The 986,699-nt window shown below is 50.7% G+C and overlaps 1 protein-coding gene and 1 pseudogene across 4 annotated transcripts; both read right to left on the reverse strand.

The window, feature by feature from the left end:
• Positions 1–264,692: 264,692 nt before the first annotated feature.
• Positions 264,693–837,108, reverse strand: CSTPP1 (centriolar satellite-associated tubulin polyglutamylase complex regulator 1). Of its 4 annotated transcripts, none has more exons than XM_085646635.1 (9): positions 836,986–837,108; positions 746,116–746,218; positions 616,460–616,590; positions 475,874–475,958; positions 467,503–467,588; positions 418,642–418,834; positions 395,597–395,706; positions 281,418–281,481; positions 264,693–265,047 (listed from the first exon to the last, which is right to left on the reverse strand). In XM_085646635.1, the coding sequence occupies exons 1-9, from the start codon at positions 837,026–837,028 to the stop codon at positions 264,888–264,890; spliced, it is 975 nt and encodes a 324-aa protein (XP_085502761.1). In that variant the 5' UTR covers positions 837,029–837,108; the 3' UTR covers positions 264,693–264,887. The 4 variants fall into 4 exon arrangements, with proteins under 4 accessions (XP_085502761.1, XP_085502762.1, XP_085502763.1 ...); XM_085646636.1 differs by having other exon boundaries at positions 467,490–467,541; positions 746,116–746,213; positions 836,986–837,079; XM_085646637.1 differs by having other exon boundaries at positions 746,116–746,213; positions 836,986–837,051.
• LOC146859618 (multiple coagulation factor deficiency protein 2 homolog pseudogene) lies at positions 416,741–417,109 on the reverse strand (annotated as a pseudogene).
• Positions 837,109–986,699: the final 149,591 nt, after the last annotated feature.

Raw genomic sequence — 986,699 nt, forward strand, 5'->3', positions numbered from 1 at the left:
GAATGGTTAAAGACAACCTTATTTGAAAGCTATCCTAGAGGTAGCTATGGAGAGCAGCCTTCAGGCTAAGTCTTGAAGGAATGTAAAGCAGCTTGTTTAACCAGTCTATAATCTCTTGAATGATCAAATGAAAGGACAACCACACCAGGTATATATTCAAAATATATGTATTTAGGATAAAACACACCCCTCTAGTCTCTTTATGAGACTGGAGTTCAAAGTACTTAGTTTACAAGTGAGCAAGCATCAGTAAAAGCACAAATACACGTTTGGGCCCAAGGGGCATACCAAACCATATACCAAAAAAGTCTTATAAGAACCACGACTAAAAATAGACACAAGGCCCAGAGCCCCTAGAATCGCTGGGACCCCAAGGAACCACCCAAGGTAGTGACACAGGGGACCCACGGGGACTGTATGCAGTGTGTAAACACAACGGCGGGTTCCCGTTAGCTTCTATGGGCAATGTCGCGGTTGGAAATTTAAAGATTAGGGACACTTAGAATCAAGTCAGGACCAAACCCTTTTGGAATTAAGTAGCTCTAGGGCTAGCACCCACGAGAGCACCGGAGTACTCGAGTTACCTCACCCAGGGAAGCCGGGTGCATAGGTGTCTTTTGGTGTTGGGTCGCGTCGTCGATTACAATGGAAGCTGGCAAAGAACTGCTGCTGCCGTTAAGAGGAGAAGTGTCCAGAGAGATCCAAGCCTGGATCTACGATGGAAGGAACCTGAAAGCAGAGGGGACAGAGTCTGGGTGACTTACCAGTGACCGAGGGCAGGATGGACCAATGCCCACAGATGTCGGGTGCTTCAGGTGAGTTGATGGGTGTCTTGACTCTTCAGCCACGAGGTCCAGGAGGCGTCGACGAAGTCCACGAGCCGGATTCGAGCTGTCCCACGAAGTTTGTCGAGTGCTGCGGTGTCGGCGACCAGAATGGACCCAACAAGCCTTGGCAACGGCAAGTCACTGGAATTCAGAGAAAGGACTGCGGTGCAGACCAGCAAGGTCTGAGGGACTCACCCAGCAAAGGTAAGTCAGGGCACGTCTAGAGCAACCAGGAAGCCCAAATAGAAGAGGAGTTGCCTTCGTGGGGACCTACTAGCCAACGGGCTAGCGATCGCGAAGGAGCCTCAAGCGGTCGCACTTGAAACTGGCCCTCCGGTCACTCGTGGAGTAGAGGCCCGCAATCTTCGGTGCAGGAGTTGCTCAAGGCTGGGGCTACTCGGAGCCCAAAGCACAACTTCGAGGAAGTCCCAGAAGATAGTGCTGCTGCAAAAGTTCACGGTGTCCAGGGGTCACAGTACTACGTCACTCACGATAGCCATGGGCCTCAACTTTGCTGTGGACTCAGGGTAGCCTTGGGGAAGTCTGGAAATCCACCTCTGGTGATGCAAAGACTTCGGCGTCTGGCGGGAGCTTCAGTGATGCAGACCGGTCAGTTGCTTCTTTGGTGCCTGCCAAGCAGGGAAGTCACTCCTTGACCCCAAGGGAGATTTCTTCAGTCTTCTAGTCAAAGTAGAACGTCGAAGGTCCAGAATATATGTTGCAGAGTTTCGTCCAGGGTAATCTAAAGTCGCAAGGACTGGGTTCCCATACTTATACTAAGTTTGGGGGTTGGACATACTCTAGGGACCCACCTATGGGAGGGTTTGGAAAGAGGGGTGGTTACACCCATTTCCTTTGTCCAGTTTCACGCCAGAGCAGGGGCAGGTAGCCCCTGCAACCGGTTTGAACTGGACTATGCACAGGGACACCAAGTGTGCCCCCAGTGCAGGACTTCAAAGCACCAGACAGTGCTCCCGCCCAGCCCCTATACACATCTGCCTGTCTGGGGAGGTGGTTACACCTCCCTGGGACAGGAAACCTATTGTCCAGGCCTCCCCTGCCGGAGTTTCGGTCAGCAGCAGGAGGCCAGACCCGTGTCTGTGGCAGAGGCATCCATTTTGTGATGCCAGGGCTCAAGAAAGTCCTACCGGGTTAGACCAGTGTGAACATGTCTCTCCCTCTAGAAGGGTGGAATGCTACCCCCGCCGCCAGAACTGGCGGGGGGGGGGGGGGAGTAGTATTCCAAAGAGTTTGACACCAAACACGACATGTTTCCGTGCAGCCATCCCAAAGTTAGCATTTACTGCAAGGTTATAATGCACTTAAGAGTATATGGTCAGGCTGCACCACAACCAGCATCAGAGGAGATACTCCGAACGCTGCAGAGGGGCTCTGCTCATGCAGGGGCACCCTCTCACATAAAAACCAATCACTCTGCCTTCAGGATTGTTAAGGCCTGCCATAGGAGTGACTTATAGGTTTTATATGTGTGTGCAATGGTAGTGATATAGGTAGCCTATACCACTGTAAGGGGTGCAAGCACGCCCTTACCCAGGCTGCAGTAGCAGACCTGTGGTGCCATTTTGGAGTGCTTCCCAGGGATGGCATAATACATGCTTCAGCCCCTGGTAGGCCTTTGAGGTACCTATGCCCTAGGTACATAGTATACCATATACTAGGGGCTTATAAGGCACTCCAGAATCCAATTAGACATGTACCTAATGTACATGGAAACCATTTTAGAGACGAAGCAGCAAGGCTGGGGTCCTGATTAGTAGGACCGCAGCCAGATTAAGGTCGAAAAACAGTGAAACACCAGCAAAAAGTGGGGGTACCCATGTGAAGCAGATCCTACTCTCCTACATGCAGAACCATAAGTACTAGTGAAAGGAGTGCACACCACAGGACTGGTGTAAGGGTGGGAGCGCAGAGCTATGACTGCACCTTCGTGCAAAGATAGGAACACACACACACAAAGGCAGGAGTACTGACCCACAGCACTACTAAAAGGAAAGGAACTCAGAACCATAAGTACTAGTGAAAGGAGTGCACATCACAAGACTGGTGTAAGGGTGGGACCGCAGTTCTACAACTGCACCTGCATGCAAAGATAGGAACAGACACCATTAGCATTAGAACAAAGGGGGAGCACTGATCCACAGCACCAGTTCAAGTACAAGAACTCAGAACCATAAGTACAAGTGAAAGGACAGGAGCAGAAGTAAAAGAACAGAACCACGGAATGGCAGAGCGTTAGTGCAAGAAGAGGAGCACAGAACAACAGCACCCTAGGGCAAAGACACAAACACAGACACAGAGCCCTAGTGCAAGCTCCGGAACATGGAACCACTGCGCAATAATGAAAGGATAGAAACACTAGTGCAAGAACAAGTAGGCTTGCACTAGTGCAAGAACAATGTGCGGGTGGAACTCGCAGGGTTTCACTCCATGAAATTCCACCGAGATACATAAACACTCGGCAAGCAGGGGGAGTTCGGCATATCGCACTGCTCACGCTGATTTTTAGTGCCAGGAGCTTGTTTCTGTGCTGTAATATCAGCGTGAATGGTACCATGTGGCGCGCCAGAGGGTGCTGCTTCTTTCTGCCCTCGAGGAGATTTCCTACCCGATTGGCAGCTTTCTCAATGCAAACAGTCATGACCTGCTGTGACCGTCCGCATTGAGAAATCTCGCCGGGAGGCGTTCTAGCACCTGAAAATTGAGCTAGGAGATGCAAATTCTTGCTCACGCCCACCAACTTAATTTTAGCAAGCCGCGCGCATATAAAATCTCCACTGTGCGGCAGTTGACAGAGTTTCGCTGGAACTCTGCGTTCTAAGTGGAATGTGGAATGGGCAAAACTTCCCCGGCAGAGCAGAATTTGTGCACACGGCTAGCAAATAAAGGAACACAGAACCACAGAGATCCAGTGCAAGGACAGAAACTGGAACAGTATTGAAAGAACAGCATCATACAGAGCTAGTGCAAGGACAGGAGCTTAGAACCACAGAGATCCAGTGCAAGGACAGAAACTGGAACACTATTGAAAGAACAGAATCATACAGAGCTAGTGCAAGGACAGGAGCACAGAACCACAGAGATCCAGTGCAAGGACAGAAACTGGAACAGTATTGAAAGAACAGAATCATACAGAGCTAGTGCAAGGACAGGAGCTTAGAACCACAGATATCCAGTGCAAGGACAGAATCTGTAACAGTATTGAAAGAACAGAATCATACAGAGCTAGTGCAAGGACAGGAGCACAGAACCACAGAGATCCAGTGCAAGGACAGAAACTAGAACAGTATTGAAAGAACAGAATCATACAGAGCTAGTGCAAGGACAGGAGCTTAGAACCACAGATATCCAGTGCAAGGACAGAAACTGGAACAGTATTGAAAGAACAGAATCATACAGAGCTAGTGCAAGGACAGGAGCTTAGAACCACAGAGATCCAGTGCAAGGACAGAAACCGGAACACTATTGAAAGAACACAATCATACAGAGCTAGTGCAAGGACAGGAGCTTAGAACCACAGATATCCAGTGCAAGGACAGAATCTGTAACAGTATTGAAAGAACAGAATCATACAGAGCTAGTGCAAGAACAGGAGCACAGAACCACAGAGATCCAGTGCAAGGACAGAAACTGGAACACTATTGAAAGAACAGAATCATACAGAGCTAGTGCAAGGACAGGAGCTTAGAACCACAGAGATCCAGTGCAAGGACAGAAACTGGAACAGTATTGAAAGAACAGCATCATACAGAGCTAGTGCAAGGACAGGAGCACAGAACCTCAGAGATCCAGTGCAAGGACAGAAACTGGAACTGTGTTGAAAGAACAGCATCATACAGACTTAGTGCAAGTAAAGGAACACGGAACCACAGAGATCCAGTGCAAGGACAGAAACTAGAACAGTATTGAAAGAACAGAATCATACAGAGCTAGTGCAAGGACAGGAGCTTAGAACTACAGAGATCCAGTGCAAGGACAGAAACTAGAACAGTATTGAAAGACAGAATCATACAGAGCTAGTGCAAGGACAGGAGCACAGAACCTCAGAGATCCAGTGCAAGGACAGAAACTGGAACAGTATTGAAAGAACAGAATCATACAGAGCTAGTGCAAGGACAGGAGCACAGAACCTCAGAGATCCAGTGCAAGGACAGAAACTGGAACAGTATTGAAAGAACAGAATCATACAGAACTAGTGCAAGGACAGGAGCTTAGAACTACAGAGATCCAGTGCAAGGACAGAAACTAGAACAGTATTGAAAGAACAGAATCATACAGAGCTAGTGCAAGGACAGGAGCTTAGAACTACAGAGAACCAGTGGAAGGACAGAAACTAGAACAGTATTGAAGGAACAGAATCATACAGAGCTAGTGCAAGGACAGGAGCACAGAACCACAGAGATCCAGTGCAAGGACAGAAACTGGAACACTATTGAATGAACAGAATCATACAGACCTAGTGCAAGGACAGACTCGTGAGAGATGTTTGCGTCAGCGTCCAGTGAATGGCAAAGGTGTGTATATATAGTCGGGGGAGGGGCGGGCAGACTCCAGCTCTGTCTTTGAAAGAAGGGTGAGACACGCTCCCTTGCTCCACAGGGCCTGCTCCGGATGCGCCGGGGGCCAGGCCCGGCTGGAGCCCCTGTGTGCGCGCCCAGCAGCCCCTCGCAGGGCTCCGCCAGCCCGGCCATTACGCGGAGTGAGGAGAGCCCCGTCTAGCAGAGGACCAGTCGCTTCTGACATTAAATGCTGCGTACTTCACGGTGCTTTTCTCTGCATTATTGGGAGACAGGAGTCAACCGTGTGCACGCGCGGCCCTTCTCTCCGTGTCTTTGCCTGGTTCCTCTGTAGTTTTCCTTTTCCTGCCTGCAGACTCGGAGGGTGTTTATTGTGGAAGGTGAAATGGGGATTTACTGTGATGTGACTAATGGCGTCTCGTTCGGAATAGGTTCATCACGTATGGAGGGATGGATACACCCCCAGGATAAATCACAGAGCAAGTGGGAGGTGAAAAGGTGAATAATGGAGAGAGCGCATCTGCGAGGGGCACACTAGCGCTGAAGTATGCATGAGTGATTTATTACCAGAGGCATGTCTGTGCCAAGACCGGAGCACAGAAGAGGCGCTGCACACGGGGCGAAGGCTCTGTCGTAACAGGAAGGGCTGTGATTCCAATACAGCACCTCCGTAGTAACAGGAAGGGCTGTGATCCCAATACAGCACCACCGTAGTAACAGGATGGGCTGTGATTCCAATACAGCACCTCCGTAGTAACAGGAAGGGCTGTGATTAGAATACAGCACCTCCGTAGTAACAGGAAGGGCTGTGACTCGAATACAGCACCACCGTAGTAACAGGAAGAGCTGTGATCTCAATACAGCACCTCCTCAGTAACAGGAAGGGCTGTGATTCTAACACAGCACCTCCGTAGTAACAGGATGAGCTGTGATCCCAATACAGCACCACAGTAGTAACAGGATGGGCTGTGATTCCAATACAGCACCTCCGTAGTAACAGGAAGGGCTGTGATTAGAATACAGCACCACCGTAGTAACAGGAAGGGCTGTGATTAGAATACAGCACCACCGTAGTAACAGGATGGGCTGTGATTTCAATACAGCACCTCCGCAGTAACAGGAAGGGCTGTGATTAGAATACAGCACCTCCGCAGAAACAGGAAGGGCTGTGATTCTAATACAGCACCTCCGTAGTAACAGGATGAGCTGTGATCCCAATACAGCACCTCCGTAGTAACAGGATGGGCTGTGATTCCAATACAGCACCTCCGTAGTAACAGGAAGGGCTGTGATTCGAATACAGCACCTCCGCAGTAACAGGATGGGCTGTGATTCCAATACAGCACCTCCGTAGTAACAGGATGGGCTGTGATTCCAATACAGCACCTCTGTAGTAACAGGATGGGCTGTGATTCCAATACAGCACCTCCGTAGTAACAGGAAGGGCTGTGATTTCAATACAGCACCTCTGTAGTAACAGGATGGGTTGTGATTCGAATACAGCACCACCGTAATAACAGGAAGGGCTGTGATTCCAATACAGCACCTCCGTAGTAACAGGAAGGGCTGTGATTCCAATACAGCACCTCTGTAGTAACAGGAAGGGCTGTGATTCCAATACAGCACCACCGTAGTAACAGGATGAGCTGTGATCCCAATACAGCACCTCCGTAGTAACAGGATGGGCTGTGATTCCAATACAGCACCTCCGTAGTAACAGGAAGGGCTGTGATTCGAATATAGCACCTCCACAGTAACAGGATGGACTGTGATTCCAATACAGCACCTCCGTGGTAACAGGATGAGCTGTGATCCCAATACAGCACCTCCGTAGTAACAGGATGGGCTGTGATTCCAATACAGCACCTCCGTAGTAACAGGAAGGGCTGTGATTCGAATACAGCACCTCCGTAGTAACAAGATGAGCTGTGATCCCAATACAGCACCTCCGTAGTAACAGGATGGGCTGTGATTCGAATATAGCACCTCCGTAGTAACAGGAAGGGCTGTGATTCCAATACAGCACCTCCGTAGTAACAGGAAGGGCTGTGATTTCAATACAGCACCTCTGTAGTAACAGGAAGGGCTGTGATTCCAATACAGCACCACCGTAGTAACAGGAAGGGCTGTGATTCCAATACAGCACCTCCGTAGTAACAGGAAGGGCTGTGATTCCAATACAGCACCTCTGTAGTAACAGGAAGGGCTGTGATTCCAATACAGCACCACCGTAGTAACAGGATGAGCTGTGATTCCAATACAGCACCTCCGTAGTAACAGGAAGGGCTGTGATTCGAATATAGCACCTCCGCAGTAACAGGATGGACTGTGATTCCAATACAGCACCTCCGTGGTAACAGGATGAGCTGTGATCCCAATACAGCACCTCCGTAGTAACAGGATGGGCTGTGATTCCAATACAGCACCTCCGTAGTAACAGGAAGGGCTGTGATTCCAATACAGCACCTCCGTAGTAACAAGATGAGCTGTGATCCCAATACAGCACCTCCGTAGTAACAGGATGGGCTGTGATTCGAATATAGCACCTCCGTAGTAACAGGAAGGGCTGTGATTCCAATACAGCACCTCCGTAGTAACAGGAAGGGCTGTGATTTCAATACAGCACCTCTGTAGTAACAGGAAGGGCTGTGATTCCAATACAGCACCACCGTAGTAACAGGATGGGCTGTGATTCCAATACAGCACCTCCGTAGTAACAGGAAGGGCTGTGATTTCAATACAGCACCTCTGTAGTAACAGGATGGGTTGTGATTCGAATACAGCACCACCGTAGTAACAGGAAGGGCTGTGATTCCAATACAGCACCTCCATAGTAACAGGAAGGGCTGTGATTCCAATACAGCACCTCTGTAGTAACAGGAAGGGCTGTGATTCCAATACAGCACCACCGTAGTAATAGGATGAGCTGTGATCCCAATACAGCACCTCCGTAGTAACAGGAAGGGCTGTGATTCCAATACAGCACCACCGTAGTAACAGGATGAGCTGTGATCCCAATACAGCACCTCCGTAGTAACAGGATGGGCTGTGATTCCAATACAGCACCTCCGTAGTAACAGGAAGGGCTGTGATTCGAATACAGCACCTCCGCAGTAACAGGATGGGCTGTGATTCCAATACAGCACCTCCGTAGTAACAGGATGGGCTGTGATTCCAATACAGCACCTCTGTAGTAACAGGATGGGCTGTGATTCCAATACAGCACCTCCGTAGTAACAGGAAGGGCTGTGATTTCAATACAGCACCTCTGTAGTAACAGGATGGGTTGTGATTCGAATACAGCACCACCGTAGTAACAGGAAGGGCTGTGATTCCAATACAGCACCTCCGTAGTAACAGGAAGGGCTGTGATTCCAATACAGCACCTCTGTAGTAACAGGAAGGGCTGTGATTCCAATACAGCACCACCGTAGTAACAGGATGAGCTGTGATCCCAATACAGCACCTCCGTAGTAACAGGATGGGCTGTGATTCCAATACAGCACCTCCGTAGTAACAGGAAGGGCTGTGATTCGAATACAGCACCTCCGCGGTAACAGGATGGACTGTGATTCCAATACAGCACCTCCGTGGTAACAGGATGAGCTGTGATCCCAATACAGCACCTCCGTAGTAACAGGATGGGCTGTGATTCCAATACAGCACCTCCGTAGTAACAGGAAGGGCTGTGATTCGAATACAGCACCTCCGTAGTAACAAGATGAGCTGTGATCCCAATACAGCACCTCCGTAGTAACAGGAAGGGCTGTGATTTCAATACAGCACCTCTGTAGTAACAGGAAGGGCTGTGATTCCAATACAGCACCACCGTAGTAACAGGATGGGCTGTGATTCCAATACAGCACCTGCGTAGTAACAGGAAGGGCTGTGATTTCAATACAGCACCTCTGTAGTAACAGGATGGGTTGTGATTCGAATACAGCACCACCGTAGTAACAGGAAGGGCTGTGATTCCAATACAGCACCTCCATAGTAACAGGAAGGGCTGTGATTCCAATACAGCACCTCTGTAGTAACAGGAAGGGCTGTGATTCCAATACAGCACCACCGTAGTAATAGGATGAGCTGTGATCCCAATACAGCACCTCCGTAGTAACAGGATGGGCTGTGATTCCAATACAGCACCTCTGTAGTAACAGGAAGGGCTGTGATTCGAATACAGCACCTCCGCAGTAACAGGATGAACTGTGATTCCAATACAGCACCTCCGTGGTAACAGGATGAGCTGTGATCCCAATACAGCACCTCCGTAGTAACAGGATGGGCTGTGATCCCAATACAGCACCTCCATAGTAACAGGAAGGGCTGTGATTCCAATACAGCACCTCCGTAGTAACAGGAAGGGCTGTGATTCCAATACATCACCTCCGTAGTAACAGGATGGGCTGTGATTCCAATACAGCACCTCCGTAGTAACAGGAAGGGCTGTGATTCGAATACAGCACCTCCGCAGTAACAGGATGGGCTGTGATTCCAATACAGCACCTCCGTAGTAACAGGAAGGGCTGTGATTTCAATACAGCACCACTGTAGTAACAGGAAGGGCTGTGATTCCAATACAGCACCACCGTAGTAACAGGAAGGGCTGTGATTCCAATACATCACCTCCGTAGTAACAGGATGGGCTGTGATTCCAATACAGCAGCTCCGTAGTAACAGGAAGGGCTTTGATTCGAACACAGCACCTCCGCAGTAACAGGATGGGCTGTGATTCCAATACAGCACCTCCGTAGTAACAGGATGAGCTGTGATCCCAATACAGCACCTCCGTAGTAACAGGAAGGGCTGTGATTTCAATACAGCACCTCTGTAGTAACAGGAAGGGCTGTGATTCCAATACAGCACCACCGTAGTAACAGGATTGGCTGTGATTCCAATACAGCACCTCCGTAGTAACAGGAAGGGCTGTGATTTCAATACAGCACCTCTGTAGTAACAGGAAGGGCTGTGATTCCAATACAGCACCTCGGTAGTAACAGGATGGGCTGTGATTCGAATACAGCACCACCGTAGTAACAGGAAGGGCTGTGATTCCAATACAGCACCTCCGTAGTAACAGGAAGGGCTGTGATTCGAATACAGCACCTCCGTAGTAACAGGATGAGCTGTGATCCCAATACAGCACCTCCGTAGTAACAGGAAGGGCTGTGATTTCAATACAGCACCTCTGTAGTAACAGGAAGGGCTGTGATTCCAATACAGCACCACCGTAGTAACAGGATGGGCTGTGATTCCAATACAGCACCTCCGTAGTAACAGGAAGGGCTGTGATTTCAATACAGCACCTCTGTAGTAACAGGATGGGCTGTGATTCGAATACAGCACCACCGTAGTAACAGGAAGGGCTGTGATTCCAATACAGCACCTCCGTAGTAACAGGAAGGGCTGTGATTCCAATACAGCACCTCTGTAGTAACAGGAAGGGCTGTGATTCCAATACAGCACCACCGTAGTAACAGGATGAGCTGTGATCCCAATACAGCACCTCCGTAGTAACAGGATGGACTGTGATTCCAATACAGCACCTCCGTAGTAACAGGAAGGGCTGTGATTCGAATACAGCACCTCCGCAGTAACAGGATGGGCTGTGATTCCAATACAGCACCACCGTAGTAACAGGATGAGCTGTGATCCCAATACAGCACCTCCGTAGTAACAGGATGGGCTGTGATTCCAATACAGCACCTCCGTAGTAACAGGAAGGGCTGTGATTCGAATACAGCACCTCCGCAGTAACAGGATGGGCTGTGATTCCAATACAGCACCTCCGTAGTAACAGGATGGGCTGTGATTCCAATACAGCACCTCTGTAGTAACAGGATGGGCTGTGATTCCAATACAGCACCTCCGTAGTAACAGGAAGGGCTGTGATTTCAATACAGCACCTCTGTAGTAACAGGATGGGTTGTGATTCGAATACAGCACCACCGTAATAACAGGAAGGGCTGTGATTCCAATACAGCACCTCCGTAGTAACAGGAAGGGCTGTGATTCCAATACAGCACCTCTGTAGTAACAGGAAGGGCTGTGATTCCAATACAGCACCACCGTAGTAACAGGATGAGCTGTGATCCCAATACAGCACCTCCGTAGTAACAGGATGGGCTGTGATTCCAATACAGCACCTCCGTAGTAACAGGAAGGGCTGTGATTCGAATATAGCACCTCCACAGTAACAGGATGGACTGTGATTCCAATACAGCACCTCCGTGGTAACAGGATGAGCTGTGATCCCAATACAGCACCTCCGTAGTAACAGGATGGGCTGTGATTCCAATACAGCACCTCCGTAGTAACAGGAAGGGCTGTGATTCGAATACAGCACCTCCGTAGTAACAAGATGAGCTGTGATCCCAATACAGCACCTCCGTAGTAACAGGATGGGCTGTGATTCGAATATAGCACCTCCGTAGTAACAGGAAGGGCTGTGATTCCAATACAGCACCTCCGTAGTAACAGGAAGGGCTGTGATTTCAATACAGCACCTCTGTAGTAACAGGAAGGGCTGTGATTCCAATACAGCACCACCGTAGTAACAGGAAGGGCTGTGATTCCAATACAGCACCTCCGTAGTAACAGGAAGGGCTGTGATTCCAATACAGCACCTCTGTAGTAACAGGAAGGGCTGTGATTCCAATACAGCACCACCGTAGTAACAGGATGAGCTGTGATTCCAATACAGCACCTCCGTAGTAACAGGAAGGGCTGTGATTCGAATATAGCACCTCCGCAGTAACAGGATGGACTGTGATTCCAATACAGCACCTCCGTGGTAACAGGATGAGCTGTGATCCCAATACAGCACCTCCGTAGTAACAGGATGGGCTGTGATTCCAATACAGCACCTCCGTAGTAACAGGAAGGGCTGTGATTCGAATACAGCACCTCCGTAGTAACAAGATGAGCTGTGATCCCAATACAGCACCTCCGTAGTAACAGGATGGGCTGTGATTCGAATATAGCACCTCCGTAGTAACAGGAAGGGCTGTGATTCCAATACAGCACCTCCGTAGTAACAGGAAGGGCTGTGATTTCAATACAGCACCTCTGTAGTAACAGGAAGGGCTGTGATTCCAATACAGCACCACCGTAGTAACAGGATGGGCTGTGATTCCAATACAGCACCTCCGTAGTAACAGGAAGGGCTGTGATTTCAATACAGCACCTCTGTAGTAACAGGATGGGTTGTGATTCGAATACAGCACCACCGTAGTAACAGGAAGGGCTGTGATTCCAATACAGCACCTCCATAGTAACAGGAAGGGCTGTGATTCCAATACAGCACCTCTGTAGTAACAGGAAGGGCTGTGATTCCAATACAGCACCACCGTAGTAATAGGATGAGCTGTGATCCCAATACAGCACCTCCGTAGTAACAGGAAGGGCTGTGATTCCAATACAGCACCACCGTAGTAACAGGATGAGCTGTGATCCCAATACAGCACCTCCGTAGTAACAGGATGGGCTGTGATTCCAATACAGCACCTCCGTAGTAACAGGAAGGGCTGTGATTCGAATACAGCACCTCCGCAGTAACAGGATGGGCTGTGATTCCAATACAGCACCTCCGTAGTAACAGGATGGGCTGTGATTCCAATACAGCACCTCTGTAGTAACAGGATGGGCTGTGATTCCAATACAGCACCTCCGTAGTAACAGGAAGGGCTGTGATTTCAATACAGCACCTCTGTAGTAACAGGATGGGTTGTGATTCGAATACAGCACCACCGTAGTAACAGGAAGGGCTGTGATTCCAATACAGCACCTCCGTAGTAACAGGAAGGGCTGTGATTCCAATACAGCACCTCTGTAGTAACAGGAAGGGCTGTGATTCCAATACAGCACCACCGTAGTAACAGGATGAGCTGTGATCCCAATACAGCACCTCCGTAGTAACAGGATGGGCTGTGATTCCAATACAGCACCTCCGTAGTAACAGGAAGGGCTGTGATTCGAATACAGCACCTCCGCGGTAACAGGATGGACTGTGATTCCAATACAGCACCTCCGTGGTAACAGGATGAGCTGTGATCCCAATACAGCACCTCCGTAGTAACAGGATGGGCTGTGATTCCAATACAGCACCTCCGTAGTAACAGGAAGGGCTGTGATTCGAATACAGCACCTCCGTAGTAACAAGATGAGCTGTGATCCCAATACAGCACCTCCGTAGTAACAGGAAGGGCTGTGATTTCAATACAGCACCTCTGTAGTAACAGGAAGGGCTGTGATTCCAATACAGCACCACCGTAGTAACAGGATGGGCTGTGATTCCAATACAGCACCTGCGTAGTAACAGGAAGGGCTGTGATTTCAATACAGCACCTCTGTAGTAACAGGATGGGTTGTGATTCGAATACAGCACCACCGTAGTAACAGGAAGGGCTGTGATTCCAATACAGCACCTCCATAGTAACAGGAAGGGCTGTGATTCCAATACAGCACCTCTGTAGTAACAGGAAGGGCTGTGATTCCAATACAGCACCACCGTAGTAATAGGATGAGCTGTGATCCCAATACAGCACCTCCGTAGTAACAGGATGGGCTGTGATTCCAATACAGCACCTCTGTAGTAACAGGAAGGGCTGTGATTCGAATACAGCACCTCCGCAGTAACAGGATGAACTGTGATTCCAATACAGCACCTCCGTGGTAACAGGATGAGCTGTGATCCCAATACAGCACCTCCGTAGTAACAGGATGGGCTGTGATCCCAATACAGCACCTCCATAGTAACAGGAAGGGCTGTGATTCCAATACAGCACCTCCGTAGTAACAGGAAGGGCTGTGATTCCAATACATCACCTCCGTAGTAACAGGATGGGCTGTGATTCCAATACAGCACCTCCGTAGTAACAGGAAGGGCTGTGATTCGAATACAGCACCTCCGCAGTAACAGGATGGGCTGTGATTCCAATACAGCACCTCCGTAGTAACAGGAAGGGCTGTGATTTCAATACAGCACCACTGTAGTAACAGGAAGGGCTGTGATTCCAATACAGCACCACCGTAGTAACAGGAAGGGCTGTGATTCCAATACATCACCTCCGTAGTAACAGGATGGGCTGTGATTCCAATACAGCAGCTCCGTAGTAACAGGAAGGGCTTTGATTCGAACACAGCACCTCCGCAGTAACAGGATGGGCTGTGATTCCAATACAGCACCTCCGTAGTAACAGGATGAGCTGTGATCCCAATACAGCACCTCCGTAGTAACAGGAAGGGCTGTGATTTCAATACAGCACCTCTGTAGTAACAGGAAGGGCTGTGATTCCAATACAGCACCACCGTAGTAACAGGATTGGCTGTGATTCCAATACAGCACCTCCGTAGTAACAGGAAGGGCTGTGATTTCAATACAGCACCTCTGTAGTAACAGGAAGGGCTGTGATTCCAATACAGCACCTCGGTAGTAACAGGATGGGCTGTGATTCGAATACAGCACCACCGTAGTAACAGGAAGGGCTGTGATTCCAATACAGCACCTCCGTAGTAACAGGAAGGGCTGTGATTCGAATACAGCACCTCCGTAGTAACAGGATGAGCTGTGATCCCAATACAGCACCTCCGTAGTAACAGGAAGGGCTGTGATTTCAATACAGCACCTCTGTAGTAACAGGAAGGGCTGTGATTCCAATACAGCACCACCGTAGTAACAGGATGGGCTGTGATTCCAATACAGCACCTCCGTAGTAACAGGAAGGGCTGTGATTTCAATACAGCACCTCTGTAGTAACAGGATGGGCTGTGATTCGAATACAGCACCACCGTAGTAACAGGAAGGGCTGTGATTCCAATACAGCACCTCCGTAGTAACAGGAAGGGCTATGATTCCAATACAGCACCTCTGTAGTAACAGGAAGGGCTGTGATTCCAATACAGCACCACCGTAGTAACAGGATGAGCTGTGATCCCAATACAGCACCTCCGTAGTAACAGGATGGACTGTGATTCCAATACAGCACCTCCGTAGTAACAGGAAGGGCTGTGATTCGAATACAGCACCTCCGCAGTAACAGGATGGGCTGTGATTCCAATACAGCACCACCGTAGTAACAGGATGAGCTGTGATCCCAATACAGCACCTACGTAGTAACAGGATGGGCTGTGATCCCAATACAGCACCTCCGCAGTAACAGGAAGGGCTGTGATTCCAATACAGCACCTCCGTAGTAACAAGATGAGCTGTGATCCCAATACAGCACCTCCGTAGTAACAGGAAGGGCTGTGATTTCAATACAGCACCTCCGTAGTAACAGGAAGGGCTGTGATTCCAATACATCACCTCCGTAGTAACAGGATGGGCTGTGATTCCAATACAGCACCTCCGTAGTAACAGGAAGGGCTGTGATTCGAATACAGCACCTCCGCAGTAACAGGATGGGCTGTGATTCCAATACAGCACCTCCGTAGTAACAGGAAGGGCTGTGATTTCAATACAGCACCACTGTAGTAACAGGAAGGGCTGTGATTCCAATACAGCACCACCGTAGTAACAGGAAGGGCTGTGATTCCAATACATCACCTCCGTAGTAACAGGATGGGCTGTGATTCCAATACAGCAGCTCCGTAGTAACAGGAAGGGCTTTGATTCGAACACAGCACCTCCGCAGTAACAGGATGGGCTGTGATTCCAATACAGCACCTCCGTAGTAACAGGATGAGCTGTGATCCCAATACAGCACCTCCGTAGTAACAGGAAGGGCTGTGATTTCAATACAGCACCTCTGTAGTAACAGGAAGGGCTGTGATTCCAATACAGCACCACCGTAGTAACAGGATTGGCTGTGATTCCAATACAGCACCTCCGTAGTAACAGGAAGGGCTGTGATTTCAATACAGCACCTCTGTAGTAACAGGAAGGGCTGTGATTCCAATACAGCACCTCGGTAGTAACAGGATGGGCTGTGATTCGAATACAGCACCACCGTAGTAACAGGAAGGGCTGTGATTCCAATACAGCACCTCCGTAGTAACAGGAAGGGCTGTGATTCGAATACAGCACCTCCGTAGTAACAGGATGAGCTGTGATCCCAATACAGCACCTCCGTAGTAACAGGAAGGGCTGTGATTTCAATACAGCACCTCTGTAGTAACAGGAAGGGCTGTGATTCCAATACAGCACCACCGTAGTAACAGGATGGGCTGTGATTCCAATACAGCACCTCCGTAGTAACAGGAAGGGCTGTGATTTCAATACAGCACCTCCGTAGTAACAGGAAGGGCTGTGATTCGAATACAGCACCTCCGTAGTAACAGGAAGGGCTGTGATTCCAATACAGCACCACCGTAGTAACAGGATGGGCTGTGATTCCAATACAGCACCTCCGTAGTAACAGGAAGGGCTGTGATTCGAATACAGCACCCCCGTAGTAACAGGAAGGGCTGTGATTCCAATACAGCACCTCCGTAGTAACAGGAAGGGCTGTGATTCCAATACAGCACCTCTGTAGTAACAGGAAGGGCTGTGATTCCAATACAGCACCACCGTAGTAACAGGATGAGCTGTGATCCCAATACAGCACCTCCGTAGTAACAGGATGGACTGTGATTCCAATACAGCACCTCCGTAGTAACAGGAAGGGCTGTGATTCGAATACAGCACCTCCGCAGTAACAGGATGGGCTGTGATTCCAATACAGCACCACCGTAGTAACAGGATGAGCTGTGATCCCAATACAGCACCTACGTAGTAACAGGATGGGCTGTGATCCCAATACACCACCTCCGCAGTAACAGGAAGGGCTGTGATTCCAATACAGCACCTCCGTAGTAACAGGAAGGGCTGTGATTCCAATACATCACCTCCGTATTAACAGGATGGGCTGTGATTCCAATACAGCACCTCCGTAGTAACAGGAAGGGCTGTGATTCGAATACAGCACCTCCGCAGTAACAGGATGGGCTGTGATTCCAATACAGCACCTCCGTAGTAACAGGAAGGGCTGTGATATCAATACAGCACCACTGTAGTAACAGGAAGGGCTGTGATTCCAATACAGCACCACCGTAGTAACAGGAAGGGCTGTGATTCCAATACATCACCTCCGTAGTAACAGGATGGGCTGTGATTTCAATACAGCACCTCTGTAGTAACAGGATGGGCTGTGATTCGAAAACAGCACCACCGTAGTAACAGGATGGGCTGTGATTCCAATACAGCACCTCTGTAGTAACAGGAAGGGCTGTGATCCCAATACAGCACCTCCGTAGTAACAGGAAGGGCTGTGATTCCAATACAGCACCTCTGTAGTAACAGGAAGGGCTGTGATTCCAATACAGCACCACCGTAGTAACAGGATGAGCTGTGATCCCAATACAGCACCTCCGTAGTAACAGGATGGGCTGTGATTCTAATACAGCACCTCCGTAGTAACAGGAAGGGCTGTGATTCGAATACAGCACCTCCGCAGTAACAGGATGGGCTGTGATTCCAATACAGCACCTCCGTAGTAACAGGATGAGCTGTGATCCCAATACAGCACCTCCGTAGTAACAGGATGGGCTGTGATCCCAATACAGCACCTCCGTAGTAACAGGAAGGGCTGTGATTCCAATACAGCACCTCCGTAGTAACAGGAAGGGCTGTGATTCCAATACAGCACCGCCGTAGTAACAGGATGAGCTGTGATCCCAATACAGCACCTCCGTAGTAACAGGATGGGCTGTGATTCCAATACAGCACCTCCGTTCTAACAGGAAGGGCTGTGATTCCAATACATCACCTCCGTAGTAACAGGAAGGGCTGTGATTCCAATGCAGCACCACCGTCGTAACAGGAAGGGCTGTGATTCGAATACAGCACCACCGTAGTAACAGGATGGGCTGTGATTCGAATACAGCACCTCCGTAGTAACAGGAAGGGCTGTGATTCGAATACAGCACCTCCGCAGTAACAGGAAGGGCTGTGATTTCAATACAGCACCTCTGTAGTAACAGGATGGGCTGTCATTCGAATACAGCACCACCGTAGTAACAGGATGGGCTGTGATTCCAATATAGCACCTCCGTAGTAACAGGATGAGCTGTGATCCCAATACAGCACCTCCGTAGTAACAGGAAGGGCTGTGATTCCAATACAGCACCTCCGTAGTAACAGGAAGGGCTGTGATTCCAATACAGCACCTCGGTAGTAACAGGATGAGCTGTGATCCCAATACAGAACCTCCGTAGTAACAGGATGGGCTGTGATTCCAATACAGCACCTCCAGAGTAACAGGAAGGGCTGTGATTCGAATACAGCACCACCACAGTAACGGGATGGGCTGTGATTCCAATACAGCACCTCCGTAGTAACAGGATGAGCTGTGATCCCAATAATCAATCAACCAATCAATCATAGGCATTTGTATAGCGCACTGCTCACCCGGAGGGTCTCAAGGCGCTGGGGGGGTGGGGAACGCTACTGCTCGAACAGCCAGGTCTTGAGTTGCTTCCTGAAGGCGAGATGGTCTTGCGTTGTCCGGAGGTGGATGGGGAGGGAGTTCCATGTCTTGGCTGCCAGGTAGGAGAAGGATCTTCCTCCGGCGGTGGCTCTGCGGATGCGGGGGATGGTGGCGAGAGCGAGGCTGGCGGAGCGGAGCTGGCGGGTGGGCTTGTGGAAGGTCAGGCGGCTGTTGAGGAACTTGGGGCCCAGGTCGTGGAGGGCCTTGTGTGCGTGGGTGAGGAGTCGGAACGTGATTCTTTTGTTGACGGGGAGCCAGTGCAGGTCTCTCAGGTGTCCGGAGATGTGGCTGTGTCGGGGGATGTCCAGGATGAGTCGTGCTGAGGCGTTCTGGATCTGTTGGAGTTTCTTCTGGAGTTTGACGGCGGTGCCGGCGTAGAGGGCGTTCCCGTAGTCCAGCCGACTGGTGACGAGGGCCTGGGTGACCGTCTTCCTGGTCTCGGTGGGGATCCACCGGAAGATCTTTCGAAGCATGCGCAGGGTGTTGAAGCATGAAGACGAGACGGCGTTGACTTGTCTGGTCATCGAGAGGGAGGAGTCCAGGATGAAGCCTAGGTTGCGTGCGTGGTTCGTTGGCTTGGGGGTGGCTCCCAGGGCGGGGGGCCACCAGGAGTCGTCCCAGGCGGAGGGTGATGATCCCAGGATGAGGACCTCCGTCTTGTCTGAGTTCAGTTTCAGGCGGCTGTTCTTCATCCATTCGGCGACGTCTTTCATCCCTTCGTGTAGGCTGGCTCTGGCGGCGTCCGGGTCGCTGGTGAGGGAGAGGATCAGCTGGGTGTCGTCGGCGTAGGTGATGATCTTGAGGTTGTGTTGACGTGCGATGGTTGCGAGGGGGCTCATGTAGACGTTGAAGAGGGTGGGGCTGAGCGATGACCCTTGTGGAACGCCGCAGATGACTTCGGTGGCCGCTGACCGGAACGGGGGAGGCGGACTCTCTGGGTTCTTCCGGCGAGGAATGAGGTGATCCACTCCAGGGCCTTCTCCTGGATGCCGGTGTTGTTCAGGCGCTGTACCAGGGTGCGGTGGCAGACAGTGTCGAACGCTGCGGAGAGGTCCAGGAGGATGAGGGCCGCAGTTTCCCCGTTGTCCATTAGGGATCTGATGTCGTCTGTGGCTGCGATGAGGGCGGTCTCTGTGCTGTGGTTGGCTCGGAAGCCGGATTGCGAGTGGTCGAGGGATCCGTTGGTCTCGAGGAAGGCGGCTAGCTGTCTGTTGACGGTCTTCTCGATGACTTTGGCAGGAAACGGGAGGAGCGAGATGGGGCGGTAGTTCTTGAGGTCGGAGGGGTCTGCAGTTGGTTTCTTCAGCAGGGCACTGATCTCGGCGTGTTTCCAGCACTCCGGGAAGGTGGCGGTGTTGAAAGAGGCGTTGATGATGTCGCGGAGGTGGGGTGCGATGATGTGGTCGGCCGTGTTGAAGATGTGGTGTGGGCAGGGGTCCGTAGGGGATCCGGAGTGGATGGTGTTCATTGTGCGTGTTGTTTCTTCGGTGCTGACTGGGGTCCAGGTGCGGAGGGTGGCGGTGGGGGGCATCGGTTTGGTGGTGGGGTTCGTGGTTGGTGGGCCGAAGCTGTTGTGAATGTTGGCGATCTTGTCATGGAAGAAGGCTGCGAGGGAGTCGCAGAGGTCTTGCGAGGGAGTGATGTCATTGTTTCCGGCGTCGGGGTTGGAGAGCTCTTTGACGATGCTGAAGAGTTCCTTGCTGTTGTGGGTGTTGTTGTCCTTTCACTGTCTCTATGTTACCAACTATTTAAGACACACCCCTATGCCTACGTACGCATACAGGAAACTAGAGTCAGCACAAGTCGTAGCGGACCATGCGGTACGGAGACCTCCACCTCTGCAGCCTTTGGAAGACACGTAACGTTAACCTGGGGTTTCCCCTTGTAATGTTTGTTTTTCTTTTCTTTCATTGTCTAGTATTAACGCAGCCTTGTATCTTCGTACGGAGTTCGTACTTTGAAACATTCAGGTATTTTTCAGTGAATATTGCACGCTATCTCCATATTAGAGGCACAATTGATACATTTCTTCAAATAGCGCGCCCTACTTCATTATAAATTCTTTCCCATGTTTACAACTACAAACGTTAGACCTAAGGAACCTCTAACTCCCAATAGGTATGGCTAAACAGTTTACTTGCGAATTGAACACACGTACATTACGAGCAGTCTTCACCACCTTCGCTGCATATATATTTATTCTACATGTATGTCTGAAGAATTGTTGTATGTTTGAATTATCTTTCACCAGTCGTTGTCTCCTAGGGACATTGCTGTTTACTCTCCTAAGTAAGAGCGATGGTTCGCAACTTCACTTGCAGATCAAAATGTATACCAATAAGTATATAAAGACTTGCCATTTATATTTGCTTTTATATTCTTCCCTTTTTAAAACTCCTTTTGGCACCTTATCTACCCTCATTAAGGTTTTTTCTCTGTATATAGGTATTAGTCCTGTTGAAGTCCATCTGAATCAACCTTGGAACTTCTAATTGATGTACTTCCTCAATTCACATTATTCACCTGTGGTCCTGAAGAAAGCTCCCTGACCTTTGGGCTTTGAATGAGCTGAAACATGTCGACCAATCACCACGTTTAAAGTTGCAGAGGGTCCATTACTCATCCTACCTGCAACTTTATCTCTTTTTAACGTCTCCCCAGCACCTATCAGAATAAAGTTTTTTATAGGTAGCATGAGGAACAACTCCTTTTTATCACTCACTTGAGCACCCCTCACTTTTTTATTTTATCATTTTTTTCCCTGATCACTGCTGGAAAACTCAGTGGTTCCCTCCGGGTGGAGGATGCATGGAATCAACCCAATGATGATGCTATCACGTATTTAACGGCGGAGAATCAAGATATACCGCCCCAACATACTCTTGACGTGATTGAGGGTTTTTTACCTATACCAGAGACAACCACCTGAACCCTGGTGCCAGTAACTAGTGATCCCTCCTCCTTTGATTATTTATAATTATTGGTGTTGTTGTCCAGTCATTCCTTGAAGGCTGTCTTCTTTGTGGCGCGGATCAGTTGGTGGTGTTTGCGGGTGGCGTGTTTGAGGGCCGTCATGTTGTCTGTGGTTTGGTTGGTGAGCCAGGTGTTCTCCAGGGAGCGGCAGTTCTTCTTGGAGGTGATGAGCTCGTCGGTGAACCAGGAGGCTTTCTTGCTGCCGCGACTGCTGGGGGGGTTCTTCTTCAGTGGTGCGAGGGCGTCTGCGCAGTTGGTCATCCACTGTGTGAGGTTGTTGGCGGCTTCATTGGGGTCCGTTGAGCTGGTGGGGGGGTTCTGGCTGAGGAAGGTGGTGAGCTGGTCGCCGGTGATCTTGTTCCAGCTCCTGCGGGGGGCTTGTTGAGGGTGGTGGTGGGTCGTCGTTTTACTGAAGCTGAAGTGGACGCAGCTGTGGTCAGTCCACTGGAGATTGGTGGAGTGGCTGAAGGTGACGTATTTGCTGGATGAGAAGACTGGGTCAAGCGTGTGGCCGGCGTAGTGGGTGGGGGTGGTTACCAGTTGCTTGAGTCCGAGGTTGGCCAGGTTGTCCAGCAGAGCAGTGGTGTTGCGGTCCTTGTTGTCCTCCAGGTGGAAGTTGAGGTCCCCCAGGAGGATGTAGTCGGTGGAATTGATGGCGTGCGGGCTGACGAAGTCTGTGATGTCTTCGCTGAACTGTGTGCGTGGTCCCGGTGGTCTGTAGACGAGGGTGCCTCTGAGCGTGGTCTTGGGGTCGGTGTGTATCTGGAAGTGGAGGTGTTCGGCGGAGGTGAAGGTGTCATCGGAGTTGGTCGTGATGCGGATGGTGTTCTTGTGGATGATGGCGATGCCTCCTCCTGTCTGGTTGACGCGGTCCTTCCTGGGGATTTTGTAGCCTTCCGGGACGGCGATGGCGACGTCGGGCGCTGAGGAGGCGTTCATCCAGGTTTCCGTCAGGAAGGCGATGTCTGGTGCTGTCGTGTCGAGGAGGTTCCAGAGTTCGACGGCATGCCTGTGAACGGAGCAGGTGTTGAGCAGGATGCACATCAGGTGTTTGTTGCTGGGGCTCGGTTTAGCAGGTGCAGTGTTGGGTCGGAGACCGGTGAAGCGGCAGGTCAGGCAGGTGAAGGGTCCGTGGGTGCGTCTCGGGGTGGCTCGGTAGCAGGCGGTGTTTCGGCCGGCGTTGAGTGCGTGGAGGGTTTTGGCGTCATAGATGTGCAGGGTGTGCTGGCGAGGGCGAGGACCAGGGGGTCTGGCGCTGGGCGCGGTCCAGGCGCGGACGGGCGCAGACGGGCTTACCTTTGGCGCACCTACGGCGCTCAATCGGCGCTCCCGCTGCACGCGTCCGCTGCGCGGTCGCTCTGGGGGCGTCATAAGTAAGGAGCCGGGAGGGAGGAGCAGCTGGGTGGCGGGAGCGGGGCAGCGAATGGAATCGCAGGGGGGCGGGGCCGCAGGGAGGCAGTGGCGGGAAATTCCCAGGAGCAGCAGGAAATTCCCAGGAGCAGCGGGCAGCGAGCGAAGGAATCTGCAAGCAGGAGGCGGCAAAGGCAGGCAGGAGCGGCAGCAGTGAGTGGGGCGACCAAGCCCTGTGGAGGGCTGAGCGGTCACAGCACCTCCGTAGTAACAGGATGGGCTGTGATCCCAATACAGCACCTCCGTAGTAACAGGAAGGGCTGTGATTCGAATACAGAACATCCGCAGTAACAGGATGGGCTGTGATTCCAATACAGCACCTCCGCAGTAACAGGATGAGCTGTGATCCCAATACAGCACCTCCGTAGTAACAGGATGGGCTGTGATTAGCACCTCCGTAGTAACAGGAAGGGCTGTGATTCCAATACAGCACCTCCGTAGTAACAGGAAGGGCTGTGATTCCAATACAGCACCTCCGTAGTAACAGGATGGGCTGTGATTCCAATACAGCACCTCCGTAGTAACAGGAAGGGCTGTGATTCCAATACAGCACCTCCGTAGTAACAGGAAGGGCTGTGATTCCAATACAGCACCTCGGTAGTAACAGGAAGTGTTGTGATTCCAATACAGCACCTCCGTAGTAACAGGATGGGCTGTGATTCCAATACAGCACCTTCGTAGTAACAGGAAGGGCTGTGATTCCAATACAGCACCACCGTAGTAACAGGATGGGCTCTGATTCCAATACAGCACCTCCGTAGTAACAGGAAGGGCTGTGATTCCAATACAGCACCTCCGTAGTAACAGGAAGGGCTGTGATTCCAATACAGCACCACCGTCGTAACAGGAAGGGCTGTGATTCCAATACAGCACATCCGTAGTAACAGGAAGGGCTGTGATTCGAATACAGCACCACCGTTGTAACAGGATGCATTAGTCATGCTTAGGATCCCACAATCCGGTCAAGTGAGGACAGCCAGGATAACAACACAGGTCTTCTTAATCCTACAGGTGACATATCCACTGAACTCCATCACCTGAGGTGCATTCGTAAGAACTGTGCTGATACCCCCACCGCTAAATTTATTCCACTCAGGCTGCAACCCACCACATACACACACCAGCGAAAACACAGGCAGTGATAGGGCAAACACCTGTCTTGTAGAGAGCAGGTATAATGCATGCAGCACCAATGCAAGCGTCACACACACGCACACTTGCCTGGCAGCATGTGCAGTGGCAGTGCGCGTTCCTCTTATACAGTACAGGGTCAGCACAGACAGTGAATCATGGCATTTGTAAAGCGCCCTACATACCCGTGAGGGTCTCAAGGCGCTGGGGGGGGGGGGGAGCTGCTACTGTTTGAAGAACCAGGTCCTGAGAAGTCTTCTGAAGGTCAGAAGGTCTTCAGTCTGCCATAGGCGGATGGGGAGGGTGTTCCATGTCTTGGCAGCGAGGTGGGAGAATGATCTGCTGCCAGCGGTCACTCTTTGGATGCGTGGGACGGTGGCGAGGGCGTGTTCTGCGAAGCGGAGCTGGCAGGTGGGGGTGTAGAGGCTGAGTCGGCTATTGAGGTACGCTGGTCCGGTGTCGTGGAGTGCCTTGTGTGCGTGGGTGAGGAGCTTGAAGGTTATCCTCTTGTTGACGGAGAGCCAGTGCAGGTCTCTCAGGTGGGGGGTGATGTGGCGGCGGCGAGGGATGTCGAGGGTCAGGCGTACGGAGGCGTTCTGGATGCGTTAATGCCGTTTCAGGAGTTTGGCTGGGGCTCCTGCGTAGAGTGCGTTTCCGTAGTCCAGTCTACTGCCGACGAGGGCCTGGGTGACCGTCCTTCTTGTTTCGGTGGGGATCCACTTGAAGATCCGGCGAAGCATGCGGAGGGTGTTGAAGCAGGAGGAGGAGACGGCGTTGACCTGCTTCGTCATAGAGAGGGTAGAGTCGAAGATGACCCCTAGGTTGCGTGCATGGTTGGTGGGAGTTAGGGGTGTTCCTATTGCAGTCGGCCACCAGGAGTCGTCCCATGCCGAGGGGGTGGATCCGAGGATGAGGACCTCCGTCTTGTCCGAGTTCAGCTTCAGTCGGCTGATTCTCATCCAGTCGGCGACAGCCTTCATTCCTTCGTGGAGCTTGGTTTTGGCGGTGTGGGGGTTCTTGGTGAGGGAGAGGATCAGCTGGGTGTCATTGGCGTAGGAGATGATGTTTAGGTTGTGCCGTCGTGCGACGTGGGCGAGTGGTGCCATGTAGACATTGAACAGCGTTGGGCTAAGGGATGAGCCTTGGGGTACGCCGCAGATGATCTCGGTGGCTTTGGAGCGGAAGGGGGGGAGGCGGACACTCTGTGTTCTGCCGGAGAGGAAGGAGGAGGAAGGAGGAGGTCCAGTCCGGGGCTTTCTCTTGGATTCCGGCGTCGTAGAGGTGTGTTCGTAGTGTCACTGTAAGCTTCCTTCACAGATGTATGTACACCCAGGGTCCTGCTCAAGCAGCCTGTGAAAGTGTGAGTTTCCTTCGCAACCTACAGGTTCTGCATAGCCAGTGCCCACCCACACAATAATCCACACCAGCTACAGCACAGGCAGCGGCAGTGTAATCTTCCCTCACACGCGCACATACACACACCAGACAATGTCCTGCCAGCGCGTTATACATGCTCCTCTGTAGGTCTTTGTAATGGATGAAAATCAGCTTGCTCTGAGCCAGTGCGTCATCTGACCCGGCTGGCGAGGGTGAGGTCCACCAGCACTCAATTATGGGGATCGGTTCTCATTTTTCCTCAACAGACTTTATTCCAGAGCAAAAAAGAGACAAGCATTTGCCAGAGTTTGACCTATTGGCATTGTAAATGACAATGCTCTTCATTTATGTGTTGTTTTTCAAAACCGATAAATAAAATGGCTTTGTCATTTACAATACCAATCACTTAAACTCTTGCAAATGCGAGACCTATTGCATTGCAAATGCTTGTTTTTAGCTTGCCACAGCATGCTTGAAAGGGTGCTTGAAAGCATGGACTGGAGGCGCTGGACACGGACCTGTACACCCCCGTGATGAGGGGCTGCCATAGAGTGTTTTTCTAACGTGCGACCGAGGGTTTCTTGGCACAGTATAACAGATGTTTATTACACCACCATCACTAATTGCTAGTGTGTGCCTACATTGGCTAAATAATACAATCATGCCATGATCTATCGCTCCCAAACCACCATTAGAGTGCCTGAAAGAGTCCTGTTTGAAAACAAGCTTGGTGCTGGTTTAGCACTTCCAAATCCCCTGTGCAGCTGCAGGAATTTGCCGGAGCATCTCTGCTGTGAAAGGTCATTACGCTGCCCTTAAAGCAGTGGTTAACTTGTAAAAGACTACGTGCCGGTGCCCAAATGTTTACACTACACAATGTTGGGGATTACAAATAGCAAAGATCGCTCGTCTTGATTTTGCCTCATGGTTCTTACATCCACCATCCGAAACTCCCTGTCCCTTTATTTCGCTCTTATACGGTCTTTTTCCTTCCTGTTTTCTGACTTAGTCATTGATTTTCCAAATTTCTCTTCCTCCTTCTTTCCCTCTTTAGTGTTTTCCTTGCTCTTGCTCAGGGTCGAAGTTGGATGAGCAAAAACAAGTGCCGGTCCAGAAAAAACAAGCATTGAAAATGCAATAGGTCTCGGCTTTGATTAAGTTAAAGCCATTTGCTTTGCTAATGGTATTGTATAGCAAAGCAAATGGCTTTAACTTAATAAAAGGCGAGAACTATTGCATTTTTAATGCTTGTTTATTGTGTGCAGAGTTTTATATGGTGCGAACTTGGCCCAAATCGGGTATCAGAGCGCTTTACATAGCACCAGTTACGTTACATGAGGACACATTCATTTCTGTTAGACACGGGGAGATTAAGTGATTTGCCCAGAATCACAGGATGTTCAGCGTCATACCCAGTTCCCCAGATTCGAGGCCGACTGCCCGAGCCGTTTAGGCCAACTCCTCTCCCCAGAGAGGAGTTGGAGTTGTTTCTCCGTCCCACCCTCTTCCCTATTTTAAATACCATCACTGTCCTCACCAGAGGCGGAAGGTCCTTCAAGGAAGTTATGTCAATCTTCAGCTGCGAAGACACCATACCACGGCTAGTCACGCGCTACCGTCACCGGAGCAACACGTCACAATCCTTTACTGTCGTGTAGTGCTGAATAAAGCAGAACATGCAGGTGGATTGTTCTTACTTCAGATAATCACCCCCATCTGTTCCAGGAGGGGGGGGGGGCAGAAAGGCTCGGGCCACTTTTCTTGGGGTGGGGGCATGGCCATCCCAATCCTACTATTTTTTCTTGTATCCATAAGGTCTAGTGGGCTTTCAGCTCCCTCAGGGGGAAATCGTGGGTAATCTCTCCCATCTGCTCCCCAGGTGGGGGGAAGACTGAACGTTTCAGGGGTGGTGGGAGGAGCACAAGGCCTTGCCTAATGGGTCCCTCCCCCGTGTCCCTGGGGCTTTGTAGGTGGGTCCCTGCTCGGGGATCACTCTCCTGCGGCAATACCCAAGCAGTGATCCACTGGACAGAGGTACAGTTGGAAAGGTGAGAGTCTCCCCTTTCCAGTGATACCGTTCCCAAAGCAAGCAGTGCTCGGGGAGCTAAGATATGTGCTCAAGGAATGGGCAGAAAGTAATTAAGAAGCGTCCACAAGGTTAGTCCATATTTTGGTTAAATATGTGGAAATAGACTGCGAACAGCTGCAGAAGGAGATTGAAGCCTTCAACAGCGAGTTGGGGAGATCAGATCAAACAGATTTCATCACTAAATATGGAGAAGAGATGACAGATAGGCTTCGTAAGCAGGAGGACATTATTATAACAGAAAAGCACACAAGTTCCAAAGGGACACAACAGATTATGAAACTGGGCAAACTTTTACGAATTCTCGAAAATATGACACGAAGAAGAAACAAAAACAAATTGACCGAAACATTGTGAAACAGGATGACAGAACAAGCGGCAAGAAAAACTAGATGCCTAGTGGAAACGCAAACACATGGAATGGACGAGGACAGTAAAACAGTTAAGTCAACTTATCCAATGAAGTATTAGATGAAGCGGAGAAACAACTGTTATCTTTAGGACTAACCTTTTGCCCAGAAAGTTCCTTCAGCTATAGCCAAACTAGAATTGATATCTATAAATATATTGGGAAACTGAAAATTATAAAATAGCATCTCCAAAAACCAAACAGACAGCCTGCGACTATAACAACAAACAGGCTTCAGGGTTACAACAGCAATGAGGACAACCTACAAATCTCGGATATTTATTAAATGCAGGTCCTACAGGAATTACAGAACGAGGATTCCGAGATCAGACCAAGACCATCGACACAATCAGCGGTGATCCAACAGGCACTGGATACATATGGAAAGACTGCAACACCTTTTAAACCCAAATCAACATTTATACCCATGATGCCGCGAGGTACTATTGATGTGTTCAATGAATCGATAATTGAACAAATCAAAAAGCTCAATCAGACAATTCCGAGAGCATATAAAAAGCAGTGTGACCACAATAGGAGATATCAGAACTTGATTAGGAAATTGCAAAACAACAACCAGATTATAATACGCAATGCAGCCAAAGGCGGACATATTGTCATTTGGCCAAGATCTGAGTACATGTTGGAGGCACATAAACAATTGAACGATGTGCATTGCTGTAAGAGAAGCAATATGCAGACTCTAAGATCTGTCTATAATACATTTTACTTGAAGATGGCCACATGGAAAAACAACTTGTTATTAACTGTGGACGAACATAAATTCCTGCGCAGTGAACATTTGATTATGCCTGTGTTATATTTTATCCCAAAAGTCCACAAAAATATAGTTCCACCATCAGGCAGCCCTATCATCTCTGTCAGAAATAGCACATTTCAATGTACTTCCCAATATGTGGATTGTTTCTTACAGGAGTACGTACAGAATTTACCGTCCTTTGTCCAAGATACAGGCGACTTTTTAAAGAGGATCTATGATATCCCATGGAGCCAGGAATATCGTCCTATGACTCTGGACATGACTTCTCTTTATACGAGCATTAACCATCATGATGGTTTAAGATCTGTTGAACATTTTCTTAAGAGCAGACCTTTAAAAGGTTACGAACACAGCTAAATTTTGGTTTTCATGATGAAATGTTGCTTAGAGAACAATTTTTTCCTGTTTAAGAAAGAAATAATTCCGCAGGTGCTCGGAGTTGCCATGGGTGCGTGCTTCACCCCCAGTTACGCGTGTTTACACATGGGCTGGTAGGAGGAGCAGGTACTCATGGCTGACCAGAGCAACATTTGGGATAGTCATGTAATTTGATGGCTCCACTACAGTGATGATTGTTTATAGTGTGGAAGGGAATGCTGGAATCCGCGGAAGATTTTGTGACCAGTATGAATCTCAACTCAGTTAATCTTAAATTCACAGCACATATAAGTAATCAGACGGTTGACTTCGTGGATGTGAAAGCTTTAATGAGAAATAAAAAAATCGAGTCCTGACAGCATAGGAAGGAAAATGCTGGAAATTCTGCACTCAATGCCAGTAGCTTTCACCCCCGACATTTGATCAATAGCATTCCCTACGGGGAAATGCTCTGGGTAAATAGAATTTGTAGCCGCGAGGATCACTTAAAGATGGGCCAACTTGAGTCTAAGAAAAGATTCCTGGCACGGGGATACTCCGTACATACAACTGATCAGGCTAAATTAAAAACTGAGGATAAAAGTTGGGAAAGTCTGTTATTTGGAAGGAAAACCACTTGTGAAAAGAATAATGACAACAACGGATGAAGGAACTAGGCTGATACTGACTTACAGCAAACGGGAACAGCAATTTAGACCAAAACCCCATCAAAAAACAGTCATTACTTTTAGAAGCGCTGTATCTATGAGCAACGTGCTGGTTAAGAGTACTCCTGAGACTATGGAGACAGATCATTGGCTAACATCCAAGAAGGCATTCTTCAAGGGCAAATTTGCGTAGAGCCTGTCAGTTTGGTACTAATACCAGACAGTACTGCACTCCTTTCCATGATAGGCCTGTTAGGATTGAAAAATTCCTCACCTGTAAAACCGAATTCGCAGTTCATGCTCTTGAATGTACATGTAAGTTACGCTATATCGGGAGCACGAAACTGCAAGTCCACAAACGAATATTAAAGCACATAAGAGCCATAACCAACTCAGATTCCACATATCCAGTAGCAAGCCACTTTATTGAATATCACAATAATAATCTGAGTCATTTCAGATATTTTGTAATTGATGCGGTATCAAAATTAAGGTGAGGGGGCATCGAGAACTAATTTTAGGAAGGTTGGAGACGAGCTACATTTTAAACATAGATCCCAAGACTCCCCATGGGCTCAATACTAGTGAGGATGTATACACCTATCTCAGAAAGATGAGTTTTAAAATCATGCTATGACAGATTGATGCACGCAAAAACAACAGTTGATGGACAGAATGCAGAACAATGTCATACATTCACCCCATACAGAGATCTGGGCCTAAATCCATAGTTTTTTTGCTCACCATGCTGTTCCAGTTTGAACCCAGCCATATGCAAATCAGTCTGACCCTGTGCCTCATGGGAACAGTCCAGCCCGAACTGCCAAGCCAGGTCCTCCCTGGACTGGAAACAAGCATCCTAGGACCGGTTTCGGGGTTTCACCCCTCTTCACCCAGGATAGCTTGATTCCAGTGGCATGGAGAGCAGGGTCAGACTGATTTGCATATGGCCATGTCTGAACTGGGGTGACAGAGTGGGCTAAAGAACGGTGATGGATCAAACCCAGATCTGTTGACTGGGTGTGAGTGTTTGATTGGTTCTGATGCTCCGTCCATCACCACCCCCTTTTGTACCGCTTTGTTCGCCATAAATTAGCAGGGTATGCTCAGACGTGAGTCCCTTGCTCACTTTGCCACTGGATTCAAGCAAGCCTGGCTGAAGACGGCTGAAATGCAGGAGACCGGTCCTAGGAAGCTTGTTTCCGGTCCAGGGAAGGCATGGCTTGGCAGTTCGGGCTGGACTGTTCCCATGAGGCACAGGGTCAGACTGATTTGCATATGGCCATGTCTGAACTGGGGTGGCAGAGTGGGCTAAACAACGGTGATGGATCAAACCCAGATCTGTTGACTGGGTGTGAGTGTTTGATTGGTTCTGATGCTCCGTCCATCACCACCCCCTTTTGTAACGCAGGTTTAATCTCGGCAGACCCTCCAGCTGCAGGTTTAATCCCGGCAGACCCTCCAGCTGCAGGTTTAATCCCGGCAGACCCTCCCGCTGCAGGTTTAATCGCCGGCAGACCCTCCAGCTGCAGGTTTAATCCCGGCAGACCCTCCAGCTACAGGTTTAATCCCGGCAGACCCTCCAGCTGCAGGTTTTATCCCTGCAGACCCTCCCGCTGCAGGTTTAATCTCCGGCAGACCCTCCAGCTGCAGGTTTAATCTCGGCAGACCCTCCAGCTGCAGGTTTAATCCCGGCAGACCCTCCAGCTGCAGGTTTAATCCCGGCAGACCCTTCCGCTGCAGGTTTAATCTCCGGCAGACCCTCCAGCTGCAGGTTTAATCCCGGCAGACCCTCCAGCTACAGGTTTAACCCCGGCAGACCCTCCCGCTGCAGGTTTAATCCACGGCAGACCCAGACCCTCCCTCTGCAGGTTTAATCCCCGGCAGACCCTCCAGCTGCAGGTTTAATCCCGGCAGACCCTCTTGCTGCAGGTTTAATCCCCGGCAGACCCTGCCGCTGCAAGTATAATTCTCGGCAGACCCTCTGGCTGGAGGTTTAATCCTCGGCAGAGCCTCCCGCTGCAGGTTTAATCCTCGACAGTGCCTCCCGCTGCAGGTTTAATCCCCGGCAGACTCTCCCGCTGCAGGTATTTTATAGTGAAGATAGGGGAGGGACTAGCTCTATGACCACTCCTCTAGGAGGGTCAGGGTAGTGGGTGGTTACACCCACTTCCCTTTGTCCAGTTTCGCGCCAGAGCAGGGGCAGGTAGCCCCTGAACCGGTTTGAGCTGGCATATGCACAGAGGAGCCTACTGCTCCCCCAGTGCAGGACTTCAAAGCACTCTAAGAGTGCACCCACCCAGCTCCAATACACTAAATCCTGTTTGGGAGGTGGTGACACCTCCCTGTGACAGGATACCTTTTGTTGGGCTTCCTCCACTGCGAGTTTTGGTCAGCAGCAGGAGGGCAGCCCAGTGTCTGTGCTGGTGGCATCCATTTTGTGATGCCAGGGCTCTAGAAGATTTCTACCGTTTAGTACAGTGGGTACATGTCATCCCCTCTAGAAGGGTGGGATCATACTCCCACACCAGTTACTGGTGTGGGGATATGATTCCAAGTTGTTTGACACCAAACACGACATGTTTTGATGCAGTCATTCCAAAGTTAGCATTTACCGCGAGGTTGTAATTAGGGCTCCCGGTTTTATGGTATTTATTTTTTTCACCTTTCCGTCTGTATTTATCCATATTTATTTTTTGGTCATTTTACCTGTATTTATCCACATTTATTTTTGACAGAAGAAAAAAACCAGCTAAAGCTAGTATTTTTCCACATTTATTTAAGTTGACATGCACACTTGCACTAGGTTGTTATAGCTGTTTTTTTTTTTTTAATTGGGGCCTATGCTAAGTGCACTTTACTTATTGGGAGCAAATTTCTTCCCTGTCCTCTAAGAAAAGGTGTGTGAATTTGTGATTTTGATTAGATCTCATTTGCGCAGCTGTCTTGCAAAATGTCCAACGCATTACTACCTCTTTTACTCACATTTAATCAGCCATCAGAGAGTGTCTGCTCGAAGAATATCAGATCATTCTTAGTGTGCACTAGAAGACGACCTACCCCACGAGGCATTGTAAATCGCCAAAATATTTAAAGAATCCTGCATCTTCATCTGTACAGAATAGTGCTTTGATATGGACACTATGGAGAAAATATAAGTGCAACAGTCATGTCTGTTCTCGTTTTTATTTTTAAGTAGCACTTAAATAAACATTAAATAGAAAAATGAAGTCATGCTAACTGACTTGCTCACCTCTCACTCAGCCTCACTGCCCAACAGTGTGCATACTCACTGAGATGCAGCCAGGCTTTATGGTAATAGTTGTAGAAGGCATTTCTGCCCCTGTGCCCTGCCACATCAACCTCCTTCACCCTCCCATATAACAAAAAGCAATTGCAATGCAATAGGTCTCGCATTTACGTGAGTTTAAGTTATTGGCATTGTAAATGACAATGCCTTTTATTTCTGTTTTAAAAACTAAAACAAAAATTAAAGGCCTTGTTATTTGCAATGTCAATAGCTCAAACTTGCGTAAATGCGAGACCTATTGCTTTGCAAATGCTGGTTTTTCATTACATTGTAACTGGTGCTGATGTAAAGCGTGCCAATACCTTCGGCTCAAGTTCACGCTATATAAAATTGAAAATAAAAATAAATAAACCACTTCTGACAGATATCATTACTGATAGAAAGGTAAGTATGAAAACTAAAGTTTCTCACTTTAATTGAGATATGCACTACTTTTGAGAAGCACGCACTATCATCATTTAAGAGAGCACTAGCCTCAACGTGCAATGATTGAACACCATGTTTTGACACCTACTGGCACGCTCTTGGACCGCCACATTTAGTATCAAATACTAAATAAGGTGCTTTAATCAGAGTTTGGACCCGAGTCAGGAGGGAGAGTCCCGATTTATTTAGCCAAAAAAACACCTTTATTTTGGTTGTCTCCTGCCTGACATTGCCTTGATTTCAATTGAGGTCAATAAAGAAAATACATTAACCCAATTTTTATTTTTTTATTTTAAATACCCCACTTTCATCTTCTATCTATATTGTTGGCATGTACGCAGGAATTCGGGGCACAGCTGTAACAGACACAAAACGTTCCTTACACACTGAAGTTCAGTGCACAGAAGCAGCGCTGTTCTTGCCCGTTGTGGGAAGAATAGGAAATAGACTGTTGTAATTGCTTTGCTGCCATCAGGTTTAGCTGGAGTTGTGGGGGTTCCCATTGTGGACAGGCGCTTGCATATGAAAGGAGACAGTGCGGGGCAGAGGATGAAGTCTATTGCCTTTTGAAAATCTACGTTTTTTTAGTATTGAAGCTTCCTGAGCGAGGACATGAACACCCTTGAAATAACTCCGCCCCCCAGGTAAGGAGACGTATTGATAGCAAGCAAACACGCCTCTGGCGCAACGCCATCTTTCTCAGTGCTATGTGCATGCACGTCAAGCAGCTGCCAAACTTTTCATTGAAGTGCGTCATTAGTACACACATAAGCTGTAAAGCGCCGACGTAATACTGTGAAGCCTCGTTTAATATGGAAGACCCTTTGAAATAGGCTGCTTGTATTGCTAGTGCAGAAACTCTGATATCCATGGGCCAGTCTGTCTAAGTTGTGCTTGAAGGGCAATCTATAGACAAGAGTGAAAGCATTCACCCAATTATTATTATTATTTTTTTTTAAATCCCCCACTTTCATCTTCTATCCATATTGTTGCCATATACGCAGGAATTCGGGGCACAGCTGTAACAGACACAAAACGTTCCTTACACACTCTGAAGTTCAGTGCACAGAAGCAGCGCTGTTCTTGTAGAAAGATTAATTGCTTTGCTGCTATCAGGTTTAGCTGGAGGTGTGGGTGTTTCCATTGTGGACAGGCGCTTGCATATGAAAGGAGGCAGTGGGGGGCCGAGGATGGACATCGGCTGCTTGCACTGCTCCAATTATCATGCGTGAACTACGCTGCGAGAGGTGTCTCTGCAGACAGGGCGCTCCCAGTTCTCCCGTCTCTGGAGCAGTTTCAGGGCAGCAGTTCCAGTTTCTTTTGGCCTCCCCTGTGCACCTCTGACTCGGATTTTACAGAGGAGCACAGAGGCAGGAGGATCATTTGTTTTGTTGGTATTTTCCCGTTTTTATATATAAATACAGACAAAAACCAAAAGGTTTTCCGTCTGTATTTATATGTAAAAATCCGTTTAAACGGAAAACCGGGAGCCTTAGTTATAATGCACTTAAGAGTATATGGTTTAACCGCATCCACAAACAGCAGTAGAGAATAGACTCTGCTAGCTGCAGAGGGGTCCTGCTCAGGCAGAAGCACCCCCTCACATAGTAAACCAAGCACCCTGCCCTCAGGATTGTTAGGGCCTGCTAGAGGGGTGGCTGATAGGTTTATATGTGTGTGTATGGTGTGATATAGGAACCTATACCTCAGTGAGGAGTGCTAACACTACCTCACACAGGCTGCAGTAGCAGGCCTGTGGTGTCAGATTGTGAATGCTTCCCAGGGGTGGCATAATACATGCTGCAGCCCCGGGTAGGCCTGTGAAGTACCAATGCCCTAGGTACCTAGGGTACCATATACTAGGGGCTCATAAGGTACCACAGTATCCAATCACTAGTGCATCTAATATGCACACCAATCACTTAAGGGAGTAAGCAGATAGGCTGGGGTCCTGGATAGCAGGATCCCAGCCAGACTAGTCAAAAACCATTCAAACACCAGGAAAAAAGTGGGGGCAACCATATAGTCAGATTCCACCTTCCTACATAACCTACCCCCCCCCCCCCAAACGAAAGGAGATAGGGCTAACATTGCCCAGTTATGCCTTTATTTCCTGAGTGGCCATATAAGGAAGAACCTGCACTAGCATGGCTGTTCCCTGTCTCATGGTCCACTTGGGAAATCCTACCCCAAGGGGTTTTGGAGTTTCTCCAAAGTCTAGGGTAATTACCTGTATTGTTTTCTGGTACAGAAGTAGGCTGGTGGGGTGTCTGAGTCTGGAAGTGAGGCCCTATTTGGGGTGGTCTCAACTTCCTCAGCACACTGGTCACCATGGAAGCCTTTCTGTCCATGACTGTGTCATATCTGGCCCTAAGGGTCAACCTCTGGCTGGCTACAGCTGGAGGTTGGGTCCCTCAGGTTGGAGTAGTGGAGGGCATTGGAATGTTTGGGGCAACTATGCCCCAGGTTTCCCTGTGCCCAACAAAGTCCATCTGGGGGGTACCTGTACCTAGGGGTAAGGGGGACCCCTCAGTTTGTAGAGGAATATTCACCTGGCTAGAACTACTCTGCTGGGTGTCCCTAATCTGCCGATGAGGGCGTTCCTCCACCATCGCACCCCACCTCCAAGACGTCATCAACACCTCCTTCGACCCAGCCACCTTCCCAGAGAGCTGGAAGCATGGCGAGCTCAGCGCCCTGCTGAAGAAACCAACAGCGGACCCGACCGACCTCAAGAACTTCCGCCCCATCTCGCTCCTTCCTTTCCCTGCCAAAGTCATCGAGAAGGTCGTCAACAAGCAACTGTCCGCCTTCCTCGAGACGAATGGATCCCTCGACCCATCGCCGTCCGGATTCAGAGCCAACCACAGCACCGAGACCGCCCTCATCGCAGCCACCGACGACATCCGAGCCCTGCTCGACAACAGGGAAACAGCGGCGCTCATCCTCCTGGACCTCTCTGCAGCATTTGACACTGTCTGCCACCGCACCCTAGTCCAACGCCTCAACGACACCGGCATCCAAGGGAAGGCTCTGGAATGGATCACCTCATACCTCGCCGGCAGAACACAGAGAGTACGCCTCCCTCCGTTCAGCTCCGAGGCCACCAAAGTCATCTGCGGCGTCCCGCAAGGATCGTCGCTCAGCCCCACCCTCTTCAACGTCTACATGAAACCCCTCGCCGCCATCGCACGCCAACACAACCTCAACATCATCTCCTACGCCGACGACACCCAGCTCATCCTCTCCCTCACCAGAGACCCCGACACCGCCAAAGCCAGCCTACATGAAAGACGTCGCCGAATGGATGACCATCAGCCGCCTGAAACTAAACACAGACAAGACAGAAGTCCTCATCCTTGGACCATCACCCTCCGCATGGGACGACTCCTGGTGGCCCCCGGCCCTAGGCACCGCACCCAAGCCAACGGACCACGCACGCAACTTGGGCTTCATCCTGGACTCCTCCCTATCGATGACCAGACAAGTCAACGCCGCCTCCTCATCATGCTTCCACACCCTCAGCATGCTCCGCAAGATCTTCCGATGGATCCCGACCGAAACCAGGAAGACGGTCACCCAGGCCCTCGTCACCAGCCGACTAGACTACGGAAACACCCTCTACGCCGGAACCACAGCCAAACTTCAGAAAAGACTCCAGCGTATCCAGAACGCCTCCGCCCGACGCATCCTGGACGTCCCCCGACGCAGCCACATCGCTAGCCACCTGAGAGACCTGCACTGGCTCCCTGTCAACAAGAGAATCACGTTCAGACTCTTCACCCACGCACACAAATCCCTCCACGACCTGGGCCCAAGGTACCTCAACGACCGCCTGACCTTCTACACGCCCACCCGCCAGCTACGATCCGCGCACCTCGCCCTCGCTGCCGTTCCCCGCATCCAGAGAGCCACCGCCGGAGGAAGATCCTTCTCCTACCTGGCGGCTAAGACATGAAACTCCCTGCCCATCCACCTGCGGCTGACCCAGGACCACCTCGCCTTCAGGAAACAGCTCAAGACCTGGCTGTTCGAGCAGTAGCAGACCCCCTCCCCCAAGCGCCTTGAGACCCTTCCGGGTGAGTAGTGCGCGATACAAATTCCTTGATTGATTGATTGATTGATTGGTTCCTCTGGACAGGGGCCCATTAAGAGTCCCCTGGCCTCCCTGACCTCTGCAGCCCTGGGCTGACTGAGGCAGGGTAGAGAGGGGAATGATACCTGCTCCAGACTGGGTACCACCTTGGAAGGATCCCCTGCCATCAGAGCTGTGGCCAGGACAGGCCTGACCACTTCTGGAGCAGTTACTTCACAAGGGGCAGGATCATTTCCCTTAGAAAGCTGACCCTTACCTTTAGTCTGGTGGGGGAGGGCTGTTCTTCACCCCCTATGCTCTCTGTTTGTGTGGAGTGATCCCTTGTTTCAGGCTTCACTCCCCTTAATTTCTCCTGGGGTGGAGGTGAGGCCCTCAGGGTCCCATCCACTCTCTCAGGGATGCCTAACATTCTTAAATGGGCATTGTGGTCTACCTCAGCCCAGGCTGAGATTTCCAAGTCATTCCCCAGTAGACAATCTACAGGTAAAGTTGGGGACACTGCTACTCTCTTTGGGCCAGTAACCCCTCCCCAGCGGAGATTTACCACTGCCATGGGATGGTCTGTCCTAATTCCATCAATATTGGTCACCTGGTATCTAAACGCAGGTAAAAGCTGTTCTAGGGGCACTAGTCTTCTTGTCACCATGGTGACACTAGCCCCTGTGTCCCTGTAGGCCACAGCCTTTTGACCATTGATCATGGGCTCTTGTCTGTACCTGCCCAAGATATTGGGACTCATAGTAAAGTTGGCAAACCCCATGCCACCATCACAGACTAGAGTTGCTTGTGTAGGGGACCTGGTTAGGCCAGAGTCCACCTGAGTTCCCCAAGAAAGCCCAACTACGTTTTTGGGTGCACTCCCACCACCTGGGGGATTACTACTAGTAGTAACAGGAGGTGTTGGAGCTGCAATGGGAGGAACATTTTCTTTATTGCCATTCTTTGGACAACTGGAGTCAGTTTTCCAGTGACCAGGTTGCTTGCACATATGGCAATATGGTTTCTTATTGGAAGTGGAAGGATTTTGGGACCCACCCCCAGAACTGGATTTTTGGGGCCCTTCAGAGGACTTTTCTGTTTTATTATCCCCACCTTTCTCCTTGGGCGTTGTGGAATCTTTCTTCTGGTCACCACCTTGGTTCTTGGGCCTAACACTGTTTCTGACCCATTTGTCTGCCTTCTTTCCCAATTCTTGGGGAGAGGTCAGATCAGAGTCCACCAGGTACTGGTGTAAGAGTTGTTTTTGACAATTATTAAGGATCTGCTCCCTCATGATGAGATTGTATAATCCCTGATAATCATTTACTTTACTGCCATTTAACCAACCCCCCAGAGCCTTGGTAGCACAATCCACAAAGCCTACCCAATCTTGATTTTGTGCTTTCTGGGTATCTCTGAACTTTAACCTGTATTGATCAGTGGTTAGACCAAACCCATCTATCAAAGCATTTTTCAAGATATAATAATCATCTGCATCCTCTTCTCTTACAGAGAGGAGCTTGTCTCTTCCTTTGTCAGCAAAGGAGAGCCATAAGATTGCTGCCCACTGATCTACTGGGACCCTTGGAACTTTACAGGCCCTTTCAAGTGCAGTGATCCATTTATGGATGTCATCCCCTGACTGATAGGGGGGCACAATCTTATGCAGGTTCCTATGGTCAGGAGCTTTCTCTCTAACTCTAGGGGTATTATTACTGCCACCAGGGGTCTCTAGACCCCAATTTCTTGAAGCTTTCTGAAGCTCCTGGGACTCCCTGTCTAATGCTAACTGTTCTCTCCTGAGCTGAAGCTTAGCTTGCTCAAACTGGATCAGTCTGCTTTTCCTCTCTTGGGAGGACTCTCTTCTCTGAGAAGAGGCAGAGGTCCTGGTGGATCTCTTAGAATGGTTAGATTCCTCTGAGGGGGAACTGTCCCTTCTGTTTGGATCCACCACTCTCTCATTAGGGATGGAGGGAGTGCCTCTTGGGCCATCACCTCCATGTTGTGAGTGGTCTGGTTCATTCAGGTCAAGTTCATTATCCTCTTCCTGGTCCTCATCAGAGTCTACCACCTGGGTGTCCTCTTCCTTGGGATGTCCACCCACCCTGTCTACTCCATCAGACACTAAAGTCTGCTTGAAGTCTGCAATGAGCAGAATTTCTCTGAGACGTTGAGTGTTGGCACCTTTGGTTGTCTTCAAATGTCTAGCAGTGCACATCTCCCTAAGCTCAGCAAAAGTGAGATTGTCATACCTGTCGACTGGGACCTTTGAAGGTCCTTCCAGGGCCTTATGGGCTCCTGATCCTGAAGACATTTCTAGTGTAGTGGATTGTTGCATCTACCTACACTAGGTGTGGCCTACTGAACCCTTTCTTGAGTTGTAGTCAAGGTGTGCTAAGCCCTCTATACACAACTCCTAAATTCAGTAGAACTTATTGTATTCTAAGCTAAATTTATATGTACCTTTAGTACCAAAGTGGCTTTCACTTTAGAAATTCAATTTGTTATCTGGTAAAACAATGGCAAGCTTGAATCCAACCGCTGCACACCAATGTGAGAAGATGGCTTGGCATATGCTGTCCACTAGTTATAGGGGACACCTTGCACCAGTCCAATTCGACTCTTATGGTGATAGGTTAAAAGACAACCTTTAAAGAAAGCTATCCTAGTGGTAGCTGTGGAGAGCAGCCTTCAGGCTAAGTCTTGAAGGAGTGTTAAGCTTATTGTTTTACCATAGATAACCTCTTGAATAACCAAATGAAAGAGTAGTCCACACAGGTATATATATAAAATATATGTATTTATTCTAAGAATAATCCCAATAGTCTCTTTATGAGACTGGAGGTAAAGATACAATTCAAACAAGCATTGATAGTTACAATAAATAGCACTGGAATCATAGGGCCCCGGGGGGACCAAACCATATATTAAAAAAGTGGTATAAGAACCACGACAATTCTACAGACAGTGCCTAGGGCACTTAGCGTCGCTGGCCCCTTAAGAAACCACCCAAGGTAGTGAGGAAGGGGGTCCACGGGAGACGCGTGCAGTGGTGTAAACTACTGTCGGGATCCCTATTAAACCCTATGGAGAATGTCGCGGTTGGAAATTGCAAGAATTAAAACACTTCTAGCAGGAGTTCAAGTTCAGCAGCTTAGAGTTAAGCTCTTGGAGGACCCACACCCACGACAGTACCGAGGTACCACTGTTACCTGCCCCAGGGAAGCCGGATGCATAGGTCGTTTTCGATGTCGGGTCGCGATCTCATTTTCAATGGGAAAAGGTGAAGAACTGCTGCTGGCGTGAAGCGTCGTCGATGTCGTGCAGATTGAAGATGTAGATCTTGAAGGTAAGGACCTGAAAGCAGAGGGGACAGAGTCTGGGTCACGGCACAGTGACCAGGGGGCTCAGGAGAAAGAGCCCTTCAATGTCGGATGCTTCCAGGTGGAAGATGGGTAGCTTGGATCGTAAGCCACAGGGTCCAGGAGGCTTCAAGCAAGGCCAGCTTCTGGAGGGCGACTGTCCCACAGAGGATGAGGGTCGCTGCGGTATTAGTGTCCGGATTGGATCCACTAAGCCTTGGCAATCGCAACCCGCGCAAGGATCACAAAACAGCTACGGTGCAGGCCCACGAGGTCTGAGCAAGGTCTCCAGCAAGGAGACTGTAGAGCAGGCCTGGAGCAATCAGGGGAGCCCTTCAAAGTGAAGATTGACCTCTGCTAGGGCCCACCAGTTGAGAGACAAGGGACCGCAGGAGGCAGCAATTTGGCGTGCGTAAAGATGCACCCATGGGTCGCTGCAGCTGGCTAGGGCGTCGATCTTTGGCACAGATGATGCTGAGAGGTCGGCTCAATAATGGGCCAAAACACAACTTCCCCACTGGTTGGGGTCGTGTGCTATGCAAGAGTTGGCCAGTGTCCTGGGGTATTGGGGATCTCGGCACCCACGGGGTCCACGGTGCTGAGCTTTGCTGTTCACACTCACTTGCCTCTGGGATGCTTGGAAACCCACCTCAAGGTAGGCAGAAGTCTTTGATGTCCGTAGGAGCAGCGGAGTTCCAACCGGGTCAATTGCAGTGTTTCAGGTGCCTGCCAAGCAGGGGGGTAACTCCTTTACCCCAAGGGAGATTTCTTCATTCAGCTGTGCGGCAGCAAGTCAAAGGTTCAAGTCTGTGAAGTCCAAGATTAATCTGAGGCTCTGGGGACCCTGTATTCAGCTTTATCCAAGGATTAGGGGAGTGTCTAGATCAGAGCCCACCAATGAGAGTTCAGGTGGGAAAGGGTGGCTACACCCTCTCCCCTTTGTGTGTTTTCCTGCCTGGGCAGGGGACAGGATGCCCCTGAACGGGTTTGAGGCGGTGTATGCAGAAGTAGGCACTGGAGAAGCCTACGTGCAAGTCTGAAAGACATCCTATGGTGCACCCACCCAGTTTCAATCCACATAGTCTGTCTGGGGAGGTGGGAGCACCTCCCTGCAACAAGATCCCTATTGTCCAGCTGCCGTGGCTGGAGTTCTGCCCAGCAACAGGCAGCCAGAGTCATGTGGGTGGCGGGTAGCATCCATTTTGTACTACGTGTGCACTTTTAAATTGGTGTCTAAAATCTGCCTCTTTTACCATATCGCCCCTCTAGCAGGGGGGAATCATACCCTCACTGCCATGGATGGATTGGGGGTATGATTCCTACATGTTTGACACCAAACACGACATGGTTCTGTGCAGCCACTCTCAAGTTATCACGCTATCGCAATTACTTATAATGCGGTTAAGAGTATATGGTATGGCTGCACTACAAACAACCCAGCAATAGCTTTATGAAGGTTGCAGAGGGGCCCTACTCAGGTAGGGTTTCCCCCTCACACATATCTCAGCACCCTGCCTTGTAGGATTAACAAGGCCTGCCTTAGTGGTGACCTATGAGGATATATGTGTTGTATTAAGTGGGATACAGGATACCTATATCCCTGTAAGGGGTGCAAGCACCACCTTACCCAGACTACAGTAATGGTCTGGTGGTGTCAGTTTGTATGGCTGTCCCAGGGGTGGCACAATAAGTGCTGCAGCCCCTGGTAGGCCTCTGAGGGACCCATGCCCTGGGTACCTAGGGTACCATCTACAAGGGGCTGATAGGGAGTCCTCAGTATCCAATTGGTATGTACCTAGGTTACTCACATCAGTTTAGAGAGGAAGCAGATATGTTGGGGTCCTGGATAGCAGGATCCCAGCCAGACTAGTCAAAACCATTCAAATACCAGGTAAAAAGTTGGGGGCAACCATATAGTCAGATTCCACCTTCCTACACCATTCCACTGTATCAAAGGCCATTCGGGCATCAAGGGACACCACCACCGCATCCTCTCTTAGTGTATTTACCCTTCCCAGCACTCCGTTGAGTCTACAGAGGTTGAGTGCTGTATTTCTTCCTGGAATAAAGCCTGATTGATCAGAGTAGACCAGGTGTGGGATGATTTGGATAAGGCGGTCGGCAAGTAGTTTGACATGGATTTTCGCTTCTGCATTAATTAACGAAAGGCCTGTAGGATGCACACTTACCCTTCGGCTTTCCCTCCTTGTGAATCACCACTATGGAGGCAAGGCGTTGGTCTTCGGGAAATGTCCCCTGGTCCCGACTTTCCTTGTACATGTTTTTCAGGTGGGGGGACAACGTGGTTGTCGCAAGTTTATATAGTTCGATCGGAAGGCCGTTGGGCCCATATGCTTTCCCTGATTGCAAGTTTTGGATCGCTTGCGCTATCTCTTCCTCTGTTATTTCTCCCTCTGTTGGAGTCAAGGCCTCTGCAGCGAGAGAGAGGGGGGGGGGAATATCTGCAAGCAGCTCCCTGACTTTCTCAGTTGTTGATTCCCCTGATGGTGAGTATACCTCACTGTAGTATGCCGCAAATGTGTTTGAGATTTTTTGCAGATCGCTGAGCTGCTCTCCATTTCTCGAAGTTACTGAGGCGATTAGCCTATTGGCTCATTCACGCCGGTCTAACCAGGCGGGCAATTTCCCTGTCTTATCGCCCAACTCGTATATTTTATGTCTAGATGCCGTATACTGGGCCCTGACTGCATCTGTGGCCAGTTCACAGTACTGTTTACTTTTAATAGCTAGAATATGTCTAGCCTCTTTTGCGTTATTATCTGGTAGGGCTCCCTCGATCTGAAAGAGCTTGCCCTCAATTTTTTCCATAGCTGCTTTTTCTCTTTCCAGTGTCCCGCTATTGAGGAGATAGCCTGTCCTCTTATCACCGGCTTATATGCCTCCCATAATGTTAGCGTGGATTGGACCGACCCCATGTTTTCTTTAAAATAGTTTTTCGGCGCTGGCAGTAGAGTCTTTTTTATTTATGGAATTTTGAGCCACTATGGGTCGATCTTCATGTTTCCTCCCTGTCAAGTCCCCCTTCTGAATAAATCGCTCAGAGCGGCTAATGGTCCGATATACCCCTTGCCATGTGTTGTATTTCACTAAACTTCCCCTCCAGGTCTGGCAATGTGATTATGTAATCTATTCTTGAGAGACTGTTGTGGGCTCCCGAGTGAAACGTGTACTGTTGAGCTGAGGGCTTATAAGCACGCCACACATCTACTAGCCCCATTGTGTTCAGGAACTCAAGTAGTTTTGCGTTAGCTTGTTGTGTGACCCGCTGTGGATATCTATCTGAGTGAGCTGAGAATACAGTATTGAAATCTCACCTAATCAAGAGTTCTCCCGCTGGAATTTCCAACAATAATTCTCCTGTATCTTGGAATGCTTGTGTGTGGATTGCTGGGGTGACATAGACCGACACTACATTTACGGCTCTTCCTCTCCATGACACCACCACGTATCTTCCCAAGGCATCCGTCCAGGTTCGGTTCATGTCCAAGGGAAAAGATCTTTCTCTGCAATATCCCCACCCCTCTTGAACCCTTGGTGAAACCCACGTGCACTATCAATTTATATCCCCATCTGTCTAAGGCTCTACATGTATTGCGTGTGTTTCTTGGAGTAGAACTATATTGGGGGAGTGACGCTTTATATATTGAAGTCCCATTCCTCTCTTAATTTTTCCCCACAGCCCATTAACATTCCAGGAGAGAAGTCTCATTCCCGGGCCCTTGCTTATATCACTTACTTCAATTTTGGTTTTTAACTTACATTTCCCCTTTGGCGCTCATTCGATGTTGTGTCCTACTCCTGGAATGTGGTGGGTCATCTATATCTCTTTGCCCTGTAACTGGTTTACCCTGATTCAAACACTGTAGTCTCCCTGTCAAGCAATGAAATTTCCTGTCGACTATCCTATGTTCTCTAGTTTTCCCAACCCCTCCCTTCCCCTCCCTTCCAATAACGATTCCTCAAATTTTAACAGTAAGTAGAAAATACCCATTTCCCCGCCTCCCTGAAATTCAGGCTCAGAACTGCCTGGGTCCCCAACTATGCAGAGTGCCTGTTTCCCTGTCCCATTCTGTGTCATCTGGGGGTGGATTTCAGGGCTCTTCCCCTGTTTCCACCATACACCCCTACTATCTCTGGGGAACTAGATAATAGCTTTTCAGGCCGGGTTCAAGCCCACATCAAATTGTCTCTAATTTTGGTGTTCCTTCCTTCTGGAAATCCAGGCTCACCTGACGTTTATTTGCTCAGCTGTATCCATATTATTACCCCGGAACCTGTAGGCCGCTTCTGTTATTCACCTTCTGGATTCTGGCCGTTTCCTGTGTTTCGCTGCAACTGTTCCTTGGGTTCCTGTATTTGATGTCTCTGCCTCTCCTGCCATTCTGTAGGGTGTCTGCCACTTACCACCCTCTATCCCTCCAGCCACTCCTTTGCCAGCTCCGGATTCTCGAAAAACCATATTTTTCCCTCTGCCTCCACCCTCAGTTTCGCAGGGTATATCATGGAATACTTCATTTCACGACTGCGCAATTCCTGCTTGACTTCGTTAAAGGACCGCCGCTGTCTCTGGACCCTGGCAGTAAAGTCTGGAAAGAAGATTATTTCACTGTTCTCAAAACGAATGGGTGGTCCACTCCTTGCTGTCTGTAGAATAGCATCCCTGTCTCCAAATTAAATATTCAAGCCAGGATCCCTCTGGGTAGTGTTCCAAGGGGTTTAGGCCCCTTGGTTGCATTTGAGTGGTTATGAGGTTTTCGACGAATAGATCTGTTGCTGGCCCTTCCGCACGCTCCGGTACTCCAATAATGCAGATATTATTACGGCGCGATCTTCCCTCGTAGTCATCCAGCTTTGCTTCTAGATCACGACAGGCACTTTGAAGTTTCTTAACATGTTGCTGTGTGGACTGTGAGTCGTTTTGGATTCCTGCCACCGTGGTCTCCATCATGGTTACTTTATCTCTCGTGTTCCCCAGATCGGCTCTGAGTAATGCCACTTTATTCATGACGGTGACCATTCTTTGCTCTAGGGATTTGCGTACATTTATAATTGCTTTCATGATGTCCTTTAGGGAAGGTTTGTCTGTGTCCGAGTGTGGCTGCGCAGCTGGGGCGGGCCGGGGTGTCGTCTCTGCTTCCACGGTGTGCATTCTATTTGTCGTGAATTTATCAGGTTTAGTCTGGTCCCCATCTTTCGGTCCCCTCCCCCCCATTATCTCCGGGGGGGCAAGAGGTGTTTGTTCACTCACACGCGATTCAGGAGTATGGGGATACTCTCCGCTGCCTGACTGTGGGGGAGAAACAATCCTCTCCACTCGGCCTGTCAGATTTCTCCCACTCTTCCAGCTCCAACTCTGGGATATGGTTTGTTCCAACGAGTCTCTCTGAGTCCACGTGATCTCCTTGGGCCATGAGCGTGGCGCTGGCTTGCTCCACCCGGTGTGGCCTATGGCTCAGGTTGCTCTATTGGATAGTGCCTTTGCTATGGGTGAGGGCTATCCGTACTTAGTCTGTGGGTCTGTGTTGTTTCAATCTTCAGCGCGCTCTGCGCTGCACCTCGCTATTGTTGATTTGATTCAGCTCAGTCTTTTTCCTTTTGATGGCCCAGCCTTCCCCAGTGGTAAGTTCCTTGCTTTCACCGTGAGCCCCTTATGCCTTAGTCTGCCTCTAGGCTGCAGCTTCTCACAGTTATGCTACTGTTGGGGGGCATATTTATGTCTCCCACGCTCTCGCTGCTTAGGTGCAACTGTGCCTGTTTTTCTTCCCAATGTGGGTTCAGGAGTGTTTTCTTCAGGCCCCTTTTGATTGCTGCTAGTAGGGGCTATGGTGTGCTAGTTGCAAGCTGACTCACAGAGTTTTTCGGAGTCTGCGGATTATCCACTGCTACTTGTCCCCACCGGCCTCTCGCAGGGCTCCATGCCGCGTGGTGGTTGCGATTTTAGCCTCTCTTCTTATCTCTTCACGTCGCTTGTTCAGGGGGGTGTGTGCTCTCCTGCTTTGTCGCCTTGGATGGGAGTGGAGGTAGAAGGCCCCCATGTCGAGCCACTCTTCCCCATCACGCACTGTCTTCGGTGCCCCCTCGGCCCCTTGCCCTGTTCTTGTGGGTCCCGCGGCTAGATTCCCCCCTCGTTTCCCGGTCAGGGGCAAACTACTTGCGCTTTGGTTTCTGTAGTGATTGCGGCTTCTGGGCCCTCCTTACTTCTCCCGCTCTGCCGATTCCTCCACCCTGCAGTTCCTTCTTCAATGCGCCAAACGGTGGGGGGGGGGGACTCTGCTGATAGGACGCGACTCTGATTTCTGTTGATCTGCACTTCTGCCTTCTTTTCCAGGCCGGCTCTCCGCTTTCACTCCTACTGGCTGTGAAGGCCCAATGTCGCAATTAGGCCTCCCGACCTCTCCCCACTTCGGAGTTGTGGCATTGGCGTCGGCACTGATTTCGATTGCACTACTCGGTCTGATTCTGATTCCCCAATAACGGATTATTTGGACAGAATTTTTTTTGGGGAGGAGTCTTCTTCGGAGCCGCGCTAGTCTGCGGCCAACCTCTTTGGCGCTTAGCCACACCCTCCCACCCCCCGGAGACGGACATTTTTAAAGATTTTGGTGAGTGCCAGGGTCCCCACCCTGGTCACCCCTGATGGTGCATTATTGGGGCTGCGGGAGGAGCCCTAGAGCCCCCACATCCATCGCTTGGCTCCCCAGCCAGCACCATACTGGTGCTGGCAGAAGCTGGCACCATTCTTTCACTCCCATCCAGGCAGGAGCAGGATGTTTTACTGCTCCCACATGGCCTGAGCAAAGTTCAATGTTTTAGGTCTCGCCTAGCGTTGCACTGCGCATGCGCTGCTCGCTATGCGAGACATATTGTGAGAGAGGAGATTTCAGAAAGGGGCTTGAAGCCCCGCCCCTCATTTTCATTGGATGGAGTCATCGTTTATTGTAAACAGTGGCCTCTGATTTAAAATGAGGCTTCTTTGTTATTGCCCTTTCTCCTTTTGGGATGGCCCATCCGGACTGGATCCTTTGCTTCACGGCTGTCGTGAAGCAATTTCTTATCTAAAGGAGGCGTGTTAAATAAACAAGCCGTGAAGCAAAGGATCCAGTCCGGATGGGCTGTCCCAAAAGGAGACAGGGCGATAACAAAGAAGCACTGTTTGGAGAACTTTTTGTGTTCTCCTAGTGTTAGACATGGATCAGTTATTTGCGGATCAGATAGTTCTGGACTCATTCATTTGGCCTCCGTTCGGCAGTAAGTTCATTGGGGGCTCTGCTCGTCCCAGGTGGTGAACGGAGGCTCAACCCGGCAGGTTCACAGCACGATCTGGCTGGTAGTGGATGTGAACCCCTCGCGCGATTCAGATGAGACCAGCGATTGGGGTAGCATTGCCCCTCTTGTGGGTTTGCGGTGGTAGTATTCACTTCTGGTTTCGCTGCATGTTCGGGGTACCGTTGCATCCCTCTTGTGGTCCTGCTGAGCCTTGGGCCCAGTCCTGCTGTTTCGCGGTGGTAGTGTAGTCCTCGGCCGGTTCTGGGTTGCTGTGCGCCAAGGCGAGTCCATCTTGCAAATAGATCCCTGTGGTTCATGGTGGCATTGACCCCATTATGCAGTTTCTCTTGTGGCCTGGGCGCATCCCTGCCAGGCATAGCCCCTGTTTGTCTGCATCGGGCGCTCGGGGGCATTTGGGCATCGCGCTGGCGGGGCGCCTTGCCCAGGCTCGCACGGCTCTCTGTGGATCCAGGGCATGCCATGCCCTTACAATCTGGGCGCAGTTCAGCTTGTGCGGCGCAGGCGGATTACTGGGGCCGGACGGCCCCACACAGACTGTTATCAGCAAACACACAGCGACCGGCACGGAGCACACGGCGCAAACAGACGCATCTGTGTGTTACTGCCTGTCACACAGCCGTCATGCATTCCTCACCGCCCTTTTCATGTTTCCCAGACCACAGGTACTGTATGTGTGATTGTGGTTTTTTTTTATAATGGAAACTGTGAAACATTTGTAGGCCTGATCATTTTGTCTAGTACGCTGGTACTTTTGTTTTACTATGCTCCTTTTCTCGTCTTATTTATTTCCTCTTTTTGATATTTGAGGACACGAGTAGAACGAACGTCTATCTAGATAGGCATTTTATAAAGTGGGGAGAAGGCATTGGAGCGCTTTACACGGGCAGCAGTTGCAATGGAGCCAGACATGTTACATTTTTAGGCACGGGAGATTGATTGGTCAAGAATCACGGGATGTTTGATGCTCCCAGACTCGAACCTGGTTCCCCAGCTTCAAAGTCAGCTGCTGTAGCAATCATGCCACATTCTCTCACTCGACTTTTTTTTTAGTATACAGTAGGCAAAGGCGTTAATTAATTAGAATGGGCATTCTGAAATTCTATGCTGTACTTTATTTAGTCATTGCATTAAATGCGCTAGCTCTACGTGAGTAAAAGAACTCTGCCTTGTAAAATAAAAAAATGCCTGATGTGTGCGAGTACAATAGCTTGTGTGCGAGGGGCAGGGGTGTTAGGAGCACCCCCCTCGTCCTGACTGGTACTGTAAACGACGTTTTAATACACGGATGTCTTGGGAGTTCTTCCGAGGCAACGAACAGTCCGGGGAGTGCGATGGCATGACTCATGTTAGGAAAACGGAACTCGACACAGCCTTGCGAGAAGTTCTATGTCAGGACCGGAGGCTCCGATTATGCTACTCATTTCTTTACTAGAAATTTGCTCAGCAGCCAATCATGTTACAATAAAACTAAAAACTACAATACCCATGAACCCACTGGGTACCACGTAATAACCATAGAGTATGCACGTATAAATAGTCAGCAAGAGAATACCACATCCTCTTTCTTTGCTGCTCCGCAGCCAGTTAAGTGCATTTCTCTTTCTCTTTTATGATAATTGCCTGTTTCATTATAGCGACTGTATTGTATTTCTATCGCTTAATTTTACATTGTTTGCATGCTTTGGCGCTGTGCGCGTATTGCGGCTATTGTTATTGCTGTTGGTTTTTTCTCTCGCTTTGTGCCGGTATCGTACCGCTGCAGGGAGTGCGTGTCTGCCTCCCCGGGTCAGGCGCTTTGCGCCCGCGCCTTTATTTGAGGGTGGAGCGGGAGTGAAACGGGGCAGAAAGACTACGCGCGTGTTGCGTAGGTCTTTCCTTAATTGAAAATCAGGCGGTCGTTACCGCGCTTGCGCGGCGGCCATTTTTTCCTGTTGTAAACACTATCTCCTCAGGAATTCAGCGCGAGAGCAGCGCTTCTTTTGCTCATGCCCACAGCCTGATTTCATTTGCCCCTTTTGACGTCCTACTGCATACTGACTCGATGGGGCTGTATAATTTTGCATAGGCATTGCCTAGAGTGGCTTTAATATTGGCAAGCCCTCCGTCCACATTTGAATATTTACATATTTCAGGTTATTTTTTTTTTTGACCTGTTTCTGTTTAGTCTTGCCTTCGGGGTTTTTGCCGCTCCCCCTTTATTGTGCTTCGGCATACCAGATTTCCTGTTGTGTTTCCTTCCTCTTGTGAGCTTTATTTATGCCAGGTTCTGCCATGGCTGACTATTTTGAGGAAGATGATTACTACTATGATTATGAAGATGAGGACGCCTCTGGCTCCATGGAGCAGGATTTGGTAGAGGCTCTTGACTTGGGTGTACAAACTTCTGTGAACAAAGCGCTGGTTCGCGCTATTACACCATTAAAACGTCATTTATCTCAATATGCAGTGCAACAGGGTTGGCTGCCTTCGTCCTCTAAATCTTCGAAATCCTCTCAGTCCTCCAGGTCCTCAAAATCTTCCAAACTGTCTAATCCTCACAGATCAGATTTTGTAAAGCTGGCTAAGGCCCTTTCTTCAGAGCATTCTTATGGGCAACCTCCTAAGGAGCTTTCCTCCCCTCCAGTTCATCAAACAGATGATGACGGTACCTCTCCCTCTTCTTCCTCGGACCATGGGGTTTCTTCTCCTCCTCCTCGTAAAAAGGCTCGTAAGGAGCATTTTGTTGATGCGCCGTCGCATCCCCAAGTTCTTCCGTTTGAGCCAGCAGACATCATACATCCCAATTCTTCTTCTTGGCTACCGTCTCAGGAGGTGGCGGAGTACATCCAGACACACATTCGTCAGCCTTTTGACAAGGATGTGCGTACCCGTCTTCGTTCTGAATGTCCACGTCCTGATTTAGCAGATAAATTAGCGGACACTCCTGAGGTGGATCCCACTATGGTGACATATCTTAAAAAATATGCCAAGGACCCTAAAAGGGGCATTGACAGAGCATGGCACTCTTGTCAGGATAAATTTTGGATTTAGGTTATCGAGCCAAGGAGTCTTCCTCTGCCATTGACCCTGATGACCTGATTGGTTGGGCTCAGAGAGCTGTTTGTCAATTGGGTAACGCCAATTGTGCTATGTCTTCTGAACGCAGACGTTCTAAATCACTGAAGTTGGACCCAAAGTTAGCTGAACTCTCAACATCTGAATCTGGTCCTTTGGCACAGGGATTATTGTTTGGCCAGTCTTTCCTTAAAGAACTCACTAAATTTGTGGCCACTTTTAGTGGTCTTGATAAGGCTCAAGCTTCTATTAGATGGGCTTTTCGTCCGGTTTTTGGACGGGCCGGACGATATAGAGGACGATCGTCCGGCCGAGGTTATAACCAGTCTAACCAACGTGGTTTCCAGTCCCAACGTGGAGGAGATCAGGATCCCAACTACTCCAACACCAGGTCTTCCTTCTACCCGTCCCGTAGAGGTTGACACCAATTCCGGAAGGGTCGTGCCGGCGGTAATCAAGGAGGACATCATGATTCCTCCGCTTCAGGTGAGTTTGATCTCTGCTTCAGAGGTCATGTTGGGGGGCAGAATTCAGTTTTTTCTTCCCAATTGGCGGTTGATCTCCAACGATGCATGGGTGTTGGAGACGGTCCAAGGTTTCAGAATAGAGTTTTTCAGTTGCCCAAGTCAATCTTTCCCTCCTTATCCCTTGTTTTTTTCCGTTCAGGATCAAGCGGTTATTTCCACAGAAATAGACTCCCTTCTGAGAAAAGGGGCGGTTGTCCGGTCTTCCCCTCATCCACAAGGTTTTTCCAGCCAGGTCTTTCTCGTTCAGAAAAAAAGGAGGCGGTTCCAGGTTGGTTCTCAACCTGAAAGAGTTCAACAGCTGGATTGTCTATTGCCACTTCAAGATGGAGGGCATCCATCTTTTGAGGGATCTTCTTCAGGAAGGGGACTGGATGGTTCGTCTAGATCTGAAGGATGCGTATTTGTCGATTCCCATTTACGGTCCTCATCGCCGGTTTCTCCAATTCCAATGGCAGGGTGTCTGGTACGAGTTCCAGGTTCTCCCGTTCGGCCTGTCGTCAGCACCCTGGTGCTTCACAAAACTTCTGAGGCCTGTGGTAGAGTCTCTATGATCTCGGGGTGTTCGTCTGATAATTTATCTGGACGACACTCTTATCATGGCTCACTGTCCACGTCTGTTAATGCTCCATTCGGATTGGGCAATAGATCTTTTACAGTCACTCGGGTTTCTAGTGAATCCTCAAAAGTCTATGTTTCGCCCTTCGCAGTCGATAGAATTTCTGGGTTTTCTGATCAATTCCCTCTTTTGCCAACTGTTGTTGCCTCTTCAGAAGATCAGGATGATCAAACGGGAGTTGAAATTGATTTTACACAAACAGCTTGTGTCATTGAGGTCTCTAGCTCGGATTGTCGGTCTGTTGGCTTCTTCAATTCAGGCCATCTTCCCGGGTCCCCTCCATTATCGGGCACTTCAGCGACTCAAAATCCGTCATCTCCAGAAAGGCCTCCGATACTCAGATCAGATTCCTCTTTCAGAGGAGGCGAGGTGGGAGATGTTGTGGTGGTTGGAACACATGGAGTCCTGGAATGGCAGAGCCCTGTTCGGAGTGTCCCCGGAGGTGGTGATCGAATCCGACGCCAGTCAGTGGGGATGGGGAGCCCGTTGCAGTCCGATGTCCACGGGCGGCCGGTGGTCTTCGGAGGAATTATCTCTCCATATCAATTGTCTGGAGCTTCTGGCGGGGTCGTTTGCGATCCATTGTCTGTCTCCACGCATGACGAATTGTTGTATTCTCCTACGCATGGACAATGTCTCAGCGGTTCGATATGTCAACAAGTTAGGGGGGACACGTTCCAAGATTCTGGCAGAGATTGCCAAGGACTTTTGGCACTTTTGCCTTCAGAGGAACATCACGGTGATTGCGGAATACCTGCCGGGTCACAGCAATCTGATAGCCGACTGGAATTCTCGGCATCTTCGAGATTTCAGTGACTGGAGACTTCACCCTCGAGTGTTCAGATCTCTGTCTCGAATGTGGGGCCCCTGCCAGATCGATCTTTTTGCCTCTCGCCTCAACACTCAACTTCCTCGGTTTTTCAGTTGGCGTCCGGATCCGGAGACTCTAGCCACGGATGCATTTCTTCAGACATGGCCGTCTCTTCTGTGTTATGCCTTTCCCCCGTTTGTCATGATATCCAGGGTTCTGGCACGCATGAAACTCTATCGGACGGAGTTGATTCTGATCACCCCTCTCTGGAGGGCTCAGGCTTGGTTCCCTGTTCTCCTGCAGCTATCTTGTGCAGTACCAGTTCTTCTTCCCCAATTGTGGAATCTGTTGTTGGATCCGCTCAACAATCCTCATCCTCTAATAGAGTCGGGTCAACTCTTTCTGGTGGCATGGCGGGTTTCAGGGATCGCTGGCAGATCTCAGGTCTTTCGCGAGACGCTTCCAGATTTATCAACGAAGCTTGGTCTCCCAACACACACAAACGTTAAGCCGCAGCATGGAAACGTTGGTGTGATTGGTGCGCTCAACGGTAAGTGGATCCCTCTTCTGCAGATGTCTCTTTGATTGTGAATTTCTTAGCTTCTCTTGCCTCCTCAGGCCTTGTATATCGGACTGTCAACAATTTCCGTTCGGCAATCTCTGCGGGGCATATTCCTATTGATAGTAAACCTGCAGGTGAACATCCTTTGATTTCCAAATTACTCAGAGGTATCAGATTGGTAAAACCTCCTTGTCCGAAGTATGTTGCGTTATGGGATGTGTCTATTGTCTTACGTTTCTTGGTGGCTTGGCCTTCCAACGACTCTTTATCCCGCAAACAATTATCAGCAAAGTTAACTATGCTGTTATGTCTAGTCTCTTGCAAACGTGTGTCTGATGTTCGCGCGTTAGATCTTGCAGGTCGTACTTTTTCTCCTGAAGGGGTTACTTTTTCCATTTCCAGACGTACTAAGTGTAATACTGCCTCAGTCACTTACCCAAGTTTTCCCAATAATCCAAAACTCTGTGTAGTGCAATGTATTAAAGATTATGAGGTAAGTACTGCTCCATTTCGACAAGCTTTGCATGGTCAATTGTAGATTGCGTTGCAAAAACCCTTTCGCCCTGTGACTCCGGCTACTTTAGCCAGATGGGTCAGATGGCTCATGGGTGAAGCAGGTATTGATGTTACAACTTTCGGTGCACATTCAACTCGTGGAGCTATGGCTTCCAAGGCTTTTTCTATGGGTGTGTCTTTAATAGATATTATGAAAGCAGCTGATTGGTCAACTGATTCTATGTTTAAAACTTTTTATTATAAACCTATTCTGGATATTGCTTCTGTTGTGGTGGCTCAGCTTTGAACAAGCATAATCGGAGCCTCCGGTCCTGACATAGAATTCAAAATTTGCGAACATACGTGATAAGAATTTTCAATTCTATTAAGGACACGGAGGCGAGGATTATCCCACCCATTTTTTCTGTCATGTAATTTTGCATATATATCGTTGCATATGATAATTTTCAATTATATATTTTGGTATATTATGATATTTGGATAAATTCCTTGTTTTCTTTTCCCTCCCTAAGTATTCTATGCTGTTTTCTTTCTTTTTGGAATGGTATATTACGACTTTATATCTTTTTTCAGGTTCTGATCCAAAGTGAGCTGCGCTCCTCTCTTTTGTCTTGGATTATCTTTTGGACGCCTGCTGGTTCCAGTTTTTGAGGTGTCGATTCAAGCATCAAATCAGCTGTTGCATCCTGTTGGTCTTCAGTTGCAGTGTTCAAGCTCCGATTGTTTCTTCCAAGCTCTTTCCAGTTGTTGCACTATTTTCTTCTTCTGACTGTTGCTAACTACCAAAGAAAGAGGATGTGGTATTCTCTTGCTGACTATTTATACGTGAATACTCTATGGTTATTACGTGGTACCCAGTGGGTTCATGGGTATTGTAGTTTTTAGTTTTATTGTAACATGATTGGCTGCTGAGCAAATTTCTAGTAAAGAAATGAGTAGCATAATCCTCGCCTCCGTGTCCTTAATAGAATTGAAAATTCTTGTCACATATGTTCGCAAATTTTGAATTGTGGCCTTGAGCCCTCAGCTGGAAACAGATTGGCTCCCCATGTAGCGCTGGTATCCGCACTTCCCTAGTGCAACAATCCAATCTCCAGTCCGGGGGCTTGCCTTAGTATTCATCAGCCGAGAGCCCTGCGTCTTGTTTGAAGCGCTCTTACGCCAGGTGCACATCTCCGGTTTCTAGGCAATCGCACTTTCCTGCAGTTGGTTTTAGGGGGCCCTCCTGTGCCCGTTGCAGTTGGAAGGGTGCGTGATACTGTGGGGATGGCTGGAGGCCGCCAGCAGTTTCTTTTTAGAGCGGAATGTGGGCAGGTTGCTGTCCGCAGCCTGGGGTGACCTTATGCCGCTGTGACGGGGTTTGGCTTGGATTCTGGCCTCAGAGTAGGCGCTGTTTGCCTGTCTGTCCTGCTCTTCTTGTAGTGAGCGGGTCGAGTCTGAAAGTGTCCCGCCAGACCGCGATAGCTCTGGTGACTGACAGACACCGATAGCGTGAAAGCTCGTGTGTGTGTGTGATGTGTGCGTCTCCCACCCCCCGTGTTACCGCCCCTCCCGACTTGTCTTCTGACTATCGCAGTCTTCAGTCGAGTCAGCTCCATAAAGGTATATGTACCTTCGTTTATAGGAGAGACTGCCCAGATCTGTCTTCCCGCAGATCTAATTCTCAGCCCAGCCAGTGTTTACTAGGTGATCACGTGTAAACATCTCTGCACCTCCTGGCTCTCTCTGCTGACCGTGGCATCTGTATTACCTCCCCTTTTCATTACAGCGCATAGAAACCCCCCGGGTGGATGCGCGCTTTACAGATGCCTTAAGTGCCTTTGCTTCTCACCACGCATGTCTACCACCGTGGTTAGCCCCTCTTTTAGAAATTCATACCAAGTCTGTAGTGGGCGTGAGGCTTCTTCAGACCATGCAAACCTTTCTGGAGTTTCTTGTTAACAAACAATATGTTCAAGCAGAGGGTGCATCAAAGTAAATGTTTTTATAATACTGGTTTAGCAAGTTAAGGTTACTCTTAGTTTTTTGCCAATGTCCTTGTCAGGTTTAATCTCTTCTAGTTTTATCAGTGTACTTGTCATGTTTTCAGAATTAGAACCATTTTTCTCTGCTTTTTTTCTGCTCAAATGGAGACACAGTTCTTCCGTGTACCTTTGCAAATGCCAACACGTCTGACATGTAACACACAAAAGGCTCAGGGGCATATTCTCAAGGATATATCACCGAGTTATCAGCACTTTATTGCAGCCAAAGTAGCGATAAATTCATCGCCCTATTCACAAGCCGGTGCTAACAGCCCATAACACCAGTTTACCTGCGATAGCAGCCGCAAAAGACATCGCCACAGATGACCCCGGCAACTATCGCTACTGAGATGCAGAGTAGGCGTTCCCGTGCGAAAAGCCGCAACAACACCACTTCGCAACATTCTCAGATCGGCGATAAGATCACAAAACATGCGATAAGGCATGTTAGATGCAGGAATTTAACACCTGCTCTTACCTGGTGTAAAGTCGGACGACAACAGGCACCAGACAAGGGAGCACAGCCCAGAGCCACACATGAAGAACAACGGATGCCTTGGAGCAGCTGAACATGCAGCCCAGAGCCCCAATAGGGCAACAACACCCACCGCCACCCCCCACCCCAGGCCCTACCCCGGGCACCCCCCTTCACTTTGGACAAAGATATTACACATCAACTCTACGAAATCATGAACCAAACAATTTGCCTGAAGTCGCACATACATACATGTGTGGCTAGAAAAAGGAGAATCATACATTCATCTTAGAATATACAAATATTTTGTTTATTACAGAATAAACCCAAAACGCCAATTCTGAAGAGTCATGGTGGGTCTTCTCAGGACATTCTGTAAATCACAGCCTGCAAGACAGAAACCTAGATGAGAAGGTGTGTCATGTGCTCATCAAATTACAGAGAGAGGAGAGCGAAAGAGAGATAGAGATAGAGAGAAAGAGAGAAAGAGAGGGGGAGACAGAGAGAGAGAGAGAGGGAGAGAGGAAGAGAGAAAGAGAGAGAGAAAGGGAGAGAGAGAGAGAGAGAGGGGGGGAGAGGGAGAGGGAGAGAGGGAGAAAGAGAGAAAGAGAGAGGGAGAGAGAAAGAGAGGGAAAGAGAGAGAAAGAGAGAGAGGGGGAGAGGGAGAGGGAGAGGGAGAGAGGGCGAAAGAGAGAAAGAGAGAGGGAGAGAGAAAGAGAGGGAAAGAGAGAGAGAGAGAGATAGAGAGAGTTCCGACACTGCAGACCCAGGCCTCACTGCTCACCTGCAGCCACCGGTGTGTCTCCAACCACGTGCCGGTACACACTGCAGTCCCCCAGGTCCCTTATCTGAAACAGTTTCCGGAGACATGAATGGCAGAGTCCATACAGTTGCACACGCCATCATCACTTGCCCGCCCCTGCGCACACAGGCTGCTACACCCCAGCCCCTCCCGCTGCCCAGCAGTGATTGCCCGCCCCTGCGCAACCAGTCCTCACTGCTCACCTTCTGTCACCGGCGTGTCTGCAAGAGGGCCCACCACGTGCCGGTGGGAGCTCCAAGCCCGGGGCCTGCAACCATGGCTCCCTCCACATCATGCAGCCCCGCACCGCGGCCCACCAGGTCACACACTTGATTCTGGGTCTTGATTTTGCAATGGCAGAGATCATATCAGTGTCAACGGCATCATCGCAGCTCTGTGTACCGCGAGGTAAGGCCACGTGTCGGTAGGCCCACACTGCCTGCTGGCTCAGGCCTACTCTGCGGTCCAGCAGGGCTCACATTAATCCTACCAGTCCGGACCACCAGGATGGCACATCATCGCAGGCTGCACACCCGCTCAGCACTTTAGGTGCCCTTACCTCAGTGCACCGAAAGACACCGTCCCGTGCCGGTGTGCCTGTGCCTGCTGCAGTGTATCCGGTGCCACCAAGTCTGTGCACCACAAGCTATGGACCCTTTATGATTGAGTCTCGTGGTGCGGACGGCATCATGTCACCCCAGGCACTGGGCAATGTGAGGTAGCAGGACCCTAGGCCCTCATGCATAAATGATAACCACACGGAGACACCCAGTTAGAGAGTGGAAACGGCGTCCAGCACGTGTGCCAGGCCCTTTTTATTGGCAGGGTCACATGTCCTGTGACGGCTGTGCTGGATGGGTGTGGTGTGAACCAGCCGTGAGGGAGTGGCTGTGGCATGCTGACAACTAGACCTGTGAGCAGCAGATCCCTACAGGGAAGACCTGGGGCATGTAACGTTGTTGTGCCCCCCTGTGAGCGTAAGCGGAGTGAGCTGGCCTGGCGTATGCCAGTCCAGCATAAGGGTGTGAACAATGACCCCGGGGCTCTGGACATGGTTCCGTCCCGGGCTGGACAAGGAAGTAACTAATGCATGTGTCTCCGTTCTTGTGTCGGCACCACCCGGAACACAATCGGCAATGTGTCACCCCGTGACCCAAGTCCCACAACATGAGCAACATGGACGTAAGGGGGAATCATTGACCCTACATTCATCCATTCCTCATCGCTACTATTTTCGCGTTCGTGTTTCACGTTTTTGCGGTGTTGCGTTATTTTCCCGCGATAGACTGCGATGTGAAGAGTTGCGTTAAGCTAATTTTGCGGTAGTCATCACACGTTCTTGAGAATATGCCTCTCAGTGTTTTACATAAACGTATCCTTTGTCAAAGGGCCTACCCAGTCCACTACACTCTTTCTTTCTCTCCAAAGCCACCTTTAACTCTTTATTCAAAGTCTATACAGATGCTTTTCCTAGTATCTACTGTTAGAATTTTGGACCTTTTAAAAAATCTTCACCTCTGAGGCAAGTCAAAGAACCATGCCCCAGTTTGGCCATTTTAGCGCAGCGGTTTAGAATCTTTGCGTACGGTCTTCCACAAGACTCACCCTGCTTTCCTTAAAGATACGATATTCGTCCCATTGGTGAATAAAGCTAAACGCAACTCTCTGACCCCAGCCTGTTTCTGTGGCATCACCAGCCTCACCATTTTGACAGAAATCATATAAACAACCATGACCAGTTAGTCTTTCTTAGTCAATCTCTCTCTCCAGCACAAGCACAACTGTGTGAAGAGCAGCTGCACGGGTCCCTTCATTTTGGGACAAACGATGTCTGCTTTGAGGTGAAGTTGCTGTCCGTTCAGTACTCTGAGGTGCTTTCATCCTCGCCACTCGGGGTGTTTGCTCTTTCACCTGATATATCTAAAGCACCCTCTCTGTTGGTATAGATAGGGAGGTTCATCGCATTTTTTAAGCTATTAGTATTGTAAATAAAAATGCCTTGTATTTATGTTTTAAAACCCAAAATATAAATAGAAGGCATTGTCATTTACAATGCCAATAGCTCAAAATCGTGTGAATGAGAGACCTATTGCATTGCAAATGCTTGTTTTTATGGCCTCCCAGCACTCTCTCGGGCAGAAGACAGCAGTGTACCGGGGGATGGTATACCCATCACCCTGCAGCCCTATCGGGCCCTGTGGGATGAAGTCCCCGAGACTGATCATCAACTCGAGAGGGGGGATACACGTCCTCCTCCCCTCTTTCAAATTACTGGGTCACCGGGGCTCAAGCAAGCTTGGGTGGTGGGGGCGCGCCTCCCTCCCCTTTATTTAAAGTATCAGTCCCAGTGGATGGCATTCTGGGTGTTGTAGTCCTGTTTCACTTTCATTGAATGAATTAGATGAGCACACCTGATATCAAAGATTTGTAGGTATCAAGTTCAGGACTGGAGATAGTGTCTGTAATGGCCTGGAGCGTGGTGGCCACCATGCTCTCACAGCAGGCTGGTCTCTGAGTAGACGCGGGCTCCAGAGTGCCTGGCCCGGTTCCTGATACATGGCCAAGGTTGTGACTGTGCCAAGTCTACACTCCATTGACTCTGATTTGTGATTAATGCACTAGTGCTATCACTGGTGAACTATACTCCTGGTCTTGCAGGAGTACCCTTGTACTACTCTGTGCTTCTGGGTTCTGGTCCTTACACCTGCTCTATGGTTCAGTGTCTCTGACCACACACTAGGGTCTATGAACATTCCCTTTCAAGCTCCTGTCCTTGCACTAGCTCTGTATGATGCTGTTCTTTCAATAGTGTTCCAGTTTCTGTCCTTGCACTGGATCTCTGTAGTTCTGTGCTCCTGTCCTTGCACTAGGTCTGTATGATGCTGTTCTTTCAATACTGTTCTAGTTTCTGTCCTTGCACTGGATCTCTGAGGTTCTGTGCCCCTGTCCTTGCACTAGCTCTGTATGATTCTGTCTTTCAATACTGTTCTAGTTTCTGTCCTTCCACTGGATCTCTGTGGTTCTAAGCTCCTGTCCTTGCACTAGGTCTGTATGATTCTATTCTTTCAATACTGTTCCAGTTTCTGTCCTTGCACTGGATCTCTTTGGTTCTGTGCTCCTGTCCTTGCACTAGCTCTGTATGATTCTGGTCTTTCAATACTGTTCTAGTTTCTGTCCTTGCACTGGATCTCTGTAGTTCTAAGCTCCTGTCCTTGCACTAGTTCTGTATGATTCTGTTCTTTCAATACTGTTCCAGTTTCTGTCCTTGCACTGGATCTCTGTGGTTCTAAGCTCCGACTGTTCCTCCGCTAGACGGGGCTCTCCTCACTAGGCCTGGGCAAAAATTTCGTTCCGTTCGCGGAAATTGCGATAATTTGACATTTTTGCGTTCCGCGGAGAGCGCGAAAATGTCAAAAATTCCGGTTTCCGCAGCTTGGCGATAATTTGTTTCTTGCTCGCGCTGTAAAATGATACATTCTCGCGCGCGCGCGATCGCCTTACCTGAATCCCTGCGTTCGCCGACAAGTTTTCTTGATCCGGTCGCGTTCTCCATGAGATGTTGTATTGTTTTTAGCCATTTGCGCTGTCTCGCGACAGTTCGCGCCCGCAGTGACGTCATGCGTCGCGCGATCACGTCTTTCTTCTCGCGATCATGCACCGCGAGAACAACTCAAAACAAGATGGCCGCGCCCGCAAGCAACCACATGGGTAAGTTGGCGACCCGCAACCATGCAGAAAATCTCGCGAACATGCCGGAAAAAAACTTCCGCATCTTTGCGATATTTCTGCTTGTTTGCGATAATTTTAAACATTCTCGCGATAATTTGCGAAGGTTAATTCCGCAAATTCCGCCCACCCCTACTCCTCACTCCGCGTAATGGCCGGGCTGGCGGAGCCCTGCAAGAGGCTGCCGCTGGGAAGCTGACTGGACACCTTTGCCATTCACTCGACGCAAACATCTCTTCAACATTTAAGCATTCGTAAATACTGCACTCTTTTTACTATTATTTTTTCTAAAACACGTTGTGTTTAAAATAGGCTTACTCACTTTTGTGGTCTGTGGCGAACTCGATCTAATGGTATCCAAATTCAAAAGACTTCTCCACGTGCCTTAAAAACGAACGCAAACCCCTCCAATTCTTTCGGGTCGCTGGGGTCAAATATTTAAAGGTCAAAACTTCAGAAAGCAAAGATCAGCGAGATAACTTGTTCAAGTAAAATACCTTTTTCTGAGCTTGTAAACTGTCAGGCTGTCTGCTAGGAAAAGGGAGACGGTTCTTATGGGCAGGCCTCGATCGATCACCGAAGGAGAGGATGGTGTCCCCAAAACAAATGCGAGTAAATTGACAAATGTGTCTTTAATTGATCAACCTTGAGTCTCCATTTCATGTAATCCATACTTCTTAGCTGGCGCTTCAAGTAAAGGAAAGAATGCATTTTTCACTTATAAAAAAACAAAAAACTTGTGATCCGACTCGCAATAGTAGCGTGTTTTTATGTTTTTGCAGCTGCCCGCGGCTTACGTCTCCATCTTCTCTGCTTTGGGCGCTACGGCAGTGCTGGTGACGTGAGAAGCAGGGACTTCTCAAGGATTTTGGGGGCCCTGGGCCAAACGTATTTTGGGGGCCTTTTTCAGAACAGCTTTGAATTTATAATCCATTTTCAGCTTTTTATGCCCTCTTGAGTCACATTTCTTTAAATTCTAAGTGGCATATTATCAAGCACTGTGTTAAAATTATCGCCGCTTTAGCGGCAGAAAACTGCTGCTGAAGCGGCGATAATGGGCTTGATAATATGCCCTGGAGAATTCCCATAGAAGCCCAGGTTGACACCAGAACATGGGCTTCTATGGGAATTCTCCAGGGCATATTATGAAGCCCATTATCGCCGCTTTAGCAGCAGTTTTCTGCCGATCAAGCGGCGATAATGTTAACGCCGGACCTTGATAATATGCCCCTAAATGTGTTTGCATCTAATATTCAGGGATAATGATGTGTTTTCAATACTGTCTCACAGCAGGGGCTCTCTCACATTACTCCAAATAACCTCCGTGACGCCCTCCTCCCATTCCTCATATGTCAGGTCTTGTTTTGATCTAGAATTTTTGTTTTTAATGGATTCTGAATGAAACAAACACAGCATTTCTCTTCCAGATGGCTGCGATAGACTGACAGATCCACATTTAAACGAATTAGAGGAAAACGTATTAAAAGATCATGTTTAAGAATTATTCATGGTCATCAGGGCAAGACTCTGTAGAACAGAGCTGGCTCTTCCTGGGCCCTCCTGAATGGCTGAGGCCCTGGGCCGGAGCCCACTTTGCCCATGCCTTAAAACGTCTCTGGTGAGAAGAGCTCTTAGTGTCTCCTTCACTCTAAGGGGCATATCAACAACGAGGCGATAGAAAATTATCGACGCTTTTGCGGCCACTTTCGGCCAAAAAACGATGATAATTTTATCGCCTAATCAGCAAGGCCACGCTAACGCGTGAAACTTTGCTTTAGCGTGGGGATTCCTAACGCCCAGCTTTGCATCTCTAATGAGATGCAAAGTGGGCGTTCCTGACATGACTGGAGAAATGTCGCTAAGCGACATTTCTCCTATCATCAAGCCCCACGCTATGAAGCATAGCGTCAGGAAAAGTAGCGATAACCCCTGTTATCGCTACTTTCCTTATGCCAGCTTCAGGACTGACTTAGCCATGATATCCTATGGAAGGAGGATATCATGGCTAAGTTTGTGAGTCCCTATCATCAAGGTAACGCCACATTGCGTGAGATTATCGCTGGGTTTCCAGCGATAATCTCACGTTAGGCAGTTAGTGCTAGGATTTTTATCGCTTTTGAGATAAGCGTTGCTAATAGCGCGCTATCTCAGCGATAAAAATCCACGCTAGCCGGCGATAATTATCCTAGCGCTAAGTGCGCTGAGCGATAATCAGCGCCGGGTGTTGTTGATATGCCCCTGATTTCTTTCCTTTTTGTGATCATGTGTTACACCTTGTGCATTATTGGAAGTACGTACCCACAGCAGTGCTTTAAATTGGCGCACCCATTAGAAATGCTATCAATTTTACACACATCCCATTACTGTTTTAAAAACACACTACCTGACGCCAGGGTTCTGGGACACAAATCTGTCAGTCGCCTTGAAGGTGCCCATTATATATTGTAAATATCCAGTTTACAAACGGCAACCATGAATTTAGTTAAATTCTAAGAGCTCACAGTCGTTAAAGGCCCAAGATCACACAAGGTGATCTCCTGTATCTATGCTTGCCTACTCACTAAACTGCATCTCGTGCCTGCTTGTGCTGCATGCAGCCTTTTGGTTGGTTGTGTTACCTCTTATTGTGTTACGTTCAGAACACCGCATTTGTCAGCAGCGAGCGCTCAACTCACCGAGCCTCCCTGCAGGCGTTTTGCAAAGATGTTGTGTATTGTGGTGATATGATGGCCCAGATGTGTGAAAAGATATCCTGCTAGTTGTCTGATTATGTGTTTTTGTTGATTGCAGATAGTGGGTCTGGCACTGGCGAGCGGTTAATCAATTGAGAGCATCACAGTGTCCTTCAGTGTGTGAGAATTCCATATATAGGAGGAGGTATGGTATATGGACTCCTATACAGTCATACCGCAGACCGTGAGCATTTTATCGCAGTGTGTGTGATCTGCAAGTTGAGGATTCGTGCATGCGTGATTGCCACAAATGCCACGGATCACACATGCGGTGTAAGGTCTTTTGATCATATTGGAATATAGGACAGCACAACTCGGAGTGTCAAGCGCAGTGTCGATCCACTGTATAGGTTCTGGATAATCTCATATGCAGGAGTTCGATATAGATTGAGTGTATATTACACGTTAGTTTTAGGTTTCTAGAGCCTGTGTTGACAGCGTTGTCTACTTCTACAATAAAAAACCCAAGAATGTGTGTTTGCACCTTCACATGTAAACAACGTTCTGGGTGTGTCACGTGCCTTTGGGCTGGGGCAGTACTCCGGGGTCGACAACCCTTTTGCAGGTGACCATCAATGGACACTGACAGGCCCACCCCTTGGACTCAATTTGCTGTTGCGGAATTTGCAAATCCATCATAATGATGCAATATTCACATTACCAAATGGATGGATGTCACGTCGTGCCAACTGTGCCCACCCCAGCAGTGTGGATGACTCCATGTCCGTGGCATTCAGAGTTTGTGGAGTATGCTTGTCTAGCGGGCCGATCTTGCAGGCATCCGGCATTGGCACTGGATGCGTCAGGGATTTCATGTTCCGATTTATCCCTTACGGAAAAATAGTTTTTAAAATATCACAATATGTAGGCGACCATGAGCCCACCAGATGCAGTGTCGGCACTCAGTACAACTTCCCTCTGGTGGTTAATCATTCATTCAAATGAGGCGAAGATGTTCAGGAAACGCCCCTAGCCTGCGCATGCCCTGCTCATCCTGGCAGGCAGGAGTAAATCAAGTACACGCATGTCTCATCCCCTCAGAGGAGGAGTAAGTGCATGCCCGTCTCCCTCCCCACACAGGAGTAAGTGCAGCCTGCTGCTGCGCGCCCGTCTCACTCCTCAGACAGGAGTAAGTGCAGCCTACACACATCCATGTCACACCTCTGACAGCTGGAGGTGAGGCCTGCTGCTGTGCACCCGCTGCTTGCTACGCACCCTGACCTGTTGTTGTACTGTGGGGGCGACAGCGGCGATAGAAGCAGACATCAGCGTGCCTATCTTTGCTCTGTTTAAATTTCTGGGGGTGGTTGGTGGGTTCCCCGGGTTCTCGGGCGCGCACAGCAGCAGCGTGTGTTGTTTAAAAGTGGAACTCCTCGGGAACAGAAGAGGGCGAAAAGTGGATCTCTTTGGAACAGAAGACGGCGCGGAGCCTGGGTTCCCCCGCAGCTGCCTCCACCGCCTTATCTGGGAGCGCAAAGTGAAGAAAAAAGTGCACACCGCCTAATGAAGGAGTGTGTGTACTGCCGCCGGTGACAGGGTGGCAACAATTAGGGATTGACATGCCTTCAGTGCAATCATTGCACTGCTGTTGGCATAATTTGTGACGCAAAACGACGCGCACAAATCAAAACTTAAGGTGGAGCTTGGACGAGGCTTCTAGAATCGTATCAATTCCAAGAAGCCTCGTAAGACGAGAGCAGCGCATGCGCTGCTTACGTCAGGCTGAGACCTGAAAAAAGACTGTTGACACTACAAGAGGCTATCAGCCCCTCTGCTGTTTCTAGGGGGAAACATCCTTTAACAACGATTAAAAGCACTTTATAGAGAGCCGAAGTGGGCGGGTATTGCTGTTAGCAGGACCTTGATGCAGACAGTTTTTCCCCCCCTCTGAAGATCGGCGCCCTGGGCCTGCCCCCAGCTCGCACAGGCCAAAAGCTGACCCGGTGTGCGCCGGCCCTGCTGATATTTGAACTCATTACCTGTAGATAATGGGGACGCCACGGGACATATTAACAAACTGCGGGGCAAAGTAGCAGGTTGTACAGAATAGAGGTTGATGCCCTTCTTGGACATGCAGTAGCTTTGTATGATCTGCGCCTCACAAATACAGGACACATCTCACAAACCAGCAGGCAGCGCGGCATCATTGGGGAGGGACTGAATGTGTTTGTGGTGAGGTTAAGGCTGGGGGAGACCAGAAAGAGAGAGAGAACACAACAGTCAAAGAGAGAGATAAAGAGTTTGCTAGCAGAATAGAAATATAACACGCAGGAGTCAATGTGTCCAACCGATATCCACTTCTTATCTCCCATTTGTGCGCAATGTTTCATCCAGACATGTCTGCTGCTTTGAGCAAGAGATACGTTTAGTTAAACACGTGAGAGGCGGTGTTTCCCATCGCATATAATCCCTCAGCAGACGTTAAGCTCCCTTAAAAGCTGCTCGAGAGCACACTCTAGGGCCATAGCACCGCTGTACGCATGGTGGCGGTCTGACCACTGCCACACTGCTGGCCTGCACGCAGTATTATGAGTGTGGTTACCTGTCTGCCGCCCCTTTCATGGCTGTGAGCCCCCCATGAAAAGGCTGGCAAAGAGGCAACAAAGGGGACCCTAATAGGATCCCCTGTCACTCCTGGGTCTGGAGGTGCTTGTAGGGGAAGCACAACATGTGTCCCCCTAGATTTGCACCCTAAGTTCCTGCATGGTGTGGCATGCTGTGCAGGAACATGCAGTCAGCTCTCTCAAGGTGGTGGTCTGCATGTTAGGCTCCCCCATGAGCCTACCGGGACCACCGCTGCTGCAACACCCGCCCACCATGGATTACACTCGTAATCCGGCAGGCGGGTGCTGGACGGGCTTGGCCGTGCTCCTGTCAGCGGTCCTCCTGTCGGCGCGGCAGTGGCGGGCTGACAGGAAGACTGCCAAACTGGTAATAAGGCCCTTAGTAAGGGCCTCTGTGTTGTGTTTGTTTCTCTGATCATCCATCACAAATCACCAAATTTGAAGGATGTCTCAATCATTTACTCTGTTTTGTGTTCCCGCACTAATTGCATCCCCTGCACCAACTCTGCCCTGTTGAATGGCATTTCTGCTTGAAATGTCAGGTACCCAGGTGAAATTATTAGCACAGCTTGAGGGCGCTGATGGCATTGGCACCAAAGGATGAAGCCGGCATAGATCCGGTCTGGGCTGCATTGACTCCTGGGCCATGGCACCAAGCACAACTGGACACTGCATGAGGGTATTCTGCACACACACATCACATGATTGGTATTCTGCCCATGCCCCAGGTGCCCCATGAGTAGGGGTGGGCATAACTGGGGTAATTCTCTATACCCATTGCCCTACGCCAAAATCCCATAAATGAGGCCCCAAGAAGAGAGAAGCAACTGTCACACAATGCTGCACAGTCTTTCTAGATATATTCACGGCTCAGGAAATCCAGGCAGGAGGTACAGCCGTCTGCTGCAATGAATCCAGCCAACCGTGAGCCTCCAACGAGGCAAAGAGGAGACACCTCTTAGGGTCAGCATCACTGCCAGGCCCGCCCTCCTGTCCTAAAGTTTGACGTCAGCAGTCTGCTGCAATTAATCCAGCCAACTGTGAGCCTCCAACGAGGCAAAGAGGAGACACCTCTTAGGGTCAGCATCACTGCCAGGCCCGCCCTCCTGTCCTAAAGTTTGACGTCAGCAGTCTGCTGCAATGAATCCAGCCAACTGTGAGCCTCCATCGCGGCAAAGAGGAGACACCTCTTAGGGTCAGCATCACTGCCAGGCCCGCCCTCCTGTCCTAAAGTTTGACGTCAGCAGTCTGCTGCAATGAATCCAGCCAACCGTGAGCCTCCATCGAGGCAAAGAGGAGACACCTCTTAGGGTCAGCATCACTGCCAGGCCCGCCCTCCTGTCCTAAAGTTTGACGTCAGCAGTCTGCTGCAATGAATCCAGCCAACCGTGAGCCTCCATCGCGGCAAAGAGGAGACACCTCATAGGGTCAGCATCACTGCCAGGCCCGCCCTCCTGTCCTAAAGTTTGACGTCAGCAGTCTGCTGCAATGAATCCAGCCAACCGTGAGCCTCCATCGCGGCAAAGAGGAGACACTTCATAGGGTCAGCATCACTGCCGGGCCCGCCCTCCTGTCCTAAAGTTTGACGTCAACAGTCTGCTGCAATGAATCCAGCCAACTGTGAGCCTCCATCGCGGCAAAGAGGAGACACCTCTTAGGGTCAGCATCACTGCCAGGCCCGCCCTCCTGTCCTAAAGTTTGACGTCAGCAGTCTGCTGCAATGAATCCAGCCAACCGTGAGCCTCCATCGCGGCAAAGAGGAGACACCTCTTAGGGTCAGCATCACTGCCAGGCCCGCCCTCCTGTCCTAAAGTTTGACGTCAGCAGTCTGCTGCAATGAATCCAGCCAACTGTGAGCCTCCATCGCGGCAAAGAGGAGACACCTCTTAGGGTCAGCATCACTGCCAGGCCCGCCCTCCTGTCCTAAAGTTTGACGTCAGCAGTCTGCTGCAATGAATCCAGCCAACCGTGAGCCTCCAACGAGGCAAAGAGGAGACACCTCTTAGGGTCATCATCACTGCCAGGCCCGCCCTCCTGTCCTAAAGTTTGACGTCAGCAGTCTGCTGCAATGAATCCAGCGAACTGTGAGCCTCCAACGAGGCAAAGAGGAGACACCTCTTAGGGTCAGCATCACTGCCAGGCCCGCCCTCCTGTCCTAAAGTTTGACGTCAGCAGTCTGCTGCAATGAATCCAGCCAACCGTGAGCCTCCAACGAGGCAAAGAGGAGACACCTCTTAGGGTCAGCATCACTGCCAGGCCCGCCCTCCTGTCCTAAAGTTTGATGTCAGCAGTCTGCTGCAATGAATCCAGCCAACCGTGAGCCTCCATCGAGGCAAAGAGGAGACACCTCTTAGGGTCAGCATCACTGCCAGGCCCGCCCTCCTGTCCTAAAGTTTACGTCAGCAATCTGCTGCAATGAATTCAGCCAACCGTGAGCCTCCATCGCGGCAAAGAGGAGACACCTCTTAGGGTCAGCATCACTGCCAGGCCCGCCCTCCTGTCCTAAAGTTTGACGTCAGCAGTCTGCTGCAATGAATCCAGCCAACCGTGAGCCTCCATCGAGGCAAAGAGGAGACACCTCTTAGGGTCAGCATCACTGCCAGGCCCGCCCTCCTGTCCTAAAGTTCGACGTCAGCAGTCTGCTGCAATGAATCCAGCCAACCGTGAGCCTCCATCGCGGCAAAGAGGAGACACCTCTTAGGGTCAGCATCACTGCCAGGCCCGCCCTCCTGTCCTAAAGTTTGACGTCAGCAGTCTGCTGCAATGAATCCAGCCAACCGTGAGCCTCCATCGCGGCAAAGAGGAGACACCTCATAGGGTCAGCATCACTGCCAGGCCCGCCCTCCTGTCCTAAAGTTTGACGTCAGCAGTCTGCTGCAATGAATCCAGCCAACCGTGAGCCTCCATCGCGGCAAAGAGGAGACACCTCTTAGGGTCAGCATCACTGCCAGGCCCGCCCTCCTGTCCTAAAGTTTGACGTCAGCAGTCTAACTCGACAGCAGCTCCGCTTCTCCACTGACAGTTTCACCAGTGGGAGTTCTAGAGCCTGCACCATCCTATGCTGAAGAAGGTGATACATTCAGGCCCCGCCCCCATCACTCGAGCTGCATTCTCAGCTCTTCTGAGCATCTCCGACCCGCTGCGTGACTCCTCTCTTCACCTCCAGCGCCTTTCCAGGGCTCCTGGCTCACTTTTAGGAGTTCCTGTTTTCGTGAGGAGTCTGGGTCGTTCTCTGTACCTGCCGGAGATTGAACCTTCCTCTGGACTCTAGGAAGCTCAGCGCTCAGAGTGGCAATGTTTTTAGGAACAAACCGCAGTATTTAGGCAGAATACGAGCCAGAGCTGTGGTGCGATGGTCCTCACAGATGTCACATACAGATGGACTCGTCTCTCCATCATAGTGACCACACCGTCATCCGCTCCACTCAACACGCATGCACAGACGTCACCCAAGGATTACACTGACACATTCGTTATGGGTGAAGAACTGCTGCAGGTTTATTTCATACAACATAAGTATGACGATAGAGTGGGTTATCTTATGGGCGATCCAGGGCAAGCAGCCCCTCGCTGCTCCGCCCGCCTTACGAGCCAGCACGCACGGAGGGTCGATGCCCGACAGCGCGGCACATACTTTTCAGACCACTTTTCAGATCCTCCTTTGGATCACGTGATCTGTCTAATACTCCCGCCCGCTTTTTACGGGGGGCGGAGCGTGTTATGGCACACCCCCGGTTGGTCAGGCCCCCCAACCGCCCGAAGGACTAACGGGGCGCCGTCGCGGTCTTTCCAGAACCTCCTTCGGCTCCTGGACCTTGGCTCGGGCACCCTTACTGTGCCGGACAGGGGTACCCTTACTGTACCGACTGTCGCAGAGGTACCCTTACTGTACCCTTCTGCCTCCAGATCGCCCTGTAACTCCGCCACAGCTCTGGGGAGGCTTCCGTCGCTGCCAGAGCCCCCCCTTCCTCCCTTCGCTGTTATAGGTGCGAGCTAGCTTTTACTGGGCTAAATTATGGGTCCTGTTCTGTAACCCGTATATGACCGCATTAATTTGCAACATTACTCAGGAGCCCAGGGCAGACAGACAAAGGATGTCTTTTGGCCCCACTGCCGTTCAGCTTAGACGTGAATGGTGTTCCTAACTTTCTTAGCGATGCGACTGCAGAACTTCCTGACGTAATTATGGGAAGATCTAGCACCTACATATGGAGCCAGAACTGAGCCATGGCTGAAATTCTTCAATTCATCGATACCCTTCATATCCTAGCACGAAGAAGCTTTTAATTTCCACTTTGTCTACAAAGGTGATGTATTGATAGCGTCATGGTGCCCGAATTGCCGCGGTTTCGAGGTTTGCATGATTTCTCGGCAGGGCAAAACATTTAACGTAACTGCTATATGGACGCCTTTTCATGACTCCGGATAAAGCCAATATGTCTGACTGAGCTGCCGAAGAATACATCTGTCAGCTCGATGACCCAAATTTGTGAACGTCTCCCAACTCCCTGGCCCCAAGGACAGGCTGAGCGGGAAGAGCAACACCTAAATCTGTTTCTCATCCTGGAAAATATGGCATGGGTAACAAGGCATTGGTGAAATAGGCGCTTATGGACCTGCAATCCTATTATGATTTTTAAATTGGCCAAATTAGGGGCCTTCCTGGCTTAGAAGTGTGTGTTCCCAACAGCTACAGCACAATAAGCAGGGTGAAGGTAACGTGCGAGTTAACCACTTTCCCTACGTATATAAACACAAGCTGACATCACGGGTATCTACTGAGGGGATGGGCCCTTAAAAGCTATGAGCATCAGACAGTACGGGGGCAACAGCCTCTGTCTTTGTACTCTCACCCAGCACACGGGAAACACATGCTCACTGTCCCTGGCTGCTTCATGTCACTGTCTCTGAATGGTTACTGCCACAAACCTTAGCTGGTGACAGCATTGTTGGCAAATGATTCGTTGAGACAATCTCACCTTCCTACAGCATGCCAGTCCAAATAAATGAACAATCGATAAAACTGCTAACTCTGCCATGTTTACCTTTTCGGCCAATAACTCCCTACGTTTGCTTCCTTTCACATAGTATTATCCTATTGTTTACTACAAACTGACCCCTATCTTAGCAACATCTCCTCGTTTTTGCCTTTCTACTTGCAAATTAAGTTACATTAAATTGGATGATAGAGTCCTATACTAGTCCCGCTGTTCATCCCAATCTTTTCTTGCTCTCCACTGGGACAGCGTATCCAATTTCCTTGCTTGTTGGATTGAAGCTAGCTTTTAGACTTTATTGCTGCTGCGTGGAGTTAATAGGTTTGCCTACAGTCCTTGTTATACCGGTGTTGCTGCGCTATAGGTAATTTGTGGCACCTGACATAGTGGTTTGAAAAAGAAACTTCTTATTTTATCAAATAATTTGTATCTTGCCAATACCTGGGTCACGTCTGCCTTAAATGATGACAATCCATCTGGCTTTTCCGCTAGCTTTGCCCATCTAACCTGTCAGCAGCACATCTCTGGTCATGCTCATTTCAGAAGGTGTTAAGCCCGTTCCATTACTAGAAAGTTGAAGTGCAAAGTTCAAGAGGTATGGTCGCTCTCTGCTCTCTCAATTATTACCATGTAGATGAGGGCATGCCATTCTGGGGTGTCTGGTTGAAGTATGCACATGTAATTGACACTCTCATTCTGGGGTGTCTGGTTGAAGTATGCACAGGTAATTGACACTCTCCCACGTGCATTGCTGTGAAACGTTTGAAGTAGTTCATCAAATTCAGCCAGCCACCCCCTTAGGTGGAGGCTTGCACTCCCAAACTTCTGCTAGTGGAAAACCCGATCACACCTCCAGTTCAGTAGAATTTAGTAATTCACGACACTGACAACCCCAGGGGCCTGATACTGGGCTGTGTATATGCGGCCCAATATCACCATGAACAATTAGCTTGGAGTGGATGGGTGTTAACCTAGACTGGCTGAAGGCAGAACCTTTGACAATCACTCCTGACAAGATGTGCCAACGCAGGTGGAATAAAGAGTTATCAAGCCCGCCTTACTTCCTTTCCCAGTTCGACACAGGTCGAAGAAGATGCCCCTTCCAGAAAGGTCATGGCCTTATCCCTGAAGCCTATCCATACAGCATTCTACCGGAAATCTACAGCATTACTTTAAAAAGCTTTTTCTGGTTCCACTTATTAATTATGGTCGATATGATCTCCCCCAGTTTGAACAAAATCTTAGCTAATCGTACGCCTGCCTAATTCCCAGGGCTGACTGGTTTAATGCTTTACGCCTGGAATTGCCCCAGCAAATGTGGCCTTGCACTGAAACTTAACCTGGGTGTCTCAACTTTCCTTTTAGAGCTAGAAACGCCTCCCCGGGTGTACATGGTACCTGTTTCTATATGGTGCCCGCTGATGTAGCCCATTGCACAATGCAGTCTCCACAATATTTCGCAGCACCTCTTTTTGCGTTGTAATCGCCCAGAGTAAGTGTAAAATTAAACTTTCCCATCAATGTGCTGGAAACCGGTGGCAAAGAAAGACCGAACCTGGGCGTAACCTCCCTGTTTCCTACGGTAAAACCATAATTATCTTGCACCAGTATCAAATATGCCACCTGCATCCATGCCCTATCATCTGTTGCTATGCAGATGTCATCCAATTCAATGATGTAAGCGACATATCAACCAGTTCTTGGGAAACAAAATTCCATATGCCGGCATTTCCCCACTAGTACCCATGATGCTGAACCTGGAAGTGTAAGGCACACATGAGGTCCGACAAACGTCTCAATGACCTTAAAGATGTTGTGTATGACACACAAACCCATGATTTGAAAGAAAACATTACACCAGCTGTTTTCGAATAGGAAGGCAAAGATGAAAGGCAGCAGCACCTCTTGACTCAAGCGTGGAACTCACAATAATAACATCGGTATTCCAAATCCAAACATTTAACCAATATTTGATCACATGTGACTATCTTAATCACCATCTGCCTGGGCCAGCTTCCGTATTAAACTGGCGAGTGGGCCGCAACAGAGTACATTTGAAATGTAAAACCATGCATTTCCAAACATGAAGCCAGGAATCGAAGGAAAGCTTGGGGACAATAGTGTGAATAGTGCTGGTGGCCTCTGGTTCAGGGGTTTCCGGAATGAAACATCCGTCAAGTTAAGAGAGACCAGCGTGTGGGCTGCAATAAGAAATACATTACAGGGACCAATATGAGCATGATGTGTGGACACCAAGGCCTATATATCTTACATCAGACTCTGAAAACCATGCTGTTTTGGCAAGCCGTTATGTGCGATGAAAGTGGGGGTAAAAATACCAGTTTACTGGTGCCCCACCATGCAACGCTTGCCTGTATCACAAGAAAACCTTCCCCAACTTGGACATACACACAACCGCTTCAAGTGTCCTGCAATATCAGCTCTTCCGAATTTGGCTAACGAAAACTACCATTGGCCAAAGGCTAAAACTAGTAAAAACTAGACCCATTGTGCTTCCCATTGCTTGTCATGCCTAAATTGCAGCAGCAGAGGTTAGAAATCGGCCGCCAGGCACTGTATAATTATGCGCGAGCCCCACCACCTGTTCTGAATATTCACGGTCGCCCCACAAGGATGAATTGCACAGGAGATGCACATTGGAAATGCTCTGGGGCGAAGGAACGGTGTCTGCCTGCAGCCCTAGCTAGCCATATGTTTCTCAAAACGCTTACCATAAACCGTAATGAGTACAGACTCATCAGTGATCACCCTGGCCCCCCAAACCTTCACAGGGAACTGGAGAGAAATGAACTCATTTGCGCAGGGCAACAAATACCAAAAGTTAATACTGACCAAGTTGAACTTTGCATCTCACACAAAAATTCGCCGAGCCAATCAATCATATGCATGTGAATCAGTGTATAGGAAATGTTACCTGAGCCAAAGGACTCAAAGTGAAGGAGACTCATGTCCTCCCTACTGGCAGGCATTATAGTTTAAGGTTGCTTGGTGTGGAGAAGCACAAGCTCAGTCGCCAAAATAACCCTCTTTGTAACATTAATCAATGTTCTAACAATGTATGTTTTGCAGGTGATTGCAGCTCTAGGATGAGCGTCTGTAGCTCAATGTTGACTCTTAGGCTTTAAGATATACATTGCAAGTAACAAAAGGATGCCTCTTTTGAACACAGCAACCTGCTGACCTATTTACATCATACACACTCTGCAATCTACTTGGCACACGTTCTTTGCAGCGGGCATATTAACCCTCTGCACTAACTACACCGAAGTCAAAAAAAACTCCACTATACACAAACCTGATCTCTCTCCATGAAGATAACGAATCACACGAGTTGTCTTAACATTTATGTGAGGCCTGGAATTGCCGCGGACAGAAACGCCGCATCCGGTGCTTCTAAGCATGATAAACTTCCAAACCCGGCAGGAGGAGACGGCAGGGAACCACGACAGAGGACAAAACAACCGCGTCGTCCAGCATAACCTACACTTGTGTAACCTTCGCGACCTGTAGGCCCGAACCTAATATCCCCCAACCGCGTCCCGCTCGCAGGATGATCCGCCCTAATACGTATAGGCTTCTATATAGTTTACACTATTGTTATCATCAGGCTGTCGCCTAACATAAGTACAAGTTAATTTTTTGACACAAATATAGACAATTGCTGGCCCAGCAGTCCATTGCGTGGCACAGGGACCCAATCGGGGCAGAATCTGTTTCGTAGGCACGGGGAGATAGGGTGCTTTTCCCGGAGACAAAAGATGGCGGGATGCCTGGGCTCAAAACTCCCAAATCAACCGCACCGACCCGTACGCTTCCAACAAAGTGCTCTGACCGCCCGTACACATGTACCCATCCCCCCACCCCGGACGGCCCCATTGTGCGGCCAGCCAGGGCGGGGGGCCGGGTGGCGTGGCGGCAGCGCGACACGTGGCGAAAGCAAGCCCCATCGGCGCTTAACAGCTGAAATTGTTGCACACCCATATAGCGCGAACTCGACCCGAAGGCAGCGGAGCGCTTCACACGAGCACCGCATCCACACTACACCAGCAGGCACGGAGAGACCAAGCGACTCGCTCCGGAATCACGGGAAGCGGAAGCGACCCAGCCGAAGCGCCACATCCCCTCCCCGATTCATCCACGGGTCCGATCGGCACACACTAAGCGCGACTCTGCCGAACCGCCCCGGCGCGCACCAAAAGCCCAAACGCCCGTAACCCATAGGAAACGCGATCCCGCAACAGCGTGGTAAGCGGGCAACAACTCGGCTGCAATCAAGCGACGACCTCTGCCCCCCCAGTGAAAATGAATTTACCCTGGTGGACATCCCAGTGCATGGGTCAAAGGGCAGGGTGCTAGCGTGCTCACATGAAAAAACGCAATGGAACCCCTTGGGGCCCATGGACCCGTCAGCCAAAAAGAAAACATGCGCCCAAGGGCAAGACACAGCCAATCAAACCAATGTGCCAAGTTTGAAACAGCGACCCCCGCTGGGAATGCTCACCTCTGCTGCTCATTCCTAGATAAGACACATGCACACGTCTCCATCTACATCAGCAATGCGGTCAGTCCAACAAAGCCTCCCCAGCGAGAACCTGTTTCCCACCGTCATCCTTGAAGCAAGACCCCAGCACACTGCCAGCGAGGTCGGGACCTCTGAACGACAAATGACATCAACAGCCCTGGAGAAAAACAGACGCGCCACAGTTCCTCGACTGCGCTCCAGAGAGAGGCGTCCACAGTGGGCGTGTCCCTTCTCCGCTCCGGTCAACCGACACTCGCCCCTCAGTCTGTGCAGAGCACAAAAAGGGAAACATTCTGAGTCTCTGCAAAGGACCCCTCGTCTATTCATCCCCCAAGCACATTGAGTTCCAGCACCCGGGGACGCGCTGCAGTCACGCAGGCCGACACACAACAAAATACTCAGAAACCTGCCCCTCTGCCCAGGCCGTGCTCGTCAATAAGACACAGAACACATTGCCAAAATTGGGGCCCAGAGCCACACAGCATCGGGGAAAGACGGGAGGCGGCACTGCCCCGCACTCCCCGAGGAAAACAACGCCAGACCAGGGACACAACCGTGTGACCGACGTCAGACCAGGAAGCAGAGGGCACAGGAACTCGCGCGGCACAAGAGACCAACGGCATGAGAGCCTTGCCCACAAAGGCCCCGGCCTCGCACCCACACCCGGCACCCCTTGCACACCACCCCGCCGCTCAGCACAAGTCCCGCTCTAGTCTGCCCACCTCCCGAGCCCCACCAGGCAAACCAGCACACATCCAGGCCAGTGAGGCTCGGGGACAGGGGATAACCAACACTCACCGGGATAACAGGGGGGTACAAAACCCGACGCCAGACCAGGACGACCAAAACTACCGGAACGACCAAAACGATCCGGGCACTCAAAACGGCGACGTGGTGAGGATCTCGCGCGGCCAGGAGGGAAACAGGAAGCAGAGGGCGATCTGCAGAGGTGCGAGGCATAAATAGGCCTAGCCCCGCCCAGTGGCCCGCCTCCCCCGGCAGGGCCAATGATTGGGGCCTCCCCTCCCGAGGCGCGGCATCCTGTCCTGAGAGAGGTGGAACCGGGGGGAGGCTCCGACGGGTGGCCACTAGAAGGCTGACCTGCTGATGTCCCCCTGCGTGGGACGCGGCCAGCGGCACTCCCCTCGCATCTACTGAAAGGCCTGCGCTGTTCTCCTCAGCAGCTGCTCTCAGGATGGAAATTCGAAATGTGGTGTCTCATCCTCAGCCAGTGAGTTGGAGGCAGAGTGTCACGCTGGTGGACAGTTGGACAGCCACCATGCTTGAAATCAAGCCCATGGTGTAGGAAACACATACGCAACAGACAACTGCGTGTGACTGGCAAGCTAAGAAATATATATCACATTAATATCATCTCTAAAAAAAAGAATTCACAAAACATGTAAGATGTAATCATTTTATGTTTCAAAAGAAAGCCAGTTGTCCTTCCCTGTGATCAATGTGTCTTAGCGCCACATGTGGGTCGCGTCGAGGGATGGCCACGTTAGCCATCCCTGTGGACTGGCCACCAGAGCAGGTCTTTGAGAAATATCTGCAGACAGTCCAAGCAGCTGCTCAGAGCCTGGTCATTCTTGAAGGGATGGCACCGCCCATCGAGGGCAGTTCCTCGCTGCCCTTGTCGCAGCCTCCAGTGTTTGAGGGAAGCATCTGAAACCTCCCCCCAGGGCTGCTGAGATCGAGTCATGGCCTCCATGGGCTTCCAGGGTTATTTCTCAGGAGGGAGCCACATCCGCTTGAGCAGAGTTCTCTCTACATAGATTAAGCCATGACGGCTAACGCCTCACTCCGCCACTTCCTTGGACATATGCCCCTTTATATTCCACAGTCTTCACGTAAAAGAAGAGAGATCCCAGGGGAAACGCTCACCACAAAGAGGCCAGAGCCTCACCCCACCACAGACACCTTTCCTGCCCCCGCCACTACCTCTGACCACACCACTGATATATACCTTACTCAGAGCACTGACATAAGCAGATATGTCCCTTAAATCAGGGAACCCATGTAGAACCGGACCAGGACATTCTCTACCTGGTCATTCCCCATTACAGGACAGCATCTTCGAATGGCTGATCTTAGGTGCAGGTTCACTGGAAGCGCTCAGAGATTCCAGGCTCCTGGTATCCCAGCCCCTAAATCAGACCACCTCACCAAGACGGTGCGAGTCCAAGAAAGATCTCTCTGCATCTGAGCTGAGAAAAAAGAACCTTTGCCCATCCAAAACTCGCACATATCCCAGGAACAGCAAAGAGGCCACTTTGTAAGGGTTCGCTTCACGTTTTGAAGATGGTGATCATGCTATAAGTTGAGTAGCTGAGGGCAAGAAAAACATGTACTTTAGAACCATCAGTGTCAAGATATGTCTTTAGTGTCATCACTGTGGTGACTTTCTTCCACCGCTCAGTGTCTCCTAGTTCGGTCTACACAGTACCTGTATGTAAGAAATGTGACTTTACATGGAGGGGGTAAAACCTCTTCTCAAGCAACATCCACAATCCTTGTCAGGGTGAACCCAACACGCCAATGAACCTGTGCTGAACCCTCCGGGAGCTTGGCCCACCTCCAATCAGGTCTAACACAGAAGCAATGTGTTAAATATTTATGCAGCGCACAAACAGTAATAAACCGAAAACACAATAGACAAGAAAAACCCCACACCAATTTTGAGTAATAAAGTAAATTTTAATAAATAAAATGACACAAAACAAATTCAATCCAATCAGTAGAACCGGAGTTTTCAGTTTTTAAAGTTTAGTAAAAAATAACGCCTGAAAGATCAAAGTACCAACCGTGGGTATGTGGTTCTGCGAGAACGGGACAAAGTCAAAAGTTAAGGTGGACCCGACAGTGCACAGTTTGGATACACAAGGTAGATCGGGCCTGGCCTCAGCTCCACCTTTGGACTTAATTTTTGAAAAACAATCCAGGAGAAGGTAGAGTTCAGGGGGCAAGACAGCTGCCTGTGTCCGAGGGGATTCGTCGTCGCTGGGGAGAGCTGGATGAGGAGCTGGTGAAGCTGTAGACGATAGCGGCAAAATGCTCAGAGCGGGAAACACCCGACTTTTGGGCTGAGGACCTTGTTTTTGTCAATGGGGGGCCTTAGAAAAGTGAAATTATAAGGACGCGTAAAACATAAAAACACATGTCCTACTTTTTAAATACAATGCACCCTTTCCTATAGGCTCTTTGGGTCTACCTTAGGGGTGACTTAAGTTTTTTTTAAAGGAAGACTTATGCCTGGCAAAAGGTTTATTTTGGGAGGTCGACTTCGCAGTTCTAATACTACACCGCAGACTGCAATGGCCTAAGACATGTTTTAAAGTGCTACTTAAGTGGGTGACACTAAGTGCTGCAGGCCCACTGGTAGCATTTAAATCACAGGCTCTGGGTACAGGACTATGTACTAGGGACTTATAGTACATTTAATATGACAATCAGGTTCAAGCAAATGGTGCTATGTTTTAAGGAGTGAGCACAAGCACTTTAACGCTGGTCAGCAGTGGTAAAGTGCATGGAGCTCTAATGCCATCAAAAACGAAATTCAGAAAACAGGAGGCGCGAATGCAAAACGTTTGGGGAAGACCACACCTAGGATGCACCGGTTCCATCTGGCCAAAGACTCGTTTAGAAGGCAAGCTACTTTCAGCATAACGACCTGGGCACCATATGTCCCATAATGCATCACAAAATGAAACAAGCTGGTCAGGCCTCACTATTAGCTAAGATTGACATCCGCAGGTTCCTTAAGCTACGTCCTGTCTTTTAATTGTCATTATCCTCCACATTACTCTGCAGATGCAACATCACGTCATATGTGTGTCATTCTAGGAAACTTGCACTTGTGGCCACCTTGTCGTATAGTTCTTATAAACCTATATAAGATCTGCGCGTTTAGATAACATACACTGCGGGACTGGTGTCTGGACTGATTCTAGACACCCCCACCGGGTATGTTGGCCTGTGTACCAGCAGCTCACAGTGCCACGAGAAACCCATCTCAGCGGGGAGAGAATAGATTCTGGCAACTATCGAACATGACAACCCTGATCCCTCGGGACCGTGGAAACAGTGCGATTATTGTCTCGCAGTCACTTGTGGTCACTTTGTCCCAGAGAGATACACAGAATAAACGATATGGACGTTTTTCAATAAGCATTTATTGAACACTCCTCATTCTAGAGTAGAATAGGTGTACGAACTATACATATCTCCTCGCACACAACACTTTTATAACTGTGGCAGTAATGCAGCGATATATTTCAATATACAGAATCCACGCAAATAATGACGTGAATCTTTGGTCTTTAGTTCTTTTCTTGATCCTTCTTTAATATTAGTAACTGTGACAAGTCGGAAAGCCAATGCCAGCGCCAACACGTGTATCGTCGCGTTCGTGTATTTTACATGCGACTTTTCAAGGCTACATGAAAGATAGACCACAGTCACTATTGTTACATACTAATCCATAACGCAACTCTAAGACGATTCACCCAATTACGTCCACCGTGACAATAAAATTGTTAATTGGGTGAATCTGATCCAATTATAAATCAAATCTAAGAACTTTCTTGAGCTACGCAGTTACTATTTATTAGATATTTAAACGAAAAGGTTAAGTGCTCAGAGTCCAAATATTTAAAACCTGTGTATTATGTTTGAATATATGTATATATGTATCTAATGTGACTAATCACCACTGTTCCTAGAGTACGGTGTCATATCAATCACCAATCACCTCATTATCACACGTGAGTGCCCTGCCACCCACGCGTGTCAAATGCAAAGGTAGGTAGTACACAGACCTCCATCAGCTCCTATCAGTACTTACTGCAAGGTGAAACAAAAAACAACAATAATAATTCTGAGTACTTTTGATAGTGTGTTATGATTAGTAACCATTCTTATCTTATCCTTATTCTTTGTTTGTTGTTTTTTGTGTTCTTTCAAGGTTTCTTGTCTCTTAATTTTGCTAATGCGTGATCTAGCAGATTTCAGTACCTGTCGGTCATATCCTCTCTTTCTAAAGCGTGCCACCATGTCGTTGGCACACTCTTCAAACTCAGGGTCAAAACTGCAATTTCTCCTAGCTCTGATTAGCTCACCATATGGGATAGCTTTTATTTGATGTGAGGGGTGAGCACTGGAGGCGTGTAGTACAGAATTGCATGATGTGGTCTTACGATACAAACGGCTATGAATCTTACCGTCTCTAATATATATTTCTGTGTCCAGGAATGAGATCTTATTTATACTGTTCTCATATGTAAATCTAATATTGAAATTGTTATTATTAAGGTGTCTTACAAACTCATCTAATTTCGTTTTATCACCCGTCCATACCATCAAACAATCGTCAATGTATCGCCTCCAGTATAGAATCGAGTCATTCCATTTGCATCCCACGGTGCCCCAGATCCACACCTCCTCCAGCCAGCCCATAAACAGTTTGGCATACGAAGGCGAGAATCTGGAGCCCATGGCGACGCCCTGTTTTTGTCTGTACCATTTGCCCTTGTATAGTGACAATTAAAATAGGTGTGCTGAAACAACCACTAGACAGAAACAGATAGAAATGATTAGAAGCACGAAGAAGGTAAAAGGATGGTAATAAAATGTGTACTCCTAAGATGCTACCCTAACTAGATGTACCTAAGTGTACCTAGCATGTGTGTAGGTATTAAGCCAAGAATCCCTTTAGGATAAAGTCAACCCCATTACCTGAAGTGAGAGACTGTGGGACCCCTTCTTGGTTTTGAGCTGGACAACCCGCAAGGGATGTTAGACCACTGCGAGCTGGAGTATCTGCATGAAGGAACCTCAGCGTTTCGTATCAGTATGTCGGCAGGGAAGTCCTGATCTCCTCTGACTATCTCAGCAAGATGTGATGTTTATATACCTAAAGGTATCCCCAGGGGTTCTACTATGCTGTGCCATTGTCGGACTTAGGATGACGCCTGAAATGAACTTTGTACATAGTAATTATACAGGAGATGGTAGTCCTGCTGAGTTTCCAAGAATCTTCATGCATAATGTATGAGGCTATGTTCAGGGAAAACCCCACATTTTGTAAGCAGTACCGTAACTAGGTAAAGGGTCAGTCCTAGCAGCCCATTATGTATGTAATGTAGGCACGAATATAGGTGAAATGTTGGGAAGTTACCCGGGCCGATGTTGGGGTACCTATATGGAATATAACACCCATTCCTCATCCGACTGGACGACATAATTAAATTCCAACATACTACCAGGCTATCTAGGTACCTGTACGCAAACAACTACCGTAAAACAATAGTTTTGCTAAAAAGTGTTAAAACACACAAAAAATGCTAAAAACAAAAATATTGTCACTCAAGCAATAGCTCTAATGTGTCCGTATATATAGTGTGAACAACTACAAGGATTGGAAAGCCATGCAGGTCATAAAAAGTATCAATTGTTTTGGAACTCCAATTTGAATTTGTTCTAAAAGGCCAAAGTTTTCCAAGCACACAACGAGCCAAATGTTTATGTGTCCTGGCTGGTACACGCAACACCGCTGTTGCCTGCCTTCGCAGACGACGATGCCTGTAACGCCTCGCAGATTACGTCAATTGAGCACAGATGATCTTCTGTACAGCCTGCAGCTGATGCTGGGTCAGCCTGTGCGCCATCCAAGGCCTGAGTGTTAGTGGAGGAGCCGGTATTCATTCCAACAGGAGCAGAGACTTCCTTTGGTGGCTCTAAGAATGCCACCATCAACAGAGGAATAGGCTGGGGACCCTGCAGAACATAGGCTGTTATCGGGTCCAGTAATGCATCAACGTCCAGTTGCACAACTGATGGAAGTGTCAGACAGAGATCCAACATGCATTCTTCTCTGCAGAACAGGCATCGGAGAACAGATAAGATGCAGTCCATCCAGGCTGGTCAAAATGACAGGAACCAAGAAGCAGTGAGTTCCCGTAGGCGAGGTGTGCCCAGATGTTGCACCATGCGATCAAGGTATTTGCACTTCAGGAGGGCTTTTTCCATCTCCTTGGTGACTGGGACGTCCATTGCATAGCAGAAAAATTACAATCAGGATCCCTGTTATTAGAAACAGGATCAGCGGAAGTCCTACAAAAATGCTTCCGAATACGGAGTGTATAGAGTTTGGTATAACTCCAAGGATCGTCTGAAAGGTGCTTAACATTCCGGAAACTATGGTCTTAAATAGGTGGACTATACCTGTTGTATCACACATTTTAAAGATACGATTTACCATTTCTGTGAAATGGAAGGGGCAGTTAATACGTATGAGTGCCTGTATCTCTGCCGAAGACCTTGCTATTTGGAGATCAAAAGTCTCCCAGGCGGAGGTTTAGGGCACAGTTTTCTGAAGAAGCATGGCTTTCATTTTGCTCAGAGTATCAAACCGTATAAAGGAAACATTCAGTGAAGGCCAAAACGGCGGCTCGCTGACTGTATGTGTCGGTGGAAACAATACTTGCATACAGCAAGTAACCCTGGAGCTCACGGTTAATAGCTATGCGTTTTCCGGCAGCATCCCACAACAACCTTGATTGATCAGCATCACGTAACTCCCATTTGAAAGTAGCCTGAAAACTGGGGTAATCACGGCTGCTGGGGTATCCCTCAAGTGACAGAATAGGTTTGCTACTGAACCATTGCAGGCCCCGTGCAGCATGATATCCTGGCATATGAGAGATCTACTTAAAGCGTTCTCATAGTTCGTATCGCTTAGCAACACTTCTAGATCCCCACTCCGGCATCGAAATCTATACAGTAATTCCCAAGATTCCTTGATGAATTCCCTACCCATTTCTTCATATCTGCCTGCCTGTTGTTGTTCTAGGCAATACTGAAACTGGAAAGTTGTGACCAGTAAAGTTATATGGCCATGGATTAACCACTCTGTGGACAGTGATTCTGCCTCAGTAAAAGGTAATCTGTTCAGTTTTTCACTACGCAGCATTGTATATATTTGCTCTCCTCTGTGCCATTTTCATCTGTTTTTCCATTAGATTGTATGCAGAAAACTAGGACGTACTGTTGATAAAACACCAAGGCACATAACCTGCGCACAATGATTGCAGCGTCCAGCTCAATAACATAATAGAACCGTAATTGTGATTGCCCGTTCTAGTACATCAATAGCAGAAGATACAATGTTGCCCAGTGAATAAATCCTGGATATTAACGTAGTCATACCACTGTCAACTACGGCTAATGCCTTTTCTATGTTAATCCTATCTATTTTTCGCAGTCTCTCAGCTGCTTCTTGTTGCAAGATTTACCAAATTTCATTATTGAGAGCATATATGAAACGCTTCTGACGTGGTTTCCTGGGGCCTGATAAAAAATCCCTTAGGTCCACATCCTCTGATAGTAAGGGTAAGTGTTGTTTCACCTGTGGTAGTGTTGAGGTTTTTAGCCAATCGAGGCATAACTTCCCAACACTGTAGATGTCACCACCCCCGGATGTTCTCTTTGTACATAGCGTAGGTTTGGCCTATGAATGCTGAACCCTTCGGTGGTAGCCCTGAATCTTTCCTGACGTCTAGTAGTGTCTGTGGGCCAAACCAACCATCCCTTTCAATTCGGGTCCGATCTAGTATATTGTAAAATATCAACTATTTTAGCTCCTTCTTCTGATGTAAAATTATCCTCTGTATGTGATGGTTTTGGGATCCGAGGTGTGTTCAAATCCTTGTTCTTGGCTATCCCAAGATAGGAAGACTGTTGCACAGTTTCATTTAGAAATATTATCTGCTGAGGAATGAGGCATGTTGTAAATAGCGCTTCTGTTCCCTGGACTTGCCAATCTCTAGAACCCCAGACTGATTTTAAGTCTATAGTGTCCTTCCATAAGTCGAAACCCTGTTCAGACAATTGGGTAAAAAAGGAAGCAGAGTAAATCTGTTTGGTGTTAGTTAGCATATTTTTCTGTGGAGATGTAGGTGCAACCTTATGGTAATATGAGGTAGGGTCTGAAACGTTATACCCTGAAAAGTATGAACATTTCTTTGGAAATTTTTTTAACTACTTTTCGGTGGTGTAATAATAATAATCCACATTTGTAAAGCGCGAACAATCACCCGTAAGGGTCTCTAGGCGCTGGGGGCTGTCAGGAAGATTAAGCAAGCTATTGCCCAGAGTCACATGGTGCTGGGCTAATCTGCCACCGGTGCTGGGGATCGAACCGTGATCCCCAGATACCGGAGTCAGTCGCCCTGGCCGCGGTGCAACACCTGTACCCATTGGTGATGTGTGAAAACATTCCTAGGGTTACTGGATTTGTGTAGAAAATGATGACCATAATGTTGATAACAATACATGGTGTTAAAATCTGATGTGTTTTCTAAAATTTAACTGCTAGAAAATTCAGCAGATTGTTCTAAATCAGACAATGTATTTACAGTTTCGAAATCCCAATCATCGAAAAATGTACTGCGGTAACGATATCATTCAAAGAAATTTTAAATAAATGCGGTATTTTAAAAAGTTCGGTTTGGCCAAATATATCATAATTAACCTTGTCCCATACTATACCATCAGGTATAGAAACTTCTGTAATGTCCACTGATGACAAATCTCTTTGTTCACGGTGTGATGAGACATGAGGTTTCAGGAACAAGGTCACTTTTGAGACTGCAGAGCTTTGGCGAACGTTAAGTTAATTAACAAGTAAGCAAAAGACAGTTGCTAAGCCTATCCAGAAAAGAAAGAAAAGTATCCGGGTGATTATCCAAAGTGCAATCTAAGGTGACACCAGGTAAGTCTTTTTAAGAAAAATGAAAAAGTCTTTGACTTGTTGTTGACGAGATTTTGGGGCTGGCGTAGTTTCAGGTTCGCTTGGATCCAATGAAAAGGTATCAAAGTCTATGAAATAGGCAGATGCAGTTCAATCTATTTTTGGCAGCCTGCAGGTTTTGTTGAACTTGTAGATGGCTCTTGTTGAGTCATGTTTATGTAGACATCAGTGTTAAGTCAAATTGAAATATGTCTTTCATTTTGATTTTGAATTGCTGTTTCAAGAGGGACGAGATCCGTCAGAACTTCCTGTATGGTAGGGAGAGGTGGGCGTTGGCTACCTAGGAGCCCACTAGGCCTACTATTCAGTATCGGCCACATAGTTTGTGGTTTGATAAGATCAATGAAGACTAATCTCTTCTCCTTTTTTCCGGCAAGAGGCAGCAGAAGTACAGTTCTTATTCTTCAACGGCCAGGACAGGTACAGGCTTTCTGTATGATGGTCCAAATTCCTTTTAGTCCTTTATCTTTTCTCTAACCAGATCCTCGACTATAGGGACCCAGGTCTTGCTGTGACTGATTTTACTTCCCCAGTGGCGGTCCGTTTTACCTGCACATTGCTCTGTATTGCTCTGGATTCATTCAGATCCTGCAAAACAGACAAACATTTATTGATGTCAAAAGGTTTCTCATCTGCCACTGTGCCTTCACAATTAAGATCAGGTACCCACATTCTCGTCCCAAATAGGACCTCATAAGGACTGCCACCCCCTAGAGAACTTTTTGGCATGTCATTCAAGGCCTGCTGTACCCCATATAAGTGATTGACCCAACTACCACCCAAACCCAATACTCTAGCTGTTAATGATTGCTTTAAGTCCCGGTTTTTCCTCTCCACAAACAAATTTCCCTTGGGATGCTACGGAGAGGAGTACCGTAATGCTACACCCAAACCTCCCATGGCTTCTTTGTAAGCCCTAGTGCTAAACGCAGGGCCATGGCCAGATGGTAATGTGCCAACTGCGTATATCCCTATAAAGACTGGCAAATCTTTGATAATAGTTTGAGCGTCAGCCGAGCGCTGAGGCCATAGCCATAGGAATCTTGAGCAGGAATCCACTGCAACCGTGATGTAATTGTAAGCCCCGTCAGATTGCAAGGGGCCGCAGTGGTCCAAATAGACACACGCAAGTGGTCTGTCTGATATTAAAAATGGTGTCTGCGCTGGACGTGTAATGGTGGAGTCCTGCATCAGTTTACTGTTGATTTTAAGACATAATCTTTGGTCTGCTTTGTTAACCCTGGCCACCAAAAGTGTTGTTTCAGTAAAGGAACTGTCACGGTAACTCCTGCGTGCGCAGAACCTAGACCCTCGTGTGCAGCTAAAATTAAGCATAATCTGCAATCTATATTTGGTATTACTCTATCCCCCACTCCTAGAATCGGAGCAAATGGAAATTTATTTGCATCTAACTTGTAGGATTACTTGAGTGGAAAACCTTTCGGCAGTGCCTTGTTGTCTTTGCGTGAGGCAATGACATCTACCATTATCTGTCCATCTATTCTTGTTTTAGAACGAGTGATTGCAGCTACAGACGCAGTACGTAATGTCCCCTTTGTACCTTCATCAGCCAATGAATTTCCTTCAACGTGAGTGCCATCACGTTGATGACTCAGCGTGTGTATCACGTGCGCTCTCGGTAGCTCGTTTTTCAACTCAACTACTTGTTCCCATAGCATTTTATGCTTAATTGTACCACCTTTTGAGTTCTTGAACCCATTTCGTGCGCAGTATTGGAGATATTCATTGTATGACTGGACACAGTAAATAGAATCGCACACAATTAGTCTGGGGAATTCTCGATCCGTATTTATCAGTGCCAGTAATAAAACTTTTAATTTTGCCAGCTGGGCCGTGAAGTCTCCTTACGACCGTGGGGCAGATTTACAAGCCCCCTGCACCATCAGCACGTCACTTTTTGTGATGTACTGGTGGCGCATGTTACTGCTCCATATTTACACGCAGCACTTTGCGTGAAAAGGGCGTTCCATGGGTGTTGCTGTGGGTGTTCCCACACAACACCCATGGAACAAGACACATTTCCAGATTTACGAGGAATTGTAAATTTGGAAATGCGCCTGAATGCTACACCACCCTAAGGGTGGCATAGGGAGGTGCAACGAGGAGAAATGTTTTCATTTCTTCTCATTTTTTCCTCTTTCAATGCGTGCTGCATTCTCCAGCACACATTGAAAGAGGAAAATGCCTGTAGTGATAATTTTTGTGCAGGAAGGTTCTCCTTCCTGCACAAAAACAATCTCCCCATGACGCAGGCATCCTTGCACCATGGTGCAAGGGTGCCTGCGCTGGTGCATGGCAGCAGTTTGTGCGCCAGCGCAGGGGAGAGCACAGGAATGCGACATATTTTTGTAAATATGTCGCATTCCTGTGCTTTAGAAGTACCACAGCGTGGCGCAGCCAAAGGGCTTGCGTTGCCGCGGCACTTCCTTGTAAATCTGCCCCTGTGTTTTTGTGCAGCTTGGATGGAACTTGCTGTCCTACATACAACCTTTTACAATCGCACATGCAGTGCTGTATTGTTGTTTACTTCCAATGGCCGGCTGTGCAGATCCATCAGTGTAAATTATGTATTCATATTGATCTAGAGGCATTATTTCATTCGTGAGAGGATATTCTTGTTCATATTGCAAAAATGCTTGTGTTTTTAAACTTGGGTCGTATCTATATTCTACATCTGTTACAGTGAGAGAATTAGCCCATTGTTTCCATCTTGGATGTAAAGCTTTTGCATTTGGAATGCTAGCCTTTGTAGCAGCCTCTAAGGCCGGTACCGGAGTCACGACAATTACTCGTTTCCCCTGAGCCAGTGCTCTTTCTCTTACTACAGCCATCTGTACGGCTGTCAAATAATTTTCCATAGATGCAAAATGCATCTCAGCATTTGTGTACTATGTACAAGTGTGATTTGTATGCTGTGGGTACTGTTTTGCCTTCATTGAATGTTAAGTAGGTGTACCCAGATTGACCCGCAACTATACGGATTACTAGATTGCAGATATTTACGCGTGTCTGTAAGTGTTTGGATGCTATCATGTCAGCTTGAACGGAACAAAGGATATCTGTGTGTTCCTGTGTCCATTGCCTAACTGAAAAATCTGGTCTTATGAGGTCGTAGAAAGGTTTAACCCTTTCTGTGGAATCCAAAATGTATGCTCTGACGAAATTCAGGAATCCAAGTATGGATTGTAAATTTTTCAATGATTTTGGAGGTTTGAGCAGCACACACGTGTCTAAAAAATTAGCTGCAAGGCTTTTCCCTTCACTTGAAATTGCATATCCCAAAAATAGGACATTGAGGTGGGCCATTATTGATTTTTTAAAGTTAAATTTGTAGCCCTCAGAGGTAAATCCCAAAATAAGGGTGCTCACCCTGGTCAATTGTTCCTCTAGGTCATCATCCGTCAGATAAATATCATCTACATAGGATAATGCCTCCTCATTCAGATTCCAAGTAACTCAGTCACCCTAGTTGAGAACAACCCTGGGCTGTTTTTATACCCCTGGGGGAGTCGACAAAATTGACACTGTGACCCCAGCACTGAGAATGCTGTCAAATATCTGCTCTCTGGCGCTACATTTTAGCAGAAGAATCCATTTGAGATATCTATTGTTGTTTTGTATTTTTTCCTCACAATGTTATTCATTAATGCGGCACTGTGTGCATTCTGTACTGCAAATGTTTTAGTGCATGTGTTCAGATGTCTGTCGTCTAAAACTAGACGATATGAGTTGTCTGGTTTCATTATGGGAAACAAAGGATTATTCATTGAAGAGATTCAAGTTTCAATCACACCCTGGTATTCAAGTTGAACTAAGATCTCCCTGACCAGTTTTTCACTTCCTGTGTTTTTTGGATACGGTCTCTGTGGAATTGGAGTCGATTTTAGTGGTATCACGTGGTGAGTTGACTCTTCATCCCACCCAACATGGTTGCGATATAGTGCAGGAGCAAGGGATACCGCCCATTCCTGCGTGTATGTGTGTTTTAAGTGTGTAGGAATGAGGTCGGAAATGGCTGGAAAAATGACTGTTTCTCCCTTTGGGCAATCCATAACAATAGCAGGTGGCCCATCTCTTTCAGCTAAAAGAATGTCATAGCCAAAAGTTAGGTTCTCCCAAAAGAGACGTTTAATTTTCCCGGGCTTGTCCCCTTCCATCTGGAGTATTATTTCATGTAACCTATGTGGGACACTTACCCTAGTATCAGGTGTTTCCACCGTGATATATTCACACAGCTCCGGTATCACCAGAAATTCCATCAGGTTCTGGCAAGCTAGTGTTACTTCTGCTGCGCTGTCTAGCATCGTCAGAACCCAGTCCCTGTTCAGTAGTTGTGTCCTCAGAATTCTGGGCATGTCTGAGCTTAAGACCTGCTACTTTCTTATTTTTGAATTGAGGTTTTGCTTTAGGCTTTTCTTCTTTTTTTAGAAGGGCAGTCTGAAGTGCGTTGCGTGTCTCTGGACTTTGTACACTCTTCTTGTCTGTGTTCTGACCGTCCTTCGCTCTCAGAGTTTTTTGATGAACCCTGAAAGGAACAAGAGGAACATGTATCAGTGTCCTGATACCTGTCAGGTTTTTTAATGTTATCACGATTCCTAAGGTTATACCTCCTTTCGGAGGGCTTCTGCTGAGGAGACCTACCTCTGGATTGAGATCTAGTCTTTTGTTGTTCGTTATTAGCCCAATTCTTCTTTGAAGAAGCCAGTGTTTGCTTGGTGTGTTCATTTTCTGGACCTCCCATTAGTTGAGATTTTACTGGTCTAGCTCCCAAACTATGTCTACCTAATTCTGCATAGGCAGTTTCAATAGTTTTAGGTAATTCTGTCTCCTGTTGTAAAGGAGGGAAATCTCTCAGGCGTTGACGTATTGCCACTGCTGCTGCATCCCCTTAAATGTTCCCTAAAACTATTGCTGATATCTGGGCAAAGTTACCAAGTAACTTCATCTCTAAGTTCAGAGCAGGTTCTGCTCCATACTCATTCTGTATTTGTCTTAATACATCTGGTATTACTGCTAATGAAGGGATACCATGAGTTCTGGTTAATTTGGCAGCAAAAACAACTGTACCCCAAGAGGTACAATCTTCTATCGGGGGGCTATCCCCATTGGCAATGAAATTGTTAGCATTCTATGCTTTTCTTGTGGACCATTGTGTGGAAATACTGCCCCCAGTTGTGTTATTTTTTTAGCTATCCAGAATGGCATGTGCTCACGTTTAGTGCACATTTTACCCATCACTGCGTGTAACGTTTGTGGTGTAATTTTGGTTGTCGATGTTTGAATCGGACCTGTTGGTATAGTCGTTGTTGGCTAGAGTGTGAGTGTTCTCATCACAAATTGTGTCATGTTTCTGTAAAGTCTTATTAGTTCTTTGTCAAGTGTACGTATGTCTCTTATTGGCATTGTGTCAATGTCAGGATGTGGTGTATAGGCCGCTAGTACCGGCCATGTTGCTCCGTCTCTTCCGAGCTGTCCGAGTCTCACATTATTTCTTGTATGGAGGAGGGCGCACTTAAACCAGTATATATGCTCCTGGTAAGTGAGCGGAACTTCAGTGTCCTCATACGGACACTATTCGTTTGGTATGTCATCTACTACATAGTAATGAAATGTTTTTGTTTTTGCATCTGCCTGTGGGAATCTAACTCATGAATAAAATGGAATGCTGCATGGAACAATTTTCAACTTGCATTTGTACATGGTAATCGTGATCATGCTGTGAGCAAGGAAGAGTGGCTAGTTGACAGTGGAAAGGATGAAGTGCTTTACCAAGTCAGGGAGTGTATTCAATGCAATTGAACTAATAGGACAAAATATGATTGTAAACATAGGCCTTTTTGTGAGGTCAGGTCGCAATTGAGCCTGGATAATGAAACTGTTTTAAGAGGTAAAAAAATCATACCTCCTTTCGGGTTACACAAGTCAATCATCCAATTGTGCCACGAAGGTCATTTTGGAACCACACGGACGAAAAGTGTGGTGAAAGATTTGTTTTGGTGGCCGTGGGTGGATGCGGAAGTTGTGAGATACGTGAGGAAACACTACAAACCCTACAAACTTTGCGACCACCAGTGTCAGAAAGCCTTCCTAAATATCCGTGGGATTCTATTGCCATTAGTCTCTTTGGTCCAAATGGCATGGATCAAAAGTATGTGATGGTGCTTTTAGATCTGTTTTCAAGATGGCTTGTAGTAAAAGTAGTAGAGGAAACCAACACTGCCACAGTATTGGAGTTTATGGATAAAGTTTTGTCTCAGAGGGTTCACCTAATTCAATGTTAACCGACAATGGAGTACAGTTCCTATCTAATACAGATAGAGATTATTTTTAAAAAGTTGAGATAGTACATAAGGCACTTCCTTGTACAATCTGAGCAGAATTGGTGCAGTCAAGAGATTCCACCGAGTAGTCAAAGGGGTCAAAATATCTGCTTGCAGTAACAAAGTTGATTGGGAAATGCAATTTGGGAGTACAGACTGACAAAAAATTATCCTACAGGTTTATCTCCATTTGTGATTATGAGAGGGCGTAAACCTCTGTTAAAATACAATCCAGGTTGGTTACGCGACTCAAATTCAATGTTGCTCCTTAGAATCAGTTTGTAGTAGGTTAGTAGAACGGCACGCTAAAGTGAAAAACTATCATGATGGAAAACATGAAGTGAAGCGGGTCAGCGTTACTGTAGGCGACTGGATTCGTGTAAAGAAACCTTGTAAAAGGAAAGAAAGGGGAGAGACAATTGTTTGAACAGGAGAAAGTAGTGAAACTGCGCCAGAATGCTGTAATGGTGAGGAGTGGAAAAGTTTGGAATTTGAAATGAGTTGCTTTAGCTTCCAAGGAATCATGGAAAAAGTTTCACACATCACGTTTTGAGGAGGATTTTCAGTGGTTAGATTCACAACTTATACGGAAGAGAAGGGGAAGAGTGTATGTTGAGATAAAATGAAGAAACTGGAAGTTGCAGAGGGATACAAGGAAGTTGTGGAAGGTCAAAGCAACCAGGAAGTGGTGGTGCTTGGAAATAAGGAAGTAGCAGAGTATTGGGATGTTTGGGATGTTTCTGCGGATGGATGTAGTGAGGATGAGAAAGGTGAGATGTTGAGGACAATAAGGCCACTGATGGAGCAGGTAAAACAAAATTTTGTATACCTCCTCTAATTTCCATGAAATTAATTATGTAATCATTCTAAATTTAACTTACGATAACATGTTTGCAGTGGAAGTGCTATTAATCAACCTTTACACTTTGATCAACATAAAATACACGTGGGACTAAAATTGCACATTGCATGGCAAAATTAATTCATTAACTATGGTATGCAAACTAACTTTAGATTGTGGTGAAACAGTAAAATTGCATGATTTATGTTGCTTTGTGATCGTTTGTGCTTTAAAAGATATCAAGTGGTAAGTATTATTGCTTTAAATGTTGCTACAGCTAGGAAAATACTAATATATAATGGGATTAGTATGGGTTTGAACATCAGAACTTTCATTTCTATATTTTAATTACTGTTATGTCTATTTCTGCTTCAGTTGACATTCGGGCCTATCAGGCCGCAGTACCCAAGATGGCGTTCTCTGAAGCAGATGCTACCATGTGCACATGATGACTTCTACGCATGCCCAGATGGCTCTTGAAATCATGAGGTAGCTTGAACTCCTGACATCGTGTTCCCTGCCAAGGACGAAAGTCAGGAACTTGACCGCCAGCCAAGGGATGACCAAATGAGAGTCAAGGAAGAGGCAAAGAGAGGACCTATCAGTGGGACCCTTTTACCTTGGGAAAAGATACAGCTACTGTTCTCCTGCCTGGGAACGGAACAGACAACGACAATTTGAAAACTTTTTTGAAAAGTCACTATGGAGAACCAGTTTGCACTGGTAAAATTTCAACAAACTACTGATAACCCCGAACTGTCCAATCAGAACCTTTGGTTTGCCCTAGTCTAAAATTAGGGCTCCCGGTTTTCCGTATTTACGGATTTATACATATAAATACAGACGGAAATCGATATTTCCTTTGTCTGTATTTATATTTATAAACGGTAAAATACGAGTAAATGTTGCCGCGCTAGTCTCCCGCCTCCCGATTCCTGCAAGCAAAAACCCGATGCCTCTGGGTTTCAGCTGACAGGGCAGTATTGTGTAACGTGCTAATTCTTCCAGCAATAGTCGGAGTGGCGATGCAGGGGCTCTAGAAGGGGTGAACAACCAACAACCAACAAAGCCCCATTAACAAGCGAATGGTCTTTTAAAGACCTGTGAAGTGCTCGGGCGGCTGTGTGTGTGCCCTTTGATTTGACAGAGGCCCCTTGTTTTACTGTGTGGGGGCACGGGTCTCGCGGGGGCATGCGAAGACAAACATTGTTTTTCAAACTTCCTGTTTATAAGAATCAAATGCAATCACCTGGGGTCTGAAAGCGTCATCTAGAGCGTTTCGCAGTTCTGTTTTATTTGCTGGCACTATAAACCGGGCTCAATGGTGGGTGGAAGTTACAGATTTTTTTTGTAGCGCCTCGAGCTTCTCACCAGTAGCGCAGCGCTCGGATTTCCATTATTCCGACCGTAGTGAAGTTTCGCGGGCCATTAGCACGCGAAAGCGCTACCTAATGGCCCTGCACTTGACCTGCCTGGAGTCAGAGGCCACCCGCCCTCTGCCTTTTGTTATGCTGCAGGAAGGCTCAGCCGTTCTGGGAAGGGCAGAGAACGAAGAAAAAATAAACGCTGTCTCTTTTCCTTCATGGCAAGGACCGTGTCCACTACTCCTGATCTGCCTCTGGCGGCTGCCCTCCTCTCTTTATGCCTCCATCTCTTTCTGTCTCTGTCTCGCTCCTGCTTACTTGCTGATTTCAAGAGGCAGCTCTTAAGGTACTCTCTCTTGCCTCTCCTTTTCTTTATTTGTTCCCCTGTGAAATTGATCCAAAAAAGGCTGAACACTTTGGCTGTAAATGTCCTCATTTTCTGACCGTTTTCTATTGAAAAGAAAAACCTCGGAATGGAGAGAAAAAATAGTTAAATACCTAAATAAAGCAATACAGAGTGGACAGCAGACAGGCCAGACTGTTATTTACACCCACACACATTAGCGCCACTTTACAGAGTTTGCCAGTGAAAGCGCTACTTTCTTTTTATCTTCTTTCTTTGAACAACAATGTTTTCCCAGGGTGGGTAAGTGCGCCATTCCTAAAGGGACTGCAATACCTGGTTGATGGGTAGAGTGGAAACGTTTAATATGATCGTTTTCAACTTTTTAATTATTTTAGCTTATAAAATGCGGCTCTGTGTTTGGGGATGTGGTCTTTTTTAAACCAAACTGCATACATTTTGAAAGGATATAAGCAATGGACATTGAAAGGGGTCCCTTCCTGGTCCTGTAGCCATGTCTTGAACTTTTCAGGCAAAATCACTTACTGATTTCTGAATAATGAGTTTAAAACCGTTAAGGTAACCATGTTTTTTTCTGATTACAGTTCACATGCTTTGCTTATTCTTGCATTCCCTATAGTGCATAATTTGAATTTAGTCGCAGCACAATTGAGTTGTGCTGAAGGCAGTGCGAGTTTCTCTCAGTGGGGCAGTATGGTGTAAATAAATGTGGAAAAATACTAGCTGTAGCGTCGCCTTTTGCTTGTGGCAAAAATAAATATGGATAAATACAGAAAAAAAGCCCAAAAAATAAATATGGATAAATACAGACGGAAATGGCAAAAAAATAAATACCATAAAACCGGGAGCCCTATCTAAAATGAAGCAAGACAGAAAAGGATATAAAAGCCCTCTCATCAATCATTAAGTGGTCGGAGGTGTTGGAGTTTGAAAGTTTGGTTACAGCAGCGTTGGTTGGTTTGGTTCGTTCATTGAGTCGCGGTCGTGGCTGCCTGTATCTTTGGGTTATTTCTTTGTGTTTCCTAAATTCTGTACTATCAGTCTGAGTGTGGAATTGGTCCATGCTCCGGATTGATGTTCGGACTTTACTGAAACTACACTGTATCCTGTATTTTGCACGCCGGTTTGATCCTTTGTTGAGGACTGGACTGTCCGTTCGAGGGAGCCTTTATTTGAGAACGCTTATAACTCCCTGTTTGATTTGAACCTTTCACCATCTTTAAATTGGTAATGATTCAATGTACTTTTCTAAAATTTATGTCTAAGAGTAATTTCTGAATGTTCATATTTTCTTAAGTAAATTTACTGATCAAATAATGAACTCTAGATAATAGATGACAACTTAAGAGTTTAATTAACGGTAAGTTAAACAAATTTTAAATTAATAAGAAATGAGTTTGTAGTTCTTAAATAAATTACAGAAATATCAAATGTTTCCTAGGCTTTAATTGTGTTTTAGCTGGTTCTAATTCACCATCAACCAGTCCAACTAATTGGTCCGTCGACGCCTTGATGTTAAGGTCAGGATTCCGAAGATGTATATAGAATGTGTATATAATGTAAAAGCAAATTAATCCTGATATGTAATAAGGTAGCCACATGTCCAGCGCCTTTTTTGCCTGTGTACAGATTCGAGTGAGTTTTGGTTGAAAGATAAGTGTGTTGGTGTTATGGGCTCCACCAATGAATGAGTGTATGAATGAGTTGTTGTGAATAAGAGTCTGTGACATAAAGAGAATATGTAAATCTTGTCCTCCGCGCTGCAACAGTTTTTCTTGGTAGCAGATTGATGGTTATTGTTGTATTGGTTTGGTAATTATCGATTTATGTTTAACACTTTATGTTGAGTATTGTTTATGTTAAGTGTAGTCGGAAATTTGAAGCATCCGGGAGGTAGGAAGTGGATTCATGTGGCAAGAGAAGTCACATGGAATTGAACATTGTCTGGTTTCAAGAATTGTGATAACACGGAATTGTGTTATGTTAGGAAAATCTCTGTATGAATGTGTGTGAGTGGAATAGTAATAAGTTCTCTTGTGAAACTCTGACCATAATTATCAGGAGCATTGTAGTCTCCACATGTGTTTTATCCCAGAGAAACAGGTTTGCCTCTTGCTTGATAGAAGGGTAAGGTAGAGGGAAGTGCTACTTTATCGGCGAAACGGAAAATTCTGTGGTAGGGTAGAGGTAAGCGCTGCCCACTGGAAAGGCAGAATTCTTGTGTAAATGAGTAAAGCTATCTCTTTGGTTTAGCAAAACAGGCAATGGAGATGTTTTATGTTGTTACTAACAGATTTTGATTAAAGGAAATGCAAGAAAAAGTTTGCCGATACATTTTTTTAAAGGAGGGGTCAGCAAGAGCAGGAGTAGTGGGAAAGGCTGACGTCAAAAGACCGTGCTGGGATTGGTCAACTGTAGAAAGACGAAACTTTCACTGAATGGTGCCTTAGTGTGAGACGCGCTAGGATTGGAGAATTACAAGAGTGACGTAGACGCTCCGGATTGGTGCATTAGTGTGAGTCGCACTGGGATTGGAGAATTACTAGAGTGACGTAGATGCTCCGGATTGGTGCGTTAATGTGAGTCGCGCTACGATTGGTTAGGATACGAAGAAGCCGTGAAGAAGTGATTTGCGGAGCTTAGTTGATTAAGAACTTTGGAAAATAAAAATGATGTACTACGATCCACCTGAGAAAGAGAAAAAGTCATGGTTTGGAAAAATCAAAGACCTATTTAAAAAGATTGTAACTAGGGAAGGACAGATACTTCCTCCACCAAAAACGCCTGCATCATTTATGGTGGCGAAATATGGTTATCATACATGTATTTGTTTGGAGCATTGGGCAAAGTATACTAAAGATGATGGAGTGTTAGCGTCTCCGGAAAATTCATTTAGTTTGGCAGTACTCTGAAATTTAAGGGATAGAATGATGAGATTGGAACCAAAACCCAGACCTACCCAATTTGAGGCTTTAGCTGAATGGGAAGAAGAGATGTATGAAAGAGAAAGGCATTGGAGTGGGAGAAGGTATAATTATGTATCTGGTAGACATTGTGGTCAAGAAAGCCATGACGACAGAATGAGAAGATGGCGAAATGCAAGCATGACCGATGGTATGTTTCCTCTGAGAAATGCTGGAGAGATGAGTGGCAGAAAATGCACTGAAAAGAGAAATAACAGTCAGAAGGTTACAGATATGGAGTGAGTGAATCAGAGGATGAAGTACTGGAGGACATGTTTTATTAAAAAAAACCTCCATATCAACAGGATTCCGTGCCTGGACCGCGCCCAGCGCCAGAACCCCTGGGCCCCGCACCCGCCACAAGGAACGCCGCCACTACGATGCCAGCACTCTGCACGGTCTCAACTCCGGACGGACCCACACCTGCTTCAAGGTCGCCCCGAAACGCACACACGGTCCCTTCACCTGCCGGAACTGCAGCTACACCAGCCTCAGAGCCGACGAACCACCCACCAAGAAAGACCTCAACCACCTCCGATGCATACTACTGAACACCCGCTCCACACGCAAACACGCCGTCGAGTTCTGCGACCTGCTCGACACAACATCCCCGAATGTCGCCTTCCTGACAGAGACATGAATGAACGACTCCTCCGCTCCCGACATCACCATAGCCCTCCCAGACGGCTGCAAGATCACCCGCAGAGACCACACCAACGAAGTCGGAGGAGGAATTGCCATCGTCCACAAGAACAGGGTCTCGACTCGCACCGACAACACTCTCAGCACCACCGAACACATGCATTTCCAGATCCACACAGACCCCAACTCCACCCTCAGAGGTACCCTCGTCTACCGACCCCCCGGACCCTGCCCCCAGTTCAGCGACTCCATTGCCAAATTCATCAGAACGCACGCCCTGACCTCCACCGACTACATCCTCCTCAGAGACCTGAACTTTCAACTTGAGAACAACGACAGCAACACCACAACCCTGATTGATAACCTCGCCAACCTCGGACTGAGGCAACTTGTTACTACGCCCACCCACTCCGCCGGCCACACGCTCGACCCTGTCTTCTCCTCAAGCCCGCACGTCTCCTTCAACCACACCACCGAACTCCTCTGGACCGACCACCGCTGCATCCACTTCACCTTCCAGAAACCCACCACACACCATCGCACCCAACAGATCCCCGCCGCTGCTGGAGCAAAATCACTGAAGATCAACTACATGCAAACCTCGCTCTCAGCCCACCCACCGTACCCTCCAACACCGACGACGCTGCCCACAGCCTCAGACGCTGGATCGAGGACTGGGCCAACACCCTCACCCGCTGAAGAAACCCCCCACAGAGACACCAGCAAGAGGGCCAGCTGGTTCACCCCAGAACTCCTATCCTCCAAGCAAGCTTGCCAGAAACTAGAGAAGAAATGGCACAGTGAACAGACTCCAGACAGCCTCGCAGCACACAAGGACGCCATCCGCAACCACCACCAACTCATCAGGGCTGCCAAGAGGACCTCCTTCAAAGACCGCCTCGACAACAACACACACGATAGCAAGGAGCTCTTCAACCCCAGCTCCAACACCAACGACATCCCGCCGTCGCAAGCCCTGTCCGACTCCATCGCCAATTTCTTCCACCGCAAGATAGCAGACATCCACGACAGCTTCAACACCCAGACAGCCCCAACAGACAGCAACACAACAGACTCTCCGCACATCATCGACCACGACCCCCTGCTAGCCTGGGCCAGTGTGAGCATCGATGACACCATCAAGACCATAAGCACAATCCACTCCAGCTCTCCATCAGACCAATTCCCGCACCATGTCTTCAACAAAGCAAGCAGCTCCATCACACCCCACCTGCGCAACGTCATCAATCTCTCCCTCGAGACCGCGACCTTCCCAGAGAGCTGGAAACACGCCGAGATCAACGCCGTAATGAAAAAAAAAAAACAAGGTAGACCCAAGAGAACACAAGAACTTCCGGCCCATCTCTCTGCTCCCGTTCCCGGCCAAGGTCATTCAGAAGTTCGTTAACAGACAGCTAACCCGATACCTCGAAGAAAACAGAATCCTGGACCCTTCCCAGTCATGGTTCCGCAGCAACCACAGCACCGAGACCGCCCTCATCGCCGCCACCGACGACATCAGGGACCTGCTGGACAACGGTGAGACCGCAGCACTCATCCTCCTAGACCTCTCTGCCGCCTTCGACACCGTCTGCCACCGCACACTACGCGCACGCCTTCACACCGCAGGGAGAAGGCTCTGGAATGGACCACCTCCTTCCTATCCAGCAGAACCCAGATCGTCCGCCTCCCCCCATTTCGATCCGACACCTCTGAGATCATCTGCGGCGTACCCCAGGGATCCTCCCTCAGCCCAACACTGTTCAACATCTACATGACCCCGCTCGCACACGTCGCCCGACAGCACAACCTCAACATAATCTCCTACGCCGACGACACTCAACTGATCCTCTCTCTCGCCAAGGACCCCATCACCGCCAAAGCCAACCTCCACGAAGGAATGAAGGCCGTCGCCGACTGGCTGAAGATCGGCCACCTGAAGCTGAACTCGGACAAGACGGAGGTCCTCATCCTCGGCTCCAACCCTTCAGCCTGGGATGACTCCTGGTGGCCGACGGCACGGGGGGCAGCCCTGACACCCACAGACCACGCACGCAACCTGGCAATCATCCTCGACTCAACGCTCTCAATTGTAAGCAAGTCAACGCCATCTCCTCCTCCTGCTTCAACACCCTCCGCATGCTCCGCAAGATCTACAGATGGATCCCGACAGATACAAGAAAGACAGTCACCCAGGCCCTCGTCAGCAGCAGACTCGACTACGGAAACACCCTCTACACAGGAGCCCCGACCAAGCTCATCAAACGACTACAATGCATCCAAAACACCTTGGCACAACTGATCCTCGACGTACCACGCCACGGCCACATCACCCCACACCTGAGAAACCTGCACTGGCTCCCCGTCAACAAGAGGATATCCTTCAAGCTCCTCATCCACGCACACAAGGCACTCCACAAGACCGGCCCTGCCTACCTCAACAGACGACTCTCCTTCTACATCCCCAACCGCCAGCTCCGCTCTGCCGATCTCTCACTCGCCACCGTCCCGCGCATCCGAAGAACTACCACCGGCGGGAGATCCTTCTCCCACCTCGCCGCCAAGACATGGAACACCCTCCCACTGAGCCTACGACAGACCCAGGACCTGCTGACCTTCAGGAGGACACTCAAGACCTGACTGTTCGATCAGTAGCGGCCCCCCCTCCCCAGCGCCTCGAGACCCTCTCAGGTATGTAGTGCGCTTTACAAATAACTGATTGATTGATTGATTGATTCTGCATTGGTGACGCCAAGTGCACCACCACAGGAGACTGTTATGATTAAAAGTTTTGAACAAATGCCGAATAATTTTGGGAAAAATAATCCATTTAAAGAATTAGCTAGAACTACACTGGAATTGACTGAAAAGATTAGAGAATTAACAAAGAATATGGAAGCAGTGACTGTGCCTGTAACTATAGGACCAGTGATACCAGTTTTTGATAAACAAAAAGATAGTGAGCATTGTTTAACAGTCTCATATAATTGCAGTATGCAAAAGGAGAAAGAAAGGAGTAGTTCAGGAGAAAATTAATGGAAAGTTACTGCAGGAATATCAGGATTAAATACCCCTAAAAATGTCACTGTGAATCAAAGTCCAGCGAGTAAGACACCTATGGCAACAGAATCAGCAACGGAAATCCCAGAGAAAATGGCAGATAAAATGAGATTAGCGACAACGCCTGTAGGACCAACATCTGAAGAATTGAGTGATTGATTAAGAAGTTTACAGAAAAAGGACACAGAACCACAACCTTTAGATGTGGCAAAATTAAAGTAACTTTAAAAGAGTTAATTGTAGGAACTATTCCAACTGAAAAATTAAAAGCATACCAAGATGAAGAATTAATGTTTTTGTGTAAAAGCATAACCTGGAGAGCATGGACTTTGCATGAAAACTTAGAAGAGACAGCGAGTGAAATGGGAATTGATTTTGGAAAAATAGATCATTACAGAAGCCATACAGGGTAGATTTTTCTGAAAAGGATATTGAAAACTTGAATACTGCAGGGATATTGACCCAAATTAAAGAATTAATTGCATTGTTAAGAAAATGGGGTGATGTGGATCGATGGAAAAGTAGATGGTTTAGAAGGAGAGAGGAAACTACAGATAAGGCCTCTCTGGCTTTCCCAATGAGAGAAAAAGAGTCACTGGTAACAGAATGTCCCATGAGAGAGATTCCTGGAGGAGGATAGGTGGATGTTCCATGGACTAGACAGGATATTTTGTCATGTACAAACGGTTTCCCGAGGTTGAGGGAAAAAACAGTTGAATGGTACAGACAGGTAGAAAGGTTTGTCAAACTTTCAAAGGTGTTGTGGATAGATCTGAACGGTCTTTTTGATATAATTGTGCCGGCAGATTTATGGGCAGCATGTAAGATTACTATAGATTGGCCAACACAAGAGTATCCTAGGGATCCTAAGACGGGAGCCCCGATCCAGAAGTAATGAAAAAATACCATCAGGTAATTACCTTTTTTTAAAATAAAGTACCTCCGAAAGAAACGGATTGGGTAAAGATTGACAGAACTCACCAGGAGGCTAAGGAATCAGTGCATGCATATTACGAAAGGTTACTGTTGGCTTTTAAACAATACAGTGGAGACGAGAAATTAAGTAAAAAGGATTTGAGTAATTTTGTTTACAGATTCGTTTATGGTTCAAGGCCTGAAGTTAGTGAAATGATTAAACAGCATACAGTAGATTGGCAAAACAAAAAGATAGACGAAGTGTTACAACATGCAAAATATTTTACTGATGAAATTGAAGCCAAACAGCGTAAGTTGAAAGAGAAGGCAATGTGGGCACTGGTTAAGGTAGCGGAGCGACAAAAAGCTCAGTTAATCGAACAACCCAGTGGAATAGGGCAAGCAAGACCAAAACCTAATATTGGAAAAGGGAAAGGACAGATTAGCATAGATGAAGCTAAAAAGAAATGGCCATGGCCATAAAGAAATTTTTTTAATTGCTAGAACCCTCACTAAACTGCCTCAGAAACCTCCTATGATGAACGATGCCTTGACACACTGCAACATTTTGGCAGAGTTTTTCCAAAAGAAAATTCAAACTATTTATCAGGCTTTCTCGCCCTCTCAGTCCATCAATTCCACAATTGTCCCTGCTGAGCTGACTGCAGGACCTCATACTCTTCTAGCGCAATTCCCTCTCCTTGACTGTGCCTCGCTGGGTCTAATTATGGCACACATAAAATCGGGCTCTCCCACAGACCCTGCTCCCCCTCAGGCCCTCACCTTAGTGGCGGATACTATTCGCCCTATAACTTTGGACCTGGTGAACTCTTCTATTTCCTCAGGTTCAGTCCCGTTAGCGTTGAAATGCGTGATGGTTAAAGCCCTTTTAAAAAAAACTAATCTGGATCAGGCCAATCTTACCTATTATCGCCCTATTTCCCTCCTGCCATGGGTGAGTAAGATTCTAGAGAGGCATGTAAACAATACTCTGGTAGCCTTTCTGGAAACTAATAATTTTCTGCACCCCTCCCAGACTGGGTTTCGTCCCCAGCTGGGTACAGAGACTGCCCTCCTTGAGGTGACAGAGGAAGCGAGAAGGATCCAGGATCAAGGGGGCACTACGGCTATTATCCTTCTTGACCTCAGCAGCGTATTCGATACTGTTAATCATACTACCCTGCGTCTCAGACTCAAGAATTTGGGAGTGTCCGGTTTGGCAGTAGAGTGGCTGCAATCTTTTCTCAGTGACCACTCTTTTAGGGTCTTTGAGGGAGATGTAGTTTCCAACCAGTTTCCCCTCAATTGCGGGGTTCCTCAGGGCTCTGCCCTGAACCCCACGCTATTTAATATATACATGACACCCTTGGCAGAGATCGTCCATCCATTTGGCATAAAAATCATCTCCTATGCAGATGATACCCAGCTCGTTGTGGCACTCAACCACTCCGAGGGGTCATCTAGCACTCTAGGCTGTTGCCTAGAGGAGATTGCCAAGTGGATGGAACTCTCTTGCCTTAAACTTAATGGGGACAAGACGGAGCTTATGCTCCTGGGCAATTCCCCTGTCTTTGATCCGGCATCTCTTTGGCCAGATTGCCTAGGCCCGGCCCCGGCCCCTAAAGATCAAATCAAGAGCCTGGGCATCTGGATTGATCATTCCCTTACGTTTAGTCACCAGGCAGCAAAACATTCTACAACCTGCTTTGGGCTACTAAGGATGCTTCGTAAGGTTCTTCCCCTTCTTCCTTTCCACGCTAGAAGGATCATGGTTCAAGCCCTGATCCGTTCTCGCCTGGATTATGGAAATGCATTATATCTGGGAGCTCCGCAGGATACCATCAACAAGCTCCAAGTCATTCAGAACTGTGCTGCCCGTAGACTTCTTCAGATTCCTCATTGGCATTCCGCCAAACAAGCATTAAAGAGCTTGCACTGGCTGCCAATCAGGGAAAGGATCCAGTTTAAGGCTATGTGCTTGGTCTGTGGTAAATAATTTAATTACCGGAACTTAATTTGATGCGGAAAATCTATAATAATAGCTCAGTAAAATAAGAGGCAGAATCCGTGGTATTAGAGGTTCGGAACGGGCTTTATTCCAAAATCAATTCGAATTGAGGACTCCATATTCCATCACCACGAAGGTTCAGGAAGTGAAGGACCAACTTTATTGACAAGTAATCATTTTTATACAATATGCATTACAGTGAAACCGATGCAGGAGGCGTGACAAAAGATAAAACATACATGCGTAATTAAAGTGGGTGTAACTAGACGTAACTTAAAGAACGTCATCAGGTATGATGTCACAATAGGGTGGTTCTATGAAAGAATTTCGCAATGTCAGCAGAAATACTTGGCAGAAATGCGCGCGCAGCAGCATGACGTGTGATTGACGTGCAACTAGGGGGTGAAGGGGACTTGACATTTTAGCTCTACATGTGGAGACAGAAGTCTGGGGGGTCAAGTCAACCTAATCCCAAATCATATCTAACATCCTATGTTTAAAGAACTATGTTATCCAAAAAGAAAGGTCTTTCGAACAAAATCTATTCTATACTGACTGTGAGTGCGTGTACAAGCGTCTAAGTGTCTACACTAGATGCGAGGGCAGAAATCTTCCATAGTAACAGGGCTATGAATTACTTGCATAAAGACAGAGAAGCCGGGCCCTTTGCTCGGTAGCTGGAAGAATGTTTACTTAAACTACTAGACAGGAATGCATTGGATGGGGAGCGGAGCAGATAATCACAAGGTGAAATACAGTTTTTGGCAGGCAACAGGCTGGAGTCAGGCACCGTTAGCCGCGCAGGGAGTAGGACAAAGTTCATGGATACAGATGCGAGCTCAGACTGGAGCTTCCAGAGGCAGAAGACAGGAAAAGGCTTGATGGTAGAATCAGGGCCTACTCGCCTGGACTGTAAAATGGGATAAATGAACCATATAAAGCCGGTGGCCTTTCATACTTAGGAATGGAATATCCGGCCCATTCATGGCAGATCTGAAAGAGGACATGTTGACGGTGGACACACATGTGTTTGCGTCTTCATAACTGGAACTGGAGGGAACATACATGTACTTGTGATTTATACATGAAACCGTTGGGGTCCAAGATAGGGGACATAACTGATCATAAAAATCCATATTTCCACATTCCCTCCTTGTCCCCTACTTGCCCTTAAGAGATATCAATCTTCATCAATCCGTTGATCTGTTCATATAACATCATTTGTTCTTCTTTTTTCTTCTGGGATGAACGAAATCTTGGTGGTGGAATACACGATGTGGCACACAGGCCGCAAATCGCTGGTCCACATTGTAGGCATAAGCAGCAACTGAATAGTATGAGAAAGCCAATACCTAGGAAGGATAGGACCCTCCATCCAAAGGTAGATAATACACTCCAAAACCAACCGGACCAAGTCCAGGTGCCTGGATTCTGGTGTATCTGGCTTACAATCTTATGAAGGCGAGTTATGGCTTTATATACAGATGGCGAATTTTCTGGTATGAAAATGCAACAGCTTGATCCGATGACCCTACAAGCTCCGCCCCTATCAGCTAGGATGACGTCAAGGACAAGACGATTTTGAAGCACAACAATCCGCATAGCAGACTGTTCTTCTGTTAAATTGCCTAAGGCGGAAATAGTTTCGTTTACTACTGCTTCAAGGGTTCTGGTTAATCTACGTATCAGCTTACTATTGGTAACTGTACCTATATAGGGAAAGAGACCTTTATTGAAATCTGTGTATTTTTCCCATGCTGTCTCAGTGTAATCGACTATTGGGAGATCTCTCCGTTCTCTATTGTGTACTAAATGAGTATTTCTATGATAATCAGGAGGAGCTAGGAAAACAGGTGGCAAAAGGAATCCGATGTAGCAAGTACCATCCCAATCTAGGGGCAAACGTATATATGCAGTCTGACCACATACGAAGTAGGAATGGCGAGAAGCTCTAAATGTAGACTTGCCTTGATCACTGAATTCTATTACAGTGGTGCATCTACTATGGCCCATATGTATGGATCCATTCTTTCTTACACATAATTCACCTTTAATTGGGAATACTGACATGGCGGGCAAAATTGGTGCAGCTTCGGATTCAACATTCAGGATCATGAGATTAAGCGTGAAATTCCCTAATCCATATACTTCATTTTCTAGATCAGTTCCTGTTCTTTTGGGAAGTCCCTCCTTGTTAGGGTAGCAGACTTTGAGTAAAACTAAGTTCAGATTTCCCCATACCCAGTTGTCTTGATAAACTGCAGAATTCAAATCTAGGGAATTAATTAAACTAAACCATGCTCCACAGGAGCCATTGTGTGTGAACGGGTATGGAAAGAGAGGTAGAATTCCTTTATAGTTCTGATAGGGAGGGAGTCGGCCACATATCCAACAATTTGTAGCATTGCTAACCTGATAGGAATGATGTAACATACTAATAAAAGTGTTATTGCGCAGCGCAAATCTATAGGACAACTCATGCGGGGGTAATTCACTAAAAGAATGTTCAGCAGTAACATTGTAAACATGTTTAGAAATAGGATAATATATGTGCAACAATATACTTGCAGCAATTATTAAAAGACTTAAGAAAAACAAAATTAATAACGTCACTGTGCAATGACTACGCAGTGATTTACAGTACGCATGTTGTTTCAATCGCATTTTTCCGTTTCTTTCTCTATTCAGGTCTAGGGGATACATGTCAGAGACAAATTCGACCGATTCACCTTGGAGAGGACTTAAACAATCAAATTGCCTGACTTGTTAGACCGTAGTTTTAGTTTATATTGTTCTTTGTCATTCAGTTCAACCAAAGGAAGTTTTGAGTCAATCGGTGAAGACACGCGAGGTGTGTCATTTACATCGGACGGTAGTCCATGAAATTTCTTGATATGACTTGAATGTATCCAGCCTTTTCGACCTTCGATCTTCACGGCTGTCCTCGTCGTTAACAGTACGAGTTGAGGCGATTTCCACCTAGGATCCAGCTGAGACTTCCGGTCAAAGTTCCTCACTAACACCAAGTCCCCTGGAATTACGTCATGGGGTTTCACCTCGGTGTTGTCGGGAAAGGCTGCAGCTACCTGTGAACGACAAGATTGTAGTGCAGACATCAAGGAAGCCAAGTAATCTGTCAGCATATTACAGTCAATATCAGTTATTTTGCGTGGTATAGGCGTCCCCCACATATTTGGTGGTCTGCCAAAGACCACCTCATAAGGGGATAGCCCTGTTCGAGAGTGCGCTACCATTCTCATGTAAAAGAGTGCGACTGGTAAGGCTACTACCCAGTCGACACCTTTCTCTCTACATATTTTGGCCAATCTAATTTTCAGAGTTTGATTATGTCGTTCCACGAGACCTGCTGCCTCGGGGTGTCGGACACAGTGAAATTTCCACTGATAGCCTAACAAAAGTGAAACGTGTTTCATTAGTTCGGATGAGAACGGCTGGCCGTTATCTGAGTAGACAACACGTGGTAAACCGTACCGTGGGAAGAATTCTCGAACCAACTGTTTGGCGGTGGTCGGGGCAGTGTAATCTGAAACCGGGTATGCCTCTGTCCAACGGGAAAGAGCACAGACAACTACGAGAACATATTTGAATCCTCGACATCGTTCCATCTGGATATAATCCATCTGGAGGACTTCAAAAGGGTGGTCAGGAGGCTGAAATCCACCTTGTTCTACGGGAATGCTTTTACCTGGGTTAAACTGACAACAGATCATACAGGTACGAACTTTTTGTTTAGCTGCTGCTCGTAAATGTTTGTTGAACCAAATGTGTTGAATGCTGTCTAGCATAGCTTTTTCTCCTAGGTGCGCTGGACTATGTACAGTATTAATTATAACTTGGACCATTGAATCAGGAAGGAACCACACAGATTTTTCCTTCGTCATCCATCCTTGATCCGTTCGGATCCCTCCTAATTCAGTCCATTTCTTTATTTCATCTGGTGTAGCATGTGTCTGTATGTCAATTACGTCAAGAGCGGGATCCTTAACCGTCATGCAATGTGTTGGTGTCGGAACTATTGTCTTTGTCATGTCAGATGTTTGAGTTTGAGCAGTCTGTTTAGCTGTTCTGTCAGCTAGGTCATTGCCTTGGGAAATGATATCAGTAACTTTCGTATGAGCTTTACATTTCATAATTGATATTGCAGTGGGTAGATGTATTGCATCTAATAAGGCATGAATGAGGGGTCCGTGCTGAATGTGGGCACCGTGAGAAGTTAAATAACCTCTCTCTCGCCACAGCACGCCGAAGTCATGTACAACTCCGAATGCATAACGTGAATCAGTGTATATGTTGACTTTTTTATTTGTGGCTTGAATACAGGCTTGTGTCAGAGCGATGAGCTCTGCGGCTTGAGCTGACAAGATATTTATGCAATTTGTTTCAATGATTTCAGTGTCGGTTGTGACTGCGTAAGCGGCCACTAGCTCTCCTGTACTTGTTCTCATACATGAACCATCTACATACAATGTCAGGTCTGGATCTGACAATGGGACGTCTGTTAAGTCTTGTCTGGGTTTCGTCGTGATAGTGATAACTTCAATACAATCATGTGCTAGTGGGTCTGTTCCGTTTACTGGTAACAGTGTGGCAGGATTCAATGTACTACAACGTCTGATTTCTATGTGTGGCTGAAACAATGTTAATTCGTAACCAGTGAGTCTTGCTATAGTCAAGTGTTGTGTTTGTGTGCGGTTCAAGAGAACCTCTACTGCATGTGGTACTTGTACTGTCAATGGATGTCCTAGTACTATGGCATCGCTTTGTCTGATTGCTAAAGCTGTTGCTGCCACTGATTTCAGGCACGCAGGCAAAGCCTGAGCTACGGGATCTAATGTACTAGAAAAATAAGCACATGGTTTGTGTGATCCTGCTTGTTCCTGTGTGAGTACTGACAAGGCAGTACCTTCGCGTTCTGTAACAAAGAGTGTAAACTGTTTATTGTAACATGGTGTTGCTAAAACAGGTGCTTGGCATAAAGCTTTCTTTAGGCTTTCAAAAGCTTGTGTATGTTCCTGAGTCCAAGGGAGAACAGTCGATATGGCTGCCTCCTGTGTTGTCAACTGAATGAGTGGTTTTGCTAGAAATGCATACTGAGGGATCCACTGCCTACAATATGAAGTGAGGCCTATGAAAGCCCGCACCTCCTTTTGTGTCTTGGGTATTGGCATATTAGCAATTAACTGGATGCGATCTGGTGTAAGCTGCCTTCCCTCCTTGGACAGCGAGTGACCAAGGTAAACAACTCGCTGGACACAAAATTGCAGCTTAGAAGGGGACACCTTGTGCCCCTTTTCGGCCAAAAATTGTAAAACCGTCAGTGAGGCTTTTTCACATTCACGTTCGCTTCTAGCGGTGATCAGCAGATCATCGACATATTGAAGCAGGGCAGTGTTGACTGGCATGTGGATACTGTCAAGTTCTCGTTTCAGTGCTTGGCTATAGATGCTGGGGCTTTCTGTGAATCCTTGAGGTGCGCGTGTGAATTTAAAGCTTCGTCCATTTAAACTAAATCCGAACAAGTATTGGCTTTCCGGATCTATTGGGACGCTGAAAAAGGCATTCTTGAGATCAATTACAGTAAAGAATGTTGCTTCGGAATCAATGGCTGTCAGTAATGAAGAAATGTCTGGGACTACGGGGTATTGTGGTACAATGCATTTATTTAATTCGCGCAGATCAATAACCAATCGATATACTGGCGGGGCTGTTGGATCAGTTCGTTTAAGAATCGGAATTATCGGTGAATTACATACATTGGAGTCAGTTTCCACAACCACTCCTTGGGTAATAAGCTCGTCAATGATTTGCAGTAAAGCCACTACAGCATCTGGGGGTAACTTGTATTGTCGCATTCGTGGTAGTACCACTCCTGCCTTTAGTGTGACTCGATATGGTGTAATGTTCATGCAACCAACATCTGTAGGGCCTTGTGCCCATAAATGTGTGGGTAAAGTCTGCAGTCGGTCATCCATGTCTCGGGACACATAGTGCCCTTTGAAATCACGTAAAAACAATCTTACTCCTTCCGGAGAACAACATATTATAGCTCCTAGAGCTTTCAATGTTTTTATACCTAACAGGTTTTCTGGGCATGATTTAGTAAGCAATAAATCTGTAGTTCGTGTCAAGGGACCAATCGTAAGTGGAAGAGGCTGTGATACTTCGTTAATGATAGGTTTTCCTGAAAAACCAAGGGAAATATTCTGTGAGCCTGAGAGGGGTACCCCTGGAACTTCACTACGTTTTATTGTTGTTCGGCTTGCCCCTGTATCAAGTAAAAATGTTCTATCTTGGCCTAATAGTTCACTGTGTACATAAGGTCCTTCTTGATCTACAGGGACCTCAATAAGGGGTAAGCCAACTTCCCTCTCTAGGCTGTTTCATGAATATCGTTGATAATCAGGATAGTCATACTGTGCGGTCTGGTACATCTGTCGTGTGGTTGTTGGTGTGGCAGCAATAGGCTGCGGTGGTGGAGCTGGCATAGACTGTTGCGGAGCTGGCATGGACTGTGCATGCTGCGGGGCTCCTTGTTGGTTCTGATCCTGTCTAAGTGGCCGTGGTCTTTCTTTTGTATTACCTATGGCGATATTATGTTTTAAGACTGGACAATCGTGTACATAATGACCTGGCTGTTTACAATAGTTGCATGTCCCTTTTACAGGACCTGTTGAAACACTGGACTGTGTTATACCCTTCTTATGACCGTCAGCTGGAACTGTCTGGGAAACTAGCATTTTCATTTTCGTGTCTTTCATGCGTCTTTGTTCATGTTCTTGTTCCTCTCTAATTCTATTGTGATGGTACTGTAGCATTTGTAACATTTGCGACGGAGTGTTACCTTGCCAGGTACTCTCGAATTTCAATACTCTATTCTTAACTTGGGGCAAGGAATTTTCAACTAATTTTGTCACGAACAGATGTGGATACGATTCGCTACTTGCTTTTATTCCACTATTTATACCAAAACATTTTTCGAATCGGGCATAGAAATCACTAGTGTCTTTATCTGGTTTTTGTTTACAGGCTGAGATTGCACCCCAGTCTTCCTTTTTCGTAGTTAATAAACGTGGCAGTACCTGTACTAGTAAACCTGGTAGTGTTTTGGTCTTGTCCCCGAGCCCTGAACCTGGACCTCGAGCTTTTTCTTCGTTTTCTAATGCTGTCCAATCTATCTTCTGGTCTCCCACCTCCCAATCCTTTTCCTTGAGTTTTTCGTAAATGCCCGCAGGCATTAATACCTTCAATATTGTCATAATGTCGGGGTAGGTATATTCTCCCATGAGTAACATATCTTAAATTTCACGGTGGAAACCCGCTGGGTCTTTGTCATGACTGGGTACCACTTTCTTCATTTCTAACAGTTCTATTTTAGATATCGGTGTGTATACAAACACACGTTTAAACTGATTGTCCTCACCTTTTATCGGGTGCACTTCGCGTAAGGGATTCTGTCTATCCATATAATACGTCGTTCTTTCCTTGATGGGCAGTGAGACATGTTCGGGACATACAAAAAGAATGTACTGCTTTCTGGATTCTAGTATTTCTCTAATTAACTCAGTACCTGAACCTCTCCATTTGTTCGTGAGTAATTCAGTCAATATATCAGGTAAGGGACCAGGATCGGAATGTTGGCTTTTATATAATATAAGGAGTTGTTGAATCATATAGATACCAGCTAAACGCTGTTCATCTGGGGTGAGGTTCAAAAACGTATGCGCTAGTGTGTCATCACCATATTTTCCAGGACTATCAACCCAGTGTACGGCTGACCTGGCTAATTCTTGTTCGTCCATAGAATCGAGTATATGATAACCCCTTCGTTCTCGAAGTAATTTGTCAGCGGCTTGGAACGAATGTTCGGGGGACCTTAGATTTATTATAGGAGTTTGGAATTTTCTGCTATTCTCTGGACGTATCGGACGTATCGGATCAGTAAAGCATCTAGTATTATTGCAAGATCTTCCTCTACCTACATAGGCCAAGGTTTCTAACTGTCCTGTGGGCAGTTCTAATTCTTCCTCGTCCTCGGTTTGTTCAGGTTCGTCTACTGCTAATCTTTCTTCGTGTATTCGTTCTATTTCTTTGCGGATCTTTCGGCACATAGCTACTATACATGATCGTTTATCATGTCTCCCCTCTGATATATTCTTACTCCATGTGGTAAGAATTTGCATTTCTTCCAGATTTACCCCTGGTCGGTCTTGATTTCTGATCACACAGTTTATGAGGAAACGTAACAGTTCCCCCTGTATTTCCACTTTTTGGTACTCCATGGCTCTGTTAATACTCTCAGGATCTCGCCCTGACTGGACAAAGTGATATATATTTTCTAAATGTGCAGTCATTCCTGGTATCTTCCCTAAATATATTGCAGCTTGTCGGATACGTAATGATGCCAGCACCATTTCGTCCCCTTTTCCGGGCACAGGGTCATATCTACAATCTATTAGAAGTTCCTTGAGCGTGTTGGGAGTTACTAGTTTGGGCGTACGTTGGTGGGCTGATTCTTGAAAGGAAAGTTTATTTACTCTGGGTGGCGTGGAAAAAACGTTTGATGTAGCCCCGGTAGCACCACCTGGGGTGCTGGATGTGAAAGGATTTGTTGAACGTGATATAGCAACCATAGGTGTGGATACAGATGTAGAAACAGATGTGCTTGCCGGAACTTGTGTCGGAGTTTGCTGTTGCAGAGGTACAGACGGAGGAGGGTCTTGGCGTTGAACCCCCTCGGCAGGCGGTCTATGTGGCGCAGCATTAGCATACTCGGGAGCTGCGTCGTCTAAATAAGAGGAAAGAAAAACATCTTCTGCGGTTCTGGGATGCCCTTTGGGATGTACTTTTATCGGAAATAATGGGGGTGGCAAGTCTTTTGGTATCTCCGGAGTAGCCTTAGGTAACCCTTCGGCTAGAAGAGGATACATACCATTCATAAGGGCATTTCTTTGTCTGTCTATTTGTTCTGACTTTACTCGAGTACCTTCTTCAATTAATAGACTTTCTCGAACTTTATTTGAATTCTCCTTACTTTTCTCTTCCTGTCTGAGCGCTTTTTCTGTACGTCTATATGATTATTTACGCCATAATTCAATGGCATCTTTCTGTGACTGTCTAGCTTTCTTTTTCCATAATTCTTCTTCTACTTTCATGATGCAATCTGCATCCCAGGTCCCAGCTGCGGGCCACCTCTGACTTTCTGGTACTTCCTTGGTGTAGTCTACCCATAAATCAAGAAATAATATGGCGTCTAGGCCATGTTTATGATACATGAAGTACCCTGGAGTGTCCCTAGGAGGAATGGGAACAGCTTCTTCGAGTACCCCTTTTCTAGTTTTGATCTGTCTTAATTTCGAAAAGAGCGGCATATTGAGGACTGATCTGATACCTAATTTTGAACCCGTTTAATACCATAAAACACAATAATGAACAGTCATTCACACCACAATATACAGAACGTATTTAAAACATTTTAACATTTAACATTTAATGAATAAACAATGATGGCCATTTAGGGAACTAGTCACTAAGCATAATACTCGGTACTAACTAGATAATTCTGAATTATATACTAGACATACTTGATATACTGCTAAACAGTACAGATACACTGCTGAAACAGTGCAGACCGGGCTTGTGTACCCAAACCCGTCTTGACCGGCACAAACTATGTGCACGTCAGAACGCCTCCCCGATAATGGTACTCACCGGGTAGCTCGGAACGGAAGGCCTCGGAACTGAACTGAACTGGACTTGAACCGGACTGGACTCGACTCGAAACTTCGGAACCTCGGAAACTGGTGGGCCTCTGTATACCTCGGATCTTGCTCTCTCAGCTAGGCTCTGGTCGGGATACTTCGCACTTCTCACCGCCTCGTCTGGGTGTTGATCGCAGCCTCAGTTACCCCCGCTCGGCAGGAGGGAGATACAGGAAATCCTGTGGGTACGCGTTGTTGTCCGTCCAGCTGTGGCAGGAGACCGGGCCTGCAACGCACCGCCGGCGCTTGAGATGAGAAAGTGTCCCTGTTCGGGCGCCATATATGTGGTAAATAATTTAATTACCGGAACTTAATTTGATGCGGAAAATCTATAATAATAGCTCAGTAAAATAAGAGGCAGAATCCGTGGTATTAGAGGTTCGGAACGGGCTTTATTCCAAAATCAATTCGAATTGAGGACTCCATATTCCATCACCACGAAGGTTCAGGAAGTGAAGGACCAACTTTATTGACAAGTAATCATTTTTATACAATATGCATTACAGTGAAACCGATGCAGGAGGCGCGACAAAAGATAAAACATACATGCGTAATTAAAGTGGGTGTAACTAGGCGTAACTTAAAGAACGTCATCAGGTATGATGTCACAATAGGGTGGTTCTATGAAAGAATTTCGCAATGTCAGCAGAAATACTTGGCAGAAATGCGCGCGCAGCAGCATGACGTGTGATTGACGTGCAACTAGGGGGTGAAGGGGACTTGACATTTTAGCTCTACATGTGGAGACAGAAGTCTGGGGGGTCAAGTCAACCTAATCCCAAATCATATCTAACATCCTATGTTTAAAGAACTATGTTATCCAAAAAGAAAGGTCTTTCGAACAAAATCTATTCTATACTGACTGTGAGTGCGTGTACAAGCGTCTAAGTGTCTACACTAGATGCGAGGGCAGAAATCTTCCATAGTAACAGGGCTATGAATTACTTGCATAAAGACAGAGAAGCCGGGCCCTTTGCTCGGTAGCTGGAAGAATGTTTACTTAAACTACTAGACAGGAATGCATTGGATGGGGAGCGGAGCAGATAATCACAAGGTGAAATACAGTTTTTGGCAGGCAACAGGCTGGAGTCAGGCACCGTTAGCCGCGCAGGGAGTAGGACAAAGTTCATGGATACAGATGCGAGCTCAGACTGGAGCTTCCAGAGGCAGAAGACAGGAAAAGGCTTGATGGTAGAATCAGGGCCTACTCGCCTGGACTGTAAAATGGGATAAATGAACCATATAAAGCCGGTGGCCTTTCATACTTAGGAATGGAATATCCGGCCCATTCATGGCGGATCTGAAAGAGGACATGTTGACGGTGGACACACATGTGTTTGCGTCTTCATAACTGGAACTGGAGGGAACATACATGTACTTGTGATTTATACATGAAACCGTTGGGGTCCAAGATAGGGGACATAACTGATCATAAAAATCCATATTTCCACAGGTCCATAAAGCCTTTTGGAAGAATTGCCCTCCCATTCTCCAATCTCTGATTACTCCCTATCATCCGGAGAGAGACCTTCGGTCATCTGCATCTTTTCTTGCCCTTCAACCCAGAATAAGGAGGGTCAGATGTGGGGGTCGATCCTTCTCATACAATGGTGCCACTGGTTGGAATGCCCTTCCACTTCAACTACGGAAAGAATCCAATCTTCTATCTTTTTGCAGGCTCCTGAAAACTTGGCTGTTTTAGCTTTCTTCTTTGTCTACTGTCCTTTGCCTGTTTAGTCCGCAGCGCTGGGAGGCCTACGGGTAGCCATCGCGCTTTATAAATGTCAGTCCAATTCCAATTCCAATTCCATGTCATAATTGTGGAAAATTAGGGCATTGGAAATCCAAGTGTAAATTTCCACGGAAAGCTAATGGTGATAATTCATCATTAAATTCACAGGTGCAGAATGAGGTGAGTTGCCAACTGCAGCGACAGCAGCAGGTTGTTACCCAACAGTGTCGGGTGCCAAAGCCACCTTTTCCACAGAACGTAAATCCTCAAAGATACAGTAATGAGACAGGATTCTACACCGAGGAACAGGTAACAAAGCTGCGGCGCGCTGGTGCCATTTCGCAGTATTGGCTCCAACGCGATGAAAGTGAGTCAGAAGAGAGTTATTGACGGTGCCAAGGAGAGGAAGAGGAGTGCGTACTTGGCGTAACTCTAGAGGTAGACCAGACAGGACCCTTTGTGGATGGAAAGGTAAATGAAGTAAACATTACTTTCCTAGTGGACACTGGTGCTACTCGTTCAACTGTTAGATCAGCAGAAGTGAGAAATCTTCCTCTCTCGGGTGAAACAATCCAAGTAGTTGGAGTTTCTAATAAACAGATAAAAGCCCATCCTACTGATCCGGTAAAGGTTAGAATAGGAAGATTTGCTGATATGCATCGTTGTGTAGTTTGTGATACTAGTCCTGTAAATCTGTTAGGGAGGGACTTACTTTGTAAGATGAATTGTACCATCTTTTTTACACCTGATGGTATAGCCTTTAAAACTCCATACGATGATGTATTGTATAAAATGACAATGGCAAACCTAGAACCAGAAATTACTGAAGTATTTGTTGTATTCGATCCAGAGGGATTACCTCAAGAGTTAAAAGAAACAGTGAAAACAGAAGTGTGGGATTTCACAGGAGAGGATGTTGGATTAATGAAAAGAGTAGATCCTGTGAAAATAACTGTAAAAGAAGGAGTAAATTACCCGAACATTCCTCAGTATAAATTAACACCAGAAATAATTGCAGGGGTAATGCCTGTAATAGACAGAATGATTGAAAAAGGAATTCTGAGAGAGATAATGAGCAGTCCGTGTAACTCTCCGATCATGGGTTTGAAAAAGCCAAATGGGACCTTTAGAATAGTACAAAATTTGAGAAAGGTGAATAAAATTGTTGTTCCTTGCTGTCCCATTGTGCCAAACCCTTCAGTAATTCTATATCAGATTCCCCATGATGCAGAATGATACACAGTCATTGACTTGTGTCATGCGTTCTTTTCTATTCCATTGCACCCTGATAGCCAACATATTTTTGCGTTCCGGTTCGGCGAGCGTATTTTGGCATGGTGCTGTATCCCACAGGGGTATACAGAGAGTCCTTCTATATTTAATCAGATTCTAAAGAAGTCACTGGAAGATTTAAAATGCCAGAAAGTTCAGTGCTCGTTCAATATATCGATGACCTATTAGTGGCATCGAAGACGCGAGAAGCATGTGTGGTTGACACAGTTGCGCTGTTAAATCATTTGGCAGATGGAGGACTTAAAGTATCACCATCAAAATTGCAGTTTTGTCAGAAAGAAGTACAATACTTAGGTCATAAGATTGAAAAGGGCTTGAGAAAAGTAACAATGGACAGAATCAAAATCATTAAAGGAATGAGAGCCCCAATGACAAAGAGAGAAGTCAGAATGTTTCTTGGAATGGTGTGATACTGTCGACAGTGGATCAGCAATTTATCGCTGATTGCAAAACCATTGGTACGTCTGACAAAGAGTGATGTGAGCGATCCACTTGAGCTGAATAAAGAAGAGATGAAATCTTTTAAACAATTGAGAGCCAGCTTGTGTGAAGCACCGGCTCTTAGAATGCCTGATTATGAAAAAGAATTTGAGCTTTTTTGCAGTGAAAGAGATGGGTGTGCTCTTGCTGTGTTAGTGCAGAGACATGGAAGATTTAGAAGACCAATTGCCTATTTTTCAGCTGTACTAGATCCAGTAGCTATAGCATTGCCTGGATGTTTGAAAACAGTAGCTGCTACATGTAAGAGCTTTGAACAAAGTGAAGGAATTGTAATGGGATATCCTGTGCGAGTGTTTGTTCCCCATGATGTGGCGATCCTTTTGACAAGAAGTAAAACACAATTCATGACGCATAGTCGTCTAATGAAATATGAAAAAGTGATTTTGGGTGCTCCAAATGTGAGTCTTGTAAGGTGCACCAATGTGAACCCGTCAACATTACTGCCTGATGCTGTGAATGCGGAAGTGAGGGACAATGTTGATCACGATTGTTTGGAAGTGCTTGATTTTTGCACCAAACCGTGTCCGGACATAAAAGATGTGCCTCTGAAAGAGGGTGACTATATGATATTTGTGGATGGGTCGTGCCTAAGAATTGGAGAAGGGATTTTGAGTGCTGCATATGCTGTGCGCACTGTAGCGACTGTGTTGAAAGCATCTTGTTTGAAAGGAGTACGATCTGCCCAAGTTGCTGAGTTGTTTGCACTGATTAGAGCATGCAAGTTGGGAAAGAGTTTGCGTGTCACTGTGGTTACTGACAGCCAGTATGGGTTTGGAGTGGTGCATGATTTTGGGTAAATTTGGTCCCAAAGAGGTTTCTTGACGTCGAGTGGAAATCCAATTAGAAATGCAGAAATAGTTGGAAAATTACTGGAGGCGATACAGCTGCCTAAACAGATCGCTGTTATAAAATGTAGCGCACACAGGAAAGGAACCGATTACGTGTCAGCAGGCAATAAATTTGCCAATGATTTAGCTCAGTACTGTGCACAAAATCAGACTTCATTAAATCGTAACAGGGAAAAGGAAATTGATTTATGTCCCTTGCTTTTTACTAACACCGTGAGTACATGGGATGAAGTGAGACAGCTACAGGAAGAGGCAGGGGAAGAGGAGAACAAACAGTGGATAAAATCAGGATGTACACAACGAGAAGTAGACAGAGTTTGGGTTTACAGAGATGGAAGACCAGTAATGCCTGACAGCATGATCTCTACCATGGCACGGATGTACCATGGGCAGGCCCACATAGGCAGGGATGCCATGATTAGACTTTTTAAACAAACCTGGTATAATGCAAAGTTTCGGCTTATAGCTGCGAGCCTTTGTCAGAGATGTCTCATATGCCAACAATTTAATCCAGGAAGGAAAACTGTGGTGAGCTTGGGAACCATAGGACGGGAGGGAGGTCCCTTCACTCGTATGCAGCTTGATTTCATTGAAGTGCTCTCATGCAACAGGTTAAGATATGTACTAGTGATTGTTTGTCTGTTTTCTCGTTGGGTTGAGGCTTACCCGACCAGAAGGAATGATGGAGTTACCGTAGCAAAACTCCTACTGAGAGAGTTCATTCCTAGGTTTGGTTTCCCAGTAACGATTGAAACAGATAGAGGGACACATTTCCAGAATGAAGTTATAAAATTGATTTGTGAAGCATTGAATGTACAACAAAAACTGCATTGTGCCTACCGACCATAGTCTTCTGGAGTGGTGGAACAAATGAATGGCACCATAAAGAACAGATTGGGAAAAATGTGTTTGGCCACAGGTCTCAAATGGCCAGATATCTTGCCTCTTGTTCTGATGAGCATTAGATCAATTCCTAATAGGAAAACTGGTCTGAGCCCCCATGAGATTATCATGGGCAGAGCAATGAGACATGTTTTCATTCCTGTCAACAAACTGCTGCCTATATCTGATGACTTCGTCTTGCATTATTGCAAAGGATTGGCTGATATGGTACATTCTGTGTTTCATCAGGTTGGACCAGATGCGACCGCTCTTGAAAGGAAGCCAGCTCATGATCTGAGTCCTGGAGATTGGGTACGCACAAAAGTACACCGAAGAAGAAATTGTCTGGTTCCATGCTGGGGTAGACCACGTCAAGTGATTCTGACAACAACTGCTGTGAAGTGTGCAGGAGGGAAGAACTGGATTCATGCCAGTCACACTCTTCGAGTCCCAAATCCGGAAGATCAATATGAAGAGGAACAACAAGACGCATCAGAAACCAGCTCAGAATCAGAATCAGAAGAAACGAGAACAAGACAAAACCAGAAGCAGGTGAAAAAGGTCCAAGTCAAATTGCTGGACAAGAAAATATACCACTAAGAAGACGCCTTGAAATTTCTGATACAAGCTATGAATCTGAGACAGAACCAGTAGGAATACAAGAAAGAACAAATCATGAAACTGGAAAAACTGAACAAATAATCTTTGGAAACGAAATCCCGAGTACAAGCACAAGAGAAATTCCCCCCGAAGTCATAGAGATAGAAGGTGAGGAATTAGATACAGAGAGTGAGGGTGAAGTAATTGCGGAAGTACCCCGAGGAGGTGTAGGGACACAACACACACAGTTGGAAAAAGGGTCAGATAGTCAGCAGGAAGATTGTGTGGAAGAAACACGAGGAGGGTAGATACAGACAGTGAACCTGAAATCTTGAGGATAAAATCAAAAGAAGGTGAAATACAGATGGAGACAGAATCAGAAGAAAGTGAAGCAGAAAGTAAAGGTGGAAGAAATTTGAGGGAAAGAGCTTGGAAAACAGAGCGAGAAGGCAAAGGATCTAAATTGAAAAGGCCTTTGAAAGAAGATATTTGGCCCAACAAAATCAAGAGGTTGAGATATCGACTGACCAGAATAAAGCCTGAAAATACTGAACAAGTGAATGAAGTGTCCAGTCAAGAGAAACAAAAGGACATGGATCAGAAGCACTTGCAAAGCATAAAGAGGATAAAGAGACCAAATCCAAATTACAAGTCACCGGAATGGACATATGTGGCACTTCCTGATATACAAGAGGAAGCTGATATCCAAGAAAGTCTAGGAGTAACTGTGCAGGAGGTGGACAAGGAAGAAGAAGGTTTGGAAATCCTGAGAGTTATCTTGTCTGAAACTAGAGAAGAAACGGATGATCAGAAAATTCTGAGTAAAGACTGTGAACCTAAGGATAAGGACGATTAATACATGGATTGAGAGACAAAAGAAAACGGAGAGAATTGAAAGCCCGGACAAGACACATGACCAGAAAATAACCAAGTAGGCAACTAAAGCCTTAGGTTTAGACAAAGGTAAATTGTTGAAGAAAGAGGCTTAGTCAAAAGACACTGATCAATACCAAAATGGCAAACAATGAAAATAGAAATCAAACATGTGGATTTCTCCGGAGATGCTGTAAAATGTGAGTGATGAGAAAGGTGAGATGTTGAGGACAATAAGGCCACTGATGGAGTAGGTAAAACAACATTTTGTATACCTCCTCTAATTTCCATGAAATTAATTATGTAATCATTCTAAATTTAACTTACGATAACATGTTTGCAGTGGAAGTGCTATTAATCAACCTTTACACTTTGATCAACATAAAATACACGTGGGACTAAAATTGCACATTGCATGGCAAAATTAATTCATTAACTATGGTATGCAAACTAACTTTAGATTGTGGTGAAACAGTAAAATTGCATGATTTATGTTGCTTTGTGATCGTTTGTGCTTTAAAAGATTAAGTGGTAAGTATTATTGCTTTAAATGTTGCCACAGCTAGGAAAATACTAATATATAATGGGATTAGTCTGGGTTTGAACATCAGAACTTTCATTTCTATATTTTAATTGCTGTTATGTCTATTTCTGCTTCAGTTGACATTTGGGCCTATTAGGCCGCAGTACCCAAGATGGCGTTCTCTGAGGCAGATGCTACGATGTGCACGTGATTACTTCTGCGCATGCCCAGATGGCTCTTGAAATCACGAGGTAGCTTGAACTCCTGACATCGTGTTCCCTGCCAAGGCCGAAAGTCAGGAACTTGACCGCCAGCCAAGGGATGACCAAATGAGAGTCAAGGAAGAGCCAAAGAGAGGACCTATCAGTGGGACCCGTTTACCTTGGGAAAAGATACAGCTACTGTTCCCCTGCCTGGGAACGGAACAGACAATGACAATTTGAAATGTTTGTGAAAAGTCACTATGGAGAACCAGTTTGCACTGGAAAAAATTCAACAAACTACTGATAAACCCGAACTGTCCAATCAGAACATTTTGTTTGCCCTAATCTAAAATGAAGCAAGACAGAAAAGGATATAGAAGCCCTCTCATCAATCATTAAGGGGTCGGAGGAGTTGGAGTTGGAAGGGTTGGTTGCAGCCGCGTTCGTTCGGTTCATTCTTTGGGTCGCGGTCGTGGCTGCATGTATCTTTGGGTTATTTCTTTGTGTTTCCTAAACTCTGTACTATCAGTCTGAGTGTGGAATTGGTCCATGCTCCGGATCGATGTTCGGACTTTGCTGAAATTCTGAACTTTTCTATGCTGTATCCTGTATTTTGCACGCCGGTTTGATCCTTTGGTGAGGAATGGACTGTCCGTTCGAGGGAGCCTTCATTTGAGAACGCTTATAACTCCCTCTTTGATTTGAACCTTTCACCATCTTTAAATTGGTGAAAGGTGGATGGTGGTAAGTTGATTTTTTTTTTAACAGGGGGAAAGCATGATTCAACAGCATGGGACAACCAATTATGGATGTTTTCAGCAGAGACAGGTGCCTGCATAGTGGCAGGGGGTGTAGTTTCCCTTAGCAGGCGATTCTCCTATTACCATGACAAGAGAATCTGGATTTCATTAAAAACACGGAGGCTAACATTATCCCAACCCTCTCTCCCGGAAGTGGATTTTAACATCTCCTTGACTTACTTCACTCTTCTCCCAAGAATCTTACGTGTAAGGTTTTGTTTAGATTACAATATAACTCAGCTTTTGACTGTATTTTGCCTTATTATGTGTATGATGACTTCCTGTTGGTTCTTATTCAAATTTTTTTTTTTTTTTTATTTGGTACGCTAACACTAACGCGGGTAAAGGTCTATCGTGCTCTAATGAGTAAAACGAGGGCACGAAGGGGGGGGGGCGTGGCGCGGCCCGCACTCCGTAAATTGGAGCTGGAAGGACGGCTGCGCCGCACCCGGGAATGCGGAATGCGGAAGAGAAGGTGTCTCAGAGGAGAACAAGGATGACGCGTGTGGTTGCGAGCCGCAATCCTGAAATGGAAGGTAGGGGAAGCGGAGATACATTAAGTTAAGCGCTGAAGGCACGGAGGTTGAGTGGGGTTGGGCATAAGAGCGAGGGTCGAAGTAAAATGCTTTAAATAGCGCAGAAGGAGAAATGAGGGACGGAAGGGCTGAAGTTAAAAAGGAATTAAAAAAGGTCACCAAAGTCATGGAAGCAGACCGTGAGAAAACAAGCAAGATACAATTGCTAAACAGCTACAATACTGATATAAATAGGTACAAGTAAGGTACAATTTGTAAACCGCTGCGCGATACTGATATAAATAGGTACACAGATAAAATATCAACAGTACAGATATAGGATAAAAATCAACAGTACAGAGACAGAGCATAGGAGAAAACAGCGTATCTGTCTTGAAGCCGCATTTAAAAGAGGCAGATCTCTGTGCTGCTGTTGCCAAGTTACACTTCTTTATTCTAGAGCTTTGCTTTATGATGTAACATTTAAGTGGCTGTACTTGAAGTTGCATTAAAAGAATAATGCATAATGGTAGCCTCTGGTCTTGTGATGAAATCAGGGTGCTTAGAATTAACATCCCCATATCTGGAGCTCCCCTAATTAAATACATTGTATAATGATCACATAAGGTGGTATCCATTAGGGACTGCTTGGTATCAGATGATTTACATATTTGATAAGAAACATTCAAGACATTTGACTGGTGGCCAGTGACCTCGAGCTCTGGGGTAGACATCACCCACCATTCCAATCCCACATCCATGCAATGAATTACCCAGAATTTATGATGAATATAAATCCGAAATCATTCATAAAAGAATGTGTAGAAACCACGCAAGTAGAAGCTGATTAAGATGATTCATTATAAGGCTACATGGTCAGTGGAGGCGGGCAGCACCGGCTCCATCAACAGCTCCAACTCCTCCCATCACCATTCTAACAGTTGGTTAGAGACCAAATACATTCTGGAATGAAACCACACTAAAGAATTAAAGATACACAGTACAGGGAAATGTTACCAGATACTACATATCTTCCCTTCTTCCCCCCAAAAACCAATACATAAGAAAAAAAGAAGAAGAAAAAAAAAACATCACCCCATTACAATCTGTATCTAGCAGGCTTAACAACAAATCTGGAACTCCTCCTAACATTAGTTTGGTCAAAACAAGGAGTGGCAGTGCCCCCACACAAGGGAACATGTTCTTTAACACTTACTTTCACCACTCTGTTGAGGTTCCACCAATGACCACCCATGACTTTGACAGCATTGCCAACAGTTTTGATCACCATAACAGGTTCACCAAATTTGCTGTCACCTTTTTTAGTATGAACAGGAGATTTGATCTTGATCATGTCTCCAACCTCAAGTGGAGACATTTTGACACCCCTTTTAGTGTCATACCATTCTTTTTGTTTAGTTTGAGTACAAGACATATTTTCTTTAACAATGGACATCAACTGCGAAACATCTGGTTTAGACTTGAGACATTTAGCCATTCAACCAGGCCTGAAACTCGTGTTAGCCTTCCTTCCCCTCACTAACTCAAAAGGTGAAGTCTTCGTGGAGGAGTGTGGCCTTGTCCTGTAGAACCACACCATACTGTCTTCAGCCTTTTGAACATCATGGTTTCCCGCCCTGGCCCACGTGACGCACTCACACACCACCCGATTCGTCCTTTTCACGAGACCATTGGTCTGAGGGTGATATAAAGAACTCTTCTTGTGTTTGACACCAGATTTAAAAAGTAGTGATTGAAACTTACTGCTAATGAACTGTCTTCCATTATCAGAGACTAGGACCTCTGGAAAACCCTCTCTCTTATCTTAGCCTTACCTCACTCAAAAATTCGATAATGCTCTTGGCACTAGCTTCTTTCACCAGCTTGACCTCAGGCCAGTTTGATGCATAATCCATGAAGACCAAAAGGAAACGGAAAACTCCTGGGAGAATGTTATAGGGCCCCATGACATCAATGCCCAGTTTCAACCATGGACCCTGTGGACTTTCAATAGGCATCAGAGGAGGAACAGACACTTTAAAACTTTTGTCTGCAGCACCACACACATAACACCCCGAAACAGCATCATCAATATCAGCATCATACTCGGCCACCAATAGGTGTCCCAAATACAACGCTTGGTAGGTATAGACTCAAGATGCCCCTCATGAGCCCTTTGTACAATGTCTTTGCGAAAAACATATGGAGGAACACATTTATCAGCTCTGCAAAGCAAACCATCTTCTAAGGAAAGTTCACTCTCCACCTTCCAGAATGGCTGAATAGGCGATGAGAGGGCCTTTTCCTTAGGCCATCCATTCCTCACATACGAACACACTTCTTGTAGCACATAATCTGCTTCTACAGCTTACATCCATTCAGTTTCAGAACAAAGATTTAAGCTAGGTATTTCCAACACAGCCACCAAACAATCATCGAAATCCTCATTAGAGAAATCCTGAAGCTTGACTTCAAGATCATCTGAATTAACAGGAAAATGAGATAAAAAACAGCTCTCTCATTTTCCCCCCTGAAACGTGCTTGACATCAAATTGATATTGAATAACTCTTGTGACCATACACAATATCCTCGGAGTGCAGCATTTGCTCATGCTGCCACCCAGAATGCTCACTAAGGGTTTATGGTCGGTTTGCAAGAGAACACATCTACCCCAAATGTAAGGGCAAAATGTCTCAATAGCCCAAGTGCAAGCCAATAACTCCCTCTCGATGACAGAATATTGAAGTTCGGCTGCCCTTTGTACCCCCAAAGCAAATCCTACTGTATTCTCTAATCCAGCTTCCGACTGGGTCAACATGGCACCCAAACCCACCTGGCTGGCATCAATTGTGACACAGCAGGGCAGACAAGGATCGAAGGGTTTAAGAGCAAAACTGTTTTTCAATGCAGACTTGATTATGTTGAGAGCTGTAACACACTCACCACACCATTCACACTTCACACCCTTTTTTAAAAGATTGCTGCTGGGTCACACAATGGATGTAAAATTGGGACTAAATCTGGAATAATACTCGCATAAGCCAAGTAGGGATTTTACACCTGACTTGTCTACAGGAATAGGAGCATCAACAATGGCTTCCAACAACCCAGATTTGGGACTGACTCCATCACGCGAAATCACATGTCCCAAATACTCCACTTTGGAACACATAAATTGGCATTTCTCCTCTTTTATTTTTTAAAGAGAGTCAAAACTTTGTGAAGAACAGCGTCATGAGAAGTAACATCTTTACCAAAAATGAGGACATCATCCTGAAAGACTAAAACTCCGTCAACTTCTTTAAGAATATTTCCCATAATTCTCTGAAACACAGAGGCTGCTGACGCTAAACCAAAAGGCATGCGACAGTAACGAAAAGTACCTAAAGGTGAAACAAATGCAGTCAAGTGACGAGATTCAGGATCTAACTCCACCTGGTGGTATGCACTGGCTAGATCTATTTTATGAACAAACAAGCACCCTTGGTGGACGAGTGCAAATCACTGATTTTGGGCAGGGGATGAGAGTCTACCCAAATTTCCTTGTTTAACGATCTCAAATCCACACAGACCCGAAGGTCCCCTCCCCTTTTCCTGGCCACTACTAAGGTAGAAAGCCAAAAGGAAGACTCCGTGGGCTCAATGATACCTTTTGAACACAGATGTTTCAATTCCTTCTCTAAATCCTCTCTAACACTAAAAGGTACACCTCTGAGCTTATGCTGTACCGGTATTGCCCCATCCTTGACAATCATTTTGTGTTTAAATCCTTTTATTTTACCTAAGCCACCTCCGAAGACTTCAGGAAACTTGACCATCCACACGTGACCTTCTTCTTCATTACTTACTACTAAAACTTGTCCCTTCGCACCAGGCTTAAGAATCATACCAAAAAGGCCTTGGTAAAACCACCCTAAAACGACACCTTCCCTTTGATTCTCCTCCATTTAAACCTCATCTCTTCCTCAAAGAAACCCATCAAATCAATTTTCCGCCCTTCATATGACAGAGGCGATCGATCAGGTGAGGATAAAGACTGTGAACCCTTCCAAGTTTCTTCAAAAAGCTTTTGCGTGATCATAGTAATCTTTGCTCCAGAATCCACCAACAGCTTAATAGTGTGACAACCCACATCAAGGTCTACGATAGGATCAATACAGGATGAAGGATCCCCTTCAACCACCCCGTGAGGAAGTTGATTTTCTGAATCAAACTTTCCATCATCATAATTTCTGACTACAGATATGATCTCAGAATCAGAATCATTGTCAGATTTGACCAAACAAACAGTGGGTTTTCTGAAACCCTCTTTTTCAGGCAAACTTTTGCAAAGTGGCCCATCTTCTTGCAGTAATTGCACAGTATATTAATAGCAGGACACCTAGATTGTTTGAGATGTGGAGGACTACCACATCTTAGACACATTTTCCCACCATTCACCTTGCTGGAACTAAATATTTCAGGTTTGGACTTTGAAGACACATTTGCAGAATCTTGAATTGACTTAACACGTTGCTTCACAGGGCTATTATCCATTGACAACGCTAACAGCATCATTGAGTTTTTCGTTCAATTCCTTCAATGAAACCATTAATATTTCGATGCTTTTGACCACTTTGATGGTTTCATCCAAGGAAGGATCCCCCATGCTCAACAATTTTTGTCTAATGTTTTTATCTTTGCATTGGCAGACAAACTGATCCCTAATAAGTTGGTCTGTGAAATTCTCAAATCTGCAATCTGCTGCAGGTCTGCGTAACACAGAGATATAAGTGTCTACATCTTCCGATTCAGCTTGTTTTCTTTTGAAAAATTTGTGTCTAAGTACCATAAGGCTTGATTGTTTGTCGAATCTCTGTTTAAGTTTTAGTACAGTCTCTCGCTACTCATCAAACCCTGAAGTTCCTCTTGTGACATTGGAGGCAAATGTTTTAAAAATGGATCTCCCTTCAAACCCTAAAGAGTGTAATAGTAGACACTTCTTTCATTCTGCAACAAATCTTGAAGCACCAATGGCACCCAGATATGTCTCAAAGGCATTGTGCCAAATTTCCCACCTGACTGCAGGCTCTCCAGGAGAATCTAAATTGCAGGCGGAGGATTAACAGCTTGCATAGTGCACATCTATACAGTAAAATACAGAGAGGAAAAGTCTCAAAACAAAAAGATATCTGCAAAAAGTCTGTGTGCACAACAGGTGTACGAATATAAAAAGTGATAGTATTCTGGAGACAATCCACTTTAGTTGGAGAACTGAAGTGTGTGCATCACTGTTGTCATGTGAGAGTGCACAATAACAAAGAAGAGAAAAAGAAATGTGTGACACGACGTTTAATAAAAAAAAAGAATGAGCACATGGTATTCAATGTGTTGAGGTGTGTGCATCACCGTAGACACAGGTGTACAAATGCACAGCTTTGATGAAGAAGAGGATATGGTGTGTGCATCACCGTAAATAAAGCAGTATGCATGAGCATCGATTTTATTGTGGTAATATTATGGTGTGTGCATCACCGAGAATAGATCAGTATGCACGCATAAGATGGTCCTCTCGCATTGACAAAATGGTAGCAGCTAGAAGTGCTGTTTGAAATAGAGCGTATGCAGAAACGTAGTAGCGGTGAGCGCACTGGAGACAATAAAAGATTAGTGTTTGTAGAAAAAAAAATATGTGCGCTGTTGAAGATGAATGACGAGCAATGTTGTACCAGGGAACGCTTTCCCTCATGCTTTGTGTAGATCCCACCAGGAGCTGCATCTTTGCTGCTCAGCCTACTCCTCCAACTGTCATTCCTCCAGTCCACCAGGCACACCAACATTCTACACAGTCATCACGCATTCCAACATTCCATACACACATACTCATGCATACTGGCTGAGCAGCAGGAAGTGTAAGTACAACACTTTGTTGAAAATAAAATGTTGTATTACATTTTATAAAAACATTGCAACGGCGAAAGCGCTGTTCAGTAAACCATGAAGTCAATGATAGTAAGGGAAATGTTGCCCAACCATCAAAGATGGCCGTGAACATTGTCATACGTCGACATAGTGACAAGCGAAAGCAAACAAAGGAGCGTCTCGCGGGGAAGGTTCCTGGCCTGACAGAGGCGTGCAGAGAGTGCTCGTGGGACGGCCAGTGGTGACAGAGACGCGCAGAGAGTGCTAGTGGACAGGACAGCGGTGACAGAGACGTGCCGAGAGTGCTCGTGGGCATGACAGCGGTGACAGAGACGCGCAGAGAGTGCTCGTGGGCAGGACAGCGGTGACAGAGATGTGCAGAGAGTGCTCGTGGGCAGGACAGCGGTGACAGAGACGTGCAGAGAGTGCTCGTGGGCAGGACAGCGGTGACAGAGACGTGCAGAGAGTGCTCGTGGGCAGGACAGCGGTGACAGAGATGCGCAGAGAGTGCTCGTGGGCAGGACAGCGGTGACAGAGATGTGCAGAGAGTGCTCGTGGGCAGGACAGCGGTGACAGAGACGTGCAGAGAGTGCTCGTGGGCAGGACAGCGGTGACAGAGACGTGCAGAGAGTCTTCATAGGCAGGACAGCGGTGACAGAGACACGCAGAGAGTGCTTGTGGACAGTACAGGGGTGACAGAGACGCGCAGAGAGTGCTCGTGGGCAGGACAGCAGTGACAGAGACGCGCAGAGAGTGCTCGTGGGCAGGACAGCGGTGACAGAGACGCGCAGAGAGTGCTTGTGGACAGTACAGGGGTGACAGAGACGCGCAGAGAGTGCTCGTGGGCAGGACAGCGGTGACAGACACGTGCAGAGAGTGCTCGTGGGCTGGACAGCGGTGACAGAGACGTGCAGAGAGTGCTCGTGGGCAGGACAGCGGTGACAGAGAAGCGCAGAGAGTGGCTCGTGGGCAGGACAGCGGTGACAGAGACACGCAGAGAGTGCTCGTGGGCAGGACAGCCATGACAGAGACGTGCCGAGAGTGCTCGTGGGCAGGACAGCGGTGACAGAGATGTGCAGAGTGCGCTCGAGTGCTCGTGGGCAGGACAGCGCTGACAGAGACGCGCAGAGAGTGCTTGTGGGCAGGACAGCGGTGACAGAGACGTGCAGAGAGTGCTTGTGGGCAGGACAGCGGTGACAGAGATGTGCAGAGAGTGCTCGTGGGCAGGACAGCGGTGACAGAGACACGCAGAGAGTGCTCGTGGGCAGGACAGCCATGACAGAGACGTGCCGAGAGTGCTCGTGGGCAGGACAGCGGTGACAGAGATGTGCAGAGTGCGCTCGAGTGCTCGTGGGCAGGACAGCGCTGACAGAGACGCGCAGAGAGTGCTTGTGGGCAGGACAGCGGTGACAGAGACGTGCAGAGAGTGCTCGTGGGCAGGACAGCGGTGACAGAGATGTGCAGAGAGTGCTCGTGGGCAGGACAGCTCGAGTGCTCATGGGCAGGACAGCGGTGACAGAAACGTGCATAGAGTGCTCGACGCGCAGAGAGTGCTCGTGGGCAGGACAGCGGTGACAGAGACGCACAGAGAGTGGCTCGTGGGCAGGACAGCGGTGACAGAGACGTGCAGAGAGTGCTCTAGTGCTCGTGGGCAGGACAGCTTGAGTGCTCGTGGGCAGAACAGCAGTGACAGAGACGTGCAGAGAGTGCTCGTGAGCAGGACAGCGGTGACAGACACGTGCAGAGAGTGCTCATGGTCAGGACAGCGGTGACAGAGACGTGCAGAGAGTGCTCATGGGCAGGACAGCGGTGACAGATATGTGCAGAGTGCTCGTGGGCAGGACAGTGGTGACAGAGACGCGCAGAGAGTGTTCGTGGGCAGAGAGTGCTCGTGGGCAGGACAACGGTGACAGAGACGTGCAGAGAGTGCTCGTGGGCAGGACAGCTTGAGTGCTCATGGGCAGGACGGCGGTGACAGACACATGCAGAGAGTGCTCGTGGGCAGGACAGCGGTGACAGAGACGTGCAGAGAGTGCTCGAGTGTTTGTGGGCAGGACAGCGGTGACAGAGACGTACATAGAGTGCTTGTGGGCAGGACAGCGGTGAGACAGAGAAGCATGTGCTGCAGGAAAGCCAATTAACAGCGCTTGAAGGTAATTGAATTTGGTGTGAACGTAAGTCCCGCAAAAGCGCAAAGTCAAACAAATTAAATGGGTCCTACCTCACAGGCAGCAATCAGGATACAGTTCCAAGTTGGCGAACTGTAGCTCACTTCAAAAATAGGCTCACCAGCTCACATTTGTGAAAAACTGGAAAAAGCCACAGAAGAAAGTCCACAGCACACGTTGGGTTTGATCAAAATGTAGCCAAAAAAATCGTCACCAAATATTTTGGAGTGACCACGCAAGTAGAAGGTGATTAAGATGATTTATTATAAGGCTACATGGTCAGTGGAGGCAGGCAGCACTGGCTCCATCAACAGCTCCAACTCCTCTCAATCAATCAATTAATCATTACATTTGTAAAGCGCACTACATACCCGTGAGGGTCTCAAGGCGCTGGGGGGTGGGGGGGCTGCTACTGATCGAAGAGCCAGGTCTTGAGGTGTCTTCTGAAGGCCAACAGGTCCTGGGTCTGCCGTAGGACGGTGGGGAGTGTGTTCCAAGTTTTGGCGGCGAGGTAGGAGAAGGATCTGCCGCCGGTGGTGGTTTTCCGGATGTGAGGCACTGTGGCGAGGGCGAGGTTGGCAGATCGGAGGCTGCGGGTGGGGGTGTAGAAGCTGAGTCGGTCGTTGAGGTATGCCGGTCCGGCGTTGTGTATGGCTTTGTGTGCGTGGATGAGGAGTTTGAAGGTGTTCCTTTTGTCGACGGGGAGCCAGTGTAGGCCTCTTAGGTGGGGTGTGATGTGGCTGTGTTGGGGGACGTCGAGGATCAGTCGTGCCGAGGCGTTCTGGATGTGTTGCAGCCTTCTCAGGAGCTTGGTTGTTGTTTCTGCGTAGAGGGCGTTCCCGTAGTCAAGTCTGCTGGTGACGAGGGCCTGGGTGACGGTTTTCCTTGTGTCGGAGGGAATCCATTTGAAGATCCTGTGGAGCATTCGGACGGTGTTGAAGCAGGACGCGGAGATGGCGTTGACTTGCGTGGTCATGGAGAGGGCGGAGTCGAGGCTGACCTCCAGGTTACGTGCGTGGTCGGTGGGTTCTCTTCTCGGGCTGTTCCTAGCGAAGTAGGCCACCAGGAGTCGTCCCAGGCTGATGGGGTGGGGCCGAGGATGAGGACCTCTGTCTTGTCTGAATTCAGCTTCAGCCTGCTGTTCTTCATCCATTCAGCGACGGCCTTCATACCTCTGTAGAGGTTGGTTTTGGTGGTGTGGGGGTCTTCAGTGAGGGATATGATCAGCTGGGTGTCGTCGGCATAGGAGATGATGTTGAGGCTGTGTTGTCATGCGACGTGGGCGAGTGGAGCCATGTAGATATTGAACAGCGTCGGGCTGAGGGAGGATCCCTGTGGAACGCCGCAGATGATCTCGGTGGTCTCGGAGCGGAAGGGTGGGAGGCGGATGCTCTGGGTTCTGCCAGAGAGGAAGGATGGGGTCCAGGCCAGGGCCTTCTCTTGGATTCCGGCGTCATGGAGGCATACTGTTAGGGTGCGGTGGTAGACCGTGTCGAAGGCTGCTGATAGGTCCAGGAGGATGAGGGCAGCTATTTCTCCTTTGTCCACGAGGATCCTGATGTCGTCGGTGGCGGCGATGAGGGCGGTCTCGATGTTGTGGTTGCTGCGGAAGCCGGATTGGGATGGGTCCAGCATGTTGTTGTCTTCGAGGTGGCGGGTCAGCTGTCTGTTGACGATCTTCTCCGTGACTTTCGCCGGGAAGGGGAGCAAGGAGATGGGCCCGAAGTTCTTGAGGTCTTTGGGGTCCGCCTTGGGTTTCTTCAGTAGGGCGTTGATCTCGGCGTGCTTCCGGCTCTTCAGAAAGGTTGCTGTCTCGAAGGAGATGTTGATTGTTTTCCAGAGATGGGGTGCGATGGCTGTGCTGGCTTTATTGAAGATGTGGTGAGGGCATGGGTCAGATGGGGATCCGGAGTGGATGGAGTTCATGGTCTTGATGGTGTCTTCGTCGCTGACGTTGGCCCAGGTGGTCAGACGACTGATGCGGGTGGGGGTTGCAGGGGTGGTGGCCTCGGTGGCAGAGGTGGGGGTGTCAGTGTTGAAGCTGTCGTGGATGTCGGTGATCTTGCGGTGAAAGAAGGTGGCCAGTGAGTCGCACAGGTCTTGTGATGGTGGAATGTCGTTGGTGTTGGAGCTGGGGTTGGAGAGTTCTTTCACGATGTTGAAGAGCTCTTTGCTGTTGTGTGCGTTGTTGTCTAGGTGGTCCTTGAAGGCGGTCCTCTTGGCGGTCTTGATGAGTTGGTGGTGTCTGCGGGTGGCGTCCTTGTGGGCGGTGTAGCTGTCTGGTGTTCGGTCGCGGAGCCAGTTCTTCTCCAGCTTCCGACAAGTGCGCTTGGAGGTCCGGAGGTCTTCAGTGAACCATGCAGCTTTCTTGTTAGTGTGATTGGTTGCGGAGGTCTTGAGTGGGGCTAGGGTGTCGGCGCAGTCGTTGATCCACTGTTTGAGGTTGATGGCGGCAGTGTCGGGGTTGGTGGGGTCTGCGGGTGGTTCCAGGGCGAGGGTGATGGTCAGTTGGTCCTTGGTGATCTTGCTCCAGCGGCGGCGTGGCAACTGTTGGGTGTGGTGGTGTGTGGTGGGTTTCCTGAAGGTGAAGTGGACGCATCTGTGGTCTGTCCAGTGGGGTTCGGTAGTGTGGTTGAAGGAGACGTGAGGACTAGCGGAGAAGATGGGGTCCAGTGTGTGGCCAGCGGCGTGGGTGGGTGTCGTCACAAGCTGTTTGAGTCCGAGGTTGGCGAGGCTGTCGATCAGGGCGGTGGAGTTGACGTCGTTGTTGTTCTCGAGGTGGAAGTTCAGGTCCTCGATGAGGATGTAGGGCGTGGAGGCGAGGGCGTGGGTGCTGATGAGGTCGGCGATGGTGTCGCTGAACTGTGGTCGGGGTCCGGGTGGTCTGTAGACGAGTGTTTCTCTGTGGGTGGTGTTGGGGTCGGTGTTGATCTGGAAGTGCATGTGCTCGGTGGTGGTGAGGGGGTCGTCGGTGTTGGTCGAGACTCTGAGGGTGTCTTTTTGGATGATGGCGATTCCCCCGCCCACTCCGTTGGTGCGGTCTCTGCGGGAGAACTTGTAGCCCTCTGGGATGGCTATGCCGATGTCGGGTGCCAAGGTGGCGTTCAGCCAGGTCTCTGTCAGGAAGGCGACGTCGGGGTAGTTGAGTCTAGGAGGTCCCAGAGTTCGATGGCGTGCTTGCGAGCGGAGCGGGTGTTGAGCAGGATGCAACGGAGGTGGTTGGGTTCACTGGTTGCTGGTTTGGCGGGCTGAATGCTGGTGAAGCTGCAGTTCCGGCAGGTGAAGGGCCCTTGGGTGCGCTTCGGGGTGGCCCGGTAGCAGGAATGGTCTCGTCCGGGGTTGAGTGCGTGGAGGGTGCTGGAGTTGTAGTGCAGTCTGGTGTTTTGGCGGCTTCGGGGTCCAGGGTTTCTGGCGCAGGGCGTGGTCCAGGCGGGGACGGGTGCACAGCGGCCACCATTTAAGGCGGGATGGGAGGGAGGAGCAGCTGGGAGGCGGGAGCTGGGAGGCGAGGGGGCGGGGCCGCAGGGGAGCAGCGGCGGGGATACAGAAGGAAAAAGGGGGGAGGGGGGAAACAGGCAGCGGTGGCGAAACAGGAAAAGTACAAAGTACAGAGACGGCCAACAAGCAGAACACAGTACAGCAAGCAGAGCACAATACAAAACAAAGCGGAACACAGTGCAGCAAGCAGAACGCAATACAAACTAATACCGGGGCACAGCAGACAGCAGGACCGAACTCGCGGTCTAGGGGGCAGCGGCAGCACAGGAGACACTGGTGCACTGGTGGAGCTGTGCGGCAGCGGGGCAGCGACCTGGGCTGCAAGCAGGGTCAGGGGTCACTCCAGCTGCTACGCAGCGGCCTCCATTTAAGGCGGGAAGGGAGGGAGGAACAGCTGGGAGGCGGGAGCGGGGTGGCGAGGGGACGGGGCGGCGAGGGGGCGGGGCCGCAGGGGAGCAGCGGCGGGGATACAAAAGGAAAAAGGGGGGAGGTGGGGAACGGGTAGCGGTGGCGAAACAGGAAAAGTACAAAGTACAGAGACGGCCAACAAGCAGAACACAGTACAGCAAGCAGAGCACAATCCAAAACAAAGCAGAACACAGTGCAGCAAGCAGAGCGCAATACAAACTAATACCGGGGCACAGCAGACAGCAGGACCGAACTCGCGGTCTAGGGGGCAGCGGCAGCACAGGAGACACTGGTGCACTGGTGGAGCTGTGCGGCAGCGGGGAGCGACCTGGCCTGCAAGCAGGGTCAGGGGTCTCATCACCATTCTAACAGTTGCTTAGAGACAAAATACATTCTGGAATGAAACCACACTAAAGAATTAAAGATACACAGTACAGGAAAATGTTACCAGACACTACAGAATGATATCACAAACGTCTAAGCCGTGGCTCACCAAACAAGCTCAGCTTTAAAGTGCAAATAAAACAGGAGGGATGGTTGACGGGAGGTTAATGTGCTGCCCATTAAATACAGTCACTTTTATCCTGGTGCCTTCTACCAGGGAGCCACCATTAGCAGTAGTCTATGAGCCTCGGACTCCGTGTTCAAAAAACAATATCGTTGGCTCACAATTTACAGCACTGTGGTGAGAAAGAGTAGCCTTTGGAACTAGCCAAGGGCCCAGGGCCTGAGAGGGACCTCTTAGGAGATAGAACTTGAGGGAACGGTTACACCAGCACAGTTCAGGGCAAGACCAGGTCAAACAGGTCAGCTGGGCGCTTTGTGGGTGCAGAACTTCTTTAACTTTTTTTGGCCTTTAAGATTAACAGGAGGCTAAACAAATATCTCTTGGAGTCCCCTCACAGGTCCTTGGCACAAGTGAGAGCAGGTCCAGCCCGTGGTGTTTCTCTCGACGGGTTCCACAGCAGGAGCAGCTCTTGTTTCTGCAGTCCTGTCTTGGTCCAGTAGGTGCAGGAGGTGCAGTCTTCCAGGATGGAGCCTCTTTTTCTGGGGTCTTCAGGTTCAGCTGGTGCAGTTCTTCTTCTGTTCTTTCTGAGTCCAGCAGTGTTCTGAGGCTGAAAGTCAGGGGTACCACTTTTATGCCAATTTCAAGTTTGTGGGTAGGGATGTCTCACTAGCCAAAGGGGCTACAATTCCCATGCAGCAATCCTACGCAGTTTTACATAATTTCCTGTGGGGGTGGCACTAAACTATCCCCAGTGCATCGCTTTGCCCAAATCCAAGATGTAGGTACCGCTCTTTCCTGAGACAGGGCCATGGGTACACCACTGAAGTGTGTCCAGTATAATGAGCCACCCATCCTGGAAAACCAGTTCTGCAATGGGTTTCCAGCCTGTCTACCTACACAAAGCAGACTAAGGTGTGACTCATATTGTACCTCTTAAAGGCGGTAGCCTCTTTAAGATGGGCCATCTGTGGCCACTGCCCTTCGGCCATCCTGGCAAGACGAGGGCACACCTCCTCCCTCCAGCAGACCATTTGTTCCTCTTTCTGGAAGTGCTTCACGCCTCCTAGCACACGTGCTGGGGCCTGCCTAGCAGGGGCCAAGGTAGGTGCAGTTCCTGGATGTCCCCTTACAACAACAGTTGAAGGTCCCAGTTCAATAGATGTAGTCCAAACTGGGCCTTTAGCAAATGACAGCTGCTTTTTCACACTTATTCTATTTGGCAGTTGCAGTTAAATTCTCAACTTGTCTTTAGCAAACAGCAGTTGCAGCTCCAATCTGGGCACACTCTAGTCATATAGTCTTGTAAGCTTTCCGATAATTCCCCCACTTCGACAGTTACGCCATCGCCTAGGAACGCAGTGAGAGCCTTGAATGCCACGAGCACCAGGGTGCTCCTAAATCACTCATGTGCAATCTGTTCTTCCCTAGCACCCCACAGGCAGTAGGGATACACTGGGCTTTACTTTCTGAACAGCCTTTCCTCCTGCAGGGCCATATACGCTCCTTCAATTTCTCAGCAGGCAGACAGGTTTCTAGGCACTTCCAGGCTGGTACAAAGCATCTTCAGCAGGAAACCCAGACCTCTGGGAGACTCACTGTCAGGCAGACACCATCCCTTGATGCACGGCAGCCCCGCGTGTCCTCTCTGGACCACTGCCTTCCTCGGTCATAAAGGACTTGGAACTGGAATAAAGTGTGGTGGCTTAATTCCCTCATTTATACGTAATTTCTAGACACAGGAAGCAAATCCAATGTCTCAAACTGTAGAACCTGATTGGGGTGGTTCTTCTTTCAAGTGTCCGCCAGATGCAGCCTTTGTGCAGAGTGAGGCTTTGCACAGCAGGTATCACTGGGGCCATCTCCATCCTGAAGCACACACAACAGAGGCACAAAAGAGGAGTGAGGTTTCTGCACCTGGCTCTCAGCAGTCCACCTTAAGGAGTAATCAGGGAAAGATGGAAGGGCAGTCTTTACAGACAGATTCCCTCACCTTTCACAACAGAGTCTGCAGTCCCCCCTCACCAATGCCAACCAGAAAATGGCAGGCTTCAAGAATATTAATCAGGGGCTTCATGCTCACCAGAATCAATCATTCAATCAATCAATCAATCAGGGGCTTGTAAAGTGTGGCTCCTCACCCATGAGGGTCTAAAGGCGCTGTGAGGCCGGATGGCCTCATAGGATGTCTAAAGACATCTCTTTGTGTATTCCTTCCACTACAGAGTCAGTGTCCCTTCCCCTCCAGCTATAGGAATGTAAACAATACATTTCCACTGTCTGGGAGTGTAGTCCTCACCCTCCATCTTGTGATAGGCCAGGCCAGGGGTGCCCAGAATGAGTTCCCCTGGACTACATTACCCTGGCTCACTCACATCATGCATGTGTTGTACTTGCCACATACACAAACAAGCTTAACATCCACTTGTGTCAGTGCAGGGGTTTGAGCATAAAGACAGCAGCAGATCTTCACACAAGTCGCCATTAATTCTCTTGTAACCGCACGATGCTGCCCCCTCCGCTCTATGCTCTGAACCCATGACAGGGACAGTAGACCACTGTCAGTACTGAGAGCACACGCGGTGCTCCTCTTCAGGCTACAGGATAAGTACAGGATCTCTCCTAGTCAGAGACAGGTCTAGACCTCGGCATACATGCTTAGATGAGCGTGCCACCGGGCCCAAAATAACAAGACCGGATACCAGATATACACACAGTTGGGCACTCATGGCAGGAGAACATGCCCATTTACCATGCAGGTGGCGTTCCCGTCCCAACAATGTGTTTCTGAATGCTGTGCGGGCTGACAGTGTCAACTCACTGAGGCCCAGTCAGATCTATCAGGTTGTAAGATGCAGAGGTGAGTGAGAATTGTTTGGGACTCGAATACCACAATACAGCCCACTCACAGGAAGGTGAGAAATTCTGGGGCCGAGACAATCAATGCCAGATATACTGTGAGGAAGAAACTGCAGCAAGGTCCATCCGCATGCAAGATACAAAGATTGAGAAGAATTTCACAGCGATCCAACACCTCTGCCAGCTTCTCCTAGTTGTGATACGACAACTAGGTGGAGAAGGGATCACATATCCTTCCTCCAATAGCTTTAGTGTGTTCACTAAAGAGCAGTAAGCCTCAGCCAAGGATAACAAGACCCAAGATGTCAAGGCAGCTACAAAGAACTCAAACCTCACTTCTATGTCTGGTCCACACAGATGTGAAATGAAAAGGAATTTGAGGATAACTCAGACCTTAGTAACACTTGAATTCCACCGTTGAATATCAGAGTATTGCTGGGTTCAAAGAGCAAATATCACAGTCGAGCCCATGTGATTTAAGATGCAGAATAGAAGATAATTGCTCAGTGTTAGACCTGGCACCATTGGCGTGGGTCTCCCTTCCATTTTTCGCTTTTGTCTCCTCTGCGTTTGCCGGTGTTAGATGCTCTGGGCGCTGTGCCACTGCCATTCAGTGCCACAGCGCGAATGCTCCCTATTGTAAATTGACTGTATGAGTTGGTATAATCCTAATTGGCCAAAGGAACATGATAGGAAAGTCAAATTTAGTATGCCTAAGCTTTGGGATTTGGGAAGTAGGCATTTTCTTGCCTAAGTCTTCCTGTGTGCTCTGCTGCTATGTGTATTGGCTGTCTGGTTTTGGAGGGTCAGGGCAGGCTGAGTCAGACCTGGATTGAATAGAGAGATCTGCAGTTGGAGTATGGAGAGGGGTGACCCTTTGATCTGAGCAGGGCTGTGCCTGGCAAGGTGAATGATGGCTCCACCTCCCACTGTGCGTCTGATGGCAGACCCCCCTCTCCCTGAAAGGCAGGATGTAGCCTCGTAAATAAAGTGCTCCAGGACGACACCAAACTGGTTCTGGCTGGCTTCAGTGATCTGTGACTTCTTGGAAACAAAGACTTTTGGGGTATAAAGATCTGTGCTAAAACCCCTACACGGTGTGTTACTTCTGGATGTCAAGAGGAACCTCTGTCCATGTAACTAGAGGGAAAGGACTTTGAAACTTTCTTCCATCTTGCTGAAGCGACTACCCAAGGGCTTGATTTGAGCTTGACTCCTGCTGAAGTCTCAGGGACATTAGACTTCACCCATCAGCCGTCGGGATTCCTATCTGAGGGGGATTCTACTCGCAGGTGAGGCCTCTGTTGAGAATTCCAGAGCCTCTGGGTCTACTGCGGGGAACGCAGGCTGAAAGTCATCGCATCGCTATTGTGGGCTGCCGCAGCTGAGGAGCTGTTGCCGCTGAGAACCCGCATTTGCCTCTGTTACCAAAGTCATCGTGATCGCTATTGTGGGCCGCTGCAGCTGAGGAGCGGTTGCCACTAAGAGCACGCATTTGCCTGTTACTAAAGTCATCGTGATTGCTATTGTGGGCCGCCGCAGCTGAGGAGCTGTTGCCGCTGAGAGCCCGCCTTGGCCGTCCTACGAGAATCATCGCTATTGCGGGCCGCTGCAGCTGAGGAGCTGTGCCGCTGAGTGCCCGCACTAGTCACCACTTCGAGGATCTTGCTATCACCTGTGGGTGCCCGCCTTTAAGCCCTGTCCCAGGATTATCATGAGTGCATGCTGTGGACCGCTACAGCAGGGAGCTGTGGCCACTTCGAGTCCGCCTGTCATCACCGTGGCTTCCTTGTGAGGCTGTGTGCCGTGCCCCTTTAAATCTCAGGTACATTGTGCATCACCGGGTCGCGATGACCCCGGCCTCGAACTAAGTTTGTTCCACACGCTTTTTGAGTGCCTTTATTGCTTTTGAAGTGAATCTGTAATTATGTGCATTGTGGTTTCTTGATCGCTTTTGAGCCTTGTGTTAAGCCTATATAAAGATAGTTATTTTTCTATAGCTACTTGTGTGGTGTCCCTTTGTATTGTCTTCACTGCGTTATTGTGTCTGGTCATAAATGCTTCACACACTGTCTCTGAGATAGGCCTGTCTGCTCGTGCTACGTTACCACAGGGTTGAGCAGGGGTTATCAAAGGGTGTAGCCCCTTACTCTGACTTAGGAAGAAGGATCCCTATTTGGACATCGGCGCCAGCCGCTGCCAACTAGAGAACCACATTTCTAACACTCAGTTGACAAGTTACAAAGAAGGAAGCCTGTTTAGGTCCAATGCTAAGGCCTCCACTACCACAACACGGGACAACAAGAAATACTCAGGCACCATGCATTCCCGACAGGGTCACTCAGGTCAGCTGCTGGTGTGCTGGGGAAGGTGACACTAGTAGTTAATGCTAGGCAAAACAGTGGGGTTCCTTTCAGTCCATGTAATCCCAACAAGTGCTGGTCTTTTCAGGAGCATTGTACACCTGTGCTGGACAATGCTTCTTCTTTGCTTCTGCTGACGGAGGCTGACCAAGCACATGCCCACGTCTCCTTGGCCGCGCTTCCAGACAATCGGATTTGTGAGTACACTGGCGCTCTCTACCAGCTCTCTTTGTCGGCCTTCTTGTTGCCTTATGCTGGACACTGTGGGTGCATTGAGAAGTGTGGGAGCATCACAGGATTATCTCAGCCAACAAGAGCTGCCATGAAGATATTCAGGAAATCTAAGGGTACTAGAAGCTTCTACAGAGTGGTTTTTACAAATTTAAATAAGCAAGTGAAAGACACAGAAACAGCAGGGAACTTGTTAAGTGCTCTCATGAGATAGATCCTGATGTGCTGCTGTGGGATGTGAAAGGGTGTGACTGGTGTGACGAGAAGAAAAGAGAAGTCATTAGAGAAAAGACGAGTAGGAAGAGGAGGAATTAGAAAGGGATCTCTTAGAGATGGAAGAGGAGAGAAGATCAAGAGGAAAGATGGGGAATGAGAAGGAAAGGAAGGCAGAAGTGCTCATGGCTGTAAGAATGGAGGAACGTGCCGATGGACAAGCTGCTGATATGGAAGCTGGAACAACCCAAAATGAATCAGCATTGAGAATGGAAAGTAAGCGGAAACACAAGGCAGAGGCCCACAGAGAGAGGTATCCGAAGAAAAAGAAATTGTGTTTCCACTGTGAATTCTCCTTTCTGCCCCGTCATCTGACAAATATGTGGAGGCTGCAGAAAGGAAAACCATTTCATAGCGGTTTGGAAAGCGAATGAGAAAGCGATAGAGAAACTAAGGGACAGATTTACGAGATTCTCGTAGATCGCAGTGCAGCATTTGCAAATGCTCTGCAGCGCTGTGTGAGCAGGAGAGAGCAGGAGAGCCCAATATTTACAGAAATATGGCGCTCTCCTCCCCTCTCCCTAGTGCCGGTGCAGCAAATACGCTGCCGTGCACCACGGAAACACCTTTGCACCATAGAGCAAGAGTGTTTCCATGAGTCTAGCATAGACTTTGTACATGAAGGGAACCCTTCCAGTACAAAACACCATGCTTAGACTAACTTGAAACCTTTTGCCTCTTTGTATGTGTGCTGTGCAGCGCAGCACACATACAAAGTTGGAAAATAAAGGAGAAATGAAAGCATTTTTTCTTCATAGGGCCTATTTTAAATGGGCGCTACTTTCTCATGCTTAACCCTGTCTACTTTTTTAAGTAAATAGGAATTAGAGTCAGAAACCTTTGGTAGTTGCGTGGGAACGCCCATGCACCACCCATGGCACGACCACTGGGAGCTAAGTAATGCAAAGCAGCGATATGTGCTGCTTTGCGCTACTTTTGAGTGAAAGTAAGTTAGTCAAAAAATGATTTTGTGTTGATTTCCGTCACTTTTGTGATGCAAACACGCTGCCAAAATGTAGTAAATGGACCCTAAGTGCATAACGGAGAGGAAATCATCGATGACTCTGAGACGCATGGCTTCTTCATCATTGAATTAATTGAACTTGCTGTGCTTTATGAGCGTATCAAGTCCCATCAAGTGAAGGCAGATACACATTGCATGCAGCGAGGGATCCCACAGCTGGGAAAGCCGTGATCGGGGTGTCAACGACAGAGGAGCCCTGCAGCCTACACTAACTGCTGCGGTCTCTCTGCTGTGATCGAGGTTTCCGCACTGCTGTACAACTCGGGGACGCTACGTTACACGTGCGTCACTTCCAGATTCCAGACCCCGCGGAGGTTTGGAGGGTTGCAGACTCGGAGCACTTGGAGCAAGGTGCTTGAAAAGGCAGACAAAACGTGGAGAGCGGGGATTAGAGCCCGCATATAATTACGGCCCACATTGCCAGTAGTCCTGCTGGTAGACCTGCCTGATAACCTGCGCGGGCCCCCTGCAAGATACCTGCAGAAGCTCCCGATTGGAGGTAGAGGTCCAAAAAAGGGGAACTAACCCGAACAGGGTTAAGAAGTTAACCTCACTGGAGAGAAGGCAACTCTTACGGCAAGCCCGATGCACCACTATACGACTCAGCAGTGGTAAGTGAAAGTGATCCAGGTGATTAGCTGGCAAAAATGTCTTTATATTGCGCTGGCTTGGGTGCAGTAAGCCGAAGCAGCGTAGGTTCCATTAAGAAGTTGAGAAAAGAAATTGCATGCAGGTGAGCAAGAGTGGAGACGGAGCCTTTAATTGAGACTTATTGGGACCCCTTCCGCAGACTACATTTAACATTATTTTGCTGTTCGTCCCAGTCACATCTTATTGAACTTTGAGTTTTAAAATCATATAAAAAAACAAAAATGGTACCTAAGAAGCAAAAAATAAGTAAAATAAGAAAAGACCCTCAGTCGACAAACAACGAAACAAGTGAGTCAATTAGAACCCCCATGGAGATTATGGAAGAGAAGGATGAGAATGTTACGAGGGGACAAAATAAAGTAATGAAGAAAATACAGATGCCAAATACATCACATGCGAGCACGAAAGGAGGGGGCACTGTATCTAAATCAATAAAAGACTTTGGGGGAAAACACTTCACCAAGAAACCTACGCTTAAAAAAACTCAAGAATCGGTGAAGGACTTAATTCTAATTCAGGAAACAAATGATCAAAGTGCCCAATGTATAGAAAACTCATTCCCTAATCATTGCAATTTAAACCAAATAAACATCAACTTGGAACCAAGACTTTCTTCATCGCCCAGGATTTTCTCCGAACTCTGCACCACAGATGGAGAATACGAGGAGAGCATCTCAAAGGAGCAGCAAGTTCAGAAAGATAGTATAGACTTGGACCAAAGAGCAAACGCAGATAAAAGTCTGGGTCAATGGGTAAATCAAGGTTCCAAGTCACTGGAAGATATGTTGCGTAATAGCGTCGAGAACCTGGACCTGTCGGCAACACCTTCGGCATCAATGCTGGACATGATTCTAATGTTACAAAAGATCCTGCAAGGCCTGTTAGAGGTCACACTCTCAGACAATAAAATACTAAAAGCTTAGGAGATGAGTCTAAAGCTCAGGGTGTGCGAACTACAGGGCATTAGGGGTCTAATGCCATCTGTGGTTAGACCACTGCTGGATAGTTCCACAAGAGGGGACACCGGGGACACTGGGGAATCAGATCAAGTGAAATATGGTCATGATGTGTATATCTCGAGACACCCAATGGTAATTAGGAGAAGAAGTGAACAGTGGAGTCAGAGGTGGCAAAAGCTTAGATTTCCGTTAAGGAAACCCACCCAGCATAAAGGGAAACAAAAATGGAAACAAACGGGTTGAAAAAAAGTAAAGGGTAAAGAAGGTAAACCTCATGTATCACATGTAACAACAGTAAGAAGAGAGCCTTCTCTAGTTACTAAAAAGGAAAGGAAGAAGCCAGACAGACCCCAAGATGCGAGACAGGAGAAAACAAGAGACAAAAGGGTCCAACCTTGGGAGGTAGAAAGGGAGGAGAAATGGTCAGAAAAAGAAGTAAATGTACGGGAGAAGAAAATCCACCCTGAGTATAGGGAAGGGGGCGCTAAGTCAAATGTTCCAAATATAAAAAGAGCGATATGCGAAAAAAAGAATAGGGATCCTGAAGTTATAGAGTCAAGTGATAAAAAGTGGTTATACTTTGAACCCCTGGATGTAGCTAAGGGAAGGAAAAAGTTGAGGAAAATGATTCCGTTGAATCGATCCCAGCTCTTATTTTCTTTCTCAAAATGTCCGAACCTGCGTGAAATTGAACCAAAGGATTTGAGGCAGGTCGGATTTTTACCAAGTAGCAAAGGAAAGGAATTGACAGGGGTTGAAGTATATTCAGGGATGATTAAATCCGCAATAGTAAATGCCGAAAAAGAAATATTAAAGGAAGGAATAAGACTACTCACAGAGGCTGAATTAGAAAGCGTAAAACAGCCAGATAGCGTCTTCTTGAATTGTCGCGCAGGCTTGGGGAAAAGACAAGCAAGACTAATTGCAGGGGCACGTGGATCAAGAGAAAAAATCAAAATAGTTGTTGAAAATCATGAGCCAGATAAGAACTGGGGGAATTGGAGCATAGAGGATAGTGACCTAAACCCATCTTGGTGGGCATTAAATGAGTCTAGCCATCTCAGAGAAATAGATTAGGGAAATGGGTCGTCGCATAGACTAAGTATAATTTCGTGGAACATCAATGGTTTTAAAGAGAAAATAAAGATTGATTGTGTAAAAAATGTTTCACGGCAGGCATACATTATTTGTCTGCAAGAGACTTGGCTATGCGACAGTACCCTTGTATTTGAAGGCTGCACCCAGATCTATAAAGCCGCTATTAAAACAAGATTTGGACGTCCATCTGGTGGGATTATGACACTAATTTCTACAAGAACAGTAAATAAGGTGACTCTGATAAATACTTTCTGCAAATGGATGCTGGTCAGTGAGGTACGCTTACAGGGCCCGGGAAGGACAAATGAACATGTGATTGGGGTAAACACATATATACAGTGGGGTTCCCAAGAAGAATATGTAAAAGAAATGAGGCTCTTTAAAGATGATATGAAATCCCTAAATGATAAATATGGCAAGGATTTTCTAATTATTACGGGAGATTTTAATCATAAGCTAAATCCCGAAAAGTTGGACCCTTGGCTGAAGGAAATTTTAAAAGCATATGAGATAATGCCGGCCCTTTTTCCCAGTGGTAATATGAACAGGCAAAATGAAGAGCTAGGGAAATTTCTAGGGTCACAGGGATTAATTAGTTTAAATGGCAGATCGGAATTTGATAGACCAGCAGTGCAAACATTTAGAAGAGGCAAACAATCGTGCCCTATAGATTACTTCTTTGTACATGCTTGGAATTTTGCCTTAGTAAAAAAGTTTAAGGTAATTAAGCGCAAATAAAGCGACCACTACCCACTATATTGTGAAATAGTGAGAGCTCCCCCAAGAGTTTGTGAAAAAGTTCTACCGCAATCAATGGATTACCCAAAACGACTGACCACAAAACTAACCGCTGAATATATAAGAAAATTAGCGAGATTTCAACAAAAGCTATCTTTTGAGGTAGCATGTAACGTGAGGGTCCCATGGATTGAAGAAAAAATCACTCAAGTAGTAAAATGCCTTAGGGTTAATCTAAAGAAGACGGAAAAGGGCGGCAACATTTTGCAAGGGGGGTAGAAAGCAAATGGGCTGGTTTGATTCCGTATGTAGAGGGAAAAAAAAGATACTGAGAAGAGAAGAAAGAAATATGAGGCTAAGATATGATCCGGAGGGCTACAATAATTTGTTAAAATTGAGGAAAGAATACAAAATGTTAGTGAGATCCAAGAAACGGTGCTTTAAAGAAAAATGCTGGGACTCCCTATTGGAATCTATCGAAAGTAAAAATACAAAGAGATTTTGGAAGCTGATCCAAGACGCAGCGGGTTGATCCCCGGGAAACTTGAGCTGTGAAGTCGATGAGGCATCCTAAGAGGAGCACCTAAGCCAATTATATGAGGCTAGAAATGGGCCAGAATTAAGGGAGGAAAGAATCCCTGTGCGAGGTAGCAAAAGATCAAATCCCCTTATGCTCCCTTGAAAATGTGAAGAACACCATTAGGAAGTTAAACCTAACCCGTGCTGCAGGGCCAGATAACTTACCTGCAGTAATAATTAAAACAGAGCTTAACTGGTGGGCCCAATTTTTCTCAAAGATGTTTACCACCATTCTAGCCTCAGGTTCTATCCCAAAATCATGGAGGGGAGCAGTAATCAGGCCTTTGCATAAAAAAGCGGGTAGAAAGGACCCAAAGAATTATAGATTAATTATTCTCTTAGATATTGGTGTGAAAGTGTTCTCCAAAATAATTCTGAGCAGACTAAAGGAATGGGTTGAGTTACATGCGATTGTCCCTGTAGAACAAGTAGGGTTTAAGGAGGGGTACTCCACTCTCGATCATTGTTTCGCCTTGTGGGCTGTGGCTAAGAAGTCGGTAGAACAGCAAGGTAAATTATACTGCTGTTTTGTTGACTTCCGGGCTGCATTTGATCTAGTAGATAGAGAATGCCTCTGGGAGACGCTAAAAAGATATAATATCCTCCTAACAGTCATCAAAGAGCTGCATAGTGCAAATTGGGCACAGGTTATTAAAGATACAGCAGGGGGTTTGACTCATGAGATAGTATTCAATAACGGCCTAAAACAGGGCTGCGTATTGACACCTCTTCTTTTTTAAATTTTTCTCTCAGATTTACCTTCCCTTTTAATGACCAAAAGAGGTGCAAGCCCAAAGGTTAAATGGGAAGCATCTGTCCTGCCTACTGTATGCAGATGACCTAGTTATTTTTGACCAAACAGAACTAGGTCTGCAAAGAAAGTTAAATGCATTTGAGACATATTGTTCCTCCAAACACCTAATAGTAAATCTGGAAAAACAAAAATATTGTGCTTTGGAAAGAGAGATCAAAAATGCAGTTGGTTCCTGGGGCAAACAAAATTAGAAGTGGTTCATGAATACAAATACCTGGGAATATGGTTTGATAGAGCTTTAAATTGGGGCATGCATTTACAGGCCCAGAAAACAAAAGGCTTAGCGGCAGTTTGTGGGTTGAAAACATTTACCAGTAATTATGGAGCTAAGTCACACAGACCTGTGTTGAAGGCCTTTAACGCTATGATCCCCCCTCAAATGCAATATGGAGCAGAAATTTTGTGTTTAGGGGGTAAATGCTCTTGGGACAATGAGATAGGGCAAGGCTTAAAAACCCTCCTGTCTTTGCCTAGCTCATCAATCATACGGGCCATTAGGTTAGAACTAGACTTGTTAGCATGGAACAGACAAGTTCAAGTAAATCTATGTAGATTTTGGAAACGGCTAGGGTTAGGGGAGGAAGAGAAAGTGTCTTGTTGGTGTAGGAGGGAGAGCCAACAGAGTGAATTGAAGTGGGCAACAGCACCAGAGTCGTTATTTATCGAAGAACGGAAGAGTGATCTAAAAACCTTGGGCAACAAAAAGTCTAGACAAATTGATATGGATTATCTGAAACAAAAAGAGTCTGTGCATTTTATGTTAAATACCTGGAGAAATGATAACTGGTACACGTATTTAGACACCTTACCAAATCAATGTTTGAGAATGGAATTGTTAAAGGAGAGAGTAGGCATCAATCCCGCACGTACAAATGGGAAAATAAAAAGCATATTAAGGATGGTGATGGTAAATGTACATGCGGGATGGGCTTAAAATGTTCCTGTGTTCATATCTTAATGGATTATCAAAAACTGTTATCTCTACGGCGATTGTTTTTACGGCCAGTTTAAAAAAAATATGGTATAAGGTCAAGGACGCAAGCAACTGAGCTTCTCACTGATCTAAGGTTCCTCGACATTGCGAAGTTTATCCAAGCAGCAAAGAGATTTCTTATGGAATAGGAAATGAAAGAGTAGACCAGGGAGGGACAAATAGAGTCTATTGGACAATTTTAGTTGTTTAACGTAGTCTCAGTCAGTCAAAGTACTTTATTTGGTTATTTAAAACCATAAAAGCATACTATACATAAAATTAAACATTATTAAAAAAGATTCAAATTAGCAGCAAGAGTTTTTTACACCAAACATGAGATCAATAATCAGAGATGAGCGGTTTGAACTATCGCTAAAATCAGACTCTTATTATCCCCCAAATACATAATCTACACAGTTAAAAACATTTTTTTCTTCTTAATCCTAGTTGCTGCAGTGAGAAAACTTGCTATACTAAAAATCTCCAAAACATTAGACAGCAACTGTAAATACATGAGTGCGGGTTTAATTTGTAAAAAACCTTTGTCTTTTAAAATTGGGAGAATAAATCGCCTCCGAATGTGCAAAAAGTGCTTGCAGAAAAAAATAAAATGTATGGTGTCCGGTACAGAAAAATTGTCACATGAACACACACCCAAATCCTCCACCTTTCTCCATCCTGGTGGTTCAGCCAGGAGAAAATGAAACTGGTTTAATCTAAATCTTGTTAGGAGGAAACGGTGGTTAGGATTGGATACCACTATCAAATATGGTTCCATTACAGGGGACGTTTTTAGTAATTGATGATCACGTACAGTTGACTTTGTCAACTCCCTTTCTTCTCTCTCCATGGTAACCATATATAGATAAGAACGCTTATCCCACAACAAATCACCCTTAACTATTGTGGCTGGTGAGTTAAATAACTCTGGCCTACCCAGTTTCATCAACATGCTTTTAACATGGCTCATCCAGGGAATGTGGCTAGCTTGATCTAAAGCCAGACAATCATTTAAAATCTCCCGGTTTAGTTCTAATTCAGGGTTTAACCAGGTTGTAATCCATTTCAAGAGGGGTGCTGGTGCAATTTGGTCCTCTACAAAACCAATCCCTAACTCTTGATGAATTATATAAGTGGGTGAGGAATGTGACACCGCTAGCAAGTTTCTTAAGAATTTGTTCTCGACAACTTGAATCTCACTTGCCTTGCGAAAACCCCAAATATCCGATCCGTAAGTTGCGATAGAGATACATTTTGCTCTATATATTTTTAGAAGGGCTTGCATTGGTTTTGCCCCTAGTTTGCGTGCGAAAGCTAAAACTGCAGAAGTGGATCTTGCCAGCACATTCCTCTTAGCATGTAATTGTGGTAGCCAAGTGCCATGTTCGTCAAATAAGACGCCCAAATAAGGAAGAGTTGTAACCCTGGTGATCACATTGCCCTCACAATGAATTGTTTAACCTTTTTGGGCTTAATGCCAATAATCATTGTGAGTGATTTAGCAAAATTTACGCTTAAGTCCAGGGATTTCATAAAAGTAGCGAATTAATTTAAAAGCAGTTGTAAACCAACCGCCGTTCTGGCTAACAGTGCGTCGTCATCCGCATAGAGGAGTGCTGGGATCAGTCGCACACCCACACGCGGGATGTCTTTACTAGCTTGCCCTAAAACTTGCTCTAGATTGTTAATGTAAAGGGAAAAAAGTAAGGGGGCCAAAATACACCCCTGCCTCACACCGTTGACAATACATATTCTCTGAGTACAATTTCCCTTTTGATCATACCTCACGGTAGCAGTCAGGTCCCTGTGCAAGTCCTCAAGAAAATGTACAATATTTTTATCAATACCTAAATCAAGGAGCATAGACCATAGTTTTGACCTATTTACTCGGTCAAAGGCCGAGGAAAGGTCCATGAACGCTAGGTAGAGAGTTCCCTTCCTAGCGATGGTATATTTCCCAATTAAGAGATACAGATTGAGGCATTGATCGATAGTACCTCTTCCTTTTCTAAAGCCATATTGCAGGGTCGAAAGCATATTTGATTCAGCTGACCAAGTTGTCAGTTTGCCCAATATCACCCTGCCAAGTACCTTGACTGCGGAATCGATAAGCGATATTGGTCTATAACAGCTTGCGTCCCCTCTATCTCCTTTTTTAAAAATAGGGACGATTACTGATTCTGACCATGAACTCGGTAGTCCTTTTTTGCAAGCGGAGTTAAAAACTTGAGCCAGAATTTTCGACCAAAGCGTTATGTCAAACTTAAAGAGGTCAACCGGTACTCCATCTGGTCCCGGGGCTTTATTACCAGTCATTTGAACTATAGCATCTGCAACCTCTGCCTCCGTAAACAATAGGGAATAAGCTTGAACTTCAAAAGTCATGGCTGAGGATCCCTGCACTCCATACATCGATTTAAAATTATTAAACCAGTCCTGCTCCTGGCTATTACAAACCAAGGGAGAGATGGTAGACTCTTGAAAAACAGGTTTGTTAATCATCTCCCAAAATTTGGCACTATTTTTGATGACGTCGATAGATGATAAATCATTCCATGCCTCTTGTTTAATCTCGTTTTTACGATTGTGAAATGCCAATTTGTATGATTTTCTTAATACTGCTAGCGGACCTATCTTCTGAATTAGATTTTAAGGCCGCTAGCAGCTTTCGATGGGCGACTGAGCAGTTTTGGTCGAACCATCTCTCCCCTTTAAAATGGTGTTCCCTAGCCGGGTGTTCAAGATCAGTGGCCACCTGGGTGCAGATTTTGGAATATGCCATTAGGACATCCCTGTACCTTGATGTAACATCTAAACAGACGTTCATCTCACCGCCAAAAGTATGTTTCAAGTTAGCCTGAAATTCTCCCGGGACTATCATGCACCATTTGAGTCTACGAGCCTGGTCACTAGGCCGTAGATCAACGATGCGAACCGTACTAACCGGTTTAGGGATTTTCTTAAAACCTCCCGCCAATATCAGGCTGATGGGATTATGGTCGCTGTGCGCTGACCACTCGATAGTGTAATCCTTTACCCAAGGAATCAGTGCAACACTGATGAAAATGTAATCGATGGTGGTGTGTGCACCCCTGCCTTTAAAAGAGGGGATATCCTCGGCCTCTCGCCTTTTGTTTGGATAAAACAAATCATGGTCCGCAAGGATGCTGTCCAAAAAGCCGCCCTGCGGTGTATGTTCAAAGCGGGTTTCTAAATAATCTACAGGACTCAGGCCATCCGAAATGTGGCAATTTAAACAACAGTGGTGTATATTAAAATCACCTAAAACAATAACCGAATAAGGAATGGTTTGTTTCTTGCTAAAGGAGTCAAGAAAACAACTCAAACTGGCCAAATGTTCATTGATTGTAACTTTATCAAATGAATTATAAAAATTGGCAATAAGCAGATTTAAAACATTGGGGAAGCTGATCTGTACCACTAAGCAATTAGGTAAACCTAAATCCAATTTACAGTGAATGCCTGCAACTTTTAAAGAAATCAAGGTCATAAGGCCGCCCTTTGCCCTGCCTGTAATTGTAGGTTTAGCAGGTTCCATATAAGTTGTATAGCCATCCAACAAAAAGTTATTCTCGGTGTCCCAGGTTTCTTGTAATCCTATGATGAAAAATTTGCTTAGAAAATCTAACCACCTGTGAGAAAGTGCCCTCTTTCTTGCATGGTATGCCCCCACTTTTTGCTAAAATGCTGAGGGGCCGATTCACAGAACTAACTTAAGACAAAATCCTAAACTTACTACTTTTGGTATTCACAGAAGTTAGGATTTTGTCTTAAGTTTGTCTTAAGACAAACTTAGGACAGACTTAAGACAGACTTAAGACAGACTTAAGACAGACTTAAGACAAACTTAAGACAGACTTAAGACAGACTTAAGACAAACTTAAGACAAACTTAAGACAAAATCATAACTCAAGTCTGTCTTAAGTCAGTCTTAAGTTTGTCTTAAGTCTGTCTTAAGTCTGTCTTAAGTCTGTCTTAAGTCTGTCTTAAGTTTGTCTTAAGTCTGTCTTAAGTCTGTCTTAAGTTTGTCTTAAGACAAACTTAAGACAAAATCCTAACTTCTGTGAATACCAAAAGTAGTAAGTTTAGGATTTTGTCTTAAGTTAGTTCTGTGAATCGGGCCCTGAATGTACTTTGATTGAGTGTACCCTGGACTCCTGCCAATCAGGTGCCCAGGGCCTATGTTCCTTCCTTAAACACACAAACTCCCAATTGGCAAACTCTGGCCACATGTCAGCCCCTAGTAAATGATACCCTGGGTACCCAGGGCCTTGTGACCAGGGGAGACTCCTAAGGGCTGCAGCACTCATTGTGCCACCCTTAGGGGCCCTGTACCCTTACACACACACACTGCCTTTGCAGGCTGAGTGTCTGGGTGCAGGACAAAATGAAGAGTCGACATGGCACACATCCCTGTGTGCCATGCCCACCACCCACACTGCCAAGACATATGTCAGTCACCCCTCTGGCTGGGTGCCTTATGCCCATGGTGCGGGCACAGGAGCAGGAGCCCTGTGCCCCTACAGTACCCAGGTCCATTCCCGGGCACTGTAAGTGCAGTGCTGCCATTTAAGAGTACATGGTGTGGAGAGCTCGTCAAACACGAGCTCCACAGCACCATAATGGCAACACTAAAGACTGGGAAGTTTGGTATCAAACTTCTCAGCACATTAAATCCACACTGATGCCAGTGTGAGATTTAATGTACCAAGCACCCCAGAGTGCATCTTAGAGATGCCCTTCTACAACTAACCTTCAATCCACGTCTGCTCTGAGGCTGCCCAGGCTGCCACACAGCAGACACGTCGCTGGACCCCTGGGTGGGAGAGCCCCTGCTCTCCCGGACCTGCAACAATGCACATCCTGGGTGAGGTGATAGATCTCCTCCCCCAGGATGAGCAAAGGGAGGCTTCAAAGGCCTGCCACCTCTAGGAGTTTCCCCAGGCCACTGCAACCCCCCACTCTGGCGGGAAGCTTGGCCGGAAACCCCATACAAGGTCAGGTGATGTGCCAGCCTGCCCACCCCACCCCTCAGGTGGGGGAGGCGAGGTGAAGCACATCTCCGGGCTCTCGCCATCTTGAAGATGGGAGGCCCTACCCTATCAGGATTAGGCTACTGCCCCCCTCCCACAGGAGAGGGGCAGGATAGGGGGTGTACCCACCCCAGGACGAGGACCCATTGGTCCCTGGCCTTCACCTACCTGTAACGCCCCTAAATCTAGTATTTAGGGGCACCCTGAACCTTCCTTCCCCAGATTCCAGATTCCGAAAACTACAAGAAGAGCGAGAAGAAAAGAAGACCTGCCCTGCAGCTGCAAAGGAGAGGGAGACACCAACTGCTTTGGCCCCAGCCCTACCGGCCTGTCGACCTCGGATTTGCTCCTGCTCCAAACCCGGCATCTCTTGTGGCCAGCAACCTCAGAAACCCCGGAGGACCTGGCTACCTTTGAACTCTAATCCCATGGGACTCCCATGAGTAGAGGCTCTACTCAGAACCTACCTTTCACCCCTGGCAGCAGCCCGGAACCGCGATCCCAGCCCACTCTGCACCCGCCAAGCCTGGCCGGTGCCGGAGTGAACTAAACCCACGAGGACGACCCCACGACGACTGTGACCCCGAGTCTGGCACCCAAGGACCCCCCTCGACTATCCTGAAGAAGCTTGCAGCCTCAGAACAGAGTGCCACCCCAACCGCGATCAACAAGAGGGTAAGATTTCCGACATCAAAAGGCACCCCTGCACCCGGCGCCCCACGGCCCTCTGTGCCCAATCCCGGGGTACCTACCTATCCTCCAACTATCCAACTTACCCCTCGAAGTGGTGGTGGCACCCGAAGAGTCCTCGTCCCCGAGCCTGCAGTCTTTTTCCAAACCGGAGATTTCCCATAGAAATCAATTGAGCGCCCGACGGCTCAAAAGCACCCTGCAGCCAGCCGCCCGAGTGGCCCTGGCAGTGAAAACTCTACTCTAACCCACTTCCCCACTTGCCCTGAGTAAGTGACCAGGAGCCCAGCTCCCACAACCGCGTGGCTTACCCGACAGCAGCCGCCAACCCAGGCCCCCCTATCCCTCATAGGATAACATTCGGCCTAACTCTCTCTGCACCCGGCCGTCCTGAAACCGCTGAGGGTGAACTGACTGTACCTACCTGACACTGGGGGACCCCTGAGTCTATGCCCAGAACTTCAACTCTGCCAGTCGAGTACTTACCCTTAAACCGCTAACTTCATTTTCCTCATAGGGTAACATTGACTGGCTTCTTCTTGGAAATTCTTCTAAGTGTGAACTTTTCAAAACTCAAAATATTCACCAAAAATCAGCCGAGTACCAAAAACGAATTTATTCACCTGCTCTTAGGTGAGCTCCCAGTGCTGGATCTTGGTGCCCAGCACTGACTCTGAAAAGTACCCACAACTATACTTACCTTTAACTCACTCACTTTTGAAATAGCTAAATATTAGTTAAAAATCATTACAGTACCAAAGTCGACTTTTAACAGCTGATTCTGAGAACTGACCCAGGACTGGATCTAGGATCCAAGCCTGGAATTACAAAAGTAATCTAAAAAGTAATCTGTTGCATATAATTTGAATTTATCATTGAGCTCAATGTATTGTGTTTAGAAATAGAGTTGCCTACTGCAACTATTTGTAACTGTTTACTAAAAAGTCTATTGCATATACAAAAGTATTTTTATGAAACATCTCCTGTCGAGAAAGTATATTTTAATTCCAAGTGTTGGTTCTAAAATAAAACAAGCATATATTTTTTATATAAAAACCATTGGCCTAGAGTTCAGTTATTGAGTGTGTGGAATTATTTGCTGACTGAGTGTGTACAACAAATGCTTTACACGTCCTCTGATACTGCCTTACTGCTCGACCAGGCTACCACTTTGGAGAGTAAGGTTATATCTAACTTTAACCTCTGTTAAACCCTTGGGGTCTGTGGACTCTGTACACCCTGTACCTATTAAGGAACAGTATATACAGAGCCACTTTCTCACACCACCTAGCATCATTGGACTTGTTTTTAAGACCTGCTATATTCCAACTTAAAATATTGGTACATTGACCCGGATTACTCAAGGTCCCCTCGACAAAATTGCTTTGACAGCTCATACTGCCAACTTCATCCCCATTTCCTCCATCAGGGCAAAGGGCTAGTCAATCGTTGCTATCCAGCTGATTGAGTGGGGCAAATCTATTTGAAGTCACGAGTCTGCTCTCTAAAGTTCTATGATCTACAGAGGTGTCCTTTAATGAATGACCATGAATGGGAGCCATGAAGTTCGATCTCAAAAACTGGGTATCTTTGTGCAAGGGATGGGGGGCAAAACCATATGCACCGATACCCACTCTATGTCTCAATACCTCCACACTGGCTCTTGGCCTTCTGCCCGTATCAGGTGAATAGAAAAACCCCAGAGGTAAGGCCCTGTTAGAGCTCCCATGAAGGACCCACCCCGCCACCCCTGGCCGATCAAAATTAATCACAATACAATCACCATCCTTGGATTTTGGTCCACTCCCCACCCATCCCACCCGTCTTGCCATGATGATGTGTGTGGAGGCACTAAGGCCTCCCTCAGAAGCCCTACCACACCAAAACGTTACTTTACGAATGAGCTCTTCAGTTGACTCAGTACTGTTGCTTTTAAGAGGAGGTACCCCTGCTAGAACCACTACCAGAGGGGAAGCTTCCGGGGCAATTCCAGAGCTGTATGTAAAACAGAAGCTCCTGGGATTGATAGGTGAGGCCCTGTAGGGGATAATATAGCGGGCTCCTGTGCCATAAGGCTACCAGCACCTTTAATTAAATTCCCTGGTTGGGTGCTACAAACAATGGAACTAGAACTAGTAATAGGCTCCCTGAATATTGGGGTCAATGTGGTGTTTTTGTCAATGCTCATGCTACACGATGTAGGTTGGCACCTAGCTTCCGCAGCTACTCCTGTTTTAATGTCCCCCACATTAGAGTTATAAACCTGGCTCCCACTCATGCTAAAACTTTCAAGTTTGGACTCAATTTTGCTTAACCTGGCCATTACACGGTCCAAACCAGATTTAACGCATTTAAATAAATCATCTTTAAGAGATTCAACAAGATTTTCAATATGTGTGAGGACTGGGTCCAAGTCTACAATGGTTCAATTGGTGGGGGGAAAACTCTCCATAGGGCGTAAATCAGCACACGTCTTCCGCGGTGAGGGCCTTTAAGTTGCTGAGCCAGTTTTTAGGTATTTTTTCCTCCCATGCTTTACGAAAGCTGCAACCCCGTCACTTCGCGAATCCTCACTTCCCTTATGCTCCAGTCCCCTGATGGCACCGGCTGGGGGAGCAGCTTCAGTGTTGTTTATAGAAATTGCTGCATTTAAACTTTGGTCAATGGCTAAGCTAATGCCATCCTCGATAACAGTTTCAGGTATAATGACAGTCCCTATCCCCAACTGGGCCTCCACATCTTGGATCTCGTTCGTTATGGCCCCCACAGCAGTTGTCAGGTATGTAATAATGGAGGTGCAGTTACGTGGGATTTTAGCCTTGGATTTGACAGATACAGCAGAACACAGATCCTTTCGCTTACCCATTCCGACGGCCTGATGTACGGGGGGTCCCGGTCCGGTCTCAGCCGATCGCTGACGGGCCCGCCCTTGGCCCGGGCTTTGCACGGGAACGCCCGCGCGCGTCCCGCGCTGCGGGAGGGTTGACCGATCTTTAAGGCCCTTGGCGCTGGGATGACGCGCTCACCATGCGCTGCCCAGAGCCTGCTGGGAAATGAGGTCCGTAAGAGGCCGTTTCCCTCACGGCGTGGCCCGATGGCCGGAATTCATGCTGGCCGTTCCCCTCACAGCGTAGATGAAAATGGCAGGAGTGATCTGTGCCGTTCCCCTCACGGCCGATAAGTGATTGCAGAGAGCGTCCCGCGCTGCGGGAGGGTTGACCGATCTTTAAGGCCCTCGGCACTGGGATGACGCGCTCACCGTGCGCTGCCCAGAGCCTGCTGGGAAATGAGGTCCGTAAGAGGCCGTTTCCCTCACGGCGTGGCCCGATGGCCGGAATTCACACTGGCCGTTCCTCTCACTGCGTAGATGAAAATGGCAGGAGTGATCTGTGCCGTTCCCCTCACGGCCGATAAGTGATTGCAGAGAGCGTAGTCTCTAAACATTGGATTTTTATGCATTTGGTTCTGATCCACAGTAATTGATATCATGGAAACAAGTTTTTATGAGACAAAGAAATGATGAACTTATAATAGTAGCCCAATCCGGTTCTATGGTGCTTTTATAGAATTTTAACCCATTGTATTTTTAATTGTTTTATGGTGTTTTATGTGGTTTAAAGGTCTATTGGTCATAATAAACTTATTTTTTGATTGATTGAGAGTCCCTCAACAAACTCATCCATCGTCTCACCAGGTTACTGTCTTGCGTGGTTGAAAGTGTACCTTTTGACGTTTGGCATCAAATTGGACTTGGCCTCCAACATTTTCTTGATTTGACGATATCATATTTAACCTGTTTGTGATATCTACTTTATCACTTCATTAACTCCATCACCTGCAACGTTCTTTAAGTATTTGATGATCTTCTTGTCATCTGCTTCTTCTATAGCGTCTATGAAGTTATTGAACGTTTTGATCCAGGCAGTCCATCTGATGCTAATGTGCTACTTTTAAGCAGTATAGAAAGACGGTGGCGATTTCATGAACACGGCTGCGCTGTATTTGGTGCTCTTTTCAGCAGCCATTGGAAAGTTTGTTTTTCCGAAGGCCTTTTGTTGTATTGGATGCTACTTGCCTGTTTGCACACATTGGCGTCACTCCTGATTTGGGTGAACGACCTTTACAACGCGGTCGTTACACCGTGATACATTTACATCGCGGTCATTACAACCCAAGTCGTGACAACGACTTGCGCTGGATGTCGCTATACACTAAGGAATAGTATGATTTACTATTCCAACACCTTCCTTACTGTTAAGTAGGCTGGAGTTGGAATAGTAAGTAATACTATTCCTAAGTCCAGAGCCTCTAGCGCGAGTCGGTTTAACGACCTGCGTTGTAATAACTGGAATGTAATGTACTGCGATGTAAATGATCGCATTGTAATGTCACATATTCCCTGATTTGAGGTCATGTGGCACTTGTGCTGGCAAGTACGTTTGTACTTTCTATACCTGGTTGTCACTGCCTTTAACACTTCTTCCTACCTGGTCATCTTTGCCTATTGCACCTGGCTGTCGGTGTCTTTAGTGCTTCCTTGTACCTGGTTACCACTGTCTTTAGTGTTTCTGCTTTGTATCGGTGCTGGCTCTGTGTTATGCTGTGGCGCAGTGTCTCTTCTTTCGGCCGTACCAGTAGATTCTTGGCAGGCGTACTGATTATGCTCCTCCATAGGGCCTTCGCCGTCTTCGAGGTCCTTTGAGTTGTGCTTTGATTGCACATACGCCAACTGTAGACCACTTCTTGCGGCGCATGTTGCACGTATAAGCAGTTTGCTCGACCATGGCAAACTCTCAGGGACAATAGTCTTGTATCTTTGGGGCACGTATCCTCTATGTCATCACCAGTTGTAGCGTCCTGCTCAACCTGAGAGCATATAACAGACCGCGCCACACATGGAGCTCTGGTTTACATGTCTTTATTCTTTAACATGTCATGTAAACCGTAAAATGAACGCACTGCGTAACAAACGTTATTAACCACACCAATCACACCCACCAGATTATGCAATACTTGTAAGGGGTCTGCAGAGAATCACTAGAGGCCTCATACACACAAACACAGGACACAACAGTCCTCACTGCGGTGCAAGTCTGGTTGTAACCGCAGGAGAGGTTCACACTGTAAGCATTCCGCCTGTGCACACCATAGTGTGTATTGTGTCAATTGTCTTCACATATTACCTTACTGTACACTCACATTTTTTTTTTCAAAAGGCGAGGGTATATGAATTCAAATTTTTTGTGTAGAAAAAATAAATATTTAATTTACAATAATGAACCCACAGAGCTAAAATGCAAGATAACCATAACAACAATAAAAAAAACTAAGTGAATGAATGATGAAGGCAGTCCTACCAGCTGACCACAGTGGTGCAAAAAGTGCAAAGAGTTAATAAACATGCGACTTCACCCTTAGCTCTTCCGCCATGTCCTGTGCCTTTAATTGAAGACAGGAATAAGTAAAGCAGGATTTCCTGGTACGCTGAATGTCTTTTGACTCAAAGCAGTGACTTGTTCTATGGTTTGTTAGGATGGGTGAACACGATGTCGATGTACACCATGATGTGTGCAGGCCCGACAATGCAATACCAATAAAAGCCAATGCCAACGTATGCCATAACCTATGCCCATGTAACATGTCAATACTCATAAATGCAATGTCAATGAATGCCATGAACTATGCCCACATAACAATGTCGATACCCAAAAATAATGTCAATGTACACCATGATCTGGGCACTCGTACCAATGCCAACATCAGTAAAGACAATCTTGATGCGCGCCATGACAACCGTACGCACAACGTTGAGAATGTCGGTAAACATGATATCAATGAGTTGCAGAAGTTCTAACGAACTCGTATCACTGTTGTCGGATTCACCCAAGATGACCTCCCCATCAACCCGAGTCAGAGATATGTGGTGAGACAGGCCCTGTGACCCCAACCCATGGTTATCGAGTGACAGGTCACTGGTGGGTCTCGCTTAAGCCAAAGACAAATGCGCTGCCAGGGAAAAGCCTGATGGTTCCCATAGATAGGTAGTTGCACCACAAACAGGTCTGAGGAAATTGGCCCCAACAAAAAACATCTGACTAGAGGCATGCGTTCCCCAAAAATACTACAAAAGTCACAGAGTGAGATATATCTTCAAGAAGAAACTTATGACCTGGCCCTCGGACAGAGACGTCGCACACACAGCGCCCGGAAACCTCTGGGGGGGGGGGACAGTGCTGCACCCTACAAATGCTGAATATAATAAACACATTGTAGTTATTTTTGTTTGCAGGCTGGCGACAGTGGTGACAAGAAGTATTCTTGCTTAAGATTTGAATAAATAGTAATGTAATAATCTGAATTTTAATATGCTTGTGATTTGTGACGGTCCTGACGCCAGTTGCTGCTCCTGATGGTGGACTTCGCAGAACAAATGTCGATATTATGTCGAGCCTGATGCTATTGTTAATAGAAAACCTCTGCAAAAAGTAAACTTGTGGAGAAGAAAAATCTTCATTCTGTTGTCAATGTGAAATTTAAAAAAAAAATCAGCCAAAGGCATCAATCGAGAACTTCTCAAAACTTCACCAGGAGAACGAACACTGCAGGTTCCCTTATAAATCCACCTTTCCGCATGCAGTTCCGTACACAGCCACCAGAGGTCAGCAGCACCTCGTTCATGAGCCGCCCATCAGTGGAGCTATATTTAATTTCACCCGCAGAGATCAGATTTAGCCGGTGGATCATAAATCATGAAAGCACAGACGAGGGTTCACTAAACCCAGACTAGGAACGGAGGCCGTCTGACCCGGACCCACCGCAGGCACCGAGAGGGGGGGACGCACTGCCTCCACTCCCCCCACACCCACCTACAGAGGCTCTGGGGACCCCGACAGACCACACTCCAGGAGGGAAAAGACTAGTAAAAACTTAGGGGGAAAAAGTGCCTCGTCCCAGGCGATCCGCCGGAACCAGCGGGATCGGCAGCAACATCTTTGCAGAACTTCCTGTGTCTGCACTGGCGGCCGATGAGGCAAAGTTTCGTGAGGGCGCTTGAAATACAGACTTCAAAAGCGCCTACACGCGGAGATGAGCGCTTCGGGGCACACTGCAAGATTTATTAGACTTGGGGCCATATTCACAAGGAGCTATCGCTGAATCAACGGCACTTTATCGCAGCCAAATTCGTGCTAAATTTACCTCCCCATTCACAAGCTGGTGTTACCAGCCCACAGCACCAGTTTACCCGCGATAGCAGCCGCAAAAAACATCGCCACAGAGGCCCCCCGCAACTATCGCTAATGAGATACAGAGTGGACGTTCCCGTGCCCAAAGCCACGACCACACCACTCTACAACATTCACAACGACCAGCCAGAACTGCGATAAGAACACAAAACAGGCAACAAGGCGCGTTAGCAGCAGGAAAATAACATCTGCTCTGACCTGGTGCAAAGTCGGACCACAGCCGGCACCACAAAAGGGAGCCCAGCCCAGAGCCACATCGGAAGGGCAACAGATGCCATGGAGCCACTGGCCATGCAGCCCGGACACCCAAGAGGGCCACAACACCCACCGCCACCACCCCAGGACCCCAAGCCACATCCTGAACACCCCCCACCCCCCCAGACAACCAGAGAAGCAGCGCAGACAAAGACAGCGGATCCCAGGAAGCGTACCAGCCGCCCAGACCCAACCTCTGACAATGTCACCGTCCACCACAGGCTGAAAGGGACAACCACCCCACGCATCCCGACCATCATAGCTCAACAGGCCTACGGCACCAACACTGCGGTCAACCAACATCCCACGCCACACCAAGCTGCGGGCTTGGCTGCACCTGTTGGCCCTTGGTACCCCCCAACCAACACCCGCCAGAGTCTGAGGAGCCCCTCACACCTGTCCTGGACATCACCATCACCCTGGTACCCCAGACCCCATACGTCCAACACAATGCGCAGGTCACGCTGGAGACCAAGCAAGGATCATACGCCATAGCAGGATGCACGCACGTGTTTCGGGCAATCCATAGCACACATATCTCACCTGTGTCCCCTGGTGACATAGCACACAATCACCGCAACAGAAAGCACACGTACCACCCCAATGTGCAGGCAACAATAGAACACCGTGAAACCTCCAACAATGTTGGCTTCAAATACACAGCCAGTGTGCATGATTCCTTCATCCCCCGACAGTCCATCAGCAACCAGCGTTCCCAAGATGGCACAAAGGGAAATGCACAGCCCCTTGCAAAGTTCCAAATGAACACCCCACTCACCTCAACTCCACAACCATGCAAATCACAACTCTGGCAATGCACACGTCACAAAATCACAACCAACATGCACAACAACATGCCCACCCACCAACTCACAATGGTTACCTGGCCAAGCCGTGAACATGAGCCGTCAACGGCATGGCACCTCAGCCACACAACAGCCGAATGTGGGGAGAGGTGGCAAACAGGCATGTGTAAAGGATGCAGCAGTACCTTGATTGGGAAAGTACACAATGCCAAGAGTGGCGGAGATGTGCTGGACAGACTGCAGTATGCAGCACACACCCATATCCATGGCGACATACACCTCTGGTGTATGGAGTGTATTGGACAGTGGACGCAACCATGTCACCACAGCCAGTGGGGGACCTCAAGGAAATCTTGCCTGTTACGCCCCCCCCAAGCGTGACCGGAGTGGGATGGCCCGACGTACGCCAAGCCAGCGTAGGGGTGTGAATAAGTAGCATGTAGCCCTGGGCGTGGTCCTATTCCGGAAAGGCCAACGTCTCTGCCCAGGGCGGTGCCTCTCACCCTGCCACGAGGCTGAGGCCGACGCCGTCCTCTAGAGTGGAGTTGCCTGCGAAGCTGTGCGCCTGCCGGACCACGAACCTGTCAGGCCGGCCCCAGCGCAGCCAGGCCTCACTGATCACCTGCCGACACCGGCGTGTGTCAAGGAGGGCTCACCACGTTCCGGCTCAAGCTCTAGGCCAAAGTCCCGCGACCTTGGCAGCCTCCTCAGACCATCACAGCCTCCACGACACAGGCCCGCTTGAGTCCTTTTTCATTGACGTACTCTACAGCCACCTCAGACCTACTCCTCGGCCCAATAGGTCCCATGTGTGAAACTGTGTCCTGAGTCATGAATGGCAGTGTTCCCAAATCCAGGCCACTGGCAACAGCACCAGACTCTCTTCGATCAGTGAGGCATAGTTCCATATGAGCTTCTTGTGACATGTGGTGCCACTTGTAGGAGAGTAGGATCTGCTTCTTATTGTTACCCCCTCTTTTTGCTGATGTTTCACTGTTTTTCGACGTTAGTCTGGCTGGGGCCCTGCTATTCAGGACCCCAGCCTAGCTGCTTCCTCTCTAAATTGATTCCATGTACCCTAGGTACATAACAGATTGGATTCTGAGGTACCCTTATAAGTCCCTAGTATACGGTATACTATGTACCCAGGGCATAGGTACCCCAGAGGCCTACCAGGGGCTGCAGCATGTATTATGCCACCCCTGGAAAGCCCTCCAAAATGACACCACAGGTCTGCTACTGCAGCCTGGGTAAGGTGGTGCATGCACCCCTTACCGAGATATAGGTTCACTATATCTCATCTATCACTGCACATAGAAACCAGCAGTCACCCTAATGACAGGCCTTATCAATCCTAAAGGCAGAGTGCTTGGTTTTGTGTGAGAGGGTGCCTAGGCATGAGCTGAGCCCCTCTGCAGCCTTCGGAATCTCTTCTCCGGGGTTGTCTGTGATGCAGCCTGACCATATACTCTTAAGTGCATTATAACCCAACGGTAAATGCTAACTTTGGACTGGCTGCACGGAAACATGTCGTGTTTGGTGTCAAACACCTTGGAATCATATGCCCACACCAGTAACTGGTGTGGGAGTATGATCCCACCCTTCTAGAGGGACAGACATGACAGCACCGGTATACCCGGTACCAACTTAAAAGAGCCCTGGCATCACAAAATGGATGCTGCAGCCACAGACACGAGTTTGGCCTCCTGCTGCTGACCGAAACTCCGGCAGGGGAGGCCTGGACAATAGGTTTCCTATCACAGGGAGGTGTCAGGCTTTAGTGTATTGGGGCTGGGTGGGTGCACTCTAAGAGTGCTTTGAAGTCCTGCACTGGGGGTACATTTGGTGTCCCTGTGCACAGTCCAGTTCAAACCGGTCTCAGGGGCTTACAGCCCCTGCTCTGGCATGAAACTGGACAAAGGAAATGGGTGTAGCCACCCCTCTTTCCAAACCCTCCCATAGGTGGGTCCCCTGAGTTAGTCCAACCCCCTTCCTTGGGTATAAAGTAGGAACCCCTGGCAACAGGACTTTAGATATTCCTGGACGAAACTCTGCAACTGAATCCAGGACCTTCGACGATCTGTTCAATGCCAGATGACTGAAGAATCTTCCTTGGAGTAAAGGAGTAACTCCCCTGCTTGGCAGGCACCAAAGAAGCATCTGTATTGTCTGCATCTCCGAAGCTCCCACCGGGAGCCGAAGACTTTGCAACACCAGATGTGGATTTCCAGACTTCCCAGAGGCCAACCCGAGTCCCCAGCAAAGATGAGACCCGCAGCCCTCGTGGGTAACGTGAAACCGGAACCCCTGGACACCGGGCAAATTTGCAAGTGCATCAGCTTCTCGACGTTTCCTGAGGCTGTGCATTGGGTTATTTGTAGCCCACACCCCGAGCAGAGAATCCACTAAAGATTGTTGGCCTAGTCACTCTGAGTGACCCATGAATTGCCATTTTGTGATTCCTCTCGAGGTCCCTTCGCGATCCCTGGTCCGTCGACTGGTGGGTCCCTGTGAAGGTAACTTTGACTTTCTTTGGGCTTCCCTGGTTGCTCCAGACGTGCCCTCACTCCTCCTCGCTGGGGGAGTCCCTCAGACCTTGCTGGTCTGCACAGAAGCAACTCTCTGAGTGGGTTGCTGTTGCCAAGGCTTGTTGTGTCCAATCCGGGCACCGACGCTGCAGCACTCGACATACTTCGTGGGACAGCTCGAATCCAGCTCCTGGTCATCCTCGACGCCTCCTGGTCCTCGTGGTTGAGGAGTCAAGCTTCACCGTCTTCACCTGAAATACCCGATAATGGTGGGCATTCATCTATTGTGCCCCTGGTCACTGGCAAGTGACCTAGACTCTGTCGCCTCTGCTTTCAGGTTCTTCACATCTCCGATCCAGGCTTGGATCTCCTCGGACACTTCGCATCTTCCCGGCAGCAGCACTTCTTAGCCAGCTTCCATTGAAAACGACGACGCGACCCGACACCATTTGACACCAATGCACCCGGCTTCCCTGGGTGAGGTAACTCGAGTACTCCGGTGCTCCCGTGGGTGTTGACCCTAGAACTGTCTAAGTCCAAAAGGGTTTGGTCCTAGTCCATCTCTAAGTGTCCTTTATCTTTAAAAATCTAACCGCGACTTTCCCCATAGAAGCTAACGGGAGCTCGCGACTGTGTTCTCACACTGCACACGGCCCCCGTGGGTCCCCTGTGTCACTACCTTGGGTGGTTCCATGGGGTCCCAGTGATTCTACAGGCTCTAGGCCTTGTGTCTAGTTAAGTCGTGGTTCTTATACCACTGTTTTAGTATATGGTTTGGCTCGCCCCTAGGGCCTAACGTGTATTTCGTGCTACTTTACTGTTTATTTGAAGTGTAACCAGGGACATCTTAAGGATTCTGGGGGCCCTGGGCCAAACATATTTTGGGGGCCCCTGTTCAGAACAGCTTTGAATTTATGATCCAATTTGAGCCCCTGTTTCCCACGCAGTTTCCGCTTTCTCAGCTGCGTTAGCGATCCAGTTTGCATCATAGGCATTAACCTATATATTCCCGATGTAAACGGACGCGTGCAGATGACAGTGCAGCTGGTAGGATTTAGTGTTTTCTGCCCTGCTACTAGGTTTTTAATACTTTTAAAATTGTATATGTGTGGCTGAATTACTCTGTGCTTTTTAACAATTTCTCCTACCTACGCGCACTTGCACTTTACTTGATTCTGCTTGCCTACACCTCCTTAGCTGCTCCGATTCGCATCTCACTTTTCCTCCAGTCCAGGTCTGCCGCGGCTGATACACCAATTGTGCGGATGGCTGGGGTTACTATCAGGCTCCTCCCTTCCACCCATGCAGTTTCTGCTTCCTCAGCTGCGTTAGCGATCCAGTTTGCATCATAGGCATTAGCCTATATATTCCCGATGCAAACGGATACGTGCAGCGGGCACGCCGCTGGCGCCCCAAAGGCAGGCCCGTCTATGCCCGTCAGCATCCCGGAGGCGTCTGGCACCGGCCTTGCTACCCAGTTCTCCTCCGGTGAGTTTCTTCCACTTTATTACAATAGGGAAAAACTGCTTAGCCTTAGGTGGCTACCATTACGTCAGTGTACAGCGGCTGATCCGAGCCTGGAGGTAGACTTTCGATGCAATAAGTGCAACTGGTCTCTCCTCCAGCCCAGGAAACTTGCACCCAAGATCTTTCCATGCAACAATAAGTGTAAAAACAATAAGAAAACAGAGAACTTAAAGGCCACGCTTTTGAATTGTCGCTCTATGCAAAAGCATGAACCACACATGTGTCACCTACTTTTAGACGAACAGCCTGATCTTTTACTTCTCACTGAGACCTGGCTGTCTGAAGCCTCCAACCCTACTATCACCTCGGCTATCCCTACAGGCTATAAAATCCTTAGAAGGGACCGACCGAGTGGTAAGGGGGCGGTGTTGCCATAATTTACACTAAAAAACTAGACTGCTCTCCTATCCCGATGGAAAACATCGAGGGGGCAGAGTCCTTAGGCTTCCACTGTACCTTAGTCCCCCATCATAGCATAGCTGTTTTTCTGATTTACAGACATCCCGGTGCAATTGGAAAATGTATTACTACGCTTAAAACAGCCACCATCTCCCTGGCCTTAAAATACAACAACTGCCTTATTCTGGGAGATTTCAATATACATATGGACAATGGAAAAGACCCTCAAACAATTTCCTTGTTGGAGATGCTGCAGGCCTGCAACATGTTCCCATCTATTTCTTCGGCCACCCATGAGAAGGGCCATACCCGAGACCAAATCTTTCACAACTTTGACATATCTGTAAGCCTACCTCTTACCATTACCTGGTCTGACGACCTCATATTAAAATGTTTCATTCCCAACTCTGCCACAGCCCCTCAGGCTAACGCAGGGCAGAGGGTCCCTAATTACAGAAAGTTCCATAAAATATCCATCCCGATGTTAGCAGATGCCCTTGTTTATTCCTCAACGGAGCTGTCTGGCTGCCCCGACGCGGACGCCCTCTCAATAGATTCAAGGCTCTGAACCAACATTGGTGCAGAGGTACTGGTTGTTTCCCGCTCCTCAAACAGGTTGGCCCCACCAGCTACATGGTTAAACGATTCCCTCAGATCTAGCAAAACAAACTGTAGAAAAATGGAACGGAAATTGTGTAAATCCTATCGACCCGAGGACAAGAAGGTGCATAAAGACACCTTAAAAGATCATTACATTCTCATGAAGGCAGCCAAGAAAAACTTCTTTCAAACCAAGATAGAAAATGCCCAAAATAAGAGTAAGGAAATCTTTAGCATAATTAAATCCTTTACCTTTACCACCCCAAAAGCCAGCACAAAGGAAGGGCCATGCACGGAAGAATGGTATAATCAAATAGCTCAATTCTTCCACAAAAAGATCTCTGTGATCTAACAAGCCTTCACTGGCATCTCAGAGGAAGAACTGACCTTATACCTTAGTTCTTCTAGCAAATATCACCTCTTGGATCCTCCATCTTTACTAGCTTTCCCTGAGTTCCAGCTTGAAGAGTCACTGACCCTTCTCCAAAGCATTACGTCTGCCTCTCCTACTGACCCATATCGAGCGAATATCCTGACCCTATTAGCTCCCACCATAAACCCCATGGTAAACCAGCTCATTAATGTTTCCCTCTCCTCAGGCAACATGACGAAATTATGCAAGAATGCTAAGATTCTTCCACTGATATAAAAGGCTAACGCCAAACCGACAGACCCTGCCACCTACAGGCCAATCTCCCTTCTTCTGGCCCTCTCCAAAGTATCAGAGAAGCATGTAAACAAGGCCCTCCAAAAACACAGTGAAGTTGGGAAGCTCATTCATGAGTCCCAATCTGGTTTTAGGGCTAACTACAGTACAGTCTGCTGGAAGTGACTGAATTTCTCAAGGGTAAGCTGGACCAGGGAGGCAAGACTGTTCTGATACTGCTCGATCTGTCGGCGGCCATCGATACGGTCCCACATGAGAGGCTCCTGGAAAGACTTGCCAACATCGGCCTGGGGGGGGGGAGGGGACCGCCTTAATGTGGATGTCATCCTTCTTGGCAAATAGATCTCAGGACATCTGGCTCCCCTCTTTCTCATCCCCGGTTCTGGCCATGAATGTAGGTGTCCCTCAGGGCTCCATTCTCAGTACCCTTTTAATATATATCTATCCCCCTTGCATTTCTGGTAGAGGAAGAGGATGCCAAAATAGTTTCCTATGCTGATGACACTCAGATGATTTTTACATGTGAAAAAGGAACCGACTTTGACGGGCAATGATTAGGTCTTGCCTCACAAAGGTTTTTAACTGGCTTAAGATCAATCAGCTGAAGTGCAATCCTGACAAAACTGAATTTGTTTTCTTTGGCTATCCAGAAACGCCTGACTGGAGCTCTTGGTGGCCAAAAGATCTGCCGCCTCAACCCGCGGAAAAGGAGAAAGTAAAAAATGTAGGAATTGTCATAGACAAGACACTCTCTATGCACTTTCAAATCCAAAATCTTACTGGCGCTTGCTTAGGCATACTCCGGATGCTAAAAAAAAATCCTGCCGCTGTTACCGCTTGAGAGCAGAACGATCGTGTTGCAAGCCCTGGTGACATCAAAGCTTGACTATGTCAACAGCTTGTACCCCGGTCTTCCCAAATCCCTTTTACAGCACCTACAAGTGGTACAAAATGCGGCAGCCAAAGCCATCCTGAGACCTAAACACAGATCTAGTATGACTCCTATTCTTAAGTCTCTAAACTGGCCCTCCATAAAAGAACGGATCGACTTCAAAGCGATGACCATCTTCTTTAAAGCTTTCCACGGCTTAGGAGCCGGCTACCTAAATAAGCGCGTTAATCGCTACACAACATCTAGACCCCTAAGATCTTCCAATGCCAACCTGGCCATTATGCCTAAAATATGCTGTGCCCGCACTGGAGGCAGATCCCTCTGCTTTCTAGGTGCGAAATTGTGGAATAGACTCCCTGAGTTTCTGAGACTAACCACAGACCTACTCTTTTTCAGGAAGAACTTAAAAACCTGGCTTTTTAATAACTGATGGATCTTTTATGCACGTTTTCCTCCCGCAGTCACTCGCCAGGATACTCTAGTCTGTGTAGCTGCATGCTTTATTAAATACACTATTTCATTTCATTAGGTCCCTGACAGTGAAAAGGAACACTCGTCCAAATTCTAAGTGCCTTATTTATGAGGCCTTGCTTTACTTTTATGCCGCCGGTGCGTCACTTTTTGTGACGCACTGGCAGCGTAAAAAATGTGCCATGTTGAGCCCTATTTACAAAGTGACGCATCTAGGCCGATGCATCACTTTGTAAATCCCGGCACCAAATTATACCAGCGCCAGGTATATTGTATGCAGGGTGTGTGTTCCCCCTCAAAAAGCCTCATAGAAGTGGTGCATTGAAATCTATGAGAACTCAGTGCACCACTTCTAGGACGCCATTGCGTAAATATCTTACACCTGCCTCACGGCAGGTGTAAGACTGATGCATTCTCTTTCACGTGGGGCTTGCCCCATGTGAAAGGACACATTGCTGGAGTTGCGTCTATTTTCAGACACACCCCAGCAACGCATCCCTTTGGCACCTACAGATACGTCAGAAATACTGACGTATCTGTAACTCCTTGCGACATGATGCGTCATACAGTAAATATAACGCATCCATCATGTCGTAAGGAGGGCGCACTAAGAAGTGACGCATCCCTGTTTTCACACAGCGATGCATCACTTCTCATAAATAAGGCACTAAATGTGTTTACATCTAATATACAAGCATAGTGACGTGTGTTTTCAATATTGTAACAGAGCAGCAGCTCACCAATATTACTGCAAATAATCTCTGTGATGCCCTCCCATTTCTTATATGTTAGGCCTTGTTTTGATCTAAAAGAAACTTTTTTTATGTATATTGCATAAAACATAAACACAACATTTCTCTGCAAAATGGCTGTACTAGACTCACACATCAGGTACATAAAAATTAATGAAAGGAAAACAGTATTTAAAACCATCTGTTTAAGAAATATTCAAGGTCATTAGGGCAAAACTCTGGAGAAACGGAGCTGACTCTGTCAGGGGGCCCCCTGAGAGGCTGGGGCCCTGGGCCAGAGCCCACTTTGCCCATGCATTAAAATGTCTCTGAGTGTAACTTATGTGCTTTTGCCTCTAGCCTCATAAAGAGACTAGAGGGTGTGTTTAGTAATAAATACATATATTTTATATATATACCTGGTGTGGTTTCCTTTCATTTAGGGAAAAATAAGCTGCTTTGCATTCCTTCAAGACTTAGCCTGAAGGCTGCTCTCCATAGCTACCACTAGGAGAGTCTCTAACCTATCATAAATAAGGGGTTGTTTGGACTGGTGCAAGGTGCCCACTATAACTAGTGGACAGCATATACCAGGCCAACTTCTCACACCACTAACCCTGTTCAATGCCAGCCGGCAACATGTGGTGCCACTGAACCTGAACTACGCAGACCGGTGGGGCCATCCAACTTATGCCAGTGACACTCGGCGAATGGGCCATGCTGACCGCTGTCTCAGGCCTACACCACAGTCAGGTAGGTCACACATTTGGAAATAAACATCGGTCATTCAAAAGGCAGAATACATGTCTTCGCACGCATGGAGAGGCGTAAGAGGATGACACGTTCCAGTCGGGAGGGAACACGATCATCGTTATGGAGGTGTTCTAACTCTACCGACAACTGCCCTTGTGTCACTAACTCTGTGCCGTGCCAGCCAACGACACGTAGCTGTGGGCCACTGCTGACCGCTGCCTCCGGCCTACACTGCGGTCCAGTAGGTCACAGAGTCTTCATTTTGCAATGGCTGAGTTCGTATCGGCGTACTGGCATCATCGCAGACAGCATCCCCTCTCAGCCCCGGTGCCAGTAAGTCTGTTCCCCAACAATCATGGACACTCTCTGCTCGGACTTTGGTGACGTCTGAGCCTACGGCCTAGGGGGCAGTTTTCATCCTCATGTAGCTGATACCTAATTGGTGGTGGCAACGAGGCTGTTGCATTCCACTCCTCCATTTGCGCCTTCCGGATAAAATCAAACCTCTCGGCGTCATGCCCTGGAGGACACCTTCCACTGTGCCCCAATACCCTCCGCAACATACACATCGGACATAGATGGTAACCCGCTCAGGTCGCACGGCCCATCTGACTGCAGCGCAAGTCACCGTCCCGTGGCTGGGTGCCTGTGCCGGCCGCTGTGCATCTGGGGCCACTAACTCTGTGCTAGTCAGGTCCGGGACCCCTTCTTCTGAGATACTGGATGGCCCCTGAAGCGTTGGCCTTGGGGTCATCAACGCCATTTCTCTGTGGCCCTGCGCAGTACGCAGCCTCTGGGCCCAACAGCGTCCCACCAGGGCTCACACACCAAATCGAGTCCTGACCGGCCCGGACGTGGCATCACCGCAAGAGGCACATGCCACCACTGCAAGGACTACCTCCAACAGCCATCTGCCGGAGTCGAAACGGTGGTCCTGACAGACTTGTGGAGTTGCTCAGACCTGTCGTGGATGCCATCATCTGCCTGATACCCTGCTCAGCAATCCAGGTGCCAGTGACTCAGTGCACCGCAGGCCACTGTCCGTTACTGATTGAGTTATGAGCTGTGGAGAGGTTGCACAGCTATGTCACCTTAAACAATGTGGGGGCCCTGAGACGTTGATGGGGAAGATGATGCATGTATGACGCACCCCGCTGCATCTGCGGCGTCAGGTGTCTGTCTGAGGGACACGATCCAAGACTTTTTCTTCACATGGGTGCGCTCATCTCATGTCTCCTATCCCCAGGTCACTGCTACTCACGGACACTTCTGTTTGCATGTTGGCTGTCCTCTGGACTTTCTCCAGCTTCCTCCATGTTGCTCAGCAGTTGACTCTTTTATGCATGTGTTTTCTATTTCCGTTGCACTGGTGTCTAATGTTCAAGTGGTTGCCAGCAACAGACATTCCGTGCGGAATGGCTTACACTCACCCCACACACATCCAGCACAGGCGTCACTGTACATGTGGCCCTGCCAATAAAGGGGCCGGGCGCATGTGCCCGTAGCCAGTTCAACATGATGTCTGCGTGTGTCCCTGTGGTCTTGTTGTATGCATGAGGGCCCTGGGCCCGACGCCATTACATTGTGCTGTGTACATCGGATGCAGACGTGTCACCGCAGGCAGCGGGTTGGAGCTTGGACATGTAGCTTTGTCGTCCCCCACTCGATTTGTAAGGGGAGTGGCCAGGGCCATCGTACGCAGAGCCAAAATGGGTGTGTGACTGGAATTTGAGCGCCCCTGCCCGTGGTTCTGTACTGTGAATATGCAACTACATGTGTCTCTATGGCAGTGTGGGTCTCCTTAGTGGGGTGTTGGTGGCCCCTGAAGGGTGATGGACACCTATGTATGTGTCCTGGTTTGCATTCCATGGATTCAGCCCCCACCCACACCTGTTGGGCCACCTCCTTTTGACATGCAGGAACATGGTATTGGGGTGCGATATGTGGGTGGGTGAAGTGTTGTGAGCCAGCTGTGCTTGTGGGTGTTTCCTGCTGTGTGGTCTGTTGCAGGCTGGGTGTTCCCCTCTGAGTAGCTTGGCTGTCCGGGCCCTGGTGGGGGGGTTACGTGGGATATCCATGTGCTGTTATAGGGCGTCGGTGTCGACGGTGTGGTGGTCCTCTCCGGCATCACTGATGTGTTGTATTCTGTGCTCTGCTGAAGGTGTTGTGTGCCCCTCTGCGATGTGAAGGGGAGGTGCTTATTGACTTTGCATTGACATGTATGTTGGCACATTGTGCAGGTTTGCATGCTGACTGTATGGCAGTGTCCATTGTGACTGTTTGAGGGTGCTGGATTCTTCTGCGCGACAGTGTACATTTGGTCGACATAACGGATGTGATGTCGTACGCGTACATTTCCATTTCACAGTTTCCGGCTCCGTCAGATGTAGTAGGCATGTTTCTGGGCATGTGTGGAGCCAGTTGTGTCCTCTGTTCTGCAGTGTTGGCTATGCGTGCTGTTCTTCGTTGTTGTCAATGTGGGTGTGCTATTCGTGCTATGTGTGTGTGCTGCAGTGTGACAAGGGGATCGGGGTCATGGGCTTGGGTGATTGTGGGTGTGCAGTGTGGTACACCTCGTTGTGCATGTATGCCATTGTGCCCACTCCTCCGTCACCCCAGTCCCTGTTCGTTGCACTCCCTGTTAATGTTGTGTCAGATCCTCTCGAGCTGTGTCCGTACTCCCTACTCCTTGCTCCGTCTCCACACTGATTTGTGGCCTGGGTTTCCTTCAGCTCCTCCGCTGGCGCTGGACTGCCACCTCCTGTTGCCATTGCTGCCTTCCTGTTGGCAGCGTGTTTGTGCCTGGTTTAGGTAGTCACGTACTGCCGGCGCCTATTGGCCTCCTGGGCACTCTGACTGCAATCCAGGTGGTCTGCTAGTGGGTCAGTTGCTGGTAGTGTTCTGTCACCTCCGTGGCGCTGGTCTAGTTTTCCTGCGATCTGCACCCCGTCTTTCTCTCCCTCTTCTCCTTGGCCTTCCCCGACCCCGTTGTTCCTTGCTGGTAGTCTGTGGGGGTTGTGGGGTTTGGGTTGGCCCCTGCGCTGTGTCAGGCTGCATCCATGTTGCGACGCACTTTGGATTGTTTTGGTGTATTTTTTCTGTGGTTTTTATAGGGCATAGTTCCGCCAGACGCGTGGGATTTGCAGGCCTGTGGCTGGTTTTCGCTACTTTTTGTTCCGCAGTTGGCCTCATCGCATTTTTTTTGCGTTCGCGTATCGCATTTATGCTGCGTGGCATTGATTTTGAGGCGGATATTTGGCGTGTTATCTGGTGACTATCGCATGCTACCGCCTTGTTATGAATCCCACGTTGTCACAGGGTTATTTTCCCGCGATGGGTTGCGATATTGAAAGTTGCGTTACGCTACTCTTGCGGTAGTTATCACACGTTCTTGTGAATATACCCCTTGACTTCTTTATTTTGCCGGCTGTTGTTGCTTGACATTGTACTGCATTGTATGAGTCACTAGAGCAGGGGTCTCCAACCTTTTGTTTGTAATGAGAGCAACTTCTGTCGTGAGCGACTGAAAGCCAAGTAACTTACCCATTGTCACCAGAGCCCCACACCCAGCTCCATTGACTTTAAACCTTCTGCCCATGGAGCCTGATATTATGATGTAACAAAATACTGTGGCTAGGGGCACTGTGATAGAGCTGCCATGTGCATCGGAGAGTGCATGGTCTGTGGGGATGTATGAACATGTGTGAATGAATGGGATATATGTGCATGGGTGACTGAGAGCCTGTGTCGTATGTACTTGTGGCGCAGGACATAACTTTCGCCATATGTGGCATGTACAATAGAAAAATACAACCATTTATTTTAATGGGAGAAATTTAAAGTGCAGAAAACCTTTCTGCAAAAAATATTCATAATAAGCAACATTTTTTTGCATTTTAAATGTCTCGAATTAAAAAAAAGAAGGCTGTATTTTTCATTTATAAATAGCGAATTGTGTCTACCAGCCACTGGGAGCAAGCTGCATGGTGTGTGTAAATGCAACACTTCACGCTGTATGTAAATGCGACACTTCACTGTGTGTGTAAATGCGACACTTCACTGTGTGTGTAAATGCGACACTTCACGGTGTGTGTAAATGCGACACTTCACGGTTTGTGTAAATGCGACACTTCACTGTGTGTGTAAATGCGACACTTCACGGTGTGTGTAAATGTGACACTTCACAGTGTGTGTAAATACGACACTTAACGGTGTATGTAAATACGACACTTCATGGTGTATGTAAATACGACACTTCACGGTGTGTGTAAATGCGACACTTCACAGTGTGTGTAAATGTGACACTTCACGGTGGGTGTAAAATGCGACACTTCACAGTGTGTGTAAAATCGACACTTCAAGGTGTGTGTAAATGTGACACTTCACGGTGTGTGTAAATGCGACACTTCACGGTGTGTGTAAATGTGACACTTCACACTGTGTAAAAACAACACTTCACGGTGTGTGTAAATGCAACACTTCACAGTGTGTGTAAATACGACACTTCACGGTATGTGTAAATGCGACACTTCACAGTGTATGTAAATATGACACTTCACAGTGTGTGTAAATGTGACACTTCACGGTGTGTGTAAAATGCTAAACTTCACGGTGTGTGTAAAATCGACACTTCAAGGTGTGTGTAAATGCGACACTTCAGAGTGTGTGTAAATGCGACACTTCACGGTGTGTGTAAATGTGACACTTCACACTGTGTAAATACGACACTTCACAGTGTGTGTAAATGCGACACTTCACAGTGTGTGTAGATCCGACACTTCACGGTATGTGTAAATGCGACACTTCACAGTGTGTGTAAATACGACACTTCACGGTGTGTGTAAATACGACACTTCACGGTGTGTGTAAATACGACACTTCATGGTGTGTGTAAATGTGACACTTCACAGTGTGTGTAAAAACGACACTTCACGGTGTGTGTAAATGCGACACTTCACAGTGTGTGTAAATACGACACTTCACGGTGTGTGTAAATGCAACTCGTTGAAACGGGAGCAGGGTCAACTGCAGAGTTAGCTTTATGTTTACATCCTTTACATAAAACTCATCATTAGGGAGAGGGGTGGCAGAGCGGCTGACACCGGAGCGCAGGGATCACGGTTTTATCGCTGGCAGCATCGCAGCTCAGCAGCATGTGAAGTTAAAAACATTAGGACTTAATTGGCTTAATTTAAAGTACAGAAATACATTCAGGGCCAGATGTACGACCATAGCATTTTGAGACTCGCAAATTGTGCTCAATTGGGAGTCGCAATTTGCGAGTCGCGAATGCCATGTACAAAAGTGTCTGAGACACTGTTTGCGATTCCCAATGGGGTCATCAATATTCATGAGGCACTCCCAATTTGCGTCCCCATTGAGACTGGCTGGCCCTCCCAGGTATGGTGGCCTGCTTGGCTCAGCAGACCTCCATGTGTGGGACTGCTTTTAAATAAAGCATTTTTTTTAAATGCATCCCGTGTTCTTTAAAGGACAATGGGATGCATTTAAAAGAAGAAAAATGAAACGTTTTCTTTTCATTTTTTAAGGGCAGGCAGTGGTCCCCGGGACCTCTGCATGCTCCTAAAAAATATTTTCCCCTGCATTCACAAAGGGGAAGGGGTTCCCTGGGGACCCCTTCCCATTTGCAATTGGGTTACCACCCTCCTGAAGAAGGCGGTAAATTGCGACCGCAATTGTGGTCGCAAAACATTCTTACATAGGTTAGCGAGTGGCTATAAGGAAGGGACGCCCTTGGAACGCCCCTTCCTAATAGCGAATCGCAAATCCTATTTAGAGAGCTGGAAAACAATGGCAACTCGCTAAATAGGGTTTGTACATGGCCCTATTGTATTTTGCATGCGCAAACGGGTCGCAAACCCGTTTGCGCATGCAAAATATGGTCGTACATCTGCTCGTTTGACTATATTTCATAGAAAAATTTTCTTCACTTGAACTTTCTCCAATTTAAAAGAACATGAATGTATTTTTCAGTTATAAATATGCCACAGTGTCTACCAGCCACTGGGAGCAAGATGCGTGGTGTTTATAAATGGGACACTGTGAAAAGGGAGAAAACTCAAATGTTAACTCTTACTTTTAATTTTCTCCCAGTGAAAAGCATTCAGAAATATCATTTTGTTCTCATGCTCCAATACTGAGTTGAGACCCACTTTTATTTAAGAGTCAAATTCCTCAGTGCTTCACTTCTGGACCTCTGTGCCCGGCGTGGGTCATAAATCAGAGACGAGCAGTGCTCATAAACAGGCCCTGCTATCTCAGCCTGATAGTAAAGTAAACTAGCCATAGCCTGTCCTTACCTTTAAAAGGAAAAGGCAACATTTATTGCAATTCTTAGTTAAAAATGAAGCCAAGGCTGCGAGCTCCTCTGAAGGTTTCTGCGAGCCACTGGGAGCTCACCTCACGTCAGACTGGTTGGAGACACCTGCACTAGAGAGCAACAGAGACCTTTCTTCAGCAAGGAGGTTTCAGCACATATCATCTTCAGCCAGCAGGAGGCAGCAGAGATGTTCTTCAACAACGAGGGATCAGCACTGTTAGAAAGTGGGTTATTAGTAGTGGTAAATATTCATCTGCCACAGGCAATGAGGATATGAACAGAGTCCAGGGCTCAGTACAGGTCTCAGGAAATTAATCACATACTCAATCCTTGGTAGCGTGGCTGCGAGCAGGCAGGCTTAACTTCAGAGACAGGTATATAAAGCAATTAGAAACACCAATTCAGTAAATAATTAAGACACCACACACACAATAATAATAAATAAACACACCAACACCAAAACAAAAGAAATCCACTGTGGGAAACAAGAGATATGAGATTGAACACTTTCTAGTGCTTGGAAACCAATAGTTCCACTTCTGGACATTTGGACACTTCTGACCAGGACAAAATCAAAGTTTGAGGCCGACCTCGACGGCACCCTGGTCGTATACACTAAACAGGAGGCCTCATCCAAGATTTTACATGCAGGGCCCTCCTTCCTGCAGAACGGTCCCTGCTGCCACACATTTTTCCTACTCCAGCAGGTAGGATTCTGTAAAGGCTCGCTGGATTGCCTTTCTATGAGGGTCCGATCACCCTCTGGAGCTTTTTCATAAAAGTTCACAAAACATTCCCACACTTCTGGAACTTCGTCCTGAAGTTCATCTTAAGGGTCCAAAGTGTCAAAACACAATCCAAGGGTCTGGAATCTCCAAGATGGTCCTTGAAAGGCTGGGACCACAATCCCCACAGTGCACCTGGACAACACCCTTAAACGACAACTGAGTACACTCTAGGCAGGGGACTCTGGGTGGAGTTGATGCAGGCAAGCTCTGTTAACCTGTACATTGCGGGGAGCCCACTCTTTATTCCTCTTGAAACAAGGTACAACTGTAGTTCCAGATAATGCAGCAGGCGCAGTCAGTCCGAATGCAGGACCTGATGGATGAAATCAAGTTTCCAGCTTGGCATCCACTCATTATTCCTCTTGGAGCAAGGTACAGCCGAAGGGCTGTAGTTCCAGATAATGCAGCAGGCGCAGTCTTTTCAGAATGCAGGGCCTGATGGATCAAATCAAGTTTCCAGCTTGGCATCCACTCATTATTCCTCTTGGAGCAAGGTACAGCCGAAGGGCTGTAGTTCCAGATAATGCAGCAGGCGCAGTCTTTTCAGAATGCAGGGCCTGATGGTGCAAATCAAGTTTCCAGCTTGGCATCCACTCATAATTCCTCTAGGAGCAAGGTACAGCCAAAGGGCTGTAGTTCCAGATAATGCAGCAGGCGCAGTCAGCCAGAATGCAGGGCCTGATGGTGCAAATCAAGTTTCCAGCTTGGCAGTCCTTCTTCTTCTCTCAGTTTCAAGCAGCAGAGCTGAGAGGCTCTGCACCTCTCAGATACTTATTCAATGTTCTCTGAGGCAAGCAGGAGGGCACTCCTGTCCAATGAGGTGCAGGGCAACAGTCCAGAGTATAACCATTTCCTCCTAAGTGTAGCACAATGGTCTCCCAGAAAGCACCAAATTTCAATATGGCTGAAGTCTCAGCAGAGAGGCAAGAGCTGGCTAAACCCACCTCCGGGATGGCTAATACCTGACCCCAGCCCTGTTACACCTAGGGGAGAGCCTGGGGGTACCTAATATGCCAAAACACTGTAGTTTATTTTATTTTTTAGTGGCCCAAACACCAAAGTCAAGTTTGGGCACACTTTACATGTTAAAAGCAGTGCTGCAACCCAGGGCTGCTTTAAACTGACCTCAGGCCTCAGCAGTGCACACAAGCAAGTGCAGAAAAGGCTGCTGGCCTCTAAACTGCCATGTCTTATATTATGCTAGGGACTTAAAGGTAGTTTTGTCCCCCCGCCCTTTCATGTACTAGGGCCTTATAGGGGAGGTCATGCCAATCACAGGGATACCCTAACCCATAGTGCAGCCTAGTGTATGTAGGTGTTTTCACCATATTCTAAGTGTGTTTTCAGCATAGCACTAGCCCTGGGCCTGGTTAGGCAGAGCCCAGGGACAGTCAGAGTCAGTTACCACCAGTACCAGTCAGCAAAAAAATGGGGGTGTCCATAGCACAAGAATAACTTTGCAACAAACACATATTATCTTTAGCCGGCAGCAGAGACAGCTCTTCAGCAAGGAGAGATGATCACATATTGTCTTCGGCCAGCAGGAGGCAGCATAGGCCCACGCATAACCAGAAGAGACCCTTCTTTGTCTATAGAGCATTTTCTTAGACCAGTAGGAACTCTTTTTGGACAGCTGATGGCTACCTTTGGCCGGTAAATAGGTTTGAGCAGCACTGGTCCAGGTTCAACCAAAATAAGTCAGATTGTGTAAAATCATCTTTGGTTGGCACAGGCCCATCATTGGCCTGTACACAAACATATCTGGCCAGCAGGAAATTATTTTTGGCCAGCATCCGGCCATATTTAGCAAGCACAGATCACGAGAGAGCTATTCTGCCAGCAGTGACACATGCATGGCACATGCATGATACATACATGCAGAGCTCCATTCCTCAGAGGCCCATGTTGGCTACCTGAATAGCCTCTCTTGGAGAACAGAAGTCAGCAAAAATGCTCGTCCTTGGCTAGCAGTGGTTCACCCGTGGCTGACAAAGACCCATCTTTGGCCACAATACGGGGAGTGACACGCTAGACTTATGAAGCACTGTTGAAAAATGACTTGTCTCTAGGCACTGACCATCTGGGGAAGATAAGAATAGACCGTGGTGAAGAAAGGACCAGAACTTTGCTGTGGTCTGGAGCTCTACCACAGCGAAGAGATGCTGCTTGAGACCTCTGTGGAGGTGGCTCAGGTCTTTCAGCCACCTGCACAGGGGCAACTTGACTCAGGTTTTTCAGCCACCTGCACAGGGGCAATTGTCTCAGGTCTTTCAGCCACCTGCACAGGGGCAACTTGTCTCAGGTCTTTCTACACCTGCATGGGGGCAACTTGTACCAGGTTTTTCAGACACCAACACGGGGGCAACTTGCCTCAGGACTTTCAGTTATCTGCTCAGGGGCAATGTGTCTTAGGTCTTTCCGACATCTACACAGGGGCAACTTGTCCTGCTCAGGAGCAACTTGTCTCAGGTCTTTCAGCCACCTACACAGGGGCAGCTTGTCTCAGGTCTTTTAGCCACCTACACGGGGCAACTTGCCCCAGGTCTTTCAGCCACCTGCACAGGTGCAACTTGCCTCAGGTCTTTCAGTCACTTGCTCAGGGGAAATTGTCTCAGGTCTTTCAGCCACCTGCACAGGGGCAACTTGTCTCAGGTCTTTCAGCCACCTGCTCAGGGGCAACTTGCCTCAGGTCTTTCAGCCACCTACACTGGGGCAACTTGTCTCAGGTCTTTCAGCCACATGCACAGGGGCAACTTGACTCAGGTCTTTCAGCCACCTGCTCAGGGGCAACTTGTCTCAGGTCTTTCAACCACCTATATAGGGGCAACTTGCCTCAGGTCTTTCAGCCATTTATACAGGGCAACTTGCCTCAGGTCTTTCAGTCACCTGCACAGGGGCAACTTGTCTGAGGTCTTTCAACCACCTTCACGGGGTCAACTTGCCTCAGGTCTTTCAGCCACCTACACGGGGGCAACTTGTCTGAGGTCTTTCAACCACCTACATGGGGGCAACTTGCCTCAGCTCTTTCAGTCACCTGCACAGGGGCAACTTGTCTCAGGTCTTTCAACCACCTACATGGGGTCAACTTGCCTCAGGTCTTTCAGCCACCTGCACAGGGGCAACTTGTCTCAGGTCTGTCAGCCACCTAGATAGGGTCAACTTATCTCAGGTCTTTCAGCCATCTGCACAAGGGCAACTTGTCTCAGGTCTTTCAGCCACCTGCACTGGGGCAACTTGTCCCAGGTCTTTCATCCACCTACACAGGGGCAACTTGCCTCAGGTCTTTCAGTCACCTGCACAGGGGCAACTTGTCTCAGATCTTTCAGCCACCTGCACAGGCGCAACTTGTCTCAGGACTCTCAGCCACCTGCTCAGGAGCAACTTGTCTCAGGTCTTTCAGCCATCTGCTCAGGGGCAATGTGTCTCAGGTCTTTCAGCCATCTACACAGGGGCAACTTGTCTCAGGTCTTTCAGCCACCTGCACAGGGGCAACTTGCCTCAGGTCTTTCACCCACCTGCACAGAGGCAACTTGTCTCAGGTCTTTGAGCCACCTACACACGGGCAACTTGCTTCAGGTTTTTCAGCCACCTGCTCAGGAGCAACTTGTCTCAGGTCTTTCAGCCACCTACACAGGGGCAGCTTGTCTCAGGTCTTTTAGCCACCTACACAGGGGCAACTTGCCTCAGGTTTTTCAGCCACCTGCTCAGGGGCAACTTGTCTCAGGTCTTTCAGCCACCTACACAGGGGCAGCTTGTCTCAGGTATTTTAGCCACCTACACAGGGGCAACTTGCCTCATGTCTTTCAGCCACCTGCACAGGGGCAACTTGTCTCAGGTCTCTCAGCCACCTAGACAGGGGCAACTTGTCTCAGGTCTTTCAGCCATCTGCACAGGGGCAACTTGTCTCAGGTCTTTCATCCACCTACACAGGGGTAATTTGCTTCAGGTTTTTCAGTCACCTGCTCAGAGGCAACGTGTCTCAGCTCTTACAGCCATCTACACAGGGACAACTTGCCTCAGGTGTTAGACGGACCGGGAGGGTCGGCCGAGGACAAGGGGAGAGGTCTCCGGGGAGAGCCGTCTCCAGCGATCGTACAGACAAATAACTTCCCCCCCACAGACAGATATCACACAAGGAGATGAGTTAGCGTTCTTTATAAGCACTTCTTAAGGTACGATGAAAAGGTACAAGGAGGTCTGGACTCAGGGGTCCCCTCGATTCAAGTCTCTCAAGATGGGAAAAGGGGGTAGCGGGACAGTCTGGTTACCAGTCTGGTAGTTGAGATGGTATGGTGGGTAGCTCACAATCCTCGATCTTGGTGGTCTAGTTGGTACGGGCCGCGGCAGCGCCAGCAGGTCCCGGTGAAGATGGTCGATACACGGTCCGCGGCAGCGCCAGCAGGTCCCAGTGAAGATGGTCGATGTACGGTCCGCGGCAGCGCCAGCAGGTCCCGGTGAAGATGGTCGTTACAACGGGCCGCGGCAGCGCCAGCAGGTCCCGACGAGGATGGATGTTGCATATGGCCATGTCTGAACTGGGGTGGCAGAGTGGGCTAAAGAATGGTGATGGATTAAACCCAGATCAGTTGACTGGGGGTGAGTGCTTGCAATGTTCAACACTCCGTCCATCATTTCCTTTGGTTTTTGCTTTGTTCGCCATAAGTTGGCAGGGTATGCTCAGACGTGAGTCCCTTGCTCACTTTGCCACTGGATTCAAGCAAGCCTGGCTGAAGACGGCTGAAATGCCAGAAACCGGTCCTAGGAAGCTTGTTTCCAGTCCAGGGAAGACATGGCTTGGCAGTTCGGGCTGGACTGTTCCCATGAGGCACAGGGTCAGACTGATTTGCATATGGCCATGTCTGAACTGGGGTGGCAGAGTGGGCTAAAGAATGGTGATGGATTAAACCCAGATCAGTTGACTGGGGGTGAGTGCTTGCAATGTTCAACACTCCGTCCATCATTTCCTTTGGTTTTTGCTTTGTTCGCCATAAGTTGGCAGGGTATGCTCAGACGTGAGTCCCTTGCTCACTTTGCCACTGGATTCAAGCAAGCCTGGCTGAAGACGGCTGAAATGCCAGAAACCGGTCCTAGGAAGCTTGTTTCCAGTCCAGGGAAGACATGGCTTGGCAGTTCGGGCTGGACTGTTCCCATGAGGCACAGGGTCAGACTGATTTGCATATGGCCATGTCTGAACTGGGGTGGCAGAGTGGGCTAAAGAATGGTGATGGATTAAACCCAGATCAGTTGACTGGGGGTGAGTGCTTGCAATGTTCAACACTCCGTCCATCATTTCCTTTGGTTTTTGCTTTGTTCGCCATAAGTTGGCAGGGTATGCTCAGACGTGAGTCCCTTGCTCACTTTGCCACTGGATTCAAGCAAGCCTGGCTGAAGACGGCTGAAATGCCAGAAACCGGTCCTAGGAAGCTTGTTTCCAGTCCAGGGAAGACATGGCTTGGCAGTTCGGGCTGGACTGTTCCCATGAGGCACAGGGTCAGACTGATTTGCATATGGCCATGTCTGAACTGGGGTGGCAGAGTGGGCTAAAGAATGGTGATGGATTAAACCCAGATCAGTTGACTGGGGGTGAGTGCTTGCAATGTTCAACACTCCGTCCATCATTTCCTTTGGTTTTTGCTTTGTTCGCCATAAGTTGGCAGGGTATGCTCAGACGTGAGTCCCTTGCTCACTTTGCCACTGGATTCAAGCAAGCCTGGCTGAAGACGGCTGAAATGCCAGAAACCGGTCCTAGGAAGCTTGTTTCCAGTCCAGGGAAGACATGGCTTGGCAGTTCGGGCTGGACTGTTCCCATGAGGCACAGGGTCAGACTGATTTGCATATGGCCATGTCTGAACTGGGGTGGCAGAGTGGGCTAAAGAATGGTGATGGATTAAACCCAGATCAGTTGACTGGGGGTGAGTGCTTGCAATGTTCAACACTCCGTCCATCATTTCCTTTGGTTTTTGCTTTGTTCGCCATAAGTTGGCAGGGTATGCTCAGACGTGAGTCCCTTGCTCACTTTGCCACTGGATTCAAGCAAGCCTGGCTGAAGACGGCTGAAATGCCAGAAACCGGTCCTAGGAAGCTTGTTTCCAGTCCAGGGAAGACATGGCTTGGCAGTTCGGGCTGGACTGTTCCCATGAGGCACAGGGTCAGACTGATTTGCATATGGCCATGTCTGAACTGGGGTGGCAGAGTGGGCTAAAGAATGGTGATGGATTAAACCCAGATCAGTTGACTGGGGGTGAGTGCTTGCAATGTTCAACACTCCGTCCATCATTTCCTTTGGTTTTTGCAGAAGGCCGCGGCAGCGCCAGCAGGCAGGACGATAGTTCACAAGATAGGGCTACGGCAGCGCCAGTAGTCCGTCAAGGCTGAGTTCTCTCGGTGTCTCTCGACTCCAGGATACAACTGCCTTCCTGCTCCGGAGCTGCTCCAGTTATAGGGCAGGTGCCCTTTGATGTCCGGACCCTCGCACTTGGAGGTCGGAGGGTCCGGGATGAAGGTGTCCAGACACCCAGCGGGGGGGTGGAGCCGGTGCCTGGGGGAGCTGGAGGCGATCGGCACCTGGCGGGGGAGAGTCCTTGGCGCTTCGTTCTCCCATTGACCTGCCAAGTGGTCCGCTCACCTCCTGGGTGGATGGTGGTGCCGGGATGTCGGGGCCGGCCAGGCCCAGGGTTAGGGTCGGGTGGAGGCCACGCGGCCTCGTGGCGCAGGGCCCAAGATGGCGGCTTGACCCGGCCGAGGGGGCCGGTGGTGGCTTGGGCCCGTGATACATGGAGGTCCGAGGGCAGGAGTTCCGTCGGGAGACGGGGTGCGGGTGATTCTCGTGGGTCACGCTTGGCGGGCCGGGGCTTGGGCCCTGTCATGCGGGGAGGGAGCAAGCCCTTCGTGTGGCCTGTCCAACATGCGTCCCCCCCAGCTGAAGGCGGGGAGAGTCACCCATCTTCTTGGGGACTCTCCTCGTCGAGGCGGAAGAAGCGTGACAGGCCATCTGCGTTGGCGTGGTCTTGGCCCGGTCGGTGCTTCACGGTGAAGTCCATTCCCTGCAGGGAGATGGACCAGCGCAATAGTTTTGGGTTCTCCCCCCGCATCTGCATCAGCCACTGCAGGGGTCTATGGTCGGGTTGTACCCGGAAGTGGGTACCGAAGAGATAGGGCCGGAGCTTTTTGAGGGCCCACACCACTGCGAAGGCCTCCCTCTCGATTGTGCTCCAGCGCTGTTCTCGGGCCAGGAGACGTCGGCTGATGAAGGCCACCGGCTGGTCATGACCCTCGGGGTTCACTTGGGAAAGAACCGCTCCGATGCCGTGGTCGGAGGCGTCTGTCTGTATCACGAATTCCCGACTGTAATCGGGGGCCTGGAGCACAGGGGCGGTGCACAGGGCGGCCTTCAGCTTTTCGAAGGCCGCTTGACAATCGGGGGTCCAGTTAATCCGCTTCGGTTGGTTCTTGGACGTGAGACCCGTGAGGGGCCCCACAATGCTGCCGTAGTCCCTCACGAACCGCCGGTAGTAGCCGGTGAGCCCTAAGAAGGCTCGGACTTCGGTCTGGGTGACGGGGGGCTGCCAGGACTGGATGGCAGCAATTTTAAGTTGCAGTGGGGCCACCAGCCCGCTTCCCACCTGGTGCCCCAGGTAGGTCACGGACCCTTGACCAATTTGGCATTTGCCGGCCTTAATCGTGAGGCCGGCCCGCTGGAGGGCCTGTAGGACCTCCTGGAGGTTGAGGAGGTGGTCGGACCAGTGGCGGCTGTATACAGCGATATCGTCCAGGTAGGCAGCGCTGAACTCTTCGAGCCCCGCCAAGACCTGGTTCACAAGACGTTGAAATGTAGCGGGGGCGTTCTTCATGCCGAAGGGCATGACCTTGAAGTGGTAGTGGCCATCGGGGGTAGAGAAGGCGGACCGTTCTTGAGCCCGGGGTGTGAGACCGATCTGCCAGTATCCCGCTGTTAGGTCGAAGATACTGAGGTAGCGGGCGGCCCCCAGCCGGTCGATCAATTCATCCGCTCGGGGGATAGGATGAGCGTCGGTTCGGGTGACAGCGTTCAAGCCCCGGTAGTCGACGCAGAATCTCAGTTCAGGTGTGGTGCCGGGGGCAGCGGCTTTGGGGACCAATACAACCGGGCTGGCCCAGGGACTGTCCGAGGGCTCGATGACCCCGATCGTGAGCATTTTGGCCAGAAAAAGTGGGTCACTAGGCGACTGTAAGTTTTGTCTTGGCCCAGGTGTCCAGCCAGGGGGACATCGTGGGCCAGGTTGAGCAGGAAGTCTCTGAAGCGGAGAGGTACCACCAGTACTCGACCGGCCCCTAGCTCTGCGATTCTCTGTTCGCTGTATAGCAGGTCGTTCTCCCAGTAGACCCAGTGAGTTCCGGTGGAGTCCCCTGCGCTCTGGGCGCTGGCTTGTTGGCGGAGTCCCTCGAGGGAGGGGCAGGTCTTTTGCTCCTGGCGGAACTGTTCTTGGGTGGGCCCCCCTTCTTGACGCCACTGAGCCAGGCCGGGGAGGTCCTGGGGTTGCGCGTCCCTTTCGGTCGTTGGTTCCGGGGGGTTGGCCTCGTCGTTGTCTTCTACTGGGGCGACCGGGGGCGGAGGTGCTGGCCATTCCGGTTCTTCTGGTCGGGGGACGGCACGGGCGGCCATGGACCGGGCGGTTACGCAGGCCCAGTCCGGGAGGCCCAGCATCCCCAGGTGCTCTCTTCTCTCGACGGTGGCCCACGGGGAACTCTCAAGGTCATTCCCCAGGAGGCAGTCCACGGGGGCATCATCCCGGACCGTCACTTTCAACAGGCCGGAGACCCCTCCCCATTCGAAGGGGACGCAGGCCATTTGACACAGACTTTCGGAATTGTCGGCTGAGCGGACGGGGCAGAGAATGTTCGGCAGGATCTGCTCGGGTTTCACCAGGTGACAGCGGACGGCCGTCACACTGGCGCCTGTGTCACGTAAGGCCTCGGCCCGATGCCCATTAATGGTCACCCACTGACCGTATTTCCTGGTGTTGGCGGGTAGGGGAGCCCACGGGACTATGTCTTTTCCCCCTATGCACGCTAGAACCATGGCGGCCGGTTCCCACTCTTGCTGGGCTGGCTCATACTCTTCCTGTTCCTCTGATAGTCGTTCTTCCCCCAGGGCGGCGGCAGCTACCTGGCGGGGCTTGGGCGTTTGGTTCTGCGGGCAGCTCGGGTCATTGGCGTAATGGCCGACTCGCTGGCATCGGTGGCACGTGACATTGGCTCGGAACCCTGGACGCATCGGGGGGTTTCCCCGGCCGGCCGGGGGCGGGGTGCTGGCCACGGGTGTTGCCGGGAGGGTGTCTCTCCCTCGCCCCTGGCCTCCTCCTCCTCCCCGAGGACGGTGCTGGCCTTGGTTGCTTCGGTTCTGCTCGTGTGGTCCTCTCCGGCCCACTCGGGTGCTTTCCCATCGGTCAGCTTCAGCGGCGAGCTGCCGGGGGTCAGTCAATTTACTGTCGAGGAGGTGCTGCCTGAGCTCGACGAAACAGTTGTTCGACAGGTGTTCCCATACCATAAGGTTAAAGAGTTGTTCGTAGGTCGTTACATGGCTCCCCTTGATCCAACCCTCGAAGGCTCGGCTGAAATAGTTTACGTACTCCACCCAAGTTGTACCCGGGATCCGGGTGCAATCTCTGAACCTCTGGCGGTACATCTCGGGTGTGAGGCCGTAGCGGGTGAGGAGGGCAGCCTTCATGTGGTCGTAGGACGACATTTGGTGATCTGGGAGCTGCAACAGGGCATCGCGACCTTCGTTGACGAACCTCCCCCATAGTCCGGCTCCCCAATCACTCCGGTCGATCCGGTGGGAGGTCATGGCGATCTCGTAGGCTTTGAACCACTGCTGTATGTCGTCTTCTCGGACATACTCTCGGACAACATCCTTGGGGATGTGGACTTTTTTCTCGGTTGCCCCTGGGGTGTGCGGTCGCTCAGGCACCCCCGGTTCTTTATTCTGTTTCCGAAGTTCTATTTCCGCCAGTTTGCGCTCGTGTTCGAGTGTTATTCTTTTTTCCTCAAGCTCTCTCTGTCTCTGTTTTTCTTCTCGTTCCTCTCGGAGCCGCAGATGCTCTAGATTTAGTTTCTGCTCGGCTAACTTTAGTTCACCGTCCATCTTGAGTCGTGCCATTTCCAACTCGTGTAATCTGGTCCTTTCTCTTTCCTGGATCTCCTCCTGCGAGAGGCCCGTTCCCCGCTCCTCGGGAGTCGTGGCGTTCCCCTCTGGTGCGACACTGTTTTGGTCGGAGGATCCGGTGATCCCAGTTTCTGCCCACGACTCAAGGGCGTGCTTCAAATCATCTTTGGTACTCAGGCCGGTGGTAGCAATGCCTAGTTCGATGCAAAATTGTTTAAGTTCGCGGTGGCTATATTCTTCCAACTTATCCATTTGGAACTTTTCAGTGGAACCGCTATCTTTGGCTGACATCATGGTTTTGGCGTGGGGTGAGCTACTCTCTGTACGATTACGCGTTGATTCGGATCGCGCCGCTGGCCACCAATGTTAGACGGACCGGGAGGGTCGGCCGAGGACAAGGGGAGAGGTCTCCGGGGAGAGCCGTCTCCAGCGATCGTACAGACAAATAACTTCCCCCCCACAGACAGATATCACACAAGGAGATGAGTTAGCGTTCTTTATAAGCACTTCTTAAGGTACGATGAAAAGGTACAAGGAGGTCTGGACTCAGGGGTCCCCTCGATTCAAGTCTCTCAAGATGGGAAAAGGGGGTAGCGGGACAGTCCGGTTACCAGTCTGGTAGTTGAGATGGTATGGTGGGTAGCTCACAATCCTCGAGCTTGGTGGTCTAGTTGGTACGGGCCGCGGCAGCGCCAGCAGGTCCCGGTGAAGATGGTCGATACACGGTCCGCGGCAGCGCCAGCAGGTCCCAGTGAAGATGGTCGATGTACGGTCCGCGGCAGCGCCAGCAGGTCCCGGTGAAGATGGTCGTTACAACGGGCCGCGGCAGCGCCAGCAGGTCCCGACGAGGATGGATGTTGCAGAAGGCCGCGGCAGCGCCAGCAGGCAGGACGATAGTTCACAAGATAGGGCTACGGCAGCGCCAGTAGTCCGTCAAGGCTGAGTTCTCTCGGTGTCTCTCGACTCCAGGATACAACTGCCTTCCTGCTCCGGAGCTGCTCCAGTTATAGGGCAGGCGCCCTTTGATGTCCGGACCCTCGCACTTGGAGGTCGGAGGGTCCGGGATGAAGGTGTCCAGACACCCAGCGGGGGGGTGGAGCCGGTGCCTGGGGGAGCTGGAGGCGATCGGCACCTGGCGGGGGAGAGTCCTTGGCGCTTCGTTCTCCCATTGACCTGCCAAGTGGTCCGCTCACCTCCTGGGTGGATGGTGGTGCCGGGATGTCGGGGCCGGCCAGGCCCAGGGTTAGGGTCGGGTGGAGGCCACGCGGCCTCGTGGCGCAGGGCCCAAGATGGCGGCTTGACCCGGCCGAGGGGGCCGGTGGTGGCTTGGGCCCGTGATACATGGAGGTCCGAGGGCAGGAGTTCCGTCGGGAGACGGGGTGCGGGTGATTCTTGTGGGTCACGCCTGGCGGGCCGGGGCTTGGGCCCTGTCATGCGGGGAGGGAGCAAGCCCTTCGTGTGGCCTGTCCAACATCAGGTCTTTCAGCCACCTGCACAGGGGCAATTGTCTCAGGTCTTTCAGTCACCTGCTCAGGGGCAATGTGTCTCAGGTCTTTCAGACATCTACACAGGGGCAACTTGTCTCAGGTCTTTCTACACCTGCATGGGGGCAACTTGTACCAGGTCTTTCAGCCACCAACATGGGTGCAACTTGCCTCAGGACTTTCAGTCATCTGCTCAGGGGCAATGTGTCTTAGGTCTTTCAGACATCTACACAGGGGCAACTTGTCTCAGGTCTTTCAGCCACCTGCAGAGGGGTAAATTGCCTCAGGTCTTTCACGCACCTGCACAGGTGCAACTTGTCTCAGGTCTTTCAGCACCTACACAGGGGCAACTTGCCTCAGGTTTTTCAGCCACCTGCTCAGGAGCAACTTGTCTCAGGTCTTTCAGCCACCTACACAGGGGCAGCTTGTCTCAGGTCTTTTAGCCACCTACACAGGGGCAACTTGCCTCAGGTCTTTCAGCCACCTGCACAGGGGCAACTTTCCTCAGGTCTTTCAGTCACTTGCTCAGGGGAAATTGTCTCAGGTCTTTCAGCCACCTACACAGGGGCAACTTGTCTACGGTCTTTCAGCCACCTGCACAGGGGCAACTTGTCTCAGGTATCTCAGCCACCTAGACAGGGGCAACTTGTCTCAGGTCTTTCAGCCACCTTCTCTGGGGCAACTTGCCTCAGGTCTTTCAGCCACCTACACTGGGGCAACTTGTCTCAGGTCTTTCAGCCACCTGCACAGGGGCAACTTGACTCAGGTCTTTCAGCCACCTGCACAGGGGCAACTTGTCTCAGATCTTTCAGCCACCTGCACAGGGGCAACTTGTCTCAGGTCTGTCAGCCACCTAGATAGGGTCAACTTATCTCAGGTCTTTCAGCCATCTGCACAAGGGCAACTTGTCTCAGGTCTTTCAGCCACCTGCACAGGGGCAACTTGTCCCAGGTCTTTCATCCACCTACACAGGGGCAACTTGCCTCAGGTCTTTCAGTCACCTGCACAGGGGCAACTTGTCTCAGATCTTTCAGCCACCTGCACAGGCGCAACTTGTCTCAGGACTCTCAGCCACCTGCTCAGGAGCAACTTGTCTCAGGTCTTTCAGCCATCTGCTCAGGGGCAATGTGTCTCAGGTCTTTCAGCCATCTACACAGGGGCAACTTGTCTCAGGTCTTTCAGCCATCTGCACAGGGGCAACTTGTCTCAGGTCTTTCATCCACCTACACAGGGGCAATTTGCTTCAGGTTTTTCAGTCACCTGCTCAGAGGCAACGTGTCTCAGCTGTTACAGCCATCTACACAGGGACAACTTGCCTCAGGTCTTTCAGCCACCTGCACAGGGGCAATTGTCTCAGGTCTTTCAGTCACCTGCTCAGGGGCAATGTGTCTCAGGTCTTTCAGACATCTACACAGGGGCAACTTGTACCAGGTCTTTCAGCCACCAACATGGGTGCAACTTGCCTCAGGACTTTCAGTCATCTGCTCAGGGGCAATGTGTCTTAGGTCTTTCAGACATCTACACAGGGGCAACTTGTCTCAGGTCTTTCAGCCACCTGCAAAGGGGCAAATTGCCTCAGGTCTTTCAGGCACCTGCACAGGGGCAACTTGTCTCAGGTCTTTCAGCACCTACACCGGGGCAACTTGCCTCAGGTTTTTCAGCCACCTGCTCAGGAGCAACTTGTCTCAGGTCTTTCAGCCACCTACACAGGGGCAGCTTGTCTCAGGTCTTTTAGCCACCTACACAGGGGCAACTTGCCTCAGGTTTTTCAGCCATCTGCTCAGGGGCAACTTGTCTCAGGTCTTTCAGCCACCTACACAGGGGCAGCTTGTCTCAGGTATTTTAGCCACCTACACAGGGGCAACTTGCCTCAGGTCTTTCTACACCTGCATGGGGGCAACTTGTACCAGGTCTTTCAGCCACCAACATGGGTGCAACTTGCCTCAGGACTTTCAGTCATCTGCTCAGGGGCAAGGGGCAACTTGTCTCAGGTCTCTCAGCCACCTAGACAGGGGCAACTTGTCTCAGGTCTTTCAGCCATCTGCACAGGGGCAACTTGTCTCAGGTCTTTCATCCACCTACACAGGGGCAATTTGCTTCAGGTTTTTCAGTCACCTGCTCAGAGGCAACGTGTCTCAGCTCTTACAGCCATCTACACAGGGACAACTTGCCTCAGGTCTTTCAGCCACCTGCACAGGGGCAATTGTCTCAGGTCTTTCAGTCACCTGCTCAGGGGCAATGTGTCTCAGGTCTTTCAGCCATCTACACAGGGGCAACTTGTCTCGGGTCTTTGAGCCACCTGCACAGGGGCAACTTGCCTCAGGTCTTTCAGCCACCTGCACAGGGGCAACTTGTCTCAGGTCTTTCAGCCACCTGCACAGGGGCAACTTGTCTAAGGTCTTTCAGCCACCTGCACCGGGGCAACTTGTCTCAGGTCTTTCAGCACCTACACGGGGGCAACTTGTCTCAGGTCTTTCTACACCTGCATGGGGGCAACTTGTACCAGGTCTTTCAGCCACCAACATGGGTGCAACTTGCCTCAGGACTTTCAGTCATCTGCTCAGGGGCAATGTGTCTTAGGTCTTTCAGACATCTACACAGGGGCAACTTGTCTCAGGTCTTTCAGCCACCTGCAGAGGGGCAAATTGCCTCAGGTCTTTCAGGCACCTGCACAGGGGCAACTTGTCTCAGGTCTTTCAGCACCTACACAGGGGCAACTTGCCTCAGGTTTTTCAGCCACCTGCTCAGGAGCAACTTGTCTCAGGTCTTTCAGCCACCTACACAGGGGCAGCTTGTCTCAGGTCTTTTAGCCACCTACACAGGGGCAACTTGCCTCAGGTCTTTCAGCCACCTGCACAGGGGCAACTTTCCTCAGGTCTTTCAGTCACTTGCTATGGGGAAATTGTCTCAGGTCTTTCAGCCACCTACACAGGGGCAACTTGTCTACGGTCTTTCAGCCACCTGCACAGGGGCAACTTGTCTCAGGTATCTCAGCCACCTAGACAGGGGCAACTTGTCTCAGGTCTTTCAGCCACCTTCTCTGGGGCAACTTGCCTCAGGTCTTTCAGCCACCTACACTGGGGCAACTTGTCTCAGGTGTTAGACGGACCGGGAGGGTCGGCCGAGGTCAGGGGGAGAGGTCTCCGGGGAGAGCCGTCTCCAGCGATCGTACAGACAAGTAACTTCCCCCCCCACAGACAGACACCACACAAGGATAAGATTTAGTGTTCTTTATATGCACTTCTTAAGGTACGATGAAATAGTACAAGGAGGTCTGGACTCAGGGGTCCCCTCGATTTAGGTCTCTTAGGATAGGGAAGGGGTAGCGGGACAGTCTGTTTACCAGTCAGGTAGTTCGGATGAGATGATGGTTAGCTCACAATCCTCGAGCTTGGTGGTGTAGCTGGTACGGGCCGCGGCAGCGCCAGCAGGTCCCGGTAGAGATGGTCGATACACGGTCCGCGGCAGCGCCAGCAGGTCCCAGTCCCAGTGAAGATGGTCGATGTACGGTCCGCGGCAGCGCCAGCAGGTCCCGGTGAGGATGGTCGTTACAACGGGCCGCGGCAGCGCCAGCAGGTCCCGACGAGGATGGATGTTGTAGAAGGCCGCGGCAGCGCCAGCAGGCAGGACGATAGTTCGCAAGATAGGGCTACGGCAGCGCCAGTAGTCCGTCAAGGCTGAGTTCTCTCGGTGTCTCTCGACTCCAGGATACAACAGCCATCCTGCTCCGGAGCTGCTCCAGTTATAGGGCAGGCGCCCTTTGATGTCCGGGCCCTCGCACTTGGAGGTTGGAGGGTCCGGGATGAAGGTGTCCAGACACCCAGCAGGGGGTGGAGCCAGCGCCTGGGGGAGCTGGAGGCGATCGGCACCTGGCGGGGGGAAGAGCTCTTGACGCTTCGTTCTCCCATTGACCTGCCAAGTGGTCCGCTCACCTCCTGGGTGGATGGTGGTGCCGGGATGTCGGGGCCGGCCAGGCCCAGGGTTAGGGTCGGGGGGAGGCCACGCGGCCTCGTGGTGCAGGGCCCAAGATGGCGGCTTGACCCGGCCGGGGAAGCCGGTGGGGCTGGGGCCCGTGATGCATGGAGGTCCGAGGGCAGAAGTTCCGTCGGGAGACGGGGTGCAGGTGCTTTTCGTGGGTCACGCCTGGCGGGCCGGAGCTTGGGCCCTATCGTGCGGGGAGGGAGCAAGCCCTTCGTGTGGCCTGTCCAACATGCGTCCCCCCCAGCTGAAGGCGGGGAGAGTCACCCATCTTCTTGGGGACTCTCCTCGTCGAGGCGGAAAAATCGTGACAGGCCATCCGCGTTGGCGTGATCTTGGCCCGGTCGGTGCTCCACGGTGAAGTCCATTCCCTGCAGGGAAATGGACCAGCGCAATAGTTTTGGGTTCTCCCCCCGCATCTGCATCAGCCACTGCAGGGGTCGATGGTCGGTTTGTACCCGGAAGTGGGTACCGAAGAGATAAGGCCGGAGCTTTTTGAGGGCCCATACCACTGCGAAGGCCTCCCTCTCGATGGTGCTCCAGCGTTGTTCTCGGGCCAGGAGACGTCGACTGATGAAGGCCACCGGCTGGTCATGACCCTCGGGGTTTAATTGAGAAAGAACGGCCCCGATGCCGTGGTCGGAGGCGTCTGTCTGTACCACGAATTCCCGACTGTAATCGGGGGCCTGGAGCACAGGGGCGGTGCACAGGGCGGCCTTCAGCTTCTCGAAGGCCGCTTGACAATCGGGGGTCCAGTTAATCCGCTTTGGTTGGTTCTTGGACGTGAGACCCGTGAGGGGCCCCACGATGCTGCCGTAGTCCTTCACGAACCGCCGGTAGTAGCCGGTGAGCCCCAAGAAGGCTCGGACCTCGGTCTGGGTGACGGGGGGCTGCCAGGACTGGATGGCAGCAATCTTAAGTTGCAGCGGGGCCACCAGCCCGCTTCCCACTTGGTGCCCAAGGTAGGTCACGGACCCTTGGCCAATTTGGCATTTGCTGGCCTTAATTGTGAGGCCGGCCCGCTGGAGGGCCTGTAGGACCTCTTGGAGGTGGAGGAGGTGGTCGGACCAGTGGCGGCTGTATACAGCGATATCGTCCAGGTAGGCAGCGCTGAACTCTTCGAGCCCCGCCAAGACCTGGTTCACAAGGCGTTGAAACGTGGCGGGGGCATTCTTCATGCCGAAGGGCATGACCTTGAATTGGTAGTGGCCATCGGGGGTAGAGAAGGCTGACCGTTCCTGGGCCCGGGGTGTGAGACCGATCTGCCAGTAGCCCGCTGTTAGGTCGAAGATACTGAGGTAGCGGGCGGCCCCCAGCCGGTCGATCAGTTCGTCCGCTCGGGGGATCGGATGAGCGTCGGTCCGGGTGACAGCGTTCAAGCCCCGGTAGTCGACGCAGAATCTCAGTTCAGGTGTGGTGCCGTGGGCAGCGGCTTTGGGAACCAATACAACCGGGCTGGCCCAGGGACTGTCCGAGGGCTCGATGACCCCGATCGTGAGCATTTTGGCCACTTCCTCCTGTATGCAGGCCCGTACCCGATCTGGTACGCGGTAGGCCCGGTGTCGAATAGGGGGACTGTCCCCGGTGTCCACGTCGTGCAAACACCACGGGGTGACCCCGGGGGTGAGGGAGAACAGTGCAGCGAACCGCAGCAGGAGGTTTCGGCAGCCCTGGCGTTGCTCCGAGGTGAGGGCGTCAGAGAGCCGGACCCCGTCCACGGAGCCGTCATTCTCCTGAGTCTTCAAGAGATCCGGGAGGGGTTCGGAGTCTTCCTCTGCCCCACTGTCCGTAGCCATCAGGAGGCTGAGTTCTGAGCGCACAAAGTGTGGTTTGAGTCGGTTGGTGTAGAGGACCCGAAGGGGGTTTCGGGAGGTCCCCATGTCGATGAGGTAAGTGACGGGGCTTTTGCGCTCGACCACTTTGAAGGGCCCCGTCCACTTATCTTGCAAGGCACATGGTTCGGTGGGGGACATCACCCACACTTGTTGACCAGGCTCGAACTCAACGGAGGAGGCATTGTGATCATACCACCTCTTCATGTCCTCCTGGCTGGCCTCGAGGTTCGCCTTGGCCATCTCTCTGAAGCGCCGGGTCTGATTGCGTAGGGCCAGGAGGTATTTGAAGACGTCTGGAGGGGTCTTTAGGGGGGCCATCTCCCAACCTTCCTTGACTAGGCTGAGGGGCCCTCGCACAGGGTGCCCGTACAGGAGTTCGAAAGGGCTAAAGCCGAGGGACTTCTGGGGGACTTCTCGGTAGGCGAAGAGGAGGCACGGGAGTAGTACATCCCACTGGCGATGGAGGGGCTCTTCCAATCCCCCAATCATCCCCTTGAGAGTGCGGTTAAAACGCTCCACTAGTCCGTTCCCTTGGGGGTGATAGGGGGTCGTGAATCTGTAGGTGACCCCGCATTGTTGCCAGAGGGACTTCATGTTTTTGGAGATAAAGTTCGTGCCTCGGTCGCTGACGACTTCTCGGGGGAAGCCCACCCGGGAGAAGATCCCCATTAGGGCCCGGCCAACCACCGGAGCTGTCACGGTCCGTAGGGGCACCGCCTCGGGGTAGCGGGTGGCATGGTCCACCAGTACCAGGATGAACCTGTGTCCTTGTGCCGTGCGGGGGTCCAGAGGCCCCACAATGTCTATTCCTACCCTTTCGAACGGGGTGGTGACCACAGGGAAGGGTTGCAGAGGGGCTTTCAGCTTCCGACCACTCTTCCCGCTGGCTTGGCATGTGGGGCAGGACCGGCAGTGGTTCAGGACGTCGTTCCTCATTTTCGGCCAGAAAAAGTGGGTCACTAGGCGACTGTAAGTTTTGTCCTGGCCCAGGTGTCCAGCCAGGGGGACATCGTGGGCCAGGTTGAGTAGGAAGTCTCTGAAGCGGAGAGGTACCACCAGCACTCGACCGGCCCCTAGCTCTGCGATTCTTTGTTCGCTGTATAGCAGGTCGTTATCCCAGTAGACCCAGTGAGATCCGGTGGAGTCCCCTGCGTTCTGGGCGCTGGCTTGTTGGCGGAGTCCCTCGAGGGAGGGGCAGGTCTTTTGTTCCTGGCGGAACTGTTCTTGGGTGAGCCCCCCTTCTTGACGCCACTGAGCCAGGCCGGGAAAGTCCTGGGGTTGCGCGTCCCCTTCGGTCGTTGGTTCTGGGGGGCTGGCCTCGTCGTTGTCTTCTACTGGGGCGACCGGGGGCGGAGGTGCTGGCCATTCCGGTTCTTCTGATCGGGGGACGGCATGGGCGGCCATGGACCGGGTGGTTATGCAGGCCCAGTCCGGGAGGCCCAGCATCCCCAGGTGCTCTCTTCTCTCGACGGTGGCCCACGGGGAACTTTCGAGGTCATTCCCCAGGAGGCAGTCCACGGGGGCATCGTCCCGGACCGTCACCTTCAACAGGCCGGAGACCCCTCCCCATTCGAATGGGACGCAGGCCATTTGACACATACTTTCAGAATTGTCGGCTGAGCGGACGGGGCAGAGAATGTTCGGCAGGATCTGCTCGGGCTTCACCAGGTGACAGCGGACGGCCGTCACACTGGCGCCTGTGTCACGCAAGGCCTCGGCCCGATGTCCATTAATGCTCACCCACTGACCGTATTTCCTGGTGTTAGCGGGTAGGGGAGCCCGCGGGACCATGTCTCTTCCCCCTAGGCACGCCAGGACCATGGCGGCCGGTTCCCACTCTTGCTGGGCCGGCTCATACTCTTCCTGTTCCTCCGATAATCGCTCTTCCCCCAGGGCGGCGGCAGCTACCTGGCGGGGCTTGGGTGTTTGGTTCTGCGGGCAGCTCGGGTCATTGGCGTAGTGGCCGACTCGCTGGCATCGGTGGCACGTGACGTTGGCTCGGAACCCAGGACGCATCGGGGGGTTGCCCCGGCCGGCCGGAGGCGGGGTGCTGGCCACGGGTGTTGCCGGCAAGGCGTCTCTCCCTCGCCCCTGGCCTCCTCCTCCTCCCCGAGGACGGTGCTGGCCTTGGTTGCTTCGGTTCTGCTCGTGTGGCCCTCTCCGGCCCACTCGGGTGCTTTCCCATCGGTCAGCTTCGGCGGCGAGCTGCCGGGGGTCAGTCAGCTTGCTGTCGAGGAGGTGCTGCCTGAGCTCGACGAAACAGTTGTTCGACAGGTGCTCCCATACCATAAGGTTAAAGAGTTGCTCGTAGGTCGTGACATGGCTCCCCTTGATCCAACCCTCGAAGGCACGGCTGAAATAGTTAACGTACTCCACCCAAGTTGTGCCCGGGATCCGGGTGCAATCTCTGAACCTCTGGCGGTACATTTCGGGTGTGAGGCCGTAGCGGGTGAGGAGGGCAGCCTTCATGTGGTCGTAGGACGACATTTGGTGATCTGGGAGCTGTAGCAGGGCATCGCGACCTTCGTTGACGAACCTCCCCCATAGTCCGGCTCCCCAATCACTCCGGTCGATCCGGTGGGAGGTCATGGCGATCTCGTAGGCTTTGAACCACTGTTGTATGTCGTCTTCTCGGACATACTCGCGGACAACATCCTTGGGGATGTGTACTTTTTTCTCGGTTGGCCCCGGGGTGTGCGGTCTCTCCGGCACCCCCGATTCTTTATTCTGTTTCCGAAGTTCTATTTCCGCCAGTTTGCGCTCGTGTTCGAGTGTTATTCTTTTTTCCTCAAGCTCTCTCTGTCTCTGCTTTTCTTCTCGTTCTTCTCGGAGCCGCATATGCTCTAGATTTAGTTTCTGCTCGGCTAACTTGAGTTCACCGTCCATCTTGAGCCGTGCCATTTCCAACTCGTGTAATCTGGTTCTTTCTCTTTCCTGGATCTCCTCCTGCGAGAGGCCCGTTCCCCGCTCCTCGGGAGCCGTGGCGTTCCCCTCTGGTGCGACACTGTTTCGGTCGGAGGGCCCGGCGATCCCAGTTTCTGTCCACGACTCAAGGGCGTGCTTCAAATCATCTTTGGTACTCAGGCCGGTGGTAGCAATGCCTAGTTCCATGCAGAATTGTTTCAGTTCGCGGTGGCTGTATTCTTCTAACTTATCCATTTGGAATTTTTCAGTGGAACCGCTATCTTTGGCTGACATTGTGGTTTTGTCGTGGGGTGAGCTACTCTCTGTACGATTACGCGTTGATTCGGATCGCGCCGCTGGCCACCAATGTTAGACGGACCGGGAGGGTCGGCCGAGGTCAGGGGGAGAGGTCTCCGGGGAGAGCCGTCTCCAGCGATCGTACAGACAAGTAACTTCCCCCCCCACAGACAGACACCACACAAGGATAAGATTTAGTGTTCTTTATATGCACTTCTTAAGGTACGATGAAATAGTACAAGGAGGTCTGGACTCAGGGGTCCCCTCGATTTAGGTCTCTTAGGATAGGGAAGGGGTAGCGGGACAGTCTGTTTACCAGTCAGGTAGTTCGGATGAGATGATGGTTAGCTCACAATCCTCGAGCTTGGTGGTGTAGCTGGTACGGGCCGCGGCAGCGCCAGCAGGTCCCGGTAGAGATGGTCGATACACGGTCCGCGGCAGCGCCAGCAGGTCCCAGTGAAGATGGTCGATGTACGGTCCGCGGCAGCGCCAGCAGGTCCCGGTGAGGATGGTCGTTACAACGGGCCGCGGCAGCGCCAGCAGGTCCCGACGAGGATGGATGTTGTAGAAGGCCGCGGCAGCGCCAGCAGGCAGGACGATAGTTCGCAAGATAGGGCTACGGCAGCGCCAGTAGTCCGTCAAGGCTGAGTTCTCTCGGTGTCTCTCGACTCCAGGATACAACTGCCATCCTGCTCCGGAGCTGCTCCAGTTATAGGGCAGGCGCCCTTTGATGTCCGGGCCCTCGCACTTGGAGGTTGGAGGGTCCGGGATGAAGGTGTCCAGACACCCAGCAGGGGGTGGAGCCAGCGCCTGGGGGAGCTGGAGGCGATCGGCACCTGGCGGGGGGAAGAGCTCTTGACGCTTCGTTCTCCCATTGACCTGCCAAGTGGTCCGCTCACCTCCTGGGTGGATGGTGGTGCCGGGATGTCGGGGCCGGCCAGGCCCAGGGTTAGGGTCGGGGGGAGGCCACGCGGCCTCGTGGTGCAGGGCCCAAGATGGCGGCTTGACCCGGCCGGGGAAGCCGGTGGGGCTGGGGCCCGTGATGCATGGAGGTCCGAGGGCAGAAGTTCCGTCGGGAGACGGGGTGCAGGTGCTTTTCGTGGGTCACGCCTGGCGGGCCGGAGCTTGGGCCCTATCGTGCGGGGAGGGAGCAAGCCCTTCGTGTGGCCTATCCAACATCAGGTCTTTCAGCGACCTGCACAGGGGCAACTTGACTCAGGTCTTTCAGCCACCTGCACAGGGGCAACTTGTCTCAGATCTTTCAGCCACCTGCACAGGGGCAATTTGTCTCAGGTCTCTCAGCCACCTAGATAGGGTCAACTTATCTCAGGTCTTTCAGCCATCTGCACAAGGGAGACTTGTCTCAGGTCTTTCAGCCATCTGCACAGGGGCAACTTGTCCCAGGTCTTTCATCCACCTACACAGGGGCAACTTGCCTCAGGTCTTTCAGTCACCTGCACAGGGGCAACTTGTCTCAGATCTTTCAGCCACCTGCACAGGCGCAACTTGTCTCAGATCTCTCAGCCACCTGCTCAGGAGCAACTTGTCTCAGGTCTTTCAGCCATCTGCTCAGGGGCAATGTGTCTCAGGTCTTTCAGCCATCTACACAGGGGCAACTTGTCTCAGGTCTTTCAGCCACCTGCACAGGGGCAACTTGCCTCAGGTCTTTCACCCACCTGCACAGAGGCAACTTGTCTCAGGTCTTTGAGCACCTACACGGGGGCAACTTGCCTCAGGTTTTTCAGCCACCTGCTCAGGGGCAACTTGTCTCAGGTCTTTCAGCCACCTACACAGGGGCAGCTTGTCTCAGGTATTTTAGCCACCTACACAGGGGCAACTTGCCTCATGTCTTTCAGCCACCTGCACAGGGGCAACTTGTCTCAGGTCTCTCAGCCACCTAGACAGGGGCAACTTGTCTCAGGTCTTTCAGCCATCTGCACAGGGGCAACTTGTCTCAGGTCTTTCATCCACCTACACAGGGGCAATTTGCTTCAGGTTTTTCAGTCACCTGCTCAGAGGCAACGTGTCTCAGCTCTTACAGCCATCTACACAGGGACAACTTGCCTCAGGTCTTTCAGCCACCTGCACAGGGGCAATTGTCTCAGGTCTTTCAGTCACCTGCTCAGGGGCAATGTGTCTCAGGTCTTTCAGCCATCTACACAGGGGCAACTTGTCTCAGGTCTTTCAGCCACCTGCACAGGGGCAACTTGCCTCAGGTCTTTCAGCCACCTGCACAGGGGCAACTTGTCTCAGGTCTTTCAGCCACCTGCACAGGGGCAACTTGTCTAAGGTCTTTCAGCCACCTGCACCGGGGCAACTTGTCTCAGGTATTTCAGCACCTACACGGGGGCAACTTGTCTCAGGTCTTTCTACACCTGCATGGGGGCAACTTGTACCAGGTCTTTCAGCCACCAACATGGGTGCAACTTGCCTCAGGACTTTCAGTCATCTGCTCAGGGGCAATGTGTCTTAGGTCTTTCAGACATCTACACAGGGGCAACTTGTCTCAGGTCTTTCAGCCACCTGCAGAGGGGCAAATTGCCTCAGGTCTTTCAGGCACCTGCACAGGGGCAACTTGTCTCAGGTCTTTCAGCACCTACACAGGGGCAACTTGCCTCAGGTTTTTCAGCCACCTGCTCAGGAGCAACTTGTCTCAGGTCTTTCAGCCACCTACACAGGGGCAGCTTGTCTCAGGTCTTTTAGCCACCTACACAGGGGCAACTTGCCTCAGGTCTTTCAGCCACCTGCACAGGGGCAACTTTCCTCAGGTCTTTCAGTCACTTGCTCAGGGGAAATTGTCTCAGGTCTTTCAGCCACCTACACAGGGGCAACTTGTCTATGGTCTTTCAGCCACCTGCACAGGGGCAACTTGTCTCAGGTATCTCAGCCACCTAGACAGGGGCAACTTGTCTCAGGTCTTTCAGCCACCTTCTCTGGGGCAACTTGCCTCAGGTCTTTCAGCCACCTACACTGGGGCAACTTGTCTCAGGTCTTTCAGCCACCTGCACAGGGGCAACTTGACTCAGGTCTTTCAGCCACCTGCTCAGGGGCAACTTGCCTCAGGTCTTTCAGCCACCTACACTGAGGAAACTTGTCTCAGGTCTTTCAGCCACCTGCACAGGGGCAACTTGACTCAGGTCTTTCAGCCACCTGCTCAGGGGCAACTAGTCTCAGGTCTTTCAACCACCAATATTGGGGCAACTTGCCTCAGGTCTTTCCGCCATTTATACAGGGCAACTTGCCTCAGGTCTTTCAGTCACCTGCACAGGGGCAACTTGTCTCAGGTCTTTCAGCCACCTACACTGGGGCAACTTGTCTCAGGTCTTTCAGCCACCTGCACAGGGGCAACTTGACTCAGGTCTTTCAGCCACCTGCTCAGAGGCAACTTGCCTCAGGTCTTTCAGCCACCTACACTGAGGCAACTTGTCTCAGGTCTTTCATCCACCTGCACAGGGGCAACTTGACTCAGGTCTTTCAGCCACCTGCTCAGGGGCAACTTGTCTCAGGTCTTTCAACCACCAATATAGGGGCAACTTGCCTCAGGTCTTTCAGCCATTTATACAGGGCAACTTGCCTCAGGTCTTTCAGTCACCTGCACTGGGGCAACTTGTCTGAGGTCTTTCAACCACCTACACGGGGTCACCTTGCCTCACGTCTTTCAGCCACCTACACGGGGGCAACTTGTCTGAGGTCTTTCAACCACCTACATGGGGGCAACTTGCCTCAGGTCTTTCAGCCACTTACACGGGGGCAACTTGCCTCAGGTCTTTCAGCCACTTACATGGGGCAACTTGCCTCAGGTCTTTCAGCCACTTACACGGGGCAACCTGCCTCAGGTCTTTCAGTCACCTGCTTGGGAGCAACGTGTCTCAGGTCTTTCAGCCATCTACACAGGGGCAACTTGTCTCAGGTCTTTCAGCCAGCTGCACAGGGGCAACTTGCCTCAGGTCTTTCAGCCACCTGCTCAGGGGCAACTTGTCTCAGGTCTTTCAGCACGTACACAGGGGCAACTTGTCGCAGGTCTTTCAGCCACCTGCACAGGGGCAACTTGCCTCAGGCCTTTCAGCCACCTACACTGGGGCACCTTGTCTCAGGTCTTTCAGCCACCTGCACAGGGGCAACTTGTCTCAGGTCTTTCAGCCACCTGCACAGGGGCAACTTGCCTCAGGCCTTTCAGCCACCTACACTGGGGCACCTTGTCTCAGGTCTTTCAGCCACCTGCACAGGAGCAACTTGTCTCAGGTCTTTCAGCCCCTGCTCAGGTGCAACTTGTCTCAGGTCTTTCATCCACCTACACAGGGGCAACTTGCTTCAGGTCTTTCAGTCACCTGCTCAGGGGCAACGTGTCTCAGGTCTTTCAGCCATCTACACAGGGGCAACTTGCATCAGGTCTTTCAGCCACCTGCACAGGGGCAATTGTCTCAGGTCTTTCAGCCACCTGCACAGGGGCAACTTGTCTCAGGTCTTTCAGTCCCTGCTCAGGGGCAACTTGTCTCAGGTCTTTCTACACCTGCATGGGGGCAACTTGTACCAGGTCATTCAGCCACCAACACGGGGGCAACTTGCCTCAGGTCTTTCATTCATCTGCTCAGGGACAATGTGTCTCAGGTCTTTCAGACATCTACACAGGGGCAACTTGTCTCAGGTCTTTCAGCCACCTGCACAGGGGCAACTTGCCTCAGGTATTTCAGCCACCTGCACAGGGGCAACTTGCCTCAGGTCTTTCAGCACCTACACAGGGGCAACTTGCCTCTGGTTTTTCAGCCACCTGCTCAGGAGCAACTTGTCTCAGGTCTTTCAGCCACCTACACAGGGGCAACTTGTCTCAGGTCTTTTAGCCACCTACACAGGGGCAACTTGCCTCAGGTCTTTCAGCCACCTGCACAGGGGCAACTTGCCTCTGGCTTTTTTCAGCCACCTGCTCAGGAGAAACTTGTCTCAGGTCTTTCAGCCACCTACACAGGGGCAGCTTGTCTCAGGTATCTCAGCCACCTAGACAGGGGCAACTTGTCTCAGGTCTTTTAGCCACCTGCACAGGGGCAATTGTCTCAGATCTTTCAGCCACCTGCACAGGGGCAACTTGTCTCAGGTCTCTCAGCCACCTAGATAGGGTCAACTTATCTCAGGTCTTTCAGCCATCTGCACAAGGGCAACTTGTCTCAGGTCTTTCAGCCACCTGCACAGGGGCAACTTTTCTCAGGTCTCTCAGCCACCTGCACAGGGGCAACTTGTCCCAGGTCTTTCATCCACCTACACAGGGGCAACTTGCCTCAGGTCTTTCAGTCACCTGCACAGGGGCAACTTGTCTCAGATCTTTCAGCCACCTGCACAGGCGCAACTTGTCTCAGGTCTCTCAGCCACCTGCTCAGGAGCAACTTGTCTCAGGTCTTTCAGCCATCTGCTCAGGGGCAATGTGTCTCAGGTCTTTCAGCCATCTACACAGGGGCAACTTGTCTCAGGTCTTTCAGCCACCTGCACAGGGGCAACTTGCCTCAGGTCTTTCACCCACCTGCACAGAGGCAACTTGTCTCAGGTCTTTGAGCACCTACACGGGGGCACCTTGCCTCAGGTTTTTCAGCCACCTGCTCAGGGGCAACTTGTCTCAGGTCTTTCAGCCACCTACACAGGGGCAGCTTGTCTCAGGTATTTTAGCCACCTACACAGGGGCAACTTGCCTCATGTCTTTCAGCCACCTGCACAGGGGCAACTTGTCTCAGGTCTCTCAGCCACCTAGACAGGGGCAACTTGTCACAGGTCTTTCAGCCATCTGCACAGGGGCAACTTGTCTCAGGTCTTTCATCCACCTACACAGGGGCAATTTGCTTCAGGTTTTTCAGTCACCTGCTCAGAGGCAACGTGTCTCAGCTCTTACAGCCATCTACACAGGGACAACTTGCCTCAGGTCTTTCAGTCACCTGCACAGGGGCAATTGTCTCAGGTCTTTCAGTCACCTGCTCAGGGGCAATGTGTCTCAGGTCTTTCAGCCATCTACACAGGGGCAACTTGTCTCAGGTCTTTCAGCCACCTGCACAGGGGCAACTTGCCTCAGGTCTTTCAGCCACCTGCACAGGGGCAACTTGTCTCAGGTCTTTCAGCCACCTGCACGGGGGCAACTTGTCTAAGGTCTTTCAGCCACCTGCACCGGGGCAACTTGTCTCAGGTCTTTCAGCACCTACACGGGGGCAACTTGTCTCAGGTCTTTCTACACCTGCATGGGGGCAACTTATACCAGGTCTTTCAGCCACCAACATGGGTGCAACTTGCCTGAGGACTTTCAGTCATCTGCTCAGGGGCAATGTGTCTTAGGTCTTTCAGACATCTACACAGGGGCAACTTGTCTCAGGTCTTTCAGCCACCTGCACAGGGGCAAATTGCCTCAGGTCTTTCAGGCACCTGCACAGGGGCAACTTGTCTCAGGTCTTTCAGCACCTACACAGGGGCAACTTGCCTCAGGTTTTTCAGCCACCTGCTCAGGAGCAACTTGTCTCAGGTCTTTCAGCCACCTACACAGGGGCAGCTTGTCTCAGGTCTTTTAGCCACCTACACAGGGGCAACTTGCCTCAGGTCTTTCAGCCACCTGCACAGGGGCAACTTTCCTCAGGTCTTTCAGTCACTTGCTCAGGGGAAATTGTCTCAGGTCTTTCGGCCACCTACACAGGGGCAACTTGTCTACGGTCTTTCAGCCACCTGCACAGGGGCAACTTGTCTCCGGTATCTCAGCCACCTAGACAGGGGCAACTTGTCTCAGGTCTTTCAGCCACCTTCTCTGGGTCAACTTGCCTCAGGTCTTTCAGCCACCTACACTGGGGCAACTTGTCTCAGGTCTTTCAGCCACCTGCACAGGGGCAACGTGACTCAGGTCTTTCAGCCACCTGCTCAGGGGCAACTTGTCTCAGGTCTTTCAGCCACCTGCACAGGGGCAACTTTTCTCAGGTCTCTCAGCCACCTGCACAGGGGCAACTTGTCCCAGGTCTTTCATCCACCTACACAGGGGCAACTTGCCTCAGGTCTTTCAGTCACCTGCACAGGGGCAACTTGTCTCAGATCTTTCAGCCACCTGCACAGGCGCAACTTGTCTCAGGTCTCTCAGCCACCTGCTCAGGAGCAACTTGTCTCAGGTCTTTCAGCCATCTGCTCAGGGGCAATGTGTCTCAGGTCTTTCAGCCATCTACACAGGGGCAACTTGTCTCAGGTCTTTCAGCCACCTGCACAGGGGCAACTTGCCTCAGGTCTTTCACCCACCTGCACAGAGGCAACTTGTCTCAGGTCTTTGAGCACCTACACGGGGGCACCTTGCCTCAGGTTTTTCAGCCACCTGCTCAGGGGCAACTTGTCTCAGGTCTTTCAGCCACCTACACAGGGGCAGCTTGTCTCAGGTATTTTAGCCACCTACACAGGGGCAACTTGCCTCATGTCTTTCAGCCACCTGCACAGGGGCAACTTGTCTCAGGTCTCTCAGCCACCTAGACAGGGGCAACTTGTCACAGGTCTTTCAGCCATCTGCACAGGGGCAACTTGTCTCAGGTCTTTCATCCACCTACACAGGGGCAATTTGCTTCAGGTTTTTCAGTCACCTGCTCAGAGGCAACGTGTCTCAGCTCTTACAGCCATCTACACAGGGACAACTTGCCTCAGGTCTTTCAGTCACCTGCACAGGGGCAATTGTCTCAGGTCTTTCAGTCACCTGCTCAGGGGCAATGTGTCTCAGGTCTTTCAGCCATCTACACAGGGGCAACTTGTCTCAGGTCTTTCAGCCACCTGCACAGGGGCAACTTGCCTCAGGTCTTTCAGCCACCTGCACAGGGGCAACTTGTCTCAGGTCTTTCAGCCACCTGCACGGGGGCAACTTGTCTAAGGTCTTTCAGCCACCTGCACCGGGGCAACTTGTCTCAGGTCTTTCAGCACCTACACGGGGGCAACTTGTCTCAGGTCTTTCTACACCTGCATGGGGGCAACTTATACCAGGTCTTTCAGCCACCAACATGGGTGCAACTTGCCTGAGGACTTTCAGTCATCTGCTCAGGGGCAATGTGTCTTAGGTCTTTCAGACATCTACACAGGGGCAACTTGTCTCAGGTCTTTCAGCCACCTGCACAGGGGCAAATTGCCTCAGGTCTTTCAGGCACCTGCACAGGGGCAACTTGTCTCAGGTCTTTCAGCACCTACACAGGGGCAACTTGCCTCAGGTTTTTCAGCCACCTGCTCAGGAGCAACTTGTCTCAGGTCTTTCAGCCACCTACACAGGGGCAGCTTGTCTCAGGTCTTTTAGCCACCTACACAGGGGCAACTTGCCTCAGGTCTTTCAGCCACCTGCACAGGGGCAACTTTCCTCAGGTCTTTCAGTCACTTGCTCAGGGGAAATTGTCTCAGGTCTTTCGGCCACCTACACAGGGGCAACTTGTCTACGGTCTTTCAGCCACCTGCACAGGGGCAACTTGTCTCCGGTATCTCAGCCACCTAGACAGGGGCAACTTGTCTCAGGTCTTTCAGCCACCTTCTCTGGGTCAACTTGCCTCAGGTCTTTCAGCCACCTACACTGGGGCAACTTGTCTCAGGTCTTTCAGCCACCTGCACAGGGGCAACGTGACTCAGGTCTTTCAGCCACCTGCTCAGGGGCAACTTGCCTCAGGTCTTTCAGCCACCTACACTGAGGCAACTTGTCTCAGGTCTTTCAGCCACCTGCACAGGGGCAACTTGACTCAGGTCTTTCAGCCACCTGCTCAGGGGCAACTTGTCTCAGGTCTTTCAACCACCAATATAGGGGCAACTTGCCTCAGGTCTTTCAGCCATTTATACAGGGCAACTTGCCTCAGGTCTTTCAGTCACCTGCACAGGGGCAACTTGTCTCAGGTCTTTCAGCCACCTTCTCTGGGGCAACTTGCCTCAGGTCTTTCAGCCACCTACACTGGGGCAACTTGTCTCAGGTCTTTCAGCCACCTGCACAGGGGCAACGTGACTCAGGTCTTTCAGCCACCTGCTCAGGGGCAACTTGCCTCAGGTCTTTCAGCCACCTACACTGAGGCAACTTGTCTCAGGTCTTTCAGCCACCTTCACAGGGGCAACTTGACTCAGGTCTTTCAGCCACCTGCTCAGGGGCAACTTGTCTCAGGTCTTTCAACCACCAATATAGGGGCAACTTGCCTCAGGTCTTTCAGCCATTTATACAGGGCAACTTGCTTCAGGTCTTTCAGTCACCAGCTCAGGGGCAACGTGTCGCAGGTCTTTCAGCCATCTACACAGGGGCAACTTGCATCAGGTCTTTCAGCCACCTGCACAGGGGCAATTGTCTCAGGTCTTTCAGCCACCTGCACAGGGGCAACTTGTCTCAGGTCTTTCAGCACCTACACAGGGGCAACTTGTCTCAGGTCTTTCTACACCTGCATGGGGGCAACTTGTACCAGGTCATTCAGCCACCAACACGGGGGCAACTTGCCTCAGGTCTTTCAGTCATCTGCTCAGGGACAATGTGTCTCAGGTCTTTCAGACAACTACACAGGGGCAACTTGTCTCAGGTCTTTCAGCCGCCTGCACAGGGGCAACTTGCCTCATGTCTTTCAGCCACCTGCACAGGGGCAACTTGCCTCAGGTTTTTCAGCACCTACACAGGGGCAACTTGCCTCTGGTTTTTCAGCCACCTGCTCAGGAGCAACTTGTCTCAGGTCTTTCAGCCACCTACACAGGGGCAGCTTGTCTAAGGTCTTTTAGCCACCTACACAGGGGCAACTTGCCTCAGGTCTTTCAGCCACCTGCTCAGGGGCAACTTGTCTCAGGTCTTTCAGCCACCTACACAGGGGCAGCTTGTCTCAGGTATTTTAGCCACCTACACAGGGGCAACTTGCCTCATGTCTTTCAGCCACCTGCACAGGGGCAACTTGTCTCAGGTCTCTCAGCCACCTAGACAGGGGCAACTTGTCTCAGGTCTTTCAGCCATCTGCACAGGGGCAACTTGTCTCAGGTCTTTCATCCACCTACACAGGGGCAATTTGCTTCAGGTTTTTCAGTCACCTGCTCAGAGGCAACGTGTCTCAACTCTTACAGCCATCTACAGAGGGACAACTTGCCTCAGGTCTTTCAGTCACCTGCACAGGGGCAATTGTCTCAGGTCTTTCAGTCACCTGCTCAGGGGCAATGTGTCTCAGGTCTTTCAGCCATCTACACAGGGGCAACTTGTCTCAGGTCTTTCAGCCACCTGCACAGGGGCAACTTGCCTCAGGTCTTTCAGCCACCTGCACAGGGGCAACTTGTCTCAGGTCTTTCAGCCACCTGCACAGGGGCAACTTGTCTAAGGTCTTTCAGCCACCTGCACCGGGGCAACTTGTCTCAGGTCTTTCAGCACCTACACGGGGGCAACTTGTCTCAGGTCTTTCTACACCTGCATGGGGGCAACTTGTACCAGGTCTTTCAGCCACCAACATGGGTGCAACTTGCCTGAGGACTTTCAGTCATCTGCTCAGGGGCAATGTGTCTTAGGTCTTTCAGACATCTACACAGGGGCAACTTGTCTCAGGTCTTTCAGCCACCTGCACAGGGGCAAATTGCCTCAGGTCTTTCAGGCACCTGCACAGGGGCAACTTGTCTCAGGTCTTTCAGCACCTACACAGGGGCAACTTGCCTCAGGTTTTTCAGCCACCTGCTCAGGAGCAACTTGTCTCAGGTCTTTCAGCCACCTACACAGGGGCAGCTTGTCTCAGGTCTTTTAGCCACCTACACAGGGGCAACTTGCCTCAGGTCTTTCAGCCACCTGCACAGGGGCAACTTTCCTCAGGTCTTTCAGTCACTTGCTCAGGGGAAATTGTCTCAGGTCTTTCGGCCACCTACACAGGGGCAACTTGTCTACGGTCTTTCAGCCACCTGCACAGGGGCAACTTGTCTCCGGTATCTCAGCCACCTAGACAGGGGCAACTTGTCTCAGGTCTTTCGGCCACCTTCTCTGGGGCAACTTGCCTCAGGTCTTTCAGCCACCTACACTGGGGCAACTTGTCTCAGGTCTTTCAGCCACCTGCACAGGGGCAACGTGACTCAGGTCTTTCAGCCACCTGCTCAGGGGCAACTTGCCTCAGGTCTTTCAGCCACCTACACTGAGGCAACTTGTCTCAGGTCTTTCAGCCACCTGCACAGGGGCAACTTGATTCAGGTCTTTCAGCCACCTGCTCAGGGGCAACTTGTCTCAGGTCTTTCAACCACCAATATAGGGGCAACTTGCCTCAGGTCTTTCAGCCATTTATACAGGGCAACTTGCCTCAGGTCTTTCAGTCACCTGCACAGGGGCAACTTGTCTCAGGTCTTTCAGCCACCTTCTCTGGGGCAACTTGCCTCAGGTCTTTCAGCCACCTACACTGGGGCAACTTGTCTCAGGTCTTTCAGCCACCTGCACAGGGGCAACGTGACTCAGGTCTTTCAGCCACCTGCTCAGGGGCAACTTGCCTCAGGTCTTTCAGCCACCTACACTGAGGCAACTTGTCTCAGGTCTTTCAGCCACCTTCACAGGGGCAACTTGACTCAGGTCTTTCAGCCACCTGCTCAGGGGCAACTTGTCTCAGGTCTTTCAACCACCAATATAGGGGCAACTTGCCTCAGGTCTTTCAGCCATTTATACAGGGCAACTTGCTTCAGGTCTTTCAGTCACCAGCTCAGGGGCAACGTGTCGCAGGTCTTTCAGCCATCTACACAGGGGCAACTTGCATCAGGTCTTTCAGCCACCTGCACAGGGGCAATTGTCTCAGGTCTTTCAGCCACCTGCACAGGGGCAACTTGTCTCAGGTCTTTCAGCACCTACACAGGGGCAACTTGTCTCAGGTCTTTCTACACCTGCATGGGGGCAACTTGTACCAGGTCATTCAGCCACCAACACGGGGGCAACTTGCCTCAGGTCTTTCAGTCATCTGCTCAGGGACAATGTGTCTCAGGTCTTTCAGACATCTACACAGGGGCAACTTGTCTCAGGTCTTTCAGCCGCCTGCACAGGGGCAACTTACCTCATGTCTTTCAGCCACCTGCACAGGGGCAACTTGCCTCAGGTTTTTCAGCACCTACACAGGGGCAACTTGCCTCTGGTTTTTCAGCCACCTGCTCAGGAGCAACTTGTCTCAGGTCTTTCAGCCACCTACACAGGGGCAGCTTGTCTAAGGTCTTTTACCCACCTACACAGGGCCAACTTGCCTCAGGTCTTTCAGCCACCTGCACAGGGGCAACCTACCTCTGGCTTTTTTCAGCCACCTGCTCAGGAGAAACTTGTCTCAGGTATTTCAGCCACCTACACAGGGGCAGCTTGTCTCAGGTATCTCAGCCACCTAGACAGGGGCAACTTGTCTCAGGTCTTTCAGCCACCTGCACAGGGGCAACTAACCTCTGATCTTTCAGCCACCTGCACAGGGGCAACTTGTCTCAGGTCTCTCAGCCACCTAGATAGGGTCAACTTATCTCAGGTCTTTCAGCCATCTGCACAGGGGCAACTTGTCTCAGGTCTTTCAGCCACCTGCACAGGGGCAACTTGTCTCAGGTCTCTCAGCCACCTGCACATGGGCAACTTGTCCCAGGTCTTTCATCCACCTACACAGGGGCAACTTGCCTCAGGTCTTTCAGTCACCTGCACAGGGGCAACTTGTCTCAGATCTTTCAGCCACCTGCACAGGCGCAACTTGTCTCAGGTCTCTCAGCCACCGAGATAGGGTCAACTTGTCTCAGGTCTTTCAGCCATCTGCTCAGGGGCAATGTGTCTCAGGTCTTTCAGCCATCTACACAGGGGCAACTTGTCTCAGGTCTTTCAGCCACCTGCACAGGGGCAACTTGCCTCAGGTCTTTCACCCACCTGCACAGAGGCAACATGTCTCAGGTCTTTGAGCACCTACACGGGGGCAACTTGCCTCAGTGTTAGACGGACCGGGAGGGTCGGCCGAGGACAAGGGGAGAGGTCTCCGGGGAAAGCCGTCTCCAGCGATCGTACAGACCAATAACTTCCCCCCCACAGACAGATACCACACCAGGAGATGAGTTAGCGTTCTTTATAAGCACTTCTTACGGTACGATGAAAAGGTACAAGGAGGTCTGGACTCAGGGGTCCCCTCGATTCAAGTCTCTCAAGATGGGAAAAGGGGGTAGCGGGATAGTCTGGTTACCAGTCTGGTAGTTGAGGTGGTATGGTGGGTAGCTCACAATCCTCGAGCTTGGTGGTCTAGCTGGTACGGGCCGCGGCAGCGCCAGCAGGTCCCAGTGAAGATGGTCGATACACGGTCCGCGGCAGCGCCAGCAGGTCCCAGTGAAGATGGTCGATGTACGGTCCGCGGCAGCGCCAGCAGGTCCCGGTGAAGATGGTCGTTACAACGGGCCGCGGCAGTGCCAGCAGGTCCCGACGAGGATGGATGTTGCAGAAGGCCGCGGCAGCGCCAGCAGGCAGGTCGATAGTTCACAAGATAGGGCTACGGCAGCGCCAGTAGTCCGTCAAGGCTGAGTTCTCTCGGTGTCTCTCGACTCCAGGATACAACTGCCTTCCTGCTCCGGAGCTGCTCCAGTTATAGGGCAGGTGCCCTTTGATGTCCGGACCCTCGCACTTGGAGGTCGGAGGGTCCGGGATGAAGGTGTCCAGACACCCAGCGGGGGGTGGAGCCGGTGCCTGGGGGAGCTGGAGGCGATCGTCACCTGGCGGGGGAGAGTCCTTGGCGCTTCGTTCTCCCATTGACCTGCCAAGTGGTCCGCTCACCTCCTGGGTGGATGGTGGTGCCGGGATGTCGGGGCCGGCCAGGCCCAGGGTTAGGGTCGGGGGGAGGCCACGCGGCCTCGTGGCGCAGGGCCCAAGATGGCGGCTTGACCCGGCCGAGGGAGCCGGTGGTGGCTTGGGCCCGTGATACATGGAGGTCCGAGGGCAGGAGTTCCGTCGGGAGACGGGGTGCGGGTGATTCTCGTGGGTCGCGCCTGGGGGGCCGGGGCTTGGGCCCTGTCATGCGGGGAGGGAGCAAGCCCTTCGTGTGGCCTGTCCAAAATGCGTCCCCCCCAGCTGAAGGCGGGGAGAGTCACCCATCTCCTTGGGGACTCTCCTCGTCGAGGCGGAAGAAGCGGGACAGGCCATCTGCGTTGGCGTGGTCTTGGCCCGGTCGGTGCTCCACGGTGAAGTCCATTCCCTGCAGGGAGATGGACCAGCGCAATAGTTTTGGGTTTTCCCCCCGCATCTGCATCAGCCACTGCAGGGGTCTATGGTCGGTTTGTACCCGGAAGTGGGTACCGAAGAGATAGGGCCGGAGCTTTTTGAGGGCCCACACCACTGCGAAGGCCTCCCTCTCGATGGTGCTCCAGCGCTGTTCTCGGGCCAGGAGACGTCGGCTGATGAAGGCCACCGGCTGGTCATGACCCTCGGGGTTCACTTGGGAAAGAACCGCTCCGATGCCGTGGTCGGAGGCGTCTGTCTGTACTACGAATTCCCGACTGTAATCGGGGGCCTGGAGCACAGGGGCGGTGCACAGGGCGGCCTTCAGCTTTTCGAAGGCCGCTTGACAATCGGGGGTCCAGTTAATCCGCTTCGGTTGGTTCTTGGACGTGAGACCCGTGAGGAGCCCCACAATGCTGCCGTAGTCCCTCACGAACCGCCGGTAGTAGCCGGTGAGCCCCAAGAAGGCTCGGACTTCGGTCTGGGTGACGGGGGGCTGCCAGGACTGGATGGCAGCAATCTTAAGTTGCAGCGGGGCCACTAGCCCGCTCCCCACCTGGTGCCCCAGGTAGGTCACGGACCCTTGACCAATTTGGCATTTGCCGGCCTTAATCGTGAGGCCGGCCCGCTGGAGGGCCTGTAGGACCTCCTGGAGGTGGAGGAGGTGGTCGGACCAGTGGCGGCTGTATACAGCGATATCGTCCAGGTAGGCAGCGCTGAACTCTTCGAGCCCCGCCAAGACCTGGTTCACAAGACGTTGAAATGTAGCGGGGGCGTTCTTCATGCCAAAGGGCATGACCTTGAAGTGGTAGTGGCCATCGGGGGTAGAGAAGGCGGATCGTTCTTGAGCCCGGGGTGTGAGACCGATCTGCCAGTAGCCCGCTGTTAGGTCGAAGATACTGAGGTAGCGGGCGGCCCCCAGCCGGTCGATCAATTCATCCGCTCTGGGGATAGGATGAGCGTCGGTTCGGGTGACAGCGTTCAAGCCCCGGTAGTCGACGCAGAATCTCAGTTCAGGTGTGGTGCCGGGGGCAGCGGCTTTGGGGACCAATACAACCGGGCTGGCCCAGGGACTGTCCGAGGGCTCGATGACCCCGATCGTGAGCATTTTGGCCACTTCCTCTTGTATGCAGGCCCGTACCCGATCTGGTACGCGGTAGGCCCGGTGTCGGATAGGGGGACTGTCCCCGGTGTCCACGTCGTGCAAGCACCAAGGGGTGACCCCGGGAGTGAGGGAGAACAGTGAAGCGAACTGCAGCAGGAGGTCCCGGCAGCCCTGGCGTTGCTCTGGGGTGAGGGCATTGGAGAGCCGGACCCCGTCCACGGAACCGTCGTTCTCCTGAGTCTTCAGGAGATCCGGGAGGGGTTCGGAGTCCTCCTCTGCTCCACTGTCTGTAGCCATCAGGAGGCTGAGTTCTGAGCGCACAAAGTGTGGTTTGAGTCTGTTGGCGTGGAGGACCCGAAGGGGGTTCCGGGGGGTCCCCATGTCGATGAGGTAAGTGACGGGGCTTTTGCGCTCGACCACCTTGAAGGGCCCCGTCCACTTATCTTGCAAGGCACATGGTTCGGTGGGGGACATCACCCACACTTGTTGTCCAGGTTCGAACTCGACGGAGGAGGCATTGTGATCATACCATCTCTTCATGTCTTCCTGGCTGGCCTCGAGGTTCGCCTTGGCCATCTCCCTGAAGCGCCGGGTCTGATTACGTAGGGCCAGGAGGTACTTGAAGACGTCTGGAGGGGTCTTTAGGGGGGCCATCTCCCAACCTTCTTTGACTAGGCTGAGGGGCCCTCGCACAGGGTGCCCGTACAGGAGTTCGAAAGGGCTAAAACCGAGGGACTTCTGGGGAACTTCTCGGTAGGCGAAGAGGAGGCACGGGAGTAGTACATCCCACTGGCGACGGAGGGGCTCTTCCAATCCCCCAATCATCCCCTTGAGAGTGCGGTTGAATCGCTCCACTAGTCCGTTCCCTTGGGGGTGATAGGGGGTCGTGAATCGGTAGGTGACCCCGCACTGTTGCCAGAGGGACTTCATGTATTTGGAGATGAAGTTCGTGCCTCGGTCGCTGACGACTTCTCGGGGGAAGCCCACCCGGGAGAAGATCCCCATTAGGGCCCGGCCAACCACCGGAGCTGTTACAGTTCGTAGAGGCACCGCCTCGGGGTAGCGGGTGGCGTGATCCACCAGTACCAGGATGAACCTATGTCCTTGTGCCGTGCGGGGGTCCAGGGGTCCCACAATGTCTATTCCTACCCTCTCGAACGGGGTGGTGACCACCGGGAAGGGTTGTAGAGGGGCCTTCAGCTTACGGCCACTCTTCCCGCTGGCCTGGCACGTGGGGCAGGACCGGCAGTGGTTCAGGACGTCGTTCCGCATCTTCGGCCAGAAAAAGTGGGTCACTAGGCGACTGTAAGTTTTGTCTTGGCCCAGGTGTCCAGCCAGGGGGACATCGTGGGCCAGGTTGAGCAGGAAGTCTCTGAAGCGGAGAGGTACCACCAGTACTCGACCGGCCCCTAGCTCTGCGATTCTCTGTTCGCTGTATAGCAGGTCGTTCTCCCAGTAGACCCAGTGAGTTCCGGTGGAGTCCCCTGCGCTCTGGGCGCTGGCTTGTTGGCGGAGTCCCTCGAGGGAGGGGCAGGTCTTTTGCTCCTGGCGGAACTGTTCTTGGGTGGGCCCCCCTTCTTGACGCCACTGAGCCAGGCCGGGGACGTCCTGGGGTTGCGCGTCCCCTTCGGTCGTTGGCTCCGGGGGGTTGGCCTCGTCGTTGTCTTCTACTGGGGCGACCGGGGGCGGAGGTGCGGGCCATTCCGGTTCTTCTGGTCGGGGAACGGCACGGGCGGCCATGGACCGGGTGGTTACGCAGGCCCAGTCCGGGAGGCCCAGCATCCCCAGGTGCTCTCTTCTCTCGACGGTGGCCCACGGGGAACTCTCAAGGTCATTCCCCAGGAGGCAGTCCACGGGGGCATCATCCCGGACCGTCACTTTCAACAGGCCGGAGACCCCTCCCCATTCGAAAGGGACGCAGGCCATTTGACACAGACTTTCGGAGTTGTCGGCTGTTGGACAGGCCACACGAAGGGCTTGCTCCCTCCCCGCACGACAGGGCCCGAGCTCCGGCCCACCAGGCATAACCCACGAAAAGCACCTGTACCCCGTCTCCCGACGGATCTTCTGCCCTCGGACCTCTACTCATCACGGGGCCCAGCCCCACCGGCTCCCCCGGCCGGTTCAAGCCGCCATCTTGTGCCCTGCACCACGAGGCCGCGTGGCCTCGCCCCGACCCTAACCCCGGGCCTGGCCGGCCCCGACATCCCGGCACCACCATCCACCCAGGAGGTGAGCGGACCACTTGGCAGGTCAATGGGAGGACGAAGTGTCAAGAGCTCTTCCCCCGCCAGGTGCCGATCGCCTCCAGCTCCCCCAGGCGCTGGCTCCACCCCCTGCTGGGTGTCTGGACACCTTCATCCCGGGCCCTCCGACCTCCAAGTGCGAGGGTCCGGACATCAAAGGGCGCCTGCCCTATAACTGGGGCAACTCCGGAGCAGGAAGGCAGTTGTATCCTGGAGTCGAGAGACACCGAGAGAACTCAGCCTTGACGGACTACTGGCGCTGCCGTAGCCCGCTCCTGTGAACCATCGTCCTGCCTGCTGGCGCTGCCGCGGCCCTCTACACCATCCATCCTCGTCGGGACCTGCTGGCGCTGCCGCGGCCCGTTGTGACGACCATCCTCACCGGGACCTGCTGGCGCTGCCGCGGACCGTACATCGACCACCTCTCCGGGACCTGCTGGCGCTGCCGCGGCCCGTTGTAACGACCATCATCACCGGGACCTGCTGGCGCTGCCGCGGACCGTACATCGACCATCTTTCCGGGACCTGCTGGCGCTGCCGCGGCCCGTACCAACTAAGCTCGAGGATTGTGAGCCAATCATCATCTCATCCAACCTACCTGACTGGTAGACAGACTGTCCCGCTACCCCTTACCCTGCTTTGAGAGACTTGAATCGAGGGGACCCCTGAGTCCAGACCTCCTTGTACCATTCAACCGTACCTTAAGAAGTGCTTATAAAGAACACTGAACCTTATCCGTGTGTGGTATCTGTCTGTGGGGGGGAAGTTACTTGTCTGTACGATCGCTGGAGACGGCTCTCCCCGGAGACCTCTCCTCCTGACCCCGGCCGACCCTCCCGGTCCGCCTATCCTTTCTAACATTGGTGGCCAGCGGCGCAATCCGAATCAACGCGTAATCGTACAGAGAGTAGCTCACCCCACGACAACAACACGATGTCAGCCAAAGAGAGCAACTCCACCGAGAAATTCCAAATGGATAAATTAGAAGAATACAACCACCGCGAACTGAGACAATTCTGCATAGAACTTGGCATTGCTACCACCGGCCTGAGTACCAAAGAGGATCTAAAGCACGCCCTAGAGTCGTGGACAGAAACTGGGGTCGCCGGACCCTCCGACCAAAGCAGCATCACACCAGAGGGGAACGCCACGGCTCCCGAGGAGCGGGGAACGGGCCTCTCGCAGGAGGAGATCCGAGAAAGAGAAAGAACCAGATTGCACGAGTTGGAAATGGCACGACTCAAGATGGATGGGGAACTCAAGTTAGCTGAACAGAAACTCAACCTCGAGCACATGCGGCTCCGAGATGAACGAGAAGAGAAGCAGAGACAGAGAGAGCTGGAGGAAAAAAAAATAACGCTCGAGCACGAGCGCAAACTAGCGGAAATAGAACTTCGGAAACAGAATAAAGAACTGGGGGTGCCTGAGCGACCACACACCCCGGGGCCGATCGAGAAAAAAGTCCACATCCCCAAGGATGTTGTCCGCGAGTATGTCCGAGAAGACGACATACAACAGTGGTTTAAAGCCTACGAGATCGCCATGACCTCCCACCGGATCGACCGGAGTGATTGGGGAGCCGGACTCTGGGGGAGGTTTATCAACGAGGGGCGCGATGCCCTACTGCAGCTCCCAGATCACCAAATGTCGTCCTACGACCACATGAAGGCTGCCCTCCTCACCCGCTACGGCCTCACACCCGAGATGTACCGCCAGAGGTTCAGAGATTGCACCCGGATCCCAGGTACAACTTGGGTAGAATACGTGAACTATTTCAGCCGTGCCTTCGAGGGGTGGATAAAGGGGAGCCAGGTCACCACCTACGAACAACTCTTTAACCTGATGGTATGGGAGCACCTGTCGAACAACTGCTTCGTCGAGCTCAGGCAGCACCTCCTCGACAGTAAGCTGACTGACCCCCGGCAGCTCGCCGCCGAAGCTGACCGATGGGAAAGCACCCGAGTGGGCCGGAGGGGGCCACACGAACAGAACAGAAACAACCAAGGCCAGCACCGTCCTCGGGGAGGAGGAGGGGGCCAGGGGCGAGGGAGAGACGCCTTGCCCGCAACACCCGTGGCCAGCACCCCGGCTCCGGCCGGTCGGGGCAACCCCCCGTGGCGTCCTGGGGTCCGAGCCAACGTCACGTGCCACCGATGCCAACGAGTCTGCCACTACGCCAATGACCCGAGCTGCCCGCAGAACCAAACACCCAAGCCCCGCCAGGTAGCTGCCGCCGCCCTGGGGGAAGAGCGATCATTGGAGGAACCAGAGGAGTATGAGCCGGCCCAGCAAGAGTGGGAACCGGCCGCCATGGTCCTGGCGTGCTTAGGGGGAAGAGACATGGTCCCGCGGGCTCCCCTACCCGCTAACACCAGGAAATACGGTCAGTGGGGGACCATTAATGGACAGCGAGCCGAGGCCTTGTGTGACACAGGCGCCAGTGTGACGGCCGTCCGCTGTCACCTGGTGAAGCCCGAGCAGATCCTGCCGAACATTCTCTGCCCCGTCCGCTCGGCAGACAACTCTGAAAGTATGTGTCAAATGGCCTGCGTTCCATTCGAATGGGGAGGGGTCTCCGGCCTGTTGAAGGTGACGGTCCGGGACGATGCCCCCGTGGACTGCCTCCTGGGGAATGACCTCGAGAGTTCCCCGTGGGCCACCGTTGAGAGAAGAGAGCACCTGGGGATGCTGGGCCTCCCGGACTGGGCCTGCATAACCACCCGGTCCATGGCCGCCCGTGCCGTCCCTCGATCAGAAGAACCAGAGTGGCCAGCACCTCCGCCCCCAGTCGCCCCAGTAGAAGACAACGACGAGGCCAGCCTCCCAGACCCGACGGCCGAAGGGGACGCGCAACCCCAGGACCTTCCTGACCTGGCTCAGTGGCGTCAAGAGGGGGGGCCCACCCAAGCACAGTTCCGCCAGGAACAAAAGACCTGTCCCTCCCTCGAGGGACTCCGCCAACAAGCCAGCGCCCAGAACGCAGGGGACTCCACCGGCACTCACTGGGTCTACTGGGATAACGACCTGCTATACAGCGAGCAAAGAATCGCCGAGCTGGGGGCCGGTCGAGTACTGGTGGTACCTCTCCGCTTCAGAGACTTTCTGCTCAACCTGGCCCACGATGTCCCCCTGGCTGGACACCTGGGCCAAGATAAAACGTACAGCCGCCTAGTGACCCACTTTTTCTGGCCGAAGATGAGGAACGACGTCCTGAACCACTGCCGATCTTGCCCCACATGCCAAGCCAGCGGGAAGAGTGGTCGGAAGCTGAAAGCCCCTCTGCAACCCTTCCCGGTGGTCACCACCCCGTTCGAGAGGGTGGGGATAGACATCGTGGGGCCTCTGGACCCCCACACGGCACAAGGACACAGGTTCATCTTAGTACTGGTGGACCATGCCACCCGCTACCCCGAGGCGGTGCCCCTACGGACCGTGACAGCTCCGGTGGTTGGCCGGGCCCTAATGGGGATCTTCTCCCGGGTAGGCTTCCCCCGAGAAGTCGTCAGCGACCGAGGCACAAACTTTATATCCAAATACATGAAGTCCCTCTGGCAACAATGCGGGGTCACCTACAGATTCACGACCCCCTATCACCCCCAAGGGAACGGACTAGTGGAGCGTTTTAACCGCACCCTCAAGGGGATGATTGGGGGATTGGAAGAGCCCCTCCGTCGCCAGTGGGATGTACTACTCCCGTGCCTCCTCTTCGCCTACCGCGAAGTTCCCCAGAAGTCCCTCGGTTTTAGCCCTTTCGAACTCCTGTACGGGCACCCTGTGCGAGGGCCCCTCAGCCTAGTAAAAGAAGGTTGGGAGATGGCCCCCCTAAAAACCCCTCCAGACGTCTTCAAATACCTCCTGGCCCTACGCAATCAGACCCGGCGCTTCAGAGAGATGGCCAAGGCGAACCTCGAGGCCAGCCAGGAGGACATGAAGAAGTGGTATGATCACAATGCCTCCTCCGTTGAGTTCGAGCCTGGACAACAAGTATGGGTGATGTCCCCCACCGAACCATGTGCCTTGCAAGATAAGTGGACGGGGCCCTTCAAAGTGGTCGAGCGCAAAAGCCCCGTCACTTACCTCATCGACCTGGGGACCTCCCGGAACCCCCTTCGGGTCCTCCACACCAACCGACTCAAACCACACTTTGTGCGCTCAGAACTCAGCCTCCTGATGGCTACGGACAGTGGGGCAGAGGAAGACTCCGAACCCCTCCCGGATCTTCTGAAGACTCAGGAGAATGACGGCTCCGTGGACGGGGTCCGGCTCTCTGACGCCCTCACTTCGGAGCAACGCCAGGGCTGCCGGAACCTCCTGCTGCAGTTCGCTACCCTGTTCTCCCTCACCCCCGGGGTCACCCCTTGGTGTTTGCACGACGTGGACACCGGGGACAGCCCCCCTGTCCGACACCGGGCCTACCGCGTACCAGATCGGGTACGGGCCTGCATACAGGAGGAAGTGGCCAAGATGCTCACAATCGGGGTCATCGAGCCCTCGGACAGTCCCTGGGCCAGTCCGGTTGTATTGGTTCCCAAAGCCGCTGCCCCCGGCACCGCACCTGAACTGAGATTCTGCGTCGACTACCGGGGCTGGAACGCTGTCACCCGGACCGACGCTCATCCGATCCCCCGAGCAGACGAGCTGATCGACCGGCTGGGGGCCGCCCGCTACCTCAGTATCTTCGACCTAACAGCGGGCTACTGGCAGATCGGCCTCACACCCAGGGCTCAGGAACGGTCAGCCTTCTCTACCCCCGATGGCCACTACCAATTCAAGGTCATGCCCTTCGGCATGAAGAATGCCCCCGCCACGTTTCAACGCCTCGTGAACCTGGTCTTGGCGGGGCTCGAAGAGTTCAGCGCTGCCTACCTGGACGATATCGCTGTATACAGCCGCCACTGGCCCGACCACCTCCGTCACCTCCAAGAGGTCCTACAGGCCCTCCAGCGGGCCGGCCTCACAATTAAGGCCGGCAAGTGCCAAATTGGCCAAGGGTCTGTGACCTACCTTGGGCACCAAGTGGGAAGCGGGCTGGTGGCCCCGCTACAACTTAAGATTGCTGCCATCCAGTCCTGGCAGCCCCCCGTCACCCAGACCGAGGTCCGAGCCTTCTTGGGGCTCACCGGCTACTACCGGCGGTTCGTGAAGGACTACGGCAGCATCGTGGGGCCCCTCACGGGTCTCACGTCCAAGAACCAACCGAAGCGGATTAACTGGACCCCCGATTGTCAAGCGGCCTTCGAGAAACTGAAGGCCGCCCTGTGCACCGCCCCTGTGCTCCAGGCCCCCGATTACAGTCGGGAATTCGTGGTACAGACCGACGCCTCCGACCACGGTATCGGAGCCGTCCTTTCTCAGTTAAACCCCGAAGGTCATGACCAGCCGGTGGCCTTCATCAGTCGACGTCTCCTGGCCCGAGAACAGCGCTGGAGCACCATCGAGAGGGAGGCCTTCGCAGTGGTGTGGGCCCTCAAAAAGCTCCGGCCCTATCTCTTCGGTACCCACTTCCGGGTACAAACCGACCATCGACCCCTGCAGTGGCTGATGCAGATGCGGGGGGAGAACCCAAAACTCTTGCGCTGGTCCATTTCCCTGCAGGGAATGGACTTCACTGTGGAGCACCGACCAGGCCAAGACCACGCCAACGCGGATGGCCTGTCCCGCTTTTTCCGCCTCGACGAAGAGAGTCCCCAAGGAGATGGGTGACTCTCCCCGCCTTCAGCTGGGGGGGACGCATGTTGGACAGGCCACACGAAGGGCTTGCTCCCTCCCCGCACGACAGGGCCCGAGCTCCGGCCCACCAGGCATAACCCACGAAAAGCACCTGTACCCCGTCTCCCGACGGATCTTCTGCCCTCGGACCTCTACTCATCACGGGGCCCAGCCCCACCGGCTCCCCCGGCCGGTTCAAGCCGCCATCTTGTGCCCTGCACCACGAGGCCGCGTGGCCTCGCCCCGACCCTAACCCCGGGCCTGGCCGGCCCCGACATCCCGGCACCACCATCCACCCAGGAGGTGAGCGGACCACTTGGCAGGTCAATGGGAGGACGAAGTGTCAAGAGCTCTTCCCCCGCCAGGTGCCGATCGCCTCCAGCTCCCCCAGGCGCTGGCTCCACCCCCTGCTGGGTGTCTGGACACCTTCATCCCGGGCCCTCCGACCTCCAAGTGCGAGGGTCCGGACATCAAAGGGCGCCTGCCCTATAACTGGGGCAACTCCGGAGCAGGAAGGCAGTTGTATCCTGGAGTCGAGAGACACCGAGAGAACTCAGCCTTGACGGACTACTGGCGCTGCCGTAGCCCGCTCCTGTGAACAATCGTCCTGCCTGCTGGCGCTGCCGCGGCCCTCTACACCATCCATCCTCGTCGGGACCTGCTGGCGCTGCCGCGGCCCGTTGTAACGACCATCCTCACCGGGACCTGCTGGCGCTGCCGCGGACCGTACATCGACCACCTCTCCGGGACCTGCTGGCGCTGCCGCGGCCCGTTGTAACGACCATCATCACCGGGACCTGCTGGCGCTGCCGCGGACCGTACATCGACCATCTTTCCGGGACCTGCTGGCGCTGCCGCGGCCCGTACCAACTAAGCTCGAGGATTGTGAGCCAATCATCATCTCATCCAACCTACCTGACTGGTAGACAGACTGTCCCGCTACCCCTTACCCTGCTTTGAGAGACTTGAATCGAGGGGACCCCTGAGTCCAGACCTCCTTGTACCATTCAACCGTACCTTAAGAAGTGCTTATAAAGAACACTGAACCTTATCCGTGTGTGGTATCTGTCTGTGGGGGGGAAGTTACTTGTCTGTACAATCGCTGGAGACGGCTCTCCCCGGAGACCTCTCCTCCTGACCCCGGCCGACCCTCCCGGTCCGCCTATCCTTTCTAACATCGGCTGAGCGGACGGGCAGAGAATGTTCGGCAGGATCTGCTCGGGTTTCACCAGGTGACAGCGGACGGCCATCACACTGGCCCCTGTGTCACGTAAGGCCTCGGCCCGATGCCCATTAATGGTCACCCACTGACCGTATTTCCTTATGTGTTGGCGGGTAGGGGAGCCCGCGGGACTATGTCTTTTCCCCCTAGGCACGCTAGAACCATGGCGGCCGGTTCCCACTCTTGCTGGGCCGGCTCATACTCTTCCTGTTCCTCTGATAGTCGTTCTTCCCCCAGGGCGGCGGCAGCTACCTGGCGGGGCTTGGGTGTTTGGTTCTGCGGGCAGCTCGGGTCATTGGCGTAATGGCCGACTCGCTGGCATCGGTGGCACGTGACATTGGCTCGGAACCCTGGACGCATCGGGGGGTTTCCCCGGCCGGCCGGGGGCGGGGTGCTGGCCACGGGTGTTGCCGGAAGTGTGTCTCTCCCTCGCCCCTGGCCTCCTCCTCCTCCCCGAGGACGGTGCTGGCCTTGGTAGCTTCGGTTCTGCTCGTGCGGTCCTCTCCGGCCCACTCGGGTGCTCTCCCATCGGTCAGCTTCAGCGGCGAGCTGCCGGGGGTCGGTCAATTTACTGTCGAGGAGGTGCTGCCTGAGCTCGACGAAGCAGTTGTTCGACAGGTGTTCCCATACCATAAGGTTAAAGAGTTGTTCGTAGGTCGTTACATGGCTCCCCTTGATCCAACCCTCGAAGGCTCGGCTGAAATAGTTTACGTACTCCACCCAAGTTGTACCCGGGATCCGGGTGCAATCTCTGAACCTCTGGCGGTACATCTCGGGTGTGAGGCCGTAGCGGGTGAGGAGGGCAGCCTTCATGTGGTCGTAGGACGACATTTGGTGATCTGGGAGCTGCAACAGGGCATCGCGACCTTCGTTGACGAACCTCCCCCATAGTCCAGCTCCCCAATCACTCCGGTCGATCCGGTGGGAGGTCATGGCGATCTCGTAGGCTTTGAACCACTGCTGTATGTCGTCTTCTCGGACATACTCTCGGACAACATCCTTGGGGATGTGGACTTTTTTCTCGGTTGCCCCTGGGGTGTGCGGTCGCTCAGGCACCCCCGGTTCTTTATTCTGTTTCCGAAGTTCTATTTCCGCCAGTTTGCGCTCGTGTTCGAGTGTTATTCTTTTTTCCTCAAGCTCTCTCTGGGCCCGATTCACAGAACAAACTTAAGACTAAATCCTAAACTTAGTACCATTCTGGTATTCACAGAATGCACTTAGTACTTCTGGTATTCACAGAATGAACTTAGTACTTTTGCTATTCACAGAATGAACTTAGTACTTTTGCTATTCACAGAATGGATTTACGACTCCTAAACTTACGTCCGCACTCGGGCCGGAAATTCCGGCCCGGAGGCGGAGCTTCCGGCCCGGAGGCGGAGCTTCCGGGCCGGAGGCGGGGCTTCCGGGCCGGAGGCGGAGCTTCCGGCCCGGAGGTGGGGATTCCGGCCGATTTAGCTATGGCTGAAATCTCCACCTCCGGGCCGGAAGCCCCGCCTCCGGCCCGGAAGCCCCGCCTCCGGCCCGGAAGCCCCGCCTCCGGCCCGGAAGCTCCGCCTCCGGGCCGGAAGCTCCGCCTCCGGGCCGGAATTTCCGGCCCGAGTGCGGACGTAAGTTTAGGAGTCGTAAATCCATTCTGTGAATAGCAAAAGTACTAAGTTCATTCTGTGAATAGCAAAAGTAGTAAGTTCATTCTGTGAATACCAGAAGTACTAGGTGCATTCTGTGAATACCAGAATGGTACTAAGTTTAGGATTTAGTCTTAAGTTTGTTCTGTGAATCGGGCCCTCTGTCTCTGTTTTTCTTCTCGCTCCTCTCGGAGCCGCAGATGCTCTAGATTTAGTTTCTGCTCGGCTAACTTTAGTTCACCGTCCATCTTGAGTCGTGCCATTTCCAACTCGTGTAATCTGGTCCTTTCTCTTTCCTGGATCTCCTCCTGCGAGAGGCCCGTTCCCCGCTCCTCGGGAGCCGTGGCGTTCCCCTCTGGTGCGACACTGTTTTGGTCGGAGGATCCGGTGATCCCAGTTTCTGCCCACGACTCAAGGGCGCGCTTCAAATCATCTTTGGTACTCAGGCCGGTGGTAGCAATGCCTAGTTCCATGCAAAATTGTTTAAGTTCGCGGTGGCTATATTCTTCCAACTTATCCATTTGGAACTTTTCATTGGAACCGCTATCTTTGGCTGACATCGTGGTTTTGTCGTGGGGTGAGCTACTCTCTGTACGATTACGCGTTGATTCGGATCGCGCCGCTGGCCACCAATGTTAGACGGACCGGGAGGGTCGGCCGAGGACAAGGGGAGAGGTCTCCGGGGAGAGCCGTCTCCAGCGATCGTACAGACCAATAACTTCCCCCCCACAGACAGATACCACACCAGGAGATGAGTTAGCGTTCTTTATAAGCACTTCTTACGGTATGATGAAAAGGTACAAGGAGGTCTGGACTCAGGGGTCCCCTCGATTCAAGTCTCTCAAGATGGGAAAAGGGGGTAGCGGGATAGTCTGGTTACCAGTCTGGTAGTTGAGGTGGTATGGTGGGTAGCTCACAATCCTCGAGCTTGGTGGTCTAGCTGGTACGGGCTGCGGCAGCGCCAGCAGGTCCCAGTGAAGATGGTCGATACACGGTCCGCGGCAGCGCCAGCAGGTCCCAGTGAAGATGGTCGATGTACGGTCCGCGGCAGCGCCAGCAGGTCCCGGTGAAGATGGTCGTTACAACGGGCCGCGGCAGTGCCAGCAGGTCTCGACGAGGATGGATGTTGCAGAAGGCCGCGGCAGCGCCAGCAGGCAGGTCGATAGTTCACAAGATAGGGCTACGGCAGCGCCAGTAGTCCGTCAAGGCTGAGTTCTCTCGGTGTCTCTCGACTCCAGGATACAACTGCCTTCCTGCTCCGGAGCTGCTCCAGTTATAGGGCAGGTGCCCTTTGATGTCCGGACCCTCGCACTTGGAGGTCGGAGGGTCCGGGATGAAGGTGTCCAGACACCCAGCGGGGGGTGGAGCCGGTGCCTGGGGGAGCTGGAGGCGATCGTCACCTGGCGGGGGAGAGTCCTTGGCGCTTCGTTCTCCCATTGACCTGCCAAGTGGTCCGCTCACCTCCTGGGTGGATGGTGGTGCCGGGATGTCGGGCCGGCCAGGCCCAGGGTTAGGGTCGGGGGGAGGCCACGCGGCCTCGTGGCGCAGGGCCCAAGATGGCGGCTTGACTCGGCCGAGGGAGCCGGTGGTGGCTTGGGCCCGTGATACATGGAGGTCCGAGGGCAGGAGTTCCGTCGGGAGACGGGGTGCTGGTGATTCTCGTGGGTCGCGCCTGGGGGGCCGGGGCTTGGGCCCTGTCATGCGGGGAGGGAGCAAGCCCTTCGTGTGGCCTGTCCAACACTCAGGTTTTTCAGCCACCTGCTCAGGGGCAACTTGTCTCAGGTCTTTCAGCCACCTACACAGGGGCCGCTTGTCTCAGGTATTTTAGCCACCTACACAGGGGCAACTTGCCTCATGTCTTTCAGCCACCTGCACAGGGGCAACTTGTCTCAGGTCTCTCAGCCACCTAGACAGGGGCAACTTGTCTCAGGTCTTTCAGCCATCTGCACAGGGGCAACTTGTCTCAGGTCTTTCATCCACCTACACAGGGGCAACTTGCTTCAGGGTTTTCAGTGACCTGCTCAGAGGCAACGTGTCTCAGCTCTTTCAGCCATCTACACAGGGACAACCTGCCTCAGGTCTTTCAGCCACCTGCACAGGGGCAATTGTCTCAGGTCTTTCAGTCACCTGCTCAGGGGCAATGTGTCTCAGGTCTTTCAGCCATCTACACAGGGGCAACTTGTCTCAGGTCTTTCAGCCACCTGCAGAGGGGCAACTTGCCTCAGGTCTTTCAGTCACCTGCACAGGCGCAACTTGTCTCAGGTCTTTCAGCCACCGGCACAGGGGCAACTTGTCTCAGGTCTTTCAGCCACCTGCACCGGGGCAACTTGTCTCAGGTCTTTCAGCACCTACACGGGGGCAACTTGTCTCAGGTCTTTCTACACCTGCATGGGGGCAACTTGTACCAGGTCTTTCAGCCACCAACATGGGTGCAACTTGCCTCAGGACTTTCAGTCATCTGCTCAGGGGCAATGTGTCTTAGGTCTTTCAGACATCTACACAGGGGCAACTTGCCTCGGGTCTTTCAGCCACCAGCACAGGGGCAAATTGCCTCAGGTCTTTCAGGCACCTGCACAGGGGCAACTTGTCTCAAGTCTTTCAGCACCTACACAGGGGCAACTTGCCTCAGGTTTTTCAGCCACCTGCTCAGGAGCAACTTGTTTCAGGTCTTTCAGCCACCTACACAGGGGCAGCTTGTCTCAGGTCTTTTAGCCACCTACACAGGGGCAGCTTGCCTCAGGTCTTTCAGCCACCTACACAGGGGCAACTTTCCTCAGGTCTTTCAGTCACTTGCTCAGGGGAAATTGTCTCAGGTCTTTCAGCCACCTACACAGGGGCAACTTGTCTACGGTCTTTCAGCCACCTGCACAGGGGCAACTTGTCTCAGGTATCTCAGCCACCTAGACAGGGGCAACTTGTCTCAGGTCTTTCAGCCACCTTCTCTGGGGCAACTTTCCTCAGGTCTTTCAGCCACCTACACTGGGGCAACTTGTCTCAGGTCTTTCAGCCACCTGCACAGGGGCAACTTGACTCAGGTCTTTCAGCCACCTGCTCAGGGGCAACTTGCCTCAGGTCTTTCAGCCACCTACACTGAGGCAACTTGTCTCAGGTCTTTCAGCCACCTGCACAGGGGCAACTTGACTCAGGTCTTTCAGCCACCTGCTCAGGGGCAACTTGTCTCAGGTCTTTCAACCACCAATATAGGGGCAACTTGCCTCAGGTCTTTCAGCCATTTATACAGGGCAACTTGCCTCAGGTCTTTCAGTCACCTGCACAGGGGCAACTTGTCTGAGGTCCTTCAACCACCTACACGGGGTCACCTTGCCTCACGTCTTTCAGCCACCTACACGGGGGCAACTTGTCTGAGGTCTTTCAACCACCTACATGGGGGCAACTTGCCTCAGGTCTTTCAGCCACTTACACGGGGGCAACTTGCCTCAGGTCTTTCAGCCACTTACATGGGGCAACTTGCCTCAGGTCTTTCAGCCACTTACACGGGGCAACCTGCCTCAGGTCTTTCAGTCACCTGCTTGGGAGCAACGTGTCTCAGGTCTTTCAGCCATCTACACAGGGGCAACTTGTCTCAGGTCTTTCAGCCAGCTGCACAGGGGCAACTTGCCTCAGGTCTTTCAGCCACCTGCTCAGGGGCAACTTGTCTCAGGTCTTTCAGCACGTACACAGGGGCAACTTGTCGCAGGTCTTTCAGCCACCTGCACAGGGGAAACTTGCCTCAGGCCTTTCAGCCACCTACACTGGGGCACCTTGTCTCAGGTCTTTCAGCCACCTGCACAGGGGCAACTTGTCTCAGGTCTTTCAGCCCCTGCTCAGGTGCAACTTGTCTCAGGTCTTTCATCCACCTACAAGGGGGCAACTTGCTTCAGGTCTTTCAGTCACCTGCTCAGGGGCAACGTGTCTCAGGTCTTTCAGCCATCTACACAGGGGCAACTTGCTTCAGGTCTTTCAGCCACCTGCACAGGGGCAATTGTCTCAGGTCTTTCAGCCACCTGCACAGGGGCAACTTGTCTCAGGTCTTTCAGCACCTACACAGGGGCAACTTGTCTCAGGACTTTCTACACCTGCATGGGGGCAACTTGTACCGGTCTTTCAGCCACCAACATGGGGGCAACTTGCCTCAGGTTTTTCAGCCACCTGCTCAGGAGCAACTTGTCTCAGGTCTTTCAGCCACCTACACAGGGGCAGCTTGTCTCAGGTCTTTTAGCCACCTACACAGGGGCAACTTGCCTCAGGTCTTTCAGCCACATGCACAGGGGCAACTTGCCTCTGGTTTGTCAGCCACCTACACTGGGGCACCTTGTCTCAGGTCTTTCAGGCACCTGCACAGGGGCAACTTGTCTCAGGTCTTTCAGTCGCTGCTCAGGGGCAACTTGTCTCAGGTCTTTCATCCACCTACACGGGGGCAACTTGCTTCAGGTCTTTCAGTCACCAGCTCAGGGGCAACGTGTCGCAGGTCTTTCAGCCATCTACACAGGGGCAACTTGCATCAGGTCTTTCAGCCACCTGCACAGGGGCATTTGTCTCAGGTCTTTCAGCCACCTGCACAGGGGCAACTTGTCTCAGGTCTTTCAGCACCTACACAGGGGCAACTTGTCTCAGGTCTTTCTACACCTGCATGGGGGCAACTTGTACCAGGTCATTCAGCCACCAACACGGGGGCAACTTGCCTCAGGTCTTTCAGTCATCTGCTCAGGGACAATGTGTCTCAGGTCTTTCAGACATCTACACAGGGGCAACTTGTCTCAGGTCTTTCAGCCGCCTGCACAGGGGCAACTTGCCTCACGTCTTTCAGCCACCTGCACAGGGGCAACTTGCCTCAGGTTTTTCAGCACCTACACAGGGGCAACTTGCCTCTGGTTTTTCAGCCACCTGCTCAGGAGCAACTTGTCTCAGGTCTTTCAGCCACCTACACAGGGGCAGCTTGTCTCAGGTCTTTTAGCCACCTACACAGGGGCAACTTGCCTCAGGTCTTTCAGCCACCTGCACAGGGGCAACCTACCTCTGGCTTTTTTCAGCCACCTGCTCAGGAGAAACTTGTCTCAGGTCTTTCAGCCACCTACACAGGGGCAGCTTGTCTCAGGTATCTCAGCCACCTAGACAGGGGCAACTTGTCTCAGGTCTTTCAGCCACCTGCACAGGGGCAACTTGTCTCTGATCTTTCAGCCACCTGCACAGGGGCAACTTGTCTCAGGTCTCTCAGCCACCTAGATAGGGTCAACTTATCTCAGGTCTTTCAGCCATCTGCACAGGGGCAACTTGTCTCAGGTCTTTCAGCCACCTGCACAGGGGCAACTTGTCTCAGGTCTCTCAGCCACCTGCACAGGGGCAACTTGTCCCAGGTCTTTCATCCACCTACACAGGGGCAACTTGCCTCAGGTCTTTCAGTCACCTGCACAGGGGCAACTTGTCTCAGATCTTTCAGCCACCTGCACAGGCGCAACTTGTCTCAGGTCTCTCAGCCACCTAGATAGGGTCAACTTGTCTCAGGTCTTTCAGCCATCTGCTCAGGGGCAATGTGGCTCAGGTCTTTCAGCCATCTACACAGGGGCAACTTGTCTCAGGTCTTTCGGCCACCTGCACAGGGGCAACTTGCCTCAGGTCTTTCACCCACCTGCACAGAGGCAACTTGTCTCAGGTCTTTGAGCACCTACACGGGGGCAACTTGCCTCAGGTTTTTCAGCCACCTGCTCAGGGGCAACTTGTCTCAGGTCTTTCAGCCACCTACACAGGGGCAGCTTGTCTCAGGTATTTTAGCCACCTACACAGGGGCAACTTGCCTCATGTATTTCAGCCACCTGCACAGGGGCAACTTGTCTCAGGTCTCTCAGCCACCTAGACAGGGGCAATTTGTCTCAGGTCTTTCAGCCATCTGCACAGGGGCAACTTGTCTCAGGTCTTTCATCCACCTACACAGGGGCAACTTGCTTCAGGGTTTTCAGTCACCTGCTCAGAGGCAACGTGTCTCAGCTCTTTCAGCCATCTACACAGGGACAACTTGCCTCAGGTCTTTCAGCCACCTGCACAGGGGCAATTGTCTCAGGTCTTTCAGTCACCTGCTCAGGGGCAATGTGTCTCAGGTCTTTCAGCCATCTACACAGGGGCAACTTGTCTCAGGTCTTTCAGCCACCTGCACAGGGGCAACTTGCCTCAGGTCTTTCAGTCACCTGCACAGGTGCAACTTGTCTCAGGTCTCTCAGCCACCTAGACAGGGGCAACTTGTCTCAGGTCTTTCAGCCATCTGCACAGGGGCAACTTGTCTCAGGTCTTTCATCCACCTACACAGGGGCAACTTGCTTCAGGGTTTTCAGTCACCTCTTCAGAGGCAACGTGTCTCAGCTCTTTCAGCCATCTACACAGGGACAACTTGCCTCAGGTCTTTCAGCCACCTGCACAGGGGCAATTGTCTCAGGTCTTTCAGTCACCTGCTTAGGGGCAATGTGTCTCAGGTCTTTCAGCCATCTACACAGGGGCAACTTGTCTCAGGTCTTTCAGCCACCTGCACAGGGGCAACTTGACTCAGGTCTTTCAGTCACCTGCACAGGCGCAACTTGTCTCAGGTCTTTCAGCCACCGGCACAGGGGCAACTTGTCTCAGGTCTTTCAGCCACCTGCACCGGGGCAACTTGTCTCAGGTCTTTCAGCACCTACACGGGGGCAACTTGTCTCAGGTCTTTCTACACCTGCATGGGGGCAACTTGTACCAGGTCTTTCAGCCACCAACATGGGTGCAACTTGCCTCAGGACTTTCAGTCATCTGCTCAGGGGCAAGGTGTCTTAGTTCTTTCAGACATCTACACAGGGGCAACTTGCCTCAGGTCTTTCAGCCACCTGCACAGGGGCAAACTGCCTCAGGTCTTTCAGGCACCTGCACAGGGGCAACTTGTCTCAGGTCTTTCAACCACCAATATAGGGGCAACTTGCCTCAGGTCTTTCAGCCATTTATACAGGGCAACTTGCCTCAGGTCTTTCAGTCACCTGCACAGGGGCAACTTGTCTGAGGTCTTTCAACCACCTACACGGGGTCACCTTGCCTCAGGTCTTTTAGCCACCTACACAGGGGCAACTTGCCTCAGGTCTTTCAGCCACATGCACAGGGGCAACTTGCCTCTGGTTTGTCAGCCACCTACACTGGGGCACCTTGTCTCAGGTCTTTCAGGCACCTGCACAGGGGCAACTTGTCTCAGGTCTTTCAGTCCCTGCTCAGGGGCAACTTGTCTCAGGTCTTTCATCCACCTACACGGGGGCAACTTGCTTCAGGTCTTTCAGTCACCAGCTCAGGGGCAACGTGTCGCAGGTCTTTCAGCCATCTACACAGGGGCAACTTGCATCAGGTCTTTCAGCCACCTGCACAGGGGCATTTGTCTCAGGTCTTTCAGCCACCTGCACAGGGGCAACTTGTCTCAGGTCTTTCAGCATCTACACAGGGGCAACTTGTCTCAGGTCTTTCTACACCTGCATGGGGGCAACTTGTACCAGGTCATTCAGCCACCAACACGGGGGCAACTTGCCTCAGGTCTTTCAGTCATCTGCTCAGGGACAATGTGTCTCAGGTCTTTCAGACATCTACACAGGGGCAACTTGTCTCAGGTCTTTCAGCCGCCTGCACAGGGGCAACTTGCCTCACGTCTTTCAGCCACCTGCACAGGGGCAACTTGCCTCAGGTTTTTCAGCACCTACACAGGGGCAACTTGCCTCTGGTTTTTCAGCCACCTACTCAGGAGCAACTTGTCTCAGGTCTTTCAGCCACCTACACAGGGGCAGCTTGTCTCAGGTCTTTTAGCCACCTACACAGGGGCAACTTGCCTCAGGTCTTTCAGCCACCTGCACAGGGGCAACTTGCCTCTGGCTTTTTTCAGCCACCTGCTCAGGAGAAACTTGTCTAAGGTCTTTCAGCCACCTACACAGGGGCAGCTTGTCTCAGGTATCTCAGCCACCTAGACAGGGGCAACTTGTCTCAGGTCTTTCAGCCACCTGCACAGGGGCAACTTGTCTCTGATCTTTCAGCCACCTGCACAGGGGCAACTTGTCTCAGGTCTCTCAGCCACCTAGATAGGGTCAACTTATCTCAGGTCTTTCAGCCATCTGCACAGGGGCAACTTGTCTCAGGTCTTTCAGCCACCTGCACAGGGGCAACTTGTCTCAGGTCTCTCAGCCACCTGCACAGGGGCAACTTGTCCCAGGTCTTTCATCCACCTACACAGGGGCAACTTGCCTCAGGTCTTTCAGTCAGCTGCACAGGGGCAACTTGTCTCAGATCTTTCAGCCACCTGCACAGGCGCAACTTGTCTCAGGTCTCTCAGCCACCTAGATAGGGTCAACTTGTCTCAGGTCTTTCAGCCATCTGCTCAGGGGCAATGTAACTCAGGTCTTTCAGCCACCTGCACAGGGGCAACTTGCCTCAGGTCTTTCACCCACCTGCACAGAGGCAACTTGTCTCAGGTCTTTGAGCACCTACACGGGGGCAACTTGCCTCAGGTTTTTCAGCCACCTGCTCAGGGGCAACTTGTCTCAGGTCTTTCAGCCACCTACACAGGGGCAGCTTGTCTCAGGTATTTTAGCCACCTACACAGGGGCAACTTGCCTCATGTATTTCAGCCACCTGCACAGGGGCAACTTGTCTCAGGTCTCTCAGCCACCTAGACAGGGGCAACTTGTCTCAGGTCTTTCAGCCATCTGCACAGGGGCAACTTGTCTCAGGTCTTTCATCCACCTACACAGGGGCAACTTGCTTCAGGGTTTTCAGTCACCTGCTCAGAGGCAACGTGTCTCAGCTCTTTCAGCCATCTACACAGGGACAACTTGCCTCAGGTCTTTCAGCCACCTGCACAGGGGCAATTGTCTCAGGTCTTTCAGTCACCTGCTCAGGGGCAATGTGTCTCAGGTCTTTCAGCCATCTACACAGGGGCAACTTGTCTCAGGTCTTTCAGCCACCTGCACAGGGGCAACTTGCCTCAGGTCTTTCAGTCACCTGCACAGGCGCAACTTGTCTCAGGTCTTTCAGCCACCGGCACAGGGGCAACTTGTCTCAGGTCTTTCAGCCACCTGCACCGGGGCAACTTGTCTCAGGTCTTTCAGCACCTACACGGGGGCAACTTGTCTCAGGTCTTTCTACACCTGCATGGGGGCAACTTGTACCAGGTCTTTCAGCCACCAACACGGGGGCAACTTGCCTCAGGTCTTTCAGTCATCTGCTCAGGGACAATGTGTCTCAGGTCTTTCAGCCATCTGCACAGGGGCAACTTGTCTCAGGTCTTTCAGCCACCTGCACAGGGGCAACTTGTCTCAGGTCTCTCAGCCACCTGCACAGGGGCAACTTGTCCCAGGTCTTTCATCCACCTACACAGGGGCAACTTGCCTCAGGTCTTTCAGTCACCTGCACAGGGGCAACTTGTCTCAGATCTTTCAGCCACCTGCACAGGCGCAACTTGTCTCAGGTCTCTCAGCCACCTAGATAGGGTCAACTTGTCTCAGGTCTTTCAGCCATCTGCTCAGGGGCAATGTGTCTCAGGTCTTTCAGCCATCTACACAGGGGCAACTTGTCTCAGGTCTTTCAGCCACCTGCACAGGGGCAACTTGCCTCAGGTCTTTCACCCACCTGCACAGAGGCAACTTGTCTCAGGTCTTTGAGCACCTACACGGGGGCAACTTGCCTCAGGTTTTTCAGCCACCTGCTCAGGGGCAACTTGTCTCAGGTCTTTCAGCCACCTACACAGGGGCAGCTTGTCTCAGGTATTTTAGCCACCTACACAGGGGCAACTTGCCTCATGTATTTCAGCCACCTGCACAGGGGCAACTTGTCTCAGGTCTCTCAGCCACCTAGACAGGGGCAACTTGTCTCAGGTCTTTCAGCCATCTGCACAGGGGCAACTTGTCTCAGGTCTTTCATCCACCTACACAGGGGCAACTTGCTTCAGGGTTTTCAGTCACCTGCTCAGAGGCAACGTGTCTCAGCTCTTTCAGCCATCTACACAGGGACAACTTGCCTCAGGTCTTTCAGCCACCTGCACAGGGGCAATTGTCTCAGGTCTTTCAGTCACCTGCTCAGGGGCAATGTGTCTCAGGTCTTTCAGCCATCTACACAGGGGCAACTTGTCTCAGGTCTTTCAGCCACCTGCACAGGGGCAACTTGCCTCAGGTCTTTCAGTCACCTGCACAGGTGCAACTTGTCTCAGGTCTTTCAGCCACCGGCACAGGGGCAACTTGTCTCAGGTCTTTCAGCCACCTGCACCGGGGCAACTTGTCTCAGGTCTTTCAGCACCTACACGGGGGCAACTTGTCTCAGGTCTTTCTACACCTGCATGGGGGCAACTTGTACCAGGTCTTTCAGCCACCAACATGGGTGCAACTTGCCTCAGGACTTTCAGTAATCTGCTCAGGGGCAAGGTGTCTTAGGTCTTTCAGACATCTACACAGGGGCAACTTGCCTCAGGTCTTTCAGCCACCTGCACAGGGGCAAATTGCCTCAGGTCTTTCAGGCACCTGCACAGGGGCAACTTGTCTCAGGTCTTTCAGCACCTACACAGGGGCAACTTGCCTCAGGTTTTTCAGCCACCTGCTCAGGAGCAACTTGTCTCAGGTCATTCAGCCACCTACACAGGGGCAGCTTGTCTCAGGTCTTTTAGCCACCTACACAGGGGCAACTTGCCTCAGGTCTTTCAGCCACCTGCACAGGGGCAACTTGCCTCAGGTCTTTCAGTCACTTGCTCAGGGGAAATTGTCTCAGGTCTTTCAGCCACCTACACAGAGGCAACTTGTCTAAGGTCTTTCAGCCACCTGCACAAGGGCAACTTGTCTCAGGAATCTCAGCCACCTAGACAGGGGCAACTTGTCTCAGGTCTTTCAGCCACCTGCTCAGGGGCAACTTGCTTCAGGTCTTTCAGCCACCTACACTGGGGCAACTTGTCTCAGGTCTTTCAACCACCTGCACAGGGGCAACTTGACTCAGGTCTTTCAGCCACCTGCTCAGGGGCAACTTGTCTCAGGTCTTTCAACCACCAATATAGGGGCAACTTGCCTCAGGTCTTTCAGCCATTTATACAGGGCAACTTGCCTCAGGTCTTTCAGTCACCTGCACAGGGGCAACTTGTCTGAGGTCTTTCAACCACCTACACGGGGTCACCTTGCCTCAGGTCTTTCAGCCACCTACACGGGGGCAACTTGTCTGAGGTCTTTCAACCACCTACATAGGGACAACTTGCCTCAGGTCTTTCAGCCACTTACACGGGGGCAACTTGCCTCAGGTCTTTCAGCCACTTACATGGGGCAACTTGCCTCAGGTCTTTCAGCCACTTACACGGGGGCAACCTGCCTCAGGTCTTTCAGTCACCTGCTTGGGAGCAACATGTCTCAGGTCTTTCAGCCATCTACACAGGGGCAACTTGTCTCAGGTCTTTCAGCCACCTGCACAGGGGCAACTTGCCTCAGGTCTTTCAGCCACCTGCTCAGGGGCAACTTGTCTCAGGTCTTTCAGCACCTACACAGGGGCAACTTGTCGCAGGTCTTTCAGCCACCTGCACAGGGGCAACTTGCCTCAGGCCTTTCAGCCACCTACACTGGGGCACCTTGTCTCAGGTCTTTCAGCACCTACACAGGGGCAACTTGTCTCAGGACTTTCTACACCTGCATGGGGGCAACTTGTACCAGGTCTTTCAGCCACCAACACGGGGGCAACTTGCCTCAGGTTTTTCAGCCACCTGCTCAGGAGCAACTTGTCTCAGGTCTTTCAGCCACCTACACAGGGGCAGCTTGTCTCAGGTCTTTTAGCCACCTACACAGGGGCAACTTGCCTCAGGTCTTTCAGCCACATGCACAGGGGCAACTTGCTTCTGGTTTTTCAGCCACCTGCTCAGGAGAAACTTGTCTCAGGTCTTTCAGCCACCTACACAGGGGCAGCTTGTCTCAGGTCTTTTAGACACCTACACAGGGGCAACTTGTCTCAGGTCTTTCAGCCACCTGCACAGGGGCAACTTGTCTCAGGTATCTCAGCCACCTAGACAGGGGCAACTTGTCTCAGGTCTTTCAGCCACCTGCACAGGGGCAACTTGTCTCAGATCTTTCAGACACCTGCACAGGGGCAACTTGTCTCAGGTCTCTCAGCCACCTAGATAGGGTCAACTTGTCTCAGGTCTTTCAGCCATCTGCACAGGTGTTAGAAAAGGTAGACGGACCGGGAGGGCCGGCCGGGGTCAGGGGGAGAGGTCTCCGGGGAGAGCCGTCTCCAGCGATCGTACAGACAAGTAACTTCCCCCCCCACAGACAGAAATCACACACGGATAAGGTTCAGTGTTCTTTATAGGTACTTAGTTATGATACGGTAGAATGGTACAAGGAGGTCTGGACGCAGGGGTCCCCTCGATTAGAGTCTCGTAAGGTAGGGAAGGGGGTAGCGGGTCAGTCTATTTACCAATCAGGTAGTTCGGATGAGATGATGATGAGCTCACAATCCTCGAGCTTGGTGTTTAGGTGGTACGGTCCGCGGCAGCGCCAGCAGGTCCCGGTAAGGATGGTTGATACAACGGGCCGCGGCAGCGCCAGCAGGTCCCCGGAAGATGTACGGACCGCGGCAGCGCCAGCAGGTCCCGGTGAGGATGGTCGTTACAACGGGCCGCGGCAGCGCCAGCAGGTCCCAGGAAGATGACGGTCCGCGGCAGCGCCAGCAGGTCCCGGTGAGGATGGTCGTTACAACGGGCCGCGGCAGCGCCAGCAGGTCCCAGGAAGATGAAGGTTGCAGAAGGCCGCGGCAGCGCCAGCAGGCAGGACGATGGTTCACAAGAGCGGGCTACGGCAGCGCCAGTAGACCGTCAGGGTTGAGTTCACTCGGTGTCTCTCGACTCCAGGATACAACTGCCTTCCTGCTCCGGAGCTGTCTTAGTTATAGGGCTGGTGCCCTTTGATGTCCGGACCCTCGCACTTGGAGGTCGGAGGGCCCGGGATGAAGGTGTCCAGACACCCAGCAGGAGGTGGAGCCAGCGCCTGGGGGCTGCTGGAGGCGATCGGCACCTGGCGGGGGAAGAGCTCTTGACGCTTCGTTCTCCCATTGACCTGCCAAGTGGTCCGCTCACCTCCTGGGTGGATGGTGGTGCCGGGATGTCGGGGCCGGCCAGGCCCGGGGTTAGGGTCGAGGTGAGGCCACGCGGCCGCGTGGTGCAGGGCCCAAGATGGCGGCTTGACCCGGCCGGGGAAGCCGGTGGGGCTGGACCCCGTGATGAGTAGGGGTCCGAGGGCAGAGGGTCCGTCGGGAGACGGAGTACAGGGGCTTGTCACGGGGGTATGCCGGGTGGGCCGGAGCTCGGGCCCTGTCGTGCGGGGGGGGGAGCAAGCCCTCTGTGTGGCCTGTCCAACATGCGTCCCCCCCAGCTGAAGGCGGGGAGAGTCACCCATCTCCTTGGGGACTCTCTTCGTCGAGGCGGAAAAAGCGGGACAGGCCATCCGCGTTGGCGTGGTCTTGGCCTGGCCGGTGCTCCACAGTGAAGTCCATTCCCTGCAGGGAAATGGACCAGCGCAAGAGTTTTGGGTTCTCCCCCCGCATCTGCATCAGCCATTGCAGGGGTCGATGGTCGGTTTGTACCCGGAAGTGGGTACCGAAGAGATAGGGTCGGAGCTTTTTGAGGGCCCACACTACTGCAAATGCCTCCCTCTCGATTGTGCTCCAACGCTGTTCTCGGGCCAGGAGACGTCGACTGATGAAGGCCACCGGCTGGTCATGACCTTCGGAGTTCAGCTGAGAGAGGACGGCCCCGATGCCGTGGTCGGAGGCGTCGGTCTGCACTACAAATTCCCGACTGTAATCGGGGGCCTGGAGCACCGGGGCGGTGCACAGGGCGGCCTTCAGCTCCTCGAAGGCCGCTTGACAATCAGGAGTCCAGTGGACCCGCTTCGGTTGATTCTTGGATGTGAGTCCCGTGAGGGGCCCCACGATGCTGCCGTAGTCCTTCACGAACCGCCGGTAGTAGCCGGTGAGCCCCAAGAAGGCTCGGACCTCGGTCTGGGTGACGGGGGGCTGCCAGGACTGGATGGCAGCAATCTTAAGTTGTAGTGGGGCCACCAGCCCGCTTCCCACTTGGTGCCCAAGGTAGGTCACAGACCCTTGGCCAATTTGGCACTTGCCGGCTTTAATGGTGAGGCCGGCCCGCTGGAGGGCTTGGAGGACCTCTTGGAGGTGACGGAGGTGGTCGGACCAGTGGCGGCTGTATACAGCGATATCGTCCAGGTAGGCAGCGCTGAATTCTTCGAGCCCTGCCAAGACCTGGTTCACAAGACGTTGGAATGTGGCGGGGGCATTCTTCATGCCAAAGGGCATGACCTTAAATTGATAGTGGCCATCGGGGGTGGAGAAGGCTGACCGTTCCTGAGCCCTGGGTGTGAGGCCGATCTGCCAGTAGCCCGCCGTTAGGTCGAAGATACTAAGGTAGCGGGCGGCCCCCAGCCGGTCGATCAGCTCGTCTGCTCGGGGGATGGGATGAGCGTCGGTCCGGGTGACAGCGTTCAAGCCCCGGTAGTCGACGCAGAATCTCAGTTCAGGGGCGGTGCCGGGGGCAGCGGCCTTGGGAACTAATACAACCGGACTGGCCCAGGGGCTGTCCGAGGGCTCGATGACCCCGATCGTGAGCATCTTGGCCACTTCCTCCTGTATGCAGGCCCGTACCCGATCTGGTACGCGGTAGGCCCGGTGCCGGACAGGGGGACTGTCCCCGGTGTCTACGTCGTGCAAACACCAAGGGGTGACCCCGGGGGTGAGGGAGAACAGGGCAGCGAACTGCAGCAGGAGGCTCCGGCAGTCCTGGCGTTGCTCCGAAGTGAGGGCGTCGGAGAGCCGGACCCCATCCACGGAGCCGTCCTTCTCCTGAGTCTTTAAGAGATCCGGGAGGGGCTCGGAGTCTTCTTCTGTACCACTGTCGGTCGCCATCAGGAGGCTTAGTTCGGAGCGCACAAAGTGTGGTTTGAGCCGGTTGGTGTGGAGGACCCGCAGGGGGTTCCGGGTGGACCCCATGTCGATGAGGTAAGTGACGGGGCTTTTACGCTCGACCACTTTGAAGGGCCCCGTCCACTTGTCTTGCAGGGCACATGGTTCGGTGGGGGACATCAACCATACTTGCTGCCCAGGCTCGAATTCAACGGAGGAGGCATTGTGATCATACCACCTCTTCATGTCCTCCTGACTGGCCTCGAGGTTCGCCTTGGCCATCTCCCTGAAGCGCCGGGTCTGGTTTCGTAGGGCCAGGATGTATTTGAAGACGTCGGGAGGGGTCGTTAAGGGGGCCATCTCCCAACCTTCCTTGACTAGGCTGAGGGGCCCTCGCACAGGGTGCCCGTACAAGAGTTCGAAAGGGCTAAAGCCGAGGGACTTCTGGGGGACTTCTCGGTAGGCGAAGAGGAGGCACGGGAGCAGCACATCCCACTGGCGACGGAGAGGCTCTTCCAATCCCCCAATCATCCCCTTGAGAGTGCGGTTAAAACGCTCCACTAGTCCGTTCCCTTGGGGGTGATAGGGGGTCGTGAATCTGTAGGTGACCCCGCATTGTTGCCAGAGGGACTTCATGTATTTAGATATGAAATTCGTACCTCGGTCGCTGACGACTTCTCGGGGGAAGCCTACCCTGGAGAAGATCCCCATCAGGGCCCGGCCAACCACCGGAGCTGTCACTGTCCGTAGGGGCACCGCCTCGGGGTAGCGGGTGGCATGGTCCACTAGTACCAAGATGAACCTGTGTCCTTGTGCCGTGCGGGGGTCCAGAGGCCCCACAATGTCTATCCCCACCCTCTCGAACGGGGTGGTGACCACAGGGAAGCGTTGCAGAGGGGCCTTCAGCTTCCGACCACTCTTCCCGCTGGCTTGGCACGTGGGGCAAGATCGGCAGTGGTTCAGGACGTCATTCCTCATTTTTGGCCAGAAAAAGTGGGTCACCAGGCGACTGTATGTTTTGTCCTGGCCCAGGTGTCCAGCCAGGGGGACATCGTGGGCCAGGTTGAGCAGAAAGTCTCGGAAGCGGAGCGGTACCACCAGAACTCGACCGGCCCCCAGCTCGGCGATTCTTTGCTCGCTGTAGAGCAGGTCGTTGTCCCAGTAGACCCAGTGGGTTCCGGTGGTGTCCCCTGCGTTTTGGGTATCGGCTTGTTGGCGGAGTCCCTCGAGGGAGGGACAGGTCTTTTGTTCCTGGCGGAACTGTTCTTGGGGGGGCCCCCCTTCTTGACGCCACTGAGCCAGATCCGGAAGGTCCTGGTGTTGTGCGTCTGCTTCGATAGTCGGGTCCGGGAGGTCGGACTCGCCGTTGTCCTCGACGGGGGCAACCGGGGGCGGAGGTGCTGGCCATTCGGTTTCTTCTGATCGGGGGGTGGCCCGGGCGGCCATGGATCGGGTGGTTATGCAGGCCCAGTCCGGGAGGCCCAGCATCCCCAGGTGCTCTCTTTTCTCGACGGTGGCCCACGGGGAACTCTCGAGGTCATTCCCCAGGAGGCAGTCCACGGGGGCATCGTCCCGGACCGTCACCTTCAGTAGGCCGGAGACCCCTCCCCATTCAAACGGGACGCAGGCCATCTTGCACATACTCTCAGAGTTATCTGCCGAGCGGACGGGGCAGAGAATGTTCGGCAGGATCTGCTCGGGCTTCACCAGATGACAGCGGACGGCCGTCACGCTGGCGCCGGTGTCACGCAAGGCCTCGGCTCTCTGTCCATTAATGGTCACCCACTGACCGTATTTTCTGGTGTTGGCGGGTAGGGGAGCCCGCGGAACCATGTCTCTTCCCCCTAGGCATGCCAGGACCATGGCGGCCGGTTCCCACCCTTGCTGGGCCGGCTCGTACTCTTCGGGTCCCTCCGATGATTGCTCTTCCCCTAGGGCAGCGGCCGCTACCTGGCGGGGCTTGGGTGTTTGATTTAGCGGGCAGTTCGGGTCATTGGCGTAGTGGCCTAGTCGCTGGCACCGGTGGCACGTGACGTTGGCTCGGTACCCAGGCCGCAACGGGGGGTTGCCCCGGCCGGCCGGAGGCGGGGTGCTGGCCACGGGTGTTGTTGGTAAGGCATCTCTCCCTCGCCCCTGGCCCCCTCCTCCTCCCCGAGGACGGTGCTGGCCTTGGTTGCCTCTGTTCTGGTCGTGGGGCCCTCTCCGGCCCACTCGGGTGCTTTCCCACCGGTCAGCTTCGGCGGCGAGCTGCCGGGGGTCGGTCAGCTTACTGTCGAGTAGGTGCTGCCGGAGCTCGACGAAACAGTTGTTTGACAGGTGCTCCCATACCATAAGGTTGAAGAGTTGTTCGTAAGTGGTGACCTGACTTCCCTTGATCCACCCTTCGAACGCCCGGCTGAAATAGTTCACGTATTCTACCCAAGTTGTACCTGGGATCCTGGTGCAATCTCTGAACCTCTGGCGGTACATCTCGGGCGTGAGGCCGTAGCGGGTGAGGAGGGCAGCCTTCATGTGGTCGTAGGACGACATTTGGTGATCGGGGAGCTGCAGCAGGGCATCGCGACCCTCGTTGATAAATCTCCCCCAAAGTCCGGCTCCCCAATCACTCCGGTCGATTCGGTGGGAGGTCATTGCGATCTCATAGGCTTTAAACCACTGTTGTATGTCGTCTTCTCGGACATATTCGCGGACAACATCCTTGGGGATGTGAACTTTTTTCTCACTTGGCCCCGGGGTGTGTGGTCGCTCAGGCACCCCCAGTTCCTTATTCTGTTTGCGCAGTTCTATTTCCGCTAGTCGGCGCTCGTGCTCGAGCGCCATTTTTTTCTCTTCCAGCTCTCTCTGTCTCTGCTTTTCTTCTCGTTCCTCTCGAAGCCGCATATGCTCGAGGTTAAGTTTCTGTTCAGCTAACTTGAGTTCCCCATCCATCTTGAGTCGTGCCATCTCCAACTCGTGTAATCTGACTCTGTCTCTTTCTCGGATCTCCTCTTGCGGAAGGCCCGTTCCCCGCTCCTCGGGAGCCGTGGCGTTCCCCTCTGGTGTGATGCTGGTTTGGTCGGAGGGTCCTGTGACCCCCGTTTCTGTCCATGACTCCAGAGCGCGTTTTAGATCATCCTTGGTACTCAGGCCGGTGGTAGCAATGCCAAGTTCTATGCAAAATTGTCTCAGTTCGCGGTGGTTGTATTCTTCTAATTTCTCCATTTGGAATTTCTCGGTGGAGCTGCTATCTTTGGTCGACATCGTGTTTTTGTCGTGGGGTGAGCTACTCTCTGTACGATTACGCGTTGATACGGATCGCGCCGCTGGCCACCAATGTTAGAAAAGGTAGACGGACCGGGAGGGCCGGCCGGGGTCAGGGGGAGAGGTCTCCGGGGAGAGCCGTCTCCAGCGATCGTACAGACAAGTAACTTCTCCCCCCACAGACAGAAATCACACACGGATAAGGTTCAGTGTTCTTTATAGGTACTTAGTTATGATACGGTAGAATGGTACAAGGAGGTCTGGACGCAGGGGTCCCCTCGATTAGAGTCTCGTAAGGTAGGGAAGGGGGTAGCGGGTCAGTCTATTTACCAATCAGGTAGTTCGGATGAGATGATGATGAGCTCACAATCCTCGAGCTTGGTGTTTAGGTGGTACGGTCCGCGGCAGCGCCAGCAGGTCCCGGTAAGGATGGTTGATACAACGGGCCGCGGCAGCGCCAGCAGGTCCCCGGAAGATGTACGGTCCGCGGCAGCGCCAGCAGGTCCCGGTGAGGATGGTCGTTACAACGGGCCGCGGCAGCGCCAGCAGGTCCCAGGAAGATGACGGTCCGCGGCAGCGCCAGCAGGTCCCGGTGAGGATGGTCGTTACAACGGGCCGCGGCAGCGCCAGCAGGTCCCAGGAAGATGAAGGTTGCAGAAGGCCGCGGCAGCGCCAGCAGGCAGGACGATGGTTCACAAGAGCGGGCTACGGCAGCGCCAGTAGACCGTCAGGGTTGAGTTCACTCGGTGTCTCTCGACTCCAGGATACAACTGCCTTCCTGCTCCGGAGCTGTCTTAGTTATAGGGCTGGTGCCCTTTGATGTCCGGACCCTCGCACTTGGAGGTCGGAGGGCCCGGGATGAAGGTGTCCAGACACCCAGCAGGAGGTGGAGCCAACGCCTGGGGGCTGCTGGAGGCGATCGGCACCTGGCGGGAGAAGAGCTCTTGACGCTTCGTTCTCCCATTGACCTGCCAAGTGGTCCGCTCACCTCCTGGGTGGATGGTGGTGCCGGGATGTCGGGGCCGGCCAGGCCCGGGGTTAGGGTCGAGGTGAGGCCACGCGGCCGCGTGGTGCAGGGCCCAAGATGGCGGCTTGACCCGGCCGGGGAAGCCGGTGGGGCTGGACCCCGTGATGAGTAGGGGTCCGAGGGCAGAGGGTCCGTCGGGAGACGGAGTACAGGGGCTTGTCACGGGGGTATGCCGGGTGGGCCGGAGCTCGGGCCCTGTCGTGCGGGGGGGGAGCAAGCCCTCTGTGTGGCCTGTCCAACAACAGGGGTAACTTGTCTCAGGTCTTTCAGCCACCTGCACAGGGGCAATTGTCTCAGGTCTTTCAGTCACCCGCTCAGGGGCAATGTGTCTCAGGTCTTTCAGCCATCTACACAGGGGCAACTTGTCTCAGGTCTTTCAGCCACCTGCACAGGGGCAACTTGCCTCATGTCTTTCAGTCACCTGCTCAGGGGCAACGTGTCTCAGGTCTTTCAGCCATCTACACAGGGGCAACTTGCCTCAGGTCTTTCAGCCACCTGCACAGGGGCAATTGTCTCAGGTCTTTCAGTCACCTGATCAGGGGCAATGTGTCTCAGGTCTTTCAGCCATCTACACAGGGGCAACTTGCCTCAGGTCTTTCACCCACCTGCACAGAGGCAACTTGTCTCAGGTCTTTCAGCCACCTGCACAGGGACAACTTGCCTCAGTTCTTTCAGCCACCTGCACAGGGGCAACTTGTCTCAGGTCTTTCAGCCACCTGCACAGGGGCAACTTGTCTCAGGTCTTTCAGCCACCTGCACCGGGGCAACTTCTCTCAGGTCTTTCAGCCATCTGCACAGGGGCAACTTGTCTCAGGTCTTTCAGCCACCTACACAGGGGCTGATCCATGGTTCCCCACAAGGATGTGTACCTTCAGAAAGGGATCTGCGGTTCCCCACAAGGGTGCAAACATTCAGAAAAAGGGATCTGTGGTTCCTCAGTTCCTCCATGCCTCCTTCCTCCATGCCTCCTCCATACATGACTCCTTCATACATGCGTATAATCAAAGTGGGGGACGGAAGAGCTGGTTATTTTATGAGGTCCTGTTCCTGTGCTCCTAAAGTATACTGGATTTATCAGAAAAGGACACAGTTCCTGACTAGAGGCCGAGGTGATAAATATCACTAACTGCCTGTAATTTTACAATCTCAGGAGGGAGATCTGTATTTCAGCTCTTAATGCCCTCACACACCTGTTAGGGTGTCATGCTTCATCATAGGGCGCTCCTCTTCGGACCGGCGCTGCAATGTCCAACGGGCCTGGTGGCATCTTTAGCGGAGATCTTCTGATCTGAGAACGCCGTATGTGAAGGGTGTGTGTAAGCAGGGTGAGTTCACTGACTCCTAGTGTATGTAGGCAAGTAAATAAAATAGACCCTGGCCCTTATGATTTCTTTTAATTTTGTGTTGTGCCTGGGACTAGATAAAAACAGTGGGGCTACTGTAATGGATAAGGATATTAGAGTAGCCTATAGTTGACTGAGGTCAACATGTTTCGTGTCTTAAATGCTCCGAAGTTGAGCGACACTTCTTCAGGACCGGAGGTAGAAATATATGTGTACTGACCTCTATTGGTCAGTTACAGAAAAAGGATCTACCCCAAATAAATCAAGATCCTCATTAGGGTTCAACTAGAATGATTCCGCCTAGGAACATGGAGACAAAAGGGAAGAGGGCAAAGGAGAGAGATAAAAGAATGCCATCAGTTGCTGGTGAGGACAACCCTATCCAATAACAACACGGTAGATAGCAAGTCCATGTAAGGGGCAGAAAGATGGTCGGTCTAAAATTACAATCAATATTGCAAAACACAATTTAATAATAAAATGAAATGAACTAACGTGGAGGTAAAAGTAAAAACAATCCTCTGAAACCTGATAGGTAAACTCCGTTCAGTACCTAAATGATCGTACGTTAAAGGAATTTGATAAGTCTTACCTCAGAAGAGTAGGACAGAAGGCCTCATAGGTGATGGATAAGAGATGACCCGATCGTTGGAACGGGCCCACTGGGTGAGAAGAGGTAAAAGGAAGAGAAAAATACACATAAAGGTACCGACAAATTAGTTTAAGTACACTCCAAGAATAACGAAGAAGGGTGGGTGATATAGAAGGGTGACGAACTGTCTGAGTCGACTAGGGCAGGTGAGGTAGTGAGAACCATCTATGCAACCCAAGGATAGTCAGGTAACGGAAAAGTGGACTAAGAGCTGTGCTCTAAATGTAACTACTCAGTGGAGTGGCCAATAGGTCCGTGTTAATAGGGGACCATTGGACTTGAAACAGGCGAAGGTTGCAATGGGTTTGAGCTAGAATGCAACGGGCCAGTACATTGTATCTATCGCCCCAGTGTGCGGACCCATAGCAGTGTGGCAATAAGAAAGGTCTACAGTAAGCACATTACGTGTAGTGTGTTTTAAATAGGGGTCCACTGGACTTAAAATAGGCAAAGGTTGCAAGGGGGTGGAGCTAGAATGTACCGGAGCAGTACATTATGTCTATGGAGCAAGCGTGCGAGCCCATATTGGTGTGGCATAATGAAAGGTCTGCAATATGTACGTAACGTTTAGTACGATTATAATGGGTCATACGAATAAATGATCATAGGCTAACACCAAGGTGCGGTACAATGTCACACATCAATTTAATTTTTCCGCGTGTGGTATCAGAGTGAGTAACCTGTGAGCTCTAGAAAAGTGAATAACCTGTGAGCTCACAAGGAGCAGGTGGGGCCAGATCTTACTTTGTGCGTGGAGACGGGCGTGAATGTCCGGTCACGTGCCGTACCATGCGGCGGAGGAAAGGTGCATGTTGTATATTGTGACCGGCGAGGCATGCGGTTCAATACTAAAACAGCATAGGTTCAAAACCAAGTAGGGCGCGGTGTATGCCAGCATGCGGTGGCCAACAGTTACGATATGTCGGAGAAGATGCAGTGAGGCTCCCAGCATCGGTAAGGGGGCGGGGGTGCAGAGGGATGTGTAGTACAGAGAGAGTCTGTAATACTTACCCGAGTGTGGGTGCCCGGCTGCATTGAGACCTGAAATTCTCCTCCTCACCTGGATATTATCACCATAGTGTTTTCGTCCGGGTATAAAACCAGGAAGTATCAGCGAAATTGCGCGAGACTTCAACAGGGGGCTGCCATATTGTCACGAGAAAGTTGCCTGACCTGGTGTAGAAAGACTCCGTAAGGAATCTAAACAGGGCTGCATATAGTAGCGAAGGACATCATAATGGGTGGAAGTATTACCCAAGGGGAAAAAAATTATGGGCAGACATGGGAAGGTTAAATAATTAAATAAAAGGCACTAAATAAGGCAGACATGGTGGGCACATAATAAGTGCCTTAGTAGAAAGGTTTCTGAGGTTAGTTTGGAGCGAGTAAAAGATAGTCTTAAAAAATATATGGTATTTCCCAATGTGGGGTAAACAGGGAAGAAGGACACAATGAAAATTAACACGCAAGATGGGATTCGATCCATGATATGGTGTCCACAAGGGCATAGAAGACCTTTCTTGGGGGGTCTATCATACTGCATTGATGGTTAAGAATGGTGAGGGAAATACAGTGGGCCCGATTCACAGAACTAACTTAAATCAAAATCCTAAACTTACTACTTTTGGTATTCACAGAATTTAGGATTTTGACTTAAGTTTGTCTTAAGAGAAACTTAAGACAGACTTAAGACAGACTTAAGACAGACTTAAGACAAACTTAAGACTGACTTAAGACAGACTTAAGACAAACTTAAGACTGACTTAAGACAGACTTAAGACAGACTTAAGTTAGGATTTTGTCTTAAGTTTGTCTTAAGTTTGTCTTAAGTCTGTCTTAAGTCTGTCTTAAGTCTGTCTTAAGTCTGTCTTAAGTTTTTCTTAAGTCTGTCTTAAGTCTGTCTTAAGTCTGTCTTAAGTCTGTCTTAAGTCTGTCCTAAGTTTGTCTTAAGACAAACTTAAGACAAAATCCTAACTTCTGTGAATACCAAAAGTAGTAAGTTTAGGATTTTGTCTTAAGTTAGTTCTGTGAATCGGCCCCAGTGTTAGATTATTTCTGTCCACGGGATATCATCGTTAAGGCCCCTCTCTTGTGTGGAGAGGCGGAAAATCCATCTCTGCTCAGTCTCGAAAAGTTTCTGAAATGACCAGTTTGGGTTGCTTTCGAGTACTGTCCATTGTAATTCATTGGGTCCATGTTGGTGCGAGATATAGTGGGTGCTCATTTTCGTGGTGGATCTACCACATCGTATATTACTTCGATGTTCCATGATTCTTGTTTTCACACGGCGTGATGTCATACCAATACATCTCAGATGGCAAGGACATGTGATCAGATAGACGCAATTTCTTGAATTACAGTTAGTACGGCTTTTTTGAGTCCAGATCTTTCCTGCTTCTAGGGTGAGTTCCTTTGTTGCTTTTGTGAGGCTGCATACTCCACAGTCACCACATGGATAATGTCCTCGTACAGGTGATGACCCCCATAGGGTACCTTGTGAAACTGATTTGAAGGTTTTTGGACGAGTATGTACCAGGATGTCGCGAAGGTTGCTAGTGCGTTTGCTTGCAAACCTTGGTTTTGGTAATGTTAGTTCGCCTGTAGTGAGAATTTTCCAGTTCTTTGAGATAATTCTTTGTACTTTATTTGATGCTGATGTGTAGGTGGTCACACATGTTAGTATCTCTTCCATCTTCTTTACTTTGAGTTCTAAAAGGGCTTCTCGGTTGTTATTGAGAGCTCTTTTACTTGATCTTTTGACGATAGTGTCAGGGTAATTCTGTGCTCTGAGATTAGTGCTTAAAGTGACGGCCTCCTTTTTGTAGTTACTGGTTGTATCACAGTTCCAGCGGAGGCGCAGAAACTGCCCAAAGGGTAACTTGTCCCTCAGGGCTTTTGGATGGTGGCTTTCGTACTGGACTAGACTATTCCAGTCTGTAGGTTTTTTGTAGGTGTGGGTAGAGAGAATGCCATCTTGTAGGGTGATGGTAAGGTCAAGGAAGTGAATTTCGATGGGGGAAATTGACCGAGTGAACTTCAAATAGGTGTCCAAGGAGTTGACCCATGTGAAGAACCTGTCACATGTCTTGATGTCTCCTTTCCACAAGATGAGGATGTCGTCAATATAACGTTTCCAGAGGATGATGTTACTGGCAAAGATGTTATTGTCTGTTATGTAGAGGCGTTCAAATTCCGCAACATAGAGGCAGGCCAAGCTCGGCGCGATGTACTACCCATAGAAGTTCCTTGGGTCTGGTGGCAGAATTGATCCTTGAATTGGAAGAAGTTCTCGCGCATGGCTAAGGTGGCGCATTCCGTAATGAAAGATACTGGGGTGTTAGACGTCCATTCCTCTTTTAGGAGGAGTTCTTCTATAACCCTGAGTGTCTCTGCTTGAGGAATATTTGTGTAGAGAGCCTCCACATCTAAAGTCATCAGGAGATCGATGTCTCTGCTCATAGTAGTATCAGCCAATAAGTTGAGCACATCTCTGGTGTCCTGTAGGTATGATGGTATTTTCTTCACCAAGGGACGGAGGAAGTGGTCACAGAACTTGCTAAGAGGTTCTAGGGGGGACCCAATCCCCGAAACAATGGGGCGTCCTGGAGGTGGATTGACCCCTTTGTGGATCTTTGGAAGAATGTAGAAGGCGGGAGTTCTGGGTTGTGGATTCACCAAGAATTCTGCTTCATTCTTGGACTTGAAACAGGCGAAGGTTGCAATGGGTTTGAGCTAGAATGCAACGGGCCAGTACATTGTGTCTACACTGTGGCGATAGACACAATGTACTGGCCCGTTGCATTCTAGCTCAAACCCATTGCAACCTTCGCCTGTTTCAAGTCCAATGGTCCCCTATTAACACGGACCTATTGGCCACTCCACTGAGTAGTTACATTTAGAGCACAGCTCTTAGTCCACTTTTCCGTTACCTGACTATCCTTGGGCTGCATAGATGGTTCTCACTACCTCACCTGCCCTAGTCGACTCAGACAGTTCGTCACCCTTCTATATCACCCACCCTTCTTCGTTATTCTTGGAGTGTACTTAAACTAATTTGTCGGTACCTTTATGTGTATTTTTCTCTTCCTTTTACCTCTTCTTACCCAGTGGGCCCGTTCCAACGATCGGGTCATCTCTTATCCATCACCTATGAGGCGTTCTGTCCTACTCTTCTGAGGTAAGACTTATCAAATTCCTTTAACGTACGATCATTTAGGTACTGAACGGAGTTTACCTATCAGGTTTCAGAGGATTGTTTTTACTTTTACCTTCACGTTAGTTCATTTCATTTTATTATTAAATTGTGTTTTGCAATATTGATTGTTATTTCAGGCAGAACATCTTTCTGCCCCTTACATGGACTTGCTATCTACTGTGTTGTTATTGGATAGGGTTGTCCTCACCAGTAACTGATGGCATTCTTTTATCTCTCTCCTTTGCCCTCTTCCCTTTTGTCTCCATGTTCCTAGGCGGAATCATTCTAGTTGAACCCTAATGAGGATCTTGATTTATTTGGGGTAGATCCTTTTTCTGTAACTGACCGATAGAGGTCAGTACACATATATATCTACCTCCAGTCCTGAAGAAGTGTCGCTCTACTTCGGAGCATTTAAGACACGAAACATGTTGACCTCAGTCAACTATAGGCTACTCTAATATCCTTATCCATTACAGTAGCCCCACTTTTTTCATCTAGTCCCAGCCCCAACACTAAATTAAAAGAAATCATAAGGGCCAGGGTCTATTTTATTCACTTGCCTACATACACTAGGAGTCAGTGAACTCACCCTGCTTACACACACCCTTCGCAGATCTCCGCTAAAGAAGCCACCAGGCCCGTTGGACATTGCAGCGCCGGTCCGACGAGGTGCGCCCTATGATGAAGCATGACACCCTAACAGGTGTGTGAGGGCATTAAGATCTGAAATACAGATCTCCCCCCCTGAGATTGTAAAATTACAGGCAGTTAGTGATATTTATCACCTCGGCCTCTAGTCAGGAACTGTGTCCTTTTCTGATAAATCCATCATACATGCTTCATTCATACATGCCTCATTCACACATGCCTCCTCCACACATGCCTCCTTCATGCATGCCTCCTTCCTACAAGTCTCCTGTGTGCATGCCTCCTCCATGCCTGCTTCATGCATGCCTTATTCATATATGCCTCCTTCATACATGCCTCTTCCATACATGCCGCCTCCATGCATGCCTCCTCCACGCATGCCTCCTTCTCTTTGCCTCCTTCATTCATTCTTCCTTCATACATGCCTCCTTCATACATGCCTCCTTCATACATGCCTCCTTCATACATACCTCATTCACACATGCCTCCTTCACACATGCTTCTTTCATGCATCTCCAGAGTCTGGATCCCTTCCTAGAGCTGGGACGAGACTCCACGCTTACACCCCTGACGGACCCTCTGAACTGTGTAAAAAGACTTCTTTTAAACCGCCTCCAAAGGAGAGACAGAGCTGCATGGATAACTCAATACCTCTAGAGGGCCAGAGACGCCCTAGTGTGATTCACATACCATGATATAATGAAGCAAGGGTGCAGCTGTGTTCTGAAAAATTGAAAGAAGACCCCATCCACCCCTGCCACTGACGGTGGATCTGCCCGGGCACATCAAAGATTTACTCTTCAATGAAGTGCCACGAAGACAATGAGCGGTGGACATAGCCGGACATTTAGTGAACGAATGACATGTGGCCGCCACAGGCTTTGGCTTCATGGGCCACTGGGCAGAGGGGGCGCCAGGTGGTTTGGGCTGGGCTGGTTACGCACACATCAAAGGGGGTTGTGTATCTGTGTGTGCATGTATGTACTCGTGTCACGTCGGTGTCTATGTGTTTGTGTTCTATGTAAGTCCAGAAGTGTTTCTGTGTTTTTGAACATGCGCACATGTATACAAACTGACCATTAATTACAGCCACAAAATCATGTCACTTTTCTGTTCTACCTCAGCTGGCACTAGGGTTGGGTGGAGCTCGCGGAGTTGCACTACGCGGAATTCAGCAAAGTTGCATAAAAACTCTGTGGAATTCCGCGGAGTTCCGCTTCACCCTAGAAATGAGTAAGGGTCCGTAAAAGTGGGACGTTGTGTTGTGGATACAGCAACAATGCTGTTTAGAATCACTTCCTGGTGGTTGTCGTCCCGCCTACCTACCACACACTATCAGGATTGGCTCAATAAAGCACTCAAGCTGCATTCAATTGGACATGCAGGACGTCAAGCAAGACAAGTGGTAAAACAAGATTGCACTCTTCTCGCCTTTTTACGCGTGGATTCTGGAATGATCTTATAAACATATTTCACGTTTAACTTTTCAGAAGTAATTCACAGTTACAAAAAAACATAATGCAAGTGGGCTACAGGGAAGGCTCTATGATAGAAATACAATAATATGTGGGGTACCATGAAAAACCATAGCGACCCAGAGAAGAAAAAACTCCAGAGATCAGAGCCATAGTTTCCATCACTGTGTCCGGACAGAACGTAGGACTCTAGACTTCTGATGGGCACTAGAGGCTGAATCATACAGTATAAGCCACGACTGAGATCTGTTCCCGGGATAGCGAATCTCTCTCGGGACACTTACTTGTAGGAGTTACACCGTCCAGCAGAGACAGCTCCGCAGACTGATGGTACAGCGACAGCGCACAACCCATGATGAGTGCCACGACACTCGTATCGTGGTCCTTGGCGATTCCTTCCTAGCTGCTGTAAGCAGAGGTAACTTACAGTTCCTCTCGAATCGACAGTCGCTCTTCAACGAAGGACAGTACTATAACTCCAGCGTCTGTAACCTACCAAAGACTGACCTCACTGGGCAGTGCCTCCCTCCCTACCCCCAGGCTAACTCTTCCTCCCTCTTTTGGGCCACCCTAAGGTGGCCCCCGCGCAAACTCAGAACAGAAATTCTATCAGCCTACTGACATATTACCATCCGTGAATTCGCACAGGGTGGAGGGTAGTCAGTCAGAGCGGTTTCTCTGGTCTTGTTACAGTTTTTCATGAAGAAACTGACTTGCTCCACCCTCTACCCCGCCTCTCACGTCACAAGGACTGCTTACAGTCAGAAGAAACAACAAACCGTCCATATTTAATAGGAGTGGGCGCCGCCGTGCTGGTAAACTCCGCTTCGTGGCGTTGGTGGAGTTTTTTCCAAACTCCACTCTCCACGCGGAGTACGAAATGGGAAAACTCTGCTAATTCCACCTATGGAGCAGAGTTTACTGCCTACCCTTAGTTGACACACACGGCACCCCCATAACTGGCACCCCTCTGCTCTCACTCACTTACCTCACCCCTATCCACTGTGTATCCCACTCTTACCTCACTCCTCTCTGGCACACCATCCCACGTCAGCCTCTCACATACCTGACGAGCCTCTTTCTCTTTCACTGCCCTCTATGGCTACCTCCCACACTCACACCTGCCTACAATGCATCTCTGTCCTTCCTCAGCCCGGCACCCTTCTCTCACACAACATCCTACCTCAGCCTGTCACATCTCTGCCGAGCCTCCCTCTCTTTCACTGTCCTCTGTCGCTACCTCCCTGGCTCACACCCGCCTATGGTGCCTCTCTGTCCTTCCTGAGCCCGGATAGGAGTCTTTGTTGAAGAGAGTGCAGGTCCCTGGTGTTCTTGGAGCTTGTTGGCTGTGGGCCACGCCAGGATCTTGCAGCAGGGTCACTGGAGGAGGAGACAGGCTGGTAGGGTAGGGGCCAAGTCAGTCGTTTTCTTCTCCACTGCTGCATAGAATCTGAGGAACAGGGTTCAGGGGAGCCCTTAAATACTACATTTAAGGGTGTTATTGAGATTGGGGAGCAGTGGCCAATGGCTACTGTCCCCTAGGGTGGCTAGACCCTTTGGTTGCCCACTGCCTTTGGGGAGAAGGGCAGATCCCTATTTCTATTGGGCCTTATTGTCCAAACCAAGATGGAGAATTTTCAAGACAGGCGTTCACCTCAGCTCCTGGCAACCCTAGGAGTGTGCCAAGCCAAGGTGGACACTACTCCTCTGCTTACTAATTTTCCCGTTTGTCCTGCCACCAAAGAGTGGGGTCTGGACATGGGGGGTGGGCATCTCCACAAGTTGGAGCTGCCCAAATCAGCATACCACAAGTTGAGAGCCTTTGAGGCTCACCGCCAAGTGTTGCTGTTCCTGCCAGGGGGAGGTGTGAAGCACCTCTACCCAGAGCAGGCTTTGTTCCTGGCCTCCAGGAGCACAAAGGCTCGCATCCCATGTGGTCAGAAGCCTGTCCGTTGCTGGCTAGCTACTACACTAGTCATCTCTAAGATGCCCTCTGAGTGCATTTTACAATAGTTCCAACACAGGCATCAGTGTGGGTTTATTATGCTGAGGAGTTTCATATCAAACTTCTCAGTCTTCAGTAAAGCCGTCATGGAGCTGTGGAGTTCGTGTTGACAAACTCCCAGCCCATGTACTCAAAATGGCTTCACTGCACTTACAATGTCCAAATGTAAACTCTGACACTGTAGGAACATATTGCTCATGTATCTATGCCCTCACCTATGATATAGTGCACCCTGCGTTAGGGCTGTAAGGCCTGCCGGAGGATTGACCTACCTGTGCCACAGGCAGAGATGTGTAGGCATGGCACCCAGGAAGATATGCCATGTTGACTCTTTTAGTTTAGCTACACCACAACACATAGCCCGCAATGGCAGTGTGCATGTGTTTGGTGTCCTTTAGGGCGACACAATGCATGCTGCAGCCTTTAGAGACCTTCTCTGGTCACAAGGCACTTGGTACCAATGGTATCTTTTACAAAGACCTTATATGTGGGCCAGAGAGATGCCAATTGTGGGCGTAATGGTACAGCTTTGTGAAAGAACACAGGCCCTGAGAACCGGATTGGAAGGGACCCAGGGTACACTCAGTCAAAGTGCTTCAGACATCTGGCAAAACGTGTGGGGGGGTTACTTAAACAGAAACCCACTTTCCAACACACACCACCCTACCTCGGCCTCTCACATCTTTGCCCTGCCTCCCTCTGTGGCTACCTCCCTATCTCACACCTGCCTATCTCACACCTGCCTACAGCGCCTCTGTCCTTCCTCAGCTCGGCACCCTTCTCTGGTACACCACCCTACCTCAGCCTGTCACATCTCTGCTGAGCCTCCATCTCTTTTACTGCCCCCTATGGCAACCTCCCTGGCTCACACCCACCTGCCAAGCCTCCCTCTGTTTCACTGCCCTCTGTGGCTACTTCCCTGGCTCACACCTGCCTACGGCACCTCTCTGTCCTTCCTTAGTCCAGCACCCTTCTCTCGCTCACCACCCTACCTCAGCCTCTCACATCTCTGCCCTGCCTCCCTCTTATTCACTGCCCTCTGTGGCTACCTCCCTGTCTCACATCTACCTACTGCGCCTCTCTGTCCTTCCTCAGCCCGGCTCCCTTCTCTGTCACACCACCCTACCTCACTCAGCCTGTTAGGCGTTCCTGGTGTGCCCCCTCCTACCTCAACAGCACTCTCATCACACAATCTTCTGCTGCACTTCCCTGCCTCAGCCCTTGCTCCTTGAGTGGCGGCAGGCCCGGTTCTAGAGGGTGGGTCCAACTAGGCCTTCTCGATGATTCACGAAGACGCCCAGAACAGAGGAAGGGTCATTATTTAAAGGGAACGGAACCTCACTCTAAGGTCTGCAGTGGAGGTAATAAATGAAAGATGTATTGTTATGCACCTGACTTTACATTCTCAGACACGAGTTTCACCTTGAAAAGTCCTTTGAAAAAGTGTTGGTTTAATATCGAATGAGAAAAATGTCATGAGGTGTTAGTTGGCACTATAGAAAACTCGGGGGCATATTTATACGCCTCCGAGCCACCACAGCATCACTTCTCGTGGCGCTCCGGTGGCGCAGTGTGCTTGCCCATATTTTAAGGACACGTAAAGTCACCCTGTCTGGCTTTTCACAGTCTTGTAAATATGGCCCTTTTCACGGATTACTCTACATGAAAGGGGAGTTCCATGGGGTTTGCTGTGGGTGTTCACACGCAACACACATGGAATCTGATGCATTTCCAGATTTACAAGGTGTGGTAAACCTGGGAATGCGCCAGAATACTATCCCCATGGGAGGCAAAGGAGTTGGCGCAATGAGAAATAAAGGTATTTCTCCTCAATGGGCTACTTTAACGTCTCCGCTGGGGAGGTGTTAGAATCTGACACATTCCCAGGTTTACCACACCTTGTAAATCTGGGAATGCATCAGATTCCATGTGTGTTGCGTGTGAACACCCACAGCAACACTCATGGAGTAATGCATGAAAAGGGGCCACATTCAAAAGGCCATGAAAAGCCACTTAGCCACTTACAGACCTCCCGGACCTTGAACTGCATTCACCAACACCATCGCCGACCTCATCGCACCCCACACCATTGCCTCCATGAACTACATGCTCATCAGAGACCTCAACTTCCATCTCCACAAACCCAGCGACCCCAACTCCACCACCCTCCTGGACAACCTCGCCAACCTCGGACTGAAACAACTCGTCACAATCCCCATCCTCAAGGCAGGACACACCCTCGACCCAAACTTGGCAGGAGGTAACAACATCCACTTCAGCCACAGCACTCAACCCCATGGATGGACCACGACTACGTACACTTCCACATCGACAAACCCACAACGCCCAAACCTGCACCCCACTCTCCATAAAGAACTGGAGCAAAATCACAGAGGAGCAGCTCAACTCCACCCTCAACTGCGATACCTCCGCCACCTCAGCCGATGCCAACCTCGCAGCCAAAGAACTCCATAGCTGGATCTCCAACTGCGCAGATGAGCTTGCCGCCCGACGTAACACCGACAGACTCCTCCCCAGGAAGGCCACCTGGTGCACTGCCGACCTCCAAGAATCCAGATGCATATGCAGTTGTCTTGAAAAGAACTGGAGAAACAGCAAATCCTCAGAAGAACGCACCTCCTACAAGAACGCTATGACAGACTACCACCAATGCATCAAATCCACCAAAAGGACCTTCATCCAGAACAAGATCCTCGCCAACGCCAGCAACTCCAAGGAACTCTTCAGCACCATCCAGGAATTCGCCAAACCCCCCAGCGAACCCACAGACATCACTCCATCACAGGACCTCGGCAACAAGCTCGGATCCTATCTCCATCTGAAGATCAAGGGCCTCTATGACAACTCCAACGACCAGACACCTGACTCCGAAACTTCCCCATCCTCCAGAAATGCCAGCCAGCCCACCATCTCATTCTAGACCCCAGTCACCACCGAAGACACAGCATCGACAATGAAAGACATCCACACAGGAGACCCAACGGACCCTTGCCCCCGTACATCTTCCACAGAGCCGCCGCCGCCATCGCTCCCGAACTATGACGCACCATCAACGCCACCTTTGAAACCGGCATCTTTCCCGACGACTGGAAATGTGCAGAGTGAGACCCCTACATAAGAAGACAACAGCAGATACCACACACCTCAAGAACTACCGACCCATCTCCCTCCTCCCCTTCGCAGCCAAAGTCACTGAGAAGACCGTCAACATCCAATTAACGAAATTCATCGAAGAAAACTCCATCCTTGACCCCTCCACTCCCACTCCCTGATTGATTGGTTTGCGTGCCATTGTAAATATGGTTCAGCACTATGCGCCACCGGAGCGTCAAAACAAGGGACACTCTGCGGTGCAGGGGCCTTGTAAATAAGCCCCTTAGCTGGTTGAGCAGAATCTCAGGAAGCATCTGGATGAGAACGTCTTATTCTTCATTGCTCGAGGGTGGGGTAGGGTGTAGGGGGTTGTGGCTACCTGACGGGCCAGCAGAAGGTAAGAGTTTACACTGATTGAGCTTTTCAAAAAATAAATTGCAAGAACTAATGGCAAAAAAAGCAGGCAGTGGAGTCGTTATCCACCTGTGAACCCCATTAGTTCAATACTTTTCCAATTCCATGTCACAAAAGACAGTCGTCTCAGCAGCCTGTGGCACCGTAGTCATGACTAAATAGTCACTGCTGGCCCAATAAACTGGGGGCTAAAGCGGGACACAATGAGTGCATAAGCACATACCCAGTATGGCGTTAGGAACAGGACACGTAGAGTGTACAAGCACACACCCAATATGGCACCTAGAGCAGGACACGGTTAGTGCATAAGCACACATATGATGGCTACAGCAGGACATGATGAATATACAAGCACACACCCAATATGGCGCCTAAAGGAGGACATGGTGAGCACACAATCACACACCCAATATGGTGGCTAGAGCAGGACACAATGAGTACACAAGCACACACACAATATGGCAGCCAGAGCAGACATGAGTGCACAAGCACAGACCTAGTATGGCGGCTAAAGCAGAGCACATTTGATCACACAAGCACACACCCAATATGGCAGCTAGAGCGGGACATGATGAATACACAAGCCCACACCCAATATGGAGGCTAGAGAAGGACATGATGAGAACCTAAGCCCACACCCAATATGGCAGCTGGAGTGGGCACGATGAGTGCACAAGCACATACCCAAAATCGAGGGTAGAGCAGACACGATGAGTGTACAAGCACACACCCAATATGGCAGCTAGAGCAGACAAAATGAGTGAACAAGCTCACACCCAATATAGCCACCACAGAGAGAATGGAAGATTATATGCAGCTCAGCAAATGAACACCCAACCAGCAGGCAGGAAAAGGAAGAAAAGTCACTATCGATGCTCCTTCATGGCCCATCCATCATGGATCCATGCTACTTCATGGCCCATCCATAGTTCTTCATATGGGCCATCCATTCTCCTCCATATGGCCCATCCATGCTCCTTCATATGGACCATTCATGCTTCTTCATATGGGTCCTCCATGATCCTTCATATGGCCCATCCATGCTACTTCATGGCCCATCCATAGTTCTTCATATGGGCCACCCATGCTTCTTCACATGGGCTATCCATACTCCTTCATGGCCTATCCATGCTTCTTCATATGGCCCATCTACGCTCCTCCATATGGTCCATCTAAGCTCCTTCAAGGCCCATCCATGCTCATTCTTAGCCCTCTCAGATCCTGAATCTTGGATCTATATCCAAGTGTTACTCCCTTCACTCAGCGTCTCACTCGTCCCTCTGTCTTGTACGACCCCTCCATACCTCACCACTATTGGCACCCTCTTTACCTCACTCCCACCGCCATCTGCACCACTCTCAGTCCCTCTACCCCTCACTCAAGGCTGTACTGCCTTAGCCTCTTGCTTCTCCCTGCTGGGATCCCCTTCTCAACCCCACCCCTCTCTTGGTGCTGTACTAACCCACCCTCTCCCTGCTGGGAGCCCCTTCCTCAACCCTGTCCCTCTCCGCCTTCTCTTGGTGCTGTACTAACCCACCCTCTCCCTGCTGGGAGCCCCTTCCTCAACCCTGTCCCGCTTCGCCTTCTCTTGGTGCTGTACTAACCCACCCTCTCCCTGCTGGGAGCCCCTTCCACAACCCTGTCCTTCTCCGCCTTCTCTTGGTGCTGTAATAACCCACGATCTCCCTGCTGGGAGCCCCTTCCTCAACCCTGTCCCTCTTCCCCTCTTTTAGTGCTGTATTAACCTAGCATTTCACCTCTCCCTGCTGGAAGCCTTTTCTCTCAACCCCATCCCTCTCCCGGTGCTGTACTACCTCATAGTCTCACCTCTCCCTGCTGCGAGCAGCTTTCGTAACCCCTCTCCCCCTCTCTTGGTGCTTTACTACCCCAGCTGCTCCCTTCTCCCTGCTACGAGCCTCTCTCAACCCCTCCCCCGCTTGGTGCTGTACTACCCCAGCTCCTCACTTCTTCCTGCTGTGAGCCCCTCTCTCAACCCGTCCCTTCCCCCGGCTCAGTGCTGTATTACCGCTACTTTTCTCCACTGTATTACCGCTACTTTTCTCCACTACCTGCTGGGAGCCCCTCTCTTAACCTCACTGCTCTCTTGGTGCAGTTGTACCCCAGCCTCTCCCTGCTGTCAGCCCCTCTCCTAACTCCATCTCTCTACCCGTCTCTAAGTGCTTCAGTACGCCAGTGTTGGACTTGGCTCTCTCTGCAGAGTCACCCCCAAACTGTTTGCTTTCGCCCCTCTTGTTTTATGAACCCGTTTTGTTGGCTTTTAGGACTATGTGCACTTTACCACTGCTAACCATTGATTGTGCTCGCCCCCGAAAGATGGTACAATTAGCTTACACCTGACTGGTAAATTGAATTTACTTGTAAGTTCGTCGTATAGGGTACCACGGGTACCCCTGTAAATTAAATGCTACTAGTGGGCAGCAGCTCTCACTGTGGCATCCACTTAAAGTAGCCTTTTAAAACATGTCCGAGCCCTTCCATTGCAACCTGCGGTGCACTTTTAAACTACCTATGTGACCTTGCAAGATAAAACTTTTTCCACCCCTAAACCTTACTTTTTTTAATAGAAGCCAGCCCTAAAGTAGGCCCTACACAGCCCATAGGGAAGAGTGCACTGTGAAAATATAAGTAGGGCATATGTTTTAAAGTTTTAAATGTCCTGGTAGTGAAAAACTCCTACATTTGTTTTTCACTACTATAAGGCCTACCTCTCCGGCAGGATAACATTGGGTTACCCTAATTCAATTGATAAGTGATCACTTTTGATTGGGAGCAGGTAGAAATATCATGTTTGGACTCAAATGAAGTATAATTTTTTTTTATTTTTTTTTTTTATTTTTTTTTGAAAAACCTTTATTGACGTTTCAATCATTTACACGTATGGGCCCACAACCCCCCGGGGCCGGCCGCTAAGCAATCAGAACAATAAAAGCACGTGTAAACACAGGCGGCACCTCGGAGAGCAAAGTCTACAATACAGTATAGTCCGGCCAATGAGCCGCTCAGGTAGGACACCAGGAGAGAAAAGGTTTTTCATTTTATAATAAAACAAAACAGTAGGATCAGGTGCCAAACAGTTTCCCAACAGCGATAAGGGCTAGGATAAGAGACGCAAGCAGCAAGCAGCAATACATTGAATCAATGGCGCAGACACGGGAAAGTACGGATAGGGAGAAATATCAAAGATAGTTGCGCCTACAGGTCCCCGTACCTAAAGCCCAGCGAACCCCCCGGAAACTGTGGCACACATTAGGAGCAAGCGATTCACGATAAGAGAGGTGTACCGCGCTGATCCCAGAAAAACAAGCAAAAAGAAACAGAGAAGAAAAAGGAGGCCATGGAAAAAAAGATAAAGACTAAAGAGTCCCCTCCCCCATCCCCCCACCCTGCACCTCTGCGAATGAGTACGGCCCCACCCCCCAGCAGTGTGCCTGTCGCCCTGGAACTAGACCCGAAATATAGAAGAGACAGGGAAAAAAGGAGTAAGAAAGAGCCCCCCCAGACGGGGGGGCGGAGGAAATATAATAAAACTGGAGGAGGGCCTTCAAAACATACCCCCGGCTTCTCCCTCCCGCACGGTGAAGTCTCCCCACGGCAAACAATTAGCAGCACCAAGTTGATCATATCAAAAAAGGAGGGGGGGAGTGGGGAGCATTATGCACCAACTATGCGAATAACCATGAGAGCACGCAACCATGAGTCCGCCTGTCTACTAGGTGACCACTCCCGAAGGATCAGCCTCAGCCTTGACCGCTCTTTGCAATTCTGCCCATGCCTGCCCCTCGACCCAGCACCATGTCCGATGTCCCAAGGTACAGGAGTGTCCAAAAACAGTCGGGAAGCGACGCACACAGGTGGGGTGGAAGTCTCTGAGCATCAGCACGGACCGCTTCATGGGGGGGCGTCTTTTCCAGTGCTGCCCCAGGATTTACACTGCACACAAGGTCCAGACAGGCTGAAGCAGTCGAATGAGACACACGCTGCCGGAATCGTCCCTGGGCCGCCAGAGACCGCGCACGGGACAAGGCCTCCATCTTCCGCTCAGGTCCAATACCTCCGGAGCAGATCAAGCCCACAGTTAGCCGACCACACGGTAGCATACTGTCCGGAGTGTCCGGCTGTACACTAATCGCGGGGGGGGGCCGCAACATCTTCCTCCTGTGTGCAGTGTGGAAAGCCACTGTGTGCTGGTGGACCAGCATGCCGCCACTGTCCCAACGCTGATACCACACCATCTAGCTTCCTCCCCAGGACCCCGGCGCCATGAGCCAAGGAGTAATGAAGGGCACCAAGGGCCTCCAGGAGGTCGCCGTACCCCAGGGCAGCTCTCTCCGATCGCTCTGCCACACTCCCGACCGTCACACACCCCCAGTCCCGCTGCGTCCCAGCGGACAGGATGGTAGGCTGCATAGTGACAAAATGGCCGCTGGGAAGGTCCGACTCGTATTGGGGCCAGGACCCCGGGACCAACGCCTCAAGGTCCACGTCGCTGAAGACAAGGATCCTGGGGGAGGAACAGATGCAACCGTTGCGCGGTCACGGGCAATAGTCGTCTCCGCCACGGACCAGCTCCCGCAAAAAAGCCGGGAGCAGCCCGCAAGGATCAGGGCGAACCAGGGACGGCGTCCGGGCAGCTCACAGTCAAAGGCAGGGGCAAACACCACAGAATACGAGAACCGCACACCCGGGCATGTCCTCGGTCCGCAGCGCTCAGCAGGGGGGGAGCGACCACAGCAAAATGCAGGCCGAGGGGAGCAACACTCCGGCGGACCGACTCCACCCAGTCACCACAGGCCGCTGTTGTTAAACTGCCGCCCGGCCAAGGCGTCCACTCGAGGTCCCGGCTTCGGGACCGCACGGGCCGCAAAGTTCAATCGCTGATTTCTCCGGCGGTACTGCAGTCAGAAACCTCAGGATCACACGATCGGTTGCCACTTTCGTTTACAAACACGATCGCGTAGCGCAGAATAAGGATCTCATGCAGGATATCCGTGCGGGATGCGGAGGTTCACGGAGCCGGGAATCTACGCTGCCGTCCCGGTCGCCATCTTGGCTCCTCCTTCAAAAATGAAGTATAATTTAAAATGCTCTTTAAAGTTGAATTTTAAATTACACAATTTTGAAAAATTCCACTTTTAGAAAGTTGGCCTTTTCCTGCCCAAAAGTTTCTAAGGCCTACAAGGAATTTACATCTGCTGGGCCTGTTAATTGCTCCCTCATCAGGAATGTCTAATGGGTGATGATGTCCTATTATGTTCATTGTGCTGAGCCCTTTGACTTTTTATGGGAAAAGCGCCATCCTATTTTTGAATCCTTGACTGAACTCGGGAGAGCAAAGTTATATACATGTTTTCAGCACTTTGTACGATGAGCTTGGGGTTTAAATAAAGAGAATGCCTAATAGGCCCAGACAGTGAACAATAGGACCTGGGTGCAGTTGGGAGAGGGGCATTCTGCCAGGATGGGAGGGGTGGAGCCGTTCCCTGCCCCACTTACATTTGATCAAGGGCTGCCTCCAGCACACTCACAAAGGAACTTGACACCAGCCTTTTGTCACCCTAGAACGTTTGAAACCTAGGCAGGGGAAGAAAGGGGAAGAAAGGAACTTTCCGGAACCAGATGTGGGGGTGGACTAAAGGTTTCCCTCACTTCAATGGTTGGCTCCAGGAATAAATACTGAACTTCCTGAGTCACTCATCAGTACAGTTCTCGACCTGCGGACATTATGGAAGAAGGTTTACCTTGTTCCTCAGAGGACTGCCCTGCTGGTCATGGCCTCCTTTACTTCCCAGAAGAGTGTCCTCCTGCTACCAGAGAACTGCCCTTTTGCTTGAGCCTGTCATATTCTCTCGAGGACTGCACTGCTGCGTGAGGATGTCTTGTTCCTCAAAGTATTGCCTTGCTACTACCAGTCGATTGTCCTGCTGCTTGAGGCTTGCGATGTTCCTCCAGGGGACTGCACTGCTGCTTGAGGCCTTCTCTGCTCTTTGAATAGGAAGACTGGATCTACTCCCTTCATCCTAGGCTAACCTGAGCAACTCCAAGGGTCAGTTGGCTGAACTTCTATTCTGAGCTACAGGGACACAAGCTCCAGAGGCCTCTTTGCAACTGCCCAGCTGACATGCTGCAACTGGACTTGCCTGAGCCCTGCTGGCCTCTGCTAGAGTGAATCTCTGATCCCCAGGCGGTACTCCCCAGATCCCGGACTCTTGGCTGGCATCAGAGTGCACTCCTCTACAAGACGGGCAGAAATCCTGATGTTCTGGGATCTTTGCGCCAGACTTTGAAAAGGTAACTTTTTCAGCGGGACTAACCTGGTCCCTGTTTCCAACCTGTGCTCCATCGCGTTCAGCCTGAACTTGTGACTTTCCTCCAGTCTAGCATGACCAGATGACTGCGAGTGGTGCTTTATGCTTTTAGGCGCTATATTTACCTAAAACATTGAAATTACATGTTCTACTGATTGGATGTATGTTCTACCCTCTTGCCAAAGGTATTGTGGTCCCCAGGCCCATGCGTTACTGTGGGCCCTCGGCCCTTGCGTTATTGTGGGCCCTAGGTCCTTGCGTTATTGTGGGCCCTAGGTCCTTGCGGCCCTAGGTCCTTGTGTTATTGTGGGTCCTAGGTCATTGCGTTATTGTGGGCCCTCGGTCCTTGCGTTATTGTGGGCCCTAGGTCCTTGCGTTATTGAGGGCCCTAGGTCCTTGCGTTATTGTGAGACCAAGGTCCTTGTGTTATTGTGGGCCCTAGGTCCTTGCGGCCCCAGGTCCTTGCGTTATTGTGGGCCCTAGGTCCTTGCGTTATTGTGGGCCCCAGGTCCCGGCGCTAAAACACAGAACAACACAGACACCAGTGGAATGGGTGTGGAACTGGCCCAGGGCTGGTGTGCCTGGCTGCTTTTATTGGTAGGGTCACGTGACTAGTGATGCCTGCGATGGGTGTGTGTGGGTGTTAGTACAGCACCACACTGTCCACACTGTCCCACTCCCGTCCAGGTGAGGTGTCTGAGGGCTGTCCCATAGGTTCATGCTTCTGCCCCGTTACAGGGGGGTCTAGTTTTCAGAGGAGTCGGTCTCTTCGGTGGAGCCGTCGCTCTCCAGCTCAGCCCTTCTCCGATGGTGCAGCACTCTTCTGGGGTGTCCTGGACGGCTGGGGTCCCGAGGTGGGGTATTGGTGCAGCTGCCGGAGGTGGGCACGGACATCTGTGCAGCCCTGAGGAGGAGAGAGGTAAACAGAGGTCAGTCAGATCGCATGTGCAAGGTCACAGTAGCACCGTCTCGCGTGAGATAACTGAGTGTCATGTGAGGTAATTACCACCTACTATCAGGAGGGAATATTAGCTGCTAGTGTTGCTGAAGTGTTTGCGGTAAGGGCATGTGTGAGGCAGACAGCGCCTAGAGTCATGCGAGGTGGTACTAGAGAGCAAGTGTCATGTGAAGCAACAAATTCTTCTTGTAACATGAGGTAAGTAGCTCCTAGTGTCATCCAACAATAGTAGTGGTCAGTGTTGCGTGGAGTAATCAGCACTCAGTGCCGTTGTAGTAAGGACTCCCTTAATACGTACATACATTGTTAAGTTAGCATAACCACGTCAGAAGTTAGAAAGCCATCTTGCTGCTTTTGCACACGACACTGCGTTCACATGTTATTGCTTAAACAAACTGCTGACTCGAGTTTTGCCTCACACGAGAGCAATCTGTTGTTACCATCCCGAGCTCTGCGAAGCGACCTTGGTCTGCACACGATGTGACAAACAGTCTGAGTTGTTAGACAATGCATGTTTTCCACTCTAGGTTGATCGACCCACTATTTAGTCATAACACACGAGCAGCTGCACATACCTGAAAGTTGGTGCTTTTAATATCACGGACATCATGTTTATTATTCAGACCGAAGACGAGCCTTCCTGCGAGAAGACTCCTGATGCTCCTGTGATGTGATTTCACTAAGCTGATCTTTGAGGTATGGGGTCCCCTATTCAAGCCTAAGAGACCTTCTGTTAGTCTAATAATAATATTAGCTTCTTAGTAAAGGGAAGGTGGTAGTATCCACTGTCATTATAACATGATCACCCCTTTTATATTCTATGGAATTGTAACTATGCTGATGGTTTTGATATTAATCATTTGTCTGCTTGTATTAGCCAAAGTACTGCATATTAGGACACGTGGTCTATAAAAATAAACTCTTTTTATTTTCACCGTGTCTCTGTTGATTCTTGTTGTGGACTGATGTGAGAATAATATACGAACAGGTATTTCCGATTCCCACCATTCCTGAGTATGTACTGAGTCGCTTGTTCTGGGTTGTCTTTTCATTGGGACCGCCGAGCTAAATCTCGGATAACGAATGGGACACTTATGCTAGCCGGATACTGGGTTCTGGGTTCTGAGGTGAGTTTCTGGTACACCACAACTCACTGAGGTCCTGGGGTTCTACGCATAGTTCTGTGTATAAGCAGAATCCCTGCAACATGGCGCACCTAACGTTTGGTCTATGAGTTGAAACGCCTTAGTAGTGCTCGCGTTTGTCCACAACACCCTCATTCTTGTTTCCGGATAACAAGTCTGACGGATTTAAACCTACCTAGGTCTATTGATATAGGTTCTCTCAAGCTTGATAATTAAAAAGGTTATTGAACCCTTGTGCTACTGATAGTTTCGAGTGTGTGTTGTCCTAATGTCGGTGGATATTGCGGCGCATAGCCGTGCAGCTCTGAAACGTCATTTGACGCAGTATGGGGTGCCGGACACTGGTATGGACGTCATCTTTGTGGTGGGAGCCGATGCGGCTCATCCCTATGAGTTGTTCTACTCTTGGGTGACGATTCCGGCGGTGGGGGATGATGACACCTTTCATTCTTACACTGCCGCTGCCGTGCCAGCGAACTATACGCCGTATAGGACACAGGAAATACCAATATCTGCTTGGCAGCATCTTATTTGGTTTAATGGCGCCCTTCCCCATGTGGTTATACCGCCGAGAATGGGCCCTTTATCAATTGCAGGGGCCACTTGGCCGGTACTAGCCGGATTTACGCCTCATCCCCGTTACCTCACGGTGACGGTAGCTGAGTTGCGTGTACTACACACTGCTCTAATTACGGTATATAGGGCGTTAGTGCAGTATGTGTCGCGCAATATGCAGGCGGGGGCACCTGCTGTTGCGGGACAGCCTACTGATCATCACGCGGTGGTCATTAGTCCTGTTATGGTTAATTCTGTTATGGGCAAGCGCCCCCAAAATAGGGATGATTTCCCCTTTTGGCTTGCTGAAAAATTTGACCAAATAGAAGCGGTTTACCCGAATACTACTCCTGTGGAGAAACACAGGATCCTCACCATTAGTTTGCCTAAAGACTTGGTCCCCCACATAGATGATTGTGTAAATTGGGGCAAGGTCTTTGCAGCGACGTACGCGCAGTGCTTTGGCACTCCGTCTATGTTGCAGCTGCCCTCCGTTATCAAAAGAGTTCAAGAGAACCATGGTGCGGAGTCTGCGATAGAGTTAGGGATGCGGCTCCTCGGTCAATTTGACCTGGTGGCTACCATGATAATTGGAAACCTAAAGGGTGATGCTTTGCATTTCCAGGTTCGTAATGAACTGAAGCGAGTTGCTGAGGAGGACAAACCGCAGGAATTTGCGAAAATAATCGCAGAGGCATATCGGGATTTGGGTCGTAGCTCTTTAGGAGTTAAGCCTGTCATTAAGAATCCCGATCTAAAACAGCAGGGTAAGGCAGAAACGTCTGGTAAGGACGAACGACCCATTTTTCCAAAACAAAAATGGCAGTTTAAACAACAGGGAAAGCAGCAGCAACAGAAACAGGGCTCTCGGCCTGCCTCTCCCGTACAGTCAAGTAGTGAACGCACTTATGATCTGCGCGATCGTGCTGCTATAAAGTCTCCTGATAGATTTCAGGTTTCTGAACAGCGCTCTCCTCGTTCTTCACAGGAAACATCGGCTACACAGTCCGGTGGCGGAGGCGGTGGCAAAGGTCGGGGTGCTCCACAACAGCGTGACCAGCCCCGACAGACTGAGGGTAAAGGCAAGCAGGACGAATTTGCGCGACAAAGACCCCCGTTTCAGAAGAAGAAAGTGGCGGCTCTGACGGCAAGGTATGCCTCAGATAGTGCGGACACAGCTTCGGAACCGGACATGGGCGCTGACGCTCCTGGACAGCGCAGCAGAAATTACCATAGTCCGTCAAGCTCTGCGTCCATTTCTGGCGGTGACAGCAACTGATATCTCGGTTACTGTTGAAACAGCTGACACCAGAGTGGCTCCCCCTGACAGACTTTATGAAATAGTCTTATTAATTGAGGGTGACATACAACGTACAATAAAAGGGATTTTTTGGGATAATCTGACCACCACCTATGATATCCTCCTAGCGGAGGCAGATTGGCCCCCAGCTTTCATTTTAGAGGCTCCTAGAGGGGAGGAAGTAATCCTCCCGTCCTTTGCGCACACAGTGCCTGAGGACCAAGCTGAAGTGTATGCTGGGGAGTGGGCGCTTGCGCTTGCGCCGGCGGTGTATCGTACTCAGGTGGGATGGGACAGATTGTCCCCCTGCCATGAGATTCCATTGCGGTCTATGCCCCAGCCCCAACCTCAATATCCTATGCGTCGTGAAGCGAGACCCCACGTCGCGGCAATCCTTGAACAATTGGAATATCAGGGTGTTATTGAAACATGTGTGTCCCCTATGAATAACCCTTTATTCACTGTAACGAAGCCTGACGGCTCGTACCATTTAGTTTTGGATTACCGGCACCTAAACTCCCATTGCCGGACCTGCGCGGTACAAAATACACATAGCTCGGCTTTGGTCGACAGTCTCGTGCGTAAAAGATTTAAAACGACACTTGACATTTCCAATGGCTTTTTTAGCCACAACCTGTCCACACTGAGTAGCCAGTGGACAGCGTTTACTTCGGGCGGCAAACAAAAACAGTTTACAAGATTAGCCATGGGTTACAAAAATAGCCCTGGCGTCTTCTCTGCTCGCGTGGTTTCTCTCTTAGAAAGAATAGACCCCGACGCATACTCCTATGTTGACGATATCTATCTTACGGATGATGAGCTGATGCCGCATCTATCTCGAGTCGACAATATTATCGGGAGTTTTGCTGACTATGGCTACAAATTCAATTTTGCGAAGTCACACATCGCAGAATATACGTGTTGTTTTTGGGCTACGAGCTCAACAATGAAGGTAAGGGGTTAGCCCCCCACTTTCTGGAAAAGTGTGCACGTTTAAGTGCTCCTACGACACTGAAGAAATTACAATCTCTGCTGGGTTTTCTGAATTTCGGCCGTACGTACATTCCTGATTATGCCCAGCGTATCAAGCCGCTTTACGCCTTGGTACAACCTTCGTTTTCGAAATCTAGCTGGCAGCTAGAACACTCTGCAATTTTACAGTCTTTACAGGCTGACCTTCTTGCTTCACAATACTTGCTGACACGTGATAACCGCACTAACCTGGTAATAAGAATAGTACCGGGCACCGTGGGGTTCACGTATTTGACGTTTAATGAGGGCGACACAGTCCCCATTGCGTACAAATCCCACTTGTACACCTCTGCTGAATTACGTTTTTCCACGCTCGAAAAAGTTCTGACTGCGGTGCAGATGGCGATCCTCAAGGAACGCGCACTGTCGCATGGGAAACAGATTCTGGTTGTAACACCATATCCTGCTTTAGAGGCAGTGACTAAAGCAAGTGTACCAAATTCTAAAGCTTTGCATCCACGGTGGATACAATGGGCCACAACACTGACGTCGCCAGATGTCACTTACATCTTTGATGCCTCATTACAGACTCAAGAGTACTTGCAGTATGAATTCGTTCATCCGGCACCTCTGTCTTTGCGCCCGCTCGAAGAATACCATTGTGTCATATACACTGACGGGTCTGCGCAACCCGCAATTGGATCGAAGCACGCTTATTCAGCGGCTTGCGCTATTGTCGTCGGTACATTCGTAAATGGTGAATTCCAATCTGATGCAGTGCATACGCAGTCATTGGGTGATTGTACCGCGCAATTGGCGGAGCTCCGGGCTCTGGTGCTTGCACTGGAGTTTGCTGATCCCCGAGTCACTACTCTTATAGTGAGTGACTCCTTCTACTGTGTCCAGTCCTACAATGACAATTTACACTTCTGGTCTCAGAATGATTATCGAGACACTAAAGGTAGCACAATTAAGCATAAAACGCTTTGGGTTCGAGTGGCAGACTTTAAAGAACGTCTCCCTCTCGTGAGTGTTATACACACTCTTGGTCACCAGCGGCTTGGTGTCCATGCTGTCGGCAACAGCTTAGCTGACGAGGCAGCAAAAACAGCAGTGGCTACATACTTAGTGGCAGCAGTTACAAGATCCAAAAGTAAAATAGATGATGACATCTTGGCAGCTATTGCTGCAACAGAGAAGGGAGGTGATTACCCGTAGGTTTTCCCTCTCGTTATATTTATCATTTAAGTCCTGATAACGTCCCATTAGTGAGGATTAACGACGTTGGTGACAGAATTATTCCCAACGCGGACTGCAGACAAGCACTGATCTTGGCTGCGCACGAGGGGTTGGCGTCAGCCCACGCCGGTGTGTCAGCTACAATATCTCTGCTACAACAACGTTACTGGTGGTTTGGTTTATATAAACAAGCGCGCGCTTATGTTCTTGATTGTGACATTTGCCAACAGATTAAACCTTCTACTGTTGCGCGCCCACCACAGACACAGCTGTACATCTCTAATAAGCCATTTGGTTGTGTTTATTTAGATCACTGCGGTCCTTTTTCTTCTGATACTGCGTACAAGTACATCTTGGTTGCAGTGGATTCGTGCACACGTTTTCTATGGGTATGGCCACAAAGGAGTGCTGACTCGAGGACTGTCATCAGGGATTTGCGTGTCTTTGTGGGAACTTTTGCGTGTGGTACCTTCCATTCTGATCAGGGCCCTGCGTTCGCCTCTAAGGCTTACAAGGAGGCTATGAAAAATTTGGGGGTCCTAGTCAAATTTTCGTCTCCCTACCGACCTGAGGGTAATAGTGTGGTGGAGCGAATGAACCGTGACTTAAAGCAATCATTGACAGCACGTGTTTTAGGCACAGGCCGGAACTGGCTAGCCCATTTGTATAACGTCCAACGTGCACTAAATAATCTCCCTAGAAGGTCTCTGGGTGGGCGGACCCCGTACATGATGCTCTTCGGAATCAGAATGTTTGTTCCAGACCTTGATGGTCTAGACATTGCGGCGTCGACCGCACCCTTTGACGTAGATGATCACTGTGCTGTTTTGCAGACTCTACAAGAAGCCAGAGACTCTCTTTCGAAAGAACATTTGCCCTCCACGTCTGAAGCTGAGGTTCAGATTCCGGTAGTCGGCTGGCTACCCCGAGTTGGTGATCTGGTCCGTGAGAAGGTGGAGAACAAGAAGGAGTTCGGCCCCTCTTATCGTGCACCAGTTCCAGTGCTTGGAGTGCAGGGTACAAGAACAGTCATTTTACCTCCACTTCCTGGTCGCAAAGAAAACAGGTACATCTCTATTGACAATGTCAAACTTCAGCGAGTGGCCGATACTTCTTAGTATGACTCCAGCAGTTTCATGCCAGACAATGCAAAGAACTTCAATGTTGGTTCCTGCTTCTAACACCTTGTCTGATGTTGCCATCGAGATGCATTCAGTTACTGATCCCTTGCTGATACCACCGGCAGGTGGTTTGCCCGAAGAGACTGAGTATGCTTATCCTACACGTGGACCTTCGCCTGTTTTACAATCTACAGCACTTGGCCAGTCCCGTTTTTCCTTTGACACTAACTCTTTGCCCTCAACTCCCCCATCAAACATTGCTGTTTGTGTAAGCTGGTTTAAGAAACATTTTTTGATAGCCCCTTGGACATACATCTGGTTGATGCTTTTTAGTATTTTTTTGTTCATGTCCATTGGATTTGTTGTAGTTTTCTTCCGTTTGGTGGATGGCCATTATCTCAAAGAGAGATCGACAATTAGACTAATCAATGGAACTTTGGCCCCCCACTCCTCATCCCACATCATGAAGAGGGACCAGACTTTTGTGAATATTACTGCCTGGCCCGTCATGGATGGAATCGCATGGGATGCAGTTAAATTTCAAATTCATGGGCCTACGGAGGTCATTAATGTGCCTAATGTATTTCGTGTTTCTATGGGTGATGTAGTTAAACAGAACATACGTTCTGATGATTGGGATGTGCACGCCATTGAAGCACTGTTTTCAGATTTGAAATATTATGCCGCCTTTGATGCTGAGGATTTGTATGACAATGCGGCTAATTATGCGGAACAGTATTGTTTTCAACATTATGGCAATCACTTCCTGCATAAAGCAAATACGTTTAGAAATTTTGTAAATTTTACCCAGTGGGAACACTGTCCCACCCCCTCGTTTGGCAGTTCACATACATTAGTTGATAAGTTTACTTATTTTACTGATTTCAGTGTTTCAGCCCCGGCATCCTTTTATTTTAAAGTTAAGCCTGAGTCTGCCTCTAAGGTTAGACTGACACACACCAAATTGCTATATTCTAAGTCCTTTATGGATGAGTTGTCAATCAAAGGTTATGATCTATGGAAGGCTACTATTGATCTTAAATCGGTTTGGGGTTCCAAACCGTGGCAGGTTCAGGGAACTGAAGCTTTACACCGTGCCTGTCTAGTACCAAATCATATGTTGTTTTTAAATGCAACCATCTTCCAAACCACCTGTTTCGGATTGGCTACTTCTAAAAAACTAAATTCGCCTTCTGTGCCGGATCTGGGTGCTTACCCAAATTGGAATAATCACACAGATCTGTCCCTTCCTGCTTTGCAGTTATTAGTTTCTAATTCATCTTTCAATATTTCGAAATTTGATAGTGAGGGATGGTTAATTTGGCAAAGCAGTTCTGATGCCTGTCAACGACGTTTTCTAGGACTGAAACCGGGGTATACTCAAGATCGCGTGGACCCCCGGTTTGAGTCGTCACATACAGTAACTACATACTCTGTAGGGAAATTGTGTCAGTCCTGGCTGCGACATTCCACCTTGGCATCTGTCAAAGTTCATTTATCAAAGTTACATGACAAAATAGATTTGAATGATTTTGTTAAAGGTCCTGTGGGTGGCAGATCCAAGAGATGGGCGTATGCTATTTACAACGAAGTATGGAAACTGTCGCAAATTGAGGCAGCTTCAAGATTGAGAGCTATTGATCAGGCTAATATGGAAAAAGTATTAGCAGTTATTGATAACAGCATTAACACTCTTTCTTCTCGCATTTATACATTAGATAATATTGTTTCTTCAATTGTGGATATTGTGCAGGATGATATGTCTGTGTTGTATCATGGTCAAAACCAGTTGCGTTCTGTTATGCAGTTTGCATGGACATTACAAACATTGAAGGCAGGGAACGTCCCTTGGGACTATCTGAATACAACATCGTTATTTCTTCCCTTTAACCTTACTGACAAACAGCAGTTCATGTCCATGAAGGATGCTACATATTCCTTGCTCCATATTGAGAAATTGGAGCCGTTACCTTTCTCTGTAGCGGAAGTCGACTCCGCTGTGTGGCTCTTACACGGATTGATAACTCTACCGTTTGCACTTTTTAAGTTTACCTCTTGTATGAAACACTATGCTCTGGGTAGATATGAACAGCTGGGTACCGCTTTCATACATGAAGTCTGGTCCCTCCCCTTTACGTATAGATGTACAAGGGACGGTACTGAGGTTTATCTGAAGGGTGAAGAATGTACAACGTCACCTGATCATTCTGTTGTATGTAGGCACATTCAATTGCACGGTGCTTGTAATGTACACGCTCCGAATTTGGCCTGCGTCCTCAAAGGTATCCCGGTACCAGTGATTACGCCACCTTTCACGCTGCTTGCAAACGGTAGTTATTTAATTTTAAACAATGAAGCTTGCTGCGGGATGTTAGTAGTGATCCCGTATATAGTAACTGTATCACAGAGGGTTGTCTGCTGCAATAACGTCCTGTTTCCACCCCCGCATGGGAGGCTGGATGCTTCCATCTGGCCTTCGATTCCAACCTTGAAAGCAGAGTTCAACAAGATGAGCAGAATAAGAGCGCTATTGTCCCAAAAGGAGGTGCCATTGACTTCCTCCCGGGAAACATTTGTCCTTCACGTAGCAAATACGCGCACCGAGGTACAGGCGCTTTTGAATACTGACCTCCCCCTGCATTTTGGAGCTTTGATCCAAACAATTTTCAATGCCTCGTCCACGACTGGCCTGGCTCATTTTTTTAAACTTGTGGGCTCGGGCCTCGTGACCTCTTTCCAAACTATTTTTGGTGTGATTCCGGCATTTTTTCATTCTATTTTCTCCAGCGTCTTTGGAGGCGTCCCGTTAATTCTGGCTCTAGTGGCAGGTGTGCTACTTTTACTTTTCATCTTGCGGAATGGCTGCTCTTTCTGTGCCACACGACAGCCTGTCCCGTCTGCAGCTTCTTCGTGACAGGATGCTTGATTACTATGGTGTCCTGCCGTTGGCGACTTTGAGCCTGGCATATGGATTATCCTTCCGGTATTCCTACTTCACCTGCGTGCAACCTGTCTTCCACTGCCTAGATTGTCCCTTTGAATGGCCTATGGATTTGTGCTTAACCAACATGGTGTCTCCGGACCCGGATTTTGATCGACTGATGAGGCCCTTAGTGTCTCACGAGTCTGCCTGTTCTGGTGTTCGGATTATGGCCTGCGGTGCGGCGCATGGTATCCTGGGTAATTGGGACATCGTGAGAGCGGCATATGACTTCTTGGATATGAGTTATTTGGAAGTACACGCTGGTTGCCCTCTGATGGTGCTAGAGGCTCCGCTAATAGAAGAACACGTATGTTCCTTTTCTTTACTTAACTGGATGGCTGAAACCTTCAGTGGCCGTGCCAATGATTTTCTGCTGGAAGCAGTGGCCACATATGCTGCATATACTTTCATGGATTGAGTGAACTATCGTCCACTGTGTTTTCCTCACGTGTCTTGAACTGTCCCTGTACGTCTGCACTTCTGCCCGGTGAGGCGTTTTTTCATTTTTTCACCCCCCACGGCACGTTTGAGGTTTTTTGTTTTTTCTTTCCATTTTTGGTTTTTTCCTGTTCGGACTTTGCCTGAATTGATCAGTGTTTTTTAAATTGGATACGCCTTGTTCTGCTCTGTCGCGCTTGAACTCTGCGTTCTCTCTTTTCTTGCATACTAAGTAGTGCTTCGATCAAGGGGGCATGTAGTAAGGACTCCCTTAATACGTACATACATTGTTAAGTTAGCATAACCACGTCAGAAGTTAGAAAGCCATCTTGCTGCTTTTGCACACGACACTGCGTTCACATGTTATTGCTTAAACAAACTGCTGACTCGAGTTTTGCCTCACACGAGAGCAATCTGTTGTTACCATCCCGAGCTCTGCGCAGCGACCTTGGTCTGCACACAATGTGACAAACAGTCTGAGTTGTTAGACAATGCATGTTTTCCACTCTAGGTTGATCGACCCACTATTTAGTCATAACACACGAGCAGCTGCACATACCTGAAAGTTGGTGTTTTTAATATCACGGACATCATGTTTATTATTCAGACCGAAGACGAGCCTTCCTGCGAGAAGACTCCTGATGCTCCTGTGATGTGATTTCACTAAGCTGATCTTTGAGGTATGGGGTCCCCTATTCAAGCCTAAGAGACCTTCTGTTAGTCTAATAATAATATTAGCTTCTTAGTAAAGGGAAGGTGGTAGTATCCACTGTCATTATAACATGATCACCCCTTTTATATTCTATGGAATTGTAACTATGCTGATGGTTTTGATATTAATCATTTGTCTGCTTGTATTAGCCAAAGTACTGCATATTAGGACACGTGGTCTATAAAAATAAACTCTTTTTATTTTCACCGTGTCTCTGTTGATTCTTGTTGTGGACTGATGTGAGAATAATATACGAACAGGTATTTCCGATTCCCACCATTCCTGAGTATGTACTGAGTCGCTTGTTCTGGGTTGTCTTTTCATTGGGACCGCCGAGCTAAATCTCGGATAACGAATGGGACACTTATGCTAGCCGGATACTGGGTTCTGGGTTCTGAGGTGAGTTTCTGGTACACCACAACTCACTGAGGTCCTGGGGTTCTACGCATAGTTCTGTGTATAAGCAGAATCCCTGCAACACCGTGGAATACTAGAGCTCTGTGACATATGAGGTAACTAGCGCCTTCTGCCCTGTGAGATAACCCTAGCGCTTAGTGTCTTATGAGGTGACGTTAGACCTTAGTATTCTGGGTGAGGTAGCACTTCCACAGTGTTATCTGAGGTTACACTAACAATGGATGGGTCAGTGGATGGTGTCATCCTCTCTACCGCCCTGACCCCTGAGCAACAGAATGATTGTCGCCAGTTACTGATCTGTTTTTCCTGGTTCCCGGTGTCACTGATTGGTGCGTCCATGATGTGGACACTGGGGATAGTCCACCCGTGAGGCACAAGGCATACAGGGTGACTGACAGGGTGAGGGCATGCATCAAGGAGGAGGTCTCCAAGATGTTTGCACTCGGGGTAATTGAGTCCTCCAGCAGTCCTTGGGCCAGCCCAGTGGTCTTGGTCCCAAAGGCTGCAGCGCCGGAAGCCACACCCGAACTCTGGGTCTGTGTGGACTACAGAGGACTCAATTCGGTCACCAGGACTGACGCACACCCCATCCCCAGAGCTGATGAGCTCATAGATCGGCTAGGGGCTGCCAACTACCTTAGCACGTTTGACTTAACGTTTGGGTATTGGCAGATCACCTTGACCGATGGGGCCAAAGAGAGGTCAGCATTTTCCACCCCAGATGGGCACTACCAGTTCCGGGTTATGCCCTTTGGGATGAAGAATGCCCCTGCCACCTTCCAGAGGTTGGTCAACCAGGTGTTGGCTGGACTGGATTCGTTCAGTGCTGCCTACCTGGGTGACATTGCAGTGTTCAGCTCCATTTGGGAAGAACACCTGCGCCACCTCTGGGAAGTATTGATGGCGCTGCGGAGGGCAGGCCTCACGATCAAGGTGAGTAAGTGCCAGATCGGGCAGGGTTCCGTGGTGTACTTGGGGCACCAGGTTGGGAGCAGCCAGGTGGCGCCCCTTCAACCCAAGATAGAAACCACTGTGAATTGGGAGTCGCCCAAAACCCAGACAGAGGTGAGAGCCTTCCTAGGTCTCACCGGGTACTACAGGAGGTTTGTCAAGGGGTATGGCAACATTGTTGCCCCCTTGACAGCGCTGACTTCTAGGAAGCAGCCCAGGAAAGTGATTTGGACTGACACCTGTCAGAAAGCTTTTGAGGCCCTGAAAACTGCTATGTGCACGGTGCCCGTGCTCCTGGCTCCCAACTTCTCCGAAGAGTTTATCGTTCAGACAGACACTTCAGAGCATGGTGTGGGGGCTGTTCTTTCACAGATTAATGAAGAGGGCCTAGATCAACCTGTAGACTTCCTTAGCAGGAGGTTACTTCCACGGGAACAGAGATGGAGTGCTATTGAGCGTGAGGCATTTGCTGTGGTCTGGGCGCTGAAGAAGCTAAGACCATACCTGTTTGGGTCTCACTTCCGGGTTCAGACAGACCACAGGCCCCTCAGATGGTTGATGCATATGAGGGGTGATAATCCAAAGCTGTTGAGGTGGTCCATTTCCCTACAGGGTATAGATTTCATGGTGGAACATTGCCCTGGTACAGATCACGCCAATGCAGACAGTCTGTCCAGATTTTTCAGCCTTAGTGAGGAGGAACTCCCTGGGGTAGGGTAGTTCCCCCCACTTTTCAGCTGGAGGGGACATGTGTTAGACCTGGCACCTTGGCGTGAGTCTCCCTTCTACTTTTTGTCGCTGTGCCTCATGTGTTTTTATGGTGTTGGCCGCTCAGAGCACTGTGCCACTGCCAACCAGTGCCACAGTGCAAGTGTTCCCTATGTAAAATGTATATGTTGGTTGGATTCCATGATTGACTTATTTGGTTTACTGTCAGACCCCAGTAAAGTGCACCAGGAGTGCCAGGGCATGTAAATACAAATGCCGCTGGTGGGCTCGCAGCACTGGTTGTGCCACCCACAGAAGCGGCCTGGTAAAATGTGTCTAGGGTCTGCCATTGCAGAACCTGCGTGCAGTCTGGTACTGACATGCTGACTGGGCAAGTGCACACACTTGCCAGTCCCTAAAGCTTCCCTTAACTTCATGTTAGTCCCCCCTATGGTAGGCCCAAGGGCAGGGTGCATTGTAAGCATAAGGTAGGACAAGCTCTGATGTGTGTGGCATGTCCTAATAGTGAATTACAGCCATTTTCGTTTTTCACTATTGTAAGGCTACCCTGTTCTCATAGGCCAGAATGGGCTGTTACGATTGTTACATCCTATGATCCTAACAGACCCAGGGAACATGGTAGAAAATCGAGTTTAGTATGCCTGAACTCAGAATAATAAGGTACATCCTTTCGTAAGGTTTATTTTAATTTTCCCTGGTTTGCAAATGCCACTTTTAGAAAGTTGGCCTTTGCTTGCCTAACCATTTCAGCCCGCCTCTGCGTGATGTGTAGCTGCTGTCTGGCTTGTGTGAGTGACAGGGCTGGGGAAACCCAGATGGGCAGGGCTAGGTAGCCTGGTGGTGAATAGAAAGATTGACAGGTAGATGGGTGGGAGGAGTCCACCTGGACTCTGAATAGGACTGTGCTCTGCCACCACAATGCCGGCTCCGCCCCCTGTGGAGCGTCTGATGACTCTGCCCTGCACTCTGAAAGAAGAAGCCTGCATCGCGTCAACAAAGTGCTCCAGAACTGGACTGAACTAGGCAAGGGCCCCCTGGCCTGGGAGAACAAAAGAAATGGTGAATAAAAGAAGGAGCCCTGCTCCTAAGAAATCAGATCCGCTTTGAACCAAGAAGAACCTCTGCCTGAGGAGGAGGCGCCAGGAAAGCTGTAAGGAGGAAGACTGTCCCTATCCTGGTGGACTGGCCTGCAGTGGTGACCTTGCTGCCAAAGGAGAGGAGAGGAACCTTTTACTAGAGACTTTGCTTTATTTCTACTTTCAAGAAACTTGTGCTTTCAAAAACGATCTCCAAGGGCTTGGAAGTGAGCTTGCCCCCTGAACTGAGCCCCAGGACCATTGGGCTCAACCTGACCTCCACTAGCCTGCCGCTGGACTGTGGTGTTCCTTCCCTCGCCGGAGCCGTGACTCTCGTGCCCCCAGCCCCTCCTTGAGCCGTGACCGGACTGCTTAGCCGCCCCTGCCTTGGGAAGAGCCTCGCTCGATCTGAGACGCTCTCCCTACGCCGTGCTGAGCTGCCCCAGTCACCTCGCTCGCCGGATGCTCGCTGCGCACCTTCACTCCTCCCGCCAGAATCGGCGCTGTGAGCATCCTCAAGCCTCGGACGGCCCGGACGTAGAAAGCGTGCCCGGCTGCCCCGCTTTGCTCCCTTGCCAACCTGTAACACCCCGCTCTTGCTGTGAGCTTGAAGGACCAGACCCCCCTCGTGAAGCGTGGGAGCCCCAGACGCCGCCTCGCCCTTCTGAAGGAGCCACTGAGTGTCCTGCAAGCGCCTTCATGAAAAGAAACAAAGGTACTGTACTTACGAACTCAACCGCGAGCTCGCATCGGATCCAGGGTCCGCAACGTTCTGTTTTCCCTGCCGTCTGACGCGTGCCTCCCGGTTACCGTCTCAGCGCGAAGTGCGCTAAGACCCACAGTTCCCTTTGTTGCCCGCCTAAGAAGACTTTCCGTATAAAAGAACTTTCCGTATTCATAAAGGTCGTGGCCCCACCGTTTCACCGTTACTGGGTCTTGTACTAAGTCTGCTGAAAAAAATATAAAAGCCTTATTTTTGTATACAACCTGCCTGGTATCCGTTTGTGGTGCATGCAAGGAGTTTACTGTGTGTATAGTTGCAAATGCTTAACCGTGCACGCCCTGAGGTTTAGCCTTGACTGCTTGCGCCACGCACCTAGAGGGTGAGCAATGACGATTTTGCAACACAGGAGGTGGGTTTCCAAGCTTCCCCGAGGCTGATCAGGGCTCTCAGCAAACCTGAGATCCAAAGCCCTCGTATGGACCGTGCAACCCCAACCCCTGGACAACGCGACCATTTGCAGCAGCATATGCTTCTTGGCAATCCTTGAGGCTGTGCTTTGGGCTACTTGTAGTCCAGACCCCGAGCAGTGATTTCTCCGAAGATTGCTGGCCTACACCCCTCGAGTAACCCGTGGGCTGGTATCTAGTGATTTCTCTCGAGGTCCTTTCAAGATGCCTTGTCCGTCGACTTGTGGGTCCCTGAGAAGGGTACTTTAACTTTCAACAGGCTTACATGGTTGCTCCAGATGTGCCCTGACTCTCCATCACTTGGGGAGTCCACAGGACCTTGCTGGTCCACGCTGAAGCCATTTTTCTCTCACCGCGTGGGTTGCAGTTGCCAAGGCTTGTTAGTCTCCAATCTGGAAACTGACCCCCCCAGCACTCGACATCCTTTGTGGGACAGCTCGCCTGCAGACTGTGGTCATCATCGATGCCTCCTGGTCCCCGTGGCAGTGGAGTCGAGCTTCACTTCTTTGCACCTGAAACACCTGACATCGGTAGGCATTTGTCTATCGTGCCCCTGGTCACTGGTAAGTCACCCAGACTCTGTCTCCTCTGCTTTCAGTTTCTTCACATCTTCGATCCAGGCTTGGATCACACCGGACACTTCTCCTTTCCACAGCAGCAGCACTTTGCAGCACATCGCCATTAAAATCAACGATTTCCGACACCATTTGACACCTATACACCCGGCTTCCCTGGGTGAGGTAACACGAGTACTCCAGTGCTCCCGTGGGTGCTGGCCCTAGAGCCCTCTAAGTCTAAACCGGTTTGCTCAAAGTACTCTCCTAAGTGTCCTTCTTCTTTAAAATTCCAACCAACGCTTTCCTATTGAATTGTACAGGGCTTGCGGCTGTGTACTCACACTGCACACGTCCCCCGTGGGTCTCCTGTGTCACTACCTTGGGTGGTTCCTTGGGGTCCCAGCGATTCTACGTGCTCTAGGCCTTGTGTCTAGTCAAGTCATGGTTCTTATACCACTTTCTTAATTTATGGTTTGGTCTCCCCAGGAGCCCACTGTGTATTGTGCTATTTACTGTCGTTCTAGTGTATTAATATTGTGTGCCTTGCTCTCTAATTTCATAAAGAGGTTAGTAGAGAGTGTTTAGAAATACATACATATATTTAATATATATACCTTGTGTGGTTCTCCTTTCATTTAGTGATTCAAGAGGTTATAATCTGGTAAACCAAGCTGCTTTACACTCCTTCAAGACTTAGCCTGAAGGCTGCTCTCCATAGCTACCACTAGGATAGCTTTCAATAAAGGTTGTCTTAAACCCAATCATCAATAAGGGTTGTTTGGACTGGTACAAGGTGCCAACTATAACTAGTGGACAGCATATACTAGGCCAACGTCTCACAGATAGCACTTCCTACAGTGTCAGGTAGCCCCTCTGCAGTGTCAGGTAACACCAGTATTTGCTGCAGCATTGGATAACAAGTGCACTTACAGTTTCTCCATCTCTGAGTCCATGCTGGCGTCTGTCAACAGCTCTGCTTTGTCTGGCAGGGCACCTGCAGATACCAAAGAGAGAGGGTTCAAAACAGGAGCGGAAAACACACTGCTGTCCAAAGGGAGGGAGGGCATTTAACACAGGAGAAGAAAGCACACCACTTCCCAGAGAGAGGGGGCATTTAACACAGGAAAGGAAAGCACACAGCTGCCCAGAGAGAGGCAAAGGGGGTATTTAACAAAGGAGAGGAAAGCACACTGCTGTCCAGCGAGAGGGAAGGAGGGCATTTAACACAGGATAGGAAAGCACCCACCTGCCCAGCGAGAGGCAAAGGGGGTATGTAATACAGGTTAGGAAGGCACACTGCTGTCCAGAGAGAGGGAAGGAGGGCATTTAACACAGGAGAGGAAAGCGCACTGCTGTCCAGAGAGAGGAACCGAGGGTATTTAACACAGGAGAGGAAAGCACACTGCTGTCCAGAGAGGGAAGGACGGCATTCAACACAGGAAAGAATACTGCTGTCCAGAGAGAGGGAAGGAGGGCATTTAACACAGGATAGGAAAGCACCCACCTGCCCAGCGAGAGGCAAAGGGGGTATGTAATACAGGTTAGGAAGGCACACTGCTGTCCAGAGAGAGGGAAGGAGGGCATTTAACACAGGAGAGGAAAGCACACTGCTGTCCAGAGAGAGGAACCGAGGGCATTTAACAAAGGAGAGGAAAGCACACTGCTTCCCATAGAGATGCAAAGGGGGTATTTAACACAGGAGAGGAAAGCACACTGCTGTCCAGAGAGGGTACGGGAGGGTGTTTAACACAGGAGAGTAAAGCACACTGCTGTCCAGAGAGAGGGAAGGAGGGCATTTAACACAGGAGAGGAAAGCACACCACTTCCCAGAAAGAGGCGGGCATTTAACACAGGAGAGGAAAGCACACAGCTGCCCAGAGAGAGGTAAAGTGGGTATTTAACACAGGAGAGGAAAGCACACAGCTGTCCAGAGAGGGTAAGGGAAGGTATTTAACACAGGAGAGGAAAGCACACAGCTGTCCAGAAAGGGTAAGGGAAGGTATTTAACACAGGAAAGGAAAGCATACTGCTGTCCAGAGTGAAGAAAGGCGGGCATCTTACACATGAGAGGAAAGCACACCACTGCCCAGAAAGAGGGGGCATTTAACATAGAATAGGAAAGCACACTGCTGCCCAGAGAAAGGCAAAGGGGGCATTTAACACCGGAGAGGAAAGCATCCTGCTGTCCAGAGAGAGGGAGGAAGGGCATGTAACACAGGAGTGGAAAGCACACTGCTGTCGGAGGGAGGGAGGGCATTTAACACAGAAGAGGAAAGCACACTGCTGTCGGAGGGATGGAAGACATTTAACACCAAAGAGGAAAGCACACTGCTGCCAGAGGGAGGGGGGGCATTTCACACAGAAGAGGAAAGCACCCTGCTGTCCAGAGAGAGGGAGGAAGGGCATGTAACACAGGAGTGGAAAGCACACTGCTGTCGGAGGGAGGGAGGGCATTTAACACAGAAGAGGAAAGCACACTGCTGTCGGAGGGATGGAAGACATTTAACACCAAAGAGGAAAGCACACTGCTGCCAGAGGGAAGGAGGGCATTTAACACAGAAGAGGAAAGCATACTGCTGTCCAGAGAGAAGAAAGGAGGGCATCTAACACAGGAGAGGAAAGTACACCACTGCCCAGAAAGAGGGGGGCATTTAACACAGGTTAGGAAAGCACACTGCTGTCAGAGGGAGGGAGGGCATTTAACACAGAAGAGGAAAGCACACTGCTGTCGGAGGGATGGAGGGCATTTAACACCAAAGAGGAAAGCACACTGCTGTCGGAGGGATGGAGGGAATTTAACACAGAAGAGTAAAGCACACTGCTGCCCAGAGAGAGGGAGGAAGGGAATTTAACACAGAGGTGGGTGGAGAACTGCTGCCTAGATATCGAGGGAGGAAGAGCATTTAACACAGGAGTGGGAAGAGAACTGCTGCCCAGAGGGAGGAAGGGAGAGCATTAAACACAGGAGAGGAAATCACACTCCTGTCCAGAGAGCGGGAGGAGGATCATTAATACAGGAGTGGTAAGCACAATGCTGTCCAGAGTGAGGGAGGGAAAGCATTTAACACAGGAGTGCAAATTACAGTCCTGCCCAGAGTGGGGGGGGGGGGTGGCCATTTAACACAGGAGAGGAAATAACATTGCAGCCAGGAGAGGGGGAGAGAGGGCATTTAACACAGGGGTGGGAAGTACACTGCTGTACAGAGTGAGGGAGGGCATTTACTACAGGAGGGGAAAGCACACTGCTGCCCAGAGAGAGGGAAGTAGGGCATTTAACACAGGAGAGGAAAGCACACAGCTGCCCAGAGAGAGGGAAGACGGGAATTTAACACAGGAGAGGAAAGAACACCACTTCCCAGAGAGAAGGGGCATTTATCACAGGAGAGGAATGCACACTGCTGCCCAGAGAGAGGGAAGTAGGGCATTTAACACAGGAGAGGAAAGCACACAGCTGCCCAGAGAGAGGTAAGGAGGGCATTTAACACAGGAGAGGACAACACACTGCTGCCTAGAGAGAGGGGGGCAATTAACACAGAGGAAAGCACACCACTGTCCAGAGGGAGAGAGGGAATTTAACACAGAAGAGGAAAGCACACTGCTGTCCAGAGGGAGGGAGGGCATTTAACACAGAAGAGGAAAGCCCACTGCTGTCCAGAGAGAGGAAAGGAGGGCATTTAACACAGGAGAGTAAAGCACACCACTTTCCAGAGGGAGGGGGGCATTTAACACAGGAGAGGAAAGCACACCACTTCCCAGAGAGAGGAGGGCCTTAAACACAGAAGTCAAAAGCACACAGCTGCCCAGAGAGAGGGAAGGTGGGCATTTAACACAGGAGAGAAAAGCACACCACTTCCCAGAGAGAGGGAGCATTTAACACAGGAAAGGAAAGCACACAGCTGCCAGAGTGAGGCAAAGGGGGTATTTAACATAGGAGAGGAAAGCACACTGCTCTCCAGAGAGAGGGCAGGAGGGCCTTTATCACAGGAGAGGAAGCACACCACTTACATGACAAAAGGGGGCATTTATCACAGGATAGGAAAGCACACAGCTGCCCAGAGAGAGCGAAGGAGGCCATTTAACAAAGGAGAGGAAAGCATACCACTTCGCAGAGAGAGGGGGGCATTATCACAGGAGAGGAAAGCACACAGCTGCCCAGAGAGAGGGAATGAGGCCATTTAACAAAGGAGAGGAAAGCATACCACTTTCCAGAGAGAGGGGGGAATTTATCACAGGAGAGGAAAGCACACTGCTGCTTAGAGAGAGGGGGGCATTTAACACAGGAGAGGAAAGCATACCACTGTCCAGAGGGAGAGAGGGCATTTAACACAGAAGAGGAACGCACAATGCTGTCGGAGGGAGGGAGGGTATTTAACACAGGAGTGGTAAGTGCCCTGCTGCCTAGAGGGAAGGAGGGCATGGTATTTTACACCGGAGAAGAAAGCATACTGCTGTCCAGAGAGAGGGAAGGAGGGCATTTAACACAGGAGAGGAAAGCACACCACTTTCCAGAGAGAGGGGGGCATTTAACACAGGAGAGGAAAGCACACAGCTGCCCAGAGAGAGGGAAGGAGGGCAGTTAACACAGGAGAGGAAAGCACACCACTTTCCAGAGAGAGGAGGGCATTAAACACAGAAGTGGAAAGCACACAGCTGCCCAGAGAGAGGCAACGGGGGCATTTAACACAGGAGAGGAAAGCACACTACTTCCCAGAGAGGGGTGGCATTTCACACAGGAAAGGAAAGCACACAGCTGCCCAGAGAGAGGGAAGGACGGCATTTAACACAGGATAGGAAAGCACACTGCTGTCCAGAGAGAGGGAAGGAGGGCATTTAACAAAGAAGAGGAAAACATACCACTTCCCAGAGAGAGGTGGGCATTTAACACAGGAGTGAAAGTACAGTGCTGCCCAGAGGGAGGTGGGCATTTAACGCAAGAGAGGAAAGCACATTGCAGCCAGGAGAGGGGGAGAGAGGGCATTTAAAACAGGGGTGGGAAATACACTGCTGTCCAGAGTGAGGGAGGGCTTTTAACACAGAAGAGGAAAGCACACCACTTCCCACAGAGAGGGGGGCATTTATCACAGGAGAGTAAAGCACACAGCTGCCCAGAGAGAGGAAAGGAGGGCATTTACCACAGGAGAGGAAAGTACACCTCTTCCCAGAGAGAGGGGGGAATTTAACGCAGGAGAGGAAAGCACACAGCTGCCCAGAGAGAGACAAAGGGGGTATTTAGCACAGCAGAGGAAAGCACACTGCTATCCTGAGAGAGGGAAGGACTGCATTTAACACAAGAGAGGAAAGCACACTCCTTCTCAGAGAGAGGCAAAGGAGGTATTTAACACAGGAGAGGAAAGCACAATGCTATCCAGAGAGAGGGGGGCATTTAACACAGGAGAGGAAAGTACACTGCTGTCCAGAGAGAGGGAGGAAGGGTATGTAACACAGGAGTGGAAAGCACACTGCTGTCGGGGGGAGGGAGGGCATTTAACACAGAAGAGGAAAGCACAATGCTGTTGGAGGGAGGGCATTTAACACAGAAGAGGAAAGCACAACTTACCAGAGAGAGGGGTGCATTTAACACAGGAGAGGAAAGCACACAGATGCCCAGAGAGAGGCAAAGGGGGTATTTAACACAGGAGAGGAAAGAACACTGCTGTCCAGAGATGGTACGGGAGGGTGTTTAACACAAGAGAGGAAAGCACACTGCTGTCCAGAGAGAGGGAAGGAGGGCATTTAACAAAGGAGAGGAAAGCACACCACTTCCCAGAGAGAGGCGGGCATTTTGCACAGGAGAGGAAAGCACACAGCTGCCGTAGGAGAGGCAAAGGGGGTATTTAACACAGGAGAGGAAAGCACCCTGCTGTCCAGAGAGAGTAAGGGAGGGTATTTAATACAGGAGAGGAAAGCACACAGCTGCCCAGAGAGAGGCAAAGGGGTATTTAACACAGGAGAGGAAAGCACACTGCTGTCCAGAGAGAGGGAAGGACGGCATTTAACACAGGATAGGAAAGCACACTGCTGTCCAGAGAGAGGGAAGGAGGGCATTTAACAAAGAAGAGGAAAACATACCACTTCCCAGAGAGAGGTGGGCATTTAACACAGGAGTGAAAGTACAGTGCTGCCCAGAGGGAGGTGGGCATTTAACACAAGAGAGGAAAGCACATTGCAGCCAGGAGAGGGGGAGAGAGGGCACTTAAAACAGGGGTGGGAAATACACTGCTGTCCAGAGTGAGGGAGGGCTTTTAACACAGGAGAGGAAAGCACACCACTTCCCACAGAGAGGGGGGCATTTATCACAGGAGAGGAAAGCACACAGCTGCCCAGAGAGAGGAAAGGAGGGCATTTACCACAGGAGAGGAAAGTACACATCTTCCCAGAGAGAGGGGGGCATTTAACGAAGGAGAGGAAAGCACACAGCTGCCCAGAGAGAGATAAAGGGGGTATTTAACACAGGAGAGGAAAGCACACTGCTGTCCTGAGATAGGGAAGTACTGCATTTAACACAAGAGAGGAAAGCACACTCCTTCTCAGAGAGAGGCAAAGGAGGTATTTAACACAGGAGAGGAAAGCACACTGCTGTCCAGAGAGAGGGGGGCATTTAACACAGGAGAGGAAAGCACACTGCTGTCCAGAGAGAGGGAGGAAGGGTATGTAACACAGGAGTGGAAAGCACACTGCTGTCGGAGGGAGGGAGGGCATTTAACACAGAAGAGGAAAGCACAATGCTGTCGGAGGGAGGGCATTTAACACAGGAAATGAAAGCACACAGCTGCCCAGAGAGTGGAAAAGGGGGTATTTACACAGGAGAGGAAAGAACACTGCTGTCCAGAGATGGTACGGGAGGGTGTTTAACACAAGAGAGGAAAGCACACTACTGTCCAGAGAGAGGGAAGGAGGGCATTTAAAAAAGGAGAGGAAAGCACACCACTTCCCAGAGAGAGGCGGGCATTTTGCATAGGAGAGGAAAGCACACAGCTGCCGTAGGAGAGGCAAAGGGGGTATTTAACACAGGAGAGAAAGCACCCTGCTATCCAGAGAGGGTAACGGAGGGTATTTAACACAGGAGAAGAAAGCACACTGCTGTCCAGAGAGAGGAAAGGAGAGCATTTAACACAGGAGAGGAAAGCACACCATTGCCCAGAAAGAGGGGGGCATTTCATAACGGATAGGAAAGCACACTGCTGCCCAGAGACAGGCAAAGGGGGCATTTAACACAGGAGAGGAAAGCACATTGCTGTCCAGAGAGGGGGAGGGCATTTAACACAGGAGAGGAAAGCACACCGCTGTCCAGCGGGAGTAAGGGCATTTAACACAGAAGAGTAAAGTACACAGCTGTCCAGAGAGAGGCTAAGGAGGTATTTAACAAAGGAGAGGAAAGCACACTGCTGTTCAGAAAGGGTAAGGGAGGGTATTTAACACAGGAGAGGAAAGCACAATGCTGTCCAGAGAGAGGGGGGCATTTAACACAGGTGAGGAAAGCACAATGCTGTCCAGAGAGAGGGGGGCATTTAACACAGGAGAGGAAATCACAATGCCGTCCAGAGAGAGGGAAGGAGGGCATTTAACAAAGAAGAGGAAAACATACCACTTCCCAGAGAGAGATGGGCATTTAACACAGGAGTGAAAGTACAGTGCTGCCCAGAGGGAGGTGGGCATTTAACACAAGAGAGGAAAGCACATTGCAGCCAGGAGAGGGGGAGAGAGGGCATTTAAAACAGGGGTGGGAAATACACTGCTGTCCAGAGTGAGGGAGGGCTTTTAACACAGGAGAGGAAAGCACACCACTTCCCACAGAGAGGGGGGCATTTACCACAGGAGAGGAAAGCACACAGCTGCCCAGAGAGAGGAAAGGAGGGCATTTACCACAGGAGAGGAAAGTACACCTCTTCCCAGAGAGAGGGGGCATTTAACGCAGGAGAGGAAAGCACACAGCTGCCCAGAGAGAGACAAAGGGGGTATTTAACACAGGAGAGGAAAGCACACTGCTGTCCTGAGATAGGGAAGGACTGCATTTAACACAAGAGAGGAAAGCACACTCCTTCTCAGAGAGAGGCAAAGGAGGTATTTAACACAGGAGAGGAAAGCACACTGCTGTCCAGAGAGGGTAAAGGAGGGTATTTATCACAGGAGAGGAAAGCACAATGCTGTCCAGAGAGAGGGGGGCATTTAACACAGGAGAGGAAAGCACACTGCTGTCCAGAGAGAGGGAGGAAGGGTATGTAACACAGGAGTGGAAAGCACACTGCTGTCGGAGGGAGGGAGGGCATTTAACACAGAAGAGGAAAGCACAATGCTGTCGGAGGGAGGGCATTTAACACAGAAGAGGAAAGCACACCACTTACCAGAGAGAGGGGTGCATTTAACACAGGTGAGGAAAGCACACTGATGCCCAGAGAGAGGCAAAAGGGGTATTTAACACAGGAGAGGAAAGAACACTGCTGTCCAGAGATGGTACGGGAGGGTGTTTAACACAAGAGAGGAAAGCACACTGCTGTCCAGAGAGAGGGAAGGAGGGCATTTAACAAAGGAGAGGAAAGCACACCACTTCCCAGAGAGAGGCGGGCATTTTGCACAGGAGAGGAAAGCACACAGCTGCCGTAGGAGAGGCAAAGGGGGTATTTAACACAGGAGAGAAAGCACCCTGCTGTCCAGAGAGGGTAAGGGAGGGCATTTAACACAGGAGAGGAAAGCACACTGCTGTCCAGAGAGAGGAAAGGAGAGCATTTAACACAGGAGAGGAAAGCACACCATTGCCCAGAAAGAGGGGGGTATTTCATAACGGATAGGAAAGCACACTGCTGCCCAGAGAGAGGCAAAGGGGGCATTTAGCACCAGAGAGGAAAGCACACTGCTGTCCAAAGAGAGGGAGGAAGGGCATGTAACACAGGAGTGGAAAGCACACTGCTGTCGGAGGGAGGGAGGGCATTTAACACAGAAGAGGAAAGCACACTGCTGTCGGAGGGAGGTAGGGCATTTAACACAGAAGAGGAAAGCACACTGCTGTCGTAGGGATGGAGGGCATTTAACACCAAAGAGGAAAGAACGCTGCTGTTGGAGGGATGGAGAGCATTTAACACAGAAGAGTAAACCACACTGCTGTCGGAGGGATGGAGGCCATTTAACCCAGAAGAGTAAAGTACACTCCTGTCCAGAGGGAGGGAGTGCATTTAACACAGTAGAGGAAAGCACACTGCTGCCAATAGAGAGAGGGAGGAAGGGCATTTAACACAGGAGTGGGAAGGGAACTGCTGCCCAGAGGGAGGGAGGGCATTTAACACAGGAGAGGAAAGTACACCACTTCCCAGAGAGAGGGGGGCATTTACCACAGGAGAGGAAAGCACACAGCTGCCCAGAGAGAGGCAAATGGGGGTATTTAACAAAGGAGAGGAAAGCACACTGCTGTCCAGAGAGAGGGAAGGAGTGCATTTAACACAGGAGAGGAAAGCACACTGCTACCCAGAGAGAGGCAAATGGGGCATTTAACACAGGAGAGGAAAGCACATTGCTGTCCAGAGAGGGGGAGGGCATTTAACACAGGAGAGGAAAGCACGCCGCTGTCCAGCGGGAGTAAGGGCATTTAACACAGAAGAGTAAAGCACACAGCTGTCCAGAGAGAGGCAAAGGAGGTATTTAACTCAGGAGAGGAAAGCACACTGCTGTTCAGAAAGGGTAAGGGAGGGTATTTAACACAGGAGAGGAAAGCACAATGCTGTCCAGAGAGAGGGGGGCATTTAACACAGGCGAGGAAAGCACAATGCTGTCCAGAGAGAGGGGGGCATTTAACACAGGAGAGGAAAGCACAATGCCGTCCAGAGAGAGGGGGGAATTTAACACAGGAGTGGAAAGCACACTGCTGTCAGGGGGAGGGAGGGCATTTAACACAGAAGAGGAAAGCACAATGCTGTCGGAGGGAGGGAGGGCATTTAACACAGAAGAGGAAAGCACACGACTTACCAGAGAGATGGGGGTATTTATCACAGGAGAGGTAAGCACACAGCTGCCCAGAGAGGGGGACAGAGGGCATTTAACAAAGTAGAGGAAAGCACACCACTTCCCAGAGAGTGGGGTGCATTTAGCACAGGAGAGGAAAGCACAATGCCGTCCAGAGAGAGGGGGGCATTTAACACAGGAGTGGAAAGCACACTGCTGTCAGAGGGAGGGAGGGCATTTAACACAGAAGAGGAAAGCACAATGCTGTCGGAGGGAGGGAGGGCATTTAACACAGAAGAGGAAAGCACACGACTTACCAGAGAGATGGGGGTATTTATCACAGGAGAGGTAAGCACACAGCTGCCCAGAGAGGGGGACGGAGGGCATTTAACAAAGTAGAGGAAAGCACACCACTTCCCAGAGAGTGGGGTGCATTTAATACAGGAGAGGAAAGCACACAGCTGCCCAGAGAGAAGCAAAGGGGGTATTTAACACAGGAGAGGAAAGCACACTGCTGTCCAGAGAGAGGGAATGAGGGCATTTAACACGGGAGAGGAAAGCACACTGCTGCCCAGAGAGAGGCAAAGGGGGTATTTAACACAGGAGAGCAAAGAACACTGCTGTCCAGAGATGGTACGGGAGGGTGTTTAAAACAAGAGAGGAAAGCACACTGCTGTCCACAGAGAGGGAATGAGGGCATTTAACAAAGGAGAGGTTAAGCAAAACACTTCCCAGAGAGAGGCGGACATTTTTCACAGGAGAGGAAAGCACACAGCTGCCCAGGGAGAGGCAAAGGGGGTATTTAACACAGGAGAGGAAAGAACACTGCTGTCCAGAGATGGTACGGGAGGGTGTTTAACACAGGAGAGGAAAGCACACTGCTGTCCAGAGAGGGTAAGGGAGGGTATTTAACATGGGAGAGGAAAGCACACTGCTGTCCAGAGAGGAAAGGAGAGCTTTTAACACAGGAGAGGAAAGCACACCACTGCCCAGAAAGAGGGGGGCATTTAACAAAGGATAGAAAAGCACACTGCTGCCCACAGAGAGGTAAAAGGGGGCATTTAGTACCAGAGAGGAAAGCACACTGCTGTCCAGAGAGAGGAAGGAAGGGCGTGTAACACAGGAGTGGAAAGCACACTGCTGTCGGAGGGAGGGAGGGAGGGCATTTAACACAGTAGAGGAAAGCACACTGCTGCCCAGAGAGAGGGAGGAAGGGCATTTAACACAGGAGTGGGACGCCCACTGCTGCCCAGAGAGAGGGAGGAAGTGGAAAGAGAACTGCTGTCCAGAGGGAGGGAGGGTATTAAACACAGGAGAGGAAATCACACACCTGTCCAGAGAGGGGGAGGGAGCATCTTTAACACAGGAGTGGTAAGGACACTGCTATCCAGAGTGAGGGAGGGCATTTACCACAGGAGAGGAAAGCACACTGCTGCGCAGAGAGAGGGAAGTAGGGCATTTAACACAGGAGAGAAAAGCACACTGCTGCCCAGAGGGAGGGAGGGCATTAAACACAGGAGAGAAAATCACAATCCTGTCCTGAGAGGGGGAGGGATGACATTTAACACAGGAGTGGTAAGCACACTGCTGTCCAGAGGGAGGGAGGGCATTTAACACAGGAGAGGAAAGCACACTGCTGTCCATCGAGAGGAAAGGAGGGCATTTAACACAGGAAAGGAAAGCACACTGCTGTCCATCGCGAGGGAAGGAGGGCATTTAACAAAGGATAAGAAAGCACACTTGTTGGAAAGGCGTTCGCCGGAGGGGGGTTCGATGCACGTCTTGCCCACCCCTTTGACCCACCTCTCCCAAGTAGGCCGAACCAGGCGCGCACACCCTGAGCTTACACTACGAACAGAGTGACACCACACGTATTCTTTGTAGGACGATAGGTTCTTTTATCGAAGGTTTCAAGGGATCTTTATGATCCAAGGTGTAAGGAGTACATCAGCGGCACAAGAGTCTACAAATCGGTGGTAGGGGAATGGGGGTAGCGGGACAGTCTTGGAAGGTAGTGTCTCTGCAAAGTACCCGGCGGATAGCTCACAATCCTCGAGCTGGAGGGTGTCGTTTCTCTGGGCGATCTCTTGCCAATTCGTCCTCGAGGGGAGAGCCGCGAGTCACTCAGCAGGCACAGGTAGTCGGAATTCGGGAGCCGCGATCTTGTCAGCAGGGCTCAGATGGTTCAATGGCTGGGGGGCCGCGAGTCACTCAGCAGGCCCAGGTGGTTCGGAGTTCGGGAGCCGCGATCTCGTCAGCAGGGCTCAGATGGTTCAATGGCTGGGGGCCGCGAGTCACTCAGCAGGCCCAGGTGGTTCGGAGTTCGGGAGCCGCGATCTCGTCAGCAGGGCTCAGATGGTTCAATGGCTGGGGGCCGCGAGTCACTCAGCAGGCCCAGGTGGTTCGGTATTCGGGAGCCGCGACAGCGTCAGCAGGCTTCGATGGTTCCAGGTCTTCTCTGCCATACGTTCCTCCGGCACCCCTTATTATACTCCCCCTGCCCTTTGAAGTCCGGAGTCCTCGCAGAGAGGGGCCTTGGGTGACTGAGGGGGTTCGGCGGGATTTCCTGCCGCTCGTTTCTTTGGTCTTTTCAGGTGGGTCTGGGAGGGACCCCAGACACTCGGCAGGCGAGGCGCCTGCTCCCCAGGGGCCTGGTGGCCGATCGAGTCCTCCCGGGGGAAGGCGACCCGAGGTGTGATTGGGCTGGCGCCTCTTGGTCTGGCTCGGGGGTTCCCGCTCCCTCGGTCGGACATGCGTGGTAGGGTGTCGAGTCTGTTGGGGGCTCTGGCCGGCCCTCGGGTCTGTGTGGCTGGGGCGGCCGGAGTCGGAGATGCCGCGTCTTGGGGGTGGTTGCAGGTTGGCTGGATGATCGGGAGGGCATACGCCGTGAGGCCGGTCTCACACGCGTCCCCCCCAGCTGAAAGGCGTGGAGAACTACCCATCCACTGGGGGGTTCTCCTCGCCGAAGCGGAAGAACCGGGACAGGCCGTCGGCGTTGGCATCATCTGTTCCGGGGCGATGCTCGACAGTGAAGTCCATCCCTTGGAGGGAGATTGACCATTGTAATAGCTTGGGGTTCTCTCCCCTCATCTGCATCAGCCACCGCAAGGGCCGGTGGTCCGTCTGCACTCGGAAGTGGGTTCCGAACAAGTAGGGCCGTAGTTTCTTGAGGGCCCAGACTATGGCGAAGGTCTCTCGCTCTATGGTACTCCAACGCTGTTCTCGAGGCAGCAGCCTTCGGCTGATGAAGGCTATGGGCTGATCTATACCCTTGTCGTTGAACTGCGAGGGGACGGCTCTGATGCCGTGTTCAGATGCGTTGGTCTGGACTACAAACTCTTGGGAGTAGTCGGGGGCCTTGAGTACTGGGGCGGTGCACATGGCGGTTTTCAAGGCGTCGAACGCCTGCTGGCACGAGGGGGTCCACTGCACCTTCTTCAGGAGTTTTTTGGAGGTCAACTCCGTGAGAGGCCCTGCGAGGCTACCATAGTTTTTAATGAACCTCCGGTAGTATCCTGTGAGGCCCAGGAAGGCCCGGACTTCCGTCTGAGTGGTGGGGGGCTCCCAGGACTTGATGGCGTCGATCTTTGGTTGGAGGGGGGCGACCTGCCCGCTGCCCACCTGATGCCCCAGGTAGACCACGGAGCCTTGCCCGAGCTGGCATTTGCTGGCCTTCACTGTTAGGCCGGCTTGGCGCAGGGCCAGCAGTACTTGCCGGAGGTGCTGGAGATGCTCGGGCCATTGAGAGCTGAATACGGCTATGTCGTCAAGGTACGCTGCGCTGAACTCCTCGAGTCCAGCCAGGACCTTGTTTACCAACCGCTGGAAGGTGGCCGGGGCATTTTTCATCCCGAACGGCATGACCCTGAAGCGGTTGTGTCCATCGGGTGTGGAGAAGGCGGAGCGTTCTTTTGCTCCCTCCGTGAGCGCAATCTGCCAGTAACCGCAGGTCAGGTCAAAAGTGCTGAGGAAACGAGCGGCCCCAAGGCGGTCGATGAGCTCGTCGGCGCGGGGGATAGGATGAGCGTCCGCTCGGGTGACCGCATTGAGCCCCCGGTAGTCCACACAGAATCTTAGTTCGGGAGCGACCCCAGGGGCGGCCGCTTTCGGGACCAGGACTACCGGGCTGGCCCAGGGGCTATCGGAGGGTTTGATCACTCCAAGGGTTAACATCTTCTGTACCTCGGTCTTGATGCAGGTGCGGACCCGGTCAGGCACCCGGTAGGCTCGGTGTCTCACAGGTGGGCTGTCGCCGGTGTCCACGTCGTGGACACACCAATCGGTGACTCTTGGGATGAGGGAGAAGAGGTCTGCGAATTGTCTGAGCAGCTGGCGACAGTCGTCGGACTGTTGGGGAGTGAGGGTGGTCGACAGTTTCACTCCCTCCACGGAACCATCCAGTTCTTTAGCGCACAGGGGCTCGGGCAGGGGTTCAGTGTCTTCTTCCGCCCCATCATCGGTGGCCAGTAGCAAACTCAACTCCGTTCTCACAAAGTGGGGCTTGAGACGGTTCACGTGGAGAACCCGAAGGGGGTTCCGTGGGGACTGTACATCGATCAGGTACGTGACCTGACTCTTCCGCTCGATCACCTTGAAGGGGCCAGTCCATTTGTCCTGTAGGGCGCAGGGTTTCACCGGGGCCATGACCCAAACCTGCTGGCCCGGCTGGAACTCGACCAGAGTTGCGTTCTGGTCATACCAGCGCTTCATTTCTTCTTGGCTGGCCTCGAGGTTAGCCTCTGCGAGTTCTCGGAACTTCCGGGTCTGGTTACGGAGAGCCAGGATGTAGCGGAACACATCAGGAGGGGTCCCCCGGGGGCTTGTCTCCCAGCCCTCTTTGACCAGGCTCAGGGGCCCCCGGACGGGGTGTCCGTATAGTAGTTCGAATGGGCTGAACCCCAGGGACTTTTGGGGAACTTCCCGGTACGCGAACAGGAGGCAAGGGAGGAGGACGTCCCACCTTCGGCGCAGGGGCTCCTCGAGGCCCAGGATCATCCCCTTCAGGGTTCGGTTGAAGCGTTCCACCAGGCCGTTGCCCTGGGAGTGGTAGGGGGTCGTGAACTTATATGTTACTCCGCACTGCTGCCACAGGGACTTCATGTAGCGGGATATGAAGTTAGTGCCACGATCACTCACAACCTCGCGAGGGAATCCGACACGGGAGAAGATCCCCATGAGAGCACGGCCCACCACGGGAGCCGTCGCGGTGCGGAGGGGAATGGCCTCGGGGTAGCGGTTGGCATGGTCCACCAGGACGAGGATGAATCTGTGGCCCTGGGCGGTCTTCGGATCCAGGGGTCCCACGATGTCGATGCCGACCCGCTCAAACGGGGTACTCACAACGGGGAAGGGTTGCAATGGAGCCTTGCGCTTTCCGCCACTTTTCCCACTGCCCTGAGATGTGAGGCAGGATTTACAGTGGACTTCTATATTTGCTCGCATCTTGGGCCAATAGAAATGGGTAACTAATCGCTGATATGTCTTGTCTTGGCCTAAGTGTCCTGTCAAGGGTACATCGTGGGCCAGGCCCAGGAGGAGGCTTCGGAAGCGCAGGGGTACTACCAGTACTCGGGCTGCGCCTAGCTCGGCTGACTTTTGTTCGCTGTATAGGAGGCCATTGTCCCAATAGACTAGGCCTGGGCAAAAATTTCGTTCCGTTCGCGGAAATTGCGATAATTTGACATTTTTGCGTTCCGCGGAGAGCGCGAAAATGTCAAAAATTCCGGTTTCCGCAGCTTGGCGATAATTTGTTTCTTGCTCGCGCTGTAAAATGATACATTCTCGCGCGCGCGCGATCGCCTTACCTGAATCCCTGCGTTCGCCGACAAGTTTTCTTGATCCGGTCGCGTTCTCCATGAGATGTTGTATTGTTTTTAGCCATTTGCGCTGTCTCGCGACAGTTCGCGCCCGCAGTGACGTCATGCGTCGCGCGATCACGTCTTTCTTCTCGCGATCATGCACCGCGAGAACAACTCAAAACAAGATGGCCGCGCCCGCAAGCAACCACATGGGTAAGTTGGCGACCCGCAACCATGCAGAAAATCTCGCGAACATGCCGGAAAAAAACTTCCGCATCTTCGCGATATTTCTGCTTGTTTGCGATAATTTTAAACATTCTCGCGATAATTTGCGAAGGTTAATTCCGCAAATTCCGCCCACCCCTACAATAGACCCAGTGGTTTCCGGTCCGGTCACCGGCGGTCTGTGCTTCTGCTTGTTGTCGGAGTCCCACGAGGGAAGGGCAGGTGGCCTGTTCCTGGCAGAACTCTTCACGGGAGGGACCTCCCTCACAGCGCCACTGGGCCATCTCGGGCAGTTCTCCGAGCTCAGTCAGGGCCTCAGGGGCGGAAGGTTCTGGCCCTTCTCCCGGGTTAGGGTCTTCTCCTCCTTCCGAAGGAGGGTTGTCCGTTTCTGGTAGGGTGCCCCGGTTCTCGGGGACAGTGTTCGGTGGGAGGGCCTCCCCGCCCTCGGAGAGGGGCAATCGCGCGGTCATGGAGCGCGTGGTGGCGCATACCCATTCGGGTAGGCCCATCATCTAGAGATGGGCTCTTCGTTCCACTTGCCCCCACGGGGAACTCTCAAGGTCGTTGCCCAGGAGGCAGTCTACGGGCTGGGATGTTCGGACGGCTACCTTCAATTCTCCGGAGACTCCTCCCCACTCGAAAGGCACCAGAGCCATCTGGCAGAGGCTCTCGGAATTGTCGGAGGATATGACCGGACAGAGGGCACCGGGTAGGCTCTGGTCTTCAGAGATTAGGTTGCTGTGGACCGCGGTGACACTTGCCCCGGTATCGCGGAGGCCCTCGACTCGGTGGCCGTTGATGGTCACCTGCTGTCGGTACTTCTTTGTGTTGGCGGGCAAGGGTGTCCCGGGGACCATTACTCGATCACCAAGGGAGACCAGGGCCATGGCAGCTGGTTCCCACTCTTCGGAGTCCTCGATCTCTTCCCCTAGGGCTACGGAGGCCATCTGCCGGGCCGGGGGGTTGGTCGTTGCGGGTCGTTGATACTGGGGACACTGGGGGTCATTGGCGTAGTGTCCGGGCTGTTGGCAGCAGAAGCAGGTGATCCTGGTTCGTGGCCCTAGCCGCCCCGGGGCTCCGGTGCTGGCTGGGGACGGGGCTGGACCTGCCGCTGGTGGGCTGCTGGGAGGGCTGTGCGGGGGCCCCCCTGGGAAGTCTCTCGGTCGGCCGTGGTTTCCTCCGCCCCTCTGGCGGGGGGGTCCTTGACTGTGGCGACCGTAGTCTCCCACGGGGCCTCGGGTGGCCCGGGTGTTCACCCAACGGTCAGCCTCGGCGGCCAGCTTTCGAGGGTCGGTGAGTTTACTGTCCAGGAGATGTTGGCTCAGTTCTACAAAGCAATTGGCCGCTAAATGTTCCCAGGCGATCAGATCAAACAGCTCTTCGAAGGTGGAGACCTTGCTGCCCTTGATCCACCCGTCCAAGGCCCGGCTGTAAAAGTTCACGTATTCTACCCATGTGGTGCCCGGTATCTTTTTGCAATCTCGGAACCGTTGCCGGTACATCTCGGGGGTGAGTCCATACCGGCCCACGAGGGCTTCTTTCATGTGGCTGTAGGAGTTCATGACCGTGGAGGGCAGATCCAGCAGGGTATCTCTTCCTTCGCTTAAGAACCGGCCCCATAGCCCAGCCCCCCAATCCTTCTGCGGGACTCGGTGAGAGGTCATGGCGACTTCATAGGCCTTAAACCACTGCTGGATATCGTCATTTTTGTAATACTCCTTTACCACATCCTTGGGGATGTGGACTTTGGCTTCCACGGTGGGAGCGGATGGTAGATTCCCGGAAGGTTGTGACTCTTCGCTTTTAGCCCTCAACTCGATCTCTTTCAGGCTGCGTTCATGTTCCAGCTGGAGTTTCTTTTCGTCGTGCTCTCTTTGGCGTCTCTTTTCCTCGAGTTCCCCTTGTAGCCGTAACTGCTCGACGGCTAACTTTTTCTCGGCCAGTTTTAGTTCTCCCTCGATTTTCAGCTTGGCCAGTTCAAGTTCGTGGTTGCGGCCTCTCTCTCGGTCTGCTAGTTCCTCGGGGGACAGGTTCCCCTCTGGCCCGCTGTTTCTCACCGGGATGCTTTGTGGTTCATGGGCGGAGTCTCCTTCCGTTTGGGTCGGGGGCGCCCCCGTCTCGACCCAGGTCTTCAATACTTTTTGGAAGTCTTCCTTTGTGCTTAATCCGGTGGTAGCGATTCCAAGGTCTTTGCAAAATTTTTTAATTCTCTATGCGTATAATAGTTCAATTGATTAGGGGTGGGCGGAATTTGCGTAATCGCGTTACGCAAATCTCCGCGAAACGGTAAAAAATCTCCGCGAACACGCAGAAATTCCGCAAACACGCGGAATTGCTTGTTCGCGATGCTTTTTTCCTGTTCACAGTTGCTGTTTGCGTGCTCGGGGAGAAATATCTCGCGAACACGCATTTTGAGAACGCGAACAAGAAAAAATTTCGCGAAGTCGCTGAAAGCAGAACTTTGGGCAATTTCGCGTTCTCCGCGGAACGCGAAATTACCGAAATTCCGCAAATTCCACGAGCGGAACGGAATTTACCGCCCAGGCCTACAATTGATCCTCTCGGAACGTCGAGCTCATTTCGGTACCTGCGGCACCCAGGGAGGTTTCTCCTTCCATCTCTGTTTGGTAGTGCGTCAGTCGTTCACTGCACGCTCTCTTTCGGTGTCGGCTCGGATCCCGTCGTCTGCCACCAAATGTTGGAAAGGCGTTCGCCGGAGGGGGGTTCGATGCACGTCTTGCCCACCCCTTTGACCCACCTCTCCCAAGTAGGCCGAACCAGGCGCGCACACCCTGAGCTTACACTACGAACAGAGTGACACCACACGTATTCTTTGTAGGACGATAGGTTCTTTAATCGAAGGTTTCAAGGGATCTTTATGATCCAAGGTGTAAGGAGTACATCAGCGGCACAAGAGTCTACAAATCGGTGGTAGGGGAATGGGGGTAGCGGGACAGTCTTGGAAGGTAGTGTCTCTGCAAAGTACCCGGTGGATAGCTCACAATCCTCGAGCTGGAGGGTGTCGTTTCTCTGGGCGATCTCTTGCCAATTCGTCCTCGAGGGGAGAGCCGCGAGTCACTCAGCAGGCACAGGTGGTTCGGAGTTCGGGAGCCGCGATCTTGTCAGCAGGGCTCAGATGGTTCAATGGCTGGGGGGCAGCGAGTCACTCAGCAGGCCCAGGTGGTTCGGAGTTCGGGAGCCGCGATCTCGTCAGCAGGGCTCAGATGGTTCAATGGCTGGGGGCCGCGAGTCACTCAGCAGGCCCAGGTGGTTCGGAGTTCGGGAGCCGCGATCTCGTCAGCAGGGCTCAGATGGTTCAATGGCTGGGGGCCGCGAGTCACTCAGCAGGCCCAGGTGGTTCGGTATTCGGGAGCCGCGACAGCGTCAGCAGGCTTCGATGGTTCCAGGTCTTCTCTGCCATACGTTCCTCCGGCACCCCTTATTATACTCCCCCTGCCCTTTGAAGTCCGGAGTCCTCGCAGAGAGGGGCCTTGGGTGACTGAGGGGGTTCGGCGGGATTTCCTGCCGCTCGTTTCTTTGGTCTTTTCAGGTGGGTCTGGGAGGGACCCCAGACAGTCGGCAGGCGAGGCGCCTGCTCCCCAGGGGCCTGGTGGCCGATCGAGTCCTCCCGGGGGAAGGCGACCCGAGGTGTGATTGGGCTGGCGCCTCTTGGTCTGGCTCGGGGGTTCCCGCTCCCTCGGTCGGACATGCGTGGTAGGGTGTCGAGTCTGTTGGGGGCTCTGGCCGGCCCTCGGGTCTGTGTGGCTGGGGCGGCCGGAGTCGGAGGTGCCGCGTCTTGGGGGTGGTTGCAGGTTGGCTGGATGATCGGGAGGGCATACGCCGTGAGGCCGGTCTCACAACACTGCTGTCCAGAGGGAGGTGGGTGGGCCTTTAACACAGGAGATGAAAGCACATTGCTGTCCAGAGAGGGGGAGAGAGGGAATTTAGCACAGGAGTGGGAATTACACTGCTGTCCCGAGGGAGGGAAGACATTTAACACAGGAGAGTAAAGCACACTGTTGTCTATAGAGAGGGGAGGAGGGCATTTAAAACAGGATTGGAAAGTACACTGCTGCCCAGAGAGAGGGGGCAAGAGCACATTTAACACAGGAGAGGAAAGTATACTGCTGCCCAGGGAGAGGGAAAGAGGGCCTTTAAAACAGGAGAGGAAAGTACACTGCTGCCCAGGGAGAGGGATGGAAGGCATTTAACACAGGAGAGGGAAGCACACTGCTGTCCAGAGGGAGGGAGGGCATTTACTACAGGAGAGGAAAGCACACTGCTGTCCAGAGAGGGGGAGAGAGTGAATTTAGCACAGGAGTGGAAAGCACACTGCTGCCCAAAGAGAGGGAGGGAGGGCATTTAACACAAGAGAGGAAAGGACCCTGGTATCCAGAGAGGGTGGAAGGAGGGCATTTAACACAGGAGATGAAAGCACACTGTTGTCTAGAGAGGGGGAGGAGGGCCTTTGACACAGGAGTGGTAAGTGCCCTGCTGCCAAGAGGGAAGGAGGGCATGGTATTTAACACAGGAGAAGAAAGCATACTGTTGTCCAGAGAGGGGGAAGGAGGGCATTTAACACAGGAGAGGAAAGCACACTGCTGCCCAGAGAGAGGGGCATTTAACACAGAGGTAAGCACACCACTGTCCACAGGCAGAGATGGCATTTAACACAGAAGAGGAAAGCACACTGCTGTCCAGAGGGAGGGAGGGCATTTAAAACAGAAGAGGAAAGCACACTGCTGTCCAGAGGGAGGAAAGGATGGCATTTAACACAGGAGAGGAAAGCACACCACTTCCCAGAGAGAGGGAGGGCATTTAACACAGGAAAGGAAAGCACACAGCTGCCCAGAGAGAGGCAACAGGGGTAGTTAACACAGGAGAGGAAAGCACACTGCTGTCTAGAGAGAGGGAAGGAGGGCATTTAACACAGGAGAGGAAAGCACAGCACTTCCCAGAGAGAGGGGGCATTTAACACAGGAAATGAAAGCACACAGCTGCCCAGAGAGAGGAAAAGAGGGTATTTAACACAGGAGAGGAAAGCACACTGCTGTCCAGAGAGAGGGAAGAATGGCATTTAACGCAGGAGAGGAAAGCACACTGCTGTCTAGAGAGAGGGGAGGAGGGCATTTACCACAGTAGAGGAAAGCACCCTGCTGCCCAGAAAGAGGGCAGGAGGGAGGGCATTTAACACAGGAGAGAAAAGGACACTGCTGTCCAGAGAGGAGTGAGGGAGGGCATATAAAACAGGAGAGGAAAGCACACTGCTGCCAAGAGAGAGGGAAGAAGAGCATTTAACACAGTAGAGGAAAGCACACCACTGCCCAGAGAGAGGGGGGCATTTATCACAGGAGTGGGAACCACCCTGCTGTCCCGAGGGAGGGAGGGCATTTAACACAGGAGAGAAATTCACACTCCTGTCCACAGAGGGGGAGGGAGGACATTTAACACAGGAGTGGTAAGCACACTGCTGTCCAGAGGTATGGAGGGCATTTAACACAGGAGAGGAAAGCACACTGCTGTCCGTCGAGAGGGAATGAGGGCATTTAACACAGGAGAGGAAAGCACACTGCTGTCCAGCTAGAGGGATGGAGAGCATTTAACAAAGGATAGGAAAGCACACTGCTGTCCAGAGGGAGGGAGGGCATTTACCACAGGAGAGGAAAGGACACTGGTATCCAGAGAGGGGGGAGCGAGTGAATTTAGCACAGGAGTGGAAAGCACACTGCTGCCCAGAGAGAGGGAAGGAGGGCATTTAACGCAAGAGAGGAAAGGACACTGGTATCCAGAGAGGGTGGAAGGAGGGCATTTAACACAGGAGATGAAAGCACACTGTTGTCTAGAGAGGGGGAGGAGGGCCTTTGACACAGGAGTGGTAAGTGCCCTGCTGCCTAGAGGGAAGGAGGGCATGGTATTTAACACAGGAGAAGAAAGCATACTGTTGTCCAGAGAGAGGGAAGGAGGGCATTTAACACAGGAGAGGAAAGCACACTGCTGCCCAGAGAGAGGGGGGCATTTAACACAGAGGTAAGCACACCACTGTCCAGAGGCAGAGATGGCATTTAACACAGAAGAGGAAAGCACACTGCTGTCCAGAGGGAGGAAAGGATGGCATTTAACACAGGAGAGGAAAGCACACCACTTTCCAGAGAGAGGGGGCATTTAACACAGTAAAGGAAAGCACACAGCTGCCCAGAGAGAGACAACAGGGGTATTTAACACAGGAGAGGAAAGCACACTGCTGTCTAGAGAGAGGGAAGGAGGGCATTTAACACAGGAGAGGAAAGCACAGCACTTCCCAGAGAGAGGGGGCATTTAACACAGGAAATGAAAGCACACAGCTGCCCAGAGAGAGGAAAAGGGGGTATTTAACACAGGAGAGGAAAGCACACTGCTGTCCAGAGAGAGGGAAGAATGGCATTTAACGCAGGAGAGGAAAGCACACTGCTGTCTAGAGAGAGGGGAGGAGGGCATTTACCACAGTAGAGGAAAGCACCCTGCTGCCCAGAAAGAGGGCGGGAGGGAGGGCATTTAACACAGGAGAGAAAAGGACACTGCTGTCCAGAGAGGAGTGAGGGAGGGCATTTTAAACAGGAGAGGAAAGCACATTGCTGCCAAGAGAGAGGGAAGAAGAGCATTTACCACAGTAGAGGAAAGCACACCACTGCCCAGAGAGAGGGGGGCATTTATCACAGGAGTGGGAACCACCCTGCTGTCCCGAGGGAGGGAGGGCATTTAACAAAGGAGAGAAATTCACACTCCTGTCCACAGAGGGGGAGGGAGGACATTTAACACAGGAGTGGTAAGCACACTGCTGTCCAGAGGTAGGGAGGGCATTTAACACAGGAGAGGAAAGCACACTGCTGTCCGTCGAGAGGGAATGAGGGCATTTAACACAGGAGAGGAAAGCACACTGCTGTCCAGCTAGAGGGATGGAGAGCATTTAACAAAGGATAGGAAAGCACACTGCTGTCCAGAGGGAGGGAGGGCATTTACCACAGGAGAGGAAAGCACACTGCTGTCCAGAGAGGGGGGAGAGAGTGAATTTAGCACAGGAGTGGAAAGCACACTGCTGCCCAGAGAGAGGGAGGGAGGGCATTTAACACAAGAGAGGAAAGGACACTGGTATCCAGAGAGGGTGGAAGGAGGGCATTTAACACAGGAGATGAAAGCACACTGTTGTCTAGAGAGGGGGAGGAGGGCCTTTGACACAGGAGTGGTAAGTGCCCTGCTGCCTAGAGGGAAGGAGGGCATGGTATTTAACACAGGAGAAGAAAGCATACTTGTTAGAAGGCGACCTCAGAGGGGCCCGGAGGGGGCCCTGACTGTCCTGAGACCAACCCTCGAGGTATCGCAGCCGGGCACTGGCAGGAGACTCCTCAGGGGAGGAATCTCGTATCTAGGATCGTACACTCGGCACCACACGACAAAGAGACACCACACCGAGAGTTCTTAAGAGCAAATCTTTATCAGATCGGAGTGGTAAGATCTTTATGATCAGCAAGGCAATATATATACAAGTAGAGCCCGGGCTCACCAAGTCTTGGAGGGGGGTTAGGAGGTAGCGGGACAGTCTTTGGGGGAATGGATCAAATGCAGGAGCGTATCCAGCGCACAGCTCACAATCCTCGAGCTGGGGGTTACGCTTGTCGTCGTGGGGTCCAGCGGGACCAAGGGAGTCTGGGGGTGCTGCGAGATACTCAGCAGGCTCAAGCACAAGTTCGGAGGTCTTACGATCTTCAGGGAGCCGCGAGTCACTCAGCAGGGCTCAAGCACAAGTTCGGAGGTCTTACGATCTTCAGGGAGCCGCGAGTCACTCAGCAGGGCTCAAGCACAAGTTCGGAGGTCTTACGATCTTTCAGGGAGCCGCGAGTCACTCAGCAGGGCTCAGGTGTTTCCAAGGCGAATCTGCCGGACAGTCCTAGGGCACCCCTTGTTATAGGGCGACTCCTCTTTGATGTCCGGAGTCTGTGCAGGCAGGGGTCTTGTCACCTGGGGGTCGCTTGTTGGGGGTTTCCTGCCATTGTCCTTTGATCCTTTCAGGGCCGGGTCGGGAGGAGCCCCAGACACCCAGCAGGCGTGGAGCCAGCCCTCGGGGAGGCCGGCGGGTCGATCGAAACCCACCTTCCCAGGGAAGCGCAGAGGTGTGATGGAAACTGCTCCTCCCTTTCTCATCCCAAGGGGAGCGCGATGTCCTCCAGCCGGAGTGGCGCCTGTAGGCTAGGGTCGCGCTGGGGCCGGGTGGCCATCTTGGTGCATGAAGTGGGCACGCGGGCCCGGGGTGGCCGAAGGAGGAAGGCCTACAGACAGGGGAAGTCCGGGTCGGGTGTGTGTGTTCTGGTGGGAAGGATCGGCCAGGCAAGGGGCTCGGGGCTGGTGTGAGGTGCAGGGGTCAGGTCTGACTATGTTACGAGGGCCGGGTCTAACACGCGTCCCCCCCAGCTGAAAGCCAGAGAGAACTACCCATCTTCTTGGGGGTTCTCTTCGCTGAGGCGGAAGAATCGGGAGAGGCCATCGGCGTTGGCGTGGTCCGTACCAGGGCGATGTTCCACGGTGAAATCCATCCCCTGGAGGGAGATTGACCACCGCAGAAGCTTGGGGTTTTCTCCTCGCATCTGCATGAGCCATCGCAAGGGGCGATGGTCGGTCTGGACCCTGAAATGGGTGCCGAACAGGTAAGGGCGTAGTTTCTTGAGGGCCCAGACTACTGCGAATGCCTCGCGCTCGATGGTACTCCATCTCTGTTCCCGGGGCAACAGCCTTCGGCTGAGGAAGGCCACGGGCTGGTCCAGACTCTGGTCATTTACTTGGGAGAGGACGGCCCCGATGCCATGCTCGGAGGCATCAGTTTGTACCACAAACTCTTTGGAGTAGTCGGGGGCCTGGAGGACGGGGGCCGTACACATGGCCGTTTTCAGGGCATTGAACGCCTCTTGGCAGGCAGGGGACCACTGTACCTTCTTGGGCTGCTTCTTGGACAAGAGCCCCGTGAGGGGACCGACCAGGCTGCCGTAATTCCGGATGAATCTCCGATAGTAGCCCGTGAGGCCCAGAAAGGCTCGGACCTCTGTTTGGGTAGTGGGAGGTTCCCAGGCTAGGATGGCGTCGATTTTGGGCTGTAGAGGAGCGACCTGCCCGCTTCCGACCTGGTGCCCCAGGTAGGTTACCGAACCTTGCCCAATCTGGCATTTGCTGGCTTTCACGGTGAGGCCCGCCTGGCGTAGGGCGGTTAGCATCCTCCGGAGGTGTTGGAGGTGCTCGCTCCATTCGGAACTAAAAACTGCGATATCGTCGAGATATGCAGCGCTGAATTTTTCCAGCCCAGCCAGGACTCTATTTACCAGTCGCTGGAAGGTGGCCGGGGCATTTTTCATCCCGAAGGACATTACGCTAAAGCGATAGTGCCCATCCGGGGTGGAGAAGGCGGACCGCTCCTTGGCTCCCTCTGTGAGCGCAATTTGCCAGTAGCCGCAGGTGAGATCGAAGGTGCTGAGGAACCGTGCAGCTCCGAGCCGGTCAATGAGCTCGTCGGCTCGGGGAATGGGGTGGGCATCGGCTCGGGTGACCTCATTGAGTCCCCGGTAGTCCACGCAAAAGCGGAGTTCCGGGGCGACCCCGGGGGCGGCTGCTTTTGGGACCAGGACCACGGGGCTGGCCCAGGGGCTGTCTGAGGGTTCGATCACGCCTAGGGTCAACATTTTCGAGACTTCGGCTTGGATACAGGACCGGACCCGATCGGGGACTCGGTAGGCTCGGTGTCTAACTGGTGGGCTGTCCCCGGTATCCACATCATGGACACACCAGTCGGTGACCTTGGGGACCAGGGAGAAAAGGTCCGGAAACTGCCCTAGGAGCTGGCGGCAATCCTCACGTTGCTGGGGAGTGAGAGACGGGGAGAGGTTCACTCCTTCTACGGAGCCGTCCTTCTCCTTGGTGCATAGAAGATCAGGGAGAGGATCCGACTCTTCCTCGGACCCGTCGTCAGTGGCCAGTAGGAGGCTCAGCTCTGTCCGCACAAAGTGGGGCTTGAGGCGGTTCACGTGAAGGACCCGGAGGGGGTCCCGGGGTGACTGGACGTCTACCAAGTACGTGACCGGGCTCTTTCGCTCAACTACTTTGAAGGGCCCGGTCCATTTATCCTGGAGAGCGCAGGGTTTCACGGGGCCATGACCCACACCAGCTGGCCCGGCTGAAACTCGACTAGCGCGGCATTCTGGTCGTACCAGTGCTTCATCTCCTCCTGACTCGCCTCCAGATTGGCCTCTGCCATTTCCCGGAACCTCCTAGTCTGATTGCGGAGGGTCAGGACGTAACGGAACACGTCTCGGGGGGTGCCTCGGGGCGCCACCTCCCACTCTTCTTTGACCAGGCTGAGGGGCCCCCTGACGGGGTGCCCATAGAGTAGCTCGAAGGGGCTGAAACCCAAGGATTTCTGGGGAACTTCTCGGTATGCGAATAGGAGGCAGGGGAGCAGGAGGTCCCACTTACGCCGGAGGGGCTCTTCCAGGCCCGCGATCATCCCCTTCAGAGTCTGGTTAAACCGCTCTACCAGGCCGTTTCCTTGGGGGTGGTACGGGGTGGTGAACTTGTAGGACACCCCGCACTGTTGCCATAAGGACCTCATGTATCGGGAGATAAAGTTGGTACCGCGATCGCTCACGACCTCGCGGGGAAAACCCATGCGGGAGAAGATCCCCATCAGCGCCCGGCCCACCACGGGGGCCGTGACGGTGCGCAGGGGGATGGCCTCAGGGTAACGAGTGGCATGGTCCACCAGGACGAGGATGAACCGGTGCCCCTGGGAAGTTGGGGGGTCCAGAGGTCCTACAATGTCGATCCCGACCCGCTCAAAAGGGGTACTGACGACAGGGAAGGGCTGGAGGGGAGCCTTGCGCTTCCCTCCACTCTTCCCACTGGCCTGGCACGTGGGACAGGACTTGCAGTGGGCTTCTACATCCGCTTTCATTCTGGGCCAGTAGAAGTGAGTCACGAGGCGACTGTATGTTTTGTCCTGACCCAAGTGGCCTGCGAGGGGGACGTCGTGGGCCAAGCCCAGGAGGAGGTCTCGGAAGCGTAGTGGCACCACCAGCACTCGGCCGGACCCTAGCTCCACCGACTTCTGTTCGCTGTACAGAAGGTCATTCTCCCAATAGACCCGGTGCGTCCCCGTCTGGTCGCCTGCGGCCTGGGCCTCTGCCTGTTGCCGGGGCCCGACCAGGGAGGGACAGGTAGCCTGCTCTCGGCAGAACTCCTCTCGGGAGGGGCCCCCTTCGTGGCGCCACTGTGCTAATTCGGGCAGATCGCCTAACTCGGTGTCTGGGGTGGAGTCGGAAGGCGGTGGTTCGTCACTGGCGAGCGACTCTTCCGGTGGGGGGATGTGGGGGCCCTCGGCCGGGACCATCACATATTTAGGGGTCGGGGCGTCGTCGACGTCCCTCAGGGGGGTCAGTCGAGCCGCCATGGATCGAGTGGTGGCGCACACCCACTCAGGGAGGCCCATCATCCCTAGGTGGGTCTTGCGCTCAACTTGCCCCCAGGGGGAACTTTCCAGGTCGTTCCCCAGGAGACAGTCGACGGGCTGGGATGTTCTCACTGCGACCTTCAGTTTACCGACCACCCCTCCCCACTCGAAAGGCACCAGGGCTACCTTACATAGGCTTTCTGTGTTGTCGGCTGAAAGGACAGGGCAAAATACGTTGGGGAGGACCTGGTCCTCGTGGACTAAATGGCTGAGGACACCGGTGATGCTGGCCCCGGTGTCACGGAGGGCTTCTACTTGGTGGCCATTGATCGTGACGAGCTGCCCATATTTCTTTGTGTTAGAGGGCAGGAGGCTCCCAGGGACCATCACTCTATCTCCTAAGGACACTAGGGCCATAGCGGCGGGTTCCCACTCCTCGGCCTCCTCAACCTCCTCCCCCAGGGCTACATTGGCTATCTGTCTAGCGGGGGGTGCTGCCTGGTTGGTGCGTGGGGCCATGGGGCATTCAGGGTCGTTGGCATAATGCCCGGGCTTCTGGCAACGGAAACAAGTGATGGTTACCCGGTGCCCCCGTCTCAGGGGGGGGCCGGATACAGCTGGTGGGGGTGCCGGGAAAGGCGGAGGTTGGGACTTCGGGGGACTAGTCTGGGGCTCTCTCTGCCCTCCCTGGATTCCCCCCCTCTCTGGCGGGGTGGTCCCTGACTGGCTCGGGGGTACTCTCCTACAGGGCCCCGGGAGACCCGGGTGTTGGTCCAGCGATCCGCCTCGACAGCCAGCTTTCTCGGGTCCGTGAGCTTGCTGTCGAGCAGATGCTGGCGTAGTTCCACAAAGCAGTTGGCAGCCAGGTGTTCCCATAACATAAGGTCAGTTAGTTCTTCCAGGGTGGTTACCTTGCTGCCCTTGATCCACCCATCGAAGGCACGGCTGAAGAAATTCACATATTCCACCCAGGTGGTACCCGGGATCTTCCGGCAGTCCCGGAACCGCTGGCGGTACATCTCCGGGGTGAGGCCGTACCTTGTGAGGAGGGCCGCTTTCATGTGTTCATATGAGGTCTGCATGAAGGTGGGTAGGTCGAGCAGGGTGTCTCTTCCTTCGCTCAGGAACCGTCCCCATAACCCAGCCCCCCAATCCTTCTGCGGGACCCGATGGGAGGTCATGGCGACCTCGTAGGCCCGAAACCACTGCTGAATGTCATCATTCTTGTAATATTCCTTGACCACATCCTTGGGGATGTGGACCTTCTGTTCCGTCGGGGCGGCCGCCTCCCGGTTCCCCGGGGGCCGCGCTTCTTCGCTTCTTGCTTTCAATTCTTTTTCCTTCAAACTGCGTTCATGTTCTAGTTGAAGTCTCCTTCCCTCGTGTTCTCGTTGGAGTTTCTTTTCTTCCAGTTCTCCTTGCACTCGCAACTGTTCTACTGCTAGCTTTTTCTCGGCTAATTTCAACTTGCCCTCAATCTTGAGTTTGGCTAATTCGAGCTCGTGATGGCGACTTTTTTCTCTGTCTGCGAGTTCCTCCGGGGATAGGCCCCCGTCTGGTACGAAGCCTCGCACCTGGTTGCTGCTGCGTTCTCCTTGGGAGGGTCCTGCTTCGTCGTGGGGCTCCACCGCTCCTTCTGGGCGGGGGGCTCCCGAATCCACCCAAGCTTTCAGTGCCTTTTGCATATCTTCTTTGGTGTTGAGACCAGTGGTAGCGATTCTGAGTTCCTTACAGAATTGCTTTAGTTCCCTGTGAGTGTACTCTTCCAGCTGTTCCACCTGGAACCCGGTACTGGTGTCGTCTTCTACGAAAACCACGGTGTTTCCTTCTGCCATCTTTGTCGGTAGTGCGTCAGCCGTTCACGGTACGATCTCTAGATTATGGGCCCGAATCCCGTCGCTTGCCACCAATGTTAGAAGGCGACCTCAGAGGGGCCCGGAGGGGGCCCTGACTGTCCTGAGACCAACCCTCGAGGTATCGCAGCCGGGCACTGGCGGGAGACTCCTCAGGGGAGGAATCTCGTATCTAGGATCGTACACTCGGCACCACACGACAAAGAGACGCCACACCGAGAGTTCTTAAAAGCAAATCTTTATCAGATCGGAGTGGTAAGATCTTTATGATCAGCAAGGCAATATATATACAAGTAGAGCGCGGGCTCACCAAGTCTTGGAGGGGGGTTAGGAGGTAGCGGGACAGTCTTTGGGGGAATGGATCAAATGCAGGAGCGTATCCGGCGCACAGCTCACAATCCTCGAGCTGGGGGTTACGCTTGTCGTCGTGGGGTCCAGCGGGACCAAGGGAGTCTGGGGGCGCTGTGAGATACTCAGCAGGCTCGAGTACAAGTTCGGAGGTCTTACGATCTTCAGGGAGCCGCGAGTCACTCAGCAGGGCTCAAGCACAAGTTCGGAGGTCTTACGATCTTCAGGGAGCCGCGAGTCACTCAGCAGGGCTCAAGCACAAGTTCGGAGGTCTTACGATCTTCAGGGAGCCGCGAGTCACTCAGCAGGGCTCAAGCACAAGTTCGGAGGTCTTACGATCTTTCAGGGAGCCGCGAGTCACTCAGCAGGGCTCAGGTGTTTCCAAGGCGAATCTGCCGGACAGTCCTAGGGCACCCCTTGTTATAGGGCGACTCCTCTTTGATGTCCGGAGTCTGTGCAGGCAGGGGTCTTGTCACCTGGGGGTCGCTTGTTGGGGGTTTCCTGCCATTGTCCTTTGATCCTTTCAGGGCCGGGTCGGGAGGAGCCCCAGACACCCAGCAGGCGTGGAGTCAGCCCTCGGGGAGGCCGGCGGGTCGATCGAAACCCACCTTCCCAGGGAAGCGCAGAGGTGTGATGGAAACTGCTCCTCCCTTTCTCATCCCAAGGGGAGCGCGATGTCCTCCAGCCGGAGTGGCGCCTGTAGGCTAGGGTCGCGCTGGGGCCGGGCGGCCATCTTGGTGCATGAAGTGGGCACGCGGGCCCGGGGTGGCCGAAGGAGGAAGGCCTACGGACGGGGGAAGTCCGGGTCGGGTGTGTGTGTTCTGGTGGGAAGGATCGGCCAGGCCAGGGGCTCGGGGCTGGTGAGAGGTGCAGGGGTCAGGTCTGACTATGTTACGAGGGCCGGGTCTAACAATACTGTTGTCCAGAGAGAGGGAAGGAGGGCATTTAACACAGGAGAGGAAAGCACACTGCTGCCCAGAGAGAGGGGGGAATTTAACACAGAGGTAAGCACACCACTGTCCAGAGGCAGAGATGGCATTTAACACAGAAGAGGAAAGCACACTGCTGTCCAGAGGGAGGGAGGGCATTTAAAACAGAAGAGGACAGCACACTGCTGTCCAGAGGGAGGAAAGGATGGCATTTAACACAGGAGAGGAAAGCACACCACTTCCCAGAGAGAGGGGGCATTTAACACAGGAAAGGAAAGCACACAGCTGACCAGAGAGAAGCAACAGGGGTATTTAACACAGGAGAGGAAAGCACACTGCTGTCTAGAGAGAGGGAAGGAGGGCATTTAACACAGGAGAGGAAAGCACAGCACTTCCCAGAGAGAGGGGGCATTTAACACAGGAAATGAAAGCACACAGCTGCCCAGAGAGAGGAAAAGGGGGTATTTAACACAGGAGAGGAAAGCACACTGCTGTCCAGAGAGAGGGAAGAATGGCATTTAACGCAGGAGAGGAAAGCACACTGTTGTCTAGAGAGAGGGGAGGAGGGCATTTACCACAGTAGAGGAAAGCACCCTGCTGCCCAGAAAGAGGGCGGGAGGGAGGGCATTTAACACAAGAGAGAAAAGGACACTGCTGTCCAGAGAGGAGTGAGGGAGGGCAGTTAAAACAGGAGAGGAAAGCACACTGCTGCCAAGAGAGAGGGAAGAAGAGCATTTACCACAGTAGAGGAAAGCACACCACTGCCCAGAGAGAGGGGGGCATTTATCACAGGAGTGGGAACCACCCTGCTGTCCCGAGGGAGGGAGGGCATTTAACACAGGAGAGAAATTCACACTCCTGTCCACAGAGGGGGAGGGAGGACATTTAACACAGGAGTGGTAAGCACACTGCTGTCCAGAGGTAGGGAGGGCATTTAACCCAGGAGAGGAAAGCACACTGCTGTCCGTCGAGAGGGAATGAGGGCATTTAACACAGGAGAGGAAAGCACACTGCTGTCCAGCTAGAGGGATGGAGAGCATTTAACAAAGGATAGGAAAGCACACTGCTGTCCAGAGGGAGGTGGGTGGGCCTTTAACACAGGAGTGGAAAGCACACTGCTGCCCAGAGAGAGGGAGGGCATTTAACACAAGAGAGGAAAGGACACTGGTGTCCAGAGAGGGTGGATGGAGGGCATTTAACACAGGAGATGAAAGCACACTGTTGTCTAGAGAGGGGGGAGGAGGGCCTTTGACGCAGGAGTGGTAAGTACCCTGCTTCCTAGTGGGAAGGAGGGCATGGTATTTACCACAGGAGAAGAAAGCATACTGCTGTCCAGAGAGAAGGAAGGAGGGCATTTAACACAGAAGAAAGCACACTGCTGCCCAGAGAGAGGGGGGCATTTAACACAGAGGAAAGCACACCACTGTCCAGAGGGAGAGAGGGCATTTAACACAGAAGAGGAAAGCACACTGCTGTCCAGAGGGAGGGGGGGCATTTAACACAGAAGAGGAAAGCACACTGCTGTCCAGAGGGAGGAAAGGAGGGCATTTAACACAGGAGAGGAAAGCACACCACTTTCCAGAGAGAGGGAGGCATTTAACACAGGAGAGGAAAGCACACAGGTGCCCAGAGAGGGAAGGAGGGCATTTAACGCAGGAGAGGAAAGCACACCACTTCCCAGAGAGAAGGAAGGTGGGCATTTAACACAGGAGAGAAAAGCACACCACTTCCCAGACAGAGGGGGCATTTAACACAGGAAAGGAAAGCACACAGCTGCCCTGAGAGAGGCAAAGGGGGTAATTAACACAGGAGAGGAAAGCACACTGCTGTCCAGAGAGAGGGAAGAACAGCATTTAACACAGGAGAGGAGAGCACACTGCTGTCTAGAGAGAGGGGAGGAGGGCATTTAACTCAGGAGAGGAAAGTACAGTGCTGCCCGGAGAGAGGGATCGTGGGCATTGAACACAGGAGAGGAAAGCATGCTTCTTCCCAGAGAGAAGGAAAGAGAACATTTAACACAGGAGTGGGAAGCACACTGCTGCCCAGAGAGAGGGAGAGAGCGTGTTTAAAACAAGAGAGGAAAGCACACTGCTGTCCAGAGAGGTGGAGAGGGCATTTAAAATAGAAGAGGGAAGCACACTGCTGCTCAGAGAGATGGTTGGAGGTCATTTAACAACAGAGATTAAAGCACAATGCTGTCTATAGAGAGGTAAGGAGGGCATTTAACATAGGAGTGAGAAGCACACTGCTGTCCGAGGGGTATTCAATGCAGGAAAGGAAAGCACCCTGCTGCCCAGAAAGAGGGCGGGAGGGAGGGCATTTAAAACAGGAGAGAAAAGCACACTGCTGCCAAGAGAGAGGGAAGAAGAGCATTTACCACAGGAGAGGAAAGCACACCACTGCCCTGAGAGAAGGGGGCATTTATCACATTAGTGGGAACCACCCTGCTATCCCGAGGGAGGGAGGGCATTTAACACAGGAGAGGAAAGCACACTGCTGCCCAGAGAGGGAGGAAGGGCATTTAACACAGGAGAGGAAAGCACACTGCTGTCCAGAGAGGGGTGAGAGCACATTTAACACAGGAGAGGAAAGCACACTGCTGTCCAGGGAGAGGGAGGGTGGGCATTTAACACAGGAGAGGAAAGTACACTGCTGCCCAGAGAGGGGGCGAGAGCACATTTAAGACAGGAGAGGAAAGCACACTGCTGTCCAGAGAGGGGGAAGGAGGGCATTTAACACAGTAGTGGGAAGCACACTGCTGCCCAGAGAGAGGAAAGGAGGGCATTTAGCAAAGGAGTGAGAAGCACACTGCTGCCCAGAGAGAGGGATGGCATTTAACACAGGAGAGGAAAGCACACTGCTACCCAGAGAGAGAGATGGGGGAATTTAACACAGGAGACAAAAGCACACTGCTGCCTAAAGAGAGGGAAGAAGAGCATTTAACACAAGAGGAAAGCACAGAGCTGTCTAGAGAGAGGGAAGGAGAGCATTTAACACAGGGTAGGAAATGACACTGCTGTCCAGAAAGAAGGAAGGATGGCATTTAACACAAGAGATGAAAGGGCACTGCTGCCCAGAGAGAGGAAGGGAACACATTTAACACAGGAGAGGAAAGCATACTGCTGCCCAGAGAGAATGGGGGGAGGGACTTTACCACAGGAGAGGAAAGCATACTGCTGGCCAGAGAGGGCAATTAACACATGAGTGGGAACCACACTGCTGCCCCGAAGGGAGGGGCGGCATTTAATACAGGAGAGGAAAGCACACTGCTGCCCAGAAAGAGGGATGGAGGGCATTGAACACAGGAGAGGAAAGCGTGCTACTTCCCAGAGAGAAGGAAAGAGAACATTTAACACAGGAGAGGAAAGCACACTGCTGTTAAGGGAGAGGGTATGAGTGCATTTAACATAGGACAGGAAATTACACTTTCTGTCTAGAGTGGAGGGGAGGGCATTTAACATAGGAGAGGAAAGCACACTGCTGTCCAGAGAGAGGAAATGAGGGCATTTAACACAGTAGAGGAAAGCACACTGCTGTCCAGAGAGGGGAGTAATTTAACACAGGTGATGAATGTTCAAGGCTCAAATTAGTTCTTTGTTATGTTATGGTTTATTTGTTAAGTGGATATATGCATTAGCTTCATGGGCCTAAAGCACAATGGAAAAACTAAATAACAATCAGTAGCAAAGCCAATAGGTCTGCCTCAGAAAGGTAGAACAATGGTTAATTAACTTTTTTTTATCATAAATGCATGTAACCAAAATAAAAGGAAGGAAAATAGCCACAATCTTACTGTTATTCTTGCAAACAAATACTTTAAATTATAATATAATTCACCATCGTGTATAACCGGAAATGAAAAATACGGTTGCTTTCTAGCAGGCAGGTGATCCTGGTACAGATATAGAAACCCTTTTTTAGTTTTAATGTGCATCACAGGAAAATATGATTCTTATTTATGCAAAGAAAGGGTCCTATTTGTTTTAAATTACTGTAACCTGAAGACATAGTTTAAACATAAAGAGATGATTAAAAAAATAAAACAGGATAAAAAAAGGGAAAGATAAAAAAGCACTATTAAATTATTGGACCACCAGTCTTGGTAATGAAGTGCACTCCTTTTTATGCGAGTATGTATGTAGTTTTCATTTTTGAAGTTTATTTATTACATGAGGTAAAAAGACTAACAACTGTCTCTAGGCTAAACCTAAAAAGGTTGCGAGGAATTACAAAAAAAGGTCTCTAGATCAGCCCTAAAAGAGTTCAGAGGAATTACTGGCAAATAGTAAATATTTTAGGTTTCCAACATTTTAGAATAAATTCTGTTTATTATAGCACAGTCCAGACACAGAGTAACACAGCATGCCGCCTACAATCCTTCAGGGCGGGCCACGTTCATATGACATTATATAATTCACTGCCTCCGGCTTAAGCAGGACTGAGTGTTTAATAGAGTAAGAGATGCAAGAGAAAAAGAGAAAAAAACAACTGCACCCCTCCTCCCCTCCCGCCTTCCTTTCATGGCCATAACACAAAAAAAGGAAATAGAATAGAACAAGGGATCCCGTCCTGCCAGTATCACGTAGAGCTCCTTAATTCTTTGGTGGGGGAGCCTCTGGGATCAAGAGAAGAAGTGGGAGATTGGTCGGGCATGTTAATTCCCTAATGTTGGAAAGGCGTTCGCCGGAGGGGGGTTCGATACACATTTTGCCCACCCCTTTGACCCACCTCTCCCAAGTAAGCCGAACCAGGCGCGCACACCCTGAGATGCACTACGAACAGAGTGACACCACACGTATTCTTTGTAGGACGATAGGTTCTTTTATCGATGATTTCAAGGGATCTTTATGATCCAAAAAGCAAGTAGTACAGCAGTGGCCCAACGTACCACAAATCAGTCGGGGGGAATGGGGGTAGCGGGACAGTCTTTCAAGATAGTGTCTCTGCGAAATACCCTGCGGAAGCTCACAATCCTCGAGCTGGAGGGTGTCGTGTCTCTGGGCGATCTCTTACCGAGTCGTCCTCAAGGGGAGCGCCGCGAGTCTCTCAGCAGGCACAGGTGGTCGGAGTTCGGGAGCCGCGATTCCGTCAGCAGGGCTCAGATGGTTCAATAGCTGGGGGCCGCGAGTCACTCAGCAGGCCTAGGTGGTTCAGTGTTCGGGAGCCGCGACCTCGTCCGCAGGGCTCAGATGGTTCAATAGCAAGAGGCCGCGAGTCACTCAGCAGGCCCAGGTGACTTCAGCGTTCAGGAGCTGCGACAGCGTCAGCAGGCTCAGATGGTTCCAGGTCTTCTCTGTCCTTGTTTCTCCGGCACCCCTTGTTATACTCCGCTGGTTCTTTGAAGTCCGGAGTGCTCGCAGAGGGGGGACTGGGGTGACGGAGGGGGTTCGGCGGGATTTCCTGCCGCTCACTTCTTTGGTCTTTTCAGGTGGGTCTGGGAGGGACCCCAGACGCTCGGTAGGGGAGGCGCCTGCTCCCCAGGGGCCTGGTGGCCGATTGAGCCCTCCCGGGGAAGGCGACCCGAGGTGTGACTGGGCTGGCGCCTCTGGGTATGGCTCGAGGGTTCCCGCTCCCTCGGTTGGGCATGCGTGGTAGGGTGTTGAGTCTGTCAGGCCTCTGGCCGGCCCGCGGATCGGGGGTGGCTGGGGCGGCCGGAGTCGGAGGTGTCGTGTCTTGAGGGTGGTTGCAGGTTGGCTGGATGATGGAGAGGGCCACGCCGTGAGGCCGGTCTCACACGCGTCCCCCCCAGCTGAAAGGCGTGGAGAACTACCCATCCACTGGGGGGTTCTCCTCGCCGAAGCGGAAGAACCGGGACAGGCCGTCGGCGTTGGCATGATCCATCCCGGGGCGATGTTCGACAGTGAAATTCATCCCTTGGAGAGAGATGGACCATCGTAGTAGCTTGGGGTTCTCCCCCCTCATCCGCATTAGCCACTGCAAGGGCCGGTGGTCCGTCTGTACTCGAAAATGGGTTCCGAACAAGTAGGGCCGCAGTTTCTTGAGGGCCCAGACTACGGCAAAGGTCTCTCGCTCTATAGTACTCCAACGCTGCTCTCTCGGCAGCAGCCTTCGGCTGATGAAGGCTATGGGCTGGTCAATGCCTTTGTCGTCGAACTGCGAGAGCACGGCCCCGATGCCGTGTTCGGATGCGTCGGTCTGGACCACAAACTCTTGGGAGTAGTCGGGGGCCTTGAGTACGGGAGCGGTGCACATGGCGGTCTTCAAGGCGTCGAACGCCTGCTGGCACGGGGTGGTCCACTGCACCTTCTGCGGAAGCTTTTTGGAGGTCAACTCCGTGAGGGGCCCTGCGATACTACCATACTTTTTAATGAACCTCCGGTAGTACCCCGTAAGGCCCAGGAAGGCCCGAACCTCTGTCTGCGTGGTGGGGGCCTCCCAGGACTTGATGGCGTCGATCTTCGGCTGGAGAGGGGCGACCTGGCCGCTGCCCACCTGATGCCCCAGGTAGACCACGGAACCTTGCCCGAGCTGGCATTTGCTGGCCTTCACGGTTAGTCCGGCTTGGCGCAGGGCCATTAGTACTTGTCGGAGGTGCTGGAGATGCTCGTGCCATTGAGAGCTGAATACAGCGATGTCGTCAAGGTACGCTGCGCTGAACGCCTCGAGTCCGGCCAGGACCTTGTTCACCAACTGCTGGAACGTGGCTGGGGCGTTTTTTATCCCGAACGGCATGACCCTGAAGCGGTAGTGGCCATCTGGCGTGGAGAAGGCAGAGCGCTCTTTCGCTCCTTCTGTGAGAGCAATCTGCCAGTATCCGCAGGTCAGGTCGAAAGTGCTGAGGAACCGGGCGGCCCCCAGGCGGTCGATGAGCTCGTCGGCTCGGGGAATAGGGTGAGCGTCTGCGCGGGTGACCGCATTGAGCCCCCGATAGTCCACACAGAATCTTAGTTCGGGGGCGACCCCTGGGGAAGCCGCCTTCAGGACCAGAACCACCGGGCTGGCCCAGGGGCTGTCGGAGGGTTCGATTACTCCCAGGGTGAGCATCTTCTGTACCTCGGTCTTGATGCAGGTGCGGACCCGGTCAGGCACCCGGTAGGCTCGGTGTCTCACAGGCGGGCTGTCGCCGGTGTCCACGTCGTGGACACACCAGTCGGTAACCCTTGGAATGAGAGAGAAGAGGTCTGCGAATTGTCTGAGCAGCTGGCGGCAGTCGTCGGCCTGCTGGGGAGTGAGGGTGGCCGACAGTTTCACCCCCTCCACGGAACCGTCCAGTTCTTTCGTGCACAGGAGATCGGGCAGGGGTTCGGTGTCTTCTTCCGCCCCATCATCGGTGGCCAGTAGCAAACTTAGTTCCGTCCTTACAAAGTGGGGCTTGAGACGGTTCACGTGGAGGACCCGGAGGGGGTTCCGTGGGGACTGTACGTCGACCAGATACGTGACCTGGCTCTTCCGCTCGACCACCTTGAAGGGACCAGCCCATTTGTCTTGTAGGGCGCAGGGTTTCACCGGAGCCATGACCCAAACCTGCTGGCCCGGCTGGAACTCGACCAAGGTGGCGTTCTGGTCATACCAGCGCTTCATTTCTTCTTGGCTGGCCTCGAGGTTAGCCTCTGCAAGTTCTCTAAACTTCCTTGTCTGGTTGCGGAGCGCCAGGATGTAGCGGAACACATCAGGGGGTGTCCCCCGGGGGCTTGTCTCCCAGCCCTCTTTGACCAGGCTCAGGGGCCCTCGGACGGGATGTCCGTACAGCAGTTCGAAGGGGCTGAACCCCAGAGACTTTTGGGGGACTTTTCGGTATGCGAACAGGAGGCAAGGGAGGAGGACGTCCCATTTCCGGCGCAGGGGCTCTTCGAGGCCCAGGATCATTCCCTTCAGGGTTCGGTTGAAGCGTTCCACTAGGCCGTTGCCCTGGGGGTGGTAGGGGGTCGTGAACTTATACGTGACTCCGCACTGCTGCCACAGGGACTTCATGTAGCGGGATATAAAGTTAGTGCCGCGATCACTCACAACCTCGCGGGGAAATCCGACACGGGAGAAGATCCCCATGAGAGCCCGGCCCACCACGGGAGCCGTCACGGTGCGGAGGGGGATGGCCTCGGGGTAGCGGGTGGCATGGTCCACCAGGACAAGGATGAATCTGTGGCCCTGGGCGGTCTTCGGATCCAGGGGTCCCACGATGTCGATGCCGACCCGCTCGAACGGGGTACTCACAACGGGGAACGGTTGTAAGGGAGCTTTGCGTTTTCCGCCACTCTTCCCACTGCCCTGGCACGTGAGGCAGGACTTGCAGTGTGCTTCTACATTCGCTCGCATCTTGGGCCAATAGAAGTGGGTCACCAATCGCTGGTATGTCTTGTCTTGGCCTAAGTGTCCTGCCAAGGGTACATCGTGGGCCAGGCCCAGGAGGAGGCTCCGGAACCGCAGGGGTACCACCAGTACTCGTGCTGCGCCTAGCTCGGCGGACTTTTGCTCGCTGTATAGGAGGCCATTGTCCCAATAGATCCAATGGGTTCCGGTTCGGTCACCGGCGGCCTGGGCTTCTGCTTGTTGTCTTAGTCCCTCGAGGGAGGGGCAGGTGGTCTGTTCCTGGCAGAACTCTTCGCGGGAGGGCCCCCCTTCGCAGCGCCACTGGGCCAACTCGGGCAGTTCTTCGAGTTCCGTCGGGGCCTCTGGGGCGGAAGGTTCCGGTCCTTCCCCTGAGTTAGTGTCTCCTTCTCCCTCGGAAGGAGGGTTGTCTGCTTCTGGGAGGGGGTCCCGGTTCTCGGGGATAGTGTTCGGTAAGAGGGCTTCACCGCCCTTGGAGGGAGGCACTTGTGCGGTCATGGAGCGCGTGGTGGCGCAGACCCATTCGGGTAGGCCCATCATCTCCAGGTGGGCTCTTCGTTCCACTTGCCCCCACGGGGAACTCTCCAGGTCGTTGCCCAGGAGGCAGTCTACGGGCTGCGAGGTCCGGACCGCTACCTTCAGTTCTCCGGAGACCCCTCCCCACTCGAAGGGCACCAGCGCCATCTGGCAGAGGCTCTCAGAATTGTCGGAGGATACGACCGGACAGAGGGCCCCGGTTAGGATCTGGTCTTCTGAAATTAGGCTGCGGTGGACCGCGGTGACACTCGCCCCGGTGTCGCGAAGGCCCTCGACTCGGTGGCCGTTGATGGTCACCTGCTGTCGGTACTTTTCTGTGTTGGCGGGCAAGGGTGTCCCGGGGACCATTTCTCGATCACCAAGGGAGACCAGGGCCATGGCCGCCGGTTCCCATTCCTCGGAGTCTTCCATCTCTTCCCCCAGAGCCACGGAGGCCATCTGCCGGGCCGTGGGGTTGGTCGTTGTGGTTCGCTGATACTGGGGACACTGTGGGTCATTGGCGTAGTGTCCGGGCTGCTGGCAGCGGAAGCAGGTGATCCTAGCTCGTGGACCTGGTCGTCCTGGGGCTCCGGTGCTTGCTGGGGACGGTGCCGAACCCGCCGCTGGTGGGCTGCTGGGGGGGCTGGTTGAGGACCCCCCCGGGGAAGTCTCTTGGTCGGCCGTGGTTCCCTCCGCCCCTCTGGCGGGGGGACCCTGACTGTGGCGGCCGTAGTCCCCCACGGGGCCCCGGGTGGCCCGGGTGTTCACCCAACAGTCAGCCTCAGCGGCCAGCTTCCGAGGGTCGGTGAGTTTACTGTCCAGGAGATACTGGCGCAGTTCTATAAAGCAATTGGCCGCTAAATGTTCCCAGGCAATCAGATCGAACAGTTCTTCGAAGGTGGAGACCTTGCTGCCCTTGATCCACCCGTCCAAGGCTCGGCTGTAAAAGTTCACGTATTCTACCCACGTGGTGCCCGGTATCTTCTTGCAATCTCGGAACCGTTGTCGGTACATTTCGGGGGTGAGTCCGTACTGGCCCACGAGGGCTTCCTTCATGTGGCTGTAGGAGTTCATGACCGTGGAGGGCAGATCTAGGCCAGCCCCCCAATCCTTTTGCGGGACTCGGTGAGAGGTCATGGCGACTTCGTAGGCCTTAAACCACTGCTGGATATCATCGTTCTTATAATACTCCTTTACCACATCCTTGGGGATGTGAACTTTGGTTTCCCCGGTGGGAGCGGACGGTGGATTCCCGGGTGGCTGCGACTTTTCGTTTCTAGCCCGCCACTCAATCTCCTTCAGGCCGCGTTCATGTTCTAGCTGGAGTTTCTTTTCGTCGTGCTCCCTTTGGAGTCTCTTCTCTTCGAGTTCCCCGTGTAGCCGTAACTGCTCGACGGCTAACTTCTTCTCTGCCAGTTTTATCTCTCCCTTGGTTTTTGAGTTTTGCCAGTTCAAGTTCGTGGTTGCGGCTTCTCTCTCGGTCCGCTAGTTCCTCGGGGGACAGGTTCCCCTCTGGCCCGTTGTTTCTCGCCGGGATGCTTGGTGGTTCATAGGTAGAATCCCCTTCCGTTTGGGTCGGGGGCGCCCCCGCCTCGACCCAGGCTTTCAGTACTTTCTGGAAGTCTTCCTTTGGGCTTAGTCCGGTGGTAGCGATGCCAAGGTCTTTGCAAAACTGTTTTAATTCTCTATGCGTGTAATAGTCCAATTGATCCTCTCGGAACGGTGAGCTTACTTCGGTACCTGCGGCACCCAGGGAGGTTTCTCCTTCCATCTCTGTTTGGTAGTGCGTCAGTCGTTCACTGCACGCTCTCTTTCGGTGTCGGCTCGGATCCCACCGCTGCCACCAAATGTTGGAAAGGCGTTCGCCGGAGGGGGGTTCGATACACGTCTTGCCCACCCCTTTGACCCACCTCTCCCAAGTAAGCCGAACAAGGCGCGCACACCCTGAGATGCACTACGAACAGAGTGACACCACACGTATTCTTTGTAGGACGATAGGTTATTTTATCGATGATTTCAAGGGATCTTTATGATCCAAAAGGCAAGTAGTACAGCAGTGGCCCAACGTACCACAAATCAGTCGGGGGGAATGGGGGTAGCGGGACAGTCTTTCAAGATAGTGTCTCTGCGAAATACCCTGCGGAAGCTCACAATCCTCGAGCTGGAGGGTGTCGTGTCTCTGGGCGATCTCTTACCGAGTCGTCCTCAAGGGGAGCGCCGCGAATCTCTCAGCAGGCACAGGTGGTCGGAGTTCGGGAGCCGCGATTCCGTCAGCAGGGCTCAGATGGTTCAATAGCTGGGGGCCGCGAGTCACTCAGCAGGCCTAGGTGGTTCAGTGTTCGGGAGCCGCGACCTCGTCCGCAGGGCTCAGATGGTTCAATAGCAAGAGGCCGCGAGTCACTCAGCAGGCCCAGGTGACTTCAGCGTTCAGGAGCCGCGACAGCGTCAGCAGGCTCAGATGGTTCCAGGTCTTCTCTGTCCTTGTTTCTCCGGCACCCCTTGTTATACTCCGCTGGTTCTTTGAAGTCCGGAGTGCTCGCAGAGGGGGGACTGGGGTGACGGAGGGGGTTCGGCGGGATTTCCTGCCGCTCACTTCTTTGGTCTTTTCAGGTGGGTCTGGGAGGGACCCCAGATGCTCGGTAGGGGAGGCGCCTGCTCCCCAGGGGCCTGGTGGCCGATTGAGCCCTCCCGGGGAAGGCGACCCGAGGTGTGACTGGGCTGGCGCCTCTGGGTCTGGCTCGAGGGTTCCCGCTTCCTCGGTTGGGCATGCGTGGTAGGGTGTTGAGTCTGTCAGGCCTCTGGCCGGCCCGCGGATCGGGGGTGGCTGGGGCGGCCGGAGTCGGAGGTGTCGTGTCTTGAGGGTGGTTGCAGGTTGGCTGGATGATGGAGAGGGCCACGCCGTGAGGCCGGTCTCACACCTAAACTCCCTGGAAAAGATGTGAAAGTAGGGGGCTTGCAGATCGGAATAAGGGGAACCCCCAGGACTGCCCGCCATGGAGAGCTTCTCCATCCCCAAGAGGAACCATTGCCCGAGCAACCAGGAAATGTGGTCCAGTGTTTTATCAGCGCCCCGGAGTGAAAGTATTACGCGGTGGGCTGCGTTCAGCGCAAGGGCTATCTGTCTACCTTTAATTCAACGTAGGGGGAACGTTAATGAATTCGGAAGCCCCAAGAGAGTGTATGCTGGAAGTCATGGAGCGCTGGTAGAAAAGGCCACGTCAATATCATCTAGCGCCTGTTCCCAGTATCTCGTAAGTTTAGGGCAGTTCCACATCAGGTGAAGTGGGGTCCCAGCATTAGCACAGCCTCTCCAGCAATCCCCAGATTGGCCCGCACTCCACTTTTGAATCCACATTGGGGTATAGTACCAATACGAAGTAATTTTGTAAGCGGTTTCAGTGCCAGTCATCGCAGGCGCTGTGTGGTGAACCCTATACTTTATATCCCCATTCCTTATCTGAAAGAGGTCTGCCTATCTCTGCTTCCCATCTACTCTGTCCAGGGGATCTAAGCCGTTGCCCACACCTCCCAAAGTGGGCGTAGATCTCCGAAACCAATCACTTACCATCTGTTTTGAGAAACAACCACTTTTCAAACGTGGTCATTGGCTGACCCACCCCTCGTCAAGTGTCGGCACCCACCACCCAGTGGCGAATTTGTAGAAATGAGAAACAGTCTGCCTCCGTCAAGGAATAGTCAAGTTTGAGTTGGTCAAATAAACTGCCCATTCACTTGCAGCCCCTTCTATCTATCTTCGAAATTCACCTTGCATCCTCCCTGGGGGAAAGTCTGGATTAAACGAAATAGGTGTCATAGACGAGGGGAAAGTGGTCAGGCCCAACTTAACTGCAACCTTATCCCACATCTTCAGGGCCGCACTAGTCACAGGTGAGGAATATAATCCCCGGGCTCAATGCCGGCGAGGAAGCCACATCTTCCATTTATGAGTGCCGGCCACGACCTGCTCCATGAAGGCCCAATGTTTTTCAGAAAGGGAACTGTTCCCCTCAACTGGCTGTCGTAATTGGGTAGCTTGATTATAACGAGACAGTAAAGGTACCACCATCCCACCCCCTGATTTCGATCAATACTCCAGATATTTATGCAACCGTGGTTTCTTACCACCCCATATAAAGTTATTGATGTCCAGCTGGAGACAGCGCACTCCGCTGGGTAGGGGAGCCAGAGGTAACGTTTGAAAGGATGCAGGGGAGAATGAACATCTTGACTACAGCGACCCGTCCCATCCAGGACAGGAATAAACGGTTCCATATCGCTAAGTCTTAGCGAATTAGAGTTGCCAGGGATGCATCATTTGTCACACCCGTCTTGGGCAACGTCCGCACCAGGGGGAGGCCCTGATGTGGAAAGCCCTCAGTCACCCACCCAAAAGGGAATTGTGATCTCAAGGCCTGTCCAGTCATCGGGGCAACCGTGAGATTCAAAAACTGCGATTTCTGCATATTAACCCTAAATCCCGAAACCAAACTGAATGCTCGAAGTTCTGCAACGATGGCTGGAAGTGAGGTCAGGGGCTCTGTGTCTGAGAAGATGACATTGTCAGCATACAGGCTAATCAGGTGGTGCTCAGCACCGAATGGGATCTCTGGGACAGCAAGGTTCTCCCGCAGCTTCTGCGCCTGTGGCTCCGTATGTAGCGCATTGGGGAGCGGTGATAGCGGGCAGCCCTGTCGAGTGCCCCAATAGATTGGAAAGTATCGGACGGGATCCCATTTACCCTCACTGCAGCTCAGAAAGCTCTATATATACACCGAATCAACCTCCCAAATCTCTAGCTGATTCCAAATCTTTTCAGTGTTTCAGAAAGATATGGCCAATGCACACTGTCAAATGCTTTCTCAGTGTCAATAGAGAGCAGTAAAGCTTTTTTACGTGACTGGTGCACCTTATCTATGTGGTAGCATATGCGTTTTGTGTTGTTCCTGTATTGGCGAGAGTGGGTGAAACCCAACTGGTCCGAGTCAATGAGTCCCGGCATAAGGGGAATAAGACGGTGAGCCAAAATGCTTGCAAAGAGTTTTGCGTGAGATGTTCAGCAGAGAAATGGGCCTATAAGACCCATAAAAAGCTGGGTCTTTGCCTGGTTTGGGGATTACAGAGATGGAAGCTTCCAGCATGAATTGCATCAGGGTGCCAGGGAAAGAATTAAAGCCTTGCGTGAGCAAAATGGCCAGGTCAGAGCAGAAGGTCTTATAGAACGAAGCACTGAAGGCGTCCATGCCAGGAGATTTTAAAGGCTTCAGGCAAGTGATGGCTGAGATCAATCAATCAATCAATAATTTGTAAAGCGCACTAATCACCTGTGAGGATCTCAAGGCGCGGGGGGTTGCAGCTACTGCTCGAACAGCCAGGTTTTGAGGAGTCTCCAGAAGGTCAGCAGGTCCTGGGTCTGTCGCAGCTGTGTGGGGAGGGTGTTCCATGTCTTGGCAGCGAGGTAGGAGAAGGATCTGCCACAGGTGGAGGTCATGTGGATGCGTGGGACGGTGGCGAGGGCAAGGTCGGCGGAACGAAGCTGGCGGTTCGGGGTGTAGAAGGTGAGACGTTTGTTGAGGTATGCTGGTCCGGCGTTGTGGAGTGCTTTATGAGCGTGGGTGAGGAACTTGAAGGTGATCCTCTAGTTGACGGGGAGCCAGTGCAGGTCTTTCAGGTGGGCGGTGATGTGGGTGTGGCGGGGTATGTCGAGGATAAGGCGTGCGGAGGCATTCTGTATGCGTTGGAGTCTTTTCTAGAGTTTGGCCGTGGTTCCTGCATAGAGGGCGTTGCCGTAGTCCAGTCCGCTGCTGACGAGGGCATGGGTGACCGTCCTTCTGGCACCGGTGGGGATCCATCTGTAGATATTGCGGAGGGTGTTGAAGCAGGAGGAGGAGAGGGCGTTGATTTGCTGGGTCATTGAGAGCGATGAGTCCAGAATGAACCCCAGGTTGCGAGAGTGGTTGGTGGGTGTGGGTGCAGCTCCCAGGGCGCTGGCCACCAAGAGTCGTCCCAGGCGGAGGGGGTGGAGCCGAGGATGAGGACCTCTGTCTTGTCTGACTTAAGTTTCAGGCGGCTGTTCTGCATCCAGTAGGCAATGGCCTTCATTCCTTTGTGGAGGTTGGTTTTGGCGGTAGCGGGGTTCTTGGTGAGTGAGAGGACCAGCTGAGTGTCGTCGGCATAGGAGATGATGTTGAGGTTGTGCGAGCGGACGATGTTGGCGAGCGGTGCCATGTAGACGTTGAGTGGTGAACCTTGGGGCACGCCGCAGATGATCTTGGTGGCTTCAGAGCACAATGGGGAGGCGAACCCTCTGGGTTCTGTCGGTAAGGAAGGAGGTGGTCCAGTCCAGGGCTTTGTCTCGTATTCCTGCGTCGTGTAGGCATGTGCATAGGGTGTGATGGCCGACGGTGTTGAAGGCAGTTGAGAGGTCCAGGAGGATGAGGGCCGAGGTTTCGCCGATGTCCAGTAGGGTCCTGATGTCGTCTGTGGCAGCGATGAGGGTGGTTTTGGTGCTGTGATTGCTGCGGAATCCAGATTGGGACGGGAACAGGATGTTGTTCTCTTCGAGGAAGTGGGTCAGTTGCCCATTGACGATCTTCTCGAAGACTTTCGCCGGGAACGGAAGCAGGGAGATGGGCCAGAAGTTCTTGAGGTCCTTTGGGTCTGCTGTGGGTTTTTTGAGTAGGGCATTGATCTCGGCGTGCTTCCAGCTTTCTGGGAAGGTGGCGGTCTTGAAGGAGCTGTTGATGATCTTCCGAAGTTGGGATGCGATGATGCGGTTTGCTTTGTTGAAGATGTGGTGAGGGCAGGGGTCGGATGGTGAGCCGGAGTGGATGGTGTTCATGGTTTTGATGGCATCGTCGTCGTTGACGTGGGCCCAGGAGAGCAGGCTGTTGGAGAGGCTGGGGGTGGTGAGTCTGTGGTGTCGGCAGTAGTAGGGAGGGTCTGGGCGCTGAAGCTGTTGCGGATGTCTGCATTCTTGCCATGAAAGAAGGTGGCTAAGGAGTCGCATAGGTCTTGCGACGGTGGGATGTCGTTAGAGCTGGACCTGGGGTTGGAGAATTCCTTCACGATGTTGAAGAGCTCTTTGCTGGTGTGTGCGTTGTTGTCGATGAGTTCCTTGAAGGAGGTCCTTTTGGTGGCTCGAATGAGTTGGTGGTGCTTGCGGCTGGTGTTCTTTAGGGCTGCGTGGTTGTTCTGAGTCTGTTCGAGGTACCACTTTTTCTCGAGTCTTCTGCAAGCCCGCTTGGATTCCTGGAGGTCGGTGGTGAAACAGCTGGCCTTTCTGTAGGTGCGTCTGTTTGAGGGCTTTCTGGTCGGGGCAAGGGTGTTGGCGCAGTTGTCGATCCATTGCCTGAGGTTGTAGGCAGCTGTGTTGGTGTCGGTGGTGTCTGTTGGTGGGTCTCGGGCGAGGGTGGTGATGAGCTGGTCTTCTGTGACCTTGTTCCAGCTGCGGTAGGGGATCTGTAGTGGGTATTGGTGCGTGGTGAGTTTCTTGAAGGTGAAGTGGATGCAGCGATGGTCGGACCAGTGGAGCTCGGTGGTGTGGCTGAAGGAAACGTGGTTGCTGGCGGAGAGGATGGGGTCGAGCTGTTTGAGTCCGAGCTTGGCGAGGTTATCGAGCAGAGCGACGGAGTTGCTGTCGTCGGCGTTCTCGAGGTGGAGATTCAGGTCTCTGAGGAGGATGTAGTTTGTGGAAGCAAGGGCGTACGTGCTGATGGTGTCAGAGATGGCGTCGATGAACTGTGGCCGGGGTCCAGGAGGTCTGTAAACAAGTGTTCCTCTGAGGGTGGTGTTGGGGTCAGTGTGGATCTGGAAGTGCAAGTGTTCGGCGGTGCTGGAGGTGTCTGCTGTGCAGGTCGAGACTCTGAGGGTATTCCTGTAGACGATGGCTATTCCTCCTCCTGGTTTGTTGGTGCGGTCCCTTCTGGTGATCTTGTATCCAGCTGGCTATGGCGATGTCGGGTGCTGAGGAGGGGTTCATCCAGGTTTCTGTTGGGAAGGCGATTTCCGGGGAAGCTGAGTCGAGTAGGTACCAGAGTTCGATGGCGTGCTTGTGGACGGAGTGGGTGTTGAGTAGTATGCATCTGAGGTGGTTGCGTTCTGCTCTGATGGGTGGGGTAGGACGTGTAGGTGTTCGGTGGCTGGTGAAGTTGCAGCTACGGCAGGTGAAGGGTCCGTGCATGAGTTTTGGACTGGCCTAGAAGCAGTTAGATGAACGGCCGGTGTTGAGTCGCTGAGGGTGTTGGCGTCTTAGAGAAGTCGGGCGACGTTGTGTTCATGGGGGCCAGGGGGACTAGCTCTGGGCGCGGTGCAGGCACGGACGGGCGCAGACGGGCTTGCCTTAGGCGTGCCTGCTGCACGACCATGCAGCAGTCGCCATATGTAGGGGATGGGTGGCGGAAGCAGAGGCAGGGAGGCGGGAGCGGCTGGGTCGGGGGCGGGGCCGCAGCGACTGGAACAGGGAAGCAGAGCAACAGCAAGGGCACAATAAGCAGGCAGTAAGTAAAACGAAAACGAGTAAGAAAATGAAATAACAGCGAGCAAGCGGAATCAGGGGTGAACAGATCACCTGTTCCACACGGATTGGCTGGTCCAATGTGTCAGCCTCAGCAGGAGGTAGGTAAGTGAGAGCAGTACCACTAAGGTATTCCAGAGGGTCAGTAGTAAGCCCCTCTGAGGTGGAATATAATGAGCCGTAAAAAGTCTGAAAGGCCGCCATAATGCCTTCGGAATCCCTGCCTTCCCTGCTGGAGTCGGTAGTAATAACTTTCACCACCCAAGCATATTGCTTGCTACAAAGACGGTGTGCTAACATACGTCCACACCTATTGTTACCCAGATAGAATCTATGCTTGAAGTGCACCACAGCATGTTCCGCCCAATCTAGATCTAGTAGCTTAAGTTGAAAGCGGGTCTACTCCAGCCCCCTCCAAACCCTAGGGTACCCAATCTCTTGTGGATAGCCTCTAGTTCCAAGACCCTCCTCTCGAGATCTCCCCATTTATCACGATGCTCTCTGCCGCTGCAAGAGCGATGAGCACCCCCACCTAGACAACCAGCTTCAGGGCCTCCCACACCGAGGTAAGAGGTGAACCCCCATTACCATTGAGGGCCAGGTAGTCTTTAATCACCACTCAAATTGCATCCACCATGTTAGGGGACTGTAGCATAGCATCGCGAAGTCACCACCCTGGGCTCTGGGAGGGGGGTTGGGAAACCACAGCGTCAAAGTTATAGGTGCGTGGTCCGAGAAAGAGCGGGGCTTAATAGTAGTATCCACGATACGATCCAACAGGGATGGGGAAGCTAGGAAATGATCAATTTGGTCATACATCCTATTTACAGCCAAAAAGAATGTGTAATCCCCATCATTGGGATGGGATCGATGCCACAGATCATGCAACCCAGAATCTGAAAGCCAGCGAAGTCCTTCAGGTGAAAAAGCACCGGTCGGGGCAGATATCTGACAGGAACGGTCCAAATCTGAGTCCATCACCAAGTTCAGATCGCCCCAATCACAAAAGATGCGTCGGGAGACTGAAGGACCTGGGCTAAAGAACCTATCAGAAAACTCTCCTGTTGTTCATTAGAAGCATAAACATTTGGCAGAGTGAAGTGATAAGTGCCCATCCTGTGCTGAAGGGCCAAAAGGGGACCCCTGACCGCCACTATCGTGTCTGAGACCATCCCAGAAAAGCGTTTAGAGAAGAGAATGGCTACCCCGCCCTTCTTAGCGAAGCGAGAGGACCAGTATTGCTGCGGGAACTGCCGGGACTGCATCCTATGGACATCTAGACACTAGATGGGGCTTGAAGGACTCTTTGAGTAGTAAGAGGATCACTGATCGTTTAGTGGGATTATTTTAAGTCAGTGACATTGAGGCTAAGCAATTTAAGCTCTATATAAAATGGGAAAGAGTCGCTGTAATAATATCTCACTCTGGGGCAAGCAGGACAATGAGGAGCAGTAAGCAGACCGCTAGGAAAGGCCGGAGGCCACAGTGCAAGGTACCTCAATAAGGTAAGCGCTTGGAGAGGGGAAGGAAGGAACCCCCAAAAACCCTTAATATAAAGTACATTTGAAAAACAATTGTAAGTAGTCCATCAGACAGGGAAAAAACAATAAGTGGGTTGCAACAGCAGGAGCGTCCAGCAACAAATTACGAACAGGTCTCGTCGCCCGCCCTCGCCATCCCAGGCCCACCCACCGAGGTAGAGTAGCCAATCTGCCTGTTCCAGAATCAAGTCTCTTCGATGACCGCTCCAGACAGAGAGCGAAGGACTGCCGCCCTTTCTTGTGCTATGGTGTCTAGGTCAGGACCGAGGCCCTTCGGGGCAGGCATATGGCGGTTCCTGTGCAAACTTTGCGTACTCTTTCAGTGTAGCATGGAGGAGGACTGTACTTCCTGCCGTGGGTGTTCGATGCCAAGGACCCTGCAGGCTTCGGAAAGAGATCTGAGTTGGTAGGCCTTACCCTCAAGGCGAAAGATGAGGCAGAACTGATGGCCCAGGATTAGGGGATCCCAGCGTATCTTCGGTAGGCCAGAAGTCCCTCCATTTTTGCAATGTAATCATTGGAAAGTCTTGGTAAAGTTGAGGAGAATGTCCTTGAAACTAGAGTGGGTAGGCATACCGTGCTTTGCGTAGAATGGCCTCCTTGGTTTGAGAGTCGTGGACACATACACAAATGTCCGCTATTGATTGCTTCGCCACTCTCTGCGGTCCAATTCAGTGGCATCTGTCCAGTTTTATCTCGTCTTCTGCGGGGGTTCCCAAAACCAAGTGGAAAAGCATGTGCACGTATTCGTCCACATTGGTCCACTCTGAGGCAGTTTTTACACTGCGGATGCGAATGTTATACCTCCTGGACCTATTTTCAAGGTCTTCTACGTGCGATTTTGGATCGATCTGCTCTTCCTGGAGGCAAATCACTTCTTGCTGTAGGCTCTCAACTTCCTCGTCTCTCTTTGTTGACCCGTCCTCCAGGGTAGCGACCCGTTTCCCCACCTCGTCTAGGTCTCTGCGGACTTCACGCAGATCCGAGGAGAGATCCTTTGTTACTGCCTGCAGATCCTCGCAGAGGAAGGTAAAAAGAGACTCCAAGAACGCACAGGTAACAGGGCCATCAAGACCTTCAGCGCTACCCACAGGTCCTGTTTCTGCTGCTGCAGACTTTTAAACCAGGGATTCCGCTGGATTTTTGGTAAACTTATCTCATACTGAGCAGCCCTTTTTAGACTTAGTGAAGGCCATGTTATTGAGTTCTGGAAATGGGTTCATGGAGAGCAGGAATCGGGTCACAGGACGCCGGGGCAAGTAGGTCCGCTAGCAGTGAATCGCCATGTTGGCCACCTCAGTATTGGAAGGATCTATGAGAGGTTTCGCCAGGCCAAGTAGTGCCCAAGGCGTGAGCTGAAAAGGGCCGCAGGTGTGCAGGGCCCAAAGAGACCAAGCGTGAGGCACCACGAGGGTCCCGCTGGAGCCCACAAATACCTGGGCCAGAGAGAGGGTTATGTAGAGTGCCGTATAGGGCTAGCCAGTGCACATCTTAGGCCCCCCTGTGTCTGTAAAGTCTCTGTGCAAAAGGCTTAAGGGCCCAGATCCTCCAAACTTGCCCCCACTTCAAGGCTCCACCAGGCCACTTACCCCTGCGTGCCCTGGTGATCAGGTCAGAAGGCCGGCGGCCCACCGCTCCCAAGCCACACCCTCAACAGGGGACCACTCCACTGACCAGCCACGGCCCACCAAGCCAAAAGCAGCAGTCCAGAAATGATCCTGGAGCTCTACCACAGTCCTGCAACTTGCCACTCCTATTAGACTAGTTTGGTGGGCTGGGCGAGGGTCCGAGGCCTCGGGCTGACGAAGGCCTCAGCTCTGCAACTCCACCACTACGCCCCGTGCATCACCAGGGAGCTAACTTCAGCAACCCCAGTCGTGAAGTCACACACCACCACCAGTGAGTGTTCTGGATCACTCACAGAGCTTCACTCAGGATTCCCATCCAAAAAACAGAACAGGGCCCACTATCCTCTTCTCCAGGTCCCCTCAGTCGTTTCAGCATCCAGCAGGTGGCTACATACAGCCTCTGCAGTCATCCAGCCAGGGGCGGGAGGGTCCCAGAGTCACTGACGGGCAGGGTCCAGGCAGTCAGGGGGTTGTCGGCCGGAGTGGACTCCACCAACAGAGGGGGGGCTCCGGGGTCGACACCATGGGGGGGGCCAGCTGCGTTCCCTTCACCTGTGTACAAATCCGCAGCGTCGTCAAGGTGGGGGGAGCTCTGCGGTCCTAGTCTAGAGAGGAGTCAGGTGAGAAGTGAGCCGTGTGAGCAGCGCACAATGATGTGCCTGGGGGAACAACCTTTACAACGCAACTTTTACAACGCACTACCATTACAACGCATTTTTTACAACGCATAATCCATTACAACGCATGACATTACAACGCATGACACTACAACGCATTTTTAAAAACTACCTTTACAACGCATTCCATTACAACGCATACTACCATTACAACGCATACCATTACAACGCATAATATTACACTATACTATCCAACACTTACCCTACTGATGCACCCCCTGGAGTTAGAATAGTAATTTTTACCCCTAAACTATCCAACACTTACCCTACTGTTGCACCCCCTGGAGTTAGAATAGTAAGTTTTACCCCTACACTATCCAACACTTACCCTACTGTTGCACCCCCTGGAGTTAGAATAGTAATTTTTACCCCTACACTATCCAACACTTACCCTACTGTTGCACCCCCTGGAGTTAGAATAGTAATTTTTACCCCTATACTATCCAACACTTACCCTACTGATGCACCCCCTGGAGTTAGAATAGTAATTTTTACCCCTATACTATCCAACACTTACCCTACTGATGCACCCCCTGGAGTTAGAATAGTAATTTTTACCCCTATACTATCCAACACTTACCCTACTGATGCACCCCCTGGAGTTAGAATAGTAATTTTTACCCCTATACTATCCAACACTTACCCTACTGATGCACCCCCTGGAGTTAGAATAGTAATTTTTACCCCTATACTATCCAACACTTACCCTACTGATGCACCCCCTGGAGTTAGAATAGTAATTTTTACCCCTATACTATCCAACACTTACCCTACTGATGCACCCCCTGGAGTTAGAATAGTAATTTTTACTCCTATACTATCCAACACTTACCCTACTGATGCACCCCCTGGAGTTAGAATAGTAATTTTTACCCCTATACTATCCAACACTTACCCTACTGATGCACCCCCTGGAGTTAGAATAGTAATTTTTACCCCTACACTATCCAACACTTACCCTACTGTTGCACCCCCTGGAGTTAGAATAGTAATTTTTACCCCTATACTATCTAATACTTACCTTAAATGTAATTTAATATTATGCGTTGTAATGGTATGCGTTGTAAAGGTAGTATGCGTTGTAATGGTAATGCGTTGTAAAGGTATTTTTTAAAAATGCGTTGTAGTGTCCTGCGTTGTAATGTCATGCGTTGTAATGGATTATGCGTTGTAAAAAATGCGTTGTAAGTGCATGCGTTGTAAAAGTGTGCGTTGTAACGTCATACATCCTGTGCCTGCTGTCACTGCAGTCTTAAAATACGGACGGCCTGTGCCAGGGCACAAAACAGAGCCCGGTAGAGACCCGTTTCGAGGCCCCTTTAAAAAACTGCCAGTGCTCAGAACCCGTGAGTCCCGGCCCACTTAAAGCCCTGATACAAGCCATAGTTGCTGCTTATTTATGTTATCCAACTAACAATCACTGACAAAACCAATAGTCCTGACTTGTTGTAGGTATGATGTTACTTGTTGTATCATATATCTAGATGCAGTGACAGAAACAGCAAAATACAAGTCAGGCGGCACACCATGCTAAGCAAAGATGTTTAGCTTATGTGTTTTAAGCCACGCCCCTTAATTAAATTTGGCCACGCCCCTTTGAGAGACCTCCCAGTTTTCTCATCCCACTTAAAGCCCTGGATAAATCAATCAATCAGGCGTTTGTTAAGCGCGACTACTCACCCGTAATGGTCTCAAGGCGCTGGGGGAGGTTAGCACGCTCCAGTCCATCAAGGGGGGGGTCTGTCAAAGAGCCAGGTTTTGAGGTTTCTTGCAAAGATGGGGAGCAATGTTGTCTGTCTGAGGTGAATTGGCAGAGCGTTGCAGGCTTGGGCCGCGAGGAAGGAGAAGTAGCGGCCTCCCGATCTGGTCTTTCTGGTGCAGGGACCACAGTGTAGGAGAGCTGGGCAGATCGTAGGGTCCTCCAGGGTGCGTGGAATTTGAGTTGGCTGTTCAGGTATGCTGGTCCGGTGTCGTGGAGGGCCTTGTGGGCGTGGGTGAGCATCTTGAAGGTGACTTTAGCTTCGATGGGGAGCCAGTGGAGTGTGCGCAGGTGCTGGGAGATGTGGCAGTGTCAAGGACCAGTCTTGCGGCGGCGGTCTGGATGTTCTGTAGCTTGCGGGTGAGGATTTTGTTTATTCCGGCATAGAGTGTATTGCCGTAGTCGAATCTGCTGGTGACCAGGGCGTGAGTGACAGTCTTTCTTTGTTCGAGGGGGATCCATTTGAAGGTCTTAGGCAGGAGGTGGAGGGTGTGGAAGCAGGAGGACGGGACGGAGTTGATCTGGCGGCCCATTTTGAGCTCGGAGTTCAGGATGATTCCCAGGTTGCGTGCGTGGTCCGTGGGGGGGCGGGCTTCCGAGGGCGGGGGCCATCAGGTGTCATTCCATGCATCGGGGTTTGGGCCCATGATGAGTACTTCTGTTTTGTTGGTGTTTAGTTGTAGGCAGCTGTTTTGCAACCATTTGGCGACGGCTTGGATTGACTTCATCATCTTTAGTGTGTCTTCGGTGGTGAGGGCTGTCCAGTTGTCGATCGCTGGCTTCAGGGTGTCGGGATGGTTGGTGAGGGTTTAGTGTGTTGGTTGTCTTTGTTGAAGTTGTCGTAGATGCTCTTGATTTTGTGGTGGAAAAAGGTGCTGAGTTTGTCGCAGAGGTCTTATGAGGGAGGGATTTCGGTGGACTCGCTGGTGGGTTGGGCGAACTCCTTGATGATGTTGAAGAGTTCTTTGCTGTTGTTTGCTGTTGTGTGCCTGAGTGGAGATTCTGTCTTTAATCGTTTTTTTCCTCGTTTTTCTGATGAGTTGGTGGTGGACGTTGGTGGCGGCTCTGAAGTTGTTGTAGGCTTTTGTGGATTTGGTGTTCCCCCAGGCCTTTTCGAGGTGGCGGCAAGTGCGTCTGGACTCTCGAAGTTCAGTGGTAAACCATCTGGCTTTCTTGGCATGGGTGTTGTTGTTTTTCTTGAGGGGGGCTATGGTGTTGGCGCTGTTGGAGATCCATCTGTGCAGGGTTCGTGCTGCGGTGTTGGGGTCATCGTTTTCCACAATGGTTGGGGTGGAGTTGCTGAGTGATGAGGTTAGCTGGTCGTCGGTGATTCTGGTCCAGTTTCTTCGTGGGAGCAGGTGCAGGTGTCTGTGGATGGTGGGTGTTCTGAGGCTGAAGTGGATGCATCAATGGTCATTCCATGGGAGTTCGGTGGTGTGGCTGAAGGTGATGGAGTTACCTGTTGTGAAGAGGGGGTCGAGGGTGTGTCCTGCTGAGTGCGTGGGTTCAGTCACAATCTGACGGAGTCCAATGTTGTGGAGGTTGTCCAGGAGGGATGTGGTGCTGGGGTCCAGTTGGTTGTCGAGGTGGAAGTTGAGGTCTCCCAGCAGGGTGTAGTGGTGGACGTGATGGCATGCAGGGAGATGATGTCTGTGATGGAGTTGGCGAAAAGTCCATGGGGTCGGTAGATGAGGGTTCCTCGGAGGGTGGTGGTAGGGCTGGCCAGTATCTTGAAGTGAAGGTGTTCCATCAGGCCTGTGGGCTCGTCAGGGAGTGTGCTCAGGTGGAGGTTGGATTTGTGGATGATGGCGATTCCTCCTCCTGGGCGGGTGGGGCGGTCTTTCCTGGAGATCTTGTATCCTTGGAGAATGGCGATGGCGATGTCCGGTCCCGAAGTGGTGTTGGTCCATGTTTCGGTGAAGAGCGCTACAGCCGGGGTGGTGCTGTCGAGGAGCTCCCAGATTTCGGTGGCGTGTTTGTGGAGGGATCGGACGTTGAGGAGGATGCATTGCAGGGTCTTCGGTTGGGTCGTGGTCTTGCGGACTGGTTGCGCCAGGTCCGCGGTCTTGGCGGTGCTGCAGGTGTGCCGGCAGCGGTGACAGCTTGAGAGTCTGTGGGTGTCGGCTGGTGATGCTAGCTTGCAGTTGTTGTTGCGTCCTGGTTTAAGAGCGTTGTGAGACCGGCCTCGTGGAGTGGGCCCTCCCGACCAGCAAGTCACACTACAAACACGCCGAACCTCGTGGGCACGGCCTTTCGGCTTCCGTGGACCAACATCCCGAGGGCCGAACAGATCCCCAACACGCATGCCCGGCCGAGGGAGAACGACACCCCCCCAAACCAGACCGAGAGGCGCCGACTCTGTCACACCTCTGGTCTCTTCCCCGAGGGAGGTTTCGATCGGCCACCAGGCCCCCGGTGAGCGGGCGCCTCTCCTGCTGGGCGTCTGGAGTCCCTCCCGGACACATCTGAACAGATCAAGGGGCTGAGCGACAGGAAACCCCGAGACACCGCCCCCCAGGCACCAGACCCCTCTCCGCGAGGACCCCGGACTTCAAAGAGGAAGGGGAGTATAACAAGGGGTGCTGAAGGGACGAGAGCAAGAGAAGACCTGGACTGACGAGAGCCTGCTGACCTGGTCGCGGCTCGATCGCTCACCGAACAGAAGATCGCTATCCGAACTCTGAAACCACCTGAGCCCTGCGGACGCTGTCGCGGTTCCCCGAACTTTGAAACCATCTGAGCCCTGCTGACGCCGTCGCGGCTCCCCGAACCCTGAGACCATCTGAGCCCTGCTGACGCCGTCGCGGCTCCCCGAACTCTGATCCATCTGAGCCCTGCTGACGCCGTCGCGGCTCCCTGAACTAAGACCCTCCGGTGCCTGCTGAGTGACTCGCGGCCCGTTCCTCCAAGAAGATCGGTAGAAATCGCCGAGAGAAGCAACATCCCCTCAGCTCGAGGATTGAGAGCTGGGCGCCGGATAACTCGCAGAGACACTGATTCAAAGACTGTCCCGCTACCCCCTTTTTTCCCTCATCACAAGATCGCTGCCGCTTGTGGCATTTACTTTGGCACCTGCTTACCGGATCATAAAGATCCCTGACAACTACCGATAAAGACTTATTGCCTTATAAACGACCTACTGTGTGGTGTCCCTCTATCCGAAGAGAGAGTAAGCGCAGCGCGTGCGATCCTAGGTGCGAGACCCTGCCAGGCAGGGCCTCTCTGCTCTTGCTCGGCCTAATTTTGGGAAAGGTGGGCCCCAGGGTGGACGGGAGCACACTCCGCAGCCTCCCCGGGGAACGCTTTCCAACATTTGGTGGCAGACGACGGGATCCGAGCCAACACCTAGAGATCGTGCAGTAGACGGCTGACGCACTACCGAGAAGCATGGAAGGAGAAACTTCCCTAGGTGCCGCAGGCACCAACCCAAGCACGGCATTTCAAAAAGACCAGTTAGAATCTTATACGCACCGAGAACTGAAACAATTTTGCAAAGACTTTGGAATCGCTACCACCGGACTGAGCACGAAAGAGGACTTCCAGGGGGCATTAAAAACCTGGGTCGAGGCAGAAGCTCCCCGGACACGAACAGAAGGAGAAACCCCCAACGAACCACGAAGCAGCCCGGGGAGGAACGGCGCCCCCGAGGGGGGCCTATCCCCTGAGGAACTAGCGGACCGAGAAAGAGGTCGCAACCACGAACTGGAACTAGCAAAACTAAAAATCGAAGGAGAGATAAAACTGGCCGAGAAAAAACTGGCGGTGGAACAGTTACGCCTACAAGGAGAACTAGAGGAAAAGAAACGACAGAGAGAACACGAAGAAAAGAAACTCCAACTAGAGCACGAACGTAGCCTAAAAGAAATCGAGCTCCAGGCCAAGAGGGCGGAGGCCCGACCCTCGGAAACCCAACCCATCTCCTCCACCGTGGAACCGAAGGTCCACATCCCCAAGGATGTGGTGAGAGAATATTATAAGAACGACGACATTCAGCAGTGGTTCAAGGCCTACGAAGTCGCCATGACCTCCCACCGAGTCCCGCAGAAAGACTGGGGGGCTGGGCTGTGGGGCCGGTTCCTGAGTGAGGGGAGAGATACCCTGCTGGACCTGCCCTCCACGGTAATGAACTCCTACAGTCACATGAAAGAGGCCCTGGTAGCCAGATATGGGCTCACCCCTGAAATGTACCGGCAACGGTTTAGAGACTGCAAAAAGATACCCGGTACCACCTGGGTGGAGTACGTGAACTTTTACAGCCGGGCCTTGGACGGGTGGATCAAGGGCAGCAAGGTCTCCACCTTTGAGGAGCTGTTCGACCTAATCGCATGGGAACACTTGGCCGCTAATTGCTTCGTAGAGCTGCGCCAGCACCTCCTGGATAGCAAACTCACAGACCCTCGGAAACTGGCCGTCGAGGCTGACCGGTGGGTGAACACCCGGACCTCCCGGGGGCCCGTGGGAGACTACGGTTGCCACAGTCAGGGACCCCCCCGCCAGAGGGGCGGGGGGAACCAAGGCCGGCCAAGGGAGCTCCCGGGGGGATCCCCACTCAGCCCTCCCAGAGGACAATCTCCACCTTTTCCCGCTCCACCTCCGGCCAGCACAGGGCCACCCGGGAGGCCGGGGCCCGAGTGAGGATCACCTGTTTCCGCTGCCAGCAGACCGGACACTATGCCAGTGACCCTCAGTGTCCCCTGTACCAGCGGACCGCCACCACAACCCCGCCGGCTCGACAGATGGCCTCTGTAGCCCTGGGAGAAGAGGTGGAAGACTCCGAAGAATGGGAACCAGCCGCCATGGCCTTGGTCTCCCTAGGGGACCGGGAGATGGTCCCCGGAACGCCCCTGCCCGCCAACACAAAGAAGTACCGACAGCAGGTGACGGTCAACGGTCACCGCATCGAGGGGCTCCGGGACACGGGGGCGAGTGTCACGGCGGTCCATTGCCACCTGATTTCCGAGGATCAGATCCTGCCTGACGCCTTTTGCCCCGTCATATCATCAGACAATTCCGAGAGCCTCTGCCGGATGGCCCTAGTCCCCTTCGAATGGGGGGGAGTCACCGGCAAGTTAAAAGTAGCGGTCCGAACCTCCCAGCCCGTGGACTGCCTCCTGGGCAACGACCTGGAGAACTCCCCGTGGGGACAAGTGGAACGAAGGGCCCACCTCGAGATGATGGGCCTACCCGAGTGGGTATGCGCCACCACGCGCTCGATGACTCTCCGGGCGCCTTCCTCCGAGGGGGGAGAGGCCAGGCCCCTGAGCACCGCCACTATCCCCGAGAGCCAGGATACACCACCAGAGGCCAACGACCCCCTTCTGGACGAACCAACCGCTCCCGGCGACGAATCTGGGCCTTCCGACCCCGAAGCCCTGACCAAACTCAGGGACTTGACAGAACTGGCCCCGTGGCCCTGCGAAGGGGGCCCCTCCCGTGAAGAGTTCTGCCAAGAACAATCCACCTGCCCGTCCCTCATTGGGCCCCGACAACAGGCCGAGGCCCAAGCAGCCGGCGACCGGACTGGCACCCACTGGGTATACTGGGAGAACGGACTGCTTTACAGCGAACAGAAGTCGGCCGAGTTGGGATCGGCCCGAGTACTAGTCGTACCCCTACGCTTCCGAAATCTTCTCCTGGGCCTGGCCCATGATGTACCCCTGGCCGGACACTTAGGCCAGGATAAGACCTACCAGCGACTCGTCACCCACTTCTATTGGCCCAAGATACGAGCAAATGTGGAGGCCCACTGCAAGTCCTGCCCCACGTGCCAGGCCAGCGGAAAGAGTGGGGGCAAGCGCAAGGCTCCGATCCAACCCTTCCCCGTTGTCAGTACCCCTTTTGAGCGGGTAGGAATCGACATTGTCGGACCCCTGGACCCCAAGACCGCCCAGGGCCACCGATTCATCCTCGTCCTGGTGGACCATGCCACCCGTTACCCCGAAGCCATCCCTCTCCGCACCGTGACGGCCCCCGTGGTGGGCCGGGCCTTGATTGGGATCTTCTCCCGCATGGGGTTCCCCCGCGAAGTCGTGAGTGACCGGGGCACAAACTTTATCTCCCGCTATATGAAGTCCCTCTGGCAGCAGTGCGGAGTATCGTATAAATTCACCACCCCGTATCACCCCCAAGGAAACGGCCTAGTCGAGCACTTTAACAAGACATTGAAGGGGATGATCATGGGCCTCGAGGAACCCCTACGCCGGAGGTGGGACGTCCTCCTCCCATGTCTCCTGTTCGCCTACCGGGAGGTTCCCCAAAAATCCCTGGGATTCAGCCCATTCGAACTGTTATACGGACACCCCGTCCGAGGACCCCTGAGTCTGGTCAAAGAGGGGTGGGAAGCGACCCCCCGGGGGACCCCTCCGGACGTGTTCCGTTACATCTTGGCGCTCCGCAACCAGACCCGAAAATTCAGGGAACTCGCAGAAGCAAACCTTGAGGCCAGTCAAGAAGAGATGAAGCGCTGGTATGACCAGAATGCTACGCTGGTCGAGTTTCAGCCGGGCCAACAAGTCTGGGTCATGGCCCTGGTGAGACCCTGCGCTCTCCAAGATAAAAGGACTGGTGGGCCCTACAAGGTGATCGAGCGGAAGAGCCAAGTCACCTATCTCATCGATGTGCAGTCCCCGCGGAACCCCCTCCGGGTTCTCCACGTGAACCGCCTCAAGCCCCACTTTGTACGGACCGAATTAAGTCTACTCCTAGCCACCGACGATGGGGCCGAAGAAGACACCGAGCCCCTCCCAGACCCCCTGGGGGCGAAGGAAACCGATGGATCCGTGGAAGGAGTGAGACTGTCGACCGCCCTCAAAGCCCAACAGACCGACGACTGCCGCCAGCTACTAGGGCAGTTCGCGGATCTCTTCTCCCTGACCCCTGGGGTCACCAGCTGGTGTGTCCACGACGTGGACACCGGAGACAGCCCGCCCGTGAGACATCGGGCCTACTGGGTCCCTGATCGGGTCCGGACCTGCATCCAGACCGAGGTAGCAAAGATGTTAGACCTCGGGGTGATTGAACCCTCCGACAGCCCGTGGGCCAGCCCGGTAGTCCTGGTTCCGAAAGCGACTACCCCGGGTGTTGCCCCCGAGCTGAGATTCTGCGTGGTCTACCGAGGCCTCAATGCGGTCACCCGAGCAGACGCTCATCCTATCCCCCGTGCCGACGAACCGCCTTGGGGCCGCCTGCTACCTCAGCACCTTCGACCTGACCAGTGGGTACTGGCAGATTGCCCTCACCGAGGGAGCCAAGGAGCGCTCCGCCTTCTCCACTCCAGATGGGCACTACCGCTTTAGGGTGATGCCGTTCGGAATGAAAAATGCCCAGGCCACCTTCCAGCGGCTGGTGAACAGGGTCCTGGCCGGACTAGAGGGGTTCAGCGCGGCATACCTTGACGACATAGCAGTCTTCAGCTCCCAATGGACCGAGCACCTCCAGCACCTCCGTCAAGTCCTGCTGGCTCTGCGCCGGGCCGGCCTCACCATCAAAGCTAGCAAATGTCAGATTGGGCACGGCTCCGTAACTTATCTGGGGCACCAGGTGGGGAGTGGGCAGGTCGCCCCCCTCCAGCCAAAGATCGACGCCATCTTGTCTTGGGAACCCCCTACAACCCAAACGGAAGTCCGAGCCTTCCTGGGCCTCACCGGCTACTACCGTAGGTTCATTAAAAATTATGGCAGCATCGCCGGCCCTCTCACAGAACTAACCTCCAAGAAACACCCCAAGAAAATACACTGGACTCCCGCCTGCCGGAAGGCGTTCGACACCCTAAAGGCCGCAATGTGCGCGGCTCCGGTACTCAAAGCACCCGACTACACCCAGGAGTTTGTGGTCCAGACGGACGCCTCGGAGCACGGCATCGGGGCAGTCCTCTCGCAATATGACAACAAAGGCATAGATCAGCCCATCGCCTTCATCAGCCGAAGGTTGCTGCCCCAGGAACAGCGGTGGAGCACAATTGAACGAGAGACGTTCGCCGTAGTCTGGGCCCTCAAAAAGCTACGGCCCTACCTGTTCGGAACACACTTCCGAGTGCAAACGGATCATCGACCCCTGCGGTGGTTGATGCAGATGCGAGGGGAAAACCCAAAGCTGCTACGCTGGTCCATCTCTCTCCAGGGGATGGATTTCACTGTGGAACAGCGCCCCGGGACTGACCACGCCAACGCGGACGGCCTGTCCCGATTCTTCCGCTTCAGCGAGGAGAACTCCCAAGTGGATGGGTAGTTCTCCCCGCCTTTCAGCTGGGGGGGGCACGTGTGAGACCGGCCTCGTGGCGTGGGCCCTCCCGACCAGCAAGTCACACTACAAACACGCCGAACCTCGTGGGCACGGCCTTTCGGCTTCCGTGGACCAACATCCCGAGGGCCGAACAGATCCCCAACACGCATGCCCGGCCGAGGGAGAACGACACCCCCCCAAACCAGACCGAGAGGCGCCGACTCTGTCACACCTCTGGTCTCTTCCCCGAGGGAGGTTTCGATCGGCCACCAGGCCCCCGGTGAGCGGGCACCTCTCCTGCTGGGCGTCTGGAGTCCCTCCCGGACACATCTGAACAGATCAAGGGGCTGAGCGACAGGAAACCCCGAGACACCGCCCCCCAGGCACCAGACCCCTCTCCGCGAGGACCCCGGACTTCAAAGAGGAAGGGGAGTATAACAAGGGGTGCTGAAGGGACGAGAGCAAGAGAAGACCTGGACTGACGAGAGCCTGCTGACCTGGTCGCGGCTCGATCGCTCACCGAACAGAAGATCGCTATCCGAACTCTGAAACCACCTGAGCCCTGCGGACGCTGTCGCGGCTCCCCGAACTTTGAAACCATCTGAGCCCTGCTGACGCCGTCGCGGCTCCCCGAACCCTGAGACCATCTGAGCCCTGCTGACGCCGTCGCGGCTCCCCGAACTCTGATCCATCTGAGCCCTGCTGACGCCGTCGCGGCTCCCTGAACTAAGACCCTCCGGTGCCTGCTGAGTGACTCGCGGCCCGTTCCTCCAAGAAGATCGGTAGAGATCGCCGAGAGAAGCAACATCCCCTCAGCTCGAGGATTGAGAGCTGGGCGCCGGATAACTCGCAGAGACACTGATTCAAAGACTGTCCCGCTACCCCCTTTTTTCCCTCATCACAAGATCGCTGCCGCTTGTGGCATTCATTTACTTTGGCACCTGCTTACCGGATCATAAAGATCCCTGACAACTACCGATAAAGACTTATTGCCTTATAAACGACCTACTGTGTGGTGTCCCTCTATCCGAAGAGAGAGTAAGCGCAGCGCGTGCGATCCTAGGTGCGAGACCCTGCCAGGCAGGGCCTCTCTGCTCTTGCTCGGCCTAATTCTGGGAAAGGTGGGCCCCAGGGTGGACGGGAGCACACTCCGCAGCCTCCCCGGGGAACGCTTTCCAACAAGCGTGGAGTGCCGCTGGGTCGTAGCGTTGGCGTTGAGGAGGTCCGGGGTTGCTGGCGCTGGTCGAGTCTCGGACGGGCGCAGACGGGCTTGCCTTTTGCGCATCAGCCCGCGTCCGCTGCCACGCAGCGGCCGCCATTAAGTAGGGTTCGGGGAGGGCTGGACACCTGGGAGGTGGGAGCGGGGAGGGGAGCTGGATTGGGCCGGTCGCGTTGGTCCTGCTGGGGGGGAGGGGCCGCGGGGGCAACAGAGGCAGGGAAAACGGGCAGAAAAGGCAAAAAGAGAGGAAAGAGTGGACATGAGACAGCGAAAGGTGCAAGAAAAGTGGGGGAAAGACACAGAAGCAGAGTGAGAGGGGAAGATTAAATCAGTGAAAAATGAGTGAAAACAGGGGAAAGACACAGAGGGGGAGTGAAAGGGGGAGATTGAAATCAGTAAAAAACGAGTGAATACGGAGGAAAGACAGAGAGGGGGAGTGAAAGGGGGAGATTGAAATCAGTAAAAAACAAGAGAAAACGGAGGAAAAACACAGAGGGAGAGTAAAAGGGGGAGATTGAAATCAGTGAAAACGGAGAGAAAAAACGGAGCATGAGAATGGAGACAGAGGTCCACTGGACCACCAGGGATGAGGCGCAGGTGAAACCTGCGGGTGGAGGAGGGCCTCGAACACCGACACTCGAGAGTGCAGGGGCTTGGGGGAAGGCCTCACTCAATGGTGGAGCTGCGAGGGAGAGAGAGCAATTTTACTGACAATGAGTCAGTGGTCTTCCTACATAACATCTGTTTGTAAAGCCCAACTTTACTGGTTGAATGACTGATGGCAGGGAGGGTGCTCATCCTAGGAGGTGGGTTCACCTTAGGATGTGGGCAGAGAGGGACTCACCCTAAGAAGAGGGGTCACCCTAGGCTACAGGCAGGGAGGGGGCTCGCCCTAGAAGTAGGGTTCACCCTAGGCTGCAGGCAGGGAGGGGGCTCGCCCTAGAAGTAGGGGTCACCCTAGGTTGTGGGCAGAAAGGGGACTCACCCTAGGCCTGTCTGCCACTAACCCTGGGCTGCGGGCATAGAGAGGGTTTACTCGATGCCTGTCAGCATCTAACCCTGGGCTGTGGGCAGGGAGGGGGCTCCCCCTAGGCCTCCCACATGTACTCCTAAGCAGCCTCCCACCCCAGGGCCACCCCCACAGGCCCTTGAGGTCTAATACCAGATGCTGCACAGATTCGGTGAGAGATGGCACAACAATGGAGGTGGTTCCTTGATGGACAAGTATGTCTTGGTTCATAGTGGTCTGTTTCAGGTGGTGCTGGCTTCTGGAAGTCCAGCGACTAGGTGGGTCTCTGGTCCCCACTGGGCCTTCTGCACAGGTGATGTAGAGGACAGACTGTGGTCATGTGCACATGGCACGTGCCATGTCCCAGTGCTGGACATTCTGTGGCATCAGCTTGCCTTGGGTTGTTATTCTGCCAACCCATAGTTTCTCTTGACTTTTGTATCCCACTGCTCGTTGGATGTGTGGGGTCGTTTGTCCTTTGGTGAGGTTATCCTGTTGTGGGGTCGTTTGTCCTTTGATGAGGTTGTCCTGTTGTGGGGTCGTTTATCCTTGGGTGAGGTTGTCCTGTTGTGGGGTCGTTTGTCCTTTGGTGAGGTTGTCCTGTTGTGGGGTTGTTTGTCCTTGCATGAGGTTGTCCTGTTGTGGGGTCGTTTGTCCTTTGATGAGTTTGTCCTGTTGTGGGGTCGTTTGTCCTTTGGTGAGGTTGTCCTCTTGAGGGGTTGTTTGTCCTTGCATGAGGTTGTCTTGTTGTGGGGTTGTTTGTCCTTGGGTGAGGTTATCCTGTTGTGGGGTCGTTTGTCCTTTGATGAGGTTGTCCTGTTGTGGGGTTGTTTGTCCTTGGGTGAGGTTATCCTGTTATGGGGTCGTTTGTTCCTTGATGAGGTTGTCCTGTTGTGGGGTCGTTTGTCCTTGGGTGAGGTTATCCTGTTGTGGGGTCATTTGTCCTTTGGTGAGGCTGTCCTGTTGTGGGGTCATTTGTCCTTCAGTGAGGTTGTCCTGCTGTCGGGTCGTTTTTCCTTGGATGAGGTTATTCTGTTGTAGTGCCGTTTGTCCATGGGCAAAGTTATCCTGTTGTGGGGTTGTTTGTCCTTGCATGAGGTTGTCCTGTTGTGGGGTTGTTTTTCCTTTGGTGAGGTTGTCCAGTTGTGGGGTCATTTGTCCTTTGGTGAGGTTATCCTGTTGTGGGGTCGTTTGTCCTTGCATGAGGTTGTCCTGTTGTGGTGTCGTTTGTCCTTTGGTGAGGTTTTCCAGTTGTGGGGTCGTTTGTCCTTTGGTGAGGTTGTCCAGTTGTGGGGTCGTTTGTCCTTTAGTGAGGTTATCCTGTTGTGGGGTCGTTTGTCCTTCGGCAGAATGCTATTGTAAGCAACAGTGGTCCCTTTCCAAAGAGGATAGGTAATGTTCTACAGAACAACATAATGATCTGTGCAATTTTACAATCAAAGTAGGAATTATTTATTCAAACGGATAATCAAAAAAAACAATTAACGAAGTGCAGTGGGTTAAAAACGGGTTTGGAAATCACCAGATTGCCAGACCTCAGGCATGTAAATACAATTGAAGTGACTTGGCAACAGTTTCTTATTTACAGTAGTCACATTGTAAAAGACATCTTATGCGCCACACAATTCAAGGCAAAAACAATCGTAGTCAAGACGTAGAGTGTCAACGATGTTTCGATCTCCACTAACGTGAGGGGGTCATCATCAGGACGGAAAGAATAATGCCTGAGAAGGGGCGCTCAATTCTTGTGCCAGCCCTGTGGGCGGGGCCAAGTGTGGTACTCAACACTGATCCAGCATAAGGAATCGCAGGAGACGGTGCGCAATGAGTAATTGGAACAATGCCAGAGAGCGGAGGGGTGAGAAGGGCGTCCTGTCGATAACGGTGATGGTGCCCGCAGGGACAGAGTCCTTATTGCCAATCGAAAGCGGTATGCCAAGGAAAACGTCCATTATGTTGTTTTGTAGAACATTACCTATACTTATTGGATAGCGACCACTGTTGCTTACAATAGACTGTATACCCTCGGTCCCTCCAGACTCACAGGGTTCCCTTGTTTCTGTACAACCTGCTTCAGCAGAATGCAGCACACATAGAAAAAGGAAAAACCGAGGAAAAATGAAAACATTTCTTGTTGCTGCGCTTCCCTAACGCCACCTCTGAGAAGGCGTTAGATTCGGACGCATTCCCAGGTTTATGATTTCTTGTAAATCTGGGAACACCCACAGCAACTCCCATGGAACGCCCCTTTCACACAGTGTTCTTCGTGAAAGGGGCACATATTTACAAGGTCACGCAAAGCCATGTAAAGTGGCTTTAAGTGGCCTTGTAAATATGCTGTGGCACTGGAACATCAGAAAAGTGACATTCCGGTGGCGCAAAACTGCCGCAAGGGGCCAAATACATGAGCCCCAAAGAGCGCACCTCTGGATGATGCCATCCCACTGCGCCAGTCAGACCTGCGAACAAAGAACTTGAGCAGATCTGACTGGATGAATCCAGCCAACCAGTCAAACGAATCATTGACCATACACAGGCAACAGGAGTCCAGAAGGCGTGATGTAATTTCCTCCTCAAATGCGTCTAATTCGTGTGCAAGCCCACTGTGGCCAATGCTGTAGGCTTTTCCATACCTTCAAGATGGCTAACCACATTGGCGGCTTAGGTAACAGGCCCCTCAAATTTCCAGAAAGTTAAAATATTGCCTTGGATGTAAAAGCAATGCTAAAAGTATTTGGTTGTCTGTCCACCGTACTGAACATGAGAATGAAGTAAGGCTCTGACAGGCAGTCCACTGCGCATGTCCTGGCTTACCTTTCCACAGTCTAAGGTCTCCTTGTAGAGGGGTTGCAGCCGACACTAGACTGGTGCCGACGGAAGTTGGTGTCACGTGCTGATGGACACTAGAAGCTGGTGCCTCATGGTGATAGGCACTGGAAGCTGGTGTCACAGGCGATGGACACTAGAAGTTGGTGTCACAGGCGATGGACACTGGAAGCTGGTGCCTCATGGCGATAGGCACTGGAAGCTGGTGCCTCATGGCGATAGGCACTAGAAGTTGGTGTCACAGGCGATGGTCACTGGAAGCTGGTGTCACAGGCGATTGACACTGGAAGCTCGTGTCAAAGGCAATGGACACTGGATGTTGGTGTCACAAGGTAATGGACACTGGATGTTGGTGTAACAAGGTAATGGACATTGGAAGAGTGTCACAGGCGATGGACACTGGAAGAGAGTGTCACAGGTGATGGACACTGGAAGACGGTGTCACAGGTGATGGTCACTGGAAGCTGGTGTCACAGACAATGGTCAATGGAAGCTGCTGTCACAGGGCGATGGACAGAGGAAGTTGGTGTCACAAGGAGATGGACACTGGAAGCTGGTGTCACCGGCGATGGACACTGGAAGCTGGTGTCACAGGCGATGGACACTAGAAGCTGGTGTCACAGGCGATGGACACTAGAAGCTGGTGTCACAGGTGATGGACACTAGAAGCTGGTGTCACAGGCGATGGACACTAGAAGCTGGTGTCACAGGCGATGGACACTAGAAGCTGGTGTCACAGGCGATGGACACTAGAAGCTGGTGTCACAGGCGATGGACACTAGAAGCTGGTGTCACAGGCGATGGACACTAGAAGCTGGTGTCACAGGTGATGGACACTAGAAGCTGGTGTCACAGGTGATGTGCACTGGAAGAGGGTCTCACAGGCGATGGACATTGGAAGCTGGTGTCACAAGGTGATGGACACTGTAGCTGGTGTCACAGGCGATTAACACTAGACGCTGGTGTCACAGGCAATGGACACTGGAAGCTGGTGCCACAAGGGATTAGGCACTGGAAGCTGGTGTCACAGGCGATGGACACTGGGAGCGGATGTCACAAGGCGATGGACACTGGAAGCTGGTGTCACAGGCGATGGACGCTGGAAGTTGGAGTCACAGGCGATGGACACTAGAAGTTGGTGTCACCAGCAATGGACACTGGAAGCTGGTGTCACATGCGATGGACACTGGAAGTTAATGTCACAGGCAATGGACACTGGAAACTGGTGTCACAGGCAATGGACACTGGAAGTTAATGTCACAGGCAAAGGACAATGGAAGCGGGTGTCACAGGCGATGGACACTGGAAGCTGGTGTCACAGGCGATGGACACTGGAAGCTGGTGTCACAAGGCGATGGACACTGGAAGCTGGTGTCACATGCGATGGACACTGGAAGTTGGTGTCACAAGGCGATGGACACTGGAAGCTGGTGTCACAGGCGATGGACCCTGGAAGCTGGTGTCACCGGCAATGGACACTGGAAGTTGGTGTCACAAGGCGATGGACACTGGAAGCTGGTGTCACAGGCGATGGACCCTGGAAGCTGGTGTCACCGGCAATGGACACTGGAAGCTGGCGTCACAGGCGATGGACACTGGAAGCTGGTGTCACAGGCGATGGACACTGGAAGCTGGTGTCACATGCGATGGACACTGGAGGCAGGTGTCACAAGGCATTGAACACTGGAAGCTGGTGTCACATGCGATGGACACTGGAAGCTGGTGTCACAAGGCGATGGACACTGAAAGTGTCCATTGCCTACAGTGTCAAAAATGACACTGTAGGAGAGTAGGATCTGCTTCACATGGGTACCCCCACTTTTTGCTGGTGTTTAACTTTGTTTCAACCTTAGTCTGGCTGTGGCCCTGCTAATCAGGACCCCAGCCTAGCTGCTTCCTCTCTAAAATGGTTTGCATGTACATTAGGTACATATCTAATTGGATTCTGGAGTGCCTTATAAGCCCCTAGTATATGGTATACTATGTACCTAGGGCATTGGTACCTCAGAGGCCTACCAGGGGCTGCAGCATGTATTATGCTACCCCTGGGAAGCACTCCAAAATGGCACCACAGGTCTACTACTGCAGCCTGGGTAAGTGTGTGCTTGCACCCCTTACTGTGGTATAGGCTACCTATACCACTACCATTGCACACACATATAAAACCTATAAGTCACTCCTATGGCAGGCCTTAACAATCCTGAAGGCAGAGTGCTTGGTTTTTATGTGAGAGGGTGCCCCTGCATGAGCAGAGCCCCTCTGCAGCGTTCGGAGTATCTCCTCTGATGCTGTTTGTGGTGCAGCCTGACCATATACTCTTAAGTGCATTATAACCTTGCGGTAAATGCTAACTTTGGGATGGCTGCACAGAAACATGTCGTGTTTGGTGTCAAACGCTTTGGAATACTACCCCCGCCCGCCAGTTCTGGCGGCGGGGGTAGCATTCCACCCTTCTAGAGGGAGAGACATGGTCACACTGGTCTAACCCGGTAGGACTTTCTTGAGCCCTGGCATCACAAAATGGATGCCTCTGCCACAGAGACAGGTCTGGCCTCCTGCAGCTGACCGAAACTTCAGCAGGGGAGGCCTGGACAATAGGTTTCCTGTCGAAGGGAGGTGTAACCGCCTCCCCAGACAGGCAGATGTGTATTGGGGCTGGGCGGGAGCACTCTCTGGTGCTTTGAAGTCCTGCACTGGGGGCACATTTGGTGTCCCTGTGCATAGTCCAGTTCAAACCGGTTGCAGGGGCTACCTGCCCCTGCTCTGGCACGAAACTAGACAAAGGAAATGGGTGTAACCACCCCTCTTTCCAAACCCTCCCATAGGTGGGTCCCTAGAGTATGTCAAACCCCCAAACTTAGTATAAGTATGGGAACCCAGTCCTTGCGACTTTAGATTACCCTGGACGAAACTCTGCAACATATATCCTGGACCTTCGACGTTGTATCCTGACTAGAAGACTGATGAGATCTCCCTTGGGGTCAAGGAGTGACTCCCCTGCTTGGCAGGCACCAAAAAAGCAACTGACCGGTCTGCATCACTGAAGCTCCCGCCGGACGCCAAAGTCTTCGCATCACCAGAGGTGGATTTCCAGACTTCCCCGAGGCTACCCTGTGTCCACAGCAAAGCTGAAGCCCGTGGCTATCGTGGGTGACGTGGAACCGTGACCCCTGGACACCATGAACTTTTGCAGCAACACTATCTTCCTGGTCCTCCTCGAAGTTGTGCTTTGGGCTCCGAGTAGCCCCAGCCTTGAGCACCTCCTGCACCGAAGATTGCTGGCCTCAACTCCACGAGTGACCCTTGGGCCAGTTTCAAGTGTCGATGGACAAGTCGATGGACACTGGAAGCTGGTGTCACAAGGCACTGGCCACTGGAAGTTGGTGTCACAAGGTGATGGACACTGGAAGCTGGTGTTGCAGGTGATGGACACTGGAGGCTGGCGTCACAGGCAATGGACACTGGAGGCTGGCGTCACAGGCGATGGACACTGGAAGCTGGTGTCACATGCGATGAACACTGGAAGCTGGTCTCACAGGCGATGGACACTGGAAGCTCGTGTCACAGGCAATGGACACTGGAAGCTGGTGCCACAGGCGATGGACACTGGAAGCTGGTGTCACATGCGATGAACACTGGAAGCTGGTGTCACAGGCGATGGACACTGGAAGCTGGTGCCACAGGCGATGGACACTGGAAGCTGGTGCCACAGGTGATGGACACTGGAGGCTGGAGTCGCAGGCGATGGACACTGGAGGCTGGTGTCACAGGCAATGGACACTGGAAATTGGTGTCACAGGCGATGGACACTGGAAGCTGGTGTCGCAGGCGATGGACACGGGAAGCTGGTGTCACAGGCGATGGACACTGGAAGAGAGTGTCACAGGTGATGGACACTGGAAGATGGTGTCACCGGCAATGGACACTGGAAGCTGGCGTCACAGGCGATGGACACTGGAAGCTGGTGTCGCAGACGATGGACGGAGGAAGTTGGTGTCACAAGGAGATGAACACTGGAAGTTGGTGTCACAGGCGATGGACACTGGAAGCTGGTGTCACAGGCGATGGACACTGGAAGCTGGTGTCACAGGCGATGGACACTGGAAGCTGGTGTCACAGGTGATGGACACTGGAAGTTGGTGTCACAGGTGATGGACACTGGAAGCTGGTGTCACCGGCAATGGACACTGGAAGTTGGTGTCACAGGCGATGGACACTGGAAGTTGGTGTCACAGGCGATGGACACTGGAAGCTGGTGTCGCAGGCGATGGACACTGGAAGTTGGTGTCACAGGTGATGGACACTGGAAGCTGGTGTCACCGGCAATGGACACTGGAATCTGGTGTCACAGGCAATGGACACTGGAAGTTGGTGTCACAGGTGATGGACACTGGAAGTTGGTGTCACAGGCGATGGACTCTGAAGCCCTGCTCCATGCCATGTTCCCCTCAAGTTTGGCAGAGTTACAGCTCCCTTTTCAGTCCGTCTTCGAAGTTCACTTGAAGACATTGCCTGCCCGGGAAGTTCTGTAGCCAGTGTACTGTGCCAGTGTGAGGTTGAGTCAGGAAAGCTGCTTTTACTGAACATAAACAGCACAGATACATTGTGTTCTTTTGCTTCTGTTCCATTTGCTGTATTTAGGAATAATTATTGTTGCCACTTTTTAACATGCTGCTGCGGTGCTAATTTTCTTTCCCATGTGGTAATAGGAAACACCCTTAGTGGATTGCTTCATACCTCACTGGCAGAATCCAGAGGACCCTTCTCCCCCAGTTCACCTCTAAGCTGCAAAAGATCAACAGCGGAGTTTCCCAAGGATCGTCCCTCAGCCTGACCCTCTTCAACACCTACATGACCCCCTGGCCGTCTCCCTCAGATCACCCAGATTCAACATCCTCTCCTACGCCGACGACACACAGCTCATCATCCCAAGCTATCCATGAGTTAACAAGTCAACGCAGTCTCACCCGTCTGCTTTCACACCTTCTGCATGTCTGCAAGATGTTCAGGTGGCTCCCAGTCAACCCCAGAGGGACCGTCACACACAGGGGCGAGGCAGAGGAGCATCGCCCCACTGCTCGGAGAGCAGAAACAAATAAAAATAAAACGATAGTAACTTCGTTATTATCATTTTCTTTTTTTTGCAATGAGGTTGTGTTAGGGCTGGGCGGGGCTGGGGTCGGAGCCTGGGAGGAGTGTTGAGTGCACACTCTCAAAGTGCGCATGACTGCTTGGCCGGCCGTCTTGGCCCAGCCTCATGCGCACTTATCATGTTCCCCAACAGGCTGCATTACACAGCCTGGTGGGGAACATGCCCAGGCCCACACCACATCTGAGCACCAAACCACGGCACTCAGACCAGCATTGCGATTGGCTTAGGGGAACCAATCACAACACTGCATTGCAGCTTTGCGATTGGCTTAGGGTAACCAATCACAAAACAACATTGCAGCGTTGTGATTGGCTTAGGGGAGGCAGGGTGCTTCCTGGTTCCAGACTTGCCAGGAAGAGAAGGAACGATGGAGAGACGGCGGCTGCGCGGAAAGGTGTGTTTTTTGTTTGTTGCTTTTTCTTTTTGAAACCCCTGCCCTGCCACCCTGTTCCCTGCCAGCCACCACTGGGCACACAGACCCTCATCATCAGCAGACTGGACTATGGAAACACCCTTTACGTAGGAATCACTACATGTCTCCTGGAGAGACTCCAGACAATACAGAACTCAGCAGCAAGACTCATACTCAACCTCCCTATACGGACCCCCGTCACACCCCATCTCAAGAAACTACACTGGCTCCCGATCCAGAATTGATACCAGTTCAAAATGTTGACCCATGCTAACAAAGCCCTGCAAAATGAAGGAGCAGCATACATCAAAAAACGCCTGACCCTCCACCAACCAACCAGACACCTGTGATCAGATTCCCTCGCATACACCCCATGGATCCGTGGAGCCAACAGTGGTGCGCTCCTTCTCGCACCCGGCAGCCAAGGCTTGGACAGTCTCACCCTGCTCCTCAGGACCGCACCGCCACTGCAGCAATTCAGAAGAGGCCTAAAGACCTGGATGTTTGAATGATCAAACTTCCACATAGCAGCAAACAGCTCCAGCTCCTCGAGTCCCTCACGGGTGATTTGCCGCACATTTGATTCGACCTCCCCTAAACAGCACACTGTAGATTATCTCTGTCTCCAGAGAACAAGAGGATGTGCGCCGAGGGTCTATTTGAAGCTGGAGAGGAGACTTCTGCTGACTTTTCATGACATACCCCGGGGCCTCGTTCTGACCTACCCGGGGCCTTGCCCTGACCTACCACTCGGCCTCGCAATGACCTACCACTCGGACTCGCAATGACCTACCACCGGGCCTCTCTCCGACCTACCACTGGGCCTCGCTCCCACCTACCACCGGGCCTCTCTCCGACCTACCACTGGGCCTCGCTCCGACTTACCACTGGCCTTCGCTCCGACCTATTACTGGCCCTCGCTCCGACCTATCCTGGGGCCTAGCTCTGATCTACCTCGGGGCCTCGCTCTGATCCTACCCTGGGTCCTCACTCTGACCTACCACTGGGCCTCGCTTCAACCTACCACTGGTCCTCCCTCCGACCTACCACTGGGCCTCACTCCGACATACCACTGGGCCTCACTCCGACCTACCACAAGGCCTCACTCCGACCTACCACGGGGCCTTGCTGCGACCTACCACTGGACCTCGCTCCGCCCTACCCCGGGGCCTCGCTCCCACCTACCACGGAGCCTCGCTCTGACCTACCACTGGGCCTCGCTCCGACCTACCACTGGGCCTCGCTCCAACCTACCACTGGGCCTTGCAATGACCTACCACTGGACCTCGCTCCGACTTACCACTGGGCCTCGCTCCAACCTACCAATGGGCCTCGCTCCCAACTACCACTGGACCTCGCTCCCACCTACCACTGGGCCTCGCTCCCACCTACCACTGGACCTCGCTCCGACTTACCACTGGCCCTCGCTCTGACCTATTACTGGCCCTCGCTCCGACCTATTACTGGCCCTCGCTCTGACCTATCCTGGCGCCTCACTCCGATCTACCTCGGGGCCTCGCTCTGATCCTACCCTGGGTCCTTGCTCTGACCTACCACTGGGCCTCGCTCCAACCTACCACTGGGCCTCACTCCGACCTACCACTGGGCCTCCCTCCGACCTACCACTGGGCCTCACTCCGACCTACCACGAGGCCTCACTCCGACCTACCACGGGGCCTCGCTCCGACCTACCACTGGGCCTCGCTGCGACCTACCACTGGGCCTCGCTGCGACCTACCACTGGACCTCGCTGCGACCTACCACTGGACTTCGCTCCGCCCTACCCCGGGGCCTAGCTCTGACCTACCACAGAGCCTCGCTCCGACCTACCACTGGGCCTCGCTCTGACCTACCACTGGGCCTTGCTCTGACCTATCCTAGGGCCTCGCTCCGACCTACCCTGGGGCCTCGCTCTGACCTACCACTGGGCCTCGCAAAGACCTACCACTGGGCCTCGCTCCGACCTACCACTGGGCCTCGCTCCAACGTACAACTGGGCCTCGCTCCACTCTACCCCGGGGCTTTGCAATGACCTACCACTGGGCCTCGCTCCAACCTACCACTGGGCTTTGCAATGACCTACCACTGGGCTTTGCAATGACCTACCTCTGGGCCTCCCTCCGACCTACCACTGGGCCTCGCTCCGACCTACCACTGGCCCTCGCTCCGACCTACCACTGGGCCTCGCTCTGACCTACCACAGGGCCTCGCTCCGACCTACCCTGGGGCCTCGCTCCGACCTACCACTGGGCCTCACAACAACCTACCACTGGGCCTTGCTCCAACCTACCACTGGGCCTCGCTCTGACCTACCACTGGGCCTCGCTCCTCCCTACCACTGGGCCTCGCTCCGACCTATCCCGGGGCCACGCTCCAATCTACCAATGGGCCTCGCTCTGACCTACCCCGGGGCCTTGCTTTGACCTACCACTGGGCCTCGCTCTGACCTACCACTGGGCCTCGCTCCAACCTACCACTGGGCCTCGCTCCAACCTACTACAGGGCCTCGCTCCGACCTACCACTGGGCCTCGCTCCGACCTACCACTGGGCCTCGCTCTGACCTACCACTGGGCCTCGCTCTGACCTGCCACTCGGCCTCGCTCTGACCTATCCCGGGACCTCGCTCCAACCTACACCGGGGCCTCGCTCCAACCTACCAATAAGCCTCGCTCTGACCTACCACTGGGCCTCGCTTTGACCTACCACTGGCCCTCGCTCCGACCTACCACTGGCCCTCGCTCCGACCTACCACTGGCCCTCGCTCCGACTTACCACTGGGCCTCGCTCCGACCTACCCCGGGGCCTCGCTCCGACCTACCCCGGGGCCTCGCTTTGACCTACCACTGGGCCTCGCTCCGACCTACCACTGGCCCTCGCTCCGACCTATCCCGGGGCCTCGCTCCGACCTACCACTGGCCCTCGCTCTGACCTACCACTGGCCCTCGCTCCGACCTACCACTGGCCCTCGCTCCGACCTACCACTGGCCCTCGCTCCGACCTACCACTGGGCCTTGCTCTAACCTACCACTGGGCCTCGCTCCGACCTATCCTAGGGCCTCGCTCCGACCTACCACTGGCCCTCGCTCTGACCTACCACTGGCCCTCGCTCTGACCTACCACTGGCCCTCGCTCTGACCTACCACTCGGCCTCTCTCCTCTACAAGCGTTACCAGTGTGTCATGGGCCGTAGAGCAAGGAAGGAAATGGCTGCTATTTGAATGGTAAAATACAGCAATAAGCAGGGTTCCCAGACCCCTGGCGTCACTGCACCTGATGCACCAATTGAAGCAACACCCTGAGCATTATACAAAGTAGGCAGTGTTGAAAACTTTTAGAGTCGGGCATGAAGTACATCTTGCCACAGGTGTCAGTCTTACTTTATTTAAATTTAAACTGCATTTATATAGTGCTTATCACCCCTGATGAGGCGTCGGTGAGTGGCACTAAATGTCAGAAGCCTCCCTGATCCCCCAGGGGGGGACAGACCGTCTCACGTGGGCTCCTTGCTCGGGGCAATCCATGCTGGCTCTTGGCGCCGCCGCCACTACCACAGACCTGCCCAGAGGGAGCACCATAAGCAGAGGTCAATATTAGGTGCTAACGTTCAATCTTGGCTCCACCCTCGAACTCCCAGTGATCTTGTGCAAAACATGTTATATCACTGCACGCCAGAAGCACTAGGAGCTCAGGTTCTGACTCAGGTCATCTGCACAGAGAGACCCGGAGCAAGGACCCAACCCTCTGAGCTGGAGTGAGCACTGACTCTCTAGTGCACATACGGGTGATCAGCTCTGGGACCTCTTTCAGAGGCTGTCCTGGCAGACCCCCCCCCCCCCCCCCCCACACTCACCCATGGATGACCTCAGTCATCTGGACCCACCAGCTGCATCCCCCTCCCCCCCGGGGGGTCTGGATCTTCATGTCTGAGACGGGGGGCTAATCTAAACCTGCCACAGTCTCAGCGGATTAATCCGGGGTGCCTCCGGGTGCTGACACCTGCTGAGCCTGGGATTGGTGGGACGCGCCCCCCCCCCCCAACCCCCCTCACCTCCCTCCGCCAAGAAGTGACGCATAATGAATCCCATGAAGGTCTTTAGAGCGCTCCGGGGGTCACAGGATCCCTCCGAGCACTGACCGAAATGTGAATGAGTGCGCGACCCGGGGCCCTGGGGGCGGTGGAGCAGGGAGGGGAGCTGGGGAAGGAGTGGGTGTGTGTGGGGGGGCAGGGGGGAGCCCAGGTTAGTGGAGTAGGGACAGGGGGCCCGAAGAGCACTAACAAAGCACAACACACTCGGCACTCTTTTGCTGGTCTGCCGCCTTCAGATAAGTGTAGACGAACAGTTTGCTTCCGCCAACCTTCCAGACACCTCCGCTCGGCCGAACTCTCACTGGTGCATGTACCCCACACACGTACCCATGGCACCCCACATACACACAGCAGCAGAACAGGAGGCCACGCCTTCTCCCCCAAAATGTGGACCGACCCCCCACAGCAGCAGAGCAGGATGCCGCGCCTTCTCCCCCAAAGCGTGGACCGACCCCCCACAGCAGCAGAGCAGGAGGCCACGCCTTCTCCATCAAACCGTGGACCGACCCCCCACAGCAGCAGAGCAGGATGCCGCGCCTTCTCCCCCAAAGCGTGGACTGACCCCCACAGCAGCAGAGCAGGAGGCCGCATCGTCACCCCCAAAGCGTGGACCGAACCCCCACAGCAACAGAGCAGGAGACCGCGCCTTCTCCATCAAAGCGTGGACCGACCCCCCACAGCAACAGAGCAGGAGGCCGTGCCGTCTCCCCCAAAGCGTGGACCGACCCCCCACAGCAGCAGAGAAGGAGGCCGTGCCGTCTCCCCCAAAGCGTGGACCGACCCCCCACAGCAGCAGAGCAGGAGGCAGCGCCTTCTCCATCAAAGCGTGGACCGACCCCCCCCCCCCACAGCAGCAGAGCAGGAGGCCGCGCCGCCTCCCCCAAAGCGTGGACCGAACCCCCACAGCAACAGAGCAGGAGGCAGCTTCCTTCTCCCCCAAAGCGTGGACTGACCCCCCACAGCAGCAGAGCAGGAGGCAGCTTCCTTCTCCCCCAAAGCGTGGACTGACCCCCCACAGCAGCAGAGCAGGAGGCAGCGCCTTCTCCCCCAAAGCGTGGACTGACCCCCCACAGAAGCAGAGCAGGAGGCCGTGCCTTCTCCCCCAAAGCGTGGACCGACCCCCCACAGCAGCAGAGCAGGAGGCAGCGCCTTCTCCCCCAAAGCGTGGACTGACCCCCCACAGCAGCAGAGCAGGAGGCCGCGCCTTCTCCATCAAAGCGTGGACCGACCCCCACAGCAGCAGAGCAGGAGGCCGCGCCGTCTCCCCCAAAGCGTGGACCGGACCCCCACAGCAACAGAGCAGGAGACCGCGCCATCTCCCCCAAAGCGTGGACCGAACCCCCCACAGCAGCAGAGCAGGAGGCCGTGCCGTCTCCCCCAAAGTGTGGACCAACCCCCACAGCAGCAAAGCAGGAGGCCACGCCTTCTCCATCAAACCGTGGAGCAACCCCCCACAGCAGCAGAGCAGGAGGCCGTGCCTTCTCCCCCAAAGCGTGGACCGACCCCCCACAGCAGCAGAGCAGGAGGCAGCGCCTTCTCCCCCAAAGCGTGGACTGACCCCCCACAGCAGCAGAGCAGGAGGCCGTGCCGTCTCCCCTAAAGCGTGGACCGACCCCCCACAGCAGCAGAGTAGGAGGCAGCGCCTTCTCCATCAAAGCGTGGACCGACCCCCCCCCCACAGCAGCAGAGCAGGAGGCCGTGCCGCCTCCCCCAAAGCGTAGACCGAACCCCCACAGCAACAGAGCAGGAGGCCGCGCCTTCTCCCCCAAAGCGTGGACCGAACCCCCACAACAACAGAGCAGGAGGCCGCGCCTTCTCCATCAAAGCGTGGACTGAGGCCCCACAGCAGCAGAGTAGGAGGCCGTGCCTTCTCCCCCAAAGCGTGGACCGACTCCCCACAGCAGCAGAGCAGGAGGCAGCGCCTTCTCCCCCAAAGCGTGGACTGACCCCCCACAGCAGCAGAGCAGGAGGCCGTGCCTTCTCCCCCAAAGCGTGGACTGACCCCCCACAGCAGCAGAGCAGGAGGTAGTGCCTTCTCCCCCAAAGCGTGAACCGACCCCCCACAGCAGCAGAGCAGGAGGCCGCAAATTCTCTCGCAAAGCGTGGACCGACCCCCCACAGCAGCAGAGAAGAAGGCTGCACCTTCTCCCCCAAAACGTGGACCGACCCCCCCCTCCCACAGGTGCATTGCACGGAGTAGTGCCTTCTCATACATCTCACCCAATGCGTGGAGCGACCCCCCCCACAGCAGCAGAGCAGGAGGCCGTGCCTTCTCCCCCAAAAGTGTGGACCGACCCCCCAGAGCAGCAGCGCAGGAGGCCACGCCTTGTCTTACATCTCCCTCAAAGCGTGGACTGACCCCCACAGCAGCAGAGCAGGAGGCTGCACCTTCTCATACATCTCCCCCAAAGCGTGGACCGACCCCCCCACAGCAGCAGAGCAGGAGGTCACATCTTCTCCTAGATCTCCCCCAAAGTATGGAACGACTCCCACAGCTGCAGAGCAGTAGGCCACGCTTTCTCCTACATCTCCCCCATAGCTTGGAATGAGCCCCCACAGCTGCAGGCAGGAGGCCGGGCCTTCTACTTCTCCCTCAAAGCTTGGATTGACCCCCCACAGCAGCAGGAGAAGACCCTCAAGTGGACCTACAGGACGAAGAAACAGGAGTCGCAAGTGGACCTTGAGCAGGTCGCCAAAGATGAAGGCCCACACAGGGATCTCCTGCATGCCCCAGCACATCTTATCCAGGGCCTGAAGAAATATATTCCCATCACCCCCCTCCGGATGGAACTGCACTGGCTCCATTTTTAATGGCCGGAACCATCTTCAAAACCAACTGCATCATTTACAAAGCCACTATGAGCAGCACCCGCTTATATTGCAGACAATCCTACCACCTCGGGTGGTCTCGGCACACCCGCTGCCAGGACATCGGGGCAAACTAAGAAGTGTAAAAAGGAAATAAACAAGACAACAGGCCGTTCCCGTCTATGCAAGCAGGATCTGCAGCACCCCGTATCCGTCAGGACCCCCCCAAAGATGCTCCAATTCTGGAACGTGGTCAAGACACACTTCTTTTAAGATGTAGTAACAATCTACAAACCAGCTACCCCTCCTATCACGCGGTGACTGTAGGCTCATCTTTAACCGCGTACAACGCTCCGCTGCCTTTTGGCTACAGCTGTGCTACAGAAATACCAGATGCCCATTCTGGATCCACACTTAAAACAAAAACAAAAACTAGAACTCTTGAAAGACAGGGGGAAAAAAACACCCAAACAGCATCTACAAGGGCATCACTAAGAAAGTCAAGGGGTCTCAGTCCTCCCACTGCTCCTCAGACGCATCGCGTCAATGCGAAGGGCCACTCACTATCATCGCAGGAGTCTGCGATGAGGACAGCATCACCAGCTTAACTTCATTACCTTCATTAACAAGCCGGCAACGTTGAGGCTAGCCTTCAACAGAAAGTGCTCAATGCCCACGCCCCCCCTTGACAATCATGCACAATTCTGATTTCACCCCAATGCAAAAAACTCTTCACTCTACTTGGCTTTCCTTAAAAGAAACTCCTGAACTACTCAACTTCACGAATGTTGAGGTATTTAACGCATCAGAGGATTATCGGATGCATTGAATACCATTAAACTCGTAATTCCCACCCATGCGTAAACCATGCGTAAACAGAGGTTTACGCATGGGTCAGAATTTAATGAGCAACTTGTAATCAGGGCTTAAGAGTTACCGTCCTTACTGGATTAAGGCTCCTCTTCAAGACAGAACCAAAGGTTACATTCCCTCCCTTCCACTCACCATCACTCACTCTCCAGGTATACCTCGCAGGTTCTACAACCGCGTGCTGCTCTTCAGTGTATTGCTGTCTTAGATCCCAGAGTTTGTCTACTCGTTCAAGCTTATACTACCAATAAGAAACAGACCCGAACTGTGGGCCCACCCTGGGCGTAACAAATGGACCCTTGGCTCAACCGTCACAAATAATGGCTCTCCCCTAAAATGCATTTATACAGGACACCTTCATTCACCCTAAAAAGGAGGTTAGGAACCTCTTTAACCTCTAAGGATATTTCAAACACCTCCATCCTTTTGAGAAGGTCCTGTGGTTTGTCTTCATAGGCACTATTCAAAATGGCACAGAACATATAAGACAAGCTAGCGCCTACAACCATCTCCACTTCTAGTAAACAGCAGCGGCGTTCCCTCTTTTTCTTAGGAGCCTTTATTATTCTCTCCCTCATGCTATATGTGAATTCTTTCATGCTTAACTAGTCGTTGCTCACACATTAACCCTGTGTGAGAGGACATATATCACACACTGTATTCATTATTTACCTCTTCAGGAAGTACAGTCACACACATCACAGTCAATGTGACATTGAAGTCTACATGTTTCAGCACTCACTGCCCTTCTGTGTTGAGCCTTCTTCAGGACTACTAGTGTAGATGTTATTATTAGGCTTGGGAGAAATTTGAATTACGTTCGCTTAATTAGTGTAATTTTGGTAATTCTGCTAAATTACTGAGTTTATGCCACTATGCTACATCGTGTCATTTCAAGGAGAAATGTTAACACAAGATGTACCACTTAGGTAATTTCTGAATGCAAGCAGCTTTTCAGGTAGATATTTTAGCTGGGTGGACCCTTCGAGTCATTTTTGAGCGCAAAACTACAAATCCGAGCACAAGTGGCAATTCCTTCAACATGGGTGTCGACAAACATTTCAGGTAGATTTTTTACCTGAGCACAAAACTAAAAATCCAAATACTAGCGCAAGTGTTTTGAATGCGAGCGACCCAAAATCCACTCTAAATTGCAATTTTAAGTGACATTTCTACATGTCCATTCTGCATGGGCGATGCACTCTACGTAATTGCACATCCCTAGTTATTATAGTGATACCTGTCGGCAATTACCACGAACACTAGTACCTTACAACCTGTTCCTTTTCTGATTTGGCCAATCCACGTCAGCTATTAGGGAACTCTTAGCTCTTGGGTGCTTCTTTGATGCTGCTCTGCACAAACGTCTATCTAGTTAGGGTGAAATAGAATGAGCATGAAGGGTCCCGGGCAGGGTGCATCGAGGGTCATTGTCCAAAGGTCAGAACTGTGCAGAAGCCAATCAGGAAGCGTCTCCAAAGAGTCATCAAGATCCAAGGCTTCTTCTGTGCCTGTGTCCTGCAGCTCCCATCTGCACAACAACCAGGGAGAGGAGTTAGCTGCCTGCCATGTGCTCTGACAGATGTCTACCTGGGTCCCCCCTTAGCCCTGCTTCCACAGATGCCTACATGGGTCCCCTCTGTAGGAAGGTGGAATCTCTACTGCATGGTTGCCCCCTCTTTTTTCCTGGTGTTTTGCTGGTTTTCGACTTAGTGTGGCTGGGATCCTGCTATTCAGGACCCCAGCCTATCTGCTTTCTCCCTTAAATTGAATACAAGTACTTTAGGTACACTCCAGATTGGATTCTGGGGTACCCTTATAAGTTCCTAGTATATGGTATCCTATGTACCCAGGGCACAGGTACCCCAGAGGCCTGCCAGGGGATGAAGCATGTATTATGCGAGTAGAGTAGCTCCACATGGAATCCGGATAGTCACCTATGCCGATGACACACAACTGGTGGTCGGCCTTAACCAGGCTGACATAAAAATCCATACACTCTACGCCTGTCTAAACAATATCTCAAACTGGATGAACGACTCCCATTTTAGGCTTAACGGAGGAAAAACAGAGATTATGATTTTAGGCAACTCCCTCAGCTTCAATCCCAGCTTGATGTGGCCCTCTTGTATCGGCCCAGCCCCAATCCCGAAAAGAGCCTTGGGGTATGGCTGAACCAGGACCTGACTCTTAGGACCCAAGCCAGAAAAACGGCAGCTCTCTGCTACAGTCTACTGAGAATGGCCCGAAAAGTCCTGCCTCTCCTTCCATTTGAGACCAAGAAAGTACTGCTCCAATCATTAATACTCTCCAGTCTGGACTATGGGAACGCCCTGTACCTGGGCGTCCCCATCTCCGCGGTAACAAAACTCCAATCTGTACAAAACAGTGCCGCAAGACTGTTGATGGGAACAACCAATAGGCGATCAGCTAAACCGGCCCTCCGCTCCCTTCACTGGCTCCCGGTTCAGGAACGGATTAGGTTCAAGGCCTTGTGCTCAGTCCATAAGGCAAGGCAGTGACTCGGCCCGCCCACGATCTCCACCATGGTTCGTCCATATAAAGCCAATCGGAATCTTCGATCAGATGATCTGTATTTGGCAGAGAAGATTCCCAGGATCACAAGGTCTAGGAGTGGTGGTAGGCTTTTTTCCTATAATGCCTCCAAACTATGGAATTCCTTGCCTCTCCACCTTCGCACAATCCCCGACCACCTGGCTTTGCGGAAGCAGTTAAAGACCATGCTCTTCCCTTAGCCCTTCTTGTCCCCCTGTGTCAGTTACCAGCGCTGGGATGCTTCCGGGTAGCCATGTGCTCTATAAATGCCCTTCCATTATGCCACCCCAAAATGACACCACAGGACTGCTACTGCAACCTGGGTAAGGTGGTGCATGCACCCCTTACTGAGATATAGGTTCACTATATCTCTCCATATTCCTGCACATATAAACCTATCAGTCACCCCTATGGCAGGCCTTACTAATCCTGAAGGCAGGGTGCTGGATTTTATGTGAGAGGGTGACCTTGCATGAGCAGGGCCCCTCTGCAGCCTTCGGAACCTTTATTCAGGGGTTGTTTGTGATGCAGCCAAACCATATACTCTTAAGTGCATTATAACCAAACGGTAAATGCTAACTTTGGGATGGCTGCACGGAAACATGTTGTGTTTGGTGTCAAACACCTTGGAATCATACCCCCACACCAGTAACTGGTGTGGAAGTATGATCCCACCCTTCTAGAGGGAGAGACATGACAGCACCGGTATACCCGGTACCAGCTAACAGAGCCCTGGCATCACAAAATGGATGCTGCCAGCCACAGACACGAGTCTGCCCTCCTGCTGCTGGACGAAACTCCGGCAGGGGAGGACTGGACAATAGGTTTCCTGTCACAGGGAGGTGTCATCACCTCCCAGACAGGCGTTAGTGTATTAGGGATGGGTGGGTGCACTCCAAGAGTGCTTTGAAGTTCAGCACTAGGGGCACATTTGGTGTCCCTGTGCATAGTCCAGTTCAAACCGGTTGCAGGGGCTACCAACCCCGGCTCTGGTACGAAACTGGACAAAGGAAATTGGTTTAGCCACCCCTCTTTCCTGACCCTCCCATAGGTGGGTCCCTAGAGTTTGTCCAACCCCTTCCTTGGGTACAAGAAAGGAACCCCTGGCTACAGAACTTTAGATTACACCTGGATGAAACTCTGATACTGAATCCTGGAACTTCGACGATCTACCTTGAACTAGATGACTGAAGAATCTCCCTTGGAGTAAAGGAGTTACTCTCCTGCAAGGCAGGCACCAAACACGCATCTGTCCGGTTTGCATCTCCGAAGCTCCAGCCGGACTCTGAAGAATTTTGGTACACAGGAGTTGGGTTTCCGTGGTCTCTGAGGTCGATCTGCGCACTCATCAATTCTGAGGCCTGTATCCCTCGTGAAAGACAGCGCAATCTAAACCCCTGGACACCGTGACCATTTGCAGAAGCAACAGCTTTCCAACGACTCCTACAGCTGAGCTTTGGGTTACTTGTAGCCCTGACCCCGAGCAGCATTTGCATCGAAAATTAACTGTCTATACTCCACGAGTGTTCCGTGAACTGGCCCTTTGAGTTTTCTCTCGAGGTCCCTTCGCGATCCCTGGTCCGTCGACTGGTGGGTCCCTGTGAAGGTAACTTCAACTTTAATTGGGCTTACCTGGTTGCTCCAGACGTGCCCTGACTCTCCATCACTTGGGGAGTCCCCAGGACCTTGCTGGTCCGCACCAAAGCATCTTTACTCTTTCTGCGTGGGTTGCTGTTGCCAAGGCTTGTTGGGTCCAACCTGGGCACTGACACGGCAGCACTCGACATCCTTCGTGGGACAGCTCGAATCCAGCTCCTGGTCATTGTCGACGCCTCCTGGTACTCATGGCTGCAAAGTCTAGCTTCACCTCATCGCACCTGAATCACCCGACATTGGTGGGCATTCGTCTATCGTGCCCCTGGTCACTGGCAAGTGACCCAAACTCTGTCCCCTGTGATTTCCGGTTCTTCTGATCTTAGATCCAGGCTTGGATCACACCGGACACTCTTCTCCTTTCTGGCAGCGACACTTTGCAGCAGATCGCCATTGAAATCAACGACGATTCCCGACACCATTTGACACCTATGCACCAGGCTTCCCTGGCTGAGGTAACTCGAGTACTCTGGTGCTCCCTTGGGTGCTGGCCCTAGAACCCCCTAAGTCTAAAGGGGTTGCTCAAAGTCCTCTCCTAAGTGTCTTTAACTTCTAAAATTCCAACCGCGACTTTCCCATAGAATAGTACGGGGCTCGCAGCTGTGTTCTCACATTGCACACGTCCCTCGTGGGTCTCCTGTGTCACTACCTTGGGTGGTTCCTCGGGGTCCCAGCGATTCTACGTGCTCTAGGCCGTGGGTCTAGTCAAGTCGTGGTTCTTATACCACTTTCTTAATATATGGTTTGGCCCGCCCCTCGGGCCCTTTGTATATTCTGCTATTTACTGTTGTTTTAGAACTGTATTATTGTGTGCCTTGCTCTCTAATCTCGTAAAGGGATTAGTAGAGAGTGTTTAGAAATAAATACATATATTTTATATATACCTTGTGTGGTCCTCTTTTCATTTAGTAACTCAAGAGGTTATAATCTGGTAAACCAAGATGCTTAGCACTCCTTCAAGACTTAGCCTGAAGGCTGCTCTCCATAGCTTTCACTAGGATAGCTTTCAATAAAGGTTGTCGTTAAACCTATCATCAATAAGGGTTGTTTGGACTGGTGCAAGGTGCCCACTATAACTAGTGGACAGCATATGCCAGGCCAACTTCTCACACCCTCTCATCCCTGCTTCCACAGATGCCTACCTGGGTCCCCTCTCATCCCTGCTTTCACAGACATCTACCCGGGTCCCCTCTCATCCCTGCTTCCATAGATGTCTACCTGGGTTCCCTCTCTTCCCTGCTTCGACCTGGGTCCCCTCTCGTTCCTGCTTCCACAGATGTCTACCAGGGTCCCCTCTCATCCCTGCTCCCATAGATATCTACCTGGGTCCCCTCTCATCCCTGCTTCCGTCAGATGTCTATCTGGGTCCCCTCTCATCCCTGCTTTCACAGACGCCTACCTGGATCCCCCTCTCATCCCTGCTTCCAGAGATATCTACCTGGATGCCCTCTCATCCGTGCTCCCATAGATATCTACCTGGGTCACCTCTCACTCCTGCTTCCACAGATGTCTACCTGGGTCCCCTCTCATCCCTGCTCCCATATATATCTACCTGGATGCCCTCTCATCCCTGCTTCCAGAGATATCTACCTGGGTCACCTCTCACTCCTGCTTCCACAGACGTCTACCCGGGTCCCCTCTCATCCCTGCTTCCACAGACGTCTAACTGGGTCCTCTCTCATCCCTGCTTCCACAGACGTCTACCCGGGTCCCCTCTCAGCTCTGCTTCCACAGACGTCTACATGGGTCCCCTCTCATCCCTGCTTCCACAGACGTCTACCCGGGTCCCCTCTCAGCCCTGCTTCCACAGACGTCTACCCGGGTCCCCTCTCAGCCCTGCTTCCACAGATGTCACATGTTCCCTCTCAGCCCTGCTTCCACAGATGCCACAGGTCCCCTCTCAGCCCTGCTTCCACAGATGTCACAGGTCCCCTCTCAGCCCTGCTTCCACAGATATCACAGGTCCCGTCTCAGCCCTGCTTCCACAGATGTCACAGGTCCCGTCTCAGCCCTGCTTCCACAGATGTCACAGGTCCCATCTCAGCCCTGCTTCCACAGATGTCACAGGTCCCCTCTCATCCCTGCTTCAACAGATGTCACAGGTCCCCTCTAAGCCCTGCTTCCACAGACGTCTACCCGGTCCCCTCTCAGCCCTGCTTCCACAGATGTTACAGGTCCCCTCTCAGATCTGCTTCCAAAGATGTCACAGGTCCCATCTCAGCCCTTCTTCCACAGATGTCACTGGTCCCGTCTCAGCCCTGCTTCCACAGATGTCACAGGTCCCCTCTCAGCCCTGCTTCCACAGATGTCAGAGGTCCCCTCTCAGCCCTGCTTCCACAGACGTCTACCCGGTCCCCTCTCAGCCCTGGTTCCACAGACGTCTACCCGGGTCCCCTCTCAGCCCTGCGTCCACAGATGTCACAGGTCCCGTCTCAGCCCATCTTCCACAGATGTCACAGGTCCCGTCTCAGCCCATCTTCCACAGACGTCACAGGTGCCCTCTCAGCCCTGCTTCCACAGACGTCACAGGTCCCCTCTCAGCCCTGCTTCCACAGATGTCACAGGTCCCGTCTCAGCCCTGCTTCCACAGATTTCACTAGTCCCCTCTCATCCCTGCTTCCACAGATGTCACAGGTCCCGTCTCAGCCCTGCTTCCACAGATGTCACAGGTCCAGTCTCAGCCCTGCTTCCACAGATGTCACAGGTCCCCTCTCAGCCCTGCTTCCACAGATGTCACAGGTCCCCTCTTAGCCCTACTTCCACAGACGTCTACCTGGGCCCCCTCTCATCCCTGCCTCCACAGATGTCACAGGTCCCCTCTCAGCCCTGCTTCCACAGATGTCACAGGTCCCCTCTCAGCCCTGCTTCCACAGATGTCACAGGTCCTGTCTCAGCCCTGCTTCCACAGATGTCACAGGTCCCCTCTCATCCCTGCTTCCACAGATGTCACAGGTCCCGTCTCAGCCCTGCTTCCACAGATGTCACAAGTCCCGTCTCAGCCCTGCTTCCACAGATGTCACAGGTCCCCTCTCAGCCCTGCTTCCACAGATGTCACAGGTCCCCTCTCAGCCCTGCTTCCACAGATGTCACAGGTCCCCTCTCAGCCCTGCTTCCATAGACGTCTACCCGGGTCCCCTCTCAGCCCTGCTTCCACGGATGTCACAGGTCCCCTCTCAGCCCTGCTTCCACAGATGCCACAGGTCCCCTCTCAGCCCTGCTTCCACAGATGTCACAGGTCCCCTCTCAGCCCTGCTTCCACAGATGTCACAGGTCCCCTCTCAGCCCTGCTTCCATAGACGTCTACCCGGGTCCCCTCTCAGCCCTGCTTCCACGGATGTCACAGGTCCCCTCTCAGCCCTGCTTCCACAGATGCCACAGGTCCCCTCTCAGCCCTGCTTCCACAGATGTGACAGGTCCCCTCTCAGCCCTGCTTCCACGGATGTCACAGGTCCCCTCTCAGCCCTGCTTCCACAGATGCCACAGGTCCCCTCTCAGCCCTGCTTCCACAGATGTCACAGGCCCCCACACAGCCCTGCTTCCACGGATGTCACAGGTCCCCTCTCATCCCTGCTTCCACAGATGTCACAGGTCCCGTCTCAGCCCTGCTTCCACAGATGTCACAAGTCCCGTCTCAGCCCTGCTTCCACAGATGTCACAGGTCCCCTCTCAGCCCTGCTTCCACAGATGTCACAGGTCCCCTCCCAGCCCTGCTTCCATAGACGTCTACCCGGGTCCCCTCTCAGCCCTGCTTCCACGGATGTCACAGGTCCCCTCTCAGCCCTGCTTCCACAGATGTCACAGGTCCCCTCTCAGCCCTGCTTCCACAGATGTCACAGGTCCCCTTTCAGCCCTGCTTCCACGGATGTTACAGGTCCCCACACAGCCCTGCTTCCACGGATGTCACAGGTCCCCCCACAGCCCTGCTTCCACGGATGTCACAGGTCCCCTCTCAGCCCTGCTTCCCCAGATGTCAGAGGTCCCCTCTCAGCCCTGCTTCCACAGATGTCACAGGCCCCCCCACAGCCCTGCTTCCACAGATGTGACAGGTCCCCTCTCAGCCCTGCTTCCACGGATGTCACAGGTCCCCTCTCAGCCCTGCTTCCACAGATGCCACAGGTCCCCTCTCAGCCCTGCTTCCACAGATGTCACAGGCCCCCACACAGCCCTGCTTCCACGGATGTCACAGGTCCCCTCTCAGCCCTGCTTCCACAGATGTGACAGGTCCCCTCTCAGCCCTGCTTCCACGGATGTCACAGGTCCCCTCTCAGCCCTGCTTCCACAGATGCCACAGGTCCCCTCTCAGCCCTGCTTCCACAGATGTCACAGGCCCCCACACAGCCCTGCTTCCACGGATGTCACAGGTCCCCTCTCAGCCCTGCTTCCACAGATGTGACAGGTCCCCTCTCAGCCCTGCTTCCACGGATGTCACAGGTCCCCTCTCAGCCCTGCTTCCACAGATGCCACAGGTCCCCTCTCAGCCCTGCTTCCACAGATGTCACAGGTCCCCTCTCAGCCCTGCTTCCACAGATGTCACAGGTCCCCTCTCAGCCCTGCTTCCACAGATGCCACAGGTCCCCTCTCAGCCCTGCTTCCACAGATGTCACAGGTTCCTGTGATCTGTCGCTGCCTTTCATGCTCAGATCAGTTTAGCTGAAGCGGCCGCCGCTCCGCAGTTTACTTAAACAGGGGCCGCGGGTGACAGGTTTGGGGTGTCGCAGATCTAAGCCTCTTTGCAGGGGATATTAATCCACATTTTCCACGCAGGATAAGAGGAGATGGTTCGGTGACGGGGTTTAGCACCATCCATGCTGGCGCCGGCCTCTTAGAGGGAGTTCAAGCGGCTTCTACAGTCAGTCTCGCTCATACTGACTCCCACTCTCGCCCCTTCCTTCTTCTCTCCCCTCCATCTCCGGATCTAGATTTTATTTATTTATTTATTTATTTAATGCGTTTTTATATAGCGCGGACTTTACCCGAAGGTGTCAGAGCGCTCCACAATAGGAGCAGAAATGATACATAAGGAGAAAAATTACAAGTGACATGTTACAAAATCAAACGTTACGGTCCATGAGGCAATAGTGACATTAGTGCAAGTATCAGGAGCAAACAAAATACAAGAGGGAGCAAACGATACGTTACAAAAGAAAAAAAGTGACGTGTGCAGGTTACAAAAGCATACAAAGTACACAGAGGTCAATAAATGGCAGACACTCAAAACACTAAAATAAAAGTTACGTTACATGAGGCAGTGGTGGCAGTTGTGCATGTATCAAAAGCAAACAAAATACAAGAGGTAGCAAACGATACGTTACAAAAGGAGAGGTGACGTCTGCATGTTATACAAGAGTACAAAGTACAAGTAGAGGTATAACACTGCACTAAATGGCAGACACTCAACACACAAAAACACACTGGGAAGGCACTTCTATAGGCATGGAGAACAGAATTTCCTAAAACGGAAGGACTTCCTTCAGAAGATAGAGGACGTAGATTAAATTTGGAAGTGTCTTTGAAGGAGGAGAGCTTTGAGGTCAGTTTTGAAGGACCGGGAAGAGGTGGTGGTCCGGAGATGAGGCGGAAGCGAGTTCCAGATTCTCACCGCGTTGCCTGAAAAGGATTGGGCCATCGATCTTTCCTTCTTGAAAGTGGGAGGTTCAAGCAATACATTTTCCGCATTACGTGAAGGTCTGGAGCCTCCGGAGAGTTTCAGTTTATTCGCCAGGTAGCGAGGGGAGGAGGAGTGCAAGGCTTTGTGGGTGATACAGGCAGTCTTGTAGATAGATCTCGCCTCGATGGGAAGCCAACGGAGGGTGGATAGAATGGGTGTGATGTGGTCGCTTCTTTTGGCCCCATATATGAAAGGAGCTGCTGAATGGAGAACAGATTTAAGGGGGGACAGGTGGGATTTGGGGAGGCCAGTAAGAAGAGAATTGCAGTAGTCCAATCTGGAGAGAACCAGCGATTGGACCAGGATTTTAAGGTCGTGCTCCGGGAAGAAGCGACGAATCCCCCAAAGAAGGCGCAGTTGGTATCGAGCAGACTTTGCAATGGAATCGATGTGGGAGAGTAGATTGAGTTTTTTGTCGAGTATGACGCCAAGGGATTTTGCGCTCTCGACAATGATGGGTTTATTGTTCAGTAGATTCATCTGATCCATCCATGATTGCACTGGGGGAGGAGAAAGTGAGGAGGAGAGGAGGAGGAATTCAGTTTTGGAGGGATTCAGGATCAGTTGATGAGTTAACATCCAGTTTTGAATGGAGTCCAGAGTAGAACTTAGGAAGGAGAGATCGTGAGTGGAGGCCACCTTAAGGTAGATTTGAGTGTTGTCCGCATATAGATGATATTGGATCCCGGATTTACTCAGGAGATTTCCCAACGGCTCTAAATAGAGATTGAATAGTGTGGGTGCAAGTATAGAGCCTTGAGGGACACCTTGACCGACCGCCAAAGGAGATGAATGACTGTTCGCTATTTTGATCATTTGGGATCTATCAGAGAGGAAGGAGGCAAACCATTTGAGCACAGTGCCCTCCATGCCCATTCTCTGTTGAAGAGTGTTAAGGAGAGTGTTGTGATTGACAGTGTCAAAGGCTGCAGAAAGGTCAAGAAGAATTAGAAGACAAGACTCCCCTGAATCGAGTATCCGCAGCGCGTCATCAATCACTAGCAGCAGGGTTGTTTCAGTGCTGCAGTTTTGAATGAAGCCGGACTGGAAATTGTCAAGAAGATCATTGTCCTTGATATGGCGAGAGAGTTGTTTCGCTACACATTTTTCTGTGATTTTCGCAAGAAAGGGTAGGTTAGTGATGGGACGGTAGTTGTTGGGGTCGTTCGCATCAGCGGTGGGTTTTTTAAGCAGAGGGGTGACCTGTCCAGTTTTGAAGGAAACAGGAAGGGAGCCTCCCCCTTCCTTCTCTGTACTCACCCCTCCTTATCCCCCTCGCCTTCCCTCACAGGTTTTCCCTCCTCGGATGAAGTGACATTCATCCTTGCCACGTTGGAGCACGGCGCCAACATGTCCATTTGTAGGAGCTCTTTTCTCTCGCAGTCTCTTCCCACCCCTGACCTTGGCTTTGAGGCGCTTAGGACCATGGAACACAAGCTGCGCTCTGACATCCCAGGCCTCCATTCCTCGACCTTTGAACCCTCGCCATCACTCGGTCCAGAGGGGCGGTTGGCCAGGCACCCTGCCATTGGCTGTTGTCTCCTCACAGATATCACTTTATGCAAGAACCCCAGTGATGGCGAGAAGTTCATGCCCTGTGAATATGTAATATATTTGTCCAACCCTCATCGCTTCAACTCTTCTTAAACTGTAGTGTTGAGTGAACTCGCAACTTGTATACATGTAGCTCTAAGCGCTAGTATCTGTAGTAGACACATGTACGTACTACCATGCTTATGTGGGTTTAGAGTGTATCTGTTTAGTTTCATTTATGTAATTCATGTCCTGTGAAGTCCTTATGTAATGTGACTGCTTCGTCCATCGTAAAGCGCACGACACTGTAGTATCCCGTCCACCACATGCTCTGCCAGTGGAATCTTGCATCCGTGATGTATTTCAGAAGGTTGGTACTCTGTGAAGACATGCCACCGTTGAGATGGGGCTGGGCAGCATGCCGGCTGCTCCTGCGGGGCTCCCCTACAGACCTACAATAAAATCCCTGAACAGCCACAGCCAGCGCGGACTCAGTTACTACATTTTTATGGGGACGAGCTGGAAACGTACCCACGTTCTTCGAGCTCAAGAAAAGAAGTCCATATCAAGGAAGTCACACCGATTTCACAGATCATTGTATCAAAGGCAAAATTATCTACAGAATTTGGTTATACGGCCTTGTAAATATTCGATAAACGGAGTACACAATTGTAACAAAGAAGGATTTTCATCATTGTAATTCTGGTTGCTTTGTATCATCGTGTACCCCCTTCTTTTAAATGAAATTCAATATATATAAAATTCTACTTTTGAATATATACACCCGTGTGACAAAACTTTTTCTTATAATTTTGATTATATGTGAATTAGAATTTGATTTTGAAACTGTGAATTTCAAACTACTTTGATAGAGTTTGCTAAACACTAATTGAAGTAATTATACAAAGAATGAATCTAGTAACTCCCTTGTAGGCTCACCTACCGCCAATTACTCTCTGCACAGACATGAAGGGGTTCAGTAGAATACATTCTCCATTGCAGATAGGCAGCCACCACGGGTTTTGTCCGAAGACTTTCTCAAGGCTGTATATTCAGATAGTGTTCGGCCAATAAATCTCTGAATCCAGCAAAAAGTCTGGAAAGGTATCACTCAATGGTTTCCATCGAATAATAAGTACATGTGGGAAAAATGTAGGCAGCGCGGGGGACCCTCACAAGTCTGGTAGCCAGACAAGGCCGCCCAAAGTCTGTGCCGGGTAGAGAGAATGCCGGCAACTAGCAGGATCTTACGCTGCGCAATGGGAGGCCAGCTAAGAGCGCTGGTAGTGCTTGTGCGGTCTTGTAAGGCATAAGCAAAGTGCCTTAAATTAACATCTCTTCCGGGCTGGAAGTCAGTGCCGTCTCGCCAACTCGTCGGAGGTGGGCAATGATTCTTACAGTCCTAGCACCGACTTGGCTGTCCCATTGTGCGGCAGTTGTAACCGGTGCGTAAGATATTTAGGAAGTCCCACCAAGGGAGAACCAGAGCAATCTAACCTTGGTAAAATCAAAGCTTGATGCAGCTTCTTTCTCACGAGGGAGGGTCAAAGGGCAGGAGCTTGAACTCTCCCGTGCAACTGATTCTGATAGGCTATCTAAAGGACACATCAGAATCTATTCACATCCTCAAAGTCTGAGCGATCAAAAGAGAAGAGACGCAAAGGATTCTGGCCACTGCTCTTTGAACCAGGAGGCTGAAGATCCACAAACGCAATCTCCATTTTATCTTTATTCGGGACCCATGGCTTGGCCGTCAGCCAACTGGCGACCTCCAAGAAACAATTTCAAAAATGATTGTCCGCCTCCTCGGCATCTTTCTCTAGCGTGATAATCATGCGAGTATAGTCGGTGTATGAATGAAAGATACTACTGGAATATTCAATGTTTGGCTCGAGAGGAGCTATCAAAGCTTAGACTTGGAGCGCCCACTGTACCCTCATGCCAGGTTCATCTGATATCTTGGGTGTCCTTTGCTCGCCGGACCACAGTTGAGACCCCATGCGAGAGTCTGATTGAGTGCAGGAGGCGGTATGGTTTAAGATATGAGACAAGCTGTTTATTCACCATGGTGTGGATGAGTTTGGATAATAAGGACAACAGCGCAATAGGCCGGTTGTCGGCCATAGTCTTTGGGTCGAAGGATGGCTTCTCTAGGAGAGGGGCAAACATGGCCTTCTTCCTTTCACTAAGCACTCATCCTGCCACACGGGAGGACTTGCAAAGGGGTCAGTCAGATATGGAACGCTAACTGCACCGACCCCTTGTAGTTACTGAACTGGGCACAGGTCCAGAGGAGAAGACAAGGACATAGTGGCTAGCTCCAGTGAGGCAGGAAAATGAGGAGCTGCTGATCCACTTCACAGGGGACAGAGGAAGAGAATAACCTAAGTTGGTCAACAGAGAAGTGTTGCTGCAGGAGTGAGAAACCGACTAATTATGGTGGCCCACGAGGGCTATTCAGGCGAAACATTCAATAAAAAGAGCTTGAATTCTGAGTTCTGGTGTCTGGAATTGATTGGCAAAGTTACTGGAACTGTTTAGGGAAAGGTTTGAAAAGAGGGTGGGGAAAGGCTGAGGATGTAAACAAGGCCCTGGGAAGCCCTGGACATTTTTGAGACTTCATTGGCCCGTGGCTCACTATTTGCTGCAATCTTAGTGGATGCCACAGCAAGTGGTCAGGAGTAACATTTCTAAGAGAGATTAGCCCCGAGAGCACCCCTGCTTTGCTGAGAGAGATGTTTGCCAGACTGGGGTTTCCAAACTGTATAGTGTAGGAAGCCGGCTCTGTATATACTATACCAAAATGAGGTGTAGTGTGCACAGAGTCCAGTAGAACCCCAAAGGTAGGCAGAGGTAAAAGTAGATAGCACCTCACTCTCTCTTTGTGGTAGAGTGGTCGAGCAGTAAGGCTTTATCAGAGGGTAGTGTTAAGCATTTGTTGTACACACCTAATCAGTGAATGATGTCACTCACTCAAAGACTGAACTCAGGCCAATTTTGTTTGTCTAACAATCACTGGTGGCTCCTCGAGCAAGTGCTGCAGGGCGGTGAGGTGGGGGAGGGGCAAGGTAGGGCGTAGTAAACTCTGGCATACGGCCGAACGTTAAAAAATAAATAATAACAACGAATTACATTGCGTGCGCTGCATCGCCATTTGGCGTTGCCGTGAGCGCAATGTAACTTGCTTTATTATTATTATTTTTTAACTTAACTCCGTTTAGCCATATGCCAGAGTTTACTACCCTCCCCCGCCCCACCGCCCCGCAGCACTCCCTCGAGGAGCCACGACTGATAAAAATATTATTAATTAATTTTATTTCTAGAACCAAGCCAAACCTGGCACAGGTATGTGAAATAAATGCTTTGCAATATATTATAAAGTGTTTACAAGTGAATGCAGGTTCAAATGCAGTTGTTTGAAATACAGGTAAGTCAAGCAATTGAAATGACTGTGCAGATTACTTTTTAGATTACTTTTTAAGTTACTTTTTCTACTCAGTGTGATATGCCTAGATATACCACTTGGACATTTCCTAGAGAAAAGCTAAGTAAAATCAGTTTTGCAGTTGTTATTTTTCAGGTTTCCATACAAATCAACTCCACACACAACAATTTTCAGAGAAAAATAGTCAATAGGTTCCTATGGAGAGAAATGAAGTTAACGGTTACCAGGTAAGTAATCGGTCTTTGGGGTTGAGTTTCTGGGATTAGAACAAGGGTCCTCCAGGGTCAAGGATGCACTCTTGTACACCCTCAGCGGCAATATGGCGGCCGGGTGCAGAGTGCCGAGGCCCAATGTTATCCAATGGGGGATAGGGGGCCCCTGGTTGGTGGCTGCTTATGAGCAAGCCACTGGGTTGTGAGAGCAAACCTCCTGGTGTTAGACTCAGGGCAAAGGGGGAGTCAGTTTAGCACATAAAGTGTACCTGCAGCGGCGCAGGGGCGGCTGGGTGCAGGGTGCTGTTTTGGCATCGAGTGCCCTGTTGTTTTCAATGGGGAATTTCGGTTTTGGTTTTGTAGCTGCAGGCTCGGTCCAGGCAGACTTTCGGGAGGAACCAACAGCTGGGCAGGTAAGTTGGAAGGCTCGGGGACGTAGGTGCCCCTCAGGTTCTTTTCTCCGGGGCACAGGGCGGCTGGATGCAGGGGTGTCTTTTGAGGTCAGATTTCACCTTACAGGGCCACTCGAGGTTGGGGGGGGTCTCCGTGCAGAGGCTGCAGGCGACGTCGGGGAGTCCTGGAGGGGTCAACCCACGGTGGACTCAGACTGTAGAGCGCTGGGGGACCGTGCTGGGACCGGTGGGCCACTCAAACTCATGCCGTAGGCGGCGGGTGCAGTGGTGGTTCCAGGCGTCCAGTTTGTTTGCCCTCAGCATGCTCAGAGTCTGTCTTGGGAGTTTTCTTTTGAACAGAGCTGCTGTTCACAGGAGATCCGGTCTTTGTTGACAGCAGTCAGTCGTCCCAGGGTTCTGGAGGTCGCTGGCTGCAGGACAAGGTGACTTTTGGCGCAGGATCTCTGGAAACTGCAGACTGGCCGGTGGGGCTGGAGCATAGTCAGTTGTTCTCTGCAGTCTCCTCTGCTGGGTGTCTTCTTTCGCCCTTTTTCTTCTTAGGTTGTGGGAATCTGCCTTCTTGGTATAGGGCTGCCCCCTAAATACTGTATTTATGGTGTATTTTAGGGGTCTCGGGGTCAGTCGCCAATGGGCTACTGACCTTAGGGTGACTACACCCTTGGTGTGCTCACCCCACGTGGGGGAGTGAGCACAATCCCTGATCCTGATCGGGGAATGCCTGCCATCTGCAAGATGGCAGCCACTGAAGAGGGGGCTTCACCTCGTACCCCCCCACCTGAGGGGTGGAGTTGACCGAGGTGGGCACACCTTCTGGGCTGGCTAGTTTTTCCCACCTGTCTTCCCGCCGAAAAGGAGGGGAGACAGGAAGGGGGCCTGCTCCTGACAGCAGGAGAGGCTGGGGGTCGCATTACAAAGGCTGCCAGGCCTTTGAAGCTCCCCTGCCACAGGTGTCTCTTCCTGACCGGGGGGGAGGTGTGAACACCTCAGTCCAGGAAAGGCTTTGTTTCTGAGCTCGTGGAGCGAATGCTCCCACCCTAGGGGTCTCATGGTGGCAGGCTGGTGTGTACCAGTCAGGGAACCCACCAGAGGCTGGTTGTTTTTCAGGGGGCATCTCTAAGATTCCCTCTGTGTGCATTTTTCATTAAATCTCACACTGGCATCATTGTGGGTTTAATGTGCTGAGAAGTTTGATACCAAACTTCTCAATTTTCAGTGTAGCCATTATGGTGCTGTGGAGTTCATGATGAAAAACTCCCAGCACCATATACTCTTAATGGCAGCACTGCACTTACAATGTCTAAGAATGGACTTAGACACTGTAGGGGTAAGGGCTCATGCACCTGTACCCTCACCACTGGTATAGTGCACCCAGCTAGAGGGGTGACGGATCTATGCCACGGCAGTGGTTTGTAGGCATGGCACACAGTGATGTGTGCCATGTCGACTCTTCACTTTATTCTGCACCAAAACACGCAGCCTGCAAAGGCAGTGTGTGAGTGTAAAGGTACAGGGCCTCTAAGGGTGGCACAATAAGTGCTGCAGCCCTTAGAGACCTTCCCTGGTCACAGTGCCCTGGGTACTTGGGGTACCATTTACTGGGGGCTGACCTGTGGCCAGGGTGACAATTGGGTTTGGTACAGTTTTGGGGAAAGAACACAGGCCCTGGGAACCTGATTGGCAGGGACCCAGGGCACATCAAGTCAAAGTGCATTAGTAGTCTGGCAAAAAGTGTGGGGGGGAGGTTACTGCAACAGAAACCCAGCTTCTCACATATAGTCACTGACACTGGATCTCAGTTGGTGTCTCAGGAGAGGGGAGAATTGCTCTTTACAATCCTCATGCCAGTAGCATTGTGGAAAGAGCCAACAAGATGATGAAAGGTTCTAGATAAATGTCCATGGAATGGAAAAACATTTATAAAGTACATGGCTACCCGGAAGCGTCCTTGAAATCAGACTGTGTTGTATTTGGGGTGGGAGTAACACACCACCCCATATCAAGCTTCTGGCTTTATCCGCGTCCGTGGTCACCAGGGGAAGAGAGGCTACACCTGGGTTAGTACCCACATGGCTGAAAGAGGTGACTGCAGAAAACGGGTGTAGCCTGGAGGGATGGTGGGTCGTCTCTTAATGTTCTAGTTTCCTCACAGGGCAACGGACAGGGTCTGACTGGCCTATAGGGCAATCAGGCAGTCCCCAAAGGGCTGGTCTGATAGATCAGTGTGTGGGCTGGTTTTTTAGCAGTTGTGGGCCGGTTTTATGGGCATGTGGGCCGGTTTTTACTTCTGATTTCCCTGATATTACTGCTTTTTTAGCTATCTGCGTCGCTAAAAGGGGCTGGTTTTATTTTGGTGCCCGGGCCTATGTTTTCTTTTGTTCCAGTCTGACTCTGGTAAAGGAGTTCATGAAATACCATCTGGTTCTAGACAATAGAACAGGAGGCGGGCGACGATGTATTAGCGGAGAGGATGTAAGGAGAGTGCTCAGTGGTTGTTGAAAGTGAAGAGGGTGTAGCAAGGCTTGCTTGGTGCGCAGAGAGGGCAACCAGCTGGTGGTGCAGGTTGCTGTTGAAAAGTTGGGTGATCGCAATCTGGCCCGAGGTGCGACCGTCCAGCTTCATGACTACGCGGAATAGCGACAAGACTTTGATTTCCTATTTCTTCACTTTCGGTGCAATTTGACTTTTATTGTATTCACAGTTCTTTGCATCGTCTTTCTGCATTTATTAAAAGGATTGTTTGAAGAAAGAGGATGTGTTATGATGTTTCTTAGCATCATGGAAGCAACCCAAATTTCTATTTAAAGTTCTTTGAATTCTGGGCCATGTTTGAACGTCAGATCTGGTGGGGCTGCTGAGCGATGAGACCTGTGCTTGGCTGTTCTGGCATCATGCTACCTCAAGCAGCGCTGTGATTCATTGGCAGTCGGTCACACAGCGCCATCTTGCTGTTGTTGGTCGTTGATGTGATCCGTCGGTTGTTCCTGGAGAAAGTCTTAAAAACCTTGGTACAATCGCTGGTTCTCTCAAGACTTGATTATTGCAATTCTCTTCTGACGGGCCTACCCAAATCCCACCTCTCCCCTCTCAAATCCATCCTCCATTCAGCAGCTCGCTTCATTTCAGGGTCTAAACGAAGCGACCACATCACTCCTATCCTGTGCTCTCTTCGAGGGCTTCCGATCGAGGCAAGATCTATTTACAAAACTGCCTGCATCACACACAAAGCATTGCACACGTCCCCCCCTCGTTACCTGGCAAGTAAATTTAAATTGTCCGGAGGCTCTCGACCCTCTCGCAATGCGGAAAAGCTTCTGCTTGAGCCCCCCGTCTTCAAAAGGGAAAGATCGATGGCGCAATCCTTCTCAGGCAATGCGGTGAGAATCTGGAACTCACTTCCCCCATTGCTCTGTGCCACCTCCTCTACCCGGATCTTCAAAGCTGAACTCAAATCTCTTCTCTTCCAAAGACACTTTCAGAACTAATACTTTCATACTCAGGCCCCTATTGGAAGTTCGCTCTTGATTGTAAATTTGTAATTTTTCCTGTGCATTCCTCACCCCTGCGTGCTGTGTTGGATTTTGTGTTTGTGAACCCTTCATTCTCAGGCCCCCCTTTGGAAGTTCGCTCTTCGTTGTAAATTTGTATTTTTTCCTGTACATTCCTCACCCCTGTGTGCTGTGTTGGATTTTGTGTTTGTGTACCCTTCATTTTTAGTCTTTGTAATGTTCTATTTTGTACCACTTTTCTCTTGTAACGTAACTAGCTCTATTGTACAGCGCTCTGACACCTTCGGGTAATGTCCGCACTTTATAAAAATGCACTAAATAAATAAAATAAAAATTTCGCATCCAGCCATTTTGATAAGACCCCCTCCCCTCTTCATCGTCAATACTAGCCTCCCCCCCCCCCGTAACCGGGAGCTGCATCCCCCTCAATCCCTTCTATACATTTTGATACATGCACAACTGCCACCATTGCCTCATGTAACGTAACGTTTATTTTTGTGTTTTGAGTGTCTGCCATTTATTGCAGTATTATACCTCTACTTGTACTTTGTACGCTTTTGTAACATGCACACGTCACTTTTTCCTTTTGTAACGTATCGTTTGCTACCTCTTGTATTTTGTTTGCTCTTGATACATGCACAATTGTCACTATTGCCTCATTTAACGTAACGTTTGCTTTTGTAACATGCTCACTTGTAATTTTCTCCTCATGCATCAGTACTGTTCCTATTGTGAAAATGCATAAAATGAAATAAAAAAATAAATAAATGTGCTCAGTTGCCCGATCTCCACCACTCGCACTGGTGCATGGGGAGGGGTGTGGCTTTCTTTGTGTAGCACATACGGGTCAGAGTGCAGTGGGAGTCGTCCTCTTCATGGACATGCTGCATGCAGCAGAAGGCGGGGCTTCCAGGTTTAGGGTAGGGCCGCTCTGATGGGGCCTCTGAGGCGAGCGCCTCGGCTTCTGTAAGGGTCCCCCAAGTGTGTGCCCACACTGAGGCCTCAGCACAACACACTTGGCATCACTTGGTATGAGCAGCCATCTGCCAATGCCCTCTGACCCTCTTCCCTAAGTGTAGAAACTACAGGAAGCAGTCTATAAAGACGCCTCCACCTAGTGGGGGAAGGCGAAGAGGAGGTGCGCGGGCGGTGAGGGTAAGGGGGGGGGGTTAGGGTTGGGCCAGGACATTGTTTATTGACTGCAGGTGAGTGAGGCTCATGTGCACGAGGCTCATGCACTGCCTCGGGGTACGAGGCGGTATACTCAAGTACCTCCTGGGTTGCGATAGGTTCATGTACTGCCTGGGTGAGTGAGGCTCATGAACTGCCTGGGTGAGTGAGGCTCATGAACTGCCTGGGTGCGTGAGGCTCATGCACTACCTGGGTGAGAGAGGCCCATGAACTGCCTACGTGCACGAGGCTCATGTACTGCCTGGGTGCGCGAGGCTCATAAACTGCCTCCGTGCGTGAGGCTCATGTACTGCCCGGGTGCGCAAGGCTCATGCACTGCCTCCCTGCGAAAGGCTCATGAACTGCCTACGTGCGCGAGGCTCATGTAATGCCTACGTGCGCAAGGCTCATGAACTGCCTACGTGCGCGAGGCTCATGCACTGCCTGCGTGCGTGAGGCTCATGCACTGCCTACGTGCGCGAGGCTCATGCACTGCCTACGTGTGCGAGGCTCATGCACTGCCTACGTGCGCGAGGCTCATGTACTCCCTGGGTGCGCGAGGCTCATGTACTGCCTACGTGCGTGAGGCTCATGCACTGCCTGGGTGCACGAGGCTCATGCACTGCCTGGGTGCACGAGGCTCATGAACTGCCTACGTGCGCGAGGCTCATGAACTGCCTGGGTGCGTGTCAGAATCATGAACTGCCTATATTCGCGTGGCTCATGAACTGCCTACGTGCGCGAGGCTCATGCACTGCCTGGGTGCGTGAGGCTCATGCACTGCCTGGGTGCACGAGGCTCATGCACTGCCTGGGTGCACAAGGCTCATGCACTGCCTGGGTGCACGAGGCTCATGCACTGCCTGGGTGTGCGAGGCTCATGCACCGCCTGGGTGCGCGAGGCTCATGTACTGCCTGGGTGCGCGAGGCTCATGTACTACCTGGGTGCGCGAGGCTCATGTACTGCCTACGTGCGCGAGGCTCATGTACTGCCTAAGTGCACGAGGCTCATGCACTGCCTACGTGCGCGAGGCTCATGCACTGCCTGCGTGCGTGAGGCTCATGCACTGCCTACGTGTGCGAGGCTCATGCACTGCCTACGTGTGCGAGGCTCATGCACTGCCTACGTGCGCGAGGCTCATGTACTCCCTGGGTGCGCGAGGCTCATGTACTGCCTACGTGCGTGAGGCTCATGTACAGCCTACGTGCGCGAGGCTAATGTACTGCCTATGTGCACGAGGCTCATGAACTGCCTACGTGCGCTGTTAGAATCGGGGGTATGCACTTGCGACAAGCAGGGACCCTCTCCTCTAAGTCAGCGCAAAGGATCGCTCTCAGCAGACAACCCCTGCTCACCCTCTAGGTAGTGTGGTGCGAGCAGTCAGGCTAATCTCTAGAGTACATATGGTTAAGCACTTGCAATGTCCCACAATAATCACCAACCCACCACACAGAGGCACCAGACGGTATTTGTAAAAATATAGCTCTTTATATAGATTTCTTAAGCAGGCTTCAAATACAGTCTTTAGGCTTTGAAAGGGGTTCCAGTTACTTGTTACGATCCGGTATTAGGATGCCACAGTTCTTATCAATTCAAGGCTGGGTGCTGACTGCACCTCTTTGGGGTCTGTGCGCGTTGTAGCGCTCTTCGTACGCGTCGTACTGCTCTTTGTACGCGCCGTACCGCTCTTCGGGACGATCTCCACGATACCTCACGCTTACCGTGTGATCAGTTGTACGGGGCCGACGATCTTGAGGCAGTACGGGCTGTACGGGTTGCCTAAGACGAGGCGTACAGTTCCCGGTGAGGCAGCTGTACGCTGCCTGTACGCTGGCGGGTCAAAGGGCGCACAGTTCTCTACGCTGCAGCCGTACGCTGCAGGTACGCTTGGATCTCGGAAGCGCACAGTTCGACTACGCTACAGCCGTACGCTACAGGTACGCTGGGGTTTCTGAAAGTGCATAGTACCTTGTTTCTTCGTGGGGTGTCGAGGCGACTCAGCAGTCGTAGAGGGGGGCGTCCCACGTCGCGGTGCGGTCCTGCTTCTCAGAGGGCAGCGATGCGTTGTGGGGCGCCTCTTGACTTTCTCGCTCGGCGCGATGCTGAAGAAGGAGGGGTAGCGGCTCGCGGTGAATCCGGTGGCGAGGCGCTGCCAACAGGGTGTTGTCCAGGAGAGGCGAACTCAGGTGCAGGCGGTCTTTACGGTGGGCTCTACGGCTCGGGGGCCACAGATGCTCGTTGCTTGGACCGGACGGTCCGTTCTTGCGATGCGAGCTCCGGCTCGAGGGGGCAGTAGTTCGCGGTACTACGGCCAGGCGGGGCAGGCCGTTATGGTGCTTACTGCGGCACAGTCGTCCAGAGGTCACTTTGCTCGGCGGGATGAGGGCGTACAGGTTCTCAGAGTGCGGGACAGAGTCGCACTCAGGTCTCCGGAGTCAGCGCTGAAGGGGGGATTCACCAGCAGCAGCTTCCTTCTTCGAGGGAGGGGTCGCGCCCACTGTTCCTGGGGCGCAGTTCAGGAGGTAAGTTCACAAGCAAGCCCTTGGAGATTGTTTAAAGATGCACAAGTGAAATAAAAGTCTTTCAGTCTTTTCTTCTTCTCTCCTTTTTGCAGCAAGGCACCCACCACAGGCCAGTCTCTCAGGCTAGAGACAGTACTTCTCCTTGTAGCTTTCCCAGGTCCTTCTCTTCAGGCAGAGTTTCTTCTTGGCGTCAACAGGATCTGATTTCTTAGGAGCAGGGCTCCTTCTTTTATACACAGTTTCTTTTGTTCTTTGTGGCCAGGGGTCCTGTGCCTGGCTCAGTCTGGTTTTGGAGCACTTTGTTGTGGTGACTCTGCTCTTTCCTTTCAGTGCACAGGGCAGAGACATCAGCCGCTCCACAGGGGGCGGAGCCAGCATTGTGGTGGCAGACCACAGCCCTATTCAGAGTCAAGGTGTACTCCTCCCACCCATCCTGGTGTAATCTCTCTATTCACCACCTGGCAGCCAGCCTGTCTCCTGGAATTCCCCAGCCCTGCTCCCCACTGTAACTAGGCAGCACACACACACACAGCAGAGGCGGACTGAAATGGCTAAGCAAGTAAATACTAACTTTCTAAAAGTAGTATTTACAAACACAGGATATTAAAATAAACTTTACTAAAAGAAGTATTTTATTATTCTGAGTTCAGGCATACTAAACTTGACTTTCTACCATGCTCTCTGAGTCCGCTGGGATTATAGAGTGTAATAATTCCAGCAGCCCCATTCTGGCCTATGGAGAGCAGGTAGCCTTTCAATAGTGAAAAACGAAAATGGCTGTAATTCACTATTAGGACATGCCACACACATCAGGGCATGTCCTACCTTATGCCTACAATGCACCCTGCCCTTAGGGCCTCCCATAGGGGTGACTAATATGTAGTTAAGGGAAGGTTTGGGGACTGGCAAGTAGGTGTACTTGCGCAATCAGCGCGACAGTACCAGACCGCGCGCAGGTTCTGCAGTGGCAGACCCTAGACACATTTTACTAGGCCACTTCTGTGGGTGGCACAACCAGTGCTGCAAGCCCACCAGCATCATTCGTATTTACATGCCCTGGCACTCCTAGTGCACTTTACTAGGGGCTGATAGTAAACCAAATAAGCCAAACATGGAAACCAATCAATGTATACACTTTTCATAGGGAGCACTTGCACTGTGGCACTGATTGGCAGTGGCACAGTGCCCTGAGCAGCTAACACCAACAAAACACATGAGGCACATCAGCAAAAAGTGGAGGGGAGACTCACGCCAAGGTGCCAGGTCTAACATGCGCGAGGCTCATGCACTGCCTGGGTGCGCAAGGCTCATGAACTGCCTATGTGCGCGAGGCTCACAAACTGCCTGGGTGCGTGAGGCTCATCAACTGCCTGGGTGCGCGAGGCTCGTGAACTGCCTACGTGCATGAAGCTCATGTACTGCCTGGGTGTGCGTGAGGCTCATGAACTGCCACCGTGCGCAAGGCTCATAAACTGCCTGGGTGCGCGAGGCTCATGCACTGCCTGGGTGCGCAAGGCTCATGCACTGCCTATGTGCGCGAGGCTCATGAACTGCATGGGTGAGCAAGGCTCATGAACTGCCTGGGTGCGTGAGGCTCATATACTGCCTGGGTGCGTGAGGCTCAATCACTGCCTAGGTACGCGAGGCTCATGTACTGCCTGGGTGTGTGAGGCCCATGTACTGCCTACGTGCGCGAGGCTCATGAACTGCCTGGGTGGGTGAGGCTCACTTACTGCCTGGGTTTGTGAGGCTCATGAACTGCCTACGTGTGCAAGGCTCATGAACTGCCTGGGTGCATGAGGCTCATGCACTGCCTGGGGGTGCTAGGCGGTATACTCAAGTACCTCCTGGGTTGCGATACGTTCATGTGCTGCCTGGGTGAGTGAGGCTCATCTACAGCCTGGGTGCTCGAGGCTCATGCACTGCCTACGTGCGCGAGGCTCATGCACTGCCTACGTGCGCGAGGCTCATGAACTGCCAGAGTGCGTGAGGCTCATGAACTACCTGGGTGCACGAGGCTCATGAACTGCCTATGTGCATGATGCTCATGAACTACCTACGTGCACGAGGCTCATGAACTGCCTGGGTGCGCGAGGCTCATGAACTGCCTGGGTGCGCGAGGCTCATAAACTGCCTGGGTGCGCGAGGCTCATGCCCTGCCTATGTGCACGAGGCTCATGAACTGCCTACGTGCGCGAGGCTCATGAACTGCCTACGTGCACGAGGCTTATGAACTGCCAGGGTGCACGAGGCTCATGCACTGCCTATGTGCGCAAGGCTCATGCACTGCCTACGTACGCAAGGCTCATGAACTGCCTGGGTGCACGAGGCTCATGAACTGCCTACGTGCGTGAGGCTCATGTACTCCCTGGGTGCGCGTGGCTCATGAACTGCCTCCGTGTGCGAGGCTCATGAACTGCGTATGTGAGCGAGGCTCATGAACTGCCTACGTGCACGAGGCTCATGCACTGCCTGGGTGCGCGAGGCTCATGCACTGCCTACGTGTGCGAGGCTCATGAACTGTCTGGGTGCGTGAGGCTCATGAACTGCCTGGGTGCACGAGGCTCATGTACTGCCTGGGTGCGCGAGGCTCATGCACTGCCTATGTGCGCGAGGCTCATGAACGGCCTACATGCGCAGGGCTCATGCACTGCCTATGTGCGCGAGGCTCATGAACTGCCTATGTGCGCGAGGCTCATGAACTGCCTACGTTCGCGGGGCTCATGAACTGCCTACGTGCGTGAGGCTCATGAACTGCCTACGTGCGCGAGGCTCATAAACTGCCTACGTGCGTGAGGCTCATGTACTGCCTATGTGCATGAGGCTCATGAAGTGCCTACGTGCATGAGGCTCATGATCTGCCTGGGTGCGTGAGGCTCATGTACTGCCTGGGTGCGCGAGGCTCATGCACTGCCTATGTGCGCGAGGCTCATGAACTGCCTATGTGCGAGGGCCTCATGAACTGCCTACATGCATGAGGCTCATGAACTGGGGTGCGAGGCGGTATACTCAATTACCCCCTGGGTTGTGATAGGTTCATGTACTGCCTGGGTGAGTGAGGCTCATGTACTGCCTGGGTGCGCAAGGCTCATTAACTGCCTACGTGCGTGAGGCTCATGAACTGCCTGGGTGTGTGAGGCTCATGCACTGCCTGGGTGTGTGAGGCTCATGCACTGACTGGGTGCGCAAGGGTCATGAACTGCCTACGTGTGTGAGGCTCATACACTGCCTGGGTGTGCAAGGCTCATGCACTGCCTGGCTGTGCTAGGCTCACGTACTGCCTGGCGCCTGCTTTCAGGAGACACGGAGCCCGATTTACCAATCTCTCATGCAGCGCAGTGCAGCAACCGCAAATGCTCTGCAGCGCGGCATGAGAAGGAGAGCAGGAGAGCTCCATGTTTACAGAAATATGTCTCTCTCCTCTACTATCCCTAACGCAGATGCACAAATGTGCTGCTGTGCGCTACACACACACCTTTACACCTAGTGGAAGGATGTTGTACTGGAAGGTTTACTTGCAGAACAAAATACCATGCATAGACTAACTTTAACCGTTTCCCCACTGTGTCTGTGTGCTGTACAGTGCAGCACGCATGCAAAAAAAGAAGAAATAAAAGCCTTTCTCCGTGATAGCGCCTATTTGAAATGGGCGCTGGTTTCTCAGGCTAAACCCAGTTTACTTTTGTAAGTAAATTGGGTTTAGCGTCAGAAACCATGGGTGGTTGCATGCGCTGCTTTGCGTTTCTTTCAAGTGAACTTCCAGCACTAAACAAGCTTAGCGCTGGAAAGTAAATTAGTTAAAAAAAGATTTAATGTTGTTTTGCATCACTTTTGTGAAAGAGCGCTAAAACTTAGTAAATATACCCCATTGTGCGAAGAGGGGACTAAATGAGGGTGCCAGAGACATGGAAGCCAGCTCTCACCCCTCAAACCTTTAGCACCACCAGGACATTCAAGGCAGAACATTGGCTCTACTGCTTGCAAAGCTGCCCTGTCCACTGCGCCGAGCAGCCGAACCGATGCTTAAGCCATAGGGTCTGCCCGGCCACATTAGTAAAACGTCCTTTGCAGGCCCCCAGGTTGGATCACATATAGTTCATGTCTACCGTGCTCAGGACATTAATAGAAAACAATGATGTGTTTCCTTAGCCCCGACTGTCGATTCTATGTGGAAATATGCAGCGCGCCTCGTAAATAGATAGACCTATAGCTAGAATACGCACTGCTCAGTCTTTACCTCAACAATGACTGCAAAGGAGGGCGCAGTAGGATTGGGGGGCCTTCTTGTGATGAAGAAAAATGGAGAAAATAAAAACAATGACGTTACCTTGCCGGCAGCTGCCTCTCCTCCATTCTTCTTCCACGACAGCAGGAACAGGAAGCACCCAGGCTTCGCGAGTCCTCTAGCCGATTGGTCGCGCTCAGATTGCGACTGGGGACCTGGGCATGTTCCTCCCCAGGCTGTGCATTGCACCCTGGTGAGGAACATGCACAGTGCGCATGACTGCTTGGCCGGACGGAGACGGTCAGCCAAGCAGTTATGTGCACTTGAGGAGTGCCGACCACTCCCCCCTTGCTCTTTGGGCAACGCAGCCAAGCCCCGCCCTGCTCTGCACCAGGAGATCTGCGAGGGGAAAATACAAGGATAGTAACCTGCCGTTATTTTCATTTCATTTTTCTTATGGGCGACGCTCTTCTGCCTTAGCGGAGACGCCGCCACTGATAACCACTCTCTCTGATGCATTCATTTAGTTTTATAGCGCCACTCATACAGTGTAGGGTGTCAGAGCACTATACATCACACACACTACACAGTCAATCATTCATAGGTGTGTAAATCAGGGTATAGGAACTGATACACAAGACAGAAGACTGCAAGTTGTAGGAGTCACACGTCATCCATATGGAAGGCAGGATAGTTTAATAGTGCTTGGTCTGGAGAAGCTGTTATGAACCCCAATGTACCCCAATATAGGCCTAAGTAGTTACAAGAGCTTTTACCTACATCTGTCCTACCACTGTTCTACATAACGGGTCTGGCGCTGACCTTTTACCTAGTTAGGTGCTGCATGACTGTCATGTGGTTTTCTCCCAAAAACTAGCCTCATGTATTATGCATAAGGATTCTCAGTATCACAGCAGGATTACCATCTTCTGCATAATAACTCTGTATAAGGGTCATGTCTATCATCATCCTTGCCGGACATGCCCATATTACACTTCTAGGTAGAACCTCTGAGGGTACCTTTCGGGTATATAAACACTACATCTTCGCACTTCAGGTAATGGGGTTGGCTCTATCCTAAGGGGATTCCGGTCTCTACAGCTACATACATGCAAGGTACATTTAGGTACATCTAGTTAGGGTTGCATTGTAGGAGTACGCATTATTATTATCATGTTTTCATATGCCTGCATACATTCATTCTTTTAGCACTATGGTAGAATTCTACCTTTTCTTTACTGGTGCTTATACCCATATATATCTGTTTCTGTCTCATGGTTGTTTCAGCACGTATTTTATACTAGAATGATGCTGGTTCAATAAATAATTAATGAAAACGCCCCCATCGTTTATTCTGTGTATCTCACTGAGACAAAGTAAGCAAGAGAGACTGAGCGAAAAGTACTGCACTGCTTCCACGATCCCTGCGGGTTCAAGGGTTTGCAGGATCAAAGGTTGTCATGCTCGATAGTTGCCAGAAGCTATTCGCTCCTTGGTAAGAGGAGCGCCTAGAGGCACTGTGAGCTAGCTAGACTAACATATCCTTTGGGGGTGTCTGGAACAGGGACGGCTCCTGCACGTGGGTGTTGGGGCGTCGCCCCACTGCTTTCTCGTAGTGCAAGAAGCAGAAACGTAAAATGGAAAGCAGAAGAAGGGTGTTGGACTTGGCCCTTCTGGCAGGTTCACCCCTGAACTTTTTGCTTTTACTGGTGACCTGGTGGTAGTGATTTTTGGTTTCTGCGCACTTTCCCTGTGTCCCAGAGTAAAGTGCGTGTGCCCTCTGAGTGCATTTGGTGAGATAGGCCTGCCCTCCCATAGGAATGCATGGGGAATGTATGTGTCCCTGGCAGTTCCTGATGTGGGGTGTGAAGGCTCGAGGTTGTTATGTGCGGACTCGTGTGATCGAATGCTTCGCAATGATGTATGATGCGTGATTATGTCATGTGCGGAAGTGCCACTTCTAGGAGTTGGCATATTAGTGTAAAGTGTGTCTGGCGTGTGATTGGCTGGAGCTGGCTGGTGAGCCTGGTTCCAGGAGTCTGGGTGGGTCTGCCCCAGTGGTGAGTGTGAGATTGGCATGCTGATGGCTGGGGAGGAGTGCACCTTGGTCCTTAATAGGGCAGGGCTTTCCCTACACAATACTGGCTCCGCCCCCTGTGGTGCGACTGACGACCCTAGCCCTGCCAGTGAATAGAGTGAGGGGCTGAGCACATCAAGGGTGCTCCCCAACCAGCTGCGACTGGTTTTCCCCCTCACCCTGAACCAAGAACAAAGGGAAAAGGTGTATAAGAAGGGGCTGTGTCCCCATGTAAAAGGTTCTCTTCCAGGATCCTGCCTGAGAGGGCTGCTGCTGTTGCTGGGCCAGAGGACCGCCACTTGGACTACCTCCCTGCCTGGAGGCCCAGTGAGCTGGCTCTGGGCCCAGCCTTGCCCCCCTGCCTTACTGCATACAGGGGAGAACTTTGCTGGACTTGGTTTTTATTCTCCTCTAAGTGCTGGGAGCGCTGTATCTGTATCCCTAAGCGCCTGGAAGCGCTTTTATTTGACTTATAGTGCTAGGAGCGCTTTATTTCGGACCCCAGCATCGAGACGCGCTTTCCCTGAAGAGCGCCTTCATTGTGGCCCGTAGCGCGGCTGTTGGACAGGCCACATGAAGGGCTTGCTCCCTCCCCGCATGACAAGGCCCAAGCCCCGGACTCCCAGGTGTTACCCACAAGGGCAACCCGCACCCCGTCTCCCAACGGAACTCCTGCCCCCGGACAGCCATGTATCATGGGGCCGAACCACTACCGGCTCCCCCGGCCAGATCAGCCGCCATCTTGGACACTGCGCCACGAGGCCGCGTGGCCTCAGCTCGACCCTAACCCTGGGCCTGGCCCGGCCCGACATCCCGGCACCACCATCCACCCAGGAGGTGAACGGACCACTTGGCAGGTCAATGGGAGAAAGAAGTGTCGATGGCTCTCCCTTGCCAGGTGCCGATCGCCCTCCAGCTCCCCCAGGCGCTGGCTCCACCCCCTGCTGGGTGTCTGGACTCCCTCATCCCGGACCCCCCGACCTCCAAGTGCGAGGGTCCGGACATCAAAGGGCGCCAGACCTATAACTAGGGCAGCTCCAGAGCAGGAAGGCAGTTGTATCCTGGAGTCGAGAGACACCGAGAAGAACTCAGCCTTGACGGACTACTGGCGCTGCCGTAGCCCTGCCTTGTGAAATATCGTCCTGCCTGCTGGCGCTGCCGCGGCCTTCTGCATCATCCATCCTCGTCGGGACCTGCTGGCGCTGCCGCGGACCGTTGTAACGACCACCTTCATCGGGACCTGCTGGCGCTGCCGCGGACCGTGTAACGACCACCTTCATCGGGACCTGCTGGCGCTGCCGCGGACCGTGTAACGACCACCCTCACCGGGACCTGCTGGCGCTGCAGCGGCCCGTCCAAGCTAGAACACCGAGCTCGAGGATTGTGAGCTATCCACCATACCATCTCAGCTACCAGATTGGTAACCAGACTGTCCCGCTACCCCCTTTTCCCAAACCAAGAGACTAGAATCGAGGGGACCCCTGAGTCCAGACCTCCTTGTACCATTTCATCGTACCTTAAGAAATCACCTATAAAGAACGTTAAATCCTATCCTTGTGTGGTGTATATCTGTGGGGGGGAAGTTATTCATCTGTACGATCGCTGGAGACGGCTCTCCCCGGAGACCTCTCCCCTTGTCCTCGGCCGACCCTCCCGGTCCGTCTAACAGCGGCGCTACGATAATCTGCGAGGGAACCCCGACGTAGGGATTCCCCCGCTTTTGCCGGTTCTGATAGCGGGTGCCCACCCCGCGTTGTGCCGCATCGTATCCTTAAAGAAACGGGAGCCTACCCCGTAGTGGAGTACCTCGCGGGTGCCCACCCCGCTTTTTGTGTTGTTTAAATTATCGGGAGCCTACCCCGTAGTTTCTGCGGCCACCGGGATCCCTGGTCCGCCGCGCTGCCTGCGGTGACCCGGAAGGGAATCCCGACAGCCTTTGGGTGGGCGGGGCCGAAGCCCGGAAGGGAAGCGCCGCGTCTTCCACCCCGCACGGGGACGACTGACTTCAAGTTCGGAGCCGGTCAGCTCCGCACCCAAGTCCCGGGTCCCAGGAGGGGGCTCGGGTGAAGCCCCGCGCCGAGATGAGGAAGCGCCGCCGGAGTCCCGGTGAGTGGGGACAGCCTTGTTGTGGGAAGCGCAAGGTCGCTCCGAGGCGGGGCACTCCTTTGTTGTGGAGAGCGCGAGAGGCGCTCCACCATAACAGGGCATTTGTTCGACGGGGAAGAGCGGCCCCGGAAGACAGCGGGCCGCTCCAACGTTGCCCCCACATTGGTCACAGAGCCCACCGAGGCTCCAACTAAGGGGGTATTTTCCTTTTTGGTGAAAAAGAGCAGCCCCGGAAGGCAGCGGGCCGCTCCAACGTTGCCCCCACATTGGTTACAGAGCCCACCGAGGCTCTAGGGGGCATTTCGTGTGGTTAGAGCCCAGGGAGGCTCCGCGTGAGTGCTGCATATTTGTTTGAGGAGGCACCGTGGTGCCCAGGCTCAGTCCCCACAGCTGCCCAGCACTTAGTGGGCAGCTGCAACGTTTAGGTTGTGGCCTTTACGCTTTGGCTTGCGCAGCCTGCGCAGCCTTGCCCTGACATTGGGACAAAGGGCGTCCTAGCCCCCCTACGAGGCCAGTTGGCCTAGGGACTGCCACAGGTGGTGGCTAATGTGAGCTTTGCGCTATTGTTCCTAACCTGCACCTCTGAATGTGTTTTATGCGTCATGTGCCTGGTGTTTACACCTCTGAATGTGTTGCGATGCATCATGTGTAATGTGCGTTTACCCCTACAGGTATTGTGATACTTAGGTGGTTGTTTTTCTCCTAGTACAGGTGGTGCTAGTGAGGTCCTGGTTCCCTGCGTGACATTTTCCTAAGGTGGTTAGGGTTGCGTAGGTGGTACTTACCTGTTACCAGTAGTTACTGGTTGTGTGCTACATGTGTTATTTTGTGCTACAGTAATTTTATATCCTATGCTCTAAGTGCTAAGTTCTAAAAGTGCTAATTCCTGACAGTGGTCCATGTGGCCCTGTCCCCTGTACATATAATCCCTTGTAAAATTCTGCCCAGTGCCAGTTGGCACAGTGTAAATTGTGTGAATATTATCTAATGTGTTTTGGTATAATACAAAGGCTATTTTTATATAATACCTTGTGTGGAGTTTCTTTTGTGGTGGGCCTTGGGTGTTGTTGCTGGGTGCGCGCGCAAACGCTTTACACATCGCCTCCGGGATAAGCCTGACTGCTCGTGCCAAGCTACCAAGGGGGTGAGCAGGGTTTATCTTTGGCGTGTAACTCCCCAGCCCTGACTAGAGTGGTGTTTTCTGCCTGGCTTTGGCGCAAGCCCTAGCCAACCAGAAATCCCATTTCTAACAAAGGGTATGCCTGGTTGGGGGCTGGCGGGTCAGGGAGGAGTGGCTAGCCCAATGTTATGGGCGCTGACTGTTTGGTCGGCCCAAGGGCCGACCAAACCAGTCATAGCACTCTCTGTTTTCTTCATAAAACGGCCTCCCCGTAGATGCCTGTAAGGACGGCGTCCTAGCCAATCACAACGCTGCCATTGTAGCGTTGTGATTGGCTTAGGGGAGACTGCATGCTTCTGCTTCCTGAGAGCAGAGAGCAGGAGACGCGATGCGGGAGTCCGGGATATGAGGCGAAGTGACTTTTTTTTAAATTAAATTTTATTAAATTAACTCCCCACCTCCTTCCCGCGCGCCCCCGCCCCTAACCATGATTAATGCCGGCCGGGACACCAATCCCTTAGTTTATGTTGTCTAAATGAGCAGATCCTATATAGATTTGGAGGAACTACACGACAAAGCAGAAACTCAGAATTGAATACATAACACCGTTGTTGGTAGCGCATTTTAATAATAAGAATTGATTTCTAAGCAAATTAACTCCTTTTGCAACATTAGGGTAATGAACGACTGTGGGGAAATCGCAATGCTCTGCTCTATACCTTGTAGTTTGCATGCAGCTGTTTGATGACGGTTAATAGCTCATTTCTCTATGTTAGGATTTTAACTTATAAACTGCAAGTAACAAAAGGATCTCTCTGACAAAAGCAGTACCCCACTGACCTATTTACATTATATGCACTGTGTGATCTGCATGGTACACGTTCTTAACAGCAGGCACACTAACTCACTGCACTACCTTAGGATGAGTCAAAACTTCCACTAGACAAATGTCCCATCTCTCTCTAGGAAGAACATTAAACACCGGAGTTATCTTGACATTTTTATTGTTGCCTGAAATTGCTGGAAATCAGAAAGAGGCAGCAGGTATTTTTCAAACCATAAAATACTTCCAAACAGGATGCCCCCACCCGAATGTCAATGCCTGGTGTGGTCGCACCGGTCGCACCGCCCCAGAATCATCTCTGACTCTCCATCTCACACCCTCTCTTCCTCCATCTCACACCCTATGACCCCCACCCTCTGACCCTCCATCTCACACCCTGTGAGCCTCCACCTCAAACCCTGTGACCCTCCATCTCACAACCTGTGACCCTCACCCTCGGACCCTGCATCTCCCACCCTATGACCCTCACCCTCTGACCCTCCAGCTCACACCCTATGACCCTCACCTTCTGACCCTCCATCTCACACCCTGTGACCTTCCATCTCATACCCTGTGACTTTCACCCTCTGACCCTACATCACACACCCTGCGACCCTCCCCTCACAGACTGTGACCCTCCACCTCACACCCTGGGACCCTCCATCTCACACCCTGTGACACTCACCCTCAGACCCTCCATCTCACACCCTGGGACTCTCCCCTCACACCCTGGGACCCTCCATCTCACACCCAGTGGCCCTCACCCTCTGACACTACATCTCGCACCCTGTCACCCTCTATCTCACACCCTGGGACTCTCCATCACACACCCTCTGACCCTGAACCTCACACCCTGTGACCATCACCCTGTGAGCCTCCACCTCACACCCTGTGACCCTCCATCACACACCCAGTGACCCTCGCCCTCGGACCCTCCATCTCACATCCCGTGACCCTCACCCTCTGAACCTCCATCTCACATCCTGTGACCCTGAACCTCACACCCTGGGACCCTCCACCTCACACCCTGTGACCCTCCATGACACACCCTCTGACCCTTACCCTAGGACCCTTCATCTCACACCCTGTGAACCTCTAGCTCACAGTCTCTCTTCCTCCATCTCACACCCTCTGATCCTCCACCTCACACCCTGGCACCCTCCATCACACACCCTCTGACCCTTCATCTCACACCCTGTGAACCTCCACCTCACAATCTGTGACCCATCAGCTCACAGCCTCTCTTCCTCCATCTCACACCCTCTGACCCTCCACCTGACGCCCTCTGACCCTCCATCGTACACCCTCTGACCCTCACCCTAGGACCCTCCATCTCACGCCCTCTGACCCTCATCCTAGGACCCTCCATCGCACACCCTCTGACCCTCACCCTCTGATCCTCCATCTCACATCCTGTGACCCTGACCCTCTGACCCTTCATCTCACACCCTGTGAACCTCCCCCTCACAGCCTGTGACCCTCAAGCTCACAGTCTCTCTTCCTCCATCTCGCACCCTCTGACCCTCCACCTGACGCCATCTGACCCTCCATCACACACCATCTGACCCTCACCCTAGGACCCTCCATCTCATACCCTCACCCTAGGACCCTCCATCTCACGCCCTCTGACCCTCACCCTAGGACCCTCCATCGCACACCCTCTGACCCTCACCCTCGATCCTCCATCTCACATCCTGTGACCCTCACCCTCTGACTCTTCATCTCACACCCTGTGAACCTCCCCCTCACAGCCTGTGACCCTCCAGCTCACAGTCTCTCTTCCTCCATCTCGCACCCTCTGACCCTCCACCTGACGCCATCTGACCCTCCATCGCACGCCCTCTGACCCTCACCCTAGGACCCTCCATCTCACGCCCTCACCCTAGGACCCTCCATCTCACGCCCTCTGACCCTCATCCTGTAACCCTCCATCTCACACCACGTCGCTCTCATCTCACGCCCTCCCTCACACCCCTAGCAGCGTCTCGAAGCGGAAGTGGGCGCTATACTCACCGACGGCCTTGTTGATCTCGGGGTGCTTGGCCAGCGTCATCAGCAGTCCGTAGAAGGTGAGCTTCTGGACACGGCTCAGCACCTCCTTGAGTAGGGCAGGAGGAGGCCGGCTGTGGAGAGAGGGGAGGGCAATCAGTGTCCGCCAGGGGGCAGTGAGGAGGAAAAAACAGAAATGGTCAACTCGGGGAATGCAGGGAAGGGATGAAGGTCTGACCCAGGGGTCCAAAGAGGTACCAAGTGAATGAGGAATAACCCTGTGGGTAGACGAGTGGACTGTCGGGTCCAGACACAGGGGAGGGAGGGTGGGGTCATTAAGGGAAGAAACAAGCCGGTGGGCGTTTTTAAATGAGGTGCCCTCCCAGGGACGCACAAAAAAAGAAGCAGTTAAGATATGTTATGTTAAAAAGATTTATAGAGCGCACATACATTACTCCCAAAGGAGTATTTTCGCGCTAAGCGGAAACAAAAGGGAAAGCAGCTATTCAAAAGACCCGAGATATTAGCAATTTTTTTTAACTTTCAGATTCACTGCAAACATGAATGTATAGAGGAAACCTCTTCCAATCGTGGGGGGCTAGATAGGAAGGAGTAGTTTCTTTTCTGTAACTCCAGTTCTGTAGTAGGGGTATCTCTGTTATAGTCATAATCTAGTGAATAGTCCCGCCCATGTGCGCGGACCCCGGAGCAATAAAAATAATCTCTTAAGTTGTCAAGCCATGCAGACCTGCATCTACACTTAAGAGAGAATTTCAAAGACAGATAATGCAGCCTATATCCACAGGCTACACTGTCCAGTACTTCAACTAGAAAGAATTCCACCAGCAACCACCAACAGCACTGCCTGTCCAGCTTTTTCCATAGAGAAAAACCTGCCTCTACCAGCAAAAGCCTCTGGAATGATAGAGAGGAAGGAATGGACAGACAAGCCCCATAGGCTGCCTTTATGTGGCTCAGAACAGGATACTGTGACTTTAAGAAAACTTTCCAGAACTTTCCCAGTATCCCAGAATGCACAGCAGGTCCCTTTTACTTTCAGTTCTTTTTGAAGGCGTAGCACGCCAGACCTGTAGCATTCCTTATATTAACATTCATCTCTCCACCGGGGAGGAGGGCGGGCGCTTATGACTATAACAGAGATACCCCTACTACAGAACTTGAGTTACAGAAAAGAAACTACTCCTTCTGTAGTAGGGGATCTCTGTGTATAGTCATAATCTAGTGAATAGAATGGCAAGCCCATCCCCACACAAACGGCGGTGGAGAAGAGTACAAAATAATACCACTACTGTGCGAACAAATTTCGCAGCGAAGCCTGCCCAACCTGAGCATCTGCCCTGGCATCCGCGTCCAGACAGTAATGCGCAGCAAAGGTATGGACGGACTTCCAAGTGGCCGCCTTGCAGATTTCTGCAATCGGAACATTACGTAGCAAAGCAGTTGTGGCAGCTTTGCCCCTGGTGGAATGAGCCTTAGGTTTACCCCCTAAGGTCTTATTAGCCTTTTGGTAACACAACTGTATACAGGACAATCCACCGAGAGACGGACTGTTTGGAGGTAGCAAGACCGGTCCTGACATCCATAATTGATAAACAATTGGTCTGACCTACGAATCTCTTTGGTCTTATCAAGATAAAACTTCAACACCCTCCTAACGTCCAGGGAATGTAGAGACCTTTCCGCTGGAGAAGAAGGATTCTGAAAAAACGTAGGTAAAGTTATGGTCTGGTTAACATGAAAATCAGATATAACCTTAGGAAGAAATTTAGGGTGAGTGCGCATAACAACCTTAGCAGCATGAAATACAGTATAAGGTTCTCGGCAACACAACGCCTGAAGTTCACTCACCCTGCGGGCCGATGTAATGGCCACTAGGAACGCCGCCTTCCAGGACAGGTGCTGCAACGAAGCCTTGTGTATAGGTTCAAAAGGCTCCTTCATCAATCTGGACAGCACCACATTCAATTCCCAGGAAGGCGAGGGAAGTCTGACAGGAGGGAACACCTTCTTCAAGCCTTCCAAAAAATCCTTGATCACAGGGATCTGAAAGAAGGAAGTCTGTGAAGGGCATTTCCTGTAAGCAGTCAAAGCAGCGAGATGAACCTTAATGGAGTGGAAATTAAGGCCAGACTGTGCCAAATGCAAAAGATACGGAAGGATGACATCTTCCTTACAGGTCTTCGGGTCAAAGTTCTTGGATTTGCACCAGATGCAGAATCTCTTCCACTTATAAGCATAGGAAGTCCTAGTGGAAGGACGTTTAGACTCCTTCAGTATGTCCATACAATCTTCTGGTAGATTCAAATGGCCATATTGCACTATCTCAGGAGCCATGCCGCCAAACTCAAAGACGAGAGGTTGGGATGCACCATCCGCCCCCCGAACTTCGTGAGAAGGTCCGGCCTGCACGGCAGCCGCATGTGAGGAAGGAGAGACCGGTGAAGCAGGTCCGTGAACCACCACTGCCTGGGCCATTCCGGGGCAATCAGGATCATCCGCGCCCCGGACTTGGACAGTTTGATGAGCCCCGCCGGAATCAGGGGACTGGGTGGAAAAGCGTACAGAAAGCTGTTCGACCAGTCGATCCATAGCGCATTCCCCAGCGTCCCCTTCTGGTAGTACCTGGATGCGAAGTCTCGGCATTTGCTGTTTTCGGCGGTGGCGAACAGATCTACGTCTGGAGTTCCCCACCTTGCGAAGACCTCTCCTAGTACCTCGTCATTTATGACCCATTCGTGGTTCTCCTGAAGCAGCCTGCTCAGTGCGTCCGCCTGAACATTCTGCACCCCTGGCAGATGCGTGGCCATGATCATCAGTCCCCGGGCCAGAAGCCAGCGCCAGATCGCCTGCGCCTCCTGCGACAGAGTGCGTGATCTCGACCCCCCTTGCTTGTTGAGGTAATACATCGTGGTTGTATTGTCCGTCTGTATCAGCAACGAGTTGGTCTGGAAGGACGGATGGAAGGCCTTCAATGCCAAGTACACGGCTCTGAGTTCCAGGAAATTGATGTGGTACGTCGACTCCACCGGGGACCACTTTCCTTGTATCTGTAAGTCTCCGGAGTGCGCTCCCCAACCTTGGAGAGACGCATCCGTCACGATAGTCGTCTCGGGAATGTCCTTGTGGAAGGGAACCCCCCTGAGGAGATTCTCCGCCGAACACCACCATTTCAGAGACTGAAGAGCATGTAGAGCCAGCCAGATCTTGTCGTCCCAAGAACCTGTTCTCTGATCCCATTGATCCTCCAAGCACTCCTGCAGTGGTCTCATGTGCAGCCGTGCGTGCGGCGTGAGGAAGATACAGGAGGCCATCGACCCCAGCAGCGAAGACACCTTCCTCACTGTCGCCGATGGAGCGGCCATGAGGTCCTGAGCCTTCCGAAGGAGCGATAACCGTCTCTCCTCCGAAGGAGACACGCTTGCTGACCGTGTATCGATGGAGGCCCCCAAGTACTGTATGCACTGGACTGGAGTCGGGACAGATTTTGACATGTTGACGTGTAACCCCAGCCTGTTCAAGAGAAGGCACGTCCTCCGGAAGTGCGCCTGCGCTTCCGAAAAAGATGAGGCCTTGATCAACCAGTCGTCCAGGTACGGGTAGACAAACACCTTGTTCCTTCGCAGGTGCGCCGCTACCACTGCCATGCACTTCGAGAAGGTCCTTGGAGCAGACTTTAGCCCGAATGGCAGTACTGTGTAATGATAATGATTGGCGCCGACTTGGAATCGCAGGAACTTCCTGTGTTTCCATGCAATGGGCACATGGAAGTACGCATCTTGTAGGTCTATGGCACAGAGCCAGTCTCCCCGTTGCAGCTGAGGGTAAATCTGATGCAACGACTGTGAGAAGTTGGCCTGATGTATGATGTCACTAGTTCTAGTGTACACCTTATATCAGTCCAAATACCCTTATGGTGATTGGTTGTAAAGTCAACCTTATAGACCAGCTATCCTAGTGGTAGCATGGACAAGAGCAGTCTTAGGCTAAACTCTGAATGGCATGTGAAGCCAGCTGTGATACCATATATAATCCCTTGAATACCAAATGAAAGGACACCACAACAGATATATATATAAAATAAAGTGTATTTATTCTAGTCAAACCCTCAGCACTCTTTATGAGATTAGAGGTAAGTACAACACAGTCTTATTTAAGCATACATTAAGTCACACAGGTAAGTAATACAGTTAGGCCATAGGGCCAAGCAAACCATATACTAAGTAAGTGGTATAAGGACCACTGTCACGGAAATAGAATAGGCCTAGGCCTAGGGAATCGCTGGGGCTACACTACACTAGCTTTAGATAGGAAGTGGGAGGCCCACGGGATTCGTGTGCAGAGTGGAAACACTCACGCGTAATGCGTAAAAGTCACTAGCAATAGTACAGTTTAGAAAACGATAGATTTAGGACACTTCCGGAGTAGCTAGGAAGTCGAGACTGGAAAACTAGACACTAGGATAGTCACTATCCTGATGAGCACCAGAGTACCCAAGTTACCCAGGCTGCGGGTGCATAGGGGTGAAGTTGCGTCGGTTTTCGTCGTCGACTCCTATGGATGCCTGAAGAAAGATGCTGACAGGCAGTCAGTGAAGAGTGTCCGGTGGATCCCAAGGCTGGGATCAAGAAGAGAGGAGACCTGCAAGCAGAGGGGACAGAGTCATGGTCACTAGCCAGTGACCACGTGGAACCAGGAAGGAACCAGGCGATGTCGTGAAGATTGCAGGTGAAGGGGAAGCTTGTCGCTGCAGCCAGGAGGACCAGGAAGCGTCGAGGATGACCAGGACCAGGAGGCGAGCTGTCCCACGAAGGCTCTTGCTGTCGGCGGCGTCGAAGTTGGACTAGGACTCACCAAGCCTTGGCAAGCGGAACCCATGAAGAACGGAGGACTTGCTTCTGGTGCAGACCAGGAAGGTCTGGGGTGCTTCTTCTTTGCAGAGAAGCGGGAGCCAGTCTGGAGGAGCCAAACCAGCACAGAAGATTTCAGGGTGCGTCGTCACAAAGGCCACTAGCCAGCGGGCAAGCAACCGGACAGACGCAGCAAGCAGGAAAATGCAGAAGGGCCCCAAGCAGGACTCGTGGAGTGTGGGGGGCTGATCTTCGGTGCAGATGATGCTTGGGGTTGGGGCTTCTCAATCCCCGGTGCACAACTTCGAGGGTGCCTCAGAAGCTGCGCTTGAAGTTACTAGCCACTTTTCCCAGGTAGCCGGTCCCACGTCGCTCGTCGCCTCCACGGATCTCAGCTCTGCTGTGGATGTGGATCAGGGTCGGAGAAGTCTGGAAGTCAAGGCTCTGGTCGGGCTCTGCAGTCGGTTCCTCGTAGAACGTGGGCAAAGCAAAGGGTAGTCTCTTGATGGTGCCTGTTTGCACAGGGTAGCCACTCCTTGGCCACAAGGGAGATTCTTCAGTCTTCTTCTTTCGCCGAATGTCGAAGGTCCAGAGTTTCTGTTCAAGTTTGCAGGTTCAGGATAATCTAAAGTCTTGAGGCCCAACTCCCACTCTTATACTAATCTGGGGGGCTGGGATACCTGCTAGGTCACGCCTTATGGGTGGGACCTGGGAGGGGGTGGTTACACCCACTTCCCTTTGTCCAGTTTCGCGCCAGAGCTGGGGCTGGAGTGCCCCAGCGCCGGTTTGAACTGGACTATGCAAGGAACACCTTGTGTGCCCCAGGCATGTCTCATTCCTTTCAGCCCACCCTGCCCCAATACACTAAAGGCTGTCTGGGGAGGTGCTAGCACCTCCCCAAGCAGGAAACCTATTGTCCAGGCCTCCCTGGCTGGGATCACTCCCAGCTGCAGGAGGTCAGACTTGTGTCGTGGCAGCAGCATCCATTTTGTGATGCTGAGGCTTTGGTCAGAGGCTAACAGTGAAGTATGATTTTAACATGTCTTTCCCTCTAGAAGGGGGGAATAATATCCTCATGTCCAGAAATGGCATGGGGGTATTATTCCACAGTGTTAGACACCTTACACGACATGTTTCGATAAAGCCAAACCATAGTTACCATAACCGTCTAAGATTATAAGGCACTTTAAGAGTATATGGTAGGCTATATCATAGAACAGCTATAAGGACTTGGTTCCGAAAGCTGCAGACAGGCTCAGCTCATGCTAGAGCACCATCTCACATGTTAACAAGCACTCTGCCTCCAGGATTGTTAAGGCCTGCCATAGGAGTGACTGATAGGTACACATGTGTCTATATGTAAGTTAGGTATAGGAATACTACACCTAGGCAAGGGGTGATTACACGACCTTGCCCCAGCTGAGTGATCAGCCAGTTGTGTCAAAATGGAAGGCCAGGCCAGGGGTGGCATAATACATGCTGCAGCCCCTGGTAGGCCTAGGGTACACCCATGCCCTGGGTACCTAGGGTACACTGTACAGGGGCCAATAAGGTGATCCTATCCAAATGGGTTATGTACCTAAAGTACATAGTATTAATTTAGAGAGAGAACAGCAGGGCTGTGGGTCTGATTAGCAGGCCCACAGCCACATCTAAGTCGAAAACCAGTAAAGCAAAAGCAAAAAGTGGGGGTGAACATAGAAAGCAGACCCTACTCTCCTACACAACCCCCCCCCCCCAAACTTAGGGACATTAAACTAACCTTGACCAGTTGAGTCTTCATGTTCTAAGTGGAAATATCTGGAGAGTCCATCTGCATTGGCATGGTCAGTCCCAGGTCTATGTTCCACTGTGAAGTCCATCCCCTGTAGGGAAATGGACCACCTAAGAAGTTTGGGATTTTCACCCTTCATCTGATTTAGCCACAAGAGGGGCTTATGGTCTGTCTGAATCTTGAAGTGAGTGCCAAACAAGTATGGCCTCAGCTTCTTCAGGGCCCAAACCACAGCAAAGGCCTCCCTCTCAATAGCTGACCAACGTTTCTCTCTAGGGGTCAGCCTTCTACTTATAAAAGCAATGGGCTGGTCTTGACCATCTACATTCAGTTGTGAAAGAACAGCTCCCACACCTAACTCAGAAGCATCTGTCTGGACAATGAACTCTTTGGAGTAGTCTGGACTTTTCAGAATAGGTGCACTGCACATGGCCTGCTTCAGGTCATCAAATGCTTTTTGACAGCTTACTGTCCACTGAACTTTCTTTGGCATCTTCTTGGAGGTCAAGTCATTAAGTGGTGTCACTATGGACCCATAGTTCTTAACAAACTTTCTGTAGTACCCAGTCAGGCCCAAGAAAGCTCTGACCTGAGTCTGGGTAGTTGGAGGAGTCCAGTCCTTTATGGTCTGGATCTTGCTCTCCAGTGGTTGAACCTGACCCCCACCAACTAGGTGGCCCAGGTATACAACCTTGATCTGCCCTATCTGGCACTTAGTGGCCTTGATAGTGAGGCCTGCCTTTTGCAGGGCCTCTAAAACATTCCTCAAGTGGACCAGGTGATCCTCCCAGGTGGAGCTAAAGACAGCAATATCATCAAGATAAGCTGCACAATAATCATCCAACCCAGTAAGGACTTGATTCACCAACCTTTGGAAAGTGGCAGGTGCATTCTTCAAACCAAAGGGCATTACCACAAATTGATAATGTCCTCCTGGGGTAGAGAAAGCAGTTTTGGCCTTTGCACTCTCAGCTAGTCTGATTTGCCAGTAGCCTGCTGTCAGGTCAAATGTGCTCAAAAACTTAGCAGCTGCCAGTCTGTCAATGAGCTCATCTGCCCTAGGTATTGGGTGGGCATCTGTCCTAGTGACAGCATTGAGACCTCTGTAATCCACGCAAAACCTCATCTCTCTCTTACCATCTTGGGTGTGAGGTTTTGGCACAAGAACTACAGGACTAGCCCAAGGGCTCTCTGAAGGTTCAATGACTCCCAGCTCCAACATCTTTTGTACCTCAACTTTTATGCAGTCCCTGACATGGTCAGGTTGCCTGTAGATTTTACTCTTCACAGGCAGACTGTCACCAGTGTCCACCTCATGGGTGCACCAGTTTGTCTGACTTGGGGTCAGAGAGAACATATGTCTGTAGGATTGCAGAACTTGTCTGCAGTCCTGTTGCTGATGGACAGTGAGGCTGTCAGAAAAGACCACACCATCAACTGAGCCATCATCAGGGTTCTGAGTCAACAGGTCTGGGAGAGGATCACTCTCTTCCTCCTGCCCCTCATCTGTAGCCATGAGTAGCCCCATGTCTGCCCTGTCAACATATGCCTTCAATCTGTTGACATGAAGCACCCTGTGGGGGCTTCTGGGAGTCCCAAGGTCCCCCAAGTAGGTGACTTCTCCCTTTTTCTCAACAATAGTGTGGGGTCCAGACCATTTGTCTTGGAGTGCTGCTGGGGCCACTGGCTCCAACACCCACACTTTCTGTCCTGGCTGGTAAACAGTCAGTACAGCCTTTTGGTCATGCCAAGCTTTTTGGAGTTCTTGGCTTGCCTCAAGGTTTTTAGAAGCCTTCTTCATATACTCTGCCATCCTGGAGCGGAGACCAAGTACATAATCCACTATGTCTAGTTTGGGTTGTCTGAGAGGTCTCTCCCATCCTTCCCTCACCAAACACAGGGGTCCTCTTACAGGATGCCCAAACAAAAGCTCAAAAGGGCTGTAGCCAACCCCCTTTTGTGGGACCTCTCTGTAAGCAAACAGAAGGCAGGGTAAAAGGATGTCCCATCTTCGCCTAAGCTTGTCTGGTAATCCTTTTATCATTCCCTTTAGGGTCTTGTTGAATCTCTCAACAAGCCCATTGCACTGTGGGTGATAGGGTGTGGTGAACTTGTAGTTAACACCACACTCCTTCCACATTGCAGTCAAGTATCCTGACATGAAGTTGGCACCTCTGTCAGAAATGACCTCCTTTGGAAAGCCCACTCTGGAGAATACTCCAAGCAGGGCCCTTGCCACAACAGGAGCTGTTGTGGTCCTCAGGGGAATTGCTTCTGGGTACCTGGTGGCATGGTCCACTATCACCAGTATGAATCTGTGCCCAGATGCTGTTTGTGGGTCCATTGGTCCTACAATATCTATGCCCACTCTTTCAAAGGGGACCCCCACCACAGGTAGTGGTATGAGGGGGGCCTTTGTGGTGCCACCTGATTTGCCACTGGCTTGGCAGGTGACACAGGAGCGACAAAACTCCTTAGTATCTTCTGACATATGGGGCCAGTGAAAGTGAGGGACAAGCCTGTCCCAAGTCTTGTTCTGGCCTAGATGTCCTGCAAGGGGAATATCATGGGCCAAGGTAAGAAGGAAGCCTCTGAACTTCAGTGGTATGACCAACATCCTGGATGCACCAGGCTTGGGGTCTCTAGCCTCTGAATACAGTAGCCCTTCATCCCAATACACTCTATGGGTACCTTGAGCATTCCCTGTAGCCTCAGCAGCAGCCAGCTGTCTGAGGGGTTCAAGAGAGGGGCAGTCTAATTGAGCCTGCCTCAGATCTGCCCTTGAAGGTCCCCCTGTCCCAAGAAACTCAACCTGATCAGGTTCAAGTTCTTCTAGGACAGTTCCTTCAGGGCTCTCAGAATCATCCTCCTGGGAGGGCTGATCCACCACCTGAGGCAGGGGGGAAGGCACAGCCTTAACCCTTCTGCTCTTTCTCTTGGGTTGTGACTGGTCCATAGTTTCAGGATCCAGCACTTGTTCAGTGGTGCACTTTTTGGCCTGTGACCTGGTCACAGCAAGGACATGTGCATCTATCCCCAGCATTTCTGCATGGGTCCTATACTCCACTTCAGACCAAACTGAAGTTTCAAGATCATTGCCCAGTAAACACTCTACAGGAAGGTCTGAACTAACAACAACTTTCTTGAGGCCAGTTACCCCTCCCCGGGAGAAGTTAACAATAGCCACACTATGGGAGGTAGTGGCATTGCTAGCGTTGGTCACTAGGTAATTCTCACCTAGTATGATCTGTCCAGGGTCCACAAAAGCAGGTGTCACCATTGTGACACTAGCCCCAGTGTCCCTGTAGGCCTGAGCCATTCTTTGGTTGATAAAAGGAGTCTGTCTGTACTTGCCCAGGTTACTGGGGCCTACAGTAGAGGACAAAGCTAAGTCCCCATCACAGATCAGAACAGCCTGAGTAGGTACACTGACTAGGCCAGAATCCTCCTCAGTTCCCAGGGTTAACCCTACTACACCCTTTTGCTGGGAACCACCACTTACAGCTGAACTAGGGGGTACAGTTGCCATGGTTTCTTTTGGCCATCTTTCTTTTTATCCTTTTTGGGACCACCCTCCCCCTGAGCCTTTTGGGGGCCTGGTGAAGACTTCTGGTCTTTTTGTTTCTGCTCATTACCCTTCTGGTCTGCCTTTTTCTGATCACCGCCCTGGTTCTGGTTTTTCTGCTTAACTCTAGCCCTGACCCATCTATCTGCCTTCTTTCCCAATTCTTGGGGAGAAGTCAGATCAGAATCAATCAGGTGTTGATGCAATAGCTGGTTTTGACAGTTGTTAAGTATTTGTTCTCTCATGATCAAATTATACAATCCTGTATAGTCCTTAACCTTACTTCCCATTAGCCAGCCTTCCAGAGCCTTAGTGGCACAATCTACAAAGTCAGTCCAGTCCTGAGTCTGTGTCTTCTGGGTATCCCTGAACAACAACCTGTATTGTTCAGTGGTTAGGCCAAACCCATCAATCAGAGCACTCTTCAGGACAGTGTAATTATCTGCATCCTCATCACTAACTGTGAGGAGCTTGTCTCTACCTTTCTCAGAGAAGGAGAGCCACAAGATAGCTGCCCACTGACTTTGGGGTACCTGCTGTACTTTGCAAGCTCTCTCCAAAGCAGTTATCCATTTGTGAATGTCATCCCCACACTTGTAGGGAGGGACAATCTTGCTCAGGTTTCTGTTATCATAGTGCCTGTCTCTATCCTTAGGGATATTGCTGCCACCAGTGGGTTCTGACCCACTCAACTTTTGTTCTCTAGCCAGAGCAAGCTTCTCCTTGGCAAGGGCAAGTTCTTCCCTCTGAATCCTCAGATTAGCCTCCCTCATTCTGGCTTCATGCTCCTTTCTCTCGGGTGAAGTCATTCCCCTGTGAGAGGAAGCATTAGAGATGCTAGAGACATGGGAGTGGATGGATTCCCTTGAAGGGGATCTGTCCCTCCTGTTTCTCTGGTTAAGCCCACTTGGGGGTCTGTATGGGGGGACCCCATGCAAACTCCCATGTAAACTTAGGTTAGCCTGGCTAAGTCTTCCTACTTGGCCCCGACTGTCTACCTCTCCATCTGAAGTCCCATCTGACTCCTCTGTGGTGGGTAGACCCTCCTCTGTACCTAGGGTACCTGCCTGAGAGGCCCTAAGAGCATCATACTCCTCTAGGAGTTGTCTTAACTGAAGGAGGGTAGGGTTTGCACCCTGTTTTATTCCTCTGGAGGTACACAATTGTCTCATCTCCTGGAATGTTAAGGTATCATATCTAGAGGGGTCTTCTGCAGACCTGACCCTCCTGAGGGAGCATCTACTTGATCTCCTCTCAGAGACATGATCTAGTGAGGGTGTGGTGTGTGCACCTACCTACACTAGTTGTTTCTACTAAACCTCTCTGGTAGTTGTAGTCAGGGTGTGTTACTCCCTTCAACCTACAACTACTAAGTCCAGTAGGACTTAAGTATTATAATCTATGTTATATGTACCTAGACAATATCTGTGTGATCTTTCAATTTAGTATCTCAAGATTACAATGGTATTACAACAGCAAGCTCAGATCCCAACCGCTGCTCACCAATGTGAGAAGTTGGCCTGATGTATGATGTCACTAGTTCTAGTGTACACCTTATATCAGTCCAAATACCCTTATGGTGATTGGTTGTAAAGTCAACCTTATAGACCAGCTATCCTAGTGGTAGCATGGACAAGAGCAGTCTTAGGCTAAACTCTGAATGGCATGTGAAGCCAGCTGTGATACCATATATAATCCCTTGAATACCAAATGAAAGGACACCACAACAGATATATATATAAAATAAAGTGTATTTATTCTAGTCAAACCCTCAGCACTCTTTATGAGATTAGAGGTAAGTACAACACAGTCTTATTTAAGCATACATTAAGTCACACAGGTAAGTAATACAGTTAGGCCATAGGGCCAAGCAAACCATATACTAAGTAAGTGGTATAAGGACCACTGTCACGGAAATAGAATAGGCCTAGGCCTAGGGAATCGCTGGGGCTACACTACACTAGCTTTAGTTAGGAAGTGGGAGGCCCACGGGATTCGTGTGCAGAGGGAAACACTCACGCGTAATGCGTAAAAGTCACTAGCAATAGTACAGTTTAGAAAACGATAGATTTAGGACACTACCGGAGTAGCTAGGAAGTCGAGACTGGAAAACTAGACACTAGGATAGTCACTATCCTGATGAGCACCGGAGTACCCAAGTTACCTAGCCCACAGGCTGCGGGTGCATAGGGGTGAAGTTGCGTCGGTTTTCGTCGTCGACTCCTATGGATGCCTGAAGAAAGATGCTGACAGGCAGTCAGTGAAGAGTGTCCGGTGGATCCCAAGGCTGGGATCAAGAAGAGAGGAGACCTGCAAGCAGAGGGGACAGAGTCAAGGTCACTAGCCAGTGACCACGTGGAACCAGGAAGGAACCAGGCGATGTCGTGAAGATTGCAGGTGAAGGTGAAGCTTGTCGCTGCAGCCACGAGGACCAGGGACCGTCGAGGACGACCAGGACCAGGAGGCGAGCTGTCCCACGAAGGCTCTTGCTGTCGGCGGCGTCGAAGTTGGACTAGGACTCACCAAGCCTTGGCAAGCGGAACCCACGAAGAACGGAGGACTTGCTTCTGGTGCAGACCAGGAAGGTCTGGGGTGCTTCTTCTTTGCAGAGAAGCGGGAGCCAGTCTGGAGGAGCCAAACCAGCGCAGAAGATTTCAGGGTGCGTCGTCACAAAGGCCACTAGCCAGCGGGCAAGCAACCGGACAGACGCGGCAAGCAGGAAAATGCAGAAGGGCCCCACGCAGGACTCGTGGAGTGTGGGGGCTGATCTTCGGTGCAGAGGATGCTTGGGGTTGGGGCTTCTCAATCCCCGGTGCACAACTTCGAGGGTGCCTCAGAAGCTGCGCTTGAAGTTACTAGCCACTTTTCCCAGGTAGCCGGTCCCACGTCGCTCGTCGCCTCCACGGATCTCAGCTCTGCTGTGGATGTGGATCAGGGTCGGAGAAGTCTGGAAGTCAAGGCTCTGGTCGGGCTCTGCAGTCGGTTCCTCATAGAACGTGGGCAAAGCAAAGGGTAGTCTCTTGATGGTGCCTGTTTGCACAGGGTAGCCACTCCTTGGCCACAAGGGAGATTCTTCAGTCTTCTTCTTTCGTCGAATGTCGAAGGTCCAGAGTTTCTGTTCAAGTTTGCAGGTTCAGGATAATCTAAAGTCTTGAGGCCCAACTCCCACTCTTATACTAATCTGGGGGGCTGGGATACCTGCTAGGTCACGCCTTATGGGTGGGACCTGGGAGGGGGTGGTTACACCCACTTCCCTTTGTCCAGTTTCGCGCCAGAGCTGGGGCTGGAGTGCCCCAGCGCCGGTTTGAACTGGACTATGCAAGGGACACCTTGTGTGCCCCAGGCATGTCTCATTCCTTTCAGCCCTCCCTGCCCCAATACACTAAGGCCTGTCTGGGGTGGTGCTCGCACCTCCCAAGGCAGGAAACCTATTGTCCAAGCCTCCTGTGCCGGGATCACTCCCAGCAGCAGGAGGTCAGACTTGTGTCGTGGCAGCAGCATCCATTTTGTGATGCTGAGGCTTTGGTCAGAGGCTAACAGTGAAGTATGATTTTAACATGTCTTTCCCTCTAGAAGGGGGGAATAATATCCTCATGTCCAGAAATGGCATGGGGGTATTATTCCACAGTGTTAGACACCTTACACGACATGTTTCAATAAAGCCAAACCATAGTTACCATAACCGTCTAAGATTATAAGGCACTTTAAGAGTATATGGTAGGCTATATCATAGAACAGCTATAAGGACTTGGTTCCGAAAGCTGCAGACAGGCTCAGCTCATGCTAGAGCACCATCTCACATGTTACCAAGCACTCTGCCTCCAGGATTGTTAAGGCCTGCCATAGGAGTGACTGATAGGTACACATGTGTCTATATGTAAGTTAGGTATAGGAATACTACACCTAGGCAAGGGGTGATTACACGACCTTGCCCCAGCTGAGTGATCAGCCAGTTGTGTCAAAATGGAAGGCCAGGCCAGGGGTGGCATAATACATGCTGCAGCCCCTGGTAGGCCTAGGGTACACCCATGCCCTGGGTACCTAGGGTACACTGTACAGGGGCCAATAAGGTGATCCTACCCAAATGGGTTATGTACCTAAAGTACATAGTATTAATTTAGAGAGAGAACAGCAGGGCTGTGGGTCTGATTAGCAGGCCCACAGCCACATCTAAGTCGAAAACCAGTAAAGCAAAAGCAAAAAGTGGGGGTGAACATAGAAAGCAGACCCTACTCTCCTACAACGACAGCATGCGAAACTTCTCTCTGCAAATCCATTTGTTTGCTTGCCGCAAATCCAGAATGGGCCTGAACTCGTTCTTGTCCTTCTTGCGAACCAGGAAGAAACGAGAGTACAGACCTCTTCCCCTTTGAGACAGAGGTGCGTTTTCCACCGCCTTTTTCCGTAACAGGATGTCTGCCTCCGCCTGGAGCTCTCGCAGTTGATACCGCGAGCTTACCGGCGGAATCGCTGGAGGCGGCCTGATGAAACGAAGACTGTATCCATTGCAAACAATATTCAGCACCCACTTGTCCGGAGTAATTTTTCTCCACTCTGCCGGAAAAAATTGAATGCTTCCCCCCACTGGAGTGGGTAACGGTTGCAGGGGAAGTAAATGCTCAGGGCCGCGACCCGGCCGGGCCCTTGGTAGCAGGAGCGGACTGCTGGCCCCCTCTACCCTTCTGGCGTTTCTGGAAGGGTTTACGGAACTGCTGCTGCTGGTTTTGCTGCTGTCCCGAGGCCTGCCCACGCCCTCTGCCCGCAGACCCGAACCGTCTCTGGAAGGGGCGTTTCTTCTTTTCTGGCTTCTCCAACCCGACAGCCGTCAGGGTCTCTGCCTCCGTCTTCATGCGGGTCATCTCGTCGTCCGCATGCTGGCCGAACAGGGTTTCCCCCGAGAAGGGCAGATTGGCCACTCTCTGCTGAGCCTCCGGCTTGAGCGAGGTAAGGCGAAGCCACACGTGCTGTCGTTGGTGGATGCCATGACAGTACCCATGCGCCGCCAGCAGGGACATATCCGCTGCCGCACTGATCACCTGGTTTGATACCAGCATCTCCTCGTGCAAAGTCTCCAAGAAGTCTTCCCTCTTGTCGCGAGGCAGCAGCTCCGCATACTGCTGGAGAGACTCCCACAGGGCACGGTCGTAACGCCCCAACAGAGCCCCGGCACTTGCCGCCTTCATGGTGGTGGCAGCCGTACCACAGACCTTCCTGCCCGCCGAATCCAGCCAGCGGCTTTCCTTGTCGGGCGGAACTGTCGATGAAGGGGTGGTAGCATGCTGCTTCCTCGCCGCCGTCACAATGACTGGATCCGGCTTAGGGTCCGTCCTCAAAAAGGTTGGGTCCGAGTCCGGGGCCCGATACTTCTTCATAAGCCGGGAGGGGGCGGACTTCGTCACTGCCGGTGTGAGGAACAACTCCATAGCGGGCTCCACCAGTCCCGGCACGAGAGGTAGCAGGGGGCGAGACAGGTGCTTCTTGTGCAGCGTCTCGAATATCACGGACATCGTAGGTGTCGGTACCGTCACCGTGATTCCCAACTTGGCTGCACCTCTCAGCAGTACCTCCTGGAAGGAGACCAGATCGTCAACCGGCGACACCCTCGTCCCGGGTGAGTCCGACAGCGTCGGTGAGAAGTCCCTGGCCGATGATCGAGTGCGTGATCTGGATCTGCGCCTCCTGTGGCACCGTCTCGATGTTGACGACGAACGCCCACGGCTCCACGATCTCCCTCTCCGTCCGGAGCGGGAGCGCGATCTTCTTGGCTTCGGTCTGTCCGCCGGACTCGCCGGGCCCGGCGACTGTGGCTTACCCTGGCGCCGCAGTTTAGGCGTTCCCTGCGGCGGCGTCGGATACCTGGGCAACGAGACCGATCGCGCCGGAACCGGTGGTGGGCCCGAAGAGGCAGAATAGCTGGAGGAGGAGGAGGAAGAGGAGGAGGAGGAGGAGGAGGAGGGGGAGGAGGAGGAGGAGTTGGCGGCGGTGGTGGCGTTAGTGGCGGTGGCGGAGGAGGAGGCGGTGTATATACCACCGAGTACCCCGAGCCCGGGGACTCTGTCGAGGGACTCCTGGTGTCCGGGCACCCCATGCGCCTCCTCGACGTCGATGAATCCTTCTTCGACGTTGATCGCCCCTGTGACGGTGATCGCCTCCGTGACGGCGATCGCCTCCTCGATGTCGATCGTCTCCGTGACGTCGATCGCCTCCTCGACGTCGATCGTCTCCGTGACGTCGATCGTCTCCATGACGTCGATCGCCTCCTTGACGTCAATCGCCTCCCTGACGTCGATGCCAAAGTCGTCGATGGCGGCCTGATCAGTTCCCTCGACGTCGAACGTCGACGTCGCTTCTCCCCAGAGCCCTGGGGGGACGGTGAACACACCGTGGTCATACCTCTCGACGCCTTAGTCGACGTCATCGACGCCGGTGGAGAGTGGGGGCGTTTGCCGGTCTTCCTGCCCCTCGGGGAGCCCCCCAGAGGTCTCTGCATGGGCAGAATCAGCCCATCCTGACCCACCTTGTGCCTTCAGCCTTCTGTCCTCCAGGACTTGGAGCCTGATCTTCATTCTTTCCCTCAGGGTCCTGGCTGAGAACGAGTGGCAGATATCACACTCCTCAGGCACATGGGACTGGGGAAGGCAACCTATACACACCTTGTGTGGATCTGACTTAGCCTTCTTCCTGTCGCACTCTGGGCACTTGTCGAACAAGCCAGGCATGTTGACAGCACCAGAACACTAAACACTTGAAAAATTTGACAAAAATCACCAATAAACTCTTGAAAAGGGAGAGCTCAATGCTCCAGGGTCCTGCTAGCAGGAGCCGGAAAAAAGAACTGAAAGTAAAAGGGACCTGCTGTGCATTCTGGGATACTGGAAAAGTTCTGGAAAGTTTTCTTAAAGTCACAGTATCCTGTTCTGAGCCACATAATGGCAGCCTATGGGGCTTGTCTGTCCATTCCTTCCTCTCTATCATTCCAGAGGCTTTTGCTGGTAGAGGCAGGTTTTTCTCTATGGAAAAAGCTGGACAGGCAGTGCTGTTGGTGGTTGCTGGTGGAATTCTTTCTAGTTGAAGTACTGGACAGTGTAGCCTGTGGATATAGGCTGCATTATCTGTCTTTGAAATTCTCTCTTAAGTGTAGATGCAGGTCTGCATGGCTTGACAATTTAAGAGATTATTTTTATTGCTCCGGGGTCCGCGCACATGGGCGGGACTATTCACTAGATTATGACTATAACAGAGATCCCCTACTACAGAAACCGAGCGACCACCATACCTGGAGGTACGAACACGGTACACCCTTAAACAGGTGAATCCGTGGACCTCGGATATCTACTCGGGCTATGCCAGGTGAGCCTGGCTTGTAGGTAGGATTCCCCACAAGGGGCTTGTGTGTGAGGCGTAGGAGCTGGAACAGAAAGCGCTTTGTGGCAGGTAGTGAGACGTAGGAGCTTGAACAGAGAGCGCTTTCTGGCAGGTAGTGAGGCGTAGGAGCTTGAACAGAGAGCGCTTTCTGGCAGGCAGCCAATGTCAAGCTCTTAATGTGGGTTAAGAAGGGCAGGGCCGTTTCTAGGTATTTTGCCGCCCTAGGCGAGAATAGAAAAATGCTGCCCCCTCCCTTTTACTACCATCACTCTCTCCCCCTGTCATCCAGGATAGAAGAATTAATGCATTAGATATTCCCAAACTCATGTTTTTTGCCGCCCTCCCCCTTTTGCCGCCCTAGGCGGCCGCCTAGTCTTGCCTAATGGTAGAACCGGCTGGGAGGATACAAACTAAATGAGCCACCAGTGGTGGCGCCTCCGTTAAGGCGCTGTGATTGGCTACGGTGAGGCTGGGAGAGTGGGTGCTTCCGGCTGCTTAAGGTGAGTGTTTTCTTTTTATTAGGTTTTCTTTTTTTGTCCTCCTCCCCCCCCCCTTCCCCCCCACCCCCTGGGTCCTGTAGCAGCCACTACTGCGAGCCACAGCAGTTTGTACCTCCTGTAGTTTGGAAGGAAGAGTCGTGCTGGCTGCTACAAGAAGCGCGTTCCCATAATCTGGAAGACTCGCGATGAGGGCCGGGACAGCAGCCTCCTGGCGCTCATAGGCAGCCGGCCGGGGGAAGACCGTTTAAAGCATCCGGACTGCGCTGAAACAGGCGACACTGATGGAGGCTGCCTGTTGTTTGATGGATCATTTATTATACACCAGGATACCCAGGATTTTTACGACACGCTTGGGACATGGACCTGGACCTAGTTCTATCGGCCACCAATCACATGACCAGATGCCCTCTGTTCACCTGTCATCCAAGCGGCCACCTTTCCATGGGAGCCGATGAGTCTGAAGTTGGACACCCCAAAGTCCTGCCCAGAAGAAATAATCAATTGCTGCCATCCGCAGGTGATATTAATTTAAAAACGCAGGCTTTAACAATCTCTGCAAGCGGGCCACATAAATATTGACGAGGGTAGGACCCAAGGAGGAGCCACTATCAACAGTCACAGGTCTAGATCTGAACCGATGTATTGAGAGTACTTGGGTCCTGTCGGCCAAAAATCTAAGAACCAGTCCAGGGCCTTCCCAGGGAGGCCCATCTCAGGCGGCCTCCGAATGCGAATGGAATGTGAGACCGCATGGAAGGCAGCTGACCAATCCAGAAATGCCCGCATGGCTGCCGTGCCCTCGTCCAGCAGAACTCTGGCGGAGCCCATCGCTGCCAGCAGAGCGTCTCTGTGCTATGAGAAGCCCTGATGCCCGCTTGTGAAGAGTCCGGTAGGCAGTTGTCCCCCAAATATTTAATAAAGTTGTTTATCAACTAAACCCTTCAAAACTTTCCGAAGAAGAGAAGGAAGTGAAATGGGAAGGGACGACAAAGGCTGAATTCCAACCCTGTGGCAGTTTTGCTGAGTCCAGGGATTCATTCCGTAGATCCGTAGCATAGGGCGTGAGTAAAGCGCACAGGGAGGAGACCCTATAGGAGGCCAGGGATCAAACAGGGAGCCCGAAGAAACCTCCGAGCCCAGCAGGTCTAGCCCCATTTATTGAGACATGGCATCAAAAGATCCGCCGGGCGGCAGCGGGCGATGAACATGAATTCCAGGTAAGCGGATCCTCGGCTCTCACTGTCGACACAGCAGAACCAGTGTGTATCCGGAGGGCTTATCCTCAGAATGGTGAGCGAGCGAGTCACACAACTCTTGTGAGGTCAGAGAATGAATGGAGGTGGGGGAGGGACAAGCAAGGGTAGGGCGATGCAAGAAAGGGATGAATGTCTACGTCAAGGGTAAAAGAAAAGGATGAAAGTCTGAGTCAGTGACACAAGAAGGAATGAGGGGTGGATTGCACATACCTGGGAGAACCTGGGGGTGACAGGAAGGGGTGACTATTGGAGTCGGGGGTACAAGTAGGAATACGGAAATGAAATGCATGTACCGGGGGTGCAAGAAATGTATAGTGTCTGAGTCAAGGGTACAAGGGGTGAGGGATGAAATGCATGCACTGGAGGTCAGGGGTACAACAAGGAATGAGGGGTGGGTGGAGTTATGTAGCTGGGAGTAGTTGGGGGTGGAAGAAAGGGGTGAGTGTCTGAGGCAGGGGTACGAGGAGTGAGGGGTGGAAGGAATGTACCTGGGGGAGGTAGAAAGGGTGAGTGTCTACTTATGTACTGGGGGTGCAAGAATCCATACAGAAGGCATAAAGGGCCTCTTCCTTTTGAATGTTGGTAAGTTCAAGTTCCGGAGCCCTAGTATAAGTTCACTTCTAAACTTATATTCAGGACCAAGGGTCACATGTATGAACCCATGTTGTGTTTGCCAACAGGCCCATTCACAGAACCGGCCCGTTTGCAAACGCAAAAAAGGCTTTTCCAATCTATCAAACTCTATTTTACGATTCGGTAACCTGTTACCGAATCGCAAAATGGGTTTGCGATACGGTATTTGGAAGGGGCGTGTTTAGGGCGCCCCTTCCAAATACCAAATCGCAACGGTATGTATAAATGTTCTGTCAATCAATCATGGGTTTCTTGAGCGCGACTACTCTGCCGTAAGGGTTTGAAGACGCTGTGACCATGAATACGGTCGCAAAACATTCGCATTTTACCACCAACTTCAAGTTGGTGGTGACCCATTAGCGAAAGGTAAGGGGGGGGTGAAAATGTTTTTTAAGAGCCCGCGGACCATTGCCTGCTCTTAAAAAATGGAAAGAAAACTTTTCATTTTTTTTCTTTTAATTGCAACCCGTTTTCCTTTAAGGAAAATGGGCTGCATTTAAAATAAAAATTATTGAAAAGCAATCACGGATATGGTGGTAAGCTGACCCCTCTCTATCAAAAAAGGAAGAAGGGGGACCGGGGAGTCAATTAATGGTCCAGTGTCCATGCTCCCCAAAATTAAATTAACGACAAATAGAGGACACTGTTCCAAAAGTAGGGTCAAAAAAAGATTTATTTAAAAAACCCATAGACCTTCTGCTAAGAAAAAGCAGAAAGAAAAGAGAGTCCTAGGTGAGGCGGGCCCATCACACAGGGGGAAGAACATGTCTTGCCTCTTGTTGCCCTCACACACCCTGAGGGGTGTCATGCTTCATCATCGGGCATGTGCTCCTCGTTGGGCCGGCGCTGCAATTCCCAACGGGTCCCCCGAAGGGTCGCTTTGTCGGAGATTTTTAAGGCATGCCGGATGGTGCATGTGGGTGTGTGGGTCCTATATGAGGGTAACAAAGTGCGTGCATAGTGAATAAAAACTGGCAAGGGGTAACCTATAGATGGTTATTTTGAAGTAGTAACCCTCTTGGCAGAATAAAAACTCTAAATTAGAGTGTAATCCCAAATGGCACATTATGCCTAGGTGTTGCGAAAAGGTCAACATGTTTCGCGCCTCTATTGCCATAAAGGTCATTGGCGCTTCTTCAGGACCAGGATATAAAAAGAATGGTGAAGTGCACGTGATAATTAAAAGGGGATTGAATACCCAGAATTCTCAGCAGGGCGTACCATTGTGCTGCTCCTGACCAGAGACCTCTTTATGCACATGTGAAATAGCAGCTGCAAGTTCCAAACCATCCAACAAATTATTTCCATCCGAATCGTGCCTTTTAAAATAATGAAGTTGAAGCTCTTGGGAAGACATCTCCTGTTCAGGTTTGTCAATTACACCGTCTAGGTGGTCCATAATGTGATCTTTATCCTGAACCATATTTTTGTTGAATCGGGTATTCACGCGATCCCCTTCTAGCACATCAGGATGCACATGTTCTTCAGCCAAAACCAAGAGCCAGAGTGCAGAAACAATACTGCATAGGAAAAGACTCTTATAACTTCTTAAAGCAGCCATTATCTTAATGGACAGTCACTGCACTTCCATCTGCCCCTGAGACTCGCTGCACTTACATCTGCCACTGACACTCGCTGCACTTACATCTGCCCCTGAGACTTGCCTGCATTTACATCTGCCCCTGAGACCCCTGAGACTTGCCTGCATTTACATCTGCCCCTGAGACCCCTGAGACTTGCCTGCATTTACATCTGCCCCTGAGACTTGCCTGCATTTACATCTGCCCCTGAGACTCGCTGCACTTACATCTGCCCCTGACACTCGCTGCACTTACCTCTGCCCCTGACACTCGCCGCACTTACATCTCCCCCTGACACTCACTGCACTTACATCTGCCCCTGAGACTTGCCTGCATTTACATCTGCCCCTGAGACTTGCCTGCTTTTACATCTGCCCCTGAGACTTGCCTGCATTTACATCTGCCCCTGACACTCGCTGCACTTACATCTGCCCCGGACACTCGCTGCACTTACATCTGCCCCTGAGACTCGCTGCACTTACATCTGCCCCTGACACTCGCTGCACTTACATCTGCCCCTGAGACTTGCCTGCATTTACATCTGCCCCTGAGACTTGCCTGCTTTTACATCTGCCCCTGAGACTTGCCTGCATTTACATCTGCCCCTGACACTCGCTGCACTTACATCTGCCCCGGACACTAGCTGCACTTACATCTGCCCCTGAGACTTGCCTGCATTTACATCTGCCCCTGAGACTCGCTGCACTTACATCTGCCCCTGAGACTCGCTGCACTTACATCTGCCCCTGAGGTGCCCCTGAGACTCGCTGCACTTACACCTGCCCCTGAGACTCGCTGCACTTACATCTGCCCCTGAGACTCGCTGCACTTACATCTGCCCTGAGACTCGCTGCACTTACATCTGCCCCTGAGACTCGCTGCACTTACATCTGCCCCTGAGACTTGCCTGCATTTACATCTGCCCCTGAGACTCGCTGCACTTACATCTGCCCCTGAGGTGCCCCTAAGACTCGCTGCACTTACACCTGCCCCTGAGACTCGCTGCACTTACATCTGCCTGAGGCTCGCTGCACTTACATCTGCCCTGAGACTCACTGCACTTACATCTGCCTGAGACTCGCTGCACTTACATCTGCCCCTGAGACTCGCTGCACTTCCATCTGCCCCTGAGACTCGCTGCACTTACATCTGCCCTGAGACTCGCTGCACTTAGACTCGCTGCACTTACATCTGCCCTGAGACTCGCTGCACTTACATCTGCCCTGAGACTCGCTGCACCCCCCGGTGATACGAACCCGCATTGGTGTAAATTCACCTACAGTTTCTCTTTGCTCCTCTGCGCACCAGCCTTGGCCCCCAGGTCTCGCCCCAGGAGGCTCCCCCCTGCATAGGACCCTCGACCCGGGGCACCTCCTTGGGCCGCTGCCACACAAGAGGGCAGATTAATGCAAGCTTTAAGAAGCGCTATTCCAGCAAGTCCCACCGCGACCCCCACAAGGGCAGCTCAGAGAAGCACTACTGCGGTGCCTCTCGGCCGCAAGGCGCTATATCAACGCTACAGTCCTACCTGTGCTTGTAGCGCTCACACAGACTCTCCAGGCTGTGTAGGAAGAGAGCGGCATCGACGCCCTCCGGCGGGCTCCCGTCACTAGGCGCTACACGCTGGCGCGGCTGCCCGGAAGAGGTGGGCACCACCACCGTGTTTGGGTTCTTTCCGGTGAGGAGGTCGTGGTAAACGGCAGCTGCGCTGTCCAGAAACTCTGCAGAGGGGGAGACAAGAGAGAAGGTGGGTGAGGTGCGAATCACGGGCAGACACGTGCAAAGGGAACGGGCACACGTGCAGGGAGTGGCACTGCCCAATGCTGGCACGAGCCAGGCCTGCCAGCCAGGCCCGGTTCTAGAGGGTGGGCCAGGTCCACCCAGGATAGCACCATGGCCTACCCCAGGCCCATGCACAAGCAGGAAACACTTTCTGTTCTTTTTGTTGAATAAATAAAAAATCCCCGGGAGCTGCAGACTTGCGAGCGACGTGTAATTGTGCAGCTTTTAAGGATAATGTCCGGGGTTACTCTAAGTGCCTGGAGAGAGGGGTGCACAGGAGGGCGGCTGCTGTTAATGTGCACGTATAAACTGAAGGGGTACCTGAGACACCCCCACTATGTCGAGACCACAAGCTCCCAGTAATAAAGCGAGAGAATCCGTGTTTTGGCAGAAACAATACAATGAATGTTGCCGTTGCCAGGGAAGTAGGTGAAACGGAGCCTTCGCTCGGGATATAGGTCTTTGAAGGGCCCTCTTAGATTCTCTTTCTCCAGTGACGTTATTCCTACAAGACTTCAAGAAAAGACCCTACACTCTGGGGCACCGGTGACTACATTTATTCTCACCCAACCATTTTTCTCTCGTTTTGTAATAAATAGACTGACATGTCTTCCAGTCAGGGCCGCTGCAGCGATGTCTCCCGCAGCCGCAGCATTGCGCGCGAATTATGGATTCGGCACATTTGCGACATAATCCGTAATCGCTGCATGATTCGCAGATTTTAACAAAAAGCATCATAAGCGGATCAAACGCGACTAAAAACGCAATGACAGGTCGCGGCGCAGCGGAAGCCCCCCCCCCCGCCCCCTCACAAAGGTTTACAAACTGGTCATCTTTTATTTGCTTATTGCTGTCCTTGTGTTTAAACGGGCACTGATGAGATTAAACTTTGCTCCAAGCAGTGTTCACTTGTAATAAATGACAAAATAATAAAGACAAGCATTTGCAATGCAATAGGTCTCGCATTTACGCGAGTTTGAGCTATTGGCATTGTAAATGACAATGCCTTTTATTTATGTTTTGGTTTTTAAAACCTAAAATAAAAGGTATTGTCATTTACAATGCCAATAGCTTAAACTCGCGTAAATGCGAGACCTATTGCATTTCAAATGCTTGTTTAAAATAAAAGGACATACTTTGAAACCTGGAAGAGGGTGAGGGAAGGACTCTATGTGTCAATGCAACTCAAATGGTATCTTGGATGCAGGCTTTGGTAACGCTGTAAGACAAGCTATGCCTCTACCTTGCAAAGTTAAATGACTCCTTCCTCCACTGAGACACTGTGCCGTGACCTTTACACTGCCATGGTGAAAGGCTCACGCTTCGAGGCATCTGTTACGCGGGCTTGGAGGTACTGCTTCCAAAAAACAAAGATGACTGAATCCAGCAAAGCAGGGGTAAAATCGGGAAACGACCCCCCCCCCCTCTTTACTAGACAGGGAAACAGAGAGTGGAGATGTAAGCTCGTACACATCGTAATGCAGCCAGTGAGTTGCTTGTAAGGTACTCACATCTGTGGGGCTCCCAGGCTGCTAGTCCGATTCTGTAGTGAACACAGTACTAGTGACGCTTTTTTGAAATTGAAAGGACATGCTATGAAACCTAGAGGAGGGTGAAGGGAGGACTCTATGTGTGTTACTAAAATAACCAGCGGAGCATAGGTAGTGTGCTATGCTGCTTACGAAAAATGTAAAATATCGAAAAATTAGAATTTGTGAGCCGCGCCGAAGAAAACAAAGATGCGGCCGGGCAAACATCAGAGCAGACCCTTAACCCCTTCCATGCGGGGCTGATTCCCCCGCGGTGCTGACTGCTGCTTGCGCGGGCGTGGTCATGACGGAACGGTTCCGTCATGAGCACAGCTCAACCGACGCTCATGACGGAACCGTTCCGTCATGAGCGTCGAAGGGGTTAAAGGTGAACACAGGGATTCCCAGAGTGAGAGACCGTCTGTGGCGCAGCAGTTAGAGCTGAGAACTTGAGAGCTGGGGATCCTTGTTCGAGCCTCTGCGTCGGCACATCCTGCTAATTATGGACAATCTTTCCCCCTGGTCGCCCTAAATGCACTAATTAACGGTATGTGCGTGTGTGAAAGTAATCGCGATCGCGATCACATCAAAGCGGCCGTGCGGCCCGCGAAAGTGAAAGCAAACGAGTGCTTTCAGGCCTCCAAATGGTGCGCGCGCCCGGCCGACGCACATGCACTGTATTTGGAGGCCTGAAAAGCCACTGTTTGCACTTCCAAAACTCGCTTACTATAAGTCTCGCCAGAGCAGCGCTAAAGCGCTGTCTCAGGCGAGACCTAAAAAGGCATTTGACGTCCAGCGTGATAATCACATCACCACCAAGTTGGACCCTAGGCACAGTCCAGCCAAATTTTTAAAGCCAGAATGAACTTAACCATTCCCAGAGACACCCAGCTTCCAAGGCTGAAACTAGACGGAGGACAGGACAGAGGAAGACATAGGCTTAAAGTAATGAAACTTACTGGTAAGACTAAAACACTCATTCAGCTGAAAACGCTTGACTTTGACGACTGTTAACCAGTGGCAACGTCTGTGATCCATGGCTTGCCTCTACTACCCCTTGCACTATGCACTGTCCTCTCAACCCCCTCTCTCAGGAGTCATGAAGGCAGCAGCGAAAACATAAATAACCCGGATCTCAGTGCCTGAATACTCTCTGTAGCTTCCACTTACTGCAGTTTCTTCAACTCTCAGAAGCACAAGCAGGAAGTGGGATAAGGGAGGGGGTGGCAAATGGTGATAACTTTCGCGGCAGTTTTGATGTTCTCAGTGGCCGCGCGGCTCACTGAGAACATCAAAGCCGCCGCGAAAGTGATCAGCAGGCAGACAAATGGTGCGCGCGCCCGGCGCACATGCACTGTAGTTGGCGGCCTGTTTGCACTTCCAAATCTCGCTTTCTATAGCTCTCGCCAGAGCTATAGAAAGCGAGACAGGTGTGTAGAGAGAGAGAGGTGTGTAGAGAGAGAGAGGTGTGTAGAGAGAGAGGTGTAGAGGTAGACATGGACTGCAGGAGAATTAATTTCCTTGGATGCTGGGAGGCATGGAAGGCATGGCAAAAGCATCCCACTATAAGTGGCAGAACTCCGTTTGCTATTGTCCCCAGTGACTCAGCCATCATGCGTATTCTTTTACTCCTTGAGGCAAGCCTACGTTTTAGCATCTGCGAAATTTTCATTTTGGCTTTTTCCTGAAAATATGAAAGTTTACCTGGCATAAGGGAACGCTTTTTAAGTACTTACAGAGAAAAAAAACTCTGGAAAAATAGCAGCCTGTTCTAGTGAGCACTAATCTAGGGCCACCTGAATGTACTTGCATGTGCGGACCGTTTATTGGATAAAATATGAAAACTCAGCTTCAGACGAAACTCTTAACCAGCACATGCAACATCCACACAGAATAGTAAGGAGCTGTGAACTATGACACGCCACGCCGAGGAGGCCCAGGGTGAAGATGCAACCTTTCTGCGGCCTTCTGGGCCTGTGCGCTGTTATTTTCAGAGGCCACTGGTGAACTTTGTGGAGTAAGACGATCCATTTCATAGCACCAGTCCTAGATAACACCAATATTAGTGTGTGCAGGTTCTTCTCGGGACCGTAAGTCCAAGGTAATATTTACATTGGGTGTTCCATTAAACAAAGACAGCTGTACCCTTCCTCACACGTGGTTAAATATTAGAAAATGCCATACCAGCACCATAAGTGAAGGTGCCCTTTGTAGTCTTCTCTGTACCCTCCCTCGTGAGGCTGACGTCAGCTAGGCACTCTTCAGAGGAAGGCAACTTCACATGCCAGTGCAAAGACACCACACGCTGGGAAGCTCACACCCTGGGGAGTTGAGGAGGGAGGCTATAAACAAAAAGGCATTCGACGTCCAGCGTGATAATCACATCACCACCAAGTTGGACCCTGGGCACAGTCCAGCCAAATTTTTAAAGCCAGAATGAACTTAACCATTCCCAGAGACACCCAGCTTCCAAGGCTGAAACTAGACGGAGGACAGGACAGAGGAAGACATAGGCTTAAAGTAATGAAACTTACTGGTAAGACTAAAACACTCATTCAGCTGAAAACGCTTGACTTTGACGACTGTTAACCAGTGGCAACGTCTGTGATCCATGGCTTGCCTCTACTACCCCTTGCACTATGCACTGTCCTCTCAACCCCCTCTCTCAGGAGTCATGAAGGCAGCAGCGAAAACATAAATAACCCGGATCTCAGTGCCTGAATACTCTCTGTAGCTTCCACTTACTGCAGTTTCTTCAACTCTCAGAAGCACAAGCAGGAAGTGGGATAAGGGAGGGGGTGGCAAATGGTGATAACTTTCGCGGCAGTTTTGATGTTCTCAGTGGCCGCGCGGCTCACTGAGAACATCAAAGCCGCCGCGAAAGTGATCAGCAGGCAGACAAATGGTGCGCGCGCCCGGCGCACATGCACTGTAGTTGGCGGCCTGTTTGCACTTCCAAATCTCGCTTTCTATAGCTCTCGCCAGAGCAGCGCTAAAGCGCTGGCTCAGGCGAGACCTAAAAAACGACCCCACTCTGCGCTGCACGGCGTAGTCAACCCTTAGATATAGTTTGGGCCTCCGGCCGCATGAGTCCGATGGCCTTGATTATAGTGCCACTGGCACCCCTCGGGCTCTAAACTGAGGAGATAGTATACTGGGCTAATGCACTTGCTGTGGAGATCTGTCTACAATCTGTGGCTTCACAAGGTCAATCCTTGCTACTCTACCTTCCATTTCTGGAAGAAAGAAAATGGGACAATGTTGAAATCTGCCTTTTCTACATGACCCCTTCGAATGTTGGCACCTTTTTCAGAAACTCTCTTGCTGGTTGCTGAACTCTGTACACCTTACCCCTGCCAAGCAGGAATAACGTGCCCGTGATCTCCTTTTAAACATGGCTACATTGGCTTATTCCTAATTGACCCATTTAAATTGCCTTTAAATCCCTACTATATTGTCTACAAAGTTCACCTAGGGCTTGAAGTTATGTGTCACTTAAAGTGCACTTGTGGGCTGCAGCACCTATGGTGCAATGCACGACGTGGGCCTGCAAGACATGGCTTCCGGCCTAGGCTTGCAGCCTGCTTGCTGCAGTGTTACATGTTCAAATAACCCTTTGACAGGCAAAGATCTCCGTTCAAATGTGAAAACGCCTCCCCTGTGCAGGCCTTGTAGCCCTCCAGGTAGGGTGCCTGGCATTCTGCGAGCGGGAAACATACCACGATCATGTCACCAGGTTCATAGGAAGTAACAAGGCCCCAAAAGCTTTTTTCACTGTGGCAGGCCTGGCTGTCCAAACAGATAAACAGAGACCAGATTAAAACATTAAAAGAGGAGTAGCCCCCACCCACTAGCTACATCCAATCATAAACCCATCACCCCAAGGCACCCTCCTTACATCACTGTCTGTACCAGCGGAAGATCAGAAGAGGACTGGACCTGCTGTCTGTGACCCCAGAGGAGCCTGTAGAACTGGAGCGGACCCCTCCTGTATCCAGGACAAAGCACTAGGGTCTGTCGGCTGACATTCCATGTGGCTTCAGGGACACAACAAGCTGCAAGAGGCCTTTTTATCAAAATGCCCGGCTGACCAGTGGCTACTGGACCTGGACTGAACTTGGCAGCTGGTCTCTGCCTGACACCCTGGGAGTCTCTAAGTGCCTTCCCCTGAGATCCATGTGGCCATCGAAGTGGACTTCTGTGGTTCTTTGGGCATCAGAACAGTTTGGACACTTGTTAAAACCTGTCCTCGAGCACCCCAGAGCATCAGAGGGACCCCAACCTGCACCTCCACAGATTCAGATTGAGTCTCAGCCCCTCCCCTGCAGAGATCTCTGCACCTCTGAAAAACGACAAACCCCCCCTCTGAGGTGCGACTTTGAAGCTTTTGAGATTTTTTGCTGAAACTTTTCTGAGCGTCGCCCGCATGGAGAGGATTTTTCTTCCAAGAGATGAGAGATTTCCTCTTTGTTCCCTCAAGATACATAAGACTGACAGCAAAGTGGTGGTTGAGAAAGTAGTTCTCATATTACACGTCCAGTCGTCACCCTTGGAAGATGTACTCCAGGCGCAATGGGTCGATATTAGTAGAAACAGGCCCACATGTGGCGTCTGCTCACATTGCCACCTTTGATCACTGTTCCAATTGTTGCCTCACTTATTGTGTTAAAATGTGCAGAAGCCCAGGTCTTTGCGGATCACATGTGTGCGCTATAATCCAGGTCTGAGCTGCCACTGTTTGGAGAGTTACCAGTGTAGACCAGATCAGAGGCAGAGAACTGCCAGCCTGACTAGGCACACTCATGCACCCACACACACATCCTCTCCCCTCACCCTTCACATACACAAAATCATGAGCCCACAGGCAGCACCATTGAAGGTGAGCCTGACAGAAGCGGATGAGGCAGGGAGTACAGGGTGAAGGGAAGGGAGGGCAGGGTGAAGCAGAGAGACGGGAGGGTAATAGGGTGGAAGCTAAGCCAAAGGGGCATAGTGAGGGAAAAAAGAGGATGGTGAGAGACAGAAGAAGGTGAGTCAAAGAGAGAGAAGTGAGAGGAAGTGTGATGTTGGGTGAAGAAGCGAGAAAAAGGCTAGGAAAAAAGGACAACGAGGAAAAGAGAGAAGAGTGAGGGGAGAGCTAAGGGGGACACGGAGAGAGAAGGTTGAGGTGGCCATGGAAGGGGCAGTGGAGTGAGAGTAAGTTGATGCACAGTGGAAGGATGGCAGTCAGGAGAGAGTGATTCTTGGGTGAGGGCGGAAAGAGAGGAGGTTGAGGTGAGAGTAATATGAGGTGAAGTGAAGAAGGAATAAGGCACAGTAGGGATACAAGTGGATATGTTGGAAAGAACAGTGGCGTAGCTAGGGTGGGGCGGTGGGGGCGGTCCGCCCCAGGCGGCACTATTTTGGGGGCGGACAAAGGCATTCAGATAAGGCTCGGCTTGCTTTCGTGGACGTTCGGCGACGGGTAGAGAAGGAATAGGACTCGGGCAATGTCCTCTTCTTTTTTGTGGTCGCAGCTGTCCCCCCCCTCTCTTCCTATTATTCCCTCTCTTTCTGTCTTGCTCCTCACTTGCTGAAAACCGTGACTTGAAGAAACGGGTCACAGCCTCTTTCCTTCTTTCATTTAGTTGCTTCCCTATGAAATGGATCCAAAAAAGAAAAACACTCTTGCAGGAAATGCCCTTATTCTGACATTTTTCTATTCCAAAGTGCAGCGGGATTGAGAGATATAGAAGGTTTTAAATATGAAAAATAAATAAAGCAAGACAGAGTGGTTGCAAAGTGGCCAGATTGGTTTTATTTATATCCAAACACATCAGCCTCACTCTACAGACTTTGCAGTGAAGCGCTACTTTTGTTTTCTCGTCTTTCTTTGAACAGCATTGTTGTCCCCAGGTGGGGAAGAGCACCATTCCTGGAGGGACTGCAATACCTGGTTGATGGGTGGATTGGAAAACAAAATGTGTACCATGGCTCTGTGTTTATGGATGTGGCCTTTTTAAACCATACTGCTTATATTTTGTAAGGATATAAGCAATGGACATTGAAACGGTTCCCTTCAGGGCCCTCTAGTCATGTCCTTAACTTTTCAGGTAAAACCACTCGCTGATTTCTGAATAGTGAGTGAGAGATCGTTAAGGTAACCATGTTGTTTCTGCTTACATTTCACATGCTTTACTTAATCTTGCATTCCCTATGGTTGTTTGCTTTTACTTTTTTTTAGGCAGCATATTACTCTTATCAAGTGCATAATTTGAATTGAGCCACATCCAAGTGTTTATAGCGGGCACAATTAGGTTGTAGCTGAAGGCAGTGCGAGTTTCTCTCAGTGGGGAAGTATGGTGTTCAGTGGGGGAGAGGATGTGGCACTATGGCCAGAGCTGTCGAATTTGGAACTGGGGAACTGGGTTCAGCATTCATGACCAGTCCACCAGACCACTCTACTGAGGGAGAATATTCCCATGCTAGACCTTAGAAGGCCCCACTAGACCTTAGAAGGCCTGATGTCTTTGCACAAGCAGCTGTACCCTAGTGGTGTCAATTGTGAGTTAACCTTGAAGGCCTGTCCACCACAATCCATACTGAAGTTCATCTCCAGTCTTGCGGGCAGGCCTACGAAGCAGCACACCCTACAGCAACAGTGATCCAGTCGCTGTGACTGTCACTGAGGTCACATGAACCTTGAGCAGGTTAGGACGATGCGAACGGTGTGACCTCACTGGGTACCTATTTCGGGTGGGTGCGTAGTGTTTGCAAGTATATTATGGTTTAAAAAAAACTTGCTGCCTCCTTCCTGGCCTCCAGCAATTTTCAGAAACAATAAAAATGTCATGATCACTTTGGTGATTAATGTTCTTCCTAGAGAGAGATCAAAGTTTTGTCTAGTGAAAGGGTTGACTCCTGGAAAGGTAGCACAGAGGGTTAATGTGCCTGCTGCAAAGAACATGTACCATGCAGATCACAAAGTGCACTGCTTTAATGGGAGGACCATGATGAATGGTCATTTAATGTCAGCTGTAGATGATGGATCCCTGAACAGTGTCATGTATGTGCATGTTTGCATTGTACTGAGGGGATTACCAGGTAATTATTCACGCAGCTCTCTGATGGATGTCACATGCTGTTTTTCTGACTCCCTAGATAGATCATGCAGTCTGTGTGTTCTCTTTTGTACTGCCAGTCACTGCCAGTCACCGGTGTATTCAACTGTGTAGAATTGGACCGTGTCATGTATGTGCATGTAACTTGCATGATCGAGGTAACTATCAGCGGCGATACTATGCGTCTCTCTGACCTCTTTCAAGTGCTCGCCGTCCTTTTTCCCCAGCAACCCCCCCTCCCCAGGGGTGGCAATCTGAGGGATAGCCCCGGGTGCAACAAGCGCTAGTTAAGCCTCTGGGAAAGAAACTAGCATGAGGTGAAGAGAGTAGGTTAGGAGAAAGTAGAGATTTAGGCGAGTGGGACAGCAGAGGGAGATCAGGAGAAAAAGGATGGTGAGGTAGAGTGAGGAGAAGAGCAAGCCCATCGGCTTAAACCTCTGCAAATACAAAGTTGAACCCTATGAGATTGAACCTGGCAGTATAGGGGCTATGTCCGCCCGCCACCGTAACGGTATGCGGGACTGTCCGCCAGAGGTGCGGCGGTCCCGCTGTGGCCATTAGAATGCCACCGATGCATCCGCCATCCACAACATTGTGGCAGGCGGTGCTCACAGCACCGCCCGCCACAATGCTGTGGATGCATGTTGTGCACTGGCATGCACCAGGTGACATGCACCAAGCAGTGCTTGCCACCTTGTCCATGCCAATGTAGGGGGGAACCTATGGTACCCCCCATGTGCACCCCACCCCCCAACACTCTGGGGGCCCGCAACGTGCCCCCAATGGCAGAAACAGCATGTCGTTGCCGCCATGGAAAGGCAAGTCTCCGCAGGCATCATAATATGGATGGCGGTGTCTTGCAAACACCGCCACTATATTGTGGCAGTTTTCTGCCTGGTCGACGAGCCGAAAAAAGCGCTTCAACACCCCATCAGGGGTAGTAAGCGCTATATAAATGCAATTACAATACAATGTTTTACATTTGGCAGATTCAGGGTGGCACAACCAGTGCTGCAATCCCTGTGGTGGCCTTCTAACCCACAGGCCTGGGTATCCTGGGTACCACAGACTAGGCAGTTATTAGTAAGATAGCTTATGCCAATTGAGTATACGCCAATCAAACATACTCCGTTTTATGGTCAAGGCACAGGCCCTCAGGCCTGGTTAGCAGGCCTCAGGGCACTCTGAGAGTCAACACACCAACGTTGGGGGTAACCACACAAAAAGAGTCCTTTCCTTACAGTATTTTTTAGAAACGGACAGTTGTCTGCAGTCCTGGTTGTGCGTGACGTGTCACTGACCAATGCAATGATGTGAAGGCGATGACTTTAAATGCTGAAGCAGCACAAAAGGAAACATTCCCTTAGTGTGCTGGGTGGACCTGAGAAGGGAGTCAGTGACCAGCCCTCCAGCTGCACCCCTGTGATGGGACTGCAGAGGGGGTCAGTGGGACTTCGGGAGCAAGCAGCAATGTGCAGCGCCGCCTGCTGCCCACAGGGGGGAGGTGCATTGATATGTTAATGCACCCAACACCTTCACAGCCCTTGGCTGCTTTCAATGTTGGCAGGCGATGCTTGCTTGAAAGGACTTAAAAAGGCGTGTTGTGCATTCAGTGCCTTAATGCAGTCCGTCCTGCACGTGTTTCAGAAAGATTCCTAGTGTGTGACAAGCCCCGACTCCCAAACCCACGCCAGCCCACACCCTCCGGCTCGTAACCCACTTAAAAAAAATATATATAAATATAAAAGGCAGGCCTTTTGGGTTTATCAGGAGGTGAACACATCAACATCTATAAAGCAGACCTATTGATTTTGTCTAAAAGTCACCAATAATTATTATTAAATGTATATTTTATAAATCCACATATTGTAATGTTTAATAATAGTAATTGTCACAGAATAGTTTAAATAAAGTATGTTTTAAAACAACTAAAAACGTATCTTGGAGTCTTTTTTCTGGCCACAAAACTGAGCCATAGCATAGCTCCTATTAAACAATGCGCCAGTTCAGGCGCTAGCGCCCGGGCACCCTGGCACACAACTGAGCTAAAGCAGGTATAAGTACCTGCTAGAAAGACGCTGGAGTCTTCCTGAATATTCAACTCAAAAGGCAGCTTACAGATTATCCTTAAACTTATACCATCATAACATCAAAAAGGGCGGAGATTGTATCTCATCAAATCGAGCAGGCTGGAAATTCATCTAAAGCCCTTTTTCAGGTGCTCAATACATTTATGAATTCTGACGCACACACAGGAAATACACGTATCAGCAGATCTTTGTGACTCACCAGCCAATCTTTTTGAAGAACTTATTAAACCTATCTATCAAAAGTTCCACTGCTCTGCGGATTGTGAGTGACGAGATTGATTTGAGGGTACGTCCGCTCCATTGTGTTACCAGATTGAGTAACCTTGAGTGCCTCCCACTGGCTGCCATCCAGGAAGCCCTGGCTCCAACCAAGGCAGGCTGTCCTTCAGATGTTTCTTCAATCTGCTGCTCCCTCCATCTGTTCCCTGTTGAACCTTCTATCACTACTGGGACAATTCCATCGGTCTGGAAGGCGGCACAGGTCAGACCCACTCGAAGAAGGCTACCTGGCACTGCCCAATCTTGATGACTACCACCCTGTTTCCGTAGTTCCTTTATTAGACAAGATGCTGAAGGGTTTCATAAACAACAACTCATGGAATATCTCGAGACCAGTCCGATTCTTGACTCGTCTCAATCCGGCTTCAGACCATCACACGGCACGGACACAGGTCTGGTTGCAGTCACTGACCATATCAGATGCTTCCTCGATGCCAACAGTCCATCTATGCTGGTGCTGTTGGATTTGCCTGCCGTGTTTGATACGGTGTCTCATCGTAGGCTGTTGGAGGTTGGTACTCATGGTACAGCGCTAAATGGCTGAGTGACTTTCTCTTTAATACGACTCAAACTGTCATTCTGGGTTCCTATAAGTCTCACACCCTGATGCTGGAAAGGAGGGTTCCTCAGGGCTCTTCCCTTTGCCCAACAATCTCACATCTATGTTGCCCCATTAGCCAAAGTGGTCAGAGACTTTGTCATTGAAATAATATTGTATGTGGATGGCACACAGTTACTAGTCTCCTTTGATAAAAATCTGGCCAAAACAAAAGAATCTTTTTCTGGCAGGATATAAGCAATTGTAACCTAGATGACTGAGAATTGTTTACAGCTTAACAATGAAAGAACGGATATTATGCTGTTAAAATTTGTAAAAATGTAAATGTAAATTTGATACTTGTATAGCGCACTACTCACCCGCAAGGGTCTCAAGGCGCTTGTACGAATACCGCTGTGGAACCCATCCTGGCTTTCCCTGTGAGGCGTCCACTCCTGGGCACCCCCAAGGTGGAGGCCAGGCATCCTTAGCGTTGTGGGGGGCCGTTGTGGAGATTAAGCAAGCTATTGCCCAGAGTTGCAGAGTGGGACTCCATGATTGGAATAGGCACCGAGGCGAGAATTATCAGGTCCGTGGAATTTTTGAGCCCAAGACCCACCGAGGCGGGGAATTGAACCCTGGTCCCGGGCTAGACCTCCGCATCAGGGTCTGCCGCTCTAATCATTGAGCCACACTTCTCCACAAACATGCTGTTTGGAAAGACCCAAGAGCTTTGGGACCCAGAATAGTGGCCCTCAGAACTGGAGAGTGCTCCTACTCCCAAACTGGTGGGAGAAACATGGGAGTGCGCCTGGACCAATCTCTTTCATCCATCATAGGCTTGTGCTTTCATACGATGAGTTTGCTGAGGAGAACATTTCCTCCTCTGCCACCCTCAGTGAGGAAAATGCCGGTTCAGGCCTTGGTCATCAGCCGTTTGGATTACGGTAATGCCTTATTGGGCTCTGCAATGAGACGTTGTTATCAAAGCTACAAGTGGTACAGAATCCCGCAGCTCGTCTCATCTGCAATCTTCCTTCCGGAGCAGCCTCTTCCCACCTCTTACTTGCATTACACTAGTTACCAGAACGTACAAGAATCATCTTTAAGATTTGCTTCTTAATCCATAAAGCTCTGTTTGGGAAAGGCCCTCGTTACCTATCCTTGCAGCTCACTCGCTGCGCTCGTTACCTGTCCTTGCAGCTCACTCGCTGCCCTCGATACCTATCCTTGCAGCTCACTCGCTGCCCTTGTTCGTTACCTATCCTTGCAGCTCACTCGCTGCCCTCGTTACCTATCCTTGCAGCTCACTCGCTGCCCTCGTTACCTATCCTTGCTGTTCACTCGCTGCCCTCATTCGTTACCTATCCTTGCAGTTCACTCGCTGCCCTCGTTACCTATCCTTGCAGCTCACTTGCTGCCCTCGTTACCTATCCTTGCAGCTCACTCGCTGCCCTCGTTACCTATCCTTGCAGCTCACTCGCTACCCTCGTTACCTATCCTTGCAGCTCACTCGCTGCCCTCGTTTGTTACCTATCCTTGCAGCTCACTCGCTGCCCTCGTTACCTATCCTTGCTGTTCACTCGCTGCCTTCATTCGTTACCTATCCTTGCAGCTCACTCGCTGCCCTCGTTACCTATCCTTGTAGCTCACTCGCTGCCCTCGTTCGTTACCTATCCTTGCAGCTCACTCGCTGCCCTCGTTACCTATCTTTGCAGCTCACTCGCTGCCCTCGTTACCTATCTCATTACCTATCCTTGCAGCTCACTCGCTGCCCTCGTTACCTATCTTTGCAGCTCACTCGCTGCCCTCGTTACCTATCTCATTACCTATCTTTGCAGCTCACTCGCTGCCCTCGTTACCTATCTCATTACCTATCCTTGCAGCTCGCTCGCTGCCCTCGTTACATATCCTTGCAGCTCACTCGCTGCCCTCGTTACCTATCTCATTATCTATCCTTGCAGCTCACTCGCTGCCCTCGTTACCTATCTCATTACCTATCCTTGCAGCTCACTCCCTTCCCTCGTTACCTATCCTTGCAGCTCACTCGCTGCCCTCGTTACCTATCCTTGCAGCTCACTCGCTGCCCTCGTTACCTATCCTTGCAGCTCACTCGCTGCCCTCGTTACCTATCCTTGCAGCTCACTCACTGCCCTCGTTCGTTACCTATCCTTGCAGCTCACTCCCTGCCCTTGTTACCTATCCTTGCAGCTCACTCGCTGCCCTCGTTACCTATCTCGTTACCTATCCTTGCAGCTCACTCGCTGCCCTCGTTACCTATCTCATTACCTATCCTTGCAGCTCGCTCGCTGCCCTCGTTACCTATCCTTGCAGCTCACTCGCTGCCCTCGTTACCTATCTCGTTACCTATCCTTGCAGCTCACTCGCTGCCCTCGTTACCTATCTCGTTACCTATCCTTGCAGCTCACTCGCTGCCCTCGTTACCTATCCTTGCAGCTCACTCGCTGCCCTTGTTACCTATCCTTGCAGCTCACTCGCTGCCCTCGTTACCTATCCTTGCAGCTCACTCACTGCCCTCGTTCGTTACCTATCCTTGCAGCTCACTCGCTGCGCTCGTTACCTATCCTTGCAGCTCACTCGCTGCCCTCGTTACCTATCTCGTTACCTATCCTTGCAGCTCACTCGCTGCCCTCGTTACCTATCCTTGCAGCTCACTCGCTGCCCTTGTTACCTATCCTTGCAGCTCGCTCGCTGCCCTCGTTACCTATCCTTGCAGCTCGCTCGCTGCCCTCGTTACCTATCCTGGCAGCTCACTCCCTGCCCTCGTTACCTATCCTTGCAGCTCACTCGCTGCGCTCGTTACCTATCCTTGCAGCTCCCTCGCTGCCCTCGTTCGTTACCTATCCTTGCAGCTCACTCCCTTCCCTCGTTACCTATCCTTGCAGCTCACTCGCTGCCCTCGTTACCCATCCTTGCAGCTCACTCGCTGCCCTCGTTACCCATCCTTGCAGCTCACTCGCTGTCCTCGTTACCTATCTCGTTACCTATCCTTGCAGCTCACTCGCTGCCCTCGTTTGTTACCTATCCTTGCAGCTCACTCACTACGTTCCACCAGGACTGCTTAGATCGAAAGATAAAGCTCTGCTTTCTCTTCCAAGGTTCAGACCTCACATCCAGGGGGCAGGTAGTTTTCGTACCTGGCACCTTTTTCTGTAATAGGCTGCTGCTTCAAATTCGCTCTTGTGTGGATCATTTCCAATTTAGGAAACTGCTGAAGACTGCTTTATTTGATCAATTCTTGCTTTTCCCTGCTCCTGTGCACCTCTTGGGGTGATTCATGTGCTATAAGAATATTTAACAACTAACAATAACCACAAGGGGTCGCCGCACTCTACCCGAAGAGCAAACAGCTCCAGGTCAGAGCGCTTTAAACATTATGGTAGGCTCTCCTGGGGTCATGGGTTCAATGACCCAGGAGACTTTCTGTGCTTTTATAAGTTCCTGGTGGACTGCTGAGCCCACTACACTCCTCCACAACATAAAATAAAAATGCATGGCGGTGCACCTGCCCCTTTTAGGGACAACCACCAGTATCAAAACAGATACTTAAAAAGCCCTTGCAAGGCATTATGGGAGCTCTTTGCCTAGGGAGCCATGAATAATAAATGAGCGGCTCCTGATGCCCTTTTTTTATTTTTGTTCTTACTTGTTTTTTGTGTGTACTGATCCCATTCTGAACATCCACATTATAAGAACACTTTGGGGCCCTGCGTGAGCCACAATGTCCTGCCAGCTACCCAGCCAGCACCCATCCGCGGTGCTAGAGGGAGCCGGACATTATTTTACCATGGGTGCCCCAGTGGCAGTGTTTTTGACCCCTGGGGGGTACCTCTCGGACCCTCCTCCAGGCCTAGGGGGTAAGGGCATCCCTACCCTCCTCCCTATGAGTTTTTTTTTTTTTACAGGACAGAGGACTGAGTCCCCGAGTACTAAAATGGCTACCTCAAGATCTTTGTTGACGTTGTGGCAGCCAATCAGATCTAACTTCTAGATCTGTCCGGTCGGCGAATCCTCTGGGACGTGAAATATACATACATTTTAAACCTTAATTTCTCAAAAAGTACTGACTTGATTTACACCAAATTACAAACAGCACCCTTTCCGGGTAAAGAGATAACTTTCTGCCAAATTTGGTGTCGTTCCATTCAGCTGTTTTGGTGATAGTTGTGTCTAAATTTCCTATTGGAAACTACATGGGGAACTAATGCTTAACTAATCACCCGAAAAACTTTCCAGGGAGGTGGTTGAGTCTTTGTTTGCAAAGTTTCATGAATATTATTGAAACAACGCCAAAGTTATTAGCTAACTAAAAAATCAAATTTATACGGAAACGTGGTCCTAACTATAACTACTCAGTGTTGACAGCCCCTATGTTATATATGAATATATATATACCAACAAAGATGCAAGTGTGTGGCTCATATGCAGAGAAAGCCTGCATAAGCATTTTTGTAACTAGGATTTCCACACTGCTTTCTATGCATATGCGCCACAGACTTGCATCTTTGTTGGTACAATTTGTGGAAGTTCTCGAACCCTTCTCTTAATAAGCTTAGCATCCTTGCCTGTATCCCTGCTGCCAAGGCCTAGCACCACTGTGATGCTGTTCCTGATTGTGAGAAAGTGCCCTCTTTCTGTATGGTTGCCCCCACTTTTTGCTGAACTGCTGATGTACTTTGACTGAGTGTGCCTTGGGTTCCTGCCAATCAGGTATCCAGGGCCTATGTTCTTTCCCAAAAACTGCATTGAAGACAAACCCAATTGGCACTTTCTGGCCACAGGTCAGCCCCTGTCAAATGGAACCCTAGGTACCCAGGGCACTGTGACCAGAGAAGGCCTTTAAGGTCTGCAGCACTTATTGTGTCACCCTTAGAGGCCCTACCTTTACAGGCTACCTGTTTTGGTGCAGAACAAAGTGAAGAGTCGACATGGCACACATCTGTGTGTGCCATACCTACAACCCACTGCCCTGGCATAGGTCAGTACCCCTCTAGCTGGGTGCACTATACCAGTGGTGAGGGTACAGGTGCATGAGCCCTGTACCCCTACAGTGTCTAAGTCAATTCTTAGACATTGCAAGTGCAATGCTGCCATTAAGAGTATATGGTGCTGGGAGTTTGTCATTACGTCCTCCAAAGTACCATTATGGTGGCACTGAAAACTGAGAAGTTTGGTATCAAACTTCTCAGCACATTAAACCCACACTGATGCCAGTGTGGGATTTAATGAAAAACGCACACAGAGGGCATCTTAGAAATGCCCCCTGAAAAACGACCTTCGGCTAGTGTCCAGGCTGAGAGACTGCTTTCAGCTGCCACCACCAGGCATGTTTCTAGACCCCTAGGTGGAGAGCCTGCTGCTCGCGTGGGCCTGAAACAATGCACATCATAGGACGCGGTGCTAAGCCTCATCCCCCAGGATGGGCAGGGTCCATGAAGGGGAAGCTTCCAAGGCCTGCTGCCTTTGTGAGCTTCCCCAGGCCTGTTGCTGCTTTCAAGAACTGGCCCTCACCGGTTCTCAACCCCCACTTTGGGCGGGAGAATCGGCGGGAAACCTAAGTGAGGAAGAGAGGTGTGCCCACCTTTGCCAACCCCACCGCTCAAGTGGGGGAGGCGAGGTGAAGTACAACTCTTAGCCCCAACCATCTTGCAGATGGGGGACCCTAGCCAACCAGAGTGAGGCATATACTCCCCTCCCACTGGAGGGTGGCATAATAGGGGGTGTACCCACCCCAAGGAAGTGAGCCATTGGTCCCAACCTTTATTTACTTACTGTAACGCCCCCATATCCAATATTTAGGGGCACCCCCAAATCTTGCCTCCTCAGACAATAAACTACAAGAAAAAAAGAAGAAGAAGGACCGAACAGCCGTGCCAAAGCTAAGAAGAGGAGGACGCCCACTGACTTGGCCCCAGCCCTACTGGCCTGTCCCCACCTTGGACCTGCAGAAGCGAAACTCCAGTGTGTCCTGTGGCCAGCAACCTCAAGAACCCCGAGGACATGCCCTGCCTTCCAAAGTAAAGACTTTGCCTCCTTTGAACACCGGATTTGTTCACCCACAGACTCCAGCTCCAGCGAAATCTGTGAGTCTGCACCACATTGCACCCGTCGCCTACGGCCGGAGTTCGGGTGGCCCAACACCACGAGGAGGTCTCCCCGGCGATCCAGACCTCAGATCCAGAGATCCCTGACCTACCTCAAGCCTCCAGCCGATGCCTGTAGCCTAAATCCGGAAGGTACCCCTAACCACGACCAGGAGCTGGTAAGAAGATCCAACCCTAAAAGACACCCCTGCACCCCAAGCCCCATGGCCTAGGGTAGCCCAACCGATAACCGTCTAGCCAACCCCCAGCATCCCAACTTACCTCTCCAAGTGGTGGTCGCACCCAGAAGACCTTCGTCCCTGAGCCTGCAGTCTTTTTGGAAACCAGAGAAACGCCATTGAAAGTAACAGGGTGCCCAACACTAAAACAGCACTCTGCACCCGGCCGCCCTAGTGCCGCTGAGGGTGCACCTTTGGTGCGGTCTTGAACTCCCATTTGCTGTGAGCTTAAGTCCAGGAGCTTTGCTCCCACAACCTTGTGGCCTGCTTGTAAGCAGCCACCAACCAGAGGCCCCATATCCCCCATTGGATAACATTGGGCATAAGAACTCTGCACCCGGCCGCCCTAGTGTCGCTGAGGCTGTAACAAGAGTGCATCCTTGACACTGGGTGACCCCTGAGTCTACCCCCAGAATACCAACTCCCACAACCGAATACTTACCTCAAAACCGATAACACTATTTTCCTCCATAGGATAACATTGACTGTTTTTGTGTGAAAAGTTTCTAAGTGTGGCGTTGCAAAATCTATGAAAATCTTTAAAACTGTAACCCAAAACGCTTTCATTACCTGTTTACAGGAAATATCCCAGTGTAGTATAAAGGCATACTGCACTGTGTACGAAAAGTAATCTGAAAAGTAGTTCACCTGACCTCCTATTGGAAAGTCAATACAAAGTATATGTGCAGTATTCCAAAGTATTGCGTTACCAGCAATTCAAACTGAAACCAAACCAAAGTATATATATACAACTCCAATTCAAAACTGAATTATTACTGCAAAGTAGTTATCACTTACCTGTGCCAGGCCTGGTTGGTTCTAGGAAATAAAATAACTAAAAGAATATTTATATACAAAACACATTGGTCTGAAGTTCATTCTTTGAGTGTGTGACATCATTTGCCGACTGAGTATGTACAACAAATGCTTAGCACTGTCCTCTGATACAGCCTTACTGCTCGACCACACTACCACAAATAGAGAGTGAGGTGCTATCCAACTTTACCTCTGCCAACCTTTGGGGTTCCACTGGACTCTGTGCACACTACACCTCACTTTGGTATAGTGAATACAGAGCCAGCTTCCTACACTGATATCTTGTGTATCTACGTTCACATACTGTCTTCAGTTCTCATTGTAAACATACCATCGTGACTCTTAGTTCTCATGCACTGGGCACCAGTGATCCCCTCTGCTCTTGGCCTAGATCAGCACTTTATAAATACACCCCATAAAATAAATAGACATCTTGGTGGGGCCCTGGTAGTCCTACCTGTGATCAGTGACAGTGGCGGCTGTCCATGTGCCAAGCTTGGGTCATACTGAAGTACTGCCAAGGAGCCAAGTAGCAGTGTGGAAGAGTCCCACGCCCTCCGCACAAACAGGCTCCTGAGAGTAGGAACCAGGAAGTGCACCCATTACTAGGGCAAGGAGGTGATGAACTGAAAAATTTTTCATCTATAATGACACTTTGCCTTTTGAAAGTCACAAATGAATCAAAAATAGGACAAATGTGAGTACAAGAGAGGGCAAGTGTGAGTACAAGAGAGGGCAAGTGATAGTACAAGAGAGGACAAGTGTGAGTACAAGAGAGGTCAAGTGTGAGTACAAGAGAGGACAAGTGTGAGTACAAGAGAGGACAAGTGTGAGTACAAGAGAGGGCAAGTGATAGTACAAGCGAGGACAAGTGTGAGTACAAGAGAGGGCAAGTGTGAGTACAAGCGAGGACAAGTGTGAGTACAAGAGAGGGCATGTGTGAGTACAAGCGAGGACAAGTGTGAGTACAAGAGAGGGCAAGTGTGAGTACAAGCGAGGACAAGTGTGAGTACAAGCGAGGGCAAGTGTGAGTACAAGAGAGGACAAGTGTGAGTACAAGAGAGGGCATGTGTGAGTACAAGAGAGGACAAGTGTGAGTACAAGAGAGGGCAAGTGTGAGTACAAGAGAGGACAAGTGTGAGTACAAGAGAGGGCAAGTGATAGTACAAGCGAGGACAAGTGTGAGTTCAAGAGAGGGCAAGTGTGAGTACAAGAGAGGACAAGTGATAATACAAGAGAGGACAAGTGTGAGTACAAGAGAGGACAAGTGTGAGTACAAGAGAGGGCAAGTGTGAGTACAAGAGCGGACAAATGTGAGTACAAGAGAGGGCAAGTGATAGTACAAGAGAGGACAAGTGTGTGTACAAGAGATGACAAGTGTGAGTACAAGAGCGGACAAATGTGAGTACAAGAGAGGGCAAGTGATAGTACAAGAGAGGACAAGTGTGTGTACAAGAGAGGACAAGTGTGAGTACAAGAGCGGACAAGTGGGAGTATAAGAGAGTACAAGAGAGGGCAAGTGTGAGTACAAGAGAGGGCAAGTGTGAGTACAAGAGAGGACAAGTGTGAGTACAAGAGAGGACAAGTGATAGTACAAGAGAGGACAAGTGTGAGTACAAGAGAGGACAAGTGATAGTACAAGAGAGGACAAGTGTGAGTACAAGAGAGGACAAGTGTGAGTACAAGAGAGGGCAAGTGTGAGTACAAGAGAGGCACTTTTTCTTATGTTCCTTTAGTTGCTCACCCAGCATGACAGTCTACACGCCTTTTGTGAACACCAATGGCTGCTGACCAGATTGATGCTGTAATAAATGTGCATTCCATATACGTTTATCTCATGGATAGTAAAGCCCCCTGGGGACTGGTAAATACATTATGAGATGACACCGTCTATGCTTTCAACTAGCGGGTGGTACCATATGGGTGCAGCTGCCACCAGAGTACTTGTTGCTCCAAAACTCAACAACATTTCATACAGGCATGCACATGTCACTCTTACAATATGTTCTGTCCAGACTCATCGTCAACCTTCCCTCACAAACTCACATCACACCCCACCTCAGGAAACTCCACTGGCTCCCGGTACAGAAGAGATGCCAATTCAAACTGCTGACCCACACACACAAGGCTCTCCACATCCACGGACCTGCAAACATTAACCATCGCTTGAACTTCCACCACCACGGAGAAGACTACGCTCTGTCTCCCTTTCCCTTGCCCATACTCCCCGCATCTACTGAAGCAGAAGTAAAGGACGCTCCTTCTCCCACATCGCAGCAAAGACCTGGAACAGCCTCCCCACGTACCTCCGGGCCATCACCTCACTTCCGGGATTCCGAAGGTCCTCAAGACCTGGAACAGCCTCCCCACGCACCTCCGGGCCATCACCTCACTTCCGGGATTCCGAAGGTCCTCAAGACCTGGAACAGCCTCCCCATGCACCTCCGGGCGACCACCTCACTTCCGGGATTCCGAAGGTCCTCAAGACCTGGAACAGCCTCCCCACGCACCTCCGGGCCATCACCTCACTTCTGGGATTCCGAAGGTCCTCAAGACCTGGAACAGCCTCCCCACGCACCTCCGGGCCATCACCTCACTTCCGGGATTCCGAAGGTCCTCAAGACCTGGAACAGCCTCCCCACGCACCTCCGGGCCATCACCTCACTTCCGGGATTCCGAAGGTACTCAAGACCTGGAACAGCCTCCCCATGCACCTCCGGGCCATCACCTCACTTCCGGGATTCCGAAGGTCCTCAAGACCTGGAACAGCCTCCCCATGCACCTCCGGGCGACCACCTCACTTCCGGGATTCTGAAGGTCCTCAAGACCTGGAACAGCCTCCCCACGCACCTCCGGGCCATCACCTCACTTCCGGGATTCCGAAGGTCCTCAAGACCTGGAACAGCCTCCCCACGCACCTCCAGGCCATCACCTCACTTCTGGGATTCCGAAGGTCCTCAAGACCCGGAACAGCCTCCCCACACACCTCCGGGCTATCACCTCAATTCCGGGATTCCGAAGGTCCTCAAGACCTGGAACAGCCTCCCCACGCACCTCCGGGCCATCACCTCACTTCTGGGATTCCGAAGGTCCTCAAGACCTGGAACAGCCTCACCACGCACCTCCGGTCCATCACCTCACTTCCGGGATTCCGAAGGTCCTCAAGACCTGGAACAGCCTCCCAACGCACCTTCGGGCCATCACCTCACTTTCGGGATTCCGAAGGTCCTCAAGACCTTGAACAGCCTCCCCACGCACCTCCGGGCCATCACCTCACTTCCGGGATTCCGAAGGTCGTCAAGATTTATTGACTGATTGACTGTTATGTCACTAGAGTGGGACTGAGGGATAAACTGAATTGTAAATATTATTTAACATAGTGGATAATCCCATTTACACCTTATTCGTGCGATCTTTACTGTTAAAAAACAAATAAAATTATTTTCAACAGAAGAAAATTATTTCACAAATTTATAAAATGTTGAAAGTATGTTTCTATTTTAGAGTATTCACAACTTCTCCAAGCACACAGATAGTTTGACGAATGCAGGGGCCACTTTTAAAGCAGCAAATCCAAACACGTCATGGGACTTCTTGAGACTGCGCATTTGAATTCCTGTTGTGCACCATTTGGCATCAGGTTTTAGCTGTTTGCCAAATGCATTAGGACAAGCATGTCCAGGTCCGACTGACCCTGCGCGAAACAATACATCCAGCTTGAACTGTGTTCTTACTGTAAAGTTACCAACAGCTGAAATTCCATAGTAATGTATGACATGCCTAACAATACGAGGATTCCGCCTTTCCTCACTAGGATCTTCGCACATGAACATACATCCTGTGAGAAGTTGGCCTGGTATATGATGCTCACTAGTTAAAGTGATCACCTTGTACCATGCCAAGCAACCCTTATGGTGTGGTTGTAAGTCAACCTTTTCGGACTAGCTGCCCTAGTGGTAGCGTAGGCTAAGCAGTCTTTGAGGCTAAACTCGTGAAGCGTGTTAAGCCAGCTGTTTTACCAAATGCAACCCCCTTTTATACCAATGAAAGGACACCACACAGATATATATTCAAAATATATATGTATTTATTTCTCAAAGTAACCCCTAGTCTCTTTATGAGCACAGTAGCACAAATCGCCAAACAAGATTACAGTAGAATACACAGAAGTTGCACTTTATATGGATAGGCCCTGGTGGCCGCTCGAACCATATACTAAAATAGTGGTATAAGTACCACGAACAGAAAAGGGAAAAGGCCTAGGGCCTCTAGAATCGCTGGGCCTACAAGGAGCTAACTTCAGTTAGTGACCAGGAGGTCCACGGGTGGCGTGTGCAGAGCAAATAGTCACACGCGTGCTCCCATAGGTTTCAATGGGTGCGTAAAAAGTACAAAGTTACTGCAAAGAGGATCTTCCGGATGGACTAGGAACTCAAGATTTGGAACACAGGCACTAGAGATGTAATACTACACTTGGGCACAGGTGTGCCAGCTTTACCTCACCCACAGGAAGCGGGTGCATAGGCCTCGAAGATGCTGCAGGCGGTCGGTCCGGGAGAGATGCAGTGGATCCAAGAGTGGATCGGAGATGTTGAAGACCTGTAAGCAGAGGGGACAGTGTTCACAGTCACTAGCCAGTGACCAGCGTGGCACCAGGTGGGTACCAGGCAATGTCGGGTGCAAACAGGAGGAAAGGTGTAGCTTGTCTCTGCAGCCACGTGGTCCCTGGAGGTCGACGACGTCCAGGAGTCGGTTCACGAGCTGTCCCACGCAGGCTCTCGCTGTCGGCGGTGTCGGCGACTTGATCGAAGCAAACAAGCCTTGGCAAAAGCAATTGTTGTAGGAGATGAAATAAGCTGATGGTTCTGACCAGCAAGGTCAGAAGAACTGCTCCTTTGGAGGGGAGCAAGGGCCAGTCTGGAGCAACCAGACCAGCGGTGTATTTCGTGAAGTTCGTTGCCAAGATGGCTACTAGCCAGCGGGTCAGCAACCGGTTAGGCGCATCGAGTGGCAAAATGCAGAAGGGCCCCACGCAGATCGTGGAGATGCTGGAGAGCTCACCTTTGGTGCAGATGCTGCTCGAGGGTTGGGCTTCTCAGATCCCAAAGCACAACTTGGAGGGAGCCTCGGTTGTTGCACTTGTTAGCTTGTCGTGGTCGTTTCAAGATGGCTGGCTCCACGTGTCTCGGTGCCTCCATGGGTCTCTTCTTTTCAGGGACTGTGGATCGGGCGGTGAGAGGTCTGGAGGTCCAGGTCTTGTCAGTCTCTGGGCTCGGGCTCCGGCGGGAGGCGGCGGCAAAGCAGACGGTGATTCGCTGGATGGTGCTTGCGTTAGCAAGGTGGTCACTCCCTGACCACAGGGGAGATTTCCTTCAGTCTTCTGTGCAGCAGAATGTCGAAGTTCCCGTCTTCTTCTTAGTTTCAAGTTGATTCCAGGATGTCTGAAGTCTTAGGACACAGCTCCTACCTTTAAGCGGATTCTAGGGGCCGGACTACCTGCTAGGTCCCTCCCTATGGGTGGGACCAGGAAGGGGGGTGGTTACACCCCCAATCCTTTGTCCAGCTCGCCCCAGGCCCGGGACTGGTGTGCCCCAGGACCGGTTTGAACTGGCATATGCACCGAGGCTCCTTGTGAGCCACAGGCATGTCTGGTTTCTTTCAAGCCCTACCTGACCAATACACAAAATCCTGTCTGGGGTGGTGCATGCACCTCCCCTGGCAGGAAACCCTTTGTCCACACCTCCCAAGCTGGAAGGACTCCCAGCAGCAGGAGGGCAGACTTGTGTCTGTGGTGGCAGCATCCATTTTGTGGAGCTGAGGCTATGTCTGATTTTACCCGGGTTTCAGGTACTGTACATGTCGTGTCCCTCTAGAAGGGTGGAATGCTAACCCCGTCGCCAGAATTGGCGAGGGGTTAGTATTCCAATTCGTATGACACCTTACTCGACATGTTTTGATAAAGCCAAACCAAAGATAGCATTTAACCGCGAGGTTCATAATGCACTTAAGAGTATATGGTATGACGATATCTGGAAACAGTAGAAGGAAGTTGTTCCGACCACTGCAGACAGGCTCAGCTCATGCCAGAGCACCATCTCACATGGAACCAAGCACTCTGCCTTCAGGATTGTTAAGGCCTGCCATAGGAGTGACTTATAGGTTACCAGGTGTCCCATTTAAGGTTAGGTATAGGTATACTACACCTAAGTAAGAGGTGATTACACCAACTTACCCCAGCTGAGTGATCAGCCAGTTGTGTCAGATTGTTAGGCCAAGCCTGGGGTGGCATAATACATGCTTCAGCCCCTGGCAGGCCTTGGGTACACCAATGCCCTGGGTACCTAGTGTACACTGGTACAGGGGCTGACAGGGTGATCCACTTCCAATTGGTTATGCACCTAGGGTGCATAGTGTAAATTTAGTAGAGAGAACAGCAGGCTGGGGGTCTGATTGGCAGGCCCACAGCCTCAATATGTCAAAAACCAGTGAAGCAAAAAGCAAAAATTTGGGGTGACCATAGGATAGCAGACCCTACTCTCCTACACAACCCCCCCCCCAAACGCTGGGACATTAAACTAGCCTTGACCAGTCTCGTCTTCATGTCCTAAGTGGAAGTACCTGGAGAGACCATCTGCATGCCCATGGTCAGTACCTGGCCGGTGCTCCACTGTAAAGTCCATCCCCTGTAGGGAAATGGACCACCTAAGCAGTTTGGGGTTTTCACCCTTCATCTGATTTAGCCACAAGAGGGGCTTATGGTCGGTCTGAATCTTGAAGTGAGTGCCAAACAAGTATGGCCTCAGCTTCTTCAGGGCCCACACCACAGCAAAGGCCTCCCTCTCAATAGCTGACCAATTCTTCTCTCTGGGGGTCAACCTTCTGCTAATAAAAGCAATGGGTTGGTCTTGACCATCTACATTAAGTTGTGACAGCACAGCTCCCACACCCAACTCAGAAGCATCTGTTTGGACAATAAACTCTTTGGAGTAGTCAGGACTTTTCAGGATAGGTGCAGAGCACATGGCCTCCTTCAGGTCATCAAATGCCTTTTGACAGCTTACTGTCCACTGAACCTTTTTGGGCATCTTCTTGGATGTCAGATCATTAAGAGGAGTCACAATGGACCCATAGTTCTTAACAAACTTCCTGTAGTACCCAGTCAAGCCCAAGAAAGCTCGAACTTGAGTCTGGGTGGTTGGAGGGGACCAGTCCTTGATGGATTGTATCTTACTCTCCAGTGGTTGAACTTGGCCTCCACCTACAAGGTGGCCCAAATATACAACCTTACTCTGCCCTATCTGGCACTTAGTAGCCTTGATAGTGAGGCCTGCCCTTTGCAGAGCCTCAAGAGCCTTCTTCAGGTGGATCAGGTGATCCTCCCAGGTGGAGCTAAAGACAGCAATGTCATCCAGATATGCTGCGCAAAAGTCATCCAACCCAGTAAGGACTTGGTTCACCAGCCTTTGGAAGGTGGCAGGTGCATTCTTCAGACCAAAGGGCATCACCACAAACTGGTAGTGCCCACCTGGGGTTGAGAATGCTGTTTTGGCCTTAGACTCCTCAGCTAATCTGATTTGCCAATAGCCAGCTGCTAAGTCAAATGTGCTCAAAAACTTTGCAGAAGCTAGTTTGTCTATGAGCTCATCTGCCCTTGGAATAGGGTGTGCATCTGTCCTGGTGACAGCATTGAGACCCCTGTAGTCCACACAGAACCTCATTTCTCTCTTGCCATCTTTGGTGTGAGGTTTGGGGACCAGAACCACTGGGCTAGCCCAGGGGCTCTCTGAGAGTTCAATGACACCTAATTCCAGCATTTTATGTACCTCAGCCTTTATACAGTCCCTGACGTGGTCAGGTTGTCTGTAAAGCTTGTTCTTTACAGGCAGACTGTCACCAGTGTCCACCACATGGGTACACCAGTCAGTTTGACTAGGTATCAAGGAAAACATATGTGAAAATGATTGTAGAACCTGTCTACATTCAGTCTGCTGATGGGCAGTGAGGTTGCCTCCAAGGGTCACTCCTTCAACTGAGCCATCTTCAGGGTTCTGAGACAACAGGTCTGGGAGAGGGTCACTCTCTTCCTCCTGTCCCTCCTCTGTAGCCATGAGCAAGCCCATGTCTGCCCTGTCAACATATGCTTTAAGCCTGTTAACATGGAGTACCCTGTGGGGACTCCTGGGAGTTCCTAGGTCCACCAAGTAGGTGACCTCTCGCTTCTTTTCCAGGATTGTATGGGGTCCAGACCATTTGTCTTGGAGTGCTGCTGGGGCCACTGGCTCCAACACCCATACCTTCTGTCCTGGCTGAAACTCAACCAAGACAGCCTTTTGGTCATGCCAAGCTTTCTGTAAGGCCTGGCTTGGCACAAGGTGTTTGGATGCCTTCTCCATATACTCAGCCATCCTGGAGCGGAGACCAAGTACATAGTCCACTATGTCTTGCTTAGGCTTTTTGAGAGGTAACTCCCATCCTTCCTTCACTAAACACAGTGGGCCTCTTACAGGGTGCCCAAACAACAATTCAAAGGGGCTGTAACCAACTCCTTTTTGTGGGACCTCTCTGTAAGCAAACAGAAGGCAGGGTAGAAGGATGTCCCATCTTCGCCTGAGCTTTTCAGGTAATCCTTTGATCATACCCTTTAGGGTCTTGTTGAATCTCTCAACAAGCCCATTGCATTGTGGGTGATAAGGGGTGGTGAACTTGTAGTTGACACCACATTCCTTCCACATAGCTGTCAAGTATCCTGACATAAAGTTGGTACCTCTGTCAGATACTACCTCCTTAGGAAACTCCACTCTGGAGAATACTCCCAGCAGGGCCCTGGCCACAACAGGAGCTGTAGTGGTCCTAAGGGGAATTGCCTCTGGATACCTGGTGGCATGATCCACTACCACCAGTATAAATCTGTGCCCAGATGCAGTGGGAGGATCCATGGGACCCACTATGTCTATTCCCACTCTTTCAAAGGGGACCCCCACCACAGGTAGTGGTATTAGGGGGGCCTTTGTTGTGCCACCTGATTTGCCACTGGCTTGGCAGGTCACACAGGAGCGACAAAACTCCTTTGTATCTTCATTCATGTGAGGCCAGTGAAAGTGAGGGACAAGCCTGTCCCAGGTCTTGTTCTGGCCTAAGTGTCCTGCTAAAGGAATATCATGGGCCAAGGTAAGAAGGAAGCCCCTAAATTGCAGAGGTATATCCAACCTCCTGGTAGCACCAGGCTTGGGGTCTCTAGCCTCTGAATAAAGGAGCCCTTCATCCCAATACACTTTATGGGTACCTTGAGCATTCCCAGCAGCCTCAGCAGCAGCCAGCTGTCTGAGGGGTTCAAGAGAGGGACAGGATAACTGAGCCTGCCTCAAGTCAGCCCTTGAAGGTCCCCCTGTCCCAGAAACTCAACCTGATCAGGTTCAAGCTCTTCAGGGACAGTTCCTTCAGGGTCCTCTAGATCAGCTTCCTGGGAAGGCTGATCATCACTCTGAGGCAGGGGGGAAGGCACAGCCTTGACCCTCCTGTTCTTCTTCTTGGTAGGTGCTTGGTCCATTGTTCCAGGATCCAAGACCTGAGGTTCAGTGAGGCACTTTTTGGCCTGTGACCTGTGACCAGCAAGGACATGTGATGATATACCTAACATCTCTGCATGAGTCCTGTACTCCACTTCTGACCATAGAGAACTCTCTAGGTCATTGCCCAACAAACATTCTACTGGGAGGTCTGCACTAACCACAACCCTTTTGAGGCCAGTTACCCCTCCCCATGAGAAGTTAACTACTGCCACACTATGTGAAGTAGTGGCATTGCTGGCATTGGTCACCAGGTAATTCTCACCTGGTATGTACTGTCCAGGGTCCACAAAGCCTGGTGTCACCATAGTGACACTGGCACATGTGTCCCTGTAGGCTTGAGCCACTTTTTCATTTATTAAAGGAGTCTGTCTGTACTTGCCAAGGTTACTGGGGCTCACAGTCAGGGACAAATCAATGTCCCCATCACAGATCAAGACTGCCTGTGTCAGGGTTCTGTCTAAGTCAGAATCTCCTTCAGTTCCCATAGTGATTCCCACTACACCCTTTGTCTGGGGACCAACACTGCTAACAGTAGTACTGGGAGCAGGTGCCTTAGGGGCAACAGTGTTGGGGGCTCCACCCTTTTTGCAATCACTAGTCCAGTGAGTTGTATTTTTGCAATGATTGCACCAGGGTTTCTTTTGACCTTCTTTCTTCTTTTTGGACTGTTGGGACCCACCCTCCTTAGCAGTAGTTTGGGGCCCTGTTGAAGACTTCTGGTCTTTAGGTTTCTGATCTCCACCCTTTTGGTCTGTTTTCTTCTGATCACCCCCTTGGCCCTGGTTCTGGTTCTTTTGCTTAACCCTGGTTCTGACCCATTTGTCTGCCTTCTTTCCCAATTCTTGGGGAGAGGTCAGATCAGAGTCAACCAAGTGTTGATGCAGTTGCTGGTTTTGACAGTTATTTAAAATCTGTTCTCTCATCATCAAATTATACAATCCTGTAAAATCAGATACCTTACTTCCCAGCAACCAACCCTCCAAAGCCTTAGTGGCACATTCAACATATTCAGACCAGTCCTGAGTCTGTGTCTTTTGGGTGTCTCTGAACATTAACCTGTACTGTTCAGTGGTTAAGCCTAACCCATCTACCAGAACACTCTTCAGGACTCTGTAATTTCTGACATCCTCTTCTCTAACAGTGAGGAGTCTGTCTCTGCCTCTTCCTTCAAAGGAGAGCCAGAGGATTGCTGCCCACTGGTCTTCAGGAACCTGCTGTACTTTGCAGGCTCTCTCAAGAGCAGTTATCCATTTGTGGATGTCATCCCCACTTTTGTAGGGGGGCACAACCTTAGACAGGTTCCTATTATCAAAGACCCTATCTTTGTCCTTAGGGACAATGCTGCCACCAGTGGGTATAGACCCACTCTCTCTAGGTTGCCTAGCCTTGTTCAGTTTTTCTTCCATCAGGGCTACTTCTAGCTCCTGCTTCCTGATCCTCAGCTGGGCTTCCTGCATTCTGGCCTCATGTTCCCTCCTCTGAGGGGTGGTCATCCTTTTCCTGGAGTGACCTTGAGAGCCTCTAGAGCCATGGGAAGCATTGGAGTCACCTGAGCGATTCCTTTGCCTCCCAAGCCCTGTGTTAAGTCCACTGGGGAGATCCAATGGGGTAAACCCACTGTCAGTCCCCAATAGCCTTAGTTTAGCTGGGCCAAGTATAACACTTGGCACTGGGCTAGTTCTCCCTTCCTCATCACTACTTTCTGTATCAGCCCCTTTATCACTCTCATCCTCTGTGGTATTATTGCCATCTAAGGGGTGACTATTGGAACTGGGTACCTCTGTAGCATCTTCAGAAGGGGGGCCTCCTGTTCCTGTCCCTAAGGGGGCTAACTGGGAAGCTTTCTTGAGCTCTCTCTGATTCTCATCATTTTGCAAGAGTTCTCTGAGCTCAGCAGAGGTAGGGTTCTTGGGCTGTTTAAGGCCTCTAAGAGTTGCCAAATGCCTGAGCTCATTCTGATTAAGGGTAGCAAAGATGGATGGTGCCCTCTGGGGGTCACTCTCAACAGAGATGGGTACAGTGGACCCCTCTGCCCCAGCCATTGCTCTTAAGTGTGGGTGGATGTGTTGCAATCTACCTACACTTGGGTTTACCTACTAAACCTATCTAGTAGTTGTAGTCAGGGTGTGCTACTCCCTTTGCTCTACAACGACTAAGTTCAGGAGAACTTATGTATATCTAATCTTGTTTTATATGTACCTACAGGTACCTATGTGATCTTTCAATTGGTAACCAAGAGATTACAATGGTAAAACACAGCAAGCTCAAATCCAACCGCTGCTCACCAATGTGAGAAGTTGGCCTGGTATATGATGCTCACTAGTTAAAGTGATCACCTTGTACCATGCCAAGCAACCCTTATGGTGTGGTTGTAAGTCAACCTTTTCGGACTAGCTGCCCTAGTGGTAGCGTAGGCTAAGCAGTCTTTGAGGCTAAACTCGTGAAGCGTGTTAAGCCAGCTGTTTTACCAAATGCAACCCCCTTTTATACCAATGAAAGGACAGCACACAGATATATATTCAAAATATATATGTATTTATTTCTCAAAGTAACCCCTAGTCTCTTTATGAGCACAGGAGCACAAATCGTCAAACAAGATTACAGTAGAATACACAGAAGTTGCACTTTATATGGATAGGCCCTGGTGGCCGCTCGAACCATATACTAAAATAGTGGTATAAGTACCACAAACAGAAAAGGGAAAAGGCCTAGGGCCTCTAGAATCGCTGGGCCTACAAGGAGCTAACTTCAGTTAGTGACCAGGAGGTCCACGGGTGGCGTGTGCAGAGCAAATAGTCACACGCGTGCTCCCATAGGTTTCAATGGGTGCGTAAAAAGTACAAAGTTACTGCAAAGAGGATCTTCCGGATGGACTAGGAACTCAAGATTTGGAACACAGGCACTAGAGATGTAATACTACACTTGGGCACAGGTGTGCCAGCTTTACCTCACCCACAGGAAGCGGGTGCATAGGCCTCGAAGTGCGTCGGGTTTCTTTTATCTGTTCCGTGGAGCTTGAAGACAAAGATGCTGCAGGCGGTCGGTCCGGGAGAGATGCAGTGGATCCAAGAGTGGATCGGAGATGTTGAAGACCTGTAAGCAGAGGGGACAGTGTTCACAGTCACTAGCCAGTGACCAGCGTGGCACCAGGTGGGTACCAGGCAATGTCGGGTGCAAACAGGAGGAAAGGTGTAGCTTGTCTCTGCAGCCACGTGGTCCCTGGAGGTCGACGACGTCCAGGAGTCGGTTCACGAGCTGTCCCACGCAGGCTCTCGCTGTCGGCGGTGTCGGCAACTTGATCGAAGCAAACAAGCCTTGGCAAAAGCAATTGTTGTAGGAGATGAAATAAGCTGATGGTTCTGACCAGCAAGGTCAGAAGAACTGCTCCTTTGGAGGGGAGCAAGGGCCAGTCTGGAGCAACCAGACCAGCGGTGTATTTTGTGAAGTTCGTCGCCAAGATGGCTACTAGCCAGCGGGCCAGCAACCGGTTAGGCGCGTCGAGTGGCAAAATGCAGAAGGGCCCCACGCAGATCGTGGAGATGCTGGAGGGCTCACCTTTGGTGCAGATGCTGCTCGAGGGTTGGGCTTCTCAGATCCCAAAGCACAACTTGGAGGGAGCCTCGGTTGTTGCACTTGTCAGCTTGTCGTGGTCGTTTCAAGATGGCTGGCTCCACGTGTCTCGGTGCCTCCACGGGTCTCCTCTTTTCAGGGACTGTGGATCGGGCGGTGATAGGTCTGGAGGTCCAGGTCTTGTCAGTCTCTGGGCTCGGGCTCCGGCGGGAGGCGGCGGCAAAGCAGACGGTGATTCGCTGGATGGTGCTTGCGTTAGCAAGGTGGTCACTCCCTGACCACAGGGGAGATTTCCTTCAGTCTTCTGTGCAGCAGAATGTCGAAGTTCCCGTCTTCTTCTTAGTTTCAAGTTGATTCCAGGATGTCTGAAGTCTTAGGACACAGCTCCTACCTTTAAGCGGATTCTAAGGGCCGGACTACCTGCTAGGTCCCTCCCTATGGGTGGGACCAGGAAGGGGGGTGGTTACACCCCCAATCCTTTGTCCAGCTCGCCCCAGGCCCGGGACTGGTGTGCCCCAGGACCGGTTTGAACTGGCATATGCACCGAGGCTCCTTGTGAGCCACAGGCATGTCTGGTTTCTTTCAAGCCCTACCTGACCAATACACAAAATCCTGTCTGGGGTGGTGCATGCACCTCCCCTGGCAGGAAACCCTTTGTCCACACCTCCCAAGCTGGAAGGACTCCCAGCAGCAGGAGGGCAGACTTGTGTCTGTGGTGGCAGCATCCATTTTGTGGAGCTGAGGCTATGTCTGATTTTACCCGGGTTTCAGGTACTGTACATGTCGTGTCCCTCTAGAAGGGTGGAATGCTAACCCCGTCGCCAGAATTGGCGAGGGGTTAGTATTCCAATTCGTATGATACCTTACTCGACATGTTTTGATAAAGCCAAACCAAAGATAGCATTTAACCGCGAGGTTCATAATGCACTTAAGAGTATATGGTATGACGATATCTGGAAACAGTAGAAGGAAGTTGTTCCGACCACTGCAGACAGGCTCAGCTCATGCCAGAGCACCATCTCACATGGAACCAAGCACTCTGCCTTCAGGATTGTTAAGGCCTGCCATAGGAGTGACTTATAGGTTACCAGGTGTCCCATTTAAGGTTAGGTATAGGTATACTACACCTAAGTAAGAGGTGATTACACCAACTTACCCCAGCTGAGTGATCAGCCAGTTGTGTCAGATTGTTAGGCCAAGCCTGGGGTGGCATAATACATGCTTCAGCCCCTGGCAGGCCTTGGGTACACCAATGCCCTGGGTACCTAGTGTACACTGGTACAGGGGCTGACAGGGTGATCCACTTCCAATTGGTTATGCACCTAGGGTGCATAGTGTAAATTTAGTAGAGAGAACAGCAGGCTGGGGGTCTGATTGGCAGGCCCACAGCCTCAATATGTCAAAATCCAGTGAAGCAAAAAGCAAAAATTTGGGGTGACCATAGGATAGCAGACCCTACTCTCCTACACATCCCCTGAATTTACTCAGCCCTCTGAATGAGGGTGTCAGTCGCGCAGTCGCGCCTGTGGGTAAATTACACTTGAAGTATCAACGTTACAGAAAACTATTATAAATGTACTTTTCTATTAATCTTTTCAATCTATAGGAGGTAAGAATGTTTCAGCCTGAATGTGCACTCTGCAGGGCTTCAGCAGGACAACATGACACAATTCATATACCCTTCTAGATCTGGGGATATACTTTCACATTAGGTCTCCTCTCAAGGTCACTGGCTGTGCCTGGTTCTTTAGCTCGTAAACAGACCCTGCGAGGAGCCGTAAGGGATGCCAGCGCGATCTGAATACTCTCACTTTCATTAGTGGCGTATCAAAATGGATTCTGCCCATGAAAGCTGCCAGTTTGTAGGTCTCACCTAAGGCTGTGCATCCCCTTACTCTGTTGTAAGACATTTTTGCTTTCTAACAGTGGACTTAGAGACCGCTAACTGCCTATCATTGGTTGGTTTCATTGCCACTCACGTTTTCTTGCTTCTTATTGGTCTGTTGTTGTAGGCTTACTTCCACTCTGTGTGTTGTCATTTCACTGGAGTGCTACATTTTTAATTGTGGTTAAGAACTCTACAAAGCATGTGTTATTTTCAGGCTCCCCCTGCCTGCTGACCGTCCGCTGTCCATCTGCTTGCCCCCCTGCACCTCCCGCCCACCCTCCGTTGTCTGACTCTTTGCCTCAACACCTTCGTCCCACCCTCCTTTGTCTGTCTGCTTGCTCCCAGCCCCTCACTCCAGCCATGATTGTCCATCTGCTTACCTCAAGCCCCTCCCAACCAACCTCTGTTGTACGTGTTAACCCCCACCAGCCCTTTCTCCATGTTGAGCCGTCAGTTGCCTGTTTTGGTACGCTGGCCTCGCCATAGCGCTGTCTTCACTTGACATCGAATTTTCCGTCCCTCGTGAAATGCTTAAATCTCTTTCCTCCAAAATAAACCCCGATCCAGTAACATAAAGGGAGGAGGGGGGGGGGGGGCTGGCAAGGGGATGGCCGGGGCGCCAGCTGTTGTAAGATGTCAAGTTGTCTCTGATTTATGAGGCGCCACAGGACCCCCTAAGACAGTTTGTGTAACCAAGATCCGGTCATTAACACCACTCGCTGACAAAGCCAAAAGTTCGAGTTTTCCAACCCGCTCAGCTTTGCGGTTCTCATTTATTTAATGGTTAAGAGAGCGCTGCGGACACATCTTTGGGTCTTCGGGGCGCTTAGTTTAGACTCTTCGAAAGCTGCTCGAAGTGAGGACAACTCAAACCTTATGGCAAGAGAATGGCGCAGAGGGGGAATGTGCTGGAGGGGGAGGGGCGGGGGCAGAGAACTTGGTGCGAGGCATGCCTCTTTGGGGCACATGGGTAACAGGCTGAGTGAGACATGGGGTCAATGTGGAGCGTGGCGCACCTGTTGCTGGTACGTCTTTGGTGCAGGGGGGTCGTGGAAAGGCTGCATGGGTGATGTGGGTTTAGTGATGAGGGAACGTGCACTTGCTGGCAGTGTGATGAAGGCGCGCAACACCCATTGGACTCAAAGGGCTTCAGCCCTGCCCGTCGTGTGTGGCAGCCCGGGATGAGACACCTTCCCGGCGCACGCACACCAGCCGCACCCGAGCACTTCACAGGTCTTTAAAAGACCATTTGCATGTTCATTTTATTTATTTTAATTTTAAAAGTTTTATATAGCGCTAGCTTGACCCGTAGGTATCGGAGCGCTTTACATACATACTGTAAAGAAAAACAGACGGAAATTGCATTACACAGTAGGCAGGCAGTAAGGAAGCAAAACCAGGGATAAAAAAAATACAGCATGGAAGATAAGGTGGTTAACACAGTCCTGTCACCAACTATCCTTGAATGTCAAGAGAGAGGAGTAAACTCGGATATTGAAGTCTCGGTTAGTTGACGTTGGTCAGGAAAGTCTTTGTTAAGGAGATGTATTTTCAGGTCCCTTTTGAAACAGAGAAGGAGGGGTTGCATCTGAGGACTCTAGGGAGAGCGTTCCACATCCTGGGAGCGTTGTCAGAGAACGATCGGTTTTGTGTGGTTTTCTTTTTCAGTTTCAGAGGAATAAGAAGGAGTGAGTTGGAGCTTCCCAGCGATCTGGATTGACCTTCTCTTATCAGTTTGTTGTTCAGGTAGTTAGGGGCCGGAGAGTGAAGGGTTCTGTGTGATGCAGGCCAGTTTGTAAATACACCTCCCTTCCATGGGAAGCCAGTTGCGGGAGTTGAGAGCTGGAGTGATGTGATCAAATCTTTTTACTCCAGATACGAGTCGAGCGGCCATGTTCAACACTTCTCTTAGAGGGGCTAGGGGAGCGTTTGGAGTCCCTGTTAGGATGGCGTTCCCGTAGTCGATTTTAGAGAGAACTAGGGATTGGACTACTGTCTTGAGGTCATCATGGGGAAGAAAAGGTTTCAATTTCTTGAGGTGTTTTAGAGAGAAAAGAGCGCTTTTTGCAGAGTTTTTGATGTGGGCCTCCAAAGATAAGTTCTTGTCAAGGGTGGTGCCTAGAGACTTAACTGAGTCGGATAGGACGATGGGGCAGTTTAGGGCGACCAGATTCTTGAGCCGCTCTTGGATTGGACGATGGTTGCTTTTGGGAGAGAATAGGATTAGTTCTGTTTTATCAGGGTTGAGCTTTAAGTGGTTAGCGTTGAACCGAGTTTGGATCTCCGTTAGAGTGGCATTGAGGTGTTGGATGTCGCTGGGAGACTTGATTTTGAAATAGATGTGGGTGTCATCAGCGTAAAGGTGGTAATTCACTCCAGCTTTTTTCAAGATGATTGTGAGGGGCTCCATGAAAAGATTGAAAAGGGCCGGGGAGAGGATCGAGCCTTGCGGGACCCCAAGTGTGACTTTTGTTGGCTTAGAGAGACAGGAGTTGATTTTAATTTGTTGCGAGCGGTGTTGAAGGAAGGAGGTGAACCATTTTAGTACTGTGCCATTGATGCCGGAGCGCTTCGACATGGTCTCCAGAAGCGCTGGATGATTTACTGTGTCGAATGCCGCAGATAGGTCAATAAGGATGAGTAGGCAGGTATCACCTTCATCGAAAGCCTTGTGAATATCGTCAGAGGCCTCGCTGGTTTTTCACCCCTTCTAAGAGCCCCTGCAGCTCCACTCTGCCTATTGCTTAAAGATTCAGCCCCCCCCCGAAATCAGCTCCACTCTGCCTATTGCTTAAAGATTCAGCCCCCCCCCCGAAATCATCTCCACTCTGCCTATTGCTTAAAGATTCAGCCCCCCCCCCCGAAATCAGCTCCACTCTGCCTATTGCAGAGGGAGGTCAGCGACCCCGTATACGAGGTGGGATCCCCGTGAAGATTACTGCTATGCCGATTGGACCATAGCAAGTGTGCGCAGTAAGAATGGTGACTCCCATATGCCACAGAGGGCTGCTGAGAAGAAGGCACGGAGGGAGATTTGGTTAAGGATACCCATCCGCTGCTCCTACAGGGCTGCGTGTGCGATACTCGCCGGAGAGAGCCACTTCAGCCTACGAGCCTGCAAGAAGGGCGCTCTTGGAGACTCCGGCCGTGCATTTCGTGCTGGTGCAGGTAAGAACGACTGATTGGCCAGAAAGCCCCGCGGGATCTTTCTGCCATACAGTGCTGGAACACTTTTGAATTTAATTAGAGTCAGAGTGGAGACTCGGACTACTAGTGGGGCTTACCCTGAATGCTGTCTATAGTGAATGGGGAATAACTACTACTGCTAGCGAGAAGGGAGTGACTCAGAAGGCTGCTGTTAGACCCAGCCTTGTGGCATGGCCATCCCTGACCCCGAGCCACACCCCCTGACCCGTACACCTCATTCAGTCCCGCCGTACACGGCCTAGCCGGTCCTGCCCGCCAGGACCCACACGCACCCGACCCGGACTTCACTGTCCGTGCCCTCCATCTTCCCAGCACCACAGGGCCCGCGTGCCCACTTCATGCCCCTACGATGGCCGCCCGGCCCCAGCACAACCCAGACCTAGAGGCGCCGCCCCGGCTGGGGAACAGCGCGCTCCCATGGAGTGAGAGAGGGAGGAGCAGTTTCCATCGCACCTCTGGCCTCCCCTCGGGAGATGGGTTTCGATCGGCCCTCCGGCCTCCCTGAGGGCTTGCTCCACGCCTGCTGGGTGTCTGGGACTCCTCCCGACCCGGACCTGAAAAGGATCAAAGGACAACATGGCAGGAAACTCCAGCGAGCGGCCCCCAGGCGCTAAGACCCCTGCCTACACGGACCCCGGACATCAAAGAGGAGTTGACCTATAACAAGGGGTGCTCTGGGACTATCTGGGAGATTCGACTCTGGACCGACGAGAGCCCTGCTGACGTGGTCGCGGCTCTCTTGCAACCTTGGAACACCTGAGCCCCGCTGAGTGACTCGCGGCTCCCCTGAAGATCGTAAGACCTCCGACCTTGTGCTTGAGCCCTGCTGAGTGACTCGCGGCTCCTAAAGACTCCCTCGGTCTGGCTGGACCGCAGCGTATCCCCCGGCTCGAGGATTGTGAGCTGTGCGTGCGTTGGGTACGCCCCTGCATTTGATCCGGATCCCCAAAGACTGTCCCGCTACCCCCTTTTCCCTACCGAGACTCTCTGAGCCCGTGCTCTATTTGTACATATCCACCTTGGTGATCATAAAGATCCGACGTAACTGAGTAGATAAAGGATCTGTTCCCAAGAACCTACTGTGTGGTGTCTCTTTGTCGTGTGGTGCCGTGTGTGCGATCCTAGATACGAGACTCTTCCCCTGAGGAGTCTCCCGCCTGTGCCCGGCTACATTACCCCGAGGGTAGGTCTCAGGGTGTTCAGGTACCCTCCCTGTCTCCCCTGGGATCGCCTTCTAACATTGGTGGCAAGCGACGGGATTCGGGCCCATCATCTAGAGATCGTACCGTAAGCGGCTGATGCACTACCGGCAAAAACGGCAGAAGAAAACGCCATGAGTCTCACGGAAACCAACGCGAGTGCTGTGTTCCAGGCGGAACAACTGGAAGAGTACACGCACAAAGAACTGAAGCAATTCTGCAAAGAACTAAAAATCGATTCCACTGGTCTCAACACCAAAGAAGATATGCAGAAGACACTGAAAGCTTGGGTGGAATCCGGAGCCCCCCGCCCAGAAGGAGCGGTGGAGCTCCACGACGAAGCTGGACTCTCCCCAAGCGAAAGCAGCAGCAACCAGGTACGAAGCTTCATACCAGACGGGGGTCTATCCCGGGAAGAACTCACAGACAGAAAGAGAAGTCGTAATCACGAACTCGAACTGGCCAAACTGAAAATTGAGGGCCAGTTGAAATTAGCTGAGAAGAAGCTAGCAGTGGAACAGATGCGAGTACAAGCCAAACTGGAAGAGAAGAAACTCCAACGAGAGCACGAAGGACGAAGACTTCAACTGGAGCACGAACGCAGCTTGAAAGAAATCGAGCTCAAGGCAAGGAGCGAAGAAGCTCGACCCCCGGAGAACCGGGGGGCGCCACCACTGGCGGAACAGAAGGTCCACATCCCCAAAGATGTGGTCAAGGAATATTACAAAAACGATGACATCCAACAATTGTTCAAGGCCTACGAGGTCGCCATGACCTCCCACCGAATCCCGCAGAAAGATTGGGGGGCTGGGTTGTGGGGCCGATTTTTGAGTGAGGGGAGAGACACCCTGCTCGACCTACCAACCTCCATGCAGACGTCCTACAGCCACATGAAGGAGGCCCTCCTCACAAGGTACTAACAAAAAACAATGTCTCAACTGGTCAATCATGTAAAGAGAACCATTTAGTACAACGAAATTAATCAGAACAAACAGGGCACGGGAGACCAATTAGAAAAATTGCAGGTTATTATTTATAATTAGAAGTACACAAAACTTTAATCACAGTAACCATAACAACCGTGTGAGCACTGAAGGTGAAGTGATGGGTGAAAACGGCGCAGCGACACAAGGGTGCAAGAACAACGTGAAGCGGCGCACAATTAAATTAACATTAAGAGTCGGACACAATATTTACAAAAACATTAATCATCACAACATTATTTTATGATTTGGGCACGACCCTTTACAGGACCGCAAATAACGTTGAAAGGTCGACGGCCTTTGAACTCGTTAACTTGAGTTCATCATCAGGACTACGGTTACAATTGCTTCAAACAGTACTTCTAAAAATCAAGCAGGAAAAAGAAGAAGAGGAAATCAGTCAAAGACCCTGGGAAAAGTAAAAAAGGGAGGTGAGATCGGGCAGAGGGACTGCCTGATATCCACCAGGAGGGGAATTGCTGGAACCGTCTCAGCAGGGTACAACGGAGGGGAAGGAATAGTAGAGATTCTGATAGACCCCAAATGAGGAAAACGCTGTGCGAATCCGGGCAGGCTACAAGGCTCCAGGCGTATTAAAGATGGCTTTAAAGAATAACATTGATGGTATTACTAATAATGACTTGACTTACATAAACAACACCCAAGTCAAGGTACTATGCACAGGAGCGCTTACCCAAAGTCCGTCGGGGCGGTTGTAACCTCGGGAATTGATCACTGCAGGGCGAGCTAAGGTCAGCAGCTATTCGGAAAATAAATTGGATCTGTTAAGGATCCACAATTTATATATCAAAAAGGACAACAGCAAGTACATCTAACTACATCGCCAGTGTTTCGTAAAACGCTAGCCAGCTGAAATCAAATAAGAGTGCCATGTGTTCATTCAAGTAATTAAAGGGGCGAAGCTACATCATAAGCGATTCATAAATGAAAACGCTTATCGGCTGAAGTAATACAAGGGTGCCAAGTTATTCATTCACGTAATACAAGGGGCAAAAAGGACTAAATCCACTTTATAATTAAACACGGACACAAATAAAAATGTGTGCAGCTCACAAGAGTTGGGAGCAGAATCTAACTGACGATAGCCGGTATCACGTATTCAGAGCCTAAGGAACCATAAAATGAGTCTGAATAAATCGCGAGTAAACTGTGAAAAAAGGGGGGCGCTTACCGGCTGGGATCTAATCAAAGTGACACGGTATTATTTTCAAGAATTCACGACACCATACGGACTCAATCCGACACGTTATAAATCCAGGACACAAGTGAAACGTGCTCCACTCGCAACCGCTGAGAGCAGAGTATAACCGGTGATAGCCGGTACCACGTGAGCAGGGACTAGGGAAACAACTAGAATAGGGAAAAGAAAGCCCTCAAAGGTGCCCCAGGGGGAAGGGTGAGAGTGTGAATGGCCTAGAAAGATGGCCGAGCACAAAAGCAGCACAACAAAATTTGAAAGTATTTACAACATCTTCGTTTTCGTTAGACATTACCATAAATTATAAAACACTCTCAACAAAAATTAATTAAACCAAACACATACATACAATTTATACAGACAAAAATCATAAAATATATGTTATAAAGACAAAAGTAATACTATAGACAAGGCAATTTTTTAGAGGACAACGAAAAAATTATCCAATTGTTTTTGTAAATATTGTGTCCGACTCTTAATGTTAATTTAATTGTGCGCCGCTTCACGTTGTTCTTCCACCCTTGTGTCACTGTGCCGTTTTCACCCATCACTTCACCTTCAGTGCTCACACGGTTGTTATGGTTACTGTGATTAAAGTTTTGTGTACTTCTAATTATAAATAATAACCTGCAATTTTTCTAATTGGTCTCCCGTGCCCTGTTTGTTCTGATTAATTTTGTTGTACTAAATGGTTCTCTTTACATGATTGACCAGTTGAGACATTGTTTTTTGTTAGTATAAATTGCCCGGTCTCAATTGGGCTAACGGGTTGACTCCTGTTTTGTTTTGTCTCCTCACAAGGTACGGCCTCACCCCGGAGATGTACCGCCAGCGGTCCCGAGACTGCAAGAAGATCCCCGGCACCACGTGGGTGAAGTATGTGAACTTTTTCAGCCGTGCATTCGACGGGTGGATCAAGGGCAGCAAAGTAACCACCCTGGACGAACTAACCGACCTCATGTTATGGGAACACCTGGCGGCGAACTGCTTTGTGGAGCTACGCCAGCATCTGCTCGACAGCAAGCTCACGGATCCGAGGAAGCTGGCTGTCGAGGCGAATTGCTGGACCAACACCCGGGTCTCCCGGGGCCCTGTGGGAGAATACCCCCGAGCCAGTTAGGGACCACCCCGCCAGAGAGGGGGGGGAAACCAGGGAGGGCAGAGGGAATCCCAGTCCAGTCCTCCGAAGAGCCAATCTCCGCCCTTCCCGGCACCCCCTCCAGCGGTATCCGGTCCACCCGTGAGACGGGGCACCGGGTGACCATCACTTGTTTCCGTTGCCAGAAGCCCGGGCATTATGCCAATGACCCCGAATGCCCCATGGCCCCGCGCGTCCCCACTACAGCCCCCCCAGCCAGACAGATAGCCAATGTAGCCCTAGGGGAGGAGATTGAGGAGACCGTAGATTGGGAACCCGCCGCCATGGCCTTGGTATCATTAGGAGACAGAGAGATGGTCCCTGGGAGCCTCCTGCCCTCCAACACGAAGAAATACGGGCAGCTAGTGACGATCAACGGCCAACAGGTAGAGGCTCTTCGTGACACCAGGGCGAGCATCACCGGTGTCCTCAGCCACTTAGTCCACGAAGACCAGATCCTCCCCAATCTATTTTGCCCTGTAATTGCAGCTGACAACACCGAGAGTCTCTGTAAGGTAGCCCTGGTGCCTTTTGAATGGGGCGGAGTGGTCGGTAAATTGAAAGTAGCAGTAAGAACCTCCCAGCCGGTCGACTGTCTCCTGGGGAACGACCTGGAAAGTTCCCCCTGGAAGCAAGTCGAGCGCAAGGCCCACCTAGGGATGATGGGTCTCCCCGAGTGGGTGTGCTCCACCACCCGATCTATGGCGGCCCAACTGCCCCCCCTTGGGGAAGTCGAGGATGCACCTGCCAACGAGGACAGGATTGTCCCAGCCGAGGTCCCCCACATCTCCCCGCGTGGAGAATCGGTCGCCAGCGGCGAACCCCTACCGTCCGACCCCGCACAGATCGCAGAGTTAGGCGATCTGCCTGAGTTGGCCCAGTGGCGCCACGAGGGGGGCCCCTCCTGAGAGGAGTTCTGCCAGGAGCAAGCTACCTGTCCCTCCCTGGTCGGACCCCGGCAGCAAGCAGAGGCCCAAGCCGCGGGTGACCAATCGGGAACACACCGGCTATATTGGGAAAATGACCTTTTGTACAGCGAACAGAAGTCGGTGGAGCTAGGATCAGCCCGGGTGCTGGTGGTACCCCTACGCTTCCAAGACTTCCTCCTGGGCTTGGCCCATGATGTCCCCCTCGCAGGCCACTTGGGCCAAGACAAAACTTACAGTCGCCTAGTGACTCACTTTTACTGGCCTAAAATGAAAGCAGATGTAGAAACCCACTTCAAGTCCTGTCCCACGTGCCAGGCTAGTGGGAAAAGTGGAGGAAAGCGCAAGGCTCCCCTCCAACCCTTCCCTGTCGTCAATACCCATTCGAACGGGCTGGGATCGACATCGTGGGGCCCCTGGACTCCCCAACCTCACAAGGTCACCGCTTCATCCTCGTCCTAGTGGACCATGCCACCCGATACCCGGAGGCCATTCCCCTATGCACCATCACCGCCCCCGTGGTGGGCCGGGCGTTGATGGGGTTCTTTTCCCGTGTGGGTTTTCCCCGCGAGGTCGTAAGCGATCGCGGGACGAACTTTATCTCTAAATACATGACGTCCCTGTGGCAACAATGTGGAGTGTCCTATAAGTTCACCACACCGTACCACCCCCAAGGAAATGGCCTAGTAGAGCGGTTTAACCGGACTCTGAAGGGGATGATCGCGGGCCTGGAAGAGTCCCTCCGGCGCAAGTGGGACGACCTGCTCCCCTGCATTTTTGTTCACCTACCGAGAAGTTCCTCAGAAATCCTTGGGGTTCAGCCCCTTTGAGTTATTCTACAGGCACCCCGTCCGGGGGCCCCTCAGCCTGGTCAAGGAAGGGTGGGAGGCGGCGCCCCGAGGCCCCCCCCCCCCGCGATGTGTTCCGATACGTTCTGACCCTCCGAAACCAGACTAGGAAGTTTCGAGAACTGGCCGAGGCCAACCTGGAGGCAAGCCAGGAGGAAATGAAGCGCTGGTACGACCAGAATGCCACTCTGGTTGAGTTCCAGCCGGGCCAGCAGGTATGGGTCATGGCCCCCGTGAAACCTTGCGCCCTCCAGGATAAATGGACCGGGCCCTTCAAAGTCGTTGAGCGGAAGAGCCAGGTCACGTACTTGGTGGACGTCCAGTCACCTCGGGACCCCCTTCGGGTCCTTCACGTGAACTGCCTCAAGCCCCACTTCGTGCGGACGGAGCTGAGTCTGCTGCTGGCCACCGATGACGGGGCCGAGGAGGAGTCAGACCCCCTCCCTGACTTCCTGTGTACCAAGGAGAAGGATGGCTCCGTGGAAGGAGTGAACCTCTCTCCATCCCTCACTTCCCAGCAAGGCGAGGACTGCCGCCATCTCTTAGGGCAGTTCCCCGACTTATTCTCTCTCGCCCCCAAAGTCACCGACTGGTGTGTCCATGACGTGGACACCGGAGACAGCCCGCCGGTGAAGCAACGAGCCTACCGAGTCCCTGATCGAGTCCGGTCCTGCATTCAGGCCGAGGTCTCGAAGATGTTGACCTTGGGGGTGATCGAACCCTCAGATAGCACCTGGGCCAGCCCCGTGGTACTGGTCCCGAAAGCAGCGGCCCCCGGTGTCGCCCCAGAACTCCGATTCTGTGTGGACTACCGGGGACTCAATGAAGTCACCCGAGCCGACACTCACCCCATTCCCCGAGCAGACGAGCTCATTGACCGTCTCGGGTCGGCTCATTTCCTCAGCACATTCGATCTAACTTGCGGGAACTGGCAAATTGCGCTCACAGAAGGAGCCAAGGAGCGGTTCGCCTTCTCCACCCCGGATGGGCACTATCGCTTTCGCGTGATGCCCTTCGGGATGAAAAATGCCCCGGCCACCTTCCAGCGACTGGTAAATAGAGTCCTGGCGGGGCTGGAAAAGTTCAGCGCCGCATATCTAGACGATATCGCGGTTTTCAGTTCCGAATGGAATGAGCACCTCCAGCACCTCCGGAGGGTGCTAACGGCCCTGCGCCAGGCAGGCCTCACAGTAAATGCCAGCAAGTATCAGATTGGGCAAGGTTCGGTGGTCTACCTAGGGCACCAAGTCGGAAGCGGGCAGGTCGCCCCTCTGCAGCCTAAGATCGACGCCATCCTAGCCTGGGAACCACCCACTACCCAAACGGAGGTCCAAGCCTTTCTGGGCCTTACCGGCTACTACCGAAGATTCATCCGGGGGGTACGGCAGCCTTGTCGGTCCCCTCACGGAACTCACGTCCAAGAAATAGCCCAAGAAAGTGCAGTGGACCTCTGCTTGCCAGGAGGCGTTCGATGCCCTGAAAGCGGCCATGTGTACTGCCCCCGTGCTCCAGGCCCCCGACTACTCCAAGGAGTTTGTGGTACAAACTGATGCCTCCGAGCATGGCATTGGGGCAGTCCTGTCACAGGTGAATGACCAAGGCCTAGACCAGCCCGTAGTCTTCCTCAGCCGAAGGCTGTTACCCAGAGAACAGAAGTGGAGCACCATTGAGCGCGAGGCGTTCGCCGTAGTCTGGGCCCTCAAGAAATTACGACCCTATCTGTTCGGGACCCATTTCAAAGTCCAAACCGACCATCGCCCCCTGCGATGGCTCATGCAGATGCGAGGGGAAAACCCCAAACTATTGCGGTGGTCAATCTCCCTCCAGGGGATGGATTTCACCGTAGAGCACCGCCCTGGTACTGCCTCTCCCAGTTCTTCCGCCTCAGCGAAGAGAACCCCCAAGAGGATGGGTAGTTCTCTCCGGCTTTCAGCTGTGGGGGACGCGTGTTAGACCCGGCCTTGTGGCATGGCCATCCCTGACCCCGAGCCACACCCCCTGACCCGTACACCTCATTCAGTCCCGCCGTACACGGCCTAGCCGGTCCTGCCCGCCAGGACCCACACGCACCCGACCCGGACTTCCCTGTCCGTGCCCTCCATCTTCCCAGCACCACAGGGCCCGCGTGCCCACTTCATGCCCCTACGATGGCCGCCCGGCCCCAGCACAACCCAGACCTAGAGGCGCCGCCCCGGCTGGGGAACAGCGCGCTCCCATGGAGTGAGAGAGGGAGGAGCAGTTTCCATCGCACCTCTGGCCTCCCCTTGGGAGATGGGTTTCGATCGGCCCTCCGGCCTCCCTGAGGGCTGGCTCCACGCCTGCTGGGTGTCTGGGACTCATCCCGACCCGGCCCTGAAAAGGATCAAAGGACAACATGGCAGGAAACTCCAGCGAGCGGCCCCCAGGCGCTAAGACACCTGCCTACACGGACCCCGGACATCAAAGAGGAGTTGACCTATAACAAGGGGTGCTCTGGGACTATCTGGGAGATTCGACTCTGGACCGACGAGAGCCCTGATGACGTGGTCGCGGCTCCGTTGCAACCTTGGAACACCTGAGCCCCGCTGAGTGACTCGCGGCTCCCCTGAAGATCGTAAGACCTCCAAACTTGTGCTTGAGCCCTGCTGAGTGACTCGCGGCTCCCCTGAAGATCGTAAGACCTCCGAACTTGTGCTTGAGCCCTGCTGAGTGACTCGCGGCTCCCCTGAAGATCGTAAGACCTCCGACCTTGTGCTTGAGCCCTGCTGAGTGACTCGCGGCTCCTAAAGACTCCCTCGGTCCGGCTGGACCGCAGCGTATCCCCCGGCTCGAGGATTGTGAGCTGTGCGTTGGGTACGCCCCTGCATTTGATCCGGATCCCCAAAGACTGTCCCGCTACCCCCTTTTCCCTACCGAGACTCTCTGAGCCCGTGCTCTATTTGTACATATCCACCTTGGTGATCATAAAGATCCGAAGTAACTAAGTAGATAAAGGATCTGTTCCCAAGAACCTACTGTGTGGTGTCTCTTTGTCGTGTGGTGCCGTGTGTGCGATCCTAGATACGAGACTCTTCCCCTGAGGAGTCTCCCACCAGTGCCCGGCTACATTACCCCGAGGGTAGGTCTCAGGGTGTTCAGGTACCCTCCCTGTCTCCCCTGGGATCGCCTTCTAACAGCTGCCAATTGGAACACTAGACCCCTGACCTTGGGAGGACTGTGTGTATTGTTTGTCAATGTCGCATTTCACTTTGTGTTGGTATAAAAATACACAATTTTTTATAAAAGCAAGTATTTGGCAGTACCATCATTTTTTGTTGTTATTGACCATATCGTGAGCTGTGGTCATCCCTGTGTGTACCTCCCCTGAGAAGCCTTTGATCGATCGTCACGTTGCCACTGAGAGTCAAGTGCTGAAGGAGTTCTTGGCCCAGTTCCCCAGGGCTTACAGTAGGTCGGGCCCCGGGACATCAGGAGTTAAAGGCCTCAACCTCCATTAACCCCCGTCATGTCCTTTACGATAGTCCCATCATGTACATACAGATAACATACATTTTGTCCCATCCATACAACCTAACGGTCCTAACATAGGTGACCTTTTACCTAGTAGCTTACTTCTGTCTGACAACCAGGCTCTCGGTATCTTATCTTAATCCCTGTACCTGACATACATAAACATGTCCCCAGGCACTGTAAATTTATTGTGTACAAGGGTGACCCTTTTTTTCATCCCTGACCAACAGCCTGCTGTGCATGAGTATGTTTGTTTATAAAAGGATTAGCAAAGGATTAGTGAATGTTTTCAAAAAATATTGACTCTCGAAAAACCCTAGAGTGACCACTTTAGTATAAAAGACCCTCACTCCCCCTTACAAACACAGAGGAGAGTTCTTTCCAGGCTGGACCGAGGCTCTGTAGGCCGATCCTTCACCAGGAAGAGATCTGACATCCCTTGCGGGGTGCCATCCTCGACGGAGAGACGGGGTTCTTCATTCAGAACCATCAGGTGAGGGGTTACCACTTCCCCGGGGGTTTCTTGGCTCCATTAGGATCGATCCTGGTATTTACACACACAGGCGTCACCCACATACCTAGGCTAGGTACATTTAGGGAGGCTACGCATCGTAGGAGTACGTCCATGCTTTTGTTTTATATAATGTGTTTATATTCATCTTATTAGCACTATGGTAGGAATGTATCTACTATTTACGATATTGGTGCTAGCGATCACATTTGTCTGCTCCCCTCTGTTGATTGTCGCAGCTAATATGTTTCCCACTAGACTGACACTTGATCAATAAATAATTATTGAAATCGTTCCAATCGTCATTCTTTGTGTACTCTGAGAAAAGTAAACACGAGTGACTGAGCGAAAGACACTGTATTGTTTTCCATGATATCTCAGGAATCAGGGTTGTCATGTTCAGTGGCTGCCATAAACTAGCTACCACACTGTAGGATACAGGGGGTGGTAGTGGCACTGTAGAGATGGCTGGTCTAACGGCTGACTGATCCTGTGGGGGTGTCCACAGTCTGTCTGCACACCAAGCCCTCAGTTTAGGTCATCTAAAACACGCAGGTCCTAGGGGTCCTAGGAACTACACATCACCCCTACTTCTCCCGTGGCCCTCTGAAAGGCCACTCCTTTACATATTACATATTAGATGTGACTTGGCTCCTTCAGGTATCAGATGCCACATATCTCCTTTACGTACCAGATGCCACATATCTCCTTTATGTACCAGATCCCACATACCTCCTTTATGTACCAGATGCCACATACCTCCTTTACATAACAGATGCCACATATCTCCTTTACGTACTAGATGCCACATACCTCCTTTATTTAACAGAACCCGCATACCTCCTTTACGTGACAGAACCCACATACCTCCTTTACGCACCAGATGCCACATACCTCCTTTACGTACCAGATGCCACATACCTCCTTTACGTACCAGATGCCACATACCTCCTTTATGTACCAGATGCCCCATACCACCTTTACGTACCAGATGCCACATACCTCCTTTATGTACCAGATGCCCCATACCACCTTTACGTACCAGATGCCACATACCTCCTTACGTACCAGATGCCACATACCTCCTTTACGCACCAGATGCGGCATACCTCCTTTACACACCAGATGCCACATACCTCCTTTACGTACCAGATGCCACATACCTCCTTTACGTACCAGAGGCCACATACCTCCTTTACGCACCAGATGCCACATACCTCCTTTACGTACCAGATGCCACATACCTCCTTTACGTACCAGATGCCACATACCTCCTTTACGTACCAGATGCCACATACCTCCTTTACGTACCAGATGCCACATACCTCCTTTACGTACCAGATGCCACATACCTCCTTTACGTACCAGAGTAATAGAACTGAACCTGGAAGGCGAAGATGAAATCTGAAAAAGACATGAGACAATCCATGGCATCCTCCATCAGAACTATCCTGAAAAGAGAGAGAGAGAGAGGACTGCTAGGAGGGTCTTCAGAGAGACAGGGAGGAGACAGCGAGAGATGACTGCTGGAAGGGTCTTCAGAGAGACAGGGAGGAGACAGAGAGAGATGACTGCTGGGAGGGTCTTCAGAGAGACAGGGAGGAGACAGAGAGAGATGACTGCTGAGAGGGTCTTCAGAGAGACAGGGAGGAGATAGAGAGAGATGACTGCTGGAAGGGTCCTCAGAGAGACAGGGAGGAGACAGAGAGAGATGACTGCTGGAAGGGTCTTCAGAGAGAGAGGGAGGAGACAGAGAGAGATGACTGCTGGGAGGGTCTTCAGAGAGACAGGGAGGAGACAGAGAGAGATGACTGCTGGGGGGGTCTTCAGAGAGACAGGGAGGAGACAGAGAGAGATGACTGCTGGGAGGGTCTTCAGAGAGACAGGGAGGAGACAGAGAAAGATGACTGCTGGGAGGGTCTTCAGAGAGACAGGGAGGAGACAGAGAGAGAGGACTGCTGGGAGGGCCTTCAGAGAGACAGGGAGGAGACAGAGAGAGATGACTGCTGGGGGGGTCTTCAGCGAGACAGGGAGGAGACAGAGAGAGATGACTGCTGGGAGGGTCTTCAGAGAGACAGGGAGGAGACAGAGAGACAGGACTGCTGGAAGGGTCTTCAGAGAGACAGGGAGGAGACAGGGAGAGATGACTGCTGGGAGGGTCTTCAGAGAGATAGGGAGGAGACAGAGAGTGATGACTGCTGGGAAGGTCTTCAGAGAGACAGGGAGGAGACTTAGAGGGATGACTGCTGGGAGGGTCTTCTGAGAGACAGGGATGAGACAGAGAGAGATGACTGCTGGGAGGGTCTTCAGAGAGACAGGGAGGACACAGAGAGAGATGACTGCTGGGAGGGTCTTCAGAGAGACAGGGAGGAGATAGAGAGAGATGCTGGGAGGGTCTTCAGAGAGACAGGGAGGAGACAGAGAGAGATTACTGCTGGGAGGGCCTTCAGAGAGACAGGGAGGAGATAGAGAGAGAGATGCTGGGAGGGTCTTCAGAGAGACAGGGAGGAGACAGAGAGAGATGACTACTGGGAGGATCTTCAGAGAGACAGGGAGGAGACAGAGAGAGATGACTGCTGGGAGGGTCTTCAGAGAGACAGGGAGGAGACAGAGAGAGATGACTGCTGAAAGGTTCTTCAGAGAGACAGGGAGGAGACAGAGAGATATGACTGCTGAAAGGGTCTTCAGAGAGACAGGGAGGAGATAGAGAGAGATGCTGGGAGGGTCTTCAGAAAGACAGAGAGGAGACAGAGAGAGATGACTGCTGGGAGGGTCTTCAGAGAGACAGGGAGGAGACAGAGAGAGATGACTGCTGGAAGGGTCTTCAGAGAGACAGGGAGGAGACAGAGAGTGATGACTGCTGGGAGGGTCTTCAGAGAGACAGGGAGGAGACAGAGAGAGATGACTGCTGGGAGGGTCTTCAGAGAGACAGGGAGGAGACAGAGAGAGATGACTGCTGAAAGGTTCTTCAGAGAGACAGGGAGGAGACAGAGAGATATGACTGCTGAAAGGGTCTTCAGAGAGACAGGGAGGAGATAGAGAGAGATGCTGGGAGGGTCTTCAGAAAGACAGAGAGGAGACAGAGAGAGATGACTGCTGGGAGGGTCTTCAGAGAGACAGGGAGGAGACAGAGAGAGATGACTGCTGGAAGGGTCTTCAGAGAGACAGGGAGGAGACAGAGAGTGATGACTGCTGGGAGGGTCTTCAGAGAGACAGGGAGGGGACAGAGAGTGATGACTGCTGGGAGGGTCTTCAGAGAGACAGAGAGGAGACAGAGAGAGATGACTGCTGGAAGGGTCTTCAGAGAGACAGGGAGGAGACAGCGAGAGATGACTGCTGGGGTCTTCAGAGAGACAGGGAGGAGACAGAGAGAGATGACTGCTGGGAGGGCCTTCAGAGAGACAGGGAGGAGACAGCGAGATGACTGCTGGGAGGGTCTTCAGAGAGACAGGGAGGAGACAGAGAGAGATGACTGCTGAAAGGTTCTTCAGGGACACAGGGAGGAGACAGAGAGAGATGACTGCTGGGAGGGTCTTCAGAGGGACAGGGAGGAGACAGAGAGAGAGGAGTGCTGAAAGGGTCTTCAGAGAGACAGGGAGGAGATACAGAGAGAGATGCTGGGAGGGTCTTCAGAGAGACAGGGAGGAGACGGAGAGAGATGACTTCTGGGAGGATCTTCAGAGAGACAGGGAGGAGACAGAGAGAGATGACCGCAGGAAGGTTCTTCAGAGAGACAGGGAGGAGAAAGAGAGAGATGACTTCTGGGAGGGTCTTCAGAGAGAGAGGGAGGAGACAGAGAGAGATGACTTCTGGGAGGGCCTTCAGAGAGACAGGGAGGAGACAGAGAGAGATGACTGCTGGAAGGCTCTTTAGAGAGACAGGGAGGAGAAAGACAGAGATGACTGCTGGGAGGGTCTTCAGAGAGACAGGGAGGAGACAGAGAGAGATGACTGCTGGGAGGGTCTTCAGAGAGACAGAGAGAGATGACTGCTGGAAGGTTCTTCAGAGAGACAGGGAGGAGAAAGAGAGAGATGACTGCTGGGAGGGTCTTCAGAGAGACAGGGAGGAGACAGAGAGAGATGACTGCTGAAAGGTTCTTCAGAGAGACAGGGAGGAGACAGCGAGAGAGGACTGCTGAAAGGTTCTTCAGAGAGACAGGGAGGAGACAGAGAGAGATGACTGCTGGGAGGGCCTTCAGAGAGACAGGGAGGAGACAGAGAGAGATGACTGCTGGGAGGGCCTTCAGAGAGACAGGGAGGAGACAGAGAGTGATGACTGCTGGAAGGTTCTTCAGAGAGACAGGGAGGAGAAAGAGAGAGATGACTGCTGGGAGGGTCTTCAGAGAGACAGGGAGGAGACAGAGAGAGATGACTGCTGGAAGGTTCTTCAGAGAGACAGGGAGGAGACAGAGAGAGATGCTGGGAGGGTCTTCAGAGAGACAGGGAGGAGACCGAGAGATGACTGCTGGGAGGGTCTTCAGGGACACAGGGAGGAGACAGAGAGAGAGGACTGCTGGGAGGGTCTTCAGAGAGACAGGGAGGAGATAGAGAGAGATGCTGGGAGGGTCTTCAGAGAGACAGGGAGTAGACAGAGAGAGATGACTGCTGGGAGGGTCTTCAGAGAGACAGGGAGGAGATAGAAAGAGATGCTGGGAGGGTCTTCAGAGAGACAGAGAAGAGACAGAGAGAGATGACTGCTGGGAGGGTCTTCAGAGAGACAGGGAGGAGACAGCGAGAGATGACTGCTGGAAGGGTCTTCAGAGAGACAGGGAGGAGATAGAGAGAGATGCTGGGAGGGTCTTCAGAGAGACAGAGAGGAGACAGCGAGAGAAGACTGCTGAAACGGTCTTCAGAGAGACAGGGAGGAGATAGAGAGAGATGCTGGGAGGGTCTTCAGAGAGACAGAGAGGAGACAGAGAGAGATGACTGCTGGGAGGGTCTTCAGAGAGACAGGGACGAGACAGAGAGAGATGACTGCTGGAAGGGTCTTCAGAGAGACAGGGAGGAGACAGAGAGAGATGACTGCTGGGAGGGTCTTCAGAGAGACAGGGAGGAGATAGAGAGAGAGATGCTGGGAGGGTATTCAGAGAGACAGAGAGGAGACAGAGAGAGATGACTGCTGGGAGGGTCTTCAGAGAGACAGGGAGGAGACAGAGAGAGATGACTGCTGGGAGGGTCTTCAGAGAGACAGGGAGGAGACAGAGAGAGATGACTGCTGGGAGAGTCTTCAGAGAGACAGGGAGGAGACAGAGAGAGATGACTGCTGGGAGGGTCTTCAGAGAGACAGGGAGGAGACAGAGAGAGATGACTGCTGGGAGGGTCTTCAGAGAGACAGGGAGGAGACAGAGAGAGAGATGACTGCTGGGAGGGCCTTCAGAGAGACAGGGAGGAGACAGAGAGAGATGACTGCTGGAAGGTTCTTCAGAGAGACAGGGAGGAGACAGAGAGAGAGGACTGCTGGGAGGGTCTTCAGAGAGACAGGGAGGAGATAGAGAGAGATGCTGGGAGGGTCTTCAGAGAGACAGGGAGGAGACAGAGAGATGACTGCTGGGAGGGTCTTCAGAGAGACAGGGAGGAGATAGAGAGAGATGCTGGGAGGGTCTTCAGAGAGACAGCGAGGAGACAGAGAGATGACTGCTGAAAGCTTCTTCAGAGAGACAGGGAGGAGAAAGAGAGAGATGACTGCTGGGAGGGTCTTCAGAGAGATAGCGAGGAGACAGAGATAGATTACTGCTAGGAGGGTCTTCAGAGAGACAGGGAGGAGACAGCGAGAGATGACTGCTGGAAGGGTCTTCAGAGAGACAGGGAAGAGACAGCGAGAGATGACTGCTGGGGGGGTCTTCAGAGAGACAGGGAGGAGACAGAGAGAGATGACTGCTGGGAGGGTCTTCAGAGAGACAGGGAGGAGACAGAGAGAGATGACTGCTGGGAGAGTCTTCAGAGAGACAGGGAGGAGACAGAGAGAGATGACTGCTGGGAGGGTCTTCAGAGAGACAGGGAGGAGACAGAGAGAGATGACTGCTGGGAGGGTCTTCAGAGAGACAGGGAGGAGACAGAGAGAGATGACTGCTGGGAGGGCCTTCAGAGAGACAGGGAGGAGACAGAGAGATGACTGCTGGGAGGGTCTTCAGAGAGACAGGGAGGAGACAGAGAGAGATGACTGCTGGAAGGTTCTTCAGGGACACAGGGAGGAGACAGAGAGAGAGGACTGCTGGGAGGGTCTTCAGAGAGACAGGGAGGAGATAGAGAGAGATGCTGGGAGGGTCTTCAGAGAGACAGGGAGGAGACAGAGAGATGACTGCTGGGAGGGTCTTCAGAGAGACAGGGAGGAGATAGAGAGAGATGCTGGGAGGGTCTTCAGAGAGACAGCGAGGAGACAGAGAGATGACTGCTGAAAGCTTCTTCAGAGAGACAGGGAGGAGAAAGAGAGAGATGACTGCTGGGAGGGTCTTCAAGGACACAGGGAGGAGACAGAGAGAGATGACTGCTGGGAGGGTCTTCAGAGAGACAGGGAGGAGACAGCGAGAGATGACTGCTGGGAGGGTCTTCAAGGACACAGGGAGGAGACAGAGATAGATTACTGCTAGGAGGGTCTTCAGAGAGACAGGGAGGAGACAGCGAGAGATGACTGCTGGAAGGGTCTTCAGAGAGACAGGGAAGAGACAGCGAGAGATGACTGCTGGGGGGGTCTTCAGAGAGACAGGGAGGAGACAGAGAGAGATGCTGGGAGGGTCTTCAGAGAGACAGCGAGGAGACAGAGAGATGACTGCTGAAAGCTTCTTCAGAGAGACAGGGAGGAGAAAGAGAGAGATGACTGCTGGGAGGGTCTTCAAGGACACAGGGAGGAGACAGAGAGAGATGACTGCTGGGAGGCTCTTGAGAGACACAGGGAGGAGACAGAGAGAGATGACTGCTGGGAGGGTCTTCAGAGAGACAGGGAGGAGACAGAGAGAGATGACTGCTGGAAGGGTCTTCAGAGAGACAGGGAGGAGACAGAGAGTGATGACTGCTGGGAAGGTCTTCAGAAAGACAGGGAGTAGACAGAGAGAGATTACTGCTGGGAGTCTCTTGAGAGACACAGGGAGGTCCGTGTGTTTGCATGAACACGAGTGGGCAATGTGTGTGCATGAACACGAGTGGGCAATGTGTGTGCATGGACACGAGTGGGTAATGTAGGTGTGCATGGACACAAGCAGGCACTGTATGTGCATGGGCACAAGTTGGCAATGTATGTGCGCATGGCCGGAAGTGGACAATGTAGGTGTGCATGGACACAATGGGTGATGTGAGTGTGTGCATTAACACAAGTGAGCAATGAGGTGTGCATGGACACAAGTTGGCAGTGCGGTGTGCATGGACACACATGGGCAATGTGGGTTTGCATGGATACAAGTGGGCAGTGTGTGTGTGTGTGTGTGAATGAACACAAGTGGGTAATGTGTGTCTACATGGATGCCAATGAGCAATGTGTGTGTGCATGGACACAAGTTGGCAATATATGTGTGAATGGACCGAAGTGGACAATGTAGGTGTGCATGGACACAAGTGGGTGATGTGGGTGTGTGCATGAACACAAGTGGGCGATGTGGTGTACATGGACACAAGTTGGCAGTGCGATGTGCATGGACACACGTGGGCAATGTGGGTGTGCATGGACACAAGTGGGCAGTGTGTGTGTGTGTGTGTGTGTGTGTGTGTGTGTGTGTGTGTGAATGAACACACGTGGGTAATGTATGTCTGCATGGATGCCAGTGGGTAATATGTGTGTGCAGGGAAACAAATGGGCAGTGTGAGCATACATGCACACAAGTTGGCAGTGTAGTGTGCATGGACACAACTGGGCAGTGTGGTGTGCATGGACACAAGTGGGCAATGTGTGTGTACAGGGACACAAGTGGGCAATGTGTGTGTACAGGGACACAACTGGGCAGTGTGGTGTGCATTGACACAACTGGGCAGTGTGGTGGGCATGGACACAAGTGGGCAATGTGGGTGTGCATGGAGACAAGTGGCCAGTGTTAGGGCAGCGTGTCTGGCACAGGTGAACAGTGTTGGTAATTGTGGACATGAGTAAGCAGTGTGGGCATGCATGGACACAAGTGCTCAGTGTGGGCATGCAGGTCACAAAGGGCCATTGTGGACCTGTGTGATCACAAGTGAGCAGTGTGAGCGTGCATGGACACAAGTGGGTACTGTGGTCACAAGTGGACAATGGACAGTGCATGCGTGCGTGGACCAGAGTGGGTTGTGTGAACATGTCTGGTCACTAGTGAACAATGTGGGTCTGCTTGGTCACATGTTGGCAGTACGGGCATGTCAGGACACTAGTGAGCAGTGTGGGTCTGTCTGGTCACAAGTGGGCAGTATGGGCATATCAGGACACTAGTGAGCATTGTGGGTCTGCCTGGTCACAAGTAGGCAGTATGGGCATGTGAGGCCAGGAGTGGGCAATGCGGGTCTGCCTGGTCACAAGTGGGCAGTATGGGTATGTCAGGACACAAGTAGGCAGTGCGGGTCTGCCTGGTCACAAGTGGGAAGTATGGGCATGTCAGGACACTAGTGGGCAGTGCGGGTCTGCCTGGTCACAAGTTGGCAGTATGGGCATGTCTGGTGACTAGTGAACAGTGTGGGTCTGCTTGGTCACAAGTGGGCAGCATGGGCTTGTCAGGACACTAGTGAGCTGTGTGGGTCTGCCTGGTCACAAGTGGGCAGTATGGGCATGTCATGACGCAAGTGAGCAGTGTGGGTCTGCCTGGTCACAAGTGGACAGTATTGGCATGTCAGGCCAGGAGTGGGCAGTGTGTGTCTGCCTGGTCACAAGTGGGCAGTATGGGCATGTCAGGACACAAGTAGGCAGTGCGGGTCTGCCTGGTCACAAGTCGGCAGTATGGGCATGTCAGGACACTAGTGGGCAGTGCGGGTCTGCCTTGTCACAAGTCGGCAGTATGGGCATGTCTGGTCACTAGTGAACAGTGTGGGTCTGCTTGGTAACTAGTGGGCAGTATGGCCATGTCAGGCCATCAGCGGGCAGTGTGGGTCTGCCTGGACACGCAGTATGGGCATGTCAGGCCAGGAGAGGGCAGTGCGGGTCTGCCTGGACACGCAGTATGGCCATGTCAGGACACTAGTAAGCAGTGTGGGTCTGCCTGGTCACAAGTGGGCAGTATGGGCATGTCAGGACACGAGTGGGCAGTGCGGGTCTGCCTGTCCACAAGTGGGCAGCATGGGCATACCAGGACACGAATGGGCAGTGTGGGTCTGCTTGGTCACAAGTGGGCAGTATGGGCATATCAGGACACTTGTGAGCAGTGCGGGTCTGCCTGGTCACAAGTGGGCAGTATGGGCATATCAGGACACTTGTGAGCAGTGCGGGTCTGCCTGGTCACAAGTGGGCAGTATGCTCATGTCAGGACAGTAGTGGGGAGTGCAGGTCTGCCTGGTCACAAGTGGGCCGTATGGGCATGTCAGGACATGAGTGGGCAGTGCGGGTTTGCCTGGTCACAAGTGGGCAGTATGGGCATGTCAGGACACGAGTTGGCAGTGCGTGTCTGCCTGGTCACAAGTGGCCGTATGGGCATGTCAGGCCAAGAGTGGGCAGTGCGGGTCTGCCTGGCCACAAGTAGGCAGTATGGGCATGTCAGGCCAGGAGTGGGCAGTGCGTGTCTGCCTGGTCACAAGTGGGCAGTGTACGCATGCATGGACACCTATGGGGTTGAGTCACAATAAACCGGTCTCACCTGGCTGCCTTTTGAGTGACGTCCACGGGGAAGTCCGGGCACAGCAGCTGCAGCAAGGAGTGGTACTCGGCGGCCGTCAGCAGATCTAAAGAGAAAAGAGGTCAGTGGAGGGAAGGAAAGTTGCATTGCTCTTCAGCTGATCACAGACATGGCCACTGGGGGGCGACAGTACTTCACGAGATGCTATCAGCCACAGAAATGTTAGATAATGGCCTGATGACTGTCTACACTGTAGAGGTGGGTGAAGTCGAAAATTGTTCCTGTGAAATATTAGGTATTCTCCTAAAAAACATAGGTGAGAATCAGGGGCGGTGGGTGAGATTTTAAAGTGGTGGGGCGCAAACGAATCAGCAAACAGCACCGTAGCGAGCGAGCGCAGCGAGCGAGCCCGAACCCCAAAAGGGGGGTTTGGTGGGGTTACCCCCCCCAAGAAAATTTTGGAAAAAAAGAAGAAAAAGCGTGCATTTTCAAGCAAATTTGAGAAAGCAGGAAGGTTAATAAAGCAATTGTGAAAGTGCAGTTATTACATTAATAGATGGCATAACATAGGTAGCTGCTTATTGAGAATTACCACAGAGCTTCATACATTCGGTCCTATTATGCTCAGGTGCTGAATTCAGACTATAAGACTCATGGAAATCTCAGCTCTAAGAGTAGATGTGTCCAACATAGTTCCAGGAGGGCCAAATCCACGCCAGATTTTCAGGATAAAATAAGTGTCGGTAGAATTAATCTAAATGCTACTCATTTACATACTAATTAGATATTTTGAATCTGTGATGATGGATCCGGCTCTCCTGGACCCCTGCTTTAGAAAATGGCAATTTTGTGTAACGTGTGTTGCTTTTTGCTGCACCCTAAAATGGATACCTTAGCTACCGTTAGGGAAGCGCCAGCCTCAAATCAGAGATAACATCTAATAGAAAAACATAATAGTAAAGGGTACACTTATTTAAAGAGACAGCATGCATTTTACACAGGGCCGTCAGACAGAAGGGGCTTTTGATTTAGGACTGTACTTTACAAGGCCCTTCGTTGCTGCTTCAAATGTATACATTATAAAAACAGGTCTTGCTTGCTTTTGTGGCATAATCGCAACATGGCAGATAATGGCGGCCGCCTATAAATGGCACCATATATTAGTGTAGCCTTCAAACTTACATAATTCATTTCTAGTCTGAACGACATGGTCATGCTGCCGGAAAACCATCTTACTGCCTGATTTTACTGTCTTTATGATTACCAAAAGCACACGGTACTCCTCTGTGAAGGAAGATTTCAAATGGAGTCCCATCTCTGCTCCCAGAACCCTCGGAATATTTGTGTTGAGTGTCAAGCAATGAAACGTTAGTTGGCATGGTGCTTCAACATAAAACAAAACCAGCATTTGTCACTATGTTTCTGGCGTTTAGCACTAGGAAAGAATAGAGCAAAAACTGGAAACCCAGTGGGATTATCCTGCTAAAAATGTCATCTCCCAGACCCTTGTGTGTTAAAAAAAAACAGTAATAAATACATAAAAGACTTTAGAAAAATTGTCTGACAGAAAAATAAAATTTAAAGTCCTCCTTCCCCTGCTTTGTTTATCATGTCTGTATGGTGGCCAAAAGCATCTCAAAGTAATTTCCTCTGGCTCATTACATTTAATTAAATGCTGCAGGAGGTGCTCAATATTTAGTATAAAGGCAGAAAAAAATGGATGAGGACGCAATAACCTTCATGTGAAGAAAAAAAGAAAATTAGAACAACCCATACGCTGGCGAGGCATTGTGCATTTTTGTTTCCAATCGCCACCGTGCAGAGATGCACATGGAAAAAATTGCCCACCAAGCATATAGTTCTACTCATGTCCATCCGTTTGAAGTATAAAGCCGAAAATAAAACAAACAAACACTCAAAGAAAAATGTTCGTCATTCCATATAAAACATGTAAGAAAAACAAAGAAATTATACATATGAATCAATTGCCGCCATGAGACTCACTGAATCAAAGGGCATAGCGAAAATCCTCCTGTTCCCGACTCGCGCAAACTCGTGTCAATATCCAAACATTGCATTACATGTTGCCGGCCTACATTTTAAAAAATTCATTATAGCAGCCAAATGCAATTCCTATCACGTGCATTGTGCGCAGCATTCAGTGAAGTTTCCAATGTGGCGTACAGCTCGATAGCCTGGTCACATTAAAAAATACAGGCAAGTACCGCAACATGAAATGCGATGCTTGGATATTGACATGAGTCAAAAGGGCCATGTGAGCCAACACCAAAGTGTCTTCGAACGTTACGTAAACTACTGCTGTGGAGTGGCATGTAAAAGGCTTAGTGAATCAGGAATACAACACCCAGAATGCAGCAGAATGCAATAGGTAAATCCAGGGCCGGAGTTCAACACGAGATAGAAGACAACCAATCCCAGGTTCAAAAGTCAAAGGATTGAAAGCCAATGGGCTCAATGACTCAAAACAATGCCTACCACCCAAGCATAAACAAAAACGCCAAATTAACAAGTCCCACACTCAATCCAAAGACAGATGGCATACATTCAATCAAAGACCACGCGTAAGAAGAACCAATACCTCAGAAACCCACGGACAAACCGCAACTTTGAACGCTCCGGAAGAAACACCTTGCTGCAATAAAAAAAAAACATGAACTGGAGTCACTCTTGTCTGAGTATCTGTTAAGGAGTGCAGACATTAAAGACCATCTGTCTGGTTCAGAAGGGTGTGCCTGATTCCCGCTCAAATATCCTGTTCCCAACATAAAAACACTTGTCTAGGAGGAACATTCTTCTATTTCCAGAAAACATAAAATTTGGAAAGGCCCTAAGGACCAGTCTTTAAACATACTGACTGATTTCAACTGTTTAGTTCTGGTCCCACTCAATATATGTCCACAGGCACACATTTGCACTTTCGAAAGCTCAAGATAAATATATAGGTAATGAAATGGTCTGTGGTAAAAAAAAAAAGACAATATTAATTACACCTGGGGTGCGGTATAATAGCTTGGGAGTGGAAAGGGATATACGGTGTGGGAAATGTAAGTGAAGGTGACAGAGGGGAGAAACAGATATGGAAAAACATTACAAAAATCCCTGACCACCAACATTCCTATGGTCTAAGGCTCACAATAAATACAAGCGAACATTTCCGACATGGTTTTTATGCAATAGCACACCTGTCCATCCCTCAATAGCCTAACAACAATCTGCCCAATATTGCAACACTTGTTCAGTTAATTGTTTTTCAACATGTCACATGAGTAGACGAGGGGAAAGAATAAGCTGGGAAATATCGAGTCTTTTTGTATTTTCTTACCATTGAATAAAAGTCTCCTAAAAACGAGTACAAATAACTGAATGCAAAATCAAAGTGCTGTCATTTCTCATAAGTCCGGAAAAATATGTTTTCGTTAAAATTATTTTATGTACTGCAAGGTTACAAAGTCCGTTCTCTGGTCAGTCCATGATTTTTTTAAAAACTGCCTTTGTAATAGGTAATCTAACCACAGTCGCGGCACTCGCGGCACGCAATTCTCGGGGGCGGGGGTTGGGGTTTAATGTAAAATAAAAAACTTGACTTACCTGATCCCGATCCCGCGCGTGCCACCTCTGCGTCCAGTTCCTGGGTCGGTTCGGACTCCGGAGCAGGAGAAGGTCTGGGCAAGTCCGTCTGCAGCAGGAACAACTTCAGACTGCGCGGCAGGTGTCTGCAGCGTCTGGATTGGCTGGCGCCACTGGATTCATTGGCTAGGGCACAGATACGGCCCGCCCACTAGGAGACCGGGGGGCTGCGACGGCCTCTCGGGTCCCCCCTCCCTCGCTCTCCTACTGAACCTATACTAGTGGCTGACAATGCGCATGTTCTGGCTGGTCACAACCTAAACCCGAGCATGCGCACTACGTTCTGCTATCAGATACAGTGACTGTCTGTCACTCAAACCTTGTTGAGTGCTGCTGCAGCCCCGCCCCCACCCCCACCCCCTTCAGCGGCCGATTGCCGCGCATGTTTAGAATAGTAGCGTCTGCCGTCTTTTATCAGCGGCAGCACGAGAGTGGTGCTTGCACGAATTAGGGCGATGTGTCTAGTGGGGCTACGCCCCAGCGCCCCAATGGACGCACCGCGGCTGGTGAGAATATAATTGAAGCATGGAAATACTTTGCATTTAAAAGTCACGCAAGATATTAGCCAGTGTTTGATTTGTAAAAAGAAAATAAGTGCCAGGAGCCTTGTTAGGAGGCCACTGCAGCTTGCCCCTCCCATTGCCACTGCCAGCGCCGCCAATGACAAAAGAAACACAACTGCCAATTATCACACTTAAAAAAGTGTGACAATTCAGGCGATTCCAGGGCCCAAAGCTATCAGAATGGCTTTTAGCCACTTTTAATGTATATTCAATTTCTATACAACTGTAGTTGTGCTCATCTCCAAATAAGATAAACTACGCCATCATGTGGCAGACTGTCATAAGTGCCCGCGTTGACAATTAACTGCAGGTCCCGAGCACCGGGGACCACTGGCTCAAATTAAGCACTGATATTAGCAGGAGAAGGATTCGAACAGATAGTGCATCGCAGCTGCAACACATCTCACTCTGAAGGCTCCTGCACGGTTGGACACAGAGCCCTTAGGAATCAGATCGTGACAGTGGGCATATCTCTACTTCAAATCATGTTAGTGTGGATCGAAGGAACCCATTCTACAGAAGGGGAGGAAGGTGGGAGGGTTGGGAATCTGCAGTTCAACAGAATATCCACCAGAAAGAGCGTTACTGAAGGGAAGTACGTTCTTCGGATTGATACTACACCAGCAGTGGTGCACCGTGAACATGTGTGAACTGACGTGTCTGTTGCATCCTGGCAGGTATCAAGCACAGGCCCTCTGGCCACCATCCATGTAGTAGCCGCTTTGGCTCTAGTGGAAAGAGCCCGCAGTCCGTCCAGAGGCTGCGTATTAGTCACACCCTGGCTAGGACCGTACACAAAGGCGAAGATCTTCACACAAAGGAAAATCCATCAAAGTAACATCCGTCTGGAGATGGTCATGGTCCCCAGCGAAGCCCACAAAGAGCTGATCACACCCTCGCCCGCTCTTCCTCCTTGCATGGACGAAGAGGACGAAGGAACAATGATAGGGCAGTCAATCACCCTGGAAAGGAATTACAACAGTTGAGAGGGATGGGAGAACATTGTCAGGGCAGTCTATCACCCTGGAAAGGAATTACTACCTTTGAGAGGGACGGGAGAACATCGTCGGGGCAGTCTAGCACCCAGGAAAGGCCAGTCTATCACCCTGGAAAGGCACTACGACCTTTGGGAGGAATGGGTAGTGTGTGTGCTGGGAGCACTAGACCGCTCCATCAGCACCACGCGCTACTTTGGGAGGAAGCTTGAAGGCTGTGAACTGCTGCAGCTCAATTTCCAAGCATGGAGGTGCGAGTTGTGCAGGGTCGGGTGCAGGACCCTTGATCCTTCCAAAGAGGCAGCAGAATCGGAGGACAGACGCTCATGGCTACATGTTCTGCATAGCACACTCTCCTGTCCAATCTGAAGCCACTAGGATGGTTTGTGCCCAGTCGTTCGTGATCTTCTGCAGAACTTTGGGCAGGATAGGTACAGGCGGGAAGGTGTACTGGAGTCTCGAGCTCCAGTCACAATGAAAGGCACCTCCAAACAAACACTGTCTTGGAAACACCAATGCACAAAAATGTGGACGCTGCACGTTCTTGGTAGTGGTGAAAACTGAGTCAGGGCTCTCCCCATTCTGAATGTTACCCTGTACCACCATGAAGTATAGTAGCAATTATGATGCATCTGTTACGACCGTTAGCTCTGGGTGGGGCAGACACAGGGGTCTGCCAACGGTCCAATTGCGGTCCAGCAGCCACCACTCCAGATTCCTGGCATTTTCCTCTGACATCTGAATGGATTCTGAGAGATCCCCTTTGGGCTCAGCTGAAGAAGACTTCAGGTCCCACTGCAGAGCCCACATATGCTACCTGGAGTGGCCCAGTAGCAGGATGCAGGCGACCAAGAAGCCCCAGAGCCACTCTCACTGAGACCCAGGTCATTGATTGAAATATTGGGATCATAGCCCGAGCGCCGTGAACGTGCTGAGGCGGAAGACTCCAATGAAAGAATGCCTCTGTGAAGTAGTCGGGTGCGCTGATGGGGAATGCCAGCGATGTCAAGAGATTGGCCCTCATCTGGAGATGGACCACACCAGCCAGTTTGAGCTCACCTTCAGCAACCAGTCGTCGAGGTAGGGAAATGCTTTTATTTACAACCTCCAAAGATGGAAAGTGACCAATACCACCACTTTCATGGACATCCAAGGGGAGGTGGTGAGGCCGGAAGGGAGCACAGAGAACTGAAAGTGCTTGTGGACGACTTGGAACTCAAGTAGCGTTTGTGGGACTGCATGACGAGAATATGGATATGGCACCCTGCAGATCCACCGCCACCATCCAGTCGCCTGCATCCAAGGCTTGGACCAAAGTGAGCATCTTGAGCTTGTCCTTGAGGAAGAAGTTGATCGGTGTTAGAATTGGGGGTCTCTGCTTGGCATAGGTAGGTACTTGTGACAAGCAGGGACCCTCTCCTCTAGTCAGGGTAAGGGGTTACACTCTTAAAATAACCCCCGCTCACCCTCTAGGTAGCTTGACGCGAGCAGACAAGGCTTATCTCAGAGCGTTATAGGTTAAGCATTTGTGACCACATACAGTAACTCAGGGACAACACCACAAATGGACTCCACACTTGGATTATCAAAAATAAGTATTTATATTAGGCTTAGCACCAGACCAAATAACGATAAAAAAAGGCCCACAGTACTATTAGCAATAAGCAGTTCTTTGTTACAGCGTTTAAAAGTTCTGTGCCCTTCGTTCTTCTTAGTTCGGCCCGTACGGGGATGAATTGGCCTACAGAATGAGTCTGTAAGCGCTGCGGACGCTCCGGTGCGAAGCATACACCCTACGTGCGAACGTACACAGTACCTTAGTCTTGGAGAGTTTGTCACGGACGCTGCGGTGAAAGCAAAGCATTGTACGCTGCAATGTCCTCCTTTCGCGGTGCAAGCTTACAGCTTGTTGGGGCCCTGAGTCGCGTTGCTTGAGGGGACAGGACGTTGTACGGTACTTTGGTTCGTTGCGGCGTACGAGCCGTACTGTGGGAGCAGCTCTCAGTCTTTGGCTGCAATGCGGAGCGTACGTACGGTGTGTACTCCCTCCTTCGATGCGAACGGCAGCCTTGACTTCAGCGCAGGGTGCGGGTCGTACCCATCAAGATAGTTTGATGAAGCGCAGCGTTGTACGCGGCGAAGTCAGCCAGTCACGGTGCGATCTACGGATCGTAGGACACGTTGTTCGAGGCAGACAGGCGGGTACGGTGCGTTGCTGGATACGATTTGGCAGTACGAAGCGTACACAGCTCCCTGCCTCGGAAAATGCTAAAAACAGCGTTTTTAGCAGCAGATTGCGAGGCAGATGAAGTCCACTGGTCCTGGGACTTTGTTCAGGGGGCAAGCTCACTCACAAGCCCTTGGAGATCTTGAAGCACAAGTTGAAGTAAAGTTTCTTTGTAGTCTTTCTCCTCTCCTTTCAGCAGCAAGGCAACCACTGCAGGCCAGTCCCCCAGGTCAGGGACAGTACTCCTCCTTACAGCTTTCCCAGTTCCTTCTCCTCAGGCAGAGGTTCTTCTTGTCAAGCAGGATCTAGTTTCTTGGGAGCAGGGTCCCAATACTTATAGTTCAATTCTTTTGTTCTTGCAGGCCAGGGGGCCTTTGCCCAGTTCAACCCAGTTCTGGAATACTTTGTTTACTGGACCGTGGCTTCTCCTTTCAGTGTGCAGGGGGTGGAGCCAGCATTGTGGTGGAAAGGCACAGCCCTATTCAGAGTGCATGTGTACTCCTCCCACCCATCTATATGTAATCTCTCTTTTCACCACCGGGCTGCCCCAGCCTGGCTCCTGGAATTCCCCAGCCCTGTCACTCACAGAAACCAGACAGCAGATACACATCATAGCAGAGGCGGGCTGAAATGGTTAGGCAAGCAAATACCAGCTTTCTAAAAGTGGTATTTGCAAACACAGAATATTAAAATAAACTTTACTAAAAGATGTATTTTATTATTCTGAGTTCAGGCATACTAAACTCGATTTTCTACCATGTTCCCTGGGTCTGTTAGGATCATAGAATGTAACAATTCTGACAGCCCATTCTGGCCTATGGAGAACAGGTAGACTTACAATACTGAAAAACGAAAATGGCTGTAATTCACTATTAGGACATGCCACACACATCAGGGCTTGTCCTACCTTATGCTACAATGCACCCTGCCCTTGGGCCTACCATAGGGGTGACTAACATGTAGTTAAGGGAAGGTTTAGGGACTGGCAAGTGGGTGCACTTGCCCAGTCAGCATGACAGTACCAGACTGCACGCAGGTTCTGCAATGGCAGACCTTAGACACATTTTACTAGGCCACTTCTGTGGGTGGCACAACCAGTGCTGCAAGCCCACCAGCAGCATTTGCATTTACAAACCCTGGGCACTCCTGGTGCACTTTATGGGGGTCTGATAGTAAACCAAATAAGCCAATCATGGAATCCAACCAACATATACATTTTAAATAGGGAGCACTTGCACTCTGGCACTGGTTGGCAGCGGCACAGTGCTTTGAGCAGCCAACACCAGCAAAAACATGAGGCACAGCGAGACAAAAAGTGGAAGGGAGACTCACGCCAAGGTGCCAGGTCTAACAATCGGGCAAAGTTCGAAAATAGGATGAAGTCCTCTGACCTTGTTTGGCACCAGAAAGTAACAAGAGTAGCAACCAGTCTTGACTTCTGATGCCTGCACCCCTCCCCAAAAGAACTTGAACTCCTTGTTGGAGAACAGACAAGAGATCCTGCAGAAGCCGTGGTGTGGGTGGAATGTTTGGAGGGGTGGAAAGGACGGGTTATACGATTTGAAGCCCTCATTTGTCTGATGTGATGCTTCAAAGGTAGTAACGCATGTAGCCTCCGAGCGGGTGACTGTGCCGCCGAGGGCAAAGTAAAAGGGTTTTTCAGGTACAGCGGTAGAGGGGGCAATGGATTGGGTAGTTTGGTGCCCCATGGGGGCCTGGATACTTCTGGAAGGATCACCGACCTCTGCCTTGAAAGACGAGAGAGGTCTGTTGTTGCTGAGGCAAGGTTTGATGTGGCCTTGGAATAAAACCTTCTCTGAAGCCTTGAAAGGGGTATTACTGCTGGAAAATGAATGAATGAATGAATTAACCAGGCATGGCTACTTCAAGGTGTGTCCCGGAGATAGAAGCAGAGTCAAATATATGAAACTGGCATATAAATGAGTAGAAAACAGGTGGGTTTTTACAGCTTTCCTGAAAGATGGTTCATGCAGAGTGGCACGCATGGTATAAGGCAGCCAGGCCCATTCAGTGCTGGTGAAGACCTTGAGGGAACGGCTTCCCAGTAGGGCGAAACCTGGGAACAGAAGCCAGCAAGGCAGAGGCAGAAAGAAGGATGGCGAGGGATGGTAGTGCGTGATCCTGCTGGTCTGTGATCCAGAATGGGACACCATTGGCGGTCATGTGTCTGGGTGTAAAACCTGGAAACAGACTGGGTAGGTCACTTTGTATTCATCGATCAGTCAGTCAAACATTTATCAAGCACTGCAAATCACCCGTGAGGGCCTCGCGGCGCTGGAGATGTCGGCTGCTTCCTGGTGGATTGTTCATTCAAACAGCCAGGTCTTGAGTTCCTCAGATGGGGGGGTGAAGCCTCGACGCCAGTCGATCAGTCCCGACTGACGGACAGGTAAGAAGTTACCCCAGGTGAAGAGGGCGCGGGAGCCCTACTGTGAATATTGTGGTGACAGACACTTCGAGGTGACGTCTTGCTCCACGTTTGGCATCCAGAGACCCTGCACAGAGAGGACTGAGCGCCGAGACCACCCTCCGGCGCCGGAGATGGACTCCCGACTGAGGGCATTATGTGGGAGTGTATGACTGCTTTTGGGGACCCATCAACCGTGAGATATTTATGCAGATGAGACGCGATGATGTTAAACACTCGGTGCTGTAGGAAGATGGAAAGAGTGAGTGGTTTCCATGGGAACGCCTCGGAATGTCTGCTCGACTTGGCGCTTTATTGGGGGGGCCGGGCGCCTGCGCATCTGGTGGGATGTGAAGAAGAAAGCGATGGAATGAAACATATGCAGTTTTTTTTAAACCCTAATCAGCACTGGACGTGCAAGCCTATTATCCCTTGTATATTGTATTTTAATGAACTGTGCAGTTAATCGGGATCTAAATGTATGGTTAATATGGCTCGTTATATATTTTAAGAAGCATATTTTTCACTTACCATATCCAGACATCCGAAACAAACACGAAACACACAACCTTCAAACGGAAATCTTAAAATTCGCCCAAGCCACAGTCCCAAAAGATCAAAAACAGGCAGAGAAACTGAAAGAACAGGCAAGTGCATGAGGCATTAAACACACAACCTTTAGATGCAAGGCTTACATAATCTCAAAGCGGAGAGGTGAAACAAACACACAACATGCAACCATAAAACATACCTCAGCCAGGCACCCACACCGGATGCCCTAGACACAAAACAGAGTGACAGCTTTCAAACACAAACCTTATACAACATCTCACCCACACGCCTCAAACAGACAGGTGCAGCCAACATCAAACACACAGCTTTCAAACACAAACCGTATACAACATCTCACCCACACGCCTCAAACAGACAGGTGCAGCCAACATCAAACACACAGCTTTCAAACACAAACCTTCCACAACATCTCACCCACACGCCTCAAACAGACAGGTGCAGCAAACACTAAACACACAGCTTTCAGACACAAACCTTATACAACATCTCAACCACACGCCTCAAACAGACAGGTGCAGCAAACACTAAACACACAGCTTTCAAACACAAACCTTTTACAACATCTCACCCACACACCTCAAACAGACAGGTGCAGCAAACACTAAACACACAGCTTTCAGACACAAACCTTATACAACATCTCACCCACACGCCTCAAACAGACAGGTGCAGCAAACACTAAACACACAGCTTTCAGACACAAACCTTATACAACATCTCAACCACACGCCTCAAACAGACAGGTGCAGCAAACACTAAACACACAGCTTTCAAACACAAACCTTTTACAACATCTCACCAACACGCCTCAAAACAGACAGGTGCAGCAAACACTAAACACACAGCTTTCAGACACAAACCTTATACAACATCTCACCCACACGCCTCAAACAGACAGGTGCAGCCAACACTACACACACAGCTTTCAAACTCAAACCTTATACAACATCTCACCAACACGCCTCAAAACAGACAGGAGCAGCAAACACTAAACACACAGCTTTTAGACACAAACCTTATACAACATCTCGCCCACACGCCTCAAACAGACAGGTGCAGCAAACACTAAACACACAGCTTTTAGACACAAACCTTATACAACATCTCGCCCACACGCCTCAAACAGACAGGTGCAGCAAACACTTAACACACAGCTTTCAGACACAAACCTTATACAACATCTCAACCACACGCCTCAAACAGACAGGTGCAGCAAACACTAAACACACAGCTTTCAAACACAAACCTTTTACAACATCTCACCCACACGCCTCAAACAGACAGGTGCAGCAAACACTTAACACACAGCTTTTAGACACAAACCTTATACAACATCTCGCCCACACGCCTCAAACAGACAGGTGCAGCAAACACTAAACACACAGCTTTTAGACACAAACCTTATACAACATCTCACCCACACACCTCAAACAGACAGGTGCAGCCAACACTAGACACACAGCTTTCAAACACAAACCTTTTACAACATCTCACCAACACGCCTCAAAACAGACAGGTGCAGCAAACACTAAACACACAGCTTTTAGACACAAACCTTATACAACATCTCAACCACACACCTCAAACAGACAGGTGCAGCAAACACTTAACACACAGCTTTTAGACACAAACCTTATACAACATCTCAACCACACACCTCAAACAGACAGGTGCAGCAAACACTAAACACACAGCTTTCAGACACAAACCTTACAAATACCCCACAAAAACCGACAGGTCAAGCAAACATCAAACACACAGCTTTCAGACACAAACCTTACAAATACCCCACAAAACCCGACAGGTACAGCAAACATCAAACACACCGCTTTCAAACACAAACCTTCCACAACATCTCACCCACACACCTCAAAGAGACAGGTGCAGCAAACACAAAACAGAGTGACAGCTTTCAAACACAAACCTTCCACAACATCTCACCCGCACACCTCAAAGAGACCGGTGCAGCAAACACAAAACAGAGTGACAGCTTTGTAACACAAATCTTTCACAACATCTCACCCACACACCTCAAAGAGACAGGCGCAGCAAAAACAAAACAGAGTGACAGCTTTCAAACACAAACCTTCCACAACATGTCACCCACACACCTCAAAGAGACAGGTGCAGCAAACACAAAACAGAGTGACAGCTTGTGAGAAAGTGGCTCTGTGTATACTGTTCCTTAATAGGTACAGGGTGTACAGAGTCCACAGACCCCAAGGGTTTGACAGAGGCTAAAGTTAGATATAACCTTACTCTCTAAAGTGGTAGCTTGGTCGAGCAGTAAGGCAGTATCAGAGGACAGTGTAAAGCATTTGTTGTACACACTCAGTCAGCAAATGGTCTCACACACTCAATAACTGAACTCTAGGCCAATGGTTTATATATAAAAAATATATGCTTGTTTTATTTTAGAACCAACAATTGGAATTAAAATATACTTTCTCAGAATGAGATGCTTTATATAAATACTTTTTGCAATATGCAATTGACTTTTGTAAACAGTTACAAGTGGTTGCAATAGGCAACACTATTTTAAACACAATAATGCATTAAGTTTAATGGAAGGTTCATGTTATTTGCCACAGATTACTTTTAGGATTACTTTTGGAATTCCAGGACTGGATCCTAGATTCAGTCCTGGGTCAGTACTTAGAATCAAGTGATGAAAGTCGACTTAATTACTGTGATGATTTTTAAACAATATTTAGCTATTTTAAAAGTTGACACTTAGAAAATATTTAATAGAAAACAGTCAATGATTCCCTATGGCAGAAAATGCAAGTTACAGGTATAGTGTGTTCTCGCTACTTTTGTAATCCAGTACTGGGTGCCTAGACTCAGAACTGGGACCTTTATCCAAAACAGGTAAGCAATTACGTTTTCAGATATTATACGATATTTAAAGAATATTTAAAGATTGCAGAAATTGACACTTAGAAGAAATTTCACAGAAAAACAGTCAATGATTTCCTATGGGAGAAAATTGGGTTACTGGAAAGTACAGTTGTAAGTATTTTTCAGAGATAGTGCTGGGCACCAAGATCCAGCACTAGGAGCTCACCTAAGAGCAGGTGAGTAATTTCGTTTTCGTTACTCGGCTGATTTTTGGTGAATATTTTAAGATTTGAAAAGTCCACACTTAGAAGAAATTTCAGGAAAAAGCCAGTCAATGTTACCCTATGAAGAAAATAGAGTTATCGGTTTAAAGGTAAGTACTTGACTGGCAGAGTTGAGGTTCTGGGCATAGACTCAGGGGTCCCCCAGGGTCAGGTAGGTACAGTTGGTTCACCCTCAGCGACTCTAGGGCGGCCGAGTGCAGAGAGAGTTAGGCCCAATGTTATCCTACGAGGGATAGGGGGGCCTTGGTTGGTGGCTGCTGACTGGCAAGCCACGCAGCTGTGGGAGCTGGGCTCCTGGTCACTTACTCAGGGCAAGTGGGGAAGTAGGTAGGTGTAGAGGTTTCACTGCCAGGGCCACTCGGGCGGCTGGGTGCAGGAAATCTCCGGTTTGGAAAAAGACTGCAAGCTCGGGGACGAGGATTCTTCAGGTGCCACCACCACTTCGAGAGGTAAGTTGGGTAGTTGGAGGATAGGTAGGTACCCCGGGATTGGGCACAGGGGGCCGTGGGGCGCCGCGTGCAGGGGTGCCTTTTGGTGTCGGGAAATCTTACCCTCTGTTGATCGCGGTTGGGGGGGCACCTTGTTCTGAGGCTGCAGGCTCCTTCAGGAGTGTCGAGGGAGGTCCTTGGGTGCCGTACTCGGGGTCACAGTCGCCGTGGGGTCGTCCTCGTGGTCTTTGTCCACTCCGGCACTGGCCAGGCTTGGCTGGTGCAGAGTGTGCTGGGTTTGCGGCTCCGGGCTGCTGCCAGAGATTAGAGGTAGGTTTTGAGTAGAGCCTTTACTCATGGGAGTCCCAGGGGCTAAGAGCCAAAAGGTATCCAGGTCCTCCGGGGTTTGTGAGGTTGCTGGCCACAAGAGATGCCGGGTTGGAGCAGGAGTACGTTCGAGGGTCGACAGGCCGGTAGGGCTGGGGCCAAAGCAGTTGGTGTCTTCCTCTTTTTAGCAGCTGCAGGGCAGGTCTTCTTTCTTCTTGCTCTTCTTTGTAGTTTTTAATCTGGAATCTGGGGAAGGAAGGTTCAGGGTGCCCAAAAATACTAGATTTAGGGGCGTTACAGGTAGGTGAAGGGCAGGGGCCAATGGGTCCCTGTCCTGGGGTGGGTACACCCCCTATCCTGCCTCTCTCCTGTGGGAGGGGGACAGGAGCCTAGTCCCGATTGGGCAGGGCTTCCCATCTTCAAGATGGCGAGAGCCCGGAGATGTGCTTCATCTCGCCTTCCCCACCTGAGGGGTGGGGTTGGCAGGCTGGCACATCCCCTGTCCTTATTTGGGGTTTCCGGCCAAGCTTCCCGCCAGAGTGGGGGGTTGCAGTGGCCTGGGGAAGCTCACAGAGGCGGCATGCCTTTGAAGCTTCCCCCTGCCCATCCTGGGGGAGGAGATTTAGCACCTCGCCCAGGATGTGCATTGTTGCAGACCCAGGAGAACAGGGGCTCTCCTACCCAGGGGTCCAGCAACATGTCTGCTGTGTGGCAGCATAGGCAGCCTCAGAACAGACGTGGATTGTAGGTTTAGGTTTCAGGGGGCCTCTCTAAGATGCCCTCTGTGGTGCTTGGTACATTAAATCACACACTGGCAACAGTGTGGATTTAATGTGCTGAGCAGTTTGAAACCAAACTTCTCAGTCTTCAGTGCTGCCATTATGGTGCTGTGGAGTTCGTGTTTGACGAGCTCCCAGCACCATATACTCTTAGCTGGCAGCACTGCACTTACAGGACCCAGGAATGGACCTGGGTACTGTAGGGGCACAGGGCTCCTGCCTCTGTGCCCACACCACTGGCATAGTGCACCCAGCTAGAAGGGTGTCTGATATATGCCAGGGCAGTAGGTGGTGGGCATGGCACACAGGGATGAGTGCCATGTCGACTCTGTTTTGTCCTGCACCCAGACACTCAGCCTGCAAGGGCAGTGGGTGTGTGTGTGTGTGTGTGTGTGTGTGTCAGGGTACAGGGCCTCCAAGGGTGGCACAATGAGTGCTGCAGCCCTTAGAGGCCTTCCCTGGTCACAAGGCCCTGGGTACCTAGGGTACCATTTACCAGGGGCTGACATGTGGCCAGGGTTTGCCAATTTGGGTTTGGGCTGTTAGGCAGTTTTTAGGGAAGGAACACAGGCCCTGGGCACCTGATTGGAAGGAGCCCAGGGCACAACAAGGAAAAGTGCATCAGCTATTAGGCAAAAAGGGGGGGGGGGGGTTACTGCAACAGCAACACACTTTCTTACACAGCTTTCAAACACAAACCTTCCACAACATCTCTCCCACACACCTAAAACAGACAGGTGCAGCAAACACTAAACACACAGCTTTCAGACATAAACTTTAAAACGTAACTCACCCAGACCCCCAAAGGTACAAGGGAGACAAAGCGCCCGACCATCGTCTCAGCATCGGACATCAGACAATGACCCAAAGAGCACAAGCTTTAGGAGCCCCCCCCCCCCATCCTCCAGCCTCGGTACAGGTCAGCTGAGAACATCTGGTCAGAGCCGCCGAGTGACAGCACAGCACTGACCCCTACCTGCAAGGGTGCCAGAGGCCCCATGTGGAGACTATCAGGGTGTATTAAACAGACACAGAGCCCTCCCACCTCAGCAGACGGGTCTGTCCTGTTGGTGAATATGGACCCCCTGCCCATCCTTCCTACTCAGTGCAACGAAGCGAGCAAAACAGGCGCTTAGGCGACTTTTGTTTGGATATAAATGCACCATAGAACTGACAGACACGCTGACGCATAAATGTGCGTTTCCTTCAGTGTTTTAAGGCCACTTACAACACTATGTACGGGCCATGACTCGGGGACAGCGCCAACCTATGTACAACAGAGTATTCCAAAGGCCAGCGCTGCTATGAGCAGCCACGGATATTCTCGGACATGTTCACTGCCGTTAAATGGTTTTAAAGGGGAACGCCTCTCTTGTTTGGCGTTAAGTAAAGCCTTCTTTTCGAAACTTTCATCTTCGAAACAAACTCTTCTCTTTACTTAGCGCTCCTCAGCTTCAATGCCATGCTAGCGCTGACCAGTCACTTTCTAGAGCGCTACTTGTCACCCGGGGGGTATCCAGGCGCTCACAGGTCCAGTGGTCCAGTCCAAGAGCCGGGTCTTCAGTGATTTTCAGAACCCTGGTAGGGAAGGGGAGTACCGGAGGAGTAGAGGGAGGTGGTTCCACGCCTTTGCCTCGACGTAGGAGGAGCATCCACCGCTTCGGCAGATACGGGTGATCGCAGCAGCGCAAGGGAGGCGGAGCGGAGGTGTCTAGTGGGCTGGTGGAAATTCAGACAGTGGTTCATCGCTTCGGCTTCGGCAGATACGGGTGATCGCAGCAGCGCAAGGGAGGCGGAGCGGAGGTGTCTAGTGGGCTGGTGGAAATTCAGACAGTGGTTCATCGCTTCGGCTTTGGCAGATACGGGTGATCGCAGCAGCGCAAGGGAGGTGGAGCAGAGGTGTCTAGTGGGCTGGTGGAAGTTCAGACAGTGGTCCACCGCTTCGGCAGATACAGGGGTGATCGCAGTAGCGCAAGAGAGGCGGAGCGGAGGTGTCTAGTGGGCTGGTGGAAATTCAGACAGTGGTCCACTGCTTCGGCAGATACAGGGGTGATCGCAGCAGCGCAAGAGAGGCGGGGCGGAGGTGTCTAGTGGGCTGGTGAAAGTTCAGACAGTGGTACATAGCTTTGGCAGATACGGGGGTGATCGCAGCAGCGCAAGGGAGGCGGAGCGGAGGTGTCAGTGGGCTGGTGGAAGTTCAGACAGTGGCCCACCGCTTCAGCAGATACGGGGGTGATCGCAGCAGCACAAGGGAGGCGGAGCGGAGGTGTCTAGTGGGCTGGTGGAAGTTCAGACAGTGGTTCATTGCTTCGGCTTTGGCAGATACGGGTGATCGCAGCAGCGCAAGGGAGGCGGAGCGGAGATGTCTAGTGGGCTAGTGGAAGTTCAGACAGTGGTCCATCGCTTCAGCTTTGGCAGATACGGGTGATCGCAGCAGCGCAAGGGAGGTGGAGCGGAGGTGTCTAGTGGGCTGGTGGAAGTTCAGACAGTGGTCCACCGCTTCGGCTTCGGCAGATACGGGTGTTCGCAGCAGCGCAAGGGAGGCGGAGCGGAGGTGTCTAGTGGGCTGGTGGAAGTTCAGACAGTGGTCCACCGCTTCGGCAGAGACGGGGGTGATCGCAGCAGCGCAAGGAAGGCGGAGCGGAGGTGTCAGTGGGCTGGTGGAAGTTCAGACAGTGGTCCACCGCTTCAGCAGATACGGGGATGATCGCAGCAGCGCAAGGGAGGCGGAGCGGAGGTGTCTAGTGGGCTGGTGGAAGTTCAGACAGTGGTCCAGCGCTTCGGCTTCGACAGATACGGGGGTGATCGCAGCAGCACAAGGGAGGCGGAGCGGAGATGTCTAGTGGGCTGGTGGAAGTTCAGACAGTGGTCCACCGCTTCAGCAGATACAGGGGTGATCGCAGCAGCACAAGGGAGGCGGAGCGGAGGTGTCTAGTGGGCTGGTGGAAGTTCAGACAGTGGTCCAGCGCTTCGGCTTCGGCAGATATGGGGGTGATCGCAGCAGCGCAAGGGAGGCGGAGCGGAGATGTCTACTGGGCTGGTGAAAGTTCAGACAGTGGTCCATAGCTTTGGCAGATACGGGGGTGATCGCAGCAGCGCAAGGGAGGCGGAGTGGAGGTGTCTAGTGGGCTGGTGAAAGTTCAGACAGTGGTCCATAGCTTTGGCAGATACGGGGGTGATCGCAGCAGCATAAGGGAGGCAGAGTGGAGGTGTCTAGTGGGCTGGTGGAAGTTCAGACAGTGGTCCACCGCTTCGGCAGATACGGGGGTGATCACAGCAGCGCAAGGGAGGCGGAGCGGAGGTGTCTAGTGGGCTGGTGGAAGTTCAGACAGTGGTCCACCGCTTCAGCAGATACAGGGGTGATCGCAGCAGCGCAAGGGAGGCGGAGTGGAGGTGTCTAGTGGGCTGGTGGAAGTTCAGACAGTGGTCCATAGCTTTGGCAGATATGGGGGTGATTGCAGCAGCGTAAGGGAGGCAGAGCGGAGGTGTCTAGTGGGCTGGTGGAAGTTCAGACAGTGGTCCAGCGCTTCGGCTTCGACAGATACGGGGGTGATCGCAGCAGCGCAAGGGAGGCGGAGCGGAGATGTCTACTGGGCTGGTGAAAGTTCAGACAGTGGTACATAGCTTTGGCAGATATAGGGGTGATCGCAGCAGCGTAAGGGAGGCAGAGCGGAGGTGTCTAGTGGGCTGGTGGAAGTTCAGACAATGGTCCACCGCTTCGGCAGATACGGGGGTGATCGCAGCAGCGCAAGAGAGGCGGGGCAGAGGTGTCTAGTGGGCTGGTGGAAGTTCAGACAGTGGTCCAGCGCTTCGGCTTCGACAGATACGGGGGTGATCGCAGCAGCGCAAGGGAGGCGGAGCGGAGATGTCTACTGGGCTGGTGAAAGTTCAGACAGTGGTACATAGCTTTGGCAGATATAGGGGTGATCGCAGCAGCGTAAGGGAGGCAGAGCGGAGGTGTCTAGTGGGCTGGTGGAAGTTCAGACAATGGTCCACCGCTTCGGCAGATACGGGGGTGATCACAGCAGCGCAAGGGAGGCGGAGCAGAGGTGTCTAGTGGGCTGCAGGAAGTTCAGACAGTGGTCCACCGCTTCAGCAGGTACAGGGGTGATCGCAGCAGCGCAAGGGAGGCGGAGTGGAGGTGTCTAGTGGGCTGGTGGAAGTTTAGACAGTGGTCCATAGCTTTGGCAGATACGGGGGTGATCGCAGCAGCGTAAAGGAGGCAGAGCGGAGGTGTCTAGTGGGCTGGTGGAAGTTCAGACAGTGGTCAACCGCTTCGGCAGATACGGGGGTGATTGCAGCAGCGCAAGGGAGGCAGAGCGGAGGTGTCTAGTGGGCTGGTGGAAGTTCAGACAGTGGCCCACCGCTTCGGCAGATATGAGTGATCGCAGCAGCGCAATGGAGGCGGAGCGGAGGTGTCTAGAGGGCTGGTGAAAGTTCAGACTGTGGTCCATTGCTTCGGCTTTGGCAGATACGGGTGATCGCAGCAGCACAAGGGAGGCGGAGCAGAGATGTCTAGTGGGCTGGTGGAAGTTCAGACAGTGGTTCACCACTTCGGCAGATACAGGTGATTGCAGCAGCGCAAGGGAGGCGGAGCGGAGGTGTCTAGAGGGCTGGTGGAAGTTCAGACAGTGGTTCACTGCTTCGGCTTTGGCAGATACGGGTGATCGCAGCAGCGCAAGGGAGGCGGAGCGGAGGTGTCTAGAGGGCTGGTGAAAGTTCAGACAGTGGTCCACAGCTTCGGCTTTTGCAGATACGGGTGATCGCAACAGCGCAAGGGAGGCGGAGCGGAGGTGTCTAGTGGGCTGGTGGAAGTTCAGACAGTGGCCCACTGCTTCGGCAGATACGGGGGTGATCGCAGCAGCGCAAGAGAGGCGGGGCGGAGGTGTCTAGTGGGCTGGTGGAAGTACAGACAGTGGTCCAGCGCTTCGGCTTCGGCAGATATGGGGGTGATCGCAGCAGCGCAAGGGAGGCGGAGCGGAGATGTCTACTGGGCTGGTGGAAGTTCAGACAGTGGTTCACCGCTTCGGCAGATAAGGGTGATCGCAGCAGCGAAAGGGAGGCGGAGCAGAGGTGTCTAGTGGGCTGGTGGAAGTTCAGACAGTGGTTCACTGCTTCGGCTTCGGCAGATACCGGTGATCGCAGCAGCAAAAGGGAGGTGGAGCGGAGGTGTCTAGTGGGCTGGTGGAAGTTCAGACAGTGGTCCACCGCTTCGGCAGATACAGGGGTGATCGCAGCAGTGCAAGGGAGGCGGAGTGGAGATGTCTAGTGGGCTGGGGAAGTTCAGACAGTGGTCCACCGCTTCGGCAGATACGGGGGTGATCGCAACAGTGCAAGAGAGGCGGAGCGGAGGTGTCTAGTGGGCTGGTGGAAGTTCAGACAGTGGTCCACCGCTTCAGCAGATACAGGGGTGACCGCAGCAGTGCAAGGGAGGCGGAGTGGAGATGTCTAATGGGCTGGGGAAGTTCAGACAGTGGTCCACCGCTTCGGCAGATACGGGGGTGATCGCAGCAGCGCAAGGGAGGTGGAGCGGAGGTGTCTAGTGGGCTGGTGGAAGTTCAGACAGTGGTCCACTGCTTCGGCAGATACGGGTGATCGCAGCAGTGCAAGGGAGGCGGAGCGGAGGTGTCTGGTGGGCTGGTGGAAGTTCAGACAGTAGTCCACCGCTTCGGCAGAAAAGGGTGATCGCAGCAGCGCAAGGGAGGCGGACCGGACGTGTCTAGTGGGCTGGTGGAAGTTCAGACAGTGGTCCATCGCTTTGGCAGATACGGGGGTGATCGCAGCAGCGCAAGTGAGGCGGACCGGAGGTGTCTAGTGGGCTGGTGGAAGTTCAGACAGTAGTCCACCGCTTCGGCAGATACGGGTGATCACAGCAGCGCAAGGGAGGTGGAGCGGAGGTGTCTAGTGGGCTGGTGGAAGTTCAGACAGTGGTCCAATGCTTCGGCAGATACGGGTGATCGCAGCAGTGCAAGGGAGGCGGAGCGGAGGTGTCTGGTGGGCTGGTGGAAGTCCAGACAGTAGTCCACCGCTTCGGCAGAAAAGGGTGATCGCAGCAGCGAAGGGAGGCAGACTGGAGGTGTCTAGTGGGCTGGTGGAAGTTCAGACAGTGGTCAACCGCTTTGGCAGATACGGGGGTGATCGCAGCAGCGCAAGGGAGGCGGACCGGAGGTGTCTAGTGGGCTGGTGGAAGTTCAGACAGTAGTCCACCGCTTCGGCAGATACGGGTGATCACAGCAGCGCAAGGGAGATGGAGCGGAGGTGTCTAGTGGGCTGGTGGAAGTTCAGACAGTGGTCCAATGCTTCAGCAGATACGGGGTGATCGCAGCAGCGCAAGGGAGGTGGAGCGGAGGTGTCTAGTGGGCTGGTGGAAGTTCAGACAATTGTCCACCTCTTTGGCAGATACGGGGGTGATCACAGTAGCACAAGGGAGGCGGAGCGGAGGTGTCTAGTGGGCTGGTGGAAGTTCAGACAGTGGTCCACCGCTTCGGCAGATACAGGGGTGATCGCAGCAGCGCAAGAGAGGCGGAGCGGAGGTGTCTAGTGGGCTGGTGGAAGTTCAGACAGTAGTCCATCGCTTCGGCAGATACGGGGGTGATCGCGGCAGCGCAAGGGAGGCGGAGCGGAGATGTCTAGTGGGCTGGTGGAAGTTCAGACAGTGGTTCACTGCTTCGGCAGATACGGGTAATCGCAGCAGCGCAAGGGAGGTGGAGCGGAGGTGTCTAGTGGGCTGGTGGAAGTTCAGACAGTGGTTCACCGCTTCGGCAGATACGGGGGTGATGGCAGCAGCGCAAGGGAGGCGGAGCGGAGGTGTCAGTGGGCTGGTGGAAGTACAGACAGTGGCCCACCGCTTCGGCAGATATGAGTGATCGCAGCAAATCAATGGAGGCGGAGCGGTGGTGTCTAGAGGGCTGGTGAAAGTTCAGACAGTGGTCCTTTGCTTCGGCTTTGGCAGATACGGGTGATCGCAGCAGCACAAGGGAGGCAGAGCGGAGGTGTCTAGTGGGCTGGTGGAAGTTCAGACAGTGGTCCACCACTTCGGCAGATACAGGTGATTGCAGCAGCGCAAGGGAGGCGGAGCGGAGGTGTCTAGAGGGCTGGTGGAAGTTCAGACAGTGGTTCACTGCTTCGGCTTTGGCAGATACGGGTGATCGCAGCAGCGCAAGGGAGGCGGAGCGGAGGTGTCTAGAGGGCTGGTGAAAGTTCAGACAGTGGTCCACCGCTTCGGCTTTTGCAGATACGGGTGATCGCAACAGCGCAAGGGAGGCGGAGCGGAGGTGTCTAGTGGGCTGGTGGAAGTTCAGACAGTGGTCCACTGCTTCGGCAGATCCGGGGGTGATCGCAGCAGCGCAAGAGAGGCGGGCGGAGGTATCTAGTGGGCTGGTGGAAGTTCAGACAGTGGTCTACTGCTTCGGCAGATACGGGGGTGACCGCAGCAGCGCAAGAGAGGCGGGCGGAGGTGTCTAGTGGGCTGGTGGAAGTACAGACAGTGGTCCAGCGCTTCGGCTTCGGCAAATATGGGGGTGATCGCAGCAGCGCAAGGGAGGCGGAGCGGAGATGTCTACTGGGCTGGTGGAAGTTCAGACAGTGGTTCACCGCTTCGGCAGATAAGGGTGATCGCAGCAGCGAAAGGGAGGCGGAGCAGAGGTGTCTAGTGGGCTGGTGGATGTTCAGACAGTGGTTCACCGCTTCGGCAGATACGGGGGTGATCGCAGCAGTGCAAGGGAGGCGGAGCGGAGGTGTCTAGTGGGCTGGTGGAAGTGCAGACAGTGGTCCACCGCTTCAGCAGATACAGGGGTGATCGCAGCAGTGCAAGGGAGGCGGAGTGGAGATGTCTAATGGGCTGGGGAAGTTCAGACAGTGGTCCACCGCTTCGGCAGATACGGGGGTGATCGCAGCAGCGCATGGGAGGCGGAGCGGAGGTGTCTAGTGGGCTGGTGGAAGTTCAGACAGTGGTCCACTGCTTCGGCAGATACGGGTGATCGCAGCAGTGCAAGGGAGGCGGAGCGGAGGTGTCTGGTGGGCTGGTGGAAGTTCAGACACTAGTCCACCGCTTCGGCAGAAAAGGGTGATCGCAGCAGCGCAAGGGAGGCGGACCGGACGTGTCTAGTGGGCTGGTGGAAGTTCAAACAGTGGTCCACCGCTTTGGCAGATACGGGGGTGATCGCAGCAGCGCATGGGAGGCGGACCGGAGGTGTCTAGTGGGCTGGTGGAAGTTCAGACAGTAGTCCACCGCTTCGGCAGATACGGGTGATCACAGCAGCGCAAGGGAGGTGGAGCGGAGGTGTCTAGTGGGCTGGTGGAAGTTCAGACAGTGGTCCAATGCTTCGGCAGATACGGGTGATCGCAGCAGTGCAAGGGAGACGGAGCGGAGGTGTCTGGTGGGCTGGTGGAAGTTCAGACAGTAGTCCACCGCTTCGGCAGAAAAGGGTGATCGCAGCAGCGCAAGGGAGGCGGACCGGAGGTGTCTAGTGGGCTGGTGGAAGTTCAGACAGTGGTCAACCGCTTTGGCAGATACGGGGGTGATCGCAGCAGCGCAAGGGAGGCGGACCGGAGGTGTCTAGTGGGCTGGTGGAAGTTCAGACAGTAGTCCACCGCTTCCGCAGATACGGGTGATCACAGCAGCGCAAGGGAGGTGGAGCGGAGGTGTCTAGTGGGCTGGTGGAAGTTCAGACAGTGGTCCAATGCTTCCGCAGATACGGGGTGATCGAAGCAGCGCAAGGGAGGTGGAGCGGAGGTGTCTAGTGGGCTGGTGGAAGTTCAGACAATTGTCCACCTCTTTGGCAGATACGGGGGTGATCACAGTAGCACAAGGGAGGCGGAGCGGAGGTGTCTAGTGGGCTGGTGGAAGTTCAGACAGTGGTCCACCGCTTAGGCAGATACAGGGGTGATCGCAGCAGCGCAAGAGAGGCGGAGCGGAGGTGTCTAGTGGGCTGGTGGAAGTTCAGACAGTAGTCCATCGCTTCGGCAGATACGGGGGTGATCGCGGCAGCGCAAGGGAGGTGGAGCGGAGATGTCTAGTGGGCTGGTGGAAGTTCAGACAGTGGTTCACTGCTTCGGCAGATACGGGTGATCGCAGCAGCGCAAGGGAGGTGGAGCGGAGGTGTCTAGTGGGCTGGTGGAAGTTCAGACAGTGGTTCACCGCTTCGGTAGATACGGGGGTGATGGCAGCAGCGCAAGGGAGGCGGAGCGGAGGTGTCAGTGGGCTGGTGGAAGTACAGACAGTGGCCCACCGCTTCAGCAGATACGGGGATGATCGCAGCAGCGCAAGGGAGGCGGAGCGGAGGTGTCTAGTGGGCTGGTGGAAGTTCAGACAGTGGTCAATTGCTTTGGCTTTGGCAGATAGGGGTGATCGCAGCAGCGCAAGGGAGGCGAAGCGGAGGTGTCTAGTGGGCTGGTGGAAGTTCAGACAGTGGTCCATCGCTTCGGCTTTTGCAGATACGGGTGATCGCAGCAGCGCAAGGGAGGCGGAGCGGAGATGTCTAGTGGGCTGGTGGAAGTTCAGACGGTGGTCCATCGCTTCGGCTTTGGCAGATACAGGTGATTGCAGCAGTGCAAGGGAGGTGGAGCGGAGGTGTCTAGTGGCTGGTGAAAGTTCAGACAGTGGTCCACCGCTTCGGCAGAGACGGGGGTGATCGCAGCAGCGCAAGGGAGGCGGAGCGGAGGTGTCTGTGGGCTGGTGGAAGTTCAGACAGTGGTCCACCGCTTCGGCAGATACTGGTGATCGCAGCAGCGCAAGGGAGGCGGAGCGGAGGTGTCAGTGGGCTGGTGGAAGTTCAGACAGTGGTCCATCGCTTCGGCTTTGGCAGATACGGGTGATCGCAGCAGCACAAGGGAGGCGGAGTGGAGGTGTCTAGTGGGCTGGTGGTAGTTCAGACAGTGGTCCACTGCTTCGGCAGCTACGGGGGTGATCGCAGCAGCGCAAGGGAGGCAGAGCGGAGGTGTCTAGTGAGCTGGTGGAAGTTCAGACAGCGGTCCATCGCTTCGGTGTAGGCAGATACGGGGGTGATCGCAGCAGCGCAAGGGAGGCGGAGCAGAGAGGTCTACTGGGCTGGTGGAAGTTCAGACAGTGGTTCACCGCTTCGGCAGATACGGGTGATCGCAGCAGCGCAAGGGAGGCGGAGCGGAGGTGTCTAGTGGGCTGGTGGAAGTTCAGACAGTGGTCCACCGCTTTGGCAGATACGGGGGTGATCGCAGCAGCGCAAGGGAGGCGGAGCGGAGGTGTCAGTGGGCTGGTGGAAGTTCAGACAGTGGCCCACCGCTTCAGCAGATACGGGGGTGATCGCAGCAGCACAAGGGAGGCGGAGCGGAGGTGTCTAGTGGGCTGGTGGAAGTTCAGACAGTGGTTCATTGCTTCGGCTTTGGCAGATACGGGTGATCGCAGCAGCGCAAGGGAGGCGGAGCGGAGATGTCTAGTGGGCTAGTGGAAGTTCAGACAGTGGTCCATCGCTTCAGCTTTGGCAGATACGGGTGATCGCAGCAGCGCAAGGGAGGTGGAGCGGAGGTGTCTAGTGGGCTGGTGGAAGTTCAGACAGTGGTCCACCGCTTCGGCTTCGGCAGATACGGGTGTTCGCAGCAGCGCAAGGGAGGCGGAGCGGAGGTGTCTAGTGGGCTGGTGGAAGTTCAGACAGTGGTCCACCGCTTCGGCAGAGACGGGGGTGATCGCAGCAGCGCAAGGAAGGCGGAGCGGAGGTGTCAGTGGGCTGGTGGAAGTTCAGACAGTGGTCCACCGCTTCAGCAGATACGGGGATGATCGCAGCAGCGCAAGGGAGGCGGAGCGGAGGTGTCTAGTGGGCTGGTGGAAGTTCAGACAGTGGTCCAGCGCTTCGGCTTCGACAGATACGGGGGTGATCGCAGCAGCACAAGGGAGGCGGAGCGGAGATGTCTAGTGGGCTGGTGGAAGTTCAGACAGTGGTCCACCGCTTCAGCAGATACAGGGGTGATCGCAGCAGCACAAGGGAGGCGGAGCGGAGGTGTCTAGTGGGCTGGTGGAAGTTCAGACAGTGGTCCAGCGCTTCGGCTTCGGCAGATATGGGGGTGATCGCAGCAGCGCAAGGGAGGCGGAGCGGAGATGTCTACTGGGCTGGTGAAAGTTCAGACAGTGGTCCATAGCTTTGGCAGATACGGGGGTGATCGCAGCAGCGCAAGGGAGGCGGAGTGGAGGTGTCTAGTGGGCTGGTGAAAGTTCAGACAGTGGTCCATAGCTTTGGCAGATACGGGGGTGATCGCAGCAGCATAAGGGAGGCAGAGTGGAGGTGTCTAGTGGGCTGGTGGAAGTTCAGACAGTGGTCCACCGCTTCGGCAGATACGGGGGTGATCACAGCAGCGCAAGGGAGGCGGAGCGGAGGTGTCTAGTGGGCTGGTGGAAGTTCAGACAGTGGTCCACCGCTTCAGCAGATACAGGGGTGATCGCAGCAGCGCAAGGGAGGCGGAGTGGAGGTGTCTAGTGGGCTGGTGGAAGTTCAGACAGTGGTCCATAGCTTTGGCAGATATGGGGGTGATTGCAGCAGCGTAAGGGAGGCAGAGCGGAGGTGTCTAGTGGGCTGGTGGAAGTTCAGACAGTGGTCCACCGCTTCGGCAGATACGGGGGTGATCGCAGCAGCGCAAGGGAGGCAGAGCGGAGGTGTCTAGTGGGCTGGTGGAAGTTCAGACAGTGGCCCACCGCTTCGGCAGATATGAGTGATCGCAGCAGCGCAATGGAGGCGGAGCGGAGGTGTCTAGAGGGCTGGTGAAAGTTCAGACAGTGGTCCATTGCTTCGGCTTTGGCAGATACGGGTGATCGCAGCAGCACAAGGGAGGCAGAGCGGAGGTGTCTAGTGGGCTGGTGGAAGTTCAGACAGTGGTCCACCACTTCGGCAGATACAGGTGATTGCAGCAGCGCAAGGGAGGCGGAGCAGAGGTGTCTAGAGGGCTGGTAGAAGTTCAGACAGTGGTTCACTGCTTCGACTTTGGCAGATACGGGTGATCGCAGCAGCGCAAGGGAGGCGGAGCGGAGGTGTCTAGAGGGCTGGTGAAAGTTCAGACAGTGGTCCACCGCTTCGGCTTTTGCAGATACGGGTGATCGCAACAGCGCAAGGGAGGCGGAGCGGAGGTGTCTAGTGGGCCGGTGGAAGTTCAGACAGTGGTCCACTGCTTCGGCAGATACGGGGGTGATCGCAGCAGCGGAAGAGAGGCGGGGCGGAGGTATCTAGTGGGCTGGTGGAAGTTCAGACAGTGGTCCACTGCTTCGGCAGATACAGGGGTGATCGCAGCAGCGCAAGAGAGGCGGGGCGGAGGTGTCTAGTGGGCTGGTGGAAGTACAGACAGTGGTCCAGCGCTTCGGCAGATATGGGGGTGATCACAGCAGCGCAAGGGAGGCGGAGCGGAGATGTCTACTGGGCTGGTGGAAGTTCAGACAGTGGTTCACCGCTTCGGCAGATAAGGGTGATCGCAGCAGCGAAAGGGAGGCGGAGCAGAGGTGTCTAGTGGGCTGGTGGAAGTTCAGACAGTGGTTCACTGCTTCGGCTTCGGCAGATACCGGTGATCGCAGCAGCAAAAGGGAGGTGGAGCGGAGGTGTCTAGTGGGCTGGTGGAAGTTCAGACAGTGGTCCACCGCTTCGGCAGATACAGGGGTGATCGCAGCAGTGCAAGGGAGGCAGAGTGGAGATGTCTAGTGGGCTGGGGAAGTTCAGACAGTGGTCCACCGCTTCGGCAGATACGGGTGTGATCGCAGCAGTGCAAGGGAGGCGGAGCGGAGGTGTCTAGTGGGCTGGTGGAAGTTCAGACAGTGGTCCACCGCTTCAGCAGATACAGGGGTGATCGCAGCAGTGCAAGGGAGGCGGAGTGGAGATGTCTAATGGGCTGGGGAAGTTCAGACAGTGGTCCACCGCTTCGGCAGATAAGGGGGTGATCGCAGCAGCGCAAGGGAGGCGGAGCGGAGGTGTCTAGTGGGCTGGTGGAAGTTCAGACAGTGGTCCACTGCTTCGGCAGATACGGGTGATCGCAGCAGTGCAAGGGAGGCGGAGCGGAGGTGTCTGGTGGGCTGGTGGAAGTTCAGACAGTAGTCCACCGCTTCGGCAGAAAAGGGTGATCGCAGCAGCGCAAGGGAGGCGGACCGGACGTGTCTAGTGGGCTGGTAGAAGTTCAGACAGTGGTCCACCGCTTTGGCAGATACGGGGGTGATCGCAGCAGCGCAAGGGAGGCGGACCGGAGGTGTCTAGTGGGCTGGTGGAAGTTAAGACAGTAGTCCACCGCTTCGGCAGATACGGGTGATCACAGCAGTGCAAGGGAGGTGGAGCGGAGGTGTCTAGTGGGCTGGTGGAAGTTCAGACAGTGGTCCAATGCTTCGGCAGATACGGGTGATCGCAGCAGTGCAAGGGAGGCGGAGCGGAGGTGTCTGGTGGGCTGCTGGAAGTTCAGACAGTAGTCCACCGCTTCGGCAGAAAAGGGTGATCGCAGCAGCGCAAGGGAGGCGGACCGAAGGTGTCTAGTGGGCTGGTGGAAGTTCAGACAGTGGTCAACCGCTTTAGCAGATACAGGGGTGATCCCAGCAGCGCAAGGGAGGCGGACCGGAGGTGTCCAGTGGGCTGGTGGAAGTTCAGACAGTAGTCCACCGCTTCGGCAGAAAAGGGTGATCGCAGCAGCGCAAGGGAGGCGGAGCGGAGGTGTCTGGTGGGCTGGTGGAAGTTCAGACAGTAGTCCACCGCTTCGGCAGAAAAGGGTGATCGCAGCAGCGCAAGGGAGGCGGAACGGAGGTGTCTAGTGGGCTGGTGGAAGTTCAGACAGTGGTCAACCGCTTTGGCAGATACGGGTGATCACAGCAGCGCAAGGGAGGTGGTGCGGAGGTGTCTAGTGGGCTGGTGGAAGTTCAGACAGTGGTCCATCGCTTTGGCAGATACGGGGGTGATCGCAGCAGCGCAAGTGAGGCGGACCGGAGGTGTCTAGTGGGCTGGTGGAAGTTCAGACAGTAGTCCACCGCTTCGGCAGATACGGGTGATCACAGCAGCGCAAGGGAGGTGGAGCGGAGGTGTCTAGTGGGCTGGTGGAAGTTCAGACAGTGGTCCAATGCTTCGGCAGATACGGGTGATCGCAGCAGTGCAAGGGAGGCGGAGCGGAGGTGTCTGGTGGGCTGGTGGAAGTCCAGACAGTAGTCCACCGCTTCGGCAGAAAAGGGTGATCGCAGCAGCGAAGGGAGGCAGACTGGAGGTGTCTAGTGGGCTGGTGGAAGTTCAGACAGTGGTCAACCGCTTTGGCAGATACGGGGGTGATCGCAGCAGCGCAAGGGAGGCGGACCGGAGGTGTCTAGTGGGCTGGTGGAAGTTCAGACAGTAGTCCACCGCTTCGGCAGATACGGGTGATCACAGCAGCGCAAGGGAGATGGAGCGGAGGTGTCTAGTGGGCTGGTGGAAGTTCAGACAGTGGTCCAATGCTTCGGCAGATACGGGGTGATCGCAGCAGCGCAAGGGAGGTGGAGCGGAGGTGTCTAGTGGGCTGGTGGAAGTTCAGACAATTGTCCACCTCTTTGGCAGATACGGGGGTGATCACAGTAGCACAAGGGAGGCGGAGCGGAGGTGTCTAGTGGGCTGGTGGAAGTTCAGACAGTGGTCCACCGCTTCGGCAGATACAGGGGTGATCGCAGCAGCGCAAGAGAGGCGGAGCGGAGGTGTCTAGTGGGCTGGTGGAAGTTCAGACAGTAGTCCATCGCTTCGGCAGATACGGGGGTGATCGCGGCAGCGCAAGGGAGGCGGAGCGGAGATGTCTAGTGGGCTGGTGGAAGTTCAGACAGTGGTTCACTGCTTCGGCAGATACGGGTGATCGCAGCAGCGCAAGGGAGGCGGAGCGGAGGTGTCAGTGGGCTGGTGGAAGTACAGACAGTGGCCCACCGCTTCGGCAGATATGAGTGATCGCAGCAAATCAATGGAGGCGGAGCGGTGGTGTCTAGAGGGCTGGTGAAAGTTCAGACAGTGGTCCATTGCTTCGGCTTTGGCAGATACGGGTGATCGCAGCAGCACAAGGGAGGCAGAGCGGAGGTGTCTAGTGGGCTGGTGGAAGTTCAGACAGTGGTCCACCACTTCGGCAGATACAGGTGATTGCAGCAGCGCAAGGGAGGCGGAGCGGAGGTGTCTAGAGGGCTGGTGGAAGTTCAGACAGTGGTTCACTGCTTCGGCTTTGGCAGATACGGGTGATCGCAGCTGCGCAAGGGAGGCGGAGCGGAGGTGTCTAGAGGGCTGGTGAAAGTTCAGACAGTGGTCCACCGCTTCGGCTTTTGCAGATACGGGTGATCGCAACAGCGCAAGGGAGGCGGAGCGGAGGTGTCTAGTGGGCTGGTGGAAGTTCAGACAGTGGTCCACTGCTTCGGCAGATCCGGGGGTGATCGCAGCAGCGCAAGAGAGGCGGGCGGAGGTATCTAGTGGGCTGGTGGAAGTTCAGACAGTGGTCCACTGCTTCGGCAGATACGGGGGTGACCGCAGCAGCGCAAGAGAGGCGGGCGGAGGTGTCTAGTGGGCTGGTGGAAGTACAGACAGTGGTCCAGCGCTTCGGCTTCGGCAAATATGGGGGTGATCGCAGCAGCGCAAGGGAGGCGGAGCGGAGATGTCTACTGGGCTGGTGGAAGTTCAGACAGTGGTTCACCGCTTCGGCAGATAAGGGTGATCGCAGCAGCGAAAGGGAGGCGGAGCAGAGGTGTCTAGTGGGCTGGTGGAAGTTCAGACAGTGGTTCACCGCTTCGGCAGATACGGGGGTGATCGCAGCAGTGCAAGGGAGGCGGAGCGGAGGTGTCTAGTGGGCTGGTGGAAGTGCAGACAGTGGTCCACCGCTTCAGCAGATACAGGGGTGATCGCAGCAGTGCAAGGGAGGCGGAGTGGAGATGTCTAATGGGCTGGGGAAGTTCAGACAGTGGTCCACCGCTTCGGCAGATACGGGGGTGATCGCAGCAGCGCATGGGAGGCGGAGCGGATGTGTCTAGTGGGCTGGTGGAAGTTCAGACAGTGGTCCACTGCTTCGGCAGATACGGGTGATCGCAGCAGTGCAAGGGAGGCGGAGCGGAGGTGTCTGGTGGGCTGGTGGAAGTTCAGACACTAGTCCACCGCTTCGGCAGAAAAGGGTGATCGCAGCAGCGCAAGGGAGGCGGACCGGACGTGTCTAGTGGGCTGGTGGAAGTTCAAACAGTGGTCCACCGCTTTGGCAGATACGGGGGTGATCGCAGCAGCGCATGGGAGGCGGACCGGAGGTGTCTAGTGGGCTGGTGGAAGTTCAGACAGTAGTCCACCGCTTCGGCAGATACGGGTGATCACAGCAGCGCAAGGGAGGTGGAGCGGAGGTGTCTAGTGGGCTGGTGGAAGTTCAGACAGTGGTCCAATGCTTCGGCAGATACGGGTGATCGCAGCAGTGCAAGGGAGACGGAGCGGAGGTGTCTGGTGGGCTGGTGGAAGTTCAGACAGTAGTCCACCGCTTCGGCAGAAAAGGGTGATCGCAGCAGCGCAAGGGAGGCGGACCGGAGGTGTCTAGTGGGCTGGTGGAAGTTCAGACAGTGGTCAACCGCTTTGGCAGAGACGGGGGTGATCGCAGCAGCGCAAGGGAGGCGGACCGGAGGTGTCTAGTGGGCTGGTGGAAGTTCAGACAGTAGTCCACCGCTTCGGCAGATACGGGTGATCACAGCAGCGCAAGGGAGGTGGAGCGGAGGTGTCTAGTGGGCTGGTGGAAGTTCAGACAGTGGTCCAATGCTTCGGCAGATACGGGGTGATCGCAGCAGCGCAAGGGAGGTGGAGCGGAGGTGTCTAGTGGGCTGGTGGAAGTTCAGACAATTGTCCACCTCTTTGGCAGATACGGGGGTGATCACAGTAGCACAAGGGAGGCGGAGCGGAGGTGTCTAGTGGGCTGGTGGAAGTTCAGACAGTGGTCCACCGCTTAGGCAGATACAGGGGTGATCGCAGCAGCGCAAGAGAGGCGGAGCGGAGGTGTCTAGTGGGCTGGTGGAAGTTCAGACAGTAGTCCATCGCTTCGGCAGATACGGGGGTGATCGCGGCAGCGCAAGGGAGGTGGAGCGGAGATGTCTAGTGGGCTGGTGGAAGTTCAGACAGTGGTTCACTGCTTCGGCAGATACGGGTGATCGCAGCAGCGCAAGGGAGGTGGAGCGGAGGTGTCTAGTGGGCTGGTGGAAGTTCAGACAGTGGTTCACCGCTTCGGCAGATACGGGGGTGATGGCAGCAGCGCAAGGGAGGCGGAGCGGAGGTGTCAGTGGGCTGGTGGAAGTACAGACAGTGGCCCACCGCTTCAGCAGATACGGGGATGATCGCAGCAGCGCAAGGGAGGCGGAGCGGAGGTGTCTAGTGGGCTGGTGGAAGTTCAGACAGTGGTCAATTGCTTCGGCTTTTGCAGATAGGGGTGATCGCAGCAGCGCAAGGGAGGCGGAGCGGGTGTCTAGTGGGCTGGTGGAAGTTCAGACAGTGGTCCACCGCTTCGGCTTTGGCAGATACAGGTGATTGCAGCAGTGCAAGGGAGGTGGAGCGGAGGTGTCTAGTGGCTGGTGAAAGTTCAGACAGTGGTCCACCGCTTCGGCAGAGACGGGGATGATCGCAGCAGCGCAAGGGAGGCGGAGCGGAGGTGTCTAGTGGGCTGGTGGAAGTTCAGACAGTGGTCCAGCGCTTCGGCTTCGACAGATACGGGGGTGATCGCAGCAGCACAAGGGAGGCGGAGCGGAGATGTCTAGTGGGCTGGTGGAAGTTCAGACAGTGGTCCACCGCTTCAGCAGATACAGGGGTGATCGCAGCAGCACAAGGGAGGCGGAGCGGAGGTGTCTAGTGGGCTGGTGGAAGTTCAGACAGTGGTCCAGCGCTTCGGCTTCGGCAGATATGGGGGTGATCGCAGCAGCGCAAGGGAGGCGGAGCGGAGATGTCTACTGGGCTGGTGAAAGTTCAGACAGTGGTCCATAGCTTTGGCAGATACGGGGGTGATCGCAGCAGCGCAAGGGAGGCGGAGTGGAGGTGTCTAGTGGGCTGGTGAAAGTTCAGACAGTGGTCCATAGCTTTGGCAGATACGGGGGTGATCGCAGCAGCATAAGGGAGGCAGAGTGGAGGTGTCTAGTGGGCTGGTGGAAGTTCAGACAGTGGTCCACCGCTTCGGCAGATACGGGGGTGATCACAGCAGCGCAAGGGAGGCGGAGCGGAGGTGTCTAGTGGGCTGGTGGAAGTTCAGACAGTGGTCCACCGCTTCAGCAGATACAGGGGTGATCGCAGCAGCGCAAGGGAGGCGGAGTGGAGGTGTCTAGTGGGCTGGTGGAAGTTCAGACAGTGGTCCATAGCTTTGGCAGATATGGGGGTGATCGCAGCAGCGTAAGGGAGGCAGAGCGGAGGTGTCTAGTGGGCTGGTGGAAGTTCAGACAGTGGTCCACCGCTTCGGCAGATACGGGGGTGATCGCAGCAGCGCAAGGGAGGCAGAGCGGAGGTGTCTAGTGGGCTGGTGGAAGTTCAGACAGTGGCCCACCGCTTCGGCAGATATGAGTGATCGAAGCAGCGCAATGGAGGCGGAGCGGAGGTGTCTAGAGGGCTGGTGAAAGTTCAGACAGTGGTCCATTGCTTCGGCTTTGGCAGATACGGGTGATCGCAGCAGCACAAGGGAGGCAGAGCGGAGGTGTCTAGTGGGCTGGTGGAAGTTCAGACAGTGGTCCACCACTTCGGCAGATACAGGTGATTGCAGCAGCGCAAGGGAGGCGGAGCAGAGGTGTCTAGAGGGCTGGTAGAAGTTCAGACAGTGGTTCACTGCTTCGACTTTGGCAGATACGGGTGATCGCAGCAGCGCAAGGGAGGCGGAGCGGAGGTGTCTAGAGGGCTGGTGAAAGTTCAGACAGTGGTCCACCGCTTCGGCTTTTGCAGATACGGGTGATCGCAACAGCGCAAGGGAGGCGGAGCGGAGGTGTCTAGTGGGCCGGTGGAAGTTCAGACAGTGGTCCACTGCTTCGGCAGATACGGGGGTGATCGCAGCAGCGGAAGAGAGGCGGGGCGGATGTATCTAGTGGGCTGGTGGAAGTTCAGACAGTGGTCCACTGCTTCGGCAGATACAGGGGTGATCGCAGCAGCGCAAGAGAGGCGGGGCGGAGGTGTCTAGTGGGCTGGTGGAAGTACAGACAGTGGTCCAGCGCTTCGGCAGATATGGGGGTGATCACAGCAGCGCAAGGGAGGCGGAGCGGAGATGTCTACTGGGCTGGTGGAAGTTCAGACAGTGGTTCACCGCTTCGGCAGATAAGGGTGATCGCAGCAGCGAAAGGGAGGCGGAGCAGAGGTGACTAGTGGGCTGGTGGAAGTTCAGACAGTGGTTCACTGCTTCGGCTTCGGCAGATACCGGTGATCGCAGCAGCAAAAGGGAGGTGGAGCGGAGGTGTCTAGTGGGCTGGTGGAAGTTCAGACAGTGGTCCACCGCTTCGGCAGATACAGGGGTGATCGCAGCAGTGCAAGGGAGGCAGAGTGGAGATGTCTAGTGGGCTGGGGAAGTTCAGACAGTGGTCCACCGCTTCGGCAGATACGGGTGTGATCGCAGCAGTGCAAGGGAGGCGGAGCGGAGGTGTCTAGTGGGCTGGTGGAAGTTCAGACAGTGGTCCACCGCTTCAGCAGATACAGGGGTGATCGCAGCAGTGCAAGGGAGGCGGAGTGGAGATGTCTAATGGGCTGGGGAAGTTCAGACAGTGGTCCACCGCTTCGGCAGATAAGGGGGTGGTCGCAGCAGCGCAAGGGAGGCGGAGCGGAGGTGTCTAGTGGGCTGGTGGAAGTTCAGACAGTGGTCCACTGCTTCGGCAGATACGGGTGATCGCAGCAGTGCAAGGGAGGCGGAGCGGAGGTGTCTGGTGGGCTGGTGGAAGTTCAGACAGTAGTCCACCGCTTCGGCAGAAAAGGGTGATCGCAGCAGCGCAAGGGAGGCGGACCGGACGTGTCTAGTGGGCTGGTAGAAGTTCAGACAGTGGTCCACCGCTTTGGCAGATACGGGGGTGATCGCAGCAGCGCAAGGGAGGCGGACCGGAGGTGTCTAGTGGGCTGGTGGAAGTTAAGACAGTAGTCCACCGCTTCGGCAGATACGGGTGATCACAGCAGCGCAAGGGAGGTGGAGCGGAGGTGTCTAGTGGGCTGGTGGAAGTTCAGACAGTGGTCCAATGCTTCGGCAGATACGGGTGATCGCAGCAGTGCAAGGGAGGCGGAGCGGAGGTGTCTGGTGGGCTGCTGGAAGTTCAGACAGTAGTCCACCGCTTCGGCAGAAAAGGGTGATCGCAGCAGCGCAAGGGAGGCGGACCGAAGGTGTCTAGTGGGCTGGTGGAAGTTCAGACAGTGGTCAACCGCTTTAGCAGATACGGGGGTGATCGCAGCAGCGCAAGGGAGGCGGACCGGAGGTGTCCAGTGGGCTGGTGGAAGTTCAGACAGTAGTCCACCGCTTCGGCAGAAAAGGGTGATCGCAGCAGCGCAAGGGAGGCGGAGCGGAGGTGTCTGGTGGGCTGGTGGAAGTTCAGACAGTAGTCCACCGCTTCGGCAGAAAAGGGTGATCGCAGCAGCGCAAGGGAGGCGGAACGGAGGTGTCTAGTGGGCTGGTGGAAGTTCAGACAGTGGTCAACCGCTTTGGCAGATACGGGTGATCACAGCAGTGCAAGGGAGGTGGTGCGGAGGTGTCTAGTGGGCTGGTGGAAGTTCAGACAGTGGTCCAATGCTTCGGCAGATACGGGGTGATCGCAGCAGCGCAAGGGAGGTGGAGCGGAGGTGTCTAGTGGGCTGGTGGAAGTTCAGACAGTAGTCCACCGCTTCGGCAGAAAAGGGTGATCGCAGCAGCGCAAGGGAGGCGGACCGGAGGTGTCTAGTGGGCTGGTGGAAGTTCAGACAGTGGTCAACAGCTTCGGCAGATACGGGTGTGATCGCAGCAGTGCAAGGGAGGCGGAGCGGAGGTGTCTAGTGGGCTGGTGGAAGTTCAGACAGTGGTCCACCGCTTCAGCAGATACAGGGGTGATCGCAGCAGTGCAAGGGAGGCGGAGTGGAGATGTCTAATGGGCTGGGGAAGTTCAGACAGTGGTCCACCGCTTCGGCAGATAAGGGGGTGGACGCAGCAGCGCAAGGGAGGCGGAGCGGAGGTGTCTAGTGGGCTGGTGGAAGTTCAGACAGTGGTCCACTGCTTCGGCAGATACGGGTGATCGCAGCAGTGCAAGGGAGGCGGAGCGGAGGTGTCTGGTGGGCTGGTGGAAGTTCAGACAGTAGTCCACCGCTTCGGCAGAAAAGGGTGATCGCAGCAGCGCAAGGGAGGCGGACCGGACGTGTCTAGTGGGCTGGTAGAAGTTCAGACAGTGGTCCACCGCTTTGGCAGATACGGGGGTGATCGCAGCAGCGCAAGGGAGGCGGACCGGAGGTGTCTAGTGGGCTGGTGGAAGTTAAGACAGTAGTCCACCGCTTCGGCAGATACAGGTGATCACAGCAGCGCAAGGGAGGTGGAGCGGAGGTGTCTAGTGGGCTGGTGGAAGTTCAGACAGTGGTCCAATGCTTCGGCAGATACGGGTGATCACAGCAGTGCAAGGGAGGCGGAGCGGAGGTGTCTGGTGGGCTGCTGGAAGTTCAGACAGTAGTCCACCGCTTCGGCAGAAAAGGGTGATCGCAGCAGCGCAAGGGAGGCGGACCGAAGGTGTCTAGTGGGCTGGTGGAAGTTCAGACAGTGGTCAACCGCTTTAGCAGATACGGGGGTGATCGCAGCAGCGCAAGGGAGGCGGACCGGAGGTGTCCAGTGGGCTGGTGGAAGTTCAGACAGTAGTCCACCGCTTCGGCAGAAAAGGGTGATCGCAGCAGCGCAAGGGAGGCGGAGCGGAGGTGTCTGGTGGGCTGGCGGAAGTTCAGACAGTAGTCCACCGCTTCGGCAGAAAAGGGTGATCGCAGCAGCGCAAGGGAGGCGGAACGGAGGTGTCTAGTGGGCTGGTGGAAGTTCAGACAGTGGTCAACCGCTTTGGCAGATACGGGTGATCACAGCAGTGCAAGGGAGGTGGTGCGGAGGTGTCTAGTGGGCTGGTGGAAGTTCAGACAGTGGTCCAATGCTTCGGCAGATACGGGGTGATCGCAGCAGCGCAAGGGAGGTGGAGCGGAGGTGTCTAGTGGGCTGGTGGAAGTTCAGACAGTAGTCCACCGCTTCGGCAGAAAAGGGTGATCGCAGCAGCGCAAGGGAGGCGGACCGGAGGTGTCTAGTGGGCTGGTGGAAGTTCAGACAGTGGTCAACAGCTTTGGCAGGTACGGGGGTGATCGCAGCAGCGCAAGGGAGGCGGACCGGAGGTGTCTAGTGGGCTGGTGGAAGTTCAGACAGTAGTCCACCGCTTCGGCAGATACGGGTGATCACAGCAGCGCAAGGGAGGTGGAGCGGAGGTTTCTAGTGGGCTGGTGGAAGTTCAGACAGTGGTCCAATGCTTCGGCAGATACGGGGTGATCGCAGCAGCGCAAGGGAGGTGGAGCGGAGGTGTCTAGTGGGCTGGTGGAAGTTCAGACAATTGTCCACCTCTTTGGCAGATACGGGGGTGATCACAGTAGCACAAGGGAGGCGGAGCGGAGGTGTCTAGTGGGCTGGTGGAAGTTCAGACAGAGGTCCACCGCTTCGGCAGATACAGGGGTGATCGCAACAGCGCAAGAGAGGCGGAGCGGAGGTGTCTAGTGGGCTGGTGGAAGTTCAGACAGTAGTCCATCGCTTCGGCAGATACGGGGGTGATCGCGGCAGCGCAAGGGAGGCGGAGCGGAGATGTCTAGTGGGCTGGTGGAAGTTCAGACAGTGGTTCACTGCTTCGGCAGATACGGGTGATCGCAGCAGCGCAAGGGAGGTGGAGCGGAGGTGTCTAGTGGGCTGGTGGAAGTTCAGACAGTGGTTCACCGCTTCGGCAGATACGGGGGTGATAGCAGCAGCGCAAGGGAGGCGGAGTGGAGGTGTCAGTGGGCTGGTGGAAGTACAGACAGTGGCCCACCGCTTCGGCAGATATGAGTGATCGCAGCAGCGCAATGGAGGCGGAGCGGAGGTGTCTAGAGGGCTGGTGAAAGTTCAGACAGTGGTCCATTGCTTCGGCTTTGGCAGATACGGGTGATCGCAGCAGCACAAGGGAGGCAGAGCGGAGGTGTCTAGTGGGCTGGTGGAAGTTCAGACAGTGGTCCACCACTTCGGCAGATACAGGTGATTGCAGCAGCGCAAGGGAGGCGGAGCGGAGGTGTCTAGAGGGCTGGTGGAAGTTCAGACAGTGGTTCACTGCTTCGGCTTTGGCAGATACGGGTGATCGCAGCAGCGCAAGGGAGGCGAAGCGGAGGTGTCTAGAGGGCTGGTGAAAGTTCTGACAGTGGTCCACCGCTTCGGCTTTTGCAGATACGGGTGATCGCAACAGCGCAAGGGAGGCGGAGCGGAGGTGTCTAGTGGGCTGGTGGAAGTTCAGACAGTGGTCCACTGCTTCGGCAGATCCGGGGGTGATCGCAGCAGCGCAAGAGAGGCGGGGCGGAGGTATCTAGTGGGCTGGTGGAAGTTCAGACAGTGGTCCACTGCTTCGGCAGATACGGGGGTGATCGCAGCAGCGCAAGAGAGGCGGGGCGGAGGTGTCTAGTGGGCTGGTGGAAGTACAGACAGTGGTCCAGCGCTTCGGCTTCGGCAGATATGGGGGTGATCGCAGCAGCGCAAGGGAGGCGGAGCGGAGATGTCTACTGGGCTGGTGGAAGTTCAGACAGTGATTCACCGCTTCGGCAGATAAGGGTGATCGCAGCAGCGAAAGGGAGGCGGAGCAGAGGTGTCTAGTGGGCTGGTGGAAGTTCAGACAGTGGTTCACTGCTTCGGCTTCGGCAGATACCGGTGATCGCAGCAGCAAAAGGGAGGTGGGGCGGAGGTGTCTAGTTGGCTGGTGGAAGTTCAGACGGTGGTCCATCGCTTCGGCTTTGGCAGATACAGGTGATTGCAGCAGTGCAAGGGAGGTGGAGCGGAGGTGTCTAGTGGCTGGTGAAAGTTCAGACAGTGGTCCACCGCTTCGGCAGAGACGAGGGTGATCGCAGCAGCGCAAGGGAGGCGGAGCAGAGGTGTCTGTGGGCTGGTGGAAGTTCAGACAGTGGTCCACCGCTTCGGCAGATACTGGTGATCGCAGCAGCGCAAGGGAGGCGGAGCGGAGGTGTCAGTGGGCTGGTGGAAGTTCAGACAGTGGTCCATCGCTTCGGCTTTGGCAGATACGGGTGATCGCAGCAGCACAAGGGAGGCGGATTGGAGGTTTCTAGTGGGCTGGTGGTAGTTCAGACAGTGGTCCACTGCTTCGGCAGCTACGGGGGTGATCGCAGCAGCGCAAGGGAGGCAGAGCGGAGGTGTCTAGTGAGCTGGTGGAAGTTCAGACAGCGGTCCATCGCTTCGGCTTAGGCAGATACGGGGGTGATCGCAGCAGCGCAAGGGAGGCGGAGCAGAGATGTCTAGTGGGCTGGTGGAAGTTCAGACAGTGGTTCACCGCTTCGGCAGATACGGGTGATTGCAGCAGCGCAAGGGAGGCGGAGCGGAGGTGTCTAGTGGGCTGGTGGAAGTTCAGACAGTGGTCCACCGCTTTGGCAGATACGGGGGTGATCGCAGCAGCGCAAGGGAGGCGGAGCGGAGGTGTCAGTGGGCTGGTGGAAGTTCAGACAGTGGCCCACCGCTTCAGCAGATACGGGGGTGATCGCAGCAGCACAAGGGAGCGGAGCGGAGGTGTCTAGTGGGCTGGTGGAAGTTCAGACAGTGGTCCATTGCTTCGGCTTTTGCAGATACGGGTGATCGCAGCAGCGCAAGGGAGGCGGAGCGGAGGTGTCTAGTCGGCTGGTGGAAGTTCAGACAGTGGTTCATTGCTTCGGCTTCGGCAGATACGGGTGATCGCAGCAGCGCAAGGGAGGCGGAGCGGAGGTGTCTAGTTGGCTGGTGGAAGTTCAGACAGTGGTCCACCGCTTCGGCAGAGACGGGGGTGATCGCAGCAGCGCAAGGGAGGCGGAGCGGAGGTGTCAGTGGGCTGGTGGAAGTTCAGACAGTGGTCCACCGCTTCGGCTACTGCAGATACGGGTGATCGCAGCAGCGCAAGGGAGGTGGAGCGGAGGTGTCAGTGGGCTGGTGGAAGTTCAGACAGTGGTCCATCGCTTCGGCTTTGGCAGATACGGGTGATCGCAGCAGCGCAAGGGAGGCGGAGCGGAGGTGTCTAGTGGGCTGGTGGCAGTTCAGACAGTGGTCCACTACTTCGGCAGCTACGGGGTGATCGCAGCAGCGCAAGGGAGGCAGAGTGGAGGTGTCTAGTGAGCTGGTGGAATTTCAGACAGTGGTCCATCGCTTCGGCAGATACGGGGTGATTGCAGCTGCTCAAGGGACTCTCCTTGGTAAGAGGGGTTTCTAGTGGGACTGTGAGCTAGCTGGTATACAGGCTAACATATCCGGTGGGGGTATCTAGAATCAGTCCGGACACCAATCCTACAGGGTATGTTGTCTAAACGCACAGACCCTATATGGGTTTATAGGAACTACACGACAGAAGGATGACAATAGGTCGAGAAGGATCAGTGCCTCTGTTTCACCTCGGTCAAAAAGGGTTCGGATGTCATCGGTGGCTACGATCAAGGCTGTCTCAGTGCTGTGGTTGGTATGGAAGCCAGATTGGGAGGTGTTGTGAAGATGGTTCTGTTTCAGGTGCTTGGTGAGTTGTTGGGTGATGGACCTTAGCCAGAAATTGGAGCAGGGAGATGGGCCGGTAGTTGTGGAGTTCACTGAGGTCTGCGGAAGGTTTCTTTAGCAGAGCATTAACCTCGGTGTGCGTCCAGTCCTTTGGGATGGTGCTCGTGGCTATAGATGTGTTGAAAAGGGAGGTGAATTTGTGACTGGTCTTGGTGCCCTCTAGTTTGAAGATGTGGTGTAGGCATGGGTTCCCTGAGTGGACGGTGTTCATGATGGAGGCTGTTTGCTGGGGCTGCAAGCTGATTCCACATGGTCAGTCTGTTTCCTGCAGTGGTAGCGGGGTGGAAGAGTTGGTTGAAGAAGTCAGTGGGTTTGGGCTGGGGTTTGAAGTTCTTGTAGATCTCGGCGATCTGGTTGTGGAAGAAATTGATGAGGTTGTCGCAGAGTTCCTAGGAGGGCGTGTGTTGGAATGGCACTTTCTGGTTGGCTGAGGCGGTGCCCAAGTCAGGCAGAACCGACCACTCTCGTCAGGGGCGGGTGATTACACTCACCATATAACCTGCACTCACCCTTGGGTAGCGTGGCACTGAGCAGTCAGGGTTATCACAGAGGCAATGTGTAAAGCATTGGCACTGCACTCATTCCCAATAAATACACAGAGCGTCACAAACGAGACTTCACACAAGATGTATGTAAATAAAGATTGCATTCAACACACATTAATATCCACAACATAAACATCATGTATTTCTGGGCGTAAATCACACTTGGAAATATTACCAGCAGTACTGGGCCCAACAGTGTTAAAATGACATCAGTAGTATGCACACTTGAGAAAAATCCTATTTTACCCCAGCACCCTCATACGGTGTGATATGTTGTCAGAACTGGGCCCACCCTGAAAAATATCCCAATTCAAACACACACATTTCTAGGGTGCACCCCAGGTCACAACCATATCTGGAATGTGTGAACACAGGAATCTATAACACTTTTCAGCAGCACCGTGGGCCAAGGCTGCACGGGTAAAACCAATCTGAAAACGGAGTATTCGAAAGGTAATTAAACAAACAAGTAAACAACACCGCTGTGTGGTGCAACTATTACCAAGCTGTTCTCATGCAGCATACTCTCCCACACTCACACAGCACCATAAAGTGGTGCAAAGGATATTGACAAGTTCATATGAAGCACACTCGCGCACACACACACACACTCGGCACTGTAACACGGTGCGAATTATATCTGGCAGGTCACTTGATAATATGAATGAGGACTCTGTGGCACAATCCCTCCCACACCTCTCAGTCCCCCCACTAATCTAGTCACAGGTTACAGTCAACAACCCCCGTCCCTTTCTTTACCGGTTTAAGGCCGGAGTCTCACTTAGTCAGGGGCCCGGGGGGAAGGCCAGAGTAACTATCAGGGTAATCAGGCTACAGTTGACAAATGGGGGGTTGGCCACCACACTGGAAGTTCACACACTTTATGCAGAGCAGAAACAGGCTAGAGGCTGTCCCAGTTCAATCAAGAGGTCTCTCAATTCACCTTCCCGCACCAGCCCAGTTCTGCGAAGCACAGGGGGGTCCAGCAGTCTCTTGACCCACTTCCGATTGCACTTCGAAGTGTTCCTCAGCCCAGTCACTTACTCTCACAGGCGATACTACCAGGCAACACAAATTAATCGGGCCGGGTGAGAAGGCCGTTGATTCGCCAAACTAAGGGCCAGACGGAACGCTCGGTGAATGGGCGGGTGCAGCTGTCCCTGCATCACACAGGAAGTGATACACAACTTCTGGAGCGCATTGATCCAAGTCGCACCAGACAATCCAGACCACGAGTCGAATTCTCTGTACCTCCCTGGAAATGAGGCACATCATCTGGTACATAATAATAAGCATCACACCAGATAATCAGGTCCCAAAGAACTAAAAGTTGTGTTCAACGCGCCTCCCTGGAAACGAGGCACAATGCCTGGTGTGCGATGAACTAAGTCACACCCAACAATCTAGTCCCAATCAACCCATGGTCGGCTTCGCTGTACCTCCCTGGAATGAGGCACAATGTCTGGTGCGCGATGATACGAGTAACACCGGACAATTCCGTCCCAATCAACCCACAGTCAGCTTCGCCATACCTCCCTGGATAGAGGCACAATATCTGTTGCAGGTTGATACGAGTCGCACTAGACAATCCGGTTCCACACACAAAGTCACAAGTTCAGCAGTACCACATGCGGCTGAATGAGGCACTACTGATGCCCCCTCCCTCTGAGGGTAGCAACCTGTGAATCGGACACCGCTTGCAATGATCATGCAGTCGGCGTGTCGCATGAGAGAGATGCAGCATGGATGACAAAGTGGGCCACGCTGAATCCCGCAACCTGGGAATTCGCTCACTACTAAAGAGATGCTTCTGCGTGCTGAGGCCCCAAGATGCAGGGTCTTCACTCCTTGATGTGGGCATAGTTTAGGGGCTCCACACAAGGCAATATGATCTCCAGGCACAATACTCAGTTCCACATTCACACCGCACTGCAGGCAGGATCCAGCAGACGAAGCGGGCGCTTGAGAAGGAACCACCCTCCAGGTGAAACACAGACTGTGTAGGTTCCTCATGGGAGGTCTTTGATGTCCTTGAGACCTCCACAAACAACGGGGGAGGATGTGGCCGAACGGGCAAGAGCTGCCGATCTCAAATCTGGGGAACCGGGTTTGAGTCTCGACAATGACGCTCAACATCCTGTGATTCTGGGCAAATCACTTAATCTCCCCGTGCCTAACATAAATTAATCTGTCCTTGTGTAACGTAACTGGTGATCATGTAAAGCGCTCTAATACCCGATACCTTTGGGTCAAGTTCACGCTATATAAAACTCTGGAAAAAAAGGGGGGGCACGACAACAAGCACTTGGAGAGGACACTTCAGGGCAGCACGCAGCAGCTGGTACTCAGCCCAGGCCAGCCGCTATTCAGGCAGGCCTCACGGTCCCTTCCAATGGCAGTCTCCTCCTTGTGCACAACAGATTCCTCCAACAGTGTGCACTAAGCAGCAGCAGGTAGGTGGCCCTGGCCAGCCACTATTTAGGTAGAGTGCACGGTCCCTTCCAATGGCAGTCTCCTCCCTGTGCACAACAGATTCCTCCGACAGTGTGCACTAAGCAGCAGCAGGTAGGTGGCCCAGGCCTGCCACTATTTAGGCAGGGTGCACGGTCCCTTCCAGTGGAAGTCTCCTTCTTGTGCACAACAGATTCCTCCGACAGTGTGCACCAAGCAGCAGCAGGTAGGCGGCCCAGGCCAGCCACTATTCAGGCAGGGAGCACGGTCCATTCCAGTGGCAGTCTCCTCCTTGTGCACAACAGATTCCTCCAACAGTGTGCACCACACAGTCCAGAATGTCTAGTCCCACGGCCCCACAAGTGTATCTCTGCCTTGCTGTAGTATGGCACCAGTAGTCATACTGTAGTGTGCCTTTGAAGTAGGGTGTGGTTTAGAGGGTTCCCTTTGAACCACACTGTAGGAGAGTAGGATCTGCTTCACATGGGTACCCCCACTTTTTGCTGGTGTTTTACTGTTTTTCGACCTTAGTCTGGCTGTGGCCCTGCTAATCAGGACCCCAGCGTAGCTGCTTTGTCTCTAAAATGGTTTCCATGTACATTAGGTACATCTCTAATTGGATTCTGGTGTGCCTTATAAGCCCCTAGTATATCGTATACTATGTACCTAGGGCATAGGTACCTCAGAGGCCTACCAGAAGCTGAAGCATGTATTATACCACCCCTTGGAAGCACTCCAAAATGACACCACAGGTCTGCTACTGCAGCCTGGGTAAGGTGGTGCCTGCACCCCTTACTGTGGTATAGGCTACCTATAGCACTACCATTGCACACACATATAAAACCTATAAGTCACTCCTATGGCAGGCCTTAACAATCCTGAAGGCAGAGTGCTTGGTTTGTATAGGAGAGGGTGCCCCTGCATAAGCAGAACCCCTCTGCAGCGTTCGGAGTACCTCCTCTGATGCTGTTTGTGGTGCAGCCTGACCATATACTCTTAAGTGCATTATAACCTTGCGTTAAATGCTAACTTTGGACTGGCTGCACGGAAACATGTCGTGTTTGGAGTCAAACACTTTGGAATACTACCCCCCCCCCCCCCGCCAGTTCTGGCGGCAGGAGTAGCATTCCACCCTTCTAGAGGGAGAGACATGTTCACACTGGTCTACCCGGTAAAGACTTTCTAAAGCCCTGGCATCCCAAAATGGATGCCACTGTCACAGACACGGGTCTGGCCTCCTGCTGCAGACCGAAACTCCGGCAGGGGAGACCTGGACAACAGGTTTCCTGTCCCAGGGAGGTGCAACCACCTCCCCAGACAGGCAGATGTGTATTGGGGCTGGGCGGGAGCACTCTCTGGTGCTTTGAAGTCCTGCACTGGGGGCACACTTGGTGTCCCTGTGCATAGCCCAGTTCAACCGGGTTGCAGGGGCTACCTGCCCCTGCTCTGGCGCGAAACTGGACAAAGGAAATGGGTGTAACCACCCCTCTTTCCAAACCCTCCCATAGGTGGGTCCCTAGAGTATGTCCAACCCCCACACTTAGTATAAGTATGGGAACCCAGTCCTTGCGACTTTAGATTACCCTGGACGAAACTCTGCAACATATATCCTGGACCTTCGACTTTCTATTTCGACTAGAAGACTGAAGAAATCTCCCTTGGGGTCAAGGAGCGACTCCCCTGCTTGGCAGGCACCAAAGAAGCAACTGTCCGGTCTGCAATTCTGAAGCTCCCGCCGGACGCCGAAGTCTTTGCATCACCAGAGGTGGATTTCCAAACTTCCCAGAGTCCACAGCGAAGCTGAGGCCCGTGGCTATCGTGGGTGACGTGGAATCGTGACCCCTGGACACCATGAACTTTTGCAGCTCCATCATCTTCCTTGTCTTTCTCGAAGTTGTGCTTTGGGCTCCGAGTAGCCCCAGCCTTGAGCACCTCCTGCACCGAAGATCTCTGGCCACCACTCCACGAGTGACCCGTGGGCCGGTTTCAAGTGCGACCGCTTGAGTCTCGTTCGCGATCGCTAGCCCGTTGGCTAGTGGGTCCCCACGAAGGCGACTCCTCTTCTGTCTGGGCTTCCCTGGTTGCTCCAGACGTGCCCCGACTTACCCTCGCTGGGTGAGTCCCCCAGACCTTGCTATTCTGCACCGACGTCCTTTTTCTCTTTCCACGTGACTTGCCGTTGCCAAGGCTTGTTGCGTCCATCCTGGTCGCCGATACCGCAGCACTCGACAGACTTCGTGGGACAGCTCGAATCCAGCTCCTGGTCATCATCGATGCCTCCTGGACCTCGTGGCTGAAGAGTCAAGACACCTGTCAACTCACCTGAAGCACCCGACATCTGTGGGCATTGGACTATCGTGCCCCTGGTCACTGGTAAGTGACCCAGACTCTGTCCCCTCTGCTTTCAGGTTCCTTCCATCCTCGATCCAGGCTTGGATCTCTTCGGACACTTCTCCTCTTCACGGCAGCAGCACTTCTTGAGCAGCTTCCATTGAAAACGACGCCGTGACCCGACACCATTTGACACCTATGCACCCGGCTTCCCTGGGTGAGGTAACTCGAGTACTCCGGTGCTCCGGTGGGTGTTGGCCCTAGACACCTCTAAGTCCAAAAGGGTTTGCTTGTAGTCATCCTCTAAGTGTCCTTAAACTCTTAATTTCCAACCGTGACTTTCCCCATAGAAGATAACGGCGATTTGCCGCTGTGTTCTCACACTGCACGTGGCCCCAGTGGGTCCCCTGTGTCACTACCTTGGGTGGTTCCTTGTGGTCCAAGCACTTCTGCAGGCTCTAGGCCTTGTGTCTAGTTCAGCCATGGTTCTTATACCACTTTATTGGTATATGGTTTGGTACGCCCCTAGGGCCCAAACGTGTATTTGTGCTTTTACTGTTCATAACTGACTTGAAACTTATGTACTTCGACCTCTAGCCTCATAAAGAGACTAGGGGGTAGGGGGGGTGGTGTGTTTAGAAATAAATACATAGATTTTATATATATATATACCTGTTGTGGTTGTCCTTTCATTTGGCCATTCAATAGATTATAGACTGGTAAAACAAGCTGCTTTACATTCCTTCAAGACTTAGCCTGAAGGCTGCTCTCCATAGCTACCACTAGGATAGCTTTCAATAAAGGTTGTCTTTAACCTATCACCAGAAGGGGTTGTTTGGCTTGGTATGCGGTGTTCCTGGGAATCACTAGGTTCAATGGCTGATGGTGCATTCTAGATAAATATCTAGAGCCTCCTTGCCCCAGCAAACACCAGGGAGTAGAATTATCCCTCCTGAAAAAAACTACGACCCAATACTTCGAAAGAAAATCCTGGTATTATGGGTATCGTATTTGATTAACAAATAGTTTAATAACAATACAAATTAGTGATTTGTTCGTAATAACTCGGAGTGGTACACGCAAGGCTGGTCCTTGCGCGGTCCTGAGGAAGTGGTTGGGGTAACCACGAAACATGTCGACCAAGTAATTAGGGACAGGCACACATAACGTTACTGTACTCTATTACTAGCCCCATTTTAATCTACATTTACCGGATAGGAGCTGAATAAAATTAGGGTTCACTATCCAGGTAATTTTTATTATATTTTTCTTTTTTTCACTCCACATAGCACAGCACTACACATCACCACACATAGTTGAAAATATAAGTGCTCCTGCGTATTTCGCCAAGTTGCAGCACGCCCCAGGCAGTAGATGCCTGGGAGGACCCCTATGATGAAGCATGTCACCCTGGGGCAACCCTAGGTGAGTGAGGGGACTATAGAAAAACAAAAAGTTTTTTCTAGTGTAGGACTCTATTAATTATGGAGCACCTATCTTTGTCTAGGTAGGCTTTTTTAGGATCCTTCTAGGTTCCTTATTTTGTTTGGTACAAGGTGCCCACTTTAATTAGTGGACAGCATATACCAGGCCAATTTCTCACATTGGTGTCCAGCGTGTGGGATTCCAGCTTGCTATTGTTTTACTAGATAATCTCAATTGAATTGATCAACTGAAAACCACTAAAAGTACCTTAGGTACATATAATATCAAGCTTAGTATACAGTAAGTTCTACTGAACTTAGAGTTGTGTGTCAAGGGCTTAGCACACCCTTTCTACAACTCAAGAGAGTTTAGTAGGCCACACTAGTGTAGGTAGTGCAATACACCACACCACATTAGTAATGTCTAACCAGCCAGGAACCAGTGGGTCCCTACCAGGAACCAGTGAGCTCCTCCCCTATAAATATGAGGATCTCACCTTTGCACAGCTTAGGGCCTTATGTTCCATTAGGAAGCTGAAGACAGGCAAAAGCCCAACCACCCAGCATCTCATAAAGATACTTAAGCTGGATGATATCACAGGGCCTAGTGGGCCTGATGGGGTAGACAGTGTGGGTGGAACAGCAGGTGAGGGTGGGCCTAGGGGTGGAAACTCCCCTGACCCCACCTCTAATGCTGACCAGGCTGATGACAATGATCAGGACCTGGTGAACACAGCTCTCCTGGATGAGGATGAGGAGGATGACAACAATGCTCCTTCCTTTATTCCTCCAGGAAGAGTTGAAAGTAGGACTAGAAGAGACAGCTCTCTGTCAATGGGATTGGTCCACTCTAACTCCTCTATAGGGACCTCTGTCTCTTCTCATAGAGGGAGGGAAACCTCCCAGGAGAGGAGAGAGAGACTGCTGAAGTTTGAGCAAGACAAGTTCAACCTCAGAAAGCAGCAGATGGCCCTAGTTAGGGAAGCCCTGGAGCTCTACAGAGCTAGCAAAAATGAGGGACTAGAGTCCCTTGGTGGCAGCAATTTCCCTAGAGATAGGGAGAGGTCTTATGACCATAGAAACCTAAGTAAAATTGTCCCTCCCTACCAACTAACTTGTAAATTAAGTACTTCGAACTCCAGTCTCATAACAAGACTAGAGGGGTGTGTTTTATCTTAAACACAAATATTTTAAATATATACCTGGTGTGGTTGTCCTTTCATTTGATCATTCAGGAGATTATAGACTGGTAAAACAAGCTGCTTTACATTCCTTCAAGACTTAGCCTGAAGGCTGCTCTCCATAGCTACCACTAGGATAGCTTTCACATAAGGTTGTCTTTAACCATTCACCATAAGGGGTCGTTTGGACTGGTGCAAGGTGCCCACTTTAATTAGTGGACAGCATATACCAGGCCAAATTCTCACACACACTGTCTCCCCTAAATTTCAGTCCTGCCTACCTTGGGGCCGGTGAATGCAGGTCTTCGTCTTTTCTGAGGCTGTGATCTGGCCTCCCAGAGGCCAAGTATCAAACCTCTCCCCCCATTCTATCCAGCCAAGTCCTCATATGGCAGAGGTCTGTCCCTCCCGTTGCATGCCCAATGTTTATAGCTGTCTCTGGGGAAAGCTTCCCCAGCCTCCAGCGTAGACTGGAGTCAAACTAAAAGGCACATAAAAGAGTTTAGCGCAGAGAAATGTCGGCTTTCTAGAAGTGCAATTTCTAAGCTATAAATGGCAAATCCAACTTTACCACCGGAGAGGATTGATTTGTCCTTGTGAAACCAACGATAGGAAACAACACGAGGCTGCTCCACTGTCAGCCACCGCTGCAGCTTGAAGTCATCTCAGCCATTCCCTCATGTTAGCCTATGGGGAGAGCAAACCTCATCTGCAGTGAAAACACACAGGGGTTCTTCACTACCTGGGCAGGGAACGCACATGTGTACCTGTCCTGCCATTCACCTATCACTGGCTCCACCCCCCAGGGCTCCCCCTAGAGGTGCTCTAGTGTTAGTGGAAGGCACCCGCAGCATTGGCCAATGATTTAGAGAGGCCAACCTGAGCAGAGGGGCAAATGCGCACACACAGGCCTGCAATGGCAAACGTAGGACTTGTTTGAAAGGCTATTTTTGTGGGTGGCATAACCAGTGCTGCAGCCTACCAGTAGCCAGTGCAGTACCTACCCTGGGTATGTGGTATACAGGGTACTCACAGGTAGGGCACCTAAAGCAATCAGGAAAGCACCACTTGCTAGCATGGGTAGGAAGGAGGTGCACCCTTTCACACTGCATTACAGTGGAAGGCGCCCAAAGTCCTAAGACCACGAAAAGAGAACCAGCAAAAACCAGGAGAAAAAAAACAACTAGTTTTAGCAAAATCCCTTAAGAAGGGCCATGTCCAACAGCGTGGTAATACTTGCTGTGGTTACAGGGTTGGAGGATTCCCTTGCGATTTTGAAGTTCTTTGCTGTTGCTGGAGCTGGATTCCATGCGCGTGGCTAGTGCTGTTTTCTTGGTCTCTCGTAGCTGCTAGAGATAGATGCTGAGGGCAGCTTTGAAGAGGTCGGTGGTGTCTTTGTTAGTGTGCCATAGCCTCTCCAGTTGTTTGCAGCAGCGTCTGGCGGTCCCGAGGTCTTCGGTATTGCAGTTTGCTTGTTTGGTGGCGCTTTTGTGGTTGTTGTTCTTGATGGGGGCGATGCGGTCTGCGCTGTTAGAGATCGAGTTGTTAAAGTGTCTGACGTTTTGTCGAGGTTGTTGGAGAAGTCTGAGTGGGTGGTGTTGAGGGCGTGTGTCCATGTGGTCTCTGAGATTTACTCCGTCTGTGATATGGTGCTCTGGGTCGTGTTTAGGCGGTGGTCTCGGGCCGGTGATGTTGAAATGGACGATGCAGTGGTCGGGCCAGGCCAGTTTGGTGGTTCGTCTGTATTTGGTGTGGTCGCTGGGGTTGAAGATGGGTCCAGTGTGTGGCCTGCGGTGTGCGTATGGTCGCAGTCGAGTTGGCAGAGACTGATGTTGTTCATGTTGTTGAGGAGGCTTGAGGTGCTGGCGCCTATATTTGGGGTGGAGGTGCTGGCGCCTATATTTGGGGTGGAGGTGCTGGCGCCAATATTTGGGGTGGAGGTGCTGGCACCTATATTTGGGGTGGAGGTGCTGGCACCTATATTTGGGGTGGAGGTGTTGGCGCCTATATTTGGGGTGGAGGTGCTGGCGCCTATATTTGGGGTGGAGGTGCTGGCGCCTATATTTGGGGTGGCGGTGCTGGCGCCTATATTTGGGGTGGAGGTGCTGGCACCTATATTTGGGCTTGAGGTGCTGCTGTCAGGGTTCCAAATGCAAGAAGGGTCAATTATTTTACTTGGTTGACTGGAAGGGTTTTGGCCCGGAAGAAAGATCATGGGAGCCCAGTTCAAACGTTCATGCTTTGAGACTAATAAGAGAATTCCACCAGACTAATCCACAGAAACCTAGAGAGGGGGTTTGGTGGGGGGTACTGTCAGGGTTGGTCAAGGTAGTTTAGAACCTAAGCGATTGGGTCCTACATTCAAACTCAAGCAAGGTTATTCCCAGTTGCACTCCCCCATTAATTGGTCTCAGTTAGTGGCGAGGCAAATTGCAAAATTATAGTTAGAGAACATCAAGCACCTCACACTGTGTCCAACATGGCGGCCTTGGGTATTGGGTTAGCGCTCTAGTGTTGCACCCATGTTTTGACAGCTCAGCTGTATCGAGCGCGCTCACCTGATTACCGGCGCACTTCAACTGAATTCGTTCGCCGGCTGACGCGTTCTTTTTCTCCTCAGAACGCGCCGTTTTTTCCTGTTCGATTCCAGACTCATTTGAATCTCCGAACTGAATTTTCTGCGAGGTTCTAATGCTCGCATCATACAGTGACGCCTTGGTGAGGTATTTTTCTGTAATTTCTGAGAGAGAGTTTCCGTTTCCCTCATCGCACCAGCTTCCAGATAACGAATCCTTTTATGTGAGGCAGCACTCGTCAGTGCTGTACAGTTGGTCAGAAAAAACCTTCCGTTGTCTCAGAATTATCGTTCCAGTGTTCCTACTTCTTTTTGGGAGCTTGTACTTTTTTCACTTGAAATTAAAGACAATTCTTTTGGAAACTCTCTAGAGACATTTGCTATTGAGAAGATGCTATTCATTAGCAGTGACTGTGATTCTGAAAATCTCCGGAGTACTCCTCATCTCTTGCAGTAGGGGTTTTACCAGCACTCAACTCAACTAGTAGGCAGGAATATATATATATATATATATTCACTGAAAAAACCATGGGTTTCACACACGTTATAGTTAGGAATTAGCATTTAAAAAACCTTAGAAATTCAGTGAAAAAACCATAGGTTTCACACATGTTATAGTTAGCTGGACATTTTACTCGTAAAAAACCAATGAAATTGCCCCGTTATAGTTAGTTCAGCTAACTATAACTCGCGCGCCCGCAATGCACTGCTGATGACGTCACATATTACATCACTCATGACATGGTCAGTGACATCACTCATGACATCACTGATGACATCTCAAATGACATCACTGATGACATCACTGATGACATCATCCAGTGAATGTGTGTTTTTCTGAAAATTAAATATGTTTTATATATGTATATCTCAAGGTCGATGGAAGAATAAATGGGTATATAAGTGTCTAAATGGATGATTTGTTTTTGAAAAATTGATTGTTTAACTGACTGATTAAGTGTATCTTAGTGAATACATGGCTTAGTGAGTAATGTTTAAATATGTATATATCTGTATCAGTCTCTCACTTTGTGTATAAGTGGCTGCATGGGTTGGTGAGTAGCTACATGGGTGACTATATAGGTTATTAGTTGGTTTTTTGAGTATCAGTCTGAGTGTCTGCATGGTTCGGTGGGGGGTATTACGTAGTGCATAGGTGCATGAATGAGTGACTCACTGTTTGTGTGTGTTGAAGACAGCATGTGTGCAGGACTGCATGGGCGGATGAGTGTGTGTATGGGTGTGTTAGTGAGTGAATGACTGTCTCAATAGTGTCTTTATGAGTAACTACATATGTTTAAAACTAGTATATGTGACTATTGGTGTATATATGTGAGTATATGCAAGGGTGAGAGATTGGAAGAGTTCCTGTATGAATAAGTATGTGTTTCTATAAGTGATTGTTTAAAAGACTAAGTATGTGTAAGTTTCCGTAGAAGTAAGTATGGTGGTGTGTGTATAACTGTATATGCAAGTAAATGTATGTTTGATTCTTTATTAGCACGAGTGACTATGTGTGTGAGTAACTCTATGCATGAGTGGCATTGTGTAACAGGATGTATAGGTGTATGAGTACATATGATGAGTGAGTACATGTATGAGTGACTATATTGGACTGTTGGTGAATGAGTGGATGTGTATGTGGATCTTAGAATTACTGAAGAGGTTGTTGTAACTGGTATTGGTATGTCCATTGTTTTGAAAACTTTAGTCTCTATTTTTGAATGTGTGTGTCAAAGGTTATATTAGGGTGAGAGGAGGTCTACCACTCTATCACAAGGATGATGTCATCAGTGATGTCATCAGTGATGTCATTTGAGATGTCATCAGTGATGTCATGAGTGATGTCACTGACCATGTCATGAGTGATGTAATATGTGACGTCATCAGCAGTGCATTGCGGGCGCGCGAGTTATAGTTAGCTGAACTAACTATAACGGGGCAATTTCATTGGTTTTTTACGAGTAAAATGTCCAGCTAACTATAACATGTGTGAAACCTATGGTTTTTTCACTGAATTTCTAAGGTTTTTTAAATGCTAATTCCTAACTATAACGTGTGTGAAACCCATGGTTTTTTCAGTGAATTTGCAAGGTTTTTTAAATGCTAATTTTTTTTTTTTTTTTTTTTTTTTAGTACGCGTACCGTAAGCTCACGGTAAGCGTACGGTTTACGCAACGTCCGTAATTTTCCTACGCTGCTTGCGTATAGTTACACAATTTGCGTAGCCGCGCGTACTCCGCGTGGGACGCGTACGCGTGTACGCTACACGCGCACGTTACGCGGAAGTGCCGGGAGTGACTGTTATGCGCATGCGCGCAAGCGCGTGTCTTTTTTACGCGCATGCGCACTTTTGCCGTAAGCGTACCGTAAGCGTACCGTAAGCGTACGGTAGGTCATGTGATCATGAAACACAACTTTTGATTGGTTGAAACTACTTTCAGTTCTAGAACTCTCCTACACCACACCCATTCCCCTCATTTCTGCTTGTGATCCCTTGGGAGAAGGAGCTGGTTTGTCTTTGGGATACGATGGCAGAACAGCAGAGCTCTTCTGAGAGTGAGGCTAGCACTAGCAGCACTGTCTTGAGGCAGAGATCGAGGAAACAAAAGCCCTCTTATGTATGGGATTATTTTACTTTTCCTGAAGGCCAGCAAAAGGTAAATGCACCCTTAGTGACTTGTAAGCTGTGTAAGCGTGTACTTTCTAGAGGTAATCCTAACAGGAAGTATTCCTTTGGGAATCACACCATGAAGAGACACCTCCAGGATGTACACAGAAGGACACATGGTCATCTTTTTGGAGGTAACTCTTCAGAAAGACGAGCCAGTACATCCACAGTAGCTCAGCCTGAACCATCATCTGCAGGGCTGACTCCTTCTTCTGCAGGTCAGGTGAGCCCTTCATCTGTGGGGGGAGAATCTCCTTTTGCTGGCCCTCTGGAAATGAACCCACGATTTCGGAAGGTTGATATTCATTGCACATTTTGTAAAGATCTAATTTGCCATAGGGAGACCATTGTTTCCCTAGTGAACAACAAAATAGATCAGCACATTTGTCGCTTTGAATAATTTTCCCATGCTTCCTTTCCTCTGTCCCTGCATGAACACAACGGTTCTTTTAAGAGCCAACCTTATCTTTCATCTTTTTATTACATATGTTTTTAAAAACTTTTTTTAATTTTTTTTTTACCGTACGCGTACGGTGCGCGTACTTTTTTTTTTTTTTTTTTAAAAACACTAAAAATCATTTATCACATTACATTGTCCTTGAGAGACTACAATTATTATTATTGACTTACCATACTTACTGAAAAAATATTTATTCATTTGTTTTTTTTAAAAATAGTTTTAAAAATGTTTGTAGTTTTCGAAAATTTTCTATATCTATCTGGAAAAAAAGAAAAAAGTATTAATATTTTTAAAACATTTTATAATACAGTACACATATTTACATTTTTCAGACCAGCACCATTTGTAACCTGGGTGACTGCCTACACTCCAGCAAGGGCAACCAGCCTTAGTGATGCTGAATGTATTTGTATTACTGACTGAAACCTCAAACCCCACTCGCTTGTGAATACTGTCCATGATTCCACATGGTAAGCAGCTGGGTGTGTGCTAAGAGTCTGCTTCTGCACCAAAAAATGGCTCCCCCTTTCCATCTAATGCAACTGTGAAATCACCAGAGCAATACGCAATAAATCTCTGCCTATAATTCCTCTCTGCACACAGAGTCATGTTTTCACATTAGTCCCAAAACGAAATTTCTTTGCCAATTTGAAAGCACACTTACTGCTCTTTTTTTTTTCGGGGCAAGTGAAAATCACTTTTTACAAGTGAAAATCACTTTTACAGACTGACACATTATGAAACCACTTTTTTTCATTTTTTTAAATGCACATGTCCAAACTGTTTTTTCAGACCACCACCATGTGTATTCTCGGTGACTGCCTACACTCCAGCAAGGGCAACCAGCCTTAGTGATGCTGAATGTATTTGCATTACAGACTGAAACCTGAAAACCCCACTCGCTTGTAAATACTGTGCATGACTATACATGGCAAGCACATGGGTGTGTGCTAAGACTCTGCTTCTTCCCCCAAAAATTCGCTCCCCCTTTCCATCTAATGCAACTGTGAAATCACCAGAGCAATACGCAATAAATCTCTGCCTATAATTCCTCTCTGCACACAGAGTCATGTTTTCACATTAGTCCCAAAACGAAATTTCTTTGCCAATTTGAAAGCACACTTACTGCTCTTTTTTTTTTCGGGGCAAGTGAAAATCACTTTTACAGACTGACACATTATGAAACCACCATGTGTAACTACAACAAAAACAATTTCCATTTCTATTATTCCTTTCTTAAGTTACCACATACATCCCCTCTCAAACTGTAAACTCACCTTTAAAATTAGTTAGTTGTGAAAGAAATGTGACACTCAAACAGCAGATTATCAGAGCCAGGATCTCTGTTGTGTTCACCTCTCTCCTCTCAGCAGAACCAGATAATGGCAAACTTTCCCTCTATTTTTCCACACATATACTTGTAAGTTTCAAATCTCAGTGCTTCCCCCTTTTTTTCAAATGAAATCACACATTTCTATTGGTTGATAACCAACCCTTTTCCAAAAGTACCCTTCCCCCAACTTGACTTCTGCCTAGTACCCTTCCCCCAACTTGACTTCTGCCTGCTACCATAGCAACAGCTCATGGAACACTGCTGTGTTGAGTTAGGTCAGAAGTTCGCCAAACAATGTTTCAATTCCACAGAGCAAGAGTGCTTGACTTTTCTAACCTAACAGCAAATCCATAGTACTGTTCTTTGGTAACACATTTTTCTGTACCAATACAAAACATGCTTCTATAAATTTACACATACAGCCTAGTTTTTATTCTAGAATGGTATGAAACAGCCAATCAGTTCTTTTTGTTTTGAAAAAAATATGTATGCCTCCATTTCCAAACTGTCTTTCTTTTCATATTGCCATTCTACTGAAAGACACCTCCTGAGTGCATCCAGTTCTCCTTTGAAGATGTTCACAGTGTGGATTGTAGGGCACAGCTATGTCTTCTGGAGTGAAAAGTTTGCAGAGAAAACAGGTATGGTGAGAGACCTTGCTTTGCCAAATGTAGACATTAAATGGATTGGTCAGAGAGGGTTAAAGTGGCACCAATTGATGCCATTGGTGAAATCCTTCATTCAAATCCAACACCCTGACCTCATAATAGTGCACTGTGGTGGCAATGACCTAGGCACTTTGACTGGGGTAGGTCTGGAAATGCTTATGAAGGACACCTTTGCACAACTGTTTACACTTTTCCCTAAAACTGCCTTTGTGTTTTCCAACATATGCCAAAGGCAAAAATGGAACTGGTCCAATCATTTCTGTCCACAGATTGACAAAGCAAGAAAGCACGTCAACAAATCTGTTTCTGCTTTCCTCCGTGACTATGGTATGGGTGCCATTTTCCACAACAACTTGCGTTATGACATGCAAGACATTTATAGAGGAGATGGTGTGCACTTCAATGATGAAGGGAACAGAGTCTTCCTCTTGAACCTTAGACTCTGCATCGGTACTTACTTGTAGGTACCACTTAAAAAATGACTTCATAAACACAACAGCTCTTTTTAGAGCTCCCTAATATCTAAACTCTTAAATCTGCTTTTCATTTATTTATTTATTTTTTTTTTTTACCGTACGCTTACCGTAAGCTTACCGTACGCGTACCCCGTGATTTTTTTTAAAATCAATAAATGTTTTTTTTGTACTTTTCTGTCCTTCTTTGACCCCCTTACAAATGTTTGGGGGTCTGTAACTCTCCTCATTGCCCCCTTTCCTTGTTTTCACTCTTTTTTTTCAGAGTGAAATACACAAAATGGCGGCCGCCGCTTCCTGGTTTCGACCGATTCGAATGTTTACTAAGATCTAAGAGCCAATCAGAATCGCGCTCGCGCACGCCACCGTACGCTTACCGTAAGCGTACGGTAAGCGTACCGTAAGCGGGCTCAGATATATATATTGATTTAAAGGCTATTTTCTCAGAATCTACTGAACAGATTTACACCAAACCTACAAAAGGCACTTCCTTGACCTAGGGACTACCTCTCTGCCAAATTTTGAGTAATTCTGTTCAGCCGTTCGGGCTGTAGCTCGTTCTAAAGGTCCTATGGAAAAATGCATGGGAAAAACGCGTTTTGGGACCCCCCTTTTATCTCAGCCCCCGCTTGACGGATCCCCCCGAGACTTTCAGGGTAGGAGCGGAGCGTAGCGCCCCACCTATTTTGAGAAATTCGCGAGGATTCGTCAACCGGCGCCAAAGTTATTCAAAATAGAATGTTGAGGTTTTCCTATGGAAACGTGGTCCTAACTATAACTACCTACTGGCGACCGCCAGTAGGTAATATATATATATATATATATATATATATATATATATATATTGTTACTTACCGACATCCCCAACTCTGCAGAGCTATCTACGGAACTAGTCTCCTGCTGAATGAATGTGTTTAAGACATTTTTGATATTTAAGAGTATTACTTGGAAAGCACATATTACCAGAGAGAGGCAAGGTTCCACACAAGACAAGGTGCAGAAAGTCCCTACCTGGGTAGCATCCTACGAAGACACCAATGTGGCAGTCTCTCTTTCTGTCCCATTCCCCTTTCCCCCCTGCTTCTGATATCAGAGAGATTCTGGTTTAGGGGCATTGGGGAGTTGGGGAAAAATCATCGAGGAACTCCAGCCGTTCGGCTACTGTGGAAGAATCTAGATTCAGGTACTGGGCTTGACAGCTGGCACCTATCTTTGGGGTGGAGGTGCTGGCACCTATATTTGGGATGGAGGTGTTGGCGCCTATATTTGGGGTGGAGGTGTTGGCGCCTATATTTGGGGTGGAGCTGCTGGCACCTATATTTGGGCTTGAGGTGCTGGCGCCTATATTTGGGCTTGAGGTGCTGGGGCCTATATTTGGGGTGGAGGTGCTGGCACCTATATTTGGGGTGGAGGTGTTGGCGCCTATATTTGGGGTGGAGGTGTTGGCGCCTATATTTGGGGTAGAGGTGCTGGCACCTATTTTTGGGGTGGAGGTGCTGGCACCTATATTTGGGGTGGAGGTGCCGGCGCCTATATTTGGGGTGGAGGTGCTGGCACCTATATTTGGGGTGGAGGTGCTGGCGCCTATATTTGGGGTGGAGTTGCTGGCGCCTATATTTGAGCTTGAGGTGCTGGCACCTATATTTGGGGTGGAGGTGCTGGCGCCTATATTTGGGGTGGAGGTGCTGGCGCCTATATTTGGGGTGGAGGTGCTGGCGCCTATATTTTGGGTGGAGGTGTTGGCGCCTATATTTGGGGTGGAGGTGCTGGCGCCTATATTTGGGGTGGAGGTGCTGGCGCCTATATTTGGGGTGGAGGTGTTGGCGCCTATATTTGGGGTGGAGGTGCTGGCGCCTATATTTGGGCTTGAGGTGCAGGTGCCTATATTTGGGCTTGAGGTGCTGGCGCCTATATTTGGGCTTGAGGTGCTGGCGCCTATATTTGGGGCGGAGGTGCTAGCGCCTATATTTGGGCTTGATGTGCTGGCGCCAATATTTGGGCTTGAGGTGCTGGCGCCTATATTTGGGGTGGAGGTGCTGGCGCCTATATTTGGGGCGGAGGTGCTAGCGCCTATATTTGGGGTGGAGGTGTTGGCGCCTCACACACGCTTTAAACAACCAGCTTTTGGCTGTGGCCCTCCCTGCTCATGTACCTTAGGCCTGCTTCCAGACGTAAAGCTGTGAAACTGATTACTGAATAAGATGTAAGTAACACAGCTCCTAGAGGCAGGGCTCATGGAGCGCACATTTATTTTTCATTTTATAAAGCAGGACCCTGAAAAGAGCTGAGGGCGCAAAACAAATGTAAAACACAAGTAAATGAAAGATCAGAACAGCAAAGAGAGTCAGGTATTTGAAGAAGTGAGCTATGCCCTCACTCATTCCAGTCTATCAAGGAACACACCCTAACAAGCACTGGTAGTGCCAATAGGTCTGATTATATTGTGCAGCACCCTGAACTCGCACAAGCATACCGCTCACCCTACAATCACACAGGGACCCCTCTCACCCTTCACTCTCACAGGCAGCATCCAGCCTGCATTCACAGAAGCACAGATTCACCCTGCACTCTCACAGGCAGCATCCAGAGTCACCCTGCACTCTCACAGGCAGCACCCAACCTGCATTCACAGAAGCACAGAGTCACCCTGCACTCTCACAGGCAGCACCCAACCTGCATTCACAGAAGCACAGAGTCACCCTGCACTCTCACAGGCAGCATCCAGCCTGCATTCACAGAAGCACAGAGTCACCCTGCACTCTCACAGACAGCACCCAACCTGCATTCACAGAAGCACAGTCACCCTGCACTCTCACAGACAGCATCCAGCCTACATTCACAGAAGCACAGAGTCACCCTGCACTCTCACAGGCAGCATCCAGCCTGCATTCACAGAAGAACAGAGTCACACTGCACTCTCACAGGCAGCACCCAGCCTGCATTCACAGAAGCACAGAGTCACCCTGCACTCTCACAGGCAGCACCCAACCTGCATTCACAGAAGCACAGAGTCACCCTGCACTCTCACAGGCAGCACCCAACCTGCATTCACAGAAGCACAGAGTCACCCTGCACTCTCACAGACAGCACCCAGCCTGCATTCACAGAAGCACAGTCACCCTGCACTCTCACAGACAGCATCCAGCCTACATTCACAGAAGCACAGAGTCACCCTGCACTCTCACAGGCAGCATCCAGCCTGCATTCACAGAAGCACAGAGTCACCCTGCACTCTCACAGGCAGCACCCAACCTGCATTCACAGAAGCACAGAGTCACCCTGCACTCTCACAGGCAGCACCCAACCTGCATTCACAGAAGCACAGAGTCACCCTGCACTCTCACAGGCAGCATCCAGCCTACATTCACAGAAGCACAGATTCACCCTGCACTCTCACAGGCAGCATCCAGCCTGCATTCACAGAAGCACAGAGTCACCCTGCACTCTCACAGACAGCACCCAACCTGCATTCACAGAAGCACAGTCACCCTGCACTCTCACAGACAGCATCCAGCCTACATTCACAGAAGCACAGAGTCACCCTGCACTCTCACAGGCAGCATCCAGCCTGCATTCACAGAAGAACAGAGTCACACTGCACTCTCACAGGCAGCACCCAGCCTGCATTCACAGAAGCACAGAGTCACCCTGCACTCTCACAGGCAGCACCCAACCTGCATTCACAGAAGCACAGAGTCACCCTGCACTCTGACAGACAGCACCCAACCTGCATTCACAGAAGCACAGTCACCCTGCACTCTCACAGACAGCATCCAGCCTACATTCACAGAAGCACAGAGTCACCCTGCACTCTCACAGGCAGCATCCAGCCTGCATTCACAGAAGCAGAGTCACCCTGCCTGTGACAGCATCCAGCCTGCATTCACAGAAGCACAGAGTCACCCTGCACTCTCACAGGCAGCATCCAGCCTGCATTCACAGAAGCACAGAGTCACCCTGCACTCTCACAGGCAGTCACCCTGCACTCTCACAGGCAGCACCCAGCCTGCATTCACAGAAGCACAGAGTCACCCTGCACTCTCACAGGCACACAGCTCAGCTCAACTTACACTCTCACAGGCACAGAGCTAAACCTGCATTCACAGAAGCATAACTCTCACCTGGCACTCTCGCAGGCACATCACTCACCCTGCACTCCCACGGGCACCGCGCTCACCCTGCACTCTTACTGGCCCAGTGCTCAGACTGCAGTCTCACGGGCACACCATGCAACATGCACATACAGGGATACTTCTCACCCTGCACTCTCACAACCACACCGCTCAACCTACACTCATACAGGGCACTTCTCACCCTACCCTCTCACAGGCACAGCGTTCATCCTGCACTCTCACAGGTACAGCACTGTGTGCATCCATTCCTTGCTATAGGATCATGTGAGTGTAATGCAGGCAGTGTGCACAGACTAATGGTTGTGTGCATCCATTCCTTCCTGTGTTTGTGCACAAACGATTATGTGAGGCGTTATAGAACAGCAATGGGTCAGGGAGTCATTGAGGGATTATAGTGCAGCAGTGACTGAGGGAGTCACTGAGGGATTAGAGTGCAGCAGTGACTGAGGGAGTCATTGAGGGATTATAGTGCAGCAATGGGTCAGGGAGTCACAGAGGGATTATAGTGCAGCAGTGACTGAGGGAGTCACTGAGGGATTATAGTGCAGCAGTGACTGAGGGAGTCATTGAGGGATTATAGTGCAGCAGTGATTGAGGGAGTCATTGAGGGATTATAGTGCAGCAGTGACTGAGGGAGTCATTGAGGGATTATAGTGCAGCAGTGACTGAGGGAGACATTGAGGGATTAGGGCTCCCGGTTTTCCGTTTAGGCGGATTTTTACATATAAATACAGACGGAAAACAATGTTTCCTTTGTCTGTATTTATATGTAAAAACGGCAAAATACTCCAAAATGTTGCAGCGCTGCCCTGCTCCAATCCAGAGTTACCTCGCCATCCCCCCCACCCCCCCCCCCTCCCCCTCCCTTGCTGCTGCTGGAAATTCCTTCCCAGGCGCACACAGCCGCACCTGAGTACTTCACAGGTCTTTTGAAGATCATTTACTTGTACGAGGCTTTATTGTTCTTTCTGCTGTCACCTGTGGCGCAAGCGGGGTGGCTGCGTAGGCAGATGAGTGGAACTGTGGCAAATGGCTGTGCTGTTTGCACTGCCACGGTGAAATTGTTTTAACGCACATCATTATTTCGTGCAAATGGGAGCCAGCCCACAGACCACGGCGGCTGCTGGAAAATATTCTATAAAGAACTGCACTGTCTGAATGTTTAAATTAAGTTTTTAGTTTGGCATGAGATTATACCATGCCATGCACTCCCATATTTATTTAAATGTAGAAAGGCCCACAGTAAATATCCCCCATAAAGACTGAAAGAAAAAACGAGGACAAAAACAGCTGACACAATGCCTCGGAGAATTACACAATGTAAAGTTGGTGACTGGGAAAGTAATGAACAACGCAAGAGAAAGTAATCAAGCGTCCATTGTGCTTCTTCTACTTTGTAGCTTAACAGTACAGGACTATTAACAAGCATTGGCAAAGCCAATATCTCTCAGCGTTGGCTGAGCTACAAGACTGACTGACGTGAACACATGCTTCAAGAAACATGTGCAGGCTCATCCGGCAATCTTGGAAGGAGGTTCCCGTTAAAAATCAACAAGTACTGTGCTACACGGGATGACATTTGTCTTTATTATAAATAAACAATTCCAGCCACGGGTAGGTGAGGAGTGATAGTTATCCCATGCCTCTCTCAGGCAGTTGTTGCAAAAGCAGGAAGAATGGGAGCAGGAAAAGAAGGCAGGCAGAGAGGAAGGAAAGCAGGAATTCAGTAAAGAAGAGAGGGAGGGAGGGAAGAAGAGAGAGAGGGATACATTGGAGGGAGGAAGAAAATAATTTAGGAAGGAAGTAAGACAGATAGAAATAAACAAAGAGAGAAAGATAGAAACAATGAAAGAAAAGTGTAGGTGAAGGAAAAATAAATGTGGAAAAATACTAGCTCTAGCGTCGTCTTTTGCTTGTGGCAAAAATAAACGTGGATAAATACAGAAAAAATGCCCAAAAAATAAATATGGATAAATACAGACGGAAATGGCAAAAAAATAATTACCATAAAACCGGGAGCCCTAATTATAGTGCAGCAATGGGTCAGGGAGTCACAGAATGATTATAGTGCAGCAGTGATTGAGGGAGTCACTGAGGGATTATAGTGCAGCACTGACTGAGGGAGTCATTGAGGGATTATAGTGCAGCAGTGACTGAGGGAGTCACAGAAGGATTATAGTGCAGCAGTGACTAAGGGAGTCACTGAGGGATTATAGTACAGCAGTGACTGAGGGAGTCATTGAGGGATTATAGTGCAGCAGTGACTGAGGGAGTCATTGAGGGATTATAGTGCAGCACTGACTGAGGGAGTCATTGAGGGATTATAGTGCAGCAGTGACTGAGGGAGTCATTGAGGGATTATAGTGCAGCAGTGACTGAGGGAGTCACTGAGGGATTATAGTGCAGCAGTGACTGAGGGAGTCATTGAGGGATTATAGTGTAGCAATGGGTCAGGGAGTCACAGAAGGATTATAGTGCAGCAGTGACTGAGGGAGTCACTGAGGGATTATAGTGCAGCAGTGACTGAGGGAGTCACAGAAGGATTATAGTGCAGCAGTGACTGAGGGAGTCACAGAAGGATTATAGTGCAGCAGTGACTGAGGGAGTAACTGAGGGATTATAGTGCAGCAGTGACTGAGGGAGTCACTGAGGGATTATAGTGCAGCAGTGACTGAGGGAGTCATTGAGGGATTATAGTGTAGCAATGGGTCAGGGAGTCACAGAAGGATTATAGTGCAGCAGTGACTGAGGGAGTCACTGAGGGATTATAGTGCAGCAGTGACTGAGGGAGTCATTGAGGGATTATAGTGCAGCAGTGACTGAGGGAGTCATTGAGGGATTATAGTGCAGCAGTGACTGAGGGAGTCACTGACGCATTATAGCGCAGCAATGGGTCAGGGAGTCACTGAGAGATTATAGTGCAGCAGTGACTGAGGGAGTCATTGAGGGAAACACAAACAGGAGCACGGCCCTAGTGGCCAGCATCACCCAACACAGCAACACACACAGGAGCACAACCCTAGCAGCCAGCATCACCCAACACAGCAACACACACAGGAGCACAAAGCCAGTATCACTCAGCATCATCCAAAACAGCAACACACACAGGAGCACAAAGCCAGCATCACTCGGCATCACCCACCACAGCAACACACAGAGGAGCGAGCAGCCAGCATCACCCAACACAGCAACACAAACAGGAGCACACAGCCAGCATCACCCAACACAGCAACACACACAGGACCATGCCCCTAGCAGCCAGCATCACCCAACACAGCAACACAAACAGGAGCACGGCCCTAGCGGCCAGCATTACTCAACACAGCAACACACACAGGAGCAACCAGCCAGCATCACCCAACACAGAAACACACACAGGACCGTGCCCCTAGCAGCCAGCATCACCCAACACAGCAACACAAACAGGAGCACGGCCCTAGCGGCCAGCATCACCCAACGCAGCAACACACACAGGAGCAACCAGCCAGCATCACCCAACACAGCAACACACACAGGACCATGCCCCTAGCAGCCAGCATCACCCAACACAGCAACACAAACAGGAGCACGGCCCTAGCGGCCAGCATCACCCAACACAGCAACACACACAGGAGCAACCAGCCAGCATCAGCCAACACAGAAACACACACAGGACCGTGCCCCTAGCAGCCAGCATCACCCAACACAGCAACACAAACAGGAGCACGGCCCTAGCGCCCAGCATCACCCAACACAGCAACACACACAGGAGCAACCAGCCAGCATCACCCAACACAGCAACACACACAGGACCATGCCCCTAGCAGCCAGCATCACCCAACACAGCAACACAAACAGGAGCACAACCCTAACAGCCAGCATCAACCAACACAGCAACACACACAGGAGCAACCAGCCAGCATCACCCAACACAGCAACACACACAGAACCGTGCCCCTAGCAGCCAGCATTACCCAACACAGCAACACACACAGGACCATGCCCCTAGCAGCCAGCATCACCCAACACAGCAACACACACAGGACCATGCCCCTAGCAGCCAGCATCACCCAACACAGCAACACAAACAGGAGCACGGCCCTAGCGGCCAGCATCACCCAACACAGCAACACACACAGGAGCAACCAGCCAGCATCACCCAACACAGAAACACACACAGGACCGTGCCCCTAGCAGCCAGCATCACCCAACACAGCAACACAAACAGGAGCACAACCCTAACAGCCAGCATCACCCAACACAGCAACACAAACAGGAGCACAACCCTAGCAGCCAGCATCACCCAACACAGCAACACACACAGAACCGTCCCCCTAGCAGCCAGCATTACCCAACACAGCAACACACACAGAACCGTGCCCCTAGCAGCCAGCATTACCCAACACAGCAACACACACAGGAGCGCGCAGCCAGCATCACCCAACACAGCAACACACACAGGACCGTGTCCCTAGCAGCCAGCATCACCCAATACAGCAACACACACAGGAGCACGTCCACAGCAGCCAGCATCACCCAGTGCAGACAGGAGCACAGGTGTGCCGGGGTCGCTTCTGCACCGCCAGGTGGCCAGAAGGAGCTCACTTTGAAAATACACAATAAACCTTTGCATGGCTGACTAGCAACATGGAATGTTTTTCAAAGACAGAACATCAAATAACAGGTGGTTTGTTCAGCCCAACTGCTGAAAATTCTTTTAAAACAGTATTTAATGTTCCATTCACTGGCTCGAGAAGAAAGGCATTGTGTACCTAGCCTAGAGCCTAGTGACGTGTACCTAGAGCCTAGTGAAGTGTACCTACCCGCTAGTGACATGCACCTAGAACCGACTGACGTGTATCTAGCCCCAAGTGACGTGTACCTAGTTCCCAGTGACGTGTACCTAGACCCTAGTGACGTGTACCTAGACCCTAGTGGCGTGTACCTAACTCCCAGTGACGTGTACCTAGACCCTAGTGGAGTGTACCTAGTCCTTAGTGATGTGTACCTGGCCCCTAGTGACGTGCACCTAGTCCCTAGTGGCGTGTACCTAGACCCTAGTGGCAAGTACCTAGCACTAGGGGTATGTGCCTAGACCCTAAAGACGAGTTCCATAGACCCTATTGGCGTGTACCTAGACCCTAGAGGCATGTACCTACCATCTATTGGCATGTACGTAGCGTATAGTGGCGTCTACCTAGTGTTGTGTACCTAGACTCCAGTGACTTGGACCTAGAGGCATGTACCTAGCGTCAATTGGCATGTACATAGCGTATAGTGGCGTCTACCTAGAGCCTACTGTTGTGTACCTAGACCCCAGTGACTTGGACCTAGCTCCCACCTGTGTGTACCTAACCCCCAGTGCCGTGTATCTAGACTATAGTTATGTGTACCCAGCGCCTAGTGGCGTGTACCTAGCATCTAGTGACGTATGCCTAGAGACATGTACCTAGCCCTAGTGGTGTGTGCCTAGTCCTAGTGATGTGTACATAGACCCCAGTGGCATGTACCTAGATCCCAGTAGCATGTACCTAGACTCCAGTGATGTGTGCCTTAACACTTGTGACCTGTGCCTAGACCCTAGTGACGTCTACTTAGCGCCTAGTAATGTGTAACTAGTGCCTAGTGATGCGTACCTAGACCCTAGTGACATGCAACTAGACCCTAGCGACCTGTACCTAGACCCTAGTAGCGGGTACCAAACCCCTAGTGGTGTCTACCTAGCCCTAGAAATATGTACCTAGTTCCTAGTGGCGTGCATCTAGCCCCTACTGACAGATAGCTAGACCCTAGTGGTAAGCACCTTGCCCCTAGTGATGTGTACCTAGAACTTAATGACGTGTACCTAGAGGTTAGTGACGTGTACCAAGCCCCTAGTGACGTGTACTTAGCCCATAGTGGTCTGCATCTAGACCCTAGTGTGCACCTATACCCCAGTGGTGAGGACCTAAACTGTAGTGAGGTGTACCTAGACTGTAGTGACGAGTACCTAGAGCCTAGTGACGTGTACCTAGAGCCTAGTGACGAGTACCTAGAGCCTAGTGACGAGTACCTAGAGCCTAGTGACGTGTACCTAGAGCCTAGTGACGAGTACCTAGAGCCTAGTGACGTGTTGCCTAGCACCAAACAACTTATACCTAGAGCATAGTGATGTGTACTTAGAGCCTAGTGGTGTGTACCTAGCCCTAAAGAAGTGTACCTAGATCCTAGTGGTGTGCACCTAAACTGTAGTGACGTGTACCTAAGCTGTAGTGACGTGTACCTACACCATAGTGACGAATACCTAGCCCTTAGTAACGAGTACCTAGACCGTAGATACGTGTACCTAGACCCTAGTGATGAGTACCTAGACCCTAGTGGCGTGTACCTAGCCCTAGTGACGTGCACCTAGACCCTAGTGGTTTGCACCTAAACTGTAGTGACGTGTACCTAGACCGTAGTGACGAGTACCTAGACCGTAGATACGTGTACCTAGACCCTAGTGATGAGTACCTAGCCCCTAGTGGCGTGTACCCAGCCCTAGTGGCATGTATCTAGCCCCTAGTGGCATGTACCAAGCCCCTAGTTACGGGTACCAAGGCCTTAGTGATGTGTGCCTAGAGTAACCCTAGTAACGTGTACCTACACCCTATTGATGTGTACCTACACTCTAGTGACGTGTACCTAGTGTCTAGTGCTGTGTACCTAGCCCTAGTGACATGTAACCTAGAGTCTAGTGGCGTGTACCTAGACCCTAGTGGTGTGCATCTAGACCATAGTGAGGTGTGCATAGAGCCTAGTGACGAGTACCTATTGGTGAGTAATGAGTTCCTAGCCCCTAGTGGCGTGTACCTAGACACTAGGGGTATGTGCCTAGACTCTAAAGATGAGTACCTAGCCCCTAGTTGCGTGTACCTAGACCCTAGTGAAGTGCACCTAGACCCTAGTGAAGTGCACCTAGACCCTAGTAAAGTGCACCTAGCCCCTAGTTGCGTGTACCAAGATCCTAGTGAAGTGCACCTAGACCCTAGTGACGTGTACCTAGACCCTAGTGACGTGTACTTAGTCCCTAGTGACGTGTACTTAGTCCCTAGTGACGTGTACCTAGTCCCTAGTGACGTGTATCTAGCCCCTAGTGACGTGCACCTAGACCCTAGTGACGTGTACCTAGACCCTAGTGACGTGTACCTAGTCCCTAGTGATGTGTACCTAGCCCCTAGTGACGTGTACCTAGTCCCTCGTGACATGTATCTAGCCCCCAGTGATGTGTACCTAGACCCTAGTGAAGTGCACCTAGAACCTAGTGACGTGTACCTAGTCCCTAGTGACGTGTACCTAGTCCCTAGTGACGTGTACCTAGACCCTAGTGACGTGTACCTAGACCCTATTGACGTGTACCCAGACCCTAGTGACGTGTACCTAGACCCTAGTGACGTGTACCTAGACCCTAGTGACGTGTACCTAGACTCTAGTAAAGTGTACATAGACCCTAGTGACGTGTACCTAGTCCCTAGTGACATGCACCTAGCCCCTAGTGACGTGCACCTAGCCCCTAGTGGCGTGTACCTAGCCCCTAGTGACGTGCACCTAGACCCTAGTGAAGTGTACCTAGACCCTAGTGAAGTGTACCTAGACCCTAGTGACGTGTACCTAGACCCTAGTGACGTGCCCCTAGTGGCGTGTACCTAGACACTAGGGGTATGTGCCTAGACCCTAAAGACGTGTACCTAGACCCTAGTGACGTGTACCTAGATCCTAGTGACGTGTACCTAGACCCTAGTGACGTGTACCTAGACCCTAGTGACATGCAACTAGCCCCTAGTGACGTGTACCTAGACCCTAGTGAAGTGCACCTAGACCCTAGTGACATGCACCTAAACTGTAGTGACTTGTACCTAGACCCTAGTGACATGCACCTAGCCCCTAGTGACGTGCACCTAGACCCTAGTGACGTGCACCTAGACCCTAGTGACATGCACCTAGCCCCTGGTGACGTGTACCTAGACCCTAGTGAAGTGCACCTAGACCCTAGTGACGTGTACCTAGACCCTAGTGATGTGTACCTAGACCCTAGTGACGTGTACCTAGACCCTAGAGACATGCACCTAGACCCTAGTGACGAGTACCCAGACACTAGTGACGTGTTTGCTGGGGTATACGAGAGTATGAAAAGAGAAGGCTACTGTATATTAACATATTGTAACATACATGTAAATGAAAACAACGGCATGGTTTACTATTTAAACTTTTCAAGTATTTAAGAAACTATCAGCAACCCTGGAACCCAGTGGGGTCTTTGTGAGAGCCAAGGTATGTGAGGGAGGGATCCTCACCCGGGACATACGGCTGTGGGGCGGTACTGCCATGTGTGGAGTGATCTACCCGCTCTCAGTGCTACACCTTGAAGGGAGGGATACCATGGCGGTAAGACAGGTTTTCTTACAATACTCCTTACATAGAGCTGCTCTTTAAATGGCATTTGGGTTTCTCACAGGCTTGTGTCTCTAGTGAGCTAATGCTGCTGACCAGCACTCCAGTCTCAGGGCGCTCTGTGACTGGGGTAAAACTGCAGGGGCACTGGCATTATGCGGCAACAAAGGGTCAAATTATGCGGCAGGGCTTGGTAAAGTATGTGGCAAGAAAAGACACATTATGCGGCATAATGCAGCACACCACTTCGTACTAGTATTTCTTCATTATTAAGTCATTTATGCAATTGGTGACACTGCCTGGGCATTGGTTGTCCGTCATTAGACCGAGTTTAACATCCACACAAGCAATAAACAACAGAAAGGTGACCCCTCCAGCTTTGCAGGGGGGCTTCCACTGCGCTGCAAAACGTGTCTCTGTATATTTAGTAACTTTTGAACCGTTTGAGCTGGAATCACGTTTTTTATGGTTAAAATCTGCAGATTATACGGCAGATGAGAGAGTATGTGGGAGAGGCGGTAAATCCATAATGATGCGGAAAAAGCAGAGGAGCACAGTCGCGTCATTCCAGTGGCCCTGGGCAAGAGCCGGGACGTGCACATCACACAGTGTCCTTGGCGTGTGTCAAGCCCGGGGCTCTGATTGCACACAGCACACAGAGGCCTCAGTGCCTCATGTCATGTATGTTTTACACACCATGCTCGGCTCATGGCGACCGCAGTTCTTAAGCACAGGAAGCGCGGATAGCTTGTTAACAAGTGATAACAGTGAGTCCAGTGGGTCTCATATTGTGAACCTCAAAAATAGAAAGACATGAAGGAATGTCATGCTGTGCGGTGTGACGGAAGGTGAGTAAAAGGGGGGCTCTGTGGGGTCTGTCCCCAGAGCCGGCGCAGCCTTCATCCTTGATAGAAACGAGGTGTGTGAGTGAAGGCAGCCCCCTCTCCTGGTATTAAGCCGGCCCCAGGCGCCGTGCCAGACTTCTGTGGCACCGCGTGCTGTGGCCTCGCCGCCGCCTTTGAGCACTTTTACGAGTGCCTTTCATATGCTAATGCCAGGCTGGGTGCCCTTAGGCGATAGAGGGGGGCCAAGCCAGAGAGGGGGTGCGGTGCGGAGCTGCAAGGGAGGGGAGGGCATGCACCCGCCTCGCTCCCTCCTATCTGTTTATTTATTTTAGGTCCATTTTTATAGCGCACTGACTTCGTCCAGGTGTATTAGAGCGCTTTACGAGAGAGCCAGGCTGTGTTCCGAAAACGACTACAGTGAAACAACCATTCAGCAGCTGTGAAACACAAGCGACATTCGGTTCATAGCGCAGAAACGAACTTTACGACAGAACCATCATAAACGTTAGCGGTGGCCGAGACCTGACACTGGGGGTCCTGGTGAGAGCCAAGGGTCCGGTCAGCCGAGGGGGATCCCCCCTCCCCAGGGAGTGGGGTGCACTTCAGGGGAGGGAGGGAGTCCAGGCACTCGTGGGTGCGAGGCTTAGATTTCAAATTCTGTGAGATAAGAATAATTCACTTTTTATGGAATTGACTTTTAGGAGATGGTTAGACGTCCATTTTGAGCCCTGTTGCGGGTGTTGGCGAGATTGATTATTAGTCTATTCTGGAGTCCTGAGAGTAAAGCGCCTGGAGGCGGACGGAGTTCCCAAGACGTCTCGCCTGGAGGCGGATAGAGTTTCCAAGCCGTCTCTTCTGGAGTACTGAGGGCAAAGCGCCTGAAGTCGGACGGAGTTCTCAAGACGTCTCTTCGGGAGTTCTGAGAGTAAAGCGCCTGGAGGCGGACGGAGTCCAAGACGTCTCATCTAGCGCCTGGAGGCGGACGGAGTTCTCAAGACGTTTCTTCTGGAGTCCTGAGAGTAAAGCGCCTGGAGGCGGACGGAGTTCCCAAGACGTCTCGCCTGGAGGCGGATAGAGTTCCCAAGACGTCTCTTTTGGAGTACTGAGGGCAAAGCGCCTGGAGGCTGACGGAGTTCCCAAGACGTCTCTTCTAGCGCTTGGAGGCGGACGGAGTTCTCAAGACGTCTCTTCGGGAGTCCTGAGAGTAAAGCGCCTGGAGGCGGACGGAGTTCTCAAGACGTCTCTTCGGGAGTCCTGAGAGTAAAGCGCCTGAAGTCGGACGGAGTTCTCAAGCTGTGTCTTCGGGAGTCCTGAGAGTAAAGCGCCTGGAGGCGGACGGAGTTCCCAAGACGTCTCTTCTAGTGCCTGGAGGCGGACGGAGTTCCCAAGACGTTTCTTCTGGAGTCCTGAGAGTAAAGCGCCTGGAGGCAGACGGAGTTCCCAAGACGTCTCTTCGGGAGTGCTGAGAGTAAAGCGCCTGGAGGCGGACCGAGTTCCCAAGACGTCTCGCCTGGAGGCGGATAGAGTTCCCAAGACGTCTCTTCTGGAGTACTGAGGGCAAAGCGCCTGGAGGCGGACGGAGTTCCCAAGACGTCTCTTCAAGGGCCTGGAGGCGGACGGAGTTCCCAAGACGTCTCTTCTAGCGCCTGGAGGCAGACGGAGTTCCCAAGACGTCTCTTCGGGAGTCCTGAGAGTAAAGCGCCTGGAGGCGGACGGAGTTCCCAAGACGTCTCTTCTAGCGCCTGGAGGCGGACGGAGATCCCAAGACGTTTCTTCTGGAGTCCTGAGAGCAAAGCACCTGGAGGCGGACGGAGTTCCCAAGACGTCTCGCCTGGAGGCGGATAGAGTTCCCAAGACGTCTCTTCGGGAGTCCTGAGAGTAAAGCGCCTGGAGGCGGACGGAGTTCTCAAGACGTCTCTTCGGGAGTCCTGAGAGTAAAGCGCCTGAAGTCGGACTGTGTTCTAAAGCTGTATCTTCGGGAGTCCTGAGAGTAAAGCGCCTGGAGGCGGACGAAGTTCCCAAGACGTCTCTTCTAGCGCCTGGAGGCGGACGGAGTTCCCAAGACGTTTCTTCTGGAGTCCTGAGAGTAAAGCGCCTGGAGGCGGACGGAGTTCCCAAGACGTCTCGCCTGGAGGCGGATACAGTTCCCAAGACGTCTCTTCTGGAGTACTGAGGGCAAAGCGCCTGGAGGCGACGGAGTTCCCAAGACGCCTCTTCTAGGGCCTGGAGGCGGACGGAGTTCCCAAGACGTCTCTCTTCTAGCACCTGGAGGCAGACGGAGTTCCCAAGACATCTCTTCGGGAGTCCTGAGTGTAAAGCGCCTGGAGGCGGACGGAGTTCCCAAGACGTCTCTTCTAGCGCCTGGAGGCGGACGGAGTTCCCAAGACGTCTCTTCTGGAGTCCTGAGGGTAAAGCGCCTAGAGGCGACGGAGTTCCCAAGATGTCTCTTCTGGAGTCCTGAGAGTAAAGCGCCTGCAGGCGGACGGAGTTCTCAAGACGTATCTTCGGGAGTCCTGAGAGTAAAGTGCCTGGAGATGGACGGAGTTCCCAAGACGTCTCTTCTAGCGCCTGGAGGCGGACGGAGTTCCCAAGACGTCTCTTCTGGTGTCCTGAGGGTAAAGCGCCTGGAGGCGGTCGAAGTTCCCAAGACGTCTCTTCGGGAGTCCTGAGAGTAAAGCGCCTGGAGGCGGACGGAGTTCCCAAGACGTCTCAATCAGCGCCTGGAGGAGGATGGAGTTCCCAAGACGTCTCTTCAGGAGTCCAGAGAGTAAAGCGCCTGGAGGCGTACGGAGTTCACAAGACGTCTCTTCTGGAGTCCTGATGGTAAAGCGCCTGGAGGCGACGGAGTTCCAAAGAAGTCTCTTCTGGAGTCCTGACAGTAAAGCGCCTGGAGGCGGACGGAGTTCTCAAGACGTCTCTTCGGGAGTCCTGAGAGTAAAGCGCCTGGAGGCGGACGGAGTTCCAAAGACGTCTCTTCTGGAGTCCTGAGAGTAAAGCGCCTGGAGGCAGACGGAGTTCTCAAGACGTCTCTTCTGGAGTCCTGAGAGTAAAGCGCCTGGAGGCGGACGGAGTTCTCAAGACGTCTCTTTGGGAGTTCTGAGAGTAAAGCGCCTGGAGGCGGACGGAGTTCCCAAGACGTCTCATCTAGCGCCTGGAGGCGGACGGAGTTCTCAAGACGTTTCTTCTGGAGTCCTGAGAGTAAAGCGCCTGGAGGCGGACGGAGTTCCCAAGACGTCTCGCCTGGAGGCGGATAGAGTTCCCAAGACGTCTCTTTTGGAGTACTGAGGGCAAAGCGCCTGGAGGCTGACGGGGTTCCCAAGACGTCTCTTCTAGCGCTTGGAGGCAGACGGAGTTCTCAAGACGTCTCTTCGGGAGTCCTGAGAGTAAAGCGCCTGGAGGCGGACGGAGTTCTCAAGACGTCTCTTTGGGAGTCCTGAGAGTAAAGCGCCTGAAGTCGGACGGAGTTCTCAAGCTGTATCTTCGGGAGTCCTGAGAGTAAAGCGCCTGGAGGCGGACGGAGTTCCCAAGACGTCTCTTCTAGTGCCTGGAGGCGGACGGAGTTCCCAAGACGTTTCTTCTGGAGTCCTGAGAGTAAAGCGCCTGGAGGCAGACGGAGTTCCCAAGACGTCTCTTCGGGAGTGCTGAGAGTAAAACGCCTGGAGGCGGACCGAGTTCCCAAGACGTCTCGCCTGGAGGCGGATAGAGTTCCCAAGACGTCTCTTCTGGAGTACTGAGGGCAAAGCGCCTGGAGGCGGACGGAGTTCCCAAGACGTCTCTTCAAGGGCCTGGAGGCGGACGGAGTTCCCAAGACGTCTCTTCTAGCGCCTGGAGGCAGACGGAGTTCCCAAGACGTCTCTTCGGGAGTCCTGAGAGTAAAGCGCCTGGAGATGGACGGAGTTCCCAAGACGTCTCTTCTAGCGCCTGGAGGCGGACGGAGATCCCAAGACGTTTCTTCTGGAGTCCTGAGAGCAAAGCGCCTGGAGGCGGACGGAGTTCCCAAGACGTCTCGCCTGGAGGCGGATAGAGTTCCCAAGACGTCTCTTCGGGAGTCCTGAGAGTAAAGCGCCTGGAGGCGGACGGAGTTCTCAAGACGTCTCTTCGGGAGTCCTGAGAGTAAAGCGCCTGAAGTCGGACGGAGTTCTCAAGCTGTATCTGCGGGAGTCCTGAGAGTAAAGCGCCTGGAGGCGGACGGAGTTCCCAAGACGTCTCTTCTAGCGCCTGGAGATGGACGGAGTTCCCAAGACGTCTCTTCTAGCGCCTGGAGGCTGACGGAGTTCTCAAGACGTCTCTTCTGGAGTCCTGAGAGTAAAGCGCCTGGAGGCGACGGAGTTCCCAAGACGTCTCTTCGGGAGTCCCGAGAATAAAGCGCCTGGAGGTAGACGGAGTTCTCAAGACGTCTCTTCTGGAGTCCTGAGAGTAAAGCGCCTGGAGGCGGACGGAGTTCCCAAGACGTCTCTTCTAGCGCCTGGAGGCGGACGGAGTTCCCAAGACGTTTCTTCTGGAGTCCTGAGAGTAAAGCGCCTGGAGGCGGACGGAGTTCCCAAGACGTCTCGCCTGGAGGCGGATACAGTTCCCAAGACGTCTCTTCTGGAGTACTGAGGGCAAAGCGCCTGGAGGCGACGGAGTTCCCAAGACGCCTCTTCTAGGGCCTGGAGGCGGACGGAGTTCCCAAGACGTCTCTCTTCTAGCACCTGGAGGCAGACGGAGTTCCCAAGACATCTCTTCGGGAGTCCTGAGTGTAAAGCGCCTGGAGGCGGACGGAGTTCCCAAGACGTCTCTTCTAGCGCCTGGAGGCGGACGGAGTTCCCAAGACGTCTCTTCTGGAGTCCTGAGGGTAAAGCGCCTAGAGGCGACGGAGTTCCCAAGATGTCTCTTCTGGAGTCCTGAGAGTAAAGCGCCTGCAGGCGGACGGAGTTCTCAAGACGTATCTTCGGGAGTCCTGAGAGTAAAGCGCCTGGAGATGGACGGAGTTCCCAAGACGTCTCGTCTAGCGCCTGGAGGCGGACGGAGTTCCCAAGACGTCTCTTCTGGTGTCCTGAGGGTAAAGCGCCTGGAGGCGGACGAAGTTCCCAAGACGTCTCTTCGGGAGTCCTGAGAGTAAAGCGCCTGGAGGCGGACGGAGTTCCCAAGACGTCTCGACCAGCGCCTGGAGGAGGATGGAGTTCCCAAGACGTCTCTTCAGGAGTCCAGAGAGTAAAGCGCCTGGAGGCGTACGGAGTTCACAAGACGTCTCTTCTGGAGTCCTGATGGTAAAGCGCCTGGAGGCGACGGAGTTCCAAAGAAGTCTCTTCTGGAGTCCTGACAGTAAAGCGCCTGGAGGCGGACGGAGTTCTCAAGACGTCTCTTCGGGAGTCCTGAGAGTAAAGCGCCTGGAGGCGGACGGAGTTCCAAAGACGTCTCTTCTGGAGTCCTGAGAGTAAAGCGCCTGGAGGCAGACGGAGTTCTCAAGACGTCTCTTCTGGAGTCCTGAGAGTAAAGCGCCTGGAGGCGGATGGAGTTCTCAAGACGTATCTTCGGGAGTCCTGAGAGTAAAGCGCCTGGAGATGGACGGAGTTCCCAAGACGTCTCTTCTAGCGCCTGGAGGCTGACGGAGTTCTCAAGACGTCTCTTCTGGAGTCCTGAGAGTAAAGCGCCTGGAGGCGACGGAGTTCCCAAGACGTCTCTTCGGGAGTCCCGAGAATAAAGCGCCTGGAGGTAGACGGAGTTCTCTAGACGTCTCAGATGTTACCTTTAGGTATATAGTTCATTCGAGTACCAGGGAAGAGAAGGTTTAGAAAGTCTGCTGTTGCTTTCAGCGTAGCACAACCATCCTCCCGGCTTCCCATCCGTTCATTGCCACCCACTGTTCTGGCATTAGTGTCCCACTGGGAGCGGGGGCTGGAAGCCCACCCGGGCTTTGTGCATCAATGTTTTGGGATAACAGAACCAGGATTTTTATCTTTAACGCTAGCCTGACCTTTACTGGTGGACAAAGGATGGTGTGAAAGAAAGGTGTAGTTGGTCGGAGCAATTTTTGAATTTATTTTTATTTATTTGATGCATTTTTATATAGCGCAGACTTTACCCAAAGGTGTCAGGGCGCTTCACAATCGAACCAAGTACGTTACATGAGGAGAATTTTTCTTTTTTACACTTTACAGAAACAAACGAGAAAGAAGAACAAGTCAAATAAAACAATAGATGGCAGTCACACAAACACATTAGGATGAAGATAGTACAGGCATAGATTACAAATTTACAATATTGAAAGAACTTCCTTGAGGGACATGAAAAGGGATGTATTAGTTCTGGAAGTGTCTTTGGAAGAGAAGAGATTTGAGGCCAGTTTTTTTAGGTCTGGGTAGAGGTTGTGGTACGGAGCAGTGGAGGAAGCAAGTTCCAGATCTCACCGCGTTGCCTGAGAAGGATTGCGCCATCGATCTTTCCCTCTTGAAGGTGGGGGGCTCAAGCAGTCATTTGTCCGCATTACGAGATGGTCTAGAGCCTCCAGAGATTTTACACTTATTCACCAGGTATCGAGGGGAGTAAGTGTGCAGGTTTTTGTGTGTGATACAGGCAGTCTTGTAGATTGATCTGGCCTCGATGGGAAGCCACCAAAGAAAAGACAAAATGGGTGTGATGTGGTCACTTCTTTTGGCCCCAAATATATACCGAGCCGCTGAATGGAGAACGGATTTAAGAGGGGAAAGGTGGGATTTGGGGAGGCCAGCAAGAAGAGAATTGCAATAATCCAATCTAGAGAGAACCAGAGATTGGACCAAGGTTTTAGGTCATGTTCCGGAAAGAAACGTCGAATCCCCCAGAGAAGGCGCAGTTGGTATTGTGCATTCTTTGCAATGGAATTGATGTGGGAGAGAAGATTGAGCCTTTTGTCGAGTACGACACCAATCGATTTAGCACTGTCGACAACAAAAGAATTACTGTTAAGTAAATTCAGCTGATCCATCCAAGATTGAACAGGAGGAGGAGAGAGTGAGGTACCGAGGAGGAGGAATTCAGTTTTGGAAGGATTCAGAATGAGTTGATGAGCTAACATCCAGTTTTGGATAGAATGGAGAGAATCAATCAATCAATCAATCAATCAATCAATCATGGCATTTGTTAAGCGCACTTCGTACCCGTGAGGGTCTCAAGGCGCTAGGGGGGGGGGAGAGGAGGGAAGCTGCTACTGTTCGAAGAGCCAGGTCTTGAGAAGTCTACTGAAGGTCAGAAGGTCTGCCGTAGTCGGATGGGGAGGGTGTTCCATGTCTTGGCGGCGAGGTGGGAGAATGATCTGCCGCCGGCGGTGGCGAGGGCGTGGTCTGCAGAGCGGAGCTGGCGGGTGGGGGTGTAGAGGCTGATTCGGCTGTTGAGGTACGTTGGTCTGGTGTTGTGGAGTGCCTTGTGTGCGTGGGTGAGGAGCTTGAAGGTTATCCTCTTGTTGACGGGCAGCCAGTGCAGGTCTCTCAGGTGGGGTGTGATGTGGCTGCGGCGAGGGATGTCGAGGATCAGGCGTGCAGAGGCGTTCTGGATGGGGAACAACCTTTACAACGCAACTTTTACAACGCACTACCTTTACAACGCATTTTTTACAACGCATAATCCTTTACAACGCATGACATTACAACGCATGACACTACAACGCATTTTTAAAAACTACCTTTACAACGCATTCCATTACAACGCATACTACCATTACAACGCATACCATTACAACGCATAATATTACACTACACTATCCAACACTTACCCTACTGTTGCACCCCCTGGAGTTAGAATAGTAATTTTTACCCCTATACTATCCAACACTTACCCTACTGTTGCACCCCCTGGAGTTAGAATAGTAATTTTTACCCCTATACTATCCAACACTTACCCTACTGTTGCACCCCCTGGAGTTAGAATAGTAATTTTTACCCCTATACTATCCAACACTTACTCTACTGTTGCACCCCCTGGAGTTAGAATAGTAATTTTTACCCCTATACTATCCAACACTTACCCTACTGTTGCACCCCCTGGAGTTAGAATAGTAATTTTTACCCCTATACTATCCAACACTTACCCTACTGTTGCACCCCCTGGAGTTAGAATAGTAATTTTTACCCCTATACTATCCAACACTTACCCTACTGTTGCACCCCCTGGAGTTAGAATAGTAATTTTTACCCCTATACTATCCAACACTTACCCTACTGTTGCACCCCCTGGAGTTAGAATAGTAATTTTTACCCCTATACTATCCAACACTTACCCTACTGTTGCACCCCCTGGAGTTAGAATAGTAATTTTTACCCCTATACTATCCAACACTTACTCTACTGTTGCACCCCCTGGAGTTAGAATAGTAATTTTTACCCCTATACTATCCAACACTTACCCTACTGTTGCACCCCCTGGAGTTAGAATAGTAATTTTTACCCCTATACTATCCAACACTTACCCTACTGTTGCACCCCCTGGAGTTAGAATAGTAATTTTTACCCCTATACTATCCAACACTTACCCTACTGTTGCACCCCCTGGAGTTAGAATAGTAATTTTAACCCCTATACTATCCAACACTTACCCTACTGTTGCACCCCCTGGAGTTAGAAAAGTAATTTTAACCCCTATACTATCTAATACTTACCTTAAATGCAATTTAATATTATGCGTTGTAATGGTATGCGTTGTAAAGGTAGTATGCGTTGTAATGGAAATGCGTTGTAAAGGTATTTTTTAAAAATGCGTTGTAGTGTCATGCGTTGTAATGTCATGCGTTGTAATGGATTATGCGTTGTAAAAAATGCGTTGTAAGTGCATGCGTTGTAAAAGTGTGCGTTGTAACGTCATACATCCGTTCTGGATGCGTTGAAGCTGTTTCAGGAGTTTGGCTGGGGCTCCTGCGTAGAGTGTGTTTCCGTAGTCCAGTCTACTGCTGATGAGGGCCTGAGTGACCGTCCTTCTTGTTTCGGTGGGGAGCCACTTGAAGATCCTGCGAAGCATGCGGAGGGTGTTGAAGCAGGAGGAGGAGACAGCGTTTGACCTGCTTCGTCATGGAGAGGGTAGAGTCGAGGATGACCCCTAGGTCGCGTGCGTGGTCGGTGGGTGTTGGGGGTGTTCCTAGTGCAGTCGGCCACCAGGAGTCGTCCCAGGCCGAGGGGTGGATCCGAGGATGAGGACCTCCGTCTTGTTCGAGTTCAGCTTCAGTCGGCTGTTCCTCATCCAGTCGGCGACGGCCTTCATTCCTTCGTGGAGGTTGGTTTTGGCAGTGTTGGGGTCCTTGGTGAGGGAGAGGATCAGCTGGGTGTCGTCAGCGTAGGAGATGATGTTGAGGTCGTGCCATCGTGTGATGTGGGTGAGTGGTGCCATGTAGACGTTGAACAACGTTGGGCTGAGGGATGAGCCTTGGGGTACGCCGCAGATGATCTCGGTGGCTTCGGAGCAGAAGGGGGGAGGCGGACGCTCTGTGTTCTGCCGGAGAGGAAGGAGGAGGTCCAGTCCAGGGCCTTCTCTTGGATTCCAGTGTCGTAGAGGCGTGTTCGTAGTGTGGTAGACCGTGTCGAAGGCGGCTGACAGGTCCAGAAGGATGAGGGCCGCGGTTTCTCTGTTGTCTAGAAAGGTCCTGATGTCATCGGTGGCGGCGATGAGGGCAGTTTCGGTGCTGTGGTTGCTGCGGAACCCTGACTGGGATGGGTCCAGGATGCTGTTCTCCTTGAGGAAGCTGGTCAGTTGTTTGTTGACGGCCTTTTCGATGATCTTCGTCGGGAACGGGAGCAGGGAGATGGGTCGGAAGTTCTTGAGGTCCTTGGGGTCTGCCTTGGGTTTTTTGAGTAAGGCGTTGATCTCTGCGTGCTTCCAGCTCTCCGGGAAGGTCGCTGTCTTGAAGGAGATGTTGATGGTTTTCTGGGAATGGGGTGCGATGGTGCTGCTGGCTTTGTTGAAGATGTGGTGTGGGCAGGGGTCTTCCGGGGATCCGGAGTGGACGGTGTTCATGATCTTGATGGTTTCGTCATCGTTGATGTTGGTCCAGGCGATCAGGCGGTTGGTGCGGGTGGTGGTCGTGGGAGCGGGGGTCTCAGTGGTTGCCGGGGTGGTGACGGCGTTGAAGCTGTTGTGGATGTCTGCGATCATGCGATGGAAGAAGGTGGCAAGCGAGTCGCACAGGTCTTGCGTAGGTGAGATGTCATTGGTGTTGGAGCTGGGGTTGGAGAGTTCCTTCACAATGTTAAGAGCTCTTTGCTGTTGTGTGCGTTGTTGTGTAGGCGGTCTTTGAAGGAGGTCCTTTTGGCAGATCTGATGAGGTGGTGGCGTTCTTGTGGGCTGTGTAGCTTTCCGGTGTTCGTTCACGGATCCAGTTTTTTTCGAGTTTTCGGCAGGTTCGGTTGCAGGCCTGGAGGTCTTCGGTGAACCAGCTGGCTTTCTTGCTAGTGTGGGTGTTGGAGGGCTTCTTGAGCGGGGCGATGGTGTTGGTGCAGTCGTTGATCCACTGTTTGAGGTTGCGAGCGGCGGTGTCGGGGTCGGTCGGATCTGCGGGTGGGCTCCGGGCGAGGGTGGTGGAAAGCTGGTCTTCGGTGACTTTGCTCCAGCAGTGGCACGGCATCTGTTGGGTGCGGTGGTGCGTGGTGGGTTTCCAGAAGGTGAAGTGGATGCAGCGGTGATCGGTCCAGTGGAGCTCGGTGGTGTGGTTGAAGCAGATGTGGGAGCTTGCGGAGAAGATGGGGGTCAAGCGTGTGGCTGGCGGAGTGGGTGGGTGTAGTGACGAGTTGTCTGAGTCCGAGGTTGGCGATCAGGGTGGAGGAGTTGGTGTCGTTGTTGTTCTCGAGGTGGAAGTTCAGATGCCCAAGGAGGATGTCGTCCGTGGAGACGAGGGGGTGTGTGCTGACGAGGTTGGTGATGGAGTCGCTGAACTGTGCTCGTGGTCTGGCGGGTCTGTAGATGAGGGTTCCTCTGAGGGTGGTGTTGGGATCGGTGTGGATCTGGAAGTGCAGGTGTTCGGCGGTGCTGAGGGTGTCGTCGGTGTTGGTTGAGACTTTGAGAGTGTTCCTGTGGACGATGGCGATTCCTCCTCCTGCTCCATTGGTACGGTCCCTGCGGGTGATCTTATAGCCTTCCGGGATGGCTATGGAGATGTTGGGTGCCGAGGAGGGATTTAGCCAGGTCTCCGTCAGGAAGGCGATGTCTGGGGTGTTGGAGTCCAGTAGGTCCCAGAGTTCCACGGCGTGTTTGCGTGTTGAGAAGGATGCATCTGAGTTGGTTGGGTTCTTTGGTAGGTGGGTAGGTGGGCCGGATGCTGGTGAAGCTGCATTTCCGGCAGGAGAAGGGTCTTTGGGTGCACTTCGGGGCGGCCAGGCAGCAGGTGCGTGATCGTCCGGCGTTGAGTGCGTGGAGGGTCCTGGAGTCGTAGCAGAGGCGGGCGTCGTGGTGTTCGCAGGAGCCAGGGGTCCTGGTGCTGGGCGAGGTCCAGGCGTGGACGGGCTTACCTTAGGTGCGCCTTCGGCGCACTAGCGGCGCGGCCGCCATATGTGGGGAAGTGGGAGGGAGGAGCAACTGGGAGGCAGGAGGTAGGGGCAGCGAATGGACAGTCAGGGGGGCAGAGCCACAGGGGACGCAGCGGCGGGAACAGGAGCGGTGAACGGCACGGAAGGCAAGGGCACAGAATCACGGGGGCACAGAAGGAAAACCAGGCACAGATCACGGGGGTCACAGAAGGAAAAACAGGCACAGATCAAGGGGGCACAGAAGGAAAACCGGGCACAGATCACGGGGGTCACAGAAGGAAAAACGGGCACAGATCACGGGGGCACAGAAGGAAAAACGGGTACAGATCACGGGGGGCACAGAAGGAAAAACGGGGCACAGAATCACGGGGGGCACAGACGGAAAAGCGGGCACAGATCACGGGGGTCACAGAAGGAAAAACGGGCACAGATCACGGGGGCACAGAAGGAAAAACGGGCACAGATCACGGGGGGCACAGAAGGAAAAATGGGCACATAATCACGGGGGGCACAGAAGGAAAGCGGGCACAGATCACGGGGGTCACAGAAGAAAAAACAGGCACAGATCATGGGGGCACAGAGGGAAAACTGGGCACAGAAGGAAAAACGGGCACAGATCACGGGGGCACAGAAGGAAAAACGGGCACAGATCACGGGGGGCACAGAAGGAAAAATGGGCACATAATCACGGGGGGCACAGAAGGAAAGCGGGCACAGATCACGGGGGTCACAGAAGAAAAAACAGGCACAGATCATGGGGGCACAGAGGGAAAACTGGGCACAGAAGGAAAAATGGGCATAGAATCACGGGGGGCACGGAAGGAAAAACGGGCACAGAATCACAGGGGCATAGAAGGAAATCCGGGCACAGTTCACGGGGGGCACAGAAGGAAAACCGGGCGCAGATCACGGGGGGCACAGAAGGAAAAACAGGCACAGAATCACGGGGGCACAGAAGGAAAAACGGGCACAGAATCAAGGGGGCACAGAAGGAAAAACGGGCACAGAATCACGGGGGTGACGATGGGAACAGAAGGAAAGAAGGATACAGGGGAAAATACAAACACAGGGGGAAGACAGACAACAGCAGTCACAGACAGCAAAAGAGAAAACAATACGGGCAGTACAATGAACAATAGTACAGACCTAAGGCCTACCACTGGCCACCAGGGATGAGGCGCAGGTGGTAGCCTGCGGGAGGGGGAGGGCCTCAACTTTCCTCAGCAGCGGCAGATGGGGCTGGGACAGGACGCACAGGCGGTGCTGTGCGGAGGGGGAGCGACCTACCTAACAAGGTCAAGGAATCGAGATATCATGAGTGGAGGACACCTTGAGGTAGATTTGAGTGTCATCCGCATAGAGATGGTAACGGATTCCAGATTTACTTAGGCGATTTCCCAATGGTTCCAAATAGAGATTGAACAAAGTGGGTGCAAGGATCGAACCTTGAGGGATGTCTTGACCTACTGCTATTGAAGACGAAAGACTGTTCGCAATCGACTGAAAGGGGGCCTCAGCAGTCAGAAAGGTGCCCTTCAAAATTATGGGGTTCAGGATGGAACTGGTGCAGTGAGTTGGTTTCTGACAGTGCTGGAGAAGGTTGTTATCATGGAGAAAAGAAGAGAACACATCAACCGGCTTGTTATCTTCACCCCAGTGGAGATTGTCTTCGCCCAGGAAGAAGAGGGTGTCCCTGTGCCCCAGTGGGGAGGATAGAAACCTCAAGCATTCTTCCACAAACGAGCTGTTGTTTATCAGGAGGGCGGTACAGGACGTTCATCCTTAGGAGCACAGAGTTCAAGCTAGAGTCATTGGAAGGAGTGGAAACATATAAACCGATGAAACTTGCAGCTAAGCGCATCCCTGTAAAGTACAGCTTTGCCGCCACCTTGTCTGGATTCACGGGCTCCGCAGAGATGGAATATTGTGGGACGGAGAAGGGCTGGGACATGGTTGAAGCCTTGTTGAGCAGAGTTTCTGTGAGGACCCGGATATCAAGGTTGTGTGGTTTACACTCATGTCTGAGAGCTCCATTGGAGGATTGTGTCAGTGGATGTGACGTCCTCAGTGGGGCCCTGGATGGTGCTATTCTTGGGTGGAGGGTCGGGAGGCCTGTGGCCCTCAGTGGTGGGGACAGGTGAGATATCCTGGGCACAGTTAATGACTATATGTTGACTACCTGTGGGTTGCCATAACGACGAGTTCATTGCGATCAGTAGCTGGTGCGGGGTGTGTCCGCTATGGTCTGGTGTCCCAGTTGCTCGCAGGTAGATTTCCACCCCAAGATTGGTTCCTTGGGAAATGAAGACTGGGTTGAGGGAAGTGGTGAGAGCGGTGATTAAATGTGGACAGTGAGGAGGCGAGATTGGGGACAGTTTTCTTGGACAGAAGAGTCAGGAAGGGCAGGAGCTCCGGAGAGGAAGATGGCGAGGTGCTTTGGAGGTGGCTTGGACTGAGTTATCATCACAGGAGTGAGTTCAGGGGTCTGTTTAGCAGATACATCTGTGAGGAGTTACATCTTAGAGCAAGCAGTTAGTTGTTCAGAGAGAATCCATTGTGTGGTGGACTGTGGAGAAAATAGGGTGTGAGAGAAGGCAGGGAAGGGAAAGCTGCAGCAAGTTAGCTGAAGTAGTTGTCATATCCCTACCTGGGTGGAGGGGAACAAAAATTAGTGACCTCATCGAGGATAAGTTCACACTGGGTGAAGTGGGGAAGGAGGTCGGGAGGTGGCTGCATTGATATTAGGAAGGACGTGAACAGATTGGAGTCAGATGCGAGCCTGGGTTTGCAAGAGAGATGTTGAGAGGGTGGTTGGGATATAGAATGTGGATGAGTTGAGAGCGGGTGGAGTGGAGAAGGAGGTCGTGGAGGTGGATGAGTTGAGACTGGGTGGAGTAGAGAAGGACAGGAGGTGGATGAGCAGAGGCTGGGTGGAGTGGAAAAGAAGGGCAGGAGGTGGATGAGTTGAGATTGGGTGGAGTGGAAAAGAAGGTCAGGAGGTGGATGAGTTGAGATTGGGTGGAGTGGAAAAGGACAGGAGGTGGATGAGTTGAGATTGGGTGGAGTGGAGAAGCAGGTTGGGAGGTTGCTGCATTGATATTAGGAAGGAAGTGAACAGATTTGTGTCAGATGCAAGCGTGAGTTGGCAAGAGAGATGTTGGGTGGGTGGTTGAGGGATATAGATTGTGGATGTGTTGAGATTGGGTGGAGTGGAGAAGGAGGTTGGGAGGTGGCTGTGTTGAAACTGGGTGGAGTGGAGAAGGGGGACAGGAGGTGGCTGCGTTGATATTATGAAGGACATGAACAGATTGGTGTTAGATGTGCATGTGTTTGCAAGAGAGATTTTCTGTGGGAAGTTGGATATAGATTGTGGATGAGTTGAGGCTGGGTGGAGTGGGGAAGGAGGATGGGAGGTGGATAAGTTGAGATTGGGTGGAGTGGAGAAGGTCGGGAGGTGGCTGCGTTGATATTTGGAAGAAAATTAACAGATTGAGTCAGATGCGAGTGTTGGTTTGCAAGAGAGATGTTGGGTGGGTGGTTGATGGATATAGATTGTGAATGAGTTGTGGCTGGGTGGAGTGGAAAAAGAGGACAGGAGGTGGGTGATTTGAGATTGGGTGGAGTGGAGAAGGAGGTCAGGAGGTGGATGAGTTGAGATTGGGTGGAGTGGGGAAGGAGGTCAGGAGGTGGATGAGTTGATATTGGGTGGAGTGGAGAAGCAGGTTGGGTGGTTGCTGCATTGATATTAGGAAGGACGTGAACAGATTGGAGTCAGATGCGAGCATGGGTTTGCAAGAGGGATGTGTGGAGGGTGGTTGATGGATAGAGAGTTTGAAGCTTGTGATGTTGGCTGGGCAGTCAAGCTTTGGCAAACAAGGACATTTTGTGAGCTGCTAATGTTACTTTACTTGGGGAATTTAATCTCCATCTTGAGGACTTGGATAGTAACCATAAAATGTCCTTTATCGAGGATTTGGCTGTTCCCAATGGGACACTCTTAAATTCATCGCCCACTCATGTTGCGGGGCATCTTTGGGACCCTATTGATTCCAGAATCAAGGATTTGTCGATAGGCCCACGCTTCAGCTCTGGTGGTCAGACCACTTTGCGATGCCGTTGAAGATCAGGGTTCCTTCTCATCGTCCCACAGCACAGCCTGTTCTGAAATCCAAGCTCAGAAACTGATCTAAAACATTAAATACACAGCATGACGTGAGCATCTACTCAGTACTAAGCCTCCTCTTTCACGACCGCGGGACTCGGGTCAATCTTTGACTCATCCGTGGTTGGATGAGGCTGTTGATATCGCTCCTCCAATGACCACGGAATGCACGGACGGATCTCATCCTGACCACGGAATGCACGGACAGATCTCATCCTGACCACGGAATGCACAGGCGGATCTCATCCTGACCACGGAATGCACAGATGGATTTCATCCTGACCACGGATTGCACGGGCGGATCTCATTCGGACCACGGACCTCCTGCCCTTGGTCCACAGATGTGCTCAGATCTGAAAAGAAACGGTGCCACGCCCTTGAAAGACGTTGGAGGAAGTCAGATGGTGCAGATGCTAAGTCAGGATACAGAGAATCATTACAAGCTTCTCATGCCTCCTGCGAGTCTGCCCGCGGTAAGTACTAGATCGAAAACTAACTAAGGCCCGGATCTGTCAGAAGACACTTCTTAAAGTGGGGAAGATTTATCGGATGCTAGTAACATCTCGCCGACACTCCCTCTCTCACAACGCCAATGAGTTTTCACTCACAAAGTGGAAAATATTCACTCCCAGTTGGCGAAGAGTCTCTGCAGATAGTTGCCAACCTTAATAAGGATGCCACTGATGTATCTCTATTGGAGGCTAATCACTTGGCAACTGAGATAGGGCATGCCGCCAAACCAAGCAAAGGCTCTTCTTTGGATTGTGCATCCCTCGTGGCTGTTCTACTATCTATTAAACCAGGCTCAACAGTTTGGCCAGAATCCCGAGGGGCTCCGCTTACTCCATCTACTAAGGTGATAAATCTCGGCTTTCTTATTGACGAAAAGCTTGCTACGAAGCCGCAGGTGGCTAAGGTAACTGCCACCTCTTTTGCAGTCCTGAAATGGCTGAAAAAGATTCTTTGGTTAAATCCCTTAACAGTTCAAAGAACTGTAATTCAAGCTCTGGTCATATCCAGATTGGATTATGGCACTATGCTGTGCCTGGGTGCGGGCAAGACCTCTGTCCATCGTTTGCAAATTGTTCAAAAGGCTGCTGCTGGTCTGTTCTTTCGCTTACCCAAATATGCTTCAGACTCTCACTTGCTCCAAGAACTGCACTGGTTTTAGGTCTCAAAAAGTTTTGAGTTCAAAGCACTGTGTTATATGTTCAAGGTCAGATTTGGCATGGCACCAGGTTACATCCAGGAACTGGAAGTTCCTTTTCAGCCGGCTCGGTCCTTCAGATCCTCGAATCAAGCTTTGTTCATCGTACCAAGGTTTAGTTGAACCCGAATATAAGGCAATTCCTTTGGCTTCCGTGGTCCAAAATTGTGGAATTCTCTGCCAGACGCTCTCAGAAATGGCAAGTCATTTCTCACCTTTCACAAATATCTGAAGATGTGGCTGGCCTAAGTCATTGTCCTGCGACATTTGATCTGCGTCTGCCTTGCGCCGGGAAACCCTCCGGGGTGGCTGTACACATTATAAGTAGGGGTGGGCGGAGCTCGCAGAGTTTCACTATGTGAAATTTCGGGGAGTTGCATAAAAACGAAGCGGAATTCCACAGAGTTCCGCGAGCGACGGAGTTGCTCCACTCGCCCATCCCTAGTCAGTATCAATGTATGAGTGTTGCCAGTTGCCAACGCACCAAGATTTGAAGCGGCAGTGAGGTTAGCGGGACTCCTTGGGTAATAAACGACCTTAGAGGAACGCAGCGCACTGGCAGTTAGCCCCAATGCTTCTTCAGCTGTAATATTCTCATGAGCTATGGCCCCTACTGCGGAAGTTCAAAATATCGGAATATTGGCGCCTTTGCGAATCCACTTCTGAACATTGGGTACTGGGGGAAATGTGTGTGTACCCGTTGTCGGTTATCGGCAGGAACAGCCAAGGGTGGTGGCCAGGTCTGGTCTCGGCCAGGCGTCGACAGGCCTCCTCCTAGCCTGGGGCAATGACTGGCCGCATCCTGTGGTGTGGGCCTTTAGCTGGCATTTTATTTCATGGCACGTTTGGAGGAGGGCCCTGCCCCTACTGTGGAAGGGACATTGGTAGCAGGAGTTAGAGGCTCACCAGCAAACACTGCTTCACTCATGAGTGGGACTTTGCTAGCACTATATAGTGTGTTTGTTGATCCTTCCGATTGTGAAGTCTTGTCGTCTTCTGCGTTCCAACACCCACGCCTTCGGGAGAACTACCTCGCGGTTACCTTTAGCGGATGCAGTCTCTGGCCCCCAATTGTTAGGGGTCAAAGGAAGAAGCGATCCACCACAACAGGAACAAGCATTGGCACAGTCAATAGGTCTCGCTTTTGGGACCTTATAAGTATTTAGTTATGCAACTGTTGCACGGCTAAACACTTATAAGGTCCCGAAGGAGAGACCTATTGGCTATGCCAATGCTTGTTTATCTATACTCCTACGGTTTTTTCTTCCTTTTTACCAGTCATCCCTCCATTCCTTACTCCTTTCCTTCCTTCCTCCTTCCATTAACAGAATGCAGAACGTTGCAAAGAGTTGCTGCTTTTAAAACATTTGAGCCGAGTACAAAGATTCGTCAGTCATCAGAGTCTGGAGCTCAAACCCCATTTAAATCATACTGATCTTGTACGCCCGTTGAAAAGCAAAATCAGGGCCAGGCATAATATCTATTTTAGTGTGCACATAAAACAAAGGCATGTGTGTTCTTAAAACTACAGTAAGCCAACGGTAGAGTGGGATATTTTACCTAGTCTAGTCAACAACAATTTGAGAAATCTTCAACTAAAACCATCCCAGGTATGTTTGGAAAGGAAGACTAGATGGAGGGTCGTCTTTCTTCAGCGTCACCATAAAAAGTAGCTTCCATTAGGAACCGTATAGCCCAAAGCCAGAGTAGAGTTTTCTCATTTATTCGCCTCTAGGTTTCTCAAGACGTGCCCCTTTGATTAAAGATGTACATATGTTGCACAAATAGCACTAGCTAGCTGCAGGCCCTAAAAAGCACGGAGCACCTGGAGATGCCATAGCACGGTGACAGGAAACGTGAAAAGTGTCCGGAACATAAGGTGTCCACCTTTTAACAGCACAAAATGTTAAAATACACATTCCCAAGACGTACAAGTGAGGGATCTCCGAGGCTCTTTCCGTTATCTGTCATGCATACATCTAACCACTGGTAGAAACCGTTCGAGTGCACAGAGTTAACTGTTTCACTTGCATAGATGAAAGGCAGCTCCGGTACAAATACAAAATTACTTCAGGCTCAGTCACGAATATCTCAGAGAACCGGAGACGCTTGGTGTATGCAGTGCAAAAACACACAAGCTACTCCGAATTTTGACAAATTATAAGAATAGAGCTAGCCGAGCTTGAAGGATGCTGGGTTAAGTAGTTTTTCTCTGAAAGAGAGAGAGAAAAAGAGTGTGACAGAGTGAGAGAGAAAGGGAGTGACAGAGACAAAGATGGAGAATGAAAAGATGGAGACAAAGAATGAGGAAGAAAGGGAAAGTGTGCGTGTGTGGGGATGGGATACTGCTGAGCTGCAACGCAGAGCTGCTGCGGAACACTGCAAGAGCCCTCCGCAGTTGTATATGAATGGGGACTAGCAGTTACCCTTAAGCCACCAACCCAACTTTGAAGCTTACCTTTCCTTCCCAGGCTGGGCCATAGTCTGTGAGCCACTGGTCACAGAGCACCACAGTGCCAGAGGCCCAGCCGCCTGGTATTCGGAGGTGGCTCCTGAACTCAACTACCCAGCAGTGGCAGAAAGCCTAGTGGTGGGAGCCACATCGCTCTTGAGTTCTGAATTATATAGCAGCAAATGTGCGTGACCGCTGCATTCTGGGAAAGGCAGCTTAGCGTTTTGAGTAATGTTTATTCAAAACTCCGGTATGTCATACCTAAGTGACCAATGGCAGAGGAGCTTTGAGAGTCTGTGAGAGGCTTGGAGAGCCCCAGAGCACTCGTCTGTAGTGCCTACCGACAACAGGGCACTGCAGCGTGGGCTCACAAAAACTCCTGAACAGACCGCGTTGTACACACTGTGCCAGCACGCAGCGCTTTGGCAAAGACTTGTAAGTGCAAATAAGAAGACTGATATAATTAGGTCAACAGAGACCGGCAGAAAGACAACTTGAAATAATAATGGTCGGCGAGATGACAGAACTAAAAAAATTTCGGGGACCTGTAACATTGAATGCGTGGGATATGTTTTTACTTTTGGGTCAGATAAAGGAACAAGGGGATCGACACTGGCCGCAGTTAGGGCAGCAAATGAGAATGGGAAGATGGCTTTGTAAATGACATGTCCTAAAGACTCCTGCTTTCAGCGAGAAACAAACTCCCAACAGAACGTAGACGCCTAGAAAAAGCAGACAGGTTTCTGAAATCTTTCTGGAAAACAAGTGCGCATGCCTCGCTTACACAAGCCGGTAATGTTTGTGTAAACAAAACATGCGGGCGCGAACGGGAGTTGTGTGTGCGCGCGCGTGTAAGTGAAAGAACAGCAACAGAACATTGGAGAAGCGGATCAAGGCGCGCGCGCTTATGCGCGTAACAGCAAGCTGGTGGCCAGCTAAAGCCTCTGGGTAGCACTTTCAAAACCTGCTTACTAAATGTGTCTCTTGAGACAGTGCATGCGCTGGCTCTGGCGAGACCTAAACACACCAAAAAAAAACAACCCAAAAACTGTTTGTTTCACTGTTGTGCAGGCTGAGGGCGGCGGTGGCGCGTGTAGTCGCGGAGTTTTGCAAGTTGCAGCCCGTTCCTTTATGCTGCTTCTCCGTTTGTCCCAAGAGTCGAGGCTTCGAACCGAGCCTGCCAAGGGAAGCCACATTCAAAGCCCTCCCCCCACCCAAGGCATACTAAACAGATGGAGGGCTGCCATATTTTTGTATTTTGTTGGTCTCTCCGGCATTGGAAAGCTGCCGCTCACTACCACAAACTTAAGGGAGTGTATTTATTGATTTCGGGATAAGGCTAATTTGTATTAGTTATTACAAATTCTTTAAAGTACACGAGGCTTCCAACATCTTTTAGTATTCCATGCGAAGCTCTCAAATGCGGGTTTAAACGTGAAATCAGAGTCTGGCTCCGTGGCCCTCCGAGGGTCTGGCTCCGTGGCCCTCCGCGGGTCTGGCTCCGTGGCCCTCCGTGGGTCTGGCTCCGTGGCCCTCTGTGGGTCTGGCTCCGTGGCCCTCCGCGGGTCTGGCTCATTGGCCCTCCGCGGGTCTGGCTCATTGGCCCTCCGCGGGTCTGGCTCCGTGGCCCTCCGCGGGTCTGGCTCCGTGGCCCTCCGCGGGTCTGTGAATACAATCGGCTGGCTGTAAGCTGGTCACTCCCAGCTGCACCTCTGGGCACTTTCGGGGCCTGCACTCGTGACCTTTGGGTCCAGCGAGCATGTTTAGGCTGGGACTGGTAGAAAGCCCGGCACACTGACAAATGTATCACTTGTGGGCTCTCACCTCAAACGAGATCCAGATACTTGGGGGGCCTCACTTCACCTCTCTTTGCCATAACCTTAAAGGTTTGGTTTGGGATGACTGTGCAGCGCCAGGAGGAACCCCTGGCCTATGGGAGCCTTGGCTGCATGAATTCTACAAAAACCTTAGGTTAGGACAAGCGCCTGGCCTCCAGAGGTTTTCAGAGCTTTAGAAACCAAACAGCAGAGTTTGGGCCCGCATGAAGGACATATGACACACTGGCCAGCACGCTCTATTTCTATGGAAATGTGTAGGTCTCGGAAGTGAGTTTTCTGAGACCCACATGCACTCCCGATGCCTGTGCAGAGACTAGACGACGGGGCTCTCTCTGGGAACCGGGACATTTCTTCTATCACTTAGATTAGAGAACGAACACGTCCTCTCAGCCTCCTGAAATGAGTCCTGCAGGAGCAGGAGGCAGCAGGCATGCTGCGGCGCAGCGCTCACTGGGCGCAGAGAATCTCAAGGCGCACTCGCTTACTCAGGGCCAGTGCGTTCATGCGCTCTCTTAAGCAAAGTGATGCCTGCACAGCACAGGCTTGCTGCCTGCTGAGGGGGCTGCTTAGTAGACCACTAGGAGGAGGAGGAGATCAGCCTGGCAATACCTCCTCCCATCTACGATCCAGGGTGGATGTATTCAATCCGTGCTCTGGGGTCCCTAAGGGCACTATGGGCAGCTCCTGACTGTGCAGTTATGCCACATGCAGAAGTTTTGCTGGACTTATCGTGGCACCGATCTGGAGGCCACTTATAGAATACCTTGTGCTCAGGCAGGCGGTGAGATCTGCCAGTGCTTCTCAGTGTCCAGCACCTGTGACCCTTTGAAGGGCAGGTGCTTGGTGTATGACGTCACTTCATGCAGCCATCTTTGGAGCAGGGCCAGGTCAGCTATGTAAAAGCTCGCAGTCTGGCCCTGTTGTTTGTGCATGAGCTGCGCGCTTATTCTGCCAGTCAGCAAGGATGCAAACACAGCTCCTGGAAGCCTGAATCCCAGAAAGACGGACACTAACAAGCTATGCGATTGAAATCTACGGGCAAATGTATGGAAAGCTACCACAGCACCACCGCATGAAACTGAAATGCAATCATTAACTGCCCTGCATCAGCCCACATTGACCACTCTCTGCAAACAGGAGCATGGCACCGAGAAACACAGGCTGTGCAGCACAGGCTGCCCCAAAGTCCTGCCCCCAGCGACTGAAAGCAGCTGTTTCCCTCTTCCCTTGGGCGCACACACACGTTTGTCGCGGGATACAACCAGGCCAGGCATCCAGAAGTTCTATCATGTTCCGAAGGCCTACACATGTTGCTGTGCTTGACACACAGACACTTGAGTAGTGCTCAGAGAAATTACTTTAAAAGTTTATTACCCCCCAAAAAAACATACTTGAGTGACGTTTTAGTGAGCCCAGTGGGAGATGATGGCTGAGGAAACTGGTCCCCTCCTATCAGTTCCCTCTATGAAATCTATAGTCTCAGCTACTGTTCTATCGCGCCTCGATTATGGGAATGCGCTCTATCTAGGACTCCCTCTGAAACTTATGAATCGACTCCAGGTTGTACAGAACGACGCCGCCAGGCTGATTTTTAGCCTTCCTAGGAGGACCTATGCTTCACCCTTGCTGCACAAGCTACACTGGTTGCCTGTCAGACAGCGCGCAAAATTCAAAGTTCTGTGCATTGTTCACAAAACCCTCTATGGCCACGCCCCCGGCTACATAAGGGAACGTTTAGTTAAATATGTGCCAGGGCGAGTACTTCGCTCTACAGATGCCTCCCAGTTAGTCTGCCCTCGGAGCAATTTGGCTACCAAGGGTGGACGAGCTATCTCAGTTATTCTGCCACGACTCTGGAACCAACTGCCGGATACTTTACGAAAGGAACCGGGTTTGCTTCCTTTCCGGAAGCTGCTAAAAACTCTGTTATTTAAAGACACCTTTTAACCTAATTCACCACCAGGACTGTCCGTACCGGCTTGAATGCAACCTCTTTTCTGTCAAGCGCTAAGAGACCTGTTGGTATATATGCGCTATATAAATAATAAATAAACATACAAATACAAATACAAATGGCTAGGACGTATTCATTCTATTACCTCAAACAAAATAAAAAAATTGGAATACAAGAAAACACAAACAGTGAAACATTTGAGCTGCAGCAGAACATTATGAATGCTAAATATTTAATACAGGGTATCAGATCCTCAGAGTGTCAATGAATGCCTGCACCACACGACTTCATGAATGAGTGACGTGTTGCGATTTCCATGCATTCAACAATGCCAAAGCTAAACGACTATAGGGACTTTTGGCCCTGGCCCTGGCTCTTTTGGCCCTGGCCCTGGCCCTGGCCCTTTTGGCCCTGGCCCTTGCCCTTTTGGCCCTGGCCCTGGCTCTTTTGGCCCTGGCCCTGGCACTTTTGGCCCTGGCCCTGGCCCTTTTGGCCCTGGCCCTGGCCCTTTTGGCCCTGGCCCTGGCTCTTTTGGCCCTGGCCCTGGCACTTTTGGCCCTGGCCCTGGCCCTTTGGCCCTGGCCCTGGCCCTTTTGGCCCTGGCCAGAAAGGATACTAGGGAAGCTTCTCATGCCATATAAACGGAGGATGGATGGTGCAAGAAGTGCAAACCTATAATGCTGATGGAGGCGCAAGAGGGAGCAGAAAAGGCAAGGCATAGGCTGGAGTAGGAAGATGTGCTATCGCTGTGGACGGTCCTTCTCTCACAATGGTTCTTGACCAGCGTCGGCCCACCAGTGCTCAGACTGATTGAGAAAACCACTCTGTGAAACTATAAAGCAAACACAACCAGTCCCATGAATTTTTCAGCGGTCAACCATACGAGACAATTAGTCCAACAGGCCTGGGAGTTGTGCGCGCGCGTGAAGCGGCCATCAAAGTGTAAGTGATCGCGATCACTGGCTGGAAGGGTGCCCGCGCGCGATGCACTTACTTAACCATGACGGAAGCGCGTGCCCGCGCACATGCACGCAAGCTGTAGGCCACGTGGTAGCATTTTCAGGAGCCCCTACTAAAGGTCTCGCTTCAGCCAGCGCATGCGCTAGCTCAGGCGAGACGTATAAACCAAGCTTGCGACCTCCCTTCCCGCGTGCACACAGGGCATCTCAGGTGCGTACCTCCCACTGCCCCTGCGAGCTTGAGCCCAGCCCAAGAGTTATTGCCCAAACACACGAGCGCCGCCCACCACCACACTAACGTCACAGAGTGCGAGGGAGTAAGCACATGTCTCAGGCATGGGCAGTCTGTGCCTGACTTCTACAGAGGAGAAGTGGAGAACCAGAGTGCTAACCTTTAAGGAGCCATTTCGGGTGGGTGAACTCCGCCACACGGGGTAGGCGGAGTTATTGCCAAACTCCGCGTTCCATGCTCCTTCATCAGGAGCTCAGAATGCGGCTCATCACAAGACAGGCTGAAACGGGGAATGCAAACATTACTCCGAGTTCAATTGCTTCGTTCTACACGATCGCTCTGCACAAGACGCATAGGGTTGCAGCAGAACATGCCATCAAGGCCAACCGATGAATGTACTAAGATCTTCCTTGTGAAGTTAACACATTTCACCCTTTGCATGCAATGCACAGGGATTTACAACTGTCCTGAGCAGGCTGTCCTGAAAGTTCTCATTGCCTCCAGTATCCACCTGTACAAAAGTCGCAGAACCTAGACATCCCCTAAGACTACACAAGTCTTCAGCAAGTCACCCACCAGATAATCTGGCACAGAGAAGTCACACAATAACCTGAGATCTGGGACATGAGCCGATCTTGTAGAACGTCCACTCACCTTGGATTCACAAAAGTAGTCTATAGACTGCATGGAACACTGTGGGCCTGAGTTAGATCTCGCAGACGGGTTACTCCATCAGAGCAGCAACGGATATCCTGCCTGCTGAAGTATAAATCCCATTATATCCTATGGGATTTATAATTGGATGGAGGGGATATCCGTCACCGTAGTAACGGACTAACCCGTGCGCTGAGACCTTATCAGGCACTGACTCTCTGGGCTCAGGAAAACAAAGACGAGAGCAAGTCCCTAGGCTAGGAAGGTACTTATACTGCTAAACAAGGGCTATCTCAAGGCCCGATGCACCTACCGCACAACTCTAGGCAAACATGTAACAATAGAATGACTAGCCCAACCCTCTAGGCCAATAATCTTTTCACAATGCCAGAGAAAAAGCTGAACTCTAGCATTAAAGTAGAACTACCAAGCCTGATTTGGGACAGAGCCTGATATGGAGTATCAAAGCATCGTAAGGTGCTCATAGCGTATGACGTACTGCAGGCTGCTCCCTTCCGGGATGGATATGGAATAGTGATTGATACGATGTATGAAAGCATCGTAAGGTGCTCATAGCGTATGACGTACTGCAGTCTGTCCCCTTACGGGATGGATATGGAATAGTGATTGATACGATGTATGAAAGCATCGTAAGGTGCTCATAGCGTATGACGTACTGCAGTCTGTCCCCTTACGCGATGGATATGGAATGGTGATTGATACAATGTATGAAAGCATCCTAAGGTGCTCATAGCGTATGACGTACTGCAGGCTGTTCCCTTCCAGGATGGATATGGAATAGTGATTGATACAATGTATGAAAGCATCCCAAGGTGCTCATAGCGTATGACGTACTGCAGGCTGTTCGCTTCCAGGATGGATATGGAATAGTGATTGATACGATGTATCAAACCATCGTAAGGTGCTCATAGCGTATGACGTACTGCAGACTGTTCCATTACAGAATGGATATGGAATAGTGATTGATACGATGTATGAAAGCATCGTAAGGTGCTCACCGCGTATGACGTACTGCAGGCTGTTCCCTTCCAGGATGGATATGGAATAGTGATTGATACGATGTATGAAAGCATCGTAAGGTGCTCATAGCGTATGACGTACTGCAGGCTGTTCCCTTCCAGGATGGATATGGAATAGTGATTGATACGATGTATCAAACCATCGTAAGGTGCTCATAGCGTATGACGTACTGCAGACTGTTCCATTACAGAATGGATATGGGATAGCGATTAATACGATGTATCAAAGCATCGTAAGGTGCTCATAGCGTATGACGTACTGCAGGCTGTTCGCTTCCAGGATGGATATGGAATAGTGATTGATACGATGTATCAAACCATCGTAAGGTGCTCATAGCGTATGACGTACTGCAGGCTGTTCCCTTCCAGAATGGATATGGAATAGTGATTGATACGATGTATCAAACCATCGTAAGGTGCTCATAGCGTATGACGTACTGCAGACTGTTCCATTACAGAATGGATATGGGATAGCGATTGATACGATGTATCAAAGCATCGTAAGGTGATCATAGCGTATGACGTACTGCAGGCTGTTCGCTTCCAGGATGGATATGGAATAGTGATTGGTACGATGTATCAAACCATCGTAAGGTGCTCATAGCGTATGACGTACTGCAGGCTGTTCGCTTCCAGGATGGATATGGAATAGTGATTGATACGATGTATCAAAGCATCGTAAGGTGCTCATAGCCTATGACGTACTGCAGGCTGTTCCCTTCCGGGATGGATATGGAATAGTGATTGATACGATGTATGAAAGCATCGTAAGGTGCTCATAGCGTATGACGTACTGCAGTCTGTTCCCATACGGGATGGATATGGAATAGTGATTGATACTATGTCTCAAACCATCGTAAGGTGATCATAGCGTATGACGTACTGCAGGCTGTTCCCTTCCAGGATGGATATGGAATAGTGATTGATACGATGAATCAAACCATCATAAGGTGATCATAGCATATGACGTGCCACAGGCTGTTCCCTTACAGGATGGATATGGAATTATGATTGATTCGATGTATCAAACCATCGTAAGGTGATCATAGCGTATGACGCACCACAGGCTGTTCCCTTACAGGATGGGTATTGGCTAGTGATTGATACGTTGCATCAACGCATCGTAAGGATGAATATGGGATAGTGCTATATATAAAGTAGGAAAGCTACTCCCTGATTGGGCCCAGTGTCTATATATGTAAGGTGTAGAATGCAAACATAGCAACAAATCAACAGAACAAAGCATACGCACGGACCAGGGGCTCGACACTCGGTGGGCAGACCAAAAGCTCTAGCTGGCTTTGAGCAGGATAGCTTCACCCCATTACCTGATGCCCCTTGTGTTTCTTACAGGGACATTAGGACCAGTAGGGCGGGTTCCCCGACTTTGTGAAAGAGATAATTTTCTATCTTCATCTCGTGGTAGTCCACCCCTAACCCCTCCTCCCTGAGTGGGACAAGTACACCACACTGTCACAAGCGTAGCTTCATCCCACGACGTTCTGTCCCATAGGCCAATGTCCCATGCAAAAGAGGCAGGAGTGACCCCATGATGCCTTTTTGCTGTGCACCATGTTTCTCGAGGCGCAAATGCACTGGTGAGGTGTCTGACCATGCAAGAAAGGTACAGGCTTTGCAACTAACACAGTTCCATTGTGTCACAGGATATTAGCTCCCTTCACACTGTCTCCTAGTGAAAAGCCAATGTCCTATGGTGAGGTGCAAGGTGAGCTGGAAACCCTGAGAACATCAGTTGCTGTCTCAGATGTAATTTTATTTTTTGGTGTAGAGGTTGGGGTGGCGGGTAGAAGTGTCCCAGTCAGTGCTCGGCACAAAGCCCCAGCCCCTCCGACACCCTCCTCAGATGGTGAAAAACTTTCAGAAATTGTCAGTTCTGAAGTTATCTTAGCTGGATGTTGTTCGGCTCCCCTACACTTAACCTTGAGAACAAAGGGCTTGGACACCGAGGGTGGTGGTTGATAGAACCACTTTGATGTGTTGGTCGATACTTTCATTTAAGTCCTCATCTATCCTGCTCTTGTACTGTCTCAGGAAAAGTTGGACTTCGCAAAACAAAAAAAGATGGATGGAATGCTGGACATTGTCAAACATTCACCCCCAGTACAGAGTACTGAGCTTAAATCCATTGTTTTTAGCTCACCATGCCATTCCAGTTTGGACCCAGCCATATGCAAATGAGCCTGTGCTACGGGAACAGTCCAGCCCAAACTGCCAGGCCAGGTACTCCCTAAACTGGAAGAAAGCATCCTGGGAATGGTTACGGGGTATTACCCCTCTTCAGCCAGGCTAGCTTGAAACCAACGGCATAGTGAACACGGGACCCGCATCGGTGCATGCCCTTCCTACTCACAGTGACTATAGCAACAGAAAAAGATGATGGAAGGAATGTTGAACATTGTCATAGATCTGGGCCTAAATCCATTGTTTTTCTCTCACCATGCCATTCCAGTTTGGACCCAGCCATATGCAAATCAGCCTTGACCCTGTTACCATGGTGTGGGAACAGTCCAGCCTGAACTGCCAGGCCAGGTCCTCCCTGCACCTTAAAAATGCATCCTGGGACTGGTTTGGGGTATCACCCCCTATGTGCCAGGCTAGCTTGAATCCAATGGCATAGTGAACACGGGATCCACATCTAGGCATACTATACCCCACAACCGGTTCAGGCTAACCTGGCTGATGAGTGGTGAAACCCTGAAACCAGTCCCAGGATGCTTGTTTCCGGTCCTGGCCATTCGGGCTGAACTGTTCCCGTGCAGAGCAGAGTCAAGACTGATTTGTATATGGTTAGGTCCAAACTGGGTTGGTGCTGTGAGCATAAGACTGATGGATTAAGCCCAGATCTCTTGACTGTGGGCGGGGAGGGGGGTTTGAAAAGTTTGAGCACTCCGTCCATCATCTCCTTTTGTTTGCTTTGTACACCCTAAGTGGCCATGGGTGGGGCTCTTGCTTGCAGTGCCACTGGATTCAGGCTAGCCTGGCTGAAGAGGGGTAATACCCGAAAGCCGGTCCCAGGATGCTTGTTTCTGGTCTAGGGTGGACCTGGCTTGGCAGTACGGGCTGGACTGTTCCCATGAGGCACAAGGTCAAGACTGATTTGCATATGGTTGGGTCCAAACTGAGGTGGCATTGTGAGAAAAGAACAATGGATTAAATGCAGACCTCATGACTGGGGGTGAGTGGTTGAAAAGTTTCAGCACTCTGTTCTTCATTTTGTTGTGTTTGAAAAGTTGCTCTTTCAACAAATATAGCCTGTGACTGGAGTTGGAATCTGAAGTTATCTAAACTAGTATCTGCAAAACCTCAGCTGCCCTGAGGGCGCAAGTAAAGGCAAGAAGCTCAAGGCTGCTCGATGGTCACGTTGTAGTCCTACTTTTAAGTATGTGGTCTTGAAACTAAGGTGGCCCGAGGTCTTGTTCTCATTTACTTCACCCAGTTGTCTTTGGTTACATCCACCCAATCATCCATAGGTGCTTCAACATCACCACCTGTGGATCCAAACATCTTCCCTCAGAAAGCACCTTCGAGGTGGGCACACTCTTCCTACGCGGCTCGCTCGGCAGCCTTTGTGAGAGGTAATCTGTGGGCAGGTTAGCTGCCTTTACCCACTTCATGGTTTGTGGTTGGAAGGGACAGGAGCTGCTTCTTCACCAACCTCTCGTGTAAAATACTCTTCTGAATCATTTATCAACTTTGGAGAGCTCTAAAGTAGTGTGAAGTCATTTGGCGTCATCTTTGTTATTCTAAGTTCATGTCTCCATGGCACAAAATCAGCGGGTCACTGAATGTCCCAATGTGTTTTCAGTGACATCGCTATAAACATACGAGCCATGATTACAGCCATGAAACACCTCCCATCCACTGCGTGCCCTGGCCCCTTCATTCGACTCCTATTCCAAAACGCTCGTCCAGATTGGGCTCCACCACAAAGTTGCATGCCCTCAGGCTTACAGCTCTATATATGTGTATTTACATTGCCCCGGTCACGACCCACAGCTATACCACTTCCTTCTCATAAACTAGTAACCACGTACCTACAACCCCCGAATCCTCCACATTATCTACTCACCCCACCAATCAGTCACAGAAACCAAGATGTGCCTGAGCTCCCGGGCAAGCTTTGACATCAAACTTCCCAGTGGGACCTCCTCTACCGTATAGATTCACCCGGTCAATCAGTCACACAAGCTAACATTTGCCTGAGCTCCCTCACAAGCCTTTACATCAAACTTCCCAGTAGGATCTCCTCTACCGTGTATATTCACCCGGTCAATCACTCACACAAGCTAACATATGCCCGAGCTCCCTCGCAAGCCTTGACATCAAACTTCCCAGTAGGACCTCCTCTACCATATACATTCACCCACCTAATCAGTCACAGAAGCTAACATATGCCTGAGCTCCCTCGCAAGCCTTGACATCAAACTTCCCAGTGGGACCTCCTTTACCGTGTATATTCACCCGGTCAATCAGTCACACGCTAACATATGCCTGCGTTCCCCCGCTAGCGTTGACATTAAACTTCCCAGTTGGACCTCCTCTACCATATATATTCACCCGGTCAATCAGTCACACAAGCTAACATATGCCTGAGCTCCCTCGCAAGCCTTGACATCAAACTTCCCAGTGGGACCTCCTTTACGATGTATATTCATCCCGTCAATCATTCATACAAGCTAACATATGCCTGAGCTCTCCCGGTAGCTTTGATAACCAACCTCCCAGTGGGATGTCCTCTACCGTATATATTCACCCGGTCAATCAGTCACACAAGCTAACATATGCCTGAGCTCCCCGCTAGCGTTATCATCAAACTTCCCAGTAGGACCTCCTCTACCGTATATATTCAACCGGTCAATCAGTCACACAAGCTAACATATGCCTGAGCTCCCCCGCATGCGTTATCATCAAACTTCTCAGTAGAACCTCCTCTACCGTATATATTCACCCGGTCAATCAGTCACACAAGCTAACATTTGCCTGAGCTCCCTCACAAGCGTTGACATCAAACTTCCCAGTGGGACAAACTTTACCGTGTATATTCACCCGGCAAATCATTCACACAAGCTAACATATGCCTGAGCTCCCTCGCAAGCCTTGACATCAAACTTCCCAGTGGGACCTCCTTTACAGTGTATATTCATCCGGCCAATCATTCATACAAGCTAACATATGCCTGAGCTCTCCCGGTAGCTTTGACATCCAACCTCCCAGTGGGATGTCCTCTACCGTATATATTCACCCGGTCAATCAGTCACACAAGCTAACATATGCTAATAACTTTGGCGCAGTTTGACGAATCTGTACGAAACTTTCCAAAAAAGTGCTACTTTCTATCTAGTTCGTACGTGGCAAAATTTGGGGTGATTTCTCAAGCGGAACCGAGAAAAAATGGGGGTCTCAAAATTAAAATCCCTATTCATGTTCCATAAACATTTAAAAACATTTTAAAGAAGCACTACCGCAAAAACAGCTGAACAAAATTATGCCAAATTTGGCAGGAAGCGAGATCTTAGTCCAGAAAGCGTAATTTTTGTGATTTCGTGTAAAACCATACAGATCCCAAAATATTTGTATATCTGGATGGTTCGGTTCAAGGAAGTCTTGCGAGAGTCGCTTGAAACAAATAAAAAAAAAATAGAGCCTTCTGATTGGTCCAGGTTTTTTTTTACTCTTGGGCCATCATGCTCTAGCTTTGATTTCCTTTCTTAGAAAATGTTGTGGCAGCCATTACAGGACTGGGGACAAGGGGCCAGATGTACGACCATTTTATGAGTGCAAAATCGCTCACAAATCGATTTGCGCATGCATAATCATCGTACGCAATGTACTACAGTCACTTGCAAAACCATTTTTTGCGATGCGACTGAAAACCAACTCACAAAAATAGCGTGCGGAAATAGCGAGTCCCAAATAGTCCCTTGTCTCAAAATTATAGAATAAAAAATATATAAGGGGGCACGGTAGGAATACCCTTTCTCCCTAAGCCCCGTAGGGGGTCCCAGAGAGCCTCCCCCTGGTGTCAAAATTGTTTTTTATTATTATTTTCATTTAAAGTTGGAATCCGAGGGTGTCCTGCGGGTTCGCATCTTTAAAATAAAAAAACACCAGTCATCATTTGTATTAATATCTAAAGGGGAGGGGAGAATGCAGCACGCACTCCCCTAGCCACTGACCGGCCCCGGGAACCCCATTTTCCAGGATCCAATGTTAATTAAAAGTGAGGGGTTCATGTGGCTCCTCCTCCTGCGGCAAACAATGAACCTCAGGGAGTTCATCCCCTGGAGCCAAAATGATTATGAAGAGGAGGAGAGTGTGTGGCCTCCTCCCCATCCTTGGGCCAAACACAAAGAGAGGGGAGCCCCCATCCTAGTGTTGCTATCAGTCCTGGAGACCCCATCTCCCAGGGTGAGATATTAAAAGGTGTCCTAGGGTGCCCGCCCCGGGACACTGGTTCCCTGCCTGCACTCTCCCACGCAGGGAACTCTTGTTTGCTCCCGCCCGGCACGAGCAGTAGAAAAATGCTGCTCCCTCTCGAGGAGGCGATGCTCCCACCGGCGCACACTGTGGTGTTGACTGGGGAGCCGGCTGAAGCCTTCAGGCCCTGGGGCTTCCCCCGCGGCCCCCAATGTACTGGTTTCTGGGTGACCCGGGTGGGCTCGCACTAGAGGCCCAAAGGGATGTGCTTCCAGGACCATTAAGGTTTGGGGAAGGGTGCCGCATGCCCCATCATCCCCTTACTTTTAAATGAAAGGCACCGGGACCTAATTGGCTTGGGGATAGGGGCCGCATCCCACCCCCACTGTTCTTAAAAAAACAACACAGGGCCCATGAGGATGGGGTTCACACGGCCTGGGCACCACCAAGCTTTTTTTTTTTTTTTTTAAACATTATTTGGTGCTGCAGGGAGTCCAGCAGCCTCCCAGCACCATTTTAAAAAACAGTAAGTCTCCTGGGTCATTGAATTCATGACTCCAGGAGAACTTTCCACATTTTTTAAAGTACTCCTAGCTGAAGCACTAGGCTCTTTAGCTGGACTGCAAGGCCCTATCGGGATTGTTTTTATGACTATATTTTTCAGGACTAAAACTTTTTTTTTTTTAACTCAGACTTTTTTTTTCAAATATGTCTGTAACTATTTATTTTGCCCTTTTTACCCACAATATGTAAAAATAAAAACTATGTAAAAAGAAAGTCACAAACATTTTTTTATAAAACTTATTAAAACATGTTTATAATAATCAATATTAATAAACATTGCATAGTGTAAATTATTAAAATATACATTTAATTAAAAATGTTTTTGATTTTTGGAGAAAGATGATAGATTAACTTTTTATATATTGATATACTGACCCCTTAATAAAGCCAATAGTCTCACTTTTTATATGTATGTGTTACAGAAGGCCGTGCATTGTGTAGGGTTAGCTGCTTGCAAAGCAGGCGCTGTGGCCAACCCCACTCCACAAAATGGGGGTCAGCTGCCTGCGGGGGTTAGCCACATAGCCATTCACTGCGGCCAACCCCCTGTGCTTAAGGACAAAGGCTGTGCATGGCGGGGGTAGATTTCAGCCTGTGGTGGGTTCATAGCAGAGCCTGGCCACAGGCCAAACCCCCACCTCACACAGCTAACGTCTGTGCATGCCGGTGTGCTACGTATGGTAATAAAATATTACATTATGTTAAAATACCCTAGAAATTTACTGAAAAAAACAAAGGTTAAAGTGATGTTATAGTTAGGGATTGTTATTACATTAAAAAAAACTAGGAATTCACTGGAAAAACAAAGGTTAAAGTGACTTTAGGTGAAAATGTCAGTGACAATGTAACATTTTTAACTAAACAAAACACAGAAATCCACAAGTTATAGTTAGCAGAGCTAACTATAACTTTCGCCCCTAGCATACACTGCTTATGACCTCACGTATTACATCACTCATGACATGTTCTATGACATCAATGAGCGTGTTAGTTTGTTTTCTACTCTACATAGTGGCAGGTAAGCATCATCCTTCTCTACCTAATAGTCTTAGTGCCTCTTTCCTGCTCATGGGTTTTAGTGTTTACAAAACGCTTGAGCCACTGACGGGTGACAGCTGTGTAGAGGTGTGAAGCACACTATGAGTGTTTGTGTACAGGACGAACACTGTGTGCAGGTGACAGCTGATGACTTGCGTCCAGTATGTTGTCCACAGGTTTTTTAGTTTTGTTATAAGAATCTCCAATAGGGCTAGATTCTATGTAGTAGATACTAAGGGCTTTATTACGATGGCAGTCGGACAAGTGTATGACCACCATCGCATCGGGTGGTGTCCGACTGACTACATGTCGGTGCTTACACCTGCCCAATTACAATGTGTGCGCCATGCAGGCGGCCGGAAAACTGCTCTTTTGCATTGCAGCTTGTGCTGCGGCCCCAGAAAAGAGCCGCAGCACAAGCCACAATGCACAAGAGCAGTTTTCAAACATTCATGTACCGTGTGCCAGGCACCATGAGGTGCCTGGCACACGGCGCATGGATATTTGGGGGGCACCATATGTGCCCTCATGGCCCCATAGCCCTGGGCCATGGGGGACGGGGGCCCTGCTGGGGGCCCTAAAGTTCCTTTCCAGCAGCCTGTTCATGGCAGTCAGAAAGGGATATCCTAACCTCTACGGTGGTGCCGACGCAGACAACACCACCTCATTGTAGGGAGTAGGAAACCAACAGCTATTCGGACGGGCTTCTTGAGCCTGATGGAGGTGGCGGTCTTTCCCCTGCCTAACTCACTCGGCCCGCCGGAATCGTAATCCTGTGGTCGGACTGATGGCATAGATGTCGGTGGGACCCAGTGGCGGTCCCACCGACTTTGGAATGAGCCCTCACGTATTGTAAGCAGCCTTGAGGATTTTGAGGGAATCATCTCAGCATGACAGCTTCTACATCGGACAGAGGACTGTATTCATGAGGCACTTACCCCACATGCGCTTGATTACCCACCAAAGGTGATGTTTTTATAAAACTTTCAGCGGAGTATGAAGGCTATGGGTAGTATGACGTTTAGCACCTCCAGGCCTTGGTTATTAACAGTTAGAGTCTCTCTTTAGAGAGGTTTTGCATAGAGTGAATACTGTTCTTAGTCAATACTTTTTATAATCTGTGATGTATTCCTCGTGAGAGTTTGGCTGTCTGCAAACAGTGAGGTACAGGGTCTCTGCATAGGGTAAGGATAATGTTACTTACCAAGTAAGCATCTGTTCTTGGCATGTAGAGCTGGGAGTTCTCTGAACTGGCAATGTTGCAGCTTTACAGATGTCGGCTAGGGGAATATTGCCTAAGAAACCACAGTAGCCCCTATTTTGCGGGTGGAATGCGCTCTAGGGGGTATTATCAAGGTTCTTTTCGCTTTTGTATAACATCTTCGAATACATTTAACAATCCATCGAGCAGCACCTGATTTGGATATAGGATCGCCTTTGTGAGGTTGAGCAAAAGCAACAAAAAGTTATTTTGTCTTACGAAATGGTTTTGTTCTTTCTATGTAACGTAACAAGGCTCTTCTAACATCTAAAGTTTGTAGACCTCGTTCTGCTACAGAATCTGGTTGAGGAAAGTACACAGGTAACTCGACCGATTGATTGATGAGAAAGGCAGATACTACTTTAGCTTGAAATTTAGGGTTGATACGAAGGACGACTTTGTCTTTGTGAAGCTGGAAAAAAGGTTCTTCTATGGTTAGTGCCTGTAGCTCACCCACTCTCCTCGGGGAAGTGATTGCAATGAGGAAAGCTATTGTCCATGAGAGAAATTGCAGTTCACATTTATGCGTGGGTTCAAAATGTGGACCCATTAATCGTGTAAGGACTATGTTAAGATTCCACACTGGGGCAGGTGGACGTCTTGGTGGTATAACTCTTTTTAGTCCTTCCATAAACGCTTTGATAATCGGTACTCTAAACAGAGACATGTGCTGTCTATTTTGTTGGTACGCGGCTATTGCAGCAAGATGTAAGTGGATGGATGTGTACGCTAATTCTGATCGCTGCAAATGTAATAAATAACAGATGATATTTGGTATGGAAGCATCCAAAGGATTGATATTATCTTTGTAATAAATAACAAATTGTTTCTATTTAGCTGCATAACAAGCTCTTGCAGTAGACTTCCTGGCCTCTCTGATAATGTTCATACAGTCTGAAGGAAGCTTCAGATGACCAAACTCTATGACTTCAGGAGCCAGATCGCTAGATTCAGTTCTTTGGGATTTGGATGTCTGATTTCTCCATGGCTCTGAGTGAGGAGACTGGACGAGAGATGCAGCTTTTGATGTGGAACTATTGACAGCTCCAAGAGAGTCGTGAACCACAGCTGACGGGCCCATGTGGGAGCTATTAGGTTCAGTGTGAGGGATATTTGCCGGGTTTCTGAACCACTGATGGAATGAGTGGAAGAGGAGGAAGAACGTAGGCAAATATCCCGGACCAGTTCATCCATAGTGCATTGCCTTTGGAGAGCGAGTGTGGATACCTGGAGGCGAAGCTTGTCCATTTTGCGTTTTCGTGTGTGTCGAACAGATCTATTTGAGGAAACCCCCAATTTTGAAAGAACTTGAGGATGGAGCCCCCACTCGTGGATTTGCTGCCTCCGTCTGCTGAGGTCGGCAATCTTATTGTTTACTCCCGGAAGGTGTTCTGCCAGGAGATACATTTTGTGATGTACGGCCCATTTCCAAATGGCTTGAGCTAGGTGTGACAGTTGGAGAGAGTGTCCCCCCCCTGTTTTTGTATATAGTACACAACTGTCATGTTGTCGGTGCGGACTAGGACAGCTTTGTCTACAAGGTGAATTTGAAAAGCTTTGAGCGCTAGAAACACTGCTAGCAGCTCTAGGTGATTTATGTGGAGAGCCTTTTGGTTGTGACTCCACAAGCCTTGAATTGTGCGATTCTGGAGATGAGCCCCCCAACCAGTGAGCGACGCATCTGCTGTTAGCACGGTCTGTGGAATGGGGCCTATGAAGGGCTGACCTTTTGATACATTTTGTGGGTTCCACCACTGCAGAGAGTGATGGGTGCGGCCGTTTACCAACACTAGATTGGTCGAATGACCCTGTGACTGTTTCCACTGACTCACTAAGCATTCCTGGAAGGGACGCATGTGAAGCCTTGCATGGGGGACAATCATGATGCAAGAGGCCATCATTCCCAGCAGCTGCATATACACACGAGCTGGCAGTGAGTGGGCGGGCTGAAACGGAGCGACTAGAGCCTGAATATTGGGAATTATGGCTGCACTGGGAAAAGCCAGAGCTTTTTGAGTATCTAAAGTGGCTCCTAGATAGGTTTGTGTGTTGGAAGGCTGTAGATGAGACTTTAACACATTTAATGTAAACTCCAGTTGGTGCAGTAACTGGAGTGTTATCTGAGTGCGCTGGAGACACTTTGGGTAAGTGCTGGCTTTGATAAGTCAGTCGTCTAAGTACAGGAAGACATGAATGTGTTGTCTTCGTAGGTGAACTGCGACTACTGCCAGACATTTTGTAAATACTATGGGAGCAGTGGTGACTCCAAATGTGAGTACTTTGAACTGGTAATGCTGCCCCTCTACCACAAATATGAGCTATTTGCGATGAGCGGGATGCATTGGAATGTCGAAATATGCGTCCTTTAAGTCTAGAGTAGACATAAAGTCGCCTTGCTGTAGAAGTGTGAGCACTTGTTGAAGTGTCACCATGTGAAAATGATCTGATTGTATGTAATGATATATTTCTCTGAGGTCTAGTATGGGTCTGAGAGAGCGGTCCTTTTTGGGGATTAGAAAATACATGGAGTACACGCCCAAACCTTGATATTGTAGCGGTACGGGCTCTATGGCTCCTTTTAAAAGGAGAGACTGAACCTCTTTTTTTGAGGAGGTGTAGATACAGTGGTGACATTTTGTGTGAACATGGGGGAATGCTTGGAGGATCGTTGGTAAGCTCCAGGCGATAACCAGATTGGATAATTCCTAGCACCCATTTGTGTGTAGTTATTGAATGCCAAACAAGGAGGAATTGAGAAAGACGTCCCCCGACAAGTGTTGAATGATTGGGGGGAAGCGGAGGTAAGTCACTGTTTGTTAGGTGAGGGGTAGGTACGTGTTGTGGAACCTTCACCCCTACCCTTCCCGCTGTTGCCTCTGTACCCTGTTCTAAAGAAACCTCTTGAGGAACAGTGTTGATTGTTGCCTATGTATGGTGTAGAGGCAGTGTCTGACGAGATACTTTATGACCCCCCACGATAGGAGGAGCGATGAAAGGAACCCGATTGGACGGACTGTAGGGCTCCCATAGATTTTGCAAAGTCTGTGTCCTTTCTCATTTTTTCTAAGGACGTGTTTACTACCGGACCGAAGAGATGTTATTTGTCGAATGGTGTGTTAAGAATGGAAGCCTAAACTTCGGGTTTAAAACCAGAAATCCTTAACCATGCATATCTTCTTAGTAACACTGGTATTGATGGCTCTAGCCACAGTATTGGCTGCATCGAATGCACACCTGATGGAAGAATTACGGATGAGCTTCCCCTCTTGCACTGCACCTTGGGCTTTGGATTTGTGTTCATCTGGCAGAAACTGGAGCAATTGCTCCATTTCTTCCCAGTGCGCTCTATCGTACCTGGCTAAAAGGGCCTGGGTATTAGTGATACGCCAGTAATTTGCAGCTTGGGAGGCTGGTCTTTTCACGGATGCGTCTATGAGCTTTGACTCTTTGTCTAGGGGTGGAGCATCCCCTGGCGCCTGTGAACTGGCCCGTTTACGGGCATTAAAAAGCACTAAAGAGTCTAACGGTAACTGACCCTTAATGAAAGCTGGATCTGATGGTGCAGGTTTATACTTTTTATCTATCCTGGGGTGAGAATGAGTGCACAAACAGGGTCCTTAAATATGTCATCGACATGCCTTAACATACCTTCAGAGAAAATAGGTATAAGGAGCACTCCGAATCGTGAGCAATACTGAGTTAAAATATTTGACGTGTTAGGATGAAAGTGTTTCAACAAGGGTGCTGAGGTACTACAGCCGTTGTCACCACGGATGTGGAACTGTGAAAGGGTGAAACAAGTGGGAATTTCTCAAATCATTTTTTAGGGAGTGTGTGTGTGGTTCTTTGGGAACTACTAAGGGTTTCAAAGAGGAAACCCTCCTCCAGGGATTCCTTATGTAATTGTACCCCTTGATATTCAGCAGCCCTGCTTAGCAGCTCTATGGCAGTTCGGGCTGGACTGTTCCCATGAGGCACAGGGTCAGACTGATTTGCATATGGCCATGTCTGAACTGGGGTGGGGGAGTGAGCTAAAGAATGACGATGGATTTAGGCCCAGATCAGTTGCCTGGGGGTGAGTGTTTGCAATGCTCAACACTCTGTCCATCCTCCCCTTTGGGTTTGCGCAGCTCTATGTCGCCTACATTATTGTCTGGTGGAGAAGGCTTGGTAGGATAAAGATCAAAGTCAATATCCGTGGGGGAGTCTGTATTATTATCCTTCCAGGGGTCTGCAGGTGAAGGATCATTGCCCCCATCCCCATCATCCTGATCATCAGGTGTTTGTGGTCATGGCGAATTAGTGGGAGTAATTAGTAAATGCTGTGTTTGTGGGGAACGAGGTGATGGAGGAGAAGGGTTAGTACCATCATGTTTCCTTTTTAAAGGAATGTGATAAGTGTCCTCTGACTCAGATTTGCATTTTGTGGCAATTTGGTTGCAATATGTCCAGTTTTTGGATTAATATGCAGTTCTTTTTGTTTTGGGTCCGGTTTTGAAGGCGGGGTGTCGGAACAGGGATCCTGTGATGGGTGCGGAGCATTTTTATGCTTCGGTGCAGAAGTTTTCGGTGTCGTTGACTTTGGTGCCGAAGATTTCAGATACATTATTAAAGGGGCATGCCGAGGCGTATGAGACAGGAGTACTAGCCCCCTCCCTCAGGGAAGGCGTGCTGGGTACACTTCTAAAGCCAGATAAGGTGGCTAACAAATGTGATTCGCATAGGCCGCTATCACTTACAAATATAGATACTAACATCTTGGCAAAAATGATAGCATGCAGGCTGCAGCCGCTGATCCCTAAATTAGTTCTCCCTGACAAATCGGGGTTTGACCCCAAACGATCTACAGTACATAATCTCCACACAATATTTGCGGTAATGCACCACCTAGACCCAGACACCCCAGCAGTGGCAGTATTGCTAGACGGTGCAAAAGCTTTCGAGTCGTTGCAATGGGGGTATTTGTTTGTAGTGTTACAAAGAATGGGAATGCCGCTACGGCTATTGTATGCCGACCCGCACGCTGGGTTGCGAGTCAATGGCTGGGTGACAGATGCATTCCCAATCTGTGGGGGCACGCGGCAGGGATGCCCACTGTCATCGCTGGTATTTGCCCTGGCATTGGAACCTCTGGCAGAAGCATGCAGTTGCCGCACTAGGGTTCAGACAACGCCCATTAGTCATCTCACTCTATGTGGGTGATATGTCACTGCATGTGCAGGACCCCGCTGCTCATCTAGTGAGTTCGCTGCGTGAGTACGTTCTGTTCGAGCGGCAATGAGGGTTGGGAATAAACTGGGCGAAATGTAGCCTCCTTCCAATAACAGACAGTACGCTACAATTCCAGATGGATTATCCATGATCTCGGTCTGTGGACCCAGTGAAGCATCTGGGTGTGTGGGTGCACAGAGCTCCCAAAACGGTACTAAAGATGAACTATGGGAGGGCAGTGACAGAAAAGAGCCTGCTGGACGCGCTTGCCAATGTCACTGGCAGACAGAGTCGCTGTGATAAAAATGACTGTTCTACCTAAGCGTCTCTACTTACTTGTTAATGTCCCAATAAAAATTACCGTAGCATTTTTCAAAACACTGCAGCCCTGTCTGCTGTCGTTGGTATGGGCTGGTAAACAACCGAGATGTGGCTGGAGCAAGCTGACCTTACCACTCGAGCGTGGAGGGTTGGAAGCACCAGGTATACGTCTGTATTATCTGTGCGCTCAGGCACAGTTTGTGCATCACTGGGTTTCCCACAAAAATATCTGCCACATCTGGGGGTGGAGGCGGACACGGCCCATCCAACACCACTGGCGGCTAGAATATTACAAGTTTCAAGTTTCAAAGCTTTATTCGACAGCATGTCATAAAAGCAGGTACATCCTAACAATTTCATAAATACTAAGCTAAAATGTACTAAAAATACATTAAATCATAATGCTGACGAATAATATCAGATAAAAACAACATCAATCAATAAAAATCTTAAAAAGATCAACACTGAATAAAAAATTAATTAGACATTTCTTGGTGGTAAAACATTCATTGATCAATTTCAAGGGATTTCAGGGCACGAAGACGTAATATCCATGCCCATCCCAGAAATTTTGCAACAGCAATAGCCAAGCAGGGGGTGGAATCAGATTCTAGAATTCTTAGGGCCTCCTTGTAGCTACGTGTTCCCAGATTTGAACATACTGGTTTTAACCACCTAAGGCGGGGGGCACTGTATAACGGACATACAAACAACAAGTGACCAATATCCTCGATCAAGTCTAGACAATAATGACATTTGTCATCCTGGGAAGATGACCATTTATGGGTAAAAGCTTTTACAGGGAGAGACCCAATTCTGAACTGGAAATACAGTTTCCTATCCATGGGCCTCTCTATAATATCCCAAAATGCCTCATAAGATGGTAAAAATTTAATATAAAAAAAACGACCAGTCAGATTGGAGTCTTGGCCAGCACGAGAGGCAGATGTCAAGGTCATATCCCAGTACAATTTCTTGAGGATTGGCTTTGCTGGAATGCTTGGGCCGTTTGGATCATTCCATAGATGCCCCAGCTCCAGTTTTATAAGCAAATTCCTAATTTCTTTGAGCCATAAAATGGAATGAAAACGGTCAGCCCTAATAATATCTTTCAGGGCATTAGCATAGTGTGCTAGTTCTGGCGTTGCCATAATCCGCCGCCAATACAAAAGTGGACGTAGTCGCGCCAGATCTTCAACTTTTTTCCTCCCTAGATCATATTTTAACGGAATCATCGGAGTACTTTGGGGAACACCTATTAAGCTACGTAGAAACTTGTTTTCAGCCAGCCTTAAGCAATTCAAGTTAGCAAAGCCCCATAGTTCCGAGCCATACAGGGACGCACTAATAACTTTCATATTGTAAATTTCCAGGGCGGGCCCAATTGGTTTGGTCAATGAGGATTTATGCTTAGAAATGATTGCACCTGCTAGCTGATGGAACTTTAAGACAGTTATGTCAATATGGTTTGACCATTTCATATTATTCTGAAGGGATATTCCTAAGTATGTAAAAGCCTCGACCTGTTCCAGCGGAATGCCATTAAATTTAATCACTCCTCTAAAATTTTGTCGCTGGTTTAAACACATAAATTTAGTTTTGGAGGTGTTTATCTCAAGGCCCCGTTCTTGGCATAAGTCAGCAAATATGTTTAACGCTTTCTGTAATCCACTTGGAGTTCGCGAAACCAATAGCGTGTCGTCCGCGAACATGAGAACCGGCGCTCTGGAGCCTGCCAATATAGGGGCATCCGTGGGGGAACATCCAAGGTGGTCAACTATCCCATTAATGTACATGGAAAACAACGTGGGCGCCAAGACACATCCCTGTCGAACGCCACGTTCGACAGGGAATGGGTCAGTCACCTCTCCTTGGCTTCCCCATCTAATTTGTGCGTAATTGTTCTCATGTAAGCGGACGAGTAAAGTTAGTAGTTCCGGGGCCATGCCTGCTTGGGCGAGGACCCTCCAAAGTTTAGAACGGGGCACCAGGTCGAAGGCTGATCTCAGGTCTATAAAGACCGCGTAAAGGGTCCCGTTAGTCAGCTTCACATTCCTCCAGTAAAGAGCTAAGAAATAAAAAACTTGGTCAATAGAGCTGGTGCAAGGTCTAAACCCAGCTTGATATGGAGATAAAATATTATTGTCTTCAACCCAAGACTGTAACTTGTTTTGCACTAGTCGACCTATTAGTTTTTGTGCTGAATCTATGAGACTAATAGGTCTATAGTTGCTTGGGAGTGATTTGTCCCCTTTTTTAAAGACCGGGATTATTTCCGCCCCTTTCCATGAAGAAGGAATGGGAGCACCCATGGCCACTGAATTGGCTAGCCATTGGAAATATTGGCACCAAGATGATCTGTCTGTTAAAAACACATCCGCGGGAATCCCGTCCATTCCCGGTGCTCGACCCACTGTTATGCTGTCCAAGGCTAAGTTAACTTCTTCGATTGAAAACACCTGCACTTGGAAATAGATAGTGGCGGGAAGTGGATGTTCTCCTACAGATGAAGCAGAAGCGTACTGTGGTTTGAAAAAGTCTACCCATTGGTTTTTTGCCACGTTATTTTGAGGGGAAGGTGCAGACCCACCTCTACCCCACTTTACTGTAGCCCAGAATCGTTTTTGATCTTTGGCCTGGCATGCGTGTTTCAAATCCTGCCACTGTTTCTCATCCCAATCTTTCTTAGCAACTAGCTGGGCTTGTCTATATAACTTCCTGGCTAATCTCACATCTTCCGCGTCTCTTGATCTCAGAGCAGCACTCAAGTTCTGACGTGCTATTTTACAATTTTTATTAAACCATCCCTCCTCTGGTGGACATCCCTTAATAGCTTTTCCAGTACTAGAGGGCTTCATAAAGAACCCTTGGAGTTTTGAGAAAAAGATATTATGGGCCTCAAGCATAGTTAGATGGAAATTGATATTGGTTGATTTGGAACTTAAATTAGCCACCTCACATATGGTCGCTTTCTTAAGGTCCTCTAAGTTTCCCATCTTCTCTACAAATCTATCCCATTTGACGTGTCGCATGTTGTTCGATACGACGATGTCCAGGGTTATTTTCCCTCCCCCAGTTTTCGATTCTCTTGGGGTGTTTAATAGTTGTAATTCTAAGCACAGGGGATTATGGTCGCTTTCATCCCGTTGGATTATAGACATGTCATTCAGTCTATTCCAGGCTCTGACATCCACCAGGAAATAATCGATACGGCTAGCAAACCTGCCATTGTCAAACGTACTTACGCCCAGGCGATCTGACTTGGTACGCCCATTGGCGGCTCTAAGGCCTCTTTCTAAACAAAGAGCTTTAAGTTGGATGGCTGCAGCGGACCATCTCTTGACTGGGGGGAGATCCAGCTGGGGAATACCCCACCTATTATCCTCTTCGACAGCGAGAAATTGGTCCTCGGGGCCAAGAGGCTCAAAGGTCGTGTTAAAGTCTCCCCCTACAATTTTTATCATTTCAGGAGGAAGCACTGCGAGCTGGTGGTCCAAAACAGTTGTCACTTCAGACAAAGTTCCTCCAACCATCCCTCGAGCGTAAGTATTAAAAATAGCCATGCCCTGGTCATTGGGCCAAATGAAGTTTAAAGACAAAATATCGTCGGATGGAAGGTTGGGTTGAGTGATTTTGCATCGTAATGATTGACGTACCCAAATTATTAAACCACCCGATGGTCGGCCTTTTGTTTTTTTAATAGCAGGTATATAAAAATTAAGAAACCCAGAACGGAAGACTGGGACCAGAGATCACGATACATCCCTGCGACGGAAGCCATTGGAAGGACATTAATCCGGTCAGTTGCCCTGTCTAGGCGTGGAGCGCACTTGCCGCTCATGCTGGGAGAGACCTCGTATACGCATCAGAATCTCTGAGGCGCAGCAGTGCGGGGCACTGGAGGCGCTGCAGTCAGTAGGGATTATGAAGCTAGGGCATATGTACAGAAACAGCACTTTTATATCTCGAAATGATCTTCAAGCAGGACGGCCACACACAGCAATGCAAGGGTTTATATATGCCAGGCTGCGTGCGGCGCTGCGCTCAATAAGCCCGACTGGGTGAACGGCGCTACAGGCTGTGTTGAGTGGTGGTGAAAGTGGGCGACTAATCACTAGAATGTATAGCGCTTCTCTACGTGAGAATTAATGGGCGGGTTCTTCTGCATTAAATAAATGGAACTCGGTGCTTGCCCTCCGCATGCCCTGGGAGAGCCGGGAGGCCTGCTGTAAGCTATCTGGGAATGTGACTGCCAACTGCAACCTTCATATTATGGATTTTAAATATCTGCACCAAGTTTACGATACCCCAGCACAATTGAGGAAGTTTGGGCTACGAGAGGACGCTAAATGCCCTAAACGTGGGCAGGATGGGGCGGATTTTATACGCCTAGCGTGGGAGTGTCCTGCAATAGCGGAGATTGGCAGAGAGTGGTACAGGTACTGACTGAAGTGATATCAGAAACGGTCAACTACACGCCGGAAATGTATTTACTGGGATATCTAAAGGGACTCGAGCCGTGCAACCAGCGCATAGTTGCTATTGCCACTCTATTGGCTAAGCGAGCTGTAGCTATGCATTGGAATACCAGGGCTACCCCAACACTGGTTAAATGCATTAGAGATCTCTCTTTCTGAAAGGAACAACTGAATGCTTATGCAGAGGAGCTACCCGAGGCCTCAGGCCTAGAGACTTTTGGGCGCCTGTCACTATGTACCTGCTAAGTCACCCGGACATGATGTAAATGAGTGTTCGAAAACATGCCAATCACGCTCAATGCGATGCTGTTAACGGACACTGCACTGAAGGGACCCGTTGAAAGGGTAATGTTTGCATCTTGTTCCTTATGGCTCTGCCATGTGGGATTGGGCTCGGCTGGAGGGTAGAGAGCTGGAGCTTGTTATAAAAATAAAAAAAGGTCGCTATATAATCGGTGATTGTAGTATATTGATATTATAGTATGAGACTAGTAATGTCACTAATTGTAATCTTGATTCAAATGAAAAGAATTTAAAATAATCCGAAGACGGTTTGGGTGTCGAAGGGGTTGGGCCTGAGACTGGTTTAGGTTTAGAACCCGAAGGTTTCAGCTCAGTGCCAGAGTGTGGACGACTCGATCCCGAACTGGAAGGCTTTAAGGTGTGTTTCGGTGCCGAGCCAGAAGGTGGGGTGCTGGAAACATTTTGTCGGTGCCGACCATGGCCTGAAGGCAGAAGTAGGACCGGAGCCTTTTTACTGGTCTGAGTGGGACTTTGGGACAATGCAGGTTCGGTGCTCACGATACACTGACCTTGCGGAATCTCTTTGTCCCCATTGGAGCCGGATTCGGAGAGTGATATAGGATCCTCCTGCTCTTCCTTGGCCCCTAGTGCCTCGCTGGTCTCTTGTTCAGAATCTTGTCCGAAGAGGTTTGGAATGGAACAGGTGTGTTGGCTCTGCATGTCACGACGTCGAGCTCGGTGATCGCAGAGCGTTTTCTTTGAGTGGAAAGATTTACACGTGTCGCAGTCCTGTTCGTTGTGCTCCGGAGCTAAGCACAAGTTGCACAGTTCGTGAGAGTCGGTGCATGGGAACTTCGCATGGCACAGAGGGCAGAATGTAAATGGAGTCCATTCCATCGACTGCAAGGTGGACCAACGCAGGTGGGCCCAACCGCCTTCCAAGACTTTCCAGATCAAAAAGAGTTTTTGTATTTGACAGGATACGTGAAGAAAGGTAAATACGCGATTGAAAACAATATCGTCGAGGGCAAGTGGATTGTGCACTGAGGGGAACCCGAGAAACGGGTTCGAACCGGAGCGCAGCAATTCACGTCCGAACCTGATGGCGGAAAAAACAATCTAACAATGGAGTCGATGCCCATCTGCACTATTACCGAAAGGAGGAGTCACCTACCTCGTGACTGGAAAGACTTCTTCGAAGAAAAACAACTTGCAAACATTGTATTGTATTGTATGACCACTTATAAAGCCCACTGTAACCCTACGGGCATCCTGGCGCTGTGATACGTAGATGTTACCCAGAAAAATACTAAAAGGTGGTGCTGAAGGATTATACTCTGGGGAAGAGCCAGGTTTTTATTTTTTTGCGAAACAGCATCAGATCCAGACCTGTCGCAGTTCATAGGGTAGGCTATTCCAGAGGCGAACGGCTGCTACGCAAAACGTTCTTCCCCCCGAGTTACTTTCTTTGTTTTGGGAATAATTACCAGATTGGCTGATGAAGAGCGGAGACTGCGTGTGGGAACATACTAACCAAACCTGTTTTGTAATGGTTTGGGCCCCATTCCTTGTAGAGCCTTGAACACGATACACAGAGACTTAAACTGTACCCTTTGAGCCACCGGGAGCCAGTGCAACTCAGCCAAAGCCAAGGACTCAACACTAGACTGCAGGAGTATGTAAAGCATGTGATCCACAGCTCACATGCCTCGAACTCACACTGTTTACAGTACCCACTTTCCTACTCATGTCCGACTCATTTCTCACAAGAGATTTACTAACTGTGAAGGGTTTGATACAGACTCAAGGCTGTCCGTAGTAGGGCATTAGTTATGTAACAGGGCTTAAGTGTCTGGAGGAAGTTGGTTTTCTCTCAACAGTTGTACACAGATTGAACACCAGGTGCAATAGGGGTCGCCCATCTATGTGTGGTTGAGGCTGTTACCCATGAAGTGTATGGTATAGGGTCAATGTCGCACATAACACAACCTTGCGTCACCGATGGCGGTTGTACGTGTGACAGCTTTAAAGATGCTACATATTATTCAGAGGTATTACTTTTTATACTTCTAATGTCATACTCCTTTATAGATTAATGTGTTCAAAAGAACATTTTCAGCAATGTTATCGATTAAAGACCCAGCAGTATGGATGCACACATTACGAAGTCATTAAGGGAATCAATGACTGAGCGTCGAGGTACGCTTGGACGGTGCATTGTAAGGACCGCTTCAATGCGCATGACACATATACAGGGTGCATTTGTCTGCAGTGTTAATGTGTTGGTGTAAACACTGTATGAGTGTGAGGAGGTATCAACTGAAGCCATAAATGGCCTCCCCTGGCAAACATTAGACAGGATAATCAAACTATGATGACACACCTTCTAAAGCAGGGCTCCACATACTTTTCTGTGCCGCGCACCGCTAGGAAAAGTTTGATTAATGTTCGCACGCCCGAAAAAGTCTCGCCCGATTCCTTTTATGCATACAGTACATACTTTCCCTCTTTGTCGCACCCCCTGAAATGCCGTCTCGCGCCCCCTGTGGGTACGCCCATCCCAGGTTGGGAATCCGTGGCCTAAAGGAGTATTTTTGTGAGTGGTCTTTTTAATTTCACTCACATATATACGCACCATCATTACAAAAAACAATAAGCCATGATCATGAAAATTAACATCCCGCCAAACTCTAATCAAAAGAGTGTAATAAGCCTCTAATTAATATGTGATATACACATGAAGGCATGGTGAGGTATCTAAGATAAAGACAAGTGTTCTAATAAACAGAGATATGAATAAAGAAAGAGTAAAGAAGAGAAGAGTGAGGGAAGAGAAGAGTGAGGTAAGAGAAGAGTGAGAGAAGAGAAGAGTGAGGGAAGAGAAGAGAAGAGTGAGAGAAGAGAAGAGTGAGGGAAGAGGAGAGTGAGAGAAGAGAAGAGTGAGGGAAGAGAAGAGTGAGGGAAGAGAAGAGTGAGAGAAGAGACGAGTGAGGGAAGAGAAGAGAAGAGTGAGAGAAGAGAAGAGTGAGGGAAGAGAAGAGAAGAGTGAGAGAAGAGAAGAGAAGAGTGAGAGAAGAGACGAGTGAGGGAAGAGAAGAGAAGAGTGAGAGAAGAGAAGAGTGAGGTAGGAGAAGAGTGAGGGAATAGAAGAGTGAGAGAAGAGACAAGTGAGGGAAGAGAAGAGAAGAGTGAGAGAAGAGAAGAGTGAGGGAAGAGAAGAGAAGAGTGAGAGAAGAGAAGAGAAGAGTGAGAGAAGAGACAAGTGAGGGAAGAGAAGAGAAGAGTGAGAGAAGAGAAGAGTGAGGTAAGAGAAGAGTGAGGGAAGAGAAGAGTGAGAGAAGAGAAGAGTGAGAGAAGAGAAGAGTGAGGGAAGAGAAGAGAAGAGTGAGAGAAGAGAAGAGAAGAGTGAGGGAAGAGAAGAGTGAGAGAAGAGAAGAGTGAGAGAAGAGACGAGTGAGGGAAGAGAAGAGTGAGAGAAGAGACGAGTGAGGGAAGAGAAGAGTGAGAGAAGAGACGAGTGAGGGAAGAGAAGAGAAGAGTGAGAGAAGAGAAGAGTGAGGGAATAAAAGAGTGAGGGAAGAGAAGAGTGAGAGAAGAGAGGAGTGAGGGAAGAGAAGAGAAGAGTGAGGGAAGAGAAGAGTGAGGGAAGAGAAGAGAAGAGTGAGAGAAGAGAAGAGAAGAGTGAGAGAAGAGACGAGTGAGGGAAGAGAAGAGAAGAGAAGAGTGAGAGAAGAGAAGAGTGAGGGAAGAGAAGAGTGAGGGAAGAGAAGAGTGAGAGAAGAGAAGAGTGAGGGAAGAGAAGAGAAGAGTGAGAGAAGAGAAGAGAAGAGAAGAGTGAGAGAAGAGAAGAGAAGAGAAGAGTGAGAGAAGAGACGAGTGAGGGAAGAGAAGAGTGAGAGAAGAGACGAGTGAGGGAAGAGAAGAGTGAGAGAAGAGACGAGTGAGGGAAGAGAAGAGTGAGAGAAGAGTGAGGGAAGAGAAGAGTGAGGGAAGAGAAGAATGAGGGAAGAGAAGAATGAGGGAAGAGATGAGTGAGGGAAGAGAAGAGTGAGGGAAGAGAAGAGTGAGGGAAGAGACGAGTGAGGGAAGAGAAGAGTGAGAGAAGAGAAGAGTGAGGGAAGAGAAGAGTGAGGTAAGAGAAGAGTGAGAGAAGAGAAGAGTGAGGGAAGAGAAGAGAAGAGTGAGAGAAGAGAAGAGTGAGGGAAGAGAAGAGAAGAGTGAGAGAAGAGAAGAGTGAGGGAAGAGAAGAGTGAGAGAAGAGAAGAGAAGAGTGAGAGAAGAGAAGAGTGAGGGAAGAGAAGAGAAGAGTGAGAGAAGAGAAGAGTGAGGTAAGAGAAGAGTGAGAGAAGAGAAGAGTGAGGGAAGAGAAGAGTGAGAGAAGAGAAGAGTGAGGGAAGAGAAGAGTGAGAGAAGAGAAGAGTGAGGGAAGAGAAGAGTGAGGGAAGAGACGAGTGTGAGAAGAGAAGAGTGAGAGAAGAGAAGAGTGAGGGAAGAGAAGAGTGAGGTAAGAGAAGAGTGAGAGAAGAGAAGAGTGAGGGAAGAGAAGAGAAGAGTGAGAGAAGAGAAGAGTGAGGGAAGAGAAGAGAAGAGTGAGAGAAGAGAAGAGTGAGGGAAGAGAAGAGTGAGAGAAGAGAAGAGAAGAGTGAGAGAAGAGAAGAGTGAGGGAAGAGAAGAGAAGAGTGAGAGAAGAGTGAGGTAAGAGAAGAGTGAGAGAATAGAAGAGTGAGGGAAGAGAAGAGAAGAGTGAGAGAAGAGTGAGGGAAGAGAAGAGTGAGGGAAGAGAAGAGTGAGAGAAGAGAAGAGTGAGGGAAGAGACGAGTGAGGGAAGAGACGAGTGTGAGAAGAGTGAGGGAAGAGACGAGTGAGGGAAGAGAAGAGAAGAGTGAGAGAAGAGAAGAGTGAGGGAAGAGAAGAGAAGAGTGAGAGAAGAGAAGAGTGAGGGAAGAGAAGAGAAGAGTGAGAGAAGAGAAGAGTGAGGGAAGAGAAGAGTGAGAGAAGAGAAGAGAAGAGTGAGAGAAGAGAAGAGTGAGGGAAGAGAAGAGAAGAGTGAGAGAAGAGAAGAGAAGAGTGAGAGAAGAGAAGAGTGAGGGAAGAGAAGAGTGAGAGAAGAGAAGAGAAGAGTGAGAGAAGAGAAGAGTGAGGGAAGAGAAGAGAAGAGTGAGAGAAGAGAAGAGTGAGGGAAGAGAAGAGTGAGAGAAGAGAAGAGTGAGGGAAGAGAAGAGAAGAGTGAGAGAAGAGAAGAGTGAGGGAAGAGAAGAGTGAGAGAAGAGAAGAGTGAGGGAAGAGAAGAGAAGAGTGAGAGAAGAGAAGAGTGAGGGAAGAGAAGAGTGAGAGAAGAGAAGAGTGAGGGAAGAGACGAGTGAGAGAAGAGACGAGTGAGGGAAGAGACGAGTGAGGGAAGAGAAGAGTGAGGGAAGAGAAGAGAAGAGTGAGGGAAGAGAAGAGTGAGGTAAGAGAAGAGTGAGAGAAGAGAAGAGTGAGGGAAGAGAAGAGAAGAGTGAGAGAAGAGAAGAGTGAGGGAAGAGAAGAGTGAGAGAAGAGACGAGTGAGGGAAGAGAAGAGTGAGGGAAGAGAAGAGTGAGAGAAGAGAAGAGTGAGGGAAGAGAAGAGAAGAGTGAGAGAAGAGAAGAGTGAGGGAAGAGAAGAGAAGAGTGAGAGAAGAGAAGAGTGAGAGTGAGGGAAGAGAAGAGTGAGAGAAGAGAAGAGTGGGGGAAGGAGAAAAAGAAAATAAACAAAGAGGTTGGATTAGTTTCATAATAGGTTTAAAAATCAAACTATAAAGAGCACATGAGCGTTATACCATAAAACATAAGCATTATTTTTAACCACAGTAATATTAATGTATAATCTTAAGGTGGGTTAGAACTCTGCACCTGTAATCAGTCTTTGAGGAGCATCTAGATAAGATGTTTTTAGGAGACTGTGAGAAGTTGGCCTGATATGTAGTGCTCACTATTCTAGTGATCACTGTGTATCATTCCAAACGACCCTTATTGATGATTGGTTGTAAGTCAACCTTATAGACCAGCTATCCTAGTAGCGTGGATACGAGCAGTCTTTAGGCTAAACTCTAGAGGGCGTGTTAAGCCAGCTGTTTACCATCACATATACCCCTTGAACACCAAGTGAAAGGACACCACACAAGTTGTTATGAAAATAAAAGGATATTTATTTATAACAAGACTACCCTGGCTCTTTATGAGTCAGGGAGCTAAGCACACTACAAAACTCTTAGGAAAATACTTCAGTTGCACAATTTACACAAATGCCCGAGGGGCACGAGAAACCATCTACACTAACAGTGAAATGCGAATGGTTAGAGTCTGGAGGTACTGATTCCGGAGTGATCCGATCAGTGGGACTAAACGAAAAAAAGGAACTGGACACTTGTAGAGCGAACCTGCGATGGAGCACCGAGATGCTCGAGTTACCTAGCCCGGAGGCTGCGGCTGCGTGAAGTTCGGCAAGATGTCGGGAGTCCTCGTGTAGTCTCAGGAGCCTGAAAGAAGAAGTTGCTGGCAGGCGACCAGTGACAATGTTCAGAGCGATCCAAGCCTGGATCGGTGATGAAGGAAACCTGAAAGCAGAGGGGACTCAGTTCTCAACCGCTAGCCAGCGATCGTGTGGGTACCAGGAGGGTACCGGCTGAAGTCACCTCGACCAGGTGAGTGGGTGACGTCGGACTCGGCTGTTCCTCGGACCAGGAGGCGCGGCGGCGACCAGGATGGAGGGCGAGCTGTCCCACGAAGGTGTCTGCGGTCGATGGTGCTGGGCCCAGGAAGGGGGCAGCGGATCTTGGCAGAGGCAACCCAAGCGGGGGAGTCAAGATGGCGTCGGGAGTGGACCAGGTGGGTCCGTGGTACTCCTCTGTTGAAGGGGAGCAAGAGCCAGTCTGGAGCAACCAGACTAGTGATGAAACAATCGTGGTGCGTCGTGAAGAGGGCCACAAGCCGGTCGGCAAGTGGTCGAACAACGCGGTGAACAACAAGGAGCGGAAGGGCCCCCACGCAGATCTCGGGGATGCTGGGGAGGCAGACTTCGATGCTGGAGCTGCTCAGGGTTAGGGCTTCTCAAACCCTAGGTGCACTCACTCGAGGGTCCCTCGGTGGGCGTGCTAGATAAGCGTCGTGCAGGTTCTGAAGATGGCCGGTCCCGCAGGTCTCGTCACACCTACGTCTCTCAGCTGGGCTGATGAGGTAGGTATAAGGTCAGAGATGGCAGGGACTCGGGTCTCGTCGAGCTGGGCAGTCTTGATCCGTAGGAGAGACTTACAGCAAACCGCAAGCGCTTAGGTGGTGCCTGCTGGTGCAGGGTGGCTACTCCTTAGCCACAAGGGAGAGTCTTCAGAAATAGTCAAGAGTTCCTTTCGTGGAAAGTGGTTCGTGATTCGGAGTTATCCGATTATCTGATTATCCAATTTGGGAAGGGGACTCGCTCCTACCTTTATTCTAAGAAAAGGGGCTGGCCCGTGACTAGGTTCTACCTATGGGTGGAGCCAGGAGGGGGGTGGTTACACCCCTAACCTTTGTCCGGCTTCGCGCCAGCTCAGGGGCTGGTGTGCCCCCGAAACTGGTTTGAGCCGGGCTATGCACAGTGAGCACCGGGGTGCCACTTGCAGTCACCTTCCTTTCAGCCCTGCCTACCTGGGATACACAAACCCTGTCTGGGACGGTGCTAACACCGCCCTCGACAGGAAACCCTTTGTCCAAGCTCCCCTTGCTGGAAGGTCCCCCAGCAGCAGGAGGTCAGACTTGTGTCTGGTGGCAGCATCCATTTTGTGATGCTGAGGCTTGAGTCAACTTTAACCGGGGTTCAAGGTTACGTCCATGTCGTGTCCCTCTAAAAGGGGGGAATGCTAACCCCGTCACCAGAACTGGCGAGGGGTTCGGATTCCCATTTGTATGACACCTTACTCGACATGTATAGGTGATGTGAGGCCAAAGTTAGCAAATGCATTAAAAGTAGTTGGCCCGCGTCACCATGGAACGGCTATTTAGGACTTGGTTCCGCAAGCCGCCGACGGGCTCAGCTCGCGCCAGAGCACCATCCCACATGACTCCCCGCACTCTGCCTTCAGGATTGATAAGGCCTGCCATAGGAGTGACTGATAGGAATCCATGTGTCCATTTTAGGGTTTAGGTGTAGGAATACTACACCTACAGCAACGGGTGACTACACCACGTGGCCCCAGCTGTCGTGCAGCCAGTTGTGTCAGATTTGGGCGGCCATTCCAGGGGTGGCATAATACATGCTTCAGCCCCTGGTAGGCCCTGGGTACAACGATGCCCTGGATACCTGTGGCATGCTGAGACAGGGACTGACAAGGCGGCCCAGTTCCAATTAGTGGATGCACCTAACGTACATGTGTGTTAATTTCGAGAGAGAACAGCTAGGCTGTGGGTCTGATTGGCAGGCCCACAGCCGGAGAAAGTCGTAAACCAATGAAGCAAAAGCAAAAAATCTGGGTGATCATAGGATTGCAGACCCTACTCTCCTACATGACCCCCCCCCAAACTTTGGGACAATAAGCTAACCTTGACCAGGTGAGTCTTCTTGCTCTAAGTGGAAATACCTGGAGAGCCCATCTGCATTGCCATGATCAGTGCCAGGTCTATGCTCCACGGTGAAGTCCATCCCCTGTAGGGAAATGGACCACCTAAGTAGTTTGGGGTTTTCACCCTTCATTTGATTTAGCCACAAGAGGGGCTTATGGTCGGTCTGAATCTTGAAGTGAGTGCCAAACAAGTATGGCCTCAACTTCTTCAGGGCCCAAACCACAGCAAAGGCCTCCCTCTCAATAGCTGACCAATTCTTCTCTCTGGGGGTCAGCCTCCTGCTAATAAAAGCTATGGGCTGGTCATGACCATCAAAATTCAGTTGCGATAGAACAGCTCCCACACCCAGCTCCGAAGCGTCTGTTTGGACAATGAATGGTTTGGAGTAGTCTGGACTCTTTAGGATAGGTGCTGTGCACATGGCCTGCTTTAGGTCATCGAATGCCTTCTGACAGCTTGCTGTCCACTGAACTTTTTTTGGCATCTTTTTACTTGTCAGGTCGTTTAGCGGGGTCACAATGGATCCATAATTTCTGACAAATTTCCGGTAATAACCAGTCAGGCCCAAGAAAGCTCGAACCTGAGTCTGGGTGGTTGAAGGAGCCCAGTCCTGGATGGCCTGTATTTTGCTCTCCAATGGTTGAACCTGGCCTCCACCTACAAGGTGGCCCAGGTATACAACCTGTGTCTGCCCTATCTGGCACTTGGTGGCCTTGATAGTGAGGCCTGCCTTCTGCAGGGCCTCTAACACTTTCCTCAGGTGGACCAGGTGATCCTCCCAGGTGGAGCTAAAGACAGCGATATCGTCCAGATACGCCGCACAGAAGTCGTCCAACCCAGTGAGAACTCGATTCACCAGCCTTTGGAAGGTGGCAGGTGCATTTTTCAAACCAAAGGGCATTACCACGAACTGATAATGCCCACCCGGGGTAGAAAATGCTGTTTTGGGCTTGGCCTCCTCAGCTAACCTGATTTGCCAATACCCAGCTGTCAGGTCAAACGTACTTAAGTAGTTGGCCGAGGCCAACCGGTCGATAAGTTCGTCTGCTCTTGGTATCGGGTGAGCGTCGGTCTTAGTGACCGCATTGAGACCTCTGTAGTCCACGCAAAACCTCATCTCTTTCTTACCGCCCTGGGTGTGAGGTTTCGGCACGAGCACTACGGGACTAGCCCAGGGGCTGTCCGAGGGTTCAATGACTCCCAGCTCCAACATTTTCTGCACCTCTGTCTTGATGCAGTCTCTGACATGATCAGGTTGCCGATAGATTTTACTCTTTACGGGCAGACTGTCCCCAGTGTCGACCTCGTGGGTACACCACTTGGTCTGACTGGGTGTCAGAGAGAACATATGTCGAAAGGATTGAAGAACCTGTTTACAATCCTCTTGTTGATGTCCAGAGAGGCTGCCACAAAAGACAACACCATCTACTGATCCATCGTCAGGGTTCTGAGAGAGCAGGTCTGGGAGAGGGTCACTCTCCTCCTCCTGTCCCTCATCTGTGGCCATGAGCAAGCCCATGCCCTCCCTGTCGACATATGCCTTGAGCCTGTTTACATGGAGCACCCTGTGGGGGCTCCGGGGAGTTCCCAGGTCTACCAAGTAGGTGACCTCTCCCTTTTGCTCAATGATCGTGTGGGGCCCAGACCATTTGTCTTTGAGTGCTGCTGGGGCCACTGGCTCCAGCACCCACACCTTCTGTCCAGGCTGGTACACAGTCAGAACAGCCTTTTGGTCGTGCCAAGCTTTCTGTAATTCTTGGCTCGCCTCCAGGTTTTTAGACGCCTTTTCCATGTACTCCGCCATCCGCGAGCGGAGACCGAGTACATAGTCCACAATGTTTGATGCCGGCTTTCTGAGAGGTCTCTCCCATCCTTCCTTTACCAAACAAAGGGGTCCCCTTACAGGATGTCCGAACAGAAGCTCAAAAGGGCTGTAGCCAACCCCCTTCTGCGGGACCTCTCTGTAGGCGAACAAGAGGCAGGTTATCAGGACATCCCATCTCCGCCGAAGCTTTTCAGGTAGTCCGTGAATCATCCCTTTTAGGGTCCTGTTGAATCTCTCAACAAGCCCATTGCATTGTGGGTGATAGGGTGTGGTGAACTTGTAGTTGACACCACATTCCTTCCACATAGCAGTCAGATATCCCGACATGAAGTTTGCACCTCTGTCTGAGACGACCTCCTTAGGGAAGCCCACTCTGGAGAACACTCCAAGTAGGGCCCGTGCCACCACAGGTGCCGTAGTGGTCCTAAGGGGAATAGCTTCAGGATACCTGGTGGCGTGGTCCACCACCACCAGTATAAACTTGTGCCCTGATGCTGTCTGGGGTTCCATTGGTCCGACAATGTCGATCCCCACTCGTTCAAAGGGTACCCCCACCACTGGTAGTGGTATGAGGGGGGCCTTTGTCGTGCCACCTGACTTACCACTGGCTTGGCAAGTGACACAGGAGCGGCAAAACTCCTTCGTATCTTCGGACATGTGGGGCCAGTGAAAGTGTGGAACAATTCTGTCCCAAGTCTTATTCTGGCCTAAGTGACCTGCAAGGGGAATCTCGTGGGCCAAGGTGAGAAGGAAACCTCTCAGAGACAAGGGGATGACCAGCCTCCTGGTCGCACCAGGTTTGGGGTCTCTTGCCTCAGAGTACAGGAGTCCATCGTCCCAGTACACTCTGTGGGTACCTGTGGCGTTCCCTGCAGCCTCAGCAGCGGCCTGCTGTCTGAGGGGTTCAAGTGAGGGGCAGTCTAACTGTGCCTTCCCCAGGTCTTCCCTGGAGGGTCCCCCTGAGCCCAGAAACTCAACCTGACCAGGTTCAAGCTCTTGCGGCTCAGTTTCCCTCAGTTCTTTAAGGTCAGCCTCCTCGGAGACTTGATCCACGACCTGGGGCAAGGGGGAAGGCGAAGCCTTACCCTTACTGCTCCTTTTCTTGGAAGGTGTCTGGTCCGTTCTTCCAGGATCCAGCACCTGTTCAGTGGGGCATCTTTTGGCCTGTGACCTGGTCACAGCAAGGACATGTGCTGGCAAACCTAACATTTCCATGTGAGTCCTCTGCTCCACTTCTGACCATTGTGACGTTTCCAAATCATTGCCCAACAGACATTCTACGGGGAGGTCTGAACTAACCACAACCTTTTTCGGGCCACTTACCCCTCCCCAGGAGAAATCAACAACTGCCATACTGTGATTGGTAGTGACGTTGCTGGCATTGGTCACTAGGTAACTGGTACCTAGCATGATCTGTCCAGGGTCCACGAAGTTAGGCGTCACCATGGTGACACTGGCACACGTGTCCCTGTAGGCCTGAGCCACTCTTCCATTTATCAAAGGTGTCTGCCTGTATTTGCCCAAAGTATTGGGACTGGCATCAGGGGACATATCCATATCCCCTGTACAGACAAGGACGGCCTGAGTGAGCGTGCCGACTAAGTCGTCACTCCCCTCGGTTCCCAAGGTTAACCCAACTAATGCCTTGGGAGGCGCACTACCACTGCTGACTGTACTAGGGGGCGCAGGTGCCTTAGGGGCTGCAGTGGTAGGAGTTTGCCCTCCTTTCTTGGTGCACTCACTAAACCAGTGAGTCTTACTTTTACAGTATTGGCACCACCTTTTTGACTGGCCTTCTTGAGTCTTCTTCTTCTGTGAAGCCTGACCCCCACCCTCTTTGGTTTGTTGGGGACCTGTCGAAGACTACTGGTCATTTTGTTCGTTCTTGTTACCCTTTTGGTCTGCTTTCTTCTGACCACCCTGGTTCTGATTCTGGTTCTGCTTGACCCTTGTTCTGACCCATCTGTCCGCCTTCTTTCCCAATTCTTGGGGAGAGGTCAGATCCGAGTCGACAAGGTGCTGATGCAACAATTGGTTCTGACAGTTATTTAAAATCTGTTCTCGCATGATAAGATTGTACAATCCTGTGTAATCAGTAACCTTGCTACCCAGCAACCAGCCTTCCAAAGCCTTAGTGGCACAATCGACAAAGTCAGCCCAATCCTGAGACTGAATTTTCTGGGTGTCCCGGAACAGCACCCGGTACTGTTCCGTGGTTAAGCCGAACCCATCAATCAGTGTGTTCTTCAGGACTTGGTAGTTGTTAGCATCCTCAGCTCTTGTAGTGAGGAGCTTGTCCCTTCCTTTACCTTCAAAGGAAAGCCACAGTATAGCTGCCCACTGACTTGGGGGGACGCACTGGACAGTGCAGGCCCTCTCCAAGGCAGTTATCCACTTGTGGATGTCGTCCCCTTGTTTAAAGGGGGGCACTATTTTACTCAGGTGTCTAGTGTCTATACCCCTGTCTTTCTCTCTATTGAGAATGCTGCCACCAGCGGGATCTAACCCACTTAATTTCTGCTCTCGGGCCAAGGCAAGTCTTTCTTTGGCGAGGGCAAGTTCTTCCCGCTCGATCCTCAGATTGACCTCCCGCATCTTTGCTTTATGCTCCCTCCTCTGAGGGGAAGTCATTCCTCTCTGAGAAGATGCCTGAGAGACATGTGTATGAACCGATCTGCCAGAGCCTCTGGAGAGAGACCTAGCTCGTCCGTTCCCAAGGTTAAGCCTGCTTGAGCGTGGGCCCGGGGCTCCCCCAGCTCCATTCTCATGCCTGCTTAAGTTGGTCCTCGTAAGCCTGCCGACTACCACTGGACCTTTGTCTGCCTCGTCTCCCGACAACTCGTCCTCGTCCTCTGTGTGGAGGTTGAGGTCTGGGTCACCGAGGGTTCCCTCTAAGGGCGGCATGTTCCCATCTGCACTGGGGGGACCTGTGTTAGAGGACCTCCTAGCATCGTACGCCTCTAAGAGACCTATCAGAATTGCGATGGTAGGGTTAGAACCCTGGTTTAGCTTCCTGGAGGCACACAGTTGTCGCATCTCCTTGAAGCTAAGAGTTGCATATCGTGACACGACCTGTGGAGGGTCACTGACCACTAAGGGAGTCTGCGAAGACTCTCCGTGGATCGACATGCTTTTCTAGTGAGGTGTAAGTGTTGCACCTACCTACACTATGGGTTTACCTACTGATCCCTTGCTAAGAGTTGTAGTCAGGGTGTGCTAAGCCCTGTTACACTACAACAGCCGGTTCAGTAGAACTCGGAGTATTCTAAGTTAAGTTATATGTACCTGGGTACTTATGTGATCTTTCACTGCGATATTCTTAGGATACGTGTGTGGTAAAACAACAGCAAGCTCAAATCCCAACGCTGCTCACCAATGTGAGAAGTTGGCCTGATATGTAGTGCTCACTATTCTAGTGATCACTGTGTATCATTCCAAACGACCCTTATTGATGATTGGTTGTAAGTCAACCTTATAGACCAGCTATCCTAGTAGCGTGGATACGAGCAGTCTTTAGGCTAAACTCTAGAGGGCGTGTTAAGCCAGCTGTTTACCATCACATATACCCCTTGAACACCAAGTGAAAGGACACCACACAAGTTGTTATGAAAATAAAAGGATATTTATTTATAACAAGACTACCCTGGCTCTTTATGAGTCAGGGAGCTAAGCACACTACAAAACTCTTAGGAAAATACTTCAGTTGCACAATTTACACAAATGCCCGAGGGGCACGAGAAACCATCTACACTAACAGTGAAATGCGAATGGTTAGAGTCTGGAGGTACTGATTCCGGAGTGATCCGATCAGTGGGACTAAACGAAAAAAAGGAACTGGACACTTGTAGAGCGAACCTGCGATGGAGCACCGAGATGCTCGAGTTACCTAGCCCGGAGGCTGCGGCTGCGTGAAGTTCGGCAAGATGTCGGGAGTCCTCGTGTAGTCTCAGGAGCCTGAAAGAAGAAGTTGCTGGCAGGCGACCAGTGACGATGTTCAGAGCGATCCAAGCCTGGATCGGTGATGAAGGAAACCTGAAAGCAGAGGGGACTCAGTTCTCAACCGCTAGCCAGCGATCGTGTGGGTACCAGGAGGGTACCGGCTGAAGTCACCTCGACCAGGTGAGTGGGTGACGTCGGACTCGGCTGTTCCTCGGACCAGGAGGCGCGGCGGCGACCAGGATGGAGGGCGAGCTGTCCCACGAAGGTGTCTGCGGTCGATGGTGCTGGGCCCAGGAAGGGGGCAGCGGATCTTGGCAGAGGCAACCCAAGCGGGGGAGTCAAGATGGCGTCGGGAGTGGACCAGGTGGGTCCGTGGTACTCCTCTGTTGAAGGGGAGCAAGAGCCAGTCTGGAGCAACCAGACTAGTGATGAAACAATCGTGGTGCGTCGTGAAGAGGGCCACAAGCCGGTCGGCAAGTGGTCGAACAACGCGGTGAACAACAAGGAGCGGAAGGGCCCCCACGCAGATCTCGGGGATGCTGGTGAGGCAGACTTCGATGCTGGAGCTGCTCAGGGTTAGGGCTTCTCAAACCCTAGGTGCACTCACTCGAGGGTCCCTCGGTGGGCGTGCTAGATAAGCGTCGTGCAGGTTCTGAAGATGGCCGGTCCCGCAGGTCTCGTCACACCTACGTCTCTCAGCTGGGCTGATGAGGTAGGTATAAGGTCAGAGATGGCAGGGACTCGGGTCTCGTCGAGCTGGGCAGTCTTGATCCGTAGGAGAGACTTACAGCAAACCGCAAGCGCTTAGGTGGTGCCTGCTGGTGCAGGGTGGCTACTCCTTAGCCACAAGGGAGAGTCTTCAGAAATAGTCAAGAGTTCCTTTCGTGGAAAGTGGTTCGTGATTCGGAGTTATCCGATTATCTGATTATCCAATTTGGGAAAGGGACTCGCTCCTACCTTTATTCTAAGAAAAGGGGCTGGCCCGTGACTAGGTTCTACCTATGGGTGGAGCCAGGAGGGGGGTGGTTACACCCCTAACCTTTGTCCGGCTTCGCGCCAGCTCAGGGGCTGGTGTGCCCCCGAAACTGGTTTGAGCCGGGCTATGCACAGTGAGCACCGGGGTGCCACTTGCAGTCACCTTCCTTTCAGCCCTGCCTACCTGGGATACACAAACCCTGTCTGGGACGGTGCTAACACCGCCCTCGACAGGAAACCCTTTGTCCAAGCTCCCCTTGCTGGAAGGTCCCCCAGCAGCAGGAGTTCAGACTTGTGTCTGGTGGCAGCATCCATTTTGTGATGCTGAGGCTTGAGTCAACTTTAACCGGGGTTCAAGGTTACGTCCATGTCGTGTCCCTCTAAAAGGGGGGAATGCTAACCCCGTCACCAGAACTGGCGAGGGGTTCGGATTCCCATTCGTATGACACCTTACTCGACATGTATAGGTGATGTGAGGCCAAAGTTAGCAAATGCATTAAAAGTAGTTGGCCCGCGTCACCATGGAACGGCTATTTAGGACTTGGTTCCGCAAGCCGCCGACGGGCTCAGCTCGCGCCAGAGCACCATCCCACATGACTCCCCGCACCACGTGGCCCCAGCTGTCGTGCAGCCAGTTGTGTCAGATTTGGGCGGCCATTCCAGGGGTGGCATAATACATGCTTCAGCCCCTGGTAGGCCCTGGGTACACCGATGCCCTGGATACCTGTGGCATGCTGAGACAGGGACTGACAAGGCGGCCCAGTTCCAATTAGTGGATGCACCTAACGTACATGTGTGTTAATTTCGAGAGAGAACAGCTAGGCTGTGGGTCTGATTGGCAGGCCCACAGCCGGAGAAAGTCGTAAACCAATGAAGCAAAAGCAAAAAATCTGGGTGATCATAGGATTGCAGACCCTACTCTCCTACAGAGACCACCGTGCTGCTCTCTTGTTCCAAGGGCCCCGTCCATTCATCCATCCATCCATCCATCCATCCATCCATCCGTCCATCCGTCCACCTTGAAGCCACCAATGTCAGGGCCCAAACGTGCATAAGAAGGATCCCGCGCTTCTAAAGGTTATCTTTCTTGGAGCTTTCATTGCGCCTTTGCTGCCGTTGAATTACAGATGTAAAGTCCTTTTTGAAGGCAGATGTGTCCGCCGTAGGCGCAGGGGCCCCAGATGAAAGGACCGCCATGTCCCATTCAGTCTTAGGCTCCTCCTTTAGCCTCCAGCGGGCTAGGCCCGGATTAATGAGCCCCTCGTATGAAGTATTGATGTGGGTCCTGTGCCCATGGGCTATGCCACCCCACCCTCCCTGGCACTCACTGACGCTGCTGTCAGCAACAGATGGCGCCTGAGAAACATCACATATTTACTATTTGTTTTGCGGTTACACGCTGGGGCCTACAAGCCCCCCTTCAAGATCGTGGTATGATATCACTATACACGAGGGGGTCTGTGCTGGAGGTGTGTGGTCTTTTGCGGCATCACCCGAGGGGGTCTGTGCTGGAGGTGTGTGGTCTGAGGTGGCATCACCTGAGGGGATCTGTGCTGGAGGTGTGTGGTCTGAGATGGCTTCACACGAGGGGATCTGTGCTGGAGGTGTGTGGTCTGAGGTGGCATCACCTGAGGGGATCTGTGCAGGAGGTGTGTGGTCTGAGGTGGCATCACCCGAGGGGATCTGTGCTGGAGGTGTGTGGTCTAAATGGAATTCACACATGGGGATCTGTGCTGGGAGGTGTGTTGTCTGAATGGGCATCGAACAAGGAGGTCTGTGGTCTGAAGGGGCATCACATGAGGGGGTCTGTGCTGGAGGTGGGAGGTCTGAAGGGGTATCACATGAGGGGGTCTGTGCTGCTGGAGTTGTGTGGTCTGAAGGGGCATCACACAAGGGGTCTGTGCTTGAGTCTGTGGTCTGAAGGGGCATCACACAAGGGGGTCTGTGCTGGAGGTGGGAGGTCTGAAGGGGTACCACATGAGGGGGTCTGTGCTGCTGGAGTTGTGTGGTCTGAAGGGGCATCACACAAGGGGGTCTCTGATGGAGGTGTGTGGTCTGAAGGTGCATCACACAAGGGTGTATGTGCTGGAGGTGTGTGGTCCGAAGGGGCATCACACGAGGGTGTATGTGCTGCTGGAGTTGTGTGGTCTGAAGGGGCGTCACACAAGGGGTCTGTGCTTGAGTCTGTGGTCCGAAGGGGCATCACACGAGGGTGTATGTGCTGGAGGTGTGTGGTCTGAAGGGGCATCATACGAGGGGTCTGTACTGGTGATGTGTTGTCTGAAGGTGTATTGCACGAGGAGATCTGTGCTGGAGGAGTGTGGTCTGAAGGGGCATCACACGAGGGGGTCTGTGTGTAGTATAGCTTATAGGTCCATTGTCGACATTTGCTAAGTTAGCATGAGCTTCGCTGCCATGAGACTGCTTTTGCGCACGACTCTGCATGCATATATTTCACAAGCCTTTGTTTGTGCCCTTTTCACATGAGAACGGTCTACCTTGCACGTCCTCTGCTGTGCTCTGAGGTTTAGTCTGCACACAATGTACAAGGTCGAACAACAATGGCCCTTGTTATTTTGTTCGGGTCAGTCCCTCCCACCTAGACATAACATGCTACACACAGCTGCGCTATTGGAAATCGTGTGCATTAATATTGCAAACGAAACAGGTTTTCACACACTTGGAGAGACACCTTTCCGAAGAGAAGAGCTGTGCTTGTCCTCCGATGTGAACATTGCCTCGAGGCGTTGAGGTATGGGGGTCTGCTGACAAAGCCCAGAGGTCTTCTTTTTCATAATAAACTATCTCTTGCCACGGGGAGGGTGGTTAGGTGGTTTAGCCCTTTTCCACTGTTTTTTAGAACATGATATCCCCGTTTGTAATATATGGCAATGTAACAATGCTGACTGTATTGTGTTTATGCATTTTGCTGCTAGTATTGGCACGTGTACTGCACCATAGAATGCGTTAGTTGAAATAAACATTTTAAACTATACCGCGTCTCTGATTACTCACATTGTGGATAAGTATGAGTGAGTGAGCGAAAGAGTGTCTGGCTCCCGCGATTCCCAAGAAAGAGTGACGTGTTTTGGGTTGTCTAATCATTGGTAGCTTCGCTGTAGACAGAGAACGAATGAGGCACTATAGCTAGTCGGTCTGGGATTTTGGGTACTAATGTGGCAGGTTGGTACACCCCTATTCACTGAGGTCCTTGGTTCCTGTGCATAGTTCTGTATATGTGCAGAATCCCCACAACATGTGCTGGAGGTGTGTGGTCTGAAGGGGCATTACACAAGGGGGTCTCTGCTGGAGGTATGTGGTCCGAAGGGAATGCACACATGGGGATATGTGCTGGGGTGTGGTCTGAAGGAGCATCACCCGAGGGGGTCTGTGCTGGAGTTGTGTGGTCTGAGGTGGCATCACCTGAGGGGGTCTGTGCTGGAGGTGTGTGGTCCGAAGGGAATGCACACATGGGGATCTGTGCTGGGGGGAGTGGTCTGAAGGAGCATCACACGAGGGGGTCTGTGCTGGAGTTGTGTGGTCTGAGGTGGCATCACCTGAGGGGGTCTGTGCTGGAGGTGTGCGGTCTGAAGTGAATGCACACATGGGGATCTGTGCTGGGGGGCGTGTGGTCTGAAGGGGCATTGCACGAGGAGGTCTATGGTCTGAAGGTGCATCACACGAGGGGGTCTGTGCTGGAGTTGTGTGGTCTGAGGTAACATCACCCGAGGGGATCTGTGCTGGAGGTATGTGGTCTGAAGAGGCATCACACAAGGGCTCTGTGCTTGAGGTCTGTGGTCTGAAGGGGCATCACACGAGGGGTCTGTGCGGGTGGTGTGTGGTCCGAAGGGGCATCACAAGAGGCTGTCAGTGCTGGTGATGTGTTGTCTGAAGGTGTATTGCACAAGGACATCTGTGCTGGAGGTGTGTGGTCTAAAGGGGCATTGCACGGGGGTCTGTACTGGTGATGTGTTGTCTGAAGGTGTATTGCACGAGGAGATCTGTGCTGGAGGTGTGTGGTCTGAAGGGGCATCACACGAGGGGGTCTGTGTTGGAGGTGTGTGGTCTGAAGGGGCATCACACGAGGGGGTCTGTGCTAGAGGTGTGTAGTCTGTTCTCCGTGGCGGCTCCTCCGCTATGGCGGAGGAGCGTTGCCCCACTCCTTTTAAGCAGTGTAAATAAAGGAAACATAAAATGATGATAACTTTGAGTGTGGTCTGAAGGGGCATCACATAAGGCCGCTGGTCAGAGCAGTGCAGCAGTGAGTGCATTGACAGGCATTCAGGCATGGGTTTGGATAGTGCTGCAGGGGGGTAGAGAGTGCTGCAGAGGGGAGTGGAGAGTGCTGCAGATGAGTGTGGAGAGTGCTGCATGCACGGGTGTGGAGAGTGCTGCAGAGGGGGTGCAGAGTGCTGCATGCAGGGGTGTGGAGAGAGCTGCAGAGGGGTGTGGAGAGAGCTGCAGAGGGGGGTGGAGAGAGCTGCAGAGGGGGGTGGAGAGTGCTGCAGAGGTAGGTGGAGAGAGCTGCAGAGGGAGGTGGAGAGTGCTACAGAGGGGGTGGAGAGTGCTGCAGAGGGGGGTGGAGAGTGCTGCAGAGGGGGTGGAGAGTGCTGCAGAGGGGGGTGGAGAGTGCTGCAGAGGGAGGTCGAGAGTGCTGCAGAGGGGGTGCAGAGTGCTGCATGCAGGGGTGTGGAGAGAGCTGCAGAGGGGTGTGGAGAGAGCTGCAGAGGGAGGTCGAGAGTGCTGCAGAGGGAGGTGGAGAGAGCTGCAGAGGGAGGTGGAGAGAGCTGCAGAGGGAGGCGGAGAGAGCTGCAGAGGGAGGTGGAGAGTGCTGCAGAGGGAGGTGGAGAGTGCTGCAGAGGGGGTGCAGAGTGCTGCATGCAGGGGTGTGGAGAGAGCTGCAGAGGGAGGCGGAGAGAGAGCTGCAGAGGGAGGTGGAGAGAGCTGCAGAGGGGGGTGGAGAGTGCTGCAGAGGGAGGCGGAGAGAGAGCTGCAGAGGGAGGTGGAGAGAGCTGCAGAGGGAGGTGGAGAGAGCTGCAGAGGGAGGTGGAGAGAGCTGCAGAGGGAGGTGGAGAGTGCTGCAGAGGGAGGTGGAGAGAGCTGCAGAGGGAGGTGGAGAGAGCTGCAGAGGGAGGTGGAGAAAGATGCAGAGGGAGGTGGAGAGTGCTGCAGAGGGAGGCGGAGAGAGCTGCAGAGGGAGGTGGAGAGAGCTGCAGAGGGAGGTGGAGAGTGCTGCTGAGGGAGGTGGAGAGTGCTGCAGAGGGGGTGCAGAGTGCTGCATGCAGGGGTGTGGAGAGAGCTGCAGAGGGAGGCGGAGAGAGAGCTGCAGAGGGAGGTGGAGAGAGCTGCAGAGGGAGGTGGAGAGTGCTGCAGAGGGAGGCGGAGAGAGCTGCAGAGGGAGGTGGAGAGAGCTGCAGAGGGAGTTGGAGAGTGCTGCAGAGGGAGGTGGAGAGTGCTGCAGAGGGGGTGCAGAGTGCTGCAGAGGGAGGTGGAGAGGGCTGCAGAGGGAGGTGGAGAGAGCTGCAGAGGGAGGTGGAGAGAGCTGCAGAGGGAGGTGGAGAGAGCTGCAGAGGGAGGTGGAGAGAGCTGCAGAGGGAGGTGGAGAGTGCTGCAGAGGGAGGTGGAGAGTGCTGCAGAGGGAGGTGGAGAGAGCTGCAGAGGGAGGCGGAGAGAGCTGCAGAGGGAGGTGGAGAGAGCTGCAGAGGGAGGTGGAGAGAGCTGCAGAGGGAGGTGGAGAGAGCTGCAAAGGGAGGTGGAGAGAGCTGCAGAGGGAGGCGGAGAGAGAGCTGCAGAGGGAGGTGGAGAGAGCTGCAGAGGGGGGTGGAGAGTGCTGCAGAGGGAGGTGGAGCGAGCTGCAGAGGAAGGTGGAGAGTGCTGCAGGGCGAGGTGGAGAGAGCTGCAGAGGGAGGCGGAGAGAGAGCTGCAGAGGGGGGTGGAGAGAGCTGCAGAGGGAGGCGGAGAGAGAGCTGCAGAGGGAGGCGGAGAGAGCTGCAGAGGGAGGCGGAGAGAGCTGCAGAGGGAGGCGGAGAGTGCTGCAGAGGGAGGTGGAGAGTGCTGCAGGGCGAGGTGGAGAGAGCTGCAGAGGGAGGCGGAGAGAGAGCTGCAGAGGGGGGTGGAGAGAGCTGCAGAGGGAGGCGGAGAGAGAGCTGCAGAGGGAGGCGGAGAGAGAGCTGCAGAGGGGGGTGGAGAGAGCTGCAGAGGGAGGCGGAGAGAGAGCTGCAGAGGGAGGCGGAGAGAGCTGCAGAGGGAGGCGGAGAGAGCTGCAGAGGGAGGTGGAGAGTGCTGCAGAGGGAGGTGGAGAGTGCTGCAGAGGGAGGTGGAGAGAGCTGCAGAGGGAGGTGGAGAGAGCTGCAGAGGGAGGTGGAGAAAGATGCAGGCATGGTGTTGGGAGAGTGCTGCAGGGCGAGGTGGAGAGTGCTACAGAGGGGGTGGAGAGTGCTGCAGAGGGGGGTGGAGAGTGCTGCAGAGGGCGGTGGAGAGTGCTGCAGAGGGAGGTGGAGAGAGCTGCAGAGGAAGGTGGAGAGAGCTGCAGAGGGAGGTGGAGAGAGCTGCAGAGGGAGGTGGAGAAAGATGCAGGCATGGTGTTGGGAGAGTGCTGCAGGGCGAGGTGGAGAGTGCTACAGAGGGGGTGGAGAGTGCTACAGATGGGGTGGAGAGTGCTGCAGAGGGGGGTGGAGAGTGCTGCAGAGGGAGGTGGAGAGTGCTGCAGAGGGAGGTGGAGAGAGCTGCAGAGGGAGGTGGAGAGAGCTGCAGAGGAAGGTGGAGAGAGCTGCAGAGGGAGGTGGAGAGAGCTGCAGAGGGGGGTGGAGAGAGCTGCAGAGGAAGGTGGAGAGAGCTGCAGAGGGAGGTGGAGAGAGCTGCAGAGGGAGGTGGAGAGTGCTGCAGAGGGGGTGCAGAGTGCTGCAGAGGGGGGTGGAGAGAGCTGCAGAGGGAGGCGGAGAGAGCTGCAGAGGGAGGTGGAGAGAGCTGCAGAGGGAGGTGGAGAGTGCTGCAGAGGGGGTGCAGAGTGCTGCAGAGGGGGTGCAGAGAGCTGCAGAGGGGGGTGGAGAGAGCTGCAGAGGGAGGCGGAGAGAGCTGCAGAGGGAGGTGGAGAGAGCTGCAGAGGGAGGTGGAGAAAGATGCAGGCATGGTGTTGGGAGAGTGCTGCAGGGCGAGGTGGAGAGTGCTACAGAGGGGGTGGAGAGTGCTGCAGAGGGGGTGGAGAGTGCTGCAGAGGGGGGTGGAGAGTGCTGCAGAGGGAGGTGGAGAGTGCTGCAGAGGGAGGTGGAGAGAGCTGCAGAGGAAGGTGGAGAGAGCTGCAGAGGGAGGTGGAGAGAGCTGCAGAGGGAGGCGGAGAGTGCTGCAGAGGGGGTGCAGAGTGCTGCAGAGGGGGTGCAGAGAGCTGCAGAGGGGGGTGGAGAGAGCTGCAGAGGGAGGTGGAGAAAGATGCAGGCATGGTGTTGGGAGAGTGCTGCAGGGCGAGGTGGAGAGTGCTACAGAGGGGGTGGAGAGTGCTGCAGAGGGGGTGGAGAGTGCTGCAGAGGGGGGTGGAGAGAGCTGCAGAGGGAGGTGGAGAGGGCTGCAGAGGGAGGTGGAGAGAGCTGCAGAGGAAGGTGGAGAGAGCTGCAGAGGGAGGTGGAGAGAGCTGCAGAGGGGGGTGGAGCGAGCTGCAGAGGAAGGTGGAGAGAGCTGCAGAGGGAGGTGGAGAGAGCTGCAGAGGGGGTGGAGAGTGCTGCAGAGGGGGTGGAGAGTGCTGCAGAGGGGGGTGGAGAGTGCTGCAGAGGGAGGTTGAGAGTGCTGCAGAGGGGGTGCAGAGTGCTGCATGCAGGGGTGTGGAGAGAGCTGCAGAGGGAGGTGGAGAGTGCTGCAGAGGGAGGTCGAGAGTGCTGCAGAGGGAGGTGGAGAGGGCAGAGGGAGGTGGAGAGAGCTGCAGAGGGAGGTGGAGAAAGATGCAGGCATGGTGTTGGGAGAGTGCTGCAGGGCGAGGTGGAGAGTGCTACAGAGGGGGTGGAGAGTGCTGCAGAGGGGGGTGGAGAGTGCTGCAGAGGGGGTGGAGAGTGCTGCAGAGGGGGGTGGAGAGTGCTGCAGAGGGAGGTGGAGAGTGCTGCAGAGGGGGGTGGAGAGTGCTGCAGAGGGAGGTCGAGAGTGCTGCAGAGGGGGTGCAGAGTGCTGCATGCAGGGGTGTGGAGAGAGCTGCAGAGGGAGGTGGAGAGTGCTGCAGAGGGAGGTCGAGAGTGCTGCAGAGGGAGGTGGAGAGGGCTGCAGAGGGAGGTGGAGAGAGCTGCAGAGGGAGGTGGAGAAAGATGCAGGCATGGTGTTGGGAGAGTGCTGCAGGGCGAGGTGGAGAGTGCTACAGAGGGGGTGGAGAGTGCTGCAGAGGGGGGTGGAGAGTGCTGCAGATTAGTGTGCAGAGTGCTGCATGAAGTGATGTGGAGAGAGCTGCTGAGGGGTGTGGAGAGGGATGCAGGCAGGGCATGCATGGAGATGTATGCATGGTGTGGGGAGTCTGCTACAGACAGGACATGGAGAGAGATGCAGGCATGGTGTGGGGAGAGTGCTGCAGGCAGGGCACGGAGAGAGATGCAGGCATGATGTGGGGAGTCTGCTTCAGACAGGGCACGGAGAGAGATGCAGGCATGATATGGGGAGTACTCTAGCAGGAAGCGCTGTGGAAACTCAAGTGTAGCCGGCCGGGCCCTGCGGAGTGGTACAGCTGCCCCAGACCTGAGAGAGAGAGGAGTATTACCAGGTCAGAGGTGAGGTCATTCTTGACCTAAGGAGAAACGCACGCCTAGGGGAAACCCTGATCGATCCCAATTGATCCCACAGATAGTTGCACCACAAACAGGTCAGAGGAAATTGGCCCCAATGAAACACGTTTGGCTTCAGGCCCGCATTCCCCAAAATCCCACATAGCTAGATACAACATGTAGATAGAGACACTCAACCAATCAGGACACGACATACACAGCACACTTAGTGATCACACACTTCTCATACCGGACATCTGGACACATGCACACTTGCCGACACTTGCTCTCCCCAAGGTCGAGAGCCATCTGTGCCCGCATTTGTTGATTTGTGACTGAGATGCTTTTTTGGAATATAGAAAATTGCTTTATTGCATCTCATGAACTGTATATACCAGGGGACAAAACTTTCTACATGAGAGACTTTGAGCAGACACACTCTGATGAGGCTCGGTTAATTAAACAAACTTGTTCATGTTTTGCCAAACGCCTCTTGTCTTTTCATTTATTTAAGGTAAACTCATATCCGAACATCAGATCTATCAGGCCTTAGTGGCTGTGTCCCTTGTACAGATCTGCGGGACACCCGGCCTTAGTGGTTATTCAGTGGGTGTCCTCCCCAAACTGATAATTCAGACTCCAGACCTCAGTGCTGTATCCCTGATCCGATCTGGGGGACCCCATCCTCAGTGGTTATTCAGTGGCAGCACCCGCTGGACTGATCTATCAGGCTACAGACCTCAGGGGCTGTGTCCCCGGTACAGATCTGTGCGATGCCAGGCCTCAATACTTGGCGTCAAAGGCCTCAGCTGCATACAGTGAACGTAAGCCGCTTACCTCCATTCTTGCCGACGGGCCGGAAGCACTGCCAGAAGGCGCGCACAAAGGACGAGCGGTTGTGTGGCGTGGCCTGTACAAATCCATACTCTCGAAACAGGATGTGAGTGCCCAGCCGCACACTCCGAAAGCTGCGGACAAAATGGAAAGATGGGGTTAGAAAGAGTACAGAAGGAGCTCCCACTGTGGCAGCTAAAGTTATAAAGGGAAAAAAATCAGGGAGACTGTGTTTTCCCCGTTGACTTCTATTGAAGCAGAAACAATATCAGGAGTATTTTTGGGATTCAAAAATCAGGAGGCTGCTGCCTGAACCGGGTCTGTGGCATTTGTGGTGAAGAGGAGGCCATGAAACTAGTCTTCCAGCTGTGAGTGTGGAAGGGAGCAACGGGAGACCTGGAAACCCTGTCTTGGTCATGGTGTGTGAGTAGAAAGGGTACGTGTGCGTGGATGGCTGTGGGATGACTCTCTCAGTAGTGTCTGTACATAGTGTGGCTTATTTACAAGCCCTGTGTGCCGCAGGAACATCAATCTTTCTGACATTCCGGCAGCACAGAGTACAAAGCCGTATCTATGAGGCCACAAGAAGCCACCCTGCATGTATTTTCAGGGCCTCGGAGATATGGTGTAAGGCAACGCAGCGCACGTCGGTGCACTGCATCACATTCCGCAGTGGCGGCGTGCAGTGGGTGTTGTGGTGGGTGTTCCACACTCAACGTCCATGTATTTTGACACATTACCAGATTTACAGCAAAGCATAAATCTGGGAATGCATCAAAACCGTGAGCCTCCCCAGGGGTGGTGTACGAAGGAGAAAGAACTTAATTTCTCCTTGTTTTCCTCTTTCTATGTGGGCTGCATTCTGCAGCACAGAAAGACAAATGAAAACACATCCATTGACTGTTTTCGTGCAGGAAGGTGTTGCTTCCTGAACAAAAACAATAATTCCTACAATGCAGACACCCTTGCAAGGGTACCTGCATTGGCGCAAGGCAGCCATTTGTGCGCCAGCGCAGTGGAAGAGAACAGAAATGCACTGTATCTCAAACATACAGCGCATTCCTGCCCTTTTCTTTTGACACAGGGCAGTGCAGCAAAGTGACGTGCAGCGCTGCCGGGCGTCAATAGGTTGTAATTGAGGAGCTGTGTATGGAAGGTGTAGAGCAGACTTGAGCATGTCTGTAAATGCAAAGGACGTGTGGGAGAAGGGAACTCCGTGACCTGCGGAGCAATAAGTGTGCCCGAGTGTGGAAGGAGTGAGTGCCATGAAATGGGGTGCGACCCATACAAACTCTGTCTTTGGTCTGGTACTTGGATCTCTGCTGCATGGCGAGTCTCACTCTTGGAGTCTCACACACTGTATGCGCTGTTTAAACCGCATAATGAGCCGCAGCCTGGGGTGCTCGCCTTCTAACCGAAGGTCAACTGCCTCGGACAGCCAGGGTAGAGCATCTGGACAGGCTGCAGGAGACGTGAATGACGAGTGCAAGTGTGTTGAGTGTGTGTGGATTAGGGTGAGCATGATCATGTCTGTAGTGCTCCACAGCAAGATAACAGGGATCCATTCTGGATCCCCTGGTGCTTGTGGCCTGCAGGGAGGCATGTAGATCGCAGAGCATCCCGGAGGTCCTTTGAAGCGACAGGAAGGGGCGCGCGGTCCAGCAGAAGATGTCCTCATCTGTCGGAACAATCAAAACCAATATCTAAAATCCACCCGTTCTATCTCCATTACCAGCATGGCTTCCCTAGATCTCAACATCTAAACAGATCACAGAGGGCTGCGCACTACTACGCACTTTAAACCCACGGCTAAAAACAACCTGCTGCATTACAAAAGTTTCCACCGGCGCAGTGTATGGGAGGAGCTCCCGGACGGACAGTTTCTGAGACTGCGCCTAAACTGCAGCAACATCACAGATTATAAGGCACAGGCAGGGGCGTGGCTTACGCGCCGCACGGGATGGCTGCGTGATTGCAGAGCACCTCTTCGCCGACTACCGATTCCGGACGTTTCACGAGGGTAATACCCTGTTTCTTTGGCCCCTGAGACTGGATATCATTGCCTAATGTTGCGGTGAGCTTGCCGACCGCTTTCCTGCCTCTTTCCTTGATTCCTTAATAAATTGCACGGCGCGACTCGGCTGGTTGCATAACAGCCGCCATTTTGTTTTTCATTCTATCGCGCCCGCCGAGCCTTACAATGTCTCCTCACAACTTTACTAATGTCTCATGAGACTTTATGTTTTCCTCTTCCAATGTACATCGAAGAAGTTTCTTTTTATTCACCTGATTCCTGAAAGGATGCTGCTCTTATTTCTATCATTTGTTTGCAATCCCTGCGGATTAGCTCCTCACTGAGCAGCCACCATTTTGTGTCTCATTCAATGTTTCTTTTTCTTTGAAGTGAGCAGTTGCTAAAAAACCAACTTTTGCTATTGGCTTTGCGGCTTCTCAAATTGAAGCTATTTCGACTCCCATGGTTCTGGCTCTTATGATCATGGGGTTCCGTACTCTAAACACTCCATTTTAAACATTTTCAACTGCATTTTTAAGAGTTTGGTCTCTTTTTACGAAATTCCACCGTATTTTTATGGGGAGATTGTGGAACCTTAAACTTATTACATCCACTAAGCCTGTTAGGTGTTCGGACTCCGACTCTAAACTTAACGACGTGGAAGACTTACCTTTACAAAAACTTGATCCTTCTTCTGGCACTATTCCTAAAACGCACGTCTCAAGTAAGCTACCAACATCCTCTACTAAACGTCCAAATAAAGATCCTCCTTCTCCAGGGGCTTCTTCCTCTCCTGCTTCTATGGACATAATCTTTGAAGAAATATGTGCCCTTAAACCCTTCATGGAGGAGACTACCAAGACTCTACAATTCTTGCATGATAAATTGTCCTCTTTAGATTCGCGTGTACTTCTTGTGGAACAAACAACTGAATCTCTTCGAACCTCCTGCTCTCATATCTCTTCCTTAGAATCGGATGTATCCCTCCTTAAGAAACAGGCGGAGGATTTGGAAAATCGTAATCGCAGAAATACCCTTAGACTTTATGGTCTTCCGGAACACATTGAAGGATTTAATCCAACGGCCTTTTTTCAGTCTTTTTTGCCTAAAGTCTTAGATTTGCCTGCTACTTCTTCTCTCAACATCCAAAGAGCACACAGACTTGGTCTTAAAGTATCTGCAAAACCCCGTGGTTTTATTATGTTGTTTCTACAGTATACTGACCTTCTACAAGTCTTGTCAGCTGCCAAGTCAAAAAAACAAATCTTTTGGGAGGGTCACCGTTTATTTCTCTCCCAGGATGTTGCTTAAGTTACAGCAGATCGTCGGAAGAAGTTTCTTGATCTTCGTCCTCAGCTACGTACCATCGATGCCAGATTCAGACTTCTTCATCCTTGCCTCTTCAAGGTTACTTACAAAGACAAGACTACAACATTTGATGATCCAGGAGCTTTACAAGAATTCCTTCGTCATCATGGAGCCGACCTTATGAACACTTCCTGACCTTCTTAATTTTATTTAGTTGCCTCATGTTGTGTAGTTGTTTTCTTGTCTCGGTATTGCATTAATTGTTGTTTCATTCATGTTTCTGTATTATTTTAACATTGTGTTTTGTTCTATATATTCCTCTTGTATCCCTCTCCTCCAGAGTATTATGTCTCCCTTTATTAATTGTCTTTTCTTTTATATTCAGGTATCGTATCCCTTCAATTACATTCCCTGTTGACCCTTCTGTCATGTTGTTGTCTTGATTGTAGTCCTTCGGGTATTCAGTGGAGTTTCACTGCTGTCGTCGTCTCCTGGCGTCGTCATTCCCCTTCTCGTTTTGTATCTGTAGGTATGTTTTTCAGTCGTCTCCTGTATGGCTGTATTGTCTCCTGTTTCTCTATCTTCTCCTTTCTCCTTTTGTTCTTTTTCTTTTTGTTCACGTGTTCCCTTTCCTTCCTCCTTCTTACTTCACTTATCTATTTCTCTCTTTTTTCTTTCCCTGATCCCTTTTTCCTAATTTCAATCTTATTATTTACTACTGTCTCTTTGTTCTTTACCCTCTCCCTCTTTCTTTCTATTCACCTCCCCTGTCCCTTCTTCTTTCTCTTCTTCTTTCTCTTTCTTACCTCTTACATTTCCATTGTTCTTTTTTCTAAAATAGGTCCCTTTTCCTTCTCTTTCATCGTACATACTTCTAAATTCTCCTTCCTAATACAACTTCTGTTTTTCCTTCATTTTGTTTCCTTTTACATTTTTACAGTAAATTTAGTTTTGTTTCCTGTAAGCATACTGTTTGTTCATACTTTTCTCATTAAAGTACATTTCGGGTTACTACCTGGAATATTAAAGAATTGAATAATCCTATTAAATGGCAACAGGTGTTATCTCACCTGGCAATATTGAAAACTGACATTGCTTTACTTCCGGAATCTCACATTTCTGAAAACGAAGCTTCCAAGTTAAAAAGATGCTGGGTGGAGCATGTGTTTAATTCTCCTGCCCTAGGTAAGAAAAATTGTGTTTTGATTTTATGTCACAAGAAATTAAACGTTTCTGTTGTTCATCAAGAAGCTGATGTTGAGGGACATTGGGTTATTGTTAAGTTGCTTATAGATAAGATTCCTATAGTTATTTTTAATGTATATGGTCCCACTTCGATTGATAAACTCTTCTGGTCTTATTTATCTGATAAATTACTTACATTTGATGATGATTACATTTTATTTGGTGGTGATTGCAACCAAATTCTTGATCCCATCCTTGATAGGCACTCTAATGTAAAATTCACTCCTTCTAAAATGCAAGCTCAATTTGTCTCCGCAGTGCGCCGGAAAGCACTAGTTGATATTTGGAGACTTTGCCATCCTGAACTTAGAGAATATAGTTTCTACTCGGCTGCCCACCATTCTCAATCCCGTATTGACTACCTTTTCTTAAGTAAACCCCTGTCCCAACATGCCATTCACTTTGAAATCAGACCACGCCCCTGTTTTTGTTGACATTGATTTGGTCTCTTTTTTCCCTCACCCTGGTAGATGGCGTTTTAACAACTCCCTATTACTTGACCCTAATTTTTGTCAGAAATGTAATTCCTTTACCTTGGAATTTTTCACCATTAACAATACCCCAGACTCGCCTTTTGTGATGGTATGGGATTCCTTTAAAGCAGCTGCCAGAGGTTTTATTATGAATTTTGTATCACAGAAGAAGAAGTCTTTAGAAACTCAGTCCTTTCAGTTACTTAATAAAATTAAAAATCTGGAATACACATATTTTCATTCTAATAATGAGTCCGCTTTGAAAAATCTCATTGACGCCAAAATTACTTTTAATAAATTATCCACTGATGCGGCCTCCAACAACCTGCTAAAAAGTAATTCTCGCTATTATGGTGGTCAAAACAAGATGGGTAAACTATTGGCCAACTATTTAAAGGTACGAAAAGATAGAACTAAAATAGAATCTTTGCAAGGTCCTCCTGGCACCCCTATCTATAAAGATATCCTAAACGAATTTTGTTCCTTCTATAAAAATCTTTATACTCCTGAATCTTTACCAGATAACTCTCACCTTCTTTCCTATTTTCGATCAATTCCCTCTCCTTCATCCAATCACATTGATTTCGAACCTTTGGGAGCTGATATTTCGCTATCAGATATATCTCAGGCTGTTTCAGTACTACGTCGTGGGAAGGCGCCCGGACCCGACGGATTTACCATTGAATTCTACTCTCACTTTGCAAATATTCTTCTACCCAAGCTTTTACATCTATTCCAATCCTTTGGGGATGCTGGCGCCTCTAGTGGTATGTTTCAAGAAGCACTGATCTTCTTAATCCACAAAGATGATAAGGATCACTCTCTCTGCAAGAATAATCGGCCTATCTTGTTAGTTAACACAGATTATAAAATCTTTGCGAAGATTCTGGCACTCCGTATTGATCCCATTTTTCCTGATCTCATTGGTCCTGAACAAGCGGGTTTTGTTAAAGGACGACTATCATCTGACAATTCTCGAGTCTTTTTTAATATCCTAAGTAAGGCCTCTTCCCTGGATCATCCGATTGCAGCGATTGCCCTAGATGCTGCAAAAGCATTCAACAGGATAGGATGGGACTTTATGTTTCAAGCTCTGAAATGGGCTGGTTTTCCCTCTAAGCTAATAACTTTAATTTCTCTATTATACTCAGACCCCCGAGCTTCAATATTTGCTAACGGTATGGCTTCCGATTACTTCTCATTACGTAGGGGGTGAGACAAGGATGCCCTTTATCTCCATTATTATTTATCATAGCCCTAGAATCTTTCGAACTAAAATTAGACAGGATGACCATATTACTGGCTTCCAATTTGGCCCTCATCAAGTTAAGATGTCCGTTTATGCTGTTGATATTCTTTTATACTGCTCAAATCCTGAAACGTCTCTCTCTCCTTTTCTTCAGCAAGTATCTTCGTTTTCTAAACTCTCGGGTTATCGTCTAAACGCTGATAAATGTGAAATTTTGCCTTTAAAGTTTTCTTTGTCAAAAACATCTCTTTGATTCCTCTGGTTTTACCTGGCAGCCCATTAAAATAAAATATTTAGGATTATGGTTTGCACCTTTATTATCTAACACACTAAAATTAAATTTTGATTACATTATTAAAAAAGTAAGTGATACTATTAGTCGTTGGCATCCCCTTTTTTTATCCTGGTGGGGTCGGCTGGACTCTATTAAGATGATGCTCTCCCCTCTGGTGCTATATATTATCTCTATGATTCCTATTAATATCCTTCAATATTATTTCAAAAGAATTGATTCCACTTTGATAAAATTCTCATGGAAGGGTAAAACATCTCGTATTGCCTTATCTTCTCTCAAGAAGGATAGACCTAATGGAGGCCTTAAGTTCCCCGACTTTAAAACCTATCATTCGGCTTTCTCACTAAAACAAGCTGCCTAGTGGATCTCTACGGATCTTCCCTTACATCCACCTCTCTGGTCACAATTAGAAAAAGTTCTTATTGCTCCTTTTGACTTTCAAAAGATTTTAACTTTTACTGCCAATATTGCTTCTTTGCACTCCACAGTTATTTCTCATTCTCATAAACTCTTATCTCCCCTACTACTGTCGTCTTATCCTTCCATTAAATCCCTTCATAATCAGCCTATCTGGCATAATAAATCAGTACGGATTCGTGATCGTCCTATAAACTGGAAAACGTGGCATTCTAGGGGCTTTCGCTGGCTCTCTCAACTTATATCTGACGACAAACCCCTTACTTTTTCTGACCTCCAAGTAAAATTTTCTTTACTGCCATCCTCCAGATCACAATATAATCTTCTTCACCTCTCCCTCACGCAGTTTCTTCAGAGTCTACCAGCTTCTACTGATCTTCCTGTACCTTATGAATCCTTACTCTCAATTCTAGGAGAATCTCCTTCAGCATCCAATATTTACAAATCTTTACTATTCTGCTCAGAAAGACACAAATCAAAAACTGAGAGGACATGGGAAAAAGACTTTTCTCAAGACTGGCCAATTGCTACTTGGGATAAAATTTGGTCTAAACTCCATAAGACCTCTTGGGCTGCAAATAACACACAAACCCTTTTTTCCATCTAGCACAGAATATTACTCTCCCCAGTGTCCTTAGCTTCTTTTTCATTGGATTCATCCCCTACTTGCTGGTCCTGTCCCTGCCCTGCCGCAGATCTAAAACATATGTTATTTGAGTTCCCCCCAATCCGTCATTTCTGGCAATTAGTTTGGTCCCAAATTAAGACAATTTTAAAGGTCCAAATCCCTTTTTCTCTCACAAATATATTTTTAGGTACTCTATCTCCCCAACGGCCTCAAACACCGCTGAGTTTTAAACTTTTAGACTTATTATTAGCTATTGCATTTCATTTAATAACTTCAAATTGGAAACAAGCTGACACGGTCATCTTTAGGGCCTTGTGGAATGCTGTTTGTTTCCATAACCGACTAGATACTAATTATGTTTCTCCCATATCCTTAGCAATCAAAAGGGATCTCTTATGGCTCCCCTTCACAACTTATTTATCTCAATCTGCCTCTTCTTTTCTCGCCTCTAAAAATGTATCAGATGAAGTACGGACACCACCTTAATTTTCTCCCTTTGCCTTTTTTTGCATGGTAGGTTAGTTGGTTCTTCATTGTCGAATGTTCATTACAGTACTTTTCCTACTTTTCTTTCACTGTTATGCTTACAATGTTACTCTTTTTGTACAAATTGGAGGATGTTTTAGCTGTTCCATATTAATTGTTTTTGTTCCCTTCCCCCTTGGTCCCCCCTTTATTTATTTTTTCCATAATGCTTGTCTTCTTCTTATATGCAGTTACAAAGTTTAATCCCTATATCTACTTCTCACTTTATTGTTAAATAGGATTGATTATATCCACTTTCTTGTTGTTGTTTTTTTCCTTTTGTTATCTCTCAATAAATGAAACTTAAAAAAATAAGGCACAGTCAGAGGCACTCTCTCTTAAACTTAGACACTACCCATAACCTAAGAGGTCTTGTAACAAGAGGGACGCCTCCTAGTACCACCTGGGAGGAACAAGGAAGACCCCTGCCATATCTGCGTAACCACTTACAATACAGCCACTGACACAGTTAGAAAAGTAGTCAATAAACATTGGGGCATGCTAAGTGTGGGCACAATGAAGTTAAAGCAACTTTTCCAAATGAAAGGATGGCACGCTTCAGAGACTCCCTACGCACACACACCCTCAGATATGACCAGACGGCAGTCAGGTACCCCTTGGGGTCTGCCCAAGCTAACGGGGTACTACCCCTGTGAATCATGCCGCATCTGCAACATGACAAGGACAACATAGTCCTCCGCCTGCCTTCCAGTTGGAACTTTGTAGCCTGACATTGCAACTCAGAAACAGCAGCCTCGTCGGTCACGTGCCCATGTGGACTGCGCTATGTGAGCATGACTTGTAGGAGGGTGAAAAGCACAATCTACAAACATTGCAGAAACACAAGATGCAAAATAGAACCCACCGTATGAGCTGTACCTTTCATTAGATATCCGCACACACTCAACGACTTGAACTGGATGGTACTGGACCAACTTGAGAACAGCAGTAACTCGGAGAATATCCTCTTTGAAAGAGAAGGACGTTGGGTGTAGCAACTACAGACACATAAAACAGGCCTTAACGACGAGATGCTTTGGAGCGCGTTCAGCTAAGAGGGCCATTTGGACAAACTGCCACCTGGGATGCTAAGCACTCTTGTTCCAGATCAGCGATAAAACATTCTGCTTATTTCAATCACTTTTATTCATTTATATCGGATTCATTCATCCACTATTAGCTATGTGCCTTGGAGTTTGTAGCGTCACTTAGTTATACCCCGGAGTAGTCGTAACTATATTATTAGCCGTCATCTGACTCGCCAGGGAATCCTTGAAGCTTTTGTATGCTTTGGATGTTTGAATATTTTGGACATTTCCACATTTTACAATGTCTTGCATACTTTAAATATTTTAGGAATCTTGCACATGTACTCGCAGGGGTTTCTTGGCTCAGGACGGGCTTGCTTCCTTGGAGGTGGGGGCAACCGAGGCAAGACCCATACTAGGAAAACTGGAGAGTGTCTGGAGAAAGGGAGATACTGTCTGCTGGAGAAAGGGGACAACATCTGCCAGAACAGAAGCCTGACTTGTGGCTCATCAGGACAGATGCCGGGCAACGGAGGAGCTCGCAAGGGACTGTGGGCCAAAGCCTGCTGGAGAGACGGCATCTACTTTAAGGGAAGGGGCTAAAGTCTCTGAGGGGATAGGGGGCCGAAAGTGAGCTCTGCAAGAGGAAAAGAGTCTTGAAAAGGAGAAGCAAGCTGTGCTGAAGGACAAAGAGCTACCATTAACCAACTCTAGAGGTTAGGGGAACCCTCCAAGACAATGGTGGCATCTGGCCCGTCAAGGTTTCCTTAGCACCAGGATGCCCATTGGGTGAATGCTGCGCTTTACAAATGCTATTAATAATAATAAGAATAAAAAGATCCAATCACCAGATGCAAAAGGATGCTACCCCCTGGCAAATCGGTGCAACTTGAGGAACTGGCAGAGTATTTTATTAGAAAGTTAGAACTCATCTACTCTAACTTTGCCTCCGATACCGAGGTCTCTTGTTTAGAGGCGCCTTGTCACACCCTGTCTCATGAGGGCATCGGGAAACATCGGTTACATTACGATGTTTACACCGCAATACCTTTACAACGCGGGTATTTCAACGCAAGTCATTACAATGACTTGCGCTGGATGGCGCTCTAAGCTAAGGAATAGTATGATTTACTATTCAAACACCTTCCCTACTGTAACGTAGGCTGGAGTTAGAATAGTAAATCACACTATTCCTAAGTCCAGCGCCCTCCAGCGCAAGTCGTCGTAACAACTTGCGTTGTAATGTCTGCGTTGTAAAGGTATCGTGGTGTAAACACCGCGATGTAACGTCGTATATTCGAGGGCATCAAACCCAAGTTATCCCTCATTAAGGTCATCAGCCATTGTGCTCCTCCCACAGATAAAGATACCCTTCGATCATTTTTGGAATTACGAGAATATTACGCTTGTTTTGTTAAGGGTTATGCTTAAACTGTTGAACCTTTGTGGGCCCTCCTTCGCAAGGGGTCAAAATTTGTCTGGTCTGAAGAAGTTTTGTCTTCTTTTGATCAGGTTAAAAAATGTATCATTGAAGCACCTGCATTACACGCTTTTCAAGATGCTTCAAAATGCTTCATCATGGTGGATGCCAGTCTCACTGGCTTAAGTGCAGTTCTTGGTCAATGGGCATCTGGGAAGGAACACTCAATAGCTTTTTCTTCCAGAATGCTAAAGCCGTCTGAGACTCCCTATAGGCACTCAACTGCGTTTGGGCAATTGACAAATTCAACAATTATATTTGGAGACTTGAATTTGAACTGTTTACTGATCACAAACCCCTTACACACATACTTAATGGGTCCGGTCTTGGTAAGGCTTCTTCTAGACTAGTTAGATTGCTGTATAATTTACAAAGAGTTTAATTTTTCTATTAAACATATCTCAGGTGGTAAGAACTTTAGGGCAGATTGTTTGTCACGCATGGGGGTTCCGGAGGACCCTGAACTTGAAAAGTTTGAAGACACAGAATGTGTTGTGGCAGCTTTAGATGCTATAAAAGAGTGTGCCAGTATCACTGAACAGTTGTGGATGGAGGCATACAGTAAGGATACAATTCTTGAACAAGTCATGGACTACATTTTTAAAGGAAGGCCTGAGCACAGCAGACTCTCTGGTGAGTTAAGAGCTTTTTCCATGGTATCATCTGATGTGTCCATTGTCAATGGCATGGTTATGCGGCATGATTCCTTTGTTCCACCCACAAGATCTCAGGGAAGATATCATTAAACTTGCACACCATGGTCATTTAGGTGTTACCAAAACCTCCCAATTGATCAAACTGTATTATTGGTGGCCATCATTAGAGTCTCAGGTCAAATTCTGCATTGATACTGGCACAGAATTCTTGTTGTCTGCTAAAAAATGGAAGTTGATGAACACACCCCTGCATCCTGTCCCCTTTCCTGACAAACCTTGGAACCAAGTTGGTTTGGATTTTTCTGGGCCCTATGATATTTTACCGTTTTATCTCAGGTTTCTCATTGTAATGGTTGACTATCATTCCAAGTGGATTTATCATATGTTTTGTGATTCAGCTAGTACTGATAATGTGGAAAAGTGTAAATTCTATCTTAGCATAAGTGGCAGCCATTTTGACTGTTGCGTCCATTTTGTTTCTATCGTGTTCATTTTACTCTCTGCTGTTCACCTTTTCACCCAGCCTGTGTTCTTAACTTTAGCTGACCTCTCTGACATGGTCAATCTGATGTACGTGCTGGGGGGCTGCAGCTGCCAGTGCACCTGGTCTCAGATGTTATCAATTGATTGCTTATTGCCACCATAAACATTCCTTACTCCCCCTCCTCATCTCCTGACCACCTGGTCACCCATCTGCTCTTGTTTGTCTGTAGCTATTTCCGTGCTTAAACCTGTTTCCTCCAGTTTTCCTTCCCATGCAATTATACTGCATCAACCTGTATATAAGGGTGATGGTTTCTGTGTTCAAAGTACTTCCTCCCACAACACTATAGAGTGTTGTCCGGACGCAGACCCACTCATGAGTGTTTAATAAACTTGGTTTGTTTTACTTCTACTCCAGTGCCGATCTCTCTTTGTTAGTCGTCGGACCCATGGACGACAGGGTGACCCTGCACCAGTGTGCCCTCATGGGGGTACATTTCCACAATTGGCGCCCAGCACGTGGGGCCCCATCATAGACGCGTCCGTCTGAAGGAGTGGTCTCGGCGGAAGATCTAAATTGTCACTGAGGACGCGCACTGCATGAGAAGACCTTTGTCTTTGCAGCCAACGTAAACTTTCTGGTTTTCCTGACTTGACCTTCCGGCCGGTCTCGACTTGGCAAATTTGCAGTGACCATTAGGTCAACCAGAGATTGGCAGGTGGGAGTTGAAGACTTCTGTTGGGTAAAGTCGCTGATGTGGCACTCTTGATTGTTTGGTTTGGATTTGGTATTCATTCTTTGCAAAGACTGAAGGCAGGTATTGTGGGAATTATTCTCCTTCTGAAACTTGTTTGGATAAGTAATATTTTACATATATTTGTAAATGCATGGCTGCTTTGAGCACACTTCGTAAGTGGTGCTGCTGTTGTAGTACTAGGACTGTTTTGGAACAAAGTCAGCCGGCTCCCCCAGAAGGGACCTGGAATAGAGATATGTATATAAAATATGGTATTTGTCCCATAATGTATGGCTCATTGTGGAACAAATACACAAAGAAAGAGCCCGATCTACCGTGGCCAGTGAATGGGGATCATTTGATTTTAAGAAGGTTCAGTATGTGGAACAGTGTTTGTTCAAAAGGAAGAGTAGACAGGATATGTTTGATTGTTTGCGTATGTGGGATAAGGAAGTGCGAGAGACCGAGAGGAAAGCAGAAGCTATAGCGAAGAAAGAGCAACGGAAAACGATATATCAGAAATGTGTTGAATTGAGAGATAAAGAGATGCAGGAAGAAATAGAAAAGAAAGATAGGGAACGTCGATTACAGGTAAATGGTCAGTACCCTATTAGATGTCCTGTTTATCCAATACTTAATAAACCTCATAATGATTGTATCTTATTAGAGCGACCCCCACTCCCGTATAAATCTCCTGATCCGAGTGCCCCTGAGGGAGGTACTTCAGATGAGGAAATATTTCCCCTCAAAAGAGGTGGACAAAGATAAGCAACTCATACGACAGACTCGCTCCACTCTGTCTAGCGAAGAGAAAGATAAATTGAAGGGCAGTGCTAGAGAGGAATCTCGGCGGAAAACCACAGCGACAGTCCTCACAACTATGCAGATAGCAATCCCTAGCACACGTACTAGTTATAAATGTTTTAGAAATATTACGTGTTTTCACAAAACAATTTCAAACACTTTAATGAAAGAATGAGTTAGTCTTTTTTCTCTCTTCTTGGTCGTTGTTTATTAGTTTCTATTCTTCTCAGTAGTTCCAGTCAGCCAACACGTGTTTCGTCGCAACAAGGGAATGTAGTCCCGCGACTTTTTCAAGGCTGTGTTTACAGAAAGAATAAAAAGGAACTAATGTATGTCCTGAATATAAGCGCATCAGAGCATTTGACAATAAAACACCATAGGTGGAACTAACCAAGGAAAAGTGAAGAACACGCCAATATTCAAATACACAAAATACTTTCGATATTTGTTGATAATGGCCTAACAGTATAGCTAAAAAGCTAGATGAATCAACTATGACCCTAATTGAGATGGAGAGAGTTAGAAAGTGCTTTCTGTGCAAAAGATCGGACCCTCATAGACTCATTTGTGTAATAACACAAAGGAGGACCAATTATAAAAAAAAATTTTGAGGAAGCAAAAAAGTATAGAGTGAGGTGGATGTGGCTGGTATTTCAGAAAACTCCTGGCCCAGTGAACAAACGGACTACTAAAGACGGTGCAAACCACGTGCTTAATAAACGTGTATTGTTTTTGATAACGGGCGTAACAAATATGAACCATATCTACCTCTTTCCTGCTTGAATAATGTTTCTAGAAACAGTAATTGACCACAAATTAGAAATAAGCAGAGGACAAGGAACGATATCGTTAACAGAGCTTAAAATTATTAACTTCATAGTAAAGAATTATGTAACCTACTTATAAGGCGGTGATAATTCCAAACCGCCAAATGGTGTCTGTTGTGGTGGCGTCACTTGGCAGCAAAATAAAACTGCTATCAATTCATATATGGTTTCCCTTTCAGTACTGTAAATAAATTGAAAGTCCGAAATCAGGCAACTATTCCTATATGCCGTGGGTCATGCAAAACCAACATAACAGTTCTAGGGCACGTAACAGGATATAAGGTGACAAGGAATACATATTATAAAACCTAGCATGTAACCAAACAAACTACGTATCTGGAACACAAAACGGGTGTTCTATGTCATTTGTAGTGACGTAAAATATTGCTAGGACCCATACCGCTATCAGTTGTGCCCATATTAGGTAAATAACCTAAAAAGCTCGAGTCTTAGGAACCCTTTAAATATTTTAACTTAATAACCCGAAACTGGCTATATTTAGGGAAACGAGTATGTTAACGTTAAACAGGCGATCCGGTTTGCGTAGTCTTTTGACAAACGTAAGTTTAGATAGGTAATCTCCCTTGTTAAAACTACGGGTAATGGAAAACTAATCAAGACTGGCTGTAAGAGTTCCCATCATTCGTTCAAACTAAATCTCAAACGAGCGGAGTAGTGAGTGACCGGGTAAGCCATGCTCCGAACCATTCGTATATTTCTAGCCTGCATATCCCAGTGTGCTTACCTTATTATACTGATAAACAAAGACGAACGTGACGCCAACTTCTCAAAATTTCTTCACCTCCCGAGTACGTGCATGCATGTCAAAACCTTTCCGAATTTAAAGTAATCAGACGTGATCACGTTTTCACGTTAACTCAAAAAAACAATACTTTTTGTTGTTAAAACCACGCTAATACTCACTTAAGACTATATTTATTTTGGGACGTTTTTCCTGTCTCAAAATGGCCGCCGGATTAGACAACACACTCTAGTCCTTTCTCTATTTACTTACAGTGTTATGACACGGGTTTTTTTGAGTTAACGTGAAAACGTGATCACGTCTGATTACTTTAAATTCGGAAAGGTTTTGACATGCATGCACGTACTCGGGAGGTGAAGAAATTTTGAGAAGTTGGCGTCACGTTCGTCTTTGTTTATCAGTATAATAAGGTAAGCACACTGGGATATGCAGGCTAGAAATATACGAATGGTTCGGAGCATGGCTTACCCGGTCACTCACTACTCCGCTCGTTTGAGATTTAGTTTGAACGAATGATGGGAACTCTTACAGCCAGTCTTGATTAGTTTTCCATTACCCGTAGTTTTAACAAGGGAGATTACCTATCTAAACTTACGTTTGTCAAAAGACTACGCAAACCTGATCGCCTGTTTAACGTTAACATACTCGTTTCCCTAAATATAGCCAGTTTCGGGTTATTAAGTTAAAATATTTAAAGGGTTCCTAAGACTCGAGCTTTTTAGGTTATTTACCTAATATGGGCACAACTGATAGCGGTATGGGTCCTAGCAATATTTTACGTCACTACAAATGACATAGAACACCCGTTTTGTGTTCCAGATACGTAGTTTGTTTGGTTACATGCTAGGTTTTATAATATGTATTCCTTGTCACCTTATATCCTGTTACGTGCCCTAGAACTGTTATGTTGGTTTTGCATGACCCACGGCATATAGGAATAGTTGCCTGATTTCGGACTTTCAATTTATTTACAGTACTGAAAGGGAAACCATATATGAATTGATAGCAGTTTTATTTTGCTGCCAAGTGACGCCACCACAACAGACACCATTTGGCGGTCTGGAATTATCACCGCCTTATAAGTAGGTTACATAATTCTTTACTATGAAGTTAATAATTTTAAGCTCTGTTAACGATATCGTTCCTTGTCCTCTGCTTATTTCTAATTTGTGGTCAATTACTGTTTCTAGAAACATTATTCAAGCAGGAAAGAGGTAGATATGGTTCATATTTGTTACGCCCGTTATCACAAACAATACACGTTTATTAAGCACGTGGTTTGCACCGTCTTTAGTAGTCCGTTTGTTCACTGGGCCAGGAGTTTTCTGAAATACCAGCCACATCCACCTCACTCTAAATTTTTTTGCTTCCTCAAACATTTTTTTTATAATTGGTCCTCCTTTGTGTTATTACACAAATGAGTCTATGAGGGTCCGATCTTTTGCACAGAAAGCACTTTCTAACTCTCTCCATCTCAATTAGGGTCATAGTTGATTCATCTAGCTTTTTAGCTATACTGTTAGGCCATTATCAACAAATATCGAAAGTATTTTGTATATTTGAATATTGGCGTGTTCTTCACTTTTCCTTGGTTAGTTCCACCTATGGTGTTTTATTGTCAAATGCTCGGATGCGCTTATATTCAGGACATACATTAGTTCCTTTTTATTCTTTCTGTAAACACAGCCTTGAAAAAGTCGCGGGACTACATTCCCTTGTTGCGACGAAACACGTGTTGGCTGACTGGAACTACTGAGAAGAATAGAAACTAATAAACAACGACCAAGAAGAGAGAAAAAAGACTAACTCATTCTTTCATTAATGTGTTTGAAATTGTTTTGTGAAAACACGTATGTTGGACAGGCCACATGAAGGGCTTGCTCCCTCCCCGCATGACAAGGCCCAAGCCCCGGACTCCCAGGTGTTACCCACAAGGGCAACCCGCACCCCGTCTCCCAACGGAACTCCTGCCCCCGGACAGCCATGTATCATGGGGCCGAACCACTACCGGCTCCCCCGGCCGGATCAGCCGCCATCTTGGACACTGCGCCACGAGGCCGCGTGGCCTCAGCTTGACCCTAACCCTGGGCCTGGCCGGCCACGACATCCCGGCACCACCATCCACCCAGGAGGTGAACGGACCACTTGGCAGGTCAATGGGAGAAAGAAGTGTCGATGGCTCTCCCCCGCCAGGTGCCGATCGCCCTCCAGCTCCCCCAGGCGCTGGCTCCACCCCCTGCTGGGTGTCTGGACTCCCTCATCCCGGACCCCCCGACCTCCAAGTGCGAGGGTCCGGACATCAAAGGGCGCCAGACCTATAACTAGGGCAGCTCCAGAGCAGGAAGGCAGTTGTATCCTGGAGTCGAGAGACACCGAGAAGAACTCAGCCTTGACGGACTACTGGCGCTGCCGTAGCCCTGCCTTGTGAAATATCGTCCTGCCTGCTGGCGCTGCCGCAGCCTTCTGCATCATCCATCCTCGTCGGGACCTGCTGGCGCTGCCGCGGACCGTGTAACGACCACCTTCATCGGGACCTGCTGGCGCTGCCGCGGACCGTGTAACGACCACCTTCATCGGGACCTGCTGGCGCTGCCGCGGACCGTGTAACAACCACATTCACCGGGACCTGCTGGCGCTGCCGCGGCCCGTCCAAGCTAGAACACCGAGCTCGAGGATTGTGAGCTATCCACCATACCATCTCAGCTACCAGATTGGTAACCAGACTGTCCCGCTACCCCCTTTTCCCAAACCAAGAGACTAGAATCGAGGGGACCCCTGAGTCCAGACCTCCTTGTACCATTTCATCGTACCTTAAGAAATCACCTATAAAGAACGTTAAATCCTATCCTTGTGTGGTGTATATCTGTGGGGGGGAAGTTATTCATCTGTACGATCGCTGGAGACGGCTCTCCCCGGAGACCTCTCCCCTTGTCCTCGGCCGACCCTCCCGGTCCGTCTAACATTGGTGGCCAGCGGCGCGATCCGAATCAACGCGTAATCGTACAGAGAGTAGCTCACCCCACGACAAAACCACGATGTCAACCAAAGAGAGCGGATCCACCGAGAAATTCCAGATGGATAAATTGGAAGAGTATAGCCATCGTGAACTGAAACAATTCTGCATGGAACTAGGCATTGCTACCACCGGCCTGAGTACCAAAGACGATTTGAAGCACGCCATTGAGTCGTGGGCGGAAACCGGGGTCGCCGGATCCCCAGACCAAAACGGTGCAGCATCGGAGGGGAACGCCACGGCTCCCGAGGAGTGAGGAACGGGCCTCTCGCAGGAAGAGATCCAAGAGAGAGAAAAAAACAGATTACATGAGTTGGAAATGGCACGACTCAAAATGGACGGTGAACTAAAATTAGCCGAGCAAAAACTGAACCTAGAACATCTGCGGCTCCGAGAAGAACGGGAAGAAAAACAGAGGCAGAGAGAGCTCGAAGAAAAAAGACTAACATTCGAACACGAGCGCAAACTGGCAGAAATAGAACTACGGAAGCAGAATAAAGAACCGGAGGTGCCTGAGCGACCGCGCACCCCGGGAGCAACCGAAAAGAAAGTCCACATCCCCAAGGATGTTGTCCGAGAGTATGTCCGAGAGGACGACATACAACAGTGGTTCAAAGCCTACGAGATCGCCATGACCTCCCACCGGATCGATCGGAGTGACTGGGGAGCCGGCCTATGGGGGAGGTTCGTCAACGAAGGCCGCGATGCCCTACTGCAGCTCCCAGACCATCAGATGTCATCCTATGACCACATGAAGGCTGCCCTCCTCACCCGATATAGGCTCACACCCGAAATGTACCGCCAGAGGTTCCGAGACTGCACCCGGATCCCGGGTACAACTTGGGTGGAATATGTCAACTATTTCAGCCGAGCCTTCGAGGGTTGGATCAAGGGAAGCCACGTAACGACCTACGAGCAACTCTTTAATCTCATGGTGTGGGAGCACCTGTCTAACAACTGCTTCGTCGAGCTCAGGCAGCACCTCCTCGACAGTAAATTGACTGACCCACGGCAACTCGCCGCCGAAGCCGACCGGTGGGAAAGCACCCGAGTGGGCCGGAGAGGGCCACACGAGCAAAACCGGAACAACCAAGGTCAGCACCGTCCCCGAGGAGGAGGAGGAGGCCAGGGGCGAGGGAGAGACACCGTCCCGGCCACTCCCGCAGCCAGCACCCCGCCCCCGGCCGGCCGGGGCAACCCCCCGATGCGCCCGGGGTTCCGAGCCAACGTCACGTGTCACCGATGCCAGCGAGTCGGCCACTACGCCAATGACCCGAACTGCCCGCAGAACCAAACGCCAAAACCCCGCCAGGTAGCTGCCGCCGCCCTGGGGGGAGAACAAATCTCCGAGGAACAAGAAGAATATGAGCAGGCACAACAAGAGTGGGAACCGGCCGCCATGGTTCTAGCGTGCCTAGGGGGAAAAGACATGGTCCCGCGGGCTCCCCTACCCGCCAACACCAGAAAATATAGCCAGTGGGTGAACATTAATGGGCGCCGGGCCGAAGCCCTACGTGACACAGGGGCCAGTGTGACGGCCGTCCGCTGTCACCTGGTAAAACCAGAGCAGATCCTGCCGAACATTCTCTGCCCCGTCCGCTCAGCCGACAATTCCGAAAGTCTATGTCGGATGGCCTGCGTCCCCTTCGAATGGGGAGGGGTCTCCGGCATGTTGAAGGTGACAGTCCGGGATGATGCCCCCGTGGACTGTCTCCTGGGGAATGACCTTGAGAGTTCCCCGTGGGCCGCCGTCGAAAGAAGAGAGCACCTGGGGATGCTGGGCCTCCCGGACTGGGCGTGCGTAACCACCCGGTCCATGGCCGCCCGTGCCATCCCCCGACCAGAAGAACCAGAATGGCCAGCACCTCCTCCCCCGATCGCTCCAGTAGAGGACACCGACTATACCGACCCCCCAGAGCCAACCCCCGAAGGGGTCGCCCAGCCCCAGGACCTTCCCGGCCTGGCTCAGTGGCGTCAAGAAGGGGGGCCCACCCAGGAACAGTTCCGCCAGGAGCAGAAAACCTGTCCCTCCCTCGAGGGACTCCGCCAGCAAGCCATCGCCCAGAGCGCAGGGGACTCCACCGGAGCCCATTGGGTCTATTGGGATAACGACCTGTTATACAGTGAACAAAGAATCGCGGAGTTAGGGGCCAGTCGAGTGCTGGTGGTGCCCCTCCGTTTCAGAGACTTCCTGCTAAATTTGGCCCACGATGTCCCCCTGGCTGGACACCTGGGCCAGGACAAAACCTACAGTCGCCTGGTGACCCACTTTTTCTAGCCGAGGATGCGAAACGATGTCCTCAACCACTGCCGGTCCTGCCCCACGTGCCAGGCCAGCGGGAAGAGCGGCCGCAAGCTCAAAGCACCTCTGCAACCCTTCCCAGTGGTCACCACCCCGTTCGAGAGGGTAGGAATAGACATTGTGGGGCCCCTGGACCCCCGCACAGCACAAGGACATCGGTTCATCCTGGTACTGGTGGACCACGCCACCCGCTACCCCGAGGCTGTGCGCCTGCGAACTGTAACAGCTCCGGTGGTCGGCCGGGCCCTAATGGGGATCTTCTCCCGGGTGGGCTTCCCCCGAGAAGTCGTCAGCGACCGAGGCACAAACTTTATCTCGAAATATATGAAGTCCCTCTGGCAACAGTGCGGGGTCACCTACCGATTCACGACCCCCTATCATCCTCAAGGGAACGGACTAGTTGAGCGATTCAACCGCACACTCAAGGGAATGATTGGGGGATTGGAAGAGCCCCTCCGTCGCCAGTGGGATGTACTACTTCCGTGCCTCCTCTTCGCCTATCGAGAAGTTCCCCAGAAGTCCCTCGGTTTTAGCCCTTTCGAACTCCTGTACGGGCACCCTGTGCGAGGGCCCCTCAGCCTAGTCAAAGAAGGTTGGGAGATGGCCCCCCTAAAGACCCCTCCAGACGTCTTCAAGTACCTCCTGGCACTACGCAATCAGACCCGGCGATTCAGGGAAATGGCAAAAGCGAATCTTGAGGCCAGTCAGGAGGACATGAAAAAATGGTACGATCAGAATGCCTCCTCCGTCGAATTCGAACCTGGTCAACAAGTGTGGGTGATGTCCCCCACCGAACCATGTGCCTTGCAAGATAAGTGGACGGGGCCCTTCAAAGTGGTCGAACGCAAGAGCCCCGTCACCTATCTCATCGATATGGAGTCCCCCCGGAACCCCCTCCGGGTCCTCCACACCAACAGACTCAAACCCCACTTTGTGCGCTCGGAACTCAGCCTCCTGATGGCTACAGACAGTGGGGCGGAAGAAGACTCCGAGCCTCTCCCTGATCTCCTGAAGACTCAGGAGAAAGACGGTTCCGTGGACGGGGTCCGGCTCTCCGATGCCCTCACCCCAGAGCAACGCCAGGGCTGCCGGGACCTCCTGCTGCAGTTTGCTACTCTGTTTTCCCTCACCCCAGGGATCACCCCCTGGTGCTTGCACGACGTGGACACTGGGGACAGTCCCCCTATCCGACACCGGGCCTACCGCGTACCAGATCGGGTGCGGGCCTGCATCCAAGAGGAAGTGTCCAAGATGCTCACGCTCGGGGTCATCGAGCCCTCGGACAGCCCCTGGGCCAGCCCGGTCGTGCTGGTCCCCAAAGCCGCTGCCCCCGGCACCAATCCTGAACTCCGATTCTGCGTCGACTATCGGGGCTTGAACGCTGTCACCAGGACCGACGCTCATCCCATCCCCCGAGCGGATGAATTGATCGACCGCATGGGGGCTGCCCGCTACCTCAGCATCTTCGACCTGACAGCGGGCTACTGGCAGATCGGTCTCACACCCCAGGCCCAAGAACGGTCCGCTTTTTCTACCCCCGATGGCCACTACCACTTCAAGGTCATGCCCTTCGGCATGAAGAATGCCCCAGCTACTTTTCAGCGTCTAGTGAACCAGGTCTTGGCGGGGCTCGAAGAGTTCAGCGCCGCCTACCTGGACGACATCGCTGTATACAGCCGCCACTGGTCCGACCACCTCCACCACCTCCGAGAGGTCCTGCAAGCCCTCCAGCGGGCCGGCCTCGCGATCGAGGCCGGCAAGTGCCAAATTGGTCAGGGGTCCGTGACCTACCTCGGACACCAGGTGGGAAGCGGTCTGGTGGCCCCTCTGCAACTCAAAATTGCTGCCATCCAGTCCTGGCAACCCCCAGTCACGCAGACCGAGGTCCGAGCCTTCTTGGGACTCACCGGCTACTACCGGCGGTTCGTGAGGGACTATGGCAGCATTGTGGGGCCCCTCACGGGTCTCACGTCCAAAAACCACCCGAAGAAGATTAACTGGACCCCCGACTGTCAAGCGGCCTTTGAGAAGCTGAAAGCCGCCCTGTGCACCGCCCCTGTGCTCCAGGCCCCCGATTACAGTCGGGAATTCATTGTGCAAACGGACGCCTCCGACCACGGCATCGGGGCGGTTCTTTCCCAGCTGAACCCCGAGGGTCTTGACCAGCCGGTGGCCTTCATCAGCAGACGCCTCCTGGCCCGAGAACAGCGCTGGAGCACAATCGAGAGGGAGGCCTTCGCAGTAGTGTGGGCCCTCAAAAAGCTCCGGCCCTATCTCTTCGGTACCCACTTCCGGGTGCAAACCGATCATCGACCCCTGCAGTGGCTAATGCAGATGCGGGGGGAAAACCCAAAACTATTGCGCTGGTCCATCTCCCTGCAGGGGATGGACTTCACTGTGGAACATCGACCGGGCCAAGACCACGCCAACGCAGATGGCCTGTCACGCTTTTCCGCCTCGATGAGGAGAGTCCCCAAGGGGATGGGTGACTCTCCCCGCCTTCAGCTGGGGGGGACGCATGTTGGACAGGCCACATGAAGGGCTTGCTCCCTCCCCGCATGACAAGGCCCAAGCCCCGGACTCCCAGGTGTTACCCACAAGGGCAACCCGCACCCCGTCTCCCAACGGAACTCCTGCCCCCGGACAGCCATGTATCATGGGGCCGAACCACTACCGGCTCCCCCGGCCGGATCAGCCGCCATCTTGGACACTGCGCCACGAGGCCGCGTGGCCTCAGCTCGACCCTAACCCCGGGCCTGGCCGGCCCCGACATCCTGGCACCACCATCCACCCAGGAGGTGAACGGACCACTTGGCAGGTCAATGGGAGAAAGAAGTGTCGATGGCTCTCCCCCACCAGGTGCCGATCGCCCTCCAGCTCCCCCAGGCGCTGGCTCCACCCCCTGCTGGGTGTCTGGACTCCCTCATCCCGGACCCCCCGACCTCCAAGTGCGAGGGTCCGGACATCAAAGGGCGCCAGACCTATAACTAGGGCAGCTCCAGAGCAGGAAGGCAGTTGTATCCTGAAGTCGAGAGACACCGAGAAGAACTCAGCCTTGACGGACTACTGGCGCTGCCGTAGCCCTGCCTTGTGAAATATCGTCCTGCCTGCTGGCGCTGCCGCGGCCTTCTGCATCATCCATCCTCGTCGGGACCTGCTGGCGCTGCCGCGGACCGTGTAACGACCACCTTCATCGGGACCTGCTGGCGCTGCCGCGGACCGTGTAACGACCACCTTCATCGGGACCTGCTGGCGCTGCCGCGGACCGTGTAACGACCACCTTCACCGGGACCTGCTGGCGCTGCCGCGGCCCGTCCAAGCTAGAACACCGAGCTCGAGGATTGTGAGCTATCCACCATACCATCTCAGCTACCAGATTGGTAACCAGACTGTCCCGCTACCCCCTTTTCCCAAACCAAGAGACTAGAATCGAGGGGACACCTGAGTCCAGACCTCCTTGTACCATTTCATCGTACCTTAAGAAATCACATATAAAGAACGTTAAATCCTATCCTTGTGTGGTGTATATCTGTGGGGGGGGAGTTATTCATCTGTACGATCGCTGGAGACGGCTCTCCCCGGAGACCTCTCCCCTTGTCCTCGGCCGACCCTCCCGGTCCGTCTAACAACGTAATATTTCTAAAACATTTATAACTAGTACGTGTGCTAGGGATTGCTATCTGTTTGGACTGGGTCTAGGCCCATGATTCTGGGAAGAAGGGTGGTACTTCTCACCTTATAGCACCGTCATTTACTTAGTCTAGGACATAAAAATATGTGATTTTCCTTTTGGCGCCTACACCTCAAACAAACACCACCATTTCCTGTTTTTCTGTCCTCACAACTATGGTTCAGGCTTGTGAAGACGCAAAACAGTTATATTTTTAGAAACATTCTGTTGGGATGTATTATATAATTGGCAACATATCTCTGATGAACCGGGCCCAAAAGACTTGAATGCAGATTATAAGCAGTTAGGAGATGGGACTTACCCTTTCAAAAACATACCTGATACAATTAGATGAGCGGTTAAACTACGGGATGACACATTGAAACTGCAAAAGGAAAAATAATTACCTAAACAGCAGCATAAAAGCTTAGAAATAGAAAAGTCTCAGACAGAGAATGCAAATTCAAGTAGTAGTACGCTTGCTATGAAACCAATGCGTGAAGCCGTACCTCTGTATGTTTCCCCGAAGGGTGCGGGAACAGTTGATAATAAGGGTTCTGATGATGCAAAGGGATATTTCATATATAATTGGGTCTACACTCCTTTGAGTAGGACAGATGTTATGGCCCTTAAGGCTGCCTTTCCTGACCCCCGGAAAAATCCCGCCACCTTCAATGAGGAGGTGGAAGGAGCCATCAGTTCTTGCACTATGACCTTAGAAGATATAGATGTGTTCTTTGAGCTTATTCTGCCCCCTGATATGTGGAGAACAATACGTAAAATTGATGACGCTACGGCATTTGGTGACACTTGGGAAAAATTAGAAGAAATAGATGCGGATAAGTTACCTGCCCAGAAGCCCCAACAGGGGATATTAGACCTTCCTAAAGCTATTGTAACTAAATTAAAAACTCTTATACCCCTAAGAAAATAGATTGGACTACGTTAGCATCCTGTAAACAGAAAAAGGAGTCAGTTTCTGATTTCTCTTCAAGAATTGAGGAGACATTTCATGATTTTAGTGGCCAGTCATTGGCCGACGAGACAGGTAAACACCTGTTTGTCGACAAATTTGTTGCTAATATGTTACTTGAAATATCTAGCCGGCTTAAGGCCAGTGAAAGTTCTTGGACCACGTCTTCCCCAGTTTCCCTTTTGACAACGGCACGATATTAGGAACGAAAGGAACAAGAAGCGAGAGGAAGGGAGGATAAAAAGGTTAAAGACTTGAAAACAAAGGTTATGATGGCTCAAGTGTACGGTCCACCATTTAGGGGAGGTGGAAGAGGCGGACGTGCCATGCATACATCCGGAGCACTCCCTCTTCTTCGGGCAAATTTGTCTCCTGATCAGTGTGCCTATTGTAAAGAGACAGGGCACTGGCGTTCTGAGTGCCCCTGTTTGCAAGGTCAGCAATACCAGCGGGGAAGGGGAAGTATGAGAGGACGTCCAGGGAATGTAGGAAGCAGGGGAGGTGCCGGAGCTCGCCCCCGGTTTGAGGCAGTCGAACAGGGACCAAACGACCCTAATACCTTTGACAAACGACACCAGTACCAAATGACTGATTACTCTGTTGATACGCCTACAGATTCTGATTATGCATAGGGATGCCTAGGAAAGGGTGTGGGACCGGTTGAGGTGGTAGTAGATCAAATGGGTCCCTATATTGACGCAAATGACTTGTGATCTACTGATCAATTTCTGGTTGATACAAGGGCTACCTGTAGTTCCCTGTCTAAAAGACTGGTTCCTAGGGCTCCTCTGTCTGGCACATTGATAACATAGATAGGGTTCGATGGAACACCTACACCTAGCCCACTATCACAGCCACTTGAATTCGGACTAGATAAATTTACTGCAACATGTCCATTCTTGCTCTCCCCTAACACTCTAGATAATATTGTAGGTATCAATATGCTAAAATATTTTCGTGCTACAATGCGCTGTTCCCCAGAAGGTGTACGTATTATCCTTAATGACAACTATCCAATTATTGATAGATCTTGCCTTATCAATTTGGACGCCGCTCTGGCGTCCCTACCTAGTACTTTGTGGGCTAGATCTGACACTGATGTGGGCCAAATGGTATTCCACCTGTACAAATTCAAGTAAGGGAGGGTGCCTCGTTGGCCCCAATATAAGATATCTCGAGAAGGTGAGGAAGCACTAGCAGGTATTGTTCAGGTTTTGATTAAAGTAGGTGTAGTGGAAGAGGTTCCCTAAAATACCTGCAATAGCACTATCCTTCCTATTTTGAAAAAGGACACTGACACTAAGATTTACAGGTTTATTATTGATTTGCGGGAGGTTAATAAAATAGTGGTGCCCCAATATCCAGTAGTTTCTGACATAACAACCCTCCTCACTATGGTCCCTCCCACTGCCACCACATTCTCAGCAATTGATTTGAAGAACGTGTTCTTCTCAATACCCATTCACCCGGACAGCCGTTATCTATTTGTATTCACACCTAAAAACAGATCCTTCCGGTTCTGTAGAGCTCCACAGGGCTATACAGAGAGTCCTAGTATTTACAGTCAAGCACTAAAGAGACAACTTGATTCCTTTCCTGTACCAAAAGGGGTGGCCCTCATTCAGTATGTGGATGACATTCTGCTAGCTGTAGACACTCCTGAGCAATGTGAAGAAGGTACATTGTTACTGTTATCGTTTCTTGCATCTCACAATCACAAAGTCTCTAGAAAGAAATTGCAATATTGTACACAGCAGGTTAGCTACTTAGGTCACCTCCTGTCTAAGGATGGACGTGCACTTACACAGACCGCATTCAGACCATTCTAGATACTCCTGTGCCCCATACTCAAAAGAATGTCCGTGCATTAATTGGCCTTACTTCTTTTTGTAGGCAGTGGATCCCCAGTTTTTCGCACATTGTTAAACCTTTGTTAGCCCTTTTGACCAAAGAGACCCCGATGCCCCTCACATGGACTACTGAATGCCAGAGCGCCTTCCAACAGTTACGCCAAACCCTCTTTTCTGCACCAGTATTGGGTACTCCAGACTACACTAAAACGTTCACACTATGTACATGAAAGGGAAGTTTGTGCCCTCTCGGTCTTAGCACAGATACACAGTGATAAGCAACGCCTGTGTGCATATTTTTCAGCTGTCCTTGACCCAGTCGCTCGCGAGCTGCCTGAATGTTTCTGAACAGTGGCAGCAACGGCTGTATCCATACGCCGGAGTGAAGGAATAGTTTTAGCACACAAACTGCTGATGTTAGTACCCCATTCAGTTGATGCCTTGCTAAACCAAACAAAGACGCAGCATTTGACTAGTGCTCGTCTGACAGGATATGAATTGACACTTTTGCACCCCATATCACGCTAAAAAGATGCTGGAGACTAAATCCAGCCACATTATTGCCATTTCCATCCACTCAGTCTCAGTCACAAGAGTCACATGATTGCATATTTCTCACTGAAGAGCAAACAAAAAGTGGCGTCGACCTGCAAGACACTCCCTTCTCTATTACAGACGGGGAGTTATGGGTTGATGGGTCATGTTTGAAATCGCCCGATGGCACTACATCTGCTGCCTATGCTATTACGACACTCCAGACAGTAGTTGAGACAGCTCGTATCCCACAGAAATCAGCTCAAGCACCTGAACTGATTGCTCTAACCAGAGCATGTGAGCTTAGTACAGACCTGATTGTCAATGTCTACACTGACAGTCAGTATGCACTCGGGGTATCGCACAATTTTGGCCGCCTGGAGAAAGAACGCGGTTTTCTCACTACACATGGAACACAGATAGTGCATGGAGAACTAGTGCACAATCTTCCTACAGCCTTAACCTATCCTAAGAAAATAGCTATTCTCAAGTGCAGCGCACACAAAAAGGCGACAGATGAAATAGGAGCAGGTAATGTCTTCGCGGATCGCACAGCCTGTGAGACCGCAACGCAGCACAGCACCACGTCTATGTATGTGGTTAAGTCACAAGCTGAACGTTGGCATGATGCTAGACAGCAAGTGTTGGACATGCAACAATCTGCATCCTTTGATGAATTAGACCAATGGGCTAAGGAGGGAGCTTTGGACGATGAGGGCTGTTGGCAGAGCAAAGATATGACTAAATGGAAGTTACCCACTGCATACCTATACCCTCTGATTCATACAGCACATGGTCCAGCCCATGTTGGCACATCTTCAGTATCGAAGCAGCTTATACAAGTCTGGGACCATCCTGACATTGCTGCTTCCGCAAAAAAAATAGCCCAGTCTTGCCTGGTTTGACTCCAGTACAACCCTGTGAAGGGAACGCAAACGCCAGCAGGGGGTTTGCGACACCAACTGCACCCTTTGAGGTCCTTCAGATGGACTACATCCAGTTTGAGCGCTGCAATAATCTTAAATATGTCTTAGTAATAGTCTGTGCCTTCAGCAAATGGGTGGAGACAATACAGCCCTCACGACTGCAAAAATACTCCTGAATTAATTCTTTCCTCGATTCGGTGTTTGCCGAGTTTTATGGAGTGATCATGGGCTTCATTTCATTGGATAGGTTGCAGAGTATGTTATGAAAGGGCAAGGGGTCAAGCAGAAGTTCCGTGTTGCTTTTCAACCACAGTCAGCAGGCTTGGTGGAATGTTATAACTCTACATTGAAGCTAAATTTGGCAAAAATACAGGCTTGCACTTCTAGGAAATGGCCTGATGCATTGCCCTTAGCACTGCTTTCTATTAGATAAATACCTCATACACGCTCTGGGCTTATCCCATATGAGGTTGTGTTTGGCAGGCCCATGGATATTTGGGGGGATCCCAAGCCTCCACCTATACACAATGTGCCTCACACCTTAATGAGTGATTATCTGTCTCAGTTGACTGACAGTTTACTTTCTATTCATCAGCAGGTTCGAGAAGCTCGCCCGGACAGATCGCAAGGTGACAGATATGACCTGCGTCCGGGGGACTACATGATGGTGAAGGCCTTTCAGCGGATAAATTGCCTGGAACCTCGGTGGAGAGGCCCCGAGCAAGTACTCACCATCCGAACTGCAGTCCGAGTGACCAATAGGAAAATTTGGATGCACGCCGCCCACTGCAATAAAATTCCGCTTGCCTTGGTGGATCCGGCTGTGTTGAAGGATCACCGCGACATCCTGGTCACAGAAACGGGACGAGCTGCATCACTTGAAAGAACTGAGGAAGTTTTGCCGGATCACACTATCCCCGGTACATCCAGGTATCTACTCCGATCCAGAAAGAAAGGCACTCCGGGGCAAAACAAGACAGGTGAAGCCATTGTCCTGAGTGGTTAAGTCTGACTACAAAGGGGGGTCAGCCAATTGTGGCTACTCGTCTCAACCTCAGTGAAGAAACCAACGTCCACTCAGGACTCTTAGGGCGGTACCTTTCTTGTCGTTTGCCGAAAGATGATCCCCCCTAAGGAAAAGAAGGGGATTGCTACGACCATGTGCAATGGCTGTACACTTTGCATCTTGCGGGTGGTGGAGGAAGTAATGCCGGGGCTTCCTTGCTCAACATCACTGCTACATCGCCCGCTACAAACGAACACCATTATTTCGACAGGAACAGGAACAGGGGTATCGGCAAAATCTGAGAAACAATTCATTTCTTCAAATGTTGCATCAGACACACCAGCTAAGCAATGCTACTAACTGTTGGGTTTGTGGCAAGATTCCTCCTCATCAGAACGTAAAAGGAATCCAGTTGCCACCACTGCCATTTTCTCACAATGGCTCATGCCGAGCTTGGTTTGAGCTTCAATATGCTTTCTACAAATGTAACCTCTCAGAAACATGGGATGTGGGCGACCTCAACGCCAAACTGAATAAAGTATGCTATCCCAACGAAGATGGGGACCCACAAGCAAAGGGGACCATCTTGGAGATGGAAGAATATAGTAGAGGAAATGCAGCAACCAAATATGTGTATCCGAACTCTAGATCGGCTATAGGAAATGGGCCACCTGTTATCTCTGTTGTTCTGACTACTGGCCCCCTCTGTGTACAGAGTACAGGCGATGTCCCAGTGGGTCACAATAACTGTACTACAGTGTTGCAGATGTCCACGAGGGGCCAGAGCAGCTTCCTTGCATCACGTCACACTTATTTTGTTTGTGGAACTAAGGCATAGTACTTCCTACCTCCAGGCTGGTCTGGTATCTGGTACATAGCCTTCCTTTTGCCACCTGTATTTCTAGCTCCCCCAATGTACCACCAAGATTTGCAATTGTTCAATCACCATGTTGGTAGTAGGAGAAAACGTGCAGTCGATGTCTCTGTAGTCGACCAGACAGAGACCCCATGGGAACAATATACAGACTTTAACAAAGGATTTTTCTTCTTCCTTGGCCCAGTACAAAACAGCAAGCTGGTCCGTCGCCTCCCCGGTACAATGGAGGCAGTGATTAATCAGACAACTGCGGCCTTAGGAAACTTGACGGAAGAACAAGCATCAACCCGCATGGTCACTTTACAGAATAGACTTGTTCTAGATGTTGTTTTAGCTGACCGTGGTGAAGCATGCCTTGTCATCGGATCCAGCTACTGTGTTTTCATACTGGACAATTCACCATCTGTCTATGCGGCCATCTCCAAACTACACAAGATAGCTACCGAAATACATGAAGACCTGGGAACATGGACTTGGACTGGGTGGTTTTGGAACTGACTTTCAGTTTGGGGTTTGAAAGTATTATCAGTCCTGATCATATTAGTAGCTATTATCTTCTCTTGTTGTTTGTGTGTTCATTGTGGGCCAATGACTGTTCACTCTGTACTTCTGCCTGTACTACCTGCATTCCGTCTAAAGCAAATATCCAAAATGTAAATGCCTGCTTAGCAGTGGAACAAGAAATACGTGGGCTAATGATAATAGATGTTGAGGATGTAGGCTATGCCCCTTAAAAGGGACAAAAACTGTCTTAGCTCATGCTAAAAGGGCCGTCTGTGGAAAAGTGTAAATTCTATGTTAGCATAAGCAGCAGCCATTTTGACTGTCGCGTCCATTTAGTTTCTGTCGTCTTCATTTTACTCTCTGCTGTTCGCCTTTTCACCCAGCCTGTGTTCTTAACTTTAGCTAACCTCTCTGACATGGTCAATCTGATGTACTTGGTGGGGGCTGCAGCTGCGGGTGCACCTGGTCTCAGATGTTATCGATTGATTACTTATTGCCACCATAAACATTCCTTACTCCCCCTCCTCATCTCCTGACCACCTGGTCATCCAACTGCTCTTGTTTGCCTGTAGCTATTTCCGTGCTTAAACCTGTTTCCTCCAGTTTTCCTTCCCATGCGATTATACTGCAACAAACTGTATATAAGGGTGATGGTTTCTGTGTTCAATGTACTTCCTCCCACAACACTTTAGAGTGTTGTCCGGACGCAATTTTACTCATGAGTGTTCACTAAACTTGGTTTGTTGTACTTCAACTTCAGTGCCGATCTCTCTTTGTTAGTCTTCGGACCCGTGGACGAGAGGGTGACCCTGCACTCGTGTGCCCTCACAGGGGTACATTTCCACAATAATGCAATCAAGGTTTTGAAGATGGTCTTCGCTGTTGAAGGTTTGCCCTCTGTCATTGTTACCGACAACGATACACATTTTGTTTCCCACAAAATGTGCACGTTTTTAGAAGATAATGTTGTCAGGTTGCGTTGTATTCTCCTGCCTCCAATGGCTTGGTTGAAAGGGCTGATAGGTTGGTTAAAGATGCCATTCAGGTAGCTGTTTCTTCTCACCAAGATGTTCAAAATGTTGTGGATGCCAAATTGTGGGCTTACAATATTTCACCTCATTGTACCACAGGTGTCCCGCCTTTTACTCTTTTGAGGGGGAGAAATGCACACACCAAATTGTGTCCCATTTGGTTGTAAAACAAACATGACAAGCATTTCCATCCTGACAAAGATATTGCTTCTCGCGTCTTACAAAGGCAGAACCTCATGAAGTCTATACATGATTCTGGGAAAAGTTTTCACAATATGGATCTGAAAGTAAATGATTGGGTCCTTATCAAAAATCCTAAGAAGGTTGCAAAAGGTTTGTCTTAATTTTCTGCTCCTTTTCAGGTTCAGGGGTGAGTAAGGCTTCAGCGCTTCTTGACTCGAGAGGATAGTGGAATAAAAGATCTCTTGTGCATCTTTCTGAGGCACAGGTTGCCTCTTTGCTCAAGTTGTCAAAACAGGAAGCAGAAAATTGTGACTGGACGAACTGGTTACATGATCTCACTTCTGGTGCCACATCTCCGGGTGGGGAAAACAGTGCTAGTGAAGCTGCTGCTTCTCGTTGTGTAACCTCACAGGTCAGTCAGCGAGACGGTCTTGTTCCTGGGGCTGTTTGACAGATGTTGGTTCTTCTCAGCTTGGTATTCTTGGTACCCGGCAAAGGAAGTTACCTTCCAAACTCAATGATTATATTTTGTCATTAATTGCTGTTTATGTATGATGTTTTCATTTACTGTTTGCAGACATTTGTTTTCACATTTATTTTGCTTTCCTTCCTCTATCTTGTTCTTTGTGAAGAGAGAGAAGTTGTAGTGTTTAGCCTCTTCCTCGCGCTGTGCCCGGCGTCAGCTGGGTTCCACGATCGGGCCACGAACGACGCGTGCCAGGATTCTGCGAACGTTATTCAGTTGCCAGATATCCTGGTGTGCATAGTTTGCACTGGTGCTCATCACTGAAGGTAAAGCACACACAAGGAGATGGTGCCGTGGCCGGTATTGTTTGCACTGGTGCTCGTCACTGAAGGTAAAGCACACACAAGGAGATGGTGCCGTGGCCGGTATTGTTTGCACTGGTGCTCGTCACTGAAGGTAAAGCACACACAAGGAGATGGTGCCGTGGCCGGGATTGTTTGCACTGGTGCTCGTCACTGAAGGTAAAGCACACACAAGGAGATGGTGCCGTGGCTGGTATTGTTTGCACTGGTGCTCGTCACTGAGGTTAAGCACACACAAGGAGATGGTGCCGTGGCCGGTATTGTTTGCACTGGTGCTCGTCACTGAGGGTAAAGCACACACAAGGAGATGGTGCCGTGGCCGGTATTGTTTGCACTGGTGCTCGTCACTGAGGGTAAAACACACACAAGGAGATGGTGTCGTGGCCGGTATTGTTTGCACTGGTGCTCGTCACTGAAGGTAAAGCACACACAAGGAGATGGTGCCGTGGCCGGTATTGTTTGCACTGGTGCTCGTCACTGAAGGTAAAGCACACACAAGGAGATGGTGCCGTGGCCGGTATTGTTTGCACTGGTGCTCGTCACTGAAGGTAAAGCACACACAAGGAGATGGTGTTGTGGCCGGTATTGTTTGCACTGGTGCTCGTCACTGAAGGTAAAGCACACACAAGGAGATGGTGCCGTGGCTGGTATTGTTTGCACTGGTGCTCGTCACTGAAGGTAAAGCACACACAAGGAGATGGTGCCGTGGCCGGTATTGTTTGCACTGGTGCTCGTCACTGAAGGTAAAGCACACACAAGGAGATGGTGCCGTGGCCGGTCACTGGTGCTCGCACACACAAGGAGATGGTGCCGTGGCCGGTATTGTGTGCACTGGTGCTCGTCACTGAAGGTAAAGCACACACAAGGAGATGGTGCCGTGGCTGGTATTGTTTGCACTGGTGCTCGTCACTGAAGGTAAAGCACACACAAGGAGATGGTGCCGTGGCCGGTATTGTTTGCACTGGTGCTCGTCACTGAAGGTAAAGCACACACAAGGAGATGGTGCCGTGGCCGGTATTGTTTGCACTGGTGCTCGTCACTGAAGGTAAAGCACACACAAGGAGATGGTGCCGTGGCCGGTCACTGGTGCTCGCACACACAAGGAGATGGTGCCGTGGCCGGTATTGTGTGCACTGGTGCTCGTCACTGAAGGTAAAGCACACACAAGGAGATGGTGCCGTGGCCGGTCACTGGTGCTCGCACACACAAGGAGATGGTGCCGTGGCCGGTATTGTTTGCACTGGTGCTCGTCACTGAGGTTAAGCACACACAAGGAGATGGTGCCGTGGCTGGTATTGTTTGCACTGGTGCTCGTCACTGAGGGTAAAGCACACACAAGGAGATGGTGCCGTGGCCGGTATTGTTTGCACTGGTGCTCGTCACTGAGGGTAAAACACACACAAGGAGATGGTGTCGTGGCCGGTATTGTTTGCACTGGTGCTCGTCACTGAAGGTAAAGCACACACAAGGAGATGGTGCCGTGGCCGGTATTGTTTGCACTGGTGCTCGTCACTGAAGGTAAAGCACACACAAGGAGATGGTGCCGTGGCCGGTATTGTTTGCACTGGTGCTCGTCACTGAAGGTAAAGCACACACAAGGAGATGGTGCCGTGGCCGGTATTGTTTGCACTGGTGCTCGTCACTGAAGGTAAAGCACACACAAGGAGATGGTGCCGTGGCCGGTATTGTTTGCACTGGTGCTCGTCACTGAAGGTAAAGCACACACAAGGAGATGGTGCCGTGGCCGGTATTGTTTGCACTGGTGCTCGTCACTGAAGGTAAAGCACACACAAGGAGATGGTGTTGTGGCCGGTATTGTTTGCACTGGTGCTCGTCACTGAAGGTAAAGCACACACAAGGAGATGGTGCCGTGGCTGGTATTGTTTGCACTGGTGCTCGTCACTGAAGGTAAAGCACACACAAGGAGATGGTGCCGTGGCCGGTATTGTTTGCACTGGTGCTCGTCACTGAAGGTAAAGCACACACAAGGAGATGGTGCCGTGGCCGGTCACTGGTGCTCGCACACACAAGGAGATGGTGCCGTGGCCGGTATTGTTTGCACTGGTGCTCGTCACTGAAGGTAAAGCACACACAAGGAGATGGTGCCGTGGCCGGTCACTGGTGCTCGCACACACAAGGAGATGGTGCCGTGGCCGGTATTGTTTGCACTGGTGCTCGTCACTGAAGGTAAAGCACACACAAGGAGATGGTGCCGTGGCCGGTCACTGGTGCTCGCACACACAAGGAGATGGTGCCGTGGCCGGTATTGTTTGCACTGGTGCTCGTCACTGAAGGTAAAGCACACACAAGGAGATGGTGCCGTGGCCGGTCACTGGTGCTCGCACACACAAGGAGATGGTGCCGTGGCCGGTATTGTGTGCACTGGTGCTCGTCACTGAAGGTAAAGGCCTGATCTAGATCTCGGTGGACGGGTTACTCCGGCACAATGGTGCCATCGGATATCCCGTCCGCCTGAATATAAATCCCATCATATCCTATGAGATTTATATCTCGGCTGACTTATATTTCGGCAGATGAGACATCTGACCATTGTCCATTCAGCCGAGATCTAAATCCGGCAATAAAGGTCTTTCTACAGCTGTTGCTTATTACCCTGTTTTATCATTATTATTGTATTGCAATGTTTTATATTCCCCATGAGCTTTGAAAGTCTGCTTTTAGTTCTCATTTTCGAGTACTTGTACTTTAAATAGTGTTTTTATATCAGTAGTGAGGCTGTCTGTGTAAAATTAGGAAATTCTTCTCTCGTGAGAATTTCTCTGCAGTGACGTCACCAGTGACAAGGATATTTTTCTCACGATGGTTATGACAATCAGTATAAAGTCAGTGCTTTCAGTCCCTCGAGGAAGAAAGGGAGATTCTGAGTTTGGGGAGTTTGTTGTCTTTCTATCAAGGCTGCAGGCTGAGAGCACCCTGCTTCTGAGAGTCATCAGCTCTCCTTGTAGCAGCTCTGGGCTGTCGGTTCCTGGCATCCAGACTAGGGTGACCAACCGTTCGTAAAATTCACGGACATTCCGTCATTTTGGTGTGATGTCCGTTGTCCGTAATCATTCCTTTTACGGACGCCTTTTGTCTGTAATTTTCGACATTAATTACAGCGTTCCCTGCGAGAAGCCCAATGAGGTTAAAAGTTCTCAGGGGCCAGCTCGCACTTCTCTGTTGAAGTCCAGAGGCTGCAGCAGCCCCTCCCTGAGCTCTCACAGACTGTGGACAGGCCCTGCAGCAGCCCCTCCCTGAGCTCTCAAAGACTGTGTGCAGGCCCTGCAGCAGCCCCTCCCTGAGCTCCCACAGACTGTGGGCAGGCCCTGCAGCAGCCCTCCCTGAGCTCTCACAGACTGTGGACAGGCCCTACAGCAGCCCCTCCCTGAGCTCTCACAGACTGTGGGCAGGCCCTGCAGCAGCCCCTCCCTGAGCTCTCACAGACTGTGTGCAGGCCCTGCAGCAGCCCCTCCCTGAGCTCTCAGACTGTGGGGTGGCCCTGCAGCAGCCCCTCCCGGAGCTCTAACAGACTGTGGGCAGGCCCTGCAGCAGCCCCTCCCTAAGCTCTCACAGACTGTGGGCAGGCCCTGCATCAGCCCCTCCCTGAGCTCTCACAGCAGCCCCTCCCTAAGCTCTCACAGACTGTGGACAAGCCCTGCAGCAGCCCCTCCCTGAGCTCTCACAGACTGTGTGCAGGCCCTGCAGCAGCCCCTCCCTGAGCTCCCACAGACTGTGGGCAGGCCCTGCTGCAGCCCCTCCCTGAGCTCTCACAGACTGTGGACAGGCCCTACAGCAGCCCCTCCCTGAGCTCTCACAGACTGTGGGCAGGCCCTGCAGCAGCCCTTCCCTGAGCTCTCACAGACTGTGGGGTGGCCCTGCAGCAGCCCCTCCCTGAGCTCTCACAGACTGTGGGCAGGCCCTGCAGCAGCCCCTCCCTAAGCTCTCACAGACTGTGGGCAGGCCCTGCATCAGCCCCTCCCTGAGCTCTCACAGACTGTGGACAGGCCCTGCAGCAGCCCCTCCCTGAGCTCTCACAGACTGTGGACAGGCCCTGCAGCCGCCCCTCCCTGAGCTCCGACAGACTGATGATCGGCCCTGCAGCAGCCCCTCCCAGAGCTCTCACAGACTGTGGGTAGGCCCTGTAGCAGACCCTCCCTGAGCTCCCACAGACTGTGGTCAGGCCCTGCAGCAGCCCCTCCCTGAGCGCTCTCAGACTGTGGACAGGCCCTGCACCAGTCCCTCCCTGAGCTCTAACAGACTGTGGGCAGGCCCTGCACCAGCCCCTCCCTGAGCTCTAACAGACTGTGGGCAGGCCCTGCAGCAGCCCCTCCCTGAGCTCTCACAGTTTGTGGACAGGCCCTGGAGCAGCCCCTCCCTGAGCTCCCACAGACTGATGATAGGCCCTGAAGCAGCCCCTCCCAGAGCTCTCACAGACTGTGGACAGGCCCTGCAGCAACCCCTCCCTGAGCTCCCACAGACTGTGGTCAGGCCCTGCAGCAGCCCCTCCCTGAGCTCTCAAAGACTGTGGACAGGCCCTGCAGCAGCCCCTCACTGCGCTCTCACAGACTGTGGCTCTTACAGACTGTGGACAGGCCCTGCAGCAGCCCCACCTTGAGCTCTCACAGACTGTGGGCAGGCCCTGCAGCAGCCCCTCCCTGAGCTCCCACAGACTGTGGGCAGGCCCTGCAGCAGCCCCTCCCTGAGCTCTCACAGTCCGTGGGCAGGCCCTGCAGCAGCCCCTCCCTGAGCTCTAACAGACTGTGGGCAGGCCCTGCAGCAGCCCCTCCCTGAGCTCTCACAGACTGTGGGGAGGCCCTGCAGCAGCCACCCCCCCTGAGCTTACACAGACTGTGGGCAGGCCCTGCAGCAGCCCATCCCTGAGCTCTCACAGACTGCGGGCAGGCCCTGCAGCAGCCCCTCCCTGAGCTCTCACAGACTGTGTGCAGGCCCTGCAGCAACCCCTCCCTGAGCTCTCACAGTCTGTGGGCAGGCCCTGCAGCAGACCCTCCCTGAGTTCTAACAGACTGTTGGCAGGCCCGGCAGCAGCCCCTCCCTGAGCTCTCACAGACTGTGTGCAGGCCCTGCAGCAGCCCCTCCCTGAGCTCTCACAGACTGTGGGCAGGCCCTGCAGCAGCCCCTCCCTGAGCTCTCACAGACTGTGTGCAGGCCCTGCAGCAGCCCCTCCCTGAGCCCTCACAGACTGTGGGCAGGCCCTGCAGGAGCCCCTCCCTGAGCTCTAACAGACTGTGGGCAGGCCCTGCAGCAGCCCCTCCCTGAGCTCTCACAGACTGTGGACAGGCCCTGCAGCAGCCCCCTCCCTGAGCTCTCACAGACTGTGGGCAGGCCCTGCAGCAGCCCCTCCCTGAGCTCTCACAGACTGTGGGCAGGCCCTGCAGCAGCCCCTCCTTGAGCTCTCACAGACTGTGTGCAGGCCCTGCAGCAGCCCCTCCCTGAGCTCTCACAGACTGTGGGTAGACCCTGCCGCAGCCCCTCCCTGAGCTCTCACAGTCTGTGGGCAGGCCCTGCAGCAGACCCTCCCTGTGCTCTCACAGACTGTGGGCAGGCCCTGCAGCAGACCCTCCCTGAGTTCTAACAGACTGTTGGCAGGCCCTGCAGCAGCCCCTCCCTGAGCTCTCACAGACTGTGTGCAGGCCCTGCAGCAGCCCCTCCCTGAGCAATCACAGACTGTGTGCAGGCCCTGCAGCAGCCCCTCCATGAGCTCTCACTCACTGCGGGAAGGCCCTGCAGCAACCCCTCCCTGAGCTCTCACAGACTGTGGCTCTCACAGACTGTGTACAGGCCCTGCAGCAGCCCCTCCCTGAGCTCTCACAGACTGTGGGCAGGCCCTGCAGCAGCCCATCCCTGAGCTCTCACAGACTGTGGGCAGGCCCTGCAGCAGCCCCTCCCTGAGCTCTCACAGATTGTGTGCAGGCCCGGCAGCAGCCCCTCCCTGAGCTCTCACAGACTGTGGGCAGGCCCTGCAGCAGCCCCTCCCTGAGCTCTCACAGACTGTGTGCAGGCCCTGCAGCAGCCCCTCCCTGAGCTCTCAGACTGTGGGGTGGCCCTGCAGCAGCCCCTCCCGGAGCTCTAACAGACTGTGGGCAGGCCCTGCAGCAGCCCCTCCCTAAGCTCTCACAGACTGTGGGCAGGCCCTGCATCAGCCCCTCCCTGAGCTCTCACAGCAGCCCCTCCCTAAGCTCTCACAGACTGTGGACAAGCCCTGCAGCAGCCCCTCCCTGAGCTCTCACAGACTGTGTGCAGGCCCTGCAGCAGCCCCTCCCTGAGCTCCCACAGACTGTGGGCAGGCCCTGCTGCAGCCCCTCCCTGAGCTCTCACAGACTGTGGACAGGCCCTACAGCAGCCCCTCCCTGAGCTCTCACAGACTGTGGGCAGGCCCTGCAGCAGCCCTTCCCTGAGCTCTCACAGACTGTGGGGTGGCCCTGCAGCAGCCCCTCCCTGAGCTCTCACAGACTGTGAGCAGGCCCTGCAGCAGCCCCTCCCTAAGCTCTCACAGACTGTGGGCAGGCCCTGCATCAGCCCCTCCCTGAGCTCTCACAGACTGTGGACAGGCCCTGCAGCAGCCCCTCCCTGAGCTCTCACAGACTGTGGACAGGCCCTGCAGCCGCCCCTCCCTGAGCTCCGACAGACTGATGATCGGCCCTGCAGCAGCCCCTCCCAGAGCTCTCACAGACTGTGGGCAGGCCCTGCAGCAGACCCTCCCTGAGCTCCCACAGACTGTGGTCAGGCCCTGCAGCAGCCCCTCCCTGAGCGCTCTCAGACTGTGGAAAGGCCCTGCACCAGTCCCTCCCTGAGCTCTAACAGACTGTGGGCAGGCCCTGCACCAGCCCCTCCCTGAGCTCTAACAGACTGTGGGCAGGCCCTGCAGCAGCCCCTCCCTGAGCTCTCACAGTTTGTGGACAGGCCCTGCAGCAGCCCCTCCCTGAGCTCCCACAGACTGATGATAGGCCCTGAAGCAGCCCCTCCCAGAGCTCTCACAGACTGTGGACAGGCCCTGCAGCAACCCCTCCCTGAGCTCCCACAGACTGTGGTCAGGCCCTGCAGCAGCCCCTCCCTGAGCTCTCAAAGACCGTGGACAGGCCCTGCAGCAGCCCCTCACTGCGCTCTCACAGACTGTGGGCAGGCCCTGCAGCAGCCCCTCCCTGAGCTCTCACAGTCCGTGGGCAGGCCCTGCAGCAGCCCCTCCCTGAGCTCTAACAGACTGTGGACAGGCCCTGCAGCAGCCCCACATTGAGCTCTCACAGACTGTGGGCAGGCCCTGCAGCAGCCCCTCCCTGAGCTCTCACAGACTGTGGGCAGGCCCTGCAGCAGCCCCTCCCTGAGCTCTCACAGTCCGTGGGCAGGCCCTGCAGCAGCCCCTCCCTGAGCTCTAACAGACTGTGGGCAGGCCCTGCAGCAGCCCCTCCCTGAGCTCTCACAGACTGGGGGGAGGCCCTGCAGCAGCCCCCCCCCCTGAGCTCTCACAGACTGTGGGCAGGCCCTGCAGCAGCCCCTCCCTGAGCTCTCACAGTCCGTGGGCAGGCCCTGCAGCAGCCCCTCCCTGAGCTCTAACAGACTGTGGGCAGGCCCTGCAGCAGCCCCTCCCTGAGCTCTCACAGACTGTGGGGAGGCCCTGCAGCAGCCCCCCCCTGAGCTCTCACAGACTGTGGGCAGGCCCTGCAGCAGCCCATCCCTGAGCTCTCACAGACTGCGGGCAGGCCCTGCAGCAGCCCCTCCCTGAGCTCTCACAGACTGTGTGCAGGCCCTGCAGCAGCCCCTCCCTGAGCTCTCACAGACTGTGGGTAGGCCCTGCAGCAGCCCCTCCCTGAGCTCTCACAGACTGTGGGTAGACCCTGCAGCAACCCCTCCCTGAGCTCTCACAGTCTGTGGGCAGGCCCTGCAGCAGACCCTCCCTGAGCTCTCACAGACTGTGGGCAGGCCCTGCAGCAGACCCTCCCTGAGTTCTAACAGACTGTTGGCAGGCCCTGCAGCAGCCCCTCCCTGAGCTCTCACAGACTGTGTGCAGGCCCTGCAGCAGCCCCTCCCTGAGCTCTCACAGACTGTGGGCAGGCCCTGCAGCAGCCCCTCCCTGAGCTCTCACAGACTGTGGGTAGACCCTGCAGGAGCCCCTCCCTGAGCTCTAACAGACTGTGGGCAGGCCCTGCAGCAGCCCCTCCCTGAGCTCTCACAGACTGTGGACAGGCCCTGCAGCAGCCCCCTCCCTGAGCTCTCACAGACTGTGGGCAGGCCCTGCAGCAGCCCCTCCCTGAGCTCTCACAGACTGTGGGCAGGCCCTGCAGCAGCCCCTCCTTGAGCTCTCACAGACTGTGTGCAGGCCCTGCAGCAGCCCCTCCCTGAGCTCTCACAGACTGTGGGTAGACCCTGCCGCAGCCCCTCCCTGAGCTCTCACAGTCTGTGGGCAGGCCCTGCAGCAGACCCTCCCTGTGCTCTCACAGACTGTGGGCAGGCCCTGCAGCAGACCCTCCCTGAGTTCTAACAGACTGTTGGCAGGCCCTGCAGCAGCCCCTCCCTGAGCTCTCACAGACTGTGAGCAGGCCCTGCAGCAGCCCCTCCCTGAGCAATCACAGACTGTGTGCAGGCCCTGCAGCAGCCCCTCCATGAGCTCTCACTCACTGCGGGAAGGCCCTGCAGCAACCCCTCCCTGAGCTCTCACAGACTGTGGCTCTCACAGACTGTGTGCAGGCCCTTCAGCAGCCCCTCCCTGAGCTCTCACAGACTGTGGGCAGGCCCTGCAGCAGCCCATCCCTGAGCTCTCACAGACTGCGGGCAGGCCCTGCAGCAGCCCCTCCCTGAGCTCTCACAGATTGTGTGCAGGCCCGGCAGCAGCCCCTCCCTGAGCTCTCACAGACTGTGGGTAGGCCCTGCAGCAGCCCCTCCCTGAGCTCTCACAGACTGTGGGTAGACCCTGCAGCAGCCCCTCCCTGAGCTCTCACAGTCTGTGGGCAGGCCCTGCAGCAGCCCCTCCCTGAGCTCTCACAGACTGTGTGCAGGCCCTGCAGCAGCCCCTCCCTGAGCTCTCAGACTGTGGGGTGGCCCTGCAGCAGCCCCTCCCGGAGCTCTAACAGACTGTGGGCAGGCCCTGCAGCAGCCCCTCCCTAAGCTCTCACAGACTGTGGGCAGGCCCTGCATCAGCCCCTCCCTGAGCTCTCACAGCAGCCCCTCCCTAAGCTCTCACAGACTGTGGACAAGCCCTGCAGCAGCCCCTCCCTGAGCTCTCACAGACTGTGTGCAGGCCCTGCAGCAGCCCCTCCCTGAGCTCCCACAGACTGTGGGCAGGCCCTGCTGCAGCCCCTCCCTGAGCTCTCACAGACTGTGGACAGGCCCTACAGCAGCCCCTCCCTGAGCTCTCACAGACTGTGGGCAGGCCCTGCAGCAGCCCTTCCCTGAGCTCTCACAGACTGTGGGGTGGCCCTGCAGCAGCCCCTCCCTGAGCTCTCACAGACTGTGAGCAGGCCCTGCAGCAGCCCCTCCCTAAGCTCTCACAGACTGTGGGCAGGCCCTGCATCAGCCCCTCCCTGAGCTCTCACAGACTGTGGACAGGCCCTGCAGCAGCCCCTCCCTGAGCTCTCACAGACTGTGGACAGGCCCTGCAGCCGCCCCTCCCTGAGCTCCGACAGACTGATGATCGGCCCTGCAGCAGCCCCTCCCAGAGCTCTCACAGACTGTGGGCAGGCCCTGCAGCAGACCCTCCCTGAGCTCCCACAGACTGTGGTCAGGCCCTGCAGCAGCCCCTCCCTGAGCGCTCTCAGACTGTGGAAAGGCCCTGCACCAGTCCCTCCCTGAGCTCTAACAGACTGTGGGCAGGCCCTGCACCAGCCCCTCCCTGAGCTCTAACAGACTGTGGGCAGGCCCTGCAGCAGCCCCTCCCTGAGCTCTCACAGTTTGTGGACAGGCCCTGCAGCAGCCCCTCCCTGAGCTCCCACAGACTGATGATAGGCCCTGAAGCAGCCCCTCCCAGAGCTCTCACAGACTGTGGACAGGCCCTGCAGCAACCCCTCCCTGAGCTCCCACAGACTGTGGTCAGGCCCTGCAGCAGCCCCTCCCTGAGCTCTCAAAGACTGTGGACAGGCCCTGCAGCAGCCCCTCACTGCGCTCTCACAGACTGTGGCTCTTACAGACTGTGGACAGGCCCTGCAGCAGCCCCACATTGAGCTCTCACAGACTGTGGGCAGGCCCTGCAGCAGCCCCTCCCTGAGCTCTCACAGACTGTGGGCAGGCCCTGCAGCAGCCCCTCCCTGAGCTCTCACAGTCCGTGGGCAGGCCCTGCAGCAGCCCCTCCCTGAGCTCTAACAGACTGTGGGCAGGCCCTGCAGCAGCCCCTCCCTGAGCTCTCACAGACTGGGGGGAGGCCCTGCAGCAGCCCCCCCCCCTGAGCTCTCACAGACTGTGGGCAGGCCCTGCAGCAGCCCCTCCCTGAGCTCTCACAGTCCGTGGGCAGGCCCTGCAGCAGCCCCTCCCTGAGCTCTAACAGACTGTGGGCAGGCCCTGCAGCAGCCCCTCCCTGAGCTCTCACAGACTGTGGGGAGGCCCTGCAGCAGCCCCCCCCCTGAGCTCTCACAGACTGTGGGCAGGCCCTGCAGCAGCCCATCCCTGAGCTCTCACAGACTGCGGGCAGGCCCTGCAGCAGCCCCTCCCTGAGCTCTCACAGACTGTGTGCAGGCCCTGCAGCAGCCCCTCCCTGAGCTCTCACAGACTGTGGGTAGGCCCTGCAGCAGCCCCTCCCTGAGCTCTCACAGACTGTGGGTAGACCCTGCAGCAACCCCTCCCTGAGCTCTCACAGTCTGTGGGCAGGCCCTGCAGCAGACCCTCCCTGAGCTCTCACAGACTGTGGGCAGGCCCTGCAGCAGACCCTCCCTGAGTTCTAACAGACTGTTGGCAGGCCCTGCAGCAGCCCCTCCCTGAGCTCTCACAGACTGTGTGCAGGCCCTGCAGCAGCCCCTCCCTGAGCTCTCACAGACTGTGGGCAGGCCCTGCAGCAGCCCCTCCCTGAGCTCTCACAGACTGTGTGCAGGCCCTGCAGCAGCCCTTCCCTGAGCCCTCACAGACTGTGGGCAGGCCCTGCAGGAGCCCCTCCCTGAGCTCTAACAGACTGTGGGCAGGCCCTGCAGCAGCCCCTCCCTGAGCTCTCACAGACTGTGGACAGGCCCTGCAGCAGCCCCCTCCCTGAGCTCTCACAGACTGTGGGCAGGCCCTGCAGCAGCCCCTCCCTGAGCTCTCACAGACTGTGGGCAGGCCCTGCAGCAGCCCCTCCTTGAGCTCTCACAGACTGTGTGCAGGCCCTGCAGCAGCCCCTCCCTGAGCTCTCACAGACTGTGGGTAGACCCTGCCGCAGCCCCTCCCTGAGCTCTCACAGTCTGTGGGCAGGCCCTGCAGCAGACCCTCCCTGTGCTCTCACAGACTGTGGGCAGGCCCTGCAGCAGACCCTCCCTGAGTTCTAACAGACTGTTGGCAGGCCCTGCAGCAGCCCCTCCCTGAGCTCTCACAGACTGTGAGCAGGCCCTGCAGCAGCCCCTCCCTGAGCAATCACAGACTGTGTGCAGGCCCTGCAGCAGCCCCTCCATGAGCTCTCACTCACTGCGGGAAGGCCCTGCAGCAACCCCTCCCTGAGCTCTCACAGACTGTGGCTCTCACAGACTGTGTGCAGGCCCTTCAGCAGCCCCTCCCTGAGCTCTCACAGACTGTGGGCAGGCCCTGCAGCAGCCCATCCCTGAGCTCTCACAGACTGCGGGCAGGCCCTGCAGCAGCCCCTCCCTGAGCTCTCACAGATTGTGTGCAGGCCCGGCAGCAGCCCCTCCCTGAGCTCTCACAGACTGTGGGTAGGCCCTGCAGCAGCCCCTCCCTGAGCTCTCACAGACTGTGGGTAGACCCTGCAGCAGCCCCTCCCTGAGCTCTCACAGTCTGTGGGCAGGCCCTGCAGCAGACCCTCCCTGAGCTCTCACAGACTGCGGACAGGCCCTGCAGCAGACCCTCCCTGAGTTCTAACAGACTGTTGGCAGGCCCTGCAGCAGCCCCTCCCTGAGCTCTCACAGACTGTGTGTAGGCCCTGCCGCAGCCCCTCCCTGAGCTCTCACAGACTGAGGGCAGGCCCTGCAGCAGCCCCTCCCTGAGCTCTCACAGACTGTGGCTCTCACAGACTGTGTGCAGGCCCTGCAGCAGCCCCTCCCTGAGCCCTCACAGACTGTGGGCAGGCCCTGCAGCAGCCCCTCCCTGAGCTCTCACAGACTGTGTGCAGGCCCTGCAGCAGCCCCTCCCTGAGCTCTCACAGACTGTGGGCAGGCCCTGCAGCAGCCCCTCCCTGAGCTCTCACAGACTGTGGCTCTCACAGACTGTGTGCAGGCCCTGCAGCAGCCCCTCCCTGAGCCCTCACAGACTGTGGGCAGGCCCTGCAGCAGCCCCTCCCTGAGCTCTAACAGACTGTGGGCAGGCCCTGCAGCAGCCCTCCCTGAGCTCTCACAGACTGTGGACAGGCCCTGCAGCAGCCCCTCCCTGAGCTCTCACAGACTGTGGGCAGGCCCTGCAGCAGCCCCTCCCTGAGCTCTCACAGACTGTGTGCAGGCCCTGCAGCAGCCCCTCCCTGAGCTCTCACAGACTGTGGGTAGACCCTGCAGCAGCCCCTCCCTGAGCTCTCACAGTCTGCGGGCAGGCCCTGCAGCAGACCCTCCCTGAGCTCTCACAGACTGTGGGCAGGCCCTGCAGCAGACCCTCCCTGAGTTCTAACAGACTGTTGGCAGGCCCTGCAGCAGCCCCTCCCTGAGCTGTCACAGACTGTGTGCAGGCCCTGCAGCAGCCCCTCCCTGAGCAATCACAGACTGTGTGCAGGCCCTGCAGCAGCCCCTCCCTGAGCTCTCACAGACTGTGGCTCTCACAGACTGTGTGCAGGCCCTGCAGCAGCCCCTCCCTGAGCTCTCACAGACTGTGTGCAGGCCCTGCAGCAGCCCCTCCCTGAGCTCTCACAGACTGTGTGCAGGCCCTGCAGCAGCCCCTCCCTGAGCTCTCACAGACTGTGGGAAGGCCCTGCAGCAGCTCCTCCCTGAGCTCTCACAGACTGTGGGGAGGCCCTGCAGCAGCCCCTCCCTGAGCTCTCACAGTCCGTGGACAGGCCCTGCGGCAGCCCCTCCCGGAGCTCTCACAGACTGTGGCTCGCACAGACTGTGGGCAGGCCCATTGTCCTTCCAACTGAGGCTGATTATCCCCTTTCGAATGACAATGCGCCGTCTGCCTTTAGCATATCATGTGCCAGTGAGATGTAGTTAGTGATTACAGAGGAGCTTTCCTCAAACAGAGGACTGTGGGGAACTTGCACCCTAGTGTAATATGTCAATGTTCTACACAGAGTGAACAGGGCAGGAGCAGTGACGGGACAGAAGAGGCAACAGGAAAGGAGAGGTGATGGGGCAGGAGAATTGAGAGGGCAGGAGAGGTGACGGGGCAGGAGAGGTGACAGGGCAGGAGCAGTGACGGGACAGGAGAGGCGACAGGAAAGGAGAGGTGATGGGGCAGGAGAATTGAGAGGGCAGGAGAGGTGACGGGGCAGGAGAGGTGACAGGGCAGGAGCAGTGACGGGACAGGAGAGGCGACAGGAAAGGAGAGGTGATGGTGCAGGAGAATTGAGAGGGCAGGAGAGGTGACGGGGCAGGAGCAGTGACGGGACAGGAGAGGCAACAGGAAAGGAGAGGTGATGGGGCAGGAGAGTGGACTGGGCAGGAGCAGTGACAGGACAGGAGATGGGACAGGAAAGGAGAGGTGATGGGGCAGGAGAATTGAGAGGGCAGGAGAGGTGATGGGGCAGGAGAGGTGGCGGGGCAGGAGCAGTGACAGGAGAGGTGACAGGAAAGGAGAGGTGATGGGGCAGGAGAATTGCCCGGGCAGGAGCAGTGACAGGACAGGAGAGGGGACAGGAAAGGAGATGTGATGGGGCAGGAGAATTGAGAGGGCAGGAGAGGTGATGGGGCAGGAGAGGTGACAGGGCAGGAGCAGTGACGGGACAGGAGAGGCGACAGGAAAGGAGAGGTGACCGGGCAGGAGAAGCGATGGGGCAGGAGAAGCGACAGGGAAGGAGACGCGACAGGGATGGAGAGGTGATGGGGCAGGAGAAGTAACGGGTAGAAGTGTCGGGCAAGAGTGGTGCTGGGCCAGGAGAGGTGATGGGCAGGAGAGGTGATGGGGCAAGAGAGGTGAACGGACAGGAGCAGTGAACGAGGAAGGAGAAGTGACGGGGCAGCGTAAGTGACAGGGCAGAAGAAGAGACAAGGCAGGGGAAGTGAGGGGAAGTGACGAGGCAGGAGCGGTGATCGAGCATGAGCAGGAGTACTGACTGGACAGGAGCAGTGAAAGGGCCGGAGCCATGAACGGGCAGGAGCGGTGACGGGGCAGGAGAAGTAACGGGGCAGAAGCAGTGACGGGGCAGGGGAAAGGACAGGGAAGGAGAGGTGACGGGGAAGGAGAAGTGACCGGGCAGAAGAAAGTGACAGGGCAGGAGAAGTGACTTGTACTTATGATCCTTGCCCATTATTCATACACTATTGCATGACATACACTGATGTGTCTGCAAAGCATACCTGTTGTCCTGAATTTTTGTACTTAATTTTTACTCTCACCATCCTGAATTTGCACCCATGCCAGTTGGTCACCCTAATCCAGACGTGCAGGAATCTTGGGCACCTTGGTAAACCTTTCAGTGCCAATTATCACCAGCGAGGATTTACTTATGAGGGAATGTAGTTCACACATCACGTTGTGTGTGTTCATGGTATTTACATTTGTAATTGCTAGATTTACTTTCACATCAACTGTAATTCTTTTATATAAGTTATGCATCAGAGTGGCGCAAAATAAAGCTTCGTAAAATAACTCTTCCCATGTCATCTATTTGGAAAAGGTAAAGGAGGGGCCGCCTGAAGCCTCCTCTCTCGGACACATACTGTCTCGTTCCTGTTACGTCACAAACACCATCACTCCCTCAGTCTTTTCAGCAGAGACCCCTGGGATAGCGGCCCTTCGCTTCCCGCGCTCAAGCTGGCACCTCTGCGTTTGCACTGGGGTCACACGACAAGTGCCGGAAGTGACCAGGAAGTGACCCCCAACATCCCAGCACTTCTTTCCACCTTCAGGTGGCTGGTCCTCACAGGTCGGAGGGATCAGGAGGGTGGCTAGGCAACGGGGCGAAGCTATGAAAGATGTTTCATGTCGCAACAAATCAGGTGTTTGTTAAGCGCGACAACTCACCCGTAAGGGTCTCAAGGCGCTGGGGTTGTGGGGGGGGGGGGGGGGGGGGGGGGTTCGCAGGTTCCAGTCCATCAAGGAGGGGGTCTATTGAAGAGCCAGGTTTTGAGGTTTCTTGCGAAGATGAGGAGCGATGTTGTCTGTCCGAGGCGGAGCGGAAGGTTGTTCCAGGCTCTGGACGCGCAGAAGGAGATGGAGCGGCCTCCCGATCTGGTCTTTCTGGTGTGGGGACCACGGCGTAGGAGAGCTGGGCTGATCGTAGGGTCCTTTGGGGTGCGTGGAATTTGAGTCGGCTGTTCAGATATGCTGGTCCGGTGTCGTGGAGGGCCTTGTGAGCGTGGGTGAGCATCTTGAAGGTGAATCTAGCTTCGATGGGGAGCCAGTGGAGTGTTCACAGGTGCTGGTAGATGTGGCAGTGTCTTGGCAGGTTGAGGACCAGTCTTGCGGTGGCGTTCTGGATGTTCTGTAGCTTGCGGGTGAGGTTTTTATTTATTCCGGCATAGAGTGTGTTGCCGTAGTCAAGCCTGCTGGTGACCAGGGCGTGAGTGACGGTCTTTCTGTGTTCGAGGGGGATCCATTTGAAGGTCTTACGTAGGAGGCGGAGGGTGTGGAAGCAGGAGGATGGGACGGAGTTGATCTGGCGGTCCATTTTGAGCTCTGAGTCCAGGATGAATCCCAGGTTGCGTGTGTGGTCCGTAGGGGTAGGCGGGCTTCCGAGGGCGGGGGGCCACCAGGTGTCATTCCAGGCGTCTGGGTTTGGGCCCATGATGGGTACTTCCGTTCTTGAAAGTTGTCTGGCGGTGTTGGGTTCGTTGGATAGGGAGAGGATGAGTTGGGTGTCGTCTGCGTATGACACAATGTTGAGTCCGTAGGTTCTGACGATGGGGGCGAGCGGAGCCATGTAGATGTTGAACCTGCATTTTAGATGAAATGTTCGTTTGTAGTGAAATCTCCATTTCTGGCAAAATCTTCCCTTTGTGGTAGAAATCTTGCTTGTGGGTAAACAGGGGACCTTTTTTCTAACATGATAGAACAAAGTAGGAGAGAGAATGTTCGAGATTACATTTACCTCAGATCCAAAGGTCTTTCTTGGCATTGCTCCATGATGACCCTCCTTCGAGGCGCTACACTCTCGCCATGAGTCTCCACAGTTCATTTCTAATCATTGGATTGAAACGAATGGACTATTTGCTGATTTTGGATTGGAATGAACTTATCTCGAGTTTTACCAGGCTCAAGGGCCCCGCGAGGCTTGTTTCTTTCGCTGGCGCACACACTGACGTCACCGGATCAAAGCTTCTGACATGAATGATGCTTCAGAGCAGAACCACCACAAAACTCAAACTTGAGAAAGATTGAAGTGAGTGCACGCGCCTCTGAGACTGTATCCAGAATGCTGCTGACACCCCCCACGGGAGCGCTTTGCAGGACACTTTTCCGTGCTAAAAGCCTAGATTTGGTCAAGGTCAAGAGATAGGAGAGACAATTCTCTGTGGATTGCTTGCACCATCAGATCTCTCTACAGTGACAAGTAGTATTGGAAGCCGGCACGGGTGTCATCTGAGCCTCTACATATACAACAGCATAGAGACACCAAAGGAGTGCGTGGGAGCTTCAAACAGCAGCACGAGGTCAGCACACCTGATGGACTTCCATTTGGTGAGCATGCCAAGGGGCAAAGCCCTGACCCAGGGTTTCATCTCCCGAATAAACACCAGCCTGCTCTGATGGAACCGAGTCAGAGTCGGCTGTCCTGTGCCCTCGGCTACCCTGGACTCCAAGAGCAAGGTATGAAGAACGTGTCAGCCCCGATGGAGGACAGCTGCCTGAAGCTTAACTCAGAGAAGACCGAGGTCCTCATCCTCGGACTCTGCACCTCCACCTGGGACAACACCTGGTGGCCCTCCGCCCTCGGGAGCCCACCATTCCCGACAGACCACGCTCGGACCCTCGGAACCATCCTTGACTCCTCCCTCTCCATGAACCGCCAGATCAACGCCGTCGCCTCCACTAGTTTCAACTGCCTTCGCATCCTCCGTAAGACCTTCAAGTGGATCCCCCCCGACTGCAGAAGGACCGTCACCCACGTACTCATCACCAGCAGACTGGACAACGGCAACACCCTCTACGCCGGAATCAACAAGACTCTTCAGCACAGGCTCCAGACTATCCAGTACACCACAGCCAGACTTCTCCTCGGAACCCCACGGCACAAACACATGACCCAACACCTACGAGGCCTCCACTGGCTCCCCGTCAAGAAGAGGGTCACCTTCAAACTCCTCACCCACGCCTACAAATCCCTCAACAACATCGGACCCAAATACCTCAACGCGAGAGTATCCTTCCTCGTACCCAAGAGGAACCTCCGCTCCGCCGACCTCGCCCTGGTAGAGGTCCCCAGCATCCGCAGAAACAGAACCGGCGGCAGAGCTTTCTCCTACATCGCAGCCAAGACCTGGAACGAGCTCCCTGTGAACATCAGATGCTCCCCGACCCTGCACACGTTCAGGAAGGATCTCAAGACCTGGCTCTTCGACTGATCCAGAGCGCCCCCCCCCCCCCCTCCCCCTCAAAGCGCCTTGAGACCCTCATGGGTGAGCAGCGTGCTATACAAACCCCTGATTGATTGACTGCAAGCATCTGACGCACACTGTGCTTTTGTTTTTTTGAGATCTGCTTTTTTGAAAATTGAGCTCCCTCTGGCACCTTTCCAAGACGTGTGGATTGCGGCAGAGGTAACTGTGCAGGGCAAGGAAGGAGCGGGAGTTGTCATCCATCAGCTAAAGATGCATATCGGCAGCAGAGCCGCCATGTCCTCAGGACCTGCAGCTCTCCTCACCTATAGACTCTGGATAATGCTTAGGATGTTCGATCGCGTGACGCTAAGGCTGAGCTTGCATTAGGACAGGACGGCCTGAGAGAACACGCGGGTTTCACTCAAATAAAGAACCAAGCGGTACTAGTATGCCAAGGATGGACAGCGCCGTGCCAATAATGCCACAGCCTGCAAAGTCATGGCAGCATTATATCAGGAATGCCAGGAGTGGCTACTAGTATGCCTGGGTTTATGCCCGGGATGGGGGCAGTCATGCCATGGATGCTCACAAGATCAGTATGCCAGGAATGTGCATCTTTAGGAAAAGGAAGCCTGGCATAGGCCAAGAATTAAACCACTGTGCCAGGGCTCGCTGCCAGCCTGCCAAGGCTCCCCGCATTGTGTCAGAATTACACCACTGTGCCACGGCTGGCACCAGCTTGCCAAGGCTCCCCACTATATGTCAAGAATTACACCGCTTTGCCAGGGCTGGGCACCAGCCTGCCAAGGCTCTCCGCATTGCGTCAGAATCACACCACTGTGCCAAGGTTGGGTACCAGCCTGCTAAGGCTCCCCACTATATGTCAAGAATTACACCGCTTTGCCAGAGCTAGGTACCAGCCTGCCAAGGCTCTCCACATTGCTTCAGAATTTCACCACTGTGCCAGGGTTGGGTACCAGCCTGCCAAGGCTCCCCACTATATCTCAAGAATTACACCGCTTTGCCAGGGCTGGGCACCAGCCTGCCAAGCCTCTCCGCATTGCGTGAGAATTACACCACTGTGCCAGGGTTGGGCACCAGCCTGCCAAGGCTCCCCACTATATGTCAAGAATTGGGGTATTTAAGTATCCTGACGATTTCAACCATATATCACAGACTTCTTTAACCTTGGGAAGTATGTAAACTGTTTTGCTTCTAAACCGGATAAAGCAAACCCCACTATACTAGCATACAGATGACTAGGTGTGGACAGATGGTAACCCCATTTGACTGCAACGCCTTCCAAACGCTTTAGCCACCGAAAACAGAGACAAGGTTCTTGTGGTGAATTTCAAGACTGAAAACAGGAATCAGGCAACGGGAGGAAGAGAGAAACATTGTCTATTTAGGAATTAACCCTGAAAACCAACCTCTTACATCCCCAGGGGGAGGAGCCCGCAAGGAAAGGCGGTCGCAGAATCAGGCGCGCTATAGAGCACATGAACCCCATCTCCTCAGGCAATGTATAGAGTGCTGTAAAGACCATCTATAGAATGATCAATCCATCCATCAATCAAACCGCATTTGGCTGTCGAGGATGTTGCCGAGGCAACGGATTAGGACTTCAGGTCTCAGACCCGCTCCCCACCACGAGGCCCCGCCCCAGGACCCCATCCTCTGTGAAACCCTAATACTTATCTCACACCACAGTGACTCCGTGGGCAGGGACATGTCCATGGACTCCCCCTACTTTAAAGGGAACCCCACAATCTGAGAGACGTTCAGGCCAGGTGCCTGCTGGATGACACACAATCCACTTAGATAACACAGTTTGGTGAGTCTAACTGTCCTGGTCATGACCTGCCCCCTTTGCCCTTCCTACACCCAGACTTGTGTCCTCTCCGGTGCCCCTCAGGAGACGCAAGTACCCTTCTCTGCACTCTCGGTGGAATCGAGGGGGGTTATTTACCCGACTCAATGCTACTTATTTCATCAACTTCGGAAAGATAAAAGGTTGAATGGCTCACCCTGCAAACACAAGGTCAGACTTGTGGCGTGGATCCATTATTCCAGCGAGATAGTCGATCACCCCATAGTGGGTTGGGTGTGCCCTTGCCCTTCCATGCCACAGGACTCAGCCTACACCTCACCGACAGGTCCTAACTGGGCCAAACCACCCTCGGGTCGCTTGTGTTACCCTGTAGATGGGGCGGAGGCGGGGGCGGGGGCTGGGGCTGGGGCTGGCAGGTCGCGTGGTCTCTTCCTATTGGAGCAGGACTTTGGCTGGTTTGCATATGGGTTGCCGCTGTCTAAATAGGAAAGTGAGTGAAAAACAATGAACTGGAATGTGGCAACAAGTGACCATCAGTGGCCAAGACTTTTGCAGCCACTTAATTCATTACCGTGGTGGTTTTCTCCGTCAAACCTCACGGCATCCTGTGGTTCTTACACCTGCATCGCCCTCTGCCCTGTGAACCTCCCTGGCCCTCTCCAGTGCCCCTCTCCTGCCCCTCTCCCTCACACCCCCATGGCCCTCTCCCCTCACTCACCCTCTCACACGCCCTTGACCCTCTCCCTTACACCCCCATTGCCCTCACACTCCTCTACCCTTCCTCGGCCTCTCACATGCCCCTGACCCTCTCCCTCACCCCCCCATTGCCCTCACACTCCTCTGCCCCCCCTCGGCCTCTCACACCCCCCTAGCTCTCTCCTTCCTCTACCATCCCTCTTCCTCTCACAAGCACCCGACCCTCTCCCTCACACCCCCATGGCCCTTTCCCCCATGCCCCTCTCCTGACCCTCTCCCTCACTGGAGAGGTGTGGTGCAGCGGCCAGGGCAGCTGACTTCGAAGCACAGGGCTCACGGTTCGATCCCCGGCTCTGGCGGCAGCTCTGCTCAGCACCATGTGACTCTCGGCAATAGCTCACTTCATTTCCACGACGGCCCCCAGCGCCTTGAGACCCGTAAGGGTGAGTAGTTCGCACTTTACAAATACGGATTTACATTTACACTCCCGCATGGCCTTCTACTTCCTTTGACCCTCCATCTCACATGCCCCTGACCCTCTCCCGACGCTCCCAGTATTCTTCCTCACACCCCCATGGCCCTCCCCCTCCTTTACCCTCACCCACTCTCTCACATGCCCCTGACCCTCTCACTCACACCCCATGGCCCTCACACTCCTCTGCCCTCCCTCGGCCTCTCACACGCCCCTGACCCTCTCACTCACCCTCCATGGCCCTCCCACTCCTCTGACCTCACTCACCCTCTCACACGCCCCTGACCCTCTCCCTCACACCCCCCTGGCCCTCACACTCCTCTGCCCTCCCTCGGCCTCTCACACGACTCTGACCCTCGCCCTCGCACCTCCATGGCACTTCTACTCCTCTACCCTCCCTCCTCCTCTCACACGCCCTTGACCTTTTACCTCACACCCCCTGGCCCTCTCCCCCCTGTGAACCTTCCCTGGCCCCCCCCATGCCCCTCTCCCAAGCCCCTGACCCTCTTCCTCGCCATGGTCTCCGGCAAGCAGGCTGATGCCTCACTCAGGCGCCGCTCTGATAGCACCCCTTGTTGGCTGACGGGCTCCGAACCTGGCACAGGGGTCCTTTGTTCTTCGGCCTCTGGGCGCTGGGCCAGACGTAGGTAAGATCTGAGAGCCCTCTAGGCCTCAGACACACCATGAGGGCGCAGCAGAGGCATGACAATCACGCAGCGCCAACTAGGCCTGCCAAAGACGCAGTACAGGCATTGCAACCCTTCAACTCCAGGACACATGTACAGGTGCCCACACTGCAACCCTTCGACTCCAGTGCACGTGTGCATGTGCCCACACTGCAAGCCTTCAACTACAGGGCACATGTACAGGTGCCCACACTGCAACCCTTCGACTCCAGTGCGCGTGTACAGATGCCCACGCTGCAACCCTTCGACTCCAGTGTGCGTGTACAAGTGCCCACACTGCAAGCCTTCGACTCCAGGGCACATGTACAGGTGCCCACACTGCAACCCTTCAACTCCAGTGCGCGTGTACAGGTGCCCACACTGCAAGCCTTCGACTCCAGGGCACATGTACAGGTGCCCACACTGTAAGCCTTCGACTCCAGTGTGCGTGTACAGGTGCCCACACTGCAACCCTTCGACTCCAGTGCGCGTGTACATGTGCCCACACTGTAAGCCTTCGACTCCAGTGCACATGTACAGGTGCCCACACTGTAAGCCTTCGACTCCAGTGCGCGTGTACAGGTTCCCACACTGCAAGCCTTCGACTCCAGTGTGCGTCTACAGGTTCCCACACTGCAACCCTTCGACTCCAGTGTGCGTGTACAGGTGCCCACACTGCAACCCTTCGACTCCAGGGCACATGTACAGGTGCCCACACTGCAACCCTTCAACTCCAGGGTGTGAGAAGTTGGCCTGATATATGATGTCACTAATTCTAGTGTACACCTTGTATCAGTCCAAACAACCCTTATGGTGATTGGTTGTAAAGTCAACCTTATAGACCAGCTATCCTAGTGGTTGCATGGACAAGAGCAGTCTTAGGCTAAACTCTGAATGGCATGTGAAGCCAGCTGTTATACCATATGTAATCCCTTGAATACCAAATGAAAGGACACCACAACAGATATATATATAAAATAAAGTGTATTTATTCTAGTCAAACCCTCAGCACTCTTTATGAGATTCGAGGTAAGTACAACGAAGTCTTATTCAAGCATACATTAAGTCACACAGGTAAGTAATACAGTTAGGCCCTAGGGGCCATGCAAACCATATACTAAGTAAGTGGTATAAGGACCACTGTCACGGAAATAGGATAGGCCTAGGCCTAGGGAATCACTGGGGCTACACTATACTACCCAAGGTTAGGAAGTGGGAGGCCCACGGGATTCAGGTGCAGAGTGGAAACACTCACGCGTAATGCGTATAATCGATAGAAATAGTACAGTTTAGAATTAATCAGATTTAGGACACTTCTGGAGTAGCTAGGAAGTCGAGACTTGAGAACTAGACACTAGGATAGTCAATACCCTGATGAGCACCGGAGTACCCAAGTTACCTAGCCCACGGGCTGCGGGTGCATAGGTGTGAACTTGCGTCGGGTTTCGTCGTCGACTCCTATGGATGCCTGAAGGAAAGATGCTGACAGGCAGTCAGTGAAGAGTGTCCGGTGGATCCCAAGGCCGGGATCAAGAAGGAAGGATACCTGCAAGCAGAAGGGACAGTAATTTGTAACATAACAAGGGTACCCCTAATTTAGTTTCCTATCTCAGGGTTTTAAAGTAAATGATACTGAATAAATATATATAGGAAACATTCATTAAAATAAATGTAGTGATGTACAAATTGATCAATATCCAGAATTTTCCCTTATTTATCTAACACAATATTCATGTATGTATCAATGTAGCTTCCTAACACAATGTAACTGAATTGTTCTGAATTAATCTATGATTTACAATTTGTCAGACATTTTATGTTTTCAATCGTGTTGCAAAATATCACGAAAAATTACTACATAGTAAACATGGCTATTTTTCTCAATTCCAGTCTACGCGCGTTTCGGCGATCAGCCTTCTTCAGGCAGCCATGATATTCAAGAAACCCTAAAGCATAATAAAGAAAAAGAATAATCTATAACCAATTGTACATCTCCACATATTCAAGTGCAACTTATATTAAAAGAGGCCCTAAGTCGACCCTATACATATATACATTTATACATTTATATACATACATGAATATTGTGTTAGATAAATAAGGGAAAAGAAAAGCCAAAAAAAGTATATAAGTTTACAAAAATATTAAAGAATGAATTTTCAAATCAATCGCTAAGTGTGATAGTTATGCTTAATTCTGGATATTGATCAATTTGTACATCACTACATTTATTTTAATGAATGTTTCCTATATATATTTATTCAGTAGCAGAAGGGACAGAGTCTGGGTCACTAGCCAGTGACCACGTGGAACCAGGAAGGAACCAGGCGATGTCGGGAGATTTCAGGTGAAGAGGTGAAGCTTGTCGCAACAGCCACGGGTACCAGGAGACGTCGAGGACGACCAGGACCAGGAGGCGAACTGTCCCACGAAGGCTCATGCTGTCGGCAGCGTCGAAGTCGAACTAGGACTCACCAAGCCTTGGCAAGCGGAACCCACGAAGAAGGGAGGACTTGCTTCTGGTGCAGACCAGGAAGGTCTGGGGTGCTTCTCTTTCGCAGAGGAGAAGGAGCCAGTCTGGAGGAGCCAAACCAGCAGTGGAAAATTGAAGGTGTGTCGTCGCAAAGGTTACTAGCCAACGGGCAAGCAACCGGACAGACGCGGCAAGCAGGAAAATGCAGAAGGGCCCCACGCAGGACTCGTGGAGTGTGGGGGGCTGATCTTCGGTGCAGATGGTGCTTGGGGTTGGGGCTTCTCAATCCCTGGTGCACAACCTCGAGGGTGCCTCAGAAGCTGCCCTGGAAGATACTCGCCACTTTTCCCAGGTAGCCGGTCCCACGTCTCTCGTCGCCTCCACGGATCTCAGCTCGGCTGTGGATGTGGATCAGGGTCGGAGAAGTCTGGAAGTCAAGGCTCTGGCCGGGCTCTGCAGTCGGTCCCTCGTAGAACTTCAGCAAAGCAAAGGGTAAGTCTCTTGATGGTGCCTGTTCGCACAGGGTGGCCACTCCTTGGCCACAAGGGAGATTCTTCAGTCTTCTTCTTTCGTCGAATGTCGAAGGTCCAGAGTTTCTGTTCAAGTTGCAGGTTCAGGATAATCTAATCTCCTGGGGCCCAGCTACCACACTTATACTAATCTGGGGGGCTGGGTTGCCTGCTAGGTCACGCCTTATGGTGGGACCTGGGAGGGGGGTGGTTACACCCCCTTCCCTTTGTCCAGTTTCGCGCCAGGACTGGGGCTGGAGTGCCCCAGCACCGGTTTGAACTGGACTATGCATGGGACACCTTGTGTGCCCCAGGCAGGGTCTAGTTTCTTTCATCCCTCCCTGCCCCAATACACTAAGGCCTGTCTGGGGTGGTGCTCGCACCTCCCAAGGCAGGAAACCTATTGTCCAAGCCTCCCGTGCCGGGATCACTCCCAGCAGCAGGAGGTCAGACTTGTGTCGTGGCAGCAGCATCCATTTTGTGATGCTGGGGCTCTGGTTAACTTTAACCGGGTAAGTAGGTTTCAACATGTCTTCTCCCTCTAGAAGGGAGGGATAATATCCTCATCACCAGAAATGGGATGGGGGTATTATTCCAAAGTGTTAGACACCTTACACAACATGTTTTGATAAAGCCAAACCATAGTTACCATAACCGTTTAAGATTATAAGGCACTTTAAGAGTATATGGTAGGCTATATCATAGAACAGCTATAAGGACATGGTTCCGAAAGCTGCAGACAGGCTCAGCTCATGCTAGAGCACCATCTCACATGTTACCAAGCACTCTGCCTCCAGGATTGTTAAGGCCTGCCATAGGAGTGGCTGATAGGTACACATGTGTCTATATATAAGGTAGGTATAGGAATACTACACCTAAGCAAGGGGTGATTACACGACCTTGCCCCAGCTGAGTGATCAGCCAGTTGTGTCATAATGGAAGGCCAGGCCAGGGGTGGCATAATACATGCTGCAGCCCCTGGTAGGCCTAGGGTACACCTATGCCCTGGGTACCTAAGGTACACTGTACAGGGGCCAATAAGGTGATCCTATCCAATTGGGTTATGCACCTAAAGTACATAATATTAATTTAGAGAGAGAACAGCAGGGCTGTGGGTCTGGTTAGCAGGCCCACAGCCACATCTAAGTCGAAAACCAGTAAAGCAAAAGCAAAAAGTGGGGGTGAACATAGAAAGCAGACCCTACTCTCCTACACAGGGCACATGTACAGGTGCCCACACTGCAACCCTTCGACTCCAGGGCACATGTTCAGATGCCCACACTGCAAGCCTTCGACTACAGTGTGCGTCTACAGATGCCCGCACTGCAAGCCTTCGACTCCAGTGTGCGTCTACAGATGCCCACACTGCAACCCTTCGACTCCAGTATGCGTCTACAGATGCCCACACTGCAACCCTTCGACTCCAGTGTGCGTGTTCAGGTGCCCATACTGCAAGCCTTTGACTCCAGTGCATGTGTACAGATGCCCACACTGCAACCCTTCGACTCCAGTGTGCGTGTACAGGTGCCCATACTGCAACCCTTTGACTCCAGGGCACATGTACAGATGCCCACACTGCAACCCTTCGACTCCAGTGCGCATGTACAGGTGCCCACACTGCAACCCTTCGACTCCAGTGTGCGTCTACAGATGCCCACACTGCAACCCTTTGACTCCAGTGTGCATCTACAGATGCCCACACTGCAACCCTTTGACTCCAGTGTGCGTGTACAGGTGCCCATACTGCAAGCCTTTGACTCCAGTGCATGTGTACAGATGCCCACACTGCAACCCTTCGACTCCAGGGCACATGTACAGGTGCCCACACTGCAACCCTTTGACTCCAGTGCGCATGTACAGGTGCCCACACTGCAACCCTTCGACTCCAGTGTGCGTCTACAGATGCCCGCACTGCAAGCCTTCGACTCCAGTGTGCGTCTACAGATCCCAACCTGCAAGCCTTCGACTCCAGGGCACATGTACTGGTGCCGGCACTGCAAGGCTTCGATTCCAGTGCACGTTTATAGGTGCCCACACTGCAACCCTTCGACTCCAGTGTGCATGTACAGGTGCCGACACTGCAAGCCTTCGACTCCAGTGTGCATGTACAGTGACGACACTGCAACCCTTCGACTCCAGGGCACATGTACTGGTGCCGGCACTACAGCCCTTTGACTACAGTGCGCATGTGCAGGGGCCGATACTGCAAGACTTCAACTCCAGTGCGCATGTACAGGTGCCGACACTGCAAGCCTTCGGCTCTAGTGTGCGTGTACAGATGCCGACCCTGCAAGCCTTTTACTCCAGTGCGCATGTACAGGTGCTGACACTGCAAGCCTTTGACTCCAGTGCGCATGTACAGGTGCTGACACTGCAAACCTTTGACTCCAGTGCGCGTGTACAGGTGCCCACACTGCAAGCCTTTGACTACAGTGCACGTGTACAGGTGCCAAAACAACAAACCTTTGACTCCAGTATACGTGTACAGGTGTCAACACTACAACCCTTCAACTCCAGTGCGCATGTACTGGTGCCGGCACTGCAAGCCTTCCACTCCAGTGCGCATGAACAGGTGCCGACACTGCAAACCTTCAACTCCAGTGTGCATGTACTGGTGCAGACACTGGAACCCATCAACTTCCATGCCAAACTACAAGTGCCGACACTGCAACCCTTCACCTCCAGTGCGCACGTACAGGTGCTGACACTAAAAGCCTTTGACTCCAGTGCACATGTAAATGTGCCAACACTGCAACCCTTCGACTCCAGTGCACATGTAAAGGTGCAGGCGGTGCAAGCCTTCAACTCCAGTGTGCATGTGCTGACACTACAACCCTTCGACTCCAGTGTGCATGTACAGGTGCCGACTCTGGAACCCATCAACTTCAGTGCCAAAGTGCAAGTACTGAAACTGGAACCCTTCAACTCCAGTGACCATGTACAGGAGCTGACAATGCAAGCCTTTGACTCCAGTGCACATGTACATGTCCGACACTGCAACCCTTTGAGTCTAGTGCACATGTAAAGGTTCAGGCGCTGCAAGCCTTCAACTCCAGTGCGAATGTACAGGTGCTGACACTACAACCCTTCGACTCCAGTGTGCATGTACTGGTGCCCAAACTGGAACCCATCAACTTTCATGCCAAACTACAAGTGCCAACACTGCAACCCTTCAACTCCAGTGCACATGTGCAGGTGCTGACACTGCAAGCCTTCGACTCCAGTGCGCATGTGCAGGTGCTGACCCTACAACCCTTCGACTTCAGTGCGCATGTACTGGTGCGGACACCACGCGAACCCTAGCTAAGTGTACCTGCTCCTCCCTTGGAGCTTCTTCCCTAGAACTCAGGCCCACAAAGCATTTCGCACTGCATGTACACAGGCAAGGACAGTCCCAGCCAATCATATCCCCTTCACTGAGGCATTCCTGGAATATACACGGAATTTCTTTGAAAAACGTGGGTTAGCCTGGCAGTGATCAAATCTCACACACTACCTCCTAGTTGAAGCAGCCGAAAGAACGAGAACCCTGATAACCAACAGGGTATGCAGGGAGGAAGGGAGGTGGGACCGCAACACGTTCATGCCTGCTAGGTTTCCCGAGACTGGGTGGGAAGCAGGGACAAGGTGCATAGGGGCAATGGCGGTAACAGCCAGAGTGCAATTACCCCTGAGATCACTCATCTTAGCCCCTATCGCCACCATGGCCCCTCCACGTGTAAAGAGATGGGGCAGATGTGGTTGCCTGGCACTATGTGGTGCATTCCCCACGCCTGAAGCCCCCTTCTTGATGCTGAATGCGGTATTTAGGCACGTAACCACCATAGGACATTTGCCATGTAGAGCAAATAGAAAACGACACCAAGGAAGTGTCCCCGCCAACCACCTGTGGGGGGACCCTGAGACTGGGATGGTTAGGCAGCCACTCGGATTCCCGCACAGCAGCCCACTGGGAAGGGGCAGGAGCAAGCCCAGAGAGACACAGCCAAGTGAGTCCAACACAAATTTAAAAAGACCACCCTCAAGCGGGCCGAGTTGGCAATTAACCTACAAATGGTGGCTGTCTTGAAGAGGGCTCCACTGCAAAACCCCAGAGGGTTTCAACTCAGTTACAATGGCAGACATAAGGAAGGTTAGCAACAGACAGGCCTCAGAGAAAGTTATTATTGACACCAAATGGGCCACATGGCTGACCAATGGCACTTGAAAGCATATCACGAGCAGGGATCAATACTTTTGAGGCAGTACCAGCAAAATCCCCAGCCTCAAAACCAAGTCCAAGGTAACCCAAATGCACCGTACGTACAGCTGCAGGGAGGGCAGACAGCCACTACACCACTGCAGCAGGGTGGGGTGGATGGTCAAACACATGGCAAGGACAGCAGCAGGGCGGGGTAACTACCTGGGGAGGCAATGCCTTTACACAATCACAAAACCCACCTATGCAGTAGATTCAAACCCCCAATGCAGAACATACACTTCACGCACACCTCAATACACACTTCAAAATAAAGACTAGTAAGACAACATTAGGAATTCCAAGTCTTTACCTGCGGTCGGGAAACTAAGGGCTGCCGTAGGTTGAGTCTATCATGTATCGTTACTACAGTCCATTCAGGTGTCTGTGGGGACCAGGCCCCACTCTGCTGCTGAGTCCCCAAGGCGGGGTTGGTTGGCCATGCCCAAGGGGGAAGGCAATCTGATGAGGGGCAGGGTGGCTCCCCCATCTAGTGCATTAAAACAGGCACCCACATCCCATCACCCAAGTCCAATTGGGACAGACTCAAGAATTAGATGAAACAAACCCCCTCTCTGGCCTCCAGGCCAGGGACCTCAATTCCTTCATGGCATGAGGTCCCAACTGTAGCCAACAGCCTACAGGCCAATGTAGGGTCCTTCTCAGTTCCAAAACGAGGCAATGTTATAGTTTCAGGAGTCAAGTTTCCCATACACTTGGAATGATGACGACCCCAAAACGTCCATAGCATACATAAAACTCAGACCGTTCACAAACTACCCACATGGTGCCGAGTCAGTAGAGAGTTCACCAGTACAATCGGTCATCCCAGTCCACTGTCCGTATCAGGCAAAATTCAGCGAGTTTTGGCCTTCTATCGGACCCTCCATGGAGAACCATTCTGTCTCCTCGTTTTCCTCAAACGTCTCCAAACACCCAAAGCTTGTTCATCAGTTCATGTACCTCCAAAACAACAAACGGAGCATATCACCGGTTGAAAGTCCCTTGTCACAGCCAGGGACAGCAGGCCCAAAAGTTCCTGGATACACAATTTCCGCTCGATTATCCCATAGAGGGGTGCAACTCGGAAGTCAATTATCTAGGTATCCACATTACCAAGGATAGAAAAGAACTCATGGGGCTTAACTACGGCAGGGCGTTGGAGAAAATCACTAGCTGTATAACACGCTGGATCTCCCTGTCATTATCAATGGCGGGGCGAAGCTCTCTTATTAAAATGGTGATCCTCCCACAGTTATTATATCTGTTTATGAACATACCATATCACCCAGGTTGACATTTCTTCACCGCCATACGGTCTGAACTGCTCAGATTGGCATGGCGAGGTAAGCAACCAAGACTGCAGTGGGAAATAATTACCAGGCTGTATTCTCAGGGGGGGTTTGACATCCCAAATTTGGAATTATATTACGTATGCGCCCAGGCCCATTATGCCTACTACAGGTTCCACCCGCCCAGGCACATGCCACAAGTCGCAGTGGAACAATGGCTAGCCGACCCAATACCATTGGCAGGTAATATATGTAGTGCACCACAGCCTCGGGAAACGGAGACCACGACAGTTACATGTACAGCCACAGCGTGGCGCCGAATCGCCACAATTCTACGAGCCCCCATGCTTTATTCCCCACTGCTCCCACTACTTTATCATCCATGAATGCAACTGTACAGGAGACTGTAATCAGACACACCATGGCAAAAGCCAAAATAGCATGCTGGGGAGATTTATATCACAAAGGAAAATTCCGCACACCAGAACAGATGTTCGGACACATTGCAACTACGCCACTAGACGTGTTTCTATATGTACGGCTTTGACAGGGTGTCAAGGACATTACTCCGGCATACCCGGCAGAACCTCCCACACTAGCCCCACTTCATATGTTACTACAGTCCACATCCCCTGAACACGCTGTCTCAACACTGTACCATGCCATACACACTCAACAACAGATGGTGCAATGCCCCGCTCGGGCACACTGGGAAAGCGAGCTGGGAAGTGCCATTTTGGACAAACAATGGTCTTACTGCTGTCTGAAAACAGAACAACTGGCAGCTAGTAGTAGACTAAGGATCATCCATTTAAAATTTGTACACCGTATATATTATACACCAGCCAAAATGCATCAATTTAAATTAAGAGACAATGATAGATGTGATAGATGTGGCATGGCCAGCGCTGATTTCCTTCATCTGGCGTGGTCCTGTTAGGGCGTAGAAGACTCCTGGCGGCAGGTCTTCAGTGCGCTGGAGCAGATGACAGCACTAACACTCGTACCATCACCATTACAGGCCTTACTAGGGTACACTGAGTTAGTCGACAAACCCTCCCGTAGATATGTTACTCTTGCATTACTGATGGCCAAGCGCCACATTGCATGTCGATGGGGGCAAGGCAGGGCTCACAAGTTTAAGGAGTGGCTCAGAGACTTGATTTTTTGACAAGAACAGATGCTCAATTATGCAGAGTTGCTTCCCCTGACATCTCGCCCCAAAGATATCTGGGAACCTTTGAAAACGTATCTCCTCATTCACCCCTTAGACAATACAACCAGGAATTCAGACAACTGACACTGGAGACAATACATACAAAACTGTACCTCTACAGAAGAGACTTTTATGCAACTCACTTTTCATGCCATCACCATCGTAAACGAAATGCTGTAATGATTGTATGTTCCTATGCCCGATTGTTCAACACAAAACCAAATAAACAAAGTTAAAAAAAGCTAGGACGAAAACGATATGTACAAAAACTGGTACAGGGAGCACTGGAAGGAGTGAGAGTTGATACAAATATTAGGTCATATGAATGTGCACCAAGGGAGCGTTATTGGAGGAATTTGCTCATTAAGAAGGTTTTGGCTTCTTTTTTGAAGAGCGCCAGGGAAGGTATTCTTCTGATGGAGGAAGGAAGCAGTTCCAGATTCTTGGTGCAGCGCCGGAGAATGCTCGATTGTATGTTTTTGCCTTGCGGAAGCAGAGTGGCTGGAGCACCCGGTCTCTGGCGGATCTGGAGTTTCTGGATCTTCCAGATAACACAAGTTTTTGGGTGAGATATGCCCGGGAGTTCGTGTACAAGGCTTTGTGAGTGATGCAGGCCAGCTTGAGATCAATTCTCTGAAAGAGTTGGCAGATATAATGAACGTCCTAACAGAACACAAAGAATTAGTAGTGAAGTTAGCCGCAATGGCCACAAAAGGAATTTTGAGGTACAAGGATGAAACGTGGACAGCCTAAATATTGCAACAGGGATTTTTAGGTGTATTCTGGCCTACACTTTCTGTAAGAGTTACTCCTCCACACCCCTACTCCACAATTGTCAAGAAAGGCAATATTTTTGAGTAAGTGGATCAGTATACGTTCATGGTCATTGGCACCATGGGGCCACATTTGGGTGCAGGGCCCTTTCTTTATGGAGAGGAAACCAGAGCAACAATAGCACACAACAGAAGTGTCAGGCAGTGTGGATGAGAACATATCCAGATTAAGTTCGGTAGAAGCACCTACAACTCTTCGAGCAGGTAGAAAACCCATTCTTTTCTCTTTATGTTTCAGGGGTAATGGAACAGGCCCGGTGGGGATCAACATCAAGAGCAATACCACAGCGTATAATAGTGACATGCACTGGGCACCTCCAGCCTAATGGACCACTACTGGAATTCTGGAGAATGGCTGTATACATGACTTCCTTCAGGTTGGAGTGGTCTCTGTTCTTTGGTTACCGTGCACACCCCCTCACTGGTGGTTCCAGGATTGGGCATTTCAAAGCTACATGAATATCCCATCAGCCTTCCTTGCTGCACCATGAGAGGAAGAGAGCTTTAGACTATTTTGGTAATGCAAATCGGATAGATGTCCAGCATGAGCACAGATTGTTCAATGATGCTCAGTTGTTTTTCAGCTGGAAAACAAAAACAGGAGTGAACCTGTTATCCCAGTTGAGACCGGGCAAGTATAGTAGCAATTGGACAATGTCTCAACTGGTCAATCATGTAAGGGGACCATTAGGTATTGGAATTAATCATATCGAACAGGAAACGGACAAGGGAGACTTTCCTTTGTTACTTGGCTTAACAATGCTCAACCTCATCTGATCTTCACCTCTGACATTCGTAAAAACGATCTCCCATTTTTGGACCTCACTCTACACGTAGAGGAAGGCACCATTGGCACTACCCTATACCGCAAACCCACAGAATGGAATACCCTCCTTCTGTACTCGCAATCCGTCGCAATTGCAAATGGTGCAAGGATTATTTCGGGGAGGCTGCTATCCTTTCCGAAAAATTGACTAACAGAGGGTACCCCAAACATTTGGTTAAAAGAGCTCTCAAACGTGCGTGGTACAGTCACAGGGAGGTTATCCTGGCACCGTCCATCAAACGTAACAACACATGCATACCCTTTGTCTCAACCTATAGTCCGTCTAGCAACAAGGTTGGGAAGATAATCAAAAGAAATTGGACATTGCTCCGTACTTTCCCACACTTTTCAGATCCCCCTCTACTATCATACAAAAGGGGTGACAACCTTTCGGATAAATTGGTTCACGCCATCACATGGCCCTCTAAGGAAAGACATGACCAATCAGTCACAACCCTGTCGGGCCTTCCACCTGTAATAGGCCACTTTAAATGCCAAAACTGCAATGTCTGTGACCTCACAAGTAACACCAAAGTCTTTGTCACCACAGATCGCATATACCCACTCAAACAATTTTCCAACTGTCGTACCAACAACGTTATTTATGCGATCCGCTGCCCTTGTAATTTACTCTACATAGGTCAGACTACACAAATGATCAAGCAACGTATCTCACAACACAAGAGCCGCATCAGATGTAATGTCACTACCGCACCTCTGGTAGCACACTATAAAGAACGCAATCACTCTGAGACTGACATGACATGGCAGGTCATAGACCGTCCACTACTACCCATTCGCGGTGGAAACCTTCAACTTCTACTAAACAAATGTGAATGTAGATGGATTACTCGTTGTAATTCTGTGTCACAGGGTCTGAATTCTCTTGATGAGTGGAACACAGTCATTACCAACGCATAGAAGCTGGCTTCTCTTTTCAACTGGCTAAGCATTACTGGCTCGCAATCACACCCCTTCCATACATGATCACCTTCCCTCCGTATGCTGATCTCCCACCTACTACCTTGCCCCCTCTTCAGCAACCGCCTTACCCTACTGGTACATTGTACCCCCCTTTTTTTGTCCGATATCCATGCCCCCTTTTTTCAACTAATCTGACCTCGAATCGCAATTTGTTGTCTTTTCTCTCCCCAACTAACGTATACAAATGTTGTTTTCTCCTTATAAATGCCGTGTTGTACACTTCTTTATTGTAATGTTCGATTCAATTCCTTGTTTGTCTCATGATCTCTTTCATAATTGTACAATTTACAGCTTTATTGACTGGAAATCGAATACTTCAAATGTAATGTTTAATTCAATTCCTTTTTTGCCTCATGATCTCTTCTGTAAATGTACAATTTACATCTTTATTAACTGGAATTAGAGTACTTCAAATGTCCTTTTTCTCTACCTATTACGGTACCTACCGTCGGCCATCTTTCTAAGGCCGTTCTCAACTTCCTCTATCCCCCCGGGGTACCCATTTTGCCTATTCATTCTCTAGTCGTGTCTCTGTGTTTGGAATTGACCCGCCCCTTCCCCACGTAACACTGCCAGCCACTAGTTTAGCCGACTTCACCGCGGCTTACTCCAGAGACGCTTCACTCGTCTACTCGGCTCCCCGAAACCGGACCAATCCCGGCCTTTCCCAACCCGGCATCTATTACCGGACGCGATTCCGGACTAACGACTCCGGTAAGCTATTTTCTGCCCCTGGCCCCATTTGCTGCGGTCCTTCCAACCAACTGGCAATTACCCTCCCCGCCTCCGTACCGACACTTAACCCAGGTAACTAACGGAGCCCGCCTTTGTCCTTTCAGAGCACCGCTAACATCGACCCACGCTCTTGCTCCTCACAAGTGTCTAAACCCTCATTATTGGTAATCTTGCAACGCCACTCTTCCGCTGTTTTGGTCCCCCTGACCCCGGTTTTATGGATAACCCATCCCTCTATCTTCCTTCCTCCTTCAGACACATTCAACAGTAATTCTACTACTGTCGCTCCGACGCCTCTGCTCCCTATTGATTGAGTCTCTTTGGATTTTTCAACCCTCCACTCCCTGCCAGCAGGTAACCCCTTTCCCACGTTCTTGTATAATTTACCCCTCTGGGTCCCACTACCATTTACTTTCCCTCCTTTCCTTCTGTTTCTATAGAAGCACCTATTGATTCGTGTAACCTTAGTCCTGATGATGACCTCAAACTACAGAGGTTGAAACGCCGTCGACTCTACAACGCCAATTGCGGCATTGAAAAGGGTCATTCCCTAACAATGGAATAATGTTTGTAATTGCTATTACTTTGTAAATACCTTGTTTTGACCCTCATCGTTCATTTACCCTGCGCCGCCCCACGTTGCTCCCTCACACTTGTGTCACTGCGCCGTTCGCTCACCACGACACCCCCAGCGCACACATGGTAGTTATGGTTACTGTAATTTAGTTGTATTTTGTGCTTCTATCTACAAATAACAACCTTTCACCCTCTCCTTGGTCTCCCTTGTCCTTTTCATGTTCGATATGATTAATTCCAATACCTAATGGTCCCCTTACATGATTGACCAGTTGAGACATTGTCCAATTGCTTTTCAGCAGCATCCTTCCGTTCGTTCAAGCAAAAGCGACTGCACGTTGGTTGCAGATCACCCGCTGGGAACTCATGAAGGCGTTCGGCTCCAAAGAATATGGCTTCAATGCAGTCAAAGAACAGTTCTGAGCTATGAGAGTAATGTTCAAGCAGCATAGGTACTTCCTGGATTTAATGACAGCCATGGAGGGGAGTATGTGCCAAGATTGAAACTGCCTGCTGTACGTACATTCCAGCCAACGATGCATGCAATGCAACATTAACAGAAGCCATACAAACTCTGCATACCAAGAAGATGGTGGGCGAGGGGGTTACCCCCAAAAAGTGGCTTTCAGGGTGGTTTACTTGGATCCCATCATGAATGTCATGAATATTGAAGGCCTTGTTGCTTATACTTGTGGTAGTGTTCTTGATGTATTGTGTCTTCCAGTTAGGGATAGGAGGCTGCAAAAGAGTTATCCAGAATTTGGGAGGGACGTTCAACACTAAATTGGTCAATAAAAGGCAGGACGTTGAGGAGAACATATGGACATTAATGCAAGTAAAAGGAACGGCGAGGAAATAGTTGAAGAGAATGTAGAAAAGGAAGAAGGCCTACCCATGCTAATGCAAGCATCAGCAAAAAGAAGTGTAGAAATGTATGCGGTGAAGGGAAAGCCTAGGCCCCAGCTGTTTACATGCCAGATAGAGAGAAATAATGCAGTGGGGGCCTAGGGGGAAGCAGACACCAGTTTTAGTATACAGAGAAATATAATTAGTAAACACAGCACAAATGGAAAGTCATTACACGCACCACAGGAGCGCAGTGCAAGGACACGCCTCTGAGAAAATATGTAGATAAAAGTAAACCCAGGAACAAGATAAGCAGGTGGTTAGGCAGATCAGCAGACGCACAGGGAGGGGAGCATTGCCAGGCTTCAAAGCACGAGACAGTCGAGGACACTGGTAGTGCGGGGTGCACGAAAATATATCAATAACGTGCACTTGAGTCGCATTCTGTAACGTACGGGTAGATGTTTTGCAGAAACTTTTGCTTCTTGCTGAAATTATGAGGTAGGGATGTACTTGAGCAAATGCTTGATTCAATATGTCAATGGAATGCAGGACATATTCCGGTTTCGAGACTATATAACACGCTGCATGTTATGTTGTAGTTTGAGTTCAGTTTCCAGTTCCACGGAGCCGGCTGACCTCCCGCCCATGCTTGATAAACTCTATAATGTATTGCCAACAGAAGTTATGTTGTCTCTTTTTTCTCCGACAACATTCTCCTTTCAGGACCGAGGGGGGGGGGGGGGGGGGGGGCGCAAGTGAATCTATGAAAAATATAAAAACTGGGGAACTGCAGTGTACAGGTAAGGAATTTGTTTTTTCTGCAGTATTGAATCTTTCATAGATTCCTATGCTTGAATCCGAGTAGCAAGTAGTTATGCAAAATAAATGAACATAGCTGATGTGGAGGTGGGAAAGACATAATAAAATGATCATTTAATCTACAAACAGCTCACCTTGTTGAAAAAGATTGTGATGGACTGTTTGCATCCCTGTGCACTATACTGTCCAGCCAATACTGATGTGTGAATGGATGCCTGTGTGTCCAAGCGGCAGCTCTGCAGATGTCTCCCCAATGATACTCCTACAAATAAAGCAGCCGACCGTTGAATGAGCCTTGGTGTTCCCTTCCGAAGGACGTCCACCCTTTTGATGGCAAAGCACTGAGGCTGCATGTACCCATCTTGATTTACTGCTTTGTGACAAAGCATAACCCTTCCTTGGTGCTCCATGGCTTGGCAGTTCGGTTCCCATGAGGCACAGGGTCAAGACTGATTTGCATATGGCTGGGTCCAAACTGGGGTGGCGTAGTGGCCAAAAGAATGATGGATTGAACAAAGATCCTTGTGACTGGGGTGAATGGTTGTATTGTTCAGCATTCCGTCCATCATTTGTTCCTTTTGCATTTGATGCGTTGAAGGGCATCAACCCCATGCTTACGTAGTAGAGCTGCTCCATCGTAGGGCAGGTCTAGAACCTTTGCCTGCTCCTCGGGTCTAAAGGAGGCCGCTTTCTGCCAACCCTGTCTCCTAAAACTGCTGTCCCTGCCAGTTGTCGGACACCCGTTGTAGCTGCTTCCATAGCAGTGTCTATTACTCCTGCAGCAGTCCTTTCCCCTTCTGTTAGTGTTATTTTAGCTTCATTTTTCTTGTCTTCTGGCAGCAGGTCAATAGGAGCTCCCAGGTGCGACCATATTTGCCTAAAATGACTAACACTTTAGAGGCACAAACCGTGGTAGCCACCATGCTTAAAAGCCTTTCCAGATATGATCGAGCCGTCTTCCTTCTCCTTCTGATGGAGCTGTGCAAGGGGTGTACGGAATCCTAGCGTGCCTTTGAGCAGCCTGCTCAGCTACAGAATCTGGCCTAGGAGGACCTAGAAGACAAGCTGGAGCATTGTCCAGGCAAGAGACAATAGCAGCTGCAGTAGCTGGATTTTTCATTTGTTTTAAGCCCTCCATGCATATGGGGTCAATTATTGGTACTGATTTTACTGACGTATGTGCTGGCTCTTCAAAATCATAAAGAAAACAGTCACTAGGATAGGAAAGTCAAATCTTTTTGCAGCCCTTCCCATAGTGCGTAGAATCCACCTATGCCAGAGTCCAGTGTCGGATCCTTAATTACTTCTCCTCCCTATGGGAGGGAGGTGTCTCACCAAAGGTACGTTTCTGGAAAGCACACCTGGGCTTGTATGTACCCTAGGAGAGTGAGGAGCGGTGACGTTTGAGGGAGCAGGCGGTGTCTGACATGGTACAGGTTGAGCAGCTCCTTCTGGACACCTTTTGTAATAATCCTCCGCGTTTGTCACAGATCTGATACAAGAGCCGCGGGACCCTGTGTTCTTGATAACGCTCTTGCTTCTCACAGGTGCCCTATTCATAATGTTCCTCAAAAGAGTCTATTCATCTCTGCTTTTCAGGACATTCTTGGAAAGAAAAATCCCCTTCTAAGTTCATGCCACCTTCATAGGATCTTAGAATGGAATGGAATGGAAGTACATTTATAGAGCGCGAATTGCTGCCCGGGGGCGTCCAAGCACTTGAAGATAATAGAAAGGAACCTAATAAGGTGGCTGAGAGGGACTTAGTAGGGAAGGTTGAAAAGGAAAGTTTTTAGCTTCTTTCGGAATGACGAAAGGTTGGAGTTGGCTCTGAGATGCAGAGGGAGAGCATTCCAGGACTTAACTGCATTATAGGTGAACGTCCTGCCGCCTGACCTGGTCTTTTTTATTCTAAGGGGTGTCGCTAGGAAGGTTTGACTAGAGCAGAAGTTTCTGGTGGGTATATAATGGGTGACTAGATCGCGGATGATCATAGGACCCGTGTCCCAAAAGGCCTGATGAACAATGCACATGGCTTTAAATCGGATTCTTTGACGAATTGGCAACCAGTGAAGTTTGACCAACCCGGCCCTCACAGATTGACTGCGAGGAAGTTCGAGTAGTAGACGGGCCACGCAGTTCTGCACTATCTGAAGTCTGCGTAGGGTGTAGTCTGGGGCGCCGAGGTATAACACATTGTTAAAATCCAAGCGGGACTGTATCAGACCCTGTGTGACTACCTGCTTGGCTTCCATTGGGAGGAGAGGCAGGATTTTCTTAAGCATTTTGAGGAGGCCAAAGCAGGTTGCCGAAAGTTTAGTGGCTTGGGTTTTAAATGAAAGGGAACTGTCCAGCCATACCCCAAGGCTCTTGATGTTGTCTTTAGGTGCTGGGGGGGGGGCCTAGGTCTGAGGGCCACAGGGAATTGAAAAGAAGGGGGTCGGAGGGGCCCAGGAGCATAAGCTCCGTTTTGTCCCCATTCAGTTTAAGGGATGATGAGGACATCCAGTTTTTTACTTCTATTAGGCAGTCTCTGAGTCCGCCTGACGTGGGAGGATTGGCTCCCTGTGCCAGTGAGACCACCAGCTGCGTGTCGTCCGCGTAGGAGATGATCTTAATCCCAAAAGGGTGGACGACATCGGCCAGTGGCCTCATATAGATGTTGAAAAGAGCGGGACTTAGAGAGGAGCCCTGAGGGACTCCGCACCTCAAAGGTCTGCTGATGGACACGGCCTCACCGTCAAAGACTCTGAAGGATCTGTCCTCCAGGAAGGATTTGAACCATAGCCAAGCTTTGTTCTTAATTCCGACGCTGGACAGACGATGCAGCAAGGTGTCATGGCTGACCGTGTCGAAGGCTGCGCTGAGGTCGAGGAGGATCACTGCCACTGATCCTCCCTGATCCAGGATTTTTCTGGATTCCTCCGTGACCATGAGGAGGGCGGTCTCAGTCCCGTGTTTGGGTCTAAAGCCCGTCTGGGTGGCGTCTAACAATTAGGCATTTTCTAAGAAATTTACCAGCTGGCAATTAATGTATTTTTCTAAGATTTTGCTCACCCACGGGAGCAGGGAGATGGGCCGATATTAATTACTGAGGTCTGACGGGTCAAGATTAGGCTTTTTTAATAGTGCGCGAACCATGGCTTGTTTCCATGCGGAAGGAACTGAGCCAGAAATGATCGAGGTGTTCAGTACATCCCTGATGGCAGTGTAATTAGAGATGCTGACATTAAGATGTCTGGAGGGGCTGGATCTTCTGGGGAACCAGTTTTTACTTTCCAAGCTATGGCTTCCAGAGTGAGAAGATCCAGGAGAGGGAAGTGGTCCAGAATAGAATGAGACTGAGGGGGGGGGGGTTAAGACTGCGTTGGACTGAGCTAGGGAGGGGATATTGCTGGGGAGAAAAGTGGAGTAGATGTTATTAACTTTTTGATGGAAAAACTCAGCTACATCATTGCAGTGGGTTGAGGATTTTGTATCGTGCAAGCTAGAAGGGGGTTTGGTTAGTATTTTTACAATCTGGAAGATTTCTTTGGGTTTTGATTTAGCTAAGAGGATTTTGTTGGAAAAATAAGTAGTCTGGGCGAGTTTGACTTCCGCTTTGTATTCGCTGATTGACTCTCGATAACCGATTTTGCTTCCTGGTGAGTAGTCTAAACGCCAGCATCTTTCGTTTTTCCTACACTGGCGTTTCTTGTTCCTGAGAGCCTCCGTATACCAAGGAGCCGTTTTGTGGGAGTGTTTTAGCGTGATTTTGTTTTTAGGGAGGGTTTTTTCGAGAGTTTGCGAGATCCAGTCAGCATAGGCCTGGTTGGCTAGGCCTGGGTCCTCATTGTAAAGAGGTTGATTGGTGGCAAGCTTCGAGGACCAGACGTCGACTGAGAAGCGGGACCAAGCTCGAGTGAATTTAGTGGTCAATCCGCTCGACAGAGACTTAGATGTGAAATCAATCCTTAGCACACGTAATGATTCTGAACAACAGGTACGTATAGTATGTTAACACAAATAGACATATATATCGAGCAGAAATTAGTCCTTTCTTCTTGTCAGTAGTTCTTTTATTTATGTGCACTTCTCCTTAGTCAGTCTGTTTCAGCCACAAGCCAACACGTGTTTCGTCGCATGAGGGAAAAGTAGTCCCGCGTTCTCTTAACAGGCTTAGGGTAACTGGGGCTGAGTATGTTCCTCAAAGAAACCCCTCTTCTGTATGTTATGTGAGGTTTATCTGTTATAAATTCTTTGAGAGTGCTGTCAGACAGACTGTCAGACAGCCTCAGTTACCCTAAGCCTGTTAAGAGAACCAACTGGTTGAGCAAACACACTCAGGGTTTTTACATATGTGGACATTGCAGCTCATGCAAATGGGCGGATGATAAAAAGACAGAGTTTGAAGGACCAGGAAATAAAAAATTCGCAATCAAAACTAACATCAACTGTCAGACCAAATTTGTAATTTACATAATTGAATGCAAATGCCATAAACAATACATTGGAAGCACGATTAGACCACTAAAGGAAAGAATAGGTGAACACATAAGAGCGGTCAGACAAAGTGACATGAGATATCCACTAGCAGCACACATGTCAATCTGCTCGGCTCAATCCACAATTCGCAATTTCAAATTTTTGGGAATAGAAAATGTCCCTAGTAACCCAAGAGGAGGCAACAGGGAACTTACGTTGAGACAGAAAGAGGCCCTTTGGTTTCTCAAACTTCACAGTGTGGAACAGGGACTTAACATTGACCACGAGTTACATTATTTTTTGGGGAAGTAATATTATTTGTATTCTAACTGTCTGATACTTATTCCTTTTCTATAAGAAAGGGGAGAAATAATACAGGTTTGAATATTTAAAACACTGTATTTGAATAATTTGGAAATAATCATCAAAAATAATTATCAACTATGTATACCAGAAGGATATACTTAGAGACACTTAAGGTTTTGAACTAAGACCTATGATAGTAGTTACAAGTCAATTTAACTCAGTAAACAGACTCTGAGTCAAACATTTACTGTAAAATAGGTTCGGATGACATTTTTCTGTCCAGATCATGTTATGATGTGCTATGTCTCTTGAAATGGTAAACATTTTCACTCGCTTGTTCTCTTTCGGGGTTACATGATCAAGATACGACGATTAGTCTTTTATTATTAATACAGTATGATAATGTTAAAGTTCGTTTTTTGTAATGAATCTAATCGATGGAGAGACTGGTCGACTTAAGTACTCTAGTCACGGCACCGTTAGTAGTGTTACAATGGACCTTTATCACTGTAGAATATTTAAATTATTGATATTCTCACTCATCCGTTATACGTTCCAAGATGGCGGCCAAAATAACGCTAGTTACTCGTAGTCCCTTTTTTGCTCTTACTATTAAGCAAACTACGGGACTTTACGTAAGCGAGACTACGAGATCTCGGTTTAACTTGAAATACGGAGACTGCCAAACGCACACCAGCGTACTCGACTGCGGGCAATAGCAACGGACGTTAAGAATTATCTCACACTACGGTGGAATAAGGTAAGCATCCTGTCAGATTTCACCTCCTATTCACTTAAGTCGTAGATAGTAGACCAGTTAACCTATGCGGACTGAGGTATTACACTTGGGGCTCTACTGTTAGCTCAACGAACTATGGGAGCTGACATTATATACTACACGGGAGACCTGGGTCGTTTCGTTATTTGTTATTTAAATAACGACTTGTTAAGCAGGATATAGCCAACAGAACGGTATATTGCTAATATTCTTACTACTGTCTGAATACTAATCGGTCCTCACGGACGGTGGTCAATATACCACCTTCTTTATTTACACTATTTACGAAGTATGAGCACCTGCCCATTTGGAATTTATAGTCTCTCACGAAGATATGCCTTATATTACTCTACAAATGGGCCGTCTTTTGTGTTTATTCTTAGCACTGAGTGAAGACGACGTGAACCTTATTAAAGAAACGCCGAGATTACTGAAACCATCTGCGGTTTGGAAGTATCACCGCTGACTAAGTATGTGAACGTTTAGATATCTACACCATCCTATACAAAAACAGATGACACTTATAGTATCTTTTTACTTACGGTATTCCCTTTTGTGCTTCTTATGTTTTCAGATGATCCATAAAATCTGAAAATAGGTAGATATATATCTATTTTATCTTGTGTTGCACAATTAATGAGAAGGATAGTCTTACTTGACTATAAATGTTTGATATATCACTTCGGGCCATTTAGACACATATAAGTGTGGCACCTCACCTGGTAGTGTTACCTCAAATGACTCACTACTCATCACTTCAAATGACGCTTAGAACATAATACCTCACTTCACAACCACTACTACCAGCTCTCTCCATCTCTATTAGGATCATAGACCGAATTTACTTGACCATGGTATTTCAACTTGTGCCTTGTTGTTCTACACTAACTTTTTGAAAACTGTTTGCAACCTGACAAGTTATAATCTTACACATCTCACCTGGTTTAAAGGTTGTATTTCCATCACTTGGGTACTGTGAACTTTTTGTTTATAGTACACAACGTTGAACATTACAAATATTATATTTTTTTATTTCATGTAAAACAGCCTTGAAAAAGTCGCGGGACTACTTTTCCCTCATGCGACGAAACACGTGTTGGCTTGTGGCTGAAACAGACTGACTAAGGAGAAGTGCACATAAATAAAAGAACTACTGACAAGAAGAAAGGACTAATTTCTGCTCTATATATATGTCTATTTGTGTTAACATACTATACGTACCTGTTGTTCAGAATCATTACGTGTGCTAAGGATTGATTTCTATTGTTCAGGGCTTTGCCCATAATTCCAGGAAGTCCGGTGGTTCTTCCTACCTTGTAGCACCGTTCCAATAAGTACTCAGATTACTATAAATGTGAATTTTCTCTTGGCGCCATATACCTATAACTAATTCCACCAAACAGGTTTTAATGAGACTTAGATGTGGTCCATGTGAAGGGCACCAGAAAGTGATCTGTCCAGGGGAGCGGGGAAGGTAAGTCGGCTATAAAGTATGAGCAGTTGCTAAAAACCGGGTCCAATAAATGACCCTTAACGTGGGTAGGGGTTTTGACGTATTGGGTGAGTTGTATCGCGGCTAGGTCATCTACCAGCGTGGTGACTACCTGATCTGATACAGAGTCAAAGTGAAGGTTAAGGTCACCTAGCAAAGTGAAGTTGGACGAGGTGCTAACGCGTTCTGCGACAATCTGAGGAAGAAGAAGGTGGAAATTGTTAAGGGGACCTGGGGGGCGGTAGATAAGAGTACCGGAGAAACAGTTATTCGGGGAAAGAGCAATGCTAAAAGCAAGACTCTCACAGTCGGGAATGGTTTCAGGAATAACACGGCATTGAAACTGTTCTTTATGGATAATTGCTAGGCCTCCACCTCTCCCATCAGGACGGTCCTGCCGAGTAATTTGGAGGCCAGGAGGAAGAGCGCTAACTAAGGCAGGATCGGAATCTGTGGTAAGCCATGTTTCCGTCAGGAAAACTACGTCCGGAGTGAGTTCGTCTAATAACAGGGCGATTTCTGTCCTGTGTTTCGGCAGAGATCTGCAATTTAACAGGAGCATATGATAATCGTGGGTTAGATCGGCTGTGGGCTTGGGTTTAAGAAGTGAATTACATTTGGGACAAGTTTGAGGGATGTTTTCAGCTGAGAGGAGGTGCCGTGAGCAGTTCGTGGCAGGAGGTCTTAGGCTGTGTAGGATTTCAGCATTGTAGTGCCTGAGCTCTGGTGTCTGAGGGATAGGGGGTACGGCCCTGTGCCCGGACTCGGCGCGGACGAGCGCAGACGAGCTTGCCTTAAGCACGCCTTCGGCGCGCAATCGTCGCGCCCGCTGCGCTCGTCCGCTGCGCTTCCGGTAAATACACATTTATATAGTATAGGAGAAAGTGCAGGGGGCGTAGCCTCAGAGTGGGCGTGTCCCTGTCTGGGCGTGAGTGATGGCGGGTGGAGTAGGTCGGCGATTTCCCTTGCCAGCGCTCGTACCGCTGAGTGGGGGGATGCCTGCACACCGAGGTCGTGTGACAGGAGAGGGGTGAGTGAGTATTTTAAAACCAATTTCACAAGTTTAAAAAGCGACCAATGCGCTGATTTCTGCCTACTCCCGGCTGTGCCTCAGGAGGTTCCGTAGTTATCTGTCTTGGCATTTGAGATGGAATTGTGTAGGACTGCGAGTGGTTCCAAAGGGTTCATCATCGTCGGACGCTTCAACATCTGGTATGCCTGCAGGAGGCAAAGGGGCCACGTCATAAGTGTGTGCAGGCGCAATTGTATTTGGAATGTCGATTTCTGTAATTAACAGACGGTTGATGGTGTCATCCATAGTTGCATCACCAAAGATCTCTTTAAAGTGGGCAATGTTCCTGTCAACAGAGATGTCGTTGAGACCGTCGGCGTGATCTTCAACAAGGATAATGTAGTCGTGGTTGAGGTGACAGTCGACGATGTTGTTGTCATTGTCTGTGTTTTTATCAATGATTTAAACGTTGCGCTCATCGGCTAAGGATCCGTTGACACTTTCCTAACATCAAAAAAGGCCTTTTTTAACGAAGGCATTGAAGGTTTTCACTTAGCTGAGGTGGGAGAAGATGTATTACTCTCAGGTTTTCTTTTTTCCTGCTTAGGGCTTTCGTCCCTAGGCCTTTTTCGTGGTCTTTGTTGACCTCAAAAGGCTCCTGAGAGGAATCCTCTTTAGAACGTTCCTTTTTTGAGGGGTTATGTTGGGAGAGTGGTTCCCTCACCTTCATCTTCTGAAGATAGGTGCTACTTAGATTTCTTCTTCCAGAGCCAGCGAAAGATTCTTACTTCCTTATCCTTAAACATCTTGGCTGGGAAAGTCCTACAGATTTTACATTCCTTAGACACATGCTCAGGATGAAGACAGTGAAGACATTTTTTGTGGGGGTCTCAGAATACAGCTGGGGCTTACCATAAGACCCACATAGTCAGAAAAAAATATTCACATTGGTGTTATCTTGAGAATATATCTAAAACTCTGAATCCGATCTGAGGATTTTTGAGAAAATCAACCAAAATTATAGAGCTGAGCTGAGAGAAACTTCCTATCACGCGACGTGCAGTTTGAGCTTTACGGTATGCTGGCTCTTAAAGGGAAGAGTGCTTAAAAATCTGTATTCTGATTGGCTACAGTTTGGTCATTATTAAAAGGATGTGAATTGGCTAATTCTGTCACTTCTTAAAGGTCTTCTTTGTATTGCTTCCTTTTAACTGCTTATTATAATTACCACAGACCTCCTACCTTGACGACGAGGAAGATTCAAGCATGTGAATCTATGAAAGAGTCAATACTGGAGAATTTGTTTTCCCGGCATTGAGACCCAGGGAGATGGTGCGGATCCAGTTTGTTATGGCTCTCGCGCGGTTGATAAACTCCACCTGCATGCAGGCCCGGCTCCAGGAATTTTTATTTGGGTGGGACAAAGGTGCATTTGGGTGGGCCACGGGTGCATTTGGGTGGGCCACTGCGGGCTCGATTTGTCACATATATGTCTGGGCAGGCCTGCTTCAGGGCCCTCCTTTATCTCTTCTTAGTCTTACAAGGCCCAGTAAAACGCACTCTTTTCCAAATCTCTTTCTAAATGTTATCACTCTCAAAGTGTTTTTTCCATGTAATGTTCCTTTGATGGGAAGAGGAGGTTTCTGAGGTGGGAGTATCGGGCAAGTGACACCTCTCGGGCTCCCTCTGTGCCAGCCTTCAGGGAGAATCCCTCTTCATTACTACCTCCACCTGATCCCTGACTCTGCAGCGCACTCCCTTACAGGCTTGATTATCCACTACTCCTCTCCAGTGCACCTTATCTCACAGCTGACCTTGGGCCCCAGCCCCATATCAGGCACCATTGGGCTCCACTTTCATTTTTCCCGGTAAAAACATTAGTAAAATCACCTTCAAACTTAAAACATTGAATATAGCAGTGAATATAATTAGCACGCACTTTAAAGTATGTTCCACAGTAGCCCTTATGACGCGACTGCTACTTAAATAAACAAAAACAGAAAGGCCATGACAGGGCCGCTTTAGCGCTGATGCGAAAGTTTTTTTGGGCGCCGCACTAAAAACCTCTTTCTCCGTAAATACCTTTACTATCACCATTCTGCAGTGCCCCTCATCCCTCCATGCCCCCCCCTATTGACCTCCTCCTTGGATTCCCTCACTGCCACACGCCACAAGTGCCCCTCATCTCCCCATAGCCCCTCCCCCTTATGACCTCCTCCTCGGATTCCCTCACTGACACCCTCCAACAGTGCCCCTCATCTTTACGTAGCCCCTCTCTCATCTGCATTTCATTTATTGTGTAGCGCTACTCATATCAGTGTAGTGTGTGTCAGTACTTTAAACCACGCACACATTATACAGAGAGAATGAATCATACAAGTATGTAAATCAGCCCCAGGGAATGTCACATAAGCCAATGAGGATTACAAGGTGTATGAATGACGTCATCCATACTGGTGTGCCGGATATTTTAAGAGGGTTTCGTCTGGGGAAACACAACCTTAGGAGGATTTAAAAAGTATTCCATGGGGGTCAGCTTTACTGATAAAAATGAATATCTGCCCAAACATACTCATTTTAGCAACATTAGAATAATGAAAGACTGGGGAAGTTTTAACTATATCACAAAACAAAAAAAGCGAAGTTCTAACTATACCATTCATGTTTGTCTGCAGCTCTGTGGTGAGAGTTCATTGGTCACTGTCCTATGTTAGGATTGTAACTTCTGAACTGCAAGTAACACAAGGATCTCTGTGACAAAGGCAGTAACCCACTGAGCTTCTACATAAAACACAGTTCATCTGCATTTAAAAACTACTAACAGACCAATGGTTGCTCTCCAGCGGGATCATTGATCACCACAGTTATCTGGGCATCTTTTATTGTCCTATTGTTGTCCTGCATCGGCCATGATAATGATAAAAACTTTAAATGAAGCACACACGAGGTATGTGTCCTGCTGGGCCTGCGCAGATTTTAAAAAGAAAAACAAATAGTAACACATTCTCTTACCTACTCCATTAGTCAAACTTTGTGTCACAGCCTGATGTGATAAGCAGCTGCAGGGGTCAGGAAAGGTGAATAGGAATAAACAAACTTATTTTCTCCTGCGCTGCATAGAAAAAGAAATATCCACTATCCACGCAGCACAGAGAACAGTAGGCAAAGGTTACCGTTGTCAAAGTAAGGATTTGTCGCCTTTCGCCATGTGGAGATGAAGGGGTGAAAAAATAATAAAGCCTCGTTAACATGTATATTGTATTTTAAAGACCTGTGAAGTACTCGGGTGCGGCTGCGATAGTCTCAAAAACTGTCTGTCTGTGTGTCGCGCCGGGGAAGCTGTCTCAGCCCGGGCGCACATACACGGGAGGGGGGGGGGGAGGGGGCTTTGAAGCACTTTGAGCCCCATGGCGTTGCGCGCCTGCCTTCAGGGCTCCCGTTTGGGTGGGCCAGGCTCATGTTTGGGTGGGCCTGGCCCACCCGGCCCACCCGCTAGAACCGGGCCTGCCACCATGTTACCTGGCACCTCTGACAATCAAACCAGCAAATGTGCGTCACCGACATACGAAGAGCTGACTTTGCAGGACAGGAAAGAGACAAAGTATGAAAAGTGAAGAGCTGGAGGCCGAGCCTCGTGGTAGACTTCTTAGACTCCAATTCAGACGGCGTGAAGGAGGCCATCGGAGCACATCCCGCAGAAAGGTGCTGCGCAGGCGCAGAGTGGAGACCATGTCAAACGCCGCAGAGAGGTCTAGCGGTGCCAGGGCGGCAGTCGTGACCTAGTCCAGTAAGATCCAGGTGCCGCTGTCCCGTCAGTGACTGTGACGTTGTTTCTATACCTGCCTAACGAACTGCCAACGCCTTAGCATTATGCACGTTTACACACATTTCAAATAAACGACCTTACATGTTTTGGTGTTGTACCTTGAACATTTACCTCGGCTGTCTTGAGTCAGCGCAGCCTCGTTTTGAAGTTGGCATAGACAAGCGAGTCACCACAGGTTTAGTGAAGTCAGCGTTCACCTGTACCCAACTGCATCTCCCTTCCAAGGTCTCCTCAGCCTCTTCCGGCCACAACTACTTGTGTCGGCTGGTTAGTAGGTCTCCTGAGTTACACAGTGGACCAGGCTGGTTAGTAGGCGTCCTGAGTTACACAGTGGACCAGGCTGGTTAGTAGGTTTCCTGAGTTACACAGTGGACCAGGCTGGTTAATAGGCGTCCTGAGTTACACAGTGGACCAGGCTGGTTAGTAGGTTTCCTGAGTTACACAGTGGACCAGGCTGGTTAGGAGGTCTCCTGAGTTACACAGTGGACCAGGCTGGTTAGTAGGTGTCCAGAGTTACACAGTGGACCAGGCTGGTAAGTAGGTCTCCCGAGTTACACAGTGGACCAGGCTGGTTAGTAGGTCTCCCGAGTTACACAGTGGACCAGGCTGGTTAGTAGGTGTCCAGAGTTACACAGTGGACCAGGCTGGTAAGTAGGTCTCCCGAGTTAAACAGTGGACCAGGCTGGTTAGTAGGTCTCCGAGTTACACAGTGGACCAGGCTGGTAAGCAGGTCTCCTGAGTTACACAGTGGACCAGGCTGGTTAGTAGGTGTCCTGAGTTACACAGTGGACCAGGCTGGTAAGTAGGTCTCCCGAGTTACACAGTGGACCAGGCTGGTTAGTAGGTCTCCCGAGGTACACAGTGGACCAGGCTGGTTAGTAGGTGTCCTGAGTTACACAGTGGACCAGGCTGGTTAGCAGGTCTCCTGAGTTACACAGAAGACTAGGCTGGTTAGTAGGTGTCCTGAGTTACACAGTGGACCAGGCTGGTTAGTAGGTCTCCCGAGTTACACAGTGGACCAGGCTGGTTAGTAGGTCTCCCGAGTTACACAGTGGATCAGGCTGGTTAGTAGGTCTCCCGAGTTACACAGTGGACCAGGCTGGTTAGTAGGTGTCCTGAGTTACACAGTGGACCAGGCTGGTTAGTAGGTCTCCCGAGTTACACAGTGGACCAGGCTGGTTAGTAGGTCTCCCGAGTTACACAGTGGACCAGGCTGGTTAGTAGGTCTCCCGAGGTACACAGTGGACCAGGCTGGTTAGTAGGTGTCCTGAGTTACACAGTGGACCAGGCTGGTTAGCAGGTCTTCTGAGTTACACAGTAGACTAGGCTGGTTAGTAGGTGTCCTGAGTTACACAGTGGACCAGGCTGGTAAGTAGGTCTCCCGAGTTACACAGTGGACCAGGCTGGTTAGTAGGTTTCCTGAGTTACACAGTGGACCAGGCTGGTTAGTAGGTGTCCTGAGTTACACAGTGGACCAGGCTGGTAAGTAGGTCTCCCGAGTTACACAGTGGATCAGGCTGGTTAGTAGGTCTCCCGAGTTACACAGTGGACCAGGCTGGTTAGTAGGTGTCCTGAGTTACACAGTGGACCAGGCTGGTTAATAGGTGTCCTGAGTTACACAGTGGACCAGGCTGGTTAGTAGGTGTCCTGAGTTACACAGTGGACCAGGCTGGTTAGTAGGTGTCCCGAGTTACACAGTGGACCAGGCTGGTTAGTAGGTCTCCTGAGTTACACAGTGGACCAGGCTGGTTAGTAGGTCTCCCGAGTTACACAGTGGACCTGGCTGGTTAGTAGGTCTCCCGAGTTACACAGTGGACCAGGCTGGTTAGTAGGTGTCCTGAGTTACACAGTGGACCAGGCTGGTTAGTAGGTCTCCCGAGTTACACAGTGGACCAGGCTGGTTAGTAGGTCTCCCGAGTTACACAGTGGATCAGGCTGGTTAGTAGGTCTCCCGAGTTACACAGTGGACCAGGCTGGTTAGTAGGTGTCCTGAGTTACACAGTGGATCAGGCTGGTTAGTAGGTGTCCCGAGTTACACAGTGGACCAGGCTGTTTAGTAGGTCTCCTGAGTTACACAGTGGACCAGGCTGGTTAGTAGGTCTCCCGAGTTACACAGTGGACCTGGCTGGTTAGTAGGTCTCCCGAGTTACACAGTGGACCAGGCTGGTTAGTAGGTCTCCCGAGTTACACAGTGGACCAGGCTGGTTAGCAGGTGTCCTGAGTTACACAGTGGACCAGGCTGGTTAGTAGGTGTCCTGAGTTACACAGTGGACCAGGCTGGTAAGTAGGTCTCCCAAGTTACACAGTGGACCAGGCTGGTTAGTAGGTGTCCTAAGTTACACAGTGGACCAGGTTGGTTAGTAGGTCTCCCGAGTTACACAGTGGACCTGGCTGGTTAGTAGGTCTCCCGAGTTACACAGTGGACCAGGCTGGTTAGTAGGTCTCCCGAGCTACACAGTGGACCAGGCTGGTTAGTAGGGCTCCCGAGTTACACAGTGGACCAGGCTGGTTAGTAGGTCTCCCGAGTTACACAGTGGACCAGGCTGGTTAGTAGGTCTCCCGAGTTACACAGTGGACCAGGCTGGTTAGTAGGTCTCCCGAGTTACACAGTGGACCTGGCTGGTTAATAGGTCTCCCGAGTTACACAGTGGACCAGGCTGGTTAGTAGGTCTCCCGAGTTACACAGTGGACCAGGCTGGTTAGTAGGTGTCCCGAGTTACACAGTGGACCAGGCTGGTTAGTAGGTGTCCTGAGTTACACAGTGGACCAAGTGTTCGACCCTGAGCTCCCTGTATTTTACAACAGGTAGCACCAGTGCTTTAAATGGGCCGGTACTCACCGGTACTGAGTACCGGCACTTCTGAATTTTCTGGCCCTCGGTACCGGCACTTCTCATTCGCCAGGGAGAGTACCGGTACCCCAGTAGACGGCACTGCAGGCTCCGGTTGTTTATCTCCTCTAGCACAGGGCAGATGCCGCTCTGCTTCTCAGGAGCTTGTAAGAGTGCCAAGCCTCATGCTGAGTCCCTGCTGGAGATTCCAGCAGCTCCCGTGTGAATGGCCTGAGCCTGCAGGGGGCAAAGGGCTTACCGTGCGTCACGCTGTGACTAGCAGTGCAGGGTCTAGACAGACCCTTCATGTATGTGCCCGAGGACTATTCTGCTGAAAGTGCTTTAGCCTCACCCCGCCCCTCTCCATCAGGTGTGTAAATGGGTTGGGACGGGCAGTCAGTCAGGATATTGATTGCACTGGCCATTCTAAAGCAGTGACAGCCCAACAGAATCCTCTGCCTTCGCCAAAGCCGGTTTTCTTTTCATCTGTTTGTTCAGGACAGGAGCTATTTCTCTTTGAGGACGGAAGGAGTAGGGATGAATGTAAAGACGTGAGGGGGTTGAGTTTTGAAAATCATGAATCGTCTCAGAAATTGTATTTTAACACACATTTCTGTAAAGTCAAATCTGGTGCATTTCTTAACTTTAGTTTTCCAGACAGCAAATTTAGGGGATGAGTGCAGCATGGAGGGGTGAACAGGAGACAAGTACGGAAAAACTAGGGAGAAAATGTAAGACTTGTGGAGAGTAAGCAAAAGAGGAGCAGAACTAGTGAGAAGTTTATAGGCTGGGTGAAGATTAGAGGCAAGTGGAGATAAAAGGGAGAGAATCAGGACACTCAGTAGATTTTAGAGGGAATGTGGAGAGAGAGAGAGATAGTGCGTGTGTGTGCAGCTTGAGAGCATATAGTATTGTGCCACATAACAGCATGGCATTAAGAAGCAGCAAATATTACAAAACGATAAACTGTTCACATATCAGCCTTTTTGGGTTTCATTTTGTGAAATGAGTTAACCTGTTTTGGTTACATAAACACATTTCTCATGTGTTTTTCATAGTTGCTGCAACTGATATAGAAGTCATTATGTATCGTCATATGTTGCCCTAAGCCCCGCCCATAGCCCCGCCCACTCACCACGCCTCTAGCTCATATTAATGAGTACCTGCACTTATTTTTTCCCATTTAAAGCACTGGGTAGCAGAGAAAGTTGGACATGAGGTAAACGTAGCTTTGTCTGCTCCAGCGCCTCGGCTCGGACCACGAGGCGCTGCTCCGTACATTGCAGGAAGAAATACAATAAAAAGGGGGTAACAAATCCATTTGAAAAGGGTGTGTTTGTGTCTCTTGTGATGCGGTAGTGAAGAAGAAGAGGACAAAGAGGAGAAAAGTGAGGCAGTGGTAAGAAGAGGAAAGAAGGTGGAGCTTGGGAGTGGAGGGGTGGAGCTTGGGAGTGGAGGGGTGGGGCTTGGGAGTGGAGGGTGGGGCTTGGGAGTGGAGGGGGTGGGGCTTGGGAGTGGAGGGGTGGAACTTGGGAATGGAGGGGGTGTTGTGGATTGGGTGGGGTGGGTTCAGAGCGGTCAGGATCTCCAGGGGTACCTTTGGCCATACTCGGGGAGGTGCTGGACTCTGCACTTCGGGCACCCCCTTCTGTAGGGCGTGCTTGTGATTATCAGTTGTTCACTGGGCATGGGGTCCACCCGTTGGTTCTTCTGCGAGAGGAGAAGCCAGATTTTATTTGGGTTTTTAGAAGCCGTCCCCTTCTGAACGAGGCCTCAGTTATCCGGGGGGGAGGGGGGGGGGGCGGCGTTACTCTCTGCTCCTGGGTGGTGTAGGGTGGGGCTCACTTTGGGGTGAGCCCTATGGTGCGCTCTGACAGGACTGGGTCCAGGAACTGTGGGGTTTTCCGCTGGTTCTGAGGAGGGGCGTGGGTGGCTGTTAGTGGTTGTGGTGTTTCTGAGTCGCCGCCGCCTGTTTCTTGCTGTTGATGGATTGATGGTTGGTGGTGAGTTTGTCTGTGGAAGTATTTGTGTTTAGTGGCTGTGGTCTGTGGATACCGCTGACCCTGAAAGAATGGTAGGTGGGTCCGTTCCAGATTTCTCTGCTGGAGCTGGGACACAAAAGGGGTATTTTTCTCAGTATGTACTTTAGTGCTTGGAAGATTGTGGGCTCGCTTGCCCCCCGCTGCGCCTGTTTGCCCGGTTCTTGGAATCCATCCACTTGTTTTCATCTGTGTGAAGACATTTCTAAGAGGCAGGTTGTGGGAGGCGCATTCCAGCCTGCGGCTTCCCACTTTGAAATAACACAGCTCGGAGGCACACTTTGAAGCTTCCGAGCGCACTGCGCTGCCTGACTGCGGTTAGGGCTTCCAAAGCGCCCACAAGCTACCGGCGAAGCTTCAAGGCTCCGACTGAGGCACTACTGTCATCGTGGGAGGGGCGGCCACGCGTTTAGCGCCCCCAGATTGTTGAAGCTACATCTAGAAGGCGCCTCCGGTAGGAAGGCCAGGCAGGTGCCCATCTGAGGAAGATTACAAGAGTGGGAAGGGTGCCCATGGGAAGGATGCCCACAGACAGGGTCTCTACGCTGGGTAGGGTGCCCATGGGAAGGGTGCCCACGAGAAGGGAGTCCACGGGTAGGGTGCCCACTGCCAGGGTCTCGACAGGTAGGGTGCCCATGGGAAGGGTGCCCACAGACAGGGTCTCTACAGGTAGGGTGCCCAGAGACAGGGTCTCTACGGGTAGGGTACCCATGGGTAAGGTGCCACAGACAGAGTCTCTACGGATAGGGTGTCCATGGGCAGAGTGCCCACAGAAAGGGTCTCTACGCCGGGTAGAGTGCCCGCAGGCAGGGTCTCTATGGGAAGGGTGCTTATGAGAAGGGTGCCCACAGGTAGAGTGCCCACAGACAGGGTCTCTATGTGTAGGGTGCCCATGGGAAGGGTGCCCAGGGGTAGAGAGCCCACAGACAGAGTCTCTACGTGTGAAGGGTGCCAATGGGTAGGGTGCCCACAGACACGTTCTCTACGCCAGGTAGGGTGCCCATGGGTGGGGTGCCCACGGGTAGGATGCCCACAGACTCGGTCTCTACGGGAAGGGTGCCCACGGGTAGAGTGCCCACAGGCAGGGTCTCTACACGTAGGTCCCACAGACAGAGTCTCTACGGATAGGGTGCCTACAGGCAGGGTCTCAACGGGTAGGGTGCTCATGGGAAGGGTGCCCACTGGTAGGGAGCCCATAGGTAGAGTGCCCACAGAAAGGGTCTCTATGCTGGGTAGGGTGCCCGCAGTTAGGGTCTCTACGGGAAGGGTGCCCATGGGTAGAGTGCCCACAGACAGGGTCTCTACATGTAGGGTGCCCATTCGAAGGGTGCCCATGGGTAGAGTGCCCACAGACAGGGTCTCTACATGTAGGATGCCCATGGGAAGGGTGCCCATGGGTAGGGTGCCCACAGACAGGGTCTCTACGGAAAGGGTGCCCACATGTAGAGTGCCCACAGACAGGGTCTCAATGGGTAGAGTGCCCACAGACCAGAATATCGGAAGCGGCGGCTTCAATGGTATGCTCCTAAAAGAACTCTCCGCTCCCTAGGAGCTAAGATGGTGACAGTCCCCCCATTAAAAAAGCCACGCAGGGAGGGGAAGTTTTATCACCTGTGCCGCAAAGGCCTGGAATGACCTTCCCTTCCATCTTAGAACTGCCGCTGACTTCATGGCATTTAGGAAGGGACGAAAAACCTGGCTTTTTAACGTGTAGTATCTCCATAATGATCTGCGCTCAGAGGGTAGTAGCTAGCGCCAGGACACCATTAGGCAACCGTTGCGCTTTAGAAATATATATAACATGAGACAATCAAACATGCGTGTGTAAATCAGTGCATAGGAAATGTTACATAAGACAGAGGACTACAAGGTGTAGGAGTCACACGTCATCCCTACTGTTAGGCAGGATAGTATAAGAGTGCTTGGTCCGGAGAAGCACAAACTCAGAATTGAAAACAGAACGCCATGCTTGGGAGTTCCTTTTAATAATAAGAATTGATTTCTAACAAAATGATTTTTTTTTTGCAACATTAGGGTAATGAAATGCTGGGGGGGGGAAATCACAGCACTCTAATCCATACCTTGCAGTTTGCATGCAGCTCTTTAATGAGAGTTAATAATTCACTGTTCTATGTTAGGATTTTTACTTATAAACTGCAATTAACAAAGGGATCTCTCTGACAAAACCAGTAACCCACTGACCTTTTTACAGTATATGCACTTTGTGATCTGCAAGGTACATGTTCTTTGCAGCAGGCACATTAACCCACTGCGCTACCTTATGATGAATCAAAACTTCCACCAGACAAAACTCCCATCTCCCTCCAGTAAGGACATTTATCACCGGAGTTTTTTTGACATTTTTATTGTTGCCTGAACATTGATGGAGGCAAGGAACGGTTAACACCATAATATACTTACAAAAACAGGGCCACCACCCAAACCCAGCGCTCGGTGCGGGGGCACCAGTTGCACCGCCCTAGATCCAGCCCTGGATATCTGTCACCAGTGCCTCCTTCCAAATGTCCAGCCACCAATGACAGTGTCTCTGTAGGGACAGCTGGGAAGTAAAAAAATAAATTCTCATTCCTTGGAAAGTGGAAATAGTCCCATGAGTTGAGGATTGGACATATATGGGGACTGATCACGTATTGATGAGGTTTGGACACGTGTTGAGGTTTAAATCTCTGTTGAGGTTTGATTTTGTATTTGATTGGGCATATGTTGAGGTTTGATTTTGTATTTGATTGGGCATATGTTGAGGTTTGATTTTGTATTTGATTGGGCATATGTTGAGGTTTGATTTTGTATTGATTGGACATATGCGGAGGTTTGATTTTGAATTGATTGGGCATATGTTGAGATTTGATTTTGTATTGATTGCAAATGTGGTTGAAGTTCGATTGTGTATTGATTGGGCATATGTCGAGGTTTGATTTTGTATTGATTGGGCATGTGTTGAGGTTTGATTGTTTATTGATTGGGCATTTGTTGAGGCTTGATTTTGTATACTGATTGGGTATGTGTTGAGGCTTGATTGTTAGTTGATTGGGCATTTGTTGAGGCTTGATTTTGTATACTAATTGGGCATGTGTTGAGGTTTGATTTTCTCTTAGTTGGGCATGTGTTGTGGTTTGATTATGAATTAATTGGGCATGTGTTGAGGTTTGGACGCATGTTGAGGTTTTGGCCTCTGTTGAGGCTTCACCATGTGTTAATTTGGTGTCTGTTGATGTTTGGACATGTGATGAGGCTTGAACGTGTGCTGAGGCTTGAACCTCTGTTGCGGATTGATCATATATTGATTGGGCGCGTTGGGACGTTTGGGCACATCTTGAGGTTTGGACCCATCATTTAGTTGGGCCTCTGTTGAGGACTGATCATGTGCTGATTGAAGCAAACACAAGGAGACGATGGACGGCGCGCTGAAACTTTTGAGATACTCACCCCCAGTCACAGATCTGGGTTGAATCCATCATCATTCTTTAGCTCACTTTGCCACCCCAGTTCAGACCCAGCTATATGCAAATCAGTCTTCACTATGTGCCTCATGGGTACAGTCCAGCCCGAACTGCCAAGCCAGGTCTTACCTGGACCGGAAACAAGAATTCTGGGACTGGTTTTGGGGTAACACCCCTCATCTGCCAGGCTAACTTCAAAACAGTGGCAAAGTGAGCAAGGGACCCACGTCTGGGCATACCCTGCCAACTTAGGGCGTACCAAGCAAAAACAAGGAGATGATGGACGGAGTGCTGAAATTACTCAGACACTCGCCCCCAATCACAGATCTGGGTTGAATCCATCATCGTTCTTTATCTTACTTCGCCACCCCAGTTCAGACTCAGTTGTATGCAAATCAGTCTTGACCCTGTGCCTCATGGGTACAGTTCAGTCCAAACTGCTGGGACAGCTGGTGAAAAACCAGGACTGCCCCGGCAAATCCGAGATGCCTGGTCACCCTAGCCAAGAAGTAGGAGGAAGGCAGCGTTGTTCGTGGCAGCTCCATCACAGTGCCAAGAAGTAGGAGGGAGGCAGCGTCATGTGGCAGCTTCATAACGGAAACCTGGCCAAATGACACCTCCTCCCCAATTCTTGACCTCTTAGTCCCTCCTGAATATGATATTATCAGACTCGATAGACCTGTTAAAGTTGGGGGTGGCATTGCTTGCATCTATGGCTCCATTCTCACGTTGAAACAGGCTCAAGCTGCTATGATGGCCTCCGGTAAACACTTAGACATTGAAATCTGGAACAATGGCAAGATTGTCTGTTTGCGCCACACGATATATCATCCCCCAGGTGACAATCTGCTCTTCATCGAGCAAATTATGGAGTCCATTACCTCATACTCTGACCAACACCCCAGCCACATCTTCCTCAGGGATTTTAACCTTCACTGAAACGACACAAATGACCCCTTATTGTGCTCCTTCAAGGCTTTCCTCTCCGACCTCAACTTCACCCAGGCTTGCAAGGGACCCCCTTACAACAAGGGCTCCAACCTTGATCTAATTATAGCTAAAGATAACATCTTACAACTGGATGACATCTCACTCTGTGACTGGTCGGATCATTACCAAATCTCTTTTCACATCCTAGAAAAGGTTCTGCTCAGACAAGGTCAACTGCTCAAGACCAAAAAGCTGGTTCGAAATCTGAGAGACATCAACGATCTAACATCCATTAGCAAGAATCCTCTTCACCAACCCCCTGACATGAGTAACATGGACGACCTTACGGATCACTACATCCACACCATGACAAATATTTTCGACACAATTGCTCCGAAGCAACTCAGAAGGATTCCGGTCAAATAATCCAAACCCTGGTTTAATGGCTCCCTAAATGAGGAACGTCGCAAACTAAGGCTTACGGAGAGACTATGCAGACACTCAGCCTCCATTACAAGCCTCAAACAGTTAAGGATGACTAGAAGTTCATATAGCTAACATATCCGTAGTGCCAAAACTGATCACCTCAGGGCACAGCTTGACTGCGCCAAAAACAGACCCCAAAAAACTATTTGGAATCATCAAACAACAAGCTAACCACTCTACCAATCAACTCTCTGCACCCAAGATCTCTTGCCACAGTGGGGAGAACTTCTCAGCACACTTCACTAAAAAGGTAAGAAAAATTGAACTGCAACGTGTCTCACCTAATCTGCTGCCTCTGTCTTCCCTCCCACCTTCATCTGGGTAAATGTTAGTGAGTGTACCTACTTCCTACCCCACAGTTTACCCTCCTAAAAACAATGTATCATGGAATACCTTTTTACTTCCAGACCATGCAGAGTTGCTCCAATCTATGGCTTCTTGAAAACCTGCCAATCACTTCAACAATCCTCGACCTGCCAAGTTTTTCAAAGAACTCAAATTGACCATTCTTTCACTCTGGTCCCTGATTATTTATGAATCTTTTGTGCGGGGTAAGATTTCTTATTGGCTCAAGATGGGTCAAGTTACTCCCATCCCAAAAAGCCTAATGTTGACTTAGCTGATCCTAGTTTTTGTCCAATTACTAATATTGTGACTTTAGCCAAATTGCTTGAAAAATACATCCACACAGAGCTCTGCCACCACATCGAGAAGTTGCAGCTCCTTGACCGCTACCAGACTGGTTTCAGAGCGGGTCACAGTACGGAAACAGCCCTAACTCACATCGATAATGACGCCTTGAGCTCTCTTGACCAGAATGTCCCCTGTCTATTGATCCTTCTTGATCTGTCCTCAGTGTTTGAGACAATCAAACATGGAAGCCTGATTGCTCTTCTTCATAAAGGATGGGGCTATCGGGCCCGGTCTTAAATTGGTTTGCCTCGTTCCTACAAAAAGAACGCAAAGAATCAAAGTTAACCGCTCCCCTACAACCAGTACCCGGTCGCAATTGGAGTGCCTCAAGGGTCGGCACTCTCGCCCACGCTTTTTAACCTCTTCGAGGAACCACTCTCTGAACTTCTGAACCACTCTAACATTCAGTACCATATGTATGCCGACGACACTCAATTGTACTTGAAAATCTCTTCACCAGAGGACATAAAATCTCTAAACTGCGCACTGCTGAAAACTCACAATCATCTTTTGCTAAATACTCTCAAAGTAGAATTCCTCCTGATTCCCCCCACAGTCATTTTGAACCCACTCAAGACTGACTCAAACAACTTACTGCGCTCAACTGCACCCCTCATGTTGTTGACTCTGCGAGATCCTTAGGTATAACTCTGGACAAATACCTTAATATGCAAGATCACATCAGTGCAACTACAGGGGGCGCCAATCATCAGTTCAACACTCTAAGGAAAATCTAGCCATTCTTGCCTCCTGAGGACATCCAGCCAGCGGTCCAATCCCTAGCTATCCCACGCTTGGAATATGGTTTGGTGACCCCAGCTGGGCCACCTAAAGCTAGATTGGCTCCGCTTAGAGCCACTCTGAATTCTTCGGCTAGACTCATTACTGGTTCAATAAAACATGACCACATCACACCAGACCTAATTCAACTAAACTGGCTGTCTATCGAAGAAAGGATCCGTTTCAAGACAGCCTGCCTGACGCACAAAGCTATTCACTACAACAACTCCGTTTACCTGGCAAAAACGGGGGCAAATCGGAACCTAAGAAGCTCTAACACCCTACTGTTGAAACCTCCCAAATTCCATAAGAAAAGAACATACAATCGTGCCTTCTCTGGTCTTGCACCACAAATACGGATCGCTCTTCCTCCCGAGATCAGATTAAACCCCTCTACCACTTCATTCAAAAACATGTCAAATGGTTAGTCCTGAATGACCATCTACAGCAATAGTCCCGTAGCCATCTGAACATACTTCTATTTCCTGTTGACACTTTTGTTCAAAAGTTCTCATTTTGTCTCTTCCCGTGCCCTATGAGATTTGTTGCTCTTGCGGAACTTTACATGTCCCACAAGATGGGTTGTTACCTCGGTTCAACATTATAATTCTGTTTTTCCACATGCTCCTTATGACTTTGTTGCTTTTCTGGTACCTCACATGTCCCTTTATGATGTTGTATTCATGCTTTTTCCTCCTTCCACTTTACGCTCCTTCGTACATCGCTCTGATACCCGTACGGGTCTTGTTCACACTCTCTAAAACTTTTCAAATAATTAAACCAGCAGTAAGAGGGAGGCAGCATCGTGCGAGGTGCAGCGGGAACCCATAGAAGAACAGCGCCTGGAAGCCTGGCGACATCGGCGCTTTCAAAAGCCTCTTCTAACCCCAGGCCAGGTCCCTCCGCTGTGATCTTGTACACCCTTGGAATCCACGGGCTTTAAGTGCACTATAGATGTGACAATAAATAACAATCTATAAGGTGAAATCTATAAGATGATGCCTAGTTGTGGGGTTTTGAGGAATATGGGTGCCCAATGAAGGGCCAGGAGAGCACGATCCATTCCAGAATAAAGTTTACTCAAAACCTGGATGCGCCAAGGCATGGTCTGTGGTAAACCTGAAACTGCGGCATGGAACAGCCCTCCTGGACATACGTTGGACACTCAATAGGGGCAGAGAGGAGGTGTCTCAAAACTAACTTGTAAACACTGTGTGACCCAGAGGGAGCCTGCATTGGTCAGAAGGTCACACAGCTCCTCTCCTCTTCCAAGCAGATCAAGGCGCACAAGGGTCTTCAATTCCGCCCCTTGTGCAGTTACCGGAGACTTTCTACAAGGCCAGGCCCTCGAACCAGCGTTCCACGAAAACCTGAACCTGTGACACATGGTTTGCTCTTGCGCCGTCCAAAAACTGAGGAACAATGTTTTAAACTGTGAGTGACCCCAGAATCGATGAACGCTGGTGACTCTTCAGACATTGACAATATTTGATATAATTGATGCACATAAAGCATTGTTCGTAGCAGAACTATTTTAAAGTGACCATAAATGGCCAAACGTTTTAGGGCGCACGCCAGGCACAGGCTTTGTTTGATATAAGCAGGGACAAGGCGCGGGTAGACGGCGTCCACCCACTATTCTCACAGAGTGGACACCGTCGGCCTTGCCAGGGAGTCTGGCCCTACTGAAATATGCTGGACGCGTCCCGGTGTCATTTCCAAACACCAGGACATTGGGCTGCGCCGGCACGTGGCCTGCTTTCCTTCAGAGAAGCAATGTGCAGGCGGGAGGGGGCTAGCTGGGCACAAAACAAAGGCCGAAGTTAAGGGGCCATCAGGCTTCCTTTTGTTCGAGTGTCCTTGGCTGGGAGCTATCCGGAGCCTCACATCCAGATGCAAATTCAATGGAGGGGAAACAAAGGCTCACAGCTTGTTATCACTTCACAAGTACAAAAGAGGCCTGTTTCTGACTTTGTTCAGTCCCTGTATATAAGAGAGATGCATGCACTGCGAGAACGTCAGATGAGCTGCTCTGCCCCTGTATATAAGAGAGATGCATGCACTGCGAGAACGTCAGATGAGCTGCTCTGTCCCTGTATATGAGAGAGATGCATGCACTGCGAGAACGTCAGATGAGCTGCTCTGTCCCTGTATATGAGAGAGATGCATGCACTGCGAGAACCTCAGATGAGCTGCTCTGCCCCTGTATATGAGAGAGATGCATGCACTGCGAGAACGTCAGATGAGCTGCTCTGTCCCTGTATATGAGAGAGATGCATGCACTGCGAGAACATCAGATGAGCTGCTCTGCCCCTGTATATAAGAGAGATGCATGCACTGCGAGAACGTCAGATGAGCTGCTCTGCCCCTGTATATGAGAGAGATGCATGCACTGCGAGAACGTCAGATGAGCTGCTCTGTCCCTGTATATAAGAGAGATGCATGCACTGCGAGAACGTCAGATGAGCTGCTCTGCCCCTGTATATGAGAGAGATGCATGCACTGCAAGAACGTCAGATGAGTTGGTCTGTCCCTGTATATAAGAGACATGCATGCACTGCGAGAACGTCAGATGAGTTGGTCTGTCCCTGTATATAAGAGACATGCATGCACTGCGAGAACGTCAGATGAGCTGCTCTGTCCCTGTATATAGGAGAGATGCATGCACTGCGAGAACGTCAGATGAGCTGCTCTGTCCCTGTATATGAGAGAGATGCATGCACTGCGAGAACGTCAGATGAGCTGCTCTGTCCCTGTATATATGAGAGATGCATGCACTGCGAGAACCTCAGATGAGCTGCTCTGTCCCTGTATATAAGAGAGATGCATGCACTGCGAGAACCTCAGATGAGCTGCTCTGTCCCTGTATATGAGAGAGATGCATGCACTGCAAGAACCTCAGATGAGCTGCTCTGTCCCTGTATATGAGAGAGATGCATGCACTGCGAGAACCTCAGATGAGCTGCTCTGTCCCTGTATATGAGAGAGATGCATGCACTGCGAGAACGTCAGATGAGTTGGTCTGTCCCTGTATATAAGAGACATGCATGCACTGCGAGAACGTCAGATGAGCTGCTCTGTCCCTGTATATAGGAGAGATGCATGCACTGCGAGAACGTCAGATGAGCTGCTCTGTCCCTGTATATGAGAGAGATGCATGCACTGCGAGAACGTCAGATGAGCTGCTCTGTCCCTGTATATATGAGAGATGCATGCACTGCGAGAACCTCAGATGAGCTGCTCTGTCCCTGTATATAAGAGAGATGCATGCACTGCGAGAACCTCAGATGAGCTGCTCTGTCCCTGTATATGAGAGAGATGCATGCACTGCAAGAACCTCAGATGAGCTGCTCTGTCCCTGTATATGAGAGAGATGCATGCACTGCGAGAACCTCAGATGAGCTGCTCTGTCCCTGTATATGAGAGAGATGCATGCACTGCGAGAACGTCAGATGAGTTGGTATGTCCCTGTATATAAGAGAGATGCATGCACTGCGAGAACGTCAGATGAGTTGGTCTGTCCCTGTATATAAGAGAGATGCATGCACTGCGAGAACGTCAGATGAGCTGCTCTGTCCCTGTATATAAGAGAGATGCATGCACTGCGAGAACGTCAGATGAGCTGCTCTGCCCCTGTATATAAGAGAGATGCATGCACTGCGAGAACGTCAGATGAGCTGCTCTGCCCCTGTATATAAGAGAGATGCATGCACTGCGAGAACGTCAGATGAGCTGCTCTGCCCCTGTATATGAGAGAGATGCATGCACTGCAAGAACGTCAGATGAGTTGGTCTGTCCCTGTATATAAGAGACATGCATGCACTGCGAGAACGTCAGATGAGTTGGTCTGTCCCTGTATATAAGAGACATGCATGCACTGCGAGAACGTCAGATGAGCTGCTCTGTCCCTGTATATAGGAGAGATGCATGCACTGCGAGAACGTCAGATGAGCTGCTCTGTCCCTGTATATGAGAGAGATGCATGCACTGCGAGAACGTCAGATGAGCTGCTCTGTCCCTGTATATATGAGAGATGCATGCACTGCGAGAACCTCAGATGAGCTGCTCTGTCCCTGTATATAAGAGAGATGCATGCACTGCGAGAACCTCAGATGAGCTGCTCTGTCCCTGTATATGAGAGAGATGCATGCACTGCAAGAACCTCAGATGAGCTGCTCTGTCCCTGTATATGAGAGAGATGCATGCACTGCGAGAACCTCAGATGAGCTGCTCTGTCCCTGTATATGAGAGAGATGCATGCACTGCGAGAACGTCAGATGAGTTGGTCTGTCCCTGTATATAAGAGACATGCATGCACTGCGAGAACGTCAGATGAGCTGCTCTGTCCCTGTATATAGGAGAGATGCATGCACTGCGAGAACGTCAGATGAGCTGCTCTGTCCCTGTATATGAGAGAGATGCATGCACTGCGAGAACGTCAGATGAGCTGCTCTGTCCCTGTATATATGAGAGATGCATGCACTGCGAGAACCTCAGATGAGCTGCTCTGTCCCTGTATATAAGAGAGATGCATGCACTGCGAGAACCTCAGATGAGCTGCTCTGTCCCTGTATATGAGAGAGATGCATGCACTGCAAGAACCTCAGATGAGCTGCTCTGTCCCTGTATATGAGAGAGATGCATGCACTGCGAGAACCTCAGATGAGCTGCTCTGTCCCTGTATATGAGAGAGATGCATGCACTGCGAGAACGTCAGATGAGTTGGTATGTCCCTGTATATAAGAGAGATGCATGCACTGCGAGAACGTCAGATGAGTTGGTCTGTCCCTGTATATAAGAGAGATGCATGCACTGCGAGAACGTCAGATGAGCTGCTCTGTCCCTGTATATAAGAGAGATGCATGCACTGCGAGAACGTCAGATGAGCTGCTCTGTCCCTGTATATGAGAGAGATGCATGCACTGCGAGAACCTCAGATGAGCTGCTCTGCCCCTGTATATAAGAGAGATGCATGCACTGCGTGAACGTCAGATGAGCTGCTCTGTCCCTGTATATAAGAGAGATGCATGCACTGCGAGAACGTCAGATGAGCTGCTCTGTCCCTGTATATGAGAGAGATCCATGCACTGCGAGAACGTCAGATGAGCTGCTCTGTCCCTGTATATAAGAGAGATGCATGCACTGCGAGAACCTCAGATGAGCTGCTCTGTCCCTGTATATGAGAGAGATGCATGCACTGCGAGAACCTCAGATGAGCTGCTCTGTCCCTGTATATGAGAGAGATGCATGCACTGCGAGAACATCAGATGAGTTGGTCTGTCCCTGTATATAAGAGAGATGCATGCACTGCGAGAACGTCAGATGAGTTGGTCTGTCCCTGTATATAAGAGAGATGCATGCACTGCGAGAACGTCAGATGAGCTGCTCTGTCCCTGTATATAAGAGAGATGCATGGACTGCGAGAACGTCAGATGAGCTGCTCTGTCCCTGTATATGAGAGAGATGCATGCACTGCGAGAACCTCAGATGAGCTGCTCTGCCCCTGTATATGAGAGAGATGCATGCACTGCGAGAACGTCAGATGAGCTGCTCTGCCCCTGTATATAAGAGAGATGCATGCACTGCGAGAACGTCAGATGAGCTGCTCTGTCCCTGTATATGAGAGAGATGCATGCACTGCGAGAACCTCAGATGAGCTGCTCTGCCCCTGTATATGAGAGAGATGCATGCACTGCGAGAATGTCAGATGAGCTGCTCTGCCCCTGTATATAAGAGAGATGCATGCACTGCGAGAACGTCAGAAGAGTTGGTCTGTCCCTGTATATAAGAGAGATGCATGCACTGCGAGAACGTCAGATGAGTTGGTGTGCCCCTGTATATGAGAGAGAAGCATGCACTGCGAGAACCTCAGATGAGCTGCTCTGTCCCTGTATATAAGAGAGATGCATGCACTGCGTGAACCTCAGATGAGCTGCTCTGCCCCTGTATATGAGAGAGATGCATGCACTGCGAGAACCTCAGATGAGCTGCTCTGTCCCTGTATATGAGAGAGATGCATGCACTGCGAGAACCTCAGATGAGCTGCTCTGTCCCTGTATATGAGAGAGATGCATGCACTGCGAGAACATCAGATGAGTTGGTCTGTCCCTGTATATAAGAGAGATGCATGCACTGCGAGAACGTCAGATGAGTTGGTCTGTCCCTGTATATAAGAGAGATGCATGCACTGCGAGAATGTCAGATGAGCTGCTCTGTCCCTGTATATAAGAGAGATGCATGGACTGCGAGAACGTCAGATGAGCTGCTCTGTCCCTGTATATGAGAGAGATGCATGCACTGCGAGAACCTCAGATGAGCTGCTCTGCCCCTGTATATGAGAGAGATGCATGCACTGCGAGAACGTCAGATGAGCTGCTCTGCCCCTGTATATAAGAGAGATGCATGCACTGCGAGAACGTCAGATGAGCTGCTCTGTCCCTGTATATGAGAGAGATGCATGCACTGCGAGAACCTCAGATGAGCTGCTCTGCCCCTGTATATGAGAGAGATGCATGCACTGCGAGAACGTCAGATGAGCTGCTCTGCCCCTGTATATAAGAGAGATGCATGCACTGCGAGAACGTCAGAAGAGTTGGTCTGTCCCTGTATATAAGAGAGATGCATGCACTGCGAGAACGTCAGATGAGTTGGTGTGCCCCTGTATATGAGAGAGATGCATGCACTGCATGAACATCAGATGAGCTGCTCTGTCCCTGTATATGAGAGAGATGCATGCACTGCGAGAACGTCAGATGAGTTGGTCTGTCCCTGTATATAAGAGAGATGCATGCACTGCGAGAACGTCAGATGAGCTGCTCTGCCCCTGTATATAAGAGAGATGCATGCACTGCGAGAACGTCAGATGAGCTGCTCTGCCCCTGTATATAAGAGAGATGCATGCACTGCGAGAACGTCAGATGAGCTGCTCTGTCCCTGTATATGAGAGAGATCCATGCACTGCGAGAACGTCAGATGAGCTGCTCTGTCCCTGTATATAAGAGAGATGCATGCACTGCGAGAACCTCAGATGAGCTGCTCTGTCCCTGTATATGAGAGAGATGCATGCACTGCGAGAACCTCAGATGAGCTGCTCTGTCCCTGTATATGAGAGAGATGCATGCACTGCGAGAACATCAGATGAGTTGGTCTGTCCCTGTATATAAGAGAGATGCATGCACTGCGAGAACGTCAGATGAGCTGCTCTGTCCCTGTATATGAGAGAGATCCATGCACTGCGAGAACGTCAGATGAGCTGCTCTGTCCCTGTATATAAGAGAGATGCATGCACTGCGAGAACCTCAGATGAGCTGCTCTGTCCCTGTATATGAGAGAGATGCATGCACTGCGAGAACCTCAGATGAGCTGCTCTGTCCCTGTATATGAGAGAGATGCATGCACTGCGAGAACATCAGATGAGTTGGTCTGTCCCTGTATATAAGAGAGATGCATGCACTGCGAGAACGTCAGATGAGTTGGTCTGTCCCTGTATATAAGAGAGATGCATGCACTGCGAGAACGTCAGATGAGCTGCTCTGTCCCTGTATATAAGAGAGATGCATGGACTGCGAGAACGTCAGATGAGCTGCTCTGTCCCTGTATATGAGAGAGATGCATGCACTGCGAGAACCTCAGATGAGCTGCTCTGCCCCTGTATATGAGAGAGATGCATGCACTGCGAGAACGTCAGATGAGCTGCTCTGCCGCTGTATATAAGAGAGATGCATGCACTGCGAGAACGTCAGATGAGCTGCTCTGTCCCTGTATATGAGAGAGATGCATGCACTGCGAGAACCTCAGATGAGCTGCTCTGCCCCTGTATATGAGAGAGATGCATGCACTGCGAGAATGTCAGATGAGCTGCTCTGCCCCTGTATATAAGAGAGATGCATGCACTGCGAGAACGTCAGAAGAGTTGGTCTGTCCCTGTATATAAGAGAGATGCATGCACTGCGAGAACGTCAGATGAGTTGGTGTGCCCCTGTATATGAGAGAGATGCATGCACTGCGAGAACCTCAGATGAGCTGCTCTGTCCCTGTATATAAGAGAGATGCATGCACTGCGTGAACCTCAGATGAGCTGCTCTGCCCCTGTATATGAGAGAGATGCATGCACTGCGAGAACCTCAGATGAGCTGCTCTGTCCCTGTATATGAGAGAGATGCATGCACTGCGAGAACCTCAGATGAGCTGCTCTGTCCCTGTATATGAGAGAGATGCATGCACTGCGAGAACATCAGATGAGTTGGTCTGTCCCTGTATATAAGAGAGATGCATGCACTGCGAGAACGTCAGATGAGTTGGTCTGTCCCTGTATATAAGAGAGATGCATGCACTGCGAGAACGTCAGATGAGCTGCTCTGTCCCTGTATATAAGAGAGATGCATGGACTGCGAGAACGTCAGATGAGCTGCTCTGTCCCTGTATATGAGAGAGATGCATGCACTGCGAGAACCTCAGATGAGCTGCTCTGCCCCTGTATATGAGAGAGATGCATGCACTGCGAGAACGTCAGATGAGCTGCTCTGCCCCTGTATATAAGAGAGATGCATGCACTGCGAGAACGTCAGATGAGCTGCTCTGTCCCTGTATATGAGAGAGATGCATGCACTGCGAGAACCTCAGATGAGCTGCTCTGCCCCTGTATATGAGAGAGATGCATGCACTGCGAGAACGTCAGATGAGCTGCTCTGCCCCTGTATATAAGAGAGATGCATGCACTGCGAGAACGTCAGAAGAGTTGGTCTGTCGCTGTATATAAGAGAGATGCATGCACTGCGAGAACGTCAGATGAGTTGGTGTGCCCCTGTATATGAGAGAGATGCATGCACTGCATGAACATCAGATGAGCTGCTCTGTCCCTGTATATGAGAGAGATGCATGCACTGCGAGAACGTCAGATGAGTTGGTCTGTCCCTGTATATAAGAGAGATGCATGCACTGCGAGAACGTCAGATGAGCTGCTCTGCCCCTGTATATAAGAGAGATGCATGCACTGCGAGAACGTCAGATGAGCTGCTCTGCCCCTGTATATAAGAGAGATGCATGCACTGCGAGAACGTCAGATGAGCTGCTCTGTCCCTGTATATGAGAGAGATCCATGCACTGCGAGAACGTCAGATGAGCTGCTCTGTCCCTGTATATAAGAGAGATGCATGCACTGCGAGAACCTCAGATGAGCTGCTCTGTCCCTGTATATGAGAGAGATGCATGCACTGCGAGAACCTCAGATGAGCTGCTCTGTCCCTGTATATGAGAGAGATGCATGCACTGCGAGAACATCAGATGAGTTGGTCTGTCCCTGTATATAAGAGAGATGCATGCACTGCGAGAACGTCAGATGAGTTGGTCTGTCCCTGTATATAAGAGAGATGCATGCACTGCGAGAACGTCAGATGAGCTGCTCTGTCCCTGTATATAAGAGAGATGCATGGACTGCGAGAACGTCAGATGAGCTGCTCTGTCCCTGTATATGAGAGAGATGCATGCACTGCGAGAACCTCAGATGAGCTGCTCTGCCCCTGTATATGAGAGAGATGCATGCACTGCGAGAACGTCAGATGAGCTGCTCTGCCCCTGTATATAAGAGAGATGCATGCACTGCGAGAACGTCAGATGAGCTGCTCTGTCCCTGTATATGAGAGAGATGCATGCACTGCGAGAACCTCAGATGAGCTGCTCTGCCCCTGTATATGAGAGAGATGCATGCACTGCGAGAATGTCAGATGAGCTGCTCTGCCCCTGTATATAAGAGAGATGCATGCACTGCGAGAACGTCAGAAGAGTTGGTCTGTCCCTGTATATAAGAGAGATGCATGCACTGCGAGAACGTCAGATGAGTTGGTGTGCCCCTGTATATGAGAGAGATGCATGCACTGCGAGAACCTCAGATGAGCTGCTCTGTCCCTGTATATAAGAGAGATGCATGCACTGCGTGAACCTCAGATGAGCTGCTCTGCCCCTGTATATGAGAGAGATGCATGCACTGCGAGAACCTCAGATGAGCTGCTCTGTCCCTGTATATGAGAGAGATGCATGCACTGCGAGAACCTCAGATGAGCTGCTCTGTCCCTGTATATGAGAGAGATGCATGCACTGCGAGAACATCAGATGAGTTGGTCTGTCCCTGTATATAAGAGAGATGCATGCACTGCGAGAACGTCAGATGAGTTGGTCTGTCCCTGTATATAAGAGAGATGCATGCACTGCGAGAACGTCAGATGAGCTGCTCTGTCCCTGTATATAAGAGAGATGCATGGACTGCGAGAACGTCAGATGAGCTGCTCTGTCCCTGTATATGAGAGAGATGCATGCACTGCGAGAACCTCAGATGAGCTGCTCTGCCCCTGTATATGAGAGAGATGCATGCACTGCGAGAACGTCAGATGAGCTGCTCTGCCCCTGTATATAAGAGAGATGCATGCACTGCGAGAACGTCAGATGAGCTGCTCTGTCCCTGTATATGAGAGAGATGCATGCACTGCGAGAACCTCAGATGAGCTGCTCTGCCCCTGTATATGAGAGAGATGCATGCACTGCGAGAACGTCAGATGAGCTGCTCTGCCCCTGTATATAAGAGAGATGCATGCACTGCGAGAACGTCAGAAGAGTTGGTCTGTCCCTGTATATAAGAGAGATGCATGCACTGCGAGAACGTCAGATGAGTTGGTGTGCCCCTGTATATGAGAGAGATGCATGCACTGCATGAACGTCAGATGAGCTGCTCTGTCCCTGTATATGAGAGAGATGCATACACTGCGAGAACCTCAGATGAGCTGCTCTGTCCCTGTATATGAGAGAGATGCATGCACTGCGAGAACCTCAGATGAGCTGCTCTGTCCCTGTATATGAGAGAGATGCATGCACTGCGAGAACCTCAGAGGAGCTGCTCTGTCCCTGTATATGAGAGAGATGCATGCACTGCGAGAACATCAGATGAGTTGGTCTGTCCCTGTATATAAGAGAGATGCATGCACTGCGAGAACGTCAGATGAGTTGGTCTGTCCCTGTATATAAGAGAGATGCATGCACTGCGAGAACGTCAGATGAGCTGCTCTGCCCCTGTATATAAGAGAGATGCATGCACTGCGAGAACCTCAGGTGAGTTGCTCTGCCCCTGTATATGAGAGAGATGCATGCACTGCGTGAACGTCAGATGAGCTGCTCTGTCCCTGTATATGAGAGAGATGCATGCACTGCGAGAACCTCAGATGAGCTGCTCTGTCCCTGTATATGAGAGAGATGCATGCACTGCGAGAACCTCAGATGAGCTGCTCTGTCCCTATATATGAGAGAGATGCATGCACTGCGAGAACCTCAGATGAGCTGCTCTGTCCCTGTATATGGGAGAGATGCATGCACTGCGAGAACGTCAGATGAGCTGCTCTGCCCCTGTATATAAGAGAGATGCATGCACTGCGAGAACCTCAGGTGAGTTGCTCTGCCCCTGTATATGAGAGAGATGCATGCACTGCGTGAACGTCAGATGAGCTGCTCTGTCCCTGTATATGAGAGAGATGCATGCACTGCGAGAACCTCAGATGAGCTGCTCTGTCCCTGTATATGAGAGAGATGCATGCACTGCGAGAACCTCAGATGAGCTGCTCTGTCCCTGTATATGAGAGAGATGCATGCACTGCGAGAACCTCAGATGAGCTGCTCTGTCCCTGTATATGAGAGAGATGCATGCACTGCGAGAACGTCAGATGAGTTGCTCTGCCTCTGTATATAAGAGAGATGCATGCACTGCGAGAACCTCAGATGAGCTGCTCTGTCCCTGTATATGAGAGAGATGCATGCACTGCGAGAACGTCAGATGAGTTGCTCTGCCCCTGTATATAAGAGAGATGCATGCACTGCGAGAACGTCAGATGAGCTGCTCTGTCCCTGTATATGAGAGAGATGCATGCACTGCGAGAACCTCAGATGAGCTGCTCTGTCCCTGTATATGAGAGAGATGCATGCACTGCGAGAACCTCAGATGAGCTGGTCTGTCCCTGTATATGAGAGAGATGCATGCACTGCGAGAACCTCAGATGAGCTGCTCTGCCCCTGTATATGAGAGAGATGCATGCACTGCGTGAACCTCAGATGAGCTGCTCTGTCCCTGTATATGAGAGAGATGCATGCACTGCGAGAACCTCAGATGAGCTGCTCTGTCCCTGTATATAAGAGAGATGCATGCACTGCGAGAACGTCAGATGAGCTGCTCTGTCCCTGTATATGAGAGAGATGCATGCACTGCGAGAACCTCAGATGAGCTGCTCTGCCCCTGTATATAAGAGAGATGCATGCACTGCGTGAACGTCAGATGAGCTGCTCTGTCCCTGTATATAAGAGAGATGCATGCACTGCGAGAACGTCAGATGAGCTGCTCTGTCCCTGTATATGAGAGAGAGCCATGCACTGCGAGAACGTCAGATGAGCTGCTCTGTCCCTGTATATAAGAGAGATGCATGCACTGCGAGAACCTCAGATGAGCTGCTCTGTCCCTGTATATGAGAGAGATGCATGCACTGCGAGAACGTCAGATGAGCTGCTCTGTCCCTGTATATGAGAGAGATGCATGCACTGCGAGAACATCAGATGAGTTGGTCTGTCCCTGTATATAAGAGAGATGCATGCACTGCGAGAACGTCAGATGAGTTGGTCTGTCCCTGTATACAAGAGAGATGCATGCACTGCGAGAACGTCAGATGAGCTGCTCTGTCCCTGTATATAAGAGAGATGCATGGACTGCGAGAACGTCAGATGAGCTGCTCTGTCCCTGTATATGAGAGAGATGCATGCACTGCGAGAACCTCAGATGAGCTGCTCTGCCCCTGTATATGAGAGAGATGCATGCACTGCGAGAACGTCAGATGAGCTGCTCTGCCCCTGTATATAAGAGAGATGCATGCACTGCAAGAACGTCAGATGAGCTGCTCTGTCCCTGTATATGAGAGAGATGCATGCACTGCGAGAACCACAGATGAGCTGCTCTGCCCCTGTATATGAGAGAGATGCATGCACTGCGAGAATGTCAGATGAGCTGCTCTGCCCCTGTATATAAGAGAGATGCATGCACTGCGAGAACGTCAGAAGAGTTGGTCTGTCCCTGTATATAAGAGAGATGCATGCACTGCGAGAACGTCAGATGAGTTGGTGTGCCCCTGTATATGAGAGAGATGCATGCACTGCGAGAACCTCAGATGAGCTGCTCTGTCCCTGTATATAAGAGAGATGCATGCACTGCGTGAACCTCAGATGAGCTGCTCTGCCCCTGTATATGAGAGAGATGCATGCACTGCGAGAACCTCAGATGAGCTGCTCTGTCCCTGTATATGAGAGAGATGCATGCACTGCGAGAACCTCAGATGAGCTGCTCTGTCCCTGTATATGAGAGAGATGCATGCACTGCGAGAACATCAGATGAGTTGGTCTGTCCCTGTATATAAGAGAGATGCATGCACTGCGAGAACGTCAGATGAGTTGGTCTGTCCCTGTATATAAGAGAGATGCATGCACTGCGAGAACGTCAGATGAGCTGCTCTGTCCCTGTATATAAGAGAGATGCATGGACTGCGAGAACGTCAGATGAGCTGCTCTGTCCCTTTATATGAGAGAGATGCATGCACTGCGAGAACCTCAGATGAGCTGCTCTGCCCCTGTATATGAGAGAGATGCATGCACTGCGAGAACGTCAGATGAGCTGCTCTGCCCCTGTATATAAGAGAGATGCATGCACTGCGAGAACGTCAGATGAGCTGCTCTGTCCCTGTATATGAGAGAGATGCATGCACTGCGAGAACCTCAGATGAGCTGCTCTGCCCCTGTATATGAGAGAGATGCATGCACTGCGAGAACGTCAGATGAGCTGCTCTGCCCCTGTATATAAGAGAGATGCATGCACTGCGAGAACGTCAGAAGAGTTGGTCTGTCCCTGTATATAAGAGAGATGCATGCACTGCGAGAACGTCAGATGAGTTGGTGTGCCCCTGTATATGAGAGAGATGCATGCACTGCATGAACGTCAGATGAGCTGCTCTGTCCCTGTATATGAGAGAGATGCATACACTGCGAGAACCTCAGATGAGCTGCTCTGTCCCTGTATATGAGAGAGATGCATGCACTGCGAGAACCTCAGATGAGCTGCTCTGTCCCTGTATATGAGAGAGATGCATGCACTGCGAGAACCTCAGATGAGCTGCTCTGTCCCTGTATATGAGAGAGATGCATGCACTGCGAGAACATCAGATGAGTTGGTCTGTCCCTGTATATAAGAGAGATGCATGCACTGCGAGAACGTCAGATGAGTTGGTCTGTCCCTGTATATAAGAGAGATGCATGCACTGCGAGAACGTCAGATGAGCTGCTCTGTCCCTGTATATAAGAGAGATGCATGGACTGCGAGAACGTCAGATGAGCTGCTCTGTCCCTGTATATGAGAGAGATGCATGCACTGCGAGAACCTCAGATGAGCTGCTCTGCCCCTGTATATGAGAGAGATGCATGCACTGCGAGAACGTCAGATGAGCTGCTCTGCCCCTGTATATAAGAGAGATGCATGCACTGCGAGAACGTCCGAAGAGTTGGTCTGTCCCTGTATATAAGAGAGATGCATGCACTGCGAGAACGTCAGATGAGTTGGTGTGCCCCTGTATATGAGAGAGATGCATGCACTGCATGAACGTCAGATGAGCTGCTCTGTCCCTGTATATGAGAGAGATGCATACACTGCGAGAACCTCAGATGAGCTGCTCTGTCCCTGTATATGAGAGAGATGCATGCACTGCGAGAACCTCAGATGAGCTGCTCTGTCCCTGTATATGAGAGAGATGCATGCACTGCGAGAACCTCAGATGAGCTGCTCTGTCCCTGTATATGAGAGAGATGCATGCACTGCGAGAACGTCAGATGAGTTGCTCTGCCCCTGTATATAAGAGAGATGCATGCACTGCGAGAACCTCAGATGAGCTGCTCTGTCCCTGTATATGAGAGAGATGCATGCACTGCGAGAACCTCAGATGAGCTGCTCTGTCCCTGTATATGAGAGAGATGCATGCACTGCGAGAACGTCAGATGAGCTGCTCTGCCCCTGTATATAAGAGAGATGCATGCACTGCGAGAACCTCAGGTGAGTTGCTCTGCCCCTGTATATGAGAGAGATGCATGCACTGCGTGAACGTCAGATGAGCTGCTCTGTCCCTGTATATGAGAGAGATGCATGCACTGCGAGAACCTCAGATGAGCTGCTCTGTCCCTGTATATGAGAGAGATGCATGCACTGCGAGAACCTCAGATGAGCTGCTCTGTCCCTGTATATGAGAGAGATGCATGCACTGCGAGAACCTCAGATGAGCTGCTCTGTCCCTGTATATGAGAGAGATGCATGCACTGCGAGAACGTCAGATGAGTTGCTCTGCCTCTGTATATAAGAGAGATGCATGCACTGCGAGAACCTCAGATGAGCTGCTCTGTCCCTGTATATGAGAGAGATGCATGCACTGCGAGAACGTCAGATGAGTTGCTCTGCCCCTGTATATAAGAGAGATGCATGCACTGCGAGAACGTCAGATGAGCTGCTCTGTCCCTGTATATGAGAGAGATGCATGCACTGCGAGAACCTCAGATGAGCTGCTCTGTCCCTGTATATGAGAGAGATGCATGCACTGCGAGAACCTCAGATGAGCTGGTCTGTCCCTGTATATGAGAGAGATGCATGCACTGCGAGAACCTCAGATGAGCTGCTCTGCCCCTGTATATGAGAGAGATGCATGCACTGCGTGAACCTCAGATGAGCTGCTCTGTCCCTGTATATGAGAGAGATGCATGCACTGCGAGAACCTCAGATGAGCTGCTCTGCCCCTGTATATGAGAGAGATGCATGCACTGCGAGAACCTGAGATGAGCTGCTCTGTCCCTGTATATAAGAGAGATGCATGCACTGCGAGAACCTCAGATGAGCTGCTCTGCCCCTGTATATGAGAGAGATGCATGCACTGCGAGAACCTCAGATGAGCTGCTCTGTCCCTGTATATGAGAGAGATGCATGCACTGCGAGAACCTCAGATGAGCTGCTCTGCCCCTGTATATAAGAGAGATGCATGCACTGCGAGAACCTCAGATGAGCTGCTCTGTCCCTGTATATGAGAGAGATGCATGCACTGCGAGAACCTCAGATGAGCTGCTCTGTCCCTGTACATAAGAGAGATGCATGCACTGCAAGAACCTCAGATGATCTGCTCTGTCCCTGTATATGAGAGAGATGCATGCACTGCGAGAACCTCAGGTGAGTTGCTCTGCCCCTGTATATGAGAGAGATGCATGCACTGCATGAACGTCAGATGAGCTGCTCTGTCCCTGTATATGAGAGAGATGCATGCACTGCGAGAACCTCAGATGAGCTGCTCTGCCCCTGTATATAAGAGAGATGCATGCACTGCGAGATCCTCAGATGAGCTGCTCTGCCCCTGTATATAAGAGAGATGCATGCACTGCGAGAACCTCAGATGAGCTGCTCTGCCCCTGTACATAAGAGAGATGCATGCACTGCGAGAACCTCAGATGAGCTGCTCTGCCCCTGTATATGAGAGAGATGCATGCACTGCGAGAACCTCAGATGAGCTGCTCTGCCCCTGTATATGAGAGAGATGCATGCACTGCGAGAACCTCAGATGAGCTGCTCTGCCCCTGTACATAAGAGAGATGCATGCACTGCGAGAACCTCAGATGAGCTGCTCTGTCCCTGTATATGAGAGAGATGCATGCACTGCGAGAACGTCAGATGAGCTGCTCTGCCCCTGTATATAAGAGAGATGCATGCACTGCGAGAACGTCAGATGAGCTGCTCTGCCCCTGTATATAAGAGAGATGCATGCACTGCGAGAACCTCAGATGAGCTGCTCTGCCCCTGTATATGAGAGAGATGCATGCACTGCGAGAACGTCAGATGAGCTGCTCTGCCCCTGTATATGAGAGAGATGCATGCACTGCGAGAACCTCAGATGAGCTGCTCTGTTCCTGTATATGAGAGAGATGCATGCACTGCGAGAACCTCAGATGAGCTGCTCTGCCCCTGTATATGAGAGAGATGCATGCACTGCGAGAACCTCAGATGAGCTGCTCTGTCCCTGTATATGAGAGAGATGCATGCACTGCGAGAACCTCAGATGAGCTGCTCTGTCCCTGTATATGAGAGAGATGCATGCACTGCGAGAACCTCAGATGAGCTGCTCTGCCCCTGTATATGAGAGAGATGCATGCACTGCGAGAACATCAGATGAGCTGCTCTGTCCCTGTATATAAGAGAGATGCATGCACTGCGAGAACCTCAGATGAGCTGCTCTGCCCCTGTATATAAGAGAGATGCATGCACTGCGAGAACCTCAGATGAGCTGCTCTGCCCCTGTAGATGCTAAAATAAAAAGTTAAATACCACTATTTTGTTTTATTTCTTTTATAGCGCTACTCATCCCAGTCCAGAGTGTCGGAGCGCTTTACATCACACGTACACATATATTGACAATAGATCATTTAAGAGTGTAAATCAGTGTACAGGATGTGTTACATAAGACAGTGAGGGTTACAAGGTGCGGGAGCCACATATCCTTCAGACCTCACTGTGCCATATTAGAAGGATTATAATTTATGAACTGGATACAAACCAAAGGATCTTTGTGTCAAAAGTTGTAACTCGCTCATCCATTTACATATAATAAAAATCCGTCATCTGTGTGTCACATAATGCACTTTGCAGGAGACATATGCACCCTCTGATTCAAAACTAGAACGAGATAAAACACAGATCTCTCCAGCACGTCTTATCCTCCAGAGTTATCTTACCATTATTATTGATCCTTGATATTTAGCTGCCACACAAAGATCTCCTCAGTTGGTGCCTTAACCTCATAAGATATTTTAAGAAGCAGACTTTGTAACCAATGGAGTAGAAGAGATTTACTGCCACGTTTCTTCTTGTTGCCAATTTCTTTGTGGCAGAATTTAAAAAAAAATGTATAGGTTGAGGCCCTGATGTTGAGTCCAGGTTGCACCACTTTTTTTGGCACAACCCGATGCAAAATGTATTTGTTAAATCTCATAATGCGCTCAATGTACTTGTTAAACATGTGTGGGTGTTCAGATCTGATGTCACTTACTCTAAGGTCACAGGTTGTGTTCTCACTTCCTGTGATACCACGTGTGATGTCAGGTGCCATGACAGCACCCCCTGTGATGTCACGTGCCATGATGTTCCTTGTGAGAAGTTGGCCTGGCATATGCTGTCCACTAGTTATAGTGAGCACCTTGCACCAGTCCAAACAACCCTTATTGATGATAGGTTTAAAGACAACCTTTATTGAAAGCTGTCCTAGTGGCAGCTATGGAGAGCAGCCTTCAGGCTTAGTCTTGAAGGAATGTAAAGCAGCCTGGTTTAACAGATTATAACCTCTTGAGTTACTTAATGAAAGGAGAACTACACAAGGTATATATATAAAATATATGTATTTATTTCTAAACACTCTCTACTAACCTCATTATGAAGTTAGAGAGCAAAGCACACAATAATACAGTTCTAAAACGACAGTAAATAGCACAATATACAAAGGGCCCTAGGGGTGGGCCAAACCATATATTAAGAAAGTGGTATAAGAACCACGACTTGACTAGACACAGTGCCTAGAGCACGTAGAATCGCTGGGACACCAAGGAACCACCCAAGGTAGTGACACAGGAGACCCATGGGGGATGCGTGCAGTGTGAGAACACAAGCGCGAGCCCCGTACTATTCCATGGGAAAGTCGCGGTTGGAATTTTAGAAGTTAGGGACACTTAGGAGAGGACTTTGAGCAAACCCCTTTAGAATTAGGGGGTTCTAGGGCCAGCACCCAAGGGAGCGCCAGAGTACTCGAGTTACCTCACCCAGGGAAGCCGGATGCATAGGTGGCCAATGGTGTCAGGAATCATTGTTGATTTCAATGGTGATCTGCTGCAAAGTGCTGCTGCCGGGAAGGAGAGAAGTGTCCGGTGTGACCCAAGCCTGGATTGAAGATCAGAAGAACCTGTAAACAGAGGGGACAGAGTCTGTGTCACTTGCCAGTGACCAGGGGCACGATAGACGAATGCCCACCGATGTCGGGTGTTTCAGGTGTGAAGAGGTGAAGCTTGACTATACAGCCACGAGGACCAGGAGGTGTAGATGACAACCAGGATCTGGACACGAGCTGTCCCACGAAGGATGTCGAGTGCTGCGGTGTCGGTGCCCGGGTTGGACCCATCAAGCCTTGGCAACAGCAACCCACGCAGGAAGAGAAAAGATGCTTCGGTGCGCACCAGCAAGGTCCTGGGGACTCCCTAGGTGAGGGAGAGTCAGGGCACGTCTGGAGCAACCAGGTAAGCCCAATTAGAAGTAAAGTTGCCTTCACAGAGACCCACCAGCCGACTGACTAGGGACCTCGAGAGAAAACACTAAGGACCAGCTCACGGAACACTTGTGGAGTGTAAGCGGGCAATCTTCGGTGCAAATGCTGCTCGGGGTCAGGGCTACAAGTAACCCAACGCTCAGCTGCAGGAATCGCTGTGTCCAGGGGTTCGGGTTGCACGGTCGCCACGATTGATAGGGGCCTCAGACTTGCTGTGGGCGCTGATCGACCTCTAAGACCACGGAAACCCACCTACTGTGTTGCAAAATTCTTCGGAGTCCGGCGGGAGCTTTGGAGATGCAAACCGGACAGATGCGTGTTTGGTGCCTGCCTTGCAGGAGAGTAACTCCTTTACTCCAAGGGAGATTCTTCAGTCATCTAGTTCAATGTAGATCGGCGAAGTTCCAGGATTCAGTATCAGAGTTTCGTCCAGGTGTAATCTAAAGTCCTGTAGTCAGGGGTTCCTTCTTTATACCCAAGGAAGGGTTTGGACATACTCTGGGGACCCACCTATGGGAGGGTCAGGAGAGAGGGATGGCTACACCCATTTCCTTTGTCCAGTTTTGCACCAGAGCAGGGGCTGGTAGCCCATGTAACCGGTTTGAACTGGACTATGCACAGGGACACCAAATGTGCCCCCAGTGCTGAACTTCAAAGCACTCTTGGAGTGCACCCACCCAGACCCAAGACACTAAGGCCTGTCTGGGAGGTGGTGACACCTCCCTGTGACAGGAAACCTATTGTCCAGACCTCCCCTGCCGGAGTTTCGCCTAGCAGCAGGAGGAAAGACTTGTGTCTGTGGCTGGCAGCATCCATTTTGTGATGCCAGGTCTCGGTTAGCTGGTACCGGGTATACCGGTGCTGTCATGTCTCTCTCTCTCTAGAAGGGTGGGATCATACTCCCACACCAGTTACTGGAGTTGGGGTATGATTCCAAGGTGTTTGACACCAAACACGACATGTTTTCGTGCAGCCATCCCAAAGTTAGCATTTACCGTTTAGTTATAATGCACTTAAGAGTATATGGTTTGGCTGCATCACAAACAACCCCGGAATAAAGGTTCCGAAGGCTACAGAGGGGCTTTGCTCCAGCATGGGCACCCTCTCACATAAAATCCAGCACCCTGCCTTCAGGATTAGTAAGGTCTGCCATAGTGGTGAATGATAGGTTTATATGTGCAGTGATATGGGGAGATATAGTGAACCTATATCTCAGTAAGGGGGGCATGCACCAACTTACCCAGGCTGCAGTAGCAGTCCTGTGGTGTCATTTTGAAAGGCTTCCCAGGGGTGGCATAATACATGCTGAAGCCCCTGGTAGGCCTCGGGGGTACCTATGCCCTGGGTTCATAGTATACCATATACTAGGGACTTATAAGGGTACCCCATAATTCAATCTGGAGGGTACCTAAAGTACTGGGGGTCATTTTAGAGAGGAAGCAGCTAGGCTGGGGTCCTGATTAGCAGGGCCCCAGCCAGACTAAAGTAAAAAAAACAGTGAAACATCAGCAAAAAGTGGGGGTAACTATAAGAAACAGATCCTACTCTCCTACACAACGCCCCCCCAAACGTAAGGACAATAAACTAACCTTGACCAGTTTAGTCTTCATGTTCTAAGTGGAAATATCTGGAGAGTCCATCTGCATTGGCATGGTTACTCCCAGGTCTATGTTCCACTGTCTAGTCCATCCCCTGTAGGGAAACGGACCACCTCAAAAGTTTGGGGTTTTCACTCTTCATCTGTTTTAGCCATAAGAGGGGCTTATGGTCTGTCTGACCAAAGAAGTGAGTGTCAAACAAGTATGGCCTCAACTTCTTCAGAGCCCGAGGGAGGTGGGGGTGAAGAACGCAGCTCTGGATCTTTTGACCTCTTTCCTCACGGGGAGGGAACAAAGGGTCAAGCTGGGGGAGTTCCTATCTCCATCCCGATCTGTGCTATGTGGGGTCCCTCAAGGGTCAGCACTTAGCCCGACCCTCTTTAATATCTATGTTACCCCACTAGCCAAACTTATAAGATCTTTCGGGATGGAGGTAGTCTCTTATGCAGACGACACTCAAATCCTCGTCTCTCTTCCCCATTCAGATGAACTAATCGCCTCCAGGTTTAGATCTTGTATGGAGGCGGTTGGTCATTGGATGATTCAGAACTCTCTTAAACTGAATGGGGAGAAGACTGAGGTGATGGTGTTCGGGGGGAAAGAAAACATCTGGTCAGCCAACTGGTGGCCTGACTCACTAGGAACATGCCCTTCCCCTACAACATCTGCCAAGAACCTCGGGGTGCTGATAGACCCTGCCCTCGACTTAGGCAGCCAGGTGAGCAGAACTGTCTCCACCTGTTGGGGTTTGATTCGCACCCTACGAAGGATCAGGAAATATCTCTCCTTGCAGGCAAGAAAACAAATAGCTGTTGCTCTCATCGGATCGCGCTTGGACTACTGTAATGCACTGTATGCTGGGCTTAACAAAGGCCTGCTGCAGCGCTTACAGGTAGTCCAAAACGCTGTAGCTAGATTTGTCCTGGATATCCCCAGACGCTCTTCGGCCACTGCAGCCAGGAAAACGCTGCATTGGCTGCCGGTAGAACACCGAATCCGGTTCAAAGTTCTATGCATGACCTACAGAGCCATTGCCAAAAATAGCGACACAGGAATTGGGTCCATCATTTCCCACTATATCCCCGGAAGGAACTTGCGTTCCTCTGGGAAATTGCTTCTGACAGCCCCCCGTGTACGAAGAGCCAAATGGGGTGGTAGAGCCTTTTCCACTCTTGCTCCTAAGTGGTGGAATGACCTTCCCCTGGACCTGAGATCTCTCCCGTCTTTACAGCACTTCCGCTCTGCTCTAAAAACCCTTCTCTTTCGGCAAGCATACATGTAAGGCTTCCTGTCTCCTTCTTTGATCATTCTCTGATCATTTTTGTTAGGCGCCTTGATACCTGCGGGTTACTGTTCTGCGCAATATAAATCGCCATTCATTCATTCATTCATTCAGCCCAAACCACAGCAAAGGCCTCCCTCTCAATAGCTGACCAACGTTTCTCTCTGGGGGTCAGCCTTCTGCTAATAAAAGCTGCTGGCTGATCCTGACCTTCATCATTCAATTGTGATAATACAGCCCCAACCCCCAATTCAGATGCATCTGTTTGAACAATTAATTCTTTGGAGTAGTTAGGAATTTGCAGAATGGGAGCAGCGCACATGGCCTGCTTTAGGTCATCAAATGCCTTTTCACAGCTGACTGTCCACTGAACTTTCTTGGGCATTTTCTTAGAAGTAAGGTAATTCAATGGGGTCACTAAGGATCCATAACCTTTTACAAATCTTCTGTAGTACCCAGTCAGGCCCAAGAAAGCTCTGACCTGAGTCTGGGTGGTTGGAGCAACCCAGTCCATTATGGTCTGGATTTTGCTCTGCAATGGTTGAACCTGGCCTCCACCCACAAGGTGGCACAGGTACACAACCTGACTCTGCCCTATCTGGCACTTAGTGGCCTTGATAGTTAGGCCTGCTTTTTGCAGGGCCTCCAAAACATTCCTCAGGTGGACCAGGCGATCCTCCCAGGTGGAGCTAAAGACAGCAATATCATCTAGATATGCTGCACTATAGTCTTCCAGGCCTGTAAGGACTTGATTCACCAACCTTTGGAAAGTGGCAGGTGCATTCTTCAAACCAAAGGGCATCACCACAAATTGGTAATACCCACTAGGGTAGAAAATGCTGTCTGTGGCTTTGCATTATCAGCTAGTCTGATCTGCCAGTAGCCAGCTGTCAAGTCAAATGTGCTCAAAAACGTGGCTGAGGCCAAAGTATCTTTGTGTGAGGTTTGGGCACTAAGACCACTGGACTAGCCCAAGGGCTATCTGAGGGTTCAATGACTCCCAGTTCCAACATCTTCTGGACTTCAGCCCTGATACAGTCCCTGGCATGATCAGGTTGCCTGTAAATCTTATGTTTAACAGGCAGACTGTCCCCAGTGTCCAGGCAGTCTGACTTGGAGTCAGTGAGAACATATGTCTAAATTGGCTGAGAACTTTTCTGCAGTCAGTTTGTTGCTAGACAGTGAGGCTGCCTGCCAAGGCTACACCATCTACTGATCCATCATCAGGGGTTTGAGAGAGCAGGTCAGGGAGTGGGTCACTCTCTTCCTCCTGTTCCTCATCAGTTGCCATGAGCAAGCCCATGTCAGCCCTGTCGACATATGGCTTGAGCCTGTTGACATGGAGCACCCTATGGGGGCTCCTGGGAGTTCCTAGGTCCACCAGGTAGGTAACCTCTCCCTTCTGCTCAAGTATTGTATGGGGGTAACTCCACTTGTCTAGGAGGGCTGCTGGGGCCACAAGCTCCAAAACCCATACTTTCTGCCCTGGCTGGTAAACAGTCAGCACAGTTTTTTGGTCATGCCAGGCCTTTTGTAATTCATGGCTAGCCTCAAGGTTTTTAGTTGCCTTCTTCATGTACTCAGCCAAGCGGAGACCAAGTACATAGTCCACAATATCCTGTTTAGGGGGTTTGAGAGGTAACTCCCATCCCTCTTTCATCAGACACAATGGACCCCTAACTGGATGGCCAAACAGAAGCTCAAATGGGCTGTAACCAACCCCCTTCTGTGGAACCTCCCTGTAGGCAAATAGAAGGCAGGGCAAAATTAAGTCCCATCTACGCCTAAGCTTTTCTGGGAGACCTTTAATCATGCCCTTTAGGGTTTTGTTGAACCTTTCAACTAACAAATTGCATTGTGGGTGATGAGGGGTGATACATTTGTAATTTACTCCACACTCCTTCCACATTGCTGTTAAGTACCTAGACATGAAGTTTGCATCCCTGTCTGATACTATATCCTTAGGGAAACCCACTCTGGAAAAGATTCCAAGTAGGGCCCTTCCCACCACAGGAGCTGTAGTGGTCCTAAGGGGAATGGCTTCTGGGTACCTAGTGGCATGATCCATCACCACCAGTATAAATCTGTGCCCAGATGCTGTCTGAGGATCCATGGGACCAACTATGTCAATCCCGATCCTCTCAAAGGGAACCCTCACCACAGGTAGTGGTATTAGGGGGGTCTTTGTTGTACCACCTGCCTTACCACTGGCTTGACAGGTGACCCAGGAGCGACAAAGCTCCTTGATGTCTTCAGACATGTGGGGTCAATGAAAAAAGAGGGACAATTCGGTCCCAAGTTTTGTTTTGGCCCAGGTGTCCTGCTAAGGGGATATCAAGGGCTAGTGTCAATAGGAAGCCCCTGAACTTAAGAGGTATAACCAAACTCCTGGAGGCACCAGGCTTGGGGTCTCTACCCTCTGAGTACAGGAGTCCATCATCTCAATATATCTTATGGGTTCCACTAGCATTCCCAGCAGCCTCATCAGCAGCTTGCTTTCTGAGGGGTTCAAGAGAAGGGCAGCTCAGCTGCTCCTGGCCCAGATCTGCCCAGGAAGGGCTCTCTGTCCCCAAGAACTCAACCTGGTCAGGTCCAAGCTCCTCTGGGACAGTTCCTTCTTCAGGCTTGAGATCATCTCCCTCAAGAGACGGATCTGCTTCCTGAGCCAGGGGAGAAGACACTGCCTTACCCCTGCTGCTCCTTTTTTTGGGATGTGCCTGGTCCATTCTTCCAGGATCCAGGGCCTGTTCTGTTTTTGACATTTTTGATTGTGACCTGGTCACAGCAAACACATGTGCAGGGATTCCCAACATTTCTGCATGAGTCCTGAGCTCCACTTCAGCCCAAGCTGAAGTTTCTAAATCATTGCCAAGCAAGCATTCCAAAGGGAGGTCTGCACTTACCACAGCCTTCTTAAGGCCAGTTACCCCTCCCCAGGATAAATTAGCAACTGCCAAGGAATGGTCTGTCCTGACATTGCTAGCATTGGTCACTTGCTACATTTCATCAAGTATGATCTACTCAGGAGCCACAAGATCTTTTGTCACCATTGTGACACCTGCTCATGTGGTTCCTGAATTCCAAAGCCTCTTTTCCATTGATTAAAGGCTGCTGTCTGTATTTGCCCAGATTACTGGGACTCACAAAGGAGGACATATCCATGCCTCAATCACAGATCTGTATAGTACAGCCTGAGTTGGAACTCTGACTAGGCCAGAGTCCACCTCAGAACCCAGGGTTAACCCTACTACACCCTTATTCTGAGTACCACCACTTGGAGCAAAACTAGGGGGAACAGTTGCCTTAGGGGCAATGGTGGCTGGAGTTGAGTCTTTGGACTTGGTACAATCTGGACTTGGTACAATCACTTGTCCAATGAGGTTTCTGTTTACAGATTTTACACCATGGTTTCTTTTGGCCTTTTCCTTTATTAGATTGGGACTCCCCACCAGATGCAGATTTTTTGGAGCCCTTGAGAAGACTTCTGGTCTTTACCCTTGTCCCCACCCTTGTCAGAGTTTTTGGAATCCTGCTTCACCACTTTGGTTCTGAACCTTCTGCCTCACCCTGGTTCTGACCCATTTGTCTGCCTTCTGACACAATTCTTGGGGAGAGGTCAGATATGAGTCCACCAGGTACTGATGCAACAGCTAATTTTGACAATTATTGAGGATCTGCTCCCTCATAATCAAATTGTATAATCCTTTAAAATCACACACTTTACTGCCAAGTAACCAGCCCTCCAGAGCCTTAGTAGCACAATCTACAACGTCAACCCAGTCTTGAGTCTGTGCCTTTTGTACCTGAACTTCAACCTGCACTGTTCAGTGGTTAGGCCAAACCCATCTATTAATTCACTCTTCAAGACTGTGTAATTGTCAGCATCCTCTTCTCTAACAGTAAGAAGCTTGTCTCTACCTTTGTCTGCAAAGGAGAGCCACAAGATTGCTGCCAACTGCTCCCGAGGGACCCTCTGTACTTTACAAGCCCTTTCCAGTGCAGTCATCCATTTGTGGATGTCATCCCCACTCTGGTAGGGAGGGACAATCTTGTTCAGGTTCCTATAGTCATGAGTATGCTCTCTACCTCTAGGGACAATGTGGCTGCCACCATGGGGCTCTAGCCCCCATCTATGTGAAGCTTTCTGGAGCTCCAGGGATTCCCTGTCCAACGCTAACTGGTCTCTCTTGATCCTAAGCTTAGCTTCCTCAAACTGGATCAGTCTGCATTTTCTCTCATAAGAGGACTCCCTCCTCTGGGGGAAAATGGTCCTATGAGAGACAGAGGTCCCTCCAGATGCACTAGAATCATTAGACTCCATTGAAGGAGATCTTGATCTTCTTGGCACACCACCAACCCTTCCAGGTGGGGTATAGAGAGGGCAACTGAGGCCTTCTTCCTCACCTTCAGGATGGATTGAATTTTCCAGGTCAGAATCATCTTGATCCTTCTGGTCAGCATCAGAGTCCTGGTCATAGGTGTAGCCACCTCTTGGCCTTTCCTCTTCTGTTGGCCCACCTATCTTGGCTACCTCATCAGACCCTGGAGTCTTCCTAAAGTCATCTGCAAGCAACATCTTTGTGAGATGTTCTGCTGTTGGGCTTTTCCATGTCTTCAATTTCCTTGAGGAACAGATTGTCCTCAACTCTTGGTATGTCATATGATCATACTTAGAGGGGAGAGACCCACTGGGTTCTGTCCTTGAAGACATGACTAGTGTGGTGTGGTGTATGCACCTACCTACTCTAGTGAGGCCTACTAAACACTCTTGAGTTGTAGAAAGGGTGTGCTAAGCATTTGACACAAGCTCAGTAGAACTTACTGCATTCTAAACTTGATTTATATGTACCTATAGTGGTTTTCAGTTAGTCACTCAAAGAGATTATCTGGTCAAGCAATAGCAAGCTTGAATCCAACCGGTGCACACCAATGTGAGAAGTTGGCCTGGCATATGCTGTCCATTACTTATAGTGGGCACCTTGCACAAGTCCAAACAACCTTTATTGATGATAGGTTTAAAGACAACCTTTATTGAAAGCTATCCTAGTGGTAGCTATGGAAAGCAGCCTTCAGGCTAAGTCTTTAAGGAGTGTAAAGCAGCTTGGTTTACCAGATTATAACCTCTTGAATTACTAAATGAAAGGAGAACTACACAAGGTATATATATATATATATATATATATATATATATATATATATATATATATATAAAATATATGTATTTATTTCTAAACACTCTCTACTAACCTCTTTATGAAGTTAGAGAGCAAGGCACACAATAATGCAGTTCTAAAACGACAGTAAATAGCACAATATACAATGGGCCCTAGGGACGGACCAAACCATATATTAAGAAAGTGGTATAAGAACCACGACTTGACTAGACAAAGAGCCTAGAGCACATAGAATCGCTGGGATCCCAAGGAACAACCCAAGGTAGTGACACAGGAGACCAACGCCAGGAGCTGCTGTAAAGCTGATGCTTCTGCAAATGGTCACGGTGTCCAGGGGTTCGGGTTGCACGGTCTCCACGAGGGATATGGGCCTCAGACTTGCTGTGGGCGCTGATTGACCTCTAAGAGCACGGAAACCCACCTCCTGTGTTGCAAAATTATTCGGAGTCCGGCGGGAGCTTCGGAGATGCAAACCGGACATATGCGTCTTTGGTGCCTGCCTTGCAGGGGAGTAACTCCTTTACTCCAAGGGAGATTCTTAAGTCATCTAGTTCAATGTAGATCGTTGAAGTTCCAAGATTCAGTATCAGAGTTTCGTCCAGGTGTAATCTAAAGTCCTGTAGTCAGGGGTTCCTTCTTTATACCCAAGGAAGGGGTTGGACATACTCTGGGGACCCACCTATGGGAGGGTCCGGAAAGAGGGGTGGCTACACCCATTTCCTTTGTCCAGTTTCGTGCCAGAGCAGGGGCGGGTAGCCCCTGTAACCGGTTTGAATAGGACTATGCACAGGGACACCAAATGTGCCCCCAGTGCTGAACTTCAAAGCACTCTTGGAGTGCACCCAGCCCCAATACACTAAAGCCTGTCTGGGAGGCGGTGACACCTCCCTGTGATAGGAAACCTATTGTCCAGGCCTCCCCTGCCAGAGTTTCGTCCAGCAGCAGGAGGGCAGACTCGTGTCTGTGGCTGGCAGCATCCATTTTGTGATGCCAGGGCTCTGTTAGCTGGTATCGGGTATACCGGTGCTGTCATGTCTCTTCCTCTAGAAGGGTGGGATCATACTCTTACACCAGTTACTGGTGTGGGGGTATGATTCCAAGGTGTTTGACACTAAACACGACATGTTTCCGTGCAGCCATCCCAAAGTTAGCATTAACCTTTTGGTTATAATGCACTTGAGTATATGGTTTGGCTGCATCACAAACAACCCCGGTATAAAGGTTCCGAATGCTGCAGAGGAGTTCTGCTCATGCATGGGCACCCTCTCGCATAAAACCCAGCACCCTGCCTTCAGGATTAGTAAGCCCTGCCATAGGGGTGACTGATAGGTTTATATGTGCAGTGATATGGAGAGATATAGTGAACCTATATCTCAGTAAGGGGTGCATACACCACCTTACCCAGGCTGCAGTAGCAGTCCTGTGGTGTCATTTTGGAGTGCTTCCCAGGGGTGGCATAATACATGCTGCAGTCCCTGGTATGCCTCTGGGGTACCTATGCCCTGGGTACATAGTATACCATATACTAGGGACTTATAAGGGCACCTCAGAATCCAATCTGCTGTGTACCTAAGGTATTAGGAATCAATATAGAGAGGAAGCAGCTAGGCTGGGGTCCTGGATAGCAGGATCCAAGCCAGACTAAAGTCGAAAAACAGTGAAACATCAGCAACAGTGGGGGTAGCCATAAGAAGCAGATCCTACTCTCCTGCATTCCTTACATACTGTATAACTTGATAAGTCCCTCCACTTCATTTTTTAGGACTTGTGCCCAGGACATAAGTATAGCATCAGACAGAATGGCAAACGTATCGCCCCTGTGCAGCACTCTGAAGCAAGACGGACATGATCAACGTTCAACAAAAACCACAAGTATCCAAGACCACCCAAAACCACCTCAGTCATATAGTGTCAGGAGGCTACGATACACAAAGCAGTCTCAAGGCAGAGGCACAGGTATTAATAGTGCGGCAGGTGCAGTGCCACAGGGCGTAATATGCCCAGTGCACCCAAACTATAGTCGCTTTTAGGTCTTGTGTGCCAAAAGGCATGTGCTGTCGCTTGCAGGAGATATTGTTTTCTCCAAGGGGTTTGGCGCCCACCCGTGCTTATCATTAACTTGCTCAGTTGTCACTATTATTTGCTGTCTCATAATTGGACAGCCCATGCCAGTTTCACTTCCTCTTCTTTCGTGTGGAGCATGGACTGAGTACTGATTGCTTCATCTTTATCGGTATCCTTCCACTGGTTAAACCATGATTGAGGAACAATTTTTCTTTTTTCTGTCTTCTTCCCATGATGTTGCTACTTCTTTTTTTGTTTCTTCTTCACGTTGTATTGTTTCTCATTATCAGTGTTACTTCTTGCCTCCCCCTCATTGTCCATTTTGCTCCCTCTCTCAAACCACCCACCCTCCATTCATGTTTTTCTTCCCTCCCTCCCCCACCCTCCTGTTGTTTGTGTTGCTTATTCCCGGCCGCCGGCCGCCCTCCCGTTGTCCATGTTTCTTCTTCCCTCCCATATCTTCCTGTTGTCCCTGTTGCTTACTCCCTCCCCCCCTCCCTTTGTCCCTGTTGCTTACTCCCTCCCAACCCTCACCCTCCCGTTAACCCTGTTGCTTACTACCTCCCACCATCCACGCAACTGTTGTCTGGGTTGACCCCCACCCATCATAAGAAAAAAAGAAAGCGATATGATGCGGCCAGCGCTAGCCACGTCACAGTTCTTCATTTCCATCCCGTTGTTCTTGTTGCCCTACCACCCTCCCTCCCGTTGTTCTTGTTGCCACTACAACCCTCCCTCCCATTGTCGTGTTGCCCCTACCACTCTCCCTCTTGTTGTCCCTTTTGCCCACTCGGCCCCCGCCCTAAGAAAAAAAAGCGCTATGTTGCAGCCAGATCTGGCCCTGTCATAGCATTTTTTTCTAACTTTTAGCCATGCTGCACGGCAGCCACAATGCGTCAGAACATGGCTAAAAGACGGTGGCAGTGCCAATACCTCTCACTCTCACATAGGCGAGACCTGTTAGCGTTGCCAATACTTGTTGACTACCAAGCGAGGGGTTGAGGGTCGCACTTTCGTTGCTAGCTTTGGGCCCCGTGGCACCAGTACTACAACAATGTGTGTGGGATACTGCTGATACGAAGTACAGAAACCAGACGTGGTGGGGAAGGGAGGTTGTAGCAAGTAATGGGGTGGCTGCATCACAGAAGGCTGCATAGACACATCTTTGCACTATACATATTTAAGTTACATTGTACATATATACAACTTTAACCAACAAGGAATGACGTTGTTGTGAGAATCACAGCAATTGTGAAGTGCCAGCGCCAAACTTGAATCTATGGACTGAGGATTTCCAGGTAAAGAATCAAGTCTGCATTTCCTCTTACTCACTCAGTACTCCCCCACACATGGCTCGAACTCCACCACACACGGCTTAGAACTCCATCACACACAGATCGTTACTCCATCACCCAGGGCTCAGTACTCCATCACACAGGGCTCAGTCCTCCACCACACACGGCACAGTACTCCACCACACATGGCTCAGTACTCCACCACACACGGCTCGAACTCCACCACACACGGCTTAGAACTCCATCACACACAGATCGTTACTCCATCACCCAGGGCTCAGTACTCCACCACACACGGCTTAGAACTCCATCACACACGGCTTAGAACTCCATCACACACAGATCGTTACTCCATCACCCAGGGCTCAGTACTCCATCACACAGGGCTCAGTCCTCCACCACACACGGCACAGTACTCCACCACACACGGCACAGTACTCCACCACACATGGCTCAGTACTCCACCACACACGGCTCAGAACTCCACCACATGACTCACTACTCCATAACACACATATCGTTACTCCAACACACAGGGCTCTGTCCTCCACCACACAGGGCTCAGTCCTCTGCCACACAGGGCTCAGCACTCCACCATACACAGCTCAGTACTCCACCACACACGGCTCAGTAATCCACCATAACACGCGGCTCAGTGCTCAACAACACACTGCTCAGTACTTCATAACACACAGCTCAGTACTCCACCACACACGGGTCAGTACTCCACCACACATGGCTCACTGCTTCACCACACACAGATCAGCACTCCACAACACACGGCTCAGTACTCCACCACATACGGCTCAGTACTCCACCACACATGGCTCACTGCTTCACCACACACAGATCAGCACTCCACCACACACGGCTCAGTACTCCACCACATGCGGCTCAGTACTTCACCACACGCGGCTCAGTACTTCACCACACGCGGCTCAGTACTTCACCACACGCGGCTCAGTACTCCACTACACGCGGCTCAGTACTCCACCACACATGGCTCAGTACTCCACCACACGGCTCAGTATTCCACCACACACAGTTCAGTAGTCCATCACACACGGCTCAGCATTCCACAACACACGGATCAGCAATCCACCACACACGGATCAGTATTCCACCACACACAGATCAATACTCTGCCACACATGGCTCAGTACTCCACCACACAAGGCCCAGCATTTTACCACACATGGATCAGTATTCCACCACTCACAGTTCAGTACTCCACTACATATGGTTCGGTACTCCATCACACATGGCTCAGTATTCCACCACAGATGGCTCAGTATTCTTCCACACATGGCTCCATACTCTGCCACATACGGCTCAGTACTTCACCACACATGGCTCAGTACTCCACCACACATGGCTCAGTACTCCACCACACATGGCTCAGTACTCCACCACACACAGCTCAGTACTCCACCACACACAGATCAGTATTCCACCACTCACGGCTCAGTGCTTCACCACATATGGTTCGGTAGCCCATCACACACGGCTTGGCATTCCACAACACATGGCTCAGAATTTCACCACACGTGGATCAGCATTCCACCACATACGGATCACGGCTCAGTGCTCCATCACATATGGCTCAGTACTCCACCCCACATGGCTCAGTACTTCACCACACACGGCTCAGTACTTCACCACACACGGCTCAGTACTTCACCACACACAGCTCAGCATTCCACCACACACAGACTAGTATTCCACCACACACAGATCAGTATTCCATCACTCACGGCTCAGTGCTCCACCACACACAGTTCGGTAGTCCATCACAAACAGCTCGGCATTCCACAACGCCCTGCATTCCACAACACACGGCTCAGCATTCCACCACACACGGATCAGTATTCCACCACAGTTTGGCTCAGTATTCTGCCACACGCGGCTCAGTACTTCACCACACATGGCTCAGTACTTCACCACACACGGCTCAGTACTTTACCACACACGTATCAGTATTCCACCATACACGGATCAGTTATCCACCACAGTTTGGCTCAGTATTCTGCCACACATGGCTCCATACTCTGCCACACACAGTTCAGTACGTCACCACACACGGCTAAGTACTTTATCACGCAAGGCTCAGTGCTCCACCACACATGGCTCAGTACTTTATCATGCAAGGCTCAGTGCTCCACCACACATGGCTCAGTACTTTATCACGCTAGGCTCAGTGCTCCACCACACACAGCTCAGTACTTTATCACGCTAGGCTCAGTGCTCCACCACACATGGCTCAGTACTTTATCACGCAAGGCTCAGTGCTCCACCACACATGGCTCAGTACTTTATCACGCAAGGCTCAGTGCTCCACCACACTTGGCTCAGTACTTTATCACGCAAGGCTCAGTGCTCCACTACACATGGCTCAGTACTTTATCACGCAAGGCTCAGTGCTCCACCACACATGGATCAGTACGTTATCACGCTAGGCTCAGTGCTCCACCACACACAGCTCAGCATTCCAAAACACACAGATCAGTATTCCATCACTCACGGCTCAGTGCTCCACCACACATGGCTCAGCACTTTATCACGCTAGGCTCAGTGCTCCACTACACATGGCTCAGTACTTTATCACGCAAGGCTCAGTGCTCCACCACACATGGCTCAGTACTTTATCACGCTAGGCTCAGTGCTCCACCACACACGGCTCAGTACTTTATCACGCTAGGCTCAGTGCTCCACCACACACAGCTCAGTACTTTATCACGCTAGGCTCAGTGCTCCACCACACATGGCTCAGTACTTTATCACGCAAGGCTCAGTGCTCCACCACACATGGCTCAGTACTTTATCACGCAAGGCTCAGTGCTCCACTACACATGGCTCAGTACTTTATCACGCAAGGCTCAGTGCTCCACCACACATGGCTCAGTACTTTATCACGCTAGGCTCAGTGCTCCACCACACACAGCTCAGCATTCCAAAACACACAGATCAGTATTCCATCACTCACGGCTCAGTGCTCCACCACACAATGCTCAGCACTTTATCACGCTAGGCTCAGTGCTCCACTACACATGGCTCAGTACTTTATCACGCAAGGCTCAGTGCTCCACTACACATGGCTCAGTACTTTATCACGCAAGGCTCAGTGCTCCACCACACATGGCTCAGTACTTTATCACGCTAGGCTCAGTGCTCCACTACACATGGCTCAGTACTTTATCACGCTAGGCTCAGTGCTCCACTACACATGGCTCAGTACTTTATCACGCAAGGCTCAGTGCTCCACCACACATGGCTCAGTACTTTATCACGCTAGGCTCAGTGCTCCACCACACACAGCTCAGTACTTTATCACGCTAGGCTCAGTGCTCCACCACACATGGCTCGGAACTTTATCACGCAAGGCTCAGTGCTCCACCACACATGGCTCAGTACTTTATCACGCAAGGCTCAGTGCTCCACCACACATGGCTCAGTACTTTATCACGCAAGGCTCAGTGCTCCACCACACATGGCTCAGCACTTTATCACGCTAGGCTCAGTGCTCCACTACACATGGCTCAGTACTTTATCACGCTAGGCTCAGTGCTCCACTACACATGGCTCAGTACTTTATCACGCTAGGCTCAGTGCTCCACCACACACAGCTCAGTACTTTATCACGCAAGGCTCAGTGCTCCACCACACATGGCTCAGCACTTTATCACGCTAGGCTCAGTGCTCCACTACACATGGCTCAGTACTTTATCACGCAAGGCTCAGTGCTCCACCACACATGACTCAGTACTTTATCACGCTAGGCTCAGTGCTCCACCACACACGGCCCAGTACTTTATCACGCTAGGCTCAGTCCTCCACCACACACAGCTCAGTACTTTATCACGCTAGGCTCAGTGCTCCACCACACATGGCTCAGTACTCCACCACACATGGCTCAGTACTCCACCACACATGGCTCAGTACTTTATCACGCAAGGCTCAGTACTCCACCACACATGGCTCAGTACTCCACCACACATGGCTCAGTACTCCACCACACATGGCTCAGTACTTTATCACGCAAGGCTCAGTGCTCCACCACACATGGCTCAGTACTTTATCACGCAAGGCTCAGTGCTCCACCACACACGGCTCAGTACTTTATCACGCTAGGCTCAGTGCTCCACCACACATGGCTCAGCACTTTATCACGCTAGGCTCAGTGCTCCACTACACACGGCTCAGTACTTTATCACGCTAGGCTCAGTGCTCCACTACACATGGCTCAGTACTTTATCACGCTAGGCTCAGTGCTCCACCACACACAGCTCAGTACTTTATCACGCAAGGCTCAGTGCTCCACCACACATGGCTCAGCACTTTATCACGCTAGGCTCAGTGCTCCACTACACATGGCTCAGTACTTTATCACGCAAGGCTCAGTGCTCCACCACACATGACTCAGTACTTTATCACGCTAGGCTCAGTGCTCCACCACACACGGCCCAGTATTTTATCACGCTAGGCTCAGTGCTCCACCACACACAGCTCAGTACTTTATCACGCTAGGCTCAGTGCTCCACCACACATGGCTCAGTACTCCACCACACATGGCTCAGTACTCCACCACACATGGCTCAGTACTTTATCACGCAAGGCTCAGTACTCCACCACACATGGCTCAGTACTCCACCACACATGGCTCAGTACTCCACCACACATGGCTCAGTACTTTATCACGCAAGGCTCAGTGCTCCACCACACATGGCTCAGTACTTTATCACGCAAGGCTCAGTGCTCCACCACACACGGCTCAGTACTTTATCACGCTAGGCTCAGTGCTCCACCACACACGGCTCAGCATTCCAAAACACACAGATCAGTATTCCATCACTTACGGCTCAGTGCTCCACCACACATGGCTCAGCACTTCACCACACAGGTTCAGTACTCCACCACACAGGGCCCAGTACTTCATTACACACAGCTCTGTACTCACTCATTAATTTGTACTCATTCACTTGATCACTAACCTGCCCGCTCACGTACAATGTGTACTGACTCATCATACAAGTTAACTCACTGCATTCGGCAGATGACAACCTCATTTCCCCTCTATTTACATGCCTCAAAAAAGAACAGAGTTAAATGGGGTCACCCGCTTCTCAATCCTATATCACCCCACGAAAATGTGCTCATGCTCCTTTCACTTTAATGGAATCACCCTCTTCCCCATCACACTTCACGCACACGCTTGAGTCAAGAGGGAGACCGGTATGGTCGGTACTCACTAATCACCCTCTTCTACGTCACACTTCACGCACACGCTTGAGTTAAGAGGGAGACCGGTACAGTTAGTACTCACTAATCACCCTCTTCTACGTCATACATCACGCACGTGCTTGAGTCAAGAGGGAGACCGGTATGGTCGGTACTCACTAATCACCCTCTTCTACGCCATATGTCACGCATGTGCTTGAGTCAAGAGGGAGACAGGTATGGTCGGTACTCACTAATCACCCTCTTCTACATCACGCTTCACACACACGCTTGAGTCAAGAGGGAGACCGGTACGATCAGTACTCACTAATCACCCTCTTCTACGTCATACATCACACACGTGCTTGAGTCAAGAGGGAGACCGGTACAGTTAGTACTCACTAATCACCCTCTTCTACGTCATACATCACGCACGTGCTTGAGTCAAGAGGGAGACCGGTACAGTTAGTACTCACTAATCACCATCTATTACGTCATACGTCAAGCACGTGCTTGAGTCAAGCGGGAGACAGGTATGGTCGGTACTCACTAATCGCCGTCTTCTACGCCATATGTCACGCATGTGCTTGAGTCAAGAGGGAGACAGGTATGGTCGGTACTCACTAATCACCCTCTTCTACGTCACGCTTCTCACACACGCTTGAGTCAAGAGAGAGATGGTTGGTACTCACTAATCACCCTCTTCTACGTCATACGTCACGCACGTGCTTGAGTCAAGAAGGAGACAGGTATGGTCAGTACTCACTAATCACCCTCTTCTACGTCACACTTCACGCACACGCTTGAGTCAAGAGGGAGCCAGGTATGGACGGTACTCACTAAACACCCTCAATTATGTCATACGTCAAGCACATGCTTGAGTCAAGAGGGAGACCTGTATGGTGGGTACTCACTAATCACCCTCTTTTACATCATACGTCACGTACATGCTTGAGTCAAGTGGGTGACAAGGTTGATTGGTACTCACTAATCACCCTCTTCCACGTCAAAAGATCACGCACGTGCTTGAGTCAAGCGGAAGACAGGTATGGTCGGTACTCACTAATCACCGTCTTCCACGTCATAAATCATGCACACGCTTGAGTAAAGAGGGAGACAGGTATGGTCGGTACTTACTAGTCTTGGAAGAACTTGGCGGTGCCGTACTGGCCGGCCTGATCCCCCATCTCCAGCAGCTGGGACACTGCGTCCTCCATGTATGTCAACACGTGGGTCTGCACTGAAAGACATGGAAACACAGGAGGATCACGTGTGTGACACGGACCGTTCATTACATCCTCACCCACTTCCTCGTCCCAGGCCTTACGAACATGAGCAACGCCCTCCTAAAACAAACAACCATTGGCAAAGCCAAGAGGTCGGGCTTTGGTGAGCTGGTGCAATGGTAACATTGAACCCCAAAAGCTTTCCGGAATGGAAAGTCGGTGAACCTTAGTGACTTATACTAAAGATGAAGCATCCCAGTTTGTGTTGAAAGGTAGTTTGTTGCAGCTTCAAAGACACACAGCTCTCCGTCATCCTGTCCATCGCCGACTGCCCCAGTGTCTTTGCAACACCTAGAGCATAGAAGCCGAGGCCTCATTCCTACCACATAACTATTGTCTCCTTTAAGCACTACATATACCTTCCTCCTTTAAATAAAACAAAAATATAAAATTAAACAGTAATATAAAAGCTCAACAACTGGCCCATAAAAAACAATGTAATGGACAAAAGAACGTGAAACCTTTGACACTGGTAACCGTATTACAAACAAGGAGCTCTTTATACATAAAATAAACATATTGGAACATTCTTGAAACATGAATTGCCTGGCTCCATTGATTTGCAATAACAATCTTGGAGCTTCTTCGGAAGATGAATGACCTGGCCATGTTTACTTCCCTTCACCTGGACACCCTCATGAATATCACGCATCTCATTATATTCACTCCTGGACGTGGTGAACCCCATTCCCTCCCCATTCACCCCCTCATCTCCCAGAGCCATCCTCCAGCCATTTATATCTTTAGCTTGAACTCGCTCGTCATCATCACCCTTACATCCAGACGTTCTACTGACATACCATGTATTGCCATCTCTTTGCTCTGCTGAATTACAATATACTTGAAATACATTCTTTGGCTCAGGAACCAATCACCTTTCTTCACTCTGCCTCGTCTTGACGCAAACCCCCTCCTCCAGCCTCCAATCACCTTCCTTTACATGGGATCTTCCATCACTGGCTTTCCATAGATCCCTCCTGTATGGCTAATGTCTTTCGCACCTCACCAGGTGACCGTTCAGTCTGTCTCGTCCGACATCCAAGATGGGTTGGTTTTGGTAAACGGTTTCCTGCCTCTCATAATAACAAAGCGACTAAAGCCGGTGACGACCCTTGGAGCCCGCCTATACCACCACAACATTTTAAAAACGTCTGTTTCCCAACTGGCTTTACTTGCCATGGCTAGTTGAATGACCTCCGTAATCACTTTAAGGAACCTCATTTGACGTTGTTTTTAGCATTACTCCATTCCTCTTCAAAAACAAGCATTTTCAATGCAAAAGGTCTTGCATTTGCGAGAGTTTAAGCTATTGGCATTGTAAATGACAATGCCTTTTATTTATCTGTTTTGATAATTAACACATAAATAAAAGGCATTGTCATGTACAATGCCGATAGATCAGACTCTTGTAAATGCGAGACCTATTTCATTTCAAAGAAGCAGTCGCCATGAGTGAAAGCACACATGACGTGATGAATATTGCGGGAAAGCATGTCCTGCCTGCAGTAGGAGAAAGTAATTAAAGAAAATAGTGCATACATTAAAGAAGACGCACTATGTAACAACCGAAGTAAAAGGCCCTGTCCTCATGGAAGGTTACAAAAGAAGACAAGGCGTAACTAAGGAAGGACTAATAAGCCGATTAACGAATCAGAAACCAGCATTTACGAAGGACATTGACATAAGCCAATTAAAAATATGGGCGGAGAGTGGGCGGTGCTTCAAGTCCCTACCTGAATATAGCATGCCTTGAAGCAGCGCATGCGCTGCCCAGACTCGGCCTAAGGATTGTAAACTGGGGTCCATTATCATTAATTACCACTTTGGGTGACATTCTCTTACGAAACCGTACCCAGAAATGTCACAAGCACATCGGCATCAACATATTCCTCAGATCCCATCTCCACCCAGGTTGAAAACAAGGTCAATCATTACAGTTATATTCGAGTTTCTCCGCTGGTTGCTAGGAATTGGTCCCATAAGGAAAAGACCATGTTCCATTTATTATTATTGTTACTATGATTACATTTTTATTTAGTGCAAAATGTTACCTAACAAGGCAACCCGATGATTAGCTATCAGAAGCCAAACCAGGCATGTGTAAGTACCTGAAGGTAGTAAAGCCAAGTTTCAAGGCTTTCCTGAAAGCATATATTTACCGCTGGTGGTGCCTGGTGCGACAATGTTTGTTTGTGCCCCTCAATAATCACCTCCGCCACGGATTCCCTCACTAACACCCTATAACCGCGCCCCCTCAAGTCTCCATAACAACTCTCTCTCAGATGCATTTAATTCGTTTTATAGCGCCACTCATATCAGTGTAGGGTGTCAGAGCAATTTACATCACACACACTACACAGAGACAATCAATCACAGGTGTGTAAATCAGTGTATAGGAAATGTTACGTAAGACAGAGGACTACAAGGTGTAGGAGTCACATGTCACCATACTGGTAGACAGGATAGTTTAGGAGTGCTTGGTCTAGAGAAGCACAAATTCAGAATTTAAAATTTAACACCATGGCTCTTGTTAATAAAATGATTTGATTTATAAGCAAATTAACACTTTTTTGCAACATTAGGATAATGAAAGACGGGGATCTCTTTGATGACAGTTACCAGCTCACTGTTCTACATTAGGATTTTAAGTTATAAACTGCCAGTAACAAAAGGATCTCTGTGACAAAAGCAGTAACCCTCTGACCTATTTACATTATATGCACTTTGAGATCTGCATGGGTACGTGCATTGCAGCAGGCACATTAACCATCTGCGCTACCTTTCCATGAGTCAAAACTTCCACTAGACAAAACTCCGATCTCTCTCCAGGAAGAACATACATCACCGGAGGGATCTTCACATTTTTATTGTTGCTTGAAAATAGCTGGAGGCAAGGAACGGGGCAGCAGGTGCTTTTAACACCACAGGACTTATAAAAACAGGGCCCCCACCCGAAATCAACGCCCGGGGGAAGGGCACCAGTCACACTGCTCTAGAGCCAGCCCTGGATATTGATGATGGAGTGAGTGAGCTTGTCAGGATGCCTGCACAGAGAAGGCTCTGCCACCCATCCACGCTTTCTTACATTTGGGAACCTTCAGAAAGTTGGTGTCAGCCGAGTGTAGAGATCTAGGTGGAATGTTTGTAGAGACCTAGGTGGAATGTTTGTAGAGACCTAGGTGAAATGTTTGTAGAGACCTAGGTGGAATGTTTGTAGAGACCTAGGTGGAAAGTTTGTAGAGACCTAGGCGGAATGTTTGCAGAGACCTAGGTGGAATGTTTGTAGAGACCTAGGCGGAATGTTTGTAGAGACCTAGGTGGAATGTTTGTAGAGGCCTAAGTGGAATGTTTCTAGAGAGTTAGGCGGAATGTTTGTAGAGACCTAGGCGGAATGTTTGTAGAGAGTTAGGCGGAATGTTTGTAGAGACCTAGGTGGAATATTTGTAGAGACCTAGGCGGAATTTTTTTGTAGAGACCTAGGCGGAATGTTTGTAGAGGCCTAAGTGGAATGTTTCTAGAGAGTTAGGCGGAATGTTTGTAGAGACCTAGGCGGAATGTTTGTAGAGGCCTAAGTGGAATGTTTCTAGAGAGTTAGGCGGAATGTTTGTAGAGACCTAGGCGGAATGTTTGTAGAGGCCTAGGTGGAATGTTTGTAGAGACCTAGGCGGAATGTTTGTAGAGGCCTAGGCGGAATGTTTGTAGAGGCCTAAGTGGAATGTTTCTAGAGAGTTAGGTGGAATGTTTGTAGAGCCCTAGGTGGAATGTTTGTAGAGAGTTAGGCGGAATGTTTGTAGAGACCTAGGTGGAATATTTGTAGAGACCTAGGCGGAATGTTTGTAGAGACCTAGGTGGAATGTTTGTAGAGGCCTAAGTGGAATGTTTCTAGAGAGTTAGGCGGAATGTTTGTAGAGACCTAGGCGGAATGTTTGTAGAGGCCTAAGTGGAATGTTTCTAGAGAGTTAGGCGGAATGTTTGTAGAGACCTAGGTGGAATGTTTGTAGAGGCCTAAGTGGAATGTTTCTAGAGAGTTAGGCGGAATGTTTGTAGAGACCTAGGCGGAATGTTTGTAGAGACCTAGGTGGAATGTTTGTAGAGACCTAGGTGGAATGTTTGTAGAGGCCTAAGTGGAATGTTTCTAGAGAGTTAGGCGGAATGTTTGTAGAGGCCTAGGCGGAATGTTTGTAGAGACCTAGGTGGAATGTTTGTAGAGGCCTAAGTGGAATGTTTCTAGAGAGTTAGGCGGAATGTTTGTAGAGACCTAGGTGGAATGTTTGTAGAGAGTTAGGCGGAATGTTTGTAGAGACCAAGGCGGAATGTTGGTAGAGGCCTAAGTGGAATGTTTGTAGAGACCTAGGCGGAATGTTTGTAGAGGCCTAGGTGGAATGTTTGTAGAGACCTAGGTGGAATGTTTGTAGAGGCCTAAGTGGAATGTTTCTAGAGAGTTAGGCGGAATGTTTGTAGAGACCTAGGCGGAATGTTTGTAGAGGCCTAAGTGGAATGTTTCTAGAGAGTTAGGCGGAATGTTTGTAGAGACCTAGGTGGAATGTTTGTAGAGACCTAGGTGGAATGTTTGTAGAGAGTTAGGCGGAATGTTTGTAGAGACCTAGGCGGAATGTTTGTAGAGACCTAGGCGGAATGTTTGTAGAGGCCTAGGTGGAATGTTTGTAGAGAGTTAGGCGGAATGTTTGTAGAGACCTAGGTGGAATGTTTGTAGAGACCTAGATGGAAAGTTAGTAGATACCTAGGCGGAATGTTTGCAGAGACCTAGGCGGAATGTTTGTAGAGGCCTAGGTGGAATGTTTGTAGAGACCTAGGTGGAATGTTTGTAGAGGCCTAAGTGGAATGTTTCTAGAGAGTTAGGCGGAATGTTTGTAGAGACCTAGGCGGAATGTTTGTAGAGGCCTAAGTGGAATGTTTCTAGAGAGTTAGGCGGAATGTTTGTAGAGACCTAGGTGGAATGTTTGTAGAGACCTAGGTGGAATGTTTGTAGAGAGTTAGGCGGAATGTTTGTAGAGACCTAGGCGGAATGTTTGTAGAGACCTAAGTGGAATGTTTGTAGAAGGGGAAAAGGTCCAATATGATGGAAGGCTCTGTGCACAATGCAGAGTGATTTAAACTGAGTGTCCTTGGCTACACAGAGCCAACTCAGGGAATCCAGAGCCACTGAGGTGCAAGAGTGACTGGCAGGGAAAGAGTGAGTTCTGCAGCTGCTGCCTGTTTACGATGCAGGAGCTGAAGATAACCTGGAGAACTTAAAAATAAGGTATTACCGTAGTCCAGTCTGCTCAGAATAAAGCCTTGAGGAGGCGCGCGACGGCAGTGACACGAGATGGCCGCTCATTAACTTCCTCCGTAACGTTGAAAATCTTTCTCTGTCAAAGGGACGGCTATCTGGCACTGTGAGGCTCGTTAACCCAGCGAAAGGTATCGGAAGTCCCCGGGAGCGCCGGGTTAGGTTTCTAGACCTTGAAATGGTCTAATTGATCTTTATTTTCAACTTCTTTCCTGCTGCTCCTGGTGCGCTACGTTATGGCGGCCATCTTGTGAGCTTCCAAGCTCGATTTTCTTCTCCTCAGGCATTTTCGTGCTTGCTACGTTTTCCCTCATAAATGGCTACACCAGCTACAGGAACAGAGGATTTTCCTCCAAAATGAAGAGTTTCTCTTTTTTCAGTCCTCACATGTGTTTTCACACGTTTTGAACATTTTGCGTGCAAGACATTTGGGCAGCATAAATATGAACACACACAGTGGGATTCTGACAGAAATATACTGGCATTGTTGATTTTATGTCATTGAATTAGACTCTTTTGCTTGACACTCAACTGGTTCATTTATTAATCCTCTTTTTTGAAGCCATGCAATCTAGAATTTTTTTTTTGTATTTAACAACAGATTTTATTGATTTTCTACAGTACCAAGTGGGCGAAGCCCGACAAGCATCATGCATGTATATGGCAAATTGTAAATACGGTAGGTACTGTAAATTTTCCCCTCAGGAGGTCTGCGGAACATCAGACCAACCCCCCCCCCCCAACACCCCCTCCCGACCACGCACCGTATATCCCATAAAATACAAGACATAGATACAGCAAAGGAATTTCCATCCATATCCATAATAAGCTATCACATTAAACTGGCGAGTCATTTACTAACAGCCGTTCAAGATGGTCCTGGCCTGCTGGCTGCGCAAGGAGAGATAGATCAATGCCTCGATATTCCGCCCACCTGGCCCAGATCTTCCCATGCTTCTGCGGACATCCCATCGCCTTAAACACCGCTATTTCGGCCGACATACTTTTATCTAACGCCTTCTTCCATGTCGCAATACCAGGGGGAGAAGTAGCCTTCCAGTACTGTGCAATATCCCGCTTGGCGAGTGTGAGGCCCAACAACAGGAGATGTCTCATATCTATTCCCTCCAATGTCTTCTGTGCTGTGTAGAAGTGTCAATCTAGGGTCTGCTGGGATGTCCCATACCAACACCCGCCCCATCCAGGACAGTACGCCCAACCAGAAGTGTTGCAGTGCCCCGCAGCTCCAAACCGTATGGAAGAACGACCCATCGGACGAATTACAGCAGAGGCATACGGGGGATGAAATGGCCCTCATCTTCCAGAGGTGGAGGCGGGTGTAGTATACTCTGTGGAGATATTTAAATTGAATCAGTCGGTATCTAGTGGAAACAGCTGAAAACCTGGGGCTAGCCAGCATCTCGGCCCAATCATCATCTGTTAGGGCTGGTAAGTCCGCCTCCCACGCCACCCGGGTCCGATGTATATCAGTCTTGGTGTATGTAGTGAGGGTTTGATAAATTTGACGAATCTTGTGGGCCCCCAGATCTCTCATCAACAATCTACCCTCCAATGGATGAAATTCGGGTAAAGACTTGAGATGTCGTATCAGGGCGGATAGAGCATGGCGGCGCTGTAGATACCTATGGAACTGGGATTTGTGCAGGTTAAAATCCTCCTGTAACCTCTGGAAGGACTTGAGCGTGGGCCCCTGCATTATATCCCCAAGTGTAGAGATTCCTATATCATCCCATCTACGGAACCCAACCAGGGTCGAAACAGGCCAGAGGTGTGATCCCTGCCAAAGGGGTGTTGCGCAGGTCAGCATGCCCCACCAACCCATAGACCTGGTCACTCGCCTCCCTATCTGGACCACAGTCCAGCAGGCCGGGGGGATCGCCTCCAAGGACGAACGACTGTATAAGAGGTGAAGCAGCAGGGTATCCACCATGAAGAGCCTTTCAACAGCATAGACTAGGTCCGCCTGAGAGCTATACCACCAATCATTAATCACCAAGAGCTGCGATGCCCAGTAATACGCCCGAACATCGGCCACCGCAATCCCGCCGCAGTATGTGGATTGAATACACGTCGCAGGAGCCACCCTGACCGCACCCCCTCCCCATAGGAACCGGTTAAGGAGCGCATTCACCTGGAGAAACCACGATGGGGGAAGAGGGTATGGATAATTCTGCAGCCTGTAGAGCAAGCATGGCAGGGACACCATTTTAAAAATGGAGGACTGGCCATATAACGAGAGCGGGAGATGGGACCATACCATTGTTTCATCGCACACTGCAGGAAGCAGGGGAGCCATATTGTGCGACCAAGCTTCATTGGGACCTCGTGTTATGTACACTCCAAGGTATTTGAAGCCCTCATCCACGACGATCAGCTGCAAGGCCCAAGCCTGACGCCTCTGCTCGCCGCATATGGGGAAACAGGATGGATTTGGACGGATTTGCGCACAGTCCTGATGTCTCCCCAAATGTCCACAGAATCTGGAGCACCCATGACCCGGTGGCCCAAGGATCGGATATGAAGAATAGTGCGTCATCAGCGTATAGCGCGATTCTGTCCAAGCACTCCGGCGACCAGTCCAACCCTCGGAAAACCACATCTTGGTGCACCCACGCTGCCAGAGGCTCAAAAGCTAAGGCAAATAAGAGCAGGGAAAGGGGGCACCCCTGTCTCGTTCCCCTGTGAATTGGGAAGGGTGCAGAACAATATCCGGCCACGCGGACCATGGCGGTAAGGTTCGTATATAACAGTTTCACTTAGGCTCGGAAGCGAGGCCCCAGGTTAACTGCCTCTAAAAGTTTAAAAAGGTAGGTCCAGCTCAACAAGTCAAACGCCTTATCAATGTCAGCCAGCAGGACAGCCAAAGGACGGCCCAGACGATTTGCCTCCGCTACAGAGGTATGAGCGCGTCAAATGTTGTGCCTGGTGGAGCGCTGTGGCATAAAACCAGACTGATCTGGGTGGACCAGATCCTGAATGCACGTGTGGAGGCGGTCAGCCAGGACCTTCCCTAGCAATTTAGGCTCGAAATTCAGCAGAGATATGGGGCGATATGAACCCAGGTCTTCAGGAGGGCAACCCGGCTTGAGGAAGACGACGTGGCGCCAGTCTGTTGGAAGAATACCCTGTTCTAAGCCTGTGTGCAGTGCTTTAAGCAGGTGGGGGCTGAGGGTCCCCATATATGGACGCAAGAAATCGCACGGAAACCCATTTGGTCCAGGCACACGTCCCGGGTGCGTATTGGATAATGCCGCCTGCAGCTCGTCTAGGGAGATGGGCTTGCCTAGGGCATCCCGCTGCTCGTCCGAGAGGCGTCGAGGGGGAATGTCTGAGAAGAAGTCATCTATGAGGGGTCTGGCGATTACTTCGCGTTCAGCGTACAGCGCTGCATAAAAGTTGGCAAAGGTCTGAACAAACGCCTCAGGGGAGGCACATATATCACCAGCCGGGGACCTCAACAGTGGAAACTGCGTCGGGATTCTCTAGCATGGCACAACCTGTGGAGCATCTGGCTGGACTTGTTGCCCCATTGATAGATTCTATATTGGGTCGCCAGCCAGGCCTCTTTAGCGCTATCCGTGAGCAACTGGTGTATTTGCTGCTGAACATGTAGTAAATTACAGAGGGCTCCGGTGTCGGAGCCCTCCACCATCAGGGACAGTAAAGCGACCTGTCTGTCTTCCAGGTCCTGTATCTGTGCCAGACGGAGCCTTTTTTCCCCTGTGCGATAACTTATATCAGCCCCTCGGATTGTGGGCTTGAGGGCCTCCCATAGGAGGATCGGGGACAGGGAAGAGCCAACATCGAAACTAAAATAATCGGCAATCGCCCGATGAGCATTGCCTGATACCCAGCATCTCTGAGTAACCAGGGAGACATGCACCATCTATATGGGGTACGGAGAGTCTGCAGGTGAAGCTTGATTAGTACCGGTGAATGATCGGAAAGACCCCGGGGCAGGATGGAGCTGTGTAGATAACTGTGGGGGAGGAACAAATAGTCCAGGCATTAAAGTGTGGGATGGACGTATGATGCATACATAAACACGGTGGCTAAGGGATGAAAAAGTGTCTGCCCAGCCCAGTGTGTGTGTCAGTATGTTCAGTTTGGACCTGGGAGGGGGGACATCAAGTGGTCTAGCCTGCCACCTATCCGAGGGACCCATTATTTCATTCCAATCACCACCCAGAATCATCAGGCCACCCGGGAGCTCCCCCTATAGTTGTGTCACTTTATCGATGAAAGTCTGGCCTAGCGGTGGAGGGGCATAGATGCTCCCTCCTGTAATCTGTTCCCCGGCTATAGTACCAGAGATGACCGTGAAATGGCCCCCGGGGTCCAACCAATGTCGTGTTACTTGGAATGGAACTCTACGGTGGATAAGTACTGTCATACCCCGCGCCCTCCTCGTGAAGCCAGAGTGGTACACCGTGGCGAACCCATAGCGGGAGAGGCATGGGGCTTTATTGCCCAGAAGATGCGTCTCCTATAGTAGCAAAATGTCGGCTGAGTATAGCTTTGCCAAATAAAGCACCAACCCCCGTTTGTCCTTATTCAATAAGCCCCGTACATTCCAGGAAAAAATGTTGAGTTCCCCCAGTGGAGGATCACCTGCTGTATGAGTCATGACCGGAACTCAAAGTGTAGTGTGAAAGACGATGTGGAGATGATGGGGCATAGTGATGCGTGCGTGGTGCATAAACAATCAAACAAATAACAAACACCCCCCAAACCCCTCCCCCAGAGCCCTAATGTTGGACCCGGCCTCGTTGCGTGGCCCATCCAGACCCGTAGCGACACCAGACTAACCTCTACACCCCACACTACACTGACTAGCATAGCCTACCCGACCCAGAACCCGGGGTTACCCCCGTCCTCCCCTCCATCTTCCCGACACTGGGCACCCTTCCCCTTCCATCAGCCTCGCGGCCTCCAGTGACCCGGCCCAGCACCCCAGATGGCCGCCCTCGACCCAAGCGCAACCCCGGCCTAGTCGCGCCATGCCGGCTGGGGGGAGAGAGAGCTCCTGGTGAGCAGGAGAGGGAGGAGTGGTTTCATTCACACCTGGCCTCCTCTCAAGAGATGGTTTTGATCGGCCCTCCGGCCACCCTGAGGGCTGGCTCCACGCCTGCTGCGTATCTGGGATCCTTCCCGACCCCGCTTTGAAAGGATCAAAGGGCCGCGTGGCAGGAACCCCCAACAAGCGACCCCCAGGCGCTAAGACCCCTGCCCGTGAGGGCTCCGGACATCAAAGAAGAGTCACCCTATAACAAGGGGCGCTCTGGGACCACCGGCAGTTGAATCCTGGAATAAAACGAGCCCTGCTGACGTGGTCGCGGCTGAAGAACATCCTCCCAAAATCCGACGGAACTCTTGGAACCTTGGTGAGCCCTGCAGACAGCGTCGCGGCTCCCCCTGGCAGAGACGGACTTCTGCCTAAAACCATCCGAGCCCTGCTGACGTGGTCGCGGCTCACCTTGCACCCTAGAGAACTCTGAGCCCTGCTGAGTGACTCGCGGCTCCTGGAAGATTGTCCGACCTCCGACACCCGGACTCGAGTCCTGCAGATTTGGACACCCTCAAGAGACATTCCGGTCCGGCTGGGCCCCAAGGATCGTCTCATATCCCCCGGCTCGAGGATTGAGAGCCGTGCACCGGATACGCTCCCGCATTGACCCAGATCCTAAGACTGTCCCGCTACCCCTACCCCAACAGAGACTTTGTGAGCCATTGCTCTACTTGTACATACGCCTCTGCGGATCATAAAGATCCTGATATTTCTAGATAAAGCCTACGTACTCCAGAATCTACGGTGTGGTGTCTCTGTGTTGCCTGGTGCTAAATCAGCGTGTACGATCCTAGGTACGAGACCCAGCCCTGAGGGGTTCTCCGGCCAGTGCTCGGCTATTTCTCCCGGAGGGGTGGGGCGCAGGGTGGTCAGGTACATATTCTGTCCTTCCCTGAGGCTAGCCCTTCTAACACTGGTGGCAGCGATGGGATCTGAGCCCACAATCTAACAACGGAAGATCGCTACCACTGGTCTGAACACCAAGGAAGACATGCAACAAGCCCTGAAAGCCTGGGTGGAGTCCGGAGCCTCCCTTCCACGACTGGACGAAGTCGGTGAGGAGACAGAGCGGCCGGATGAGCTCAGGAACTTCCCGAGAACAAGCAATAAGCCCCAGGCACAAAGCACCGCAGCGGGTGGGGGCTGGTCCCCGGAAGACGTCACAGACAGGGAAAGGGACCAAAGTCATGAACTAGAAATGGCCAAACTGAAACAAGCATTTGCAATGCAATAGGTCTCGTATTTACACGAGTTTAAGCTATTGGCATTGTAAATGACAATGCCTTTTATTTAGGTTTTAAAAACAAAAATAAAAGGCATTGTCATTTGCAATGTCAATATCTCAAACTCGCGTAAATGCGAGACCTATTGCATTGCAAATGCTTGTTATAGGGAGTGTCCAAAATTCGCATTATTTGCATATGCATAAGTACGTGAAATATTTGAAATGTTAGACGAAATTACACAGAATTATATAAAACTAGCATTTGGCAGTATACTTGAGCGCAAGATGTGTTAGTGCAGAGGACACGTTTGAGCTGAAAAAAAATCTCCTGGAAAGAAGCAGCCACTCGTGTTCTGGTCGTCTGCATGCTGCCTTTGAGCACGTGCATAAATACGCAGCATGGTGAAATAATTTAATTTCTGGAATTTTGTGCTACTATCGTACCGCAAAATTGCGCCTCGTAACAGCATTTTAACCGGGCCTAATATATACCACAACAGAGTAAATAATAATTAGTATTTTTTATTAATAATTAGATCAATAAAACAACAACTAAAATATGATTTTCATGATATCGTAATCCCACAGTAAAGCATAACTTTGAGTTGAGTCGTCCAGCAAGGTTTGTCGCTGTTCGATAAAGAGAAACATGGATTGAGTTTACGAGTATAATTGGTCTTTGACATGAGATGTGCACATTCTCATTACAACACACAGCTAAATGAAATTGTAAACAGTCCAAATGCAGAGGGAAATAAGGACTCCATGCTTTGCAATAAATAATGCTATCCAATAAGGGACACCCAAAAAACCCAGAAAAACGTATTCTGTGAAGTCTGGAAAGAGAAGGTGCAGCAGGTGCAGTGGCACAGCTGTGTATGTGCGTGTGTGAAAGTAATCGCGATCGCGATCACATCAAAGCGGCCGTGCAGCCCGCGAAAGTGAAAGCAAACGAGTGCTTTCAGGCCTCCAAATGGTGCGCGCGCCCGGCCGACGCACATGCACTGTATTTGGAGGCCTGAAAAGCCACTGTTTGCACTTCCAAAACTCGCTTACTATAAGTCTCGCCAGAGCAGCGCTAAAGCGCTGTCTCAGACGAGACCTAAAAAGAAGGCGAGATAAGGCTAGCCGAAAAAAAATTTGCGGTGGAACAACTCCGAGTACAAGGAGAGCTAGAAAAAAAGAAGCTGCAACGGGAGCATGAGGAAAAAAAACTTCAGCTGGAGCACGAGCGCAGCTTGAAAGAAATGGAGTTCCGAGCAAGGAGCGAGGGAGCTCGACCCTCGGGGGCCAAGAACCCGCACCCCTGGGGGAACCGAAAGTCCACATCCCTAAGGATGTGGTCAAAGAGTACTATCGGAATGATGACATCCAGCAGTGGTTCAAAGCCTACGAGGTAGCCATGACCTCCCACCGCGTTGCACAGAAGGACTGGGGGGCCGGGTTGTGGGGGCGATTCCTGAGCGAAGGACGAGACACCCTCCTCGACCTACCGGCCTCTATGCAAACATCCTACAGCCACATGAAGGAGGCCCTCCTCACGAAATACGGCCTCACCCCCGAAATGTATCGGCAGCGGTTCCGGGACTGCCGCAAGATCCCATGCACCACCTTGGTGGAATACGTAAACTTTTACAGCCGAGCGCTGGAAGGGTGGATCAAGGGCAACAAGGTAACCACCTTCGAAGAATTGACCGACCTCATTGCCTGGGAACACTTGTCCACGAACTGTTTTGTAGAACTACGCCAGCACCTGCTCGACAGCAAGCTCGCAGACCCGAGGAAGCTGGCCGTCGAAGCAGATCGCTGGGTAAACACCCAGGTCCCCCGGAACCCCGTAGGAGACTACGCCCATAGCCATCAAGGACCTCCCCGTCAGAGAGGGGGGGGGAAATCAAGGGAAACAGAGGGAGTTCCCATCCGGGCCCCCGCGTAGCCCCCCGAGGAACCCACCCCCGGGGTTCCCACCTCCTCCGCCAGGCAGTACCGCCACCCCAGGCAGACAAGGACCCCGGGTGAATATCACATGTTTCCGCTGTCAACGGCTAGGGCATTACGCCAGCGACCCTCAGTGCCCCATGGCCCAGAAACCCCCCACGACAGCTCCCCCAGCCCGACACATGGCCACCGTAACCCTAGGGGAGGAGTTTGAGGACCCCGAGGGATGGGAACCTGCAGCCATGGCCCTAGTCTCTCTAGATCGAGATATGATCCCCGGGGCACCCCTACCCGCAAACACCAAGAAGTACCGCCAGCTCGTAAAGGTTAACGGCCACCCGGTGGAGGCCCTTTGCGACACCGGGGCGAGCATCACTGGAGTCCTCAGCCACTTAGTCCAGGCAGACCAGATCATCCCAAATGTCTTTTGCCCTGTGATAGCTTCCGACAACACTGAGAGTTTGTGTAAGGTGGCCTTGGTACCATTCGAATGGGGGGGGGAGTAACCGGAACATTGCGGGTAGCTGTCCGAACCGCACAACCTGTAGACTGCCTCCTGGGAAATGACCTAGAAAGTTCCCCCTGGAGACAGGTCGAGTGCAAGACCCACCTCGGGATGATGGGTCTACCAGAATGGGTGTGCGCAACCACCCGATCCATGGCGGCCCGACTACCCCCCCGCGGGGGAGTCGAGGACGAAACCCCCAGCACCCCCTCCGTTGACCCAACCGGAGACGTCCCTGTTGAACCTCACGCCCTATCCCCAGGAGAAGAGCCCCCCACCGACGACGGGCTTGTCCAGCCTGACCACGCGCAGATCACGGAGTTAGGTGATCTGCCCGAGTTGGCCCAGTGGCGCTATGAAGGAGGCCCCTCCAGAGAGGAGTTCTGCAGAGAACAAGCAACCTGTCCTTCCCTAGTCGCACCCCGGCAGCAGGCCGCCGCCCAAGCCGCAGGCGACCAAACGGGAACCCACTTATTGTATTGGGAGAATGATGACCTCCTTATAGCGAACAGCGGGCTGCCGAGCTAGGGTCAGCCCGGGTGCTGGTAGTACCCCTACGCTTTCGAGACTTCCTCCTGGGCTTGGCCCATGATGTACCCCTGGCCGGCCACTTGGGCCAGGACAAGACCTACCACCGCCTAGTAACGCACTTTTATTGGCCAAAAATGCGAGCCCACGTAGAGGCCCACTGCAAGTCCTGCCCCACGTGCCAGGCAAGTGGTAAAAGTGGAGGGAAGCGCAAGGCTCCCCTCCAACCCTTCCCAGTCATCAGTACCCCCTTCGAGCGGGTCGGAATTGACATCGTGGGGCCCCTGGATCCCAAGACCGCCCAGGGTCACCGCTTTATCCTCATCCAAGTGGACCATGCCACATGATACCCGGAGGCCATCCCCCTCCGCACAGTCACGGCCCCCGTGGTGGGCCGGGCCTTAATGGGGATCTTCTCCCGGGTAGGGTTCCCCCGAGAGGTCGTGAGCGACCGAGGTACCAATTTTATCTCCAAATATATGAGATCCCTGTGGCAACAATGTGGAGTATCTTATAAATTCACTACCCCTTACCATCCCCAAGGCAATGGCCTAGTGGAGCGGTTTAACCGGACTCTGAAGGGGATGATCATGGGTCTCGAGGAGCCCCTGCAGCGTAAGTGGGACGTCCTTCTCCCCTGCCTCCTGTTCGCCTACAGGGAAGTCCCCCAGAAGTCCTTGGGTTTCAGCCTGTTTGAATTACTGTATGGGCACCCAGTCAGAGGTCCCCTGAGCCTGGTCAAAGAGGGATGGGAGACGGCACCCGGGAACCCCCCGCAGGACGTGTTCCGGTACCTGTTGACTCTCAGGAACCAGACTCGGAAGTTCCGAGAGCTGGCCGAGGCCAACCTCGAGGCGAGTCAGGAAGAAATGAAGCGCTGCTACGACCAGAACGCCATGCTGGTCGAGTTTCAGCCCGGCCAGCAGGTCTGGGTGATGGCCCCAGTGAAGCCGTGCGCCCTCCAAGACAAATGGACCGGGCCCTTCAAGGTGGTCGAGCGAAAAAGTCAGGTGACATACATAGTGGACGTCCAGTCCCCTCGGAACCCCCTTCGGGTCCTCCACGTGAACCGCCTCAAGCCTCACTTCGTGCGGACGGAGTTGAGCTTGCTCCTGGCCACAGACGACGGGGAGGAAGAGAAAACGGAGCCTCTTCCTGACCTCCTGCGGGCCAAAGAAAAGGACGGCTCCGTGGAGAGGGTGATCCTCTCCCCCTCCCTCACACCCCAACAACACGAGGACTGCCGCCGGCTCTTGGGCCAGTTCTCCGACCTGTTCTCCCTCGTCCCCAAGGTCACCGACTGGTGCGTCCACGACGTGGACACCGGAGACAGCCCCCCGGTACGGCACCGAGCCTACCGCCTCCCCGACTGAGTCCGGGCCTGCATCCAGGCGGAGGTATCGAAGATGTTATCCCTAGGGGTGATCGAACCCACAGACAGTCCTTGGGCCAGCCCAGTGGTACTAGTCCCGAAAGCAGCTGCCCCTGGTGTTGCCCCCGAACTACGGTTCTGCGTGGACTACCGGGGGCTCAATGCGGTCACCCGAGCCGACGCTCACCCTCTCCCCCGCGCAGATGAGCTCATTGACCGCCTTGGGTCTGCTCGGTTTCTCAGCACCTTCGATTTGACCTGCGGATACTGCCAAATTGCCCACACGGAAAGCGCCAAGGAGCGGCCCGCCTTCTCCACCCCGGATGGGCACTATCGCTTCAGAGTGATGCCATTCGGGATGAAAAATGCCCTGGCCACCTTTCAGAGACTGGTGAATAGAGTCCTGGCTGGGCTGGAAGAGTTTAGCGCCGCCTATCTGGACGATATTGCGGTATTCAGTTCCGAGTGGGGTGAGCACCTCCAGCACCTCTGGAGGGTCTTGAGGGCCCTGCGCCAAGCCGGCCTCACAGTGAAGGCCAGCAAATGCCATATTGGGCAAGGATCGGTGGTCTACCTGGGGCACCAGGTCGGCAGCGAGCAGGTCGCCGCCCTCTAACCTAAGGTTGACGTCATCCTGGCCTGGGAACCCCCAACCACCCAAACCGAAGTCCGCGCCTTTCTGGGCCTCACTGGTTACTACCGGAGGTACATCCAAGGTTACGGCAGCCTCGTAGGACCCCTCATGGAGCTCACGTCCAAAAGACAACCTAAAAAGGTGCAGTGGACCCCTGCCTGCCAGAAGGCGTTCGACGCCCTGAAACTCGCCATGTGTACGGCCCCTGTGCTCCAAGCCCCCGATTACTCCAAAGAGTTTGTGGTACAAACGGATGCTTCCGAACATGGCATTGGAGCCGTCCTATCCCAGCTCAATGAGAAGGGCTTAGATCAGCCCGTGGCCTTCATTAGCCGAAGGTTACTGCCCCGAGAGCAACGATGGAGCACCATTGAACGCGAGGCGTTCGCCGTAGTCTGGGCTCTAAAGAAACTGCGACCCTACCTCTTCGGAACCCACTTCCGAGTCCAAACGGATCATCGACCTTTATTGTGGCTCATGCAGATGAGGGGAGAGAACCCCAAATTGCTACGGTGGTCCATCTCCCTCCAGGGGAGGGACTTCACAGTAGAGCATCGCCCTGGCAACGACCACGCCAACGCTGACGGCCTCTCCAGATTCTTCCGCCTCAGCGAAGAGAACCCCCAAGAGGATGGGTAGTTCTCTTCGGCCTTCAGCTGGGGGGGGACGCATGTTGGACCCGGCCTCGTGGCGTGGCCCATCCAGACCCGTAGCGACACCAGACTAAACTCTACACCCCACACTACACTGACTAGCGTAGCCTACCCGACCCAGAACCCGGGGTTACCTCCGTCCTCCCCTCCATCTTCCCGACACCGGGCACCCTTCCCCTTCCATCGGCCTTGCGGCCTCCAGTGACCCGGCCCAGCACCCCAGATGGCCGCCCTCGACCCAAGCGCAACCCCGGCCTAGTCGCGCCATGCCGGCTGGGGGGAGAGAGAGCTCCTGGTGAGCAGGAGAGGGAGGAGTAGTTTCATTCACACCTGGCCTCCTCCCAAGAGATGGTTTTGATCGCCCTTCGGCCACCCTGAGGGCAGGCTCCACGCCTGCTGCGTGTCTGGGAACCCTCCCGACCCCGCTTTGAAAGGATCAAAGGGCCGCATGGCAGGAACCCCCAACAAACGACCCCCAGGCGCTCAGACCCCTGCCCGGGAGGACTCTGGACATCAAAGAGGAGTCGACCTATAACAAGGGGCGCCCGGGGACCCTCGGCAGTTGAATCCTGGAACGAAACGAGCCCTGCTGACGTGGTCGCAGCTGAAGAACATCCTCCCAAAATCCGACGGAACTCTTGGAACCTCGGTGAGCCCTGCAGACAGCGTCGCGGCTTCCCCTGGCAGAGACGGACTTCTGCCTAAAACCATCCGAGCCCTGCTGACGTGGTCGCGGCTCACCTTGCACCCTAGAGAACTCTGAGCCCTGCTGAGCGACTCGCGGCTCCTGGAAGATTGTCCGACCTCCGACACCCGGACTCGAGTCCTGCAGATTTGGACACCCTCAAGAGACATTCTGGTCCGGCTGGGCCCCAAGGATCATCTCGTATCCCCCGGCTCGAGGATTGAGAGCCGTGCGCCGGATACGCTCCCGCATTGACCCAGATCTAAGACTGTCCCGCTACCCCTACCCCAACCGAGACTTTGTGAGCCATTGCTCTACTTGTACATACGCCTCTGCGGATCATAAAGATCCTGATATTTCTAGATAAAGCCTACGTACTCCAGAATCTACGGTGTGGTGTCTCTGTGTTGCCTGGTGCTAAATCAGTGAGTACGATCCTAGGTACGAGACCCAGCCCTGAGGGGGTCTCCGGCCAGTGCTCGGCTATTTCTCCCGGAGGGGTGGGGCGCAGGGTGGTCAGGTACATATTCTGTCCTTCCCTGAGGCTAGCCCTTCTAACACCCAAAAACATGGAGTATCTGTCATGGTAGAATCTCGTCCCAGGCCCCAAACATGATGACCCAAGCGGTTACCCCAATGGATCCCCCCTCCCCACATTACCCAACATAACTCAAAAAGTGGAAAGCGTGTTAGGTTCAGTACCTTCCAGGACAATTTATGACAACCCCAGCCCTGGGGGGTGAACACAAACATTAAAATAAATAATAGAGTTCTTGTGAGGAAAGAGTGGATTAACAAGGGTATTATAGTCATCAGACAGCTATTCTCTAAGGGTTCTCTTCTAGATTTCTCTGAGATACAGGAAAAATATAGCACATCTCCCCAATATGCTTCTCATTTTCAGCGCCTTAAACCTCTTCTTCTCCTCTACATATCTCAACAACCTGATATAGCTCCAGACACGCAACCTCCTCCTTCCCCGATAGACTTTTCCTCACAAATGAGGGCCTCTTGCATATACAAATTATTGCTTGGTTCCTCTAAATTAACTAAAAAGTCTAAAACGGAGAGCTTTTGGGAATCAAGCCCTACATAAGGAATTTTCAGCTCGCACTTGGAAATCAATATGGGCCAAGATTCATATCTCGTCTTGTTCAGCAAGCACAACAACATGATATTATTTTTACAACAGATTATATAGCACCCCATGATCTTATATAAATTTAAACTTTCCCCTACTACTAATTGTTGGTCCTGTGTTCATGATAATAGCGATCTTCTACACATGTTTTGTGAATGCCCCCTAGTCAAAAAGCTCTGGTCACAAGTATGGGATAAATTGAATTAAATCTTGTCCGCAAGTTTAACTTTTGATGTCATACACATTTTATAGGGGGTGCTTCCCCCCCTTTGGATTTCTCGGCGTATGGTTGGGAAGTTGAAATCCAGTGAAGCAGTTCATGGCCTCGGTCTTGTCCCCACCAACTTAAAGAGAGTTAGCGCTGAGCCACCGGGAGCCGTCACACAGTCTGGAAAGGAGCCACAGGGAATGAGAGGTGCGGTCCAGAGTTGGGCATAGTTGTGTATCATCTGCATAGTTCGCAAACTTTATGTCAAGAGAGCTAAATCACTGAGTCAGTGTCCTTAGATACACATTAAATAGAGTGGGGCTTAAAGAGGAGTCTTGGGGACCCCCTGCTCTGCTGCTCTGAAGGAGGAACGATAAGGGCGGAGAGGGACTGCTCGTGTCCAGCCACTTATCCCCATCACATAAGTCTCGTCTCCTTCCAGGGTATTGTATCTCGCCAGCCTAGCAAACAAGATGGCGTGACTGACAATATCAAATGCAGCAGACAGGTCAAGTAGCACTAAGATGACCCCTATCCGTAGCCATACGCAGACCATTCAATAAAGTGACCAAGGCCCCTCCCTCTCCACGAAGGGGACGGAACCCAAAGTTGGCCCTGAAAAGTATGCTCCCCCAAAAATCTAAAAAAACTTTTATTCACAATATTATCTACGATTTCTCTGGAGATTTGGAGTTTTGGATAAATGAAGAATACAGTTGATAGCCCATTCATCCTGGGACTTTCATTGTTCAAACATCATTCGGTGTCACCATGTACACCACCGGTTACAGGAGCAAAGCTCCAAAGCTGACCGAGGACCACTACTCTCAGACTAAGAGGAAAGCCGCCGCCATATTGAGGAGCTGCTGACCTAATCCGCATTTGTACAGGCCACATTTCACGGTGGTAATGGACCACAAGCCACTGATTCTGGACTTGATTTTGTGCTGTAGAGAATCTGGATGACCCAAGAGAGACTCTCAGTGATCCACCGGATACGAGAGCAGAGATCGTGCTGAGCTTCACATGCTCTATAGAGGATGTTCAGAGGCACACTGGATGACCGTGAAACCTAAAACTCAATCGTGGCACAATCTCGATGACTTCCGTCCCACCACCAAAGAGTGACTATCTGTGATCCACCGGACACGAGAGCAGAGATCCTGCTGAGGGGAACAACCTTTACAACGCAACTTTTACAACGCACTACCTTTACAACGCATTTTTTACAACGCATAATCCATTACAACGCATGACATTACAACGCATACCATTACAACGCATTTTTAAAAACTACCTTTACAACGCATTCCATTACAACGCATACTACCATTACAACGCATACCATTACAACGCATAATATTACACTACACTATCCAACACTTACCCTACTGTTGCACCCCTGGAGTTAGAATAGTAATTTTTACCCCTATACTATCCAACACTTACCCTACTGATGCACCCCCTGGAGTTAGAATAGTAATTTTTACCCCTATACTATCCAACACTTACCCTACTGATGCACCCCCTGGAGTTAGAATAGTAATTTTTACCCCTATACTATCCAACACTTACCCTACTGATGCACCCCCTGGAGTTAGAATAGTAATTTTTACCCCTATACTATCCAACACTTACCCTACTGATGCACCCCCTGGAGTTAGAATAGTAATTTTTACCCCTATACTATCCAACACTTACCCTACTGATGCACCCCCTGGAGTTAGAATAGTAATTTTTACCCCTATACTATCCAACACTTACCCTACTGATGCACCCCCTGGAGTTAGAATAGTAATTTTTACCCCTATACTATCCAACACTTACCCTACTGATGCACCCCCTGGAGTTAGAATAGTAATTTTTACCCCTATACTATCCAACACTTACCCTACTGATGCACCCCCTGGAGTTAGAATAGTAATTTTTACCCCTATACTATCCAACACTTACCCTACTGATGCACCCCCTGGAGTTAGAATAGTAATTTTTACCCCTATACTATCCAACACTTACCCTACTGTTGCACCCCCTGGAGTTAGAATAGTAATTTTTACCCCTATACTATCCAACACTTAACCTACTGTTGCACCCCCTGGAGTTAGATTAGTAATTTTTACCCCTATACTATCTAATACTTACCTTAAATGTAATTTAATATTATGCGTTGTAATGGTATGCGTTGTAAAGGTAGTATGCGTTGTAATGGTAATGCGTTGTAAAGGTATTTTTTTAAAATGCGTTGTAGTGTCCTGCGTTGTAATGTCATGCGTTGTAATGGATTATGCGTTGTAAAAAATGCGTTGTAAGTGCATGCGTTGTAAAAGTGTGCGTTGTAACGTCATACATCCCCTGCTGAGCTTCACTTGCTCTATAGAGGAGGTTCAGAGGCACACTGGATGACCGTGAAACCTAAAACTCAATCGTGGCACAATCTCGATGACTTCCGTCACACCACCAAAGAGTGACTATCTGTGATCAACCGGCACGAGAGCAGATCCAGCTGATGTTCACTCTCTCAAAAGAGGAGGTTTAGAAGCACGCTGGATAACCATGAAACCGAGACTTCACAATCGTGGTACAATCTTGATGGCTCCAGGTGGATCTTCCTTATTTGGAAGTGTTGCCCTCACACACCCATGTGGGTGTCATGCTTCATCATCGGGCGTTCTACTCCTTGTGGGGCCGGCACTGCAATGCCCCATGGGCCCCGCGAGAGGGCTCTTCGTAGGAGATATTTTCTTGTATCAGCTGTGACAGTGCATGCAGGTGTGTGGGGCATAATACATACGTACAAATCCATAAATCAACCCCTATTCACAGGCCATAATGTGCCCTAGGTCAAGGCAGGGGACCGCAAGATTATTGCAGTTTAGTTCCATGCGTGGTCAACAGCCCGTCACCTACCCCTCGACCTGTCTGCCTACAGGCAGCCAGGACGAGGGGTAGGTGACGGGCTGCTGACCGTACTGGGGTAAGCACAACAGATACCTAAAATCTATTGTATCACTGCCAGGGATTGAGTATAATAAGAAATAATAATAAGAATAATAAGAAAATCATGCAATTTCTCACATGTAGTACCTGTTTTGTGATTTATGCTATTGAGTGTACGTGCGGACTCTGGTACATAGGGAGTACCACATGTCCTGCCAAAAAGAGGGTGATGGAGCATCTGAGGGCCATTACCAATAATGACCCCAAATACCCCGTTGCTCGTCACTTTTTCTCCAAACATGGTTCCAACATTAACGACATGAGTTACTGTATTTTGGAGCATATACCTAGGAATCCCAGAGGTGGGGACAGAACTCTTCACCTCAGACAACGTGAATCTAGGTATATTATTGATTTTCAAACAAATAGCCCAGGTGGATTGAACATGGATGAGGAAATGTCAATCCACCTAAAACAATAAGACATCCAGCTTACATTGTTATGTCTCAACTGCTCCTTTTCCCTTCCAGCATACCGTGTTCTTATGCTCTCCCTTGTACAGCTAATTTTAGTTGTTTTGTCTTTTAACAGTCTCTTTTTCGATGTGTAAGCTATGTTATGCAATATTCCTTTATTGTGTTAACCTTATGAGCTATGTTATTCGTTGCACTGACATGTTCATTTTTTGTATTATTTACAGGAGAGAAGGAAGGAGCCCTTCACTTTGACTCACCGGCACGGGCATCCTACCCTTTTACTCCATGACTTCACTCTTCACTTGCTCATCACCTCAATCCTTTTCCCCGACGGTTCCTCGTCTAAGCACATGTGCACGCTCATTGGCCAAAGATAAGTCCTATTGATCTAGTCTTCACGTACACAATTTTTGTTTATAGAGCCTTACTATCGCAGTATGAAGTTTGTTTTTCGTTTATCAACGCTTAACTTTAACATTACTAGGTAGTTGCCGGGGCATTCGCCCGGAGATTGTTATTCACATGACCCCCGTTTACAGCTCACGCATTTTTCGTGTTAATAATTGGGGGGATCATCGTCATGGTAACCACCCCTTTTTTCCTTTTAACTACCCGTAATTTTTCTTTAAATCTAGCAGTGCAGCCACAAGGACGTTCTGCACTTGTGTAGACACGCCATATTGCATCATTGATTTACCTTTTTAACTTTGTATTACGGATTTACTCAGAGTATGCAATGTTTCCACTTGTACCAATACTGGTTTACACCACTCAAAGATGGCCGCTGCCTTGGCTCTAACTTTATCCAATGTGATGACAGTGCAATTTCTATGCTTTATTAGGATTGTTTGGTAACACATTTTCACATTTTCGTTTTAACTACCCGCAATTTTTCTTTATCTAGCAGTGCAGCCACAAGGACGTTCCGCACTTGTGTAGACACGCCATATTGCATCATTGATTTAACTTTGTATTATGGATTTACTCAGAGTATGCAATGTTTCCACTTGTACCAATACTGGTTTACACCACTCTAAGATGGCCGCTGCCTTGGCTCTAACTTTATCCAATGTGATGACAGTGCAATTTCTATGCTTTATTAGGACTGTTGGGTAACACATTTTCACACGTGATCAAGGCTTGTCGCCGAAACGCGTAGTGTGATTAAACTCTTGGATTATTCACCTCGTTGATTTACCTGTTTATTACTGAGAGCGCACGAACATTCATTTCGTTGTGTGTGGACATTAACTTTGCCGGCGTGCTCCGCTGGCGTGTGCGCCACCTCTCTAGGGTCCCAGCAGATCCGGAAGGAGCTTTTTCTGTTTGTGGATATATATATATATATATATATATATATATAATCAACATTTTAAAATAAAAATAATCATTCTATAATAATTTAAAACAATAAATTATTTTAAAAAAAATAAAACGTACATTTCGCAATACAATAAATGCAACAGTAGGGAAAATGTTGGACAGCCAAGGAGTAAAAATTACTATTCCCACTCCAATGAGTGCAACAGTAGGGAAAATGCTGGATAGCAGAGAAACAAAAAATACTAATAACATTTAAAAAATAGACAAAATTTAAAAAATCATCAAAATAAATAAAGAATATTAAACAAATATACATTTAAAAATGTTAAACATATAAAAAGAACACATATTATAATATAAATTACATATAACAAAACGCTACAAATCTTATATAAAATAAATTAATAAATACATTTAAAAACAATTATTTAAAAGGAGTAAATATTAACAAACAAAAAAATTAAGTAAAACATAAATGTTTTATTTTTTCCGACCCTATAACACCACACCAATACAAAACACTTAAAAAGTTGTATTTAAATGTATTTCCATAATTAACATAATAAATTATAAATTAAAAAATTATTATTAATAAAAAATAAAAACAAATCACTGAATACACATGCTTAAACACTATAAAATAAACGACACACACCTAAAACGAATTACACAATTACCATATTTATTTTTAATTAATTAATTTAAATTAATTAACTACTAAATATTAAGTCATCAATGAAAAATAAATTACTTCCTACCCTTCCTACCTATAAATACCACAATAGACACCTAAAATTATTTACACAATTACCATAATTAATTACTCATTAATTAATTAAAATTAATTAAAAACTAATAGTTGAATCATCAATTAAAATTAAAATTACTTCCCATTCTTCCCACCATTTACACCTATACATACCACAACACACACCTAAAATTATTTACACAATTACCATAATTAATTGCCAATTAGTTAAAAATGATTAACAACAAATTATTAATTCATTCATAAAAATACTTTCCACATTTAACACTATATCATCTAAATTAAACAAATATTAATAAATAAAAAATATTCAACAAATGTAATATAATTAAATTACTTCCCACCCTATTGCCCTATAAACCCACAACCCACTACAGTACTAAAAACGCAAAATTCAAATTAAAAAAAATGAATAACTACTAAAAATAATCAATACATTTAATATAATTAAATTACTTCCCACCCTATTCCCCTATAAACCCACAACCCGCTACGGTACTAAAAACGCAAAAAACGCAAAATTCAAAAAAATATTTTTTTTAACTACTAAAGTTTTACATTTATAATAAAAATACAAACAATTCTTATACAAAAAAACATATATCACATACATATAAAATATATACTAAAATACATAACATTAATAAAAAAAAATCGATATTTTTAAAAACGATATTTTTGCAAACGATATTTAACACTTCGATATTTTAAACATCGATATTACTTACCTAAAATTGATATTCTTGACTATGATATTTTGTCTGTTTATATTTCTGCCCACGATATTTTTATCTCAATATTTGTGTAAGTCGATATTTTTACATCGATATTCTGTCTCTGCACCCCCCCCAGTGGACACCCAAGGGGGCAATGTCTGTACTTTATGGCAGACACTGTAAGTCATCCAACAAAGGACAGACACCCCAAGGGTGCACTGTCTGCACCCAAAGGCAGACACCAGAAGTCACCCCAAAGAGGACCCCCCCAAGGGTGTGCTTTGTACATTATGGCAGACACCAGAAGTCACCCACAGAGGATCCCCAAGTAGGCACAGCCTGTAGACCAAGGCAGACATCAGAAGACACCTGAAAGAGGACCCCCCAAGGGTGTGCTGTCTGTACCTCACGGCAGACACCAGAAGTCATCCCACAGAGGACAGACAGCCCAAGGGTGCACCATCTGTACCCCAGGGCAGACACCAGAAGTCACCCCACAGAGCACCCTCCAAGGGGGCAATGTCTGTACCTCAAGGCAGACTTTAGAAGACACCCCACAGAGGACCACCCCAACAGGGCACTGTCTGTACGTCAAGGCAGACACCAGAAGTCACCCCATAGAGGACCCCAAAAGGGTGTGCTGTCTGTACCTCACTACAGACACCAGAAGTCACCTTTCACCAGTTTCCCCCAAAGGGAAATGTCTGTACCTCACAGCAGACACCAGAAATCAGTACACAGAGTATCCCCCAAGTGGGCACTGTCAGTACCTTTAGGAAGACACCAGAAGTCACCCCTCAGAGGACCCCCAGCCCCACGCCCCCCAGGTGTACACTGCCTGTACCTCACAGCACATTCCAGAAGTTACCCCTCAGAGAAACCCCAAGGGTGCTGGCAGCATGAATAGGCGCAGATAAGCAGAGAAGTTTTAATGCATGGGCAAAGTGGGCTCTGGCCCAGGGCCCCAGCCATTCAGGGGCCCCTGATAGAGTCAGCTCTGTTCTGCAGAGAGTTTTGCCCTCATGACCTTGAATAATTCTTCAACAGATTGTTTTATATACCGTTTTCCTTTAATTTATTTTTAATGTGGGTGATGTGTGAGCGTGAATTACAAATATTTTACAGACAAGTGTGTTTATATTTCATGCAACATGCATAAAAAGTTTCTTTTAGATCAAAACCGGACCTTACATATGAGAAATGGGAGGGCTCTCGCGGAGATTATTTGCAGTAATATGAGTGAGCTGCTGCTGGGTTATAATACTGAAAACACAACACTAGCCTTGAATATTAGATGCAAACACATTTGGGGGCTTACTTCCATGCTCTTTGCACCGTCGGTGCGTCTCTATTATTGATAAACCTTCAGCGGTGTGTGCTGACCCAAATTTACAAGGCCACTTAAAGCCTGCACGACTTTTCATGGCCTTGTACACACGGGCCCCTTTTGTGCATTACTCTGCGTGAAAGGGGCGTTTCATGGGTGGTGTTGTGTGTGTTCCCACACAACATCCATGGAACTTGACGCATTCTTCGATTAACAACATTTTGTAAAGCTGGGAATAACTCAGAATCCAGAGAGGTGTAAGGAGGCGCAATGAGGAGAAAGACTTTTATTTCTCCTCATTTTTGCCTCTTTCTATGCGTGCTTCATTCTTTGCGTGTCCCTTCCTGCACAAAACCCATTCCCGCAGTGCAGGCGCCCTTGAAAAATAAGCAAGGGTGTATGAGTTGGCACAAGGCTGCTGTTTGTGCGGCGCCACAGCGGAGGGCAGGATTGCCCCTTATCTTGTAGATACAGCGCATTCCTGCCCTGTTCTTTTGACGCACGGCAGCGCCGCAGCAAAGGGCTTGCTGCGCTGCCCTGCGTCAAAATATTGTAAAAGAGGCCCTTTCCATTTGGAGGAGTGTGGCCGAGCCATGTCAGTGACCTGGACAAAGAGGCATAAAAGAGATGAAACTGGAGTGTCCAGGGGCCCCCAAATGAGTTTGGCCCACGGCCCCCAAATCCCAAATCTGTCTCTGTAGATAGGCTGAGATCACGTCTTAAACTTCACAGTTCTTCAGAACAGGACAAAAGCATCGCCTTGTTGGGGGGGGGGGGACACTAGTAATCAAGGGCCGGGCCCTTCATGGGGGTTTTCCCATTCAGGGGCCATGGGGACATTAGTGCACACGGGCCTGGGAGGGCACGGCTGTCAGGAGGAGAGTGTATCACGTGTGCACAAGAGAATGGGTTCTTGTGAACACCGACCCAGGACGCCTGTCACGGCGCCCCCTGACCCGTCCCTCGCGCCAGAGGCTCTGTCCACGTGAGCAGGCCCCTGAAGGCCGCATCTTGACACTAGTGCAAGTGAGAGAGCTGCTCTGAGAAGACCCGCTCCTCAGACAGGGGAGGTACCAAACCCTACCAGACGGAGAGGGTCTCCCGTTCCACGGCCGGGGACACACCAAACAGATGCCCCAACTCACCAGGAGCCAGGCTGGGCAGCTCTGCGGGTGTGGAGGGGGCCTCCTCGTGCATGGAGGGGTGATGGGGCGAGATCTGCAGCCGCCCCAAAGATCTAGAGTCTGCCCTCTGCAAGGTCTCGAGCCGGCACCGGAACCGACCCGTAGTAGTAATTTATTTGTTAATTAATTAAAATCATTACAATCATGTGCACACACACAAAAATAAAATAAAAACACCTTTGAAAAGAACCACTACTTGTAAATTAATAATTAAACATTTTTCGACCTAACGTTAAAACCTTTAGATAAAACAGTAATTAAAAAGCTTTATAATCAGTAGAGAACATTATACTTCCAATAATTTCCATTTAAAATGCAACAAAATAAAACAGCATATATTAGCAGCAGTTTTTGTAATTTGCAAATATCTCACTATTATCGTTTCATATTAAATGAAAAAAAGAAAAAAGCATTATGCTTACCATAATACCTTTTACTAACCGCAAAAAAAAAATTATTTTAGCAACATCTTTCTAAGGTAACATATATTAGCAGCAGATATTACAATTGAGATCCTTTTACTATTATCCATTCATAAACTACTATAAAGTGCATTGTGCTTACTAAGGTGCTTTATGTTAGCAGCTAAATTATTTTAACTACATCTAATTAGAGTAACATGTTTTAACATCAGATAATTTAGCAGTAACACAGTTGATATAATATGACCTGTGAGCGACAGTAACTTCTAATGATAAAACATTTCATAATTTCAATAAGTAGACATTAAGAGATCATACCAACTAAAAAAAGAATGTTATCTCTAATAATTGTCTACAAACTCCTAAATTATATTAAGTTGCTGGTACTCTATAGTCGTATGATATTATTCTTCAAACAGCTATTTTTTGCAATTTCTTTTCCACAATAGTGATGAATTTAATAAAGAGATGGATAAATTTAATATCATCACCACTTAAACAGGCAATAACTGCATTCCTACATGTTCTAACTCCCGATTCGTTAAAAATCGGTTTAAGGATAGACTTTCGAGCATCGGTTAACCCTGGGCATATTGTTACAATATGCATTAAGGTTTCTTCCGTTAACCCACAGAGCCTGCAGACATTAGATGACCATTTACTTTCCCATTTTGGTATTCCATCCTTTATTGGATATCTACCCAACCTTAAATGAATAAATTTGTTCTTAATAAAAGGTCTCAAATGGTATGACAAATAAAGTTGAGGGGACAACCTACCAAAAGAGTTAGCTATAGTCCAAAAATGAGTTTTTTTTCTTAGGTCATCCTTGTCCATTATAGTGCTAAGCAAAGCAGCCATTTGATTCATTTCTTTCTTAAATACAGTTTTACTCCTCACTTCGTCTTCTAATTTTAAGCATTTATAATTGCTTAAACAATCATTTAAATATGACTGCCAACTTCTTGAGTATTCACCTTCTGAAATTTCGAGCCAACACAACTTCGCTAAAGATCCTTCCTCTGATCGGACTAATGATAATAAAGATTTTAAAAATACAGATTGGCGTGTCAATAATTGGTTCTTCAAACCAAATTCTAATCTTATATTGGCACGACTAATATATTTAGGTATCTTAAAAACAGATTTGTATGTCCTAATTTCTATATCATCAAGCAATTTTGCGTCTTTGCCCCTAAAGATGATAGAACAATAATCTAAAGATGGAATCAATTTAGCTCTCATCACCCTCATTAAATGATCATAATTAGGACAGACCAATTTGTCTCTCAATTTTCTAAAAGCAAAAGCGAGGGATAAACCCCTGGCTTCAAGTTTATTAAAATGCTGCCTAAATATCAGTCCGTCATCAAAAATAATACCCAAGTATTTATATGTTTTAACATTTTCAATCACCAGGCCGTTAATATTCCATTCTTTTATTCTCGGTTTACCCTTTCCCATAGTCATTATTTTTGTCTTTTTTATATTAATAGTTAGTCCATTTTGTACGACATAGGAGTTAAAGGAATCAATTAACCTTTTAAGGCCTATAGCGGTTTGGCTCATTAAGATGGTATCATCAGCATATTGCAAATATTTAATTTCATTACCGTATATCGAGGGTGAATGCGAATTAATAGTATTAAAATGGGCTGGGAGATCGGCCATAAAAAGATTAAAAAGGCAAGGAGCCAAAACACAACCTTGTTTTAGTCCTACGTTAGTAGTCAAACGACGAGTCGTATGTTTACCATCGCCAATCTTAATCTGAACCCAGGTATCGGAATAAAGTAATGTAATCATTTTTAATAAATTTTCCGATATTCCCCAGTTCCTTAACTTCGACCAAAGAATATTTCGCGGGACAGAGTCAAACGCAGCTTTTAAGTCAATGAAGCACACATACAGTGTTTGCTTCCTCATTTTATCTTTTTCACCTAATAATGTTAATAAAATCAGATTTGTATGAGTTGATTCACCCTTTCTAAACCCAGTTTGAAAGTTGGGAATCAACTTCTCCTTTAAAGCCCATACCTCTAAATCATCCAACAGACAACTAGCAAAAATTTTGCATCTACATCTGTAAGTGTAATTAATCGATAATTAGCCGGATTATCCTGGGGGCCACATTTATAGATTGGTTGTATGATACTTCCATGCCATGTTAACGGAATAAGGCCTGATTTAAGTACATCATTAAACAGAAGCATTAATAGCTTCGGCCAATTCCTTAATTTAGCTTTAAATATGGCATTCGGAATACCATTTGGACCTGGAGCTCCCTTGGATTTAATCTTATTTATCGCTTTTTCAACTTTTTCAAGCGACCAAGGTTTGATTTCTACACTATACTGATGATGATTAGGACTCTCCTGTCTAATTCCATTTTTTATTTTAGACCTACAGGTAGGACTATTGCTAATACACTTATCATGCAATTGGCCTTGAGTATCCACTTTCGAATTAAAAAAATTCACCCAACTTATTTCATCTACATTAGCACTACTGCTTCTATTATTTCCATTTTCAAGGTTATTGATTATGCTCCAGAATAACCGCAGATCTTTTGATTTACAAGCATAATGCATCTTAGCCCATATTGATTCATAATGCATTTGCTTTGCTCTCCAAATTTCCTTCTTGTAGCCCTGTTTTAAATCTCTAATTTTAAGTGATATCTCAAAAAATGATACATTGCTTTTATTTCTGTACAGCAATCTAATTGCTTTATTGAGTCTTCTTTTTTGTTGTAATAGGTGGAACGAATACCACTCTGGTTTCTTAGGGTTCAATAATATACCCCTAGATGGCTTGTCCCTAGCACATTTAGCCAGGAGTTTGTTGCATAAATGTGTCCACAATTCCACCATGGGTTTCCCTTCACCATAAGCAGACTGCACATCTTGTATTATACAGGTAAGAACTCCCAAAATACTTGCCTCATTTTTTTCATTCCATATTAATCTTTTAAGATTAAAAGCTATGGGAGCTGTTTTCAGGATTTTAGTTTCAGGCAGGCAATCAAAGACTAAATCAAATTTAACCACTTGAGGATTGTGGTCACTCTCAATCCTCGGGACTATCTGATAGCTGCTTACCATGTTATATAATTTTTTTGACATTATTGTATAGTCTATTACAGATAGACCACCAGCTTTATTAAACGTTGGAGTATTATCTGAGTCTTGCATAATTTTCAAATTGTACTTTTTAAACTCACAGTCTGTCCATTGAGCTAAACAGTTTAAACCAACTGTCTGTTTTTTTGAGGCAACTAAGTGCATGTTAAAATCACCTGTGATAATAAATGCTGAATCTAGGTGATCAAAATATAAAGTTTTTACCAGTCCCCATAACTGAATAATTTGAGTGGATCTAACCTTCTTTTTACAACTTAAATAAACATTTTAAAAAATGATTGATTGACCAGCTATTAATTTGATACACTGCAACCATTTTAACTGAAGGTCTATTTCAAAATGTTCTACTCTAAGACTTAAAGAAACATATATAGAGAGCCCATCACAAGGACGACCTGAATGAGCTTCACGTGTTGCACTATTGCAGTATTCAAAATAACCAATAAATGGTTCGCTACACATATTCCATGTTTCTTGGAGAATTATTATATTAAAAGAGTTTAGAAAATCTATTACATTAGGATCCTCAATTAGGGATTTTAAGCCATTAGTATTCCATGAACAGAATTTCAGAGTATTTGAAACTTCATCAAGAAGAGGTTCACATCAATCCTTCTTTCCATGATTTGGATTTGTTAATATTCCTGGAAGCCAACTCCAATCATCTAAAAGTTCTGGGGATTTTTTCAGTGCCTCACATGTTCGTAAACCAGACGGGCTACTCCTAACCTTGATCCCATAAGATAAATTTAACTCCGTCGATGGGCCTGATGCCCCTTTTAATATTCTTATCTGTGATACCTCAACTAATTTTTTCTCCTCCTTTTTCTTTTTTTTTTGAGTCAATAACTCAGGTGGATTGATTGGAATTAGCAGCGTTGGATATCGTGGACCTTGCGGTCTCCAAACTCTAATACCCCACTTTTCAAATATTGTGCCATTGGCCATTATTCTATCAACAATTTCAGTATTTCGCCAAGTTGTAATTGTTGCTTCTCTATTCATATTGACATCTTCCTGCCTAAACTCTACTGCTTCCAGATCCTCCGTTACCACATCTTTAAGGTCTATAATTGCATATAACAATTTCAAGATATTACCTCGATTTAAAATATCATGAGGACCTCTTGTTGTATAATAAGGACAAAAGGCTACTTTCCTCTTATCAATCAACAAGTTTGATGCCTCTATTTCCTCCTCATCTACAAAGGTGGTTGACAACCTGTTCTCGGTTGGAGACACCCGAACAATATCTGCTAGGCAGTTCAATTCATTATCCTTCATTAATTTTCCGTATTGCACATCCAATTGGGCCACCTGATCATTCATATTGCCACCTTGCTGATGGATAACCTTCTTGACTCCCTGTTCAACCATTACATCATTAATAGATTTCAGACACAAGGTATGCCCCTGTTCATTTTTAATACTACTTAAATGATTGGTATGGCCTACCAATTTCTGTTTATAACCTAGAGGTTCATCTATAGCGTCCACCCTTTCCTTTATAAGTTGTTTCAATCCATCTTCCCTCAAAATTTTTGAAGGCTCTAGTATAGGGCCTGGACTCAACTTACATTCATCTTGCTCAGCCTTATCACTGTCACAATCCTTCAAATGATTTCTCTTAACATTTAATCCCGAATTTTTATCATTACCAAAAATCGGAAAATATAATTTCATTTCAGTTTCGGTTTTAGTTTCTTTAGGATTTTTTGGGGGATTATCACAACTATTCTTAATGGGTGATTGTCGGGTGAACCGACCCATGAGACGCCACGGACAAGCTTTTCCCCCATGGGCTTAAATCCGATCTGGACGCCACAAACATCCTGGCCACAAAGCCTTGGGAACCCGGATGTGCTCTTGTGGAACGTGGCCTCAACTCGAGGGCGAATTAAACAGGATACACACATAAGGGAAGGAAGGCCTGACTCTCAAAAGGTGTTTCTTCTCCATATGTGGTGCTGCATCGCCATGGTTTGGAGCAGACGTCATTACTTGTGATGTCCTTGGATTCCCACCCAGTGAACCTAACAGAACTTGTGAGTCAGTGATACAGGCTAGCCGTCTGCATCCAGTGGAGCCGACAGAACTCATGAGTCAGCACTACAGGCCGTCTCTCCGCATCCAGTGAAGTCGACAGAACTTGTGCGTCAGCAATACAGGCTGTCTGTCTGCATCCAATGAACCCGAAAGAACTCGTGAGTCAGCATTACAGACCATATGTCTTTATCCTGTGAATCTATCTGGCAGAACTCGTGAGTCAGCACCACAGGTCATCTGTCTGCATCCAGTGAAGTCGTGAGTCTGCACCACAGGCCGTCTGTCCGCATCCAGTAAACCCAACAGAACTCGTGAGTCAGCACCACAGGTCGTCTGTCCGCATCCAGTGAACCCGACAGAACTTGTGAGTCAGCACTACAGGCCGTCTCTCCGCATCCAGTGAAGCCGGCAGAACTCATGAGCCACCACTACAGGCCATCTGTCCGCATCCAGTGAACCCAGCAGAACTCGTGAGTCAGCAACACAGGCCATCTGTCCGCATCCAGTGAACCCAGCAGAACTCGTGAGTCAGCAACACAGGTCGTCTGTCCGCATCCAGTGAACCCGACCGAACTCGTGAGTCAGCACTACAGGCCACCTGTCCGCATCCAGTAAACCCAACAGAACTCGTGAGTCAGCACCACAGGTCGTCTGTCCGCATCCAGTGAACCCGACAGAACTTGTGAGTCAGCACTACAGGCCGTCCCTCCGCATCCAGTGAAGCCGGCAGAACTCATGAGCCACCACTACAGGCCATCTGTCCGCATCCAGTGAACCCCGCAGAACTCGTGAGTCAGCAACACAGGCCATCTGTCCGCATCCAGTGAACCCAGCAGAACTCGTGAGTCAGCAACACAGGTCGTCTGTCCGCATCCAGTGAACCCGACCGAACTCGTGAGTCAGCACTACAGGCCACCTGTCCGCATCCAGTGAACCCGACAGAACTCGTGAGTCAGCACTACAGGTCCTCTGTCCGCATCCAGTGAAGCCGACAGAAGGCATAAGTCAGCACTACAGGTCCTCTGTCCGCATCCAGTGAACCCGACAGAACTCATGAGTCAGCACCACAGGCCGTCTCTCCGCATCCAGTGAAGTCGACAGAACTTGTGCGTCAGCACTACAGGCCATCTGTCTCATCCAGTGAACCTAACAGAACACGTGAGTCAGCACTACAGGCCACCTGTCCGCATCCAGTGAGCCAGACAGAACTTGTGAGTCAGCACCACCGGCTATATGTCCACATCCAGTGTACCTGACAAAACTCGTGAGTCGGCACTACAGGCTGTCTGTCTGCATCCAATGAACCCGAAAGAACTCGTGAGTTAGCACTACAGGCCATCTGTCCGCATCCAGTGAACCTGAGAGAACTCGTGAGTCAGCATTACAGTCTGTCTGCATCCAGTTAACTTTATATAATTCGTGAGTCAGGACTACAGGCCACCTGTAGGCCTCCCGTTAACCTCATAGAACTTGTGAGTCAGTACTACAGGCTGTCAGTTCGCATCCAGTAAACCCGGTAGAACTCATGAGTCAGCACTACAGGCCATCTGTCCACGTCCAGTGAACCTGTGATTCACCACTACAGGCCATCTGTCTTCATCCTCTGAATCTGACAGAACTCGTGACTCAGCACTACAGGCCGTCTGTCAGCATCCAGTGAACCTCATAGAACTCGGGAGTTAGCACTACAGGCCATCTGTCTTCATCCTGTGAATCTGACAGAACTTGTGAGTCAGCACTACAGGCCATTAATCAGCATCCAGGGAACCCGTCAGAACTCCTGAATCAGCACTACAGGCTGTCTCTACATCCAGCTCCACAGGCCGTCTGTCCGCATCCAGTCAACCCAACAGAACTCGTGAGTCAGCTCCACAGGCCGTCTGTCCGCATCCAGTGAACCCGACAGAACTCGTGAGCCACCACTACAGGCCATCTGTCTGCATCCAGTGAACCCAGCAGAACTTGTGAGTCAGCAACACAGGTCGTCTGTCCGCATCCAGTGAACCCGACAGAACTCGTGAGTCAGCACTACAGGCCACCTGTCCACATCCAGTGAACCCGACAGAACACGTGAGTCAGCACTACAGGCCATCTGTTCACATCCAGTGAACCCGACCGAACTCGTGAATCAGCATTACAGGCCATCTGTCCGCATCTAGTGAACCTGACAGAACTCGTGAGTCAACACTACAGGCCATCTCTCCGCATCCAGTGAAACCGACAGAACTTGCGAGTCAGCACTACAGGCCGTCTGTTCGCATCCAGTGAAGCCGCCAGAACTCGTGAGTCAGCACTACAGGCCATCTGTCCGCATCCAGTGAACCCAGCAGAACCTGTGAGTCAGCACTACAGGCCGTCTGTCCGCATCCAGTGAACCCAGCAGAACCTGTGAGTCAGCACTACAGGCCGTCTGTCCGCATCCAGTGAACCCAGCAGAACCAGTGAGTCAGCACTACAGGCAGGATCCACTTCTGGCTGATCCCAGAATCTCCTGGGCACCTTCTCTCCACGCTGCTTCAGAGTTGCTATTGAGCCAGGACACATCCCTGCCTCAAACTCCACATGGAACAAAACCATTCTTCTGTGCATTGAACTCCTGAGCGAACCCGTCAAATGAAGGCAGGGGGGTAAATAAACCTGTGGGGGCGCAGGCCACGTGAGCTCAAATAAGCCCCAGAGCTTTGCCCCATTAACCCAATCAAAGGCCACCGAGAGGTCCATGAAGGCCCAAAAGACAAAGGTTCAGGCACTAATCCATCGTCCCCAGGCCAGATATAGAATTATTGCCCATGTGCACATAACTGAACAGTCCTTAGGCCGGATCTAGAAGCATATGGCATCTCAGACTATCGCCCACGTTCAAGCTCTAGAAGAGTCATTGTTCCAGATCTAGAACTAGAACCATACGCACCTTGGACTAATGCACATATTCACATACTAGAAGAGTCCTTCCCCCCCAGACCAGATCTAGAACCATACATACCTTGGACTAATACACATATTCACATACTAGAAGGGTCCTTCTCTGAGGTCAGCTCTAGAACCATACATACCTTGGACTAATTCCCATGTTCACATACTAGAGGCGTTCTCCTCCCCAGGTTAGATGTAGAACCATATGGCATCTCATACTATTGCCCATGTTCACACACTAGACGAGTCCTTCCCCCTAGACCAGATCTAGAACCATACGCACCTAGGAATAATGCCTATGTTCACATACTAGAACAGTCCTTCTCCCGAGCCCGGATCTAGAACCGTATGGCATGTCAGCCCATTACCCATGTCACATACTAAATGTGTCATAGTCCCTAGACCAGTTCTAGGACCACACGCACCTTGGACTAATGCCCATGTACACATACTAGAGCTGTCCTCCTCCCCAGGCCAAATCCAGAACCATACGCACCTTGGACTAATGCCAATATTCACATACCAGAGGAGTCATTCTCTCTAGCCCAGATCCAGAACCATACACACCTTGGACAAATGCCTATATTCACATATCAGAAGAGTCATTATCTCTAGCCCAGATCCAGAACCATACGCACCTTGGACTAATGCCAATGTTCACATACCAGAGGAGTCATTCTCTGTAGCCCAGATCCAGAACAATACGCACCTTAATGCCATTATTCACATACCGGAGGAGTCTTTCTCTCTAGCCCAGATCCAGAACCATACACACCTTGGACTAATGCCAATATTCACATACCAGAGGAGTCATTCTCTCTAGCCCAGATCCAGAACCATACGCACCTTGGACTAATGCCTATATTCAAATACAATAGGAGTCATTCTCTCTAGCCCAGATCCAGAACCATACGCACCTTGGACTAATGTCTATATTCACATACCATAGGAGTCATTCTCTCTAGCCCAGATCCAGAACCATACGCACCTTGGACTAATGCCAATTCACATACCAGAGGAATCATTCTCTCTAGCCCAGATCTAGAACCATACGCACTTTGGACTAATGCCTATGTACACATACCAGAGGAGTCATTCTCTGTAGCCCTGATCCAGAACCATACGCACCTTGGACTAATGCCAATATTCACATACCATAGGAGTCATTCTCTCTAGCCCAGATCCAGAACCATAGGCACCTTGGACTAATGCCAATATTCACATAGCAGAGGAGTCATTCTCTCTAGCCCAGATCCAGAACCATACACACCTTGGACTAATGCCAATTCACATACCAGAGGAATCATTCTCTCTAGCCCAGATCCAGAACCATACGCACCTTGAACTAATGCCAATTCACATACCAGAGGAATCATTCTCTCTAGCCCAGATCTAGAACCATACGCACTTTGGACTAATGCCTATGTACACATACCAGAGGAGTCATTCTCTGTAGCCCTGATCCAGAACCATACGCACCTTGGACTAATGCCAATATTCACATATCAGAAGAGTCATTCTCTCTAGCCCAGATCCAGAACCATACGCAGCTTGGACTAATGCCAATATTCACATAGCAGAGGAGTCATTCTCTCTAGCCCAGATCCAGAACCATACGCACCTTGGACTAATGCCAATATTCACATAGCAGAGGAGTCGTTTTCTCTAGCCCAGATCCAGAACCATACACACCTTGGACTAATGCCAATATTCACAAAGCAGAGGAGTCATTCTCTCTGCCCAGATCCAGAACCATACACATCTTGGACTAATGCCAATATTCACATACCAGAGGAGTCATTTTCTCTAGCCCAGATCCAGAACCATACGCACCTTGGACTAATGCCAATATTCACATAGCAGAGGAGTCTTTCTCTCTAGCCCAGATCCAGAACCATACGCACCTTGGACTAATGTCTATATTCACATACCATAGGAGTCATTCTCTCTAGCCCAGATCCAGAACCATACGCACATTGGACTAATGCCCATGTTCACATACCACAGGAGTCATTCTCTCTAGTCCAGATCTAGAACCATAGGCACCTTGGACTAATGCCAATTCACATACCAGAGGAGTCATTCTCTCTAGCCCAGATCCAGAACCATACGCACCTTGGACAAATGCCAATTCACATACCAGAGGAGTCTTTCTCTCTAGTCCAGATCTAGAACCATACGCACCGTGGACTAATGACAATTCGCATACCGGAGGAGTCTTTCTCTCTAGCCCAGATCCAGAACCATACGCACCTTGGACTAATACCAATATTCACATAGCAGAGGAATCATTCTCTGTAGTCCAGATCTAGAACCATACGCACTGTGGACTAATGCCAATTCACATACCGGAGGAGTCTTTCTCTCTAGCCCAGATCCAGAACCATACACACCTTGGACTAATGCCAATTCACATACCAGAGGAGCCTTTCTCTCTAGCCCAGATCCAGAACCATACACACCTTGGACTAATGCCAATATTCACAAAGCAGAGGAGTCATTCTCTCTAGCCCAGATCTAGAACCATACACACCTTGGACTAATGCCAATATTCACATAGCAGAGGAGTCATTCTCTCTAGCCCAGATCCAGAACCATACACACCTTGGACTAATGCCAATATTCACATAGCAGAGGAGTCATTCTCTCTAGCCCAGATCCAGAACCATACGCACCTTGGACTAATGCCAATTCACATACCAGAGGAGTCATTCTCTGTAGCCCTGATCCAGAACCATACGCACCTTGGACTAATGCCAATATTCACATACCAGAGGAGTCATTCTCCCTAGCTCAGATCTAGAACCATAGGCACCTTGGACTAATGCCAATATTCACAAAGCAGAGGAGTCATTCTCTCTAGCCCAGATCCAGAACCATAGGCACCTTGGACTAATGCCAATATTCACATAGCAGAGGAGTCATTCTCTCTGCCCAGATTCAGAACCATACACACCTTGGACTAATGCCAATATTCACATACCGGAGGAGTCTTTCTCTCTAGCCCAGATCCAGAACCATACGCACCTTGGACTAATGTCTATATTCACATACCATAGGAGTCATTCTCTCTAGCCCAGATCCAGAACCATACGCACCTTGGACTAATGCCAATTCACATACCGGAGGAGTCTTTCTCTTTAGCCCAGATCCAGAACCATACGCACCTTGGACTAATGCCAATTCACATACCAGAGGAGTCATTCTCTCTAGCCCAGATCCAGAACCATACACACCTTGGACTAATGCCAATATTCACATACCAGAGGAGTCATTCTCTCTAGCCCAGATCCAGAACCATACGCACCTTGGACTAATGCCAATTCACATACCGTAATTCGTAAATGAGTCAAAATTAATCAGCTCATTATGCAAATGGCTGTTGGTTTGTAATGTATGTTACAAAGGTATTGAAGGCAAGGATGTCCATCTCATCATTGTAAATGTATATATTCAATGGGGGACTCAAAAAGAATATGAGAGAGAATTAAGCCTCTTTAAAAAGGAGATAATTGATCTGACAGAAAAGTATGGGAGGAATACTCTGGTGTTAATGGGTGATTTTAATCATAAATTAAATTTTGAAAAGTTATATCATTGGTTTGAAGATATGATGAGTGCCTATAGTATTGGACCAGCAGTCTTTCCATTGTGTCTAGCCACCAGACAGGATGAAGCGCTTGGGAAGTTCCTGGGTTCAAAGGGCTTGATATGTTTAAATGGCAGGAAGGATACAGATCGGCCAGCCTCCCAGACCTTTAGAGTGGGAAATCAACAATGTCCTATAGATTATATTTTTACTCTGGCATGGAACTATGCATTGGTAAAAAAATTCCAGGTAATCAAGCGCAGGGATAGTGATCACAATGCGTTATTCTGTGAAATTGTAGGTGAGTCATTAGGTAAATGTGAAAGGGTGCTTCCTCAAAATGTGGAATATCCCAAGCGTATGACCACAAAATTGACGGAAGAGTATATTGAGAAATTAGCTTGCTTCCAACAAAATTTATCGAAGGAAAGGATTGAAGGGCAGCAGGTAGCATGGTACGAGGATGTAATAGCACAGGCGGCGCAATGTATAAGGGTGTACCTGAAAGATAAGAAACAGGGTAAGGTAAATACCCAAACCATGAAATGTAAGTCAAAGTGGTTTAATCTGGAATGTCAAAGCAAAAAAAGCGTGATACGGAAACTAGAGCGACGTCAGAGGATCAGTTATGATCCCGGGAATGTGGAACGGTTGTGTCGGTTGAAAAAAGAGTATAGATCCCTAATAAGGAGACAGAAAGGGATTTTCAGAGAAGAATGTTGGGCAAACCTCTTACAGACAATTGAAAATAAAAATATAAAAGGGTTTTGGAGGCTGATACAGGAGTCTGCAGGTAGAACTCCGGGTACTATGAGCAGTGTTGTGGAGGAGGAAGCATGGGGAAACTACTTAAGCAACCTTTACAATGCCAAAAGTCCCCTGGAAATCGAGAATAATCGATCAACTTGGATAAGGGGAGTAGAAGGTTTAATACCAGTCTTCTCTGTAGAGAAAGTAAAAGATACCATCAAAAAATTGAACTTATCACATGCAGCTGGCCCAGATAACCTCCCTGCGATCCTAATTAAAACCCAGATAGACTGGTGGGCAGGTTTCTTTTCCCAGATGTTTGTGGCAATTCTGGTGTCAGGCAAATTCCCCAAGACCTGGAAAGGCGCAATAATTAGACCCTTGCACAAAAAAGAGGAAAAAAAGGACCCCAAGAACTATAGGTTAATTAACCAATTAGATATTGGGGTCAAGGTCTTTTCGAAAATAATCCTGGGCAAGTTGAAGGATTGGGTAGAGCAGAGGTCAATAGTTCCAATTGAGCAGGGTGGCTTTAAGGAGGGGCACTCAACTGTTGATCACTGTTTTGCACTGTGGGCGGTGGCAAGGAAGTCCATGGAGCAGCAGGGCAAATTGTGTTTCTGCTTCGTGGACTTTCGCGCAGCCTTTGACTTGGTGGATAGGGATTGTCTGTGGGAAGTATTAAGGAAGTATGAGGTGCCTGCTGATCTCTTGTTGGTAATTCAAGAACTGCATAGCCATAACTGGGCACGTGTAATTAAAGATACTTCTGGTGGGCTCACAAAGGAAATTCCTATAAACAATGGGTTGAGACAGGGCTGTGTATTGGCCCCGTTACTCTTTGCCATATTTTTAGCAGACTTGCCCCTTAGCCTGGGTACAGCCAGGGGTGCAAGCCCGAAGATAAATGGTAAGCATCTGCCCTGCCTGCTGTATGCTGATGACCTTGTAATAATGGACCAAACAGAGGTAGGGCTGCAGAGAAAGTTGAATGTATTTAACGAGTACGTCACTGCAATGCGTCTTACAGTAAATATGGATAAAACAAAAATCCTGTGTTTTGGGAAGAAGAGTACGAAGTTTAGCTGGTACTTGGGCCAAACCAAGTTAGATACTGTAAATGAATATAAATACCTCGGAATATGGTTTACAAGGTCTTTGAAGTGGGATACCCATTTGGAGGCACAGAAACTAAAAGCGCATCTTGCGGTATGTGGGTTGAAAAGATTTGACCATAGCTATGGCGATATGTCACATAAACCCCTCTTGACCGCCTTTAAGGCTATGGTTCCGCCACAATTCCAATATGGGGCAGAGGTTCTATGCATTGATGGGAAAAGCTCATGGGACAAAGAGGAGGGTAAATGTCTAAAATCCCTGCTGTCCCTTCCAGGGTCGGCGATGATTCAGGCAATTAGATTGGAATTGGACCTACCTTCATGGAATGTCCAGGTCCAGTCAAGTTTGCTTAGATTCTGGAACCGCCTGGGTAGGGGGGAAGTCACCAAGGTATCAAAATGGTGTATGAAGGAAATTCAATTCAGTGAGTTAAAGTGGGCGAAGGCAACAAGAAGGAGACTCCTGACCATTTGTTATTACCTGATGGTGGACATTGACCCCATGACACTCCAAATTAATGTGATAGAGAATGTGCTTAAAGCGCAGGGTAAGGTATGCTCGAGGGCAATAGATCTAAAGTATTTGAGAGAAAAAGACTCTGTAAAGTTTATGAGCGCTGGATGGGAGAAAGACTCCAGCTTTCCATATATGGATTTGCTACCTAATCGTTGGTTAAGGAAAGAAGTCTTTAAGTTAAGAATAGGAATCAATCCGCTATTTATAAATAGCGGAATAAAAGCTGCCCTTTTACACCCGGATGGTAAATGCGTGTGTAAAATAGGAATGAAGTGTGATATTTTGCACCTTTTATTGGATTGTTATCTGTTTTTAAATCTACGTAAAGTGTTTCTTCGCCCGATATTTTTAAAATATGATGTCAATGAGCGCTCGCAAGCACGTGATCTTTTAGTGGAAATGGAAAATCTTGACATGCGATAGCCATTGGGAAATTTATGCAGGGGGTTTATGAATTTATGAACTGAGTAGAGACCCATGAAAAGGCCAAAGCTTTTTAATTCTAATGAATTTTGGTTTTAATTGTGTAAATGCAGTTTTATGACAGTAGAATTTTTATAGTATATGGAAAGAATTTGTGTTATGACGATTTTAGATGATAAAATATGTATTGTGGTTTATAGATCAACCGGTCTAAATAAACTTTATTTTTTGACTTGACATACGCACCTTGGACTAATGCCCATGTTCACATACTAGAAGAGTCCTTCCCCCCAGACCAGATCTAGAACCATACATACCTTGGACTAATGCACATATTCACATACTAGAAGAGTCCTTCTCTGAGGTCAGCTCTAGAACCATACATACCTTGGACTAATTCCCATGTTCACATACTAGAGGCGTTCTCCTACCCAGGTTAGATGTAGAACCATATGGCATCTCAGACTATTGCCCATGTTCACACACTAGACGAGTCCTTCCCCCTAGACCAGATCTAGAACCATAAGCACCTAGGAATAATGCCTATGTTCACATACTAGAACAGTCCTTCTCCCGAGCCCGGATCTAGAACCGTATGGCATGTCAGCCCATTACCCATGTCACATACTAAATGTGTCATAGTCCCTAGACCAGTTCTAGGACCACACGCACCTTGGACAAATGCCCATGTACACATACTAGAGCTGTCCTCCTCCCCAGGCCAAATCCAGAACCATACGCACCTTGGACTAATGCCAATATTCACATACCAGAGGAGTCATTCTCTCTAGCCCAGATTCAGAACAATACGCACCTTAATGCCAATATTCACATACCGGAGGAGTCTTTCTCTCTAGCCCAGATCCAGAACCATACGCACCTTGGACTAATGCCAATATTCACATAGCAGAGGAGTCATTCTCTCTAGCCCAGATCCAGAACCATACACACCTTGGACTAATGTCTATATTCACATACCATAGGAGTCATTCTCTCTAGCCCAGATCCAGAACCATGGGCACCTTGGACTAATGCCAATTCACATACCAGAGGAATCATTCTCTCTAGCCCAGATCTAGAACCATACGCACTTTGGACTAATGCCTATGTACACATACCAGAGGAGTCATTCTCTGTAGCCCTGATCCAGAACCATACGCACCTTGGACTAATGCCAATATTCACATACCATAGGAGTCATTCTCTCTAGCCCAGATCCAGAACCATAGGCACCTTGGACTAATGCCAATATTCACATAGCAGAGGAGTCATTCTCTCTAGCCCAGATCCAGAACCATACACACCTTGGACTAATGCCAATTCACATACCAGAGGAATCATTCTCTCTAGCCCAGATCCAGAACCATACGCACCTTGGACTAATGCCAATTCACATACCAGAGGAATCATTCTCTCTAGCCCAGATCTAGAACCATACGCACTTTGGACTAATGCCTATGTACACATACCAGAGGAGTCAATCTCTGTAGCCCTGATCCAGAACCATACGCACCTTGGACTAATGCCAATATTCACATAGCAGAGGAGTCATTCTCTCTAGCCCAGATCCAGAACCATACACACCTTGGACTAATGCCAATTCACATACCAGAGGAGTCATTCTCTCTAGCCCAGATCCAGAACCATACGCACCTTGGACTAATGCCAATTCACATACCAGAGGAGTCTTTTTCTCTAGCCCAGATCCAGAACCATACACACCTTGGACTAATGCCAATATTCACAAAGCAGAGGAGTCATTCTCTCTAGCCCAGATCTAGAACCATACGCACCTTGGACTAATGCCAATATTCACATAGCAGAGGAGTCATTCTCTCTAGCCCGGATCCAGAACCATACGTACCTTGGACTAATGCCAATTCACATACCAGAGGAATCATTCTCTCTAGCCCAGATCTAGAACCATACGCACTTTGGACTAATGCCTATGTACACATACCAGAAGAGTCATTCTCTGTAGCCCTGATCCAGAACCATACCCACCTTGGACTAATGCCAATATTCACATACCAGAGGAGTCATTCTCCCTAGCCCACATCTAGAACCATAGGCACCTTGGACTAATGCCAATATTCACAAAGCAGAGGAGTCATTCTCTCTAGCCCAGATCCAGAACCATAGGCACCTTGGACTAATGCCAATATTCACATAGCAGAGGAGTCATTCTCTCTGCCCAGATTCAGAACCATACACACCTTGGACTAATGCCAATATTCACATACCGGAGGAGTCTTTCTCTCTAGCCCAGATCCAGAACCATGCGCACCTTGGACTAATGCCTATATTCACATACCATAGGAGTCATTCTCTCTAGCCCAGATCCAGAACCATACGCACCTTGGACTAATGCCAATATTCACATAGCAGAGGAGTCATTCTCTCTAGCCCAGATCCAGAACCATACAGACCTTGGACTAATGCCAATTCACATACCAGAGGAATCATTCTCTCTAGCCCAGATCCAGAACCATACGCACCTTGGACTAATGCCAATTCACATACCAGAGGAATCATTCTCTCTAGCCCAGATCTAGAACCATACGCACTTTGGACTAATGCCTATGTACACATACCAGAGGAGTCATTCTCTGTAGCCCTGATCCAGAACCATACGCACCTTGGACTAATGCCAATATTCACATAGCAGAGGAGTCATTCTCTCTAGCCCAGTTCCAGAACCATACACACCTTGGACTAATGCCAATTCACATACCAGAGGAGTCATTCTCTCTAGCCCAGATCCAGAACCATACGCACTTTGGACTAATGCCAATTCACATACCAGAGGAGTCTTTTTCTCTAGCCCAGATCCAGAACCATACACACCTTGGACTAATGCCAATATTCACAAAGCAGAGGAGTCATTCTCTCTAGCCCAGATCTAGAACCATACGCACCTTGGACTAATGCCAATATTCACATAGCAGAGGAGTCATTCTCTCTAGCCCAGATCCAGAACCATACGCACCTTGGACTAATGCCAATTCACATACCAGAGGAATCATTCTCTCTAGCCCAGATCTAGAACCATACGCACTTTGGACTAATGCCTATGTACACATACCAGAGGAGTCATTCTCTGTAGCTCTGATCCAGAACCATACGCACCTTGGACTAATGCCAATATTCATATACCAGAGGAGTCATTCTCCCTAGCCCAGATCTAGAACCATAGGCACCTTGGACTAATGCCAATATTCACAAAGCAGAGGAGTCATTCTCTCTAGCCCAGATCCAGAACCATAGGCACCTTGGACTAATGCCAATATTCACATAGCAGAGGAGTCATTCTCTCTGCCCAGATTCAGAACCATACAAACCTTGGACTAATGCCAATATTCACATACCGGAGGAGTCTTTCTCTCTAGCCCAGATCCAGAACCATACGCACCTTGGACTAATGTCTATATTCACATACCATAGGAGTCATTCTCTCTAGCCCAGATCCAGAACCATACGCACCTTGGACTAATGCCAATTCACATACCAGAGGAGTCATTCTCTCTAGCCCAGATCCAGAACCATACACACCTTGGACTAATGCCAATATTCACATACCAGAGGAGTCATTCTCTCTTGCCCAGATCCAGAACCATACACACCTTGGACTAATGCCAATTCACATACCAGAGGAGTCTTTTTCTCTAGCCCAGATCCAGAACCATACACACCTTGGACTAATGCCAATATTCACAAAGCAGAGGAGTCATTCTCTCTAGCCCAGATCCAGAACCATAGGCACCTTGGAGTAATGCCAATATTCACATACCGGAGGAGTCTTTCTCTCTAGCCCAGATCCAGAACCATACGCACCTTGGACTAATGCCTATATTCACATACCATAGGAGTCATTCTCTCTAGCCCAGATCCAGAACCATACGCACCTTGGACTAATGCCAATATTCACATAGCAGAGGAGTCATTCTCTCTAGCCCAGATCCAGAACCATACACACCTTGGACTAATGTCTATATTCACATACCATAGGAGTCATTCTCTCTAGCCCAGATCCAGAACCATGGGCACCTTGGACTAATGCCAATTCACATACCAGAGGAATCATTCTCTCTAGCCCAGATCTAGAACCATACGCACTTTGGACTAATGCCTATGTACACATACCAGAGGAGTCATTCTCTGTAGCCCTGATCCAGAACCATACGCACCTTGGACTAATGCCAATATTCACATACCATAGGAGTCATTCTCTCTAGCCCAGATCCAGAACCATAGGCACCTTGGACTAATGCCAATATTCACATAGCAGAGGAGTCATTCTCTCTAGCCCAGATCCAGAACCATACACACCTTGGACTAATGCCAATTCACATACCAGAGGAATCATTCTCTCTAGCCCAGATCCAGAACCATACGCACCTTGGACTAATGCCAATTCACATACCAGAGGAATCATTCTCTCTAGCCCAGATCTAGAACCATACGCACTTTGGACTAATGCCTATGTACACATACCAGAGGAGTCAATCTCTGTAGCCCTGATCCAGAACCATACGCACCTTGGACTAATGCCAATATTCACATAGCAGAGGAGTCATTCTCTCTAGCCCAGATCCAGAACCATACACACCTTGGACTAATGCCAATTCACATACCAGAGGAGTCATTCTCTCTAGCCCAGATCCAGAACCATACGCACCTTGGACTAATGCCAATTCACATACCAGAGGAGTCTTTTTCTCTAGCCCATATCCAGAACCATACACACCTTGGACTAATGCCAATATTCACAAAGCAGAGGAGTCATTCTCTCTAGCCCAGATCTAGAACCATACGCACCTTGGACTAATGCCAATATTCACATAGCAGAGGAGTCATTCTCTCTAGCCCAGATCCAGAACCATACGTACCTTGGACTAATGCCAATTTACATACCAGAGGAATCATTCTCTCTAGCCCAGATCTAGAACCATACGCACTTTGGACTAATGCCTATGTACACATACCAGAAGAGTCATTCTCTGTAGCCCTGATCCAGAACCATACTCACCTTGGACTAATGCCAATATTCACATACCAGAGGAGTCATTCTCCCTAGCCCACATCTAGAACCATAGGCACCTTGGACTAATGCCAATATTCACAAAGCAGAGGAGTCATTCTCTCTAGCCCAGATCCAGAACCATAGGCACCTTGGACTAATGCCAATATTCACATAGCAGAGGAGTCATTCTCTCTGCCCAGATTCAGAACCATACACACCTTGGACTAATGCCAATATTCACATACCGGAGGAGTCTTTCTCTCTAGCCCAGATCCAGAACCATGCGCACCTTGGACTAATGCCTATATTCACATACCATAGGAGTCATTCTCTCTAGCCCAGATCCAGAACCATACGCACCTTGGACTAATGCCAATATTCACATAGCAGAGGAGTCATTCTCTCTAGCCCAGATCCAGAACCATACAGACCTTGGACTAATGCCAATTCACATACCAGAGGAATCATTCTCTCTAGCCCAGATCCAGAACCATACGCACCTTGGACTAATGCCAATTCACATACCAGAGGAATCATTCTCTCTAGCCCAGATCTAGAACCATACGCACTTTGGACTAATGCCTATGTACACATACCAGAGGAGTCATTCTCTGTAGCCCTGATCCAGAACCATACGCACCTTGGACTAATGCCAATATTCACATAGCAGAGGAGTCATTCTCTCTAGCCCAGTTCCAGAACCATACACACCTTGGACTAATGCCAATTCACATACCAGAGGAGTCATTCTCTCTAGCCCAGATCCAGAACCATACGCACTTTGGACTAATGCCAATTCACATACCAGAGGAGTCTTTTTCTCTAGCCCAGATCCAGAACCATACACACCTTGGACTAATGCCAATATTCACAAAGCAGAGGAGTCATTCTCTCTAGCCCAGATCTAGAACCATACGCACCTTGGACTAATGCCAATATTCACATAGCAGAGGAGTCATTCTCTCTAGCCCAGATCCAGAACCATACGCACCTTGGACTAATGCCAATTCACATACCAGAGGAATCATTCTCTCTAGCCCAGATCTAGAACCATACGCACTTTGGACTAATGCCTATGTACACATACCAGAGGAGTCATTCTCTGTAGCTCTGATCCAGAACCATACGCACCTTGGACTAATGCCAATATTCATATACCAGAGGAGTCATTCTCCCTAGCCCAGATCTAGAACCATAGGCACCTTGGACTAATGCCAATATTCACAAAGCAGAGGAGTCATTCTCTCTAGCCCAGATCCAGAACCATAGGCACCTTGGACTAATGCCAATATTCACATAGCAGAGGAGTCATTCTCTCTGCCCAGATTCAGAACCATACAAACCTTGGACTAATGCCAATATTCACATACCGGAGGAGTCTTTCTCTCTAGCCCAGATCCAGAACCATACGCACCTTGGACTAATGTCTATATTCACATACCATAGGAGTCATTCTCTCTAGCCCAGATCCAGAACCATACGCACCTTGGACTAATGCCAATTCACATACCAGAGGAGTCATTCTCTCTAGCCCAGATCCAGAACCATACACACCTTGGACTAATGCCAATATTCACATACCAGAGGAGTCATTCTCTCTTGCCCAGATCCAGAACCATACACACCTTGGACTAATGCCAATTCACATACCAGAGGAGTCTTTTTCTCTAGCCCAGATCCAGAACCATACACACCTTGGACTAATGCCAATATTCACAAAGCAGAGGAGTCATTCTCTCTAGCCCAGATCCAGAACAATACGCACCTTGGACTAATGCCAATATTCACATAGCAGAGGAGTCATTCTCTCTAGCCCAGATCCAGAACCATACGCACCTTGGACTAATGCCAATTCACATACCAGAGGAATCATTCTCTCTAGCCCAGATCTAGAACCATACGCACTTTGGACTAATGCCTATGTACACATACCAGAGGAGTTATTCTCTGTAGCCCTGATCCAGAACCATACACACCTTGGACTAATGCCAATATTCACAAAGCAGAGGAGTCATTCTCTCTAGCCCAGATCCAGAACCATAGGCACCTTGGACTAATGCCAATATTCACATACCAGAGGAGTCATTCTCTGTAGCCCAGATCCAGAACCATACACACCTTGGACTAATGCCAATATTCACATACCAGAGGAGTCATTCTCCCTAGCCCAGATCTAGAACCATAGGCACCTTGGACTAATGCCAATATTCACAAAGCAGAGGAGTCATTCTCTCTAGCCCAGATCCAGAACCATAGGCACCTTGGACTAATGCCAATATTCACATAGCAGAGGAGTCATTCTCTCTGCCCAGATTCAGAACCATACACACCTTGGACTAATGCCAATATTCACATACCGGAGGAGTCTTTCTCTCTAGCCCAGATCCAGAACCATACGCACTTTGGACTAATGTCTATATTCACATACCATAGGAGTCATTCTCTCTAGCCCAGATCCAGAACCATACGCACCTTGGACTAATGCCAATTCACATACCGGAGGAGTCTTTCTCTCTAGCCCAGATCCAGAACCATACGCACCTTGGACTAATGCCAATTCACATACCAGAGGAGTCTTTTTCTCTAGCCCAGATCCAGAACCATACACACCTTGGACTAATGCCAATATTCACAAAGCAGAGGAGTCATTCTCTCTGCCCAGATCCAGAACCATACACATCTTGGACTAATGCCAATATTCACATACCAGAGGAGTCATTTTCTCTAGCCCAGATCCAGAACCATACGCACCTTGGACTAATGCCAATATTCACATAGCAGAGGAGTCTTTCTCTCTAGCCCAGATCCAGAACCATACGCACCTTGGACTAATGTCTATATTCACATACCATAGGAGTCATTCTCTCTAGCCCAGATCCAGAACGATACGCACATTGGACTAATGCCCATGTTCACATACCAGAGGAGTCATTCTCTCTAGCCCAGATCCAGAACCATACGCACCTTGGACTAATGCCAATATTCACATACCAGAGGAGTCATTTTCTCTAGCCCAGATCTAGAACCATACGCACCTTGGACTAATGCCAATATTCACATACCAGAGGAGTCTTTCTCTCTAGCCCAGATCCAGAACCATACGCACCTTGGACTAATGCCAATATTCACATACCAGAGGAGTCACTTTCTCTAGCCCAGATCTAGAACCATACGCACCTTGGACTAATGCCAATATTCACATAGCAGAGGAGTCATTCTCTCTAGCCCAGATCTAGAACCATACGCACCGTGGACTAATGCCAATTCACATACCAGAGGAGTCTTTTTCTCTAGCCCAGATCTAGAACCATACACACCTTGGACTAATGCCAATATTCACAAAGCAGAGGAGTCATTCTCTCTAGCCCAGATCCAGAACCATAGGCACCTTGGACTAATGCCAATATTCACATACCGGAGGAGTCATTCTCTCTAGCCCACATCTAGAACCATACGCACCTTGGACTAATGCCAATTCACATACCAGAGGAATCATTCTCTCTAGCCCAGATCTAGAACCATACGCACTTTGGACTAATGCCTATGTACACATACCAGAGGAGTCATTCTCTGTAGCCCTGATCCAGAACCATACGCACCTTGGACTAATGCCAATTCACATACCAGAGGAATCATTCTCTCTAGCCCAGATCTAGAACCATACGCACTTTGGACTAATGCCTATGTACACATACCAGAGGAGTCATTCTCTGTAGCCCAGATCCAGAACAATACGCACCTTAATGCCAATATTCACATAGCAGAGGAGTCTTTCTCTCTAGCCCAGATCCAGAACCATACGCACCTTGGACTGATGCCAATATTTACATACCAGAGGAGTCATTATCTCTAGCCCAGATCCAGAACCATACGCACCTTGGACTAATACCAATATTCACATAGCAGAGGAATCATTCTCTGTAGCCCAGATCCAGAACCATACGCACCTTGGACTAATGCCAATATTCACATAGCAGAGGAGTCATTCTCTCTAGCCCAGATCCAGAACCATACACACCTTGGACTAATGCCAATTCACATACCAGAGGAGTCTTTCTCTCTAGCCCAGATCCAGAACCATACGCACCTTGGACTAATGCCAATATTCACATACCAGAGGAGTCACTTTCTCTAGCCCAGATCTAGAACCATACGCACCTTGGACTAATGCCAATATTCACATAGCAGAGGAGTCATTCTCTCTAGCCCAGATCTAGAACCATACGCACCGTGGACTAATGCCAATTCACATACCAGAGGAGTCTTTTTCTCTAGCCCAGATCTAGAACCATACACACCTTGGACTAATGCCAATATTCACAAAGCAGAGGAGTCATTCTCTCTAGCCCAGATCCAGAACCATAGGCACCTTGGACTAATGCCAATATTCACATACCGGAGGAGTCATTCTCTCTAGCCCAGATCTAGAACCATACGCACCTTGGACTAATGCCAATTCACATACCAGAGGAATCATTCTCTCTAGCCCAGATCTAGAACCATACGCACTTTGGACTAATGCCTATGTACACATACCAGAGGAGTCATTCTCTGTAGCCCTGATCCAGAACCATACGCACCTTGGACTAATGCCAATTCACATACCAGAGGAATCATTCTCTCTAGCCCAGATCTAGAACCATACGCACTTTGGACTAATGCCTATGTACACATACCAGAGGAGTCATTCTCTGTAGCCCAGATCCAGAACAATACGCACCTTAATGCCAATATTCACATAGCAGAGGAGTCTTTCTCTCTAGCCCAGATCCAGAACCATACGCACCTTGGACTGATGCCAATATTTACATACCAGAGGAGTCATTATCTCTAGCCCAGATCCAGAACCATACGCACCTTGGACTAATACCAATATTCACATAGCAGAGGAATCATTCTCTGTAGCCCAGATCCAGAACCATACGCACCTTGGACTAATGCCAATATTCACATAGCAGAGGAGTCATTCTCTCTAGCCCAGATCCAGAACCATACACACCTTGGACTAATGCCAATTCACATACCAGAGGAGCCTTTCTCTCTAGCCCAGATCAAGAACCATAAGCACCTTGATTAATGCTCATGTTCACATCCCAGAAGAGTCACTGTCCCTCGGCCAGATACAGAATCATATGGGACCTCGGACAACTGATCATATTCACATAGCAGATTCTATTATAGAGTGGCACAGTGGGTGAAATACAGAGGGTTAGAACGCGGCTGTGAGCAGCCCTCATTGGTTAGACTATTTATAAGCATTCCTTGCCCCACCTCTGGTGTGTTTTATGTGACGACATAAGTGGCCAGTGGTGTGCGCAGATGTGGGTCCTGTGCTCAAAGTGCCACAGATGCCAGCTCTACCTCACTGAAGAGGCCGAGCAAGGTTGAGACTGGTCTGGGGCCGCTGACCCTATCATCTAGAGGGGCCCTTGCATGCAGTTTGGGATGGGGAGCAGGGTTAGTACTGATTTCCACAAGGCGAGCTTTTGTCTAAAGTGGCACAGTGGGCAAAAAACATTTGGTTGGAATGCTACCCTGAGCAGCAGTGGTTAGACAGCCGTTCCTTCCTTCACCTCTTGTGAGTTCCACGCTACCCGAAGAGTCAACGTCCCAAGACCAGATCTAGAACCATAAGGCACCAAGGCCGCTTCACCAGGTTAACATACCACAAGATCAAAGACACAGATGATGGCAAAAATGCTTACAGATAATGTAACCCCAGTCAGCCGCTTGGGGACCATGCCAGGGCTCTAGACTAGACCAGAAATAGGCTTCAGCCGGCATTGGACTGCTTGTGTTCTGGTCCAGAGAAGACCTGGCATGGCTGGACTGTTCGGTCAGTCAGTCAGTTAGTCAGTTAGTCTGACTGGCTGGAGCAGGCCAGGGCTGGGTTACATATGGCTGGGTCTAATCTCAGAAGGCAAAGTGGCCAAACGAAGGATGGGAAGGAATGGTACCCTGAGCACCTGTCAGGGGCTGGGCTATTTGCAAGTATTCCTCCCATCACTTTCTGCTAGCGACCTTTGACCTTCTGCAGCGTGTAAAGTGAATTCATTTACCCCAAGGCACAGCATTAATGTCGACAGCACAGCTCTGAACAGAGACAAACTGAGAGCAGTTAACGAAATCGAGTCCGAACTCTGAGAAATATTGGGTTACATGCAGGGCTTTAAGTGGGATAAAAAAACAGGGGGGTGGGGGGGTCTCTCAAAGGGGCGTGGCCAATGTAATTTGGGGCGTGGCTTAAAAACACCTAAGCTAAAAATCTGTGCTTAGCATAGTGTGCCACCCGACTTGTATTTTGCTGTTTCTGTCATTGCATCCAGATATATGATACAACAAGTAACATCATACCTACAACAAGTCTGGACTACTGGCTTTGTCAATGGTTGTTAGTTAATAAGCAGCAACTATGGCTTGTATATAATATTGAAAAAGCTTCCACTTAAAGCCCTGGTGACACCACGACACTTTTGCTGCTCCTGAGTCTCAGAAAGAGTAGGGAAATCCAGAGAGAATATGTCACTCTTTAAAGGATTTCCCATCCCCTACCACGCTCACGAGGCATGACGTAACTTCTCCACTAGTGAGAAGTGAGCAGTGTAAGCACGCGCACAGGGATGTGCCTGCTGCTACTGCAGTCTGCCTGTGCCAGGGCACAAAACATAGCCCGATAGAGACCGGTTTCGAGGCCCCCTTTAAAAAACTGCCAGTGCTCAGACCCGGAGAGACCCGGCCCACTTAAAGCCCTGGTTACATGCATTTAATGTACACACTGCAGGCGCGTGAAAACAGGCGCCCATTCTGCGCTGAGCCAGGGCAGCCCATCATGATAGGGCACAGCAATGTGTGCACAGCTCCGGGCACGGCCAGGCTTGCCCCGCAGCTGGGCAGTGCCAGGACTTCCAAAACTCCGTACTGAAGACGGGGAAAGAGGGGAGTCTGTAATATCTTTATTCCTCAGCTCTGCATTGACAAGAAGACACCCCTTCCTTGTCACCTCTCCACTCCAACCATCCCCTTGTAACCGCACTCCACATCTGTCCTTCCATCTACGCAACAATCAGCTGGCATGATACATGCCACTTGTTGGACTTGGCCCTTCTGGCAGGTTCACCCCTGAACTTTTTGCTCTTTATTGGTGACTTGGTGTGGTAATTGTTTGGTCTCTGCGCACTTTCCCTGTGTCCCAGGGTAAAGTGCGTGCGTGCTCTGAGTGCATGTGGTGAGATAGGCCTGCCCTCCCATAGGAATGCATGGGGAATGTATGTGTCCCTAGTAGTTCCTGATGCGTGGGGTGTGCAGGCCCGAGTTTGGTATGTGCGGACTCGTGGGAGTGAATGCTGCGCGATGATGTGTGCGGCGTGCATGTACCTAGTGTGGAAGTGCCACTTCTAGAAGTGGGCACTTCTGTGTGCAGTGTGTCTGTCGCGTGATTGGCTGGTCGTGTCATGTGACGGGCTAGGGATTCCCCAGAGTCAGGATGAGTCACCCAGTGGTGAATGGGGAGATCAACAGCTAGATGGGTGGGAGGAGTACACCTGGGTCCTGAATAGGACAGGGTTTTCCACACACAATGCTGGCCCCGCCCCCTGCGGTGCGACTGACGACCCTAGCCCTGCCAGTGAATAGAGTGAGGGGCTGAGCACATCAAGGGTGCTCCCCAACCAGCTGCGACTGGTTTTCCCCCTCACCCTGAACCCAGAACAAAGGGATTTGGTGTATAAAAAGGGGCTGTGTCCCCTTACAAAATGTTCTTGTTCTGCACTTGAATCTGCCAAGGGCGTGCTGCTGCTGGGGCTCAGGGGAAGGCTTGCCTCCCTGGGCCCTGCCCAGCCCCTGATGCCCTGGACGCTGGAGGACTTCTGGGACCATTCTTTGCCATTGCCCCATACTTTCTAAAGGCCTCTTTGCTGGGAGCTTTTTGCTCCATCTCTTTGTGCCTCCAGGACTTTAGAGACTTCAGGCAGCCGTTTTTAGCGCCCTGGGAGCGCTGTGGTGCTTTATTTCTTTTAGGAAGCGCTGGATTGTCGCAGCACCGGGCTGCACCTCACCGTAGAGGGAGGGAATCCCCAGCGTAGGGATTCCCCCGCATTTGCCTGGTCGAGCGGGAGCCCACCCCGCTTCATCCTGTTTCTAAATTGCGGGTGCCCACCCCGCGATTGTGCTCCTAGCGAGAGCCCACCTCGCTTCATCGTTATCTGCGGGTGCCCACCCCGCATCTGAGCCGTGCTGGAGTCACCGCCGCGGCCCGAGCCGCCTTTGAAAATCACCGCTGCCGTCCGCGGCCCGCCTGGTTGTGGGCGGGGCCGCGGGACGGAAGCGGAAGTGCCGCCATTTGCCCCGGAGCCTCGCAGGCTCCACCAGTGAAGTCCCGGTCCCGAGATGGGGGACCGGGCGAAGGCCGGCGCATCCAGGGACGGGGCTCTCATGAGGTGAGAGAGCCCCGCCAGTACAGAGAAGTCCCGGTCCCACCAGAGGGACCGGGCGAGGAGAGAGCCCAGCATGTGAGGCGCCGCTCCGGAGTCCCCGGAGACCGCTTCCTGCCTCCGCCTCCCCCAGCCGGTGAGTGCGAGAGAGTCCGGGTGGGGGGGGAGGCAGTATCAGAGCGGCCCCGTCTGGCAGCGGGCCGCTCCACCGAGGCAGGCATGTTTGCTTGAGCGCCCCTTCGCTCCTACGATTACGGGGGCAAGTTCTTTTTCTTTGATTGGCGCAGGTTATCTCTAGAGCCTATGTGGCTCCAACGTGGGCATGATGTGTTTAGGCGGCACCCCGCCCCCTTGTGGGCACGACTGTTTCTCGAGCCGGCATGGCTCCAACGGGCCTACTTGTTTTCAGAGCCCAGAGGGGCTCCAACGATGGGGCATAATTGTCTTTGAGCCTCGGTGGCTCCAGCGCTATGGGGGCATGCTGTTTCTAGAGTCTAAAGGGCTCCAAGGATGGGCGCAGTTTGTTTTGAAGGGCTAATGAGAGCCCCTGCCGCTATTTGCCTTCCCCAGCTGCGCAGCACTTAGTGCCAGCTGCAGCGTTTAGGCCCTGCTTTGTCCCCAGCTGCCCAGCAAGTAGTGGGCAGCTGCTACGTTTAGGTTCTGGCGCAACCTGGACTCTGATGTGATTTGGGTGCTAGGAAATGTACGGTGTAGTATGTTTTGCGCACCCTGTGTTCATGCTTTTGGTGCTAGGAAATGTACTGTATATAGCATGTTTTGCGCACCCTGTGTCTTATACCTCTAAATGTGGTTATTTCTGCCTAGAAGGTTGTTTTACCTGCTTAGGTTGATGGTAGGGAGAATGTACTTCCCTGTGCGATGTGCGCCCCTAGTATAGTTATACTTAGGTGGTTAGGTCTAAGGCGTTAGACCAATGAGAATTGCATAAATGTGATTTATGCCCCTGTGATAGATGCAGGATAGGTTTTATACCTGATGCTAGTGTGATGACGCTGAGGTCATTATTGCGCCAGTAGAGACTGGTTATGTTCTACATGTACACTTGGTAATTTGTGTTATGTTCTAAGAGTGCTAATTCCTGACAGTGGTCCATGTGGCCCTGTCCCCTGTATATATAATCCCTTGTAAACTCTGCCCGTGCCTGTTGGCACATTGTAGAGTGTGTGTTTTTATCTAATGTGTTGTGTATAATACAAAGGTTATTTTTATAGAATACCTTGTGTGGAGTTTCCTTTGTGGTGGGCCTTGGGTGTTGTTGCTGGGTGCGCACGCAAACGCTTTACACATCGCCTCAGGGATAAGCCTGTCTGCTCGTGCCAAGCTACCAAGGGGGTGAGCAGGGGTTATCTTTGGCGTGTAACTCCCCGGCCCTGACTAGAGTGGTGGTTTCTGCCTGGCTTTGGCGCAAGCCTCAGCCAACCAGAAATCCCATTTCTAACACCACTGCTCCAAGCAGCAACACCACAGATCCGAAGCCCCTTCGATGGAGGGCACAGGGGCGTCACACCAGGAGCACCTCTGCTCCCCCTGTTGGCAGTGCCACCACCGAGACGCCTTGCTGAGTGCTTCCTCAGCAGTATGGTGCAAGGCTGGGCTCCCATGCCACTCTACAAGGTGCTTACCTCCTGCCTCCCGGTGCGAACGCATCGCTGAAGGGGCACTGGTGTTTCACTTCAAGCGCCCCGCTCTAGGGTGCCCCCTCCTTCCCCTGTAGGGTGGTGCCAGGGCTGAAGGGGCACTGGTCTCTGATGCCAGGAGCCCCTATCTAGGGTGCCCCTCCTTCCAGCACAGGGCGGTGCCAGGGCTGAAGGGGCACTGGTCTCTGATGACAGGAGTCCCTATCCAGGGTGCTCCCTTCCTTCCTCTGTAGGGTGGTGCCAGGGCTGAAGGGGCACTGGTCTCTGATGCCAGGAGCCCCTATCCAGGGTGCCCCCTCCTTCCTGTGCAGCACGGTGCCAGAGCTGAAGGGGCACTGCTCTCTCATGCCAGGAGCCCCTATCCAGGGTGCACCCTCATTCCTCCGTAGGGCAGTGCCAGGGCTGAAGGGCGCTGGTCTCTAAAGCCAGAGGCCCCTCTCTAGGGTGCTTTTTACTTCCTCTGTAGGGTAGTACCAGGGCTGAAGGGGCACTGGTCTCTGATGCCAGGAGCCCCTCTCTAGGGTGCTCTCCTTCCTCCATAGGGCGCTGCCAGGGCTGAAGGGGCACTGGTCTCTGATGCCAGGAGCCCCTCTCTAGGGTGCTCTCTTCCTTCCTCCGTATGGCAGTGCCAGGACTGAAGGGGCATTGGGCTCACCTGCCAGAAGCCCCTCTCTAGGGTGCCCTCTTCCTTCCTCTGTAGGGCAGTGCCAGGGCTGAAGGGGCTCTGGTCTCTCATGTCAGGAGCCCCTATCCAGAATACCCCCTCCTTCCTACATAGGGCAGTGCCAGGGCTGAAGCGGCACTGGTCTCTGATGCCAGAAGCCCCTCTCTAGGGAGCTCTCTTCCTTCCTCCATAGGGCGGGGTCAGGACTGAAGGGGCATTGGGCTCGCCTGACAGAGCACCTCCAGGAGACGCTTCCTTCCATCCTCTGTAGTGCAGTGCCAGGGATGAAAGGGGCACCAGCATCTCATGCCAGGATGGAGTCCCTCCCTGGGGATACTCCCGTCAAGCTGGCCTGGTGCGGTGCCTCCTCCGGAGTTCATTTTATCGCTGGAAGAATGGGGCAGCCTGTCCTGGTGCCAGGCCATGCCAGCCTCCTCCAAGGTTCCTTTCACAGCAGCCTTGAAAGACCCCGAAGTGCAGGCATAGAGCAGCCTGCCAGGCACCTCATTCTTCAGCTGCATGTCTGAGGCTGGCACAGGCTCATGCCCCTTCCACGGACTGAGGGGAGGGAGCCCTCTGATGGCCAACAGGTAAAAGGCAGGACCCCTGGCTCCTAAGAGTTCCTTTATGTGCCCTCATCACATACCCTCCAAAAGGCATCACCAAAGGACACGTCCCACCTTCAGAACCTTTGGATGCCATCATCACTAAACAAGTGCATTTCGGTGTGCCCTCCAAAAAGATCAAACCACCTTGAGGCATATTTACGAGCCCCCTTGGTTGCTCTTGCACCAGTGACGCAATTCAAAAATGAATTCATGAAGCCACGCAAGGTCACCGTGCATGGCTCTGAGTGGCTTCATAATTCTCAAGTAAAGCTGCGTTGCCTTACTCTGCACCAGGGAGGCGTTCCATGGTTGTTCCCATACAATATCCATGGATTTTGATGTGTTCCCATATTTACCAGAAGTTGTAGTCCTGGGACTGCACCATAAACCTACACTTCCTCCGGTGCGGCGAAACAAGGAGAAATATCTGTATTTCTCTCAGTTTATTCATTTTTCAATGTGTGCTGCAATGAAAATGTCTCATAAGATTGTTTTTGTGCAGGAATGTGGCATCCATGCAAAATACAATCCTCCTTACAACGCAGGCACCCTTGCACCATAGTGCAAGCATTGGCGCTAGGCTGCCGAAAGGGCACCAGCACAGGGGACAAGGCGGAATGCACTGCACTCTTTTCAATACAGCGTATTCTTGCCCTTTCCCTGTCACACAGCGCAGCACTCACTGCGCTGCATTGCGTGACCAACTCATCAATATGCCCTCTAGTGCTTAGTTTGTAAAATAATGCGCTCAGTCTGTGTGTGTATCAACATACTTCCCTCGCCCGGCAAGGAGCAGTGGCACTACTGCCCTCAGTTCAGTGCCCTCTCCCCAAACTACGGACACACTTCAAATATTGACATAAAATCCACCGCACACCAGCCCAGCTACAGAGCATGGGACTGGCTGACGATGCGCGCTGCCTGCATCCCATGATGCTTGTTTCCGGTCCAGGGAGGACCTGGCCTTGCAGTTCGGGCTGGACTGTTCCCATGAGGCACAGGGTCAAGACTGATTTGCATATGGCTGGGTCCAAACTGGGGTGGCGTAGTGGGCAAAAGAATGATGGATTTAACCCAGATCTCTTGACTGGGGGTAGATGTTTGAGTCATCCAGCATTCCGTCCATCCTTTGTTGCAGTTACAGTTTTATATAGTGGAGCACAATCCCCCTCTTTATCTTTTCGCCCAGGCTGTTGACATTCCATGACCATAGTCGCAGTTGGCCTTTATCTATTGGTCCTGGCATTATATAAACCTGTGCATGTCGCGTTCATTACATCTGTGTTCTCATTCCTGTCATCTGGGTGACTTTCGCTTTCTATCCATGCCAACCGTGAACGGCAGTGTGTCTTGAGAGATAGAGATCCCAGTGTGATGCGCTCCGTGGAGTAATATAAAGGGTAACTCCTTCCCAACATTGTCCCCCTCACTTGCATCCCTGCAAAGTGGGCCCCAAACTGCTCACCACCCCAACTGTGCAGAGCGCCTCTAACCCCGAATAACAGTTCTAACTTACTTTGTAGAGGGAATCGGCCACCGCCTCCCTCCCGTACAACCTTTAAGCTTCATTTAGTCATTTCCAGCTGACCCTGGATCATTTCGGGCTCAAAATCCCAGTCTTTGTTTAGGTTTCCTCGAACTGGGGGGGCCACCCCGGCTGTCCCGTCCGTCTGTCCCACACTGATGGCCACCATTCTTGCCCTCCCGTCTTGGTCTTTCGCACTGGTGTCGTGCTTTGGAACCCAGAGTCATTCTCCAGCCCTCTAGCCACTCCCAGGCCTCTTACGCCGAGGCGAAGAACAAAGTTTTGTCCTCAGACACAACTCTCAGGCGGGCTGGGAAGAGCATGGAGGCTCTTTTAACCTCCAGGAAGGAGCGCCGCATGGACCTGGAGTGTGAAGTCAGGGAAGAATGTGATGGCTGCGTTGTCATATTGCATTGAGGGGGCTCTCCAAGCGGTTTGTAAGATAATGTCTCGATCTTGGAAGTTCAAGAGTCATGCTATGATGGGGCGTGGGGAGCTCCCGGAAGCGGGTGGGCTCCTGGCAGCCTGTGTGCCCTCTCGATAGAATTTTTTTTTGACAGTCCACGGGTTGCAGGTATTTTAGTATTAAGTCCTCCACTAATAGATCAGTGGGTGGGCCCTCCACTTTTCCAGGAACCCCAAGTATACAGATGTTGTTCCATCTTGAGCGGCCTCCTGCGTCTTCAAGTCGGTCTACCAGGTCTGCCATGCAGAGTGGGTCGTCTCCCAGGCATCGGGTGCGTCGCGTCTCTCGCCGACTCACCAGCAGCCACAGGCCACACGCAGGGGAATCTGTGGGGCTCTGTCGCACCGACACCGGAGCACAACAGTATCAGGATAGATGAATTGCAGGCAGTCTGGTAGCTGGAAACGGATAATTGTGGGGTATGGGGAGAGATTTGTCGGACGGGGCTCGGAGCCGTTTTAGCAAGCGGCTATCTTGCTCGGCGGTTGGTCATGCCCCGTGCCCTGATCCTTCTTGACTCATCCGCCCGTTCTATGCGGTCAGCCATAAGGTCTTACTCAACCACCTAAACAACATAGGCATAAATGACACGGCTCTGGCCACACTCCGACCATTCCTCTCTGAGAGAGAACAGCCTGTTTCGTTAAATGGGTACATCTCCACCCCTTTCTCACTACCTTGCGGTGTACCTCAGGGGTCATCCTTGAGCCCAACACTCTTTAACATTTGCGTCACACCTCTTGCAAGTTTGATTAGATCATTTGTGTACTCCCTAGTGCCGATGACACACAAACCATCTCAATCTCCAGTGATATGCTTGACACAGCAGTGAGATTTCACAACGGCGTGGAAGAGGTAGGAAGAAGGATGAAACAAAATTTCCTGGGGACCCTCCGGACTCCGGTTAAGAAGGTCAGAAACCTGGGCCTCCTATTGGATGACAAACCAACTTTTGGAGTGCAGGTGAACGCGCTCACTTCCTCTGCATTCAACATCCTAAGAACAATGAAAAACAACCTTCCTTTCATTCCCCACGAACTTCAAATAACTGTGGTCATTACCTTAGTCCTTTAAAAATTCGATCACAGCAATGCCCTTTATCGCAACATGCAGCAAAGACTACTAAAAATACTGCAGACACTACAGGACACAGCTGCCCAGATGCTGCTGGGGATTCCAAAGCTCCAGTCAGCCTCCCAAGCCCTCCATAAACTTCAGCGGCTGCCCGCAATAACAAGCATTAACAATGCAATAGGACATTGTTTTGAGCTATTGGCATTGAAAATGTTATTGTTTTTTTGTTTCCCTTAGTGAAGCATTAATCAAGTTATGGCGTTTTAAATGACAATGTCTTTTACCCCCTGTTGACCCCCGCATACAGACATACATAGAAACTGCACTACAAACGGGCACACATGCATGCACACGCTGAGAAACACATGCACCCCGTGAGACAGACACACTAAGACATAGAGGCACACGGGTGCATGGGTGCACCGAAGCACGCGATCACACACGCAGGCACACTGAATCACAGGCACACTGAGGCGATTTTGCGTTTGAAAATTAAGTCGTTTTCTTGTTTAACTTGAACAAATCAAGCAAATGGGTTAATGAATTTGGCCAATGCGCTCAAATAGCAGAATTTTTTTTATGCACCTCCATTATAGGTGACCCAAAAATAATTACTTGGCTCTGCAAGCGGCAGACCCTGGTGACATTTACAGGTGGAAGATATATGCACTGAAGTGAAACTTAAGTAGGCAAAAGTTTTGATTATTTAGCGTTTCTAGCTTAGCGAGTTTAAACCATCATTCCCAATGCGTTTTACCACTCTGAATATACACATAACACTGCACCAAAAATGGTGGCATGAAGGTGTATCAATAATACGAGTTCTCCAAACATCCTTATATTGTGAGGAGCGAGGGAAAAAAATAGATTGTTTGCATCGAAAATGTACACGTGGAGTAAAATGTATGAAATACAAGCAAAAATACACTTTTTTTAGCCAAACATGAGGATAGTCTGCGTGCGTGAGTCTGCGACAATAGTGATGGAATTTTGATGTAACACAATGTGATGTAATTATCCATAATGTAATATAGAAGGTGCGACGCATTAACAGGGAATTGAGATTGCTGTTAGATTTCTTCTCTCACTCGATCATCACCACATACTGCCACCCACCCCTAGAGACTTCCGCGCCCAGGTTCCACACCACCCACCACACATGTGGTTCAGAGGTTTTCTGCAAGCTTTTTTGCAGCAGGGACAGCCTGCGGCGACAGATGGACGTCATTTAAAACCGCCACACATGCAAATTTCCAAAGAAGCGCGCCCAGGATGCGTTTCATATCGCACTCTCGCCTCAGGCATTGTTTCCTTTAGCTAATCCCTGGCTGCAGTGGGCCCTGGCTCGTCATCAGTCAATTGCCGTAAGCGCAATGTCAACGTGGACATCTGGCCGCCTTTACCAGGGTGCCTCATCACAGGTTATACATTGACGTGTGTCGAAGCGCCAGCAGATTGTGAAGGAGGCAAGCGTACATGGAGGGAGTCCTCGGAGCTCTGGAGCCTAGTGGCATATGTCAGCTATGCACTGTTTAGTAGCAGAGGCAAGATAAAGTTTGGAAACAGGTGGCAAACTCTGAGGGTTGGGCAATGCAGAAAGTTTACGAAAAGCCTAGCCATCTGTTTTCACTCAGATGCTTGTTTATATTTGCATCGCGCTTTCACTTTCACTTTAAGTAAAAGTGCGATGCAAAAATAAACACGCGGCTGAGTGAAAACAGATGGCCGCCTAAAGATAAGAAAGTGCTTCACGACAGCCATGAAGCAGACGAGCCTGTCCAGATGGGCCGTCTGAAAAGGAGAAAGGGCAGTTACTATAAAACCCCATTTCCAATGGCAGGCTACCGTTTAGCATAAACGGTGACACCAGCCAATGAAAATGAGGGGCGGGGCTTCAAACCCCCTTCTAAAATTCTCCCTCTAACTATATGTCTCGCCGAGCGAGTAACGCATACACTGCAACGCTAGGCGAGACCTAAAAAGGCATCACCTTCAAGGCCCTCTGCATCGCCCACAAAGCCCTACATAGCGCTGGAGCTGAAAACTTTTAAAAGAACCTTCAGTGGTACTGGGGGTCTCTCATAGGGGTGTGGCCACTGTAATTAAGGGCGTGGCTTACAACACTTAAGCTCAAAAAAATTGTTTCACATTTTGTGCTGCCCGACTGGTATTGTGCTGCTTCTGTCCGTTCTTCCAGATGTATAACACAACAAGTAACATTGCACCTACAACAAGTCAGGACTATTGGATTTGTCAATGGTTGTAAGTTGCATAAGATAAATAGGCAACAACTATAGCTTCGTTGTACATAATATTGAAAATGCTTCCGTTCTCGTGGGTGAGGTTGTGGCAAAGGCTGGAGCTGCCGACCTTCGAACTGAGAAAACCGGCTGGAGCCTGACGTGCTGTGGTTCAAAAAATGAATATGCCCTTGTGTAATGTAACTGGTGCTCACGTAAAGCGCTCCATGTTTGCGCTATATAAATCTGAAAAACGACTTTTATGAATTTACTTCAAGGGCAGTGATGGGTTGCACAATGGCAGAGTTAAGGTTTTTGTTTTTTTAACCCTGAGGGTAAAAATGGAGAGCCCAATAGGGACCTGTCTCTGGACCAGCTTTTAACAAGCATTGGCATAGCCAATAGGTCTTGCCTTTGGGACCTATACGTGTTTAGCCATGCAACAGTTGATGTTGTTGCACCAAGGATATTGTGCTGGATAACTAAACACTTATAAGGTCCCAAAGGCGAGAACTATTGGCTATGCCAATGCTTGTTTTCTTACACTTTGCAAAGGGTCATTTTACCACCCCCACCTCAGGGCACATCTGACTTCTGAAACTGGAGGAAGAAGCAGAGGGTTGAGGGGCGGACACTGGGTGTGGTCTGCTCTGCTTCCGCCATGGCACATCCCTTGATATAAGGTGGTTGGACCGAGGTCTGGCCTGCGCTTAGGGTGGTTGAGTCCTGCTCTGACCTCTGCTCCCCTGCTTGCTCGAAGTCCCACACTCCATATAGCGCCTTGAGGATCCTGTCACCACGATGGGGAATACGTGGCTGCGAGTCTCTGTTCTTCTGTGGCTGGCGCGGTGCAGCATGCAAGGAGGTAAGGGGCGTCGAACCGTGGGGGTCTGCCGGCTGGGGTGTCCTGTCAGGGTAGTTGGGGAGTGGGACCCGGACCTCTCATCTCCAATGGGTCTCACAGTCTGTGGGACACTTCCTTGTGAATAGATTTCTCTGTCCCAGGGCTTCTCCCTGCCCGTGTTGTATCTGACGTGTCAGGTGTTCTCTATGGCCTGTTAACTGGGAACACTACTATATAGCTTTCTCATTTGCAGTACAAATTCACAATATACGGCCTGTTCCCAGTCACTCGAGGCGAATGATGCAGTTTTAAGAGCCACGAGAGCTGTGGTTAACTTCAAGGCCTGCCCCTTGGTAATATAGGCCCCATTGCTAGGCGTTGGGTTACAACTGTAGGTAATTTCCCACACTGCAATACGAGCTTTGCTGTTGAATTCAGCTTTGAATCTTTTGTATTGTCGAATACACACTCGAGCATCTCAAAGGCTGGCAACACATGTTCAGAGTGTGCCCCTTTGCTGGCGTCTCTGTTTAAAAGCCTTGAAGGACTTGAGGCTGGGGAGTCTGACTGTTGTCAGGCCAGGGTATCCGACAGGCCTGGAGGGGGTTGGGGCAGTCAGTCAGTTCAGACTTCAATCAATCAATCAATCAATCATTTGTAAAGCGCACTACATACCCGCGAGGGTCTCATGGCGCTGGGGGGGGGCGCTACTGATCGAACAGCCAGGTCTTGAGCATCCTCCTGAAGATCAGCAGGTCTTGGGTCTGTTGTAGGCTCGGTGGGAGGGTGTTCCATGTCTTGGCGGCGAGGTGGGAGAAGGATCTCCCGCCGGTGGTTGTTCTTCGGATGCGCGGGACGGTGGCGAGTGAGAGGTCGGCGGAGCGTGGCTGGTGGTTGGGGATATAGAAGGAGAGCCGTCTGTTGAGGTAGGCAGGGCCGGTCTTGTGGAGTGCCTTGTGTGCGTGGATGAGGAGCTTGAAGGATATCCTCTTGCTGACGGGGAGCCAGTGCAGGTCCCTTAGGTGGGGGGTGATGTGGCCGTAGGGTGGTACGTCGAGGATCAGTCGCGCCGAGGCGTTTTGGATGCGTTCTAGTCGTTTGATGAGCTTGGTCGGGGCTCCCGCATAGAGGGAGTTTCCGTAGTCGAGTCTGGGGCTCAGATAGCAGTTCCCAGCCTATGGTCTATGCACAACTACAGAAAGAGACGGTTCGACCGGGAAACAAAAAACAAAAAAATACAAGCAGTCGCAGGTGAAGACTGGGGGCTAAGTCAAGGGTGGAGGCTAAGTCAAGGGTGGGGGTCTAAGGCGAGGGTGGGGGCTGGCTAAGGCGAGGGTGGGGGGGCTATGTCAAGGGTGGAGGCAAAGGCGAGGGTGGGGGCTGAGGGTGGGAGGCTAAGTCAAGGGTGGGGGCTAAGGCGAGGGTGGGGGGGCTAAGTCAAGGGTGGAGGCTAAGGCGAGGGTGGGGGCTATGGCGAGGGTGGGGGCTAAGGCGAGGGTGGGGGCTAAAGTGAGGGTTGAGGCTAAGGCGAGGGTGGGGGCTAAGGCAAAGGTGGGGCCTAAGGCGAGGGTGGGGGCTAAGTCAAGGGTGGGGGCTATGGCGAGGGTGAGGCCTAAGGCGAGGGTGGGGGCTAAGGCGAGGGTTGAGGCTAAGGCGAGGGTGGGGGCTAAGGCGAGGGTGGGGGATAAGTTGAGGGTGGGGCCTAAGGCGAGGGTGGGGGCTATGTCGAGGGTGGGGGCTATGTCGAGGGTGGGAGCTAAGTCAAGGGTGGGGGCTAAGTCAAGGGTGGGGGCTATGTCAAGGGTGGGGGCTATGTCAAGGGTGGGGGCTATGTCAAGGGTGGGGGCTAAGTCAAGGGTGGGGGCTAAGTCAAGGGTGGGGGCTAAGTCAAGGGTGGGGGATAAGTCAAGGGTGGAGGCTAAGGTGAGTGTGGGAGGCTAAGGTGAGTGTGGGGCGCTAAGTCGAGGGTGGGGCAGTGGTCGAAGTGGGGGAAAAAAGTAGGGGAATTGTGGGCGGAGAATCAGAGGGCGGGAAAAACCCAAAGATTGGATCAGTGGGCGGAGCCAGAGGTATGTTCAGAATGCTCAAACATCCCAGTTTCTAGTATTTGTTTGGCATTTCACTGCCCAGTTAAATCAACCAATGGATACACGTAATTATTTAAGGTTATAATGAGTTATTGACATTAAAATGCATCCACAAAATGGGATATGCTTCTAATCACCAATTTTCCCACATAAGGTAAAATTTGGAAGCACAAGCCATTTGTCACAGAGCCATGGAGTTTGTCATCAGCACTTCTCCCTTTTTCCACAACAGCAGTTCAAACATGAATGGCAAAATATCCTAGTTTGAAATGTTTTCTATATAATTATGGCTCTGCCATATTTGCCTCGTAATGCAAGATCTGCTGCATGATCTGACCATTTAAACTAATACATTGCGTATCGCTCAAACGTTAATAAAAAAAAGTAACTTGTGTTGCCGCGAAGTGGAGGACACCTTGCAAAGGTTGACTGGTCACCTTTCTCACTGCTGCATGTGTATGTTACACTGGTACTAATAAGGCAAAATCTTTCCAGAGACTGTTAGCATGTGTAAACATGTCAAAATAATAAAATATCAGAAAATATACTGCATCATGCTGCAGCTTTTTTTAAATGCATAATTTAGTCAACACTGTGACATTATTTTGTCCTCCTTTGCTGCATAATTGATTCCAGTGGCCCCGCAGCAGGCAGCACATGTTAAAAGCACTTGTGAATGAAGCAGAGAGACTGTGAAGTTTCCAAACTTAGTTTGGTGTGCGTGCAAATCCTGCATTTCCAGTCCCTGGTGAGTTGCGCTACTACTTCTGAAACAAGGCCAATGGAGGTACCTATGGGTGAGGCAGACTGGCCTCAAGGGCAGGGCCGGACTTAGCACTGGTGGTGCCCTGTGCATTAATGTCTGTTGGTGCCCCCCAATGACCACCTCTGCCATGGATTCCCTCAATACCACCCTTTAACAGTGCCCCTCAGGTCTCCATACCCACACTCTCTCTGATGCATTTAATTTGATTTACAGCGCCACTCATACCAGTGTAGGGTGTCAGAGCACTTTACATCACACACATTACACAGAGACAATCAATCACTGTATAGAAAATGTTACATAAGACGAAGGACTACAAGGTGTAGGAGTCACATGACAACCATACTAGTAGGCTGTATAGTTTAATAGTGATTGGTCTGGAGAAATACAAACTCAGAATTTAAAACGTAATACCATGGTTGGGAGGGGTTCTCTTTAATAATCAGAATTGATTTCTGTCCAAAAGATCACTTTTTGCAACATTAGGATAATCAAAGACTGGGGGAAAAACATAACGCTCTAATTTATACCTTGCAGTTTGTATGCAGCTCTTAGATGAAAGTTAATAGCTCACTGTTCTATGTTAGGATTTTAATTTATAAACTGCAAGTAACAAAAGGATCTCTCTGACAAAAGCAGTAGCCCACTGACCTATTTACATTATGTGCACTTTGTGATCTGCATGGTACATGTTCTTTGCAGCTGGCACATTAACCCTCTGAGCTACCTTTCCATAAGTCAAAACTTCCACTAAACAAAATTCTAGGAAGAACATTAATCACCAATCATAATGACATTTTTATTGTTGCCGAAAATTGCTGGAGGCCTAGAAGGAGGCAGCAAGTGCTTTAAAAACCATAATATACTAGCAAACATAATGCCTCCACCTAAAGTCAGCACCAGGTGCGGTCACACCGGTTGCACTGCCCTAGAGCTGGCCCTTCTCAAGGGTCCTGTGATCTCAGTGACCGGGTCACTGTTGTTCTAGGGTCTGCTGCTTCATAGGCCTGCCCACAAGACTGGAGGAGAACTTCAGTATGGATTGTGGTGGACAAGCCTTGAAGGTTAACTCACACTTGCCCTGCTAGGGTCCACCTGCTGGTGCTAAGACACCAGGGCTTCTAAAGTCTAGCATGGGATTGTGTTCTCTCAGGAGAGTGGTCTGGTGGACTGGTTATTAAGGTTGAACCTGGTTCCCCAGTTCCAAATTCAGCAGCTCTGGACATAGTGCCACATCCTCTAACCCCACTGAACACCATACTGCCCCACTGAAAAAAACTCACACTGCCTTGAACTACAACCCAATTGTTGCCGGCTATAAACACCTGGATGCAGCTCAATTTAAATGACGCACTAGACAAGAGCAATATGCGGCCTACAAAAAAACAGTAACAACATCGTGGAAAAACAAACACTCATAGGGAATGCAAAATTTAGCGAACCATGTGAAATGTAAGCAGGAACAACATGGTTACCTTAACGCTTTTACACTCACTATTCAGAAATCAGTGAGTGCTTTTGCCTGAAAAGTTAAGGACATGACTACACGGCCCTGAATGGACCCGTTTCAATGCCCATTGCTTATATCCGTACGAAACGTAAGCAGTATGGTAAAAAGACCACATCCCTGGACGCAGAGCCGCAGTACACATTTTGTTTTCCAATCCACACTTTGCAGTACCTCCAGGATTGGTGCACTAGTTGCAAGCCCAGGGAAAACAAAGACAAGAAAACAAAAATAGCGCTTCATTGGCAAACTCTGTAAAAGTGGCGCTAATGTGTTTGGGTGTGAATAAAATCAATCAGGCCAGCTTGCTATAACTCTGTCTGACTTTAATTTGTTATTTTTTATATTTTTAACCTTTTATTCCTGATGCTGCACTTTGGAATTAAAATGTCAGAAAAATATTACATTTCCAGCAAAAGTGTTTTTCTTTATTGGATCCATTTCACAGGGGAGCAAATAAAAGAAAGGAGAGGAAACAGAGTGAGAACCCCGTCTTGAAGTCACGGTTCAGTAAGAGAAGAACTGCTAGACAGAAAGAGAGGGAAGAAGGAAAGAGTGGGGGGCGGGAGGGGGGCAGCTGAAGCAGAGGAGTGGAAGTGGACACTGTCTTTTTCTTCTCTGGGCAAGAAGGAAAAGACAGAGTCCTGTTACTTCTCTGCCGTCCCGCCCGTCAAACGCCACGAACGCCGAGCTTTATTTATAGGCGGTGGCGAATTCTTGCGTCCTGGGACGCATTTTCAGAATAAACAAGCATTGGCATAGCCAATAGGTCTCGCCTTTGGGACCTTATAAGTGTTTAGCCATGCAACAGTTGCATAACTAAATACTTATAAGGTCCCAAAAGCGAGACCTATTGGCAATGCCAAGCGGCCGTGCGGCCGCGAATGTGAAAGTGATCGCAATCGCGATCAAACATCAAAGCGGCCGCGAAAGTGAAAGTGATCGCAATCGTGATCAAACATCTAAGCGGCCGTGCGGCCACGAAAGTGAAAGTAATCGCGGTCAAGCGCACATGCACTGTAGCTCAAGGCTGGCCTGGTAGCACTTTTTGGAGCCCTCTCAATAAGTCTCGCCAGACCAGCGCATGCGCTGGGTCAGGCGAGACCTAAAAAGCAGGGGAACAGAATCCTTAAAATGAAAAAAGTAGGGGCACGCCGTGCCCTGCCGATCCCGCCCACTTCGACCACTGGAGTGGGGGGTAAGTCGAGGGTGGGGGCTTAGGCGAGGGTGAGGGCTAAGGCGAGGGTGTGGGCTAAGGCAAGGGTGGATGCTAAGTCGTTGGTGGGGGCTAAGGTGAGGGTGAAGGCGAGGGTGGGGGCTAAGGTGAGGGTGGGGGCTAAGTCAAGGGTGGGGGCTAAGGTGAGGGTGGGGGCTAAGGCGAGGGTGGGGGCTAATTCAAGGGTGGAGGCTAAGGCGAGGGTGAGGGCTAAGGTGAGGGTGGGGGCTAAGGCGAGGGTGGGGGCTAAGGCGTGGGTGGGGGCTAATTCATGGGTGGAGGCTAAGGCGAGGGTGGGGGCTAAGGCGAGGATGAGGGCTAAGTCAAGGGTGGGGGCTAAGTCAAGGGTGGGGGCTAAGTCAAGGGTGGGGGCTACGCGGAGGTTAGGGGCTAAGTCAAGGGTGGGGGTCTAAGTCAAGGGTGGGGGCTTAGGCGAGGGTGAGGGCTAAGGCGAGGGTGAGGGCTAAGGCGAGGGTGGAGGTGGAGGCTAAGTCGATGGTGGGGGCTAAGGTGAGGGCTAAGGCGAGGGTGAGGGCTAAGGCGAGGGTGGGGGCTAAGTCAAGGGTTGGGGCTATAAGGCGAGGGTGGGGGCTAAGTCAAGAGTGGGGCTAAGGTGAGGGTGGAGGCTAAGGCGAGGGTGGGGGCTAAGTCAAGGGTGGAGGCTAAGGCGAGGGTGAGGGCTAAGTCAAGGGTTGAGGCTAAGGCGAGGGTGGGGGCTAAGGCGAGGGTGGGGCTAAGTCAAGGGTGAGGGCTAAGTCAAGGGTGGGGGCTAAGTCAAGGGTGCGGGCTAAGTCAAGGGTGGGGGGGCTAAGTCAAGGGTGGGGGTTAAGGCGAGGGTGGGGGCTAAGTCAAGAGTGGGGGCTAAGGAGAGGGTGGGGGTGGGGGCTGAGTCAAGGGTGGGGGCTGAGTCAAGAGTAGGGGCTGAGTCAAGAGTGGGGGCTAAGTCAAGTGTGGGGGCTAAGGCGAGGGTGGGGGCTAAGTCAAGGGTGGGGGCTAAGGCGAGGGTGGGGGCTAAGTCAAGGGTGGGGGGCTAAGTCAAGGGTGGGGGGCTAAGTCAAGGGTGGGGGTTAAGTCGAGGGTGGGGGTTAAGTCGAGGGTGGGGGCTCAGTCGAGGGTGAAGGCTCAGTCGAGGGTGGGGGCTAAGTCAAGGGTGGGGGGGCTAAGTCAAGGGTGGGGGTTAAGTCGAGGGTGGGGGTTAAGTCGAGGGTGGGGGCTAAGTCGAGGGTGAAGGCTCAGTCGAGGGTGGGGGCTAAGTCAAGGGTTGAGGATAAGGTGAGGGTGGGGGCTAAGGCGAGGGTGGGGGCTAAGGCGAGGGTGGGGGCTAAGTCAAGGGTGGGGGCTAAGTCAAGGGGGGAGGCTAAGTCAAGGGGGGAGGCTAAGTCAAGGGGGGAGGCTAAGGTGAGAGTGGGGGCTAAGTCAAGGGTGGAGGCTAAGGCGAGGGTGGGGGCTAAGGCGAGGGTGGGGGCTAAGTCAAGGGTGAAGGCTAAGTCAAGGGTGAAGGCTAAGGCGAGGGTGGGGGCTATAAGGCGAGGGTGGGGGCTAAAGCGAGGGTGGGGGTTTAAGTCAAGGGTGGGGGCTAAGTCAAGGGTGGGGGCTAAGTCAAGGGTGGGGGCTAAGTCAAGGGTGGGGGCTAAGTCAAGGGTGGGGGCTGGCTAAGGCGAGGGTGGGGGCTAAGTCAAGGGTGGGGGCTAAGTCAAGGGTGGGGGCTGGCTAAGGCGAGGGTGGGGGCTAAGTCAAGGGTGGGGGCTAAGGCGAGGGTGGGGGCTAAGGCGAGGGTGAGGGCTGAGTCAAGGGTGGAGGCTAAGGCAAGGGTGAGGGCTAAGGCGAGGATGGGGGATATGTCAAGGGTGGGGGCTAAGGCGAGGGTGGGTGTAAGGCAAGGGTAAGGGCTAAGTCGAGGGTGGGGGCTAAGTCGAGGGTGGGGGCTAAGTCAAGGGTGGGGGCTAAGTCAAGGGTGGGGGCTAAGGCAAGGGTGGAGGCTAAGGCAAGGGTGGAGGCTAAGGCAAGGGTGGAGGCTAAGGCAAGGGTGGAGGCTAAGGCAAGGGTGGAGGCTAAGGCGAGGGTGGGGGCTAAGGCGAGGGTGAGGGCTAAGGCGAGGGTGAGGGCTAAGGCGAGGGTGGGGGCTAAGTCAAGGGTTGGGGCTATAAGGAGAGGGTGGGGCCTAAGTCAAGAGTGGGGCTAAGGCGATGGTGGGGGCTAAGGCGAGGGTAGGGACTAAGGCGAGGGCGAGGGCTAAGTCAAGGGTTGAGGCTAAGGCGAGGGTGGGGGCTAAGGCGAGGGTGGGGCTAAGTCAAGGGTGGGGGCTAAGTCAAGGGTGGGGGCTAAGTCAAGGGTGCGGGTTAAGTCGAGGGTGGGGGGGCAAAGTCAAGGGTGGGGGTTAAGGCGAGGGTGGGGGCTAAGTCAAGGGTGAAGGCTAAGTCAAGGGTGGGGGCGGCTAAGTTAAGGGTGGTTGCTGAGTCAAGAGTGGGGGCTAAGGCGAGGGTGGGGGCGGCTAAGTCAAGGTTGGTAGCTGAGTCAAGAGTGGGGGCTGAGTCAAGAGTGGGGTCTAAGGCGAGGGTGGGGCGCAGCTCCACAGCAGTCCTCAAATGTAGCGCCTGGTCTCGTACAGATCCCATTTCCCGACGCCGCTCAGGCGCTTGGAGTAGAATGTGCGGTGAAAACCATGATGCAGTGGGACCGGTTCCCGCGCACGATGCCCCACACTCTTTGTGATGGCACCGGGGCCCCCACGTCAGATCTCACAGCCCCAGGTGTAGCTTTCAAGATCTGAGGGAGCTGGGGTGGGGGCACGGGGTCCTCTCTTCAAAGCACACCCGATCCCAGGCCCCGCAGCGGTGCGCGCCTCCCTCGATGTGATTACAGACACCAGACATTGTGCCCCCACACAATTACCTGTAATCTGCACCCCACAATGGCAGGCCAGGCCTGGGTGTGCACACTCCGCAGCTGCGCCAAAGAAAGGCCCGGCCAAGCCTTCGCAAACACGGCCTGCGTTACCTGGGGGCCGGGGGGGCAACAAGGCAAAGAAAGGCCCCTCCAGGAGCCACACACAAGACGCAAAGCTCTGCAAACACGGCCTGCGTCACCTGGGGGCCGGGGGGGGAAGCGCGGCTCACCAGAAGCTTTTAGCAGAAGCCACGGAGGAATCGGGCAAACAGCGCTTTGTTCCACAAGACAAGGCGCTTGATGATGGACAAAGAGCAGTGTGTGCGTCATCAGCACAGAAACCCGAAGAGTGCTGAATCTGCCCAGGCCGCCCACAGAGCCTGCCGCCCTGGGCGAGCCTGAACCCCGTCGAATCCACCTGCACCCCCAGTTCATGCACACGTGCATGGCCGAGCCTTGATGCAGAATTTGACAATACCCTGCCAGATACCGAATCCAGATTCCTTAAGAGGGGAGACAAGGGACTGTCAATAACGCCGCACAACGTGCACGGAATCTATCAGGTGGTGACACACTCGAACCCAAACAGAAACAACTGGTTCCAGTCATGAGCTCAGACTTGTAACTCATTTGTATCCAAACACAGGCCCCATGTTTAATATTCTTCGCAAAAACTGGCATATCCTGACTTCGGGTAAGTCACCCCTTTTCTGACTGAACACCCAAGCATGACGTTTAGGAGAGGCCGTACACTTCCCAACATGATCAGCCCAGTGACCCAACATCAGCAAGACTAGGTAGCTGGCTTAGTGACCATGCTAAAGGTGTCCACGAATGTGGGCACTGTAACACATGCAGATGGGCAGCAGACAAAGTAACTTGTTTCAACTGTAACCACACAGGCAACTTTACAATGCCTTTGTAGATTAATTGTTGTATATGTTATTGTCTGCTCATGTTTCAAAAGATAAGCTGGAAGTACTAAACGTCCTTTAAGAGAACGCATTGAAGGACATTTGAGGGCACTTAAAAGCAATGATTAGAAGTACCCGATTGTGATGTATACCATGGATGAGAGTTTACAGGGACATGTTCACAAGTTTAGTCCCATGGTATTGATCATGTGAGAAACGAGATTCGTGGTGGTAACAGAGAGTTGAGACTTTGACGCTGTGAAGCGTTTTGGATAACGAAATTGAGTGCAGTAGAACTGGGATTAAATATTGACAGTGAAATGCAGTACTTTTTAGGGGACTAAAATATCTCCTATCCCTCTCCCGTCTAAATGTGATGGATTATGGTGCCTTACCAACTGGACTGTTGATTTGACATATTGTATTGTATTATAACATGTTACTCATTTATAGGCGACCTGGTTTTAGGTTTAAACCTATAATAACTGATAAAACCCCACCGAAAGGAAAGTAGCCATCACCAGTGTAAACATATAAACACTGAAAAAACACCTTCACAACAACAAACTAAGTGCCATTCAAAGAAAGGAAAAGGAGAGTGAAAGAGTCATTTTTAATTCTTCCTTAAGGGGCCAATACAATGTAACTTTATTATACATGGTAGCAGCGAGAAAGACTGGGCTAACATTATTCTGCTTGAGTTTTGTTGTTTAGGTATGTCACTAAAATATTGTTTCTTCTTCCATCTGCTTTTTCAGTTTTGTGGTCTTTGGTCTACAGATGCAGTGTTTAGAAACATGTTTTAGGTCTTATTTAGTTATTTTAGAAACTGTAGAGAATCAGGAAATATCAAAATCATATTTGATATTTTGGCAACATTTGATTTCACTGATAGGTAAATGGCTGGCTTCATAAGAATCTTTCCCAATATGTGCCATCACATTTACCCACAGACAGAAAATGGGTGAAATCCTTTGATAGATCAGCCAGGTTTTCTATTGAGTCAGTATTGATAGTGGGTGAATTGTTAAACACCCTAGGCTTTAACATTCAATGCAAGGAATAGTGACAGATATCTGTGAAAAGAGTGCTCTCACGAAGCACCTAGGATAGTGGTGAAAACATGACACCAGACTTTTGGAAAACATGGAACGCAGTGTCTCTTGGAATGCTGCTGCAAAAGGTTCTTACCAAGTTCAACAAAGATTGGAGTGATTTTGTGTGTATTAGCAGTGATTCAGCTATGTATATGAAAAAGTTGTGTGATGACCTGTCAAAATCGATACCTGAGCTGAAGTGCTTCCATGTACAAGGTCCTTGCCACTTGCTAGATGGAATGCTGAAAGTACCTTTACCATATTCAGAGGGTTTTTTTCAAAATCTTTTTATTATGCAGCAGAACAACTTAGTGATACATTTACAAATGATCATATAACAATCTTCAGAGTTAATGAAGAATGCTATTGATTTGTAGTCCATTCTGATGCACTGTTTTGTTGTGCGTGGGAACTAAAACGCAAATATTTCTCATTTAGTGCTTTGTGTGGCATCAAAGAAAGAATCATGCCAACTGTGTCATTTAGCCAATGGTTCTCAGACCTAGAGGCCTCGAATGCTACATTATCCATGTGGTGACCGTTTACAGAATGTTGATTTAGGGATGATGGGAAAGGCAATAAATGTGCGGCTCTTCGGTTGCACATTGATAGTGATGTAACAAAAAGTACACTCTACTGCATTCTTAGATTTTACAGGAAAACAGAACTGCTGTAGTGGACACAATATAACACTAGAGTCTGAAAACACCCTGGTCTGCCAAGTGTTCAGCATAATTGGTGTAGATGTGAAACATCTCCTGGAGAGGAGGCTGGGAGACCCCTTTAGTGGCTTTGGCACTGGAATATATTCCATGTCAGAATGCTTGCCATTTGGTAAGCAAAGAAATGTTGAGGAGCAATTCAGGTAATGTTATTTTACAATGCATGGGAAATGACTTGCAATGATGCGTAGAAATATCCCTTCACCAACCATGGCATTCGAAGTCAATGAAACCTCACTGTGGTACTCTGCACAAGTTATAGATCCCTTCCGTAAAGGGGAATTTCCTCCAGACTTTGAAAGGTACTGCTTCATCTCTGACCACTTCGATAACTCTAAGGGTATATGCACCCAGTTCAATGCATATGTTGCAGAACCTGTCCCAGAGAATCGCAATCTTCAGGTGCACCAGTATTGGCATGGAAAGCTATGTCAGTGGCCACAGTTAGCAAATTGTATACTGGCTATTTTGACGTTGCCTGTCTCAAGAGCCAATGTTGAGAGGGCCTTTTCACAGATAAAAGTTTACAAGGGAAGGAAAGAGCGAGCGCGCATGACCAAAGTCTCACTGAAGAAATATTATATGGTGTACTGCGATAAGTGTGATTTGTAAAAAATTATTTGGACCTCATATACAATGTATGTACACTGTCTATATACTGTGCACTATCAGTGCAGAAAGCAAGCAGTAATAAAATCAAAACATTCCATAAACACCGGAAAAGCACTGTTTCTGTTGTTTTTAATGGCGCAAAAATGTGTCACCACTGATAACCACTGCTTTTTAAGGTATTGAAATCACTGAAAAAACCCCACCAGAAACAGAAAAGCCTACTCATTTAGTATGAGACGCAATTGGAATGCATAGAAAGTATTGTGATGTTAACATGCATAATTGTCTGTTGTTACTATATATACACCAATAATGTGTGAAGAGATTTGACTTGGATGTAGCTATGTATTACGTACATGGGTTGCCTTTGGATTTTGCCTGCTGGATTTGATGGTATATTCCCCTTTGGCACCTTTTTCTTTCTCTTACAATGCTTCATTTCATTCCCCCCATTCCCCTCGCGCCACATTTTCACTTTCCTGCATTTATAGGACATCTTTTATTATAACTGTTTGCTTTATGTACTTCGCTTAGAGCCCTTTTTTGACCTTCGCCTGACCTCTGTTGCTATAGCGACACCCTTACAAACAAATATGTTGATAAGTAACATACTATTTGTAAGTAGATTTGATTTCTGTGGCCACCACCAGTATTCCCCTACTTATAAATAGAATACAAACTCTTGTATACGTTTAAAGAAGGCCGCCATGGTTCTTTCCCTTTTTACAAAGATATTTCTACTCAGAATTTCGGGAAAGTATACTCATTATTTATTTCATTGACTATGGACTATATGAACTCAATTGCCCCTATCCTGGACAGCGAGGCTGGGAAATTCACCATTAAAGTGAACAACAGCTACGCGCTAAAGGGCATGCTAATTTACAGACCCCCTGGTCCCATTGCCAAGTTTGAGGAAAGCCTAATAGAAGGTATCATGGAGACTGCTTTATGCAACAATAAATTTCTGGTACTTGGTGATCTCAACTTGCATCTTAACAACCCATCAAACAGTACAAGCACGAACTTCAGCCAAGCATTAGGTGCTCTCCAGCTGACTCAAATAGTGAACGGCCCTACACATCAGTTGGGTCATCTTTTGGACCCCATATTTGCAAATTGGGAGGAAGTAGAATCTAAACCCCCTATTCCTATCCCCTGGTCGGATCATTATCTAGTTCCCTTTACCATTCGGATCCCTGGATATAGACCTCCGCAGCCGGCTTTGCTATATCATCTTAGGCGTAACTGGGCCACCTTTTCCCAGCGTAAATTCTGCGAGGCACTGGTTAATGGGGGAAGCCCGGGGGGGCTGACGCAGATTCAGCCAACACTAATCTGTGCACACGTATCACCGAGGCACTTGATTGCACGGCTCCTCTTCAAAAAATCAAAAAAACGAATTCCGGGGGCCGTGTACAAAAAACAGCTCCATGGTTCAATGATGAACTTAGATCCTTGAAATCTGCACTGAAGAAACTCGAAAGAGAATGGCGCAAGACCTTCTCTAAAGAATCTAGAGCCACCTACCTAACCGAGAGGCGAGACTACCACGGTCAAATTAGAAAGTGCAAAACTGCATACTACACGCTTAGAGTTAGTGAAGCCAGTAACTCTACTAAAGAGCTGTTCTCGCTTTACAAAACCCTTTCGAGCGGGAAATCATCCAGTGTCCCAGATGACTGTTCCCCCGACGCTTGCAACAGAATCGCCAATTTTTTCTCCGAGAAAATAGCAACAATATACGCAGCGTTCCCAATACAACCTAGAGCGGGTGCAGAATTCATCGAAAGCCCCAGGGAATGGAGCAACAGAATTAGACTAACCCACTTTGCTATCCCTTCACCCGAAGACCTTGTAAAGATCTGCAAATCAGTGAAGTCGGGTTCTCCTCGAGACCCCACTACACCTAAGCGCCTGGCAGACAGCCTAGTGGTATTAGAACCCTATATCAGGCACCTACTTAATACATCTTTTAGTAGCTCCACTGTACCTAAAGATTGGAAAAAGGCGGTGGTCCTACCCCTTAGGAAAAAACCGACCATCAGTTTAGAGAAACTTGAGAATCTTCGCACTATTTCTCTTCTCCCCTACTTGGCCAAAGTAGCCGAAAAATTGGTCAACTCACAACTGATGGACTTCGTCGAAAAAGCGGCATTACTGCACAAGACACAATTCGGTTTCCGTCCCCGTCATTCCACAGAATCTGCTCTCTTAACTGCAGCGGAGGCTGTTCGTCAGGGGGCGGATGAGGGTCATACAATGGCTCTCATCCTATTGGACTTGAGTGCAGCATTCGACACTGTAGCTCATGCCAACTTGCTACAGTGTTTAAATGATGGGGGAATATCTGAAGCTGCACTCTTATGGATCCAATCCTTCCTGACTGGAAGAAGCTTCCAAGTCCGTCTGGGCGACCAATATTCGAGAGCCATGGGTCTGGGACAGGGCGTTCCCCAAGGATCGTCCCTGAGCCCAACCCTATTCAATCTTTACATCTCCCCAGTGGCTTCGATTGCCGCGAGTCATGGCCTGGAAATCGTGTCATACGCAGACGACACGCAACTGGTCATCTCCCTATCGCGAGAACCCGGACTTGCTTCAAGTAGTTTTAAGGCCTGCATGCAAGATCTTGCCACATGGATGTCTACCAACTGCCTTAAACTAAACGGAAGCAAGACAGAGGTGCTCGTGGTGGGGTGGAGCCCCTCCGCTTGGTCGTCTGCGTGGTGGCCCCCTTGCCTGGGGGAGGCTCCGGTGCCTCGTCAGGAGGTCAAGAACCTTGGTATATGGTTTGATGCTGATATGTCTTTTGGTCCCCAAATAAACCGGGTAGCGGGTGTTTGTTTCAGCGTCTTAAAAATCTTACACAAAGTCCTTGCCCTCCTCCCCATGTCCGCCCGGAAAACGCTGGTACATGCCCTTGTGACATCACGCCTGGACTATGGCAACCTACTTTATTTAGGTGCCACCTGTAAGGCAGTAAAACGCCTCCAGGTATTACAGAATGTGGCAGCCCGCCTCATCTTAAAACTCCCCAAAAGATCAGACTCCAAAGCTGCTCTTCATAGCCTTCACTGGCTACCTGTAAGACGCAGAGTGGAATTCAAGGCCCTCTGTACATGTCATCGCATTCTTGCACGGAAAGCGCCGGCACCGCTCCACAACCTTGCCATCAAGCATGTACCCTCGCGTGCTTTGCGTTCCTCTCACGGAGGTCTATTGGTGGTCCCTAGAATCAGAAAGGCTCGCATGGGTGGACGCTCTTTCCGTCACCTGGCAGCTAAATGCTGGAATGCTCTGCCTCTTAATCTCCGCCTAGACCCCTCGGAATCCAGTTTCCGCAAGAACCTAAAAACTCACCTCTTTTCAAAGTAACCGAACCCCTCCTCTCCTCTGCTCTGAGTTTTTGCAAATGTAGCGCGGGGACACGCTTCTGCGTAACCATGCGCTTTATAAACTTTCCTAATAATAATAATAGTATATGTACGTTTTAACACAACTGTATCCTTTATCTCTGATGCGACCATAGTAGAGAAAACAGCTTTATCCTCGTATTTGAATCTAATACTCAGGTGCCCACTACAAGATAGCTGCCGTGTTTCGGGTACGGAGGTCAAGTTTCTCCAGGAGACTACTTTGTAATTAACATTATTATGGTGTTGTGGTTGTAATTATATCAGTACTTTAAATCATTTTATATATTATTCCACAATTAATATTGGGAATAAGTCTACACTCTGAGCCCACCAGCTTGGATGTTTTAGACTTTGTTTACATTGTCAGGGGTCTACTAGCTTTGCACCCCCCCACTTCTCCAACTGCTTTTTTGTATATAAATTATATATACTATTATATATTATTGGTCTGTAAGCATCTACTCGTATACATTTCTTTATCCAAATATAATAATATGCCCTTATTGAGACTAGCATTCAAATAGCCATCAAAAGATGGCTGCCGCGTTTTTCCACTTGTCATAGCACTGCGCATATAGGGGTATAAATCAGACCTCCAATATGGCACTTGTGGTCCATGGAACCAGCAAGCGAGGAGTTCTCTCCCTGCTGGGACGTTCGGACAGTTAACTATAAGTGATGTTGCGCTATTTAACAGCTTCGCTTGTATTTTCCTACTTGTATCCTCTGTTCTGTAAATATAAATATTTGTTTTTTTAATGGAGACGACTCTTAGTCATCTTACACAGATTGGATATCTGTAGCCTTGAGTACGCGGAATTATTTCACAGGCTTAAAAACTTTTTTGCCTTGACTGTTTTGTAGTCTTTTGATGCAAATTCTTCATTGCTAGATATAAAAATATATACAGTGATCTAGGACTCAATATTATTTAAGTTTTTGTTTCTTTCCGACCCCTATTAGAGGACCAATATCAGATTACTCTTTGTTGGACCTGTCAGCCCTAGGGTGGTCTCCCCGTCTATTTTTGTATTGTGCCTCATTTTTTCCACCCTCATTTTTATGTTGGACTAGGTCTCCGGGCGCCTTTTCATTGCCAATCAGTGTTAAGGTGCAGGTGCTCCCTTCTCCCAAGATGGCTGCCACAGACCCCTGCTACTGCAGGGTGGTCGTTTTTCATAGTAGCACCCTAGCTGCCAGGAGCTGGCTGGGACTCACAACAATGTTGAGACACCAGCCCGCCTTTTTGTCCCATAGGTAGAGTGGGGAAGCTCCTGGAATGTGCTGGAACCTTCTAGAAGGGAGGTGGGGTTTTACTTTTGCCGCCTTGGCTAGAGGTCACCTGACCTAGGGCTACTTAAGAGTGGGAGGGAAACTTTTGTGGTGAGTTGGCCATTGGGGTGAAGCAGAGCTGGAAGAATCCACCAGGAGTGTAGGCGGTAGGGCCTAGCCAGGGACTTATGCCTCTGAGAGTGCCAGGATTTAGGTACTGCCTCTTAAGTGAGTGAGGTGCCCTGTGAATCCCGCTGATCTTGCCCAGTAGTAGGAGGACCCAGAGACTCTCTGCCAGCCTGACTAGGAAGGACCTAGTCGCCCTCTCCATTCCTACCCCCTGTAACAGAACCCCTTAAGGGCGCCAGATACATCTGCGCCACAAGACTTCATCTGTCAACTGAGAACTGAAACCTAACTGTAAGAACTGAGACTGCATGACAAGGACGAGCTGTAAGCCTTGAATGCCAGAGCTGAGACTGCATGCAGGATCACACATGGAGGCTTGTCCACCAGCAGTTCTCCATATGGCAGCAAAAACCATTGCAGAGCCCCTCTGTAAACTCATGAATAATGTGATTCTATCCAGAATTTATACGCATAGTTGGAAACAAGCCATCATTAGGCCGCTCCAGAAAAAAATTAACCTAGATCCAGGGGACTGTAAGAATTATCATTCCAAATCCTTGCTTCTAGGCCCTGAAACAATCTTGGAGCTGCATCTCAATAATCAACTGATGGAAACTGCAGAACAACAATCATGGCTTAATGATTCTAGTTCGCATTTAGGAAACACCATGGGACGGACACGGCTCTAACATCTGCCACTGATTACATCAGGCGCACCGCAGATGAAGGACAGGGTGTGGTGCTGATTCTCTTGGATCTGTCGGCAGCATTTGATACCATCTCACTGATTGCTGCAGGAGAGACTCCGGAGTCTTGGTGTTTCTCATCAAGCACTAGCCCTCATGTCCTCATTCCTGACAGGGAGATCTCAAAGGGTGAAACCACAGTATTTCCACTCAGATCCCTTTGTCCTACCTTGTGGAGTGCCGCAGGGATCTTCTCTGAGCCGCACACTTTTTAATCTATATGTGCACCTTTAGCAACCGTGATTCACTCATTTGGATTGGAGGTAGCGTCATATGCAGGTCATGGTCACTATCCCCAAAGGCTCGTGCTCAACGTCAGAAAACATTCTCAGGTGCATGACGAAAGTGGCAGAGTGAATGTCTGTTAACTTCTCGAAGCTTAATGGGGAGAAAACAGAAGGGACGATATTCAGATCAGGGACATCAAAATGGAACGGCAAGCGGTGGCCTCACTCCTTAGGATGCGGTCCCGTCCCGAGCACGAAGGCTACGAACCTTAGAGTTCTGTTGGATATTGAACTCAACTTTAATGTTCAAACGAACCGTACCATCTCTACGTGTACCTGGATCATAAGGAGGCTTAAAAGAATCTTTCCTCTCATTCAACGGCCAGCACGAATACAGGTAGCACTGGCCTTGCTAATGTCCAGACTTGGTAACTGCAACTCACTATACGTGGCCGCCAATAAGAGTATGCAGTACACACTTCAGGTGGTGCAGAATGCACTGGCAAGACTTGTTCTGTACATTCCCAGGAAACAATCTGCCAGGAAGAGACTAGAATCCCTGCACTGGCTCCCCATCGAAAAACGTCTTAGCTTCACACCACTCTGCATGGTACACCAGTCACTATCTTCCCTACCCGTCAAGATTAAAAACAATGTTCAGCTGGCACTCCCCCAGTAGACCCCTTCGATCCCCGTTTCAAATGCGAATGGTGGTACCAAGAACCAAAAGGAGGAAATGGGACTGAGCATTCTGGGTGGCAGCGAGCAAACTCTGGAACTCCCTTCCTCTCGCCCTTAGGGCCATTCCACTTCTTTTACTATTCAGAAAGGCTCTTAAGACCTGGCTTTTCTCGGCCTAGCATCTATCTGGGGTAATTTCCTCTTCAATCTTCTGCTTTGTGACCGGTCTCCAGCGCCTTGATGCCTTAGGGTGATTGTTGCGCTTTACAAATTGCAAATCAAAAATCTAAATATTATTAGCTTCAAGTTGATTACATTACCAGCGTCCGTTTGGAAAACTGAATTGGATCATTTCTTCTTTGGAATACAAGCGAGCAGCGATGCCCATTACAAGCCTAATGTGAAGACGCGGGCTATATCTGTTGGGCCTGAACGGAAAACCTGGACTAAAGTGGACTATCACTTTGAGATTGTTGTACTTATGATTATTTTCGCAAACACCTGAGTCCTCGGATCTGTATGTTGATTAAGCTGCAGGACACCTGGCGGCAGGCGACAGCACGAGGCACAGGTATTAAGCTGCAGACACCTGGCGGCAGGTGACAGCACGAGGCACAGGTATTAAACTGCAGACACCTGGCGGCAGGTTAAAGTACAAGGCACAGGTATTAAACTGCAGACACCTGGCGGCAGGTGACAGCACGAGGCACAGGTATTAAGCTGCAGACACCTGGTGGCAGGTGACAGTAAGAGGCACAGGTATGAAGCTGCAGACACCTTGTGGCAGGCGACAGCACGAGGCACAGGTATTAAGCTGCAGACACCTGGCGGCAGGTGACAGCACGAGGCACAGGTATTAAGCTGCAGACACCTGGTGGCAGGTGACAGTAAGAGGCACAGGTATGAAGCTGCAGACACCTTGTGGCAGGCGACAGCACGAGGCACAGGTATTAAGCTGCAGACACCTGGCGGCAGGCGACAGCACGAGGCACAGGTATTAAGCTGCAGACACCTGGCGGCAGGCGACAGCACGAGGCACAGGTATTAAACTGCAGACACCTGGCGGCAGGTTAAAGTACAATGCACAGGTACTAAACTGCAGAACACCTGGCGGCAGGCGATAGCACGAGGCACAGGTATTAAGCTGCAGGACACCTGGCGGCAGGCGACAGCACAAGGCACAGGTATTAAGCTGCAGACACCTGGAGGCAGGCGACAGCACAAGGCACAGGTATTAAGCTGCAGGACACCTGGCGGCAGGCAACAGCACAAGGCACAGGTATTAAGCTGCAGACACCTGGCGACAGCACGAGGCACAGGTACTAAACTGCAGGACACCTGGAGGTGGGTGACAGTATGAGGCGCAGGTATTAAGGCGCAGGACACCTGGTGGAGGTGACAGTAAGGGGTACAGGTATTAAGGTGCAGGACACCTGGCGGCAGGTGACAGTACAAGGCACAGGTATTAAGCTGCAGGACACCTGGCGGCAGGGGACAGCACGAGGCACAGGTATTAAACTGCAGACACCTGGCGGCAGGTTAAAGTACAAGGCACAGGTACTAAACTGCAGGACACCTGGAGGCGGGTGACAGTATGAGGCGCAGGTATTAAGGCGCAGGACACCTGGTGGAGGGGACAGTAAGGGGTACAGGTATTAAGGTGCAGGACACCCGGCGTCAGGTGACAGTATGAGACACAGTTATTAAACTGCAGGACACCTGGCGGCAGGTTAAAGTACAAGGCACAGGTACTAAACTGCTGGACACCTGGAGGTGGGTGACAGTATGAGGCGCAGGTATTAAGGCGCAGGACACCTGGTGGAGGTGACAGTAAGGGGTACAGGTATTAAGGTGCAGGACACCTGGCGGCAGGTGACAATACAAGGCACAGGTATTAAGCTGCAGGACACCTGGCGGCAGGGGACAGCACGAGGCACAGGTATTAAACTGCAGACACATGGCGGCAGCTTAAAGTACAAGGCACAGGTACTAAACTGCAGGACACCTGGAGGCGGGTGACAGTATGAGGCGCAGGTATTAAGGCGCAGGACACCTGGTGGAGGGGACAGTAAGGGGTACAGGTATTAAGGTGCAGGACACCTGGCGGCAGGCGACAGCACGGGGCACAGGTATTAAACTGCAGACACCTGGCGGCAGGTTAAAGTACAAGGCACAGGTACTAAACTGCAGGACACTTGGAGGTGGGTGACAGTATGAGGCGCAGGTATTAAGGCGCAGGACACCTGGTGGAGGTGACAGTAAGGGGTACAGGTATTAAGGTGCAGGACACCTGGCGGCATGTGACAGTACAAGGCACAGGTATTAAGCTGCAGGACACCTGGCGGCAGGCGACGGCACGAGGCACAGGTATTAAACTGCAGACACCTGGCGGCAGGTTAAAGTACAAGGCACAGGTACTAAACTGCAGGACACCTGGAGGCAGGTGACAGTATGAGGCGCAGGACACCTGGTGGAGGTGACAGTAAGGGGTACAGGTATTAAGGTGCAGGACACCTGGTGGAGGTGACAGTAAGGGGTACAGGTATTAAGGTGCAGGACACCTGGCGGCAGGTGACCGTACAAGGCACAGTTATTCAGCTGCAGGACACCTGGTGGCAGGTGACAGTAGGAGACACAGGTATTAAGCTGCAGGACACCTGGTGGCAGGTGACAGTACAAGGCACAGGTATTAAGCTGCAGGACACCTGGTGGCAGGTGACAGTACGAGACACAGGTATTAAGCTGCAGGACACCTGGCGGCAGGTGACAGTACAAGGCACAGGTATTAAGGCGCAGGACACCTGGTGGCAGGTGACTGTACGAGGCACAGCTATTAAGCTGCAGGACACATGGTGGCAGGTGACAGTACGAGACACAGGTATTAAGCTGCAGGACACCTGGCGGCAGGTGACAGTACAAGGCACAGGTATTAAGCTGCAGGACACATGGTGGCAGGTGACAGTACGAGGCACAGGTATTAAGACACCTGTAGGCAGGTGACAGTATGAGGCGCAGGACACCAGGTGGAGGTGACAGTAAGGGGCACAGGTATTAAGCTGCAGACACCTGGTGGCAGGTGACAGTAAGGGGCAAAGGTATTAAGCTTCAGAAACCTGGTGGCAGGTGACAGTAAGGGGCACAGGTATTAAGCTGCAGGACACCTGGCGGCAGGTGACAGTACAAGGCACAGGTATTATCTGCAGGACACCTGGCGGCAGGTGACAGTAAGGGGCACAGGAATTAAGCTGCAGACACCTGGAGGCAGGTGACAGTAAGGGGCACAGGTATTAAGCTGCAGACACCTGGCAGCAGGTGACAGTAAAAGGCACAGGTATTAAGCTGCAGACACCTGGTGGCAGGTGACAGTAAGAAGCACAGGTATTAAGCAGCAGACACCTGGCGGCAGGTGACAGTACAAGGCACAGGTATTAAGCTGCAGGACACCTGGTGGCGGGTGACAGTAAGGGGCACAGGTATTAAGCTGCAGGACACCTGGCGGCAGGTGACAGTAAGGGGCACAGGAATTAAGCTGCAGACACCTGGTGGCAGGTGACAGTAAGGGGCACAGGTATTAAGCTGCAGGACACCTGGCGGCAGGTGACAGTACAAGGCACAGGTATTAAGCTGCAGGACACCTGGTGGCAGGTGACAGTAAGGGGCACAGGTATTAAGCTGCAGACACCTGGTGGCAGGTGACAGTAAGGGGCACACGTATTAAGCTGCAGACACCTGGTGGCAGGTGACAGTAAGGGGCACAGGTATTAAGCTGCAGGACACCTGGCGGCAGGTGACTGTACAAGGCACAGGTATTAAGCTGCAGGACACCTGGCAGCAGGTGACAGTACAAGGCACAGGTATTAACAGCAGACACCTGGTGGCAGTTGACAGTAAGGGGCACAGGTATTAAGCTGCAGACACCTAGCAGCAGGTGACAGTACAAGGCACAGGTATTAAGCTGCAGACACCTAGCAGCAGGTGACAGTACAAGGCACAGGTATTAAGCTGCAGGACACCTGGCGGCAGGTGACAGTACAAGGCACAGGTATTAAGCTGCACACACCTGGCGGCAGGTGACAGTAAGGGGTACAGGTATTAAGCTGCAGACACCTTGTGGCAGGTGACAGTACAAGGCACAGGTATTAAGCTGCAGGACACCTGGCAGCAGGTGACAGTACAAGGCATAGGTATTAAGCTGCAGACACCTGGTGGCAGTTGACAGTACAAGGCACAGGTATTAAGCTACAGGACACCTGGTTGCAGGTGACAGTAAGAGGCACAGGTATTAAGCTGCAGGACACCTGGCGGCAGGTGACAGTACAAGGCACAGGTATTAAGCTGCAGACACCTGGCGGCAGGTGACAGTAAGGGGCACAGGTATTAAGCTGCAGGACACCTGGCAGCAGGTGACAGTACAAGGCACATGTATTAAGCTGCAGACACCTGGTGGCAGTTGACAGTAAGGGGCACAGGTATTAAGCTGCAGACACCTGGTGGCAGTTGACAGTAAGGGGCACAGGTATTAAGCTGCAGACACCTGTTGGCAGGTGACAGTAATAGGCACAGGTATTAAGCTGCAGACACCTGGCGGCAGGTGACAGTAAGGGGCACTGGTATTAAGCTGCAGACACCTGACGGCAGGTGACAGTAAGGGGCACTGGTATTAAGCTGCAGCAGACACCTGGCGACAGGTGACAGAAGGGGCACAGGCATTAAGCTGCAGGACACCTTGATGCAGGTGACAGTAAGGGGCACAGGTATTAAGCTGCAGACACCTGCTGACAGTAAGAGGCACAGGTATTAAGGTGCAGGACACTTGGCGGCAGGTGACAGTACGAGACAGGTATTAAGCTGCAGACACATTGAGGCAGGTGACAGTAAGGGGCACAGGTATTAAGCTGCTGCAGCCACCTGGCGGCAGGTGACAGTAAGGGGCACAGGTATTAAGCTGCTGCAGACACCTGGTGGAGGTGACAGTAAGGGGCACAGGTATTAAGCTGCAGACACCTGGTGGCAGGTGACAGTAAGAGGCACAGGTATTAAGCTGCAGGACACCGGGCAGCAGGTGACCGTACAAGGCACAGGTATTAAGCTGCAGACATCTGGCGGCAGGTGACAGTAAGGGGCACAGGTATTAAGCTGCAGGACACCTGGCGGCAGGTGACTGTACAAGGCACAGGTATTAAGCTGCAGGACACCTGGCAGCAGGTGACAGTACAAGGCACAGGTATTAAGCTGCAGACACCTGGTGGCAGTTGACAGTAAGGGGCACAGGTATTGAGCTGCAGACACCTAGCAGCAGGTGACAGTACAAGGCACAGGTATTAAGCTGCAGGACACCTGGCGGCAGGTGACAGTACAAGGCACAGGTATTAAGCTGCACACACCTGGCGGCAGGTGACAGTAAGGGGTACAGGTATTAAGCTGCAGACACCTTGTGGCAGGTGACAGTACAAGGCACAGGTATTAAGCTGCAGGACACCTGGCAGCAGGTGACAGTACAAGGCACAGGTTTTAAGCTGCAGGACACCTGGTGGCAGGTGACAGAAAGAGGCACAGGTATTAAGCTGCAGGACACCTGGCGGCAGGTGACAGTACAAGGCACAGGTATTAAGCTGCAGACACCTGGCGGCAGGTGACAGTAAGGGGCACAGGTATTAAGCTGCAGGACACCTGGCAGCAGGTGACAGTACAAGGCACATGTATTAAGCTGCAGACACCTGGTGGCAGTTGACAGTAAGGGGCACAGGTATTAAGCTGCAGACACCTGGTGGCAGTTGACAGTAAGGGGCACAGGTATTAAGCTGCAGACACCTGTTGGCAGGTGACAGTAATAGGCACAGGTATTAAGCTGCAGACACCTGGCGGCAGGTGACAGTAAGGGGCACTGGTATTAAGCTGCAGACACCTGACGGCAGGTGACAGTAAGGGGCACTGGTATTAAGCTGCAGCAGACACCTGGCGACAGGTGACAGAAGGGGCACAGGCATTAAGCTGCAGGACACCTTGATGCAGGTGACAGTAAGGGGCACAGGTATTAAGCTGCAGACACCTGCTGACAGTAAGAGGCACAGGTATTAAGGTGCAGGACACTTGGCGGCAGGTGACAGTACGAGACAGGTATTAAGCTGCAGACACATTGAGGCAGGTGACAGTAAGGGGCACAGGTATTAAGCTGCTGCAGCCACCTGGCGGCAGGTGACAGTAAGGGGCACAGGTATTAAGCTGCTGCAGACACCTGGTGGAGGTGACAGTAAGGGGCACAGGTATTAAGCTGCAGACACCTGTTGGCAGGTGACAGTAAGAGGCACAGGTATTAAGCTGCAGGACACCGGGCAGCAGGTGACCGTACAAGGCACAGGTATTAAGCTGCAGACATCTGGCGGCAGGTGACAGTAAGGGGCACAGGTATTAAGCTGCAGACACCTGGTGGCAGGTGACAGTAAGGGGCACAGGTATTAAGCTGCAGACACCTGGCGGCAGGTGACAGTAAGGGGCACAGGTATTAAGCTAATGCAGACACCTGGCGACAGGTGATTTAAGGTGTCCGGCGGAGGTAAGCCATAAACCTTTTCCCATGTGTCTCCTCTACTACAAACAAGCCTGGTCACTGCAGAGGGGGGTCTCGTCACTACATATCAGGGCCGCTGTGCACGGTGCAGGTCGGGGGGGGCTCGTCTATTCAGAAACGAATCTGAAAACGAGTGAGAGCCTATGTGCCCCCCCCCCCATCCCCCCCTCCAGCCCGAGCCCCCTGCCCCAGCTGCATTCACCACCACCCCTGGGCTGCACCCCCAGGGCCTGGACTGCACCCCGTGGGTCCCACCTCTGCGGCTCTTGGGGGCCGGGCTGGGGGGTCAGTCTCTCTGGCTCTTGAAGGGGGGGGGGGCTTGTACTCACAGATTCACGCCAGGATCGCCCCTGCAGCAGTATCCGCCCCCCGGACCGTGCCCCCCTCTTCACCCCGGGCCCCCTCCGCGCCGCTCACCCAGGTACTCGGCCCCCGGGGGGCCCTGCCGCTCGGGACCCATGGCGCTCCGGGCCTGCTCCGCCCTCAGTCCCCGGCCTCGAGTGCTGGCGCTGCCCGGCTCCGCGGCCTCTTCCGGGGAGGGCCGCGTCCTCCGTTACCATGGCAGCGGGGAGGGGGCGGGGCACAGAGGGAAGGAGGGGGCGAGACTGCCCCCCTCCCTTCAAAGGATCCTCTGGGGCATGCTGAGGGCTCTGACACTACACGGGTCCCTGACACCACAACAGCATCACCCTGAGGGCCCCCAGGGCCACCTGACACCCACACATGTCCCTAGCGGGGGACCTGACATTTCAGGAGGTTCACCTGACACCATAGGCTCCCCTGCATCACCCTGAGGCCCCCCTGGGGGCCCTGACATTACAAGAGGGTCACCTGACACCATATGCTCCCCTATATCACCCTGAGGCCCCTGACATTAAAAGAGGGTCACCTGACACCATAGGCTCCCCTATATCACCCTGAGGCCCCCCTGGGGGCCCTGACATTACAAGAGGGTCACCTGACACCATAGGCTCCCCTATATCACCCTGAGGCCCCCCTGGGGGCCCTGATATTACAAGAGGGTCACCTGACACCATATGCTCCCCTATATCACCCTGAGGCCCCTGACATTACAAGAGGGTCACCTGACACCACAGGCTCCCCTATATCAACCAGAGAGGCCCCTGAGGGCTACCTGATATTACAAGAAGGCAGAGGCGCAACTAGAGCCAGATTTCGGGGGGGGGGGGGGCTAAGAAAAAATTTCGGGGCGGGGCTGTATCTTTTAAGCCATAGGCAGAGTGGAGCTGCAGGGGCTCTTAGAAGGGGTGAAACAACAGCGAGGTCACAGGTCTTTTAAAGACCTGTGGAGTGCTCGGGTGCGGCTGTGTGTGCGCCGGGAAGCTGTCTCATCCCGGGCAGCCACACACGACGGGGGGCTGAAGCCCTGTGAGTCCAATGGGTGTTGCGCGCCTGCAAGAAGGTCACCAGACACAATAGGTTTCCCTACTGCATCCTGGGGGCCCTTGACAATACAGGAGGGTCACCTGACACCATGGGATCCCCTACACCACAACGAGGGCACCCTGACATTACAAAAGGGCCACCTGACACCACGGGCGCCCACACATGACCCTGAGGGCCCCTAACATTACATATGGGTCACCTGACACCACAACTGCATCACCCTGAGGGCCTCCAGGGCCACCTGACACCACGGGGTCCCACACATGACCCTGGGTGGGGGCCTGGGATTACAGGAGGGTCACTTGACACCACACCCTTCCCTACATGGCCCTGACATTACAAGAGGGTCACCTGACACCACAAGCTCCCCTACATCACCCCGAGGGCCCCCTGGGGGCCCTGACATTGCAAGAGGGTCACCTGATACCACATGCTCCCCTACATCACCCTGAGGCCCCCTGGGGGCCCAGACATTGCAAGAGGACCACCTGACACCACAGGCTCCCTTACATCACCCTGAGGGCCCCTGACATTGTAAGAGAGTCACCAGACACCATAGCCTCCCCTACATCACCCTGAGAGTCCCCTGAGGGCTACATGACATTACAGAGGGTCACCAGACACAATAGGCTCCCCTACAACACCCTGAGGGCCCCTGACATTACAGGAGGGTCACCTAAAACCACAGGCTCTCCTACACCACCCTGAGGGCCCCTGACATTACAGGAGGGTCACCTAACACCGCAGGCTCCCCTACATCGCCCTGAGGGCCCCTGACATTACAAGAGGGCCACCTGACACTACAATCAATCAATCAATCAGGGGTTTATATAGCGTGCTACTCACCCGTGAGGGTCTCAAGGCGCTAGGGAGGGGGGAGCGGCTCCGACTCAGTCGAAGAGCCAGGTCTTGAGGTCCTTCCTGAACGTGTGCAGGGTCAGGGAGCGTCTGATGTTCACAGGGAGCTCGTTCCAGGTCCTGGCTGCTATGTAGAAGAAAGCTCTCCCGCCGGTTCTGTTTCTGTGGATCCGGGGGCCCTCAGCTAGGGCAAGATCGGCGGAGCGGAGTTTCCTCTTCGGTACGTGGAAGGATACTTTCTTGTTGAGGTATTTGGGTCCGATGTTGTTGAGGGATTTGTAGGCCTGGGTGAGGAGTTTGAAGGTGACCCTCTTCTCGACAGGGACCCAGTGGAGGCCACGTAGGTGTTGGGTCATGTGTTCGTGCCGCGGTGTCCCGAGGACGAGTCTGGCTGGGGCGTTCTGGATGGTTTGGAGTTTGTGTAGGAGGGTTCTGTTGGTTCCGGCCTAGAGGGCGTTGCCGTAGTCCAGTCTGCTGGTTATGAGGGCATGGGTGACGGTCCTTCTGCACTCGAGGGGATCCATTTGAAGGTCTTATGGAGGATGCAAAGGCAGTTGAAACTAGTTGAGGCGACGGCATTGATCTGGCGTGTCATGGTGAGAGAGGAGTCTAGGATGATGCCGAGGTTCCGAGCGTGGTCTGTAGGGGTGGGTGGGCTCCCGAGGGCGGAGGGCCACCAGTTGTTGTCCCAGGTGGAGGTGCAGGGTCCGAGGATGAGGACCTCAGATTTCTCTGAGTTGAGCTTCAAGCAGCTGTCTTTCATCCAGGCTGCCACGTTCTTCATTCCCTCCTGGAAGCAGAGTCTGGTGTCTTCGAGATTCTTCGTGAGTAAGAGGATGAGCTGGGTGTCGTCGGCGTAGTATACAATACTGAGCCCATGCTGTCTGACAACGGCGGCGAGGGGGCCATGTAGATGTTGAAGAGCATGGGGCTGAGAGAAGATCCCTGGGGTAATCCGCAGTTGATTTCCGTGGGTTCGAGAGGAAAGGAGGGAGTCGAATCCTCTGGGTTCTGCCAGAGAGGAAGGATTGGATCTAGTCGAGGGTGGCTCCTTGTACCCCGGCATTGTGAAGTCTGGCAGCGAGCGTGCGATGTGAAACGGTGTCGAAGGCTGCGGAGAGGTCTAGAAGGATGAGGGCTGCCGTGTGTCCCATTTCTAGTAGCATGTGGATGTCGTCAGTGGTGGCGAGGAGGGCGGTCTCGATGCTGTGGTTGCTGCGGAATCCAGACTGGGAGGCATCTAGGATGGAGTTCTCTTCGATAAAGGCAGTCAGCTGGGCGTTTACGAGTCTCTCAGTGACTTTGGCCGCAAAGGGGAGGAGAGAGATGGGCCGGTAGTTTTTCAGGTCTGTTGGGTTGGCTGTTGGTTTCTTGAGGAGGGGTTTCCCCTCTGCCCGTTTCCAGTTGTCTGGGCAGATGCCGGTTCTGAGGGAGCGCGTTGATGGTATGTCATAGTTCGGGTGCGATGTCACAGGCTCCCCTACATCACCCTGAGGGCCCCTGACCTTACATGAGGGTTGCCTGACAGCAAGGTGCCTCATACTCCTGTGGCTCCTGTAGGCCCTTCCAGTGAGGGGTCTTTAGCACTGTACTGAGGGTCTACTGGCAGTGAGGAGCGTCATCTCATGCTAAGTGGCCCTATGGCATGTCTGACACGTGTAGCCACTGCTGCCTTTTAGCTGATAGCACAATCCTGGCATATGTGAACCATATTTGAGCCAATACTTCAAAGGTTGAAAATGAAACCACAAGTCCCAGAATGCAACACATTGCTAGCTAAATCCCAGGACTGAAGATGTTACATAAGACAGGGGTGTCAATTAATAGATCCGGTGACACTGTACCGAGGGCCCTGTACCATTGTACTGAGAATCCTCCGACAATGAGGCCCTTGTGACATTGCGCCGAGGGCTGCCTGACACAGTACCAGGGGCCCTCTGATATTCTACTGAGGGCCCCGCTGACAGTGTGCTTTGAAACGTCCAGCACTGTACTGAATGTTCCCTGATGCTGCACCTAAAGTCCGGGTGTAAAGTAAGCCTGAGCAAAGCACTACGCTACGCTCGCGTAGTTTGCGAAGTTTGCGCTACTTCGCACTACGCGAATTGCACGTAGCACAGTGCAAACACGCGTAGCTTAGCGTAGTGCAGCGGTCATTTTTTGCTTGCTCGCGGTCCTCAACGTCAAGTTGGCGACCGCAAGCAAGCAAAATGACATCCCGGCGAGACTTTTTCCTTGTTCGCGATCAGCAACATTAAGTTGCCGATCGCGAGCGTGGAAAATAAACCTCCCGGCGAGCTTCTCAACGCGGGGAGGTCAGGTTTCTCATTGCGAGTGGTCGCATATGCTCGTGACCGTTCGCAATGAAAACTACCAGTCCGTGTTGATAAAGCTGCCACTCGAGTAGAAAACGACCGCTTGCACTGTGCAAGATGCAGTTTGCACTGATTGCACAGTGCGGACAAGCATCCGGCAATGTGCAATCAGTGCAAGCAGCATCTGGCACAGTGCACTACGCAGTTTGCGAAGCTACACGTAGCTCGTGTAGTGCGAAGTGCACTTCGCGTAGCTACGAGTAGCGCTACTTCGCAAACTACGCCCAGGGTTAGTGTAAAGTGCTGCATCACCACTAAAGCTGCTTCTTGGCACTGCTACCAACTGTTTATTGACACATCATGGTACCAATGTTATCATCTGCAGAAGGATGAAAAGCTGACAGCATCCGCTAGGATTAAAACTCGTGGCTACATGGTTAAATAAAAGGCCCTCTAGAGAGGCCTCAGTACACTGAACCTCCATCAACATTGTACTGAGGACCCCGTGGCACTGTACTGAGTTCTCAGTACAGCGTCAGGAGATCTCGTCTCTCACTGATACTGCACTGAAGGTCCTTTCACTGAGCTCCCACGTCCGTACTTCACTTCACTGGATGTGAAGGGGGCGGGCTCGAGCGGCCCTCGGTACCAATCGAAGTGCCATTAAAGGTCACACTAGCCCGCATCTGCCTCGTAGCCGAATCTTGAGGAGTCGATTAATCACTACTGACTAATCGATGACAGTGGAGGTCTGGAAATGAGTAAGAAATTGGATTTGCACCGCGGGGTGGACTTTATGTAGGCCACCTACGAAGGGAACCGATCAGGACTACGAATGAAAGTTCTTTGATGTTGGAAACATTGGATATGTATATCAGTTGTGCCCTGAAGAAGTCTATTTTTATGGACAAAACGCGTTGAATTTCTTCACTGTACATTTGTCACGTTTTTAAGAAAAGAAAAGAAAGACAAGATAAAAAAAATATATATTTTTTTATTATTTTAAAGGAACATTATAGCTGACATTTAGTTCTGGATTATGTACATCATATAACACAGACTAAAATAAGTTAAATTTTCAACAAGGGTTCAGCCCAGATTCAGTCACATTATAAATGTCCGTTCCATCGCCACCCTTTCAGCTCCATCTCCCTGGTGGGAGAGACACATAAATCCCCCTGGTAAGTGTTGCATTTGCGCCACTTTTTGTCCCACTTCTTGGGACACCCTCTAGATTTGAATACTTCTTTTCTGCAGTCATGCATTTATCCAGTTCCTTAGCCCATCCGCCAGAGGTCGGCACCTCAGCTGCCCCCCAGTGCATTGCTATGGTGCGTTTCACCAATGTATAGCCCAGAGTGACCCATTGCTGTTCTACTACAGTAAGGTCCGTTGCATCCCATATATTTAGAAGCCCCAATCTTGGTGTCACTTGTTTATCTTTGCCGATGGCCATGTGCATGTGTCGTGTAGCTCTTTCCCATAATGTCTGTATGTGAGGGCATTCCCATATGATATGATAAAAGGTAGCCTCCCCAGAACACCGACGAAGACAAAGTGCAGCCCCATCTTTTTCAGAGTAGCCCGGGTGAGATAGGTTCTGTGTAGTATCTTTGATTGGATGAGGCGAAGTTTAAGAGGGATAGCTATCTCTCGAGGGGATATGAGTGCGGTTTGCCAATCCTTGTCCTCTATTGGACCTACATCGTTTTGCCACATTTCGCGGAGGCTCTGGAGTGGATTAGGCAGATTGTTGCATAACTTTCGATATTTTAACGATATGGCTTTTTTGGCAGGGGATCTGAAAGCGGCCTATCTTCTAGGATGGACTCCAGTATATCTCCGGTTTCAGTGAGTGCCGCCACAAGAGTGTGGTGGATTTGTAGATATCGGAAGTCCTCCCCATGGGCCAGATCATATTCTTTTACCAATTCTGTGAATTGTATCATTTTCCCTTTTTTCCATAGGTGGCCTATGGTGGAGATACCTATGGTGTCGCATCTATTAAATCCCGGTTGATTACATAATGTACCCAGTCTTTGAGCCGACCACAACGGGGTAGCCAGAGTCAGGGTGTCCTGCCATTCTAGTTTCCTATTGGCTTGTCAGCAGATGTCAATAGCTTGGGCTGTGGGGCCAAAATATCGACCCCTCTTGACCTTAGAGTATAGAGCTCCTAGGTATCTCTCCCTCCCCCATCTGGTATTTATCCAGGAGATAGGCTGGGTCTGTCAAGGGGTGAAATATCCAATGATTGACCAACACTAGTTGTGAAGCCCAGTAATATAGGTGTATATCGGAGAGTGCAATACCCCCGTCGTACCACTCTCTACGCCTTCCCACCCCACAATAAAGCTCTAACTTCGTGCTTGATGTTTCTGAAGTATGATTCCCAAATTTTGTTCGGGCAGTTTTGGAGTATATATAGGAACCGCGGGAGCAGGACATTTTGAAGAGGGCGGCTCGGCCCAGTAGGTAGAGGGGTAACGTCCTCCAGTGTTTGACATTGTTCCGTAATCTGCACAAGGGGGCTTCCAGATTTTTTATGTGGAAGATATAAAGAGAAGATTTCAACACCTTCCATACATTTGAATCAGATTTTTTGTTCAAATAACATTTCTGATGTGTCGCACCTCTATTCTTTGTATTATAGCACTGAGGGCCCTTTGATGCACCAAGGGTCCTTCTAGGGTATAATGAGGTACTTTGGTAGTGGGCTGAGTGGCCAATATTAGGGACTGAACATGCTGTGACAGCACTGTTGGCCCTCTGCCTACCGAGGCTCCTCTGAGGGTGTATTATAGATAGGGTCTGTAGGAAGCTGGCTTTGTATATACTATACCAAAACTAGGTATAGAGTGCACAGAGTCCAGTGGAACCCCAAAGGTAGGCAGAGGTAAAAGTAGATAGCACCTCACTCTCTATTTGTGGCAGTGTGGACGCGCAGTAAAGCTTTATCAGAGGGTAATGAAAGAATTTGTTGTACACACTCAGACAAGAAATGATATCACACACTCCAAGACTGAACTCAGACCAATTGTTTGTATAAAAGTTGTTACTTTGCTATTTTTATTACTAGATTGAAGATGTACTCAGTTGCAGGTAAACGATACTTTCAATACAGTTATATTTTTCAGGATACAGTGTGTACTGGAGGAATGGGTTGTAGACACTTTAGAGTACTTGAAATGACTTTATATTTCTTTTCAGTTACTTTGTAGTTACATTTCTGGTTGGGAGTGAAACAAACCTATAACACAGTCTAAGCATCACAGGACATCAGTAAGCAGGTTAACTCGTGTAAAGGCACTAAGTTACTTTTGTTTCAGTAAAAGACAAGTTCAACACTTAGAAGATTTTTCATTAGTGGAGAAAACAAAGTGTTAGGTTTACAGATAAGTAAACTGTTTTGGGAAAAGAGTTTTAGGGGGTAGAGCCAAGGTTCCCCAAGGTTCAGGTTGATGCTCAAGGGGCACAACCAGCGGCACTAAGGCAGCTGGGTGCAGAGTGCAGGGCGCCAATGTTAGCCAATTGGGCTAGGGGGCACCTCGAGTGGGGGCTGCTCATGGGCAGGCCACTCTGTCTTGGGAGGCAAGCTCCTGGATTTAAGGTAAGAGCAAAGGGCGTCCCAGCTCAGCACCAAGTCCACACCACCTGCGGGCAGGGGCGGCGGGTGCAGGGTGCTTAGGTGTCGGCAGACCTATGCCTTCCTATTGGGATTGCCGGGCGAGGAAAAGGATTGCAGGCTGGAGCCAGAAGACTGGACGAAGGGAACCGATGACTGGAGGATGAAGTTGGATAGTTGCTGGACACCAGGACACCGTCAATCAGGCACCTCGGCCCAGTATAGGCTTTGTTTCTGGGCTCAGGGAGTGAAGGCTCCAACCCCAGGGGTCCAGAAACGTGTCTAATGGTGGCAGGCTGGTATTCACCAGTCAGAAACCCACTAGAGGCTGGTTTGATTCAGGGGTCCCCTCTAGAAGGGACCCCTGAGTGCAGGGAATAAGAAATCTGACACTGGAATCAGCACAGGTTTATAATTCTGAGATGTTTGATACCAAACATCCCAGGGTTCAGTAAAGCCATCATGGCCTAACTATGTACATCGTCCCACACTTTGTTTTTTCCTAATGTAACTTATTTCCTTTAACCCTCTGGATCTTCCTATATGCTTTTTTAGTCTTCATTTATGATAGCCTATCAACATTTAGCTGTTTGTCTGTAGATTTACTAGAATAGCATGCTGATATTTTCTCTACAGTTATTCATCTCCTGACAACTTAGTAACCTACCTTCACTATTGAAGTATTTATTGTGGAACTCTTCAGCCCGTTGAGCCCCCACTAAGCTTTATCCCTTACCAGGCACTTATGGCAATAACTTTGCACTATTCTTTCCATTCCTGATCTGCAAATGTTATTGTTCTGTCCCAGACCGTCTAGACTACTTTATCTTGCACTCCTGTGGAGGCCATACTGCTACTTTTACCTTCTTATTATCTTGTTAGCTCTTATAATTGCAGCTGAGTAGGAACACTTGTTAGTAGCGCACGGGCTGCGGATCAACGTTTTTCAGTGTCCCTCCCACTCTCCTCCCCCTGATACATCCCCCTTTACCGTACCCCTAATTGCCCTTCTACATCCTAATACACCCCCCTTTACCTTACCCCTAATTGCCCTCACGAGCTTCTACATCCTAATACTTGCCCTCATGACCTTCTTCTAACTCTATACTTCACAGCCCCGACCTAACATGCCCCCCTTCAATCACTCACACATCCCTCATGACTATACTCTCTCCAAACATGGCCCTAACTCCTGGACCAACCTTCTTTCCCCCCCCCCCCCCCCAATCTGTCTAAAAATGCTAAGAAAAACTTCAAACATAAACTACTCATTCGTAACCCTGAAACACTTATCGTCGACAACTACCTCAGCCTCTCTTCTGCCATAAAAACCACCTACATCTTTTATTCCAAACGCCCCTCCAAATGGAAAAGCACTTTCCTACGACAGCTCCCAGTCACACACTCAATCAAAATTCCCTATGGATTTAAATTATCCACTACTCCCTCCCCAATTTTTCCTGGTGAAATCGACATCTCCATCTTCAAAACGGGTAACGTTCTCATACTAACCGCTGAATCACACCTCTCCATCTTTGAGCACCACTTCAGCACCTTGTCTCTTCACCTAGACAAAATGATCTCTATTCCTCATAATACCCAACCGATCAACTCCCCCCCACTCTCTCCCCTTCCCCCCACCCAACCCTCCCCCTCCCCTCTCTTCTCTCCTACCAACACCATGGCCCAAACACCTACTTCCCACTCCCCTCCCCTGTCATCTCTACAACTAATACCATCTTCCAATCACAGTCACCCATATATTCTCCCCCTCCAACGATCCTCCCTCTTTCTGACATCCCCACGGCAAACCCTCGCCTCCAACCACTCACATCCTCCAATGACCTGTCCCCTTCAACCCTTTCTAAAATACCTAACCCTTATCCTCCCTCCTTGACCCCCCAACCTGAATCCCTCCCCCTCCACCCTGGCTCTCCCTCCATCCCACTTCTGGCCCTACCCTCACCCTCGCCTAATCCTCCATCTCTACCACTGAATTTCTTGCCACCGTTAATCTCTGATGCAGTCCTACTTCAAACTCTTTTTGCCCTCCTATTATCACTACCCACATCCCCTGAGTTTTCTAATCTCTTGTCTTCCATCATGCCATCACCGACGCCTAATAGCCCTATCTCTACTCATTCCACCTCCAACGACCCCACACACCCTACACACAATTGCCCCGTCTGCAACAAACACTATCCCTTCCTTCTCATCCTCATCCTCCCCCTCTAAGACCCCCCTCTCCCCTATAACCTTGACCCTACACAACATTGAACGCAATCTCTCCTCACTGACGAATGAACTCTCTCGACTTGAAGAAGATGTTAAATCCCTCAGCTCTGGAACCCGACTCACACGTGCAAACTCACCCCACCCCAACCGCAAAATCCCCGCCAACATCAATCGTCATCATTGGAATACTTCCCCCCTCTACAACCGGATGTCTAGACCTCGCCGCACCTCGAACCACCTCTCCCCATCCGACCTCTCCAACCTATGCAATTCTTACCATCCTAATCTCTTAGTCAACAACCCACCTCCACCCTACTCCAACATCCCCGTCATTCTAGGTACTAACAGAATTCCCTCCTCTCCCGCCGCCCCAAGACTCCCTCCACAACTCACCACCATCCACTCCTGCCCTCCCCCCAAAATAACCCCAAACCACTCACTTGCATGCTTGTTAACTGTCGATCTGCCGTTCGACACGCCACTGAAATCTCCAAACCTATCCTTAGCTAATCAATTGACATTGCATTCCTCATGGAAACCTGGCTCAATGACCATTCAACGAGCATGCTTGATCTACTCCACTCCCCCCCCCCCCGGATTCTCTATCCTCAGAAAAGACAGACATGATCGAATAGGGGGGGCCTGGCAATAATCTTCAAAAGCAAACTTCAGCTCTCCCTTGTTAACCACTCTGGCCACTCCACCTTCAAATACCTTGAAGCTGAACTTAAAGTTCAAGATACCCACCCTATTCATTTACATACTATCTATCACCCTCCTGGTGATCCTCACCCCTTTATTGACGAACTTTCTGACTTGGTGACACAAGCCTCAATATCCAACTCAAAAAAACTCTTCCTTGGAGACCTTAACCTCCATTTGAATGACACTAATGATCCCACTACCACCCTCTTCACCAACCTTCTCGAGATCAACAACCTCAAACAAATATGTCAGTCCCCCACCCACACCAAAGGAGCCATCCAGGATACCATCATTACCAACAATGACTTGACATTTCTGACCAACATCATCCCCATGGACTGGTCTGACCACCACCTCATATTGTTCACCATTGCTATCACACCCCCTCCCCTCCCCACCAAACAAATTAAAACCATGAAATGGACCAGAAATCTAAAATGTATCCCTCCTGATGAGCTTGAGTCCAGACTCCAAGCTCAACTGCTCCTCATTCCTCCCTCACAAAATGCAAATCAGCTTACTGAGCACTTTAATACAGCTATCACAGATGTCCTAGACCAATTTACCCCCCCCCCCCTAAACTTAAAACCCTAAGAAACATCCCTTCCAAATCCTGGTTTAACCTAGAACTTAACAACGAAAGACGCTCATTAAGGCTGATGGAAAGAACCTGGAGACAGCATCCCTCCCACTCTAACCTGACACTCCTCAGATCAGCTAGATCTACATACAAAAAAAACATTTTTAATGAAAAGGCATCCTTCTACCATACACAACTCGATTGGGCCAAAAACAGATCTAGAGAACTGTTCAACATTATCCGTCACCAAACCTCCTCAGCTCCGCCTAACCCAACGGCCTCTACCGCTAGATGTGAAGAAATTGCCCTTTTCTTCTCTGAAAAAATCGCCAATATAGATCAATCCTTCTGCGCAACGCTGATCCCAACCAACCCCCTACTTACTCCTGACATCTCCTCTAAATCACACTCCACACTCCTGACACCCCCTGACCCCCCTCTCACTTCACCCTAACCCCTCCTCACACATTCCTTCTCCTATTACCACACTAAACCACCCCTCACACCCTTCCACCACTAATCCTCTCGTACCCATGCACCAAATATCACAACCAAAATACAACGCCTCCTGGCAAAATGTCCTCCCTGTGACTGAGCGTGAAGTCCACAGCATCGTTGCTAAACTAAAACCGTCCTCCCATATCAAAGACCCCCTCCCTTCTAACCTTGTCCAAGACCTAAAGCACATCATTGTCCCATCCTGGACCACAGTCATCAACACCTCCCTTGCTACGGGAAATGTCCCTAGTTCCCTTCAACTGGGTCAAATCTCCCCCATTATTAAAAACACTAATGCTGATCCTAATGACTTAAACAATCTCCGCCCCATCACAAACCTCCCCCTTCTTTCTAAAGCCCTCGAAAAATGTGTCTTGCTCCAATTAGACAAACACATCGAAAAATTCACCCTTCTGGACCCCTTACAATCAGGCTTCAGAAAAGGCTACAGCACTGAAACTGCCACACTAAACATTGTTGATGACATCCACCACTCCCTTGATAATGGTGAGACATGTCTACTTATCCTCCTTGATCTCTCCGCAGCTTTTGACCCTGTTAACCACTCTGCCCTCCTTAATGTGCTCAAAGATCATTTCGGCCTCAATGGTACTACCCACAAATGGTTCATCCCCTATCTTCAACATCGAACCCAGCAAATTAAAATTTAAGACTGTCTATCTAACCCCACTCCAGTCTCCCTAGGAGTCCCTCAGGGATCTATTCTCTCACCCTCTCTCTTTAACCTCTTTATGGAACCCCTCACCCTCATTCTTAAACAAGCTGGTATCAACTACCACCTTTATGCCGACGACACCCAACTCTACTATAAGATCAAAACCCACGCCGACATCATTCAGCTTAATGACACCCTCACTAAAATCCAATCCTGGTTCCACCATAATCATCTCAAACTCAACCCCCAAAAAATGGAAATCATTCTCTTCTCCCCTAAAAACACTCTCCCCATTCAAACCTGGATCTCTGACCTCAATGCCGTCAACTGCTCTCTCTCCTTGTCCAACTCAGTAAAATCACTTGGTATCTCCATCGATAACAGTCTCAACCTCAATGTCCACATCAAAAAGTCGGCTAAAGTAGCCCATTCTCACTCTCCGTCATCTCAAGAAAATCAAACCCTTTCTCCCAACTGAAGATTTTAAATTAGTAGTTCAATCCCTGGTCCTTTCACGAATTGATTACGACAATGCCATCCTCACCGGAATCCCCAAGGTCCACCTAGCTCCACTCAAATCTGTACTCAATCTTACAGCCAGGCTCATCACCGACTGTAATCGGTTCAACCACATTTCCCCAGCCCTCAAAACTCTCCAATGGCTCCCCATCGAAGGCAGATCCGCCTACAAAAACACATGCATCACGCACAAAGTCCTCCACCAAAATGCTCCCTCATACCTCGCAAATAAACTCTGCAAAGCGTGCAGCACACGCCCTCTGAGAAGCACTAACGCTCTCCTCCTTGTCCCACCCCTGCTAAAAAAGAAGTCTACACAATCCCGTTCCTTCTCCGGAAATGCCCCCTACATCTGGAACGCCCTCCTCAAAGACCTATGTTGTAACCCCTCCTACTCCAGCTTTAAAAAAAACTCAAAATGCACCTCATCAACAAATATTGGGGGTCTTTACCTACACCTTAAACTTGATCTGCCATATCTTATAGGTATTTAACTTTTTACTCTGTCTAGCAATTTACATGATATGTATAATCTCTAGCCGTTCTTTCTTCTGTTTTTACCTGCTGTTATTCCATGATGTTGTTTATTTTGTGTTACTGTTACTAGCTTGGTTGTGTAAAGTGCTCTGATGTTTTGTTATTCCATGATGCTGTAATTTGTTTTCTGACCGTAACTAGCTCTATCATGTAAAGCGCTCTGATACCTCCGGGTCCAGCCAGCGCTATATAAAATCTCTAAAATAAATAAATATATAAAATGATGATAGGAAACTCGAAATGACCAGTTTCCAGACTGTATACTCAGGATGGCTTTACTGAGCACTTATAAAATTTACGAATGGCCTTAGGGATATTATAGAGGCCTGGCTGCTCCGGCAGATAGGCCCTCACATGAGACACAAAGCACCTTACCTTAAGAGTGGATTACCTTGGCCGCATGCAGTGCTGGGCAGGCATGGCACACAGGGATGTGTGCCATGTCAACTTCATTTTAGGCTGCAACAAAACATGCAGGCTGCCACGGTAGTGGTCCATGTTTGTGGTGAGAGGTCTCTGATGGTGGCATAATACACGCTGCAGCCCTCAGAGGCCTTTCCCAGGCTGCCAGGCCCTTAGTGCCATAGGTACCCCTTACAAGGGGCTGACTGGTAGGCCAGAGCTGTGACATTTGTGGAAAAAATGGCACAGTCTAGGGAAAGAACACAGGCAATGGGAATCTGATTGGCAGGGACACAGGGCACACTCAGTCAAATTGCATCAGGTATCTTGCAAAAGAGTTAGGGGCAACTATGCAGAAAGGGCACTTTCCTACAGGGTCCTTTTAGGGTGTATTGTGGGTCTTGTGACAGTGCAATGCGATGTGACATCTGTTTTCCTGAAAACTAGCCTCATTCATTATGCATGAGGATTCTCAAAATCACAGCAGGATTACCATCTCTGCATAATAACTGTGTATAAGGTTCATCACCATGGTCATCCTCGGCCGACATGACACAGCAAAGTAGAACCCTTAGGGGTACCTTTTTTGGGTATATAAGCACCATATCTTTGCTGGGACAGGCAGAGAAGAATCACTTCCATGCTGACACACTGAAGAGAGATGCTGAGGTTCCTGCTGGCAGATACTCAAGCACGCAGTGGTCTGACATCCCTTGCAGGGTGTCCATTCGAGTCCAAGACGGGGTCTTTCATTCTCTCACACCAGATAATGGGGTTGGTGCTTTCCTAGGGGGATTCATGACTCTACACATACAGACATGCTAGGTACATTTAGTTAGGGTTAGCATTGTAGGAGTACATATATTTCCTGCATATATCTATTGTTTTAGCAATGTGGTAGAAATCTACCATACATTTACTCTTTTGGTGCTTATTATATTTATATCTGTTTCTGTCTTATGGTTGTTGCAGCACACATATTTTACACTCCTAATGACGCTGGCTCAATAAATGCTTGTTGAAAACGTCTCCATCGTTTATTCGGTGTATCTCTCTGAGACAAAGTGAGCACGAGTGACTGAGCGAAAAGTACCGTACAGTTTCCACGATCCCTGAGGGATCAGGATTGTCATGTTCGAGAGTTGCCCGAAACTATTTTCTCCTTGATAAGAGGAGTTAATAGTGGCACTGTGAACTAGCTGGTTTAAAGGTGAACATATCCAGTGGGGGTGTCTGGAATCAGTCTAGACACCTGTCACATAGTTTATGTTGTCTAAACGCACAGATTTTATATAGATGTATAAGAACTACATGACATGGCGCAACCAACGTTAGTTTGGTTCTTATTTAATGGTCAAATCTGAGTAGTTCAGTCGTGCTTGCTCAGAGATCCCTACTCACATACACCCAGAGACGTCTGGGGTGGGAAGGGATAAATCCGCCTCAGCTGAGTAGGCATATCCTTTGTATTGGCCTTAGGTTTATTCAAGCTTGAAGGATAATAGTTCCCTATTGTGCATAAAACCTTATCTCAGTTTCCTTGAAACTCTTATCAACAATGACTGTCGAAGATGACGCTGCAGCAGCATTAGGTGCTATAAACATTTCAGAAAATGTCAGAACTGCCCTTACTTTAAAATTAGCAGAATTTGTTGTGACTTCAAGAGATGGGATAGTAACCTTCGTGATTGAGGTACACAAGTCATACAGGACAGAAGTATTCTATTCGTGGGTCAAATTCCCATCATCAGATGCACGCACAAATACATTTCATTCATACACGGAAGATGAAACACCAGAAGAATACTGTCCACATGAGGACATTGAAGTTCCGCTCACCTACCAGGAGCACATAAACTGGTTTAAAGGCGCCCCCCACACACCACAGAAAAAGTGAGACTCTCTCCGCTCAGCAGAGACGGAGCCGTTTGGCAGGTCCTAGCGGCTTACACACCTCATCCAGACATTGACACATTGCCAATAGCAGACTTACGTCCCTTCACAAAGAAATAATATAACTTTATAGAAATCTGACACTATTTGTTATGAGAACACTCACACTTCCACCAACAAGGGTTACACCAGCAGGACAAATACAAGGAACTGCAACTAAAATAACTCCACAAACACTGAACGCAGTTACAGGTAGAATGCCCACTAAACATGAGGAAATGCCATTCTGGATAGGGCAGAAAATCACACAGTTAGAGGCAGTGTTCTCACAAACAGGCCCTCAATAAAAACACAGAATGCTGACAATCTGCTTGCCAATGGGAATAGCTCTCCAGATAGAGGATTGTACTTCTTGGGGTACAGTTTTCGCTGCCATCTATACCAGAACTCATGGTATTCCTTCAATAGCAGTGATACCAGACGTGTAAAGACAGATACAGAATGAGTATGGAGCAGAACCTTCTCTGAACTTAGGGATCAAATTGTTAGGAAATGTTGCTGTGGTCCAGCACTGCGGACACATGAGAAACCCGTAATGGCCGCACTTTTCTCCCCACCGACTCCCGGAGTGAGCAGTACAGTTGTCGGAACACGCATCGCGATGACGCCCGACTCCAGGCCAATCAGCAACGCAGTGGAGCTGACGCAAGCAGCCAACCAGGAAGAAGAGGACACGGAGAGGAGCTTCAGCGGTGACGTAGAAGCGTTCCTGACACCCGGCTGGGAGAGAGAGTCCACGAGTGAAGGAAGAAGACGGACCGGTTCCTGAGGGCCCAGAAGAGGCTGAGAAGGCCAAGGCAACCCACGCCACGGCCCCGGAGGGTCGTGGCTGTAGGCAAGTGCCGATTTTCTGCTATTTCTTTGGGAAGTGGTGGGAGGAACGATCCCGGGGTGACCAAGACCCTCCTGACCCCCCAGGGTGAGGTCACTCTGCGCATAGACAGGGACACAGCCCAGCCTCTACCAAAGCACACGGGTAACCAAGACACAAAGACTAACATAACGCCCTTTTTTCTACCGAGGACCAAGACAACAGAGAGAAAGTGTTAAGACCCCAGAGGGATAAGAAGCCAACAACCGAAGAAGACACAAACCAGAAGACCTTGCGGACTCCCCCCCCCAAACTTCGACTGTTTAGTTTCCTTATCTTTCTGATTTTTTTTTTTTTTATGAATCTGCCTTGAATAAAGAACTTCCTTTCACACTTAAAGGCTTTGTTGGTCCGGGGTTATTCGTTGCGTGACTACAGTTGCCCAGGTATCTACGATTATGTTGGTAAACATAAAAGGGGAGGCAGCAGTGGTGGAGAAACGCCAACGCCTGAGGGGTTTCACTCCTGCACAACTGGAGTATTGTTAGATTAGGCCTGCTTATGCAGTGCCCTGTATAAGTTAGCATTCGCTGCACCATTTTCTGTTTAGACTCCATTTTACAAGACAATGGAAACTATTTCTGACAAATGCCCTCTGCTGAGTTTTGTTTCTGTAATGAAGAATTGTTAATGCCAGCGTATAGCTTTCTTACTAGATAGAGGCCCTCTACCACTTGTCTGGTAGCCTTATCGTAGTACTGGGTGCAACGGCCTTGAACTGTGCTGAGTTTCGAGAGCAAAAGCTTTTTTTTTTAGTATTTCACTGGCCAGCTGCATCTGCCTGGACAATTCCACTATGGGCATGTTCACAATTAATCATGAAATGTACATAATGTATCTCTATGCTTGCTGATCTTCAGTTCCCTTTGTAGCACTCCTAGAGACTGTGCAGACGGGGCTCCACTCTGAGTGTATACAAATAAACAGTTATTGGTGTATATTCTCCACTGTTCCTCCGACTCTTCATTTGGTATGGAAGGCTGAGAGGTGGTATACTAGTGATCTGGGTGACCTCAAGTGGGTCACTTCCTACAGTGTGTATTACTTAAAGTTATCAAAGATGCATATGCCGAATTAGGTAGAGATAGTTTGGGAGCTAGAGCAACAAAACCTCAACTCATGGGTGGACCTGAAAAGGATAACACCAAGCAAGCACCTGCTTCTTCCAAGAAGAAAGGGGATAATAACAATACAAAACAAAAGAATATAGAGAATAGATCACAATCCAGGGGTGGGTCTACTCAACAGGAGCCCTCCGAAAGGAGGTACAACCTTAGGAATCGTGATAACATTAGGAAACCTGACCGGTATCAGAATACTGATTCACGTTCCTCTCTAGCCTTTCAGGGTTCATTAAAAAACTCTGAGAGGGAAGGTCGGTCAGAACACAGACATAAAGAGAGTACAAAGTCCAGAGACACGCAACGCGCTTCAGACTATAATATCAAAAAAGAAGATAAACCAAAATCAAAACCACAAGTCAAAAAGAGAGTTGCAGGTGTTAAAGTAAGAAATGCCACGGACACTGAGGACTCAACCTCTGAACGGGGAATGGGCTCTGACGATGCTGGACAGCGCAGCACAAGTAACAATAGCTCGGCAGTACCTGATGGAATTCCTGGTGACAGCGGTGTTCAATGAACACATCACGGTGGAAACACCTGATACAAGGGTAAGTGTCCCACATCAGTTACATGAAATAACTCTCCAAATAGAGGGGGACAAACCCAGAAAAATTAAAGGTCTCTTTTGATAGAACCTGACTTATAGCTATGACATCCTTTTGGCTGAAAAAGACTGGCCACCTGAGATTGGGATTGAGTACCCAAAAGGAGAAACTGTAATTTTACCGGCCCTTTCCCACCTCGTTCAAGTATCACTAAAACACTCAGACGCGCAGGAGTGGAGCACTTGCTCCAGCATTATTTCGCAGCCATGTAGGGTGGGATGCTGAGTCACCACACCATGTAATCCCAGTAAAAACTACTTTGACTCCATAGAAACAATACCCTATTAAACAAGAAGTGAAGAAACAAGTCAGGGAGGTCTTAGATCAACTTGAATACCAGAGGGTAATAGAAAATTGCACCTCCCCAATAAACAATCCTTTGTTTCCCGTAATGAAGCCTGACAATTCATACCGTCTAGTTTTAGACTACAGACATTTGAATACATGCACAAAGATATTTGCAGTACAGCATGCACACAGTGCGGCATTAATAAATAACATTGTGCCAAAAAATACAAAACAAGAATAGATATCTCAAATGGATTTTTCTGCCAAAATATATAGCGCCTGAACACAGATATTTAACAGGGTAAATTTTGTCGACTTCCCCAAGGGTCTAAGAATAGTTCTGGGTTCTTCTCCGCTAGGATAACTCAGGGGCATATCAACAACAACCGGCGATAATTATCGCTCAGCGCTCTTAGCGTGAGGATAATTATCGCCGGCTAGCGTGAATTTTTATCGCTGAGATAGCGTGCTATTAGCAACGCTTATCTCAATAGCGATAAAAATCTACACGCTAACAGGCTAACGTGAGATTATCACTGGAAACCCAGCGATAATCACACGTTACCTTGTTGATAGGGACAGGCAAACTTAGCCATGATATCCTCCTTCCATAGGATATCATGGCTAAGTCAGAAAATTAGCAGACGTAAAAAAGCAGCGTTAACCGCGGTTAGCGCTGCTTTTTTTGTCTCTAACAGGGTTAGCGACATTCTTGATAATAGGAGAAATGTCGCTTAGCGACATTTCTCCTATTATTTTACTCTGGAATGCCCCCTTTGCATCTCATTAGAGATGCAAGGGGAAGCGTAGAGTAAAAGGGTGCTAACATGCAAATTTGCGTGTTAGCACCCTGTTGTTGATAGGGTGCTAGTTTTATCTCTGCTTTTTTGGCTTTTAAAGCCAAAAAAGCAGAGATAAAGCCCTTGTTGATATGCCCCCAAGTTACTTCAGAATTTGGATGAAGAGGCATTGTCCGATGTAGATGACATTTATCTGACAGATGAAGATTTAAAAGATCACTTGACCTGGGTGAGCAACATAATTTGGGGATTCGCCTCTGAGGGCTACAAATTCAACTTTAAAAAAATCGAAAATAGCCCACCTCAATGTCCTATTTTTGGGATACAAGTTATCAAATGAAGGAAAAAGCCTTGCAGCTAACTTTTTTTGAAAAGTGAGCGCTGCTCCAACCTTCAAAAAATCTGAAAAACTTAAAATCCATATTGGGATTCCTAAATTTTGGCATAACATACATTTTAGATTACGCAGAAAAAGTGAAACCTTTCTACGATTTAATCAAACCTGATTAATCAGTTTGACATTGGACACAGGAACACACGGCTATCCTTTGTTCCTTACAAGCTGACATGATAGCTTCCAAACACCTACACACACATGTAAATACCACAAATTTGGTGACTCGTGTAATCGCGGGTCAATCAGGGTACACTCACCTAACCTTCAATGAAGGCAAAACAGTACCCATAGCATACAAATCACACTTGTACACAAACGCTGAAATGAGTTTTGCTTCTACAGAAAGACTTCTGACTGCAGTACAGACTGCCGTAGTTAGAGAAAGAGTACTGGCTCAGGGGAAACTAATAATTGTCATAACTCCAGTACCGGCCTTAGAGGCTGTTACAAAGGCAAGCGTTCCAAATGCTAAAGCTTTACATCTGCAATAGATACAATGGGCTAATTCTCTCACTGCAACAGATGTAGACTACAAATTTGATTCTACATTAAAAACACAAGCATTCCTGCAATACGAACAAGAATATCCTCTCCCGAATTTACACTGACTTTCTGCTTAGCTTGTCATATGAAGTAAACAGCAATACAGTGCTGCTTGTGCGATTTTAAAAGGACGTATGCAGGAAGGCAAGTTCCATCTTAGCAGTACGAAGATGCAGGGGCCGATTCACAGAACTAATCTGAGATAAAATCCTAAATGTACTACTTTTGGTATTCACAGAAGGCATTTAGTAGTAGTAAAGTTAGGACTCCTAACGTTACTAATACTAAACTGAGAAAAAATCCTAAACTTACTACTTTTGGTATTATCAGAAGGCATTTAGTAGTAGTACAGTTAGGACTCCAAGTGAACTTGAGTCACCGCCGGCTCCAGTTTCCTGCAGAGAACAACTTCATGATTTCTAGCTTTGGCTGAAAAAGACATACCTAGTCTCTCCATGGCTACAGCTCTGAACAGCAACTGGCATACTGTTCCTACTCTACTGGATAGGTTTAGTAACTGTCTTTTTCTTGCTCGTGAATGGACACTATCTCCCAGAACACTCTGCAGTATTACATGTGAACTTGGTACTGAAACTGCATACGTCATCTCAACGTGAACAGAGAGACCTGTACTTCGTGAACATTACAGCAGTTCCTGACGGAATAGTTTGGGACAGAGTTTCATATCATGGTTTTGGTCCCACTGAACTTTTGAAAATACTGCATGTATTTAAAATGTCTTTAAATTATATCATCACCTCCAGTACATACTCTGACGATTGGGATTTTGAAACTGTAAATAGTATGCTGTCTGAATTAGAACTGTCTGCAGCATTTTCGACAAATTAAATGTTTGATGATTGATCTGACTTTGACACCATGTATTGTTAACACCACTATGGTCATCATTTTCTGCATAGAACAAGTGCACCACGTAATGTTTTAACATAACCACCAATGGGAACATTGCCCAAAACCACCGCGAGGTAGTTCACAGACGTTTGCCCAAATGTTTGCTTATTTTCTGGGTTTGATACATCAGATCCACGCTCATATTATTGTAAGCTTGCACCTACATCTGCAAAGAAAAGTATGCTTACTAACACAAAACTGATATACTCTGCATCCTTTGTTGTCCCACTGCATCCTTTGTTGTCCCACTGTCTGAACAGGGTTTCAAGTTATGGAAAGACACTATAGACATAAAATCAGTCTGGGGTACTAAGGAATGGCAGGTTCTAGGAACTGAGGTGCTATTTGGAGCATGCCTCATACCACAACAAATGATTTTCCTGACCGACACTATGCAACAGACTTCCTGTCTTGGGTTAGCCAAGATTAAGGACCTGAACACACCTCGAATTACCTCGCTTTCAAACTTTGAGAGATGGCAAACCCATACAGAAAAGGGTGAGGATACACTAATGACATCATGCATGGTTTTTCATACAATTCAACATGCCCCAATTGGAAGGGATAGTTGGTTTGGCCTATCGACACAAATGGGTGTCAGTCAAGATTAGAGGGTACCACCAAAGGGTTTAGTATCCATAGGCCTGATTTACGCTATGTACAATGAGAACATGCGGGGGTGGTGACATCATACAGTGTTGGGAAGTTATGCCTAGATTGGCTAAGAACCTCAACACTATCACAGGTGAAACAGCACTTGTCCTTACTCTCAGATGACATGGATTTAAGGGATTTTTTACTAGGTCCCCGGAAACCATGTCGTAAACACTTCTTACACGCTGTTTATAATGAAATCTGCAAAATCTCTCAAATGAAAGCTGCAGAGAGATTGGGTGAAATTGACAGAATTAACTTAGAAAAAGCTTTGGCTGTGGTTGACCACTCTGACATCCATGATGTATTCACTTGGCAGCATTGTATCTTCTGCTATAGATATAATGAAACAGGGTCTGCCTATCTTACAACACGGGCAGTCACAGTTACAATCCATCCTATTATTAAGCTTGACGCTGCAATCATTGCGTTCTGGTCATGTGCCCTGACGATATATTAACAATACATCTTTATTCTCCGCATATAATCTATCAGAGAGACGGACAAGAATAGCACAAAGAAATGCAAAATATACAATGCTGCACATTGAAAAATTAGACCAGTTACCTTTCAACATTGCAGAGTCACCCTCCACAGAATGGTCAATTAATTGTCGTGTAATATTGCTGGTAGCAACTTTCCAATTTCAATATTGCTTAGAACACCACCAGGTAGGTTGATATGAAGCAATGGGTAAGGACTTCATCCATGAATTTTGGGAACTACCGTATAGGTTTAGATGCAGGAACGGGGACACTGAAGTGTTTCTCAGTGGTACAGACTGCGAGAATTCTTTGAGTGGATCTCTCATTTGCCAGGGTATTATGCTTCACGGAGCTTGTAATGGTTCAATTACAAACTTATCCTGTATTTTGAAAGGGTCCCCAGCTGCCGTGATTAATCCACTGTTCAGGTTGCTCTAGAATGGGAGTTACTTATTGTTGAATGATCAAGGTTGTTGTGGGATGCTTCCAGGTATTGCATATCTTGTCACTGTAAGTTCCAGGGTTACTTGTTGTATGCAAGTATTATTTCCACTGACCCATACAGTCAGGGAGGCGCCTTTATGTCCCTCGTTGAATGTTTCCTTTATATGGTTTGATGAAAGCCAGGCTTTTACAGAAAGATGTGCCTTCAACCTCAGCCCGAGAGACTTTTGATCTCCAGGTTGAAAGGTCCTCAGCTGAGATACAGGCTCTGGTACGAACTAACTGCCCTTTCCATTTCGGAAAAATGGTACAGCGTAGCTTCAACATGTCTGATACAAAGTGTATAGTACACCTATTTAAGACCTTAGGTTCTGGACTGTTAAGCACCTTTCAGACAGTCTTCAGAGTGATTCCAGCCTTCATACACTCCGTATTCAGAAGCATTTTTGGAGGGCTTCCGCTAATCCTGCTACTGGTAGTAGGAATCCTTATTCAAATTTTTCTGCTACGCAATGGACATCCCCGTCACCAAGGAGCGACGTTACTATGACCGCATGGTACTCCATCTGAACACATCTCGACTTCGGGAGCTAAGCAGGTCTTGGTTCCTATCATTCCGACCCGTTTGGATTGACTGTGTTTTGCCTGTTCTCAGCTGCTTGCTCTGTGGACAAGAATGTGTTTTGGATCTTTGTCTAATGCTTCCATCAGTTGCGCCTCCGGACGTGGATGTATTACTGGACCAGTTAACGGCCCACGTACTGCAGTGTCCCCAGCATATTCCCATGTTGATGTCAGCATTCTTAGAGCCACCACGGGACGCTTCAGCTCCTGTTGGATTGGATACCGGCTCTACTACAGGCACACAGGCTTTGGATGTTTCAAGTACTTCCTCTGCATCGGCTGTGGGAACTGAAGATCATCTTTGCTCGATTTACCTGATCTGTGAGATGTTACAGGGACCATCGTCTGTCAAGGCATGCAGCAGTAATGTTGAGTCTCCCACACAGGACACCCAAACATTTGGCTCTCCGTGTGCTGGGAACAATTTGGCCTTTTTTCTAAAACAACTCAAAATTGGAATTTTAAACAATTTTTTTTTCCTTCTCTCTTCGCTCGCTCTTACTGAGCACCATGGCTTTCAGACATACTCAGTTGCTCAAACTATATACGAACATATCTGAGAGGGCTTATAGAGCTTTTTACCATATATAAAGGACTTATAACATTTTTTTGCAGTTTTTAATACTATTTAGAAGTTTTTATTGTGAATATTAAACACTGTTTTTATTTTTTGTAGTATTTCGTCCAGTGGGATGAGGAGTGGGTGTTGTGAATCGCAACGTACCCCAATATAGGCCTGGGTAGTCTCCTAACCTTTTACCTCCATTTACCCCCCCATTGTACTACATAACGTTTTTAAGTGCGGACCTTTTACCTAGTTAGGTGCTGCATGAATGTCGTGTGGTTTTCCCTGAAAACTGGCCTCATTTATTATGCATGAGGATTCTCAGAATCACAACAGGACTACCATCTCTGCCTAATAACTGTGTATATGGTTCATCACCATCGTCATCCTCGGCCGACATGACACAGCAAGGTAGGCCCCCTGAGGGTACCTTTTGTGGGTATATAAGCACCATATATTTGCTGGGGCAGGCAGAGGAAAAAGACTTCCATGCTGACACACTTAGGCGAGATGCTGAGGTTCCTGCAGGTGGATACTCAAGCACGCAGGGATCTGACATCCCTCGCGGGGTGTCCATTCGAGTCCAAGACGGGATCCTTCATTCTCTCACACCAGGCAGTGTGGTTGATACTTTCCTATAGGGATTCTTGACTCTACACCTACATACATGCTAGGTACATTTCAATACATCTAGTTAGGTTTAGCATCAAAGGAGTATGTATATTTTCTGCCTTGTATCTATATACCTACGTATATCTATTGTTTTAGCAATATTGCAGAAATCTAACATCCATTTACTCTTTTGGTGCCTATGATCGTTTATATCTGTTTCTGTCTTATGGTTGTTGCAGCACATATTTTACACTAGAATGACACTGGCTCAATAAATGCTTGTTGAAAACGTCCCCATCGTTTATTCGGTGTATCTCTCTGAGACAAAGTGAGCACGAGTGACTGAGCGAAAAGTACTGCACTGTTTCCACTTGTCATGTTCGATAGCTGCCAGAATCTATTCTCTCCTTGGTAAGAGGGGTTTCTAGTGGCACTGTGAGCTGGCTGGTATACAGGCGAACATACCCGGTGGGGGGGCTAGAATCAGTCCAGACACCAGTCCCACAGTTTATGTTGTCTAAACGAGCAGATCCTATATTGATTTATAGGAACTACACGACACCGGTTTGGTGCTTGCATCCATCTTGAATGTAATGTTGTAGTACATCTCGTGATCACCGCTGCCTTTGTTTTCCTTGCTGTAAAAAAAAGAGATTGTGAGCTTTCGCGCTGACCGACACTCCCTTGATTGTGTTCCATACGCTGGATCTGCTCATTGCCTGAGTAGACTCTGAGAACATCTGAATCGAATGCAATAGTCCCGTAAGGGAATGTCCGAATGTCTTCTTTATTAAAATGTTTCTTCTTGCTCGGCCCCCATTGGTGCACACCTTGGGAACCCTGTTCTTGCATGGTGAATGTATGAAATCCTTTGTCTAAAGTTCTATAAAGACCTGTTTTTCAGTGGCGGCTGGTAACTTTTGAAATTGGTGAAGCGTAAAAGTTGTTGACGAGTGTGGTGAAGAGAGCAAATCAGGGAAGTCCAACTCCCAATGAAGGAGTAAAGTGGGGCTCTCCCCAGGGAGAAACAAATTGAAAAATAGAGGAGACAATTTTGCAAACATTTTTTATGTGTCAATTTGGTAAAAATCAATATAACGTAAAGGATATTCCGGAGGGGAACTCCTGAAACATTTACAAACCTGAAAGAGTATTGGTAGGTCAGTGGTAATCAGAAACATCACCATTGCAAGGATAGAGCAAGCTCTTCATCGCGCAAAACCAAGGACGCAGTGTGCACTGCTTGAAAACTAACAATGAAAGCTGACTCCTCTGCTGAAAAAACATAAAATAAAGCAGATACCAGAGACCCCCCGTTGTAAGTCCGACATTAATCAAGACTGGATTTTACAAAAACATAAGCATATTATACTCACTTATAGGGGCTTTCTGTCATCTTTCTTCATTCATTGGTCTGTTATTATGTCATTCATATTAGTCTTCCACCTATTAGAGCACAGGCCGGTGCGTTTACCCATTGGCTAACTTCAGTTGTGTGATGGCATTCTGCCCATTCACAAAGAGCCCATCTCAGTGGCATAGCTCGAGGTTTAGATGCCCAGGGCGGTCCCTGAGCTTGCCGCCCAGTGACGGCCAGTGCAGATAAGAGCGGGGGAGGGGTTATTACTTGATACCTAGCATTGTTGGCAGAAATATAAAATGCAGTTAGTTCAGCTGGCTATTTGGTGCTGCACTCGCTCAAGGGTTGCTTATTTTTCCTTGAAATCTCCCTTTGCGCTGCAAGGCAGCAGACCTGAAGAAGTACGGATGCCGGCCTTATTCCTGTCTCCTCAGCAGGATGAAAGATGGGATACACTCCTATTCTGAACACTATGTCTACTTAGCCTAGTAAGTATGTCTCCAGAAATATGAATGCAATACAAAAAGGTGATGGACAGAATGTTGAACATTGTCAAACATTCACCCCCAATCATGGATCTGGGTTTAATACATCATTATTTTGCTTGTCACGCCGTTCCAGTTTCTCCCCAGCCATATGCAAATCAGTCTTGACCCTGTGCCTCATGGGAACAGTCCAGCCCGAACTGCCAGGCCAGGTCCTCCCTGGACCGGAAACAAGCATCCTAGGACCGATTTCAGGGCATCACCCTTCATCAGCCAGGCTAGCTTGAATCCAGTGGTGTAGCAAGCACAGGACACACGTTTGGGCATACCCTGTCAACTTAGGGTGAAAATGCTATACGAAAAGAGGATGCACATGAGGAACAGGGTCAAGACTGATTTGCATATAGCTGGATCTGAACTGGAGTGGCAAAGTGAGCTAAAGAACGATGATGGATTCAACCCTGATCTGTGACTGGGGGCGAGTGTCTGAAAAGTTTCAGCGCTCCGTCCATCCTCTCCTTGTATTTGCTTTGTTCACCCTAAGTTGGCAGGGTATGCCCAGATGTGGGTCCCTTGCTCTGGATTCAAACTAGCCTGGCTGATGAGGGCTGTTAGCCTAAAACCGGTCCTAGGATGCTTGATTCCGGTCCAGGGAAGACATGGCTTGGCAGTTTGGGCTGGACTGTTCCCATGAGGCACAGGGTCAAGACTGATTTGCATATGGCTGTGTCAGAACTGGGGTGGCGAAGTGAGCTAAAGAACGATGATGGATTCAACCCAGATCTGTGACTGGGGGTGAGTGTCTAAAAAGTTTCAGTGCTTATGTTCGTATTTTAAATGATTTAAATATTGCAAGAAAGCACTAGAGCCGGGCTGCAGTCACATTGTAAGGTCTTGGAAAGCACAGTCACGCAGACTAAGAAAGAATTGTTATTTGTCAAATTCACTACACGAAATGTTATTTGTCAAATACACTACACCCAGGGCCACTGGAATTATGCAATTGTGCGACCTCAGCGACTTTTGCATAGTATTAGATTTGCTGCATTTGCCACATAATCCATCATCTGCCACATAATCTAGAGATTTTAACCAAAAAATGTTCTTTCTAGCTCAAATGGTTCAAAGTTAGTAAAAACGCAGTAACCCGTGCAGCGGACGGACCTGTGCAAAGGTTGACTGGTCACCTTTCTGGAGCTTATTGCTATATTTGGGTGTTACATGGGTACCAATGAGGTACAACTAATGCCCAGACACAACAGTCTTTAAAATGACAAAATAATGAAGTTATAGTATACAAAAAATGTGCTGCATAATGTCACTTCATTTTCCATTTCTTGCCGCATATTTTAATTCACCCTCTCCTGCCGCATAAGCCTAGTGGCCCTGACTAACACTTTCCATGAGAAACCATCAAACTTCGATAGCGTGCTACTTCATTATAATGCGTTCATTGTGGTGTAGCATTTGAAATCCGAGTGTGCGAGTTCTTGAATCCAGTCGCCACCATTTCATTACTGTTTTTGAAGCACTCTTTCTACCTGTAGCGCCTCCTGGAAGCGCTACAGATACCTTGTCTGGGGCCGCCGCCACTTCCATCTTCGGCAGCAGTCCCTGAGTGAGGCGTCTGGTATCTTTTGTCATGAGAGCGCTCTCGAGCAGCGTGTCAGCCTCCATGTCGGTCTGTTCTGCGTCCTCGGCTGTGGTTGGTTCTTGGCTGCCTGGGTGTCTGCTCCCTAGTGTGGTACCTCACTCTGAGTGAAACTCTCACCGTGTCCTCAGGAGTGGTGGCGGGAGTGCCACTCACCGTGTCACTTTACACAGACTCCATTGTCAGGGCAGCTTGAAGCCCTTTGCCCCACCTGGCAGCGCTGTGGGTCTGCTTGTGGGCGATGCCAAGTGATTTGGAGATCATGCTTGTTGATGTCGGTAGCCAGTGCAGGGCGCCCCCTGGCGTCGGTGGAGTGTGTTAATGATGCGCCTTGTACGCCCGGTATAGTCTGCAGGCAGTGGTTTAGGAGTGGCAGCACCAGGGCCGGGGGGGGGCTTGGGCCCTGTGGAGGGGGGGGGGGGGCGCTCCCTGGCGTCGGTGGAGTTTGTTAATGGTGCGTCTTGTGCGCCCGGCATAGTCTGCAGGCAGGGGTTTGGGAGTGGCAGCACCAGGGCCGGGGGGGGCTTGGGCCCTGTGGAGGGGGGGGGGGGCGCTCCCTGGCGTCGGTGGAGTTTGTTAATGGTGCGTCTTGTGCGCCCGGCATAGTCTGCAGGCAGGGGTTTGGGAGTGGCAGCACCAGGGCCGGGGGGGGCTTGGGCCCTGTGGAGGGGGGGGGGGGCGCCCCCTGGCGTCGGTGGAGTTTGTTAATGGTGCGTCTTGTGCGCCCGGCATAGTCTGCAGGCAGGGGTTTGGGAGTGGCAGCACCAGGCCGAGGGGGCTTGGGCCCTGTGGAGGGGAGGGGGGGCAGGGTGGAGGGAAGGGGGGGGGCGCTCCCTGGCGTCCGTGGAGTTTGTTAATGATGCGCCTTGTGTGGAAATATGGATTTTTCTGGTCAGTTATGTCCCCTATCTTGGACCCTAACGGTTCTATGTGCATGTCACAAGTACATGTATGTTCCCTCCAGTTCCAGTTATGAAGACGCAAATACATGTATGCCCACCGTCAACATGTCCTCTGTCAGATCCGCCATGAATAGGCCGGATATTCCATTCCTAAATATGAAAGGCCACCGGCTTTATATGGTTCACTTATGCCACTTTACAGTCCAGGCAAGTAGGCCCTGATTCTGTCATCAAAACTCCTCTTGCCTTCTGCCTCTGAAAGCTCCAGTCCGAGCCTGCATCTGTGACCATGAACTTTGTCTCATTCTCTACGCGGCTCACGAAGCCTGACATCAGCCTATTCTCTGCCAAGAACTGTATTTCACCTTCGAATTATCTGCTTCCCCCTCAGCCGATGCATTCCTGCCTAGTAGTTCAAGTAAACATTCCTCCAGTTACCAAGCAAAAAGGCCCATCTTCTCTGTCCTCATGCAAGTAATTCATAGCCCTGTTACCATGGAATATTCCTACCCCCTCGCATTCAGTGTAGACACTTAGACGCTTGTACACGCGCAGTCAGTATAGAATAGATTCTGTCCGAGAGTCCTTCTTTTATGGATAACATAGTTCTTTAAACATAGGATGTTAGATATGATTTGGGATTAGGTTGACTTGACCCCCCAGACTTCTCGTCTCCACATATAGAGCTAAATGTCAAATCCCCGTCACCCCCTAGTTACACGTCAATTACACGTCATACTGCTGCGCGCGCATCCATGCCAAGTATTATCTTATAGATCCACCTATACATGACATCACAACCAATCATGTTCCTTTTTACTCATTATTACACCCATTTTCGGTTACGCGGACCACACGTCAATTTCCTTATCAATTGTTACGCCTACTGTATTCACTTCATTATAATGTATGGACTATAAAAGTTACTTCTTGTCAATAAAGTATGTACTTCACTTCCTGAACCCCCGTGGTGATGGAACTTGAAGCATCCGATTATAATCGATTACTGGAATAAAGCCCATTCCGAACCTCTAATACCACGGATTCTGCCTCTCATTTTACTGAGCTATTTTACTATGTTCCTGTATCAAATTCAGTCCCGGTAAAGGAATTTTTATTTACCACATGATGGCGCCCGAACAGGGACACTTTCTCATCTCACGCGCCGGCGGTGCGTTGCAGGCCCGGTCTCCTGCCACAGCTGGACGGACAATAACGCGTACCAGCAGGATTTCCTGTATCTCCCTCCGGTCAAGCGGGGGCGACTGAGACTGCGATCAACACCCAGACGAGGCGGTGAGAAGTGCGAAGTATCCCGACCAGAGCCTAGCTGAGAGAGCAAGATCCGAGGTATACAGAGACCCACCAGTCCGAAGTCAAGCCCAGTGTCCGACGAGTCGAGTCGAGTCGAGTCCGGTCCGGTTCAAGTTCAAGTTACTGAGGCCTTCCGTTTCGGAAGCTACCCGGTGAGTACCATTGCTGGGGAGGCATTTCTGACGTGCACATAGGTTGTGCCGGTCAAGACGGGTTTGGGTACACAAATCCGGTCTGCACTGTTTTAGCAGTGTATCTGTACTGTTTAGCAGTATATCAAGTATTCCGAAGTATTCCGAAGTATCTAGTTATTGTCTAGTTATTGTCGAGAATTAAGCTTGGTGATTAGTTATGCAGACGACCATCATTGTTGTTTCAGTTAAAGGTTTAATGTTAAATGTTTAAAGTGTTTAAGTATGTTCTGTATATCGTGGTATGAATGACTGTTCATTATCGTGTTTATTGTATTAAGTCTGTTCAAATTCAAGTATCAGGTCAAAATCAAGTATAAGGTCAGTTCTCAATATGCCGCTCTTTTCGAAATTAAGACAGATCACTACCAGAAAAGGGGTTCTCGAAGAAGCCGTCCCTATTCCTCCTAGGGACACTCCAGGGCACTTTATGTATCACAAACATGGCTTAGACGCTATATTATTTCTTGATTTATGGGTAGACTATACCAAGGGATTACCAGAAAGTCAGAGGTGGCCCACAGCGGGAACCTGGGATGCAGAGTGCATCATGAAAGTCGAGGAAGAGTTATGGAAAAGAAAAGTCAGACAGTCACAGAAAGACGCCGTTGAATTATGGCGTAAAGAATCACATAGACGAACAGAAAAAGCACGTAGACAGGAAGAGAAGAGTAAAGAGAATTCCAATAAAGTTCGAGAGAATCTATTAATTGAGGAAGGTATCCGAGTAAAATCAGAACAAGTAGACAGACAAAGAAATGCCCTTATGAATGGTATGTATCCCCTTCTGGCCGAAGGATTACCTAAGGCTACTCCAGAAATACTAAAAGACTTGCCAACCCCATTATTCCCAATCAAGGTACATCCTAAGGGGCATTCTAGAACCGCAGAAGATGTTTTTCTTTCCTCATATTTAGATGACGCAGCACCCGAGTATGCTAATTCCGCCCCACGTAGACCGCATACCAGGGAGGTCCAACACCAAGATCCAGCACCCGTATCCCTGCAGCAACAAATCGAGTCACAAGTTCCGGCAAGCACATCTGTTTCTGCATCTGTTCCTACAAGTACTTCTATAGCTGAGTCCACACCTATAGTTGCTGTGTCACGTTCGACGAATCCTTTCACACCCGACGCCCCAGACGGGGCCACGGGAGGTGCTACCAATATTTTTTCTACGCCACCTAGAATAAATAAACTTATTTTTCAAGAGTCAGCGCATTCACGTACACCCAAATTCGTAAGTGATCGTACGCTTAAGGAACTTCTTATAGATTGTAGATATGACCCGGTGCTCGGCAAAGAGGACGAAATGATCCTGGCATCATTACGTATCAGACGAGCCGCAGGGTATTTAGCGAAGCTACCAGGAATGACTACGCATCTAGATAAAATATACCATTTTGTTCAAACAGGGCGAGATCCAGAATGTATTAACAGAGCTATGGAATACCAGAAAGTAGAGATACAGGGGGAACTGTTACGTTTCCTCATAAACTGTGTGATCAGAAATCAAGACCGACCGGGGGTAGATCCGGAAGCAATGAAAATTCTTACAAAATGGGGCCAGAATATATCAGAAGGGAGACACGATAAGCAAAATTGTATAATAGCCATGTGCCGAAAGATCCGTAAAGAAATAGAACGCCTACACGAGGAGAGATTAGAGATAGACGAGTTCGAACAAAACGAGGAAGAAGGGTCAGGACTGCCCACAGGACAGTCGGACACCATAGCCTATGTAGGTAGAGGAAGATCTTGTAATAGGAATCAGACTAGATATCATACTGACTCAATACATCCGATATGTCCAGATAATAACAGGAATTTTCAAATACCTATAATTAATATAAGGTCTAACGAGCATTCGTTCCAAACCGCCGACAAACTACTCCGAGAACGAAGGGGTTATCATTTTCTCGATTCTATGGATGAACAAGATTTAGCAAGGGCAGCTGTCCACTGGGTGGACAGTCCCGGAAAATATAGTGATGAGACAGTAGTACGCACATTTTTGAATCTCACCCCAGATGAGCAGAGGTTAGCTGGGATTTATATGATTCAACAACTCATTATACTATATCAGAGTCAGCATTCGGACCCTGGTCCCTTACCTGACATATTGACTGAATTGCTTATGAAGAAATGGAGAGGTCCAGGTACCAAATTAATTAAAGAAATTCTAGTATCTAGAAAGCAGTATATTCTTTTTGTATGCTCAGAGCATGTCTCATTGCCTGTCAAGGAAAGAACGACGTATCACCTGGATAGACAGAATCCCTTACGAGAAGTACACCCAATAAAAGGCGAGGACAATGAGTTTAAACGTGTATTTGTATATACGCCTATATCGAAAATAGAATTGTTGGAGATGAAGAAAGTAGTACCCAGTCATGACAAAGACCCAGCGGGTTTTCACCGAGAAATCAAAGACATGTTACTCATGGGAGAGTATACCTACCCCGACGTTATGACAATATTAAAGGTGTTGATGCCTGCTGGCATTTATGAGAAACTCAAGGAAAAAGAGTGGGAGGTAGGTGATCAAAAGATAGAATGGTCAGCATTAGAAGCAGAAGAAAGGGTCCGAGGTCCAGGTTCGGGGCTTGGGGACAAAACTAAAGCACTACCAGGTCTACTAGTACAGGTACTGCCACGTTTATTAACTACGAAAAAGGAAGATTGGGGTACCATTTCAGCCTGTAAACAGAAGCAAGATGAAGACACTAGCGATTACTATGCCCGATTCGAGAAATGTTTTGGTATAAATAGTGGCATAAAAGCAAGTAGCGAATCATACCCGCATCTGTTTGTAACAAAATTAGTGGAAAATGCCCTGCCCCCAGTAAAGAATAGAGTATTAAAATTCGAGAGTACCTGGCAAGGTAACACTCCAACACAAATGTTACAAATGTTACAGTACCACCACAATAGAATTAAAGAGGAACAAGAACATGAACACAGACGCATGAAAGACACGAAAATGAAAATGCTAGTTTCCCAGACAGTTCCAGCTGAAGGACATAAAAAGGGTATGACACATTCCGATTCAGCAGGACCTGTAAAAGGGACATGCAATTATTGTAAAAAGCCAGGTCATTACGTACACGATTGTCCAGTGCTAAAACATAATATCGCCATAGGTAAAACACAAGAAAGATCACGGCCACTAAGACAAGATCAGAATGAACAAGGAGCTACGCAGCATGCCCAGGCCATGCCAGCCGCACAACAGCCAATACAGTTTGTGCCAGCTGCACCACCGTTGCCTGCTGCTGCCACACAGACAACAACACGACAAATGTATCAGACCGCACAGTATGAATATCCCGAGTATCAGCGTTATGCATGAACAAGCCTAGAGAGGGAAGTTGACTTACCCCTTATTGAAATCCCAGTAGACCAAGAAGGACCTTATGTACATAGTGAATTATTAGGCCAAGATAGAAAATTTCTACTCGATACAGGGGCAAGTCGAACGACCATAAAACGTAGTGAAGTTCCAGGGGCACCCCTCTCAGGCTCACAGAATATTTCCCTTGGTTTTTCAGGAAAACCTATTGTTAATGAAGTGTCACAACCTCTGCCACTTACGATAGGACCTCTGACCCGAACTACAGATTTATTGCTTACTAAATCATGCCCAGAAAATCTGTTAGGAATAAAAACGTTGAAAGCTCTAGGAGCCATAATATGTTGTTCTCCGGAAGGAGTAAGGTTGTTTTTACGTGATTTTAAAGGTCACTATGTATCTAGAGACATGGATCCCCGACTGCAGACTTTACCTACACATCTATGGGCACAAGGCCCTACTGATGTTGGTTGCATGAGTATTACACCATATCGAGTCACACTAAAGGCAGGAGTGGTGCTACCACGAATGCGACAATACAAGTTACCACCAGATGCTGTAGTGGCTTTACTACAAATAATTGAAGAGCTTATTGCCCAAGGAGTAGTTGTAGAAACAGACTCCAATGTATGTAATTCACCAATAATTCCGATTCTTAAACGAACAGATCCTACAGCTCCGCCAGTATACCGATTGGTTATTGATCTGCGCGAGTTAAACAAATGCATTGTGCCACAATTTCCTGTGGTTCCAGATATCTCGTCATTATTGACAGCTATTGATTCCGAAGCAACATTCTTTACTGTAATTGATCTCAAGAATGCCTTTTTCAGTGTCCCAATAGATCCGGAAAGCCAATATTTGTTCGGATTTAGTTTAAATGGGCGTAGCTTTAAATTCTCCCGCGCACCTCAAGGATTTACAGAAAGCCCCAGCATCTATAGCCAAGCACTGAAACGAGAACTTGACAGTATACACATGCCAGTTAACACTGCCCTGCTTCAATATGTCGATGATCTGCTGATCACCGCTAGAAGCGAACCCGAATGTGAGAAAGCATCACTGACAGTTTTACAATTTCTAGCCGAAAAAGGGCACAAGGTGTCCCCTTCTAAGCTGCAATTCTGTGTCCAGCGAGTTATTTATCTTGGTCACTCGCTGTCCAAGGAGGGAAGGCAGCTTACACCCGACCGCATTCAGTTAATTGCTAACATGTCAATACCCAAGACACAGAAGGAGGTGCGGGCTTTCATAGGCCTCACTTCATATTGTAGACAGTGGATCCCGCAATATGCATTTCTAGCAAAACCACTCATTCAATTGACAACACAGGAGGCAGCCACACCGACTGTTCTCCCTTGGACTCAAGAACATACACAAGCTTTTGAAAGCCTAAAGAAAACTTTATGTCAAGCACCTGTTTTAGCAACACCATGTTACAGAAAACAGTTTACACTCTTTGTTACAGAACGCGAAGGTACTGCCTTGTCAGTACTCACACAGGAACAAGCAGGAGCACACAAACCATGTGCTTATTTTTCTAGTACATTAGATCCCGTAGCTCAGGCTTTGCCTGCATGTCTGAAATCAGTGGCAGCGACAGCTTTAGCAATCAGACAAAGCGATGCTATAGTGTTAGGACATCCATTGACAGTTCAAGTACCACACGCAGTAGAGGTTCTTGTAAATAGAACACAAACACAACACTTGACCATAGCACGACTTACAGGGTATGAACTTACATTGTTTCAGCCACATATAGAAATCAGACGCTGTAACACATTGAATCCTGCCACACTTCTACCTGTAATCGGAACAGACCCACTAGCCCATGACTGTATTGAAGTTATTACAATAACAACAAAACCCAGACAAGACTTAACCGATGTCCCATTGCCAGATCCAGACCTGACCTTGTATGTAGATGGTTCATGCATGAGAACAAGTACAGGAGAGTTAGTAGCCGCTTACGCAGTCACAACAGATACTGAAGTCATTGAAACTAATCGCATAAACACTTTGTCAGCTCAAGCCGCAGAACTTATCGCTCTGACACAAGCCTGTATTCAAGCCATGAATAAAAAAGTCAACATATACACTGACTCACGTTATGCATTCGGAGTTGTACACGACTTCGGCGTGCTGTGGCGAGAGAGAGGTTATTTAACTTCCCACGGTGCCCACATTCAGCACGGACCCCTCATTCATGCATTATTAGATGCAATACATCTACCCACTGAAATATCAATTATGAAATGTAAGGCTCATACGAAGGTTACTGATATCATTTCCCAAGGCAATGATCTAGCCGACAGAACAGCTAAACTGACTGCTCAAACTCAAACCCCCGACATGACAAAGACAATAGTCCCGACACCGACACGTTGTATGACCGTTAAAGATCCTACTCTTGACGTAATTGACATACAGACACATGCTACACCAGACGAAATAAAGAAATGGACCGAGTTAGGAGGGATCCAAACGGACCAAGGATGGATGATGAAGGAAAGGTCTGTATGGTTCCTTCCTGATTCAATGGTCCAAGTTATAATTAACACTATACATAGTCCAGCACATCTAGGAGAAAAAGCTATGCTAGACAGCATTCAACACATTTGGTTCAATAAACATTTACGAGCAGCAGCAAAACAAAAGGTTCGTACCTGTATGATCTGTTGTCAGTTCAACCCAGGAAAAAGCGTTCCCGTAGAACAGGGTGGATTTCATACTCCTAATCATCCTTTTGAAGTACTCCAGATGGATTATATCCAGATGGAACGATGCAGAGGATTCAAATATGTTCTCGTAGTTGTTTGCGCTCTGTCCCGTTGGACGGAGGCATACCCGGTTTCAGATTACACTGCCCCGACTACTGCCAAACAGTTGGTTCGAGAATTCTTCCCACGATACGGTTTACCACGTGCTGTTTACTCAGATAACGGCCAGCCGTTCTCATCCGAATTAATGAAACACGTTTCACTTCTGTTAGGATATCAGTGGAAATTCCACTGTGTCCGACACCCCGAGGCAGCAGGTCTCGTAGAAAGACATAACCAGATACTGAAAATTAGAATGTCCAAAATATGCAGAGAGAAAGGTGTCGACTGGGTAGTAGCGTTACCAGTTGCACTCTTTTACATGAGAATGGTAGCACATTCACGAACAGGGCTATCCCCGTATGAGGTGATCTTCGGTAGACCACCAAATATGTGGGGGACGCCCGTACCACGCAAAATAACTGATATTGACTGTAATATGCTGACAGATTACTTGGCTTCCTTGATGTCTGCACTACAATCTTCTCGTTCACAGGTAGCTGCAGCTTTTCCCGACAACACTGAGGTGAAACCCCATGACGTTGTTCCGGGTAATCTTGTCTTTGTGAGGAATTTCGACCGAAAGACTCAGCTGGAGCCCAGGTGGAAAGCACCCAAGTTGGTCCTGTTGACCACAAGAACAGCCGTGAAGATCGAGGGCCGCAAGGGCTGGATTCATTCAAGCCACATCAAGAAATTTCATGGACTATCCTCGGATATAGACATTGTGCCCTGCACTCCCTCACAGACTGATTCAAAACTTCCTTTGGTGGAAAAAACTGAAAGCGAACTTTACAAAGTTAAGTTAAGGCCTAGGACGTCAGACGGTTTGATTGTTTAAGTCCTCTCCAAGGTGAAGCGGTTGAATTGTCTCTGACATGTATCCCTTGGACCTGAGTAGAGAAAATACCCGAAAAATGTTGAAACGACAGGCGTATTGTAAATCACTGCGTAGCCACTGCATAGTGACATTATTAATTTTGTTTTTATTGAGTCTTTTAATAATTATTACAAGTATGTTGTTGCACATATATTACCCTATTTCTAGACATGTTTATAATGTTGCTGCTGAACATTCTTTTAGTGACTTACCTCCGCATGAATTGTCTTATAGACTTGCGCTGCGCAATAACACTTTCATTAGTATGTTACATCATTCCCATCAGACTAGTAATGCCACCAATTGTTGGGTGTGTGGCCGACTCCCTCCCTATCAGAATTATGAAGGAGTCCTGCCTTTCTTTCCACATCCATTTACACATAATGGATCCTGTGGAGCATGGTTCAGTTTAATCAATTCCATAGACTCAGACACAGCAGTTTACCAAGATCATTGGATATGGGGAAACCTGAACCTAGTTTTACTCAAAGTCTGCTACCCTGACAAGGAGGGTCGCCCCAAAAGAACAGGAACTGATCTAGAAAATGAAGTGTATGGATTAGGTAATTTTACACCTAATCTCATGATTCTAAATGTCGTATCCGAAGTTGAGCTAGTCTTACCCACCATGTCAGTATTCCCAGCAAAAGGTGAATTGTGTGTAAGAAAGGTTGGTTCCATACATATGGGCCATAGTAAATGCACTACTATAGTAGAATTCAGTGATCAAGGAAAATCTTCATTCAGAGCTTCTCGCCACTCCTACTTTATATGTGGTCAGACTGCATATATGCGTCTACCTCTAGATTGGGATGGTACCTGCTACATAGCATTCCTTTTGCCACCTGTTTTCCTAGCTCCTCCTGATTATTACAGAAATATTCATTTAGTACACAACAGAGAACGGAGAGATCTCCCCATTGTCGATTACACTGAGACGGCATGGGATAAGTATGTAGATTTTAATAAAGGCATCTTTTCCTATATAGGTACTGTTACTAATAGTAAGCTGATACGTAGATTAACTAGAACCCTTGAAGCAGTAGTGAATGAGACTATTTCCGCCTTAGGCAATTTAACGGAAGAGCAGTCTGCTATGCGGATTGTTGTGCTTCAAAATCGTCTTGTCCTTGACGTCATCCTGGCTGATAGGGGCGGAGCTTGTAGGGTCATCGGATCAAGCTGTTGCGTATTCATACCAGAAAATTCGCCATCTGTATATAAAGCCATCACTCGCCTTCATAAGATTGTAAGCCAGATACACCAGAACCCAGGCACTTGGACTTGGTCCAGTTGGTTTTGGAATGCGGTATCAGCCTGGGGATGGAGAGTTCTATCCTTCCTAGGTATTGGCCTTCTCATACTATTCAGTTGCTGCCTATGTCTGCAATGTGGACCAGCGATTTGTGGTCTGTGTGCCACATCATGTATTCCACATCAAGATTTTCATTCAAGATTCCGGAAGAAGAAAGAAGAACAAATGATGCTATATGAACAGATCAATGGATTGATGAAGATTGATATCTCTTGAAGGGCAAGGAGGGGACAAGGAGGGAATGTGGAAATATGGATTTTTCTGGTCAGTTATGTCCCCTATCTTGGACCCTAACGGTTCTATGTGCATGTCACAAGTACATGTATGTTCCCTCCAGTTCCAGTTATGAAGACGCAAATACATGTATGCCCACCGTCAACATGTCCTCTGTCAGATCCGCCATGAATAGGCCGGATATTCCATTCCTAAATATGAAAGGCCACCGGCTTTATATGGTTCACTTATGCCACTTTACAGTCCAGGCAAGTAGGCCCTGATTCTGTCATCAAAACTCCTCTTGCCTTCTGCCTCTGAAAGCTCCAGTCCGAGCCTGCATCTGTGACCATGAACTTTGTCTCATTCTCTACGCGGCTCACGAAGCCTGACATCAGCCTATTCTCTGCCAAGAACTGTATTTCACCTTCGAATTATCTGCTTCCCCCTCAGCCGATGCATTCCTGCCTAGTAGTTCAAGTAAACATTCCTCCAGTTACCAAGCAAAAAGGCCCATCTTCTCTGTCCTCATGCAAGTAATTCATAGCCCTGTTACCATGGAATATTCCTACCCCCTCGCATTCAGTGTAGACACTTAGACGCTTGTACACGCGCAGTCAGTATAGAATAGATTCTGTCCGAGAGTCCTTCTTTTATGGATAACATAGTTCTTTAAACATAGGATGTTAGATATGATTTGGGATTAGGTTGACTTGACCCCCCAGACTTCTCGTCTCCACATATAGAGCTAAATGTCAAATCCCCGTCACCCCCTAGTTACACGTCAATTACACGTCATACTGCTGCGCGCGCATCCATGCCAAGTATTATCTTATAGATCCACCTATACATGACATCACAACCAATCATGTTCCTTTTTACTCATTATTACACCCATTTTCGGTTACGCGGACCACACGTCAATTTCCTTATCAATTGTTACGCCTACTGTATTCACTTCATTATAATGTATGGACTATAAAAGTTACTTCTTGTCAATAAAGTATGTACTTCACTTCCTGAACCCCCGTGGTGATGGAACTTGAAGCATCCGATTATAATCGATTACTGGAATAAAGCCCATTCCGAACCTCTAATACCACGGATTCTGCCTCTCATTTTACTGAGCTATTTTACTATGTTCCTGTATCAAATTCAGTCCCGGTAAAGGAATTTTTATTTACCACACTTGTACGCCGGGTATAGTCTGCAGGCGGTGGTTTAGGAGTGGCAGCACCAGGCCCGGGGGGGGGCTTGGACCCTGTGGGGGGGCCCAGGTAGATTCGATCTGATGCTGTTGAGGGCGCTTTGATAGGACAGCCCTGGGGAGGGACTGGAGTCCATGACCACTGCTCCCGCTGATCCGGGCAGCGCAGATCCCGTCTCTTAGGCAGGTTTGAGGTCAGAGAGTCAGTCTCCGTGTTCCACAAGTTTAGATTTCGGTTTTAGAGCGCTTTGGTGTCAGATGTTTTAGCTTCCAGTCGCGCTGAAGGGCTGAGGGGCCTGGTTTGAGGATTCACTGAGCGCTCTCATCACCCTTGCCACAGGTTTGTCGACAGAGTTTATAAACTCGGAAAGGAAAGTCGAGTCCATGTTCAATAAGAAGGGGTGATATTTACGGTTGGGGGGGGCACCTCCCTTCTTGCAGGAATGGTGCTGATGGTGGAGTTAAGGGAGCCCTCGGGGTCTATTTGAATCCAGTTCTGGGCCATACTCTGTGTTGCTGTGTTATTCAGTGGCCCAATGTCTGAGCAGCGTTGGAGAGGGACTAGCAGCAGGAGGGCGCTCCGTCTTGTAAAGTGCTGCATGAGTTGCTGCTCCGAGTCTCAATCCCGCTGATCACAGCATTGATTAGGGGCAGGGCGGGCAGTCTCCTAAAAGCAGCAGCCTCGTTTGTAGACATGTTCACGCATGTCTAAGGGAGTGTTGCACGTTGAGCGCTCTCAGGCGGTGCTACCCTCCGAGGCTGTCAAAGAAACCAGGTCCAATCCCGCCACTCGCACAATGTGTGAGATGCTCCTGGGGTCTGACCTGTAACTTCCACCATGGCTGCTCCCTCTGTGCTGCTAGTCATTCATTCCTCGCACAATGTGTGAGATGCTCCTGGGGTCTGACCTGTACCGTCCACCATGGCTGCTCCCCCTGTGCTTCTAGTCATTCATTTTTCACTCGCACAATGTGTGAGATGCTGCTGGGGTCTGACCCGTGCCACCCACCATGGCTGCTCCCTCTGTGCTGCTAGTCATTCATTCCTCGCACAATGTGTGAGATGCTCCTGGGGTCTGACCTGTACCTTCCACCACGGCTGCTCCCTCTGTGCTGCTAGTCATTCATTTCTCACTCGCACAATGTGTGAGATGCTCCTGGGGTCTGACCTGTACCTTCCACCATGGCTGCTCCCTCTGTGCTGCTAGTCATTCATTCCTCGCACAATGTGTGAGATGCTCCTGGGGTCTGACCTGTACCTTCCACCATGGCTGCTCCCTCTGTGCTGCTAGTCATTCATTTCTCACTCGCACAATGTGTGAGATGCTGCTGGGGTCTGACCCGTGCCACCCACCATGGCTGCTCCCTCTGTGCTGCTAGTCATTCATTCCTCGCACAATGTGTGAGATGCTCCTGGGGTCTGACCCGTGCCACCCACCATGGCTGCTCCCTCTGTGCTGCTAGTCATTCATTCCTCGCACAATGTGTGAGACGCTCCTGGAGTCTGACCTGTACCTTCCACCATGGCTGCTCCCTCTGTGCTGCTAGTCATTCATTCCTCGCACAATGTGTGAGAAGCTCCTGGGGTCTGACCCGTACCTTCCACGATGGCTGCTCCCTCTGTGCTCCTGGTCATTCATTTCTCACTCCTACAATGTGTGAGATGCTCCTGGGGTCTGACCTGTACCTTCCACCATGGCTGCTCCCTCTGTGCTGCTGGTCATTCATTCCTCGCACAATGTGTGAGATGCTCCTGGGGTCTGACCCGTACCTTCCACCATGGCTGCTCCCTCTGTGCTGCTAGTCATTCATTCCTCGCACAATGTGTGAGATGCTGCTGGGGTCTGACCCGTGCCACCCACCATGGCTGCTCCCTCTGTGCTGCTAGTCATTCATTTCTCACTCGCACAATGTGTGAGATGCTCCTGGGGTCTGACCTGTACCTTCCACCATGGCTGCTCTCTCTGTGCTGCTAGTCATTCATTCCTCGCACAATGTGTGAGAAGCTCCTGAGGTCTGACCTGTACCTTCCACCATGGCTGCTCCCTCTGTGCTGCTAGTCATTCATTCCTCGCACAATGTGTGAGAAGCTCCTGAGGTCTGACCTGTACCTGCTGCTCCCTCTGTGCTGCTAGTCATTCATTCCTCGCACAATGTGTGAGATGTTCCTGGGGTCTGACCTGTGCCACCCACCATGGCTGCTCCCTCTGTGCTGCTAGTCATTCATTCCTCGCACAATGTGTGAGATGCTCCTGGGGTCTGACCTGTACCTTCCACCATGGCTGCTCCCTCTGTGCTGCTAGTCATTCATTCCTCGCACAATGTGTGAGATGCTGCTGGGGTCTGACCCGTGCCACCCACCATGGCTGCTCCCTCTGTGCTGCTAGTCATTCATTCCTCGCACAATGTGTGAGAAGCTCCTGGGGTCTGACCTGTACCTTCCACCATGGCTGCTCCCTCTGTGCTGCTAGTCATTCATTCCTCGCACAATGTGTGAGATGCTGCTGGGGTCTGACCCGTGCCACCCACCATGGCTGCTCCCTCTGTGCTGCTCGTCATTCATTCCTCGCACAATGTGTGAGAAGCTCCTGGGGTCTGACCCGTACCTTCCACTATGGCTGCCAGTCATTCATTCCTCGCTTGCTTCCAAGCCATACTCAGGAGTAGCAAGCAAAGTCCTTCCACCGCGCAACGTAATACAAACTCACGGCCCACACGCCCCTCGTCCTCACAGACCAGTGCAAGTGTTACTGTCCTGATGTGTACCCCAATAGTGTGGACAATGATTTATGAACGGCTTCCGAGTCACCTGCTGTGGCCCCAGAACTGGTCAGATGGACCCAGACCCAGCTGTGCCAGGGAAGTACTCGGTGTAGTTGCTGTAAGATCCAGAGGAATGCATAAAAACGTGCTCTGGGCCCGGAGTTGGCAGCTCACCAGTGCTTAATTTGAGCCGGGGGTTTCCAGTGCTCACCACCGGCACTTAACCATCAACACCTACGCTTTTCATGAGAGCCAATTAGGGACACCTTCATTTACGGGTAGATTAAACAATATTTAGAATTGACCTTTTAAACATTTCGTCCAAAAGGGAAAGAGGTGATGGCTTTCAGCAACCCTTGTTAGAGCCAGCGCGCTCACTCAAAGAGTGACTCCTGTCATGACTCAGTGGGGCACACAGCTCACAAGGGTCTGCACACAGGCCGCCCACCTGTTGGTGGGGTGGAGTCTTTGTAGTCGTAAATTACGTTCCCAGGGTAGTGAACCGGAAACCTACACACACAACCAGTCAGACTCCCCTGACGCACATCTGGCTGGGACCACATGCACCTGACATCAGTCAGACTCCCCTGACACACTTCCGACTGGGACCACATGCACCTGACACCAGTCAGACTCCCCTGACACACATGTCTGCTTGGAGCCACATGCACCTGACACCAGTCACACTCCCCACACGTCTGCTTGGGACTACATACATCAGTCAGACTCCCCTGACACACCTCCGACTGGGACCACATGCACCTGACACCAGTCAGACTCCCCTGACACACTTCCGACTGAGACCACATGCACCTGACACCAGTCAGACTCCCCTGACACACATGTCTGCTTGGAGCCACATGCACCTGACACCAGTCAGACTCCCCACACGTCTGCTTGGGACTATATACATCAGTCAGACTCCCCTGACACACTTCCGACTGGGACCACATGCACCTGACACCAGTCAGACTCCCCTGACACACATGTCTGCTTGGAGCCACATGCACCTGACACCAGTCACACTCCCCACACGTCTGCTTGGGACTACATACATCAGTCAGACTCCCCTGACACACCTCCGACTGGGACCACATGCACCTGACACCAGTCAGACTCCCCTGACACACATGTCTGCTTGGAGCCACATACACCTGACACCAGTCTGACTCCCCTGACACAGATCAGCTTGGGACTACATACACCTGACATCAGTCAGACTCCCCTGACACACATCTGCTTGTGTCCACATGCACCTGACATCAGCCAGACTCCCCTGACCCACATCTGCTTGTGTCCACATGCACCTGACATCGGCCAGACTCCCCTGACACACATCTGCCTGGAACTACATACACCTGACACCATTCAGACTCACCTGACACAAATCTGCTTGGAGCCACATGCACCTGACATCAGTCAGGCTCCCCGGACACACGTCTGCTTGGGAACACAGGCACCTGACATCAGTCAGACACCCCTCACACATGTCTGATAGGACCACGTGCCCCTGACATCACTCAGACACCCCTCACACACCTCTGCTTAGGACCTCGTGCACCTGACATCAGTCAGACACTCCTGACACACCTCTGCTTGTGTCCACATGTACCTGACATCAGCCAGACTCCCCTGACCCACATCTGCTTGTGTCCACATGCACCTGACATCAGCCAGACTCCCCTGACCCACATCTGCTTGTGTCCACATGCACCTGACATCAGTCAGACTCCCCTGACACACATCTGCTTGTGTCCACATGCACCTGACATCAGCCAGACTCCCCTGACCCACATCTGCTTGTGTCCACATGCACCTGACATCGGCCAGACTCCCCTGACACACATCTGCCTGGAACTACATACACCTGACACCATTCAGACTCACCTGACACAAATCTGCTTGGAGCCACATGCACCTGACATCAGTCAGGCTCCCCGGACACACGTCTGCTTGGGAACACAGGCACCTGACATCAGTCAGACACCCCGCACACATGTCTGATAGGACCACGTGCCCCTGACATCACTCAGACACCCCTCACACACCTCTGCTTAGGACCTCGTGCACCTGACATCAGTCAGACTCCCTGAGACACATCTGCTTAAGCCCACATGCACCTGACATCAGTCAGACAGTCCTGACACACATCTGTTTGGGACCAAATACACTTGACATCAGTCAGACACTCCTGACACACATCTGTTTGGGACCAAATACACCTGACATCGGCCAGACTCCCCTGACACACATCTGCTTGTGTTCACATGTACTCTGGCCAAAGCCTAGGAGCGCTTTCTCCCACATGCACCTGACATCAGTCAGACACCCGTGACACACATCTGCTTAGAACTACATACACCTGACACCAGTCAGACTCCCCTGACACACATCTGTTTGGGACCAAATACACCTGACATCGGCCAGACTCCCCTGACACACATCTGCCTGGAACTACATACACCTGACACCAGTTAGACTCACCTGACACAAATCTGCTTGGAGCCACATGCACCTGACATCGGCCAGACTCCCCTGACACACATCTGCTTGTGTCCACATGTACTCTGGCCAAAGCCTAGGAGCGCTTTCTCCCACATGCACCTGACATCAGTCAGACACCCGTGACACACATCTGCCTGGAACTACATACACCTGACACGAGTCACACTCCCCTGACACACATCTGCTTGGAGCCACATGCACCTGACATCAGTCAGACTACACTGAAACAAATCAGCTTGGAGCCACATGCACCTGACATCAGTCAGACACCCGTGACACACATCTGCTTAGAACTACATACACCTGACACCAGTCAGACTCCCCTGACACACATCTGCCTGGAACTACATACACCTGACACCAGTCAGACTCCCCTGACACAAATCTGCTTGGAGCCACATGCACCTGACATCAGTCAGGCTCCCCGGACACACGTCTGCTTGGGAGCACAGGCACCTGACATCAGTCAGACACCCCTCACACATGTCTGATAGGACCACGTGCCCCTGACATCACTCAGACACCCCTCACACACCTCTGCTTAGGACCTCGTGCACCTGACATCAGTCAGACTCCCTGAGACACATCTGCTTAGGCCCACATGCACCTGACATCAGTCAGACAGTCCTGACACACATCTGTTTGGGACCAAATACACTTGACATCAGTCAGACACTCCTGACACACATCTGTTTGGGACCACATACACCTGACATCAGTCAGACACTCCTGACACACATCTGTTTGGGACCAAATACACCTGACATCGGCCAGACTCCCCTGACACACATCTGCTTGTGTTCACATGTACTCTGGCCAAAGCCTAGGAGCGCTTTCTCCCACATGCACCTGACATCAGTCAGACACCCGTGACACACATCTGCTTAGAACTACATACACCTGACACCAGTCAGACTCCCCTGACACACATCTGTTTGGGACCAAATACACCTGACATCGGCCAGACTCCCCTGACACACATCTGCTTGTGTTCACATGTACTCTGGCCAAAGCCTAGGAGCGCTTTCTCCCACATGCACCTGACATCAGTCAGACACCCGTGACACACATCTGCTTAGAACTACATACACCTGACACCAGTCAGACTCCCCTGACACACATCTGCCTGGAACTACATACACCTGACACAAGTCAGAATCCCCTGACACAAATCTGCTTGGAGCCACATGCACCTGACATCAGTCAGGCTCCCCGGACACACGTCTGCTTGGGAACACAGGCACCTGACATCAGTCAGACACCCCTCACACATGTCTGATAGGACCACGCCCCCCTGACATCACTCAGACACCCCTCACACACCTCTGCTTAGGACCTCGTGCACCTGACATCAGTCAGACACTCCTGACACACCTCTGCTTTTGTCCACATGTACCTGACATCAGCCAGACTCCCCTGACCCACATCTGCTTGTGTCCACATGCACCTGACATCAGCCAGACTCCCCTGACCCACATCTGCTTGTGTCCACATGCACCTGACATCAGCCAGACTCCCCTGACCCACATCTGCTTGTGTCCACATGCACCTGACATCGGCCAGACTCCCCTGACACACATCTGCCTGGAACTACATACACCTGACACAAGTCAGAATCCCCTGACACAAATCTGCTTGGAGCCACATGCCCCTGACATCAGTCAGGCTCCCCGGACACACGTCTGCTTGGGAACACAGGCACCTGACATCAGTCAGACACCCCGCACACATGTCTGATAGGACCACGTGCCCCTGACATCACTCAGACACCCCTCACACACCCCTGCTTAGGACCTCATGCACCTGACATCAGTCAGACTCCCTGAGACACATCTGCTTAGGCCCACATGCACCTGACATCAGTCAGACAGTCCTGACACACATCTGTTTGGGACCAAATACACCTGAAATCGGCCAGACTCCCCTGACACACATCTGCTTGTGTTCACATGTACTCTGGCCAAAGCCTAGGAGCGCTTTCTCCCACATGCACCTGACATCAGTCAGACACCCGTGACACACATCTGCTTAGAACTACATACACCTGACACCAGTCAGACTCCCCTGACACACATCTGCCTGGAACTACATACACCTGACACAAGTCAGAATCCCCTGACACAAATCTGCTTGGAGCCACATGCACCTGACATCAGTCAGGCTCCCCGGACACACGTCTGCTTGGGAACACAGGCACCTGACATCAGTCAGACACCCCTCACACATGTCTGATAGGACCACGTGCCCCTGACATCACTCAGACACCCCTCACACACCTCTGCTTAGGACCTCGTGCACCTGACATCAGTCAGACACTCCTGACACACCTCTGCTTGTGTCCACATGTACCTGACATCAGCCAGACTCCCCTGACCCACATCTGCTTGTGTCCACATGCACCTGACATCAGCCAGACTCCCCTGACCCACATCTGCTTGTGTCCACATGCACCTGACATCAGCCAGACTCCCCTGACTCACATCTGCTTGTGTCCACATGCACCTGACATCAGCCAGACTCCCCTGACAGACATCTGCTTGTGTCCACATGTACCTGACATCAGCCAGACTCCCCTGACCCACATCTGCTTGTGTCCACATGCACCTGACATCGGCCAGACTCCCCTGACACACATCTGCTTGGGATCACATCCACCTGACACCAGTCAGACTCCCCTGACACACATCTGCCTGGGAGCACATGTACTCTGGCCAAAGCCTAGGATCGCGTTCTCCCCTCCGCAGCCTCTGCCTCTTGCTCCCTGGACCCCGGCTACTTCTACATCATTAGGAGACACTGAGAGAAGAAAGGACGCTACCTGTGCTGAGGAGGTGGAGGCCATCCACTGAGGTGGAGACAGCCCTGGTAATGTCATTTGTGGTGCCCCCGGACTCCCTCACTTCTCCCTTGGTGTAGCACAGAAGGCAGCTTGTGGTGTGGGGGTGGGGGGGGGGGGGTGACTGATGCAGTCAATGCATGGGGGAGGGTCCGGGCCATGGGGATATAAGGTTAAAGTGGCAGCATGAGAGGAGGTGGGTGGCGGAGACGTCTTCAGGATACAGCTTGCCCCAGCTCTTCCCGGAGCCCGTCTCACACCCCTCGAGAAGGGCGCCCCCCACGATGCACCCCACCTGCACCACCGGCTGCCTCTTCCAGCCAACACGAATGTGGTGCCAGGAAATACTGTAACCAACTCCCCGGTACCCAACACATTACCTAACTGCTACCTTTGTATGTTTCATGTGTGAGTATGTAAGGCACTCCATGTTTTGCATTTACCGTAATATGACTGGTAACACAGTTTTTCATTCTTAATTAAAAAGAAAAATACAAGAGCCGAGAATTGAATATCAAAGAGAGGGAATAGCCGAGCTCTCCGTGCGTGGACCCCGCTGTCGCGCCCGCGGAGGCTTGAGCGTTCCCGCACTTGAGCATCAAACATCTGGACACCTCTGTACTTCACTAACACCAGCACTCATTTGTGTACAGCATAGATACATACATCCCTCAGACCCCCCGCCCCCCGAAGAGGGGTGGGTGTGGGCAGGGGGGTGCAAATGTGAGCCACTGCTGCTTCTTTTACTAGGGGCTCCGCTGCAAAACTGCCCCCAGTAACAACAAGCATTGGCATAGCCAATAGGTCTCGCCTTTGGGACCTTATAAGTGTTTAGTTATCCAGCACAATATCCTTGGTGGAACAACATCAACTGTGGCAAGGCTAAACACTTATAAGGTCCCAAAGGCGAGACCTATTGGCTATGCCAATGCTTGTTCTGTTTACAGTTGCATCCCCGTGCAAAAGGAACACTCGCGACATTGGGACTTATTCCTATAGTAATCTGTTTCAATCTCACAAAACAATGTCATGTGTGGGTTGAATTCCTTCTTTGCAAAACCTCCTGAACCATCTTCCCTTATCCTATCTGTGATTAAGCTTCCGGTCACCAGTGATATGTCTGTCATTTTTATTATGAGTTCATTTTAATGATGTCGACACTTAATGCTGGTGTTAATGGGACAATTACTCTTGCTTCCAGAAAATAATGCCAGGGTCAAAGTTCACATAGACTAATAGAACTAACAACGTCTCGTAAACGGAAGATTAGCCAGGCGAGTCTTGTTCTTACTTTGCGATTTAAGTTATGGTTTTAGATCGAAGCATTTGTAAATTATTTACTGCACTGCTGAGGAAACGACCCTATTTCACAGTATCCCCTCGTTTGTATGCCATGGAGTACCCTACTGACTGCTGAAAGCTGAGTTTGGAGCATTAAATTATACATTTCGATTAAATGTACAGTACATGTGAAATTATCAGTAATTTCCATTTGTTTCTAATCATCCAGTCTTTTTTTATCATTTTATTGTGCAAGTGTTCATACGTGCGTTTAAAAGAAGAAAAAACCTTTTCTTTTGAAAATAACATTGTTCTAGTGTTTGCAAGTATTGTGGAGGCTGACTTGGTGATGTACTTCCGGTTCTAAAGGTCGTGGTGCCTCGTGGCCATTGTTGGTTCGAAACGAATGGCCACATTAGGAGCAGTGAAAGGAGACGGAAGTGAGTCTGCGTGTCACTGTCTGCTGCTCGTAGGAGGTCGGGAGGATGCGCCATGTTTGAACAAACACTGAATCTGCCACAAAATGTAAACAATTAATTATGGAAAGTAGTAAAGTTTTTTGCTAACCTCCTACAAGAGTAATTACAGCTGTGAAAGGTTATGAACACCTCAGTCACTCAGCCTTCAGCTCGGCTTCACTACAGAGGCCGAGTGCTTTCCTGCGGATGGAAATGCCGCATTCTGCCAGGATGCGCAGATCACTTTTTCATTTCCATGATGACGTAAGCTGGGTTTCTCCACAAAATGTACTTGATAAAAAGGGAATTGACTTCTGTGACTGCCAGTCCAGTGAGGCCTATCATCTACCCACACTTACCACTACTTCGATGACACTACTTTTCATTTGGAGTGCGGTGTTGTGAGAAGTTGGCCTGGCATATGCTGGTCACTAGTTATAGTGGCCACCTTGCACCAGTCCAATTCGACTCTTGTGATGATAGGTTAAAAGACAACCTTTAAAGAAAGCTATCCTAGTGATAGCTGTGGAGAGCAGCCTTCAGGCTAAGTCTCAGAGGAATGTAAAGCAGCTTGTTTTACCTTATAATCTCTTGAATTACCAAATGAAAAGGACACCACACAGGTATACATATAAAATATATATGTATTTATTACTAGACACACTCTAATAATCTCTTTATGAGATTAGAAGTCAGGAACATATGCACAAATCAACATTTCACAACAAGTTAAGCACAAATATGGCTGGGGCCCTAGGGGCGTACCAGACCATATACTAAAAAAGAGGCTTAGAGATAATGACTTGCGAGGGGACAAGGCCTAGGGCCTTCAGAAGTGTTGGGGCCTCACGAAACCACCCAAGGCAGGTAAGTTAAGGACCCACGGGAGATGCATGCAGTGTGAGAACACAGCCGCGGATCCGAATAGACTTCAATGGAGCAAGTTGCGATTGGAAATTAAGAGTTTAAGAATACTTCGGGAGAGTCTACAAGCAAGTCACTTACAGGGTAAGTAGTATTAGAGCCAACACTCACAGGAGCATCGTAGTACTGGAGTTACCTCACCCAGGGAAGCCGGGTGCATAGGTGTCTTTTGGTGTCGGGTCGCGGCGTCGTTTTCAATGGGAGTCAAAGAAGATTTGCTGCTTGTGAAGACAGGAGAAGTGTCCGGTGGAATCCAAGGCTGGATTCAGAAGAAGGAAAACATCAAAGCAGAGGGGACAGTGTTCAAAGTCACTTGCCAGTGACCCAGGGCAAGGAAGATGGATACCCACAGTCGTCTGGTGATTTCAGGTGATCACGGGTGTCTTGACTCTTCAGCCACGAGGTCCAGGAGGTGTCAACAACAACCAGGAGCTGGATTCAGTGTGTCCCACAAAGTCTGCAGCTTACTGCAGTGTCGGTGACCAGATTGGAGCCAACAAGCCTTGGTAACAGCAAGTCTTGTGGAAAGTGTAAAAAGTCAGCGGTGCAGACCACAAGGTCTGAGGCACTCACCCAGCAAGGGTAAGTCAGGGCCGGCCAGGAGCAACCAGGGGAGCCCTTTGGAATTGTAGAAAAGTCTTCTGGGTGCCCACAAGCCAGCCGGCAAGGGATCGCAAAGACACCTCGGGAGGATTCACTCACCAGGAGCCCACGGTCACTCGGGCCGAGATAGGCCTCTGATCTTCGGAGGAAATCCTGCTAGAGGCCTGGACAACATGTGGTCCCATGCACAAGTTCATAGAATGTCGTGAAGGGGTTGCACTCGAAAATAGTGCCCAGTACCCAGGTATTGCGGTTCCTCGTCACTCGTGGGGTCCACTTGCCTCAGCGTTGCTGGGGACTCACAATGGCCTTGGAGAAGTCAGGAAATCAACTTCTGGGGCTGCAGGGACTTCGGACTCTGAAAGGAGCGGGAACGTTTGCGACCGTTGATTCAAAGTTTTAGTGCCTGCCAAGCAGGGGAGTCACTCCTTGACTCCAAAGGAGATTCTTCAGTCTTCCAGAGGTAGTGGAACGTCGAAGGTCCAGGATTCTTCTTCAGAGCTTCGTCCAGGGATATCTAGTTTGCAATCGCATGGTTTCCCTAACTTATACTACAAGGAAGGGAGGGACTAGCTCTATGACCCCTCCTATGGGAGGGTCAGGGGAGTGGGTGGCTACACCCACTTCCCTTTGTCCAGATTCGCGCCAGAGCAGGGGCAGGTAGCCCCTGAACCAGTTTGAGCTGGCATATGCACAGAGGAGCCTACTGCTCCCCCAGTGCAGGACTTCAAAGCACTCTAGGAGTGCACCCATCCAGCTCCAATACACTAAATCCTGTCTGGAAGGTGGTCACACCTCTCTGTGACAGGATGCCTACTGTTGGGCCTCCTCTACTGCGAGTTTCGGCAGGAGGGCAGCCCATTGTCTGTGACTGGTGGCATCCATTTTGTGATGCCAGGGCTCTTCAGGATTCTACCGTGTTTCCACAGTGGGTACATGTCTATCCCTCTAGAAGGGTGGGATCATACTCCCACACCAGTTACTAGTGTGGGGGTATGATTCCAAAGCGTTTGACACCAAACACAACATGTTTTGATGCAGCCATTCCAAAGTTAGCATTTACCGCTAGGTTATAATGCACTTAAGAGTATATGGTTTAACCGCATCCACAAACAGCCACAGAGAATGGACTCTGAGAGCTGCAGAGGGGCCCTGCTCAGGCAGAGGCACCCCCTCACATGGAAACCAAGCACCCTGCCCTCAGGATTGATAGGGCCTGCCTTAGGGGTGACTGATAGGATTATATGTGTGTGCAGGTAGAGATACAGGTGTGAGGCTGCAGTAGCAGGCCTGAGGTGTCAGATTTAGTCTGCTTCCCAGGGATGGCATAATACATGCTTCAGTCCCTGGTAGGCCTATGAAGTACCAATGCCCTAGGTACCTAAGGTACCATATACTAGGGGCTCATAAGGTACCACACTATCCAATCACGAGTGCATCTAATATGCACACCAAGTCGTTTAGAGAGACTGGGGCCCTGATTAGCAGGGACCCAGCCAGACTAAACATCAGAAAAAAAGTGGGGGCAACATAAGTGCTGATCCTACTCTCCTACAGGTGTCTTTCCAGGAGCATCAGCTTTTCATTGTCGGGCTGCAATCGACTGGACTTTAGGACGGATTAGTAAGAGTTTCTTCCTTGAAAGCTGGTCTGTCAATGTAAAGGACTCAGAAAGCAAGTCACAGACCACGAATGGAAGGGCTGGAATTTGCTAACGTGAAAGAAGCATGGAGGTTCTAAAAGCCCCATACCTGAGAATAAAGCACCGCGGTTTGTTAAAGAGTAGGGCCATGAAAACGAAATAAGTCACATACCGGGAATGTTGCACAGCGGTTAAAGGCATTAAATGCGTCCTAACCTGTAATGTCCTAAAGGGAAAGAGTGAGAAAGAGAGAGAGGGGGAGAGCGAGAGAGAAAGAGAAAGAGAGAGCGGGAGAGACAGAGAGAGAAAGCGAGAGGCGAGAGAGGAGAGAGAGAGAGAGAGCCCAGGAGAGCTGTGTGCGTGTGCATGCAGTCTGCTCTTTTTCGAAGCACATACTCGTGCTTCTGGCGTGCCCCTGCACGCTCCCGCAAGCTGTATGCCGCCACAAGCACGAGTATGTGCTTCAGAAAAGAGCTGAACGACGGATTAAAGTCTCCTATGCAGCGCATGCGGGCTGCATAGGCGAGACCTAAAAAACCAGTCCCCACCTTTCCAGTCTCCAGGAAAACGCCCGATGCCCGCTACCGCCAGTCCGGCCGGGGGATGGTAAAGTGAAGGCGAGCAAGGAAGGGTATTCAGGAGAGAGTGAAAAGAGGGTGCTGAGGAGGAAAGAGATGAGGTGTGAGACATGCAGATGGCCGAGATGTGGAGATAAGGAGGTGCACATGTCTAACATAGACTGACCATAACAGGAGTGACTGAGACACTGAAGGCCCCTCTCCCTTCCACAGGCCTCAGTAATGCTTTATTCATACTCTCACGATTGCAGAATAGAAACATGTTCAATATTAATCATTTACAATAAAATCATAGTTGTTGTTCATTTATCATAAACAGCTGACAAACATTGACAAAGCCAATAGTCCTGGCTGGTTTTAAGCGTCTGTCAATTGTTGTGTTAAATATTTTGCTTACAATCACAGAAAGCTCAGAGAGGAACCAAAATGCTGGGATGGTGCGCCTTGGGATCCGCCAATATTGAGTTAACGTGTTTCAACCACGCCCTGAGTTCTATCGGCTGCACACCGGATCTTCGTTCCGCTTGAAGCCCCGGCAACGCCTGACATCGGAGGCCTACTCTGTTGTCGAAATACACGCAGATTAAAGGGAGGCCCATCAGTGGCCTCGCCAGACTGGCGAGTGCATGGGTGAAAACACACAGGTCTGGGCATAAACATGCGCGGCCGGCGCCACAGCGCCGCGAAGCCACCCAGAGGGCTATCGCCCAAGTACAGAAGCTCAGGGGCTTCCAGAAATAGCCTTTTCCGTTTGTGGCCCGCGCTCTCGGATGAAAGCAGCGCTTATTCAGAAGTTATGGGATGAGTAACTCTCCGGGCAGACGAGCCGCAGAGGGCGGGGGAGGGCACTCCTGCCCCCTCCCCACCCCGCATGATCCATCCTTGTGGGCACAGGGAATTCTTCTGCATGAAAAGGGTAACTTTTTCCATTCCAGCGGCAGTGACCACGGCGGGCCCTTCTCCAGGGCTTACATCAGTGCAGCCAAGCCCTGTGGCCTCCCTCCCCCTGGGGGCACCGAGGGGGCAGGCGGGCATGCTGCCCACGTCTGACAGTCTCTTCATGTCTGTGTGTGCATGTGTGGCAACCCTCTCTAACTGTTCCCTCCTTCATCCCTCCTTTGACACATGCCAGCCCTCGTGTCACTGCTCTGCTGTCCCTCGTCCCCCCCTCCTTCATCCCTCCTTTTACTCACCCCAGCCCTCCCTTCATCTCTCCTTTTACTCACCCCAGCCCTCCTTCATCCCTCCTTTTACTCACCCCAGCCCTCCCTTCATCTCTCCTTTTACTCACCCCAGCCCTCATCTTACCTCTCTGATCCGCCAATGAACACGTTCTGGCCTCTTCCCCCTTCGGTCCCTCCATTCTCCATTCAATCCGGCTAACAGAGTCTCATGTCACCGCTCGCATTGACTCATATTTCCTAAACGAACCCACCACTAATCCTTCTTGGGTTCTAGAGTAGCGCTCTACGCTCTGAAAAGCTCCCGGACACCTGGCCAGGGTTAGTAAGCGCTATATAAATACAGTTACAATAGTAATGGGTGACACTGACTGAGTGGGCCTCTATTCCAACTATGTTCATGTATGTGACATATGACGAGAGCTTGAGGAGGGGCCGATCTGTGCTGTGCAGCTCGGAGAAGTCCCCTTCGTACAGAAACTCATAGAAAGGGAGCTGCCACGAGTCCCGCACACAATCCTACATGCGCACACAACCAAACGAAACAATTACACACAACAACCATGTGCCCTGCTCAAGCTTTTACTTAAACCAAAACAGAGCCTGTCCTGCGTGACGTCTCTTGGGTGTTTCCTGCTCGTCCCAGCCCTGGTTTATAACAAGATTCAGTGTTAAAACCACTCAAACTGGGTCTTGGCGGCTAGAGACGGTTCTCAGCGCTAGAAAGACTGGGTCATCTGCGTCGGGTGTCCAATCAATGACGTGCTGTGGAGGCTGCTGCGTGTCTCAAAGTCTGCAGAAGGATTTCATGGGACACATTTTTCCGGAGTTGAGTTCGAAAAAAAGCCAAACTCCGTGGAAAAGCGAAACCCTTTATCTTGTGAGACTGGATGCATTTGGAGACGCAGGGCCCTGCGGCTGAGGTTGAAAACTCTGCTTTCTTTTTACAGAGCATTGCCGTATTTCCAGGCGGAAATCGCCAGGGTGGCTACTGCAGAAAGAAGTCTATGTAAGAGGAGAGATGACATGCACAGAAACGCTTCGAAGGTTCATAGCGGGCCCCTGAGGGCCCCTTGTATCACAGCACACGTGTTCTTGCCTCAGAGGGCTCCTGGAGCGGTGTGGGTCCAGCCTGACACTCAGCCGAGGCTGGCCTTCCGACCCTTTAATGTAGAAATGCTGCTTCCTCCCTGCGCACCAGCGTTTGAGGCTCCCTCTGGGCCAAGGCATCTACTGGTTTCACAGAGGTGGTGCAAGACCCATCCAAGGGTGCCACAGGCTTACTGGCACTGCTGTTTGTATTGTATGTTCCCTCTAGTGTCACGTGACCTCGCTGAGAGCAGAGAGCTCCGGATTGCCCAGGGAAGCGCCCCGTGCCAACACGGACTGCCAGCAGCGCTATGCTAAAATGTGAGATTCGAGAACCAGTGAGACAAGAGGCCGCAGAGTGTAGAGCAAACCTCTGCGTGCTGCATGGAAAATGTTGGTCACCAATTACGCAGCTGAGCTCTCTAGCGCACGTGCCTCTGTGCCGGTGGTCCCTGGGGTGTTATAAATGCGTCAGTTAAGCGTTTTCGTGTGGATCCCAGCAGTAAAATGTTTTAGTCTAACCCTTGATGCGTGGTACTTGGCAGGGCTGAGCACGGATTGCCACGGAACTGAGTAAAACAGTTGAGAGTGCCCGTGCGGGCGCACGTGAAGTTGCATATGTGATCGGATCGGTGTGTAGAGGAAGCAGACCACCGTAAGCAAGTAAAGGTTTATAAAGCGCTCGATTGCCGCGGCGTCTTGGTGCTGGGGTAGCACAGAAATGCAATGAAGCCAGGAGAGTTCAGGTCCCTACTGTTATGGGGAAAAGCCAGGCCTTCAACGAGCCCCGGAATTGTGACCGGGCCGATGGAGCCCTGATGCTCACAGGCAGCTTGATCTAAAGTTTGGAAGCTAGATGGGAGAGACATCTACCTCCCCATCTTGCCTTCTTGATTTTAGGGACCTTGACCAGTGCTTTATTGGCTGATCTCGGTGAGCGTCAGGGGTGTACCATTGGAACAGTTTTTGAGAATCCGTTGGGCAGCCTCCATACAGGGCTTTGTGAAGCAAACATAATGCCTTGAACTCAATCCTCCCTTTAACTGGGCGCCAGTGGAGGTTCCCAAGAGCCCCAGATATATGATTATATTTTGGAATATTCACCAAGGTTCGGGCTGCGGCGTTCTGCAAAGATTGCAGTTTGGATAATTGCCGCTCGTCGACCCCTACGTAAAGGGCGTTGCAATAATCTATGCGAGAGAGAATAAGTCCTACCACAACGGCTCTCCTCAGCTCCAGCGGGAGAAAAGGTCAAATCTTCCGCAGCATCTTTAGAGTGAAGTCGCAGGTCGAGGTTACCTGACTGATCTGCCCAGCATAGCTGAGGTGAACGTCACGGACAGCGCCTAGGTTTCTCATTTTGGCCACTGGTACCGGACAGACTCCTGCCACTGCCGGCCACCACTCAGCGTTCCAGATGGGAGGACCAGTGCCAAACTCCAGAACCTCCGTCTTGTCAGTATTTAGTTTTAAATAGTTATGGTGCGTCCATTTCATGATGTGCTCAAGACAGCTGTGAAACCTAGCCGACGGCGTATCTTCCGTGGATGAAATAGAAATTATAATCTGAGTATCGTCGGCGTACGATACAAGCGAGAAGCCATGGTCTTTGACCAATTTAGCCAACAGTCACATAGATGTTGAACAATGTGGGCGAGAGCGCCGACCCCTGAGGGACTCCACATGGGAGGTAGAATTTGTCATATTTAAGGTTGGCCCAGCACACCCTATGTTCTCTGCCTGTCAAAAAGGAGTTGAGGAGACCTAGCGCGGTGTCCCGAATTCCAATTGCCTTCAGCCGTTGCGTAAGTACCGAGTGATTAACCGCGTCGAGCGCAGCTGATAAGTCAAGTAGGATAAGGAAGGCTCTGCTCCCCCTGTCAATTTGCCACCGGATTTCCTAAGTGGCCATGACTAGTGCATACTCAGTGGAGTGGCCAGAACGAAAGCCATGTTGATTACTGTCAAGTAAACGGTTGGTATTCAGATAGCCGTTAAGTTCTGAGTTTATAGCTTTTTCCAGGACCGTGGCTGTCACAGGCAGGCATGAAGTTGGTCGGTAACTTGTTACGTCACACAGGTTAAGGGAGGGTTTCTTTAAAATGGGTCTAATGCAAGCTTTCTTCCAAACTACCGGGAAGGCCCCCGACCTCATAACTTGTTTAGGAGGGGGGCGAGTAACAGGCTGATTTGGTTCGAGACACCATCGATGGAATCCGGCGGACATGGATCATCCGGAGAACCTGACTTGATGGCCAATAGGAGATAATTCGCTGAGTCCACCGCCATTAGCATAAAACTGGTCAGGTGGTTGGTAGTTGCTGGCTCCTCCCCCGTTGCTTGCAACTTGGAATTGGGGGGTCGGAGCCCAGCCCTTCCAGCGCCCTGGAAATTGTTTGAACTTTTGAATGAAAGATGGAGGCCATTGTATCACATGAGGTCTGATCCGGGGTGAACAGACTCCCCTGTTGAAGCTTGGATAGCACAGTGACAGTCTTGAAGAGCTCTCTGGTATGGTTCTTTGCCCCCTCTATTTTACTCTTATAAAAATTCTTTTTGGCCCTAATGATAGCAGCTTTAAATTGAATTAATACCAGGTTGTAGTTGTTTCCACCCTCTGCGCTGTAGCCCACCCTCCATTCACGTTCTGAGCGTCAGCACTCAGATTTTAAAGTTTGCAGCTCAGCGTTGTACCAAGGGGCAGTAGGTTTGTGCCTTCGTTGGTTAATCGATCTTATAGGGGCCAGTTGGTCTATGGCTGATCGGATCCAATTATCATAGCTATCCGCATTCGTGTTGGAGTCGGAAGCTAGGGTTGGCATGGCATTGACCAACAGGTCGGTAGGGCGTCGGGGCTAATTTTCCGCCAGGACCGCTCGTAGGTTGGTGGTTGGTGTGCTGCTGATGGAATTGGGGTATACCCGTGTGAGAAGTTGGCCTGGCATATGCTGGTCACTAGTTAAAGTGGACACCTTGCACCAGTCCAATTCGACTCTTATGGTAGTAGGTTTAAGACAACCTTTTGAAGAAAGCTATCCTAGTGGTAGCTGTGGAGAGCAGCCTTCAGGCTAAGTCTTTAGAGGAATGTAAAGCAGCTTGTTTTACCTTATAATCTCTTGAATTACTAAATGAAAAGACACCACACAGGTATATATATAAAATATATATGTATTTATTACTAGACACACTCTACTAATCTCTTTACGACATTAGAAGTCAGGAACATATGCACAAATCAACGTTTCACAACAAATGAAGCACTTATATGGCTGGGGCCCTAGGGGCGTACCAGACCATATACTAAAAAAGAGGTATAAGAAGAACGACTTTAGAAGGGAGAAGGCCGAGGGCCTTCACAATCGCTGAGGCCTCACTAATCCACCCAAGGCAGGTAAGTAAAGGACCCACGGGAGCTGCATGCAGTGTGAGAACACAGCCGCGGATCTCAATAGACTTCAATGGAGCAAGTCGCGGTTGGAAGTTTAAAGTTTTAGGATACTTTGGGAGAGTCTACAAGCAAGTCACTTACAGGGTAAGTAGTTCTAGAGCCAACTCACACAGGAGCACTGGAGCGCACGAGTTACCTCACCCAGGGAAGCCGGGTGCATAGGTGTCTTTTGGTGTTGGGTCGCGGCGTCGTTTTCAATGGGAGCCAAAGAAGACTTGCTGCTTGTGAAGACAGAAGAAGTGTCCGGTGGAATCCAAGGTTGGATTCAGAAGGAGGAAGACCTGAAAGCAGAGGAGACAGTGTTCAAAGTCACTTGCCAGTGACCCGGGCCCAGGAAGATGGATGCCTACAGTCGTCCGGTGATTTCAGGTGATCCCGGGTGTCTTGACTCTTCAGCCACGAGGTTCAAGAGGCGTCGATGACAACCAGGAGCTGGATTCGGCGTGGCCCACAAAGTCTGCAGCTTACTGAGGTGTTGGCAACTGGATTGGAGCCAACAAGCCTTGGCAACAGCAAGTCTCTTGGAAAGTGTAAACAGTCAGCGGTGCAGACCAGCAAGGTCTGAGGGCCTCAGCCAGCAAGGGTAAGTCAGGGCAGGCCTGGAGCAACCAGGGGAGCCCTTTGGTTCTGTGGAAAAGTCTTCAGGGGATCCACCAGCCAACCGGCAATGGATCGCAAAGATGCCTCAGGAGGATTCACTTCACAGGAGCCCACGGTCACTCGGGACAAGGTAGGCCTCTGATCTTCGGTGGAAATACTGCTGGAGGCTGGGACCACACATGGTCCAATGCACAAGTCCGTAGAATGTCGTGAAGGGGTTGCACTTGACAATAGTGCATGGTACACGGGTATTGCTGTTCCTCGTCACTCGTGGGGTCCACTTGCCTCAGCTTCACTGGGGACTCACGATGGCCTTGGAGGAGTCAGGAAATTTACTTTTGGGGCTGCAGGGACTTTGGACTCTGGCGGGAGCGGGAAAGTTTGCGACCGTTGATTCAAAGTTTTGGTGCCTGCCAAGCAGGGGAGTCACTTCAGTCTTCCAAAGGTAGTGGAACGTCGAAGGGCCAGGATTCTTCTTTAGAGCATCATCCAGGGATATCTAGTTTGCAATGGCAAGGGTTCCCTAACTTATACTAAAAGAAAGGGAGGGACTAGCTCTATGACCACTTCTTTTGGAGGGTCAGGGGAGTGGGTGGTTACACCCACTTCCCTTTGTCCAGTTTCGCGCCAGAGCAGGGGCAGGTAGCCCCTGAACCGGTTTGAGCTGGCATATGCACAGAGGAGCCTACTGCTCCCCAGTGCAGGACTTCAAAGCACTCTAGGAGTGCACCCACCCAGCCCCAATACACTAAATCCTGTCTGGAAGGTGGTTACACTTCCCTGTGACAGGATGCCTATTGTTGGGCCTCCTCCACTGCGAGTTTTGGTCAGCAGCAGGAGGGCAGCCCAGTGTCTGTGCTGGTGGCATCCATTTTGTGATGCCAGGGCTCTTTCAGGAGTCTACCGTGTTTCCACAGTAGGTACAAGTCTATCCCTCTAGAAGGGTGGGATCATACTCCCACACCAGTTACTGGTGTGGGGGTATGATTCCAACGTGTTTGACACCAAAGACAACATGTTTTGATGCAGCCATCCCAGAGTTAGCATTTACCGCGAGGTTATAATGCACTTAAGAGTATATGGTTTAACCGCATCCACAAACAGCCACAGAGAATAGACTCTGGCAGCTGCAGAGGGGTCCTGCTCAGGCAGAAGCACCCCCTCACATGTAAACCAAGCACCCTGCCCTCAGGATTGATAGGGCCTGCCTTAGGGGTGACTGATAGGTTTATATGTGTGTGCAGGTAGAGATATAGTGTACCTATATCTCAGTGAGGAGTGCTAACACTACCTCACCCAGGCTGCAGTAGCAGGCCTGTGGTATCAGATTTAGTCTGCTTCCCAGGGGTGGCATAATAGATGCTTCAGCCCCTGGTAGGCCTGTGAAGTACCTATGCCCTCGGTACCTAGGGTACCACAGTATGCAATCACTAGTGCATCTAATATGCACTCAAAGTTGTTTAGAGAGAACAGAGAGACTGGGGCCCTGATTAGCAGGGTCCCAGCCAGACTATAGCCAGAAACCAGTGCAAACATCAGAAAAAAAGTGGGGGCAACATAAGTGCAGATCCTACTCTCCTACACAACCCCCCCCCCCAAATGCATGGACACTAAACTAACCTTGACCAGTTGAGTCTTCGTGTTCTAAGTGGAAATACCGTGAGAGTCCTTCTGCATTGGCATGTTGGGTCCCAGGTCTATGTTCCACTGTATAGTTTATCCCCTGTAGGGAAATGAACCACCTTAAAAGATTTGGGTTTTCACCTTTCATCTGTTTGAGCCATAGAAGGGGCTTATGGTCTGTCTGAACTATGAAGTGAGTACCAAACAAGTATGGCCTTAGCTTCTTCAGGGCCCACACCACAGCAAAGGCCTCCCTCTCTATAGCTGACCAACGTTTCTCTCTAGGGGTCAGCCTTCTGCTTATAAAAGCTACTGGCTTGTCTTGACCGTCATCATTCAGTTGAGACGGTATAGCTCCCACACCCAGCTCTGAAGCATCTGTTTGGACAATTAACTTTTTGGTGTAGCCTGGACTCTGTAAGATGGGGGCAGTGATGGCCAGCTTTAGGTCTTCAAATGCTTTCTGACAGCTAGCTGTCCACTGAACCTTTTTTGGCATTTTCTTGGAGGTCAGATCATTTAAGGGAGTCAATATAGATCCATATCCCTTAACAAACCTCCTGTAATACCGAGTCAGGCCCAAGAAGGCTCTCACCTGTGTCTGGGTGGTTGGAGATACCCATTCCATTATGATCTGGATCTTGCTCTGCAATGGTTGAACCTGGCCTCCACCTACAAGGTGGCCCAGGTACACAACCTGACTCTGCCCTATCTGGCACTTAGTGGCCTTGATAGTGAGGCCTGCATTTTGCAGGGCCTTCAAAACATTTATGAGTTGGACCAAGTGATCCTGCCAGGAGGAACTAAAGACAGCAATATCATCTAGATAAGCTGAGCAATAAGTTTCCATCCCTGTCAGAACTTTGTTCACCAACCTCTAAAAAGTGGCAGGTGCATTTTTCAAACCAAAGGGCATCACCACAAAGTGGTAGTGACCACCAGGGGTTGAAAATGTTGTTTTGGCCTTGGCATCCTCAGCTAACTTGATTTCCCAGTAGCCAGCTGTTAGGTCAAATGTACTAAGATACTTGGCTGTGGCCAAAGTATCAATTAGCTCATCTGCCCTTGGTATGAGATAGGCATCAGTCCTGGTGACTGCATTGAGGCCTCTGTAGTCTACACAAAACCTCATTTCTTTCTTACCACCCTGGGTATGAGGTTTGGGTACTAGGACTACTGTACTAGCCCAAGGGCTATCTGAAGGCTCAATTACACCTAGTTCCAACATTTTATGGACTTCAGTCCTGATACAGTCCCTGACATGGTCAGGTTGCCTGTAGATTTTACTCTTGACAGGCAGACTGTCTCCAGTGTCCACCTCATGGGTGCACCAGGAAGTCTGACTAGGGGTCAGGCTAAACATATGTCTACACTGTTGCAGAACTTGTCTGCATTGAGTTTGCTGATGAGCAGTGAGGCTGCTTGCCAAAGCAACACCATCTACTGACCCATCATCAGGGTTCTGTGAGAGCAGGTCAGGGAGAGGGTCACTCTCCTCCTCCTGTTCCTCATCAGTTGCCATGAGCAAGCCCATGTCGGCCCTGTCAACATATGGTTTCAATCTGTTGACATGGAGCACCCTAAGGGGGCTCCTGGGTGTTCCAAGATCTACCAGATAGGTGACCTCTCCCTTTTTCTCAACAATTGTATGGGGGCCACTCCACTTGTCTTGGAGAGCTGCTGGGGCCACAGGCTCCAACACCCACACTTTCTGTCCTGGCTGCTGGTATACAGTCAGCACAGCCTTTTGGTCATATCAAGTTTTCTGTAGTTCTTGGCTTGCCTCCAGGTTTTTAGTTGCCTTCTTCATGTATTCGGCCATCCTGGAGCGGAGACCAAGTACATAGTCCATCACATCCTGTTTGGGAGGTTTGAGAGGTAAATCCCAGCCCTCCTTCACCAAACATAATGGACCTCTTACAGGATGCCCAAACAGAAGTTCAAAAGGGCTGTAGCCAACCCCCTTCTGTGGAACCTCCCTGTATGCAAACAGAAGGCAGGGAAGTATAAGGTCCCATTTTTGCCTAAGCTTTTCTGGGAGGCCTTTAATCATTCCTTTTAGGGTTTTGTTGAACCTTTCAACTAACCCATTACATTGTGGGTGATAGGGAGTAGTGAATTTATAGTTTACACCACACTCCTTCCACATTGCTTTTACATACCCTGAGATGAAGTTGGTTCCTCTGTCAGATATAACTTCCTTGTGGAAACCCACTCTGGAGAAAACTCTAATGAGGGCTCTTGCCACCACAGGGGCTGTAGTGGTCCTCAGGGGAATTGCTTCTGGGTACCTGGTGGCATGATCCACTACCACTAGGATAAACCTGTGCCCAGATGATGTTGGAGGGTCAAGGGGACCAACAATGTCAATCCCTACCCTTTCAAAGGGCACCCCCACCACAGGTAGTGGTATCAGGGGGGCCTTTGTTGTGCCACCTGACTTGCCACTGGCTTGGCAAGTGGCACAGGAGCGACACAACTCCTTTGTGTCCTCTGACATAGGTGGCCAATGAAAATGTGGAACAAGCCTATCCCAGGTCTTGTTTTGGCCCAAGTGTCCTGCTAAATGGATGTCATGTGCTAGGGTCAAGAGGAACCCCCTTACCTTCTGAGGTATTACCAACCTCCTGGTGGCTCCACGGGTTGGGTCTCTAGCCTCAGAATATAGGAGTCCCTCATCCCAATAAACTTTATGGGACCCACTAGCACTCCCAGCAGCCTCAGCAGCAGCCTGCTGTCTAAGGGGTTCAAGAGAGGGGCAGCACTGTTTCTCCTTGCTCAGATCTTCCCTTGAAGGTCCCCCTGCCCCCAAGAACTCAACCTGATCAGGCTCAAGTCCCTCTGGGGCAATCCCTTCTTCAGGATCTGCTTCACCTCCCTCAAGAGGTGAACCTGTGATCTGAGACAGATGGGAAGGCACTGCCTTAACCCTACTGCTCCTCTTCTTGGGTAGCATCTGGTCCACACTTTCAGGATCTAGAGCTGGTTCAGCTTTATGCATTTGGCCTGTGACCTGGTCACAGCAAATACCTCTGCAGGTATGCCCAACATCTCGGCATGAGTCCATAACTCTACTTCAGACCAGGCTGAAGTCTCTAGATCATTGCCCAATAGACATTCAACAGGGAAGTCTGCACTGACTACTACCTTCTTGAGGCCAGTGACCCTTCCCCAGGAGAAATTCACAACTGCCAGACTATGGTTGTTCCTGACATTGCTTGCATTGGTAACCTGGTGCATTTCACCCAGGATGATCTGCCCAGGGTCCACAAGATCCTCTGCCACCATGGTGACACTAGCACCTGTGTCCCTGAATGCCAAAGTCTGTTTGCCATTTATTACAGGCTGCTGATTGTATTTGCCCAGATTACTGGGGCTCACTAGGAAGGACATATCAATATCTCCATCACAAATCAGCAATGCCTGAGTGGGTACTCTGACTAGGCCAGAGTCCACTTCAGAACTCAGGGTCAACCCTACTACACCCTTATTCTGAGTACCACCTCCACCAGTTGCTGAACTAGGGGGAACAGTTGTCTTAGGGGCAGGAGTGGTGGTGGTTTGGTCTTTGGACTTGTGACAGTCAGAAGTCCAGTGTCCTATCTGTTTACAGAATTTTCACCAGGGCTTCTTTTGGCCTTTTCCTTTGTTGGACAGTGACTCCCCACCAGATGCAGATTTTTGGGGCCCTTGTGAAGACTTCTGGTCTTTTGACTTATCCCCACCTTTCTCAGAGCCTTTAGGATCTTGCTTCTTAGTGTCACCCCCTTGGTTCTGGGTTTTCTGCCTCACCCTGGTTCTGACCCATTTGTCTGCCTTCTTTCCCAATTCTTGGGGAGAGTTGAGATCAGAGTCCACCAGGTACTGATGCAACAACTGGTTTTGGCAATTATTAAGGATCTGTTCTCTCATCATAAGATTATACAATCCCTTAAAATCAGTAACTCTACTACCAACCAGCCAACCCTCCAGAGCATTGGTTACACAATCAACAAAGTCAGTCCAGTCCTGATTCTGTGCTTTCTGGGTGTCTCTGAACTTCAACCTGTCCTGTTCAGTGGTTAAGCCAAACACATCTATCAAAACACTCTTCAGGGCTTCATAATCATTAGCATCCTCTTCTCTAACAGTGAGGAGCTTGTCTCTACCTTTATCAGAAAAGGAGAGCCACAAGATTGCCTCCCACTGCTTTTGGGGGACCTGTTGTACTCTACAGGCCCTTTCCATAGCAGTTATCCATTTGTGGATATCATCCTCACTCTGGTTGGAAGGAACAACCTTGTACAGGTTCCTATGGTCTGGAATGTAATCTCTGACTCTAGGGACACTGTTGCTGCCACCAGGGGGTTCTAACCCCTCTTTTCTAGCAGCTCTCTGGAGCTCAAGGGCTTCTCTATCCAATGCCACCTGCTTGGCCTTGAGGGCAAATCTTGCTTCCTCATACAGTAGCAGTTTGTACATTCTGTCAGAGGAGGTCTCCCTTCTAGAAAGGTATACGTTCCTCTGCTGAACAGATTCCCTGCCAGAGTCATATGAGTGGTCAGATTCCCTAGAAAGGGACCTAGGCCTCTCCTCCACTCTGTCAGTTCTATTAGGGAGAATTCCTCTGTCCTTTTCAGACCCTTGTGGGTCTGGCCCTTCAACCACAGAGTCCAGGTCATCTTGATTTTCATCATCTGACCCAGAGACTATAGCTGACCCACCCCCTGATCCAGATCCCTTAGCTCCTAGACCTAATCTAAGATCATCTGCTGTCAGCAGATCTATCAGGTGTAGTGTGGAGGGACTCTGTCCTATCCTCAGGTGCCTTGCAGCACACATGGCTTTCAAGTCAAAGAAAGTCATGTCCTTATACTGAGGCTGGCTGGACCCACTGGCTCCAACCCATAAGGAAATTCTAGTGTTGTGCAGAGTTGTACTACCTACACTAGTTTGTGGCCTGCTGATCCTAGCTTGAGCTGTAGCAAGGGTGCGCTATCCCTTCACAGACAGCTCTAAGTTCAGTAGAACTTGTTGATACTAGCTTGACTTTATATGTACCTTGAATACCTTTAGTGGTTTTCAGTTAGCAATTCAAATAGAGATTTTCTGGTAAAACAATGGCAAGCTAGAATCCCAGACGCTGCCCACCAACGTGAGAAGTTGGCCTGGTATATGCTGGTCACTAGTTATAGTGGCCAACTTGCACCAGTACAATTCGACTCTTATGGTAGATAGGTTTAAGACAACCTTTTAAAGAAAGCTATCCTACTGGTAGCCTTGGAGAGCAGCCTTCAGGCTAAGTCTTTAGAGGAATGTAAAGCAGCTTGTTTTACCTTATCATCTCATTAATTACTAAATGAAAGAACACCACACAGGTATATATATAAAATATATATGTATGTATTACTAGACACACTCTACTAATCTCTTTATGAGGTTAGAAGTCAGAAACATATGCACAAATCAACGTTTCACAACAAATTAAGAACTTATATGGCTGGGGCCCTAGGGGCGTACCAGACCATATACTAAAAAAGAGGTATAAGAAGAACGACTTGAGAAGGGAGAAGGCCTAGGGCCTTCAGAAGCGCTGGGGCCTCACTAATCCACCCAAGGCAGGTAAGTAAAGGACCCACTGGAGCCGCATGCAGTGTGAGAACACAGCCGCGGATCCCAATAGACTTCAATGGAGCAAGTCGCGGTTGGAATTTTAAAGTTTTAGGATACTTCGGGACAGACTACAAGCAAGTCACTTACAGGGTAAGTAGTTCTAGAGCCAACACACACAGGAGCACCGGAGTGCACGAGTTACCTCATCCAGGGAAGCCGGGTGCATAGGTGTCTTTTGGTGTCGGGTCGCGGCGTCGTTTTCAATGGGAACCAAAGAAGACTTGCTGCTTGTGAAGACAGAAGAAGTGTCCGGTGGAATCCAAGGTTGGATTCAGAAGAAGGAAGACCTGAAAGCAGAGGAGACAGTGTTCAACGTCACTTGCCAGTGACCCGGGCCCAGGGATCTGGATGCCCACAGTCGTCGGGTGATTTCAGGTGATCATGGGTGTCTTGACTCTTCAGCCACGAGGTCCAGGAGGCATCGACGATGACCAGGAGCTGGATTCTGCGTCTCCCACAAAGTCTGCAGCTTACTGAGGTGTCTGCAACTGGATTGGAGCCAACAAGCCTTGGCAACAGCAAGTCTCGTGGAAAGTGTACAAAGTCAGCGGTGCAGACCAGCAAGTTCTGAGGGATTCACCCAGCAAGGGTAAGTCAGGGCAGGCCTGGAGCAACCAGAGGAGCCCTTTGGTTCTGTGGAAAAGTCTTCAGGGGACCCAAAAGTCAACCGGCAAGGGATCGCAAAGATGCCTCGGGAGGATTCACTTCACAGGAGCCCACGGTCACTTGGGATGAGGTAGGCCTCTGATTTTCAAGGGAAACATCCTGTGATTCTGGGCAAATCACTTAATCTCCCCGTGCCTAACAAAAAAAAGCAAATGTGTCCTCATGTAACGCAACTGGTGCTATGTAAAGCGCTCTGATACCCAATACCTTCGGGTCAAGTTTGCGCTATATAAAACTTTGTAAAATAAAAAAAATAAGAGGAGAAAAAGAGACAGAAAAAAGACTTCCATTCCCCCCACAGGAGAAGTTGACAGGAATAGAAATAGAGGAAGAACAGATGGAGGTGAAGACGTGGCAAGGAGGAGAGTAACATAACGTGGGAGCCAGGGAGGACTCGGAGAGAGCACGGAAAGGCGCAGAGATAGAAGAAGGACACAGAATCAACACCACCAGGAGATACTCACCGGGGTCACCACCAACTCTATGGACACAGGGGGCAAATGCACAGGCCGAAGAGCCTCCTGTAGAGGGACCCTCCGGAGAGGGCCTCGGTTCTGTCACCCTGCAGGAGAGGCGTGGCTTTCCCAGGTTAGTGAGCGGATACAGGGGTCGAGGCACATACGAAACTATGGGGGAAAGTGATACTCTTTTGCCCCTGTAGGCCTAAAGTGGGTGATGTGTAAAAGAATAAGAAAGGAACGTGGCATGTAAGGCAGAGAGACAGAACCAAAAGGCCTGGACAGGATACAGATAAAAGAAACAAGCATTTGCAATGCAATAGATATTGCATTTGCGAGATTTTGACCTATTGGCATTGTAAATTAAGATGCCTTTTTTAAATTTGTTTAAACAAACCTTCAATAATAAAAGGCATTTACAATACCAATAGGTCAAAGTTTCCAATAAGGACACCTGTTGCTTTGCAAATGCTTGTTTAGTAGATAGAGCTTTGCATCAAAAGTATAAGTGGTTGAATAGGAAGGCCCGTGCACCACCCTTAGTGTCTCCCTCGGTGCAAAGTGACACTACTTTCCGTTATTTTGTGACTGCTATCCAGCGCAAAAGATAGTTTAGAAGTAAATGCCAATTAAACACTTTGCTCGGGTTGTGTCACTTTTGTGATGCAAACTTGTTGCTCGGTGTTATAAATTTGGGGACCTTTGTGTCTGGGCCACGGGGAGCTTTCTAACCTGATGAACAGACCCACTCCCCACGGACGGTGATCATGGGATCTGTACAACGTTTTGTATTCCTACGCTGTACCCGAAGTAGATCCTCCGTCATGGTCTGGAGGAAGCATTCGGAAGGTGCAGACTGGGGAAATGATAGAGAGTGGCAGGCGGAAGTGACGACACCCCTAGGAACACGTTGAAGAACTGCTAGATGATGTCACGTGAGCCATACTTCGGAAGAGCCTGCAAAACCCATGACTGTTTAATCGGTTTATATATTTGAAACTATTGCTTTAAAATGCACCTCTGCGTGAAATGCACGGGGAGATAACACACCTCGCTTAGAATCCTCAGTAAAGCCACACCTCCCACCCAAAGAGGCCGCGCTGCGCTACACAAGCCATTCACTCATTTTCATGTGTGGAGTTTGACAAACATGTTAATGTCACATGACACTGAAGACAAGAGCGTAGCACTCTTCAGGTGGGTGCTGCAAACAGCATAAGAGGGCGTTAGGCGCTATACAAATGTTACAACATTCGAGTCTTCGGCTACCCACCCCCGACGACATTCGACCTCTCTGTTTGTCCGGCGTCAGGCTGTATTGTGGCGGGTCGAGTAAGTGCTCTGTTAGTTGTGTATTGGATGATGAAATTGCTGTGGAAATGAGCCCCTCTGTACATTGCTGTAAGAGCCGTGCAGAAATGAAACATCAGCCCCCAGGAAGCCCACAGCGCTACGAAGCCACGCTGCAGCAGCCGAGGGCTATACAAATACTTGGAAACGAAAAACCACCACAGCTACAACAGGCTTGCAGTAATTCTTCGAACAATACCGAGTGGACAGGCCCTCTGCACGTCCCACGTTAGAGCCTGTTGGTGAAAGTATGGCAAGCGGTGCTTCTAAGCAGAGCGCCCCTGCCAGGGATCCTGTGCACAAAGATGTCTACGTACTCACAGGACTGGAGCCAGCCACAGTAGGTAATGGTGGTGGGGTGCGCTCGGCCCACTCTAAAACGTCCATCACTGAGGCTGGCAGCAACAGCACCGAGACGAGCACCAGAGAAGCTGCTGCTCCTCCCTTACCAAAGCTGGCATCCCGCGAGTGTGTGGTGCCGTGCGCTGTGAGCCGTACACATGCACATCGCCTGTCTGGGTGCGTGCACATCTCCTGTCCCCCTTCGAGAGATGCTGCTGTTCCTCCCTTGCCAAAGCTGGCATCCCGCGAGTGTGTGGTGCTGTACGCCGCGAGCCGTACACGTGCACATGGCCTGTCCAGGCGCGTGCACAACTCCTGTCCCCCTTCGAGAGATGCTGCTGTTCCTCCCTTGCCAAAGCTGGCATCCCGCGAGTGTGGTGCCGTGCACCGCAAGCCGTACACGTGCACATCGCTTGTCTGGGTGCGTGCACATCTCCTGCCCCCTTCGGCAGAAAATCAACAACAATAGATCTTGCCAAAGCGAGCAGCGCTTGCGCTGAATGATTTGTCTTGCAAACTATATCCCTCTGAGAAAGCCCCATGAAACTGGACTTTTGGATCAGATGTAATCCACACTTGCTTGTCTCTAAACCGTGTCTTCCTAGCTCTCTAGCAATTAAGCATGTACTAATTGAAGGCCTTCACTTATGTTCTGAGTCCTTGGTCACAAAAAAGAGATTATCCTTAAATCTGTATCACTTTAGTGTGAACAAGGCACCTGAGTCTAGACAGTGACACCTCTCATCATAAGAAAGAACACATTCATACTCACCTTTTTAGTTGGGAAGCTCTGCTGATCCGTTCACTCATTGAGAGGAACCAGACATGTAAGTAGCTATCGTTGTATGGTGGTCATACGGCACTATCCAGGCCGATAATATTGACCTAAAATACTAATGGATCCAGTGCTTTGCATAGTACTACAGCCTTGTGGGAAGATTATAATGATTATTCTTACCTCCCCTTGAGATGTGATGGTGAGGTCCATGCAGTTGATGCTCTGTTATTGGCATGCGATTTAATACTTGTAATAAAGTGAGCGTATACCTGTATCATTAGCATTGGAGTGGAAGGCAGGGCGCTCAAGACGTAAAAAGTCAAAAAGTGGCAGCATGAATGGATTGAACATGGGAGGGCACCAAGTGGAAAACTGAGGGACACCAAATGGCTCAGTTGTAGACTACATGGAAGGTATCAGCTTGACCTGTTGCTGTCTGTTAGAGAGAAATGAGAGAACGTGTTGCTTGTATTAACCATCTGTTAATATGATTAAAATATCCACAGTTTAATATCTCCTTTTCATGTTTTAGTTTTGTTTTTTTCATTTTCCATTGACTGCATTTTGTCTATGTCCCCCGGTTATGTCCCTTCTTCTGGCAGCAAGCAGCACCGAGACGAGCAACAGAGATGCTGCTGCTCCTCCCTTGCTGTGAGCCGTACACGTGCACATCGCCTGTCCGGGCACGTGCACATCTCCTGTCCCCCTTCGGCAGAAATTCGACAACAATAGATCTCGCCAAAGCGAGCAGCGCATGCGCTGCATCGCTAGGCGAGACCTAAAAAAGGGCTACTCTGACATATAGATAGAGAGACGCCGACATCCACTAGGGTTTTAATCTTGTGTGTTTTTTTGTGTTAGCAGGGTCCCTTGAACTAAACCCTAATTGGAGAATTTCTTCTTTGATAATTAAAGGAAGAGGGAACTTCAAAGAAGACCTTTAGGATAATCCCCGGTAATACCTTGGGGGATATGTTGAGTAGAAAGAAAAGAGCTAAGAAAAGGTCTCTTTAGAAAAGGGGAACACCGCAAAGGTAGAAGCAGGGAAGAAAAGATAAGGAAGGAAAAGACCACAACATACTCACCTGGGTTTCCTTTTCTTTCCGAGGGATTCCGGACAGGAAGTCAACAGCCTAGAAGAGAAAGAAGGAGAGAATAAGCTCCTAGAACGAAGAATTAACCACAATCCCTGAACCCTAAAAGTAGGATAGGATAGGATAAAATGTAGAGAGCACCCTAAAACTCGAATGTGCCAAAGCGCTACAGCGGAATAGAAGAGTGAGCAGGAGCGGTGCGGCCAAGATCAGGGATTCTAAGACGAGAAGAGCCAGGTTTTCAGATGTTTCTTAAAGGACACAAAAGAGTCCGCTTCTGAGATGTAGCTAGGCAGGGTGTTCCATAGTTTGGCGGCTGCTACCAAAAAAGGGCGCTCACTTCATTTTGTCTTCCTAAATCTAGGGATCATAAGTTTTTTACAGAATGAGGATCTAAGTGGTCCTCCCGGGCTGTACCCATGAAAAAGGCATTCATTTGTGTGGGGCCCTTGTGATGAAGAACCTTAAAAACGAGGCCCAAGGCCTTAACCCCTTCAGTGCCTCGCCCTTTCCCCCTCCTGTGCCGGGCGTTGCACTAGTGGGTGGGGTTCATGACGAGATAGTCTCGTCATGGGCACAGCGCAACCGTGCTCCATGACGAGACTATCTCGTCATGGGCACTGAAGAGGTTAAAGGACATACAGCTCCTGACAGGGAGCCAATAGCGGGGGCGAATCGAGTGCCGCTTGGAAGTGTTCAGAATGAGGCAAGCGGCCGCAATCTGTACCACCTCAAGTTTATTCAGGGAGGAACTATTGATGTTCAGGTAAAGAGCACTGCAGTAGTCCAACCGTGAGGTGACAAGGGCTATAGTGACTGTGGTGCAATTCCGATGGGATGTAAGGAAAGGTCATTTCCGGGTCCTCCTGATGTAAGAACAAGAATTATCTTTCATCCAGCAGATGTTGCTGGACACGCAATGGTTGAACCTCCCCGCCACCAATGGCAGGTCGTTGGAAAGCGATACAATAATGTGAGTGTCATCTGCATACAACCGCACTTGAATCCCAAATGAATGCACCAGATAAGCCAAAGGGGCCACACAGAGATTAAAAAGGGTTGTACTCGGGCCGGACTGGTCGTAGCAGGCACAGGGTGTTTCCCCGATGGACCAGAGGGGTGGGGGCCAGTTTTGTGGCCATGGGGGCTGGTTTTGTCACTCAGTGCCAGTTTTGCAGCAGTGCTGCAACATCGGCCCCCTGTAACACGCAGGGGGCCGTGCATTCGAAATCCTTGGAGCGATTCCAGAGAAAGCACGGTTGTATGATTTCTTTTTGGCAAAATGTGAAAAAGACTTGTGTATAAATCTATACTTCCCAATATGCACTTACCTTTCGATGTCTTGTCCCTTGATATCCTGTTTTCGATATTCTTGTACCTCGATATTCTGGGGGTCATTTTTAGGTCTTGCCTAGCGACGCAGCGCATGCGCTATTCGCCTTGGCGAGATCTTTTGTCGTCGGTTTGTCGGCGGAAGGGGGACAGGACATGTGCATGCGCACGGCTGGCAGCATTAGCACAAGGGACAGCCGATGTGTGCGAACGGAGGACAGGAGGTGTGCATGCGTACGGCTCGGCTCCCTCAACGCACGCATGGCGTGCTTTCGACGCGTACGGCAAGGCTCCCTCAACGCGCGCATGGCGTGCTTTCGCTTTCCCCTGGACACAGACATGGCCTCCGAGACTAAGCAGCAGGTAAGGGCTCATTCCTTCTCGACTTATTAATGCATGCAGTCCGTTTTTCAGCTGTCCAGGAAACTAACGTAGTCTCATAAGAGAGTCTGGAAATCACAGGCCCTCAATCATTTAAGACCTCTTTGGCGCAAAGGGAAACATGATATTTTCTGCCATGGTTCACAAACAGACCACTCAAATCAACGTTCACCACTGAGAACACTGGGACTGGTGATGCGCGTGTACATGCAGGTTGCATTGAAGCTGCCTTTCTTTGGGATGCGGTGAGTTTAAATTAAATTTATTTTTTAAAGTTCGAATTCGCTGTAAGCCCAATTTCTCAGTCCACGTCCCCCACGCTTTGTACCTCTCTGCGGTGTGGCAGGGTTGCAGGTCCATGCAACGCCGTGGCTTCACGCCTTTCCACCTTTTGTGATATCACAGCCATGCGTCATAAAACCATTCAGAGGTTTTGGCCCGTAGCTTTCACAACAGCTCTTTCAGACAACCCTTCAGCCATCTGGGGTGTCAAAGGAACATCTGTGGTGTAACAGTGCCACCCCAGAGGTTCACAGAAGCGGTGAATAGAATTTAGAATTTTGCGAAAACAAAATAATTAGTTATGTGACTGTAGAAATCAAGACGTTTTTCCTCGACTGTTGCTAAAATTGTCTAATGTATTTGATGTGCACCCAATCGAAACACCATTCTTTGTCAACATTGCCTACGCTCCATGTTGTGTGTTCATCTATAATGGCTGGTTGCAGTATTGAAACCCCTTTAGGATATTCCCGCTTCTCCTTGATAAAAATGCACAAACAAAACTATCAAAGTCAAGCGCCACAACAAGTAATTCTAATTCTTGTGTTACGTTTGCAACTCCTAAGCACGTTTTGGGTAATTCTGGTCTTGCCGCTTATCTCCTGCAGCTGGCATTGGCAACATTTTCAGCTTCTCACTTTTATCTCTGAGCTACTAAATTCCATTATAGACAAAAAGACCTGGTGTACTGCTCCCCTTTATGGTTCTGGTGACTTGTGGCACCCCACGGATTTTCCCGAGCTTACAACATCCATCAGCTGCATGTATATAAAGCAAGGCTTCACCACAGTTAAGTCTTGTAGGATCTGCTTTCATGGTTACCCCCACTTTTTGCTGGTGTCAGTATGTTTTTTCGACATGGCTCCCCGCCCATATTTGTTATTGGCTTGTGTCATTGTCCTTCGTAAATGCTGGCTTCTGATTCATTAATAGGCTCGTTAGTCCCTCTTTAGTACCGCCTTGTCTTCATTTGTAACCAACCTCCCAGGAGGAGTGGCCATTTTACTTCGGTTGTTACATGGTTTGTCTTTTTCAGTCTGTCAGCACTATTTTCTTTAATGACTTTCTCCTACTGGAGGTACGACTTTCCTTTCCTGCAACATTCAGCTCACCATGCATGCTTTAATTTTCCGAGCAGCCAGGACAACGGTCTTGCATTTACAAGAGTTTAAGTTATTGGCATTGTAAATGGCAAAGGTTTTAATTAGCAAAACAGATAAATAAAAGGCATTGTCATTTATAATGCCAATAGCTTAAACTCTCGCAAATGCGAGACCTATTGCATTGCAAATGCTTGTTTATGTAGCTCATGATGAGTGTGTGATCAGCACTAGTTGCACTAATGTCCACACCTAAATGTCCTAGTTTTGCTATTGGTTGCCATCTCGTGGCTGTGCCAGATTACATGTATTTCACTGGAATAGTAAAACAATGTAATCATTTAGAAAGGCGGGCAAGCCTCTGGACAGGGTGGGTGCCCAGGGCCCCCCAGGATCACTGTGGCGTTTATTAAATGCTTCATACAAGTACCACTGTCTCGAGAAATTTACCAAGGACTGCATATAAATATTTCCTCTATAAAGGATTCAACTCATCCCATCAGAAACACTGTATACACCATGGTCCAGGGGCGCATAAACACAGGAAGCGGAAGGAAAGCCTTTGAAAAAGAGGCAAGCAAGCGAGACAGACAGGAAAGGCGACCATTCATGAACAGCGAGGTGCCCAAAGCCCGCCCTCAGATTACAGGAGCAATCACCAACCTTACTATGGAGATATGGATCCAGCAGGAGTGATACACGTTCAGTCTCTCTCTCTCCCCTCCTCCTCCCCCGGACACAATCAATCAATCAATCAATCATTCAGGGTTTGTAAAGCACGGCTAATCACCCAGTGGGGCATCCAGGCACTTGCAGGTCCCAGCGGCTCATTCGGGCAGCCAGTGTTGAGGCACACCTTACCCCTCCAACCTATTGTCCAATCTAAGGGTGAGAAGAGCGTGGGAGTGAAAAGAGAAGAAACTCTGGTTCACTGCACCTCAAAGTCTGAACTGCTGGTTCCTTCTTTCTGGACTTCTGACCAGTAACTAAAGCACAAAACATACCACATTAAAGTGATTAGTTTTTGTCTGTGCTGACACAATTAACTAGTCCTCATATAAAAGTATCCACTTGATAGCTATCTATACCTTTTGTATACCATGATAATGTATATGTACTGACTATGACAAAAGATAATTTTTTTCCTGAAAGGTGAGCACACTGATTAGTAAATTTCTTTCTTTGTTACCTTATTTCTCAACTCTGGCCTATATTCATACATTAATTAATGTAAATGTTCGGCTTGTACATGCACTGAGTTCCTAGAAAATATAATTTAAATCTAAGACACCATTTCTTTGAAAGACACATTTTAAATTATAAAAATGTGAAATGCCAAGTTTGTAACTGTAAGCGTTAGTGACTCATGCTACATAGCTCTAGCGACTCATGGTATATAGTGAACTACAAATTAAAGTCTCGGACTAAAATGGTGCAGATGCGGGATGCAAACAATTCTAAAATGTGTTGCAGGCTGAAAGCACGAAGCTTCAACCTAAAGCTATCCATGGATTCATGCTATAAGTCAACATGAAGACTGCCCAGAAAGAAACAACTACAAAATGAGCTTTAAAATAATGTTTGATTTCCAAAATGGCCACGAAGATCTCAGAACGTCTTGTGTGACCGTTGTTATATGTAAGTATGGGGAATTTATGTAGCCCAAACATAGCCACATGGCAGCGAAGCGCTGAACAGGGCCAAAGACAAGCATATGGTCATCGAGTGATGGGAGAGGTAGCTGAGCTGTGGATGGTTGATGCATTGTGGTATAGTGTTCTTTAAAGAGGTGAGTTTTCAACGCTATCCTAAATTAGAACCGCGTTAGCGCGGTTCTGATGGATACAGCACGTTGTTCTAGATCCTGGGTGCACAGATGAAAAAGGACTGCTGCCCTCATTTTCATTTTTCATACTTCTTAGTCTGCAGTCATGGTGCCCCGGCTGCGAAGTGCCAAGAAGCACCAGAGATGGTGAGCTTGTCTGCAAGATAAGCAGGGGTGCTGGCTGTGATGGCTTTGTAAATAATGCAGCTGGTTTTGAAGATGGTGCGGACTAGCAAGGGGAGACAATGTAGTTCCATTAGGGGAGGAAGTGTTTATCAAGTGGCGAGAAAATGTTCATCTAGTGGTGAGGTGATCTCCATCTAGTGGCAAGAAAGTGATCTAAATGCAGTGGCGAGGAGAGGTTCATCCAGTGGTGAGAAGATATCCTTGCAGTGGTGAGAAAGAGATGTTCATCAAGTGGTGAGAAGATGTTCATCCAGTGGTGAGAAGGTGATCTACATCCAGTGGCAAGAAAGTGATCTCCATCCAGTGGCGAGGAGAGGTTCATCCAGAGGAAAGGAGGTGAGGTTCATCCAGTGGGAAGAAGGAGATCTTCATCCAGTGGTAAGAAGGAGATGTTCATCCTGTGGCAAGGAGAGGTTCATCCAGTGGCAAGAAGGTAAGGTTAATCCAGTGCTAGAAGGTGATCTCCATCCAGTGGTGAGGAGAGGTTCATCCAGTGGTGAAAAGGTGAGGTTCTTCCAGTGGCACAAAGGTGAGGTTCTTCAAGTGGTGAGAAGGAGATCTTCATCCAGTGGCGAGGAGAGGTTCATCCAGTGGGAAGAATGTGAGGTTCATCCAGTGGTGAGAAGGTGAGGTTCTTCCAGTGGTAGAAAGGTGAGGTTCATCCAGTGGTGAGAAGGAGATATTTATCCAGTGGCGAGGAGAGGTTCATCCAGTGGGAAGAAGGTGAGGTTCATCCAGTGGCGAGAAGGTGAGGTTCATCCAGAGGTGAGAAGGTGAGGTTCTTCCAGTGGTAGAAAGGTGAGGTTCATCCAGTGGTGAGGAGATATTTATCCAGTGGCGAGGAGAGGTTCATCCAGTGGGAAGAATGTGAGGTTCATCCAGTGGTGAGAAGGTGAGGTTCTTCTAGCGGCGAGAAGGTGAGGTTCATCCAGTGGTGAGGAGGTGAGGTTCTTCCAGTGGTAAAAAGGTGAGGTTCATACAGTGGTGAGAAGGAGATATTTATCCAGTGGCGAGGAGAGGTTCATCCAGTGGGAAGAATGTGAGGTTCATCCAGTGGTGAGAAGGTGAGGTTCATCCAGTGGTGAGAAGGTGAGGTTCTTCCAGTGGCGAGAAGGTGAGATTCATCCAGTGGTAAGAAGGAGACCTTCATCCAGTGGCGAGGAGAGGTTTATCCAGTGGGAGGAAGGTGAGTTTCATCCAGTGCCGATAAGGAGATCTTCATGCAGTGGCAAGGAGAGGTTCATCCATTGTATTGGAAAAAGAATGGTTGCACCGGGTAAAGTGCCGTTTTACAATAACATAGAAATGACGCAGCTCTGGACTTACATCCATATAATATAACACACAATGTGAATTAATTATAATCTTTTTAATTTTTAAAAAAATGTAATTTTTTCTTTTATATTAATCTTTTTATAGTTTTATCTTCCTTTTCTCATCTATAAACGATTAAATATTTGTGCAAATTCAATTCAAACATAATCTTTTTCAATACATAGATAAATTGACATTACAATTTGTGTTACATAAATTTGATCACAATATGATGTGGAATCAACAATTCTAACAACACACTATATTTTTCACATATGTTGTTGTCAGACCACAATTTACAATAAAATCAAACTAATATAAATAAAACACTGGCAATGATTTGAGGAATACCACCAACGCGTTTCGGCAAATGCCTTCTTCAGGATTTTCTTTACCAGTGAATACTACAAAATAAAAATTCAAAAATTAAATACAAATAACGGTTGTCATCCAGAGCTTGTGGTGCGCCAAATCAAGATGCTTTTGGTATATATATACATAGAACAATCACATAATAATCCTGAAAATGAGGTCTAGGATAATTAAAATCGAACAACACTAACTGCAGTGATTGTGATTAATGTAACAATGCATTCTTCCTTAGAGTGATGTCTAATATTGTTAATTCATTCTTGCACATTTCCTATTCACATATGGAGAGACAGTCAGAGTGAATAACTAGCTGAATTCTTATCTTAAGTCACCCCAGTTTCATTTAAGGTGTTTGTCCAAATTACTATCTAATTTTGGTCCATAAGCTAACAATTCTTTTTACTTTTAGAATATAAAACATTTCTCATTTGTATTATCAGTATATCGCTATGATCTAATGCTATATACTGTATTTAGATATGAATATCTAGATTTCCTTATAATCACATATTGTGGGGTACTTGCTGCTAAAAGTAGATATTTCTTCAATATTTCCACTGTTGTTCAGGATACACGAATGAATCCAACGTATTTATTTATCTGAAAGGCATAGGGTACAATATATAGAGCTACTGTTTTCTTAAGTATTCATATTACCACACTATTTATAAGTACTAACACTATTATTCTTTATTACTTACTCTAGGATGCTTTATATGCCATCTGTTGAATTATTTTATCTCATTGTAGATATCGCCGGTATGTAGTATCTATATATGTGTCTTTCCTGAAATGTTAATACATTAATAATTAATTTACTCATTTTCAATCTTTATGATTTACTATGATAAATCCCATAGATATTATACTGATTCGATTGTACCCACCTAGCTTGCACAGGATCATATTGGTTGCAATATCCACCAAATGTATCAATCCGTTTGGCAAAAATTATAGTGTCCTATATATACAAATAAGAAAACATGTTTAGAGAACTATGTTCACACCTAGATGTTTTTGTATATAACTCAACATTGTTTTCATTACAATAACTATAAAATAAAAATGAGATATGCATTTACCTAAGATTTCATGTATGTATATATCAGCATACTCGTTTTCCTTAAATTCGTTTTTTTATTTCAAGAGAAGGTGAGGTTCATCCAGTGGTGAGAAGGTGAGGTTCTTCCAGTGGTGAGAAGGAGATATTTATCCAGTGGCGAGGAGAGGTTCATCCAGTGGGAATAATGTGAGGTTCATCCAGTGGTGAGAAGGTGAGGTTCATCCAGTGGTGAGAAGGTGAGGTTCATCCAGTGGTGAGAAGGTGAGGTTCATCCAGTGGTGAGAAGGTGAGGTTCATCCAGTGGTGAGAAGGCGAGGTTCTTCCAGTGGCTAGAAGGTGAGGTTCATCCAGTGGTAAGAAGGAGACCTTCATCCAGTGGCGAGGAGAGGTTTATCCAGTGGGAAGAAGGTGAGTTTCATCCAGTGCCGATAAGGAGATCTTCATCCAGTGGCAAGGAGAGGTTCATCCATTGGCAAGGAGAGGTTCATCCATTGGCAAGAAGATGTTCATCTGATGGCAAGAAGGAGAAGTTCATCCAGTGGTGGGAAAGAGAGGTGCATCGAGTGGCGAGAAGGAAAGGTTCATCTAGTGTGAGAAGGAGATGTACATCCAGTGCTGAGAGCGACATATTTATAAAGAGGTGGAAAGGAGATGTGCATTCAGTAGCAAGAAGGAGATGTTCATCCACTGGGAAGAAGAATAGGTTCATTTAGTGGTGGAAGGAGATGTTTATCTAGTGGTGTGAAGGAGATGTTCATCCAGTCCAGAGAACGAGGTGTTCATCCGGTGGTGAGGAAGAGAGGTTTATCTAGTGTCAAGTAGGAGATGTTGTCCAGTAGCAACACGATGTTCACAGTGGCAAGAAGGAGATGTTCATCCATTGGTGAGAAATCAATGAATCTATCAATCAGTACTTATATGGTGCCGCTTCTCCCCTGAGAGGGTATCCAGGCGCTGTGCTGCAGTGCTAGTCGAAGAGGCAGGTCTTGAGTTCCTTCCTGTAATGAGACAGTGAGGGTGAAGTATGTAGGTAGAGGGGAAGGGTGCTTCAGGACTTGGCGGCATGATAGCAGAAGGAGTGTCATCCAGTGCAGCAGCGGTGGATGGTAGTATCTGTGTGAGGGCGTGGTGATCGGAGGTTCCTGGGAGGTAGGTGGAAATTCAGGCAGTGGTTCAGTAGGAGAGTCCTTGGTCATGGAAGGCTTTGTAGGTGTGGGTCAGGAGCTTCAATTGGAATTTTTTTCCGGATTGGGAGCCAATGGAGGTCTTTCAGGTACTGGGTGATGTTGGTTCGCTTTGGCAGGTTAAGGGCCAATCTGGCTGTTGCCTTCTGAATCGTTTGGAGTCTTCTCATGAGTTCGGTGGTGGAAAGAGATGTTCATCCAGTAGCAAGCAGAGGTGCTTCTAGGGGCAAGAAGGAGATGCTCATCCAGTGGCCAGAAGGAGAAATTCTTCCTGTGGTGAGAAGGAGATATTCATCCTGTGGCAAGAAGGAGATGTTTATACAGTGAAGAGAAGGAGATGTTTATACAGTGGAGAGAAGGAGATGTTTATACAGTGTTGAAAACAATATTTTCATCCATTTGCAAGAAGATGTTCATCCAGTGGCTGGAAGGAGATGTCCATAAAGTGGCGTGAATGAGTAGTTCATTCAGTGGCAAGAAGTAGATGATCTTTATCGGCAGGAAGGAGATGTCCATCCAGTAGAGAGAAGGAGGGGTTCATCCAGGGGCGAGAAGGAGATACCAGTCCATTGGCAAGGAGAGTTTCATTCAATGGCAGGAAGGAGATGTTCATCCAGTGGTGAGAAGATGTTCATCCACTGGGAAGAAGAAGAGGTTCATCTAGTGGCGAGAAGGAGATGCTTATTCAGTGTTGAGAAGGATATGTTCATCCAGTAGTGAGAAGATCTTCATCCAGGGGCAGGAAGGAGTTGTCCACCCTGTTCCGAGAAGGAGTTGTCCATCCAGTGACAAGAAGGAGAGGTTCATCCAGTGATGAGAATGGGACTTTCCTCCAATGGTGAGAAGGAGAGGTTCATCCAGTGACAAGAAGGAGAGGTTCATCCAGTGATGAGAATGGGACTTTCCTCCAATGGTGAGAAGGAGAGGTTCATCCAGTGACAAGAAGTAGAGGTTCATCCAGTGGCGAGAAGGTGATGTTCTTCCAGTGGCTTGAAGGTGAGGTTCATCCAGTGGTAAGAAGATGGTCATCCAGTGGTGACAAGGAGAGGATCAACCAGTGGGAGAAAGAGGTTCATACTGTGGTGAAAAAGTGAGGTTCATCAAGGCGCGAAAAGATGAGGGTCAACCAGTGGTGAGAAGGTGAGGGTCAACCAGTGGTGAGAAGACGATGGGTCAACCAGTGGTGAGAAGGTGACATTCTTCCAGTGTGGAGAAGGTGAGATTCATCACATGATGAGAAGGTAATAATAATAATTCCAGATTTGTAAAGATCAACTTATCTCCCCTATCCAGGTGCTAGGGGCCATTGGGAAGATTAGGTGAGCTATTGTCCAGAGCCACATGATGCTGAGCTGCGCTGCCACTTGTGCCGGGGATCGAACCTTGAGACACGCACTCAGAGTAATCCACTCTGGCTGCTGTGCCACACCTCTCCCATCAGCTTTATCCAGTGGCGATAAGCAGATGTTCATCAAGTGGCGAGAAGGAGATGTTCTTCCAGTGGTGATAAGGTAAAGTTCATCCAGTAGCGAGAAGGTGATGTTCTTCCAGTGGTGAGCTGGTGAGGTTCATCCAGTGGTGAGAAGGTGATGTTCATCCAGAGATGAGAAAAAGATGTTCTTCCAGAGGCGAGAAGGTGAGATTCTTCCAGTCGCGAGGAAGTGAGGTTCATCCAGTGGTGAGATGGTGAGATTCTCCCAGTGGCAAGAAGGTGAGGTTCATCCAGTCGCGAGAAAGTGAGGTTCATCCAGTGGTGAGATGATGAGATTCTTCTAGTGGCGAGAAGATGAGATTAATCCAGGGGTGAGAAGGTGAGATTCATCCAGTGGTGGGAAGGAGATGTTCAAACAGTGCTCAGTAAGTGAGATTCATCCATTGGTGGAAGGTGTTCTTCCAGTGGTGAGATGGTGGGGTTCTTCCAGTGGCGAGAAAGTGAGATTCTTCCACTGGTAAGAAGGTGAGGTTCATTCAGTGGTGGGAAGGTGAGGTTCTTCCAGTGGTGAGAAGGTGAGGTTCTCCCACTGGTGAGAAGGTGAGGTTCATCCATTGGTGAGAAGGTAAGGTTCTTTCAGTGGTGAGACGGTGAGGTTCTTCCAGTGGCAAGAAGGTGAGGTTCATCCAGTCGCGAGAAAGTGAGGTTCATCCAGTGGTGAGATTCTTCTAGTGGTGAGAGGGAGATGTTCCTCCAGTGGCTTGAAGGTGAGGTTCATCCAGTGGTGAGATGGTTAGATTCTTCTTGTGGCGAGAAGGTGAGATTAATCCAGGGGTGAGAAGGTGAAGTTCATCCAGTGGTGGGAAGGAGGTGTTCAAACAGTGGTTAGGAGATGAGATTCATCCATTGATGAGAAGGAGGTGTTCTTCCAGTGGTGAAATGGTGAGGTTCTTCCAGTGGCGAGAAAGTGAGATTCTTCAAATGGTGAGAAGGTGAGGTTCTTCCAGTGGTGAGAAGATGAGGTTCATCCAGTGATGAGAATGGGATGTTCCTCCATTGCTGAGAAGGAGAGGTTCATCCAGTGACAAGAAAGAGAGGTTCATCCAGTGGCGAGAAGGCTATGTTCTTCCAGTGGTGAGAGGATAGGTTCATGCAGTGGTGAGAAGGTGAGGTTATTCAGTGGTGAGAGGGAGATGTTCATCTAGTGGCTTGAAGGTGAGGTTCTTCCAGTGGCAAGAAGAAGATGTTCATCCAGTGGTGACAAGGAGATGTTCAACCAGTGGCAAAAAGAGGTTCATCCTGTGGTGAGAAATAGAGGTTAATCAAGGCGCGAAAAGGTGAGGGTCAACCAGTGGTGAGAAGGTGAGGGTCAACCAGTGGTGAGAAGGTGACATTCTTCCAGTGGGGTGAAGGTGAGATTCCTCACGTGGTGAGAAGGTAATCATAATAATTCCAGATTTGTAAAGCTCAACTTATCACCCCTATCCAGGTGCTAGGGGCCATTGGGAAGATTAGGTGAGCTATTGTCCAGAGCTGCCGCTTGTGCCGGGGATCGAACCTTGAGACCTGCACTTGGAGTAAGCCACTCTGGCTGCTGTGTCACACCTCTCCTGTGGGGAGGTGGAACCTGATTACATGGTTGCCCCCACTTTTTTCCTGGTGTTTTGATGGTTTTTGACTTAGTTTGGCTGGGAACCTGCTATTCAGGTCCCCAGCCTATCTGCGTTCTCTCTAAATTGATTCCTAGTACCTTAGGTACACCACAGATTGGATTTTGGGGTGCCCCTGTAAGTCCCTAGTATATGGTATACTATGTATCCAGGGCATATGTACCCCAGAGGCCTACCAGGGGCTGCAGCATGTATTATGCCACCCCTGGGAAACCCTCCAAAATGACACCACAGGTCTGCTACTGCAGCCTGGGTAAGGTGGTGCATGCACCCCTTACAGAGATATAGGTTCACTATATCTCACCTATCACTGCACATATAAACCTATCAGTCACCCCTATGGCAGGGCTTATCAATTCTGAAGGCAGGGTGCTTGGTTTTGTGTGAGAGGGTGCCTATGCATGAGCAGAGCCCCTCTAACACCTTCGAAATCTCTTCTCCGGGGTTGTCTGTGATGCATCCCGACCATATACTCTTAAGTGCATTATAACACAACGGTAAATGCTAACTTTGGACTGGTTGCACGGAAGCATGTCGTGTTTGGTGTCAAACACCTTGGAATCATACCCCAGCATGAGTAACTGTTGTGGGAGTATGATCCCACCCTTCTAGAGGGAGAGACATGACAGCACCGGCATACCCAGTACCAGCTAACAGAGCCCTGGCACCACAAAATGGATGCTGCCAGCCACAGACACGGGTCTGACCTCCTGCTGCTGACCGAAACTCCAGCAGGGGAGGCCTGGACAATAGGTTTCCTGTCATAGGGAGGTGTTACCACCTCCCAGACAGGCCTTAGTGGTTTAGAGCTGGGTGGGAGAACTCCAGGAGTGCTTTGAAGTCTGCACTGGGGGCACATTTGGTGTCCCTGCGCATAGTCCAGCTCGAACCAGTTGCAGGGGCTACCAGCCCCTGCTCTGGCATGAAACTGAACAAAGGAAATGGGTGTAGCCACCCCTCTTTCCAAACCCTCCCATAGGTGGGTCCCCAGAGTTAGTCCAACCCCTTCCTTGGGTATAAAGAAGGAACCCCTGACTACAGGATTTCAGATTACACCTGGACGAAACTCTGCTACAGAAGTTCCGGAACTTCGATGATCTACAGACTAGATGACTGAAGAATCTCCCTTGGAGTAAAGGAGATACTCCCCTGCTTGGCAGGCACCAAAGACGCATCTGACCGGTCTGCATCTCTGAAGCTCCCGCCGGACAGTGAAGACTGCAGCCCAGGAGGTTGGTTTCCAGACTTCTGAGAGGCTGACCCGAGTCCCCAGCAAAGCTGAGATCCGTAGCCCTCGTGGGTACCGTGGAACCGGAACCCCTGGACACCATGCACATTTGCAAGTGCATCAGCTTCACGACATACTTTGAGGCTGTCCATTGGGTTACTTGTAGCCCAGACCCCGAGCACCTTTTCCACTGAAGATTGCTGGCCTACACTCCAAGAGTTTTCCGTGAGCTTGCCCTTTGTGTGTTTGCTCGAGGCTCCTTCGCAATCCCTGGTCCGTTGGCTGGTGGGTCCCTGTGAAGGCAACTCTGACTTCAATTGGGCTTCCCTGATTGCTCCAGATGTTCCCTGACTCTCCATCACTTGGGGTGACCCCAGGACCTTGCTGGTCCGCACCGAAGCATTTCTTCTTTTTCTGCATGGGTTGCTGTTGCCAAGGTTTGTTGTATCCAATCTGGGCACCGACGCTGCAGCACTCGACACCCTTTGTGGGACAGCTCGAATCCAGCTCCTGGTTGTCCTCGACACCTCCTGGTCCTCGTGGCTGAAGAGTCAAGCTTCCCCTCTTCTCACCTGAAGCACCCAACATCGGTGGGCATTCGTCTATCGTTCCCCTGGTCACTGGCAAGTGACCCACACTCTGTCCCCTCTGCTTTCAGGTTCTTCACATCTTCGATCCAGGCTTCGATCCCTTCGGACACGTCTCCTCTTCCCGGCATCAGCACTTTTCAGTCGCCTGCCATTGAAAACGACGCGACCCGACACCATTTTAGACCTATGCACCTGGCTTCCCTGGGTGAGGTAACACGAGTACTTCGGTGCTCCCGCGGGTATTGGCCCTAGAACCATCTAAGTCCAAAAGGGTTTGTTCCTAGTCCACCTGTAAGTGTCCTTAAACTTTAAAATTCTAATCGCGACTTTCTCCCCATAGAAGCTAACGGGAGCTCGCGGCTGTGTTCTCACACTGCACATGGCCCCCGTGGGTCCCCTGTGTCACTACCTTGGGTGGTTCCTTGGGGTCCCAGCGATTCTACAGGCTCTAGTCCTTGTGTCTAGTTAAGTCGTGGTTCTTATACCACTTTCTTAGTATATGGTTTGGTCCACCCTTAGGGCCTAACTTGTATTGTGCTAATTTACTATAATATTTGAAGTGTAACTTATGTGCTTTTGCCTGAAGTCCTATAAAGAGACTAGAGGGGTGTGTCTCTGTTAGAATCCGGGTTCTCTGGTTGGCACAGTTAGGTACTTGTGTCAAGCAGGGAACCTTTCCTCCAGTCAGGGTAGGGGGGTACACTCCAACAATAACCCCTGCTCACCCTCTAGGTAGCTTGGCGCGAGCAGACAAGGCCTATCTCAGAGCGTTTAGGTTAAGCATTTGTGAACACACACACAGTAACTCAGTGACAACCCCACAAATGGACTCCACACTGGGATATAGGAAAATAACACTTTATATATATAGTTTAGGCTTAGCACAAGACCAGATAACGTTTAAACGGCCCACAATACTTATTAGACAAAGAGTTCTTGGTTTTAGCGTAGTTTTAAAGTTCTGTGCGCTTCGTTCCTGTCCGTACGCTTCGTACGCGGTAAAAACTGCTTGGGAACGGGTCTCACACGCACTGTAGGCGCTTCGGGATGAAGCGTACACCCTACGGTGCGAACAGGCACAGTACCTTTACTTTTGGTGCGTTCGTCACGGATGCTGCGCTGACATCAAGCGCGATGTATGGTGCGCTGTCCTCCTGGTGCGCTGCGTACTACGGTACGTTAGACCTTGGACCTTGGGCGTGCAGGGCTTCAGGGGACTGTGCGTAGGTACGGTGCGTTCAATGTTCAAGCAAACAGTACAAGCAAACAGTACGCTCCGCACAGGGGAGACGTACGCGACTACCGTACACACCGCAGCCTTTCCAAAGCAGGGGAAAGGAGCATACGCTGGGCAGTACGGTTAATAGGGGATAGAAGCAAGTACGGTTCGCAGTCCTTCCGTTCCGGTGCGAGCTACAGCTCGTAGGGGCCTGTTAGTCTCGTTGCTCAGGCCGGACGATACCTTCCTTTGCGGTGCGAGCTACGGCTCGTAGAGGGGCCTCAGACGCTTTGTTCGGGCCGGACAGCGGGATACCAGCTTGCAGGGGGTACGCTGTGATCAGCGAGACGTACGCAGCAGTTCAAGTCGAAGATGCAGGGAAAACGGTCCGTTTTCCAAGGCGATCTCACGGAGGTGAAGTCCACTGGTCCTGGGACTTCGTTCAGGGGGCAAGCTCACTCACAAGCCCTTGGAGATCTCTCAGCACAAGTCAAATAAAAGTTTCTTGAGTCTTTTCTTCCTCTTCTTCAGCAGTAAGGCAACCACTGCAGGCCAATCCCCCAGGTCAGGGACAGTACTCCTCCATGCAGCTTTTCCAGTTCCTTCAGGTCGTACAGAGGTTTCTTCTTGGCAGGACAGGATCTAGTTTCTTAGGAGCAGGGCTCCTACATTTATACCATACATCCTTTGTTCTCCCAGGCCAGGGGGGCCCTTGCCTAGTTCAGTCCAGTTCTGGAGCACTTTGTTGATGCGATGCAGGCTTCTTCTTTCAGGGTGCAGGGCAGAGCCATCAGACGCTCCACAGGGGGCGGAGCCAGCATTGTGGTGGCAGAGCACAGCCCTATTCAGAGTCCAGGTGTACTCCTCCCACCCATCTACAGGTCAATTCTTCTATTCACCACCAGGCTACCTAGCCCTGCCCATCTGGGTTTCCCCAGCCCTGTCACTCACACAAGCCAGACAGCAGATACACATCACGCAGGGGCAGGCTGAAATGGTTAGGCAAGCAAAGGCCAACTTTCTAAAAGTGGCATTTGCAAACGCAGAATATTAAAATAAACCTTACTAAAAGATGTACCTTATTATTCTGAATTCAGGCATACTAAACTAAAAACTTTAGCGAGACTTCGCGTGGCGGGAGATCGATAGCCACTATGTTGCATCCACGACAGGTAGTGCCGTGAGGCTCCCGCTGTAATTATGGACTAAGGAATGCTTGGTGACTATCATCTCACAACTATATTTGAAGATACTAATAGAAATTTGAATATGGCAACAGCACTTTTCTCAACCTACAAGTTGATCTAAAACCATCGGGCGTATAGGTCGCTTTGGACCAGGACGACATAGTTATAAATACTATACCGGTTCTTTCGTGGAAATCAAAAATGCCCTGAAGAAGTTCTCTGTGGAGAACGAAACGCGTTGGCTGTGTGTTTTCTTAAAGAAAGAAGATCACGAATCAATAATAAAGAAGGACATTTAATCATTTGATGGATTCAATGTGGGCTATTTGATCATATTGAATGATAGTGGTGCAATCACGATACAAGTTCATTTGCTCTATTGACCCTGTGTATCGGGGTGGTTCCTTTGGACAGAAGGTGCCTTTGTGATTTTGCACACAGAAGGATTTCTGGTTCTGGTGAAAATTATTTTTGGTTCAATTTATGAATTTGGTGCCTTTTGCCAAGTTGGTCCTCTGTCCAGTTTGTGTGTGAACAACAATCTTAACAGCCCATTCTGGCCTATGAGAACAGGGTAGCCTTACAATAGTGAAAAACGAAAATGGCTGTATTTCACTATTAGGACATGCCACACACATCAGGGCTTGTCCTACCTTATGCTACAATGCACCCTGCCCTTGGGCCTACCATAGGGGTGACTAACATGAAGTTAAGGGAAGGTTTAGGGACTGGCAAGTGGGTGCACTTGCCAGTCAGCATGTCAGTACCAGACTGCACGCAGGTTCTGCAATGGCAGACCTAGACACATTTTACCAGGCCGCTTCTGTGGGTGGCACAACCAGTGCTGCAAGCCCACCAGCGGCATTTGTATTTACACGCCCTGGCACTCCTGGTGCACTTTACTGGGGTCTGACAGTAAACCAAATAAGCCAATCATGGAATCCAACCAACATATACGTTTTACATAGGGAGCACTTGCACTGTGGCACTGGTTGGCAGTGGCACAGCGCTCTGAGCGGCCAACACCATAAAAACACATGAGTCACAGCGACAAATAGTGGAAGGGAAACTCACGCCAATGTGCCAGGTCTAACACGTGTCCCCTCCAGCTGAAAAGTGGGGAGAACTACCCTACCCCAGGGAGTTCCTCATCACTAAGGCGGAAAAATCTGGACAGACCGTCAGCATTGGCGTGATCTGTGCCAGGGCGATGTTCCTCCATGAAATCCATACCCTGTAGGGAAATGGACCACCTCAACAGCTTTGGATTCTCACCCCTCATATGCATCAACCATCTGAGGGGCCTGTGGTCCGTCTGAACCCGGAAGTGAGACCCAAACAGGTTGGGTCTTAGCTTCTTCAGTGCCCAGACCACAGCAAATGCCTCACGCTCAATAGCACTCCATCTCTGTTCCCGTGGAAGTAACCTCCTGCTAAGGAAGGCTACAGGTTGATCTAGGCCCTCTTCATTAATCTGTGAAAGAACAGCCCCCACACCATGCTCTAAAGCATCTGTCTGAACGATAAACTCTTTGGAGAAGTTGGGAGCCAAGAGCACGGGCACCGTGCACATAGCAGCTTTCAGTGCCTCAAAATCTTTCTGACATGTGTTAGTCCAAATCAATTTCCTGGGCTGCTTCTTAAAAGTCAGCGCTGTCAAGAGGGCAACAATGTTGCCATACCCCTTGACAAACCTCCTGTAGTACCCGGTGAGACCTAGGAAGGCTCTCACCGATGTCTGGGTTTTGGGCGACTCCCAATTCAGGATGGTTTCTATCTTGGGTTGAAGGGGCGCCACCTGGGCGCTCCCAACCTGGTGCCCCAAGTACACCACGGAACCCTGCCCGATCTGGCACTTACTCGCCTTGATCGTGAGGCCTGCCCTCCTCAGCGCCATCAACACTTCCCAGAGGTGGCGCAGGTGTTCTTCCCAAGTGGAGCTGAACACTGCGATGTCATCCAGGTAGGCTGCACTGAACGAATCCAGTCCAGCCAACACCTGGTTGACCAATCTCTGGAAGGTGGCAGGGGCATTCTTCACACCAAATGGCATAACCCGGAACTGGTAGTGCCCATCTGGGGTGGAGAATGCTGACCTCTCTTTGGCCCCATCGGTCAAGGCGATCTGCCAATACCCAGACGTTAAGTCAAACGTGCTGAGGTAGTTGGCAGCCCCTAGCCGATCTATGTGCTCATCAGCTCTGGGGATGGGGTGTGCGTCAGTCCTGGTGACTGAATTGAGTCCTCTGTAGTCCACACAGAACCGGAGTTAGGGTGTGGCTCCCGGCGCTGCAGCCTTTGGGACCAAGACCACTGGGCTGGCCCGAGGACTGCTGGAGGACTCAATTACCCTGAGTGCAAACATCTCGGAGACCTCCTCCTTGATGCATGCCCTCACCCTGACAGTCAAACTGTAGGCCTTGTACCTCACAGGTGTACTATCCCCAGTGTCCACATCATGGACGCACCAATCAGTGACACCGGGAACCAGGGAAAACAGATCAGAAAATTGCCCCAACAATTGGCGACAATCATTCTGTTGCTCAGGGGTCAGGGTGGAAGAGAGGATGACACCATCCACTGACCCATCTTGCTCCTGGGCTGACAGGAGGTCAGGAAGAGACTCGGTCTCCTCTTCCATCCCAGCATCTGTTGCTAAGAGCATGCCCACTTGGGACCTCTCCAAGTGGGGCTTGAGGCGGTTGACATGAAGGACCCTTAAGGGGTTCCTGGGAGACCGCAAGTCCACCAAATAGGTAAAAGGCTCTTGCGCTCTACCACCTCAAAGGGACCAGTCCACTTATCCTGGAGCGCACAGGGCACCACTGGGGCCAAGACCCATACCTTCTGTCCAGGCTGAAGCTCTACCAGAGTGGCATTCTGGTCGTACCACCGCTTCATCTCTTCCTGGCTGGCTTCCAGGTTTGCCTCGGTAAGTTCCCTGAAACGCCTAGTCTGGTTCCTGAAGGCCAGCATGTAGCTATATACATTCTGGTGAGGTTTCCTGGGAGATTGCACCCAGCCTTCTTTGACCAGACTTAGAGGTCCTCTCACTGGGTGGCCGTACAGAAGCTCAAAGGGGCTGAACCCTAGCGCCTTCTGGGGCACCTCTCTGTAAGCAAAGAGAAGGCATGGCAAGAGGACGTCCCACTTACGCCTCATGGGTTCCTCAAGACCCATTATCATGCCCTTCAGGGTTCGGTTGAATCCCTCAACCAACCCGTTTCCTTGGGGGTGGTAAGGTGTGGTGAATTTGTAGGTTACACCACACTCTTGGCAAAGGGATTTCATATATTTGGATATGAAATTGGTACCCCGGTCAGACACCACCTCTAGAGGGAATCCCACTCGGGAGAAAATTCCCATCAGTGCACGTCCCACCACGGGGGCCATCACTGTCCTCAGAGGGATGGCTTCCGGGTATCGGGTGGCATGGTCCACCAGGACCAGGATAAACCTGTTGCCCATGGCTGTCCTGGGGTCCAGTGGCCCCACGATGTCAATCCCCACTCGCTCCAAGGGGGTACTGACCACAGGGAATGGTTGGAGAGGAGCCTTCTGCTTCCTCCCACTCTTTCCACTTGCCTGGCAAGTCTGGCAGGTCCTGCAGTGAGTGTCTGAACTCCTGCGCATTTGGGGCCAAAAGAAGTGGGTGACAAGCCTTTCAAAGGTCTTGTCCTGCCCCAAATGTCCTGCCAATGGCACATCGTGAGCCAGCCCCAGTAGGAAGGCTCTGAAGCGCTGGGGTACCACCAGCACACGGGCTGACCCAGGCTCAGCAACCTTAGGCTCAGAATACAGGAGGTCGTTCTCCCAGTAAATAAAATGTGTTCCAGACTGATCACCGTTGGCCTGGTCTGCAGCCTGCTGCCGCATACCCACGAGAGAAGGGCATTCTTTCTGCTCCCTGCAGAATTCTTCCCTGGAGGGTCCTCCTTCTTGCTACCAATGGGTCAGCTCAGGCAGGTCCCCCAGTTCAGCTATCTGTTCCCCTGTAGGTTCCAGGGCATCCCCCTCAAGGTCTGCTTCCTCCTGGACCGTGGGAACTTCGGGGGCCGGTTTACCGCGCCCCCTGCCACTTCTCCCTAAGGCCGGTTCCTGGGCCTCCCTCTCAGGCTCCAGGTCCTCTTGAGCACCCCTACTGGCTGCCATGGACCCGTGGTGACACACGCCCAATCAGGCATACCCAACATCTCCAGGTGAGCACTCCGCTCCACCTTAGCCCAAGGTAAGCTCTCCAGATCGTTCCCTAACAGACAGTCTACAGGCATGGCGGGCCTCACAGCTACCTGAAGAGTACCAGAGACCCCCCCCCACTCAAAGGGAACCTGAGCCACCGGGCAGTGACTCTCCGTGTTGTCAGCGGCAACAACTGGATAGAATGCTCCTGGGACAACCTGCTCCTGAGACACCAGGTGGCGCTTGACAGCTGTCACACTGGCTCCTGTATCTCTCAGAGCTTCAACCCTATGGCCATTTATGGTCACCCACTGCCTGTATTTCTTAGTGTTCTCAGGCAGCTGGGTTTTGGGGACCACTTCACGGTCTCCTGAGACCAGGGACATTTATACGGATCCCCACCCACCTTGGACACCCATTTCTCCACCCAGGGCTACACTAGCCGTCTGCCGGGGGGTTGCATCAGTGGGTGCTGGCTTACCAAACTGGCGACACTTGGGATCATTGGCAAAATGACCCAGCTCACCACATCTGTAACAGTTTGGGGGCCCCCTTTGAACAGGGGTAACTGTCGGGGCCCCGGTCGGTTTCTGGGGTGGGGGAGGCTGAGAACCCTTCCCTTGGTTCCCTTGGGGATTACTTTGGGGCTTCTTCTGGAACGCCCTCTGTTTAACCATTGTCCCCCCCTCTCTTTTGCTGGGGACCCTGCCCACCCTTGGCGGAGTCTCCCACATGACCCTTGTGGACCATGGTACTGACCCAGCGGTCCGCCCCCTCAGCAAGCTTTCTAGGGTTAGTCAGTCTACTATCAATCAGGTGCTGGCGTAGCTCAGGAAAACAATTACTGGACAAGTGCTCCCATGCCATTAAATCAAGAAGCCCTTGAAAATGATCAACCTTGCTACCCTTTACCCAACCATCCAGTGCTCTGCAAAAAAAAGTCACATACTCCACATACGTACTATTGGGAATCAATCAAACAATCAATCAAGCATTTATCTAGCGCACTACTCACCCAGAGGGTCTCAAGGCGCTGGGGGAGGGGGGGGTCCGCTACTGCTCGAACAGCCAGGTCTTGAGCTGCTTCCTGAAGGCAAGGTGGTCCTGGGTCAGGCGGAGGTGGGTCGGGAGGGAGTTCCATGTCTTGGCGGCGAGGTAGGAGAAGGACCGTCCCCCTGTGGTGGCTCTTCGGATGCGGGGGACGGCGGCAAGGGTGTGGCCGGTCGATCGAAGCTGGCGATTGGGTGTGTAGAAGTTGAGGCGGCTGTTGAGGTATCCTGGGCCTTGGTTGTGTAGGGCTTTGTGTGCGTGGGTGAGGAGTCGGAAGGTGATCCTCTTGTTGACCGGGAGCCAGTGCAGGTCTCTCAGGTGTCCGGAGATGTGGCCGCGACGGGGGATGTCCAGGATGAGTCGTGCTGAGGCGTTCTGGATCCGCTGGAGTCTCTTCTGGAGTTTGGCGGTGGTTCCGGCGTAGAGGGTGTTGCCGTAGTCCAGACGGCTGGTGACGAGGGCCTGGGTGACCGTCTTCCTGGTCTCGGTGGGGATCCACCGGAAGATCTTACGCAGCATGCGCAGGATGTTGAAGCACGACGAGGAGACGGCGTTGACTTGTCTGGTCATGGAGAGGGAGGAGTCCAGGATGAAGCCCAGGTTGCGTGCGTGGTCTGTTGGTTTGGGTGCGCTGCCTAGGGTGGGGGGCCACCACGAGTCGTCCCAGGCGGAGGGTGAGGATCCCAGGATGAGGACTTCCGTCTTGTCCGAGTTCAGTTTCAGGCGGCTGTTCTTCATCCATTCGGCTACCTCTTTCATCCCTTCGTGAAGGTTGGCTCTGGCGGTGGCGGGGTCGTTGGTGAGGGAGAAAATCAGCTGGGTGTCGTCGGCGTAGGAGATGATGTTGAGCATGTGCTGGCGTGCGATGTCTGCGAGAGGGCTCATGTAGATGTTGAAGAGGGTAGGACTGAGCGAGGAGCCTTGAGGAACACCACAGATGACTTTGGTGGCTTCAGATCTGAACGGGGGGAGGCGTACTCTCTGTGTCCTTCCTGCGAGGAAGGAGGTGATCCACTCCAATGCCTTTTCCTGGATTCCGACGTTGCTGAGACGCTGCACTAGTGTACGGTGGCAGACAGTGTCGAAGGCCGCGGAGAGGTCTCGGAGGATGAGGGCTGCTGTTTCTCCGTTGTCAAGCAGTGCTCGGATGTCATCGGTGGCTGCGATCAGGGCGGTCTCGGTGCTGTGGTTGGCCCGGAAGCCAGACTGCGAGAGGTCGAGGGAATCTTAGTGCAACCCCTGAACCTCTGCCTATACATTTCAGGAGTTAACCCATACCTAGCCATTAAAGCATCCTTCATATGGGGGTAAGAGTTATACACATCTGAGGGCAAATCTAGCAGTGTGTCCCACCCTTCACTCAAGAACCGCCCCCACAACCCCGCTCCCCAATCCTTCTCAGGGACCCGGTGGGAGGACATGGCTACTTCATAGGCTTTGAACCACTGCCCTATGTCATCATTTAAAAAAAATTCCTTCACTACATCTTTGGGTATGTACACTCTGGACTCTACCTGCACTGGGGGTGTGCTACCACCAGAGGGAGTGCTTCCCAAGCCCTGGGCTTTCAACTCCAGCTCCCTCAATTTCATCTCATGCTCCATTTGGCTTCTCCTCTCTTCCATCTCTATCCTTTTCCTTTCCATTGCCAGTTGTCCATTTAGTTTCGCCATCTCCATCTCATGAGCTCTGGTTTCCTTCCTGTCGGCCAATTCCTCTGGCGACAGGCCTCTGCCCAAGCTAGCGATGCTCTCTGCCTGCTCAATTTCCTCCACCTCATCAGAGTCTTTTCTTGACTCCATCCAGGCCCTCAGCGCCTTGCAAAGATCTACTTTGAGCTTACATCCAACAGTGGGGACTTTGAATTTTCTGCAGAAGCCCTTCAGCTGGGCCTTGGTGTGGCTCTCTAATCTCTCTTCTTCCCAATCCACGTCTTCAGTTTCAGAGATGAGGGATGCTGCCCTTTCCACAACAACTGAACCAGGCATGATTTCTTCAACAACTGGCGATTTCCAAACAAATGCGAATTAAAAGTAAGTGGTTGCACTATTGGTCTGCCTTCACTATGTGGCGTTCACCAATCACTGTGTATGTATCACAAATGCAAATCCGTAATCCTCACCGCTGCCCACCAATGTTAGAATCCGGGTTCTCTGGTTGGCACAGGTAGGTACTTGTGTCAAGCAGGGAACCTTTCCTCCAGTCAGGGTAAGGGGGTACACTCCAACAATAACCCCTGCTCACACTCTAGGTAGCTTGGCGCAAGCAGACAAGGCCTATCTCAGAGCGTTTAGGTTAAGCATTTGTGAACACACACACAGTAACTCAGTGACAACCCCACAAATGGACTCCACACTGGGATATAGGAAAATAACACTTTATATATATAGTTTAGGCTTAGCACAAGACCAGATAACGTTTAAACGGCCCACAATACTTATTAGACAAAGAGTTCTTGGTTTCAGCGTAGTTTTAAAGTTTTGTGCGCTTCGTTCCTGTCCGTACGCTTCGTACGCGGTAAAAACTGCTTGGGAACGGGTCTCACACGCACTGTAGGCGCTTCGGGATGAAGCGTACACCCTACGGTGCGAACAGGCACAGTACCTTTACTTTTGGTGAGTTCGTCACGGATGCTGCGCTGACATCAAGCGCGATGTACGGTGCGTTGTCCTACTGGTGCGCTGCGTACTACGGTACGTTAGACCTTGGGCGTGCAGGGCTTCAGGGGACGGTGCATAGGTACGGTGCATTCAATGTTCGTTGCAGCGTTCGCGCCGTACCATGAGATCGGCAATCTTGATTCGAAGCGCTGGATACAAGCAAACAGTACGCTCCGCACAGGGGAGACTTACGCGACTACCGTACGCACCGCAGCCTTTCCAAAGCAGGGGAAAGGAGTGTACACTGGGCAGTACGGTTCGTAGGGGATAGAAGCAAGTACGGTTCGCAGTCCTTCCGTTACGGTGCGAGCTACGGCTCGTAGGGGCCTGTTAGTCGCGTTGCTCAGGCCAGACGATACCTTCCTTTGCGGTGCGAGCTACGGCTCGTAGAGGGGCCTCAGACGCTTTGTTCGTGCCGACAGCGGGATACCAGCTTGTAGGGGGTACGCTGCGATCAGGGAGACGTACGCAGCAGTTCGAGTCGAAGATGCAGGGAAAACGGTCCATTTTCCAAGGCGATCTCACGGCCGTGAAGTCCACTGGTCCTGGGACTTCGTTCAGGGGGCAAGCTCACTCACAAGCCCTTGGAGATCTCTCAGCACAAGTCAAATAAAAGTTTCTTGAGTCTTTTCTTCCTCTTCTTCAGCAGCAAGGCAACAACTGCAGGCCAATCCCCCAGGTCAGGGACAGTACTCCTCCATGCAGCTTTTCCAGTTCCTTCAGGTCGTACAGAGGTTTCTTCTTGGCAGGACAGGATCTAGTTTCTTAGGAGCAGGGCTCCTACATTTATACCACAAATCCTTTGTTCTCCCAGGCCAGGGGGGCCCTTGCCTAGTTCAGTCCAGTTCTGGAGCACTTTGTTGATGCGATGCAGGCTTCTTCTTTCAGGGTGCAGGGCAGAGCTATCAGACGCTCCACAGGGGGCGGAGCCAGCATTGTGGTGGCAGAGCACAGCCCTATTCAGAGTCCAGGTGTACTCCTCCCACCCATCTACAGGTCAATCCTTCTATTCACCACCAGGCTACCTAGCCCTGCCCATCTGGGTTTCCCCAGCCCTGTCACTCACACAAGCCAGACAGCAGATACACATCACACACAGGCGGGCTGAAATGGTTAGGCAAGCAAAGGCCAACTTTCTAAAAGTGGCATTTGCAAACGCAGAATATTAAAATAAACCTTACTAAAAGATGTACCTTATTATTCTGAGTTCAGGCATACTAAACTCGATTTTCTACCATGTTCCCTGGGTCTGTTAGGATCATAGGATGTAACAATCATAATAGCCCATTCTGGCCTATGAGAACAGGTAGCCTTACAATAGTGAAAAACGAAAATGGCTGTAATTCACTATTAGGACATGCCACACACATCAGGGCTTGTCCTACCTTATGCTACAATGCACCCTGCCCTTGGGCCTACCATAGGGGTGACTAACATGAAGTTAAGGGAAGGTTTAGGGACTGGCAAGTGGGTGCACTTGCCAGTCAGCATGTCAGTACCAGACTGCACGCAGGTTCTGCAATGGCAGACCTAGACACATTTTACCAGGCCGCTTCTGTGGGTGGCACAACCAGTGCTGCAAGCCCACCAGCGGCATTTGTATTTACACGCCCTGGCACTCCTGGTGCACTTTACTGGGGTCTGATAGTAAACCAAATAAGCCAATCATGGAATCCAACCAACATATACATTTTACATAGGGAGCACTTGCACTGTGGCACTGTTTGGCAGTGGCCTAGCGCTCTGAGCGGCCAACACCATAAAAACACATGAGGCACAGCGACAAACAGTGGAAGGGAGACTCACGCCAAGGTGCCAGGTCTAACAGTCTCGTATATATATATACCTGGTATGGTCTCCTTTCTCTTAGCCACTCAAGAGATTATGGACTGGTAAAACAAGCTGCTTTACATTCCTACAAGACTTAGCCTGAAGGCTGCTCTCCATAGCTACCACTAGGATAGCTTTCAATAAAGGTTGTCTTTAACCTATCATCAATGAGGGGTTGTTTGGACTGGTGCAAGGTGCCCACTATAACTAGTGGACAGCATTTACCAGGCCAACTTCTCCCATCTCCCATCAGCTTTATCCAGTGGCGATAAGGAGATGTTCGTCAAGTGGAGAGAAGGAGATGTTCTTCCAGTGGTGATGGATGAGATTCTTCCAGACGAGAGAAAGTGAGGTTCATCCAGTGGTGAGATGGTGAGATTCTTCCAGTGGCGAGAAGGTGAGAAATTGAATCATCCAGTCGCGAGAAAGTGAGGTTCATCCAGTGGTGAGATGGTGAGATTCTTCTAGTGGCGAGAAGGTGAGATTGATCCAGGGGTGGGATGGTGAGGTTCATCCAGTGGTGGGAAGGAGGTGTTCATACAGTGGTCAGGAGGTGAGATTCATCCATTGTTGAGAAGGAGGTGTTCTTCCAGTGGCGAGAAGGAGGTGTTCTTCCAGTTGCGAGAAAGTGAGGTTCATCCAGTGGTGAGATGGTGAGATTCTTCTAGTGGCGGGAAGGTGAAATTAATCCAGGGGTGAGAAGGTGAGGTTCATCCAGTAGTGAGAAGAAGGTGTTCTTCCAGTGGTGAAAAGGAGGTGTTCTTCAAGTGGTGAGATGGTGATGTTCTTTGTTGGACAGGCCACATAAAGGGCTTGCTCCCTCCCCGCATGACAGGGCCCAAGCCCCGGCCCTCCAGGTGTACCCACAGAAACAACCCGCACCCCGTCTCCAGACGGAACTCCTGCCCCCGGACATCCATGTATCATGGGGCCGAACCACTACCGGCTCCCCCGGCCGGACCAGCCGCCATCTTGGACACTGCACCACGAGGCCGCGTGGCCTCAGCTCGACCTAACCCTGGGCCTGGCCAGGCCCCGACATCCCGGCACCACCATCCACCCAGGAGGTGAACGGACCACTTGGCAGGTCAATGGGAGAAAGAAGTGTCGATGGCTCTCCCCCGCCAGGTGCCGATCGCCCTCCAGCTCCCCCGGGCACTGGCTCCACCCCCCTGCTGGGTGTCTGGACTCCCTCATCCCGGACCTTCCGACCTCCAAGTGCGAGGGTCCGGACATCAAAGGGCGCCAGACCTATAACTAGGGCAGCTCCAGAGCAGGAAGGCAGTTGTATCCTGGAGTCGAGAGACACCGAGAAGAACTCATCCTTGACGGACTACCGGCGCTGCCGTAGCCCTGCCTTGTGAACTGTCGTCCTGCCTGCTGGCGCTGCCGCGGCCTTCTGCATCCTCCATCCTCGTTGGGACCTGCTGGCGCTGCCGCGGACCGTTGTATCCACCACCCTCATCGGGACCTGCTGGCGCTGCCGCGGACCGTGTAACGACCACCTTCATCGGGACCTGCTGGCGCTGCCGCGGACCGTGTAACGACCACCTTCATCGGGACCTGCTGGCGCTGCCGCGGACCGTGTAACGACCACCTTCACCGGGACCTGCTGGCGATGCCCGTCCAAGCTAGAACACCGAGCTCGAGGATTGTGAGCTATCCATCATCGCATCTACCAGATTGGTAACCAGACTGTCCCGCTACCCCCTTTCCCAAACCAAGAGACTAGAATCGAGGGGACCCCTGAGTCCAGACCTCCTTGTACCATTCCATCGTACCTTAAGAAAACGCTTATAAAGAACGTTAAATCCTATCCTTGTGTGGTGTACATCTGTGGGGGGGAAGTTACTCGTCTGTACGATCGCTGGAGACGGCTCTCCCCGGAGACCTCTCCCCTTGTCCTCGGCCGACCCTCCCGGTCCGTCTAACATTGGTGGCAGCGGCGCGATCCGAATCAACGCGTAATCGTACAGAGAGTAGCTCACCCCATGACAAAACCACAATGTCAACCAAAGAGAGCGGATCCACCGAGAAATTCCAGATGGAGAAATTGGAAGAGTACAGCCATCGTGAATTGAAACAATTCTGCATGGAACTAGGCATTGCTACCACCGGCCTGAGTACCAAGGACGATTTCAAGCACGCCATTGAGTCGTGGGCAGAAACCGGGGTCGCCAGATCCCCAGACCGAAACATGGCAGCATCAGAGAGGAACGCCACGGCTCCCGAGGAGCGAGGAACGGGCCTCTCGCAGGAAGAGATCCAAGAAAGAGAAAAAAACAGACTACATGAGTTAGAAATGGCACGGCTCAAAATGGACGGTGAACTAAAATTAGCCGAGCAAAAACTGAACCTAGAACATCTGCGGCTCGAGAAGAACGGGAAGAAAAACAGAGGCAGAGAGAGCTCGAAGAAAAAAGATTAACATACGAACACGAGCGCAAACTGGCAGAAATAGACCTACGGAAGCAGAACAAAGAACCGGAGGTGCCCGAGCGACCGCGCACCCCGGGAGCGACAGAAAAGAAAGTCCATATCCCCAAGGATGTCGTTCGAGAGTATGTCCGAGAGGACGACATACAACAGTGGTTCAAGGCCTACGAGATCGCCATGACCTCCCACCGGATCGATCGAAGTGACTGAGGAGCCGGCCTATGGGGGAGGTTCGTCAACGAAGGCCGCGATGCCCTGCTACAGCTCCCAGACCATCAGATGTCATCCTATGACCACATGAAGGCTGCCCTCCTCACCCGATATGGGCTCACACCCGAGATGTACCGCCAGAGGTTTCGAGACTGCACCCGGATCCCAGGTACAACTTGGGTGGAATATGTCAACTATTTCAGCCGAGCCTTCGAGGGTTGGATCAAGGGAAGCCACGTAACGACCTACGAGCAACTTTTTAATCTCATGGTGTGGGAGCACCTCTCTAACAACTGCTTCGTCGAGCTCAGGCAGCACCTCCTCGACAGTAAATTGACTGACCCACGGCAACTCGTCGCCGAAGCTGACCGGTGGGAAAGCACCCGAGTGGGCCGGAGAGGGCCACACGAACAGAACCGGAACAACCAAGGTCAGCACCGTCCCCGAGGAGGAGGAGGAGGCCAGGGACGAGGAAGAGACACCGTCCCGGCCGCTCCCGCTGCCAGCACCCCGCCCCCGGCCAGCCGGGGCAACTCCCCGATGCGCCCGGGGTTCCGAGCCAACGTCACGTGTCATCGATGCCAGCGAGTCGGCCACTACGCCAATGACCCGAACTGTCCACATAACCAGACTCCAAAACCCCGCCAGGTAGCGGCCGCCGCCCTGGGGGGAGAACAAATCTCCGAAGAACAAGAAGAATACGAGCAGGCACAACAAGAGTGGGAACCGGCCGCCATGGTTCTAGCGTGCCTAGGGGGAAAAGACATGGTCCCGCGGGCTCCCCTACCCGCCAACACCAGGAAATATAGTCAGTGGGTGAACATTAATGGGCGCCGGGCCGAAGCACTACGTGACACGGGGGCCAGTGTGACGGCCGTCCGCTGTCACCTGGTAAAACCAGAGCAGATCCTGCCGAACATTCTCTGCCCCGTCCGTTCAGCCGACAATTCAGAGAGCCTATGTCGGATGGCCTGCGTCCCCTTCGAATGGGGAGGAGTCTCCGGCATGTTGAAGGTGACGGTCCGGGATGATGCCCCCGTGGACTGTCTCCTGGGGAATGATCTTGAGAGTTCCCCGTGGGCCGCCGTCGAGAGAAGAGAGCACCTGGGGATGTTGGGCCTCCCGGACTGGACGTGCGTAACCACCCGGTCCATGGCCGCCCGTGCCATCCCCCGACCAGAAGAACCCGAATGGCCTGCACCTCCTCCCCCGATCGCTCCAGTAGAGGACACCGACTATACCGACCCCCCAGAGCAAACCCCCGAAGGGGTCGCCCAGCCCCAGGACCTTCCCGACCTGGCTCAGTGGCGTCAAGAAGGGGGGCCCACCCAGGAACAGTTCCGTCAAGAGCAGAAGACCTGTCCCTCCCTCGAGGGACTCCGCCAGCAAGCCCTCGCCCAGAGCGCAGGGGACACCACCGTAGCCCATTGGATATATTGGGACAACGACCTGTTATACAGTGAACAGAGAATCGCGGAGTTAGGGGCCAGTCGAGTGCTGGTGGTGCCCCTCCGTTTTAGAGACTTCCTGCTAAATTTGGCCCACGATGTCCCTCTGGCTGGACACCTGGGCCAGGACAAAACCTACAGTCGCCTGGTGACCCACTTTTTCTGGCCGAAGATGAGGAACGACGTCCTCAACCACTGCCGGTCCTGCCCCACGTGCCAGGCCAGCGGGAAGAGCGGCCGCAAACTCAAAGCACCTCTGCAACCCTTCCCAGTTGTCACCACCCCGTTCGAGAGGGTGGGAATAGACATTGTGGGGCCCCTGGACCCCCGTACAGCACAAGAACATCGGTTCATCCTGGTACTGGTGGACCACGCCACCCGCTACCCCGAGGCTGTGCCCCTGCGAACTGTAACAGCCCCGGTGGTCGGCCCGGCCTTAATGGGGATCTTCTCCCGGGTGGGCTTCCCCCGAGAAGTCGTCAGCGACAGAGGCACAAACTTTATTTTGAAATATATGAAGTCCCTCTGGCAACAGTGCGGGGTCACCTACCGATTCACGACCCCCTATCACCCTCAAGGAAACGGACTAGTTGAACGATTCAACCGCACGCTCAAGGGAATGATTGGGGGATTGGAAGAGCCCCTCCGTCGCCAGTGGGATGTACTACTTCCGTGTCTCCTCTTCGCCTATCGAGAAGTTCCCCAGAAGTCCCTCGGCTTTAGCCCTTTCGAACTCTTGTACGGGCACCCTGTGCGAGGGCCCCTCAGCCTAGTCAAAGAAGGTTGGGAGATGGCCCCTCTAAAAACCCCTCCAGACGTCTTCAAGTACCTCCTGACACTACGCAATCAGACCAGGCGATTCAGGGAAATGGCAAAAGCGAATCTTGAGGCCAGTCAGGAGGACATGAAAAAATGGTACGATCAAAATGCCTCCTCCGTCGAATTCGAACCTGGTCAACAAGTGTGGGTGATGTCCCCCACCGAACCATGTGCCTTGCAGGACAAGTGGACGGGGCCCTTCAAAGTGGTCGAACGCAAGAGCCCCGTCACTTATCTCATCGATATGGAATCTCCCCGGAACCCCCTCCGGGTCCTCCACACTAACAGACTCAAGCCCCACTTTGTGCGCTCGGAGCTCAGCCTCCTGATGGCTACAGACAGTGGAGCGGAAGAAGACTCTGAGCCTCTCCCTGATCTCCTGAAGACTCAGGAGAAAGATGGTTCCGTGGACGGGGTCCGGCTCTCCGATGCCCTCACCCCAGAGCAGCGCCAAGGCTGCCGGGACCTCCTGCTGCAGTTTGCTACCTTGTTTTCCCTCACCCCAGGGGTCACCCCCTGGTGCTTGCACGACGTGGACACTGGGGACAGTCCCCCTATCAGACACCGGGCATACCGCGTACTAGATCGGGTACGGGCCTGTATCCAAGAAGAAGTATCCAAGATGCTCACGCTCGGGGTCATCGAGCCCTCGGATAGCCCCTGGGCCAGCCCGGTCGTGCTGGTCCCCAAAGCTGCTGCCCCCGGCACCACTCCTGAACTCCGATTCTGCGTCGACTATCGGGGCTTGAATGCTGTCACCAGGACCGACGCTCATCCCATCCCCCGAGCGGATGAATTGATCGACCGCATGGGGGCTGCCCGCTACCTCAGCATCTTCGACCTGACAGCGGGCTACTGGCAGATCGGTCTCACACCCCGGGCCCAAGAACGGTCCGCCTTTTCTACCCCCGATGGCCACTACCACTTCAAAGTCATGCCCTTCGGCATGAAGAATGCCCCAGCTACTTTTCAGCGACTAGTGAACCAGGTCTTGGCGGGGCTCGAGGAGTTCAGCGCCGCCTACCTGGACGATATCGCTGTGTACAGCCGCCACTGGTCCGACCACCTCCACCACCTCCGAGAGGTCCTGCAGGCCCTCCAGCGGGCCGGCCTCACAATCAAGGCCGGCAAGTGCCAAATTGGTCAGGGATCCGTGACCTACCTCGGACACCAGGTGGGAAGCGGTCTGGTGGCCCCTCTGCAACTCAAAATCGCTGCCATCCAGTCCTGGCAACACCCAGTCACGCAGACAGAGGTCCGAGCCTTCTTGGGGCTCACCGGCTACTACCGGCGGTTCGTGAGGGACTATGGCAGCATTGTGGGGCCCCTCACGGGACTCACATCCAAAAACCACCCGAAGAAGATTAACTGGACCCCAGACTGTCAAGCGGCCTTCGAGAAGCTGAAAGCCGCCCTATGCACTGCCCCTGTGCTCCAGGCCCCCGATTACAGTCGGGAATTCATTGTGCAAACGGATGCCTCCGACCATGGCATCGGGGCGGTCCTCTCCCAGCTGAACTCCGAGGGACTTGACCAACCGGTGGCCTTCATCAGCAGACGCCTCCTGGCCCGAGAACAGCGCTGGAGCACAATCGAGAGGGAGGCCTTCGCAGTGGTGTAGGCCCTCAAAAAGCTCCGGCCCTATCTCTTCGGTACCCACTTCCGGGTACAAACAGATCATCGACCCCTGCAGTGGCTAATGCAGATGCGGGGGGAAAACCCCAAACTATTGCGCTGGTCCATCTCCCTGCAGGGGATGGACTTCACTGTGGAACATCGACCGGGCCAAGACCACGCCAACACAGATGGCCTGTCACGCTTTTTCCGCCTCAACGAGGAGAGTCCCCAAGAGGATGGGTGACTCTCCCCGCCTTCAGCTGGGGGGGACGCATGTTGGACAGGCCACATAAAGGGCTTGCTCCCTCCCCGCATGACAGGGCCCAAGCCCCGGCCCTCCAGGTGTACCCACAGAAACAACCCGCACCCCGTCTCCCGACGGAACTCCTGCCCCCGGACATCCATGTATCATGGGGCCGAACCACTACCGGCTCCCCCGGCCGGACCAGCCGCCATCTTGGACACTGCACCACGAGGCCGCGTGGCCTCAGCTCGACCTAACCCTGGGCCTGGCCAGGCCCCGACATCCCGGCACCACCATCCACCCAGGAGGTGAACGGACCACTTGGCAGGTCAATGGGAGAAAGAAGTGTCGATGGCTCTCCCCCGCCAGGTGCCGATCGCCCTCCAGCTCCCCCGGGCGCTGGCTCCACCCCCCTGCTGGGTGTCTGGACTCCCTCATCCCGGACCTTCCGACCTCCAAGTGCGAGGGTCCGGACATCAAAGGGCGCCAGACCTATAACTAGGGCAGCTCCAGAGCAGGAAGGCAGCTGTATCCTGGAGTCGAGAGACACCGAGAAGAACTCATCCTTGACGGACTACCGGCGCTGCCGTAGCCCTGCCTTGTGAACTGTCGTCCTGCCTGCTGGCGCTGCCGCGGCCTTCTGCATCCTCCATCCTCGTTGGGACCTGCTGGCGCTGCCGCGGACCGTTGTATCCACCACCCTCATCGGGACCTGCTGGCGCTGCCGCGGACCGTGTAACGACCACCTTCATCGGGACCTGCTGGCGCTGCCGCGGACCGTGTAACGACCACCTTCATCGGGACCTGCTGGCGCTGCCGCGGACCGTGTAACGACCACCTTCACCGGGACCTGCTGGCGCTGCCGCGGCCCGTCCAAGCTAGAACACCGAGCTCGAGGATTGTGAGCTATCCATCATCGCATCTACCAGATTGGTAACCAGACTGTCCCGCTACCCCCTTTCCCAAACCAAGAGACTAGAATCGAGGGGACCCCTGAGTCCAGACCTCCTTGTACCATTCCATCGTACCTTAAGAAAACGCTTATAAAGAACGTTAAATCCTATCCTTGTGTGGTGTACATCTGTGGGGGGGAAGTTACTCGTCTGTACGATTGCTGGAGACGGCTCTCCCCGGAGACCTCTCCCCTTGTCCTCGGCCGACCCTCCCGGTCCGTCTAACTCTTCCAGTGGTGATAATGAGATGTTCTTCCAGTGGTGAGAAGGTGAGATTCTTCCAGTGGCGAGAAGGTGAGGTTCATCCAGTCGCGAGAATGTGAGGTTCATCCAGAGGCGAGATGGTGAGATTCTTCCAGTGGCGAGAAGGTGAGGTTCATCCAGTTGTTAGAAAGTGAGGTTCATCCAGTGGTGAGATTCATCTAGTGGCGAGAAGGTGAGGTTCATCCAGTTGCAAGAAAGTGAGGTTCATCCAGTTGTGAGATGGTGAGATTCTTCCAGTGGCGAGAAGGTGAGGTTCAGCCAGTCGCGAGAAAGTGAGGTTCATCCAGTGGTGAGATGGTGAGATTCTTCTAGTGACGAGAAGATGAGATTAATCCAGGGTGAGAAGGTGAGGTTCACCAGTTGTGGGAAAGAGGTGTTCATACAGTGGTCAGGAGGTGAGATTCATCCATTGGTGAGAAGGAGGTGTTCTTCCAGTGGTGAGATGGTGAGGTTCTTCCAGTCGCGATAAGGAGATGCTCTTCCAATGGCGAGAAGGTGAGATTCTTCCAGTGGCGAGAAGATGAGGTTCATCCAGTCGCGAGAAAGTGAGGTTCATCCATTGGTGAGATGGTGAGATTCTTCCAGTGGCGAGAAGGTGAGGTTCATCCAGTCGTTAGAAAGTGAGGTTCATCCAGTGGTGAGATGAAGAGATTCTTCTAGTGGCGAGAAGGTGAGATTAATCCAGGGGTGTAGGAGAGTAGGATCTGCACTTATGTTGCCCTCACTTTTTTTCTGATGTTAACACTGGCTTCTGGCTATAGTCTGGCTGGGTCCCTGCTAATCAGGGCCTCAGTCTCTCTGTTCTCTCTAAACAACTTGGAGTGCATATTAGATGCACTGGTGATTGGATACTGTGGTACCTTATGAGCCCCTAGTATATGGTACCTTAGGTACCAAGGGGATAGGTACTTCACAGGCCTACCAGGGGCTGAAGCATGTATTATGCCACCCCTGGGAAGCAGACTAAATCTGACACCACAGGTCTTCTACTGCAGCCTGGGTGAGGTAGTGTTAGCACTCCTCACTGAGGTATAGGTTCCCTCTATCTCACCTTACACACACATATAAGCCTATCAGTCATCCCTAAGGCAGGCCCTATCAATCCTGAGGGCAGGGTGCTTGGTTTACATGTGAGGGGGTGCCTCTGCATGAGCAGGGCCCCTCTGCAGCTGGCCGAGTCTATTCTCTGTGGCTGTTTGTGGATGCGGTTAAACAATATACTCTTAAGTGCATTATAACCTAGCGGTAAATGCTAACTTTGGGATGGCTGCATCAAAACATGTTGTGTTTGGTGTCAAACGCCTTGGAATCATACCCCACACCAGTAACTGGTGTGGGAGTATGATCCCACCCTTCTAGAGGAGTAGACATGTACCTACTGTGGAGAACAGGTAGAAATCTGAAAGCGCCTGGCATCACAAAATGGATGCCACCAGCACAGACACTGGGCTTCCCTCCTGATGCTGACTGAAACTCACAGTGGAGGAGGCCCAACAATAGGCATCCTGTCACAGGGAGGTGTAACCACCTTCCAGACAGGATTTAGTGTATTGGGGCTGGGTGGGTGCACTCCTAGAGTGCTTTGAAGTCCTGCACTGGTGGAGCAGTAGGCTCCTCTGTGCATATGCCAGCTCAAACCGGTTCAGGGGCTACCAGCCCATGCTCTGGCACAAAACTGGACAAAGGGAAGTGGGTGTAACCACCCACTCCCCTGACCCTCCCATAGGAGTGGTCATAGAGCTAGTCCCTCCCTTTCCTTTAGTATAAGTTAGGGAACCCTTGCCATTGCAAACTAGATATCCCTGGACGACGCTCTACAAGAAGAATCCTGGACCTTTGACGTTCCACTACCTTTGGAAGACTGAAGAATCTCCCTTGGAGTCAAGGAGTGACTTCCCTGCTTGGCAGGCACCAAAACTTTGAATCAACGGTTGCAAACTTTCCCACTCCCGCCGGAGTCCAAAGTCCCTGCAGCCCCAGAAGTGGATTTCCTGACTTTTGGACAACCATTGTGAGTCCCCAGCAAACCTGAGGCGAGTGGACCTCACGAATGACGAGGAATAGCAATACGAGGGTACAGTGCACTATTGTCAAGTGCAACCCCTTCACGACGTTCTACGATCTTGTACATTGGACCACATGTGGTCCAAGCCTCCAGCAGGATTTTCCTTGAAAATCAGAGGCCTACATCGTCCCGAGTGACCGTGAGTTCCTGTGAAGTGTATCCTCATGAGGCGTGTTCGCGATCCCTTGCCGGCTGGCTTGTGGGTCCCCTGAAGACTTTTTCATCAAACCAAAGGGCTCCCCTGGTTGCTCCAGCCCTATCCTGAATTACCTTCACTGGGTGAGACCATCAGACTTTGCTGGTCTGCACTGCTGACTTTCTTCACATTCCACAAGACTTGCTGTTGCCAAGGCTTGTTGGCTCCAATCCGGTTGCCGACACCACAGTAAGCTGCAGACTTTGTGGGACACTCCGAATTCAGATCCTAGTTGTCGTTGACGCCTCCTGGACCTCATGGCTGAAGAGTCAAGACACCTGTGAATCACCTGAAATCACCCGACTACCGTGGGCACCCATCTTCCTGTCCCCGGGCCACTGGCAAGTGACTGTGAACACTGTCCCTTCTGCTTTCAGGTCTTCCTTCTTCTGAATCCAGCCTTGGATTCCACCGGACACTTCTCCAATCTTCACAAGCTGCAAATCTTCTTCGGCTTCCATTGAAAACGACGCCGCGACCCGACACCCAAAGACACCTATGCACCCGGTTTACCTGGGTGAGGTAACTCATGCACTCCGGGGCTCCTGTGTGTGCTGGCCCTCGAAGCACTTACCTTGTAAGTGGCTTGCTTGTAGACTCTTCCAAAGTACCCTAAAACTTTAAAAAACCAACCACGACTTGCTCTATTGAAATCAATAGGGAACCCGCGGCTGTGTTCTCACACTGCACGCGTCTCCCGTGGGTCCTTTACTTACCTGCCTTGGGTGGATTAGTGAGGCCCCAGCGATTCTAAAGGCCCTAGGCCTTGTCCCATTGCAAGTCGACATTCTTATACCTCTTTTTTAGTATATGGTCTGGTACGACCCTAGGGCCCCAGCCATATAAGTGCTTAATTTGTTGCGAAACATTGATTTGTGCATATGTTCCTGACTTCTAATCTCATAAAGAGATTAGGAGAGTGTGTCTAGAAGTAAATACATATATATTTTATATGTATGTAACTGTGGTGTCCTTTCATTTGGTAATTCAAGAGATTATAAGGTAAAACAAGCTGCTTTACATTCCTCTGAGACTTAGCCTGAAGGCTGCTCTCCACAGCTACCACTAGGATAGCTTTCTTTAAAAGGTTGTCTTAAACCTATCTACCATAAGAGTCGAATTGGACTGGTGCAAGGTGGCCACTTTAACTAGTGACCAGCATATGCCAGGCCAACTTCTCACATTGGTGGGCACCGTGTGGGATTCCAGCTTGCCATTGTTTTACCAGAAAATCTCTATTTGAATTACTAACTGAAAACCACTAAAGGTACTCAAGGTACATATAAAAGTCAAGCTTAGTATCAACAAGTTCTACTGAACTTAGAGCTGTTTGTGAAGGGATAGCACACCCTTGCTACAGCTCAAGCTAGGATCAGTAGGCCACAAACTAGTGTAGGTAGTACAACACCGCACAACACTAGAATGTCCTCAAGGGATGGAGCCAGGGGGTCCACCCAGCTTCAGTATAAGGACATGACCTTCTTTGACTTGAAAGCCGTGTGTGCTGCAAGGCACCTGAAGCTAGGACAGAGTCCCTCCACACTAGGCCTGATAGATCTGCTGACAGCAGATGATCTGAGGTTGGCTCTAGGAGCTAACAGATCTGAATCAGGGAGTGGGTCAATTACAGTCTCTGGGTCAGATGATGAAAATCAAGATGACCTGTACTCTGTGGTTGAAGGGCCAGATCCAAAAGGATCTGAAAAGGACAGAGGAATTCTCCCTAAGAGAGATGACAGAGTGGAGGAGAGGCCTAGGTCCCCTTCAAGGGAATCTGAGCACTCCTATCACTCTGGCAGAGAATCTGTCCAGCAGAGGAACTCCTACTTTAATAGAAGAGAGACCTCCTCTGAAAGAATGTACAAACTGCTACAGTATGAGGAAGCAAGAGTTGCCCTTAAGGCCAAGCAGTTGGCATTAGACCAAGAAGCCTTTGAGCTCCAGAGAGCTTCTAAAAGAGAGGGGTTAAAACCTCCTGGTGGCAGCAACAGTTTTCCTAGAGTCAGAGATTACATTCCAGACCATAGGAACCTGTCCAAGGTTGTTCCTCCCTACCAGAGTGGGGATGATATCCACAAGTGGATAACTGCTATGGAGAGGGCCTGTAAAGTACAACAGGTTCCCCAGAAACAGTGGGCAACAATCTTGTGGCTCTCCTTTTCTGATAAAGGCAGAGACAAGCTCCTCACTGTTAGAGAAGAGGATGCTGATCATTATGAAGTCCTGAAGAGTGCACTAATAGATGCGTTTGGCTTAACCACTGAACAGTACAGGTTAAAGTTCAGAGATACCCAGAAACCACAGACTCAGGACTGGACTGACTTTGTTGATTGTACAACCAAGGCTCTGGAGGGTTGGCTGGTTGGTAGTAGAGTTACTGATTTTAAGGGATTGTATAATCTTATGGTGAGAGAACAGATCCTTAATAATTGCCAAAACCAGTTGTTGCATCAATACTTGGTGGACTCTGATCTGGCCTCTCCCCAAGAATTGGGAAAGAAGGCAGACAAATGGGTCAGAACCAGGGTGAGGCAGAAAACCCAGAACCAAGGGGGTGACACTAAGAAGCAGGATCCTAAAGGCTCTGAGAAAGGTGGGGATAAGTCAAAAGACCAGAAGTCTTCACAAGAGCCCCTAAAATCTGCATCTGGTGGGGATTCACAGTCTAACAAGGGAAAAGGCCAAACGAAGCCCTGGTGCAAATTCTGTAAACAGAAAGGGCACTGGACGTCTGACTGTAACAAGCCCAAAGACCAAACTACCACCACTCCTGCCCCTAAGGCAACTGTACCCCGTAGTACAGCTACTGGTGGAGGTGGAAATCAGAATAAGGGTGCAGTAGGGTTGACCCTGGGTTCTTAAGTGGACTCTGGCCTAGTCAGAGTACCCACTCAGGCATTGCTGATTTGTGATGGAGATATTGATATGTCCTTCCGAGTGAGCCCCAGTAATCTGGGAAAATACAAACAGCAGCCTGTAATAAATGGCAAACAGGCTTTGGCATTCAGGGACACAGGTGCTAGTGTCCCCATGGTGGCAGAGGATCTTGTGGACCCTGGGCAGATCATCCTGGGTGAACTGTACCAGGTTACCAATGCAAGCAATCTCAGGACCAACCATAGTCTGGCAGTTGTGAATTTCTCCTGGGGGGGGTAACTGGCCTCAAGAAGGTAGTAGTCAGTGCAGACCTCCCTGTCGATTGTCTATTGGGCAATGATCTAGAGACTTCAGCCTGGTCTGAAGTAGAGTTATGGACTCATGCTGAGATGTTGGGCATACCTGCAGAGGTATTTGCTGTGACCAGGTCACAAGCCAAAATGCATAAAGCTGAACCAGCTCTGGATCCTGAAACTATGGACCAGATGCTACCCAAGAGGAGGAGCAGTAGGGTTAAGGCAGTGCCTTCCCCTCTGTCTCAGATCACAGATTTCCCTCCTGAGGGAGGAGAAGCAGATCCTGAAGAAGGAACTGACCCAGAGGGACTTGAACCTGATCAGGTTGAGTTCTTGGTGGCAGGGGGCTCTTCTAGGGAAGATCTGAGCAAAGAGCAACAGTGCTGCCCCTCTCTTGAACCCTTCTGACAGCAGGCTGCTGCTGAGGCTGCTGGGAGTGCTAGTGGGTCCCATAAGGTTTATTGGGATGAGGGACTCCAATATTCTGAGGCTAGAGATCCTACCCCTGGAGCCACCAGGAGGTTGGTAATACCTCAGAAGTTTAGGGGGTTCCTCTTGACTCTAGCACATGACATCCCTTTAGCAGGACACTTGGGCCAAAACAAGACCTGGGACAGGTTTGTTCCACATTTTCATTGGCCACACATGTCAGAGGACACCAAGGAGTTTTGTCGCTCCTGTGTCACTTGCCAAGCCAGTGGTAAGTCAGGTGGCACAACAAAGGCCCCTCTGATACCACTACCTGTGGTGGGGGTACCCTTTGAAAGGGTAGGGATTGACATTGTTGGTCCTCTTGACCCTCCAACAGCATCTGGGCACAGGTTTATCCTGGTGGTAGTGGATCATGCCACCAGGTACCCAGAAGCAATTCCCCTCAGGACCACCACAGCCCCTGTGGCGGCAAGAGCCCTCATTAGAGTTTTCTCCAGAGTGGGTTTCCACAAGGAAGTTATATCTGACAGAGATACCAACTTCATGTCAGGGTATTTAAAAGCAATGTGGAAGGAGTGTGGTGTAAACTACAAATTCACTACTCCCTATCACCCACAATGCAATGGGTTAGTTGAAAGGTTCAACAAAACCCTAAAAGGAATGATTAAAGGCCTCCCAGAAAAGCTTAGGCAAAAATGGGACCTTATACTTCCCTGCCTTCTGTTTGCATACAGGGAGGTTCCACAGAAGGGGGTTGGCTACAGCCCTTTTGAACTTCTGTTTGGGCATCCTGTAAGAGGTCCATTATGTTTGGTGAAGGAGGGCTGGGATTTACCTCTCAAACCTCCCAAACAGGATGTGATGGACTATGTACTTGGTCTCCGCTCCAGGATGGCCGAATACATGAAAAAGGCAACTAAAAACCTGGAGGCAAGCCAAGAACTACAGAAAACTTGATATGACCAAAAGGCTGTGCTGACTGTATACCAGCAGCCAGGACAGAAAGTGTGGGTGTTGGAGCCTGTGGCCCCAGCAGCTCTCCAAGACAAGTGGAGTGGCCCCCATACAATTGTTGAGAAAAAGGGAGAGGTCACCTATCTGGTAGATCTTGGAACACCCAGGAGCCCCCTTAGGGTGCTCCATGTCAACAGATTGAAACCATATGTTGACAGGGCCGACATGGGCTTGCTCATGGCAACTGATGAGGAACAGGAGGAGGAGAGTGACCCTCTCCCTGACCTGCTCTCACAGAACCCTGATGATGGGTCAGTAGATGGTGTTGCTTTGGCAAGCAGCCTCACTGCTCATCAGCAAACTCAATGCAGACAAGTTCTGCAACAGTGTAGACATATGTTTAGCCTGACCCTAGTCAGACTTCCTGGTGCACCCATGAGGTGGACACTGGATACAGTCTGCCTGTCAAGAGTAAAATCTACAGGCAACCTGACCATGTCAGGGACTGTATCAGGACTGAAGTCCAGAAAATGTTGGAACTAGGTGTAATTGAGCCTTCAGATAGCCCTTGGGCTAGTTCAGTAGTCCTTGTGCCTAAACCTCATACCCAGGGTGGTAAGAAAGAAATGAGGTTTTGTGTAGACTACAGAGGCCTCAATGCAGTCACCAGGACTGATGCCTACCCAATTCCCAGGGCAGATAAAATAATAGATACTTTGGCCTCAGCCAAGTACCTAAGTACATTTGACCTAACAGCTGGCTACTGGCAGATCAGGTTGGCTGAGGATGTCGAGGCCAAAACTGCATTCTCAACACCTGGTGGGCACTACCACTTTGTGGTGATGCCCTTTGGTTTGAAAAATGCACCTGACACCTTTCAGAGGTTGGTGAACAAAGTTCTGACAGGTATGGAAACGTATTGTTCAGCTTATCTAGATGATATTGCTGTCTTTAGTGTCAGATTCCGCCTCTCAGGTTTCCTCAGAGTTGCACTGATGCTCAATGGGGTCCACCTCTTGACTGCCCCAAGTCCGGATTAGATATATATACACGGACTAGTAAAGTAGTCAAGCGAGGGAAGGAAAGGGTAGGGACAGCGTGGAGGGAGACCTAGAAGAAGAGACAAGAAAACACGTTATTAGTTCTTGTGTCTCACCCCCACCATCACCTCAGACAACAGAGAACTATGGGGTTTCTATGCAATCAAGCCCCCTACCTGTAACAAAAGAAAACGATGCAATGACGCCAGAGGAGAGAATAGGGTGATAACACTGATTCAGCCTGTGAAGAACCAGAAAGGAAAAACATCATGTATGCATACTAACATGAGACATCCTTTATCTACTCCCTCGTTTTCCCTCTACCCTGAGCGAGAGTGGAGAGTTCTCCGCACATACCCAGAAAACAGGATCAAACAGTCTGTAGGGCAATGCGGTGTTCTAAGTTCACCCGTCTATTCCTTTCTCTCCCTCCTGGAAAACATAAACAGATAACGTACGTGATGTGCTATTTACACGGCATAGGTAACATCACCATCAAAGAATTGCAGTTATGATTTCTTAAGAGATTTGGACTGCGCCTGTCATAAGCAATGTACAAGTAGCGTCTTTGGGTCTTTAGTTTCCCGAACACTTTGTTTTCTGTTCGTGGAAATAAGTGTCTTTCCACTATGGGGTTTGCCCAAATGTCGCTATCCGACGTTATAGGGCTACTGACGTTCCTCTGCAACGGGACGCGTTGCCAGTCCCTTCAAACAGAGGAGCAGAAGTTCCAAAATAGCCAAGTGAATCAACACGTCTCTCTGAAAGAGACCTAGGCCATTGGTCGGGCCCACAGAGTTACAAGCACGAAGTTCCTCTTGCCTCAGAGGACTCCCTGAATTTCATGAGAACAAGTAAACAACAAAAAGGTGGACTAGCTCCCCCAAGCGCTCCTCTGCATGAGACGCCCTAAGCAATCTCGACAACGGAGGAGCGCACTCGGAGGGGATCGAAAACATGAACAGCAGCTATCCCTCCTGGCGTACTCACAGTACCGGGACTGAGTGAGGGAGGCTCTGGATTGAGATCTGGAACTGCCGCGGGTTCTTCGTGACCGATGATCAAAGAGGAATATCCGGCACTGAATGGTCTTCCGGCAGGGTGAAGTAGCGGAACTGCGCACAGCGTCTGGGTCACGTGGGGGCGTGACTCGCGCTATGCCTGTCGGGAAGTGTAGTTCTTGAATAGAAACCAGCCATGCGTCGGTCCTCGAGCGGATAGTCAGCGTTTACCAGGTGCGCTGCCTGACAGTACGTCCACCTTTCTGAGAACGCTGACTAGCACCGGGTTTATCCGGGTACCGAGCATGAAACGCTGCTAGCAGGCGGTCTGCATGCACAGCAGCTGCCGGTTCCCAAGAGTTTTCTTCCGGGCCATACCCCTTCCATGCCACTAGGTACCAGAGTTTGTTTCGTACAAGCTTGGAATCTAAGATCCCCTGGACCTCGTACTCGAGCTCCTGTTGCACCCATATGGGCACGGGCTGTTTTTTCACCGGGCTATGAGAGGGTTTCAGCAGGGACACATGGAAGACAGGGTGCAACCGGAGATGAGCAGGCAGGTTCAGTTTCACCGCTACTGGGTTAATATGCTTGATTACGCGGTAAGGACCGATAAACTTGGGGTGAAACACACTATGTTTCCTAAATTTAATGTGTTTAGTTGATAACCAAACCCGATCCCCTTTCTTATAGATGGGGCCTTGTCGTCGGTGTTTGTCGGCCTGGTTTTTGTACCTTGTCTTGGCACGGAGCAAATTATTCCGAGTGTCTATCAATATGGTACGGATGTGTTCAAGTCTTGTCTGTACATCAGGAAGTTTGGAGTTTTGACTGGGAAGAAGTAGTGGAGTAAAACGGGGGTGAAAACCATAAGTGCTAAAGAAAGGCGTGTGTTGTGTAGAGGTGTGTTTGGTGTTATTATAAGCTATTTCCGCTACCCAGAGCCACTCTACCCATGCTTCTGTGTTGCTGTTGACATAACACCTGAGGTATTGCTTCAAGGTTTGATTGAGCCTTTCTGTCTGCCCGTCTGTCTGGGGGTGAAAACTAGTAGAAAGGGATGATTCTATCTGAAGTTCGGAGCACCATGTCTTCCAGAAACGGGCGGTGAACTGGGCCTCTCTATCAGATATGATGTCTTTTGGAAGGCCATGAAGTCGGATTACGTGGGTCAGTAGTAGTTTGGCTAATAGTCCAGCAGTTGGAATCTGTTTACAGGCGATGAAATGCCCCATCTTAGATAAATAATCGACGACGACCACGATGGCGGTGCACCCTTGGTCTCTGGGTAACCCTACGATGAAATCCACCGAGAAGTGCTCCCAGGGGGTGTCGGGTGTGGGCAACGGTTGCAACAATCCTTGAGTCGGGCGATGGTCGGCTTTCATCTGAGCGCAGATGGCGCAGCTTTTTACCCAAGAAAGCACGTCAGGACGAACCGTTGGCCACCAGAATTGCCTTAGCACTCTCTCCAAGGTCTTCTTTCCTCCGGTATGCCCGGCACAGGGAAGATCGTGACACCAGGTGAATACTGTTTTTCTCAGGTCTTGATTTGGGACTAGAAGTTGTTGACCTTTCATGGGAAGACCTTGCCGGTTCTGCCATTCCGGGTGGCTTTTCAGCCAGGTTTTCCAGGTAAAAGATCGTATTCCTCGCTGGACCCTTTGTAGGAACAAGTCTGTGTGTGTGACCCCTATCACTCTGCTGGGCTCGATAATGGCTCTGTCCTCCGTTGTGGGTGGGAGCGTCGGGTTTTCTTGCCTTGTGAGGGCATCGGCCTTTTTATTGTCCCGGCTAGGGCGAAACGTGACGATGAAGTGGAATTCGGCAAAGAATAAAATCCACCGAAGTTCGCGTGGGGTGAGATGTCGTGCTGCGCGCATGAACTGGAGGTTTCTGTGATCTGTGTATACTGTCACTTGATGGACAGCTCCTAGCAGCCAATGTCTCCACTCTAAAAATGCATCTCGAATGGCCAGGAGTTCTTTCTCCGCGATGGTGTAATTCTTTTCTGCAGAAGTGAGTTTTCTAGACATAAAGGCGATGGGATGAAGGTGTCCCGTCTGTTCATGGCGCTGGGACAGAACGGCTCCCACCGCTACTTCAGAGGCATCGGCTTCAACAATGAAGGGTGATTCAGGACGAGCATGGGCAAGAACGGGAGCAGACGTAAAGGCTTTTTTGAGAAGGTCAAACGCCGTTTGTGCCTCTTCATTCCAGTGGAAAGGTACCTTTTTTCGCGTCAGGCTAGTGAGTGGGGTTACTTTGTCTGAGAAATCGTGGATGAAACGTCTGTAGAAGTTGGCGAATCCCAGAAAACTCTGAACGTCTCGTATGTTTTGTGGTTGTGGCCAGTCGATGATCGCCTTTACTTTTCTCTTTGCCATAACCTGGCCTGATGTAGTAAGGATGACCCCTAGGAATTCCACGGAGGTCATGTGGAACTCACATTTGGTTATCTTGCAGAACAATCCGTGTTTTAACAGTGCTTGTAATACGTGTCCTACATGGACCACGTGGTCTTCTTCGTTAGCGGAGTACACCAGGATATCGTCTATGTAGACAACAACGAATTGGTCCAAGAAGTTTTTCAGGACGTCATTGAGAAAGAACTGGAATGCGGCCGGGGCATTGCATAGCCCGAAGGGCATGACCAAATACTCGAACAGCCCATACCGCGTCTTGAAGACCGTTTTCCACTCATCTCCTTCGTGCACACGGACCAGGTGATACGCCCCTCTGAGGTCCAACTTGGTGTATATCGTTGCTGTTCGCACCTGTTCCAGCAGAACGGGAATCAGGGGTAGCGGGTATTGGTTTTGAATGGTGATGGCATTCAACGCTCTGTAATCGATACAGCATCTCAATTCTCCGTTGGCTTTAGGTATAAAGAAAAGAGGAGAAGCTGCCGGCGATCTTGAGGGTCGGATAAACCCCAGGGCCAGGTATTTGTCGAGGTATTCCCGGAGATGGAGATTTTCAGGGGCAGCCAGTGCGTATATCCTACCACAGGGTATCGCTGCTCCCGGAACCAGGTCTATCCGGCAATCGTAGGTCCGGTGTTGTGGCAATTCCTCAGCCTTAACATCGCTGAACACCTCAGCGTATCTCTCATAGCACTTGGGTAGGGATACGTCTTTTTCTGCCGCAGTGGCTAGGTAATAACAAGTGGCTAGGATTTCCGAAGGTCGTGGGGGAGCCTGATTGCACACTGCCTGACAGTATGTAGACTGGAGAGATAACGTCATGTTATTCCAGTGGATCGTTGGTTCGTGTTTTCTTAACCAGGGAAGACCCAGTATCACTCCGTAATGCGGTGCTTGGATTATCTGAAAGGAAATCCATTCACGGTGATATCCCCCATAGATGAGTTCATGTTCTTCGGTAACATAATTGATGGGGCCGGACTCCAACTCCTTGCCATCCACAGCGTAGACGCGTTCCGGAGTCGGTTTGGATATGAGGTGTATCTTCAGCCTTTGTGCTTCTTTGTGATCCATAAAGCACCCTGTAGCCCCGGAATCCACCATGGCCTTTATTGGTTTGAGGACTTGGTTGACCCGAAGGTCCAATGTGATAAAGAAGTGTCTGGAGTTCGCGAAAGTGTTTTGGGTCACGGAAGAGACAGAGTATATGCTTGATAGTTCCCCTTCTTGTTCCTTCAAGCCTTGTAGTTTTCCGAGTCCTTGTCTGCGGTTACGGCAGCCATTTGCCCCGGTCTGGAGCGTCCATACTTCGTTCTGACGGGACAGTCACGGAGGAAGTGCCCTTTCTTTCCACAGTAGAGGCAAAGGCCTTGTTTCCGTCTATGATCCTTTTCGCTAAGCGTCAGCGATGCTCTTACTGCCCCAATTTCCATGGGTTCGGGCCATAGTAGGTGACATAGACGGGGCCCGCTCAGGTTGTGGGGAGTACCTGTCCTTCCTCTTGTGGTCTCCCTTCCGTTCCTTTAGACGGTGGTCTAGGCGCAAGGTCAGTTTAATAGGAGCTGACGAGAGGCAACTACCTCGAAACACGTGTCCAGGGATGGCACACGCCACGCATACTTGCACGCACTCTTGAGCATAGGTGTATCCGCCGACGCTGACCTTCAGGGACCATTTTCATTGGGGGAACAGGACTGGTAGGTGTAGCAGTGTGCGACCAATCTGATGTAACTTTATATTCAGGCTCCCTTGAGCCGGTGGAGTCGACGGACTCATGGTTACGCACCTGCGCGCTAAGAGAGGTACTAGACCTGATTATGTTTTTAGCAGCTTACACAGCAACCCCACTCTCATTTTCCTACTCCCTGCTGACGAGAGGCAACTACCTCGAAACACGTGTCCAGGGATGGCACACGCCATGCATACTTGCACGCACTCTTGAGCATAGGTGTATCCGCCGACGCTGACCTTCAGGGACCATTTTCATTGGGGGAACACGACTGGTAGGTGTAGCAGTGTGCGACCAATCTGATGTAACTTTATATTCAGGCTCCCTTGAGCCGGTGGAGTCGACGGACTCATGGTTACGCACCTGCGCGCTAAGAGAGGTACTAGACCTGATTATGTTTTTAGCAGCTTACACAGCAACCCCACTCTTATTTTCCTACTCCCTGCTGACGAGAGGCAACTACCTCGAAACACGTGTCCAGGGATGGCACACGCCACGCATACTTGCACGCACTCTTGAGCATAGGTGTATCCGCCGACGCTGACCTTCAGGGACCATTTTCATTGGGGGAACACGACTGGTAGGTGTAGCAGTGTGCGACCAATCTGATGTAACTTTATATTCAGGCTCCCTTGAGCCGGTGGAGTCGACGGACTCATGGTTATGCACCTGCGCGCTAAGAGAGGTACTAGACCTGATTATGTTTTTAGCAGCTTACACAGCAACCCCACTCTCATTTTCCTACTCCCTGCTGACGAGAGGCAACTACCTCGAAACACGTGTCCAGGGATGGCACACGCCACGCATACTTGCACGCACTCTTGAGCATAGGTGTATCCGCCGACGCTGACCTTCAGGGACCATTTTCATTGGGGGAACACGACTGGTAGGTGTAGCAGTGTGCGACCAATCTGATGTAACTTTATATTCAGGCTCCCTTGAGCCGGTGGAGTCGACGGACTCATGGTTACGCACCTGCGCGCTAAGAGAGGTACTAGACCTGATTATGTTTTTAGCAGCTTACACAGCAACCCCACTCTCATTTTCCTACTCCCTGCTGATGAGAGGCAACTACCTCGAAACACGTGTCCAGGGATGGCACACGCCACGCATACTTGCACGCACTCTTGAGCATAGGTGTATCCGCCGACGCTGACCTTCAGGGACCATTTTCATTGGGGGAACACGACTGGTAGGTGTAGCAGTGTGCGACCAATCTGATGTAACTTTATATTCAGGCTCCCTTGAGCCGGTGGAGTCGACGGACTCATGGTTACGCACCTGCGCGCTAAGAGAGGTACTAGACCTGATTATGTTTTTAGCAGCTTACACAGCAACCCCACTCTCATTTTCCTACTCCCTGCTGACGAGAGGCAACTACCTCGAAACACGTGTCCAGGGATGGCACACGCCACGCATACTTGCACGCACTCTTGAGCATAGGTGTATCCGCCGACGCTGACCTTCAGGGACCATTTTCATTGGGGGAACACGACTGGTAGGTGTAGCAGTGTGCGACCAATCTGATGTAACTTTATATTCAGGCTCCCTTGAGCCGGTGGAGTCGACGGACTCATGGTTACGCACCTGCGCGCTACGAGAGGTACTAGACCTGATTATGTTTTTAGCAGCTTACACAGCAACCCCACTCTCATTTTCCTACTCCCTGCTGACGAGAGGCAACTACCTCGAAACACGTGTCCAGGGATGGCACACGCCACGCATACTTGCACGCACTCTTGAGCATAGGTGTATCCGCCGACGCTGACCTTCAGGGACCATTTTCATTGGGGGAACACGACTGGTAGGTGTAGCAGTGTGCGACCAATCTGATGTAACTTTATATTCAGGCTCCCTTGAGCCGGTGGAGTCGACGGACTCATGGTTACGCACCTGCGCGCTAAGAGAGGTACTAGACCTGATTATGTTTTTTGCAGCTTACACAGCAACCCCACTCTCATTTTCCTACTCCCTGCTGACGAGAGGCAACTACCTCGAAACACGTGTCCAGGGATGGCACACGCCACGCATACTTGCACGCACTCTTGAGCATAGGTGTATCCGCCGACGCTGACCTTCAGGGACCATTTTCATTGGGGGAACACGACTGGTAGGTGTAGCAGTGTGCGACCAATCTGATGTAACTTTATATTCAGGCTCCCTTGAGCCGGTGGAGTCGACGGACTCATGGTTACGCACCTGCGCGCTAAGAGAGGTACTAGACCTGATTATGTTTTTAGCAGCTTACACAGCAACCCCACTCTCATTTTCCTACTCCCTGCTGACAAGAGGCAACTACCTCGAAACACGTGTCCAGGGATGGCACACGCCACGCATACTTGCACGCACTCTTGAGCATAGGTGTATCCGCCGACGCTGACCTTCAGGGACCATTTTCATTGGGGGAACACGACTGGTAGGTGTAGCAGTGTGCGACCAATCTGATGTAACTTTATATTCAGGCTCCCTTGAGCCGGTGGAGTCGACGGACTCATGGTTACGCACCTGCGCGCTAAGAGAGGTACTAGACCTGATTATGTTTTTAGCAGCTTACACAGCAACCCCACTCTCATTTTCCTACTCCCTGCTGACGAGAGGCAACTACCTCGAAACACGTGTCCAGGGATGGCACACGCCACGCATACTTGCACGCACTCTTGAGCATAGGTGTATCCGCCGACGCTGACCTTCAGGGACCATTTTCATTGGGGGAACACGACTGGTAGGTGTAGCAGTGTGCGACCAATCTGATGTAACTTTATATTCAGACTCCCTTGAGCCGGTGGAGTCGACGGACTCATGGTTACGCACCTGCGCGCTAAGAGAGGTACTAGACCTGATTATGTTTTTAGCAGCTTACACAGCAACCCCACTCTCATTTTCCTACTCCCTGCTGACGAGAGGCAACTACCTCGAAACACGTGTCCAGGGATGGCACACGCCACGCATACTTGCACGCACTCTTGAGCATAGGTGTATCCGCCGACGCTGACCTTCAGGGACCATTTTCATTGGGGGAACACGACTGGTAGGTGTAGCAGTGTGCGACCAATCTGATGTAACTTTATATTCAGGCTCCCTTGAGCCGGTGGAGTCGACGGACTCATGGTTACGCACCTGCGCGCTAAGAGAGGTACTAGACCTGATTATGTTTTTTGCAGCTTACACAGCAACCCCACTCTCATTTTCCTACTCCCTGCTGACGAGAGGCAACTACCTCGAAACACGTGTCCAGGGATGGCACACGCCACGCATACTTGCACGCACTCTTGAGCATAGGTGTATCCGCCGACGCTGACCTTCAGGGACCATTTTCATTGGGGGAACACGACTGGTAGGTGTAGCAGTGTGCGACCAATCTGATGTAACTTTATATTCAGGCTCCCTTGAGCCGGTGGAGTCGACGGACTCATGGTTACGCACCTGCGCGCTAAGAGAGGTACTAGACCTGATTATGTTTTTAGCAGCTTACACAGCAACCCCACTCTCATTTTCCTACTCCCTGCTGACGAGAGGCAACTACCTCGAAACACGTGTCCAGGGATGGCACACGCCACGCATACTTGCACGCACTCTTGAGCATAGGTGTATCCGCCGACGCTGACCTTCAGGGACCATTTTCATTGGGGGAACACGACTGGTAGGTGTAGCAGTGTGCGACCAATCTGATGTAACTTTATATTCAGGCTCCCTTGAGCCGGTGGAGTCGACGGACTCATGGTTACGCACCTGCGCGCTAAGAGAGGTACTAGACCTGATTATGTTTTTAGCAGCTTACACAGCAACCCCACTCTCATTTTCCTACTCCCTGCTGACGAGAGGCAACTACCTCGAAACACGTGTCCAGGGATGGCACACGCCACGCATACTTGCACGCACTCTTGAGCATAGGTGTATCCGCCGACGCTGACCTTCAGGGACCATTTTCATTGGGGGAACACGACTGGTAGGTGTAGCAGTGTGCGACCAATCTGATGTAACTTTATATTCAGGCTCCCTTGAGCCGGTGGAGTCGACGGACTCATGGTTACGCACCTGCGCGCTAAGAGAGGTACTAGACCTGATTATGTTTTTAGCAGCTTACACAGCAACCCCACTCTCAATTTCCTACTCCCTGCTGACGAGAGGCAACTACCTCGAAACACGTGTCCAGGGATGGCACACGCCACGCATACTTGCACGCACTCTTGAGCATAGGTGTATCCGCCGACGCTGACCTTCAGGGACCATTTTCATTGGGGGAACACGACTGGTAGGTGTAGCAGTGTGCGACCAATCTGATGTAACTTTATATGCAGGCTCCCTTGAGCCGGTGGAGTCGACGGACTCATGGTTACGCACCTGCACGCTAAGAGAGGTACTAGACCTGATTATGTTTTTAGCAGCTTACACAGCAACCCCACTCTCATTTTCCTACTCCCTGCTGACGAGAGGCAACTACCTCGAAACACGTGTCCAGGGATGGCACACGCCACGCATACTTGCAGGCACTCTTGAGCATAGGTGTATTCGCCGACGCTGACCTTCAGGGACCATTTTCATTGGGGGAACACGACTGGTAGGTGTAGCAGTATGCGACCAATCTGATGTAACTTTATATTCAGGCTCCCTTGAGCCGGTGGAGTCGACGGACTCATGGTTACGCACCTGCGCGCTAAGAGAGGTACTAGACCTGATTATGTTTTTAGCAGCTTACACAGCAACCCCACTCTCATTTTCCTACTCCCTGCTGACGAGAGGCAACTACCTCGAAACACGTGTCCAGGGATGGCACACGCCACGCATACTTGCACGCACTCTTGAGCATAGGTGTATCCGCCGACGCTGACCTTCAGGGACCATTTTCATTGGGGGAACACGACTGGTAGGTGTAGCAGTGTGCGACCAATCTGATGTAAGTTTAATAAGAGCTGTTGGACTTGGCCCTTTTTCCAGTACTTACAGAGATCGGCTCCTGCGAACGGGGAAATAAGGCATGGTAGAATGTCAAGTTTAGTATGCCTGAACTCAGAATCATAAAATACTTCTTTTAGTAAAGTTTATTTTAATATCCTGCGTTTGTAAATACTACTTTTAGAAAGTTAGTATTTACTGACCTGGCCATTTCAGTCCGCCTCTGCTGTGTGTGTGTGTTCTGCCTAGCAACAGTAAGGAGCAGGGTTGGGGAATCCCCAGAGACATGCTGGCTGCCAGGTGGTGGGTAGAGAGATTACACCAGGATGGGTGGGAGGAGTACACCTTGACTCTTGAATAGACCTGGGCTCTGCCACCACAAAGCCGGCTCCGCCCCCTGTGGAGCGGCTGATGTCTCTGCCCTGCTGCTGAAAGGAAAGAGCAAAGTCACCATAACAAAGTGCTCCAGAACTGGACTGAGCCAGGCCCCCTGGCGCTAAAGAACAAAAGAATCACTGTATAAAAGTAGGAGCCTGGCTCCTAAAAAATCAGAATCCTGTTTTACCACAAAGAACCTCTGCCCGACTAGAAGGAGAAGAAGACGCTGGAGGAGCTGGCCTGCTGCTTGCCTTGCTGAGAAAGGAGAGGAAGAGACTTACTGAGAAGACTTTGCTGCTTTGTGCTTTAAACATTCTCCAAGGGCTTGATCTGAGCTTGCCCCCTGAAGAGAACACCAGGACCAGTGGGTTCTTTGTGCCTTTGCTCGTCCTGAAACTCGAGGCGTGTGTGTATCCCGCTTGAGGAAGACTGCGCCCCTCATCGCCCCTCCTAGGGCTGTGACACTCGGGAGCCTGCCTGCCTTTGCCCCCTGGAGAGCCTCGCTCTGACCGGAGTCGCTCTCTACCCCGGGCTAGGCCGCCGGCACCTCTGCCACCGCCTGCTATTGGAGCGCGCAGAAGCGCTATCATTCCTCCCGCCGGAATTCTTGTCCGACGATCGTGATCCCCGCCGGGTCCCCAGCTGCACGGACCGTGCCCTGTGACCCCGCTTCGCGATCTCGCACTGAGATCAGGCCGCGCCGCCCCCGCTGAGGAGACCCCCGCGCTGCCGTGCTGAGGGTCGTGGGCCGCGCCTGCCTGACTACACGCACCTGCTCAAGAGGATCCAAAGGTGCCCCATGTGAGAAGTTGGCCTGATGTATGATGTCACTAGTTATAGTGTACACCTTATATCAGTCCAAATACCCTTATGGTGATTGGTTGTAAAGTCAACCTTATAGACCAGCTATCCTAGTGGTAGCATGGACAAGAGCAGTCTTAGGCTAAACTCTGAATGGCATGTGAAGCCAGCTGTGATACCATATATAATCCCTTGAATACCAAATGAAAGGACACCACAACAGATATATATATAAAATAAAGTGTATTTATTCTAAGCAAACCCTCAGCACTCTTTATGAGTTTAGAGGTAAGTACAACACAGTCTTATTAATGCATACAGTAAGTCACACAGGTAAGTAATACAGTTAGGCCCTAGGGGCCACGAAAACCATATACTAAAGAAGTGGTATAAGAACCACTGTCACGGAAATAGAATAGGCCTAGGCCTAGGGAATCGCTGGGGCTACACTACACTAGCGTTAGTTAGGAAGTGGGAGGCCCACGGGATTCGTGTGCAGAGTGGAAACACTCACGCGTAATGCGTAAAAGTCAATAGTAATGTTACAGTTTAGAAATAGATAGATTTAGGACACTTCCGGAGTAGCTAGGAAGTTGAGACTTGAAAACTAGACACTAGGATAGTCACTATCCTGATGAGCACCGGAGTACCCAAGTTACCTAGCCCACAGGCTGCGGGTGCATAGGGGTGAAGATGCGTCGTTTTCGTCGTCGACTCCTATGGATGCCTGAAGAAAGATGCTGACAGGCAGTCAGGAGAGAGTGTCCGGTGGATCCCAAGCCTGGGATCAAGAAGAGAAGAAACCTGCAAGCAGAGGGGACAGAGTCAAGGTCACTAGCCAGTGACCACGTGGAACCAGGAAGGAACCAGGCGATGTCGTGAAGAGTTGCAGGTGAAGGTGAAGCTTGTCGCTGCAGCCAGGAGGACCAGGAAGCGTCGAGGACGACCAGGACCAGGAGGCGAGCTGTCCCACGAAGGCTCTTGCTGTCGGCGGCGTCGAAGTTGGACTAGGACTCACCAAGCCTTGGCAAGCGGAACCCACGAAGAACAAGGGACTTGCTTCTGGTGCAGACCAGGAAGGTCTGGGGTGCTTCTTCTTTGCAGAGAAGCGGGAGCCAGTCTGGAGGAGCCAAACCAGCGCAGAAGATTTCAGGGAGCGTCGTCACAGAGGCCACTAGCCAGCGGGCAAGCAACCGGACAGACGCGGCAAGCAGGAAAATGCTGAAGGGCCCCACGCAGGACTCGTGGAGTGTGGGGGGCTGGTCTTCGGTGCAGATGGTGCTTGGGGTTGGGGCTTCTCAATCCCCGGTGCACAACTTCGAGGGTACCTCAGAAGCTGCGCTGTAAGTTACTAGCCACTTTTCCCAGGTAGCCGGTCCCACGTCGCTCGTCGCCTCCACGGATCTCAGCTCTGCTGCAGATGTGGATGAGGGTCGGAGAAGTCTGGAAATCAAGGCTCTGGTCGGGCTCTGCAGTCGGTTCCTCGTCGAACGTTTCACAAAGCAAAGGGTAGTCACTTGATGGTGCCTGTTTGCACAGGGTAGCCACTCCTTGGCTACAAGGGAGATTCTTCAGTCTTCTTCTTTCGTCGAATGTCGAAGGTCCAGAGTTTCTGTTCAGTTTTGCAGGTTCAGGATAATCTCAAGTCTTGAGGCCCAACTCCCACTCTTATACTAATCTGGGGGGCTGGGATACCTGCTAGGTCACGCCTTATGGGTGGGACCTGGGAGGGGGTGGTTACACCCACTTCCCTTTGTCCAGTTTCGCGCCAGAGCTGGGGCTGGAGTGCCCCAGCGCCGGTTTGGACTGGACTATGCAAGGAACACCTTGTGTGCCCCAGGCATGTCTCATTCCTTTCAGCCCACCCTGCCCCAATACACTAAAGGCTGTCTGGGGAGGTGCTAGCACCTCCCCAAGCAGGAAACCTATTGTCCAGGCCTCCCTGGCTGGGATCACTCCCAGCTGCAGGAGGTCAGACTTGTGTCGTGGCAGCAGCATCCATTTTGTGATGCTGAGGCTTTGGTCAGAGGCTAACAGTTGAAGTATGATTTTAACATGTCTTTCCCTCTAGAAGGGGGGAATAATATTCTCATGTCCAGAAATGGCATGGGGGTATTATTCCCGAGTGTTAGACACCTTACACGACATGTTTTGATAAAGCCAAACCATAGTTACCATAACCGTTTAAGATTATAAGGCACTTTAAGAGTATATGGTAGGCTATATCATAGAACAGCTATAAGGACATGGTTCCGAAAGCTGCAGACAGGCTCAGCTCATGCTAGAGCACCATCTCACATGGTACCAAGCACTCTGCCTCCAGGATTGTTAAGGCCTGCCATAGGAGTGACTGATAGGTACACATGTGTCTATATATAAGGTAGGTATAGGAATACTACACCTAAGCAAGGGGTGATTACACGACCTTGCCCCAGCTGAGTGATCAGCCAGTTGTGTCTGATTGGAAGGCCAGACCAGGGGTGGCATAATACATGCTGCAGCCCCTGGGAGGCCTAGGGTACACCTATGCCCTGGGTACCTAGGGTACACTGTACAGGGTCCAATAAGGTGATCCTTACCAATTGGTTATGTACCTAGGGTACATGGAGTCCATTTTACAGAGAGAGCAGACAGCCTGAGACCCTGAATGGCAGGATCTCAGGCCAACTAAGTCGAAAAACCAGCTAGACACTAGGCAAAAAGTTGGGGGTAACCATAGTCAGATATCCACCTTCCTACACCCCATCCTTGCTGAGTCGCACCCTCCCGTGCCGACTCCCAAAAGCAACTACACGTTCTTAAGAATTCCAGTATCGGGCTCGGGGCCCGCAACGCCTTATTTCCCCGTTCGCAGGAGCCGATCTCTGTAAGTACTGGAACCACAAGTAACATTTGCAAGAGACTACAAAGTATCCATTTGAAACTACAAAGAACATTTGCCTGCTTTACAACCTGGTGGCATAGCGAAAACGTTATTGGTCTGGTGATAAGTCTACTGAGATATATATACCTATTTTTACATAAAGAAGCGTATTTTTCTACATATCCAAGTCTGGTGTCCATTTCTGGGGGGATTGATGTATTTACTGTATGTGTGATTGTAAGTGCTTAACCAACAACGCCTGAGGAATCGCCTTGGCTGCTCACGCCACGCACCTCGAGGGTGAGCAAGGGTCATTCACAAGGGGTTATCCTGCGCCCTGACGTAGAGGAGAGGGTTCCTGCTTGACACTAGGGCAACCTTGCGCCAACCAGAGACCCCCAAGTCTAACATTGGTGGCAGCGGTGGGATTTCGAATTTGCATTTGTAATTTGCATACAGTGAATTATTAATCACCAGATAGTGAGAGCAGACCAAGTAACGCAGCCACAGGTTTTCATTTTTGAACTTTGTTGAGACATCTGCCATTATTGCAACCATGCCTGGCTCACTCCCTGCTGCAAGAGCACTCTCTGTGATTTCTGGAATGGATGAGGTGGATTGGGAGAGACTGGAAGGCTACACACAAGAGCAATTGAAAGGCTACAGTGTAAAATTCAGAGTTCACCATACTGGATTCAAGAAGAAGAACCAGTACCTCAAGGCGTTGAGAGCCTGGAAAGAGACAAGAGACCCACAGAATGCGGGGGAAATCGTCCCACCCGACAACCTTGTGGAGCCCAGCAGAGTCCTGTCCCCAGAGGAGCTGGCAGACAGGGCAGCAGACAGGGCGCATGCACTGGAGATGGCAAAGTTGGCAGGACAAATGGAAATGGAGAAGAAGAAGTTGGCCTTGGAGGCACAACAACGCCAAAAGGATCATGATCTAAAAATGAGGGAGTTGGATCTCAAGATCAAGAGTTTAGACCGCTCTCCCTCTGGTGGCAGCAATATTGAGTTTTACAGTGCTGAGAGAGTAGTACGCACAACCAGAGATGTTGCGCCTGACTTGAAGGAGGGGGTTAACATCACTGGCCAGACCTTGCCCAATTCACGTTTTTATTGGTTTTTGATTTGCCAAGAATAAATTTGTCATTGGTTAAAATCATTTACCTTTTAATCTCACTTCCCTTCACAATCAGAAACCCGCTCCGCTGTAACACAGGCGTCGCAGCACACCAGAGAGGCATTCGGCCTCTCTGGTGGGAACCCGATGATGAAGCATGTCACCAACTAGGTTGGTGAGTGAGGGTTCTTTTAACAAATATTTTTGGTTCTTGCCCGTGCCTCTTTTTTTGCTCCCTATCCCCTTGTCACTCTTTTGTTGTTTAATTGGGGGTTAACATACACCAGGAGGTTCAAGGGCATGAGGTAGCTCCAGTAGTGCGCAGTATCCCTGAAGGGAATAGGGTAACTGGCGCAGGGGTTCATAGTCCTAGTGGAGGGAGGAACACTCTACTGACTCTAGCTGAGAGGTAGAGGGAGAGGGGTTCCCCCAACATTGAAGTCCTGGTGGGTGAGTGTGAAGACCGCCCAGAAGAGTGTGGTTTGTGGGACAGAGACAGACAGATACTGTCTTGCCAGTCTCAGGAGAGTGGTGTGGAGTACGTGTGTGAGGCACTGGATGGTAAGGTGAAGGATAGTTTGGTTAACCCTGCTAGGGGGCTGTGTGATCCAATTGTGGGAGAGCATATTGTAAGTCCCTGTTTTCCAGAGCTATGCCAACACCTGTTGGAGAGTGAGTTCTCTGACCGCAGGGAGCTCACATTGGAGGCAGACCTTTTGGTGGAGTCCAGAGGGTCTGGAAAGGCATTGGGGAGTGATCCCCCGATGAGTGGTCCAGGTATCTTCAAACCCAGTGTGGTGGAAGTGGCTCAGAGTAGCCCAGCTAGGTCCTGTAATAGTGAGAGGGGTGTAGGGCCTCACGTCCTGTCTGTAAGGGGAAGGAGTGAGAATGGGTTATGTCCCGGTAGTGCCCAACCTCAGTCTCAGAGCTTGGATGGTTCTTTGAGGGAACACCAGGTGGGGAGCCTAGTCTGTCCTGAGGGGCTGCCCGTCGTGCGGGATCCCCTAGTGTCTGGTGAGCTAGGAGTGTCTGTAATCAGACCTCCATCAGTTCTGGTGTCCGGCAGTACCGCTCCATTTGGGAGGGTGCAGAGGTCCAGATTGAGGGGTGAGAGGGGGAAAGAGTCCCCAGTGGAAGAACCAGTGGGTCAGGGGCCAGCCAGAAGGGCTGCGTCACCGGTGAATGACCATGGTGACACCACTTCTGTCCTGGGGGATTTTCAGGCACTGTCAGATGGACAGGGGTCGGGAGATCAGCGCCAGGCAGACTGTCGCACGACACAGGAGTTATGTGTCACCCTCAGGGGGGGCATGCGTGCTCCCCGGGAAGTCCTGGTGCGCCAGGCGAGCGTTCAGCCGCATGGGTTGGTCCCAGGGTTGGGAAGCCAGGTTCAGGTGTTGTCTGACCTGGAGGGTGGGACTACTGTAATCAGTGTCCTGACCCATGTTGCTTCTGGGGGTACCACGCCAGTTGGGAGTGGGCATTACTCTGGAAGGGTGCAGAGGGAGGGAGTCCTCGCCTCTGACCCCGGCTCAACTGAAGGGTTTAGACCCTAGGTTGGAGGGCCAGGTTCAGGGTGTCCCCCCTGACCTGGACGCCCAGTTGCAGGATAGAACACCTGAACTGGTGGGCGAATTGCGCAGGACACCTGCCCCAGGTGCCCTGGCAATTCTGAAAGGGGGTACCACTCCAGGTGGGAGGGTACAGAGCCCCAAGGAGAAGGACCGGGTGTGGGAGAGGCCACCCCAGTCTTGGGTCCAGCCGCCGGGTACAGTCCTGGGGCTGGTGGGTCAGTGCCAGGATGTCATACCTGACCTGACAAGGGGGAGAATGGACAAAGGGTGCCAAGCACCTGGGGCTACTGCCCCCCACTCCCTGGCGCCACAGAGGATTGAGAGCCCTGAGAGGCATACGGCCTGGGTCTCATCCCTGACTACTGTCAGTGGCCACTGTAGCATTTTGCTGTCTGTCTGTTGGGACACACCTGTGGGCCAGTTAAGGTTAGGTGCTGCACAGGTGGTGTCCACAGGTGAGGAGAAGGGTTCCCCATGGATTGGCTTGGTGGGCCCTGAGAGTATGGACAGAGGGAGTCCGATAGGTTCAGATTGGCGTAGAAATGGAGTCTGCCCCTGCAGTTGCGGGCCAGGTCCTTGTTCTATCGCCCCAAGCAGGGAAGACCATCACGGTGGTGATTGGTCTACCCTGCGTTTTGGCTGGAAGGGGGTTGTGTTGGACTTGGCCCTTTTTGCAGGGTCATCCCTAAACTTTTTGCCTTCCTCCAGTATTTTTTCTGACCTGTTGTTGGCTGTTTTATGACTCTGGGCACCTTACCACTGCTGATCAGTGCTAAGGTGCATATGCTGTCCCTATGGTAAAATGTATACATTGATTGGTGTCCATGTTTGGCTTATTCGGTTTACTATCAGCCCCTAGTAAAGTGCACCAGGAGTGCCAGGGCTTGTAAATGCGAATGCTGCTGGTGGGCCTGCAGCGCTGGTTGCGTCACCCACAGAAGCGGCCTTGTAAAATGTGTCTAGGGTCTGCCACTGCAGAACCTGCGTGCAGTCTGGTACTGTCATGCTGGCTGGGCAAGTGCACACACTTGCCAGCCTCCAAACCTTCCCTTTGCCTCATGTTAGTCACCCCTATGGTAGGCCCACGGGCAGGGTGCATTGTAGGTGTAAGGTAGGACAAGCCCTGAGTGTGTGGCATGTCCTAATAGTGAATTACAGCCATTTTCGTTTTTCACTATTGAAGGCTACCTGCTCTCCATAGGCCAGAATGGGCTGCTGGAGTCACTACACGCTGTGACCCCAGTGGACTCATAGAGCATGGTAGAATGTCAAGTTTAGTATGCCTGAACTCAGAATAATAAAATACTTCTTTTAGTAAAGTTTATTTTAATATCCTGCGTTTGTAAATACTACTTTTAGAAAGTTAGTATTTACTGACCTGGCCATTTCAGTCCGCCTCTGCTGTGTGTGTGTGTTCTGCCTAGCAACAGTAAGGAGCAGGGTTGGGGAATCCCCAGAGACATGCTGGCAGGCAGGTGGTGGGTAGAGAGATTACACCAGGATGGGTGGGAGGAGTACACCTTGACTCTTGAATAGACCTGGGCTCTGCCACCACAAAGCCGGCTCCGCCCCCTGTGGAGCGGCTGATGTCTCTGCCCTGCTGCTGAAAGGAAAGAGCAAAGTCACCATAACAAAGTGCTCCAGAACTGGACTGAGCCAGGCCCAGGCCCCCTGGCGCTAAAGAACAAAAGAATCACTGTATAAAAGTAGGAGCCTGGCTCCTAAGAAATCAGAATCCTGTTTTACCACAAAGAACCTCTGCCCGACTAGAAGGAGAAGAAGACGCTGGAGGAGCTGGCCTGCTGCTTGCCTTGCTGAGAAAGGAGAGGAAGAGACTTACTGAGAAGACTTTGCTGCTTTTTGCTTTAAACATTCTCCAAGGGCTTGATCTGAGCTTGCCCCCTGAACAGAACCCCAGGACCAGTGGGTTCTTTGTGCCTTTGCTCGTCCTGAAACTCGAGCCGTGTGTGTATCCCGCTTGAGGAAGACTGCGCCTCTCATCGCCCCTCCTAGGGCTGTGACACTCGGGCGCCTGCCTGCCTTTGCCCCCTGGAGAGCCTCGCTCTGACCGGAGTCGCTCTCTACCCCGGGCTAGGCCGCCGGCACCTCTGCCACCGCCTGCTATTGGAGCGCGCAGAAGCGCTATCACCCCTCCCGCCGGAATTCTTGTCCGACGATCGTGATCCCCGCCGGGTCCCCAGCTGCACGGACCGTGCCCTGTGACCCCGCTTCGCGATCTCGCACTGAGATCAGGCCGCGCCGCCCCCGCTGAGGAGACCCCCGCGCTGCCGTGCTGAGGGTCGTGGGCCGTGCCTGCCTGACTACACGCACCTGCTCAAGAGGATCCAAAGGTGCCCCATCCTTGCTGAGTCGCACCCTCCCGTGCCGACTCCCAAAAGCAACTACACGTTCTTAAGAATTCCAGTATCGGGCTTGGGGCCCGCAACGCCTTATTTCCCCGTTCGCAGGAGCCGATCTCTGTAAGTACTGGAACCACAAATAACATTTGCAAGAGACTACAAAGTATCCATTTGAAACTACAAAGAACATTTGCCTGCTTTACAACCTGGTGGCATAGCGAAAACTTTATTGGTCTGGTGATAAGTCTACTGAGATATATATACCTATTTTTACATAAAGAAGCGTATTTTTCTACATATCCAAGTCTGGTGTCCGTTTCTGGGGGGATTGATGTATTTACTGTGTGTGTGATTGTAAGTGCTTAACCAACAACGCCTGAGGAATCGCCTTGGCTGCTCACGCCACGCACCTAGAGGGTGAGCAAGGGTCATTCACAAGGGGTTATCCTGAGCCCTGACGTAGAGGAGAGGGTTCCTGCTTGACACTAGGGCAACCTTGCGCCAACCAGAGACCCCCAAGTCTAACAAGAGCAGTACATGTTTGAGGTTGTGGGTCGATCTGAGCGAGGACGTCCTTCAGCTCGTCTTTCAACCCCTGATAAAAGACGGCAGCTTGCTTAGACTCAGGCCAATCTGTCTCTGCCACCAGTCGATGAAAGTTGTTTGAATATGCTATCAGGTCCATGTTTCCCTGTCGGAGTTCCAACAAGTATCTGCCTGCTGCGAAGGACTCTGTTCTACGATCAAAGGTTTTCTCGAATTCAACTCGAAAAGCATCCCAGTCGTAGAGCATCGGGTCATCACGTCTTACCAAAGGAACTGCCCACTGTGCTGCTTCCCCGGCTAAGTAGGAAATCACAAAGGCCACCCTAGCCTGGTTGGTAGTGAACAGTTTAGGTTTACAATTAAAATGGAGAAGTGCTTGTGTTAAGAATACTTGTACTTTCTTGTTGTCCCCATGAGAGCGTTCGGGAGGGGCTAAAGGAATTTGCGAGGGCATTTCCACTGCTACCGGAATAGGGGCGGGGTGTGCGGGCATTCCTACGTCGAATGGGTTCCTTTGTAACCTCTCAACCCTGGCCTGTAGGGCTGCTGTTTCGCTCCGTGAGGCTGTGAGTTCAGCCTGTACAAGAGCTAAAGCCGCCATGACATCCTCAAGGGTGGCCATTGTAACCACCAGTGCAACCGGGAGGAATGTAATTCGTGGGCCGGATATTCTGTCAGATTCCGCCTCTCAGGTTTCCTCAGAGTTGCACTGATGCTCAATGGGGTCCACCTCTTGACTGCCCCAAGTCCGGATTAGATATATATACACGGACTAGTAAAGTAGTCAAGCGAGGGAAGGAAAGGGTAGGTACAGCGTGGAGGGAGACCTAGAAGAAGAGACAAGAAAACACGTTATTAGTTCTTGTGTCTCACCCCCACCATCACCTCAGACAACAGAGAACTATGGGGTTTCTATGCAATCAAGCCCCCTACCTGTAACAAAAGAAAACAATGCAATGACGCCAGAGGAGAGAATAGGGTGATAACACTGATTCAGCCTGTGAAGAACCAGAAAGGAAAAACATCATGTATGCATACTAACATGAGACATCCTTTATCTACTCCCTCGTTTTCCCTCTACCCTGAGCGAGAGTGGAGAGTTCTCCGCACATACCCAGAAAACAGGATCAAACAGTCTGTAGGGCAATGCGGTGTTCTAAGTTCACCCGTCTATTCCTTTCTCTCCCTCCTGGAAAATATAAACAGATAACGAGCAACTGTACGTGATGTGCTATTTACACGGCATAGGTAACATCACCATCAAAGAATTGCAGTTATGATTTCTTAAGAGATTTGGACTGCGCCTGTCATAAGCAATGTACAAGTAGCGTCTTTGGGTCTTTAGTTTCCCGAACACTTTGTTTTCTGTTCGTGGAAATAAGCGTCTTTCCACTATGGGGTTTGCCCAAATGTCGCTATCCGACGGGATAGGGCTACTGACGTTCCTCTGCAACGGGACGCGTTGCCAGTCCCTTCCAACAGAGGAGCAGAAGTTCCAAAATAGCCAAGTGAATCAATACGTCTCTCTGAAAGAGACCTAGGCCATTGGTCGGGCCCACAGAGTTACAAGCACGAAGTTCCTCTTGCCTCAGAGGACTCCCTGAATTTCATGAGAACAAGTAAACAACAAAAAGGTGGACTAGCTCCCCCAAGCGCTCCTCTGCATGAGACGCCCTAAGCAATCACGCCACCGGAGGAGCGCGCTCGGAGGGGATCGAAAACATGAACAGCAGCTATCCCTCCTGGCGTACTCACAGTACCGGGACTGAGTGAGGGAGGCTCTGGATTGAGGTCTGGAACTGCCACGGGTTCTTCGTGACCGATGATCAAAGAGGAATATCCGGCACTGAACGGTCTTCCGGCAGGGTGAAGTAGCGGAACTGCGCACAGCGTCTGGGTCACGTGGGGGCGTGACTCATGCTATGCCTGTCGGGAAGTGTAGTTCTTGAATAGAAACCAGCCATGCGTCGGTCCTCGAGCGGATAGTCAGCGTTTACTGGGTGCGCTGCCTGACATTTAGTTCCTCCTGGGCGGATCACCTGGTCCACCTCAGAAATGTTTTGGAGGCTCTGCAGAAAGCAGGCCTCACTATCAAGGCGACTAAGTGCCAGATATGGCAGAGCCAGGTTGTGTACCTGGGCCACCTTGTAGGTGGAGGCCAGGTTCAGCCTTTACAGAGCATAATCCAAACCATCATGGAATGGGTTGCTCCAACCACCCAGACACAGGCGAGAGCCTTTTTGGGCCTGACTAGGTACTATAGGGGGTGTGTTAAGGAATATGGATCTATAGTGACCCCCTTAAATGATCTTACCTCTAAGAAAATGCCAAAAAAGGTTCAGTGGACAGCTAGCTGTCAAAAGGCATTTGAAGACCTAAAGCAGGCCATGTGCACTGCCCCCATCTTACAGAGTCCAGACTAGACCAAAAAGTTCATTGTCCAAACAGATGCTTCTGAGCTGGGTGTGGGAGCTGTACTGTCTCAACTGAATGATGAAGGTCAAGACCAGCCAGTAGCTTTTATTAGCAGAAGGCTGACCCCTAGAGAGAAACGTTGGTCAGCTATAGAGAGGGAGGCCTTTGCTGTGGTGTGGGCCCTGAAGAAGCTGAGGCCATACTTGTTTGGTACTCACTTCATAATTCAAACTGACCACAAGCACCTTCTATGGCTCAAACAGATGAATGGTGAAAACCCAAAACTTTTAAGGTGGTCCATTTCCCTACAGGGCATGGACTATACATTGGAACATAGACCTGGGACCCAACATACCAATGCAGATGGACTCTCAAGGTATTTCCACTTAGAACACGAAGACTCAACTGGTCAAGGTTAGTTTAGTGTCCCTGTATTTGGGGGGGGGGGTTGTGTAGGAGAGTAGGATCTGCACTTATGTTGCCTCCACTTTTTTTCTGATGTTAACACTGGCTTCTGGCTATAGTCTGGCTGGGTCCCTGCTAATCAGGGCTCCAGTCTCTCTGTTCACTCTAAACAACTTGGAGTGCATATTAGATGCACTAGTGATTGCATACTGTGGTACCTTATGAGCCCCTAGTATATGGTACCTTAGGTACCAAGGGCATAGGTACTTCACAGGCCTACCAGGGGCTGAAGCATGTATTATGCCACCCCTGGGAAGCAGACTAAATCTGACACCACAGGCCTGCTACTGTAGCCTGGGTGAGGTAGTGTTAGCACTCCTCACTGAGGTATAGGTTCCCTATATCTCACCTTACACACACATATAAGCCTATCAGTCACCCCTAAGGCAGGCCCTATCAATCCTGAGGGCAGGGTGCTTGGTTTACATGTGAGGGAGTGCCTCTGCATGAGCAGGGCCCCTCTGCAGCTGGCAGAGTCTATTCTCTGTGGCTGTTTGTGGATGCGGTTAAACCATATACTCTTAAGTGCATTATAACCTAGCGGTAAATGCTAACTTTGGTATGGCTGCATCAAAACATGTCGTGTTTGGTGTCAAATGCCTTGGAATCATACCCCCACACCAGTAACTGGTGTGGGAGTATGATCCCACCCTTCTAGAGGGGTAGACATGTACCTACTGTGGAAACACAGTAGAAATCTGAAAGAGCCTGGCATCACAAAATGGATGCCACCAGCACAGACACTGGGCTGCCCTCCTTCTGCTGACTGAAACTCGCAGTGGAGGAGGCCCAACAATAGGCATCCTGTCACAGGGAGGTGTAACCACCTTCCAGACAGGATTTAGTGTATTGGGGCTGGGTGGGTGCACTCCTAGAGTGCTTTGAAGTCCTGCACTGGGGGAGCAGTAGGCTCCTCTATGCATATGCCAGCTCAAACCAGTTCAGGGGCTACTAGCCCCTGCTCTGGCACGAAACTGGACAAAGGGAAGTGGGTGTAACCACCCACTCCCCTGACCCTCCCATACTAGTGGTCATAGAGCTAGTCCCTCCCTTTCCTTTAGTATAAGTTAGGGAACCCTTGCCATTGCAAACTAGATATCCCTGGACGACGCTCTACAAAAAGAATCCTGGACCTTCGACGTTCCACTACCTTTGGAAGACTGAAGAATCTCCCTTGGAGTCAAGGAGTGACTCCCCTGCTTGGCAGGCACCAAAACATTGAATCAATGGTTGCAAACGTTCCCGCTCCCGCCAAAGTCCGAAGTCCCTGCAGCCCCAGAAGTAGATTTCCTGACTTCTCTACGGCCATTGTGAGTCCCCAGCAAACCCGAGGCGAGTTGACCCCACGAGTGACGAGGAACAGCAATACCCGGGTACTGTGCACTATTGTCAAGTGCCACCCCTTCATGACGTTCTACAAACTTGTGCATTGGACCACGTGTGGTCCAAGCCTCCAGCAGGATTTTCCTTGAAAATCAGAGGCCTACCTCATCCCGAGTGACCGTGGGCTTCTGTGAAGTGAATCCTCACGAGGCGTCTTTGCAATCCCTTGCCAGCTGGCTTGTGGGTCCCCTGACGACTTTTTCATCAAACCAAAGGACTTCCCTGGTTGCACCAGGCCTGTCCTGACTTACCCTTGCTGGGTGAGTCCCTCAGACCTTGCTGGTCTGCACCGCTGACTTTCTTCACATTCCACGAGACTTGCTGTTGCCAAGGCTTATTGGCTCCAATCCGGTTACCAGCACCTCAGTAAGCTGCAGACTTTGTGGGACACTCCGAATCCAGCTCCTGGTTGTCGTCGACACCTCCTGGACCTCGTGGCTGAAGAGTCAAGACATCAGTGAATCACCTGAAATCACCCGACTACCGTGGGCACCCATCTTCCTGGCCCCGGGTCACTGGCAAGTGACTGTGAACACTGTCCCTTCTGCTTTCAGGTCTTCTTTCTTCTGAATCCAGCCTTGGATTCCACCGGACACTTCTCCAGTCTTCACAAGCAGCAAATCTTCTTCGGCTTCCATTGAAAACGACGCCGCGACCCAACACCAAAAGACACCTATGCACCCGGCTTCCCTGGGTGAGGTAACTCGTGCACTCCGGTGCTCCTGTGTGTGTTGGCCCTCGAAGTACTTACCTTGTAAGCGGATTGCTTGTAGACTCTTCCAAAGTACCCTAAAACTTTAAAAAACCAACCGCGACTTGCTCCATTGAAATCAATAGGGAACCCGCGGCTGTGTTCTCACACTGCACGCGTCTCCCGTGGGTCCTTTACTTATCTGCCTTGAGTGGATTAGTGAGGCCCCAGCGATTCTAAAGGCCCTAGGCCTTGTCCCCTTGCAAATCGACATTCTTATACCTCTTTTTTAGTTTATGGTCTGGTACGCCCCTAGGGCCCCAGCCATATAAGTGCTTAATTTGTTGTGAAACATTGATTTGTGCATATGTTCCTGACTTCTAATCTTAGTAAGAGATTAGTAGAGTGTGTCTAGAAGTAAATACATATATATTTTATATATATTACTGTGTGGTGTCCTTTCATTTGGTAATTCAAGAGATTATAAGGTAAAACAAGCTGCTTTACATTCCTCTGAGACTTAGCCTGAAGGCTGCTCTCCACAGCTACCACTAGGATAGCTTTCTTTAAAAGGTTGTCTTAAACCTATCTACCATAAGAGTCAAATTGGACTGGTGCAAGGTGGCCACTATAACTAGTGACCAGCATATGCCAGGCCAACTTCTCACAAGGGGTGAGAAGGTGAGGTTCATCCAGTGGTAGGAAGGAGGTGGTCAGGAGGTGAGATTCATCCATTGGTAAGAAGGAGGTGTTCACCAGTGGTGAGAAGGAGGTGTTCTTCCAGTAGTGAGAAGGTGAGGTTCATCCAATGGTGAGAAGGTGAGGTTCTTTCAGTAGTGAGAAGGTGAGGTTCATCCAGTGGTAAGAAGATGTTCATCCAGTGGTGAGAAGAGGTTATTCCAGTGATGAGAAGGTGAGGTTCTTCCACTGGTGAGAAGGTGAGGTTCATCCAGTGGTGAGAAGGTGAGGTTCATCCAGTGGTGAGAAGGTGGGGTTCTTCCAGTGGTGAGAAGGTGAGGTACTTCCAGAGGTGAGAAGATGAGGTTCATCTAGTGACAAGAAGGAGAGGTTCATCTAGTGGTGAGAAGGCGATGTTCTTCCTGTGGCAAGAAGAAGATCTTCCTCCAGTGGTGAGAAGGAGCGGTTCATCCAGTTACAAGAAGGAGATGTTCACCCAGTCCCGAGAAGGAGATGTCCATCCAGTGACGAGAAGGAGAGGTTCATCCAGTGGCGAGAAGGATATGTTCATCCAGTGACAAGGAGGAGAGGTTCATCCAGTGGCGACAAGGCAATGTTCTTCCAGTGGTGAGAGGATAGATTCATACAGTGGTGAGAAGGTGAGGTTCATCCAGTGGCAAGAAGAAGATGGTCATCCAGTGGTGACATGGAGAGATTCAACCAGTGGGAAAAAGAGGTTTATCCTGTGGTGAGAAAGTGAGGTTCATCAAGGCGCGAAAAGGTGAGGGTCAACCAGTGGTGAGAAGGCGAGGGTCAACCAGTGGTGAGAAGGTGAGGTTCATCCAGAGGCGAGAAGGAGATGGTCACCCAGTCCCTAGAAGGAGATGTCCATCCAGAGATGAGAAAGAGATGTTCTTCCAGTGGCGAGAAGGTGAGATTGTTCCAGTCGCGAGAAGGTGAGGTTCATCCAGTGGTGAGAAGGTGTAGTTCTTCCAGTGGTGAGAAGGTGAGGTTCTTCCAGTGGTGAGAAGGTGAGGTTGATCCAGCGGTGAGAAGGTGACGTTCTTCCAGTGGCGAGAAGGTGACGTTCTTCCAGTGGTGAGATGGCGACATTCTTCCAGTGGTGAGAAGGTAAGGTTCTTCCAGTGGTGAGAAGGTGAGATTCATCCAGTGGTGAGAAGGTGACGTTCTTCCAGTGGTGAGATAGCGACGTTCTTTCAGTGGTGAGAAGTTGAGTTTCTAACAAGTGGTGAGAAGGTGAGATTCATCCAGTGGTGAGAAGGTGACGTTCTTCCAGTGGTGAGATGGTGACATTCTTCCAGTGGTGAGATTCACCCAGTGGTGAGAAGGTGAGGTTCTTCCAGTGGTGGGAAAGTGAGGTTCATCCAGAGGCGAGAAGTTGAGGTTCTTCCAGTGGTGAGAAGGAGAGGGTCAACCAGTGGTGAGAGGTGGTGTTCTTCCAGTGGTAAGAAGGTGAGGGTCAACCAGTGGTGAGAAGGTGAGGTTCACCCAGTGGTCAGAAGATGACGTTCTTCCACTGGTGAGAAGGAGAGGGTCAACCAGTGATGAGAAGATGGCATTCTTCCAGTGGTAAGAAGGTGAGGGTCAACCAGTGGTGAGAAGGTGAGGTTCACCCAGTGACTGGATTGCACAATGAGTGACCAGGAAGCTAGGTCTCAAACACAGGTTTTCTCACTTCACCACACAGTGTGCTGCACTGTTGCTCCACCTCATGGTCCTGTCTGAGACCACCTTGAACCTTGTGCTTTAAAAGACAAGAATGATACTGTCCATATATACAGTGCACTTGTATATATGTACAAACTGGTGACTCTTGGTTCATTCATGACACTGGGGTCTTGCTTTTTCGAGTGTGCTAAAGTTCATGTTTAAAAACTATTAATCTTAGCAGATATCAATGTAGTGATAAAAAGTAATGCACCCAAGTGAAATACAAGTGTGCCTGAAAGAGCCTGTTTTTAATCTGAGACTTTACCATATTTTTACATCCCGTTTGGTGTATCATTTACATGTCGAAGATTTCGGTGGCTCAGCTCATGGATCGGCGCTTTGATCCACGCCAGGCTTGTGGCTCGGCTCTGGATCGGCTCTCCTTATGAATTCGCTGGCTTGCCCTCCTCTAACCCATACAAGGAGCATGTCTCGGATCATATTAAAACAGAACCTCTATTTAAAGCGTCTGACAGATTAACAACGTGGTCTTTCTGAGGCCAGAGCCCACCGTGTGACTTAAACCTAAGCCCGTGTGCATTTCATTTCTGCAGGCCAGGGCCCGTCACATATACTGCACATTTCTACAGGACTTGATCCATACCTGGGCCCTTAGCATGTGCTGCACCTTTCTACAGGACTTCGTCCATACATGGACCCTTGACGTGTGCTGCACCTTTCTACAGGACTTCCTCCATACCAGGGCCCTTCACGTGTGCTGCACCTTTCTACAGGACTTCCTCCATACCAGGGCCCTTCACGTGTGCTGCACCTTTCTACAGGACTTCCTCCATACCTGGGCCCTTCACTTGTTCTGCACCTTTCTACTGGACTTCCTCCGTGCATGGGCCTTTCGCTTGTGCTGCACCTTTCTACAGGACTTCCTCCATACCTGGGCCCTTCCCTTGTAAAGAGGCGTCCTCCAGGGCTGGGATCTGTCACGTGGTAACCCCTCTCCAGGCCAGTGCCCTTCTCTCTTCTCCTGCGCATAAGCCCAGTTCCTTTCCCCAGGCCTGGGCCCTTCACTTGCTCTGGAATAATTTTACAGGACTTCCTCCACACCTGGACCCTTCACGTGTGCTGCACCTTTCTACAGGACTTCCTCCACACCTGGACCCTTCACGTGTGCTGCACCTTTCTACAGGACTTCCTCCACACCTGGACCCTTCACGTGTGCTGCACCTTTCTACAGGACTTCCTCCATACCAGGGCCCTTCACGTGTGCTGCACCGTTCTACAGGACTTCCTCCATACCTGTGCCCTTCACGTGTGCTGCACCTTTCTACAGGACTTCCTCCATACCTGGGCCCTTCATGTGTGCTGCACCTTTCTACAGGACTTCCTCTATACCTGGGCCCTTCACGTGTGCTGCACCTTTCTACAGGACTTCCTCCACACCTGGACTCTTCACGTGTGCTGCACCTTTCTACAGGACTTCCTCCATACCTGGGCCCTTCACGTGTGCTGCACCTTTCTACAGGACTTTCTCCATACCTGGGCCCTTCAAGTGTGCTGCACCTTTCTACAGGACTTCCTCCATACCTGGGCCCTTCACGTGTGCTGCACCTTTCTACAGGACTTCCTCCACACCTGGACCCTTCACGTGTGCTGCACCTTTCTACAGGACTTCCTCCACACCTGGACCCTTCACGTGTGCTGCACCTTTCTACAGGACTTCCTCCATACCAGGGCCCTTCACGTGTGCTGCACCGTTCTACAGGACTTCCTCCATACCTGTGCCCTTCACGTGTGCTGCACCTTTCTACAGGACTTCCTCCATACCTGGGCCCTTCATGTGTGCTGCACCTTTCTACAGGACTTCCTCTATACCTGGGCCCTTCACGTGTGCTGCACCTTTCTACAGGACTTCCTCCACACCTGGACTCTTCACGTGTGCTGCACCTTTCTACAGGACTTCCTCCATACCTGGGCCCTTCACGTGTGCTGCACCTTTCTACAGGACTTTCTCCATACCTGGGCCCTTCAAGTGTGCTGCACCTTTCTACAGGACTTCCTCCATACCTGGGCCCTTCACGTGTGCTGCACCTTTCTACAGGACTTCCTCCATACCTGGGCCCTTTACGTGTGCTGCACCGTTCTACAGGACTTCCTCCATACCTGGGCCCTTCACGTGTGCTGCACCTTTCTACAGGACTTCCTCCACACCTGGGCCCTTCACGTGTGCTGCACCTTTCTACAGGACTTCCTCTATACCAGGGCCCTTCACGTGTGCTGCACCGTTCTACAGGACTTCCTCCATACCTGGGCCCTTCACGTGTGCTGCACCTTTCTACAGGACTTCCTCCACACCTGGACCCTTCACGTGTGCTGCACCTTTCTACAGGACTTCCTCCATACCTGGGCCCTTCACGTGTGCTGCACCGTTCTACAGGACTTCCTCCATACCTGGGCCCTTCAAGTGTGCTGCACCTTTCTACAGGACTTCCTCCATACCTGGGCCCTTCACGTGTGCTGCACCTTTCTACAGGACTTCCTCCATACCTGGGCCCTTCAAGTGTGCTGCACCTTTCTACAGGACTTCCTCCATACCTGGGCCCTTCACGTGTGCTGCACCTTTCTACAGGACTTCCTCCATACCTGGGCCCTTTACGTGTGCTGCACCGTTCTACAGGACTTCCTCCATACCTTGGCCCTTCACGTGTGCTGCACCTTTCTACAGGACTTTCTCCATACCTGGGCCCTTCCCGTGTGCTTCACCTTTCTACAGGACTTCCTCCGTGCCTGGGCCCTTCGCTTGTGTTGCACCTTTCTACAGGACTTCCTCCGTGCCTGGGCCCTTCGCTTGTGTTGCACCTTTCTACAGGACTTCCTCCACACCAGGCCCATCACGTGAGCTGATCCACATGCAGTTGCTTCCCCCATACCTGGGCCCTTCACTTGCATAAGCCCACGTGCAGTCCCTTTCTCCAGGCCGGGGCCCTTCTTAGAAGCGAACCATCCTCCAGGCATTGCCCCTCACGTGCTACCCTTCTCTGTCTGGATCCAGTCCAATGTGGCAAGCCTTAAACTAACTTTGGGTTTGTGATATGTGCTGAGCCTTTCCTTAAGTCTGGAATATCTGACGTCCTGACCTTTCAGCAGGTCAGGCCCCTTCACCTGTGTGAACCTTTCTCCAGGGCTCGCTCGTGCCATGTGGTGCCTCTCTCCAGTCCAAGGCACTTTTCTTCGGGCCTGTAACTGTCTCTTCACCTGGACCTCTCTGAGATGTGGGGCCCGCCCCGGTGTTCGTTCTTTCTGTAGCACTGGCCCTTTTACCCTACTGTGAGTCTTTGTCCAGACCTGGGGTTGTCTCGTGTGCTTCTACCCTGGTCCAGTCTCTTCATGTGCAGCCTCTCCCTTGACGGGTCCCTGTCTCATGCCTGAACCTTTCTCCGGGACTGGTTGTGTCTCATCTTCAGCAGTATTCCCAGTAGTGTGCCAGTCTAATGTATTGCACTTGTCTTAATTTCGGAGCCTTTCCCAAATTATAAACCCTCTCTTTACATGTGCTAAACCTTTTTCTAGGTCTGTGTCTGTTCCGCTCTGAGCACTTCTCCTGGGTGGGTCGACCCTAAGCGATGACCCTTCACTAGACCTGCACCCCTCTCTTGCTCTTGCCTTTCTCCAGCCTTTTCATAGGTCTGTGTCATGTGGTCTGTAAGTGGTGAGCCTTCCTAAGGCCTGGGGCCCTCTCATGGGGTGAACCTTTCCCCGGAGTTTGACCAAACGTCACTCCAGGCCTTTCACCCAGCTTGAGACATGCCCCTGTCTTTTTCCAGGCTTGAACCTTTCTCTAGACTCTCCACCTAGCTTGAGATATGTACTGACCCTTTCTACAGTCCTCAAACCTTCCCTTCTATTCCACCTTTCTCCAAGCCCTTCAACTACCTTGGGATCTGTTCTAGTCATTTCGACAGTCCTTGGACCTTCCCTTCTGATGGGCCTTTCTCCAACCCTTCACCTAGCCTGGAAACTGTTCTGGCCCTTTCCCCAGGCCTGGGACCTTCTCTTCTGTTGAACCTTTCTCCGACCCTTCACCTAACTTGGGATCTGTTCTGTCACTTTACCCCAGACCTGGGACTTTCCCTTCTACTGAACCTTTCTCCAGCCATTACACCTAGCCTGGGTACTGTTATGGCCCTTCTCCTAGGCCTTGGACCTTCCCTTCTGCTGGACCTTTCTCCAATCCTTCACCTAGTTTGGGATCTGTGCTGGTCCTTTACCTAGGCCTGGGACCTTCACTTCCACTGAACCTTTCTCCAACCCTTCACCTACCTTGGGATCTGTGCTGGCCCTTTCACCAGACCTGGGGCCCTCCCTCCTGCTTACCCTTTATCTAACCCTTCACCTATCTTTGCATCTGTTCTGGCCCATTCCCTAGGCCTTGGACCTTCCCTTCTGCTGAACCTTTCTCCAACCCTTCACCTAGCCTGGAAACTGTTCTGGCCCTTTCCCCAGGCCTGGGACCTTCTCTTCTGCTGAACCTTTCTCCAACCCTTCACCTAACTTGGGATCTGTTCTGGCACTTTATCCCAGACCTGGGACTTTCACTTCTACTGAACCTTTCTCCAGCCATTACACCTAGCCTGGGTACTGTTATGGCACTTCCACTAGGCCTTGGACCTTCCCTTCTGCTGGACCTTTCTCCAATCCTTCACCTAGTTTGGGATCTGTGCTGGACCTTTACCTAGGCCTGGGACCTTCACTTCCGCTGAACCTTTCTCCAACCCTTCACCTACCTTGGGATCTGTGCTGGCCCTTTCACCAGGCCTGGGGCCCTCCCTCCTGCTTACCCTTTATCTAACCCCTCACCTATCTTTGCATCTGTTCTGGCCCATTCCCTATGCCTTGGACCTTCCCTTCTGCTGAACCTTTCTCCAACCCTTCACCTAGCTTGGGATTTATGCCCGCCCTTTCCCCAGACCTGGGACCTTCCCTTCTGTTGAACCTTTCTCCGACCATTCACCTAGCTCAGGATCTGCTCTGGCTCGTTACCAAGGCCTGGGGCCTTCCCTTCTGCTGCACCATTCTCCTACCATTACACCTAGTTTAGGAACTGTTCTGGCCTTTTCCCCAGTCGTGGGACCTTCCCTTCTGCTGAACCTTTCTCCTACCATTACAACTAGTTTAGGAAATGTTCTTGCCCTTTCCCCAGGCCTAGCCTTCCCTTCTGCTGAACCTTTCTTCAACCCTTCCGTTAAGCTTCGGATCTGTGCCGACCCTTTCCCCAGACCTAGGACCTTCACTTCCGCTGAACCTTTCTTCAACCCTTCACATAGCTTGGGATCTGTGCTGGGCCTTTCCCCAGGCCTGGGACATTCCCTTCTGCTGAACCTTTCTCCTACCATTACACCTAGTTTAGGAACTGCTCCGGCCCTTTCACCAGTCCTAGGACCTTCCCTTCTGTGAACCTTTCTCCAACCATTTCACCTACCTTGGGCTCGTTCTAGTCCTTTCCCCAGGCCTAGCCTTCCCTTCTGCTGAACCTTTCTCCAACCCTTCACCTAGCTTGCGATCTGTGCTGGCCCTTTGCATAGGCCTTTGGCCTTCCTTCTGCTGAACCTTTCTCCAACCATTACACCTAGCTCAGGATCTGCTCTGGCTCGTTACCCAGGCCTGGGACCTTCCCTTCTGCTGAACCGTACTCCAACCATTACACCTAGCTTGAGATCTGTGCTGTCCCGTTCCTAGCCTTCCCTCCTGTAGAACCTTTCTCTGACCCTCCACCTAGATTTGCATCTGTTCTGGCCTTTCCCCAGGCCTGGGAGCTTTCCTTCTGCTGACCCTTTCTTCAACCCTTTACCTAACTTGGGATCTGTGCCTGCCCTTTCCCTGGGCCTGGGACCTTCCCTTCTGAAGTACCTTTCTCCAACCAGTACACCTAGCCTGGGTACTGTTATGGGCCTTATCACAGTCCTGGGACCTTCCGTCCTGCTGAACCTTTCTCCAACCCTTCACCTAGCTTGGGATCTGTTCTGGCCCTTTCCCTAGGCTTAGCCTTCCCTTCTGCTGAACCTTTCTCCAACCCTTCACCTAGCTTGGGATCTTGTCTTGCCCTATAACCAGGTCTGGGACTTTCCCGCCTGCCGAACCTTTCTCCAACCCTTCACCGGGCTTGGGATATGTGCTGGCTCTTTCCCTAGGCCTGGGACCTTCACTTCTGCTGAAGCTTTCTCCGACCTTTCACCTAGCTTGGGATCTATTCTGGCACTTTACCCAGACCTGGGACCTTCGCTTGTGCTGAACCTTTCCCCAGCCATTACACCTAGCTTGAGATCTGTGCTGTCCCTTTCCCTAGGCTTAGATTTCCCTTCTGCTGAACCTTTCTCCAACCCTTCACCTAGTTTGGGATCTCTTCTGGCCCTTTCCCTAGGCTTAGCCATTCCTTCGGCTGAACCTTTCTCCAACCCTTCACCTAGTTTGATATCTGTTCTGGCCCTCTGCCTAGGCTTAGCCTTCCCTTCTGCTGAACCTTTCTCCAAACCTTCACCTAGTTTGGGGTCTGTGCTAACCCTTTCACCAGGCCTGGGGCCTTCCCTTCTGCTGTACCTCTCTCCAACCCTTCACCTGGCTTGGGGTCTGTGCTGGCCCTTTACTCAGACCTGGCATCTAACGTACCCCAGGCTGCAGGCCCTTAGCCTGGCTTAGGGTCGTTCCTAGCTCTTTCCCCATGACCAGGCCTGAACCTTTCCCCAGGCCTGGGCCCGTCTCGATACTGAACATCGAGTCAGGGCTGCAGGCCCTTCGCCTGGCTTGTGATCCATGGTGGTTCTTTCCCCAAGCCTTAGGGCTGCCTCCTAACCAAGACAAAAATACCAGAGTTTGTGGTTTTAAGAGTCCGCAAAGGCCTGGGCTTGATACTAAAAAGGACTGTAAACACAATCGCATGTTTCGGCTTGTAACATGGCTTTTCTGTCTTTGTTTACTTAAATGATTAGTTGCGAATCATGAAGGCAGCTCCAGAACTCATGTAAAAGCTCTTTCTATCTATGTTTGCTGTTTGAAGTGTGAGCAGATGCATGCTAAGAATATAGGCTTTTGGTGAAGGTGCTTATTGGTGTGCCGGCTGGGACATTAAAATACCGGCAGGGCGTAGAAGACCGCTCAGGTGGCAACTGGCAACTCTTGCATCCCAGGCCTGGGGCCGCCCCACAGTTTCTTCTATCGAGGCCTGCGGGCCCTTCGCCTGGCTTGGGGTGGGGATTGACTCTTTCCACAGGCCTGGACCTGAACCTTTCACCAGCTGGGCCTAATTCTTTCCCCAGGCCTGGGCCCGTCTCATGTACTGGACCCGGCTTGAGGGGTCGGTCCCGGCTGTTTGCCTAGGCCTGAACCTTTCTCCAGGCTTGGGCCCGTCTCATGTATTGAACCCGGCTCCAGGTCTGCGGCCCCTTCACCTGGCTGGGGATTGGCTCTTTATCCAGGCCTGGGCCTGATCCTTTCCTCAGGCCTGGGCCTCAACCATTCCCCAGGCCTGGGCCCCTCATGTATTGGACCCGGCTTCAGGCGTGTGGTCCCTTCGGGGTCGAATTGGCTCTTTCAGAGGCCTGGGCCTGAAACTTTCTCCAGCCAGGCCTGTACTGTTTTCCAGGCCTGGGCCCCTCATGTATTGGACCAAGCTCCAGGCCTGCAAGCACTTCACCTGGCTTGGGATTGCCTCTTTCCTTAGGCCTGGGCCTAATCCTTTCTTCAGACCTGGGCCTGAACCTATCTCCAGCTGGGCCTGAACCTTTCTCCAGCTGGGCCTTAACCGTTCCCCAAGCCTAGGCCTGAACCTATCTCCATCTGGGCCTTAACCGATCTCCAGTTGGGCCTGATCCGTTCCCCAGGCCTAGGCCTGAACCTTTCTCCAGCTGGGCCTGATGATCCATTCCCCAGGCCTAGGCCTGAACCTATCTCCAGTTGGGCCTGATCGGTTTCCCAGGCCTAGGCCTGAACCTTTCTCCAGCTGGGCCTGATGATCCATTCCCCTGGCCTAGGCCTGCACCTATCTCCAGCTGGGCCTTAACCGTTCCCCAGGCCTAGGCCTGAACCTATCTCCAGTTGGGCCTGATCGGTTTCCCAGGCCTAGGCCTGCACCTATCTCCAGCTGGGCCTGAACCTTTCTCCAGCTGGGCCTTAACCGTTCCCCAAGCCTAGGCCTGAACCTATCTCCAGCTGGGCCTTAACCATTCCCCAAGCCTAGGCCTGAACCTCTCTCCAGCTGGGCCTGATGATCCGTTCCCCAGGCTAGGCCTGAACCCATCTCCAGTTGGGCCTGATCGGTTTCCCAGGCCTAGGCCTAAACCTATCTCCAGTTGGGCCTGATCCGTTCCCCAGGCCTAGGCCTGCACCTATCTCCAGCTG

Source organism: Triturus cristatus, chromosome 3_1, assembly GCF_964204655.1.
Source record: "Triturus cristatus chromosome 3_1, aTriCri1.1, whole genome shotgun sequence".
In the NCBI taxonomy this organism is placed as follows: domain Eukaryota; kingdom Metazoa; phylum Chordata; class Amphibia; order Caudata; family Salamandridae; genus Triturus; species Triturus cristatus.

Bases quoted from the DNA above. Each gene is read 5' to 3' on its own strand.
- CSTPP1 (XM_085646635.1), bottom strand. From the start codon at position 837,028: ATGGGTCCCGAGCGGCAGGGCCCCCCGGGGGCCGAGTACCTGG. The intron at 418,835-467,502 runs GTACGTAAAGGA...CCCCCTCTGCAG, and splicing joins GGTTCAGTTCTATTACTCTG to AGTTTCTGGACAGCGCAGCT. The intron at 281,482-395,596 runs GTGAGTATAGCG...TGGTATCTGCAG, and splicing joins CGAGATCAACAAGGCCGTCG to GTGCCCTGCCAGACAAAGCA.